The following is a 1,153,433-nucleotide window of genomic DNA, read 5'->3' as shown; positions in this document are numbered from 1 at the left end:
TGAACACAGGCCTTTTTTATTGAGAGCTGGGCAAAGTCCTAACAAGTTTTATTAACTTGGCATACTGAGTACTCTCACCAACTTACAACATGCCAGAAAACATGTCATGATTTTCACTAATTTGCTTGCATTTGCAATGATTTGGCTGAGTTTTCCTGCAAAAACAGTTTTCAATCTCCAGCTTGCTCCAGACTCATTACTGGATGAAAACTCACAAGTCTGCTCATTTCTCTACCCTTGTCAGTTCACTTTACTGGGTCATCTGCAACAGACCACATTTGTCAAAAGCAGAAGACAGAATGAGAAGCCAGCAGCTATTTGCTTTTCAAGACACCTGTACACCAGTGTTGGCTTTGCCAGTTGCCTGTTGCATCATGTTGGCCCAGTCACTGCTCCAGTTCTACCATCCTGTGAGCTCCCTGGCTGAGGAGCTGTCCCTTACAATGCACTTACACAGTCAATAGCACAATAAGGCCTTGATACTGATTGGAGCTGGCAGCTGCTATGCTCAAGTACATCTTAACAATAATCAGAAAAAGTAAGAAATGCTACATGAGGAAGGGAAGTGCAGGCAAGGCTTTGTCTGTACTGTGCAATGTGTCAGCATCAGTGCAGTAAGCAACAGTACTTAGAGGAACAGAAGGAACATGTTCGTTAACCAGATCCCATTCAATGCTGTTGCTCTTTTTACTGTATTCACAATCTAATGATACTGAGTATTTTAGAACATGTTACTGTGAAGAACAACCAATCAACATATAATGCAAATGTTCTGACTCTCAGTTGAACATTGCTGCCGTTTCACAACAAAACTGCAAGCACTAGTAAGGCAGACGGTTCAATTGCACTTTCATTGCTGCACTGGTGCTGCAGAGTGCTCCTCCTATGGGTGGTGACCGGGTAGTTTCTTGTTGAATCTTACAGCACCCTGTAGATTTCCCACTGGTGCAACCATACACAGGCATTTTGCAACAGGGAACAAAAAAATATGCTTTTGCTTGAATACATGTTAAGGAAGTCAGACTTTTAGAGAGCTTGTGATGCATTAGCTTATCAGTAAATAATGCATTTTTCTCTGCAATTTTTTTCCAAGGGAGAGAAAGCTGATGTACATATTGCTTAAGACATACAAACAACAAACCAACAACCTACATGGAGGAACACCCACTTATCTAACTGAGAACTAAGTAATGAAATAGACACCTGGACCCCAATTCAGTCCTAAAACCAGTAAATAATCAAGGCAATCGTAATGTTAGGGACAGACTATTTCCTTTTGGTTCTAACTAAATAATTCTCATTGTGCACAGTCAAGTTTTCTCAAGGTTTCTAATTCAATCTTTTGGGAAATGCATACACAAGCATGACTGAGGAAGTGTATTAACCCATATTTGCACTAAGGCCTTGATACAAAACTCTTAGCCACGATAATGCTGTTCCTGGCATCCGTTAGCCACACTGCAGACCCATGTGTCTCTGGGTTGTGCATCTCCATCCTTAAATGGCTTGTACAAGCACTTTGAACTTCATATCCATACCAGAGCTCAGTACTGGCTAGCTACCCAGTCACTAGAAAGGAGTTTTCCAGAGAAGATTAAACCCTATTTTGAATAAAGAGGATCAGGGGAATCTGTGAAGCCAAACAAGCTGTTGTGCCGTTGTAGGAACACAGAAACCTCACCAAAATGGTGTTAGTGCAGATGCCAGAGTCTCCCAATGCATAGGATTGGTAAGGATGGTGTATCCACACTGGCAGCTAAGCAGAAATTTCCATTTCTTCCCAATGGTGATATGCCATTTCTTCCCAAACAGTAAGTTTAAAACAAATTTGGATGTGTCTATATGAACTCAGAGAAAAAGGCAGAACTGGCAATACTGAGCTGCCAAGTGGCTTACTGGGCCTGTGGCAGGTGCTCCAGAAAAATACATCAAGTCCCTCAGAAGGAAACCACAAGTAATTGTGGTGTTTTGGGGATGGTTTCTCAGCATCACTAACACCAGTCCTATATGGTGTGGCAGAGGTACCTATCAGCAAAAATAAGAGAGCAGACAGATGCACTACAAAATGCTGCAAGCAGCTGATGAAGAAAGTTTTCATGAAGGCTCATTTCAGCATTAGAGTCATACATTCTTTTTTTTGTTAATGTAGTTTTATTCTTAGAAATGCCCCTTTTATCCTGCTAAGTGCTCACTGCTTTCAAACACCTACCTGACAGCTGTATCAGAGATCAGCCCTTACTCAACTTTGTCCTTTTAACCCTTGTTTAAGAAGAAATGCCTTCCTCAAGGTACTTGGTTGTGGATTCTCTATTTTCTGAGTGGGCCCTTTGAGGCTGTGCAAAACCTCTGGCTCAGAAAAGATCTGGCTTATCTCAAGATATGTGCCAGAACTTGACTTAATCACATTTATCCTTCCTATTTCTTTCCACCTCTACAATTTTAAGCCTTTCTTAACTTAACTCCTTTGGGAAAGGTTATTTCATTTATACTTTTGATCACTTTCTCCTGCCTGCCTCCCCTCTCACCAGCCCTGGAAGATGTCACACCTCGCAGCTGATAGTCTGTAGAACAAAAGTGTATTCAGCTGTGTTGTGTGATTCAAGGAGTTTCTGGAAAACAGGTATCTTTAATAATGCAGAATAGTACTCTTTTCCCAGTGGAAAAAAAAAAGTCAAGATAAACAGCTTAAAAGAAAATACTACGATTTACTTCTCTCCACTTAAAAGATAAATTTAAAAATGAGGTGATCTTCTAGAATTCACTCCTACATGATTCTAAAGCTCTTGGATGCTGCAGAGTGGAATATACACCTACAATGGATATTTGAAAGATAAGGAAATAAATTCTGCCATCAGGCAATGGAGACAGATTCCAGAAACCATTAAAAGTTTTGTTAACCCATTCTGCAAACAAGCACCCTATATTGGCAGTTCTCCTTATCAAGCACATTTCAGGAATAATAAACTGGTAAAGTGAATTGATCATAATGTCTGAGTGCCAATATAAGAAGCAAATAACCTGAAGTAGAAGATTTTTTAATACCTCAGGAAAACCATATCATCTGTAACTGGAACTGAAGAGGGAAGAACAGAAAGTAAAATAAGGTACATTTTAGGTGCATAAATGTAGCAGATGGGACAATTAATCTTCAGAATCAGCACAGAGAAACAATTTGGGTGGGGTTATAGTTCTGCATGCTCTATATGGCAGCAGCTGGAAAAGCTTCAGACAGTTATAGTAGGACAGTGATGGATGCTCCACAATGGATACTTGTGTGGGAGACCAAGTACGTGACTGACCAGAACTACCCCTGCATCTGCAAAGCAATTTTAGTTGCAGCTTGTGATAACCAACTATGGTGAGATTGAGTGCCTCACTAAGTCCTGTATCCCCCAAAACTGTAAGCTGACCTCATACACATGGTAGATTATTTGTCTTCTGCTCTTCCTAGTTATCCCTCCTTCAGCTTCATTCATTTCCCTGAGGAGACAACTCCCCAATTCTACAACAACCATGATCAATCCCAACCTGAGGGACTGCTGATGACCAGATACCTGTAGTGTTTAATCAGATATGATGGAGCACCCTGAAAAACGCACCATAAACTCTGCCCAAAAGAGCTCTGCCTAACTAGATGAGAGGATTAGGTGCTGGGGGGAAATCCCAAGCAGAGAGACCTTAATGTAGCTTGCTCAGACTTATGCAACAGAGCAAAACTGGGCAGATTCTGACCAATTTGCTTTTAGCTTCACTTCTTCCATCAGAGAAACATTTCTTGATAAAAGGTTCTTTTAAAATTATTTTAGTATGAAGACTAACCTAGGGACAATAGAAACAGCTGCAGTTCTAACAGCTTATCTCAGCTGACAATCTGACCTGTTCATCTCCTGTGGCATGGACAATCAATTTTCCCCACATCAAAATATGTTGGCAGTTTATAGCAGCAACTCCCTTTTTGTTAATTAAGAATGAAGTGTACCATAGATCATAGTTATTTTTTAAAAATGTCTATGATAATTCATCATGTGAACAGACAGAATATTTTATCATTATTTTAAGGAAAAAACAGAGCTTGTGTTCTTGGAAAAAAGCTTTCTATCTTCTAAGATTTTAAATGCAAAACCAGAGAGGATCAGACTTAACAACAGAATGGTGTTTTAGGAGAGATGAGTATAAGGACCTTTTTTGTTAATTCATTAAAATCTGCCCTGTGACCTTATCTCAGTACACCAAGCCCTGGAGTGCAGAAGTAATGTAATAATTGGGCTGTGTGTGCAGCATATTCTTTTTAATGAATCCATGATGTACATTATTTCACTGCAGCCAGAGAAGGAATGTGCTCCTTCAACACATTTTGACATTTTTGTTTCTAACTTCTAGATATTTACAAAAATACATAACAAGGTGCTACATTTGCCAGAGGACAAAATAGGTGCAACCTCTTCTCTATTTCATGGGGTTTTTTTTGTTAGGAGTTTGTTCTTTGAGGAAACCAGACAATTGCATGAAAATAGCCTCATCATGTTCAATCCGTGCCTCGGCAGAGATCCATCCTGCTTCCTGCAGAGTTGAACTCCAGCTAGCTGAAACAAATACTTTTTTGTTCATCTGCTTAATCCCCAAAGGGCAGCAGCCAGGTCAAGATTAACAGGCACTCTGTGCTTCCTACTACTATTTTTTTTCATATAACCTTTAAAGGCAGTTCAACAGTACAGAGTGCACTCACAGAACAAACTCTGAAAACACACACACAAACAGAGTCCATGCTCCCCAATCCATGCCCCAACATACAATGATCAGATCTCCCTCTGGAGCTTCACAGACCATTGGAATGACAACAAACCCCTCAGACTGCCAGGCAGATGCTTTATCTGCTCTAACTCCCCCAGGAAAAAAGAACTACTAAAGTAAGGACCAGCCTGCCAAAAAGCTAACCTGGAAAAAGGGAAGGAAAGGTCTTCTCTGGAAAGTGCTCACACATCTAACACTGGTTAGACAGAACTGTCTGGATTTCTCCATTTAGTCTACACTACTAATGACTCCAGCAATATATTTATAGCACTGTAACTCAGTGAGCATCCTTCAGCTCCGTGCATGAATCTACAGCTTATTAATTTCTAAATGTTTGTAATAGTAGATTACCTTTTTACTCCCCTAGGTCTAATTCTTGAGGTGAAAAGTTGTTTCAAAAATCACTTGCACACTAATATAGGTTGATCAACAATTTGCATTTGCTAACGATGTTTAACAGACCACAGTGATTGCTGTCCAGAATTCTTCTAAGAGGCAAAGCAAACATCTAAATTATAACTTTATAACATCTGCTTCCTCTAGGGGAGGATTTGTATGAGGTTTGACAGATGCAAGAGCTCTGAAGAATGGCTGTTACAAATGAGCCAGCTAGCAGAGTCTTGGAAAATGCAGCCAATCTCAGCTTATTGAAATGAGCTCCAACCCGAGGCAGAAATAACACACAGCTGTTCCTTCTGACTGCTGTTCAGTAGCGAGATGGTAGCTTGGGATGGTATTAATAGATCTAGTTTTCCAGGTGGTATGCAGAATAATAGAGAGCCCACCATTTCACTGTATTAAATATTATTTGTAGTGTATTAAACAAATGAACAAACAAACAAAAAACCCCACAAGCTAGCAATGATAGTGCTGAACAAAACAATCAACCACTAGCCAAGACCATAAATTAGCTTTTCACTTAAAACATGATTTTGAGCATACCACACTAGGAGCTTTTAGGATCATACTGTCTTTAGAGAAGTGAACATCCTATGACTACAACTCTTCAATTGAACACAATTCTTATTATAACTTATAGTGAATTTTATTTACTAAGACCAACACAAAGGAAATTGGATGTAACATATCAGCCATCCCTTTAAACAGTAATTTTAAATCTGCCTCTGATCCCTATTCCCAAGACATTCCTCTGATCCAAGAAATAGCTCCCTTCTGAAGAGACTGAAGGAAATTCTATGCTTACCACAAGTCCTGCAAAAAAGGAGGAAAACCAGAAATTATATACCTTTTTTAAATTTGTTGAGGTGGTACTCTTTTTCTTTTCTTTAACAGAACTAGTGAGAAGATGTAACAGGGCTCCTGTTTGTTAGCACATCCTGTCAAACAAATCCCACAATCAGAAAAAACAGCGCTATAAGTCTTACAGCTGGGAAAGAAAGCAGGAAGAGCAGATACTTTTCATGGCCAAAGAAGCCCCATGAAAGTCAGTGACAGGCAGCCTGCTGCCTTGGACTGGTTGCCTTAATTAATGCTACACAGGATCCCTTCTCAAATCTTTGCAGTTTCATTGCTGTTTTGGGCCATGGGCGGACAAGCAGCTGGGACTTGGGCTGATCTCTGCAGGACTATATCTCCAAGGCCAGCTGTTGACTCCTTTCCTGGAAGAGATGGACAAGGTCTGGGGAAATCTGTTTTACAATTCTCCTATCGAAAGGTGAGCAGAGTTAACTTTCTCAGACAGCAGGAGGGAGGGCGTATGCTGGTGTGTGTCGAGATGTGTGTTTTAACACTGCTGCTGCTTCAGGGAAGGGAGTTTGACCACATAACTGCTTTTCCCCTGTGTGGAAGAGCCTGCCCATACAATTGCTTCCATTCAATTTTGGGTCAAGCTGTGCACAAATCACATTCAGGCTGTCCAAAACACACCCAGGGGATAAAACCACAACCACATCTGTTTCTCATACAGCAGTTCCACACAACTCTGCACCCTTCTGGCCTCATGGTCCATAATCTCTATTAAATTCAGTCTGTATCTGACAGGATAAATTCTAATTAGCATGTTGTGGTTTGCCTTCTGAGATCCCATAGGGAATAACATATATTACTTGCCAACCTAAATGGTACTTTTCCTTGTGCCCAGCCTCTGGCACACAGAGAAACAAAGGCCAACTATCTTGCAAAAGGAAGCATCAGCACAGCTTGCTTGTGGAATTTGATGGCTATAAGTGGTGAATAACATTCATCAGTGCCCAAACTGATAGGATGCTTATCAGTGCCAAACTGAACCAAAGTTTGATGGGCTCACAGCACCAGTGCAGCATGCCAGGCAATGCTGTTGCTGTTCCAGTATGTGTTGGGACAAACGTGGTGTCCAGAGGAATTGCCTACCACCTAGTCTGGAGAGAGAACAAAATTTGCAGCGATGTAGAACAGTAGTTTTTAGTTTTGCTCAGTTTCCCTTAAGATACCTTTACCAAAGTGACTCAAAATGCAGGATGAATATTTAACTCCTTTGTTTCAGAGATGCACCATCACAGAGAAACAAACTTCTTTTAACATGCAGATGAACTTGCTGTGTTGTAAAGCTCACACTGTCCTACAAGAGGCACTGAACATACAATTTGTCTGCCAAGGCTGGGGTATATTATCACACACCCACAGTAAGTTCCAGGTGACTTGCAGAATGCAGAATGAGTGAAGAGCACACACACCAGACAGCTGATATGGTACTTCAGGATACAGAGGCAAGTTGACTAAACACTATCATTAAGACTCTCTTTTCAATCACCTACCATTTATAACCTTGAGCTGTTGAAGCAGAAAAGAAACAGCCCACTGTGAAAACCATGTGGAGCTCAAACTGCTTATCATTAGAATGAAGATTTTTGACTCAAAGGCTATATGCTACAAGATGAACCACTGATAAGTACTACTGAATAGCACTCCTCAAATATGGGGAGACTTGTCAAGTCAAGGAGCCATAGAGCCTTCCTAAATAGCAGTCATAAAACTCAGCCAAAAAGTAAAGGTACTTTCCCTTAGAGTATCTTATCCCTCACAAGTTATCAAGCATTCCCCGAGAAAATTAAGACCAGAACATGTTATTGTCCAAGATGCCCACAGACAGCAGACTGCAAGCAGGTGCAGATAGAACCTGCACTGACGTTTTATTTTTCAAAACTAGTCTGAGAACTTCTCTTTAATTATATACCATGGTAACCTTTCCCTAAAAGAAAGGCTTTATACACTTGTTACTAGAACTGAAATCACCCATGACCAAGGCAGCAATTCGGAAGTGAAATCCTTGCTGCAAAAGTGCATCCCTTGCAAAAGTCAGCATTTTACAGCTACTTTAAGGGGTAATGGACTTCCTAAACCCAAAATTGAACTCCTAAATTATTTCTTGAGCAGTTAAGTTTTCTAGAGGCATGAGCGTCAGCACATCTTGAGGGAGTTCATCTCCAGGTAGCAAAGCACAGAAGTCACAGACAGCGTTGAGGCAACCCCTCCACTGTCTACATTCTAGTAGAAAACTGTTGCCCCTTTATCAGACCACCCAGAGATAGGCAGTCATGTGGAGCTGATTCTGAAGTGGGGACATATAAGAGAGAAGGCTGCAAGGACCAAATGAACCTTGGAGAAATGTAGAGTTACACAGCATGGACTGGAAGGAAAGACAATTTTCTTGCATCATGAGCATTTCTGAAGTACTGAGCCACTTCTCCTCCTCCTTCCTCTAGTCCATAAAAAGAAAAATTTTGCTTTGAGGAGAAGAGCCTTATGTCTGAGCAAAAGATATCAGACCTCTCATCTAATTTTGTTTTCCCAGAGTACAGCAAAAATGAAGGGTTTAACAACAAGATGAGGAAAAGCAGCACTGTAACATCTGGTTCCCAGTCCTACAACTTGTTCTCAGATGCAGGAAGCAGAAGCCTCCTGTAGAGACACATAAGGACCTGTATGCTACCAGTGGCTTTTTATTTTTCAATTATTCTAATAAATGAAAGAAAAAGAAGAATTTAGCACTAGCCGGAAATGGGCTTTTTCCCGACCACAGTTGTAATCTGTAGGATGGACAATTCTTGCTACCTGCATTTAGAGGCAACATCATTTAATCAACAAGAATCTGATAAGAAAGAAAAGATTTCTGGATCATTCCCCCTCCCCCCCCAGTCAGTCTGAAATAAACAGCAAAATCAAAGTATGCACTAATGATGTTACCTAGAGACAATGCAGTACACTGAACATAGAGCAACTTCTATGCATGGTGAATCAGAAAAAAACAAACACTTCAAAGCAGTAACATCAGGAGACAAATCACTTCCAAAACTGCTGGAACAGGACAGAAAAGGGAGAAGCTGCTAAAAGAGATTGATTAATATTAGCACCCTTAGTGCTGAGTGACTGGGAAGATTTTGAAAACATTAAGAGAAGATGTTGAACTGTATCAATTCTCAGGTCATGTACAAAGAAAAATGAAACTAATAATTCAGAGTATATTTGCCCCAGGATGGTGATGGTTGTTTCAGATCCATGGATACAAGTCTCGGGGGGATCTGAGAGTTTTGCTCTGTAGTTCAAATCAATGGTTGAGAAACAGTGCTCAGATGTTCTCTGCTCAACGATTAAAGGATTAACAGAGCAGGGCAGCAGCTTTCAACCTCTAAAAAGTTCTGAATTTGTGTTTGTACATGCTGAGCTTTTAGGGCTGCCCAAGCAGGAGATCATTTGAATAGGATTTTCAAAGGCATACAGAACATACCTAGTTCCTTTCCATTTTATAAAGTAAATGAAAAACACACATTTCCTGAAATTAAATCTTGATCCTGCAATAAGCTCAAGGAGAGAACAGACCTCTTCACCATTGCATGGTTCATGGGGTGGGGCAGGGCTTAGTGGGTAAAGGCTGAAACACAGGGAGTTCTGAGAAAGTTTTGTTATCATCTGCAGGGCCTAGAGACAAGCAATAGGAGTGTCAGAATTTTACTAGCAATTGCTGTCATCAAGATGTCCTGAATGCTAAAACTTGATAATAGTCTTAAATTAATGATTGACTGGATTAGATACTGGATTATCAGGTATTTGAAACTCAGTTGTGAAAGGAAGATTTACACTGTGTTTGAAATACATCTTGAGTAAACCATCTCTGTTTTGTTGAAACCATAATAATAATGTCCATAATTACTTAACATAGCTTAATGTTCTATATGGCTCTCATGCTTTTCAACACAGGAACTTCCAGAATACATTAAGCCTGTTCTACACTCATCAAGTGTCCTGAACCTCTTCACAGCAGCGCAGGCAGGCTGCTTTATTATAGGTAAAGCACAAAAACAACATGATTGACAGCATAGAATAATCCATGTATGGGGGATATATCTCTGCAGCACTTTCAGCTTCTCTGCTTCCCAAAGCTTCTCAGTTAAGAACAGTCATTTTCTCATTATCCATAAAGCTTCCTCAGCTTTACTGCCCGCCCATAGTGCCTAGCATGTTAGCAGTCCCCCTCTAAAGGCACGATCCCTGTTTCCATCACACTTGCCCAGTTTCAAAGATCTCAATCTTCTGACGTGCTTTCTTTGTAGACATGGTATTTTTGCCTGACAGGCAGTTTGAAATTTATTTTAAATTTTAAATGTAAAGCCAATTAGGCAGTGGCAGATCAAACCAATCAACTGACACTTCTTCAGCTAAGTATGTGAACTATAAAGCTCTCCTATTCTTAAGCTCTGTCAACCCTTTACACCATCTTAAGAGCTTGATGCTACCTGGAAAATCCTTATAAATGTACTTTCTTATACTAAATTAAGGTAGGTTTCTGTTCAGGCTCTCAAATCACTTTAATGCTTATTACTTTATATCAGCTCTTGTTTCTGTCACTGTTATTCAGCCATTCTCTGGAAAAAATTCACTGAACTTCCTTCAGAGCCATGTTTCTGCTGGAGGCAAACACAGACAAATACCTGGAAGCAGTAAGCCTTCTTCAGTGCTAATGGTCTCCTTGCCAATTTGGAGTGATGACAGCTAGCAGGTAAAGCAGCTGAGATACAGGAGGAGAGGTGAGACACGTCCCTACAGATGATGGGACCAGCAGGTACCTCAGTCAGTGCCACCTTCCCTCCCTGGCATATCAGGCCAAGTCTTGTGGCAAGAAGGTTGAGCATACAGATTCACAAGGTGAGCCACACATCACACACCACATCCAGAGGACATAGCGAGTGATCACACCACTGTAATCACAGAGCAATGTGAGTTTTTAGCAGGAATAAAACCCTTTTACCTTATTCTGTAACTCCATAAGCGGCAGAGTAAAGACTCACAGTTGAAGTTTGACAGTTTAGACATGGAATACAGTGACAACTAATGGTGTGAGGACATAACTATGAAAACAACTTCCCGAGGTCTCTAGTGGGCTCTCTAGCACATTAGCTCTACCATAAAGAGCATAACCCCCCCCCCAAACCCTAGCTTCTGATCAAACTAGAAACAATTGTGTGCTTTTATTGTTATCACTATTGCCGTATTTTACATAATACTAGAGTAATTGTTTCATCATGATCTAAAAACACACACATCCATGAAACTGGAAGGCTGAAAAGTAATGCAAAGCAGCACCAAGATGTGCATTACTCCAAACTGAGCCTTGTTGACAGCAGTTGCCTACCTGCAAGTCTGCAAGGCTTGCTGCACCTCCATTCTGACTGCTTGTGCAAGGACCCTGTTGGATCCCAGGTGGCCACTCAGCCAGGCTCCCAGTTTGCCACAGCCCTGATTCCCTGCCTAGCCCCAGCAACGGCAGATCGGCACTTCCAACCCTTCCAGGCTGGAAGCATATGCAGGCATACACACACTTTCCCCAGAAATAGGAAAGGGATAGTTTAACATTCCTTCAAAACCCCAGACAGAGCATATGCTTCTGAAGAGATGAAAGCCACAAGGAGATACTGCATGGATACTTCCAGCAAAATTATTTTAAATGCTCAGAGCTGCAGCTCCCAGTTCTACACCATTCCTTCATGATTAAACAAATGTATCACTGAGCTTGTATGCTATTTGGTTAACACCGGATCCACAGCACAGAAGTTGAAATTAGACTTGCAGTTTGAGGAGAGAAGAAAAATACTAATTTTATAAGCTAAAATTATGCCAGCCATCAAAAACTGTTAAGCATTGTGGATCTCCAAAGTGGTGTTTTTGGCACCAATGCAAATAAATGTAAACTGAGTAAAGACTGTATGAAAACAGCATGATGAAATTTAAATACCAGTAAACAATGTTTTTGCTCAACAGGAATTTAATTTAGAAGATACTGTTTAAGTTATAACTACTGTAGCACTTGGGACTAGACAAAGAATATAATTCATGGCCATTTTTTTTCATGGGCCAGAATATGTGAGTATAAATACTATGGACATTTTGCTATTGCAGAGAATCTGCTATCACCACGTAATCATCAAAATAATACACAAAGTAGCATATATCAAGTGCAGGATAGTGTTCAGTGTTATCTTTAGATACATAAGTTGAGAATGAGCCACAAACCCCAGAAGTTATAGCCATAACCTATGTGACTATAATAAATCTGTCCTACTGTACCTTACAGTTGCCAATTCTTGATAGGCCACACATTGTGGAAGATGATTTTTTAATCAGACTCACAGATTTCGAGCTTTTCACCTACAAAGCAGTGTGCTCTTAGCCCTTGGAAGGATGGGCAAACATTGGTTAAATGAAAACACTGCTTCTAAGAGGAAACAAGTACGAAAATATTTTTATTCAAGTAGTCCATATGTGGCTTTAAAATAAAAATAGTGCTACGAAATAACATCACTAAACAACAACAGATGAGGCCTGAGACTTTTCACTGCCCAGAACAAGAAAGGTGGCAGGGTGCCACCCACTCCTGACCTCACTGCTCCTCTCCCACTACACCAGCACCATGACTTGCAATGTGCCTCCAGTGAACCTGAGTCACTCACAACACGTCCTTCACGCCCACCCCACAATGTTTTGAGTCCTCTCTCTGCCTGGTGAGATAGACTTTGGATGTAGGAGGGAATATGCCAGATCTCCATGTGTCTCCAGGTTGCCATCAGTCACAGGCTTCTCTAGGGGAATGTGAACAGAGGAAGACGGTCTATGTGGTTCCTGAATGCCTGGAGTCCTGAAAGCAGATGCCTAGAACTGTTTTCTACTGACTGCCTAGGTTTACCACAGGCTTGAAGCAGCCTTAAAGTCCCAGGTACTGGTTCTTGTGGGGGACTTCAGAAAGAATTGCCAACTTTCTGACACAGATAGTGGGGGATCCCACAAGCAATGGTGTGCTGCTTGACCTCATACTAACAGACAGGCTAGGTCATGCTGGAGATGTGAAGGCTGGGGGCAGCCTTGGCTGCAATGACCATGAGATTCTGGAATTCAGGATCAGGTGAGGAAGAACCAGGGCAGCAACAACTATGGACTTCAGGAGAGCTAACTTTAGCCTCTTCTTGGAAGGATCTCATTGGAATAGGCCCTGCAAGGAAGAAGGGTCTGAGACAGTTGGTTGATATTCAAGGATCACTTTCTCCAGTGATGCCATGAGTGACCCCTCCCCCAAAACAGGACTCTGAGCACGTTAGTGTAGGGTAAGATAAAAAGTAAAGGTCCTTTAATATCACAGGGCCTACAGCCCACAGGAATACAGGATGACATGCATGTGCTCCAGTTCTTGTTTCCATGGCTTTTATAATAAGATCCCTCCAATCATTGCTTTACACATTTCTCAGTCCAGCCCTCTGGAATTGGGTCTGGGGTCGTCAAGACCCTCTGTCTTCATCAGCTCTTCTTCTTCAGGCACACAAAGGTCTATTGGAGTTCATCCAATTCTGGCTTTTGGGTCACTCTGACCTGTGTTTATGTTTCGTTCTGTAGGCCTTCTGATATCCTTCAGCTCTACTTTGGAAAGGAGTCTAAACAAGATTAATTAACTAAAGGAATTTAAGCTCCCTGTTCTGGGACAGGGGTAGTGATAGAAAGGCATTAAACTTAAACTGTTAGAAATATTAACCTTTTAAAATCTACAACTACTGTGTTCCTAAAATCTACAAAATGTGAAAATCAGAACAAAAACCCCTTTGGCATCACCAGGCTCAAGAACAATGTATCCTGATGAGCAAAAAATTGGGCAAAGAGGTGAAGAGACTTGTGTGGATGAATAAAGAGGTCCTATCATTACTCAGGTGTAAGCAGAAAACTTATAGGAGATGGAAGCAGGATCAGGCCCCTTGGAATGAATAGAGAGAAGCTGTTAGAGTAAGTAGAAATGAGACAAGGAAGGCCAAGGCCTATCTAGAATTAAATCTGACCAATGATGTCAAAACCAAGAAGAGGTTCTTCAAATACATTGATAACAAAAGGGAAAACTAAGGATAATGTGGACCTGTTACTAAATGAAGGGAGGAGCCTGGTAACAGAGGATGTGGAGAAGGCAGAGTTACTGAATGCCTTCTTTGCATCAGTCTTCATTGACAAGAGGAGCTCTCGGGAATCTGTGACTCAGGGGATCAGAGTAAAGAAATGTTGGAAGGAAGACTCTTCCTTAATCAAGGAGGACTGGCTTAGAGAACACCTAGGCAAACTTGGCAGTCACAAGAGCATGGGCCATGACCCTTCCAACTTTCCCCATCTTGTGATTCTTTGATTGTCTAAAATATTGGGTAAACCCTCTCACAGTGCTTACCACCCTTCAGCTCAATTTACTTTGATTTCAAACCAGCCTTTCTGCTCTAGGGCCTTTCCCATTGCTAAAGCAAGTAAATTCTTTACATTTTGTTCACCAGCAAAATCTTCAGGTCTTGTGTGGCTAGATTTTGCTATGTAGTCTGAGCCTACAAGACCAGAACTAATGAAGCTCTCTGCAATAAGGCAGAAGCAGCTGTCTGGCTATAACCCTTAAGAAAGCTTTGCAGCCTTTTAGAGTCTCGTGTATCGCAGTTTTCCTTTCTTCCATCACATTAATAATGCTCTCATTGCTGTTCTTTTTGTATTTTATCTGCATAAGATAACTTCTAGCTGAAAGCTCTTCCTGTGAACGCAATATTTCATCCCCGCTGCCCCAGTAAATGTCTCATTTGCACTAATGTAGAAATGTGACATGTTGCCTAGTGACCAGGAGCATTCCCCTTCACCCTCTTCTCCCACAAAGTGAAGCTTTTGCCATGGCAAATAAGTGAGTATTTTAATGTTATGGAATTAAGTTTTATTAGACGTCAGCTTCCCAATAACATTGGAGAGATCTATAAAGTAGAACTCCACACATCTGCTTGCCAAATGGCTTTCTAAGCCTCCTAATGTTTCCATTTATGCAATACAATCCTATTTTATATGTCATTTTACAGCTCTAGGAAAAACACCCTCCAGTCAAAACACATTCCAATGCATATATTTGGCTTACAAGAATATATAGAGGAGCCAGTCCAGTGTCTATCCAAAGGGTTGGCTCTCTTTTCCTCCTCAAACCCCAAACAGTCATTGTCTGTATTTCACCTGTATGTTAACAGGCTTCCCATTACACAGTCAATAATAAATGCAGGAATTACGAAGTGAAGTTCTTTCATTTGTGATCTGCAGGTGGTGATAATGGTCCCTTTGGCTTTAAAAATCTGTGTGTCAGATTAAAACAGAGAATGCAGGATGATGCATAGAGCAAGGATGTCATCTGCAGTGCTGCCAACACTCAGCTCACAAACCTTGGGCTTGGTTCCAAGAATATACACAACAGGCTAAAAACTCAAAGATTTTAAATATGAAAAATAGGATGCTTGCTTGTTTTAGTTGTCTCCTGTTCTTTTCATGCTTCACTCATCACATGTTTCTTCTGTCAGCAGATAGGAAAAGGGCAACAGTTAGAAACATGCCATGACGTATTTTCAAATAAAAGCTGCCAGTCTCACATAAAATTCCAGTTTCTGAAGTCTTTGAAGAAAACAAAGTACTGCAAAATTCAGTCAATTCACCTGTGGATAACATGGCAGTAAATTCCTCTGCCATCTAATAAAACATTTCTGTGGCACCACATGATACTGCTCAAAGCTTCTCAGAGGGAGACATCATCCTTCAGATGACTCTCCACTCTGTCTCCCTTGAAACACTGCACTGACAGCTCTGAAGCAGCCAATCACCAGCATCCAGAAGTTTCATCTGTATTAGGAACCAAACGGAGATATCAAAACTTCCCTCCCCAGCAATGACAACTCAAGTTCACAAAGTAAATTCTAGCATTTTCCTGTGCTTTCTGGAGCAGACTCAAATATTGACTTAAATACGGCTGCATGAGATATTCTCAGCCAAAATGAACAGGAGATTAAATGTGCGGAGAATGAAGCAAAAATTCTGTAAGAGGACCCAAGAGAAATAACAGGTCCCTTCACATATCATGTTGTCTAATGTTAAGATCATTAAAATCCTTGAATGCTGCCATAGACACACACTCTCTCTTGTGGAAAAGAAATATTATCTCTCTTGTAAGAAAACAAGAGAACAGCCTTAAAAAAACAAACAAAAAAAAAGTGGAAAAAATTCAACCTGTGGGATTTGGTTATGAAGTTATATTTACTCCATCCCTTTCTGAAGAGGGATTTGGTTTAACATTTTAAAAGGCTCTAATTCCCAGTTTCATAAATGACTTTTATTTTTTAATATAAGGGGATTCTAATTCAGTTGAGCATATCCAAAAAATACACAGAAGTTAAGTAGAAACCATATAAATATTGTTCAGCTTCCAGCAAGCCTCACTGCAGTTGGCAAGGGTAAAAACTACAGTTCAGCTTTGGAACAGCCAAGAGGAAGGACAGCAAATGCAAAAGTAAATTAAGTGAAAAATTTCAAAGAGGGATGGAAGGCTTTGCTGGACATTCTTAGACAAAAAGGGAGGACTTTCAGACAACCTGAAGGAGTATTCATAGCCCATGTACCTAGGAAAAGCCACCAGCTGATGTGCCTTAGGCTGTGAACAAGAAAGCTTTCCTGCTATTAGATTTCATTCTTGCTAAGGGAATTTGGAATTTCCCCACTCATTTATAAAGGAGCAAATTCTTCCAGCTAGAGAGAGCATCAGGGACAGAACTGTTGAGCTGCATTTCTACCTTCTGAGTTGTCTATAGCAGTAATAGCGGGCACAAAATTTTGCTATGGGTTGCACATTTATGGTCTCAGATTTTATTAAAAAGTTGTGGAAAACATTCTTTATAAAGCCTTTCTTGGGTGTTATTTATGAATAGCAACAGGCCAGATTCATAAAGTAAATTAGAGATTATGGTTCCTTTTGGCTCTGAGTAGAAGGGGAGGGAGGAGAAGACATGCTGAAATAATGTATCAAATACGCACTATCAAGGTTTTGCTTCTTGAAGCCTTTTCCCATCTTTCTCCCCATTTAGCCTTCTGTCTTCTCTAGGATCCTCAGATGGCTGCTTTGAGCAATTCAGTTGCTTTCCATAAAAAGAGACAGAAACCAGGTCCTTGAGCTCTTATACTGATCAAGAACAAAACTTCATTTCCTACCTGCTCTATCCGGAGGAAAGGCTGACACTTGAAATGCAGCCAGCTCAGTCAGAAAGTCAACAAGCTTGGCAGACATTCTGTGTATGGATAATAATTATCTACCCTATACCAGGGCCTCAGGTATGCCATGGGTTACGCCTTTCTAATTCAGGGCCTGGAGACTGCGGACCAAGAGTCATTTAGTTGGGAAACAGGAGTAGGTTATTGCTCTTGAGAAACATGAGCAAGTCCACTTCCATCTGTGCTGCTGCCTCTATACCACATGCATCATCTTGCTAGATACAGACTCCCTCATCGCAAATCGGCTTTAGCTGCCTCACGAGTGCAGCTGAAGCAGCATCTGTAAAGTGTTCTGCACAAATGTGCTGTGCCTGTAGGAAAGCAGATAACACACTCTGAGAAACCCTCTGCATTGCTGCTTGTGGGGGCAGGAAACTTTCCAACCATTTCCTCCCCCTGAAGCATTTATAACAGGTTGGGCTGCTTGATCAGTGAAGAAGCAGAAATAAAGCACTAAGTTTCTGGCTTTAGAGTGATGTGCATCCCCAGCCCAAATTTCCCTTACATTCTGCTTCTCCTTTCATTTGAGCTCTGCACTGCACTGACACAGTCTGCACACCTCCCAGGACTGTCCCACATTGTCATCTTGCCTAAGCGGTTTACGTACTTTTAAAAACATCACCATATTCTGCTAGTTCAAAAGTCACTAAGTCAATCTCAAAAAGAGAAAAATAAAAGCATTACCTGAAATCAGAAACAAAATGAAACTTATTTTGCTGGTTGCCATCTATAATTATTTTTAAAGCATATAATTTGCATTACTGACAACAAAGTTCTTATGAAGTTCTGGGACTTGGAAGTCAGCCCTTAAATAACATTCATAAAACTCATGGGAAGAAGGAGGAAGCTGAAAGCTAAAGATCTTTTGAGAAAAAACCAGAATGGGCTACTGAGAGAACAGAGCAGTGAAAACAGAAAAATCTGAGAAAAAATAAAAAGCTCCTGAGGAAGTGGGGCCCCTGCTTTACTCCCCAGATATATGGAGAAGTTGCAATGCTACTAGAGCAGTTTTCTTTGCCTTCTCTTTAAAAATAACAGGTAAGGTAGGTGTTGTAGGTGTGGAAAAGAAATACAATGTTGTTCTTCAAAGCCCAAGTGCCACCAAAGCAAAAAGAATCTTTTTAAGTCAGCAGAAAAGTGTGCTTGATAAAATACTGTCAAGTTTGGGCAGCACAACCTGGACCAATATGATGGAAAAAGTAGGTAAGGGTATGTCATGGGAGTTGAGCTTGGTTGGAAGCAAGGGAGCTAACGCTTGGACTGTTTCACAGCAACGAAATTATTAAGAAGTTTCCCAAAGGCAGAACTAGATATCCATGGCATGCATTATTTAAACATGAAGGGGAAGAAAGCAACAGTTAGCTATAACATAAGGGATATTTATACACTTGCAAATGGGGAAGTGCTCTGATTTACAAGGTAGAACAGCCAAAAGCCTTGCTTCATTACACCTGTGAGACTGAAAAGGGCCGTCTCTTATCTACTTTGTATTTTCAAAGCAGAAGCTATCCAAACACTCTAGATGAGTATAGAAGCATCTTTTTCAGATACTTATTCAATATCTTTGGTTTCCCAAGATTTTATAGCAAAACAATTAATACATTCATCTATTTTAATGAATTTTTACTAGAAGTTTCACAAAACAATTCTGAAACTTTTAACTAGGGAAAATATTTTTTAAGTGTTTACTAGATGTCAACACAGTTACAAATTCTCTTTGCGCTGCCCATATTTCTAATTTATGGTATTGATATGACTTTCATCTTCAATGTCTCCTCTCTGTCCCTCCCACTCCTGAACCTTTGCCCAGCAGTCTGGTTTAAAATGGTAGATGAACATGGTAACTTCCTTAAAGAAAAAACAATGTACCAAGTTGAAAGTTTTGTATGCTTGCTTAAGGGTGTTCAAACATGCTCTAATTCATGTCACAACACGACTACTCAGCTGTATGACAAGCACAGTCAGCATGCTTTCCAGACATCTTTCTTAGCAGATGGGAAAAAACTCCCTGAAGATCTTGATCATTATATAACCACGCTAAAAGCCCCCTTATTTACACATAGATGCAAAATGTCAGTAGCAGCAAAACCGACTTTCTTGTCTGTCTTCTATTCCTTCCTTCCTACTTGTCATGTGAAAGGGAGGAGAGACAGAAATGCAAAGATTTCTATTCTTACCTGTATTAAATGAAAGTTATTAGCTACAAGCGTCCTCGGGATAATCAAAACTTTATGAACCCAGCACTGCCTGGCGAACTCTGAACAGAACTCAGGCTGCAAAGATTTTTGGCTCCCTTATGAGGACCACACTTAAGCCAAGGAAAGAACTTATTAGCAATAAGTGCCTCCAGAAAATTAGATCCTTATGTTTCCCAACACTGCCTACCGAACTAGGATAGCACACAGGTTGGAAGGTTTTCTAGTCTCTGCTATGAGGGCCACACTTAAGCTAGGGAGAACTTATTAGCTATATAAGTGCCTCCAGAACAATACAGCCTTATGTTTCCCAACACTGCCTATCGACTATGGACAGCACACAGGTTGGAAGGATTTCTAACCTCTGCTATGAGACCGCACTTAATAGCAAGAAAAGAACTCTCCCCACAACAGCTCCAGAAATAACATTTATTAATACAAGTATGTGACAGTTATTGTGGGGTTTGTGTTGCTGGTGATAACGTTTAGCTGCAAGATTGTATTTAATTGATAATAAAAGACCCCCAAAGAAACCAGCACAAAACACATTTTACAGAGACAAGCACATCAAACTTAAGTTTCAAAACAGCAATGTATCCCATTTTCACAACAGACAGAAACTAGCAACAAAAAACTACTAACTAGAAACACAGGCATCTAAAACACTTATCTAAACACTCTTTCAATAACATAGGGCAATAAAATAGCTTGCACATGACTCTCTGTAACACAAAACAAAAGGAAAGAACAGAGCTGCTTCTGATCAACACACATGTTGAAAAAGAAACTGTACACTGAAAGTAGCAAAGTGTAAAGCAAGTTACTGTTATTAGTATTAAAGTAGCAAAACGCAGTAAAGAAGGTGCTTATAGAGTAAGAATCAAAGTAGCTGTTGCGTAAGATGTAAGATAGCATGTATAAAGTAATAAGCTTTTGTAAGAAAGTAAAGTATAAGATATAGAGTATAGAAAGCACATGGTTTCCTCACCCTTATATTGTTCCAGGAGGTGGGAGGAGGTAGGACAAGCTGCTAGAAGTTACCCCAGCAGAGACAGTGGCGTTTCTCCGCTGGTTTAGTTTAAACTACACTTCTTTTTATACTTTTTTTTTCTTCAGGTGGTTTTGTGTGACTATAGTCAATGTTCTGGGGGTGATACAGATGCCTGAGGGGGGTAGCTTCTTGAGTAGTCACAGAAGATATCACAAAGGAGGGCCGTGTAATTCTTTACAACACTCCATCCTTTGTTAATCTTATCAGTTTGAAAACTCTTTGTCCTCATCTGGGAGCATCCCTCCAGGGGGGCTGAGGTGTTTTCCTCAACTCATCAAGGCTTAATCAGGGCTATCACCACGCACTACTTTATTCTCTTTTCAGTGGTAGTCTTGAAAACTCAGCAAGGTCATCTGACAAATCAAATAGGAAAAAAGAATTAAAAGATGAGCAAACAGTTGATTTCCTGGAAACCACACAAAATAATCCTGAACACACCCCGCAATACTTCAGGTAAACCATTAGTCATATTTTGCTTTTATAGTCAATTGAAAAGAAATTAAGTTAACCAATGGTTGTTGTTACATGTCACTTTTAAATAATTTTTTAGTGTTAAATATAAATAAAACACAAGGTATTTTAATATTAAACCTGAAATACTTGATTAATAAAAATTCATTATAATGTATGCTTTTCAGTTTTGCTTTATTTCCTGCAACAGGCAGTCAATCCCAAAATGTATCTTTGACAAAGGGACTTTTCACCCAAAAGCTATACTCAGCCATAATAACCCGAATGTATACACTACCTTATTCCAAAGCTATAATAACCTTATCAATGAACTCCAATATTAGTATCTCAAAAATAAGTATTATCTTAAAGCAGCCAGCGGAGCAAGACTGCTGGGCATGCAACCATTTCTAAAAGTGTATCGAGAGAGATGCTTGAAAGAAAGAACAAAACACTGCATGTCAAAAGAGTTATTCTGCCAAAAGGAAGCACGTCCATAAGCTGCACGAGCCAGCAACGTAACTATTTCACCCCCTTACTTTCAGCAGGACTATTACACTGCTGTAGAATCTAGAGGAGTTGGTGAAAATGGCCCACAGTGTGCTAAGCATTAGGCACTCTGCATAGTACAGAGAACTCAGAAGTCCCTGTAGTGCCATTAGCTAATCCCTGGAAAAAGGGAACAGGGCCAAAGTGGTAAGACCTGGCTGTAAAAGCCAATCAGTGGTCAAGATAGGAGTAAGGCTTCGAACTCTTAATTCCCCGATAAAGATTTAATTAATGTAAACTACAAAAGCTTTCAAATTGTTTTTACAATCTAACAAACAAGAGCCAAGAACACAGGTTGTATTTTTAGAAGTGACCTGAAGCCATGTTGCTCAGCATCCCAAATACTCAAGAGTCAAACTGAAACCAAGGTGTCCAGGAACAAGGATAAAAACTATAAACCAGGATACAGCTGGCATTTGTTTCTAAACAGGAAATGCTTTTCTCGAGTGAACTTCTCAGTTAAGCATCCATTTTGTCATTAAAGAGCACAAAAAAAGAAAATGGCCAATACCAGAGAAACTACATGTCATTCTTGATTAACCACCAGTTCATTGTAACCCAGGAGAGAAATGACAGAAAATATTTTAGTATTTTAATGTATACCTCACTTGCTTGAATGCTGCCAAGCTTGAAGCAAATTTAACACAGATTTTTGACTTTAGGAGAGGAGCTTTATGCCTTTTAATTGCAGTACTTTTAAAAATGCCCCTTTTTTTTTTGTAAGTTTTAGTTTTAAGTGTATGCTTTTTTCGTTTGGTTTTTGCGCTTGTAATATGATATAAATCCTAATCATGAAAACACTATAGCAAAGGAATAAATTCATACATTTGTTATTCTGCCAAACTCTCCCACATAGTTTTGATCCAAATACAAACAATTGCAGAAAATTCTGTGCACTCTCACAGATTCAGTTTGGCTCACACTTTTAGGTGGGGTCAAATGCCAGTGGTGAGGGAAAGCCATGAAGCTGCTAAGCTTCCACTTATCTACTTGAACACACTATTCAGATCTCCTAATCCATTCAGATTCAAGGGAAGGATACAATTTCTTCCATTAAACAGCTCAAATATTTGCCCATCCTCTCCTGAACATGGACAATCATGCCATGCAGAGGTACTTTGAGACCTGACAGTCATGGAGGAAGTATTTGCAGCCATACAGACAAACTCCTGGAGTCAGAAGACTTAGTGTGACTGCATGTCTCAGGATGTGCTATTTGCATCACTCCTTTGAGCAGAGAATATTTGCAATTAGAGAGTTAGCAAAGACTTGTATTCATATAAAAGTAATAAAGTCCAAAAGAGTGAAAATGTGCAGAACTGTTAAAGTGTCTGTGGACAGGGCAGAATATAGAGGAGGAAATCTTGCCAGAAGGGAGTCTAAATACTAGTGCTCTATACTGGTTTAAGAAAAAAAATACAACCCCCAAACTTTTAATTATTTAACAGCAAGTGTTTTCTTTGCCCATTTACTTTGTCCAGTGGAATTTAGTGCCTGTAACTGTAAAGAAATAAGACTCAGAAAGAATGAGGGCAGTCCTAGAGTTGTTTGTTTCTTTTAAAACAGTGCAACTGAGTGCCTTGAAATCTATTTAGGGATTTGCAAGAAAAGAGTGAGGTATTCTTATATAAAAGTTACATGATTACAACAAACCCTGTAAAAAAACCAAAACACCCTGAGCTCATTCAGTACCTTTTAAGTTTAAGTTTATGGCTGGGTTGTCACAAGTAAACACAAAAATAAGAACCACCCGAATGGTTATATTAGACCATAGACAATTAGTCATTACATTGCAGTGCTGTTTTAGACATGTACAGTGTAGAATGAAAAACTGCAGGGAACATAACTGTAGCAATATTTACCCCAAAGGCCACTTGGTAAGTCGCTTTTTTTTTCCAAGAAGCAAACAACTATTATTTGGAAATGGTGTTGTCTTTTTTTCTCTCTCCCTACAGAAGAGTCATGTGGTCTTGACAAGGAAGTATAATTGCAGTGAGACACATCCCTCTTGCAGACACGTGTTGAGGAGCAATGTAAGTTCAGTAGGAAATTCTGACATTTTACTGTCTCACCAAAAAGCAAAATCCCTTCAAAACTTCTTTCAAATAGGATTCTGGGAAATAGCATAGTGACCAAACCATTCTGTTTTGGCAAAACAACATCTGGCTTTCATTTGAGGGTGCAAAAATAAGTTTAGAAATACTGTTTAAGGAGTGAAGAAAACAGTTATAAAAATGCGTGGGTGGCTTAAAATGTTCCTTTTGAAATGGCCAGGAGGAGCTTGCTGAACTTCACAGAACAGACCCTTTCTTAATTTTCTCCTAGAAAATATGAGGTATAAACTCACATCCTCAACATTTCTTTTATCTAGTGATATTGCTGACTAGGAAGACACATTCCCTACCATCCTGAACTTAAGCCCTATGGATGGTAGGATGTTCACTGATGCAATTACTATAAAGAAGTGCAACAGATATGGCCTGTTTAAGAAACTGTCCAAGCCGGCAGAATTTTGCCCTTTCAATTTACCTAATGGCAAGGTATTAACTGTATTTCTTCACATGATCTACCCATTTCACACTCCTTTTCCATAAGTACAAATGGGTATGATTTTCTTCCTATAAAGGCACATATTGCTCTGCTCATACAAGTCTGCAGATGGACAGGACAGGTTCTCATGCAAAGATTATTTTTATATTCTTCACTCAGATAAAAGATATGAAATTCAGCATCACAATTCATTCTCTCCTTATTAAAGGCAAAAGCTCTGGAAATCCAGCACCAAGACCACAGGTTGTTTCACACCAGCACTTCTCAGTGCCTCACACTGACACTGTTTAGACAGTTGGTTACTGCACATCTTAAGTACACACACTTGTGCTCCCCTCACTATCAGAAACTTGTGAGACATCTTGTGCAGGTAAAAGCCATGTGGGGAAGAGATCCTTCCCAGAAAGTAAGAATCTGATTCTCTTTTATGACCAGCCAACACAAGAAAACAACCTGAAAGAGACCAGGTCTAATGTTTTTTCAAAATAATTATTTTACTCTAAGCTACATTCTGCTTCCTAGACACTTAGCAATACACTGGGAAACAACCCAAAACCAGCTATAGTAACTCAAGGAACAGGGGAGATCTTGAAAGACATGAACAAGCCCTTCAAGGATTGTGGTTCTTCTATATCCTTTTCCCCAAAGTTGAGAGCTACTTCAAAGATTAAGGAGGACAAAAAGGTCTTTATTACTGGATTTTTCATGTTTTAACTCTGTTTTATTTCATATAGAAGTGCAGCTGAAAATAGAGCATAATGACCACTAGAGAAGAATCTTCCCATACAGGGTGCTCCTATTGCAGAGCTGCAGTCTCCAACTCTCCCCCGGCTGCCTATCCCCACAAACCATATGAGTCTCACCAAGTCAGTGTCGCTAAACTTGTGTAATAACTCATTGTCACCTCTTATCCATGCCAGAACCCAGAAAAGTCTCTCGTAAGTAAGTGTGCCTGTAAAACCTCTTCTAGGCTACTACATCCTTAAATCCTGCTGTTCCTCTGCCTCTAAAGCCAAGCCCACAGAGATCTGAAGTCTTTTGTTCTTACATCATTACACAGATCAACTCATTCCCCTTACCTCATTTTTAAAAATACTTTTTTTTTTTAATCTTTACCTTATTTCTCTATTTTCATTTTAGAAATGCTCCCTTGTCCAGGCTACTCCATTGTGGATTCTGACTCAAATGAAATATTTATGGCTTTAAATATTCTCTGACATTCAGCACCACAGGCCATATCCATGGTTGTAGACTTTCCACCAGGCTTGTTATATTAAGGCAGTGCAAGCCTCAGATCAGAGATTCCCAACGCCTTTGTAGTCAAAGCTTGCTTGAGATCACTAGAAATGATGTGTCCCACTGGGGTAAACTCTCCCTCTTCTGTTCAAATAGTGTAGGGCTGCAGAGAGCTTCTGACTTCCCACTCCCTCCAGCAGCTCCTCCTCTCTCACCTCTCTAACTCTTTCCACCACCTACACTGACTGAATCTTCTCTAAGATACCCAGCTGATTTCCAGAGCTAGGCACAGATTCAGCTCTGCACTCCATCCAAAGAGATGTCTCCCTCTTAGGAGACATTGGTCATCACATTTTTACACAGTTGTAATGCAAAGATTCGTCAGCAAGGTTTCTGCCAGACCAGCACCTCTCTTGTGCCACTTCTTCATGTCTGTGGGAATTTCACCCACCCAATACACAAAGCATCACATCAGAACCAACTCATAGAGACACGGAAGCTGCTGGACATTGAACAACTCTGTGGGTTTGCAGTGGGCAGGGGTGCAAAGATACCTACTTTTTGAAAGGCTCTTAGTGAAAATCAGTGCCTAGTGAAGCACTGTGCAATGTTACTCTATTCACAGCAAACACTGCTGAGTCCTCAGGTGTCTCTTTATTCCCATAAGATTTTCATCCAGTTTACTAAAAAATAAACCACTGAAGAGCAATGCCACATGTTGCTATGAAAGAACGCAGAGGTGCTTGCCCTGAGTTGAATTTTGCTGTTTCACCTGCAGGTTTCCTGTTAGATCCTTACTTTACTCCCCATCATCATTCCAACATTTTTATATTAATTAGATTTTTATTACTTCAAGCTGATTTCCCTTTTAATGCAAGTTTTTTTACAGTTGTCACTGCAGATAGGTCAAATTACAGTTCTAAAATTCATGTCTTTGATTATCTCAGATTTTGTCAGTGCTTTACCTATAACCCTACCTTAAAATTAATATATTCTACTATGCATCATAGAAAGCTAGAATTTGGTAAGTCATCCTGAACAGGACTAGCCACTCAAAAGGGTGGGCAGCACTTTGAAGTGCTTCACAGCATTGTGGTTTAATTCCAGCCATTAAGTAAATACTACACATCCACTTGCTCGTCTTCCCCTGCTCTGGTAGGATCGGGAGGAGAATCAAATAAAAAGGTAAAACCCGTGGATTGAGAGAACAGCCTACAAAATGAAATGAAGTAAGATATAATAAGAATAATTGTAATTAAAAGGGAAACAACTAAAAGAGAGAGAGAAATAAAACTCAAGAAACACAAGTGATGCACAATACATGTACTTGCCATCTGCTGACCAATGCCAAGCTTGTCCCCAAACTGCAAGGTCCGAGCTCCTGGCCAATTCCCCCAGGTTATATACTGAGCATGGCATTCTATGGTATGGAATATCCCTATAGCTAGTTCAGGTCAGCTGTCCTCGTCTGCTCGCTCCTGGCTTCTTGTGGATCTCCTCTCTGCCAGAGCAGGGGAAGTTGAACAGTCCTTGGCTTAGGGTAAGCACTACTGAGCAACAATCAAAACATCAGAGTGTTATCTGCACTACTCTTATACTAAATCCAAAACTCAGCACTGTACCAGCAACTGGGAAGAAAATGAACTCTATCCCAGCTGAAACCAGGAAAAATACCCTTTTGACTTACTCTCATAAGAGGAAGTGATGGGAGAAAAAAAAATTAAAAAGCAAAAAAAAAGTGCTGAAGGAACAGAAATGACCCTGAGATTAGCTCAGTTGGTTAAAACTTCGTTGTAGTACTGCCAAAGTCATGTGTTCAATCCCCTATGTGGGTCATTGACTTAAGAGTTGGACTTGATGATCCTTGTGGGTCCCTTCCAACTCAGAATAATCTGTGATTCTGTGAAACTCCACCCATTTGGCATGAACAGCTTGCCAAGATTTGCCACTTGGAGTAAAAAGAGTGTCTTCAATCCCTCACTTTAAAAAAAAAATTCTTTGTTCTTTGCTGTCTTCAAAAGTATCTAAAAATATTTGCAGAGTCTCACTGATAATCTCACTGGAAATTCTCACCAGAATTCCCCTTGACTAGATATTAACACACAACCTGAGAATGAGAAGACAGGTAAAGTAGGGGCCACTACTTCCCATACCGTTCTAATTTCTCTCTTGCTTTGATCCATCTGTCCTTCTGCAACCCAGACTCTTTGCAACACAGTCAATCCCTTTGGTTTGACTTTCATAGCAAAGGCCACTCATTTGGACTAAGCCATCACCTTAGTGCAGCATTTCATGAAATGAACTTCCTGGCAAGAATCAGCATTTAAGGTAAAACTGCCTACATTTGTTTGTTTATTTATTTATTTATTTATTTATTTATTTATTTATTTATTTATTTTCCTTCTAAGGCTTGTTTTTGAGGAATTCAGGAGTTCTAGATTAAAGGAACTGCATGGTACCTATCATTTCAATACAATATTTTTGTAATGTAGCTCTTTTGCCCACACCCTGTCAGGATACACTTTTCCCCTCTCATCCCCACGTTCTCACAAAGAGGAAAGGGGAGAAAAAATATGGTAGCTCAGTTTCCCAGAACTCACTCCTCTAACACAGATTCAGAAACATCTGAAGAGCAGGTTGAATGACAGACTCTTGCCAAAGCACTTTGGGCTATACCTACAGCAGAGAGTTGGTTGTGATTCCCCCAGATAGACCTCTTTGTTATATGGCATCTTTTCCACCATTCACCCTAAAATAATCCTTTCTTAGAAGGAACAAGATCTTACTGGATTTATAGGAAGAAAAAAACCTGCCTGTCCTTACCTTACAGCAGTAGGGTTATTGCACATAAGATAGTGCTACTTGTTGATGGTTTGGCACCTGAAGGGGAAAGTTGTTGCTCAAGCAATACACAATAAATCTCCTATTTCAATACCGCTTTACAAGGTCTCTCTTATTTATTGGATTGCTACCACAATGTTTATTGCCTAAATCAATTTTTATTAATGCTCAATGAAACAGCACAAAAATCAAATAGAAATACCTTGTGGAATAAACCAAACTACTAATGCGAAAAATAATTTAAAATTATTAGCTAAATCATCCTATAGACAAAACCCCAAACTGGATATACATACATTGGTACAGTTTATCTATCCACTGATGCAGGGAAGCTATGCTTAGTGTACATAAATTTTAAACCTTGATTTTTATGGAAGCAAATATTTCTTTCTCCTTCTTTCTTCTAATTGAAAAAGCTAGAACCAAGACCTTCTCTTATTCCCAGCATTCAACGATTCACCCTACTTTTTTAAAGCTTCCAACATTTTATGCACATAGGAAAACTATTCCTGTTGCACTGTGACCTTGCATGCAGCAAATTCAGCATATCTAGCTGCTGATGGGATGTGGGGGAGAAAGAAATACCATCTCAAATCTCTGGCCAAAGCCCTTTCCTGCTTCAGCTTCTCCTAAATACAGTGTTCCCAAGGAGCCAGAGAGCTTGTGGAAGAACTGGTTCAGAGTGACAGGTTTATCCAGCCTTCCCATGATAACTAGAAATGCTGCTCCCTCCAAATTCCCAGTACACTCTCTTTTCAACAGCTGCTGCCCCAGGATCAGAACAGGGGGATGCTCCTTTCCTAGCTGCCACAAAACTTGTGCTCTATTTGCTTCATGCCCCAGCTGTTTATTGTGGATATCTGCATGTCTGAAGGAAGGGGGATGCTATAAAAATGGTCCATTTCTAGTGAGATTTGATATGATTCACAGACCTGGCAAAATCATTTAGAGTTGAAGACATCCTCTGAACTCCCGTGCAAATAAGAATCCAAACCCTTTTGAAAGATGGCAGCCAGAGGGTACAGGCTGTATGCAGTGTGCATTCCTTGATTTTTTTTTTAATGTATTTTTTGTAGATTTTGTTTCCTGCACAGAACAAAGCAAGCTTGTTTGCTTGTTTGCTTGAAGAAAAAAAGCACACAAGTTGCTTGTACAAGTCAGGGCATGTGTCAAACAAAGAGCAACATAATAAAAAGCAGGTACTATGACAAGCTTCCAAACTTGCCATACAAGCACCAGCAATAATTTATTTATAACTGCAGTTCATCCCACTTAGGTTGCTTTTCAGCAAGTTGTTCACCTGTTGGTCTAGCATATGCATTAAATCAAGCACTTTCTCTTTTTACTGTTTTTGTTACAGCAGCTGTTCTCACACTCGGAAGGTCCAGTTCTGTGCTTGCTTTTGGGACAGAAGAGAAGCACCAAAGACAAACAGGAATGCATTGCCTGTGACAGAGCACCTTCTGCTCATCTTGGCTGTGAGAAATGGAGGGTAAAGAGGCACAAAATATTCTGGAACTACATCCCCATATGAGCCTTGCAGCCCAAAAGAGATGAATGATAAAACCAACATTACAACTTATGAAAGCTGAAATATTCTGTTATCACAACAAAATAATGAAGAAAGAGATCTCTGTGCTTTGTGAATTTTATATTGATGCATTTCAATTCTTTCTCTGACTTGAGATCAATGGTGCTAAAATGCTGCAATTTCCTGAGACGTGCATCTCCTTTTGTCATTGCTTTGTTTTTGACATTCAGCTGAGATTACAAAACTATGCATAGCCTTGCTAAGCACATTCTAGTTTATGTAAAGAGAAGCAAAGGTGAAAAACTGACCTCATCTAAGTGCCTAACAGGAGAGCTGAGCTCCTCTGAACATCTGGTCCTCTATGCCTGGCCATAATCCTTTCCAGTATGGTCTTAGTAAAATTCACATAAGTTTAAACATCTTTACAAGCACTGTGATAAAACCAGATAGATCAGCCTCCAAAGGTGGTTCACTTATTATGAAGAGGACTTACTTCAGTAGTTTGGATTATCTAAACATCATGGACCTTATCTCACACCTTTGGGGTAGATAAAGATTATGCAGCTGCTCTAACAGCTGAAAATTGAAGCCATGACTACAACACTTTCACCTTTAAAATCAAGTTTCCCAGTGTTCAGTTGGCAGTAGCCCACAATAGGCAGACTGGGAAGACAGAGGACAAAGTCCATCCAAAGGAGAAAATAACTATACTCACAAAAGCACCTATGTGCCTGACTGTCTAACAAGGACTGGCAGCAGCAAGCTATCAGAGAAATGCTGTCACAATAATGAGACAAGCAAACAGAGACAGAGGTCTTTTCTAGAAAGTAATCACTTTTTAAAATAACAGAACACTTTCTACTTCAGTTTACTTCTACATTTACAAGCTGACGAGGCTATAAATTTGAAGAGAAGTGTCTTCCATCCTACTTTGATAAATAGATTGCAGACAGTATGACAGCCTTTTTAAATTAAGGACCTGACTTTCATCAAGAGAGATTTTGCAGAAATATCCCCCTCAGCAAACTTAACCTGAACTTTCTCAGTTATAAGCACAAAGCCAAGCACCCATCCTTCAAGAAGCATTTGTTCTGTCCAAACCACTTTTTTTTTCCTGTAGTAATTCCTGTCATAGGTTCATTTTCTTGCTGGTGATGATTACATTTCAGCTATTACTCGTTTTTCAGGCCACAGTCCTGAGATTGCCCTCAACAGAGGAGTAGCTTTTGCTGGAGATCCACTAGACAATGAGTCAACACTACTTCGGTCTACTCAAGTATTTCCTTAGATACACACTTTGAGACAATAAAGGGTTAGGGAATTACAGTTTATAGCTTTTAACCAACAAATGCTTCATAGTCTTGGAAATAACAAAACTTTTTTTCCAGCAAGTGAATGAGAAACACCACCACACCCCAAGATGTTAAGAGCAAGATAGATATGAAATTCAACCAAACAGATTAAGTGACTCTAAGGCATCAACAAAAGCCACACTACTGTATATCCAGAGACCAGACTGTCAAAGGCTTGGGAGCATAAGATGGCAGCCACAGTTCATGTGGGACATCTTCCACCTCCTCCCAGAGTGCCCATCCACAGTTCAACACCAGCAACAGAGCAGTGTCAAGAGGAGATGAAGAATGTGACACTTCAGTTGAGAGTGCTACTTTGCTTTCAGAGGTCATCCCCACTTTTAGTTTGGATACCCGAGCATTTTTGGTGACCACAAAAGATTCCTTTGCTCAATGCCAAGTGTTCTGTAAACTAACAAAGGAGCCACATCGCTGTGACGTCCTTCAGCCCATACTGGACATGATTACTTCAGTAATAGTGCCTAACCCTTCACACTTGTTGTCAACCTCCATTCCCTAATTCTCACAACTTGCTATTTTGTCTTTGATATCCCAACTTGCTATCTTTGTCTCTGGCTTTGATATCCCAACTAACAACTACAAGCTAAAAGAAATAAGGGGTAACATTTATCAAATTATTTACTGGAAAGACGGTTATTTAAGCTTGCAGTTGATTTAATGTCCTGCTCGGCCATAAACTTTCTTGTTTGTGGGGTAGAAAGCAAGTTACTATAGAGACCTGAGAATTGTCAACACAGTGACACTGGAACCAAGGGGACAAGGAGAGCAGAAATCAGCACAATGAGGAAATGGAAGTACCTTTATAACAGTGACAGTCTGAGAGAGAACACATGATGTCTGTCGAGGTCTTGACCTTTCTCTGCCAAGTCCACACCACTCTGGTCCAGTAACTCTGGCATTGTTTTCTGCTCAAATGTTTTCAGAGAGAATATAGTTATGAGAAAGAGAGTTAGTCCCATCATAAAATGTCTTAGTTGCCAGGCTCCTGCTTATTCTGCTGCCAGACTGGAAATGCTTAAAGGTTTTGATTGTTTTAAGCAAAGCTGGGCATCAAACCTTCCTCTCCCCACATCCCAGATGGACTGCCTAGGAATTGGGCCACTCTCTGTCGTTTAATTACTTCTGAACATAAGCTTCTTCAACCCCTTCAATCTTTCTTTGGACTCTCAAAACACAGGCAGAGAAATGTCTAGAAGCTGAAGACAGCTGCTCATTTCCTGAGCCCAGGTGCAATGATATACTGGGAGCTGACAAGACTTAAGATGCAAAGGCAGTTTGGGCCCTTACAGTATTTAGTAGCAGGCTTGTGGCCTGCACATTGATTTAGCCATAGAGGGACATTTAAACAATGCTGGCTGCTGAAATCCTTGGGGGAATCTCTTCTAAGTCTCTTTGTGTTCCAGTTTGCTAAGTATCATACAGAGAATAGCACTTTCCTGCCTCACAGTTTAGTTTGCAAGGACAAAGAAAGCTATGCAGCTCAATTCTGTGTGTTGCACTACCAAAGACTGATTTGAAAACTCAACTACTCCAAGCCTATTTTTCACCCAAAGCATCCACTCTCAAAAGAAAAAATGAGCTACATACATTTTACATCAGTTGGTGCATGAAGAAAGACAGGCTTAGTGGATGGAGACACTTCACACTGAAGCATACAAATTGGCTCTCCGTGGGAGTGAGGGAGATGAAAACGAGTCTCAGAGTTAAGGAATGACCCCTAGGCCAGTCCAGGACAGGAAACGTCATCCAGTCTGCAAAAGTATCACCTGCATCTTTGCAATGAAAAAGAGTAAAAAAGTGAGAGTCCTTTTACCAGAAGAAGATAAAAGTGTATTGCCTTAATAACTCAAAGGTAAATGCATTTTGGAGGGGAAAATGGGATGACTGAAGGAAATCCCTGGAGGACTACAAGTCATCAGGTGTAAGAGCTAGGATCCTCTTCTAGGACTTTTGTGCATAAAGCAAGTCTGAGATGTAGGGCACGTGGGAGGACACAATCCCTCATGAGGAAAGACTGTAAAGGAATTCTCTCGAGTACAAGGAGAGATACTTTGTAGATCAGTGAATTTATATCAAGGGTGGTTTTCTTTCATTCCTTCTTCTGTAATTTCTTTAGGGATTTGTAACTTGGATCTAGTTTGTAATTTGGGTTTACTTGGGATGTTTTATCTTTTATTTCCAGTTTCACCTTCACCTATTCTGAGATGAAGAAAATTTTCTGATACCTGGCTAGCACCAAGACAAGATGTAAAACTGCTTAAAACCAGCTATTAGTGCAATAGTTGCACACCTCTTCTGTACATTTCTCCACAGTAAGAAAATAGTAGCTGTCTGTGCCAACCCAGATGTTGCGTAAACCAATTTGGTAGTGCTGCGAGACAAGGAACTGTGTCCCAGTGTTCAGAGATTGATGGGAAAGTCCTTTGGTATGGGGTAAAGCAGTCAGAGGATATCTGAATCCCAGGGAACCATCTGCAACAGTGCACAATGTTACTGAAAGATAAACATTGGACTTGCACAGTTGTGGCATACAGAATCAATTTGCAGCTTACAAGCCTCAGCATTGTGGTTTCTGTCCTGCAGTGTGAGAATTTGTTTCTATCAAGTTTGCTACAAATTTTTAGCAGGAGTCTTCACTTCTATCACCATGGAGTCAGACTCACAAACAAGTTATTAGGCAGCAACAAGCTACGGCATGTCCAATAACGAAATGTGCTTAGCCTTCTTCCATCCAGCTACTTTCAAAGCTCCTAAACTTGCTAAGACCAGTCATGCCTTACTTGCAAGTACCCTCAAGACTTTGTTGTCAGTCCCCAACAAGCTCATCCAGCTTTAACGTTGAGCCTAAACATTAAGAATTATCCCTGAGCTCTTTCTGCATACAAATTACACTTGACACATGATGTTACAATTTCTGTGCTAAGTTGTTCCTTTTTGGTATTTACAAGCAGTCTTAAAGCTTCACAGTCAAATCTGTCATGGCGTGATCACATCCTAACAGAATCATTAGGTCAGAACCATCCTCTCCCAATGGCAACTGAGTAGTATCCCTACAGCAGTGCAGAAGATTATTTAGAAGGAAATACAAAATTAAAGTATTTCTTGCTTCTTTAAATACAGCTCACCAGAAGGAAATGAAAAATTGACTGCTTTGTCTGCACAGTCAAGTGTTCAAAAGAAGAGTGGTGATACCCCAGCTTATACAAGCTGTTTTGTCCTCTAGGTTGTTCATACATACTCCGTTTCACCTTCATATTCTTCTCTAATTATGTTACACCACCAGTATTTTGAATGAAATGCTGTTATGCACCATGATGAGGTAACAATTGTATAGACTGAGTATGAGAAGAGCACATGTACAAGTTAATACATATGAAAATTTTTATAAATTTTAAGGACGGTGGAAGTCCCAGAAGTCATATGCATACAGGCAAAAAGGGCATAATCTCTAATCCTTCATGTAGAGGGGAACCTACATTACCCCTTTCACTTCTAAGAAGTAATATTTGTATTAATTGTTGAGGTCTAATCAGCAAGTTCAAATATACCAGTAACCTACCGCACAAATTTTGTGCCAACACATTAGGATTATTATTGCATTTGCACGAACATTGTCACAGAGTTTTAATGTTTTTAATTGAGACATGTTTTCTCTGATTATATTTTAACAAGATTTATGAATAAATACCACAGCAAGAAGAATGCAACATCTGGATGAGTCTCGCTCAGAATCATTATAACAGCATTTATTTTATCAGACTCACTGGAAAATACTCTTATCTCTGGTTACATGACAAGCAGTAAGAATTCAATCTGTGTGTCTTGTGTGTAGGCTGATTGCTATCCCTTTAATAGTCTACATTGTTAACAGTTTTGGAGCTTGAACTGTTTGAAAGGATTTTTCCTTCATAATGGAACATAAAATCTTCCCAGCCCCCTCAGATTTAACCACTTGTTTCCCTTTCAAGGAAGATGCATGCTTCTAGGGAAGCTAAATCCCAACATGCTCTTTCCAAAACTGACCTTTATACAGATCCTGTCAGTTTTAGATCAAGGTGCATGTAAATGTAATAGGCAAAGGTATCACTGAAAGTAATAATTGCAGCCAGAGAAATTAAAAACAAAGGAATAGTGAGTTACCCAGTCTTTCCTTTCTCTTTAACAGCATAAGCACATAGAGAGAAAAAAAGAAAGAAGTTCAACTTGTAATTCTCCTTAGTTGCCAACAGAGAAAAATGTTTTCCAACATCATTGCATAACATGAATATACTATTCAGTTGTTCACAGAAAATATTTTTCCTACAACATTGTAAGTTCTACCATCAGCCTGTTATGTTGTCCTGTTTAGCTGCTATGTGAGACAGTAAACCTCTTTGCAATGAATGACCAGGAGAGAAGTTACAGTAGAAATCATCACAAAACTTAACAGCCTACCATGCTGGACATGAGTGCAATGCAGCTTAATATTTTTCTAATATTAAAAAAAAATCAAGTGAATATACTCATCATTCTCTCCCTTTCATACTTTGAGGAATTTCATTTTTATTTGCAGATCTCAAAATCCATTCCAAAGAGTGCTGTGTGCTGATTGATGGAAGGTCAGTGGTTCACTCTCCTGACTAGTGGATTTTGTTGGGGAGGAACAATATAAAAAAGCATATATTAGGACTTTCTTTTGTGTACTCGGGCTCTGCAGCATCTCTGTACAATGCTTTCAGATCATTAACTCCATAGCATCACACAGTTAGAAGAACTAGAAAGCTTCTTGCAGTTATTGATATTGAGAACACATTAAGTCTTTCCAGCAAAATGAACTATCAGTGTTTAGCCATTCAGATCAACAAATCAACTATCTGGTGAAGTTCTTTGTTAAGAGACCCTCTAGGGGAGGCAGGAGGGAAGTAGACAAGAGCACTTACTGTGTTCTTTCCACAAATTGTATGGGTTTATAATATTATTATAAAAAAATATGCCAGACATATTTAGTGGCAATATTTTTATTAATTATTGTGCAGGGAAATAATTTAATTCCGAAGGAACAGATGTTGATCAATTAAAGTAAATCCCAGCATCTCTTTTGAGGGACTAAAGGATGTTTACCTGAGACAGTGGTTTCATGAGAACATTTGTGCCTTTATTACTTTACTGGGAACAAAATAAGCCATGTAACAATGGAATTTAACATGAAATATTATGGTAAAATAAAAGGTAGAGTTAATTTTCTGTATATGTTTCTTCAGTGAAGCTGAAGACCAAGAACTCTATTAGGGAGTTTTCATGACAGTAATATGGATTTTTCTGCATTTAATTAGATACATATTAGGTACATGTATTCTCTTTCTTTTTTTTAAAATTTATTTTTTCCCAAGAAGTGGAAGGTCTATTGCTTAACGTTGTAACCATACATACAGGACAGGTTTTGTGTACATATTAAAGTTAATCATTCCTAGAGCCCATCTGGATTATCCTTTAGGGAAAAGCACAGTGCAAAATATTTGTGTATAAATCACATGTAAAGCATGTACATTCAAAACCAATAGTCAAATGTTCATGGGAAAAAGATGCAGAACAAAAGCACAGCCTGACACATGCATTGGCCTCCTACCTAAATTGCCTGAAGCTATAAGCCACCACAGATGTGATTCTTGTCCATGTAAGTAAGGACAGTACAAGCCACCAAGACCTCCAGTTGAACAGGGATTTGGCTTACTGAAGCTTGGCAGAGAATATGCAGAAGGAGCAGGGACAGGAACCTCAACTCTGTCCCAGGGCCATATGCAGGAACATCTGTGTTTTTGCTGCACCACCTCTTCAAAGCACCTCCTGTGCACTTGACTGAAGAGGTTTCCAATCTAACCAGTACTTTCCTATGTGCCTAAGAAACCACTTTGATGTGGCATCTTAGCAACATGCTTCTGTATTTTCCTATATTACTCTTCTCCGTACATGCCACCTGTTCAGCCTCTGAGGTGCAAAAGTGCCTATTTAGAAAAAATGATGGTTTCATGGGGACTTCTTTTTAGACTTTCAGAAGTAGGTTTAGCCAAACACCTTGCACCTTCAGCTTAGTTTTGCCAGGAATGCATACTTCGAGAAAGTGGAAAGCACCAGTAATACAGCACAGCCAGAGCCATGTGGTGTGGCAGAGGACAGTGGGCTCACTAGGACTCATGGAGCAGGAGAGAAACCTTTGAGGAAAGCACAAGGTATGAAAGCAGTCAAAACATTGAAAAAAATTAAGAAAATTAGATCTCTAATTCCAAATTAGCCTGGGCTGATCTAGTCACTTGCTTCTACATTTCTGATTTTTTTGTCCATCACAAACTGTGCTCCTGCACCCTCTCTGTGCCAGCACTGGCTTTCCTCCAACCCTGCTGAGCCATTTCAGCTTGCAAAGCTGGCAAAAAATAAGCCACTGCATTAGCCAGTGAGAATGTATTGTGATCTCAGCCCCAATCAGCGTCCTACCAGATAGCCTGCCTTCTGAGCAGCACGGGAGGCTCCACATCCATCCCTCAGACCCTCTGAAGAGCTTCCCAAGCTAAACTCCCAGGGCTCTTCTACTACAATCATTCTCATCTAACTTGGGATAAAATTGTATTTTCTCTTGATTTCTCAGAATAAGAGGATAACAAAAGTACCTTTTGAAATCTGGTTGCTCAGATCTTACATGGTTGGGTCACTGGACAAACTGCTGTTCTAGAAGCCTCTTTCCTTAAGCCCCTCTAGAAGCAATCCAGTAGCGTAGATACTTAGGATGCTGCTTAGATAAGATTTGTGTTAGGAGTCTCAAGACTTCCCTTGAGAGGGATTTTATCTCTTCTTCACATAGTTTATGGAGTAAACTGGAATGTTTCTCGATGGTAGTCTAACTAGCAAAATGTAAGCCTGAAAATAAGTATTCAAGTTACTGGCCTAGGACCACCTGTGAAAAAAGAAAATATCTCAGTCCCTCCTTCTACATCACCCTGGCACTGAGAAACAAAATGATGACAGAAAGCTGCACAAGCCACCTGCATCGAAACACAAGTACACCTGACAGCAAAATGAATGCATCAAATACAGTGTTTGTGCTGGTGGCTCCCTTTTACTGCTTTTAGAGTTTTATAATACAGTTTCGATGCCTTGGGCCTGAGCTGCAGAACAGCAGTTGTCTGCAAAGTTGGTTGTGCTTGCCTTGACCCAGCTTTCTCTAATTTATGTTGATCTGAGCCTAGGTCCCTGCTGAGTACACAAGTAAAACTTGGTCATTCTTATATTATTTAACACCTGCAAAATTTGACTGCAAAATTTCTTTAGACATTCTTAACACCTAATCCCACAGAAACAGGAGAGCTGTTAAAGCATGGATTTCTCCCATGGTTTAAGATCATTGTGCAGAGTAATTAAAAACATAACTGTGCTTCCAATTGTTGTGACACTTTATTACTTCCTCAATACTCTATGTCATGTTGTTGGTATCAAGTACTAGATATGTCAAGCTGCCAATATTTCCTGAAGAGGACATTCAGTTTCAAACAAAAATATATTTATAATAGTTATTCCCTGTAATGATGCAAACACTTAATTACAGATTACCAAGCAACCTTCATTTTCTTCCCTCCAACCGACCTTATCAAACAGATTAATTTCCATTCCTCTATTTCACTGCAGAACTTCTAGAGTGTTTTCCTCTTAGAGGCAGGCATCCCATATGGAATAAAGGAAATATCTGCAGCCATATATATTATGGCTGTCAAAGTAATTTGTATAATTGTGACGATTATTTTGAAAGCTGGATATCAATATGAATTGAATTTTATGGTTGATTTTCCAGTTCTAGATATCTGACCATGTACAAGTACTGACATCGTTATGGTACAAAGGACACAACAGTGCATCTACAGGAAATAACATTAGTCATATGCTGAACTATTTGTAGCCTAAGGTTTTTGAGGGCTTTAACTATAAGTAGTAATACCAAGGACAGACTTCTTCACAGATACACAGTCATTTGGAAGCACTGAAATACAGCATTAAGAGCCTGTCAGTGTGACATCCATACTAAACCCACTTAGCTAGCTACTTTAACAGTCCTTTTAAAAGCTGCACTAAAGGTAAAGGTATATTCACTACTTGCAGAGATCTGCAATTTTAAATTTTACAAAGGATTTCACAGTTGATGGAAAATTTCTACTTCTAATTGAAGGGTAGGGAAGGGAAGAACCAAGTCAACATGTATTTTGGAGACTCCATTCCCATGAAATCCCTATATGGAAGCTTATCCAGCACCAGACTCCAGTGCAGAATACTGCACTTGCTCCACTACCCAGCACCAGCTGGATCTGTTCTGAGCCAAGGCAAAAAAGAAGTAATGTTTTGTGACAGAAAGAAAATCCCATTACTAGGAAGTCAAAAGTGAAATGTGTCATTGAAGTTTCATGCGAAGTGAGACTGCAGAATGAATTAGTGAAATAATTTTAAGATGTCCTAGAAGCTTCTCCATGCAATAGCAATTTCTCTGATTAAAGGCAGTGTTACATTAAGAGCCATATAATAGTCTTATTCTGACCCTGTGTAATAGCTCTGAAAAGACCACATCAAAAGTTTGCAGTTGTCGAGGAAATGGTTGGTTGCATGGGTTTCATTTCTACACGTAGCCCCCAGGGTAAGAGCTGCATGTATTTTGGATCAGATCTCTTACTGAAATCCACTGTGCTACTGAAATGAAGTTTTTCTCTACAGCTATCACTGCAGTCATTCATCAAACCCCACAAATTGTCAGAATGGGTTGAAGAAGCTCCTAAGGCAAAATAGGTTTAGGGGCCTTGTCAGGTGTGTTCACTATGCACCCAGACAGGCAGTCATTAAAACCACATGGCTAGAAAACAGAGATTTCTGTTGTGAAAGAATTTCTGTTGTGGAAGTATCTATTATGAACAAAAAGATGTATTTCAAGGGAATAGAGTATGCCATGTGGGTAGCCCAGAAGTAAATTGGAAAATGTGTAGATATGGAAAGACCTGACTTGCAGGCAGACCACTCTGGGTACCACAGTGTGCTCTGTGATATTTCTAGCCCTATCCACAGAAATCCACAGAAGTCACAGCCCTGGAGCTTCTGGCTTTTGCTTTGCCGGTTCATGTCCAGCATGGACACAATATATTAAAAAATGTTTAGTATGCATCTTACTAGGGACAATTTACTATGTGCAGTGTTTCAAGGGAGACCTTTACAGGAGGGATGAATGGGCACGGGACAAGGGAGGGACACAGGACACAGTTACTCTCATAAGAATGCTTTGCTTGCAGGAAAGGTGGTACAAGCACAACTTGAAGATTGGTTATAAACTCTTTCAGAACAAACCATGAACACTTCAGATAACCAAGCTGGCATGCCTCTTTGGAGAAGAGGTCACCATGAAGATAAAGCTCTTTATATGTCAAAGATACTATTTTGCAGTATGTAGTGCTTACTAACATCAGCCAATTGACTTCTTCTGAAAGGAGATGGGAAGGCAAAGAGGTAGGATGAGATGAAATAGACACAAAGCAGGCTGGGAGAGACAGGGCAGTGCATCATTGTTTTTATCCCATATGTTCCCTTACCAAACTCAGCTGGTGAAGTTGCAAAGTGGCAATAAAGAAGGTGAATGGCTACACACTCCTCAGTAAAACTGAAATGCCTAAACTGTTCTAGGTTTATTTCCCAATAGAGTGAACACATGCTCAATGGAGTTAGGCTTAAATGCCACAAAAGTGTGAGAAAGTTATAGGCAGAGCTTTCACTGGCAATATCAGACAAACAGTGAGTACTGTATAACTTTCCAGCAATGTCTGATGTTCTTACTAAGCCTTCAGATGTTAAGACCTCTGAAAAAGCTACATCTATGCAAATTCAATCACCTGTGAACTGTGACATTAAATCAAAAGGTGAAGCAAAGCTTAGTGAGAACCTGTTAATAAATTCTAAAATAATAAAAAAAGATTCCCTATTAATGAGTAAAGTTTTGATAGTACATAATTTATTTACCTTAAAATATTTTATGAATGCGGAATACCTATATTCATTTTCATAAGAAAATATAAGCTAATATTCCACCTGGCGATCCTGACTAACAGCAACAGCTCCCTAACCAGACAGATAGCATAGATTTCACTGAACATTTTCCTATCCAGAGCTCTTTGCATAGAAAGAAGGTGCTGCCCTCTCAGCAACTATTGATTTCAAGCTTTTCTTCCTCTCCCTTAGATCTACAAGACTTTTATTTCATTATATAAATGAACAACTGAAGATTACTAGATGTGCTAAACAACTACAGTAGCCAGCTTTAGAAATTCCAGTTGATTTTGAAAGACACTAATCTTCGAAAGACTGCATTCTCCAAGTCTTGAAGACAAAGAGTAAAGACCATGGCTAAGCTTGCAAGATGAAAGAAGAGCAAGAATAAAAAAAGGTTACTGTCTTTGGAACACTATATGCCAGACCTCTTTATTTCCCGTCAAGTTTTTCAATCAATCAGCTACGCTCCCAGAAAAATGTAGTGTCTTTCCTCAGACATGAAGCTACAAATGAAAAATGCAGGCATAACATCATATATACTTCCAGCAAGCACCTTCTGCACTATGCTGATATCTGGACTACTGCCCTGCTTATTAACATCTCAATTTCTCGGTGCTGCAGAAAAAATGGGGAAGAACAAAGCATAAAGACTTGCTTCTACATCTTGATTTTCAATCTTCTGTGGAAACATGGAAGTAAGCAGACATTAATTTCTTGGTTCAATATTTTCAGACCATTGCTGTAGGATAAAAGACAGGGGAGTGGGTAGAAAGAAGGAGAATATTTAATTTAAACAAAGGAGTAGGAAAAAAGGATCTAAAGGTTCCCTGCCAGAAGGACAGAGTGGTAAAAGACATTTCAAAGAGTAACAGCACCCTCACTGATATAAGTCACTGAGTGAGAGACAGCAGGGATCTCTGACAGCTTCTTTCAGGGAATTACTGATGCCAGCCCAAACCTAGCTGACAAAGTCAGCTGCCAAAGCCTACTGGCTTATCCTCTAGTGTTACCCTCTGTTCTCAGGAAGATTAGGAATAGAGGTGAGGATCATGGCTCCTTCGGAGACCCCTTCAAGGAAGAAAAACAGCGAGCATATTTCAGGACACCATGGAGTTTCTATACCCCATATTAGCCACACAAAGACTGTAGGCAGCACAGTCAACTAACCAAACCAAGTGACTAAAATTAGAGATGCAGTCACATCCTCCAGCAAAATTGCCCAGGGTGACAGTTTTCCAGACTTGGGGTGAAAGGGATGAAAAAAAAATCAATTATTTCCCTTTATTCCATTTGCCTCAATTGACAAATTCTAGAAGTGCCAAGTATGATCTCTGAGTGAACAGTGGGTTGGTTATGAAGGGTTTCCTTATGGCATATCCAGTCCATTTTAAGTCAGAAAGATTTTTCCTCATATCTGCATGGACTAAGAAGCACTCAGAAGACCAGTCTCCCATGGAGTATCTATAACAGGTTAGACATTGTGGGAAAAGGAATAGATCATCCTTCCTTAGAAAGCAGATCACTCTAGGTGACCTTTTGATAATGTTGCCCCAGATTCTCCTTTCTGCAAGGCTTGAACTTGTAGATATGTTTTCAAACTACAAATTCAGAACACAAAAGAGTCCATTCAGAAGAAATATCTCTTGCAAAGCAGTTGCTTTCATTAGGTCTACAAGTGTCTCACATAAAGCTGGCAGAAGTATCTCCATTCTGTAAAGTGGTTATAATGTGACTTATGCACCTTCACACAAGCTGAAGTGTGAGAAGAGTCCCAAGCACTGGGTGGTAAACTACCTCTCAGAGCAAGGTCAACCTGTCATTCCAAACATATTTTAGGTCAGAAATCATGACCTGGGTCACGGATATGTTGACAAACTTCCTCAGGTTGAAAGAAAAAATCAACCTTCAACCCCAATCAGCACTGGAGCCAACATTCATAAAAAGCAGGCATTTTATGATGTGGCTGTCCCTGCAGTAGAAAAAAGGACATTGAAGCCTTGCCAGCTGACTCATCACACAGACAAGGTCTTGCTGTTCATCAGGTATGGATTGCAAACAAAGACTCGGTGGTTAAAGGCTAAACTACTTCCTAATCTAGTCAGGCACTCTGCTCCTCTCCCTACATCAGTATTGATTATGATGGTTTCTTTTAGAAGGTTCCCCCATCCCTCATTAAAATAGAGTTCTTTTCTAAATGCTTCTTCTTTATGTCTTGTTTGTAAAATCACTGATGCTGAATCATTTCTAAGAAGCTCATGAATAAAATATGAAGATTATAAGTCCATGAGTCTTTGATGTGTTTTCAAGCATTAGGAGTTCAATCAGCTCTCTGCAGCTATCCCTTTGAAGTTTCAGTTGGGCATTTTCTTCCTCAAAAAAAGAAAAGCTCTTGTCCTTTTGAAGGATGACTTTCTTAAAGATATCCTATTTATTTTGGCTTTATTCTTGGTAATTGTTTAAAAGTCAGAGAACAGCACAAGGATCAGAAAAGAAAATAGTAACCATTAAGAAGGGTTACCTTTGAGGTAAACATAGATTTATGAGCCTACAAAGATCTTTTGACTTATCCCATTTCCATAGGTATCAACACTAGTGTAATTATTTCAGCATCAACCTGGAACAAAGCAAGGCAGACCTCACCCTAGATTATTCACAGCAATGCACAGTAAGAGTCATTCCAGGGAAGAGCTCTACCTCTGAACTTATGGTGAATTAATTGACAGAGGAGTAGGGAATAATTTCAGAAAGACAGACTAAAGGAAAAAAAACCACTAAATTTTGCCCTGTCCCTGCTTACACAGAAATATTGCCCTTTGTATTCACTAGCAATCATAATGTGTTATGCTGTTTCTTAGTTTTGTCACATTCCAGGATGAGATGTGATTGTTCAGAGCCTGAGCTGCTCCCACGACTTAAACACCAACCTTCTTTAAGAAGTGCATTAGTGCTTTGCAGTGACATACATCATAAAGTACTGTGGAACTCAGAGAATACTTTACCCAGAGGGCTCCCGTGCAGTCATCCTAAGACCAGATACAAAATCAATTTGCTTTAATTATCTTTCTATAGACATTATTGCCTGCCAGTTTTCCTCAAGGAATGTTCTTTTAGAAGATAAAGTTTCCTCACAAGGAAACATGGTCTTTTATTCTTTCCACTAATTGCTTTTTTCAAACCACATCCTTAAGAAATTACTTGGGCAATTTCTATAGATAAGGCCTTCTGCAACAATGACATGAGGTCAGTGTGCCCAACAGAGCATTAAAGTAGCCTGCAGTAGCTGCATTTCATATTCAGCTCAACACAGCTACTAAATTAATCAATAATGAGACTAATCTGTGTTGGACTCTATGGGGCTTCACTATGGGCATCACTAGTAGCCAAATATGGTATTTCTATGCCTGCAACATCTGAATACCTGTTCTTTTGCCCACAGGTGTATTCATGGAAGCAGCAAGAGAAAAATCAAACTTGAGACCCCACAAATCTATGCAATATCATAACTTCGAATATGAAAATTGCCAGATACTCACATGGAAGCATTTACCCTGATTAAAGCACATAGTTCAACTTTCACTCACCCATGTGCAGGAATTTGGGGTCTTACTTTCTAACAACCTCCGCAATAAAGATGGATTTGCACACCCGCAGTGAAGTCAAAGTACTGGAGTCTCCTAACCACAGACACATAACACCAATGATCACGCATCTCATGGAAGGTCAATCTCTCTCTGCCCTCATCCAACTTTGACCGTAGAGTGCCTGGCTGAAACAGTTCAGAAGATGACCCCCAACAATACCCTCCAGGTCCAGTAGGAAAGTGATCTCACACCATCACCTCCTTTCGGTATCTGCACCTGCATCTTCTGATTCAGGGACTGGGAGGTGTTCAGACCTAAAGCCAACACTGTGTATTATTGAATTTCACTCCCTGATCAGCCAAATGGAAATCCAAAATAAAGCAACCCTTTCAATACACTGAAGAAAGCCAGCCTTATTTAATATTAGAATATTAAAAATCAGGCTTTTTACTCTCTCTAGCAAGAGACAATTTTATTGCAGCTTAAATAAGGCACTCACACCATTTGTAACAAGCTCTAGGTGTGAAAACCATGAGGGAGATCATCAGCTCTGCAGTGAACTAATACACTAAAATAAATAGTTTGATTAGAAATGAGGATGTTGTATTCTTGACCTAGTTTTGCTTCCTTAGTGGATATGGGTGCCGAATTATACTTTACAAGTGGTACACAATTTATTCTCTTAAATGTGACTGAAGTGAGGTTTGGAAATTACTTTTTGTGGAAGATGTTTAACAGTTCTCATTTTTTCTACTTTTTATCAATAGTTAAAAATGAATGAAAATTACTTTAACTACATGATATTAGGCAAAGAATAAATAAAACTGAAGACTGCTGAAAGAGTATTTTGATACATTTTAACCATTTAAGTAGTCTAGATATGTCAGTAATGTGCATTTTAAACCCACTTCCTTAACTCCTTGGATCAGTTTTAAGGAATACATATGTACAAAAATTCTCTTCAGGCATAAATGCATTTAAAGTGGTTATTACAGCTTTTAAAAATTGCAGTTATTTTACATGCACTTAGCTGAAAATAGTATTCAAAACATTGTCAGACTCCTGTTGCTGTGGCAACACATTGTTCATGGTTTGCCTGTCTGAGGTAAGAAGTCTAAAATATTGAATTAAATATACTTAAGTCCAGCACTTAGATTTGGCCACCATGTCCCAGTTGAAAACTAGATTATTTCATTTCTACCTAGAGGTATCCTCTTACTGAGAGCCAAATTATTACTTAACGTACTCACTGACAGCAAAAGTCTTTCCAGATGTTAAGGACTGTTTAACACTCAGTGGAGCAGCACTACTGACCATAACAAAGAAGAGGGGTTTGCCTTCTCTTGGCACCACAGGGGTAGAACTAAGAAAGAGGTATTGCTCCTTAGAGCTGAAGATATTTCACCTGTGGAAGATAAATTAGGAAATTTATTCCCATTTAATCTCTACTGAATGATTCCACTGACCTCTGTTTAGTGCTGAGCAAGTGAGATTTGGACACTCTGCTTTGTGGCAGAAACCCCCCATGGCAGCTGTTCCAGGTGATGCTTTCCTTTCTCCCAGGGCAGAGCTGCTGGGCGATGGGGTGCAAAAGGAGCAAGAGCTGTCTCCCTTAAAGCAGGGCAGCTTGCTGTGTCTGGTACCAGCACTGCATAAACAAGGTCAGAGGTGGGGAAGAAGCAGAATACTGCTCAAAGCTCCATCATGTGTCATCTTAAAATCAACGCTAAAACACAACATTAAGCACAGAATGTACACAGAGTGTCTGAGCAACAAATTAATGTGGCCTGACACCACCACTGCCCTCTCTTTCCATAATAAACTTCTGTATTTGGCTCTTTGTAATCCATCTGTAAACAAGGAGAAAAACAATAGGTAAATTTACAGTTAATTAATTCACACATTTTTTGGAAATTCTACACAGTCCTGTGTAGAACAAGTGTTCCATACCTACACTCTTCTAATTCCTCACTGAAATCCCTTCTGAGTGGCTGGATAACAAAATTGTATCCAGTTATTTGCATCCAGGAGACACTTAACAAAAATCTGAGTTTTGTTTTGCCCTGACAGTGTCCTTAATGAAGCATGTTTATGGCCTCTGACTATTGTGTTCTCTGCTCCCAAGAAGAACATTAAGTTTAATATGTTTGTATTTTAATTTCTACTTTAAAAATAAGCACCTGCCCTACTTTGAACCTAATAATTTCTTGGTAAAATACAAATATCAGGACTTGCCAGCTAATCAGAAATCATTTCTGTGTGTCTAAATAGAAGGGAAATATTCTACCTATGAATCACCTGTGGTGACTTTATCTTTCATTAGCTGTAAAATGACTACATAATACCCAGCTACCAACATAGAGTGCAAATGGGGCTCACAGGAAAGAATTCCTTTGATACACACATGACTTCACAAGGCAGAAAGAAACTTTGTTTGGAAGAATGCCAAAGAAACACATCATTAAAGCCAAATTTCCAATATGATTCATACACCAAAGGGAAGCAACAACGCCCCTCTCAATTTTACATCCTTTTATTCCTTCAAGAGCATCTACATATATCACTGATGGGGGGCAAAAGCAAAGTCCTGCTGACAATACTAAGGTGATAATCATCCTGCAGTCTTGCAGGTACATTTAGCAATTGCAACAAAACACGTTATGATGATCACAACCTGAACCCAAGCCATGCTAGCTTACTTGGTGCATTCATTTGGCCTGGCCTGAGGTCCCATTAGGTGTCCCCACAGGCAGCTGCCAGTCCTTTCATTGTATATTGCTGCTTTGGGCTAATCAGGCAGTGGGACACAGAAATCTCAGCGTCGAAAAAACCCAAAGAATGACCAATGTACCAAAGCTCCTTGCTCAAAGAAAACCTTCTTCAAACATGCAAAGCACACTTCTTTAAAGAAGGTAACAAGAATTCATGGGGGGAAAAAAGCACATGTCTAAAATGTTTCAAATATATTGTATGCTAAAATTCTTACATCATGTTGATAGTGATGATAATTTCCTATGACTGGCTAGAACTGAAGAACCTGAAGCTGTTCTTGAGTAAGAAATTAGTGCTAAAAAGAAAAGTACAAAACTTTGAGGGGAAATGCTGTTTCAAACTGGATCAAAATCTTCCAGAGATTGGTCAGTTTAGGTGGACATGCAGAAACATATCCAGAGAAGCACAGAACTACTCCAAATAAAAACAAGCAAGCAAGCCTCAAGGAAATCATAGAGTGATTTTTTTTTTAGGTGAATACTGTGTGTGGAGAAGAAAAGCAAAGCCTTGGACCTTTGACATTCCTGCCATTTGACTCTTTCTCCTACTGTTTGATTCTTCCTCTATTCAGGTATAGACTTTTCATTTTCTAGAAAGAAACAAGACTGAATCACATAAGTAACAACTTTCACCATCAGTTCTTTGCCCTTCTTCCTATAACAGCCTGCAAGCCATTGAAATTTACTCAAGAAAATAAGCAGCTGCAACTTCTGTAAAATTTACCTTAGACATTGAGAGCTGTTGCCTGGAGGTTTTTTTTCTCTTATTATTTTTAAACAATAGATTAGAGCCAATCCTTTTGTGTAAGACCTATTGTATCAGTCTAAATAAATCCCATGTCCATCCTCAAAATATTGGTACTTTTCCTTGGGATTAGAAACCTCTTTTTTATGCTGCCTTCAAGCTCTCTGCAAACATTACAGCAGAGCCTGCTCCTCTTCGACTTCAGCTGGCTCCTCTCCAGCTAATCATCTCAACACAAGTTATATTTCCCCCACCTATTTCTTCCCCCTCAAACAATTTTCTGGATATATTTTTCAGTGTGGGAGGAAGGGCCCACACATTGTCTCAGTTCACTGGGTGGATCAGAGGTTTGAACTGATTCCATGTATTATGTGGGCAGATGCATGAAGGAAAAAGGATTCAAAACACCAAACTCTTTGAGAAGGGAAGGTACCTCGTGAAAGAGGGAGCTGACATCATATCTAGAGCACATTTTACTTGGGATTTTCAAGACAGTCTGACTTCATGGATACTGGGGAATTTCAAAGGCAAAAACCCCTCACCATGCTGTTACAGTGGCAGTGTTTAGCATGAATGACAACAGGAGTCCCACTCTGAGCTATAGCACAGGGATTTCTCTAACCCTAGGAACTGTGACTATTTTTGCAGTTTGGAAATGAGGAAATAATCTTTCATACCACATACCTCAAGGATAAAGTTCCCTTGAGCCATAAATAGCAATGTAATTTCTTTTCCTCACTTTGCCTCAAAGCAACCAATGCCATGTTACTCCTCTCAGAATGGTGTCAGTGGTGCTCTCCATTCAGTTGCAGTTCCCACTCTACCTTCCTGCTGGGGAGCCAGTCTTGCCACTGCTGTGTTTGCTGGCATCTATTCATTCCCCTATTCTAAGAAGAGTTCCTGACTTCACTTCAGCTCTTGGAGAAATGCAAAAGAATTTTGTGCTCAACTGCTACCCAAATATTTATATTTTCCTTATATTCTTTATTTAATGTGAAATCACTACCAGCTTTTTTTTTCTTAACAAATAATGAAGTCATCCAGAATAGATTTCCTATAAAGCTTAGCTCTCATTTCTATGCCTCCTAAAAGCTGCCTTTTTTTAAAGGGCATTGTTTACAGCAACCATTGGAAGCTGCATGCTTTTTAGAATCCAGTCTTCAGTTCCAGTGTTTCTATATTACTATAGCTCATGTGCCCATGGAGTAATCACTTCCCTCAGGTGAACATACTATAAACTATTTAGCTCTAGTACTATTACCTAGCAGTTCAGCTTTTAAGCACCTGAAAATATCAAAGCAAGGACTCTGTATCACTCCTTTAATACTTCAATAACTCATAATTAAGGTAACAAATTTATAAAAATAGACTTTGGGGTGAGATTTAGGATTTTTATTCTTCTTCCACCTTAAGGAATTTATCAGGTATCACATAGGAACAATATTACTGAAAAGGCACAACAAATTTCCATTCATGCAGTGGGATTTAGAGAAGGAAGTGATTTACTGATTTATAATGATCTACTGATTATTCCCTCATATTCCAGTTTTGACATCCAAGTATCTGACAATCCTGGGTTTAGTACCTACAAAGACTATTTCTAGAAGTCTATATTACTGTCATTCTTTCCAGAGATTAAATAGTGTTTTTTAAGTTGCCTTTCCAGACAGATAAGGACATAATAAGATAAGCATGTCCAGTAAAGGGCCAATGGAGATGGTGGGACTGGAGCACTTGAAATATGCTGAAAGCACTGGGATTGCTCAGCATGGAGAAGAGAAAGTATAGAGGAGATTATATGTGTGTGTGCACCTGGTTGAAGCAGGGGGAAGGATAGTAAATAAGACAGAGCCAGACTTTTCTCAGTAGACCTCAGTGACAATACAATGGACAAAATAGGAAATCCTATTTAAACAAAACAAAAGACTATTTTATTGTCAGGATGACCAAACACTGGAACAGGCTGCCCAAAGAGTTTGTGGAGCCTCCAGTTCAGGAGATATCCAAACTCCAGCTGGGCAAACCTCAGAAGTCCTTCCCAGCCTTATATGTTTTGCAATTGTGGCTCACTAGCATTCACAAACTACCTACTTCAACATTTTTTCATTATTTTGTCCTAGGAAATAAATCAGCAACAGGACACAAATAAATCACTGTTCTTTATGAAATCAAGGACACTCTCACAGGAAGAGAAACAACATTTTATCCACATAAGGAAATCTCCAAAACTAATTTCTCACAACCAAAACCTGAAATGTGTCTATTCTTAGACTACAAAGAGAGAAAGGACAGACTACTCCATGAAAAGTTACAAAAGAAGTGAGAAAACAAAAAAGTTTTTTATATCATCCCTGGTAACAAAAACTACTTTTCAGTTTATTTGCATGTCTGCACCGCCACAGTTATTTGCCATTCAATTCATTCTAACCCACCATTTTCCCAACTTACATTTTACATTTTTATTCTCATTTAAAATGCAAGAATCCTTTCAAAAAATCCTCTTTACCCATAGAAACCCACAGCATTCAGCCCCAAGAGACCCTATTGCTTATACTGAATGCCAGCAGGCTGTCAGACCTCGCTTGCAACTTTCTCGTTCTTCACAGTACCTTCAGAGCAGTTTCCTTTGCAGGGAAAGGTAAGGCAGTGCAAGCCTCAATAACAACAGCTTTTCCCATTTCTGCCTATCTTGCTGCTGAGAGATTCAAATGTGTATTTAAAAAAGCAATATGTTCATGGTTGTGAAAAGTATGGGTCTATTTCAAGTAAATTAAAAAAATACTTGAAATATCATACTTCTTGTTCAAAGCTTTGGAATAGAAACAACAGAAAATACAGAGATTTCAGACATATTGGTGACTCCCTTCTAATCTGCAACTACCTTAACTTTCACTGCAATTTCATTCATTTTGAAGCTGCACAGTGTTCTTATTATTCTAAAAAGGACGTGATCCCAAAAAGAACCAATTTTTCCCTAGCAATTTCTCTCATTCAGCACTTGCACTGGGTCAGTATTTTGATGGCTTAGCTCTTACTGCATGCAATGCAAAATTACTGAGAATCTGATGGTCCTCCAGATTCTATTATTTTCACATCCCATCATTTTTACTTTATGCTTCTGGGTTTTTTATATCCTTAGAGGGTACTGTCACAGAAATACTCATTTCTAGCTAGGTGAGGTTCAGTTTCTTTGCTCTCCACTCACAGCTAATACTTCTCAGCATTTCTCATCCTTCCAGGACCAGACTCTTAAAAACAGCTGTGGTTAATTGCTTGATTTTTAGAAAACTGGAAATGCTCATAATGGCATCAACTCCTCTGTAAAGCTTATGACAATAATTCCTGTGTTAATTGGCAGAAAACTTGTTGGCCTTTATGAAAGGACTTCCATTTATCTTTTGATTCACATTAGAATTAGGTGATAAAATCTTCTATATGCATTCAAATCTTGTTCACTCTTGCAAACACCAAACCATGCATCTTGTCAGTTCACAGATTGACTAATACAATTCCACACTGGCAGGTCTCCCAGACAGCACTGAAAGAAAATGTCAGCTGGTCCACTGTAATTCTGCTGAGTTAAACATCAGTTCAAAATGTCACCATCCCATTTCCTTCTTCTTTGATTTACTTGATTTCCTTCTCATAAAGTTTCAAATGAACTTTAAAAACTACAGGACTGACTCTCCATTGCACCAGAGCATAAGAAATAGTTGGGACATAAGTAATCCAGAACTGGAGTGAGGTGCACTGAAGCTTGATGCCAATATAAAATAAACAGAGAAAGCCTTCAGTGGTGTTTAGGTCCTCATCCCATCCCCATGGCTTTGGTACACAAGGGTACTGGATTGCACCACGTGGTGTCAAGGAAGACACTGAATAACAAATGCTGCCACATCTGCAAAGCCCTAGACAGGATCTGTGTTTGCTTGCTCACACAGGCCTTTCAGCCACAGGACTTGGCTATGGTGTTGTTGGGGGACAGGTGTCACTAGTGGCTACCTCATTGTGGCTGTACCTGGGCCCCTTCAGCAAGTACTGCTCAAGGAGAAAGGACTGGAACTGCAGATTCAGGTAAGGGAAAGAGAAGTTTTCCAGATATGCTGCAGGGATCATCACCGCATTAAAAAAAAAAATCACTGTCACACATCAGATGAGACTCTATTACAAACCTGAGGAAGCACTGGACATAGTCTTTGACCCTGAAAGAGTTTGGAGATGCCTCATTAAGATTGCTCCCTCCCATCTGAACTATCTCCCTGAGCCCTGGGATCAAGCATGGCAGTTTCTTCTAACCATTACCTCTCCCTGCATTAAGACCATCCAGATAGTAGGTGATACTATATTTCCTTTTTTTTATTCCACTTTACATCACTCCAACAACTTGACAGCAAATTTTCTGAATGGCTTTCCAGAGTGGAAAATATTAAACATAGGCGGGCATATGCAAAATATTTAAAAAAACCCAAAGCCTCAGGATAAGAAAATAAAACCAGACTACGCCATCACAGCAGGTTTCTTGCTCTGGTGTGTAATTGTACTCTTTTTTAAAAAGCCTATTTCCTTTTTTCAGATTACAGATGTGGAGTGAAAATTCTAGTTTTCAGGTGAAATAACATATAACCAGGATATCTTTCTGCTAAGAGCTCAAGTCCTTCCTTTTTTCCCACACTCATGGACATGGTAGGCATGCTACTGATTTTTGAGTCCATCTATGCTTGATTTACACATAGGGATGCACAAAACCATAAGGCACTTGTTTGAGCACGCTTATAATTTAAGATCCCCACATAGGCATAGATTTGACAGCACTGCAAGCCTTCTGATGTATTTTGATGAGAGTGGCTACCACAAGAACAGGTGAAAGATATATCCTCTCTCTGCAACAGCCACAACGAAGAAGTTGCTGAATTGCATTCCAGTCCAGAGATGCTGCTACTTTTTTCTTTATTATTATTAATATTTATTTTTTAGTCCTTTGAGAGGCATCTTTTTCATTAAATTGCCCCTGAAAGCCATGTAAATGTTTATTATCTACAAAAATGTGAAAAGCTCCTACCCTGTTTTCAATCTGACTTTCTAGATTCATTGGTTGCCTCCAAGCTGCACTTTCTCTTCCAACATGAAAATGAACAAATGATCCTTATTTACCTCCTGTATCCCACGCAAGGTCTCACAAACCCCCAGTCACACTCTCTGCTTGTTGCCTGCTGTTCTGGTTAATGAGTACCAGCATGGAAGCCTGTCCATACTTTCCTTCTATGTTGCTTTTGAGATGAGGGGACTAGACTGCACAGTCAAAATGAAAGTAATATGGATTTAAACGGTACATGATAAACACAGAATAGTTTGGGTTGGAAGAGACTCCAAAGTCTCACTATCCTCACAAGTAAAGAACTTCTTCCTCATATCTAATCTAAACCTACTCTCCATCAAGTTAAAACCATTCCCACTTGTCCTTTCACTACATGTCCTTGTGAAAAGTACCTCTCTTCAGCCTTCTTGTAGGCCCAGGAGCCTTCCGAAAAATCCCAACTCCCTCAGCCTGTTCTTGTAGGTGAGGTGCTCCAGCCCTCTGTGACCCTCCTCTGGACCAGCTCCAGTAGGTCACCTTATACTCCATTCTTTCACCTGATAATTAATTACTAATATTCATGTCCTTTTTTGGTACTACTATAAATTAGTATTACAATCTGAAACACATTTCCTGGGGAGTAGGAACCAGCCCAGGATCTATCATTATTTATGTAAAGTTTGACTTCTTCCCCTTTCTCAAGACCCAAATACCTATTTATCAACATTATGCTAGTTACAATTTGCAGTAATTAATAGTAACAGGTATCAGCCTACGTATGAATACAACTTTTTTAAAAATGCTGCAGTGGGTTTGAAAAGAATAATTATGTCCCTTTGTTTTAAAGACCAATCCTGCTTCTAAGGTAGAATCACTCTTACTTCTCTAGTCTCTTAAGTGTTAGAATTGTCTATATCCTCAAGATATATATCCCCAGAGAAACAGTACTAATAAAATTTTGTGTCAATACAATTTTTATACTAATTTCTTGTTATTTACAGTAAACATGGTTAAAAATTTGGGCGGAGAGGATATGTGTGTGAAGAAAAAGAGTCTTGCCAAATCCTTCTTGTTTTATGCTTGCAAGCTTGAAATAAAAGACTAATTTAATTGCATTTTATTAAAACACTTGCTTTCAGGATTTTCTGTGCCCTGACCCATTTCCTGCCCTCCCTCCCTTACTGCAATGACTTGAATGTAAAATGCATGAGCAGTGCAGGAACTACAGAGCTACAATGCTCTTCCTCAGAAGAGTCTTGGTGACACCTTTCAGGTGAGCTTACAGCTCCATGGTTGGAATTGCCATCTGGCAGACACATGTTTGAAGCCCTCAAACTAAAAGCACAGGTTTCACAGCAGCAATGCTCAAGGTTCACTGTATGAATCACACTTCCCTGTGGCACAGACACGTGACACCTTCAGGATCCTAAACTCTGGCCTAGGAAGCAATTCTGAGACCCTTCAGTGGGGCAGAGCAGAGAGGATGCAAAAAAGCGATATCCATTCTCACTGAAATGGTTGTATCCCCAACTATCAGCTGGAGAAACTACCACCTTGGTGCCTATCTCTGCAGAAATACCCATTTGCAGTGCCAATTCCCTATGCCTTTGTGCCTTTCTAAGCCCCCTTTTCAGCCCCAGCCTATGCTGTACTTAGACATTATACTGGCCACAACAACAAATTCCCAGAAAGGTGAACTCTCTAAGGTAGCAGTCATTTAACAAACTGATGGGAAAGCCTGTAAGAATGGTGTCCTAGTTCAGCAGGAGGGACCAGCTAACCCTGTGTGGGGGTGATCAAAGCTGTGTATTCTACCCCCTCTATTCATTCCCCAAGGACAATGGGCCATTAGCAGCAGCTGCCCAGGGAGCCATTATCACCTTCACACCCAGCCTGAGGGGGGCGGAGCTGCTAATGGGCCATCAACAGCTCAACACCCCCTGGCTCCCAGAGTCAATCACCCATTGTGTGAGTCCCCGCCCAGGGGGAGGGACTGAGTGCTCCCTGAGGGTACATAAGTGGTGGGTAAGAAGACCTCGGGTACTTCTCGTCGGATCCAGAGCAGCAGCAGGACCTCGACAGCAGGAGATCACCGCTCTCAACCAGACTACAGCCCTCGCCTGCACCAACAGGTTTTTCTTTTCCTTTTGCTCTGGACTTGGGGGAGCCACAGGGGTCTCAGCACAAGGGCAAACAAACCCCCTTGGGTTTGTGCCCCAGGACACTGGGTTATACTGCTGGGGTATTGTGAGTTGAAAGCAATTTCCCTTGTGTGTCAGTGTTGTTATAATAATATTATTATTAAATTTTAGCTCTGACTTATAATCTCTCTTGTGGTGAGTTCATTTTCCCTTGCTGGTTCACCTTCAAACCAGCACAAATGGGGTCTCATAATCTTTTTCCAGCTAAAAGCTGGAGCTGAGGCAGAAGAGATCTCAACACAGAGCTAGAACTATGGCCTGGTCCATGGCAGCCAGGAAGACCATATACAGTCACAGATTTTACTATGTGCTTCCAGACAAATATCTGGAAAAACTCCTTGGTGTACAGCTTGGTCTACCAGTAATCCATCTCCACGTGGCCATCCCAGCTGTGAGGATTGAGTTGTTCAGTCATACTTTCCTGAAGGCTATCTAGTCCTGATGTGCAGCAGAACAAACCAGCACATGCAGCAGGAGCATCCCTCTTGCCTTGCAATACAGCTTGAGAGTCTGGTCATATACCAAAATGTGAGTGCTATTTCATGTCAGTGAGTGCTGTATTGTCCCAGAACAGGAGGAGAGGGGATAGTGCATGGCAATAGGCTGCTGCATATTTTCTAAACAGACAAAAAATAGATGTGAGCACAAAATGGCAAAAGTCAGAGCTGTTCAGGATATTAAAAAAAAACAAACAAAAGCAACAAACCAACAAACCAAAGCTAACTCCAAAGAGTTGCAGAAAGATTTCACTATATTGAGTAAATGGGCAATGAAAATGGCAGACAAAGTTAAGGTTGAAGAAATGTAAAGCTGAGGTACATAAAAGAAAGCAATCCTAACTTTATATTCACAACAATGGAGTCTGAACAAACTATTACCTTTGAGGAAAGCAAATTCAGAATTAAAAGAGAGAGTTCTATTCAAACACTCAATCAGTGGCAGTCAAAGTGTCAGACAGAATAGAGATAACAAAATAGAAAATACCTGTATAAATACAAAGTGACCCTGAGTTTTGTATACTGTTTGCAAGTTTGGCCTCTCCCCAAATCTCCAAAAAGACACTGTAAAACTAGAAAGGAAAAGGGAAACCAGAGGTATGATATGCCTTCAAAAAAAGGAACAACTGAATCATCTGCAGCTTTTCAATCTAGAACAAAAACAAGCAAGAGGGAAGATACAATACAGGCTTAAAATAAAAAATGTTGTTAAAAATTAATTTGAAAGGCATATTGAATTTTTTTGTTACAAGAGAAGGCCTAAAAAGCATCAAGGCACATCATCAGGTAGAGGATTCAAAATAAAGAAAAAGCTACAATTGCCCATGTAACATACAGTCAAAACATAAAGCACATTATTATAGGATTATGTGAATATTAAAATTTTACACAAGTTCAAAGAGTAATTAAACATTTTTGTAGAAGGCTAATGCATTAAAAACTATTAGATGAGAATTTCACCTTGGCTACAAGTAGTTTCTTAGTTCCAGGCTGACAGAAATCACATCCCAGGGATTAACACCACTCTCTCTTTACTTGTGGCTCCCCCAGGCACATGCTGTTAATTTGTTGGTTAATTTGGTTAGGTAATTTCGATGCTCTCAGAGAAACTGCACTACCCAATGAAGCTGGCAAAGTCCTGCAGCTTGCATTAACAAAAAGCATAAAGTGCAGATGGATCTTACTGAGGAAAAGCCTCAGCTATTACTCCCACTGAAGTCAATAGAATTAAAAGCAGCTTACTCGGCCTTTTTGAACCGGTTACAAAGATGTTCTTAAGTCACAAATACATATTTCAGCTCTAGTTATAAATAATTTATATCAGGTAACAACTAGTTAATAGATAACCATTAATATTAATCATTTAATAAACACCACTACTGAGCTCAGTTGACAAGTTATTTCTACTTATTTCCTTCAGTAGTCTTATAGAGTTCCACAATTACAAATTACTTAGTCCTAATTATAACAGCTATGATTTGTTATTAACTGGTAATCATTTTACAAATCAGGTATTAAAGAAGCTGTAAAATAACTTGCGCATATTTTATTTTTAAATTTAAGATAATAACCTGTGACATTCTGTGCCTTTTCAAATGCCATTTGGAAGAGCAAATAAATTCTCACTACATCTGACATAAAAAATTTTATCAATTTTTCCAACCCTTTACCTTCATTTTTAACTATCTGCAGCAAAGCAAAATATTTTATTATCTCATCACAGACTGCAATGTGGATAAGGAGTTTGAAATGCTCCACATAAGTGCACACAACAGCTATTACTCTAAGGTTGCCCTAAGCAAACCAAGTATGTCAAGCACTCTGCTGGTGAGCTTCGTCTGATTTGACATGTCTGCAATGTGCAATGGAAACAATTGCAGAGACCTCAGCTACTGTCTCATCCACTTCAGTTCATGCCACAGCTAAGTATGTGAGTGCCACTGTCAATTCATCTCCTCTTTCTTTTTCCTGTTGTCGAGGGGGCTGGGACTACATGAGAATAAAAGGTAAGACCCATTTTTTCCAACTCTCTCCTGATCTGTCTTTCAGTATTAAGAGAGAACACAGCAACATCTCAACAGCAGGTAAAAGGGAACTGTATGACACACATTAGCTGGCTGTGCCTATATGTACGCCACATATGGACCTTGGGTACCTTGTCTTCAGGGCATTACCTTTATCAAGTGCTCCATGTTCTTTCATACCTTTAGCTTCTTATGGAAGGAAAACCCTTACAGGAATAAGGAAATCATGAATGACTTTAGCAAGTCACCAGTGGAAAAAAAGCTGGTGAAATAAAACCACCTTGGGGCAAAATACATGTTTTTTATGGCACAGGCAAGCACATGCCTGATGGGCCAGAGACCAGTAAGAGTCTGCAGAAATTGTAGTGAGCACCTGGCACTTTCCAGAATGGGACTGTAGAGTAAGCATGTCCCATGCCTGAGTTTTCAGTTTGTTTCATTCCAATGATGCATATCCATAGTAGCACTGCTCAGTTTCTTTTCAGCATTCACATGTTTATGTCTATGCATATACAAAAACTACTGCAGGAAGTAACAGCTATATTTAAGGTCATCTATGCCTTTCTGCTTTTATTTATGAGAACAACACTCTTGTTTGCCTTTTTGCAAACATGGTTATCTAAAGCAAGAAGTGTGTAGGGGGGCCTGTTCTCAAGGGCTTTTTTAAGAGTTCTTTCATGCTTCATCTTTGTTTTCAGAATACCAGCTGAAATTTGTTTAAGCTTAGTCAAAGGATGCAGCAGGGAAGTGGACAGTAATTGCACCTGCAGCAAGTGCCTTGTGAAAAATCTGCTACACCCAGAGTTGGGAGCCAGTCGGGTACGAGCAGACCTCTCCTCTGGGAGATCACTGTTAACAGTGATTTGCTGTTCATATGTACTCAAATGCCAAGTGTTATTTAGGCTTTGCACAGGAAATAAAAATAAACACAAAAAGGAACAGCAAAAAGTGGTTTCAGACATGTCTCCCTCTTACCTCAGGGCTGCTGTTCCTCTGGGGCAGAACCTGGCTCCCCGCAACTCTCAGGACTCCCCTCCATACAATTCCCTGCCAGGGAAAAGGAACTTTTCCCCTCTTGGTTAGCTGCCAACTTCCTCATGTACCTCCAGGAAGGACCCCTACATGCTCTCCTCACCCCCACAGAGCCTCTCTCACTTCCCTGCAGGGCAGTGGCTTCACACAGTTTAGCACTCATAAGTCACTGGAAAAGCCAAATATTCAACAACACGTATAAAGTATTAGTGTTAAGACCAGAAGGACAGGAAAAATTGCAGAGAGAAACCTTCAAAGATTTGACTGAAGAAATATCTAAGTTAGGCTAATTTTGAGAAGACTGGGGAAACCCAAAGGAGAATATTGCAGCTGTATTTCCAGTTGCCCATATATTTCTGAATAATACTGTTATTTATAAGCACAAATCTCCTTGCCTTTCTGTGGCATTAACAATAATGTAGGCAAAAGATGTGGGGATTGGAGGTGTTTCCTGCTTTATCCTTGGCAATTTTATTATTCTCTGCTGAAGTTACAAACTCAGGAACAAAACGTGGGGTTCGTGTTTTCTTCTGAAATCCCAAAACTCTACCTACAAACCCCAGACTGTACAGTCCTGTCTCAGCTGCTGACTAATGCAGAGCTGGTGTGAAGTCTGCAGACACACATTGTCTCTCCACAATTTCAATCATACCTAAAACTTTAATTCCAGGCAGGCCCAGCATCACCTCTTTTTCTGAGCAATTCACTCTCCAGCTGTAGTTCTCAAGGGACCTGACTTCTAAAGCCTTCTCCAAGCCTACCAGACTAGGCTTACCACAAACCTGAGAGGCCAAAACCCTCTTTCAGAGGGCAACAGATTTCTTATCTTCCTAAAGGCTGTAGGAAATGGGTCTCTCTTCAAGGCAGTGAGAGAAAGAATCAAATCAGCATGACAGCTCCCAGAAGTTCAATATACAGGACTGAGCTAAGGAACCCCCATCCGCATGCCTGCGGTGTCTGAGGCATCTTTATGGATAGCTCCTTTTCCTCCAAATTACAAGTCACTTATTCTAAATTAAAGGTTACACAGTATATCCCCGAGTTACAAAATTACAGATTTTTATTATTAATGTTCACACTATTTCATTACCAAGCTTCATCATAGACATTAAGAAGTCATTTTCAAGTCAAACCCACAAATTTCAAAGAAATTCAGCTTTTACAGAAGACAGAGGTATATTCCCTCTCATGTTAGGAGTCCTGTGAAAATGGGTCCATAAAGGTTCAATAAATGCAGAGTAAACGTTATAAGCATGCTACTTGGGAAGTAGGTATTACATACATGATATAAAGCAAGATTTCCGGCAACATATGTCAAGCTAGTTTATCTAAAAGTGCATTAACCATTTAGTCACCTCTCATAAATCACATAGTAGAGAAAGTATAAAGTATCATATATCTATACCTATCTATCTATCTATCTATCTATAAACAAAGGTATGATTTAACATTTCATTTATTTTCTGCAAGTTTACTTTGAAGTGAACTCCCCCTGACAAGACAATAAAACCAGCACAGTCTGATACTGGGGACACAAAGACCTCTTTCCCAGGTCTTTCACTGTCATCACTACTCCAAAATGAAAGCAGCTATTGTCCCTGGACTCAGAAAAAAGATCCAACCACCAGTTGGAGCTGGTCGGGTATCAGCAATCACCTCCTCTGGGAGCTCATTACCAGCATCAAGTCACTATCCACACAATTTCAAAAGCCAAGTATCACTGAAGATGCACACAAGAATTGATCAAATTAGACACAGGAACAGCAAAAGGCAGCTCCAAAGCATGTCTCCCCTACCTAGATGCTGCTGTTTTTCCAGGAATGGAGACGGTGTTCACTATCCCCCTCATCCATACCGCTCCCACTGAGGAGACAAGAATTTGACCCTGATGAGCATTGCCTGGCCGCCACTGATGGCAGGAGGGCTCTAGTCCTGGGCATAGGCACAAGGTCCAGGGAAGTGGCCAGCTCCCTGCTCCACCTCCTCGATGCTATTCATGTACCCAAGTGCATTTAGGAAAACACATACATTGGGGAGTCACCTCAATACCTCAGCAAAACCTCATTTCCCTGTTTCCTTGGGCTCACCCTTGGAACACCATTCCTTGGCTTGCAAGGAGACTGTGCCCATGTTTGCCATCCAGAGTCCCAAACCCACTGGGAAAGCCACAGCCTGCCAGCAACAGACACCGCATCCACTCTTCAGCAACATCTTGAGCAGCAAGAGCAAGCACAGCTGAAGCAGCTGACCAGTGGACACAGCGAATGGCAGAGGTCCAGCTGCTGCTTTTGCCTAAGCCAGAGCAGAATGCAGAGAAGCTGTGCTGGATCCTGCTGCTGCCCTCCAGAAGAGAATAATGCCAGTCTGTCTAAGCAACAGCAGGAGTACAAAACAAAAAAATCTTCAGAGATTAAAGTCTTACAAAAGCTTGGTTGAAAAGTTTTTTAGATTTTGTTAATTTTTGAACAGTAGAGGAACTCAAAGACTGAATGGAAAATCAAAAATAATCCTCCAAGTAAGTAAACAGGACTGCAGCTCAGGAGTTGGCCCAGAGTTCTGGGTGCTGTATGGAAAGATGGTGATGGTCAAAACCTCTATCCCAAACAAATAATGTGTTTCGACCACCTACAGCACCCACTAGAAGGTTGCTATAGCAATAGTGCCTTATCTCCTTTTCTCATTCAAAGCTCCAGCAACAGAACAAATAGTGTGTTGCCTGAAGCAGAGTCAGAGCTAATTCTCCAAAACTGTATTGGAATCAAAAAAGCCATTTACCTGAGCTCTTCTTTTTTTCTATCATTGTTGAACTGCAAGTCAAACATTCACTAACTATCCTTTCTGAGTCTCAGAAAACAAAAAAGCTATTGATTTTCAGCACTTTTTTTGGTGTACTGACGTCTTGCTCCCATTAAAATGTCTCCAGAAAAGCAAAAGATTTTCTACTGTATTTGCATCCAATGTGACTTTGCATGGAAGCATTAATGAAGAGCAATAAAAGACCAATAAATGTTGTGTGACAGGACCTGCAAAATGTCAGCTCAAGTGGTTTCTGTTTCTTCTGCCTTATCCCAGAAGATGGAGCCAAATTGCTAAGTGTCTGTGGCCCCGACAAGCTGCACATAGGCACTACTCAACAAAACCTTTTCCAATAATGGTAACGTTAGTCTCACTCAAGGTCTCTCATTGCCAAGGTTGGCTGGGAAGGCAGTCAGGTTTCTTGCAGATATTTTTTACATGTCACAGCTATTTTATAGCTCTTTGAAAAGAAAGAAGGTCAACTAGATCAAGGTCAGAAGACTACATTTTAAGAAAGATAAATGAAAGGCAAAAATCCCCACACTAAACTTGTTCACAGACAAAAAGAAACCTTTATTTCTCATTGGCATTATCACAAACCTATTTTGTAGCCTGACAAAATGAGTCTGAGAGTCTAAAATATAACCATATTATTCATTTTTGGCTTGCATGTTATTCACAGTAACCAAAAATTTACGCAGAAATCTGGAAGGAAGAGCTTTCCATAAATACGTCAGAACCGATGAGCACACGCTGTCCTTGCACTTTGTGATTCTCTGCTGGAAGCAGTTAAGAAAGCCATACTATAAGAGCAGGTTGGCTGCAATGGCCTTTAGGATTATCCTAAATCACTCAAAAGTCATTCAAAGTACCATCTTTTCCTATGTACAACATGAGGCAACCATGTTTCTGAGAATAAGCAGAAAGGGGTGACCTGAGACTGGTCTGAGGAATAAAGGAATGGAATCCCATCACAAAACACTTTCTGAATCCCTCTCACAGATCACTGAGGAGGAGAAGTCCCCTGTTTGGCTAGGAAGTCATGTAAGGTTTAGCATGAGGCTCAGCATTCTTAGAGGAAGGCTTGCTATCACATTCAGTGATCCCAGCCTGGGCCTTTAGGGCCAGTTTGACCCTGACAGATTTTGTCTTTTTATGGTATGTTGTTCTCCTTATAATGACACTCATGATGGGTTCCTTCCAACTCAGCGTATTCTGTGAAATCCTCTAACCTCCAAGTTACTCAAGACAGTATAAGAGGTGATGATCGCCTAAGGAACTGCAGAAGAACATCTTAGTCTCGGTGACTGGCCAGTACCATGACAGACAAAAAAAAATGTAGACAGCAAGTGACACAGGGAGGGTAGAAAACAATCCTAATTTAACATTCAACCATTGATTTTCTAGCAGATTCTATTTTACTGCATTTGTGCAACATGAAAAAAGGCTCCAGCTACATAGCAGGACAGGGCACAGTTAGGCAAACGGTACCTAGAAATTTAATACTTAACATAAATGTTGTAATTATCACATGGAAGTTTTGGATTCATAGAGTTGAAAATTAACAAGTGATAGCAGCCATTGGAAGCCCAGCTGCATCAGTTCTGATTCTTATTTGATCTGGATCTTAAGACAGTGTCTGAAGAACTGTAAGAAAGAAGTAATTTGTGTTGGTTAGCCAGGAGAATGCCTTGGTTCAACTGCATATTTATGATCCCATTTTGGGTTTATGTTATACAGAAAGTAAAAAGCCTTTAAATAAAGAGAAACTCTGGGGTTTGTGACAAATGCCAAATATTAAAGGAGCCAAGCCTTGAATAGGCATATGGATATTGAGAAATCCAGACCAAAGGCAGAGAGGACCCTTTTTGTCCAATGAGTTATTTAAAAAAAAACCCAAACATGTAGGGAGGACACTTAAGACAAAAAAATCTGAACCAAGGCCAAGAGTGCCTGCCAGTCCTGTTCAGCTGCTGCACACTGGAAGAGATGCAGAAGTACAGCATCCTCTAGGAAGCAATTGTAGGAAGTCCTGAGCTCATGGACTACACAAAAAGACATACCAATTGCTTAGGGAGTTTGCAGATGTGCTGTGTAACAGGGTTTAGCTTTCATGTTTCATTCTGATTGGGCAGATGGGATTTTTAGACAACCAAAATCTCAGATACAACACAACTGTGGAAATTTAAGGCATGACAGAATATAAGGCAGGGAATTACAGAGGAATTTAAACATAGGGTCTGGGTTTGCTCTAGACCTTTTACTATGCTGATGGATGGATTTGCTCTTCAGCTTTATGGCCTCAGTACTTGATTCTCAAATCCCACAGCTGGAATCAGATTTTCAAAATTGCAGTCCTCCCCTCTTTTAAAAACTTAAAGATGGCGATTGCCTTTCAAGCAGGATCACTACCTGTAGAACATGTTTGCCGAAGCAAGAACTAAGCTCTTAAAACCTCTTGGCCCTTCCTAAAAGAGAACAGAGGCCAAAGACTTACATTCATATCAGAAGAAGAGTGTAGATTTTAAGGAAACAAACAAAATTAGAATTTAGAATTTAGATTTAAAATCACTGATCACACACATTCAACTTGGTTACTCCAATAGTTAGTTAACCACAGGGTTAAATTCATCTGATTTCCACTTCAAATTTCAATTTTCAACTACTAGATTTTGCTATTTCCTAGGGTCAAGCTAAAAGCTGTCAATTATCAATGTTTTTGTTCCCCTTAGAGGTAATTATAGCCTACAAGGAAGTTGCTCATTTATCTTTGCTTTGATGAGACAAATGAGAGAGAGGGCTCCTGGAGTCTCTCTGTATAATGCATATTTTTACAGCTCATTTAACCATGTGTGTTTTCTTCAAATATCCTCCATCCTCACAATAGTTCTAAAAGCATGAAATCTAGAATGGGACTCTTTAGAGGTGTTCTAGATGAGTCCAAGTGTGGGGCTGGTGGTTTCTCTCATACATAGAAGTACTGTCTCAATGTCAAGGAGACTGTTCACAGAAAACATCAAATATGCATTTACCCCAAAGAGCTCTTTAGCTCCATTGGCAGAATATGGCACAAGTATCTGCAAGAGAACTGGGCAAACGGTAGGATTTTATGCAAAGCTACTTTAAGGTAAAATTGTCATGTCAGGCAGGATTCAAGTTCATCTCTTTCAAATTATCAGGGGGAGATTTTGAAGGAGAAATGCTTGACATTCAGGATAGAAAAAAATCCAACAGCTCTGGGTAAGCAGCAAGAGCACAGTGCCCCTTCACAGCCTCTCCTTTAGGTTTTAGGTGCCATGCACCTTTCTCCCCAAGAAAAGGAGTAGGTAATAAAAGCATATTAAACCTGCTCTTGGTAAATATCACCTCCTTTGAATGGAAGAAATGTCTTATGAATTCCTAAGTGAAGACTCACATAGCACAAGTTATCTGGCCACTAAAATCTGCCCATGGCTGTTGCTGCTGATATCTAATGGTGCATGGGCAAAATAAGGCTTAAGAGAACTTTACAAAGATGATATTCACTATAAGCCCACTCTGACTTGAGATTCACATCTGGAGCAGCCAGAATACGTCAGAAGTTACTGAATGATCAGGAACTGTGTTTTGACACGTCTCACCACACTCTGCTTCAGTTTTGCAGATCAGATTGGATATAGACTCATATGGAATTTCAGCTTCAATTCTTATCTAAAGCTTTCGATACACTTTTTAATGGCAAGATAAAAATGCCTAGCACACAAAATGATTCTTTTCTGTCAGATCTTGGAATTAGTGATAAATTCTGATGCAACACCGTAAATAACTGTTTCCATTTAATGATGCTGAACATGTTAGGCTATGTCAATCATCCCTTAGAAATGAAGAGGAGATGTGATTTGAAATGGCAAGCTGTGTGTGTCTAATCAATAATCTCATTATGTGTCAAGCAAACCAAATTTGATTATCACAGAGCAGCTACAGTTCCCCTCAGTGTAGTTGCAACTTAGTTGCTATTCAAACTCTCAGTCTCAAATGCAGCAAGTGAAGCTGGTGGAAGTTTATTTATAATCCAAATGGGGAGGTATCTAGAGAGTCTGTGAGATAACAGTTCCATAACTACTGTAAAGCACCGGAGATGCCAGCCACTATGGGCAAAAAAATGCCCATGTTTCCTTCTTTTAAAAAATCTGCAGCTTCCTAGCATTCCTCAAGACATTTCTTCTCCAAGCCCCTCACTGGCTCATTGCACCTCTAAGCCATTTAAAATACAGGTCGCTCCAGACCTTGGCTAGACTCCACTTGTCCTGAAAAAACATCAGAATTGTTCGACCCTTCTACTTTTGTTTTTCTGAGCTCTACATAGCACAGTCCATCTTGTAGATTATCCCTTTTCACTGATCTACACACAGACCCATTCTGACCTTGCAACATAACTAAGGGATCTGCACAAGAGTAAGCTGTAAATCAAAGGATGTTGTGAGACCCAAAAATATATTCCCAACAAGGAATAAAGGATAAGACTTCATTACATCTGTCAGACCACTCACCTTTTTTTGTCAGTTTGCTACCCACAGGCACAAGAACCTAAGTTCAGAGCTCTGTTCTTCTCCCTCAATATCTACATATACAATAATGACACTGGATGCCTTTGTTAGGTGTACATTTAGCAGTTGTGTGCACTCCACCGTGAATCATCCATACAGAAGGAGCACTCAGACTCATCATGATTCCATCAGTCCAAAACCAGATTTTGCTGCAAGCTACTATTTGAAGAAATTATTTACTTTAAGGGTGGTGAGTCCCTGGAACAAGTTACCCAGAGAAGTCGTGGATGTCCCATTCCTGGAAGTGTTCAAGGCCAGGCTGGATGGGGCTTTGAGCAACCTTGTCTGATGTAAAGCGTCACTGCCCATGGCAGGGGGTTGGAACTAAATGGTCTCTGAGTCCCTTCCAACTCAAACCAGTCTATCATTTTAAAATTTGTGTTGAATCTATATTAAAAATAATGCTACAAATTGCACAAAACAGTGTGACCACACCTAGCTCTATGCTGGTTTCAATAAACACATGGTCTCTTTGGAAGCAATACTAGAATTCTTTATCTTGTCCTCTGTGGTGGCAACATGGTGAGAGGTTTGTGAAAATCAATAGATAAAATGGGCTCATTTACATTTCAGAGACTCCAGCTGGAAGTGCTTCCTGTCTGTTTAACAGCAACACTGTTTATAACCCTGAGATTAAGTTTTGTTATGCCCTATGAAAAACATTTTAAAAGTTCTGACCTTTATTTACTAAACAATTATTCCAATTAATACTGAATGTTTTTGCCCAAGATAAGGAATTGTCTATTGAATCAGAGATAAGATTTCAAAGATATGGTGACTAACAGAACTTTGGGATATAATAAATCAATGCCTTTTCAGTCACAGGTAGTGAAAAAAATGCTTTGTAATGCACTTTTGTAAACATCAGTTTACAGGCAATCCTGTAAAGCACCTACCTTGGATCATCATATCATGGAGCTGAGAGCCAGATTTCACATGTTAACCATACACAGAGGACCAGGTTTTTCAGGACTTGCAGTCTCAGATACCTACAGGCAAGTTCCAAAGCACCCAACAGTCAGTAGTCTCTTTGTCCCTTCCCTTTGCAAGCCCCACTGCTGCATATGGCTGAAATAGGAACCTCTGGCTTGTAGTCAAGGCATGCAGCCAGCCAGCAACGAGGACACAGCCAAGCTCCCCATCTCTAGAGCCCTCACACACAAGTGCTAGAGTGGCAAGTGTGTTTGTGATGGGTTGACAGGCACCATAACCCTTGATCTTTGTCTCCACTTGCTGAGCTCTCTTGTGGTCAAAGCACATGTCCCAACATGGCCAGAAGGCAGGGACAGTTTGTGGAAGCCATAGTTATAATTCTCCTGTGATTTGCAGCATATTTTGTTCCTGCTGCCATATGATTTTTAAAGTCCTCCTATCCCTCAGGAAATAAATAAGTTTTTTCCTTCATCCAAATGGGCATTTTCTCTTACTACTTTCTGAAGTAAGGCTTGAGCTTATTTCTGCTCCTGAAGGAAGCAGCTGCCCTCAGGAAAACAGGCAGTTCACTCATTTTCTGGCTGTGGGAGGTGATGCTGCTTTTATAATGAGAGGTGTACAGAAAGGACAGGATCTGTTTGTTACTTCATTCCACAGCTTTAGCCATAATCCCCACTGAATTCTGAGCATGTCTTCCTTATCCCTTGTCTTCCCATTCCCTAACAACCTGGTTAAAACAATCATAGTTAAAACCTAGAAGACCTGAGTAGAATTACATTGTTGCAATTCTAGTCTGGTTACATTGCCCAGAACAATACACTCTGTTTTGAGATAACGTAGGAGCTTAGGAAGCTAAACCTGTGTTGTGCACAATTCAAAGATCATTGGCCCTGCTGTGCTTTTCACAACAAAACATAGGTACTGACTTTAAGAAGACTATGTACATTGCATTTCCCAAATTGCAGCCTTCAGGACATCACCCCTACATATAGAAAAGAAGGCAAGACCATACCGTTGTGAAGCAGACAGTTTTCCTATTGACATCAGTAGGAATCCAGTCTTTAAGTATCTTATCGCTTCTCTATTCTTTCTTGCATAGTATCTGGAAGTACCAATAGTATTTTAATTTTGACTGAATACTTAAAACTCTGTCTTTTCAGCGAGTGCTAACATCAGCTACTTTTCCTAAACAATGACCCTTACTGATGGGCATGTTTTTTAATTAAAATTTTTCCTAATGATCCTGGAAATACTTTTTGATTAAACATTTTCTCAGAGTCAGACTGAGTTTTCTAAGGAATCAAAACGAACAGAAGTTGCATTTTCCTCATGCTGTGTTCATTACAAAGGTCTTAATTTAGCAAAGTGCCTTCCAGCTTGGAGTGTATGAGCAAGCCCATTGAGACTAATAGGATTATTCCAAGCTGGTAAGGCAGGCTCTTATGTATCTTGCTGAACCTTAAATGAGGCATGATGTGATTGAAAAGGCTCCAGAGGAGGTCCAGTTTGATCAGGTGGAGTATAAGGTACAGCCAGATTCAAAACATGAAGTCCAGCCTGTATAGAATGATCACATGAGGGAGGCATGTCACTCTCAGAGGAAGTCACGATAGAAATTACATGTATGTCAGCATGTGGGGTCACATGCCCTGTAAGGGCATGGCTCTTTTTTTTTTTTTGAACAATGCAAAGTGCCTTTCAGAGAAAAGTTGGCTTGGATGATTCTTCCATGTCATGCAATGTAAAAAGCCTGGGAAAGCTTTAACACATCAGCTGACCCCACTCCCATTCAGTTCTCTCACATTATTCATGCAGTTCTGTAGCATGCTTAGCTCAAACCAGAAAACTCAGAAAGAGCTGCTGTCATTAAAAAAAAACAAAACAAAAAAACCACCAAAAACCAACCAACCAAACAAACAAAAAAAACCCACTAAAAAAACAGAGGAAGCCTGGAGCAACATAAACATGAAGTTGAGGCCCTGCAGGCCACTCCCTGAGCTCTGATCCTGTCAGCACTCTCTTGCTATGTCTCAGCAAAGGCTGATCAGGACATAGCTGTGGAGTCTCTGATGAATGCCCAGAGGCTAAAGAAGTTTCGCAGATGATTCATTAGCACATTTCTCTTAAGTCAAGTGAAGTATTCAAGAAGTGCTGTTCTTCAGGCTGGGGTTCTCTGCAGTCCTGGTGGTCAGTATAAGGTCTGACATAATTTCACAGACCAGAATAAGGGATTTGGATTCCGGTTTTCCAGGAAAAATACCCCATCATTGAAAACTTCCTCATTCTTTCGCTTTTTTTCTATGACATTTTCTATATCTTGAGCTCAGCTCTGCAAAAAAAGGTGTTGGCAACCTAGATATCCAACAGGACAATTATCTAACCTTTAAATCCTTCTAAACTTAAGAATTCTATGCTCTTTAATGTCAATTCTAATACATCCAAATGGGAACTAAAGCATGATCTCAGACATTTCATAAAAAGCATTGCAGGTATAACTTAGGAAACAGATAATCCTATTCATCTGGCTTTGCCTTATCAACTTAAATAGTTTCTCATGTACCAGGTGTCTTCAGTAATTAAATAGTGAAATTGCAAAGTGCATACATTATTAATGATTCTAGGAATAGACCTAGCACTTCATAAAACAGAAGGATAAGATTTCAAGGTGGTGGCACAGCTTGCTTTTAACATTAGTGAAAAAACCTATTGAGGAATCTAAAGCAAGTTAATACTCAACTGAATAAGAGAAGTAGCGAGCTAAGCTAGTTAGAACATGGATATATCCCAAATCATGCTTCAATAAGGAAACCAAACATTTTGTAGAAAACTCCAGTTACAGCTAACCCAAATGTATGGTACTCAGAAGCATAAATGAAACATCCTCACTAAGACATCCTACCTCCTCACTGAGATGTTCAGCTCACTGTTTAAATACCACATCCACAAAACTTCAGCACAATATAATTTCTCTCCAGTGCAAGGCAAAATTTGTCAGAAGCAGGCATCAGGCTTGCTGTTGTTCCAATGGAAAGAAGCTGGTGCATCTTGAAAGTGCCTTATTAATTCTTAGTGAAACTGAAGTGATTGAGTTTTTTTGGAATCCAAGGAAAGTACCTCCTATATGATGATCCAGCCACAAGCAACCCAGTAACTCAGCCTATATTTTAACTCCAACTAACAATGTCACCAGCTGTTGCTTTGTTCTTCTGTGTAAGTATCCGTATCTCACCTAAAGGTTGGTGCCTCTACCTCCACAGTAAGTGTTTCCAACTTTATTCTAAGATATCTAATTATTTGGAAAAATAAAAGACTTGCTCCAGAATTGGGTTTAGCATATTCAGTCCACAGTACATTTTACACTATAATATTAGAATCCACACTTGAACAGGTAAGAAAGTTTAAAACCACAAGCCAACTCGCCTGTGGGTCGGTTCCATTACACCTTTCAGTAGTGTTACGTACTATTGGAATAATTTGGTGTTTGTTGAAGTTGCATGGAAAACAAAACGCAAACAAGCTGTTCAATGAGCAGTGAAAACAGTGAAGGTGGGTATCCTGTACCAGTAGGATGGGTGTCCCATGCTAGTAGTTTCTGCACATCCATATACCTCTTTTTCTCTTACACAACCCTGTCTAGCAGAAGCTACTATACACTGTGCTTAATCCAAGGCAAAACTTCAGCAAGGGCATTAATCTGCACAGCTCACCTCTCCCATACACCAGTTCTCAGGGATCACATAGGAACACAATAACCTTAAATATCCCTGTTTCCAACTGGGTCAGGAGATTCTGAAACTATTGAAGGAATTGCCTAACCATGTTACCTGACTCCCCTGGAAAACAGAACAAACAAACAAAAGTTAAGACTAAAGAATTAGATACTAGCTACCTGAGATCTACTGACAACCACCATCTTCTACCAGTTTACTCATCCTCCCTTCATCATCTATTAATAGATACATATATGCACATTTACTTCTAGTGTAATATTTATTTTTCAGTCATACCTTTTCATTGCTGATACAATATGAATCCTTCCGCTTTGTTATGGCTTAGAACACAGATGCTTCTGAAGTGAAAAACTACTTGCCTTTGCAGAACAGCAATGTATTTGAAGTGAGCAACATGAAAAATAACTCATGCATTTAGTAAATGATAAGTGTGTCAGTCTGCTCTTATGGAAGAGAAGACAGTGTCTGAATGAAGTCAGTCAGCCTAATAAAAAGGTTTATTGATTACAGGAATACTTTTTATATCTTTGTGATTGGATTTTGTGCTGGGGAAAAAGATCCTGAGAGAGTGGGGAGGTAAAAAACAAGACATTATAACAGAAATAGAAACACAGAAGGGTAGGTTTATCACTAGAGTAAGTAAGATATGAAATGATTAAGTGGGAGAAAAATTATAAGGGACAGCTGACCTCTATTAGGGCTCCAGACTTGGGCAACAGCTCTGAAGCTGATTAGGAGAGATCCAAAGGACACCAGAGGAGATGGATCTGTGCCCCCAGTTTCCTGTAGTAACCCCATACTGATATGTCCCCACACTGCCTTCTGCTTCCTTTGCAGGGTATAAACAGTCTCAAAGAGGTCTCTTCTACATGAAGGAATGGATGATCTGTATAGCAGGTTACCTTCACTATCTCAAAGCAGTCCCTCAAGTACTTTTAGAAAAACCAATTCCTTTTTTGGCTCTTCACATTCCATGTCACTTTTTCCCAAAGTCGAAATGTGTTGCCAAGCGTTGACCCTCCTGAGGAAATAGGACTGCTCTGTGTAAGTTCTCAGCAGTGTATAGGTCAAAACCATGGAGAAGGAACCGGTATTTTGTTGCCAGGCAACTCAAAATAAGTGCCAATAATAAGACCTGCCGCATACAATTTTTGGAAGCACCTCCCTGCCTAAGGAGCTTAAGATTCATTAGTGGGAATCACTTACGAGTCTAAATCCTACTGAAAACTCCTATTTTACTTAAGGATGTCTTTAAAAATTGAATTTTAATTTCAGGTAGCATTTGAAACATGGACCATGGGTTAGCATGGAAACACGACTGGGAATATAATTTCCAAAGCATCTCTCCCGCTTCTGTGTTTTCATTTATTCCTTCAGCCATTTTCTATATCCTTTATTTAGAAACATTTTCCTCCAGACTCCTTACTGGCCAAGGTGGGTCTTAAAATTATATCCCTTTATTCTTGAAGTCAAGTAGAATTTATCTGTACAGCAAACTTTGGTTTGATTTGATTATAGCTTTTGTGCTGGTTGAAACAAGGGTTTAAGGAAGTGAAGAGAGTATAGCCTGACATGCCAATATATGACAGCTGGCTCCTGGTAAAGCAATCCCTCAGGTCCTCACTTGTGCCCATTTGCAAAGATTGAAGAGAGAGCAATGAGTTTTGAAAACCATAAAATCTACTCTACTGCTGTATACTCAGAGAGTTGTGGGCATGCAGGTTTGTCAATTATTTTCCCTGACCAGCTTGTTAAACAAACAGTAATCCCTGAAATGCTCTGACACTGTACCTACACAGTTCCCACTACAGAGAGGATGGCCAGGAACATACTGTATATTACCTTCCTACACACCAGTTTATTTATAGCATAATTGGCAGAGCACAGCTACTGCAAGAATAAAAACGAAGCATATGCAAATCACCTTCTCTCCTCAAACACGAAGATTTCTCTGCAGCCACTGAGGCATGTGCAATACAACAGGTTCAGTCAGCTAGGATGATCTAGTCGAGTTTGTAGGCAGCAGTTTCCATCTGGGCATTCAGATGATATCATGAAAGATATTCTGAATGGCAGACAAGTTACAGAAGGGCAGTAACTACACCACTAAGAAATATTTTTCAGTAGACATTGGGCTCACTATCCATGGCCCTAGGTTTCTCATGCAGTTTATAAGAAGGGTTTAGCTCATTTTTATGACTACATCTTCAGTTTTGTCCTAAAGGCAAAGGGGTTGGTCACAATCATGAGAGTTTAATTAACAGTGGAGATGTGATGCCAAGATTTTGTATAGCATTCATAAAAGCACTCAGTTCTAGTGAATTTTCCTTCTCTTGCTAGAGCTGATAAACATATAACAATAGACCATAAAAATGAGTGAGTCTCCTTCCCCATCTAGTCTGGCATTTACATACAGCTGCAAAGAGAGATAGTGAGAAGGTTTAGACCCAGCTGGCAGAAATGTCAGGCCTTTCAGCTCTGTATCTCTATTACATCAAATAGAGACAGCATTAGCTCCTAGCTGTGTCAGTCCTTGGGAAATGCAAGTATTTGGATGAAGAAAGATTGGATAAATCTAAGCCTAGACATTGCTGGAGAAATTACACAGAAGCAGGAGAAAAGGAGGAGCCAGAAATAACTTTAAAAGGCTTGTATCACCAACTATCCCGAGATAAATCTCGTTTTACACGTCTGATCTCTAGATCACTAGAAGCTGCTTTCTGAGCTCTTTATTGATGAATCCTTCCATCTACAGAGGACCAAGACAACACATCCATCCTCAAATAGAGACGGGCAAGAAAATCTTCGCTATTATTATCTAAGATTAGCTTAAAAACAAACTACTGTGATGCTTCTTTCTTCACAGCTGCTGGAGTCAACACTAAATGTCCTCAAACATAGCTCAGTGTGAATCGTTTCAGAAAAACTGATTTGTTCTTTTTGCCTTTGTATTTTCAAACAGGATATGTAACCTTCAACAATGCATTTCGGCTCAAAACACCTTCAATATTTAATCATATAGGCTGAATCTTTCTTCCTTTGATTTGCTTGTAGAGGTTTCTCACTCAATACAGAAGCCAAGTGAAAGTTTCAGTTCCAGGGACAAGTTCTCCAGGGACTGTTCTTCCCTCGGGGGGCACTTTGCCCTAAATGATCAGAGCATGTGTACTGTCTAAAGAAGTTGACACTGATTCTAGTGCAACTCCTGTTGTTAGCAACTTGCTGTAAACACAAGAGTTTTCCTGACAGTTTGCTATTACCTATGAAACTACCTTCTGAAGTTGGCTAGCAAGTTCATGACCTTCAACATGCTCAAGAAAAATGAACAGTTCATTTTAGAGAGTTCTCAAAGTTAAGAGCTAAAAGCATAGGCTATCCTCAAATTGAAAACCTTAAAAATTAGCTAAGAGGAAGTAGAAGAGGAGAAGCAGAGAAGAGTATTCACATAGAACTTCTGTTTGAATGGTCAAAGAGTGTAATGGTGTCCTGAGGAGGGTACAGACAGATTGACAAGTGCCTGTTTGGCATCCAGCTTCAAACTAGAATTGCTTTGTTTTCTGATATCCTGGATAGAGCGATAAACAAAAGAAAAGTGTGATTTCACAAGGAAATTGTTTGTTTTTTTCAATACAGGCTGTCTTTCAGTTCCAAACTCTGACATCTTCCACGCAAAGACAAGCCACAGTCCATTCAACTGCAAGAACATGAATGCACACACACTTTGCTACCTTGCACTGAACATGGGAAATCTGAAAATCCTGACTGCAGGTATGATTTTTACCTCCTTCAGCACACGACAATCATTCTCACATCTTCATACTGCCAAGACTGCAAATCCAAGAAGTTTGAATACTCATCAGGTTAGTGGGACCCCTAGCAAACCTCCAGAGCCACTCCTACGTTCTATCTGGCATAGGGAACTCAAATGTTCCTGCTCCAGAAGCTCCTGTAACTGACTTCCACAGAGCTACTGAGCCTGAAGGTTTCAGTCAGATTGTCAAGAAATTAATCTGGAGAGGAGTTGTTGGAAAGTTTTGGCTTTTGTAAAACTGAATACTGTGAAGCTTTGAATGGGGATTCTGCTACTCAGCTCTAGATCTCATCTCAAAGAGTGTGCTGCTGTGGCAAAGCAGTTTACTTTCAGATGTTTTCTGGTGCCTGTGAAGAGCAGACTTCGCAGCACAAAAGGCCCAGGAAGACTGACACTGCTTGGACTCAGTTCAAAGACCACAAGAGTTCAAAGACTCAGCTTTCTCCTACATATGGTCTTTCCAGATTGCAGAAAAGCATATTCCTCAAACAGCGAATGGGAAGTTGCTCCATCTGCTGCTGAAGCTATTCTGTAGATTAGCAGCAAGCATCACTTCTCCGAGAAGCTGAGTACTAGAGCAGAGGGAAACTGGACTTAGAGAGCAACTGGGTGTTGTTCCAAATTCCTCTTCTTGATTAAGACCATTAATAATCCTTCATTTCCTTCCAATATTAAGTTAAAAAAATAAGAACTGTAAATGCGTAATCAATTGTTCTATGTTCCTTCAACTAAACTGAGAGTAAGAGACAGACAATACAGCATACTTTGCTATTCACTGCAAAACAAATAAATGAACAGAATCACTCTCTGGAAAGCCATATTTATCTATAAAATTGCTTAAAGAGCTTCAAGGCATTCTTATCAAAGTAATGTTATCAGCAAAAGTTCTTTCTGACCCCAAGCTTTGTACACAGAATTCCAAGTTTCATGTCTGACAAAAACAAGCAACAGATGTCATTCATGTAACACTCTGGAATTTATGTCTTCTTTCATTGCTTGCAAAATAGGATACCCATTTTTGCCAAGGGTAGGCATTTGACAAACTAATTGTCAACAAAAATGTCCTCATCTGCATTCTTCAATATGACCATATGCTGCCTCTCATGCATTCCTGAAATAGAGCACCCAGGAAGAACTTCCCAATGTGAAATCCCACTTAGGGTTAATTCAAACTGACTCAGTCTGAGGAGTTTTATGAATTTTCAGGCTTTCTGTAGGACACTCCACTGAGAATCCAGAACAGTGTCTCCTAGGTAAACAACCAGCTTTATTCAAACAGATGTTAGTCACTGGACCCCTGTGCACAGTGGCTGACAGCTGCATTTTAAGTTAAGGAAGTTTCACTTAACATTAACCTTCTCTTCAGGAGGTCATTGCTAGCTCAGCATGACAGCCAAGATTAAAGAAACAGCAAAACCCCCTTGGAAATGTCCAAAAAAAGTGTTTCTAGAGAAATGCAATGAAACAGGACCAAAACAGAAACCCTCAAAGCAAATCTCACACTGTTTGCTAAAAGGACTAGCTCTTCTTTGTTTACTGAATAAATATGTTCCAATCTACTGATCCGTAAATATACAGAAGCTTTTCTTAAAAAGAGAAAAAATAATCCTTTGTACTTACATGCCTCTAGCTGATCTCCACCCCAGGGGATTAAACACATTTCTCTCAGTTACAGCCACATGGCTTCACAATGAAAAGGAACTTAACAATAAATTCACAATTTAGTGTTTCAGGCCAACATACAAGCAATCACATAAGCAAGGGGTGTAAAACTGGAATTATACCAAATAATAGGATTCCAGCCAGTTACTTGAAAAGGTCATTAAAGAGGTCAACAAGTATTCTTGTCCCTCCTTCTATTTTCAGCTTCCCTGAGAAATGCAGTCCTTACTTCACACCAATACTTAAAAATGCCTTTCCTCATATTATTTGGAACTTAAATGGCCTCATGGACTTAATAGCATTCAAAACAAGGCCTTTTGACTATATATGTGCATATATTTGTATATATTTTCCCACTTAAATGGCAAAATTTAAATTAGCAACTTTCTCCTCAGTCAGTGAGGTACACAGTGAGAGCAGCAAAGGTGACTATGGTAAATTCTGGGGCAAAAGACCCAAGGGAGCAAGACTGGGGATTCCTGCAGTCAGGAACTCTGTCTTGTTAGGACACTGAGGCCTATCTTGGGAAGCAGTAGAAGACTCTCACCTAACATTTTGAAATATCCCTATTGTGACTGGTTTTGAGGCTTCATTCTGTTACTTCAAAAGCCAAAGCTAAAACTGTTGTTTGAAGAGATCAACATTTTATACATTGACCTTTCATTCCCTCCTTTTCTTAGTGAGTATTAAATGCTGCTCAATCAGATTTAAATTTCCTTCCAACGTCATCTGGACTAATGAAGTTGGCTGCCACTGCCTTCACTTGATATTCAAACACAAAGCTATTTTAATAAATGTCAATGAGCAAATTAAATATTTGAATTTTGATCTTGGTTCTCCAGAAGTGGAAGAGATTTAATGTTCATCTAACGAAAAGCATGATTAACACTCAGGTCAGACCCAATCAACAAAACTTGCTGAGTGTTCATCATTGACACACTCCTGGTTACTTTTGGAAGTGCTAGTCATAAGATATGTTTGCATATAAACATATGTGTCAAAACTGACAAGCCAATGGTGTATAATTTAAATATTTGCAGATTACTACAACATGGTTATCACCAAATTGGTGACATGGATACTTTTGCTATGGCATGTGGCTTGACATTTTTATAACACAGGAGGCATTTTCCCCACCAAGCAGGTCCAAACATGTGCAAGGTTGCTTTTTAGCACTGGAGTTTTATACTTCATTTGGCTGAGGCCAAATTCTGTTCATGCCATTGAAAAAAAAAAAAAAAAGGCTTGACCTTAGACTGTTTTCACTCCCCTTATGTGTTCTGCAATGATTTATGGTAGCTTGGATACTTCTCCACTATATGGCAGGTGGCAACATGTCCTATCCACCAGCTATCTTTGGCAGGTCTGCTCATTGTATTCCTGGCTTACCTGGACCCTTTGACATCTGGCATTACAGGCACAGATTAGCTGTCTATAGAAACAGTGGCTGTCCTGCACTGTGGGGTAGCCCACAGCCTGCTCAGGAGAGGAGCAGATTGCTGACACGGCAGAACATAGGCACCTGGATCAGCTGCACTGGCCTGGTGGTCTTATCACATTCAACAAGATGACATAAGTCTGGAAAGAAGGACTAACATTGCAGCATTTCAGCCAAAACAGTATGATGAAGGGATTCAGCAGGACCTTGGCAGAGGCAGGTCTGCAGTCTTCCTCAGTTCTGTCCAGAACACCAACTTTGCTCTGAACACAGGCATGGATGGATAAACAGGGGACAGCAGGAAATGGAAGAAAAGCATTTGGGGTGGAGTTTAACATGACATGTAGTATACAGAACTGACTAAATGAACATTCCTTCTACTGCACTATCTCTATTAACCCTCTCACATTAATGAGCAAGCACTTCAAAGTCAAGACAAAGAGATGCAGATTTGATCACATCCTTGATTATCATTGATAGAAGAGGGAAAACAAACACAAAGCCCCCAGATATGGTAAAACAAGAGTGCAATTGATATTGTAAACAAACATATCAGAGATGCAGCACTGCAAATGCTCAGTTCCATTTCTGAGGAAGATAACAAGTAAAAAGAAAACACTTTTACCTGGAAGCCTCAATGACCAAGGCACATAAAGCCAGTTATTAGTGGGTAATAAACTGCAGTCTGGATACAAAAACTTAATGAAAAAAAGCTGAGCACAAGAACAGGTAGTGTCATCCTGAGTATCTTTGTGTAAATTCACTGGCTCACACACCACTAGTTCTCACACATATTAATGACCTGGGGCCTTATAGGCAGCTACTGCTGCTTCCAAGTAATCACTGGAGTGACATTGGGAGTAGTGGCCGTGATGGTGAGAAGCCACTGGACAGTGTTGCAGCCACAGACAAGCCCTTAGGAAGACTAGTACTGAAAGAACAAAGAAAAAATTAAACCCAAACCCTGACCAGCATCTCTTTAAAGAAGAAAGAAAAATCCTCCCAGGAAAAGTGCTGTTTTGAATTCAATTACTGGTTACTAACATGATTGTCTTGCATCTCAGTCACTGTAAGTCACCATTCAAACAGAGCAGACGTGTATAGAGAGGAGAAGGGAATGCTATGTTAAAGCAAATATTTGTTTTCTATCCTCAGATAATCTTACCAATGTGTCATTGAATTCAGTGCACCAGAAAATTCTAAATTTCCCATTAGAGCTAGTATTGTGGCCTCTGGGGTCAACCTGAGCTCTCTGTTAAGAGACTGTAAATTCAAACTTCAGTGAAGTCATCTAAGATTTATGAAGGTGCATTTGGCCTTTTGGCTCCCTGAACTTAATGCCAATTGAGATAATTTTGTGCATTAAAAAAAGAAAAAAAGAGAAAAGCTATGTTATGATCATTTCAACAGCAATTTATTTGAAAAGAAGCCCTGCAAAGAAGTCTTCAGAGAAAACTATTATTAAGATAGCATTAAAGTAGCTGAAAAAAATGAAAAATAAAGAGCTGAAAGATGCTCATCTAAGAGACGTTCCGATACAAGCTTGTTATGGGCTGTCACTGACAGAAACTGTGATATCTGACTGGTAGTGAAGGTCTTACAAAAAACTGGGGAATGGCAGAGCCAAAAACAGGCAAGAAGCTTTACTCTTAACTTTAATCCACCATGGACAGTTCTAACTGAGGTACGAAGCATAAGCAACAGGGCTCACCTCCCAGCCTCCCAGACCAAGAATTGTCTGAGAGCTTCACTCTCAGAAATAGGGGAAACAAGCTAAAGGAAAGACAACATAAAACTGGAAAACAGGGTGGAGAAAACACAGGAGATCTCTAATGTCATATGTCTGAACAGCCTCAAATCTACCCCATCCAAGTAGTGCCACCAAGAGACTCTAACACACTACTTTTCTTCCAGAAACAGAACACATGAAAAACATATAGGACAATTGTGTTGGAAGCATTAGATTGGTTTCAGTGTGGTATCCATGTCTGTTACCAGCTCTTGATGCTACATTACATGAGTACCAGAGATATAATATTCACTCATTATATTCCATGTCAGAAATTTGGAGCTGCCAGGCTGAGATGCCAGGAGCCATGTGTTTAAGGGTCCAGGACAGGGGACTACAAGTTCCTAGACACAAGAACTCCCAGGATATTCTCATTTGTAGCAGTTCTCTGTCAATCACTGTGGAATTTCTAGCTACAGCAACAATCAAGGCAGTAATATTCATTTAGCTGCCCCATCTGAGACTGACAAAATTAACAACCATCCCTATATCAACTTGTATTTAGGTGGCTGTGTTGATTTTGATCCTAGCACAAAACTACAAGGGATTAGAAAGCCACATGAGCAATGCAGTTATGAGAAATCTAAATTCAGTATCCACCTGGGCACTAGTAAGTTAAAAAGAGAACACGTGAAAGTTGTCTGATTTTGACTAACCAAAACACATTGCAAAGCTCATACCCACGTATTTAATTTATTTGGTACTGCATTTAAAACTCCTTGAAACTCATATGTCTTTTCAAATTAACTCAACTATATAATAATAAGCCAAACACGTCAGCTGCTGAGAAATCTCACAGCATCCTGTCAATTTTTACTTCTTTTAGTATCCTTACTAATTTAAAAGACCATCATTCATAATAGCATGTTATTCAAATTTTAGCAAGAACAATGCCCCCAGAGGCCAGTATTTGGTAAGATTCTGTCATTCCTAATTCAGTTTAATTGAACAGCAATAATGATCCCTTCCAGTACCAAGGATATGACAAGCAGATATTTGAAAAGGAGCTCAGGGTCTTGACTGTTTGCATGTTACCAAACTATGATCTACCTACAGTTGGTTTATTTTTAAGCTCATAATAGTAACTTTGCATCTGAATAGCTTTTTTTGCCAGAGGAAAGCATCCCTGGGCAGCATGTTTAATACAATTGAGTTTGTTGATTTGTGATTTGTTATTCCCCTTCTTTGTGTTCGAAGCTTCTTTGCCTGCTGATGCATTACCTTCTCATGGGCAATGCCCATGGAGTACATAAAGCTGTGATTCAAGTTACTTGATAAATGTTGGTTTGATCCCAGGATATTTGGGTGAAACACCTGCCACATAAAAATAATTTGCATCTTTTCCTGACGCCAAAAAATTCTATTACTGTGGAAGCTGAAGTGTATCCAGCTCCACTTATATAGATCCACCTCCACTTAAAAACAGAATGAGTAAGGTTAAAATGATAGCTGTTAATTTTGACCAAGAAGAACAAAAAACCCCATTGGATCTACTTGTTCCTGACTTCTTAGCACTTTACATTTTCTAGATGAGGCCAGCACCTGACCCATTCCATTGGTCTGGTAGGGTACTCACACATGTCAAGACAAGTTGGATTGGTATCTATCCCGTCCAACTTCATCAGCCTGTTAAATAATCCTAAACAATCCCAGGGGAGTAGTGGAAATTTACTCCTTTGAGTTATCACAATGAGGACTGCTATGGGTGAGGGGCCAGATTTTGAACATATCTAAGCAGCCACAGATGTTAAAGATGCCAAATATGAAAATCAAAGGCACTGATAAGCCTAATTCACATTGCTACAAATCTTCTGACTGTAGGAGTGAAAGAATCCCAGCCCCAAAATGACCTCGTAATCTCAAATAGATTTAGAAGAGAAAGCTTGACCATTTCTGTCACTGCTGTATCAGGAATGCAGACACAAAGATTTTGGGCCCAGATTTCTGGTATACAGTCACTGAACTGCTAGTAATTTTGAATGGAAGGAATTCCCAAGTTTCCAAAGACATTATATACCAGAGTCTTCCCATACCACATCTTCTTAAACCCAAACCAGTGCTTCCTCCAAGCTTCCAGACCAATCTTTGGAGCCTGAATCACACCAATGTGCCTGTAGACAACATACACTGCATATTCTGCACATACACCATGGAAGTAAAACTTCCAGGAGACAGCTGGCATTTTCCCTGAGCACTATTTGTATCACTCACTATTCATTTGAAGAGCTCAGGAGGGTTTTTGGTCGCCTGAGTGAAATTAGCTGTGAATTAAATATAAACATGGAACACACTAATATTGTGCTGCACATAATAGAATAGCCTTCAAGGGAAAATGCAGCAGCACAGCACTTATGGGTACTACTGGCTGAGGTTTCTGTTTCAGGCTTTCCATCTTCCATCCACCTTCTTCATGGAGAAAATTCATAACATATCTCACTTTGTGTAGATCAACATTTACCAATTTACTAAGACAAAGTCAATAGATGAATTTTCTTCCATTTCTTCCACCTGAAGTACTGTTAAATGTTTATCAGTTCAGTGATTAAAACAAAAATAATATTCATATCCATGAAAAATTGCATTGTCATTACATCAAATGAAGAATTAAGGAAAGATTGGAGCTAGGCAGAGATCCTGAATAATTTGGGGATTTTTTTTTTATTTATTTAGGATTTCTGAGATTAATTCATGTGATGTACATGCACGAGTTTCCAAAAACAGCATGCTGTAAATCTGCTTTCTTAGCAGATTAATTCTCAGATGTTGACTGAAAGAGATAGACAGGCTCTAGCCCTCACAGTGGAACAGCAGCACTTGATAAAATATTACTGTTAGATGCTGTCATATTGTTGAATCTTTTGGTTGAAGACATCCAAATGCTAGGTCTTTATCTTTTAAGTCTATCAAATACTTCTGCTAAGGGCCATTCTTTCCCTTTAGGACAGCAGAAATATTATGGTACTGGACTGCATCTTCAACTCACAGGGCTTTTCTTACAGTGGTATCAGTGTGACTGTAAGGAAGTATTTGTGAATATTCTGCATAACACAACATTATCCATTCTCTTGGTATCTTAATCACTGCCTAAGATCTCCCTTTCAAAGTGCTGAATTCCTTCAAAACCTTGCAGGCACTTCTTGAGGCAGAAGTTCCCTAAAGGTGGCTTGGGTGTTATTTTCAGGGCAATTGCACCAGCCTGAGGTGCTGCTACATAGATGTGTCCACTAGTCTTGCCAATATATAATGTGCAGCCACTCAAAAAATGTCAGAAATAGTGCATACCAGAAAAGGACCCAGCTCTGCAAAGGGCACAAGTCATCCAGAACAAAAGCACAGTAGCTGTACCTCCCCACTGACATCCCACCATACGCTAGCACACCGTAAGCCTGAGATGGGTCAGACACTGAGAATGGTAAACATTTATAGCCTGCCAGAAGGTGCTCCAGACAGAAAAATGGCTTAAAATACACCACCTTCCACTGAATTTCTCAAGTATCATTGCTGATCTGCTAAACCTTCTGCTGGGTGACATAACAGCAACACTCCTTGAAGCATTAGAAGATGACAAATACTCTTTAGAGTAGGACAATGTAATAGACATAGGGGCTGTTGTCAGTCATGTCTGAATTTGTTCACTTGGAAAGGTGGGGATAACAACCCAAGCAGTACAGAAAGGAAGAAATAGATCTCTATTTGAAAATTTCAAGAGAACTGAAGTATTTTAGCAAACAAGTACTTTAATGATTTCACTGACACAAAGCTATTGCTTCTTATCTAGCTATACTAATGTTCATGTCTATGACTGAAAAACAAAGGAGAATTACAGCATCCCTCGGGATTCTTTGTGTCTTTGGGCCTTTGAGTATTTACTGCCACTGAAATGCAAAATGCTAGTGGTGAAAAATGAGATGTTTTAAATTCATTGCTTTAAAACAGTACGTAATGTGTACTCTGAGGTTGTGCTGGTCAAGCTGCTATCTACAAAGTTTTCCAAGAGCCACCAGTTGCCACTCTATTAACCTATTATAGATGGCAACACTATTTGATTTGTTCTCAGTATGCATTACCTTATGCTTTCTTACAGAAACTGTAGCTGAACAACAAGGAACAAGTTTTTTTGCCTTGTTCTGGCAACCACAGGACCCATACAACAGGCTGGGATCCATTTTTTGGCCAAAGGACCTGTGACCCCAGCTTTCAAGTGGACTGAACAGACCGTGTTGTTAAGGTCCATCCCATGTTGTGAAGTTCCACATCTGACCCTGTGCCCAGCCCATTGAGTTTCTTGAAAAAGATAAAGCAAAATACCACAAAGGCAAACAAAAAAAGCTTCTAGTTTTCCACTGTCTGGGCACATTGGAGGTGCAAGGACCATGAGGCCAGGGAATAGCATCAGAAGAAACAGGACTGCTGTCATTGCAGTCATCCGTTCTACTATGCATTTCAAGCCTTAATATACTCAGCTAGGTGAATGTGACTGGATAAAACAGGGAGAAAGTCACGAGACAGGAAACTTGGAGTCTGGGAGGGGAACAAGGAGCAGCTGATGTCCCATACTTGCATAGTTAAAGTGCAGGCATGACTGAAAGAAGACATGGAACCTAGGAGTTTTGTTAAAGAAAAGAGGATACCCCAGAAAACTCCTGGACTGGAATAAATGAATTGTGTGGAAATGGCTCAATGGACAAATCAGAGATTTTACTTTCTAGAATTTAATTTACCTCATGCAGCAGTCCTGAGAATTATAGGACCAAAGAAGAGAAAATACAAGGAGAAGATGACTGAAGACAATTAAAATAAAATATTAGGCAGGGGAAATGGAAGAAGCAGCTAAAAGTATAAGACTGGAAAAAAGGCTCAATACAAAGCTTGACCAGAAGCAAGGCAAGATTCTTGCTGAATCCTATCCAGTACAGGGTGGCTTCTCTTCCTTTTTCTGCTTAATATATCCCCAAATTTGCCTCAAGGATGAGACAGTGCATGTGTGAGGGGCTCCTGCTGAACTTTCTAGTTATCAACTCCAGGACATCACGTTTGCAACACAACCATATACCAACATGCCTGGTTTGACAACATACACCCTTGAATGGTGTTGGTCATATTCCTACCAAATGCCCAAAGAGCAAGCAGTTAAAAGTCAACTTTCCCAATCTGTTCATTGCCCAAGTGAAACACTTGCTGGTTAGGGCATTAGGGTGGAATGCAGTCAGCTCAAATTTATATCCCAGGCTAAGCCAGACCAGGAATTGGGCCCACATCACCCTGTTCCTCTAAGTTCCCCAGGCGCTGGACACATGACTATTTCAGAATAAAGTCCCCTCTTTTGGCCCTACTAGAAAGTATCCTCCCAATCCCCATCCCTTTCTCTGCAAACCAGGAAATAGTTCCTGAAAGCACTTTGGTCACAAACACTATTTGTCAATTAGAAAACTGTTGTCTGCTTTTTGCTGAGCAGAAATATTCCCAGTAATATGCTCTAGTCTGTCCAATCAATAGATTTACCTCACTGTCTTATCATCTACTTCATACCACTGATTTCTGAAAGTCTCTCATTGCCAGTATTTCCTTCCTCCAGATGGTCAGTAACTAGCACAGAAATAAAATAACTCTTGAATTTTCACATTTTCCTTCCCAGCAACTATTCATCCTGTGCATCAAACCCATCTTTGACTACATTCTTAATGGGACAATAAAATTATGGTCTCTTATTAAAATCTGATGACATACATGGGGAAAAATAGTGACAATTGCACAGCTTATCTGTTAAATAATTGTGATAAACTCATCTGTGATGATTTTCAAATAGAGAAAAAAAATTCTAAAGGTGGAAAACAGCCCTGTCCACAGGTTGCTGTTAAAAGTGCTCTGGCTTGTACCAAGCTGCCTTTTAAAAGTAGTAGGCTACTGTAGTGAACATTGATCTTCACTCATTTTTTTTTTTAAATTTGCTCCATCTGGAACAACAAATTTCTCTTGCCTCAAACATTAAACCTTCTTTAATCCTACAGACTAAACAACAGGTGGTAGATTATTTTTTCAGAATTAGCAGCCAACTGCCAAAACAACTCAGCCCAATGATTTCGGTTTGTGGTTTGAATTTCATGGCTTATCTGCAGCCTGCATTTCTTACCACTAGAAACCAATGTCAATCCTCCAAGACGCGTCCCCATTTCCTCGGTCCCTCCAAAGTGAAGACAACTTCATAGCCTTCATGCTAAAGGAAAATACACTTTTGGACATTAAAACTCAAAACATAGTAGGATTTCCATTGCAAAATATAGGAAAGGTTTTTCAAAAGCATTCTAAATTTCCCTAGTATTTTCTCCAACTAGGCATTAAATAAAAAATCAAGCCATACAAAAAAGCCCACTACACTTTTACTGAAATTGAACATATTTAAACCAGCACACAATTGAGATAAATAGAACATTATTTTACATGCCTAAAAGAAAACATAAAATGCAAAGAAAAAATTTCTCTCTGTCAAGTTGACAGTGATAATGAAACTGCAAACCCACAAAATCGTTCTCCAAACAAAATGCACAGTGTCAGCTCAAGTCAATGATATGAGTTGAATTGTTTTGTTCTAAATTTGATTAGTAATAAAAATAAAAATCACCAAAGTAATATATGCTCTTAAAATTTACTTCAGGGTAGAACACAAACTTTTCAGTCAGCACATGTTGTCCTGAAAACACCTTACATCTGGCCTTTTTTTTTTTTTTAATTTTGTAGTGAGGTCTTTAAAACAAGCCCAAACTTCATGTTTCAATAAGCCAGTGTTTTCTCATTAAAAATATTAGAGAAAATTCTCAGAAGCTCTAACGCAAAGCACATCTGAAAAATTCCAGCACTGAGCAATTTAAACCATTATCCCTCATTGGTATAGGTGTGTACTTTTCAAAGCACCTGTTTTTACATAAATGGCCATTACAAGTGCTGCCATGGGAACAGGCAGGCTATCATCAGGGAGCTGGAAGTTCAGACAGCAACTAAGCCATGGGCATCTCCCTGCCTCCTCCTTTCCTGTATCTGATTGTTATGAGCTGTTCAAGGTAGTTACCTTGTTTGTCCCGAGTGAGAGCAGGCATCCCCAGAGAGTCCAGTTCATCTCATCTATCAAACACTGATATCAGGATGGGACTATTAAGCCTCCTTTGCAACTACAGAAGGAGAGCAGCTGCCTGGTTTGAACAAAATTCCATAGCAGTCCACAGCTCACTGCAGAGAATGCTGCTTCCTCCCTGTGTGGGCAAATGGCAGAACTATCTAATGAAGGCCAATGTACACTCTTTGCAGACTAGTTGCCCACAAGGTTGATTAATGGACAAGTAATTGCTTGAGAATAGCTCATGTGAGATTAAACTGAAGAGACAAGGTTATCTAAATGCAAACTTTCTCAGACTATGAGATATTTCCGTGAGCTTCCCTTCAGTTTCAGTTAAATCTACCATGACCCTACCACTGAAAATACAATCACCCACCTGGGAGAGTTCACTGCCAGACTTACAGGTTTCTTTTTAGTATATTTAGAAGCATAAAATAATTAAGGCATCACTACATATTGGGTGTGTTAATTGAAAAATCAGGAACTATACGCTTCACTTTAATTAGCAGCTGTTAAGTATTTACTTAGTAGCTTGTCATGTTAGAACTTGTTTAGCTTGCTGCCAAAGATATTTTTGCCATGCATATTTTTCCATGTTGATTTAAAACAAGGGAAGGATGTGATGCATTACACAAAGATATATACATTAATGCAGCAGGCATAATTTCTGATGTGATTCTAGAGAAAAGCAACAATGGAGGTGCCATGATTATTTTTGCTCTGCTCAAGCACATGACAAATTCCAAGCCTTGTTACAGTTGTTTGCCAAACTCACTAAAGCTCTCCTCCCTGTCAAGCTTAATGCTTTGTAGTACCTGCAATAACAGGCTCATCTCCAGAGCTGGTTCCAGCTCAGACCTACTCAACAATCTGCTGCTGCTCTGCCTTCCTGCCTTGCTTCAGTGGCCGTTCACAAACCTCTCCTCCCCCTGTGCCCCTGCCATATGTACACTGGTCCTGCTCTGTCACACTTGTTCAGCTTCTTGTCACACTTCCGCACCTGTTTTAGGGCCTTACTGAGGTGTTTGGTCACCTGTATGCTATTTTTTCAAGTCTCTCTATGTTTTCCACTCTGGGGCGCTCTACACAGGGATCTATTTTATTCATGACAAAGGCCCTCCAGACACTGATCTGGTTATGTTGTGGTTATACATGTAGCTCCAGAGACACCTGATTCTTTCATTTAGTTCTATTTCTCATGCTACTTCAGTTTTTTCAGTGTCTCCGTTCCTGGCTTCTTGTGCTCCTGCTGCTGCCTGTCCGTACTTCTCAGGGTAACAGTCATAAGGACCTTCAATGCTTCTAACACTTATTTTAGCAACTCAGCTCAGTATTTATCAGAGCTCTGTTTGTTCCTGCAACTATACAAGGACCTTACTTCTGCTCTCTTAGTCCAGAGAACCACCTGAAATGGTTTCCACCACGATTCAGGAGATCAGACCTACTCCCTACAGAGTGATGCAAACTTTGCAAGAAGGGAGTTGGAGTGATTTATTCCCCATAACTGTTCTCGTTGAGGCCTTGACCCTGAGAATATCAATAAGCTGCCAATTAGTACTGTATTGTCAGACCTCAATATCAGTAATATCAACAGTGAGACAGAGATGTACATCTCAGTTTGAAAAGTCAAAAATAGCGTGTAGAGTTGACCTCGGCTGGATGTAAGGTGCCCTTACCACTCCCTTTCCTCAGCTAGACAGGGAAGAGAAAAGTAAAATGAAAGTTCATGGGTCAAGATAAGGACAGGGAGAGATCATTCAGCAATTAACAACATGGGTAAAACAAACTCAACTTGAGGGCAAAAAATTATCGCCAATTCAAATCAGAATAGCATAATGAGAAATAACAAATCAAAAACATCTTCCTTTCACCCTTGTCTTCTTTTTGGGCTCAACTTTAAGTTTTCTCTATTTCCTCCCTGCCTAGCAGTGCAGGGGGATGGGGGTTATGGTCAGTTCATGACACGCTGCCTCTGCTGCTCCTTCCTCCTCATGAGGAGGACTCGTCACACTCTTCTCCCTGCTCCAGTGTGGAGTCCATCCCACAGGAGACAGTCCACCATTTCTACAACATGAGTCTTTCACACAGGCTACCATTCTTCCTGAACTGCTCTAGTGTGGGTCCCTTTCCACAGGGTGTAGTCTGTCAGAACGAGGCTGCTCCAGCATGATTCCCCCAACAGGGTCACAAGTCTTGCTCCAGCATGGGCTCCTCTCCCCATAGGGCCACAGACCCTGCCAGGATCGTGCTCTAGTGTAGGCTTCCCATAGGGTCACAGCCTCCTTTGGGCATCCACCTGCTTCAGCATGAGCTCCTCCACTGGCTGCACGGTGATTTCTGCTCCATGGGCTGCAGGGGGACAGCCTGCCTCACCATGGTCTGGACCAGGGCCTGCAGGGGGATTTCTGCTCTGGTGCCTGAAGCACATCCTGCCCCTTCTCCTTCACTGCAAAGTTCTTGGTATGATGTATTCTCAATCCTCTCTGGCTGCAATTGTTTTTGTGAAGGTTTTTTTTTTGTTCTCCTTTCTTAAATATATTACCCCAGAGATACCACCATTGTGGCTTGTAGGGATTGGTTTACAATATTTGGAATGGAGAAAATCCTGCCAGAAATGGATTTGTGAAGAATATCAACAAGCCATTGATAATGCTTTAACAACTGATGTTTTTAATGTTGTTTGAATGTACACAATGTTTGTTAAAATGTCCTTGTGCAAAGTCATTACTTCTCCTTCCCAGAATACCCTATTATCTCAGGGCTCTGGAGGAGAGTTGCGACATGCTTGTTACCTGAAACCCTCTCCTACTGAATGTAAATCCCCTTACTCCCATTGGCCCAGAGCCAAACCTCCTCTTGTTTTCCATTAGTGGGTTTTGAATCTTTCCAAGGTCCATATAAACCCCTGACCACCAGCAATAAACTCTTTTTCTTCTCCCTCTCCAGTGGTCTCTGTGTGTCCTTCTCAGGGGCTCTCAGGACCACATGGTCAGGGAAAGCGAGGATCACATTTTCTCCTAAACCTTCAAGACCAGGAGAATCATCCATACTGTTGCAGTTTGCATCCCTACAACAGACAGCACCAGTGAGGCAGAAGGACCCCCCAAAGGGACAGTGGCTGATGGGTTTGTCCTTGGGCAGTGATGGGGCCATCCTAGAGCCAGCTGGCATTGGCTTTTCCAGACATGGAGAAAGCTTCTAGCAGCTTCTTACAGAAGCAACTCCTGGAGGCCACCCACTACCGTACCTTGCCAGGCAAACTCAGTACAACAGACCATAGGAACGCTTATGCAGAAAGTCAGGAGGCAGCACAGGTCTCACACCACTTACAGCTCCAGAGTTACTATGTTTTCTTTCTGTATCCAATTCTCCTGAAGCATCTTCCCTTAGATACTGTGTGTGTATTCTAAAAACAGTACTGCTAAAAAACACCAGTTATTTAACACCCACTTCTTCAGAACCTGTGCTTTGTCTGTGACACTTCTAGACAATAGCAGTAAACATTCAATTTTAACCTTAGCAATAGCAAAAAACTACAATGTACTAAAGATTGAATGCAGAAACAAAAACCCACAAGCACAATATTCAATTAAATTAAATGCCACTTCATTTGTTTTCTTTGATTTTTGACAGCTCAATACTCAATTTGGGGGAACTGTTCTTTGGCAAATATTTTGAGAAGGTAAACACATTCTACTGGCTTTTTCCTATTTGAAGCATTATTTTCTTATAGCAAACATTTGCTAGAATGCAATTATCAATTTCTAAATGTACTCCCCATCATATTACCTTTCTTTTGGAGAGAACAGGATGGTCCTTGCCCCAAACAAAATCATAAAAATTTCTGTACCTCCAGGGAACATGAAGGCGACAGAGTCCAAGAGTGCAGAAGTTGAACATGCAGCAGAAAAGGGCATGGAAATCCTAATCTACAGGAACATTCAGAACACAAAATCTCAGCAGGATCTTCTCTTTACCTCATGACAGGTAAGAAAGAAACAGGAGACTCCTGAACTACACATGCACAGCAAGTAGGTAAAGCAGCCCTGTCTGGAAGGAGAACTGGGAGTGGTTAGAAAACCTATGCAATACTCAGAATGAGCTACTCTGGCCACTCATGTGATGGCATGTTTTTTTTTTATTTTTAGACAGCACAACATCAAGCAGCTAATGGATTTAGGCATATTAATTCCCAAAGGGTTGCTGAAAATCTGTCATATAGCCCACATGCATATCCATGAAAAATTTTGAAGTTCTAATGAGACTACTCAGGCCCCAAATACCAGAAAGAGATTTGGATGCTTCCAATGTGCTCATAGTCAAGTCTATTGTGCTACTAACTGCTATTGCCATATGCACACCTTCAGGTGAGGGTTTGTATTGCCATTATGTATCTTTATTACTTGCTAGGAGAGAAGCAATTGGACCTATAATTATCCATTACTAGTACTTGGATATATTTCCTGAGGGAAGCTTTCCACTAATTCATACTCTTGTCATGCTTGCTGCATCGCATCTAATGCCATTTTTCTAAATCAGATAAATAAAATATTTATATTTTGTGACCTTGAAAAGAAATGTGGACCAATAGCTCAGGATGAATTTCCTGGAATTCAATAAATATTAATAGAATGCAACAAGCACCAGAGCAGAAAAAGAACGACTGATACACCCCTAATGAGTGTGGTGGCATTTATTATTTAAATGACCATTAGAAACACTCTTAGCCTTTTGAGGAATTCAAGCAGAAGTAGTAGACAGATGCTTCTGAATGCAGTAGATTAATCATTCTCTCTGTACAACACAGGACCAATTAATTTGGGGTTTGTGTTGGGTTTTTTTCCATCCCTCTCAATTCCCCCTCCTCCCGTCCCCCCCACCTCAGTAAAGAAAAGCAAATTAAAATCTGAATCTTGCTAGGTGTCTAACTTATGTAGTTGGAAGTACTGCTGTGGCTTCTGGGTAGGAGACAACACTTCCCACACAAACTACTGTGGAATGGGTGCAATGAGTTTTGGTAATCATGAGCAAACTATGGTTTCAGAGTCAAGAGTACAGGCATGCCGTCTCAGAATAAAAAGCATTTTTTGAGCTGTTTGTGCCAGAAATAGCAGGTGTAGTCAGGAATGGAATCTGCTGGATTTTAGGAGATCTCACAAGCTGTGTAACAGACAGATATGAAGGACTGACTTTAAGACTCAAGTTGCATTATGCTGGGATCTGGGTAATATAAGTTAAAATCAATTTAAATCAATAGATCATGGCCATATACACAAGCAAGACCATGCCAGACCACAGTAGAAGTTGCAATAAGATAGAGTGGGGATATATAGCACAATTTTTCCCTTTATGTCTACAGTAATTGGTCTCAGCATATGTCGAAGCAACACCAGAAAACCAGGGTGATCCAGTCTCATCCTCTGGTTAATTGTCCTTGCTCCACCATAGACCTGTACCAGCACCAAAGGGTTAGACAAGTTGATTGCAGGGTCTGTGCCTTACCTCCTGGACTCAGAACTTGCAGAACATCACCTACCATAAAACCATAGGCCAAAGAAAAAGGTGTCAAGTTTGTACTGGCACGAACAGAACCTGAAATCAGACAAAGGCTTTAAGTTCCACATTGTACATTTTCCATTTCATTGAACAAGCATAGGAGGTTTGTCACACTGAAGTTCTGATGCTAGTTACAATGTGCTTCTGATTATTTCCAAAAAGATTAAAAGGGAAACAAAATCATGTCAAATATCATGCTACATAGATATATAAGGCAAATATGTTAGTGAAAAAAAATACAAAATACTCCATTGGTATGATCAGTACTGCTTGGCACCTCAAAAAAAAAAAAAATCCAAAATAACAGACTGCTATTCAGCACAAATTTTTCAAATCGAGATGAGAGAAAATGGAAACAAAATTCAATATTCTTATGTATGTAAAGCAAAAGCATTAAAAGTTTAGTACCACTTGTTCTGGTAAATCTTTGTGAAAGATAAAGGAATGCTGAAGCTTTTAGGCATCTGCTTATTAAAGATAAATGCAGAAGAAGAGGCACATTTCTTATATACCGTGCTATTGCATGTCCTTAGCTTCACACCTTGATTTGCTGGCTGGTAAACAAGAGGAGCTCTTTCTTTATGGCTGGCTTTTAAGGTTTTGAAAGGTTATAAAATTTTGAGTAGCCTGAAACCATTTTAAATCAGGCTCAAAAAAAAAAAAAAAGGTAAGCTGTTTGATGGGATAGTTACTCCACCCTTCCCTTCCCCTGCAGAGTTCTGCTGATAAGTAGGTAATCTCTAAAAGGCTGAAGACAGGAGGCCTTTTGCCTCCAATCTCAACCTGAGTCCATGAATATCCACTTTCAGGATTGGTCCAAGATGGCAATTGGCATCCCTAATATGGGAGCTGGGACACAAAAATCCTAATGTCTTTTGGAGGGTTTTTTTTTCTGTGTGATAAAGGTAAGTGGGTAAGATTTTTTTTACATGCTTCGGAGTGTAAAGCCAGAGCCTTATTTAGCGTAAAACAGCATAGCAACTCTGATTTCTGATGAACTATTTTAATGAAGATTAGACAAGTGAATGACCAAGTGAAAGGTAGCCTGGTTGCAGAGAAATAGAAACTAGAAAGAGGATGACATTTGACTTTTAAGACTGCTTTTGTAAAGGTCAGGTCTGTATGCCTGCACATTACATCCCACTGGTTAAGGATCAAGTTATTTCACAATTGCCTAGATAAAGTCAGATGTTTATTGCAAGGTGGAAAATTACCATCTACTTGAATATGATGGAAAAACACATTATGTATTGGTGTGTCTCACTGAAAAAGGAGTTTGGAGCTGAGATGCTCCTTTCTTCTTCCTCCCCCTCCAACACTCATCACAATGGTTTAAGTGAATTTCTGTTACAGACTTAAAATTCCTGAGATTGAATTTTTGAGTTCATTATCAGAGCAAAGAGTATGGGTAGGAGCTGAACAGCTTGTTGAACATGACTTAACACATTCTCTGATACTGCAACACAGCCACATATACAAAGTAGTAAAATGTATATTCACCCTGCTTTTTAAATTTCATACTGCTAAACACAACACCAGAATCTAGCAGCTTTTGCCATCACTCACTCCTGTGCAAGACTATATTTAAGCATCTGCTTACCACCAAACAGGCATTTACAGTCAATTGATTTCAGTGCTTCCAACATCCCCAGATTATAATCAAGAACATTTTAGGTTTTGGGGTATTGTACACAAGTAGGTGGCTTGTGCACCGTATAACAGACAGATCCTGTACAGCAAAGCAGCACTCCAAAGGTTTTGCTATCAGTCCCCAAAGTCATTTAAATGGTGGCAGTGACAAGAGATTAGAGTGCTGGCATGGGTTCAAGTCCCACTCCAACACTCACCTCCTCTGTGATCTTGGACAAATGATTTAGGATAATGGCACTGCTTTGCTTCCCAGAGATGTTGCAAGAGGCACAGATACCGTGGTGATTGAAGATCTTTCAAACTCCTGCAAAGAGGTGATAGGTCATCTCTGCATCTGCAGTTAAGATATATCCTGGGCAATATGAGAATGTGAAAGGAAAGCATAGCTAACTGCTTTTTTCCAAACCTAATTTTTTCATAGGATTGAATTGCCTTGATATTTTCATGCATCACGAAAGAAAGTCTTGCCAAAGACCTGCATCCCCATATTAACAGGAGACAAATTAATTCATTCTGTTTCAAGTGAGATGGTAGTCTAGAAACCTCTATGCAGTTTGGAAGGAAGAAACTTAACAGTTAAACATTCACTTAACTATGAAGTTGTTATGACAACTTCTACATAAGTATGAAATATTTCCAGACAATTATTTCTTTCAGTAATATCACTAATCTATGATGCAAACTGATATTTGTGTGCCTTACACTAAAAAAAAAAACAAAGAAAAAAGGAAAAAAAAGCCCACATATCTCTGGAAGAACAGTAGACCTCTGTTCCTGTTGTCATGAGGTGCAGCTGTGTAGGAACATGAATACCTCTGCATTTAATGGAATTTACGCTCTTGGTATCATTCCATTTGTTCATCCACAAGTGGCTGCTGTGGATCTGCAGCAGGCTTTGCTGCCAGGCTAGTGTTTTAGCTAGCTAAAAGGACATTCATGTCCACTATGGCTCTTGCTCACAGTTTGGACACAGCTAGATGAATTAGAGGTGGAAGCACTTCCAAATGAGGCATGATGCCTATTCAGCGCTGGCAATCAGTGCTCCTAAATTACTCTGTGATCATGTCTGAACTTCACTGTTCCACATCCAGGAGCATATGATTTCAGTCTCTTTATCAACAAGTTCAGTCAGGTGAATGCGTTCCTGCAAATGAGAATTTTCTCTCTAGCATCTATTACAAATAAACATAGGTCAGGACCAGTTTCCAGTGAGGCTTTAAATAATCAGTTTTACTCAGAATGCATTGCTGTTGTTACTAAAAAGTGGATTTTTCACCCATGACACTAGAAGACATGAATGGTGATGATAATGTCCACAAAGTTTACATAGTTGTCTGCATTTGGGCTTTGCAAATGGGTTTTCAGGGACTATAAAACTTTTGGATAGCCATCAGCTGAAAACTGCTGACTAGTAGTAGTAGTAGTAGTAGTAGTACAGGCAGAGTGGCATCATCTGTAGTAACAGTGTCCTGGACCTCTGGCTGGTCTATGGCAAACCAAACAGAATGTTATTCACCAACTTCCTGAAGGATTCTGGCAACAATACCCATTCTTGCCTTCTCAAAGCACAAGTCTATTCACGAACACAACATAGAGATGGTTAAAGGCCCCAGAAGCAACAGCAGTGCCCTGAATCTGATTTTTTCACATGCTGCAATTGATGTGTTAATTTACCTCCCTTTCACCTAAGCAAAAGGCCTATGCCTCACCACATATATATAATGCTCCAGTAACAGAGAGCACAGGTTTGTGTCTTGGTTTGTGACACAAAGCATCAACAGAAGAAGCTGCAGAGTTGCACATTAGCCCTGCCAAACCAGACAGTGTGAAGTCAATGTAAAACAAGAAGAGGTTTAGTTACACTGACATTGCTCACTGACTTCACCCTCTGTAATCCCATCAAGTCAACTGATACCTATGTCCCACCATTACATGAATGACCCCTTTTGAAAGTGTCATGCCATGTGTATTATGTTACCTGTCACTGGAAAGACTGAAAACATCACAGTTTTATCCCTAAAGCAACCAGCTCAGATGGGAAAGAGTTAAAATCCCTCCCAGTTCCTCTTTCAAGTAATGCTTTGTGTAGTGCTCATTCAAGCCAGAGCATCAGTCTTTCTTACTAAATGCAGAAACTTAAAAAAACCCAAATAGCAAATAACCCACAGTGTAATTAATTATTCTGGGGGGGAAAAGCCAACAAAAAACCCCATTGTATGACAGACTTCAGAAAAAATGTCTAGAACATGATTATAAGAATTACAATAATTTAAACATTTTCCCAATATTTCTGGTATTCTGTAAATATCAGGGAATTGTACATGGATTTTTAATCTTCTAATCATTTCTATATTCCAGAAAAAACTAATCTCTGTGGCACTTCACTGGATAAGGCACTAAATTACAAGCAAGCACACGATACTGCAGAGCAGGCAATTTAAAGCCTTTCTTTAAAAAAAGAAATAAAATCATCCTTGATTGAAACATCTGTGATTTGGTTTATGCAGGTGATACTAAAAACAGTTTCCTGATGAACATAGCTTCTGGCACAATTACTTATTTTGAAGAAGCTGTATGTCTGAAGTGGATTTCAAAAGGCAATGGGCAAAACAGGCATTTAAGCTTTTGACTCGTTCTTAGAAGATCATTTTTATCTACACTGAATTAAAATGTCATTGAAAAACCAAAAACCCCATACTCAAGTTAGAAGCATGTTTCTTACTTTAAAGAGGTCATTAATATGGGGGGGGGGAAATCCCCCTTTTAAATGTGAACAGGATATATACACTATACCTATTCTCTCAATAACTAATTAAGCATGTGTTTAAGTGATTTGTTTAAAGACATGCTTGCTTAGTAAAGGGTCTTATTGAATTCAAAAGTGCAATGCTAAGTATACACTTCAATGCTTTGAAGAATTGCTTTTGATTTGATGGAGAAGAATTTCAGAGGGAAAAGAAAAAGATGATCTGTGAGTTCTTAAACTGAATTGTATATGTGATTTCTGATTTACTGGAAAAGACTTCTTCTGCAGCTCTTAATTTCTTTCAAAGGAGCTCAGTAATTACCTCTTGGAGCTTGCCAGTGTAAACACAACGGAACCCAAGAAGCTGCTTTGCAAATGAGGGTTAATGCAGCATATGATATACCATATAGGACTGGACAGCATTAAACAAAGGTTAATCCTCAGTAGCAAAAGATATTGAACACCCTGACAGCAAAGGGGGAGAGAAGAAAAAAGCATTGGCTCTCAGATACTTAATTATCTGCAGTGTATATGCAAATATCCACAATTTGATGAGATCTTTACTTTTCACCTTTAAGCACCACATTAGTAATTCATGAAGCCACTACTAACATTGTTGAGTGCAAGCAGCAGTGAAATTTAAGCACTAATGACTTCAAAGGTAGGGTGCCCATAAAATGAGTAGATACCTCTGAGGTCATCTGTACTATCTGAACTAAAGTGATGGAAAAATGGACATTAGCTCAGCATTTCATCAGCTGCAGGTTTCTAAAAATCACTAATGCCAAGGGTAGTTATACAGACAGCAGATGAGTTGCTGTGAACAAAAGTTCACACTACTATTACTAAAAAGATCCCCATGCATTTCCTGGCCTTGAATACCACCACCAGCATTTCAATAAGAAAGAAAAGCAAAATAACACACTAGTGAGTCACAGTGGCCAGGGAGGTGAGCAAACAAGTTAAAATCTAGTTTAGTTTTCTCTCTTTTCCTGGGTACATGAAGATTCAAGTAAATTATAGAATTGTGTTCACATAGTCACTGGGCTTTTCAGGGACACTTGTAAAGTCCTGGTTACCTGAAGAGTTTATCTGTGACAAACGACACTGCAGCAAAGTCAGTCAGCAATGATTTTGTTAAATTGATGCAAGAAATCCACTAGACTTCCATACTAGCCAACCAAGTATATATTGGATACAGATATTATAGTATGTTTAGTCCTGAGAACTAGCAATATAGTTTATGCAATATTAAATAGCAAGTGTTGAATTTACAACAAAAAATTACAATGTTATTTTGAAGTGATTGATACATTAGTAGTTTAAGATACCCACATTCAGTATAACAACAATCAAGCCTCCTATGAAGATGTCTCTGCACAATTCATTTTCCATGTTACTGTGCTTTCAGTATTTCAACACAAAAAGAACATGGAAATATTAAAAAAAAATTAAAAATAAATAAATGGACCCAGTGTTTCCATGCTCTCGAACTATTTAGGTACTGACATGATTGCAATATAAAGTCATGAAAGAAAATATGCCTCTGTGGAAGATCACAGCCCCTGTTGGTGTCCATTTGGAGCTGCAGCAATTTACACCCATTGAGGACCTGCTCTATATCATGAATAGAGAGGGGAGATTTGATTTGAGTTGCAGTACCTCCACAAAAACCTTGACTTGTAGATTAGAGGTGTATCTGCCTGGTTTGATTTTTGACAATAATCATGAAGACTACTGAAAGGTATATTTAGAATCAATAAACTTGAGTGTTAGCATGGATGGGTGGTAAAGGCCCCCACAGTGATGTGTATTAAAAATAGTGAAATCAGTTCATTAAAAATAAAGAGGGACAATAGGGCAAATAATACATTTTCCAGCATTATAGCACAGCTTTTAAAGGAGGTTCACAGTATAAAACAGATTAAATGAAAAAAAAAGTCCAAATACAGATACTGCACAATCAGTCAAATGACATATATTTTATTACAGGCAAAAGAAACAGGTAGTTGAACCCTTTGCAACACACTGAGATTAATCATTCATTATGGGTCTGTCAGAAAACCAGAAGGACAGGATAAAAGACTGCTGCCACCAGTGGCACTCCCTGAATTTAACAAGGTAAAACTTCTGTTCAGCTGGAACAATGAAATTATTGAGGTCTGGGAAGCACAGGACTGAGAAAGCATAAATGATTTATAACTGACTGAGGACTCCGCCTTAGCGTGTCCCTCTATGAATTCAGCTCTGAATTTACCTGCCTCAGACAAGAGAGGAACTCCTGACTATCAGCATGAATACGTCTCTCCCATCTCTCCACAGACCAGGCAGGACACAAAAGGTACATGTCAGTCTCAGGTAGGAACATGGAACCCTTTTATGCATAGTAGCCTTTTAAACATGGCACCGTAGCCAGTCCACTGGGCTTTTATGGAGCGATTTCCCACTTTGCTGGGTGTACTTCAGACCTGCAAAGACTTGCCTGTTCTTTGCAAGATTTAGTCCAGTTCTCTCTACTGCTGCAGTGCTTGGATCTTGCCTATTTACTGCTGGGGCCAGGTATCTATTCCTCTCAGAAGTCATGCAAAGGCTGAAGAAGTGACCTGGAAAAAGATGCTACCACCTATCAGTTGGGGACACCCATGGCAACAAACACACACATATTGGGTAAGAGATGACTGCTAACCAAATGTTTCCACATCAGGGAGTATTTTACAATAAGTAGATCTTTTTTCAAATGTCTACACCCCTTTCTGCTCTCTTCCTGGCCCTCTGACCTGCTGGTAGTGGACAAGTACACCAAGAAAACAGCTTGCCATGGTTCCACTTGAGCCTGACAGTGCCCCTAGAACAATTACCATTGGAGACACAAGAATATGTTCAAGTAATGATTTAAGATAAGCATGGCCAAACTGGCTCCTTAGGGCCAGGACTAGCTGTACTTGCAGACTAGACAGCAAAGTTACAACAGCCAGTTCCTGTTTGAGTTGTAAAGTTGTACGCTGCAGGGTCACCACTTACACCTGAACCTGTGGAACAACATTACAGATAACAAAACTGGAATCAAGAGACAATCTGACATATACACCTGGCACAGAAATGCTAAAAAACAACATAAGGATAAAAATTCTATTTAGGCTGGAAATTGTCAGACTTTAATGTATTAAGCGCAGGCCCGAGTTATAGGGATCTGCAGCCCCATGTTGTCTCTCCACTCCCATCCAATATTACTCAGCAAGAATAGGAAGATGTCTGCTCAGTGGTCTAGCTATGTGACATGTTCCTGCCTTTGGTTCCTTGCAAAAAGTCTTTTTGTGGCTATTGAAGTGGAATTACTGTTTTCCAGCACGAGAATTCCACTTGCTGTTGGAAATCTTATACAAAAGAAAAATAATATATACTAACTGAAAGAAAAATTTCGGGGAAAAGCATGTAGGCATCTGGGGAGCAACTCCTGATTGTTATATCATATTTAGTGAACTACCTTTCTGGAGAGGCAGTAGCTAAATTATCAATATCCAGCAAGTGACTGTCCTGATTGCAGTAAATCCTAAAGGCAGTACATCCTCTTTAGTGGAAGAACTACTGCATTGCTATTTGCAGAATCAAATAACTTACTTCATGTCAAGCCTTTGATTTCTGCATGCTTGTTTTGGACTTTGAAGACTGAAGTATGCATTAAAACCTGAACCCCACAAAGTTTCATCTGCCTTGGAACGTGAGAAGAGTTTTAACAGTGATGACAAAGGGAGAATGATGTGAAAATTGGTATGGAAAACTGTGGACAGCCAGCCACAGCTTACAGCTCTTGGCTGATCTTGGAGACCCAGCAAGGTCCTGATTCAGCTTCAGTTGCATTCCAGAAGAATGAAGCAGTGTTACATGGGAGGAGAAAAAACAGCCAAAAACCTCACCTTAAACCCAAGAAATGAAACACATCTTTAGTATGGCCTGACTTATTTACAAAGCTTCATTTAATCTGTTTCAACCATCACACCTAACCTTTTGCTATTGATACCATTATGTGCTTTCAGTCTACCTATTGTGGCCTATAAAAACTAATTTTAAAATCAGAGATCTCAAGGTTGTGGCTGGCTCATCTTGCTCATTTTAAGGACACAATGTCAAGCTTACCAACCTCAGCAGAAGCCTTGTAAGTCCCTCCTCTTACAGTCATTTTATTGCTGTTGGATTTCTGGGATAGACTTTGAATAAACAAACCTGCTCAACAGAAGGAGACAGCATGAATTTTTTCTATACCACCTTTCTATTCTTTCTTACTTGCCAAAGATGTTTCTAGAAGCTCTTAATTTTAACGATGGGACAGATGAACTCAATTGGTTGGTCCTCCAATTTTCTATGATACCAGGGTGCCTGACTGCAAATATCACCTCCAGATTATAGTTTATTCTCCTAACTGGACACAGCTTCCTAAGAAACACCCTATCTTTTGTGAAGTAACTCTGAGTGACTCACATTTAGACAGCATCATATTAACTCATTAGCTCAAAACAGGTGCATACAAGGAAACTACGGACAAACTGGAGCTCAGAGACCTCAGGAGGTAAAGACGAAAGGGTCTGACCCTTCATGGGGAAGGACTAAATGAGATACCACCTGTCAGAGCAAAATCAAGGTTTTATTGATTCCTCAATCCTCCACGTATAAAGTGGGGTTTATCAACATTCAGGGAACACAATACATTTTTCCTGAGGATTACCTTGTGCAGAGACCTGTCATTATTAGTAATGTTTGTCTTACATTTCACTATTCAAATACATGGACATTCAGTGTTTTCTTGGGGTGTAGCACAACCCATAACTCACCAGTATTCTCAAACTTCTACCTGCAAAGTGGGCTTTGGCATTAGGAAGGGACAGGTGTGTGGACCTATCCCACACCAATTTCTACTTTTTTTTTGAAATCTTGTAATTATTAAGAATGGAAAACTGGGGGGAAAAATCAACAGCTTGTTTCTTAATATAGATTTTAAAGAAATGAAGTGCCTCTCACACATAACCCACTCTTATCATACCACAGGGAGATTAAATCGTTACTTAGACACTTGCTCCATGGATGGGCAAATTAATTCTTCCCTGAAATTCCTCCTTTGCATAGCCTTGTCGTTGCTTTTCTGCCATAGTTGAAACCACAAGCAGCAAAAACTGCCATCTTATATTTACAATCAATGCATCACAGCTCCAAAACAGAAACCGTACCTGGCTGACTTTCAACAGAAGAAGCTTTCCTCACTCATCTATACAGAAGGAGATGCTGGTTGCTCTCAAGAGCAGAATTATGAAAAATTTTTAATGCTGATAGCATGATATAGTCATCTTGACTATTTTGAAGGATATACACATAAAGGCTGCACATGTGTAGTAACTCCATCACTACTAATCAAAAGCACCCTGAGCAGTTTATAGTGTTTGTTGCTGAAATGAGACACAGAACTATGTCAGTCATTCTGCAGGTCTGACCGTGGCAGTAAACTCAAGTTATAACAAGTGATCAGAAGAAGCATCTTTGCAGCTGGCTTTTAGTGCCTAATCATTTTTCACATCATTAGAGTGAAAGCAGTTAAAAACATACTCGGAATTGGTAACAGAAGGCTTATGAATGAATGAACGAACTCACAGACCTAAACAACAAAATTGATAGTAAAAAACAATTTCATTTGTGCTTGGTCCAACAGTCTCTCTCACACCTTGGATTTCCTTGCTGCCTGAGAAATTAGGTTACACCCACTGCTGCAGATTACTGGAGCTAGTTATTCTTTCCCCTCCAAAAACCAAAGAGTAAGCCTTCAACATGACTCCAGCAGACATAGCAATACATAGAGACAGCAACACACCTCCACAGTGGTCCAGCTTTCCTGCACAAAGGCATCAAGACTTGTACTAATAGAAAATCTGCAACACAGAACTCCCTGTTAAAAGAGCTGGCAGATGGTAATACAGAGAAGGAATTCCTGGAGAAAGAGAAACAATGAGGAGTAAATCACTAAAAGGCTGGCACAAGAGCCCAATTCATGACCTTTATAAAGCCCTCTGCACACACAAAGCCTAGCTGCGCTTTTTGGCTCACACTGAATATGATTTCTTTACAGCTTTCAACCCTGTAGGTGCAGATGAGTAGACAGCAAGCCAGAGGCAACAACAGCAATCATGGAATAACCAGAGACTGGTTAAGGACTCTGGCTGTTACTTTACTTTAAACCTCATTTGATGCTTGTGCTTCACATGGTGCCCCAGCTGCATGGGAAACCCTGTTATATAGAGCTGGAAGCAAAAATCTGGGTGCTTCTCAAAGGTGGAAGATGGACAAGCTGTGTTCTAGCTCAGTTCCTCCCTGCTAGCTACAGCAACTGACAAGCTTGGATAGCTGCTTTCCACCTTTGTGCCACAGAGCTGGCACCAGCCAGGAGATGCTTTTAAAGGCCAGGTTCTTAGGCATATTTCCTATCTCTTGGTCCTCATTCACTGCAAAAGGCTCTTCTAAGGGGCAGATGGGTTCACCCTGGCTCTCTTATGCTCACCATCAAATGAGCATGAGGGAACTAGTTCACCCCTCTATCATTCAGGCAGAAGATGTGCAGTCCAAGCCACCTCTGTTCCTGATTTGCCTGCATGCATGGAGAATTTAAGTTCCACAACACAAGTGCAAAGCACATGAGAAGGACCTCATGACTCTTTGTTACTGCAGACAACAGAAATGGCCCTCAGAACTCTGAGTAACAAACTAGCTGGGAATTACATTCACTTCCCCTTAGAATGTCAATACAGTTTTCACTGACCTGAAAAACACATCCAGTCTTCTTTCTACCCAAACATAAACAGTACAGCTCCAGTTACTGAAATGCTTCATGAGAGATCCAAAATACCAATTAAATTTGGAAATGCTCTGGGCTTTAAAGACTATCTTGGGGATCCACAGCCCAAGCACACAAACTTCAATGCCTCTTGGCTTGCTCTCCAGGTTTTGCAGGCAGCAAGGCAGTGCTCTGGGACCAGTAATCCCAAAGGGCAGGTCAGAGGACTCCCTGCAGCCAGTTGGCTTTGATAACAAGCGGGTGCTCACGCAAGCAATGCCAACAGAACAGGAAGGAGATGCCAGACATCTGGTGTAGCAGGGCAGCATAGGGAATATAGTTGTATCCTAGATTCATATTTCCAAACTATCTAGCTAGATTCACCTAACTGGTACACATTAGCAAAGTATTCGACTCCCTATAACATCTGCTCTTTGCTCTTGAAAACATAACATACCAAGCCTCACACAACCAATGCTGTGACAAGAGGTTATTTGTGAACAGAAAAATAACAGAACTCACTATAGACCTAATTACATCCAAACCAGCATGTAACACTAAATTGTTTGCTTTGAAAACATGCAACTAACCACAGAAGAGCCCACCAAGCCCTACAGCCCTCACCATATCATTAATAAGGGACTGTTCATCTGCCTCCTCCTGCTTTAAATAACAGGTCTGTTATCAACACCACTGACAGCAGGATGATTTCTTACCTATAAGCATCTTGTCTTGCAGTCACCACATGCTGCTTTTCGTTGGTCAAGTTTACATTATAGTTTTTAGAAGAGTGTAACATGAATAAGTTTCATAGGAACAGAATTCTTTTAGGGCCTTAACACTTCCTGTTCCAATTAAGGCTAGTTAGAATTATTTTCTCTATATGTATGTATAAAACCTGCCCAATGTTTCATCAAAACAAGCTCTCTGCAGAGAGCTTGCATTAAGGAGAGCTGCACTGGAAGGAATTGTACAGATTCGGAAAAGACTTCCAGGGAAATTAGTATTTTGACTATGGAAAACAATTTGAGATAGCTTTGCCCCTGTTAGAGAGCTACATGGAGCATACTGTGCATCACACTAGACTTGGCTGATGGGTACAGCACTAGATTCAGGCTCAGCTCAAGCTGGCACACAAGAAGAGGCTAGCAGCCTTCCACAGTGACTTTTGGAGGACCTGACTGCCATGACCACAGCCAGCCAGCCAGGCTGCAGCCATCATCCTGCCAAGCAATGGCTGGGCAGAGGGCTTCAAAAACATAAAAGGAGCCAAGGCACTTGAAGCACCAGGCACTAGCATTGACTGAACAGTCAGCAAAGATCAAATTAATAATTTAGCTATGTGCCCTGTGGCTGAATGGACTGCCAGTGAGCTGTACAGCTTAAGTTCCTTCCCACCTCTGCCAGTGGTTACTGTTTTTTCATTCAAGAATGTTTGTTGAACCTGACGATATTTATTGAAGGAGAAGAAAACCCATGAAATTTAATTAATTTGAACTGACATTTAAATCTGAAATTATTTTAATTTATATGTATAATTACCTAGTCTGAAGTGTAGGAGTTAAATCTAGAAGGGAACATCCAAAAAGAACATCCACAGCAGGACCATCAACTCTGAGGAGAGACTTGGTTGCTAATACAGTTTCAGTAGATAATGGTACATCATAACAAAATTTGTGAGTGCATTCTAATTCTGATGAAATTTTAATTTTTTCTTCCACAAGTTACATACCTCTACACCCCATTCCTCAGGCCTGATTATGCAGGGTTCAACAAAGGATGCAGGGCTCTTATAAAGGATTTTTCTTAAGTATAGGAATACACACTTGTTTGAGACATATCACAAAACACAACTCCATATTTATTGCTGCTTTTCAAACACCACTGACCATGCACATACATGTGCAGACAGCCTTGGTAATTCACCCCAAAAGCAGAACTCATGAATGGCAGCAAACTGACATTGTTGGCCTGATTTGTTTTTACTATTATTGTTTTGTTTGAGTTGCCTTTTTTCTTTGTGTGTGTGTGTATGCGTTTTGGGGTTTTTTTGTTGTTGTTTTTTTTTTTAATTTGGGGAAAACTCATGAAAGTACCTTGTTCCTATTCAACGAGGAGGCAACAGCAACCTAACAGAACAATATATTTCTCCATCCAGTTGAGAATTCAATGTTAAGAGGAAAATCACAGATTGAAACTTAAGAACTGAAAGACTTATTCAGAAAGACTCCAGCAAAAACTCACAGGAACCATAGCCAGCTTCAGGGACTGTATGTGCCACCTAAATCTGATGCATTCTGGCTGGACTGTATCTCCCACAAACTTTCTTTCTGTGGTGGAAAATAGGAATTTTTGGCTTGTCATCTTAATAAACTCTGCATCCCAATGCACTGCAAACACCTTCCTAGTAGCGGAGCTGCAGCCAGTAGTCACAAGAGTTGTACTTTGAAGCTGGAGCCCTAACTATTTTCATATGTTGGAAAAAACCTAACAATAAAAGGAAGTTCTTGGGCAAAATATTTTAATCCAAAACAAAGTTCAGCCAGGCTATTGTTTCTCCTTTGCCTATTGCAGCAAATACCAGATGAGATATGATGTATTTATAGGTAGCTTTGTGAAACCTTCAGGTGCTTGCTCTGTGTAATAAAGTCTGCTGCTGAGACTGTGGTCAAAAAAACCTAATAAAGGACAAACGTTAGAGTGAGAAGAGAGCTAGGAAATGTTAATAGTATGCTTTTAATTGCATGCTAGCTCTTCATCACAAGGTAAATGGTTTGCTAGCGCTTCAGTTGTACTACAGTAACAGTTTGCTGAAATGAATGTAGCAGCATCGTTAACGCTGAACTACTATTATGTTCTTAAGTGTGCATGACTTACTTTTAACAGAACAGTTCAGTTCACATTTGTTACACAGACAATAGCAGCACTTTGGAAGAGGCTTTAAAACTTTCAAATCTCCAGAGACATGTTCAATGTGACAGTAATTCACAGGTTGTTCAAAGCTCCCTTTGAACAGAAAATAGTCCCCTGCACTAATGCAAGCCACCACCCCTCCTCCCGCCTTTATTTTATTTTACTTTTATTAAACAGGTGTTCCATTCAGAAACTGGGAGTGGAAGTAATAGCAAAAGGTTTATGGCCACTCCTAAAAATATACAAATATAATCTAAAACGTTCTCAAACTTAATCCATTTGAGCTGCAAACATACCTAGAAAGCCTGAATTTTAGTGGGCAGGAAACCAGAAAAAATGGCATCTGTCGATGTGCAACAGCCCGTCATATACTCGAGGCAGACAGAGGGAGCTGTTGCTATTCAAACGGCAGATGGTCCCAGACAGACACATGATTATATATATGCAAGCAACTAGTTTGAAAGATGACTGACACCGAAGACCTCATTTACTAAGGGCAAAGAGAAAATGCATCTGTAATTCCCCCCATTTCCTTGGATAGTTTTTATCTCCACTTGTGAAAAAGTACCAATAACACAGAAGTGTTTTCTAACATTAAAATAAGTTTTTTCAAGCCCATTATTGAAGCCAAGTAGATTTGAAAGCATTTATCTCCCAGCATGGCTTATACCATTCTAAGGGGTGCACTTACCAGCATGGACCAATAAATGGGCATGCATACCAAAAGGACCAAGGGATATTTCCCGTGTTGCTTCAGGGCACCACACACTCAGGTTCAAATTGACTTCTACAGGCTTGCAACATGATCCTGGCTAAATCATTTAGCTCTGGTCACCTTCCTCCCTGTAAGAACCTCTTGTCTCCCAGCAGTGCCAATAGCAGCTCCAGATGAGATCCACCTCCAGTCCACCAGCCCCCGGCTATTTTCTCAGTGACCCATCTAAAGCCAGGCACCTAAATTGCTGAGGAACATGTCCTCAAAGTCTAGGAACAGAAAGCTATGAGGATATGCTGTGGATCAGCTGAAGTCTACCTAGCTGATGTCTTCTATCTAGCAATTATTTAGAGTATGGGTCAATACAAACTTTTACCCTGCAACATCCTTTCACTTTAACAGATAAGAAATGAGTGTTCCCATAAGAGGTTTTACCTAGAGCATTAACTGCATTCATAGATATTAAAGATGCTCGTTAACTTGACTAAAACTTTCTGAAGTTTTACTAATATCCTCCACAGCATTCTCTAGCAATGAGATCCACAGGTTAATTAAGCACTGCAAGGAAAAAATATTTTTAAACTCTCCACCCAACAGCTTCATTTGTTGCTCTATTTTCTTCTTATGAGGAGTTTCTCAGTAGGTCTTATTTTCCACTCTATATACAGAAACAAAACTATTGTAGAGTTATCAGCTACGGAACTACACGCAAGCCACCCTGCTGTTCTCCTAGGACAGGAAATGAGGAGAAAGCCAGCACCTCAGAGATGCATCCAGCAGAATCCAGTTGAAGTCACTATAGCCCACAATTTCTCAGAGTGCTTGGCCAGAATTAGGCTAGGTGCACAACTCTATTTTCTTTGTACTTCTTCACTTTTTCTTTCTAGCAACTTCATTGAATGCATTAACAGATTCCCCCATGCCGCGCAGCAATGTCCTTGGCCTCAAAAATTGTGACAAGACTAGCAACAATTAGCTTTACCTGGGTATCTGAAAACCTTTCATTAGCAGGCTCTGTAGCAAATAGTCTACAATCCTCTTAAAGCGGTGAACTCAACTCTGAACGGGAAATTTTAGGAACACAGAAAGCATGCCAAAGTATTTTCTGCTATATAGCATTTGCTCATATTGGCAAGAGTATTGTGCTGTATGAAGTGAGCTTTAATTCAATATTTACTGCAAAGGAAAAAAAAAGTCTTGCAAAAATTAATGGCATTTTAACTACTGTTGGGTGAAACACCCAATAAAACAAAAAAGCACAGGAAGCCAGTCTGACTTTTTGATCCTTTGCCAGCACCATATCCTTGCTAGGCTTTGCTCTGTTACAAACAGCAAAGCTGTAGAGGACAACAAGGGGACAGAGATGGTTTACAGTGTTTAGGAGACATCCTTTGGAAGATTACCAGAGAGATTATTTATTCCTTTTTTTGCCATGTCTCAGCCCTAACAGATAGAATCCTAATAATTAGACAGGGAATCCTATTGCATGCTCTTATGGAATTTAATGACATCTACTCAATACCAGGGCCCAGGCTTCTTGTCCTGTACTTCATGCTGAAGTCTTTCAGATGGGACTCCCCAGAGAACTCAGACTACATCACCTTGTTGCAGCTAGTAGCATGAAACCTCCTGATCTATGCAAGAACAGAGTTCACTAATATCCTAGCTGCTCCTTCTCCTACCTTTGAATTTGACTCCCTACTGCCACAGACAGTTTTATTGATGTTAGTTAAGTTATTAAACTCCCTTGTGCAAGTACATGGAAGAGACATAAATAAATACTCTTCTGAACAAAACCTGAAGGTATCCACTGCACAGAGGGGATTCAATTTCAGAATATAATCCAAAACTTTACTTTCTACCTTGCTTAATACTTTGATTTATATCCTCATTAGCATGGGGAATAGCTCCTATTAAAACTATTACAGATAATTTTTTGCAATAATATCAAAGGATATGAGTAGGCGTAATGATAGTACTAATGATAAAAATTAATAACATTCATTATTTTTAATCATATGTACAGTTGAAATGAATAATCAGGAAAATAAACAAGACATTTTATATGAACCTAAAATGAGGGGGATGTGAAAACACCATAAATTACAGTCTAAATCATCAGTTGTCCACTCAAAGTTTAATATGGCACTTTTGCAGACAGGAAAGTACTCTGCAGGCAGGCCAGACAGCCAGGAACCAGTGAGCAGTATAACATCAAGCAAATGCCTGTTCACCTCTTCTATATCTGGATCCTTGATCCTACCCCTCACTCTGACGTATCCATGGATAATGTGGGAATTTAGCATTTTACTTCCACTTATATACAAGAGATCACTGAATTTGGATTATTAATGCTGAGAAGCATCAGTAATAACATTTCTTCCTTTAGTCTCTGCAGCTGTTCCTTTACTATCCCACTGGCTGTGTCTGTTCCTATCTTCAGCATGACACTCGTTCTCACTCACTGGAGGGACAGTGCAGCCAATGCCTCTACAGACTTTGGCAACAACATATCCTGGGTTCCAGCTCAGTTATCAGCACAAGCAAACAATAGAAACACCCATGAAACTCTGCAGGATTTAGCACTCTCACTCTGACCAGTGCCTACCCAAGCTGTGTTTCACCCAAGAGGGTTTAGCAATGCACGTAGAAAACCGGCCCAGCTTAAAGCAAGAACTCTCCTGCCAGACTGACATAGACAGCAGTTGATTCTTCCAACCACGTTCCCTTCCAGTTACAAAACAGCTTCAAAAATACTAATTTGTTTCGGATTTCAAGCCTTCAAGACTAATGTCTAGAAAATAAGTCAATGTACATCCTACCCTTGTTTCAAAAAACTCTAAAAACACAGCTCATGCTATACACTATCTCCATAAATACAGACTTAAATAGTACTTGCACCTTTTGGTCTTAAAGGCAGAAAGACTTTAGAATGAAGTTTTGTTTACGGACAAAGTGGTAGGTGGGAAGTCAAGGAAGAAATAGACTTCTTAACCAATCAAGTTATTTTCAACAATAGAACTGCAATTTTGGTTTTCATTACAAGTAATTTTGAAGGTTTTGGAAGAGCCTATATTAAATTCTCCAGTGGAAGTTATGACAGCTATTTGCATGTTGAAGTGATTTTATCTTCAGTGTCAGATATAAGCTTTACTGATGTCAAAAGCTCTGTTTGTGCCATCTAAAACACATGTCCTGTATTAATTCCGAAATAAATATTATAGTTTTTGGTCTGCAGATAGGCTGCATCTTTCAAAATTTCACTACCCAAAAGCTTCAGTAGCTACACTATTCCACAGCTCTGGTAAAAGGAGGCAGAAATCCAGGTCATGTAGGACTTTATGAGAAATATGCTTTTACCTTCTCCTCCGATAAGGTTCTAAGACACTGAAAAAAGCAGGCAAAGAAGTGAGCACTGCATGCTCATAAAAGCCCTTCCCCAGCTGACAAATTGGAGTCTCATACATTAGTTGTCACCTCAGTGGCTGGTTGGCCATGCAAACCTTTCCAAACTTGGCCATGGTTACAAAAAGTCACAGCTGCTCCCAGAGCAAAATTCTCCAAGCTACAAATTGCAGAAGTAATTCCAAAAGAAGAATTTGCCTCCTGGGCCACTGGACAACTTAAGGCTAATTTCTCTTATCTTGTCAGCTTAACATACCTGAGATCAAAGGAACAGTTTCACTAAAGCAAGGGGCCCACAAATTGACAGGCAAAGCCCCTGGACAACAGTAGCCAGTCTGTCCCATGTCAGTAAAAACTTTTCATCAGCAAGAAAAAATCCAGACTCAAAGAGGAAAAAGAAAAAAAAAACACGGCCTCTTACCTCCTGCAGTATTTCACTTCTGTGTTCCGCCAGCAAGGTGATTGTCCAGACCTCATACACCTGTTAGTGTAGCACACAGCATTATGCAGGACAGTGGTCATGAAGTCTGTGACCCGCTCTTGGTGGAAGGAAATTTTCACCATCTGGAGAAAAATCAGAGAAAGGAAAGGCAACATAAGTCCTGCTCCAACTCTTCAGAAACACAGACTGTTGGTTTGGCCACTTAGAGGATCACAGAAGACACAACCACTTTACTGTGTGTACAGGGGCTTTTTATTTTGTGCAGCTGAAGGATTTAAATGCTTTTCCCCCCATAATTGCGTATTTGGAAAACTTGTACTCTGACAACACCACAGAGTGAGTTTAAGAATATCAGTGCTGCCCTGTGAGCATATGGAGATGATGAAGCACCCAATTTCAGAGTGCCATGTTGATTGTCACACAGGGCTTGCACAGACAGCATACACAAGCAAGCCTATGTTATCTGAAAAAAGCCCTCAGGCTCACAAGTTCATACAACCCAGCTCAGCTGCTGAAACTGGCTGCTTAACTCAATGGAGGAAAGAGCCTTTAAGGTCTGTAACAGACTAGAACTGAGTCTCTCAGAGCCAAGACAGCTCAGGTTGACTTCCACAGAGTCCAAGTCAGCCATCCATGCTCTCCACAGCACAGCACTCCCAAGCCCTTGTCAGATCCTGTCACTGTCTGGACCCATTTCCCTACCCTAGAGGAGAATCCCAGGGAGGTACCAGGCAAGACAGCTCAGGGCACTTAAGGCTTGCTGATGCCCTCAGCCACTGTCTGCTCACTACCACAGGGGGGAATCCAATGTTGTTCCCAGGGACTCCTCCTGAGGTGAATGGGAAGACAGAGGAATAACAAGGTAGGTATACGGAAGTAGCAAAGCATTTTGTCTCTTCCCACTTCCCTTCTGTGGACATGTCCTGGATATCAGGCTGGTCAGGGCCACCTTGTGGTCAAGGCAGCCACCTGCCCACTGTCAGGATGTGGCCAGCAAGTCCCAGGTCCGAGGCCCTGGCAGTCCTACCAGGGCAGCGGGATTGCTCACAACCAATTTCTCCCTGGGCATGCATGAGAAAGGTCACAGGCAGCTTCAGGAGCTACTTAGCTGATCCCCAAGTTGCAGCACAGCATCAGAGTAGATAGAAATATCTCTCTATAGGCCCTGAAGACCCAGAAAACAGCACCAGACACCTGAGCAGAGCAGTATCTGATAAAGAAGCGGTCATTAAGTTTTAGGATACACTGTCTCCTGCACCACTTGCAACTGAATTTAAAGATATAGGCCAGCCCCAAACAATTCCACCATGGGAAACAAACCAGAAATAAGCCTCTAGATTACATCAGCCTTCCAGGTGAAGCCCAGCTCTCCCAGCAGCCAAGAGAGCAAGCAGAGCTAAATGACAATTAATAGCAGACTCTGACAAAGGCCATGCACATTAAAAGCAAATACAACGTGTTGAAATTGAGACATGCAGGGAAAGACACCAAGTTTAGGATGGACCACAGGTGTACAAAGACCTACCCATAGCCAAGGAAAGAGGAAAGGCTCCTCAGCTGGAGCTTAAATGTCAGTGGGAGGACCCTGCTCAGGTTAATTAAGGTCTGTAAGGGCTTTTTAAGGTCCCTGCTAGGTTGCTCCCTTTTGCTGCCAGAGAACAGGTGGTCTCTCTGGGAGAAATAGAGGGAAACCAGACATCTAGTTTGGACAAAAATCCCTGTTTTTTTGAGGTATCTTCCCTCATGTTCCTTGTGTAGTTCTGGAAGAGAGAGCCAGCTCCTAAAACATCTTTGTTTCCCAAAATGGTTGGTAAGGAGATCTTCCAAAGTCCAGAGCATGTGTTCACTGCCCAGAATCAGGGAAGAGGGATGAGAATTGAAGGTTCTGACCTTGATTTGAAGGGTTTTGTTTAAATCCCAGTCCAGTCAGTCGACAAAGTAGCAAAGCAGTAACACAGCAAGGTGGCATTACAAAAGAACTATGCATCTCCCTCAGAAATATGTGCAAGCAGCTGGGAGCAGAGGCTGGTGGCTGCTGAAGCACTGCAGTCCCCCAGGCCGCTCCAGGGAAAGGAGGAGTCTGCTTAGCCTTGGATTTACCACCTGCAATGCCAGGCTGGGAGATATCCTGTCAGTTTGGAAGGGCCCCAACCTTAGCTCACTTCTGGAGTCCTCCCTTATCATTGGCTAGGGCTGGAGGCTTGGCTTCCATGCGTGGGACTTCTCTTTTCTCCTGGCACTTGTACCAGCTAAGATTTGCAGGAGGCTTTGTGTCCGTCCTTCAGGCACAATGAAAGGAGCAGTGTGTGCCATCATAGATCCAACACTCCTGTGCGCAAATCTGACTGTAGAAAAATAGATGGTAAAGTGATATCAGGGAGATCCCCGGGCTTCCATTTGTTTTTCTCTTTCTCCTTGCTTAGTATTGCTTTTACTTGTGAGAGTCCTATGCACCCAGTCATGTGCACTCCACTGAGATTGCAGTTCCCAATATGTCTGTGTGCTCTCACAGCAGCTCTGACACCTTCAATGCCTGATCCAGTGCTGCTGTCAGTATACATGACGCTGTCAGTATACATGACCCTGACAGAACTTTCTGGTCTGCCCTAGATGTGGCAATGGATCATTATGGTTGGTTTTACTGTTTCTTGCTCTCAGAAACATCAGTTCCCAGATACGAAGGTATTATGTGGCACCCACGAAGCTGAGTGGCCCTTGGAATGGGGGAGGTAACAGCAAGGCTGGAACTAGAATAACTCGTTTATCTTGGGGCAGTGAAACCTATTCTAAACCCCGTTTTCCAGACGTGGGCTCAAGGGGGCAGTTTTGGCAGTGCAAAACCCTAGGTCATCTGACTTTAGGAAAGTAGGGCAAGCCATGGGCTTTGGGCCTCAAAGGAAGACATGTGCCTTTGGGCTTTAAGACCAAGAGTCATCAGACCCAGAGTCTTAGTCCTGTGTTTGCTGTACTTGAAAATGGAGACTAAACCTAAGTTTTCCAAACTTGAAAACAGGCCCATGGGGCCATTTTGGGGACTTTAAAATAGATCAAAGTTCTGCATGTTTGCAGCTGGAAAAAGTGTTCCTGAGGCTGGGCTGTGGGGTTGGACCAGAGACCAAGCCCTGCATGTTTGAGCTCAGAAATTGAGATCCAGTCATCTGTTTCTGAGCAGGAGAGTGGGAGGGGGTCAGAAGGTGTTGGGTTTCAGGCAGGCAGGAGGTGGGCAGAGTATGTAGACTCCTACCAGAGGTGGAGGTTCTGTCAGATTGGCTCCCAAAGTTTGAGAGACCAGCATGCACCAGGCTGAACTCAACATCTAAATGAGTCTCTGGGGGAAAAGACATTTTTCACACTATTTTTTTTGTGTCCAGCTCTTTATTCAAGGTGTGTACAACAGCTGGAGTAGTCATTAACTCATTAGTTCATATTTAGACAATGCACAATTATGACAGTTCATATTCCTAGGACAGTGATTGATTTATGACATTGTCAAAATTCACACTTCTATAATGAGCAGAAGCTTTAATTAGCTCAAGGATGGGCAGGGCAGTCCCCAGCCAGGAGCAGAGCAGGCAGTAGCATTGTCCTCTGTAAAAGCAGACTGGTTTCTTCCTCAGAGATTCAGGGAACCCTGGGCAGGTCTCTCCTCGTCTCCTTTCAAGGGCAGAAATGATGTGGCGCAGCACATGCATGGCTCCTGCTGTGCAACTTGCAGGAGCAGTGCCACTGACCCAGTTGCCCACACTTAGCCACAGACAAACCCAAGACTGAACCAGGTCCTCCATCTCTGGGAAGGAAAGCCCTTTTCCAGGAGGCAGCCAAACAGTATCTTCACTTTGATATGTTACACTTATACAGTATTTTCTGTGCTTATTAACTAATCATTAAGTGTTTAATAATCAGACAATATTTATAAAGTAGTAATTCACTACTATTTATACAGTTGTAAGTTGATTATTCAACACATACTCAATATTAAACTATGCTACTCATAATCAAGTGATGGTTCTAATTTATTTACAACCTTGTCAAGAGTCCCCCGACACAGTGAGTAGGAAATGCATGAAGGTTGTAGGAGCCAGGCAGGATCAGGGAGCACACAGGCAGTTACCCAGCACAGGTCTTTCACCTTAGCATTGGGCACATATGCAAAATATGTAGGAATATGAGTCGTGCGTTTTATTTTTATGAAAGTGCTGTTGCCCTTACCAGTGTGACTTTCCAGTATCATTAAAACTAATAAGATGCTGATTAGCAAAGCAAAAAGGAATAGCAGTAACTCTGTTACTGCTCAGCTTTTCAGTCTGCAGTTTCATATTTAGCAAACTTAAAAGTTGACTTAATCTAAGACTGTTGGGTAGTGTAAGATATTGGTGCATCTATCAACACAATGCAGAAACTTTAGGGAGGTGCAAATGCCATTTGAATCATTACTCAACTACAGAATGCAGTGCTACAGTATTTTTACAGGTTTAGTTGAATATGCTTTACCTGTAAAGAGAATGAAGCGGAATATGCAAGTAGAATACATGAAAGCTCCTGTGAAAATTCTAATTCATAATGATGGCCTGCTGCAGAGATTAATCACAATAATGAGAACCAGATAACAGACTAGGAAGCCCAGTTAACAATTAAGAAAAGGCTGCAGGTTCAAAACACTAATAGTACTTTTAGTTCGAAAAAACCTCTAACAATCAAAAACAGTTGCCCAAATCATGAAACAAATGACGACACTGACAAGGCATTCAAATTTCAGGAACAGATAGTCTTACAAAGTGATCCAGTAAGTCTCCATCAACTACTAGGAAAATGCTCTAAACCCGAGCACTTTCATGGCGTTAGTGGGGCTCTCTGGTTTTTTTGTACAGGATTGCACTCTACAAGACAACATTTTAAAAGTAGCTATAGATTTTAGTCATGTTCTTTCAAGAAAGTCTAAGTACAGGAGAAATCTCTGAGGGGAGAATAATTATTAGTAAAATCTTAATTCTTCCAGAGTAGAAGAAATGTTGAAGGAGAATGATTGTTTTGGGTTAACTCTGGCTAGCAGCTCAGCCCCACACACCTGCTTGCTCAGAATCAGAAAAGTGAAAAAACTTGGGGGTTGAGATAAAGACAGCTTAATAGGGAAAACAACACCATAGAAGGAAAACAAAATAGTGAATTCATTCACTGCTTCCCATGGGTGGGCAAGTCTTCAGACACATCCAGGAGAGCAGAGGTCCACCATGACTAAGGGATACTTGGGAAAACAAATGGTGGATATCTCCGCTTTTCTTTTTCTTCCTCCACTTTTTATTGCTGAACGTGATGACATGGTGTGGGATATCACTTTGGTCCATTGGGATCTGCTGCATCTCCTCCCAGTTTCTCATGCAACGCCAGCTTACTCAGTAGCAGGGCAGTGTGTGAGGCAGAAAAGATGTTGTAAGTGCTGATCAGCAGTAGCTAAAATATCCTTGTGTTATCAACACTGGTTTTGGCACAAATGCAAAATATAACCCTTACAAGGTACTATGAAGAAAATCAACTCTATCCTGGCCAAACCCAATAAAATAGTAGAGGACAATCATACTTGTCTATAACTGAGGCCTAACTATAGCATTTCATGTTTCCTGAAGTTGACACTATGGCACATGATAAATTGTGGATGAAAACATTTCCTGTGAAAAAAAGATGGCAAAACTTTGAGCCTAAATGTAGCAATTGCAACTTTAAAGTATGAACTTTATCTTTTTGTTGTTAAAGATGTTCTGGTTTAAAGGTAAACCAGCAGGAGAAATGAGCCCAATGCAGAAGAGACGGTAAGTCAGAGCTACAATCTAACAACAGTAGCACAACAAATGCAGTGGCACAAAAAGAAATTGGTTTCAACGCACAAAACCCAGAAGTACAACCCAGCACCTTGAGGCACAAACATAATGGCGCCCATCAACCCCCACGCACGGACCCACATGGTTCCCCCCAGTCCAAAGCCAAAGGAAGTGAAAAATCCCCTAGTGCAGATGACGGTCCCAGTCCAGTCAAGAGTGGTAGTTGCAGTCTGGTCAAGAGTGGTGGTCTCCTCCTGTCGAGGTCCTGGTCCTCCTCTGGATCCAAGAAGTGGTACCACAATTCCCAACCCCCCAAAGAATATATACCCTCTGGTTCAGGTGGGAACACCCAGTACCTCCCCCAGGGTGGGAAGTTCCACAATGGGTGATCTGACTCTGTGAGTCATGGGATAATTTTTAAACTGTTGCCGGCCCGTTAGCAGGCACACTCCCTCAAGCTAGGTGTGAAGGTGGTAATGACTTCCTGGAGGGGAGTTATCACAGCTTCTATCTCACAGGCTTCTTTAACACCCAACTTACATCCTGAGGGGTTGGGTGTGCTCTGGCCAGCTGCTGCAAATGGTCCATTGTTGACAGTTCATGAGAAATGATATAGAGGATGTAGAATATACAGCTTTGGTCACACCCACACAGTAATAAACTGGTCCCAGCTTACTGAACTAGGACAATAAGCAAATGGAACAAAGAAATAACAAAAAGTTTGGTGAACAGTTGATTAAGAATAATAGCTAATAAACTGATTAAAAGAATTAAAAAACCCACTACTGACTATGCTATCAACATCTGGCTCCTATGGAGGAAGATGCTCTAGTCTGGATAACTGATAGCCATAAACATCAGTTTCATCTTATTTTGAAAAGTCTTCAATAAGTAGTACAGGAGAGCAAGTAGTTAATTCCACCACATAGATATTAACAAGTACTTGCTGCCTAACTTTGCTTTAATTATTTCCACTATTACATATTTATATGAGGAGGAAAAGGGGCAACATTTAGTTTATGGTCATGACTGAAGTTATAGAAAAGAAGAAAATAAGGTGTAAATTCAAGAGTGTCTCAGAGTCCATGAAAGAGAAACTCTGTTTCTGCCCACTATGAAATATGATCAAAATGACCTAATTGTGAATATATTTATGTAAAAATTTTAAAGTATGTATATAAGTCTCTGTAGATATAATTATATGTATTTGCAAATGATACTTGAGTTGGAAGAAACAAGTGATTCAATTAAATCCAAATGTTTCCCACATGCAATCTGGTAAAGTGTAATTTGTTATCATTAAACTATCTTTGAAACTTCAGAAGTGAGAACTATACTTTCATGTCTTTCAGAAAAACATTATAGAAATTAATGGTCTTTAAATAGGTAAAAAGAGTAGGTAAAAACAGGTTAAAAGCAATACTTGGCAGACAGAAGAGCTTCCTCAATTAGAGTTGTCAAAAACCCCCTAAATCTGCAGTATGTGGGCACGTAATTTTATAAGAAAGTGTTACAAAATTACTAACCAGGTAGTTGTAAAAATATAAAGTTATTCTATTCCTTTTCTGCATGCTAGCTGTTATTTTCACATCCTTTGAGCAACATATTAAAACCTGTAGTGTGTCATCTTTGCAGTATGACCGGTTTGAAGTTGCCACCCACACTGTACCTGTATTAGAAGAGACTCCACCAGAGAAGTGACTGAACTTGTGGGAATCTGTGAACAGAAGGGAACAATCAGCACTGTGCCCTGAGGGATAGAATTGTTTGTAGAGAGTTACTCTGGATTATCCAATGTGCCAAAATGTTGGTCTGTACAGTTTGTCACTTACAAGACATGGTAACCTCTGAATAGTGCAACTTGGTCAGGCCTCTCAGCTACACAGCTGGTACATTTGGCCTTGCACCCTGCTGTAAACTGTCAGTAACATCTGCCATAGTGTGACGTGTACGTTAATTGTTGTGTTACTGCATCCTGCTACTGTGTGTGCACAGTGTGAGCTTTTGTCCTGGCAGTGGGCCAGAACACGTTAGTGGGTGGACAGTAAGATTGGGTGTTGTCAGAGCATGCTGTCCTAAGGTCATTCCCACGGATAAGCTGTGCAGGTCTTTGGTCTGTGCCATGTATTGTGCCTCTCCCTTTGGAGTCTCACCACCTTTTGTGGTCACATACTGAAGGCTGCACCTGCTAGTACTGTCCTTAATATAAGAATTGTCCTTCTTCCAGATCTGAGCTGGTATAATGAGTTTAGACTCTTGTGCTATGGATCAAACAGAACTTAGAAGATACACTAGTAGCTAATAGTCACTGAGGTGGCCTGTAAACATTTCCCACCAATGCACCTCCACAAAGCTTAACAGCCAATTAGTGCTGCAACTTCCCTGCTGATAGCATGATCCCCTCAGTCAGAAAGATCAACCTTGTAGGTGAGAGAAAACAATAGGGAGATTGAGAAGGGCCTGATGAAACTAGGATGCTTTCCAAAAGCCTGGACTTTCAGCTTACAAAGATCCCTTTAGTTTTATGTGTACATACCCCACTTTTGTAAGAAACCTGAAGTCAGAATAGGAGGAATCTGAGCATGGCCGGCACAGGCTGTAAAACATTAATTCAAAACCTTCCACCGAAAGAGTATTTGATACAGCCAATCCCCAGCAGCCCAGAAATTAAAATAAGACCTGATAAACCTGACCAAAAGTCCCACATAATTCAAGCTTCCTTATGCCAGGGCTAGGACTACCCTGTATTGCCTGATGAACATGAAATGAAGCAGGACTTCCTCCTGTCTGGGTCTCAAGGAATATAACTTTGAAGTGCACGTGAACTATTAGGAAACTGCAACAAAACCAATGGAAAAAACCAAAAAGCCTTCAGCTGCATAATGCTTATTTTGGATATAATAAAATTACTAAAAATGAGAATTTCTATAGACTGCTTTCTCAGGGACTCCCTTCAGTTTTCTGCATACAAAAGACAATCTTCAAACTCTCAGGGTCAGGAAAACCTCCTTAAGACTTTTACACAGAAAAATGTTTCTCAAGTTAATTTGAAAGGGACGTGTCAAGAATATTTCAAAGCAGACTGCTGATTCTTAGAGAAACTGCCCACATTTTTGAATTCCCTTTTCATTTGGCAGCCCTGTGAGTGGTACTGAGCCAGGTTTTTTCCTGGCAAAACAAAACCATTCACTAGAGACCAAAGACGAACATCAGTGTCCTAAGAAGGTTAAGCAGATGGAATGGTGGACACAGACACTGCCTGTCAGACTGCAGATGAAAAGTTTATTGCGAGCTGTCCCTGTATTTGGCTTTGCAGATCTCGGACAACTAATACTTGAGGTCAGGGAAAAAATTATGGGGTGGTAAGAATAATGTTTTTTGGGTGAAATTCCCAAGTATAATTCATTACATAAATTTATCGTTTCTCCTGACACTTGGGCTGTAGTCAGTCAGACTCTGCCTACTTTCAAACATATTTAGGGTCAGTATTTCAGCTTCAAGCAGTAGTTGAAACTTTATCTGTTCACTCAAACACACAAATGTGTTTGATATTCATTCTTTGAAACATGTCCATCACCCTGTCTTCATTGTAGCTCTTTGTGGGCCAAACTAACCAGCAAGATTTCTTTTCTTATTTTTACTACCTTAATATAATACTCCAAAGGAAAAACTGAAGGAGCTAGTCAGAATCTTCCTTCTTAAATGTTTATTGTGATTAGGCTTAGCTATCTCCTTCCTCCACTCAAATATCTCAATAGCTACCTTATCATAATATAGATGTCCAAAGTAACTGATGCCATTATTCAAAACCTAGAAAATCTGAACATCTCTTCACTGCCTCTAGCAGTGCTGAAACTGTGCCCCACCAAAATACTCTAGGAAGTAGTGATGAGAAAAGAGGCTGGTGAAGAATTGCTTTATTTAAATGTTGCAGTCTGTGATGTGGTGACATGTTCTTTAACATCCTCATGAGGGGAAGTGGAGGGGCAAAAATCAATCTCTTCACTCTCGTGACCAGTAACAGGACTTGAGGAAACAGGATGAAGCTGAGTCAGGGGAGGTTTAGGCTGGATATCAGGAAAAGGTTTTTCACCCAGAGAGTGGCTAAGCACTGGAACAGGCTCCCCAGGGAACTGATCACAGCATCAAGCTGGTCTGAGTTCAAAAAGCATTTCTACAATGCTTTCAGGCACATGGTGTGACTCTTGGGGTGTCCTGTGCAGGACCAGGAGTTGGACTCAATGATCCTTGTGGGTCCCTTCCAAATCAGTATATTCTATGTTTCTATGAACTAACCCCTTAGACAAACTGCAGACCAAGGGTAGAAACATGTCCCGTGTTCTGTACACAGACAGGCAGTGGGCTACATCTCCAGAAAAACAGTTGTCTCCTGCAGGTCGTATTTCCATCTGCCAGATCTGTGACAGTAGGCATCCAGTTCCACACAAAAGGAATGCCTAAACTATCTCTAGGTATTACCCTAGAGCAGGGCACATGCAGAATCACAAGGCAGTGTGTTTGCAGCAGTCCAACTCTATAGTCCTTCTCCCTCAAAAAAATAACCAACCACACTCTCAGGTTGAAGAATACAAATAAGGAGCTATATTTAACTATTGTCCCATATATATATACGAAGGCATTACCTGTTTGCTGTGTAATTTATATCATCTTAACTTGTCTACACCAATTATTTTTGCTTCTGTGTTTGTGCACCACTTTAAAGCTCTTTCCTGATTTTTGCTGTATGATGTATGACACAGAAGGAATTTGTCTTACTTTGACCTTTCTAGAGGGATGCCTCTCTGTCCTCTGGTCTATGAAGGCCACTTTTTCCAGTGTGAGAGGCCTGAACAAGATGCTGAACAGGTTGCTACAAAGAGTGTATGATTTGTAGAGTGTCATGGCAGTTTAATTCTCAAAGTTGAGGGGATTTTCTTGTTAGCAAAACCTTCTTTCCCGTCTGACATGTGGTTTCTATGGACTTGCTGCCAAAGACATTGAGTTGTCCTCTCAAAAGGACTTACGCATCACTGGTAGAATTTTTTTCTCCTAGTGACTTAAGTGTCTAAATTCTGTTTTTGAAGTGATTTAGGCCACAGTCAGGGAAGTATATCAGAAGTTATAAAGTAGCTCAGTAGAGGGATTATCAAAACAGCTTGTAAATGCTTTCAAATCTGCACCATGAGATCATTTTGAAGAAATGAACTTGCCAACACCCTTGAATTCCCAAAAGTTTTCAAAAATTCAAGAAGGTGCGAAGTGAAGAAGGGGTTATTTGAATATAATTTCAAAGCACTGAAACAAACTTCCTCTCCAAGTAGCAGAATATGGTTGTGATTTAAAAAGGGGAGGGGAAATAAGGTTTACTTTTTACAAATGTATGTAAACTTTCATGTAAGATATAAATTAATCTTTTTAAAATAGATAATCCAGTCTCTGCTCCTTAATTCTCTTCCCATAGACTCTTGGGGAGAAATAATGACTGACAAAGCAAGACAGGGAGCAATGTTCCTGAAGGCTGGGTAGTCAAGGAGGCAGGATGTTCTCCAAACTCAGGCAGGATGTGACCATGGCATGTTTTTGCCCAGACCAGACTCAGAGAAGACAACATGCCTGCAGCTTCCAGGCCAGTGATATACAACCTGCTTACCCATGAGCATCAAACAGCCTGGCCAGGCACTGACTGGCTGTACTAGTGTGGGCCATGTAGTAGCAGGGCCCTCCTGCACCATTTAATGTTCCCTGCACTGAGTGTTTCACCAGCACCACAACATGGAAGCATGTGGGGTTGGTATTTGGGCATGACTTCTGTTCTCCACTTCAGGTTTGTAACACTTGAAAGTCCCAGCCTGCTCTGCTAGCAGCAACTCTTTGAATTGCTTATACATGCATTAATGAAAATATCTATCCATTATGACTGGGAAAAGTGTTGTAATAAGTGGTAGGAGAGCCAGCAAAAACATGTCCATGTATTTTTAGTCACCCTGGGATTAATGCCCAGGCAGGTCTTTGTTTACAGTGCTATATTTACATGGAACAGCCATATGGAATAGGGATATTCCTCCTGACAGATGCTCTGCTTCCCTCAAAGCAATCGAGGGAGGGACTGCTTCAAAATAATACTGCTGCATTTCTGTCTCCCTCCAAACACCACCACAGGTGCAAAGACAACAGCTACCCCAGTGCAAGGCCTCTGCTTCTCACAGCTCACACTGGTCAGCTGAGGGCATGTTCTGCCATGTCCTGCTAGGAATGCCCCAGACACCCAACTCCCACCCATCGGGAGCCATGATCTAGATCATGCCCCATCACTCACCTCTTGGTACTATGAGGCTTGCAAACAGTGTGTAAAAAATGCACATGTGTGTCCCTCCATTCATCTGAGAGAACCACTTGTTTTAAGGTGTGTTCATTGGCCTGCCCATGCTCCCCACTATGTTCATTTAGGACACTGTCATTTCCTAGGGCAGAAGACAAAAATAAATCGAGCGTATCAGTGATAAACACAGTATCTTTTAAAACTGCTGATCTTCCTTTTACATACCTGAATTTTTAAAAACAACTGCTATTTTCTCTTCCCCTGACTCTTGTTAAGTTCTGATCTCTGAGTCCCCTTTGATCTCATTTGCAGGCTTAGTGTGCAGGAAGAATTTCTTTCATTCTTTCCTGACTGCAAATACAAGGTCAGAGACTCTTCCAGCCATCTCATTTCCAGAGAGGCAAAACTAGTCAGTCCAGACTTTTGGAAGACCCCCATCAATATTTTAGTCCTATACTGAGGAGGCCAGCTCTTGAATAATGTCTGGCATCTGCAGCTTCTCTTAAGGTCATGTAGAAGAACCAACTACCACACCAGAAACTTTTAAAAGACTTTGCTAAAACATTGTCATTCCCAGCTGTGCCTGCCTGGGTGGCTCACTACAGATACTATAAATGCTGAGGAACAGAGGAGCATAACACGAGCCCTGTGGATATTGTCTTTTACCATTGAGTTTTTCTATGCAGGGTTGAGGTGTTATTAGTAAGCAAGGGTGAGAGCAGCTAGGTGGCTCTGGATTCTTCTCATTAAATAAAGCAAGATGAGAAGCAAAGCCTCACTCTAACCTGTCCCTTTGTCATGACATCAGGAGAAAAAGTGCACTAAACTGCCTTGTTCCTGCAGAGAGACCCATGAAGCAGTACAATGAGAGAAGCGCATGCAATTTTCTAAAAAGATGCAGGTAGTCCAGACCCGTGGCTAATTTCATACTGCTGTTGTCACCCTGCCTTTACTTCATGCTGGGGATACAGAGATGTATCACCCACAATCACAGGCTGTATTGTACATTAAGCAAGAGCTTCCCCACAAAGGAATTTTCCCCAGTACTTTGCCAAGATGAGCATTGCCAGCCAAATGTTCAATCTCATTCTAAAAAGGCTGACATCTGACCCTGTTGAAAATTTAACAGGTTTTTTTTCCAAGTTATGCTGAGCTGCACAATAGAAGGGACATTGTCAAAAGTTGCCATAGAAATGGGAAAAGAAAGCAAAAAATACTACAAAGAAAGATAACAGATGTCACTGGGGCACGAGAGGTCATAAAACCCTGTCCCCTACTCTGTTGAGCAGGATGAAGTGACCTAAGCCCTTACAGGGTTGAGACAACTTAGAGAAATACAGAATAAACATCTGAAAAACCCTGAAATGCAAGAAGTGCGTTTGCCGCTTCAGCAAACAGATCAACACTGCAAGTATGCCCAGATCCAGCTTCCTTGAGTTAGGCTTCCCAGTCCAGAATCAGGTTCCCTCAAAGAATGTCAGCTGTGACTTAACTGCCTGAAATACACCTATTTCCCTTGGTATAAGTGGGCTTCAAAGGTATTTTTCCTGTTCAGGTGAGCAGACCAGATTTCTCTGAGCTTGCTACACATGGAGGTTGGAGAATCCCTTCTCTAGTCAGTCAGGCCTAACTTTAAGTTGACCATAAAGTTTTTGAAATGGTTCCTCCCCACACAATTGCTACAGGTTAATTACTTAACAAAGAAATTATTTCTAAGCTGTTCTGCAGGCAACTTTGAAGATAATTCACATGATTCCTGCATGGATTCACAAAAGTTCTTGGCAAGTCTTTGGCCTGATGGATGATTTTGGTAATGGAGAAGGGAGTGTGGAAGCCTTATATGCACAAGGAGGAACAGTCTACAGAAGCTCCAAGTTTTGCCACAGCATTTCTTCACAACTATGGAGGGCACCTAGCACACCAGTGGGACTTCGTAAGGTCATTAATTCAGTGTCAGGTTAAAAAAGAGAAGCAGTCTGTGAAACCAATGGCAACAGACTCTAGAAATGAAACTGGAAAAAGTGACCGGGTTTAGGCTTTTTGTGTGTAGAAATGTCTGGGTCACCACTTAAGCCAGTATGGGGATGAGATAGCGGAGGACTAACCCACTGAAGAGTGGACACTGTGAGTCCTGAGACAGAGAACACCAGCAGAAGACATGAAACAGTAATGTGATTAGCTAGACTGGCCTATTTGCTATGGCAGAGACAGGCCAACTCGGCTACAAATTCAAAATAATCATCCAGTACTGCCCAAATGATGAATGAATATAAATTTCCTGTCACTTGGGACAAAAAAGTAAAAACAAAAAAGTAGCATTTCTTAGCACTTTCCAGTTCCACTGCTATTAAGGACAAATGAGCATATATCATAGCAGTTTTAGGTGTCTGGCATTCAGGTTAGCCATGGAAGGAGCAAGGGTTCAGCAGTCACTTGTATATGCTCCTTACCTCCATTTCTAGTTTTTTTGCCATTCTCCAGTTGTTAGATTTTGTGCACCACCACATTTCAGAAAAAGTATTAAGCTATTCCAAATTTAACTTGGAAATTAAAGCAAAGTAAAATGACACTGAGAAATCCTAAGTACTTTTGCTCCAAAATGTATTTCCCACAAGCAGATTTTACTGACTTAAATACTCTATGCATGAATTCTGGCTTTGTGATTTAATAAATGCCCCACAGATTGGTTTCAGTTTGTTTTTCTCCTAAAGGACTGTGCTGCCACTGCCTTCAGTTGAAGAGGATTTCAGCAACTCCATTGCAGGGCTAACTCTAAAGCTGTTTTTTGCTGATAGCAGAAGATCGGTAGTCCTCCTTGTGCTCACCTGCAATTCAGATGAATGTCCCATGCTCCTAGATAAGCACAAAGTAAAGCTTTTTTTAGTCAAAGAATGCTTTTAGGGGAAAAAAGGGTGACCTGGTAATACTACAGTACTTTTTTTTTTTTTTTGAGAAAGAACCTTTCCATTTGCCTTCACTTTTTTTCATGCCAGAGCGAATCTAGGGAGGGAACAAGGTACAGAATGGTAACTATCTAGACATCTCAGATTGGCATGTTGGGTTTGTTTTGGTTGGGTTTTTTTGTTGTTTTGTTTCCTTAAACAAAAAACTTCTGTCATTCAATTTCAGACTGTTCCTTTTCAAAAGTTTCTTTACATCTTACCTTAAAGTGTGTTAAAGCCTCAGTCAAACACTGACAATAATAAGAGTAATTAAAAAAAACCCCAAACAACAAAAAAACCCCCAAACCTGAATAATAATAATAAAAAAAACAAAACCAGGGGAAGTTAGCTTTAAAATATTTTAGTTGGCTAAAACTTTGTAATTTTTGTTTATCTTGCATCAACATGAAACAGAGTTTTTCTTTTTAATCCTGAGTAGCATGGAATGAGTATGCAGGGACTGAATGTGTCTCTACCCTTCTGTTATGTTAAACCAATTGCCAAGCAGAATTGGTTAAACAATCCACAGGATCACAACTGAATTAACAGGTTCTGTCAAAATATGAGGAGATTCATTACCCCACTGGCAAGTAGTTGTACATTTTTTCATCTCTCCTGGTTACTGTAAGAACAAGACAGGACCTGCAACAGACATCTGTCTAAGCTGAGCCCATCACAATAAATGTCCAGGGCTACATGCAAAAGAAAGCTTAGGAACAAAGCATCTTGTTTGGAGTCATTGAGTACTCCTAGTAATGGGCTACTATCACGCTAGTTCCTTTAAGCTGAATCTGATCTCTCTCTCTCTTGTCTATGACTGAGATTTTCAGGTACAGAAAAATGATGGACAATCAAGAATAAAAATACTGAATCACAATGTTCACAAAGTAGTACTTTCATAACCACACAGCAAAACTAAGCTTTAAAAGGCCAAAATCTGAGAGCAGAGGAAAACAAACAATGTTGTCTAAATTTTTAGGGAAACTTAATGAAAGCAACAAAGATCTTGCCCTCAGGAGAGGGAGCACACAGTAAGAAGAGGATTAGCCAGTCTCAGCTGAGCAGAAAACATTTCACTGCCTGCATTTGGCATTGAAACTTTAGTACATTTGACAAGTCTTTTTTACCAGATTTCCTCAAATAAGTGTCAAACTATTTTAATTTCTATTTTGTGAATACACAAGCATAAGTGCCCATGATCGTTTCCATGTGTTGCATTCAAGTACACTTACCAAAGGTTTTTAAAAGCATCTATGGAAAACAGTGCTGAAAAGCAAAAATATCTGCTTGAGAAACAAAGCGCTTAGAAATTTCAATTTACAGTGGGAACATCAGTATTAATTTGTGAGAGGCAATAGATTTAATTTTGGAGAAGGTGAAAAAAAAATGAACATCACCATCATCTGTGCAAGGTTTCTGCTGTCCAGAACAGAGGTATGCCAAATTCTTTCCTCCCAAAGTTAAAATTCACAAAACTGCGCATGCCTCCCCTTAAACTGCAGCTGCAGACAGAGACTAAGAATACCTAAATCCAGACAGCAGCAGTTACTTATGTGTGATTGATTCCCAGCTGTACATTTGCTTTATGTGCAGATCAGTATAATCCAGGTGAGCAGAAAGGAAGCACAAGGTGGAAAATTCTAAACTTTTTGTTCAGAGAGATATCTCCTACCTGTCTTTGGGTAGGCGGCCCACAATCCTCTCCCTAAAGGGATTGAGGAGTGCAGTCCCACTGCCCTGCAGGGAGCCTTGTGCTCTCAAATCTCCTGAGTGCTTTAGAAAAAAATTGCCTACAGAAACATTAAGCCTTTGCTTTTGAAACATCTTCTTAAGAGTTCTGAATGCTCGCTTCCTACTAATTTTAATTCATTTCAAAGTCCCTGGAAAGCAGCAAACCTGGTTCCCCAGAGATTCCCGGAGTAGGGACAACTTTGCACACACAAACCCCTCTGAAAGCAATTTGTCAGCTGCCACAGATGTGCAGGATGGACCCATGTTGCTATGACCAGTTTGGCTTTAGAGAGGCCTCTGGTGCTGCAAGAACGAGAGAAATTACTTAATGTTGAATATTTTAGACTATCTCATCAGTTAACTAACAACTAATGGAAGATAAGCCTTTTGGTATTTTTTCTCCAGTTGTGAGCACTTGGAAAACTCATTCTGGGATACCTCAGAAATGGTTCTTCCCAACACAGTGTTGCAGCATTCCTTTGGGGAGATGTACAGCCACCCTCACCTTCACACTGATGGTACAGCTATGCCCTGCAGTGTCACTCTTAACAACAGATCCTGATGTATCCCCTAACACGCTGATTCAAGTGCTGGGAGTAGTACAGCTGTTCTGTCATGGATCCACAGCCCCCAGTGTGGGAACTCAACCTGCACTGAGCCCTAAATCCTTGCTGCAAAACCATGTTAACACATAACTCTGCTCCCACATCAATCTGAGGGGCAAGGGTTATAAGAGAGACCAAAATCATGCTCTACTGAGAGGAAAAAGCCCATCCTGCTTATCAGAGAAACAGATCCAAGCAACACAAAAATGTCTACATACCTTCCTCGATAATGGGTCCAACATAATTTCTAGGCTTATGGAGAACCATTGTCCGTAGTGCTGAGATATATGGAAAGAGCAGCATGCTGTCCAGAGCCTTAAAGAAAACATTGTAGAAAATACAGAACTTAATAAAAATGAGGTCAAGAATTTTGGTATCCAATAGCCTAACTGCAGTCAAAGTGACAAAAATAATTTTTGATGCTTTATAGGGATGAAGAAAATAAACAAATATACAGTAATCGTAGCAGCTAAAAGCAAGGCTTAACCATCTAAACATTTGCCAAACTGTGAAGTAAGTTACCCTTTAACCTTTGTCTCTATTCTATATGCTTTAAAGCTGTAATTTGTAGCAGAGATACAGATGAATCTGCCCTAGCTGTTGCTTGAAACATAGCATTACTACTAGTTAAAATACATTTGAAAGAAGTCAATTAAGATTTTTAGAAACTGTGCCCCAAAATTAAAGCTAGCTAAACATCTTCTGTTACAGACCCCTCCAATTTGAGGAATTTTGTTGCCTAGGCAACCTGCTCACAGTGTATCTATTCAGACCATGCTTGCTGTTTTAAATAGAAATACCATCCATTTAATGCACAGCTGATTTTTAGCAAAAGGTGTATATATATTATATATATATATAAAATACGTATCAACTGCTCAGGTATTTGTTTTGCATTAAGAAGCTGATATGCTCATGCAGTACTTGCACAGGCTCCTATGAAGTGTAAATTTAAGGATGAGGGAATAAAAATGTAGTGGGGCTGAAATAGCAGTAAAGCCTCATTAGTTGGGTGGGATTGTCAGCTGCATAGAGAGCTTGGCACGTATGAGATGGTCTTGCTGATCTCATCACAGAGATGTGAGGAATAATTGAGCAGTGCTAGAGGGAGTGTACACAGCTATTTTGCATTGCTTCATTATATCCAATTAGAAATTGGCCAAGCAAGTGAATCAAATGACTTTACGCTGCCACTTGAATTGCTACTGGCTAAAGACAGAGTCCTACAGGTGTGTGAAAAGATTTCCCCATAAAACACTCCTCTAATTCCAGATCTAATGTTTTCTTCAGGCGCTGGAAGTGCTAGCAAATGGTGTGGTGTTACATATTGTTGGATTCCTTGGCAAAGGCATCACTGGAAAACATCTTGGCTGTGGCCAAGTACAGAGGAACTAGAAGGTGCTCAGTGTAAGACTCAGTACCTTCCCTATTGCTGGGTATGGCAGATGATGATTTCTGTGAATATATTAAAATTTCCTGGGTAAAGCTGCCCAAAAGATGTAGAGTGTTGCATTACCTGACAAAAATCCCCCAAAGTCACTCACTGCTTGGTTGCAGTCTCGTCATTTTAAAATATCAGCAAGTTCACTTTCTGAAGAAGTTGGAACAGAGGGACTACAAGACCTCAGAGACGAGGTTGGGCTGTAAGGAATCACAATGACTACTGGGATTTGCATTGAGGGACACTGCCTATGTAGAAAACTGGGCACTGGAACAGTCAGGCTGACAAGGGAGAATCAACTTCAGTGTGAGTTTTTACCTATCAAAGTAGACACATAATCGTTACAAATGTATCACTTAGTGAAGCAATGCCAAGCTAACTGCTTCCCAGAAGGTGTGCTACCTTTTTGGCCCATTGAATCATTACCATATCCCATGTACTGCTCTGTGCAAGGAGAGACTTTCCACGTGAACAGAGAAAGAAATTGTTGGTACGGAGACAGGAGAAAATCCTTAATCTAACTCTGCCTGCCATGGTTTTTAAATGGAAAACTCTGCTTTTGTATATCCTAAGTTAGTGGTGGGAAGCCTTGTGTATCTTAGAAGACGTCAAGAGACTCAAGGATGTTCTAGGTGGCATAAGGGACAAACATAAGAGATGCCATCCCTGTGTGAGCATCAGTTAAATGCTATTCACAGAATCACAGACTATTCTGAGCTGGAAGGGACCCACAAGGATCATCAAGTCCAACTCTTAAGTCAATGGCCCATACAGGGGATTGAACTCATGACCTTGGCATTATTACAACCAGGTTTTAACCAACTGAGCTAATCTCAGTTCTGTGTAATACCTCACAAGAATGGTGACATTCCAAAAATACTTACATTATTTTTGACTTACTTTTATATACTGTTGTATATTTGATGCCTAATACTTGGATAATGGGCAGTATTTGCACAAGTGTAAGTGGGCAGTCTTAGCTGCAAGCATCATCCCAGCAATTAAGTCATTTCCTCAAATCTATAAATTCTACTTCAGAGTTGTTTGGGTGACAGTGCACCATTGATTCTACCTTTTACAGAAAGCTTGCAAAGCAAATCAATAGGACTGTACATTTGGAGTTCTCCGATGCAAAAAAAAAAATAAAAAAAAAATATATATCACCTGCCATAAATAATACTATGCTAAGGTAACTGTTTTGGAATAAGATTATGCTAAGACATTGAATTATTGAACTGATTTATTGTTGCTTGAAAAAGGTAACAAATTATGTTGACCTCAGCTTTTGTGACCACAAATACCACTATCTAACCATCTTTAGTTTTCTTGTTGTATTTTTTATTTGTTTAAAAGCCTTATTTGCTAATATATCCCATACATTTATAATAATTCTACCATTTTGCACTTCAAGTCAGGAGCACAGACACAAGGAATACCCAGAAATTTAGTAGAGGTAAATGGCTAATTAGATTATGACATGGACATTGGTTAGATAATTTATGATCCTCAGAGTGCAGATACACAAACGCTTCATTTCCAATAAGGAAGATTTAAATTTCATTCCTCCTTTGATATGTACTGAATACTTCCACAGATTATTTATCAACTGAATCTTGTAGGGAAATGGAGGTTCTGACCTCTGTTTATTTATTCCATTTTGCTATTTAACTTCAGTTTGCTAGAAAAAACAAGGACAAGGCTGTGACAGTTCACAGAGATGCAATTTGTCTATTGAACTTAGCTTGGCATCTGTTAGACACACAAAGAAACAAAAGAAACTGCATAAATATTCATCAGCAAAGAAGTCAACCACGGTGCAGGATTTGAAGCATTATATGTTATTTTTATAATGATAATAGTGATTCATCAGCCCTAATGATACCTCAGTACATTGCCTGACTGATCTTTTACTTGTGTGAGTATAATTTATTTTTCCATTTTATGTCCTGCCTATCATTTGTTCCCAAAATATGGAAGTAGATTTACATAATAGAATTCTACTTAGCAGTACTGGACAGGTTGAAGGTTTTTCTTTCAGGTAGTGACAGTGGTATCAGCTCATTCTTCCCTTTGCATTTAATTTGAATAAAGCCTATAACGTGACAAGCGGAAGATGGCATTGCCTTACAAACAGCTAATTGGGAGAGGAATTACGGTGTAGGCATTAGATAGCAGGGACTGAGCTTTGAAATCTATCATCACCTTTTGAGAAAAAAATACTTTTTCAGCCTGGTTTCAAAAGCCAGCTTTATTTGTCAATTCTGTTTATCCTTATAAATAAATCTTTTAATTACTTGTTTTTCTGGATTGTATATCAGCCAGAACACAGAGAAAAACTATCCTGTCTTACAAAAAGGCAGAGTTCAACTTAACACCTTCTTACTACAGCTATTGCAGCTGGGATTTTTAACACATTGAAGAAAGTAATACTTTTAAAAGTGAAAATGAGTCCTCAGTCTGACTGACTTTCAGTAGGTACCTAAATCACTCAGGGTCTTTTTTACATATGCCTGAAAGTCCCTGAGAGCTGATGGAGAAGGATAGCTCGTTCTTCTAGACACAAGAAAAATTCTGACTTGAGATCATAAATGTACAAATGTTCTACAATGTGTAACAAAAATGCCTACAAATCATCTGGGGTCCATTAAAAATGTGAACTGAGGGCTTGCTTGACTTGTTGGAAGAAGGCAAAGGGAGAAATACACAGATGAATTGTTAAAGGCAAAGGATTGCAAAAAGACTGGGGCAGACTTTATTCAAAAGAAAGGTGCCCTTCCTTTTCCTTCCAAAAAAAAAAAAAAAAAGAAAGAAAGAAACCACCAAATACAAAAGAAAAGACTCTTCAAGACAAGCTACAAGGGGTGGGTGAAGATGACAATAGGAACACCAAAAAGTCTTCAAGGATCTGAGTTACAGCTGCAGTCTGACCCTGCCAGGCTCTGCTAACCTCTGGTAATTCCAGTCCTGAGAGCAGGTAATGTATTGAATTTTGCTTACTGGGAGGACAGCCACACACAGGAACAAGGGCTCAGAGAAGCTGCAGAATATCAGACCTCAGAGGCTTTTAAGTCCCAAGCAGACAAAGTCCTGAGCAAATGTACCTGGATGTAGTGCTGGTCTTGCCCTGAGTGGAAGTTCAACTTCTCACTCCAGCCTTACACTTTCTAAAGGATCACAGCACACAAGTCAGCAACAGAGAAACCTGGTATATTTCTGCTATCATGATTCAAATCCCCAGTATTTACAGTATGGCCTGAGTAATTTTGGTATCCCTGTAAACTACCACTTATTCTTGCAGAAAATAAATGAGATTTTGATGAACTGTACTGTCAAGGTATATTCATTTCAGGTCTCTTGGGAGTTGTCTTCTATAACAGTCTCATCCTGCCCAAACTCAGTCTCTCAAAACACATTCTTTACAGTCTCATGGTTCTCCTCAAGGTACATTCAGCAACACCAAGGGTTGCAGGGGTCCCTGACAGTCCTTGTGGCTGTGGTTCCTTTCACCTCTCTTTGCTGAACTCTGACTGGAACAGACTACATTGTTTTGAACTGAATGGAGCATCTTGCATAACTAATACACATCCCTTTCCCTCTGCTCATTTCAGAGAACATTTTTGCTTATTGTTTGCTTGGTTAGGAACTATGAAACCAAATAAAGTAGGTCTGGGAGGGACCTCATGGGATCATCGCATCCATTACCCCTTCCCCTAGGCCTCCAGAGTTAATAACGGAACAACAAGCTTGCAAACTCCAGCTGCCAGGCTTTGGAAGTTTGGCTTCTCCTAAAGAAGTACATTGCTCTAGTCAACATGGGAGGATCTGTATGTGCTTGCTGATCTGTGCAGAGATTAATTTTAAAGCATACATTGCACCTAGACTGCTACCATTATATGCATCAGTAAGTTTCATATTATGCAACTACTAGCACTTATGTTCAAAGAAAGCACTTTTTCCTCATGACAAAAGGTAGTTGCTATGGTCTCATTAAAAGATGAAAGGAACGAACGAAAGATAGGTCCTTGTGCAGCATCATCTTCTGCCTATTCTCTTAGAAAGCATTTATTATATTAAGGAATGCATCGGTAATTTTCTGCACCTCTCTTTCCTGTAGCACAGCCAATTTCTAAGGCATATCTTCATTGGATTTGACTGCTCACTGAGTGTTAGCCATTATCAAACGCTCCTTCCACTGCACAGTTTCTCTGTTGGTCATTCCCCAACACTGATCACTTCTTCCATCATTTTTGAAGTGTGTAAAACTTCTGTGCAGCCTCCCTCACTTGCTTTGAATTCCAGTGAAAACAGTGGCTTCCCTTTTTCACTTATTACAAATAATGATGGTTTGCTGACCAATAACATGTTGAAAACTTTTTACTATAGCTGAAAGTTTTCTTTCAAAGCATCCATCCAAATAACAATCTCAGCACATCTAACGCACTATACTATGCCACAATTTTAAATGTTCAGTCTCAGGCTGCCAATCACCAGAAAAATTCTTATAGCATCGTTCTACAAACATTGAGGGATAGTGAAAAGTATGGAGAAATACTCAGGGTACAGGAAGAAAACCACTGATAGTATATATATAAAGGCAATGTTAGCTTCTATTGTAAATGAAGAATATTCCTAATTTACCAGTGAATGCCAGTGTCCAATCTTTTCCTTTTTCTCATCAGATTAGAACGCAAAACTGTCCTGTATGGGATGATCCTCAACCCTGGCCTAATGTGTAAGCAAGATAAGAGATCTAATAGAGCTGTATTATACCAAGATGTGATCAGGATCTGCAAATGTTCTCTACAGAAATTTTTCTGAAACACGAAATCATGATTTCCAATCAGTAAAAACTTTCACACAAGTACAACTTAAGAAGAGCATATAGGAATGACATAAAGGATACACAGAAATAGCCCAAATAGCAAAATCCTTATCATTTCTATAGAGATGTTAGCAATTTATCAGAAAAATCCTTCATTATATTGCATCTTATCTGCTCATTTGTGTGAGCTGAAAAGTATGATTTTAGGAAGTTAGTCATTCTGCACGGGAAGGGCTGTAGAGAGTATTTCATTGCCAGACCTTTTGACTCCTGTGTCTACAATATTTTTAAGTCACATACCTTCTTTCATAGAGGAGAATCTCATGAGATCAAATGATATTTTGTTTTAAATTTCCATTAAAAAAATAAAGCTAAAATTTTAAATTATAGGCAAAGAAGCTACAGACAACACTGTTATATTTGCAGTAAGTTTCTTTTGTGGATACTTAAGGATAACTTTTAAGTCTGTAAGCTAGGCTTAGACTATAGCTTCAAGCACATGATGGAGAAGGATTAAGGAAAAATAACTTTTAGCAGTATTCACTGTCAGCACACTACCAGCCTTGAAAACAATAAGGAAGCAATGGGAAACCTACTAGACCACAAAACAAAGATCAACATTTTGCTGAAAAAGTTAATACACATTCCTTCCACAGATTCTGTATATAAGATGTAAATTGAGAGCTACTCTGTGAACCTGAGAAGAAAACTTATACTGCTCTATCTGGAAGCAAAGATTTATTTGGATGCTGATAGTGGAAGGTTTTGTAATAGCTTCTAGCTGACTGCAGGGTAAGAAAACAGCATTTTCTTTGGGCTTTGCTACAGCTGAAGTAACTGCATGTTGTGTACACAGACTTCATTTTATTAAGATGAACAAAGTGTGTGCAGCATTGCCTCCCCTCCTTTCTTACCCCACTCCCCAAATTAAAAGGTGATGTAAATTCAGTCATACCCTTGATTACTATGGAGGGAATACTGCAAACATGGAAGTGTGAGACAACATAAAATGAAGCTGTGAGTGATACAGTAATATATGAAAGACATAGCACTGCAGAGGCACAATTTCTCGGGAAAGAGATTAAAAGAGAAACAGAAGCTGCCTTCCCTTCCAGTCTTCCATGGCAAGAATACTTAAATAGCTGGCTGTGAACAATAATGTGAGTTGGAAGTGCAAGACCTAATGAAAAAGGAGACTGAACACAAACAATAGTGGATAGTGAAGAAGTACTGAGCAAGTTACAGAGTTCCTGTTGTCTCATGACTAGTCAGTGAAGGTGTGAACAAGAACCTGCTCAGCCCTAATGTTACTCTGTGTTGTTTTAACCTAGAGAAACTTGAAGCTGCATTAGGTGTGCCTTTTAGGACTAGAACAGTCTTGCTCCAGTTAGATCATAGAGGTATGTTTTTTCAGAAGTAGCAAAATCTAATCTGCCACAAAATTCAATAGGAATCTGAATCTTGTTCCTGTAAAACACCTTGGGAAATTTTCCTTAGTAAAACTGTAGTCCATCTTAATCCTCAGCAGCAACAACAAATCTCATGCTCTGCAAGGTTTTTGATTACTGGACAGTTTCTCTGAGCCTGAGCTAAAGGAGTGACAAGAATCTTTTCACTGATTTGACTGAAATCTTTCTCCAGCCCATGGATAATCTCACAGAGGACCATCTAGAATAAACACAGCATTTGGCCACTCTGTCAAATACAGAAACCTCCAGTCAGAGCAGAAATTCCATCAGGATCGCACCATGATCTCTGAGACTCATGTGCAGTGCTCAGGACTTAAAAAATTTTTTTTAAAATCTAACCACTGTGCAGAGAACAATAAAGGATTTACAAGCTTTGATGAAAAGGTGGAGTAGGGAATTATCTAAGCATTAGCTGGAATATGTAGAAACATTTGTAACATGCATAATGCCAGAATCATCTACAGGGATGAGCTGCTGCAAAATAGTTAACTTGTTGTGTCTGAACCACTTAGATGGCTCTGAAACAAATGTCACCTATCATGTATAAATAATAACTGGAAGCCCTGTGGAGTCTCTGTAAAAAGGTAGCCATACTGTGTTCTTGGATTAAACATAATGTGTTGATTTAAGGCACTCATTGCACAGCAATTAACCTAGGAGGTTATCAGCAGTGATTTGCTCTGATACCCTATCATGCAGAATTGCATGCTGCTCCACAGAACGGTACCAGAGCATCCCTTACACGCTGTCAAATAAGCTCAACACCAGAAAAAAAATTTCCAAAGTTATTTTCCACAGCAGAGGAAGAACTGATCCCATACATTTTATTTTCCTGAGGAATTAGGTTTAAAAGCATATTACAAGCATTGGAAAAGAAAGCTATCAGGCAGAAAGATAGTTGTAACTGGACTGAAAGAGAAATGATTAGAGGGACTGGAAGACAGAATGTAAAGACACCAACTGGAAACAAAGAGAAGAAAGAACTGTAACTTTGATAAATAGCTCAACCTTGCTGTTCACTCTTCAATAGTTATTCTGCATAACCATCTAGAAATTCCTCTGTCATAATTCCTTTTTAACAGTTCTATAATCACATCTTAATTTGTAATTTCTTATGAGGATTAAAAGAAACGTTTCACCTCTGCCAGCCCCATCTGTGCCCATGTACATGCAGACCACAAACAGGCAGGGCATGTGCAAAGCCTGGGGACAGTCACACCAGCCCGCCAAAGCCACTACTGTCCACAGGAAACTCTCCTTGAGATCCTGCTTGCTGCACCTACAATCTCTTTACCAGACTCTTTCCATATTAAAGTGCATTATTTTCAAAAAAAACAGCTCCCAACATCAGAGAATCCCAAACCTTGGAGAGACCCCAGAGACAATCCAGCCCTCAGGCAGAACAAGTCCTCCCTGTTATCCTGAGGGTGCTTTACCTCAAGAACAGGCTTGAGATAGCTTGGTGATCATCTCCAGTCAGGTAGAATTGTCCAAGATCTATAGCCTTACCAGTAGAATATTTTCCTAATGCTTAGCTTGATGTTTGGGTTTGGGTTTTTTTTTGCTCTGCAACTGGAGTCCCATTACATTTTCTTGTATCCACCCTGAACATGGAGAGCAGATTTATTGCCTTCCTCACTGCAGCAGCCTTTTATTTATTTGGAGAGAGGTTCTCCATCATGTTGTCTTCTTTAGACTAAATGATTCAATTTATTCTCTCTGCCAACCTAAATAAATTCTTTCCTTACAGTAAGAAAAAAAAAACAAATAGCAAAATGTTTTAAGTGTCTCAATTGAAAAAAAAATTGACATGAGGAGCAAGTTTAAACTGAAAGTTCAGATGTTCCAGCTAACAAAATTTTGAAATTCAGTGCCTCAGATAATTTCAGTGCCTCAAATAAAATTTCAGATATTTTTATTGCACCAAAAGAACCATAAGAGCATGTGCCCACAAAACATTGTCGTATCAACAGATCTATAGTATTTTTCACGAAGATATTTGCTTGAAAGCTTCTCTCAGCTGTCACTTATCACTTTGACCCAAACTGAATAAAGCTCTTAAGAACATGCTTAATTTCAAAAGTGTGAAGAGCCCCACCACAAACAAAATCCAGCTCAGAATTAAAGTGTTTCCTTAAAATTCTTTCTCCATGAAGCCAATGCTTGCAGTTATAAATGATCCCTTTTGTGGAACCTCCACACCTTAAAATTACGTCCATCATTTGAGGGATGACTTCCTTAAAAATATGCATTTAAGCGTTTTTAAGAATTACTGTCCAGCACATCAGCAGAAGGGAAGGGATGTTGTTCACATTACATTGAATTGTGTGTGGAGATGATGTTAATACTAACACATGCTGGAAAGGACACAGGGCTATCTTGCATGACACAGTCCAGCGGTGACAGCTGTACTAAATTACTCTGGATAGCCCCTAAATTTGATAGAAATATTGGCCTAGATTCATGGCACTTATTCTGGGAGGACCTTCATAGTCACTAAAGAGAGACAAGACATCTCGGAAGGGGAATGAGCCTGGAGGCAGGCAATTTGAAGAACCATTCACTCTCCTGGGCCAACCAGACTTCTAACTCAAGGCATCTGGGAAATAGCAGGATGAATCTAGGGCTGTCTATATCTTTTGGGATTTCTGTTTGCTCCAAGTGCAAGTCAAAGAAGGAGTACTGTAGAGGATTTGTTTCTGTACTAGAAAAAGCTAAGCATATGTGTGAAGTGTAATGACTTTCACACAAGAGGGTTATATCATACTGTATTATATCAACCCTGTACTTATTGACTTCAGGGGCTAATCAGCAAGAGAACACCAGGATTTTCAAGGAGCAGCAGGGTGGCATGGGTGTTATACCACTCTCTTCTCCAACTGCTTATCAGGACTGCAGTTATACTGTGTGAAATGGATGGATTATAATAGACTTTCCTTCTATTGTTGCAAGGTCCTGATGCACACACTCCTCCACTTCATAACAAGCAGCACTGGCAATTAAGTACATCAGATTTCTGTTAAAAATGCTACACATATATCTTCTGCCCCAATATTTCCCTAATTTAACTCATACTAACTTTGCTGCTTTCATAGTTCATTCCTAACCACTCTAATTAAACTTACTGATTGCTTCAGAGGAATGACGTGTAGTGAATGGGAATGCTTTTTACCTTACTTCTATCTCCAAACTATGTGAACAGCTGCACCTCAGAAATAAACTTACCCTTTAATTTACTTGCATAAAATTTAGGTCAGGTATGGCCTAGAGATATTAGTTAACTGTGTAACAGCAGATGCTTTGGGAATCTGCATTCATGGGATCCTACAGTCAAGTGGGACACACTGGGAGGCTGTGTGGAAGGAACTACCTGGTAGCTCAACATAGGTATCTGGGCAACTGTAGACTTGTCAGAAGCTGCAAAACCTACCCAAGGATTTGGAACTTCTCTGAGGATCAGCTTAGAACAAGCCATACCGTCATGGGTAGACAGCAGGACCAAATACATAAACTATATTTTCTGGTCTCATCTCCCTTTCCTTCTACCTTTTCAGAAGTTCTGATAAATGTTCCACATGCATCTACATAAGGACTGTCTCTTTGCCTCTTCCTTCTAGTCAAAGTCTCATCCTGCTTGGGAATACCTCTAGACCCTCTCTGCCACCTGCATCATAGCTGCACTTCAGCTTTGCTCTCCATCTGAGATGCCAGCGCCCTCCAGAAGGATGGGTCAGAACAGACAGGCTGTCCTGGCACGGCAGAGCTGGGACATGGAGCTGGACAGCACAGCCCTCAGAGCCTAATTAGACATTAGTAAAATACACAGTGACAAGACATATTAGTACTTTGACAGATAAATGACTACAAGTAGGGAAAAAAGATTAGCCAAAGATGGGAACTAGGGAGAAGAAAAACCTTTCACTTGGAAATATAAAGTCCAAAGCAGAAATGATGCATTTCAATGATCATATATCCCAGTTTAAAGCTAATGTATCCTCTTTGAAAGACTTGTGGCTTAACACTGAGTTATTTTATTTCATATTCTTTGACATAATAAAATACATATATTTATGTATGGCTGTAAAACTGTATTATTTTTAAAGTGTTTCACTGAAGTGGTTAACCTTTTTATGCTTCATGGGTACATTTCTTATACAGTAATAGAAGAACCGACTGCAAACTACTTTATGTTAAAGTATATGCTCATTTAAATATTATAATGTAGATGATTAGAGACCAGTGTGTGATATTTGAGCTTGTAGAGATAAAGAAATGGTTCATAAAAAAAAAAAAAAGAAAACTGAGTCTTCTACTTAGAATTCCTCTGCTATTTGTTTTCACTTAAATTTGATTTTCTTGTTTTTAATTTTATACACCTGGGTTTTAAAATGTTCAGCAATTATCTGATTTGTAGCTACAACTGTAGCATGTTTACTTGTAAAATGTCTCGCAAATTAAGATCATTATTTGTCCTTTTAGATTTTCCCCTAACTTTGCAACCAAACATTTGCAGCTCAACAAGAAACAGCAGTATTTTTTATATTCCAAATGGCTCTAACACCAAAGCATTTTGCTGATTTAATGGGTGGTTTTGCAGGATAGAAAAATACTAATAATTCTCAGCAAGCAGAAAATCAACAGCTATCGTTTTTCAAATGGGATTTCTATAGCTCAGTCAAGTGTCCCATATTGTAAAAAGGAAAGGCAATTCAATCTGTTGTTTGATTTTGTCTCTAGAGATAAGAGCTTGAAATACCTTTCTCTGGAACCCAAAATGCCAAATAATGCAGGGTCCTAAGGTAACTGGGAGCCTTAAACACATGACTTAAATGTCAGGAGTGCTTGAATCACTTCAGCCCAAGTTTTCAATAACATATGCAATGTCTAAGAGCTACTGCCACATTTAGATGCCTTCCATCAGTGTCCAGGGATGGACACCAGTTCCATTGCTTTAGCACCCTCACAGTAACTAATTTCTGCCCAATATACAATCTAACCCTACACTCTGTCAGTTTAAAGCCATTTCCTCCTGGTTTATCACTACATGCTCTTGTAGAAAGTCCCTCTTCAGTTTTCTTGCAGGCCCCTTTTAGACACTGAAAGGACACAATCTGGGCTGGCTCTTTCCAAGTTTCTTCTTTCCTTTCTCATGAGCAAGGAAAAAACCAAGCTTATGCCCAAAATTTCAGGACAGGCAATGCAGTGGAAAATCCCTGTAAAAGTAGAGAATGAGTGCATTCTCCTGGTTTGGTTACTTAAATAGGTTCCTGACCTGCATCCTCCTCCCTTTATTTCCTCCGTCTTTGGGAGTTTGGCATTTGCTTCAACAACTGCTTCGAGAAAAGGAACCCATTTGTGTACTCCCTGATGTTGACACTGTGATTGGGGTGCTTTGCACACACCAGTCAAGCACCAGTCAAGGCTCAGCCGCTTTGGGCGTGACAAGACCATGGCCATCAGGTATGTGTGTGCTGAGAAACCCAGGATGCCACAGCTGCAAGGCCTTTTGGCAAGTGTGGTTTCATTGCTGTTTGCAAGGTGACAGCCACTGACAGCTAGTTTGGGTGTACCTGCACATGCAGCTGTTGCACCTCTGGATGGCAGTGTACGCACTGGCGCAGGGATAGGGACAAGGCAGGATGCACATCTGAGCCACAGCTGAAAGCACTAAAGTGGGAGCTGTTTGAGCGTGAGCTAGATGTGAGCACATCTGCATGCACAGAGGACATTTTGTAATCCACAGTAAAAAGCAACGGTTGGGTGAAACAATTTAAGCACAAATTCCCAGCATCTTAATTTTTCACTCAAGCTTACTTCTGGGTGCTCAGAGTGTGATTGACATTCATTGCACACAGCAGCCACTGTGGCTACTCTGAAAGCAGCACTAAGTAAGGAACGTGGCTGTGCACATTACCAGAGTTTCAGTGTGGCTGGAGCTCTAACACCAGAGTCAAAAGGGATCACACAGACCTTTTTCAATACCTGAATAACTGCTCATTGAACACCTCCTGGGACTGTTTAATTCCCGGGGGAAGCTGCAAAGTTTCAGTGAACTCAGTACTGCAAAAGTTTTGGTTTAGAGGAAGATAGCTGGGAATCCTCTCTGGCTTTTTCTTAAGCAAACATTTGGAAAGGGGACTGCTATTGAAGAACAGTTGAAATACTCTGCCAAATCTCAGATTACAGCTGCATCTCCCAGTGATCTGCCCTGCTCCAATGTCAGCACAGACCTGCAAGCTGAGCGTAGCCAATCAGCTAAAATGAGGGACGGACTGTTCTACATCATGGCTGTGTCGCAGCTGCCCTGGTAATGCAGAAAGCAGTCAGAACTGATGAACATGACCCATGTTCCTTCCTCAGTTCCCTTGGGTGGCTAGGGGCTGTTTTTTTATTTTCCTGACACCTCTGTCAGGTATTGTACAGCCCTGATGATTTTATTTTTTTCCTAAACAAACCTAATGTGAGTTTCTTGCAAGTTTTTAAGAGTTTTTATAGGTTTTCAAAGACAAGGCAGTGAATTCCCTGAAGACTGACACCAGGGACACAACATTTAACTGCAATGGCTCTTCAGAGAAAGTAAGAGCAATGGCATGAAGAAACCATATGGGAGACCACACTGTGTATTGCACTTTCTGTGCTTCACAGGACAACTAGAGAGGGCAAGAAAGCCTTGCTACACCAAACAGAGACACAGAGGAAAGAAATGAGGGACAGGCAAAGACAAGATGGTACTGCAACTGAAGGCAAGAAACCTGAGGTGCTGGAAGAATTTCTTTGGTTTAGCATCTTGGGAAATACAGGCTGGTGTCAGGCACAAACAAAGAAGAAAATTTATTCAGGGAAGATCCTGTACATCTATATACACTCGCAGAGAACATATGAACAGACTACGGAATAACTTGCCTACAAGGTCTTCTATAACCATGGCCACTTCACTGGCCAGGTGTCTTCAGCTGGACTCCCACACATTTGCCTATTTCTACATCTTGCCTATTCTAGGAACAAAGAGAGTGAAATGCCCAGCACAATCAGACATACATTGAAAAGAAAATTCTCTGTTTTTAAATAGTTTTCCTAGTGTAGATGGATGAAATGATATGTACTCCCCCACCACATCACCTTCTGACATCCATCCATTGGCTTGACAAAGCAGGTAGTCACACACACTCCACATGAATGCACCCGTGGCCAGGTTGCCTTGGAAACCTTCACTGCTACCTAATATTGTTATAATTGGCAAGAAAATATAGGTTTTCTCCAATGATTCGCAGCATGCTTCCATTTTACATAAATGTAAGCTTTCCATCTGCAGTTTTCTGAAGGTTTGTTTTGCTTTCTCCCCAGAAATTTTAGAGACATTTTCTTCCTAGAAAAATTAAACTGTTGTTTAAATGTTAGGAATGCTGTTTTATCAGTACAGGGGGCCATACAGGAATTCCAGCCTCCCAGTGTCTGTCAAGAGGGAATTCTAACACTGAGGAAACGGAGCCCTGCAGTCCTCTCTACTGCATTTTATTCCAAGCACAGGTCTGGAGTTAGAACAGGTCAGCCCAAGTGTCCCCACAGAACCTTGCTCAGGCTGCAAACTCTCCACAACACCATCTACCATGTACCTAGTCCAGCACAATTACCAGAAACCCTAAGTAGATTTTACTACACAAACATTTCCAGCACAGACTAAGACTGTTATGGGATCTTCTCACCCAACATATAGTTTCAAGGGAGTGTCTGGAGAAGAACCTTAGATGCTCACCTAGAGGAGGGCTACATAAAAGTTACAGGTGTGTCCATTATTGAATGTACTTACCAGAAAGAGAGAAATGAACTCTTGGTATTGTGCTGCAAACAGACTGTAAATCCTGTGCTCCTTTGGAGAGCAGCAGTCTGCAGCTACTTCTTCAGCCCAAGGTCATCTTGTGGCAGATGCAAACTGCAAATTCTGGTTGTCTGATGAGTGGTTTTGCCTAGAAAAGAGACAGGCAAAAACTTGGCACTCTGCAGCACTGTAAGCCAATGGGTTAAAACCAAAAATGTCTGCAGGTGGCACTCAAAAAGGGCACAGCTTAAAGTAGCAACCCCTAAATGAGCAACCTAAAACACTTGGTCAATGAACACAGTTCCTTAAGTCAAGCTGAAATGGAATTTTCCTTGGAAAAGGAAAAAGTGAACAGTTTTCAAGAAGCCCACATCCAGTGCTGTGCCTCTGCACAAAAACTGCAATACCTGAGATTTCACCATGATACAATACTTTGAGTTTGAAGACCACAGTCCCTTAAAAAGCCCTTCCAAAAGAAGTGTAGTGATCCCCAACCAAGTCCTGGGGTCGGTGTAGGTTCTTCCTTCAGCTGCAGGAAGTGCCCTGAGTGCCCTTTCCTGTAGCTGCTGCCTTAGCTGGACATCCAGCCCAAGCAGCAGTTGCCATGGCAGAGCCAGCAGAGCCTGGGGGGCTCCTCATCCTGTCATCCTGCTTTGGAAAAATAGTGAACCCAACTTTAACTGTTACTAAGCTACATAAGGGAGAGAGTTTTGGTAAAACTAAAACAATGTTCTAACACATGACTTCAGATTGGCAAGCTAAAACTGTAATAAATCAAGTGTGGCAACACCAGAAAGTATGACTTTGACATGTATTTTAGGGGGGAAGACAGCAGTTTCTTTCCCATGCTTGTGTGGTACAACTATTCTGGTTTTGGTTACAGCCTCAAAAAAAGTTTCTTGAAACAACGTTTTTAAATGTAAAAGCATTGACTTGTATTTTAGCAAAAGAAAAAAGCTCAAACCAATTAAATTCCACATTTTTAAGATTCCATCTGCATGGTTTTTGGATGACATGCTTTTAGCAAAAGTGTGCTTTAGTCAAATGCAATTAAATGTCTCAATGAAAGCTTCCCTGACAGTTTTTCCTGTCTATCTGCACCAAGGCAATTGAGTTTAGGAAATACTTTGGCTCTACTTGAATGAGTTGCAGACATGTTTCCAAAAAGAACCCAAAGCCTAATTTTTAAATGCTCAACACATTTAGAATTGTATTCTTCAGAAGATGTCAGGGCTTTTGAGGAGAGCTGGCAATATGAATGCTAGGTTTTGAAAAGAACTTACAACTCTCAGTGAGATACTCAGTTTCCAGCATTTTCACCCAGGTATTTGACTTCAGATCAGCACTGGCAAATTTGGCAAACCTGCCTTGAAAATCTTGGTTTTGTTCAAACAGAGGTGCTGCAGAACAAGGTCAGTTAAACTAGGGGATCTGCATTTGAGATCATGAGAAATTCAGCAAGGACAGATGACAAAATGAATAGAGTAAAGGTTAGTAACTCAGTTGTGTCACTTAGTACTCATCCTCTCCACATATCCCACTATTTATCAGGGTGTTAAACTAATTCTTCAAACGCAACATCACATATCAATGTATATGCTATTCTTGCAAATGCTCTGAAGTATAATGAGCCTAAGTAGGCTGAAGTAAAGCCATCTAAATGTACCATCATGTAAAACTTGCACTATTCTTGGCAAAACACCTCTTTGGTTCACCTTGCTTTTTAACTTTTATATTTCTCCAAGATTCCAAGCTTTGCAAGCAGAAAAAACCCTCAAAAGGTAAAATGCCAGAGGTGAGAGTTCTCAGGCTTATGAAACTGGAAATTAAACTCTTCTGTGGAGAAACAGGGCATGGCCCCCAATGATTTAGTAGGGGTTTTTTTTGTTTGTTTTTTTTTTTTTTTGTTGGTTTTTTTTTCTTTTTTTTTTTTTAACAGAAGGGCTCCTAAATGAAACTCTTCTTTAACACAGACCAGTAGAATTTGAACTAAAGCCTAATTCTCTCCAACCCTAACAGGCTTTTCTAATAGCAACTGACCCATGGCACTTCAAAACATTTTATACGAGATCATATATTTTCAGTTTTTAAGACTAGAGCAACATGATTCTTTTCACATGGAAGTCTTCTAGATTTGCTATTTATGAATTTTACAAAATTTCTTGTGCTGTGAAAATCAGATGGTTTTCCTGTAATCTCAGACAGTAGTCTTAGCATTCTTATTGATTTAAAGTACTGATGAACTGGCCTTGTAAAACCTGAATGAAATTGTGACAGTTGGGATGTATTTTCTCCCACTGAAAATGCAAATGCTTAATTTATCAGTGAATTTCTCTTATACTTCTATGACTTGGCTTGGAGTTGCTGCATTGTTGTTTAGGGGCACAGAAATATTATTCCTTCAACCTTCACTCTTTACCTTTCTGATCAGAGCAAAATGCTGGGCAGATGACACACAGCAGAGGGAAAGCATTCAGATGGACCAGCTGTTTCCTTAAGCAATATTGTTTTAGGAAATATGCCAGTTTAGATAGAAGAGAAACCATCTGACATGGAATAAAATACTCAGCTTTTTATTATTGCCTTTTTCTGGGTCTCAATTTCCTATTTTGTTCCAGCTTTTATATGACAGCCTGTCATTTTGAGTCTGCATCTCATAATATAGACAACATATTTTTATTTATTGTTCTCCTTCAACCCAATAATCACATAAATGATTCCAATGTGGCTGTTTCACCAACCTCCATCTAAAGTTGAACTCAGCAAAGAAAAATAGCCATTTCAGTAAGAGGACATATGGGAAGCTGGGCTCTTACCCTGACCTGTTGTAAATAGCTAGAGAAATGTCCTATTACACTCACAAATACCATAACAGAGATTATAACTGCAAAAATACAAATATGTAGTGCAGCCCCTTTCCCCTGTTTTGTAGTAAAAGCTATCAAACCTCTAACCTGGGCTGGCTGCGTGCTGCAGTGATTTCAGCAGAAAAGCAATGCCTGGCTGAAGCAGGTTCTGCAGGATGGGAAGCAGAGGAAGGTTTGATACTCAGCAGATGGCACAAATGGGCATCATGCCAGCCCAGGGGCACTACCTGGTGTGCCTACGGGATTGCTTGCTGCATTTGTTATCAAGGTGGGAGCAAGAGACAGCTTTGTTTTATTCTCCTTTCTCTCCCCTCTCTATGTGGTTTTGCTTTTAGCCACCAGACAACAGCAGTGCTCTTCTCCGGAGTGTGAAAGATTCAGCAATAAAAGAAGCCTGGAAAAAAAAAAAGAAGAGAAAAAAAAAAGAGGAGGAATCTGCTGTTTTTCTCTAAAAACTGGTCAGCTCAAACCAACCTCTCAGCCTCCCATGATTGCTAATAACTCTGTTTACTCAGAGCCAGACCACAGTGGGACTTTTGGACCACAGGCTGGGCTGGCATCCTGTAAGTGTGTAAAGAAGCCGTATTTATCATTGTCGTGATTTTGTTGCTTTCCCTCACACTTGTAAGAGTTGATAATAAGCCATTCTGAGGCACACAGCTGGCCTGCGAGATGTCTCTGCATGAGCAAAGGAATGGCTCTGTTCAAAGAGCAAGCACAAGTTATTTCTCCCAACCTATAAATAAGTGCCATGGTAATGGAAAAATAGGATTTACCCTTGCACCTTCACCTTTTATTTGTCTCACGACTTTGCCTTCCCATATGTTCCATGGTGCAGACCTGGAGCACAGTCTCAGCATAGAATGGTCTCAATGGCAGAGAAGTGAGGATGATTTTTTTTTCTACATCTATACATTTGGGTCTTCCCAACTAGGGCTGAACAGAGGGCTGGGCATTTATTCTGCCAATGTGCCAGCCAGCATGTAGGGCTCTACTATCTGCTGTCAAGTAATTGCAGAAAAATCTCATGTGTGCACCTTGAAAATGAGGAATTCTTGGAAAACCATCAATAAAAAGTCCTTATAGATTTCTTGGGTGAGTCTGATGTGAATTTTAGAGATGACACAATGGGTATCCATCATTCCAGACTGAGCATGTGGAAAAGAAGTAAGTAAATCTTTTCTCCTCCCCACTGCTGTGGTTCAATGTAGCATTTTTCTTTACCCTTTTTGTCAGCCATAATGTAGGACATCAACAAAACCACCTTCTACTCCAATACAGCTCAGCAAGAGTAAATCTTTTCTCTTGGGAAGGTTTGCAGCAAAGCAATAGAGAATTTCAGGGCAAGTCTAAGCTAAATTGACTCAAGCTGCCTCAGAGACGTTTACCTAAATCACCCTTCTTGTAGTGCAGGCACAACTATCCTTCATTTTCAAAAGCACTAAAAAGAAAACAGAACCTTTGGATTCATTTCTTCACAAATAAAGAGATGTTGGAAAGCAAACTCAAGTTAACCACTTGAAAAATACTTAACTAGTGCTATAATTCAAAATAACAAGAAAGAAAGGACAAGGAAAGAAAAAGGAAAAGAAGGATTTTATATTACATTGCATTAACCAACAATCTAATAATCAGCCAATTGAATTAGTTTGTGAAAAAATCCTGCTATACAATGGCAGCCCACATGCAGTAGCTTGATACTTTGTAGTAACTGGGTCTTTGCCCTCTCATTATAAAATAAAATGTGGTATTTTTATGTAAAGGGTAATGTCAGGTTTGATAACCTGAGATAATTAGTAGCTGTGTTTTAATACTGCAACAGCATCATTCAGGTTTCCTCTCTTGATGAAAAGTCTTTTTGTCACACAAGGAAATACTCATTGTTTCAAGACTTTTGTAACAAAAATGGTACAGACATTAAGTCAGAGGCATGAAAGATTATTCATGTTCAACTCTAAAATCAGGCACATCCAAAATATTATCTTTCAATTTGCATTTCTTTTGATCCACTAGACTTTAGTTGAAACAAGGGAAGAAATTAAGTCAAAGAAAATTCCTTTCCAATTAAAGTCTACTAGAGACAGGAGGATTAACCCTCTCCCCTGTTCTACTCAGGCTGTGTGCCCTGCAGCTCCTGAGGCAAACACTGAGGAATGGTGAATTGCAAACATAGGCATATGGGGAGAGTGTCTCTCCCACGTCTGGATTCCAAGCATGCCTGCTGGATGCAGGTCACCAGTGATGAATTCCTCTGGAGCAGCATGGGATACTCCTTGCCCTGACATACAATCCACTTTTGCTCAAAATGCCCCCCCCCCCCATCCAGCAGTGGGACATGGAAAGTTATTCCAGAGCTCAGAGGTTGTGAGCCTGACCCTGAGCTTTTCATAAGGGGAAATCAGGGAAGGGGAAAGAAACCTTTTCAACAGTGTCCCTTTGGGTGGGAGTTTTTGGTGTGTCTGCCAAAGCCAGCAGGCTGTGGAGTAAGACACTCTGAGCCTTCCCCTCAGCAACCAGACTTGGTGCATCATTTATTACCTGATTTAACTGACTTTGGGAGGTAGGACTTGATGATGGGGACAGTTTGTTGACAGAGAGCTCTGTGTAGTATGTGACAAAGTGTATGCCATAGTCATCTTTTACAAAAGACCACATGGTTGTCTGCTAAAACAAGAAGGGGTTAAGCTGTCTGTGCAGCTGATGCATGGTAGGATTTAATACTGTAGGCAGTAAACCCCACATTATTCATATCTGTATGTGCATTAGGATTTAAATATGGGTGCCAAAAATGAAAATGCAGCATACTGGAGAAGGGAGGAACACATTTCCTAATATAGACAAATTTTCCCATTTCTGGAAGAAATCGGGAGAATTAGCAGCACCTGCAAAGGCAGAAAAAAAGAAAAGTAAAAGAAACATAGATAATTAATATTTCAAAGGCAAAAACATCTTTCATGGAAAAACATAATGGGCTAGAAACTCAGCTGCTGTACATTTACTGATTTACATCAGCTGAGGAATGTGCTCCAGTATGATTTAACATTCTTCTTATGTTACCTGGGAGATAAATGACTAAAAATACAGAGAGAACTTAACATGCATTATCTGTCATCTTTTGTTGATTAATACTTTCAGATGTTGCCATTATTATTTAATATAGACAGCCATTACACAGTAAATTAAAATACAACAAAACATTAAATGCAGTGAAGCATTACTTAAGCATAATCTCTTAAAATCCCAAGTAAATGTGGCAAATAAATTTTAAAGGTCATTTAGAGGAGTTGAAGTTCTAAGAAGGAAATTACCAAATTACCTCAGGTTCGAGGCTTCTTCTAGGATAGCAACTGGACAGGGCAGAGATAGAGGCAGAATTTCCAGTTCTGCTCTCACGGATCACCCTGAAACACTTTGCTGGAGTGAGAACATCCTATTATGTTCTTACTCTTTAGGTGGAACAGCACGTTTCTGGCCATGGTTTTCAAAGTGTGTGAGTTTGCATTGTTGCCTGCCTGAAAGGTTCCTCTTAACAGCATTTGAGTTGCTGGCCTCATTTCCACTAAGTTGGAAGGGAGGGTAGAAATCCTACAGATGAATTGGAGCAAACTGCAAAAACTGGGGATAAGTAGAAGAGCTCAGTAATCACCCATGCCATGTGTCCTGCCAAACAACTGAGCAGCCATTGGGCAGCTCAGCACAAGCCTCAAAATCTGCCATCTTCTTCCTGGGCAACCATTTGGAGAGGGATGGAATCACAGACAGGATCTGAGGACAGGGAAAAAGGAAGGCAGGGAGATGAGGAACAGTGGGAGCAAGTGGGGGAAGATGAGTGAAAGGTGATGGGGAGCATCCCCTTCATCACTGAGAAGCCTTAAGAGACTTGCAAATAAAGAAACTAATAGATGGGCGTTGGGGAAAACATATAAAATTAACTGGAAACATTCTTCTTCATTTTCCTTAGTAGGACAATAGTCTGCAAGAGACAGCCGCAAGATGGCCAAATGTGCTTTGGTTATCCAAACTTTAGTGCCATGGTAACTGCTGGAAAATTAGCATTCAGCCTTGCATCACTTTCCCATTGTGAAACAGCCACTCCCCACACCACAGAAGACGTCTATAGCAAAGAAAAATGCTTATTAACCTTATGGAAGGTAAAGTGCATCCTAGATCCATCTCAAAAATAAGTGATATAATCCCTCTGTAAAGAAATTATTTTATCTTAAGGCGTCCACTTATGTGATGTTCCCATACACGTACCTCTTACCTGGGTGGAGAATATCTTGGGCAGTGGACCTCCTTGGACTAAATCTTTGTGAACACTGCAGTGTTGGACTCAAAATAACACATCATGTGTACTTCAGTGTGGTGAGAATCAGTAAGATTAAAAAAACCCTTACGACTAGATGGCAAAGAAAATGCATAGTAGAAAACAGGATTGTTTCTTGTGTAATAGGTATGTGGCTCCCTGTACGAGTCCAGCACTCCAAGTGACAATTTCCACATCCTTCAGATCCTTTTGGGTTGTGGTAAAAAAGGATCATCTTTGATTTAAAGCAAAGATTAAAACGTGAGCTATTAGTGAACTGAGAACATTTGCTGATGCCTGGATCACATATGAAATTTCACAGTGTTCTAGTTACTTTGTTCTAGTACAGTTAAGACCAGGATACACACTTTTTATTGCTGGGCTAATACAGGTGCATCCCAATGCAGTTCAGAGAGAGTAACCTTTTCCTGCTGTGACGTAACAGCCAGCATCTTTGACAGCTGAAAATTACTTTATATGAAGGAGAGTAAAAGTTTTGAGAGCATCCAAAAAAAGGAAATCACCTCCAAATGCTAAGCCTATTGCACATTCATGAGAGGCTCATGTATACAACAGACTGCAATACAAGTGCATATACCAAAAAGTATAAAAACAATATACTAAAATCAGTGTAACCACAAAATCACATTTTACTGCTTTCTGATTTGAACTATGAAGTTCCAGTTGAATGTAGGAAAGGTGGAGCTTGGGCCACAGGAAGAAGTTGACTTCTACTTACCCTAAAGTGAAGTGTCAAAGGTTTTTTGGGGAGACTAAATAGTTGCCAGCCTTTCTCCTTCCCTGTTAAGTGTGCTAGGCAGTGCCACAAACAGTGTCTGACACCAGCACAGATATTCAGTGTGCCTTACAGCAGGTTTGAAAAACTCAGAAGCTACGTGGTATCCGATTCCTGCACAAAAAGCAATGCCTGCCTTAGCCAGCAGAAAAAGCTGAATGCAAAAATAATTAGGGATAACATAAAATGGCTTCTACCTGTGAACAGCAGGAAAACATGCACTGTTAGTAGAGCTGCGTGACTAATTGATTTTAGGTGTTTGTTAGCAGTCTAAAAGCCAAACACACCCAACAGGTAGGTTTTGGTGCTCAACAGTGCTAACGAATCCTATGACAACAGGCTCCACTATGTGGCTTTCCCAAAGTCTAATACAGCGTGAATCTGGGAGCCCTTCCCTCAGCAGGACGTTTATTTTCCATCTGGATACTTATTTTTTATAAAATTTACAGGAGCACCTATGAGACTTTTGGGTTGCATCCAGGCATGAGGTATAATTGTAATTTAGAGGGGACAGACACAGGCATACACACACACAAATCTGTGACGAGATGGGGCAACAAATGCCACTTTCTCTCTGGATCCAGACTGCATTTTTTATAGGAGGAGGGAAAACTAGACCACTGTTTTGTCAGACAGTCACAGATGCTAAGCTTGGACACCCCACATTGCCGAGAGCATTTGGGAAAGAAAACTCTTGCCCATTCACCCAAGTGAAGATGTATCTCTTGCAGTAGGGTTGAATTACCTTGAGAAAAGAATTACCCCAACTCCACACTATTATATCCTGTTTGTATCTCCTAAATGGAATAGCTTTCTCCTCAGAAGAATAATTGAATAACTTGGGTGAAGGGAAAATCAAGTATCCCTGCCTATAAACATTTAACAAACCATCAGTGAATAACAAGCAGGTCCCTTTCTTTCCTAGCACATCTTCTGTGGACACTAACAGACAGCAAGTTGATTGTGTCAACATATTCTGGGAAAATTTCCTGAATATTGTGCTGCTCTGATGGTCTAGTGGTCAGGAAAAAAAACCAAAATTAAAACAACAAACAAGAAGAAATAAAGACAATCTCTTTCAAAAATAGAGACAATGATGGGAAACAGGACTTTTTTATTCTCCCCCAAAAGCACTATGAAATAGCCTTTCTGTTCATTTATCATAGTACAAGCAGAGCATCTTTCTAAAACATCTCATCTCTGTGGTTAGTATAGCATTTGTCATAACAGCAAATTTCCACAGTGATACAATGTTACAAGAGCAGTCGAGACAGAGATATCTATAAACACAAAAATACAAAACACTCTTGACTCGCTCATCACACGAGAGAGCTGTAGCACAGGCAGTTGTCACAGCGACCAGCGTTCCACTGCCCTCCTCCAAAGTGCAAACTTGCACAACAAAGCACTCAAGAACCCCTCTTGGGACAATTCCTGCTCAGAGCTGATAAGATGTCACCAATTATGCAGCTACAGCAGGGATTTTTCCAGAGAGGATGCAGACTTACGTAAGTTTTAGGGCAACAATTCCTTTTTCCATTGCTATACTAATTTCTAGAATCTAATGTAACCACAGACTCATGTAAGGATGAATTACCTTCTGCCTTGGAACAAAAGAACTTGGTTCAAAAATCAATAGCCTGGATTGGCTCTCTACACCTCTGCTTTTAAGAATAGTGTCACTTCCATCTCAGTAAGTATTCAAGATACATGCAAATATCTTCTGCTTTGTTCTTTTAAACCTGATCCTTGTGGAAAGACAGAAAGGGGTGTGCTTCACTTCTTAGAGACACGAGACATGTCTATTACACATTTTCAGGCCTGAGAAATAATTCAAGCAGCTAATTCACAGAATTGAACCATTACAGCTCTGACACTTCCATCCAAGACTGTGGAAGCCCATAACCTCTGACTGTGCCTGAGGGCACAGCATAAAGACACACGTAAGAGGTGGGTTTTTCAACAAGAACAGCATAAAATTAACAGTTAGATACTAGCCTTTATGTACACAGAGTGTTTGTTTCTTAAGTAGGTTCAAACTCATAAAAAAAGAAAGATGCCTCTGTCCTCAGGAGGGTGGAAAAGAAAGGCTGAACAGCAGAGGAGAAAAGGCTGGTGACAAGGGATCTTGGGTTGCTGCACAGCTGCTGCAACTTTCTTCTTTTCCAGTGTGAAATGTCATGACACATGTGGGAGCCACATTCAGCCATCAATATTTATAAATCCCAGAAACTATCAACTTGCTTTTGAGAGCAGGTTTTTATATACAGTGCAACTCCAGCAGACTATAAGACAAGCTCGATACCAAACTAATGAGAAATGAGATGAAGTTAATATACTGTAAGCCTTGGTTAAATCTATTTGTCCTATTTATTCATTGCCTTGTTGATCTGGAACCTTTAAATAAGAAATCTGTCTTGTTCACCATTATTGCTTACTTAATCCTCCAAAGTCTACGAATAATGAGATAAAAATATCTGTGCTCATTGTAGAAAGAAGGAATATAAATAGAGATGAAGAACTCTGTCTAGAACAGGCACTTGTCAAGACATATCCCCACTTCTCCTCTTACTAAATGTAAAATATTTTCTTTCTTAACAAAATGAAAAGACTGCAAGTGTGAATGTCAGCCAGCACCAAGGTGATTATCATCTGACTTAAGGCAAATAAAATATTATAACTTACGTAGGAATACCTGGCTGATAGGAGCTGCTTGGCATCTCCCATAGCCAAGTCACAGCCTGGACAGTGAGATACTTTTCTGAAGCTCAGCATTTCCTTATTTGATATCTGCCATCTTCATGTGTACGACTGAAGTTTTCCTTCATACAAATCAGCCTAGTGAGCCAACATTTCAATGCCTATTTCAACAGAGGGAACCATAAACAAAGAGCAATCAAGTGTCTTACTGGTATTGCAGGAAAAAAACCTTCACACAGGAAAGATGTTGAGGAAACTGCTCTTGCTTCACTAGCTTACTAGGGGAAAAAATTAGATACATATATATGAACTCAGTAGTTCTTTAGGTGAAATACTTAGTTGAAAATTTTCAGTTGAAAATTTTCCAATAGCGCATCTGGACTGTAATGAAAAACAGCAAAAATTTGAGCTTGAATGAATGATCCCTGCAACTAACACACACTGTAAATTAAAGTCTAGCTAATGCTACGTCCTGTCTAGCCCTGGCTCCATATACTTTTATATGGTGTGAGGCTTGGCCTGGAAAACTCTCATTTACACACATACTAATGCCTGAAATTGAGCCTGAAGGACTGACAATATTTCAGCTAGCAAATATTATAAATCCCATTAATAAAGTTTTCCAAAGTAAAGCAGCCTTAGATTGACAAAAACATTTTGTTCTGCTTCAAAGTATACTCTAGTGTTCACTTTTTTTCTTTTTTTTTTTTTTTTTCTAAAATACATTGTTTACTTACAGGGAAGATCCGATACTCAGCAATGATTAAAGTTGCAAGAACTTCTTGCTCTGAACTAAGAAAAAGCTTCAGGAGTAACAGGCTACACCCATGTGAGAAAGAGAGAACTGCTGCAAGCTTCCAAGGCCTGGTGATTTATCTATCTGGAAAGTCTCCATCCATGCTCTTCGTCAATTTATCCAACCTCCTACAGGCCTGAAAAATTCTCAGAAGACTAGCATGAAGTAAACTGGAGAGGTCCCTTGTGAGAAGAGGCTTTGGGCAGGGGTGCAGGAGATTGGAGGAAAAGGGAAGACCTCCAGGGTAAAAGATAAGAGGTCAAATGATCAAGTGATTCTCAAGATGGTGTCCTTTATCTCACTGAAAGGAAACACACAGTGGACAGTGGTCAGCTTGCTGAGGTCTAAGCTTAAGCTCTTTTCATTCCCATGTTTCTCTAGCAAAGTGAGAAATCCAGCATGTTGCTGTATGTTGCACTGAATAACTGAATAACAGCCCTTCTGTGTGTGGCAATGGAATAGTTCCCACGTGGCTCAATTAATGCACATAACTACTTCAGTCAGTCACTGCTCCTCTGTAGAAATTGAACCCCAACCACATACTTGCCTTGAGTGCTCAGGAAGGCTGGCTAGATGCTGGACTCATCTGCAATGTGCTAACACACACCAGTTAATTCTTTCCTCTAGAATCAGATGTGAACTCTCTTGAACATAGGTGCTCTTCAGCTGTGTCTTTTGCTGTAGCTCCTATTGCCTCTATGTTTTTGTAGCAGGTATTCTCCTGTTTTCTTGGGCGGAAGTGGCTCAGTGTGCCATCAGAGAAAGGCTGATTTTCTCTCCAGCCTAATCAACAGAGTGCAAATGCTGAAATAGAAGGACATTTTGTTTCCTGAGGTACTAAGAAGAGACAGCAGTCTGAAGACAAAATAAGACACTTACCAAATCTGCTTTCCTAAGATGGGTCATCTTGCAGTGAGGGACAAAGTCTGCACGTTCATGTCTTCTTTCCCTAGTGCATCAGGGCATTTTCCTTTTTAAGTAGTCTCTACTCTTTTCTCCCTCATGAACACACAAATGTGTTTCCCACCTCTCTGAAAGGAAGGGCTGCAACAGAGGAAAGATTACAATCATTGAAATCTCACCTGCAAAGAACACAACACCCAGTACTATCCTGTGCAAGCCCAGCTAGTAGAAATGAGCCTGTCTGTCATGAAATAACCAAATGTTTGAGCCCTATTCCATTCAGACCTCTGAAAAAAGCAAACCCAAGTGGGATCAGACTGTCAAAGAAAAAGGCCAGTCTTTTAACTCAGATATTTAAACCAGATTTAAAATAAACACCCAGCCTGTCTGAATTCTTTCAGAAGACAGATGAAGGCAGGACAATGAATAACTGCCTTCTTCTCTCTTTACTTGGCATTAAACTACCTGATACAGGGAACAGAGGACCGAGCAGATTTGCAAGCTGGAGCAGAATGGATTCAGAAGCACCAGGATGCTTTAGGACTGAATTCCCTTTATAGCTCCAGTCTCCTTGGTCAAAGAGAACAGGAAGGGGGCAATCTATGTCCTACAGTTGAATTAGAGTGGCTTTTCTGTGCTTCAGTCTGTAGCAAGGGATGAAGGAATCAGATGGGCTCTCCTAAGAAGCTGCATATTAAGGATCAGGTGCCAGAGGCTCTGAAAACCTCCACATTGAGACTGTCGGCTTCTCTGAAGCTGGAAGTGCTGATTCTCATGTGTCATAAATCTAAGCAATACTGAAGTGATTAAAAGCACTGCACAAGGGAGAAGTCTTTCAAAGAGGCTCATCCCCTCAGTCAGCCTCACTTCCCCCAGCTCTTGCCACTCCTCAGAACGGGGACTGTCTTTGTGCTCTACCACAGACCTTTTCATTGCAGCCAAAACCTCTTGCGCAGGCAGCTGGCAAACAAAAGTATCCATTCCACTGCTATAGAGGCAGATCTGGACTGTCCTCTCTCATAAAAAGTATAGTGACCTCAAAGCAAACAAGATGTTTCTTACTATTCATCTTAAGCATCACTAGAGTGTGGAATGAAACCAGCTTCATGCTAGACAGCTTCAAGTCCAGATGTGACACTACTGAACACTACCCAAACAACCAGTAGCACTCAAACTAGTCAATAAAAAGCATTACTAACAGTCACTTTTCTCTTCCAAGCCAAGTGGAAAAAACAGTGCCTCATAGTTGCTGATGATATATTTTGCAGTGAGTATCATCTCAATAAAACACAACCATTTCCCAATTAAGAAACATGGGTCTCCAGTGAGGCTTAGCACAGATCTCATGGAGCTGCACTCTGCATTGGTATGAGCTAAGTGCTGGTCAGGTCTTGTATCAAGCCAATTGCAATACCCAGCAGTGTCTCAGTGTTCCCAAACCAAAATATGAGCATTAAACTAATTAGCAATATGCTAGTGCTTTTATCCTGCAAACAGCAGGATAAAAGATAAATAAGTTGTTAGCCTCTCCTAAAGGCTTCCAGACTATTTATTTATAGACTCATTTATAGGTGCCCTTCACAGAAGCATCTGACCTTTTCATAATGATTACTGAACCTCTCCCATAAAGTCTGGGCCTAATGAGACAGCATTACAGTGCCCATTTTAAAGAGATGAGAACATGGACTGAAAGCAAGTAAATGAAATGATCTGGTTGCGGATGCAAGCTGTTCCACAGACACATGCCAAACAAAGATGCTATTGCTCTATCACATCTCCTTTAAAAGCCACTCAGACTGGTCTAGTGTTGCTGGAAGAACTTTGAAAGACTGTAACAGATCAGCACTGGAACCAACAATGGCAGTAATAAGATGCTCATAGACAAGACATCCCATCAAACATCAGCAGCACCTTCTGATTACTGTTCCTCTTTGTGGAATGGAACTGTGAGTGAGAAAACCACACTTCTGAGGTTGGCTTTCCTTGCAGTCTCCTCTCTGGGTGGGCAAAGGTTTCTTCTGCCTGGAAATTAAGGCATGTTGGAGAATCAGAGCAAATCTTCATTTTAGCCCTCTGAATAAACCCATCACAATAGTTATGTTTCATTTGCTATCAGTGAAGCAGAGGTTGCTATACTGACATTTCTCCATAAGTACCGACGGCAAATTTGATTCCTTCCTGCACTGCCATTCTGGAGAGTTTCCAGGTTATTTTTCTCAGGTGAAAGTGCCATCTTGGCACCAAAAGAAGTGCAAAGAAGTACTGCTAGAGTTGCATGTGAGTGACAAATTGAACCTCTATTTCTAGAGTATTACTGGTTTTAAGTCTGCATCCCAGGCCACTGATAATCACCTAATGAAACAAAAAATGTGGGGAAAGTCACTGAGTTTTGTTATCAGAAAAGGAGAAACCTAGATCAGCTGCAAACTAAGCACTGTCATGTCATAGCTTCGTGCTTTCTGCCACAGAAGCAGTTGACATTTCTGCTAAAAAATTCTGCTGGAAATGTAAGAAACCCAAGGAATCACCCTAAAAATTCATTCAGCTTGATGTTTACACCAGAGTAGTTTCTCTCAAAATTTAAATTAAAAAAACCCAAACAAGCATAAAAGTTTCTCCACTGGTGAGGAACAGAATCATAGGCACAACATGTCTCTCCCATGAAGGCAATTTGATAGCAAGTCTATAGAAATATCCTCAGTCTTACTCTTGCCCAACGTGGAATGGATGCACTACTAAGGAACACATATTTCTCTTAAGCTGGGCTATCAACAACCTCTTTTTCTACACACAGCATCATAAAATAGTGGAGATAGGTATATCTGGCCCACTTCTTTTCCCACAAAAATAGGTTCTGGAAGACCATGAATCATCCCCTCACCTCTCATGTCCTAGAGCACCATGTCTGAGGCATCCAGGGATTCAGCAGCAATGATGTTACAGAAACTACCCAGTCAGCAAAGAATAATCCCAGCAAACATATCAAACAGCTTGAGGGCAAATGCTTTTATGAAGGATTTCATGACCTCATTGGAAGCTATTGCTATATCTCTATGCAGTGTGTACAAGATATTACTGGATAATTATCTTCCAAAGAAAAGAAGAGTAAGTGTACAGTTGAAGAAATGGAGGAGATAATTCCTTTTAAAGTGTATCCGGGTGATCACAAGCACTTTTGAACAGATGCCTTCTGAGATAAGCCATGGTCTTCCTAAAAGGGCCAGGCTCTCTCAAGTGACCCATACAGCCAACATGGGAAACTCATGATGATGCTGACTGAAACTAGAGGCAGAGGGAGGAAAAGAGGAGTGAGCGAGTAATGCAGGTGCCCAGTTTTTTAGGTATATTTGAAGAGTCAGGAGGTTGTTTGCCACTCAGTACTTCTTATCATTGTAAATAGAATTTCAATTTCAAGGTAAATACTATGTTTAAAACTCAAAATTTCAGTGATTTATGTCAAATAAAATTCTTTCAACACCTCAGGATTCTCTTTTCATTTAATAAGAACAACCAGAGGTTTTATTTATCTTTTTCCCCTTTTTTGTCCTGTAAACAAATAAACAAACAAAAAAAAATCCCCATGTTATTCATACAGTTTTGTTCTACATTAAGGTTTTGTACTAATGAACGATTTAGGAGCTGGGATTGTCATCCCAAATGGTTAATGATTTGACTTTATACTGTAGTATTCTAACAGCAACAACTCCTAAGGGTATCCAGTAACTCCAGACATCTGTACCACATTAACTAAACAAAATTTTCAAGTAGCAGCTCAAAAGCTACATACAGGACACAGCCTGCACCTTACATTTCAGCTTAGCATTGTTGAGAGAAACAGCATCATCATGTTGTGTTACTTTATATGGTCCTCAGTTAAAACAATGCAGTTCAGAGGTTACCATTCTATAACGTATTTGTTTTTATTGCCTTGTTCTTTTGATACTTTGAAGAAAGATAAGGGTAAGAGAGGGACACATATAAAGCAATTTTATTGTCTCAACACTGACTGGGTTACACAAAGGCTCAGTGCTTGATATCAGCTTTTTTATTATTATTTTTTAAATGAGAAAAACCTTGCAGGAGACATGAAAACTGTTATGATTATTTGTCCAATTGACATCATGCCTCTTAGGCTAGTTTCTAGTTTTAAACTATCATTTTGGCAAATAAAGATTAGACTATTTTCAGACAACAGTGGATGTACTAAGTCACCTTGTAATGCCTGCAGAAATGGAGGAACTAATGAAGGAAAAAAATACCTTTGTTATCTAGACCTGGCCACAAGTGTACCCTTGCCAGGATTCTTAATGAATATTTTGCTGCTTTGCGCTTTTTGTTAGATACTTGCCCTCCAACAACGCAGACTCTGGAAAGACTTTACAAGCCCAAGAGATTGTGCTGCAACAAGCAGTATTTTAACTAAAAGGCAGAGAGGCCCTGCAGAAAGATCTAGATTAATTAGAGGGCTGGGTAATCAATAGCAAGGGCAAGTGCCACATTCTGCACCTGAGATGGGGCAACTCCGGATGTACATATAGACTGGGGAGTGAGACATCAGAGAATAGGAAAGAGACCATGGAAAGCAGCCTTGGGGTCCTGGTTGATGGCAGGGTGAATCCGAGTCAGCAGTGCTCTGGCAGCCAGGAGGGCCAACCATGTCCTGGGGGGCATCAGCCACAGCATCGCCAGCCAGGCAAGGGAGGGGATTGTCCCACTCTGCTCTGCACTGGGTCAGCCTCACCTTGAATGTTGTGTGCAGTTTTGGGTGCCTCAATACAGGCAAGATATAAAACTATTGGAGAGCATCCCAAGGAAGGTTACAGAGATGGTAAAGAGCCTCGAGAGAAAGTTGTCTGAGGAGTGGCTGAGGGCACTTGGTCTGTTCAGCCTGGAGAAGAGGAGACTGAGGAGAAACCTCACTGCAGTTACAACTTCCTTGTGAGGGGAAGAGGAGGGACATGCACTGATCTCTCTGTGAGCAGTGATAATATCTGAGGAAGTGGCTTGAAGCTGTGTCAGGGGAGGTTTAGGTTTGATATCTGGAAAAGGTTCTTCACCTAGAGGGTGTTTGGGCACTGGAACAGGCTCCCCAGGGCAGTGGTCACAGCACAAGTCAGAGTACAAGAAACATCTGGACAATGCTCTCAGGCACATGGTGTGACTTTTGGGTATGGTCCTGTGCAGGGCCAGGAGTTAGACTTTGATTATCCTAGGGGTTCCTTCTAGCTCAAATATTCTATGACTCTGCGATTAAAAGCTAAAAAATATTTTTGGTGGGTCTTAAAGGATGTATATTCTGCAAAGAAAGACTTTTTGTACATCTGAATCTTGCTCTTTTTCATTTACTTGAAAGAGGTAGTGTTATGCTTCAATTGAGAAAAGAGCCTGCCTGTGGACAGTGTTGGGGGAAAGGGATGAAGCGAAGCAAAGCAAAGCAAAGTTAATCCAGCCACCTTCTACTTATTTCTTTTCCAGTAAAATCCATCAAACAGCAATAGCTGGTCTACTGAGCAAAGTGAGTTCAGGCTAAGTCTTTACGGAGTACAGCTGACCTGAGCTACTTCACACAGAAGCGCTGCAAGCAACACATCTGGAGGTGGACATATATATGATTTCAATTTGCTACACATTGCTAAATTCTATGACCATACCCTTACCTCCATCTCAGACAGCAACACAGAGAGGTGCCAGTCAAGGCACCTTTGCCTTTCCTTTGAGAGATGTGCTCCTGCTCTTTTTCTCCAAGGTGCTAGCTGTAAGAGGCTGGAACACTTGGGCTCACCATGGGAAACATGGACCTCTGTTGTACAAAAAGCAAAGGCTGAAGATCTGGTGATGGCACAGTGTAAGACACACACACCTTGTCTTCCATGCATGGGACTTAAAGGGGGTGAGGAAAGCTTCAACTGAGGTCCCACAGCACACCATTAGACCCAGCCCTCCAACCCAGGCTTGATAACCTGCAGTACTAGTTACCCTCAGGTGAAAAGTCCCAGACTCCACAGAAGTACTGCTAAGTCTATTCCTAAGTTTTAAGCAGCATTTAAGTGGTCAGAAAGGTTTGTTCTAGACCCTGTATTTCACTTGCATCAGAGCAGCATAGTATTTCTTGCTTATATGAGCATTTCAGTGTGATTGGGGAGCAGGGAGCTGAAGTCATCCCAGACCTGTTTCATTCTGACATTTATTCGTGCAATGAAATCCAAGGATCTTTTCTTTTTTCTTTTTTTTTTCCCCTGTGTGCTTCACTCAGTACTCTCTCTCTGACATTGAAATCCATCACACCGTCGGCCCTGGTGTACGCACTACATTGTACTTGCCAACAATGTTAGAACTCTGTGATGGAGGGAAGACAGCAGTAAGAAAAAAAATATATGTGGCCTGAGGAAGTAAATTTTAATTTCTTCCCAAGCTTTCCCTGATTTAGGGTAAGATTCTCTTGCCCTTAATCATGCTGCGATACACTAACCTCCCTCTCAAGGAGGCGGCAATGAATAAATGCCATCCAGCCAGAGGCACTTTTCCTCCCATTCATTCAAGCACTGCACAGGATGCCCAAAGCAGTCTTTCCTAGCGCTAACCTGCCCAACAGAGAGAAATGTCTACAAAAAGAGCCATTTCCTCAATTAAAGAAAATTAGAGGGACAATTAAAGAGAAGTGGCTCTTTCCCCGCTCCTGATTACTGACAGACACACAAAGCCACACAGCTCCAGAGTCTCAAACAGTAGCCCTCTTAACATTTCCCACACAAACTCCTGCATTTCATTATACTGTGTGTGTATTCTCGTGCACTCTTCCTGTTCCAGAAAGGGGTTGGAGTTCTTGTGGCTGATGTCTGTAATTTCAGAGCCCTCTTGCAATTGTTGAGGAGCAGCCAGTGGAATGAGCCTTCCTCGTTTGTGAAGGAAAGAGGTCACCTGAAGGACTATGCAGAAGAGTCTCCCTATCGCTCCCTGCATGTCATTGGAGACAGGACAAACATCAGCCCCACTGTCACAAGTCCTATTAGTTTTCAGCAGGTGCTTGGCTTGCTTACAAAATGCCATACAGAAAGGCAATCCATATATAGCCAGTGCTTGAGCATAAGGTGGGAATCCAGCATTGCCAAGGCTATGTGCTCTCAAATGTAAAGCAACATGGAGACAGGAGGAGCAGTATTGACATTTAGGGACAGATACCAAATGATGGCTCACTTGAGCTGTGGGAGGTTAGTGGCTCTACTGCTAATTTATCTGAGGCCTTTCACATGCAGTTCTAGGTGATTTGTGTTCAATTTGGCTTGAACTTCATTCACAGTCAATGGTCCAAAATAATAGCCAACTGAAACAGCTGAGAGCAAGTGCTCATTTTCATTGCCTCTCTTGGACGTGAGCACCATTAGCATTCCTGGGTTCAGTACTGCACATACACATGCACATGTCAAATGACACTGGGTAACTATAGTGCTGCTCCGCAGAGTTCAGCTCTGTTATTTCCAGTTAATGACAACTGGTCCTAATGACACCCAATCCTTCACCTGACTTAGGGCTGCAAAAAAGTCAGGCCATGATCAGGGAAAGACGCAACGTTGTTTTAGTTAGAATATAGATACTCAAGCGTGGTCTTTAGTTGCCATGAAATGAAGGGTCTCTTCAGTACCTAGGGACTCTGCTATCCACCAGAGTCATGGGGTTGGAATCCAGGCACTATCAGCAGAGACAAAGATGACAAAAACGAGGAGAGGGGTGGAGGGGGTGAGGGGAAAGGAACAGTCTCAGGCAAGAGCTAAATGGAGTGAGAAGGTTCAAAACACATAAATGAGACTTATGTGGAATAACAAACCAACAGGGAGGAAGAGAGGGAAGAGACAATACAAAGTGAGGTGCAAAGGGATTCACATAAAAAGACAGAATCAGAAGATGGTTGTGAGGTACTGAAAAAGCTGAGACATACATGAAAAGAAACAAAAGAGAAACTTTAGGAAAAAATGGATGCCATGGAGCCATATCTCTGACTTCTCCATTCCTGAAACCTATCTGAGGTTTTGCATCCAGCTCTGTTACCTTGCATTTAGGCTGTTATTCTAAATTAAATGCAAAACATCACAGAAATAACAGAGCACATTTAAAATATGGTGTATTAAAATATCCCATTAAAGGCAAAACATACCTCTTTGTTCTTGTCTGTTACTGCTAAGAACAAGTTGCAGCCTGCAGAGTTTTATGAGCACATGGCATTTTGCAGGACTGGCAGCTGGATCTCTTTGCCCCTTGCTGTGTTGAGCAGTGCTCCTTCCAGGTAGCAAAGGCTGATTATGCCACCCTTTTCAAGCAATTACTGCTCTTATCTATGAAGGCAGAACTGCAAACACCAACCCTCACCTTCTCAAGTAGCTTTTAATAACCTTGTCCCATTTGCAAAGTTTCATCCGAAAAAAAGATGGAGATGTGAAGGAGAGTAAATAAAAGGCAGTTTTTGAGCCCTACTGTATTATAGATCTCCACTGAGGGAGAAAACTCAGCATGCAGCTCTTCCTTCAGCTGTGGTGTTTATAGAATTGCTCTTTCTTGTGCAATCTCTGCTTGTCTTTTGCTGAGCTTAAAGACTGTCTTTCCTCACTGACAGAAGCTCTCCTATACTTGGATAGACAAAACTTGTAAGAATCGACATACTTGTCAGATTTGCTCAGATTAAGAATTATTGGGAAGGCAGAAGAGGATTACTAAATACACCCTACTTCCTTTGGAAACCAAGCTAAAAGCATTATAGATAGTCTTAGAAAACAGTTACACCCATTAATCTTTGATTGACCTTCCTGATGCTATCAAAACTGAGAGCAGTGAACCATGTGTTTTCATTTGATTTGTTGTGTTCTTGTTCAATAGGTTAAAATCTAGGACATGTCTTGAAAGACAACTGTTTGACTGGGGCAAACAGAAACTGTCTGCTTGATGATGCTAAACCACACCACCTGTAAGTTTTCATAAAGCACTTGCCCTCTTCCAATGGCAAAGAACCTGCCAGCTCCAAAGGGTCACAGTTTAGTGACACAAGTCTGACTTGCAGAACAGGAGTTGTCACTATTGCAAACCAGCTTCCTGGCTCCATTGGCATCTGATGTCATTAGTAAAGCTAATGAGGATTTGCCTCAGTCAAGTTCAGGAAGTCAGGGAAGAGTTTAAGGCACTTTCAGATGCTAAGTGCTTCTCACACCTCACCAAATTTCTGCATATATGATAATTCTGACCTCTGAAATAATGGGATGCAAATATAAGAATCTGTGGTAGGCTGAAGGGCTGAAGCCAGACGAGTCAAACACACAGTGCCAGAAACCACTCCTGCACACAGGAGCCTCACAGTCAGCTATGCTACATCTGCTGATTGGCTCCAACGTGCTGCTGCCTCAGCCAACGAAGCATTTCCCAAATTCCACCATTAGCACAACCCAGGAACTATGTTTAACAGGCAGTTTCCATGTGGGCATGCAGCTCAGCTGAAGGAGTTTAACAGTATGGACAAGGTCAAGTCCTGCCAGCTGGCTTGAGAATCAAAAACTGCTCTCTGCTACAGTTTAATCTACTAGCGCAGATGTTGCCCACAGCTGATGGGAGCTCTGACAGCACTCACTTCCTCACATGCCATCCACCATTTACTTTGTCCAACTTTAAACCTTGGAAAGCTGTACCATTCTTTAAGGATGACCATCCTATATTGTCTTACACTATCCTACCCTTATAACATGTACATGAAGCCACCTCAAAACACAACTTTAACTGAAAAATTAATCTCTATAGATGATAGGCAGAAATCCCTTCTGAGTTCCTGCAATTCCAAACAAAGTGGTGAATTTTTTACAGAGATGCTGCTGTTTCGTCTGCTATTGTGTTCTAGATGCCTCTATATTACTGTATTTTGCACACATAGGGAAAGGTTTGCTGGTTCGTGCTTCAAGGGAGTAACAGCACAACCTGATATAGCTAGATACCACTGGCTACTGCTTACAGAGGACTCTAAACAGACAGCAATCTTACCAAACAGTAAGTTGAATATTTTGACATATTTAACCTCCATTCCCACTGCAAGTAAAATTCAGGCTCAAGACCACCTGAAGAACATGGATGTACACAAATCTATGGGACCTGATGAGATGCATCCCTGAGTCCTGAAGGAATTGGCTGATGTAGTTGCCAAGACATTCCCCATGTCATTTGAAAAGTCACCACAGTCAGATGAAGCCCCAGGTGACTGGATAAATGGAAACATTGTACCCTCTCCAAAAAGGGTAGAAAGGAGGGCCCTGGGAACCACTGACCTGTCAGCTTCACCTCTGTGTGTGGGAAGATCATGGAACAGATTCTACTCAGAGTTATGCTAAGGCACATGAAGCAGAGGGAGGAGATTTGGGACACCATTACAGCTTCACCAAGGCAAGTCCTGCCTGACCAACCATGGGGCCTTCTGTGACAGAGTGACTCCATCAGTGGGCAAGGGAAGAGCTATTTGCTCCACTGGCAAACAGCATAACATTATCATAGAATCATGAAATAATGTGCATTGGAAGGAACCTTTAAAAGCCATCTTGTCCAACCCCACTGCAATGAGAAGAGACATCTTCAACTAGACCAGGTTGCTCAGAGCCCCATTCAACATGACCTTGAACATCTGAAGTGATGGGACACCAACCACCTCTCTGAGCAACCTGTGCCAGTGGTTCACTAACCCCATAATAAAAAATATCTTCCTTATATCTACTCCAATTCTGCACTCTCCTAGTTTATAACTATTATAAGCCCCCTTTAGGTACTGAAAGGCTGCTGTAAGGTCTCCCCAGTGCCTTCTCTTCTCCAGGATGAACAGTCTTCTCACTCTCAGCTGATCTGCATAATCTCTTCTGAAAGCAAGTCATTATTCAATGAGAAGAAATGTCATTGAAAATTTGCATTCCTGCATGGTTTCACCCTGTTGGCTGGATTCACTGATGCCTAACAAAATGTAAATTTTCTTACTGCCACCATTGCTTCACTGCATTCAGGGGTGCCATTTTGGTGGAAACAATACTGGATCTACTCTCTTGACATCTGACTGCCTTTCTCACAGGAGCTTAATTACTTCTGTGCAGTCTTGAGTTAAATTTGGTTAAAATTGGCAAAAGAATTCTAAAATTATATATCCAAGTAGGCAAACTGCAAAAAAGGATAGTTGAGGGTGCCTTATCTCATTTCTTCAGGAAATTTTCAGAAGGCAAGTAGAACTGCCACTCTTTAATCTCACAACAGTTTATACATTGCACAAGGCCCTTAGCATGACTGGAGGAGCCCTGCACAGCTCTTGGCCTTGTCAAGGTCACACTGTGTGTCCAAACAAACACATCACAGACTTACAGTCATTTTCAGAATCACTGATCTTTACGTACATCTACAGCATGAACTACAGCCTAAATTTTGAAAACACCACTCATAACAACTCCATCTTCCAGCTGAAGAATCTATATGGCCAAAAAAACAGGAGAAAAAGCAGATGTTAGGAGATTTAAGGGAGAGCTTTGCAGTGCCCTTATCTCCAGCTGAGGTCAAGTGACAAAGTGTTGACATATTGAACATTTTTAGAGCTGAGAGATCACGCCCCCAAGCTAGATTTAGTGTTTTGCAAAATTAGTCTTGTTTATCCTGATGATAACATGAGGTATGAAAATGAGGTATGTACTTGCCCAGTCTCAGTGATCAGACTTGTCAGAAAACTTGGCAGGCTCAAATTTTTCTTATGAACTTTTAATAGTAAACTTTGTCCACAGTATTATTACACCAGTTCAGCAATCAGAGGAAAAAACACATTTTCTGGGTCCTGAAAGACTGAGGCATTCTTGGATTTTGTCTTCCAAAAGAAAAAATAGACAGACAGACTTCTGTTCAGGCTTCCACATACAGTGCCCTTCCAAAAAAATTCTGCAGGAGCAAACATATAGAAACTGTAGAGAAGAAAATTGCTCCTGTTGGCTCTGCAGTCTGAGCCATGGCCCAGTTTCAAGGCAAGTTAGATGCTCCTGGACTGTTTTGGCATTGAAGATGTGGCTAAGATAAATATTGAAGCTCTGCAGAAGGCTTTTTTCACAGCTCACACAGTCTGGCAACTGGGCCTCACTAAAATGCCAAAGCACAAAAAAATGGCTCAAGCCACCTGGTCAATCCAAAATTCAGAGTGGAACTAGCCTAGGCAATTGGAAAGAAGCTTATCACCAGGCAAGGGCTGTGTGCTGTATTCTTGCAGCAAAAAGAAAACCAGCATCTCTAACACTATTAGTTTATAGAGAAAAGAAAGGTAGGTCTGAAACACTGAGTTTCACATTTTTTCAGAGATTCAGCACACAGCAGTTGCCCTTCATCTTAATGAGATGAGGAAGATAGGATTTGTCCAGCTCTGTCAAAGGACATGGATCACTGAGGATTCCTGTGGCAAGAATGATTTCTCTATTTGAACATTTTTGAAGAATTTTGTCCCCTCACTATCTCTCCTGCAAAAATACATGTACCAATGCTGCTGAATTCATTTACATTCAAGATCCTAAGGAGTTCAAAAGAGGCAATGTTAACATTTTGCAGAATTGAAAGGCAACATAAACAAATAGGCTCAAATTCCCTTTACTCTGAGTGTGGAAGAAAACAGCATTTTTAAACCTGAACAAAACTTCAAGTGTACATACAAGCTATAAAGCACTTGACTAATACAGTGTGTAGGAGGTACACAGAGAAGGGGATAGGGTGGGATTCTCATGCTGTTCCTTAAGCCTCCCTGACATCTGATCCCGTCAGATCTCGGAAGCTAAGCAGGGTCAGCCCCGGATTAGTACTTGGATGGGAGACCTCCTGGGAAATGCCGAGTGCTGTAGGTTCTAGTCCTGAGGACTTCACTGGCACTGTCCAAGCTCGCTCGGCCGTGGCAGATGAACCTCAGGAATTAAACAGTGAGGCCAGTTCTGCGCATGCTGAGCCTCACCTGAAAAATCCACTGTGCAGGCTGGAAGGGCACACCCACGTCGGGACAGCCCTTCCCAAATCTTTGTTCGCGAAGTCGAGCCACACACACACACACAGAGATCAAACAGAAAACAGATCCAGAGAAGAAAAATTCTGAAGGTCAGCTGAAGCACTAAAGTCTGTTCTGTTTACTACTTGGAACACTTTCACTGACCAGGGAAACACTTGATTTATTGGTCTCTGTTCCTCTGTGTCATCCAGGTTATGATTGCCCAGCCCAGAAACACCATGCTAACAAACACAAACTCTGAGGGCACTGAAGCTTTCTTCATCTTCTGAAGTCAAAAAGAAGGATATATGCTACGCTTGGTCAGAGCAGTAGTCTAAGTAATACTAAAACAGCCAGCATCTTTGAGGCTTCTTAATTTCACTAGTATCATTTATATCACAAGAAACGTATAAGCAACCTTAATCTCATCACTAGTGCATGTTTGCTCCCTCCCTCCTTTCCTAGTAATTTTGAAAGTCTTTTTTCTAGATATATTTCTATTTGAACAAGGCTGCAATAAGCCCTCTGAAGGAAACACAAACTGCAGTGGGCAACCTGTGCCTCACTTCAAACATCAGATGACAGGGAACAGCAGCTAGACTTAACAAAATGCCATGAGACTGCCACTCAAACCGCAGAGCATTCACCGAAGGACCATCTTCCAAGAGGATGAGCTCCATATCTTCCTCTGCACAGGGGGCAGGCTACAGCAGATGAGCCCTGTGCAGGCACAGTGATACCCGTAGCCTGCAGCAAAGTAGAAGTTCATGTGCATGCATAGATTCATGTGAAATTTCTGCCTGGTGACTTCCATTGAGAACCTGATTCAATTATATTTGGCACCGGTGCATCACCCCAAAAAGCTTTGCGTAGAAAGGAAAGTCATTGCAGCAATGAGACATTGCCTAATTAGATGCCTTTTTGTGTGTAACTTTGCTTCATTTTATAAAACAACACTCATGTTGAAGCCCAGACATTGCACCTCAGCACACCTAACTCCTCCTGTGGGAAGGCTTTTGGCAGAGACGGTGTATCACTTTCTTGCTAATGTGGAAAATTCATCATCCAATGTAATTTAAATCAGTCAGGATGGTCAAGTTCATCAAGACAACAATGACTGTGACTAAGAGCCTAGCTGAGGCAATTGATTACAAAGCCTTTTTGCATTTTTTGCCAAGGAAGAGGCAGAGCTCCCATCTCTCTCTAAGGCTCAAGATTGAGGTTATGGTGTCTGATTAAGGTACTTCAAGCAAGGTATCTGAGACTAAACTGGATAGGCAGTGCTCTCTGACTTCAGAATGTGTGTTCATCAGCATGCAGTGATGCCTAAAAAGGAGCATGGCCAGTGACAGTGCTTACACTGACCTCATTGCTGCAGCTGTGGCTCTGCTTTTGTGTACATCACGAGTCTGGCCCTACAGTCACACAGAGCAGTATGAATCATAGAGTAATAATTTCATAGTCTTCATCAACAAGTAACAGCAGTCAACATGCTGGATACTGCTAAGTATAGTTGCAATTTATCTCTGGTTGAGCAGGATATAGATGCTTCAGGCTTCCTTCTCCTCTTGCATGCCTCCTCCAAAACCAGAGAGCAACTAATGGTCAACACTGTTTAAGGTGGTAGGGATCAGCTCCCTTGGGAGCAGCTGTTCTGATTTTCTGTCTCCTTATGTGTTTTTTCTAAATGGCCAGGCAATTACTCAGGACTGAAAAATCTATGTCAAAGCAATCAGTAGTGGCATCTCGTTGACTTCAGAGAAATTGCAGCAGGAATTAATCTGACTTCACAATTCTTCCTTTCCCTGTAACAAATGGAATAACCTGTGTAGATCCTGCCTGTAGGCAGCACCAAGCAAGATCCCACTTCAACAGCACCTATGGGGCTTGATCCCTCTGAAATGCCATTTTATTCCCTGAATCTTCCCACACCTGACAGGTAATTTTAGCAGTTGGACTAAAGCAGGCACTGAGACTGTCCCCCATATCAGCCAAGGGATGCAAGGGGAGAGACAACAGGGTCTCTGTCCATTCTCCTTTTTCACTATCCACAGGCTGGCATGGACATCTAGGGTCATTGCTGGAAGTAGAGTCAGAAGTAAAAAAATACAAACATAAGAAAAGTTTTCCTTCTGAACTTGCCAAAATTCACATAGTTTACCTGGCTGTCTAGTCTATGTACAGAGAAATGGGGAGGGATTTCAGCAAAGAGTTTTGAAAAATAGGGAAATAGATCTTTATCCTTCTTCTAAATGCTACTTCATTTTTACACTTTCTTTTCTCCAAAGCTCCTTATATTCTAACCAAAACCAGTCTGTTGAAAGAAAGGAAAGGACAGAAAAGGAATTGTAGTGGTAGATGTTACTTTGGCAAATAAACCACCAAAAAAAGTGTGAAGAAAAATATTTTCTCCTGAAGCAGAGGGGCTTATTCATCATTTACTTCATGTGTTTACCCTTGGGCTATCATTATATTAGCCACATTTCCTGACTGAGCTGGAGCACCTGGTAACTATAGTAACCACATTTTCATATCTGCCCATAAATTCCCTCAGTTCTAATTAGGGCAGCCATCTACATCAGCAATAATAACACTGGAGAAACAAGAGCAGACTTAGCTCAGTCACCTCTCTCTCCCTCATGCCACAGAAATGACCCATATCTGAACAGTTCTTATACCACAAGATGTCGCTTAGGACACAAAGCCCACTTTACTTGCCATGTCAACCACTTTTTATTCATCTGCTATGTTGTACATACTTTCTTGTTTTTTAAAAAGTCTGTTCATCAGCCTTCCAGTCCAAAGAGAAGCCAGCAAGCTTCACATCAGGCTGCATGCACCTGTTTCTCTTGATAGAAGAAAGCATTCACATCTAGCCTATAACAAAATTGCCCCCACAGCACTACTGTAGATTATACAAACAAGAAGTGGGTGATATAAGCAGTTCAATTTACAAATTTACCTATGCAATCCAGATAGTTTTGAAGACAGGACAAACCATGCCATCCAAAACAAGTGATAGGTAAATGATGAAGCAGCAATGTGCAAGATATCAAGACCAAGTAATAAAACAATTGCAAAGTTCAATGGCTCAGTGTATTTCACCACAAATTATTTCCTTCTCTATGAAACAATAAAGCTTAGTGAAGAATTTGAAGCCTGCCGACATGATTTAAAAAGATGGATGGGCTGGTAGGTAGTCGAGAGTGTTTGCTTTATTGTTCCCGGAGTCACGGCTCAGAAGTGCATTTATTTTGGAGTCTATGTGAATTATTGTCAAAAAAGTGACAAATCTCTTTCACACTTTAGGCTACACTGTGCAGACCTTACACAAATTTCTTCTGCTAGAAGAAAAAAGACACTACATCTGTGTATTGGCACAGATAGGGGACCACAAAGCCTGTCTCTGCAGAGGTCAAGACAGCAGTGTGCTCTGGCTTCAGGTTTTGGCAAGTTTGTTGCCATTAGAAAATTTTCTCTGGTTATAAAAGAATGTCAATTATTATAACTTATCCATGACTATAAACAAGAAAAATTTCTTGTGAACAAAGCTTTATCCACTTTTTCTCCACATCCCCTGGAGGTTAAGGGAACTGGGTAAGACAACATAGTGGAGCTTTTGCTGGTGCTGTTGGTGATTTCCAATCTGGAAGATTAAATAGCAGTTACCCTGCTTGCCTTGCCAACCCTCATGTGGGGTAAAACAAGTCCAGCAGTAATTTCATATAAATAGGTGCTAGTCCAAGCTACAATGGCATGAGACCTGACTTCAGCCAGGGGTTTGGAGAGCAGATGATCCCCAGCAGACAGAAAGGGTCCTCCTTGCATGAGAAAGCTATCTACCTGCCCACTGCCAACCCAAAAATTCAGGGGAGTGTTCAGGCTCACTGAATGGAAGAATGAAAGGTGTTTCACTGAAATTTTATTTTTGGCATCCACTGACATTAGCAGGGATACTGTGGCAACACTCCACAAAGCTTCCCCATTCCTTTATACTCTGCTTTTATACCAAAAACCCACTGACAGGAACAGCACCTCCTTGGCCCAGTGAAGTGACACCTGTCACTTGTGAAAGTCAGTGTGTGTCCTTCTCCCCTGACTTCTCAGTGAAGGCTCAAAGCACCCTGGGCAAAGCTGGGTGAGCCACCCTTGGACTATGGTTGTAAAAAGCAGGTAGGGTTTGTTCATTGCATTCTATTTTATAGCTTTATCTGCTCTTTGCACCAAGTAATAAGAGCTTTCAAAGTGAACAGTGTTGTGATGAGAAAATGTAAACCTCAGTGAATTGCCAAAGTAAGGTTCCAGTTATTTGGCAATTTAGTCATTAAGCACCATTTAGAAGCGTGGATGGAAAACATGTTGATAGTCAAATTCTAATATAACCACAAAAATTCATTTAAAATGCTGCCAAACGTGAAGCTCAGTAACAGTCAATATCATACATATGCTTTTTCATTTAATAAGTGAAAAGTAATTTTGGTCACTTCCAGACCAGATTAATTTTTGACACTTCCCTCTGCTCATGAGATGCCGTTTGAGACTGGGGTGGAGAGTTCCCTGTTGCAAGTTGTGCCACTCATTACTGTACCCTCATTTCTCAACCAATTTCTTAGTTATTCAGGCTGTAGTCTGCTACGAGAGATGGGCATTTGCAGGATGCAGGGCGCATAATGAGGCTCCAGTCTCTATGAAAGCCTCTAAAACTGCCCATCATATTTTGCTTACTGGCTCTTCCCATTTTCATCAGGAGGGAACACTCTCAAACTGTCAAAATCTTTCCAAATGACCCCACAGTAAACACTGTAGCCTAGAGTATTTCTTGACTTGTTAAATATTAAAATAGAATGTGAAAAAATATGTTTTATTTGATTTTACTAGTTAAGGAAAGCAAGTTTTTGACAGAAAAATAATTGCCCTGAAAATAAGGAAAAGAACTAATTAAAAATAAGACTAAATAAACAGTTTCTATGTGATCTCTTGAGCTAGTTTCATTTCAAAGACATGCTTTACCTGGCATAATGTGTGGTTTGTGAGACCCCCATGTAAGGTTAAGCATTCCTTGGTAGTTGCCTGGAAACGATGCCAAAGACAGTTTGTTCTCATTAAGGACAAATAATGCAGAAAGGCTGTTACAACTGTAATTCTGAACAGTTAAATAAATTCATTTTGGACATGTTTTTTCTCTCTAAAGTTGCAAGTTCTGAAATCTTACCAGAAGTGTTGGCATAAAATAGATTCCAAATTATATGCATGAGTACACACAGAAATTAATTTGAAATTATCACTATTACTATTATTATTTAGCCAAATTAGTGCTGGCTAAATGGTTCTGGACTGTTTTTTTATTCTGTTTGGTTTTTGGGTTTTTTTGTTTGTTTTTTTTAAATTCTATTGTGTACCATATGAAACTCAACGCTTTCTAAAATGGTCCTCTGTAAAGCAGAAGAAACAATTTTCAAAGCTGCTGCTTGGGAAATCAGCAAGATCAGAAATCAACCCCAAAAGAGCTATGATTCTCATAAAGAAAAGCCCAAAGTTTAGTTTTTGCTTCACTGCTCATTAAAACCACCCTGCTGCCCTGGGGAAAAAAAAATACAAATCAGTGATTCCTCCACTCACCTGCAGACACACTTCAGGGTTTCACATTCACAGCTACCTGGGCAGTGCAAAACCAACTTACACAAATGTCACTGTTTAGGTGTCTGTGGGGACACTGACTCCTTTAACTCTGCCAGTTATCAAAGCTGTGGCCCCAAGCCAGCTCCCTCTGCTTTCCCATCAAGACTTTCCTTCATGACCAGGTGATGCTGTGGTCAATCATGGGAAGCACAGACCCAACAAAGCATGATTTTTACAGAAATCAATGATGACATGAAGCATCAGAGCTGCAATTAGAAGAGCTTTAACTAGCTCAAACTGCTGGCAAATGAAAAGAAAAAAAACCCAAACCACATTTAAGTCTGGGAGGAGAGAATCTATTCTTTCAGTATTCCAACCAAATATTTTGTCATGGGGATGAGTGGGTGAAGAGTTGGACCTATTTGTGATATTTAAGTGCCACAGATGGCAATCTTGCATGCTTATTTTACATTTTAACTGCAGCTTGTCTGTAACTTCGTATTTGCCTTTCATATATAATTTTGAATTGATCTGATGGAGGAGAGCACTGCAGTGTTACAAGTGGCAGACATCTTAATGTGGCCAGAATCAGGAAAAAAAATCAAGATATCCATAAACTTTCACTGTAAAGCATCAGTATTTTTAGTACCTGTATTAAATTTAACACTATATTTAGCAAAGTTCATTCCATCAGAGGAATTTTTTTTTTTAACAGGACAGATACAATGGATTGGGAGGAACAATTACGTATGAATAAGTAGGGGGGAACAGACAGTTTGGAGTTAACTTTTGAGGGGTTTTGCTCTGTTTTGTTGTTGCTACTTTTTTCTAAAGGACAACCATACACCACATAAAAGATAATAAACAACTGGGAACCATCTTCCTGGATGGACAGAGTTGCATGAGTTTGCCATGAATACATGCTAGTTGCCTACGCTTCTGCAAAAAAGGAGAATTTATCTATTTTATTCCCTAAAGCAAGAAACACTCCTCTTCATGGAGAAGATTAAAAAAAGCTGGATCAGCCAGCCAGCCAGCCAGCCAGACATGACCAAACAAGAAGCAGATTTTATAAACAACTGAAGAAGTTTGCCATCTGGCAATGCTGGGCATAAGAGATGAGGGCAAACTCTATCCCATCAAGGGAAATGAAGACAAAGGTCCATGCCAGACAGTGAAGGATGTGTGTAAGATAACCACTGGCAACAGCACTTTCCACAGGGTTGTTTCTCTTCTCCACCACTGCATAGTCAGTTTACAACCAAACAGAAACTGCTGAAAGAGTGACTGCAAGATATTTACTCTGTCCTCGGAGCTGTGCATTTTCAAAAGGCATAGGGCATAAGGGGAAATATTTGCAAGAAAGAAAACTTTATCTTGATCAATAATGACTGTTCAATGTCTAAAATCTGTGCTCCAACTCAGAAGTACTCCTGAAGAGGACTGCAGAACTGAAGCTGAATCAGAGACATATGTACAAAAACTTTGTGGAAATAAGCCATCACATACACCAAACTGGTCCAGGTTTCTGACCTCTCAGGCTCCTGGAACAAAATCTTGTCGGCATAGGAAGCTTGATTATTAACAGAAAATAACACTAGCTCTAAATTTGTCTCCTTTTTCTCAGGGACCATGGGAAATCAGAATGTATTTCCAAGCCCAATTCCATACATGCTTGTCAGATGGCTATAAAGAAAATTTTTCACACAATGTAGACTTAAAGACGTTTTCAAAGTAGTCATTTGCTACTCACAATGTGTTACATCTAAATTGCATCTGTCTTACAGGTCTGTATCTCTTCTCTCTGACTGGAAGACTAACAGAAAAATAGGAAGAAATGAACAAACAACATGTTCCCATGGCAGTAACTCCTCCTTATCAAGTGAGATACTTCAATTCTTCCCATTGCAATGGTAGTCTTCTAATATAAATTCTAGTCTAATGCAAAGACACAGCACAAAGTCCTGCTAAGATTTGAATCCACATCATCTCACACTTGATTGCCTGCCAAAAGGAAATTTTTTACATGGGGCAGGTAAAAAGCAGCCTCAGGTGCAGGCAAAAGGAATTGCAATTGAACTGTAGTGATGTGGTGGCACATTGTGTGCCCCCTGCCCACCTCCAGGCTGCACTGTGATCTCTGCTTGTACATAAGCAAATTCCATTTGGCAGCATTTGACCCCCTTCAATGAGAATACTTCATTGCCTTGTCCAAGACAGATATACCAACCCATTCAAAGAAGTGTTCGTTTGTCAATTTGAAAGGTGTTCTAGTTATAAATGAAAATTGAAGGATTGTTTGAGAAAAAAATGGAAAGAGGACGCAGCCATAATTCTGTTAAATCCATTTTATCATCCGGTCATAACTCTTGTTCATTCTGCCCAGAGACAACTGTGTCTACACCAAGGGGCTTAATCTGGCCACCTACGAGTGCTTTTAGCCCAGTGTATCACCATGGCCATTAAAAACAGACTTTTGCATAAAGTAACTAACACAGCCCCTCCCTCAAACACAAACTCATAAGGCAGATGGATGGACATATGTACAACCGCCGCTAACTGCTAATGTAGCCATTTGCACTCTACAACATAACACCAGTTTGGATATTTTCTGGAAGAAGTTATTTTTATAAAAAAACTTTGGCTTCCTAAGACTGACATAATCCTGCTTTCATTCAACCTGCATGAGACATTTAAAGGGACACTGACCTCCTTTTCCTTTCATCCCTCTCTGCTGAAGTTTCAGTAATACCCTTTCCTCTCATCACAAAACCCACTACATTGACATGGAAATTTATTATATGACTGTGGTAGTTTTAGTTAGGCCTCAAATTAGCAGGCTCAGAGAATCAATGTAGATTAGGAGAGACAGGTATCACCTGACTGAAGTAACCAAAGAAATATTTCATACCAGATGACGCAAACCTGAGATATGAATACAAGAGTAGGAAGTGTTCACTCAGTTCCATCATGGCCGAAGCAGAGGCAAGACACACAGCTGTCTTGCTTTCTGGGCCCTGCTGCTGCTGCCACTATCTACATTTTGTTTGAGTTCAGGGAAGTAGAAACATTTTCTTGTTATACTTTCTGTTTCTTGCTGGATGTCTTTTGTGGTGCTTATAGATCTAGAGTAATGGAGTCTGTTTTCGGTGGGAGGTAGAAAATTGTTGTTATATCTAACTTGTGTGTGTGTTATATTGTAGTTTATTTTAATTTTCTCTTCTCTGTATTAATATATATATAGTTAGTTTAAGCATAAACTGATTTGACTTTCTGGGTTTTTTCCCTTTCTCCTTTTTTCTCAGCTGGAGAGAGGGAAGCTTTGACTCTGTGTTGGGCAGTTGGCATTTTGCCAGCTCAACCCAAGACAATGACTCTGAACTTCAAAACCCACTTTCCTTTACGTTCCATTTTTTTAACACAGGGTGTCATGTAAAAGGAAGGGCGGAGACAGAAATGCAAAGATTTCTAGGTTTAACTGTATTAATTAAAAGTTATTAGATGTAAGCGCTTCCAGACAATCAAATCCTTATGTTCTCAACACTGTCTGTCAACTTAACGGACAGCACAGAGGTTGGAAGGGGTTCTGACCTCTTATATGAAGCCACACTTCAGCCAGGGAGAAATTATTAGCAATAAGTGCCTCCAGAAACCTTAGAGCCTTATGAAACCAACACCGCCTAACCACACAGCTAGCACACAGGTCGGAAGGACTTCTAACCCCTGCTATTGAGGCAATACTTCATAGCAACAAAAGAAAAGAACCTTTCTCACGATAGCTCCCAAAATAACATTTATTAATACAGGTACATGACAAGGACTAATATGGGTTACTTAGTCGGTGATAACATTTAGCTGCAAGATTGTACAAAATACCCCCAAAGACACCGGCACAACACACATTTCAAGGGCCACGTCAACAGTATACCACTCCCATAGCAAACTTAACTAACAGAAGATTACTAAACAGAGGCACAACAGTTCAACACCACCAGTAAACACACTCAATAACCCAAAAGAAAAGCAACAGGAAAAATAGAGCCGCTTCCAATTAACATGCATACACCCAGTGAGCTATAGCAAATCATAATTAATAAGGTATAAGAAAAGAAAGTAAGAATTCAGTTGCTTACCCCTGCAATGTTGATGGAATGGGGGAGACAGGGTAGCAATCAGGTTGCCCTCCCAGAGGTAGAAAGCTTTTCTCCCCAAGTTGCAGTTAAACTGCACCTCTTTTTATATCTTTTTGATTTCTTCTTCAGGTGTTTGTGTGATTAATAGTCAATCTATTGGGGGGTTGGGGGGGTAATGCAGATGCCTGAGGCAAGGTGGGCCCTTGAGCAGTCACAGCAGATATCGCAAAGGAATGCCCCGCTATTTCTTAACACTCCATCCTTTGTTAATCTCATCATTTTGCCTTGCTTTTGTCTTCTGGGGGAAGCACCCCTCCAGGGGGCTGAGGTATCTCCCTCAACCCATCAGGCCTTATCAGCTCATCACCCCGCAACTGGGAACAGATTCCTGCTGGAGGTCTTTAGGTTTTACTTAAGAAAATTCCTACATTGGTCAAAATCAAATGAATGGAACAAGAACAAATGAGAAAATACAATGAGAGTCTAGAGTTTTAGAAGTCTTCTTCCAAAATACATACCTTCATGTCAGGAATGAACACGAGTAGCTACCCATTCATGTGTTTTTCCAAGGTCCACTGTTATGGACATCAAATTTTTCCATATGTGGAAGGACTGTAAATGCAGAGCTACAGTAACAGCAACTGCCTCCATTATGGAGTGGAAGACAAATGAGGTCTTTCCAAGGGGTTACCTGTAATAATGCAGCTAGATTAAGGCTGTCAATGCATTAACAATCTTCAGAAGAGTTGTCTTTGCCTTTTGCAAAGCTTTGCCTGTAACAGGATCATTATATCATTGGATTCTGTTCATATATTCATTTAAAAGCACTAAGAGCTCTTTTACAGGCTTCCATGTAAACACCTGTAGTCAGATTGTTCTTGAAGGAAGAACGAGAGTTTATTTTTAAAGGTCACTCTTTTATAAATAGAATTTTTGAACATTTACCTAGCAGTATTAAAAAAGAAGTAAAATGACCTTTCCACACAAAATTAGTTGATTTACAAAATTTAAAGTAGAGCTTTAAAACTTAATTTTTCCATCCTTGGTTTTTTAACAGATTGTTTACTTCTCCCATGTGAAGCCAGTATATAGCTCTAGGGGGGGGAAAAAGTGCACAAGGAAAAGATTCTTTCAGTCATTAGGTCTTTTTCATTGGCAGCTCTCCCTGTGTTTTCATCTGTGAGTTTGCTAAGGTAATGGCCAATCTCAAACCATGTGCTGAAATAATAATTTCATGATAAAACTAATCTTTCCAGTAAACAGCTCTCTGAAACACTCTACTTTTCATTTTCAAAGAGCCAGAAGGATTATGGTAGTGATTTGGATACCTATTTTTGTAAAATTGCCCTCCAAGTCTTCCTTCTTCTCATATAATGCACAGAGTTCTTAGCAAATAGGAATTGCATCTAGAACAGAAAGAAAAAAAACACAGCAGAAACAAATGTAACCTTAGAAATCACTGATGTAAGTAGTTTCATTTCTTGTACTAAAAACCATTTGAAAACTAATCTACTGCATGTCCCTTCCTTTCAGAAAATGTAAATTGATCTTTCAGTTTGAATACCTGCCAAACTACAGCCACTATAACATTGATAAGTCATTTTGCTTGTCAGCCGATAATGTCTGATATACTGCAAAGTTGCACATAGCTCCACAAGAAGTGCTGGACCAGATTACCCCAAACCAGGGTACGGGCTGCTCAGACTTGGACAATTTAGCAACGGCATGAGCGAGGAGTGCCTTTCTCCCACCAGCACCTTCCAAGGTGGTATGTGAACACATTACAAATAAAGACAATTAAATCAGGTTATGATAGTTCCTGGTGTCAGTTCATTCATCTTCCACAAATTGTCACCATGCACCTTCCATACACTACTTCACGTAAAATGTCTGTTCTATGTTGTGGATTATGCCAGATTCAATAAAATGCCCACTACTGGGGAAAAAAAAGGCTTCAGGGAAGGCATAGAAATACTGGTTTTATCTGCTGCCCTTTTTGCTTGTTTCTAAGCTTAAGGTTTAGCACTTAACCTACAATATAATTTTGTACAATTACTGTAAGTTTCTGGTGGATGTTGCTTCCTAAGTGAAAAAGTTCTTGTCCAGAAAATACTGAACAAAGGCAAAATTGTCTTGGATTGTAATGGAGCTGGGAATTCATTCAGTGAGTAGCACTTTCCCCCTGACTTCACTTTTTAAAGTAGTATGTCTTGAATAACCCTGGGTTGTATGTTCTTTCCACAAATATTGGGAAAGGACAACAACTCCAAAGCAAGAGGCAACTCTTAATAAGTGCACAGATCTCGCTGACTACTTAAGAGTGCCTACAGGTCTAGTGAAACTTTTAGACCATCACAGAAAGGTGGGATAAGCCTTTAAAAATCTTTTTCCAGAATTGATACCTTATTTCTGGTTTGCCTGTTATTCAAGAGCCACCCCTTTCTTTCACAAATGCATAAGATTCTCACTAGCACTGAGAGAAATTACTTTTAGCCTATTAGCTGTCTCTAAACACTTAATATCAATTATTTGTTATTTGAGTGCAACTAATCTGCTAAATTACTTGCTTCTGTCTTTTTGTGACCTCAACAGATGGCTGAGCATACTTAAATCAAGAGAATAACCAAGTTGAAAAATAATAACCCCTTCTTCTATTTTCGCCAAAGAAAGACTGATGGCACTCAAAACTATTTAAATATTAGTGAGCAGCGAGTAAGTTACATGCTTACAAGGCAGAGTTTTGCATATGCTCATCCTGTTCATGAAAGCAGCTGCTCTGCATGCAAATCCTTTCTATTTAGCTGTGGCTTTTCCTATTTCCCAATACTAGCTGTTGAATCCTAAACAGAAAAAGATGCCCAGCAGGAAGAAAAGGGCATATTTGGGGGTGTTGGCCATGGGTGGCATTTCTCAGAGAGAACTAAGCACGTATACAAAGCAATAGGTGGTGTTTTATTGGGGTTGAGGATGATAGAAGGAACAAAGGAGCAGGTCACAGCCTTGAAGATTAAGCTTCCAGGCTCCCAAAAAGCCCTCACAGGTGTTTTTCGGGCCTGAGCAGGTGCTGCAGCTCTGATCATAGCTCAGGCATGACCAGCTGTGCAGGCACAGCCCTGTGTTACCACACAGACACTCTTCAGTGCGTCAGAGCTGCTTGAAAGGCGCAATATTACTCATTTCTCACAAAAAGTACCCATTTTTTCTATCTTTTTCTATTTTTGTTCTGGCTTTTAAAAAGAAACAAAAAATTAAAAAACTATCCAAACCTTGGAGGAAAAACCAGAGCCATAAATGCCAGTGCTATTGCAATGAAAAGCTCATGCGTGGACAGGGTACCACTGCTGTGCAGAGCAGTTTTGGAAACTAAACTTTTAGCTTTCAATTGAGTGACATCCTGTCTCAAGTCAGGGATGAATTTGATGGTTCAGTCAGACAGAAATTTCTTGAAGGTTGAGTTCAGCTGGTGGAACCTTCCTCCCACTGCTTGTGTGACTCTGCTCTGGCTCCTGGTCCTCATGTATTCACTCATGCAAAGAATGCAAAGTGGATGTCACTTGCTGCCATACCAATGGCTTTTGTTCAGCTCCACCAAGCTAGAGGGGCTCTATTTAATGATATGCAGCAACTTTTTGTTATTTGGCACAAAATTCAAGCTTTTAGCCTGTTGGTTATTTTTTTTTTGGCCCCTCTCAGATGCCCACTGCTTTTCCAAATGCAGACCCAATTTCTTTAAGGGACCTCCTTCCTTTCCCCCCAGTCCTTTCTCAATCATACTGAAACTAACATTGTCTCTAAGCTTCTCTCTGCTTTCAAACACAGTTTCACACTTTCTGTCTCAATTCTGTTACATGCTTGTCAATCCCATTTGCTCCTCAGCATGGATAAGACCAAACTGGCTCTGCTTAGAAACAACAGGCTTTCCTGGGAGTTATACTGTTTCATGAAATTTGTTCAGATTTTCTGAAGAATTAATTGACTGAAGAAGGCACACAGCTATTTTTAAATCCTCTTCTCCCCCCCCCCCCCCCCCCATCTGCCCCAGATTAAAACTCAAAGGGATTTAGAATAGATGCTCCCAACTCATCATCACAGTCCCTCATACATTAATACCTTGGGTCATCTCTATCAGGAGTTTGAAGTGTTCCATGTTACATAGCATAAGTTTAACTTCAATCTCTCAGAAAGTTCTCCATCTGAATTTCTAAATATATTAACTCTGTTTCTCCTTGTAAATATAAAATTTCTCAGATGCACAGCCTGAAACCTCCCACTGGGAATAGAGCTCCCAAAGTTTTCTGAAAAAAACCAAGTCTTTTGCGATTGAGATACATCAACAGATCACTAGTAAAGGAGTCTGTAAGGTATTTGGTTCCTCCAGCCTCATAAAAGCAAGGGTGCAATGCAGGACTGGAGGACAAGTTTAGGATTCCTTTTGGTGAAGACAAGGTGTCACATCTTCAGCACCTTAACAGGCTCCAAGTCACACCTAGAGATAACTCCCTGAATAACCCCAAAGTCCAGAAAAACACTCCCAACATGACATTCACACCAGGTGTGTACAAGACCTTATGTGTGTGCAAGTGTGTATGTATGTACAGTACCCGAGGATGGCTGTGCATGACATGCCTGTGTGTGACTGTGCACAAGAGTTTGTGCAGGAGAGGAGTGCAGTTCAAGGAGATAATGTAGCTGTCCTGGACAAGCAAGACATACTGAAGGGGATGAAGAAGTAAAAGGCAGTCAGCAGAAAGACGTAGGAACTGATTTCTTGATAACTTTCCTAAGTGTTAAGTGCTCAAAATTCGTGACAGCATCTTCCTGAGCTAATGTACTTGTTCTGTGGAATGTTGGAGAGCCAGAGGGCTCTGATTAGCAGAACTGCTAATGTACTAACCCAGGAGAAAAGTGTCTTAAACTTTAGGCCTTCTTTACCTTGCTGGATGTGTATGCAGGTATTGTAATGACTTACATATCAACAGCTCTCTATTTTCATTAGTAAAGAAAGGCTGAACAGGTGAACCCCACAGGGAGCAATGGAGAAGCCAATGCTGGGACTTCTCACTTGTACCTGTAGGAAAGATAAGAAAGGAGACCATGGTGAATGAAACACCACAGGTTAGTACATGAAATCAGACGCCCCACAGACTGACTCACTCCACTATAGGTCTGTAGCCTCAGGGATACATCTGGAGCAGCCAGATGCTGTATCTCTTAACTGAATGAGACCAAGGTAGAGGGAGGCATGAGAAGGCTGGTACCTGGCCTAGCTGAAGGGTAAGACCAAGCTGGGACAGGGCATAGACTCAGTGGGATCAGCTACTGAGGAAAATCCAGTGCTTGAAGTTTTTTATCCTCGGTATTTACTCTGCCTGCTCTTGACTCTGTCACGGTAGCAGCTGAATGAGCCCCAACTCACACACTGTACTCGTGACACACTAAGGCAGTTCCCAGGGAGAAGGAGTCCTGCCTTGGCTGCATGAGAGAGGAAGAGTCTCATGGAAACAGAACATTTGGCTTTTCTCAAGCAGCGTGATGTCAAAAATCTAGTTTTACACAACTGAAACTGCTTGGGTCAAACAGGGCAGGTAGTTAAGGCCAAAAAACAGCATGGAGAGGAGGAGAGAGAAGGTTTGAATTCCACAAGTGAAATATTGTCTTGCCCTCTTTTTAGATACAGGTGTTCAACTTCTTGTTTTGAAAGAAAATTTCTTTTTTAAAATTGAAAAAATTAAAAAACAAACCCACTAAAAATAGAAAAACTGAAATGTTTGCAGTTTGAGGTTTTTTTCTCTTCATTCTCCTAGAAGAAGTAAACAAATTTTCTGGAACAACCATGTTGACTGCTGAACAGAAATCCATTTTCCCAAAAGCTTTTCACTGGCTCTCAGTCCATTAACACTACCCAGGGCCAGGTATTACAAGAGCTAACAAAACCTGACTGGAGTTGAGTTAGAGGGATGAGAGTGATGGTATTAGACAATGTTACTTCTCCTTCGTCTTTACACTAAGCATTTTTAACTAGTGTCTGGAAATATAAACAGCTCTGAAACCAAGGGTTTCTTCAATTTCTCATAATATTTTTTCATACTGCCATCTAGTATAAATTATGAAAGTCAGGTCTCTTCCCAGAATGTGGCTTTTTTTGATTCCACACTGAGCTTTTTCAGGGAGAATTCCACAGCCAGGGAGAAATGCCTCAAGGGTATATACTTCGGGGAATATCTGGATGCTGTCCCGTATTTTAGAGATAATCAATATTTTACCCAAGCATAAAAGAGGTATTTGCTGGATTCTTGGTTGCTGCAAATGACTCACCTGCTCTATTACTGAGTGCTGTGTGTTCAGACACTACAAGAGCTCTTGGGAATGGCTCTGAGCTCAATGCCTGGACAATACTTGCAGAAGGTGAAAAAGACCTTCTGGCACTACCTCACATTTATGTCACTGAAGCATAAGTACGTTTCTTGCAGTTTAGTACCTGGACATCATTGCCTGCCTATTTTAAAACTCCAGTGTGTTGAGTATTTAGCTACAAACTGTGATCATGCAGTCTATCCAGCACATGAACTCTGTCTTCTCAGCTTTGAATGACTTTTCTATGGGACCTGGGGCAAATTACACTATATCTGCATAGTTTAGCAAGTAAAAAAGGATAAGCTTTACTACTGTCTTTTCATTAGCAGTTGCTTGTGGGCAAGGACTGTCCCTACACTATATCTTTATGCCTTACCTTATGCAGAACTGAGTCATAAAAATGAATACTGGGTTCAAACAGAAGACAAAAACAACACCCTACACAAAGAACAACTGAAAGTAAATAGAGATTAAGAACCAATGATGTGATGTAACGAGGCATGCTGGTATGGGTGCGACATGGTGCACAGATAAAATTGTTGTTATTTTCTCCTCCATTCCCAAACAGAGTTTAATTCCTCTCTGACACATTCACGCAAGACTTTTTTTAGAGGGTGCATTTCTCCTGAATGCTGTGTCACACACATCACTCTTTCTTCAAGGTCAGGATTTTGTTTGATGTCTTTGTCTTGAGCAAACAAAGGTAAATGGGAAAGAGAAAACGGCACTGAAAAAAGAGTACAAAGGTAAATGGGAAAAAGAAAACATGCACTAAACTAGAAACTGCTGAGCCTCCTGTAAAAATGTTTCCATTTGCTCCCCAAGTTGGCTATGTATTTCCTCTATTTCATCTTTTATAACTATATAAACACCCCAATGAATCCAATTGCCTCACATTTCTAAATGAAGAAAAGAAAGCCAAAATATGGTAGACACCATAATGTTCAGTTGGTGCCAGTTTTGGGAGACTAAACCATACATGAAGCTTGGAAATTCTGAAGTGAGTAAATGAAATACAAATATAGAATTTTTTTTCCTGGTGAGAACCACAGTTTTAAAATCTCTGGCTCCTTTCTACAAAATGTTGCATCATTACAAAGTGGTAAATAATTCATCCCATTAGACATTATATAGACTAGAAAGAACTGATGAAATGATGACAGGAAAGAAAAATTAATGGTTTGCACAATGGGAACTGAGCTTATGAGACTATCTAACCTCCCCAAGCCTAAATTAGTAGCTTATGACAGAACTAGGACTTGAACTCAGCCTTTCAATGGACATTCCTCCTGAACTGGGTGGTGTATTTTGTAACAATGCACTTCATGACCATTAGAAAATGGGATGAAGGTAAATCCAGCAGATGGGCTTTGAGTGAATTATTGAACATGGGCTATTCTGCCTGACACCAGAAGAAGAAAAAAAAATCTATTTAATATGGGAAAAGACAAAGAGATCTTGAACAAGGTGCAATTACAGCGCCTTGTTGTAAAAGTCAAGGAGAAAAGGCACAGCTGGTAGAAAAAAGGGGTTGTGCTGCTGCTTTAAGAAACCAGAAGTTATTGGTGGGTTAGCCCTTTTCCTGTAAAACTTTCCTCAAACTGACAGGACTCTGAGGTCGCCCTGCAATCAGTGACTACTGTCTCATGAAGGCAACAGTCTCCTCTTGACCGTTTCCAGCTGCCCAGGAGTGGCCAGCAGCTCTACAGCAGTGCCCTAGCATTACCTGCTCTCCCTGGGGAATAAGAGCTTACTTGATAGTATCTCACTAGGCAGCAAATTAAAAGTGACCTGAACGATGGCCTGTAATAACAGGGAAATGACATTTGCAGCTCTTTTTCCTGCATATATAAAGAAGATATTCATAAGAACAGCAAAAGGGCTGATGTAATGCAGCCCAGCTCCACTAAAAATCAATGAAATGAAGCCAAATGGGATGCACTGAGGATCTGGCCCTTTTCCAGTGACTTTTCTTTTTGTTCATTGGCTTGTAAAACAACTACAACAAAAGGAGAATATAACCTGAATACAGGTCAGCTGCTAAACTAATACAGACTTCCCATAAATGACTGGAAGGATTTACAGACATAATCCATGTACAGCGGAACTCAGCATTGCCATGGAAACAATTACATTCAAGGAACAAAATGCAATTGATACCATCCATTCGGAAGGCATTTAAAACTTGTTATGCACTTAAAGTACAAGGAAATTAGTTTGCTAATTAACACACTGTTCCCAGACATTGTGATTTCTTTCTTTAATGGTGAGAGTGGTATTTGCTGCTTTGCTTTCCCTCCTAATGCTCCCTCCAACAAACACACTTAGCTTAAATACAATATTTCAACATTTGTTTCAAGTCACGTAATAAAAGCTCAAACTGCAACTAGTCTTTATCCTTTCTTTTTCAGCCAATGCCTCCAATAGATCCTTTTTAATCTCCCCTAATGTCTCTAATGTAATGAATCCCATATATAATGACATTATAATGGTTAGAAAGTGCTTAGGCAAGCCTTCCCAAAAGAAATAGACTTCAGACTCTGAACAAAAAGCTAAAACAACAATAACAAACTCCCCTCCAATAAAAACACCTTTTAATTAACTGCTGTTCTCAGGGCACTGCTTAATTTCAAATTATGATTTCTAATATCCCGGTTCTGGTTCTGCATGAGGTCAGTCACTAATTTCCCCAAGTCTGCAGCAGAAGAGCAGTTTAATGACCCCAAACGACACCTAGCACTTGGAAATGCAATGCTGGTTTCATGTTAATAGAAAAAAATTCTCTTCCTTATGACAATTTCAGCATAAGCCTTCAGAAAGCAACAGGATACCAGGAGAGATTAATGATGTGGATGGCACTCTTCATGCCTCCAAGAAAGGGTCTTTTGCGTATTACACATGCAAAATTTCTGCATAGTCAGTGAAAATACTTCAGGCCATGTAAATTCAGTAACATCTGTAGCTCTCCAGATCTTGTTTCATTCCAATGTCCTGCAGGCACTTAATCAAGATGTCTAAAGGGGACGTGCAGTTGCTTAACTATCTCCTTTAGCCACTGGACAGAGACGAAACTCCATAGAGCAATTCACATCTCAGCTGGGCTCATTTGCTTTCTGGAGGTTCTTCTGTCTCTATCATGATTAACTGCTATGGTGGGGGGTAAATCCAACCCCCAAAGAACACACTGATGGAATAAATAATATTGAGTCCCCTTTATTTTTGTGAGAAACTGAGGCACTGAGAGATGCTGTAACCTGACTCTTTTTATTAAGCAAGGCCAAAGAAGCACATGTTTCCAAATAACTCATTCCAATGTGTTCTGCAGGAATATAAGACCTGCTATCAGTCATTCAGATACAAATACTGATTTTAGCACCAACTGAAATGAAAACAAGCTCCACACTACTTTTATTTTTGATTTTATTTCAAACTGCCACATCCCGTCCTGGGCAGAACAGTCTGCAGCAGCTTTTTAATCTCTTTGCAAAGCAACAGTATGTTTCATTTCTTTCTTTCTTGTCTCAGACCTCCTGTCTGAGCAACCATAAACTACTTCCAAGCTTCTCTCAGTTCATTCACTGGCGAGCTGGAGACAGCTGCATTAGCCACACTGCCAATAACAGCACACTTAGGGAGAAAAGCACCCTTCAATCCTAAATACTGTAGACAGCCTGTAAGAACTACACACCTCCTAGCTAAAATTGTGTCCCAGTCCTGATTTTCAGGGAAAGAAGCACTGCCATGCATCACTAAATACACCATTTCCGGCTGTACTACTGGCCTTAAAAAGTGCCTCGAGTTGAATAAAACCCTCAGGTGTTCCCAAAAGTACATTTTGCATGATGGAATCTAAAGTTAATGTTCAAAGGTAAACCTACACCTAAGAGTTTTGCTGGACTGAGATCTTGGTGCTTAGAGCACTAAAGGAGTCTTTTGGCAATTCCCAAACCAATTTGAGCTCGTAGCTTCTAGAAAATGAGTCAAACTAAAATCCAAAGCAACAGCCAAGATTAAAAAGAAAAGCATACCTGGTGCACTTTGCTGTATCACAAGGCCATAATAATCAAGGTAGTTTTCAGGGTTATACTAAAAGACATAAAAGCAAATCAAATTCCTGACCTGCACAAAATCCCCTTTTGAGAAGAACCCTGCAGAATCAGGACTCAAGACTAAAGAAATTCAGCTATTCAGTCTTAAAATTGTAAACCTTTGAATAGTAAATGGAGGTACAAGCAGTCCTGCTATGTCTAATCACAAGATTACAGGTTGGAAGCTCGGCACCAGACATGTGATTCTGCCTTGAAGCATCAGAAAAGGTCAATGGGAAGTAATAGTTTTCCTTTTATCCAGCCCAGACTGCAGAAAAAGATGAGGATGACCTCTCACATTACTTTCAGAGAATAGAGGAAAACATATAACCTCCCTAACAAAACCCTCATTGCCTGATTAATTTCAAATGTTGCAGAAAATGAAGCTATTCTCACAAAGTCACTTGCTGGCCGTACATGGTTAACGACCACATCCTGACTCAGTTCTTCACTACATTTTGCCTGTTCCAGGTGATCCCAAAGGTACTCCAAGATCTTGGCAGCATAATTTCCCACATGGGACATTAAGTGTAGCTTTCCATCCATCACATCCTTAAAAAATTAAAATGGAAAAATAAAAATTCCAAAACAACCCACCACCACTCCAACCCCTCCAAACTAGCACAATAATTGCATTTCCTGTCATATTGCCTCTTCTTGTGCTGAGATCCTGTTCTTTGAAAGACAAACTTAGACGTAATTGTAAGGTATTATTTATGATCCTATAACTCTGCCTCCACATAAAAAAACCTTGAAGAAGACTAGAGCATATTTACAATACATTGTTTCTGTCTTTGGGAGTCAAATGCTTCTCAGAGGCAACTTAATCACCACTTACCCATAAAGTTGGTGTCAAGTATTGCCACTCAATTTAATTTGCTTCCTGACAAAGAGTGCCTTCCTGGGGATATCAATATGCAACATAGGAAACAGTTTGTGAAACCAGAGGAAGAAAATAGACAGAATGGGAGTACATTAAGGTGTTTAAACTGCATATAAAGTATACATAACATAACTGCACAAGGAAGGCACAAGGTACAAAGCACAAATGTGGAAACAGACCAAAAAGAGAAAAAAACTAATACAGGAAAAGGAGGGAGGCACTTAATGCCTCAGCAGCTTGACCTTTACAGTAGGATAACCACAAAGCATACTACCCAGCCTAAGGGAAGAAATAACATGAGTTCTAAGCACAACCCAATACTCTGACCAGAAGCCTGATGACTCTTACATGCCGGAAGGCTAAAAAAGCCATTACAGGTTAACCAAAAAGTTACTGAAATGTTCACATTTGACCTTGCCCTTGGGCTTACTTGCGGCTACAGAGCAAAAGTATTTATTTGTGTGTATTTTGTGGCCTGACAAAAAAAAATATCCTGGTTACCATCAGTCTAATAATTGGCTGTAGCATTTCCCAGAAAGACCTCACTATGGGCTGCTCATTCCACACATCCCTGTGCGTGGCAGCTGCAGGAACGACTCAGGATGAAGCAGAGCTGTGGCCTGGATATTTGGAACAAATCACCACCTCTGTGGATTTCAATAATATATTTGTATAATAAGACAGTGGCATAGAAGGGATTCAGGACCACAAGTTTTTAATAATTTCTTCTCTCCCTAGGCAGAATTACCAGAGATTTATGCCAGGGTCAGCTGCAATGAGTGTTTTTTGCAAGTCTGTAAAGGGTGTTCTGATTTCCTCTGTAAAGACTAAATTAATGCCAACATGCCAAGCCTGTAGCACCTCAAAAAGTTTCAAGAAAGCAAGGACAGAGAGTGAACCATCAGTGGCACCAAGAGAACTACTCCTTTCCAGTTGCCATATGGTGCAAAATACACGTGTGATGCTTCTTACCAGTGTAAGGAAGAAGAATTTTCTGTTATACAACGTTTGGTATGACAACACCAGTTTGTCATCGAGTCAGTAGATGAGGAATGCTGAGTTGCACTCATGAAGCCAAGCCACAGGAACAGAGCAGACCCACTGTGAAAAAGGCATGTGGCTACAGAAAGGATGTGGAAGGGAGAAGCCAGAAAAAATTGAAGCACAATACTAAAAACGTGTAACCTGCCACTCGCGTGCTTGGGGATAGGACTCTGGTGGGTGGTGAGTATTCCGCCTCCCTTTTTAGCAATTTAGAAGAATAGAAATTTTCAATACAAAAAATGGCTGGGAGAGGTTTTGCTCAATTCCAAGAGGTGAAGAGATTGAGTTAACATGTAGGGAGAGCACATTCAGATTTTTGCAGCCTTCTTGAGCTGCAGGAAGCTGTTCACACAATGTCTAGTTTTCTGTGGTGCAACTGGACATGCAGGTGAGTTTTCAAAACGATCTAGGCTCTTTTATCTAAGGATCAGATTCTGATCCTCAGGGATCGGCCTAGGCTAAAGTCATTGAAGAAACAAGACAGGGGCATCCCACATCCTCAGATTGTTGCTGCACGTGTATTATGACAGATCAGCACAATTTTCAAGGCACCAAATTGACTTGCAAGCCTCAGTAGCAGGGGAAGGCATAACAACACACATCTTACAAGGTGCTTCAGAAAACAGCTCTCAAAGTAACAATTTTTGTCCTAGCTGGAGTCTGGCCAGCTTGATGTCCAACCTATGACTGGAAGTCCAAGGACAGAGTGTCCTCCCAGAGAGCTGATGAATTAATTGCTCTACAGAGAGAAAGTAACATTTATTTCCTGAGGTATCCTGGGCTTCCACTGCATTCCTGTAATCCTAGAATTCATATACTCATAGAGGTTTGCACAAAAATGACAATAGTGGATCAAACACAGGCCTGTCACCTGGATGTTTTGCTTGCCATCTATTACTGCTTCTTCTTTCACTGAATAAAAAAGGCATCTTTAAAATGAAATTTCTGAAAGAAGTAGAAAAGACTTACAATAATATTTTTCATAAACAGTTTCAAGATGTAACAGGAGTAAAATTTTTTTCCATATTAAAGGTGCAGAATACTTCATTCATGAGCAGGCTGAATGGCAGGAAATACATGATGAGATACAAAGTGTAAGACTATTTAAAGTTAGGAGGTTTCTAGCTATCACAATTATAAAGTTGGAGCCATCAGGATGGGAATGGACAAGTCATCTTAAGTGGACACCATCTCTTACCACCCACATCCTGTGAGTAAAAAGTCAACCTGATCTGTCAGGGTATTGCTAAATTAATGCACAGCTGGTTCTTGCATATTTGAAAATAACAATCTGTAAGTTTATCAGTTATTGATTGCTCCTTTCCAGAAAGCAGTTTGGTATCTGAAGGCACACACCTGCTGGACTAATATTTTATCTTGCTTAAATGCAATTACAGTCTCTCTACACTGAGGAAGGACACTTTCCTGGCCCTGTATACCAAGCTCATGAAAATTGTCAAAATTACAACAGTGTTCACTCAGCCAGTGTTGTCCTCATCTCTATCTATTTGATCTGAAGCAGTACCCTTTCAGCTAACAAGTATTGCTGTTTCTTTGAAAGACTCACAATATCTATGAACTCTAATATTCCTGATTAATAGATAATTTAAGTTTTCTCTTTTAATAATTTTTCTAACTAAGTCAGAGACATGCAATTAAAAACTGAAACACACTGTTAAGGGATTAGAAGGTATCAAATACACAAACCAAAGAAGAAATCTTACTCTCACTTCCGCTACTTGAGATAGTGTATTTGACAACAGAAATTGCCCGCAATAATTCTTGTTCTTCTATGAGATGCAGATAGCATAAAATATCATGACAGTCCCTCTACATTTCTAGGAACATTAATTCAAGTTCTAGCCTTGGTTTAGAACTATCCTTGGCTGTACCTCTTCACCAAGTTTCTGTTTACTTGAATGTTCTTGAAACTCCTGCACTGATTTCTGTCTTTTCTTCCATGGGATGCAATGTGACCATGAACAGAGTCCATTGATATTTAAAGATCTTTCTCTCTCCTCATCATTTGTTACCTGTTCGGTGAAAAAATATATTATTTGCTCTGCAAAGTAATGAATCCTTCACACTCCTGTGAAATAAGACAAGAACTTCAGTAATACTTCTAAATGTTCCCTAAATTTTATACTACCAGAACCCATCTTGTATTCCTCTTCACATTATTCATCCAGCTGATGACAAAAAACCTGCTGCAGAGAAACCAACAGTTATGTATCACATCTTTATAAGGTGTCTTCAGCTTGGATCAGCCCTCAACCTTAGCTCACAAGTAGCTTCTGATAAAAGAAAACCCACTGCCACGTTTAGCCCTACAAGAGACACATACCCTCTCCATGCCCTTAGCTTCACCACCGCACACTTTGGCTATCAAAGCAGTGTTGGGATACCTTCATTCAACACTCACTACTTGGAACCATTCAAATTATTACAAGACCCTGACAATGTAGATAGATGTCTCTCTCAAAACCCCTGCCTCTGGATCAACAAACCTTGTAAAGGATAGTCTGTCTTTGTGTCTTTTCTGTATCTTGGACTGGGCTCTGGTGGAATCAGCTTTGCGTGGGCACAGTAAGCCCCTCCCAAAGCAGCCCTTGCTAGTGCTGTAGCATAACGAGCCCAGTGGCTGCTACACAAGGAAACACAAACATTTTAGCAGTGCTTTTACTTAATTGGCTCAGAATAGCATAAACAGTCTGTAGGAACATATTTCAGGGTAAAGTTAGCAAAGGCTTTAGGCAGACTATAGCCAACAAGGGAGGAGCACAGCCCAGTATCTTTGAATTGAGGGGGATAAAGCACTAGGCTAGGGCACCAAATACCCATTTTGCATTTCAGTCCTGTCCTCTACAAGACAGGGTGTGGAGAACAACATTTATCCCCTGCTAACCCATGGTACTTAGGGCTGCAGGACAACTGCTTTTGTGCATCTCTGCTCTGGCCCCAAATCAAACAGAAGATTTTTGAGGACTGAGAGGAAGAGGGGACAGATTTCTACCTCAACACAGGGAAGGGCAATCACCACATCCAAGGGAGCATGAAATGCAATTGCTTTCCCTCCACTATCTGGGACAAAGGCATCAAAAACAATGAAGAAGAGAAAATACCACCTCCATTAATGCACACCCCAAAGATACCTGTAAGCTGCAGCTGTGTCTACAAAGGATAAACTAGACCTGCAATCTCTTCTAAACAGAGCAAGTCCCTGTGGAGTTATTTCTTTTGTACTCTAAGTAGTTATCTCTGGGGATGAACCACTCTTCCATGCCTAAATATTTTCGTAGTATTATTTTGCAACTGTATTGCCAGGGCTACATTATTACTCTTCTGAATTCTTCTTTTCTCTCCTGGAATATTCCTCTGGGCAAGCTGTGGCTCACTTTGGACCTTTACAGAAGATATTCAGAGGCAGAGGAGATAAAAATCCAGTTAAGTTAACAGGCAGTAAAGTGCAGCACTGGAAAACAAGTCTTAAGGAATGCAACAGTTAAGCCACCAGAAAACAGCACTGTTTTCTGTAGCAATTTAGGACCTTCATAAAAGTCAAGGGCATCTAATAATGTGCATCAATGGAGAGGGGTGTAAAAGCAGGACATCTCTAAGCCCTACAAAACAGTGTTGCTCTGTGTTTGTAGGCAGGGTCAGCCTCCCAGGGAAGCCAATACCCCACTTCACCCAAAAGGCACGCACCTACTTGGCAGGCACCTGGCCCCTGACACAAATTGTTACAACTGGATGAACAGTGCTACCATCTTCCTGGCCCCCCTCCTGCTCTGTGGGTCCAAGCAGCAAAGGGGAAAATACATGGCTGTGCAGCCAATACACGAGATGAGGAACAGTGACCAGAAATTGAAAACTGCTGTCCATCACACTGTGAGCCTGTGACATCTGCTATGTTGTGGATAATTACAGTTGTATCCAAATCTGGCTTCAACTTACCCACACGAGCAGAAAAAAAAAAAGCAAGTTAGTTCATCAGTGAAAGAATTTTGTAAAGGTTCCAGCTTTATTTGTGAAAGACTTTATGGTGCAAACAGGGATATTGTGGACATATTGAGGTACTCTAAAAGGACAGCATGAGTAGGCATAGCAGTGACGTGGGCTTCAACAAGCCCACCCAGACAGCTTTTAACAGAAGTGAAGCCCATATTGCTAGTTAGAAGCTAACCTGGAGATAAATATAAATGACGTGCAATCCAATACCTGCACTGCAATGTAAACCAAACAGAACAAGATTCCCATTTAGCTCCTGGTCTGTCACTGAGAAGCTGAGTGCCCTTGAAAAATCACAGCATCTTCTTAGCCTCTGTTTAAATGCAGAGCAAGGACAGAAGATTCAGTCTGCTGTAATGGGACCTTGATCTTGACTGGGATTTCTGAGGGCTCAATAATCCCAATAATAAACATTTCAGAGACAGAATTATCTAGAGTCATCCTCAGGCACTTTAATACATTGCATATTTATATATTCTAATTTAGGCACCTACATGTTAACTGTAGGTGAAGGCATCACCTTGTGCTTTTATTACCCAAAGTCCAAAGAAACTGCACATCCTAAAAGCCACCTCATAGGATGAAAGAAGCTGAAATACAGAAGCTGGTAGAATGCCTTTAGCTATAAATCTGCATGGTAAAAACTGGTCTCTTTTTCCACTAGTTGGCTTTTATCTACATACTGAGAAACACTCTTCCATAGACAGTCTGAGGTAAAATATCCATGGTAGGCATTTGGAGCCTCCAGGGGCATTGATAACTGAAATAATTGGCATATTACCGCCAGAGACTCAGAAAAGTCACCTTCCAACTACAATGGGTTGCCTCTCACAAAAGTCAACCGAGGCGCATAATGTCATTGTTGCTCATTAGGTTTCTATTAATGATAAAATTTCTGATTTCAATATTTAATACACCTCAGAGATCACAGTGCATAATTTAATGTGCAAGTAGATAATTTGCTGATCAAGGTACCTGTTTCACATTAAGGCAAACTGTTGCACACTTTGCTGATTAACACACACACATACATGCAAACTATACCACTCTCTTCTACCAGCAAAGCATTGTCCTCTCTGGAGCTGGTTTCTCACAGTAGAAAGCTAAACCCTCTACATCTTATCTCTTTTACCTGAAGTATAAAAGTCTTATCACCCAGACTTGAACTGTTTTCCATCCTGATGCACTGCTTCTTTGCACATACATCATTTCAGGACACCCCTGGCAGTAGTAAAGTAGCCTATGTTGAGGTTGATGTGTCACATGACTCACAGTATTATGCCTCTTTTAGCAGTTTATGGGTCTATATCTTAGTCCACTCCTTGCCTGGTGTCTTAGGCATGGGGAGCAGCAACTACGTTTGGGGGATTTCTGCGCTTTCATAGTCAAGCATAAAGGCACCTGGATAAATGGTAGGTACAAACTGCTTTTAATATGTTCAAGTCTCTGTGGAATCCCACAGAGAAATAACTGTGGAATTTGACTAGCACAGAATTTCAGGTTAAGCCCAGAGACAGCAATTCAAAAGCCCCACTTTGCTCCAGGGAGCAACAAAACCCAGTACCAAACTTCACAATGATTCAAAAAAAACAGAAGGGTAATTTTTCACCTTCCTGCTCTGTTAATTCACTTGATTTTTCTTATGGTGAGGAAAGAGCTTAGTCAATTGACAGGTGCTCCTAGTTAACTCAATGAAACACAGGGGAAGGAAGCAGGCTGGGGCAGCTACTCCTGAGTTATAGCCCAGTAGCATTTCAATAGATCTCACTACTATTATTTGGGCTATATAACTTACAACAGCTGCTGATCTGGGTGATAAACATCCAAACCAATTTTATTTACACTGTAAAAATTGGGCAGAATATCAGCAAGCTCTGGAAGACCAAATAAAAGGCTAGATTATTCCTGGAGATAGCATCACTTCCTCTAAAAACAAGGAGCAGACACCACAGGGTTTATGAAATCACTCAGCAGCATTTTTCCTGAACACTGCCCATTAACATGCAGCTAAAACCCTGTGAACCACTTGGAAACTGTAGCCCCAAGTATGAATTTGTCAAGGTTTCTCAAGACTTCTATATGTCTGAGATCCCAGAAGGTACCAGCAACTTGAAGAGCTTTCTATATTTCCTCTCTGTCTTCGAGCTCAATCAAATTAATAGGAAAATATTGGCTCAGCCAATCACACTGGCAGAAACTGAGCTGGCTATTAATGATTTTAACCAGCAAGCAGCCCCTGGGCTAGAAGAGCTCCCAGTGGAGCACCACTCCAAATTTTAGTAAAACCCAAACTTTCTCTAAAGGTTTCACAAGCTTTTTTTTTACCCTTTTGTTGCCAATTCCCCCCTAAGTGCTCTCTATGGGCAACAATATAACTTACCTTTTGCCTGTGCGAAAAGTGACTCATCAGACAGAATTACAGACAAAGTGTCCCTTTTCCTTCTTTCTGTTAAGGTATTTGGGAAACTCTTCTCTGCTGAGAAGAGCTATAATCGAATGTTCTTCACACACGATTTAATGTCACTATTAATCATGACAGACTTTGTTCTTTTATTATCATACTGGCTAAAGTTATTCTCTCTGCAAAGCCAAAGAAAGGCAGTCTCTAGTCAGGAACAGAGAGGAGTCCCTGGCCTCTCAGCAAGTATAGGAATAAACAAAGGAAGGGAAATCAATTTCAAAAGCCACAGACAGGTTTTCAAAAGCTCACTACCCTGGGTATTTCATTTGTTTGCCCTCTAATTTTGGGTCAGATTAGGGGAAGGTACCTGTTGCATTTTGTTTCATTTGCTGAATTTAAACTGCTGACAGTGCTGGGAAGCAGGGCCCAGGCTGCCCCACACCCTGCCAGCATCCAAGCATTCTACTCATCCTACCAACCGAGCATCCTACTCACCACATTACAAAGTTAGGTCCTTTTATGTGGCCCTTCACTTCCCTCTCCTCTCTCCTTTACTCCCAGTGACTCCTGAGGATTTTGCTGTGTCATAGCATGGCTTTGATGTCAGACAGGGTATGTTCCTGCTCTGCCTGTTATTCCTGGGAGGAGACAATCCTCCCTGTCTGAGGATTGTTCTGACTGGTCAAGGTCAGGAGTTCCTCTGTTACCAGTAGCACATTAACACAAAAGTTCATTTTTCTGAAGTAAGACTACAGGCAATGCTTCTATACCAGGGGACCTTCCCCTGTACCTCAACACTCATTTATATGTAGAGGTCAAACAGCCAAATGCAGCTGAAACACAAGAAACGTGCCTGGGCTACCACATGCCTTACTACCTTGGACAGAAGAGACATGGAAGTACAAAGATACATGTGAAGGCATACACACACACAGAGGTTTCCAACCTGCAAAAAGAAATTCTAGAAAATCCATAACATCCCAACTCCTAACTGACGCAGCTGAGTTTTCTGCACTCAACCATTGCAACTGCAGAGGCAACAACCCATAGCTACTTTAGGAATGGTGAAGGGGTTCTGATAAGCCCAGCTAGGCTTCAGAGCAATGCATCTCCTTTCAGAGTCCTTCCTGGCTATCTGTAATGTATCACAAGGATAATTTCCTCCAACGGGCTTCAAGTATTGCTGGAGTACCTGCATCAAGAGCTTCAGCTCCCTCTACCATCTGCAGATTGAGGGTTATTCCAGTCCAGTAAATCTCATGGCCAGACATGCTACATTCTTCCCACACCTTGCACAACTTAAAGAATATCTCTCATTCACTGCTAGTGACTCTATGTCCCTTCTACTACAGCAGAATCTCAAAAGTGATTACCTCAATATAGCCATCAAGATCTCAAATCCAAAGGCCAGATCCATCCAAATATCTACTACCACTCAGTCAGTAACAAACTAATTCCTGCAGAAGAAGGGCACAGAAGCACAGCATTGTAACCACCCATCATTCTGAACCATCCCTCCCTCCAGCTGTGCCAGCTTAAGTTCAGTGTTTTAGCAGGTGTCTGTACAGCAGCAGGCTTTCAACTAAGATACTCTCCAAACCTCTTAAAGTTGGAGATTTTAGGTTTTGAAACCTTAAACACAAAAAGTGCACTTCACAACAGCTCCTGTGGGTATTATAAGGAGCAAAAAATGCTTTTAAGCGCTCTTAAGAGAGAAGAAAATGACAATGAAATTGAGGAGAAATGGAGAAAAGGATAATCACGCTGCGAGTTGCTGCTCTCATCTCCCAGCTACTTCCAAGGCAGCAAGAACCCAGGCAGCTGGCAACAGCTGCCACCCTATTAAACTTAACAATTTACAGGTGCTCAGAGGGAGCCCTTGCGTGCAATTAGCCGAGCAAATTCACTTCAAGATGCAGGGCCCTGCTCTCAGCTGCTGCAGTTTGGCTCTGCTCTGTTGGTTCTGTGGAAAACTTCCAAGTTACTCCCAATGAGGGGCTGGCTTGTGGATGTTAAGTAAGCTGGGAAAGCCTTGCTCCACAGCATGTTCTTGCAAATGATCACAGGTGTATCAGAAAATATAGTGCACTTTCCTCGCTGTGCAGCTGCTCTCTGCCGATAGAGGGTACCGGTGAAGTCCATTAGGCCTGCAGTAAAAAGAGGAAATAGGACTTTATCCCCTGTAAGCCTTTTCATTAGTATTAATCCATCCAGCTAAAAGGGATGGGAAAGACACAAAGGGGTAGATTTGGTGCAAGTAATAACCCTCCTGTGATTGCTTGAAAGCCTAGTGTGGGCTAAACACCTGCATCCCCACTGACTCAGGCCAGTGCTAGAAACGGTATGAAGATACCTTGCAATGTCAACCTGGCTGTCTGACATCAGTAGGCATCAAGCCACAAAGAAAAGAAGAATTGTAGAGCCATAAACACCATCCCTGTAGCCAGGTAAGCAACCTGCTGCCGTGCCGTCCTGACCTTCAGCCCAAAGGTCTTCCACTTTTCCTCCATGCCTATTACAGCTTTTCCTTGCTTCTATTACTTGACAAAAATGATAACCAAAAGCAGTAAACATTGTCTAGCAAAGCCACAGTTACACTGAGGCCTTACATTATCAATTCTTTGCTTACTTGAGCTGGAATGAAACATGGATAGTTTGCACACAGTCCTTTGCAATTCAGTGGAATTACTGGCATTTATTCCTGCCCAGTGATTTAGGTATCAGACAAAAGAAACCTGGGATGATTGTTTCCAGTGTAGAATAAATAAATAAGAACACTTCATAATATGATGTCTCTTTTTGTGCTGTTCTTTCTCTTCCAGTTAATCTTATTATTGCAAATTAGGGAGTTTCTCTAGTACTTTAAAAGGTGTACTCTAACACATACAAAGGAAATAAACAAAGTATTTTCTTTCTGATCTCAGCTGCAGTCAATTTATTCTTTGAGCCTCTTGACTTAGAAACCATAAGACTTTGGTCTCTTTGCCTGTATCAAAGTCACACACAAATTGAAACAGTCCCTGCTCTCATCCACTCAAATTCAGCAACACTGCTGCTCTGATTTTGCAATGACCTGAAAATACTTCTGTATTCTCTTTGTTTCTACCTGTTTCTTTATTCCCATTTTCCAATTAAATGGCAGAAAAATTCAAAGTACATTCTAATTAAGGGTAATCCAAAATGAAAGCTGGCTTGAAGACTGAAATCAAAGAGCTGAATAGAATATCTTTACTTACACCAAACTGTCTCACGATAGAATCTAGGAGAGAATGATGGCTTTGCTCCATAAAAGCCAGGGTCATTCTTGTTGTATAGGAATACAAAGCCACAGAGCAATAAAAAATGTTGTAGGATGATCCTCAGCTACTCAAACTAACTTTCTACTGCTTGGTGTACGCTCTGTGATGATGTTCCCAGTGCTCAGAAATGTCCTTTGGCTCTGAGAATTCCTCAGGTTGGACGAGATGGTGCCTGAGAGCATGATGAGGAACTGATGTTAGAAACTCCTTGCTAAATCAATGTTTCATTTAACATAACAAGAACAAATATCACAGAGACTTTGGATGATGCTAAAACTTTTAAAAAGCCTAGAAGCACTTAAACTGAATGTTTAAAATTGTCAGCAATCAGGGAACAACCTATGATGCTGTTTTGAAACTCTTGTTAAACACCTTTAGGAGGAGCCTGGTTCTTGGTCTCTATGCTGTGCATTGGTGAGTGCCTTAAGATACTGTATAGCTCAAGAGAAAATACCTCTCTTAAGCCATCAGGTATGTGAGCTGATAAGAAAAGCAGAGCCCCCCACCTATCCACAGGGGCCCAAATTTAAGAATTTAATCTCCCTGGGCTTCTGCTCTACTCAGTAGAGGGAGAACACACCAAAGCATGAACTTGGCCCTCTAAGGATGTCTAACTCCTACAAACTACAAAGAGGGTGAAGGCCAAGACTTACATTAGTAGATGCCTCATTTAGACACCAGAAGCTACTGGATAGATCCAGAGTAGGTGCATGGGAACTGTTAAATTTAGCAATAATGCTGTCTGGCTGCATGACTGTGGAATAACAGGAGAGCAATAGAGAGTGAAGATTTTTGCTCTTTCTTCTATGATTCGTGCAAAGAATTTTGGACTGCACTAGCCATGGCAAGCAGGCAGTCACATACTGCAAGAACACTTTCACGTGTCTCATCTCTATTTATTATGAGATCCAAAAATCAGATGACTGGTCTCATATTGTAACTCTGAGCAATGACTCCCCAACTTCACCTCCTATTTTCATTCTATCTGCTGTTTATTGCCAGAATCCCTGCAAAAAATCTTGCTTTATGACACACCAATTCATTTCTAGACTAAGCCTTAGGCCTCCTGAGATATTAACAGAAAGATAAGATCCATTGAGAGATGTGTTGGCTTAGTCACCCAATAAACAACCTTTTACCAACTGGGCATCATCCCCTTATCAGATTGTGCCTTATGCTTTGTATTCTCTAGTCTGCAAGTGCTTTTCTGGGATCAATTAGAAGCAGCATTAGAGGAAAGAAAAATCCTTACTGAGGAATTTCACCACTAGAAAGATTTCTTGGCTGTAAACCAGCTAGGCTGCTAAAAATCAGGTATGCTTAGGGAGAGCAGCTCATATTATTTGAGCAGACATCCTCCTAAACTCAACTAGGCACTGCAGTTTATCCCAGAGCACTCAATTCATGAGATAACTTCTGTGCAAATAGCAGAGAGCCAGGAGAGGGTGCTCAACAATAAGTAGAAGATCCTGTATACTGCTTATGTCCTGTAAACAGGAATATTTGCACACAACTACTGACATGGAATTGCCAGAACCAAAATGAAGAACAGAGGAATTCTTAATTAATATTTTAAAATTTTTGAAGGGATTTTAATCTAGCTCTTTAAACAACCCCCCATTTTTAAATACAGAGAAGTCCACTGGATAAGATTCTGAAAAAGTGGGATTCTGTCCGCCAGACTATAAGCTTAAACAGTTAAAATTTCACCCAAATCCCAGTGACCATGTGTCCTTTCAGCAAAGACTTTGAAGGTCTTCAGTCAGTCCACAGAAAACATCAAATGTGCAGATCTTGAGGCATCTGAAATAGTTGAATTAGTGCTTAAATTGCTTGTACAAACTATAATATTCTAATACCCAAAAGGATTGAACTGATCAAGGATTTTTGTCAAGCAAAGCTTTCACTTTTTTTTTCTTTCCCAATTTTGAACAAATGTCCTTAGTGGAATAAAGTGGAATAAATCTATGGTCTTCAACTTTTGATAAATAAGTCTGTGATTCTTATGTACAGGAAATGACACCTTTTTGTAGGGAGTTTTCAAAACAGAGAAAAAACCTCAAATATTTCTTTTGAGGTTCAAATATCTGATTAGAAATAATTACCACTATTACAGTGATTGACATTAAAAATTATTCTTCATCAAAAAAGACAGAACCTCAGGTGTCCACATAGCTCCTTCATGTGTCAGACAGGATCAAGGACTCCAAGTAAAGGTTATGACTATATGTTGATATGTGAGGTCTACCAGGATGGGAATATAGGGCCATGAGTTTACTAACAATACATTCTTTATCTTGCTAACTGTAAAGATTCTTATGCAGTCTGTGTCATTTCTAGCTCAAATAACTACACAGGATTACATTTACCATAGCAGAATGAGGAGCAGGAAAAAAAAAAAGAAGGCATGAATTTATTAATTAAATTTGAGGCTGAACTTTCCCATGGAGTCTGCCGTACCAGCTGCCAATTTATTGGAAAAGGGTGAAAATTCAGGCTCTCTGGACTGAGTAAATGACTATAATTTGGATTTAAATGACATGGGAATCAAAAGTTGACTATATTTGCTGATTCTATAGCCCTGTTTTTCCTCATTGTTTCTTCCTGAGCCTCCTACTGTTTATAAAATTGAAAAATCAAGCTGAGCTGAATGACCAGTACCTTCACTATGATTGAATCTCTCTTTCTGTGCACGTGATTGACAGCAACAGAAAAGAATGTTTTCTTTAGCTAACAAACACTCATTTTGGCTTCATTTTATCTGCCCTTGCATGGGATAATTCAGCCCTTGAAAAGAATGCCTCTGGAAATGACCTTCTCATTGGTAACCTCGTAATAACTCAGACAGATATTAAAACCAGTTCTACCAGACAAGTGATGTGTTTCATACACGATACTTGCAAGGCAGCCTTTCATAGCTCTGGAAAATAGCAAAGCACCTCCTGGACCTATTTAACAAAGTCCCTATGCAAGTTTAATGATCCTTGTTCACTTTTTTCTGTGTAGGGGAAAACACTGATCCACATAGACATTATTTTCAAGACCAGTTTTAAGTCACTGTAACTTTCTAGTGCTTTGAGGAAATTACTACTGCTTTATTTGCATGTAGGGAACAGGAGAGCTAAAACATACTGTATATTTTGGCATTGTTACCTAATGCCAAAGTTTATTAATTTCTCATACAAATAACTGACCATTAGATCTGTTTTCTCCATGATTGGAAGTGCTGTTACCTTTAGAAAGGCCTGTAGAAAATCTTAGAAAATAGAGGGAAAATTTTTACCTTAGAAAATGAAGGGACCTCAAAAGAATATCTGTTCAATTCCCCTGCCCACAGCAACTTCAAGTAAATGAGTTGTGCAGGATAAACACTTATTTGGACTGTTCATTAAAAAAAAAGATAAAAAAGAAAAGCAGCTAATAACAGACAGGTTTAAAGGTCTGCAAGCCTTTGGGTGATTCTGAATGACACTGAACTGCCTTATATTGTGAGATGCACATGTTGGGAAAAAATTGTATTAAAATATTACATTATATAAGATATGCCCTTCTCATCATTCTCCAAATATGTATCACAAAGTCCCAGATATATAACATTGGTGCACTGTCTGAACAGCATCTACCTTCACAGAATCTCTTCTAATGACTTTTGAAGTCAGATTCTGCAAAAGCTGGCATTTGCAACCAGGGTATTTTCAACACTATAAATAAGACTCAGAAGTGATACATGTTTCTATTATGTATTTTAATAAACAGTATCTTTCAATTAAATCAGCTAAGGTAAAAACTAAAAAGAAAATACAACACAAAACAAAACTCAAAACACAAAAACCCAACATCCCCTCTTCCCCCGCCCTTTTCAAAACCAACCCAGGAATACAGTATTCTTTCCAGTCTCTATTATTTTTACTTGAGGGATCTCAGCTGATATTACTGCTCAGTACTTTAGGAAATCTGGCTATTTAAGCCTTTATATACAAACTTCAACATGCTGAAATATATCCCTATAAAGACATTGGTGGTGGAGTAAAAGGCTGATTTCCACAGAGAAATGTTATTATCCCTTATTCCAAGGTAACAGAGATATCTCTAGGCTAACAGTACATACAAGGCAGCACAATTATACTTGAAACTGGGAGGCAGAGCTCCCTTTGATTTGGCAGCCCAGTGCCCAGGCAGAGGATTTGCAAACTGAGGTAGAAGGAACTGAGGGGTGACCATCCATTTCCTTCACTAATGAGTACCCAGAAACAATTTGATTCAAAGTGCAGTAACTGCTTGAGGAAAGTTGGAAGAGATGAAGAGAATATTAATGGCAAGGCTGTATTTCAGCACCTGCACTTGTTTTGCTTCAGATGTGTTTTACGGGCCCAGATGTTGTTAGGGTGTAAGACAGTCTATGAGGACATAAAGCCATGCAAGTCAGAAAATTGAGAGCAGAGAATGTAACTTTTGGGTTGGGGACAGTAAGTAGTACAGAGTGTGAAGGCGAAAAATACTGAGAGGGAATGGTGGTGGTGGTGATGATGGTAAGATGGGAAGACTCAGAAGATGGAAATTGCAACATCAAGAATCTGCCCCAAATCAAGAACCAATGTCCCCATCCTAGTGACCTGGTCAGTAAAGACTTTGAATGTTTTATTGAGGTAGTGAATGTGTTAATGAATAGGTTAATGCTCAGACTTTTTAGGTGAATTGTTTTATTGGGTGCACTAGCCTATAAGTAATGCCTTACATTTTTCATTTACGCATATACTTCTTGAACATAGAGTAACCCAGAGAATGATGGCTATGACACATGTAAGAAAACTGCATAAAAGTATAGTGGAAAAGAGACAAAAAGATGCTAGACTAATAAATAGCACACTCTAGCTTTCTTACTAATAATGAAATTTAATCAGATAACAACTAGTTAGCTCTATATTTTCTCCCTGGCATAAGGCTGGATCAATAGTAGATGGATATTTGCCATCTGGATTCAAGATCTTTGAAGATTGTCTTAAATATTCAGGTCAACGGGATCCTTACCTGGTTGCTAATGTTGACAACCACAGTTCTTTGATGTAGAGCTTTAATTGAATTAGATGCTCCTGCAGTCACTGATTTGTCATTCTAGCATTCAGTGCTACTCAGATGAAAAATCTGCACGTTTCCAGTCCTTCAGGGGTGGCCTTACTAGGATGAGGATTCCTTCCATCTCCAAAGCTATTAAAGACACAAACATCTTTGCACTGAATCATTTTTATGTGACTGCTGGAACACCAGTCTGAATTAGGACCGTATTTACATAAATCACTGTGGTAATGGTCTTCTCCGCCTTTTTTTTTTTTTTAGTTAAAAAAAGGGAGAGGGAGGGAAGGAAAGAAGGGAGTTTGAAAAAGAATAAAAGCTGCAGTGACATCCAATGGAATCATTTTGCGCTGCTACAAATCAGTGTCTAACCGCTAATGAGAAGCTATGGATATATACACAAACAACCCTAATAAAAAAAGCCCTATTCCAATTACAGCAAGGCGTTCAATGCCCAATGCTACCAATTCAATCATAAAAGCTTTCAGCCTTAATTTGTAATGCTGGACTCATTACTCATAAGTGCTCTGCTTTCTTATTGTCTTGTAATTGTGTTTCTGGGGTAGCTTTCAGGTCTGGTCACACCATGGTCAGATGCTTCAAAGTTGTCTTGAAGATCAAATTGAGGATGATATTTTCTCTCCTCTTTTTATATATGCTAGAAAAAAAAAATCCCACATTGAGCTCACTCTTGCTTCTTTTTCAGGGCAGGATCTTCTCCAGCAGTCCCACCTGGGAACAATCAAATCCCAGCCACCAAAACTCCCCACTTAGGTATCTGAAAGCAGATGCGCTGGGCGCTGAGCCATTTCCAAGTCTGGCCCACCACCAACTTCAGGGCTATTCATGGCAATATGATTCATAACAATAAACGTTTTTGAAGTGCTTCTCATTAAATTATCCGCACAAGCTGATGGTAATTCCTCAGTGATGTGGAAAAAGGCTTTGCCATGCTGGGAGCCTGCTAAGTGCAGTGCAGAGGATGCAGGCTCAGGCAGATTTTCGTGGCAAACTCCATGCCTTCTTGTTTCTTGCAGCAAGACTGTGAGGCAGCTCATGAGAATCATGAGCCAAGAGGCCAAGGTGCAGGATGATTTCTCTGAACTTGTGCCTAAAAATCTGCCCCTTCTTTGCACACTTTTCTGTGAAAACGAAGAAAGCTCCAGCAAATGTTAGGCTTCTAAATCCCCCTGGTTTTGGCATTTTCACTGAGAGTAAACAAGAAAGACACTCTTTGCCACAGGCTCATGGAAATGCAGTGGGGAATATTTGTTCCCTCTTGCATGCCTCAGTCCTTTGCATTAAATAGAGCCATAGTTTAAGATCTTGCTATAGACATAAATGCTCAGTCCCATCACATCTTTAGAGGGATGTGTAATGATATATATTCACATGAAAATCTTCAAGTTCCTTCATTGCAAGGAGCTTTATAGCTTGCAAGTGTGGTACTGTTATATACTGCATGTTATGCCAGGATACCAGAGTTTGAAGTGTTGCTACCAGCTTTGTCTAGCCTAACATATTGGCCCTTAATCTGGTTCCCCTATGAGGGGCCCTACTACCATGTCCACATATAATCAGACCTGTGCAGCTGCCTACATAGTCTTTTTAATTGGATTGAAGTTAATCACAGTAGGATTAATTTGAAGAGATCAAGGAAACAGAGTGATGTTTTGTGAAAAGCAGATGATTTCTTCTGGATGGAATAAAGCTGTGAAAGCCATAAGAGGTGTTTAACTTCTCAGGTTTACTGAGATTAAACGCTCAGGGATTCTGTAACTTAACTATAATATATTTAATCACATTTATGCCATGTCAGTGAAAGAAACCTTTGACTGTGTGGTTTTCAAAAGGAAGTGGCTACTGATAGATACCAGCATCTGATGATCATCCAGCACTCAGAAGGAAGGAAGGAAAACACATCCAATACTGGCATAATTATTTCCAAGGAAATAAAAGCTAAGCACTGCTGTTTTCATGAGAACCAAGAGCATCCTGCCTCTCCAAATGGCCTAACATGTCATTGCTAAAAATTAACCACAATAAATGTACTGACAATTCAGCACTGACTTGTGATTTCAGCTGTTTCCTTTTTGCCCTCTAAACAGAGTTTTTGTAAAGGAATTCAGTATCAAAGCACAAAGTACGCATTAGGTAACTAAAATTCAACCACCTAAAACCTTGGGCACATTTGAAAATTTGGACTTAAAAAAGTTACAACAAACTTGAAGACTCGTTTCATTAACCAGCTGCAATTCTCTTTTCATCTCTTACATATGCATGTTAAATACATTTGCCCATTCCCATGCACAAACACACAGAGAGACCCTGATTTCTCTACAAATCAAGCCTGGCTGATGTGCCATAATTTGAATGTGACATACATGTTAGGCAGGAAAGGAGCATGTCACTACAATGAGGACATAATGAGCTAGGAATGGCAAAAGCAAGTCTGCAGAGCAAGGAAAATGGGAGTCTAGGGAAAACACCTTCAGGGTAATGCTGGTGTGTCATTCAAACTTCAGAAAGGAAAAAGTTGTCCAAACTTGATAGGCAGAAGCAAGAACCTTTGGCCTTCAATGACTAAAAAGGGCACTCACACTCTCATCACGGACTTCATGATTCTAGTGTAAATTGAGCCATTTCACTCACACGCAGAAAGAAAAACTCAATCAACCACTCTGTAATTGAAACACAAGAAAGGGCATTATCTAGGCTTGCACAATTCCTTTTCATAGTAAGTCTTCCAAGGTTATGAAAGTGGGATTGCCATATACAGAACTGGGACCAGCTAAAGCAGGCCTAATGTAAAGGTCTACACAGAGATGCTAGATTTTATTTTATAATTTTTCTAACCAAAAAGTCTCCCAAATCTGACCAACCACTTAAATTCTGCCCACAGATTTTCTCTTCTACTGAGTTTAGGGCAAAACACAGAAGTTTTATAGCATCACGTTTCTATCCAATTTCTAAGAGCACTGAATAGCAACGATTACTCAGCTAGATTCATCCTTTGAAAATAATATCTTGACTTACTTGAGAAGTCTGCCTGCTTTAATTATATTCAATTTTATTGTGTAGGGATATTAAATGACATACATAACAAATATTAGCGGGGTCAGAATACCATTAGGGTGAAATGCATTCTTTCGTCCAAAACTTCTAATCAGACTTTCCATATGATGCAGAAAACTTTCCTACGGACATGTCTACTCGTCATTCACTTTAAGTACTACAGCCTCCATTATCAGTAGATAAGAGCCTCACAATCAGCCACAGGTTTACTTTCACTAAAAAAAACCAAACCAAGCCAAACTAAACAACCCCCCCCAAACACATGGAACCCAAAGACATGAGGTCAGTATTCGTTATTGTGAGCTGAGGAACAAAGAGGTGAAATGCCAGAGCAGATCCTCACCTCTTTCTGTGCTAGTAAAAATAGAAGCAGGTGGAAGAACAACAGACTCTGGAAAAGGGAAAGCAATCACCAGTAGAGAAGGTGGCACAACATTAAGACCACAAGGTTACTTCTGTATGCTCACAGGGTTGCAGTGCATACCCTACTTAGAACTACATACAACTCTATGCAGAGAAGGCTATAAGAAGAATGAAATCCATTAAAATGTATTTTAATCTGCTTTAAACATAACATAACTATTCATTTGCTATAAGAATGTCTCATTTAAACCCTGGGGTCTAGTTCTCCTCCCATTATATGCATTTATTAAACATTTCATAATCTGCTAGTACTGAGAGGCAATTTAGGGCAGGACCTCATAGTGATTACCACTTAGTGCAAAGGAGCTTATTACTTTACACCCACACTCCTGAGCAGTCACTAGAGATATGCCAGAATTTATATCTGCTGAAAGGAAAGCTTAGTTATGGATATTAATAGATACACAATCATATTTTCCACTTAGATTTACGTACTACAAACTTGTTCTATTTTAAAGTTTTGATTTTCATCATGTAATTATTAAAGGTAATATACATGAAGCAGAAGGTAATAATAACATTGTATATATTACCCTTTTGACAAACTAGGAGATATGTTGCTAATAGCTAAGTATATTTACTGTACAATTGTTATAAATCATGTAGGAAAACCTTTGGTTATATTACTGTATAATTACACATATGGAAAAGAATAATTAGGTGGTTACCTCATAACAAAACATAATTACACAGTGACTATAGTGATCACTTTGTTTTTAACCCCCAAACCACAGCCTTTCTACTGACAGTGCCCAGTTTATTTTATTTAGGAGGTACTAGGATCAGCAGGTAAAAACAATGTACTTCTAGTTGGCCCTGGATACAGTTAGTTCAACTATGAGCAAAAATCATGTCACCCCCACCTCCTCTTCTCTTGCAAGACTGCAAGCTTGTTGGGACACAGTATAGTGCAGTATATACCTGTACAACTCATTTTGCATAGCTCAGAAGTTGAGGACTGTGTAAACTGGCAATGAAAATTTCCTGGAATGGTACTTTTCCATATTTATGATTTCTTATAAAACTGTGGCCTACAAAATGTACCATTCCTTGTGAGTATAAATTGAAACAAACTGGAGCTGTTACTGATGACTGTAGTAGGGAGGCTTTCTTAGCACATCTGCTTCTAGTCAAGCTGCAGAAGCTCTCAGAGGAGGATAAAACAGTTAATTAGAAAAGAAGGATCAGAGTGAAAAAAAGAAGTAGAGTATAAATGAGTGATTAAGGGAGAAAACGAGAGATCAATTTTATAAAGGGAATTGTATTCAAATGCCAACTTCATCCAGCTGTCTGCATAATTCATGTAATACCTCTAGCGCATACATGTCAGTTGATATCTGTACCTGTTTGAGGACATTAATCACACAGACCAGAAAAGTCAGTTATTGTATTAAGAAAAAGACTGGATAGATAATGAAAATAACACGTACTTAGCAGGAAGAACATTAACTCTGATGCCAAGACACCACAGCCACAGGTTGATGGGGAATTTGACCTTCATTCTGTATCAGAAAAAGCAGTGTCATTTTAGAGAATGTTATTTTACTGTGAAAATTTGAAGTATAGCCTCTAGGCAAACCTTTTTTCTGATTTCAGTTTTAGAAAATAATAAACTAAGTTGAAATGAATAACTTTTCAAAGTTGATTTTCATGAGGAAAAAATTCAAAGTACTTCTAAAAATGAAGTACCTTCATAATGTGAGAATTAGGCATTAGTTGCTGTTATAAAAATAAAAAAATTGAAAACGTACTTTTGATTTCTCAGAAGCTGTAAAAAACCCATCATATTGAACAAAATTATAAAATCCCACTGAAGTCAATGAGCATTAAGTCACACCTTTTGGGGCAGTCATTGTACACTAAGTCCTTTTACTCTTGTAGGAGAGAAAAGTAAAGATGGTCTCTAATCTCATTATCCACAGAACACCCCTTTTATTTGTCAAATACATAAGCTAGGGTGGTGGGTAGCTACAAGTAGTGCCAAGACCCCAAGTTGCCTATACTGTCTGCAGCTTGGGCGCAGAGACATGGATATCCTGAAATGTGCCAGCCAAGGCTTACACCTACTGTTCTCAGCGGGTGCAGCTTGTCCTGCAGCACCCAAGCTGCTCATCAGTGCTTGTCACTTGAACACATGAGATGAAAACTAGCTCAATTATGTCTTGCATTACATGTGGTTTCAGCATGGTTGGTCTAAACTGACAGACTTGGGGTTTCCTTTGCTGGAGACTCTATCCTTTTCCCACAAAGGCAAAAAATACTTGATGTGGTCTGCCTCCTCAGCAAGTACAAGGACAACCAAACTTTGTATGCCCTTCCAATCCATTTCCCATCCGCCTCCATGGCTCCTATACTGAGGATCTTGCAGTGTACGTCATTCCCTTCTCTCCCTGTTGCATTTACCTCCTCAGTGTGGGAATGCTCAGAAGCAGGTGTGCTTCACAGATTTCTCTACCTCTTTGTTCAGCTGCTTGTATAATTTTCCATGTCTGCCACATCCTGTATGGTGAGGACCAGGATCTCTGTACACGAGCAAACACAATAAGACAGTGTAAGAACATTTAGTAGTCAGTTCTGCACGCTGCAACCAGTTGCTTCCCCTTGATTGCTCCTTTTGTGTTAAGAGCTTGTCCTTCACACATCTTCAACCGCAGAGAAATACTGCAGCTAATCAGTGTGCTAATGAAACAGTTGTTCTGTTAATAAAAATTTTTAGAGACTGGCAAAGAAAGAGGCAGCTTTACAAATGAGTCCTTCTCCTCAGCTAGGGCTCCCATTCAACTGAAGTGCCACAAAACAGCACTTCAGCAGTGCTTAAGCTTTACTACTTCAACAGTTCATTTCTTTCTCCCCATGATCGTAAACCAATTAGAAATGTTACAGGAATTTACCAAGAACAACCAAGTCAATCCTAACAGTTATTACCGTAATAAAGTCACACCTGAAGAGGCCAAATCCCAGTTGAGAACAGAGCCTGCTGCGGCATGGTCTGCACAAACACACAGTGAGGGTCCGCACTTCTGACACTGACAGGGACTCACCTGTGCATGGCAGTGCTGACAAAGGAGCCCCCATGTTGGGAGCAGGGCAACGAGATCACACAGGAGATCTCAGAGCCCACCCAAGACAATGCTGGAGATGCAGTACCCCTGGCTGGGATACTAGTCATTTCAGCCTTCCAAAAGGAAGTGGGTGCTTCAAGCAATTTGTATTTGTGTTGCCACCAGTCACCACAGCCACAGATCTGAGACAGCAAAGACAACAAGGGAAAAATGAAATTAAAAACTATGCATTTGCATTGTTACTGCAAAGTCCCTGGTGATTCCCTGAAGAAATGAGGCTCTAGAGATGGGAACTGCTCTCTTGTCTACAGATGAGAAAATTATTTGGTGAATATCACAGAGCTGCACAAACTGCAGCATCTTAATATTTAAGGACACCAGGGAGTAAGGGAGAAGTGAAAAGAAGGATGGAAAACTGGGAAATGAAAAGGCCAAGTCACCACAGAGAAAACAAACAGCAGATGAAGGCAGTAGAAAAGCTAGCAATGAGTTTATGCCAAAGTGAATGATCAGTGACTCTCCCTTTATTTTTTTCGGGCATTTGGAATAATTTAAAATGTGTTGCCTGGTTGCTGGCTGTTGGTTTTTAGCTGGTGTTTTGTTTTGGGGTGGGGTTTTTTGTTGTTTTGTTTGGTTTTGTTTGTTTTTTTTAACATAAAAAGTTGTCAATACACTGACAAGAAGTTTTGCCAAAACCCCAGAAATTCCTCACACCTTGCTGCCCTTGACACCAGAGAGTCCCTGGGCACTGACAGAAAAGACCATTTTTGTCCCACAAAGCAAAGCTCTAAAGCTCTCTCATTGCCAACTCAGCTCCAGTGAAATTTCTCCCTGCTAGAGGACTTGGCCAGGATGCTCAGACTACTTGGACAGCAAGGTTTACTGAGACTTTGACATGTCAACCTCAGACAGCATGTCCACGGGACTGGGGAAATCTTGCTCCCAGCCTGGCTCTTGACAGCTACTCATGAAGCATTTGGTAATCAAGGGACTGCATGTCCTACCAAAGTCCTTTGGCAAGGAAAAAGAGAATTTGTACTTGGTATTATTTCAGATGTGAAATTATAAGCTGCTTTTGTACAGTATTAAGTAAATAGTTAAGAACAAAGCAGTTTTTAACAAAAAAAGGTAGCAAGATACTCATGGATTAGTTTTGCACTTCAGCAAGCCTCAAAGAATTGTCTATAATATCTCACAATTCTCAGGATGTATCTTTTTCTTTTCAACGAGCCTGTCACCTCCTGTCAGCATCCCCTCTGCCTTCCTTCATCCTCTTAATTAGTGACTCCGAGCTCTGCCTTTGTTCTCTCCATTTGGCTTTAAGCTAGAGAAATTAAATCGAAGGAATCCTCCAGAAGGCTTTGTACCTGCACATGAAGGTGTCATAAATAGCTTGTTAACGATTTGAGAAGTAACTAATAAGTAGCTACATTGGGTAACCTTTCAGCATGCTGAATAATTTGCTAAAAACTTAATCTTTTTAATGAAGGCTAGTTTAGTACCAGTATGGAACAAGGCAAATTAAAACTCATACCAGCAGTGTTTTCTGTGCCTCTGCTACTGAGAGGCTTCCCCACAGATGTCAGTACTGGGGCACAGCCAAGAATTAGAGGAGAATTAACTCAAGGGCCAAAGCCTAGGGCAGATGTTAGGACTAAACTCATTAAGTTCCCTTAGTAGAGAACCCTGTAAATAAACGAATCCAGTTCAAATACTTCAGCTAAAAATAATTGTCATCTTCAAGGGATACCCTCATATCTAATAATTTCAATAAAAATTAATTCCTCAATTTTCTACACCTATGCTGTCATTACAATCTCATTTCTAATCTTTGTTTTCTTGCAGCAAGTTCATAGTAGAGCACTGGAAAGTTATCAAATGCTTTATTTTCTAGCTGTTCCTGTCAATAAACCAACCATCTTTGAAACTCAAGCAATGGCAAGACCCTGATGCACTGTGTACATCCATTGCTACATCAGTTGGTGTTGATTTTCGGAACTGAAGATTAAGGCCAAACTGTAGTTAAATAATGAAAAATTAACAAAATAACTTGTTTGCAGAAGATACATCCCTACACCCACACTCCTCATATCTCATGCCTAAAGGGAACACATGTATTAACAGGAGTTTCATTTTATAGATTTTGTGCATTAATGGGGACTGAAAAAAGTGCTACTGTGACTGGCCGCATCCCAGCCTGGGATATAGTGAGACTGCAGTTGAACCATGGCATGGTTCTAAACAATTCTGGCAGGAAAGTACCCAACAATAATTGTTAACTAATAATAAACTACTCTGGCATTGACCTACAAATTTGGTAAGATTTTAGGATGCTCATGTCTGAATCTAACCCTGTGTAGGAGTAACAGAAATAGTCTACAAAGAATAAGTCTGCTGAGAGCTCTGTGCATATATCATTATCAGACATGACACTGTAAAAAAATTAAAATGTTCCTATGACTAGTGACAAGAAATCAGTGTGCTGCTCTTTCCAGATGGGCCAAGAAAAGGGGTTTTTTTCAACCACAACACTGCAGATTTCACAGGATCAGCAAGCATGTCACAAATCCTTACCCTGAACCAGACTGCTTGCTCTGAATCTGTCTGAAAATCTGTGACAAAACATCTAAATTTTTCCTTTTGAAATGGTTACTCATTTGGAAATATCCTTGAAATTTTCTTCTTTTCAAATATTTCAAAAGTGTTATTGAAAAAAGTAGTTCAACATAGGCTTTGGCAAAACATATATGTCTAGGAGAATTTTAATAGAAAAACATCTGAATGTTTATTTCTTTGAACATTTCCCATCCCCACCTTTTCTGGATCTGGCAGGTCTCCTGCCAAATCCCCAATTTCCCTTTTTTTTTCTCATAGACCTCAACTGGCTAATTTATCACCATAACTGCAGCCATAGATCAGGGATACTACTCTCACAGCTAATAGCACAGTAGAGCTCCTGAATGTATAATGGTTGAGCTCCCGCTGTGAAAACAATGTGAAAGTCTTCATCTGGGTGACTGATCCAAAACTATCAAAATGATTGGCAGGACATTTCTGTATTAAAATCCAGGGCACAGAATGGGGTCCAACCCAAACAGTAGCCCCAAGAGAAAACAAAGTGAAATGCTTTTTTTGGGGGGGAGACAGAATGATTTTTTTTGTTTTGTTTGGGAGTTTTTTGGTTTAGGTTGCTGGTTTTGTTGTGTTGTTTTTTCTTGCAGGACAGTGTTAGAAATCAGATTTCAGTTTCATGCTTCAAATGAAAATATAAAACAATGAGGAGGAAAATTTTTGAGTTACAGCATGAAAATATCATGAGGGTTTGCTTTCAATTCTATTTTAATTTCATGAGCTTGGAGTCCCATTTAACATTCCCTGAGACTTGCATACTCAGAGGCCAGTGACAACCTATTTATGAGGCACGATGCTGGGGTTCTTCTACTTGGGAATGTGCTTGTTCTTCTGTTTCTCCCCAAGTTACATCTCACTAGCCTTGACTAACCTTCAACTCTAACTTAAATGCATTACATTTACGGTCTGGCGTGCTTTGTAAACCTTGACACCCACCTATAAATGGGAAAACAGGAGTCCACTGTAGTTTCTTCCATTTGTAGGAAGATAAATGTATATGGCATCAATGCTTCTTGGCTCTCTGACAGCAGAGCCATCACCTCCTGATCTGAGGCAAGCTTTAATGATGAAAATCAGTAGTGTTTTCTGACTTGGTACTCACAGAGAGGTATTAGTGAGACAGAGCTCCAAGTACTTTTTGATGAGTGCATTTCTGCAGGCAAGAGTCTGATTGAGTAGTAATTTCCAGCTGAAGCCCTTTGGACCACGGGGGCATCCTTTACCTGTCAGAGTAAAGTGAGTGGCAAATAATTCCTTAACTTCGGTGCACTGAGACCTTTCAAAACTGTTTCACAGAAAGGATACCAACAATCATGTCAAACACACCTACCCAAAAACTAATGAGACCCTAATTTTGACAAGGTTTCTGATTAGCCCAAGACTTTTGCACCTTTACATCTTGCTATACCCATATTTTGTGGGAAAATAGCATTAGAGAGCCTATTTCTAGGTTAATACTTATAAATAAAAAAGAGAAACCTATATTGCTACTCCGGAACAAAGCACACAGTTCAGGTCAAGAAATTCCACTTTTAAAAACATGCAATACAGGGACAAATCTACCACTTAAGGTCAATTTTACCAATTTTAAGAGAAATATAGTGCAGACTACATTTCTTTGATTTCACTGACAACAATACACAGTTTATGCAGACTCTAGTAGAACTAATTATTGGCTTATGTGTCTTGCAAAGGTAAAATCCCTATGGATTTCACTGGGAAGATGACAACTCTTTTGAAGAATGGTATCACTGGTCCTTTATACAAAGAAAATCATTAGAAAGTTGATTCTCTGATAAACACACATGTTTTTTTTTTCTGTTAAAAGATGATGGTAACAGAGCAGCCAAGATGTAAATGTGTTATTTTTCCTAGGATTTTTATTGCACTTTTATTTATGCATTCAGTAAGGTCAGATGTATGCTATGCAAAACCCTTTACAAGCCTTTTTAGCATCTGTTCCATACAGTCTTTAAAAGCTTGTATTATTTTCTTGCTTTGGTGTATGTATCAATGCTTTTTGGTGTTTACTGTACACATTTCCAAAAATAAAATTGTATGATTCTACTAAAAACATTTGTTTCACTTTTCTGTAAATAACAGCAGCCTTATATTTTCCTGTAACTGCATAAATCACTGCCAAATCCCAGGAAAAAAGTAAAACAAAAACAAACCACAAAGCTAGATCAAACTAAGCACTTACTACTTTCTGTAGAAAATAAAGACCAGGCTAGAGTTTGTCAGTGGATGGGGTTTTTTTACATTAAAATAGATAACGTAAAAAGAAGTGCTTTTTGGCTTCAGATTTTTAAAATTCTGACTCAAAAATGTAGCCACAAAACCTTTCCTCACAAAGCAATTTTATCTCACTTAAAATTTCACCTTTGAAAGCGGTTGTCAGTATATTCTGAGACACTGTGTAAGTTAAATCCTGCTGAAAAAATATTAGGGGAATAAAGTGAAATTTCTCGCTTTTGTGTCCTCCCAGCTTGACTGTATTGCAGCATGGAGGTGCACTAGCTGTCACATGAGGCTGTCTGTGCTGTGATGTGCTGTACAGATTCCTGCACTAATGAGAAGCAATGAGCACACTCCCATGTCCTGCTGCATTTTACTCAGCCTTGTCTCTTTGCAAGGATCTCTTCTCATCACTTCTCAGCAGGAATTTCTTTCTTTCACAAAGGAAGATGGAGACAGCTTGGTGGGTGTTTATCTGTGTATGGCTTCAGAAGATTATCTTGGAAAGCTGTATGTTGCAGACAAGAATACCAAGCTGCTTAACCTCCCTGTCTAAGTTACCCTCTAAAAAAAAGGAGCTGTAACACAGGGAGGTACAAAGGTAATTGTGTAGAAAAAAAATTAAGAAAGCTCCAGTACTGAAAAAACAAGTAGGATAAATATCACAGGCACTGAACATAAAATACTTGAAGAAATAACATGCATGCCTGACAACACGGACAAGTTGTGCAAGACTTCTCTCAAGTTTGAACAGTAACTGAACCCCGGAGGGAGCTAAGGGAGCTGGGGCTGTTTAGCCTGAAGGAAACCTACTTATAAAACATTGTTACAAGGAAGTACCTGGCAAAATTCATCTGAGAGATAAGAGAGAAGAAAGCAATAATCTGCTTGGTGGAGACAGGCCCCTATTGCCAATGCGCAAACTGCAAATTCCTTAGTCCAAAAGACCCTCCATTTGGTGCCAAGCTGCATGAGATGGGCTGGATTTGTTAAGCTTGCAGAGTCCTTGGGCATTTGTTACTTCCAACTTCACAGTTCACCTAGTAAGCATATAATAAGATCATTAAACAAGGAAGTGATTCTGGGATCTCTCTAAGACAGATGGCTTTCCTGTCTCCTCGGCCTCTTCTCCACAGATCTGTATTTTATTTTCTTCTCTTGCCTTCTTCTTTCTTGTTGAATCGCACTGTGAAAAAAGAAGTGTTTTGTGATCTCTTGTATTTTTCTTGTCAACTTTTCTTTCAAAGACGAAAGAACCACAGGGAAAAAAATCCCGCTCCTTCAGAGAAGATCAATTTCACATGTTGTGAACTGTAGGACAAGGTTTCAAGAGAGAATGGTCTTCACAGAGTAAAGAAGTTGCCATTCACTCTGCAAACAGAAGGTCATGGTCATTCTTTGTAAGATAGTCCTCACACAGACCTTCATGGAGGAACAAGACCAGCTTAAACATCTCTCCACGATGCTGAAAGGGAGAAGAAAAGGCTGTCTTATGGATCTGAAAAAAGATAGAGTAAAGGGTTCACATGAAATTCAACCAGAAGCTACAGACATAAATGAAATTCCCTCCCTGCAACAAGTACCTGAAGCTCAGGATACCCCAGATGAAGAACTGTTGCCTTTGTCTGAACAGTTAGCTTTTCACATCTCTCTTGCGGATTTTTCCAATGGACAGTTTTGGGGCTTCCTTAAGGTTTTTTTAATGTTTGTAAACTTTCTGTGGTTACAATATTCAGCATCAAATTTCCATAGCTGAACTGTATGGTTTGTAAAAAAAACCCAAAACTTTTTTTGCATTGTTTTAACTCATCGTGTGATAGTTTTTCCTCACTCTACACACTAGTGCTTGAAGTCCTGGAAGAAGGACTGAACAACCATTTTCTACCATGAACTCATGTCACAGTCCACCAGCCATTTTTTTCCAGCTTGAAAAGTCCTAAGCTGTTTGATCGCTCTCTGTGCTGAAGCTCTTCCATATTTTGATTGTTCTTGGTACTTGTAGCTATTCTTCCCCTTAAGGGTGGGTCATCACAGTGTATCCTTTGGATCTTTTCCACTGATGTTACTCAAATGTAAGACTGTCAGAAATACAGAGTGTTCAGGACCTGGGAGTCATGAATTTATACAGTGCTGTAATAACTTCTACCTGTTGCCTATTCCTTCATATTAATTCCTAACCTTATGTCTGCTTTCAGAACTGTTACTGACCATTAAGCCAATGTGGAGGCAGAACTGTGTTAACCCCAACATCTTCCTCCTGAAAGGCTAGCAGGTAGCTGAGTGTACAGTCAGGATTGTGTTTTTCTTCAATACCCCACTTTGGTTTTATTTTTTCTCTACACTGAATTTGATTTTTTTACTATCCAACCACTCAGAATTGTGATGTTAATGAGGTTGCCCCCTATTCACAGATAAGAAACAGAAGAATCAAGATTATACAGGGATTTCAATGGAGCAGAGGGCAAAAGTGGGTCTGCCACAACCTCACTTTTCCTCAATGTGAAAAAACCTATTCCTCTAAAGCTGCTTTAAAGTTTCTGCATACCACAGTGTTTGAGGGCGTCCACATTGAAGCAGACATTTCCCTTTGTTTCCAGCAGTGGGGAGCACATATACAAAAGGAAAAAAAATAACACAACTAAACACAGGGAAGAAAGAACAGCCAAACAAGTCCCTAAAGTGCCACAAATTGGCTACAAGGAGGGTGGTTTATTTCCTTAATGCCAAGATGTTCAGGAGCATCTGTCAAAGCAGTGAGTCAATCTAAATCTAAAGAACTACCTAAAACCTTGATATCTTGTAACCAGTTAACTGGTAAGTATGGAGTGTGGAGTCTTAAGCCTTAGGAAGTAGATGTAGCTGGGATGGGAAGCCCAGTACAAGGCTCTGAAGGTGGAGACTTGATGTTTCATCCACCACTAGAAGGGCAGGTGTGTGCATTGCTAATATCCCTGACAAAGCTGCTGTGAGCTGGTATGAGCCATCCAGCTACAAATGGACAGTCAATCTGTTCCTGCAGCCTCATCATGGGGAGATCAGCAGCTGTGGTGGTCTGGTGCTGCTACACACCTTTGTGAAAGATCACCAGCTTTCAATATTGCAATTAATCTTGCTTCTGGCCCAGCTTCGTGTTCAAAACTCTTTCAGATACAGCACTACAAAACATGTGACAGCATTTGGGGAAATAATTGAAAACACTGAAGCCAGGACACAGGTTTGGGAAGCATATGGGCAATATCCTGCAAATCATTTCCATTTATAGCTGTTATTTCAGACTAGATCTTGTGTACGTAAGGCAGCTTCTATTATCTCCTTTTCTCTCCTACCTTCTCAAAACTTCCCATCTGTTTGGCTCTCAAATTAACTGAGTATTTTAGCACAACAGGCAAGCTCCTCCAATATATTATCTTAAGGGGAAATTCAGTAACTCAGATTTGCTGGCCTGCATGTTAACTCTAAGTTTTCTGCAGTTTGCTACAATTCGCTACAAAGCAACTTGCTATATGCCGCACCTGGACCCTACCACAAGATTTCAGGAAGTGCATGTCCCTGTCTAATACAGATGCCAAGGACTAGCACACTCTTGGGGCAGCACAGTCTCATTAGCCCCAAATTAAGCCTATTTTTTCCAACTGGCACTATCTCTATGCACTCAGAAGGCCTATTGGCCAATCTTTCCTGGATCCCATGAACTCAGCTTTCTCATAGACCTGCTGACCCTCAGTTAGCTCCACTGCATTTTCATGGGGACATGCACAAGACTCCAAAAGTTCACCCACCAAACTTTTGCAGAGCCTTTGGGTTTTTAATACCTTGAGATTGCCTAATGAGAGAACCCCTCAAATGTTGTCTCCAGAGATGCTTTTAATTTTAGGAAGAAAATAAGGATCTTGGCAAAAGTTTAAAAGGTGTAACATACAATCAAAACAAAGCATTCCACAGCACTATGACTTAGCACAGGCACCCTCAGCAAGTTTTCAGATGATATAAAGCTGGGCAGTGCAGCTGACACGACAGAAGGAAGGGATGACATCCAGATGGTCTTGGATACAATTGAGAAGTGGTCCCATGAGAACCTAATGAAGTTCAACAAGTCCAGGTGCAAAGTGCTGCACCTGGGCCAGGACAATCCCAGACATGAGTATGAACTGGAAAAAAAAGCCATTGAAAGCAGCCCTGCAAAGGAGGACTTAGCATTTTGGTGAATGAAAAATGACATGAGCCTGTAGTGCAAGCTTGCAGCCCAGAAAGCCAACTGCATTAAAAGAGGCAGTGGCAGCAGGTTGAGGGAGATGATTCTGCCCCTCTACTCCACTATTGAGAGACCCCACCTAGAGTCCTGCATCCGGGTCTGGGGGCCCCCAGCACAAGAAAGACATGAATCTGCTGGAGCAAGCCCAGAGGAGGCCCTTAGAGAAAACCAAAGGGCCGGAGCACTTCTCCTATGAAGACAGGCTGAGAGAAATGGCGTTGTTCAGCCTGGAGAAGAGAAGGCTCTGAGGAGACCTTAAAACAGTCTTTCAGTACCTAAAGGGGGCTTATAAGAAGAGAGAGCACTTTTTACATGGGAAGAGAGTGGTAAGACAAGAGGGAATGGCTTTAAATTAAAAGAGGAGAGATTTAGTTTAGATATTAGAAACAAATTCTTTACTCAGAGAGTAGTGAGGCACTGGAAGAGGTTGCCCAGAGAAACTGTGAATGCCCCACCCCTGGAAGTGTTCAAGGCCCGACTGGACAGGGCCCTGAGCAGGACTCTGTTGGGGGAGTTGGAACTAGATGAACTTTAAGGTCCCTTCCAACCCAAACCATTCTTTGATACCATGAGTCCTGGCACTGTATGGCAACTGCATTTCAGAGTAAAACTGAAACTGTCATATCACAGAGATTTTCAGACCTGAACTAAAAAGGCTCTCTCCAGCAGAGACATTTCTTCCTTGCTTGTACGTATTTTTCGAATGTTTGTTGGACAAACCCACGGATGTTGAGTGTGTTTCTGAAGAATAAAAGCAAAAACTCACAAGCAACAAAAGGTCTGTATTATCCATATTGGAAGTTCCTATCAACAACACAATCTAGCCCAGCGCAGCAAGATTAGTAGCAGATTCTCATGTCTGGAGGCAGATAAACACTTGGTTGGAGAAGAGCCCAAGGGCTTGACTAAACTCAGTGAAATAAAATGAAAGACTCTGTGAACTTGGGCTAGACTCCATTGTGAGCTTCCTGCTCTGATTTTCATCATGGTGCAAAATTTATGCTGCTCTCATACTCATTGTCCCAGGGGGGAAAAAAAAAAGACTTCCATAAACAGAACTGCCTTTTGCTACATCTACCCACACTGATAGTACACAGCTACCTCAGCCCTATACATTACGTTGCTGCCTGCCTTTTGCTCCTTGTGCTGTGGGTTTCCTGACAAGGGAATGCCTCTTCCTCATGTGCACAGAGATTGACAGAGTAAGACTTTGAGATGCTTTCAGTTCAAGCTCAAGTACCGCCCACACCCTGAGACAGAAGCTACAGTACAGTCCCTTTTAGCCTGCACACTGGCTGATTTGCTTTGCTATGCAACAGCCTAGAGAGGCCACCCTATGGCCTGTAGCTCTAGACAATAATTAAGTTGTTAGTGGGTTGCCCCAGCATTACAGTAATTGATGATTAAAGTAGGTACAGGACACCGCTGAGGCCTGGCACACAGTGAGGCTCATCATTTGCTCTCCTCCAAATTCACACCATTGAGCAATTTTGTTACATGCATCGTTCCAGCATGCTAACAGCTTTGCTGTTTCCTAATCAGCTGGGGCAATTTACCCAGTTTCTGGCTGTGTTTGACATCAAAACTCATTTGATTCTCTGGTATGTTGTAATACTGCTGAAGACAACCATCCTTCAAATATGCTTTCCACACACATCATTCCCCTGCTTTACCAGTTTTACATGAAAAGGGCAACATGCAGCTGTGTGCACTAATTAAGAAAGTCCTTATATATGGCACTCAGCATACCTCTCTGCTTTGTTTCCCAACAGTTCTCTTCTCTAACCCCACAGCTGATACAGTAAAGATTGATAATGACAATGGTATCACAGGTTTGAGACAGCAAGGACAACATTTTGCCTTGCCTCATGCAAACAGAGCTACATCCAGTGAGCAGACACAGAGGAATCTGAGCACCAGCTCAATCAAGGACTAGCTGATCTTTTTACATACTCAAAACAGAGAAGGGACTTGTGACATTGCTGTATGTAAACTTGTCTTGCTACTTTATAGCTCATCAGCTCAGAACAGATCTCTGATAACAATGACCTCAGATGAGAGGGAGAGATCTCCTTCAGTCTGAAATACTGTCTAATTGGAAGAGAAGTGCCTCATGATGTATTCCAAGCAAATTTATTTGTATCATCAAATGCTTACCCATAGGCAGATGGCTGGAATTGCACAGTGGGGTTCCTTCTTGTAATATGCTGCCACTAAGAGCTGTTTGAGTCAGATCCAAAACCTCTTCAAGTCAATGGGAGTTTTTTCAATTAACTTCAATAGAAGTTGGGTAGGATCCAGAGAATTAAGTGACCCTAGAGATGTATTCTGGGTGTCTGCTGACACCCTCCAGGAGGGAATTTCTAGCTCCTTTGGGTTTCTTTTTTTTTTAGGCAGTTCTGAAACAAGAGAGGTTTATTTTAAATTTCCAGAAATTTATACTACAAGAAAATCCTATCCCTGTTGAAGTGAGGGGAAATGTTACCATTTATAGGAATTTATACTTATGACTGCCATACACTCTACCCCAGGAGTTTTACAGGCTCAGAAAACTGCTGTTTGGCAAACAGATTCTTTCAGTATCAAACAAGCAAGGCCAAAAGCACGTACCTAATTGTGCTCTTGAAATGCCCCCTAAAACTCTAGTAGCTGGAAACTTTCCAGCACTCCGTTTTTTGGGAGTTTATAGCAACTCTAACCTATGAGATCTGTTAAGATCAGCCTTTGCCTTCCTCCCACGCTTGAACTATTTTAAAACATTCTACAGTTAAGCTGAAGTCTCCATAAGTTTTGCATTAACCTGGTCTATGCTTCTTGGATGTGAAGTGTAGCTTATGCCCTGGCTGAGCTTTGCTTTGTGCAGAACAGAGGGACCTCCTAAGTATTACTAAGAGCTATGTCATGGCCCATTGACAGTAATGCAGCTTTGACAAATTTATGTGCAAGCCCTAACAGACAGGTTTGGTGGCTTTCTGAAAGAAAAACAAAATTAAGCATAACTTTTAGTGAAAGAAAGCAGCTTGGATATTCAGGGCTCAGGCATTCAGATAGCTAGCAAAGAGGTCTGCTGGGGATACAGCAAGTAAAGTTTCCTACATTTACCTCCAGTAAAAAAAAATGAGGAGGGGAAAGCTTGGTCAGTGGTGAGCAGAATTAAAATGGATGGCTGTGCCTCATGAAGTAGTAAGGCTAAAGAGGTGCAACTGGATGACTCTTCCAAATACAGCTAAAGGAAGCACATCCATACTCATAGAGGTATATATACACCAACTCAGTGTTCTGTTTATTTATCTAGTATATCTGGTTTTGGTTTGACCTGAAAAATGCCAGACTCAGTCTTGGTATTTGAAAAATGAATCTCTATTTTTTTCTTTCCAATTTCATATTTTCCCCTTTTTTATAGGTAGAACACTCAGAATACTCAGATCAAGATATTTGGATTTTTGAAGAGAGAAAATGCTTTAAAAACTCTCTTTCAAAAAGTAAAAATTTGAGGGGTTTTGCTGCTATTGTTGAACCTTAATGACTATACTGGACATGTTGAATTTGCAAACTGCTGGAAAGCCTGCACAATCATCTGGCTCTGGCTGGAAGACCTAACTTCACACACTGCTGCACTTGCTTTCCAATAGACATGTGACAAATGGTAGGCCATCCACACTTCTCCCAGCCCAGCTTCGTTCTATGCCTTCCACAGGGAGAAACACTGAGAGAGAGCCCTGGGAGACTCTGGGGCTGCAGATCTGGCAACAAGATACCTATGGATCTCCATCAATTTGATGATCTCCATCAGTTCAAGTAATTTCTGCTTATTCAAGGCTGAAGTATTAGCAGAATGGTACTGAAGAAGTTAATATTCTGTTTACTGACATCATCAATGATATCACAGTCCTGGCATAAGCATCTCTGTAACGTAACATGCTCCACAGAATCTAAGTCTGCACGTTCCTAGATATATAATAGACAAAAAGGTTCAACCCTAAAAGCAGATTCTTCTGGAAGTTTTTCAAATCAATCTCACCCCATCTTCCAAACTGTGTCCTGAGCTACTGAGTATATTTTTGTACTGTAAACACAGGACAAAGTCAGCGTAAAATCTCGCCATCAGTTTACTAGTTCAAAGTCTTTCCTATATTTTGTGTTGACTAGAATGATAAATAATTTATTTTTGGAGTATCAGATCACAGAAATAAATTTCTAAAACAAAACTCCTGAAAAACACAATTATTATTCAACTCATTTTAGCAATTCAATAAATGCAGTGCAATGGCTTCCGTTAGCTATTCTCCTAGCCAAGGTCTACTACATCATTAAATATTATTGAGTTGGGGCTGCCATTTTACTTGAAATTATGTGCCTGGCATTTTAGTCTATGGCCATAAATGCTGCAAATGTCAGTTATATAAGCATCCATCTCTTTAAATACTGTCTCCCATCAAACATTAATGGTAGGAGCCTTAATCCATTCTACACAGTCCCAGATATCTACATTTGCTAGCAAAGGAACTGTAACAGAGTGCGCTGACAACTCACAGTAAGTAATTACTCTTAGAAATATCTCAGTAAACTCAATTTGCTCCCAGAGGTCTTTTAAATTGTATCTAGTTAGAGTGCAATGTTTTTTCAAATGACAAGGTCACACAAAAAAAGCAAAACTCTATTTTATCTTTATCAGAGCTTTACCCCCCCACCATAAAACTGTTATAACACATAATTCCAACCAGACAGAGATATTGTGTTTTACTGTTGGAGCCCAGGAAAGCCATAAAGCAAGCAGAGTTGTTGTTTACAGTCACAATAAATTTGGAATATTGTATAGCATTCTAGGTGAGGCAAACACGTCTACTGATGTCAGCTGAGTGGGAAGAAGTAATTTTTTATTATTATTTTTTGAACTTTGCCAGTAAAATAGTTTTATTTTGGATTTACACTAAAAAACTTCTCATGAATCAGGAAAGATTAATCTCACACTATATTAATATAGCAGCACTTTATCTCATCACCCTAGTTACTGCCTTGGTGAATTTACAGCAAGAGGTTATTGAAAAGCAACACCGATTATGTAGTTGACCAACACTTCTAATTTTATTATTGGCATTCTTTTTTATAATCCTCGTTTATGTAGCCATGCAATTAGGAAAGAAAAAAAAATTACACTGCAAAAGAAGCAATATGATGGCATTTTGGCAGCAGTCACTGTGGGTAATAAAACTGCATCTTGTATTAATAGAGATTTCAGTTTAACCAAAGTGGAGATAGAAACAGCCAAAAAGGCCCTTCATTAAGGATATCCTTGATTTTGTTCCCATTTGAAAAAACTATCCCCTGAAGTGAATATGTGATTTTATTCTTAGATCCAAGTTATATGGCACATTAAAAGAAAGCACAGAATTGAAACCCAGAAACACTGATATATTTTAGCAAGTAACTACCTCCAAAAATTTATCCAGGAAATTCGGAGGACAAGAGTCTGCCATTACAGAAAATGTACAGTCCAGTTTGAGGACCACTATACAGGGGATGGGATACATCATCATTCTGCCAGCAGAGGCAAGCTCAAGTCATTCCGGAAATGTACCTAAATGAACTCACCTACTCATAGCAGAGGTCAGAAAAGCAAGAATAAATTTGGAAGAACTGATGTCCTCATAGTGTTTTTTGGTTTCTTTTAATCCTTTTTGTTCACAAGGGTATTGTACAGGAATGATTTGGAAGAGACTTGCAGGAAATTTAATGGACATAGCAGAAAGACTGTCATTACAGTGAAGAAAACTGGCACTTCCAATTCTATAAACTTTTCCATCTTGCATCTGACTTATTTCCATTTTTTGGTTTTTGTTTGTTTTTTTTTTCCTTTCTATGACCATTATAGGATGAGAAATGCAAAAGGTTACAACCGACAGACATCTTACTATCTTTCCCAGAAAGATTACCTTCTCCAAGCCCTGCCAGTTAAAATGGGAGACTACTTCTTCTGACAAGGGATCTTCACATGTTGTATTTCCTTGTAGTGCTTAATGAAGACAAGATATAAAAAGCAAATACCTATATTACTGCTTAAAATCACAGACCACAAAAGCTATAATTTTAGCTGGGTACTAAAATGGAAGAGCTGAAAAACCTCATTCAAATGTGGGGGAAAATTAAACTAATAAATTTCAGCAACTTGATGGAATGTGAAGTTTGAGCTTTTTAAACACACCACAACTCAGTTGTGTGGTCAATAACATGAGCTCAGGCAAAGAAAGCACCCAACATCAGTCCTTTCAGCTCTCGGTGGGCTTTCTGAACATGGGCTTTTCTGCTCTATTTCTGACAGCTAAAAAACCATACCTCTCTGACAGGGTAGGATAAAAGGAGTCTAATAAAATCTTGTTGACATGCCATGACTGCCTCTTGCTGCTACAATGGCATCTCCTGTTATTTGTTACAGGTAGAAAGAAAACTATATACAACCTTTTCCTATTTCCTCAGAGGCAGCAGTGAGTCACTACTGCCTGAAACACAGAAGTATCTGTGTATGCAGTGGAGGGTGAAGGGACTTAGCAGAGAATTAAAACTGTCTTAAATGTATATGGCATAGTTCTATTAGAGGTGTTAAGGGAATGAAGGGTACCCAGTCAGGTGCTACAGCACTATCTTTAGAGAAATCTTTTAAGAGCGGCTCTCTGGACATGTTATGCCAGTGACAGTTAGAAAGTTCTTTATAAACAGGACAATGAGGGAATCAGGAGCTGGGGTGGGAAAATAATTTCTCCTCTCCCAATATTTCTTTGATCTTCATTATGGATTTGCAGCTATGGAAATTCTTACGGATGCAAAGCCTCAGACCAGTTGTTAAGGGATATATGTCCACACTCTAAAAAATCCCCTGTGAGGCACAGAAGGCAGCTGCTTGGGCACACAGCAGAAACCATAGTGGAAGAAAGCATCTTTCCCCTTTGAGTTCTCTCTGCAAGTCAGGGCACACAGTCAGACTTGTGACTTTCTGTTCCTCTACCCCACAAATGACTGTGTCTGTGGATCACTTGCTGAAAAGTCATCCACAAGACAAAAAAAATGAGATAGAATGTAAAATTAAAAATTACCAGCAGAGAATGCAGAGATTTCAGGTAATTTTCTGTATCCTTATACTATATAGACTATAATTTGCATAATCAACAAGCACTGTTTCAATCTCTTCCCTTCTCTGCACTTCTACACAGAACACCATTAACAGAGTAACACCTCCAAGGACTAATTTTAGAAACATACGATCAAGCCACTCTGCTCAAAGTTTCACAGTTGCTGAACTCTGTGTTGAGAGCTCAACAATAATTCAAACTATTCAATATACCCTCAAATAGGTCAAATCTGCCACTGATCTGCATCCAGTAACTTCATGAATTGAAGTTTACACTCCTGCAGATGTGGTCCACCTGACTTCGTGAAGAGAGCTGTCTTTTTATTCCAGACAAAAATTTGGCTATTAGCAATAGAGGTGCTTTGATTCAGAACAGCTAGAAATTTGATCCCATGACTTCAAAAGTCCTCAGCTAATTTGTTGCTGGAGAAAACTGGGACAAATGTCTATACCTGTAAAACCATAGTCTGAGTTCCCTCTTTCTATAGTATCAAACATTCCAAAAACAACTCATAGGCTGAGTTCCCTTTAATTATTTTTTGGCCCAGTTCTTTAGAGAATACTCAAAAAATGCTGATATATTTTAAGAAAGTTAGAACTGGCCAATAAAAAAGTTAAACAAACATAACTGAAAGTCAGATATCTCTTTCTGTAGAAATATGCCTTGTGCTTGAATTTATTCAAGTTTTTTGCTGAGCTCTAACTTTTAACTCAGACCTTCATTTTGTCTTGCCCCAAAATAAATCAGAATGTTTTAAAGCCCAAATGAAAACAACACATTCAAGTTTTGCACAACATCCATGGCTTGAGGAAAACAACAGTTTTGATGAAAAACAAGGTTTTCAGTAGAAAAGAATAGGATAGAAAATTTTCAGCCAGGTCTATCAAATAACAGAATCCTTTCTTTCTGACATTTTTACCGTATTTGTAATGCTTTAGTCCACAGTAAATCCCACTGATTTTCTTGGAGCTGAGTGATGTGTTTGCAGTCAGCACTCGCCAGACAGTGATGCCTGAGCCATACCACTCCAGGAGCAAAGTCAATTGATGCTGCTCATGAGGCAGGATTTCCTCTTGGTTTCTTCTTTGCTTTCTAAAAAAGGTGAAAGGTTAGTAGTTCACCACTGACTTAATTTATCCAAGCAGAAAAAGCATTTCTAGGATGCTTCTAAGATCCTTCAGCTTATCATACACATCATTCCTACTCTGAAGGCCATAAATTGAACTCAAAATAATGAAAAAGAGAGAGATGCATTTCTATTTACTTTTTCTTTAATCTGAGTTCCTAAGTGGCAGAAGATTATCCAGAGGTCTTGGAGGGTGTTCTCTGAGACCATTGGGAATATGGTGGTCTCTATCTCCTTAAATTTTAAAGATTTCTAGATCTTTTTAAATCCTTACATGTTCAAAATCAAGACTAAATACATACTCTAAGAATGTTGAGTTAGTTCAGCCACAGGTGGTTAGGCTTGGAGCAGGACTTGGTGGGTAAAATTACATGCATGCTGGTCAGTTTGGAAGACCATCCCAGTTCCTTCTGCATTATCAATCTACAAAACTATGCAATAAGCAACAGAATGTAATCAAGCTTTGGCTACTCTTCCTCATTATCCCAGTTGTATTTTTTTATTGCAACTCTACAGAGACATAACAATATAAAAACATAACAGCAAGCTTGAAATCAAAATGATTAGATGAAAAGCAAATGAAACAAACCAAATGATCAAAGCTGGTTTTTTTTATTTTTTAACCTTTTCATCACTTCTGTTTTTTTAATGTATAGATTCCCATACAGAACTTTTCAGAACAATCAGAAAACTGAAACTATTCTATAATACACAAAGATCTGCCACAAAAATCTAGGCTATGCTGTCAATATTTCCCACTCTCAGACATCCCTATACAAACAAGTCTTTTAACTGAGTATTTTGTCCTCATTTTACTTTCTTGCTGTGAAAATTTCCTCTAGGCTTTCACCAAACTGAAGAAGGATCAGAATTGTTTGTGGTGTGCTGATAACAACCAAACACAGCAAATATCTCAGGATTCAGTTTCGACTGTGGCGTGTATTTCTCAAGTGCATGGAGAAAGATCGCAGGGAGCTATTAGCCCTTTCCACCTCTCTGCATTAGTCTGACAAGTCACTATCTTCATGACTATGTGGTGGAGGAAATCTGCCACAGCCCACAGCAAGGTTAGCTGTTGTGAATCAGACTGGTAGGGGGAAAAGCAGTCATGGGATTATTTTCCCCCAGATCTTCCACTAGCTGGCAGTTTAGAGTCAGAGCAGTGGTTGGGTGAGCACCCACGCAGCCACTTTCAAACAAATCACATAGACTCATTCACAAAACTCAGAAAAAATCTATTCACTCCTGCAAAACTTAATCCAGATTACACCCATGCTGCTGTAACTAGATGCTGGCCCATAAACAGCTACAAATGAAGTTGAACTTGTGCCACTTTGTGTTTCTATTGCTAAGAACAGGCTATCATCACTTTAATGGCCTATAACACACATAAAACACCATAAAGTCTTAACAGAATGATAAAGCCAGTCTTTACCCTTTTAAATAATCTGCATCTGGACTAGCTGTCCTGTCTATTTTCCCTATGCCAGTTATATTGAGGGACCATAAACAAAAGGGATTGAGAATAGCCAGTAAATTAAAGTGCAGGCAACTGAAAAGGTCAAAGTAGTATGCTTTATTATTTCTTGTCATGGGTATATGGCATGTCAAAATTCATTCACTGGTCTTTCAAGAAAATAGAAACAATAAGAAATCAATCAACATGCACTGACTCCACCAAAAATGATAGCATGAAAAACAATTCTACCTCAAAAAATCGGTAAATATCAAGAAAAACTTCTGTTTCCTCTCTACTGTCTTAACAGATGGAAACTCAGAGGCACTAAACAATGGAATATTGCACATATTTCAGCAATATTGCTGAAAAAATGAGATTGCACCCTCATCTGCAGGTTGCTCAATTTTTTTCATGCATGTTTTGCAGTGTATCAGGATCAAGGTACAGATCCACAGCCCTAAGTGAATGTGCTGCTTTTAATAGATTTGTTGCATTCAGTTTCAACTAGTAGAGTAAAATATAGATTGCAAATGGGATCTCTTGGATTGGCTTTCTGGCCTGCTCATCTCAGGAGTACCTACTATGGCCAGCACTGATCTTTGAAAGCTGCACTTAAGCAGTTATCTTATGTCACCATGCATAGGACAATTCGGTGTCATTAACTTGGTTTAAAATGACTGCTCCCTTACTGAGAACAGCCTGTCTGCTTTTAGTCCCTCAAAGCACAGATGTAGGACATGTTTCTTTAGTTACACAGACAAATTATTAAAAACAGGTCTGGACATACAAATTCTATTTCCAGGGATCTGCTAATTTCAAACATGACTGTGAGTATGTAGAAAAAGAAGTAGAGGGAGTTCACGGTTTTGAAACATGTTATTTGTGATCAAGTCCACCGAACACTAATGAGACACAATGTCTTGCCTGCAGGACAGCCTGATATATTTTTTGTCACATAATTACATGTTACTGAGGCAGAACATATTTTCCTTGATGTTTTTTTTTTCTATCCATCTATCTACCGATCATGGGGGAGTGTACTAGCTATTTGCAAAAAACCTGTCTTTAAAAAATGATAAAAGATAAGTAGTGTCTGGTCTTACCATTTCTTTTACAACCTGACTAAATGCTCAAGCTCACTGATTCGGAATAAATATATTTTCTTCTATTTTTTCCTGAAGGATGATACAGCAGTTGTTTTCCCAGCTGCTGAATTTATCACCACCATAATTTTATTCTCTACAGAACCAAAAACTACTGTATTTTCATGCTGTACCTGCAGTTCTGTGGTCACAAAATGGCACCTCTACTCTGTGGGTCCAAGCATGTGAAATGGCCAGAGAAGACGCCTGCAGCTGCTGCAGTGAAGAATTAGTGCTGACATCTCATCAGTTTTCAAAGACGATAGAGGGTAAGTCCTCAAATACACCACAGTGTCTCTTCCTTCACTTGGAGGAAAAAAGCACAGGTAAATTTTATTATGTTGTTAAAAACACTGTCTTTTGTCATACTTTGGTCAGCTGCAGAGATAATTTCACCTAATTCTAGTCCCCACAATTATTTTCCCTCTCAGTTTTACTGTTACAGATAATGAAATACCATTCAACAACACAATTCTGCACTATGCCTTCCTGAAATTGAACTAACAATGTTGTCTCAAGATTAAATACTTCGGAGGGTTAACTCAGCAGAAAAGCTGTCTGTGGAACACATGATCCAAACCTGAGGGAGACGCATCAGAAAGATAAAGCAGCACATAGATTCCTTGGGTTAAGAATATAAATCCCCAAAAAATCCTTCTAGAAACAGACCAGACTTTCCTGTACTCCTATCTCAAAAAGCACTGACGCCAGTCTTTTCCAGCACAGGTCAACTCCCTCTTGGCTCTGCTACTGTCCTCAAAAGTGCATCCAACAGGGAAATACATCTATGAAGCTGCAGTATATTTTATGGAGACTCTCACAAGTCCTAAGGTCTCTGCAGTTTATGCTCCTTGGCCCCTGTCTCCACATTACATGTAGTATCTGTACGATAATTCCCAGGAAGGACAAATCCTTTTACATACAGGACTTGACATACAGCAGAGATAGACATACTCGCAGTCCAGCATGGGAGGGACTAGATGAATAGCAAACACAATTTAATTTTTTGGAAAAGGCACTAACTCATTTTTGTACTGTCTTTTATATCTAAACAAAACTTGTTCACACATTCCATAAAAATATATAAGGATCATAGATGAAAATATATACTCTGGGTATTGCATGTTATTTCTATAGCTTATTAGCACATACATTGAAATTATACTAAAAACACATGTATGTAACCTTTTTGTGATGAGTAATAATTATTCCTTCATAAAAGTCTAGCTAAATTATGTCTTGCAACCTCTTATCTGAACCGCATCTTAACATCGAACAGTGATTTCCCTCCTGTTAGCCAAAAGAGTGTCTAGACTGATCCTTACTGTAGCCTCTGTCACTGGCTGGTCCCAGGTAACAAATAAAAGCCAGACCTTTGCCTCTTTGCTCAAACAGCTCCTCTTTCCAAACATCCCTTCTCTACCTCTTTGATCTGAATTCTAAATGGTTTGAACAGCCAACAGGACTTTCTGGAACTGCTCCTTACCTATCCAAGTGAATGCAGAGGAGAATTATCATAGAATCATAGAATGGCTTGGGTCAGAAGAAACCTTAAAGATCATCTAGTTCCAATATGCTGCCATGGAAAGGGACACCTTCCACTAGACCAGGTTTGTCAGGGCCCCACCCAACCTGGCCTTGAATACTTCCAGAGATGAGGGATCGACAACTTCTCTGGGCCAGTGTCTCACCATCCTTATAGTGAAGAATTTCTTCCTAATATCCAATCTAAATCTACCCTTTTTCAGTTTAATAACACTACTTCTCTTCCACTGCACTCCCTGATCAAGTGGCCCTCCCCAGCTTTCTTGCAGACCTCTTTTAAGTACTGTAATGCTGCTATCAGGTCACCCCAGACCCTTCCCTAGGCTAAAACCGCCCAGCTCTGTCTGTCCTTACAGGTGAGGTGCCCCAGCCCCCTGATCATATTTGTGGCCCTTCTCTGCACCTGTTTGATGTCATTCTTAGGCTTAGGGCCCGAGAGCAGGAGGCAATACTGCTGATGTGGTCCCACAAGAGTGAAGTAGAAGGCCAGAATCACCTCCCTTAATCTGTTGCATATTGTTTTCCACTTCTAGTTTGAATTCTTCAGAGCAGAGAAGCAAGGTGATAGGCATAAGTGATATTCCTAAGTGATGAATCAACACCTTCCACTGGGTAAACTGTAGAACAAACTCTGCTTAGTTCTTTCCCTACCTATTTACAACCTACAAAATTGGCATTATGCCCCTGTATTAGCAAGATCAGCTCAAAACCTCTCTTACCTTTTGTTCAGAACTGGCAGGAGGTCATTGAAGGTGGTGAACTGATAGGCCACAGAAGGAGAAAATCTGATGGGAAATTCTCCCAGCCTTAACTGGGTGGAATATAAATTCAATTCCATCCCAGCAATTAAAGCTTTAATTTTATCCCTTTGAAATCCTTCAGTTGGTATTTGTCAGAGATTTGCAGAAAGTTACCTTCCTTGGTCTGAGCAGATTATCAGACTCTGCAAGAAAGAGATGGAACTGAGAGCATGGCTTCCAAAAGAAGTTTCTACTCTTTTCCAATTGAGTTTCTTGTCAGTCTGACTCATATTTATCTTCTTTTTCTGCTTATTAAAGCTGCCATACTTATGACTGAAAATACTAGGAAAGGCTTTGGTCTAATCAAAGTAAATCCCCTTTTCAATCTTCTTTACATAGGCGGATGTTCATCAGCAGAGAGCAGAGCTAGGAAAATGTGGCTGGGGAAAAAGGGCAAATGTATTTCCACTGGATCCCAAGAAGCTGATTTTTACCAGTGTGTCATATACCATTGCAAAAGACTCTCTCACTGCTCACAAATATTTTGTCTTTGCTGGATGTGATCTAAATACCGAGATATCCTTACTGAAGAGCCATTGCTGTATATATTTTCCAATTGTGGCATCCCTGGGGTTCTCTGGAATAGAACAGGTGAGAAACAAGCATGTTGCAAAATGTATCTATTGCTCACCAGGGAGGTGCCATTGTTCCCAGTACCAACTGAATACTGAGGATTGCAGGGACACACACCAGGCAGAGATTTCCCTGAGCCTGCAAGCTGATGCACTTGCAGTCATACCCAGATGTGTCCCTTTATGGATAAAAGTTGGGTAAAATGGTCATAGCATTGCAAAAGAAAATTAAAACCTCTGTGCTGAAAATCTAGTATGTACCATCGGGAGCAACTGAAGATTTTGAAGGGTGCAGAGTCACTACATTCAGCCAGCCCAAGCCTAGCAGATTAGAAAACCAAAGACTGATTTTAAATCAACTTAAATCCTGCCAGCATGTAGATTTAAAGACTTTCTTTAAAAATACTTGTTTTTCCTTTAGGAACAGATTGAACTCTCATCCTGAATGCAGCACCAGGTAGTTTTAGCAACAGGAGGGGAAGTAGGATACATTTTAAGGGCATTTCATCTCAATACCATTAGTAGGACAACCTGCATGGGCCAGGGGAAAAGAACCAGAGAAGAGGGAAAAAACCCCAAAGCCTGAAATAGCAAGCTTCTCATATTATACAAAAGAGACATAATTAAAACAGAATATGATGTAACACTAGGCTGGAACTTATGTCACATCTAGAACCATGCCAGGGAGCAGTATGTTGAATGCAGACTCAACTCTGCTGGGAGCCCAGACTTACTAATTGCAGTATGGCATACCACTGATGTGACTGTGCTTCTCAGGCAATCCAAGGGAACGTATCAGGCTAAAGCATGATGCCATTAATCTCCCTTGATCAGCACTGCCATGGCTGCCCCTGCATCAGGCTTCATGGCATGGCACAGAGTGACCATAAGGAAACCCTGGCATGGCAGCTGGCTTGCACAACACACATTGCAGGGGACCCTGGCAGAGAGATCTCTCCCATACCTTATTGGTTGTAGTTGATGGGGTTTTTTGGGTTTTTGGTTTTGTTTTGGGGTTTTTTTTGTTGTTGTTTTTTTTTTAAATATGCTAGCTTTCACATTTTCACACCACTTAAAATTTTTGCTTTTATATCTTAAGATTTTTTTTATTTTAAATGTTCTGGTGTTAGCAAGACTTTCCTACTGTGGTAAGTGGCAGAATTACACAAGCATTCTGGGGTAGCTTTCTGGGCTTCCCTAGTCCTCAGGAAGGAAGAACCAGTCTCATGAAAGATTTTGTTTAATCAGAATTGGGCCAAAACTTGTTTTTCTAATTCCAGATGTGAGATGCAAACAGTGTAATACACTGACAGCCTCAGAAAAAGAAGTCTTTCCTATCATGACTGGTCTTCATTTGAATCATTTCAGGACAGTCTAGTTTAAGTGAAGGCCAAAGCAAAGACTTGATCCTGTACCACTACACATACTGACACTACAGAAGGCACAATGAAGCACAGCACATAACTATAGCAAAAAATTAGCAGCAAAAACTTGAGCAAATCCAAAATCTGTCCACAAAGCATTTCAATTTTAATGAAAAGAGTCTGTTTAGACAAATTCTCTATCATAAAAATCTTCTCTGAGTCAAGGCGGCAAAGCTGCTGTGTTTTTCATCATCTGAGATGTCTCCCTTCTGGAAAGCACATCTGCTGAGATAAAGGGATAATTCTGATGTGTTGGTATCATACAACAAAGACCTATGTGAAAATTTTCCATCAAAACCAATGAAGCTAACTGGGCTTTTGATTCAACAGGAAAAAGCACAATTTTCCCCTGGAAAAAAAAAATCAACCCCAAACCCAAACATGCCAAACAGAAAACCTCTCTAGGGCTTTGTTACTGCAGTGCTTCAAAATAAAATGAAGTTCCTTCTCCTCCCCTGAGATGCCCCTCTACCCTCTTGGCCAAGCATCCCAGCTGATCTGTTCATCTCACACCATGGCAAGGGACTTCAGAGCCAAGTTGCCACTTCTCTCCAAGTGATAATCACTAATCATGGAAAATATACTTCAGATAAGATTTCCAGCACAGAAGAAGAGGAATTTACAACTTCAGGAAGGCAAAACCAAACATGGGGGTTCATCATCTCATGTTTACTAGCATCATTCTAGGAGTGTCCTGAGCTTGCTGCAAAACGATTCCTCTCTTACCCCTACTCTAGGTATTTGAAAGTGGTGGGAGTAGGTAGTAGTGGAAAAAAGCATTTTAAGCATTAGGAAAACAGTCTGATGAAGGTTGAAAGGGATAGTGGTAGATTTTTGTAAGTTCATGCCTTGAAGTTGAATTCATTTATATTCTCCTACCTGGCTTGCAATCAGTTTACTGCACTTTTTTTTTTTGTTTGGCCAACTATTCAGCCTGAACCATATGCCATTTCTTCTCAGTCTTCCATTCCCTCATCACCTACCTCTTGTGTGAAACAGTATCTAGGAAGCAACACTCTCTTGTTCAATGAAGCTTCATCCTGGAATGTTCTTACCTAAACCAGGGATTAATAGGGGATATTATTCCTCACCACACCCTCACAAAATATTAAACAAAGATGTGAGTGCACTAACCCTATATGTCCCTGGTGCTACTCAAAGAATAATCTCTGTCAGCACTTTCAAGAGGTAACAAACCACCTGATGATCAATCTCGCACACCAGACAGGGCACAAGGTACAAACCCAGGGGAAAAGGTAATGACCTCTGCCTCCTGTGTAGGTGATGTTTGTAGTCAGCACCTCTCTCTTGAACTCTGGCTGTCTTTAGCTCATCGCTTCCCCAAACCAAGAACTGCAGACACTGCATAAAAGAGCTCAGTGAATTATAACTTTTGCCTCTTTTTTTTTTTTTTAATCCAAATGAGATTCATGTTTAAATCAGACTTTGGAGAGAGGTTCAAGGTTAATTTTTTTTTTTTAATCCAAATGTGGCTCTCCCATTCTTTATTTCAACCTGCAAAAATATCTCTGCTCTGTATTTTCTAAAAGTTCTGGCTTTATCTTCACCAGTTGCTGAGTTTATTTGGACATACTTAGCCTGTTCTCAGCTAAGAAAGTCTGTGAAAAGAAAAGAAAAGAAAAGAAAAGAAATAAGAAAAGAAAAGAAATAAGAAAAGAGAAAAGTATGGGAAACAGACAGGTGGAACAATCCTGATCTCAGGCCTTTTTCTACCCCAGCCACTGGTGCAAGGTCAGCCAGTTCTGAGCAAACAACTGTCAAATACCACATAGGTAGATGGCAGCTCTGCCATTAACTGATTTATTTACTTAAAGTTACTCTGCCCACCAGACATGCTCTGCTGCACTATCTAAGCCCCTCTACTGCTGTCAGCCTCCCGTCCACAACAGCCAGTCTCACACTACTCTGGAGGGTTGGCACCTCTGCATCCATGTGATGGCAGCAAGGATAGGGAGCTAAAGTCACACAACCCAACTGTGCCTTCTTGCTTGTTGACAACCCTCTAGATTTGCCTTAATTTCCCTAGTAAGCCTGATGAGAGTATTTTGTTAAAAAAGGGCAGAAACCTGACCATCTGTCCCTGAAATGAAAAGGCCAGAAATGGTTAACAAACAATGCCCTGCCCCCATACCCATGGAAACCACCAACATGAGCCACATGTACAGGAATGCTCTGATCACAGATTCCCTAACTCTGTGCCCTTATATTGCTTGCTGTGGTGAAGACAGCAAGGTACAGCAAGGAAAATGTGCTGTGATGTACTGCATGCACCAAATCTCTTGCATTTGGTTCAGCACATTTTTTTACTGCATAAATTAGGCTATCCCCTTTATCCTGTTTCTCTCCTGTGTGAGAAAACCTAACACTCTGGAAAACTAAAGAACTACTTCATTGTCTTGAAAAATCCAGCTGCATGGCACTGTCACAGCTCCAGATGCTTGCTGCTATGGCACAGGGAGGTGATTTGAGACAGTCAGTATGGCTTCACCAAGGGCAAGTCCTGCCTCACCAACCTAGTGGCCTTCTATGATGAAGTGATCCCATCAGGGGCCAGGCTACTGATGTCATCTATATGGAATTCTGCAAGGCTATATCCTTCTCTCTAAATTAGAGAGAGAGGGATTTGATGGGTGCACAATTTGGTGGATAAACAATTAGTTGGATAGTGGCATCCAAAGAATAATTGTCAACTACCCAATGGACAGCCGTGACAAGTAGTGTCCCCCAGGGGTCTGTACTGGGACCAGTGCTCTTCAGTATCTTCATCAATTACACAATGGGATCAAGGGGACCTCCACCAAGTTTCTATACAACTTGAAGCTGAGTGGTGCAGCTGACACACCTGAAGGACAAGATGCCATCCAGAGGGACCTGGACAAGCTCAAGAAGTGGCCCCATGGGAAATTCAGGATGTTTAACACAGCCTGCATCTGTGTCAGGAAAATCCCCAGAATAAGGGAATAAGGCATGAGGATGAACAGATCAAGAGGAGCCCCACCAAGGGGACTTGGGGGTATTGGTGGATGAGAGGCTGGACATGACCCAGGAATGTGCACTCACAATGTGCACCAAAAGAAGCATGGCCAGCAGGTCAAGGGAGGTGATTCTGCTCCCCTACTGCAGTTTGAGGAGACTCCTCCTGGAAAATTGCATCCAGCTTGGCTCTGTTCCCCAACAGAGGAGGGACATAGACCTGCTACAGTAAGTCCAGAGGAGGTCATCAAGATGATTAGAGGGATGGAGCCTCACTTCTATGAGGACAGGCCAAGAGAGATGGGGTGGTTCAGCCTGGCTTTGGGATGACCCAATTGCAACCTTCCGATATCTGAAGGAGCCTACAAGAAAGATAGAGAGAAACTTTGTACAAGGGCATGTTTTTACAGGAGAAGGAGAAATGGCTTCAAACTGAAGAAGGGTAGGTTTAGATTAGATAGAAGGAAATTTTTCACAATGAGGGTGGTGAAACACTGGCACAGGTTGTCCAGAGAGGTGGTTGATGTTCCATCACTGCAAACATTCAAGGTCAGGTTGGAAGGAGCTCTGAACCATCAGATCTAGTTGAAGATGTCCTGGCTCATTGCAGGAGGGTTGGACTAGATCACCTTTGAAGGTCCCTTCCAAACCAAAACATTCTATGATTCTACTATAGAGACAGTCCCAGCTCAGCCACAGGGAGAGGAGGGGAGTGGATGGCCATGTGTGTTTGGTGTGTAAACAACGAGCATCTATGAATTAATCTACTGTAATAATGGATTCCCTCCTAGGTAAGACTGAGCTGAGTCCAGCAAAATGAAGCTGCATATGACTTAAGTATTTAGACAGATAAATGTGAATATCTGGGCTATAATAAAGGAGCAATTTGTGTGACGGGAAATTGCATTATGCTTATTCAAAGTCAAATTTATTTCTTCCCTTTCTTATTAAGAATCTCATTTTAAAAATCCCAGCCTCAGGTCAGGGTTATACTTATAGGGTTGACTTCGTATCTGGCAATGCAGAATTCAAAATTCCTGCAAAATTCCTTGCTGTAGTCAATCAACAGCACAAGCCTCCTACTCGGGACAAGAATTTTTTTATTTTCCTTTTAATTAAAAAATAGCCAGAGGGCATGTATCGCTTAAATTACTTGCACAGAGAAAAAATGCTTCTCTAAGAAACCCATTAGGAGATATGGCTTGAGAGCAACAGAAGCCCTTAAGACTAAACAGAAGTTTAATTTTTTTAAGGTAATGGAGAGGAGGAGAGATATTCTGAAGAGTTTTCTTTAGCTCATTTTGGACAGTCATTTTCTGCCCTGAAGCCATAGTTGAGTTACCTCTGAGGAAATCAAGAGAGAGTTGTTGGGAGGAAGAGTCAGTCACTTCACAGAATGGTGGAAGGAACTTGTCTGTGTGTGGATCTCTGCCAACATGGGGTTGTCCAAAATATGCAAACCTTGGATCCAAGTCAGCTCCAAAACCAACCCAATGATAACTACAGCATTTGCCTTGCACATCAGCTGGCATTTTTATGACATACATATTGTTAGTTGGCATAAAGCACCTGTAAGCTGTAATGCAAACAAGAATGGCAAACAACCTCCACTGCTCCCCCAAAAAAATAAAAGGGAAAAAAGCAAAATTCCAGAATCACACACACCTTCTGGCTTCCCAGAGCCACACTGCACCGAGGAACTGGAGTTCCCCTGGCCTGCAAGCAAAGGGACCACAGGTTCCAGCAAGCTGTCTGCCTGTCCTAGGGGGAAAACTCAAAAGCCCTGTGCCATCTGAACACAGAAACAGAAAGACTGGAGTCAAAGAGGACCATGACTTTTCATTTTAACTGGTGGATGGGGAGTCAACTGCACCAGGTTGTGTGGAGTCAGCCAGAGCCAACAGCATTTCAATGAGTCTACACTTTCAAGGGACTCAGAGTTAAGTAGCGCATGCCCTTCCCTGGCTAGGCTGGTATGCAATTCCAGCAAGACAGAAGCTGTTAGTCTGTTTTGCAATTTCTTTTAGGGAAGCATCAGAACATGGCATACTCTACTCCACTCCTCCCTCTCCTAATTTTCTTCTGATATCCCTCATTTTCATGTAAATGATGCAGAATCCTCCTGCACCTCACTCTGTAGTAGCAACATTGGAAAAAAAAGCCCCGAAATAGCAGATTAGGTTCAGAATTATCCCTCCTTTGAGAGGCAATGACCGCATAATAGTGTTACACTCTAGTTAGTCTTAAAAGCCAGCCTCAAATTAGAGAACAGATCATTTCAGTGACCAAACATGAGGCTTAAATGACTGAGAATTTCATGCAAAAATATGGATGGTCTCATTTAAATACTAACAAGCTGTTGTCTTGGCCTATCTGCAGAATAACTGAAAGGGGATGGATGAAGTCTGAAACAGCAGCTGTGACTTTTGAACTACTCTTCTACAAAAGGATGAGGGGGGCAGTGTAGGGGTCAGAAAAACCAGATAAGGGTAATGCTGAAGAAAAACATAATGCCACACAGAAGGAAGGATTTCTCCCTCATCACTAGGTCAGCAATTTCTTTCTTCCCTAGCTACTAGATGAGAACTTCCCTAGCTTTGTGGCAAGAGCCCTCTGTAGCTCTCTGTAGCCACAGATGAAGACCAAGGAGCACCTATCACTCCAAGTCCTGACCTCTTGTTTGCTCAGGAATATGAAGGAATTCAGTTCAGTTGAACAGAGAGCAAAACAAAAAGGAATTCAAATTTTGTGCTGAAAACCATTAAAGTCACTTATGCTTTACACCTTGTGACAGTAATAGATTAGAGCAAGATTCCTCTACCTTTGTGAATGTGTGGATCCTCTTTTGGCTTATCTACTTGCATGTGATCTTGTGTCAGCAGCAAAGAAGTACCTCCAGGCCAGAAGCACAGGCTGCAGTCCCAGAGTGCGATCACCTCCTTCCCACTCCAGCACACTAGAAGGGAGCAGTGAGCAAGAGATTCAGGACAGTGAGCAGGTAACAACCTAGTGTAAGCACTTACAGTTTGTGACTGTGCTTGGATCTCACAGTCCTGCCCTGGACCAGGAAGCAGTATTGCCAGCTCAGAGAAGATGGAGTTGATTCACACTGCTGTTGACACTTCCATTGTTCTTTTTTGACTTTCCTAGCTACAGGGAACAGCATCATGTAGATGGCAGTGATGGCTGAAATAAAGGAAACTTGACTTTACCAGGTGTAACATATCTTGGGGCAACAAACAGTCTGCAAGAGAAAGAAGCCTTGACTGTGACCCTACTAGGACTTGTGTCCTCTGGCCAGCCTTGCCAGAATGCCTGATTTACAACTGGAGATGAGTGCGAGGGAAGCGATCCATTAGGAGAAGAATAAAGCTACATCATTCCTTAACTGACTGCATGTTTTATGCCACTTGCACATGCAGTCATCTGGAAAGTCGCAGCACAAAGTTGTGTGATGGTAAACTTTAAAAACTGTCTTTCAGGTGAAACTGCCACCACAGCAGCAGTGGTTTATGCTGACATGTTAAACTTCACGTGGAGACAGAAGAGCTGCACCATAAGCTCTATTCAAAGGCAGCTGTAAGAAGCTGTCGCCTCTTTATTGTCAGTTACCAGCTCTGACCTTACTCAGGCAATCTTAACATTTACTAACCTATCAAAAATAATACAGATCTGACCTGGCAAGTTTGATCCCATGACGGCCAAAGCTGGATTTTCCCTCCACACCTCCTGCCGCTAACAACCTCTGGGATGTAAAGAGCCTTTTCAATGGCTCAAAGAAGCCTTTTCAATACAGGAAAGAAAGAAAAAGGATTTCTCAAACTAAACATACAAATCTTGCCTTGTGCTGAAATGTCTTTCATTTATATGTATTTTTAACTACAGGGCCTTAGCCCTCTAACAGACCCTTTCTAGACAGGTATCTCGCCATCTCTCAAGCTCTATGTACAATCTCCACACATCATCTCTTTTAAGGCCTTAAACCTGACGTGTAGAGGAAAGAAGACCAACTCCACTTCCAAAAGCACAGGGCAGTCCGTTGTACAAGATGAGGCAGAAAATGTGCTAGCAGCAGCCACTTTAGAGACCCATGGCACACACCTTATCAGTTAGAGAAGAAAGAGATATATTCTGCTGGGATAATTAGGAGATTAAGTGAAAGTAATGCAGTCATGTTTCCCTGCTTGTTTAAAAGAGTGGAAGCTGGAGAGAGAATTTAATGTCGGTTTTCACTACAAGAGATAAAAAGCGACAGGGACATAATAAATATAACACCTTCTGTCTGGGTTGCCTGGGATACAGCATCTAGGAAAGATAGACAGAGTGGGTGAAGTACAAACCAGTCCCAATTCTCACAGCAATCACTGCCACCAGAATGCATTCATGTTGTGCCATTTTCCATCTTGTAATAATCTTTGTCACAAGAATGAGGTTATTGGACAAGAAAGGCTTTTCCATGTTGGCTTTAGAAGTATTGCTGCCATTTCCTTGATCTTTTCAATATTCTGTAATTGATCGGTTTGCCATCCCAATTTCCCCTTGTTTACAGCCTCTGTACCTTGTAGCTGACCAGGCAATTCAAGTAGACAAAGGACCATGGAAAAATCCCTGCCTTGTAGCACTCTGTTCTGCCAGAGTCATCAAAGATCAGGGGTCACATCTTTCCGCTAGTATAAGGAGCTGTAACTTCAATTATTCCAGTTGGGTTTATTCTCTGTTGCAGGCCTTGAGTGAGCAAGGTCCATTCTGCAGCTTATTTAACAGGTCTACAGAAATGCCAAAGTAAACTGAAAGTTTCCATAAAAAGACACAGAATTACAACGCCTTGTTCTTTCTAAAATTCAAAATAGAGTCTGCCCCCCAAAATATCACAAAAAATGAAGATGAAAATCAGTAAGATTTTAATTCTTTGAAATAGTTCTTAAATTCAGCTTTGTCTGTACTGGAGATAGGACTCTGAACCTCTTGGTAATGCTGAGATCAGCCTTTTGCAAAGGCACAAAATCCTAAACAACTTGTTAAATTCTGCCATAACTTAATACTGCCTTTACATCAACTTCACTGGGTCTTTAGAGCACTGCTTTAGCCTGCAATTTCATTTTTCTCTTGTAAAAGGGAAATAATGTTGTGGGTTTTTTTCCATCTCATATGAAGAATTTTTTAGGACAGAGGTTATAGACTCTGGCATGCTTAACAATCAAAATAGGCAAGTAGTTTCAAAAGGTACTTTGCCCCAGCACAGACTGAAACCTGTACTCATTACCAGTGGTGGCAGTTATTAAAACAGACTGGCTTGCCAGAAGTATGAGTAAAAATTCACTGCAAGGAAAAAAAAAATGGAAAAAAAAGTATCTCCTTCTACAACAAGGAGCATGTAATGTATGGAAAAGCTAGTCTCTGATTTGGGAAATAATAACCCTTTCACCTGGTGAAACAGAGCTCCTTTCAAGAACCAACACTGACAGAGCCCTTCTGGCAGCATGTGAACTGCACTGCACCTTCCGCTCAGTTGGGCCACTTCCTATGGAGCACCACAGTGATGTGAGCATCCTGGGGAGGCAGCTCTGCCCAAACATATTTGCAGTGAAGGGTTCCTGGATGGTGCCTCAGCACCAAAACTGCCATCACAAGCCCCGTGCACCTCTTTGGTAGTGAGAATGTCATTTGTGCTTAAAGAGCAAAGGATGCAGAAGCTGCCCTCAACATCCAATCTTCCAGCTACCATTGCAATTATCAGGCAGATTGCAAAGACTGCATGGAAATTTATAGCAAAATAATCAACTGGGGAAAGCAAAGTGAGTAAGACACTTACTGCATGGATTGCATCCATGGGTATGGACCCAGCACAGCGAAAGTCAGCACAGAGCTGTTCTATAGAGGCTGATCATTTCTTTAATCTATAGAACAGTGTTTTCTATTTGCAGTCCTACAACAGAGATTTAATAGTGTTACACTGTGTAAACATGCAACATACTTTCCACCACATAGAATAAATCATAAATGCTCAAAAAATTACAATATCTTTGAACTTCCAAATCAATCTGATTGAACTACATACATCATTTTAAATTTACAATACGCTTCTTGACATCAAAGGAGGAGAAGAAAAAAAGGATAGTGTGCTTTTTTAATCAGATTGATCAGAAGTACTGCTGTGACATCTCTTCTATGGAGTTTCAATAATTCAGTGATTTTCTTTTAAATTGCAGTATTTTGTATATTTTAATCTCTTGTTTTATTTGGCTGCCTTTGAATTTATTTCCAGGGAGCTCTTGGTACTATTTTTTTGCTATTAGTTTGGCGTTTTAGAATTTCAGTGTTCATAAGAAACCTGAACTGGGAATAACTCAGTTTCATATAAGTAAAATCAATTCATTAAATTCAGCAAAGAATCACCCCAAAAAATCACTTCAGACTGATCTCATTTATTATGGACCTGTTTCTCTCCCTCTGGAGTTAACTTTGACATCCTTTTATTTACTCCTTAAGAGTTCATATCCATTGAATACAGCTTAGGACCAGTGCATAGACTTGCCAGAAAAAAGCTTCTTCACTTGCACTCGCTTAGTGAGTGGGGAAGCACTAGTTTAGATGCACAGGTTTAGCTCTTGTAGGTCAGTTTAGCTGCCTTGATATCACAGCTGGATTAGGCTGCTTTTCATTAAATGGTTTGGGTTGGAAAAGACCTTAAAGATCGTGCAAGTTCTAAGCCCCTGCCATGGGTAAGGACACCTTCCACTAGACCAGGTTGCTCACAGCTCCATCCAGCCTGGTCTTGAACACTTCCAGAGATGGGGCATCCACAACTTCTCTGGGAAACCTGTTCCAGTGCCTCACCACCCTCACAGTAAAATTTATTTCCCTAATATCCAATCTAAACCTACTCTCTTTTAGTTTTAATCCATTCCCTCTTGTCTTGTTATTACATGCTCCTGTAAAAAGTCCCTCTCTGTCTTACTTGTAGGCGCCCTTCATCAGTTAAGATTCAGTCCCTTGGTTTTCCTTTAATTTCCTAACACTTTTAGTAATATGCAAATTATGCTAGAATACTAAAGTAGCACAGCTTCTTTTCTAACCCTGTGCAGCAGGCAGAGGTCACTAGGTAAGCTTTTTCTTCTTTGCTCTCTGAATTTTAATTGTGGTTATTTCACAGCCTGGCTCTAATTTTCAACACTAATTTATAATGAAATCCCTATTTTGCTTAGCTCCTGGCTTTATATTTCGTGCTTGCTGGGGTGCTCTGGATATTGTTAGCTGAGTCCCTGCTGAGAAACTCCACATAATTGCAAAAAAAAAAAATTTGCAGTGCCCTTCCCCAAAGGTTTTCCAGGTAGAGTTAGCTAGAATCAGATTTCTGCCCCACAATTGAGTACTGTTTCCTCTTTTTGCCTCATCTCTGGTTAACACAGTGAAGAAACTAAATGCACAGACCTTAAAAATATGTAACTTGCAATAATCTAGATCCTAATTATGAAAAGGGAGTTGGCCAAGATTGCTACTAGAGCAGCTTGTTGGAATAGTCACTAAGGCAATGGAATATATGATGGCATCTAGAAAGACCATATGCCATGAGGTGCCCAGACATTTCCATACAATCCTCCCACCAAAAGTTCCCAATGCTTTGGTTCATTTAATAACAGGGAGGCTGGAATCAGATACCTGGCCCAGCTCAGTTCACTGTGGGTGCTATGAACAGCCAAAACGCAGGCAGTGGGGTCCTTTCTGCAAACTGGGAACTATCAAGAAAGTATCTCACAAGCTGGCTCTAAATCAAGGACATTTTAAACATCAGCCCTGCAAGCTTCACTTGATGCAGCAAGTACAAGCGCAGCCATCACAGAAAGATTTTTGTAACAGAAGCCAGATAGAAGCAGCAGTGACATTGCCTAACCAGGGATGAGATATCCCCATCACCAGCCTCTGCAGTGTGACGGGGCTGCAAGACAACTGGGAACACACTCAGCAGAGCACACAGCTGTCTCACATGTCACTTGTTCAGCTCTACCATTCCCTAGTTTTAAGTTAAATCAGTGCTAGAGCTCCAACCCATCAATCCTTGCTTCTGTTAGCCAATGGAAATATTACCATGAGTTAGGTCTAAGCAGTCTGGTCTGCAAAATCCCGCCTTTCACTCTATCCCAGCACCACCATCGTGCTGTGTTTGATTTATGGTTAATATTCCTGTCAGCATCATAGGTCTTTGACACTCAAACCACATTACTCAATTCCATCTACCGCTGCCAATAACAAGCACTGAAGTTTCAGTTCCCAGCAGTTTGATATGTGAAGCTGAAGAATAGTTAGATTATCACCAGTTATGCAGACAGCACATTTGACAGCCTTGCAATGATGTTTTCAGCTGTCAGTTATTGCAGCTACAGTGTGGAAACCACAAAAGGCGCATGCACTGAATATGCACTACGAAGACATCTATTTTGGAAGAGGCAGGCTTCTGGATAAATACATTTTGTAATGTAATTGTGGCAACTCAAAATCATCATCATTATGTCTTGGCAGAGAGGTGGTTTTCCATGCAAATTAATTATAGTAAGCTTGACTCACATCAACACTAAAAGAGATGGTGGGCATGAGCATTTTCAGCACTAATTCTGTTTTGTAGAAAACTCTCACATGACAAATGCCTATAGCGCTACAGCTTACCTCTGCAGGCAACAGTTGTAACTGAACTGCAATGTCTGGTTGATTAAAAGAAATAAATCTTTTCCCACTTAAAAGATTTGCTGGTATAAAGGGAAATCACAATTACAGAAGTCAATATTTCAACCTATATGGACACATTTGCAGTTTCTCAAACCAAGAAATCCACATCAGTAATCTCTAAAACTTATGGCTTTATATGGTCAATCGTTGTTGGGGTGGGTGAAGAGGAGTGGCTTAGGTTGGACACACTTTACTCTGATTATTGTAATGAAAGAGCAACACAAAAATATTAAAATACATGTCTGGACAGAAAAATTCTTTGAAAATAGCATCATAGTTTCTTTGAATCCTACCATTAGATAACAATTGACAGTTTGTTTGCAGATACTACAAAACAAATAACATAGAACCCTCTTGCTAGTCACTGTTTCTGCATAACATGCTGATAGGTTCCTATTTGACTGAGCTGTCAAAAGTACCCACTACCATTTTCTTGTAATTTTTTCCATTGTTCCAATAACACTTGGAGCAAACACGTAAATTTTAAGTGGCCAACAATAACAGTTCAAGGACACAGCAAGCTTACTCTGGGCATTCTGTCCCCATTAAATTCTTCTACCATTATTTAAAAAGCTGGCATGTATTTTATTTGACTACCTACCAGGCTGAATGTGGCTATTGTATTCCAGCATAGCCAAAGTTGGCATCTCTGGTCTCACTGAAGACATAAGCATAGATACTTGTCTTCAGTCCTGAAGAAACCCTGAATCATTTCAGCACAGACAGTAGAAATGCCAGATAGCTGTCAGCATCTGACAACTAATTTTGCTTCCTCTGCTACTAATCCTGCAACACAGATGCTTTATCCTGAGTTAAGCATGAACAAATATTGGCACAAGCATAGAGAGAGACTGTGGGTTTTTAATTCTTGGAAATACTCAAAACCTAACTGGACAAGATCAAGCAACTTGCTTTTATAGAACCTATTTTGAGCAGAGGGGCAGACCAGAAACGTCCAGAGACCACTTCCAAATTATATTATGTCCAGATTTTAGAAAGGTTTTGATCTCAAGAGGGCTCTCTGCTGCCACTTCTGGAACTGCTGGAGAATCAACACCATCACAAATCATCCCCATTCCACAGTGAACAGTCCAAGACAGGTAGATAAACAGCCTGTGCGTTACTCTTTCTGATACATGTTTTCCCCTCTGAGGAAGTGCTCTGATTTTATTCAAATACTCAGAAACAGGTGTTAGAGGAAAGGCCCACAGCCAGTATTATCTCACTTGTACTATTTGCTCACCACAGTGTGGATTTTAGATCAGGACACTCAAGAAAGGTGAAGGTGAGTTTCCCAATCCTAATTTTCCACAAAACTAACAGAGAAAGAACAGGTATCTTCAATTTGGGGATGACTGCATGCATTTCCTAGCAGCTGCAATGAGGGTTTTTGCAAGAACAAACAGGTAAACTGTGCTTTAGGCAGCATTTCAGCTATTCTTCAAAGATTCTTTTTAATGTGGTCATCAGAAAAAAGTCTACTAGATTTATCACATGAGAAAAAGGGAGCTTGGGGCACAGTGGCTGAGTAATATAGACCAATGCTTGGAATTCTGTGTGTTGTACCAATGGCTCTGCCACCCACAGCATTTTAACCAGCAGGCCCTGGGTTTGTAGTGCTACTCATGTGACTTCATCAGCAGCAAACACGGTTGGAGATTTGCACAGTGGGGACTCATCTCTTAAAAACAGAAATAAACCAGGCAATAGCAGTGAGAATGTTGCCATTGATATGGAAAGTAGCACAACATGAAGAGCAAACATGCTAATAGCACAGGGAGACAGGTGTGCAGCACAAAGAATAAAAATAGTGCAGCCCTCTGCTGAGCAACTTGTATTCAAGATTTATTGATTCTACCTTCCACCAAATGAGAAATAAGTGAAGCAAATCAAAGCATAAGCTAAACGGAGCAGAACAACATGAAACCTGTGCAGGATGAGCAGCTCAGTGCCCATTGCCTGAGGCAATCTGCTGCTGAAGGATAAGGTGCCAATGCTAATCAGATGATCGGTTCCCCTTCCCATTACGCATTCTGCTAACTCAACAGATAAGCCTTCACTCTCCTATGGTTCCTCTAGGAATGCCAGCCTAACTTGGGAGGCAGCCCTGTTTCCCTTCTGAGCTACATTTCAATATTCTTGTTATTCCTCGGTCTCAAGCACAGTCCTGAGATGCTGACACTACCACTAGCCCCCATCCCCTGGTACGAAGCACTGCACTGCTAGCCTTCCAAATGCTGCCAAATGTTCTTGCACTTTTAACAAAAAATATGTGGTCCTGCAGAGCATGGGCTGCCAAAAGACTGTGTGCTGATCCCTGACCAGAGGGAAGACTAAGTTACAGCAGCAATGGTATACAGTGGTGAGAAACGACATACAATGACTTGACAGGAAGAGAATCTTCCCTGAGCTCAGAGCCCCAAAAGCCTTCAAGCAGCTTTTGCTGGTCACATGCTTATATGCAGCTTTGTTATATCCAGCACTAATGCATTAAAAAAAAACCAACAAAACCCCCCAAAACCAAAACAACATAGCAGCAGACTGTGGAAGAGTACAATTGGAGACTATCAGTTTCAAGGCCTTGAAATTTCCCAGCTCATCTTAGTTAAAAGTAAATACAACACTGCTTTCTGACAAGAAAAAGAGAGGAATGCTCTCTTTGGAACACCTCACTGGACCACAGAGCAGGAAGATACACAACAGATTTTACCCATATTCAATATTGCCTGCAGAATGGCTGGGCTAGCTTAAAGGGCCAAATCCAAAGCTCTTAGAAGCCATTAGGCTTTGAAAACATCCCAGTAACTGATAGGTAAAATAATGGTCAGGTGAGGGAAATGATATACAGAGTCAAAAAACCCTTCTGCATACTAAGTAGGATTGATTCATTCTTGGATGTGCTCAAGCATCTGCTAACAATAATATATAAATATGTGCTTATGTGTATATCCTCTGCTGAAGAAGATATATTCCAGAATGAGTAATGTTATTCAACTGCTGAGACAGGCATGTCACTCACCATGTCAGATATATCACACACAAGCTCTGACACATTGCCTGCTAAATGAGACAGATTAGCTATTACGCTGAACACATCAGCCCTTAACAGGCTGTACTCACAACTGGGTCAGACTGCAGTATGCTCAAAGTTACCACCTACTGATTCAGAGATAATTTAGTAAGCTGCAACCACATAGAGAGCCTTTCCCACCACAATCCATAATAAGGTAAGCTTGATATAATGTGTCTGCCTGGAATCAAACTCATTGCTGTGTAACAGCCATTAACAGAAAATATATCACCTTTGAAAATTCAGTTTTCTGGGGACACACTAAGCATGTGACTTGGGTGAAGTCACCGTCAGAAAATGTTGCAGTCTGCAGCAGCTACACAGGAATAGTACTTTTTCTTTTTTCTGCAAAGTTGATTATTACTCTTCAAAAAAAGGGGACACCAGCCAAACTGTTCAAATAACTGGAACCATGGATTCAGCACTGTCAGAACAGAAGTGCTCTCTCTAGCATAAGAAATCCAGTCTTCTGTATCAGCCTTCTGTATCAGCTCTCAGAGAAATTTCTGAAAAAATTAGCCAGCAAGCAAATGAAAAAATTCCCCTCAGGACAAGCAGAGCTCAGATACTTGGTCACTGTTGATGCCTATACTACAAGATAAGGTAGTTATTTATCCATGTATTTAAATACTTACTTTCTTAAAGCTCAGCACAGAATTCAGATGGCACTGTAGTTCTTTAAGGACCACAGATTTAGCCACTGAATGAGATGGCCTGGGGTTTACTTATTGATGATATTAGCCTTTTGTAAGTGAGATAAGGGGGATTACTGAACATTAATCCACATTTACTTTTACACCCATGTCCCACAGTGCCAGTGCAAATACACTTTGGGAAGGAAGCAGAACATAGGGGATGAACAAGCTGTCCTGTGTTTCTCAGTTCTGCACAATTACAGACACTCATGTTTTTCTGTGCCTACCTAATATAGATCAGCTAATGAAACATGTTTTCTTCTAAAGCCACTGGTTCAAATCAATTCCTGCCATGTAAGCAGGAAACAAGGGACCTTGCACTGTCTTACACATTACTCTTACCCAATTCACACCAGTCAAGAATCTGTACTCTGCGTTGGTGAGGCCACACCTTGAGTACTGTGTTCAGTTCTGGGCCCCTCAGTTCAGAAAGGATATTGAGGTGCTGGAGCGAGTCCAGAGAAGAGCAACAAGGCTGGTGAAGGGACTGGAGCACAAGCCCTGTGGGGAGAGGCTGAGGGAGCTGGGGTTGTTTAGCCTGGAGAAGAGGAGGCTCAGAGGTGACCTCATCACTGTCTATAACTACCTGAAGGGAAGTTATAGCCAGTTGGGGGTTGGTCTCTTCTCCCAGGCACTCAGCAATAGGACAAGGGGCACGGGCTTAAGCTCTGCCAGGGGAAATTTAAGCTGGAGATCAGAAAAAAATTCTTTCCAGAGAGAGTAATCAGGCATTGGAATGGGCTGCCCAGAGAGGTGGTGGATTCACCATCCCTAGAGATTTTTAAACGCAGATTGGATGTGGCGCTGAGTGCCATGATCTAGTAAATGGACTAGAGTTGGACCAAGGGTTGGACTCGATGATCTTGGAGGTCTTTTCCAACCCAATCGATTCTATGATTCTATGATGTCCACCTGATCCATGTCAGTGAACTTACCTTCTCATGGCATTAAGAACTGAACCTCCAGGACAGGGAACAGTGCTGGATTACAGATCAGACCTGTGTGAAGGACACGACAGGAACAGATGAGGTGGGGGACTGACCACAGGACTGCATATGGGTATTAGCTGTTTCTTCAAAGCTGTAATTTTGCAAATACTGACACAAGGAATAAAGGGCTTGTTCAGTGCCACAAAAAGAATGAAAGTAGGCAAACCTGAATGCAGGAATATCTTCACCTTCAGACAGCCCTTCTCCACAGGATTGCCCTAAGAAATGCTTCCCCCTCATTTGTAGGTTTGATAGCAACTCATCCTGCCCAGGATTCAATATTCCCTAGTCCCTAGCCTACCTCTCACTTTGTTTCACCTGGAGGTTCAGGCAATCACCTAGAACTCCTTCTGAACTGTTAGCCCACCAGCCTCTCCCACATTGCAGCCAAACAGTCACACATGCTGTGGCAGTTGTTTTGTGAGAAGCAGGAGAGAGAACTGTTCCTTATAATCCCCTCAGGTAGGAAGGAACAAAGCTGGAACACCTGGGAATGAGTCACAGTCCCCAATACAATTAGGACATAGTTTTGCTTTTGCAAGTGTGGACGATATCTATATCTGCTGCACATTAAGACAATACTGGTCACACTGGAAACTATCAAGGGTCTAAGTTAAAAGAGATGCTTAAACAGGAAATATAAATCAGTTTTCAGTAAGAGACTCAAATATAGTTGCAAGTAGACTACAGCCCTTGCTAAAACTTTCAGTTGGAACCATGGCTGTTCTAGGTTAAGACTGTACCACTGCTGTTGGACATACTTATTCATCAACACTGGTTTCCAGAGGAGACCAACTCCAACAATCCCACCTCATCTCAGCAAACATACCGTATTTCACACACAACACCACCTCTGCTACATCTCACATGTCTGCATGTCATCAATTAATGATGAACTAAGATCAGTTAATCGAGTGAAAATAAAAAGGTACAAAAGGGCCAGATGTGGAAACTATCTATGCCAGTTGCTTCCACAGAAAATCATGAGAACAGAGAGAGGTTAAGCCCTTCAGTGCTTCTGTTTATACAGCTGCTTAATAGGAGCTGAGCTCCATGAAAAATCTAATTCATGGTCTATGGTTTAATTTTGTCCATTCATTTCCTTTCAGTAAGTAATATCTCTTTTGTTATTTTAATTTAGTCTTTGGGGTTTAGTCTTTAACATTAATTTTAATATTCACTACACAGAAACAAACTGATATGTCAACTGCTAAGCACATGGGGTTCCAACTAGAGAGGTTTATAGCTGAGGTTTCTCTAAAACACAGAACCCTGAATAGAGGCATAGCAAAAGCCACACAGGTGAAGGAAGTGAAAGAATGTAAGCGATGATGACAGCATGCTTTTCTGATGAGACCTAATATTACCAACACAAATTAACACTTGCAACTGCTCCAAAAACAAAGCAACTACACTTGGCTCCTCTATCATTTGGATTCTTGAAGATTTTCCCCCTCCTAATAGCAGCACATTTTAAAACCTACCAAAAAGTCACATAATCTTTTTAGCACCTCTTCCTTCCCAGGATGGTGGTGCAGTGCAGAAAAGCCCAGTGCACCTCCAGCAGCCTTAGTCTGAAATGGCAGTCTCTTTCCAGCAACATGGCTGCACAATCTGGAATCATGGAGACTGACATTTATTAATCCATTTGTAAGCCAACATCTAGAAGATCACTAAGTAAAGTTGCCCAACAAAAATTGCTGAGACATTGCTTTCAGCAGCTTATAAATTTGTCATTATTTTGTCACCTGAAATTAATTATGTTGCATCAGGTATTTTCCTCACAATAAACACTACTAAAAAAGTCAGGAGGAGGAGGGAAAACTGTTTTAGTTTGCCTGCACTGAAACTTTGAGAAGAAGATCCACTGTGATCTTGGTATGGGGTTTTTTGCCTCTTTTTTGAAATCTCTGCTGTCTAACATGCAAAAGCTTTTCTGAGATGGGGATTGTGCCTCCTTCCTGTGAGTTCTCTAGAATGCAATAACAGATTCATATAGAAAGCTTTGCTATAGATGACCAGCAGGTAAAGGAGAGAGATCCTTATTAACATTGCAGTAATTAAGTCTCTTCAAAACATCTGTCCCCTGTGTGAGATCTGGGTAAAACTGGTCAATAGACTCAGAATTTACTGAAGCACAGTCAGAGCAGGTATAAAAGGGACAGGCAGATTGTGATTTCAGTAGCTTTACATTCTTAAGCAAAACCTCTCAGGCTTAGAAAGTCTCTGTTTTCTTTACTTGGTTGTAGCTCTTCATGTGCTGAAAGTTGAGGCTTTGCACTTCACGCAAAAATAGTCTGTGTGACAAAGATGAGCTATGTTCTGAGTCAAAAAATCCACCAGAATTTCAGCAAGGTGCTAAAAGTTGAAATGAGATAGGAGAATTTATGAAGAAGTCTAGACAGAGAGTAAGTTGCTCTGATGGGATGGGACAGCAGAAGGCTGGTTGGGCAGAAGCCACTGGCATCCAGGATCTTATATGAAGTCAAACTTGTATGAGACAAATCTTTGACAAGAAAGAATACTTTAAATGTCATGCCTGGTGTTATGGTTCTTCATACCAGCTAAGAACTTGTTCCATGGCTTTTGTTTCAGGGCAGGACACACTCAGTATTAATGATATGGTTTAGCTTAGTAAACCTGATGACACTGTGGATGTAAGATGGAATCAAAAGCTCTGTTTGTGAATGTTCATGAAAGCACAATTGCAGGAAAGAGTCCACTTCTTCAGTCCAATTCCCATATGCTTCACTGCAGCAGGTTCAATTTTTTAGTAGAGGATAAAATCCGGCTATTTTATATTGTGATGTGTTGTGTCACACAGTAAAATTGCTGGCCATGCAGAAAACATGACAGCAGGTTGTATTTCAGACTGAAGTCAAGTTGTTTTTCAGAGCACAAAGTCTTCTCTTACTGTAATGGGTTACTTCTTGTTACTGTAGGTCTGTTCATGTGTCTCACTGTGTTCAACACAACAAACAACATCTGTAGCTATTCACTGGGTGATCTCTAGAGACAAATGGTTTTGATAGTTGCATTTAAAAGTGGGCAATAATAGATTTTATGATGAGATGGTAACGGGAAAAAAGCTTTGGGAACAACCTTTACTCAAAGTTCTGCATAGTGAAGCACTTTAATCAGCCTTTTGAAAAAAAAATTAGCTTTTGCTTGCCTGACCATTTAGAGGCCACTGGAATATTTCCCCACACAAGCTGGCCAAAGCTGCATTTATGAAGCAGTCAGGACTTGCAGAAGCCATGTTCTTAATCTAAACCAAGTCTGCATCAAATAAGGTTACCCAGCGCAGTCTGTGACGTGAGCCACCCTGACATAGCCTCAGCCTTCCTTGGCTGATGCATCCCACATTGCCAGAGGCAGTTTGGCTGCTTTGGCAGGATCAGGTGCACAGAGTATGACCCATCTCTGAATCACCAATAAAAGCAACATCCAGAGAACACCACTGCAGTGTTCAGCTGGCAAACAGCTGCCCTCTCTCCTCTTCCTGGTCACAACCCTCATTTCTCCTGCCTGCAGAATCATTCGGAGCCATCTACCTTTTTTCATCCCTTTTTGTCAAAAGAGTTGGAGAAGAAATCTTCAGAAATGAAGACAGTGAAAAAGGAATAGCCCAGGTGCCATCACCTCTTTCAGCACCAGTCAACTCACTAATTGTGGGTCAACTTTTATGGTCCTAAGGGTAAAAATCTCCATAATCTTCTGACTTCAGAATTTGGCTATAATTTTTTACACTTTCTCAGGTACATAAGACTTTCTTTTCTTCACCTCTAGAAGATGCAAATGATGCTGACAGTTCTGCATCTTCCTAAAGAGTTGACACATACCCTATTACCAACATGAGAAATCTGCCTCAATCCCAAATACAAAATTGCTGGCACTCCCACACAATCCAAGAAGCAGTGCCTGTGAACATTTTGCTCAGGTTTTTCAGAGCCACACCATATATATTAGGATTGAACTGTAGGTCAAATAGTCTGGCTATTCACTTGCCAGCTTAGCAGCTTGAGGCTCTGCCTCAGGGCCTTTCACACCAGCAGCTATTAACTACAAAGAAATGTCACCTGTGCTGGTCATTATTTTTAATTATGGAATTCCTCTATTCACATATCCCCATACTAAAAGCTTTTACTACCCGTCTCCTTCACAAAGTACATACTAAAAGCCAGACAGCTACACTTTATCCACACTGTGTCCAGTAGCACAGACCAGGCAAAGGGCTAAAGCCCTGCTCAGTACTGTCTTGCTCCCTCATTCGCAGGGTTACCTGGGAATCCGTCTGCTCACAGTCTTGACGTATATAGAGCCAGAACTGTTCACTCATGCCCAGGCAGATGAGATCTTAGTATCTGGTTAAGAAAACACTGGATGGATGGCATTTATGGATTCATCAAGAGTTTTCCTCAAAGGGCAAGGACAATTTGAAAAGACAAGGAAAAGTGACAGTAAATCTACAATGTTCAGAAAAAGCTACCTACATCTTGTGGATGAAGTTTTTCTATTGCATGTGAGCTGCCTGATGTGCTGTGCTTGTGCTGTCTTACAGGACAAGCAGACAAGGGTTGAAGCAAAAAAGGAGATGTAGAGCACTTTCCAGAACAAATACATGAAAGCTGGAAATGACCACAGTGTAGCAGAGTCTTGATGCCTACAACTACAACCATCACAATAATGTGATACTTGTTCATATTTTGCAGGTTTCTATTAAACCAGTAAGGCTTAAGAGACCATCTCCTGCCCTCACCTAAAGTCGGTTTTGACTCACAGCTTTAAGCTCACACAGGTGGAAGACCTTTAAAGCTCTTCTCACTCCTGTGCCATTTCTTCACAATACTCCTGCAGAAGAGGAATAAGCTAAGTGGCTGCTACTCAGCAACATCTGCATATGTCATAAAGCAAAAAATATCTTCCATCAGGAATTGTTGCAAGATGCAACTATCCTTGCAGATGGTTATCCCTATTTGCCCCTGGAGGATACACTCACTAACTCAGGTATCAGTCAGCAATTCAAATCCAGAGTCTTTATTTCATCAAAACTTGATTTGGCCTGCAATCTGTAGTTTCTTTAGCAAAAACATTCAGGAAACATCTCTCTTCATAAATCCAGTCTAAAAGGTCCCTGGGAGGTAATACGATTGCAGACTGCAGCAAATAATTTCTAATAATTTATGTCTATTATGACATATGGTTATAAAAGCCAAGGAGTTATCCTGAAAACTATCTGAAATGTGAGTTCAGTGTGCCTTTCACTTCTTGAAAGTTTTATATGCTCTATTACTGTAGCATTGGACTCAACAGGCTAAATAAAGCTTCCTCTTGCTTGCCCAAACTGAAATATAAAACAACACAAGGGAAATAAGCATTTCTCTTCTACACAGCAGCACATACAGAATTTTTTCACTGAAACAAGAACTACAGCAGTCAAGCTTCTGGGTCATTCTTCTCTCTGTGAAAAGACTAGTTAAAAGTATATGTTAATGTTCCCTGCCAATTTTTCATTTCTTAGCCACTTCTTTTCAGGGCTTTCATTACATTCCCCCTTCCATGTAGTTTTAAAAGATTTCCTTGTTTGACAATTTTGCTGAAGGCAATCATGTTACTTGCCTTCTCCTAAGCTCAATATACAACAGTAGAAGTGGTACACTGTACATATGGTTAAGATCTGTTTTAAAAACACTTGCAGATTGCTATCAAATCTTTCTGTGTGGCTCGTCATTTACATTTAGCAGATCTTGTGAAGCTCTAACACTCTGCTATGGGATAGTCCCTTATTTGAAACTCAAGAGATGAAGTTCCTGTCATTCAGCAAAAGAAACTTTTCTGTCTTAAATTGAAACAAGAGAAACATATTTAGAAACTAGCAAGGAAAATACATGTCCTGGGATGACAGCACAGCTTCTTGTGCTTTGTTAAGTGTTCAGGAGTCAAGACTATTCACCCTTCTGATGAAAACATCGTTCTTATTTTTCAATTTGTAATTACAAAAAAGGCACATTACAGATTATAAGGGGGTACATCCCCAGGGTGCTTCCCTCTATGCCTAACAGTTTGACCTTCATCTGCCACTGGCAGCCAAACTGCAGTGCAAGTCCTGCTACAGGACTCAGCTGCTTTGGCTAAACACAAACCACTTTACCTGTTTTGGAGCTACCAAAGCCAACATACAAGTAATTACACAAGCAGAAGAATTTTTGAAGTTTGGTTTCTGAGTACTTGCATTGAGTACATCTCTCTTGCACATGGATTCACTGGTGTACAATTATACAGTTGATCTCAAATTTCAGTCTTTCTCTTTAGTGGGACACTGATAAGGTTTGAGACTTTTACTTGACTGCATATTTTCAGAAAATATGCAGAAACTCAGCACGCTCAAGACTCCTTTTCTTTAAAATTGGGTTGAACTAAGCTAGTAAGTTAAATTATTACCAAGGTGGAAAGTAAAAAAAAAAATCAAGCTAAAACAAAGGCCATGCAATGAGTAGGAAATCTGAGAAGTTGACTGATATGAGAAAGTAAATAAAATGCAAATTAAAGTAAAATTAATTTAAAAAGTAAAGATAAGAACTAAGTAAAACAGTTATATTGACCATGGGAAAGGTCTCAATCCTTATGGCCAGGCAATGTGTTTTCTGTGCCCAAGCCCCAGTGCTGCCTCACTGCCTGAGTGATGCATATACTCAAGCCTGCATGTTCCTACTACATGTCCCACAGATTCTGCTTATGGTGCTCCAGGTAGGAGGAGAGTTATCATATGGGATGAATCCACAAGACAGCAATGCTGTGTCCTCAAAATGAGTCACTCCTTTTGCTGCTTTCCTGTTACCCATCCCAAGTAACACGTAAAGAGGAATCCTCTCTCAGCCATCTCAAAACATCCATTCAACTGGGGAGAAAACCCCACTCTGTCTACAATATAAGCACATCTCATTTGCATCCTTTTGGAAAAAAGTAGTGCAGTCAGGCTCTTGGCATCAGCCTGGTCCACAACAATCCCACAGCTGCGAGTGTGACATAGGCATCCCAATCTCACTTGTTCCCAACAAAAAAGCTGAGTAAATTTAAGTTAATCGAAGGAAATATAAGAACAGAAATTGCTTAAATTTCGAGAGTTTGAAATGATAACTTTAAGGTCACGTTATCTTAGTTTTTGTGTTAATTTCTGCTTCTTCTAAACATTTTCTTTGTCAAACAGACTTTCCATATCAAAGGAATTTAAAATTATATGTGAGCCATTTAGGGGCACAATATATAATGCCACAGCATGAAGGACATTTGGAAAGCTGAAACTGAATGAGCTTTGCAAGAAAAAGCCAGCTTGGGGAAAGTTATTTCTGTGTCACTGCCAAGTTTAAGTAGTACAGTAATGATATGGGACTGGATACATAAAACACCATCTGTATAATTAAAATATACACAAAGGTGATATGGAGACAAGTATCATTTGAATATTAAGAGAGTCAAGATGGTAAAAAAAAATTAACCTTTCATGTACACATTGATGTCAGACACTGATGTTATGAAAAAGTAGAGAAGTTGGCTTCTTTATGACTCACACCACACATATCTCTCTTCTGGCCAAGATTGTGCTGCAGGTCATAACATTTTAGTTGCAATTTCGTAACACATTTGATGCTTATGTAACTTAAGGCATAGGCTCTGTGCTTATAAATCCTTAAACTCACACAGAATGCACCTAAGCACTTTTCCTCACTTCAAACAAGTGTGCTGCTGTCTCTCCCATCACTTGTAAGAAACCACACTGCATTTTCCTCATCCCTTTATGCTACTGTATGTGTGGTCTCACATATTGTGAAAGTCGGCCTTGCAAAACAAATGGTGCAACACAGTTCTAACATTATAAAATCAGGAACTGAATTATTATAGTTGATAAAAAAATTCTGTCAAGTTCCTTGTAGGTCAGTTTTCCATCCCAGACTGATCAGAAGGTGGCAGTATTTCAAAACATTACTTTTGGGTTTTACCAGAGGGGCATTTATTTGTTAATTGACTACTCGTTAATAATGAATTTTATTATTCGTAACATTTAAAAGTCAAGAACTAAGTCCTAGTGGATGAGGTGCAGTGGAAGCAGTGACCTGCATTACACTGCAGTTTTGAAGAGAGTCTGGTGAACCCATTAGTGTGAAATCATACAAGGACTGCTCTTGCTTTCTAACTGCTTTTATTTGTGGTAAAATATTTGCTATATTCTTGTATAGAAATGACCACTTCTATGAAATATAAAAATTTCCAAGGTGTCCAAGGCTTGATACTGTGTCCCAAAGCAGTCCTTAAATTCAACAATGTTACTGAGAAATATTTTGCCTGATTTGTACCCTGTACCTTCTACAGATTTATGCAAACTATGCCTTTGCACATTTCAAAATGCCATCCTTTGTTTTAACAGCAGTTGCACACACTGTGAACTGCTCTTCCTGAAACCAAAAACAACCTACTCCTGTTTGAGCTGCCACTGCTTTACCTTCTACCCATGTACAATAGAAAGCAGATTTTAACACAACCCTTTAGCACCTATCACTTTACATACACAGGAACGTTCACACCCTGCCAAAAGACATTCACTGAACAGCTTCATAGCAAATCTACCTGTGGCTTGAAGCTCCATATTATAGCTCTGGATCATCTAGGAGTTAGTGTATTCAGGAAAACCACTGCAAATATGTGTGATTCTACAGTCGAGCTTTCCCACATACATTGCCCCAACAGTTAAGCTGCCTGATTGAATTAAAATGAAGGTGAAAGAGAAGAGGAAGTCTGCCTTCACCTGGCAAGTAATTCAGCAAAGGTTCCTATAGAAAGGATGACAGAAGAATCTTTGCCTCCAACATTATTCTTCCATTATATACTTCTGTTCACTTTAGCATTGTTTTGTCCAGTAACTCTAGAAATATCACTCCAGATTACAGAGGAGAGAGGGTCGAAGCTACAGACTAAAATATGGTTGCTCAGACTAATAAACCTTCTTCCTTATCTTTCTCTATGCATAACTACAGGAATCATGCAGAAAAGAGGAACATTTTGTTTGTGATTTGTTGAGCTTACTTACTGTGTCAAATCACCTGTGCTAAGATATTTAAGGAAATTATTAAATACCATAAAAATCACTCAGGACACCAAAACCCAATAAAAATATCTAAGCCAACAAAATAGTTTAGCAAGCTGAAATAATTTAGGAATACGACAGTATTCCTAAATCAGCCTTAGATTGCCATAGGCTTGGACTAGCATTCTCCAGTGTTCTTGGAGGACTTTGTTTGGATTTACGAAAGCTGTTTAAAATCATAGAATCATAGAATACCCTGAGTTGAATGGGACCCAAAAGGATCATTGAGGTTCAGCTCCTGACCCTGCACAGGACAGCCCCAAGAATCACACCATGTGCCTGAGAACATTGAACTGCTGTGAACACGAATTCTCAGCTTCCCTTGAATAAGACTGATCAACATGACTATTCAATATTCTGGGCTTGCCTGGGAAAATGATTTCAGGTACTGGATGTTGAATATAGTTTAAATTTTACTCATATTGAATCAATGCAAAAAAGAGACATTTAGTGGATCTACTTGATGTCTATAGCAAGGCAACTAAAAGGAAGTTTTATCCACCTTTGCTTTGATAAGGGAAAATTAGGCAGGGAGTCATGGAGTTAAAATGCTGAACGATTTACATCTCCAAATAACAAGAGAAGAAAATGAAATTCCATTTCTATTTCTTCAGAGCAATTAAGACTGCCAGCTGCCTGGGCAAAAAAAACCACAAAAGCCCACTATCTCCAGCTAATGTTTTGTTATAGTCACTGCCTGACAATAATTTTTGTCAAAGAGCCATATTCTGTAAACACTTGACAGTGGTCTTCACTGCCTTGGTTTGCTCCCGTGGTGAAGCATGAAGTGAAACAGCGATGCAGGAATATTACCGCAGTCGCTTGCTCTCCTCTGACAATAGCCAGCCTTCTTTGGAAGGACCTCCGTGTTGGCAGGCAGCTTTTCATTACAACAAGGCAGCCAATTTCGGATATCACATGCAGCTGAAAAATTGTGAGTAAACTGCCATTACTTGCAGTAGGAACTGAAAGGGCTTTGACTTGCAGAAGGGAAGATCATAGGCCAACAAGAAATTCTTTTTTATTTAGGTGGACTGGAGAGAAAATGAGGGTTCATGGCCTCAAATTGCAGCAATCCTTTGTTCTGTTATCTCCTTACACAATAGGGGGAGAGCCAAATACATTTCATTTGTACTCAGAGATGAGAGTTACCCCTGTGCTCAGTTATACTGGACAAAGCTCTATTGAAATGGCTGGGACAAAAGCAGGCAGTTTGTATTAAGCATGGATTCTTCTTACAATGCCATCTGGTTTCTGAGGCAAAAGTTTTACAAGAATTTAAGCATCTTTTTGCTTAGTGCTTCGGTGTTTAACTGACTGAGTAGCTCAACTCTTATTCTTACAGGGAAGTCAGGCACATGGAAGCCAAAGTCCTACTTGTTTCTGCCATTGCTTAGGCGTTATCTGTACAGCCAAGTGCACAGAGCAGTTCACCACCTCTTTCCATGTGCAAAATCAGCTGGGTCAGAACAAACAGGAATCCCCCAGGCTCCATACACTCATCTGTAGGACCCCAAATTCTTCAAAGTCTGGTTCCAAATGACTAAAGAGAACAAATTACATTAGGGATGATAGGACAATAAAAGCCAGTTTAGTTGTTTTGAAAATCCTACATACTTCTTGATTTCACAACCATTGTTCTTCATGCCCAGGAAGAAGTTAAAGTACTCTCTGTACAGTAGTTAATGCTAGAGTGAGTTTTTCTCATACTGGTTTCCAATACATTTAGTTTGCAGAGGGGGATGTTTTTGCATTGGCATGATGCAGATTAGAAGAAAACAGCTCTTCAATGGCTGTGCCAGGCGAGGCGCTGCCATGCACAGCTTGACTGCGCTGATACTAAATGCTTTGATTTTCCTCCTAAATAACAGTGCTTGAAAAAGCAAGAGCAAGGTGAAGTCTCTCATTACACAGCCTGGAGGAGGTAGAGGGAGCATGAGGCATCTTACTGGGTGGGCTCTCCTTTTTGCCCCCTTTCTGTTTTCCTGGATTTGAGTTTTAAAATGGGTTGTATTTTGCCTGCAGCAATTTCTTTTAATAACTGCAATTATTCTCTCCCATTGTTTTGACTCTCACAAGCAAATTAGGGAAATTCAAAGGCAATTTTCATGATTGTTTGTTGTCAGGGTCTTATGAATGGCTGTTCCATTTCACTGGGACATTTCATTAAATAAATAATGAGTGTGGACAAGAGTCATAAACAGTCAGATAGAGATCAGTTCATTTGGGGACAGATGTTGCTTGGTGCTTAGGTGAGCATGCAGGTGACACAGCAGGACTCCCTCCAGCTAGATATATTTACAGTTTCCATGTTTAAGAAAGGCACTATTGCTCTTCCCATATGTGAGTGTGCATCTTTAAAGATCTCATTTATCATGCTTTTCACATCCTACTCAGAAATTCATGCAAAGAGGGGGTATCATTGGAAGGTTTCACATCCCCTCCTCTCTCATTGCAGTCAGAGAAGTTGCAGGCCACACAAACTGTAACCTGAATAAATAGCACCAGAACCTCACAATGTGGGAAATAACATTCACAATGTGAGCATAAGAACAACAGCAAGACTACATTTTTGGACAAAATCCAAAGTCATAGCCTCTAAAAAAGACTCAAGCATCCATTTATCCTGCTCAAAATATCATGCAAATATGTTACTAAGTGGCATTCATCAATGACAGAGGATCAGGAACACATGCCAAATCATTTCATGTTCAATCTGGCTGGAGGAAAGTGAATGTACAAGGCAAACTTAAGCTAAAACCTTCCAGATATTCCCATATCTCTAAGGTTTTTAATATATAATAGGACTAATTCCCACTTCCATCAGCATGCACATACTCCTCTGCTAGATCACTGTAGAGACAAGCCAGGTATAAAAGACAAGCCTAATGTTTTTAGCGTGGTTTAGTTTTCTAAACCTCTGATCAACTGCAATCAAATCCAGCGAAGTGGGAGAAATCTCAGTCTAAGATACATAAAATTAAATTGGATTCAATACATCCAGCATTATGCTGATGTCCTGGTGGACTGTAGAGGCTCAACAGCATCAGGTATCTTTATAAATGTTCCCAGTTGGCGCTCATAATTAGCCACGAGGCAGGCATCTGCTTGATACAGAACTTCAATTCCCATTCTTGCTGAATTACTTTACTACATACTATAGTAACGTTGATGAGGGAAGACAGAAAAATGAGAATTTTCACCAAAATATCTGTAACCTGACAAACAATTCACATGCAGAATCATCTCTGCTCATCTATATTACTTGTGCATCACAGATTTTGTGTAACCCACCTTGGCTACAGACAGAAATCAAACCATTCTCCTCCTCCTCAGTGACTCAGCAGGGAGAAAGTCGGAGACATTGCTAAAATGTCTACCAAATTCTCGTGTTCTGAAGAGCATAGACACAGCTTGGCAACCCATGTCACTTAGAGCTTTTTCTCAGAGATCTGTGCTTATGAGCATTTCTAAAAGCCCAGAGGCAAAAAATTAACTCTGACAGGAAGAAATTAGCAAACTCTCCTCCATCTGCTTATCCCAAGGAAACCTGAGCCGGGTTCTGGAAACCTTATTCTATTCTCAGCAGCTCTTCTCACATAAGGACCATGGACCACAACCTAAATAATCACTTTTTATAGCTTTTACTGCAGTATTCAGAATCTTATTTATCTGCTTTTGCCCAACAGGCAATCATGCAGAGTTTGGTCTATAAACTTGCTTAGCCTCATGTTCTCCTGAGCTGTCCAGGACTATAGACTAATGTCTAAGAAGAATTTGATTTTCACCTTTTGGGAATAAAGATAGAACTTCTGTTCAGAAAATGGCTATATAGGTGTTCACTCAAAATAATATATAGGCTATTGATACCCTCTACAAAAACAAGAACATTTGTACAAAAGTCAAAACTGATCTTGTGACTCTTGAATTTTAGCTATGAGGTTCTGCATCACTCCTTGTAGCAGTATGTCATCATGGAAAAACGCCTTACAGGTATTTTGTTTCCTCATCCCCTTTGGCTCAAGTGTGTGCTCTAGAAAGTGGGCATGCCCTGCTGCCCTGTGCTCTCTCTGCTTACTGGTAACCTCTTCCATCCAGGCATGCTCCTGGCAAGATCTTTCTCCTCCCCCTCCCAGTGGACCCATCTCTGCCAGACAGCAGCAACCACAAGATAGACAAGTATATCTCTTTTGACAACAAAACCTGTGTAAAGCAATACTAGAAATACAGATTTTATCCAGTAACAGGGCTTTGCCAACCAGCCTTAACACCAAGCTGTTGGCTCTGCAGCCTCATGTCTATGTTTTGAGTGAGAGTAAGGGTGATGCCAGATGGTGAGACACAACAGGACACAGGCAGCCTTGGCACAGCCTTCCCCAGTGCTTTCTGTGTTTGCCTCAGACAGTGGGTCAGGCCCTGATTATTGCAGAACCCCTTCGTGTGTACCTGTCCTTTTTAAACAGTCAGCTCCCATTCTCTGCCTTTAGCTCAGTGTGTCCCTATCATCTTCTCACACTCCAAAGATCACAAAGCCCCTGCTGCCTCACAGACCACACGAGTAAAAGAGCCCTCTGCACCCTCTCTCTTCTACACAGCCATGCCAAGAGAGAAGTGACTGGACATGAGTCACAGGGATACTTAAACTTTTTGCCTGAACATTTGTAGCCCAGTCCTTTGCTAATATTTACATAACTATGGTATTATTCCCTTTTCTCTGTGTTATGAAAAAAATAGCAGAAGAAAATAAGAAACTGTACTGGTTTTGCATCTATTCAGACGTTTCCCTCTCAAAAAATCTAAGCATTCATGAAGGAGAAGAGAGAACCCTAGGCAAAACAAATCAGTAAAGTTACCCAGAGACACTTAGACCATTCTATACCTTTGGTTTGTTCTTTTTCACTCTCTGGTAAACTGAATTTATAAATTGAAATGAAGACAGAAAAGTAATCAATGCTTTCTAAAGCCCTTATTGGAAACACCTAATGATAAACCACTCTGTTAGCAAAAAACCCTGAAGTCTTAACACTGTAGCCTTCTGCAATGACATTCTTATGCTGGCTTTGCTGTCCCTCATCAATAGAGAGTTAGTTTATGACAATTTAAAAAAAGATTACAGTGTTGGTTGTTAAGAATCAAAAAAGGAGGTAGAGCTGGTAGAAAAAATAAGGCTGGGGAGCTAAAGAGAAATAATAATTTTAAGCAGCCAGAACATAACCTTTTATTTTCCAAATGAGACTTTTGCCTGTTAAGCATGACTTTAAATAGCACATCCTTGCCATCCCAATATACAACGTCTGAACTCCTAAAAAGATGTTTCCAATAGAGAGCTTTATTTAGCAAAGGGCCTGATCCAAAGCCCCTTTATGTATGGGAATTTTCCTGCTGAATGGAACAAATGAAGCCATGAAACAAGGACACCTACTAAAAGTAGACAGAAAACTATGAGGAGATATAACAGCAGTAATCAAGTACATAAAAGGTTACAGGAAAAAGGAAGGGAGCAATCTATTCTCAACTTCCAGGGCAGACAAGATAAAAATAACATGTTTAACTTACAAGAAGAATTTCACAAGAATCCCCACTTTGTTAACAGTAAAGCACTGGATTTTGCTACAGCATGAAGGAGTTGTCTCTATCTTCAGAACAGCTACCAGATAACTTCGGAGTGGCTGAGACACCTCCGGCTGTCTGCCCCTTATTTTTGGCAATCCTTCCGTGCCTAATGTTTCAAATTGCAGCAGTTGATTACAGGATGAGAAACCCCAGACCCTTCCATGGTCACCAGTACCTAAACCTCCTCTGTTTCACAAGGAAAGTTATGGGTGGTAACAATACAGTTATTAGCACTACTCTTATCCTGGAGTCTAGGAGGAGGATAATCACTATGGAAAGACGGAGCTACGGGAATCTACAGCTACTGGGAACAAGGAGTAAAATCTCCACAGACCTCCTGTTTCCAACCTCAGAAGCACTCCTCCTGGTGTAGAATACATGCATCCAGTCAAAGTTCTTCAATCAGCCAGCAACCAAACACTTAGGATAAGGTGTAAGAATTGAGTATGTTCATATACCTCAGACCTTTCAGAGACTACAGCCATACTGCAGACTTTGTGACAGGTTTACACGTTGGCCAGAGATAAGAGATAGAGTTGCCCCATCTTTTCTTGAAAGCGCATGTGCCAGAAAACTTGGGACTTCAAGTCTTTTGAGCTGTATTGCACCAGATGGGAGGGAGGTACCTCTACAGTGGAACAACAAAAATCTGCTGGATGAGGCAGAACAAAGATGTGACAATAAACCTCCCCTCAAAAATACTCTCAAGTTTTTGTCGTAGCCTATTCAACAGACCTTTCTTCAGTATAACTGAGTCTGGAGATAACTCTTACTTCTGAGTAAGAATTAAATCTGGTGACAGAAACACAACCTTTCCTCTAGCTGTTCTTTCAATGTGAGCAAAAACATTGAACAGTGCACTCCATGCCTCCTCTGGAGCTTCAGGGTATTCCCTTCCACTCTTGCCTATGCCTCTATGGTCTGCCCATGCTTTTTTCCCTGAGATAAGCAGGGTCCTTGCCACACCCACAGCTCTCCCACTACACCCCTTACTCCATCTGGTAGATACACATATTGCAGGGAAAGCTGTGGCCTTAAATGGACATTTGCCTAACAGTAAATTAAGCACACAGCAACATATTCAACACTGCCTGGGAGACTTAGAGGCTTAATTGTGACTGGAAATGAGAAAATCTCTGCATAGTGCTGCTGCTGAAAACAGGACTTGAATCCCAGGTGGCACAGGCACCCTTGCATATCCTATTCCATATTTAAGCAAAAATCAGAGCCGATACATAAAGAACATTTATGTCTGCATTTACAGTTCTATTTGCCATTTGGGTGCCAAATATATATATTTCATAAAGAGTCGATAAAGAGTTAATCTTGCTGTTAATACATAGTAAATCAGTTGTTATGGAGTCCAGCCATTGTGCAGGTTGCTTGCAAGCTTGGCATGCAGCCGTCTACAGCACCTTCAGCTGATGAGCTAATAACCTCTGTAATACACACCATCCACTACTGTAGCCACCTATGCTTTCAATCTATCATTTATTGCCTTTTCTAAACTATAGATAGACCCTTAATATAAAGAATGACCATTTTATGTTTGCTTGCCTGAATATATACGAGCACTCAGCCACATCATTAAAATAATTTTACTGCTAAGGCATACCTAATATTCCAAACAGACAGAGCAGAATTTAAATTAGGTGAAAAAAGAGATGGTGATTCCTTACAAAAAGGTTTGGAGATGTGACAGGAAAAAAAGAAAATGGATTTGTACAATATAACAAGCCCATAAAAATATGAACTTTATGAAAAGTTTTCTGAGCTTTGACTGAATCTCAGTTCACTTTTAGTTTTAATTATGATTTTGCATTATCCTTGAAATTTCTGTGTTCTCCTGGCCACAGGAGAAAAAATACTGAAATACTACCACTGACATACCAGGTGTTTTTAGGTCAATGCAAAAGCTTAAACAAAGGTTTATACTATACAAGAACGGACATGCTTTCTACAATCCTAAACTGCCTCAGATCAAGGAGAACTGGTAATTAAGGCAGCTGAGAGCAAAAGGTGAAGAAGAATGCTCTGTGTTAAAAATCCTATACACATACATGCATGTACCTTTTATTTTTGTAAAGGCTCAGGTCCTGGAGTCATGGAATGGGAGAGGGAAACCTCCTTTGTTTTCTACAAATGGATTTCTCTTTTTGTAATTACAAAGAGAAGCCCAAATCCATGACTCAATGGGAAATAAAACTAGTTCAATGCCATCAGTGCTTTAAAATGGCTTTCCACAAACATGATGCATAAATGTTTGGGTGGGCAAACTTTGCAAACAGGCAGAGAGTCATAAGAACATGGGAGGGTGCTACGGCTCAGAGAAACAGAAGGCTCTATTTCTAGTTTCCCTTCACCTACCTCAACATAAACAGTCCTTCAATGCAGCTAGAATGTTGCTCCTTGTCTATGGCACTCTGACACTAGTGTGGTTTTATCTCAAATTTGTCCCTGGCAATATCAAATGGATTTTTGTCTTACCTGAAAGCTGGCCCATGAAATTCCTTTTGTTCAGTGGCAGGGTGGGGTGATGGCCATCCAACTATCCCGTAGCAGAGAAAATGAAGCTCTTTTGTTTCACCTGTAAGAGTTTTGGTGGGAAACCAGTTCTGGCAATTTAGCCAATTTTCTTCTGTGACCCCCCCTTGCAGCTGGAGAAATACTGAGCCTGAAAAAAAGACAAAAGACACTATTTTGAGAAGCTGAGAGACACAGGAGCTGACTTGGAAGCCCTTGGTGGGGGCTTGCACACCAAGTATGAGATGTGACAGTACCTCCCCTTTGCCCTTCAGTTTACCACCTGCTCTGCTCTGATGGAAGGATTCAATTCTTTTTCAAAACACAAAGCTGTGAAACTTCAGAAATTAAATCCAGGCAATGTGATCCTCTTGCCTCCTTTTTCACAGAGCTGTCAAAATAATGATGTATTCATCGTGTTTTACTTGATGTGTGAAATTTCCAGCACACAGATATGAATCAAAGCATTCTATGCTATTTATCCTCTCAAAAGGATTTTGAGCTGATTTCTTTTAATAGATGGAAACTATAATTTTAGAAGGTGGGTAGTGAAACTTCTCTTTACACTTGAGTGGACAGCTCAAGGTGATAAGGGAAGTGCTTGGGAAGCACAGAAAGCAAAAATGGTTTATGTCCAGTTACACCATGGCCGTTCCATGTCTTGTCTAATTTAAGGGAGAAGAATCTGAAGTGGAGAATGTGTGAGGATATGTGCATACAGCCATGTATATCCAGCATTGCTTTCCTCTGGAGCACGCATATTAATTGCAATGTCACAATTCAACAGCAAATCTGTGCCAGTATTGAATGTCTTTGCCTTAGATGTTTGTGGCATCACCAGCTCAGCTGTGCTGCCCAGCCTTACTGCAGGGAAGCAGCCACCTTGTTCAAGGCATGATTTTGGGCTACCTTCAATTCACAGGCACATATTAAGGAAAAAATATTTCAGCAGAATTGGTTCAGACGGACATGGTTAATAAAAAGATCCATTTCTGTTCCTCACAGACCTTTAAAGCACAGCTAAAACTAGTTAAGACTCACTTTGTATGGGAATGTGTTTACTATTTCTTAATTTATTTATGCATCTAGTGCAGTCAGATTAGAGTGGGAAAATATCAGGCCATGCATACAAAATACATGATGAATTACAAAGTTGGGCCTAAGTTCCCAGTGGGGTAAACTGGCACAGACACTTTGACTTTTTGGACTTTGATGGATTTATAGCCAGCTCAAGACCAGGTCATATTGCCACAGAGATTATACTCTGTGGAAAAGTTTTTCCTTTAGCATTTGCTCTGCTTCTAGAGCTCATCACCGTTGTCAGCCAGGGATGGGACAGCATAACACTGGTGTAATCTAAACATCATGTATTAGCACTGAAATGACGATGGAGTGAACCAGCTTTTGCATACCACTCTACTGTGGATTTGTACAATGGAACTGAATCCCCATCGAACAAAAATATACTCAAACCCTATAAGAATCAATCAAGAAACTGTTTTGTTAGGTGGTGGGGAGTGAACTTGGATATTTTAAATTACTTCTATAGAATATGGACTTCAATAATGACTGAAAAGGGTATAACATAACTGATTTAAAATATCTGTCGTGACTTTTCTACAAACAACTACTCACAAAAGTAAATATTTTTGGAAATGTTCAATTCTTTCCAACAATTTATTTGCTATCCCACAAAAATCTTTTAACACAGCTGTAGAAGATGCAACACTTTTTCTCAAGATCTCAAGCCTCTCAAACAACCAATTACGTTGATTGAAAATTGGTTATTTCCTTCACCAATTTCCCACCAATCAGGATAACATCACTGCACAGGTTCCTAATCAGGATTCATTAGGGTGGATGCAAAAACTTTTACGAGGTCTCCTTTTGAATTACGTCACACTATCCTTTAGGATAAGAAACTTGACTTTAAAAAATAAAACCAGCTCATAATAGCAAATTATATAGGAGTGATAAACAGAAAAAAAATGCAATTGCACTTATAGGAACAGATAACTGAGGATAGAATTTTCTACAAAGCATCTATCTCTTAGGTGTAATTCTTTACAGATCAACATTCTTTACAAAATGGAAAACTAAATAACTTCATAGGACTTCTCAGTCACATCACAGACTTTGAGAGAACTACATTCCACCCACAGAATTTTACACACAACAGAAACATAATCAGTTATTTACCCTAATAAACTCTGTTGGCTTTGTATTAATTTAAAGAGAACCTTAATGAATGCCACAAAAATCTTATGTATTTCCTCCCTGCCTTCAGAGACTTGAGTTTTAACAAAAAGGGTTTGCATAACATTTAACTTTAGACACAAGGGAAACTACTGAAATGGCTGTTTAGTTTCTACCTGAATTTATGGTGCTCTTTCAAATGCCAACGGCTATTTTTCTTTCATAAAAGATGGGGCAAATATCTCGACATGCTGCTGCAACTGGTTAGCAGCTCCCAGGCATGCCTACAGCAGCAGACCAAGCTAATTCTGTGCCTCTCATCAGACCCTGCAAAATTGGATGTCACATGCTGAAGCAAGTTATGGCATCCGCAGGGCATTTTGCTACTGGAGATCATGTCTTGCAGCAATGTGACATGAGACACACTGGGAACTACCCCCAACCTGCACCTCTCATGCTTTTCAGTTCCTCCTTTCTACACCTTGCAGTGTAGATTCTTTAGTGTATTCATAAGCCTGTATGACCTTGAAATTTTTGGAGGTTTAGTTCTTCAAGTATTCCTTCTCTACCAAGACTGAGGTCCAGGCACTGAGTTTAGCAGTCTCCCCTTTTTTGGATACAAAAGACTTGATTACTTTTCATTCTTTCACCTCTCTTTAAGACTATTCAAAACTAGACAGTAAACTTTGCCGGGACAGGAATTAATGACTCCTTCTAAAAGGACACAGAGAAGATTCCTTATAACGAAGATTTCCTCAGTAGAAAATCTATTTCTTTATTAAGTAAACTGGCTATTTTAAAAATTTCTGCAGGCATGCTTTAATGATAAGCTATTTTGATTAATGCAGTGTATTTTCTGATAAGATATTCTCATAGTATTTGATACTGGTTTTGCTCTACACTTTCTATCTCTAGTCAGGCTGTTGCATTTTCTTTTTAGTTTGTTTCTTAACTTTAATTAATTTGGCAGTCTTTCTTTTTTGGTTTCTTAATGCGTTCCTTTCTTATGAATGCTGATTAACAAAATGCAACTTATGAAGTTAAAGACATAATCTAAGAAGTAGATCACAGGTATGAAAAGTATTCAGACAAGTACATACACACTGACAGCAAATTAAAAAAAGATTAAAGAAGGTATTTATTATCCCTTGGATGACAGGTATTACAGTTAAATTACTGGCCTCTGATTATCAGTGAGAAGGCAGCTAATTTTAAACATATTTATCAGAGGATTCTTTCCTCAAAACTGAAAATCAAGGTGGATGTAATTTAGTGCAGGTATGTCAACACTAAACCATTTTCAGATTGACAAATATAATATAGCCAAAAGTCATCCCCTCCTTTGGTTGGCATGGCAAATTTTGAAAGGCTGAATTTCACAGCTTTACAAGAAAAGAGAAACTGTGAGAGAGCAGAGGATGAAAAATAAAAACAACAGGGAATAAACCCTTCTCCAAAACCAACAATTTTCTCTCTCTCTGTGGAAAGAGTTTTATGATCATGCATTTCTTAACCATGTGAACACCTCCCCAGGAGCAAGGAGTGCATATGCTTTCTTTTATTTTTTTTCAGCTGGAACAGCTTGAGACTCAGATTGAGCACATGACCCCAAAACTGCCAGTTGACTCCTTCCACCCAGCACAGTCCCAAAGCCCAAAGGCTATCACTGTTGATTAATAGGGAGAATTTAGGCTAATAATCTTACTTCATTGCATTCATAAGAACTGAGTCATGGGGGTCTTTTCATCTGCTTTTCATCTCTAAGAACATGAGAAATTTTACCACATTCAGTGACTTAATAGATGATGTGGCTTAGAACTAGAATGCACAACATAGAGCACCCTGGAGATACACTCACTTGTCATAATATATAAAGCTTCTTCCAAATTCGTTGTGCATGGCTTTACACTGTTCACTGCAGACCTTGAAGGAAGAAAAGAGTCTTTTCTTGTCTCATTGCTCCCAGGATGACGTTTGAAAGCTGGCAAATGAAATATTGGAAAGGAGTCTCAGAGTTCTGTTATATGTTTGTTTTTCTCTAAGAAACAGAGTGGAAAATGGCTTCACAGAAAGTTACTTCACAGCAGAATTATGAATGCTATTTACAGAATACCCTAGGCATTAATATTTGACTTGTACAGGTATGTTTGCTAGAAAAAAAATACACATCTCTTGTACAATATTAATCAATACAGCATCCCAAGATATGAAGTTGCAGAGTCAGACACCTGTGTGAAATGAAAAGAAGCTCAGCTACTGACTTCAACTGCAAGGAGAAACAGATCCCTGACAGCCTGCCTGGCTAGCTCTGGTGCCTCAGCAGCATCAGGCACTCAAGTGGGCTTCAAACCATCTGTAAGCAGGCATGCCAATACTAAATACTCAAATATCTGTGTCTTTTTAGGGAAAGGAAATTAATGAAGATTTTTCTCCTTAGTGACTTGAGTTTTCATCGGTCTTGATTTTCTGGCCACATCATTAGAAAATTGAAAAAAAAAAACCCAACCAAACACATTTTTAAGAAGATAATTTTTTTGAAGTGACATAAAAGGAACAGCTCTTTCTAATGTTTGCCCACATGTCAAGCACACAAAATGGGAGATGTTGGCTCTGTTTTTTTTGCTTTTATTAGTATATATATACCCAAATGAAAATACCCTATCCAGCATCAGACTAAAACTTTTGACTGCTGTTACTGCCACAAGAAACCTCCTTCCATATGGCTTATGAGTGAATGATATACATGGATTTAACCTTTATATATGGTAACACAAAAGCTGAGTGGCATTTTCATTTTATATCTGTGGAAATATGACAAGACAGGCTCAAGCTAGTTTGTATGTTTTCTAAGTGTACTTAACTTGGGCATCTCCAGAATGCAAAATTCCACTTATCTTTAGGATTTCTGAGAGCATCACCAGTTAAATCCTGCACTTCTTTCCTCTGTGAATGCAACCATTAACATTATTGGACAGTACTAGTTAGGAACAGAGAAGGGAATTAATGTTATTCAGGTAATGTTTTCTCCTGAACATTGTTTCACTTTTCAGTGCTCAATTCATATTCTCTGCTTTTTCATGTTTTCCCTTTCTTTCATATATGGTGCATATTTGTGCATAAGTTGTGATATTTTAAAAAGTATAAACTGAATTTTCCTTCCAACCCAGAAACTCATTATGTGGGACCACACTGATGTTGATATTGGCAGCTGGAGGACTGGAATGCAGAGGGCCAAGTGAGCTGTGAGAATAACATGAAATAGCCAAACCTACAGGTGGTGCTCAAGAATTTCAGGTGTCACACTCCTGCTCGGTGGCTGGCAGTATGACAGCCCTCCTCATAGTCTTCTAGTTAATTACAATCCCAAGATATGGGAGGAAGGGCACAAGCAGGAAACCAACAGCACTGGTTAGTCCCAATGCACACTCAGCTCAGATCTCCACTGGTCTCCAAGAAACCTCACCAGCTCCTGACTCTAATATCTCTGAAAAATACGATATGCCAAGGGAAGATATTTTGAAGCAGCCTGAAGGGTTGGCATGACTAATTCTGAAACAATGATGAGCAGCCCTCTGCTCTCCCCAGTCAAGGCAAAGACACTTACTTTGTTCAGGCCTTATACAATCTCACATTCTGTCACACATCCCAAAATGGGATGCCAGGCTTCTGCCTTTCTGACTCACTCCAGGTTGAGTCCAGATAACACCTTGACTTTCAGGTGCCAAGTTGAGGTATTTTCATCCCCATGCATGTGTTACAGCCCATCTACCAAACTAAGTTTCACAATCACTGTGTGTTTCTGAAAACTCCCTTACTTAGTTGTAGAACTTGTAACTTGAAAAATGTTGTTATAAAATGTTACAACATACATAAAGAGTACTCATTTAAAAAGCAAAGCTATAACTGTAGTAATCCTAATAGCCTGCATATTTTACTTGGATTTATTCAGACCTTGTCAGAAACCTGAGAAGCAAAACCTTTAAAAGTTTGATAAATACCTTCCCAAAAATCACTTAATTGGGGGAAAAATAAAAAAGCCTGTACAGAAAACTTGAAGCTGGTAAACAGCCCAGTGGGCAGCACACAGGCATCACTATGCTGCAACTCCAGCCCACTGTTACAACCTGCACCACAATACCATGGGCATATTGATTTCCGCACGCAGAAACAGATGCACATACATGAGGTAAACATCAATGTCTAATACACAAAAACTGTACAAACACATGTGAACACATATCAAGAAAAACACAGATGTTCCTTCTCATATTTTCCTTCTCCTGTATGTATTTTTAGAGAGATCATTGATATAGGTATACAGTGTGTATGACATGGTGACATTTGCTTCTAACAGCATGAGCCTTTTGTTCTCATTTTGCTTACCTGTCACTTCCTCTTAATCATGCAACTGATGCAGTTATAACCTAATACAACTAGAAGGCACTGCCAAATGCTTAATAAAATGCAGACTTCTCTTCCTTCACTGCAGTCTTGGAGTGCAAGTGGCACAGAAGAAGCATGCTTGAACTCTCTTGACCTGGACAGCTGCTTGAATAATGGCTCAAAAATTAACACCAACTAAAAAAAAGTGTTGAAGGCAAACTTTTGGCATGTGTCCTTCTTTGTTCCTTTGCAGATTTCAAGTATCTTCTTAAGAAAATTAATATAAATAGACTGAAATGTAAAGACCAAAAACAAAGCAAAAACTGTGTATAAACAAACTTCTTTCATACAATTCATTTGTTCTTAAAATAATTTTGAGGGTTTGAAAAATGTTCAGATAGAAATAAACACGGATTAAAGTGGTTACTGTGTTGCCTTTACCTCTGGAGCATCAAAACATTGCCCAGTATGACTGAGGCAAGCAATAACAACACCAGCAACAGTGAAAAAAAAAATCCTACTCTCCTCTTTTATTCTGCTATTACTTCCACTTAATTCAGCCCAGAAAATTCTAAGCAGTTCAGTTCCTTCTGATAAAAATACAGTTCCCAAAAATATAGGTTTTACATTTTCCAAGTCTGAAATTCCACATAGGCCCCTAACTCTATGCCTGCAAAATGTCTGGAAGGCTGTGTACCCCCAGTGCCAGTGGCAATAGATGTCCCATAAGCATCTTGCAGATGACCTTCCCAGGTGAAATGCCAAACCTAATGCCACATTAGTGACATTCTAATCCTTTGAGCCTATCTGTGGATGACAAAGCACAGGGACTCCCCACACTTTTTTCCAAGCTGTTTTTTCCCCCCACAGATAATAAGAATAACAGGGACAAGTACAGATCCTGCTTCCCATAGGAAACCTCACAGAAATTCCTTGGAGGGGTATCCTGAGAGCATCCTTATACGCCAATCCACTACCTGTAGAAAGAGCTTGGGCACACAATAGGAGATGCCTCACAGATTATATGGTCCCACAGGAGAATGAAACTAAGGCCAGATGTCTAAACATGTCAGGACAGGTACAACAGAGCACATTTCACAAGAGTCTATACACTTACAAATGTTATTAGGCACCTCAGTGGGTTTAAATACAATTTCAGTCCCTCGTTCAAAGCTGGATGCCAATTTTTCTTTCCCCAAGCAAGCCAGACCTCTGCAGAGCAGGTAATCAGGCACATGGGACCATGCAGTCAGGGACCCTGCAGCAATGGAGGCTGCAGGGTTACTCTGGTCACCCAAGAGCTTGATAAAATTTCTTTTTCTTGTGTCTACATGTCAGTGTGAGCATCTAGTAGAAGAATATCAGTGCCCTGTTAAGGCCACATCTGAAACAACTTTTCAGGTCTGCTAAATGATGAAGAGCTGGAGGGGACACAGCTTACTCAAAAAAAAAAAAGGTTAAAGGTGCCATTACAGCTGTCAGTCATGTCTATATGCAATTGCTGGCATCAATCTCCACTGAAAATTGGCTGCAGAGCAAAACAAGCAACATTTCCGGCTGCAGAGAAACATTTCCAGCTGCAGTTGGCACTGTCAGCCCTGTTTGCTTCCCCTTCCCTCTACTGTGCTTGCTGCGATGCCTTTAGGAAGGCAGACAGTACAACTGCATAAAGATAACTGCTTATGTCACTTTATCAGCAGTAAAATGTGTGCTAGGGAACTAATTACACTAACAGGAAAAGTAAATACATAAAAGATTGATCAGACTTTAAAAAAAAAAGCCTCCTCAATCATCAGGCAATTTGACAATTTGAGAGGGATCAAACATAGCTACTTTCCTGCCAAGAACCTTGGCAAAAATGGGATCAAAACACTGTTTAAAACCATTCCTTCCTTCTAAAGAAGACTCTACCTCTTTCCTTTACTTTCCACTATTCTTTTCTCCTCCTTTGCCATGCTCTCTTTTATGGCTCTTTTCAATGCAGAAGTCTTCCTGAGCTAAGCAGGAGGACAAGACACAGGTCCCACCAGACCAGATGCAAAGCCCAGACTATACTTGCAGGACAGATCAAGGGCAGTGCTGGAGTGCTGGTGTCTGAAAGTCACGGGCTTGGGCTTGGACTTGGACCAGACATGCAGTGGGTTTCATACCAGCCAGTGCTGGACATTTATCTGGCCCCTCATGTTTTGAACAAAACCAAATAAGTAGCTATACAGGTTCTCTGTTAATAAATCTGACTTACCCCCCTCCATTCTGATGCCACCTGAATGAAGGCATGGTTATAAATCACAGCAAAACGTGCTATTAATCAAGGAGTGAGGATGTTCTACATGAAGAATGGCCATTCACAAGTAGAGTGGCCTCTTGTTTTGTTTGTAGTGCTTCTTTGTAAAGAGGACAGGTGAAAGGAGAAACACTGGGTTCCTCCTTCAAATCCCAGCCCCAGGCTTTCCTTGTTTTCTCTCTCTAGCACAGAAATTAAGAATCCAGTAGTGCTTTTCCCACCACTGATATATGTCACTGACCAGTAGCTACTGCATTTGATTAAGGGTACAGGCATACAGTGATTGACACTCACCTGGAAGATCCTTTTACATTGATCCTATTGACATAAGGGACTGTGATTAATTCAAAAGAAAAGCTGTAAACAAAGTAATCTCTGAAAGACAGAATTCTTTTCAACTTTTTGAATCCTTGCTATTTATGTGTGCATTGCATGTGACTTCAAACTTCATTGCAAGCACTTTACATTTTAAAATATGACTTAAAAAAACCCCAGTAGTTGTAGTTTATATCAGAACTCTCAAACTCCCAAGGCATTTTAATGGTAAAGACATTCTCTGCAACTTACTTTATATCACTGTCTAAATTACACATTCCTATTCTGTTGTCAATTATTTCCTCCTTTGAAGATGAGTAAATGGCTTTGGTGATTTATTCCTGAAGGAATTTATAAAACATGCCTTGGTAATAAACAAAACCAGGTAGTTTCTGATGTCAGCTACTGGTCATACTTATGAAAGGCCCATTAATATTTTTTAAATTTTTTTATTCAGAAGTATTAAAAGCTATTACATTACTATTACTTTTAATTCATGGAATTATTTCTATAATATCCAATGTTCGGATATGTGTCAAACAATTGGAAGTGGCACAGTTAATTTTCTGTTTCTTGATTGAACAAGCATTTCATACACAGTTTAAATATATACACATAGATGTAAAGTTATTTTTCATATTAATCCCTGCAACTGTCTCTGAAATACACTTTTGTCTCCTCTCCTGACAGAGAAGCCAGAATATGTTTACATTATATATTTTCCTAGCATTTGCCTTTAAATCTTCCTGAGAAAATCTCATTAAAGCCATTTATTATGATGCAGTTTAATTTGCAAGAAATTTCATATTTAGTTGTATATCTTTCTAAGACTGGCCAAAAAATCTGAAGCCTTATATGGATCATTCTAAATAAACTCAGTGATAGTCTAATTCAATAAATGTTTTGGCCTGTAGTCATTTTTTCCGCAGATTCTCTTTGCCATTCGAAGATTATATTCAGAAAACTGTTAAAATATGACTGACATTTCAAAGAATCCTTAAAAATATATTCATCTATATTAACTGCATTAAGACAAGAAACGAGCTCACGGCAAGTGGCAAATTCACCATCCTCTACAACAAACAATTACAGGAGTGTGGAGTATATACAGAAAATCACATACCCTACAGCAAAGTAGGATATTAGATTTGCCTGGTTATATGTAAGCCATCAACTGGCTTATGGCTACACTACTTATGAGTTATGCTGTCTTTCAAGATACAACTCACATTTTGCTTAATGCCAAATGGCACATTCAATCTAATCAAGATATGGCAGAGAAAAATGCTGTCCCTAGTAAGTGATTCAACTATCTAATATTTTTTGGGCTTCTTATTCCAAGTATGGGGAATTTAAATGCAGTTCAGAAGCTTTCATTTTGGTACACCTAAGGTTTCTCTACTTACAGTATAGGAAAATCACATGACTGTAAATCTCTCAAGGTGAACTATCAGCTCTGCAAGTAGCCAGGCCAAGATTTATTTTTAAAACAGGGATGATTATTGCTGATTACAGTGCTACAACTATAGAAAAATATTTAGGGATGTGCTCCTTTGTACCACTCTCATTATATCTCCATCTATGTTCCCAATTCACTAGAATCAAGGCCTCAAGCACTGTTCTCACCACTCCATCTAAAGAAGGACACAGGCTAGAAAATATGGATATCAAAAATAATCAAGACTGATTCATTTCAGAAGAGGCTTTACAGATAGCTGAGCCTGGAGGGAAGACAGCACAGAGGTGTTTTAACAGAGGCCTGTAAGATCAAGAATGGAGGAAGGTGAATATGAAGCTATTTTTGTTTGCTGCTTTTACTATCAATGAGATGGAAGCATCCATGGAAATGACAACACAAGTTCAAAAGAAACAAGAGGTACTCCTTCCATACAGCACAATGGGATATTATGCAAGCTGAAAAATAAGAGGATTAAAAAATGGATTAGCTGAATACCTGGAGTTCAAGTCTCTCAGGTACTAGTAAATACGTTGGCCTGCTTGCAACCCTTGATCTAGGCAGACCCTTAACTAGAGACTGCCAGAAGTTGGGAAACTATCCAAAGGACAGGATGGGTCATTCACAACATGCTATGCTTGATAACTCCCTCCCTGAACATCTGCAAGGGAACCTTGCTGTAGGAACAGGATGGGGTGAGAAAGACTTTTGTACTCATCTGACACAGCCACCCTCTATTCCTCAGCTGCTTGCAAAAACTCTGCTTCAAAGCTGGTTCCACCACTGTTCAGAGTAACCACTGTTTTGAGACTGTCAGAAGTTGAAAAAATGCCAGCTTTGTACTTCAGAGTAAAACAAAAGCATAAAAAGTAATCTCCTGGCAGAATTAATAAGATACTTCAGCCAAATTCACATGAAGCAGGCTATGCTTAGACTCTGGCAAGATTCTTTCAGGATTTTTTTGAAGTTTCAGCATTTTGTGTAGCACCAGGACACCCCAGTGAGTAACAGTGATAAGGAGTAACGAGTGTCCCACTTGTTCAGCTTGCATCTTCACAGAGTGATTGCTCAGCTCTTACTGTGCATAATCTCAGGGAAAGCCTTTCAGAAGGTTCCTGGGCAATGGGAGAGGCAACGCTACATAAAGAATTCCTCCATGGGCACCAGAGTCTCCAAATGAGATGGCATCTGGGGGCCGTTGCTTGCCCCTGTTCTTCAGTTGATCCAGTTTTTAGGTTTTGCTGTGCTCTCAATGTGCTCCATGTAGTCTTCTAGGGCTGGGGCATAAACTGAGATAGGCATTTCAACTCCTTACACATGCTTTCAGTAGTTTCCATAGTAAAAATATTTCTGAATCTTCTCTAGGAAAGCAACCAGTCCTACTTCTCTGCAAACCAGTCTTGCAATGGTGTTTTTAGTTATTCAACTAAACTAATTTAGTTATTGATGTCAAAAGCCCACTGAAGGACACTGCCTATATGAGCCAATAAACCTTCCAGGTGGACAACAGCTAAAGCCGCAGCTCTGCCAAACCAAATCCAAAACATACTTCAAGAAAGGAACCTCTGGATGGAATTTGGTGATATTCAAGTGATGTCACAAGTTTGCCATAACACTCCCAATCAGCTTCAACATATAGGAAGACAAAAAACCCAAAGAAATACAAGAGCAAACATTTCCAGTTCTTTGCTGTCACTGGGGCTTGTCACAGTTACAGTTTCAATCCAAATTCAAAGTAGACAATAGGCAGAAATCTTCCACGTCTCATCAAAGCTGAATCAAAAGCTATCCAGATTTTTTTTTATAACATTACAAATCTCATTCAAAGTTTTAAGCACCATGTGCCTATCAGCCATCTGCTAGTGTTGGATAGGATCAGTAGGAAAATAAAGATTTTAATATGAATTCAATTACTGGCTCTTTTTACCCACGCAAAATAAAATCTCTATAATACTATGAAATAGTCAGTTGCAATGGGTAATGAGCAAATTCTTGCACTTAAGGGACTGTGGCTCAATTCCATTATCTGTCAATCAGGGTACTAATCACAGAGCAAAGCACCTGCTACTGAGTAGGAAGGAAACACAAATAAAGGAAAAACAATTTAAAAAATCCCACAGCTCAAGAAAACAAACAAACAAAAAAGACAGAAAATAAAAAGCAATTGCACTTTAAGTGAAAACTATGCAAAGCAAGAGTGCAAAACTGGTAACAGCCCTAGAGCTGACAGCTTGCCTTAGAAGTGAAAGGAGATTCCAAACATTACCTTGAAGGAATAATACACGATTACAAATACATCAAAAGCACAATCTGCTGGGAAAGAGAGAACAAAGATAATAAAAAATACTCTGAGAAATGCATTTTCTAAAAGCAGCCATGAAATAAGTTCATTGGTAATGTATTCCAATATATCTAGCAGGCACTTAGTGGAGTACATTAGTGACAGAAACACATTCACAAAAAAATATAGGTAAGAAGAGGTCAAATCTTAAATCAGTGCCAGTACATTGACTTTGGAGGAACATCAGTGATACTTATCATAGAACATCACTGATATTTATCATGATGGGTCTGGCCCAGAATTGCTCAGTAATAGTCTTCTGGAGAATCCTAAGTCCATAATAATGAAAAAGATCAAGTATTGTCTACAGAAAATACGTATTCAAGTACACGGGGCACACACAGAAACCACTCACCCCATCAGCCGCATGCAGTGTGAACAGAAAGCACTGGCTCATGAAGATGGGCTAAACACAAACAATCTACTCATGAGCACGTAACGTGTACAGGGATGCAAGTCACATCGCTGGACTCTGTGTGGAAAATGACAGCTTCATACATGTGCAGCAGCTTCCAATATTCTCCAGTGGCATTTTCCACAGAAGCTGTAAGTCCCTGTGCATTCACACTAAGCCTACTCACATAATGCTTCCTTCTTTTGTTTGCTTTTTGCAGATCTTTAGACAGGGTACAGATCTGCAAGGAAATAACACCACAGGCTGAACATTGCCAATGTTACATATAGAGAAAATGGATGTGGATCAGCTACTTCCACCTCTGTACCCACAATGTCATCCTAGCAGTGTTACTTTCCACCAGAATTCAGCTCTCCCTTACAGGCACCAAAGCAACTTGGAAGCACAGACTTGTTAACGTACCCACTGTTCCCTCAGCTCTTTCTGCACTTCTTCAGGTCAGAAAGTCTCAGCTACTCACAATTTCACAAAAGTTGGTAGTTACCATATATTTTTTGTGACAAGAAAACTAACAAGAAGACAGGATATCCATAACTGAGAGGTGCTTTTTCTTGAAAGCCACTCCTAAGTCCTGATGAAACAGCTATCGAGCAAATCTTGTGACAAAATTCATCTGTGTCACTTCTCTAATAAAAATACAACAGCTGCACAGTTCATTTTACAGCACAATTTATAAATCAACTGGAATGTTTCCTGCAGAGCTAATAGTGCCAGACACAACTTCTCCAAACTTTTCCAAGGGAAAGTGTAACATCAGCACTATCCACTTGAGGAGAGGACCAAACAAGTTTGCCAATAAACCTGAACAAGCCAAATGGAAAATCCAGCAGCAGGCAAGACACTCAAGAAAGTGTTAGTCAAGTCAATGTACATGCTGGACTTAGTGGGAATCTGGGTCTAGTTCCTGGCTCTGCTGTGAACTTCCTTTGTGACCTTGGCTAAGCTTCCTCAGCAAGCTGTTCTCTCAGTTGGTAATGAGACACTGAAATAGGAGGCTGAATGTCTGCTGTGACAATATCTTGCTTGCAAAGCAGGGAAGAAGAATGAGAAAATGTTTTCTGCACAGAGTATCCAACTGTACCATGAACTATCCCTTGCCTAGCAATGTGCAGCACAGAAGACATGTTGAGGCTTTGAAGCCGGTCATGGTCCACTGACTGTATTTTAATACAAACAATAATGAACAAAAAACATTTTTCAAAGAGTCTTTTTTCTGGCCGAATGTAAAAATTACAAATGCTGTAGATGAAGTCACAGTGTTTTTAAACATATCTATAAAATTGCTTTGAAGTAGGAGAGAGAGGTTTATTATTTCAAAGTGGTACAGCCTTAAACACTGGGAAAATAGTCCCCATATTTCCCCCCCATTCTCTAACAATGGCAATGAATGTCATAAATCTCATTTTAAATCTAGTGGTATGTACACATAAAAGTGTTACATTTATTCTGAGACCACAAAAGATTACTCTGAATGAGTCTCAGGCTAAATATATTTATATGCAGTGATAAAGCCTTGTTCCACATTAAAATCACACAGACAGCTTATGAATTCAGGATTTCACCAATGTAAATAAAAGAAAGTTCTGTTATTATAAAAACGGAATTGAAAATAGAGCAATGATGGAATAAAACTTTGAGGTAAATTAAAGACTCGATAAAAGTCTCCCATCTTCAATGAAAGCTACAGTGACAGAAGTGAGATTGTAAATCCCTTCATGTGGCTATATTTTGTAAGAAACTTTTTAAATGAATTATCCTTTGAGAGTCACAGTCAAGCACGCATACATAAGAAAAGATTATATTAAAGAGGAAGGTAACAAGGTGTTTCTTTTCAGTATTTCTACTCATGGTTTTGCCCGTGTGATTCCCACTAAACAAAAGAACCACTCTCTTCAGATCTCTTTCAGCTCTGAAAAGTGCTGGTGTGATCCTAACAAGCTCAACTGACAATGGCAGGCTGCCAAGGATACTTGGCCAGCAACACAGCCCATGGTGAGGAGGGCTGCGGGATCTTAGCAGGCTGCCTTTCTCCTTCTCCCTTAGCCCATCCTGTAAGCCTTGAAATGCACGGGAGAGAAAATCACACCAAGTCACACTGGCACAGAGCCTGAAGCATTGCCAAGCAGCCCCTGGATGCAGCTTCAAGCTCCAGCCCTTCCCCGCCCCAGTTCTTTGCTGCCCCACATGCCACACCAATGTATTTAAACTTTCAGTGCTCTGACCCAGACTCTACACATGTCAGTAGCTCCATCTTCCCTGATAATGACTCTTACCTACTCCATTGCTGGGTCTCCTGAGCTGGCCATTGCAGCTATCCCAGCATACTTTCCTTTCCTTCCCTTTTTCCCACCACTCATCTTTCAGCTCTATTTCTTCATTTCTGCCCTATCCAACCTCATGATCTGGGCTGCTCTTCTAATTCCTTCTTCAGTTGTGACAATACAAGGTTTTCAGACTCCAGCTCTTCTTTATTTGACTCTCAGTAGAAATCCTACACCCTGCCATTTCTGATGGAAAAGTATAAGTTCTATAGACTCACACAGGACAGAAAAGATCATAGTGCTCCTCAGAGCTTGGGCTAATCCATACCTGGTCTTTCCCAAGAAACTCATGTCTACATCCAGAGAAACTTTCTGAAAGAAACTCTCTGCTCCCAAACAAGGTATTTACTTCTCCTGCACTTTGCGAAGGGAAGAAAGGGCAAAATAGAAAACAGATTTCATCTGGAAAATAAAAGAGTTAAAGATTACAGAGTGGTAGGTATCCCAGTGGCTAATTCATTAATGCTCCTGAGGTGCCCTTGTTCCAGGTGAATTCCTAAGCTACAATTTGTTTGGCCTAGAGCTTTTTTGCCTTCAACTAGCCTTTAATAATTTATAAAAAACAAAAGTCTAACAGGAAATAATGACTATAAGTCACCACTGGAAATCACAAGGCAACAGCTTGAACTGGGATCTCTTAAACCACATGTGCTGGTCCCCCAAAAAAGATACTTTTTTGAGTAAAAATCCCTTCTTACTGAAAAAGCCAATGAAACCAATGTGCTTCTGAAAAAAGACCCTGAGCTGTCTGTGACACGCAGGCCAGAACTGGCAGAAGGGAGCTGGGCTTTCTTTTCTGCAACCTGTGTAGCCACTACCTCAGTTCCAGGCTGAGGGATTCAGGCAACAGGGCTAAGCATCAGAAACATCTGCGAAAGCAGTCTGAAGAGACACATGAAGAACAGAGGAGAAAGTGGAGAAAAAGTAGACAAGAAAAGTGGGTAGCAGAAAGATAACAAAAAATGAAGACAAAGAACAGCAAGAACAATGCAAAAGGGGACAGATAAAGGGAAAGAGGAGAGGAGAAAGACAGAAAATCCATCTTGCCAGAAACAAACATTTCTTATCAGTTAGAGGAAAGTGGTACCTCTGAAAAATCCAATTTCGAATGTCAGAAGAGAAGCGATAGAGAAGGAATGAATCACCTACATAAAGGTACAAGTTCCTTAATGATTGAAAATCAACACCTGGAGGTACAGAAAGTCTGAAGGACATAGGGTTTTGAAATGAAGGTGGAGATAACTTTAGGAATGGGAAACCTCTCATCATTTGAGGTAAGGTGGTAAGTAGATTGAGCCGCCCTAAAGCTCTATCCACATCTCTTCAGGTTATCCAGCTGTAGTCTGACTGTCATTGATACTCTCAGGTATTTTCACATGCAAGAAAGAGATCAGTAGTCTCAGACTAAGTGAACTCCTATCTTGCAGGTTTAGAAAACCCAACATCCATTTCTCCTGCTGCATCAACAGGTAGACCTACTTGGTGATGTCATATTCCAAGGGATCTGGAGTCACTCAGTAGCACTTGCTTAGACTTCCTAAAGCCTCATGCTACAGGCATTGCACACTGGCAGCAGTGTTCCTGTAAGCTCTGCCAAGCACACACCCCTGCTTTTAGTTCATACCCTGCATATGGCCTCTGAAAGGAGAAAAACCTCACAATTAGGTTCTAAATCAGACCTTAAGAATGGTTCTTAAGCACTTTCCTAAGGGTCAGTTCCCTGATGATGAAGAAGGGACCATTTCAATATTTTCATGTTTTTCCTGTGCACAATGAGTTGCAGCAATATAGAAAGTATACTGCTACCCAAAAAAGGGCTGAATGTTAACAAGAGGAAAAGAGAGAGACAGGTTAAGAATAGCCACTGAAATCCTTTGTTACCTACAACCAATGTAGGAAATGTAGGCCTTCTCTGGTGAATTCTTTACACACAAAAATAACAGATATCAGAAAGTATCAGCATAGAGAATCAGTAGCATGCAGTCACTGTACACAGATTCATCAAATAATCAATAAGACCTCAACACACTATTTATCCAATAATGGAGGTTTCTTTGTTTTCTTTAGGAAAAAGTAATATAAGACTGCAATTTTATGTCCCATAATTAAATTTAGATGAAAGAGGAAGGCATATTGAATGAATTGCCCCTTACAGAAACAATCGGCATGAACATTTTAAGATACTGAATAACAGTTAGTTGGAAAACAGCTATATGGCTTCTCAACCAGCTGTAAGACCAAAATACAACCACAAAAGAAAGTTTTTATACTTTCTGCCTATACTTCAAAACTTATAACAGCAACCGTGTTGAGTTTGCTTCTTTTTTTTCCCCCTAAATTATTTTTCTTTGGAAATATAGCAAAACACCAGAAAAATCTGCATGTGGCAAAAATCCATGTCACCACAGCATAGATTGCTGAATGGCAGCAAACTGGCCGCCAGCCCTTCAGAATAAACGCATGCACCATCTGCAGGAGGCTGGAATATCTCTTCTGGCCTAATTTTTGGAAGATGCCTAAAAAAGGGACAGCACAACTTGGAGAAAACCCTTTGTCCTATCTGTGGAATGGAATGAAAGATGAATGGGATTTTGCCTGTGGGGAAATTCTGTGCTCAGCAACACAAAATACTTTTGGCTGCTAGACAGACACCAGGAAGGCGATGTTACAAAGATGACAGCCAACTGTGCCCTTTAATTGCTAGGCCATCATGTAACATAATTTCACTACGTTATTTGAAGCATACACAATACACAACACAAAGTTTTTTAAGATACTGATGAAATAGCATTTGTTCCTTTCAAAGCTTCTTTAACAAGACAGGAAGACTTCACACTGGGAAGGCTGCCACCATGAGATCATGGCTTTCTAGAAGTGTAAAATTCTCATTTCTGAAACTGCAGACCTGTCACACACCAGACTTGAAATTTCATGACAGTTTATCAATTTGGAGGGTTTTTTTGTTGTTGTTGTTGTTTTTAAGGAACAGAGTTGTATTTCCCTTACTGAATCCAACCTAAGAATTAAAATTATGCTCTGTACATAAGACCTGAGGTTCTGATTATTGTGAGTTTAGATGAAGAAAGCAGATGCTTTTCTGTCAAGTTGATAGAGCTTCATTATTTTCAGGGATTTAAACTAGAAAGAACAAAACCACTAAAGCGAAACAAACCAAGTTACTCAAAAATGAGAAATGTTAGAACAAGCTTTTAAAAGCTGTCAGTATCTCCTTGGAAGTATAAGAGAATTTAAACTGTGAGTTGTCACCAATTTGAATTAATGTCTCCCACTCAAAATGACCATTTACTTGCAATGGGACTAAAGCTCTGCAGTGGCACTGGATCAATTTACATCAGTGAGAACACTCACTCTTACTGTGTATGTAAGCAGCTACCATTCATAAAGTAGTGGAAATGCCCACATTTGAAATGAGACAGAAAGCAGGGGCTGCTCTCATGAAACACAGCCCCATCTAATACATTTGTTGTCCTATTTTTCAGTCTCCAGGCTTGCAAGCAAGTGACAGGAACCATAAAAATGTGTCACAGATTACCAAGAGGGAATGTGCGCTTTGCTGAGTGTTATGACACAACATAGAGGTTGCTTTTAAAGTTGCAGTTTTAATATTTATTAAATAAACTTATTTAAAAACACTTCCCATCACTGTCAGTAACTCATTGTCCAGTATCTATATACATTCTTGATACCTGAAGGACACAGTGGTGCTAATTGTTTACCGAGAACATCAGCCAGGTGAGGAATGCTTTATGCTTCTATTAAAACACTATTTTACAAAAAGTTTCCAGTGTGAAGATTAGCATATTGGGTGAGCCAAAGGAAGCACTGGCAAAAGAATTTCCTTCAAGAGGATACCAAAATAGAGCTTGTGTATTTACCTTCTAATAAATATCCTTCCTACAGCACCAAATACAAGCACCTGTACAGGATCATTACTAATGAGATAAGACTGCTTCACCTTGACCTAACTCCCACAGAAATTTCTGTCACCCCTACAGAATCAATGGGAACCAATTAGAGGCAAATATGGTGTTGTACCACCTTAGAATTGCACAGCTTGATGATTCCCAGGCCAATTCGTTGAAAACATAACTTCTACAAGTAGCTCTATGGCCTTAACAACAAAGTGATGCTCAGGTAAATTCCACAAAACTCTACCTTGGTTTGGATGAGTGTCACAAAGGAACAAGATCTCCAAGCTCTTATTTGATGACATATTAATACCAAGTAAGATCTCCAGACAAAATTACTCAAACACAAGTCAAGGAAGATCTCAGTGACTTTGCCTTGCCACAGGACTCTGCACACCACAGCTGGGAGAACAACTCCTCTGTTGGCACGGCCACTGTGGTAGAAGTTTCCACCAGCATAAAAGCAAGCAGCAGAAAAGCTTGTAAGATGATCAGGGAAAAGACCACTTTGTTGCAGCAAGAGAATGAAATCCTCTGAACTTTCTAGCCCTGATGCTGCCTATAGCCCAAGATGTTAGTTCTCTAACAGTGCCTTGAACTTCTTACAAAGCTGAAAAAATTTGGCCCAAGAGCTAGTACTGCTGCTACTTTGCCAATAACAAAACTGTTTTCTAGTCCTACTGTTTAGGTTTCTAAATTCCCCAATCAGAGAGTTGCTAAACAATAATCTGATCCCCAGGGAGTGCCTGAAGGAACTGATATTTGTGGACTTAGAAGCAGAAAATTTCTCTTTATCCACTTTCTAAAGCTTTCTGAATACAAAAAATAATAAAAACAATAAACAAATAAATGAAGCTCTGGAAATCAGTGACTGAGGAAAGCATTTTACCTCTAGCTAAAGCAGTTTATAGAAAAGATGGTCACTTTGTGATATCAACTTCTTCCATGGATTTGTTACATTAGCCTTTTATTTTCTTCCACTTCGGAAGAGTGCAACTTAAGGCTACTGATAAAGTTTGTTTCCCTCTCTTCTCATTGACTGATCACTGTAGCAAATGCCTCTCTAATAATTTTAAAGATGCTCCTTGTCATAGCAAATGCTGTCATAAAGAACTGTCTTAGGATTTTGTTCTACTGGGAAGTGAAAATATAACCTAGAGGGATGATTAAATCTTCTCTCTTCCTAGATAGCTTAAGGTACTACTTTACAGAGAGATACACCAAGCAAGACATTAGTTTACCTTTCAGAGTAACTAAAGCAGCACTTATTTTACTGAAGGGTTCCAGAAAAGAACATATTTCTTTTAGGATGTCTGTGTCTTTTCTACTTTTATTATGGTACCAGAAATCATTTTACAGTGCCACAAGCACAGGCCTGAGCACATGTAATTCCTGGGGATCAATTCAGAAGCTGTGACATGGGACAGAATAACTGAGGTGGGTTTTGCTCTTTTATAAATTAGTTGTCCCAGGTTCCTTCAGTAGAGACTGGAGACGCAAGCATTTCATCTAGTCCTAGCTTGTGATGAACTGCCTCCTAGGAAGGATCTTTCTATTTTCTTTTTCTCTTTTTTTTTTGGCCCACAGAGGTTACGCAGGGTTAGACAAAATACATACCTCACAGAGTTAATGTTAAATTACGTAGGTCTTGATTTTGCAATCCAGTTTAGCCAAGAAAGAGCATTCCTGAGAGATGGAAACAAAGGTGAGTGGCATGAACCAGAGCAGCAACAGCCCTTTGGACTCATAAAAAGGCTATGGCTGTTCCAAAAATCATAGGCACATGAGGTCTATTCAAAATTCAGATAATTAACACACCAAACTTGCAGGAGATGAATTTCTTAATCCCTGGTAAGGCCAGCCTGCTTTTGAAATACTGAACAGCTCTGTCAATCTCATCCAGCATCCTAGAGGTTAAGAAGCTCACTTCTCTGACAGACTAAAAGCATCTGCTTAGTTGCCAGACCCTGGGCATTCCATGGCACCCTCTGAAGCAGTGGGAGGTGCAAGCACTGCTGCCAGTGTGGCGTTACAGCAATAGAACTTCAAAAAGCTCTGCTTTCAGCAGGCTCCTTTCTGGAGGGGTATACTAGCAGTATGTTAGCTGTAACTGGCCTTCAGTACTTCAGCTTCATCTGTAACATAGGGATAATAATTTCTACCCTCTGCTGTTTTAATCTGCAATTTTTTTAGCTAGGTTTTTAAGAAGCAAAATTGCAAATGTTCCTATTGCTACAATAGGAACAACTCTAAAGTAGAATACGTATCGTGCTAATAACATTTTACAGACAGTATTCAATGTGAATGTCAGGGACACTCTGAATATCAGGGAGCAAAAATATAACAAACTCATCTTACAGTGAGAGAATGAAGTGGAGAGACATGAGATTAAAATCTGAGTCAGTTGGAATGACACAGATATTGCTCAGAAAATGTCAATTACTTTTCTGGGGACATATTAAGCATGTAGATTTTTTTCTACTCAAAAAGGTTTGGTGGCTCTAGGGAGAGGAGTCCTGTTTGCTTTCTGCAAATTAGGAGTTTTCTTCATCCTAGATTACATAAAAACTGAAAGAGTTTGCAGTTTTTGAAAACTGGAAGCCCAAAAGAGTTGCAAGAAATACACTTCCATAGCTTGATCGTTTTTCATTAACATTTTTGCTTGGAGGCAGGGAAGCCACTAAAATACCATTTTCAGAAATGCATTGAGCAACTTCATAAGGTGAACATTTGGGAAAATTAGTGAAAATAAAAACTTGAAATTAAAAACCTGAAACAGACCTTGGATGGACAACAGCCAGAGACTAGACAGAGAAATAACAGTGAGTTTGCAGGTCAAAGTGTCGGCCTGGATTTCTCATGTGCTTCTCAGTGACATATCTAGGAGAAGACAGAGTTAGAATGTGTTAATAAGGGTTTATATCTAAGCGGCTGACACCTGGGAAAAGGCATGCAACTGTCCACAAATCTGTGCAGGCTATTAGATACAGACAGGGAGAAAGTCTTATCTATAAAAAAGAGCTTCAGCCTTATTCAAGAAAAAAGTACACACCAAATACTACCCATAAAACCCCAAAAGTTTAAATAAGGAGAAAACATTTCAGTTTGGAGGAGGAAGGGTGGGAGGGCATGGAGGAGGTATGGAAAAAACAGGGAAAAAACCACTAAGTTTGGTTTTGGTGGGATTTGTTTTAAGAATTCCAAAGCTTTCTGCAATGAGCTTTAACAAAACACTAGATTCTAACAGGAAATTTCCTACCAGCTGAAGTGTGATCAAAGATAAGCATCATTTTACTGGTAAAGTCCACATTAACAAAACAGCTGGGAAAGATTACAAAACCAGAGCTTATGAACATTACTTATAGGGGGAGTTGGTTTTGAACTCTCAGAAGGAAATAATGAAGACAAGCTCTCCAATGAAATTCAGAAAACTAAGATGAAAACTATTTCCAGGGAAAACATACTGATCATCAACTAAAACACCTGCCCATCATTTTCTCTAGCTTTGATAGACCCAGATAAGCACATCTTAGCAATTTTCCAAAGTTCACATTGAGAACATGATCTGCTAGCAACCAATGCTGTTATAAAACTAATGGTCTGGGCTACACCTTGTAACCTATTAAGAAGGGATGCAAAATTTCCAGCAAAGCTGTGGATGATCCATCACATGGTGTATGCAATACCACAAAGTAATACTATGGAGAGAAAAATTCTACGCTAGAGGGGAGATGGATGGGAAGGTCAATAAATCCTCTTCCTCTGTAACGTCTGTAATTAAGCAGAACATATTGCTCATTCTTATGATTCCAACATAATCCTGCTGTTGTCTTGACTGTACAGGATTTGAAGATTCTGACTGTTTTAATGACAATGCACGAAAAAACACCTTTTTCTTTGCTTTCACAGACAAATCCAGAGTCCACATCAGGAGGGAAATAATCCAGTGGTGTGTGAGGGGTTTTGGCCTTATAGTTATCTTCCCAATTCTAGCATATTCCTTTATTTAAATTTTACTTAAGCAGCTTTAAAGCTGGAACTAAGGCAGGAGGGAGGGCAGGATAGGAAAAGAACACACCGTATTTTCTGTTGCAAAGAGAGATGCAAAAGCCCACATAATGCTGTGCAGCTTCAGTAACTCCGTATTCACTAGCAGCAATGCATGCATCTATTAGCAAGTAGGTACAGAACCAGAGAATGACAACACTCTGCCTTCTGCTAAGAAGTATTTACCAGTGCTAGCCTTTGTTAACAGATGTTCATGGTATCCAATTGTCCTGGGTTTAAGTAGGTGTAGGCCTAAATTTAGGGTTTAGTTTTTAGAGCAGACCTTGGATTATCAGCTGACACTGCCTTCTGCTGACCAAGGGTATTCCATACCATATCTGACATCATCTCAAATATAAAAAGAGAAGGAGGAGGGAACTTCTCTCTCTTGTTGATCATGGCCATGGAAGGACACTGCTGCTGTTCTGAATTAGGCCTAGCACCACCTCACTGCTATGTTATCTACAGGAAAGTAAAATGTTTATTCTTAGTTTTCTCTCTGCCTGTGTCTGCCCCTTGGGAGTTTGAGTTCTCTTGGGTGATTTTGTATCTGGAATAGTGAGATTTTGTGTTTGGAGAGGTTAATTTTTTTCTTGAGTGGGGAGGTGAAGGATTTATTTGTTTTGTGTAACTTGTGTGGATGTGTGTTATATTGTAGTCTACTTTTAACTTTCCCTTTCTTGTGTAAATATATAACTAGTTAAGTTTTGGAGGGTTTTTTTCTCCTTTTTCTCAGGGAGAGGAAGGAGCTTTATTGCTTTGGTTTATACTTCATATTTTGCCAAGTATTAGCCAGTGAAAGCAAAGACCTGAATAGATACTTACCACCAGATTAATGGTTCTCTTGAACTCATTTTACCTACCTTTTCCAGACCTGAATGAATTCTGCCTTTCCTGTTTTCCCCTCACTTACAAATGAGCCAAGTAAACCTGGATCTTTGTTGTTTTGAGTGTTTCAAATAGTCAGGCTCCCTAAGTCCCACAGTTCTGGGATTCCCACAGCAATAGCTTCCACTGAAGTCTGCCCAGCTCCATGACCTGTTGCCTCCTATAAATGATTGTAGCATCAATGACTGGGGATGGAGGGGAAGAAAAGGTCTATTTTAGTCATGCTGAAGCATGAGAAATGCCAGAAACAATGTGTGTGTCAGTGGGAGACAGTTGGCAAATGGTTGGTAAACACCAATGTGCTTTGAGACCTTCTGTTGATTCCTGCAGATCTTCTCTCTCACTACACAGACAGAAATTATGTTTGTTGAGAATTTCACATATGGGACGGCCTATCTTTAATAACACCCATAATTCCCTGTCAGAAGAGCAAATTCTCTTCATGCTTTTCTACACTATGGTGGAAGTGTAGAAATAAGGATTTTCACTTATATTTTTCCTTCTTGCTATACCACAGAGACAGCAATTTTTTTCCTTAGTGAGACCCAAGACTTGTTTCTAACACCTTTAGCCATGATAATAGTGTAGATCTGCTACAGCATAGAAAACTAAATGATTATAGGCCACATATAATTGGATGGCAGGCAGCTCCTGGGCCACAGACCAGGAATTTTCCATCCTTGCTGGTTTGTAAAGCAGCTGAGGACATGCTGTAATGGAAAAGGCTGTTTTGCTTCTAAAAAACAACAGAAAATGCAGTATTTGACATCTTTGAGAACAGAGTAGTCTTCACCTGCCACTGGCAAGGAGTTTGCTCACTGTGGTTCAGTTGTTTAGCAGCTACACAAACATTTTAAGTAAAATGTGTGGCATTATCTTCTCTTTTGAAAGTTGGCTTAATCTGATCAATAAATTATCACAGTTGTGATTCACAGAAAATATTCTCTTGAGGCAATATCACAAAGTGATAGTATCTTTTAAGGTCTTATCCCAGATTCTCCAAAACTCCATGTGCATGCAGGTTGATGGCAGATACTGACACCTCTAGAAATGCTTTAGACAGTCAATGATCCTTCAGTTTGAATGGTAAACACAAAGAATATCTGCTCAGAGAGTGCTAAGGTGCTTAAGTGTTACTAGGGAGCCTACAAAATTAGTTAACTTGCTAGAGAAAGCTATAAATGATTTTTGGATGCAATGAAGAAGTGGCAAACTATGGAAGGAGAGATGTGTTTCTGTTGTGATGGCTCTGCAGCCAGCAGCTTGCTAGGCAGAAGTTCTTACTATGCCAGAAAGAGTTTCCCTTGGGAGCATCAGCATCCTCCAGCTTGAGAGGTGCAAGGTTTTTTGCCTCACTTCCACTGCAAGCCAATACCCAGCAGTACTTGCACTGCCTGCAAAGATTGCTGAAATGACATTTGAGGGGGGATGGTGTGTATGTGTGTGGGGGTGGGGATGGGTGTGTGCGTGCTCAGGAAAATAGAAAAATTTGAGGAAACAATCTGTTTCTTGAGCCTAGATAGTGGTAAAAGAAAAAGGGATCTCATAGTTTCCCCCCCGCCCCAATGAATACACAAGAAGTCTCCAAGTCCCCTTGTCTGAGCCTCATTTATTTGTTCTTAGGTGCAGAGTAAATTGCATACTCTTCATGCAAGGCCATTGCACTAACTCATGCATCATCTCCTCTTGCTCTCAAGAGCCAGACATCAAGGCAATTTATGCACTTAGCCCCAAAACTGGAACCTAAACTTGATTTACCTTCTCTTGTGCCCACTGCTGATTCTGGATCTCTGCAGCCACACAATGTAACATCTTGCCTGAAGCTTGTCCTATAGAAGCATCACAAAAAGCCATGAAGCACAAAGGACTACCCCTAGTACTCCCATCTAGTACCGCTTTTACCTATTTCCTTCATCTCAGTTTAAGAAATTTCACCTGAAGACAAGAGATTACAAACTCTTCGTGCCTGTGATACCCTTTTTGTGTATTGGTATGGCATTTAAAACCTCAGATCTCAGCTGGTATTTTTTCATTGTAACTAATATTCAAAGTTTGGCCAGTGGACTGCGGAAAAACACAAGGTACTTTCACTTCACCTGAAGATATCATCAATCCCATTCAAATGAGGGACAGATATATTTGTTTATCTACACAAGCAAGGACTTTAAATTCAAAGGAAGTGACAGTAATTCAGATAATACACAACCACTGTGCAAAATTATGTGCTGAGGTGCTGCCATTACTCTTTCACTAATCTGCAATATGCAGAAACTGTGAATTTAATGAGCTTCATAATTATTCTGTTCTCAACATTTCCTTCTTTTTGGTAATGACATTATTTCAAATGATATTTTTTACACTATGTCCCTAGTCAATCATGTAAATTCTCTGAAAAATGTACCTCAAGTAAAACAGTATAACCCGGAGAGAGGAGGAGAGGTTGATTTATCTCAAGGACTTTGCACCTTAAATAGTCAGTAAAATATTAAACATCCCTATCAATAACAGTTGGACCGTATTATAAGCTTCCTCATAGCTGAAGTTCTTAGGAACAAATTGACCTCTTCCTGAAAAGGTGTCAAGCATTTCATTTAATCCTTTTTATAGTGGTGACCATCAATCTATCTTAATGTTTATTGGAAGGAAAATGATTGTCTTTTCTTTTTTGCAATGGTATTTCATTATATACATTAGGATAAATAACTACAATTCAAAGCAAAATGAGATGAAAATGTCCCTGTATTTTTTTCTTTTGGTTTCTTTTCTTCTTCTTTTTTAATTTCATGATAAAAAAATATAATTAAATTAAGCTTGATTCTTATTTAAATGTGCACCTTAAAGTGAAAGCAGAGAAATTACTTTCATTTTCAAAGTTGTTATATCCCAATTGATCTTCCACACATTGGCATTATTATCTGATTGTGAAGATATATGCATTTATCAAAAGCTGGAGCCATCTGTCTCAATTCTATGTAATTTCATTACATATTCATCATTTATCTAGTCTGAGTATGTGACACGAGACCCTACTGACTAGCAATTCTATACTTATTATCACTTCACACTGTGTTTGGATGGACACAAGGCTGTCAACTTCCATTAATCTACTTTTGATGTAAAAGTAATCATCTTGGGATAAGCCTCAAAGCTCCTGCATAATCAGGCCACACTGCTACGTAAATGTAGAGACACCAGCATTCTTATAAAAGAGCCTGAAGCATTTATTCGTGCTTGTCTTTCACAGCATGCAGATGTCACCCTGCAGATACATCTGGGGAATGGAAGTATAAATCCCAGCAGATTGGCACACCTGGGTATGGAGGCACTCACTGCTCAAAGGTGACTGTGACTCTGCCAAGTGTGACTCTCACGAATGTGGAGATGGGCAGGAGTTAAAGGATGCAAGTGGGGTTTTCTAACTTCAGTCACCGTTGCTGGAAGGGCCAACATAATTACAGAGTAATTTGCAACCCACTGCAAAGCTAAAAGTATTTAACTTCAGACTATCAGATTAACTTGAAACCACTTGTTCACTTCAACAGACTTTGGGGAAGCCATGGTCTGTACAACAATATTTTGAAAGCTTGATAGTGTAACCAGCCATCTCCCCAGAGAAGAGGTCACAGCACCAAGCATGACAGAGTTCAAGAAGCATTTGAAAAATACTCTTAGGCACATGGTGTGACTTTGGGATGGTCCTCTGAGGGGCTAGGAGCTGGACTTGATGATCCTTCTGGATCCCTTTCAACTCAGCATATCCTGTGATTCTGTGATCTTCTGAACCTCCTTGGTTGCATAATGCAGCCATTCCTTTTGCTCCATGTGTGCTTCAAAGGGGAGAGACCCTTGGGGGAGACAGGTTCTCCCTGGGCACAGACAACTGGCATCAGCTGACAGACTGGACTCCACATGTGTAGCCTGTTCATCTACTGCATTGAAGCAAAGATAATGCAGATAACAAAAGATGGTTCACTATTCATGTGGACCTGAACTCAGATTTTGAAAGTTAAGTGATCGTAACCACTGCACAGAAAATTGTTTACTTCACATGAATTTACTTTGAGTGTATCCAATTCAAGGTTGCCAAGTCTTTCTGTGTGAGTTGTAGTGAACACGTTAGCAGATGAGTATGTGCTTAAACCTATGGCTACCGCGGAATACTTAAAAAAGTGGAATTTCATTTTGTGAACATGAATATTCACACTGGAAATGTCATTTGAAGAAGAATCAGGCTCATCCTATCTGGAAACACAAAAATAGGCTATGATTTGTCTGTCAAAAGGATATATATCAAAACATGTCTCAAACTGCACATTAGGCACACTTGAAATTTATGAAGCATCCACAGGGATGGTAAGAGACAGGATTTTATTCCCAATGGCTAACTATCAGCTCTGCTGCTTTACAGAATTAGTTTTCATTGCTGTTTCCCCATCAGTTAAATGGGGATGAGAGCACTCACCTTCATCTGTGAATTGCTCTGATCTCTACTAGGCAAAAAAGTTCTATATCACAAATGAACATCGGTAACAGTCAGCTCAGTTACACAAGTGACAAGGACTGATTAACTCACGAGCAGAAAAAAAGGCTGTAGTTGACTAATGCACCTTGTCACTAACCAGAGGTCTGCTTGAATAGTTCAGTGCACTGAGACAGAACCCAAACTCCCAGGACAGCTGTTGAACCTGCTGGCCAGACACTCATGGTGGCTGGCGTCCTCCTTCTTCTGGGTGCAGGGATTTGCACAAGCTCGCATGTGGTAAATTCACATCCCACTTGATGGAGCCTCACCATCCATCTTCATACAGACAGACTTCATGCTGACAGCTTGTTTCCCAAAGGCATCATAGATTCATAGAATCGTTTGACTTGAAAGGGACCCACTAGGATCATCTAAGTCCAACTCCTGGCCCTGTGCAGGACAGCCCCGAGAGTCACACCATGTGCCTGAGAGTGTTGTCCAAACATTTCTTGAACTGTGTCAGGCTTGGGGCTCTGACCACTGCCTGTTCCAGTGCCCAACCACCCTCTGGGTGAAGAAACTTTTTCTATTATCCAACCTAAACCTCCCCTGACACAGCTTCATGCCATTCCCTCAGGTTCTGTCACCGGTCATCAGTGAGAAGAAGCTGGTACCTGCCCCTCCACTTCCACTCCTTCCAAGGAGGCACAACACATTTTCATATGTAGAAACCATGACTGGGAAAATCTAAGTGATGCTGAAAACAGTAATGGATCCTACTCCTAAACCACAAGGTGGGAAGTCATGACAGCCTTCTGAAAGCATTAGGTAAGCAGTGAAAGCAAATTCCTACCCTCATCTGTACTAGATGAATACAAAAATGAGAACCTGAGTCCAGAGAGAAGCATTACCTGATCATGCAAAAGTTGGTGGGATGTGGTATGACTAGATATGTACAAGTATGAGGTGTTTGATCCCAGAATTCAGTCAGAGAAGACAGTGCTACATGGTGAAAACCATCACCATGCCCAAGGCAAATGCGTTGTTCCTGTGGAAAGTAATGCAGGGCTGCATAGAGTCCTCGAGATAGCTCAGAGCCTGCTAATACATGTGCACAGAGTGAAGGGGCTCAAGGCTCACTAGCTCTGCAACAATGCTGCCAAGAGTCCTCAACTGTGAATTCAGCATTGGCAACAGAGCAGATGATGCTGGTTTGGGGCTTTTAGCACCATAACAAGCTGTGCAGTCTACAAATGCTGTAAATAATTCAGATGCCTTGGGTGGGTAAGAGTTTTCTCACCCACAATCTTTCTAAAACCAACTTCCTGACCACTGAAAGCCATTAAGCACTCCATTACATCACAAATTAACTGTAACAGTGTGTTCAAGTGCTAGTTTGGATAACTAAAGTACTTTTCCTTTCTTTACTGTATAGGGAAATTGTTCTTTTCTGTATTTTCCCAGTCTTATACAGTTCCACTGAATGGTCCTATTCTGCCAAATTATGGTTGCCTATACCTTAGCTCTTTAGCTAAATTTTCATGACTGATCAATTTATCCTCTGTGTAAGATGGGCTTCCCTGTTTTTGCAGAATACTTGCAGTTCTGACTCCGCATAAAGCATATTCTAACAATTAAATTATTTAATTCAAAGTTCTGGTTCACTTCAGTTTAGCCCACTTTTGCTTGGGAATATACACTGCATTTGAAATGTCCTTCCTTTATAAAAGTCATGGATTCTGGCAATAAGCCCTTATGTAACTGTAACATTTAGGTATGTGTTGGACAGAATTAGGAAGAGAACATGTGCCAAAGTACCTCTGGAATTCTGGAAATTTGTAATTTTAACTCCTAGTGCTCATCTTCAATTTAATTGCAAGCCAAAGATTTCACTTTCCCCTTTGCCACGCATTCCTGTTAGTTCTGATCATTATAGTGAATACTTCCAAAAAATTAAGCCACCTACACTAATCTGTCCCCAAAATAAGTGGTGGAAGCAAATTATAACATCTCCCTGTCACCTCATGGGTATCTGTATCGTCACTAGATTTATGTTCTAATGCTACATTATTACCTATTACCATAGTTGTTAAAACCTTACTTTTCATGCTAATGAAAATGATGAAAGACGGGGAGTTTGACATAAATACTGTAATAAGAACCATATTAATGTGACAGACGATTGCTCCTCTGTGACAGACTATGAAATCCTGTGCAAGAGTTACAGAAGGTTCATTTACATGTCTGCTCATCTATCTCTCCCTACAGGCAAGCAAGGGACTCAGGCTCAATACTGGAATGGGATGAGAATCAGAAGATAGATAAAAGGCACAAATGGTCATCCTAGAAAGAAATGCATCCTAAGGCATACTCTTCCTAAGTGACCATAAGAATAAAATGTCGATTACAGGACCTGAGTTCAGACTCCTTACACCTCTTTTCAGGCATCTAATTATACACTTCTGGGCAAAACTTCCAAAATTTAGGGCAGAAGCAGCACTACCAGCAAAATGTGATTTGCGCTCCTAAGCCGCATCCTTCTGTTTTGAATTTACAGCAGTTTTCATTCACTAAATTTGACATGAGGGTTGCCATCTTCAAGTCATGCTATTCCACCCCAATTCTTTCCATGGCTCTCCTAGTAGTTTTCACAGGTTGCATGTGTGCTCTGTTTCTGAGGAATATGTCCTGATCATTGTCAAAGAAAGACCTGGGTAACAGGCAAAAAGAAAGCCAAGATAGTTTTATATTTCTAAGAACAGATGATCAGGAAATGGGCATTGAAAGGCAAAGTGAAACCACTCATTGGCCATCTGCCTTTTGGAGTACTCTGTTTAGTCACAGAAGATACAGAAATATCATCTTGTCATACAACGACCTTTTTGCTGATCACACTCAAGTTTTTTATTAGTTGTGACCCCGCTGATTTCAGCCCAACCACCAACTTGGATTAGAAGATTATAATTTTACTCCAACTCACATTGCTATATGATCTGCTGCTGTCACAGTAATTTTGACAATGTGCGATTGGTGCCAGAGGCAGACTACTTCATGAGACAACAATTCTTCTGACCTACCCTTACAAAAAAAAAAAAAAAAAAAAAAAACAACAAAAAAAACCACAAACGAAAAAACCAAAAAATAAAACCCCCACCAAAACAGCCCCCCAAAAATCCAACACCCCATAAGTTGAAATAATAAGAAATCCAGACTTGTTTCTATGTCCTTTCCACCAGTAAAACACTTTACTTACAGAAATATTTCTTTTTAGAGTCCCTCTTCTTGCAAAGAGAAAGAAAATAGCAATCACATAGATAATTTATTATTAAAACACTCATTTACTGATAACATGCAGACAAAGATTGCTTTCCCCATTTTTAACAAAGTCAACATGATATCTGTTAGTGGGACACTCTGAAGGTTCCTTGTCTTTTCCAATCCTTGCTGTCTCTCTATCCCCTCTTGCTTTATTTTTATTACTTTTCTTCAAACTTGGTTATATTAGCATACTTTTCTACACTTAAAATGTGCATGTGTTTGTTCTTTGACCTTCCTTGAGCATATGGCTAGGACTGATTTCTAATTTCTCTTGAAAGGTGAATTTACTATTCTCAGCAAGGAAAGTAACTAGAAAAAGGAGAAAAAAAGAAAAAAGGAAAAAAAAAGAAAAAGAAAAAGAGAAAAAAAAGAGGTTCTCTCTCATCTGTTTCCTATCCCTGAAAAACCAAATGAAGTGGAATTTTTAAGACTGCTTGTGGCATCACCTTTCACTCTACAGTTTAGCACATTTTACTTTAGCAGCAGTTCAAAAGTTCACTATCCTACATCTGATGCCTTCTGCTTGCTACAAATGTCTGCAGTACAGCAAGAAGTTAAAAACATTAAAATATTACAGCACAAAGGAACACCCAGACTCCATAAAGTTCATACTATCATGCTTAAGCTTAAACAGCATCACACAAAATTTGAAAATACTCATTTGCTGTGTAACATATGATCAGTTGAAGTTTAAGCTTTTCTGGTTTTCATCTACTTTCACCAAACATGTTTGTATTTTTAAGTTTTTCTCTGGAGGGTGCCAGGTCTGAAATTTTAATGCTTGTGAAAAGGGGCAAAAGCAAAATATTTAGCAATAAACCAGCATCTTCTGAGCTTTTAGTAAAATCCTCAAAGACTGTCAGGGGGGATATGAGATGCAATACATACTGCATCCTTCTAGTGCTCTGAGGGTGAACATTGAGACACAGAACTTGGTCCCAAGACAGCCAGGAAAAGAGTGTTTTCCAGTAGAACATATTAACAATATTTGCATGAAATCAGGTAGGAAAGCCTAATACTAAGGGCCTGCTATTTACTCCAACTATATAGCCACTGTGCCACGAAACAAGAATGGAAACTGAGCAATGATTACAGGAATCTGCTTGTTCAGGGTCACAGAGAACCTGCTCACATATCGGTCACCCAGTTCATTCTGCAGCGCTTAGCCCATCAGGTCACATGCCTTGCAAAAGATGTCCCATTGCCTTGTTAAATACTGTATTTGTATGGCACCTTTCCTTCTAGTCTTTTTGGTTTTTTGAGTACAGATGATACTGTTTTTCATGTCATGTGCTTGCCTTCTTTATGGGATGCTGCAAAGTTGACAAGCTTTGATGAAGTTATGAAGTAAGGACCTTTGCATGACTGCAGGGCGAGTGTGGGACTCCTGACTCTTGTGCACTAGGGAACAGAGCCCTGACAATGATTTATTTGTCAGTGCACTGTACTGACAGCCAAATCAGCCAGAGAGCAAGTAAGAAATAAAAGAGCAGAGGGAAAATATTTGGGTTTGAAACTGTTCTGAAAATTTCTCATAAAAAAATCAATTACAAACCAAAAACAAGTTGCGTATGTCTAAGGCTATGTACACTGGCCTGCAGCAGGGAGCAAAGTCATTTATCTTCAAAGCAGTGATCACAGACAAAAATAGGAATGCCCTTTTTTCCTCCACTTGAAAACCCTAAGCAAGTTGAGTTGCTAATTTGATTTCTCAACTTTTGAGGAACCACTTAAATTATTCTTCATATAGGTTTGTTATACCAATTTTCAAACTGCTTCCAAGAATTTCTCAGACAAGTTCTGTGCAGCAAGTTTAAAACTGCAACTAAAAAAAATCAGCTCAAAAATAACTTTAGAAAGTAGCAAGGAGGGGGGGATGCTGCTTGTGGAAAGCTGAGGCCAAAGCAGACTAAGGCTCAACTCCTCTGAAACATTTAGCAAAGCACTTTCTCTATTTCCAGACACTCTGGGTAGGTTACTGACTACATGCTCTTTCAGACACAGATCTGACTCTGCTTATACAAGTGGGAAAATAATGACTTCTAGCTCCCTTTGGAAAAGTAGAAATAATGAAAAACCTTTTCTTAGTGGGGGAAGCAACCCAGGCAATGTGATTGGTTGCAGACTTCATCTCTAAATGTCTTTTCAATGTTTTCAGCCTGGCCACTGAACCAAGCATGGTGTCTGCTTCAGTCAGCACTTTGCACATCTCTGTCAAACACCTTAACCCCTGCTAGCTCCATGCTTCTGGTCTGGAACTCTTTGGAAGCAAACAGAACCAGGAGTAATGATTTTCTCATTTTTAAAGCAAAATATGAAACCAGCATAATGTTATTTCTCAGAAATTAATACTTATTAGGAGCTCGACATTATTTATCTTATTAAAAAATTATCTTCCTAATTTTCAATCAAAATACTTACATAATGTGTAACTCAATGCAGTAGTTGTATTTCTCATTATCAGTTCTTCTTAAGCTAAAAATTCAAACACCAACTGACATAATTCAGTGTTTATCCTTCCAAAGCGCAGAAGCTAAAGGCAGAAATGATCCATGCAAGAACCTTAAAGAAGGATTTCCCCTGAAAAATGGTCACATAAAATCAGGATCTTATTCAACAGATTGGTTCACCTCATGTATGTACACACACTAGCTCGTTTTCTTATGAAAAACTGACTTTTTATCAGTTTTCTCTGACAACTATTGGCGCAGCTCCCCAGGAATGAACAATCTATTCTTTCCTGGAATCACACAAATCCTTTCTGTTTTTCTATCCATTCCTTTGCTGCCAACCATAGTTACTCTAAAATTACAAGTTAGGCTGTAAAATTACAAAACTTGCTTTTTTTAAAAACAAACAAACAAACAAAGAATCAAGGAGATGAAAAAATAAAAAATACAGCCCTTCTTTCTTTTTTCCTTTTTTTTTTTTAATCTTTAGGTTGAAAGTAAGGTGATTTCCAAGCATCTCTTTGGGGGCTACAGATTTTGTTGACTTGATTTAGAAAGACATGACCACGGCAATAAAAACGTACTGCAAGAACCATAAAAAATTCAGAAGAGATGGGAACACTGCTCAGAGCAGTGTACACCTGGCGAGGCCTGATCTGCTGATCCTGAAGCTGTATTTACCTGTGGCACTGAACAAGTAACTTTCAAAGCACGGATGCATTTTGTAAAGGAAACCTGCTCCTGTGATATGGCCTATGTAAATCAATGAGTTAAAATAACTTCTCAAGTAAAGGGCTTGGTCTGGTTTTTCTTACCTACAAAACTTCCATCTCTAAATGATGTTGCAGAGACTGTTGGGTCTGAGCTCAGCCTTGCACTGAAACATAATGCCTAAAACAGCAGTCCAGGCACTGTACACCCAGCACATCAAGGAGAAGAAACAGCATCTCCTCAGGGCAAACTGGCTTTCACGTGGCCTCTGAATACTTCCCTACCTTCTGTGAGCAGCTGGTCTGTAGAAAGAAAGCAAGGTGTGATGGCTCCAAGTTTCACTGCTCTACAAATACAACTCATAGTAAAACCTGCTGAAATCAACACAGCCAGGAGCTTACCTTTCATAGCAGAATTTTCTGTGCATAGTAATATTGTAAAATAAACCTTTCTTAATGTGAAAACTGTTTATATAAAAGGTAAAATTACTATGTTTATATGCAGGTCATGACAGAATAATGTATTTGACTAAAATAGTTACAGTAAATTTTTACACCATAAAATGTTCTGCACATCACACAGAACCGTAAGTTCCTTCCTTTTCATATTTGTGAACTTCAGTATGGAAGCTAAAAAGCAAGCAATTTGAACAGATGTGGTGCTGATGGGACTCTGCTTGTTCTAGAATTATATGTTGTGCTATCATAAGGGAGACTAAAGAAACAGCTTTCAAGATGCAATTCCTTCAGCAGGCTGGTGTATAGCATGTGGGATGTACAGTTCTTGTATCACATTTCTTTCTTTTTTTTCTTTAAATAGCAAAGTGTTTGTAACACACACACACAGAAAAGCCCCAAGAGATGCAGAGCCTTGAAGTGCAATATGAAATAGTTTCTGTTCAAAGCATCTGTGAGCAATTTCCATCACCCTCACATAAAAATGGGAAAAGTGTAATCCTATGGAGTAGAAATATGAAAATACGTCCATTTTTGGCAAAATAACTACAAGAGTACTCTCTCCATACAACAACAGATCTTTCAAATGATACTTTAGTGTTTTAATTAAGCACAGCTGACCTGCACAACTGTTTGCATTGCATGGTACCTAAACTTTCCAACAGACAGTCAGATTGCCCAGTAATGTCAATGTACAAGGATGGGGCATGAACTGACTACCTTCTGGTTAACATGGCCTCAAAGCTGGAAGATTTGGAAAATTCCCAAAAAGTGATTACTTGTCAGGATTTCTAGGTGGGCACTGAACTGATACAAACTTACAACTACCAGACAAGCACAGAGAGTGTGGATGTGGTCCTCACTTCTAATAATGAGTACATTATGGTGACCTGTCTCATTTGCTTCCAATGAGTTGGATAGAGATAAATAGAAACAAAAAATCAGAATGTTAAAATCACTGTTAACTTATTCACTGTATCAGAGAAGACAACTCAGAAGAAGATCTGTGAAAACTGTACTTTTCTTTGTAAACCCTTATTATTGTAGGGTTAGGAGGAGTTCTCCATCTTAACATATAATTAAACTTAATGGGAAATGTTTAATTAAATTAAGAAACCTGAGAAAATTCCCTCAGGCAACAAGATCTGTGATTACAGTCTTGCAGTAAGCCTAAATAAGGTTTAACATATTGTAGGGCACACAGGGCCAAAGCTTTTGGACTATTTTTAACATGTTACAGAACACTGGTAATTAGAAATAGGAAATGTTAAGTACACTCATGCCAGGTTCACACGGGGAATAGCATCAAGTAATAATTGAACAGCTTCCGCTACTACAGGGTGATACACACTCAGTTTTAGGAAAACACCAGCCTACGTCGTTAGCATCTGGATTCAGAATTTGGGAGCCTGAAATTTCTAGTTCGTAAGAACAGGGCAGCAGGCTTGTCATTGTTATGAACAAAACAGATCCAAACAGAGAGTCCATTAGCTTCCTAACACTCAGGCCCATCTTCTAAGATAGGAAGAGTTTGTATTTCAACTTCATGAGCTCCTGAATTTTCTGATGAAACCTCTGTAGATTGTATGTATAAATGACCTAAAAATGCCTAATATCTATCTGTGAGAAGGAAAGACAAATATGAATTATTTGTAAAGCAGTACAAGATTCAAAGTCAAAATAAGTTATTAAATTACTCATAAACAATGCTAAACAAGCATATGATAAACAGATAGATATATAACAAAATCAATAGTAACCAGAAAATTTACAGATAAAAATGCCTGACCAAAAATTCCTGTAAGGCAACAGGTTTCTCCTTGGGTCAAGAGGGTGTTTCCCCTGCTGTAAGCTGACATACCTTCAGTAACACTAGAGCTTTCTGTCCTCAGGTCGCACAAATTGCACACAGACCTAATGCTATCTCATCTTCACCATGTCACATGCTGAAATCACCTATGAGCCACTAATTTCTGTGATTACTGAAACCACCACCACAGCAAATAAAAACTCCAACCAAAGCAAAAATATATCTGAAATCTAAGCAAAACATTTCCACAGATAAATATACGCTAAGCACAGAGATAACCAAAGATTTTCATTCCACTGAAAGACTGTACACACTAATGCTCCACAAACTAGAAAACATAGCTACTGCTATGAACCTCTTGGTCTTTTAAGGGCAATGATTCATCTCTCATTTCACCAGGATTCTTCTTGCTCTGTGATTTCACAAATAGTCATAAACCACCACAACATAAAATCCCCAAACCCTACTGTACTAAATGCAAAGATAAGAACAGGAAGAGCATTTTAATGAGACACAAAATTATGCTGTACTGTAAAATTCCTGAAGGGCTTCTTTTGATTTTTTTCATTTCCTCATCTTCCTCCTGTAATCTGTTTCGGGTTCCAGTTTGGTGGTTTTGGCTTCTTCCCCTAAACAGTCTACTAGAAGGGCCTCCTAACTCTAGGATCTATCTTCTGTACAGGAACCTATTCAGCATCACTTCCTCAGCATGAAGTCCTAAGTTGATAGTGCACGAAGGCACCCAACCCAAAAGGACAAATCTCCAAAATGACGAGTTCCTGTCAGTTCCTGGTGGACGGATAAATAGGGATGAAGAATGTGGAATATCTGCATCTGAAGACAGAAAAAAAATTATTTTTTATAATCTAGTTCTGTCTTCTCCTTTAACCACCTTTTTGGGTTTCCTTCCTTGTTTCTTTTCTTCAGTGCGGTAGGTAAATGAAAGAGATGTTAAAGAATCAAGGATACATTCAGGTATCAAAACTACTTCATTTAAAAAGCAGTAGAATGTGTTTGCAGGGAGAAAAGATATCTGTCACCTTAAACAAGAATTTGCAATCATCATCTCCGGTTAAAACATTACACTCAAGAGTTACTTGAAAGTGCAATAAGCAGGTACAATTATTTTGTAACAATAAGAGGGAGAATTAAATTTAAGTCCTGCCTCTAGCAAAAAATATCCTAAAGTAGCACAATTTTCTGCAGAATTACACTTGCAGCACAGGCTGTGCTAGTCAAAAGAACAGGTTGACTCCTTTAGTTTTTAAATAAAAACATAAGCATTTGTGTTCTTCACCTGGACAAATTCTGTAACTTTCACTCTTTTGTCCTCACCCTATACCACACTCAGATAGGAGGAAAAGTATAAATGTCTCTTGAATTTGGGACAATGCAGTATCAAGGTCACAGAATGTGCTGCAGAAGACTGATGGGTTTCAGCCTCCAGTAATTCTTGAGTGACAAACCCACTTGACTCTCAGAAACTCTCTTCCAATTATAAAGTCCCAAGAGCAAAAGTATTTAACAAGCCCATCAAGTGTATTAAGATTGGTATCTCCAGATCTTTTGGTCTTTTAGGATCTCAAACAAATGCATTGCACAAGCTGGTGTTAAATCATCACTTACCTAAAGTCAGACACCAATAAAACATTACAGTTTATGCCCCAAAACTCTGCAGTCCCCTGTCGGCATTAGGTGTACTGTGTGTATTTCTAGGGTGCAGTCAGACTCCCCAGACACAGGGCAAGATTTGGTGACGTGTAAAGCAGAACCCATGTTGCTGAGAGGTTTCCACAGCACAAATCTGAGTTGTTGCCATTGCTTTCATCAGTCTTCTCTTCAACTAATGTGTTCTACCATCACATTTTGTAATGTGCAACACAGACATAAAAACATAAAGCAATATACACTCCTAGCAAAACATAAGTGGTCAGGGGTGCAAGAATTGTCCGTAATAGACTGTCAGTCTCCATGTCCTTCCTCGCGTTGGTACCTACATGCACTAGCTAAATGTTAGGTTTGAGATATTGTACCAAAACTTATGGAACTGTCAAATTTTACTGACACAGCATAAGACAGCTCTAATGGTTCTGGACACGTTCAGGGCCTTGTGCTGGCCAGAAAAGCGTGACCCAGTCTCAGCTTCTAGATCATTTCATATCATCTTCCCTGCACTAGTGAGTCTAAAATGCCCCTGTTGTTCCAGCTATAACCTAGGAGAAGAACTGGTACGGCTTCTTGTCACACAAACACTGAAGTCTAAGTCATGGTAAAGCCTAGTCCAAACCCAACCCTCAATAAAAGGTTCTTCTTTCTATACCTTTAATAGGGATCAGATTGATGCATGTGTGGGGTCTTGTCTGATGGCAGCATGGGGTTTCTGAAAAGACAAGAGAAAGCAGCAGCATCTTTATAAGAAAAGAAGTCTGTGCTTTGCCTCATAAAACCTTGGGCTTCTAAAATATTAACTTTACTTGACAGTATATTTCCAGTTTGTGCAGCTTTAAGCTTAACTGTCTGTCAGAAAATTATATAAATCTGATTGTCCCAGTCAGAGTCAGATGTGCTTTAGCTCTCAGACTTCTCAGAAATGATGCTACTTATCCCTTTGGAAATGGAAGTGGTGTACTGCCAGTACAACCAGCATCTCAGTATGGAGCCTGATACAGTTAATGATGTTTTGCACAACACTGCATTGATTTGGGAATACACTACCAACAGAAGAGGCAGCAATAGCTACCCGATACACAAGGGAGTGGACCTATGAGTGCTCTGCTTGGAACAGTGGAAGACAAGGAAAGAGACTGCTGAAAGGTCTGATTTGGCCAGACAACCACCAGTGTAAATCCAGAACAGCTCCACCTGCTTAAATGGGGAAAATTACTGGGGAGGGATCAGCTGAACCAAAGCACATTCCCATGGTGGCCGTGACACAAACCATGGCCTTTCCAAAACTAGGCCTAGAAGAGACCTCCACATCCTCCACATGTTGGCTAGCACCACTTCTGCTTTATGGCAGGATCAGCTTGATGGAACATTTGTCTTTCAATTAAAGCCAAGGCATGCTTGAGCATGTACGTACACCACACTAGGAGTGTGTCTCCTCCATTTTTACTATGTTCAGCATTCTATTGGCAGTTCTTGGTACAGAAACAACTCAGTACCTGGACTTTCATTTTTTTCTCCCCATTCTCTTGTTCCCGTCCCCCCCCCAAAAAAAAAAAAAAAGATCAGGTTTCCACAGTCACATATTTGGACCAGGATGGGCCTTTTAACTCTCCTGCCTCCTGCTCTGAGCCGACTGTTTGTATATATTCTCACAGAGAACTTGAAGAGTTTCTGTTGTCTCCAGCAGGGAACAGCCCTATTAATATTATGAAGACAATCAAGAAGGGAAAAAGAGCAAGACAAGAACTAGAGTCTGATTTGTGTGGAATTTTTCATTTGGTTCAACAAAAGATACAACAAATATTTCCATTCAAGTTCAAATTACATTTTTCCCCCAATGCAATCTTATGTCCTGTTGCACATACACATTTTGATAGCCTTCAATTAAAAGAATCATATGTTACATTTCTACAGTGTCTCAAATATTAGCTTATGTAGGCCCCACAAATGCAAAAGTCTTGGTAAAAAGCTGATTGAGGAATCTACATAAGCAGAATGATTAACTGCAAGACTGTTTGACTTATGAGTCTGTTGGGGTTTTTTGAGGTGTGCCTTATCAGAGGGACCATCACACATAAGAAGAGTCCTTTAAACAAATAAGTAAGTAATGAGAATTGCAACACTAATAACCATTCTATGAAAGTTTCTTCCTAGGAATAAAAATAACATTGGTTTATATCACATGCTGGCTTTTTAAGCATAACTTTTCCATCTTTGAGTAATGACTTGGGTATAAAATAAAACTGGTAATTTGCTACATTCAAATTTTCACTCTCACAACTGCTATGCTTTAAGCTGTGTCTGCTGGAACCTGTATTTTGCATATGCCTTGTACTGCAAGATATTACTGTACTCCTTCTGAGAGCTTTAAAGGGCTCAAAAATGGTTAAGGCCCCCCAATGACAAGCAATACCACATGAATTCTCCACATGCTGGCAAAGCATCTGCTAAAACCAATTAGGTCATTACTCACTTTCCCAAGGTTTTCCTTAAGATGAAAGAAAAAATACAAACCTTAAAAGTTTCCCATATTATTTCAATAAAGTCAGTCGCTTTAGCAAATAAACCCAGTGAAATTAATGAAATGAGGCCTGTCAACAAGACCTTGACATTTAAACAAGAATAAATAACATCAAGATGGCATGTAGTTGTGAGACTGTCCAGGGCATTTCATCTTGATACTACTCCACTCATTTTGAACAGGTTCTTGGACTCATTTTAGGCTGTATTTAATCCTGTAATTCCTAGTGCATTCTAGTGTAATAACATTGAAACTTTGATTGTTATCAGCATCTCATTTCCCCACCTTCAATTTAAGTCTAAAAATAATAGTTTCACAGCCTTAACAGCTCAAATATTTCCCCATTAGCAAAAAGCTAATTCCTGAGCTCATTCCAGGGGCAATTAAGTTGGAAAAGCAATTAAGGTTTCAGAAATCCCTGACAGTAGGAAAGGTTCAACCTATTATTCACAAGTACATGAAAACAAAACATATTTTAGGGTTATTAGAAGAATATGGCCTCAGACTGTGACCAAGAACTCACAAAAGCAGAGTTATTAATAGCCTTGCTGTGTGAAGTGTGTTTCCACCTCAGGTGTCATGTAGGTCCTGGAAAGCAAACTGTCAGCTCAATGTTGAATTAGCCCATGCCACAAGGTCAGCTCAAGAAATTTTCTGCTCGAGAGCAGCCCTCTAAATGGGCTGTGCACCACCTAGACTGTCCATTTACCTGGAGCTCTGTTATCTGTCCAAGAGTTCCTATCCTTTTGCAACATCATCCAACAGAGGTTCCCTTCTTCAAAAGGCCTTGCTAATGGCAGATGATTTTGGTCCTCAGTCTCACCATCATTACCAGGTAAGCTGCACCACACGCAAATATTGGGATTATGTCAGTTCATCCCACTCTTTCTTACTTAGATGCCCCTTCTCCCCAAGTAGGATGAAAAAGAGAAGCACCTGGAAAGAAGAGTGTAACAGAAAGGAACGGCTTTTATTCCAGAAATGTAAGCCATCTTCCAACAATAATCTGCATGATCTAAGAGGTGGGGAGGAAAAATATGAGGTTTAGGGGGAAAGTGCTCAGGCACTTCACACAATATGAAAAACTTTTTTTCTTCCTGAATTTTCAGACCCCTATGCACAGAGTAATTGATCCTCAAGCTTGTGCAGACACCCTCACCAGTCAGCTTAAAGTAAATTTGGAGGCTAGATTCAGTTGAACCCCCTTTCCTTGAACCTTGCAGTCAGCCTGACCTTACAAGGAAAACTGAGATGGCCATATGAATGAGATTTCTTGCAAGAGTGTCAGTATTTCCCATTAGTGGTCAGACTAAGAAGCCAAAGAAGTATGCTCCACTCAGCACTTTTGCCCTTCTGCAGTAGGTTCCAGCCAGCCCCTGGAAGGGCAGATGCAAACAACAACAAATCAAAACCAGGAGGAGAGCAGATTTGGATTTCAGATTCAATGAAACTGTTACAAAGCACAGGCTACAGAGGCATGTAAGATCAAGAACTGCTTATAGCTTAACACATCACAAATCCAGAGAGAAGCGTATCCCAGCCCAAGTTGCTCAGCAGTTCATAAAAACCAAATGTGTATGGGAAGAGAATACTTGCAAGAGAGGTGGTTGGTTTTGGTGGTTTGTTTGGCAACAAAAAAAAAAAGCCCCAAATCCCAACACCCCTGCTGTTTGTGTCAGTACTTGCTCGCAGATCTCTCTGACCAGAACCTCACATAAGCCTACCAGTAATTTTCCCTGTATGTCACACTGTCACAATTTTCACATTGTTGATGCCATGGTTCCCTTATTGGCCCAAGACTGCTGAAAGCCCCTCCAGAATTAGGCAGTTATCATCTAAAAATAATCATCACCAGCATGCACTAGTGCATCAAGCCATGTCATAGCACATTGCAGAGAAAAGAGATGCCATCTGTGAACCTAAGCCAGTTTATGCCAGCTGAACCTCCAACACAACTGTGACTCCCTGTCCCAAAACATGACTCTTGGCACCCAGTACTGTAGGGTTTCCTTTGCAGCACTCATTATAAACAGTATTTAAAAACAGAAGAAAAAAAGCTCATAGCCTAGCTGATAGCATATAATGAATTAGTTGTGCTTTTAATCTTGTTACATCTTTTCTAATTCAGGAATCTTTGCTGCCGGCACAGCTGTGCACAGATTTAAAACATTCAAACACATAGACGTGCCATCTCTCCTCATCTTGTTTTCAGCTAAACTGCAGTTTTCCATACCTATCAGCCCTAGAAACACAATCAGCAGGAAGGCACCTCCATGCTCTCCACACAGGAATAGAGATGCTTGAACGTCTCCTGGGTATGCATGGGTGACCAAGAAGCACAGATCTTGTTGTCACTTCTTGCTCAAGTCAAGTTTCATAGAGATGACTTGAATGAAGATGCCAGCCTGCCTGGCAAGGATAATAAAATTGATGAATAATGATACATCTTCTGTGATAGCAATTTCATTCACTGAACAGATTTGACAGTACAGTGAGGTTATTATGCATTATTTTTAGTACTAGAAATCAATAGCACTATTGTTCTTTTCAGTTCAATTTGATTTAGATGAAGCTCAGTGTGCAGAGAATAATGAGGAACTGCCTCACATTAAATGGAAACAGAAATCATGTTCTTAGCAGGGTGTGTTTTATGATAAGGTGATTGTTCTGTGAACAGCTTCTTATTTCAATATTTTGGATGTTTAAATAAAGTGTGTGCTCAAGACAGATGGAAGTCTTCTAGGAAATCTACTTCCTAGCACAAAAATGACAATTTTTTTTTGTGAAGAGAGCTGCTGTCAACGTGACTCCCAAGGGCCTGCCATAGAGAAGATGGACACTGAACTGAGGGAGGAAGACTGCAGTGAAGAATAACCATGTGACATGGGCATCTTTCCAAGCTTGAGTTTGAGCTTCTTGTTTTAACAAGGGCTTGAGCCTTGGGCTTCCACCATGGGAACAGGTACCCCAGCCTATCCTAGTGCCTCATCCTTGGTGAAAAACTTTGCAAACATGTCATTTCATTTTACTGAAGAATGGATTTTTTCATATATTCTTTTAAACATCAAACATTTTTGCAAGGAAGAAAAACCACTTTCTCCTAAGCAAGGGAAGAAGCAGGACAAATTTTCCTTATAGAGCTCTGTCAGAGGACTTCAGTTTTCATCAGTTGATACAGACAACTAAAAAGGTCACAGTTCCACTCTCCACAGAAACAAAAGCCATTTACCTCCTCTCCTCTTCTGAACAAAATAGGTAACAGCCACTTTGCACTGTAACACTGGGTGACAAATTGTCCAATCACACCCTGCATTTCCCAAGTCCTAAAAGACCTACTTGCCTCCTACTCAGGCTTTGTTCCCACTATCTTCTGAAACTGCACCTGTGCTGCACAAAAATCTGCTCTGTATGAGAAATAAACAAATGAGGGACCCTTTGGTAATGCTTACACCAATCTGGCTCCTATTTCATTAAATACATTTATTAAATAAATAACAATAACAAAACTTTCCTGCTGTGCATTCCTTTAGAGCTGCAAATAATTTTCCAACTTCTCCACCTGAGGTTTTTAAAGACCCAAGGGGGCCTAGGTAACACCTGAGGACATGTGGAAGAGTGACAGCACATGCAATGCTTCTGGCAGAAGTTAGCTGAATGTACACACCCTTCTGTGAGATGCTAATGCCACTTAAAAAGGGTCTCTCAAACAGCATCCATTGACCTGTTCCATCCACACAGCCCAATCAAGTAGCAAGAGGGGGTTCTAGTCCAAGAGCTGGGTCATACAGAACCTGTGGGGATTTTCACAGACTGAAAAACTGGAAAAGTAAAAGCTGTGGCCAGAGTAACAGCTAGGCTGGCATCTTGCATTCAGGGCTCACCTGGAAGCCATTCAGTGTGAGCTGCAGCACTCATTCCATGAGTTAAAGAAGCAGACAATAAAGACCCCTTATGCCAGTAGATGGCACTCAGTTAATGACCTACACACACTTAACAGCCAAATCTGCAGTATTCTGCACCACCTCTGCAGTAAATACAGAGCCTACAGCTCTTTCTGTCTGCTCTGTGGAAGAAGCAGCATTTTTTTTTTTTTGACAGAAGACACCCAGCTCCATCCCTAGACCCTTTGTTTTACATACAAGTAAAGTTCAGCTCCTCTCTGTACTGACCTAGGCTGTGCTGGTTGATGCATATCCTGACCATCTGCAACCCACTCCTAGGCACATGCAGGAGGATGATGCCCTGCTTACCAGACACCCATCTCCTTACATCTTCATCTGCAGCACATGACTGATACGGGGCCATTTTGCTTTGGGGACAAACAGAAGGTTGGGCAGGATGGACTTGAGGGAGAAATTGCAGTTACTGTTCAAGGGAGAAGGTGGCAACTCACAGAATAACTCTCTCCTCAACACGAAATATCTGTAGAAATTCTTGTTTTTAAAAGCAATGCAATGCTTTGAATTACTCAGGGCCATCAGCCAACACCAGTACATGCCGAAGAACTCAGTCTCTCCTCTGCAGGAACCCAGCCCTACACACAAGCAGTGCAACATCTTTGGCAAGGCACTTTGTCACTGTACTGATACACAAGCATGAACTACAAGAAGATCTCAGTTCTGTCACAGATTCAGAACAAAACAGGTAACTGATGCTTTTGAAAACATGACACAAAGCCAGAGCTCTTCAGTAAAGCTAAAAAAAATTAGCTTTGCAGCACTCATTCTCTTCAATACAATTGTCAATCCTACTATGGCTTTTCTCAGACACTCAGCACACCACTGAAGGGCAACTTCATAGCAATTTTAAGTCACAAAGACACTCTACCTGAAACATTATTATAGTCTTGCTGGCATCATCCTAATTAAGACCACTTCTTCCCTTCCAAGAGGCAGCCTTGACTATGGGCACCACTGGATGCCTTCAAACAGACGGAATTTCCTCTGAAAGCACCATTCCTGTGTCATAGAATAACAGACATCTCACTTGTTTGCTTACAACACCTTTCTCCTTTTGGCACAGAAAGTAGCAAATGATCCTCCTTTGCTTTGATCCCACTTTGCTACACGATCATGCTTTAAATTACTTTTGCATCAAGTATGTAGGACAGGAGGGAAAAAAATAAAAAAAGAAGAATGAAAAAAGGCTCTTGGAAAATAGGACACCATGAGTGCCTCCACTAGAATGAATATAAACTAGGCACCCAGAGGCAAGAGGGGGTGACAGTTTCCACATATTTGTACTTTTTCATTTATCCAATAAATAGCCTCACTTTGATGTCCTGGCGAAACCAAAGCGCCCAATAGCAGACTGCAAGCAGTATCCCAGCAATTATGACAGGTAAATTCTTCTTTAAGGAATATGATCCACAAAACACAACTCAGGGCACACAGAGCTGAAATTCCAGGTCTGTCATAAAAAGAGAAGAAAATTTATTGATTTCTCAGTTTTCAAAAAGTCAGCCTCAAACCAGAAAGCTAATTTTTCTCCATCAGAGACTGAAAACACATATTTCTGGTAGCTATAAAGCTTTCAAGTAATGAGGCTTCAGGCTGCATTACCAATCAAAATCCATTAAATGATCTACTTAATATAGCATAAAAAATGCATAAGCATTCAAATGAAGTTTAACAAAAATCTAACCCACTTGGAGTTACTGAAATTCTGCTAAGGCTTTAACAGAGCTTGAACTTACTCACTCCAAGTCAGTGAAAAGCTACAAACAATGTTGTTTACAGCAGAAATGAAAAACTTTTTTCCATTAGACAGCAGGTGCCTATTTGAATTTTCCACTCCTATGAATATATGATTTATGGTTGGAGTGACAGATTCAAAATCTGGCCTGGAGAGTGACTACAGTACGCAAATTCCACTTTGTGGAAGTAACTTCAAATTCTAAGTACTGGCAAAGGCTTTCCCCCCCTTCCTCAGTCTGCCTTCTGTGCATGTGTAAAATGCCCTCTAATGAGCACAGATTAGATCACAAGCTGAGCATGTCAACAGCAAAATTGTTGTGAAAAGGCAAATGTCTAAGACAGAAAAAGGAGGCAAGTCTATGTGGAGCAAGAGCTTATCCTTCTTCCCTGCTCCACACTAGTTTTAGCATTGTTTCTACTTTTGGTGCCATAATGCAAGAAAGCTAGTCACCAATATGAAGCAATCCAAAATACATTATTACAATCAAGAAGAATTGGAAAACTTTCATAGAAAATACATACAACGTGCCACTGTCAGATATAATCTCCACAAGTATTTTAGTAAAAAGCTATTTTCTCACATGCATTTTTTCATAAGATTGAGTATATAAAGAGATAATTTAAAAATTTTATGTATAAATGTTAGCTCATTTTAAAAAGTGTATTTAAACCTCTGCAGCTGCCCATAAGCACACATATGCTTGAGCATACAGAAAAAGACAAATATTAATGGAACATCACTATAAATCTTTGCAGGGGACTATGCTGCTGTTGAAAATACAAAGAACGAGCAAATACAAAGAAAACTGCTTCTGTTTTTCAAACAAGAACTTCATATTTCAGTGCCCATTTCTGGATAAGCTACTACTTTCTCCTGTGTGACTGTGTTGCTTTGCCTTTGAGGTATATGATAGGGCAGGGACTTTGCAAACACAAGAGAACACAAAACATAGGTATTTTTAAAACTGCTTTTGCAGCTGTGCAAACTGAAATACTGTACATGCTGTCACTACAGAAGTGGTTAGTCAAACCTCAAACTCTGGAGCAGTTTCAACCTTATTTTCTCTAAAAGTTGCTTTTCACCTCTTACTTGCTATTGATTTTGAGTGACCTTAGTGTCCATTTGTGAAAGAGCAATGATGCCTTTCATCCCACATCCATTTGAAATGGCTGCTACTAGCAAGCTTATACAATTGTAAAGCAGATACACAGCTGTGCACTTTTATTTGTGGATTTGTGCATTCAACCAAGTGGCTTTTCACGGCTTCATAATGCCCCTCTCAAAAATTCTTTGGGACTGTTTGTCTGTAGAGATACCATGGTAGACAGTGGAGTAATTTGTATAGACCTCTGGGCAGTGTCAGAGTGATTAACACTACATGGGTGTAGCAGACAATTGCTGTTGAGAAAATGGACCTTGTTAGTAAAGCTGACTGCATCCAGCTTTTGGGATCCCATTAGTCACCACTAAGGCATGATGTACCTCTATCCCCTCAGTATCATCACCTTCTGCCTTCCACTGCCAAGCAGTATCCTCTTTCCCCCATTTGCCTCCATTTTCCAAGCAGCACCAAGCTGAGAGGAGCTGCTCTGCCACCCACAGCTGGCCCATCTACCCTGCTGTGGCAGCAGCAGTAGAGCTTTAGTCAAGCAGCTCCTGGAGAAGGAATCTGGGGCTTGCTGCGGTTTAACACCAGCTTGCAACTAAGTATCATGCAGCTGCTTGTTCACTCTCCCCACACACTCTGCCAGAGGGGAGGAGAATCAGAAAGAAAATGTAAATCTTGTGGGTTGAGATAAGAACAATTTAATAATTGAAACAAAATATTATACTAATCATCATGATCATACTATATTGATAATACTAAATTATTATTTAATCATTTTAATAATAAAGAGAAAGAGACTAGAAGAACACAAGCAAAAAAAGATGCACAATACAATTTCTTACCACCTGCTGACCAATGCCCAGCCCAGCGCTGGTAATGCCCCCAGTTTATATACTGAATCTGAGTAGTGTGGAATACCCCTTTGGCTTGTTTAGGTTAGCTGTCCTGGCAGTGGTTCCTCACAGCTTCTTGTGCACTTGCTTACAGGCAGAGCATGGGAAATTGGAAAGTCCTTGACTTAGGGTAAGCACTACTTAACAACAACTAAAACATCAGTATGTTATCAACATCATTCTCATACTAAATCCAAAATAGAGCACTGTACTAGCTACTAGGAAGAAAATTAACTCTCTCCCAGCTGGAACCAGGACAGGGCTCTAGCCAATGTCTCCCATAAATTCTCTTCTGCCACTTTGCCCATAATGGCAGCAACATATAGGAGGGCTACTCTCTAAGTTGCTTGTAGAAGCACAATAAACTATGTTTTGGTTTCTGAAGCCTTTTAAATTATGCACTGAAATTTTCCTACTCCTTGCCTTCACTGGCTGTAAGACAGAGCCCTAAATCCATACAAGTCATCCAATGTGGGCAGTTCTGAATGACTGAACTTTTGTTTGCTACATCTCTCTAATGAATGTCTTATTTCCCTTGTCCCACTCTACAGTTTCTGTACTACATATAATAAACATATGCTTTTTCCTCTTAGTAGGTCAGACCAAAAGACTTGGATAGTAAGTTGGTCTCAGAAACCATTGAGTTGCAATCTTCTTTTCTGAAGGTTATTTGTAGCCACTGAATGCAATGTCCACGCTGCAAAATTTGACAGATGAAACCTGTTATGTTGACTTTTTAAAATGAGTTTTCTTGAAGAGGATGAGCAAGCAAGGAAGCACTTAAATTAGCATATCACTGAGCTAATATACTACAATTTCACCAAGGCAATTAAAGATGGAACAATGTGATGATCACATTAAGCTCATGAGTAAGATCAAATCAATAAATCAAGAAGTGATTAAATCATCAATAGATCAGAGTAAAATCAAACCATAGATATTACAGTAAATGTAAACTTTTTTATTCAAACCTTCCTTTGGGAGAGGGGATTAAAAAATATTTATTTCTAGTTTGAGCCTACCTCCACTCTCAGCAGTAAGTGCACTGACCTGACTAATGAAAAGTACAGATGGATGCTTATGTCATACAACATGATCTGAATGTTAGCTCTGGTCTAATGTCCTTGCAAGCAGCTTTAAGCAAGCATCATGTTATAGAAAGTTTTCTGCCTCCTCTCACTTCCTGATCTGGTTCCAGGAGGTGTGCCGGAGTGCTGTATCCTTGTGGATGGACTCCGGCAAAGCCAGGAGAAATGTCTTTTTCCACTAAGCTCACCTAGACAATTAGTCATAAAAGAATGACCATAATCTAACTTCTTCTACTATGATTATCTCAAAGTGGTTTCTCTCTCTTAACAACTGATTTGTTGTCTTGTCCTGTCAGCTGGCCTGCCAGGCATATGTCCTCACATATGGCTTTGGATAATATCCCTAAGAGGGGCTCTCAAATACATCCCTCTTACTGGGAGTTCTGTAGCCCTCCTACTCAATCTCTCCTCTCCTCTTCACTAAGGGATCAAGATAGCTCTAAGGATACAGACTGCATTCATTTTATCCCCTTCTGATTCATGGTATAGAACTGTCCCATCTTTACAATGAAAATAAACTTTCCTCAGGTAAAAGGTACCTCTGTATTAAGTTGTCACCATCTTCCATAGTTCACTAGCAAAAAACAGTAACAATTCCACTTGCCCAAAATGTAACTCATTGGTCTATTTCTCTCAAACATCTCTGACCCTGGATGTCCTTTATACATCATGCACTTCGCATCAAGAGTTTGCTGATGCACAGACTGACACAGAATACACAGCTGTATCAGACACAGTCCCTCTAAAATGAACCATGCCAAGGAGACTGATGCCAGCTACTTTCTCCTAAGCATTCTGCAACACAGGCCAACTCCTCCAACTAGATAACCTCCCTGCAACCCGTAACTGTTTAATTTAATGGTGCTTGTATCTTGCTTTATCACTTCATTTAATTTCTCTGCCACTACAAGTCACTTAGGATACTTATTTTCTTCTTTAACAGCACAATGAAGAATTTCAGATCATACACAGAAAGAGTTTTGAGCAGCAATGTTTTTTAACACAGTAAAATCTACCACTAATTAGGCCTTGGGACACCATTTGAGACAGTGAGCTGATACAAGGTGCCAGTCTCAGAAACACACACCTCACTCAGGCATTGCTTTGTTCCACCAGCACCTCAGTAGCAGTGGGGTTCTTAGGGTCCTGCAACCAGGAACATGACAACAAATTATAGACTGTTGCATACATAAAGGGGTAGGATCAGATGACACACAAAACCAGCACACAGGATGTGAAGAGAGTCCAGTTAACCACCAGCTATTGAACCACCTAGAAGGCACATGCAGTGATAGTTTGAACTGTAGTGATGCTCCTTGCTGTGAACTTTCATTCTGGGAGAGATCTTTGATATACCATTTACTTTCAGCTTTGAAAAAAAAAAAAGGTTTTATGGCTTATGCGTTACCACAGAAGGGAAAGTAAAACCTTGCTAGCAATGAAAGCTTAGATTCATTAAATTTTACTCTTTGTTTACCTATGCATCACTGACATGATTTTTGTGCCATTGCTTCCTTTCATAAGACAGGTAACAAGAAGGCTTGTAACCATTGCTCAGCTCTGCAGTACTGATACTACTGCTGCACTGCTCGGATAAGTGTACACATTGCCCCTCAGACCAGCTTCAGCTGCCAAGTAAGTACACCCATGAATCCTCACTGGAAATGAAAGGGATGGACTTTTGCAGCTGTTTTCTTGTGATAAGAAAAAAAGAGGAACCCTAGGAGAACATGCAGATGAGTCGGGTGTGTTGGTCTGCCTTGTCCTCCTGTTCCCCTTCATATAACCCATAATTAACAAATCAGGTACAAAGTAGTTCAAAAGTAGTTCACAGAAGAAACAATAGATTGGGTAAGACCCGTGTGCCCTCAGGTTCATCATTTTGTGCCTGATAATGTCTAGTAACAAGATGCTCAGAGGAAAGTGAAGGAACACTGATGTAGACAAGTTTGGCTAAATTTATATTCTGTTAAAACCCTCCTTCTTATCCCAAGTATTTTAACGTTAAAGCACATGGTCATGTAAGTCTTTAATTATTAATTCTGCACTGCCCATAAAGCTTTCATTTTTAGGACTGTAAAATTCTGCTACTTTTCTAGCATTTTTGCTAGTCTACAACAGCTTAAGTTTTGGTGCAGATGAGAATGCTCTCCTTATTCTTAAAGTAACTCACCTATTACTTGTGGTAAGCCTCTGCATTCACAGTATCTCAGACTACTTATATTCTTAAGACACTTTTTGAATAGTATGCTCTTTCATGAATGCATTATCACATATACAACTGCTAGTTGACATATATTGTCTGTAATGCAGGCATTGCTGTCTGCTACAAATATGCTGTAAATTATCAACAGTCCTGGGTTCTGTATCAAAAAAAAAAAGAGGAATTAATCTGATGAATGGCACATGATGCTCTTGGTGATATGATCCATCACAAAAGATTTAACAGAAGTATCCTATGAATCAGTTTCATTTTAGTCAGAGATCATGATGCAAATTCTTTCACTGAATAAATTTACTCCACCTGGGCTACAGTAGCTTTCTGGGATCAGATCTACTTGTTCTGGTCACGGCTGCATGTCCTGTTCCTGATCATATCACAACCAGCTGTGTAGTTACCAGACAAAGCAAATGCTATACACCTCCCATTGACTACAGAAATAACTGTACCTTTCAGCAAATCAAACACAAGGCTACAGATATTAACCCTGCAAGTATCTAGCAGAAATATTTTTTGATCTAAGGTGGGACAAGCTCATAAATAATTTACAAGGAGTTATGACTTTATATTATCTGAGTAATATATCTTGGGGGAAGGACTAGAATCAGTGGTGTGGGCTATTCCCCTCTGAGAACTGTAACAAATTTCTTACATAATAATCTGTTGAGAAAAATATTCTGGTTGTCATGCTTCATACACTAGAGGCATTCTAAGTGGCCTGCCACTGAGTCCCCATTGGATGATAACACTGTCCAAATTTCTCATCATTTCACACTTTCACTCCATAGCTGTGTGCTTGCTACAGCCTGCTGCTATAAAAATGATTTTTAATGGAAAAGATCTGACAGAAACTTTATGCTTTCTTGACAAAAATTTTATTGGTCTGAATACTGGAATATTACTGACGTAGCTTTGGACAGGCAGCTATGAGCTGAGGAATTGCTTTAGGGGGAGAGTAGAGAGGAAGTTTTTATTACTATCCTTATATCCCTGAAATTAAATGCCCTCAGAGCAGAGGATCTTGGATGCTGCTATCAGAGAGTGGTATGATCCCTTGGGGCTTATCAACACATATGCATTATCAGGAAGAAGCAAAGTCACGTATCTTTTTCTTCAGAAGTTTAACACACCTCAAAATCTCATGTCGCTTTATCACCATAATACATCAATACCTTCTAGTCTTGTAGTCATCCTCAGCTGATGTCTGCAAAGTGGGAATTGGGAAAATACTAGAGTGCCCATTTCCTGCCCTCTTCCTGAATGTGGGATTCAGGCTTATTGCACCCTCTTTCCATCAGCAATCTAGGGTACCTATGTAAGGTTAAATCTCATGTTGTAACTATGCAAACTGAAACCAAGCAGCACAAATTGTCCTAATTACTGACTGCCACAGTCACATAGTCACTCCCTCATTTTTGTCCTCTCTCCACAGCAGCATGCCCTTGAACACTTCTTTGTGCTGACAGAACTGTCTCAGAGCACCAAATAAAAGACGCAAAAAGGGAAAACAAAGCCCTAAACCCAGAAGCCATTTTTTTCAGCAGTAGGGTCATGGCAGACATTAGTTAACTTGGTTCAGCAGCAGTGAAACCAAGACCTGCCCTTCCAAGAGTACAGAGATGATTACCAGATGCCAAGCTGCTTGGTCAGCCCAGATTTGGTGCCTCTACATGCTCTTTGTGACAGATAGATCAGGAAGGAGCTGTGTACAGCAATCCATGACCTTGACGGCACAGGACAACCAAAGACATGTTCATGTTTCCCATCACCACCATTCTTAGGGCACATGTGCAGAAGCTTTCCTGCCTGCAAAACCCACTGCTCCAAAACCTTTGCTCAGGGCAGATATCTAGGCCACCCTTCCTGCTGAGTGCTGAGTAAAGAGCCGTGATTGTCCAGCCTCTCAACAGTGCCATTTCTCCCACGAGGGGAAACCAGTACTGCTCTATGAACTGTGCCTTACTATTTCTACCATCTTAGCAAGTAGCCGCACCACAAAGCAAACAAGTTTGATTGCAGACAAACTCAGTAACTAACCTCAGGCAACAAACTTCAGGGAGTTATGCACATTAGAAATCTTAGTCTAACCTTCAGGAGTTCTGACTAACTCCTGCAGACTTCTGAGAAGTAGGACATTTGTTTAGTTTCATCGGAAAGATTTTAATGTTAAAGTCTAACATTCAGATGCAGCCTAAAGATGTTAGGTCTGGATTTATGGAAGTATTTAAGGGCTTAAGGATGCAGATATAGACAGTAGCAGAATTTTGAAAAATGCCCAAGTACCTAATATTATGAAAATCCTCTGAAAATCTGACTAGCTAGATATCTGTATCTTGAAGTGCCTAATGCTGAAATGACCAAAGCTCACAGTTCCCCAACACTCTTTTACAAATACTGCTGAAAATCTGGCCTTAAGGAGCCGATGGCTTTTTAAAAGACTTAAAGAGTTTGGCTCAGACACTTAGCAGGATTTACATGGCTATAGGACATGTAGTTACTTTCCTGTCTTAAATGTGGCCCTTGGTGTACATATTGCCATTTCCCTGCTTTTTTTATGGTTGTGCTTTTCTGTAGCTAAGATTGTGTAGTATGAAAATGCCAATGCTACTTTGCAGACATCTGTTAGCTGAAAAAAAAGATAAACACTTAAAAGAGCTTTTTGATAAAGCCAGATCAACAATAATTGAAATTATGTGCTTAATCAAAAGTCGTGCATAAAGCAGCAGACTGTATAGAGGCCTCTTCGCTAAGTATGTGTTGACCTAGTAGAAATCAGTATCTATTGAAGATAAAGATTAATTAAAATTTATAAGCAGAATTTACGACTGTGAGCTGTCCCTCAAGGGACTCCTCAGTTGTATGAAAAGTAACATTTACCAGGAAAAATATTTCAGAAACTTCAGTTACAAAATAAAGAGCATGCAGCTCCATCTCTTAATTCAGAATATGACCTTTTGCCCTAAAGACTTCTAAAGTATCTTCTAAGACTTGCAAAGACACACTGCTCATACTCAACATGATTGGCTCAGCTTTGCAGGGTAAGGATGTGTGGCTCATCTTCGCGAACGAAGATTTGGGAAGGGCTGTCCCCACGTGGGTGTGCCCTTTCAGCCTGCACAGTGGATTTTTCAGGTGAGGCTCAGCGTGCACAGAACTGGCCCCACCGTTTAAGTCCTGAGGTTCATCTGCCATGGCCGAGCGAGCTTGGACAGTGCCAGTGAAGTCCTCAGGACTAGAACCTACAGCACCCAGCATTTCCCAGGAGGTCTCCCATCCAAGTACTAATCCGGGGCTGACCCTGCTTAGCTTCTGAGATCTGATGGGATCGGATGTCAGGGAGGCATTTAACTGCCTATAGCAGGGTAAGGATAACACACAGTCATTTGATTCACTCTGTGCAGTTCAAATGTCAAGAGGACAGTCATTTACCTAAAAAATTACTTGATGAATATTAACACAGTTTCCCCCAAAAACCCACTTACTAAAATCATTATTTCCCTCTTGTCTCATGAGCTAAGGCACAAACCTGTTTACCTCGGACAGTCTGTTAGAGGACAGTCAGGAGGAGGATCTATCTACAAGATCTTCTGGTTACCCCCAGCCTACCAGACGGGTTACGACTACAGATAAGAGGAAAAAGAGAGGGGTTGTTGCAATCGGTGACTCCCTTCTGAGGGGAACTGAGGGCCCTATATGTTGGCCAGACCCGTCCCACAGGGAAGTTTGCTGCCTTCCTGGGGCCAGGGTGAGGGATATTACCAAAAGACTTCCTAAACTTATCCAACCCTCAGACTATTACCCACTGTTGGTTGTCCAGGTTGGAAGTGATGACATTAATAAAAGGAGTATCAGAGTAATTAAAAAAGATTTCAAGGCACTGACCCGATCTCTTCAGGGGACAGGAGCACAGGTAGTAATTGCCTCACTTCCTGTGCTAGCTGGGATGAATGAGGAGAGGTTTAGGAAAGCCCAGTTTACCAATAGGTGGCTTAGGGGATGGTGCTATCGTCAAAATTTTGGGTTTTTTGATCATGGCGCAAACTCTGTGTTGCCCAGTCTCGTCAAAGCAGATGGGCTTCAATTATCTAGGAAGGGCAAAAGAACTGTAGCCCATAAGTTGGCAGGGTTAGTTAGGAGGGCTTTAAACTAGGTTTGAAGGGGGAAGGGACAGCAACTGGGCTCTCCAGAGATAGGCCTAAGGGCATAGAGCCCCAGTTGAGAATGAAATCAATGGCCCAGCTGAAGTGCATGTACACCAATGCACGCAGTATAGGAAACAAACAAGAGGAGCTGGAAGCCATAGTGCAGCAGGAAAACTATGACATAGTTGCTGTCACAGAAACGTGGTGGGATGAATCACATGACTGGAGTGCTGCTATGGGGGGCTACAAGCTCTTCAGAAAAGACAGGCAGGGAAGGAGAGGTGGAGGGGTGGCTTTATATGTTAGAGAGTCTCTTGACTCTGTTGAAGTTGAGGTCAGCAGTGACAAGGTTGAGTGCCTGTGGGCCAGAACCAGGGGCAAGGCCAACAAGGCTGACCCCCCTGTGGATGTCTGTTACAGACCGCCCAACCAGGATGATGAAGGGGATGAATTATTCTACAAGCAGCTGGCAGATGTCTCAAAATCTCCAGCCCTTGTTCTTGTGGGTGACTTTAACCTCCCAGATATCTGCTGGGAGCTTCATACTGCAGAGAAGAGGCAGTCAAGGAGGTTCCTGGAGTGTATAGAGGACAATTTCCTTCATCAACTGGTAAATGAGCCTACCAGGGGGAAGGCCCTGCTAGACCTACTGTTTACAAACAGAGAGGGGCTGGTAGATAATGTAGTGGTTGGAGGCCGCCTTGGGCATAGTGACCATGAAATAATAGAATTTTCAGTCCTCAGGGATGTAAGGAGAGCCACCATTAAAACCTCTACCTAGGACTTTCGGAGAGCAGATTTTGGCCTATTCAAAGAAGTGATTCAGAGCATACCCTGGGAAACAACCCTTAAAGGCAAAGGGGTCCAGGAGGGATGGACGTGTTTTAAGAGGGAGATTTTGAATGCACAGCAACAGGCTGTCCCAGTGTGCCGAAAGGCCAGCCGGAGGGGAAGACGGCCAGCTTGGTTAAATAGGGAGAGTCTGCAAGAAATTAGGGATAAAAAGAAAGTTTACAGACTATGGAAAAAAGGGCTGGCTACTTACGAAGAATTTACAGATAGAGCTAGGTCAAGCAGGAAAAAATTAGGGAAAGAAAAGTGGAATTTGAAGTAAATTTGGCTATTTCAGTTAGGGATAACAAAAAGTCCTTTTATAAATACATTAATAACAAAAGGAGGGGCAAGGAAAACCTCCATTCTCTGTTGGACTTGGAGGGAAATATAGTTAAGGAAGATGAGGAAAAGGCTGAGGTACTTAACACCTACTTTGCCTCAGTTTTCACCAGTAAGACAGGTGGCCCTCAAGACAACTGGCCTCTGGAGCTGGTGGACAGGGAGAGGGAGCTGAATACCCCTCCTGTATTCCAGGAGGAAATAGTGACCGACTTACTGAGCCAGCTGGATCCTAACAAGTCTATGGGACCAGATGGGATCCATCCCAGGGTGATGAAGGAGCTGGCAGAAGAGCTTGCCAAACTGTTCTCCGTCATCTTCCAACAGTTCTGGCTCTCTGGGGAGGTCCCAGATGATTGGAGGTTGGCCAATGTCACCCCAATCCACAAAAAGGGCTGCAAGCAGGACCCTGGCAACTACAGGCCTGTCAGCCTGACCTCCGTGCCTGGCAGAGTTATGGAGCAGTTCATCCTGAGTGCAATCACACAGCACCTTCAGGGTGGACAAGGGATTACACCCAGCCAGCATGGGTTTAGGAGGGGCAGGTCCTGTCTGACCCACCTGATCTCTTTCTATGATCAGGTGACCCACCTGGTGGATGAGGGGAAGGCTGTGGATGTGGTCTATCTGGACTTCAGCAAGGCCTTTGATACTGTCTCCCATAATATACTCCTGAAAAAGCTGGTAGCCCATGGCCTGGACAAGTGTACCCTCTTCTGGATTAAGAGCTGGCTGGAGGGTTGGGCCCAGAGAGTGCTGGTGAACGGAGCTGCATTCAGCTGGCAGCCAGTCACCAGTGGTGTTCCCCAGGGGTCTGTGTTGGGTCCAGTCCTGTTTAACATCTTTATTGATGATTTAGATGAGGGGATTGAGTCCATCATCAGCAAATTTGCTGATGACACCAAGTTTAGAGGGTGTGTCGACCTGCTGGAAGGCAGGAGGGCTCTGCAGAGGGATCTGGATAGGCTTGAGAGATGGGCTGATTCCAATGGGATGAAGTTCAACAAGGCCAAGTGCCGGGTCCTGCACTTTGGCCACAACAACCCCCTGCAGCGCTACAGGCTGGGCACAGAGTGGCTGGAGAGCAGCCAGGCAGAAAGGGACCTTGGAGTACTAATTGACAGGAAGCTCAACATGAGCCAACAGTGTGCCCAGGTGGCCAAGAAGGCCAATGGGATCCTGTCCTCTATCAAAAATAGCGTGACCAGCAGGACCAGGGAAGTGATCCTTCCCCTGTACTCTGCGTTGGTGAGGCCACACCTTGAGTACTGTGTTCAGTTCTGGGCCCCTCAGTTCAGAAAGGATATTGAGGTGCTGGAGCGGGTCCAGAGAAGAGCAACAAGGCTGGTGAAGGGACTGGAGCACAAGCCCTGTGGGGAGAGGCTGAGGGAGCTGGGGTTGTTTAGCCTGGAGAAGAGGAGGCTCAGAGGTGACCTCATCACTGTCTATAACTACCTGAAGCGAAGTTTTAGCCAGGTGGGGGCTGGTCTCTTCTCCCAGGCACTCAGCAATAGGACAAGGGGGCACGGGCTTAAGCTCTGCCAGGGGAAATTTAAGTTGGAGATCAGAAAAAAATTCTTTCCAGAGAGAGTAATCAGGCATTGGAATGGGCTGCCCAGAGAGGGGGTGGATTCCCCATCCCTAGAGATTTTTAAACACAGATTGGACGTGGTGCTGGGTGCCATGATCTAGTAAATGGACTAGAGTTGGACCAAGGGTTGGACTCGATGATCTCAGAGGTCTTTTCCAACCCAATCGATTCTATGATTCTATACCTCACTTGCCATACCATGAATTACAGCAACACATTGTTGGCAGTTAATAGAGGCACTTCTCTATCAGTAGTAAAGCTTGCTCATTCAGTACCTACAAGTAAGCAGGAGTATGTTACTCCATTAAAGGACATGAAAAAGGAAATTTCCAACTGCACGTTGCCCACTGAAAGAGCAACACACTGAATATTTAAGGCTGGCTCTTCCTTCGCATAGTAATACTAACAGCTATAACACCACACCATTTGCATTGCCTGGAATAAAGCCCTGCTCACTGGAACAGCACTAGTAAAACAAAAAGAGATTTAACAGCATCTGATCATATCTGAAAGGCCTTTGCTCTCTGTTAGTCTTGTTACAGATACTGGATGTCAAGACTCTTTGCTGTGAGTTAGTGGTCTGAAGTTTTATGGACACAAGCAGACCACTCAGGCAGCAGTTACTTGGACACCTGTCACCAAAAGCCCAGAGTGGTAAAAGCCCAAGGCCCAGATTTACTTTCCTGACAAGCTGTGTCACAACAGTTGCTTCGTGCTGCCAGCATTTATATGTCACTGGCAGGTCTGTCTGAAAAATAAAAACTGTATTTAATCACAAATACTCAGACTCTGGCATTTGGTTCTGTTCCATGAACAGGAGGATATCAAGAACTTCCGTGGAAAAATTCTGAAGCAACATGCAACCTGAACCTTCTTTTCCAGAATAGCCAAAGCAATTTCCTGGGATATGAAAGACAAAGAAAACCGCATAGGACTACAAATGCAGCTGAAAGCAGTGCTGCTAAATGCCCACAAGCTATTGAATCAGACACTGTGCCCCTATCAATGCTTAAGGATCCATTGTGTCCATGAAAAAGAAACCCAGGAAGATAGTCTGCCAAAAAATTCAAGTTCCTGTTCCAAATTAAGGTAAGCAGATTTTTATGTCTGACAATGATCAGCAAGAATGCCAACCAACTAGCTGTGCAGAGGGGCCTCCTATCTTTTATTGGCTCTGGCCAGAAATATTATATGGAATCTGAAGCAAACTTGGGTTTCAAAAATTTCTGATTCAGAGTATTATCAACCCCTTGGATCTGAGATAAGATTTTCTCCTCTTCCACACACCAACTAGAACTGTTAAGAAACATCACTGAACAGACTCAAAGGCAGTCAGGAAGAGAAACCAAGGCTAGCAAAAATCTCAGCAGCAATATAAAAAGCAAAAGAACAGCAATTCAAAGGAATTTATGTTTTCATTTATTATCATAGTACCTTCTCTACTCAGAGGGAGATTGAAAATAAATGACATGCTCAAGTGAAATACTGAATGGATCAGGTTTTTGTGTTGTGAATATAAAAATCGCATCTGCTTTAAAGCACTGTGGGAGAACTAAGGCTTCAGATGAAATTCTGTTTTCATTTTCACATGAAGAGCCTGCTGCAATAGCAACAGGATATACACTTTGGAGATCAGAGAAGACAGTTCTAGGATGATTTACTTGAAATCACTTGACTCACCAATAAGCCTACAGCCAATCTACTGGCTGAGAATTTAGACCCATTAGAGAATTCTGTACTGTTAGGTGTAAACTACAAAGCACAAAGCTGTACAACCCATGTCTGAATTCACTGGTGGATCAGAACCTGCTTAAAAGTATGGAAGAAACTATACAGATTTAGACCAAGCATTCTATCCAGGATACCATCTCTGACAACAGACAGTACTGATGATTAGGAATGTAGATGGGACTACTCATCATGTTTACGAGATATTTCTCTTAATAATGGCCATGCACACTGTAAAAATCTGCTCACCCAGAGGTTACTTGGGGACTGCACTGTTTGCTGGTCACATAAATGACAATAAATTTCTCTAACGCAAACTCTCTAGCATCCTGAAGCATCAAGCTGCATGCAGCTTAAATATACCTGGTGTAGAGAAAGCCTTCCTTTTATTTGTCATTCCTTTCCCCAGCTAGAGAGTCATAATCAAATTAGTCTCTTCTCAAGCCATTCAGAGTAGTACGGAACCTTTTACCACCTAGTCGGCGGAGTTAATACACTAATAGAGGTCATTAGTGCATGTTTCACAGGCTAGAGCCAACCTCACCTAAATACCAGTCTCACTGCCAAATAGTGAAAGGGCTGAGGGAAGTGGAGGGGTGACCTCTGCAGACCTCGAGCTATGGGCCAGCTCCTTTGTGCCTGAGGAAGAAGTTTGAGACAGCAGAGCATGACGTGAAGGGGCAAAGTGCCTCACACTGATTTGCCTTGGTACAGCTTCTGTATGTATATTGTGGCCACGCCATGGTAAATGTGGTCTCCCTCCTTCTCCTCCACTGGTTGGCTGAGCCACTTATTACCCTGTTTATGCTTCAGCATAACAACCCTTGCCCTTTCATGGCTCGCAAATGCCCTGAAAGCCCTCCTGCTGTTGACCCAAGAGAGGCGAGCCACAAAAACTGTCCAAACCAGGTTGAATTTGATGACACTCCAAGCACTCTGCTAGAGCCATTTGCTGGGCAAGCTGACAGGTTTTCAGAGATAATGGCGATTAATGTAATGACAATCTGTGTGTGTGTAACTGAGTCACCAGCTGACCAGTTTCATTTGCTGCTGCTGAACAACCACTTTCTAGAGTTGCTGAGTGTATTATGTTGTTTGAAGGTTTAGTACATGTCATCATGCCATGAACTCCTGGGTCAGCAGAGTACTGAAATACAAAAAGGAGCGGCATAGAGACAACAGTCAAAGCAGGTTTACAAATTCAGTCTGTAAATGTTCCTAGGAGAAATTAGCCCATACTGAGCTCTGGACTACTGTGACATGACAGCTACTGAGATCCCAAAAGACACCATTTGGGGGATTTGTGCCCTTCTGTCACAAACTGCTATGTGTGAAAACCACAGGAAGGATTAACAATCCCTGAAGCACTAATTATTAGCAAACAAGGTCTATAGACTGCTTGGCTTGTGTCCAGTAACCCTTGAAACCATGCTTAAAGGGATGGAAATCCAAGAGACATTGTGCTCCTTAAATCCTTGCTTTTTTCAGGGAAAGTCTTGTCCTAGTACAATACAAAATCCCACAAAGCTTCTAACTTAAACTTTCCATGTAACTTCAAACACTTCCTCTCTCCCACCCTCCTCCATACTCCCCCTTCTTCCCCATCTCCCACTCACCCACTCCCTGTCCCCAAAAAAGCACTCCTTAAAAGTTTCTTAGCATAAATTACTATTTTTAAAACACATCATAGTTTAAAAGACACAGCACAGTGAGGGGTCTAAATAGATGCAGAGAGAGCTAGGCAAGGCAGCCAGATGGAGAAGTGAGCTCACAACAGGCTTGCAACATTCATGCACCACCCCAGATTTTACTGACTTGGGAGTAAAGGTCTGGCTGCTCTACTGTGATGCATAACCAGCTGTGACCACTGTCAGGACATAAGAATACAGGCTGTGGGCAAAAAAACCAAAACAAAAACCCCACACCCTCAAAAACTTAACTACCCTCAGGACTGAAAAATTTTGTTCAGAACCACTTCATTAATGAACCCAAAACATCCATGAAGAGTCAATGGTGTTGTTATTACTACTCAAAATTTCACAGGAGGAAGAAGCAGAAAACAGAGGGTGAGAGCATAAATTAGCTTTCACCTACCCCACACTGCAGCAGAAGGTTACTTTCCTCAATTTCCATTTAAGAAGGCACCTGTGTGACCAACTGAGCTTACTGCCTCATTGTGACCCTGAGGTGCTGTGGCTGATTTAACAAAATAAAAGAGAAAATTATGTGTCTAACTGTGTGCAGCAGATCAGTAGCAGAACTGAGAGCCCAGACCACTGCCTCCCAGTCCCCTCCTAGCAACAAACCACCAGCGCTCTCACTGGCTTTTCCTCCTTCTTCATGTTCTTGCAGGGAATGAGCCATAGAGTCCTTTCACTGATTCACAACCATCTCTATTTAGGTATTTTTTGCTGACACCTGTTAGTATACCTAACCACAATGCTTTGCCCTGAAGAAGGTATGTCTGAAGTTTTTTCTATGATGAACCAAAATCTACCCTTTTACTCCCACCAGGTAACACTGACTGGAAAGCAAACTCAGTACTTTGATATATTTGATGTGTTTGTGCTTATAAAGTCCACACAGCCAGACCCAGTAAATTCCTGAGTAAACAAGTTGTGTTATGATCAGCATGGGGCATGCATATATGAGCTTTATAACTTCGGTGATTTACTTTCAAATCTTTTGTTATTATATTGAAGTATCACTGAAAAATACAATTGTTAATACTTGTGTTTGATATGTATGTTTCATCTAAATTAAGAACACTGTCCTTATTACAATTTCAAACTCTGCAAGAGAAACTTCATACTAGTCCAAATATATCTCCAGCTATTATGAAAATATGTATCTTTCACACACTATACATATAAAAACAAAACATTCTGTAGCAAAAAATTCACTGTGAGGTGATAACTGTGAACACAGTCCAAAGTAAGATGAGATGTACTAATATAGTTAAATACATGCATCAGTTATATTAAAACTCACTGAAACCACATGCCCATGTGGAATCCTTGAAATCAGAGCAATTTTAGAAATATTCTATATGAAATTGCTTTATGGGAGTAAATTAAGTCACTGCCATGTTCAGTTGGAGGTGGAAGTTGGAACTGCCAATCCACTGGCTAGAAATCCAAAAGAAGCAGATCCTACCCTCTGCTGTCCGGAAAATAGGTCTATCACATGCCCTTGCCTTTTGACAACATCCTACACAGAAGATCTATACCCTGGCAGATGTCAAAAGAATTTTCATCCCCATCCTCTAGCTCTGACCCTACAATGAACTTTCTGTACCCGTACCAAGTCCTCCATCACCAGATGCTGGCTGGGAATGAGATTTTAATGAGGTCTGAGCCCTTCTGTATGACAAACTGTCTTTCAAGGTTACGTGATAAATGTCATTGCCAGTGCTGTGGATTACATTCCTTAAATTACATGACAAAACAAGGCAGCATGGAAGGAAGATGGTCATATCTGTCAATATGTGTATGTATAATTGAGTCAATACTATTGCTTTTTAAAATTCTGGTTCTGATGGGAAGGAAAAGAACCTGAAACTATAAACATCTGCTTGTCATGTATGACTGTAAATAGGGGAGAAAAAAACAAAGAGTTATCAAATGCACTCCATATTTGGAGAGCTAAATAATGTGCATAAAAAGGCCTTTATTTTAAATCTTTAGTTTAATGGATAACTTACATTGTTTAGACTGTAATTAGACTGGAATTGCACCTCCTTCCCCTGACTATTCACTCAAATAAAACCAGCATTTGCTGGGGTTGCATTCACATTCATTTTCTACTCCTTCTCTACAGATACTTCTGGGAAGTGAATTTCCTGGCAAGGATGTTATGGAAGCAGCAAGTTTTAATTTAACATCGGAGAACATAGACAGAAGGTGTATGTTAAACTCATAACACACCTAGCAGAAACTTGCTTTAAAGAACTGTTCTCATTATACTCTGGACTCAGTAAAGTGCTGAGGAACATACTTACCTTTAAGCATTTCATGAAGTCCCTTTGCAATCTCCATTTTAATATTTTCCTGAACTGGAACCTCCATCTGGGGAGAGAAACAATACGTTGCTATAAGTGATGTGCCTAATAAAAATGAATCAGAACAGCTTGCATTTTGATTGCCAATTACCTGCAATCAACTGCTTAGAAAAACCTCTACCATCAAGAAAATGCTTAGAAATATTCATTAAAAATATTTGTGAACAACTTCAAGTGTATACAGGAAAGAATATCTATAAACAAGTTCAATTGAATACAGGAAAGAAAACATAAAATTGTTGCCAAATAAACCATGAGGTGAGGCTTTGGGTAATTTATTAATTTCTTTTCTATCAGTGATTTAGCTCTTATTGTAAGGCTATACAAACTAAAAATTCAATTTGCTGTTTGAATCACTAATAGTGCAATTAATACCACTGGCTAGTTTTGGAATATGTTTCAATAAAATCTTTTATTTGAATGCATCTATATTCACCATCAAAAAACTTCATTAAGGCTCAGTTACAACTGCTACTCAGAATTGAAGTTAAGCAGAATGTATCATAAATACTGAAGAAAAATTAAGCCTATAAAATGCATGGCAAGTAATAGGAAGGGAAGCAAGATAAATATGCAAAGACATTTCCATTTCATGCACACTTCTGAATAACTATGAGAGTGGAAAGTACCAAAAATGCTAAAACAGGCATAAAAAAAAATAACTTTGACCCCAAAATCTGGCCCTCAATCAAGCTGAAAGAACATGCTTACTCAGCATCTTTGTTATGAGAGGATATTTAAAAGGTTCAAAGACAGAAACATTCAAGTTCCAGTGGAAGCTGAGAGGCTTTGCAAACCTAATTCTCATTTGGGTCCTAAAAGTCTTCCCCTGCTTCTTGAGAAGCTGGATAAAAGATTAAAGACAAATTAAAAGTTGAATTTCCCAGCTGCTCCAGACACCTTTTTCAAAAAGCATTTTTGAGACAAAATCAAAGTTTTTAAGACAAAATTCCTATTTTAATAGAATTGTTTTAGTATTTTCATGAAAGCTAAGAAGAAATGGAACATTTTGATGGGCCTTCTGAAGTCTGAAAAAATAGGAGGTTTTTTCATGGAAAATAAGTACCACTCTGCTCAAGGATACTGGATCATCTATTAAGAACATTATCTAAGCAAACAGCTGCTAGAAACACACCATTGTTTAGTTCAGGGGCATATCCATTTGAAAGTCACCCCATCAGCAAGACTGCTGCCTGGGTTTTCTGTCTGCTGTTGCTAATTGAGCAACACTTATGAAATTACTTCACTTGCATCCAACTACAAAAATTTTAGCTGACATTAAGGGCATATCTCCTTTCTCTCAAAGTTACTAACAGAGATCCACTTACCATGTATACATCATCAACTGACAGAGAGGAATACTTCAGTAAATGCAGTGCTATGGGAACTGTGCCAGCTGTTTCAGAAAGTATTTAGCCAATGGATGCATATGAGAGGCATATTCAGACATATCCTGTACAATCACAAAGTAGATGTGAGCACAGAGAGAAAGATCAACAAAAAGGTTTCTACTGCTGACTCCAAATCTTGCTATTGTCTGCTAAATGTAGCAGGTCATAGCACATTATAGTTTCTTGTCATGCTGAAACCAGTCAAATTCAAAGCACATTTTACCACGTAAGTCAAAAAGGCTTTCACTGCTGCTCCTAGTGACTTTCCTGTTGTTGCCTTACAGTTTAGCACCATTTATTCTTTATTATTTCTTTTCTAAGAGAAAAATATAATTCATATTAAGTGACAAAAACTTTTACGTCTTTTAAGGAGGAGAATGAATTTAGGAAGAAGGGGAATTGAATAATGGCTGTATTATTCATAGGAACGCATATCTAATTTATATAGTACTGCTGGTATGCCATCTAAATTTGCTGTAACTCAAATTAAGCCCATTTAAGTAATGAAAAGAACTACTCTACTGTGTCAGAATATTAATTTCATGGTCTGTTTTACATATCTAAGAGTAAAAACATATTCCTAACTCTTACAGTCATTTTACAACAATTACTAGCAAAACTTTCCAAGGTGCAAAGGTCCAACCAAACAGTACTGTTCCTAGATCCTATGATCAGATAAATAGTGGACAGGACCTTGGGACAAAAATATCACACAGAGATTAAATCCGCATGAAAGTATTTAGCTGTCTGTCTGGAGGAGATGGAATTTTAGCCACATTGACTAACCCTCAAGGCGCAGAATTTTCTGCCAAAATTAAGGCCTGTAAATTTCACTACACTGGAAATCCATAAAATCAGGTAACAGCTTTGAAAGACTTGGGCATTTGAAACCCTTTAGAAAATACAGAATACTTAATAAAGAAAAGCCTACTTCAAGTTTTTCTAAAAGGATGTTAAAATGAAGTTAGACAATCTCAGTTCAGGACAACGAATACCATTCATATTGGGAACCAGTTTTGGAGAGGGCATTACCTGTGTGTTTTTGAAAGACAGGATAAGGAGAGTGAAAAACAATAAATGATATATTAAACCAATGTTTATTTCTGCATTTTAACCAACTCTAGAATGCATAGCAAGTATATGTCCCATTACTCTTCATGCTCCCCAGATTGGTGTGCGTGCTCAGCTGAAAGCAAGCAACTCCCACACTTATCACCACAATGCAGGATGGAATCCAATCTCATCAAGTACACAGAAGAACTGAAAAAAGAACTGCAGAAGGAGTCATAAGTAACTGTGCAAGTAACTCTCCATGTAGTTAATGACTCCAGCCAGGTAGGAACTCAAGCAGCTGTTATTTGCATTAGCACTATTCACACACACAAACATTTGCACCTCTTTTTCCAATCCATTAGTTCTTTGCTAAGTCATATGCAATTAATTCTCTTTTAATTTGTCCTTTTTTTTTTATTGCTAAAGCTACCCTTAGCAAGTCACTTCTCCTCTTCCTAGCTAGCAATAGATAAAATAAATCTATTGAGCACAGTTACAACGACATTTTGGAAAGCTTGAAAGTTACTCTACAAAATATATCACAACAGTAAATGCGACATCCAGCAAGCAAGGGAAGAAAGAAGCTAAAGATTGATGCCATGGGAGTTATTTATGCAAAGAGGTGGGGTCTCATCACCTGCATCTCTTGTGTAACACAGAAGCTGTCCATTTGACTGCTTAGATAGTCCGTCTCCTACTAAGATGTTCACAGAAAAGTCAGGTACGTTGGGGGTCAGTGCGGACACACTGCTTGCCCTTACATTCCTCAGGGAAATCAAACCATCAAGATTGGAGAGGCAGAGGCACGTGTACCTCATTTCTTAAGACTTGATATTACTGGACTGGCACTTTTCCTTCGTGGTAATTTCCAGACACTGAAATTGTTAAACAGCAAGTAAGAGCAATTTTCTTTGAATTTTAGTGCCTCAGAAGATGCCCTTTGTGTTTCATACTCTGTTATAAAAAAGAAATTAAACAGACCAAAGAAGGGAAAAAAACTGACCCCAACATAACAGACCTTATAAAGACAGACTCTGTACAGGTCATCATCTAGAGATTAAGAAACTGGGGAGCAAAGAAAAAAAAATGGATATATGCCATATTTTTCTAGATCTTCTAGTGCATATAAAGGCTTAGGTTGTCAGGTCAGCTTTCAGTCTTTCCCACTGAACCCAGAAATGCATGCCCTTGCACAGATATGTGTTTTGGGTTTTCTCATTAAGATCCCTTTCCTGTATCTCAAATCTGCCCTGTCATAAATTGTTCAGCTCCCTTTTTCTTTTGCCCCCTTCAATTACTGCTTGAATATGGATGCAATTCTTGTACTACTTAGGTAGGCAGTTATGAAAAAGGAGCTTTTAAAAATCAGAGCCAGTGTTCTTAGGTGTGATGTCCCACTGGCCAGGTCCTACTGCCTCCAGCTTGTTTTTGTTAGAGCAAGGGCAACCTCCAAAATATTGCAGTTCAGTCATGCCTGGAGGCAGATTGCTCTAGCCCTCTTTTCAGACACCCAAATTATGAGGTTGGGCTTCTGGTAAGGGCAGTCACTCCAGTGGACGATTTACAGAAAAAAAACCTACAGCTCCTGCTACAGCATGTTTCTCACAGTGCCCATATGGTGCTGCTCAGTAGATTAGGAGATATGGTACTCAGTAACAGACCATGGGCTTTGCAGCGTGGTGCCAAGCCTCAGGACAGGGACATCTCTTGCCTGGGTTTTGTTTTGTTTTTAATGTATCTTAACTTTTTTCCCCCTAAGGACCTCAGCAAAACACCAATTTTTATGAAAATCAGAGGACAGCAGAGCCAGCATGGAAGAGTATGGGTAAGGTCACATGCCTAAATCTCCCAGTTTCTGAGGGTGAAGTTGGGACAGGGAAGCCAAAAAGGGCAATCATAGCCAATACTTGAGCATAAGACATAAAATACCTGAAAGTTTAAAGCCCAGTGCCCCAACCATGCATCAAGAACCTAAAGGCCCCTCCTTGCCCACCAACATTTAAGCCTCTGCTGCTCTGGCCTTGCCAACAGCATGACGGTGACTGTCACTGTTTCCATCAGCAGCTCTGGGCTAATTCAGGCACTGTTAGCAACAGTGCTGCAGCAGGGCAGACCAGAATACAAGCTGACGAAAGTGCTGTTGTTGTGGTCAAGTGGTCACTGCTATTGCAGCTGCCAGAGTAAGCAAGTGGAAAACAACAACATCATGACCATATGACCACCAGATGCCTTACTTTATGCACACAGGCATACAGTGAGTGCCTAAAAGAATGAATTAACAAGATTCTGCCCATATTGCAAAGGCTTCAAGCATTCCCAGTCATTCCCCAGATATTGCTACCCAAGAGAAGGGAAAGGTAATGATGACTAAAATGTAGAGGAAAAAACAAATCTTAACAACAGTTATATATTAAATACCCATTAAAATTCACACTTTAAAAGTACAGGAGTAAACAGTTAAGGTCACTCAAGCTGTTAAAAAATGTGACTGTCTCACATTTGTGCCAAGGAAACTTGAAACATCACTGCTTTGTACAGTATTAGAGAGAGGTTGAGAATCAAATACACACGTTCATCAGAAGATGAATGGATTATAAATAGACTTTTAAGATGGCAATAAAATCATTCATTACACTTTTTAAATTAAAAGATGGAGTGAAAAAAATGGCCAATGTGATAATTGCTATGAATAGCCACAGCTGGCAAGCAGCTGGATGTCAAATGGGCTTTCTTTCCCAAATGCCAAAAGCACTAATTCATTGCTGTGACTGCCTATGTGAATTATAACGTTTGCAAACGCTGTCTATTAGCATGATATACACAGTCCCTGCATGTTCTGTGCAGAGCACACTGTATTAATCTGGGGAATGGCAAAACAGAGGGAACTGGTATGACCTACATCATCAGAGCCATCTCTACAAGCACAACATTGACAAAACATTGCATCCAAGATAAGCCCATTTCTGAAATAGTTCAGCTGGAAACAGAGGGGTTTGAAACAAAAGGTGACCTCTAATAAAATTAAACCCTGCATCTGCACTTTGGGGAAAAACACCTTGTTCATGAAGACTGTGATCCTCATGCATATAGCAGTCATGCACACAAACCCAGATTCCCAGTAGACCTCAGAGAACAGGATTAACTTAAACCAGCAAAGCCACAATGATTTACAGTGATGTTTTCTCTCCTTTCATTAAGCATCTTTCTAGTTACTACTATAAGTATTTATCAGTGTTATAAAAGTGAGCAGTCACCAAAATATATCACCTTCTCACCTTAATTGCACAAAATAAGCTCTACATATCTGCTGGCAAAGGTCAGTGTTGCAGCAGCAGTTGTGATATCCCAGGAGCCAAGTTTCACTGTGTGTTCTGGATAAGCAGAACAACAGATTGCTTTGGGCATCTCGAGACCTAAGGGGTCTTCAGGATCATCTGCCACAAATAACATCACAATAATGTTGCTGCAGCTGCAGCTGTCTAAGAATACAGAACCATGACAGTTTCCAATTACAGATCTCAAGATCTATGTCTATATTTTCCAGTAAAGCTCCCCTATACTTTTTCAGCTGTGAAGGATAATAGATTTAGCTGGCCCTGCACTGCATCAATGCAAAGATTAGAGGAACTCTTGCAGTTCTTTCCAGTTCTAATTTCTGTGAATCTCTGACTTTGAAATCACAACACAGCCTTAACATTCAAGATGAGGAGGGTTTAGCAGAGTGCAGGATTCAGACGTTCTGAGGAAAAAGCAGCACGGATCAAAGAATTACACCCTCTACCATACAAAGTCCCTGGAGGCTGATGCGGGAAAGTTACTGTGGCTGCTGAGATGATAACTGAAAGGCAGGGCACGCACAGGATGTGCCTATATTATTCCATCAACCACAGCAGGGCCCAGGCAACTATGTTCCACTGCAAACACCAGTGAGAGAAGCAGCTGCCAAAGAAGCTTTATTTAAAAATAGAGCAAGTGGACACATTTGTAGTGTGGCAGCGCAGCATGTTCATGAAAAATGCCAAATATAAAGCTTTCTTTGAGGAATAAAAGTCCTCAAAATAAAAAAGAGTAAATAACAGGCATCTTGTGAAATTAGCGTCTGAGTTCATGTTTGGTCAGGACACTAAAAAAATCCTTCTTTTGACTGCTATAAGCTATCCTAAAACATTAATTTTCAGCTTGTCAGTGAAATCTGCTAACTAGTATAATATGTCACCTTGACAAAACAGTATTAATTTATCATAATTATACTCAACTTGTAATCTTTGCCCCAAGCCAGTGAAATTACTGTCAATTCAATAAAGAATACTACCCCTACAGGTATTGAACACACAGAGACACACACACACAGAGAAGCAGACAGTGTATTCTTCATTCTAGAAAGAGAAGAGTCTTGTACCGTTGCCTGTTGCTGCCTGTGGTACTTACATATTCATTAAGACAGCACTAGGGCACCCTGTGGTCTTCAGCCTTTTTGTTGCAGGACTGATGCTTGTATTGCCACACCAACACTGAAAGAACTAAAACACAGACAGGTTGACTTGCTCACAGTAACATGACAACATTGCCTGAGCATGAGGTTAAACCTGCACCTCCAAACTGCAGACCAGCCTGCTAGTGCTACCTTCCTTTCTTGTAATAAGTGCTTGTGTAAAACTGTGTCATTAGGCTGCTGAGGTAACAGGAATTACTGCAGTGTTTACACAGACCTTGGGCTTCACAGTTTTCCCTGTCTGGCCATCAATCCATTCTCCTGGATAAGAAATGGTTTAATATCTGCTGTGCAGTAGAGATCCAAACTGTCAAGTAATCAGAAGGCAGATCCTTAAGTGAGCATCAGAACTACTCTGGGCTACCTGGAGAAGCTGGAAACACTTTCCATAGAATGCAACACCCAAAGACTGGCATTAAAAGTGAAAAAGAAAACATAGGTGTATTTTACATTTGTTCAGCATCTTGAAGCTAAGGGAAAGAGGGAACAGGTTCCCACACAGCATGACTCATTGGAGGTCAGCCAGTCCTACTCAAAAAGAAGCTGGCACTAATGGCATTGTTATAGTCACTTCTGGATGCATCGCTTCCCCTAAAGGTTGACTTGCATACAGCTCAAATTCTTCCCAACCCACATTCCCCAGAACATACTCTCAGTCTCGCATGATCTCAGGTCTCACAGTCTCACAGGTGATTCAGAGTTCCTGAGTCAGAGGTGCACATATTAGGCCCATAAATTTCTCCACATATTTCTTTTAAAATCATGTACACTTTCAGCATTTATGTTGAAGCAAGAGTTCTATGGGAACCCACATTAGAAAGCCCATATGATATATGAGAACCATGGCAGGGGGAGGGAGGTCAATTTTTATGCAACTTTATTTGTAGCCTCCCACTCGTAAATAAATCCTTGAAGATGGTACCACAAAGACTATTTCACTAGCTTTAAAAAACTCATATATCTTCTACAGTAAAATATTATGCTTAGCTGATATTTTTTTTTAGTTTTACACTTGACTCACTCCAATTTTCCAATTTCTAGCATGACCCAACATGTATATACCAGGCAAACAGAGAGCTTTTGTTTCCAATACAGCTTCTTAACTCTGCTCTCTCAGGTTTATACCCTGTAGTATGTGGTAGTAAGAATGGATAAACCAATTCAAAGCTCAAAGTACATCAAAAGCCATATACAGCCACAGGATAGACAGAAATCAACAGAGTCCAATGAATCATATTTCTCCTGTCAGAATTTTCTTCAGCCTTAGCTTGTTTTGGAGATCTTACTGAGACTTAAACATGAAACACATTTTGCAATCATGTAAGAAAGAGCTGGGGGAAAGGATCTAGACTGTATTTCACAATAACATTTTTCCCATTAATTACTAAGTATTTGGTAATTACATACTACTCCTTACAGCATTATTTTTTTGCTTCCTTTAGCCTGGAAAGCTGACCTTACAAAAGAAAAAAAACCTGCTCAGCACTTCAATAACACAAATTTAGGTATTTCATGCATTTGGCGTCAAAACAGTTCACTTTTCTTCAGCAAAAAGAAAACTAGAAGAAAGACATGCATTTTTATGCTTCTTTCATATAATTTTCACAACTGCATTTCTTAGGGGCTAGGAGCCAAGCAAATCGATGGTATGACACTGACCTTTCTACAACAGACAGTCTGAACTCATCTTTCATGCTCACATACCTTTTTAACTCCCCCACTGAAGAAAACTCAAGACTGACCATTCCTGTGTTAGAAAAGACAGACTGCGACCTTCTGATCTACCTTAAGCTGACAGTGCACATGCATGTGGCAAGGTGTGAGGTAGAGGTAAGTAGCTGAGACAGCTGTCTGGTTACTTGGTTGGGTTTGTGTTTTACTTTAAAGAGAACACCAGCACTCCATCAGGACAATTTTAGGCTCAGGGCCTTATCACAGCAGCTACCCATGTTTGAGGCATGTGAGCTTTTCTCCAGTTTGTTTTTTGTTTGGGTGAATTTTTTAATGAAAATAAACTCATTAGAACAGCTAATGCAAATTGGCACCACGGCAAGTTCGTAGTGGGAAGTGTGAGTCATTAAAGAAAACTCAACCTGAGAAGGGGATCAACAAGAGATACAAGGAAAGGTATTTTCTCAGTTACCAAAAGAAATGCAGTGCTACATTTGGAGTATTGATAGCACAGATATTGTGTTGGTTAATGAGACAGATGAAGTGTGGTGAAGCTTTTGCTAGTCTGGAAGTTTTAACTCCTTGTTTTCCTGCTGATTCACTCCCATAAACACTACTCTCAGCACGGAACCTGAACCTGTCAAAATGCAATTGAGACTGCTGGTTTATTTGGACAAGCCACACGCAGAAGGAATCCAACTGGCTGGAGACTCAGTGTGGTTCTCCTACAAGCTCTCATTCATTCTGTTTTTTAAAAAGAATGAAAAGATACCAAATAAACACCCAGTACATGAACTTCTTCTCAAGGAAAAGGATAAGATGTGAGAGATATTAGACATGTTACTTAACACAGTACTGGAGGGTGTTGATGTATAAGACTTGGGAAGAAACATGTACAGAATACAAGGAGGAACACATGACTATTCAGGAAAATATTTGAGCATAAATTTAAGGGCATTTCAGCAATGCATAGATTATAAAGGCTTTCTTCATCTGGAGCCCCCAGTAACACATTCTATGCCAAGGGAAAGGAGGAAACACTGTGAACAATGCCAAGCATTCCACACCTAAAACAGTGTATGTAGAAATTTAGACCCCCTGAGCTTCCTACAGAATCAATGAAGAAAGATTTATACAAAGAACAATACAGAGAGTGTTTCCCAAAGCTCCTATCGCAGTCAATGGAGAAAAATTAACCTAATTTGTGCACAAGGCAACTAAAACTACTTGCATCAGACTTCAGGTATGAATCCCCTTTTGCAGCACAACACACAAATGTTTGAGCATATACTTCTGTGAAGACAAGAAATGAGCTCAAATATTTCCAAAAAGTAGAATGGAACACAGTCCAAGGGAGACAAATCAAAATAAAGTGGTACCAGGACTTCCAACATTTGCCTGCCTTTTCTCATTGTGTAGTATCCTCTCTCTGCCTTTTTAAGGGGGATAGAGAAGGCAGAAGTCTGCAGTTCTGTTCATCTCCAGCTGAAGTACCTAAATCTCTTCTCTGTATCAGCATCCAGCTCTAAGGACTGGTGTACAACAAGTCATTGCTACTTCACAATCATAGGAACCATCCAGGAAAGGAGACACTACCTGTGCTTAGAGGCTGGAGTTAATCAGGAAAGCAACTGTACTTCCTATATATACATTGTTTATTGCCTCTTATTTTCTCTCCCCTTTCTATTCCAATTCTCCCATTTGCTCCACTTTCATCTGCCACAGATGACTAGATTTCTTTGTCTTAAGCAAAGCTTTGCAGGCTCCCTTGCACCAGCCTTCCTCCCTTGGGTGGGAACAAAACACAGATCTCAAATATTTTCTTGCAGCTGTACTTTCTTCACCCACAGTGGTGTCTCTCAAGGATCAAATTGAACTAGGTTTGAGAAGTTGCACAGTAAAAGCATAGTCAGCCACTATACAGTATTTAACTTAGCAAAATGCAAGTCAGCCCAGGGTCTATGGAATACCTGTGTGTGCTTCACTCACGGTAATCAACCCACTCATCGGGGAGCACTGGGACCATACGTGCCCAAAAGTTTTTGCTTAGTCTTAGTCAGGGTTGTACTTCAGGAGTAAGTCCATAGTACCTCTGAGAAAGCTAAACAGGGTGCAAATATCTGCACATCTTTTAAGATTTATGGGAATTGCCTCTAACACTTGGCATGAAGATATAGATGACTACAGAGAAAGCATTTGTCTTCACTGTTGCAAGCTTGCTCATTCTGAATACAGAATCATTCAAATATGGATAGCCGAGTCCAATTTTTAATAAGCAGCCTGTAAGATAACTGACCAATGCTTTTTAGCATATTTAGCCTCCCTTAATACTGCAGATTTGGAAAAGCAAAACATGACATCACTGCACTCAACTACATTTATGTCCTATCAGAATCAAGATTCAACCATCTTCAAACACGTATTCATTAGCTCCACTTGGCTGTATGAGTTCCATTTTGTCAACTCATACTTTCAAACTGTCTTAAGGCAGAGACTTTTAATTCTCAAATATGGAGACAGTGGTACTCAAGGGGGACAGTCAGCTCCCCATTTTAAGGGGAATTAATAGACCAAATGAAAACAGAAATGGTTTCCAAACTCAAAAAGCAGCCCATAATTTGTTGGGACTTTGTTCATTCAGGCACATAAATAAACTAAAAATACATTGGTTTTGAAAGAGAAAGGTTAGATTTGAACCTCTATTTCCCATAGGACTTCCAGAAAGAGACAGGTAATAACATTTAGCAAGTCACACCAGAGTGCAGTCACTCTGAGAAGCACTGTGTAAGATGCAGAGCAAATCAGAAGATCAAGTTCCTGACCATATTAGTCAGTTGTTCTATAGGATCCAAATAGAGCATACAACAAAGTCCCCCAAGTCAGCAAGCAAAATAAGGAGAAATAAAACTTGGGAGGCAAAAATTCAAAATGCCACCTTAAACCTTTACTCAGTTCGAGTGTAAAGCCAGTTTCACAATATGGGGACTGGAATTATATAGAAACATTAGGTAGGCCCTTAATTTAACAAACATACACACAAAAACCCCCAAAAGGCCTGGAAAAGATGCATTGCACTGAGGAGACCTCAGCTATTATTAGATAGCGTGATCTCTCCCCCATCCATTTCTCTTTCTGTTTTTTGTCATCTTCAGTTGATTAGTTGATTCGTTCTCTAAGAACACTTTTTTTTCCCTTCTAAATAAACAAAGCAATTTTCATTAGGTTGCCCTGTTTCCTCGCAGACTACAGACATTACCTTAATAAACTGATTATATATTCATATTAATGAGAAACTGTTTTATCGGCCTGTAATTGGTGCACTGTGGCCATGGCCCATTCCTAATGTCACCTACACTGAATTAATAAAGCAGCTTACAAGGTAAGAACTTCAAAGGTGAGAAAGCAAAAGGATGATTTTGTTAATGTAATCAGGAAACTGCACTGGAAAAAAGGGAAACATAAATTATGTAAATCAGTAACTGTTTATTCTGCATTATTAAATGAGACACTGCAAATTGTATGGTTTCTGGAATCAGCTGGACTGTTACTCAAGTGAATGTAAATAGAACAAAGTCCCAGCAGCTTAAGCAGCAGTGGTTTAGGAATCAAAAGAAAATTTCAGAATGAAAGAAGGGGAAAATGCTTCCTGCTGTTGGTTCACTATCTTTTTTTTCCTGCTAAAAAAATTAATATAAACAAACAACAAAAATTGATGATGACTGACAGAAGAAATTTAGAAAAAAAAAAGTCAGGAACACTCTGAGCTGCCTGTGTGTTGCTGATGAGTTGAATAAGGGCATTTCAACAGATGAGATCCCTGACCAGAGTAGAGGATTACTGAAGATCAGTATTACCTGAAAAAAGCTATTACAATTCTATATCATAAATAAAAATTAGATAATTTTTTCTGATTAAGTTTATCATGGGAAATTTGTGCTTTACATGAAAGAAAATCTTGTCTCCATATCAGGAGTTAAAAGCCTGTTTTCAATAGCCAGGTACTCGTTTCAGTTTGCCAACTTAGGCAAGAAATGAACATTTACCTTATTTTTGGTAAACACTTAAACTTCAAACAGTGCACTTCACCAGAGGTTAGTGTGGCGGTCGAACTACACCTCCATTTTTAAGGAAGCCAGGGGAAGTTCAGCAGTCCTACTCAGTCTGTGATACAGTACTGTGGTTGCAGAGACTTTTTTTCTCAGATGAATCTTTCTTCAGTGCTTTCTTGATGCCTGCAGGGTGCCTCTTCCAACAATCTTGACATTCATGACTCCTCAAAAGATATTCATCCAAGCCCAAAGCATTCAGCTTTCTGCAATTCCTACAAAGGGACACACAAGATGCTCTGAACATCATATGGGTGACCAGCAGCTTGTGGTCTTTGGTTCATGTGCCAGCGTTTTGGAGTGTGGTCCGCTCTTTCCTTCACGATGGCTCACTAGCCCTGCCTTGCCTCGAAGCCATGAAAGCCATTCTCTCCTAGGGAGATCTGGAATACCTAATACCAAGTCTCAAGCACCGGTTTTACTGTCAAGACAGAAACACACCTTCTTGGCTTTTCAGAAACCTGCTGGTTTTCCTTCTTTGCACTCTTGCACACTCAAGGTTAACCAGCTTGCAAAGATTCTGGTTGCTGTCTGCTCAAACCAGCAAAAATTATTACTTGATTTGTTTTCTTTTGCAGCTCATGGCATTTTCCATTGTCTGGATCATGTATGTGTTTTTGGACAGGTTTCTGGCAGCACTCATACATTTTCTTATTGTTTTATAGTGGTATATGGTATTTGGCAAGGCCAGAAAGTACATGAACTTTTTCAAATGTCATGTGTGAAGGCATCATGTTTGAGGATACAATGCATATGCAAGTGTCCTAAGAAGAGTCCACAATGTGGACAGGTTCTGTTAATCTCTCCTTCCTCTTAACATCTGCCAACTATCAAAATGCATTCTGAAAACAGAAGAAACTACATTACATGCAAAAAGCGATTCCAGCCTTATCCTGCCTGGGAGAGTGTGGTAAGCTAAGCAGAATTCAATTTATAGAGCACTTTACCAGGAGGGCAATTTTTATGTAATAATAGAAAAACATCAGATAGAAAGGTTGTCATAATGGCATCAAACTATGCAGAGACAACACAGCTAAAGGAGGGTCTTTGCTGTGCATGCCAGATCTAAAATTCATTTCAAGCTATCCCTGAAGGCTTCTGCTTTGACCTGTTATCCAGATAAAGCCAATCTCGACAGCAGGAAGAATATTCTACCCAGACCCTGGTGTTTTAGATGCTTTGTCATAAACAAAAAGAATTCAAAGACAGAATTTCATTTTAGTTTTTCCCCAGAGATTTTCTGAATGAACAGCAGGATTCTGAGGTTAAAGATTTTAATTAAAGAAGCATAAATTAAAATCTAACAATACACTATCACTTGTGTTAAATCTCATTAAAAATACGAGGCTGCCCTTTGTCCCCACCCAGTACCTCCTCCAGGCTTCCTACAGAGCCACTACCAGAGGAGATAAGAAGTACTCCTGGAGATTTTTTCCTCTACATCAATGTGTAAAATATCTATTCACCTCTTTCTAGGGACTTTTGCAGATTCAGGGATAGCAAGATCACAGCCACATACAAATGTTATACACAATTAAACATGACCTTCCAAGAGAGGCTAAAATACCACAGTGATTTACTGATTATTTTCAAAAGCAAAAGGTCAGAGGTGGATAGGATTTTCTTTCCCCCCAAAAAAGGGACAAAACATAGTTGTTTTTTTTTTCTTATAAGCCCCCTTTAGGTACTGGAAGGTTTCTGTAAGTTTTTCCTTGAGCCTTCTCCTCTCCAAGGCAAACAACCTCAACTCTCAAGCTGTCTAAATAGAAGAGTTGATCCATCCCTCTGATCGTTTTGGTGGCCCTCCTCTGGGATCTCCTCCATCAGGTCCGTGTCTTTCTTGTACTGAGGACTCCAGAGCTGGATGCAGCAGTCCAGGTGGGATCTCACAAGAGTGAAGTAGAGGGAACAGAATCATGTCCCTTGACATCCCTCACCTGCATTTCCTTTGGCCACGTTGCTTTTGGTGCAATCTAGGATACAATTGGCTTTCTGGGTTGCAAGTGTACACTGCTGGCTCATGTCCAGCCTCTCATTCACCAACATCCCCAAGGACTTCTGGGCAGGGCTGCTCTCATTCTGTTCATCCCATAGCCTTAACTGATAACAGGGTGCAGGACCCTGTATCTGCTGAACCTCATGAGATTACCATGGGCCCACATCCTCAAGCTTGTCCAGGTCCTTCTGGAAGGCATCCCTTCCTTCAGGCATGTCAACATATCACACAGTTTAGTGTCATCTGCAAACTCTCTGAGGGTGTGCTCGATCCAACTGTCTGTGTCACTCTTGAACATTCTAAAGAATATTGGGCCCAGCATGGATGTCTGAGGGACAGCACTCATCACTGAACTCCAACTGGACATTGGGCACTACTCTTTTGGTGTTAGCATTCTGACAATTTCTTATCCACTGAGAAGTCCATTAGAGAGAAGGTTGATAATCTATTTCTTGTCCTCAGTTTCTGAGGCTGTAAGAATTTATAAATATCATGCAGACCATGATGCAGTCCATTTATTCAGAACATAAAAGCAATACATTGTGTTAGGCCAAAGGTCTACCTGAGCCAGTGCCCTCTCACTGACAACTACCAAAAGCAGATGCCTAGGTAGAATGGGTAAGAACAGATTAGCCATACTTAGTACTTCCCCCCATCAAGAAACTTCCCCAGAACTCTGGGGAACCATGTGTCTCATACATGAATTCATCCAGTCTTTCACACAAACCATGATATTATTAGGATTCATAACATTCTGTTACAAAGACTTCTAGAGTATAATTAAACCTCACAGGAAAACTATTTGTTTCTTTAGAACCTGGGCCATAGGATCCTGTAGCGGAAGAGAGTTAACTGAGCCCTTTCACCCTTCCCATACCTCTAAGTGTTTTTACCCATCATCACATTCCTTCCAACACCTTTGACAAGTCCTAACCATTCTCTCAAATGTTTCCAAGTTGCACCACATCCTTTCTGAGATGAAGGGAGCAGAATCACATAGAGTTTTCAATATGCAAGCCAAACTTCATACAGGACCATGATTTTGTTTCCCTTTCTATTCTACTTCTTCTGTTGCTAGTGCTGCTCTGCTTTTTGACTTCTGAGCTGATTTTTTCTGAGAATTTTCTGTCATGAGCCCAGATCTACCTCCCAGGGACTTAATGGCCAGTCCAGAGACCATCACATAATATGTGAAATTAAGTTTTATTTTTCCCTACCCATGCATCACTTAACATTTATCTATGTTTAATTTAATCTGCTTATCTATTGCCCAGCCACTGAGTCTCTTAGGGTCCTTCCATAATTTTTCAGTCAGCCTTCATCTTTAGTATTGTGAATAATGTTTATTGATAGCACTAATTCATATCCTTAATAGCAGTTCGCCCCTTTTCCATTTCATTTATGAATATATTGAGAATGAATAGATGAATATGAATGAGTAACAGCGCTGATCCCAGCACAAACCCTTTGGAATTCCACTGGCAATTGTTTTACTACTGTGAAAACAGATCACAGAGCCTTATTTTGTTTTTACACTTTAAAATTGTCTCTGTGTTGCTAAAATAACGGTCAAGTACACAAGCCTCAGATGTGACAACTGCCCTGTTTGCTTACAAGCTTTCATGCTGGAGATCATGTTGAAATGACTGCAAATATCATTTCACTCCACCTTCAACTAGGGTGAAATTCAACTATGAATTTTACTTCAGTTGTGCTGCTGGTTTGGGGCTTTTTGTTTTCTGAAACAAACCAATTAGACCTAAGAAAAGATGTTTAACTCAACAAATAGAAACTTTACTTAAACCTCTACAAGAAGTTTTTAATAAAAAAATAAAATTCACAAAGTCATGCACTAACATCACAAGACACACATAAAACTTATGAAAATAAACCAAAAGAAGGCTGAGGCTGCCTGCAGCTTCAGCAAAGAATGGTATTTTGTCATATATGCACAAAACTGTTCCTTGCTTACTGCACTGTGCTTCAGGATATTTCAAAGTGCAGCATAGCATTGGGATGTTGTGCAATAAAACAAAACCTAGGCTAAGCAGAAGAATTATCTCAAGGGGAGTTTGAATATTATTCCCAGTTATCAAAATACTTCAGTGAAGCAGAGATATACATTGACCAAAACACAAAAGATCAGTAATTAGTCTGATTCTCCTCCTACTCTCCCACATCAGGATTGATGCCAACAGAGCTAGTGCAGTATAGAGCTTCAGCTGTGTTAAATATCTAGGGTTATGGAGATTTTTCTCAAAATCCAGGATTTAGAGTCATGACGTTCGACCTCCTCCTGCTGCCTAATTGTTGTGTTTAGTTCACACAGAAAACACATTACCTTCTGTGCTCACATGACAACATTCATTCTCTACATGAAGCCAAACAGCTAAACAGACAGACAGACCCCTCCTTCTCTCACGTGTCTGAAGCCAGCTCAAAGTAAAGTGTCTCAGCTTCAGCAGAAATAGCACTCAAATTAGTTGGGGTTGGATGAGGCTTTAAGAAACTTGGTCTACTGGAAAGTGTCCCTGTCCATGGGAGGGGGGTTGGAACCAGATGGTCTTTAAGGGCCCTTCCATCCCTAAACATTCAATGATTCCACGAGATAAGCAGCTACTTAATATCAAACTTGAAGGAAGCCCTACTCTGAAAAAGCTCCATGCTGTAAGCAGCAGCAGCACCAGAAGGATGGATGGCTGCAATTACAAGTGTCTCAGGCGACAGGAAGAGCAGTCCAGTACAGTGTGGTTGCAGCCTACAGCAACACTGAGAGGGAAGCCACAGGATGATCAGAGTGATTATATGAAAGGTGGATGCCAGGAACTGTCATGCATCCATGAACAAGATCAAAAATTCCCCTGCAACTTCAGTCCTGAGGTGCATACCAACTTCCAACACCAGATTAAAATTTGGGGGTCTGCATTTCTACATTGCATTTCTGGTTGTGCCAACCATGACCCATCTTGAAAGACTCAAAGGTATTATCCTGAATATCAAGTTTCAGCTCATAGCAAAGTACAGAAACCTTGTATTTTACCAATTTCAACACGAAGCATCATGCCTTTTTATTGTCTTACATCAAAAACTCAAAAATAAATATAAATAAGTTAAAAAATATTTGAGATGGATAGTGCAGCTGGAATTTTCATAACGAAAAATCTGAATAAAAAAGGCTCATTCAAATTCTCCTTGCTTACTTTAAGGAAAATGGGTTTGATTGTCCTCTTGCTTACAGTCCTCTGCAGTGTCCAGTAAATCTGTTAAAGTCAACAAAGCTATACTTTAAACATACCATCTGGAAACAAATTAGATCTGAGAATTTCATGGCATGCAAATTTCCAATCTATTTCTACATGATTAATCATATTTTTAAGATCTGTAGATAATTTGTTTCTTCCAAAACTACTATCATTGCACGGGCTATTACTAACCTTTTCTAAACACTTTTTTAGACTGTTTTTTCACCTACACCTCATCAGTGTGGGAGGTGAGATATCACAGGCTCTGTGAAATCTAAATTCCTGTATCTCTAAACTCCGAAAACCTTATACTGAAAAAATCATGTATAAAACTAATGAAAAGTAGCAGCAGCTCTCTTAAGGTTCTTTTCCAGGCCATCACTGTCAGATTTTTAATATTTTAGAGGGAAAATCAGAAAATTTCATGGCAGGCCTCAAAACTGTAATTAACATGAAATGCTTTGGGTATTTATAGCTGGCTATTCCCATTTAGCAGCCTATATTAATTTGACTTTTATTCCATCAATCTCTTTTTTGTTAGGAAGGAAAAGAGAAAGTTAATCTTGGTATTAGTGCTATCAGATACCGGGGAGAGGAACAGTCATAACTGCATCTCCAAAGATGGAAATAATATTCAACACAGCCCTGCAAATCCATACAGGAAATTAATGATTGCTGGTTGCCTTCACCACAGCCAATGCCTATAACTTAGTTGTCATTACATGCTTATAATGTGCAATCTTGGTAAAATATCAAAGAAAGCTTTGTTTTGATTAGAGAAACACTTGTTAAAGGGTCTGCACAATATGGCACTATAGACTGTACCACGCCCTTGAAAAACATCCAAGAGCAAACCATGAAGATCCATCCCTTTTTTTTATTTTTTCCCTAAAAGAAATAACTACACAGTAAATTCTTCTATCTATGTTTATATTCTTTCTCCCATCAGACAGGTAAAAGCTACACCAGCCCTTTAAGGCAAAAAAAAAAAAAAGGAGAAAACTCTATCTCAGAGTATCTTCACACACCTTTCCCCTTATTTTCTCCTCTCTCTCCAAAAGCAGCAGAAGACAAAGAAATATGCCTGAGATCAATTCTTATCACGAACCCTGCCAGGCTGTCATGTTATGAGCTCCTGAAGCTACTTCTTTGGGCCTTTCCACCTGCAGACTCTGGAGGTGGCAATAAAGAAAAAGAAAAAAAGAAGAGCTTATTCACCAAACAGCAATTAAATATGAAGTGGCAGTGCGTGCCTTTACTTGGAGCACCTGGCAGCAAAAGCTGAGACTGCAGCAGGACAGGCGTTTGCTTCCAGCTCCTAATTGCTCTCTACAAACCTTTCAGAGAGTGACAGGGGACTGAACAATAACTGGTACCTTAGCCCCTCCTTTCTAGCTGCATTTGTCTGTCTCTTGACTTTCTGCTCCTTTTCCCCTCCTCTGGTTCTTTCTGTCTGCAGTTTTCTCTGCCTGTGCAGCTGAGTCTCTTCCACAGCCAGGTAAGTGCAGACACTAATGCCCTTCCACAGAGTGCCAGGCTGTACCAGCCTTTCTCCAGACCCAGGGTCCCATGTACTCAGAGAACCTCACCAGGATCCTGGACATCCTTCTGCTGAAGGCAAAAACCACCCTGACCTCTGCTATAATGATGCTTTTTATAGCTGCCCTAATCCCTTGCCACTAGACCCTGTCTGTAACCCTGCTGTTGCTGGACCAGGCTAAACAGGCAAGGGGAGATACACCTTGAACACCTTTAACCCAAGCATGAGGGTATGTGGCTCTGATCCATTTAAAAATTGCCCAGCAACTGTTAAATCCCTTATTACCATGACCTGCCACTTAAATAAGGGCAGAAAAACAGCCACACCTTATTCCCTGTCCTCAGATATTCCTCCTCCAATTCCAGAATTCTCTTTTCTGTACCTGATCTCAAATTTGCACACTAAGCGATGACTGCTGACCCAAGTCCATTACATACAGAGAACTCTCTAGGTTGACCTCTAATCCATGCCAGAGGCCCCTGACAAGAGAGAGATGCTATCATAAGGCCAAAGCTCTGAAGCATCCACTGGAACTGCCTGGATCTCTGATGCTGCCTACACCTCCCTTCTGACAGCTCTCTTTCAGTTTCTACCTTCTACCTGAGCCAGAATCTGTGTGGCAAGGCAGGTCTGAGGTCACTGAAAGCCAGCTATAAACTTGGTGAGGGAGGTAAATATGCTAAATGCTTGTTGTTCATTCATTTGCTTCAAATAAAATGCAAATGAGACAGACTGGACAGGAGCTTATGGGAGTGTCTGGCTCCAAAACCAAAAACATCCAAGGAAAATCACTTGCATAAAGTCACAACCAAAAGAAGCCAGACAGGGTTCACTCAGAGATCTTGTGAAGTGATTCAACAACACTTAGGCTGGTGAAAGGACTTGAGCACAAGTCCTGTGAGGAAAGGCTGAGGGACCTGGGGTTGTTTAGCCTGGAGAAGAGAAGGCTCAGGGGAGGACTTATCACTCTCTACGAAAGGATGTTGTAGCCAGGTGGGGATTGGTCTCTTCCCTCAGACAACCAACAGTAGGACAAGAGGGCACGGGTTTAAGCTCTGCCCGGGGAGGTTTGGGTTGGATATCAGGAAGAAGTTCTTTACAGAGAGTGGTCAGGCATTGGAATGGCCTGCCCAGGGAGGTGGTGGATTCTTCGACCCTGGAGGTTTTTAAGGTGAGACTGGATGTGGCACTGAGTAATCAAAGTGAGGTTGGATTAAGGGTTGGACTTAATGATCTCGGAGGTCTCTTCCAACCCAACTGATTCTGTGATTCTATGATTCACTCAGATCTAGCAAAACAACGCCTCTTGCACCTCCCCACACACCACAAGGCTCCCAGGACTAGTGAGCACAGAAAAATCTTCCTACTGGCCACTGCTGTAAGACCTCATGGGCTAAAACCTCTGCAGCACTGGTGATGGGAACAGGGAGAGGTTCCCACTTCATTCTTGAAGCAGATGAATGAGGTCTGAGGTTTCACTTACGCATCAGCAAACTCCTGAGAGTTACATACTGCAGAGAACAAGCAAAATAAATAGTTTATTTTAAACAAAATGAGAAAGTGAGACTAACTGTGCTGGGAACTTCTATTAAAAAGGGAAGTCAGGGGAAGGGGGGGAAGAGGGTATGACACAGATCTCAATAGCATCTGTGTCGTCTTCACCTGTTTATTAATCAGGACAGCCTGCTATTCTTTGGGAATATTCCGAAATGCACTTTGCATGCATCCAAGTGGAAGTTCATGGTAAAGGATGACAGGATTCAAATCAAGAGTTGGGCACAGGAGAAAGACTAATCCACAACTGGGAAGCTTTAATGGGCATTTTTCTGCAATTAGATCTAGATGTTGGCCCTCCTCAGGTACCAAAACATCAGGGTAAGTTCAAGTACATATATAACAACATCTCTCCAGAGACATTTCTCTTAGCACCAAGATGAATCAGGTTTTAAATTGGCTCCTAATCAGAGCCAAAAAATCTGTCACATGAGGCAATTATATTTCACTTTGTGAGCACAGATTTTGTTCAGCATTACCAGCACTGAAAAATCAAAACTGAAAGTTATCTCAAATAAAATATGGAGAAAAATTCTCAGTCTATGCCAAAGTATTTTTATGTTTCCCATAGCTTCAAAAACATATGGGTAGCTCATATGCCACTTTGGAAAGGTTAAATGAATAGGGGAGTTTGAAACACCTCAAATTTCTTCCATTTCATCTCATCTCCTTTATCATCATTTCTGCAATGACTCCAAAATCCCCCTGGCATTCAGAAAGTGCTCAAAAGGGCAAGAAATGTTTTAAGACATCACTCCTTGAAAATCGATTGAAACCAAGTGAACAAATGCCTTGCTTTAGCTTGGGCTGTTGTTCAGAAATGTTTCTGGCCACGACTCTACTTACAGACTTATAATTCATTGCATTCCCAAGAACGAGTATAAGCAGCTGGTGAAATGAGATTAGTCAGGCTCACATCTCTACTTCTCATTCCAATAGTATCATTTGGCCATGACCCCTAGGATGGAGGCGACAGCTCACATTCAGCCAAACAATCCAGGCCTACAGATGATCTGAAGGATCAGATCTTCTGAAATTCATTAGCCAGATGATGTTAGCTCAGCATCATCTTTTTTTAGATAGTTCAGAGTAGGAGAATACCCCACTGTCTCCTTCTTGAGACAACAAATACAATTCAGCTTCTAAATAAAATCTCTCATATCACTTAGTAGAAACAAATATGCTGAGAAGTAAGGAAGGAGACAAAAAAAAAAGAAGAAACACCCAAAACTTGCAAAAACAAATGATTGACAACTGAGATGTAACCACTTACAGGTAAGCACAAGCAGCAAAATATATCCAACCATTCAAGATTGTGAGAGATGTGTTCATGTTTCACATATTAGGTTTAAAATTTAAAATAAAAAAAAAGGCAGAAGGCATCTGACGGCATTTAACAATTTAAGGTAACAGCTAAACAACTGAAAATCACATGCATACATAGTCAATTCATTAAAATAAGCTATCACAGCCAAGAATGTCCTAATCAGATAATTAGTAGTTTCTAATGCAATTAACTTTACACAGCCAGCTAGCATAATTAAAAAACATAACTGAAACAGAACCATTATCACAGGATAAGTGTATTTTGTCTGATTTTTGTTTTTCTGTTGAAAGCGTTAGCCAAAATTGAATGTCCAAGGGAAACATGTAGACTCCATTTAAACGCTAGATGCATTTCCACAGGAGATGAGAGGTTATTCTCAGAGTGGAAGATGAAAAAATTCATCCAAGTGATACAGGAATATTTTAAAACTTTATTATAATTGTGCTGTTCTACAGTTTTGTTGGGCCTGTTGGCTGAATTGACCGTCTCTATGCTCTCCAAAGAGCTGGCACCTGGTCTCAGATGCCATGCCAGGGAACGGCTCATGCTACTATAGAAGGCAGATCAGGGAGACAGCTTCTTCAGCTGTGGGACCTGTAAGCACAGGATATGTGTGTCTAGCTAGAGAGCAACACCATGAGCATCACATTCAGCGCTAAAAGTTCACCAGCAAAAACCTCCCCATAGGAGCAGCATAGAGGAGAAATCAGGTAGCTTCTGCCACTTGGACTCATTAAATACTGCTTTTCTCAATACCTGAACTGGCAACCACTACTGAAATCCACAAGAAAGAGGGGATAGCTTTAGGGCTAATTAAAGTTTCATATTCCTGGCTCTATCACATACCACTTTCTTCCACTCTAGTGGATCCTTGCAAACAAAAATCAATTTCTACTGTCCCCCGCATCTTGGGCTGCAATCAGATTCAAATGTACAGTCAGTTATTGTTTTGACGATTAGTTCTGGATTATATTTCCCTTGCTGTGCAGAGAGCACATATGTATTTTCAGGCTTTTATTCCTCTCAGAGGTTGTTTCCTGGTGCATCAGGACAACCAACTTACCTCTGGCTGGGGAAATGAGGAGAAAAACCCTCAAAAAAGCAAACATGCAGGCAAACGATATTTGTATTCAAGTCTACAAGTGCAGGTCATGAAACAGTTTGAACTTCTTTCATACAGTACAATTTTGTGGGGTTTGTTTTGTTTTGTTTTTTTTTTAATAAAGAGGAGTCTATACCTGAACCTGAACTTGCTTGTCTATATCTATATAGACGTTAAACCAAAGATCTGGCGAGATGGATCCCATCCTACCTGCTGATGTTGGCAGAGAGCCATCTGACCCATCTTCTAAGCCTTCTGCCCAGGATCTCTGTAGAAACAGTCCTGTAAGATGCAATAATCTCTGCCAAACCTGGAATCCACAATACATAGCCTAGAATAGATGCCACACTTGCTGGGTGGCAGTTCAATGACTGGCACACTCTGCTTCAACACAGAAGAACCTGAAGACTGAATTAAGACAAGCAAAAGGAAGCACACTTGCTGCAGAACATCCATAAACTTGTACAGGTATCTTTGTATTGTAATAAATAAGTATGTTCTCTTCTTTTTGTGAAAAACTAACATACTTTTTACACTATTGAAATATGGAGGTTTATTTACATTCCCCTAGAAATGAATCAGGCTCTGCTGTCACCTGTGATAGCAAAATTTAAAGTTGTGGAATGCTGTGCAATGCAAAAGGAAATAAAAGAGAACTCAATAAATACACAGTGCTCAAAAGGTACCACAAAAGATATGAATCTCACTGGAGTAAGGAGAACCTGGGAAAAATCACTTTTTAGCCTTTTCACGCCACCCAGCAATGGCAATGAAGCTTATCAAAGCCAAATGAGATAGAACTGGGCTGGACCGATGGACAATATCCCATTTTGCATCTGTTCTGTCACCTGTGTAGACAAACCAATAAAAAGAAAAGATTTCCACCAAGGAAAAATTTGCATGGGATTCACAGGAAGAGATGGGACCAAAATCAAAGTGACTCCAACACCTGCAAATATTTCAACTTAGGCCAAAATAAATAAATTAAGCCACACAAGATGGTACTCAATAGGCTACTCATAACTTCCTGTAGGGTACTTAAAGTTGAAGAATCCAAAGAGCAAGATAGGTCATACAAAGTCTGACACATACAAAGACCTTATTCAAAAGGCAGTCTGGATGAAGGAGCTCCCAGAATTCACTAAACTTGGCTGTCTTTCCTTCCCATAAAAGTCTAGTTAGACCTGGAATAACTCAAGGGCACTAGAGCAATCCTGTTTTTCCATCTGTGGGGTGAAAATTTGAACACTATTTCCCTTTTTTGTATAATACAGAGGCCTTATGGGGGAATGAGCATAAAGATGTAAAACAAGCACCCAAGTCTTTGTCTATATTGTGTTTTCTCTGATTAATCCAGAAGTGATAGAAATGAAGAGCATAAGTCCTCTGATGACCTACACAGGACAGCACATGTGCTGCTGCCATCAGCTCTGCTGTCACCTACTGCTTGATCTCCTGCTGAGTGACCAGTGACTCACTTTGCAAAAGCTGACATTGCTCTCCCTAGAAAGGGCTAGTTTAGGGAGCTGGATCTGAACACAGCCTCAGAGGCCATGTGGCTTCCTGGCCCTCCTTTGGTGGGGCTGGTACACTTCAGAGAGAGAAAAAAACAAACCAACATATAATTGACATAACTACTTGGTCTCAGCAAACTGGCTGCGTTAGTTAAAAGCAGCAGGACCCTGATGAGATTTAATTTCATTCCCTTTGTTCTGGCTTCATCAGCAAATGTATGGAGGGATGGCAAAAAGCCAACAACTTCCCTAGCTCTGTACCTGCCTGTAAAATGCCTTCTCATGAGGAGCAAGTCTCTCTGCCTAAAACAGCTTTCTGTCCTTGTGCTCCATCAGGATGATTTGTCAGACAACAGGAGCTTCTGGGAGCCTGATCCAGCCCTGCTTTGCAGCCTCCTAGCTCCTTTGGAAGCTATCAACAGGAAGCTGATACAGCCAGGGAAGCAGCTATCTTGCTGATATCCCTTCTACCTGCTCTCACACTAGAGAAGCCCCACACCATCATCTCTCCAGCCCACTTGATTTTAACTCTTCAAACTGTCTATTTAGGCTCTATTTTGCCATATGGAAGGAACAACACACCACTGGTGTCTTCCTTTAGTCCTGGTAGATGTCAGCTCTATCCTTCCAACAACTGAATCGAGATTTAAGTGGGTCTTGCTCCGCTGGAAGAGATTTGGAGTTGTCAGAATTACTGAGTCTCAGGAAACTGACTGTGCTAGTTAAAAGGAGCAGGGGCCACAATCTGTACTACTTCTTTATCTGTGGAATTTCTGCTAGATTGTTTTACCTGAAACTATTATATTTGGAAGGAATGTGGACATCACATCCCACCAAGTGAGAAATACAGATCTTCTATGCCTTTACTGAGCCCTTGGCTCTACAGAGCTGGTACATTTCTTATGGAAAATAGCCAACCTCAGTTCAAATATTACATGAAGAGATTCCACGGAAAAGCAAGCAGTTAAGAAGAGGAAAAGCTGTCCTCTGCCCAGGGGTGATGTATGCTTTCCTCCTGTTTCCTCCTGCCGGAAAAGGAAATGCATGAGATCTTTTAAGCTGCTTCCCCCCTTTCATCTATCTTTCCATTGACCTCCTCAAGGGAAACGAGAGGGTGGAGCAGCCCTCCCTTCCATTATTCCTTAACGGTGACTTTCTGAACTATTATTTCCCAGACCAATTTCCTCATTTTGCAGCCTGCTGCACATGGCAGTGGCATTTTACATTTTTCCATGGTGCTGAAGCTGTGGCATTTACTTCTGCTTTCTAATTACCTCTTTCTGCTAAGCAGCATTCTTCTCTAAGTTTTAAATAGTATAACCTTCCCTGAATAAAGGAGCACTTTGAAGACCAGCTCCTGATTTCTCACAAGCATACACCAACTAATGCTGCTAGCAGAGTTCTGATATTGATCTTCTTCCTCTAGTTAAATTTGTGAATAAGAGACTGTAAACTCAAAATTTTAATGGGCGGAAATAATTCCTCTGCATTTTTGTACTTTTTTTCTTATCTTTTCTCTCATCTAGCAAAGCATCTGATGAGGAATTTTTTTAAGTATTTTTTGCTTCATCTCAGCATGTGGCCAACTTTGAAGAAACAGCTGAAGTTTCATGTGAGAATGTGTGAGCAATGTTTCAAACACATATTGTGTCAACACCTTCCTCTGTCTCAATAAACCTGGGCTAAGGTGTTCAATGCAAATCATCTCTCAAGCTGCTGAAAGAACTTTAATATGTTGACTGCAGTGCAGGCTTTCTCAGATTTGTAAATACAGATTTGTTATGCTTTGTTTTACTCCATGCTTCAGAGAGACCGTGCCCACACACCTGCCAAATAAATACTACTGTTCCCTCTCAAACAAACACTGAGAGGTTAAAATTAATTTTGTTTCATCCAAAAGGATCACAGAAACCGGTGTGATAATTACCCTCTCCACATTCAATTCCTGTTTATATTTATATTTATGTAAAATTAAAATAAGTTGCTCTAAAACCTCAAGGAAGCAGGATCTTCTACCTATGGGGAGATTTTGCTGCCCTATCACTTCTCATCAGGTTGAAGATCATGAAGTTCCCAAGTAAAAACAGGTCTTTTATTCTGACAGGATAGTGTGACAAATCCAATTATATTCACAGGGGGGTGTGTGACCCACACAACTCACAAGAAAAAATTCCGTGGTCAGAGACAAAGAAAAGCTGCAAGAGCAAGCAGGCAAGGTTAGAAGAATAGAGGCTCAGCTTTGCTGTGTGTTTTGTTCTGAGCCTGGACTGGCCTCAGCAGCAAAGAGTTAAATCTGATTTTTAAGCCCCATCCAGGCTTCTTTCACAGCAGATTGAGAGAACGTGCTGCATTATAAACAAACTTCTGCTGCAAGCCCTGAGCCCCTGCAGGCTGCCCTCCTAATAACAAGTAGTCTGTGAACTCTCCAGTCTGCTTTCCTGCAGGGCGCTCCCGTCCAGATTCTCCAGTGCCTAATTAAAGTAGCTGGGCTCCTGCTGCCCTCTTCGCCACTGTGGAGCCATCAATTTGGATGTCATTCTCCTCTACCACATCACGAGTTCTCAGTCATGTTTTTAGGAACATTTTATTCTGCAATCCCTGCCCTTCAGCTAACTTTGGTTCTAAGTGGCAAGCAAATTCGAATGCAGCTGAGGGAGCAGGGAGGGGCAAACAGCCTGTCCAGCTACATGAACCCCCAATCTCCAGGAAGCTGCTCATAAGCATGGCTCAGGAACCTGCCACCATCAACAGGGAGACTTGCCTTCCTTTAGCCTGCTTACACCCTCTGACATACCTGTCACCTTCTTCTTTAATGGCAGTCTGTGGCCCTGCTGTGTTTTCAGTAATTCTCTGTGCTTGCTGAAAAGCAGGTAGCAGGCAGGCCCACATATGCTCATGCAAAAGTTTCTGAATAAATCATTTTAGCAAGGATGTTCTTCAAGGATGTATAGGCCTTATAGGAGCAGATGGACACCTGCTGCCATGTTGGTCAGCAGTTGGTAAGGTGTCATGGGTTGTCCCAAGAAACACTTATTTCTTTTTTCAAGTACCTGGTTTGTTTCAGTACCTTCAGTCAGAGGTGGAGACACTGATCAGTGTTATCATGCCCCCCCGCCCCCACCGGATGGCAGTACAGCTGAACAGTCACTAAAGGCTGGGTCTAACAGTGACAATAAAATATTATCAATGCTTAGGGGAAAAAGCAAGGCTCATACTTTTCAGAAGGGAATAAGCCTTATTTGTCACTCACATCTTCCTGCATGAAACTGAGTGTCTATGTAGAAGCCAATTTAAGGCATTTTCAAACTGAAGAGTTCATAATTTAGCAGCCTCCTTTTCACAGAAATGCTGTTTCTCTGCCCACAAGTAAAGGTTTGCGATTCTCAAAAAAGGAGAGCTTAAAGACTGTTTTTCAAGTTTTACTCTGTTTGGCAAATCCTTTTCTCTGCACCAAGACTGAAAAGTTTACCTATAGGTATCTGAATAATCAGATGAATGAAGTCTACTGCACATACTTGGCTTGAAAGCTTACTTGAGTCCAGACAGAGAAATAGAGTTGCAAGCCTTGGAGTAGGCTCCTCTGGCAGTTTCTGGGTTTGAGTTATTAAACTATGACTTAGGGTCTCAATGAGTTGTTGTGATATAGTTAAAAGGGTATTTTGCAATGGGTAACTTCACATCCCAAAACATTCCTCTCCTGCCAATAAATAGAAATTGCTGTGCCACTGTAAAAAGTTACAGAAGATTATCAACTTGACTGCTTTGCTCTTTCCCATGGTGGGGTGATATCACATACCCCCATGTGGTATCCATTCAATAACTAAACAAACAAGAATAAAAAGGGATTTCACATAGTTACCTGTAATTAGAAGGATGTGTCTCTAACCCCATGGCTCAGTGCTGTCTGGCTGCATTAATTGCTGCCAGCAGAAAAACTCCCTTTGATTTTAATGGGAACTAGCATGACACTGATGCTGTATAAATCTCATCCTGGATGCTGCAATATGGTGATTGCAAATCATCTAATATCTGCAAATCCAGTATGAAACATACTGCACTAGGAAAGGCAGACTTTCATTACATGCATTTACAATACCAAACACAAAATATTAGTACTATATTTTCAGTCCAGGAGTCTCTGTTAACCTAAGTTATATGACACAAAATCATTATTTAGAAATCACACAGCAATTTGACATGGGTAGGAGGAGGCCCAGTGTCCGCCTAATGATCTCAAACAGCATGAACAAGAAGAGATGAATAGGAGTCGTTAGCTTATTATTTACACAGCATTTCTCAAAACACCAAGGAACTCTACCAAGTAAATGAAGACAGCAAACTGAAACACAAGGAGAGGGAAAATAATGAGTTTTAAAAAGAAATTTAAATTATTCGCAGAAATCTCAATCTTGCTGCCTGCAGAGAACACCAATTACTACTGGTTTACATGCACACAGCACACACTTTCCTGTCCCAAAGCAAAACATGGCTCACTCAAACTCTGCCATCTTCCTCAGTTAATACCTTATTTCATAATACCTCAGTATGTCTTTGAAATTATAGCCACAGTGAATTGCATTGCTGCACAGGAATTCAGCCTTCAAAAGAGAAAGATTGTACAATGACCCCAGTGCTCAGAAAGAAGAAACGTTCCAAAGAAATAAGCCATGCCCATAATCTTAAACAAAAAGGTAAAAAAAGAAAAAATAAAATCTCTTTTGGCATAGTACATCCCCCAACAATGAAAGAGAGACTTCTGAAATAAAAAAGAAGCATATCATTATCTCCCTGTTTTGAACTACAGGTTTACGACACTGGACTGAAAGAAAAATGTTTCCAGCTGAATGCAGGAACCATGGAATCTTGATGTAAAACTGAGGAAAAAAGCCAGTCTGTGCACCAGGCTGGCAGGGACTATCACAACAGAAAGAAATGCCATTTTCCCAACTCCATTACAAGCAGCATAGAGACATCCAACCCACTGTTCCTCAGCTGCCTGTTCTTAGCTTCTTACTACCCAGCCCTCCACAGGCAAAAACCACAGGATGTACTTGGGCCACTTGTCCCAAAACAGCTGCAAAGACATCTCTCAACTAGATCATGCAGGTGTCTTATCCTTGAGAGCTTCATGGCAGGGGAGATGACTTCATAACCCCTGTGCTATATGTCAGGGCTAAAATGGGAAGTAGAAAGTGTGATAAGCAATTCAGCAGATAAAGAAGGATGGGCCCCTGCCAGAAAGAGAAGGTACCCAGCAGTGCCTCCCACAGCAGGAACCTGGCCCCAAGGTGCAAGCCAGAATTTGAGCAAGAAGAGAAAGAAACAAGAAAAGCTATGAAAGCTGCCCTCATCTCAACTAGTTTGCCTCCTAGCTAGGGCTCAGCTAGTAATTGATTTTTTTGGTTGAGTAACTGGACTGGAAACCTTTGAAAATGTTGGTATGTGCAAGTAGGTGTAGAAAGATGTTTTGCACTAAAAATATTTCTCCTCAACAATTACTGGAAAAAGTATGAAAATATTTCATCCCAAACTAATTTCTTTACTTTTTAAATTTAAAACTCAATAAATTAAACCTTAAGCTGAAATGAAAATATTTTGAAATGCAATGACACAATATTTTGTTCTGAAAATATTCAAACTGTATAAGGATTTTTTCCACTTCCATTTCTGTTTCTGACAGTCCAGAAAGATCATGTTTTTCATAAATTAAACTACCTAAAATGATTAATTTGTTTGGTTTAGTTTACTTAATGAAGTACAAGTAAAACAGGCAGGTTGTGTGAGACCTCCCAAAGAGCCTGGAACTGAAGAGACATGGTCAGAAATCCCCCAGGCTCCCTCTTGCTGTGCCATACATCTACCAGCACCAAACTTCCACTCCCTTCTTCAGTCCTACTGATTGCAATAATGGAATCAGTCATGAAGCAACAGCAATGGCAAAAGAGATGTAACCCAGCCAGTACAGGGATGAATTTTCATTTTGAGTAAAGCTTGGAGCATCTAAATAAAGCTAAGCATGTGCTTTGTGTTTGCAGTCTTAACACAACTGCCATTCTGATTTCTCATAAATAGTCTAAGCGCTTTCTTTCTGAGAAGTGTATCAAAGGCTGTAAAATGAGGTGCTAGAACACTTAACTGCCAGCACCCATCAAATAGTATCATTACAGCATATAAAGAAGTCTCCTGGGGAATAGGCTGGACATAAAAATTCAGCTGGATCATTAGGAACCGATGATTTAACTGAGAAAGCAATATAAGTCTCCAAGTTGGAAACAGAAAGACATAAACTGAGTTGGAGGAATTATTTAATGCCTAGTAGACCGGTAAGGGAGGTATTTCATTGCACTGCAGGATACTCTGCATCGTAAGAAAACTGCAATTATCAAATATGAGTTGTTAGGGTGTTTCTAACCTGCAGCCAATTCCTGTCATCAGTGACACTGTTACTCTAAAAATCCTAAGACAAACAAGCATGAACAAGAGTTACAGGAGGCCAAAATCTCCAAGTATTGAGGCTCTCTGGTACCAGACACAACAAAAGATTTTGGGGCCTGTATGTATTGTGCATAATTTTGCACATATGAGAAGCAACCTCTGCTCTCTATACAGCCTAAGGATGTATAGACAACATACCAGCCTCAGGTGCCAGAAGGTTGCATTCAAGACCCCAAAGTCTATGAGATTAAGTATTTTGCCTTGACTCATACATCTCGGGGTCCAGTATCTCACTCATCTGCACCCCAAGACATTTACCCCAATTTCCTGCCAAAACTGTAGTGCATACACAGCTCAGCAAGCTGGGCCCTGTGTTGCTGTGCGCAGTCCATAGTGTCACAGCTCTTGCCCTGGACTCCAGAGACAGGAAGTCCCTGCATTCTTCTTCCTCAGCTTCCCCATCCCAACACACAGAGAAAATGGTCTCTGCTGCAGAGCACTGATGGAAAATGTAAAAGACATGCAGAATATACCTAGTGCATCACACTTGGCATGTTTAATTAAAAGCTAGCTTTTTCTTAGACAGCTGCAAAAAATGAATGCTCAGTCAGTTTCCACTGGCTTTCAAGGTGAGTGTAAGGCCTAATGTCACTACAAACCAACTTCTTTTCCCACCTATTGATGTACCTCAGGTTGGCAGCAGACATGAGTAATTTTAGATCCTGTCCTTTTTCTCTCTGGGCCAGAGGAGCAAAGCAAAGAACACAGACCTAGTGGCAGGACTCCCTTGCTGCTCACACCAGGGAATGAAAGAAGCATGCTACAAGAAATGCAAGCATGTTTGGTTGTGACAGCCATGTCGCCCAATTTGGCAACAAAATAAGCACACTGGAGTCCTTGGTTTCAGAGCTCCACAGTGATTTCTTATTGTCTGTGATGCTGTTAGACTACTCCATGGCCCTTCTGGAGCCAGGTCATTCTCTACATGTACCTTCATGATTCGCAGCAATGGGAGGCACGTTGAGACAGCTAAACATCATCTAGCAGAGAGCAGGAAGTTTTAAAAATGGCCAGCATTAGTTCACTGAGTCCTGTTGAAGTTACTTTGAATTTCAGAAGCAACTTTCCATTTAGAGTGAATGCAAAATGAAAAAATTGTACTCAGAAAGGAAACCTCAGACACAAGATTATCAGACTTCAGTCAAGTAGAGTACAGTCACTTCTGAGCTATGACTTTTTTTTTAACCTGTGCTCATCAGGGAGGATTCTTAGAAGAGAATAAAATGTTCCTAAAAATTTCAGCAGGAAAATCCAAACAATTCTTTTTGCTACACATGTTTGGTTTATATTCTTTCAGCCACACACACATGTAATGAGTTTTGTGAAATCATCATTGTTGTCTTCTCAAGGCTAGCAGATGCAGTCTTGGTAACCGAACTATGATTTAGATTACCAGAAAAGTGTTGAAATGAGAAGCATATGAGCACTAGAGAGCCCAGTAATGTGCATAAGCATACATGGTACTAAATTATCAAAATACTACCAGTATGTAACCACTGTAGATCTTGGAAGATTAGGTAAGAGCATCTCTATTATTCATGACAGCTATGGCACTGACAAGTCTGAGTAGAAAGGCCCATATTCCACATGGTCTTTACACTAAATGTATGTGTTTTGCTATTTGGTCACTACTTGTACCTCCTAGAGACAAACATTTTTATTTTGGAGCTTAAAGCCTCATTTGGTTGCTATATAGTTTTCATTTTCTGCAGAGGATGGAGATTCTACTTGCTCCCATTCAAAACACAAACGAGATAAAGTGAGGAAAAATAATGGGCATTGGATTTTTCAATAACAGTGGAGATACTGTTATGTGCCTACCTGGCAAAAAGTGTCCTTCTGGAAGGAATTTTTGGGATGCTGACAGCTTCCAGGTGGGCACACTACCTGTCCAATGTTGATTCAGAGGTGCAGTCTGCTAGGGAACATTCCTGTTCATTCCAATGGAAACCATTACTAATCAAAGTATGTCCAGTTAAAATAAAGGTAAGTATTAAGAATGTTTCTTCTTAATATCCTTGAAACAGAAGATGGGGGGGAAAGCAATATATTAAACAAAAATTCTGTGAAAAAATTAGAGATTAACCCTTGTGTTTATTCATAACATTCTAAACTGTAAACACTGTTTTAGAAGAAAAAAATTGTTTAAATGCATTGTATGATTTTGTTTACTGAAGCTTAAATGTCTTATATTTCACAAAAAGACTTAATATTTGGAATTACCATTTTCTTCCTTAAAAACCTGAAAAAGCATATATTTTAAAACAAACACTAAGTTTATCAAGTACATACAATGACAGTAGAAGTCCATATTTTGCTGAAAAAAGTATTTAAGAAATAAAATGCACCTGTTCTTTTAACCAGTGTTGTTTGATCTCTATTTGGAAAATTAAAATGTCACTGCTGCCTCAGAAACACATGCATTACTATTAACCCACATTACAACTAAGTTAGTAGCCCAAAACTCCCAGTCAGGACCAGACCACACTGCAGTAGATTGTGTTAAAATATAGAATTGTACACAATTCAAGTACAGATTTTATGATGATTTAATACTACTATTTTCCTGCACTGCAACGTCCACAGGTTTCTCAGGTTTTTATAACCAAGGGAAAAAAGTAAATTAACTCAGTACTTAACTGGAGTAACTATCTGTCTGCTCAGCAGTTGTTTTGTATGTACCTGGGCTACTACTATATTGTAATTTTTTCCTAAAACAACATTAAATGGAACTTGCAGTCTTTCTCTAAAGAATCTAAGGAAAAACGGTTCTGGTTTTGGCTAGGATAATTGCTTCACTGTAGCTGGTATGGGGCTGTGTTTTGGATTTGTGCTGGGAACAGTGTTAATAATTCAGGGATATTTTGGTCACTGCTGAGCAGTGTTTGCACAATGCCAAGGTCTCTTTTGCCTCTCACCCACCAGTGAGGACTCTGGGGGCGCACAAGGAGCTGTGAGGGGACACAGTTGGGACAGCTGTCCCACCTGACCCAAGGGATATTTCATACCATAAGGCATCTGCTCAGCACATAAACTGATGGAAGAAGAAAGAAGGGACATCTGGAGCAATGGTGTTTATCTTCTCCAGCAACTGTTACACACAAAAAGGCCCTGCTTTCCTGGAGATGGCTGAACACACCTGCTGGCCCACGGGAAGTGGAGACCAAATATCTTGTTTGTGTGTGCAGCTTCTGCTTTACCTATTAAACTGTCTTTATCTCAACCCACAGGTTTTCTCCTTCGTTACACTGGAGAAGGGGGAACAAACAAGCAGGGGTGTGGGGTTTGGTTCCCAGTTGGGTCTAAAGGATGCTTTAGTTGCTATTTATTAAAGTGATACTTCAGGATCTTGAGCAACAGTTAAAACAGCTAATGATTTTGTTCTTCCTTGCCATGATCTGGCTCTGTTCTTGTGGTCTGACATTATAATCAATTATTGAATGCATTTCAATAACAGGAAAAGTCACTTTCCCTTCTCTGCCTGCTGGATGCAGCCAACAAGTACCTGGATGTTGCCGATTTTGAAAGATTTTTTTTAACTGTATAACAAAGGCTTTGCTTAAATTTGGGCTGGATTTTCACAAATATGCCTCTACAGATAGATTGAGAAATGCCTTGTATAAAACTACTCCAGTTACTCCAGAGAGAGGACCTTGCTGCCCTGTCATGCTGTCCATCACCCCTTTGGTACAAAATGCCTGATGCAATCCCTCCCTGGCTGATGTAAAATGAGTTAATCTGAGGACGGGAAAGCATTTGGTACATTCCTCTGTATTATTTAGTATACTACATTGGGAAACTTTCAATTGGCTTTCACCATTCTCCTTTGCTGTTTTCAGTTTCCTAACAAATAATCTTCTTTCCTGTCTCTGTTTGCCCTAGACTTTTCTTCCTCCCACCCCATTTTTCTTTTTTTTTTCATTTTGTAGGACAAAGAGGGGGTGGTGCATATATGCATGGAAACTGGTATTCTCATTTTATTTTGGTTTAGAAAAACTGAGAATAAAGAACAAAAACATTGTTAGTGTAGCAAATTCCTTCAGTGTAGCTATTACAGCTATCAAATATTTCCAGTTCTGGTAACAAATTCATTGTTCTTGCTGCAAGGAAAGATCAGTCCTTGCTGGAGTGAGATTGTTGTTCCTGCTGCTACAATATTGGCACTGTGTGTTTTTCATTTAGTGATTTTTAATAAAAAGAAGGAAAAATGGGCTTGGAGCTTTCCAAGTGACCAGACTGAAAGGAGCATACCCAGAAAACACTTTTTTATTATAACAGTGTATAGAGATCCCAGTACTAATGAGGGTGTCACTATGCCAGAGCTTTGCCAATACATTGAAAGTACATTCTAAAAAGCTCTAAAAAGCAGCAGACCAAACAGAGGACACAGAAAGGGGCAGAACAGGCAGCAGAAACGCACATGCTGATACCTCAAATCCCTAGTGCAATGGGCCAGGAGCTGGTACACACTGCTGCTCTACAAATAATGACAACTGTTTTTCAGGCTTACTTCTGTGAGTTGGGAGTCTGTCTCCTGCTTGTAAGATAACACAAGCTATAAACTCACTGAAAAGCTTTACCTTTGGCAGCACAGAAATTGCAAATAATGAACTCAAGGAGGAAGAAATTCAAGTAGTTTTATCCTCCCCTCAATGCTATCCCTGGAGAAAGAAGAGGCCTCCAATGTCAGCAAAGAGTCCTCAGGGTGAGATAGTGCCCAATGCTCTGCACTTTCCTATGGCACAGGGATTTCCCAGAGTTCCTGCAGCACACAGAACACTATTCCCTTGACAGCACAAGGAACTGAAGGACAGTCCTTGGAGCTGGCTTGCACAGTGAGTTCCTTGACCTATCAGAAAACCTTGGTGATCCTTTGGCCTTTTAACAGAGACAGCATAAAGCAGCCAAACCAAGGACAAGAGATCGGCAAGACGGAGAGCTGAAGATGCAGTTCTATAGTGTTATCTTACAATGACGAGGACTAATTCCACCCACATCAGACCAAAAGCCACAGAACTATCACTCTGACTCAGCAGCAGTGTTGCTTACCTATGCTATGATATAATGCATGCAGCACATCAACTTGAAATGGCAAGATTGGCATCTTTATTCCTTGACCTGTGAAACTTCTCTTAAGGGTTCACGCTTTCCACTATAATTTTAATCCAGGATAACCACTTTGCAGCTGAGAAGAAAATAAACAAAGAAACAAAACTCCGACTCAAATACCCAATATATTAAAAAAAACAGCAACTTATCTCCCTGTGTGCTGTGTCTACTCTTGCCATGATGTCTGCCTTCCTCTACCAGTGATAGAGATCCCTGACCAAATGTAACAGGATATACACCATCTCCAGCTACCTATTATCTTTATCAAACCACTTTACTCTTGAAATCATAATCCATTTGCCTCGCTGGAATTTAAACATGCAATGTTGGCAGAATAGAAACAAATAAGCTGTGTAACAGAGAGCATCGTAATGCCAACTGATGTGTAAAGAGTCTCTCATGTCCTCCCAATCACATTTACTACAGGATTCTCATGCCTGTCAATCTTGTTTTGTTTGTAAATAAATCCTTCAAACACACAAGTATCTCACTGATGCCAGTAGTCCAGTTAAGTCCATTTCTCCTCTGCGGTATTCTCTGTAAACTCTGAAACAACCAACAACCATGGAAACTCCGACAAAAAAACACAAGACAACTCTTTTTCAAGCTGTTTAGGAACTAAACAAAGAATCAGATAGATAATAGATTTTTAGAGAGTTAATGGAAAAATAGAGTAGGAGGTGCCTTATCATGGAATATTAACTGGGTTATGTACAGATTATACAGCTGATTGCTGGGAAAAAATTAATTATGCTCACACATGTGCTGGGAACATTCTTCCTGTCCTTGCTTTGCAATCAGACATGTAACTCTTAAAACATTTCTGCAGCTTTCTACTGAGTTAGATCTACAGGTCTGAGTACAAGGTGAGTACTAGAAAGAAAATTTAATAATCTAACTTCATGAAATTCTGTTCTGGAGCAGGTCATAAAAGTAGAAACAGTGAGGGAGTGGTCCTTGAAAGAATAGAGCTGATCAAAACGTGAGAAGCAGGAGACTTGGGACCTCACTTGGAACTACATCAAAGGAAGACTTTGGCAGCATGAAAAAGGACTCAGCACAATTACATAGTTCTGTAAAATTAATTAAAATAAAATTAACTATTTGACTGGACCTAGTCCATGAGATCCCTCGGTTCAGTCACTGGCTACCTCTTCTGCCTCAAACCTTTCTCTGCAGTGGGAGCTGTACGTTTTAAGACTCCCAGCAGCACAGGAAGGTACAGGATTAGGTTTACCAACCCAAAGTACCCTGCTCTTGCAGAGAACCCAGACAGTCATAAAAATATCAAAAAACTGTCACCAAGTTATTTATCTTCAGACAACCCAGGAACCTTGCTCATGGTTCTCAAATCCATTCCAAATGTCAGGCAGACTTTTAAGGCACATAAAATTGAACCCCCACTGAACATCTCTCCCAATGCATGCTCTGGACTGAGCTTGAAATACAAGTTAAAAACTTGTCCTGGATGTGAGCCTAGATATTTGTATATTCAGAGTGGAAGTTCTGAAATCATGAGATAACCTGAACAATGTCCCATTCCAATGACTTGTACATATTCTACTATCTGTAGTATTAGGCATTTCATAAATACATTAGAAAGTAGAGCCATATGCATGCAGATTCTAAACTATATAGAAAAGAAAGCATTAGAGACAAAACATAACCTGGACTTCTGATCCAGTTCAGCATTCACTGGGCTATTTTTGTCTTTCAGTAACTTTAAAAGCCCAAGCCTCTGTCTCTACCATAAAGTTCACAACTTCCAAGTAACCTGTAAGAACACATATAGAAGAACCATAAAATATAAGCAGTGACAAGACATGAAAACCACATGTCGCATAAGTCTAAGAAAGGATGGTCTGCTCTAATATATTCTTTTATCCATAAAAACTAAAAATTAAATTGAGCATTTGTGCTAAGCAACTAAGCAACCATGAAATTGTCACTACCCTTGCAAAAAAGGCAGCTATATGGTAGAAATTTAGGCTGCCTAGAGAGGAATATGTTGCACTTCCCATATTTTAGAGGGAGCAATTAGCTTTCATGTTGGTTGTTTTCCTGGAGGTTGAGAAAACATACATACTAAGTTATCCCCCAAACTGCAGCATTTACACATTTATAGAGTATCTTGACTGGATCTGCTAGTGTAACTTCAGCTGGTTGAAAATCATGGCTGCTAGTTCTCTGGAAACTGTATTTTCCACAAAGTACTGTTTCAATTTCAGTAACTCAAAGCCTAAAGTTCAAAAAAATTTTGAATGGAGTAGAAGCTCCCTAGAAACTTGAAATTGATTAGCACAATAGATTTTCCTGTTTCCACTAATTCCAATGACAAAACAAACATCAGGACTTTCCTCTGTAACTAAAAGAATACTGGACAGGGAGGAAAGTGCCCACAAGTTCTTCTAGGTATTGATTATCATCCGCCAACGTTTCAGTAACTGCCAGACACTTCAAACTTAAGAAATCAACACTGTGCAATAAAACTTCCTTTTGCTGTGGAGATTCTAGCTTCCCAGAATTACAGATTTTTGTGAGAAAATGTTATGAAATGGCTCTTTGATGCTGACCAAAGAAAATCAATTGGTGGATATCTCTTACTGAGACCACTAACGGAAATACTATAAAAATCCATTCCAACAGCTTCAGACACAGCAGAGAGACCAAGAGCTAAACAAACAGCCCATGAGCTTCCCCATTTTTTTTCCTGCAGATTGCTGCATAGCACAGCAGTTGTGTTTTCCTCACTTGCACAATCTACCTTGCCTCTGTTGTTTGTATGAAAGCAGGGCTTGAGCCTGTAGGTCTGTTGTTCTACTTTCCTCTGGGAAGAGGAATTCTATTGATAGCATTATAAAGTTAACAGTTTTGAGCTGTGTATTAATTTTATGTCTGCCATCTACCCTCCATTCCTCAATTAAAAAAATTACTGACCTTGATAACTAAAATAAGTTGTTGAGGGTAGCATGGCTGAAGTGACTGTACAGTCAGTCTTGGCAAGATGTTCTTCATATGTACGATAGACTGAAAGGGTTAAAAAAATGACAAAAACCCCCAAGTTGATCCTTTTAAGAACCAGTCCAAAATAGCACAGTGACATGCCTCAGAGATGTAGTGATTACATTAACACCAGAGAATATGGTATTAGTTTTGGGAGTTTTGCAGATATTATTATTTCTTTTATGACAGCAGTTAAAGAGACCAAGTCATGCACTGTGAGACTTGAGATGGTGATTATACAGACAGAAGAAAGAAGAAAAATCTCCACCCAGGGAGTTTACATTCTAAATGATACTCAGATACACTAATTATTAGGTTGCCTGACATTTAATCAATCACTGAACAATTTAAATGCTTGACAGAAATGAAATATCTTTGATTTATGTATGAGCAGGTTTCTAGCAGCAAAAACTTAAAACTCCATAAACCAATTATTATTCCCATTACCTCATCCTGAGTGACTCTCTGGGATGATAAAGCCATCTTATTGGACTTATTGCTGAGAAACAGACTTCTAAGGCATAAAGTTCTCCAGATGGATGCTTTTGGGGAATTAGTTGAATAAGAGAGATTTAATCCATCCAAAAGTCAGTATACTTAAATACATGATGAACATAAAAAACTGACTGCTAATCCAAAGTGACAGGTACTAATAGGGTACTTAATGGATTAATAGCTAGCATGCTATGTTGCTAGGACCATGCTGTTTATTTCCATCATGTGCTGGAACTGATGCAGAAAATAAACTCAGTCCCTCAGGTGTATTTAATTCAAGTGGACAAAAATGCATGATTGTACATCTACGCAGCCAATTGAACCTGTAAGTTTATCTTTAAGATGCCATATTGCTTCAAACTCTTGAGAAATAAAGTCATAATACAATTCTGGAAGAACTTTCAGATGGGTGTTTGCTGGTTTTCACTGCACTGCCTTTTGTCAAGATGAATTTTTCAGTGTTATAGCACTGTCTTCTCAGGTCTTAATTAATACCATGAACAGGTGCCATGCAGGATAATCACAGTAAATCACACAAAGGGTGATGAGTCTCTGAAGAATTGTTATTAAAGACAGTCACATCGTAAAACAATAAGCTAGAAGGATGAAACTATCACACTCTACCCATTTCAGTTGGGGCTTTTCATGTCCGTAATCTTTCCTTCTACAAAAGGAACCAAATTTATTTAGCCAGAGGATCAACCCTTTAGAAAAATCAGAAGACAGACAAAAATGCATGAAAAGACACTGTTCCACTAACACTTTCTGTGACTTGATGTGCTGCAAACAGTGTACTTGATGAACAGATGATATCCCTCATACTCCTAAAGAATTTTTGCAGTTACTGTTTGGATGAAGGTAGTGTCAGCCTCCTAAAACTAGCTTCTGAAATCCCCCAACTATGTGGCACCAAAAGTTGCAAAGGGCAGGTGAGCAAAAAGTAGAAGGCAAAGTTACTTTCTGTGATTAACACATAACCTTCTCCTCTCCTCTTCTCTCACTGCACATTAGACAAGGGGTTCAAATGTAACAACTCTCATGACTTACCTTGCATGCTTTTCTACAGTCACACATTGCAGAAAATATTCAGAGTTGCAATTTGTTCAAAACTGATACACTGCTCTCTGCCAGCACTGAAACTCAACAGACTCCTTCCAAAAGACAACTGAGCCATATATTGTGAGATCTTCCATCTTTAAAGGATTAAATCAAGCTTCCTGCATTATTGAAAGAATGATCAATAGGAGGATGCTCAGTGCACCTCAGTGTGCACTTGGGAAGCTGCAAGGATCGGTCTCTCTAGGTTGCTCTGCTCCCTGGCAGGCTACTCTGAGCATCTCTACAAGTTCTTGGGGAAAAAAGGCAACAAATAACTTTAATTTTTTTCCCAGGTACCATTTCAGATTTCCTGTTCTCAATGGATATTTTTCACTCTGCTAACAAACTATGTCCTTGAAATCCAACTAACAGATTTTCCATGCAGTGGAATTTCCTGTTTCAGCACACCCTAAGCAGTACCAAAGCAGTAACACCAAAGGATGGATAGAAGACTGAAACAAAGAAATGCCAATGATGATAGTAATAACCACAATCAGTAAACTCTGCCCTCCAATCACTATAAGCAGAAGCAACATTCACAGCAACAGACCAAAAATTCAACTACCTCAGTTTTTTGTGTCCAGCAGTGGTGAGCAGAAGGGTGAACAGAAGGGAACTACCATGATTTGTTTAATCATTCAGAAAGTTTTACTTTGAAATGAAATGTAAGAAGTAAAGGCCGTATCTATGTTTGGATGGCTTCCACTTCTATGGTTCTGTACCACTTGTGCAACCATTTTATGCTGCCAAGGGTACATTTTTGAATCACAGAATTGTTTAGTTTGGAAGAGACCTATAAGATCAATGAGTCTAAATGAGCATGCTCACGAAGTCACAAAAATATCTATTCAAGATTCTTCCTAAATGCAGAAAAAGTATATTTGATTTGCCAAGTGACAAGACTCAAGGAAACAGCATGAAGCTGAGTTGGAGGAGGTTTAGGTTGGATGTCAGGAAACTGTTTTTTCACCCACAGAGCAGCTGAGCACTGGAACAGGCTCCCAAGGGAAGTGGTCACAGCACCAAGCCTGACAGAGTTCAAGAAGAGTTGGGACAATGCCCTCGGCACATGGTGTGACTCTTGGGGATGGTCCTGGGCATGGCCAGGAGTTGGACTCTGATTCTAATGGGTCTTTTCCAAATCAGCATAGGCTATGATTCTATGTTTTACTATTCATTAAGGAAGTAGGATTAAGGAAACATTTTTTTCTTCAGTACTGGTATGCTGTGCTGCATTAACTGCCAAATTGTGTCTCCTTTTCACTCATTGTGGGAAAGTGAGGTACACCACCACAAACAAACACAGCAGAACATGATCCCACTGTCACAAAAAGGAACAAGAAGATGAAAACCTCTTGACTTCTGTCAACAGATTCAAAACAACAGTAAGCAAAGAAGGATTCAAGGAATCATTAAGGAATCAGGTATGCTGTGCTTTCCTGGACTTGGGTTTTTCAGTTCTTTATAAACTGGACACTGCATACACACACACACAAAAAAAAAAAACAACCACGACCTCTGAATATCTGTTGGCTTCCTAGTATGGAAACAACAATTTTTCTTTGCTTGCATTGAGAAAACAGAGAAGGTAAGTCTAAGACAGTGTCAGCAGAGTTCAGGTATGAGCAAGAGGAAAGAAAGCTTACTTCCTTCCTGGATGAGAAAAAAAGTTTCTTACTATACAGAGGCATAGTCATGTAAAATTATTACAAAATAAAGCATTTTCCATCAGCTGATATTAGCATACACGAAAACAAAAGCAAAGCTACTCAGGAAAGCTTTTTTATCAGCTGGCCATAGAGCTGACACAAAGTAGCAAGAATTGTGACTAAAAGAAATAATAAACTGTCAAAAAATCGAAGACAAAAATGTTCTATAACTGTGAGGAAAAGATACCATATTTTAATCACCATTTCAGAAGAAAACCAAATTTCAGCAATTTGTATTCAAAATCATGGAGCAGAAAAACACACACAAACTGCCAAGCAGGTTTTGGCAGAAGTGCTACCAGATATTAGCAATCAACAGACTCAGGACTCTGGAACCAAACTCTGCCACTTAAGTACTAGGTGCAAACCCTATCTCTGCAATAGCTTTCTAAATTTGAAAGCTAAAAAAGTCTGTTTTTTTTCAAGAGGTTTTGCATTCCCATCAGTAAAACAAAAGCCCCCCAAACAGTAATTGATTTACTGTACATATTAACTGGAAGTTTCTAAGTAAAAAGATAACAAACCCAAACACACATTTGAAAATAAGTAATTTTCTGCAGTCCCAAGTTCTAGCGCACACCATAGTACCAGTCAAACACAAAAATCTACTTCGGTAATTTCTGGATAATAAAAAAGTTCAAACTCATCCTTTCCCTCTGGAAAAGCTATTTGGTGAAGTGACAGAGTATCAGTTGTACCACCACAGAAAGGAAATCGTCAGGTACAGCTCTTCCTCAAAATCCGCTTGCCAAAAATTACACACTGATTAGGAAGAGCTAAACCGAATTCTAAAGAACTCTTACGCAAACTGTCAATTAAATGCCACCTGAGTTTATTATGATTTTTCACAAAACTAGAGCGAATTTAACAGCTTTGTTCACTCACACAGTTCTTTTTCTGCTTTGAGTTCTGGCCAGAGATAAGAAACAAAAGCAGCAAAAATGCCATGATGAGTCAAAATGCTGTTCTTGTTGAATTTATAATACCCAAGTGTTCATTATCTTAATCACTCTCATTCTTTGAATGATCAGGCTCTACTAGGCCATACCAATCTCTTCTCAGATTTGAATTTCTCTTAATTTAGGGAAAGCTCTGGGATAGATCACCAAGCTATAGCTCCAAGGCTCCCTCTGAGAGGTTTTAAATGCACAGAGATTGGAAGAAAACTGTTACAGTACTTCCTGATTGCTTTTTAAAGCAATTTAAAAGCATTGAATGGTATCTATTACCGATTCCCACAGAGAACAGTAAGGCAGTGGAGCTACAGCCCTACTTTCCCCTCTTTTGGTAAGGAAGCAGCTGTTACAAGAGTGATCAGGCATCCCTCACCCTAAGGGGGTTAGGTAATGCTAACACCTCTCCTATGTAAAAAAGGGAAGCAATTGTGTGCTCAGAAAGCTGGGAGAAACACATCTTCATGTTTCAAGAAGAGATCGTGAACGTAGAAGATCTGCCAGCCTGAGTAACCTCACCGAATTTCACTCACCGAATCAAGAAACATTACTGAAAAAAAAAAACAAACCAAAAACAAAACAAACAAAACACAGTTACATTTGAGCTATTTTTCCCATGAATAATCTTCTTATCCTTCCATAAGTCCTTCAGTTGCTTAACACCATTACTCTTCAAACTTGCTCCCTTTACCTCACTTGGATTTCTCCAGCGCGAACTGCATGTCTGTTCCTGGATACTGCCAGACCTGTGCCTCGACAGTTTTCCTGTAGAGACTGTTCTCAACAGTACAGTTCCAGCTGGCAGAGTTTCAGGAGTACCAACTAGCCATGGTCACAGCTCTGCCAGCTGAACATAACACTGTTTTCTCCTCTGTCTAGAAAAGCTGATTATGGACCAGAAACTGGATTGATCCAAAATATACTGAATTCCAGCATACAGAAATAGCAAACATTAATTAGATCAGAACAGCTTAAAAGTTCCTTTTACCAGATTGTAAATTTATTCATAATTTAATTTATTACAATTTTCAGTTTCTGAGTGTTCAATGACCCTTGTTATTATCTGATATTTGATATTTCCTTTCATTTTTGTCTGTTATAGTGTTTGAATTGTCTTCAAAATTAAATACATTTAATAAAATATCTGTTTGTCTAACAAAAGAAAAAATCCAAGCAAATAAAATAACAAACCAAGAAAACACCAAGCAAAACCAAATATTACCACCACCACCACCTCAAGCCTCCACCCCCCCCCCCCCCCAAAAAAAAAAAAACAACCCAAAACAACATAAAAACCAACCAAACAACAATTTCAGGAATCTAGCTGCATGAATCCCATCATAGGACCTGAGGTTTAAGAATTATAGGACACTTGGTTCAGGAATTTAACTCTCCATCAGAACATTTACATGACAGGATATAAGAAACAGAATGGTCATAGTCTGATGCTAAGTGCAGCCATCCATTTACTGAAAAGTTGAAGGAACTGTAAGAGAATAGGTTTTCTTCTTTAATGGGATACACTACTATTTAACTGTTTGGAGTGAAATCTAGGAGCACTTGTTTCCTACTTTAGATGGCTTTGTGTTAAAGAAGCAAAAAAAAATCCTTCCCAAAAGGAAAAATGTGGTGATACCATCATCATTCTGCATATGTGGTAAATGCTGGGTGTCACAAATGCATTTTCTAACATGTTTGCCACACTTTAGTCCTGGATTTATAACAATTTTTCAAGAAATGAAACAATTTTTTAAAACTCTGATGAATTATAGGCTCATCCCCAAAAAACTGGATATATGCCACTGGTTAAAACCCAGGATTTTTTTGTTTCACAAAATATTCTACATTCCTAACACCAATCTCTCCCTGCAAGTCAAAAAGCAACACTTTGAATTTAAATAGTCCTTTAAGTGATTTTATTTTTTTTAATTGCTGTTCCACAGCTGGAAATCTTACCAAGGTCACCTTGGTAATATTATACATGTGACTGACAAGAGAAAGAGAAATAACTAACTACAATAATGCAAAAAACCCCTCTGAGTAATCCCAATTAAGTGTCTCAATCTGCTTGAGATACTTAACATAGCAACAGGCTTCAGGACCTCAGGAGACAGAAAAACAACACAGTCTGAAGGAAGACACTCAACACAATAGAAACTGGCAGGTTTCTACCAGCTCCATTAGAGAAACAGCTAATTTGGATTCAAGTGCCATACTAATGAAATTGTCCTCCAAAACCTCAGTCAGTAACTCCAGTAAGGTTTCTATAGAATTCTCTAACCTGGCTTCATATTTGCAGTCTGATTCATTTCAAAGTCCTACCTTGACTTTCTAACCATTCCCTTCTGTAAGAGTACACCACAGATAGACAACAGCAGAAAAAACGCAATGCAAAACTTATGTCAGCATTTTTACTCCACTGTAACTGTGTTACCTTGGAGTACTGGCAGCAGGATGTTTGCTAGCACAAAAGAGATTTGAATGTACTACCGAAAACTAACATTTTATGTGCACAGAAAAATATTTTTTCTATATAAAACCAGCACTGCGTGTTAAAAAGTAATTCCTTAAAAGCTGAAGGCTTGACGGGCACAAAGAACAAAAATTATGTGCCCTCTTAGCCCAGCTGTTGAGTAACAAATCTAGAACTGGCTAGCATACATACACAAATCATCATTTGTGTTTCAGAGAAGAGACCCAAAATTTGAGCTCTGAAAACCCCTGAATCTCACACTAAGAGTGTTTTACACACACTGGATGCCTGAAGCACCCTCTGAAATCAGTGCAAGTGTTTTCTCTTAATTCAAAGGGGCAGTGAATGAGGCTGTGGGGCACAACTATTTGTAAACAACATTAGAACTTTGGTAATAAGAACAGAACTTGAAAGTTCTTTGTGGATGGATAAAAGCATTTTAGGCATTTGATAGTACAAACACTAGCCCATGGTTTTATACTGTATCTCACGTTCCACTAGGATTACCATATGATGATTATTATGAAGAAAATAAAGTCCCATCTCTGAAATGGAATATTTTCCAAATAAGGCTGTTATGACAAATCTTCCACTGCCAAGAGAATCAGGAGACAAGGTGAATCACTTCTTGGAACTCACATACTATATATCACACAGGAACATATAAAAAATACATGTATCATTGCTGTGAAGAATCCTTTGCTGTGTGCCATGGTTTAAAAAAGAGCTGGTTTCATCCTAATCTAACTTTTTGCTTCTCCATTCAGTTTCATCACTGACTGGAGCAGAAGTCAAGAAAGGGCCAGGCCTATATTTGAATTCAGAGCAAAGACTGCTCTGTCTGGCAGTCCTACTGCTACAGCACAGGTGTGCCTTGCTCACAATGAGTATATTCAGTTCATGTGTCTTATTTATTCATTTGTTATTCTCTGCTGTTTTGACCCTTATTGCTCTCTAGGGGCACTCAAAGTACTGCCAAGAAAAAATAAGTTTCCAGGAGAAAGGCAGCAGCAGCTCTGGGTTTCCAAGCCTCCGACAAAAAATTTTAACCTACCTGAATGAGATGTCCAATGAATTTTGTAACAAATTGAGTGAAACTGTTCATGTTCATATCTGTTGAAATATGGGTCTCATTTAAAAATCAGCCTGATTGTTGGATCGTGGAGGGTGTTTGGAGAAAGCCTTCCTTGCAATTCTCGCTGCAAACCAAGGTTTGATTTCCCTCCCTCCCTCTCTCTCTTTCCCCACTCCACACCCCCCCCCACCCCTCGAAGTTTACCTACAGTCAAAACAATAAACAAGTAAAACTACATTACTTTGGTCTCACTCAAAAAATCAGAGGGAAGAAGAAAGCAAGTGGAAATCCCAACTCTTTGGTGAGACTGAAAATGTATCTAATGTCAATTTCTCAACAGTAACTGGCAGTTAAGAACATGTATTCAGTAACATTCAGAAAATAACATGATCCAGCTTCACAAACCAAGCAGCTTTGCAGCCTACCATTGAAAGCCTGTTGTAGGCAGTGGGATCTGGCTGGATTACAGGAAGATGCTCAAGCCTCACACGAGATTAATATTTCTTTCTTTGCAGTTCCATAAACCCTCAGGCAGCAACTTCTCTCATCCATGGAGCAGGCATGCACTGTAAGGGGCTGTTGTTCTCTTTTCCCAATTAACAATTGACAGGATGAAAGGAAATGGCCTCTGGTTGCACCAGGGGAGCTTTAGATTGGGTATTAGGAAAGATTTTTTCTGTCACCATCCCTGGAGGTATCTAAAAGGCATTTAGATATGACACCCAGGGATGTGGTTTAGTGGTGGACTTGGCACTGTTGGGTTTATAGTTGGACTCAATGATCTTAAGGGTCTTTTCCAACATGAATGATTCTATGGCAACTCATTAAGCCAATGGCCTGACAACCCTTTTGCACTGTTTTTCAGTGAGCTCTTTCACAGCTCACACACCTTCGGAAGGAGCTCTGCTAGTCAAAAGCCATTTTCCAGATGGGGAGCACCTTAAGGATGACATGGCTCATCATGCTGTCCATAGGCATGACCAGCACATCATATCGGCTTTACTTTGCTCTGTGAAGCTCAGCTCCAGCCTCCTAAGCCCTTGTGGGAGGTGCTTCCATTCAGCATTTGACACTCTGCTCTGGAAGCTAGGATGTAGTGGCAGTATCTATGCCACTAGAGGAAACAAAGCCCTTGCATAGACAACAAACCATCTGAACACTGCACCTATTGGAGTGATTTGGACATGAATTTGGCAAGGCCAATTAGGACTGTCCCAAACAGTATCTGGGGCATCATCAGGACCTGTTACCACTTGGTAGATTTGATGAGACCATCCAGCCTGTTGAGAGAGGGGGATTTAGCAAATTGGTTGTGAACTGAGCCATGCCTCTTTGCTTTACCTTTATAGCTAGGGAATAAGCCATACTCTGATTTTCTTAAAAGCAGGGGCAGAAAATTGGCGTACTCAGGTGTTGTAAGTTTTGCCCCCTAGGTTCCAGGTCTGAGCAGAACTCCATGGAATGTGCCAGAAGTCAGCACTGCTACAGCTGCTGCTCACAATTCTGCACTAACAGCAGCCCTTAATGGAGCCAGGCTGGACCTAGTCATTCACAAATGTTCATGCCACGTAAATGGGCTTAGTGGCATTTCTCCATGATCTGCTGCAGTCTGAGATCACGCAGCTTCCCTCATGCACATTTGGGCAGCAATCTGGAGGAAACCGTGCCCTCTTCTCACTGTCATGTGTTACAGAGTAACCAGCTGCAACACAGCAGCGTTCCAAGCCTGGTAAAGCCAAGGTCTCAGGCATTTCCTAAGGTAACTGGGAGATGAAGGAAGCACAGTGAGACATTTTGCTGCCTCTGCCCACAGCCCTGAGTGCTGAGATTGCAGCTCTGCAGGCAGCTCCAACTCATCTCTTCATCTTACAGATACTCCCAACCAACACACTCTGTTGTAGGAATAGCAGAGCCCATGATCATTTCTGGCCCACATTCATTTCACTTCAGTAAGATGCTGGAGCATAAACATCACTCAACATGAGCAGCAGCCTTTTCTTTCCTTTCCACAAAGAGGCATTTAGCTAGGCTTGGCAAAAGAAGGTAAGCCTCCGGGAAGACATTATCCTGACAGCAAACACTGGTGACTGGCTTTGTGTGTATGTATGTGTGTGTTTGTGTTTGGCAGACTCTGGATGCTAAATAAATGTGGGTTATTAATAAAGCACTAGCTGGAGATGGAAAATAAGATTGAATGCTTCATCTTCCCAAAGCTGTTTCAGGATCTTAGGGGGAAAATAAAGAACAAAGACAATGGAAAATGGAGAGCCATAGGGGAAGGACTGCAGGGGGGAGGGGAAGTCAATAAAGGGGAAAATAGCAGCAAGGAGGAGGCAGTAAATTTGGCTGAGTGTGAAAGAGGCTCAAGCAAAAAAGGGTAACAAAATAGCACTGGTATAAAGAAAATGTCAACCACCTCTTGCCCCACTGAATTTCAAAACAAGGTATGAAAACAGACCACATCAGCCAAGAACACTTGGAAGAGGCTAAGAAGGAACGAGAGACAAGAAAATAATCTGAAAGGGAAAAAAGAAAAGGCCAGAAAACCAGTCATAACATGCCCAGAGAAGGAGCCCCCATACACCAGAGAGGCTTTGAAGTGCTGCAGGATTCTACAGCAATTACCATGAGTCCCAGAAAGGCTCCTACCTTCACCCCCATTGACATCGTACCCAGCACAGCTGTGGGTTTCACCTGCTCTTCTGTGCCCCAAGTCAATGCCAGTGCTTGATAGACATGTCCATAGGTTTTCCTTTCACCTTGCCATTTTCATAACTCTGCCTTTTCCAACTCACATATTGCACATACCTTGGAATCACATTTTGTATCCTCCCTTTTAGGAACTAACCACATATGTTACTTCTGTGGCAGTGCTGTGCTGTCAGTGACACTACAATAAGCTAACTTTGCAAATGTCTTATAAAAGCAATAGTGCTACAACAATATTCAGACTTACACTACATTTATTTGAGCCTAATAAGTCCTAACAGTTTTATACTTCTTAATTAACATCAGGGCTACTTTTCTGGATCAAATGACAAACTGCTATATCTATCTTTGCATAGGTGTAATTCATTTATTTTTGCCAAGCAACAAAGCACCTCATTAATTAGGTCTCTTGGGCCTAGTTCTCTTCTACTTGTGCTACAATACTCCTAAAGCTGTCACACAATTAATAAAGGCTACAGCTTACAGTTACTGTCATATTTTTGACCATGGCTAGAATGCTTCAAATTTGGCTGCCTGGAATTAATGGTCCCAGAGAGCAGTCTTTCAGAGAGAGCATGCACAACTCCACTGGTTTTAGTGGCAGGCTTGCAGACATAAGTAACTCAGAATCTGGATAATTTACATTCCTTTTATGTAGGAGTGGAGCCTCTCACCTCCTAGGGCTCCTAAAGCCTAACCTGCAGCTATTTCTTTAATTCTCACCAACATACACCACCAAACAAAATCTTGTTTTGAAAAGCACATGCTCCTTAGGTTTTGAAACTCATCCAGGCTTTGATCTATAACCTTTGTTCTTCAAGGTAAGATAGAGAATGAAACAATCTTTCAAGACAATGGCATCAGAAACAGATCACATTGTAAAGCAAACTTATTACTTCCATACATTCTTTATCACACGTGACTCAATGCATACATTTCATAAGTATGCTTAGTTATTTATTTTGCAGAAATCCATACATGTTGCTCAACATGCCCACGTGCAGACAAAGCACACTCAAGCAGCTCCCTCAGCAAAGTGCACTGGTCCAACAGGCCATGAAAAATTCATATGCACATGCACACGGAGGCCAGGACGTGTAGGAGGCAATGTTCTTACTTCACAAACCAAGGTCAGCTAGAAAGATGCAAAAAGACTTTATCAGCCATCAGATGCAAATTATTTGGTGCCACCCAACTAAGACTTAAGGGATAAAAGCCTAAAAGGCAGGACAGTTGGAAATCTTCCTACCGCTAGCCTTACTCTAGAGTACTATTACCAGCAGCCCCTTATTGAAAAACTTCACACTCCAGCAAGTGCTGTTCAGCCAGAGATAATGCACGATTCCTTTGCCTTCCCCCTCACAGCAGGAATTCATGATACCCCTGTAAGGACAATGAAAAATGTTCAGTATGAGGTCTCTTAAGTGGCTCTCAGCCTTAGATCTCATTTAATCCCTTGTTTCAATCACCAATACTGATGATTTCTTTAAATCAGGTCCTGAACCTTTACACGAAAACACTATAATTTAACTTTGCAAGCACTATATGATGCAGCATATACTTCATGGGCCTCCGCATGGTTCGTAACTGAAAACTTATTTGTAGGTGCTTATGGTAGGGTTGTGGAGCTGTTTTTACAGAATTATATGATTTCATGCATATTTTGATAAGTGCATCAGCTTAAATAAAATATACTGATAAGCCAAGCATTCATTATCTCCTGCCAGCTAATTAAGTGGTCATTTGTATCTTCAACTAGATGTGTATACTATGTATCACTCAGAAATCTTATGCTTAACAGTTCTGTTTGAAGTGACATCAAAAGCCTGAAATCAAGGCATTGCTACATGCAGCATGAAGGCAACAATGACAATTCTGTTTTGTTTTATTATTCAAAGAACGAATTTCCAAGAAAAAGGCCACTGAAGGCTAAAATACTATCAGAGATATCTAGCATACAAAAAGCTCAATCCCGTGGATGCTAAACAAGGGGCTCTGCAAAAATAATTGTTAGCTGCAGAGCTGGCTTCAGTCTTTTAGGCAAAACATTTTAAACACCTTTTCCACAAAAAAACCCACCCAAAATTCTCATTGACAAATAATCTCTTCTGCAAGCTTTACACTCACTTCTGTCCTTTGTCCTACAACAGGACAGTTTCTCTCTCCAGCAGACAAAGGAAGAATAGCTCAAAGCCTGTGAAACTGGAAAAAAAAATCATCCCTGCTTATGAATCAACTATCAGTGTACTTCAGCATCATTATATTTAAACATTTTTGAGACCCTCTAGTAAATAGCAGGAAGGATTGTAGCTAGTGTTTGTATAACAGCTTTCCCTTCCTCCGAATCTCCTTTTCCCTGCGGTCATCTATGTTTCCCTAAGGAGAGAAGCAAGTGTTCATTGCAGCTTAGGGAGCCACATCAGCAACCTATTCACTTACTGTGCTCCTGTCGGTGGTTTTTCTTGGCATCCCCTTCTTGTTTTTTAAGGCAGCATGGAGAAGACTATCTCCTGTTTTTCTCTCCTTCTGCCTGTTTTCTCTCCCGGAAGAGAAAGAAAGGACCTTTATGTTCTCCACCAGCACAGGCATCAGAACTGTGCTATCCTGCAAGGTCCCTGCCACAGCAGTCTGGGGCAACTGAGAGAAATCAACTGGAGGTCTCTCACCCACCAGTCTGCTGAGTTCCAAGAGCTCCTGAAGCAAGCTAAGAGCAGATACATCAAGCAAAGGGCCTGATCCAGGTAGGCAGTAACTCCTGCTGGCAGGATAAACCCTACTGCAACAAAGGGGTTATTCACATGAGTACAGACTACTCCAGGGACAAAGAGCTTGCAAAGGGAAGAACTGTGTGAGACCACAGCACACACCACATGTAGTCATTCTCAATTACCCTCACACCTGAGGACACGCTGCTACCATCACCCAAATCTGTTTTCACTTCAGGCATTTGATGTTATACTCTCTTCCTGCCAAAAACTTTCTGCAGCCTAGGGAAGAGAGAGTCACTTTCTTCTCTTTTTAAGTTAATCTGGTTGCTGGCAGAGGCAGATATATCCCACAGAGTGACATGCAAGGAAAAAAATTAAGACTGCTGGTGAAACCCCAAGACACCCTTATTATTCCAGGTATTCCACTCCAAATTTCAGCAACCTTGGAGCAGATGCGGCCTGCAGTGGAGAGCAAGCCTTCAGATGATTCATGTCTGGGGATTTCTAGCTGCCACTGCTTGTCACCACACTGCTCAGAAGAGCTTATAAGCTTGCTGAAGGCAATAAATAGCTTCTTAAACCCTGCTCATTCATATAGTTTCTACTTTGGTTGCATGAAACAGTAAAATCTACAACCTGAACAGAACAAATTTTATATGTGCTTTAACAAGACTTTTTGCTGCTGGAATTTAAAATATAAACCAAAGGTGATAGAATTTGGTAACTGATCAAATGGGTTCCCTGTCTCTGATACTCCATACTATCTAATGTGCTGTAGCCTAACACTGTTCTTACCAAGCAATGTTGTTTCTTTGCAAGTGTCCTGACACTAAAAATCTCTACCTATGCTGGTGAAGGAAGCACAGGTAGAAGGACATGGGTGAAAGACAGAGACAAGCTGGTGACAGACTCATGGAAGGGGAATCATGCATGGCACAGAAGCCTCAGGCCAACTAAACTTTAGGTCCAGGCTTCCCAAAGCACACCTACCACTATCCACAGGGATTACTTGTGCAGGCAATGCACAAGAGACAGGGAACCAAGGGCAGTAGCAGAAATGCAATCATACTGAGAAACTCCCTTGCTTGATGGCAAACCCTGTGAGAAGTGTCCAGAGTGGCTGGAGAGCAGCCAGGCAGCAAGGGACCTTGGACTACTAATTGACAGGAAGCTCAACATGAGCCAACAGTGTGCCCAGGTGGCCAAGAAGGCCAGTGGGATCCTGTCCTGTATCAAAAATAGCGTGGCCAGCAGGACCAGGGAAGTGATCCTTCCCCTGTACTCTGCATTGGTGAGGTCACACCTTGAGTACTGTGTTCAGTTCTGGGCCCCTCAGTTCAGAAAGGATATTGAGGTGCTGGAGCGGGTCCAGAGAAGAGCAACAAGGATGGTGAAGGGACTGGAGCACAAGCCCTACAGGGAGAGGCTGAGGGAGCTGGGGTTGTTTAGCCTGGAGAAGAGGAGGCTCAGAGGTGACCTCATCACTGTCTATAACTACCTGAAGCGAACTTATAGCCAGGGGGGGTTGGTCTCTTCTCCCAGGCACTCAGCAATAGGGCAAGGGGGCACGGGCTTAAGCTCTGCCAGGGGAAATTTAAGTTGGAGATCAGAAAAAAATTCTTTCCAGAGAGAGTAATCAGGCATTGGAATGGGCTGCCCAGAGAGGTGGTGGATTCGCCATCCCTAGAGATTTTTAAACGCAGATTGGACGTGGCGCTGAGTGCCATGATCTAGTAAATGGACTAGAGTTGGACCAAGGGTTGGACTCGATGATCTCAGAGGTCTTTTCCAACCCAATCGATTCTATGATTCTATGAAAAACAAAAAGCCCCTGACTCCTGCCCCAAACAATACACTGTTATACATACCTCAAGGAGCTGATCTAAAGCAACTGGGAAAACCAAATAACCCAACTGCATTTGGAAAGAGGTTTTACTTCAAACTCCTTGGAGAAGAAGTATATTTATGACCCTAGTACTGATGTTAATTGACAACTGCAAGTACAAATATTTCTGCTTATTCCTCCCCAGTCCTGCAGATACACTGAAGTCTTTGTAAGTAAGTGGCTTCTCTCTATTGATGGGAATATTCATGTTATGAAACATATCTCACGAAATATGGTTGAACATGAGAAGCAGAGGAATAGCAGCACCTGAAAACCTTATTTCTGGAAAGAACATAAGTTGTATGTAGGCTCTGCATGAGGCTGTAACTCAGAGTACAGAACATCTTGGGAATATAAAGACCACTTGTTCAAACCCAGTCAGAAGGCAGAGCAGACACAAAGGCCAGGCTTTCCCATCAACACTAGAAAAATTAAGTCTGTGCTCAGGACTCTTAAATGCAAAATAACAGCTAAAACATCATAACAACATTGACCTCCTCTAACCTTCAACCAGCTAAAAGATCTTGATTCTTTCACCCTCAGTCTCTTCTGTATTAAAATGACAGGCTTCCTTCCCTGTGGATACTGCTACTCTTCAGCAACTTTTCAGCCCATCACAAATATCCCACAACCACAGCCTCTCTCCATGTGCTCCTCTCCTGCTGCACCAATCACCTGGCCTAGTGGGCTACAAGTTCTCAACCTCTTTTGCCCTGGGTCACAAAGCCTAAGGCTCATAAGGGCTAGCCCCATGTACTTTCAAACCCAACCACACAGTTTGCTTAAGTCTGTGTCTGCATGCCACATGCCTTCTGTTCTGACTAAGCAATCAGCTTCTCTAAACCTGTGCTCAGGCTTGTGATAGCAAACATCTCACAAAAGCAGGACATTGGATCTCTGCGATAGCAGCTTCCCATGAGAATGGTCACCAAAAAGGCTGGATGCAAAGTTACACCAAGTGACCTCTGAGACAGTGCCTGTGACTATTATCAGAAGCATGATACTATTGTTTACTGTGCCAGCAAACATATCCCTCAACAAAGACCCAGCAGAAGAGTCTGCCAGATCCATCTACTCTCAGAAAAACACCACTACTACTTTGTACACAAGATTAGATAACTTGAAGAGTGCATTTATTTTACATGCTTCCTATCTCAGTCTCTGGGCTTATATCTGCATTATCTGATTAAGAAGCTGTTAAATAATCCAAGCTGCCAATATGGTCTCAGGAAAACTCTTTACCTTGACATGGAAGTGTTGAAGTAATCTCTAAATATGAATTTCAACAATGAAGGGCATATGTCCAATACAAACCTATTATTCAAGGCATAAATGAAGCTCTGCACTAAATCAGGTCTACTTATGTCTAATAAATACCAGGGAAAAGTGCTTCAAAGAAAGATGCAGCAAACTCACTCTTGCATATTACCTCTTATTAGCAGTACTTAAAGCAATTAAAAAACCCTCAGACCAATCCATGCTACCAGTAAGGGAAACAGTTTGTCAGCAGGAAGAGGAATTAGATCTCCCAAACCATTCCCCATTAGTTGCTTTCTCTGTCTAGGGAGAGCACATCCTCAAATGTCATGTCTTCTTCAGTGCAGGCAGCAAGAGGAAAAATCCCCAAACCCTCTTCAAGAATATGAAAAATATCTTCAGAGCATAAGTTAAAATATTCTTATTACCCATAAAAATGCAATTCCCTTTGAAAGACCATGAAATGATAAAATAGTATTAAAATATTAATGGGGCACTAATCTAGTAAACAGCTTCATTAGGAAAAACCGCATTCATGGGAAAAATATTTCTTATTATTCCTCATTCTGAAAGGAACTTGAAGCACAGTTGAACAACTGGCTTTGGAAACGTTTGCCCCACACCTAGCTCTAAGCTTCTGCCTGCAAAGACATAGGAATGTATTTGTTCTGTTTATGAAATCAGATTGAAGCTTTTATCCACACATTTTGGCAATGGTCTTTGGTTGTATAATGATTTCCATATGTTTATCACATCTAAATAAGAACAAAACAGAACAGTACCAACTGGTTCTGTTTATATTATGATTTAGCCTTACATTTGTTTTCTGTGGGGAGGTTTGTCAGGGGCAAGTGAATAGTTTCCAAAGTACCTTTCGCTCTGACACCAAAATCAAAGACACTGCCAGTAGGAAAGGGAAAATCTGGATTCATTAAAAAGGAAGTAAGGTCAGAACAGCACAAACAGAATGCTGGATAATACAGAAGAAACTGGCAGTAACACCAATGTTTAAAGTGGTCTGACATATCTCACTAAGCCCTTGTTTTCATTTACTTACAGCTTTGTCAAATTAACTGGTTTGCCAGCAATTGCCTTTGCTAGGTGTCTACCTCAGGCTGGGCTTTTTTGTTTTGTTTTTCCTGGCCTTTGGCCTTCGGGGGAAAAAAAATGTTTCATTGTTTCTGAAATTTTTGAAACATTTTATTACAACCCTCCATTTGTTTCCTCATTTTAAAAACAAATTCAGTAAATCAGATTTGAACAAGTTTCTCACTGAGCAGCAATAATATGGTAGAACTAACTGCAGCTCACAATTTGGCAGCAGTAATTTTGAAAATAAGAAGTTTTAACTGATGCCACAGGAAAAAAAAAAGACAACAAACCTGTGAAATAACATACTTGGTTGAGTCTTACAGAAATTCATCAACGGTACAGCAGCATCTTGTGCAACAGAGAACTGACAGTGCGATTAACTCAGGGGCAGAAAAGGAGGTTGTCTGAAGGCAAAGCTGAAACCAGGACTGGCTGTCATAAGGGATTGGCACTGACCACCTGAAGAGAGGAAGTTTGCCAAGACTAACACTTACCTGGTGCAATCATCTAGAGAGGGAAGACTCAAAAAAGCAGAAAAAATGGGTAAACTGAATAATCTTGGTAATGAGAACTCAAGGAACAGGGAGGGAAGACTGCTATGACAAAATGCACCTGGTTGAAAGCATTATTGAGAGAAAACTAGTTATAAGAGTCCTAGGATATATCTTCCAAATCAAGAACTGGGTCTTTTCCAGAGTCTGACTGTTCCTGAGCTATGACACAAAAGGTCTGTGTGGTTCATCCAGCATGTGACACCGCACTGCGGAATTTCAATATTTTATAGTAATACAAATAATCATAGTAAACAAAGCTGAAGAAACAACACATGAACACACTTCTGAATTAAGCACTCAAAATGTAAGCAGTGCTTTTAAATGAAACCTTGACAAGGCCCTTTTGTGACACCGCCTTTGCTGTGCAAGTCACTATTTCAGCTAATTTCTGTTCTGTGGGATTTCTGAGAGCACCATAGACAATGTGTGCCACCGTGACAAGCACCAAAGATTTCAGTCAACCCATAAACCAGGCTTCAGGAAACAGGAGCTCTAAACACAAAGCTCAATGGCACAACAGTGCTCAGGTTCAGAAAGATGCTTTTACAAACTAACCCAATATTTCCTTTTCACTTTTCTCTAAATAAAATTATCAGCTAAAAGGAAGTTTTCACCAGCAAATTTATGTCTCAGCAGCAGGAGACTTTGATTCTCAGCACTAATGAGCACATAATTATGACTGTCCAGGCACTGAAGAGATGAGTCTAAAGGTAAAAGTATACCCTGGAGCAGAGAAGCGTTTCTGCGCTATGCAGCTTAGATCAGGCCAGTGACCACACGGGGAATGCTCAGGAAATGTGGCTGTGTCAAATCAGGCATAGAACAAGAAGGACTGCTTCAGTTACTGCGGACAACACTGCATTACCACTTCGCTCAGGAGAGTCCTCAAAACATATTCTGATTTTAAATCCAAATGATACCAGCTAGTGAATATATCCTATCATCACCCTGGATTAACCTGAGGTGCCCAACAAAAAGGATCACAATCCACAGAAACTATAAAACATTTTTTGTGGAAAGCTAGTGAAAATAAATATAGCACCTACTTCCTAGAGCCAGGCAACAGCAGTAGACTTCTGACATGAGAATGCCCAGTTGATCTGATCATCTCAGGCTGACAGAGGTTTCAAGGAACACTTAAAAGGGCTGAATGCGTGGACAATCTCAAAGCACTGCTGTGTTTTCTTCAGCCCACATCCAGCTGGGACAGTCACAGTAGCAAGAGGCACTTTCCCCAGACTGAGCATACCTGGATATTGAGGTAAGTAGCACCAATCACACACAGCTGCAAACAAACTCCCTGCCTGTGCTTTGCTCTGTTAACATTGCTAGCAAAATTTCTGGAAAGGATTAGAAGTGTTTGGGAAATGTTTCATGCCTAAAGGCATGTGTCTCTTACAGCAACCTTTGAGCAACAGGAGGAAATAAACATACAACCAAAATCCCGTTCATCAGTTCCCACAGTTTCTCTGAGAAAACATTTTTCCAGACTGAAAGGGGAAGATCATGTCGTCACTGGAAGCAAAACACACCTTCTGTTTTAAAGGGCAACACACACTCCTAAGGCAGTTCTCAGCACTGCATATAAAGGAATAGGCTGAATCCAGCATTGCCAGTGCTGTGAACTAAGCAAACATTCATGCATTTTAATTTCTATCAAGCAAAAATACTTAATTATGGCAGCAGAGGTAATGAAGGAAAGAAAGCCCATTATCAGAAGGCTGAAATTTACTCAACTGGGGTCCACACCTGCACTGGAAAAATTCCAAAGATCTGAAAATTGAGAAGGCTGAAAAGTCAAATCTAGAAAAAAAGCACAGGTTTAGAAAAAAATGGAAACAAATCCCCCAAAAGTTATTCATGTGAATGAGAGAACAGCCCTGCTTCAACAGGTTGAGAAGCCAAACCAACCTGATGATAAAGGGGAGAAGTGCTTTACTGAAGGTAAGAGCACCAGAGAGTGGCAGAAGTGTGGCCATATCTGTGCTGGGGCTTTTGGTTCTCAAGTCAGCAATGATTCCATTAAATCATACTCAAAGAGGACTCTGGTAAAAGAGTGCATCTTTGTATATTCTACTAGAAGGTCTCACATACATGATTGTAATGTGTACATATAAAAAAAGTATTCTTCTGAGAAGAAGGGCAGCACCCACTTACCGACCCAATGCTTACTAGGGGCTCATATCAGGGACATCACCAAGAGACTACCAGACTTGGTAAAGTCCACTGACCAATGGGCACCACTTTGAGAAACGTGCTCTGTTAGGGGCTGATGGGATCGATCTGTCAGAGAAGGGAGAAAACATCTTCATTCATAAGCTTGTCAAACTGTTGAGGAGGGCTTTGAAATAAAGTTGCCAGTGGAGGGGAACCTCAATTCCCCACTCCTACCAGTGTGATGCCAGTGACAGCAAGAGATGTCCAGAGACTGGAGAAGGACTGCAGGTCAGCAGAAAAGCACGTGAAGTACAGCACAAAGGAATTTCAGCAGCTCCATTCAGCTTCATGTTAGGCCCAACTTTAATGCCTCTATGCAAACACACGTAGTATGGGTGTTAGACATGTGCGCTTACCTGTGAGGCTGTGTGGGCATCGGGGAGACATGGTGGGGTGACTGGAGCTTCTGAATGGAACGATACAAGCTCTTTAGGAAGGAGAGGCAGTGGAGATAAGAAGGGAGTGTTGTTCTCTATGTCAATAAAATTCTGAAGTGGACGGAGTTTTACTGAGGGATCGATGAGGAGCCAACTGAGAGTTGTGGGTCAAGATTAAAGCTGACATTACAGTGGAGGTCTGCCACAGGCCACCTATCCAGGAAGACCTAGCTGATGAGACCCTCTACAGGCAGATTGAAGCAGCCTCACATGCACAAGCCCTGGTCCTCATGGGGGACTTCAACCACCCTCATATATGTTGGAGGGACAATATGGCATGGCATGGCATAAACTCCCAAGAGGTTCCTGGATGTATTGATGATAACTTCCTTCTCCAAGTCATAGAGGAACTGAAAAGGTGCTGTGCTGGACCTTGTTCTCACCAATAAAGGACTGGTGGGGAATGTGAAGCTCAAGGGCAGCTTAGGCTGCTGTGACCATAAAATGGTGGATGAGATCCTTGCGGCAACAAGGAGGGAACACAGCAACCTCTCTAACCTGGGCTTTGGGAGAGCAGACTTTGGCCTCTTCAGGGATCTGTTTGGTACAGTACTATGGGATAAAGACCTGGAGGGAAGAGAGGCCTAAGAAAGGTTGCTGATATTAAAGGTCACCTCCTCCAAGATCAGAAGTGATGCATCCCAACAAAGAAGTCAGACAAAAATACCATGAGGCCTGTGCAGATGAACAAGGAGCTCAAACATAAAAATGAAGCCTACAGAGGTTGGAAGCAAAGGTCAGGTAGTCTAAGAGGAACATAGAGAAACTGAGTAGCCACAGATCGGCTTAGAAAAGCTAAAGCCTCAACAGCATTAAATCTTGCCAAGGACATCAAGGGCAACAAGAAGAGCTTCTATAGGTACTATTGATAGAAGGAAGATTAGGGAAAATGTGGACTTTCTCTGGGAGGAAATGGGAGACCTGGTTACCCAGGGGATGGGGAAGGCTAAAGTAATTAAATGCCTTTTTTTTTGGTCTCTGTCTTCAGCAGCAAGAATTCCAGCCACACCACCTGAGCTACAGAAGGCAAAGGCAGGGACTGGGGGAATGAAGAACTGCCTGCTGTAGAAGATCATGTTCAAGAACATCTAAGGAACCTGAAGGTGCATAAGTCCATTTCCACTAAAGTATGGTCTTCTCTATAAAATTGACCAGAAATTAAGTTTTGGTGTTTGTTATACAACACTTTGACTTTAAGCTATTTAATTCTCAATGAGGTGCAATTATTCCAAGGTCTAATAATAAAAGTAAGAGGAGAAAACAAACAAGATATGAACATGCAAAGCCTCAGAATAATCGTGGTCCCAAGTATAGCATGTTTAAATAAGAACCAAAACAGCTCAACTAAAGCAGCATGAGTAAACATAGATGGAAACAATTCAGTGGGAACTGTGTCCTGTTTGACAATGCATTCCTACACACATCGACACACACAATAAATGTTTAATTTTGGAAGAAATCTGATGCAGAGAGAGGGGGGAAAAAAAGGCAAAAAAAATAGTGACAGTTAACTGTTCCCCCAGTCAGAGTTTTCCTTTTCAACCAAATGCCAGTGGGAAATACATGAAGAAACACTTTTCCAGCTAGAGAGGAAGCCCCTAGCTCTCCTACACACACCTCTCACCCCAAACCAGCAAACTATTTCTGCATTTCCCAGAGCCCTTGGGATCACATATTCCACTGCTTTGACAGCTATGTAACACTGTCACACTGTTCAAAGTTCAATATTCTACTGATTGGTTAGCTAGTCCCTCCTGTAAAAAAAAACAAAAAACCAAAGATCATGAAGATAAGCTTCTCCTGGAAGCAACTCAGAGTCTATTCCAAGGTGCTTCGGAAGGTCCCTGCAAAAATCTCACTCAAATGTAGCTTAGGAAGATTAGTTTTTCTAATCTAAAAGTGGGATCATTTTAAGTTAAATACAGTATAACTAGCTCCACTATCCCTGCTTTAAATATTTAAGGTTATAAATACTTTTGATTTAGAGAAGAAAATGCAGCATTTTATAATGACATTCAGTTAGGCACCTAGATAATTAAACTCGTATTCAATAGAAAAATCACCAAACAAAAAAGCCCAAAAAGCAAAAACAGAGAAGGCTTTTGACTTCATAAGAACTAATTTTAAGAAATAAATAAAACAGACCAGTAGAGTCAACTGGATTGACAAGCAGAAGGATTGAAATGTGAAAGAATTCATTTCCATTCAGATGCCTCCCATGCAAGTCAGAAAAGCTGTAGGACTAGGGTGCAGGTCTGAGCAGATTTAAGTGTACAAAAATTAGTAGTGAGTCTATGAAAAAAGGGGACTCATAGCAAAGTGGGGGGCTTATGTAAATACTACCAAGACTGAAGTCACACTAGATCTTGAACAGATATTGAAAAATTAATGAAAGTATATCAAGCTACAGAAAGGAAAAAACAGGGGGGAAAGTGTTTAAACATCTCTTCCCAAACTAAACTAACAGTGGCCTGATTTGGATCGGATATCAGAAAGAAATTCTTTACAGAGAGAGTGGTCAGGCATTGTAATGGCCTGCCCAGAGAGGTGGTGGATTTGCCATCCCTGGAGGTTTTTAAGATGAGACTGGGCGTGGCACTGAGTGCCATGATCTAGTAATCAAAGTGGGGTTGGATCAAGGGTTGGACTTAATGATCTCAGAGGTGTCTTTCAATCCAGCTGATTCTATCATTTTTAGGAAGAACAGTGATATTGAATAAAGGAAAGAGAATGGTGAAGACAGAAACTATAAAGATATCATTAACCATTGAATCTGGGAAGCTTTTCAACATTAGGATTAATGGGAATGAGCAGCAACACTGGTTTCTAAATAGAGATATAAGTATCAAGAGTGCAGTAGAAATTCAGACTTCAAGGCCCAGAAAGTTACCTCTAGTCTCCGTTTCCCAAATTTCTTTATCTACCTTTTTTTTTTTTAGGTGCACAAATATTAATGTAGGATGGTACCTTCAAAAACAAATTACCTTTGCCCTCTTCTCTTTTTATGCTGAAGAGTCACCTCTTTACTGAAGAGTCACCGCACATTTTTTGAGAACTGACAAAATCACTAACACAACAGAAGAGATGGAAGCTTTACTGAAGATGATAATTGTTAGCACAGGAGGGCCAACCGATGCAATATGGTTGTGTAACATTGCCTTGTTATGTTACAGCATGAAATAGGAGGAATTGTGCTCTGCCCATTTAACTACAGTGTTCACTTTTCTCTACAAAGCTGAAACATCATGAAAAAATGGCCACAGGTCTGATTCCACAAGCTAAGGCATATTAGGGAGCCAAGCACCAAGAGACCAGCACCTTCCATTATCTGATCTTAAGATAAAATGAGGAATCTTTAACATCTAAGTAAGCTTAAAAATCTGGCTCTTCAACTAAATACAGTAAAGGAATTGTGCACCTCCTGATTAAAATTAATCATGCTATACTTTAGGGGAATGAGGGTGCTAGAAGAGGTTAATACATATCCTTCAGCAGTCAGTGTTGTCACACCTTAGATGCAAATGCCTCTTGTACAGTCAGCATGTGGTAGGTTCTGTGTATCTGAAAACCCTCAAGTCCCTACAAGATAACCACAAGGGTCAAGCCCAGCTTGATTAATGAACAGAAAATCTGCAGTTTTCCCAATAATGTTGAAACATCTGGCTTCAATGCCCTGTGATTTCTACCACTTTGTTATATATATAAGGTAACCACAATTAGTCAACATAGACATGAAAAACTAAATGGTACCATTCCAGCTAAAAAGGAATACACAGATTTGATTGAAGTATTAAAGCCTGAGTCACTGGTACTCAAAAACCTCTGCCGCATCATTACAAAGGGGTAAAACCAGCACCCTGCATTAGGTAGGTGGTGGAGATGGACTTCAAATCCCAAAAGTTTGTTGGGAACTGGAAGAAACTGCATTCCTTTCCATGTATCCTGGACAAGGTCAAGGCTCTGGCAGGAACTTGTGCTGCTGCTGAGGTCCCTTCTGATGTGATGCTTTTTTGGACTGTATTTTAAGCAGCCTATTTAGACCATTGGCTGTCAGTGGCAAGAGACCAATCAGCTGGGCCTGCCTTGCTTTACGCAGAGGAATAGCACGGTCTCCCACAAAGATATTTGAGGGGCTTTCCAGTATTATTCCTTATTCCTACACTTCCAAATTATTGTGCCTCAAATGTACCAGGCTCTTAAATTAAGCCCTTTAAGGAGATTATGGAGACAGGAACTACACTCAGACCCTTGCTCTCTTTCAGAAACCTAATTAAATGAATGAAAGTTCCTTCCTTCTCGCCTGTGATGGCAATAGCAGGGAATTTCACACTATTAGTTCAACATTTCAAAATCATTTAAAACCTTTTGTTTGTTTTTAAAGCAGATTTTTTATCACAAAATCATAGATAACTGTAAAACATCACTACATTTTTTCCACCATGGTTGAACAAAGGTAATTTTTAATACAAACATGAAAGTCTCCCAGTTTTTCAAATCCAGAAAACTTGACATTAAGGGAAAAAAGCTCAAAAAGTTTCTTTTCTGCCATAGCATGAAAACAGTGTAAAAGTTCCCCTCCCTAGCCCTGGTGCATATAAATAATAGAACCAACAAGGAAACTTCGTGGCCAATTTGAACTATATTTTTTGATTGCCCTTATTTTCTTTTATGGAAGCAAGTCACTTTTCTCCCCAGTGTTTGGGTGACTTACGGAGAAGATATGTTATTAAATTGTTTGATGAACAATATTCAACATTTTTAGAGCTTCATGTAAGAAACAGTCCCAAGACTTAACATTCCACACAGACACCTCTACTTTGAAATTAATCCATGAATTTTTAGTTCCATATAATTAGCATTCCTTCATTTCAAGTCAGTTATTTATATGAAAGGTAATTTGCGAAATTTGGCAACCTGTTAACAGGACTGCTTTTTCTTATTTCTCCCAGGTTATCAATACTAAATTCACAGTCATTCTTTCCTTTGTACTTTGGTTAAAGACTGTTTAGCCTCATAGATAATTATGGAAGGACTCTGTAGTAGCAGTTCAGTTTGATGCTACTTCTTTCTATAAACGTTCAGCTTTCTTAGACTTATAGAAAGATACAGAGAGAGATGGAAAAAACAACTCAGCAGATCCAAGAACAGATCATCACATCAGTTTCACACGAACAAGGACAATTACAAAAAAAAAAATAAATTCCAGGGTTTTTCCAGCTCAGTAAAAAATAAGTATTTTCCATAAAACATTCCTTTTGTTATTTGCAGCTCTCATCTGTGCAGAGTATCTGAGTGACAAGTAAAATACGGCAGACACCCCAGAGCTCCAGAGAAACAAATCAATAGTCCCAGCCCCAGCCAACATAATTTCCATGTGCCACAGGTAGCAGAACTGAATTCTCCAAATTAGGACAGAGCTGCAATTTCCTGTAAGAGCTTCATGGACTTAAAGCACCAGGGCTCTGCATAGTGTTTCTGAAGCAGAACACTATCCTGTAGAAAGACATAGTATTTCAAATCTCAGTTACTTCCCAGCCAGGATAAGTCTTTGCATAATGATTTCCGATTTTCTGCTTTATGGGTGAAATTCTGAATACTATTTTAGCACAGCTGGAAAAAAATGTACTTTTCAAGTAAAGCATTTCACCTTCAGTCACTCATTTTCTTCATCTAAAGCCCCAGGAATTTTTATGTTTACAGACTGTAAATTCATATAAGCATATTGAGGAAGGCTATAAAGGCAGAACCCTGTTTACTGTGAGGTCTGCTGTCCCTGGAAGGAATTTTAACTCTTTGGCATCTAATGTCTCCAAAAATTGCTAGGTTTCTGTGAACTGCCTTATAAGCAGATGAAATTGGGCACAAGAAACAGTACTTGCTGACACATAATGAGAAATTTTTACACTTAGTTATCTACAAGTGCATTCTTCTCTGAAGATTTAAGCAGACTGATGGTTGAGTCCATTAATTGCAATAAACTGCATTATAGGAATTTCAACAAAATTCAGTAAATAAGTTTGCACCTAATATTCATCTCCTTTCTTGTTTTGAAATATTGCACAATGGATTAGCCGTGGCATTAATGGTAAAGCTACCTTTATAAAACCTGACAAGACACACAAATTGTTTAGGAAAGTAAATTCCATTTTCAGGGATAACTTCAAATGACCTTTCAAGGTAAATTTAAGCACAGCAATGTGCATAAACATCTAATAAAGTGCCTTTTTTTATTCTTTTTTCAAAGGTACAAGGAGTTAAAATATAGAATGTTTTGCCAGACTAAAACAAATGTTTAGACACTCCTGAAATACTAAAAAACCCCACTGTTTAGATTCCATATTTCTTACAGAAAACTGCTCTAAGTCCTTGAATGTCTCCACCCAAACAGACTACCAAGAAAAGTCCCAGAAGTTCTTTCCAACTCCAGCATTATCCTGTGCTGCCTGACAACCTAGGCAATAGGTTGCAAAGTACTCTGCTGAAATTCCACAGACTTAAAAAAAAAATCACCATCAGTAATATAAGGTGACTTCCAACTACCTCGATGTAAGTCAAAATACAGGAACTGTCACAAATAAGGCAAACTAGTACTTGCCACATCCCCAGCAGGGGATAGAAAAGAGGGAATACCCATATGGATGGGTAGGTAGGTAGAGTGCTCTTAACCTCAACTGCAGCAAGGCCACAGCGGAAACCCTCAGCAATGTTTAGAGAAGATATAGACAAGGCAGAAGGCCAAAGAAGAACAAAAACTAACTATGAAAATAGAGAAGGAAAAAACAGAAAGCTGGACATAAACTACCAGGTCACTACTAAAAAGTTGTTAAATATACAAAAGGTTGCTGCAAAGGGAATTACCTATTCACCACAACCATGGGAGAAAGGTCAAGAAACCACTGCAGAGATCCACCAGGCCATAGGGAACATCAGATAAATTAAAACTCTTCAACTGCCAGACTTTCTGACGGGGAGTTTAGAAGGATGGTCAGGCCTGTGTATGATGGCAGAAAAAGTACTTAAGGGACTGGGAAAAAAAAAAGAGAGAGCATGCATGCAATGAGGGCTGTTGAGCCAACAATGCAAAGACCCAGCAGGTCAGGCTCAGACTCCTCTTCTGTAAGTTTTACTGTATGTAAAAAGAAGCACAGTTTAAACAAGAAGGTTTCATGATGTGCAAGTGAATCCACTCAAAAACAAAACCTCAAAAATGAAACTACAAAAATGTATGAAACCTCCTTTTACATGGCACTGTCCCCACACTAGTACAAATGAAGGTGGTGAGGCACTGGCACAGGTTGCCCAGAGACGCTGTGGATGCCTCAGCCCTGGAAGTCTTCAAGGCCAGGCTGGATGAGGTCCTGAGAAACCTAGTCTAGTGGAAAGTGTCTCTGCCCATTATGGAGAGGTTGGAACTAGATGATCTTTAAGATCCTTTCCAACCCCAATCATTCTATGATTCACTGACTATGCAAAAGTGATCAGATCAAAGTAGGGTCCCCAGCTTTCAAGCCTGGGCACTCATTGTCAGTTGGCAATGAGAAAAAGGGATATAGTGAAAACTCTGGATCTTCATGTAACATCCAATGTGACATTTAAAGATAATATTTCTTATCTTTGCTTGCTCTTAAAATATGTCTTTCACTGAATTAAGAACTACAGTTGTAGCCAGATATATTCTTTTCAATGGCAGCAGATTTCACCCTGTGAGAGAACAGTCCAATCACCACATGGTATAGGGCTGTTACTTTTATTAAGAGATTTCTCAGAAGTCTGATAACACATTGTTTAAGGGTCATTCCTTTACATGCAACATGTGTTAATCACTTACTCCAGCCTCAGAAGGTTCAGAAAAATCACAGTTGGGTAAGTCCTCAGCTGCTAAAGCTTTTCTAGAACAAGATGTTAATTACTTTATTTTTCTGAGGGGTGAAAGCTTAATTATTATGGATTTGTAATCCTCTGTTTGGCACTTTAGAACAGAATTTGTAGTATTTCAGTTATGGGGGAGTCAGGCTGTGTTGTACACTAGGGAGTAGTATAGAACAAAGGCATAATCATATAGTAAGGAATGTAGAAGCAGAAAAGTCATACAGAAACATTCAGAGCTGTCTCTAGCATTCCTTTCCTGCCTCTCACAAAGCCCCCTATTTAATCTGGATACACATTTTCTATTACACTTGCCATAGACAAATTATCTTGTTTTCACTGACTTTTAAGGGAGTTGTGATGACTTAAATCCACTCCCTGTAGGAGCCAAGTAAAGGTATCAAATGCTGCCCGTATTTGTCCATTCTATGTTCTTCTCCCTTCACCTAAGTATCCTCTATGTAAATGAAACAGGAAACTACCTCCTTTCAAAAAAGTAATTCCTCAACTTCTTTTGTGCTTCTCTTGACAGATCCACTAGTGGTCAAGCAGAATTTTCCTGTTGTTAGCCAGAGGGTCTATGTGATCACTCCATATATAAATCCTGACAAATGAACTCTGTATGGAGCCGTCGCAGCTTTGTTATGGATTTACTATAATCTTTATGTTGTCTTTATCATATGTTTAGCATAAAATTTACCTTTCAACATAAGGATATTAGACTTATAAGAAAGAAAAAAACCCCAAAAATAAAGAAACAAGCACAGCAGAGAAGATAACATAACCTTTTGGATTCCATATGAAGAATCTACATGCAAGGCATGCATAACCAAAGAAAGCAAAAAAAATTACTGGCCATACTGTTTATGGTTTTGCTTCATATTTTTGAAGCACACCCTCAATCTGGTTCCCCAACCAACCACAAAACTTAAGATTGCCAAATGGGCAAAACCTACTGGTTCAGTTCCCTGTGGAATGTGCATCAAAGAATACAGCTGTGCTACATCCAGGCAGCCCAGCAACACCAAAAATACTTATTTTCACCTTTTAAACCCATTAACTGTGTTTTCAGAATCTGTAAGAAGGTTTGTAGTCTTCAATGCTAAACTGTCTATGTATAATCTTATTCTAAATTACTGTTTTACTGCCTCTAAGAGGTTCTGCCCCTCCACATGGGAAAGCCATATTATACTTTAAAATGATGACCAGAGACAGAATACAGATGACACTCCACATGGATGGGGTACTATCATTTCCTGCTATCTGCAGCTGCATAACTTCAGTTCCTAAAAAATCCTTGGTATGAAGAGAAGGCAGGAGGCTTTTTCTTTACATACTGAATTAACTCCAGCAAAAGGGGCCAAATAATACGAAAGCAACACTGACTGAATGTCTATCTCATTTTTAGCCTAAAGGGTTTAACACAGGTTCTTATCAATCCCTGGAGAGACTAAATGAACCTCATTGTTAGGAAATCTTACTTGACATTTTCTTTAATTCTCTTTCAGCCTATTTCTCTTTCTTACTTTGCCTCAGTGCAGCCCAAAAAGCAATTCTTGACCTTTCCTCCACATTAAACTCTTGAATTTCATTTTAGAAACACTTTTTCAGAAGAAAGTTGACCTCTGGCAAACATACACACGCAAACTCAAACCTAAAAGCTAAACACAAATCATTCTATTCCAGAGCACAGTGTGTGCCTGACTATAGCTTCAGATCACCAAGCCTTCATCCTCACCACCAGCACAGATTCCTTAAGGTACTGTGACCCTTTCTCACCTGGTAGCGCACTGGGGAAAGCAAGTCACCGGCACAGCAACATCCATTCCTATTAGAAGTATGAATAACTTATTCAGGACTGCAATAAGGATACACACAGAAATCCTTTGATAACAAAGTTCTTAACCATGCTAAATATATTTTGAGAAAGTAGTTAGACTGAAGAAATACAAACAGTGATAATGAACATAACAGCTGGTAGCTCAGAGCTACACATCTGGGTTATTTAGCTTAAAGGCAGCTGTATAGAATCACAAATGGACAGACCTGATCAGAATAGCTGTGTCATTCCAACTAGCACAGGAAGAACTAACATCTGCAAAATGAGAGTTGTCCCTTTCATTTTATGGGTCCCTTTCCTCAAGTCTTTTGTCCTTTCTTTGCAAGAGACAATTTATCAGGTTTGTTTCATGCCAAATAGAGCATTATGAGCTCTATCATGAGGCAGCAAGTGCAGCACGAAAACCACTTCTGAACATGACCTTTCTCATACGGGTACAATTTATAAAGCATATACAATTTAACAAAGTTTTCTGGAACTCATACTTCAGAAAGCAAAGGTGAAAAATGTTACCATGGCTAGCAACTCTGCTATTTTTAAAGAATATATTTTCTGTGATAGATGTATTCTACCTTAACTGAACCTTGCACAAGCTTCAGTTTTTACCAAGAAGTCCAGGTGTTCATTAAATCAAAAAAAAGAGAAGTTTTCTTTAAAAATTTCCTTCTTTCTCTAGTACTCTTCCCTTCAACTACCAACATTCTAGGATGCAGACTATCTTTTTGTCATACATTTATATATAGGGCCAGCTAAAAGGCATCCTTTTCACACATCTCCTTTACAGTACAAAAATACAAGCAGTGAAAAGCCTCATTTTTTACGTTTTGTGCTATTCCTTTGTGGTGGTTTAAAGGTGAACCAGCAGGGGAAATGAACTCACCACGAGAGAGATTATAAGTCAGAGCTAAAATTTAATAATAATATTACAATAAATACACTGACACAAAAGGAAAATTGCTTTAAACTCACAAAAACCCCAGCAGTGTAACCCAGTGTCCTGGGGCACAAACCCAAGGGGGTTTGTTTGCCCTTGTGCTGAGACCCCTGTGGTTCCCCCAAGTCCAAAGCAAAAAGAAATGAAAAACCTGTTGGTGCAGGCGAGGGCTGTGGTCTGGTCGAGAGTGGCAGTCGTAGTCTGATCGAGAGTGGTGATCCCCTCCTGTTGAGGTCCTGCTGCTCCTCTGGATCCGACAAGAAGTTCCCGAGGTCTTCTTATCCACCACTTATGTACCCTCAGGGAGCACCCAGTCCCTCCCCCTGGGCGGGGACTCACATGATGAGTGATTAACTCTGGGAGCCAGGGGGTATTATTGAACTGTTGATGGCCCATTAGCAGCTCCGCCCCCCTCAGGCTGGGTGTGAAGGTGATAATGACTCCCTGGGCAGCTGCTGCTAATGGTCCATTGTCCTTGGGGAATGAATAGAGGGGGTAGAATACACAGTTTTGATCACCCCCCACACAGTGTTAACTGGTCCCTCCTGCTGAACTAGGACATCTTGGTCCCGTATTTAGATATAGCACCTATTTTCAGACGTTACCTAGAAACTTTTTTAATGAGTTTCTATTTCTATTTGAAAACTAAACACTGAATTGATGATTTTTTTTCCACGTTAAGTTTGTGTGTGTGTGTTTTTTTCCTGTGGAAAAATGGCCAATGGACAACGCTTCCTCCAAATACTGGAAGTTTATAATTTGAAGTAGATTCTATGATTTACATGGGGCTGTATCAAGAGTTTTGTCTCTTCACAATCAGCAGAGTAGTTGTTTCCAATAGTTATTAACTGAGAGTACAAATGCTGTCTTGCTATAATTCCCTGTGTATCCCATGGAGGTTTCCATTATCATGGTATTTCTTCCCCCACAGACTCTTTGATCTGTGTATCTCACAGCTACTCTGAGTAGTTGGTACAATAGCTTTAAAGGGATTTCTATCCACTCTCGGAAAAATTTAGTCCATAAAGATACTTATTGATAGCTTTCTTCCTTCACCACAAGCTTTCCTTAACATGTAACTTCACTTACAAAGAATTACCTTCTTTATAATTTCTACAGACTTTATAGCTAAAGATAGCAATGTCCCATTTTTTAAATATTCCACTAAGTGTCCAAAATAACTTTTATATCAGTGTCTTCATTCTCATTTGTCCTGACTACTTCTTAGTCTTTGCAGGAAGGCTGCACGTATTTGAGGTCCCATTGTTTGTGTCTCCACATCCTTATAAATTGAGACTTCATCTTTTCAAACTCTCTTTTTGTTATTCTTTCAGCCTTACCAACTTGTGTCCTAGTTTTGTCTAGAATTATAGTTTCTTAACTCCTCCTTGAAAAGATGTTTCTCCCCTCAATCTACATTTCTTAGCTTTCCCCTGCCTTTGGTTTTAAAAATCCCTTGGAATTTTTTAATTTTCATTTCAAGCACTGCCTGGTTGGCTCTGCATTGGTTCTCTCTCCCCATATGGTCTCTATGCATTCCAGCTTTTTTCCTGCTTTTCTAATGGATATGACATCCCTTCCCTATACCATTTTCTTTTGAGCCATGACCTGAGATTCCTCTGCTCCATCTGTCCCTGCACGAGACACTGGCAGCATGTCAGAGAATGCTATCACATATAAAGTCATAATATTGCATTCAATAATTCATCGTGATTCCTGTCCATACGATGGGTACACACACCTGCAGAAAGCACAGCTAGTAGCTCTGTTACAACACAACAAAAACGCTGTGTCTGCCATATTCACTCATATATCAAGTTAGACCTCGCACAGCTCGCAGCGGCATTAAAAGCCCCAATATCTGCATCCCTTATAGCCAGATTCCCGGTCCAAGAATTTATCTCCTTCCAACAGCTGAAATATGACCCTGGCTGCATGTCTATATTACACAAGGATATTAGACCATCATCCTGAGCAAAGGAAAGGAGACAGCTGTGGCTACTCAGGCAGTCTTTCTCTCTATTCACCCTGCTGCCTTCTTTTCTGGAGAGTTTATTCATTGCCTGACAATGACACAGGACCTGAAAGTCATATGATAGAAGGGTTGGACTGCTCCATGATGCCTTCAAGACTGAAGGTTTTCTATTTCTGAGTATCTCTTGTTCATTTCAGCCAAATCACTAATACACCATAATACTCTGAAGGCTACAAGCTGCTAAGCACTGACAATGTAAATCCCATCTACAACAAGGCAGATGCCATTTAGGATTGTGAGTCACCCAGTGCCCTGGGTGAACCACATTCATAACTATTTCTTTATAAAGCAGCTTCACTGGAACTTGGTAAACAAAAAAACCCCAACAATTTTACCACTTCACCTTTCATTAGGAACCTTTGCCAAGGGCTAATTCTAATGTTTTAAACAGAAATGATGTTACTTCACACGCCATCGGCCCTATTCCCTTCTCACAGGATTTTGTTCCTGCAAGGGTTCAGCTGCCCTGTCTGAGACCATCACTTTGAAGGGAAGTCATATAGCCTTAAAAACAGAAACAAAGTGAAAATTTTTGAGCTACATGTATTTGTGGTCTCCACAGCAACAGAGTAATCAAATCTGTGCCCCCAGCAGTATTTCAAAAGGATGTAAATATTGCTTGAATAACACAAGGCTGTACAAGCATTCACCACACACCTGTTTAGTTTGAAAACAGTAGTCTCTTCACCTTCTTTCATCAAAATAAGTAGTCTTACCAATAGTGATACCAAAAACTAGACCTGCTTCAGCTTTGCCTCATCTTTGTTTTAACTACTCTATTCAGCCTCTGGGGCATGAATGCAGTTCTTCTGTAAACCATAACATGCACAAGTAATACAGGCCCCATGTAAATTCGTCAAGATTCTCCAAAGAGAGAGCTTTTGAAGTCTGGCTCATTTCTGCCAATATTTTCAAACATGAAAATACAGTAAGATTAGACATTAAATCAGAAATTATTTAAGGAATCAGGTAATATTAAAAAATTAACTTTGGAGGGGTGTGTGGGCTGGGGCTCTTACGACATACAAATGTTAGTTTTCACCAGAGAGGTGCTTGTTGAAATTTCTACCTTACCTTTCTTATCCACTAAAAGAGTAAAATTAACTGTTCTGCAGAAGACTGAGCATAAAAACAAAAATATACATAGTTATAAAACTTGAGATACTAGCTAAAGTGGTAGGTGGGATCAGAAGATAGGAGTCTATATCGGCCATATTTAAATCGCCTTCAGACAGGTAGATGCAATTGATCTCATTTTCCTAAAAGCGGCACTCAGTTTTTGGAAATTTGGGATCATTGACTTTATGGTTTCTCAGGTTGGCCCATGGAAAAAAACCACAAAACCAAAAAAACAATGGGACCCAAAATCAATAGTCCCTCTTACAATGTAGATTGTAAACACCAAAGCCTATCATGAGTAGGAGAGAAGGCGTAGTGTGCAAGCAAGCTGGCCAATTTAAAAGTTATTTGACACTAAAACTCTTCCCATGCAAGGAGGAACATTTCTAAAATTACCCCTTTCAGTCATCAATAGCACTACTGCAGGGTCTTGTTAATCTCTCCTTCCAAAAATCACAGTCACCTACTTTAGATCACTGCAATTAGCATCAGCACCAGATGTTCATTTACACTTTCAGAGATCCAGGTTTGTAAACTGAAAACGTGTGTGTTATACTAATGTAATTTTAACACCCTTAGCAGGTTTCTGGTTTCCTTCACCTCCTTATCTTAAAAATCCACTGATAATTTTAATCCATGAATATTACACCTGGAGCTCTAGCTTCAGTCTTAGTGTCAATTTGGGGGGGTGTGATCCAGGTTTCTTAAGGTAGGCATTTGCCATCACAACACATCCGAGGTACCCACAGCTGACAAATATAACAAAGAACTTCTGGGAGACCTGCACCCTTCTGGATAACAAAGCCTATTCAAATAAAACAAACTCTCTCTGTTACATATCTCAAATGCTTCTCTAAAATCTTTTGTAATCATAAGGCCAAACCATATTAATTTTTCAAGTTACAGGAAGCTGAAACCTCAATAAAATGCCAAGAGCATATTTTTCTTAGAAAAGACACAAGTGTTACAATTTGCCAATTTCCTACAGGCCAAGTCCTGGTGTGCTCTAGCACTTCTGAACACTTGAGTTAAAGTATTTCTTCCTGGAAGTTTCTAGGTTGTTTCAGACAGACTTTACTGGAAACTGAAGGTGTTGTCTCACACTACCTCAGGGTGTGTTTTCACATGATCTCTCTAAGAAACCCATTAAGACACTTCTCATGGTTTTTTGGGGGATTTTTTAAAGTTTTTACCTTTCACTTTTTAGAAGTCTTTTCCAAAAGCTCATTTTCACTACCCTTTCAGACACTGTGACACAGAAGGCCGCTAGCTACTCATCTGTCTCATAGGTTAACTCTGCAGAGGTTAATTTTGGGCAGCACAGAGGGGACACAAGACCCTTTTAGCTCATTCTCAAGTCTAAAATTATTCCTCAGTAGAGGCCTAAGGGAACAGTTCATGACACACATTTCTAAAATCAACATATAAAATGACAAACATTTCAATGAAAGCTCTAGGGCGCAAGAGGCAACCTTCCTGATCTTACAAAATCAGCTACTGCAAGATTTACAACATATGCCAAGTACCTCACATATCGAAGTTTTTAGAACTGTTTGCAAACAGGCATGATAAGACTCCCTCATGCTTTGCATTAAGAGATATGACTAGGGTGGAAATTAAGATGAGCCTGTGGACATCTCAGTGCAAGGTGTATTCACCTACCTTAACTTGATTCAAACTACTTCTGTAAGAATGGGAAGTAACTTCTCTCAAGCACGGATAGGAAACAAACCATTCCCAAAAAAAATAACAAGCTGAAGGAGCTCTCTGAAGAGCCTCAAGAATTAGCAACCTAGAAATAGAGTCACTAATCAACATGTTCATAGAACTGAGCACTTCCAGCTTAAACAGAAGAGACAAAAAATACAGAAGATGGAGAGGAATGTTAATCCACAGCACTCTGTCAATGGTATGAAACTACAGAGCAAAAAGAACAGTTTAGTGTAATATAAAGGCCTTCTCTACAAATAACAGGTGAAGCTACAGTAGTGAAAATGTAAGCTTAGTATCACAGTTGAAATCGAATGCTATGCAATAATTTCACAAAAGAAACAATTTCCTGACTGGCACACCTAAAATTAGATCACATCAAACTTTACAAAGTATCAGCTCCTCAAAAGTTCAGTACCCAAGAGCTCCCAGCTCATGTCCTGGCAGGCCACAAAAGCCAAGTCCGAAAATTCTGACACTTTATCTGCTCTCAGCTGGGACTGCAGTGGGGAATCCTGACCCAAACATAATTATCCAGTAAATTATCCACATAAAACTCACTTCTCCAGACACTGTTTACTGCTAAAAACAGGAAAAAAAGCACTCATTGAATTGTGTGATGGAACTTTTTCTTTTTTCTGTCAAGATATTGACTAAGGCTGGTTAAGAAGAATCAAAATAGTTGCCACAGTTTTAGATTGACTTCAAAAAAACTCGTTTGGTCTGAACACAATGATGATGAATTAGATATTCAAGTGGCACTGAAAGCATTTTTATTGCTACAAATACCTTCTCTACTACAGCCATTCCTGTGAGTACACATAGCTGTTATTTTATGGTTTAAACTGATGGTGATCACCAAGATGTCCCTTCTCAACATGATCAGATGCATCAGTCATTACCCTTGTGCCTGTGCATGCAGAGACAAAGGGATACAAGACAGAATATTGTTACAGCCAATATGTCTCAAAGGTTCTGTAAAAATATCAGAACATTAAACCATGAGCACTGAGTTCCACACCCAACCTCTGACAGCAGCTAATGCCAGGTACTGCAAAACAAGATGCAAGGAAGATTTTTTTGTACAGAGGTACAGGATGGCATCCTCACAATTTTTAGTAGACAGATAGCAATTCCTGTTGTAGCAATTATTTCTCTCTTCACGAAATCTCCTTTGTTCACTATTTTCTCTTACCAGTACACAAGCTAGTTATCCCTCTAATATCCCAGTCTGTCTTTAGTTCTGTTAAAATTTTCAACTATCAGCTTTTTGATCAAATGAGTTTTGTAAGTGAATTGAACACAGAAGAAAAAAGAACTTACTACCTTTACACAGGGTTTTACCATGTTTGCTGTAATTGCTCCCTTTGTCAAAAATTTTGCTGGCCTATCTAGAGTCACAGAACAAAAATCTTTCCTGGAGTAGGTAAAGCCTCTCTGGGGAGACCTTGGAAGCTTTTCCACACTCAACTCTTAGGCTACACATGTCTTCCTGGCACAATGACAAGCCTAAGACAAGAAGAGATCAGTCTGTGATAGTCATTTTGGGGGCATTTCTACCTTGGAAGAAGCTGACACTGAGCAGTTTCTGAATTCACCAGGCTGTTTTGGAGAGATTTTTTTCCAAAGATGGAGAAGCAAGGTGTTTTCACGCATAAATAACTATGTGATGCTGGACCATGAACAGGTTGTAACCACTTTCTACTTTGCAATTTTTAGGAGCACCTTTATCATACACATACTAATAAGAAGAGGCAGAAAAGCCAGGCATTCTTCAGATAAATAGCTAGACATTTCAAATGACAAACAAAAGAAACAATTAAAAGGCTTTGGCAATAAAAGCTTAACAGATGATACACCGACAAACCACTACAATTACAAAACATATTTTCAGCTAATATGGTTAGCATAATGTACTTTGCAAGCATTAATGTAATACCAAGTTGGCTGTAAATCACTTTATCAATTATTGAACCACAATAAAATATTTATAAATGGGATCTTATTATCAAATGCAACTGTGATACTTTTAAACTGTGGCAAATGTAAGGGAATGTTCTTATCTTCTCCTTAGCAGAAAATTCTAGAGTATTAAATAAATGGCTTTGCCTTAAATCATGCTTTGCTTTCTTTGCATCTTTAGCAGTTCTGCTTTAGTGGAATAATACAATAGAACACTGACTCCATTTTGCCATAGTCTGCACAATAAAACAATCCATTTATTGCTCTGAATTAGAGCCGCCACCAGTAAGGAGTTCACCTAGTTTAAGAGGCTTCTTCCATGAAGGCTACTGAGGCTAAGTATATTGGGTAAAATTGTCAGGTAGTCTTCTATGAACTCTTTTTGGTCACGTTACAGTAACAATTGGCTTTAAACCATTGCATTTTTCATTGAATTTTGAGATAATCTTCAGAACACTTCAGAAAATTTTCAACTAAGTATTTATGTCAGACATCGTTTCAGCTAAATCAAAGGTTTCCAGAAAAGCCAGAAGTTTGGCAAATACCACCCTGAGAAGCCTCACAAAGTTCAGGGTGCTTCCCTCAGCCCATCTGACTACTGCCTAACAAAAATCCAAAGCACAAGTAAGAAATACACAAAGTAAACTCTGGATTTTCATTCTAAAAAGGGAACTTTGGCTAGAAGTCTTTCTCCCAAAAAGCTTTTTCAAAGGCTCTGCCTAAATTCCATTGAAAACGAAAATCATTGTTGAAGCCTCAAGAGGCAGCACCACTGTCCAGGTGGAGTAAAAACGATTATCAAGTGAAAACGATAACAGCAGCAGTTAATCAGGTGCCTCCTGAGTCCCTGAATGGAAATCATATCCTTGCTTTTTAATGGTACAAGGTTAAATTTTTGATCATATTCCTTCATAGCATAATGGGAAGAAGGCAGATAGGCTGCTATTATATTGCCCTTGATGCTGCTGATAACAGGACAGAAGTGAACTAAATTACTGAATGCTACTCTTCCAAGCAAGAAATTACAAACTGTTTTTTAGTAGAAATCCGCTGGTGTTTTCAGCACAGGGGGTGTGACAGGGCTTTACTCATCCTGCTCTCAGGCAAGAAATCTATTTTGGTTACTAAAGAGGATATGCAAGAAAAGAAGGCTCAAGTGCCACGTGACACGGCAGAAATAACAAAAACCGTTATAGAGATGCAGGTCTGACAAACACTCACAGTCACTGATAGACTACCAAAGCATACAGTCAGATACATAAATTCTTCCTCCAGGGCCTTTAGCCAAATTCAAATACTTGTTGTAAGATCACACTGTCAAGAAAAGGTGTTGCTGAAAGCTACCTTTGCTGCTGCCACTACAACCACAAAATTGCAGCTGTCAGAGCAATTCTGAACTGTAAACCACCTAATCACAGTCTGATTGCACAGCCCAAACATCATCTAGAAACACTGAAGTGCTGCAGAGAGCATCATTATACTTCATAGAACAAATTGCTAAATATGCTCCTACTTGATGGGGCCAAATCACTACACTGGAAAAGCTTTTAAACTTCTCCTGTTCTCCCAAATGCCAGATGAAAAGCATAGTCCTGTCTCACAAGGCAGGCTTGGAAAGCTCTCTGAAACATGGGGCAGACACTGTCACTGATTTATGACCTTCAGTTGATTAAAACTAGAGATCAGTAATTTTGCTGAGTGATGGTAGGAGTTTTCAATGTTTCCTTCAAAGAAGAAAACCTTGAAAAAACCACAGTTGATGTAAAAAGACATAGCTGAGGTTGTCTGTTGTAGAGAAATGCTGCTTTTGAGCTACTGCCAGTGAGGTTTCTACAACACACTGCACCAGCAGCCATGTCTCAGTGCCTGACAATTGAACTTCAGCTAAGAAAGGAAGTGAACAGGACACAAAACAGTGTCAAGGAAAACTCCCTCTGGAAGAGAACAGGAGGCTGTCAGCAGTGTCTGAGCCAGCCAACAGGAAGGGTTACAGATCTGCAGTTGTCCTTCAGTCTCCCATTCAGCACAAGGACAACTAAGAGCCTCTCTCCAACAGAAAGTCTCTCAAATCCTTAATTTCTGAAGGCCTTCCCTAGTTTATCTTGGACAATACTCTCAGGCACATGGTGAGACTCTTGGGGATGGTCCTGTGTAGGGCTAAGGGCTGGACTCAATGATCCTTGTGGGTCCCTTTCAACTCAGTGTATTCTGTGATCTTGTCATGACCTTTCTGAGCCAAAACCTTGACAATTAAAAAACCCACACAACTAGAGCAAATTTAGGAAGAGTGAGAGACTGTTATATGTTAGTGGTGGCTCAAACTGTTGCTGTCCCTCCTCTCAGAAGTTGCTTCACACCAAAATTACTGGGCTGTCTATGGAGATACTCCACAGTTGTTTGCCATCCAGAGTATTATAGTATCATAGAATGGTTAGAGTTGGAAGGGACCTTAAAGAACTTCTAGTTCCAAGCCCCCTGCCATCAGGAAGGATGCCATTCACTAGATCAGTTTGCTCAGGCCAACCCTGGCCTTGAACACTTCCAGATATGGGGAGTACACTTCTCCAGGCAACATGTTCTAGTGCTTCACCACCCTCCGAGTAAAGAATTTCTTCCTAATATCTAATCTAAACCTACTCCCTCTGAGTTTAAAACCATTGCCCCTTATCCTGTCACTATTAGCTCATAAAAAAGTCCCTCTCTCTCCTTTTGATAAGCCTCCTTAAGGTACCACAATGAGATTGTCTTCTCTATGTAGAACTATCCCAGCTCTCTCAACCTGTCTTTGTAGGAGAGGTGGTCCAGCCCTCTGATCATCTTTGTGGCCCTCCTCTGGACCTGGTCTAACAAGTCCATGTCTTCCTTGCGTTGAGGACCCCAGACACAGCAGTACTGCAGGGAAGGTCTCATAAGGGCAGAATAGAGGAGCAGAATCACCTCCCTTGACCTGCTGTCCACTCCTTTTTTGATGCAGCCCAGGTTGCAATTGGCCTTGTGGGCTCTGAGTGTACACTGGTGGTTCATGTCCAGCTTTTCATCCATGAGAACCCTCAAGTTCTTCTCCATAGAGCTGCTTTCAATAATGATTTCTCACAGTCTGTATTAATATCTGGGATTGCCCCAGCCCAGCTGCAGCACTACGGAACTTCTTGAGGTTCTTGTAGGTCCACTTCTTGAGTTTGTCCAGGTCCCTCTAAATGGCATCCTTTCCTTCAGTTTGTCAAAAATTATGGTAAAACAAAAAACATTGCTGAGTTGCTGTAACGCACTAAAGGGTAAAATCTAACCTTTTCAGGTAACTTCACAAGCACTGCAGCTTCTCTGCACTGGCATAGCATCCTCAAGGTGAGAGGCATAATAGCCAAGGACAACAAGACAAGCATAATACTCGTACACTACAAGTCCAGATTTGCCCTGCCACTCTGCATAACAACTTTCACTCAAGCAACTTGACAGCTTAGCAGTTCTAAAACCAGTCCAATTCACCAATGTACAATGCCTGTCCAGTTACCATAAATGGACTGAAGACATTGAAACTTCAGTGTCATTCTGCATACAAGAGGTCTACTGCTAAAACAGATGCTTCCAAGACATGTTTTCAGATACTGCCATCTCCCTTGTCACTGTTTGCTCTGGCCAGCACAGGGTGTTTGTGGGCAGCACTGATACCCATCAGAACCAATGTCATGCTGACCATAAGCCTCCATAAGGGATTTACTCACCATATAATCTTCTAATAGCTGACTTGCTGCTACAGTGTCTTCAGACTTGTTGGATGGGCAGGGACTATACTGCCTACCACCACAAGGCCAACACACACAGAGACTATGTTGCATCAAGAAGAAGTATCCCTTTAGAAACTGAAGATTTGGAAAATTACTGCCCAGGCAGTTCATCTCATTTGTATTTGGTTTGGGGTTTGTTTTTTAATTAAACCTCTAACCTGAAATCCACTTCTTTTTCTAACACGATATTATTGTTTCACAAGCATCACAAAAATAACTGTTTGCAATTTCCTACGTGAGATAAAGAGTTCTTTTATTTTCCTTTAGACACTTCTGCAACCTTTGTTAAAGAACTTATAACAGAAACACTGATGAATGAATGACAGGACCTAATAACATTCTTCCTATACTGGCAATACATGACTAGGACTCTATTATTTACTTTTCTGCAATGGTAGAACACCCCTGTCACAAAGTTTTACTAACTCAGGCTGATCTTCTCTTCCCTAGTTGCTACAGTAACACTTAAAAGCAGATCTTAAATAAACACAGGCATTATCTGCAGTTTACCTAAAATGACTACATGATAGATATGTTACACAAGTGAAGATTTTGCATCCTTTACATTGCAGAAGAACCTCTACTTCACTAGTCAATAATAAGTTAAAAAAGTGGCCTTTTGTACTCAGTGAAAGTACAGGATGGAAAAAAACTGATCAAGCTTGGAATTAAAATGCGCCCAGCCTAGTTGTTTTTCATTTTCTGATTCCACTTTTACTTTGTTTTCTATCACCTAAAATCAGAAGTTTCACAGAAAACATTTTTGAAAGTTAGAGCTATTGCCTTGCCTCAAATGCCTGAAATTTAGAGAAAGACACCAACAAAATGCATGAGTTTAAAATTAAGTCCTTTGGAAACTACTAGCATTTTAAATCAGCTGTAAAGCATGACCTGAGAGGTAGTGTCTTGGTCACACTACGTTCTCTATTACACCTGCACAAAGATGTTCTGAACTAGAGAACTCCTGATGAGAAGTGCAGTGCAACCAAATACAAAGGTTCTGGCATACCCAAACCGATCCTGCCACAGTGATGTTTAAATCCAATGTTTCAATGGATTTATTACATAAATGAAATATAAAAAATTAACATGCTGTTGAGAATGAATTATTTCACATCTTAAACAATATACATTTCCTAGAGACAAAACATACATTATACTTCCCATACTTCAAATACCTCAGTAATGTTTCAAATACATAAACAAAGGTTTTAGAATTCCAGTATTGAGGCATTCTTTTCTTGCTCAGAGCAATCGCTTTTCTTGTCTGAACATATTGGGCTAAGTCGAGACTATCTGCTCTAAGTTAGGAACTTACTGTGCCATATTTATAAGCCTTGGGTTGGAAAGAGTGTATGAGCCTTTAAAAAGGAATTTCCAAAATATTTACAAGTTACTGCATAATGTGAAAGAAACTTTGATTTCTCAACCTTCTTTTCCAGCTCTTCCCGGAATACCATTATCTCCTCATTAACAAGTTTTTATCCAATTCATCTCACCTTCTGCCCTTGATACATTCCTCCTATCTCAATAGGTTTCCCATACCTTCATGTTTGACAAGATAAGGACCCAAACCAACACTTCACAGAGGGGCATAGGAAGTACTTCCATGAATAAAGAAACAGAAAGAAGTATCTATACCAATCGGTGTCCCATAAAAACAACAAAAGGCTGACCACTTTGTATGTTAACCAAACCAAATCTGCAAATTTGTCCACCTCAGGTAGTTTTTTGGGAGGAGTTGTGTTTGGTTTCTTTTGGTTTTGTTTTTTTCTTTTTTTTTTTTTTTTTTTTTTACTATATTTATAGGTATGACATGACATTCATTAAGAACACAGCAACACTGATGTTCAGCAACTGGTAGCACAGGATTAAATCAAATGTCCAGTTATTTAGACTGTGAGACAAAACATTCCTGTCAGACAATTCAGGAGCCACTCTGGGAGACATACTCTTAGCACCCCAGATTTTAACTGCTGGAACCGAGCCCCTTCACAGTAGGAGGCAGCTTAAGTGAGTCAACAGGTGCCCTGCTTGACACCCTACACACTTACACAATCAGACAAGTTTTTCTTACCAATTCAACCCCAGGTTTCCTATAGCAGAATCTCAGATATCTAGATCCTTAAAGCACTTTGATCACTTTTCCAGCCTCATTTCCATACCTGGAAAGGTGACAGAACAGGTCATCAGGAGTAGTGAGCATGAATTCACCAAGGGGAAATCATACTTGTCCAATACAATGGCCTTCTATGAGGACATGGCAGGATGAGTCAATCAGGAGATAGCAGTGGATGTTGTCTACCTTGACTCCAACAATACTTTTGACACTGCCTTCCATAACATCCTCACAGGCAGGCTCTGGAAATGTGGGTTAGATGAATGGACAGTGAGGTGGATCAGCTTTCCCAAACTGATTGATTCCTAGAACCTTCCATCCAGGTTTCACTGACTCTCTGAAATGCCAAGCAAGTTCTTCTATAAACCTGGATCTATGCCTTGAACTATCATGAGCATTTGGAAATCAGAGAAGCCATAACATAAGTAAATGTAAAATAAAACTCTTACTATGTTCAAATGCTTTATTCATGAAGCTTCACGGTGCATTCCAAAACCTTCAGATCACACAAAAAGACTGTTCAGAGCTCCTCAAGCCATCCTTCAGCAATGCTGCCACTGGACAGAGTTAGATGTATTCCATATATATAATGTGAAATTGTCAACAATCAAAATAGTTATTAAATTTGCTTATGAAGAAAAGAGCTTTGAGACCATGCAGCTTTGGCATAGCTAAAACCAGGTCTGCATGAATGCAGAGTTCTTCACAGAAAACAGCATGCTACTGGAAAGGAAGCAAACAGCTAACACACCATGAAGAATCACACTCCCTTGACCCTGCTTGGATTGTGCCTCACAGCTGGAGAGAAGTCTTGGGCAATAAAGATAATTGACCACCAGCAAAGAAATAAGATACACACAGGCAGCAACCCCTAGCCCTAAATAAGTAACTGTTGATTTTCCTTTCTCTCACCATGCAAAAAACAAAGTATAACTTGACAATTCATCCTTATGTTCAAAGATGGTGCTAGACAAAGAGAGAAGGTGGGACTGGATGGAAGGTCACAAACAGATTAATGTATTAACCACAACCTGCCTGTTAAAGAAACTCCCCTGTCTGACCATTCAGGACCACTCTGGTAATCACACTCCCAACCACCAGAGGCTTTAACTACTGAGACCGAAGCCCCTTCACAAGCAGATGGCTCCAGTGAGCCGATGGGTGCCCTGCTTACTCCCTACAAATCCCCCCGTCACACAAGGTTTCCTTACTCTTTGTCACAAGGGGCAGTGACAGGTCATGGCCCCTTGCTGGGGATTCCAGTCGCTTCTCCACACCCAGGACACAGCCTGAAGCTTGTACTCCAGCTGCACACCAAGCCACCTGCACTATGGGTATTTCCCAACAGTGCCCCAGCCTAAGGAATAATGTTACTCAGGAATGTACAGCCGTGGACACATGCAGGTCAGCTTGGGACAGTGCATCTTAGGGCTGACATGCCATTAGAAGTTACAAAAGGTGAGTCTCTAGAAGAGAAGGCAGAAAAACATGACATTTAAAAGGAAAGAAAAAAATTGTCTCTTTTGAGACCCACCTAGACTGCTTTTAAGTATTTCAGTAATTGCTCCTTGTAATATAGGCATTGTCACTCTGAGCTCCTTCTTAACATTTATCCTGTTCCAATCAGGAACATAAATATAGACAACAGAGAGAGAAGTTAAACATCTGGCCTGCATTTAGAACATTTTCACTCAGAATGCATAGTCATTTCTATTGCTGCAAGACCTTTGTGATCTGAGCTTTCAAGCACTACTTAGTTTTTCTAGCCACATTCTCCTCATCACCAGAGAACCTGACCACTCTACAACACAAAAGCAGGTGTAGTTCCGATGTTATTTTAAAGCAGAGACTTCCAAATATTCTTCTGAGGTAATCATCACATCGTATCTTTCATTGTGGTACCACTTCGCTTAAGGCTACCTTCAGAGAAAGACTGCCTTGCTGACAGTATGAAAAGTACCTGTGCTTTGCAAAATACCTCAATGCTCCTATTTCCAAACCTATGTAGATCTCTAGGCCTCATTTCCAGACATGCAGATCTCACCCCTCATATGAAGCCTCATGGCTTCAGATTTGTACTGACTCCTTCCACTTTCCTTTCCAAGAAGGGTTTGAAATGCAAATGAAATGCAATCCTGTTTTACGCAGTGGCCACCGCAGTGCAGCGGTACTTCAGAATCCCTTTTAAATCTATTTAGTGTAAAAGGCTGATAAAACAGCATAAAATCTTCTGATTTATGGGTGATGCAACAAAGAACAAAGTCTTGGGAGACACCCTGAGCTCCCATGGAAAGAAACAAACCCAGTCAGTCATTCTGTCTACACCAAGACACTCAGAAGCACATATTCCCCTAAATCACTTGTTCAAAAATCACATAGTCAGCTGCATTGGCAACAAGTATGACTCCAGTCCTTCCAGGTTGCCACTCCTGTCCAGAGATGCAAAAGGAGAGGCAAACATTTCCTCCAGCTATCATCCTTCTCTATTGTGCAGCTTTGATCGCCCTGACACAGCAGAGTATCTCTCTAACATAGATAAAACTGACAAGGTGACCCTGGCGTCGGTGTGAATCCTGGAACGAGGCACAGGGATGCCAGTATGTTTTCTTAAGGCTATTTAAGAAATGGAGACTATAATCAATTATCATCAGCTCTGGAAATGAGGCTGATACAGAAGATGAAAGAAAACTGCTAGAAAAGCACAAAGATTCCCACTGCACTGCTTTTCAAAATTCTTTGAAATAATTAGATTTTTTTTTTTAATCTCACATAACACTGAAATTCTAAAGATTTTTTTTTAAAGATGTCAACTTCAATAGCAGTTGAGTTTGGACATTCAGAAGTAAAGACACCTACAAGAAACCAAAACCAAACCAGCCACTTTCAGCAGGAAGATGAGAATAAAAGAAAAGGCTGCAGGCAACTGGGTATTGCTAAGGCATAAAGAAAATTTACTGCCATGTATTTAAGATACCCTCCCAAGGGAAAAAAAAAACCCAAACAAGCAAGAAACAACAATCCCAAGAGAAATCTGCTTTAAGTTCTTTCAAAGTGTACACAAGAAAGCAGAAAATGTTTAATCAAGGAAGAAAAAATGCCAGGGGTGATTCCATTACAACTAAACCCCAGGTACTCATCTTTGTGGTGTATCTCTTTCTTCTTATTGTGGTTAAGTAAAGTGGAGAAGGACGGAAGAAAGAAAGAAGGAAAGAAAGGGAAAGAAAGGGAAAGAAAGGGAAAGAAAGGGAAAGAAAGGGAAAGAAAGGGAAAGAAAGGGAAAGAAAGGGAAAGAAAGGGAAAGAAAGGGAAAGAAAGGGAAAGAAAGGGAAAGAAAGGGAAAGAAAGGGAAAGAAAGGGAAAGAAAGGGAAAGAAAGGGAAAGAAAGGGAAAGAAAGAAAGAAAGGGAAAGAAAGGGAAAGAAAGGGAAAGAAAGAAAGAAAGAAAGAAAGAAAGAAAGAAAGAAAGAAAGAAAGAAAGAAAGAAAGAAAGAAAGAAAGAAAGAAAAGCTCTTGAGTTTTTATTACTTTACAATGTTCTCTTTAAACTGGCCTCTGATCTGACAGTAGGTTTATTTTAACACATGTGACAACTACAGAACTTGTGATGATGCAAAGGTATTAATTTCCGACCATTTTCCACAGCTGTTTTGCAGCGAAAACAAATAACAGAAAAGAAAAAAAGTCCTATTGTTTTGCTATAATCCGTGAACTAGATTCCCATTTAAGATAAACAGACACAAACTTACCAAGGCAGTGGAGCTGAACCCACCTACATGGCCTGGAACTGAGCTCCTCATACACACTTTAACAAGCACAATTGAAAGTACATTATTCAAAAGGGCACTAAGAAGGAAGCACATTTCTGTGGTAAAGCCAGACTGTCCAAGGCAGTAATGTTCCTGATCGAATCAGTATTATTCCTGATTTTCCTCCTTTAGAAAAGTGCTGAGGGTACCAGCTAACATCAGGCTGACAATTTTCCTGAAACACGAACATCACACATCAAGGAACTCAGGGCAGTTAGAAGGTGGGTTTTAAAGAATCAAGAGTTACAGATGCTACCGAACAGAAATATTTTTCATGCATAATACCTTTTGCAAATGCAGAAACTGAGCATTCAGATCCACCAAATCGCTTTATACAAGCTGAACTGGTAAAACTGTGCAAGGACAATAGGTTGTAGCAAGCCAAGATAAAACAGCACAGCTTCATTCTCAAGGTGCTGAAAGCTTCACTTTGCTGTGGTCTGAGCACATAAGTTTCACAACCCAATGAGGAGCTTGAATTTTTAATTGTTGAGTCCATTGGCTACAATCAATTGCAGGGGGCAATTTTGTCCCTGAACATTTTTATAAGAAGCAGACTGAATGTAAGCGGCTCTGGTCACAGTTTTGTGCTGTCAAATAAAACCTCATGCAATGCCCTACTCAGTAATGAGAGTTGTGGAGACAAAACTAGGGCTTATTTTATCTGCTGTGCCAACACATCTGTCTTGCAAAGTAATCCCCTTTGGATTGAGTTGTCCAAGCTCAACACTGTGGACAATAATCCCTTAGGATGACCAACAAGGAGAAAGTCAGACAGATTTGCCATGTTTAATGAAAAGACAAAGCTCAAACAAAAAGTATTTCAAAGTTCTTGATCATAAATATCCTATTTTTACTGCTCTCCAATGGCCATTGGCACTCATTACCTTAAGTTCCTTAAAAAATTTCACCATGCATTGCTTGAGCCAGATCAACTGGCATATCTCACCATAATAGTGTAGCTCTGCTAAAATCCTTATCCATGATTGCAGCTGAGCCAAACAAAGCGTGAACCTGCAGAAACTGGCAATTCCTCCCAGCTAGCTGCAAAACTGCCTGAACTGATAGTTCCTCAACAAATTGCACAAAGCCTACTGGGAACAGAGGGTGGATTTGTGTGTGGTTATCTCAGACTGATCCTGCGCTCTCATCCCTACTTTGTTGATTAAACACAACCAGACCCTTCACAGCTACTTTAGTTTCATAGACTACAGTGGATAAAACCTAGATATTCAGTGTGGTTTAGTGCACAAGGTTTCAAGAACTATAAACACAGCACAGAATTCCTTTATTTTGGGGATCACTAATAAGTAAACAAAATTTCCTTTATGAACATCTTTGCGCAGGAAGAAGAAAGTTACAATACATCAGTAAACCCTGTAAAACTGAGAAACATTTCTTGTTTACTGTAGGAAGAAACAGGATTAATGTGTCAAAAGGAAAAATTCATAATTCATAAAGTCTCATAAAAAATTATCATCCCATGATAGCTGTTAGCTTGCAGATGACAAGCCTTATTGCTTAAAACTCTACTGAAATGAGGCATTAAGTCGATATTTAGATCCAAATCTGTCCTGTTTTGCATGCACTGTTTTATACATTAAATACCTAGTTTTGCTGCCAGTCTTCCTCTAAGGATGGTCTTTGCTCTTCACAGAATGTCATACCTTCATTTTTATATAAATACCAGGTAATTTTTATTTATTTTTGTTCTCACAGTCATTCTTTTCTTAGAGCTGCTGTGCAATAGATACCCAGGTCTTTCTTGTTAAATCAATCAATATTTTATTTACAAGGAAAATGTCTTATTTAGAATGTAGCAGAAGTACAATGTTTGCTGAAGCATTGGTGTATAAATAAACTGCTGAAGAAGTTATCTGAATAGGAAATTTTTCTCTATAGGACACTATGCCCTGTAGAAAGCAACTGGTGGTTTAACCAAATTCACAGAATAAGCATTACATGACAACATCTGCTTTAAGGGCCTCACAGACAGCAGCCTGTATCATAACCAGTGAAATGCAGCTACTCTAACTAAAACCATACAAGAACCAGCAGGAACAGCTACCTTGGCATTTTCCCTAAAATTGTGCAAGAAAAAGTCTCCCTACCTTGGTACTCTCTTCAATTCAGGGATCTTCTCTCCTGTATCTCCAGTATGGATACTTTTGAAAGGGTCTCTGCTTGGGGAAAAGTTCATTTTTGAGAACAGCAACAACTTATGTTATTGGTGTCAAAGTGGAGGGAGAAAGTCAATATATAAAGAGGTAGAAAACAAAAGGGAAAAATAAAGGGGTCAAGAGCTTTTTCCCAGAGCAGCAGTAGCATAGCTGATGCCACATTCCCTTTCATAAGGCAGTAGGAAAAACTACTATGAACTATATGCCATGAGAGCACATAACTCTGCTTTCCATACCCCGTACAATTACCTTATTCTATTGGTACTCCGGCTCAGTAGTTTGGGCTTGAAACACTATTTGGAGCTTGAGAAACTTTTCACATCAAAAATGTTTTTGAAACCGGAAGCTTCCAGGTTTCATTTCAAAATGATCTTATTAGAAAATTCCCAGTCAACTGTAATTCTGCCAAATAACAGTGCTGGGAAGACATGATGTAGACATTACTGAGATGCATTATGTAAGATTAAAGAGTCCACTTACTGCCTAGTTTCTTTTTTCTCATAACCTGATGGCAGTCGAAGGATCTTTAAATCATTTTTGCAAGCTGAATAGATGGAGTTCTTTACAATTCTTACCACAAGGAGTTTTCTTCAGCCTTTAGGCTATTTTTCTGTGGTTGTTTCCTAAATCTTCACCAATTTTTCATGAATTTTCATAGTGAAAGAACTTAAAAGGAATATCTTATCAGAAAAATTGGCCCATCCATTATTAGAAAAACAAGGCCTACCTTTAGGTGATTGTAATTAACAAAGAACCTTGCATTATATGTAGGTCAAATTAAGCCTTCCAACATGTACTGCACTGCAGTGCATTTCTCACCCTACAAATACACCTCTTCACTTTTTCTAGCATTTACTCAGTGTGTTTTATTAGCTAGCACAGGAGCTCTTGACAATCTTTTCTAAACACAGCTTTGAGGAATGTGAATACTTTACATTCTGAGGATGCACTTCCTCCAGATTTTAAGGTGTTTGGTTTTTAAGTCATGTTCCATTTTACCCAAATGTAATATATCTTCACACTTGTGTTCAGAGTAAATACTGGAAGTCCCATTTTAAATACTTTCAGAAACAGTGATAAAGAACAAACTATGCTCTGCTTCTTAAACTATTTTTTGCCTATTCAATAGCTCTAGTTTTCACATTAGGAGCAGAAGACACACTTTTGCTAGTTGTTGGATTCTGTTTGCAAGTAATTGGATGAACAGGATAATTATGAAATATTTAAGGAACTATAAAGGTGCTTATGAATAGTACCATTTTCCCCAGTAAACTTGCATAGGCAAACACGGTTTCGGATGAACAGGTTCCCCTTGCTGAGTGCGTGTAACAGGCCAGAAGAAGGAACAAGGATGCTTTTCCTATACTAAACATAACAGGAAAATTCCTTGGATCCTCTGGTTGTTACATGCAATGGCATAAAAATCCAGCATTGTTTTACAATGTCTCAGCCTTTCTTAGAAGCGAGCAATTTAACTAGGAATGATGTTATTGTCTCCATAAAACACTAAAGGATTTTCTGATATCAAGGGTAAGACAATTCAACAATGAGTTGTATTACATATAGTGTGGCACCTGTGCAATTCCTTAGCCAGGTCTCCAAGAACTGAACTCTTCTGTTTGAGAAATCAGAAACTAATGAATAACAAGGAATGAGTGGAGCAGGGGTTTGATGATGATATTCTGCAGTAAACTGAGTTAGCAGCATTTGAAAATACCCAGCAGTCAATCCCACTGGCTCTGTTCCCCAGATCCCAGTCAGAACAGTAAGAGGAGCTGTTGGAGGTAACTTCATTTCACTTGCTAAAAATATTTACAAAAATAAGGCTTGGCAAAAATACTGACTGAAATGTTTTACTGCTTTAGTTTCCTACTTCTGCTTCTTAACCACAAGCAATAAGTTTTTCTTTCCAGCACTCTGATAAAAGGCTCTGCTCCTGGTGGGAGTTTCAAATTTGCCAACAGAATGGAATATTCATATAGGCAGTTCTGTTATTCTAGTTGGCTGCCCTATCTTTGCTGTGGTCTATGAATACCGTGCAAGATTTTGGGAAGTGGTCTAACAACAGCTTGTCTGTGGCAGCAATAATACTACAGATTTTGATTCTTAGTGTGCCAAATGATTTTTCAGACAATTTTGGGTGATCCCTGTGCCAACAGGTAAAAGGAGTATTGCTCAGTAGAACATATACTCAGCAAGAAATATAAGCCTGACTAACAACAGAATGTCTAGGACTTCAGAGGGGGACAGAGATGTGCAGGATGGTGTGCAAAAGGCCATCAGAATGCAAGCACTGTGTAAGCAGCCTATGCAGAGGTCACATGAAAAGGGGGCACACTCGGACCTAAACTCATTCCATATAACTTCAGGTACTTAGTTAAAAACACGTAACTGACAGTAAATGCAGATAAAGTGAAAAACAGTGTCTCCAATTGTCCTTTGGGAGGGCCACAGATTTGAACTGCATGCCATGTACTGTTTCTTTCTCTCTGTTGATAGGAGTAATGCAGAGGTGTTCCTACTGCTGAGTAAAGCACTCCCCGCTAAGTATGCAGCAAGGGATGAGATGAGCCTCAGCTCACTGCCCAAGCCTCCAAAGACATTGTGGTGAGAGATAATGCACTGCTACAGCCTGGTTACCTCAAGGCATCTATGTCATATTTACCACAAAGGCACAGAGGACTTAAGCAACAGAGTCTATACAGCTCAAAAGCATCAGCCTCAGAGCTCAGGGGAAAAATAACAGATCAATATATTCGTGGAAAACTTACATTCTTAGACTAACTTCAGCATATGGTGGAGGCTCAATGTATTTTTCTTTTCCACAAGTCAGGAGCTGAGACTCAAAGAAGGATTCCGTTAGACAATCCCTACTCATTTCCTCCACAGCTGCAGCAAATGACTGTGAAAAAATTAAGCTCAAATGGTAAATTCCTCTTCAGCGATTAACTCTGAGGAAGTCCATATCTCCTTATAAAAAGCAAACTCCTCTTTGACATCCACAGCCAGAAGTGTTAGCGTCTCTTTCTCTCATTCACAAGATAAAGAGCCCTGCAACCTTTAAATGCACTGCAAATGGACTTCACTGTTTACACCTTATCTGTATGCCTGGAGGAGAATGCAGACCACAGAATCATGGTGAAATGACCTTTAAAATCACCTTATGCTGTAGTGGAAAGAGACGTGATGCCCCAAGGCAAATGTGACAATCCTCTGGCTCAACCTCTAGAACTTCAATGTGGAAAACGGAAAAGAACGGAAAGAGGAATGCAGAAATTTGTGGGGAAGCTGAGACAAATCAACTCATTTGTCAGAATGTTTGAGATGGGCTCCCCACAATACAAAAAGTAACGGAGGAAATATTTTGAGTGGACTTCAGTTTACAATGTAACTTCCCTCACAGAAGGCAAGGAAACTTCTGACAGAATGGTTTGTTTATCAAGGCATTATTCACAGGGACAAATTTAGGGCTTTAAATCCCCCTCAGACTGAAGAAGAACTAAGTTTCCCAGTCCTCTAGTGAGTGTTATGCACATGAAATCTTAAGGGAAGTTAGAAAGGATCTAGGAAGACTACATGTGAAGCAAGGACAGTTACTTGAACTGGGTCAGTCCTGGACATGAGAGAGTCACAGCTATATTTCCCTGATGTCCTTAGGGGAAAAAAAGCCAATACTTAGAGAGGCAACGTTTTGGTGCTTGCATTCAGCCAGCAGCTTTTTGTAATGACATTTTTGGGCTCTGATCCCTGAATTACTGTGAAGTTTTGCCTTCAGCACCTAAACATATTAGGATGCTATTTCTGTGACATGAGGCAGCTCAAGGCTCCATGAAGGACATCAGGACTTCAGAGTGCTTGATGCAGAGATCTCTTTTCAAAATAGGACAGAGACTTCTATAAATAGCCCTAGGCAATCAGAAAGCTTTAGCCATTACATATGTTCTCTATACTAAGTCCTCAGCAAAGGTTTCAATCAGCATAAACCAAGGTTCAATGAAGGGTTGAATCAAAGGCCTAGGCCTATAAACAGTCAATTTAGTGCCACGAAAGATGACATTTATTGAACTCCTATTTCCATCCAAGCAATCCTATGGTGCTTGAATCTTAATCCATTCCTCAACGGATGATTTGAGCAAGCATAAAATAAAATGTTTGAATAAAACAGAACTATCAGTCATCAAATCTGCTGTCAAGCTTTCTTGCAGTCAGTGCAACCCCAATAAAGCTGAGGGTTATGTCAAAGTACATTTGCTGCAGCCAAACCAGTTGTAACCAGTCTTCTCTAGTAAGGCTTCAGGGTTTTTTCACCTCACAGAAGACTGTTTCAGAGCACTATTGCAGCAAGGTAGTCTTTGTTTCCCTTCTCACCGCAAAGCTGCATTTGTAACAGGCAAGCTTAGAGTCTCCTAGACCATTTTCTAGTGAGAATTGTCTGATGCTTTGAGTTTCCTATAGAAATGGGATCAAAGCAACAGAAGTTGTCTATACCCTCTATTTCTCCAAGTGACTCTGGGAGGGCTCCAAAAAAAAGATATAATACACAGCCATTATGGCACGAAAAAGAGCCATCACAACAATTTGGGCAGTTCTGCTGCAGCATTCAACAACTTCTCAACTACAGTGCCTCTGCGTTATCTGTTGTATAGGGACATTGCACACTCACTGCGTATGTCCTTTACACTGTACTTGCCACCAGCTTTAGGGTCAATTCATGGGTTATTTATGCAGCCACACCATTATCCACAGCATATGCTCCCAAATCACAGTATACCGAACCAAGCATTCCCCGCATGTAAAAATTCAAATGTCATTGCCTGTGGTAATAGTCCCACACAAAGACAGAGTCTTCCAAAATAAGCCATTACTGAACAGAAAAGCTTTCCTGTATCTTTGCTACAACCCAAATGAATGGTGTGCAATTTTGGACTTGGGAATGATCTAGGAAAGCTAAGTTTTCCCATGGGCTCTTTCAGTGCCCAATATAGAGCAATTCCTGCACAAAAAACTGTACACACTAGTACCAAAAGGATGGCAAATAGACCTCCTTCCCCTTCCCCCAAAACTGGTGAGGAACCAGACCCAGCAGCATCTACCAGTCTAGACAAGCCCAGTAGAAGTAACTGCCTCATCAACGCACAAAATTGGACCTACCAACCTTTCTCAGCTGTGCAGCAAGATAAGAAGGTAATGATCCCATTTGAGGAATACCAATAGCAGTTATCCATTTGACATCAGTGACATAGCAAACTCTTGAATTTTAAAGGCAGTACCAATTAAAGAACCCTTTCGTGTATCATTAACAACCTGGCAGCTATTAATCTACTTAATTATAATAGTAGCTTTGTGTCTGAGGACAGGACTTTGATTGTTAATATTTGACAAGCACAGACTTGTCCATTACTATGTTTTGGAGCTAAATGCAAGTGTTGAAAATTGATGGGCAAGTCTTAAGCTATCTTTTCCTTTGCCTAAGGGAGCTCTTTTTCACCCTCCAATCTTAATATCCTGTCTCTGAGTTCTTATCCTAAAACAGCACCCCTGTACTAATCTAGTGCAAGATCAATATTACAGCATTCATTCACAGAAATCTTGCTTATCAATTGACCCTTCACCCCAGAAAAACCTAAACTCAAACAACCAAGAAAAAAACAAAACAAAACAAACAAAATCACAACAAACAATAGTCAGTTGGACTCTGCTATCACAAAATACACCTAGAAAGAATACAACTCAATTTTTCAAGCACCAGCTGGTATGAAAACTCAGCATAGATATGAACTGAGATTAAAATTCAGTACCACAGATTTGTATTAATGAAGAATCAGTTAATAGGAAAATAGCAAAGCAATCAATTGTGAGCAGGTGTTCATCAGATCAGCCTTACATAAAACTAATGGGAAAGGTCACAACAGACCAGCAATGAATACCCTGTAGACTGTGAGATTTATTCAGAAATCCGAAGCAGCAAAAAAGAATCACAGGCAGGGAGAACCTACAAATAAACTTTTGAACTCTCCATGAAGGCAGTTCTACCACTGAAAGAACGAGTTAAGATTTGATTTTCTGAGAAACAATCACTTTTTATATTGGATTGAAGAAGTTTTCATTTAAAATGAGAGAAACAAAATTGAGATCTGAAGTGTACTGCAGAAGCCAGCAACAGAACCAGGACCCAAATCTTAAGGCATTATTAACAGAAGTCCTCCCTTTCCCAATAACCATCAAGAGGTGGTACAAGTGTGAATTTTCATCTTCTTTCTTTTAATGCAATGACCACCTGACTTCCAAGTTGCTTGAAAGAACCATTACTTCCTGCATTTTTTATCCTTTTATTATTATACTGCACCACACAGCTGCACACATAATTAAAGATTTAAATAATGAATAGATATTAGCATTATGTAAATCATCATCATTTTCCATTAATGGAACTGGTGGTAACTGCCTATGCATCACAAGCATTAGAAGTCACACAGATTCACACATTTTTAAATCTGAAACTATATGCCTATTATAAATTACAATCAAAACAGCTCTTTTGACTACTCTTAGATTGTTCCCAGCTCAATCTGTTGCACATCTGTTAGCAAAACTTTATGTCCAAGGCTCTTAAGAGAATATGGAATATATTAGTATCTTGAATTAAGAGAGCATGGAGTGCTCAAACTGTGATTATTCCAACTCAAATTAAAACTTCCAAGTGAACGCTATGTATGTCTATTCAAATTACATTTAGCTAAGGTCAGTTATGAAAAACAATTGCCATCTTACCACTTACTGCTCTCATCTGTCTTTTTTAATAAACTCATTACCGAGCCATAATTGGAGCGGTTCACTTAGGCCAGCTCTGGAAAGCGTTGCTTGTCTTAATTCTTCTTGCTCTGTCTATTTCCACTGTGGCTTGGGGCTTAATCCACTGGCACTCCAAATAATGAGTTCAACAAACAGGCAAGACAAAAAAGTCTATTCTGAATGGTACACTGCACAATTTTCTTGTTCTACATAAACATGTTTTAATACCAGTTTCAATAAAAGATACTAAATCAGCAGCAAAGGCTAATGGAACACCCTTCTATATCACTCTGGAGCGCTCAAGAGTCAGTGATGAGGTTCATTATGCAGCTTTCCATATGCCAGCAACATTAGCCATTATCCTCCCTATTATTTAGTCTAGTTTCTGACATCAGAACCCAAGGTCTGAATATATCTCAAAAAACACATTTCCTGAATATAAGATTATGAAAATAATTTTATTTTTAAGAAAGATTATATCCATCAACAAGCAGACAAGTAGAAAAAGACTTGAATAACCCATAGTTTTTTACTAAGAAATGAGAGAGAAAAGAAGGGAGTGCTATGGTGAGGGCTTACTTGGCTGTTTGTCCATGGTACGTAACGCCTGGCAAAAGCCTAATATCAAAAGAGAATTGAGATAATACAACTAATTCTTCAACTTCATTGGGATGTCCAGTGCCACCTTTTTTTCTCCAAAATCCCAGACTACATGTATAAATACTTTAAACATAATGAAGCTGGGATGCTTCACTATAAGAATGCCCAGATTCCACCTAGTACAGTAACCTTTCTCCTATATCAGATGGAGAGGGATGCCTACAGAGGAGAAAGAACAGGGCCAAGATACATTCCCTCAAGCAATTCCTCAGCCTTCAGTCAGTTTTGGTTTAGTGTACCTCCTGACTGATTCTTTTTGGCAACTTGTTAACAATCAAAATTTCTTTTTTAACTTTTTCAAATAATGATCCAGTCTCCTCAACCCTTGCAAACTTCTTATATCCACAACATCCTCTGACAAGAAATTAAAAAGTTCTGTGTACTGCACAAATTATATCCTCTTGAATTTGGTTTGTCTTTGTCTGAACCTAGGCCCTACCACCTTCATTGGACAGACCCATTCTTCTAGTGGTGGAAGCAATGAAGTGGATCTGTAGCAACACTTAAGATTACACAGCTCTCATCCATCTTCAGCAAATATTTGTTCTCCAAACATTGCAAGCCATTCCTTATTCACAATTCTGTGCATATCTGATTTCTGCTGTCTTTCTCTGCAAGTTTACTAGCTTTCAAAAATAATTTCTGACAAAGCCACATGCATTTCTCAGGGTGTAACATGATGTTATCTCTGTTGGTATCAATTTCTTTCTTCATAGTGCCCAAATGCTCCCACCCCCAAGCTCCCAGCTTTGAGTTCATGTTTTCATGCTTCATGCATTTGTCATAACTGCTGTTTAGCTGTAACAATTCACTCAGAGGCAACTGCTGCATATACAGCACTGGATTTGCCCCATGCATCATTTTGTTCTCATCTACGCTGAATTTCATCTGCCATTTTTATATCCATTCACTCAGTTTTATAAGATCATTCTGTAGACCTTCAGTCAAGTCTTTGTCCTTGCAAACCCAAATAATGTGATACATCAGCCAGTTTTATCACTTTTATGCTCACCCCATTTTCCAAGTTGTTTATGAACATACTGAGCATCACAGGACCTAGCAGAGAGTCCATAGATTGATAATATTTCCTCAAAGTGATCAGCATTTACTGACCTACCTGGTCTACACATAGATAAGCACAGAGCACATGCTAAGGCTTAATCTCAAAATAAGGATGCAATTGATTAATGAGACAAAGACACAAGAACAATATTTTGAGTAATGTGGTAATGTGACAGTTTCAACTACAGTGGATTAGAATGATGATAGTATCCACAGATCTTAATTCAAGGAATGGTAGCCAGCTTGGCTAGTGATATTTAGGAAATCTTTTTCATTGGTCTCTACCTGTTTCTCAGGGTGATCTTTAAACCCTTGTGTTCAAAGATACACTGCCACCACTTGCCTACACAGAAAAAACAGCATGTGCTTTGGCAGCAGACAGAGCCTACCCAAACCTCATAATACCTACCCTTTATGTAGATATTCCAAGATTCATTTCTCATGAATATCAAATTGGGCTGAAAAACTGGAAGAGTTCCTCAAGGTTTTGTCTTACCGCAGATCTGGGATAGAATGCTTTGATAAAGCAGGGTAACATTTTGAAATGAAACTCATAAGAACTATTAAAAGAGCACTGAACATTGCCCGTATTACATTCTGAAACTAACTCCTTGTCCATCAGCCCAGCAACTCAGCTCTACTACCAGTAATAGTACAGGTTCGCCTTGCACCTTCACTAGATGGACTTGTCTACATGACATTGGAGAAAGAAATAATGCCCAGAAAAATTACCAGGTTCAGCTAATGAAAAGCAGGCATTAAATACTGGCTCTCAATTCAGGCTGCTGCTTCTCCTGATGGAACTACCATATATAATACACAACATAATACCAAAGGAAGTTATGCAATCACATTCCAGATGTTACACAGGGTTGAATACCAATAATATGCTACTCTAATTGGTAATATCAAGCAAACCTTTGCAAAGTCTCATTCAATGAACTAGTATTCCATAAGCCCCTACTGTTAGTTAGGAGCTGGAGAGTTCATGTCCAGCCTTTTCAACTTAGTTTAGTTTGTCCTGCTTAGGTGTAATTGCCACATTAGTGCCTTTCAGCATACAAGAAAAGCAGACAAATGGTGATCAATAAATTTAGGGTTTTTAAAAAATACCCCCACAAGAATCTATTGCCTTGTTCAAAACATAGATAAGCCACTTGAACTGTTAAAACATGGAAGGCATGATGGAAGGACAACCTGTAGTGTAGTCTGTCATGCTTCCCAGATTCCACACCAAGATGCTTACTCCTTTTCTCCCTTTTGTAAACCCTTTTGGGTTTTGTCCTTAAGGACCATGGGATTGAGTGTCGGGAAACACTGAAATGCAGCTCCGAGGACCCAATCAACTGCACATGCAGGATTTACTGTTAGAGTTTATCATTAACATGTTTTTCTCTGTACGGGTTTGAGTTCTGAGAAGTTTTGTATTCCCTCCCCACTGTGCGTGGCTTCTACACCTCTCTTATTCATTCTTCCCTCCCCCTGAGCAGCCCTGTAGCCCCTATTGGTCAGTTATGGGTGTTTCCCCATTTGGTATCTGGGTTGTCAGTTATCCAGAGCCCTCCCCCTCAGACCTTCTCCCTCTGTTCTCATTGGATGTTTAATCGTTACTGACCCAATCCCTTCTAATGTTCCACCCCATTCTAAGCCCCTCCCAAACCAATCATTCAAAGGTTAGCTCCTTTAAAGGCTTTTTGGTTTCACCCCCTTGTTGTATGTGGTGTGTTCTCTGGGAAGCCGTTCCCCCACAGTTGGGTTTCTGTTAATTCAGCAGTGCCAGTTTGGTGTTTCCTTTACCAAATACCAAGGCACATTTTATCTGCTCTGCATTAATCACTTCTATAACTAACATCCTCTGGTCCAGAAAAAGAGGCATCCTCTAGAGATGGGGTATCTCTGCCCATTTTATTTCAGAAATTGACTGTTTTTTTCACTGAACAGGAATTCTGCTAAGAGAAGATATGCAGTTCTTGCCTGTCTGCAAAACTGTGGAGTGAGAATAAAAGACATCTTTCACATCCCTGAGATGCAAGTAACTTAAATGTCACTGAATCCATGCCAGAACACAGCTCCACAGAGGTCTTTGTCTGCAAGAGGAGAAAGATTAGTAAGGGGCCAGTCCTTTCAAAACAGTTTCTTGGGATCAGCCATTCACCTTGACACTGCTGCCAAATGAAAAAGAGAATCAGCCCTCTTCAAAACAAATCCAAAGACCATTTCAGCTCCAGAGAAAACATCATTACCAGCATGGTCAGACACACAGAGGCAGTATGGAAAGTCTCCCTTTTCCTGCAAAAGACAGCTAATGGATCTGCTCTGAAGGTCTCCTGAGGGAAGAGCTGTCGTGAGCACTGGTAATACTCACAGCCACATCATCTCATTCAGAGGGTTCTTGTGCTTTTGCTTCTGGACCTGGAAGGAACACAGGACAGCAAAAATGGAAAAAGGAACATTAAGAAAGCTGTCATCAATACGAGATGCATTACTGAGTCCAGGGAGGCCCACACAAGCAGCAATGGCCACCCTCACCAGCATCATACAACTAAATTCTGACCTTTCCTCACACATACAAGCAAAGCCTCAAAAACTACAGCACACAGCAGAAAGAGAGCAGAAGAGGTCAAAATTACCTAGTGATGTTAAGAACTCTGTAGCACCAGGGGAGTTGTTAAATGAAAATGCTTGAGCAATCTTGGCAAGCAGACTCGGATACCACTATACAGAGAAAAGAAAGAAAGTTTGGACTGGCATTCAGCTGAGACATTACCAATATTGCATGGGAGTAATAATTTTCTGTATGAATTTTTATTATTCCCTCTGAGTCAGGGAAAGAATAAATATGAGGTTTCATTTCACTTTAATGATTTTCAGAATGAGGCTCTGAAGATAAAGTCAGAAAGCAAAAATAAGTGTTTAGATATCTCTTGTAGTTTGCTCTGTGATACTCCCTCTAATCCCCAGTCTTGGATGAGGAGCTCTTTGAACTAAGTCATCAGCTTGGAGAGGGAAAAGGCCTGCCCCATGTGTAATCTGTTAGGTGGGCAATGGACAGGCAGCAAAACCCAAGGGAATAAACTTGACAGCAATATTTGGTGGATTGAGCACACCAAGGGGAATACTTACATTACTTTAAAGTGTTTTGTTAAGAGCCCTGGATAACTACAGTGGGAAAGACAATGGTATTTAAGTGCCTTCAGAGAAATAAAATTAGGAGGTAACTAGATCAGAATATTCCTTACACTGCCCAGGCATTGCAAAACTACTAAAGCAAGCCTCAGTCCAGATTGTAACAGCAATATTAACATCCTGGTTTTAAATATATTTATCAGAATAGGGAGAAGGTAAAAATGAGAACATGCCTCTCTTCTCAATTCATTACCCTCCCCTCCCCTGCCATTCCCTCTGATGGGGAGAGGAAAACAGTGAGTGTGGCACATGTAGCCCTCAAAGAAAGGTCAGTGCACTAATGGCTGCCTTCTCCACAAGTCAGCCACACAGAATTTGATCTGAAGATGCAATACATCAATGGAGGGTTTATTTTTTTTGACTGAGTTGACAGAAACAATTGAATAGGTCACGTATTCAATCTCTCAGACAACAATAGGATTGCTTCATTTGCTATAAAGGTCAAAAACAGTGACCTGGTTAAGGGCTAAGTGTTTTTCTAAAGGTGAAACATTGATGAAAGCAAAACATCATTTATTTTAACTAGCTACTAGCATGGTAATTTGATTCTTCTCTAAGTACAGCACAAGCACAGTATTACTCCTATACCTGCTTATCTCTAGCAATAAGGAATCACTGTCTTTGAGTAGAAATCTAGTAATCTGGAATCTGTTCCACAGGAAACGGACTGACCAACACTACAGAGTCAGTACTGATGGAGGAGCCCATCACTGCCTTGTATGTAGGGCCAGATTTCGCGAGCGAAGATTTGGGAAGGGGTCTCCCCACATGGGTGTGCCCTTCCAGCTTGTGCAGAGGATTTTTTTAGATGAGGCACAGCGTGCACAGAACTGGCCCCACCGATTAAGTCCTAAGGGTCCATTTGCCATGGCCGAGCGAGCTTGGACAGGGACAGTGACAGTGAAGTCCTTGGGACTGTCACAGCACCCGGTACTAACTGGGGCTGTGTTATGGGTTTAGCCAGGTGGGCCTAAACTTAGGTTTTCAAGTTCAGCTAGACCTAGGATTGTCAGCTGATTTAAGCTGGGCTGAGCTAGCTAACAGCTGACTTCTTCCAGCCAATAATATTGTATTCCATACCATACTACATCATCTCAAAGGATGTAAAATCCAGTCTGTGGGAGTGGCTTGGTTAGTTCCATCATGGCTGCACTAAGAGGAGGACACCTAGAAGCTCCTCTACTATGCTAGGCCCTGCTTCTGTTGCCTCTGCTTGCATTTTGTTTGCATTCAGGGAAGTAGAAATATTTTGTTCTTATACTTTCTCTTTCTTGCTGAGTGTCTTTTGGAGTGCTTATGAATTTAGAGTAATGGGCTTTGTATTAATTGGGGAGTGGGAAGTTATTCCTTGTTATATATACGTAACTTGTGTAAGTGTGTGTTATATTGTAGTGTCCTCTTAATTTTTCTCTTTTCTGTATAAATACATGTAGTTAGTTTCAGCATAAACCTGGTTTTGAGGGTTTTTCTTTCCTCTCCCTCTTCTTTTCCCCTTAGCTGGCTGGGGGGAGGAGGAACCCTTTTCACCCTGTCCTGGACAGTTGGCGTTTTGCCAGCTCAACCCAGGACAGGCTGACCCTGCTGAGCATCCGAGATCGGATGTCAGGGAGGCATTTAACTGCCAGAGACGGTCCCCACTGAGACTTGAACTCAGGTCCTTGGGATTCAAAGTCCAGAGTGCTCTCCTTTACACCACAGGACCGCCCTACTGAAGATCTAATTTCCCCAGGGTGAGCTAGGCACAAGAGGTGCAACAAAAGGCATAATGTTTGCTTAACAGAGTGCTTTTCTGCCTCTGCTCCATGGCCGTCTCTGTAACAGCTCTATCTGAGATGGGGCCAAGTGGTTAAGAGACCTCTTCCTGTTACAGGAAAGGGGCTGCCAGGCTCCCACATCTCAGTTGGGTGGATGCTCTACTGCTAAACACAAAGACAAGTCCCATAAGCCCGTGATTTGCAGTTGTTCAAGATGGATCAACTTTGACAAGAGATGCCAAAAGACTCATATTTAAAATAGTGAGCTGCCCAAATCTTCAGGTACACACATGGGATAGGTACATCCCAGCCTCAGTCTTGTTATGCTTGATTCAGAGTTGAGGTCTCCCTAACCCCAGACCAGTCCATCCTAGTGCCTGACATTCAGCAGCTGTTTTCATTTCAACAGCCCTGAATTTCAGAAACCTCTGTCCCTCAAAAGCATCACCAAAGTAGATAAACTAATAAAAAAAATATAATTTTTGGCAAATCAATATTTTCTATTTCACTAAAAACATCCCAGACTGCTCCAACTGTGAGATTGCCTTCAAATGCTGCTTATATCTCCTTTGGAAAAAGGTCTTTTAGTATTCCTCTCATGAGGCACCAGATTGTGACTTAGACCTTGAAACTCTACAGCAGGGCTGGTAAACACAGGTATTTAATATGGATGCATAGGTATATGCACAAAGCTCTGCCTGAAACTCAGACTCAGCCAGGTGATACTCAAAATGACTTTTTATAAGTTTATGCATTAGAAAATACAAGAGGTAATTCACTGTACTATTCTCAATATGGTCTACAATGCTAATAAAAATCACAATGCCTTTTTAAAAGGGGCCATTTTCTATCTGTTCTCAGCATTCTTATAAATGCAACGTTATAGTCAGATTTTGATCTGCATCCCACTTAAAATCAGCTGTATCTTGCTACTCCTTTTTATTGAGAAAATACTTCACTTAAGCTTGGCATTCCTAAGACAGACTAATTTTTTGAGAAGTGCAGTGTCCTGAAATCTCACAGAACCTTCCCAACCATGAGCACAGAGTGAGGGACATTTCACATCCCATGACGCATGAAGGAACAGTTTTATCTGAATAGCTGCTATTTCTGTGACAATTTGCTTGCATTCCGACAAGATTATTTCTCTGATGTTGTCAGGCCACACAAAAACATGAAATAAGCAGAGACAACAGCTCACATAAATATTGCAGCCAGAACCTGTGATTAAAGGTGTCCCAGACACATCTTTGTCATTAGCTGCATTTAATTTTAAATATTTTTTTCCTCATGACAAACCTTGTCTCCTCTTCTCTCTCCCTTTTTTTAAGTTAAATCTTCTCTTTAAGATTATCTTCAGATGCACCAAGTATTCCCCTCTGATATTTTATTGTCGAGCAATGAACTACTCTTGGTGGTTTCCCAGATCTCTTGCCAATGTAACCATGGAGACCTTGCCAGCTGCTACATCTTGAGGAATTTTGTCTCTCTCACTAACTTTCCCCATGGCAAAATCATTATCAAAAAAATGGAGTCACAATGGTTGCAGGATTTTTTTTTTTCATTTTTGAAACACTCACTAATTTACATGCTTATTATGCCAACTATTGGATTTATTGTTCTTTATTAAATAACAGTACTTGCTATTTATGCAATAAAAGCATGCAGGGGAAACATACAGAGGTTATCAGGTAACTGCCTATATTCTAAACTGTCCAAGGAATAAGACTCCTTAACATCCCATCTTCATGCTCAACTACCTGAAACAAGAAGCTGTATACATCCCCCTTCAGATGATGTTAGAGAAGAGATACTGAATGAGAACAGCATGGACTCTCAAGACTTAGGATCTAGAAACACATGCCAGACCTACACTTAACTGGTGAACCTACAACAGGTTCTCTTTACCATCAGCTCTTTACAGCATTTTTCATGTTGAAAAGATCAGAAAAAAAAATCAAGCAGGATGCTAGAGGAAATAACAGGAGCAAGGGAGAAAGAGCACCATTCACTACCTTGGACCTTAATTTTCATGCTTTTCCACTCTGTTATGGATGCCTCACCAAGATTCTGATTTCATAACAATGCAGTGAGAGATTCTTTTCATCTAGGGGTTCTTTTACTCCCCCTTCATTTCTTTCTTACCACTTTCCTCGGCACAGTAAGGGCATGATCTGTCCAAACAAGGTAGAATCTTTTGCAATGCTTCTATAAAACAATAGCTAAAAGCACAGTGAAAAGCAAAACTTTAAACATCCCAGAAGAATCTCTTCCAATCTTTGTTTGGATAATGGGCAATAAGTTCTGCCTATTTCTCTGGTACTGAAGTAACCAGTTAGAGGCAACACCAGGTGCAGAAACTCAATTTGCTTATTTTGTTGTTGTTATCTTAGTCCTTTAAGAGGCATTTATTTCTAATTGCTTTCAAGAAAACAGGATCATGCTTCAAGAATGGGAACTCCTGCAGTTTTAGCCTATCTCACCTCGTTTTTGCTCTTTTTCGATTTTTAATTTGAACAAAGGCTTCAAAAGCATTCTTTCCCTCAAACAGTCCTAGGAAAAAAGTAAAGCAAACAAGAAATATTGGCTGATTATGCCCTATTTAACCCTTACACATCTCAAACACCGCAAAGTTTTTTTTACCTTTTCCTATTGCGTTTATAAATTAAAGGCAGCGACTGTTTCTAACAGACATTGTTGTCAATGTACCAACCGAGATCAGTTATCTATAAAGCACCCATATGACTGAGCCTCTTATTCCATTGAAATTAATTCACCAATACAATTTAATTCACAAACAGTAATGGGCAGGTTCCACCACAAACAGCTTGCACAGTCTACAGACACACAGACTAGGCTTGTGGAGCAAAAGCATCTGTCCCCAAAACTCACTATAAAATAGCCTTACCTACGTCTAATAGCATAAGTCACTGGCTTGGCATTTTTGCAAACATGATCTGGGCAACAAATCACATTGGTCTATGGTGTGAGATCCAAGAGAGTACAGAAATCTTCAGACTCATTTAAACCACATCAGAGAGACAGCAACAGGAAAGGGAGAGGAACATTCCAAACACTGTGAACCTGTCTGTAGTAAATGGCAAACTGGGCTGGCATTGCTGAGCCCGTGGATATTGACAGAAAACAAGGGAAGAGGAGGGCTGCACGCACTTAAGGAAAAGACCTATCAGGAAGTGTTGATACACTGAAGAGCCTGTCAGGATATCTTACTGTTTGGAAAAACTGAAGAAAATTCTAGGTGAGTGAGACCAACAACAACCAGTTTTCCACCAGCAGTTCCAGTCAGCTACATCACAGAATCTACTGAAATTGCAAAACACAACTGCTAGTTCAAGATACTCAGGTTTTACATATTGTTTCTTGCTAGAGATTCCCCCATTCCCATATGGTTTGAGGAAGAGTAGAAAGTACACAGCTTCCAGGGCCTTTACAGCAAACAGCAGCTCTTCCTATGCTATGCTATCCAGTGAATAGCACTGTCACTTTGAAGCCCAAAACCAGGGCTTGGCATCCTTTTCAGGTAGTGGAACATTTGCTGGAGCCCTGGTTCTACTTTCAGAGTGCATAAAGGTACCGAGTTACTGCCAGTTTTATGTGATAAGTTTAGAATCTATTCTAATGCAAGACATATAGTGTTCATGCTGTACTAACATGCTGCAGTGATGTAGAGCTGTCCAACTTAAAGAAACTCTTGTTCTACTTCAAAGCTCTCCAAGGAAGCTGAAGTATACCTGTTAAGCACACAGCAGCTTGTTAAGCACGGGTGATCTTTGCTGAAGTAGCTCTCTACCAGCATTTTATGAAGATGTACATGTCAGTCAAGATGGAAGAAGGGGGATATTAGGCCTTTTTTTGAAGCTCACTAGGAGAACAGGCTAAATAACAACAGCTCAGGAAGTTCCACATCTCTTCTAGTCAAGCATATGGTTAACTTAGTGAAAAATATTAACACCAATGGTGTGAAAAGGCCCCTCATGCAAATTGATCAATGGACTACAGCAGTAGCCTCAAATTTTGAGTTAGCTCCTCCCTCAAATCTACCTCATTCCAGTCCAAAGGCTATTATAGGGGCTGGTCACAATCAGAAGCAGTGAGTGAGCCTCACCTACCATAAACACCTCATAAATTGAAGTGGTTCCTTTGACAAAAATCTCAAAGTTTAGGGTAGGGAAATACTTCATACCTATGGCTTTACAAGTAGAAGAGAGCAGGCAAACACCTTTTTAATAGTTCAGTCATATGTTGGATGTGTGTGCATCAGGGCAACCAGGCCACCCTTCCAGGGAAAAGAAAAGAGTAACAGAAAAGGGAGGGAGAACTCAAATATATGTGCAGAGAAAGGATCAATAATCTGGAGCAAAGGATGAGAAATTGAGAAAACCCTTACTTGAGCCCTTTGAGCATGTTTTCCTGCTCTAGCCAAGCATCTTTGCTGAAAAGACAAGACAAAGCAAGCTTCCTGCCCTGGACAGTCTGGCAGGGACTCCAGTTTGCCAAGTGGATACAGGGAGAGCCAGAGGCTCACCACAAATAAGCACTGGCCTTGTCATAAGTGAAGTAAGCATGTTGTTTGTTCTCCTTGTCTTCACTTTTGTCACTATAAACATCATTTTCATTGACTTTTGTCTCTTTTGCATTTTATTAATATATTTATATTTTCTTTAGACTTGGCTGGAACTATAAGTTCTATGAAGGTAATTGCCTTCTTCTTTGTGTGGTGACCCTTCACATCAGATGTTCAAAGAAGAAATATCTTCTACTGAGAAACATTAGTCAGGAAAGCTTTCTAAAAGAGAGTGGGGTATCAGGTAGAAAACCTAAAAATTGAGAGTCCTAGAGGAGTGCATAACACTTTACAAACTTGAACTTGTTTTTAGCATAAACAACAAAAGCCATACTTTTGCTGCAAGAGCACTCTCAAAAAAACAAAAAAAACCCAAAAAACCAAAAACCCCCTTAAGCCAAAAGAGCAAGGTCAACAAAACAACCAACCAACAAAAATACAGCAGATCCTCTGAACTCCAAACCAATGGCTGAGCTGGTTATGACTGGAACAGATAATTTTCTACTACAATAGCTTATTTTTAACAGGACAGCAAAGCAATCCCCAATTTTCACAAGTGCTAGCACATGAAGGTAAACTTTTCATTTTTAACTCACCCTGCTAACACAGAAAAAGATTAAAAACTACTCTGGAATTATTAAGATTTTAAGTAAAGTTCATTGCTTTGAATTAAGAACATCCTTTCTTCTCCACAGCACCATCCATCTACCCCCACCACCATGGGAGCAATGGAAAGGAGATGTTCTACTTTGAGAGCCGGTGTAAATGTGCTTTTCACAGTGCTCACCAGCAGCCTGCCAGGGCTGCTAATCCCCACAACTTCAACGAGCAGAAAGGAAGCCTAAGATGAACACTTCTGAAAATCTTGCCTTGTCCAAGTACATACAAAATTGTTCATTGAAATTAGGATATACCAGCACCTTTCATATTGCCCTTGCCTCCTACCAATAACAATTGTAGTACAACCTGGGAACTTCTTCTGATCAGTTCACATAACTCACATAGTATATCTTGAACTAGAATAATGAAACCAGAATTAGATCAACATGCTAAATACTGTGGGGCTCTTTCATTGTGTAAACATAATTTGGGTAGTGTTAAAATGTTTAGAAATATGTTTGAGCAAAAGATTTAAAAAAAAGATTTCAGAAGAATTGGAAATAAAAAACTTATGTTTTCAACAGCTTTTCATTTCAAACCTTCTTTTATTGCATAAAGATAGAGAAGTAACTTAGATTGTCCTAAGAAAAAATATAGTTTGACCTGAAAACAATGCTTCCCTTCCATTCAAAGTTTCATTTTTAATGTGTGCAGGATATGACAACAAAAGAAACTGTCTAGACTTTTTGGCCAGCAGTAATAGGAGAAGAATGTGTCAAGTATGCCAAGGCCATCTGAACTTTCTTTAGTTAAACAGTAGCTATGTAAAACATATTCCCAACATGTAATATTTTTATTTGCAACAGATGATGAAGTGTTAATCAGATATCAGGAAGAAAATGAAGAGCTGAGGTCTAGATCAAAATCTATCCTGAAAGAAGTAGCACAAAATCTATCCTGAAAGAAGTAGCACCCTCTCCTTCAGCAAAGTACTAGTTTGAGTTCACTTTAAACCACATCCTCCAGGTGATTATTGCTGGATTCACAGCAAATGAACCCCTCATACGTTCTGTTCAACTTCCAATCTTATTTTCTACCTGCAAGCTTTCCCCCAGTGATCACTAGCTCTAAATACTACAGCGTTTGAGTTTAATGGCACTCCAGCTTAACAAAACTCTTCATGGTCATTAAGACAAAATGACTGAATTAATTCAGAAACTCAAGAGCATTCAGCTGAACTGATATTAAAGCTCACAAACACATGAGCCAAAGTCCATTTAGGCAGAAGGAAAGTAAAAATGAGTCATAAGAAATAGCCACAACTCAGTTTTTAATTTAACTAAAGCATCTTAAGAAGAAAACACTCTAATGAAGCACTTAATGACTGCTTAAAATTATTTTAACAACTGATGACTTCAGAGAGAATTTAAAAGACAATTTCCCATTAAAATGCCTTATGTAAAGTCACACCTCTACCTATTAAGTCCAAGAGCTTGGTCTGAGTCACTCTGCAAAGCCACATCATAGAAGAAGGACAATCAGGTAGTCTAGTGAAAGATGGTATTCTGTATTTTATGTTTATGCACACATGATAAACAAACAGAATTACTTTCACAGAGGCATAAAATCATCAGATCTAAGATATCAAGGCCAGTTCTTCACAGGCATCCACATAATACCTACCATGTTGAGTAGGGCCCTTAGCAGAAATCAGTCTCGACTCTCCCTCCTTCCCATCCAAGTTTCACAAGCCAGAATATTTCTCTCAATGTGGTGCATAAAAAGGTAGAATGCGGCATAGTGTGAAGAAGACTCAAGAATCACTAAAATCCTTGAAATATCACAGACTTTGTCAGATAGAAATGCTAAAATAATTCTAGAAATGAACCAGACTTCACAGAGGAATCTTGCTACCAAATTCGGTTTGAGCTTATAGCACCCTGTGGCCTTCTGAGTATGTATAAGATTACCAGGATGTCCATTCCCACCTCTTTTCCAGTTGATGCGAATATGCAAATCCCCACTCCTTTTCCAGGTGATGCCAACATGCAAACCTTTCCAAGAAGGAAGCAGGGGTGGGGGAACCCTGCAAAACTTCAAAGACACTTCATATAGGTGGCTACAGCATGCTCAAAATAATTAATCTATATCTGCAAATAAACACACACCCTTTCCTTCTAGCCTGAGCTCTGGACCCAATATCTTATTGACTACCTCCTCCTACACATATTTTGTTCTCTCCTTTCCTCCAGTAGCTTAAAAAGATAACATGAAGAGAGGTCAGAGGTCTATCCCCACCTACCTGGTCCACTGGGTTGACAAACTCAATATCTGTTTCCATAGCAATGGAGAAATCAGCCCAGCATTACAGCTCATCTTCAATCCCCTTCCTCAAATGCCGTGCTACTCCTTTACATCTAGATGAGCTGCAGGTGGTTTTCAGCAGGAGCAAAGATCACTTAGCTGAGGTCTCCAGCACGGGGCACTGCCCCACCAGAGCCATTGAGATTGCTAGTCTCACATAGTGCATCCAAATTTCTCCCTGTCAGCATAAAGGAAGGACAATTTGTTCATCAGGCTCAACCCTTGCTTTTTTGTTTGTTTGCTTGTTTCCATTTTAACTTACTTTCTTTTGTGTTCCTTCTAAAAGTCAGACAGTTCTTCTAATCCTTCAGTACATAGGCCTTCCTCCCTCTGACTCTGGTCATGTTACAAAGAGTGTAAGTCTTCTTAATAACCACAGGGCTTGGAGTTTTGCTGCATGTGGTAAGCACAACTCTGCTTAGGCAAGCATCCAAGAATCTGGACTCTAGGTATCATAAAGTTGGCCCTCAGCTCATGTGTTTGCATTAGAATTATGTTATATTACTTCACAGTATGAGAAATGCTTCTCAGCAATTCAGCTTTTCATCTAAGCTAGCTGTACTAAAGTGGCAATTCTTATACCTGATTCTCAGCAAGATAATTCCTTTACAGATGTTTTCATGGCGAACTGATTTCCCTCGTGTTTCACTCTAGCATTGTTAATTTATTTTTCCTTCTACAAGGCAATAAACTGTTGCACATTTTCCCTGGAAGGGAGAGATATTACTGATTTATTTTGTGTAAAAGGAGACACTGATACCATCCATTGATACATATGAGCAAAAACCACTGCAGAATCTTGGTGGAATCAACAAAACAAACTGCAAAATATCACTAGCTTAGCACGTGACAATAACATCCTCTGCCTTAACTTATACCTTCACTACCTTTAGAGCAATTTACCTGCACTATGTAACCACTTAAGCTGTACCTTTAGAGAAATCATGATGTTTAATGTTTCAGAATTGCCAGCTGTCTGTAATTCAGACTGAAAATATCCAAGTTAGAGCAGCTATTGGTACCACAGTTCCATGAGACATAGGCTTTGTCATATGCCAAAGGCACATATAGCATACATAGAAGAAATCCTCTCTCAAGCATCACCACAGAAAGCCAAGGTTTCTCAGGATTGGGAAAGACATTAGAAAAAGATGACCTTCCAGAGCACCTTTTACTTCAGGCAAGCCATACTCCATAGAAGAGAAGCACTCTCCACCGAGCAAAAAATCCTCCATTTAAAACTCTGCTATCTCACAGAGTAGTACAACTCCTCATCACCTTCAGTGACACACCATGTTTGTTTCAAAGACTGAACAGACAAGGTTATAGGAACAATTGACAAGCAAGAGGGAGTGATCTTAATTGTGCTTGCTGCTAAGACAGGGTCCCCTCTCAGCAGTAGTCAGGTCCATTATTTATAATTATGTGGAGTTGCTGTTCTAGAACAGGTGCACAGAACCAAAATGTGTGGGACAAGTCCATATACTCTGTGAGAGGGAGTCACTTGAAATGCTTGTAATGTGATGGCACAGGGTTAATTATCTGCATTCACAGCTTCATCGTAGGACTGACAGGAAGCAGACAAGAAGGAAATACAACAGCTCCTGATAAAATATCTCCTGATAAGCATGGCAGGAGGCTAGTAAACAATCCCTGCAGTCCAAGAGTTAAAGAGGTTGCTTTCCCTTTGAGTCACGCTGCTCTTATGCCAAGCTCAGGAAAGAACAAACCAGATGGATCTGGCTTACAGGGACAAGGACCTCCCCTACATAGACAGGGAGATGGAAAGAGGTCAGCTGATGACTAAGATAGCACTATTGGTTTTCCTAAGTTTCAAGGACTTCACAAACCTCAGAATAGATGAAGGTAGCTGCATAGGCTGGTTTTTGCAGTTTCCTCTGCCAGATTTCGCTGTTTCCCTTGCTACAGAGATTTCACAGCACTTGGGTTCGGCAATGCAGTCTGGTTACAGTTAACAGCAGTTGCACTCCACTGGGAAAACCCACTGAGGAATCCTTGCTGATCCACACAACATGCTGCTCTAGGGAAAGCTCCTCCACAGGGCTTTACCCTTGGGTAGGGAATAGTAAAGGGCTTCTCTCACATGTGCTGGCATCTAGAGAGCAGGCACACAACACAGACAGTGTGCTGTGCCTTGCTCTGCAGATAACAAACCCACATGGAACAGAGCAGACTTAACTAATAGACCAGTTAAACATTCTTTGAAAATAAATCAGAGGGAAAGAGGGAGGGAGGGAAGGAAGCGGGGCGAAAGGGGGAGGGAGGGAGGGAAGGAAGCGGGGCGAAAGGGGGAGGGAGGGAGGGAGGGAAGGAAGGAAGGAGGGAGGGAAGGAGGGAAGGAGGGAGGGAGGGAGGGAAGGAGGGAAGGGGGGAGGGAAGGGGGGAGGGAAGGGGGGAGGGAAGGGGGGAGGGAAGGGGGGAGGGAAGGGGGGAGGGAAGGGGGGAGGGAAGGGGGGAGGGAAGGGGGGAAGGAAGGGGGGAAGGAAGGGGGGAAGGAAGGGGGAAAGGAAGGGGGAAAGGAAGGGGGAAAGGAAGGGGGGAAGGAAGGGGGGAAGGAAGGAGGGAAGGAAGCGGGGCGAAAGAGGGAAGGAAGCGGGGCGAAAGAGGGAAGGAAGCGGGGCGAAAGAGTGGAAAAGGAGGTTTCTGATTTTGGAATACAACAAAGACTATTTCTTCCAGACTTTTGCCTTTTGATTATTTTCAGTTAGAAAGAAACAACAGCAAGAAAAGTGAGAGCAAAGACAACAGATGACTGAATCCAAACCATTAAACTGAAAACATCTACATTTTTGTCAAACTACTTTGTTTAAAGTGTCAAACAAAAAAGCCCAATTTAACTTTCCAGAGAAGTTATTTTTCCAATAGAGTCCCTTACCACTAAACACAAACATTATATTCTGCAGGAGATGGCAAAACTGAAATTACTGATCTGCTCAGACAGAGATTGTATAGTTATAGTGTGAAATTCAGTGCCTGAAAACAGTAAGATGACTGAATCAGGCAAACTCGTGACAGACTCAACTGAAAGATGCTTACACCTCCTTACAACCTTCTGTTGGAGAAGAAGTCATCTAGGCTTCATCTGTGCAATTCACCCAATAGTTCTGTCCTTCAGTCTGCTTCTCATTCCCATAATGCCAGAGTCATAGTCTTCCACACATGTCTGCTGGGGTTTCAGCATAATTTAAAAAATTATTATAAAATGTGTGCCTCTTTGGAATGAAAGTAACTAATACCAGCATGTCACAAAAGAAGCCAGCAAATAACAAAATTAGGCCTTTTTTGCCTTCTGCAGTTTTATAAAACAAATACTTCAAAAATGTTTTTGAAAAGGTACCATTACAACGACACTGTGTTCTGTTTATACACCCTGAGCAAAACAAAGTTGATTGATCTCATAATGTATTATTTCTTGCTCCATGTCCTAAGGAGTAGGAAAGTATACAATTTTACTATCTGTCCCTACTACCCGAAATAACTTCTCAGGCCATTTTAAACACGATCTGACAGAGGTTTCAGAGATAAATAAATTTTGTTGATCTGCTGGAGGGTAGGAAGGCTCTGCAGAGGGATCTGCACTGACTGGATCCATGGGCTGAGGCCAACTGTGTGAGGGGAAAAAAAAGAAAGGAGAGGGGAAAAAATAAGGCCAGTTGCTGGATTGGGTCGCAACAATCCCAGGCAGTGCTACAGGCTGGGGTCAGAGTGGCTGGAAAGAAGCCTAGCAGAAAAGGAACTGGGGGTTCTTGCTGACAGCAGCTGAACACAAGCCAGAAGTGCACCCAGGTGGCCAAGAAGGCCAATGGCATCCTGGCTAATATAAAAAGTAGTGTGGCAAGCAGGACTAGGGCAGTGATCATCTCCTATATTGGGCTCTGGTGAGCCTGCATCTCAAGTGCTGTGCCCACTTCTGAGCCCCTCACTACAAGAAAAACATTGAGGTGCTGGAGCAAGTCCAGAGAAGGGCAACAAAGCTGGTGAAGGGGCAGGAGCATGAGTCTTATGAGGAGCTGATGGAGCTGGAGTTGTTTAGCTTGAAGAGAAGAAGGCTCAGGTGATACACACCTTATCACTCTCTAGAACTACCTCAAAGGAGGCTGTAGCAAAGTGGGAATTGGACACTTCTCCCAAGTAATAAGTGATATGATGAGAGGAAAGGGCCCCAAGTTGTGCATGGGAAGGTTTAGATTGGATACTAGGAAAACTTTCTTCCCTTGACAGGGTTATCAAGCATTGGAACTGCCTGCCCATGGAAGTGGTTGAATCACCATCCCTTAAGTTAATTAAAAAACAAGTAATTGTGGCATTTAGGGACACCAGTTAGTGGTGAAGTTAGCAGCACTAGGTTAATGGGTGGACTCAATGATCTTAGAAGTCTTTTTCAACCTAAATGATTCTATGATTATTGGGTTTGTGTGTTTGAGTTATTTAAGCAATCTGGATAAACCTTTCAAATACACATCTTCCAGCTTCCACTTAAGACACCTAGAAGACAGATGACATCCCTTGAAGCTGAATTCTACTCCAGAACAAGGGCACTATGAACATAAAAATCTGTTCCACAGTGTCCCCAGATAGATTGATGATTTCATGTTATCAGCATTTCTCAAAACAATATTTAAGGAGAGAAGTAATGTTTCGGTCTATAAATTTCCCTGGTTAAAGAGAGAAATGAAACTAGAAAGAAACAAAGTAAGTCAGCAAGCTCAGAGATTTAGCAGTGGAAGAAGGAAGAAGTTCTGTGTCCCCTCCCACAGAGAGCATGATATGTATCACAGCTGTGTATCAGAGCCATAATCTCTATGAAAACCATTATGGAAACAGGTTATCCTCAGAATGTCTTAGAGAAGTAAAATTCTGTGCAAAAGATGTAGACAAGGTCTTCCAGATGGCCATGAATTGCATTTTAAGGTGACTTTTCATTGCAATTAAACATTTTCCCAGATAATTTCTTTGCATTGTGGAAATTCTGAGAGTTCACTAAATTTTTATGAGACTACAGCTGAGTCAAGAGAGGAAGATTTACAAGCAGTTAGGACACATTGAAGCAGTTATTATCTGGGAGAAAACTTGATCAATAAGAAGATAAGAGATTAGGAGGATTCCCTCTATTTCTCCTTGTTCACTTGATCCACCATCATTTTACATTGCTACTTTCCCAACAGTGCTGTTTCTACTTGTTCAATTCAGCATTTAAGCCACATGCAGTACCATAACACATCAGACTGTTGTTTGTATTTTCCAGGAGCACTCTGTAGAAGTAAACAAAAAGGAAGTCTACAGTCTCTCTGCTATCATGAAATCAGAATCAGCTTTAATAAACTGTAAAAGGAAACCAGCATGCTCAATAACTCAAAAGCAGGGGAAATATAAAGGACATTTCCCATCAAGTTTCCACACAGTTTCCCTTCTAGTAATAAATTTGCCTGGGAAAGGAGGAAGGGACAGGACAGGGAGCTTGAGAACAAAGTGTACCCTCTTCTAATTCATGAATGCTTGTCCAACTGTGCCATGTTCTACCAGATCACCCTGTACTTTGTGTATCCAAAGTTTGCAGGATGATCTGGGATGGGACATGACCTACATGAAACCTCTTCATCTTCTGCCTTGGAGACTGTTGTGTTACACAACGTATCTGGAGCATTCCACAAGAACCAATTTTATAATTTCTGAGTCTCTGAAGCCAAGAACACCAAAAAGTCTCCTCCTACTGCTCTACTGACCATAATACATTTAAAAAAATCCAAACACAAAACAACAACAGCAGCAAAACAACTCAAAAAACCACAAAACAAACTCTCTGACCACTGAACTCTCATCTTGCACACATTCACTTGCACAACACAGTCCCTGAGGAGATGCTAACTCAATAGCTAGCTCAATACTGCCTTAGAAGCATGGCATGGAGCCAAAGAACATAAAACACTGCTTCCAGGTTTAGTGCTACGCTGAAATGCTTAGAGTGCCTCCAGACTTGGTGATAGGTCTTGTCAAATCAAACCCCTTATTTCTGCTTTGCAACTTGTGCACAGAGAAGGCATGTCCAGTGTCTGCCAACACACACTCAGTTGTACCAGTTTGATTTTACTTCTGACGAAATATTTCATTGTTAAATTAAGTGGGTGCAAAACAAGAAAGTGTGTGTTGAAGCACAGTTCACAAATCAGCTCAAGTACGTGTCTTCCAAACTGAAAGACAATTTTGACCAAAATGCATGGGCAGACACACTCCTCTGAGACATGACTATATTAAAGAGATGTATAGATTCCAAGACTCCTGCATCTCAGCTCTCTCCCCCTTTTCTTCTGCTCCAGTTACATTATTTCCTGATGTCTTTTAACAGAAACAAATCTCCCCACTGAGTAACTAGAAAAATACAGTCATAAACACATGAATCTCCCTTTCCCACCCAGTGTACTTCTCTGCCCCTCATAATCTGCACAGCTCATGCAGAATCACAAAATCAACACGGCCAGAAGAGATCCTCATAAGATCATCTTGTCCAGTCATCAACCTAGAACCACCATAATCACCTTTAAACCATATCCCCTAATGCCACATTCAGACAGCTCTTGAACACTTCCAGAGATGGTGACTCCACCACCGCCCTAGGCAATTTATTCCAGTACACAACCTCTGTTTCAGTGATTTACTTTTCTTTTTTTTTAAATATCTGATCTGAATCACCTGGCAAAACACGAATATGGAAGTGCATTTCTCACTCTCTAGCCCAGTTCACAGTACAGCTCTGGATGCCTTGATGCACTTAATACCAGAGTTTATCAACACTGCTGTGAATCCCAAATAACACGCAGTATCAGAAGGCAGTATTGCCCACTGCTACTACTCAACACAAAGGACCTCCTTAATTACAGGGTAGAATAGTTTATTCTCATTTCAGCTCTACTCTCAGCTACATGCTGAAACTGTCTGAATGCTGACAGTGCAGTCATGTCACAACAGCTTCTTTAGTCAGGGCCAGTTTTCAGGCTTTCACAAAGCAGAGGAATGATGATGTGTAGCTCTGTTACTAACATGACTGTTCCTACCTACATTTGCTTTGTTGGTTGTTTCAACTATATACGCTCTGTGGGGTCAAGAGCCACTTCACCACACACAAACGCAATCTAACCAGCAGCATTCCTTGTCTCCAACAGATAATTTAGGGAAACTGCAGTTCAAGGCATGGCTTGGGAAAGGGCCTCCACAGAAAGATGGGGAACTTTGTGATTTTTAATATTTGCACTGAAGACAGAGTTCCTGGAATTTAGTTACATGGGAATCTGAGCTTTTCCCCAAAAGGAAACAGCTAGTCTGCCTAATAGCAGGGAGAATCTTGAAGACACGCTCTGAAACTTGAAGTGTCAGGGAAATGATAAATAAATAAAAGGTTTGGAGGAGAATGAGTTTGCAGTGCGTTAGTATTTTATGCCAGTAATCTTTTTTTGATGCTGTAAGAGCAGAAAATCAAGAAAAACAGGGTGTGATTAAACCTTGGGAAAGTCTGACTGAACAGGTACATTAGAAACACAGAGTGCCTCCAGAAATGTAGCATAAGGACACATGCATGCTCACCACATCCTGTACAGGTCATAGCACTTCACCAAAGCACAGGAGCTGATCTGAGAGCATTGTCTCACAGGCAGAGTGTGTAGCAGATGAGACCTATGTACCAGAACTAAGAAAAAAGGTAAAGATAGTGAGACTGGGTATTATCTGTACAGAGAATGAACAGCTCTCTTTGAAATATGTGTCTGTCATCTACTCAATAACCAAGGCATGGATGTAAAGTGTGTTTACTTGAGTGATATGTTTTTGTTTCAGGGGGCTTTGGGAGGTGTTAGGTGTTTAGTTGGGTTTGAAGAGTTTTTTTGTTTGTTTGTTTGTTTGTTTTGAGAGAGATAGAGAAACAGTTCAAGAAGTAATTACATGTGTGCAAAATGCTGCCTACGATTTTACCGCCTTCTCTGCTTCAGTACTCCTCTAGCTGTGGAAAAACGTCTTGGCTACTCAGAGACCTGGAGTTCATGATTTATTACATTTGTCACTTACTAGATCCATTCCCAGTTCAAGTGCTTCAGCTCATTTCTAGAGACAGCACATGCCAGCAACTGGAACTTCAGAGCCATTTCAGCCAAGACAGCCCAGCCCCATAGTCTGGCAGTTAACACAGATTCATTCTTCCGAGTTCATTCACCAAACTGATAAAAATCAGAAATACCTAGTTCATCAATTTCACTGAAGCATGAACTGAACTGCTGAAAAATATTATTTCATTTTGCAGTGTGAAAAAGTACTTTTTTCCCCTTCAGAAATTACTTATATACATATTTATTTATTCTATTGCCCTAAGATTACATTTTTTAAAGCACAGAAATTTAAGAAAAATAGGATTTTACTGAGAAGTTCTTTTGTCTGAATCAAGTTTCCTTTTCAGGAAGTTCAGGTTTTGATACAGAACTGACTTTTGACCTAAAACCTGCTCAAAAACACATAGTGCTATATCGTATCCATTCTTCTATGTCAAAGAAACTGAGTTATACTTGGAAAGGACAATGAAGAGTTAAAAACATGCATTGTTTACTGAGAAAAATTGTAGAATTTCCTTAGAGAATAAAGTATAATTGCCAGGCATTGATAAATTGTGTAAGAAACACTACTGATGATTCATACCAGTAGAACTTGCTGCTAAATAAACTCTGACCTTGATACTCAAGAGACCCACTTAGAACATCCTGCAAGACAATGATATATTTCTCCACACTAACCTTTGTGAATAGTCTGCCTCTTCAGCTCTGTGAAACAAGCTAGTTCCAATTAAAGAGGAGAAGTGGAACTGCTTCATACATTTGTTTTAGTGGCAGGACACACAGGGATTATGATGTCATAATGCTAAGAATATTGGGCAGGAAAAGCTAGGTATGGGTTTTCTTCAGGTTTCAGATATGTATTATTGCAACACTGCAGAAAGTATTTCCTTCTTTAAGATAGAAAAAAAAGTAGAGCTGGGATAGGGAAGGAGAGAAAATGGCATAGAAGATAAAGGTTAGAGCTGAAAGGAAGCAGTTGTGGCCACATTCCCAACCCATTCTCACTATGCAGAAACAAGGACGTCCCATAGTTCAGCTTCTCAGCTGAAATGTGGAGGTAATACAAACTTTCTCCAACTTCTATCTTGTTAGGTCTTACCTTCTGCATGGGGCATTCAAATACAACACAATGTGGATCTATCCCACCAAGGGGATAACTCCCTTAAAGAAGCAATCAACAGAGAAAACCCACCACGAGATGGCAGAATCTTCAAGGACAACTCAATGAGAAAACTGAAGTCCCTCCTGATGAAGGCAAAACAGATGCTGGGGAAAATGAGGGCAGAAAAAGACCAGGAGGTTTTGGATGCAAAACTCCTCCATCTCAGCCTCTGAAGTGGAGTGAATCAAAATTTTGAAGGGGCGTCTGCAGCACATGGGGGAAGAGACTCCACACACCTCCCCAGCTGACTGTTCTAGTGGTAGTTTTTCCCCACAGTATCGAAGCTTCATGACCAAACAGCAGGCATCAGTACAATTAGAAATCATTACTTGTGAATCTAGGGACTGAAAAATGAACCATTTCATTGACTCATCCATGTCATTCTCCTCTAAACACTGTCCACTGTGGAACACAAAACCAGAAAGTGCTTGAGAACATCATACAACACTTGACAGCACCAAAACAAACCAATGACCTTCCCAGCATTCTTTTTACAGACCTTTAGTACAAAACACTGAAAGCCACAACATTGACAACATTCCTAAAAAACAGAACAGCAAAAGTGTAGGGTGGCACTCACAGCCTGTGTCACCTTTCCTCTGCAATTGGAAAATGAGTCTATAAAAGTCTAATTAGATATATTTTTCTGCCTTGTTTGTTTCTGGGACAATCACATGAGAGACAAGCCTTGCAATGAGGGGGGAAAGGTGAAGGCTTTTAAAGGCCTTTCTTAATCACTAGATCTGTGTATCAGAAAGAAAAGTGGATGCATTGAATTTTCACTCTCATATGTAAACTTCATCTCTGATGAACGTAAACTCCATCTTTTCAGTAAGAAGCTCCCAAGGAACCAAGCTGTGAAACATGGCCTTTTTATCCTAGAACTTCAGGCATTCTAGGCTCAGGATGCAAAGAGCAGCCAGGATGCACTTGCTTAGTTTTGAGCAAGAAGCCCACACAGCAAAAGGAGGACAGAGGCAATTACTCATGGAAACAAACAGCTAGGAAAGTATGCCATGGTACAATTTGCTAAAGGAGCTGAAACACAGAGGGAGGCAGGAACAAGAGAAGAAGTGACAGTGATGGAAGCAGATGGGATATAGGGGATGTTTCATAAAGTAGCATGAGAGAGATATTGACATGTTTGAAAGAAAAGGGAAAAGACAATGACTGATGCAGAGAAGCAGTGAAAGGATGTAGCAAACAGCATGGCTGGTGAGGAGAGGGAAAAAACAGAGTCAAGGGATTCACTTTCATCCTGATATATGCTAGAAAAAAGTCTCACAACATTTAGTTTTTCCTGTGAGGGAAACTTTGTTCTCCAATCACATCCAAAAGGAAAAGCAAGCCTGGTGAGAAGTCAATTCTGAACTTCCCTAGTGTGCAAGGCGATTTGCTTCAGGGTGACTTCTCTTTGTTTTCAAAGCCTGAGCAGCATCCTGCTACGCCTATGCCTATCAAATAATGGTGACAGAATCAAACCATAAATGAAAGAACGAAAAATCCCTTGTGTCATGGCATTTCCTTTATGAGTCATTGGTGCCTGAAAATGAGGACTTCTTGCCATATTCCCACTGCACAGCAACCAATTAGCATTTCTGTTTTTTTCCTCAGTTGCAATCAAACTGAAACAGAAAAAAACTCAGCTGCGAGAGGAAATGATGAAGTTAACTGACAAATTTTCTCCAGTTACCTTGCTATTTAATTTTAAGATCAGTCCTGCCTGATATTAAAAATGAATTCCAGGTATTTGGGATGGATTCCACAGTAACACTATTTGTTGAAGTGAAGTAAGTGAAAATCTCTTTCTCCTGCATGCATTCAGTGATAAAAAAAAGACTCAAAAACATTGATTGTTTTACATATAGAAATTGCAGCATGCATAGAATGAGCAGTAAATAAAAATTTCTTTCTGGCTTCATAAAAAAACTAATTTTAGCTGGTTGTATAATAGCTCTCTCTCCTCCACCTCACAAGTTGTGTGCTTGTTAAAGACACTGCAGGAAATTTCATTATTAAATGAAGTTGGTAAATGAAACTTCAGCTACTTGTTTCTGTAGAAGAGAAATGGACCCACTGACCTCTCTGCATCCAAAGGCTCTCATTACAGACACTAATTGTCGTAGGCTGCTCTCTCCTTTCCAACTCTGCTGTGCCATTCTCAGAAAATTCAAATTAATTCACCTCATTTGTCACTAACCCTTCTCAGAACAGACTTTTATACTTTGCTGATGGTTTAAAAGCTGTTGCAGCAGGTTTCCACAGTGCCTTTTATGCCTTTAAAAAACCCCCCACACTTGAGGAGGAGTACATATAATGCACAGAAACCTGCTATTAAATACAGGCTTTAAGGGCTTGTGCATTTTCCATTTCACTTGATCAGGATCTTCAAATCTTACAATCTCATGGGGTTTGCCCTCATATGTATTAAAGGAAATGGACTTCCTTATGTTTCAAATCTAGAAACAAGTGAAAGACCAAAGACATCTCCAGCTCTTAGGAAGCCATATCCTGTTGGAATTTCAGTGTTCACTTTAAGATGCAAGATTGCAAGATACCCATTTTTCAATAGGGCATACATTATGTTTTATTTTTGTTATGGGTTTAGCCAAGTAGGCTAAGAAGTTAGGCTTTAAAGTTCAGATTAAGCCTGAAATTGTCAGATGACTTGAGCCGGGCTGAGCTAGCTAACAACTGACTTCTTCTAGCCAATAATATTGTATTCCATACCATACTACATCATCTCAAAGGGTGTAAAATCCAGTGTGTGGGAGTGGCTTGGGTAGTTCCACCATGGCTGCACTAAGAGGAAGACATCTAGCAGCTCCTCTACTATGCGAGGCCCTGCTTCTGTTGCCTCTGCTTGCATTTTGTTTGCATTCAAGGAAGTAGAAATATTTGTTGTTATACTTTCTTGCTGAGTGTCTTTTAGAGTGCTTATGAATTTAGAGTAATGGGCTTTGTATTAATTGGGGAGTGGGGAGTTATTCCTTGTTATATATATGTAACTTGTGCAAGTGTGTTTCCTCTTAATATTCTCTTCTCTGTATAAATACATGTAGTTAGTTTCAGCATAAACCTGGTTTTGATAGTTTTTCTTTTCTCTCTCTCTTCTTTTTCCCTTGGCTGGTTGGGGGGAGGAGGAACCATTTCACTCTGTCCTGGACAGTTGGTGTTTTGCCAGCTCAACCCAGGACAATTTTCATGGTCTTTTGCCACTTCTAGTATGTATTATCCTATATAATTTGGTTCATGAAAGGTAACAGTTCTTCCTGCTTTGGAAAAGACGCAGTGAAATCAAAAAACTACCTATTTTAAAATTTAAAATGCAGTGGCAAATATTTTGCATGCAACCTGAACAAATTAATAGGAAACTGAAAGAGAAAGGAAAAATTCTCTGTTATGAAAGTCATTGTGCCATAGGAAGGAAAGAAGCAAAAAACAGGAGGAATGAGAGGCCACTGTGCAGCAGGAAAGCTATGATGTAGTCACCACCACAGAGACATGGTGGGATGACTTGCATGACTGGAGTGCTGCAATGGATGGCTAAAACTCTCCAGAAGGCAAGAAAAGAGAGGTGGTACATTGGGAAGCCTTTTGACTTTACAGAGCTTGAGGATAGTGATAGTAAGTTTGAGTGTCTGTGGGTGAGAATCCGGGGGAAGACTAGTAAGCCAGATATTCCAGTGGCAGTCTGTTACAGATCGTGCAATCAGGATGAAGAGAGTTAGATGAGCTATCCTATAACCAGCTGGCTGATGTTTCACAATCAGCAGTTCTTGTTCTTATGGAAGACTTTAACCTGTCTCATGTGTACTAGAAACCCAGCACAGCGGAGAGGAGGCAGTCTAGGAGCTTCCTGGAGTGTGAGGAATGTAAATTCCCAACGCAGCTGGTGAGTGACCCTACCATGTTGGAGCCCTGCTAGACCTGCTGTTTACAGAGAAGGGCTGGTGGGAGATGTGGTGGTTAGAGGCCACTTTGGGCAGAGCAACCACAATGTGACAGAGTTTTCAATATTCAATGAAATAAGGAGAGACACCAGCAAAACCTCTGCCCTGGACTTCCAGATGGCTGACTTTGGCCTGTTCAGGACATTCATTCGGAACATGCCTTGGGAAGTAGCCCTTAAAGCTGCCTCTGTCCTTGCTGCAGTTGCTCATATAGCAGGCCTCATCTGATGAGGCAGCCCTTCTCCCAGAGGAGAGAGTATGGAAATGGGATCTATGTTTCAGTACAGGTTCCCAGAAACAATTTGTAGGTGAGAAATTTCCTATGGGAAAATTATTTCCTGGGAAAGTGTTGAGAATAGGCCCTCATGAGTGTGGGGGAAAGGTTGAAAATTCATGTCCTTTTGAATAATTTCAATGATGATGCAGAAGTTTCAAAACCATAGGCCTGACCTGTATTAAAACCAAGGTGTTGCATCACCTTGGTATTGGTGAAAACATGCACCATCACACAAACATTTCAAATTAAATAAATGCTAAAAAAAAGTACGATTTGTTCTAAGCTTCAGCCCTAACTCAACCCCCAAATGAAAGAGTTCTTTAGGCGAGGAACTTTGAGACATGGACCATATTGATGTTTTCAGAAAGGTGCCACAGACCTTTCTGTGTAGTTAGCATTAGCGACATCCAGACCAGCCAGTTCTAAAGCTTCAAAAGTGCCTGCTTTATAACCCAGCTGCAGTCTGCAGTGCATTTGGCTAAGGTACAACATCTAAACAGTAACTTTAACATATACCCACAATACTCCACTCACCTTAGCTTCTTAATGTAAGAAATCAGTCTTAAATAAAGGTTGGACACCTTCATACAATATAAAAATGTTAAAAGATAATAATTCCAGTGTCAAAAATTGGGGCCAAAACTATCTTTCCTGTCACATCAGTTAGGAAGTCTGCTAACACAAATCCAGCAGGCTGCAGAAATAAAAATTATTTCAGATAATCAATAAGATACAAAGAAACTACTGCTTCAACAAAAATATAATTACAGTGTCCTCCCCAAAAGGGTCTGAATAAAGCATCAGATGTGGGAGCCAAGAAAATAATTTAAAGGGGAGATTTTTTTCATATTAGTCTATTGCTTTGCAAATGTAACATCTTTTAGACAGTACACATCTTCTGGTTTTGGGAAATATAACAGAGTGCTGGACATCTTAGACAGTTAATTTAATACAAAATAAAAGCGATTATACCCACTACAAGAAGAATCTATAGAGATGAAATAATGAGGCACGGTGCAGTGAATTACAGACATTATATTAATAGTGTTGACGTTCCTAGTGGTAATACTGTAACATGCATTTCACAACATCATGCCCTAGTTTATTACAAGAGAGAAGTGAATCTAATAAAAGCAAATCAGTTCTCACTGGACCTGAAAATATTTTTCATTTCCCTAAGGAGTGCTTCAATACTTCAAATCTTCTCTTTAAGGTTGAATCAAAATTTCTATTAGGAAAGCTGGCCAAAACAACACTGACAGCTGAAAAAATGGGGCTGGAGCTAGGAGGTAGAGGTATTTGCTGAGTTTCTTTTTAGATTTGGTTTAAGCCTGAGTTGAACACAAACTTCTCCCTTACAGAAAAACAAGATGCCCACGTCAGCTCCACTTCCACGCACACACACAGGCATGGCTGAGAATTTGTGTCCCAGCTGTATCAATTCTACAAAGGTCTGATGTCATCTCTCAAAGCTGCCTACAGGGAACCCTGAAGTCCTAAATACAGAACTAAACAGCTCAAGAGAAGCAGGCTCTCTTTTTCTTCTATATCTACTTTCAGACTAAGCCATAAAACCCAAAGACAGCATGGTCAGCAATGACAAACAAAAACATTTGTTTGCAATCTCAGAGGGTCTTGAAGTGGCTTTATAGAAAAAGGTCGGCCCCTAGTGATAGTGGTTTTACATCTCTACTAACAAGGGCATACATATGCATTTGGTACCTTTTCTCCCAGAAGGACAGCCAGGCTCTCATGAGGACTAGTTTTCATTGCAGCTGGAGCTTTTATGACCAGAAACAAGGGAGTACTCAACTCCATATATGCCCTTCCTTTAAAAATCTCTTTCCTTTTTGGACATAGTCTCAAAAGCAGTGACATGAAAGATACAATAGATCTGTAGCTATGGAAACAATGGTTTATTGTTAGTTTCCGTAGCAAGAAACAGAACAAGGACAGAGAGGAGGGCAATAACTTGGCCTTAAGCAAATCTGCATTTGCAGAGAAGGCAGAGCACAGCACACTCAGTTGCCCTTCTCCTCTGGAGACCCAATACAAGGCCAACACCACACAATGTAATGCATCTACTCTCCTTCCTGAAATAAAGGTCAGAAACATGAAAGCTTTGTCCAGGAACCTCATGAATAACATCCATGTGCAAGCAAAAAGCCTTAGTGGGGACTCGGGTAACACAAGGGACAGCCAAAGCAGTCTTATATGTGCATGCATGGCCTTAAGTACTCTGGAATGAGCCAATGAACATGTATTCCTCTACCCAAAGCAGATTCCACCAATGATTTGGTCTGAACTAAGTGGTGAGATTCTGACTCCCTGGCTCAAGGATTCTCTTCTTCAGCTTTCAAGGCACAGCTTTCTGCACCTCACTGGCATACCTTATCCTGCACACAAACTGCTTTCCTAAACAAAACAAGTTCTAGGAGTACATCCCTGGCCATTCATGTAAGGTCTCAGATGCCTTTAAACAAGCAGCCACAGGACCCTCAGCAGGTGTTCCTTCAGTAGTCCCACTCACAAGTATGGTTCTACTCTTCTATCACACCAGAACAGTATCAGTATTAAATTAAACCATGAAGTTAACTTAGAAGGACTACTGTTCTCCTTAGGGAACACACCCTAAGTTCCAAAAGTTGTCCTTCATGGAACAATAAACATAACAATAATGCTCAGGTTTTGGTGGGGTTTTTGTTTGTTTGGGGGGTTTTTTGGGGGGTGGGCATTTTTGTTGGTTTTTCTTGTTTGATTTTTAAAATGTCACATTTTAAAAGAAGGAAATATAGGTAGTAAAAAGTTGCTGCACTGATTTAAACAATTATGAAAAAAGAAGGAAAAAAGTACATATGGAAAAAGAAGAGAAAGTTAGAAGCTGGTATAGCATAGTCTTGCAGAGTTCCTTTGTCAAGCATGTCTTTTCCAACTAAAGCAATATAATTTTATTCATTACAGAAAGAACAGAAAGGATTCCATAATTATTCATTAGATACCGACATAGAATAAATTGATCTTTGCACAGAATAAAGTGATCATATCACTTCAGACTTTAAATACGCAGAGGCATGGGATTAAATCAATATTCTCAAAGGAGACAACACTGTCTAATAGTTGACTTTAATAATCATAATTTTGCAACCCACTGTGCTTTGAACATAGGAATGAATTAGCCATGTCAAAGCCAAGTCCTCACAGAAGAAGGTAGGCATTAGTATATCATAGTCTTTTTTCATCTGTAGAAACTGAGGCCAAGGGTTTAATGGTAGCATTTACAAAAGGAGGAGGCACTTAAATACCACGGTCTCCCTGGCTTTCAGTCTACTCTTGTAGGAACAGATGTCTAACTCGCTTCTGGAATGAAATTTTAGAAAACAAAATCATCTAATGTCCCAATTTCTATGAGGATGATTGAAATTATTTAAGATGCAGGTAGTCATCTGAAACATAACAGTTTCTTTAGCTGTCTAGTACTGTCTAGTGCTTCCAGGTACACTATTGATATGCCTGTGCTTACCTTTAACAGCACACCTGACCCCTGAGACCAGGTTCACCCAAGCTTCTGAAAACATTACGTTTTCTTCATCTCATACACACTGCAAGACAGCTTGCCAGGCAGACCTGGACCCCTGGAGTTTAGATATCTGCAGGAGTTTGCTGTTGGTCAAGCTCTCTACTGACAATGGAAAGACATATGTACAGCCTGAAAGCTGAATTCCTTTCTTCCCCACAAGTTTTTGTTCCTTACTCTTGATTTCAGATACATCTTTGGTGCATAAAACAAACAGCTAAAAGAAACACATCCACTCCACACCTAGCAAGAGGAGCATATCCCAGCTGTGTGCAGAATTCAAGATTTAAAGGAGAAGAAAGCAAGGAAGATGTCATTCTGGAGGTTAAAGAGCAGGAATGACTGCATGTTCCCCTCCTCTAGCAGTGCCTTGCCCCATAGTGTTCAGGGATAAGCAATTGTTTTTATTCTAATGGTAACACCTACGTAGCATATAAGCACTTCTTTTCCCCTAAATGTTGTGTGAGGGACATACACCACTGTCTCAGCAGCAACCAAATCCTGGAGGTCTGTAGTTACCAGAAAGGAACATGTCTGTCCTCACTGTGTCTAGGTAAGATGTCATATTACTAGGCTCACAGCAGTTACTGAGAGATGTCTTGCTATGCACCTTTCTTGATTAACCAACAAATTCCCTCCTAGAGGCATCTGAAGTAGGAGTACTCTCTCTGATCTGAAACTGAATTTATCTGCTTTTCATTTTTTGTCCCTTATCTCCACTTGAATTATGCATTCCAGTCTGGAACTGCACTCACAGAGGCTAATCTCCTACTGGTTTCTTTTCCAGGCAGCTCAGACCCTGTCTCCAATTATAATAACTATCAGCATGTGACATTTGTGGATGAGGAGGTAAATAGATTTAATGTAAATGACACCAGAACAGGTAGATTCAAACAACAACTCCAGAATGGAAACAGTGTTAACAGAAAATTTATCTGAAACTTTCTTATAAAGCCAACAAAAAGAATAATAAAAGTCATGAAAGGCTGAAAATATTCTAAAACCCAGCATCTTTACTACACACCCTAGTGTAAACACCCCTCCCCCCACACTACGTTCCACAGGGTAATGTATTGGAAAGAAACAGCTACATCTAGAAAGATTTTTACTATAACACAAGAAAGCAAACACTTTTTTTTTTCTTGCTCTGTCCTTTAATCCTGAGCTCAGAGCATTTTTGCATTGCAGTTTACTCAGGAGATATTTGGGTTAGGACACAGAAGACCCCAGTTGTCTCCCTACTTTGGTCCCAGCACAAGGCTTGCCTTGGTGTTGTATACTGTCTGGGTCTCTTTGTTTCTCTAATATGGCCTTCCTGCCTATCTTTTAATAAGTATCAGGATCAAGGTTTTAAGAGCAACTTCTATTGTAAATGCTGATGTTAGTATGATCCTGCCGAGACATGCTGAAATTACAATAAGGAGGACACAAGAGCCAGTTTAGTATTCAGGCACAAATACCAGTGACATTGCTATGAGCTAATCATATAATTGTATTGTTCAATAATTAAACCCAGCTTTCTGACTTCATGAATTCTTGAATAGGGTCCCTGATACAAGCAGTGGGAGGATTAAAAATGAGGCAGGGGTCAACTGTGCCAAAAATTGGAGTAGTCATCGGAAGTATCTTCAGGGAGTATGTGACCTGGGCAATTGAAACCAAGCAATCCAGCTACATAAGAAGAGGTTAGTATTTTTAAGGAGGCAGTAGCAGACAAGAATAAGCAGTAGAATCACATTTTCAAGAAGTCTGAATTATCAATCATAAAACATAACCTCTAAATTATCTGTTTTGTAAGCCCAGTTTGATCCTGGATGTGTTTGATTTTGTCATTCTTAATAGTGCAGATAAGATTCCAATACATCCAAAAACTATACATGTATTCCCTGACTTTACAGCTGAAATAGTAAATGAAAGCAGCAAATGTTCTGTCATCTCTGCAGCAGTAAAAGATCGCACTGAAGCAACCTGCTGCTATGTCATGGACATTTGCAATAATCACATCTAGGAAGGGAATGTGACACCACTTGTTCAATGTGATTGAGCTATTGCAGAGACTTGTGCTAGCTAATTAATCACCAGGACTGCTGAAAGAGAAGACTCCTTTCCAGACAAATTTATAGGCATAGCTGGAATAAGCCTGAGAACGTTTTGTGCTTTCCCTGTGTGTGTGCAGAAAGGAGTCAGTTGTGAGCCTGGCATTTGCATTGGTGATCAGCAGTGGGTTAACACTGAACCACTATTCTGATGGAGTTGGAAATTCACCCCAACACTGAGTAAATAAAATTCTTTTGTGAATTTCCTCTGCAAAAGTAAAAGTAGAGATGGAAAAAATCATAATAAATACCAGGCTCTGAAGTACAGTGACAGGTAGAATAATCTGTTCACTATTTTAAATGTTTTAAAATTCACTGCTCTTTTTAAAGACCTTGATTTTTGTTTTGTTCTCCTAAGAAAAATGTGGATTGTCAGCTTCCTATCATTAATTTAGATGAGATCCTTTGTTATCATTAACAATTAGCTGTGCTGAATACCTTCCAAAACACTTTTCAGTTCCTAAGGCCCTGATCCTATAAAGTTGTACTCACATGCATAATGATAAGCTTACAAACAGTGCTTCTCTATGCAGCAGAAACATCAGTAATAAGGTTTCCAACACATCCTTATAGGGTAAATATACACCACTCTTTCCAAGATCACTGAAATCCTGATAGGTAGGGGGTTTGAACTGCAAAAACTGAGTATACATTTGTCAATGCAGTAATAACAAAGATGGGAAAGCACTGTATCAAAGAGGATAAACACCCAAGCAACAGGACAAGAGTCTAACACCAGCTCCTATCTTTGCTAAGGAAGCTGTGTACACACTTACAGCCTTAGACTGGTTGGAACTTGTTCCAGCATCTTACAAAGCCAGAAGGAAGCTCTCCTATTGAATTTAACGGCAGCAGATTAGACTTGGCAGTTAGTTGACTAATTATTCCATACTCACCAAGATGCCTAATACACTGAGTCACTGAATCAAAACAATCTGCCAAATCTACTAAGTATTGATAGAGATCCAAAAAAATGGACCAAATGATAAAGCATTAGCACTGACAGAAATGTCTTTATCATGATCCTAGGGAAACATTCCTGATTTGTCCAGGTCCTGCTACATACACAGGTTCTCAGCCTCTCAGTCTTCCTTCTTGGCTGTTTGCTGCCTTCATGGACTTCCTCTGAACTTCCCTTCTGGCAGTTCTACTTTCAGACCACAAAATTTTTTTTTCTTAGAAATTTCCTATGACATCCAAAAGGGGAACAAATTTCTCTTTCCAGATGCCTCCTACTACTATTAAAACAGCCTGTACAAATTTTCATTAAGGAAATAAGATGTCTGATTTTTAAGAAACATGACAGCATTCTCTCAAAGAGGTTGACTCTGTCTTGAGGCACAACAATTTTAATTTCTTGATTAAACAGCAGCACAAGTATCACTTCTGGATTTCAAATACACTACCAAATTGGAAATGGGGAGAAGGGGTGGGGGTTCCTTATTCCATTGCTCCTTCATCTTTCTTTCTTTCCCTTCCCTCACTGTGTATTTGCTCCTGAAGGCTACAGGTAGAAATTAACATGCTAAAAGATATATGTACCTGAAGACTATCTACAGGAAGCATTCTGGCTCAAGGAAGCAATCAAGCATGTCCCTGTTCCAAAATACATTATTATATGCTTCAGTAGCTTTCTTACACTGACATTTGAAGGATATAATCTTGAAAAAATTCTCATGCCCATATCTAAGTCACTTTCACAACTGGCAAAAGATATTTGCTACTTCAGTGTGTATTCCAGTCCATAGCAGGTTGAGCTGGATTAATTTTGAAGAATTCTTTCTTTTTTTCCTCCAAAGAAGCACAGACTTCCTATATCCGAGCACACTGATATAGCCACTCAAGTGGAAAGACATTATTCAGGTTATTGATCTAACTCAGATGAAGCAGGATCTCCTAATCCCCATAAATCAATCCCTTCATCAGCTACCCGAAACTGCAGAGAAGGAGACATGAGGCACTCCCTGATTTCCATCACAGACTCCTCTCTTTGTACAAGTGGATTATTTTGCCCTGGAGTTAGGTGCAATGGAAGATGCCATATGGGATTGAATCCTTGAACCATCTATATGAAAGAAGTCAGTGCATGGGAAGAATTTGTGTTCTAGTTCCTTAACTCCACTCCAGCAAAAGGTAACTATTTTAAGAATTATTCTCTTTTTAGGAGGAAAGTGAGGATTATCTGGGTTGCAATGCATAGACAAGCAGACTGAGTTAATGGGGCATTTTATTTGGTTTCACCTAAAATACTGTAACATAAGAAAGCACATCTCACCAAGATAACTCTGAAATTTATTTAAAATGCTTTTGAGAATGGTTACAATCACATTTCTGAGCCTCCTACCAGTGGCAGCTATCAGGATGAAATAGCATCAGTGACATGAACAGCATGACAGCATTATGTAAGAGATTATGAAGCTGTTTCAAACCTGCTTTGATATGGCATTAACAATCAGCAGGAAAAACTTTGTTTAATATTTCAACAACATGTTTAAAAGTTAAGCACTTTCATTCCTCTGATGGTGCAAAAGCCAGAGCAGTACAGAGACAGAAAAAGGAGGAGACATTTCTAGTTTTCTTGCCTACAATGTGGAACTAACACAGAAATTGTCAAAAAACATTATTGCATTCCAAGATGTCCAGCATCAGCAGGAGATCTCACTTGCATCGATTTCCAGTACATTTCCTTATGGGCACACTTTACTTTCCCTTTCATTCTTGAAAATGAATTTTGGGTAAAGGTAAAGTGAAGCAATTTTATAGAGTCCAAATGTGGGCAGAGAACCCATTTCTAGACTGTAATATTTTCTAGGTCTTGGGCTCAACCATGAACAAAATGTATTTCCTTCAGAACCTGTACCTCTCATATGAGAAGAACTTACTCTCTTACTGTTCTGAGGATTTTCCTGAGGTGGGAGAGTAAGGCATAATATCAAGCCCCTGAAAAGGTAGGACGAGAAAATGTGTCCCCTGAAACACACTGGAGATAAATCAGTTGGGTCCCTGCTTAGAGACTGCGAAACCAGTTGGTTAAAACTGGTCATGAGTTCAATCCCCTATGTAGGCCATTGACTTAAAAGTTGGACTCTATGATCCTTGTGGGTCCCTTCCAACTCAGAATAGTCTGTGATTCTGTCAAAGTGAGAGGACTGTCATTCCTTTTAATGATTCTCTTTGCCCACAGATACACTTGCAATACAGGGAAAATACTTAATTCCCTTGTGATGTTAGAAACTCTTGCAAATATCCTCTGCATTTCTTTTCACTCAAGGCACATTTCCTGTTCCAAACAACTCCTGTTTTCCAGCTGTTCTGTGTTTTCAAAATGAAAGCACAGAAATACTCTGAAAATGCAGACAGACTTCTAGAGGAGTAATGATGGAAGTAATGAGGCTCAGATGGAAGCTATGAGTCATGGCAGTGCTCCACATCATTTCCTGCAAATGCCAGATATGATCAGAACTGTTCATTCTGGCCTTTGTATCTGTAGCCTGATCCAATGTATGAGTGATGGTGAAGAGTATGCTCATGTTATCTTTCAATGAACAGACTCTTTTTGCCCCATCATCTCTTTGGATTGATCCCCTCATTCTAGCATATTCTCCCAGTATTTTAGCCATATGAAAGATAGTATCCATTTCAAAATGGTGTCAGACATTTTAAAGTATGCTGATAAACTGCATCACATCTTAAACCAGTAGAACTGACTTCCTATTCAGCTAGTCATAATAAAATGATAGTAACATATAGATTAATTTGTAGGATTTTTCTGCTACGGTGGCAAATAATAGTCAATCCATTAACCTACTCCATCAATAAAGTTGCACCACTGTCAGGACACACATTATCGTCTTGGGATTCAAAAGATCTTTCAAGTCAGTTCAAAAATTTAACACGCACAAAAAATTGTTTCTCTCCTTGGCATAAATCTGGCAAAGTAAATTCATGCTATTAGCATGGAGGGCACAGAACTTGTTTCATTGAAGTTACCCTTGAGATTGTGATTACTAGAACAAAAAACTACCTGTTATAGAAAAGGTCATGGGTCTGCAGTCTAGATCCTGCTGGGGATTAAGGAACATCACTGCAAACATTTCCCTGTCATTTACTCATGGAAACACAGACTCATCTTTTCAAATACATTTACCATACTTTATTCTTGAACTCTATTATCAAAATCGGTCACAAAATCATGAGCACATTGTTGTACAATTAACTAAGTTTAGATAATTTGGGTAATGACTGCTGTGTTATTTTGGTATTCTTACTACAAGGAGATATGTGAACAGTCAATTTCCTACTGAATGTTTAATACATTCCTAATAGGCAGTTTATGCAGTTTTTGATGGCACACTAAATCATCTAGTATTTAACTGTGCCATAAAGATTGATTCAACTTTGCAGTGGGAACAGAACAACTAAAATACACACAAGACCTGGTAAATATGTTAGTTAAGATATAACACTGCCATGTGAGACCTTAAAAGAATATGGAATCTTCTCCTACAAAAATGAGATCTAGTAGGGTAAAGCTGCTTGCTGGGTCAAAATACTGAGGCATAGCCAAGATTCTGAAGGGCTTCTGTTTTCTTTTTCTCCTCTCCCCAGGTCTGTCCATTTTGAACTACTTTCTATTTTCCACAAACTGTTCTTTTGACAAGATCCCAAGTAAGGCACATGTAACTTTTAGCATATTATGAAACAACCAAACAAAAAAGGTCAGGTTTGTGCTAATTGGATCTTCCTAGAAGTCCTGCCAGTGCCTTTATCTACCTCTACATCACTTGGGTAGTTGGAGCAGCAAATACTAGGTACCAACCAAGTCTATCTTCAAAAACCTGCACAATGAGTATGTGGCACTTCACAAAAAGGAACACCTCTCTGTGCTGAAAGATTATCACCTGGATGCAGTCTCACCCTGCACACTGCCCCAACCTGACCAGCATCCACGTACGGACACAGGGTATCCCAGCATGACTTTTATTTTTGGCTTAGCACACAGTAATTGCAGTCACACAGGTTCTACTCAGCTCCAGGTAAACTTGAGCAGAACTAAATTATGTCTCTCTCATGCCATATTGACAGGTAAATCCTGGTAAATTCATGACTGCTGGATGGGTATGTCCCAAGTCCAGTGAATAGGCTGAGAGCACCAGACAGATGAAGTGATTTCTCTCTCTCTCCACTGCCTTGCTGCTCAAGAACATTTTGCTCCCTTCCATGACCAGTGTGTTTCCCTACAGCTTGGTTTGTTCCCCATGTGATGTCCCAGGAAGACAGAAGCATCAGCCCAGCTACTCAGCTAGAAGCCTCCAACTTACACTTCTTCCAGCTTTCCATCCTGATTGTATTAGTACCTCAATGCCTCAAAGATTTCCAAAACCCACTTTTGTTTGCCTCTGCTTCACAAGAGCATGTAGTGACAGACTCAGAGAATGGCTTCAAACTCAGGTTGGTGAGGCACTGAAGAGATTTCCCAGAGAAGTTGTGGATGTCCTATCCCTGGAAGCATGCAAGGCAAGGTTAGATGGACTTCTAAGCAACCTGGTCTAGTGAATGGTGTCCCTTCAGAAAACAGGTGATTTTTAAGGTTCCTTCCAACTCAAACCATTCTATGATTCTATGATCCTAATGAAAAAGTACAAACCCTCTCTCAGAATTAAGGAATTCCTTATGCAGCAATGCTCTATATGTATCACAATGTTTATGTGCTGCAGATAAACATAACAATTCACTTGCATAAGGGATTGTTTAGATAACAAACTGTTGCCTATTTACTTGGTGCCTGAATATCTGAAAAAAAATACCTACCCCTGACTGTCAGGGCACAGATCTTAAGCCACACAGCTAGCACTCCTACTGATTTCACTAGGAGCTCTGTACAGGAAAACCTTCCCTCCTCCACTGGCACATTTTGTATTTCTCTCCTAGGGAGCTCAATTGAAAATGTCAGTCATCCCCTACTAGAGAAAAACTTTGACACTCTAAGGTTTAGAGAATGCACAGAGAGAGTCTATAATTATTTATTCATTTATGTATCTTTTATTTTTCATCCTTTGATTTCTGAGAATCACCAGCTAGATTTCCTGGCACAATAATTATAAATACTTCATGATAGTGTATGGATGTAAAAATTCTATTTGAAGTTTTGATGAGAGTCTGTGATGAAACGTTGGTGCATTGTTTTTACTCATCTAGGGACTTCGACGCTACAGCAATTTTCAGAAAATAAAACTTCTGCATTTACACATTACTTCCCAGTTTCCTCATTACTTATCATTCACTTTTTCAGCTCGGAGTGTCATCTCCCAGCAGATAATTCCACTGATGTTTTTAACGTGGCACATACACTTAAAAACTAGAAGAAATAGGAGTAGATTCAGCCAGATGAAGGACATATACTTGGCAAGAATGTAAACACATGAAAGCTTATTGCAGCACTAGCAACATCAAGCAAATGACAAGCTGAAAGGTACCTGTACTGCTGACAAACAGAAAGTGCTGTACAGCACAGGAGTGAAATCTAGCCTGCTCTGTACACAGCTCTTCTGAGGAAAAGAAAAGCAATTTCCAAGACTAAACTGCTGTTTAGCCCTGAACAAGTCACCACAGAGGTTTCCTACATTTTCTCTGCTAGTCTCTAGAGGTTGAGTGACAGGGTTCTTCAATAGGTGACATGAAAAAGTCCAAACCAAAGTACTCATGTTAGTTGCAGCTACTGAAATAAAACTATAAAGTTATCAGCAAGGCAAGACTTTTTTAGTTCTGAATTTCAAGTTGGAACAGCACAGATTTCACTCGAAACTGGAATGTATCACTTCCTGCTGCAACACTCTCACGAAGGGCATGCAGCAATATTGAGAAGAAAACTCATCCTGAAGGAGCACCTTGGACTAGAAATACACAGCAAAATGGTGGAAAAGCAGCAGCCAGGCAAATGCAATATGGAGCAAGCTACAGAACATGAGAGGGATAACCATATACAGAATGTATACTCCTACCCTTTTGTCACTGAAAACTGCATGCAGCAATTAACTCTGTACTGTAAAACCTGTAATTCAAAGATACAAGAGACAGGTTTTACTCATGAGCCCAATTACACAGCTGAGAAATATGCCACAACACAAAGCAAGATAATGCTTAGCCAACACAGCACAGGAAGAAAGCTGCAGAGATCAAATGGGCAAGGACAGCAGAGTCAGAAATCAAGCTAAATCTGGTTCTACTGCTCTGCATTTGCAGCTTCTGCTGAATCAGAATGAGAGGTGACTTCCCTGTAAAATGTTTTACTGGCTTGCACAGAGTCCCCCATCTTCTTTCAACATTTTGATAGGATGCTGCTGAAGCCTGAGGTGTACTGAAAAGCTCAAATACAGTCCCTACATGCCTATTCTTTCCCATTGCACATTAACACCCATTCATCAGCCCTCTATGCATCTTTGCAGATCATACAAGCAAATGGCTTGAGTAGGTATCTGCAAGTATCTGGAACACGGGCCTCTGAAGTAGTTATATCAAAGCTATTGGCAGCAATGAACTGCAGTAAAAGGAAATGTTATCTTTAACCAGGACAATGATGACAGGGATTTCAGGAAAAGAAAAAACCTCATTTTTATTTCAGCCCTTCAAACATCACATCAGCAATTCTGAGGCAGAGACTAAAATGTATCTGTAACAAGTTTTATCTTTCTTCCCACAGTTAGAGCTCTTATTACAATTGTCATCTAAACTTAGAAGTTCATATTTATGTTTTACTCAGTGCTTGTGATTTATTTACAACACTGGCACTTTCAATCCAATTTCCGCAAAACACAAAGAGAGAAAGACATAGTGTACAACCAACACCAGAAATTTCCAATCAGTCCAAGTAAGCTCTTCAAAAAGGTACCTAAATTTGCCAGAGTTCAAATCCTCACAGAAAGGAAGATGGCAAGAAACATCTTTGCTCATCTTGTGAATTAGTATATCCTCCTGCTTCTTCCCTGACCTGATCAACCTCAAACGTGCTTTTCAGGTTTAACTCCAGAAAACCTATCTGTCATTTTTAAACTTAAATAATAAAAATAATTTTTCCTTTGAAGTCTTCATTAGCATGCATTATATCAATTTCCAGCACAGTAGTGACACTGACATTTTTATATTTTCATTAAGAATGTCAAACACAGAAAGAACTAAAAACCGCAGTAAGTTGATTCCATTTGAAAACACTCTTTAAAAATAAAAGACAGAGAAATTCTGATGAGAATGGTGATAAACCAGCCAAATTCATGATGAGAGAAAGTATTATGCAGATTGGAAAAGGGAAAGCCATATTAAAAAACCTTTAAATTCAGAGAGCCACCTGCAATCCAATTGCTTTCTGTCTGAGTCATGAAAACTACACATTCAATCACACATGTATAAAGGATGGAAAGGCACTTTCCCTTATAAAATATTTGATTCATTGGACCTTTACATAATTCACTACACTGAAAGCGCAGAGGATATTCAGAGAAGTGTCATTCAAGAAATTTTCCATTGCCCCATTTTTAAAAACCTTGTAAATGGGATTATGTAAATTACAATATGAACACATATGTATGTATGGACACGTATACTTATGTATGGACACAAATCTCTGCCATTTCTGAGGCATACGTACTCCTTCACATTTTTTATTTCACAAAAAACACAAAAACATGACTGCCAAGTTTTCAAGTTGTCACCACTGCAAATGAGCTTTTTCCATTTGATCAGTAATAAAAAAACATAGAAATGGTAATGGAGTATATGCTACTTTCAGCCCCTTTAAAAATACCTTTTACTTGATGCATTATGTTTTGATATATCCCAGTCAAATTAGGCAGAGGCTGGCAACCGCATATGGCAATCTGATTAATGACATAATATGATTTATGTGCTTCATTTTAGTACATTGGGCCATTCTGATTTTTTAAATATATTCCTACAGATGTGAATGAGCACCACATTAAATCCTGTCTCAGACAAAAATCTCCCATTGAGACTGAAATGGTTGAACATTCTTATTTAATGAGGACTGCTTAGGGGACCTGGGTTAGATATTTTTTTTTTAAGGCAGCCCAAGTGCCATCTAAGGGAGTTTTCAGAAAGTCAACACTAGCCAATATGAGACATTTTAAAGACACTAAATAGCCATTGAAGTGTACATCTAGGCAAATGAGGTCTGCAGGAGTTCTACACCTTTTCAGATTTGGCAGCCTTCCAGGGCTACAGCAGTCTGCATCTAAGTCCACTGACATCAGTTTATCACAGCTGAGATTGTGAAGAGGCCTCAGTACATTTTCACATTTGCATGAGCAGAAGAACCTAAGAACATGCATTCCAGACAAAGGTGCAATTCCAAATCACTCCCCATTGAGATCAGCTATCAAAGTCACAGAGGCAGAACCATAGTCTCTTTCTATTTCTTCCTTCTTACAGCAGGTACTAATAGCACAAGAAAAAAAATACAGGATCAAGCATCCCTCAACCACTATCAGCTACCGCTTGTGCTACACACACATAAGAACCTGGCAGGATTGAATGAAATACTTCTTTATACCACTGAGTGTCTGGAATTTTGATAGAAGTAATAGTTTAGGGTAATGGAACTTTTTTTGCTGAGATCCTAAAACTGAATGAGAAGGAATAGTTTTCTAGTCCTTACCCTGGAGCTCTCTTCTGACCCTAATACTCACATTGAATGAAGAACAGAATTAAGTCTTTACTGAGAGCTTTGGAAGTCCAGCTCACTAAAGAATACTCAAATCACCCAGCTAGTCTCCCATTACCACAGTTTCAGAAATAATATGGGAAAGTGAGCTAAAAAAGAGAGTACAAACAAATAATTAAAATATTTGTTAGAATTCTAAAAATTTTCAACAAGCCTCTCTAAACAGGGGATAGAGGGAGACAACAGGCTAAGATATGCCTACAGCACTTTGCAGACACACTTTTCCAATAAACAGGTGTCTTGCTCAACTGCAGTTATTTCTATTTCAAAGAAGCAGAATGTCACATTATCCTTGTACTATCCCTGTGAAAGCTTTTTGGTTTATCTCTTTTTCTTGTGGTTTTAGGCAATGTTTAGGCCTCTCTGACACTAAAGACATTTCAATTCATTAAGCTTAATTATAAGGGACTTAAGTCAGGCATTAGTTTATTGCTTAAGTGTACACAGTAATTATTACTGATGTTAAAAAGGATACTTAATCACTGAGAGGCTCCTACTGCATTATTGCTGGTGGCATTGGCATCAGATTACCAAAACTGTGTCTCCAGGGTTCATCAGCATCATACAGACATATGGGATTTTCCCCTCTGTTTCTTTCTACATTTTTCACTTTTCCTTGTTTTGTGGACCAACTGAAAAAAGGAATGAAGTAGGGCTGTTTTACTCATTTCATTAGGAAAACTCAGCAAACAGCACTAAGACACAAGGAAGTCTCAAAACACAGCAGTTTGTTTCAGGACTTCAAAATCCATTAAGTCCAAAGAGAGAATTTATAAAGCTGATTAGTGGAAAAAGTTAGAACTGACTCATGTTTCTTCATTCTAACAAGCCGATACAGAATTTACAGCCTGAAGTGAAGACTTGCTGGGCAGTTTCCCATTCTCCACAATACTGAGATTGTTTAGCAGGAAGTCAGGCTGTGTTTTCTGTCCCTCATGGTCTTCACATCAGCTCTGGATACTTCAGTCTAATTCTAATACAGCTAATCAGTCTGTTGTAGGAAATACTAGCAAGAGAGTCTTCAGACTAGGAAACTCCAGAAAGTCATACTGCCTCATCTCAGTGGTCTCATTTCACACTCCAAACTAGGCCATCTGACACTGAAGCAATTCTATTTTTGGCTCCTTGTTGTTGAAACATCACTGCTATCCACTGGTAAAACCAACTCTCTCTCCTTTAACTTTTCAAATGGTATATGAACTCTTCCCCCAGTTAATTCCCTATCATTAATAAAATCCTTTGTTAATCCTATTTAGCCTTTTTCCAGTGCTTTCTCCTCAAAAAACCCACAACACACAAGGCAGTTAAAGCAATATAATCTTCTCTCCATTTTATTTTGTACTGGCTGGTAAAAGCTGCAAGCTCTCACTTACTGACTGGACGTACCTGATTTAATTAAAAGATCAAGAAACATGTCATATCAGGAGGGATAACAGAGAATAATTACAGCTGCTGAAGCAACAACTACAATGTCTCAGCAAGACAAAAGTTTTGGACTGTTGAGCAAGCAAGAGGTTGCTAATTTTGCAGTGGGGATCACCCATCAGAAATCTAAAGCTAACCTTTCTTCAAAAAATATTTCCTTTCCTCTGTCATAACAGAAAGTAGTATCTCAACATAAGTAATAATTTCTTCCATACCCTGGAACTTCTGAAGTGTTTATACCAAGACCATTATTATACTGCCTTTTTTAATTTTTTTAATAGAGTGATATATGTCCACTTAAAAGGACGTACAGGAACTGAACTTCACATGCCCTATTCTATCTTGTCTAATTTTAAGTCAAGTTTGTGAAGCTTTCCACCTAATAGACATACAAAGCTTTGATGTTCAAGAAAGTAGTATTGTTTTTATAAACTCTTGCTCAGAAAAAGAAAGCTCTATCAGTCCTGAAAACATGTTAATATTCTAATTCAAAACTGAAAGTGCATCATTGTTGTATAATCACAAGGAATTAGAAATATAGAATTAATGGTGAGGTTATTTAAGGAATGTGTTCTTACAGCAAATAATGTTCCAGTTCACTATTCCTGTATTAAATTACAGAAGCACTTAAAAAACAGGAATGATATTTTCATTCAACTGTTTATCATAAATTCATTTGGCTAGTAATAAACTCTCTGAAATATGTCATACAAAATGATGGCAAAAATATTATACAGCTCTTCTAGACAGTTTTCTCTATGAATGAAAAGTTGTTTAGTTACTTCATTAAAAAATGTAAATCCAAATATAGAAAAGGAAAACAATTTTCAAGAAAGTACTTTTTAATATTTATGAAAAATTTAAAAATAATATTTTTAATTCATATATACATAAAGATGTATAAGAATAAAGAATGCTACACTAAGTCTTGCTTTTGTTAATATTCTATAACTGCTTCTAAAAGCTCTGTTCTCTCTAGATTATTTTTAAATGAAAAGAAAAATCCTGATTAAAGCAAGAAACGGAGCTATTTCTAAATTCCTGCCTTCATTTTATTTCTATCAGCTTAGCTGTCTAGCCAGTTCAGAATACATTCCTTTCCTTTTGGGGAAATAGAAACACTAGACTGTTATATTTAGAAGCAGAAGATCTAAGAGAAAAGGCTTAAAGACCACCAGGATTCTTGGTCTCATTTCCCTTTCCCAGGGGACTGATCACTTGTGTATTTTATCTGTTTTTCACTGCAGATTCATCGTGCAGTTTCTCAGGAGACTATGAAATGGCCTAAGCCATGGCCTGTCAGGCACAGGAGGAGACTGGTCAATTCTTATGGGAGAAAGACTAAATGGAAGCCCAGACGAGCTATTTCTGCTGCTGATATCTGGAACATTGCTTGCAGAGGCAGCAACTGCTCTGAGAGTCCTACTGCTGTCTTCTCCCCCTCAAAACTAGTTGCAGTTTGCTATTACTCCATCCTGGCTTGGTCATGGGCCATTAGCATGATTTTCTCTAAACCTAGAATAAGCAAGAAGACAATGCAAAGGTTGTGGCAATTCTTCTACCTACTCTGTCCCTGGCAGAGTCAGCCCCTCCTCCCTGCACTTTTGCTGACCTTGAACCAATCTCAAGCCTAAGTGCCTACCTATGAACGTGGTATGTCTTTGGCAGGCATGTTATTTTTCTTTAGTCTTCTGGAAACTAAGATGATCTTCTTTTATTTAGCCTAATAAAGATATGTCAAACCAGAAAAAAAAATCATCATATTACTCTGGAGCAAAAAACCACCCTAATTGCCCATAAAATGGCTTCTTGCAAATAAATAAATAAATTTTTAAAAGAGAAAATGAAAACAAATACTTTACACAGCAGATTCCTTCTTTCTGTGTTTTATGGGAAACTAAGCAAGCCAGTAAATCTCAACAGAAAGCAGAAACTTCTTAGCAAAAAATCCTCTACTCCAGGGAGTTTCTCACAAAGCTTTCCCATCTTTAGAACCATGTGCATTGTATTCCAGTATTTGCCAACATGCCACAAAGAGATACACTGCAAAACTGTGGTTCTCTAAATCTGTGTTTTCTACCACAGCCATTATTAACAGAAGACAACTCTTAATAGACAAAAACTATACGTGGGAAGTCTGCAATTCTATAATTGGTTTTTACCAAGGTGTACCTTTCCTTCCGTGAACTATACAACTAGCCTGTCATTTTAAGTTTTTTTTGGACAAAACCCACGTGGTCAGGTAGCCCTACTAGATCACCTCCAAGAGGGCCTTTTCTTAGCCACCTATGTTCAGTCCTAGTCAAAGATTCAGTATGTGCTAACTTGAGTCATAAGACAAACAGCTGACATTGTTTTAAGGGGTTTTCATCAGATGCAGATTCTACCTCTAACACAATTTAGAAGAACACAAAGCTATCTGCCTTACAGCTTTGAAATAACCCACACAGAAAACAGAAGTTACATCCTGTAGAACATGGCTTGCTTCCCTAGCCATTAACAGCAGAGTCATATGACTTTCAAGAGCGTATTACCCATAAACACACTAAAACTCAGAAAATTCAGTGTCTGAGACAAGGAAGCCAAACAAGGTGATCACCATTGTAAAGCCCCAGGTTTAAGCCACAGTTTTGTCCAGCCAGTTTACTTTTATTTAGACTCCCAATAGTTTGCCCACACAATTATTTTGCTGAGTCTTAGTTCTCTGATACCCTGAATTCGCACACAGAGAAAAAGTCACAGACTTTGCCCCAAGAGAATCTTTCAATTTAGTGAGAAAATAAGCATTTTGGCAAATGGGTTTTACAGGAGTAACAACCAACCAAGGAGAAGCACTACACTAAATTGCTCAGCAAACACCAACCCCATACAACTCAGTCAAATACAACCCATTTGTTTTAAGGTACACACAAGAGATTAAGGAAGGAAGGAAGAGCAATAGAAGAAAGAAGCAGCAAAGAAAGATGTTAGAACAACTTGTGTAGCTACCATCGGAGATGAAGCAAATGCAGGCCCCATCAGATAAATCAGAACAAGGTGGAGATCTTATGCACATCCATTTAAAGGCCTTGGCTGCCATGGCCACACTCCCCCCCCCCACACACACACTCCCACACCACCGCCCCCCCCAGGTGGGACATCTGGGTCACTGGCCACTCAGTGTCTTCCAAGCTGGAGTGAGGGGTGAGTCAGCCAATCAGAGGCTTCAGGGGGTGTGGCATGGGCAGGGCTCCAGGTGGGGCTTATTTGGCTGACAGGCCAGCAACATCACTGCTGAGCGAGGTGTGCTTTGCTGTGGTGGCTGCAGATAGTGTGCCTCCTGCTACTGAATGCTTGGCCACCTACCCATCACCCTCATGCAGACGGAAACAAGACGGTTGATTCAACCCAACAGTCAAACAACCCAGTCAGATACAAATCCGGACTCTCATAACCATCTCTTCCATCTTGTCTTTTTCCATGCCACCAGCCATGGGCCTCACCTACTAAGTATTGGACAAGCTCATGGTGTCTGTCAGATCCTTAGCAGCTGCTTTATGAAGTTCAGGGAGTTCATCCACATGTCAGGGGAATTGTGCTATGCTTAATGACATTCCCCGTGAAAACAACTTCTGCCTTATTCCCAGCTTCTGGCTCGTTTGTGCTCTACAGAAACTTGTCTAAAGTTCAAATCAGGGAAATTTTTGCTATTGCCAAGCTTTCTTGACTTTCACAAGTCAATGGATCCATTTAACTAATAAAATGGCTCCCATTGGGATAATAAAATCACTGTTTCAGCTGACACAGTGACCTGTAATTTCACTGCTGAACTGGACACCGTAGATGAAGACAACACTCGAAGCCAAGGTGTGGGGAGGTAAAATTTTTATCAGAAAAGGAAGAAATTCAAATGATTTGATAACCACATGCAAGCAACATAATTTCTGCAAAGGTCCTAGTGACATGGAAATAAGCTTGATTAATTATCTTCCCTTGCCAATATTTATAGAGAAAGTGTAAAGTATGTCCATAAAGTGTGCAGATTTTATATAAATGCACATACTTGGCTATATAAATGCTCTATTTGTCCCCCACTTAAGAATAAAGGCGATAGCATCATCCAATCAAAGGAAGAAGCAAGAGCAGTTCAAGGGGAGAATTATTTTTATTGTAAATTTCCAGAGGGAATTAACCAATTTTCTGTATTATGATAGAATCAGCATATTGTAGATTGAACCTGTAGATAATGTCAAAGCAGAAGAGACGCTTTCAGATTTGTGTGCCTGCTGAATCTCAAACACAAAAAGCTGCCGTACTTCTGTTTGCTCTGCAGTTTTCTCATCAATGTGCACATTATTGGACCTTACTGTGGTTGCAATGAACACTTCAGCATGGCTGATGAAAGAAGTGAAAATACCCCTTGGATCTCATGCAATTCAGAACTTGGCAATGACTGTCCCTCCCGTCAGTGCATGTGTGATAGTGAAAGAACAGGAAGGAAATGAGATCATGGTCATATTCAAAGAATTTTTGAGCACAGATACATGCCATGCTGTTTAAAATATTCAAAAAGTCCTTTATTATTATTATTATTGCTATCCTACAATCTAATATTGAATATGATTACTTCATACAAAAAAGAAGTTGGCAGGGAACTGACAGGAAAATAAGGGAAATACAGAATAGCTAGGAAAAGCAAGAGAGCTCATAACCTTCAAATCCTGCTTTCCTACATTCAATAAGCATATACATTTTAATATGTCTGCTGCAATGTTCAGGAAAATTATACAGTGCCCTTCTGGATATATTTTATTGAAATTGGTGGATTTGGAGCTAGATATAATGAAATCAGCATTAAAGATGATATTTTACTCTTCAGGTTTGAATGAAGTTTTAGAAAGGCAGGTGCAAATGAATAGGAAAGAGGACTTTACCAAGGTACTCAAGAAGCAATCTATTATATAAATCTAGTATACAGGTAAATTTGGTTATACTGAAGAAATGGGATGCCTCCCAGTATCCTATAGGAGTTCCCCATATTTCTCATGTGCTCCTAGTTTCTTAGGGAGCAGATGTGGCAGACTACTGCAGCTTCCTGTCTTGAAGGTATTAAGGTACATCCAGTTTTGTAGAGCAGGAAATAGCATGTTGTATTTTACATCCAGGAAGCTTAAAGGAAAAGGGAAAGAAAATTTAAAAAAAACTGTAGTCCCAGGCATGGGGCCTACTTGTTAAGTACCACCCCAAGACTCAGATGTTACAGCCATCTAGAACCCATTTCACCTTCAAGTTTCAACTCTGGTCTGACACACACTAGGAAAGCTTTCTTATTTAATCTTCATTGTGGAGTGAATCTGTAATGATGCTTGAGTATTTCAGTCATTAATTCTCCTGATCATCTGAAATGAAGCTGAGCTTTCAACTTTTTGCTACTGTATGTTACTGTTCATTCATTTGTCAGCTGGATGCCAGTTACTATATTTCTCAAGCATTCAAATAGACATTGCTAGACATGATCAAATTGATCTATGTTTTCTTTGAGGAAATAGAACTCATAACCAGTATGCTTTTAACTAGCAGCTCGATTTTCAGGATCTCAGTTATCTTCCTTACAGTTCTCCTCTTAATTTTTCCATTACTTTTTAAGCTATCAACATGAAAATGAAAGATGCGTTTCAGTTAGTGGTCCTAACAGCAACTAAGTACAATGGAAACACTGTACTCCTATTGTATTTTGGTCTGTATGCATTTGCAATTCTTGACTCATAAGCACCACAGGGCATCCATCATTCAATATTCCATTCATAGTACCCAGCTCCTTTCTGGAGACACAGTGTCCTAGGACAGAGCTCCCACCCAAGCGCAGCGAGCATCTGCATAATTTTGGATGATCATGGTTGCAGATTTGGAATAAGCTGCATGCAGACTGCAATGATTTCAGCCTCTTCTTCATTACTTGCTATTCCTTTAGCCTTAAGGTCATCTGTAACTTTTATCAGTAATGATTTAGCTTTGTTTGATGAAAATGTCATACAGGCAGAGCCAAGGACTAACCCATCCAAGTCCCTACTAGACAATCCTAGATTTACATTTTTATTATAGTTGTTTAATACAGACCATATTGATACTACTTATTTCTGCTTCTTAAGTAAAATGTCATGCAATAGCATTTCTGTACTACATCTTTTCTGCAAACTAGATATAGAAGTACTTTTCTGCTTCACAGAGATATGAGAGTCTATACTGAAGCACTTTGATACTGTGACATTAAGAGGGAACAAAGAAATGCAGATGTCTGCTTTTAAACCAGGACCATTCAATTTTCTCACAGGAAAGTAAATGTTGAAAAGCATTTACTGCTTTAGCACAAGACTTCAGTGGAGGGAAAGCAGAGTGAAGAGATCAGTATTTCTGAAAAGTCAGTCCCAAGTGTTACTGTGAAGAAAGAGTCCTGGAATGAGAGAGGCCAAGAATGGAAAGTAGGGTTCAGTGGTAAAAAAAGCAGGCAAAGACCTTGTCTTGTCAGAGTGCAAACACTGAGGGAGAAATACTAAACAGGTGGAAGGTTGAGGCTTAAAAACAAATGTGAATGCACCAGGCCTGTACTAAGCAGCAGTGGTAAGTTTTCAGACTGCAAACAAAATTGTTCTTCAGGGTCCGAATTCTTGAAGTCATACTTTCCATTATGCCCTAGTTTGCCCAACTGAGTTAAAATAAGCATCAATTTAAATCCCTTGGTGCTATTGCCTGCCAAAACCAAGTCTTTCTACTGGAACCTTCAGAGAGAATCCGTAACAAAATGCCGAGTCTAAAGCTGTATGGATGAAGTTTCAAATGTGCTCAGCACCTCACAAACTCTCTTTGTTCTCAATAGGGGAGCTCTTCTCAATTGTTTCGAGATTGAGCAGCTATAAACACTTTAAAAGGCTAGTCCATGATCTCAAACCACCTTTAATTTGGAGGATCAAAAATAACCTTTGCAATGTATAGCTTTACAGTCAAAATGAGTGTAATTTACACCAAAGCTGGGCAATTTATTTATTTAAGTGTTACCTCTTAAGCAAAGTAACAAGGCAGTTTTAGTACCCAGAAATAAATTGCAATAAATAAAGTATTACAGTACACACTGTAATAAAAAGAACTAAGAAAAAGATTCGAAAACCTTTTTTTGTGCAATGCAGTACATAAGCTTTCAGAATTGCTTCAAGAATAGCAGTTCTTCACCAAAAAGCTGTGATTACCACAAAAAGACAGGTGCATTTCTAACATTTGAGGGATCTGTAAAGTGTCACATCCCTGTAGCAATGACATACCAGAAGGTTCTTGCAATCTCAGCAAGGTCAAGAAGTCATGCATCAGGCTAGCAGTAAAACTGGAAAGAAAATACAGGCCCTTCTGTGCTCCCATTAGTGCTCTGTTCACTAATAAATCAATAATGAAACAACATTTTAAGTCTGAGAAAGCATCCTCTCCTTGAAGGCCCAGAAAGGCAGAGCCAAAGGACTGAAAAGCACCTTGAAAGAATGCCTAGTCATCTCCACTCTCTGCAAAAGCACATCCAGACTTTTCCTACAGTATTTCTGCCACTTGAGACTCTGCATCATATCCTGGGCAGCACACACTCTTGTTAGTCTTACTGCCACAAAGTTTCACCTAAAACATCATATCTAAATCATCCTTTCTGAAGTTCAGGCTTATTATTGCTTTTCCTATCAGTGTAGCATCCGCTTATAAACCTGCAAACAGTAGCAACTCTTCTAGATTTTCCCTTTTGTGGGAAAATCCTTTGCCTTTGTGGGAAAATCCTTTGCCTTTGCCAATGGCAGAATACTACTTTACAGCAAAACAGAAGAGCCTCTGAAACAAAACAGCAGAAGCTGCATTAGGTAGGACATTCAGAGTCAGACTGCAAAGAAATAAGTTGCATGGGGAACAATTTGGCACCTAGAGGAAGGCATCTGAGCTGAGTAACTCACATGTCTTAGTGTAAGGAGAAGGGTTGAAGCAAACAAGTGACTTCTCGGAGCATTGCTTTCATTCTCACTTTTGAATCTTGTTCATGTAGGTCTTGCGTGGAATATGCTTTCTTTGTGCTCAGAACCAAGTACTTGGGGGCCTGATCTCAGATTATGTTTTAAGTTGTCATTTTAGCAAAACCCCCACAAACTGTAGATTCACGTTTGATCCCAGCTGGAGAATCGTGACTGCCCTCAACTTGCTGAAAACACAGTATAAACCATGATATGCACAGCCCCCACTCTTAAGAAGCACTTAAAAAACACCAGAGAGCCAATAATTACTTAGCAAACCAGTTGGGTTTTTTTTCTGCATGGTTCCCTCTACAATAAAACAATAAACTATAGAACAATAAAATTGTAGAGGGGAGTGCAGTGGGGAAGAAGAGACAATTATTTCAAGAATCCAGTGTATAACATGCAAGGTCTGAATAAGCATGCTAATGCTTTCCTGCATTTCTTTTGCAGGAACTCAGCACCAGTCTATGCAAATGCATTGTAATTATTCTTGTAGTCTACAAAGAGCTCAGGTGTCAGTATCTGGTGGAAAATCCACAGAGCAGGTAGCTGTGATTTTTCTAACTTGACATGTTCCTTTTTGTGAAGGATTTTTTTAATTGGAAATTTCTCTGGTGTAGGAGAGATGTTTTAATCAGGTATCAATCTTCAACTTAAAGACAAAGTAGAATAGAATTGAATTGTGAAACTAAAATACTTCTACGTGATAAATTTTCAACTAGGACCATTCAGCGAGAATTTATGAGGGAAGATTTATATTTTTAACTACCTTTTTTAAAAATTAAATAATATGTCTTCTGAACATCTTGCTTTTTCTTATCACCTAGCAAAATAATCTACAGCATATTGTCTGCACATTGTCTCTTATCTTGCTATGTGAATAAGGAGGGCTATGATTTTACAGACAGCTTTTAGGTGAATTTAAAAAAAAAAGAAAAAAAAGAGATATTCGCTACCCTCATAATCAGATCTCTAAAAGACAGATACATAGATTGCACCATATTGCATGAGACAATCTTGCTTTGGGCAAGAAATCATCCTTGACATTCACAGCTCCTCTTCTATATCCAGCTTGTTTTTCAAATCACTTTGCAAATGGGGTGTCCCAGAATAATTTATGACAAGAGGCTTACAGTCAATTCTGGATGCTTTGAAAAATTCCACCAAACACTACCCATATCTTCATCAGTCATAAAGTGAAATCCAGAATCTGTTGCTCTCCTTACTGGTTCTGCAGTATCTCCACCATCACTGACAATGTGAAGTTTTTCTGTGGCTGGCAAGACACAACTTCACCTTTCCCCACAGTAATTGAGCTCAAGGAAACCCCTTCACTGGCATGTGCAAAGACAGACAGCCATACAGAGGAAGAGGAAAAACTGTGTAATTTTGTTTTCCACCTTAGATACAGCTTGAATGTTTATTTGACACATGGAATGGCTAGATTATTAAATATGCTCCAAGAGCATTTTGGATTCTGGGATGAAAGAATCTGATTTCCATAAAAACAAAGGGACTGTAGAGCTCCTCCGGCTGTGATCCTGATAAGAGAGCTTCTGCTGTAAGGAAACCAGACTACTGTCATAAACTAGATTTCATCAATTAACTTTTTTCAAGAAACTAATTTTATTTTTCTTTCTCATGCCAGATGAGATCATGGGAGTGACCTGAAGCTGAACAACAATGACAAAAGTATAGTCATTTGTTGACAGAAGCTCAGTATAGCTGAGAAAAATGTAGAAGCGCCAAACACTAGGGCTCTTATCCCCTTTTGCTGTTGTTTTAGTGCCATTACACATTTCCCACAGCCGATGACAGAAGCTGGAATTTATCCAAGGAAGCAACCACCCAAGCCAATGGAAATGACCTTCACATCCCTGGTTAAGCTAAAACAAGGAAGAACAAAGACAATGCAACCGTACTCCTGGACAAGTCCTTCCATTTGCTCTTGCCTCTCTCCCTCTACCTTTTATCCCTTTAGATGACTCATTCAGCATCAAGCTCAATAAGCAGTCTAAGCATGGCTGAATTGTGCAAGCACCACTGTGATACAAGGAACAATAACATGAACACAGAAAGCTTGAAGGAGCAGCTGAAGTACCACAGAAGGAAATGTACATTAGCTGAAGAGCTCCACTGTTACACATCACCAGAACAGCACAAGTCAACCAGAGGCTGCATGCAGCCCAGGACTAACATATGGAATACACAGTGATCTTTAGAAGGACATTGTCAGTCTAGAACACAGCACGACATTCTATTTAGATACTATATCCATGATTTTAAACAGTAAACCTTGAGCTAAAATATCAAGCATACCTCTGTATCTTTGGAGTTCACTTCCACAGTCTGCCTTTGAAGCTCTAGAGCCTGACTTTGATGATACACGAATGCGCAAATCTTAGTCCTTGAGTAATTTTTCGAACATTACCTGGTGACAATTAAATGAAGTCTAGGTCTTGTGGCTCTGTGGAGCCCCTTTTTAGAGGCAGTATTTCCAAAGCACTTAAGTAACTTGGGTAACTTAAGGTAAATAGCTCTTGGCAGAACTAAAGGGCTTACAAAGCTTAGATTCCACTTGAAAACCCCACCATCGCCACATTGCAATCTGTTTTGATCACTATCAACAATTTTCTATTGTTAAATTGCCTTGTTAAAAGTAGAAAACTAATTAGCTTTACAGACATAGCACTGCACATATCAATCACTTCAAATTGCTGTGCTAATATTTCTGCTCAATCTGTGTAACTCATCTCAGCGTAAAAGTCTCTCTGTTGGTAAGGACTAGGTAACCGGTGCCAGGAAATCATAAATGTTTGTAAAGAAAGATACACAGATACCCGGGGGCTGAAGTTAATCCTGATGAGATTTGACACATTGACACAGCAGTGAGCTGAGAGTATTTTTCCTAACATTGGTCTATTTGTTCATAAGAAATACAGCAGCAGCTCTGTTTGCTGATGTGCTTAATTTATTTAGATTTCTTCACCTGTGATAGAGACTTACAGAAAGTTCTTATTTGGAATAATGAGCAGATGAAATTATTCAGCATGGAATAAACTGTAAATACTGCTCAATTCATTGGTAACCTATAAATGCAAAAGGAGAGAGTGATCAAGTTCTTATGAAACTAAGCAAATACATTATTCAGTTACCTGTTATTTAATTCACCCACTACTTTTTCTCACCTCTTCCCAGTAACTGCTGGGACCAAGGGCTAACTTGGATACATGTATCCTTCAGACAGAAGACTACCTGTCTACTGTCAGATAGCAGTTAACTATCCAGTCTAGGACATCAAAACAAGATTCCCACTAGGAATCAAGGCACGTGTCACCAAAAGGCAACTAAGTTCATCCACTTCAGATGTGTTTTGTAGTACAAGAAAACTATAAGCCACAGAAAGAGCCCTGACAATTAATGAAGATGATGTGACCAATACTGGAAGAGGTCAGTTTGACTCTTCATGACTGAACATGCTCTCTGGTTCCTACAGTATCAGTTGAGACCATTTGCTGTCACCATAGCAGAAAACTGAAGGGTTAATTCCTAGGCTAAGGAAGAAAGAATCATCTTGCCCTCAATATTACACCTCTTTTCCATCTGTTCTTCAGCACACCTTGATGTGAATCTGGAGAGTACACAGGGAGAAAATGACCTCTGCAGTGCTTCATACATCCTGAAAGTTGTTAAACTCCCCAATGCTTTCACTGCATCTGAAATAGGTGCACCACTTGCATTTATGTTTTTTTTCATGTTCTTTCACAGTAGAAGAATCATCTCGTTTCAAGAACATCACTTGAGTTCAGCAAGTCTTGTTACAGTCCCATTGCCAAGTTTTCAGTGCGTCAGAATATCATAAAATCTAATTACTCAGTCTTACTTGCAATCTAACGTTAAAATATGCCACATTTCCAAAAACTCAGCTGTTTCTTAGCAGCCTTTCCCTGTGCCATGAGCTCAGGAGGGATCTCTGCAAGGCAACAGAGGTGCTTGTTTCTAACCACTCCATGCACCCTTCTCCTCCCATCCCCTAATCAAATGAAAGAATCTTGGAGAAGATCTGAAAAATAAAGACTTTCTTCAGTAAGCCTGCCTGTGATGAACAAGATATTGGGGGATTCACAGACCCAACTAAAACGTCTGTGGCTTATAAGGAAAAAATTTATAAAGGGCAAACATATACATGACACAAATTTATAGAAGCCATTCAGGTAGGCTTCCAAATAAATGAGTTATTACTACACATGAATGATTTTTATTATTATTGTCTATTTCAAGTTGCAACCCACTATTTGCACTGTAATCACTTGCCTATAAAATGTGCTGTGGGAGAGATGACCACATTTGATGACCAAGATCAGCTGTGCTGTGTTTCAGAGAATAACATGTAGATTCAAAGAAGGGCATCTCAAGCTCTTGTGCCTCAACCTATCGGGTTCATTTTACAATGGCCACTGGCAGCTGTCCACATCAAAGATGCAGGTCTTACATGTAAGGCAAAACAGACAGAACTGAAACACAAAAATAATCTCAAACCCTAATAAAAAACTTTTCTACATCAAATCAGTTCTCTCTGCACTTTGAACATGACTGCAGAATCAAAGTCTGGTTTTGGTCTCCTCTTTAGTTGCTTTAATGCAGATAATCCTTACTTGTAGAGCATTAACTGCTACACACAGGAGCATACACTGTCAGTCTGGACATAGCAGGAGGACAAGAAATGCTGTTTTTACAGCAAAACACATCAACTTTGGCTGGACCAAGATTTCAATCCAATATTTAATGGGTTGAACCTCAGAATTCAAGCCTTGTCTTAAACACCTACTACTCAGGTCTGGGTACTTCTGAAACAGTCTACCCTACTCTGAATATCTAAAATTAACAGGAAAAAATACAGGATGGCTATAAAGCTACTATATAGTACTGCAATATAAAGCAGATATGGTGCTCAAACAATAGTTTAGGAAGCTTGGGTTACTGCCCACGCTTTTACAGTGAAAAAACCATAACTTGCTTTGCTCATAAAGTGAGCCAACAAAACTCCAAATTTTGTACTACTCAAACAAAAACCATCAGAGAAAATGCCGCAAGAGACATCTTCTCACTGATCCACACACAGCAATGAAAATAATTCCATTTTGATACCTAGAAAAATTTGATTTCATAAAAACACAGCATTCTAAGTAGTACAGTCTCTTGTGTCCCATGTGAATGTCCTAAATGATAAGTCTAGAGCCTCAACTATTTCAACTTTCTGGCCTTATAAGATTTACACAGAGCTTAGCAATTCTTTTCAACAGGACAGTCAGCTGACAAAGTCACACGGCATAATCTTGTACACTAATTTTCATGAGGAGGAAGAAACATCTTGAAAATAAATTACAGAGCAAATTAAATCTTTTCTATGTTATGAGAGACCTGCGCCTTGCCAGTGGATCTTCTCTGTTAGTGGAGCCAAGACAAAAGTGATGATTCTTTTACGTGCCACAAGGCAAAGAACATTATGAAGGGCTTTCAAAACACATAGCAGGGAGAACAATGGGAAGTGTTGAAGCAATTAATCATTAAGTATTTGCTGTTAAAATGAATAAGAAAACACTTACTGAGATCTGTAGTAAGGCTTTTGGGCTCAATTTTCAGTCAGGAATCCGCTACTTCATTAGGTGTAAACTTGAAAGAAAACCTAAGCTTTTCACCTTCTCTACCGATATAATGAAATTTTTTTACCTCCCTGTATGTACAGTTACAGGTGATTTTCTTTCCTAATTATCCTTGTAAAACACTTTTGCAGGATGATTTCTTTGGTATTGTCTGGCATTTGAATAGCACTTTTCAGTTCCTTTTCTTCAGTTCAATCTATAGTATTAGATTAGATGAGCATCTTTATGGAGTGTTCTCTGAAGCTATTTCTTCATCTCTAGCTTTTCTCAGCACTTTTAAGTCTAATCTATAACAAAGTAAAGGGTAAGGGAGATATTGATTCTACCACTACAACCACCAATACCATCTCCATAAAGAAAATATGTTCACTCAACAAACTGAACAAAGGTCAAATTCGACAGGATTGACCCTGCTTTGCCTAAGCATGTCCATGCTATGGAGCACATTGTTCACCTACAGATTTACAAGTTAGGCTGCTATGGAAATTAACAGAAAATCTAATCAACAGCCCAAGAAATGACAAAGGGAACTAAAGAAGAGAGAATGAATACTCAAACATCTGAAGTGTTGGTGCTAGGTACCTACTCACTTTACTTGGATCCTATTGTAGGAAGCCAAATGTGTAGAACAATTATCCACCTGAAAATACTCCTCCCTAAAGTTCAAAGCACCAGAGATATCTTGGGAGAAATCTGAAGAAGAAAGTTCTGAAGGGTCATGCTCTTTGATTGTTACTCCTCAGAGCACATAAGGTTCTGCAACCCTTTATACAACCAAAGCACTCCTCCTCTCATATCAGCTATAAAAAATGCTGACCACTCAGCACTACAATCCAGGCTATGAGACACACTGAATTGATAAAAATGTGCTGGAAAATGTTACATTACAGCTTTTTATTTACCAGGCTAAATCCAAATGCGTGCAGTGGTGCATCAGCCAACCTCTCCTTTGAATAAGATCTACAGTATTTTCAGCTAATACATGTGGAGTCCAGTCTTCCATGTATCTACTGGTACCAGATGATGTTAGTGCTTCCACAGCAGGCAGCTTATGGGACAAGAAGCTGTTTTATTTAAACGGCGTGCTTACCCCCTCATTCACGGAAATGAACTGTGCAGCTAACTCAGAGTGTGAACCTACCAAGAGGTGGCACTGGAAGGACACTCTTTGGAAGGAAGAAGGCAAACTTCTGACCAGGAAAAGATGATGAGGTGCCCATGGTTCACCTGTTTCAACAAGTAACTGAAGGCAGTGTTTTTACCTAGTTTTTCAACTTCATCACACTCAATCTGCTCTCACAAAACAATACACAAGCATACACCAAATAACAAAGGGCTCTTTTGGTCTTGAACACAGGGAAACACTAGGAAGCACGAAGAAATCTTAGGTTTGATCACATTATTTTCATCCCTAAAAAAATACTATCAGAACTATTTCCCTATTTTTTAAACACTGCTGATATGAATTGAAAAGAATAAAGCCACTAGCAAGACATTCAAATGTAGTTCTCAGCTGCTATTAACCTTATGACTCTCTACAAATCTCTGACAATTTCTGAGACCACCAGGAAAAGCAGGCTTGTTTTAGTTAGCCTAATTCTACTAGCCATAGGATCCACATGTCCCATGGAGAAATTTGAGGAATCTACAAACAGCAGAAGGAAAAAATTTGAAAATCATGATATTAAAAGAGTGCCTGTAATATTACATATAGCAGGTCACCCATGTTCATAGAGTGTATTTACATACATACCTATGCACAAATCTATAAACACATTACGTAAATTAAATTTTAGACACTTTCTCAGTGAAACATATAAATACTATCCATAATAATAAGGATAGTGGTCCTGAATTAACTTATCTGAAATTTGTGTTCTGTGGGAAGTTTCACAGTCAACTTTTTCTTACCAGCTGGTAAAGAACAGTTCTCATTTTGCTCTCTCTCTCTCTCCTTTCTCAGATTCTCCATCAAAGGAAAACAATAGTTTCTAGTTAGACTGGTTTTGTTTGTTTTTATCCATTCCAACAAAACAATTTATCACAACATATTTAAGTCCTAATGCTGAGAGAATTTATACACACACTTTTGTTCATTGTTAACAAGTGTTGCAGTTAATGGATCTTCTCACAAGCAAATCTAAGTGTGTACATTTGCATGACTGGAGTCTAAAATCAGGTTACTCAAGACCAAAATTTGGCTTTGTACAATCTAATCATATGTAATAGGTTCTGCATATATAGTGTTTGAAGTATTTTAAATAATTTATTTCTCAATTGAGGTTTTGTGTGATGACTTGCATGTAGTGTCCCAATCAGTCCGCGGATATATTGCAAGACAGAAGTAAAACGACTTATTTTAACTGACACTTCACATAATATTGGTCATTCTGTTTCCTCATAGGGAAAATGCTGTTAGAGCATTTACAGGTATTTACTGAATATTGAGCAACTCTGGAGTCTTCAGGTGGCTGCAGATGTTTGCAATTCATCATAATCAAGAATTACTAGATATCTTAATTGTGAATACTACCATATCATAATTGCAATAGCACAGTTTTGAACTGACACAAGTTAGTTATGAGCTACACCTAAATTGCCAAAGTATACTTAATTCTGCTTTACTGACATTGGGCAGCTCTGTTGCTGAGTTTATTGGCTTGGAGAAGGAAAATTTGTTGTTACTGGTTTTTTTTTCCTTCCAGTACTCATCACAGTAAAAAGAAAAATTAAGACCCACTGCAAAAAGATTAAATGTTTTGTAAGTATCTGTATGGCAAGCAGTTGAAATTTCTCATTTCTTTTGCTTTTATAAAGGCAAAAAATATATCTGAGAAACAAGTTGAACTCACCAATTTGTTCCAACAAAATGTTATCAGAGTCTGACACATTTCAATTACCTGTGTGATCAAATCATAAATGAAAAATCACACAGCATTCAAAATACCTCTAATGTTCCAAGTCAAAATATATTCTTTATAGAGAGAGGTAACTCACATCATTATGCTTCAAATTGATTACCATAAACTGTACCTATAATTAGATATAACTAATGCAATTTAAGGAAGAGAAAACTAATATTTGAAGCTAAACACTGAAAGTAATCTTGTTGCCTTCCAGTCAGTTACCAAGCAGAAAATGCACTGTCTCACTAATTTATTATTATTAGAAACATCAGACTCTTAATCTATTTTAAGGACATAACTGTGTATTTAAGGTAGTATTTCCCAGCTATATTTCAAAACAACAAGCTTGATGGATTTTTGCTGAAATAAAAAGCACAGAACTCCTCAACTATTACTATAAAGGGATGAATCAGAAAAGACAGAGTAAAAGCACAGCATAGTTAACCAACATTATCTTATTTTTAGCGGTTTAAGTGCTTGATTCATAATGGAAACATGAAAATAAGAATTATGAATTAAAAAAATAAAATCTTTCTGAAGGTTCAAATGGCAGGTGCTATAGAATCAAAGTAACATTTGCATAATTTCAGCTAATATATCTTTTTTAGGATGCCCAAATAATTGTTGTACTATGCAGACGACACAACACAAAAATGGTCAGGCAATATTCCATGACAATTCCCTCCACCGAGCCTTTGGGTTTCTTCTCTAGCATTCTCAGATGATCATCTATACAATTAGGCCTTTGCCACACACAGCTTTTCTTTTTTACAGCAGGCATTATGGGTTCCACTACCTTCTGGCTGACCTCATGCTATGGTCTCATTCACCCAACAGGCTACTATTGACAAGAGTACCACATAATAACTGTTGAGACTCATACCTGAGCCTCCTTTGCTCCAAAAAGCTCCTGAGTGAGCACATGCCTTCTGGTCTCCCAATCTGAAATATCAGGCACAGATAATTCCCTACTAAAGTAGAATGATGGTCAGAGATTCTCCACTATTAAGACAATAGTAACAGCATCATGGCCCTCTCCAATACTAAGTGTGAAGGCTTCCTCCTCTTAGCCACCTAGCAAACTCTGCAGAATTCTCTCCTTGCGCACTTGCCCTCTCTCAGCCATGCCAAGAGTAACGGCTGAATACCAAATCGCTGTTATCTGAGCAGCTGCTGCTGTTGCTACTTCCTGCTGCCTCCCAAGGGCTCCTATCTGGTGACAAAACACAACACATAACCCAAGGCAATGAGGCAAATAGAGCTACTTTAAACTGCAGTTCTCTGAAGCAGCAGTACATGAAATTTTAGCACAACCTCAAGAAGTGATACAATTCCTGTATCAAGCCTATGCCCCAATGCACCATTTAAGTTTCTATCATATAGAAGAGTCTTACTGATACTTTGCATACATTAGCAACATGTTTTTTATCTCACTAATTGGTAGATGATAACACTATTCCCCTTCTCACAGACTAGGAATCATCATCATCCGTCTAGTTGCCCAGGGACAGAAAATAGTGACATAAATGTCATGTACCACTTCTTACCACGATAAAAACAGTCTGACGGGGAGGGAGAAGTAGGTTGGCTCTGTACTTCAGACCTATCCTGGGAAACCTTAAGAAGGACCTGAACTTGGTCAGACTAGATTCAGAAGACTCATAAAAACACACTACTATGTTACCATTGCACAACAAAACAGTCCTGTTGTGCTGGCACCTTAGGAGGTCTGTTCTCTAGAGCTAAGCTTCTCTAGCTCAGGAGCACTGGAAGCCTCACTACAATCTTCCAAGCAACTTGCTGCTATGATAACTGCTAGCTGGTGGGCCTGAGGCACTGTGGTTTCCAAGGTGCTCTGTGGGCTGAAGGCCTCCTGTGTACTAGCAGGCATACCAGTCATCTAAATTTACCTTATTTATCTCTATTTCCAAGTCCTGAAATACAGGCCCACTGTGCAACAGCACTTCATATTGAGCATGAGTCATCCACCTATAAGGAAATGGCCCAAGACCACTTACTTCTACAAAAGCCACTGAACAGCATCTTCTGGCAAGTAGCTCACCAGTATGACTAATTGCAACTCTTGACATCACACCTGATGCCTGGTTTTGTCACTGCTTATAATAGCAGCAGCATTCTGAGTAGTATGTTTGCAACCTTCATTTAATGATCACTATCACACACAGAGCCCCCCTTCCCACACAGTGAGAAGTCAAAAAGCAAATCTTATGAAGATGACTGTCATATGAACAGTACTGAGCTCTTGTAAAGACAGAGCTCACTTTAAAAAAAAAAGTTCTGCATCACCAAGAGAAAAAGCTTCATTTTTCCACACAGATGTCCACATTCTGTAAAATTTAACAGGAAAGGATATTACTGAGTTGACTTTTAAGTTCTTTCTTAAGGCCAAGTGCCCAAAGAGGACTACTTTAAAGAAGCAATCTGGTTTTGGTGGCAGGACAAACCATTCCATTACAATCCTTCCTATTGCACCTATATGCTTTGATCCAGCATTCAGGCTAAGGTATTTTCGAAAGGTGCCTAGTGTTCCATTTTTACTTCGCAAGAGCAAACAACTGATTACTTAAAAATGAAAACAACTCCAGTAGCAGCAGCAGCAACTCTGCAACCTTTACTGCAATTTGAGCCTCAGCAATTTTCCTCAACTGACCCACAATTTCACACAGTGCCAGCAGCAGCTCTGAGTAAACATTACTGTTTGCTGCCAGGCCCAAATATAAAGACTGCCAATTCATAGAATCACAGAATCATTCAGGTTGAAGAAGACCTCCAAGATCATTGAATCCAACCTTTGGCCGATCACTGCCTTTGTCAGCTTGACCACAGCACTAAGTGCCACATCCAATTACCTCTTGAACACACACCTCCAGGGATGGTGACTCCACCGCTTCCCTGGCAGTCCATTCCAATGTTGGCAACCTTCCCATGAAGAAACTCTTCCTGAATTTAAGTGTGAGCCTGTGTTGTGCAGAGCTTTAAAACCAGCTAATCTGACAAACAAGAGTGCATACATTTGTGTTCACATGTGCATTCATGCACATGTTTGAGAACCACCGGTGAGACATACAGATTCACCCTCAGTGCTGTATCTTCAGTGTTAGCTGTGCAGTGTTGGAGGGAAGGGAGAAGGGTCTCTGCTTTCCCCTTGTCTGAGGGAAGGCAGAGAAGGGAGACAGAGACCAGGAGCCCAGGCAACCCAGGCAAGGGAGAGTTTATTAGGACAATCCACCAGGTAATATAAGATCTCAGGAGGAAGATGCCAGATCTGGGGCTGGATTGGGTGAAAACTTAGGAAGGGGCAGGGTCTAAGGTCCATATGGTAACCAATGGATTTAGGACAGGGGCAGGGCTGGCTGCACTCCGCCGCTCCCCCGAGTCATAGGAGTTTTATACAGGGGGCTTCCCACCTTGGAACAGCAGGGCGCAGAGGGGAGGGGGCACCTGGAGGCCCTCCCATCGCTTGGGTTTCCTGTGGGGGGAGGCTGCTGTGATGTCCGGGTCCCAGGGACCCCCCCCAAAGGAGGGGAGGCTATTGCCCAGCCTGGGAAGAAACAATAACATGCTCAACATCAGGTTCGATGACTGGTTTGGGGAACAAAAAGCCTCTGGGAGACACAAAGGAGACAGGGAGGAGTAGATACAATACAAGGTGGGGTGTGGTGTAAGAGCCCTGCAGGGGAGCTGTAACAAACGGAGAGGTGACACACACTTTGCAACTAAAAAAACCCATAAAACTTCAGTAACAAGTCTCTCCGTACATATCTTCTCAGGTTCAAGGTGCTTCTCCAGCACAGCTCTCCTTGGGATTCATTTCAGCATTTTCCCACAGTCAGCATTGAGGAAAATACATATGAAAGCCATACATGTGAAAATCAATTAGAAAGCTCAAAAGGATGTCTTTAGCCCTTGCTTGCTTCAAGGCATCTAAAAGTTGCACAGTTAGTATAAGTTTTGTTTCTACTAATATACCAAGAATCTTCAAAAGCGGAGAATACAAGAATACCTTTCTGACTAAAACTGAGCATGCACAAGGACCAAGACATACCCTTAAGCATCTCAATACAATAGGCAAGTCCACTGATTCCCTGTGTTCTGGTGGCAGAAAGTCACACTCATTCCTGTCAGGTCTAAGGAGGTACTGAGGAAGTACTTTGGACTTATCAACAGTCTTTCTGATGAACTAGATTCAATCCCATGGACAGCAGGGGAAAAAAGTACAAGAACATGCAGGTACAGCCCCAGGCTATTAAAAGAACCAAAAAAATCCCATTTGTCTTCTACCAGAGAAGAAACATGGCAACACAGAACCGCAAAGCAGCACTATGTATGCACATATTGAAGAGATGACCATGAAGATATACAAAAGCATTCATACTAAGATGTAACCTCTGCTTCTTAGCAACTGAACCCACTTTGAAAAGATACTTGCTCACAGCTGGTGAATACATAGGAACCAAGGTTGTTCAATAATTTTACCTCAGTTATAACTTCCATGTTTTAGGAGAGTGGTGTGTCCTCCCATTATCTCTCCTCTTCTACCACCAGAATAATTAGGCATCACACATTGGTATGAGGAATATAGCCAGAACACTGTGCAATAAGAAAATATAATTTTCTTATTATACAAAGGGATTGCAGAGGAACAGCCATGGAAGTGTCTTCAGGGGGAAAAAAACCAAAACAAACTAGCAACAAAGATGGAAAGACTATGGAGAATTGTTATTAGTCCAATATTTCTTTCAGTGGTGTTTACCATTGGAATTCTCAGGAACTGCAACTTGTCAAAACTTAATACACTTTGTCAATCATGTGAATGAATCGACCTTAATGTAACCACAGGTCATCACACAAAAAACCCCTACCCAAAACCAGAGATTTCAATTAGGGATTATAGGCTAAGAAGAAAAGGCAGATGTAGAGAAATTAGCATTATGTTTTTATAGTTCCCATGTTGATACTCAACAGCTGATGTTGAGTTTTAGTGGACAGATCATTGGTTTGTTAATAGCAGCAGTCATAAAAGCCCTAATGAAGCCCCCTGAGCACCCTGATCACGCCAAACTAAAATTTTGTATTCCTGTTTCAGCACCTTGGAAAAATCATATCTGTCCTCTATGCTCTGCTTTTTAATTATTATTTTGCTGTGTGAGGTGGTTTCCTATTTTGTTTGCTTCTTCCTATCACTACCTTTCACTTCCAGTATTCTGACATCTTGAACTGTCAAGAGTCAATGTGTAAAAGCTCTCAAACTTGATTGTCAAAATACTGAAACAATTTTCTTGTGTTTATCTTCTTTGCTCTCTGAGTGTTTGCAGTAAGGCTGCTTCCAGATTCAATGTTTGTGTTTAAGAGGCTGCAATATTAGCTAGAAAGGCTCAGAGTGCAATCCCAGTGATATTACAAACTATGAAGCAAGTACAAAAGAAATCCAGAGCTTTTTATAGCCAAGTTTTTATCCTGTAACTTAGGAACATTTTTTTTCTCTCACACTCTGAGACTGTTCATTAAAAGAGCATCAAAAATTGCTTGCTTTTTTTGTGATGCATTTTGTGCTCATGAGAAGAGATCCATAATGCTGGTAGCTGCTATTTAGTCTCTGGGGTGTTAGTCTGCCCAGGAAGCCATCCCAATTCCCAGTTCACCAGTCAAGTTTATAATTGGGCAATGGCAAGTCACGTTAAAGGGAAACAATCTCAACAGGGGACGGACTAGTTCACAGTCGTGGTAGCTGGGTAACATTAACACATCATATGATTTATGTTGATTGTGGCAGAGTTTCAGTGGCATCAGGCCCTAAACACCAGCATGGTGTTTCAAAATGCAGGTAAGATGTTCCTGCCTCCCGAAGAGATAATATTTATCTGTTAGTGTGGAGAAAGAATAGTGTTTGCATGGACTTTCTCTCCTGGCTCATCAAATCCAGTCTTCTACAGCTGTGAACACAGAGGCATTAAGTGATTTAGCTCAACTTAACATGGCTTAGCAAAGCCACTATCCCAATTACACACATGCTTACTCACTGCAAGGCTATTCCAGAAGCTCACTCCCCTTCCTCTGCTGTACCAAAATTTCTATCCGTTTCCAGTCCAAGCTAAATTTGTTGGGAATAGTGACTTTACCCCTGCTATCGAATGCTGTCATAGGATTCAAGTAATTAATTTCTTTCCCCAATTCGACTCCATCTATTTATTTTCTTTTCCTCTATATCGCAATATTGTTTGTTAAAAAGTCACCTTTTTTACTGTCCTAAAATGAGATAGGCTTTCCTCCCAGCCTCTTTGCCATTGTTCTGGAATACACCTTCCTTGATCAAGAGACCAGAACAGTGCAGGTGCACACACTCCCCACACCATTCCTTTCTCTCATGGTTCTTCTAGTAATTATATAATTTATTGAAGGACAAAATTGTGTAGTGTAAAACAAAGAAATAGTCTCCACCTGTGGAACACACTGTACAATTCCTAGTGATCACTGATAATCTTTCTTCCCATCAACCCTTCCCATACATACTTTTACTACGACAAAGTACCTCAGGCTTATAATTTTGGGAAAAACATGATTTTGATAGACTTTATTAAGGCTTTTGGACTGGAAGGGAGGAAAGAGCTGGGAGTGACTTCATGAAAGAGAACAAAACTTTCTACAGAAGCATTTTGAAAAGTCTCCTCTGAAACTACCTGCATGTGGAAGCTCCCACTGTGTTTTGTTAAAGAGCTGGGTTTCTGTACAAACAAGACAATGTGCACGTGGGCTTAGATCCACTCAAGAGTACAACTGTTATGCCTTTCTTTGCATAGCAAAACTGAAGTCAAGTAATGGGTAAGCACATACATGTTGGGTTAGACTAAGAAAGATAAATCAGAACACAGATAAATGTAAGTTGCTAACTTAGGTAAGGTATGATCTCTTTACTAGAAAACTATTGTTATTTGCAGTTGACTTCTCAGGAACTTAGGCTCCCAGCACAGGATATAAATGTTAGTTGCTCCAACCGATACCTGAGAAAATCACATAAGAAGGTCTGACTTCCTTTTTTTTTAATCTATCAAAATGAAGGAGGGAGTGTGAAATCCTCTTTTTTTACTCCCTAGGAACACTTTAACACTAGAATGCAGGAGCCCTTGAGGTACTCCTCATTAATCCATTGACACCACAGAAAAATTTCAGCTGGTGTCTCACAGAGACTACAAACTGCATCCTATTTACACTGTACAGGCACAGGTTCATGAGTCCTGTACTTTGTCTTTAAAGTAAGCACTCCATTTATCCAGAACTATGGAGTGTGCAGTTTCACACATCTATCAGCCAGTCTACAGGCTGCAGTGTACTGCTGTGTCTTCTGAGATGGGATCACTTTGATGCACACAGCAAAGTGACTAGTAGGATCGCCTACGTGTCCAAACAGGATGTATAACACTCCAACTCACATCTCATCCAACTCATTTCTCATCCATAAAGGGGAATAAGAGAGCTGGAAACAATTCACGGCTCCCACCTCCTACATGACAAACAGTACAAGTGCTTAATATGCTCGCTTACATTTTATTGCATAGTTGAATACAATAAAGAGTTTCTGCCTTTTTTCAGAACTGTCTCCTGTGTCTAATTTACCTTTTTAGAGAAGGGACTGTTTCTTCCCTAAGGGTGACTGAGAATGCCCTGCAGAGAGAGGATGATGAGCGATCAAAAGATCAAGTGGAGAGAACGCTTGGCTGTGGTATGCAGTACAATTTAATGTAAGTTCTGGAAATGATGAAAAGCAAAGTGATTTTATAAGAGATATAGCGAGGACTGCTTGGATTGTGTGCATCCTGGAGCAACTAAAACCTCTAAATTAAAGCAGGATGGAAAGAAATTCATCGAATGGCGCGAGTTTGAGATTCCCATTTAAAGGGCGTTTCACTCGGCAGATCTAAGCATTCCTTCTTTAGCAGTTTACCTTATCGCAGTGCACTGTTCTGTCCTTCTAGCAAAAAAAAGTCATAATGACCCAAAGTCTTCACTTAGTATGCCCTTTCTAAGAAAATCAGAGAAATGCAAGGTCTGATCAACCTAGAGATGTGATAAAATTGGGTGGGCTCTGTCCCTGTTTTTTGTAGTGTACTCAATTCTTCTACCAGAGTTCCACTTCTGTGGGGCCAACACAGTTTCAGTGTTTAAGTTTTTCCTAGTAACAAGCTAAGATCTCTATCGTTTTCAATTAGATGAATTACTTCTTGGCTTAGTCTCAAAGAGAGGTTCTCTGTTCATTGTTCATAGTTCTTCTCTAGTGAGTACTTAATACAGTGGAAGAGATCTCCTTTTTTAGGGTGAACAAGCAGTTTCTTTTCTTAAAGGTAACATTCAGTAACATTTACAGCTTATAATTCTTGGTAAAAAAGATAAGAAGTCACCATGGGAATCTAAAGATGAATATACACCTCTTCCTGCAGTGCTCTCAGGAATGTCTAAACCAGTAATCAAACCAGGCCCCACACTTTTGTCAAATAGAGTAGAATAACTAAGAGTACCTCTCCTGCCTAATATAATTCTCTCTTATTAACAAATCCCAGAGTCTTAACAATTGCATTTTCTGCAGTGGCATCACCTTGTTGCCTTTGGTACATATTCAAATACGCCAAGGAGATAGTTCTCACTCTGCATCCCAAACAGTTTTGAAACTGTCTGGGATTTCAAGGGATGACATGAGTCTGAACAGAAATCAAATGGCTCAATGCCTTTAGGTTCAGACCCTCTCTGTGTCCTCGGGTAACTGTTTTGGACCACTCACCAATTTTCAAAGCCAAAAAGCAAAACAACAGCACCCCAAAGAGAACTAGAAAAATTCATGGCAAAAATTGATGGGGAAGATGGAGGCAACTTTTAGCAAGGAGTCCTGTAATAATTGCTACAATGTCACTCATAGCTGACCTCTCCTTACTACTTGTTAGCTCTAGCCTCAGTCAGACAGGATCCAAAGGTACCAGACAAGTTCACCTAACCGTTTCTTACATTCACCATGTATCTACAGAATGCATGTAAGCAGATGTCAGGAAATGTGTTTTCACTAATAAGTAAATTTGTTCTTCAAACACAGTTCACTTACCTGTCTGAGATGAAAACAGAGCTTCACAACTCCAGTGTTTACAAATCAGTTAGCTGCCTGCACCTTCAGTCCCTTCTACCATGTTGCAATGATTTCTCTGTGGGCTCAATTTAGAGAACAGTGGATGTAGCTGTGTGAAATAGCCAGCAGTCAAGCTAAAGACAGACTGGTTCCATTTATTCTGCTGAGAACAGGTAAATTGGCTGGGAAGATGTCAAATGTTGAAAAAGTGTCCGCATCAGTTTCTCCTCATTTTGAATAACGCAGTACTCATTTGATCTAGGTTTTTTTAAACCAATGAGATATTTCAAAATATCATTACACACATTCTTTGTTTAGATAGAAGATATAATCCAAGTATTTGAACAAAACATTATCATCTTTCAATGACAAACTAGATTTAGTAATCTGGAAGTTTCTGCCCTGTCACCCTTTAGAGCTAGGTGTAATATTGGAAAACAGCTGTACCCCAGTTCTAGTCCAAACTTGCATTGCTCCGCTCAGAATTTAGCAATTTGAGCCTCCTCAGAGCAGAGATCATAGTGCTCCATGTTTCACTGCAGTTCAAAAGGCAGGATGTTCTGGAAGTAGGGGCTGTTACAGACAAAAAGATGACCTTTTCCCAGTCATAATAATTCAAAGTTTACACCTTAATGGCAGAAACACCACAGAAAGCTGAAGTCCAACTCTACAGCAAGCCTTGGCCCAGGTTTCTGAGAGGCTGAGCAATATCCTCTGTCCAAATCCACTCTCATTTGCTGTACCAGGGAAGGCATATACTCTCACTTAACACCCCCAGGCAACAGCTTTATGAGCATCTGTCTTTGTGACACTCCTGTGAAATAACTGAGAACTAATAGCCCTTGTTTATATGGGGCTAATGAGACAAAAACCCAAACCAAAAAAAAAAAAAAAAAACCACCCAGAAAATACCCAAAGGACTTGTCCACATGTTAGGATCAGGCACATATGAAAACTTACTATCATGATCAGTACCTTCAAAAGCCTATGTGGAACAGCTGGTGACACAGAAAGCAAATATTTTCATATGCTGTATATTTTCTGCAAGATAATTAACAGTTCTTCACTCGGCTACTCACACATCACTCACTGACAATTTTCCACACAAAATCCAAACAATGCACCTCTGAGCCATAAGAAATCTGTGTCAAAGCAAGGACAAATGCCAATACCCCAAGGAAAGGCCATAACTACTATGCCATCTTTCAGTGCAGCTCAAGTGTACGCCAACAGTATGCAGTAGGTTTGCAGCCTGGAAGTCTATTTGTAAATCAATTCCAAGAGCAATGCTGCCTCTTGACCAGGATATTCTCTGTGCTGCTCCAGGTGGGTGAATATAGTTCAAGTGACAATAGTTTCACATCCTGAAGTTTCTTATGTCCACTGCAAATAAAATTCACAGATAAAAGGCTTGTTGTTATAGCTTGATTTATGAGTCTTGATTTATACTGATGGCACTAGAAAAACCAGACTGCAGGTGTCGTGCAAACTCCTCAAAAGAGAAAGGTAAATAGAGGCTTAAATGTGAAGTGTAAAGCAGATTTGTACTCATTTCCCCTCTTTATCTAAAAAATGTTAGTGTCAGTGCATCATTAAAATCAAAATTTCCATCTGCCCTCCTAACCATCACTGATAAAATAAAAAGGCAAGAAACACTCTACACTGATAAAATAAAATAGGCAAGAAACACTATTATGCACTTTGACTCCTTGTTATTATAATGCAGAGCGTTTAAAGGCTACCTGATCTGTCCCAGGAAGCAAAACAGAGAACACAGCCATACTATCCAAGAGTCTATACTTTAGGAAAGTTTACTGTGGCCTTCAGCTTGCTCATACTAGACCAAGTAGATGGAAGACTATTTGTGTGTGGATTAGACACATGAGATGAGTCAATGAAGCTCAACATGTAGGCTCCACAGTCTATAGCTTACTAATCACTAGCACTGCTAGCAAGGCTTAGAGAACTGGATTTGGAAGACCAGACACAAGAGTCCTCAAGTGTCTGTTTTTGTTACTAATCCATTTATTTGCTCATGCTTTATGTCAGGCTGTGCCTAAACATGAGACAGCCTGCTGTAGGATCTTTTACTACCAGATGGACTGCAAGCAGATCCATCTCAGTATGGAGCAGATCTGATTTCTACTGTGGGATCTAAAGGGAGGCAAGTTAGTACTTTTAATGTTGACTCAGATCAGCAGACATTGCAACAAGAGTCTAGTTAATTTTTCAGCCTTTACACCACTGAATAGCATCTGGCAAAGAATGCTTTTTTTTCTTTTGTATTTCATTTCAGCCCTGGTTTGGTTTTAACTAAATTAAGACTGAATGGAAAGCATTTCAAATACAGAAATTCACTGCCCAATGCCATTGCCAAGCAGAAGAGAAAGTTAGCCAGGGAAAGGATAATTATCATCACAAGAAAGCCTACAGAAGATTTCCTGAGGCATTATCACATGGTAGTAAGGTTATAATCACCAACAGTGATAATTACAGCTAATGTAGAACTCCAAAATAGAAGCATGTCTTCAGCTACCCAGGGCCACTGTTATTGACAGAACATGATTACGTGGAAGAGTTAAGACATTTCAACACTGTTTCATCATAACATGCTCAAATTATTTAGTTCAAAACAGTTGCAGAATGTCAACCATTACTTTTACCATAAGTTTTCTTATTTTTACCATAAGTCTTCCCAAACAGAAGGGATTTGACTATTGCTTGTTAATAAATGAAGCAGTTTCCCAGGGAGGAGTGTAGGACACAGTAGACTGAATCTGTATCCAAGGTATTGCAGCCCAGATTAGCATGCTTTCTTCAAGCTCTAAGTTTCCAGAAGCGTGGTAACAGAAAGAATCAGCATTTTCCAGTTCTCAGAGGAGGGATGCTGAGGTATGTGTAGGTGAGAGACCTTGGGGGAGAAGGGGAACATCCTATTAGTGGAAATGCAATCTTGAACATCAAGAAGTCCTCAAGCAGAATCATTTATAACCCATCATTCCTGGTCACTGATTGCCCCTAAGTTACATGGCATACAGTGCACTTGATAACAAATTATCCTCTTCATTTCCTTGCCAGAAGAAAGATGTCACTAAGTCAGTGTACAGTACATTTACTCTAGAAAATACATTTAGTCCCTTAAAAGTGAAGCCTCCTTGTCCAAGTTTGGACAGGCTCTGAAAAAAATTCTGCCACTCACCTCACTCAGTTTAAAAAACAACAACAAATAGCACACGTTGCAGTAACAAAACATTAAAATTATACTTCAAAAAATGTACATGGCTATTAATGCATAAATGGAGTAGCATGAGTTCCCAAAGGGTACTTGCATATCATTCCAAAAAAAGAAGAGATGAAAGTGAAGGAAAAAAACCTAAGTTTGTCATTCTCACATCTCATATTGAAATGTCCAGCATTTTATCTCAAGACCTGGCTAAGGGAAAAAAAACAAACAAACAAACACGTGCCTTTCTTTCCAGTTCCACTGCCTTGGAAATCTTTCTGTTACTCAGAATAGATCATCTTCTGGGTGATGCAAGAGACTGCCACTGAACTGTGGGAAGTTGCAGGCCAGACTCAAGGACATCCCCAGCCAGTAACAGAGGTGCCTTTAAGACAAGCAGTGGGAGCATAGCGTCTGCTAGCTCTTTGCTTCCAATTCAGTGAATCTGAAATATTAAATGGACATGTGCAATCTGTCTGCTCACACTTAGAGCATCCAGAGAATCCAGAAGCAATGTATCAACTTGTAGAAACTACTATGCTGGCTCGTAACCCTAACGAAGGGGGGAGGTATGCAGACTACATTGAATATCTTTTTACTGCAGAATGGCATCAAAGAAAGCAAAAGGATAGGCAGAGGTTTTGGGGTCCAAAAGGCCTCCCCCCACCTCGGGCCTGAATCAATGTGCTCTTTGTAGTCAGTAAGGGTCAATTAGAGGATATTAACATTACCATGCTGGAGGATTCTGATGAGTGAAGGAGACAGAGAAAATATCAATGCAGACCCTGCAGATCCTCTACTTCTAATAAAGCTGGGAACAAAGATATAGATTTTTTAAGAGAAGGCAGAGTCAAACATTCAGTAATAACTTGCTGTAAGGGCCTGCTAAGTAAAGTCTGATTGTTGGGACAATGGGAAAAAGAACTTTGCAGCTATTCTGACAAGCTATGAAATGTACAACTGGAGATATTAAACTGACTCATGATTTTATATATATTTATATATATATGCCAGATTTTCCCCTTTCCATTGTCAGGATGCAAGTTAAATGCTCAAAAAACTTTTGAAAAACCCTGGACAAGCTATACATCCCACAAGAAACAGCACAGAAGGCTCAAATCTGTTTACTAATGGACAAGACCTTGGAGGTACTGAATGTAGTAATCCCTCTGGTATGGGCTTCAGAGAAACCAGACAGAGCAAAGAATGTGAACTCCACAAAGTACAATTTGAGCCAGGAGCACAAGCAGTGAGGGTAGATCAATAACCTATTAGACTGGAAGTATGTAAAGGATTGGAGCCCTTGATAAACACTGTCATGCAGTATGGGACTGCTTAGAGAGTACGCATTTGAATTTAATACTCCTATTTTACCTTGCTCACATTAGTAAAGACTGGTACAGAATTAAAGGGCAATAAACCAAATAACTATGAATATATACACCCCACCACACCATTCCTTATATCTTGATAGCCTAAGTTCCAGAAACAAAAGCTTATTTTACTGGTTTTGGATTTAAAAATGACACCACCCACCCCCACCCCACCCCCCATGCCAGTAGACAAAGACAAGCAATTTTTTCATTCAAATTAGAGAATCCCATAATGGGAAGAAATGTGCAGCTATGCTGGACTGTGCTCCCTGGTGAATTTAAAAACAGTTCAACTCTGATAACATTTTGGCAAAACCATATCCCCATTGGATCAAAGGCAAGGTAGCAGTAGCAATGTAACTCCATTGGAATATGCTGATGAGAGAAGATCCATTGGCATAAATACCAAAATGTAAAAAAAAAGAAATATCAGAAGAATGGTGAATAACTCCAAATCAACACATTCTCAGAACTGCTGAAATAAGGAGTCCTCCTCAAGAAGTTACACAAAGAGACTCACGTAGCAGAAGACGCTAAGGTAACTAATGGTAAGAGATATGCTATAGGACCAAAAATGCAATTGAGTGTATATGTAATAGTAACATGTCATGTAAATAACCCTTAAACACAAAGAAATCTGAAGGTAGGTGATGTTAAAACAAGCATAACTCCCAGGGAATGCTAGCAGAGATTTATCCGAGTTGCCATTTATGTAAACAACATAAATATCTCCTTGTTTTAGTGGATATCTCTCCAGGGTGGCCAGAAGCCTTCCCTTGCCATAACAATCAGGATAGAGAAGTCAAAGCACTGTTAAAGAAAATAATCCTTAGGTTTGGAATTCCTGAGGGATTGTACTCAGACAGTGGGCCCTATTTTATTTCAGAAGTAGCCCAAAAACTATCCATGTTTCTCCAGCATAACTGAGACTTACATACCCTTTGAGACCACAGTCTAGCAAACAGGTGGAAAGCATGATGAAAACCAAACCCAACAATAACAACAACAAATAACAACAACAAAACTTTTCAAAGTTGTGTCCAGAAACTCAGCTCAAATCGGTAGATATTTTACTGATTGCCTTGATGAGAGTTATAATCACTCCATGAGTCAAAGAAGGAGTAAGTCTTTTTGAGATACTGCAGGAGAAGTCATATCCATCTAACAGGGTGGGTATTGAAGCAATCAAATAGAAGCTAAAGGGGAAGCAACAACCAAAGATTATTTGCTGTCTCTTTTGCGTATTTCATCACCTTTGTGCAAGTGTCTCAATCGTTCAGCCAGTATACAACTTTCAACATGGAAGCTTTATATTCACTTTTGTAGAGATGAAGCACTGAAAGAAAAATGAGAAGGACTTTATATTGTTCTGTTGTCTAAATGTACAGCTATGAAAAGGGAATGAATCTGTTCCTGGATTCGTTATACACCAGCTCCTTCACCAGAAGCTAAGGTTGAGTGCAAATCAACAGGGCCCTTAGACACTATATTGACATACCGCTATATCACATGATCAAAAATATATGTCTATTGCATTCTTTCAAGTTATAGATTTAACTATGTTTCTTCAAAAACAGGGTGCAACTTCTAAGAAAGGTACTGTGGATATGTCCATAAGTCTCAAAGGGGAGAATCTGATGTCAGATAAGGTTAAAAATCCACAAAGATGATCACAGTAACTATGCATTGGTCTTGAAACCATGACAACAGTGTACTAGAGCAATGGAAGAGTCCCCAGGAACAGAACATTATATATCCTTATTTCACTGGCAATTAATTGTTCAAATAGATTCAAGCAGAAATTGTAACAGAGTATATGATTAAATAATAACTTAGTGTTAGCTGATAGGATGAAAATGTAACCTAGATGATAATTCTAAAAAATGCACATCCAAGAAAATTTGTATATGCAAATGATAGCATAATGAACTGGATTAATACCACCACATAGAATCATAGAATCGATTGGGTTGGAAAAGACCTCCAAGATCATCGAGTCCAACCCTTGGTCCAACTCTAGTCCATTTACTAGATCATGGCACCCAGCGCCACGTCCAATCTGCATTTAAAGATCTCTAGGGATGGTGAATCCACCACCTCTCCGGGCAGCCCATTCCAATGCCTGATTACTCTCTCTGTAAAAAATTTTTTTCTGATATCCAACTTAAATTTCCCCTGGCAGAGCTTAAGCCCGTGCCCCCTTGTTCTATTGCTGACTGCCTGGGAGAAGAGACCAGCCCCCACCTGGCTCTAACTTCCCTTCAGGTAGTTATAGACAGTGATGAGGTCACCTCTGAGCCTCCTCTTCTCCAGGCTAAACAACCCCAGCTCCCTCAGCCTCTCCCCATAGGACCTGTGCTCCAGTCCCTTCACCAGCCTTGTTGCTCTTCTCTGGACCCGCTCCAGCACCTCAATATCCTTTCTGAACTGAGGGGCCCAGAACTGAACACAGTACTCAAGGTGTGGCCTCACCAACGCAGAGTACAGGGGAAGGATCACTTCCCTGGTCCTGCTGGTCACGCTATTTTTGATACAGGCCAGGATCCCATTGGCCTTCTTGGCCACCTGGGCACACTGTTGACTCATGTTGAGCTTCCTGTCAATTAGTACTCCAAGGTCCCTTTCTGCCTGGCTGCTCTCCAGCCACTCTGTGCCCAGCCTGTAGCGCTGCAGGGGGTTGTTGTGGCCAAAGTGCAGGACCCGGCACTTGGCCTTGTTGAACTTCATCCCATTGGAATCAGCCCATCTCTCAAGCCTATCCAGATCCCTCTGCAGAGCCCTCCTGCCTTCCAGCAGGTCAACACTCCCTCCCAACTTGGGAGGGAGTGCATTATGAATTTTGTTATGTAAGCATGAATGACCAATCACCTGTTGGTGTATCATTCTTTTTTGCGTAAAAGACTGTGCTTGTTTGCAAGAAGGTGTGCCAGCTGTATTTGATGCCTGGCACCCTATTCTGCAGAATGGTAATAAAATTAAATACCTCAGTTCAGTGCGTAGATTTGCTCTTGCACAACCAGTGAAACAACCCTGCTTTAGGGAATAACACTTTAAACTACTTACCTCCTGCTCTATTCAGTAGTTCCATCAAAGCAAATGTCACACTTAGATACTAGTTTCAAACCAAATAAATACACTGAGAAAAGCACTAGTGGCCACATCAGGTTAGTCATATTAAGACAGGAGGTCAGAAACAGATACATTTATTTTTCAGAAAGCATTGTGTGATATTCTTGTTCAACAGCAGCCAAAGATGCTATTTTTTGGCTGCTACCTGTAGCCCTGAATAGTTGTTCCCATTTCCAGAAAAATTTAAAGGACACACATTTCCTGTCCTGAAGCCTTTATTTCTGGGTATCCTACTAGCAACAACTGCTACAAGAGCTCACTATATGAAGGACTGGAAAGACAAAGATGTTAAGGTTAGTCCTACTCCCCCTGTGGTCACTTCACAGCTAAAAATACAAACCAAAGTTTTTGTTAAGACTTGTTCAGTTTTGATTTGCTCTTCTGAAAAAATTTACTACATCCAGAAATTACCCCAGATTCTAGTTTTATACTGACCTGTTACACATGCTAAATAGTTACCATGAAGCTTTTGATTTTTCCTGAGAAGTACAGGCACGCTCATATAATTTCAAAATGGCTTCTAATTCCTGAACCACTTTCCTCCCACCTATTTCAGAGTTTATTATGTTATAGGCTTTATGCCAAGGTCATCAGTTTGCACATAAAGTAGATGTTAGGATATTTTATTGAAGTTTATGAATGGAAATGTCTTGTCTATTGATGTGCAAACTCTTGAAAAATCTACATTTTCTCTTGCAGCTAGAAAACTAAAGCAATATGGTTGACACAAACACTTTATAGTGTCAGGTACACATAACCATTATTATTGAGAACTGTGCAAAAGGATCTTTCAATCTGGACTTAATTCAACACAAATCATCTTGTCTCCACGTCCTTCTTTTGTTTGACATACTCTGAAACCATTTACTTATATGCCCATAGAAAAGCAAACAAAGCCATGAAATACCTCAACAATTACTGTTCCCGACCTCTGGAAAATGGTTTTGCTAAATTAAAATCCATTTGAGTGAGTACAACCCATATGAAAACATCCAGCAGGAATTATAAAGTATCCAGGATCAGATAAGTCAAAAGTCTTTGATAAGTCCTGCTGTGTCCCATTAGCCTGTAGTAGGGTTCTCATTCTATTTCTCTACTTGAATGTCCTCATGTAATCCTATAAACAGTGTCAGTACTTGACCTTTCCATTCCAGTTTGCCAAGAGTCACATACCTTAACATATGGTTGTGCTGACCATACTTCAGCAAAGCACTGAACACTTTTGATGCTTGGAGTCCCTGCTACATTGACCAGTGAAGACTAGAGGTCTGCTTGGGATTCCTAAGCAAATTGTGAAAGCCATCTTTTAGCTGGGACTCTAAAAGACTCCTATCTACAATCAACCAGGAGATCTGCCATTCACTTTTGCCATCAGGTTACATGGACATTAGAATAGCTTCAGAGGTGTTGTGCCTTGGTCTGCTGAACAAAGGAATTATGTGTTATCTGAAACATTCTGATTTACTGAACTTAGGAACAGCCTCTTGATTTTCACAAATCAAACAACAGCTTTGAGCACATTCACTTCTATTTCCCAGAGATCTCCAACAGAGGAACCATACTGCACACACAAGCACAGGAACAGGCAGCAGCTGTTTCTTGAGAGTTTGAGGGCTACTAATTATCATGAATGATGCTCTTGCAATCACACAACTCCAAGAGACCAATAAATACAATCTCTACTTAGCCATACAAATCTTGAGAACTATTTCATGTAAGTGGAGTAGTTTTCCTTACAGGGATATTTGAAATAAGCTTATGATATACGTGTTGTACTATGTATATGCGTTAAATGTACTACGTGAATCTCAGAGCAACTGAATGTTCAGCTCTTGTACCTGGCAAAGACCAAAGAATACCAGAACCCTCCCCAAAAAATTCACGCTCGCTAAGACAGAAAGACCTTTAAATGAAACATATTGTTTCCCAAACACAGTTGGCAGTTCTAGAAGATGAGGGATTGTTATGGCCTGCTGATCCAGGAGAATAGCCTTACTTACTACCTTTCTTTTCTGAAGGAACTCCTCTCTTATCTTTTTCTACACTCTACCCTCCACTCCCCTATTCTTTATTTCCTCTCACTTGAAGAAATTGACCCCCCCATTCTTTAATCTTACTTTTTTGCAAAGAATTTGTACTTCAAAACTTATTTTCCTTCATGGAATAGGCTACAAAAGAGCTAAGCCTAGGCACAAGGACAACAAATAAAGGCTCTGGGGAAAAAAATATGTCAATGAAAGCAGTATAGAGAACAACTTCCATTCTAATCCAGAAGTCTCTTCCTCTACAGAGTTTAAAAAAATAAAATCACAATTTGTATTGCATTATGATATGTGTTCAAATGGATGACAACACAGGTGAATGCAATGCCATCCTGAACACTAACATCAAGATAAATGTTTAAAAAGCAATCCTTCTGAGAAACTTAGAAAACACAAGAAGCCTTGTGAACAAGTGATCCTCTATGACATCCACAGAAATAAGCAGAACAAATCTCCAGATCTAGCTTCGGGGCACATCTTAGCTGAACAACTTCTCCAAACAGAAAGGGATTCAGTTACCACTCGAGTTCAGCTGTGATGTGCCTATCTGTATCTACAGATTGTCAGAGGCAGCAGACTTCGGTCTCAGGCGACATCCTGGTACTTTGGTTGATGCCAGCAGTTAAGTGAAATCAGAATTGTAAAAAGCAAGGAATTATGCCGTTAGAAAGGAACAATTACTGTTAAACACAGCATGTTAGCCTAAGGCCTACAAGTTAGCAAACTACACGGCACCTACACTGAAGCCTCAAGACACTGAATGTTCTTATAATGGACTACCATTTCTCTGTGGAAGAGGAACGGATTTAAGCACAGGCATTAAACACTTTGTTCAACTTCAGCCTGACCTGCTGAGATGTATAAACAGACAGCTTCTGCTCTGTTTAATCCATTTAAAGCATGTCTGACACCTTCAATGCTGTTAACTCTGATCTTCGGTTACATCATCACTTAGCTCCAGTGGCTGAGCCAACATTCAGGGTCCTACACATATATAACTATCTCTGCCAAGAAAGAGTAAGCACAGAAAAGACCTGCTGACATAGGGAGTGGAGCTAGGGGGAGGTCTGGAGGCCTAGAAACCAACCTTTGTCCTATTGCTATGTCCACACAATTCTTCCACCACCTCCTAGCCGATTACCACACAAAACCGTTCTACAATGGATTTACTTTATAACCTTCTCTTTTCCCAGTTATTCTTGTTAAGGAATCTCAATGTCCTTGTAAAACCGAAGCACAATTTGGTTTCTGTCCCAGAAGTTGCAGTCCAGAGATGGTTTTGTTTTCTGCTGTGTCTATGTTACCTCAGACTATACTTTGTATTCCTTTAAATTCTTTAATTGGGCTTATAATTAGACTCTGTTTCCCTACCTTTACGTCCCTTTTCCCAGCTTCCTTTTCAAAATGCTAAGTCCTAACAATATTAACATTCTCGTCTGAAACCTCTTGAGATCTTAACAGTAATTTCATGCACCAATAATGTTTTCCTGAAAATAAACAGACCTAAAACATTGGTAACCTGGGAATAATCAAGAAGTCACACGTGTCCTGATATACAGCCAAGCTGCCTAGTGACCTCTGTAATTACGTCACTCATTAGCATATCCCTGGCCAGCTGGCTTTCCTCTGGGTGATAGAAAGCATACCTGCCCAGCTAAGCAGACTGAAAAGGTGTGACCGACAAATCAGTGAAACCTAATGGCATAGAACCCTGGTGCCATAAAGGTTTAGGCTCACTGGAGTGGTTTTGTAGTAAGGGTCACTGATCAAATTCCAGGTCTGCATCAGGAAACTGATATTTATTCTGGCACGGCTCTGACATTATATGTTTTTAAGGTTTCAAGGCACCTTTTCCATTCCTACTAATCACAGGTCAGCCTCTGCTAAACCATTCTGGACACAGGCATGTGAGACTCCACTACAACAACCCCATGCATCACTACAAGCTGGGGACAGAGTGGCTGGAGAGCAGCCAGGCAGAAAGGGACCTGGGGGTACTAATTGAGAGGAAGCTCAACATGAGCCAACAGTGTGCCCAGGTGGCCAACAAGGCCAATGGGATCCTGGCCTGTATTAAAAATAGCATGGCCAGCAGGACCAGGGAAGTGATCCTTCCCCTGTACTCTGCATTGGTGAGGCCACACCTTGAGTACTGTGTTCAGTTCTGGGCCCCTCAGTTCAGAAAGGATATTGAGGTGCTGGAGCGAGTCCAGAGAAGAGCAACAAGGCTGGTGAAGGGACTGGAGCACAAGTCCTATGGGGAGAGGCTGAGGGAGCTGGGGTTGTTTAGCCGGGAGAAGAGGAGGCTCAGAGGTGACCTCATCACTGTCTATAACTACCTGAAGAGAAGTTCTAGCCAGTTGGGGGTTGGTCTCTTCTCCCAGGCACTCAGCAATAGGACAAGGGGGCACGGGCTTAAGCTCTGCCAGGGGAAATTTAAGTTGGAGATCAGAAAAAAATTATTTGCAGAGAAAGTAATCAGGCATTGGAATGGCCTGCCCAGAGAAGAGGTGGTGGATTCGCTATCCCTGGAGGTTTCTAAATAGACTGGATGTGGCACTGAGTGTCCTGATCTAGTAAATGGACTGGAGTTGGACCAAGGGTTGGACTTGATTTCGGAGGTATTTTCCAACCCAATTGATTCTATGATTCCATTCTGTGCCACTCAAAACCACTGATGCCTCTGTATTGAAATCTCTCCTTCTCAGGCAGCAAAGAAACCTTGGTCATGTGCCAAGGAACGGGCAAATGTCAAAATAATATGTTTAAAACAAAACAAAAACTAAATGCCACACACCACAACTTTAATCCTCCAAACACTGAGTTATATGTAGAAAAATGAGGGAGTCTTCCTTTTTGGTGCACACAGTAAATCTCTTTGCACTAGCAAAATGCTTCCAGTAATCTATTACAGCATAAATGCCAGATGGTTCTTCTACAAATTATAAAACTTGGCACATTTTGTACAAAAAAAAAAGAGAAATTATCTTTTTAGTTTCATGATCAACTTGCTAATTGCAACTGGAACTTCAAGGAGTCAGAGACCACTGAAACAGGGAAACAAATTACTCCATAGTATATGGAATCTTTGCTACTGGAGTTTTTAAGAACTTTCCAAACAAATATGCTCCAAAAAAAGACACAAATGTATAATTTCTCACATAAGAAGAAAGGAGTACCTGGTCATTTGGATTCACCCTTGAACAATTCCTGCGTGATTCTATGTCACCTCCAGAAAAAAAAAATAAAAATACCTAGGAGATGCATTTTCAAAAAAATATTTGCTTTCCTAAAACTCAAATATGAGACATTTCAGTCTTAACTTTTCATGTCCTGAGGATTAACTTTCTATTCTAAGGTAGTCTAATAGAGAAAGAAAAGCTGCACTGAAGTTTGGTTCATTTATGGCCTTCAAAAACATGGAGGATGAATCAGTTGCTGGCAGTGATGTCTGCCCAAAGACTACTGGCAGAGTCTGGTTCACAGGCTTAGACCAAAATCTAAGTATACGCACAAAGAATCTTTCTGTTGGTCTGACTGAATCAACAGGCTACTGTAAACAGTTTGCAATGCTAAAAGGCAGAGAACAATACAATGCATCTTCAAGCAAATGACCATATTTATAAAATCTTTTAGCTCAATTCTATTCCTTTGGTCTTAAACACAATGAAGTCACTCGTCTCCATTTCAGTGAACAGTTAAATTTCTGAATTTGTTGTTAAACTGAAACAGAGAAAGTGAGTTTTGGTTTTCATCGAGGTTTTCTTTCTCCTTCTGTTTTTAATGGGATGTTGAAATCCACAGAACAATCATTTGCTCTCATTATGTTTCAGTCTTCAATTACAGCACAACAGAGGAGCAATCTTATTTCAAAATTCCTTTTTTAATGGGAATAAGTCAATCTCATAATTTATTGAATTCTCAAGCTTCAACAGCAAACACTGTAGAAAAGTTAAATCAAGATAACAAATTACCATAAGCAATATAAACCCACAGAAATGTAATTATACAGTTTCAACAGTTGTTCTTGTCAGAGCAATGGAAAGCATGAAGGTGAATCTAAAATTTACACTGAATTTTTTTGAATTCAGCCTAAGAACCACCTCCTGTGACAGAGTCAGAGACCTCTAGTCCAGGCTTTGGGGTCAAGTTATGACATACAAGTGCTTCAGGAAAAGCTGTTAAAATAGCCCTCACATCCTAGCCTTCATGGATTCATTCTCATTCCAATTGGCAAAAAATGGACTATCTTTCTCCTTCTAGACTTCTCAGTATTAAGTACCACCATCTTGGGTATTAAAGACAAGCCTTCAGTCTGCATTTCAACATTAAGAACTCTCAAAAAGATGACAGCTTAGCTCTGCCAGAGACTTTGCTGTAACCCTGAGCAAAGTGTTTATCTTCTTTTGCCTGTCTTTATCACAGCAACTTAGATTGCAACTTCTTTGGGAAAGAACAGTATCCTAGCAGGCAGATAGAGTAAGAGACCCTCAGTTTTTTTGATCCTCTAGGCACCACTAATTACAAAACAACAATAATCAGAGGAAATGATCAAATAATTAACGTGGAAAAAAACAGAGATGCATCTTATAAATTATTCAAGTATCTGCAGTTATTAATAACTTCCTAGGTTATTGAAACTAAGCCAACAATAAATATCAAATTTATTTTTGCTACCACTTCCTTCTGTTACCATCAGCCTGCAAAACAGAAAACTACAATGACACATTTAACCTAAGTGAGGACTCCACCACTGCCAATTGTTGCCTTTGGACAGAAAGCCTTGCAGGGGATTTTTTCCATTGTAATGATTTGCAAAGTCATACTAATATTTCTACGTCCATACTAAATTTTATAGAGGTTATTTTTTTATTACCAAATATAAATTTAGCGCCTATATTACCTGCCACACTGTCTTAAAATAGTTCCAAGGTTATGCTGTCACTGCATAACTCTGAAAATTTGTAACCCTAATTCAAGCATTGGAAATATAACACATAAGGTACAGCAAAAGAAACAACATAGTGCCAAGCACAATTTTCTACTACAATAAGCTGGGGAGTGTCTGAGCAGAAAATTCGTCTTTCATATTGTACGCATCAGTAGTCCATAAGGGAAGATCAAACTTCTATCAAATGCTTGAATGATAATGTCTCTTGTGAAGCCACTTCTGAAGTGTCAAAAGACAACAGCAATAGTTTTCTGAAGTCCTGAAGCTAATTGTTTGGCTATCTGGAAATCAATATAACAGGGAAACCTGCTTTTGCTCCCATAATACTTTATACTCAATGTACTCGAGGTCCTCTACTCTCTCCTTTATTTCTGAGATCAAAGGCAAAGCAACATTCCTTGAAGTTACAACTTTCAATCTGACACAGAAATAATAGGAGAAAACAGCAATAAAGCTATAAAGTTCCTTAGTTGCCTGATATTAAGAAGAGCAGGGAACCTTTTGTACTTTTCATACCAAGATTGTTAAAAGGCCAGGAACTCCATGCAAAATACACCACAGACACATTGTCTGGCAAGCAAGCTTGTTAAAGCTCAGGTTTTGCCAGAGCATGACAGACCTAGCATTAAGTATTTCACAGCCCTGCAATTCAAGTTTCCGTATAACAGAGAGGAACAAGGACTGGAGACTTCTGTTGTAAAGCAGCCCACCACACACACTGATGAAAAGCACCATGAATGAAGTATTCTCATCATTGTATCACACAGAATTACAACTTCATTTAGTGGGAAGACAGAAAAACATGCTAAAGAACCTGCTGGTAAGCACCAGATTCAGGCAGTAACACATAAGCAGAATAGCAATGGACTGCAAAGGTCTAAATAGACTCCTGTAAAGCAACAGTTTTATTAAATACACTGATCTATGAATGCTACAGATTTTTCACTGTACAACAGCAAGATCTGCATCATGTTAAGAGTTGTCTCTGTGTACAGATGTAAAAGAGAGGGATCACTGATATATATCTCTCCAAAATAGAAACAATAAAAAAAAAGAAAACCAGAACAGGTGGAAATCTCTGATAACTCACTCTTTTACTGAAATTACTGAGTCAAAATTGTTAGCTGCACATTGAGAATGGCTCCACTGTTCTTAGCAGCCTAGGTTTCATAGCTGTACATAAACCATGCTCAAAATGGACCTCAGAACAGTGTCTCTGCCTCCATCCCAAGGCAGTAGAAGTGCTATTAAGTTGTTTTTCATCATCATGCAGAAACTAACTGCAAGAGTAGGAGGGCTAAGCCCTGACCATCCATGAAAATACAGGGAAGTCTCCATAAACAGATCACAGGGAATGAAGCACAGGAAAAAAGCTCTGCTCAGCGAGTTATCTGCACAGAACCAATCATGATAGTAAGAGAACCTGCAGTCTTCCATCAGAAAGGGCACTCTTTCAGGAATCACAGACAAGGCTCAGTGCACATACCACTGTTTCCTATAAAATTAAACACCTAACAGAGGGTAGGTAACAATGAAAACAAAACCACCCTGTGAACCCTGGCTAGAGGTTCTTAGCAAGTCTAATTTTAGTTGTACTGAAAAACAGTAACACAAATGTATTCCAAGTTCTTTGCTTCAGTCTGAGAATTTACTTTAATGTGTTGATTATAAACATTTACCCAAGAAATGGCACACAGTGATACTGCCCTTTCCCTCTGAGCTGCATTTCAGGACTACAAGGAAAAATGAAACACAATAGCATCCATGTCAATGGTCTTTCATTTCCTGTCTAGTCGGACCTTAGTGGCATGTAAAAAAGAGCATGAAGGCAATGACTTGGAGCACTACATTTTAATATTTATAATGTTTGGCAACCATCAAGTTTTGCATGATCGTTAACATTGTGTCCTTCATTTTCTCAAAACCCAGGCTGAACCATCTTGTCAAAGAGCAGCAAGTATTTCAAACTGTGCTATTGTCTAGACCCTGCAGTTTTACATCAAAGAAGGCAATAAGAATTTATGCAACCAAATAACTGAATTGAGACAATAAATTGACATTTTTACTGACTGTAGCTTGCCCATCTCTCTGACTGCATCTCAGGTACAGAGTAGAGCTGATAACAGTGAGGTGCAAGAATAATAATTAATAATGATAATTATCAATAATTATCCTGATAATTCTCTTGACAGAATATTCAGTATTACTGTAGAAGGCGACACTGGAAATGTCTTTTGGAAAATAAATATGCCTTGCTTTCAGAGCAAGATGCAGGGTGCAGTAGAAAATGTACAGGCACTAACTTTGAGCATGTAGCACAACCAACAGTAAGCTGCTATCGGTTTGGCAAGCACTGCTCAGGCTGAGACAGGGATTCTACAGGAAAAAACATGATCATGCAGCTCAAGTCCCAAGGAAGAATATACACAGAAAAGGTCAAAAATCAACATAAACCCATGAAAAATCAGAAAGCTTTATAATTATTTAGCATTTGGGAAGTTTATCCACTTTTCTCTTGTTTTTTTTTGTTCTTATAGGACTTGAGCTTATAAAGCACGTAGTTCATTCTCTGTATAGGCAAACAAAAAACACATATATCCTATGAGAAGCAACACCTGGCAGGAAGATAAGTCCATAGTGCATAAGTCCATATTATGCACCCACAGGGATGGAACGGACTTCAAGAAGTTACAGGGCAAACTCCATCCTCAAGGCAAGCTCAGTTTTGCCTGTGTCATTCCTGATCAGTGTTTCCTTGACTGGCAATTAAAGACCAGCCACAGAGACTTCAGATCCTGAGCAGAAAGTTTAATGCACTGTCTTTTCTATTGGAATGCTTTATCTTAGCCTTTTTCTTCCAGAAATGTAAGCTTACAAATTCCCATGTTATCCACTACAAATATAGGATATAGTGGATAAACTTCCTCCTCTCTTCAAAAGGAGGATTATTTCAAATATGTTGATATTTTGATAATCACCACTACCCTTAAAATGAAGAAATATACCTAGCAATGGTAATATATCTCCCTAGAGTCCCAGTGTAAGACTCAGCAGGCAGAGAAATAATAATTTTGAAGGAAAGTCAACTCTATTTGCAACTACAATATTTTCACTATTGTTAATAGAGAAATTTGCACATCAGGGTTTTGCCTCATGATTAGTGCCACTTATTTTCAGGTCAGCATAAGATCAGTTATGATGTCTATTTCAATAAGACAAAGATAAATTTATACTAGGAATAAAACCATTTTATGTTTCAAACATAATGCAATCAGAAGTTCTTGTTGTGCTTTGGCAATAAATGACTCAAAAAGACAAAACAGCTATAGCTATTTGAAAAGATCTTTAAATCTCAAAAACAAGCAGGACCAGTCAGTTTTCTCCATGTGAAGGATTAAAAAAACCTGAAAAAACCTGAAGAGAAGCAGATCATAAATAATCTCTCTGCTTTCTTTTCTTCCCCTGCATGTCTTCCATACAGGTTTTCAACCACAGCTCGAGCACTCTCTGCAAGTTCTACATGAGCCTTGAGGTCCCTACAGTGTGTCCACCTGTCACAGCAGAGGGCAAATTGTGCATTCCCTCCCTGCACTCTGCAGACCCTATGGTGACCTTCCCTCTTCTCAGCAGCCTAAAGGCTGCTAGCCTTCCCTCAAAGGAAGTTAAGTGTCAACTTTTTTTAGGGGACTCATTCACACATGCAAGAAAAAGTAAATTTCTATATATATTTGTATAAGCAAGCTCTGACTCAAGGTAAGGGAAACACAGAATGGGATTTTCTGGGCAGCTTACTGCAGATCTGAACAGAAACAGAGTTAAGCCAGTGATCTCTACATCACAAAATTCACCAGTGTTAATTGTAAAATGTAGTACTATGAAAGCCAAGAAAGCTCAATGAAGACTAAAGGAAATAATTTTTTTAAAAAAAGATATCCATGTTTTCAGTTCTCCAAATGGTCTAATAAACTTGAAGGCAAACAAGCAGTGCAAATCCTGTCCTTCTGAAAAACTTAAAGCAGCAGATTCTGGGAATTTTGTCACATATGTTGTGAAAAGATTAGGAGTACGCCTCAGAGTTGACTAACGTCTACAAAGAAATGGCAACGGGCCTTGTTAAGCGGAGCTTTGCTCTTGAATCATGACCAAAATTCTCCAGGTCCAATGCACTGGTCTGGAATCAGGAGCATTCCTTGCTTAGATGACGTCCTTTCTCCAAAAAGCATGTGCCTGGCCTATTTAGCGGGATCCCATTCCTCTGGGTGACAGAACAAAATATTCTTGCACGAAAGTGGGAAAGATAGTGAAAGACAAGCATTTCCATCTTGAAGTAGCTCTGCTTGGAAATGCATTTGCATATGTAGGATGAGCTACACATATAGCAGATATATAATTATCCTCAATAAGTAGAAATTCAAGAAGCTTACTTTTACAAAATAAATGTAAAATAGCACAATCAAGGACAGCTCTGCTACACATTTACCATCCCAATGGTGCAAGTCTGCACCCATCTGGTATCCACTGCATCTATGGCAAACCTCACTGGGACAAGAGCACTTATCACATCAGTTATACAGGTCCTCAATGGTTTTAGTAATGATATTTCAGCATTTCGAATGACAGAGCAACATTCCAACAATGCTGAATACAAGAACTGTGATCTCTTGTGAAAATCTGTATTCAGATTGTGAACAGTGGCCTTATCAGGTGATCCCCAAATAGCCAGGCACAGTCAGCCACTAGGGAAGGGAGCATTCACACAAGAAAGTGTGTTACCTTCTGGACAAAAGGGCTTTAACAATTTGCTGGTGCAAGAAATGCAGTACTTAAGTCAATGGTACTTATTTATAGCCTACTTTATTCCAAAGTAATAGACAATGAAACTTCTGTTTCTTTCCTAACATGACCTTTGACCCATCTCCCAACTGCATTTTAAAATCAATAGAGCTTTTCTTGAATTTGACACCAAAATGAGGCTGCGGTAATTTAAGATTATCTTACAGTAAGTGGAAATTCAAGATTAGCTTTCAGTCAAAAATACTGTGGGACTGTGGTTCACAGTTCTATACTCAGCTTGCAAACATACTCTGGAAATATAAGACCCTAAATAACAGATGATATGGCAAAGCTACTGGATGCCACATGGTGAGATACAAAGCCGTCAAGGAAAGAAGATGTCTTGTAAAAAATAAATAAAAATGCAGTACCAAAAATTGACTATATTTATTTCATACTCCATAGGATTTGGTTGCATTCCCAAATGTTGCTATACCAATAAATCCTCCTTCCCTAGGAAGTTACAGAAACACAAAGGATAAAGGAAATGACACAAACAATCTGTGTGTTGACAAGAAGGCAATTTAGTAATATGTTGTTATTTATGGCCAACACTTAAGCAGATGGAAGATGCATCAAAATGCGAGTTTCACTTAGAACATGCAGGCCAGGGTGAAGTCTCTGCAGGAGAGGTGCACGGGAAAACATGAGGCACTTCACAGCTAGAACTGCATTACAGTATTTGTTTTAACTTACAAAGCAACTTGTGGTAACATACTGGAGACCAGGTAAAGGTGCAACAGAGAGGGTCTCTCAAATGGGCAGCAAAAGCAGGAGTTGGAAGTGAAACATTTTTTCGTGGTGCACAAACCCTGAGCAGCCCTCTTGTTTCCTGAAGAAAGTGGCAGATTCCATGACAGGTACTGGGTCTGGCTGAGATGGACTTCATTTCCTCTCAGTGCTGTGCTTTGCACTTGTAGCTAGAAAGGTGTTGTTAACACACCTGTGTTTTGGCTACTGCTGAGCACAGCATCAGTGCTGTAACATTCCTTTCCCAATCAAGGGCAAGATCCTGGGAGGAACATAATTGGGCCTGTTGACCCAAAATAACCAAAGGTATATTCCACACCATATGACATCAGCTGATATATAAAAACCAAGAAAAGGAGGAGGAGGGTTGGACATTCATTATTTACAATGTTTGTCTTGCTGAAGCCCTGCTTTCCAGGATATGGCTTGACATTGTTGCTAAAGTCAAGAAGAGAATGAACCTTTATTTTTTGCCTCCTTGCCTGCATGGGCACAAACTTTCACTTTTGCTTTAGTAAACTGCCTTGTCTCAACCTATGAGTTGTTTTCCATCTTATTATCTCTTTCCTGTCCAGCTGGGAAGGATGGCTTGGTGGAAACTCAGCATCCAGCCAGGGTCAACCCACCACAACATGTTCTGCTGAAAGCCTGCCATTTTGCTGTTCCTTCCCCCAGGTCTGATGACATCCCTCCCAGTTACAGGTGCAGGCTCACAGTTGTGATGGCAAAAGCAGGTACACAACTTGACCTTCACTCTGTGCACTGACTAGATTTGCATTAGTTACTCCACCACACTCATTAGACTTCCCAGGGGCTGCCTGGCCTCCAGCACTGCTGAGAGCACATGGTGATACAGTGCAGAAAAGGAACGGACTGGCCTGACAGGCCAGTGAGCAATTTCCAGCCACAACCCTGAACAGCACAGCACGCAGCTCCCAAAAACTGCAGTCATTGTAGCAGCATAGTTTACCATTGCATTAGCTCATACACAGAGGGGAAAATAAATTAACAAGGGGGAAATATTTATGGCTCCTCCTCTCCCCCCCCCCCCCCCCCCCCCCCCATTTCATTTCATTCTAAATCAATTTGGAAGCCCTGCTGGCATCAGTGCCCTGAAGCACTGACAACCTCAGGGAGCTTGTACTATTGGAGAGTCCAACTCTGTTTTCCTCTCAGTTGGCAAGGTCCCTTAGTCATAGCATGGGACACAAGAGGGAGCAAGGCAGTTTTAGAATAGCAATCCTTTCTAATAACTGATTTAATTTCCCAATCAAAGCTGAATTTTAGGAGTTTCCCACCCACTGAGGCATCCCCATGCATGCTAGGATAATAACCTCCTCACCTCCCTCCCACACCCACTGGCAATCCAACTCCTCGAGTCACCTGACTGTGTTCTACACAGATTAGGTTTGGGGTTTGGTTTCCAAGCCAGTAAAAAGCTCTGTATGTGCGTTTTGCCTCCCTCTGACTCTGAGCTCATTAACCAATTTCCGTTGCCTTTGGCAGGGAGGAAGAGCCCTCAGAAACATTAATGTTTTTTGCAGGAATCAGCAGCAGAGCAAGCGAAGCAGCTGTTTAAGACCCTGGCTTGGAGAAGACTGTACCATGAATTCTCCCTCTGACCAAGCCCCAGCAAACCCATATGGGAGTTGCTCCTCAAAAGACAAACACATGGGAAATGAAGGTCATTAGCACTGCTTCTCTATGAGCTATTCCATTTTTTTTAGGCTTCCTACAGCTTCATCCAAGCTCCTTGGTGGTCACCACAAACAGCCCACAATGTTTACCAATATTCTCTTTGCCAAAATATTTACATGCAGTGTGGGGAGCAATGGACAGGGAGTGAAGAGCACCATGCCAGCAACAGGTAACCTCACAGGACCCCAGACATAAGGAAAGCTCCTCACATCAACTGGCCTCTGGCCTCTACCACCTTGCAGAAAATATCAGACAGCAAGCCCATGTAATGAAGCAATGCCACTGAAGGAAAGGTGCCTGAGGTGTTCTGTCTTCCCAACAACTCACTCTTCTCCCTGAAGGATGTTGATATAAGTACCATGTTTCCTGATAGGATGCATGTAACAGGGAAATGATTCAGCACAAGGACCACAAGGAGTCACATGGACAAAACAAGGGGCAACAGGTAAAGTTTACACCAGGAGAGGTTCCATCTTGATGCAAGAAATTTTTTTTACAGTGAAACAATCAATCGCTGGAACAAACTCCCCAGAGATGTTGTAGTGTGTCCATCACTGGAGGTTTTTAAGCATGGAGAGCATGCTGATGGTCTCATCTAGGCTTCCTTTCCCACAAAGGTCTGTTTCAGCCTGGGCTGTTTTGTAATTCTAAACTTCTAAAGGAAAGGGTCCGTTCATTGCATTGATTACTGAATCCCACACTTACACCCATACACAGCTCATGCTGTGATAGAAACACTCGTCAAAAAGAGACTCAATATTTTCTCCAGATTTTGACAGACAAAGGCTGAACTTTCCACTCTACAAAAATATAATTATTATTATTATTATTTCTTCATTCAGATCAATGAGTGGTTTGAGGGTTTTTAGGAGAACAGAAATGTGCAGTTATGTGAGAGTTTCTGTTTCTTTCCATACATCTCTTCATAACTTTGCATAGTTAAACTGCAAATTAGGCTTGGAAGAGTTATGACTTTTGCTTTGTAAAAATCCAAGTAGGACATTTTTAGGTCTGAAGCCTCAGCAGGCTTAACATCATTTACTGGAGTTAGCTCATTGTCAGTATTGAGACTGCAAGGATAAAGATATAGCTAAATGCACGAGTTACAACAACAGAGTTAAATGAAAAACTTACAATGTTATGTTAACAGCTAAAATGGAAAATACAGACATCACAGCTTGTTAAACTGGGTTGGTTAGAAAGCTTGCCAGGCTTGTTTTGGCAGTGAACACACTGATAAGCACCCACAAGGTGAATTACAGCCAGACAGCCACAGCAATGCTACTGATGTCAGAGGGAGGTTTTGCAGAACACTGGGAGAGCGATGCCTGATGGCGGAGCAGGGCACCTCACCTGGGCCATTTGTAAAGACAGCAGCAAGACAAATATACTTGAGATGTTAGCATGGAATAAAGAATTAAGATTAAGGTTGGGTTTGTTTTTATGGATTTTTTTCCCAGAAGTCCCTTTTTCTCCGGGGATAATTATTAAAAGCCTTATTTTGCTAATTATAAAGGTTAACCTAATTTTAAATCCATGGAAATTAATATGAATTAGATTTTGTAAACTACCCTGTTTTATTATTCTACATATCTCAATCGCACTGAGTGCTTTGGCTTTTGTCAGGGAAAAAGCCGAACCCAAGCATCCCCATCCCAATGCCCCAGGTTCAGCCAGCCCACAACCCCGAAGTCTGCCCACAAAACTCACTTCTTGAATGGTTTTCCTGCAACACCTCCAGAGATGCGTGCTTGCAGGAAGTAGGGTAAACCCACCCAGCGACTGTCCCTTGTCTGAGGAGAGGACACAGGAACAGTGGCAGCCGGTGACCCAACCAGCCAGGCTCCCATGAGCCGATGGGGGCAGAGATCAGAGTGGCCACAGAGTTTTCGGGAAGCTTCCCGAAGTAACAGGAGTCAGCAAGCCTCATTTCACATCCCCCCTATCCTTCACCCCCCCAAAACCCAACAGAACAAATAAAATAACTAAATCCTCACATACATGCACCCCTAAAATAATTCCTATCACACAGCTTCTCACCATCTCTGTACAACCGCGTTCATGATTTCTTATAGTTGCACTTCTATACACTGGGAAATCTTAAGTACTGAGATGAGGATGGGGAAAACCATCATCATCAAAAAAGGCTCTAAATCATGTCCAAACCCAAACCAATGGCCTAGTTTTCTTGCACTGAACTTTCAAGCATGGCAGTGACTTCCATGTATATAAAGCAGCACAAGTGGATACTTATCTACATATTAAAAAACCCCAAAAGCAAACAAACAAAACAATTCTGCCAACTAAAGAGTCAGAGAAGGTGACAAACCAACATATTTTGACACAAAAAGGAGTTTAGCTATTTTTACCTCAAAAATTCAAAACACACCATGACTCTCAAGTGTATTTCTTTCTCACAATGTAGCTGTTGGTGAGAATAATATAAAAATGTTTACCACTGAAGCTTTTCAGATGTAAGATCAGAGAGGAGAGAAAATTATCTTTTTGCTCTGCCCATGCACCCAGCACCTCTTGTTGCATGAGGCGGCAAAGCTGGATCGCTTCCTCCCCAGCTCTGTTGTGCATCATGCCTGCTGTCCTGATTTTTCACATTTAAAACACAAATGGCAATCTTTTGAGGCTGGAACCAAGGGCCAGAAAGTAGCAAAAGCAAGCTGGTGTAAATCCAGAGGTGTCATGGAGCCGTGCTGATTTACACAAGCTGTGCCAATGGCTCGCTTTGCCTCCTCTGAAGTGCAGCACTACTTGCGTGACCATAAAACAATAAATAACAATAATAAAAATGCTCTGCATGCATTCTAACTTGAATAATTGCTTTCTGTCTCTTTCCATTCCCTTCAAAGTGTCAGCAGGACACAGCTACTCCCATTACTTGCTTTACTAACCTAAAGAAAACCAAACTCTTAAAGTGATACATCCTTAAAGACATTAGTCATGTATTTACACAGCAAAGCAGAGGCATCTTTACAGCAAATGCCAACATCTTTGTGCTGCCTCGAGAGATACATCAGGGACACAATGGCAACAAAGTAGGTTTTGGCACCTTACCCAAGTATGACTTTACAAGGGAAATCAGGAGGGCTTTCAGCATGTACTCTAAATCTCCACGTCTTCCTCCACTTCCAGAGCAGAACAAGTTTGTTGTCTCAGACACCAGTGCTTGTTGGCTAGTCACACCAGGCCTGCCACCTTAGTCACCAAAACAGATATCCAGCTTACTGAAAGCATTTGTACCTTGGCTGATAGCATCCTTGCTCAAGCGCCTTCACTGACTACCTTACATATGTCAGTGCAGGGCCCTAACATTTGTGTGGTCTTGCTATAGTCACAAAAGTGCCAAAACAAAATTGCCTAAAGGACTCAGACAGAGAAATCATTGGGAGGCCTGTCACACACCAAGTATTTCATTACAGAGCGACAGATGGTGACAGAGGAGTCTGCTGGTTCACTGACCTCCAGCTGTTTGCGCAAGACTATCCAGGATCATGCATGAGGACAGAAGCGGTATCTACAGCTCTAGAGGTCTTGGTTTAGCCTAGAACCTTCACAGTTCTTCTAATCCTTCCCCTTTTTCTGACATAGCCTGTGCTTCTTGATCTGTCTTCTGTAAAAACATACATGAACATAGTGAAAGAAACCAATCAGTAACGAGCCCTGGGAAGCAGAAGAGAAAAGAAAGTCAAAGGGCTATAGATTCACAGAGATAAACATTGTAGAGGAAAAGAAGATTGGTAAGAAGTGGTGCAAGGAGGAAACAAATGGAAAATCTGTATACAGATTTATACTGGAATGGAGCTGGGAGATGCAGGGTACACTGCTGAAAGCTGTGCACTAGTCTGGCTCTTCTGTTTATCTCAGTGATAACACTCTTACTAAAATCAACCCTTAGGTTAGTGGTGCAGAGCTTAGGAGCTCCCCAAAGGGAATGTGCGATATGGATTAAAGTGAGAGCAAAGAACTGAAGAAAGAGGGGTTGGAAAAAAAGATAAAAAGGAGGAACAGAATCCTGATGCTTCACAGGCATGTGTCTCTCTGTGATTTTACCTGCTCAGTAACATGCTGTTAACTTTCCTCTCTGTTTTCCAGAATGCAAGAGTCCATACCTCTGCAACCATGACAACCGCACACAAATACAATTATCTGCACAGTAAAATATGCACCTTAACAGACGAACAAAGGCAAAAAATTGCCCTACAAGGGTTACAGAATGAGTCTCTTCAGTCACTCCATCACCAGTATGAAGTTGATCACCCCTGGGTGTTTGGAAGTATTTCAGAAGTTCATTCAATTTTGTTGGGAACAGCTGATAATTTCTGGTGTGTCTAAAAGAAACAAGTAAACAGAGAAAATTTGTGGTAATACTAAGCTATTATTTCTCTCTAAACTTGGAAATCTACTGACATTTTTAGAATTGTCATTGTTGCTTCAGATGAGTATCAGTGTTAACATCTGGAATGACTGCATTTATCCATTCACCATCACCTGCTGTCACAAAAAGTTACAAAATATACACTAATGGCACTCAGCTTCATTTGAACACTGATGGAAAAACAAAAGTCATGTTTCCCAGGGCAGGAAACACCACAACAACTCAGACAGTGCAGTTTTTCCTCTGGCTACAGAAGGACATCTGGCAATCCTGGTTTTAAGGGCCCCAAATGATTTACTGATTGTTCAAGTCTGCCAGAAATTGGTGAGAAAATGCAACTCTTCATTAGGCAGAGGTATGTCGAGCCAGTCAAATACATCTCACAGAGGATTCCTTTTAGGACTCTCTGTGGAAATAGCTTTGTTACTTTGTCTGTAATGAGTTATTCTTACTAACCTTTATATTGTTCTAGCAATCTAGAAGCTCCGAGCAAGATCGGAGCCCCAGTAAATTTTTGCACAGCACTCTTGGGCAGAATCCCTGCTGCAAATCCCTCTGGTTTACAGCCTGGCACATTTCAGTGGAGCCAAAATACAATCCTAATCCAAGTAGAGAACAGAAAGCCACACAACACTGTAAGCCACTAGGGGAGCTTGACATGGAGTGCAGGACTCCAGATTTGACCCTGATGCACTACTTGGCACACTCATTCCTCCACAAGACCTACCTAGTGCATCAATATGCTGAACCTTGTGATAGCAGTTTTACAGAAGGGTAATACAGGTAATTCTCATGTGCACAGAAACATGAAGTCAGGTATCAAATACTGTCTGCCCTTAACAGCCTTTCACATCATAACAGGTTCCCAGCTGGGCAGCTCCAATACCACCACACATTCTCCATTAGCTCCTTTTCTCTGAAAACTAACAGAGCTAACATCCCTTTCAAAAGCCTTGACTAAGGGCTCTGTGGACTTAGAAACTTAGCCAATTTGCAGGCCACCAGCTGCAGGTCAACAGTGAGAGACTGATCAAAACATATTGCTTCTCCTGTCCTGGGATGGCTGCTTTAGAGGCCACTGTTCCATTCAAAGCAGAGTCTCTGCTACAGTAAGTCACCACGGCTTCCAGGATCCTATATTGCTGCTTTTAAAATCACCATGTCAACTAAAACTCTACAAGGGGTTGCTGTGTTTCTCAAGGGGATGGGAAGTCCATACTTTATGGCACTAATTATGTCTTTTTTCCTGCCACTGGTACACAGTGAGATGCAAATTAGAAATGGTACCATGCACAAAATTGTGCTTTTGGGTTTTCAAGTCACTGTGATTATTTCTCATGCCTTGTCATTCTTCCAGATAAACAATGTGACATCATCCTCTTTAAAGTTTAACTAGCATATAGTAATCATTTTTGATTGCACTAAGGGCAGATTGTTGTTCCTCTGACAATGCAGTGAAAAAAGTAAAGGGTGACTTCCATGTTAGCACTTCTTGTTTATCCCCATATCACTTCACATTTGAGGCACAAGCTTACTAAAAAGGTTCACTTCTTTTAAAGCAAGAGAGGGGCTTAAAGAATGGATAGGCTTTACTTGCAAGACCAGGAGATTAAAGCTTGGAAACTCAAGAAAGGATTTTCAAAACATCTAAGCTTTGGCATAACTCTGCTTTTAACACAGCAGTGATAAGACTCCCATTGTCTACAAAGTGGGAAGTGCTACTGTTTCACTTGGAAAAAGAGGATCGGCAGCATGTCATTTAAAAATGCCCAGCAGTTTTGAAGTCTCTGGTACCAGGAAAACATGTTTTACCACTTCTTACACAGCTAGCAGGTTAGGAAATGTGGATTTTAGAGAACTGCCTTGTTTTAAACATGAAAGCTCACAGCCTCACTGAAACACCTACATTAAGATGGAACACTGAGCTGACCTGCTACTACTGAGACATCATAAAATCCTGAAAGCCAGAAACTCTTAACAGGGGACTGTGGCAGTTCACAGCAGCTTGTCCTCTTTTTTTATCAGTCTTCTCTGGGCTAATTCCTATTGCTGTGCTTCAGGAGAAAAGAACCTTTTCATGAGAACAGAGGTTTTGTCCCTTATATCCTTCTTGGGTAGAGACAAACTAAATGAAAGGATTGGAAACAAATGTCCTCATCCTCTGTGTCCTTATGGGATAAAGTTTTGCCTCTCATTTTCCAGCCCAGCGACTTCTTGGGATGAACCAGCTCTACCCAGATGCAGAAAAACTGAGAAAGAATGGCAGAGTACTGTGCACAGCAAGTGATTTTATACTGTAGCCAACTACAGGGGTGGTGAAAACCTTTCAATGGCAGTGTGGTGAAGAGAAGATCAAATAGAAATTGGTAGGAACAATCATCTTCTATTCAGATCTCTGCATCGTATTACAAAAGATGAGAGACCTTGATCAGCATAAAAAGATGTAATAATTGGAGGAGCTTCTGCTCCTGGAAAAGCTCCAAGTTAACTGGCTTGGGGAGGAAAGATAATAAAAGTAGCCTATTTGTTTTGATGTGTTAACTATTCTATCGAAGATCAAAGACAAAACTCTGGTCCAGAAAAACTGGTGGACAAGAAAGCTCACCAGAGCACAGGAACTATATAAGACAGAAACAATTCTTTCAAACCACAAGCTTAGGGAGTGTGGTGAGGGAGCAGACCAAAACGTAACGATCAGTTTGCACCTGGTGAATGCACAACTTTTGCTCACTTCCACAGGCCCCGCTGTACCTTCTGCATTTGCTGCCTGGATGACAAGCACACAGGAACAAGAAGCACAAGAAGATGTCAAGACTTTATAGAGGCCAGGTGCACATTCTTTCCTCTGAGCTTAAAAACACCTGAGAGACTGCACCCGCTGTTTTGATACTGGTGTTGGGAGATTAGCTCACAGTTACAATTACGGATGTTCTGGCAGATGAAAATTACTCTGTGGAGCTTTACTCATGCCTTGCTTTTTCAGAATGGATGAACATAGGCACCCATGAACAGCTCTAACAGGTGCAATAGAGATTCTTTATAGGCAGCCAGGTCCACCTATACCAATAAATTTGAAGGAGCAGGGCCTGAGCAGATAACATGCTCCGCACTCTCCAAAACACAGAGACCTCCACAGAGGGTGGTCCATAAGCTTGGTTCAAATAATATCCATGCCCTGTTGTTGCTGCCGAAGTAAATTCTGGGTACCTCAAATTCCTGAATGAAAGTTTGCTTTCGTGTCTGTGCTGTTTTCCCTGTCCCATGACCAACTGCCTGATGAACGCTTACATTTTTTTATTTGTTTGCTTAAGATGAAATGAGCCTAAGGCTGTGCTTGGTTTCTGTGTATTTTATTTGATCATGCTGTACTTCAAGTATTACATCCTTTCAATGACATTGGGCCTCAGCAGCTCTGCTGGAGCTCTAGCACACAGAGAGAAGAGATTCACCGCCTCCTATATTTTCAAAGGAATTTTTCCTCTCCTTTCACTGAGAAATATGCAGAAAGCTCAGCAGAACCTTCACAAATTCTGCAGAGACCTTTCATTATAAGTTTCTGGCAGGTATCCTGCTACTGTATTGTATCACCCAAAGTGAGAGAAGTTGGTACCCCTTTGCCCTCCTGCTTATACAAAATCACTTGGAGTGCTTAAATTAACATTTTATTACTGCCCTTGAAGGAATGTTTCATATTTAACCTTGAGTTGTGTACATTTCCAGTCTTGTCTGCGCAAGCCTCTTGTTCTCATGCTAAGCACAGCCCTGCTTAGCTTTCCCCATTAAATTAACCAGGTATCCTATCCATGTGAAATGAGGTCCTTTCAACTTTTCCTCCATGGGAAGAAACAGAAGTTTACTGTATCTCACGTTGCATGGAGCTAGAGACTAAATTTTTGCTTTGATCTATTAACACATGAAATCAAGACCATTCCAGAATGAGATCAGTGTGAATTCATTGTTAAGAGTAAATCTTTATCTTGCCTTGCAGGGCATATAGTCAAAAAGAAAATAGCAAATGGACTGACCTTTGCTTTGGCAGCTCTCAGCAACAGGTCTGAGTGGCAATGCCACAACTTCAACCTTGCACCTCCACTCTGACAGAAAAATGAAGATCCATATACTTACAGAAGGTGACAGTGGAGAAGGATTTGGAAGGTGTAGGTCATGACAGCAGCAGAATCTGCTGTTGGGGATCAGTGGGAAGGGTATGATCACCTGTTGCTACCAAACAGCCCTCTGAACAAAAAGCATATGATCTACCAGATGACAAACAGCATGTACTGTTACTATCCTAGACACTGCCGCTACACAGTAAAGATTGGCTTTATGAAACTGGTCACTTCAAAATATGACTTTTGCTTACATAGCCAGGCTAGCATAAGTCCTCATGTGGCTCCAATTGTGCTGATACAGACACTTTTGTACTGCTGTGTTTGTGTTTCCCTGTGGTATGCAGGTTAGAAATATAGTTAAGATAGCTAGGCCATTTTAGACAATACTTGGAATATTGTCAAAATTTTCTTGTGACAAATCAAGAGCTAAAAACACAAGATGAAAGAGAAGCAAAATGACCTGTCTGCAGTTATTGAGTAGTTCAGTGACAGAAGCAAGAATTAGTTTGAACTCTCAAGTTTCATAGCTGTCTGTCCATCACTGGCAGAGTCCAATACCTCTGTTTTATTTTTTTTCTATCAGATTAGGATCTTTTAGATAGCCCACACACAGGAGATTGACTGTTTCGTTTCAAGTGTACTTGTTTGAGTATAGTTGATGTCACATGGGATTTCTGATTTAATGGAGTAATACAAAATATACCAAAAACATAATATAAAGGTACATTGCACTTCATAAAATACAGCCATTGCAATACACAGTCTAGTCACAATACCAACACGATTCCCAATACTGGTCTCTGTTATATGCCAACTGTCATAACACCAGGCACCCCCAATCACCAAGAAGTAATACACAAGTTGAAGCCAGCTCAAAACCATTGTACTCTTCAAAATTGTTTTTCTAGTTGTCTAGTTTTTTACTATATGTTGGGCTGAGCCCCAGATTCACTCCTCCCCACTGCCCCCTGGCCCTTCCCCTAACCCTGCTGGTCCCTTGCAAGGAGACAGTCTCTTTTAAGGAGGTTAGGGAGAAACATTTACACTACCTGTTGATAGTTGTTTGACTAATACAAAGGCCACCCTCTTGTCCCCTTTATGTTGACATGAAGCCAGCTTTTTTGGCTATAGTTTAGGCCAGTCACACCCTGCATTATTCCCTGAGCTTCATAGGCACATTGGCCTCAGCCAGCTCCATGAGCCTTCTTCTATTGTGTACTAATTAGACACAATCATGTTGCCTTCTCATTTTTAAGGCTCTGTCCCAGAAGTGCCCTGGTCTTCTTTACTGGAGGATGTGGGATTCTGAAAAGGCAGAGATCAGGAATGCTTTCCTCCACTCAAGCAACATGGGCAGTTCAAGTAGCGCTTCCAGACAGAAGTCACAATAACAGACCACAAAAAACATGTTCTGGATGAAGTTAATCTCAGTCTGTAAGTACATTTATCCTTCTTTTGAACCCAGCAACCTCTACCTCTCAATAAAACAGACAAACCTAAAGGCTATGGCAGTTACCTTCACTTAACCACTAGCTCATACGGCTTGTGAAGAGCAACGAGACAACCAGTCACAGACATTGCCAAGGCCAAAAAACAGGAATAGTTTTAAATGTCAAAGCAGACTTCCAATAAGCTCTTGGTATCTGAGGTGAAGAAAGCTGAAATTCTGGAAGAACCGATGCACAATATCTGCAGCTTTCAAGCAAAGTGTTGGGGAAGTGAAAAATAAGCAAAGTCATCAAGAATAACTTTGGCAAGACAGAGGTCTAGGGACCAAGAAAACAAACAGAAAACCTGTCTCTTACCCTTTCCAAAGTGCCTCTGCCTTGATGACAGCAACAGTCTAGTTTAACAGCAAACAGCAGAGAGGTTAATATTAAAGAACTCCAAGTTAAACCAAACTTTCAGGAGCTTTTGCAAGAGCATACAGCTACAATAGCACTGTGGCTCAGATAACATACATTAATGATACAATAATCTTCAAATCATTTGTATAGGCCAAAGAGTTGAGCTTAAGAAAGATTAAAGAGCAAGAAACTATAGTGGAAATGTCCCCCCCCAAAAAAAACCAAGCAACCAACCAAATAGTCACACTGCAGCATGCAGAAATTACATTAAAATCCAAAGTGCTATTGTCAGCAAGCAAAACTAATACCTAAGTGTGCAGATACATTACATCTTTGGAGCAAACATGATTCATATCCTAGATTCAGATTTAATGAGCTAATTCAGACATATCCTCTTTTGCATTAAATAGAAATCTGTGATTGTATGTCACTTTACCTGGTGGTACCAGACAAAGAGAAGAGCAAAGCCCTTAGATTAGTCCAATCATCTGGAAGTCCACAGGAGACACAGAGCTGGTTAGGAAGCATTCGCACATTGTAGAGACTGAGGAGTCTTCCTTTATGAGACCTTTTCTCTCAGCATTAGTACAGACCTTATACTGTGTTATGCACTTGTGTAAGAGCTAATCAGTATTTTCACCTGCAAGTGGGGTCACCAGCTGATCATCAGTAAGCTCAGGAGAGGCAATCAGCAGGGGCAGTTCCCTAGCTTAAGCATGGCCTTGAGAGGTCGTTAAGGAAGCTATAATGCAGGACAGAGTGAGAGAACGTAAAAAATTAATCACAGGAAATAAGATTTCATCCATTCCACTTCTCACAAGTTACATGTCCACACATAAGAAGTTCAGTGGAAGGCCTGATGAGCCTTGTTATCTGGATAACCTCTAGGCAAAAGAGCTCTGCTAGAGGTACACAGATCCCTAAGTGTTCCTTTTGTTTGTTTTTGGGTTGGAATGACCTGAAATTAATTTCCTTTTTACATTATTGAAAAACTTCGTTCTGTATTCCAAGAGGAAATATTGCCGGTTTGGGAATGAGACTGCATCTTCGAGTCATAGTAACAGGATGAGCTGTAGCCCTTGGGAACTGAGCACCTGTAAAAGAAGCATTCCCAGGCCCCATGTCCATCCCCACCTGCTTTTGCTGGCAGCTCCATCGGGAAATTTCAGACTGTTCAAAAACTCGTAAAAGAAGTGGTTTACTCCCACCTTCCATTTTTAATGGATTCATTTCATTTGACTAACTTTGTTTCATGTTGCTTATTTATTTCATTCTACAACATTGGGTGAACTACTTCCAAATATAAAGCATTAGCAGTGTTCCTTCAGGAAGGGGAAAATTTTTTTTCTATTGCAGACCGCATTGCTCAAAACCAAGCAGCAGTGTTTTTATTAATAAAAAGACAGCTCAGTCTGAAAGTTAGCCATTCTATTAAGAGAAAATAGAACATAATTTTGGCTGAACTGGGGCAGAACTGTAGATAGAAACCTTATCGGTATAAAGAACAGTAACATTATGGAATTACATCTCTGCCATCACAGAGTTGAATTTCACACTATGTTGGTTGGTGCATCCAGAGATAAATTATTGTCTCATTTCATGTCTTTTACAGACACTCAAGCTACACCTTTTAGAGGTTTTACAAGGAAACAGAATATACTTTTATTTCCAGTTAATTAGCAAACGTGACTAAATCTAGTTATAACAAGAAATGCTACTAGAAATACTATCAGTTGTTGTGAGCTGGACATGACTAAAATTCTTGATCAAGAACTAGAACTAAAATTCTTCTTGATACTTGAGCTAGACGTATATTACAGAATGTGAAACGAGCATGCAAAAAAAAAACATGTGAAAGAAAGTAAAGGGGAAATGACCATGAGATGAAAAGGAGGACAAAACCAGCATCCTAGCAGCAGATGACATTCATGTACAGTACATTACCCACTTTTTTCCTTCATGCTGTCCCAATTATACACACAGAAATGACTACAACAGAAACTCAAGATCAGAAACACACCTTCCATTGCTTTCCTCACTTTGAACACTGCAATACACAGAGATCACAGAATAAATGTTTTTCCCTGCCCTCTTGTTATAGGGTCTGCATTGAAGTGTTTTCTTCTGTGGACTTGGTGCACAGCATTGCTGCATTGACAAGTGTGACACCCTGTAGGTTAATGCACAGGAACTCCCAGGTTAAGCCCTCCCTGTTCCAATTCCCAAAGTCAATACACAACAGAGCCATCTCATTGCATCTAAAGTTGAGTTGCTCCACGGGTGGATGAACAACAAAAAGCCCTGAGCTGGGTCTGAACTCAGCCTCACACTTTTGAAATTCTTTGGGGCTTCCAAAACTCTCTGATGGATTCAGATCTCTAACTTTCCTGAGTGGCTTCAATAATAGTCATACAGAGACTGAAGTCTAATTCTAATGCAGTCTACTTTATGTGAGGGTAAACATTTCAAGCAACTATTTTGCTTGATTGAGTGTAGTTTTCAACACAGTAGAGGCATGTCACACCTAAATGCTTTTGCCAGTTCTACTTCAGCGTATGTAGCTCAGAGATGATGTGTTAAATCATCATCAGTGGGGAAACAATTATTACTTATATATTAAGACTGAATGGTTTGAGCTTCAGAGAGAAAAATACAGCCATAATAGAAAATATGGTTTCAAATGCTGCAATGTAACTACAGTCTCTGAGGTCACAATTGTCCTTCCCACAAAAAAACTACTTTCTGCACTCATCTGGAGGAAAAAGTAATTGATTTATGGCACAAGATAAAGAGAGTTCTAGCATACATGCTATTTTATATTGTGAGTACTTAGTAAACCTGTATGGCAACTTTGTGCTCAGCAGTGTAACTATCTCTGTAAATCCATGCAAAACAAAATTGTCTTTGGAAGCAAAGGTAAACTGTCAGGTAAAGCAAGGGAAGTAGGGGAGCTATTCTTATTTTTATCACAAAAAAGCGCTCCTCTCCAGAAATATATTTGATTTTTCAATTCAGATTGAAAATTCCTCCTTGGAAACCACTGCTGCCAGTAATCCTTTTAATTAATAGTATCCAGAATCTCATAATTTCTTTGTTCTGTACCTTAAATCAACTGAAAACTTATATATTCCGTTTCTTTCACAACATATTAACTTTCCAGTTAATATGGTGCTTCAAAAGAATTCATACATAACAAGTACTACCCTAGCAAAAGTGTTGCCGTAGAAGTCTGTAAAAAAGACTCCGAGCCAAGTTTTGTAGGAGATAAGATAATGGGCAGGCACTTTAGTGAGCAACCCCGCTCATCCAGGAATACATCGATGCGCGCACGCCCGCAAGCTCTAAGTTCTATAGCTTTTATAATATAACCTATCCAATCACTACTGTCCACATGTCCAGTTCCTCCTCTGTCCCCTCCCAGTTCCCACCCCCATTGAATTGGGGCTGGGGTCGTTGGGACCCTCTGTCTTCATCCACCTCCTCTTCTTCAGTACACAAAGGTCTCTTGGACGCTCTCCAGGGCTTTGGGTCACACTGCTCCATGTTTATGTTCTCTTCTGATATGCTTTAATCAGGTACCTTGAGGAAGAGACTAAACAGCTGGCAGATCTTAGCTGCCTGTTCTGGAGCAGGGGTAGAGATAGAAGGACTTTGTGCTACAAGCTGCTAAATATTAATTCACTAAAATCTACAGCATTGCATCTACTGTGTCTCTAAAATCTACAAAATATGAAAATTGAAAAGTTAAAAAAAACCCTTTCGGCATCAAAAGCAACACATAATGCTTTAAGGTCAATTTTCAAACCACAGTGTGGAATGAATTTGGCATCCACTGGATGTCAATGGAGGTGTGCATTTTATCTGTATCTCATTACTGATTTTATTAGGATAATTTTACAGGTTTTTAGAGAGGATGGCTCTTTTCCCAGTATTATTATTCAGTGCCTGCTGGTAGCTGATAGAGGGAGCTATTATCACAAAATGTCAAATGTCAATAATGCAGACAATGTCCATTATGCCTCTCACTTCCACTACAGGACATAGATAGTTTCAACAAGTCTGATGCTCAGTCAGGACTGAGAAGTGCAGGAAATATTGAAGGTAGTTGCAGGGAAGGCAGCAGTGAGATTGGCATAATGAGAGTGGTTTTGCAGTGAAGCAGAACAGGCTGAAGTGATGCTTGGAAACCATGAGAAGTATCATGTCTTATTGGTGTGGATGTGCAAATGATGTAATGAGGGATTTGAGAATAAAATTGAATAACAGTTGGATAAAAGATTAATAATCATCACATCTATCATCTATCAAAGGCCCAAGAGAGGCCTGCACAAGACACTTATGTTGTCATATGCATCAGAAATGTCCAGATATGGAAATACCCACTGACATAGGATGCTGGAGTAGCCAATTGTAGTGAGCATCCAAGCAGCAGCGAAGTGGAAAGCTGAGAATGGGGCAGAGCCCCATAGCACACAGAAATCCAGTAGTTCCTGAGCCACCAGTAGCTACCAGTGTGACAAAGACCAACTGTGGACAGCAGCCTATGATAGTAAATTAAACCCTGAAATAACTTAGCCATTTAGGGGTACAGTTGAATCAGCAATGATTACATAAAGTTCCTATGTCTGTGTTTCACATTGGACCACACTGCTGGGGGCTTGGAAATCTAGCTGCCACTTTGGTGTCAGCTTACAGCATGGCTGGTATCCAGCTTTACATCCACTGCCTTAAGTATGTTGTCTTACCAGCCCAGACTACTATTTTTAGCTAAGGTAATAAAGATCAGAAACTGCCTCATCTTCTCCTTCTCCCCCTCCAATATATCCCTGTTATTGTTTTGAGATATTATTAAAAGTGCAGAGGGATATTTCCACTTTCAGAGTATGTTTCAGATTGTCTGTAGTCCTGCAAAGAGATAATTTACTTATTTATATGCTGATTTTTCAAGGCTTCCAGCACACGAGAGCTGTAGCTCCTCAAAGTTGAACAGCAGTGTAATCCCATGACTCCACAAGCTGGGGCCACGTACATCAAACTTGAGCCTAGCCCTTGGGATGTAGGTGTGGTTCAGGATTCAGGTTTTCACAAAGTATCTTATAACAAATGTACAATTAAAGAAAGTGAGGGATAATAGTTGAGATTTGCACAGAGGCAGCTCAGTGAGGAAACTGTAACTTGCTGCTCTGCAGAAATTTCAAGGTGGTACGGGTATCAATATTCATTCACTAGCCAAAAGCAATGGCCAAAAGCTGACAAACAGCATCATCCCATTGCTCTGCTAAGTCTGCAAGTCAAAACAGGTAGTGAGTTATTTGGTGAGGGAGGGAATATTTTTATTAATATTAAATAAATTACACTTAACACCTCTGTAAGAATTCAGCCAATGGGCAATGACCAGAACTAGTTACAGTGATTAAAAGACTTCATTCATATCTAATGATCACACACAGTAATAATCTTATTGTAAAAGGCAATCAGACACTTGTTCACTCTTCTTATCTCTTCTCCACATTTGTAGCTACTAAGAAAGGATCTGCCTTTGATCATCTTTTCCTGTGCTGCTCTTCAAGTCATTTCATTAAAGGGCCAGAGACTCCTGGATTAATGGCCATTTGTCATTTCCCCAAATCAATCTTGCCTTGAGTCTTTTGAGACCTTACAAGCATTTCCTCAAGTGTTTTTTTCAGAATTACAAAAGTTACAATGCTGCACTCAGATGAACAGGTTTTATAAAAAAAAAAAAGAAAGAAATTGTCAGAGGGGTTTTTTTTTTTCTTTAAAGCTATGGAAATATTAGTTTATTAATTGAATTTTTATTTTTTTTAAAGAAATACATATAGTGATTGACTCTTTTTTTTTCTATATGTCCAAAAAGTCTTAATTCATTCAACTTTCCAATCTGATTATTTCTCTTGAATTGCCTCTGGAGCCTGGGCTTAACCCATCTGTTACTGTTGAGCTCTTTACTATCCTATTTCATTTATGTCTACCTCTGCTTTTTGAGCTCAAGGCTGACCTGTAGACTTTTTCTGAAAGAGTCCAATATTTCAATAAAATCATCATCATCATCATCATGGCTGGCTTCACGAATGAAGATTTGGGAAGGGCTCTCCCCACGTGGGTGTGTCCTTCGAGCCTGAGCAGTGGATTTTTTAGATGAGGCACAGCATGTGCAGAACTGGCTCCACCCTTTAACTCCTGAGGTTCACCTACCATGGTTGAGAAAGCTTGGACGGTGACAGCGAAGTCCTCAGAACTAGAACCTACAGCCCCTGCTATTTCCAGGAGGTGTCCCATCAAAGTACTGACCAGGGCTGACCCCACTTAGCTTCCAAGATCTGACGGGATTGGGCATCAGGGTGGCCAATGCAGTGCTCAACTCACAGGGCAGACTGCCACCTCTGCTGTCTCAGGGAAGCACAGCCTTTCTGGTTGTTCATAAAGGAAATTCAGTCCTTCATGGCACTGGAGGGCTGAAGTTCAGTGGCAGAGATTTTCAGATTTACCTGGGGGCTGATACGACTGCCAGCCTAATGATGAGTGTGAATTTCAATATTTAGCAGGGGTATGAATTTTGAATTGTTTTGTTTTCTTCTCCAGACAGAAACAACTTTCCAATTCTTCAGTGACACAAGATGGTGAACAGGGGAGGTGCCATTGCTCCTTCCCCATCCTATGCCAAGAGTACTTCCCTTGCAACTCTTGCACATTTGCTAAGAGATATAACAAATTTCACACAAACCTTACAGAGTTCTCTTACCCTTTTTGATTAAGCCATGCATTCTTACCCAGCAGGTGTAATCTGCTCCATTTTTACAGTGGTGGTATGGAGATGAAAAGACACAAAACATTCATTAATTGTGTCTTAGCTCTTGGATACATAACATAAGACATATGTCACTAGATTTTCACAGTGCTTTTTAGGCAGGTAATTCCTTTGCACATGGATTTGCAGAGCTGCTAATGTGTTAGTCATTAGGGTAACAGCAGAGGCCTAACTGAGGCTCCCTAAATGCTAATTCCAGAGCTGCTAGACTGTGATGGTATCAGCTAAGAGCCTTAGCAGGCCTTCTGCCTAAGTAACTGAGGTCTAGGCAGAAATATAAGTGGCCCATCTACCATCCAGCTGAAGCTCCTGCAAGTGAGAGGTATTTCTCATCTTTCTTGATCAAGGGCTTGCAGTGTAGTTTGGACAGGATGGGTGAAGAGGTACCCTTGGTTTGAGGTTTCAGATCCTGATAGATTATTCCTGTCCTTAAGCGGGGTAGAAGCACAAATACTGCTGCCAGCAAGCAGTAGTGGGACATTACGATTTCACCTGCTCCCAGCAGCCCTCTTTGGTGAGCCTGGGCCAGAGAGGAACCAATACACACACCTCACATTCAGTGTAAACTGACATGGTTGAAAAGTGGGCTTGTCAGAGTTTGCTCTTGCTCAGCCTCAGCACTGTGCAAGCCACAACATTACATTCAAGTGGCATAATTACGTAACTCCATCAAATACAACTACAATTTGTAAATGCAAATGTGATTGCATTGCTTTGATTTCTACTGTTTTAATAGTAATTCACCTAAGTGACTCCTATCCAACTGATAGGGGTATATAGGTCACTCTTCATTCAATTGGGGCAGTTCAGGTCGTTCGGCATTCAATCCTCCTCAATGAAACCTTCTAGAATTAGGCTGGCCAGGACAGGCAAAATGAAATTGTGGTAACAAATGACAGTCTTTCCAAATGAGATCTGAACTGCTGAACTGGTAAGGCAGAAGGCAGCAGAGAGCTGAGGAACCAAGCCTCCTAAGAGCTTTTTTTCAAACCCACAGTGATGCAGCTACCATACATCTTATTGAAACAATAAAAGGTATTTTTTATAGATCAAAAAAACCCAAGGGATCCAAGGAAATGTTTCTCCCAGCTGAGTGGGCATTTCCCAGGACTTGTTGGTTTTATTACCTCATCTGTGCCCTTAGCTGTCAGCAGAGCAGTGCTGAAAGCTCCCCATTTAAAGCAGGCCATAGCAAACAGAGATTTACCATCTATCCAAAGCTTGTATAAATTTACTGTGGGCACAAGCTCAAGAAAAGCTTATAAAAGAGGTACCTGTGGCTTCCAAATTAAGCCCATTTTCTCTAATTAGCCCCCCTTCTTTACAATTTTCCTTTTTCCTTCACTCTTAAAACACTAAAAAAAAAAAGCAACATCAATACTGTGAAGTCCATAAAATCCATGTGCTTATTCTGAGCAGGCACTTGACACATTAAAATTTTGCTGGAAAAAAAGTATAAACTTCTATTTCAACTGCAAAACGGACAAGGGCTGACTTGGATGTGGTTCTGAGAAACCTTATACCTTTGCCTGGCATTAATTTCTGTCTGGTTATATTCCAAAAGAGTTTGTCCTCTCCTTGGAAGTTAATTCCCAGCATAATTGTTCATTGTTTACAAGCCAGTTTCTTTTACCTCCTGCTGACAAAGCAAAACCTCATTTCATATTTCAATCTGATAGAAGTCTTACTGAAAGAAAGCAGCACAGAACTAGTTTGTGGCAAATGCTGTCCTTGCTGTTGGATTATCATTGCAAAGAACAGGGACAGGTAATTTGTTTGTTAATATTAAGCAGATGCAAATAAAAGACTTCTAGGACTAGTCTGTAACAGAGTTGCTCTAAGCTAATAATTTTAATAAATATCTTAGAATGGGTGAATGACTCTAGTTTGAAAAGGGCTGCAGAGCAAAGGACATGGCTCGTGTGCCCTGTGCTGGCCTCAGCATTAAATCCTGACTCCCCATAAACTCAGTTCATCTAGACCAGCTTTAAACTCTCTACAGGATTGGGAGAGCTGTCTACTGAGAGAGAAGGGTGAAAATTCTCAGTTGGCTTTGGTGCTCCAGTTGCATTCATCAGGCCCAAGAGCATCTCAGCTCTCCAATCTCTCTCACACAGACAAAGGATACCTGCTGCAACTTCCCTTGGGAACATGATGCATAAACTGGGCAGAAAGCCACAGCCTGTACTTAGCAGCACAAGTATCCCATCCTTTATTTCCAACAATTTAAAATTTTAACCAGTTCTCCTGGAAGACTCATATTCAGGGATCAGAAAGCCAGTGGTTAGGGGGAAGCAATTCTCTTTCTTAAGACATGGATCCAGCCAAGGAGTTTATAGTTTCTAAATGGGCAGCCCCCTTTTCATATCCAGCTTAAAGGGTCTAATAACAAGTGCTTCAAATCTAAACAATGGCCCAAGCTCTGCACTGGGAATTATCCCTATGTTTTATTTAGCTGAGAAAGAAACATGTTTCTCTTGAGACAACAGGCCAGTGCCTTGGATGGATTCTGTTGCTAGGTAAGGTTTGTATAGGCAAAATTTCCCTTTGTCCTCTTGGTAAGCAGAATTGTGTATGTTTATATGAAAAATTGCCTTGTGTTGGGCATGCACTGTTGTTTGCTTCAAAAGAAAGGTGAACTTGGACTTGGCACTGGGACCTAAGTGCACGTCAGTTCTTGGCAGAAATTCTGCTATCTGGAAGGGTTACAGCCCTTCACCCACCCTCCTTTTCCCTGCTGGGGCAGCCACTGCTGTTCCCTGCTGTGGGTTCTCCACCTCCAGACCTGCCAACTAAGCCACTCTGTTGAAATGAGTACTCCCTGGCCAGTCTCAGGCAAACACAATACTGCAGCTGAGCACAGTTTGAGTAGATGCCCTTTGCTAACCATATTTCTTTTGGTCGAAGCAGGGCAGAAGGTAGAGTGAGATGTCCAGGTGGGAGAAGGAATTAAACAGAGCAGGCTGTGATCTCCGTGTGCAGCATCTGCAGCCTGAGGAGCCTACTCAAACACATTCTCAATCAGTCTACATACATTTATCTCCATAAATCTGTGAAAAACTGTCGTCTTTCAAATAGTCCTGTGTCCTGACTTAATTGCAGGAAGGGAAAAATAACTCTAACCAGGACAGGTAGCTGAATCAGTCACAACTTACAGCCTGCAGGGATGAGCCTAGATAACCAGGGAGGCTCTTTCTGCTTCTAAAACACATTGATCTATTCACTGCTTGCTGAAAATCTTCAGGTATTTATACTGTATCAACTAACAGTGCAGTCATTTAGCTTGTACCAGGTATTTACCCCCTCCCTGTCTCTCCTCAGAAAATCAATAATGTTATGGCTGCAAAGAAAATATCTGTGGAAAACAAAAGATCTCACAATCAGTGAAACCCAAACTGAACTGAATTTAATAGAGCAAGCCTCGAAAACCTTCAGTAACCAGTTCTCTACAAAAGTATCATACAGAGGTAACATGCATGTAATACAATATTTAAGTTGTCTTTGTTTTAGGTAAGAGAGTTATTATCAAATTACTTTGAAAGGTTTACACTGAAGATGAGATTTCTCTGTATTTATTTGTTGTTTTCAAAATATGGTCATTTTTTTCTCTTCATGCAGAGATCTTGATTTGTACCTGCATCCAAGGCTAACAATGTTAAACCAAAAATAATTCAGTGAAGGTGCTTAACAGAACAATAGCAATCAATTCCTTCAAAATAGCTTGAGAAATTAAGGACTATTAAGACATGGAAATGATGGATCAGATAGGGTTTAAGTGATCATCTAGGAGTTGCTAAGCCTAATTTAAATACAGGAAGAATATCACGTTTCATCAGCTTCCATCTTCAGATTTAAGAGCTTCTCAAGTCCTCATTTATACCTGAAGTGTCACTGGCACTTACATTAAAGCTGACAAAATCCATTTACTGCAGCAAGCTGTTCAAGTTCATCTCCTTATTTTCTCCAATCATGTTAATTTTCCTTCAGTGTTCTTTGTTTATAAAAAAAGAAACAAACAAGCACTTTGTGTTTATTAGTCTGATGTTCTTCTACAAACATTTATGTGCATTTAGCAACTGCACTTGTGAGCATTGCTGGCATTCAGTCCAACTGTTCCTTAAAATCCCCAGCATATCTCATCCTCTGGACACTCCTCCTCCCTATCACACAAATCAACCCAAACCTTGTAAAACAACCTGTCCTCAATAAACACATTTCTTTACAGGATGTACAAAGGCTCCTGAAAGCTGCAGGCATCTGAAGTATAAAAAATAAAATCAAATGAGAGCTTTTTCTGAGGCTCCTAGACATTACTGTTCAAGGAAATTCATGCATCCTTTCTCGCCCTCCCTCAGCACAGGAAGAAACTTTGAAGAAGATGACCCACCACTTTTCCAGCATTCTGCTTTTAATCTTGATTATTTTCCCTGAGAAAAGCAGATCTTCCTCTGCTCCTGTTTGGAAAGGAGAGACATCAGGGCTTTACCCTATGACTTGATTCTCTGGTATCTAATAAGGCACATGTCCCAAAGAAAGCTGAACACAGATCGCCTGACTCCTCTTGGCCTCCTTGTCTCATGAAACCACTATCCTAAGGCTTCTGCCACCTCACTTGAATGTGTTTGAATCTGACTAGTGCAGACAGGTGCTCTTGGGGAAGGACAGGAGGGGGTCAGATATGGAAAGCAATTTCATAGCAGCCTCATATCCTCAACATACTTTAAAAAAATTTCTTTTTCAGAGTCCTTCTCTAGAGGGAAAGATTATTTTCCCTTCCGTACAGGCAGAGCCCCCTAAGCCATTTACTTTTCAGAAAGCCTGTCAGAGAGGTCAGAGCAGCCCATCCCAGCAGACATATGAAGAAAAGCAAGGAAACTTTTGAAATAGTATCAATTCATCACCACATCTCAACTCCCTGATTAGAACAACCACAGCACCTTACAACAGCTGAAATACTGGTCTGTGTCCCTCACTGTTGTTAATTAGTTGCCCTCTGTTGATTTATGCTTGCTGTCGTTGCTCCAGTCTAGCCATATTTTCAGTGCTGCTAAGAACACATTCCTGATAAAAAGCTTCAGAAATTCCCTGTGGTAACACAACCCTTTTTCATTCAGCTATCATATCTGCAGGTATAAGTCCCCATGTTTCTGTATCAGCACCCCAAAGCCATCCCTGGCCTCCCAGCACCACCTCAGTCCCTTTGCAAGACTTTGCTTTCTTTCTTTTTCTTTCTCCCTGTACCCCATCTTTGCCTGAACGCACTGTTTCTTGCAGGGAGCCCTGCACATCTCTTCTTTCTTTGCCTTTTCTTCCTTAAGAATTTAGGAAATCAGCAATCAGATGGACTTGAAAATCTTTTGTTGTTGGAATTTTTCACGCTCAAAGATTTGTAAAATACTTTAAACCTTTTTTTCATTTTGTCTCGTGGTGGTTGTACTTCTGTGTGAATGAAAGCCTTCAGGGGACCTGAATAGTAGCTTCTATACCATCTGTGTGTGATCCTATCTGTTGCTTTGAGCATAGGCCTAACTCTGAAGCCTTACACTAGATCCTGTATCCTATTATCCATGCCAGTCCATACCTATGGCTCAAAGCAGTGGTAAATTCCCATCTTCTCTATTACCTCTAGGCTCTGTCTCCTCAGTCATAGATCACAGTTCTCCAAAATGTTAATTTCTGCCTCAATCCTGAGGTTGCCACTCTCCCTCCATCACAAGCCAGTCTGAGAGTGAGAGAGGCCCTAGCATATGTGTGTGACCGTCAGTCACACATGTAGTCTTACAGCAGCATGGAGGGGGGATACCTGCACAGTTCCATGGGGTTGCTTTGGCCTTTTGGATGATTCCCACCAAAGTGGGAGAACACCAAAGATACAGTTTGCTTGCAAAAGTGGTACTAGTATGGGCCAGTACATCTCATTGACAAAGGGGGGAAAAATGAAACAAAACCAAACCAAAAACATCCTTTTCTTTTTTTAATTTTCCCAGACAATTTCCTGCTTCCTTCTCCTTTTCCTTTCCCCCTCCCTCCCCGTTTTTATTCAGGGCTCTTCTCTTCATGCTGTCTGAGGAACTGAAGCCCACTATGTTCAGTGGATCTATCTACATGCCTGAAGATAAGCACTGACAGAACCGCTCATAAAATCAGCACCCTGATGAGATGAGATCATTTCATATGTGCTGTTTGTTTCCCATTATACCAGGGAATTTACAGTGGCTGCTGGCCACTATAAATACTGAACTGGCAAGACAGCTTTCTCATATATTTCACTGCAATAGTCATTGCTGCATTTTTGTCCTAAGAGCAATTTGATTTGCTGTGATTGATTTGGGTGGGGTTTCATTCCTGATTAGCTGTTGTTATTATGGAATGATGCAATCTTTGTCCACAAACCAGAGCCCAGAAATGAAATTCAGAACAGGGTAATAGCAGGAGGACAGAGGAGAGCCTTACCTACAAGGAAGGCTGAGCTGGGGAGCCAATTAGTTGTGGTGTTGATTGATGCTGCTCATGTTTGTAGTGTAAGTGGACATGTTCAGTCTTCCCAAGCTTGTGGTCAGCACCCTGCAAAATTCTTTTCTTTCTAAGCCTTAGTAAAAAGGACATACATCAATAAGAGCTCCCTAGTGATGTTTTGGCAGACCCTGCCATTTGCTGGTGGTTGGGCCAGTCTGTCCATCACTAGATCTAGTAGTGGAACACTGAGGCTACAGAGCTTTACAAACACACATGCACTGCCATCTCTGCAAAACCTTGCACTTGCAGTCAAAGCCTCCAACTGCTCATGGACACACACAGGGCAGAAGGAACCATAGGGCTTGTCAAGAGAAAGAACATTGCAGCTGCCCCTCAAGCAGTCTTGATTTCCTTTTGGATGCTTAGGAAAGGAGCAAACATTGAAACACAGCCTAGAAGTGAGAGCATCTCTCACCCTCAGTCTGTCAGTCAGGGTAATGCATTTACCTTTGTTACTTAGAATTTATGGTGTTATTTCTCTGCTTACCTTTTTTTTTTTTTTTTGTTACAAGACTTTTGAGAGTGCTTAAAATTTCTCAGCTGGAATCCTTTTCAACTGCAAACCTTGATTTTGAGAATGGACTGAAACCAGGAGTCACACAGATTCTTCCAGAAAACATGAATTATGAGTTTTATTTCAGAGGTGCCTTTTGAAAAGACTGTTATACAAGTCAGAAGGTTCTGTCAGCCCAGACTTGGATGAAAAGACTTTATTGGCAGAACTTTAAAACTCTCCCCTGCTTTTGTAGTGCTGTTGCAGCTGCTACTGTACTGATAGAAGGCATTTGCTGTTAGTCCTTTCACGGTATTTCTACCTCAATCAGATAACGATAAATGCAAAAACACCGATGTGCATCATTTGAGGAACTGAAGTGGTTAATATTGGTTGCAAATAACACCCAGTTTCCCCATAAATTTTTCTTCTCCCACCCCACCCCCCACTCACACCACACACACCCCCCCCCCCCCCCGCATGCAGAAACCAGTCAGTGAAAACTCGGTGTGGGTTGTCATTCTTTTCTGTTTAAAAAGCTGTAAGCTAGTTTTTACCACATACCAAGATCAGGATGTTCACGATGCCACTGACCTTCCCCCACCACCCAGGACTCATCAAGGGTGGCTGCATAGACTGAGCCAGGTAATTTGTGTATCTGAACCTTCCTGTTTAACCTAGAATTGCAATTTAGAAAAGACAAAAAGAAGTATTTATAAATTAATTTCTTTATGTATTTAAGCCAAAATATTTTTATTTTCCACTAAAACATCCTAATATACAGTTTTCCATGAGGAAAAATAATCTATGCTGAAAGAAAACACAAAACAATTTTACAGTCAGTCCAAATAACTAGCTCTGGGCACAATCTTCCTTTACCTAGAATGAGTGATATTATGGAAGGTCTTTTTCCTTTAGTGTTAAACAGATAAGCTGAGCTGTACTAAGATAATGCTAAGTTTTCCTCAAATCCCAGCCTCCAGGATGTTATACATTTTTTTCCTTCTATGGAGTTGTCTGTGTGAGGAATAGACAGTTGTCTTTATCTGAAACACTAATGGAGTTACAAGAAAGAAGTAGTAACGTTAACAAACTATACAAGCCACGTGTAGTAAGGAGCATAAATGATACTCTTTTCTTGGCAAAATCTCCTCTGATCTTGGATTTCAAAAATGTGGCATGGTGTGAAGGAAGCAGAGAATAACAAATGTAGACACATTTACTGTGCTTCGGACCTGAAAAATTGCTGCTTACTTAAATAAGAGGAAACCCTTTTATCTCCAGTGAGAAGTTTATCCTCTCTCTCTCTTGTGTTCACTCTTATTGCTTTTTGCCCTTCCAATTCCTTAATAACGAATGGCCACACAGGTGTTAACGGTATTCCCAGCATGTCTTCTGGCAATACTGAGGAGATCTATATGCTGCTATTAGCATTAATTGGCAACATTGCCCTGATGGGCAAGCTATTATCTTCCTAAGCTTTAGTTGTCTCCCTCTGAATACTTATCTTTATCCAACTGGTAAGTCAAGGTTCCACTCTATTGTTTTCTCCCACAGAGGGCGATTTATTGGATAATACGGTTTCAAAGACAATCTCTTCCTAAATTATCCTATCCATTCCATTATTTCTTTTCTATTATCTTGAAAGTCCAAAAGACTAGGTAAAAAAATTAGGTGCCAAATTCACTGTAAGTTTAGAAACTGAGACTGACATCTCTAAATCCCTTTGATGAGATTTTGTGATGTCATTCTGTCTTTCCAATTAACTTAGAGTGGTGTAGTGGTGATAAAAAGATTTGGTCAGTATTTTTCTTCCAGACATTATGTAAACACAAGTCTCTTTATTTCATCTACACTTACTCTTTGTTCAGAAGCAATGAATATATTTTTTATTTGATAAAGGTCATGCTTTCTTCCTTTCCATGTAACAAAGACACATTCTGTATATGTGGAAAGTGTCATAACCAAAGAAAAAATAAGAGTCTGGAACAGGTACTAGTCAAAGATGCTCTTGGGGAAAGCAGTTACATTTATATTATCAGGACAGGCAAGTCTTTAATGCCATGATACTGTCATAGCAATTCAAAGCTAAGCTACTTTATAAATATTAAATTCCTAAGGAAATGGAAATTCATGGTGTACTAGTTTCGGAATGTTACTTCCACCTGTCACTTAGATCCTTAACATACGGCCTGAACAGCAAAGGACTTTTCCAATATGAAGATGTAGGTGTCAGGATTTTCCTTGTAGCTACGTATAAGAAGATCAATTTTTTGTTGCTCCAGTTTTCTCCTGAAGGATATATAAACTGCTTTCCTCTTAGCATCATCCTATGCTCACAAGAAGTGATCTGTAGCCCTGTTCTGTTGTTGCATATCTTAATTAACATCTAACACCCAAGCACTAGCAAAATAAGAAAGAAACATTTCCTGATTATCCAAGAAACACTTATTTGAGGCCAACACTCTTTGTAGCTCAATGGTCCAGGCATAATACTGAGCAGGCTGGAGTGAGGCTCCTACAACACTGTACTCTTGGCTCTGTTTATTAGACGTTGCTCAAGCCATTGCAGAACAGGGATAAAGGCTGGCATAATGGCAACTTGACATCTCTGCAAAAGTACCTCTGGCACCATTCCAGAAACATCCTTTAGTCAGCATATAGGTAGAGTTACTTGTGAAAGGAACTCTGACTTGCCCGACCAGCATGTGAGCCCCTGCCTGAAGGCCAGCACTTAAAAGCCTCATAGCATGTTCATTTTTCACTAATGCAGCACCAAGGTGTAGCTACTTTTTTCCTTCCACATACTCACCCTGAAGGACTGAGTCTATTTAGTGATGTAGTACTGAATGAAACTCTTTCTTTGTTACTGCCTTAAAAGCTGTGAAAATACTGCCTTACCATTTCTTCTTCTGTGGGGTGAGAGCCCTTCTAAACTTTCAGACAACATCTTGCAGGCAGCCACGAAGAGATCTGTCTGCTCAACATCTTGTAATAACTTGAAATCTTTGCTTCGAACTCACAGCTTTCTCAAGAGCAGGGTCATTGTACTGAAACAGAAGAGAGCAAAGCTCCAAGCTATCAAGCAGAGTACAAGCAGATTAGGAAGAAATGAAATTCATCAATACAGTGCCCTCTTGGTCAAAAGTTCACCAAGAGAGAAGGGAGCTGTACGATGCACCCATCTCCTTTTAATTGGCTGAAGCTGCTTCCTACCATGCTCAAGCAGATGTAGTGTCAGGGGAAGCCAGGCAAAAGCAGAAACTTTTAATTATTTTAAAATAGCCTGCTTCATCTCTGGAAGCTGTGGTTAGGACTTGATGGGGAGAAAGATAAAAAAGAAAAAGTGAGAACAGGTTGTTTGCTGGAATAAATCTCTGAATTTGCTTCCAAAACTTTTGTTTCCAGCGTTTATTAATGCAAAGGTAAGTTGTTCAGCAACACACAAGAAGAAATAAAAATGCTGTGAACATTTTTGCAACAATGGGCATTTGTAGCTGAATCATTGCGTGATTACGTGAGATTTATTTACATCCTTTTCTTAACGCAAAAATTTGCATCTGTTCAAAGGGGAAAAAACAGGCACCATACAACTCATCACAAACCACAAAACAACTAGCTATATATTGAATATTTGAACCATTAGCTGTAAGGCAGAAGTTAGACTGAAATAGATGTCATATATGACAACTATCAGTTCTTGAGCAGATATAATGTCTCTTAGATAACTGATGAACAAACAAACAGCAGCTAAGGCAATTAAACCTATTCCTCATCCTTGAGCAGGTCTACATTGGATAAAATTAGTTAGAAAAATTTTCATTACCCTCTATCTTCCAAAAAGCTGATATGGGAAGCAGAGAGGGATATGCACTATTTCTGAGCCTTCTCTCCTCTCTGAAAAGGGCTGTGCATTGCAAGGGGTTGCTCCCACAGGACAAAGAGGTATTGGCAGGCTGAGCCCTGAGTGGCAAGACAAGTCCAGAAGACAATGAAGTGATATAAAGACAAAAAATATTTGAAGACATAGAAAGGGACTCTGTGATTCTTTTTGCAACCAGAACACAACAAAAAGCTACTGACTGGAAAGTAAACTCTCTGCAAGGACACCCTATACAGGGCAGAAATATTTTTATAAACCTTCTTTATTGAATTTTCTCCTTTCAAATGTCACAGTTGTAGCTCCATGTCCAACAAAACCCAGATGCTGAAAATAAAAGTCCTAAGATGGATCTGGAATCTGGTTCTTTAAACCTATGGTTCAGGAAGACCCATCTTAGAGATGAGACCTCTGTGGAACTGATCGCAGGCCCATGGTACGTTTGCATGGCAAATAAGAAACTTTGCTATAGCTGCCTCATGTAATGGTGAACATCGGAAGGTCTTAGCATGGATCATAATGTGTGATAAATGTATAAATAATTATTGTGAAAAGCCAAAACCAACTTGCAATCTACCATCCCTGTTAAAAGTGCTTTCCAATGCTGATTTGGCATTTTTCTCAAGTATTTTATCAACCCAACATTGCAAAATTAAGCCACAACTGATTCCCTCTAGTAAAAGAGCTCCAAGCCCTAGATTTTCCTAGTACCTATAACCAATAGACTGTAAAATCTGTTTACTCTTGTCATAACTCCCACTGGTGCTACAGGCCATTTTGTCATTGAGTCCAAAAAGAGTTTGAAACTAGTGCAATGAGCTTTGACAAATCCCATCCTACCTTCATTTTTAGTCCTATGAAGCAAGAGTGAGATCAGAGGAAATGTTTATTGCTAATCAAATATTGACATATTACAATAAAAAATCTAGCCAATTATGACTATTTACCTGTCGTGTTTTTGCAGGGCTCCTTCTGGTACCTGTGCCTGCTGGGATTTAGTTTAGCACATCAAAGTATCTGTCAGAATCAGTGTTTCTTCACAGTGCGAACAGGATCAGTTGAACAGTAACTCCTCTTCAGCACACATGTGTAGATCATCCCAGCAAAACATTTCTTATGAAAAAAAAACAAAGACAAATTTGTGCTGGAAGGTGAAAAAAAAATAACTGATGACTGGAACCTAACTAACCTGACAGAATTAATGACTACTTCCTGTGAAGTTTCTGTAGATTCTTTCTTATGACAACTATCCTCTTTTTAAAACTCAGAAGTTACTGCAATATTCCACCTTTTGGCAACTTAATGTAGCCCTGTACCTTCCCAGATAAGTCTTATCTCTGTAAACCTCCCCACACAGGACACCTTTTGGCAAGTCCTTCTGCGGTCCACAGAACATCTTGTCTGTGCAGATTGTTTAGAAGGTGCTCTCCTCCCTGTGGGCTCACCGTCCTCACACCACATGAAGTTGCCAGCTGTGCTGAGGCACCCAGATGGGTCTTAGAGGATCTTGAGGTACTTCCAGCGATGCCCAAGCCCAGACTCATAGCTCACACATCTGTTCTGAGCATACATGTCCTTTCAAAGACAACCCTGATGGCATGCTGGAGACTGGGCCAAGAGCACCCCTTGCCTAATGTGTCAAGTGCAGGACGTCCTTAAGTGCTTACAGAATTAGGACACCGCTTGCTACAAAACAACCATACTGAAAGCTTAGCTGCTTGATACTATAAATAACTGATTTCCCCCCTGACTGTTACTGCATTTCTTTAAGCTTCTCAGTTTAAAATAAGCACAGACAAAAACAATGCGTTAGAAGGTGCCAAACTGTACATAAGGGAAAGGCATGTGCAAGAGTGCAAGCTATTCCTGAAAGTCTGACAGACTCACACAATGTTTTTCTTAGTTTAATAATAAATAATCATAACATTCAAAGCACACGGATTGCATTAACAAGGACAGGATGACACACAAAAAAGACACTCAGGTTTTGTTGCTGAGACTTAGTTACACAAACTATTTGCTACAACTGACAGCTAGAAAAAAAGATGGGATGCATATTCTTGCATCATGTGGGCCTTTCATCTAATTTCTAACTACTGCAGGTGCCTCTCATTTTTCTCCTCTCTTGTTTTGATCCATTTGAGTTGATATGGCTTCTGGAGTTTTGCAGAAAGGATCATTGTCAAGTAGATATAGTGAGAAAAGTCCAGTGATCACAGCTGAGTGAGGACTTTCTAACCCTAAAGAGAACCCTATACCTTGATCAAGGATGCACTTGAGGCCAGAAATCTAAGCAATAAGGATGGCCTGTTGTAGTCCAATGGTAAGGGACAAAGATCATCAAGCAAGGAGTAAGGCAAGCCCACACTCTAAAGCAAGTCTTGGCGAAAAGAAACCATGGAGAGAGAATACAATATAACTGAATCCAAAATAACAGACAGGTAATCAAGTCATAAGGCAGAACAAGCCTTTGGCAGCAGAAGACAAGAATAAATAGGAATCTACAGAAAGGCAGCTACAACCAAGTAGTGAGTTCAGCAGCTAAGAGAAATTGCTCTTAGCTCTTGACGTGGGAAGTTATGTCAAACTTTTAAGGGACAAAAGAAGAGACCACATTTTAGACTCCCAACTTATTCCTTCTTCTGAGTCTTGAGCTTTGTAGGTCAGGGCATAACTAGAAGGCTTCTGGTCACTTCAGAGAGAACATCTGTTATTCATTATGGCAAAAGCATTGACCCATCAGGGCAGGCTGTGTCACTGGTTGAATTTTAATCCATAGAATTATGTTGCTGTTCCTCTGAGTTTCCATTGAAGGCAAACACACCACAACGCAATTCGTATTCTTGTCCCACATCTTCTCACAGCCTTTCCAGTCTCAAAGAGCTTGGCAATGTCCAGTAGTTGCTGCTCCCAACTCACTTTCCTTTCTTTTCCCTGTTCGCCTTTCTTCCAGCTCTGGAAATCAGTGTGGCCATTTTCTTTTGCACCACACATATGTCTTTGCATTTCTTTGGGCAGAAAACCATACTGGCACTAATGTTGTGTTTGTTTTATTCAGCTGTTTTCCACTCCCATATGTACAAAAGCTGTTTTTAACTCTCAGCTCTCATTCTGATGCTTATATATGCCTCTGCTTTTCTGAGCTATATTTGCTTTATGACCTGCTGCTCAGTCAGAAAGTTGGCAGATGTTTGCTGCATTCATATGAGGAATACTTCTCTTATCTTCAGCAAAACTACGCAAGAGATTTTTGTGTGGCTTGCACCTATGAATGTATTTTCCCTGTTGGGGAAAAGGGGGATTTCCACTGGTGCTGGACTACTTTTTGGGTCTGGATTTCTCAGTCAGTTTGAGAAACTAACGAGCAATGAAGGGTACTTTCGTCAAATAACAGAGACCATCAGGTGATGGGAAGAGCACTTCAGAGAGGGAGCGAGGGAGGCAGGAGGAGTTGTGCTTCAGAGATGAATTCTGAGAGCAATACCATACTCTGACACTGTGCTGGCCACAGCTGGAAAGCATTCTGTTGCTTTTTAAAGTGAAAGTCATGGTATAGCATATTTCATAATCATGCACACCTTACATTTTTAACATTGCCGGGAAGACTGTGTGAGCATCTTAGTGCAGAGGGAGGGTTTGCAATAATCCTGTCTCCTAAAGAGACATAGACCACAAAGCTTAGGATAGTCTTTGCTGCCAACTGTCCTTTTAGCAAATGAATTGCCATCTGTGGGGGGTGAGGGCTGTGCTGGAGGAATTTCAGAGATGGATAAGAAGGTATTACTCCACTGGAATTACAGCTACATAAAATTTGGTGTATACTCTGTTTAACTTAACAAATATCAGCTCCTTAGTTTTGTAACTATTTTGTCATAATTATCATAGTTAAACATACATACATGTGTATGCACACATGGTGTTTTGCGTATTTTTTAAAAACATTTTAAATTACTGAGAGCAGAAATAGCACATTAAAGTTCAGATTTTGCAGTCAAAGCTTCTAATTGTAATGCTTTCCTACTGATTTCATTTAATGCTCAGCTGTACTTTCCAAGTTTTCATGAAAGAATGCATGAGCAGTATTGTACACAAGATTTAAATCACTCTTTAAATATAAAACTGACCAGACAATAAGTCTGTACACATTTCTTGGTAGGTCTGAAAATCCTGAGCCACAGTGTGGAGTGTGACCCAACCTCACTGGATAATTTTTGCAAAAATGGCATCCCATAGTTTTGGGTTCCCCCCTTCATCCCAAACAAAATTTGAGCTTTTCCTATATGCAGCCTTATGGCTACAGCATTCATCTAAGATGCACAATGTCTTCTTTCTATTCTTTAGTCTGAAACAGGGAAATTTTTCACTCTGGATGACAGCAACTCCAAGAGCAATGGTCTTTTTTTTTTTTGTCCAAGGCTGGTGTGCTAAACTCCATGAGTTTAAGAAAACAGAAATATGTGGAAACATCAATATGTAGCTCAAAAAAGTTATGATGTGATACAAAATCATATTCTTGGAGTGACTAACTCAGTCAGAAATGTTCCTACTTGACCCTATTTGGTTTAGCTGAAGGCACCTCCTGTAAGTGTCAAAGGTAGTCATTGAATTGCAGACCATGAAATAATTTCTTGGATGTAGTGCAGGTGCCAGCTCCTCAATGATAGTAAATCAAGATATCTCTGTGCAATTTTACATTGTTTGTCTAACCCAATGTGTCTAACCCCTGTTTCTATTGCTCATTAAACTAGAGGATGAAATGCAGAGATTTTGAGGATGGATACACACCCTATATGAAATATGAGTAGCCCACAAATGCTTGTTTACATCCCTTGTGTATTCACCCAAAGATTTGTAGTGTCCATTTGAAGCTGACACAACTTTGAGAAATTTGCCCAGTCATGACTCTCAGCTGGGTTCAGCATTTCAGTCATAAGCAGCAACAGTCTAAAAGCTGTCAAAGTTTGTTGGAAAAAGACTCCATGTTCCGCCTTAAAATAAGTTAAACTGATGGAAAAATACAGCTCAGGTCTTTCATAATTTTTTCACGTTGTGCAGACATGAAATCTTAGCATGCTGGAACAGAGCTTGGAGTACCACAGTTTTACAAAGTCAGAGTAAATTAAAAAGAAAATGGATAAAATCCTCTCATAGTTCACTGTTACAGAATAATCATACAGCATCTGCCTTCATGTTTATAGCTGCATTACAATGAAGGACACCATCAGTGTCTCAAACATATATTGCAGGCACGGCTTATCATTTCCTACCTCTCAAACTGATCCTTCTGCCTCTGTTAAGTAGTTTTCCATTGACATTTTCTTTCTTTTTCAATACTTTAAGAGCTTTTGATGACATTGGCTGTTACAGGACTTTCAAAACTCAATCTTTTTTAATATGAGGACAACCTGACTTTCTGATATCTTTCCTTTTGCATTTGTCCTTAAAAGTTCAGGCTTTTTGAAAGGACTGAGGCCCATTAATGAATTTCTCTGGAGTTCTAGTCTGCTCCTGTGAAGGTCAGAAAACACAGGCTGTGAGGAAAAGAAGGCATTGCTGAATATGACCCATTACTGAAATTTACCATCTCATGTGGTGATGAAGTGACATGAGCTGATATTGCTGTCCATGAGCCAGCTGTGTGTCCTGGTGGCCAAGAAGGCCAGTGGTATCCTGGGGTGCATTAGGAAGAGCATTGCCAGCAGGTCCAGGGAAGTGATCCTACCTCTCTACTCAGTCCTTGTAAGGCCTCACCTGTAGTGCTGTGTTCAGTACTGGAGTCTCCCTCACTTGAAGATATTCAAGAACTACCTGGACACAATCTAGTGCTCCAGGAAAATGTGCTTAAGCAGGGAGGCTGGACTAGATGACCTTCAGCAGTAACTTCCAACCTTACCTGTTCTGTGGTTCTGTGATTTAAAGTGTTCACGGGCAGGACTTAAAGTACTTTGATCCAGAACGTGGGGCAATCATTAAGAACATGCTGAAATATAGGTATATATTTAAATGCCCTCTAAAGCTGCACTTAAATATTTGTAGACTGAATCTGAACTGACTAGTACCACACCACATTAGATTTCTATTGAGCCTACAATAAGCTCCTCCTTAATACTGCGACAAGGGACTAGTGTACACCCATTTCTTATTCAAACGTGAAATTATTTTGATTCCAGAACTAATTAGCTGGACCGTATCTTAATCATTCCTACTAGTATCATACAGATGTAAGCAAAGGATCATATGATTCCCTACCAGTCTGGTACATTTCAGTTTCAACATAACTTAATAATTGCAGTACCAATTAGTTAAAATGTAAGTAGGAAAAAACATTGGATGGAGACATCTTAATTTAAATATAATCCATTAAGTAAAAACTGCTATTCTAATTAGTGATAATGTAGCACAATTAGGAAATAAAATTTGATTGGTACATTGGAATTTAAACTTAATTAGTAACTGCTACCCTAATTAGTAAATGCAATACATTTCATGCAGTGTTTTGTCGGAAAGAAGTACATGTACAGTAGAGATGATGGTGAGGAAAGCAGCGGAGCTGAGGTAGGTAGTGTGGAGCAGTTCAGCCAATGTCAAGACCAACGTCCTGCTTCTGAACCAATATTGACCTCACAGCAGAGTAGTTCAATCTCACTCAAAAAACTTGACATGAAGGATGATTCCCTGTCACCTACAGGCAATCTCTTCCTGTGGCTAATTAGTTCCAGTGCCCAGATGGAGTGTTTTATTTTGATCTCTACAGTTTTCTGTTTCCAGATCTGGATTGGCAAATTTTGATAAACTAGGGAAAATAGTAGTGGAAGTCAACGAAATTGAAGAGCTCAGCATTTTGAATTAGGAAAATGCAAATGTCCAAGACACAAAGACAATGTAACGGCCCAGGTCCGCACTTTTATGAAGAGTAGGATATTGGAAGAAGGATCTTAAGACCTAGCAGGATCTATAGACTTCTTAGGAAGATATTATAGAATTTATTTTAATGGAAGAAGAGAGGTGGGAAGACCATTGGCTGTTGTTTCGGTTGATCTAACCATAATAATTTCATCATCTTTTTTCTGGAAAACAGTTCACCTAAGCCCCTTATTTTGTACACATACTTAGCACCATTCTCTGTTGTATTTCTTTGCATTTATTGACACTGAATTCTGTCTGCTATTTTTCCAGCCAGCCACTTGATGTCTTCAACACTTCAATGGCAATTTTAGATTTGTGTTTCTGGACTAGCATATGAATACTAGCAAATTTTATTGCTTCCCAATTGCTCCTTTTGCAGTCATCTGGGACTATACAGAGCATACCAGGTCCATTACTACTGGATGTCCATTGTATGGACTTCCATTTATTCTTTGCTCATTACTACTCTTTCAACAGAGGAAAACAAGCTGTATTGGGAACAAATTAATTACAAATACTTACTTTCTAGGAATAAGATATACAAATTAATTAACCTTTACACTTACCCCATGATAGCTTTAAAAGACTTTGGTCAAAGAGACTTTGTCCGAAGATTTAAGAGATCTAGTGCTTTGTATTGGTTGGGTTCTCCTTATTAATACATATGTTGCTACAGACACTTCCAATAGATTTGTATAGTAATGAGTTTTATAAAAATGACATAGTTGTTTATTTTCCCCACTGGATCATATTTATCCAAATGTCTACTCATTCCATTCTTAATTATAGTTTACACCAGATGCTTCCAGACTTTACTTCAAAAACATTTGTTATATTTACATCTTTCCATTCTCCTGGTACCAAGGACTATTTAAGGATTACATGACAACAAAACAGCTGGTATATCAGAACTTTCATACTTAGATTCCTTGACACCTCTTGTGTGAATATTAGTTAGATTTTGCAATTACTTCCTATTCTTCCTGATAATTTATTAGAAAATTTGTCTATCAGTAACTTAAGTAGAATTAGATTGTCAAAAAAGCACCCTGGAAAGAACTGTTGCAAAAGAACTGATAGTCCCTCAGTTTCATCAAAATGAATTTTTTATTGCTTTTTTGTTACTTAGTTTGATCTTTTCTGGGTGCCCCTGATTGTGCCTCAATCATTTATTATCCCTACACAAAAAAACCAGCAACATCCCTTTTTTCTCATACATATAGAGGTGGAAGGTGCATTTAGCAAGCTCAGCTCCACCTACCCCCCCACTCCTTTCTTTTTTTGCTGTGGTTCTTCTTCATAGGGTTTAGCATTTAAATTTCCAGAATTTGGGCATGTCTTTTCATGTGTGTACATGAGTGTTGAAACACCACTTATAGCTTTCCTCAGTGTCTTCTTTTATTACACAGTTTGACTGTAATCCCTTTAATTTTTTTTTCTCATGGGTAACAGACATTTACTGTGACTTCTGCTTAAATCATTTATGCTATAACCCAAGAATTTGACCACTTTGACTGCTCCTTTTATGTATTTATTCCTTTCTGGTTTGCCTAGATGGCTAGAGAGTAAGCTTTTTCATTCTTCCAGGTTCTTTTTTAATTCTCCCCTTTGAAGTTAAAAATGAAGTAGCACATTTTTTATTCCTGAATGCTAAGGTGGGGAAGCAAAACACCAGCATGCATCTACTGAGTGCAGTGTGGATGTTTCCACTGCTCAATGTCTTTGTAAATGAGTTACATGAACAGCAATCAGGAATTTTATCAGGATGACTGGGTTGGCTTTGAAGTGAGGGTAAGGACTATTTAACCATGAATGGTCCCTGCAATGCTGTTTTTCTGTAATTTTACAAAATATATGAGGACAATAAGCAACAGAAGAGAAAGAAGAGGGTTAAGGCTGGTATAAGAACAAATACATTGACTACTTTTAACTAAGTCACAACTAAATTAAGACTGGCAATTAGAAGAGGGTCCATGTCTTTCCGTGACAGATTTCCAACCACCAGAACAGCTTAGGAAAATGTTAACTAGTCTTAATAGGGGGATCCCTAAACCTGTGGGAAAAATAACAAGACTCCCTTTCTGATATAGCAAGGACTCAATTTGATCAAAAGATCTTTCCTAGGTGGTTCAGGATATTTTTTGTACCCTTTTCTGTTGGAGGATCCTTTCGTGTGAAAAACTTTTGTTCTTACTCCCCAACTTAAAAGGTAATTCCAGATCTGTTTCTGCTTTGGCAATGACTTTGGAAGCATAATTCTTCACTGTCAGAAAGAACCCAAAGGCTTCCTTTGTTTGTACTGAATCTGTTACTCAATAATTTCATTTGATGTTCCTGACTCCTGAGTTATAAGACCAATGCACTTCTCCCAACTCGTATTTCTATAGTTTTTCGATGCATCTTTCCCTTGACACCTTACCACCCCCCCCCCCCCAAAAAAAAAAAAAAGAGCCTTAGGCCATTTAACCACTCCTTAGAGAAAGCTATTCCATACTACTGATAATGCTTACTGCCTGGCTTTGGAGGTTGCCCAGCTCCATTAGATCATTTTTGAGCTAGACAAACGAATTGCACGCAGTGCTCAAGATGTAAGAACACCATGCATTCAAACAGCAGCCTGAGGGTATTTTCTGTTCACTTTTCCTAATAATTTTTAGCATAAGTACTAACAAGGACTGAGCAGATGTTGAAGCTCTAAGACCTCTTTTCTTACTGGCAGCAGTCACTTTAGAGCCTATAACTACAAGTGTAAAGATTTGAAGGTTTTTTTGCCTTATGCAGGGCTGTTGATTCCATTGTGTTTTTCACATCTTGCAAAAAACCCCCAACTTTTAGCCACCCCAATTGGCAAATTGTCATCTGTGGCATATGTCTCCCTCCCTGATACGTAACAGAAGCCATTAGACAGCTGCATCCACTCAGTGCTCCACGTATATTATCAACCTGGATTTGAGATATTCCCCTAATACAATACCCTCTCAGGTTTCCATTCAAGAAAGTCACACAAGCATCTGTTTAATACTATTCTTGTTAGCTAAATATTTGAGCACAAACTGCCATTACACACCTAACAAATCCTTTTATATTCAGCAGGATTTCTGCATTTGCTTGAATTTAAGTATAAACTTTGCTACTTTGCTAAGTGGAGATGCCTTCTTGAACAAAGCTTTTGTTGAATGAATTAACCAAATGAACACAGATTTCCTAAATCCTAGGCTTTCACCTACTGCAAATGGGTTGAGTGTGTGCATGGCTTAAGAAATAAACAGGCATTGATTTATTAAGAAATAAACAGACATCAGAATTATTTTATGCTAAAACACACAAACTCTGCCTTATATGTCCTACATTTTAACTGTATTATTTGTGCCTCACCTGAGTCACACTTCACTGAACAAGAGATGCAGACCAAGGGGAGGTCTTAAAGAGAAAGGCAGCAGTGGCAGGCCAACAGGCACACACACTGTATTTACCAAATTTACATAAAGAGAAAACATCAGCATGCCTCTTGAAAAAGCCTCTCTGACCTTGGCTTAATGCCATGCAAGCTCCTTGAGGTGTATGCACATCTGATGAATCACACTTAGGGTGTTTAAAAAATGTAATTATTGAGTTTTAACTTTCCTCTGATAAGTCAGTATTCAAGTCTGAATGCTGCCCTGCAGTTCTGCCTGCCGTTTGGTTGGGAGAAGCAAGAGCCATTTAAACTGACAGTTTGTGTTTTACTAGGGAATTATTTCCTTCTGGTCTTATTGTACTGCCCAGGATATGGAGAACTGCCTCTGCTTTGGACCTGCTGTAGTTTGGAGCAGGGACTCCTGCAGGATTTTTGAACCCTGCCACTACAGTACAACATCAGTAGGCATAGACAACACAAAAGTCTTACCAAAAAGGAAGCTGTTGCTGTGACTGGCAACTACAAGTCTGCATTGGGTGACACATATGTATATTTGAACAAGTACAGATCTGTCTTACCAGTCTTGCACAGTATTGTTATTTCCAAAATCCCCTCTAAACTCTTTTTTTTTTCTGTGTAGTTTTATAGCCTCTGTTGCAACAGGTTTTGAGACTCTGATGTCATCTTTTATGTAAAAATTGTGATTCAAAGACCTAATGGGTAATGAACAGGTCCCTGACAAACTGGTAATGCTTTTCTGCAGACTGCCTGGTAAAGGAGGAGCACCAGTAAGTGGGAGTAAGGGACTTGCTTAGAGTCACATCGTGAATTAATGTTTGCGAGAAGAATGTTACCTGCCTATTCTGGGCTATACAAATTGCATTTCTGCTCCATCTGCATGAACTGAAATTACAGTTTGCCTCATACAATGGACCTGAAATAAGCAGAGTGTTCATAGTGAAGGGCTTGTACCACTTGGCCCTACTGGATAAGTAGTATTTGTTCCTAGAAAATGACGGTCATACCCTCTAAATGCCCTTTACTGGGATAATTTTTGATTAAGCATCCTGAAGAGTTCCCTGATGAAGAGCCAGCCTGCCCTCATGCCACACTAAACACTGTAGAACAGCTCAGCTAATTTCAGCTGTCAAAAAATTAACTACCTAGACACAGCAGTCACTGGGGTATGCTGTGCTCAGGAGACACTCAAGGCTCAGGCAGACTTCATTTCCCTCAGAGCTACCTGACTCTCAGCAGGAGAGGGTGATTCATCCTATCCTAAAATAGGCATGTAAACCAGGGATTTGCATGATGCTCTGGTAATGCTCTTCTTTACTGCTCCAGCTCATGATGACTCTCAAGAGAGACTAGATATTCAGCACTGACCAGCCCTGGGGCTAGTTGACTAAAATTAAGATAAATACCAAGCAATAAGCTTTTTCCACCCTATGTAGCCAGCCATCTAAACTGGGTAGATCTACAGAAGAAAAGTTTGCAGCTGTCAGGTCTGCTCCTCTGTGCAAGACAAGTGTCATCCTTACTTACAGGCAGGGCTTGAAAGGAATTGCATTTCAGACAAGATTTTCTACCCTCATCTCTGCTGAGACACACAGGGATGTTCTCATTTCAACATACAACAGAGCGTGGCTTTGGCATGTTCTGTGAGGAGTATATTTGACATTTTAATTGATGCCATTTGTTAATTAAGAAGGCTATGTGATGACAGGGAGAGAGGAGGAGATCTTAAAAAGAATGAATAATAACCCTGTTCAAAAACAGGTAATAAGACACTGTGTTAAAAATACATACATGCTTGCAAAAGTGTCTGATGTTTTCCAGAAATCAGGTGCTGCCCATCTTTTCCTTATTGCAGAAATGTCAGGGAGTGAAATTCATCAGCTACTTACAACATGTGCTCTTTACTCAAGGTTTTCCTAGCAGAAAAGACCACATATCCCTGGGTTAAACTTAATCTGGTCTCCTGCCACAGTATGGACCAGGACTCACCATTTCCTTTCTTTCCACTTGCCATTACCACAACTACCACCAAGGCAGAGGATGCAGCCACTCCATTGCCAGGCTTAGCATGCCCACACTGGGCTGTCCCCTGACTTTGCACAGGAAGATGCCAGGCAGCAATGACTTCCTTCAGCAGTGAGGGGGAAAAAGGTGCAGTTAGTGGCATGATGCTCAACACTGATCCCCTTTTCAGATTCACCATCAGCTGTGTTTGGGGCTTGTTTTCCCTAAATGCTGCCTGTGTGTTATGCAAAGCCCCTTAATAGAGAAGAACAGAGTGGAGACTGTTACCCAGGATGTGGCTCTGCAAAAAAGCAGATCCAAAAAAGCCTTGCATCTAGCTCCTTTCTCTGTAGATGCACAATTAACCAGAGACAAAAAGAAAGACCAAGCAGATGCTGGAGAGGAAAGAAAAGCAATTTTGACAGTTGACATAGGGAATGGAAAGAAAGGCTGCCACAAATTTCCATTGCCAATCTCAATCTTGGTGTTTTGGACTAAGAAGGGCTTTTAACATCTAGCAAGGGGCAGGCTGCCCTACTTCTAGAGCTTCATTTAGACCTTCCTATCCAGTTTGAAACTACACTTCTCTGTCTCTCCCCTTCTTTCCTTCATGGGCCATACTTGACCCAGGGATAGTCCCATTGCCCAGCCTCACCTCCATCTTTCTGATCTCACTTGCACTCTCCTGCTCCTCTGCATACCCCAGGGAAAGCACCTATAGATACCTGTGTCTGCATCTGTGCAGAGTGTAGTGGAAGTCCTTCCATCAGGTACACACTAGAAAAACTGTGCAAGTGTGTTATAAACTATCACCCAAATAACCAATCATTTTGATATAAAGGGTAGTTTAATTTTGTAAATAATGAAAGCTATAGAGTAAACAGTGTGGTGCTGGGTGCACTGGGAGTCTCCGCTCCATCAGTGACACCCATTTGAGCTCACAGGCTCCTTTTTTATACAGTTAAGGCAGGTTTATTTTTAACCAGTTCCAATAAATGATTTTCTTCTTTCTCCTTCTTGAGATCCTTTCATCTGATTCTTCCTGTTACTTCTCATGGTCATGGGGGCTGGCATCTTCTTTGGTGTGATTTTTAACTTAAAACTTAACTAGAGACAATCTTGTTAGTTAAGCCTTATCTGTTGTTTTGAGGTGTTTCTTCTTTATCTTGATTGGGTTTACTTCTCCATTGTATTTAGGTATTCTCAGATTATCTTTGGTCTGCGCTGTATTTATTTTACTTCAAAAGGCTGCTTGGTTATTAACTGGCTTTCTTCTCTTACTTCCTTTTTGTATGTTAAACTAAATTCATGTCTCCCTTATAGTTGTTCTGTTGCTAAATCTTTACAGCATATTCCACAACACCCAGATTCAGTGCTTCCAGAATCCCCCTGAATGATTTGGCAAGCCATACAGCATACTCTATTATATTTTTGACACGAATTAGGCCTACATTTCTCACAGGTGGGAGTTATTTACCATGGTCTGTAATGAGTTTATGATGTATGTCTCCTAAGATGAAAGGTGAGAAGGTTTACAGAGGGTTTCCAGGTCCAGAAGCTTAGCAGTAAAGCTGCAATTTTGTAGGAACTGGCAGAGCACCCAAAAGATCCTGAATCCCTGTTCTGACTCTCCTACAGTCTGGGTTACACCTAGGGCATGCTATCTGCCTTCCACAGCCCTGTTTGCTTTGCAGGGTGGGAAGGTGGCAGTAGCATTACAGCAACCCTGTCTGGACTCTGTGAGGAGCACCAGCACTGGGGCAGTGGCAGGGATTTCCACACCTGGATGTACTGAAAATTGCCAGAAAAGTCCATTTTCAATTTCCATTTAAAAAATTCTGTGATAAGTTTGGGAAGGTGATTAATACCATCTCCAGACTGGTGCAAGCTGACTGTTTGGAACTTTTTTCCTATTTGTTTTCATTGTTTACTCAAAGTATTCATTTGTTTACCTTGTTGTTTTCCACTCCTTGCATCTGTTCATTTGTTTAAGTACAAGCCTCAGTGTTTTCCACTTCTGTTTCCTCTCATTACAGTGGAGCATCTGCTTAGCACTTAAAAAAAATCAATCAAAAATAATCTTATACCATGGAGCAGAAAGTTTTCATAAACTATGAGTGAAGAATGATTATTGTCTGCATAATCCCTTTTATTACTACTATTTGTTCAGACTTCAGTTTGACAACAATTCTGGATGACCTTGACAAACACTTTGGGGAGAAAAACATAGGAATGACAACCTAAGGAAATAACTAAGAGAATCAGCCCTCCCTGAAAATCAAGGAAACAAGACTATTGTATTTTCCTCCCTCTGCAAGTCACTTAAAAACCAGTCTTGAGATGGGAATAGCCTGAAAAAATATATGGTTTTCCCTGCTACCCAGAAATCCTAAGTTAGGATAATTCTGGCTAGACGTGACCCAGCTGCAAAATCTGCAGAAGCTCATTTGGGTATGTTTGTGCAGTGTTCATGGGAAAAGCAACATCACTGTCACCTCCATCCACTCCCCACCTCCTTGCCAAAACTCTCTCTTCCTTCACCAACAGTTGCTGATGTTATGAGTCTATGCCCTCTTCCCTCCCTGCCAGAAGGGAGTTGGGGAAAGCATCCCCACACCCCTTTGCCTCCCTGCCTGCACAGCAACCTCAGCTCTCTCTGGTTATTCGCACGGAGGAATCTCATCTGACCAAGTGACATTTAGAGGAAATTGTCTTGCTGATTAAAGGAAACATGTAGTATCTGGAAAAGATATCAAGAGCACATAAGAGGGTAACATGAGGCTGAGTGTCCTCTTGATGACTAACAGCTGCAGGCAAGAGTTATTCATTAATGTAATCAAGTCACGCAAAATTTCATGATAACACTGGGGAGTTTTGCACAAGTGATTAAACCAAACAGCAGGTAAATAAATCTCTATCAGCTTTTCCAGCAACTGCTTGAATTGCCTCCAGGTTCAAGTTTAGGTCTAAGAGGTGATCTTATTACCAGCAATCCATCACAAGTGACTCTGAGCTCCATTTTACTGTCTCTGCCAAGTGTTATTGCCATCCAATGTGATCTAAAAAAAAAACAAACAAAAAAACCCAACTTAAAATAAACATAACCCCCCAAAAATTCTCACACTGTTTGGACATCGTGGCATTAGGAAACCCTGATGTCTATGATGAAGTACTCAGAGAGAGCATCTGAGTTGAGGTTGGACAAACACCTTGCGAGTCAAAATAAACTGTAGATTCTCAGTAAGGATTTCTGCCTGTTTACTCAAATATTTCTTTCTCCTCTCACCAGACATAAGAGAAGCGTTTCTTCAAAACAAGATAATACTTGCTGCATAAAAGTCCTGTTCTTCTAATTGGCAGAGATATTCAAGGCAGTGAGTGAAGGAAAGCTTTTTTCCCCCTTCCCTATTCTGCTGTAAAGATATACTATCATTTAGAACATCACTTAATTAATTAATAGAAATAAGGACATTTTGAAATTGAAGAATTCTTCAACAATTTTTTCTACTGCTCAAATACTGGTCATTAAAAAAATCTAGCTTTGTCATGGTCATCTGGTACTTAATTGGTTTTATAGTTAGTTCAGTATTAAAGGATGAACTTGAGGAAAAAATTAATTCATTGCTCTGCAGTGTGGACAGCTCGCAATGAGTGATTGTGTGGTAAGAAAGAAAACAACACTGAGTCTTTACAAAGCCCAACATCTGATCTCGGTATCATCTCTCATCCTTTACAAAACTCTAGCTGACATGGGAGGTACATCTCTTCTATGTTAGCATTAAAAAGAAAACTGATGGTAGGATTTTTCAAAGGCACTTCTCCCTGCTCTCTTGATTCCCATTGAAACCACTGATAAAATCCTTTACTTCCTTCCCAGAGACCAGGGTACGCCGAGCACATCTGAGCACCCCACATACATATAAAATCAATAAGTGCTTGTTTGTGTCATCTAGGTTGTGTCAGGTCAATGATGTAGAGATCCAAAGGTCATTTTGACTGGCCAAATCCACTGAGGGTACTCCGCCCTTCGAGTTGCCTCTTTAGCCCACAGCACAGCTCTTCTCATGGTGCCATTTGCTTGTGAAGCAGAAGAGATCCTGATGGTGTAGTCTTCTCCTTTCAGCTTTGCTCCAATTTGGACAGCTATGGAAGAGGACAACCAGGATTGCCCAGGGCAGGAGAAGGGAGTTGTAGGAGTACTTCAGCCTGTCACAGCACATAGGGTAACATCCACCACCTCCATGCCTGGGAGCTGGCAGAAATACTGGGGCCAAACTGGGAGTCAGTTGCAGGAATTGGAAGGGCATTTGGGGGCTGGCCCATGGGGGCATCACTGCACTTCCATTAGACAGCAGGCATGGGCCAGGTCTGTTATAAAGTGATAACAAGACTTGTATTGACACCAGGAACACAAGACTTAATACAGAGGACAAAGATCTTAGGCATCCAGGAAAGCTTGATTTTAGAGAGCAGCTGCTGCCCCCACCCTTCATTTTCAACTGTCTTACACAGACCTGGCAGAGGGATGCTGGTCCCTATCCCTGCTCCTGCATCAGTGATGTTCTGCAAGCAAGGGTAATTGAAGGGAAGGCATATGTGTGAGATCATGTTAACTGGAAAAAACCTCTGACAGTAAATGCCTCTACCAATGTGCTCTTAGAAGAAAGGCACATTGATAGAGATTTTGGCCAACTACTAAAACCAGGCTAGCAAAGACAAGGAAGGTCACAATTTCTGCACACCAGCAGATCACTGCGTTGATTAATAACCATAGACTCTCTTACGTTTACTCTACTGGTTATCATACAATAGCTACAATGCTCTGGGGACAGCACTCTTCCTAGAGGGAGGGAGTAAGGGAGAGAACAAAGATCAAAAGGATGCTGCAGAATCAGTGGAGAGTTAACACACAAGATTGCAGTTTCTTCATTAGCACCAAATAAGAGCAGTTTTGAAACACATGAAACACTTTGCTGCACCATCTGTTTTGTCCAGCTAAATTCTCACATTAATCATCTTTATTCCTTGTGAGTAATTCCCTTATGGGAAATCTACTGAGCATGTTTAAATTTATTAAAACTATCACAGTTTATTAAGAGTCCATACTTCTGTCTTACACACCTGATGATGGGGAGAGAAAAACAGCTGTAATCACAAAATGGTTTCTCTCATCTCTGTACCTCCCAGTGTTATTCATGGCAGTAGTGTGTATTGGTGTTGCAGTGACATTTCATGCATATCCACAGCGGTGTGCCAAGCACTGTGCCAGCACATCATATTTCTCCAGAAAGCTTGTGTTAAAACATTTGTAAGAGATGCAGATATTGTTACATCTGGTTTAAGGAGGAAAGCTCTCCTCTGCTCTCCTATTAGCTAGCATAGTCCTGTTCCTAATTTTTAACAGACAGATTTACCAGACAGCCTAGGTAGGCATCAGCCAGTTGATCAACTCTGGACCACAACTCCCAAGACAGCAAAAAAGATTTTTTTTCCTTCATTACCTTGTGCAGAAAACCAGAGAGAAGCAAAGAACAAGACTGGCATCATGACTAGCCTGGGAGCATCTATCAAAGATGGCAGAACTTTCTATTCCAGAAGTTTTCAAGAAGTTCAGCTCTGACAGGACAATGAAATACTGAAGTGGTTTCCATTAAATTTGTGTTGTGTTTTTCAGCTGCATCAAAAGACAGAGAGGTTTTAATAACAGAAGAATGACTCATTTGTCTGGTGTGAATCATCACACTTTGCTTGTGCCTCCTAACTTATATAAGGAATACCAAAATATTTTTTTCTTATTAGTAATGGAAATTAAGTGTATAAAGGGCTGTCAAGCCATGGCCAAAGACTGAACAAGACTGCAATACACAAGACAGGGCCCCGTTGCTTCAGTCTGTCAAACCCACATATGATGTTAGAGGAGGAGCTGTGCTATCCCATCAGTCACACTGGCAACACAAATCCACCTCACAGGGACATCAGCTGCTTCACCAGGCCATTGGTCGAATCAAGGGCACTGCAGGGGTATAAACCTTTCTGACCACTTTGCTCCAAGGCCAGGAGCCTCTGTGGACTGCCATGTTCTAAGTCACCAGCTTTCGTCCACCACAGATTGCAGCCCAGAGCTGTTTTGCCTCATGCTTTATTAAAGCTATCTTGACTTGGTTTGCATGGCACAGAGAAATGGAAAGTTGAGCGCAGCCAGGTTTTTTTCCAGCCAAAAGCAAACAGAGGCAATTATCCCCACAAAACTCACTTTGCAAACTTAACATACTCCATCCAGGCAACCACTTTAATCAGTACTGGCTAGTGACTCCCTGCTGAATAAGCTTACTTCTCCTTGAGGGGGTTGCCAGTCTAACTCAACTCATGTGCCTAGACTGGCAAAACCCACTGAAGTGTAAACAGGCCATCTCGGGGGTTCAGAGATCCATTCCTGGGTAATTGGCTTCCATAATGACTCGGGCACACACAAACACAAAACATAGGAAAGCTTCCCCTCAGGTTTGCTCAGAGTACATACAGCTTTTCACCTGTGATGAATAATAAAGAACTCTTCCTTTTATTCCCCAGCCTATGAATTAATCAGGCAGGGGAAAAGGGGGATCTGGACCAGTGCCATGGGCTAAAGGATAAAAATCACATACAGAGAGAGAGAGCAGGAACATGCAGAAATGCCATATGGAGAATAAACAAGCTGTAGTGACCTTCTCAGGCTTTATCAAGTATTCACTGAAAGCAGGATCGTGGGAATACAAAGCTAATAATAATGAACTCACTAGCATCCTGGCATGTTCTGGTTCTCCCTTCCAAGAGCATTGCCTCCCCATTAGCATGCCAGATGCCTGGCAGGCTTCAGCCCTGTGATAAAACTAGGAGCTAAAGCAAAGAAGGCGGGTGCAACAGCATAGGGGATTTCTACTTTTTAAATAGAGAAGAGTGGACAATGTCAGACCTTCAGGGAGACCTGACAATCTGTGGACTGTACTAATTTAAAAGACAGACACTAGCAACTTGAACACCAGTGGCAAATTTTTTACTCTTGTACCTTGAACATAGACCTTGGTTTTTTTCCAGCCTCTGAGGAGCATGGTCATTAGGTACTTTCTGGAGATCAGGGATGGCATATGTTACCAAGTTACTGACCTCAGATGTGAAAGGAGTCATCTTATTAGAAGCCAGCCATTCAACCATAGCAAATTACATTTCGTGAAGAATTTCAGCCTTGAATTTCCATTCCACAATATATTTCAAAGGAAAAATGGGACCTCCTATACACATAGCTAGAAGAATGAACTATGCAAGATGGGATGATTTTTCCAAAGGACAATGATCTATTTAAAAGCAACACAAATAGCTGAATGGAAATGATCCAAATTTTGTTGATGTGATGACTTGAGAAAGCTAAACTCATGCAAGTCCTTGCATCATCAGAGTTTTCAGCTTTAATCTCTCAGAAAAAAAAGGAAAAAAATGGCAATGTTGTCATTGCTTGAAAAACAGTGGAAGTATCTTGATTTTGGTATTCTTTGCTTCTCTTTGAACTGTTTTTCTCTCTCCTCTATACTTGAGAGCTCTAAAAGTTATTTTAAAATAACAGATGTAATTGCCCAGAGGTGAGATGGAAAAGAAAGAGACAAAAGAAGAGTCATTTAAAGACAAGGGCAAGAATAGCTGGGCAATATCTATAAAAACAGAATTGGAAGTTTTGAGGGCTTGAATGTTGCAGAAAGCAACTTAGGTCAGTTGCAGAAACTACCTGAAGGTAAACATTACAACCATTTGAAAGATGTTTGGTGAGTTCAGCGAATATTTACAGCTGCCATCCCCTCAGCCTTGCCCCACTGGGGAGCAGGGGTTTTCCAGGGTGAATAAATCACTCTAACACAGAGCTGCTACTCTGACTTCCCCGCTATACTTTCAAATGGCTCTTGTACGCCCCACTTTCTCAGGGTACAAAGTGTCCCTGTGATAAGTTAAACAGTGGTGCTGTTTAACATCAAGATCCATACCTTGTGCTTGGGCAGCTGGGTGAAGGGTAAATATGTGTCATGGGATAAGCTGCATCTCTCCTATACTTTTAAACACCTCCCTGATGCTTAGCCCATTAATCCCATATATATGGACATACCTCTAATATTCCAGGCACCTGAACAGGTGCTAATAAAAACACCAAACAAGAAACAGGGATAAACTGAGATGGTTTTTTTCCTTTCCCACATGTGAAATTGCCTTAACAAAACCACATTCATTTGTGCTGTATTGGTGAATAAATTGGTATTACAGTGCTGTGAAATGTTGAGTGAGGAATGCCAAATAGAAGGCAAAACAAAACCCAGTGCTTCATCTACCTAGGAGGGAAAGCTTAAGGAGAGAAGGAAAGAGAAGATGGCAGAAGTGGATGGAGATCTGTGTGGTTCCAAAGATGAACAGAAAGATGAAAGAAAGGAGGCAGCCATACAAAATGGGCAGTGCAATAATACATTATTGTTGATGATGACACTATTTTAATCCTAGAAATGTTTTGCTCTCACTCTTTAATGCGGGAGAATTTTTCCTTACAAGCAGGCAAAGGCATTATGCACACATGTACATCCTGACTCAAGACCAACACCCACTGCCTTATCAGAAGCAGTCTATACCTTTGGACCAGCACATCAGCAGTTATGCTATAGCAATGCCATGCTATAATTCCTTATTGTCCAAACCAGCCCTCCATTTCCCACCTCTGCATTGAGGGCTCCTAAGCACAGCATTTTATACCATCTGGCCCCTGGAAACATGATATGCTCAGGTTTTAATTCAATCCAACATTTCCGCTTGCTTTGGTGTTCTTTGCTCAATGTCACAGCAAGAGCAACTTCCTGATTACCTTGCTACATGTTTGTAATTAATTTCTCTCAGGAGGATTACAGCCAATATTATTACCAAATGAATTTCCTAGGTATTGAAGCAGAATTGGTTCCAAAAAATACTTGTGATTTATTTTCTCCCTAGGGAGTAGACATTTGTAAGTAGCAGACACTGACATGCTGCAACCAGAAAGCAAAACATAATAGCAATTAATACAGCATTGTGAAGGAAAGCCTGCTTGCTGCTGAGACCTGTCAACAGCAGCAAGTTGACAGCACCCACGTCATGAATTTTGCCACAGGACTCAAAATACGAAGCAAGATTAAGACCAAGAGTGTGGGATTTAAACTCATTGCTGCAGAGACTGTCCTTTTATTCTGCCTTTAACAGCACTGAGCAGGTAGAGGTCCTGCCCTACAACGAGTGCTACGAGCATCTGCACTAGGGATGAGTGGTAACACACTCTGTGGCTGTTTCAGAGGAACCAAGGCCTTTTGATGGGATAACTTTCAGAATAAATTTCAGGTTTTTTCTTCTTTAAACCTTCATTATTTCAAAGGGAAAAAGACTAGATATATTTTTCTTTAAAAAAAAAATCATGAGACTCTCCCTCTTCCCCTGATTTCCATACTATTTTGCTTAAAGTTCCGTCAAGTATGTGACATAGTAGCTTCTCTTGAGATTGTCCTCAGGCAAAAGGAGTTTTTTCCTAGCAAAATTGGCTTCTGGAGAAGATATCTTTGACCAGCCGTGAAATAATAAAAAAAAATGGCCATGGCATGATTTTAAATTGCTAAACTCTTAATACAAAGCATAGAAAAGTGTTCATGGTCCTCATTCAGTTCAATAGCCATTTAGCCCTATCCTTCCTTGATGAGCTATTCTGTGAAAGGAGTAAAGTGTCTTGCTTAATCAAAAAAATGCTTACTGACTTGCCAACCCAAACCATAGGTGCTTTCCGGAGGCACCTCGGCAAACACAGAGAACCATAGAATTACAGCAAAGCTTCGGCTCACCTTGCCTCTCAGCAAGGTCTCCCCTTCAGCACAGAACTAGGTCACATTCCAGGCTCTTCTGTAAAGAATCTTCAGGGAACCAGTTTGTGCACAACACATCTCCCCCAGGTCTGCCTTTATGCATAGACATTGCAAGAGGAAAAGGTTATGGCAAGGTGCCTGTCAGCTGACTTGTTGGACTTGAGCCATGTAACCCTCAAGCCTCTCTCCCTCATTAGCTCCAAAGACAACACAAGTGGATGGTGGCAGAGTATGGGGGTGAACAAGCCACCCTGAAGCCCAATGCTGTGAAAGGCCACGTTAATGAGAGTTGACAAGTCCCTGCTTGTGGATTTGAAAATCAATTTCTAATTGCCAGTGCAGGTATTGCCTCAATTGTTTCCCAGACAAAATCGTGAGATACTGTGTGAGAAAACTATCAGTGAAGGCTTTCAGCTCTTCGCAGCAGCACACGGCCACCAGAGCTGAAAAGGGGTAAAGAGGATCTGCAAGAAGATGCGAAGAGTCCCTCCATCCCACTCTCCTTTATTCACTCATAATGTAAAGCCAGCACTTAAAGCTTTATTGTATGAACAAGTTAGTTTGCAAACGATGGTAAAACATTTTGCAAGTTACAGAGAGAGAAGCAGGTTTTCAAAAGCATAATTTTCCCTATCCCATTGTAGCTTTTATAATTGTTTCTAAGGGGGAGCACAGGGCTGGTGATAACTGGGAGCTGTGCATGCAGGAATTCTGGACATTGTCGAGATCTCTTCACAGATATCCCAGTTGTTGCAGCATCCAAACTTTCACTTAAACATAGCATTCTGCCTGTGAAGATAACTCAGGGTAAATTGCTAACTTTCTGAATCCACAGCAGAGCTTAAATAACCATGCTAATAGATATAGGAGCTTTCTACCTCTGCTTTCCAGCATAATAAGGTTTCAAAAATCTAATTAATAGCATTAAAGTGTCAACAGCCTTAACCTTTTCAGTACCTGAAACAGATTATCACAGCCCGTGCTTGCAGAAGTCGCCTTTAACAAGCCATGTATTTGAAAGGATGGCATGCTGCAATTAACTATGTGGGTCTGGACTATGAAAAAAGTGCATGGATGGCAGGAATAAATGAACTATTCACCTCCAAATTATACTAGCTGGACCGATTACAGTAATGCCAATTTAAACTTGCTCTTCTCCTTTCCTGCCTCAAAAGCCAACTTTGCTTCACACTGTCTTTGTTTTGATAGCAATGAACTTGGAGTCTGTCTCACACCCAAGTTTGTGAGCTTTTTCTACATTTTTCTTTTTAGAAAACTTCACTCAGTAATGAAAGTAGATCCTTGAAGTACACATGTACAACAACTCAGCCTCTGTTATACCGCGCTATCTACCATCAAGATATGCCTATTAAGGCTGGACATCTTGAGAAAATATCTGGCTTTCTGTCTTAACTGTTAGAGCACTAGATAGGAAGACATCCCTGTATGCAGGCCTGGTTCTTCATCTTCTCCCATTTCATCTGAAATTGGGAGAGTGGATCAGGTGTCTGACCCCTGCAGAACCATTATTCCACTCTTCAAGACATACAGGACAAAAATCACTAGGCTGTTGATTTGGCTTAAAGCCTTTTCAAAAATTCCTTGTAATGTTATTTTGCCCTTGGTTTAACTACCTGAGATTTTCCAGTTTGTGAAATCTTGGGTTAATGGCATGTGCTACATTCAGTTTTTACTGTGTGATGATGGCAGCAGCTTATCAGAAGTGTACAAATGTAAATGCTTCTCAGTGTAACCTGCAAAACGAGGGGGAACTTGAGATTCATAAGAGTAACTAAGAAAGAAATAGATTTCTTAATAAACGACTTGCTGGAAAGCCTTGGCAAGATGAATTTCTCTGTTTGCTAAGACAGATCAAGAACTGCAGCCCTGAATGTCTCCCAGCACATTTTAAACTGAAATTTGAAGTCATGAGTGGCTTATGTTTGAAACAGCAAGTTGGTTCTCCTGGAATTAGGGAAACAGGGCAAGAATGGCCTGGTTTCAAAAATAACACCAATAATGCAGAGAACTCAAAATGTGTTGATGCCGAAAGGGTTTTTTTAACTTTTCAATTTTCATATTTTGTAGATTTTAGAGACACAGTAGATGCAATGCTGTAGATTTTAGTGAATTAATATTTAGCAGCTTGTAGCACAAAGTCCTTCTATCTCTACCCCTGCTCCAGAACAGGCAGCTGAGATCTGCCAGCTATTTAGTCTCTCTCTCAAGGTACTTGATTAAAGCATATCAGAAGAGAACATAAACATGGAGCAGTGTGACCCGAAGCCCTGGAGAGCATCCAAGAGACCTTTGTGTGCTGAAGAAGAGGAGGTGGATGAAGCCAGAGGGTCCCAACGACCCCAGCCCCAATTCAGCAGGGGTGGAAACTGAGAGGGGACAGAGGTGGAACTGGACATGTGGACAGTAGTGATTGGATAGGTTATATTATAAAAGCTATAGAACTTAGAGCTTGCTTGCGCGCGCGTCGATGTATTCCTGGATGAGCGGGGTTGCTCATTAAAGTGCCTGCCCATTATCTTATCTCCTACAAAACTTGGCTCAGAGTCTTTTTTACAGACTTCTACGGCAACAGTGTTTAATATAAACAGTTTGGAGTCATATACTTGAGTTTCCTTCCTACAGCATAAAAGCAGCCTCCTGGCTAGAAGAACTCCAAAACTTTGGGTCTTCCTATCTCCTAGGTGCACGTGGTGCCATTCCTGAATACCTGCAAAAACACATGATAATCCTTATGCGTGATGTAGGTTTTTAAATGTGCGTATTGCTGCAGGTCTCTACCCTCCAAGTGGTAAAGCTATTTCTGCACTATGTGGCTGTGACTTACACTTAGGTTTATAATTCCAGTAGTTTGCTTTTGTTTGGGTTTTGTGGGGGTTTCTTTGACCCTCTAGTGAATAGTTACCTACAGAACATGAACCTCATTCTCCTGTTCTTGTATCTCAGAGATACCTGTAATCTTTTGGTGATTGACCTCATTAATATCCAGCTTGTAACAACCAGTTTATTCCCTCATTCATATGTGAAGGTCCTTATACATTCAATGGAAGACGCATATTATTTTATGAATTTCTAGTCAGTTTTATATACTGATGCCTAAAACTTGTTTTAATTAGTCTCAGCTTTAATAAGAAAATTAGTAAAAATTCACTGTGTTAAGACAAAAGGAAGCTGGATTAATGCAATCTATGTCAAGCATGTATGTTACCCCTTATAGACTCATCTCATAATCATAATTGGCTTATCTGATTGCTTGAGTCCAATTATTTTAAACACTCCTGGCAATCAATAGAGATTCATTCCTATGAACCTATTTGACCCCTTTCCTCAGAGAGGTACAATTACATACATAACAGTCCTCTATTAACCTTTGACAGAGGTAAGAATTAGTGATCAAGTTTGACATACAAGTGGTGGAAAGTTGCCAAGCAGTTTCACAAAAATCCATCTCCAGAATGAATCCAACACTGTGGCCTTCCAAGGGAATAGAAATTCACCTGACAAGGTGGATACTAAAAGGTAGGAGAGGTTTTATTGATCTTTCAGTTCTTCCTACTGCACCATTGTTAATTGCAAATGATAAGAGAAAGAGTATTCAAAGTAAGAAAAGCTTTTCAATTTTAACCTCAATAAGTGAATTAAACAGCAATACTTTGCATAAAATTGAAGATCACTAATGGGTCAAAAAATGCAATTCTTTCTTGCTCTGGGCAATCAATGCTCTTAGATGATAGATCTCTGCAACTTACTGTGAGCCTGGTAATTGCTGCCCATTACTGCAATAATCAGAGTCTGACCTCAGGGATGAGCCATGCCAAAATTCTATTGGATTTCGGTGGCACTGGGGCAATAGACTCCACCAACTGGCCTATCCTCTGAAACATTCCAGCCAACAGTTCATCCTACACATTTGAACAAGGCTAAGTCATTTAAACTGCTTCCAGAAGAGCAAGGGGTTAAATCCATCCCAAGGCTATCCTATTGAAATGATGATAAATCTGGAACAGTGTTAATTAACAACTGCAAGAGATTCTTTTCCTATTAGCAGTAAAAAACCCATGACTATTCAAAGGCAGCTGTATTTCGGCAGTAAAGGTGTAATTGATATTGAAAACTTTCAGTTTAGCTTCTGAATCTCTTAGGCATTGCAAAGCTGGAAAGAGAGAGTAATTCTCTTCCTAAAGTGGAAGGCATCAAGAGCAGCTGTGCAGAGGTCAATGAAATAAAACTGGTGCAGAAAGATATGCAAAGCCTAAAGTAGCAAATATAATCTTCTCCCTACTCCAGTGCGATTTGCTTTTACATCACGGAGAATTTGTCATACTTAATTCAAAGGTCCAGTGATGCAAATAAACTACCTTTAACAGAATCCAACACTTCATACTTTGAAAGACAACAGAAACATCCAGAACCTGTAAAAGTACTCAAAAAACCCACCGACCTGTAGTTCACAGGAAGAAGAGGAAAAAATATCTTCAAAAGTGTATTGTGATGTAGGAAAGTTCCTACATTTCATCACAGTCTCTCCTGCATTCAGTGTGCTAAGTGCTGACTCACCCAAGTTCTCTGAGGGCTATTGCAGCCCCCAGGCCTAGCTGCAGTTTGAAGAATTGGCTGTCCTTAGCAGAAGGGAAGCTCTAATCAATGGGTATTGAAAACAGTTGGAACTGCCAAAGCACAGCTGAAGGCTTCTGCTGGTACTTTTCTCTATATGGCCATGACGGGGGCAAAGGAAAACCTGGGGTTTTTAATTAGATTAGTGATAACACCTGGAGAAGGACTTCAGTGACACACATGGGGCAAATCTGGACAGATTTTGTGCTTGGTTTGGCTGTCAGAGATGAAAAACAGTTACTATCTACATTTTCATAAAAATGAAAAAATCCCCCAAAATAACATCTACCTCGAATTTGTGTGTACAATTTAAAATTTATGTTGTGATGTGAGCAGCAGATGATCAGTAACCTCGTCCAAATTATTTTCCTCGTCTTGCACACAGATTAGAGCCTTACAGCTCTGCCCTGAAGCCAACTTGACAGCTCACACACTTGTTGATGTACAGTGAGCCTGCTCTGGCCTTTCCTCTGTGCCCTAACTGAGCCTTGTAGTCTTTGGTATATTTATCCTCACATCACCCCTGTAAAGTAAAGGAAAGCTATTATTCCATCTTTGCACAGGTGAGAAATTAATGTCCCCCCCTAAAAAAAAAAAGAGAGATAAAAGGGTAGCCTGTCAAATATTTTTGAATTAAAGGGAGTTAGACATCTAAATAACTGGGTGAATTTGGACATTAGAGAGTCATCTGCTGTCAAGCAGTAATTCCTACTGCTGTGCTTCATTTCTAATATACAGATTTGAAGGTCTACCTGCCCTCTTGCTTTATCTTTTCTTCTTTTTCTGTATCTTGCAATCCTGGATTTTGGTTGTGCCTTGTGATAAGAGCCATGTTATGGGTCCTTCAGCTGACAGCCAACAATCCCCACTTCCAGCTGGTGCATACAGCAATGAGCCTACAAAGAGTGCACTGCCATGTTTTAATGATATTGAACTCCTGTGTGGGATCATGGGGGTTCTGGGACGTCCTGGAATAGCTTGTATCATTACCAAGCAGGAAAGGAACAAAATAATTCTCTGTAGATCAGGGAAATGCTAGAATTTTTCCCTGTGCAAACACAAGTGATTCAGAGGTACTCTATTTAACTTTTTTATTCTGCAGACATTTTGCTTCCTTGATGCTGTTGTTTAAAACATGCGACACTGTGCTTAAAATATGCATACTCATGTTGTGCTTGTAGCCCGTTGCCATAAAACCAATGGTGCCCTCAAACACCTCATCTAAAAGTTTATTTTCAGCAGTACTTTAAAAACAAGACAGCATGGTCACAATTCTGGAACTCTGCTGTGAAACAGTTACTCATTTTATATCTTTTTTCTTTCTCTGACACTGATCTTCTGGGCTTCAATATACTGGGGCTTCCTACAATCAAGTGGCAAGAATATAAACAGTTTCTCTCCTTCTCCAACCAGCTAAATCATACAACCTGCAAGGCAGTGGCAGCTTACATTTGAGCTGGTCATCAGTAAGCTTTGGTCACAGAGGTACTCCTGCTGATGTTCAGAAAAGGTGTTATTCACTACAGCAAGCTCTGCAGGAAATCAAAGAGCTGTTTTACATCTACCTGTCTAGTGGTGTTTTGGGTATATGACTAACTCCTTTATTAACTTCTTATCTCTAGTGTCCCAGTTTCATCTCCCACTATTAAATTTTCTTCCTGCCAGTCAGCTATGATTTCAGAGAAGTCTTTTAGAATTGTATTTTCTCTTTGGAAATCAATGCTTTTACAATAGATCAAGGAGGGAAAGCCAGAACAGGATAGTGGGAAATCTCAAGGGAAGAACAGAAAGAGCACATTAAAAAAAGTTGCTTATGTAATTCATTCATTTCATACCTGACTACTTCTCTTCCAACAGGTGATTGTTATGCCAGAGACAGAAAAAGTTCCCATTAGATCTCCTGGCTCTTCAAAACATAAAACCTGCATGGCACAGACATGATTCATAAAGGGCTGTAATAGAGTGCAAACACATTGGCACAACCATATGCTAAGCAACATGGTTAGAAGCACATGGAGAAATCATATTGAAACCTTTCCAGAATTGTGTGGGTCCCGGCACCCAAATTCCTGCTAAGTATAATAAATCCTTTCTGCAGGATCTGTGGACCTTCCTTCCCACTCACAGTCTTTATAATGGTCTTTCTTGTGCACTCTCTCCCCCACTGCCTCTCTTGGAAAGGACAGCAATTCACTGTCCAAGAAAACCAAAGATGTCTTAGAAAACTGTTCTTTTGCACACACTTGAGGTGTTTTATTTCTCCCAGTTCTGCCTGTTTGTTTGCATTTTGCATATTCCAACAATTTCAGAGGGCTGTATTCATAGTTTACCTTGTTTCTAAGGCTAATAAAGATAGACACAGTGCATCATCCTGCCAGGTAATGCAGAAATATTTTTAAGGCATTTTTCTTTAAAACTGCTTTGCTCTTTCCTTGTGTTGTGCCCTCTATTCCATGGCCAAACTGGTAAACTGGTTTCCAGCTCATACATGTAGTCAGATATAAGTACTGGGCAGCAATGCCCTAAGATGAACACTCCTTATTCCATGTTTTTTGAAGACTAGGGTGCTGTGCAACTGCAATAGGGTGACCCTAGACATCTAGGACATTTCACGTACAATTAATCTCCCCATCCATTTCTAATGACTTACCTCCTTCTAACCTTTATATGTATGTCTACATGGGCAATGGCTGATGAGGTCTTTCCTGATTTGCATGAGTGAAGACAAAAGAGGATCAGGCTCAAAATCCAGTAGGTGCTTTGGGAACTTCCAAGAGGTACTAAATGCATGATTTTATTAGTCAGTCACACATGTCTAACCAGCTTTCCATTAAGTGGTTGTTTTAGTATGTGTTGACTGTTATGGGTTCACCCAGGTGGGCCTAGATTTGGGCTCTGAAGTGTGGACTAGGCCGGAGCTGTCAGCTGACTTGAGCTGGGCTGAGCTAACAGCTGACCTCTTCTAGCCAGTAAGTTTGTATTCCATACCACATTATGACATCATCTCCAGGGAAGCAGGAACCAGTGTGGGAGTGGTTAAGGCAGTCGCTTCTCAGCCCTCCTCTGGAGAGGACGCACGATGCTGTCCCAGGGGGGATGGAGAGGACCAGGCCCACCACTGGCTCACAGGGTACCTCAGGAAAGTAAAATGTGTTGTTCTGGGTCTCTCCTTTCTGCTTGGGTTTGTCTCCCTGGAGAATAAGCTTCTTCTTAAGTAATGTGTAGTTAAGACAGTAGAATTTGTGTGTTTGTTAAGAAGTTGACGTGGGGAACTTGTTGTTGTAGACTTGTGTGAGTGTATATTTGTACTCTCTTCTAATTGTCTCTTTCTTTCTGTGAAAAATATATGTAGATTTAGTATAAATGCAGTTTGAAGTGTTTTTTTTTCTTTCCCTTCTCTTTTCCTCCCTTTCCCTGGTGTTAGGAGGGAGGCTTTTCTCTCTGTGCTTGGGGGGGTTGGCAGTTTCTTATCTCAAACCAAGACAGTTAATGGTGCCGAAACCCGGGAGCGACGGAGGACCTTGGCGGGTGTCCCAGAATCTTGGCAGGCTTCCCGGGAGGATTGTTGTAGAAACATAGATTGATAAGTGCCTTGTTTAAGTACATCCAGAACAGAACATGTAAACAACTCTCCCTTGCTGTTGAATGCTCGTTTTCACTGTTTCACTGTCTTTGTGAGTTCAAACAGCTCGACTGGTGCCTGCTGTGACTGTAGCCACTGCAGAAAAGAGAGGCCCATGAAAGCTGTTTGTGTGTGGCAAGACATGGCTGTTTGAGTTGAATCCCTGAGGACTCATCATGTGAATGCTGATGTGCCCAGGAGCTGATGAGGAGCATCTCACCTGGACTGGCATGGGGAGGAGGTGTTCCTGGCTCGATGGGCCCATCGTGCCTCAGGCCACCTGTAGGTGGATAAAGTCGAGGGGTGGATTTAACCGTGAACACTATTCTTAAGGTTATCCACAGTTGTGAAGCGTGCTTGCCATTGTGAGACCCCAGTGAACGAGGAAAAGAGGAGCTGCGGAACCCCCTGCAGAGAACCCAACAGATGCGGCGCCCGGAACCAGCGCCCGCAGTGCTGAGCGACCCGCAGGAGCCAGAGCTGTCGCTGGCGGGGCTGCCGCCAGGGCTGCGAGCGAGCCGGGGGAGGCTGCGAGCCGTGAGAGGCTGTGAGCTGTGAGAGGCCACGAGCCGTGAGAGGCCACGAGCCGTGAGAGGCTGTGAGCCCTGAGAGGCTGCGAGCCATGAGAGGCTGCGAGCCGTGAGAGGCTGCGAGCTGAGCCAGGGCTGCAAGCGAGTCAGGGCTGGCGAGCCGCCGGGGCTGCTTCTGCCTCTGCTGCTTGCTTGTGCTGCTGTCGGGGCTGCTTCCAAGGCTGCCAAAGCTGTTAGGACTGCTGCTAAGGGGGATGGGTCACATGGTGAACTGTAGTACTTCTGTGTGACCGAGGAGAAAGACATGAAGAGAAGCCTGCATAAGCTGTTGATGTGTAGTGGGACACTGCCGTTTGAGTTGAATCATTGAAAACCCATCGTGTGAGTGTTGATGTGCCCAAGAGCCGAGCCAATGAAGAACATCACACCCTGGACTGGCTGGGGGAGGGTTGTTCCTGGCTCAGTGGGCCTATGATGCCTCAGGCCACCTGTAGGTGGATGAGGCCAAGGGGTGGATCTGACTGTGAACACTAGTTTAACCCCAGTGGGAAACTAGAGACTCCTGAAGAGAGGATGGTAACCCTACTGAAAGACATGAACCATCAGATAAGATGACCTGAGTTGGCCTGCTTTTTTCCCATCTGAAATATCTACCCCATCCTAATGGACTCTTAGCCACATTATGGAGGGGTGGAAAACAGCCCTGGAAAAGCAAAGAGTGTTTAAGCATGAGAACCTAAGATATGAGTGACATAATATGGTATGGAATAAGGGGTGGAGAATGTTATGGGTTCACCCAGGTGGGCCTAGATTTGGGCTCTGAAGTGTGGACTAGGCCGGAGCTGTCAGCTGACTTGAGCTGGGCTGAGCTAACAGCTGACCTCTTCTAGCCAGTAAGTTTGTATTCCATACCACATTATGACATCATCTCCAGGGAAGCAGGAACCAGTGTGGGAGTGGTTAAGGCAGTCGCTTCTCAGCCCTCCTCTGGAGAGGACGCACGATGCTGTCCCAGGGGGGATGGAGAGGACCAGGCCCACCACTGGCTCACAGGGTACCTCAGGAAAGTAAAATGTGTTGTTCTGGGTCTCTCCTTTCTGCTTGGGTTTGTCTCCCTGGAGAATAAGCTTCTTCTTAAGTAATGTGTAGTTAAGACAGTAGAATTTGTGTGTTTGTTAAGAAGTTGACGTGGGGAACTTGTTGTTGTAGACTTGTGTGAGTGTATATTTGTACTCTCTTCTAATTGTCTCTTTCTTTCTGTGAAAAATATATGTAGATTTAGTATAAATGCAGTTTGAAGTGTTTTTTTTTCTTTCCCTTCTCTTTTCCTCCCTTTCCCTGGTGTTAGGAGGGAGGCTTTTCTCTCTGTGCTTGGGGGGGTTGGCAGTTTCTTATCTCAAACCAAGACAGTTGACCCACCAAAAAAGTAACATAATTAGGAAAATTATCAACTAAAGTGCAGGTTCAGGTGTCTCTACCTGTTATTCATCCATGCTGCATGATATTTAGATGGGAAGCACCAAATGTGTGTGTGGTGCAGCCTGCAAAAACCGCAACGTCACCACAGAGGAAAATATGCTTCTCAAAAACAACACACACTTATGGGTTGGGGTCCCACCCTGTGCAGAATCTTTTCTTCTGTCTTAGAGATCCAATGTCCCAGGGAAGACACCTCCACTTCTCTCATTGCATGTCACAATGGCAACAAACTAGACCAGACTAGTCTTTTCTGCACATTGAGAAACATTATCTTGTGTCCTTTCTAGCACCTGCCCATGACACTTCAGGGCTGGCAGTACTGCACCTGGGCAGCAGATCTGTGGCATGCTTCCACAGTCCTGCCCATGCTGAAATCCATCCTGTGGTTACGCTGCAATTGCAACCTTGGCCCACCTTGCTTGGGAATAATTGGCCACTGATCATAGGACTGGAGAAACACTACTATAGTTCATCCTGCACTCAGAAGGATGGGTTCTCAGAGCTAGTAGCAGTTCTCTATGATAACTGCTGGAACAAAAATTGAACTAATTTTAATCAAACTGTATTAACTACACTAGTGAGCTGCTTGGAGTACTTGACTCCTGGACCACACAGTCCAATCCCTTCCTCCTTTCTTCTCAAATTCATACACTTCAAAATTAATTCCTTTGAAAAGAGGACAGATTTACCCTTTATGCTGTGTTCTAAACATGATCCAGCTATTAAAAAAGCAGATCCTATTTGCATTCAGATCCCAGAAGGATAAACACGATACTGTTTCCTGTACCTTGTCCCTGTTTAAGTACCCAAGGGAATTCTATTTAATCTTGTAAAGAAGTAATGGGTCATGGCCTCTGATACAAGAATGCAAGCTGAGGTCCCTTTTCAAACATGCTAACAGGGGAAATGAAGGTACAAGCAGCAAGACCCAGTAGCAATTCCAGATTGTCCCAGACATGCCCAGTTCAAAAATTCTCCACTCACTTCAAGATGAGATAAGCACTCTTAGTAGCCCTGCTCCAAGCAGAATGCATTTATTTCATGGTTGCTTTTGTCTCCTGCCTGCACAGAATAGAGAAGCAGTGCTCTGTTAGAGGCCACTAGCTACAAAAAGGAGAGATTGGCTGCAGCTTGAATAAAAGACATGAAACAGGAGGTGGCAGATGCACCAGCTTCCCTTCCTGGGATGTGTCCTTCTAACTGTGGCATCTGTTGTCAGTGAGCAGCATCAGCAGCTGAGAGGAGAAGTAACATGGAGATTACTTCATTTCCACCCACTATCATATATTTGAAAGGAAAATTGGGACTGTTTCTCTCATCTCCATTACCAGCAGGATTTCTCTTGAGCTGGCTACAAATTACAGACAGCTTGTTTACATGTTCCATGCCAGCATCTGGGTTGTCCCTTGGTCTCTCCTTTAGCTTCGTCTTCTATTTAGCTCCTTGAAAAAAACAAAAAAAACCTCAAATAATTTAGATGTAGAAGCTCCTGTTTTGGAGCTACCTTACTTGGTTGATGTCCTGGGGCCAGAAAGGGTAACACAGTGGTTGGACAACAGAAAGCCGAGGATCAGGTCTGAGATCCATCTTCAGCCATAAAAACTACCTTCAACTTCTCACAAATGCTCTGTCCAGAGGCATCTCTGGTCACCTTGAAGATGTTTTGTCAGCTTCCTTATAGCCTGCAATGCTGTCCATCAATGACAACCCTCTTTCCTTATTCATTCCTATTAAGAACCTGGTTGAAGAGGCAGAAAGACTGAGTTTGGGAACAGAACTAGATCTGTCTTCCTAGTATCAAGTCCTACAGTGTTCGGACAATCAAATGACAAGCTCTGTCTGGGTAGCTTTGTACTTTCCCTCCTGAACAGCAGCTCCCATACACTCTTCTCTGATCTACCTCACTTGCCACCAGCCTTGATTTCTCCATGACTTCTTTCCAAATCTGTCTTCCTATCAGTGTGGTATTCACTGAGCCTTTTTAAATGAGCAATTCACTATCTTATACCTGCAAAAATCTCTAAGGAAAACTTTGATCCAAATTTGAAGGTTGCTTTATTTGTATAAATGCAGAAAACATTCAAAGTAGCACCTGGCATCTCCAGTAACTGTATGTAACACTTCTAGTGAGAACTGTATTGGTTCCACACTACACTATAGTTCAAACCACCTCTGGGAAAAAGATCACAATCTCAGAAACAAGCTGCTGAGTGGACTGCAGGGAGAACACTTGCTCAGGAAAGAATAGACCGAACCTTTGAAAACCAGGCCCTGGTGTTTTCTGTCGGAATTGCAAATGTGACTGTAATTGGAAGCTGTCAGCTCCCAGGTAACAGTGGCAAATTAAGGTGATGAACCAAGGTAAGACAGTGAGGTTATAAATGGAGACACACTTTGCTGTCTGCAGGCAAACTCAGTCATATGTGAAGGCTGCATTGCAGAGCACTATTTATAACAACATTCATTTGGACAAGTGCCTAACACTATGCCAGGTAGCTTTAAGTTTAGGAAAAAAGAAAAAGAAAATGGGATGGGGCTATATTTTTTCATTTTTCAAATTTCTTTTCCTGCCTTCCACTCCCACTGAATTTTCCCTGAGTCCTTTGCTGTGCCTTGTTCCATGGTGCTGTGCAAGTGCCTTCACACCCACTTTCAATCTTTGCCCTCCCTCCCTTCTTTGTGCAGTCCATAACAAAGTTCATTTTTATTTTTCACAGGTAACAATAACTGCAAATTGAATAAAGGTTCATTTTCCTCCAAAAATCTACTTTAAATACACATTCATACACTATAGAGGCTTGTGGTTTAGTCTAGTGTATAACTCAGCAGGATCTTGGTTTTCTGAAGGAAGATCCAAGGGCTTTGATGAAGCACAGACCTGTAGGAAAAAAAATAAAAAGGGAATATCTTCTCATTCTGCTTTGAACATTTTCTCTCTGTACTTGGCCCAAAGGGAGTCTGTCCATTGTATGAAAACTGCTATGGATAGATCACCACTGAATCCTGCGGCAAATAAAAAATATGTCAGTAAACAAGAGAAGAGGGATTGAATGGGCTAGTCACAGTAATACAGTGGGTAATACAGCTGGGTGGTGTTACCACACAAACAAAGCTATCTATTTCCAAGTCCAAATTGTGCCCCTGTTGATAGACAACATACCTTTGGCTGTCCAGCAATTGCTCTGTAGAGGTGCCTTGAACTTTACACTAACCATGTAGGGAGCCTAAGTGCCCATGGGCTAGAGCATTATTAGATGGCTGATATTGGAATGGAGGGCTCCTACTGTTTTGGCCAGGTCCAAGGCCTCCTGGAGTTACATGGAGTCTGCTCTGGCAGTTTGGACTCACATACCAGTAATGTAGTGCAGTCCCATCGCTTTAGTATCAACTTGGCATTGCAGCAGGTATTTATATGAGGAATGAAGCAATAGAGATGGTCTTTAATAGGGAACTGATTAGGGCTAAAGGAGCTCTCCTTCTAGGTTGGGACCACTGTCATGTTCAGCCTGATTTTTAATGGCTAGAAAATCTTCTCAACATGGTAAGGCTATAACATTTACAGAGGAAAGCTACTAAAAAAATATTAACACATTAAAGCACCAATTTCAAGATGCATTTTATTAGCAACAATAATTACTAATGACTTAACTCGCTATTTCATCTTACAAGACCCGCATTTACCAGCCACTGTCATCTCCTCCCTAAGGCTGATATAGGTCAGGGATGCAACTCTCATTTTACATGGTGGTGCACTCTTCTGGCCACTTACATTGATTATGACTAATTAAAACTTTATGTCATATAAAGACCAGATAAAATGCACTTAAAAGTAATTCTGGAGCTTATGCCAGCAGTAAAATATTTTAAATTAAAACTCAAGAATATTTCCTGCAATATATTACTATACCATTTATATTTTTGGGCTTCCCTATTTTACAGAGATTTATTAAGCTCAGGAAGATGTCCAGCTTTGAGTCAGTTTTATCCCAGATTAGTTACATACAGATAATGATGTAGTCAGAAGGACCTGCAGATGCACAACCCCATGGAGTGGCTAAGCCCCTTTGCAGGGTGATGCAACAGTAGCATATTTCGTGGAGGGGAGAAAAGTCTCAGAAAAGAAGGAAGATTTTGTCTTGTCCTGCAAGCATGTGCAACTTTTTCACCCCAACTGACCACAGTAGATTAGCCAACATTGGGATTTCACTTCAGGAGCCCACAGGAGACCCAGTGTGCATTTCTTACCCCCACACATTTTATTTCATTCCTCTCCTGGTCCGTGTTAATTACCTCAGCCAAAGGTTTAAACCAACCGGGGCTGAGAGCATCTTACCAATCTCTGTGAAAGAAATAACACAGCTGTGCTTTCAGGGGATTTAGCATGCAGGTGCTTTGGGAAATGTCCTTTATCTGGCATTGAGTGTTGGTCCATGGAGAGGAGCAAGTTGCACTGCTGCTTTGATTTTAACAGCATGCTTGTGCTGGTGGAGATGACAGCTCTGGGACTGTGGCTTTGTGTGGATTTTTACATGTCAGACTATGATTCTCTTCAGATGGGACCTGTACTCCTTAAATCCTTCAACAACTTCTGAAAACCATAAGATATAGTCAACACCAAAGTCTCCCCAGTCTGTCTCAGGTTGAAGATCAGACTATGCATGGGGTGTGAGGGTCTCTTCTAGTCCTACTTCCCTTATGCTTATATTCTTCTCTTCCTTAATGGTAAGGAGATCTCAAATTCAGATTGTTCTTTCTTCTAATTTGAGGAAGCAACTTGACTCCTTCCTAATTTGGTAATTTCATGGCTCTTGCTCTCTGAGCTAGATATATGACATGAAGGTTTCAACAAGAAGTTTTGCACTCATGTTGCATGTACACAAACCCTCAGACTGAAGGTAACTCATAGTAAACACCCTCAGTTATTGTTTGTTGTCACTATATGCCAATTTTCTGTTTAATTTAAATGTATCTTCCTTGCATATTGCATAAAACTGCTATAACTTCTATCATTACTGTTTTAAATATCAAAGTTATACCAATTTCTGACAGCTTTCCTTGATTTACTGACAATATTTAAATAGTGCATATTTTATAGCATTTGCTGCTACCAAGCTAAGTTTCAAAGCATTCAGCCCTGACCACATTTTCCTTCTTGAACACAGGGCGAGAGGACAGCACAACAATCTTGTTTTGTGGCCACATTTTCCACCACAGTTCTCATCAGGTTCATGGTCCATGATACAGCCAAGGGTAAGCACAGGTTAAAAAATAAGTTGAGCTATCTCTGATCAGGGTCACCTTTCTGTTGGGTTGACACAAAGTAGGAGGATGTACCTACTCCCTTTATGCCATTGCACTAGGTGTCCCAGGCAGAAAACAATGTATGGGGTCTTCCTGCTACCTATCCATGGTGCCAGTAAAACCCTTCAGACCTACCCAAGATGGGACATCCAATCTTTAGGCACTTTGGAGGCTGCTGACCTGATGTTAGTAGGATGCTTCTCATCATCTGCAATGATGCTTCCATCAAGCTACAACACAGAAGAGAAGCACTGATCAAAGAAAAGTAGCAAAAGCAACAATTCAAAAAGCATCATCTCTACAGCTTTAATGCCATGAACACACTGCACCCAGGAGATCTGTTGTGCAGATTTTGTGAATGGCTACAAACTATGCTATTTTTCCTTTAGAATTTTTGTTTATTTATACTTCTGTGGACCATCTCATATTTCTGCTGTGGAGATTTTATAGGCATCTTTTACCTAAAAGCTTGAAAAGCTTTCGGCTGTGTGTATTGGGCTGTGTGTGTGGATAGACTGAAAATGCTGCCACAGTACCACCTGGGAAACATACTTCATGATCATATTCTTCCCAGTTCCCCCATATGTCCAGTCGAAAACACCAGAAAAAGCATCACCAACAACTTCCACAGGAGAGGCATTTTTGTGCCTTGCACTGCCATTGTGATTCTGAAAACCATGGCTCTGAGGCAACACAGTCCTGAAGGATATTTATCTAACAATTTCCATATAACTGCTATAATTAGAATTGCTAAATGTTGTCATATGGAAGATATTCAGAAGCCACTGATGGCAGTATAAAACTACAAAAATAGTAAAATAAAATTCAAACCCAAAATGGGTGCAGCACAGCTCACACCCATCCACTCTCTATGTTTGAAAGCAATTCATTCCCCTTCAGAAAGGCTCCCACCTTCACTCCTGCCACCAGCACTGTAGCAGAAGTGGTCAGACTGGTGGGAGCAGCATGAAGCAGGCAGAAATAGGTGCAAGAATCCATCCCTCTATCTGCTCACAATGAAGAAGAAAGAGCTCTTCCTGAACATAATTGCAATGTGTGCAGAAGGCTGCTGATCTTGACGTGGGTGAATGTACCTTTGGAAGAGCAGCCAGAAGCTTCACCAGCTCTCTGGCCTTTCACAGAAAAAGCAATTGCTCTGGCGCTCCTGAGCCACTTCCTTTGTAGCATCCTGCTGGGAAATATCATCAATGTAGCAGTCCTGCTGAGGGAGAAACCAGTGCCCATTCACCACATAGAAACACTGTCTTGGTGCCAGGCTCTTCTATCATTGACTGCAAACATCCCATTCCAGTCTGCTTTTTCTCTGGAAGGAATCATTATGGGATGTCATTGTGCATACCCTTGCCTTTCCACCCAAAGGTCACTTTTTAACCTCTCAGGCAATTTTTAGCTAAATACAACAGATGGATCTCTCACATGCACTTAGATCCTCCACATGTGTGACAGTGTTGGGTTTTAGGTAGGAAAAACATTCCTCTCCTTAGCCCCTAGGAAAACATCAGATTGTTTTTATTAAGCATCAGTATATCTGCACAGGAAAAAGGCAGTGAAAAAAGTCTAGTTTAAAATACGTATTTGCAATGGTCTGGCTCAGCAGCCCAATCCCGGAGGGACCACAATGTTGGTGGACTAAATGTGCAGCACGCCTCCTGTGGATTATAAAGCTGCAAAGTGTCAGTGAATGGAGATCCTTGCCTCTTCATGTGGGACCTCATCTTGGTTTTCAAGATCTACAAGGCTGGGATTTGCAGTGATGACAACTAAGAGGTTTCTAAGAAATCCCTAATGTAATAAACAACTTGCGTTTATTTTGTCTGATCAAGCAAAAGGCTTTACCTGCACAAAAGGCTGATTTGGTCTGATAAACTGTCTGTACATACCTAAATAGAAGTGGGGGGTCCAAGGTTATTGTTCTGAACACAAAAAGTTTCTGTTCACATTAGAAACTCTCATGTTGCCTATAGCAGTAACATGTCTGTGGCACAGGAAAATAAAACAGCTAGTCATACACAAGATACCCAAATAGTGGAATATGAAGATGACTGGAATGTAAGATGGGGTTTATCAAAAGTCTATTGGAGGCAGATGCTGTGCAGTTTTCAGCAAATACTTTGCATTTAGGTTCTTTTCAAATGCAGCTTTGTGAAGAGTGAATAGTTCCACTGTTAATGACTGGCTTGCTGTATTTATAGAAGGCCAGATGTTATTTAGCTATGATGGGATTTAAAAAGCAGTCTAAGAACTGAGAGCTTTTTTTTCTTCTTAATTCCCAGCAACTAACTCATTAAAGCTTTGTTGTACCAACAACCCCAAATGACAGGGCATCTACTCAAGGTTCAGCAATATCAGCATGACACAGGACAAGGAGCTGGTGCTTTTTCTAGAATAAGTTACACAATTTGAAGAATGGAGACCCAAGTGTAAACAGAAACTAAAGGTTCTAATCCTGCAGTAATTCACTGTAAGTTAATTCATCTCCTCTCCCACTCTTCCCTGCTTTGAGCCCAAACTCTCTGAATAGAGCAGCATCAGGCACATTGGGGCGCTACTGCTGCCAACATCATTTTTGACATCACTGAGATGCTGATAATAATCATAGACCTCTTTCCACTAATCCAGCTGGCTGTGGTTGGTCTCCATATATTTGGTGGGAACAAGATTTGAGGACCCATCACCTTTGGGCACCTTGTTGTCCATGTCACATACTTTTTCAAGCAGCTGGTGACAAGTCTCAAAGCAGAGGTAAGGGACAGACAAGAGGACAGGAAAGGGTAAGCAAATGAACATCAAAGAGGTTCTGTATAATTCCCCCACACTGCTAGAGAAAATCTTTGCTAAGCAAGAAAAAGGTTTTCTGGCTCCAGTATAGACTGGTTCTGCATTCTTGACACTATTTTGATAAACACTGATGACAGACTGATGAATATCAGCTATTAACAATCTAAATCTTGACCCTATAGGAGAGCCTTCATCTCTGCCATCCTTAGAAGAGGTGGGAAGCCTCCATGCTGCAGGAGTTGCAGCCACCCATAGCACCCAAGCAGCATTTTCTTCATGATGCTCCTGTCTTCCTAACACAGCACTGCTGAACCAGCTCTTCTAAGACCAGGGTTAACTCAGGCAGCTTCCTAAAGTGCCACTTCAGCCTGCAACACTTATTTGGGGGGCATCATTTCCTTTGAAAGAGGGAAGAACATTAGCTCTCACCATCCTCCTTCCACACATAGGGAGAAATGGGTTGGGTCTTGGCACTTTTACTTTTGAGAGTGCACCACCAAAATACTTTCCTCTACCCCCTTCATGACTGCAGTAACTTTGTCTTCTCAGACACAAACCTCGGGCTTTTCTTCATCCCAATGAGGAATCCTGCTCTAGTTGAGAAGGGGCTTTCATTTTCATAGGACTAAATTTTTAAAGGCAAGGCACTAGCACTATTTACTGACTTTTGCAAGGCTCTTTATATCAGCTTGATCTCTCTTGTTTGGCATTTTCTTTTGCTTTCTCTAGGTCCTCCACAAACGTGTTTATAGCATTTTGTCCCTGCACCGAGCTTTATATAAAGCAGCAATATTTCCAGTTTCTCAGTCAGCATCTGGCTGGGTATGTGCAGAAATAGAGCCCTCTCTTTCACAACCTAAAAAGGATTTCTTTCCTCTACATAAGATAAGTTTCAGCAGATATTAGCACAAGGCTGCCTTTCTTTTTGGGTTTACATTGAATAAGGTAGAAATCCATACCTCAAATCTGTGGTATATATGGCTCACGCTAGCAGTGTGTTAGCCTGTATTTGAAGAAAATACTTGATCACACTCCCAGGGGATCTTGAAACACAAGCTAGGAATGATAGACCATCTGTCCCCAGATCAGAGAGAAACCTGATGACAGGAGCTGTGTTTGCCCTGATGCTTTCCATGCCTCATTTTGCATCCTGTCTTTTATCATACTCTTTTTCTCCATTCCTTTAGACTTTTTGTTCATTCCTTAGGTAAATAGAGTACATTGATGCCTCTTAGCACACTATCTCTACCCCACAGGAGACAGGTGTCAAACAGCAGCTGGCCTCTGTAGGTTCAGAAGGTGCAGTACTCTACCAAACTATATGCTCAGTCTGCAGGTAAAGGCATTGAAAAATGCTTTAGAAACTAAAAGGAAGCAAATAAAGGAAATGTTGCAATTTTGAAGTGAAGAGCCTGCTGTCCTGTTTGGCAGAACAGTGTTTTCCTTGTCAGGCAGCAAGTCACCTTCTGACAGTTTCATAACAGCAGCTATTAGCTGGTTTGTGCTCCTTATTCTTAGCCTTCTACCCATTTATGCTTAGCTGATTTTGCTGTTCTGTGCAGAAGAGTCACAGGCAGATGGACCTGTTGTTGTTAAGAGCCTGGTTTCCAATCTCGAAACCCTCTATGTTCATGCACCTACATCTGCACTTAGACCTAAAATTGGCACTTGACACCCACTGAAAGAGGTAAGTGCTGACAGGCTTTCTGAATACCTAATCAGTGTGCAGGTGTTTAATTGCTGAATTAAAAACCTGATTTTGAAAATTGAGCTCTAAGTGTCTGTATTTCTGTAACCAACTTCAATACTGACTTCAGACATTCACCATGGGAAATAGTCTGGCTATGCAGGACAATTCTCATACTTTTAAAGTACTCAGCTCTACTGTTGTGCCTCTCCCATCCCATTTTTCTGTTTCCCTCCCCTTTCTGCCTGCTCAGATTCACAGGTGAAAATGGCAAAGGAAATAACCAAAACCAATTTCAAACTCTCATCACTTTGGCTTCTGAAAGACCTCCCATGAGTTCCTACTCTTCTTAGCCTATGTGAAAAGTTAGGGGAGACATGTACTAGAGGTACTGCAGGTAGAAGTGGGGTTCATACCTCTGTTACCATTTCAGAGTTGCTTTTCACCTGCTCTGAAAAGCTGAAAAGACTGAAAATGGAATTTGGGCAACCTTTTCTTTTTCCTTATTTCAAAGGCAAAGCAGTAAGGGTACTCATGGTTACAATCAAAGCTGGAGGAGGTCGGCTAAGAGTAAAGTATAAGATTTTCAGTGGTAAGAACCAGTAAGCAGCAGACATGCCAGAAAACACTGTGACTTTTCTCCTTTTAAATTCACATAATCGGGACCATTGATCTTCATGAGAATTATGCTTTAGGTAAAGAAAGCTTGCCAGTTTCACTGTCAGGAATAACAGGACATTTTCTGCCTTATGTTTTGAAAATATTTTGAGGTCAGTGGATGATACTAGCTCTATTCTGGCTCATTTTAGCCCTCCACTGTAAAGAAAAAATTAATTCAGACCAAAAGTATTCTAAAACTAACAAAGCTCATTTCACCACTAAATAGCTCAAGATTTCCAGCACATCTCTGAAACAAAGCTTTATGACTTGCCTATGCAAGTTGGTTTGTCCAAAGATAAACTGTCTGGAGACACTTATTTGAGAGACATATTTATTCACATGACCCAAGAATTAATATGAGTAAAGCAGGCGAAAGGAAGGAAGTTTCTAGAGAGGAAGATAGTGATGTAAATAGGAGTGTGCTACAATAAAATAAAAAACATCTGTACTGTTGAACATGATGTCAAGGTACAGAGAAAAAAGTGTTTTAATTTTAATGTTTTTCAAGGAAAGGAACCAAAACAGTCTTGCTGGTACTGTATAGGCACATTTGGAGAAAACTAAGACTTCAACTGCCAGAGACACAAGTTCATAAATTCCTGTGCATCTTTTCCTCACATTTCATCAGTCTTGTGTTTTGGATGTTGATGAGTATCATAAGTGTGTTTTGGAAGTTGTGTAGTTGTGTATGTTTTCGTGGGTTTTTTTTACTGGTATAATATTGGCCATTGGGCGGTCCCGTGGTGTAATGGTGAGCACTCCGGACTCTGATCACAAGGTCGTAAGTTCGAGTCTCAGTGGAGACCGTACCGGGCAGTTCAATGCCTCCCTGCCATCCGATCCCATCAGATCTCGGATGCTCAGCAGGGTCAGTCCCGGTTAGTACCGGGTGCTGTAGACAGTCCTGAGGACTTCACTGTCACCGTCCAAGCTAGCTCGGCCGTGGCAGATGAACCTTGGGACTTAAACGGTGGGGCCAGTTCTGCACACGCTGTGCCTCACCTAAAAAATCCACTGCGCAGGCTCGAAGGGCACACCCACGTGGGGAAAGCCCTTCCCAAATCTTCGTTCGTGAAGCTTGGCCATACATATTATACATACAATATTGGCCATTGCCAGCCCATAATACCAATCAGCAGCTGAAAAACAGTACTTCTCTACCTCAGCATTTGCCCTTCTATCCACACATATAAGACTAAGTTTAACAGCAACTATGTCAGTATATGTCCAGACTTCAAAGGCTGTAGATAATAAACATACTTAGATTCATTACATGCTGAAAACAAATGGGTAAATTTACATACTTAGTTTTATACACACACTTAAATATGCCTGAGGGGAGCAAGACCTCAGGTTTCAGATTCCAAGACCTCTGCAGGTTGTTCAAGCCCAGGGCAGTACTAATCAGCTCTTAGTCATAGTCTCTCTTGTTGCAATATAAAACTGTCTCACCTTTTTCCATCCACTACAGAGGCAGGTCATCACTTCCCTCTTCATAGGAGACAACTTTTATACCTGGTCACACAGCACATCTCAGATACAAGGCATGAGAACAAAACATGGGTCCAAACTCTGATCTCAGTCACCTCATCAAGCAGTAAAGCTATCACCTAACACAAGTGATACTTCTTACAGTGGAGAGTCTTTCTTCATTAGACCATTGCTGTGAGAGTGATCACATTTGTCTCTGTATTTTATATTATTCTTTTATGACCTTCTTTTCTTTTTAAGAAATGTCTTTGGACTGTCACTGTGTCATGCTTTACTATTTTGCACAATTACTTTTGCATGGAAGTGTCAATAAAAAACTACACAGGTATTATTGATAATTCTTCCCATCCTGCTTAGCTCCTACTCTAGGTCCCAAAGGATTTTCTCACTCCCACCACTTGACTCATCCTTTCAGCAAATCACAGCAAACCTCCTTTACTCTTTTCTTCTTATGTTGAGACTGTGCTTCAGTTCTGAAACAACTCCTCACAATCTCCTGAACAGAAAAATTATGAATTGGCTCACCAGGAACTGGCAGTTGTATTTAAAGGAGAAACTGAAAAACCACCTAGCAAGACATGGCACAGGTCCAAAAACTTGGGCCAGTCTTCCTTGACTTCTGAACAGTTCTTGGGATATAATCCTAATTTCAACTGCTAGACCCAAGGTTTTCACCTTATCACACAAAATGGACTAGATGAAACTACACAAACAGCACAGCATCTGACATTACCAGTGTCTTCACAGAGGACACATGGAAAGTTGCCCCAGATAGTGACAGAAAAGTGCTCAACCTACTGGTTTATCATGACGGTTGTAATGCAAAAGGCATGGGACCAAATCCAGCTCATTTACCTCTCTTTCAGAAAGCTCACTGAGGTGTGAGGAGCACAGGTAGGCTCATAAAAATAAATAACTCACCCCTGGAGATGGGGTTATCTGAAGAGACACCATCAAGGTACAGGAGTTACCTGAAAGGACACCATCAAGGTACAGTTCTTCTACTGGGCCAATGACATTGGGCCAGTCTTGTACACAGAGTCTTTTAACTTTGAGGCCCTAAAAGCTGATTCACATACTTTTCCATACCTTCCCCCCCCTTCCTTTCTAAAAAAGTGTTACCCTCTTTCTCCCAAGCATCAGCCGCATGTTTTCCACACTGCTGGCTGCTCTTGGCAGTAGCCTAACTCCCCAAGAATGACTTAAAATGTTTGTCCCTTTACCTTAAAAAGGTAACTAATGATTGCAGTAAGCAATGCCAGTAGAATTTAAGTTTTACAGTGTCTTTTGGCTCCTCCTAACTTTCCTAAAGTTATTTTAATACAAATAGGAAATATATTTCCTTTAGTAACACAACACATCCCATTTTGATTAAATATATACTAAAACTGCTAATTATTTTCTAGCAATTTCTCTGTAAGTGATACAAGCCCTCTTTATTCTTTATGGCTCACTCTGCATAGTACTTCTTGTTTAAATTTAACTCAGTCTTACCTTATACCCATTTAACTTTTCTGAGAAGTTTTGAGCAGGGATATCATTTATTCCCTTTATTCCTTATACAGATACATATCTCTAAGAGCAGCTCAGTGAAGAATCAGACAGTGGCTAATTCAACCTTCTGGGTCCTCTGGAGCTTTGATGTGTTGTCAGAGCAATGGGAAAGCCATGGCTAATCCGAATTTGGTAAGGGATTTAATATCAAGCTCAGATGAAATAAATCAAATGGAAAAAACATGGCATCAAACACACATGGTGAGGAAACCATGGGAGTTAATTGGCAACCTTTCCTTTTGATCATGATCCAAGCATCACTGAGCCTAAAAAACCAGATATTTGGTGCTACCTTAGGAAGAAGCAAGGGGTACGTGCAGTAATAAAAAAAAAAAAGCAAAAAAGAAAAAAGTCATGATTTTTTAAATACTAACTACAATGCAAGAACTTTTAAAACTTTTTTTGTAAAAGTTTTCTCAAAGACCTTTGAAATCAAGCAGGCCACAGATAAGGCGAATTTAATTGATGGATTGGGTTGTGTGCAGCTTTTCTACATCAAAGTTCTCTTTGGATAATAAAACATTGACTACTTTCATTCCCTTTGGTTCATATTTTTTTAATTTTAAAACTTTGCTATTCTTGTCAGTAAGAAACTTTTTCAAGTACATATGTGAGATCATACACCTAATTATATTCTGAGAACAGAAATGGAGGAAGAAATTCTGCATTGTGGCCCACCAGCAGCATTTCTATGCCACACTCCACACACTGTGGTGTGATTTCCTTTCAATAACTCTCATGCTGCACAGTTCTGTTTTTCACCCCTTTCTACAGCTGACAGTTCAGTCATTAACAGGGTGACTTGCATTCCTCTGTAGGAAGAATAGATATTTATGATTGTAGGACAGGACCAAAACCACTTTTTGTATCAAAGAATCACAGAACAGTTTAAGTTGGAAGGGACCTTAAAGATCACTTAGTTTCAACATCGTCCCACGCACCCCCCCACCCCATCATGGGCAGAGACCTTTCAGTAGACCAGACTGTTCAGATCTAGCCTTTGCTCTGTACTGGTGTGGCCTCACCTTGAATATTGTGTGCAGTTTTGGGCACCACAATGTAAGAAAGATATTAAGGTCTTAGCGTCCAGAGGAGGGCAGCAAACATGGTGAAGGGCCTTAGGGGAAGCTGTATGAGGAGCAGCTGAGGACACTTGGTGTGTTCAGCCTGGAGAAGATGAGACTGAGGAGAGACCTCATTGAAGTTACAGCTTCCTCATGAGGGGAAGAGGAGGGGCAGGCACTGATCTCTTCTCTGTGGTGACCAGTGACAGGACCTGAGGGAATGGCCTGAAGTTGTGTCAGGGGAGGTTTAGGCTGGATATTAGAAAAAGGTTCTTCACCAAGAAGGTGGTTGGGCACTGGAACAGGCTCCCCAAGGAAGTGGTCACAGCACCGAGCCTGACAGAGTTCAAGAAGATACTCTTAGACACATGATGTGACTCTTGGGGGTGGTCCTTTGCAGGGCTAAGAGTTGGACTCAATCTTCGTGGTTCCCTTCCATCTCAGCATATTCTGTGATGATGCAAATCTATATGGATTAAAGCAACAAAACACACTTGTGAAGTTAAATACAAGTAAATGCATATAATTTTGTTCTCCTGTTTTAGTAATATCATTGTCCTCTTCCATGCAAGTCCTGCAAGGCATGTGAGGCCATAGCAGATGGGATTTTACAAGGGCCAGTTTTTCTCTAAGCCCAGCAGCTGGAGGTAGCAAAGTAACAATCGAAGCATCTGGTTCCAGCACTGCCTATGGTCATTCCATATCTGACTGTAAAAGGACTTAATAGTTGGTGGGATCAAGACAGACAAGACTTGTAACCAAAGATAGGGTGCACAAATTTTAATTGGGTGGGGTTTTTTGTTGTTTTATTTTTTTCTTTTAACTGATATGTGCTAGTTTTGTCTGGACACCTTAGTTGCAGGTGTGTTGCTACAATAACTGATTGGCTCTGCTTTGGCCAGCAGCAGGTCTTTTTTGGAGCCAGCTGGTATTGACTGTCAGACATAGAGGAAGCTTCTAGCAACTTCTCAGAGAAGCCACCCGTCTAGCCCCCATGATACCAAAACTTTGCCATGCAAGCCCAATCTATTGTGTTTCTCTGATCCAGCTGAAGAAATAGTTACTATCAAGGCAGGCTCAATAACCATAGTCCAGAAAATACATAGGCTAATTCTTTCTTCAAAGTATGAAATGGGAACTGAAATGCTGCCTGTGATGGCAGATCCTGCTTGTGGCATCATTGCCAACTTCCTTCCTTTATTTTTTCCTGTTGCAGAGACCACTCATAAAAAAATTCAATCATTCCTTTAAAAATTCACAGGTCATGGACCTGTTGTAAGTAAGCCCATATTGTGTATCTCTAAAATAGAACAACTGTAAGTCTTTCAATGATCTACTTGCAAACCAGGTCATTTTAGATACAGGGAAAATACACATTCTACATAAAAATATCTCCTAGAACTTTTTAGAGGTGTGACATATGGGGTGGAAGCCCCAGTCTTTTTGTGGTTTGCAACATTAAAACACTGGTTATAAGATCCACTCAGACAACTCCTAGCCAAGACTGGATAACGATCTGAGCTTCTGGTGCTCATATGAACTGAAGCGCTCAAACCCTTTGATGTTTTCTCATCATTAATTAATTCAGCATCAATGTTAATTGCCTACACAATGCATGGAATTGACAGTACATAGAGGACTCAGCCTGCCTGTTTTGTAGCTGGCTAACTGGGGATGCAATTGCTTTGCTTCTTTCATTACTATTCTTGTCAGGCCAGACATGAAATAAAAGCAGTGACACTTCCCCCCCACCCCCAAACACAGTCTGTTGTGGGTGCAAGTCAGATTTGATAGTTACCAACAAGAGAAAACGGACTCAACTGGCATCATGACAGAAACCCACAGACAGTATTTTTTCCCTTTTAATTATTAGCTTCAAAAGATAAACACACTGACATTAAGGCAGGCTTAGAAGATACATCACAAAACCTTTATACAGACTCTCACTGTGGGGACTAATTTGCAAAAATATTAATAAAAACTGGAGACAAAATAATAATATTCGACAGATGTAAAGCAAAACCATACTGAAACAAAGAAGAAATGACAAAAGGCTTCTTCTTTCACTGCAAAGGAAGTAAATCATTAACACCATGAATCACACCAAAGTGAGTCCTGGCTTAAACAGCTTCAGCAGCTCAGCAGCCAGCACAGTAACCCAGTGTGCCATGCACCTGTAATTAGTCTCCACAGCTCCCATACATTCCAGATGTGCCCATTTTCTGTGCCCTGCTCAGTGAGATGATAGCATTCTGACACACAACATGTACATCTCATGGTTCATGGTTGTCATGGGTCTTCTCCGTGCTGAATTGCTGAGCATGTGAATGTACAGTAGCTCCCCATTTGAAACTCCTTTTTGGCAGCTCAGAGCAAAGGGAAGTTTCGCTCATGTCCAGACCAGGCTGACATTGGGTTATCCCCACAGGTATCTTAACCTCAAGTTCCTTTGCTTTTTCCAGCAGTCTTGATCTGCTTGTTTTACTAAACCTGACTTAGTGCAATTACACGTGGTTGTGTTGGCTGTATGAAAAGAATTATGCCTGACAAATAAAGCAAGGAATACTGAAGCTATTTCCTTCTGCAGAGATTGCAAGGGGTTGGCAGTCTGACTGTCTTCAAATAACCAAGTCAACTTTTGCACAGGGAAGCAAGGTTTCAAACTCTGAGATCTAGGAGTCTAAAATCCCATTAATGTTTGTGTGCCTAGTGGTAAGGGAATGGAAGCTTCAGAGGGAATTTTGATGTATTTTACATTCCTTTGAGACTCCAAGGAGAATGGCAGAGGTACTCTATGGTACAATCAACTTCTTGTTGCTAGGAGAAGGGGTTTGACAGGAGGGTCCAAGATACCTAGAGATCATTAGAAAAGCTAGCTTAACAGCCAGACAAGTCAACAAACGTGGTTCTGGACTCTGCTTGAATATAGTCTAATAAGCTACAGCAGCTAGCAAAGGAACCACTCAAAGGCTCCATTTTCCTGCAGAAAGGCTATGTTTTATTTAAGTAGCTGGTCAGCCAGCAACATTTTTCCTTACTCTAGAGCCCTTGAAGACAGTTTTTCTGCCTTTACTCACAGCACAGAGCAGATCTACAGAAGTACTTCTGTGCTAGTTATATCCCTGCTTGCCTTTGCATTTCTTTTTCCGAGGCTTCATTGCAACATCTCCCTGTTTCTGCCTCCATGTCTTCCTTAATGCACAACTAAGAAGCAAACACATACTCACTGCCTTTTTCCAACACAATACTTTTGTGAGCCAGATGTGAACCTTCACAGTTTGGCAAAGACATCCCTGTCTGCTACTCATATGATCCCAAAGGCATGGGGAAGGATCTGAGGGGCCACGAGGATCTAACTAAGGGTGGCCCAAACACCTTGATGCAATCTCGTAGTGATACAGAAGAAATCCCTGTAACACTGAACTGACCGTTGTAAACTTCGGGTTTGTGGCACCGTTCTCTACACCTGTCCTCCTGTTACTAAATCAACTTTCCAGATTATAGGGTCAGCTTCTTTCTAGATGCTAAAAGGCCTGGAAGTTCCATTTATTTTAATCTATCCCCAGTTTTGGGGGGTTCACCTCATCTGCTGTGGTTCAACAGCAAACCTTGCAGCCCTGAATCTGGAACTACTTTGATATCCCACCCATGGTATCACTGGCTGTTCACAAGTAGCCAATAACTCACTGCATTCATATTCCCCAGCTTAGGAGAAATTCCAGCTACAGCTTATCACGTATTATCAGCAGAGGTTTTAGACATACCTTTTGTCTTGCTTTGGTTTCAGGCATTTAGCACCACAGTGCCACTTGCTTCTTCTGTGGACCGACTTGTGTCTTCTGTGCTGCAAACAAAAAAGGTGATAATTTGAAATGTTTGCACTTAATTCATCACCTGCAACTGTTTATGTCACCTGAAGCCTGTGTTACAGCATGGTTTAAGTTTCTCCATTCTTGACAAATATGAACCACATATACACTGGAAGAAATATCTGTGTATGTTTTAGCAGAAACAGTATTTCAGCCCCCTGTTACCCTCATACTTTCTCAACGATTCCCTCAATAAACTCACGGCTGCTAGTTAATAAATTAAAAAAAAAAAAAAAAAGAAGAGCTTCAAAGTGTTTTGAGGCTACCTCCTACTTCTGCAGTTCACCCATTTGTTACATTTTGGTGGCACAGTGTACTTTCCTAAATGCACTCTGAATAGTAGATAGGTGGTCCTAAACCTTTTCTTGTAGCAGGTGCAAAGCTAATCTGTCCCAAGGCAAATGAAAAGACTCTGGCCCAGCTAACAAAACAGCCCAGGGAAATATAGAGTGCTGAAATAGAAACTTTGAGTGCTATCCCTCCCTCTTTCCATTGTAGGAGCATCTAGTGAGGAGTCACTGCATCTCCAACTCTTGCCCCCCATTCTTGACATATCAGAGACAGCAATGGACAGACCAACAATCTAGTTTACTGTTCAAGAAATGAGCAATTAGAGCTACACTGCTAGGCTATAAGACCTAGAAGCTTCAGCTCTAGAAATGAAGCTGCATCCATAGGCAGATCAGACAATCTGCACATTGAAAAGAGTCCCTGGCTTGAGCACAAACAACAGAAAGTCACAGCTGCTTCTGGCAGGCAGACGGAAGGGACTGTGGAAAGTTGTATCCAGGCAGAGTGGGTAGAAAAAGGAAGGACTGGGAAACACCTGAGGTCTCAAGTAAGATCAGAGGAAAGTCACATATAAAACACACAACTTTAGAGCCTTAAACAAAGATCCAGCCCACCTACTTTGTTCAGGAGCAGGAAATCTGTTTTAGCATCTGCTCTGGGAAATACCTGTGTCAGAACTATAGCTCAAAAAGAAGGAAAACCTTTATTTACTACTCAGTCAAAAATGGCACTAAGCCCAGAGTCATTAACTGCCTGCTTACAGGTCCATGCTTACAAAGCCAAAACCACCTTCCCCCCCAAAAAACCTACAGAGCCACACAGGGGTAGCTCTGACCTAAGTGACTTGGCTGGATCAGCTGCTGTCTGTCCTCCTAAAGTGATCACAACACTGGCATCATGTGTCCCAGTTGATTTAAGGGATCTGTGATCTCCCAGACACTCAGCAATAGGACAAGGGGGCACGAGCTTAAGCTCTGCCAGGGGAAATTTAAGTTGGATATCAGAAAAAAATTCTTTACAGAGAGAGTAATCAGGCATTGGAATTGGCTGCCCAGAGAGGTGGTGGATTCACCATCCCTGGAGATTTTTAAACGCAGATTGGACGTGGCGCTGAGTGCCATGATCTAGTAAATGGACTAGAGTTGGACCAAGGGTTGGACTCGATGATCTCAGAGGTCTTTTCCAACCCAATCGATTCTATGATTCTATGTATGGCAAGGAGATCCTACTGCACACAGGTTTTGTACATATGAGGGAAGTCACCATCACACTTACCTGCCAAAGCTTGCCATAGTCAGAGAACTGGATGATTTGGATTTCAAGGAGGATGAACCTGCTTTCCTTCTTTGATTAAATATCTCATGTCTAAAGTTTGTGTGCCATGATTATCCCCTTTTTGGAGGTATAGTCCCTGACAAATAAGGTAACATCTGTAAAAGAAATCTCAAAAAACCAAGGGTAAGTGGCACACAAAGGTATAATGTCCTCTCCAAGGCATTCAAGAAATTGGTAACTCTGCCAAGTTATTGCCTGTCTTCTCTACTCCCTCATGCTGCCTTTCAGCATGAATTAGCCATCTGGCATTCCCTTTCCTTATGCTTTGCTATGCCAGCAGAGCTCAGCTCCACCATGTGCACCGAGTTATATTTAGAGGGATATTACTTCAGCCCTGCCTGGCCAAGCAGGCAGGAGAAGCGTTTCTGGATATGTTGCTCCTGCTCAATGGGATAGGGACAGCAGAGCTGACCCTACTACTGAACAGGCTCCATCTCTGACCCCCAGCCCTGCCAATGTCTCACCTGTGCAAGTAGTGAGATGGAAAACAGTGTGGCACCTGATCTAAAAACAAACTATAATAAAAAAAAACCAGGGAAAAAAATGGCAAGAGGTCAGTGGCTGTTGTGTGCTTTTTTCAGAGTGCTCAGGGGAAGAGGCATCTGGTCAGCCACTTATTACAGCCCTTAGTGTCCAGAAACCAGACCATCCTGCCTGCTCTTTGCAGCTCCACACAATCAAATTATTTCTTAACAGTAGCTACTTCATGGTGTCATTACACATCACCCTGTACCTTGTGAGGGTCTTTCCTTTTCCCTCAAATCCTGCTCTTGGGTCCCATCACTCCATCTCCCTCGCAACCCATGCAGTATGAGTACACACACCTGGAGCCTCTCCCAGCCTGTTTCCCTTCCCCTGTCCAAGGCTCTGTATGCCTGTGCTGTTTGCACCTCACTCTTAACAGGGGTTGCATTGTTGCTTTTGGGGCAGGAGGGATAGGGAAGGACAACAGAGCAGGCTCCTGCCAAGCCAAGCACAATGTAAACGAAAGAAAGCATGTAGATGGCAGAGTGCATTTGCAAACCTGAGAGACTTCACAGTAAAATGCCTTTTCTTCTTTCTTGTTTTCATCTTGTTAGAGGAAAATAGCAACTGGAGAGGATTCTCCAGCAAGTTTTGTACACTGTCGCTGCTGACAGATGGATGATGTCTTGATTTTGAAACCCAAAGACCACAAACAGCATCTGAAAGGCTTTTTTCTCCCACTACATGCACCAATCTCTTCAGTTTGAAAAATATATGCAATCAGAAAGTTGTTGGCAAGTACTGGTTCATGTGCTGAAATAGTCAGTGGCCCATGTCCTTGCAGGCACATGCCCTTCCTGCTACTGGAGGGGACATGGCATGACCACAGCACACCCTTGGTACCCTGCCAGGGCCTCATGTGTGTCTGCAGAGAGTGAATTACTAGTTTGTGGGTGTTAAACTCGAAACAAGGGAAATTTCATCACCAGGGAAAGACCAATGTGGTATTAAAGGCTTGGGATCCACAAAACTTCCTCATTTGGACATAGTGACTTCTATTGGCATCCTATGACCCACATTCTGCCTCCTCTCCCTGTCCCTACGGGCTCTGACATGGATTGTAAATGCTCTGGGTCAGGCTGTTCTCTGCATCCTCTTTGCTCAGAGATGTTGATAGAGAGCCATCTGAGTGCAAGCCATGCATATTAGTGCAAGCAGCATCCAGCCCCTCCCTGGCAGGAAGCAGGAAATGCAATGCTTCAACACAAGGAGAAAATTAAAAGAATTTATCACTGCTTCTCATTTTTTGTGCAGACTCTGACCATCAAAACCTATCAATATATTGTGCCTTAACTTTGAAAGTCACAGCAGCCCAGGCTGTGTAGATGACCAATGGTGTCATCTTATCTAATAGGTGGTAAAGATTTGTGAAGTCTCAATTCTCTTAATGCTTAAAAAACCCCAAAAGTTAAAAAGTAGTATGCAAAAACACAGCAAATAATGAGTACAAGAGAGTAGTTATCCTTTTTTAAAGTACATGATCCATCCTTTTCTCTCTCCTTTTTCTCTCCCAAGCTCATCTGACTGCAAAACTCAAAAGGCTACATTAATTTAAGCTGTACTATTTTTTTCCCTCCTGTCCTCAATCAGCAGATATAACTTTCCTCTGGAGCAGCAAAGCTTTAAAATCTTTAGAAAAGTAATTCCTAATAAGGACAAATGAACAGGCTGCCTTCCCTTTTTCCTTAGATGGTTCCCAGGGTATCTCCAGAGGAGCTTCTGTGGTTCTGAACTAAAGTCAACATCATAACCCTTGTAATAACCCACCTCAGGAGCCTGACACAGCTCAAGTGTGACTGGAGGGTACAGGAGATCTCAAGGCATCATCCCTAACCCAGAACAGCCCAAAATCATCAGTCCTCATAAGCCTTTCCTCAGGAGTTTGTGTGCTACAAAGCAAACTTTGCCCCTGAGGACTTCTCTTAAGAAACCCTTGTCCATGAATAGACAGTATTCAATTGATTATCTCTTTGTCCAATGTTGATGTTTTTGTTCTAACAACTGTCAGAGGTTAATTAAGGTATATTGGCCAACAGTCAGAAAGTACCATCTAAGCTTTGGGGGGTTTCCCCCTTCGAGGGTGCCAGGCCATATATCAGTACAGTTCTCTTGGAAACTCAGCCAAAAATTAGTTTAATGGGAATGCACCCCAGAACACACTAAGCCCTTTGCCTGCTGCCTGTTGGTCTGCCTTTAAAACCTCTCTTCTATCGCCCTTGGAGTTTCTGCTGGGGTTTGATGCTCACATATAGTTTTTCAGACCTGTTGCTTGCTCTCAAATGAGAATAAGGATCATCTCTTAACTCTAATATTAGCCAGATGTTCAAAGCATGATGCAGGTATCCTGGTTCATGTCCCCTCTTTGCTTTCTCAGAGACCAACACAGCTCATCTGAGAAGAGGAGTGGCAGATTCTGAGTAACCAACAGTCAATGTGACTGTCATGAAAGAGGCTTGGGACTGAAAGCTGACAGTCTAAAGCACTAATTTAATTATTTAATCAAGCTGAAAGTGGTTTCCAGGATTTTTGTTTCTACTCAACTATACAAGCAAACTGATTTTTAATTAATGTATTAGGTTCTGAATGGATTTTTATTTTAAAAAGACCCAACCATATCTACCTGTTATCACAGAACATTATTACAGAAAGCATGTCTGCAGGGTCAAATGACACTTGAAGTATAACAAAAGCCTACTTTGACAGTCATTTTCATGGAGCTCCAAACTGATTGACAAATTGTTCATTTCACACTCAGGCATGTCTATCTTTCAGAAAAGATAAGCACAAGTAAGGTTGCCTCTACTGACTTTTATCCCCAGACCGTTTTTCTCCTCAAAAGTGTTTTGCACTCCAAGAACTCTACAAAAAGAAAAGTAATAAAATACTACTTCTGCTTTTATAAAAACTCCCCACCTTTTAAAAGGTTCAAATTGCAATTATAGAACTGAAATATTGCTAGCCCACAAGCAGTAGGAAAAAATATGAATAAATTGCAGTTTAGTCAGTTCAGTGTTTTACAATTATATTTTAACTCTTAAACTGACTTGCAATCCCAACAGATTTACTATACATTCAAATTAACATACCATAGCTGGATCTTACTATTGCCATAACTTTGATTCAAACAGTCATATTTCCAATGGCTGCAACTATGCCTTTAATGTTGGATAATTTTTGCTAAGTAAAATAAATACCCTGTTAGATTCGGTCTTTTGCCCATAATTCAGCACTAAAAGTTAAATTGCTCCTACAAAGAAGTTGTAGTGTCATGTATTTTTGCTCTTTGAGGGCTGGAGGTAGCAGTAACTTAAGAGTGGAAAGAGGGCTGGGAAATAAAACCAATGCACTATTGTGAGCTGGGGGCTGTTGTCCACTGATATAAAAATGAGAGATGCTTCTGGATCACCTCTATAGGACTCTACATGTTTTAGATGAACTCAGCATAGGCAGGCAGTGCTACCCACTCACCTCCTGGCACTGCTGGTTTCCTTTGGTCAAATTTTGAGTGTAGGCACACTGTTGAATGCATTTCGGTTATGGCAATATACCACATGACCATCAGCCAAATTCCAGCTCTGTAGACAGCCATGCACAGAGCTGCACTTAACCCCACTGTTAAAGGCAAAATGCAGGGTACTGTGCCTGGGCAGGGGTGAAAGCACAAGCACAGAGAGTGACTACTATCATAGACCATGCAAGTGCCATGCGTTCACCTCATTTAAATATGTGTCTGTTTAATTGTCCAGCAAGTTTTTTAAGGACTTACATAGCTTACATAACCTTGTTAGCTTTTTGCCATGTCTTGCCTTAAGGATTTGGCTACTCTTAGTCTATAGACCAACACTTGTAGTTAAAGATAATTCTCATAATAAAGACTCACTTCAGAAGATAATGAGGTACAGTTGTATGGCAAAGCCTGTCTACTTAAAAAAAAATCCAACACAAAAACTTTGAAATTTATGCCATACTCATGAGAAGCTAAAAACCTTTCCAGGACTCAAAACAGGGTTAAAAATTACAGTTCACCTAGCCAGAGCTGTAATATAGTGATAGGCATCACACAAAGGCCATGGGTTTGACATGATGCACTGAAGTCACGGCTCACAGGGCGAAGTCTGGTCTCCTCCCAATGAACCAGCTCATCCACACCTTGTAGCACTTCCACTGTAACAAAGTGAGGTTCAAGGCCAGTATTTGAAAGAATATCTAAAAGTTTCATTTGTCTTTACATAACAAACAGACTTCATATTTAAAGTAGCAAATCTAAAACTCAGTAAATGCCAGTGACTTTCAAGTCTTACTGTTCAGGCATTCAGAAACTAAAATACTCAAAATCACCAGCTGATCAACATGATTGATACGATCTGAATGAAGAGAGAGCACTTTGGGGTTTGGGGTCAGGTTCAAATGCATCCAGCTTCTCCATAAAAATAAAATAGTGCTACCATGATTTGACAGACAGTATTTCCAAGCCTGCAATCAAAATGGGCAGCTACTGAGTCTTCCTGTGTCTTCTCTGCTAAGGAGCATCACTTCATTACCTTGGACCAATGCTGAGAAAGGGAAATCTATTATTAAATTCAAAAGATGACTTCGCTATAACCTTGTTGGTCTGTTGATAGTTTATATGTAAAATACCATACACATACATCAGCCAATCTTTACCACTTGTCAATTTGCATGTCCCATATATCAGTACAGATGGGACAAAAAAGTTATTACATTCAATGTCCCCTGCTCACACAAAAGTTCATACTGAATTTGACGTTTCAAATCACACACTTGACAATTTTATTGTTGTCAGTGATAAAGAAAAAAGCTCAAATGAAACTCGTGTCCTTTGCTGTCAAAGACAAGGGTATCTCATGTCTTGGATGCCATCACAGGCAGGAAATTGCCTGCCCTGGTTTCAAAGAGAGATTTCTGGAAGAAGGGGGGAATGACTTCTTGACAAACCACACTCTTTTTGAAAATTGTCTGTCAATCAAGGAAACCAAATCTGTGATTAGATGTTAACTCTTTCAGGTTCCCCTAATGTCAACACAGCACATTTAGGTTCTTTCCTTGTGACAATGACATTTGTCAGAGAGTAGCTTAGTCTCCAAAAACTTCATTAACCAAAGTTTTTCATTCAATGCCCTTAATTTGCCAAAAAATGCCTTGTCTGTTTTAGTCACCATTTATTTATTATCTCTCATGCCAAATGTGTTCATTTCCCTCAATGCTTAAATAACCCTTTGATCTGATTCAGAAGCCTGGGAAGAGACAACAGTATTCACAGCTTGCACTACACTTATGGAAACAAAGGGTGCAGGAGCCAACTGGCAAAGGCAAAACTCAATAGCACAAGCCTGGACAACAGGAATGCTTAGCAGGGGGCTGTGCAAGAGTATCTTCTGGGGGAGAGGGGGGGAGGGCATAGGGGAGGGGGAAAGCACAACAAAAAGAACCCCAAGCAACCCTTACAAACAAAGAGGATCCCAGCACAGGGGAATCAGATAATGTGTATTTGCTTTGCAATTTGCAAAACTCTCCCATAGGCAGCAGATGGATCAGTTTTAGCAAAGCCCCTCTCAGAAAATCTGCTCTGTCTGTTTAGGAATTCCACAGCTCCTCTTCTCACAGATATGGGGCTTACTATTTGTTTTTGTAAGATATCTAGAAGAACAACACTAAGACTTTCACAGGGGACATCTCTAGGCATGACTTCAAAATAAATTTAATCACTGAAGATGAAAGCTGTGGAGTTACAGAAAAGAGAACAGGGAACTTTACTGTAGCCCTTCCCTCTCCTCCACCGGAGATCTACTAGGACTGACCAAACTGTGCCAGGGAAGCTAGAAGGGAGATTTTTTTAAATAAAATTTCACAGGATATTATTAGGAAATTGTAAATTTGAAGGCAGTGCAAAAAAAAAAAAACACAAAAGCAGCATGTCATACAGTGAGAAGAGCTAGGTAGGATGTTGCCTACAATAAGATGTTGGAAAATTCAAAAGAAAATCAGGGATTGAACATTTATACTGTGCTTCAAAGCTGCAACAACAAATACTAACAAGGTTATATAATCTCCTGCTTCAGAATTTATATTAATTTTATCATAGAGATTACTTTAAAGGTCAGATTATCCAGTTTCTGCCCACTCCTCATTCTCCCAGGGCAGCTGGGTAAAGTGTTCAGGAGACTTTCAAATGGCTGGGAGGTAGCACACTGTATCTTTTCACTGGATGCTCTTGGTCTGATTGGAAGAGGGATTTCAGCCCATGCATCATTTAGCTGCTTTTGCAATTTTTATCTGCACAGCTCTCCACTCTGAGACCACATCTGGCAATATCTACAAATGCTTGCTACTCATGAAAATGTGATGAATACCAGGGTTTACCAAGAGGATTCATATGACATCTAACAACTTTATAATAGCCAATAACCTACACGTCAGGTCTGGGTATTTTACTAGAGACCATACTAATGGCTTTTCTCTAATATTACATTATTGAATATCATAGGGGGGGACACACTGTGAAAAAAGTGAATGTTTCCTTTTCTATCTTTGTGGCTAAATAAATACATACATGCAGGAGAAATATAAATTAATTCACTGTACACTTTTCAAACATCAACTCCCCACTAACACACACATTGGCATTTACCTTCCTCCACGCACTTTGATTTCTGTGATGTCTCTCTGCTTTTCCCTCTGTGCCGAACCTGATCTAGAACTACCTCCTACAGAAGTTGCTCTGTTTCACTCACTGTTTAATAGATTATTTTTTCCCCCACTCACTTTCCCGTAAGTAGGATTACTCTTGACTAGCACCAGCTTCTGCCTGCATCCTCCTTTGAAACATCTTGAGGTGGTGGTAGCCAGTGAGACAAGCATGGGACAGGCAGCCCTGGAGTCTGATGCAGTGGGACTATTCATCACAGTGATAAAAACTCAAACACCCTGCTCTACCTGCTAACCTAGTTTCTCATCACAGCACCTAATCTCACACTACCACCCAACAGACAATTATTTCCTTCTATCTCAGCCCCTGCATGGTAACAAACATATCGTTCTCCCCAAGATTGCATTGCAGACTTTGAGCAATGCAGGGATTGTTTATCCAAGGAAGCCTGGCAGCCAGTTACCCTAGTTGGAAGCACAGAGCATTGTTTTAGGAGGATGGAAGTCATGTACAGTAACATAAACAGTAACACATGCAAGGCAGGGACTGGGCTTGGAAACTCAGGGCACATATTTTTAACTTTGTAGAAGAATAAAATACAGATACAAGCAGGGCAATGAGCCACTCCAGCTCCTTGCTCCCTTACTTTGGGAACTGTCAGAGATGTCTCCCTCCAAGGGGTTTGAGGAGCATAGGCAAACTAGGGGCTCAGGAGTTGAGAGAAAATGTAGCTTCCCCAAGGGGCACAGAATACTCCCCAGCGAGCATACCAGAGAATGAGTAAACACTTTCAAATGATTCTTGGATCACAAACACCAGATCACATCATGCTCACAAACAGAACAACTGCTCACTACAAACCCAGAACAAAGAAGCTTCTACCTTAATCTCTGTTTACTTGGCAGGCAGTAGTCACACCTGTCCAGGCCCAGGCACTGGACTATCAGCATTGACTTGCACGCTCTGGCCCCACCATGAGCAGAAGGAAATGCAGCCACTCTTTAACTCCACTCACTGACATTAGAACTCATTTAAAGTGCATAATGCCTGGAGAAGACAAGTACTTACCTCCACAGGCTCATCTTGCTCCACAAACTATTCCTTCAGCACATACTGCCTTCTAGCACACTCAGCCATAGCTGGGGCCAGGGTCAGGGCTTAAATGAGTGCTCTGGATGGGAACTGCAGGTGGAGACCCAGCTGAGGATGGAATGGGCAATTAGGGGTTATTAACGCCATGGGACTCTGACAGTTTTCTGCACATGCTGCAGAGGCTTGGTACAGCCTAGACATACCATTTTAAAGCCTATGACAGGAGATAATGTAGAAACCAAAGTTTCAGGCTAGAGCAGAAAAAACTGATGCTGAGGTCTAGGAGACCACCTTTGCTGTGGTGAAGGGTGGGTTCTGCCATTGTCCCAAAGCACATGCCTTGCTGCAGCCTGGCACCTAGCGCAATGTGTGTGGTTTCTCCCATATTTTTTCCATTTATTAAAATAATTGCTTCTGGTTTTGCTGATGGTCATAGAGGAATAGCTCATTTGCTTCCTTCAGACACAAAGAAAATGTAAGGGTGAGCAAGAGCAATTACAGAAATTAGAGTCATACATGGAATACAAATGATAAAGAGACAAAAAAGGTAATGCCATGACACTTTCAATGGTACAAAGCAGCAAGTCCTGTCCCCGCCTTTTAGTTTGCACACTGTGGAGTTCCTCCTCATGCTTTGCAGAAATAGTGTGTTTTGAGGGGAGGAAGATGGGAGGTAGAGATGTCTTTTATTGCAAGTTGCAGCTGAATTCTGTTAAATATTGCAGGTGATGGTCCCAAGTAATTTCCCTGACAGTGACCCCAATATGATAGTTTGCCTGGCCCAAGTAACTATGGGCATGAAACAGCAAAGGGCTCATTTGCAAATGCAGGTGCTGAAACCAGATAGGAATGGAAAAGGTTATGGTTCCCAAGCCAACAACTAAAAGAGCAAGTACCACCTGGCACAGCCCCTCAGGATGCTACCCAAAAGCTGGCAAAAGAAAGCCTGCATGTTTTTCTCTAGGTACAATGCATGCATATAAGTAAGCATATGCACACATGATCCTTCTTGCTGTAAGAAGCATGAGAAACACTACGCCTCTGAGCCATCAGTCCCAAAGAGCAGAGCTGTTCACCCGGCAAGTGCTTAGGGAGGGACACAGGGAGCAGATCAGCCCTTTTGTAGCAGCACTAAGGGATCTTGCTTTGCCACAGACCTGTTGTGCATTGTGCATCGAGCACTTAGACTTCTTCTAGAGGACTGATGTTGCCCTGCTGATGTGCCATCACTGCCATATGACAATCAGAAGTCTGCCAAACTATCACCTAGGGACATCCACCTCTGGGGATAGAAGCAGTTTGGGCAGATACAGAGGTCTGTATTTCCTGCCATCACCTACACACTTCAGAGGACGGATCTCTCTGCAGAAGTATAGGACTGAATTAATGACTATGACAGTTGCCTATTGATGAGTGGTGAAAGGTTATTCCTTTGCTGAGAGTGAGCTGAGATAGTTGCACTTCAAACACTTCATGTCTAACTCGACCTCTGTAAAAGTCCACGTCTTAAGGTGCCCTCTTCAGTCAAGAGCAAAAGGGAGACTCCTGAACAGGAAGGCTTCAAGCAGTAGCAGAGAACACATGAAGTAAATACTGGCTAATGCTCTTTTTTGACTCCTCTGCCTAAATGCAACAACATCAGGCTTGACCAAAGGCAAGCCTCTTCCTTATGATGCAGTCCTGACCCCAGAAGCAGCTGTGCCTGCATGAAAGGCAGATGTTTGCTCCAGCCAGCTGGGGTCAGTGATTCAAAACAGCTGCCCACTGCCAGAGGAACCCATGGGAGCAAGCAAAGCAAAACCAGAGCAAACCTCCACAATGAGAAAATAGCAAAAAGTCTAATGGGCAAATTTCCTGAAGCTCCCAGCAAGCTTTGTTGCTGTGCTGGGTTTGCCCTGCTTTTGGTGGAGCAGCACAGTGCACTGGGCGCTGCTTCAGTCTTTAAGAGGGGGAAGTGTTAGGAGTTGATTTTCTCATTTATATTCCCACTCAGAATCAAGCAGCAGACCTGTCCTTCTGAATTCACATCATGTATTCAGCCAAACCACTGTGTGCCCTTTAGATGGACTAGCCTACCTGCTCCTATCATCACTCTCCAATTCCTTCTCTGCCTGAGCTGCTATATGATATTCCTCATCATGCCACAGGAGTCATGTTCCCATCTCCTCTCTTGTCTGAACCCATTCACTGGACTGCTGGACACACGATAACGAAACAGGGATCTGTGCTGGTGCTGGATGCCTCTTTCCAGATCTAAACAGCAATGTTTGCTGGCAGCATGCTCACAGGCCACCCAGCCCTGAGCTGATTAGCACCACGTCCTCCTTTCTACTCCACTCTCAGGCTCCCAAAATGTAATGCCAAAGGAACCATCAAAACTAAGAGGAAAATGGTGAATTCAGTTTGCCAGGATGAAATTTTTCCTTATTATAACAGTATATATATATAAAAATACTCCATGGAATATTAAATAGGAAATACTGGATTGCCTTAATTGAAATTGCTTCCTCTGTCAAGGTAAATCCTGGGCTCAGTCTCCCTGCATTTCCTCTTCATTTTGCTGGCTTTAGCAGACTGCTTCTTCCCAAATGACCAAATATGACCACTGTAAATAAATCAATCATCCATCTAGAGGTGGATGCCTGCATTTATTTATCTGGATCAGGAATGCTGTAGATAATGGGTCATTAAAAATTACACTTTTCAAGCCACAGATATCATGAGCCTGTCCGGCAAAGAATGAGCTTTTAGAAAAGAAAGAAGGCTTAGGAGGGTCAATTAGGTTATAAGTGGCTTGGATCCCTGCCCTCCCATACACAGGCTTTATTAAAGCCCTGTAGTTGGAGACAATAGCTTATCTTTGCTTCAGCACAATTATTTTTAAAATGTGGCTGTACAATTTGGCGATTGCCAACACATGATATCCACGACCAACAAATCTGAGATTATCAAACATTTGAGCCCTCAGATTATAAAGACAAAGGTCATGTTGGAGAAAAGATAGAGAGGACAAAAACACCGTTCTTCTGGAAAGCTAAGCTCAAGCCTCTGAAGAGCATGATTGGCCTGTGAAATAAAACACTGCAGGTCTGAAAGGAGCCAGTCAGTCATGAGTTACCTGAGCCCTACAGTTGAGCCCTTGCTCTCCCTATTTAGATGGGGTTTCCCTGACTGGAAATGTTTCAGTGGCTCCAGCAATATCACAAAGTAATCTCTTATGAGCATTTGCTCTGAGGAAGGAGAGAGAAACCCTCAAGTCCTTCTCAAATTGATTTTTTCATCTTTCTCTCCTGACGTCTGTTTTCCAGCTAGTGAAAAGGAAAGATGTGGCTGCGATGAAGCTGGCCAGAGAGCCCAAAGTCAAGCTGCTCACGTGCTACTGCATTCCCCAGGGCAGACCCATAGCCCTTTCTTTGACAAGTCCTACAGGAGTAGGGTTTCTACTTGTTTTCTTGCTGTCTACAAACAGGTTTTGCTGAAGGGTACCTCACTAACCCTCTGCTAAGCCATCCTTGCTCTCTGGGATCTGGCAAGAGCATTGCTGTTGATTTGCTCTACAGCTTGGTATTCAAATACCTAAGGTAAACCCTTTAGGTATTTCAGACAACAGAGAAGCCAAATTGCTTGAAGGGAGACATCCAGAATACAATCAGAATGACTGCACAGCACCTGGTGATCATCAGCAGCATTTTTCTTGTTGCACTGTTGCTCTCACACCTCATCGTTGTATGACAGGATTTGTAAGAAAGGCATGGGAACTGGGAGCTCTTGAATCCCAGCACCGTTTCTGCTTCTTGCTTGCCATTTGGCTTGGAGCAACATATTCATAACCTTATGCATCCATTTTTGAAGGTATCATGAGGGCTCATCGGATTCTTGTTTATAAATAATGGCTTCTATGTGCAGTAATATGTGATTTGCAGTCAGCATAACACTAAGCTTGGAAAGGGCATAACAGCCCTTTTCATACATACAAGGAATCCAGAGGACCACTTGCAGAGATGGATTCTGAGATGGCTGATCATCAACAGGCTTTCCAAATAAATCCACCCCTTGGAAAGAAACTTTAGGATGGATTTGGAGAGTTTCCCATGTGGTTATTTTTTTAATTCATAACATTCTTTCCTCTGCCCCATTTCTTACAAGCTGTTTTAATACTGGAAGGGGGAGGGGGAAAGGTTGCAAAAATTTACATTTTTTTTCCCTAGAAAATGCAGCAATTTGTTGAGAGATTGTCTCTCTTTAACTCTCTCCAAATACAGATGCATGCCATAAAGATCAGAGCAGTGAGGAAAAAATCCCTTTTTTTATAGGGCAAGCAGAACATTTTGATAAAACAGGCATTCACAGAATAAATTTTCTGTAACAAACATCTGCCTTTTTACCATATATTTTATAAACTGTCAGCAACATCTTACATGTATGTGCAATAGTCCCATATTTTAAAAGAGAGAAAATGCATGCATTTTTTACCCACATTTAGCCTGAAGTGGCTTCATTATTTATTACTTCGGTTTGCTGCTGTTGTGATTGAGAGCTGGAGAAAGGGAAGCCTCCAAGCAGGGATCATGGGAATATAAAAGGGAATTGGCACTCACAAGTTGCTGAGAAAGTCTTGGGCTTGTGGCCTCATTTTGACTCCTGTCAATGCCAAGTGTAAAATAATAGTCTGATTCAGAGCTAAATACCATCTAGATTTCCCACTGAGTCCATTAATTCTCTTCTTTTATTGTGGTAGAAAGTATTAAATACCACAGATTAGAATCAGGGTTTCATGCAGGATCTGTATTCCAATTACACAGCATCCTTTCCCGGTACAAGATATTTTATTGATTCATTTGGGGGGCTAGGAGGGATTCTCCCCACACACACACACACTTAAAAGAGCAATTTATTTTTTCTTTATGCTGTAGTTCAAATTGCAGATGATTTTGTCATGCTGCTTTCTATCAGAACTGGTGCATTATCAAGGAGAGTGGTTGTTTGCAAAGGAATATATGAATAGTGGACCTGTTTTCTCCAGTCAAATCATCTCTCTGCAATCTTTGAGGATTATCATCACCGATGAGTTCCAAAGTGACACCTGCTAGGCACAGTCTAGCTATAATTATTTGAAGCTCTTCTGTTTCTGCTGAAGCTTTGGCAACCAGCCTGTAAAGAGGGACTCTGAGCTTTGTTTCCACAATAAAGTGCTTCTAGGAATGAGACAAACTGCTTTTTTCTAGCCAATGCAGGAGACATTTGCCTCCCTATCACCACAAAAACAATATTAAGCAGCTGCTCGCACTGCTTTCTGCAGGCACTTCTGTCACTGATCAGCAGAATTTAATAGTGTCCAGATTTAATCCCACAGACCAGAGCTGGGCTCCCAACAGAGACACAGGGCGTATGAAGGGGGTATTTTGAAATTCAAGTTCTCTCACAGGCAAGTGAGCAGCTGGAGTTGTTCTGTGTTGAAATATTTAGCTAAGGCCAAATGAACAGGTTTGACAAGCCAGTAGCAAATTATGCTATAAAGTTTACTTTTCACTTGGTGCTAGAACCAGTCTCCTAAGAAGCCCAGAAAAGAGTTCCCTCATCAATCTTTCTTCCTATTTTATTTTTTCTTTTCCCATTTGGCAAACACAGAGTCTTGGATGTGCATTTGGGAAATGCAACGAAAAGGACTAATTTGGCTGAAAAGATAAGCAGTCCAGTTGATAACCTGAATGTCAAGCAAAAGCATCTTGGGGGTGTGCATCACCAGTTCTTGCCACTGTGGGTCAGGTGACATTCCTCTGCAACATCCATGAATTTCCCACTAGATGGGGCATTGCACTGGGTTGTGTAAAGCAGCAACCTCACTACCCAGGCTTCATGGTTCCTACTGGAAGATGATCATCCTCTGAAGATGGTCAATGCACCCAGTGTTGTCCCAGGCTCCTAAACTGAACATTTTCAGTGCTGGTGGGAACTCACCATGTCTCCTGTCCCACCTCATCCTTCTCTGCCCATCTACAAAAAAAAAAAGGACATACTGACACCAAAGTAATTAAAAATGACAAACAACCATTAACTATTTTTCATAATTTTTTTTCTGATTTGTGATGGAGGTGCTTGCTAAGGTGGGAAAAAAATATGTGCTTATGCTGAATTATTCATAGAGATTTGCAGAAAGCCCAAAAGTTGATCCTATAGGACAGGTGTTTTCCCTGCCCCTATCTAATTGCTTTTGCCCTGTCACTATGTGGGGGGAAAAAATCAAAATTTTAAAATCTGCATGCAATAGGTAGTAAACAAGCCCCAGATGTTGAATTAGAGAGTTGTGTGTAAGAAAACATTGAGTACTTAGAGTTAAGGTCAGATAATCTAAAAAGATAAATATATAAACCCTGTCATGACCAGGTTGCAGGGTTTAGGGCTATTCAAGTGTGGAATAAAAGTGGAAGAGGGGGTTAAGGCAATATACTTCAAGCATAATTCAAATACAGGCAAAGTCAGATGAGAACAAAGCTTGGTTCAGGCAGATTTTCAGGAGACAGCACAGACAGCTTTGGGGCAGTTCATAGCAGACTGTAAATACTGTAGCCCCCCACTGTGTGAAGAGGTGATCTGGTGTAAATCGTACTGCCATGTCACATAAAAAACCCAAAAAAACCCAAAAAACAAAACACCCTCCCCAAAACCCACCAACCAAAAAAAAAAAAAAGCTCCACAAACCAAAAACTGGTCAGAGATAGTGGCAATGACTGTTCTGACCTGCAGGTCACTGCAGCCCTACTGGGTCATACATCTTCTGCTAAAAAAGGCTTCCCTAAGAAAGTCAGTGGGTGATGTGCCAGCTGAGGGAGTTCTCATGGTGTTGATCCATGGGGTTGTAGCAGAAACACCGATGAATAAGTCACCAGCAAAGGGGAAGAGAGAAGGCAACTGGCTCTGTGATGGACCTTCCCAGAATTACCTGTGAGCCAGAAGGCAGGGCTCAGCCCTCAGCAGCATGGCTTGGTGGACTAAGGCAGGTAGCATGCCTTAGCAGAGTTTAGATGCATCTAATGCAAGTAATAACGCCTGTCCCCATCCCAAGGTTTCTACTAGTCTTGCAGAAACAGCAGTGCCTCTTCTCTTCACAGCCCCTACCTCAAAACAGGTGCCTGCCTCTTCTGCATGGACACCTTCTGAGCAATCCCCTTCAGCACTGCTCACTTGCTCCTTCTGCCTGCTCACAGCACCTTCTAGGAACTGATGGTTCTTCGTCATCTCCACCCCTTCTTGTGCTTTTCTTGCTGTCACAGGCAATAAGAATACAATAGAGAGGAAAGATTTTTTTTCACTGGGCCCTTCACCCTACAGCATCCTCCCTACAGACTTCAACTTGCAGTCAGGTTATACGAAGTTTTCTCACTGCTTCTAGTTTTGTTTGTTCTCTTCTCAGTCTCTGTCTGCTTGTAAATAATGCAGCCCTGACAAATACTAACCACTCCACAGCATTTGCCATCAGCTTCCATCTACCTCTCTTCAACCAAATCACTGTTACTCCAGCCTTTCAGGTGATACTGCTTTGAGTCACAGTCTTGTTCTTACAGCCATCTTATTGCTAAATACAACTTGACTCCTCCCACCTAAACAAGGAGTGTTTGACAGGTTCAATGGGACTTCACCTCACCTGTAGCATACTGTGAAGGTAACTCTAGAGAAACATCTCTCTTAGCTTCAACGAATATATAAATAAATTCTAGAGTGGTGCTATTCCAAAGTTTAGGGTTTTTTTAGTGAAATAGCTTGCAAAATTGACATTCTCAGCTAAGAAATGGTCATTGCCTTCCATTGTTACACTGTAATAAATGCCCTGCTGGAAGCAACCCTCAGCCTCATGTTATCTGCAACAGAGTAAAATACCCTTTTCCCTCACAGCTGAAGTTCCTTGGGTAGACTGAACTTCTTGGAGCAGAGCCAAATGTCCTTTTTGGCTTGAAAACAGGCATCTTGGAGGAGGTAGTCCAGTCCACAAGCTATTTTTATGGGAAGGAGATATGGAACTGGAGAATGAAACACAAACACCTACAAGGTATCAACCTGAGGAAGATGCATTCTAACCTGAAAAAAAAACAATCTCAGGTCGTTTCTAAAAAACCACCATTTTGGTAGTTTTTCCTTATTTTTAGGATCTTAATGTCTACCCTTGGTACCTCTTCCGTTGCAAGCAGTGATCTGGTGAAGCCATGGCAGAACCTCTACATCCTTTGCACTTATATCAGAGATGCTGAGATCCTACCACAGTTGTCCTTCACTAATTAAATTACTTAATAATTACCCTTAGAAGAGTGAACTGACCTCTCATCACTTAGATTTAAGCAAGGCTGTAGGTTTGGTTCCCAGAAGAAATTTAATTTTTTTTTTCAAAATAAAAGAGTAAATCTGTATACCTTTTTCTCAACAATTCTGAGCCAGATGTTCAGCTGTTAGCAGCTGCTATAACTCCATGGTATTCACTGGAGCTGGGACAATTCCCACTGGCTGAGTAATGAATTGTCATGAGTGAGGAGTGATCAGGGTAACATTTGGTTTCAGCACTGTGAGATTGCAAATGAGGGATTTTGGTTTGGTGCTTTTTTTCTTTTCTTCTTTTTTTTTTCCCCTGGTGGGTCTCAGCCATATATGGATAGGAAGATTTTAGTCAGAGTTTGCTGGGCTTTTACAACCATTTATTTTTTCCCTATGAGCTTATGTTCCACCTGCAGATAATGGTCTCCAAAAATTTTTCCCCAAAGAAATAATAAATTCAGCTTTCAAAGTTATCTCAGCAGTAGATGGCACTGCAGGGACTGAAACCTGAAAGAGAAAAACCAAAATGCAAATTTTGCTCTCAGAAAGGACTGTCAGGATTATAATTGCTATAAAATATCCCATACATGCAGGTTACCCTAATAACCATGTATTGATTAGAAATTGTTTCCATAATTGCAGTTTTAATGCATGGAGTTTCTAAAGGCTTTGCACATGCTTTCTTGTGGCAGAAAAAGAGGTTGTATGATTGCAAGCAAATAGGCAGCCTATTAGCAGGGAGATTTTGATTTGTGTATTATTTATCACAACATATACCTTATAGTTCAGGGGTTTTTGCAGCATTTATCTGGCTTAAAAAGTAATGAAGGAGCTATCTATTGTGGGAAGCATTTGATTTATAGCCTGCAAAATATCCTTGCTCTTACATAACAGGATTACACTGAGTTCTTTTCTAGGCCTAATCTCTATTAGATATTGTTATGAAATGATGTTACACTTTCTTTAAGGCATGAACATGTGTAATACTCAGATGGACTGAAGCTGTTAATTCAATGTGCTGTATTTCTTTGAGAAAAGCTGTGGGAAAGAAAGGTTCCCATGATCAAATCCAACAGAAAGTGAGGGGGATTTCTGTTATAAAGGTGGGCTCATCCCCACCATCACAGGAGACCTGCATTTGATTTCAGATTGAAGTGATTTGTCATTGCTTGCTCATTAAGGCAAGCCCTTCTTGCAGCTCACCTCCAAACCTGCAAGGTCCATTTTTATCAGGGTGGGTAATTTTAGGGTGATCCCAGTGGTATTGTTGTGCTTGGTGGTGTGCTAGAAAACCAATCTCTCCATCCCATGAGAGCATTTCATCCTTGACTACTTCAGCAGTGCATCTCAAGCATCAAACTAGAGAGTGAAATGTACATCAGGGAGGGGATGGGCTCCCTGCCAGAGAGTCTCTGAAGGGCAAGATCTAGATTTGGAGCCTGGTGGGGGAGTTATGGAAGCCATCACAGCTAAGGGAGACTCTCTATGGGTGAAGCTTCTCCATCACAAGAAAACACTAAAGGGTGTGTAGTGGGGTCACATGGACATCCCAAAGCAGCATCTTTGCCTCCTGCATCTTCTGTTTGAATATAAAAGACACAACTTTCCATGGGGAGATTTCAAACCACAATGGCCAAATGTGAAGTCCCAGAGGTGCATTGATAGCTGAGGAAGCTTGGAAACTGCAGCTGCCATTAAGGAAATTAATGACACATCTCACTTCAAGAATGCTCTTCTATTCTTTTGATTTTAGGCTTTGGGGCAATCAACTAACACATCTGTTTGCACATAAAAACCTCAAGTCCATGGAGGAGCATGTGCCTTCTTTACAAAACCATACAAAAACAAAAACAGAAGAAAGGACAATTGTAATTGTCTGAGTCACATTTGTCTGTATAAGTATCAGGCTGTGCTGGTTCTTGGTAAGCAAGCATTTGCCTAGGAGAGGTGGGGAAAAGACTGAAAAGCTGGGAGAAAGTACTTCCTTATGTATAAAAATAAAAAAAAAAGAATCGTGCAAAACATTTCTTCTGCAGCACACCCTGCCTGCACTTGCAGCTGCAACATATGTGGAAACAAACCCCACCATTTAGGGCAAACTTTGCCAAAATAAGATCATCATCTAAAATATGCACTGAAACAAAAGGAAATGAAACCAGTGTGCTTCCTAATGATGTGCGTGCCAGCCGCCAGCTCTTTTAGGTGCTGTCTACAGAAGTCATTGAGAAAAAAAAGGAAAGCACTGTTACAGGGATTAATCCTGCATGGATCAGGCTTTTACCTGGGTATCCCACATGCACTCACCAGCACAACTAGGCTGAACATCAATTTTGAGGTTGCTCATCTCATGCCTATACCGATATTATCCATCGCTTCTGCTGCTCATCCTTGTTTCTCAGGCATGAAGGGCTGCTCAAGGATGTTGGACACTTTGGACCAGCTAGGACATCCAAAATGGACATCTTAATCTTTCTTCTTCTATTTTTAATTTGCTTTTCAGCCTATGAGCCCCCAAAACTTGAAAAGAAGCATTCTGGTGTTATGAACAGTGTTGTTATTTAGCTAAAAGAAAACATAGTAAATGAAATCACTAAGTATCATTCTGGGCACACGCTGGTAAATTTTGTCACCATGCCAGCACATGATTAAAAAAAACTCAGAGAAATTACTTTTGAAAATAACTTACCATTTCCTCTTCAATCTTTTCATCTCCTTTCAGTTTGTTTTGGTTGAAAAGCAACAATAGAATGTCAGAGGTGGGAGGAAAGACATTTTCGTGACAGGATTGTGGAATATGCAACGGCTTGGGGAAAAGCACTTCTTGCCAGTCTCATTTGTATTCAATAACTCAGCAGGCTTTTCTTTTTTTTATGTACAAATATACATGTACAAACACACAGGTGGTGCCAGGATATTTTTTTTCTGCATTTACAGTGCATTTCCTACTTTGCCTTTGTCATCCTTGTTATTTTTAAATAATAATCATTATCCCAAGTTTTCATTTGAGAAGCAGATCATGCCAGGAATGTAAAGATGGTAGCACCTCATTTCCTGTGATCTTAAAATAAAAATTTTAACTGTTCTGCCCTTGAATTGTGTTGCATCATAAGAAGAAAAACGGTATAGTGTTGTTGCCTTGTTTGGGTTTTGGATTTCCTCTGCTTCCAAAGGAATAAAGGGACTGAAGCATTAAAAGCTGTTGGGTAGTGTGTGTTACTGTTGTTGTTCTCAGAGAACAAAGAGTTTCTTCTAAAAGATTTTAATCTGTCTTACCTGCTTCCATCCACCTCCCACTCTTTTGCTCCTCTGTCTGCCCTAAAATTTCAGAACAATATCTTTGGCAGAAGGAGCTTCACTAAAAGTATTTCAGAGTAGTTAAGCTAAACTGAGATCTGGAACAATACCTGGGGTTTCTGAATGTGGAGACTCAATCACTTCTTTTGCCCCCATTTATCAGACCAAACCCAAATCAGGCCTCTCAACTGGCTGCCAAAACATAAACTTGAAAGTCTTTATATTTTTAATTTATAATATTATATATTATATTAATGTAATATTTAATATTTATAATTAAAATTAATATAAAAACTCAATTTTTATATATTATATATCAGATACATAATTTTATTTTTAATATTGGACACAATTTTAAGGTTAGCAGCAATTTAAACTCTAAAATATTAATTTCATGGTGTCCTGGAAAGAAGAAAATGGGAGTGAAAGCTTTCCTTTTTTTCATTTACAAAATTTTAGCCTGGAGAATTCTTTTTGATTTTAGTGGGGTTATTCCTCATTTACAGGAAAAGAAGAAGGTGGTGGGATATGTGGTAGGCTGTCCAGGATGGGTGTCCCTGGTGGGATTTTCATTACTGTCCACAATGTGTCCTCCCTGTGGAGCAATGTGGAGGGAACTATTGACTATTTGGGGAAACAAATGTAGCTATTGACTTCAAATTTGCAGGCAGATATTGCAGTGATCTCATCTTCACTTCTGGTGATCACCTGTACACTACTCTATTCACAGCTGTTCTTACTCATCCACTCCTGCCCATTGGTAATCATGATTCGAGGTGACTTTAACACAAATCAAATCCACTTCTACCAGCATGGCCTGGGGAGTCTAGCAATGATAAGCCAGATGTTGGTGTAGGTATGACACTAACAGCTGTGAGATCTCTGAATTACCAGTGGATTTGCACAGGAACACCTGGAAAAAGCATTACAATCTCAGTACAAGCGCTGGGAAACACAGACCAAGAGATATTCACATAATCCACCATTACTCTGTCCCCACAAGTCATCTTATTACCTCTTTGATGGTAATTGTTCAAGAGGAGCCAAGACAAATGAAGAGGATCTAATTTCTTGAAGTGAAACTAGAGTACTGTGCTAAGCAGTGCTGAAACACTTAAAAATACCTTTTCAAATCCATACATGCTGAGCTAAGGAACAAGCAGAGTTCAGCCAGGCCACAGATCCAGTACTGGTTATAAAACAAGCATGAGGACTGGCACACTCCAACAGCAATGGCATACAGGACATGAACCGACTGCTTCACACATTTTGGGCATTGCTGTCTTGCTGACGACCCAGCTCTACCCTGGTGTGGATGGTCAGAGTGTAGTCCTTACACTGATAAAGAAGTAGATACCAGCTGAACCAGTCCACCACAGATTTGGAAAGTTTTCTGAGGCGCCTGGATCTCTTTGCCTGAAAGGCAACACCTTTAATATATTTTATCTACATTGATTTATGGATAATAAGTGTATCAATTTAGAAATAAGCAACAATTCAAGGTGAAGACCCAAGCAAAGCTTTTGCAGTCCACAGCTAGTGATCCTGTCCCACAGACTCACTTATAAAAGCAGAGAGGACTCTCCTGCCTTGAACCAATTCAGCTTTTGCTAACAGTGAGTGGGAATTTTATCACTGGTAGCAAACAAGAATACAGGTACATCAGTGCGCACCAGAGTTTTTACAAATATTACTCAGGTGCAAGTCCACTCCACCTTATTTCCACAAGCATTGAAAGGTACTAAATAGAGGCTGAAGGTCAGGTCTTTTTTAGCATTCACCAGCTATTACAGAACTTAAGCCACTGCACACAGCAGTCTGCAGATCCTATTTTACATAAGATGAATAGCAAAATGTTGAGCTTTTGGCTTATCAATTTGACTTGTTTCCTCATGTCCCTGCATCTGTAACAAAGCAGGGGATAATACACCGTTCCTGCATCCATCACCTGCTGGCTCTTGTGGCTCCTGCCCAACCTATGTAATGATCCTGGCACCCAGCCTCCCCTTCGCTACAGTAGCCTCTTTTGTCACTTGTCAACTAATTAGACCTCACAGGCACATTACCAGCATGGGCAGACAACAAGGCCTAAAACAATTACAGTTTTTATTTTTAAAAAAAGCTACCAGAGGTTTACTGAGTCTTATCCAAAGGGATTTTATGGCAGCCTCAGAGTTCTCCCAACAGAACAGCACCTGAGAGTCTCCAAACAGCGTGATTTCATTAAATACTCAATAGGTTTGTGTTTCTAGAGTGGGTACAGATGTTTCTTGTTTTCCTTCAGACATTGTGACAGACATAAATGGAGGAGAATTGTCACTCATACGATGTTGCAGCATTTTATGGTCACTAGGACATTTTGCAAAGTTTTGGTGCAGCACTGCTCCCCCAGTATCAGAACCTTAGTGAAGGATGCCACTGAATTTTGGGACTGGCAAAATACCAGATTTTCTGTGAGTGTTGAATTGCATCTGCAGGATGAGAGACTAATTGGAATTATACATGAGGGGAAAAAAACCAAAAACAAACAAAAAAACCCCCAAAACCCCCCAAAAAACAAACAAAAAACAAGGGAAAAGGCTAGAAACTAATATGAAAAAGTTACAATCTCTAAAGGACATGGTAGTGAAGGAGGGAAAGGGCACAAGGCATACAGCAAGGTTATGGTCTGTACAAACTCCTCAGTCTAGTTCATTATGGAGGCAGTTTATCTCCATGAATGGCGCATTGTTATCCATTAGTGTGGAGCAAGATTAATCAACAAATGACCAAAAAAAAAACTACAGACATCTGTCAGTGAAGTGTTACCTTACACACCAGACATACACCAAAGCAGTGATCCCAGGTCTCCTGACCCTTCCCAGTCTTCAGGAGTTTGGCATCCTCTCTGCTTGGACTGCAAGCTTGGACTGCTGTGTTTGGACTTGGTCAGCTTGGACTGACTGATGGTGGCTGCTGCGTCTCAGTCCAGATGATTTATGAAGTTAAATGGGTTCAGGAAGTCCTTGTTTGTCCACAAGCAATATTCTCACCTCTGTTTCAGGCCAGGGGAGACTGAGACCACACTCCTTCCAGCAATATCTGCTACAGCAGGACTTGGAAAGCCAGCACTGCTCATAAATCACTGCATCAAGGGAGAGGCCTTTATCAAGGCAACCCTTTTGTCTGCTCTGTATCCGATAGCCATGATTCTGCAATAAAGGCAGAAATACTGTTGACTTCCACAGTAATTTACTACAGGGAAAAATCAGGCAGTAGGTTCGATACAAACTTGACAGTTATAACTAGCACTCAGCTGTGTGCTGAGGAGGCTTGGCCTTCTTACCCCACAGGAAAGGAAGATAGTGTTGCTTACGGTATTTTCCTCCTATTCCTCATCTGTCACTTCATTGCCTCCCAATTTCTCTTTGATTTTACACATATAGCTTTTGGCACTTCTCTCTTCTCCAGACTTTTGCCCAAGAGGAGAAAGAAAACAAAGCCAGAGGACAAACACTTCCTGAAGGAAGGATTGCTAGACAGCTACTAGAGATAGAGATCTGATTTCTGAGACTGGCATGAGGCAGAAAAAGAAGTGGTGGCATCCTTTATGTGAAATGTGTATGCAGAATGGGAATTCAGAAGACCAAGAGGACACAGTTAAGTTCATGCATACCTTCCCAATGGAGGACTGATGAATACTAAACTGAGATTTTTAATTAACTTATTACAAGCTCATGGCGATCAAAAAACAATATTCAGTGTCTGGAAGAATTAAAGCTTACCTGCACACATCTCTCTTACCTGGTGCAGTCTGATAACTGATTGATACCTACAATAAATACTCTCCTCTCCCTTGATAGACCCCCATCATTTCCTTCTCAGCACCTTCTGTCTGCCTGCCTCTGTTGCCTCAAAGCTTTCTCCATGAGGAGCCTGTGGCAGCATGGAAAGCCTAGAAAAGTAATATCTATAGCCAGAATGCATTTCATATCTTGTTGGCTACTGCAAAGAATATTTTTTCAACACATCTGTAGACACAGTTTGCAGTATCAAAGAGAGGGAAGTCCTCTACAGTCTGTACATTGTCATGGGACATATGTGTCTTCATGCAGATTTTCTTGGAAAAGACAGGAAGGCAAAAAGCTAATACATGGGCCGCTTTCAGGCAGTCTTAAGGCAGACTTAAATGAATCATTATTGTTTTACAAGGTGCTTCAGTGGTACACATGGATGGATGAACCTCCATGGATGAAGGAGAGTCAGCAGAGTGGCTGAGTCTTGACATCGTACATTTGATGCTTTCTACATTGGACTAGGAGAGAGATGATCCTTTGGGTTCCTGGAGCGCTGTAATACCCAATGTAAGAGAGATCTATGCTGTGAAAAAAGTAAAAAACTGTGCCCACCCCATGCCAGGGACCAACCTTGTATAGAACTGCCTTGGCACTTAGAAAAAGTGATGAACCAGCTCTGTTTGGCTTCAGGACCCTAGACAACCTTTGGCTCAGCAAACAGGTATTACAAGAGGCTCAAGCAGTACCAAGCTTTCCCCTGTAAATGCTTAGCTGTTACTGGAGGGTAACTTTTAGCACCCTATTTCCTTTAGAAGTAAAGACACACTGAAAACAGTGCAGGCTCATACTCTTCTGCTGAAGAGGTTGTGATGGGGACTGCAAAAAAACATCCTCCAGTGTCTGAACCACCTAGGAAACAAAATACAAAGTCATGCTTTTTCTCAGTCTGTGGTTTGACATCTTCCCTTTTCATTTCTTTTTCTTCAATGGCTGAACACTGGGATCATTTGCCACACTTGAAAAGAATGGGTCTTCAGAAGATCATCACAACCCTTACAACTGTCTCTCCTCAGCTCCCAATGTGATTTCTTTAGCTGATGGATTCAGGGCACGTTGTGAACAGCATTGCAATGGCTAGTAACTCTGCACCTACCTCCTTGGAGATGCTGAGGTGTTTAAGGAGCTCCTCTTCATCTCTTCCACTACTAAAAAGTGCTTGTGTGACAGCTTGCAAGGAGAGGAGAGGGCAAGGAACCAGCAGGTTAGCACCAGCAGTTCACATTCATCACACAAGCTTTACAAGGAAAAGTTAACAGTGGGGGAGCAGAGAACTGAAAATATTCTTTGAGAACTAAATTCCTCTCAGCTCAACACTGGAAAATACATGTCTGTGAAACAAGACAAAGAACCATCAATCCTCCTCCTACCCACCACACCAGCAGAGGGGTGGGGGCATTTGAGCTGATCTGGGTTTTGGATGTCAAAGAGCACAGGTGCTAAAGGATCTACAATCAGTGGAGAGAAGGGGCACTTTCAAGGGCAATTGAGCACAGCTGATTTTGAACCCATCTCAGGACAGTATTGTAACCCTCAGGAAGGGTTTGTCTCTCCACTGGATATCAGAGTTAGGACATGGTTGTCCCCTCACATGCTTCCTACCACAATAGGAGCTGTAAGGTTCTGCAACCCTTGTAAGGTCTTGCCACTTTATCACCTGCCAAAGCAAGCAAGTTGAAAGCCTTGCTCTTCCGGGTAAATCAAGAAAAAATGAAAGTAAAATTGATAGCAATAGTAATTAATATTTTCCCTGAACATTTTTCTGATTCGTCTTGCTAGAATAGAGAATTGCTCTTTTGCAGGTCTATTCTTGTTGCTATTCCCTTGGCTTGAGTGAAATATATATGAGATGACTCAGAGTTTGAACTCTCAGTATATGTTTCTAATACAAAGTCTCTGTGTGTCTGGGGACTTAAGACAGATATTTAATTTTAGATAAGAAATAGTGGTGACATCATGCCTTTGATTTCTTTGCTGGAGATCTATGCAGCCTGCACATGGTGAAGCTGTTCAGCCATAACAGCCTCACTGCATTTAGGAAGCAGCTTAATATTCAGCATAGGTACAGGGCAGCAGGCAGCCACTGGTCCTCTTGGGTGGTGCTTAGCTGGAGTGCACAACAACCCTGCTGCATCCAGACAACAACACATATGTAAGGGGAAAGGATATTGCAAAGAAAACTACATTTTCTAAAACATTTTTGTGCAGCTGCTGCATCCCCAGGACAGCAAAGCTCTAAGCAGAGCATGTGAGCTTGGGGGTCAGCTACCCTTATCCCCCAAGCCACTTTGCACATGTTGGTTTATGCCCCCTCAGCACACACAATGGAGAGGTTGAGTTTAGCCTTGCCATCAGTGACTTCAGCTTCCCACAGCAGCAGTCGTCGGCAAGTGTATTAAAGCAGAAGGAAGCATGCACATAACAGCTTCATTTTAAGCCTTGCAGAAAAAAAAAAAAAGACATGTCTTCATTTTATTTTGAAACATGACTAACTAAAAGCTCTATGCATGGAGGGAAGCTTGAAAAAAAAATCAGACTCCTGCAGCAACACCTTTTAGTTCAGATAATTTTGATGACATTATGGTGACAAATTTTCAGCCTTTCCCACAATTTTATACCTTCCTGCACAGCAGGCCTTATCCAAAAAGAGCTAGAAGAGCTATTAGCATGGATAAACAGGGCATAAGACAGGAAATAAAATCTAATTGCTGAGACACAAGTCAAACTGTAGTATTTGCACATCAGGACAAACAATTAGTGTGTGGGGTGTCTTACCAAGGGGTCCAACAAGGTCCTCATTCTTCAAAACTCTGATCAGTCTTGAAACATCTTCCTAAAGTTTAGACTTCAATTCAGCCAGAAGTTATAAATTTTCTCCAACCATTATGAACTTCATCACTTTGGTCTGTGTAAAGGAAACCATCCTCAGAATCTCCCTGAGCTTGCTAAGGGGCCTCTAAGCAAGTGGCAGACATGCTGCTGTTACTTCTCCAATTAGAGCCCAGAGTTAACATTTTTGTGGGGACAGAGCTGATTAAAGCAGCTCCTATAGTTCAACATACTTATGATGTTTTTACCTTTTCTATTTTGTTTTTATGCCTTTTGTCGGGTGCTTCTCCTAATTGCCACAAATGAATAATGAACAAACCTGCAGACTGAGACAACTGGGTTTTTTCTGTCTGGAAAAGAAAAGGCTTAGGGGTAACCTAATTGCAGCCTTCCAGTGCCTGAAGGGAGCCTACAAGAACAATGGAGAAGGACATTTTAGAAGAGTATGTAGTAACAGGATAAGGGGGAATAGTTTCAAACTGAAAGAAGGTAGGTTTAGATTAGGTGTTAGGAAAAAATTCTTTACTGTAGGGGTGCTGAGGCACTGGAACAGGTTGCCCAACAAAGATGTGACTGTCCCATCCCTGAAGGTGTTCAAGGACGGGCTGCACAGAGGTCTGAGCAATCTGGTCTAGTGAAAGTTGTCCCTGTCCATGGCAAAGGGTTTGAAAATAGATGATCTTTAAGGTCTCTTCCAACCCAAACCATTCTACGATTCTATGATTCTGGAGCTCACACTTAAAAGATGGATGAGAAAAAAATGGTGGGAACCTAGTTGAGAGCATTCCAAAGGCATGCCTAATCCAACAGCTGGAGACCTCCTCAGAGGACATAAGCCTCTCAGCTCCAGGGCTGTGGTTTGGTACATCACCATGGCCTCAGGTCAAAATCAGCCCATGGCATACTTGAGGATGGCAGGTTCTAAAGACTGAAGGCCACAAAATTGGTGCATATATGAGCTGCCTCTTACATAAAATAGCTCATAAAGCATCCATGACTTTTTAGCTAGTACTTATATTTCCGATTAATTTTGTGTCAGCATGTAAAAAACCAAAAGCTACACCCACAATCCCCAGTTTAAAGCCCCTTTGTATCAGATCTCAATCACAAGCTATTCAACAAAACTGACTAATAACATCGGTCTATGGCTCAAGAAGAGATGAGTGCTAGTCCTAATTGAAATGAGGTTGCTGAGGCTCAGTTGCCCCCCTCACATTTCCACCTCACTGACCAAGACAGCATCATTTGGCCTCACACCCCTAACTCAGAAGTTTCCTATTGAAAAAACCACACAATACAAACCCTGACCCATAATCTCATTTCTCTAGCTGTGTGAATTTGCAATAAGGTGGATGTGCTTAGCTTTTAATATTAACCAGCTAGAGTGCAAAGTGGATTCAAGGCAGAATGATGGTGGTTTGCTCAAGGGAGGGATGTGAATTTTGCTCTTACAAGGCATGCATTGGTCACAGAAATAAAGCATCAGTGATGTTACCCATGAGCTGTGAGCTAACAACAATTCTGTAGTGATTAGTTCAATGGTTGTGAGACACACGTACCCCTCAGCATCCCCTCTTGTGAGCCCATGCTCCTGAAGCTACAGCCCAGAGTGCTGACGCGCAAAGTTTACTTCTCTTTTAGCACTGCCAGTTGGTGAGTCATTTTCCAGGCATACCTAACACTATTGTAATTTTTTATGTAAAAAAGTACGGTTAAGAAAATCACAACAGTGTGAAGTACGGCTGAAGACTCAGCAGGGGTGTTTCTGCAGATCCTCAGGGAGCTATCAATTACTTTGACCCTGCAACAAGAGACTGTAGAAGACAGGCTTTTCTTTTTTTCTTTCTTTAAACTGTAAAATAATATCTTACTGAAGCTCATTTTACATCACCTTACTGGAGTATTGGGTCAGGGAGTCCATGGGTTAATCCTGTGATGGGTAATGAAGCATTACTTATAACTACATTTAAGATTTCAGCTCTTCATTTCCCTGCATAGTACCACTTGCTGTATTACCTATGGTGAACTGCAGCACTCAATTCACCTTCTGTGGACACTACTTATTATTTTATAAGCCTCTAGCATGTCAATTCTTCTGCATCTCTGCACTAAAAATATTTCTAAATGGCTTCCAATGGGGAAGTCTCTACTTTCATTTAATAAATCCTTTTAGTCTCTTTATCCCCTGGTTCTTGGGACAAGCAGAGTGGTCCAAAGAAAACATGTGCCATTGATTTGGAACCTAGGACTAAGACTCCTTGGGATGTTATACCCTTAAAATCACATTGTAGCCTGACTACTTTCCCAGCTGAAATGCATAGGGAGCAGATGCTTTCCTTGACCCCTTTGACCAGGCTTTCTTCAAGCTGTTGCAGGGGGTATGGCTCGAGCAATTGAGATACAGCTTCACAACATTTTATTTGGCACTGGGATTTTCTCATAAGGGAAGGCAGCAGAACTCACCACACTGGCATGTCCATGGCAGATTGGCATTATTTGGTCCCCAGGCACTGGCCAGTGCTGCCCCCTGATCCAGCAAAAACCTGCAGCTGGCCAGCAATGACACCCATCACATATCAAGCTGTGGGGCTCCTGCCTTTGAACTGGCCAGTGGGTCTTTGCTGTTTTGTTAAACTTGCAGAAATGTTTCTAAGTATTTGGATATTTATGTAGACTTTGAGACACTACCACTCAGATCTCCTGTATTAGGGTTGTATTATTTTTTATGTGAAATGTTGCAGCAGTTAATTGCAATTACCAGAAAGCACAGACAAGAGAGCTTGTTGATTGCCAGCAGACAAAGACACTTTGGAAATCTTGGATTTTGCTATAGATGAGAGCCTATAAATTTTAAAATAGAAACCACGTTATCATTTACAATTTCCGTTTGCTAACAAATTCTGCTAAACAAAATTGGTGGCTGATTAAGTAAACATTTATACATAAATAAAACAGTGAAGATCTCTTCAGTTATTGAGATGCAGCCAGTTCAGTCTCTCGTAAATAATACAGTGATGAATTCTGGCGTTACAGTGCACGATAAAGCTACCTAGTCTCAAAGTCTTAGGCAAACTAATCCATACGCATGAATCAATCACTTCATTTTAGTCATACTGGCGTTACATAAATGTCACTAAAATCAATGACTGAAAGACATAAAAGATTAATAAGTCCTCATGCGGTACATCTAACTGGGATGCAAACCTACAGCAGATAACTTCACGCTGAACACAACTATACAGGTAGTTTGGATAAGTCATTTTAAAAGAAAACTCAAGGGCAGGCCTGTGATGAGCAGGTGTGGATGAGAAAAATCTGGTGTGTTATTAATTTCAGACAATGCCGAGTTCTTTTTCATAATGTAAATTTTATTAATGGTCTCTGTGATAGCTTTTCATACTGGTTCACCACCAGGAGTACAGTAATTACAATGAATTAAGATTCATTCCATGCCTGAGGAGTAAGGAAGTCCAGGTAAGATATGGAAAGCAAGTAAAACGTCAATCACTATCGACTCTGGGCTGGATTAAATAAAAACTCTGCCCTGGAGAACCCAGCAGCTGGGTGGGTTTGGTAACAGCACCTCCCAGACACAACGTTCAGTGAGAGGGAGCCTCTCCCTCCTTACTGGCTCACCTCCACAAGTAACCTGTGTGCCATCGATACAGATGCAGCGGATGAGATTCATCATTTTTATTAGGACTTGGGTTGGTCTCATCTTTACACTGGTCAGTTACTGGGTGTCAGCCTCTTCAGGGTTGGAAAGAGAGAAACATTGCAGGTTGTCATAAACACCTCCAAGAATAATTCTTCTAGACATAATGGCAAGGGTTTAAAGTGTGGGATGACGGGCTTGTCTGGGGAGAGAAACTAATAGTGAGGGCTCTAATGAAAAAAAAGTCCACCACTCAACCCAGCCCAAGAGATTTCTGCTTTCCTGCAACCTAGTGAAAAAATAGGGAGCATCTTTTTTCCTGCAATTCCAGCCCCCCTTTCTTCCCATGCAGCATCTCAGACCTACCAAGGGCAAGGAAGCCTCAGGCTCGGGATTTATCACTGCTCTTTGACACTCCAGAAACCTTAAGAATGGTCTCCTTGTGGCTGTGAAAGATCATGAATTTTCAAACCTTTTGAAGGTATTTTTTCTTAACACATTGTCTGACTTTCAGAACATTTCTGGCACAAAGACAGGGTGAATTGTTCATATTTTTCATTATTTTTCTCTCTGGAAAAAAAGCTAACAGCCTTCATTGGGGAAGAAACCATAGCCGCACCAAGAGGATAGTCATCGTGCCTAAGTACATTATATGAGGCTGGAAAAGTGTGCAAAGGAAGAGGTGTCCATATGTGGCAGATGAAAGCACAGTGTCTTCTGTGCACTGGTTTGATAAATAAATAGAGGGTTTGATAAATATACAAATCGCTTGGCACTGGCCGTTGTTAAGCGCTAATGGCAACAGCAGCCACACAGAGACAGATGACAGAGGAGGTAATTCAAGTACTCAAAAGGAAAAGACCATCCCTGCAGCTCACCTTGAACCACAGCAAGTAAATTACCTCTCTAGATAACCACACCCTTCAGTGATTTGAGGCAGTTTCCAATTTCTGTTGATTGTCCACTCACCATTCTTTGCAAAGGTATAGAGGCTTTGCCACCAGCATTATTCTATATATGTGCAATAGTTGGTTGATAGTATCTGGCTTTTTAACGAGGAGGGCACAACACTTGGTCCTGATTTCTTGCAAAATGCTAGGCTGAAATGCTATGTCTAGAGAAAGTTATTCTGGGTAATTTTCAAAAGTATCTTTTTTTTCCCCTCAAGTATAGGTTTTTTCTAATTTCAATTTTTTTTTTTCAATTTTGCTGTGTTGTCCTGCCTGAATCCACATGGTTGGACTCAGAGTAAATAAGGCATAAGTATGCTTTGTGTTGTGAAGGATAAAGGGGAAAACCCAAAGCTCCTCTCCAGCTTCCATCAGTTACGATGCTGCAGTAGCCCACAACCTGCAAGTGCCCATGCCTGAGCACAGCCCTGTTCTGCTGGCAGCATTTGCAGGTGGCCATTCTTGTGCCACAGCAGGAGACAATGGATAACAACTCAAGGGGGAGCCAAGATTCATAAAATTTTACTCACCTAATGCCACCCCCCACAACTGCCTGCCATACCTTGTTCCCTGGAGAGCTGCAGACACCACTCTGCACTCACGCTAATAAAGCTGGACCTGGAAGCATTACCTATGACTGCTCAAATGTGTATCTTGGGCATATAAAGGTGAGTACAACATAAACATCCATGTTCTCTCTTCTCTCATGGACACAGCTACTCAGACAAGGGGACCTGCACTGGCTGTCAGCCACCTGCACCAGGCACAATCTTGCACATTCATTTGCGAACACGCTGAGAACTGCACACAGAGGCACTGGCTGACATGACACAGATGCCTATGCATGCCTTCATTTACCCAGCTGAACAGTTGCCCAACACCATTGGTAAGCCTTCAGGGTTTCTTTTTTCTTTTCTTTTTTTTTTTTTTTTTTTTTTTAACTAATGCTAAAAGGGATAACTGATAGGTTTTGCATCCCTCTGGTGATTTCTGCCCATCCCACCCCCCCACAACTGCACCAAGCAGCCCAAGTCCTCTGTGGGCTGTAGCTGAGTATTTACACAGCGGAGACCACGGGCCCAGCGAGTCCACCCTGTTTACAGGGACAAAGGATAGATTGTCTGCCGAGTCCTCTGCCGGATGAGTCTGGCATCCTTCAGGTGCGTTCTACACCCACTCGACTGTACAGCTTGGCTGTGAGACCCCATGTCAGCCAGGCAGACTCCATGGTTTCCCATATATCCATCCCCAGCTGAGCTGATTGAGAAACGCTATCTTCAAGACACTAAGGCTCATTTTTCCAAAAAAATATCTCTATTTACACATGACAATAAAATCTGAGCAGCTTTCCCTTGAGAAGCTTTCAGCAAGTGGAGCTGCTGCTGGACACATGCGCCAGTCCCTATTTACAAACAACACCTTTGCTTGACTGTACTCTTTTTGGCAAGTTCAGCTTCTTCTGGTATAAGGACTATTTCTTTGTCCCTCTTCTCCTTCCCTTGCTAGCTCTTTACACAGACAGGTCTGTATATACAACAGTGACCTGGATCCAGTGGGTTCACCTTTATACAGCCCAGCCTGCAAGCATGGAAAGGGGCTCAGGATGGTGCATTGAGCACGCTCAGCCATCTTGAAGTGTTATCAAGTTGCAGTCAATGTTTGTAGCAGATGAAACTAATTTCTTATTACAAAAGACAATTTTCACCCGTTCTATTCATCTTAAAAAACAGGCGAGCGACCAAATGATGAGGGCACTTTCCAGGGCACTGCCATGCACAGGGCAGCAGGAATCTCAGCTGAGCTGTTTTCTCCTTGGGGATGCAAGGGTTTGCTGAGGATTTTGTTGAGGCTAGTTTCTCCTGCCTTTCCTGTTGCACTATCCCAAGTGAGGGATGGGTAAACTGAGGCACAGAGGAGCTGAGGTGATGCGCTGGCATGGGCTTGCTGGGGCAGGCTTGCTGGGTGCCCCAGGAGCTAGATGACACTATCTTCCATGGTGACTCGCCTGAAGACTGGCTCCTGCTTGGGTGTCCTTCCACTTTCTGTGAAAATAAGGGGAGAGCAGGTAAAGCCCCAAAACAGGACCCTGAAGTAACCACCAGCTATTTTCAAGTCTATTTCTACCCACAAATAAATCACAGGATGCCTGGGCTTGCCTTGAAAAGGAAGGCTTGCTCAGAACAGCAATGAATGTATTTATGGGTCAGCATCCCACCAAGAACCTCCTCCCATCCTTTTTGCTGAGTTTGGTGCTGCAGTTTTGCCTAGCTTGGGCCACACATGAGCCACTTTATTAGTTGAATGGTGCAAGGATCAGCAGCATTGGCCACAGCTGCCCATCACTCTGTAGAGGAAGGGTGACATCAAGATGTCGCTTTGCTCCTCTGTGTTTAGCCCAGCTCAAGCAAGGAGAGCACAGAGCTGAACTGCAACCACCAGCTTGTACCAATCCAGCAGAGCTTGTTTGAGCAAACTGCATTTTTTGTGGTGTGTTCACCTCCAGCTCCCCCTTAATAATAAATAGTCAGTATAAATGACTGCAGAATAAACAGATTTGTTTTGCTATCAGACATTATCTGAAGGGCACTTTACATCCTGAGTGCTTTGCTTTACAGCTGCCTCTATAATCACTGCAGCCCCAGGGAGGAAAACACCTCCTTTCACAAGTACAGATTGGGAAGACACAGCCACATGCACTTTGGGATGAACACATGCAGACTTTTCCATAAATAATATTTCAGGGAGGAGTTAAGATAGCCTAGAAGAATCAAGAAGTATCCTGGAGCCATTTTCTAAGCATAAATCATTTCACCCCATTTCCCACCCACAAAATCTATGTTGCTTTGTATGGCATCATAATAAATATCACAGGGAAAGTGGTGCGGGCAGAACCAGCAACTTTTCAGGCATCTCCCAGTTTTGTTATTTTGACTGATCTGTATGATCTTTGAGGAGGAAGGACTTTCATCCTTTCCTTGTTGCTCATCACTTTTCTTGTTGGTTTTTTTTTACCCCCCCAAGCAGTGGGATGCATTTTGTCTTTTTGTTTTCACTGCTGCTACTAGCTTACTGGGCTGCTTTGCATTGCAGCACAAACTGTCAGCAGCTGAAAATGCCTGGGTGCACTGTATATCTTGGGGGGGGGAAAAATCGAAAATCTCACCTATTTAACATGAAGTACTCTACCTGGCTGGTATTAACAGCAACTTAAGCAATGAGGCCTTTCATCTCTAAGAATGGCAGCAACACAATCAAGGAGGTGGGTGAGGGAAAGGTGACCAAACAGCAGAGCTGAGGAGCACAGAAAGCAACTCTTCCATTTATCAGGGAGGGAATTTTCAAAAAAAAAAAAAAAAAAAAAAAAGCTGCTTGGTGGCAGACGAAACCCCTATTTTTTCTCTTTTTTTTAGGTAAGGAAACCAGGGGCTGGCCAGAGCAGGCACCCAACAGCCACAGCAAAGCTGTAGCCTGCCTGAAATTGGCTTCCTGTCACACACAGGCTAATCACATATGAGCTTGCATTTCTCTCCAGCTGCCTACAGAAAGCATCTGAGAAAGTTTCTGGTGTATTTCAGCCAAACGACAAAGCCTTGCCAGAAATTCGGAGCTTTTTCTTTTAATTCCCCCCACCCAAAGTCCACTTCTCCACATTCCCTCTGCAGCTTCTGTGCAACCAAGTCCTAAGAGATGTTTGGGGCACACTGCTGCAGTTTCCCAAGAGGCATATCCAGACATCCTCCACCCAATTCATTGACTGCTTGGTTTTCCACATTCAGCCCCAAAACCATTTATTAGTGGATGTTACCAGAGCCTCATGCCTGCTGAAAGACTAAGCCTTTGCTGCTGGTGGGACACAAAGGCCGCAGGGCTCATGCCTGCATTGAACTTTACTGCCACAGGGACCCAAATTTAACTCTACCTGAGATGCCTCCAAGAGAAGTGGAAGAAGACAGGCTGAAAACAGTTTTATTATAGCCATAATTTACCCATCAAGCATCCTGCTGCTGGAAACAACCTTTCCAAAGCTGTAACATAAGATACAGTCGATTATAAGTGGCAGTCTGAGATACTGGGTCATCTGTACAAGTCTTACCATGCACATCAGCTGAGGAGGCTGTGCAGCAGCCATGTTTGTATATTTTAAGTCGCTGTTTGGGGTCTTAAGCAATGCTGTCAAAATACCAAGCATTTGCTTCCAACACATAATAATTGCTCTGCATACCAGTATTTTTTCTTTATTTATTGAGGTTTTAACTTGGGTTTTTACACGTGTACAGTGTATTTAAGGAGTAGAAATATAAGAAAAGAAAATACGTGGAGGATGAAGAAATAAAAAGACAGCAAATACTTAGGATGCGTGGTTTTGTTCTTGGCATTTTGGTGAAGAAGACTATCACCATCTGTCTGGCATACCAAATACAATACACAGTAAGCACATTTTGATGTGGAAGATTTCCAAGCTACAGTGGCTAGTCTCAGTATTTCAGCTTTAAACAGACCGCCTCTTCTGCACTGGATGACAAATGATCTAGTGTATGATCCATGTATCCCTAGGGCTTGCCAAAGCCTTCAGAAGAGCAAAATTGGTCCTCTGCCAGCTACCTGTGCTGAACAAAATGTCTCTCAGTCCAGAATGGGGAGTGCTGCTGGCCCTCGGGGTACCCCAGTGCTCTCCCCTGACTGCATTGGTAATCCCTCTGCTGAGGACAGTCACCACTCATGCAGCCATCACTGCCTTCCATGGGAGCACTAGTCACAGATCTTTTTTCTAGTTTCAGCTTTGCGCTGCAGGATGTTCACCATGCTGTTACCAGAGAGCCTGTGACAACATGACATTTATATAATGTTCATGAGCACAGACTATTTAAACCTTAAAATATTCATTAAATAAAATTTGCATAGAGTCTAGCTGAATGCAGCAGATAGCTAAAAATAAAGTACTTTTCTTTCTAAAGGTAAGGAGGAGATCAAGGTGTGACAGATGACCGAGCCAGTGCTCTTAGGCTTTCCTGAGACAGGTTATTAATAAGATGAGCTATCATTTTATCCCTGTTGACAATTCTGCAGGTTATTATATTCTTTATAAACCAGCAAGATGAAGAGCATATGGGGATGTGTGAGAGAAAAGGCCAGCTGGTCAGAGAAGAGGGAAGGGAATGCAAGCAACAGGGACACAGAAGGACCCTCAGGAGCTTACTGCCTCCCACCACTACCAATGTGAAGCATCTCCCTGCTTATTACCTGGGGGCAGGAAGGAAGGAAAAAGATTGGTTAAAAACTTCAGATTTCAAAGAACGAAAAACAATCAGGTAGAAATGCACAGCATCATGGTAAGTAATTTTGTCTACACAGTGCCTCCCAAGCTGTGAAGAATACCCCCCCTTTCCCAGCAAACCTCCAGCCTACATAGTCTTTCTTGGCATGTCTTTCATCTTGTGTTTCTCCTTCACATGTTTCAGGGAGATTTTTACAGTCTCTGGGTAGGAATTGCCTGCTAGAGTTAAAGTTTCCTTAAGCAGTAAAGTGACGTGTCACTTTGTTATGGGGTAGTTTTCAATGGGATTACACAGGAAAAATAACTCAGTCCTGTGCAAATTAGGAGGAACAAGTGAAAAAAGGGATTCACAACTTGCAAAGCGCCCCAAGATGATTTTCAGGAAAATGCAAGGCATGGAGCCTTGCACTTCTCCATCCTCCTCACCTGCAAGAAAGACCTTCTGAAGGGAGAGCTCAAGCAAGGGATTGACATTAACAATCCTCACTTCAAACATGACTGGCAATCTATGCTTCCCAATGGTGGTCCCGTGTATCAGTTGATGTTTCCATCAGATCAAGCACTACCTGTTTGCCTCTATTCTGTTTGTTTCGCTGAAAGTGGGATGCTTACCGCAGTTGCATGATGATCTGCTCTTCTCCCTATAAGGCATATCTGGTTGCTTTTGTTTTGTTTTGTTAAATGAAGTTCTAAAAAAGAAGATCCCTCCAGTACTGGGCTGATTATCCCCTTCAAGCCAGCTTGAAAAGTTATGTGCCCCAAGCATGAGCATGGATTTAATACCATGATCACTACTGCCTCTTCATCAAGCTGTTTTTTCACATCCCTGCCTTGGCTCAGCATTAAGAAATGCCTTAGAAGTTTTTTAGCTCTCCCTTCTACCCCAGGAGCATTGTAGGCACCGAGGACTTAACAGTGACTTGATTTTCACATGCTGCAGTCCACACAGAAGACACCAGTACATTGCCAGTCATGTAAGAATTATATTTAGTGACCTACTTATCAACAAGCAGACACCTTCACCATGCCCATAATCAACTATCTGACACAACAGAGTCTGTTCTCAGAGGGAAAAAAGTGCCAAAAATAATCTGCATCCTGCTCCCCTCCAAAAACTCCCCACTAATTTACAGTCTTAAACTGTTTTTTGCTTAATAAAATTAAAAATATCTATTTTCCCTCTATTTTGTGATTCAGCTGTTTCCAAAGCTACAAGAATCACCAGCAGTGAATCCTATGGTGCCAGAACAGCCCGGGGATAAAAATAATCAGCTTGAAAATAAACAGCATTTTTTGCAATCAAAGCACTAATAGGCATAGTAGGTTGGTGGAGAGAAGCTTGAGTGAGAAGGGATGGAGGAAAAAACCGGCCTGCACACTGATAAATCTGAAGTACACAGAAAGGCTGGGGCAGAATGACATTGTAGTAAAGGAAGTCAAAGGTTTTTCATCAGGATAAAATCATCCCATACCAAATCCACCACTGTTTCAATCTTGCATAGTTTCAGGAATACTGGTAAGTGCTGTGTTGATCACCTGCTTCCCAATTTATCATGATGATATTTGCTATGGTGTATCTCACCCTCTGCATGAATTCAATCTTTCCATATCCCTGGAAAACTACTTTTTGAGTCTAATAAAGTGAAAGAGTTTTTATACTGTAATTATTTAATGGCTCAGCAGCCTCATTTGGGCTGCCACATGGATTGCTGTGACTGTGTGAGTCTGAAACATCTGCTTTGCCTGCACACCTAAGTCTACCATGCAGTGCCCATCACTGCTGGCATGGAAAATAAAATGAAACAGGGAGGCAGCATCAAGTGCAAGAACACAACCCGGCTGGTCAGTGGCTGTTCTGCTATGAAGTTAGGCGATTCCTAATATTCCAACAGCAAATGCTTTGTTGACAAATCTTAGACCCGGCAAGAGGCACTGCTGTGACCAGTGCTTGGTCAGAAATGAAGACTTTCCCAGATTGTTTGGCTGGCTGCACAAAGGACTCAGGTGACTTAAACCAGACTCTTTTGTAGGCCATGAATACCACCAAATACTACCACTGCTGGGTCTGTCCCCCAGCAAGACTCTGCTGAGCAGCACCAAGCAGCAGCATCCCAACATGAGGACAACCCTGTGATGGAGAAGAGCTGCTCTGCTGCTGCATTTATCCTCCAACATTGGGAATGTCTCCTCTAACACAAGCCTCATCCACCCGCTCCAAGTCTTTTGGCTTTTACCTAGCATGAGAGGACTTGGATAGACACAGTCTGGATGGAGGCAGCACCAAGCCTCAAAGCCCAGGGCACGGAAGGGCTTTGTGTACTGAAAAATAATTACTGATCATGTCCAGAGGTGCTTATTTTCCCTGTCAAGCTTTTTAGTCTATTTTGTCACTTTCTCTATTCCTGATTGCTTTTGAGGGATTTGAAGGGGGAGGCTGCAGGGGAGTAGTGAAGAGCCAGTGGGCCACTGGTAGCGGTGGGACAGGAAGGACAGTGCAACCGAGGATGGTGATGCGCTTGGCATACGCCTGAAGCAAAAAAAATAAAGAGACAGGAAACAATGATCGAGAAGGCCTAACGGGGACTTGTTTTACTCTTTGACATGCTACCAGCAGTTTTTAATCTCAGAAGAACCCAAATTAAAAATAAAAACAAAGGAACAACACCCCTCCCCCCCCAAACATTACAATGATTAGAAGATACGACACATGAAACACTATACTCAAATCATCCGCGTGTCGTTGGCTACTTTATACAGTAGGCACAAAACAGACCTAGAATCACCTGCAACAAATGTCAACCAGTGTTCTTCTCACCCTTAGCAAGACCACTAGCCTGATACTTCCAGTCAGCCGTAGCTGCATAACCTTTGTGCTTAATTTGCTCAGTTTAGCCCTCCTTTCTTTGGCATGGCTCACCCATGCCATAAAGGAGTGGAGACCCTTACTGAGGACAGTAATGAAGAAAGGAACAACAACAACAACAAAAAAGAGAGATTAATTGTACAGTACATACATACAGTATCTTCTAAATCGTGATCAGTTGTTTATTGGTTGGCAAACAAGCTTCACTTTTACAACAAATATTAGTAATGAGGTCATTCAACTGTTGAGACCGTACAAAATGGATCATAAATTAAAAAAAAAAAGAAAAGAGAAAAAGAAGAATTCATACTCCGTGCTGCTAATTTACCTCCAGAAAGCCTATGTTACTTAAAAATCCTGTCAAATAAATAAATTTCCTGTTAGGAAAAATAATGAACAGAAGACTTTTTATTAAAATCACTGCAAAGTACTTTTTAGCTCACTACGCGTCAATCTATTTTCTTCTTAACCACTGCAGTACAAGTGCCTAAACCGGGACCAGACTGAGCTGAGAAGCCCTTTGCTCCTCCAAGGAAATGGCCGTCTCCTGTAGGACTCCCACTACGACTATAAAAAAAATCCTCTCAGTCCCTGGATGTGACCTGATGGCCTGGCTGAGGGGCTACTCACCAAAGATGCTTCACAGAATTATCATCATGATCAGTTGTGCACTGACAACCAGGAAGTTTGCCCTGCTCTAGTCTGCCAAAAGGTCTACTGGCAATATGCCAGCTGAAAAAAGTTATACAGCAAGGAAATAAAAAGATTGCCTTGGCTGAAAAGAAATGTGATGGTGTTATTAAAAATGGTCCTTAGAAAGTGATGTGTGGGGGGTTATTTTGCCCAGTGAGATTTTTTGACTGGAATGGGGAAGGGACAGAGGGGAGGGACAGTGGAAGAGGCAAACAGAATTAAAAAAAAAAAAAAAAGGAGTTATGAAAAACCTTGCTCCTACTGGTAGACAAACTTACAAGACCAGCACAACAGAAAAAAGTTCTTATTTTTTTTCCACTACATTAACAGGGACGCAAGTTCTGGAGGAACAGAAAGCAGACTATATGTGCAATGCTAGTATCTGTACATTACATAGAAATTGTTCACTTCTCTTTTTCTGCCATTAGTTTTTATCATCCGTTAATACAGCAAAATGTAAAATATGCCTTTAGCACAGGATTCTAGGATTCCCTTCCATCTCATTAAATTTATTTATGTTTTGGTTGCTCCCACAGCAAAGGGCGCTGCAGTGAAACCAAGTTGTGAGTGACCATAACCCATGATGTGATCTGGATTGGTAAGAAAGAGTTTTGCTAGCTTGTTTTATGCAGCGCTCCCACCTAGATGCGTCATTGCTACTAGTTTCAAATGCACATTTTTGGCCTTTTATTATTTTTTTCCCTCTTAAATCAGGTCCTCGGTATTGAGCAACACAGCATCAAGGACTGTTTAAACAAACACGGCATAACTTGAGAAGGCCACGAAGTGTGCCGTTATCTATCTCTTTCATTAACATAATGAAGTCTGTCTGGAGGGAGAAAGGACGGGAAGATAAGGGGGGGGTGTGGGCAGCAGTTACTGTCCTCTCCGGGCCGGCCTAAAAATTCCAGTAAAAAAAGTCTGAGAATTTCCTTTTGAACAGCATGAAGATTTAGGAGTACACACAATATTACCACTGTTTGGATTAACTCAGAACAGTAAACCAAGCATTACGGAGAGGCTTTTAGTTGTCTCTTTGCTTAATTTTTTGCTGAATCTTCTATAGACTAGTGACCAAGTGAGCGGGTCCTTTTGCATTGCCGTCCGGGGGGGTTCCCTCTTTGTTTGGCGGGACTATAAAACCATCGCTGCTGCCTCGACCTAGCTGGTAGTAAGTATGTAGCTGATGGACGTGGTTCCTGGAGCCAAGATTGGGCATGCTTTTGTAGTAAACATCGTCGGCATCACCACAACTGCTTTTGGCTGGCGGAGGATCGGTCTGGGTACTGGCGGTGACACTTTCTGTCATGGGCATGCCAGCCAGTGCGGGCATACTGGTGTAGAGAGAATCCCTGTTGGGTGACTGGAGGTCGTCCGTGTGCTCGTTGGTCAGCAAAGGGAAAAAGCTCTCGCTGTTGTCTTGCGGGATGCGCCGCCGACTGTAGAGGTGGGGCTGGTGGTTGTCTGCTGAGTACACCCGGGGAGGCAGCAGCGGGGCGTCCGACTCCTCATGGATGAGCTCCAGGCCCAGGCTCTCCTCATGGGTGAAGGAGGTGGCGTCATCCAGCACAATGGCGTCGTCCTCACTCCCACCGCCCACACTGTTGACGAGTTTGTTCATCAAGTTGCGGCTCTGCTCACTGGAGCGCTCATGGTTGTTCAGGTAGGAAGGGATGTAGTTGGAGGTGAGTTCCTTCAGGATCTTTTTCTCAAGGGCGTTCTCCGTGTGGTTGTACCCGCGGTCAAGGATTTGCACGCAGTTGCTGAGGTACTCGCCGCTGGCGATGCTGTAGCTGTTGCCATGATTACCATTCAGTGGTAGAGTATCCGTGACACTTGTATCCCTGGCATTGTTCAGAAGCCCCTCTGAAAAACATTACACAAGAGAGGGTGACTTGTACAAACAGGACACTCATGCAGGACGTGCACACTCAAACCCCCTTCCTAGGCTGCCATGGCTGCTGGGGCTAGGCAGCAAAGAGAGTGTCGCAGCCAAAACAGGAGGGTGCAGTTCCAGCTAACCAGCTGGTGGTCAAGGTCTTCTGACCAAAAAAATAGCAAAGCACTGTCAAGTATGTGATTTGATGTGGCAACAGAGAGCTGGAAAGGTTACCTCTCCTGGCCAGTACCTACTACATCTCTTGTGCTTTAATCTATGTTTTCCTGGGGAGCTGAAAAACAGATGACCCTTGGCTGGTCCAAATTGCCCTGGCTCCAGGTGCCTTGGAGAAAGGGGCAATTCCTCCCAGCTGAGGGAAAAGTATTTGCAGACCAGCCTTATCACTACCCAAACTTTGTTTGGGAGTGTTTCCTTCCTAGGGCAAAAAAGTCCATTCTCCCCTGTTGCTGTCAGGGAAAAGACATAAGGCCTGAATGATGGGATTCAGAGATTAGCAAGGCGGAGGCATAAAATGCTTCCTGGCCCAGGCTTTCTTGGAAGAAGGCTAAATGCCCTACCTATTCTGGCACAAGGGCTCAACCAAAATTATTTACTCCACATTGGTCAGGTGGGGATTTTCTAATACAATTGATCTTGGAGGCAGCTGCTCTGGGGTCTTGTGAAGCCCTTAAAAATAGCTCCTATTCCACTTGCATAGTTAAAGCAGAGGGTTCAGTGGAGGGTACAGCAAGCACCATCAGTGCCACAGTATGGTGAGCTCAGGGGAACCTGTGAGGAGTATCAGGGTCCCGGAGTGCCCCCAATCTAACTGCCTATCACGTCTGCAAAGGTGTCTCAACACTGACAACGTAAGGCTGGAGCTCAGCTCTTTCCCACTACAGGAGATGAAGGGGAAGTGCTTTGAGAGCAATGCCAGCATGAGTGGGCAAGGGAGAAGAAAATCAGGTCCAGCAGTTAAGCCACCATATTTCCTTTTTTTGGGATTATTGGCCTCCTTGGAAGGAGTGCAAGAGTGGAGAGGTATGCAATAACTTATCGACCTTTCAGCTAAGGGCTTTGGGCATTACCCAAAGCTGATAAGCAATTCCCAGCAAGCCATGGTGGATCAGAAAACCCATTAAACTGACAATTTCAGATGAACAGTTGCTCATACCATGCTCAGTACATGGCATGTGTACCTTCTGAAAATACAGGATTTGGTCTATATCTGCGATGGAGTAGTTGCTGTATGTCATGGGTTGCACAGCACTTCTGAAGTCTTCTTCCTGCTTTTGAGTCAAATGTCCCAAATATGTTGGTTACCTTTTAGGTCTCTGAAGTTTAGAGCGTGCTGCCATATCCTGGGTTCCCCAGCAAATGAGGGAGCTATCCCAAAAAACCAACTAGCCATCACAGATACAGAGCAAAGCCATTGATTTTCAAAGTGAAAGCTCTCCAACTGAGTCATGATGCTTGGGGAGAAATGAAAAGTGAGCATTTTGTGGGGAGGACTGTATGTAATGGGTGACAGGTACAACAGCATCTGTTTGATGATTACATTGAGTAACATATGCATTGTGGCACTGAACACTGCGCTTCTGCTGCCAATGCATAGATCTGGGGTTTGGTGCAGAAATAACATGGAGGCATTGCAGGTGAGAACAGAGTGGGGTCTGCAATGAAACACGCCACAAAAAGATGCCATGACCTTGCAAATAAAAATGTGAATTTAAAAAAAAAATCATACACACAACTATATGAGAAATTATGCTGGGCAAACAATATCACAAAAAGAGAAATAAAGCATCATCTAATCTCATCTATATATATATGTACGCATACATATATATATACACACATACATACATACACACGCATACACATATATACATATGTATATTCATATTCTTTTGATTTCAAAACTGTGAGATTAATTTCCTTTATTAACTACATCATCTATATGTGATGCAATAAAAGTGAACTAAAAAAAATTACATTTGATATGCAATGTTTAGCTTTACTCCCATACTTGTCTCTCTGTAGGGCTCTAAACGACAGCATGAAGAAAAGGAAAGAAAAAACAACAAGTAAGCTTACAGCGACAGTAGGAGAAACATGAGTAAAAAGCAAATTGATGATATGCAGAAAAGAGAGTTAACGGAAATAATTTCCACTGCCCAGAATACATGAATTTGTTACAAGGTTTATTTCAGGTTAAAAAATATTGACATTTTAGACAGAGAAAAATATTTACGCGCAATATTCAATAGACTACATTTTTATTTAAAAAATTATCACATTTAAACCGTTTTCCAATGCCATTATAAAATGTTCAGCGTGCAACACAAATGAAGAAATAATGCCTGGAAACTTAAGAAAAGCCTGAAGCTCGTAACAGTCATGCTTGAAAAGACAGGCACTGTCATTGTCACTTCCAAAGTCTTAAAATGAATGGTTTTACTTACTGTTAGTTATAATTACCCCTGACAGTTGAAACTGAAATCTGTTTCCTTGCTAAAAATGTTTTGCCGTCCATCCTTTGCAACAGTGCTTTGTAAGAGTATGACTTTGTTCATCATGGGGCTGTTGGCATTGTACAAACTTTGGTAAGTCTGGTTTTTATTTTAATCAAACACATGGTAAACTACATGGACTTTGCAAAAAAAAAATAGTAAGAGGAATAGTAGTTTGAATAAAGGCAATGCTAAATGAAGCTATTGAGAAGAAAGGCTTAAAACAAGGAGAGCAAGAGATTTAGATGAAGAGACAGTGATAATGCTCAGCTTTTCCCCTTTGCAGTGGTCTGTGGTACACTGGGTTTTAAGTAGAGCTTGTTAAAGTTCATTAATGCTTGTTAATGCCTTCTCTCAAAATTAGTTCTCATAAAAGCTGTTGGGCCATTTAGAGAAACTCCTGCATTGGAGAGACCCTGCCAGTGTATGTCCATCAGCTTCCAGTGGCAGTGAGCACTCGGCCCCTCACCTACCACCTCCTCTTTCCTCTGTGCTCTGTGTCTTATCAAGGAATGGCTTATGCCACTGGGAAATGGGACTTTTCACTTTTAGGGTCTGATTCTCCACCTCTTTCCAAGACTATTTTTTAGGACTTCTTGCCCCTGGTCATTCTCTACCACAGACATGACAGTTTGAGCTTCAGCAGAAATGGTATTTTAAATCATATAACTGGGGAGGGAGAAAGAAATGGGTGGACTGGTTCCAGTCCACTTCTTAAGAGTGTCCTGCCTTGTCCATGACCAGCACCAGAAGTAGTACATGAAGGTGGAAAAAAAGAACATAGCCTCAGTGATGTGGAATGAGTTAGCTGGATGATGTTAGCTAACAATTAATAAATTAATTTACTGATCATCACCTCATGCCAACCACAGCCAAGACACACCCAGAGATAACAACAGCATCTACTTTTACAATGCACTATCATCACTTTAGCATGCCTGCTGTTGCAGCATCTGTAAATCCCAAAGGACCCCAAGGCATTAGGCCTGGCTGGTTTTGCTAACCTTCATTTCTGCAATGGGAGCTCCTAATACTCAGTTTTTATTTGTCCAGGGACAGCAACCAGTTTGAAAAGCAATAGCTATACCAGTTCTATGGTCATTAATTAACTTGAAGCATCCTGAAAAGAAGGGTTTGGGTTCTGCTCCCTATGAAATCAATGGCAAACTCCAGGGGCTTAAATGGGACCAGTGTGAGTCCCACTCTCTTCACTTTCCACGGATGAAGCCTGGATGGGTTTCTCCATCACCCATATAGCTGTGTTGAACAGAATAGGACTTGCAAAAGAATAACTCTGTTTTTGTGGAATAAAATGTTGTTAGCTGACATAACTGTATCAGAATCTAGTATCAAAAATTAGAAAAACATACCATTATTAGAATACACTTAAAACCTTTTTGTCACATTTCTGCCCATATCACGTGGGTTCAGTTGAGACATCGAGATCTGAACATCAGGACTTCCCTTAAGCCAAATGCTGATCTCGCATTACCTGTTGCCACTTGACTGAAAAGTCTCCCACACCTCAATGTTAACATGCAAGAAACTAGTCAGAACATCAAAGCTCATTTTGTCATTTGCGGTACACTGAAGTTCTTAAAATTCAGAGCGTTTCATGCTTAACAGTAACTCTTTTCTAAAAAAGCATTCTTGGAAGCAAATTTATTGCACAAAGTTAGCATAGTTTAGGAAATTAATGAACAGCAAAAAGGTCAAACACATGTGCTCTCCTTGTGCTTTGACTGCAAATACCTTAGTAACACAGTTTATCTATTTCTATCATGAACAATATGGCCCCATATAGTACAAAGGGGGTTTTCCTGCTTGCCTTATAACCATCATTATATACACCCCGCCCTTGGAGTTTCTTTACTGGAATGTGATGCCTTCACTGGGAGCAAAGAGCTGACAGAGTGCTGACACACTTGCACTTGAGCTCAGTGTTACTCTGCAATGATCCAGCCACCTTACAAGACCAAAAAAAAAAAAACCAACCCATGGAAGTGGCAGAGCAAGATGGAGTCACCAACAGATGGGAACTGCCAGAGCTCCACACTCCCTAGATCTTTCTCAGGTCTTGCTTAAACACTTCTGCCTCTCCCTCACAGAAGCATCAGGACATCAGCATACACTGTCCCTTCCCACAGACAGAGCAGAGACAAACATGTAGGAGACAAGAGAGTGATTTCTGTAGCAGAAACCTAAGTTAGGTATAACTGTCTCTGCCTGTTTATTTTCTGTTGCCAAACAGAGGATAGCAAAGGGCATCTAGTTTCCCTACACCTTTTTTTCTAATTTTTTTTCCTAATAGCACATAGAAGAAGTATTAATGCAACGGCAAAACATTTCTTACAATATCTCAGCTCTGCTCTTTGAAGCTAACCTACACTCCTTGCTTCAGCTGTCATTTTTCCTAGAGATCAAAGGCAGTTTTGTTTTATTTTCTGTTTTTCTCCCTGTGCAAGCCAGTGCACCGCTGACCACATTTCTCTGTGCCATTTCAAACAAGAGCAGCTTTGGTGGCAAAGGCCATTTTAGCTTCACTTACCTTCAAAGGTGTTCCTGTTTCTGAAATGAATGGTTTAACAAGGAAACGTGCTGACAACAAAGAGAGGAATGGATGCAGCCGACAAAACACACACACACACACACACACACACACACAAGACCAAAACAATACAAAAGCAAGGAGACTGAAAAAAAAATCAAAATCAAAACATTGTGAATGCTTTGAGTAAAACTGACGAGAATCTTTCAAAGTGGATTTGATCGCTCATGGAAAAATAGCATCTGGAAGATGGAAAGATGCACTGAAATGAAAGGAAGGGAAGGGGATCTCTTTTTTGTGCCCAGTTCCAAAAAAAAAAAAAAAAAGGTGTGTGTGCGTGGGGAGAGAAAAAGAAAAAGGAAGAAAAAAAAGAAAGAAATGGGCCAAAATAAGCCACAGAAAATGGAATTCTCACTAGAAAAATTAGAGAGAAACTCCAGCACACCTTGTGCGTTGTACATGCTGACAGAAGGGTTGTTATAGACCGCCGATTCCCCGAGCAATGTATTATAAGGGTTGTTAGTGCCATGAGGACGAAGCAGAGCATTGGTTATAAGATGATTAGCCATGGCTCCTGGAGCAGCCCGATAGAAAGACAGAGAAAAAAAACAACAAAAAAGGTCAATCAGGCAAATATGGTATTAAAAAAAAGGGAAAAAGAACATTCAGAATGACAACAGTTGAAATAGTCCTGATTACAAGCAGCCAGCTAATTAGACTCAGAAAACTGTATGCCACTAAAGCAGAACAGATGTTACTGACAATGCACAAATCCAAACCAAGGCAAAAGAAAATGTACTAGAAAGCAGATAAGCTACATTTATGGTGGTTCCCCAGTTGCTCAGAGTGTAAGCAAGGCTGCGCCCACATGCTTGCTACAAAGAAAGAAAGGAAGATGGCAGCCTACACAATGTGGGGGGAAAAACTCTCCAGAAAGTGCCAAATGAATAAAAAATAATGACTAACAGACAACAGCACATTCAACTCCCACTATGTGCTAGAATCTATTTTACCAGTCCTTCATAACACATCTAAAATCAAAAAAGCAGAATTAAAGAGAAAGGATGGAGACTGCAGCCTCTCTGAAGGCTCTTGGTATTTATCAGACAGCAGATGTTTCTCATGTCTAAGAGGGCAAGTTTCACTTCAGCTACTTCTCTGACACCACCATCAAGAACATTCATAACCACTTAAATCCATCCTTGAAGGTGAGAAGACTGCAGCTCCATCAGGCATTTCTATCAGGAGTGAGAGTGACCAGAGATGAACATTTCAAGGCTCTCTGTGTGCCCCACAAACACCTTGTTTCCCCATCCTCCAATCTCTCTGCTGCTATTTCCAAGGTCTCATCCAGTAGTTGTCCTCTGCTCTTTGGTTTATCCCTAGGAGATGCAGCCTCTGAACTTCAGATTTGAGGATCATCATAGCTTGGCAGGCGGCTGCCAAGACCTACCTCAATCCCATTGTGGGCATCAACTCACACAAAGCAAAGTCTCCCACTCACCTTTTAGCTGACTTTCAGGATGGAAAAAACCCTTAAGCCCCTGCTTTGAAATTCTTCTAGTTTCCAAAGAGATAACTGAATTCAAAACCTTGCCCTCAGGACCATTCCCACTGCCATCGGTAGAGATGTACAAGAGGAATACTCAAGGACAACCCTTGTTTTCAACCTCCTGGGCTAAACTGTTTAGACAAAACAGCAGGAAAGTATGCTATTGGTGGGGCAACTAGAGCTAGCCAGGACAGGACTGTCAGAAGGTTCAGGTGACCTGATTGTCACTAACATCTGATAGCCTCAACCCAAAAAAGTTACTGAAAAGTCAATCCTCGCGCCCAGTAACCCCATCAGGAATGTCTTTGCCAATGTCGGGGGCATGGAGACCCCACTTGCCTCTTTTAGGTGTGGAGGAGGTGGCCCCATGCTTTGGCGAAGGGTGTTTTGCAAGGCATGTGGAGCACTGGGTACAATCTTTGCTCTGCAACTGATTTTATTTTCCTTGGCTTTTTTCTTTTTTTTTTTTTTTTGAGTTGCTGAGGACATACAAACCTCAAGGCTCCCTTAGGGAGTGCTCCAAAAGCTCACACCTACCAATTCTTTGAAGGCTAAAACTGGTCAAACCTAAGGCTAGTTTGAGGACTCCAAAGCTGCCTCCTGCAGTGCTTGTGTGCAGGCCTGGAATGGCATTTCTGTGTCTGTGAGGGTAGAGGAGAGAGCAGACTGCACTCTTGCCTCTCCCTCATCATCCCCAGCCCTTCTTAGCCCCCGGCATATGGCATTAGCAGATCACTTAATCAGTCTTTTGAGCACAGGACAAAGTAGAAGGCAGTGCTGTATGGGGGCTGCATGCCAGGGAGGCTCCTCAACACATGCAGCTGGAAAAAAAACTTGTTTTCTCTCACCTGATATTTTTGTCTATGCTGATGGAAAGCAAGATGAGCTGCTGTGTTTGGAAATAAGGAAACAAAGCTGTCTCCTGTAAGAAAACATTATATGAATGCTTAACTAAGGAACCTTGAATGTAACTAATAGGTAAATGAGTCAATTCCTTCTTTATGGTAATGTGTTTCCTATCAATCTCACATACATCTGGGATGAGGGGTTGTAGGAACCATTTCTTTAGCTCTTGCACTAGTTTTATACCAGTGAGTACTAAGCCCATTAAAATTGTTTCTGCTTTCATCCCACTTTTAATCAAGCTGGGTGATAAAAGATTCAAAAAGCGTCTCACTTTTAAACAGGTAATGAGAATGTCCAGAGTTAATGCCAGCCATAAACTCAGAAGTGATATAATCCTCCCATCTGAGATTTAACACGATCTCCAACTCACTCTCGATGAGATTTGATATGAAGAGTATACCCGCAGTGGGGTTTTGAGCACTTCAGCTCGAGGCGTGTTTAAAAGCCAACTGCCAGAAAGGGCATTTCACTCAATAGATCTGCAGACTGATCTGGTCTAGTGAACCCCGTCAGGCAGGAATAAGCTGATCCCACCATGGCTGGGCAGGTCAAGCTGTTTTGCATGGGGGATGCTCTTGGCCTGTGACAAGTGAGAAGGGATCAACCTGTGTCAGCACTTAATGCTTCGTTCGCCTACATTTGCCAGCGTGGTGGACTCTGAAGTGAGCTAAATTCACACAAACATGGCTCTTTCGGGCTGTCAAAAGCGAGATAGTTTCTGGCAACTTTTAATACAGATTCTGACTATAAACTTCGCAAAAAAAGGTTGAAAATACAGAATAAGTAGGTCATTTTTGCTCTGTGCTATGTGTAAAAGACGGGGCTTGGTACAACAGCCTGTACGCAGATACTGAGCAAAAGTACTGCATCTTCTGCCATCCTCTCCCTTGACTACATTAAGATGTTTTAATTTACTGATCAAAAAGTCACCTTTAATGGCAGTGCTGAGTAACTCTCCTGTAATTTACCTGGTGCAAATCCAAAACAAACCCACTGCTAAAACATACTTTCAGAACCAAATTGGGTCCTAAGCACTCTGGAGTAGGTTCCCATCATGGTGGGCTGGCAAACTTCACACTCTCTGAATGTCACAACAAATGTAACTTTGGCATCTTAAAAACAAAATTATATGTACTCTATATCCATAAATTTGGGCTCATTTCTCCCTAACTGCTTTTGAGCTGCAACATTCCTAGCCTAAAGGGGTACTGAGAAAGAAGAAATGCATCTAGGCTCCAAGAAGCCTACAGCTAAAGCTTTAGATAAAACAATAACCAAAGAAGCAAAAAATATTCATTATTTGGTTTCTCTTTCCCAGGAGGGAGAAAGAAAAAGGTAACATCAGCTATATGCTTAAGTATCATCCTCCCTTTTTCATAACACTTTATCATTGCTATAGCAACCAAAAAGACTATTAGGAAGAGCACATTAGGTCTGCAGATGAGGCACACGCAGAAGGAGTGAGCAGACTATCAAACTATGACCTCATTTGCATGAAAATGGCCTTGGTAAAGGAAAGCCAACAAAATCCCAATAAAGTAAGCATGGGATCATAGTGACATGCTCTCCCAAAACACCACGAGAGAAAGCAGAGGTTTACTCTGCAGTCCTGCATGTGGGTGTGCAGCAAAGGCTGGGTGCTGGGACTGCGATTGCAAAGGTCAGTGCATGCATGTCCAGTGACTTGAAAACCAGAAAGATCAGGGCTGTGAGTGCCTGTTGACCACCCTGAGTCTTCTCCCTAGCAGAGTGCTCTTGAGATGTCGCCCTTGGTAGCTGCCTGGCTCAGTGTTGGCAATGTGCCTAATATCCTCAGCAGGCAGCAGTTATCATGGTTTATTTTTATTTTTTCACTTACAGCTGGATCCTCAGCTCTCAGCAGTTGTGGTGCAACACGTCTCCCAGCAAATCCCAAGGCCCTGTGTCATCCTTGCTTCCCTACATTTCAGCAATAACTGTCCCTATACAAATCCCTCCTTTGCCATCTCCTGAAGCACCTGAGCCCAGCACACAGGCACCCCTCTTTATTTGCCTTAGTTAGGGAACTGCCTTCAACTCAGCTGTGCTGAAACACCTTTAGTTCTGCTAGTCAAAGGTATCCTACTGAAAGCAGATGTATTCTGTTTCCAAACCCCTATCATGCTGCCTATGTGTAGAAGTGTAACTCTGGTGTTGCAAAAAAGATAGGGATTCAAACACTCAGGTTCACCTGGGCACCCATCTCTTTTTTCAGTAAGATGAGAACAGCACAACCAGCAAACATTTAACAGCAGAGCTCACACCTCTGCAAAAATATTTCCTACATCCACATTGGTACCATGCAGGCCCAAGTCTCCTTGTTTCCACTGATGAATTCCACAAAAGCTTAGTGCAAAACACAGCTAACAAGCCTACTCTGATATCCAAAATTTCATTCAAATTCAGGTTGCTGGAAATGCCAGTGCTCAGTTCAAGAATTCCTGATGCTGGATTTATTCAAGTGAAGGATTTACAGGCTGTGATCACAAGCTAAAAGGAACAATGCTCTTTCCAAAGGCAAGTATTTGCTGGTTAACACACACATGCTCCTGTCCTTCATTAGCATCAGCGATCCTCATGATTCAAGTATTGCAGATCCCATCTGACTGGGTTTAAAAAGCTATGAGAAGGCATAGCCTGTGCTCAGAGTGCAGGGAGAGATCTGGAGGGTTGCATTTTTGATCGGCAAACTGAAAAAAACTGTTAGGAAAACCAATCAGGACAAAGCAAATGAAAATCCCACAATTTTTATCATCACTATAACCACACACAAAGGATTCAGATAGCTACAGTTAGCTGTGTTATGTGCTTATGAAAGCAGGTATTATTTTAATGACAGTATGCAACCAAAGGGTATCTTTTTCTTTCCATTCTAAGGTAGAAATTGATGTCTTCCATGCAGGACACAACACTGAATGTAGCAATAATTTTTTAGAAGGGTAAGTGTAAGGACTGGATGGGAAAACTGCACCTTGTTAAACATAAGTGTGGTTTATCCACTCACTGAAAGCAAAGGAGGAAGATTATAATGACAAGCACACACTGCCAGACTCTAGATTGCATCACTCAGGAACAAAATTCAAATAATTTCTTGTGGGTAGCTGGCTGACAAAGCCACACAAAGACATTTAGGTTACTTTGAATCATCTATGTGGTCTACCCAACTGGAAGGGGTCCTACTGTCCCTCCTGACTTTTTGAAAAATACTGTCATTCAGTGTGTGTCTGCCTGGCTGAAAGGGCTTGAGGAGTACTGCTTTAACTGGGATCATCTGTCTGCACAGGTAACATATAAAATCAGTGTTTTCCAAATTAAATGTTTTCACTTCTTTTTCCAAAGGAATGTCTAGTATGAAAGCTTACTTTGACTTTTTTGTATTATGTTGTGTTTTTATTAGACTAGAAACATAAACTTTTTAGAAAATGCTCATCTGAGTCATAACAACATTTTTTGTTGCCTCTGACCCAGCAGTTTCAAAATGTAGATTTTCTTGGGCATGCTTCTTTGTTTCAGAAGAAAACATATGTACTATTTTCGGTTAACCTTAATCCTATTTAAAGAGTCTCTCTGCACCAATTTCAATTTGTAAATTCTGGCTGGTTCTGTACATCACTTAGCATCAACTTACTTCTTCCACTTCACTCCCAGAGAAACAAAATACGGGTTTGTAGGAGTCAAAGCTCCAGTTTTCCTTATGGCTTTCCTTCCTCACATTCCATAGTGCCCTCTTCTTCCTTACAGGTACAGTTTTCAAGTATTTAAAGTATCCTAGTCTTCAAAGTGTTCACAATTTATTTTAACAATGAATGCAATTATGAAAAGTGAAATCACACATATTTGCTGCAGGACAACAGGTATTTTCAGCATTTTTTCTAGTTCCCTTTCACAAACACTCTGTTGCTTAGATTTATCGAGCTGTGTTCTTATAATAGCCAACAGGATTCAGTTAATAAACTTCAATAAACTTCCCTATTAAATTTCCTTCAAATAGGTTTGTTGTCACTTGCAGCATCTAATCTATTCATTGTGATGCTATTAATACTGACTGCAGTGAAATGGAGTTTCAGCAAATGAGGTTGTTAAGCTCTGGGCCATCTTCTGCCAAATGAAACAGTCCACGCTTTTATGCAGAGGCAGGGGAGCAAAAGTATTTCTTTGCCCCTGTTCCCCTTCCTTTCTTCTGCAATGATTTCAGATGACAAACCTCTACTGGATTATAATCTGCAGGCCATGTTCAAAACACACAGATAGTCTACATCGATTTATAAATATTTGCTTGTTTACTGATTTCTTTTCAACTGCCTGGAGCAGAAACATTGTCCCAGTATGAGACATTTCTTTACATCACCAATACCCCTTCCAAGTGTTTATACCTCATTGTATCTTGACTATACAACGATGCAGTATCCCCCGTTGTTCCTGTTTATTAGACCATTAGCCATATTAGACCACGGCTACAGGAATCTACATAAGCAGCTGTGCTTTCTTCCTTCCTCCTTCACAGTCATCATATTAAGATTGCTCTGCAGAAATACTCTGCCAGATCTAATACTCCCCAAAGCCTGCTCTGATTTCAGAAATTGCCTTGCCCTTACTTTTCCTCTTAAAACTGATCCACCTAATGACTGAACTTCCAATTATATGGCTGTCAATCCTAAAATCAAAGCCAGTTCATAATATCTCCCAAAGGAAGAATGTCATGTCACTCACTGAAATCACTGCAACAAATCTCAGTTAACTCAGTCCCAGGCAGCAGAGAGGCAAAATAAACCAGAAGAATATTGACAATGGGATTAATTTTCCACACAGGCAGAAATATGAGTTAAACTCCCTAAGTTTTGATCCTTGATGCAGAAAATCATAATTTTCCTAACATGAAATGTACAGCTGATTGAAAAAAAAAAAAAGAGGAAAAAACTAAAACAGCAGAGGCAATTTGCTAGTCCAAAAGGCTGACGAGTTTCCCTTACAAACAGAACATACTCCTCTGTTGTCACCTAGATGGAAACTCTCTCTACTTCATATGTGATTATCAGGATGGGTCATTTTGACACCATTTTGCTGACATTTAGCCAAGCGAACAGTTGCTTAACAGGGTCTCAGAGATCTATAGTTTACAAAAAGCAATCCTTCATGACTGATTTGGTGCAATGGCACATGGACTACTCCATCCAAATACGCCCTCCATCTGGGCAATGGGCCGCAGGAAGAGGTATCCATGGGGTCAGGGTGGGGAATGACATGTCTGTAAGAGTCACAAGAAGCAGAAGAACATGGGGGATGAAAACAAAGAACTTCATTAAGGAAATACTAGTGGCTAGTAAGAGGCAGAGATAAAGGGACAGCCTCCTACACTGGGTAAACTGAAAGTTTTAAAGTCCTGATATATTGATGATGCTACTTCTTTTGCAGTCTCTCCCTGGTGTTGTGGGCATTAATACAAGCATTCATGGCTCTGGGACAGCAAGAACTCTTGAACACCAATCTGCAGAAGTTGCACCATTCAAGCAGCTGTGGCAGAATGAGATGCTACAAAACAGCCTGTAGGTTCACTCTGGATTAGCAGGGAAGTGATGCCAGAGACTCTCGTCCTGCTTCTTAGCCCTTGATTTCTACAAAACAGCCAGGAGACACTTACCTCCAAAAACACCCTTCTCAAGTGGCAACCTGGACTGAAAAGGAATAGAAAGTGAACTTCTAATTGTATTCCAGAGGGAGGAAGAGAGTGGTATTGCTGTTGCTGTTAGTGGTGAAACCAGGGGCCTTCAGGTTCCAGGACTGATGAATCAGTTGAAGGAAAGAACAAATTTCCCAGGACTGTGGGCGTTGCAGTGGGCAGGGAGATGCTCAAGGGCAAGGAATGCTGCATCCCTCAGGTTCATACATTACCTTGCCTCTGCCAACTCAGCAATGGTGAGCAAGGACACTTAAGCACTGACAGCTCTCAGTGCTCTGCACAGAGGGACAGGTTCTTGACAAAAGGGACAGGTTCTTTCTTCTGTCTTAAAGAAATTAGATTTGCACATTGGCAGATGATGATCTCTGAATAGTCACTGAGGCTGCTGTCCCTGTAAAGGGCCATCCCAGGCTCAACTTTGAGAAGTCCTCAACACTTACATCCATCAAACCCTGAGCATCACTGAAAACAGAGCACAAAGCATTTAAAGCCTCTTGAGGGGGAGTTCAGATTTAAACAGACACACCTCTTGCTCTACACCACATCTCCAGCTGCACAGTGATGGTAGTCACAAGACTAAAGTGTCTGCAGAAGGCAGACACTTATCTATAGTTCAACTGGTTTTGAACAGTTTAGTAGTCATAAAACAAAAATAATGCAAAGTATTTTTATATCCATGAACATTTTGGTGAGCTCCCTCTAGGTATCTGTAGACGCCCTCATGAACAAGGCAAACAAACACAGGCACCTTGGACATCCTGAGTCCTCTGCACGGAACCTGCCTACCCCAGTACCCCTGCAGGAACAAAAATAAATGGGAAAAAAAGATATCACTAATCCTGCCTGCCAACATGCATGTTTGTATTAACACTACTCACTAATTTAAAATGAATGACTCCCCACACCATAAAATGATCTCTCTAGAAGACATGACATGAAAGCTGACTGACTTCACAAGAGCAATGGGGGCATTGTTTGCTGTCAGCTTTAAAATGAAAATAAATGGAAAGAGAACAGGGAAAGTATTCACTTTCTAATATCTTTAAGCCACAAGAAGACCCATAGTTGTTACTTGGAGCAGGCAAGAATTGTTTACACAGACGGTGATAGATCAGTTGATGGTGTACTCTGAATATCCTATCAAGCTGAATAGAGGCATTTCCACCCCTCCCAGAGCTTGGATGCTTGGTATTTGTTTTATATGCAACATAAATTCAACAGAAATCTGACTGTCATGCCAGTCATATCAATCCATCAAGGAGCGAACAAGCATCTTGAGAAAGACTGACATATGACGACAGCAGTGTTTCCATGGTCCAAATTTCCATCCTCCCTCCACTTTATCTAGACACTAGCAGCAACGGGTCAGCTTGCACATGGGTTAAAATGAGGTGCAACTCTCTTTCAACTGTACCTGGGATGGGGTTTGAGATCTGTGGAGGGATCCATTTTACTCCTTTTTTTTCCCTTCCCTTTTTTTTTCCTCCCCTGCTTCTCTGTGCTTTTAATCACACCAAGCTCTACCCTGTTTTCACTGCTGTATTGCCAAGTTATGTCCAGACCATGACACTCACCCCCCCAGCAGACAGCTAAATTAAAGCATCTTTCTCTTCTAACACTGAGACACATCCAGCAGCCCTCATCTCTCAGCAGCAAGGGTAGATTTGGGGAGAGTGCCCCAAACCCGACTCATTGCACTGCCTCAGTGCTAAACTGCAGCTTCCATCTTCTGGAGTGACAGTCTCCTACCCAAGGAAGAATTTTACCTTCTATTCATGTTTTCTAAATAAATAATTCCTAAATATGCAGGATAATATGGCCACCTGAAGATAATTTAAAACTTCACCCACACTCCCTGCAACACACACAGTCATCCCTGCTGAGTTCACAGCATAGATACAATTTCAGCCTGGAAATCACAGCTTAATTATATTTTTGGGTGGGTGGAAGGAATTTGATGGGAAATTTCATTTAGGAAACAATCAGGTCTCGGTTGGGTTAGAAATCAGGATATTAATGGTCTTCATTTTAATTTTCCTCTCTGACTCAGATTCCCACTGTTTGAATTTGAGCTCAATTTGTTCTGTTCATTATGAAGAAATCCACATGAATTTGACATTAAACTGATTACCTCTGAAAACAGTAGCAATAATTCCCCTTTTTCCTGTGTGTGTTTCAGATTAAGTCTTTGTGGTTGATATAAAAACGCAGGGGAGAAATAATAAAGCAAAGGGAAATCAAGTATTTATTCTGGAATACTACTTAGAAGAGGAAACATGCAATGACACATGCATTTGGGAAAAAGAAGCAAGGGGCAGGAACAAACTATATCCTCATTTCCATTTCAACCCATTTGCATGGGAATAAACAGGGGACAGGTATGGCTTTCCTAGACAGGAATAATAGGTGGTGTGCCAATAGTGGGGATCTTAGGGCTTTGTGATGACTCTTTGATGGGTTTTGCTGGCAAAGGCATGCTCCCTCACAAACACAGACCCTTAGGGCCACAAGGAATAAGTATTCAAGACTTGCCATCCTTCAGTAAGAGCTGTCAGAGGTCCTTGGCTCCAATCTGCAACAGATGTTGAGGTCGTTATGACACCCACAGGCATTACTGGTCTTGATGAGACCCACCGGGGACTCACACCCCTGTTTGGCCCTGGGCACCCAGTCCTTGCCTTGTGCCTGTCTCTTGGCTGAACCTTGGATCTGGGTTGTAGCTCAATTTCCAGCCCTGTCTTTGTCACGATCTCCTGCTGGTCTGGACTGGCCCCTGGACCTCATTTATCCCCTCATCTTGTCCAGGGCTGTCAGCTCTGCCTCCTGGCTTAAGCCCCTGCGGCACTATGTCCCATCAGCAAGGGTTTGGCTTGTTCTTGACACTTCTCAGCTCCCAGTTCTTCTCCATCCTGAAACAGCTCTGTTCTTACAGCTCCCTGGCATTTCTTGTCTTCAGACAAGTGGAGCAGCAATGTAAACCACCAGGAAGTCCCTCCAGGAGACTCCACAGATGAGGGTGGCAGGGATGGTGTTCAGTGCTTTGGAGGTGAGTGGATGTGGAGAACACATGCACATAGTCAAAAGACAAGAGGTGCTGATACTCCTGTTTGCATATCAAGACTTCTATTGCAATAAACTATTAAACTTGCTGTCCAGTTTGTAAGCCAATACTCAGAGCATTACAGTGTGAGTACAGCACTTGACTCAACATAACAGACCTCTGGAGTAGTTTCTATTTTCTATGGAATCTGGTGTCTCTACCCATAGCCCATTTATTTCCCTGAAGAGGGAAAACTATTAAGATATAGTAAATGTTTGCCATGAACAAACATACAGTTCCAATTATCTGCAAATTTGAATGGATATACATAACTCCATTAGTACATTTTCTCATAACAAAGCATTGCCTTGTACCAGTGACAAAGTCCTTTGTTTCTGCTGCTCTCGAGCCTCACCAAAACAAGAAATATTCTTTAAAAGATAACTTCTGTTTTTCCTCTGGGAAAAAAACCAAACACCCTCCCTCCAACTTGAAAACCTGAAGGGCAACAAATTACCATATAGTTCATGATGATTTTTTTCCTCTCTCACTTTCCTTATATCCAAAGAGAGACGGTAATTACTGTGTTGCCTCTCACCTAAGACATGGATAAAAATAGGCTGTAGTCACACTACTGTTTCGTGCTATGACTGCTTGTTTTCAAGGCTGGTGGAGCTATCCAAGTACTTTCTGACAGTAATGCTCCAAAGGTAAGGCAGTTAAATGCCACCCTGATGCCCAATCCCGTCAGATCTCGGAAGCTCAGCAGGGTCAGCCCCAGTCAGTACTTGGATGGGAGACCTCCTGGAAATACCGGGTGCTGTAGGTTCTAGTCCTGAGGACTTCACTGTCACCATCCAAGCTCACTCGGCCGTGGCAGATGAACCTCAGGAGTTAAAGGGTGGGGACAGTTCTGCGCACGCTGTTCCTCACCTAAAAAATCCACTGTGCAGGCTGGAAGGGCACACCCACGTGGGGAGAGCCCTTCCCAAATCTTTGTTCACGAAGCCTGGCCATGATGATGACTCCCAAGGTGCAAACAGACCCATCCCTCACCATCCTGAGACGGACAACTGGATGTACCCACAGCTTGGGCCCATGCTGCACTATCAGGGCTCAGCAGTGCTTATGCTTACAGCAGTCCTCTGCTCCTCTTGCCATCTGTGTCATGCTGACAGATACCCCAATTTCCCTCACTGGCTCCATCTGTGGGCCCAGCACAGGCCCTCAATTACATTAACAAAGTACAAGTACAGTCGAATTAGAATAACAGTGATGCTGTTAATTGCTTTTAATCTCTATCTCTTTTTAGAAACTGTTCTTAGCCCAAGAACCAAAAAATCTGATGTTACAACCAAGCAGTCATCTGCTCCACTTTCTGCTCATGAACTTAACACAAAGGAAAACTGTCTGTTGATTTGCTTCATACATTCCACTTTTCAGCCTTCAAAGTAATAATCTTTAGCAATCAGTCCATCCTACATGCATCTCTTTTGTTCTAGTTTTTCAGCACTGCATACAAGTGCCTGCATTAAGACCACACACCAGACACAGGGAAACTTCTTTTTTCTATTTGTGAGCTAATCAGCTTGGTTTAACTTTTACAACCCTGAAGTTTACAGCACTAGAAAAAGAAATGCAGAGAACAGGTTGGATGAGAAATAGATGGCACAAGTATCCAGCCAGACTCACGGTGTGAGAAATTGGGCAAAGTTGCAGAGTTGGAGTGCAAGGAGCAGGAATCTGCCTGGAGGCCTGAAAATGAGACCATGACCATAGGGTGGATGGGCATGATCTTCATTTAACAGTAGAAGAAGAAATCCATGACCAGTTTCTGTTTCCTTCCTCCTGATTTCAGTTGTGTAACAACCCCAAATCCACACCACTAGTAAACCATAATGTGCAGCAAGGGGAAACAAAGCCACATGTATTTTTTACTGATCTATAACTAGATGTTACCTTCAGAAAATATCTGCAATAGTTATGTATTCCTTAGGACAAAGTGAGTATAGTTTTCATTACAGAACACATTACATACGGCAAGTTTGGGATAATGCCTGAAATTCCTGGTACGGTAAACAAGAATAATAACATTATGGCTAATTACTTGAGGAGGTGTGGGTGGGTGGGTGGGAATACTAGATAAAAGAGGATAAGAAGCTGAAAAGAGCCACAGGCAATGTGGTATCTGCTAAATCAGAAAAAGACATAGCTATATGTCTAAAGGAGGGATGCACTAACACAGACACCACATTCCAGACTGATGCCCAGGAACATCAGGAAGGAAGAAGAGGGGATGTGAGGAATATGGACAGCTAGGGCAGTCTTGCCTGGGACATTATCATGTAGCACGAGGCTACGAGTATAGTGAATGATACCATGGAAGAAACAGGTTTAAATGAGAAATTACCCCAGCTGGAGGATCTCTCACTGCTCTCTGCTTCCACAACAGAAACATGAAAACTCAGTGATGGCTCAGGACAGAGAAGTGGAGTTGGGCCAGGACCTGGATGAAATTGTGATTCTGGGGAGAAAGGATCATCTTCTCCCTGTTTTAGAACAGAATTTGCTGTCTGAAGGCTCTAGGAAAAATGTCAGCACACATAGAATGTTTAACTTGGGAGAATGCAGACACTTTCATGCAAAAGGTGTCTTGGCTGGGAGGGCTGGAGCTTGATTTTTGAATAGGTACGCGAGCCTGTTGTATCAACCTCAGGCAGAGAAAGCTTCTGACCATACAATTCAAGGCTCACACTTCAATCCTCTGAGCTTTTATTGCACGCTTGTAAATAAAACATTAATGAAACAGCTCCTTTAAAGATGGATATATATTTAAATATTAAGAGAAAGACAAGAACTGTGAAAATGGCATTGACCCATTGCTCTGTTCAGGTGCAGCTCTCTGGAGAATTTGCTCTGTGCAAAGCCCTAAGACTACAAATGTTGCTTTTCAGCTGAAATAAAACAGCATGAAGAGAGAAATACTTGGAGCCCCATGCAGCTGGGATTACTGTTGATGTCAGGTGTATTTTCCATATGGAACTGACCACCTGCTGCTTTGGAAAAGCTATTTCCCACTGAAATGTTTTTAACCTCCACTTTGCAAATATTTTTCTCTACCAGAAAAGAAAAAAACCCCACCAACAGCAAATACTGTGCCTGCCTGCTTGAAAAAGAGGGAGGATGACCCTGTATAATAGTATAACTTATTCAAGTCACTTCAACGTTCCACCTAAAAGACTTCCCTTCCAAGATAGTTATCAGGCTGCTCCTGTAGTCAGTAGAGAGATTCAGGCCCTTTGGGTGATTCATCTCATCCAGCGTTACACAAGGAAAATAGCTGGATGAAATCTGCTTTGAAGATGCATTCCCTGGCAGTTCATTTCCCAACTGACCTTTAAATAACAGGTACACCTAGTAACAGGCTCTCACTGCACTGTGATGAAGATTGCTCACTTGAAACCTCTTCACAGTTTTCCCAATTTATGGTCATACTTCCTTCTTTGCACAGAAAAATATGTACAACTGAAAAAGGAGAGATACCTTTGTTTTGCTGACAAGCCTAGAAGATCCTGTTTGCTAAAGCATATTACTTGGTAGCCTCAGCTGCATTAGAGAGCAAGTCAACTTCTGTGCTAACTAAAGGAGCAAACATTTAATGCATAACACAGTTTGGTTTGCCATTGAAACGCAGTGATGGATGGCCAATGAAAACAGTGGCTCTTGCTGTAACCTTTGTATGACAACCAATTCCCCTCTTAGTCAGAGTCAGAGAAGCCTGGCTGCTGCTCTCCAGTCCTTAATGCAAACACAGAGAGGGATGTCAGGGCAACATAAATCAGGCATTTTCAGTAATGACAATTTTATTAATGAATCTTCAGTGCAAAGTGAAATTATCCTGGGACAAAAAACACCACTGAGCTGAAGTATGGTACATCTCCATGTTAACTACACTGCCTTCCCCTTTGCACTGATTTGGGCAACATGTATAATGTTCAGAGAATAGAATCATGTACCTCTAGTTACCCAGTACTACCAACAGCACAGTCAAAATCCTACAAGCTAACCTCAGGCAAAACTCACCCTAACATCAGTGGGAATTCTGCATGAATTCACACTGAATAAGAACCAAAGTCCCAACTCAATTCTCGGTTGAACTTTGCAGACCAACCATCAGGACTGGAAATAAGTTTGATTTTCATCGTCATGAGAGAACAGCTGGTCCAAGTAATCCCAATTCTAACCCCTCTTAATTTCAGCACCAACTGGGTAGATACACAAAACAAGTTTGGCCCCTGGTTCCTCAAGGTTTATTGATAAAGTAATTGTACTGGAGAAGAAAGAAAGCAATCTCTGAGACTCTTTTTATGGCATTCCCTTACCATCACTTTCCTGTAACTCCCTGAAAAAGACTTGGTTTAAAAAAGCTGTTCAGATTTCCTCCTGTGCCAGACACCACATTTTGTTTGGCATATACATTTTTGATAGCCTTTCCTCCGCAGATGTCTATAAAGTTCACATCAGTCAGTTCTTCAAACTAAGTATATTAACACCAACACAGACAATTTTGTTCCAAGCACAGTTTTTCCTTACGTCTATGTTCTGCTGTTCATTTTTGCTTCTGTAAAGATGACAGTATTGCTACATATCGAGGACAATCAGGACTCTTGTGATGCTTAACACCGGCTGTACAGGCTGTAATGGCCCATTTTTACTGTAAGCAATGAGGCCTGACACGTCAGCAGCTTCTGGCACTACTAGTTTGCTAAGGGAAAGGGTAGATTTCAACTTCATTTCGTTTCTCTTTTTTGCCTTTCCTAACTTCCTTCCAGAAATGGCAATTCTTGACAATGCACATGTAGAAATACAAAAAGGAAAAAAAAAGCAACAACCACCATAAAACCTCCACCCAGTTATCACTCTATCATTCCTTAGGTGGGAGAATAGAGTCCAGTGACGTTTGAGGTAAGGAGGAAAAGGCAGGTGGGGAAAAGGGGCAGCACATTTCAGACTCCTTTAAGCCATCAAAAGAGTTAGAGATATGAAAAATAGTTCATAATTACCTCTGTTGAGTGAAGCTGAACTGTTTATATCTCCAGTAATAAAGGAAGACTCGGACTGCTTTCGAACTGTGTCATTCCACATCCTACGAATCCGGCTCTGAAGAGGGATTGAACCACAGCAGGTAATGAATTTTTAGCAGCTGCAGAGAGGTTTCTTTCTGCCTCACTAAAGATGGCTATTGGCATGTCTAGCTCAAGATGAGACTTGTTTGTACCCAGCCGTAAGTGGTTGCTGTTTTGCTATATAATCTGCCTCATACGTGTCAGACCCTGCCTGCCTAACTTCGTAACACAAATCCGTAGCTAAAAGAAGTGCATAATTGAATTGCTTACATCTTAATTAAAAAAAAAATCATGCATGAGAGAAACCCAGACCCATGTGAGCTGCAGGTTTACCAATATAGCACCAAGTAATGGAAAAACAACACATACACAGAAGCACGCATGCTTGTTCCTTACTTTTTGTGAAGCGTAACAGATGATTTGTTCTGTGTCATGGTGTCCCTGAATGAACAGAAGTTTTATATAGCTATTTCCCATCTTGGGATACTGGAGGAAAAAAATTCCCCACAAATTAATGACTTCTGTTCCCCTACTGAAAAATTGATGATGGTTTTGCCATCTGTGGTATAGCTTCTGCTACTGGTGAAAGTATCCTGAATATGTTGGCCTTTTGTTTTGTTTCTCAAATATGCTGTGAAGTATCTGCCTATGTGACTTTTACATCACTGTCTCGCTTCTTCCCAACTTGACTTTGCAAAAGATCAAAAAATCAGCCAAAATGCATCTTGTCAGTGGTTTGACAACAATCCGTGTGCAAAGATGACTGGAGAACCCAAGTGTCCAGGGGAAACTCTCCCTCACCTCATGTTTCAGAGTATGATGTACATATCCCATGGCTGCAAGGAAGTGTTGCTTAGGTAGTCTGGGTGACTGCGACGCCTGGTTCCCACTGTGACAGACTATGTTCTTCCAAAGCACTAAAAATCCAGCACTTCCCATAGTGAGAGTTTAGCCATGAGAGATTTTTCAGGGCTTTATCATGTGGTGCCAGCTGAAAAGTCCTAGTCTACTCATTAACTATGTAGTAAAAGCATCTCCTAATCATGCATTAGCTCTCTATAAATGGAAGCACAATATGACATATGTCCATGCACTTTTAGTAATATTTTTCACCTGGACATTAAATCTATTGTATTTCTCTGACATGATCCATTGTGGATTAATTATTCTGTTTCACATGTGCTCAGAGTAAAAAGGGATCTTAAGGGTTTTCCTCCTCATGGTCTTCTCTACGTAAAGCTGGGAGTCAGATGCTTTCAGCAACTCAGACTGATCTCCATCCACTCTCCATCATTTGTGAGAGGTTTCTCCTGCCCGTAACAGGTCTCAAGTAGTTCCATCCTTCCAAGGACAAGCTTTTGCGGGAAAAATAATCTTTCTTTGTACCTCAAACCTTGTCTGCCAAGAGGAACTGCTGCCAGGAGACTCAGCTCACCCACAAAAAGGCTTGCTTTCTTGTGCTGAGACTGACAAGAGGGAGGGCCCATTAAAGTCAGCATTTCCAGAAGTGAGGGCACCAGTGCAGTAGCTAAATTATATAAAGCCAAAGGTTTTCAAATCAGCCACCTAAATGTTGCTGGATACAGTGAGTTTTGGACATTGTTGATTTCTGTGGGATTTGATGGCCCACTGAAGAGAGGTTCTATATTCCATTGCTTTTATTTGCTCTGCTTATCTTCCAGACCTACAAAAATGCCAAGTGGAGCTCTTGGATGACATCTTGAAAACTGCTGAAAATAAATATTTTGGTCCAAGATATAAATCGCAAAATAGGTTTTCCTGGGAAGTTATAAACTGTTACTCACTGCATGTCTTTCATAATTTAATAGTGGAACTGTCATGTATAATTACTTCCATTACTAATAATGAATAAATTTGTGTTTGGTTTCTATTGATTAAGAAGTAAGCTTCTTCATTTTATATGAACTATTCATCCATAAATCTGCACCTCTACATACAAGTTAGTTTCGAAATTGTGAACTGCACAAGTGACACAAAGCCTGAATTTTCAGGTGGCCAAAGCATAACAAATCCATTAACTTAGTAAAATAATCTTACTCCAGTGGATTCTACTGAGAGGTCTACAAACTAAGGCAAATTGATCAAACCACTGAACGCCAGAAAGCAAGTCCTTTCTCTGTGAAGCCTATTGCAAGACTCCTGTAGTCTTTTTTTTTGGCAAGAAAAATACTTGGCTATTACAGCATCATTAATGTACACGTTAACAGTGGTGACAACCTTCATCTCATTATTAAAGGAGGTACTGGAATTTAGCACAGCTGACAAATGCTCACAGCTCCTGATGCCCATGGAGAGTGGGCAGGATGACTCAAGTCCTGACCTGTCTGTGGAAGGCAAGTTTGGACCTTTTATTCTCAATACAATTATGTAGAAGGTTCTTGAAGAGGCACTAAGTGTCTCAAGGGAAGCCACTCTGTTGAACTCAGGTCCGGAAGGGAACAGAATCTCTGCAGGTGCACTGGGGAGAGTCCTAAGGTAGCATCTTTGGTGCTGAGAGGAATTTTACCCCCAGAACAGCTGAGGAGGATATTGATGCGTTAATGCAAATTACTGGGGTATGAACAAGAAGCATGGGTTACCTGTGAGCCTGTGGAGTATCTTCCAGGTGTCCTTGACCCCGAGGTTTTTCCTGAGCCAATAGAACTCTCTGTACTTTTCCCACTACAGCAATGTGTGCGCAGGCATTTTCCGTACTCTTTGCGTACCTAGCCAAGAAAAGCGCAATGGTGGTTAGCAGGCAGCTCTTCCTCCAACCTACTGTCTTCTGATTTTCAACACAGTCCCTGACATTTCCTCAGTGGTTCATTAAAACAATAGCTGCTGCAGTACATGGGGGAAAAGTCTATTACACCTTGCAGCTGAATGCTCTAAAGGCATGAGCTCATGGTTTATGACGGCGTAAGCAACTGCTTCTGTGCAGTAAAGCTGCTCATTGACACCAGCCGGTTGTAGCATCCTCTGAGGCACATCAAAGAAGTAAGGGAGAAAGTACAGACATGTTATTTATGACTGAAAATTAATATCCTCATAGATTTGATATAAAATAGCATATTGGCTCATCAAGGTACTAAAAGTTATTGCATCTGGCAGGGGACTAAGAAAAAAAATTCCAAGAGAAACACTGAGATATTGATTTTTATTTTTAAATGTTTCTTGACATCAAATTGAAATTCGAGGAAACTCTAAGAGCCAGCAGCCCTAGAGATTATATTCCCAGTGCTTGGGGTTGCTGGAGCCTGCTTTTCCACAGCACTGTGTAAGCCACTCATGTTTTAAATGGCCATTGGAGTCAAACCTGTGACACCTTCTTTGCTTCAGGGGAATTACACTAGTGCCAGGGCAAGATCTAAGTTTTGACTGAGTTTCAGGTGTGACTTTTTATGGCAGCATATGCAGAAACCAGATGGGAAGGCTGCAAATGAGCAGACTGTACGGAAGAGCTAAAGAGGACCATGTTGCCCATTGACACAAAAGAGCTCAAAAAACCCCATGCATGTCCAGAACACCAGTTGAGAATTCTTAGAGCACATGGTTAGATGTAAAATTTTGCCAAACTGTCTGTGAGCATTTCACAACTCTGTGAAACAACTGTTTAAATAGCAAATTACAGCTTTTTCATTAGACTCTTCCTTAAGTGCTTGAGACAAACACAATACCACAAGTGCCCAATATGCTGAGTGCCTAATCAATCCTTTACTGAGAGAAAATAATTCAATTGCTTTAATTAGCCACCCACTGCTTGCCTCTCTGCAGCGTTTTACAGATCTTCTAGTCCATGACAGATAGGAAAGGAAAGGATTTTTTTTTCTCCTCTGAAATAATACCTCCCTCATCTCTTAGGTCAGAGAGATGCACCCACCCCACAGCAAGGCATCAGCTGCATTCTCTTTCCCTCTATATTGCCATAAATCACGAGCGATTCCACAGTCATCAGGGATGGTTTAAGGGTGTAGATTTTCTTAAGACAGAAAAGCGAATGGTTCTTTCATGCTGAGTGAGAACTCCGCTAGCCAAGGAAGCTGTGGTGCCGTGCTGGGATGCTGGGTTAGAGACTGACCCTTTGCGAGGTGCACTGGAGGTGAGAGGATGGACTAGCGGGAATGGTGCAGAAATTCAAACTCCTCATCAGAGATGCACCTTTAGGTTTAATTAGCAATAGTGATGCTTCCTACCTTCTTGCTATCCTCTTGCCTTGAAAATTTCTTGCTGAGAGGTTTAGAATCATCAGCTGGCAGTTGCAATGACAAAGGCAAAACTCTCAATCCCAGCAGTCTTTGGTTTCAAGAATTACATTTTCACACAGCTCTGCAGTCATTTCCAGAGTAATCACTGGCAGAGCTCACTTATTATGATGAATTTTGATTATCACAGAATCATAAATTCATAGAATGTTAAGGGGTTGGAATTGACCTTAAAGATCATCTAGTCTCAACCCCCATGCCACATGCAGGGACACTTCCCACCAGACCAGGTTGCTCAAGACTTTATCCCACCTGACTTTGAACACTGTCAGGGTGGGTGTATCCACAGCTTCCCGAGGCAATCTGTTCCAGTGTCTAACCACCCTCACAGTAAAAAATTTCTTCCTCTTATCCAACTTAAATTTCCCCTCTTTCAATTTGTACCTATTACAGTTCCTGACAAAGAGTTCCTCTCTGGTTTCTTAGTAGGTCCAACTCAGATACTGGAAGGTATCTGCTTTGAGGTCTCCATGCAAACTTCTTTTCTCCAAACTACACAGCCCCAAGTTTCTCAATCTGTCCTTTTAAAGGAGGTGTCTGTCCTCTTATCAACTTTGTGGCCTTCCTCTGGACTTCTTCCAACATCTCCATGCCCTTCTTGTGTTGGAGACACCATAGTACTTCAGGTGGGATCTCCCAAGAGCAGAGCAGAGGGGTAGAATCAGCTCCTTTAACCTGATGGCCATGATCCTTTTGAAGCAATCCAGGATTCCATTGGCTTTTGGCTTTCTGGGCTGCAAGTGCACACTGCCAGCTTGTGTTGAGTTTTCCATCAACCATCAAACCCTAGTCTTTCTCTGCAGATCTGCTCTCACCCCCCCATCACTTCTCCACCCAACCTGTAGGTGCATCTGGAATTGACCCGATCCAGGTGCAGGGCTTTGCACTTTGTTTTGTTGAACGTCATGAGATTCAGACAGGCCCACCTCTCAAGCCTGTCCAGGTTCCTCTGGATGGCACTCCTTCCCTCCAGCACGTCAACTGCCCCACATAGCCTAGTGTCGTCAGCAAACTTGCTGGGAGTGTGCTCCACCCTGCTATTCATGTCACCAACAAAGATGTCAGAAAGTATCAGTTCTAGTACAACCCTTGAAGGACACTGCTTGTCAGTGGCTTCTGTGTGGCCAGTGAGCCACTCACCACAACTCCGTGTGCAGGCATTCACTCAAGTCTTTATTCACCAATTTGGAGACAAGGACATCATGTGGGACAGTATCAAATGCTTTGTGTAAGACAAGGCAGATGATGTCAGTTGCTCTGCCCCTATGTTTCCATAGGTCAGATCTCTCTTCCCTGTATAGGAATATGTGAGTAATAGAGGGCTCCCAGATGGAGAACAGATATCAACATGGCCCTGACTTTACTCCGTAAGCCATTTCACCAAAACACACTGGTTACACTGAGAAACTGGGACCAGTGTATCACATACAAACTCTTCCCCATGTTTATACTGGTCACAGAAACTGTCCTTTGAAACTAAGACATACATAAAAAATTATCAGCAGGCTTTCACAGAATTCAGGAGCTTTGTACTACTACATAGCAGTAGAAAACAAAAAAGTTCTTAAAAATATTTATTACTGATTGTCAAAGGCTATAAGTCTGATCTACAAATACACAGAGATATTTTTATTATGTTTTTTCCCCTCCCAGAGTTTACCTAAGTTACTTCACTGTTATCTTGCAAATGTTAATTGGGGCATACTTCAAGTTCCACCAAGAAGCACTTGCTGTGTTCTTTGAGGAAGATTTCCAAAAGCCCACATCAGGCCCAAGCAATACAAAGGCGAATGAACTGTTGCAGAGCACACATCATTCAGTTCTTAAAAAAGCAGGGGAAGCAGCCCATATTACACACCATCAACCCATATATGCTGTTAGAGAAAGGGGTAATTTCATGTAGGGACAGGAAATAAGGATGCAAAGCTCCGTTTTGCTGTGAGCACTCAGCCACAGGAGCTCCCGTCTCACACTGGCATACAAGAAAGGAGAATCTGGCTGACAGTAGACAAGTCCTGGTACAGGCTTGCTCTTGCAAAGCCCTGCAAACTGACAGCTGCCTTTTCCCTTGCTCTTGACACATTTGTCGCCAGCGCCCTGGCTGCTGAAATGCCACTGCCACATATCTTTATCATCTCATTCCCCTGCATCTTGCTGGTTTCCAGTCTAAATACCACCCTTATTAGGTGCATAGAGATAAATCTACGTGAGATAAATTCAAGGCACACAGATGATGCAGTGCTGTGGTTGTTAGGCAACAAAACACCCCGATATCACTTCTATTGCTACTGGGAACCATCTGTCTTACCTTTTTCTGGAGGACACAATGGAAAATGAATATAAACATTCCCTGCAGAGAATTGAATATGGTGAAGAGATACGCCATGATGACTGTGCTTTCATTAATATACATGAGTCCGAATGCCCAGGTCAGTCCTAATAGGCAGAGTAGGGCTATTGCACCTATAACCCAGGACCTGTTAGGAGAAACAAAACAAAAAAAGAAAACAAAAGAAAAAAGAAAGGGATTGGTTTTTCATCTACACAAAAGAAGGCACATGTCTACAGGCAGGAAGACTTTGCCCCTGTTTTTAGCAAAAAGAAAACAGCATATCAAAATAAATCATAGGAGCTTTGTCTTCAAGCTGGATGCAGTTTATAAATCTTCAAGTTTTAGGAAACATAAGGAAATGGAAGTGTTATGAACACAGAAATTTATCATAACCAAAGCACAATGTCTCAATGTCTTTTTTTTTAACATGTAAAAGCAGTGTGCATGTAAATGACATGTAGATGTTATTTCTGCAAATGGAGGAAACGAAAACAAGCTGAATGAAACAACTCTTTTTGCCACTTTTTTAGTGTCCACTGGTTTCACAGGACTGCCAGATGAATTAGCTTCTATACACTTAACAGTAAGATCCACATATTGCTGCATTTTAGCTAGTCTCTCATATGCCTGTAAGCCAGATAAACAACTAGAGCCAGGTGTGCAAGCCCTCACTGCTTGCCAGATCAGCTCCACACAAGGATGTTCTTTGCGATGGTGCTTCACACTTCTTTCCACCCTGTGGTGAGGGGAACTGTATACACTTATAGGCACTCACACACTGCATTTGCTAAAATGGTAGCTGCTACCACACTTTCTTGGAGAAAGGAGGCGTAATCCTTCACATTGGCTGCAAAACTAAGAACATAATTTGCTTCACCTCAGAAGGGGAGCAGGAATAGAGGTGCAGCCACTGCTTGGCCCCAAATGTTGTTCAAACAAATATGGGTAGCACGCACTTTCTGTTTGCTTTCTCTCACTACCTTTTTCCTTGGAGAAACAGGCTGGGGATATAGGATGACTGCTGCATGTTAGCTTTTTCTGTGTGCTTTCAGGAAAGCTGGAAGCTCTGCTGGGACGTCAGGAAAAGTATTACATGTTATCCTGCTAAATAACATTTAGTCATCTGCTAAATTACCTTTTCAGAGACTCATCTTCCAACACCAGGGCAAGAGATGAAATGTGTCAAGCAGTATAGGAACTCAGTCCTGCTCCTAGCCATCTCTCTTGTTTCCACATGCTGTATTACCTACAACTTCAAAGGAACTGCTGCTGCACAGAGGAGGGAGTCAACTTCTAGCTGGGAAGCAAGCAGCACCGTCAGCATCCATTTACCCTTCACCTCAAGGCTTTGATTTTCTTCTGTTACCCCTGGTATCATTAGGTGTAACATCATAAAAATGAATGCACTCATACCCAATCTCTGCCCCACTTCCTTACCATTCAACCCTTTTGTCCCCCAAAGCACACAAGGCTGCAGTCAGCCAGCACCTCCGCTTCCTCATCTGTCCCAAAGCAGCCTGAGGTGCTGCAAAAGGGCTGCCAGGGACAAAGACCTGTCTTATGTTTCCAAACCACTTCAGCCTTGTAGAAACACGGCCTGGGTTTCGGCATATTTGGGCTTCCATCTGCTAAGCAGAGCATGGGGCAAGGGGGAGAAATATGAAGCAGCAGCAACTTTGGGGGAAAATCAGTCCTACAGAGGTCAGGCAGACAATCTCTGCTACGGATATGCCACGGCAGCTACAGCCTTGAATCCTTTTCCTTTTTTGTGAGGCTTGTCACAAACAGGAGCACACCAATGTTGTATTCATGTTTTCTGTTGGTTTTGGTTTGTTGGGTTTTTTTTTCCTCTTTAGGTATTAGAATGAAAATGCAGCATTAAGTCTTCTACTGAAGTTTATAAAATATGTATTATTTAACCACACAACCAGAAATGCTCCCTAAGGTAATCACTTATTAAGACAGTTCTTTAAAAATCCCTATTATGTATCTAGCAGACTGGAACAGCTACTTTGAAGCATTTCCAGTCAATCCTGCTAATAAATATTTAGCATGATGCAAATTGAAAACTCACTCTCACAATCCTTCAGAAAGGTAGCCATAAGATAAAGTTTACAGCTTTAGTCATTTGAGATATTTCACTCCATGAGATTCTACCACCAGTGAGAGCATACTGAGCATACTGTCATCCTAACTTCATGCCAATTAAAAAAAATTAAAACCAATATTTTTCTTTAAAAAAGCACAAATGAAATGGAAAACACTCTTCTCCCTCTTCTCTTCTCATCCCCAATTAAAAGCTTCCCACACTTACAGAGTCTTTTAAAAATTATTCCCTGGATCAGAAAAGTATTCTGCTCTGAAGCCCACCCAGTTCTTGCACCTGATTAAAGAGCCTTTGGCTGCAGAGGTGTGCAGGAATGATACAGTTATTTAGTGAAAATATGCTACCTTCAGTGATGGAAAGTAATCTGTGGGTTACAAGACCCCCTATAGTGCAAACTGCAAGCATTACAGTGTTGTGCTTAGAAAACAAGACCTGGAGATAAAGAGGGCATGAAGATTACTATGAATAGCTCCATCCCGTATCCGCAGAAAAAAACCGAACCAAGCGATGAAAGAGAACATGGGCATGGTGCTGAAAGAATGAACACAAAGGACTCTTCACCAGAAGAACAAACTGAAAGTCTACTGCAAAGTTGATTTGCTTTTATTTCGTGCTACTGCACATTATTTTCTGGTTGCAGGAGAAAGATCATGGATGCCCTAAGGTATGTAATTTCCAGGCATTTTTGACTTTCTGCACAGGGTTGTTTATTTTTTTTTTGGTGCAGCTTGAGGTTTTTGTCCTGCTCTTTGTACAGACTTGCTGTTGCTTTTCCATAATTTTTCTTTTCTGTAGTGAAATTTTATTGCAATAAAGAAAGAAAAACATCCATGTTTTGGTGTAATTGAAAATTAGCAGTTTACAATTAGGGACAATTAGGTACTCCAAAGAGTAAGCAGCCTCCAATGCATACAGATTTGCTTGCACTACTCCCATTAACTAGAAAGGGTACCATGGGGAATAACACCCATGCACCTTTCTGAAAATTTGCTTCTGTATTTTTATATTACCATAAACCACTCCCAGTGACAGAGCACAGTGGACCAGAGGGCTGCTATTGGCATAACAAGTCTGTACTACACAGAGTTAACTTGGGAACTTTCACCTTGAATTCAAGTAATGCCCAATTAAAGAATATAAAGGAAATAAGGTGACAATTGGTTGGCAATACATATGCAGCACATTTACTCTGCACTTTAGCTGTATGCCTGACCATTTTCCTGCACAGTTTGCTCTTCTGCCTCAAAAGCGAATGACAGAAGCTTTTATGATTTTTCAATATTGATTTGACAGCTGGCTCATGAGACCACACTGATAAACAAAATTTATCAGCCATTCAGGTCATTCTTACTTGATGAAGGGTCTGTTATCCTCATAGCTAAAGAATGCGTAGACATAAAGACAAGAACACAAACATTAGAAATATAATGACATAGAGAATATAGTTTACTGCTAGTTCCCCTCCCTTCTCCCACCAGCCATAACCAGAAACAAAGGTGGACCAACATCAGCGTGCCTGGAATGCACCAGCCAGCCTGGATTGGTTCCCCAGGGAATTGAAACATTATGGAGGTCTTTGGTTTCATGCACAGAAGTGGGCATCGCTAGCTAGGAGCCACAGCTGCCCCTCCTGGCTTCCATCCTGCAGCTGTCAATTGGCTCTGAAGTGTCTTGTAAAAATCATGGCTGCCCCTGGAGAAGACAAGTTTTGAAATCTCAGCATAGCCATCACAGAAGGCTTTCACGTGTGCAAGTGGCAAAACTTCACCATGCCTCCAGCACTCTCTGCCTGTGGGGCTGTAGTGTATTACAGGGATCTCTTTATTGCTGTTTACTTTTTCAAAGTGGGAATCCCAAGTTGCTGTATTACAAGTCAGACTGCAGCACCAGGATCTTCTAAAGTCCTGGGTAACAGAAAACACAGACCTATTTATTCCCATTTCATGGGGAAAGACAAAGAAAGGCCTCCCTCTGCCAGGCACAAGTACAAAGCAGCCCGCTGCAGTGATGAAGAAGCCAAGATGGATCACTCAAAATGAGCTTCTTTCACTGTGGGGACACAAGATTAGTCACAGCCATTTTCCTAGGGGAGTCTCCCTGACCTTCTGGGACAGATTGTGTGCATAACTCTGACTGTGTAGTGGGTGATGTGCAACATGTGGGGAGAGCAGTCCAACTCCTCTCTCCACTGACGCAGACCTCTTGAACCTGTGATCCCTTGCGGAAACCACCATGGGTGCCAGAGATGGAGTGGGACTCAATATGTTCATCTCATTACTCCTGACAACATAACCAGGGCCAGTCCATCCTTCAACCTGCAGCTCTCCTACAATGCAATTCAATGAAATGAAGACATGAGACAATCTGGAGCTGTCAGGCCAGCAATGTGGGCAGGAGCAGGGCCTAGATTTCTATTACTGTGTTCACAAGCACTCAGGTTTTCTGGTAAAGTCTTTATATTGAAAAGTCACCAGTAATAGATTATAAAAATAGAGAATTAGGACTTTTTTTGCTGTTGCTGCTATCCAGACCCTCACAAAGATTTTCAGCGATCTATAAGAGCTTTTCTTCAAGGCAGCTGAAGGCTCCATTTCATCTTTGTACAGACAAAATGCTAAATTGGTATACTTGGATTCTCTTTAAGCTTGAGGCTAACACTTCAAAGCAGCTCAGGAGAAAACCATCATAGAGACCTTGGCAGTTTTTATCCCGTTTCCAGTGTGGATGTGTGGAGGACCCACTGCCCAAAGCAAACAGGTGGCTAAAGAAGTGAGCTTTTCAAAGATGCCTAACTTCCAAACAGTTTAATTCTGTACACATAGGCCCATAGAACTTAGTCTCTTATACCCTCATGAAATAAAATCCTTTTCATTTTACTAACTTAAGTGTTGTAAGAAGCTTAACTATTGTATTAGCAACAATATATGACAAAAAAATTACTCCAGAATGTTTTTTCTTTTACCCCGGTAAAGTCTGTGAAACCTATCAGTGCTGCAGTTAATACTGTGTCATTATCTGCAATACATAAAAGCCATCTCTTAGACAAGACAAAAGCCTTGGAAGAGCCTTAGTTCCCAGAAAAATGAAGCTGCTAACTGAAAAACTGAGATTATATTGACTAGTAGTAAAAGCAAGTAAAATTTGAAGCAGAAATAATTAAAAAACTTAACCTAGCACAGCTTGAGATGCTACATCTACAATGCTTCTCCAGATTTGGATAAATTTGTCCAATACCTCGCAGTAAGTGATAGAGCTCATTGAATTTAAACTATGTGACTCTGATCCCTCTGTATTTAATGGGAGACTGGTATCTACAAAAAGGAATTTATTCCCTAGAAAAACAGGTATTTAAGGTAGGTGAGGCTTCACCATTCCCTGATGCAATACTTTTTTCTACTGCCTGCAGAGGAAAGCTGGATGATGGCTTAGGTGGGGGCTTCGCTTTCAAATACCTGAAGGTAAAAAGCTGATCTTTAGTGGTTGCATTATTCATTTAACCTGCAAAATCTTACCTCACCTCCCCTGTGTTTCTTTGCAGCCCAGATGATGGATAGCGGATGGTCTACCAATCCGTATAAATACCTAATTCATTTTCTAATCTTAAAAAAGCCCTGACTTTACCTTGGGGCAAAGACTTCCTAAGGTTAATTACACATCATGTAAAACTCTTTCAAAATCTTATTTAAGTTAGATGTCTTTCAATTTCCCAGAGTAACTTTTTCTTCAATGATGAGAAAGGATTGTTCATATTACTTTCTCTACTCCTGTGATATTTCCAGACCAATACTTTTATAAAAAGTTCCTAAATTTTTACAATTCAAAGTATTTTCCCATCTCTGTGATAACAGGAAAAGGCTCAGTAAGCACATGGACTGAGAGCTTGGGCCCCAGAATAACTTTGGCTGGTCAGCAAAAACGCCAAAGTGAATACACAGGACCTTAAGTAGCTGTTAAGGGTGATGAAACCCAAATAAAAATAGATGGATAATGTGCCCTCTCACAAGCATTCAGAAAGACCCATGGAATTCATTTTAATATGGTGCAAATAAAGCAGAGAGACAGACATTTCCTGCAGGCATGCAGGAGGGAAACACAAAGTGTGCTATTGTGTCTCCTCACCACCTGCTGGTATGAGGTAGTAGGGATGTTTTGCATTCCTTTTAGGTTGTTGTTGGTTTTTGTTTTTTTAAATTTCAAGCATTAGAAAAGATTGATTTATTGAACTGCTGAAAATCTACAGGAAGGAGTTGCAAAGTCCAGCACCCCCCTCATAAAGCAAATGGGTTCATCATTAATTAGTGAAGGAGCATCTTCATGGTGAGAAAAATCAATAACAAGCAATAAAAGAGTGCTTAAAGGATTTTGCCTTCGAGTTTCATGACAAAGTTACCACCTTGATGGCATGAAGCCAAATGGCTTCATAATCTCCTTCCTTAGGCTGCTGGTGTTCATCACATAGCTTTCCAGGTCATCATTTCCAAGTCTCATGTTCTGGCTCCTGCACTGCCTTTGACAGTAGGTGGTCAGTCCCCTGAAAACATCTGTAACTATCTTGGGGGTCAGTGGGCCCATCAGCTTCATTTGCAGGAAAGATTGGTTTTACATGGCTCAGAGACCTGTAAAGTTTGGGGCCCTACCTCCTGGCATAAGGGTAATTTTATGTAAATTTAAAGCCATTCTGACTTCCACCAGTAGATCTAAAATTTTATTCAGACAAATGAGGCCAAACTCTTCTTGGTTCTGTGTGATGCCCAAGCCTAGGATTTGGGACAATCAATGGCCGCCATTTTTCTGCTAAAGGCAAAGCATCATCCTTTTCCCCTCAACTCACACAGAGAAGTCACAATCTGCTTTCTGAGATTTGTTCTTAATTGTTGCAATTGAAAAGAGCAATTCTGTTAAGCTCATCTCATTTTCTGTAAGTAATTAATTACCCTCAGAATTGCTTACCCTGTTTATTTCCTTCCTCCTAACTTGCAAAGGCATGGTATGATTATTCAAGCCACACTGATGTGTAACCACATATCTAATTGTTTCCACACTATATGGATTCAGCAAAGCCTTTAGATGCATTTGTATTATCCAAATAGCACCAGCAGGACTTGCTGACAAAGTGCTTAAAATGTATGGCCTTTTAAAACAATAATCATGATGCATGGGTTCACAGAAAGACTGTAGATATTTAATAGCTTCCAGGACATACTCTCAAATCAATAACCACTGATTGATATTTTTTTTTAAATTCAGAAAGGACAACACCTGTCAGTGGGAAGATTAGTGCTTTACAGTCACCATTCAACATTAGCACAGCCGTCACAAAACCATAGGTAAACAAGCAAAACCTCAAACCAGAACTATCAGATATTAACCAAACCCTTCTATGAAAATCTCAAACAGCAGCAGATTGCAACAAACAAAATCTGATACTGCCATCAGCATCACTGGGGAAAAAGGCACCCAGACAACAGCACAGTCTCAGATGTTTTTCCAGTAGGGATTTTGCCTCTGATATGCTCCCAAACTCTGCACTCTGGCAAAATATAAGCGTGCTGTGTCTTTGCTTGGTAGGAAGCCCGTAAATATACCATTTTGTGCCAACTCTGAGGGACTTTTTTGGGTTTGCATTAGGCTGTTGGTAAGTTTGCTCATGCAGAGACGCAGATGAAGGCTATATAGGAGTAGCAATGAGTTAGTTAACAAGGGGACTAGGAAGCATGGTGCTTTCTTACACAGAATCCAAGGAAATACAAAATGAGGCTCGTTCAACCTGAGAAAGAGGAGACTGAGGAGAGACCTCATTGCAGTTACAGCTTCCTCATGAGAGGAAGTGGAAGGGCGGCCACTGATCTTTTCTCTTTGGTGACTAGTGACAGGACCTGAGGGAATGGCCTAAAGTTGTGTCAGGGGAGGTTTAGGGTTAGATAATTAAAAAAGGGTACTTCACATAGAGGTTCACTGGGCATTGGAACAGGCTTCCCAGGGATGGTCACAGCACCAAGGCTGACAGAGTTCAAGAAGCATTTAGACAATGCTCTCAGGCACATGGGGTAATTCTTGGGGTAGTCCTGGCCTCCAGGAGCTGGACTTGGTGGATCCTCAGGGTATTCCATAAATCTGTGATTCTATGACCATCAGGCTTGAAAAGGCATGCTACTCTCTCTCAAGGCCAGATGAAACACTCAGATGATAGCCTGAGCTCTGGTACACTGGAAGTGAGAGAGGTAGTTTCTAATGCCCAGCTCAGTACTCTGTGGCTAACATCTAAACTTTGCAGCAGGAGTGATTTTTCAAGAGAGAGAAAAAGCTCTTACTCATTTTCTGAAGTGCCCAGATCCTTTGGTCATCCTTGCAAAACACTCGTGTTAAGACTTCCGGTGACAGAGAATGTCCTGTCAGCACATCCCAAGCACTCTTAAAACACATTTCATTTCTCATCCAAGTTTATCCAGCATTAAACACTGGCTTAGAGGTTCTTTTTGTTCCCTAGAATCAGATTATCCTCCCCTAGAGCAGGAATCCATGGGTGATTCCTCTCCAAGAAGCAACCCCAGAGCTGCTGTGGTCTGAGCTTGAAGTCAGTGGAGTTCGAAAATGTAGCACACAGCAGAGCTAATTGGGAAGGAGAGATTTTTCAACACTATTCCTGAACAACCCACTCAGTTTATCTTGCTATTTTTATAGTAGGGCTGTAGGAAAACCTTTAAGGAGAGCTCACTCTGTACAGGCATTGATGTTTTATTTGATATTATGAATTACAGGTAATGTCCAGGCAGAGGTTTGGGTCATGTATAAGAGAGGTCCACTGTGGCTCCCATAAGCATTTGCATTCACTAGCTTGTGTTCCAAACCCTCTGCACCTCCATTCTACCACTCACACCACCGCATACACCTCCTCAAAGCTGCATGGGTACAGGAAACTTCCTCTCCCTGCTTACTGCTCCAAAGAGGGAATCTCCATGTTGTGAGACCATCAGCCCTTTTTTTCACTGGAAATTGAGAACTCTGAAGACAAAGGATTGAATTTTTTGTACCCTGATGCTGTGCCGGGCAAGATCCCAAGAGCTGGACTCCTTCATTATACTGTGTCCTCCCTGTGCACTCCCCAACAACACAAACCCAGAGGTAATGAAAGACTAAAGTGCTGCTGTTCTGCAAGTCCAGTCCCCTGGGTGAACCCAATGAAATACTCAATTCCAGACCCTTTGGCATTACAAACTATTCCCAAAGTTTAGCGTTTTATGATTAAACAAAAGGGATCTGGAAACCAATAGATGAGATTAAATCTCACTAGAAAAAGCTGAAATAATCCTCACTGTCTCCCTAGTTTGTCTTGTTCTAAAATGGCTAGAATAAAGCACAAATTAATCTTCCTTTAGTAAAGGTATGCCTGCTACAAATTATTGTTCTGCATTGGTAATGTAAGCTTTTCATATCAAAGGAGAAAAAAATCTTGCATTTTCAAAAGTCTAACTCATTGCTCACTGCACCAAACCCAGGATGTTTACTTTTTCTGCATTGCAATCAGCTGAGTAAATAAAACTAGACTGGTAAACCTCTGTTCCTGCCAGCACAATACTGCTGTGTTAAATCAAGGATTTAATTCAAACATTTCTGCAGATGATTTTTGGAAGTTCTATTTAACCTTTGTTTTCAATTTTCTACCTAACTCAGGATTTTTTTTATGACTTCAGCAAACCCACAGGACTGAAATAACAGGCTAATCTGGGGGCTGGGATTAGTCATGTCTCTTTAAATAAAATACATATGTTGAAGCACGAAAATGAGCAGATAATCACTTACACCCATACAACATATGGGGAGAGCAGGCTATGGCAACGGTTTTAAGAGAGGCATATTTTCAAAAGGGGCTTCTGAGTTTTGTGCCTGATGCTCTTCTCCCTCACCTCCCCCAGCCTGGGCCAGACTCCCTAAAAGAGCCCAGTCTGACCTTTGCAAGGTTATATATAGTAATAATCAAGGTTGAGTCTTTGCATTTGGCTCCTACTTTTGGCTGTTAGGTTGCACATTCTTAGATTTATTTCTGCAAGCCTTTGAGCAAGAGACTACTATGGAAAAAAAAACCACAAAATAAAGGAGTACATTGTGAGTTTTGTTTCAAGTCGGAAACTTGGGAGAACACATACTTTTTTATTCACCCATTAAATCAGGGCTGTGTGCCTTTAGCTGTGGACCATTTGAAGCTTCTATGGCAGCCAGTAAGCTGAGGAGGGCTCATTTTGGTCATTTGAGGATTGATTTCTGAAGGCTGCAGTGCAGGACATTTCCACTTCAACCCCATTAATGAGATTTCAGCATGTGTTCTTGCAAATATGGTCACAATGCCTAAAAACATTATCCCCTGTATGCTTGGAATAAATGCATGTTTTTCCAGGGAATTTCATGTTTTTGATATAGTGCTTATTCTTTTGTTGCAGAAGATGGGATGGGAGCAGGTTTTCACAAGAGGAAAGAAACTGCAAGAGAACTACAGTGATTAATGCCAAGATTAAACTATTTCAAGGCCCCTAATTAATAGTGCTTCTTTAGCAACAAAAAATGCTCCCAGCTAAGACTCTGGGTCTCTCTGTCTGAAAGAAAGAGAATTAAATTTCCAGCATGACTTTCAGGTGAGTTTCTATTGCAACGAGCTTTTCAAACACAACCAGAACAACAGTCTGACACACTCCTCTTTGAAGAGGGCCCCACAAGTTGTGCTTTCTAAAGAGCATCCAGGTGGCCTATGGCACAAGCCAAGTTATACCCTGGCCAAAACAATAACACAATAAAATAGGACAGAAAGAGAAACGAGCTGACAAAGCCCTTTGCCTCTTGCCTTCTTTCTAGTGGGTCTGCAACTGCACTTGGCAGCTATGACTGACATGTTGCTCTTCCAAAGTAAACAAAATAAAATCTTGTTGCCACATACTACAGCACAGAAGAATGTCAGGAAGCCTGGTATGGCTGAGGGAAATGCTAACAAACTAAACTGGAGCCAGTCAGCACTAGGGGAGAGGGCATAGGGTGCCTGTGAGAAATTCAAAGGAAAGGTTATATTTTAAGGAAGAGAAAAGGATGGCTTCTGGTCTGTGCTAGAAGTAAGGAGGCGTCACCCTCTCCCCTCCAGCCATTTGGAGAAGCCCAGTGTAAATTCAGGTGCAGCGACTGCCTTGCATTATTGATGAAGCCTCTCAATCCACTTGTAAGACTTGCTTTTAGTTAGGTAAATGCTCTCCCCATCCAATTTTCTACCAGTTTTCCATGTCAGTAACTAGCACACCCCACACTGTGTACAATGAGAGCATATAGCAAAGACAAGAGCTCAGATTTCACAAGATATGCTGAAGAGCACATCTGGATTATCAGTGTAGCTCCTCGTTTTTTCCCTTTACTAGTACCATGATGACTCGAATGAGCAGTGTTTAAATGTCTGCAGAACAAGCACTGCGCTTCCACATGATGCAAAGGCACTGGGGGAGAGTGGTCATCTGAAACCCTGTTTTGCACAGAGAATGGAGGTTAAGCATCTGGAAACGTGGATGGTTTGTTGTGCTGCAGCATCTGGCATGGGTTGGATGAAAACCTGGAGTGCAATGATCACAAGCTGCAAAAGTACATGCCTGACCACCTGAAAAGCAGCGGATGGATGCAAAACAGAACCACCATGCTGGACTATTCACATATAATGTATTTTCCTTCATCACATAAGGTTTCCTAGAAGACTGTAAATTTAAAAAAGATGCAATGTAGTCCTGTAGTCCTGCCTGTGATGGTCTGAGACGTTTTGCACATCTAACATCTACCCAGCACAATGGAAAAGTATGAAGGAGACACTTGGAGCCGCTCAGCTCCAGAAATCACTCCACACAGCAGAAACCTCCAGTTAAACAGCCTCACAGCTGCTTTAAAGAATTCCAGCTGGTAACACATCCTCATGAGAAGCCATCTGCTAGCAAGAGTGCATCAATACCACAGTGATACGCCCACAGCCTCCACCTCATAGCTATAGGTGCAAGATGCACAGCAGGCTTCTACCATCCAAGAAGCTTACACAGCCCCTGGCTTGAAAGATCTGTCTTCCTGCAAGCTCATAAGGACCAGGGGAATCCATCTTCCAAAACAATGCCTTTGTTGACAGTGAATTAGTTTGTGCTCATGAGCCTTTTTGTGCACCCTTTATATTCCACTTACACTTTCAGATGGACTATGACTAAGGGAACATGTGATGTGGGCAGAGCTACCAAGAACTAAAGGACGGGCCCACTGCTCTGCTCACCTATGTTTGTCAATGAACCACAAAGAAATGAAAGAACAATGGCCACAGTGGACTTTGAGTGCTCAGAAACAGCCACTGTAAAAGGTCAGGAAGGATAATCCCCTCTAATTCTCTGTTTGGGGAGGCATGGGCAGAAGCTGCACACATCACTCAAGGGGCAGCTGTTTGGGTGTCCTTGTCTATGTCACTTCATACTAAAGAGATCTTTAAAAGGCAGAAGAGAACCCCACTCTGGATGAATTCTTAAAATTTCTGTGTAAATATATTGAAGGAAGACATCAAACAGAATTTTTTCAAAAGGGCCTAGGTAAAAGTGTGCTATTCTTGATGATGGTACCTCCTGTGAAATAGGAGCCAGTATTCTCCTGGAATAAGCAACAGGCACAGAAACTCTTGCAGCTCACATCTTTTCCTGGCTACATGCCTTAAAAGCAGGACTAAAGCACAAATCTTGCTGTCTTAGAGGGCAAAACCCACTGAATCAGCTCAATACCAACCTGCCACATAGGGAGGATGTTCTTGGCACAGGAGGAAGGGCCCCTACATGTGGTTACCCTCTTTGCCTCTTGAAAGTGCTGGGCTAAGCCAGAAAAGTTAACAAGGTTAAAAACTAAACCAGCTCTGTAGTCATCAAATATCTTGCTGGGTAACTCCTGGGTAACCAGTGCCCCACTGCAGGAATGTCAGAATCTCCCATGCTGGCACAATAATCCAGGGACTGTTCTTGAAGGTTAGGGAAGTTTATTTTTACAACTTTGCACAACGCCTACAAATCCATCAGCCACACAGCATCTGGTTCAGGCACTGCCCTTTGAATGGCTTTTCTGTTGGTGCAGTAATTAAAGATATCCCAGGTGACACCTGATCCCTTATCAAGTTCATTAATTTAAGTGGAGTTATTTGGCTCTCTATTTTCTACACTTCATAATGTATTTCTAACCTTTACAGTGACATAGGCAAGGACCAGATTGCAGGGGTGTTTATTAACAGCCTATTAAAATATTTTACGGCCTTTATTTTTACGTTGCCATAGGGAATCAAGTATTTTGCTGTTGTTAAACAGGCTCAGGATTTATGTTGCAAGAGCTTCACCACAGCCTAACACAGAGTAGTGCTAGGAAATGAACTGGGAGAACAAACTCTCTTTCAGCTCTCCATGTGCTGTAAAGCTGTCATATGCAGATGGGAGCAAGGGGCCCTCCAAAGCAGGCCCTCGATTTGTTTGGGTTTTTTTTAAAATATAAGCCAATACAACAAGATGGCAAAGCTCTGGGACCTGGGTGCCTTTTTACCAACCCTACAGACCCACAGAGGGAAGCTCAAAAAGGATCTTTGCAGTCTCCTGTGAAACAATGTGATCTGTGGCTTTTTATTCCAGAGCTGCTGTAACACATAGACATTTTATAACTAAGTTAGAGCCAGTGGTTTCAGAGGACCATGATCTTACCTGCAACAAGACTATGATTTTATCTAGAAGACAACTATGATCTTACTGAGAAGTTTTCTAGAGATTGCAAGCCCTTTGCTCCCTAGGAAACCTCCCCCAAAGGTGAATTCTGTTCTCTATTACAAACTTGCACCTCCTCCTGAATCATGCACATCCAACACTGAGACAACATGCCTTGAATTTAGAGACTTAATGCTGTCCTGCTTAGGTTTTCAGAAATTACAATCAAGCCCTTTCTGAAATGCTTGCTTTGATAAACTTCTAAGGTGAGTCTGGGGTCTTCCCAAGTTTATATTATGTTTCTCTTATTTTCTCAAGCATAAAAAGAAATTTGTAATGAAGCAACACTTTTGGAAAGGTATCAGCAACATATGTAAAGTATTTTAATTGCTTGTGTTTTCAAAACATTTTAATGAAGTCACATCAGGAATAGACACTCATCTGCCAAATAACCTATAAAATATTTTACAATGATATTATAATTGATGCAACTGGTTGTATAAATTCCTAGCATTCTAAACAAAGATACTAGAAATTAGCACAAGAAAATTATTCAGTAGACAATTATTAGGTCTGCTTTAATTATAAGGGCTTTGGGGTTTTTTTCTGCCCAGTTTTTAACTTAAATGTCATTCTGCAAGGCTTTCTAGACAGATTTTGTGTGGGTAACCTCAGAGACTGTTCTCAGCAAGCAATTCCATAGCACTATTGCATGACAAGTAGCCATATTAATAAATGTTATTAAATGCACCATTCCTACAATGCCTCATCCAAGACCAAATGAAAGACTATCTTGCTGGGATCAATCCTGACATCCACGAGAATCTGCTCTTTCCATTTCATGTCATAGCTGAGCGATGTCAGGAAAAACAGAGGGACACCACAGAGCAGCCTGCCCACAACCCAGGGAACCAGTGCCGTGTGGGTTTCTGAGCACACTGGCACCTCCTGCATTTGTACAGACTCCAGCCCCCTTTCCTCACAACCCTCATGGAAAAAGCTGTGCCTAAGAAAGCAAAACCACCAAAGGACCATGCCAGGTTGTGGCATGCCAATGCCATTGCAAGCCTTGCCTGGTGGTGAGAAAGTTTTCCAGAGGAGGACTGACCTGGTTTAAATTAAAGCTGCATCTGCAAGAGCTGCTCAGCAGTAAAAACAATAACCTTGATGAGAACTGCCTCGCAACTATGCAATTCAGTCATCTCCTAACGAGCTCCCCTCACGCCTCTTCTCCCATTTCTACCACAAAATAGACCAAAGAAGCAACTTCCAGCCGTGTTGCACAATGCTCTCCTTTCCTGGGTGGGCAGTAAAGTGCTGACTCCCAACAATTTCCTCCTCCTGAAGCTCATTAGATAGTTTTATTAATTAGCAGGATCCCTATCTTATCATGCGCTGCACCTGAAATCCCACTTGTATTTTTGAAGAGAGTAATTAAAGCCAGAGGTACTTGAACAAACAGCCACTGACAGAGACTGATATTCTATCAATATAATGAAGCAGCTTGCTAGACAGTAAAATGCCCAGATTTACTGGGCATTCAGATGCTAACCCAGTCCAAGGATGAAACATGCCATGGCTGGAAAGCACATCTGCTGATGTGGGCACCCTCTGATAAATACTCAACAAGTGCTGAAAGCAATCAGATTCTGGGGAGAATCTGGGTCATGAAATCTGTCAGGGGCCAAAACAAACAAAAAGGAAGTAAGGCTGCTGCCCTCAGTGCACAATGAAATAGTAATAATCAACAGTTTCAACACCTTCCCTGTAGAGACTGAAATAATTAGCTGGTAATTATTGGGCACTCTTTACATAGAGTGACTAGAGGATTACCTGCTTCAAGGACCGAAAGTGTAGCTTTGCCTCCTTCATGCAAAATTGAATGGCAAGTGCCACCAAATGGCAGCCAAATCCCAGTAGAGACAGCGCTTCATCATCAGCCACTTTTTGGTACCTATTAGAAACCACTCTGCAGTGCCATAACCCAGCATATTAACCCCGGTTATCACTGCTGCCGTCAGAACTGGTTTCCCTGTTATGCTCCTCAGAGAGGAATGGGGGAATAAACAGCAAAACACAGAAACAGGCAGAGAGAAAGAAGAAAACCCCAACCACTTACTTGATATTGTCAAGACATCCAGATTCGGGTTTCAGTATGGCAGTATGATGAAACATTTTATAGAGAGCAATCCCAAGGAAGATGACATTAAGCTGCAATGGAGGGGGGGGGGGAAGGGAAAAAAAAAGATTATGTGACACAGCACAACATGATGAGGAGAAAGTCAGCTTCTCTGTAACAGATGGATTACTGTAGGAAATTAGCTCTCACTACAGTTTTATAGTGACTGAATCACAGAAAATTTCCAAGCATTTTATGAGGTGACCTGGCCTGTAGACTGCAGGACTAGTGATGCTACAGCCTTAACAAAGCCATGGCACTGTGTATGTTACTGATATGAGACTGGTTGTAACCTCAACTGTAGTGCTTCATCAGCATTATGGAAAATTAAAAATACTTGCTGTAATGGCTTTTCTGTGTCTGAGAAGTGTACAAGCATGAAAAGTCAGTCCAAGCATCTTGCTTAGCCAGGCCCATTGTAATGAAGTATAAAGGCATCTTTTTCTGTGAATACATCTTTTAGACATGGTGTAATGGGGCAGATGGGCAGGGAAATCACAGCTGCTGATGTTTAGCACAATGTAAAGGTGAAAAACAAGAAGGAAAGGGAATTTGCTTTGTGCTGTAAAAGATGTGATAGTGTTTCAATGCCTCAGTGCTAACAAAGCTGCCAATTCCTGGAAAGGAGTTCCTCCAAAAGCTCAGTCTAGAGTTTGAGACGTAATCAAAAAGGGATGATATCTTTTTATGAATTAATCGCCTAAGGGGAAAAAAACCCAACAGTTGTGGCTGGTGGTGTGGCCCTCTTCTTGATGTGGAAGGCTGCTGAAATGGCCTCCAGTTGCAGAAGAAGCTGAAGAAGCAGAGACAAGGTCTGTATTGAAGTGAGAGAGCCTGGTTTTCTGTACTAGCCAAACTGTAGTTAGTCAAAACAAAGGATGGTTTATTTAAACCATGTAGCGATTAAAGTATAAGAAAACTCCAGCAGTCTCTAAAGTTGGGTCCTCAACTTTGTTGTTGTGTTAGCTGATATGCTGGCAATGTGCTAAACATGAAGTCATACGAGCTTCAGCTTCTGCTGCAAAGTCAAAAACCCTCATCAAACTTTTCTTCTAGTTTGGGCTTCATTTCATCCCCACATCCCATATGTCGCCTTTTCATTTTTTTTTTTCCATTATCAATGCAAAGCTTTGCTCTGGAATTGAAAAAGTAAGTGAACAGTGAGTAGCATCAAAATAGAGTTTGTCACTCCTAAATGTCCAGTGGTAGTAACCAAAATCTGCAAGTGCCTGCTCTGAGCCTCCCCAGACCGTTTTGATCAAGTATTTTGCAATGCCAAGAGCTTCTCATAATGAGGGTCTAATTGCTTGTGCCAGGCAGGGTCAAAGAAGAACATGCCTTTCCCAAATTAATCTGTGTAAATTAAAGATAAAGAGTAAAGGGACAGCAAAAGTTTTATTTCTTGACCTGAGAGATGGAGTAGTTAATTAGGAGTTCTTACCATAATTATCAAGGTCGCTGGTCCTATAAAGCTCCAAATGAAGTAGGTGTCAAGTCGGAGCCAACATCTGTAATGAAACACAGGGGAAAGAAGGCATTCAAGGACTGCACTCAGGACATACATCAAGAGTGAGCAAGTGACAGAGAAGAATGCGAGCTGCAAAACACGCCGGTGGGAGACAGGAAATATTACATTGCTTGTTCATTTAAATGCTGAATTATGTGCCCAATTTCTGACAGCGCTATTGATGGAGTAAGATAATTACCGCTAGAGGAAGCAGGGAGAAAATGGCACAAGGCCTATTTGCTAAGGCTTTCTGCATCTATCGGAAAAAATCCTTATACGGAGGGGTTTTTTTTTAGGGAAGGGGTCTGATGAACATCCATAGAGCTGCTTCTTTGCTTTATGCTCCTCTTTGCAATGCAAGCTGTCTGTCAGCTGTCAAGTAAGATGACATTTCCCCAGCAATCAGATCAGAGTAAATATGGTGCAAATAGGAAGCATGAATTGGATAACAGGAGGCTGAGGTTCAATTAGGTTCAGCAACTTCCCCTTTAAAGTGTTTTATTTCCCAGAACCTCCAGAGTGTTTTGTTTCCACTGTTTCCAGGGTTGCATATGGTCTGTGCTATCACAAGAAGTTGATTCATGGCCTAAAACTAAATTATTAATCGCTTAATTTCAACCGCATTTAATACTCCCCACATTTTTTAAGGCCCTTGGGAAATTACATTTCCATTCCTAGTTCATTCCAGGCGACAGGAAGATAAAATGGAAGTGACTGGTTACAAGACAGACGAATGTAAATTCCAAGAAAGTTTCACATGATGTTTAAAATAATAATATCTTGTCATGTTTGCAATGCTGCAAATCACAGCTCCATTTATACACAAAGGACTGAGAAAGCATAAAACCACTCATACTAAACATCCAATGGAATTCTGTAATTAGTCAAGTGACAGGGACTGTATATATGAATTCATCATGGTGGAAGAGATAGCAGTTCTCAAAAATGACAGCTCTAATGTACGTGCTTAATGTTTTTTTCCCTTCCAATGGACTTTGCAACAGGCAGAAATGTCTGTGCCAGCAGCCCTGCATGAGATGATCAGCAGGAGATGCCTGCAGAGAGAATAATATAACATGCCCTGAACCTCTATGACTGGGAGAAGCCAAGATATGAATAAATTCAAAAATGCAGAGAAAGCTTCTCACTTCCCCTCCGTGACCACATAAATTTCAGGACTCCTCAGTGTTGAAGATGTATTGAGATATATATATAGTCATACCACTATCTGTCACAAATTAAAATACTGTCACTTCTGTGACTGTCATTCCTGAGCTGCCTCTGCAGCCACTTATCCAGAATCTTCATGTGATAACATCAAAATCTTAATGTAAGAGGCAAACAGAGGCTTTCAGAGCGATTTCAGGGAAATCTTGTTTCCTCAGTGGTTGCTGAAGTTCAAGGTGATTTAGATGCAGCGGGTAATGGAACAACATGAGTGACTCCAAACTACTTGAGTCTGATTCCTCGTGGGAAAGGGTTTATGTGATCATGACATCTGTGTATCATCCATAATAACATCTGAACTGTCACCCAATTGCAACCAGATTTGACAAAGGAATAGAGGTTTCAAGGATAATGAAGTACCTGTAAAAAGTCCTCTCCTCCATTCCTGAACAAAGATGTCTGCATAGCAGCAGTTCCCACCTTACATGGCATTTCACACTCTATACCTACCCCACCCTGCTTAGGAAAACAGTGTAACTAGTGTTTATGCCTCAGCTGCTCTATATAAATCAGGGAATATGCAGCCCCACCACTTTTTTTCTACTGATGATGAGTGCTGGCATGTGGGAGAGGACTCAGAGGGCTGTGGTTTTTCGGGTTTTTTGTTTTGTTTTGTTTTGTTTTTAATGGAAATATTTTGAACTTTTTTTTTTTTTTTGCGTTTAACATGCAAAACAAACTCCAGTCTCTGCAGCCCAGGAGTTGGGAACACTGTATTTTAGTTGCCATCAACTTGGTTTTCCTTCAGCATAAAGAGTGAGCTGGCTCCTGGAAAGTCCAGGGAAAAGGAAACACATAAACCCTCTCTTTACCTCTTAAAACATGATGGTCACATCTGGTGCAGCTGGTTTTGAATTCATATAGATTGAGATACAGGGAAAATCAGTGGAAGCTGAAATACAGACTGGGTGAAAAGCTGTGCCAGGATAAGGGAAGAAGTGCAAAGCAATTAGTTTCCTTTACACAGTCAAATGGATGAAATCTTCCATACTGTTCCGCTAAGAAAAAAAAATCCGTCTCTTCAGTTGTGGACAACAACTGAGTGGCAAGAGATACGGATACAGTGGATGGAAAACAGAAGAGGAGTCAGGTCCTGCCCTCAGGACAGGCAGGGGCCAGTCATGGAGCAAAAGGAGGCCCTTCCAATAGAGAGATGGCTTCCCCTAAGCCAGAGTACAGCTTGTGAAAAACAGAGAAAGCTTTTTTTCTGCCTCTCTGCACACTTCAAAGAATGTGATGTAATTTTTTATTTGTTTGAATAGAAAAATTGCCTTTCTACGAAACCATGTATGATTCTCAGTCTTGGGTGACTAAAGGGAAAGCTGTAGGACTGATCTGCAGAGGGACTTAAAAAGCTGTGGAGCTTCATGGTCATCAGGAAGAGATGCAACTTTGAACCTGTTTAAGTCATATCTCATTAAAAATGCAAATTAAGACCAAAACATCAAAACACAGGCATCCCGCCAATTGCGTTGTGGTGCTGTAAATTGCTAATCAGACAAGTACCACACTGAGCTTTTCTTCCCTTAAAACACAAAACCCACATGCACAATGAGCTGCATAAATGAGCTCCTCAAAACAAGGAAGCAATCAGGCAACTCACTTCCCAAAGTTGCTAATCTTGGGATGCCAAGTTACTTTCTGACCCTCCACACGCAGCTGCACTGTGAGCACAGACTTGCCACATTACAAGTTTAGACTTCACTGCCATTAAGCAAATGAGCTGCTTCAGGGCTCAGAACAAGGCAGAGTGGATTATCAGAAAATGTGCGGATGTGGAGAATATTGCTCAAAACTCCATTGCTTCTTCCAAGAGTCACACCATCGTATTCAGTTCTTGTAATGAGCTCTGTGGCACTGCTTTCCTATACTTTTTAATTTCCTCCTTTTCCACAGTGACAACTCACACTATTCACCTAAAGCTTTTCTCAAGTAACAAAGACTACAAAGAGTTTACTCTATTTTCTGCGTGAAGAGAAATCAAATACTAAACTATCCCTGGTGTGCATTAAATATAACCAATAAACAATCATTAGCTGCCATTGGACCATAAAATTTGAAGAGTCCTAAACATATCATGTTGTTCATGGGAGCTCAGCGGTTTGTTTCATGTGGCTATACAGCTTTCTTGTCAGGGTGCAGTAATGGAATATGTATGCACCAGACATGCCTTTCAGGGGTGCAATACAGGTTCTGCTTAATGGAGTTCAGCATCCACATTGCTCATGCTTCTTCCTCCCAATACTGGCAACAACCCTGCAAATAAAACAAGTTCAGTGGAGCCACCCAAGACAGACCACATTGTTAGAAGCTATTCCTGAGCTACATTTACATGCATGAAATGTCGGCAGCTGGCTGATGGACTTGGCGGCTGTGTACGTACACAGGGCTTTCATTTTGCTTTCTGACAGCTGGATTGCTTACCATGTATATCCTGCTTTATAGCATTCCAAAAGAGGGGAGAGGGAGGAGGAAACAATTGAGAGATTCCTGCCATGATGAATTTGATCACCAGTGGATGAATATACCTACAAGTACATTTTCTAAAATATATTGAACCATTCAAAGCATAGCTGCTTTCCTCTGCAATTTGTAAGAGACTTTGATATGAAACCCAGGAAAGTATGGGAATATGAAATGGCTTCTTGCTGTTGATTTTGGATGGCCTGCTTCTACAATGAGTCCTCTCAAAGGGAGGCTTTTAAAGTCTTAATTGAGCTTTTACTGAATTCTAGACACAAGTAATTTTCAAACACTAATAGCTGCAAATGGTATTTTTCCTCTGCATTTTGCAGCATTGCCCACCACAATCCTTGAGACCAAATCTGGCCAGGAGACTGATGGATTTTGTTTACATACAGGACAAGGCACACGATATAACTTTTTTAAACTGCAATCTCAGTATCTTCTCTTTTTTTTTTTTTTCAGCAAAATCTGAGCTGTGGTCATTAAGACTCAGCAGCTGAAGATCTGACCTGTAAGAAATGGCATCTTGGAAGTTCACATGAGCATAGCCAGAATCACTCTGGCAATGTGCAGGAACCACGCTGTCTGCAGTGGAGCTCCCTGCTTTTTATATTTACTTTAGAAATTACAGGCAGAATAAAGTGAGATGCAACATTTCTGAAAGGACCAAACACAGTTCAGCTTGTTCCTGTGAATGGTCCCTGCTGGCCTGAATGGGATGATCTTTTAATGGAATCACTGTGTTGCCACTTGGCTATAAAAGCTAACTAATCTCCTAATATAAGTGGTTTGAACTGTTCTTAAACAAAAAAATAGATTGATCCCAATTCTTGGAATAATTGTTAAAGAGTATCTCTGCAGGGCAGCTACTCAAAAATGCCAAAATGAATAGTAGAGCATGGGATGTTTCGAAAAATCACAAGGACCAAGTGACAAGCAAAGCAGCAAGGAGAAGAACAACTGCCTGTTCCTGGCTATGTAATCTGGGCATGTGTTACAAGAGGGTTGGATTTAGAAAGGCAAATGAAATCAAGAAAACCTACACTGGGTGTCTAAGCAAATAATTCTGAGATGTATGAATGGTGGCACCAAATGCCAGGCAAAAAACAAATAACACTAACAGCTCCATAAGTCCTGCTTAAACAAATGCAGTAAATAATGGAGGGAGGCAAGTAATATATTCCAGAGGATGTTTTACAAAACCTGGCAAAACCAAGCAACTTCTTGCAATCAAATTATGTATGCCTGGCATATAGTTCACTACAAATTCTAATCAGTTCTACCCTTCTAATAACATTATACTGAAAAATACATCATCATCCATCAACCAGATGGAGCATGATAGTTATACAAAACATACTGTATTTTTTTTTATTTTCCTCTATGAGAACGTGATAAAATTGTGCATTCTGGAATTAAAAATCAAAAATAAATATTTCAGGCTTTGCAAATATCTGTAAGTACTTATTTGCAAAATATTATATATAATGTTTAATCATTAAAAATACTTTATGCTGTGGGGAGGGAAACATATTTTACTGTCATACACACAGGACTGCTGCCTCCTCAATGCCAAAATAGGAAGTTGTGTTGTTTGCCTTCAGTGAATTTCAGCCAAACTTTCTGCCACTGTCTCCCATGCCATGAAGACATTTGGGCACCCAAGGCCTGTGGGAAAAAGCAGGGTATCTCATGAAATATGTTTATTTTGCTGTGCTTCAGAAAGGTTCCTAGATGAATCTAAGAGGAGCAGCAAAGCTCCTGTGGTGCTCTGTGGGAGCTGTGGTGAAGGGCCATGTGTTCCCAGGCTCTACAGCCAGCCTGCTGCATGCTGCTAACTCCCACAACCTACACTGCTACTCTGGTCCTCCCTACAGAGCGTCATCAAGAACTTTGCAAAGATGAGGGCGGATGCAAATCAACTGCTATCTCACGTGCCAAGCCATGCCCTGGGCTTGGGAATGTTCTTTCACTATGAGGGAACAAAGACATTCTCAGCACCCAACAGTTACAGCGCACTGTAAGAGAACGCAGTTGGTGCTCGCTCCAAATGAGCTGCAATGCTGGGTTATCTTGGCAGCAGCTCAAAACATTGAGAGAGAAGTCAGAAGCATCACTTTGGTGGTCCAAACCCTGTGATGGCAATATTGCAGAGGTCATAGGGTGAGCTGTGTGCAAAGCAGCCACTAAATACCAGACTGCAAAGTGGACACAGCTCCAGCAATGGCATATGTGTGGGAATTGGCTTTTCAGAGAGCTGGACTCATGGCCCTTTGGCTCTAACATGTTTGAAGCTCAACGTGCCACATGTAGGCCTCTGTGAAGAGGTAAGTCCTCCATAGAAACACCACAGTAAGAATAAATTTGTCTAAAGAGACAAGGAAAAATGTTTCCAATACCTGATTCAATAGGTGCTTATATATAGCTCAAGAGGGGACGTGAATAGAAGAGCTAGTTGGGGCAGAAAGCAGGTGGCAGGCAGCTGATGGAAAGTCTTCTCCAAAAATGGTGATCAGCTGATGTGTTACTTATTCTCTGCCCTCTAGGCCCGTCAAAGTCAGTCAAACTACTTTGGATAAATCAGTAGAGATCCTTGAAAACTTATACACTCCTACCTTTATCTGTGTGGGCCATTTCCTTTCCACAAAGCATGACACTTATAAAAAATCAGGTTGCTATTCTCCTACTCATAGGAGGAACACAACACAAATATCCATCTGGGATCCAAACTAACCTGCTGGCATGGTAGGGAATCATGAGCAGCTCCACTGTTCTACAAATCTGCTTTTGCAAGAAATCAGGCTCATATATACTAATAAGATTACAGGTAAAAAATTTGCATTTGAACTTATATCACTAATATAAAATATCAACTGCTGCCATGGCCTGACACAACCTATTGATGCCGAAGGAGTTTTTGAATTTTCAATTTTCATATTTTGTAGATTTTAGAAACACAGTAGCAGTAGCTGTAGATTTTTAGTGGGTTAATATTTGGCAACTTAAGTAAAAGTCTTTCTATCTCTACCCCTGCTCCAGAACAGGCAGCTAAGATCTGCCAGCTGTTTAGTCTCTTTCTCAAGGTACAAGATTGGAGAATATCAGAGGGAAACATAAGCACAAAGCAGAGGGACCTGGAACACTGGAAAGTGTCCAGGAGACCTTGTGTGCTGAAGAAGAGGAGATGATGAAGACAGAGGGTCTTGATGACCCCAGCCCAAATTCCACAGGGGGTGGGGACTGGGAGGGGACAGACGTGGAACTGGACATGTATAAAGTAGTGATTGGATAGATTATATTATAAAAGCTATGGAAATCAAAGCTTGCATACACACACATCTATGTATTCCTGAATGAGCTGGAGTGCTCATTAAAAGTAACTACCCTTTATCTTATCTCCTACTAAAAGTTGGCTTGGAGTCTTTTTTACAGACTTTTAAGGTAACATATGCTAAAAAAGAGCTTTATAAACACCACCAGCTCATTGCTATGTAGCTTCCTACTGAGCCCTTAACTCAGTTAAAATGACATGGGAAAGGCAGCCTGACAAGTGAAGTAAAAAGAAAAAAAAAGTCAATAAAAATGCTTTGTTAATGCTATTGTAGCAAAGATGGCAAAGGGAATCAAAGGTTCAATTTTCCCTTTGTTTTCCATCAGACAGTGGTGCACAATAATCTAAATTGTCCATTGATATCAGCTTCAGCAACGTTGAAAACACATAAGAGTATTTATAATGATAAATGTTATAGCTGTTCCAATTTGCAAAGAGCCTAATGCACTCCACTGTCACCACCTATTTTGCTTGCAGGCTCTGTTAATTTGATAGAACACTTAAAAAAAGAGGAAGAAAGGAGTATTTCTTCATCCAAATAAGAAATACTCTTTGATTAGAGAAGGATGACCTTGCTGATACAGTACTAAACTGAGACTTGGGCCAGCTACCTCTGCTGATGTTTTGCAATGCTGTGATAAAATTTTCCTCAAGTGATTTCCCTGGAAAATACCTTTGCAAACCATTTCGTAGTGGGGAATTTGTCCTGTGTCATCACAGACTGCATCAGAGACACAGAGATGAAGCAAGGTGTGCCTCCTGGCTGAGCATTGCCTGCACAAGGCCTCTGAGCTCTTCATACACTTTCACTGTCCCAACTCCCATCTCTCCTGACCAGATCCAAGCAATGCCAAGCTCACTCACACTTTGTCCGTGCCATAGCTCCGGTAGTCCACTGCTGCTGATACAGCCACAATCAGCGCAGGCATGCCGTAGCCCACCAAATAGAAGTACTTCCTCCGGGAGTGTTCACTCTCAAAAACCTCCACCAGCATGATGTAGAGCTGCACCCCCTCCAGGAACATCCACGTGAAAGCTGCCAGGAAGAAGAAGTGCAGGAGGGCAGCAAAGACGGCACAAGCAATCTGCATGTGGATTGAAAAGAGCAAGGGAAGGTGTTTGTACCATGCTTAATTAAGGCAACAGTCAGGACTACTCTTAGTGGGAGGTTTAATAAAAATGAGGGAGTTCTTATCTTCCCTCCTCAAAGCAAGAACCTTTTTTCACTTGGAAAATCTGTGTGGATTATTTTAAATTGCATACATAAGTTATATTAAAAGATATGAAGGTAAGTATGTACACAATCTGGTAAATAAATAAACACATAAAGATATACATAGTACAAGTACATTTTTACAAACTGCTTATTAACCATATCACCATCCCTGGAGATTTTTAAAAGCAGATTGGACGTGGCGCTGAGTGCCATGATCTAGTAAATGGACTGGAGTTGGACCAAGGGTTGGACTCAATGATCTCGGAGGTCTTTTCCAACCCAATTGATTCTATGATTCTATGATTCTACATTATTTAAAAGCAACACACATACAGCCTCTGAAATCACAGCAGGCATCAGTATGTGACACCCAGTTAACCACCAAGAGGTCCAACTCTGTGAGGACAGCGCTGGAGTGCATCTCACTGCATGGTCATACATTGCACATGCACCGACACAAGAGCCTGTGACCGAAGCAGAAAGTGCTTTGCTTCTTACCGGCTGGTCAGTCCGGTTGATGCCGATGAGGAAGAGGAGTTCTGCCACAAAGAGGCTGATGCACAAGTTCTTGTGAATTGTGTTGCGGTCGCTCTGCAGCCCACGGAAGAAGCAGAAGGTGAAGATGCAGATCAGGAGGCAGACCAGTGAAAGCAGGATGCCAACCCATGTGATGAAGTCCAGGAGCAGGTCATGGACTGCATCGCTGTGCTAAAGATAAAACCAAAAAATCTCGTAATTTCATGATGCATGACTTCTAACTTATCCCAGACACCAAGTGAGGTTGTCAGAGACCCTTCCCCAAATATTGTACCTACTCACCAAGGTGTGGCACTAGGGACCACTACCAAAAAGATTACATGGACCTAAACTTGAATCCTGCAGCAAGAAAGCTCCAACCTGAAACACAGACTCCAAAGCATCTTGGAAGCTGCAGGTGCCCTGAACAGATTCAGATCCCAAAACATCCTAGAAACAATAACGCTATTGTTGATAATACTAAGATGTCACAGCTAGTCTTGCTTGCTGCTCCATCTTTTGCAAACATGGCAAAGGAGCAACTGGACACATAATACAAAGAACCATCAAACACAGTGAGTCAAGTGTAAAAAAGTGTTTCATGCTAAGTCCATTACAACCATTTACCAACAGTGAATAAAGACTCTTTAAATGTTCGCAGAGATGTATGAGCTTGCAGGCTTTGTACAGAAAGAGATTGCTTAAAGAAGGAAAGAAGTTTGATTTTTCATTTTCAAACCCTGGAGTTATATTTTAAAACTCCTGGGAAGTCAGATTGATCCCTAGAATGATACCCAGAAAAAAAAAAGATTTTTTAACACAGATCTGATTTTAAACTGTAACAGAATGATGACTTTAAGACAGCCTGAAAGTGAGTGATTCCCTGTGATGAACTACAGATTTACTCCAAAGCCATACAAACAAGGCCATTTGCAGTGGCAAAGTTAGGCAAGAAAGTTTTGTGAGGGGCAGCACAGGTGTGCCTTGGTTCTGCTGATAAAATACTGCTGCATTGCTCCTGAGCTTACACTACATGCCATTCACAGAAGGAGGAGGGGAGCAATGGGACCCTCTTGGTAAGAGTACCCTATCACCTTATTCCTTAATCAGGCTGTAAAACTCACCCATAACTCCCCAAGCTTCCATGAGATGCAGTTAAATTAGAGATATCATTACTTAGTAAAATGTAAATAAGAAGTGAGAAATACACAGTGAGTCAGGAGATGACTGCTTGGGGCTAAGTGGTTAGAGTCAATGAGCTGAGGAAAAGACTGCCTGGAAATCTCTGGGGGCTTTTCAGAAAGACCAGAGCAGCTTGAAACCAGCTTTGTGGTCCACCAGGCTGTGTTATAAATGGTAATCACATTGCCTACCACTTCTGGCATTTTGATGGCTTAGGCATCATGTAGGCTGGCAAATACAATAACATCACACTTCAAAAAGCCAGGGCAAACTGGAAACATTTTTCTCTCCGTAGGATAAAAGCTTATAATTAATGGAGAGAAAAAGGTGATTAATTTATCCATTTTCTTTGCCTGCTTGCCAATGATAAAGCCACATCAAATGTGAGGCCTTTCCCAATATACACTCTGCTATGTCAGCACCTGCAAGAAACAACTCAAACCTTTCAGGTCTTTGGCTTTATCAGCATGAGTGATAGCCATCAAAAGATAATGAAAGACAGGGAATGACTCTGCTCCATCTCTTCAAGTCTGGAAGTTTTCTCTCCAGGGAGACTTGGAGGTAGAGAGATGGGAGCCTTTGTCCAAACACTCCTGTAGCTCTTCCTGAATACTTCCAGTATCTAAGAAACTAGAGGTCACAAGTCCAACAGAGAGACAAGAAATCATTGTGGGCTTTCTGTAGATCACAACAGAAATGCCTATTTCAGCCAGCTCATCCAGCAGCGCCCAGAAAACTGACAAGATGAAGCATTTTCCTGGCGCCTGTGCATTGCTTTATCTCAGTGTCATTGCAGCTCATCCATCCCTCTTAACTCTGCGAAAAAATGTTAATGCAAACCTTGCACCTTGCAAATCATTCTTTCTGTTGTCTGAGGCTGCTGGAAAAGGGCAGGAGACCATCTCCTCATGAACAAGTCCTCATCTGATTGGATAGCCCTGCCAGGCTGAATGGACCAAAAGCTCTTAGGCTGGGTGAGCAGGACAAGGCAGCTAATGCAGGTGGATGCAAGGAGAAAAAAAACAGGCAGACACTGTCCAGATACATCCATGCCACCCAGATGCAGCCAACAGCAGAGATTCATCTATCCCAAGACAAATTTAGCTTGCTAAAGGGAAAATTCTCTAAGGGCTTCTTACCCTAAATGGGGAGATGAATCTCAAGGGTCTCAGCTCCTGCATCTCTTATCACAAAACCACAGCTCTGTGGACTTTAAGACATGATACAGGAATTACAGGTGTTTTTGCTCCTGGAGAGGGATCCTACCATCTAGGTTCATGGTCTTCCTCAGGGAAAGGCTGCTTGCCCAAGAAGTTTACCATGCTTAGCAATAAACTTGTTTCATTGTTGTATTATTATTATTATCACTCTTACTACTCTTCTTTTTAATATTAATCGTAAAGATAATACTGACTTTATGTACATAACACTCATCCCTAGAGTGCTGGGAAACAAACATAAAAACAACTTCTCCATAATTACAAACTCCCTCCCCAAACTCAACAAACTCACAAAAGAACAAACCAAAAAGGAATAATAACAATAAACTGGGAACAAGAGCAATTTAAAAACACCTCAGGGGAAAAAAATACGAATTTGCAGCTTTTCTAGTAAAGTCCAAGAGAAGAAGTGAGTTGAATTTTAAAGGCTGGGTACACTCCATCCTGTTTGGGATGCCCAATTTCAGGTGCTATTACAAAGCCAATGGGTCAGGGAAGACTTGATAAGCATTGGCATCCTTCCCAGGGAAGTGCCAACTACCCTCAGGGCAGGCACATTCAAAGTTTTCACACCAGCAAGTACAACAAAACAGAACTTGCCTTTTGCTGGAGACTGAAACTTGTAAATTATTGCACTGTCACAGGCCACAAAGCAGAATACTATGGGAAAAGGAGGAATAGTGGTAATCACTCCCAATACCATGAGCTTATCCTTGCCATCACCTAATCTGTGGGACAACCAAGGGAACAATGTACCTGGCTTACAGACCTGGCATACGGAGTGCCAGGGTTAAATATGATACATAGCATCGTAAGATTTTGTATTTGGGTTTTAGTCTCTGAGCCTGGCCCCTTAACTGCAGAAAACTGTAACAGGAGAAAATCTTCTCTTTACCCAGTCCAGCACTGTTCAAACACTTCTTGACTGAGGATAAATACCTTTGATGTGCATGCTAATCACTGAATCACAGAATGGTTAAGCTTAGAAGAGGCCACCCGTAGGGTCATCTGCTTCCATCTCCCTGCTCAGGTCCTACTAGACTCTAAACTGCTGATCATGACCCTCGGGGATTTGCCCTTCCCTGAAGATACCTAAGGACATCCTTCCTGCACAATGCAAGCCCTAGAACCTCTAAAGCATGCAAAAAATATCTGAAACCACCAGTGTATTGATAATAGTCAACTCTTGCTTCTCAGTGATCTCTCCCCAAACACCTTGAAAACTGGAAGAGCCCATGAGAGATACCAGACCAGATTGTCAGTCCAACAGAGAATTTCCTGACAGCATCAATCACCTCCTTGCCCAAATGTATCATGGCTGACAAGACTGGTGCTACATGGCACAGCACGCAAGACACTGACCTTTGTTACCACTAAGCTACACTAGCTTTACAGGTAAGCTGACATGCAGATTATTTCCACCACAGGAACAATTTACTAAGTAATTGAAAGAGATAAAATAAACCACTTCAGTTAGTTTCTATATTAAGTATGTTTTACATTTATGATTTAGGTATCAGCCTGACCCAAACCCTGTGAAAGGAGGTGTCTCTGGCTTTGGGACAAAGCTCTGCTTTAGCTCCAGTGCAGCCCCAAAACAGGCGGAGAGGAGTGCTGATGGAGACTTGTGCAGGAGATGTTACAGGAGCACTGGTAGCAACCACAGCAGAGTGAGCAGGCAGCCTAGATATTATCCAGGCTGGGAAAATCAATGAACAGCTCTGGCAGTGCCTGTACACCAGAGCTGAGCTAATAAAAACAAATCCCAGGGAATGTCAGCTTATGACAGAATGGCTCTCTCTGAGATGAACAACCATTTCCTCCCTTATTAAAAACATCAGCACAAGAAAACAGCAGCCAAACCAAGCTGCCAGCAGCAAAGGACACATTCCTTTGCCTAATCTGTCCCTCCAGGAATGGAAGAAGTAATATCTTTGGGGGGTGGAGGAATAAGCAAGCAGTAAATAAAAATACAATGTCATCAACTAGCTCAGATATGACCGCTCGACGCCTGGTGGAAGCTGACAATGTGCTGGGCCGGGCAGAGACCCAAGTGGGACAGGTTTGAACTTCTGTGCATTGCTGATGTTGCTCCTTGAATTCGTAGCTATCTGGAGCCATGTAGGATCTCTCTGCCCTTTTACCCCCATTGCTGGTAGTGAGAGAGGATTACTGCTATGACCTGGCTGTAATTGCTTTGTGGCTACGTGCAAAGGGATACTCAAGAAGCAGATGGGTTTGAAGATGTGCCAAAAGCATCAGCTGGGGTACATGGACTGGGAGAAAACCCCAAGGACTCCTGCAGTGCATCGGGGCTGGCTAAAGGCACCACCTGCCATGCTGTACAGTCATGAGATGTCTGGGGGAACTTTTTTCCCTCTGTGGCCAAGAGGAATATGTGCTGGGGCCATCCCTTCTCTTTGGCACCCATCTGCTCCATCTTCCCCAAGGATGCACAGAGGGAGGTAGGCAGCTCTGCTCCACAGCAAACACAGTACCCATGGATCTGGCATGTGTCCTCTCCATGCTCTGCAAAGGTGATGCTGTCATGGGCACCAGCAGGTCCTAACCTGGAAACAGAGAACGTAATTCCCACTTGAAATCTCTGTGCAACATACTGTCTTCTGACTATGGCCATTTGTAATCAGGCTCAGATCCCCAAGACCTCCGGCAAGGTGGTTTATTCACCTTTCCTCTCCTTGCCTTAGTCCACAAAGCTGCCTTCATATTCTGCACAGGCAACACAGACCATCTTCCTCCTTTTTTGTCTTCCTCAGCAAGATGAAGACCTCCTAGCAGAACTCTTTCCCACAAACTTCTCCCCAGAATGCAACAGCCTTCCAGTGACTGCCACAAGCAGCAGCCAGCCCAAGTCATAGAAAGCTCCATGGCCAGAATAAAGCTATATGGGGACAGGTGTGCACAGAGAAATGGGTACAGACCCCACCTCATCATGTGTTACAAACACTACTGCAGATACAGCATGTGGCAATAGCTCAACATTTCCAGTGTACTCACCAACACCACTGCAAATGAGATGTAGCTGAGGTAAGATTCAGTCATGGAGAGGAGGTGGGGCTTGCAATAATAATTGCATCCATTGCCCTGCTCTCCCATGCTGGCTGGATTTAGGCAGCTCTGCTTACTCATGTGGCATCTCTAACCCAAGAAATGAGCTGCAGTGGTTGTGCCAAACTCAGTATACACATCTACACAGCCAAGCTGCCAGCTTGTTAACTTGAGTTTCTGGGAGAAGTCTGGTCACAACATCATCAGCTTCTGCTGTTACAGCAATGGTCTTACCCAGCCCTGTGCTAAGAGACAGCTAGGACATAGTTCCACCATGCCATGATCACTACTTTGCTTCGGTTCTCACATTCACCATGCTCTCAGCCAGAAAGGAAGCGTGTAGCAAGACAGAGAGCAAGGCTTAGCACTTGCCAATAGAACCTGTGTGAATATTGCACAGGATCAGGAAAACCTGGAGGGTGATGTTCCCATGCCCCTGTGGCACAGCTCCTTACTATGAAGTTAGCCCTGTCTGGCAGCTCAGAGAGTCAAGAAGGGCAATGCTAAGCAAATACGCACCTGTTAGACTGAAGGAAAAGGAAGCCATGGCTAATACACTGCTGTGTGTTCAAATTTCTGGCACTTGTAAGCATTGAACTAAGAAACTGCAAATTCAGGGGTTCATGGGTATATATTTCTGAAGCCAGGCTCTAGCTGTTTTCAGGCTGGACCCAAAAAGTGGCAATCTGAGAAGATCTGGGTCAGTGCTTTGGGGAATGCACACACAAGGACCAATGGGATGTCCAGCCTGACTGAACTAGAAACAGTAAGACACAACTAGACCTCAACCCAAAACAATGTCTGTCAAACTAAGAGTAAGGAACTCAATGAACTTCCTGGAGTAACTTGCTGCTAACCATCTAACCTAGACAAAAAGCTGAAGTACTGCTACCAGCTAAAACCCTAAATCGACCCCATAGGCATAGATTACTTGACCTAATAGGTATATTTGAACTAATCAAGCATGCTGTTCAGAACTCCTTATTCTTGGAGTTCACCAAGGTTCCAGATTTCTGATCCTAACACAGACTCAAATACTGCTATATTTTGAATTTTAAAATTTCACTACAGACAAACATATTTAATAATTTTTCCATTTAATTAAAATATTTCTTATTTAATAACAAAATAAGTTACTTTTTACAATGTGTAATGTATATATTTAGAATTAACCCCTTTGATAGTTCAAAATTATGTGTCTTGCAAAATTCATTATATAGAGGTTTCAGTAATTTAATTCTGCAGTTAGACTGTTTTTGCAATCCTGTACCCACTTCTGCTTTCATTCACTTCTGTTCAATCCCACAAGTGCTAATATATGGATAAACCAGCTTGCAGTAACTTCAGCTTGCTCTTTATATCAGAAATGGCTGAACTGCTTTAGGCAATGGACCACTACATTCCATTTAGACGTCATATATTTTTATTCCTTTCTCTCCTCAGTCTGCCTTATGCTTCCATTTCCCAAATAATTAGCATAGTGTAATGTGTTTGTGATACAGAATAACACCTGAAAGCTTCCTATTAATTGCAACAGTTAAAACAGCTTTCTCTCCCCCCTACCTCCCGCTTTCTCTTTTTTTTTTTTTAAAGAAAGAAGAGTAAGATCTGGTATTCACTACATATTGAAAAGCAATGTTTATCTACTCTGAGGTACCTTTGCTTATTCTGTTTTAGGTGGGTTTTTAATTGCATTTTCCCATCAGCTCTGAACTTCGTTTCTGGCTGCATAATTTTCCCATGATACATTTAAGATGCATCTGCTATAATTAATATGAAGAAAAGCACAAGCTTGTATGAAAAACAGCTTGTAAATTTTGAATAATTCTGCAGCAATTACATAGGTAGAATGGCTTATTTAACTATGGGCTTTGTTCCATAGCATGGGAGCCACCACATTTTTATAGATTTTAAGGATCATAACATCCTACCGATTCAAGCAATAGATAGATATTAACATAGATCTCATCTATGTTAGAATACACTATAACTTAACCAAGTACCTATGAGACTATAATAATTTTCTCATAACATAGGTCAAATTAACTTCCTACATGGTAAAAACAGTGATTTGTTTCTGAGTCTTAAAACCTTTCTCCAGAGGGAAGTTCTCATTTTTCCTGGCAAATTGTCTGGTAGGGCAATGAACACTGCATGTCTCTGTAAGGCTACCCCTTACTAGGAGGATTCTTCAGTGAGATCCAGCTTACAACTCATTATACAGTCCTACTGACCTCTCCCCATGCTAGCTGGGGCTCTGAGAATGACTGGAGGGGTACCTGCAGGTGAAGGTCCATCATGTTTCCCAGCAGCTATGCATCCTGCTTGTGAGCACAGCCAGCTCTTACTCTTGGGCACTGTTATTTTATCCCACTGAAATATATGGGTGAATAAGAAACTCTGGGCCCAACCAATTTTAACAGGCAGAAAGCATCTTCAAATTAAACTCTCCCCTTAATCAAGTATTGTCCTATTAAGACCAGAATTGATCCCAGTAACTTCTACTCTTGAAGCACACTAATAAATCCCTGCTGCCATGGCCAGCCAGTGTCATTTTCTGCCCCTCCAGACAAAGACATATTGCTTTTTCATGCTAGAGAGCCAGAAAACCATCAATCACCTCCCTCAGCGGTGCTACCTTCCAGCTCCACCTTGCCACAATAGTCTCTGCTAATAATTAAATTGTAAGCCTGTAACTTGCAGAGCAGTCACTGAGATCTCCTTGGGAGAACAAGTTCTTTTGCCATGTTACCAGGGAAGGACATCATTCATGACCAGATGTGACACTTGTCAAACTGGTGCTGGTTTTTGATTAAGGAGCAGGACTCTGATGTCTGGTCCCCATGATGCCCAATGTTCATTCTCATTAAGCAGGGTGCTATATTCACTAATTACATGAAAGGATGCTCCCTATGGATTCAAAAATCCAAACAAGTGAAGACAGTAAACTACAAATCTCAATTACTGGAAAAAAATGGGGTTTGCTGCAAAACTCCCAGAATATTATTAATTATTGTGTGTACGACAGCACTCTTTAGGAATCCTAGTCACTGGTCAGAACACTGCTCTAAGAGGTCCTCCACAAGCATGAAACATCATTTCCCCAAGGATCATTCCACCTCCAAGAAGACTAATAAGTCTTTAAGGCAAGGAATGCCTTTTTGTACAAGACATGAGATAACAAAATGGCTCAAAAGCATGCCTATGAGCAGTGAGTGCAGGTCAATGAACGATGACAACCCGTATTTATTTTTAAACCTCCAGTTTCACAAAACAGCAAGCATTCTGCTGCCAAGACTTTAAAATCAACTCATTGCAATAGCATAAGGAATGTCATACAAGCCAACTCCCAGATTTGCCAAGAGCCACATGGTCAGCTCCACCAGCAGACCAGAGTGAGACAAAGTCACCAGGAAGAGCCAGGCGAGAAACAGCTGGAGGGACAAGTTGCAAATGTTTGCAAGGTGCACACCTGCCTTTGCTCTCAGACCAGGATGATCATTAAAGTGGACATGCCAGGAAGCTGTCCGGTTGCGTCAGATTCAACAAAGTGGAGCCAATTTGGCTCTTACAGCAGTGATACTTTGGCTGCAGCCAAATGATAAAACATGACCTAAAAGTCTTGAGGGCACTTGTTAACACCCAGGAACAGAGAGTAGCTAATAGCACACTGGCTTGGCACTCAGGAAGCTTCCAGCTGTAGCTCTTTCTGAACTGTTGGCTGAGCATGGGCAAGGAAGGGTCTTACGTCCTTTTTCTGCAAGATGAGATAACACCAGCACTACTTGTCTAATGAGGTTTGGATGAAATGTGTAGACAAGGCTGACCTACTTGCAGTTTGAGAAGGGGTTTTTCAGCACTAGCCTGTACCTGCACAGTGCAGTAGGGATTGCCCTCATTCACACCAATGGAGTAGAAAGCTATCTGCATTTCCCACGTGCAACCTCTGACTTCAGTGACTCAGGTATATCTGTTAATTCCAGAGAGGTGGTAACAAGGCAATCACACATTTCTTATGAAAATTCAAGCAGTTGTAGGAAACTGGCAAAACCAGACCTGAACAGCAGAATGCCATTAACCTGTAAATACGTGCACTGAATAGGCCACTTCTTTAGATATCTCCCAGGACAATGCCACAGTCGTTTAATGATATGATTCCTGGACTAGGACTGCTGCACTAGCAACAGACCTATCCTGCGTCTCTCAGCTGGACCAAGCTGTTGTGGCAAATGTGCTCCCAGGCTCTCATGTCTTTTTTTGCAGAGCTTTCATCATGCATGACGGTTGTTTAATATATGTTTTATTGCAGCTCTTCACACTCCTCTTCAGATCATTAAGTGGAACAAAAATGCACAAAGCAAACACACTGGAAGACTATTTGAGAAAAGATCTTTTAAAATCATAATAGCTTTTGTGGTTATATACAGTCATGGATGCAGTTCTGAAATGTTCTGCCTGCATGGAAGATGCCAGATTCACATCTAGCTCAGAGCTGTGGTTTCTGCTGCAGTGCCAGGCACATGAAATGAAGACACTGCAACACAGAAAATGACTAGGCCACAATCTTTTGAGCTTCAGGGCCTATTTGTCTTCTTTCTATAGCAGCTGAGACTGTTCTCAACCAAAGACAGCTAAGAGAGCTTAGGAAATGGAGGACCATCTGAAGCATTCTCCTGGTTTTGAATAAAATCCCAAATTAATGCTTCACTCCCCAAACCACTGCAACCACAGGAAATATCTACTTTCAGAAGTAACTATTTAGCTCCAATGGGGATAATCATGTGGAAAGCCAGAATTACACCACAGATCTAAATGCAGGTGAGGGAACTAGTTGATCATATACTGGCCTCAGGTATATATACAGTCTACTTAGGATGGCATAAGAAGCTTCGCTTTTATGTGTAGGTCACTGTCACACAGTGAGATGCAGAGAACGTAACTTTTTCCCCCTAATTGGAAGCAGGAAGACACTTCTGGCTCCATGCATGCACCTCAAACAAGTATGTGTGGCAGTGTATCTGCAGCTGCTGCAAGCAGGACACACAACTTGCACCTCATGAGGCAGACTGCATGTTTCTGTCCCATTACGTAAGGTATTGCTATTCCCTGGTGTCACAGTGAGGACCCCACGAGCAAGAACCCAGTCAGGAAATGTTCTGCCATATCTAAAGGATATGGCAACTGCTAGCATGCTCACTCATCATCCTCAGCTCAGAACTGCCCATGCCAAGAGCTTAAGACAGACTTTGCATTGCTGTGACTATCTCCTGTTTCACCATAGAGCAGAAGGAAGATTTCCACCAGATGGTTTCTACTTTTAGAGTTCCTGTCACACAGCAACTTCCCAGCTCAGCTCCGTTTGCAGTAAGAAAATGGTATTACACATTGACCAGTTTTCCTGCCCGGTGCACTGGCAGCCAGTGAATCTACAATACCTACCTTAACTTCCACATGTGCCATTAGGACTGCAAAGTTGGTTAGGTGATTACAGGAGCACGTGGTGTGCGTCTTGTTAGTTGTCAGGAGGCGACAGCCCTGGGTGGACCAATACCCTGTCATTGTACGCTTTGTATAGCTCCAAAATGAACAATTTGGGTTGAAATTTTCTTCAGACTGCTGCAGGGAAGAAATTAATAAGCGGAATAAAAATGACAGGCTCTCAGAGATTTTCTAAATGCACTATTGGGGCCCTTCATAACTCTCACCCTTTAATTTTAGATAAATATTCAGCGGTGGTTTATACATCAAGTCTTACTTGCCAATGGTAGAGAAAGTTAGATTGTTGCTGCCCTCTTTGCTAATGCAAACTTAGTTCTTTGTTCTTGATTAATTTCAGACATTGACTAAATCCAGCTCTTCAAACCAGACTGCTTCATTTGCATTGCAGAGCAGAGAAATTAATTGCTTTAAGCAATCAACTTTGCAATGACTGTGCTTGGCTAACAGGAGGAGTAGCTGTCCTCTTTCACTGTAATTCCACTTTCCTCTAACATTCCCTGCCATCATGATAAAATAATATTATGGTCTATTCTAATATATTGGTAGTTTTTAATTACAGAACGACGTGTGTCAGCAACTGAGCAATGGGCATCAGCTCAAAGGAGACACTTCCTTTACTTCTATTAATGCAATGTAAAAGAGACCTTCTCCATAAATAACACAAAGTGCAAAGGAACAAAAGTATAATTCAAAATCTAATCAAGGACTACTGGAGGCCTCACAGCAGCCAACTTTTGCATCACTTCATTTCTGAAACCAAACAAAAGAGAAGTGCTTTTCAGACTCACACACCTTGATGTGCTTGACAGTAAACACCACAGGATCAGCCAGGTAAACCTTATTGCTGAACTCTTTGTTTATTGCTGCAGTGATGACAGGGGAGTTGACAATGACGGAGTGATTAGTCGACATTGCTTCTGTTCCCAACTTCATACTGGCATTCTCCGTGGAGAGATAGGTGCCCAGGTTGTTGTACAGTACAAAAGCCACCCTGATTTCACCTAGAAGAGCAGTAAGAGGTTAGATATTCAAGTCAGCTCACTGGGGTGGTGTTTTTCTAGATGACAAATATTTTTTCTGAACCAATTTCAAAACTTCTCTGAGAAAATGTGAAATGACCAATGTGGCTTATGAAAACCAGCCTCCTGCCAAATCCAGTTTGCACCAAGAGGTGCAACAAGCAGTCCATGGATAAGAAGGGCAGAGCATCTTCTTCTGAAACAAACTTTATAAGCAAACAGATGAGCAGAAGACAGACAGAGAAGGTGGGCTTATTTTTGGCATCAGTAGGTGTAATTGGTTCCAAGAAAAAGAGGCCAGGTGGTCAATTTCCCACCCGACATCCTCCAGGCAATGCTTGGGAAACATGTTTTGTGCTGGCCTGTCACACAGATGCAGTATAAAACTATAATTTAGTGTAAATAAAGACTATCTCAGAAAAGTGTAGGGACAAATCTGGAAGGAGAAATCAAAACCTTTCCAAAGCAGCTCCAATTTCACATGACAGGTAAAACAAAATTGCAGAAATTTCTTTTTTTTTTTTTTTAATATGCCAATCAGATAAGCAGTAAAACACCACTAGGGAACCTGCAGAAAACCTAGGCTACCAGCCAACTGTTTTTAACTGAAACCATCCAGTTTGCCTTCTGTTTTGCACATTATTTCACAGGCTATAAATAAGAATGGAATGCAAATAGTTTGCCTTTATTTGTATGAGCTGTGGAGAGGTATGTTTCTGTTTCTACAGAAATCACCACAGCCTCTGAGGAAGGTGAAGAACTGATGACTCCAAACCTAAGTCCTTCTCTGATAATTTATTTCTAGGTCTTTGGTGACCTCCAGGCATATGCCCAACTGATGCAAACTGATGAGGTTCTTCTGATTTGACCAGAACTCCAGCAATACTCTGTTTAGAAACCCAAAAATCCCCTTCACTGTTGCCAGCAGAGTTTCTCTTTCCCTACAAATCTTCAAAGCTTGATAGTGGAGTGAAACTCCTGCCCCAAAAGGAGTTTGCTACACATCTTGAGTTTTATACTGTCTAAAAGAAATACTTCTCTCCAAATCCACCATCCAAAGGTACCAAATGCCATCTAGGAAGCCATGACAAAACTTTGTTTCTGAACCTGGTAGTTCAGAAAGATCAAACTTTTCTCTCAACGGTTGCCTGAAATTTTTGGAACTTTTAACACATCTGATCTGGCTGTAATAAGGCCCTATCACTTCATGTTCTTTATTCCTTAATCAGAGAAGGTTCCCCAGGGAAGGTTCCCCAGAGTAGTTGAATGTCCCATCTATGGACGTGTTCAAGGCCAGGTTGGATAGGGCTTTGAGCAGCCTGGTCTACTGGGTGACATCCCCATCCATGGATGGTGTATTGGAACTATATGATCTTAAAGGCCTCATCCAACCCAAGCCATTCCATGATGATACATTTTTCCTGCAGCAATCAAAGCCCATATCAGAGTGCAGGAAATAGGAGCATATTAGACCCATCAGTAGATGAGTTTGAAGTTGGTCTCCAGTGGGGCTGTGGAGATCAACAAAGGCGTCTGCTCACACTCCTGATCTGGAAATAAATAGCTTGTGAGGATGAAGTCTATTCACATAAAACATGGCCTATAATTTATACTGTTTCAGGAGGTTCAAAAGATACAGACTTTTAGTGCCTTTCTGGCATTAAAGATTTAGGCTCATAACAGTTAATCAACTTTTTCTGCCATATTGGCTCATTACTAGTATTTGATACTATTGTTTCTTCATTCTCCTTTTTCAGATAGTGACCTGCTGAGAAGCAGTTTACTCAAACAAGCCAGTTATCCCATCTGAAGTCTCCTACTGCAGACAACAGCAGTTAAAGCACTTCTCTGGACTCAGCACTGTGCCCCAGCAGCCACATAATTTAAGGATCTGATGCATTTTTAACATCACAAAATATTTTTGAAGGCTCTGAATCATTTAGTTCCCAGTCAGCCAACTTAGTTTGCAGGGAAGGGCACAAGCAACTGACACTGCCGTTCTTTTAAATATTAACATAGTGATTAATACTGTACTTGCAATGGGTAAACTCAAAACAATGCCTAAGGCATCACTGACTCACGAGGCTGGTGTTGCCTGAGGTGCCAGACCTACCATTTCGACCATTTTGCTTCAAGGTATTTGCTGACAGCTGAATGGCGCTCCCGTGGCCCATGTTCTGGGGAAACTTCAGATCTTCCAGATTCCCATCTGTGCTTAGTCTTGCAACTTCCAGCTCTGTTTGCAAGAGAGAACGACACTAAGAAAAATCTCTACTGAAATAATCTTTAACACAGTATTTCAAAGCTATAAAATGGTGTTCCAGACCATCTGAGAGCAGAGGAATCAACTTACAATGCTTCATGCTAGAATGTGTTTGGGCTCCTATTTCTTTCTAAATCTTTGCCCTGAAGAAGTTTTATATTTAATTAAAAAAAAAAAAGCAAATAAATTCTACTCCCTGTGGAAGACAAAAGACAACCAGTTCTTGTAAACAAGAACCTCAGGATATTAAGGACAATGGTTAAAATGAAAATCTGAAAATACTAGTTCTTTGCCACTGGCGATTGGTACTTTCTGTAAATGTTATCAGTGCTTGGGATCTGTATTCACAGAAATAGAAAGAAGAGTTGTTCTCATTTTACATATGCACAGTGGGAGTGCTAGTGCTTTCCATCATGCTTGTTTTTTAATTAAAATCAACAATCAACTGAATAAAGACACAAATTTGTATGAAATGAAACACAATTGCATTACGATGAACAATCTCCCTGTGAAGCAGTGCTCTCATTGTTGGAGCACAGATTATACCCTCAAAGCCAGGAGTAATAAACGCAGGTCAGATGCTCATTTTCAAGGGAATTTCAAGGGTAGAGAGAGCTGCCTTATTCCTTTAGGCTCTTCTGGAGAGACTTTGAAGTTCTTCAGATAAAGGGCCAAGACATAGCTAAGAAACTGCTCTCCAATTAATATAGGGACCAAGACTAAAGCCAGGTTTCACTGCCTTTACTCTTCCACTGACTGCTCTTCGTATTTATGGGAGTTGCCTCTTACGGATGTTGTCAGTGTTTTCCCGGACAATGTCTGTCTTTAGCAGGTTATCAGCCAGCACAAAGGCACTGTCCTCCACGGTGTCGAGTAACTTGGTGGCTGCGCGCTGCTGTTCGCTTGCATTCAGGTCCCTCCATGCATTCAGAGCCTGTGGCTGCAGGAGGTTGTTCACCGTCTCCACCATGGCCTGCAAGGGAGAGGGATGCAGTGAGAAAAGGCTCTAGCGAACCTAAAACATCGTCGAGACCTCTGACGTGCTTAGTCTCATCCTCCACACACATCAGTTCTTAGGGTGACGACAGCACCTCCTCTCCCCACACATTGGGGCAGCCTGCAATGGAGCTAGGCAACATTTATCCCATCAGATGGGGGAGTGAGGAAATACCGATTGTATTCGAAATGTAGGCTGGGAAGTGTGCTTTTCTGCTTCTGTAATCAGCAGCTCCGGGCTTGGAAAAAGAAGGAATTAGGGTGGGGTGGGGAGGAAGGGGCAGGACGAAGAGGAGGATTGAGGAAACATGCAGGAAAATAGATTTCAAGACCCATCATGGAGCAAGCAGGTTGCTGTTACCTGCAGCACCAGAATTCAAGAGTAGGGCCAGAGCACTCAAGGAAGGTATTTACTATCTGCAAGGGCTACACTCCTCAGAGTGTTTCCCACCACATAGCCCATGGCAGACAGTCATGAAGACACAGAGATAGCTGAGTAATGCCACTTCAAAGAAGCAGCAGGTGCCCACAGAAATTTAGATAAGACACCACATTTCAAATGACTCAATTCAGGAAGGAGTCAGCCCTGTGTAACAGCTTTAGTCCCTCCTGGAATGCACCTTCTGCCCTGGGCTGCCACACACAAAGAGCTCTCCTATGGATAACTTTGCACAGGTTAACCTGGATGCACACCCAGGATCACATGAAATAGTACTGGCCTCATAACTGCAAAATTACAGCAGCGGAGTCTACCCAACTTGAAAGTTTTTCTCAACCTAAAACCCCAGCTTTGCTACTAACCAGATCTGACTCAACCACCTTCCAGCTAACATTTTTTAATGAGACCAGCTGTACCAGTTGGTAGAACTGATTGTGCGGAGGAAAAGGGGGGAAAAAAGGGTACTTTGATCATGATTTCTTCAGCTGGTTAGCATCTACCCACCAGGCAGGCCTGCCCCACAAAGAAACAGCTCCACTGCCAGCAAATGCTGACTACAGAAACAAACCCTCCTTCTGAGATGAAGCTGCTGTTCTTCCTCAGCCGTTCTTAGCAATTTTCTGCATTCTGAACATGTAGGCATCAAACTCACACCTCTCTTCTGCAAGTCAATGACAGTCCTATGGGATTTCAACATTTTCCAAGACTAAAGTGCTCCCCATGGGTTCACTTTCATGGAAATACTTCAGTATTTACTTCTGATATTGTTTCTAAACCCACCAGTGAAAAGAAGATACAGCATAGCCCATTCTTCCCGAGAGCCCTTAGGAGGAGGATTGTTAGACCAGCACCACATGACACAGGGAGAGTGGAGGATCCTGATTCAATCACCGTTCATGGTCAGATACAAATGAACAGTGTGAGAATATGATCACATCTAAACTAGAATTTGATTTACTGCTATATCCAGGTGACCTTAAAAACCATCTCAATTGCAACAAGGTTCAAGGAGAAGCAGAGGCAGCTAGAACTGCTAGTGCTTGAGTTTGGAAGGTTTCTCATTCCATCATGTTTCCTGTTAGGAGACTGCACCATAATTGTGCTCCTCTGACGACACAAGGCTCCTACTCTTCAACCGACATTTACTCATGATCAATTCATTCATTTGTTCTTTCACCAAACCTCTCCTGTACCTTATAAAGATCTTCTTTTTCCTTTGTATCTGCTGCCCTAGTTCCTTGATTAATAGATAATATTTCTCCTCAATGACTGGTTTTCCAAAATATGCAATAACCCATGCTTGAACCACTGAAATGTCTGAAAAACATCTCCTCTAGTGCTACTGTTGTCAAGCCTTTACAATCCAGGACTGGAATCCCTTATTCATTTGCTCTTAAGTGGAACTCATAAACATAAATCAATTTTTTAAACTGAATATTAAACCCATTTTCCTAAATAGTCTACAAATCATCCTAACACATTTACTAGGTACACACAACAAGCTGGTTGCCATTAACAGTCAAGAGGAAATACTAAAAAGTCATAGTGTTTCAGTGTGTTTTTTCAGTGTTTTTAAAATCTAGAAGCCTGGTCTCTGCAGCTCTTAATAAAGTTCTGTAGCATACTTTGGTAGCTTATCTTTTCACAGGCAAAAAGGAGGTAGTGTTCTTTTCCAGTCACCAAAAAGCTTGGCTATTTTGTGTTGCAGGTTCTATACAACACGGTATTTTTGTGTAAAGACCTTTTATGTATGCAAAGCAGAAAATGAGGATTTTTCTTCTCTTTCAATGTTATCACAGACTACAATTTGCCTTACTTCCATGTAGCTCAGCTACTAATGGTGTCTTTAAATCTCTGCTACAACAACATCCTGGATACTTTTATCAATATCTGAATAGTGGAAAGAGTCTTTGCAGCTGACCCAGCTCCTGGCTCTGGATGGAAAGGTAATGCGTATTCATCAAAACATGAAACAGATGTTGAAATACTTGTGTTACTGTGAAACATGTGCTGCAAAGCTTTTTCTCCAGAAAAAAATTATTCTATCCAATGCATTTTTTATTTTGTTTTAAATGTGTATGCATGTGCGCCTGCAATGTTAGAGAAAGAAAACCAATTAAGTCTAATGTGCCACCTCCTGCACAATGTGCACTCTCCACTCAATGGAGCATCCATCCACTTGAAGTGACTAACTTGAAATCAGTCATTTCACATGACTTTGGGTCTGGAGTCTAACACAAAAGCTCCAGAAAGATTTCCAAGGACTTTGGACCCAGACCTTAGCATGTAACTGAATAAAGCTGGTAGACAGTCTTTGTTGGCATTACATCCGAGACTAATTTAGTCCTGAGCTTTTCCCAGAGGGTCACTCCTGTCACCTGTCTCAGTGCATTAATCAAGTGTTCCCCACATTATATTTCTGAGTGCAGCACTTCATCATGGCCAAGTGCTGTGAGCTGAAGCCAAGGAGATGAGGTGCTAATGAAATGTTTGCATTCTGGACAGGAGCTGAGGTAGGTGTTTAAATGAAACAAAACAGCTGTTAAAGCAACAGTGTCTTGTGAGACAGAGATGCCAATGGGGAAAAATTGGGCAGGGGAGTGGGAATGGTGGGAAGGCAGGCACACATGACAAGGATAAGCCTGTGTCTTTGCACTTAAGCTGAGCGGTCGTGGTTTAGGTGGGTTTGGCACCTGGTGCAATGGCTGTGATCTGATGAAGCTCCAACACATAAGAAACAGCTGTGCCAAAGTCCCAGGAAGGCCTCTCAGTGACCAGCTGTAGGAGGGTTAGCCCTGACAGAGGACCTTTAAAATGCAGAAGGCATGAGATAGGTGTGTTTGGGAGCTGATGATCCTGATAAAGGTGGGGACTTACAGAGGGAGAGAGGGAAGTTCTGACCTAGTTTCATCCCACCTTCTTTCAAGTATTTAACATGCAGCCAAGCAAAGAGCCCAGATACTCCCTAGTTTCTCTCTCCATCGAAAGCAGATGGCAACTGTTACCTACGTTTTGGTGCCTAAAGGCACATGATATTATACCTGTCTGTGGAGAACCCAGTATCTGTTAAAGGATACTTCACTGAAGACCCTCTCCTTGCTTCCCAAGCTAGATTTCCTCTGCTGAGGTTTTATTCTCTTCCCCTGCCTGATTGTTCTTCCAAATGCAGCTCGAATGTGAGCCTCATGCAAAATAAAAATGTGGGGCTTGGAGACCAAACATACCTCAACATCAGGCTAAACATGGCACCAAACCAATGCTGTGGTTGCTTGTGCTTAATGAATAGACAACACAAGCACACAGGCACCCCAGAAGAAAGACACAAGTAACTCAAATGACATCAAGCGAAAGCTTTCACAAGGCACAGCTTTGCTTATTTGTAGCCTAGGATCAAATGAGGCAAGAAGGGCATGGCAGAAGGGAGACAAGAAGAAAGAATCTATCATTCTCTCCCGAGATACATGGGCATAGCTGTATTCTGTCTGTGATGTCAGGGGATCTATACATGCAATGCCCAACCTTCTAATTACAAGCCTCTAAAGACCAACTCTCCTGGACCAGAGAATATTAGATACAGTGGACTTTTCATGCCTCCTGTAGTGACTACACCTGGATATTGAGAGAAGAACAAGAACATTAAGCACAGAAGACAAATCCCATGATCACAGAATCACAGACTATTCTGAGTTGGAAGGGACCCCCAAGGATCATTGAGTCCAACTCTTAAGTCAATGGCCCACACAGGGGATTGAACCCATGACCTTGGCATTATTACAACTAAGTTTTAACCAACTGAGCTAATCTCAGGGTCCCTTTCATTATGTGGTTATATAGCACTGCAGTTTGTACATTCAACACAAATAAATGTTAATAAATTGCAGAGGGAGATTTTTTCCAAGTAAGGGCATATGCTCACAGTTTCTTGATTCTGTCCTGAGGTTACAAAACAGAAACAAAATGTAAACTTTCCTTCTCAGACACTTACAAATTGGTACTAAAAGATGTATTGTAAAACAGCAACTAATTAGGAGCCTTACAGTAATTATACATTACTAAAAGGCCAATTGTACATATCCCATTGATTTCCTTTGTGACAGCTGCTTAATTTTGTAAAACTGAATTTCACTTGTTCATTTATTTTTCTTTTCTCCCACTCTAGAAATGTGTGGTGAGGGTGTCTGGGTATGTGGCATGCAGTTTAAACCTAAGAGGCAACTATATATCCAGTAATACCACATCCATTTATTTATCTATCACTCTATCAACATCCAAGGCACAGCTCTTTAACAAAAGCAATATCAAATCTGTCTTTAACTGGGAGAAAACACTGAAAATCACTAAGAGATGTTAGATGTACTAAGCTCACTACCAAATTTGGGACCAGACTGCATTGTGGCTATTGCGCTTAAGCACAGGAACCCTAAACTTAGAAAACCAGCAGCTGTCCTAGAGATAGGACCTCTTTAAACCTTTATTGTTCATTTTTGCCTCTTGCTGAATCACTGATGGAACCAAAAAAACCTCAACAAACTTATAACCAGAGAAAATATTGCTTTATGGCAAGTGAATACCAGCAGGTATTGGTTGACTCTTTTTGCTGAGTAATTTTCAAATTTGCAGTTTGTACTTCCTTAAGAGGAGACTGAATGCACTGTACATGCCATTTTGCATGGAACCTACATCAAAGCTCTTACCTCCTAAAGCAGCTTTGGGAGAGTGAAGACAGTGGCACACAGCATAAAAATACCACTTTTCTAATGATATCTCTAATTAAAATATCTGCATTTTATGACTTTTAAAGCCCTGTCTCATATTGCTAACACTTTCTTGATCTCACAGGAATATCTCACGCAGTGCACTTTCAAAAATTAGAATAGAAGGAGCTGCAGCAAGCAGCTTTGCCTAGGTAGACTAAAAATAATGGCTGGTGCATGAAACAAGCAGTGCTTGTAGAGCTACACCCTGTATCAAAGTTGTTTGCCTACACTTTCTCATAAAAAATGGTTTGTTCATCCTTTCTGAGAACAGCAGCACTTAGACTGTAGAGCACAACCGCACAGGCACAGCCTCAGCAGTTTGAGGTACTGCTCCAAAACAAGTGCATCACTGCCTTTATTTAAAGAATGAAAAAAACATTACTAGCCCACTTTCTAATAGCTTTAATTTTATAGCAGATTAGCAGAGAAAAAACCCACAAAACTCTTTCAGGTCCACACTGCACAGTGCAAATGAAAAACCTCTCAGAGAGCAGACGCACTGAAATGTTGATATGGTACAATGATCACAACGTTATGCTCTTTTTTCCCTTTTTCCTACTGGAAAGTAGTAGTACTTTAAAAAAAGTTTATCTGCCTCCTTGTTCAAGAATAGCTAGTTCTGCTCTGCATTTGTAGTAAACATCCAGAGCTAAAACAAACCCTTTCCTTAAGCTATCAATATTTGCAAGCCTCCAAATTAATTGAGTTAAAGGCACAATCAATGCCATTGATGGCAAGTTCTGCTGGCAAGTTCTGCTGGAAGTTGTTCGATTCTTGCCTCTGGCCAGAAAAAGTGCCAGTACAAGAGAAATTCCCATTAACTCTGAATGTACCTGGTCCAGTCCGAATGGGCCCTTGGAGGAGAGGGCCAGCATGAAAGTGTGGATCTAAGCAGGCAAGCAGCTGCTTCTGACAAGGTTATTGCACTGGAAGGGACCAGCTCAGGTAATTATACGTCTTTTTAGAGTGGCAAAGGAACAGCACCCCAACCCCACTACATGGAGGCCATCAAACAAAGAGAAACAGTCACCCACTGTGTTGGACTTCAGGACAAAAAGATGTATATACAATTTCTTCAGCTTACTAAACCAAGAAAATGTCATTTTGGCTAAATGATGGCATTAACTACTTCTTGGCTGAGAAATGCCTTCAAATCTGTCTGACAAGACTCCTCACTCTTGGAAGCTTTTTTTGACTTGACATTTATTCTTTTCATTCAAAATCAAAATTTGTCACTGGACAAACCATGAGTAAGCACACTGGAGACAATTTCTTAGAGGGAAGACCAGCCACTGTCTAAGGCTTTTTAAAAAGCAATAAGGTAATCACAAAAGGGTTATAGTATTCAAGGAAATGGACAAAAACATACCTAAGGTGAAACCAGCTGAATGCAGTGAGTGCTTAACAATAAACAAATAATTAGAATATCTACTGCTAATCTCCACCTTTTGCCTTCAAAACTAAGCAGGAAGCACTGGCCTACATCTAGTGGTGAACATCAGAGTGGTGATTGACAACTGATTGTATTATTTTTGGTGAACTGAGACAAAATCTACTAGTCATGGCAAAGGCAAGAAGACAACTTCCCATGACCTTTCAGAGGAACTCCTAAAATTGCTCCACATATTGAGTAAAGGCTCTCAAGAAAGGGCATGCAACCCTCTTTCTTCAACTACACAGCAAATGTTTATGGTGTGGTTACAGGAACTGCACTGACTCAGAAATGGCCTGAATTTCAGCAGTGCTGAGAACTCACTGTAGTGAGAAGAAAGGCACTGACCTTTATTAAAATTAGGCCATCTACAAAATGCTGAACTTTGAAAATAATGGTGTTTCACTGGGCATCCAAGGTTTGCAATGTTGGCCTTGTACTACCAATAATCTCCTAATGGGAGCACACAAAAAGGAGATCTGAGAAATAGAACAAGGTTACAAATTACAGGTTATGGTTTTGCTTTACTTACTATATAAGAAAGAATATTTAAAGGTCAGAAGCCATCTGTAGGACTGAAATAAAATGAATTGATTGGGAAGAAGGAAATAACATATGATCTATTTCATCTAATGAGATCTTCCCTGGAGAATAAGCCATGAACTACATTTATGAATCATCTGCATTTGCTGCCCCGCTGTTAGGGATTTGAAACTATACAAGCAATTGCTAGAGAAATTACACTGGGGAAGTGAACAAAGCTGAAGCAAGAAAGGAAAATGGGCCACAAACAAGAAATGTCTCTTCGACAGAATATCCATAGCCTTCAAGGAAACTCCTAGGGAATCTGTGAGACTCATCCTTTTCTCCAACAGTTCAAATCAAAAGGACATCAACCACCGAACTCTATGCCAATTTATACTGAGACTTTTTACCAGTGCCACCAGATACCAGGACTGATTAAGCCTAAAGCATGAAGAGAGTAAGCACAGAGCAACAGAGAAAACACCATTTTTTTTTCTCAGTTCTGCTATGTTACATGTGGGCACATAACCATAGGTATAGCTTGGTTAGTAGGTGGAGGAACATGCGGTCACTTTCCTTTTTAACATTTATGTGAAGAATTTTGGAGTCTGGTGACAAACCCAAGGCTGCTGCTTTGATCCTCCTCTGCCCTAACAATGGGCTCACTGCAGCAGAAACACGCAGGGCAAGGATTTCTAGTTTCACTCTCGCTGACACAAATCAAGTGCAGGTTTCTCAAGCTGTGAAGTATATTAAGTTCACAGAGTTTTAACAAAGGACTACCAAACCGCAGAACCACACTGGGAGTCACACTTCTTTCAGATGTTCTTTTAATTATATTAAATAAAAGTTTTAGGCACTTTGATGCTGATGGGCAAACATCTCGATCTCTTGAAAAAGCTGCTAAAAGTACTCCCTGTAGCTATAGTTAATATACAACATTGTATGCACACTGCAGGCCAATTTATTCCAGCCACTTTAACAATGATACCTCGCCTGACAGGCTGTGCAGAATAGCATCAGGAGTCAAGCAATGCACAAATCATTAGAGGACTCAGAAAGTTGTTTGACACACACTGCAGAGCATTTTGTCATACAGCCAATTAAGTGACCAAACAAGGAACTTGAAAACCTTCATTAATTTGCTCCTTTTTATATAAATGGAGGTTAGAGTCTTTCTTGTCACAGGCACAACAAGAACAAAAGCAAATACAGCATAATTCAATTTATGCTCCCTCTCAGAGCTACAAGTTTCCTTCATTTAGTCTTCATGGAAGTTGGGACCAGTCATGCAAGCAAGAGAGAAGTGGGACAAACAGAATTAATCCACTTTAAATAGTACTGGCTAAGTCCCAGACGCACCTGTAATCTGCTGAGAACTACTAGGTTAGCAAAGAAAAAAAGTCTCTCCTACTCAGCTCTAAACTTAATGCCTTGAATCCTCTGAGGAAAGCCTTTCATTTTTTGCTTAGTACAGCAATTCAAACAGCCCATGTTTCAAGCATGAAGTGTTCAGAAAACTTCCATGAGAACCAGAAGGGCAACTCTAACTGCAACCACCCACCACTGTCTGCTACCTGGAGCCTGCCAGCCCTCAGCACTGGCTTCATGAGTGGCTCTAACGACACCTGAGCCCAGAAGCTCTTGTAATTATCACAGAGCAGCTGGCTTCTCCATAATCCTTGTTATTTGCTATGCAGTCCAGTGCAGAATTACAAACAGCACAAAATGATTTACAGGACAACTTGGAGGATGCCAGGAACCAGAGCAGCAAAAACCACTAGACAAGGAAAATGCTGCAAAAGCAACTCTCTGATGCCTCCTTCCACCCTTTCCACAAAGCTGCCACTCACACTATTGTATTTACCAGTCTCTAGCTTCGTAGACACTGAGACTGACTTTGTAAAATAAAAAACTCAAACAACCAACTAAAAGAATGGGAACCCTGTGAAGTTTTGGTCTTCCAAAACACTCATGCCAAATGCAGCAGGCAATTTCACATGAGAAGAGACCTCTGGCTGGCACCGCAGGAAAGTCGTTGGCCTCACGATGCCCCAGCGCTGCAGTTCACAAATCCAAGTGAAGAAAGGAGGTAAGCTCAGACTTTACAATTGGATGAATGTATGTGGTAAAAAGACTGCAAGCACGAGTCTGGTATGAGTCTTCATTAAAGCTTGCGTTTCCAAATACTAAATATTACAGCAAAATTCTCTACTGTTTTTCCCCCATGTTTAACTTTTCTGTGTTAATATGGTCTCACTTATTGCATTATGTGAGTACACAGCCCTTTTTTTTCTCCTTCACTATCCCACTTCCATTCCTAGAGGCCAGGAGAATCGCACCCATGGCATTTTAAATTGGGCCTGCTGAGAAATAGCGAGCACATGACACTTGCTGAGGGACATGGAAGAAATCCATGAGACCAAAGCCAGTTTTACAATGTCCAAAAGACAAACAATTGCTATTTTCTACAACTCCAGTGCTTCAGTTTCAGGAGAAACACCTTTGGAAAATGAACAGCTATAAATTCTGAAAAAAAATACAGAAAATTCATACCAGCTTACATCACACACCAGTCACCAAACTAAGCTATGCTAATCAAATGTGTCACTCATTGTGACTCATTCTCCCATGTGATGACTTTTCCATCCCTTTCCCAAAATAGAGTGCAAGAACAGTGCACTGAGAAAAGGTAGGCATGAAAGATGTAGATCTCTGCTCTCCAAAAAACCATGCTCTTAGGCAACGGAGCACCTTTCTGAGGTCACTCTGCCATCTTGGATATCCACCTTGGTCAGCTCAGCCTAAGCTGACTATTAAATAGTACAATAAATTAAAACTCCTGTAGCAGTTTCTTAAATATCACTATGACTGAAAAATCTTCCAGCAATTTCATGGTCCTTATATTAATAGGTATTTATCATGTCCCCTGCTGGGTTGGTTCTTTGAAACCTAAAAGATCATTTACCACACTCAAAACTAAGGAAGTGTTTGTATCCTCTATCTCCAGTAAACAAAATCTCTGAGCTTTTAAATCAACCAGTACTGTGAAAATGAACAAATTAAATCAATATTTGTTTTAAATATAAATGTACCCAGTGAGATGAGATGATAATCTGATAATGCATTTCCAGTTTCATATTTGAATTACAAAATTTCTCAATCTGTTTGACATATTTATTTATAGTCATTTATTTTGGGCATAAGAGGACTTTACACCAAAATTGCTACAGAGGCTCTGTCATGGCTACCTAAATTTTCCACTCAAAGAAAACAGTAAGACAGATTTTAGCAATTATCTTCTCAAGTCACCCTCCTCCTCCCCAAAATCCACTTTTTTTTTATATTTGCAATTCCTGGACATCTTTCGCATAAACTTTGTATTGCACTTTCCTTTGTCTAGGGAGCACAGAACAGAAGGTACACTTCCAGCCCTGTGAGCCAAATTCAGCCATGGATGCTCTTCACAATAATGGGATCAGCATAAGAAGATCACGTTAGCAAAGTTGGACACTATTTCTCTGCCACTATTGTCATATGTCCCACTGATTTCCCATCTCCCACTGACTTTATAAAGTCCAGGGTTTTACCATTTAAGATTTGTTGAAAAATCTCCACTACATTCCCTTAGCTAGCACAGACATTTCACCACTTGGTAAAGGACAAGTAACAGGAGTATCTGCAGTCACATTTAATTGATATTACAGACAACCTCGCCTTCACAAGATATTTTAATGATTTTAGCTACACAATTTTCCAAATGGAAGCATACTGTATGAAAATATGTCCAGATACATTACTTTACCTCCACATAGTACAAAGCAGAGCTGGAAAGGTTCAATTAGGTCATCTAATTCATTCTTCAAGCCCTCTGTTACAGGACTGTCCTCCTCAATATATGTTCCAGATTTGTCCATATTTATACTAAATAGCTCAAGAAATGAGCTTACATCAGCTTTCGTCTACTAAAGTAGTAGGTACATGATTAATGTTTAAACACACAAGCTGCCTTTCCAAGTGAAATGGAAGGAATCCTTGAAATTAAGGGTAAACTGGAGTTTGCGCAGACTATTCAGGCTTTATTCTATCAAGGCCAAGCTTCCTGTGGAGTATATTAAACTTGCCAATCACTACAGTTTGAACAAACAGACCAGGAGCATGCATCAGCTCTGTGGAGTTGCCTGTGCAGCTAGTGGAAAGGATGGCTATGGGTCAGGTAGCATCAAAGTTCCCAACAGGATTGTGTGGTCCACAGTCAAATCAGCCTCACCGCGTTTCCAGTGGTAGCAGTAGACAAGTGGCTAAATTGGGAGCGAGTATTGCACTGTAAACTTTCCTAAACTCCTTCAAGTGTTTGCTAGTTGCTTACTCTGATATCCCAGACAAGGGATGTGTAACTCGTAACTTATCTTTAACCATTAATGTATATGGAATGGAAGAAGTGACTTTCTCTCGTGACATTTTCCAAAGGGAAGACAGCCTACCAGCTCAGAGGCGTACTGTTTTATTTCCAATGTTCTAGAAATCTAGGCCATGTAATCCCACATGCTAAATGAAATATATGCTCACAAAATGAAGTCAGTATTGACTGAAGGAAGTTGAATTTTGCAGGAAAACTCAGGTATAGACTGTGCCCTCCAGAAACAGAGTTCATTTTACACCTCTGTGTGTTACACATACACATGTAAATAATGATCAACCATCCATAAGTACAATACCAATGCTCACAAGCACAAAACAAAAGTTAGAAGATAAAACATTCACAGTTCTTAAAGAGGCATTAACTCACCCACAGTATACAAACAGGTTTATATAAAAGTCACTGGAGCAATGTTATAAGGCAAGGTGACAGGATTACCAAAATAACCCAAGGTCCCACTTTTAAAAGTCTACAAGCAGGTCTTTCCAGAATGTTGGGGTTTGACTTCGTGCATATAAAACATGATGTAAGCCTACAAAAGTTGGGCTAGACCTGAATGAATTTCACGGGATGTTATGTTCCTAACTCTATACTTACTTTGCAGCACTCTCCTCCCTCGTACATCCCTCTGTAAGACACTCTGCATTTCATTATGATCCTACCTCCTCCCTCGTGCCAAGTGTTGCCATTTTGAATTGTTTCTAAATTTGAAAGTGTAAGAGGAGAAGAAAGAAAACTAAGGAAATGCAGGTGGCTTTTACATGAGTGACACGCTGTAAGCAAAATCCAGCTGGTCTAGAGACACCTCCGTGAGCAGCAGCTTCGCATTCTTTACTTCCACATATCTATACTGTCTTGCTTATTCAGATGGCTAGATGAGCCTTTTCAGATCTCTCCTGTGGTTTTTTTTCCACTTTCTTGTTCAGACATTTTGTCCCAAATTTTTGTCAAGTCTGAGAGCAATGTGGTAGGTGGGGTGAGGTGAAAAATTACATTATTATCCTGTAACCTTAACCTTAGAACTTGCTGCCACAAAGGTGGTAGTAATTAGATTATTCACAGAGACAAGACTCACTTCACAGTCATTCACTCAAACAACTGGACATGTGTATTAAAAACACAAGAAATACCTGGACATAGGCCCTGCAAGAGCGCTCCCTTTTCTGAAGCTGAGTCCATAAAGAGAGCAGATTAAAGACGAAATAGAAAAAACAAGTTAGTGACAGAACAAGGGAAAATAATTGAAGAAAATGCCTATGAAATAAACCCTCATTTCTCTCTTAAACAGGTTTTGAAAACGAACCAAACCAAAGGAGTGACTGTGAGTTAGGCAGCAGTGGAAAACTGGAAGGACTGGTTCCTGAAATATGGGTTAGTCCTTTTTCAGTGAAGTAAAGCACAGACTGGCAACTTTGCAAGAGCAGCTGTTAGATGGTAGAAGACACTGAAGTCTAGTAGAGATACTCAAGAGATGATGTTTTCATTGCAGCTTGGAGATCACACATGACATTTTCACGTCAAACAAGGCTGAAGAGAATGAGGCTGATGGTTATTTACATAAGAGGAATGTGGGCTCTGCAGTTGGACAGTGCTGATGGCTCAGTAAAAGCTTCAGATGAGCAGGACCAATTCCAGGGAGCACAATGTGTGCAGGACTGCATCCTGATACAGGAAGGACCTGTATGGACCCATCCTGACAGACCTGCTCAGGTCTCCGTCTCAAGACAAAACCTGTAACATTGCTGCCTCACTGCTGTGGGCTTGGGCAAAGCCAGCTCAGGTACATATCTGGTGAAACAACATATTGCATTGAAGGAGAGAGCATTGCCCAGGCTCCTGATAGTGTAAGGGCAACTGAAGAGGACATATCAGTGAAATGGGAATTCAGTTTAATATTTCCAGTTGAGGCCATTCTTTCCCCTTTGGATTAATCTACTTCTCCAGGGATACATTAACCATTCCTTTTATGCCAAGTTGTGTTTTCTATTGTAATTCCTGGGCCTAAGTGCTTTATATGCTGAATAGCTTTTCCACAAAGAATCCCACTTTTTATATAGGACCCATTTTTAGCACTGTACTTTGATGTGCACTTGCATTCCTCCTGCCTGATAACTGCACTTCAATGTATCATGAATTCAAACAGGTACCTCTTCACCTCCATGGGACTTTGCAAGCATTCTGCAGCTGTGAGCTTGAGTTGGTGAGCTCTGCATCACTGCAATGAAACTTTGCAAAACCAGGCTGCTCAGAGCCACTAGCTTGGCTGGGTTTGTTTTTGCTGATGTGCCTGGTTGGAAATTGCACATCAATAGAGATTCAGGGCAACTTGTACTCTCAACACATAGCAGTGCAATCCCATTAGTACGGCTGAGAGCCAAATTTGTCCCCAAGAGTTTTGAGGCTCTGAAATAAACAAAATACACTCAGGTATCATGTAAGGCCTAATTTCAATTTCTAATTTATCAATTTGTAACAGTAGAAATCTTCCTCTGGGTAAATCTGGCCAGTGCAAAGACTTTACAAAAACAAATGGAGATCAAAGAAAGCCTTGCTGAAAATTACAGTGCTATCCACTCAGGGGTCTTCCCAGTCTGCAATGGAACAATTATTACCTTAATTAAGCCTGATCCAGTGGAAGGCATAAAGCTTTTAGTGACAGGAAAGTGGTTCCTGAAAGATGATGGCTTTTAAAAACTCTGATTATGACAGTTAATTTCAATTCATTGTATATCAGCTTGTAAAAAACCCCACCAGTACAAAACAGCACAGGTGATTACTTTTGGATCCCCAGCCCATTTCCTTTAATGTTTAAAAGAATATTTAATGGCTAGTGCTTACTTTATTTCTTCTTTCTGACTAAATAGCACTAAAAAAAAGTCTTTGCAAATTACTTTCTTCCTTCTTTTTTTTAAATACTCTTGATCAGTGAAGGAGAAAATGGAGCAGTAACTCTGCTGCCTTTTGTTTGCCCAATACTACTTCCAAGTTGAATTCATGCATTCTTAAATGAACACGAGCAGTTGCTCTTCTAAAGAATTAAGTGGGGAATGAGAGCAAGTAAATTACTGAGCCTGTCATTTGGATCACTGACTCGTATCGCTGTTTTGCAGGACTCCACGTGGTCCAGAATTTTAATGTGGAATGCAATTGATTTGTACGAGTTGCTTGTGCAAAGCTGATGGCAGGGGGAAGAAACCTGCAACGGGGACCCCAGGAGTGACAGCTGAGCAAAGAAGCTCTGCCTTGTCCAAGTCCTCCCCTCCCCTCTGTAACTCATACCCTTCCCCAGGATACAACTCCATTTCATGTAATTGAAACAAATATTGTGAGGTGAGATGTAAAAAAGTGGAAAATATGTGCTTGCAAAGCTGCAGTGACAAAATGTTGGGTGTGGCTGGGACACATTCAGAAGAGCAAAGAGACTACAGCCATGAAACCTGTTAGTAGGTGACATTAATTGTTGGTTTTACCTGACATTGTCAGACATTATAATCATGTCAACAAAGAACTGTGGTATGATTATAACAAATAATGTTATGCTGATGTAACAGTTAATAAAATTATTACCTAAATTGTTAAAAAATAGCTCGAAGCAGCATTAATTAAAAGCATTGGGATAACTCAATTCACAGCACATGCAAAGCACATGAGATGTAGGACTTCAGTTCCCATGCGACTGAAATCTTAAACAATCCCAAAGCCCTTTGCATTTAAAATAGCATCAGTCTGCAATAATAACTTACAAGAAAAAAAGACAATGTTACTTCTCTGAAAAGCATTTATCTTCATAAGACATAGAAGAAATTTTGTGTTTAGCTGGGATAATTTATTCCCTCTATAACTTTGTGACCAAGTTCTGTTCACACTTACATGGGTACCAGAACTATCAGAGTCTGATATGCAGCTGGGACCAAAATTCTGTGTCTTCTTTTAAGTGGGTGGCCAATATAACCGTATGCTGATAACCAGGCCCAGACAATTTCCTGTCAGGATCCTAGATAAGTCCTATCCCATATGTTTATATGAGACTCAGTGATGAAGAGGGCCTTTGATTAAGGAAACTCTCAACTTTAAATGTGTTCCTACAGACTCCACAGCTCATATTTCCTCCCACAACTGGCAACTCCTAGCACCTTTACCGCTATGTAGCAATTACACTTACTTTCGGAAATGACAAAAGTACTAATAATTCTTCGTAAACTGGGGCACAGAAACCACACTGTTGTCATGCAATAAGGTGCTTCTGGGTTAAGTCATGGTTTGTCACTAGAAAGGCCCTCTACTACTAAAGCATCATAAAAACTTGATGGCAAATGTGATGGTGTCTTATGTGACTTTTGTAAAAGTATCTCCAGCGTAAATGAATGTTTCTGTCTATCTCTGTTTATATTCATGCATAGAAGTGTTCATTTGACCTTCACATCAGCCTCCTGTCTCTTCCTGAGCCCCTTTGTTTTTACCTTATTTAAGCTGCGTGCAGCACTGTCCTTCCCGCCCGGAGTCAGGTTTCGGAGCTGCACGTCGAGCAAGTTCACCAGCTGGACCATGGCAGACACAGAGTACGCGATGTCACCAGCGTACAAGTGGTTTTTTGTGTGCTCTGCGAGCTCCCGGGCAATGTTGGCAGCCATCTCCCCCGACTTCATCTGCAATTGAGAAAGCAGAAGAAAAGGTTGTCCTTGGCTGTTAATGTGATGTTAATGCAGACCCTTCCAACCCCACAGTGTTAAGCAAGTCAACTCCCCTGAAGAAGAAGAAGAAAAGAGATGAAGAAGAAGAGAAGAAAAAGAATTTTCCAAGAAGTAAACTACAGCAAAGGTCTTCATCATTTGCTTGGGAACAGTGTTTTGAGTGTAGTTCTAAATGTGTTTTTTCCTGCTATGGTCAACCATGCTTCAATAATTTCTTCTCCCAGGGCACTGTTTTCCATGGGATGCCCGTGCTAAGGATGGCTTTAATTAGCTGTCCCATTGCCTTACCTATGCCACTTGAAAAAAAACCCAAACCATGTATACAGTCTTTCCTGTCAAGGAAGAGCAGTTTCTGATTCCAGAAGGTTATCTGATGATAAGTGAAGAGATGATTTTTGTTATAATTCCTGCACAAAAATGTTCCTTAGAAAAGGAACAGAAATAAGTGATATAATCCAGATCAACCGGAGAAAAAAGTTCACAATTCCTATTTTATGGATTTAATAATCAGGTGCTAATTTATCACTCAGTATTTGCACGCAGGAGATGTGCTTCTTTACCACACAGGCCATTACACCTCGAATGGGGCTAGTGACTCTCAGCACATATAAAAGCATACTAACTCAGGAGCAAAAGGCTTAAGGCTTCAAGCAGAGGCCCACCGTAAGGGAAAACCCAGCAGGTTGTTCAGCTGAATCTTCTATTAGAAGACTTTTATCATGTAGTTGTCACAAAATTCACAAATCACCTGCAGAGAAATTCACTGTGTAATTATTTGGGAAACTCTCACTTTTTCCCCCTGTGGCTTTCCTTGCTCTTCTTTTTTTGCTCACCCTGTCTGGTACCCATTTCCTCTTCTATGCCGTGAGAATTTGGGACAGGGAAGCTGGTCCCATCTCCTTTTTATGACCAGCCCATTACAAAAATACTATAGCAAGATGCTGGTCTTATTTTTATATACCAGATTGTGATCTGGAATGCATATTCATGTGGAATATGCCCGGGACAAGGAGAAATTACACAGGATGACACTTAAATGAAGTTCCTACTTCTCAGTCAGGCTCAATGACCAGCTCTCCTGGGTTCTTCATATGAATTTTCAATTGTCTTATCTCCTAAGAGCTACAAATCAGATATTTCTCTTGTTCCCTGAATTTCTGGTGCTTATTATAAAAGCAAGATTCTAGGGAAAGATTATAGGCTGAGCTTCTACTTCTCTGTAAATCAATTAGCTGAGTTATAAATGAGTAACTTACTTCCATCAATTTGACAGCAACAGCCCATCTGATTTAATGAAATCTAACTGAAAATGTTCATGCGCTCATCTTCAAGGAATTAAAGCACATGATGATATGGAGAAGATAAATAAAAGAGATAATATGTTGTTCTTCCCATTAGAGCAATGATAACATATACTCAAAGACTGAATTATTTCTTCCTTGTTACACAGAAGACCAATCCCATAGAAACCAGATCCTATTCTTAGAGCTGCCTGGTCTCCTAAACAGCTGAAGAAAGCCACACATCAGCACAGAGGCTGAATCTTGACCTCTTCTGTCGGCTCTCAGAACTTTAAAGAATGACTGCATCAAATCCCTTTACATAAAGAAATCAATTTTAACATTTTCCTGCAGTTCACTGATGGAGCTTAGCATGTATCATGACACATTGTGCTTCTGTAAGCTTTGCAGAAAACTGCAGGAATTCAAGACTTTTTTTAAAAATATATTAGAAAAAAACCAACCCAAAACATTACCCAATACCTGATGCTCACATTTTCTCTGGGACCACACACCTATGCAAACTGGCACACTCAGATAAAATTGCTCAGCTGCTACAAAGGCAAACACAAGAGTTTTCTTTCCCTGCAGGCTGCTGTTGTTCCTGGCTGTCTGCAAAAGTGGTGTGGGCTGGTCACTAATAAACCTTTTTCCTTTTCTCTTGGGTTGACCCTAAAAACTGCCAATCTGAGGGAGTCTAGTGTGTGACCAAATCAACAACACAAAAAAGAGATAACAAAGGCAGCCAGGGTCAAAGCTCATAATCTGTAAATTCCTGGTACACAGAAGTATTTACCCAAACTTACTCACAGACCCAGGTTTCCTGAAAACACAGGGATGTGCCATTTGCCATTGACAATGGTTTTGGTTGACAGGTAATGAAGCTACTTCCTAGTATGGACAATTCCAAACCTATACGTTGGCATATAGAAAATGTAGCTATAAGTCACTACAGCAGTGCTGAGGCTCTCTTTCCATTCTGGCTGCATGCATGAGAGGAGTGTCCAAAATGATGGCTGTGTGACATACTAATGCTAATTTCCCCAATTCTTTTGAGCATTTTCCTCCGAATTTGAAGTGTCTCTTATGCAATCCTGTTAAACCCAACTTCAGTTATCAGTCCCAAATGTTGGCTGAATCTTCCAGAGCTAAGATCTGGTCTCTTATAACCACACAACTGAGCCTCTTTTTTGGGCTAATTCTACATAATGCTCAGCAAAGCTTACTGTTACCCAAGAGAATGTTTTGCTAATGTACTTCCCTTATACAAAGCACTTCTCCACATCTTCCTTTTCATTACTGCTGCATAAAAAACAAGCTCTTCATTGAGTTATTTCTTCCAAAATGTGTAATACTCTAAGCCAAATGCTAACATAGTTATATAGGAACATGGGAACAACCCTTAGATGTTCTTCAGGGGTCAGGCTGTCATTGAGAGGTAAGCAAGAAGTATGGAAAAAATGTGCAAGTAACTGACCTTTCTACTGGGAGGCTCAAAAACAATAAAGGGAATCAAAAATAATATATCTCTCTAAGATTTGAGACTAGTTCTTAACATTTTCTGTCTTGATTGTGAAAAAATTAAAGCTAAAACCCAAAAAGGATTCTGGGATAAAAGAATACATTCTGCTCAAAGCAAATTGAGTTTCTGGGTTTTTTTGGCCAATTTTTTTCCTTTTATAAATTGAGTCAATCTAGTCTTGGAATGTTAATTTGAATGTGAGAAAAAATGTTTCTTGTCAATAATGCCAACACACAAAACACAGTTTTATCGTTCTGCCAAAAATTTCGCTCCTCTTTTCCATTTGGGCATAATGGCAGGATTCAGGTCAGATTTACAAATGATCACTGGCACATCTGAAATCCCTCTGTGTAACATTGTGCTAATATTTTCCAAGTTTGTATCACTATCTTGCAACTTCTTATGACTGAAAAGATTGTGAAATAATAGTTGTTGGAGAGGACATATATTCCTGCCTGTTTCATATACGTCAACAAACAGAAGCTGGGAGTTTTGTCTGTAAAGATGAAAAAAGACTCTCCTGCAGCAGCACTCGCTGTTTCAGTCCTACTTGTCTCAGAGGGAACCAACCGCAGAAAAGGACAGCAGAATCAAAATGAGAGAATTGCAAAAAATATCTATTTAGGAAAGAAAATTAGGAAGAAAGAAGAAAGATACTGGGAAGGGAGTGAATGTGCTAAAACAACAGCAGTTATAAGGCCTCAGTAGTCTGAGGCTGACTGATATGAAAAAGGTGGTATGAATGAACTAGGATTGTTAAGAACAGTGACATACAGATGGACTGGCCAGTTGGAAATGCGACGTATTTGATGCTGTTTTCTGAAGAGACAAACATCTGACAGGTTTCATCAGGCACCATTAGTCAGGTAGCAAGGCTGTAATGGGCTGTGGGGTAACTTCTGACATTGCAAAGATCTCATGGCTTTTTTCTTTCCCTGGCAGGAATTTCAATGTACCTATGTGCACTCACTGGTTTGGTTTTTTTTTTTTTAATCACAGAATCAACGAGAATGGAAAAGACCTCAGAGATCATCAAATCCCACCTATTAACAAACACTACCATGCCAATTAGACCATGGCACCAAGTGCCACATCCAGTCTTTCCTTAAACACCTCCAGGGATGGTGACTCCACCACTTTCCTGGGCAGCCCACTCCAAAGTCCAATCACCCTTTCTGTGAAGAAATTTCTCTTAAGTCCACCATAAACCTCCACTGGCAAAGCTAAAATCTACGTCCTCTCATCCCGTTGATGGTTGTCTGGGAGAAGCTGCTGACCTCCACCAAGCTACAACCTTCTTTCAGGTAGCTGTAGTGTGATAAGGTCTCCCCTTGAGCCTCCTTCTCCCCAGGCTAAACAAGCCCAGCTTCCTCAGCCGCTTCTCATTAGACTTGTGTTCCAGACCCTTCACCAGCTTCTTTGCCCTTCTTTGGACTTGCTTCTTCACCTCAAGGTCTTTCTGAGTATAGAGATAAAATCACTTCCCTAGCCCTGCTGCCCACACTATTCCTGATGCCATTGGCCTTCTTAGCCACCTGGCTACACTGATGACTCATGTTCAGCTGCTGTTGACCAGCACCCCAGGTCCTTTTTTTGCTGGGCCACTTTCCAACCACTCTGCCCCCAGTCTGTAGCTCAGGGTTACTGTGGCCAAAATGCAGGATCCAGAATCTGGTCTTGTTGAACCCCATACTGCTGGTCTCAGCCCAGCTATCCAGCCTGTCCAGATTCCTCTACAGAGCCTTCCTATCCTCCAGAAAACCACAGGCTTTAATAATACACCAGTCATGGCATCTGCTCCATCCAGCACATGATGGCACTCTGGAAACAGACTGTCAAAAGCAACTTGGATGAAGGATTTCATCATGGTGTTATCAAGACTACAACTTCACCCTTGGGCCTGGACATGATGATGTGATGTTCTAAACAAAACCTCACTCTCCCTGCAATACATACTCAAGCAGATGTACAAGACCCAAGGAAGATACTATTGAACCCTAAGGTTCATCTGCTGTGAGTACAGAATCTAGGCTGCTCAGGAGGACATAGGTGGCACATGCTTTACAGATCGAGTGTTTGTGTGCATTTGTGAAGGACACAAAGCTTCCTGTTTTGCTACAAAAGAGGCCTCCTGTCTTTCAGAGGCTTGCAGCTGAGCATAGCAGTGCCTGTCCTCCCAGGCAGCACACACAACTGAAACCTGCAGCAAGGATGAGATGTTTTCAGGCAAGCCACACCCTGCACTAAGGATGGTGCTGATGAAAGCAAGAAGCAAAGCAAACAGGCTGAGATTGAATGTCTGACCTCATGATCAGGACGATGCAATGTATCCAAAGCTGACCTTTTTGCTTCCTGTTACTGCTTGACTCTAGAAATAACCCAGGTAGCAGTGCATAATTCAATCACACTGGCAAGTTTATTCTCCTGCTACCTTACGAGGGCATGGTAGGCACCAACAATAAAGTTAAAGTAAATGTCAGGAGGCCAATGAATTGCTGAAGCGAACATTTGTTCTGATCTTCCATCAAGCACAATAACTCTAATGGAAGCTAAGAAATGGCTGTAAAACCTAATACCATGATGCAAGCAGGCAAACACCCAATCTACAGTCTGAGCACAGCAGGAGAAAGAAAAGAAGTAATAATCCTGGCTTCACTACAGAGATACGAAAGCAAGCACAGCATTTCCCTATCATCCTTTCTGGCTTGGCTGAAATCCTTCCAGGGGACCCATCACCCTTCTTCCTGAGCAGTTTTGACTCAGCAGGTGACAAAAGAGATTTTCGGGAGACAAAGCAGATTAGAAATGAAGACATGCTGAGCAGGTATGAACCCTGGCTATCAAAAAAATATTTCTACCCATTTTGTCAGCTGTGCTGCAGCTGCAGTGGGATGGGTGGCCAGTCAGGACCCAGGAAAGCTGAGGTTGCAGGAGAGCTATGTTGCAGGATGTGAGCACCCTTGTCCTCATGGCACAGCTGGCTTACTGCTTCCTCAAGCTGCCCCCATAGCAGCAGGAAAATAAGTTGGCTTGGCTTAGAGGAGGGAGGCTCCTTTTTCATCTTTAGAGAGGTGCTAGATCAGGGGACTGAGTGCACCCTCTATCGGTTTGCAGGGGACCCTAAATTGGGCAGGTATATTGCTCTGCTGGAGGCTAGGAAGGCTCTGCAGAGGGATCTGGACAGGCTGGATCAATGGGACAAGGCTGACTGTATGAGATTCAGTAAGACCAAGTACCTAGTCCTGCACTTGGGTCACAACAATCCCATACAGTGCTACAAGCTTGGGAAAGACTGGCTGGGAAGCAACCAAGAAAAGGATCTGAGATTGAGAGCCGGCTGAATGTGACCCAACAGTGTGCCCAGGTGGCTAAGAAGGCCAATGGTATTCTGGTCTGTATCAGAAATAGTGTGGCCAGCAGGACTAGGGCAGTCATTCTTCACCTGTACTTGGCACTGGTGAGGCTGCACCTTGAGTGCACTACAGAAAGACATTGAGGTGCTGGAGTGAGTCCAGAGAATGGCAATGAAATTGGTGACAGGGCTGCAGCACAAGTCTGATGAAGGGCAGCTCAGGAAGCTGGGGGTGTTTAGCGTGGAGGACCTTATCACTCTCTACAACTACTTGAAAGAAGGTAGTAGAAGGAGGGTGTCTCTTCTCCTTGGTAACAAATAATGGGACAAGAAGAAACCACCTGAAGTTGCACCAGGAAAGGTTTATATTGGATATTAGGAAAAATTCCTTCACTGAAAAGGTGGTCAAACATTGGAACAGGCTGCCCAGAGAAGTGGTTCAGTCACTGTCCCTGAAGGAATTTAAAAGACATGCACCTTGACACTTAGAAATATGGTTTAGTGCTGGCAAATGGTTGGACTCAATGATCTTAAGAGTTCTTTTCCAACCTAAATGATTCACTGAATGCAAACCCTAACACAAACCCCTAGGCAAGACAGGCAAGGCTTTCCCCTCAAAAGTCACTCCTGGAAAATCTTGATGCTTTGTAGTAAGTCTCCATAGAGGCTGGATCGCATAACCCAAGATCCCAGTGAATTCCCACTCAGGCAAAAAGAGGTACAAGGTAATTTGGTAGATTCCTCAAGCCTTTCTATGAACTGGTGGAAAGTTTCCAAAGCTGAACACAACTAAATTCCTTCAGGAAAGAAAAAACAAAATCCAGACCCAATTGTCATCTGCTGGGCATTTCTGAAAACCTGGCTGTTCAATTTTAGCCTGCTATGAGAGTGAGTAACAAATTAAATGGACCTCATTTGTTACGCAAATGATAGCTAGGGTTTCAAATAAAATAAGCCTAACCTTGATGGAGATTTCATCAGTGTAGGCTATTATTTCCCTCTGCTAATAGCTAACGGCCTAGTCATCTTCACCAAGCAGCAAGAGGTCTCTCAGCTGCCTGGGTGAATTATGGCTGGAGTAAGTAACATTAACCCCTCCAGGATAAGTACGTAGGTCATAAAACAAGAGCTGCACAGCTGCTAATGCCAGCAAAGGCAGTCTTTATTAACAGGCTAGCTGAGCGTATGGCAGGAGAGATTCCCACCTCCTGCACAGGACAGAAGGACCACAGGCTTTGTGATGGCTGCGCTGTATCACAGCACCCCACACTGGCTGACGTCTTCCCTGCCTTTGGGGAGGGACAGGCAAAACACAGATGAAGTGAGATAAGGATGATCAGGGGCATACATGCGATTCATAGGTTGTTGAGCCTCAGCTGAGACAAGGGCAGGGAGGAGAATGTCAGAGTCTTAACTGTGGTGACCTCATCCTGCTCACTAGTGACTCTCCAAGAGTGCAGTGTTGTCACTAGTGGGGTTCCGCAGGGCTTCATCTTAGGCCCTGTTCTCTTCAACATCTTAAATGACTCGGATGCAGGACTGGAAGGGATACTAAGCAAGTTTGCACATAACACAAAACTCAGAGGAACTGCTGATTCCCTCAGAGGGACCTCGATAAATTAGGGGACTGGGCCCTCACCAACCGTATGAAGTTCAAAAAGCGAAAGTGCCGGATTCTGCACCTGGGATGGGGCAGCCCTGGATGCATGTAGAGACTGGGGAATGAGATGCTGGAAAGCACTGCCATGGAAAGGGGCCTTCAGGTCCTGGTGGATGGCAAGTTGAATATGAATCAGCAGTGCCCTGGCAGCCAGGAGGGCCAACCGTGTCCTGGGGGGCATCAGGCACAGCATCGCCAGCTAGTCAAGGGAGGAAATTGTCCTGCTCTGCTCTTCACTGAGACAGCCTCACTTTGAATATTGTGTGCAGTTTTGAGTGCCACAATATAAGAAAGATATTAAGCTCTTAGAGAGTGCCCAAAGGAGGGCAATGAAGATGGTGAAGGGCCTTGAGGGGAAGCCGTATGAGGAGTGGCTCAGGGCACTTGGTCTGTTCAGCCTGGAGAAGAGGAGACTGAGAGGAGACCTCACTGCAGCTACAACTTCCTCATGAGAGGAAGTGGAGAACCAGGCACTGATCTCTTCTCTGTGGTGACCAGTGACAGGACCCAAGGGAATGGCCTGAAGTTGTGGCAGGGGAGGTTTAGGCTGGATATTAGAAAAAGGTTCTTCATCCAGAGGGTGTTTATACACTGGAACAGGCTCCCTAGGGAAGCGGTCACAGCACCAAGGCTGACATAGCTGAAGAAGCATTTGGACAATACTCTCAGGCACATGGTGTGACTCTTGGGGCTAATCCTGTGCAGGTACATGAGTTGGGCCCCATGATTCCTATGGGTCCCTTCCAACTCAGCATGTTCTGTGATTCTGTTGCTATCGTGCAGCAGCACAGCTAACTTGCAATGCTGGGATTTGCTTGCTCTGGCTAAAGGAGTGAATAAATCCCCACAAATTGCCATAATAAAGATTCAGCCTACAGACTCTGCGGTGTAAACACACATCTGGTCTCTGTTTGTAATGAAATCAGCTGAAAGCACCACTGTGCATTAATAACAAAAACGCTCAACATATTGCTACCAAATAAGCTCTGCTTGTCTTGAACTTCTGTTGTCACATGTTAATGCACTTTTAACACTGATAAATGATGAAGTGCTAGAAAACATTCATCAAGGGACTTAAGAGTCAAGAGATATGCATTACTGTGGCATTGCTTTTTATTCCATCAGTTCTTTTATAATTTGGGCAGCAGTTAAAAACAGAAAGTCAGAGGCACAATGCAAACATTTCACATTGAGCCTGCCTGTCTTTGGTAAAGATTTCTTAACTACAGGGCTTATCCTGTGCTTGTGTGACATGAAAAAATCCTGGAGGATGCGTGAAAGGGAGTTCCCTTTTGCAACAAGTTGGTCTTTTCTGTATGTCCACCCACCTCCTCCCCCCTCTTCCTCCTTTTCTTGTCACAAACAAGAAATACATTCTCTCTAATTCCACTCTCCAGTCCCTCTCCTTTGCCTTCCCTTACCCTCTTTGTGTTAATTTCCATAAGACACTCACAGTCTTGCTTTCTCCTTGCAATTCTTAGCTACTATGCATGGCTCATGCTCCGTGTGTGACTGTTGATCCCTTTGGGTTCCTCATATGAAAAAAAATAGGGAACAGAGGAAGGTCATTCTGTAGGCTCAGAGTGGTCAACACATGGGGGAGGGTTTTACCTTTTGAGTGATGTGGTTGATCCAGGGTGAGGAGCAGTTGCTAAGATCAGGTCCTTGGGGCTCCCAGATACCATCTGGTGCAAGACACCGGAAAGTTGCAACACCTGTAATAGGAAAGCTGCTGTGTTCAATGTTATTGGTTCCATTTTGCCCCCAGCACACCATGGCACAGGCTTCGTTTCAGAATCACAGACACCTCACAAATCCTGGGAGCTTAGTAGTGCTCAGGTCCTGTAGGACACTTCTGAGTCATCTCAGTGTCCTAGTGTCCCATCATCTTGGTGCTTAGGGGCCCTAAGACAGAAAAGACCCACGAGGTAGTGCAGGAATACTATTTCCAGTTTGCCAAGCAGAGATGACAAAGGACTTTGCCTTAGGCCAGGCAGGAAAGCTGCCAGGTACTAAAAAATCAAAACTTAGATTTCAAACACTGAGTCAGCAGCTTGAGTGCTCTGCCCCACTGCTAGTGACTTAGGATCAGACTCTGTGCCTTGACTTCCGTGTCGCTTCATGAAGATTTTATACCTCTGAATCATCATTACACCATTTGGGTGGCTACACACAAAAGTTTGAATGCTGTAAATGCCAAGATGTAATGCTGGCCTTTACTGTCAACCCCCAGTTGTCAGGAGGAACTTTACAGGAAAGAGCTGTTTGGAAAGAGCAGCCCAATCCCTGCTACTAAAGACAGCAAAGTGCCTCACACCCTTCCAGACAAAGAGAAATGAATCTGAAAAGGTGCAGTTAAAGATCTTTAAAAAGCAAGAAAAACTTTACACATAAAGACTGCATCCTATAAAGTGCTCTGCCCCTGCAGAACTGAACTCTTCAGCAGAGGTGTGAAATACAAGCTGGTCTGATGGTAGCTCCAATTAAAACCAGTGAGAGTTTGCTCATGCCTTCAAGGGGAGTTGAAAGAGACCCACTGCTAATACACCACAGATTTTAAAAAGTTGCATGAAGCACTGAAATTAGAGATGGGAAAGGCTTATGGCCATCCCCTGTCAATAAGTTGGGTTATTTTATTTTCCTTAGCTATTTTCATCCAGTCCTTAGCTCTTGTGCTTGGGAAAGGGTACCCTGCATACAGACTTCGTTTTCCTTTTTCATATTTTCTTTCTTTTTCACAGCTTTGGTTCAGAATACCCTTTCCCCTCTCTGGAAACCACATGATATTTTTTACATAAATTTTACGAAGTAGGGCTGGGAAAGACAGCAAAAATGTTCTCTACCTATTCTCACCACTGATGCCTTTCCATGCCACTCATAATTTAAGTATATATTTTATCAGTCTGCCCTCACCAAATTTAAGAGAGAGTCAATATTCATATATACAAATGTGAATGGCTGTCTAGAAGTAGAGAATTAAGAGTCTTCTCTGCCAGCCAGATCCCTTCAGCCCTTATTTTCAGGCAATTTCCTCCATTTTTAAGATTTCTTCTTTGAAAGCAAGTTTTTGGGGCTGGACACCATGACTAGCATGGAATATAAATACTTTTAGAAAACTGCATTTGTTAAAACACCGCAAACTGAACCATATGCCAAAACCCCATCCTTCATTTGATTGTGTTTTCAACTGAACAGAAAATTTCCAAAATCAACAATTTTCAAGAAAACAACTGGGAAAAGAATAGAAGAAAAGGAGCAAAATCCAACAAGCAATAAACCATTTTGAAAGATTTGGCTTTGTTTCCCTGCTACTTTCCCAGCTGATCACACTGGATGTTGGCTGCAGTTTGAAAAATCACTCACACTCATTCAGGAGCTTCAAAAAACAAGTTTTGTCAATTTCCTCCCCCATCCTCTGTCTGTCTCAAAGCAAAGCATTAGCTATCAACACATCAGTCAGTGAGTTCAGGAGCTACAAATACAGGCAAAACCAGGGTAACAGGGGCATCATACATAACTTCTGGAGGCAGAGGATCTTACAGCACATCAAGCACTACCCCACAAGGTCTTTAGTACTTGTACTCTCCTTTGGCCAGATGCTAAAAATCCTGCACAATGTGCTCAGCATCTTGAGGCTCCATCCCCGGCAAGCTGCTTGCCTAACCTTACCATGGTAATGCAGACCTGACAGAAGGCGTCAGCGTGCTCCACTGGTGCAAGCTGCACACTCATAATATGCCATGGGCAAGTGGAGATGGCTTGCTGTGTCTTCCTGCCCCCTTGACTCACCTATGGAGCCCATGGGACATGGCTGCTTTGCCACCTGGCCCTGCCGAGTCCGAGACCACATGATATCACGGGCTTCCATGGGGTCGCAGCTCTCTGCACCGGCTGACGGCAGCTGGGAAGAGGCGGGTGGGAGGTGAGTGGTCATTTCGTCAGGGACGTCGGCCATGGGCGATGGTGTGCTGGTGCTCCTGTTCCTCCTGCCCGATGCCGAGGTGGTGGTGGGGCGGCCGGTGGTGCTGGTGGCCATCCGTGCTGTGGTGCTGGCAGTGGTGCTCCCTGGGCCCAGAGCTCCAGAGGTCGATACTCCTGAAACAAAGGCAGAGCTGTTTAAAGAGAGGAAGGAAAAAGCGCTCAAGCCTAGATCCTGAGGATGTCCCCTCTGATCACTCCAGTGGCCTGTAGGATGTAGTTGGAGCCACAGCTAAGGCAAGGCTTGCTACACAGCCACGTTTCAGAGAGAAGCTGGAGCAAGCAGCAAGAGAAGCACATAGGGACGTTATGACCACTGGAGCACAACCGGTTTTCCAGAAGCACTAGCCTCTGATGAAAATAAAGCAGCACTTTATGCCCTCACCGTTTTTCTTCCTGGCATTTTAATGTAAAAATCTTATTTTCCATCTTTTAGGGAACACATAGCACAGAAGTGCTTTTAATTTTTTAGTGTTGCTGAAGACCCAGATGGTTTGGACAGAAAAACATTTTCCATGGCATAATAAAAAATAAACAAACCCCATATCACAAATCCATCCCCAAAACCAGCAGTGCACAGAGGGATGAACACAAGGCTGTTCTCTGGAGCAAGTCATTAATTTTCTCTGAGGTTCATGCCTTGCTGCTTCATCCCAAGAGCAGAGCCTGGCCCCTTGAGCTGCAGGCCATGTGACACACGGAAAGGTGCACATCAGACCAGCCAAATCCTCCAGAGTTTAATGCTCAATGGGCTAATTCACTGAAAACCTGCAATGTGCAGTCGAGCAGCAAGAGGTGGGGAACCTGCTTTACAAGAGCATTAACCCTTTCTACATCCTGCAATAGCCATGCTAAGTACTGTGTGTAATTATCTCCTATTTGGATCAAGGTCTTTGCACAGACTGGAGCTTCATATGGATTTCTTTATGGCTTGACCTGAAATATCAGGAGGGAAAACTGAAGCAGGTTGCCTCCAGGTTCTCCTCCATCACCCCTGTCATGCCATGCCACATATGGCTATAGTGAAGAAGCCTGCTGCTTCCATCTCCTTTGCCTCTCTCATTTACTCCAGTTAAATGCCAGATGTTCACAACTGCCCCCTCAATTCCTGCCTGGGGAAACACTGGGGCTGACTGTGAAACACAGTTAAGGAAGCCACATGAATAGGCTTGTCTGATACCATTCTCACTTTAATTCCCATGCCATAACATCTCACCTCTTCCAGCATGCAAAAAGCCTTCAATCACTGTTGTTTCATGTCCAGCAACAGTAATTGGAGTTTCTACACAAAAGACACCCATGTGTGAACTCCAGCTTAGCCAGAAATTAATATTAAAAGTGAGAATCACCACGTGTCCCCAAGGAACAGACTCTTAAATATTCTGCTGTGTAAGTAGGTTCAGCTTGCAAGCTCCTGAAAGGCTGTCCTCTCTTCTAGGTCCCGTGAAGGTCCCATGCTCACTATTTGTGCAATATTAGATAATATGTGTAATGACAATGGAGTGCATTCAAGTCAACCTATTTCAAGCATAGAGAGGCCCGCATTTGCTGTAAAATCTGAGGTTTCCCTTCTGAAAGGTTGTTTTTTTTCTGTTATTTAAATAGATATAGCTCACGGTGCTCTGAGCAACTCTCCTGCCACAGAATAATCAACAATGTGGCAGTTGAAGCACGTGCTTACTCTGGTTTTAGGCAATTTTACTCGAAGTCTGAGACACTCTCTCCTCAAATGCTAAAACTCAGCATCATCATAAACTTAGTTTTCTGAGGGATAAGTATTTTCCAGGAAAATATTCAACTTAAAAATCCCAGCTCCACTGTGCCTTGGAAAACAGGATTATCTTCTCCTCCAGCCTCAAAAAAGGCAAGCAGCAGCAAATCAGGCACTAAATCACCTGAGCACCAGGACACAGCTCTGAAAACAGCTCTCCCAACCTCAGTTATCAGATTTTTCAGCCTTCTCCTGCCGCCTCCCTTTCCTTATGAGCCCTGAGTTTGAGTGAACTCCAAAAAATACAAGGTACAATCCTGAAGACCTTGACAGATTTCATCTAATTTCTGCTCAAAGCTGTGCTAGATCACCAAAGGATGATTTCCACCTGACATTATAGGGAGGATTAAAATTTGTAGAGAACTTCAGCAAATATCTGCTTTTACTACAGCAGGTCTTGCCATGAGTACGTGTTATTTCTTCATAATATAGATTAACCTGGTAGACAGCAACCTGCAGAATTTTTCCCATTTACTCAGGCAATAAGAAGTTATTTTCCTTTTGCAAAATTACCTACACCACACGCTACAGGCACAGAGGCATTGAGTAGATATAGTGGTTGCAGTTTCAAAGCCAAAACTAGCGAATCCCATTTAAAATAATTCTTAAAGTCATTTGTGAGCATATAGAAACATATACTAAGCACCCAGGAGCTCTCCTTGATCCACATGTAGGAGAGCTGCATTTTTAAGCCTAGTTTTCATTGAAAATTATTGAATATCCCATGGCGTGCTGGTTTTGGAATAGCTCTGGCAAGTTTACTGTAGCAGTTAGGCACGAGGGATTTAATGGCATTTTCCTCTAGCCATAAAAAATTGCGCTATTTTATCTTCCATAAACCCCTTAGCACCAGTGTCAAAATCTCTTTGAGGGCTTGTTCTTCCAACTTTTTTCGTGTTCCACTGGGCTTTCTTACTGTTTTTAAAAACAAACACATCCACCTTTAACATAGGACAAGTTATAAAAGAGCTGCTTCAAAGTGGCCTAGTGGAGTGAGATGGATGGGATACTACTGAACTGAGTTCAAAGGTTTGATTATCCAATAAGTCAATTTGGTAATGAGCTCCAGCAATCACGATCACCATGCTAACACCACCCAGTTTCACCAGCCCCAGGCAGCAGCACTTGTCAATTTTGCTCACAGAACTATGTGCTTCAATAGGAAGTAAATTGGTAAGAAAGAAAAGGAGATCAGGAGCATTTACATATAAATGATTCTCAAATCCAAGCAAAACCACGAAGAGACTGCAACCTGTGCAAAATGACCTAAATCCGACAGCACAGTCAGAGATCAAACCTCCAGATTAACTCAGGCTGCCAATAAACTGTGAATTTTTAACATAAGGGAAAGTAACATTGCAGAATTGCTTTAACAGAAAGATTCTTCAGATAATGCTTCACAACACAATCTTCAAGACAAGAATCTTTAAAAATCATCAACACTACTACAACTAGAAATGTATAAATTTTATTATTTTGCTTGTACTGCTTGCTTTTCCCATGCATTGGCATATTAAGACTTTAAAGGCAGCTTTTGGGTAAGACTGTTTCCACTCCTTTCTAATCCAAGACTTTGCAGACTTCGATTCCATGAAGCACAGCTCTGGGACAGGACTTTTCAGTGCTCCCAAGAAAGCAAATTACTGCTGTGGAAGCATTTCTTCCCTAGAAACACCCCAAAGTGATACTTCACTTTTTTCTTCCCTATTCTATCGAGAAAGCTGGCACTAATAGCAAAAGACTAAGTTTTGTCATTATTCACATTAGAGCTACATCCATTAAAAAAAAAGCAAACCCAAAACATTTTCAGCATCCACAAGGGAGTAATTGCAACTCCTTGAGGAGCCATTCTATTCAGAACACATTGACTAGCAAGAAAATAGAAATTTTTAGGGTTTTTTTCCTTCTTTCTTTTATTTCCCAACCTTTACATAGAGCTAACATTTCTGGAGATAGAATTTTGCTTGATGAAAGGAAAATCATGTGAGGAATTTGCTTGTAGGGAGAAATGTAAAATAAATAATGGACTGTCTTTTTTTTTTTCTTCTTTTTCCTCCATTTCTATCTGTTCCCCTTTCCTAGAGAAGTGACGTGACAAGTGCACTGTGTGCCTAAGACCAGCACTTTGTATTTGCTGTTGGGAAAATCCAGCACACATCATCTTTCCTTCCACTCTGCTCACCTCTTCCTGGTGCTCCCAGATATGGGGGACTGCATTCCCAAACGATTCTGACTAGTGTCATCCTATCTCAAAATCAGTTTTGATTGCAAGAAAGGCTATTTGTTACCTTTTGCTAGAATTTGTTTTAAATTCTGGCACCTAAGTATCCAGTCTATGACCTGGTGCACTTAAAAACTGAAAATACTTTTTAAGAGATGTCATGCACTTCCTGTCCCATGAATGAAGATAACTCAGTGCCCCTCAAGCAGAAATTGCAGACAAGAATTCCTGGGTGAGGTTCACTGGCTCACCCCTGGTAACAGATGACAGAAGACATCTGTCAAGCTCTCCCCCTGGGGTTGTAATCCAAAGGTTTAGCCTGATGGCTGTGTGCTACAAGCCAGCACTTGCTCACATAACTGGGAGGAGAGGCTGCACTCCAAGTTTCATGCTCAAGGTCCAAGCAAACCACGATGACTTCACTCTCCGGCGAGTTTTGCATTCCTGAGCCTGACGCTCAAGCAGATGTGATGGGGCGCCGGCAGCCAAGCGCCCCTGCCTGCTCCCTGTGCTGCACCCACAGCAATGCTGGACCATCTGAGGTACAACTAATCTAAGCAGTTCCAACAGCAGCAAGCCAAGTGTCCTCTTGAGCACGTCCAGGCTGCATGCACAATTATGTTGCTGCCACACTAAGACAAATGGAGCATTGCAGGATTCTGAAAGGTGGCAAGAAGCACAAAACCTGAATGTTCCTCCTTCCTTCCCTGCTATTTTTACCCTTTTCATATTGGCAACCTCATCCTTTGCTTACAGCAACCCTTTTATTATTTCTTCTTCTACTGAAAGATGGTGCAAGTTGTATTTACATAGCAAATAAGAAGGTTTAGGCATGCCTTGAAAGAAGCACCATAAGAAAGCACAAACCTAATACAATTGGAGGATTATATCTCAGCTGTTTTTCTCTTTCCTGTCACATAAATGTATCTCCTGGGAATTAATTTTCTACAGGCATTTTCAAATGCATTTCAGAACATTTTCTGAAACTCCTTAGAAAAAAAATACTATTTGAAAGTAAATATATTCCCCTTTTCCTTTTTTTTTTTTTTTGGTGGTGGTGTTTTTACAAAGAACTCCATGTAAGGTGACAGAAAAGGATGACTGAACTCAAGAGGCACCCAGGCTGAGCCTTACACACCATCAACCCCGTCACTGGCACACTGGTGGATTGCAAAGTTACACTGAGTCCGTGCCACAAAAGACATTACCCTGCAAAACCTTCTCATGTTTAATGTCTGCTAGAACACCAAAAACCACATGCTGGTGCCACCCAGGAGCTGAGTATTCAGCATGGCACGTTATTCTCAAGAACCCACCTGCACACAGCCCTGCACCCTGAAAAAGTCACATGAAATATAATGCATAGATATATAGATGTTCTTTTTCCTCTCTCTTCACTAATACAAGGTAAGAAGGGAAAGCAGAGGCAGAGGGTGCTGCATCTGAGACAAGAAAGATCCATTCCCTTGTGAACTGCTGACAAATGGAGAAACCCAGGAGCTGGGGGCCAGAGAATTGACAATGTGAGATTAGCCCCTAAATTATGTACAGCTCCTTCCACGTGTTTGAGAGAAACTATGATTTATTTTTACTGCAGGCGAAGGCCAAGTCGGCCTCACATCAAACTTCTGAACAGTTCTCCCCTGTGCTCACATATGCCATTATGTGGGGAAGCCGAGCCAAAATTGTATGTGAATGTAAGTTCACACACTGCTTTTGGAGGGACTGGGATTGTGGTTTTTGTTGTTGAAGCTTTATTTATTGAAACCAACAAATGGCTTGCAAAACCCATTGATGGGAAGATTAGATATGCAATGGCACCAGAGTATCAAATATGGCACATTATCTTCAAGAACACAACTGCACACAGCCCTGCACCTTGAAGAAGTCACAGAACTGTGATACACAGATACACAGATCTTCTTTTTCCTCCCTCTTCCCTAAGACAAGGTAAGAAGGGAAAGCAGAGGTGCATCTGAGACAAGAAAGATCCATTCCCTTGTGGACTGCTGACAAATGGGGAAAGTTTCTGGATTTTTTTCCCATCTCTTCTAGTAGGGGATCAGTTTTTGTGCCCAAGGGTATTCTGCCCACATATGACTATTCTGATGGGCTTGGGCAGATGCTGCAATGGATATGGACCATATGTTGAGTGCCTGTACTGGGGGAAACTTACAGCTGTGGTCCAAGACATGGTGCAAACTCAGCTGTTTCAATGCACTTCAAGCTGGAATCACTTAACATGCTGGAACTTTGCTCTGAGTCTCAGTTTGAGCATTTAACATAAACAACAAAGAATGAGAGCTGAAGTGTGCAAAATCATCACAAAAGGGTCAAGTTCACTCAATCTGCCCCAACTCACCCTTTTTCACTGCACCACCACTCTCAGGAAGACAATTAATACGTTTAAAACATGCACCGATTTTCAGCAGGCAAAAACTATGTGTACCAAAGCCCTTTTGACTCAAAATTCTACATTTCTGACAATGATCAATGTTCATTACGTGTGCCAGATTCCCACAGAAAGGTTGTTCTGTCAAAAACATTCTAGCTATTATTGCAAACTTCTAAGTTTTGCCTGAAAAAATAAGAACCCAAACAGCAGCCTGACTGTATTTTTGTGAAATATCAACTTTTATGCTTCTCTGGGACTTTTGTGGGGGTGTGTGTCAGTGCTTAATAATTTTTCTGGCTCCAAACAGCTCTTAACGTCAGGTCCCCAATTTAGTTGTCATTTGAATAAAATAAAGTACTTCTTTATTTTCTTCTTTTTTCTCTCTGATCCCATTCTTCCCCAAGCAATTACTGGATCCTGCTTAAAATATGTAACTTCGGAGGCATCAGACAATGTTTTAACTGTTATTTTACAGCACATCAGCATATTTAGCAATACCAGAGAATGAACAGGTACAGCACAGGAGCATCACCTGTTGTCTTCACCATGGGCCTATCAGAAGAAAGCTCCTAAAGTCTTAGCTATGGCTTCCTACCCAGGAACTCTGCCAAATCCACCTTTGTGAACCTTTTTTACCCTTTGGCAACTATCCATTGAAGGCATTAATGCAATATTGCTTGTTTCAGACTTTGTAAATGATTCTGAATGTTCAGGCAGAAAGTTAACTGGACCATGGTGCACAAGACACAAAAAATCAAGCATTTTTTTAACAGCTTTTAGAAATGCAGCTGAACTATGCCCATAGGAGGTCTGGTAAACAGGAAAAGATTATAGAAGGGCTGATCTAATAGGCAGTAGATCAGGATTTAATATAAATGGACTAATCTAATAGTTTTTAGAGTTCAGTTCAAGAGCTATTTTTAGGCAATCTAGCTTCAATTCACTCTAGTTCTCAAAAACACAGTCAGATGTGGTTGAAGTTATTTTGAATTTCCGGATTTGAATGTATAAAATCTGAATTTTTTTGGTTTTGATACACATGTGGTTTAACATGGGGAGGGGATGGGGAGGGAAAGCATACAATCTCTTTTTAAGGACATACCAGCTGCATATTGTTACTGAATGTATGGAGTGAACTTCTAACCTCCTAAACAATCTCTGTCCCCTGGCTTGATTCATATCCATCAGAGCCAGTGGTGCAGATCTCATGCACTGTCTTCCAACCTGACTCCTTCAAACTCTATTAAAGAGAAGCCTGGAAGGAATTCCCCAGTATCCCATTGTTAGAGAAATCACTTTTGATTTCAGTAACAGGTGCTGTCAGTTTTTCATTCAGACCATATTAGAGCACAGACACGTGAGCACTACACTTACAGCCTCAAGAGATTTAGTGGAGACTGGGATTGCCAGGTTTTTGGGTTTGGGTTTTTTTTACCTTTTAATTAATAAAACCATGTATGTTCTAACCATGCAAGCTGAAACATACCTTTTAGCTTCTGTGCAGAACAAGCACATGTGCAGCTGATAAGAAAAACAAATTTTTCCCGTCTGTTTGGCAACAGATGCAGCTTCATCTAATATATATTTCCTGCCTTTTGCCTGCACTTCTGGATCTTTAATTGAACAACTTGCAGGCGCTCTGCAGAGGCAGTGCCAGATGGAGCCAGTCTCTCTCCAGCAGTTCTCCACCTCTGCATTTGCGAAGAATGGAATCAAGTGCAGGAGTCATAAAGTTACTATTCACGCCCTAGCATTTTCTCATCTACCCAATCAACACGACAAGTCCTTTTGAGAGCCAAAGGCAGTCAGCTTATACCACTATCCGGAACACTTCTTCAGTTGCAAGCTACAAACACAACTTTAATAAGAGAAAACTATCATCTTCAAATAGTCTCTGTTCATCTGTGTGTGTAATATCTCCAATCTAAATGTTAGTCAGCAAGATGGCCAATTGCATTCAGATAAATGCCTTGGACTCTCTTAAACATATCATAATCTGCCTGTGAAATGGCTGGATAGTTGCTTTCCAATTTGTGAAATGGTTCAAATGCTGTAAATAAAAAAGAAATTGGACAGCTTTCAAAAGGACAGATTAGACTTTTCAATTCTCAGTGATTCGATGCTTCCAAGCTACACTCCTGTGATCTCCCATTTAATATTTAAAACCTGGTTGTGTTATGCTATTATTTTGAGGAAGAGGGCACAGTACAACTGAACCCAAGGAAACAACCCACTGAACTACAAGAAATCAGCTCCCTGGCCCTGCAGCATGCCTGTGTGCAAGAGGTGTTGTGAAAGAGGTATCTGGAAAGCTGCCTGGCCCCATCTTCTCCTGTCCAGTTTGGCAGATTGAAATCACAAAAGACTTTTTTTTGCATTTACAATTCATCTCCCTTTCTACCACATGCACTGTCCCTTAATCCCAGCTGCCCTGAGGCTCAGGATTTGAGGTGCCTGCCACATTCATGTACTGGGCTTCCAAATCAGCTCTGATATCCAGTATTTTAAGTGCAAACACATTCTGTGTGTGGGCTGGCCAGCTGAAATCAAAGAGAGGAAAAAGAATAAACCATAAAATATTGAAGGCAGAGTTAGGATTGCTTAAGCCCTTCTTTCTCTAATCCATGTTAGGATTGACTTCACTAGCATGCAAGTCATACTACATTCCCAGACATGACCTGGAGACCTGACAGCAGGGCCTGCTGTCTGTGAAGCAGACATTACATCCATACTCTAGAGCAACAGGAATTATAAACTTGCCAGCAAACACTCACCTTTTGTCTTTCACTAAACCCATTTATTTTCTCGTCTTGCTACACATTAGTTATTTCAAACCTGTTTCAAAATCCCAAGTCCTTCTGCAAAGCCACCAGAAGTGCTTCCTTGCTACAGGGCACTTGCTCCACTCAGTCTCTGACTGCGTTGGCTTCCAAGTTACTTGTTTATTTACTCTTGTTTCTACAAGAAAACTAGCCTGAACTATGAAGAGAACCGACCACTGAAACCACCAGAAATACAGAAATGCTGAGGAAGGCTGTCTTTTCTCATTGTTTGAGTATGCCCTGGTGCACCTTGGTGTGGGTGTGATGTCAAGATCCCTCCTGAAAATCGGTGGGCAGGCATGGCCTCAGTCTCTTGGCCACATCTTGTTTTGGAGCTCAGATTACCTCAACCCTCTCCCCAAACTTGCCAGCAGCAGTTTGCTTTCTGCCCCTGGAGAGACAGACGGAAGGGAGGGAAGAAATAAGCCTATACTAAATAGAAAAAAATATTTCACATAAACCAATTCTAGGAAGCTGACAAAACTCCATTATAAGAATATCAATATTCAGCTACTTTCAGAAATAAAGCAGTTTCCCTGAAAAAACATAAAATGCTGCTCAGCTCCCTTTCAAAACTCTTTATTACTTGTGTAGAAACATCAATATTTCGTAAAGCTCAATTCTAATAGCTGTATTCATGTTGGCTCAGGGATCTGCCTAAACAATGCTTAACTACAGGACTGCGTCTAAATCTGTTTTATAGATATCTGACGTTCTGTGGAGGGCTTTTTACAATAAGAGTGCCATTAATACCATGAAAAACACATTTAGTTCAGCAAAGCAGATTTATAACAAATAAACAAACTGCAATACACAGGGTGTTTTAAGGTGAAATGAACTGGGTAGCACTTTCAAGAATTTTCATAATAGACTTCAGTACTTATGGACACATTTTCATAATAGACTTCAGTACTTATGGACACAGGCAACTCAGTACACTATCAAGTCCACGCTAACAGCCTAAAAGGGCTGGCATGCAAGTGGCCCTCATCCATGTCCCAGAGGGTTTTTTTCTTTTTTGAGGGAGGCCCCTGGGCTGCTGGTAGCAATGGTGAATATTCATTCATATGCCTCAGCATTTCAAAGATCTCCAGCCTGAAGGCTCCAGGGCTGGAGGCATTGCCATGGCCAGTCAGATGAAAAGTCACAGCAGACACCTGAGAGGCAGGAACAAAAAGCTTCCAAAAATCAGAAAAGGAGGTTTTACTAAGCTGTTTGGCTCTGCACCACTAAGGGCTCTCATGGAGTCAGCTTTGGCCAATACATAGTTTCAAACTCTTACCTGAGGGGTTGATGACAGGATGACAGTACATAATACCTGGCTGGAAAAACTTACAACACTGATTTATAGCTTTATATCTGCCAGCTTTCAGATTATTCTTGTTAATGAATAGTTCAGACCAGCATATTGAAAGGTAAGCGTATTTTTTCATGTGAAGTAGAGGAATTATGCTCATTGACCTTTTAGGACTAAGAATTTGGCCCACAGAAGAGAAAGAGATAAAAAACCTATAAGAAAGTGAATAGTAGTACTGAAAAGCAATTATTTTAGGTCAAAGCTGTATGCCTGCTTTTCCATTTGGCATGTGGTTTTACATGCAGTCAGGAATTACCCTGGTCCAAACCAGAGGCACCAAATGCACAGAGGAATGTTCAAGTACTGCTGTGCCAGGATAGGGATTTTCCATAATGTATGCTTGTTCTGAAAGCCTATGTACCTGATCCATTTGGGTGACCAAAAGGTACTGTGCATCCTCATGAGCATCAGCATAATTTGAGAAAGTTGGAAATGTGTAAAGAAACACAAATAGGATGACACAGAAATGAAAAAAGTAAATTGTGTCCTTTCGAGATTTTTAAACTATGTAATTTCCTTGCCTTCATATAATACATATACACCCATAAAATGAAGTACCTTATGTCACTGCAAAACATAAATTTGATACTTTGAACAAAAGAATTATGTCTCTCATAAGGAGAAGAAAAAGATATGCATATTGAACATGTGAAAAAAGAGAATAGAGAGGAGTGATGAGAGAAAATCTGACCTGGTCCAATGCACTTATCTTAAAAAATACACGTGCCAAATAGCTCCATTTGTTTTTTAGATAAACACAGACATATATACATAGCTAAACGTGCATGTATCTTCATATGGCTGCAAGATTCAAAAGCATAACAGCAAAACAGGAGGAAAAAGTAGTAAAGCAGTATGTATCCAATTCTGAAATACAGCAGAGACACTCATATACTTATAGATATGACTTTCAGTATAAAATAAAACTACTGCTACAATACATGACTAAAGAGCTGCTATATGCTTTTAGCACAACAGCCTAAATCTCATTTTACAGCTCTCACAGGTAACATAAAATAAATGCACCAGTCTACAGTGATTATTAATTTTCCCTCTCTACAGTGTCAAGTAAGTTCAAATGTTTATGTTTTGTAAATTTTTTACAGCAGACCACTTAGTACATGTGTTGAGACCTGTAATGTTATTAGCCTTGAGCCTTTCACATTCCATGCATGCATCAAGAAGTTTCATCAATTTTCAGGGAAGAAGTATATTAGTTTTTCTAGTCATTGCAGTGCTTTACAGGTACTAAAAACCTCAAAATCCCTAATATTTTACATTATCCAGCCAGAACTCTCATTTTATAATAATGCTAACCCAAATTCTAGCTCACTTATGTCATCAAAAGCAACTCTTCTCCCATTATCTTAAATATAAATGAGAAAAAGCATGCAGCTGAAGCAGACAGAATAATTTATAATGAGAGGAGATCTGTCATGCCAGGAATACTAAAAAAACAGAGCATAAGACTGAACACATTTGGAATTGAAGGAAATAACAGGCTTTCTAGTATTGTGGTCAGTCTCAAGACAGAAAGGAAAGAAGAAGGTCATCTGTGACAGACCTTTGTGGTTGGCACTCAGTTGAGAAATGTTTAAACCTTCAAATATATATGACACTTTTTTTTTTAAAAGGGGCTAGAGCCTAACTGACCACAGATCAGTGATATGAAGTTCATTGGCACACCAACCCAGACCTGCTCAGCAAAATAGAAATTACAGAGTCTAAGTGCTGCAGAGACAAGCAGCTCAACCCCTCTGTTCAGCTGCTGCAGAGATTGTTCCAAGGAAGACAGAAATGTGACTTTGCTTGAAGAGAGATTTGATTTAGGAATCTGAGTCAGCCAGTCTATAGACAATAAAAGGTATCATCAAAAGCCATTCAATTTGTCCAAGACTCCAGGTGCTCCCTGGAGGTGCATCACAACACTGATGACAGCAGGAGCCTCCAGGTTCGTGCAATGCCATTGCCTTCACTCCATCAACATGTCCATGCCTGAGCCTCAGCTGAAAATTTTGTCATCCAACAGCAAGCAACTTCCGACTTTGTCTCCTGAAAAATGGTGTCTGTCACAGAAAACCTCTGCAGTACAAAAGAAACTGCAAGTATCTCAACTGTTTGCTCGCCTGTCCTTGAGGTGATTAGTTGGTGCTGGGAAAGTCATAAGCCTTTTCATGGATAACCAGAAAATCCCAAATTACAGAACAGATGCTAAGAACAGACTTGTGGGGAGACGCAGGGGAAAACTCCACCCCAAGCAGCCAACCCAAAGTCCTTATTTTCTTCTCCTTCTGCAGAGGACATCATTCATCACAGTCCACAACACACTCCTGGGAAGTGCTGAGACATGCCAAGGATTACAGTAAAACAAGAGGTGGACAGGGAAGACTTTGATCCTCCTGTGTTATTGTAAAAGGAAATTACTTGGTAATGCAAAAGAATGAGGCCTTCTTTCGATCGAGGTTATTCCATGAGGAATCTCTTTCTGCAAAGTCTGAAGCTCAGACAAGGTATTGGACTGGAGGGACCACTCTTCACATCTTCTGTGCCAAGCTCAGCATGTCCACAGTACATTTCTGAAGTGCAACATACAACTCCCTAATCCTCTTGGCAGCAGTCACTTGTACAAGGTCAGTCCCCCTGGCCTACAAGATGCCTTTCCAAATTAAGCTGTTATTTTCCCTTATTAAAGTTCATATTTGAGCTAAAACAGCACCACTGATTCAGTTAAACCCTCACTGTCTGCAGCTCTTGTTCAGAGCAGAGCACACAGAAATCTCATAGAGACCAAGATGCCTGGTCAAACAGACTCCAGTGAGGCAACAGAGAGTTGATTTTAGCAGCATGAATCATTTCAGGTCCAGGGACAGCAACGTGAATTGTGCTTCCTGGCTGAGATTTTGTCTTCAATAATAGCAATGTGCATCCTGTACTGAAAACTCAAGAGCATCTCCAAGAGTAGCCTATAAGACAGTGGTATTTACCAGGGCATGCTGACCCAACACTTACTTCTCACAGATGGCTCTCAGCCACCGGCAGCTGCTGTTTTGTGTGGGCATGGGGATGTTTGTCCTCAACTGCAGCTACTATTCACTGCCATTTACCACCAAGAGGGAAAGAGGTGGAAAATAAGGAGAAAAATCAACTCTAGATACAGCCAAGTTTAAACATGAGTTCACTGGATATCAAATCTCACTAAGCAACTTAGGCTGAAAGTTTGAATAGAAAGGAAATTTTAGGTGTGTGTAAAGAAAACCAAACAAAACACACAAGGAAGAAACAATCTAAAAGCAGATATTAGATATCTTTTCTCTTGTGCACTCTGAACAAGTATTGTTCAAGGATGTTCAACAATCTGTTTGTCAGCTGAAGCGTGCAGGAGTCCAATAGCAAAATAACAGAAAATTATCTGTGCCTTTCTGTCAAGCTGAGGCAAGTCCACACCGTGATGTCTGCCTAAACGAAAAACAAAACCATGGCAGAACTGACACAAGCCACCCTAAAGAGTATGTTGAACAAGATGAGGAAAAAGGGAAAGCAGATGCAAGGGGTATAAAATGCAAATGAAGCCAAATTCAAGGACCAAACTGACTTAAAAATTTCTTCCTTTACAATTGATATTAATTGTTGGGCCTTTCTAGGTTTCTTTTTCCTGTTTGATAGTACCTAAATCTTAAAGCCCAGCCTGACTGAATGAAAGCAGTAGGAGTTAAGTCAGTGTTCCTGAATATTTTCCTTTTGGAGATAATTTCTCTGCAGGGATCCTCCAAGTGGTGAATGCAGTGTTATATTTCCTTCATCAGCCAACAGAAACATTGCACCAGTAAGGCCAAGTTCTCACAGGTGATAGGATCCCTGCTGGAATTTCAACCTAACATTCAGAAAACCCCCAATCTCCCTCTTACCCAGATTTCTCTTCCTGCACATCAAATAAAATCTCATTCATGTGGAACCTGCATTACAGCTCTCTGGGCACAGCACTGGCTCACCTCCACTAAAAGGGGTTTTAAATCACTATTTTTAGCCCTTTTTTTCATCTTGTGTCAGTTTCAAAACTAACTTTTGCCTGTCTCACTTGTCATTGCCTACAAACCACTTATACATCTGTCCCTTGGGTAACAAGCTGGTTCTTCCAGTGTTATTTCTCCATTGCTTTCCTTTCTCAGAAGAGCCTCTATCAGCAAACATATCCCAGCCTGGAGCTTTTCTCAGTCTCATGCCTGCTTCTCAGCTCTCTGTTGTCTTAACTCCAAAACCAAGGATGCTCCCAATGCCAACAACTTTGGATACCTCCTTGACTTGACATCTGACACTGCCCCACCCATCCCTCTCAAAGTTCAGCAGGTGTGGGATTGCATCTTCAGCTCTCACTTAAAATTTATTTTAAGGATTATCTTGGGATAGAAAGGTACCTTGGAGATGCAGGATATTACCACTTAGGGTTATCCTATTGGAGAAAGGAAAAATTAGAGCAGAGAGGAGTGGGAAATCACTCCCTGCTAACCCTGCAGCGAGCATGCCCAGGGGACATGACAGTGATGGAACAGCCCTGCAGCAGCTCCATGGCTTCACCGTCGCAGTAGCTCACTGCTACCATCACTCACCCACCAACTCATTCCCGCGCTGCCGCAGATGCTGGGCAGCCCTGGAGACTGGGGCCGCCCAACAAAGCCCCAAGTTAGCTTCAGTGCTGCTTTCTGTTTGAGCCAGGTCTCACACCTCATCTGCTCGCAGACTCCCCAGAAATGCTAAGGCTCAGCTGCTCTGCTAGAGCCACAGGGTTTAATAAATTGCTTTTCTTAGGTGCACCTATGCAGGAGGGACACATACAGCGCCCTTCTGCCCAGGGCTGTGGACCCCCAGCACGTCTCAGATTCTCCTGAAAAATCTACTCCTGTTTCAGGTAGAGCTCTAATGGACCTAAGGAAGCCCATCTGAGCACTGAGCACAAATTAAGCTCATAACGTTTCATGCATTTTCTAACATTTAACAACATCTTTCCTTCTGTAGAACCCAGTTCAGTAGGGTACAGGGAGGAGGAGAGAAAAAAGCCTTCTTTCTGGCTGATGTGCTATATCCCAGTGGTAATATTTGTTGAATTACCACTTTCTCCATCTTTGGAGAACCATAACCAGCAGGGTAGTATGAAAGTCTGCTTGAGGAGAGGAAACTACATCCTTTTCCCCGCACCCAGAACTGCTAGATGAACTAGTTATGATTGTGTGTATATATTTGTATGTGCTGTTCTTCCTCCTCCACAAACAAAATTAGAGTTAGCTGCATCTGATCAAAAAGCACATGATAAAGGACATGATAGTAGATTTGCACTCAAAACACCTGTCTCATTATAACTAGTGTTCTTTAAAAGTGATTTTTTAAAAATAAAAAAATGGAACCAAAATTTATACCCACAAAATCATTTGTGATTTGACCTTCTATAAGTTAGGTGTGCTCAATCAGAACTGCAGGCAAAGACATGGTTTTGCCAAAATAGCCAAGAACAGTGGGGGAAAAAAAAGTAAATTATGAGACAGTCCTCTAATAAACCGACCTGAAGCCAAGGACATCCTTCATAGGCCAGAATACATTTTATTGAACAAAACTTTCCAATTAATTGCTGACAATACAACAGCTGTGTCAGCAAAATTTCCCACACTGCTTGTCTCTCCCTGCCACTCTGCCGTGCAGCAAGATGGGAGAACAACAAAGCCCTGTTTAAACCTTCCTGGTTGCAGGGCATCCTCAGTTTTGTCTATGAAATATGCATTCAGTTCCCACTGTCCTTGGTGGCCAAGGTTAGGCTATCTGCAGCAGGCGTGCAGCTGGCACATGGCAATGGCATGAATGATGATAGGTAATGATTTTGTGAACCCGACTCATCATCTGGGCAGTCAGTTGGAGAGATACATAAGGATTTGTCTTAGTGCATTCATCCACAGAAGCTCTAGGATGCAGGATACTTATTCCAGGCCTATAATACTGGAGTTAGCATGAGGTACTGGGGAAGAACACACCATCACACACCTGATGTATCACAGCATCCTCTAAGAGCTCTCAGGTAAAGAAAGGACCATTTTATTCCCAGGCTGGTAGGCCAAGGATGGAAAGAGATATGGAGAACTAGAAAAGTGGGACAGTACCCAAATACTGTCCTGATAACATCACCAAGTTGTGACAGAGATGTGCCAAGGGGGAGAAAGTCAAGTACGTGCTCCCTGTGGAGCTCCTGCTCCGTGGGTGAGCAAAGAAGCTTGTGAAGCAGGCAAAAGTTTAGGTTCTTTTGCTGTTTGCAATTAATTCCTTTGAAAAGTTACAGTCCTAACCAAATAAAATTCTTTGGGCACTGAATATTTAAATAATCACTGCCCCACCAAGAGCAAAATGGCAGGGCAGGGATGCAAGAGGTGCTCAGTAAGGACTGAGTCCTGTGCAGCCTGTGCCCTTATGAGTGGGTCAAGCAGGTCTTTGCAGACTTCCCTTTCTCTTGATTTTTGCACTTCATTATTTTTCCCATAGGAAAAAACAATGCAAATACAGTGGGTAAGACATTTAGGTCAAGACCCAGTGCTAGTCTCTCAACAAGTGACCTGATTTTAAAAAAACACAAAGAAAAGCAGTATCTCTCACTGCTTTAAACAAACATCAGCCTTTGGAGCATCAGGCGATTTATGGGTCTTAGCATTACTTTCACTTCCAAGTTTCATTTTCTCATATCACAGGCTGTACTGGCTCAGGAGTCCAATCTAATGAAACTGCACATGTGAGGCCACAACTAAGACAAACCCTAAAAGAATAAGGCTCCTAATTCACTCAAGGCATTTGGGAAATCCTGAGTGCACCTTGGTGAGCACAGACTGCTATATTTCACACCTCAAATACCTATCATTTCCAATAAACCACAAACATCCTCTTCATGAATGTAGAGAAATGCTCAATTTTGTAATGTGCTTTTCCACATACCTGTCTGGAGGTGCTTCTCTTCCTTTGGTGGCAGAGGGAACCCAATGGAGGGTTTAGCCCATCAAACTTTAAATAGCTCAGGATAGCTTAAATCCCTCCCATGACTTGCTACCTCTCTATATGTCTCTTTGCATTTGCTGGACAGCATTAGAAGCAGGGATAGCCTTTATTACGGTCAGGTTAGATTAGTGCTCATGGTTAGAACAGTGTCTCAGGGCTAAGCAACATCTGCTTCAGATTTGCTCTGAAACACCCAAAGAGAGCCTGTGCTGCCCTATTTCTCCCCACTCTCTGGCAAAGAGCCTTGTACCAGCCTACATGTACCTTCTGCCTCCCACGTCATTGTTGAAGTTCCAAATTGACTGCCTTTGGTGCTCAGGAAAAAAAAAAGTCCTTTCTTATCACTTTTGAACAAATTTCACTGCTGGAAATAGAATGCCTAACCATGTATTTCTGAATATAGAGGATATACGCCATAAATCTTTAAAAAATACCATGTGAAATGGAGTACTAATGGCTTTTGCATCTGAACTGAAAGAGACTGCTACTCTGAAACATTTTAATTTGCTTTTTAAAAATAAAAATGGTAACAATTATTAGCAATAATACAATACATAACTTAAGGACATGGGCTTCCACACACTAAACTTGTTAAAATGATAGTGCAGAGCATGGCAGTTCATAGTCCCCAGTTCAGTACAGCTTTCATACTTAGACTTACGCTTAAGAGCCTAACATGGGCTGAACTCATTTCACAGCCAAAGACCCCAACTTTTAAACCCTCATACACTCATAAAATCCTGAGGAGATGAAAAAAAGTCAGATCAGCACCAAAAGAGGAGGCAGGATTAACACAGGGATCTAGCATCTCTCCCTGGCAGTGTATACCTAGAAACAGATATCTGCCAACCCCAGGTCACATTACAGAGGATGAGAGCACATGAAATGCATTTTGCTATATACCAGAGAGCAAATGAAATAATATATAAGGGATCAAATGCTGAAATAGCATGACAGGTCCTGGTCTGTCTGTGCCCATCAGCTCAGCCTCAACAAGGGCTGAATCAGACAATCTTTCACCCAAACTCCACCAAACACTGTTTCAAGTGAAAAAGGCTTAAGGTGAGATTTGGGGTTTTTCATACAAGTTCCTGCCACGACCACTGTCAAGACACTTGCATGCATTAAAACATGACAGATACTAAATCACAAAGTATGTTATACTTCTTTTTAAATGCAACTAGCCATTTCTTTAAAAAGGACTTATATCACCCTAAATTTTAATTCAGATCCTGTTGGTCTAAAACAGGCATCTTGTTCCTCTGCAGCCTCACTGTGCTACAGCTCTTGAGGCTTTCATAATACTACATGAAGACAAGTTGGTTTTTTTAAATACTTAACAAAAAATGGATCAAGCTTTCTAAGACCTTGTTAGCTCCTTGTGTTTGCTCTCTCCTTGTATCAGGAACACGTCCTGGTGACAAAAAGCTAAGCAGTGCTGAAGGTTACAATTCCACAGACAAAGAACAATAGGAAGGAAATACGTAAAATAAATAAATTAGTCTCTCAGTGAACAAGGATCCTGTTTCTGAATAAATGCCCTCAAGAGGAAGGAAAATCTGCGATTAAAACATAAGTTTTATAAAACACAGCTAATTTGCTAAATTGCCTCAGAGCAGGCTGGGTTTTTTTCCTGAAGATTTCCATGGTGATACCCATGTTCCTCACACACAGCACTCCAAAAGCCAATAATATACTATCTGCTGCTTTTACACCTCACCGAGACACCTGGCACACAGCATTTCATGACCTATGCTGGTCTTCAGGTGCTGGAGGTGATGATCCAACTTTTTGGCTGTTCAATGAGAAGAGATCCGTGTCCAGTTCTTGCTATTTCCAGGTTTGTGATTTTTCTTTCAGCTGCCAATAAATTTTCAAACATATGATATGACACAGATCTTGTGGTTTGGACTTCCTCCAGCACTTCACTAACATCTGCCAAATTCCTGTTAAATCCAACACTGGTTGATGAGCACTTTCCAATGGTGTGAAACTTAATGTAAGTAACTAGTGGAGGCTTGGGAACAATTAAATTTTAATCAGAGGTAAGTTCAGTTTTCAGCATTGTGAGTAATCTCTGGTGTCTAAATACCTAATATCTGTAATAATACCCTTCTCCTCTTGTAATCAGCAGTTTCAAGCCATAGAATGGGAGGAAAGTAACAGCTTAAGTCCCCTTCTCGAGAAAGCCACTGGCTGTGTTAATAACCTGTGCAGCCTTTCTCTTAGAAATGCCATCAGCATCGCTAATTACTCAGTTTTGTTTTCCAGGGAGGTCCAAGCATCTGCCCCTCTCCTGGTTGTGCCTCCTCCATCTCCTGCCCAAGATGGACTCTCGTGCCCAGCTCTACTAGCAGGGCTTCTTGTCTTGCTGCTTTCCAATGTGCGTTAGGCCAAAGGAGCAAGGATAATGCTTTGTTTTGAAACCCTGTACAGCTTCCTTTCACCCTTCTTCCTGAATGCACCATGTCCTTGATTGTGAGCTGGCTTTTGTCTGGTTTCTTGGCTTCTTCCTCCAGCTGTGCCTGAAGCAGTGGGACACCCCCACCAGCACTCCAAATCCCTCCTTCCCATGGGCTATGAATTTACAGATCTCCTGCCAAAGTTTGCCTAATCCACAGCCTTCCCCATCCTTGTAAACATGCAGGACAGCACGATGGTTTCTCATAAAACAAATCAAGCCTTTCTAGCTCTCAGTGACAGATGTAAGTTCCAGTCCTTTTACTATGCCACCACAGTGGGCTCAAAGCTTTCCCACTGCTCTTCCAAGCTCAAAAATTCCCTGTTCCCAACCTGGAGACTATTTCTTTATGCACTGCAGCAATACCAACATAGCAAGCAGAGCCCAGCACCTCCCAGGCTGCTCTTAATGGAAAACGTATGCCCCAAAACAGAGGTTGGTGGCTGAGGTCTGGGAACCATTCAGAGAAGCAGAAAGATCCCTGCAAAAGCTGCTCTTTGGTATGAAATCTCTGTTAGGAGGTGGCCACGCAATCAGAGCTGGGCTTCAGGGAAGCACAAAATGCAGCAGCAGGCTCCCTGGCCTCAGAAGGCTACATAGAAAATGGAAGAGAGAACAGAAGCTGGTGATATTTTTTTATTTCTTTGTAAATGAAAATATCCCAAACATACTCAACATGTGCAGCCTGGGGAAGTTAGATGAACAGCTGCCTGGAACTGAGCACTAATTCATCCATTTTGCTCTCTGTTAATGAATACAGACAATGGAAAATCAGTAGATGCAAGAACCCCACAATTTTTATGGACTTACAGATTGATTTTCTGTACCTCATCTAGTCATTTTTGTGCCTGTGCAAAGTGATGGCACAGTTAGTGTAAAGGACTACTAAATTATCATAAGGATATTTTTATCCTCCATTTTCACTGGTATGGCAAATGGCTACAGGTGTCAAAGGCAAAAGAAAACGTGTCTTTCAGCAGAGAAAAGGAATACTCAGCAGAACGAAAAATTAAATGAATTTGCTATCCCCACTGCCGTCTTCAGTTCAGATTACATGCATGGATATGTACTACTTTGCAGTAAATCAGATTTCCATCTCCACCCCTACCTCAGTTTTTTCCCATTTAAAGTGGTGAGTGACCTCTTCAGAGAAAGGCAGAAGGAGCACCACTCTCAGCTCAGAGAAAGGCAGGAGGAGCACCACTCCCAGCTGCAATTCTGTGTTGGAATAGCCTCTTTCATATTTTTAACCCAGTAAGACATGGACCTTGCTATGCATTTCTCTTGGTACATTACAGATTGCAGCTCAAATCCAGCTGGATTAGTGATGAACTGCGCTGGGCTCAAGGGGAAATTGAACACAGAGTGAACAAACCACGTTCTGACTTGAACAGCCTCTACTGGATTCTAGTTATAAATTTTTTAACCAAAAAAACACTGTGTAGGGTAAGAGAAACAGCTTCATAAAATGTCTGTGCAGCTATGAGACGATCTTTTTTTTAGTTAATGGCAAATTTCAGGGCTACAGTTGTTATGACAGGACAACTATTCCCACGTGCAAATGCAAAATCCCTTTGAAGCTGAATATATACAGAGCTCAAAAATGCCCCAAATCCCAAGTACTTTTAAGAGGAGGAAAGGGAAAATTTAATTTCCTACCAAACCAGCAAGGATATTGCAGCCCAGCACAATGCCATTACAGTATGCACACCTGAATAAACCATCCTCCTTCAAAAATAGACACAGAGACTCCTGCACCAGTTTGCACACTTTTAAAGCAAAAAGGCACTGTGAATAATCTGCTCTGACCTCTGTGGGAACCAACTGGTACTTTCAGCCTCTTTGCCAAAAACTCAGGCTCTGGGCTTTGTGTCACTGTCAGATCAGTGTTGCAATGTAACTGCTGAATCTGCCTGATGAGAACGCAGTGACTCTCAGCCAAAAATTGGCTTTCCACCCTTTATCTTAGATATGGGCACTCACTGCACTGAGTTACTACACACCTACGCCAGCTAAACCTCAGCATTATTAAGCAGAGCCCAACAGACCCACTATCGATCTTACTCAGAGTCATTTCTGCATGCACACACACAAAACCCATAAACAAACAAGCAGTACCCCACAAACTAAGTCAAGAACAAACAGACAAAATTTTCACTTTAAAAAGAAAAACCCATCACACTTCCAGGTGAAATTAGCTGTGTCTATATCTGATATCTACAATGCAGTGAATACCATAGTCTCCAAAAACCATGGCAACCTGAAAATGTGAGCAACACCTTTTTTTCTTTCTTTCTTAAATAGTTCTTCACATGGCTGAGACTCCTGCTTTGTTTTTTAAGATAACAGTGTGGTGTCTGGGAGGCTCCAACCTGAAACATAGCTACTGGATGAGCCATGAATTATTTCAATGGTTTGGGAGATTTTGCACCATCTTTCTTTCTTTTTTTTCACTCAACTATATTTAATCAAAAACTTCAGCTATCCCTCACTCATAGCCAGTATCTCCCTCTGTGTCTATTCACCCTTGGACATTTTTTCTACCTGAGAAGTAGTCACATCCAGCAATATGAGGTGTTTGGACAGAGACCTTTTCTTCCCCCTCAGTGCTATATAAATTTCTTATCCTGATAATTTTTTACCTTTCTCCTCTTAAAGAAAAGGTGAAATACCATCAAACAAAAGCTGAGCAACAACCTGTATTAGGGCAAGAGCCAAGAGAGAATAGCAATTTATAGCTCTCTGCCTGAAACAAGGGTAGAGATTACTGCCATTTAAACCCACTTCCACCTTGCAATTTCCCCCATTTCCTGCTGCTTTGCAGCCTGGTGTATTAAAACCCAGGACACTAGAGACGAGGTCTGACTGGAAGAGAAGCCCATCTCCTTCTGCTTGGGAATTACATCATATTTCAAGGCAACGTACATCTTGCTGTGGACAAAATTAAGTCCAATAAAACCAATTTCCGCTCTGACGTTATTTAAACATGGCCACAATCAAATAGAGTAGAAAGCCAAATGAAAAACCTAAACACTAAAGTGATTTCATAGATGAAGGCTGAAAAGCTCCACTGATCTGAACCTCTCACTGCTAAAGACGGATGCCCTGCAGTATATTATGGTCTGTGCACTATAAAATTCTCTGACTTTTTAGCTATAGTCTCCGTTTTAAGTGGATCAAGTTCTCTACACTCCCTTCTGCAACAGCTTAAATCCTACTACAAGATTATCTTTTCCTTTAATACCACACTTTTCAGAATAGTAGCACACCAGCATTGTGAAGAGACCCCAACGAAAGAAATTTAAGGACAAAAGAAGCATTGAGGGATACAGCCTCAGTACCTATGCTATGGTTCATCCTTGCTTGCGGCTTTTGCTGTAACTGTGTGAAGTACCTTTGCCTTTTGAAAGCTGCTGTATGAAAGTCCCAGCTATCCAGTCAGTAACAGCAGCTTCTTTAAAGATTTTGGATGATCTGCATCGGTCTTTAATTGGACACAGAGAAAAAAAATCTTGGTATCTTTGGACCTAGTAAAAGTTGCCTATATATTTTTTCTTTATTCTTCACCCATGTAGCTGCCACAAAGGTCCTGTCTTATCTCGTCAGGTTGCAATAAAGTGGCAGAAGAAATTTTTACTAAATCCTTACTGATCTAACAGTGACTTGCAGTCCCTGACTCTGAATCCTCTCATCTAGCACAATAGCACAAAAACGTTCTCTTTGCTACTCTTCCCGGCAGCCCTAACAGAGCTTCAGGAAACAAAGCACACGAGCAGATGGATTCATGTCATTTAAATACAGGGATGCAGGTACAACAAACCTCTAAAGAGCAAATTAAATGTTAAGATGTGCTTCCTCCTCCCTGCCAGCCGGGCAAGGCAAAACAGGGGGAAGCAGTAGCTGCACTACCACCCTGAGGACACAAAGGGCAGAGCCAAGGCTGCATCTCAGAGCTGTCTGCAGATTGCAGGGAATGTCTCCAATCCTATTCCTTTTTTGTTTTTCCCTTCTATTTCTCCCTCCCTCCCTTTTTTTTTGGGGGGGTGTGGGGTGTGAACAAATGATAACACTCTGAAAATCAGAGAACAAAGGGAAGATCAAAGAAGCAGGTAGCTAGATCATTATGTATCCCAGCTGGGACAAGAGTTTAAGCCTCCGGAGCTTACTTGCCAAGTTATTTTAGAGTTATGCCAAGAGAACTGTGCCCTCTGAAGCTTCCTGGCATAGGAAGTGTTGCAAGGCAAAGCAATGAGGTTTCCAGTGCTACAGGAGGGATGTCAGGCTGCAGGAGCCATCAACCACACAGTCATCTAGTTAATTCAAGTGCAATTACAGTCAATGAAAGTTGTTCATTACTTACATCTCTTTAGTGTCAGAGTCCAAGAGATGCAGGTTTATATACTGAGGCCCTCTGAGGTGGGGTGGGTGAGGATTTTAGGGCAGAAACTGGTTTTGCTCCAGACCCAAATAATAACTTTGAGTCTGAGATGCTCACAGACCACTCCCTCCCTGATGTTGCACCACTGCAGGGATAGTTAGTGCCTCTGGGATGAGCTTCTACATGGTCAATATTGCAGAGATTAGGCAGGAAGTGTGGATCAGAAAAACACCCTAGAAATACCACCACATAAACCCCCAGGACTGTAAATGAAGCTTGGGGTCTTCATTAGGCACCTCTTCTGCTCTGCCTCTTCCAGCAAGCCATGGATGGATGCTTGGGTTTAGTCACTTCAGACATCTTTGAAATAGGGAGGTGCCAGCTGGTGGATCCTCTTCAAAAGCTGCCAGGTAGACAGAAACTAACACTCAGCCCCTTCACAAGATGCATGGTGAAGTGCCCAGGTTTGAAACTCATGCATGCAACCTTATCTTATCTTGCAGACCTCTTGGTCCCAGGGCAGTTAGGACACAGGTCTATTACAAGTGTTTTTGACCTGGCACTACTGGCTTGAAGGACTGCCCTTTCCAAACATGTCAGGTGTAACTCTGTATGTCTGACCAAAGTCCACTTGGAGTCCCAAACACCAGTGTCTACAACAAGGCAAAGCAGTTTGCTCTTTGACTTGAACCTGCTCATACTCTTTGAGTGCAAGCTACCAGAGAGGGACACTGTCATGCTGACCTGCCAAGGCAGGAGGGACAGGCACTACTATCTCTTAAAGCAGCTGAGAAAGCATTTTGGATGGGAAAGGCACCTCAGAAGAGCAACTTTTGTGTTTGGAAATGCTCAAAGACACAGTTTTGGTGGACAGGACAATATACCTTGCTTGGCATGTTACCTCCGTTCCTCCATCCTCACTACTCATGTAACATTCCTGCTATTTTCCCAGCACCTCTTGCACAACTGAATGCAATATGTACTAATTAGCTGTTCAAACAGTTCTTTGTTTTCTCCTGTATTGCCTTTCCTCCCACATTTTCCTTCTTTTCCTCTCCTAGTAAATTATTGTAAGACTTGTAGCTTTGAGCCACCTACAAATGGGGGTAAAATGCTCTGTACTAACATGTTTTCCCTCCTCATGACAACGTTCTCTTAAAACCCAAACCCACACCTCTGGGACTATGTTTTCTGGATCTAATTTGTAATTGTCTGTGCAAAGAGAACAGAAGGAAGATGTTAATTTCACTAGCTACTGATTGCAAAAGTTAATACTCCTTCAGCCATTTTGTTATTTCTCATCTTGACAATTCTTCTGGAAAAAATAAATTGTCAGAAAGTGCAAAATGTTTTACCCATGTGTGCAGGTTATCAACAACAGTTTCCAGGAGCACGGCAAACAGAGATTATTATAAAATATAGTTCCATTTTTTTTCTGTGTGAAAAGGAGAGGGCATGTATTTCTGTCATTACCTGCTGATTTCAGAAATATGTGCACATCAATTATACTGCGCCAGCAATAATTGACCAGCTCAACAATTGCCTTTTCTCTTTTCCCTCAAACACAGAGCTTCTGCAGAACCAAAAAGATCATTTTCCATTTCTCAGAATGTGTCTATGTATGTATGGCCAGACTTTGTGAACGAAGATTTGGGAAGGGCTCTCCCCACGTGGGTGTGCCCTTCCAGCCTGCACAGTGGGTTTTTTAGGTGAGGCACAGTGTGTACAGAACTGGCCCCACCTTTTAAGTCCTGAGGTCCATTTGCCACGGCTGAGCAAGCTTGGACCATGACAGGGATGTCCTCAGGACTGTCACAGCACCCGGTACTAACTGGGGCTGACCCTGCTAAGCATCCAATATCTGACTGGATGGGATGGCAAGGAGGCTTGAACTGCCAGGGGACAGTCCCCACTGAGACTCGAACTCAGGTCCTTGGGATTCAGAGTCCAGAGTGCTCTCCTTTACACCACGGGACCACTCCCATTTCTCAGAATAGTACGTGAAATAAACAGTCACAAGGTTAGGAGGTGCTCCTAGGTCATGCCCAACTTTCATCATTATACTAACACCACAGGAAGGTGAAGAACTGTGTGGATAGAGCAAAGCCCAGAGATGTGGCTGGCCACATTGATCCTAACAGGACTATGCTGAGTAAGAGGGGTCCTGCTTTTAACTATTGGGACATTCTGTCATTCTCTTGGGAATCACAGGCTTTATTGCTCTAAAAGCTGTTTTAGGTCCTGCTCTTGTGTTCACTTCCATTTGCCAGGGTAATCATGACAAAAAGAGACAGACTGATCGTGTGCTGAGCTGGTCCCCACTCCATCATTGCTATCAGCTCCCCAGCACTGCAGCTCAGCAGCAAGACTTAGTGTCACTACCCAGTTTCTCGCAATATAAATACTTTTATTTGATTAATGTGTGCTCTCCATATTCTGCAAACACTACAGCTAAACCATGACTTCAGGTACTCCAAGCACTGTGAAGCCAGCAAGCAGGAGAGCCTACCTTGAGCAATGAGGGAACAGTGCAGGAGCTTGCTGCTCCATTGGGACTGAAGAAGATTACATCAGAGCTCATTAAATATTTAGGATCTTAATTTCTCAGTGATTTCAATGAGCAGGTAAGCATCAAAAGAGAAACCAGTGGTCTCTGTGTATAGTCAGGTAGGAGTTTAAGAATCTGCTGAGCATGAAGGGTTCTAAGTGCATTAAGTGAGCAGACAGGCAAGTGCAACCCTGGTTCTACAGCAGAAACTTCAGCGCTCTCCCGGAAACCCTGTCACTTAAAGCAGAAAGCAGAGGAGAGGTAACACAGAAGCCCTGCATCCGAAAGTGGGGCCTCGAGTTTTTGCTGTGAGCAAAAATCCGTTCCTACTAAACAAGGCTCAACACCTGTCACTCTCTTGTCTCCAGCCTTTGTTCACTCCAGTAATGAACACCTTTGTAAAAATAACTGTAGATTAGAAAAAGAATTAATCTCCAAACAAAGGAGAAGCTTAATTAAGCATTGCACTAAAAGAAAACAGAGGGGAAGTACAGGTTGGGAAAAAAAAGGAAGAAGAAAGACAAGACAGCTGCACAGACTTAATTCCATTTTTTCCTCTTGTAGGTCATTTTACTCAATGTAATTTCCTTTTTGCATTTGCACGAATTTGTTACTGAGGCACTGCCCATTAACGGAGGTTTTTTTGTTGCTTTCCATTCACTAGTACCTTTTTTAATGCTTTACAAGCACTCCCTCAAAAAATCAAAAAAAAAAAAGCAAAACAGATTTAAATTAGACTTTGGGAGTATGCCATTTCATATACTTCTCCCCAGAGAGCTTCAGCTAATTAAACAAATGATTGCAAAATACTCACAATGTCAACCCTGTCAGCTTATATGCAAAATATCTACGCCAAGCTGTGTTTATTTAACCAAATAAAATGTGGAGAAGCAATGTGCTTTGAAGATAAGCACAAACCTTAGGCCATATGGGGGCACACACTTTTCAAAACCATAGGTGAATTATGGAGAGGCCAAGGACTTGGAATATTCCTGCCCATGGCCTTGGGAGACAGTAGGCAGAGCTATGCCTGAAAGGGACAGGAGCTGAAGATCTGGGTGGCCAGGCTGAGAAGGAGACTTCAACAGATTCCAAAAATGGATGAGCACACTGAGCTGCTCCCAATGTTTAGGTTGAGCTCTATATTACTGCCAAGAGGACAGGATAGGAGTAGTTGATGAAGGAAATATCTGGATTTTTGCTGTTAAATTGCAGCAGCTCAGAGCAAAAGGTGGAAAGAAGCAAGCAGATGGAAATAGGTGCCTGGGGTAGGAAACCAGGAATATAAATGTTATGTGATTAGTCTGTGCATAGCTGCTGGAAGCAGTGAAAATCTCAATTGTCCAAAGCTAAAGGATTTTAAATTTTTCTATACGTTACAGAAAAACATCCTTAAAAAAAAAAAAAGCAAAACCATTTTTTCCATCCCATCCTTTCCATCTTGTCTTGCCTTTCTCTACTTTAAGCCATGCAGCTTGCCCAATAAGCCCTTTGTGCCCATCCTCTTTGCCCAAACCACGCCGCCTGCTTTAACTCTTTGGTACTTCTCTCCCACTGACCTCATCTCCTATCCCTATTCTCGCAGCTCATCACTTTTTATTCTTCCTTACGACACACACCTCCAGTATGAAGCACCCACTGCCTCCCAGAGGCAATTACTCTTTTCCCTCTCACGTCTCCATCCTGCTCTTATCTCACACAGTATTTAATTTGCCCCCGTGACACGTCCTAGGACAGGCACCTTAGCTTCCAGAAGGATTTTATGAGCAGGTGCATGCAACAAGGTATAACATGAATTATTACAGCCTTGACTAGGAAAATGTAATATTAACTTCCCTAAAGCCTTGTTAAGGGTCATAAAACCCACTGTACAAGGTTTGAGAAAAAAGAACAGTGAGGAGGGAAGGTGGAGAGAGGAAGGGGAGAAAAGTGGCTCTGCTTGTCATGGCAGTGCCAAAGGCTGAAGCTGGTGTCAGAAATCGTCAGTGGGGTTAGGAAGCTGGCAAGCCTCTGATGGGTTTCCCAGCCCTACTCGAGGACTGCTGCTTGCTGAGGCTCTGGCAAACAGGACAGACCTCAGATTGGTGGACTGCTTGCTCACCACCCCTTGATTTAGGAGATGAGATTAAGAGGGGATAGGCCTCCCCATACTTGATCCAGGTGCAGACCCAGCTTCAGTGCACTGAATGTTTGAAAATGTGAGAAATAATACTACAAGGCAAAAATGATCAATTCTCTGGTGCCATGACCACGATAATCCTGGATAGTCCTGAAGACACTGTCCTGGCTGAATCAGCTGAGTGCAAGGCACAGCAGAAGTGAGATGAGCTCTTACCCATCCAGTTCTCCTTCTCTGTGGCTGCTTCACGCCTTGGCAGCAGTATTAATGAGAAAACAGTTTTGAAAGGGGAAACTCAGTTCAGAACATTCCTTTAGGAGGAATGCCAAGATCCTTCTTTGTTTATTCTACTTGTTGGGTAAACATTTTTATAATGCTCATCAATACAGTCTGTAGAGTGTATTTTTTAAAATACGTAGCACGGACATCAGTATTTTGCTCATGATTCTGGCCTTTTCTTTGACTCCATACATAGAAGCTAATGCATCGTTTGCCATTTTATTTTGTGTATGGTGCTGGCTACCACTTGACTGTAGGATCTTAGTGAATCAATGTAAATGAATGAGAAGTTACTGAAATCACATAACAGTTACTAGCACTGGAAATGGTCAGGAAATAGGAATTAAGGATGAATGCTCTGTTTACATGATCAAGACACATAAAGGCATGAGAAAGCTGAGAAATTCTTCACTGAATTTGTCTGGTAAAAGCTTGTTTTGCTTCTGCCAGATTCCTTCTTAATAGTACTTTAGCAGTACTGGTTCCAGATTCTTACTGCTGAGCAATTTTAAAGTTCAGTGCACAAACTCTTTCAATTGTTTGGTTTTCTCCCATTTTCCATGTGAATCCTTCTCAAATTCAAGCTTACTTTTTGCTTCTAGATGTGCGCAACAATCCGCAGAGGCTCTAATCAAAATGGTGCATTAACTTAAGTTTTTCCCCCCACCCAACTTCTTAACCCAGCTTGCATACATACATAACCCAGCTTGCATAGTTATGATCACAAAATATTAACATAATGTACCTCTTCCTTAGCAACAGCTATAGCATCAGGGGAATGCAGCCCATAATAATGCAGCTTGATCTAGAAACACAATAAAATATAAATAAGCTTGTTACACTTCAGTGGCACACAGGATTCCACTGCGAAGCGCCTTCATGAATTTAGAAACCTCATCTTCTTTTTACTCTCCAACACAGATTATTTAGAAGAAGATTTATGGGCATACATTCCCTTTTATTCCACAAAATGAAATGTAATTGTTTACTCAGTAACAGTATTATTTTGCTGCAGATCTACTACTAAATTTGTGGGCATAATACAGACACACATGCACACGCATCTGTGGAAAGCAGTGCTCATAATAAGATAAAGATGAAACCAGGACTCTGAGAAAATCTAAAGGGGAGACTGAGACCATCCACAGTTGTGGTCAGTTTTTAATGAAGAAACCTGAAGCAATTTTCTCAAAAAGCCAGCTGCAGTGTAAACGTACTTCCTACAAATTAGCATGCTGAATCTAGAGCCCTCTGTAAGGACTTTCCTTGTACCTTTCTGCAAAAAATCCAGCATTCCGGGCTGGGTAAGGGCAAAGCCTTCTCCTACCCCAAAGTCCAGCCATTTCTCTCCATTCCATCCCTGAAAGCTCCTTTGCCAACAGCCCCATGGCTGCTACACATTCATAGACACTGGCTCTTTAACCCTTATAATTACATTTAATCAACCTTAATATCTCTTCTCAAAGGCAGTAAGATCTTTCAAATACTGCTTCTTGCAAGTTTTCAAGGAGAATTAACTACATCAAGTCAATTTGAAGGCAATAACAAACCATTTGGAGCCAGAGGATAGCAGCCCCTATCTTCTGAGCAAACATCGCAGTCATCAAACCAAATTTACTTGGCTGAAAGTCTTAAAGCATGAGGTCTTTTATGAGGGAGCCAAGTTACAAACTTAGCAAGGGGCTTCATAATCTTTATCAGAAATCAGTATTTACTAAGCATTTATTAAGGCTGGGATTTCCAAAGGCAGTTTTTAAAAGTGAGGTACACAATTCACAGGTATAAATTTCCCTCTGAATACATTATATCACATCACCAGGATTCTCTGTAACAAAGGACACAGAAAGGAAAGAATCAAATTCAACAATCCACTTTAAGGAAACTCAAGGGCTGAAACAGGCTCTAAATCCAGACATTTTAGAAAGCATCAGGCCACTCTCTGGTGAAAACCTCTCATTTCCAGTAATTTCTGGTTAAACCAAAAATTATTCCAATAGCCAAATGCTGTTAAAAAACCTGCTTACCTACAGAATATCTCACTGCACAACTGAAGAGCCATCAAATTAACACAAAACTCTTTGACTCATTGCTGTCAACAGCAGTATGTCTGAGCTTAAAGCAATTTGCTTGTATGGGAAATCATCTGCCTGCCTTTCTAGACACGTACCACTGATGAACTTCAGTGAGAACCTGGTAAATTTGCTCATTGACTCACAGTTCTCAAAGAGAGTCCCTCATGATCTGAGTAGCCAAACCCCTGGCTGTGGCATCAATCCCCATAAGCATTTGTTGATTCACCAGATTCAACTAGCCCTTTCATAACCCCTCCCTCTAATACAGAGCATTGATGAAAAGTCTGCCTGAAAAAACTACCATAAAACCAACAAAAAGAATAAATAAAATATTTTCCAGAAGAAGATCCTATAGATGTAACATGATATTTCACTGCTGCAAATATTTTAATATGCATGCCACTCAGAAATCCACATCACAAGTCTAAAAAGGTTAGTATTTTTTTAGGTAAATATTCATAATCTATTCTTAAAATCATTGGGTACTGGCAACAGGTAACTCTATCAGACACTAAGAAGTCATCTACTATTATAAATGGTGTTAATTCGATAATTTTTTATTCAGGTTTAAAACTGAGGAAAAATAAGACAAATATTACCCCTGTAGTTGCAGCAGAATAAAACATGTTTCTCACAAAGTAACAAAATACCAATAATATACCACTAATGCTACACCAAGAGACAACTTCCTACCTGTATTGCTAACAAACTGTCTTCCCAGATTTACAGCAGAGTTGCTCCCCACCAGGGTTTTCACCCCCAAACAAGCCCATACACTAAAAAAATTAAATCATGAAAATGTATAAAAGGCATCTCATAAAGGATCCTACACCAACCCGATCTTTTGAATTTGTACCTATTTGTGAATATTCACAAGTGCTCCACTAGACAACTGATGTCCCACTTCAACACACCCATATGTTTCCAGAGGACTCCTCTAGAAAAACATGGCTATCATATCCCTCTAGGTGATGATGACACACTTGACTTATGTCATGGAGCACTTCTATAAATAGGTCCCATACGATACAATGGGCTCAGCATCCAGCAAATGATGCAAACAGTACAACTGCAGCGGCAGACCAAGGCCTTCCAGGGAGCTAAGCTCTTTGTGGCAGAGGACTCCCAAAGGAGGTGTTACCCCATATTGTGTGCCTTTTTAACATCTCTGGATGGGTAAAATGAAGGCCAGTTATGCCTCTCAATAAAAGCATGGCAGACCAATCCTATTCTCTTTCACACAGGCATATGGTTTAGAAAATCACTGAACCTGAAATTTGATCTCTCATATGATTTATTTGCCATCTTCTCCCATTACACAAATATAAATATAACAGGCATTTTTCTGTAGCCCTGAAACGATTCAGAATTAATACCAGATGACAAAATGGACCATGTACCAGGAGGGGAAAAGTTACAGTAAAAGCTCCTTCCCATTAATGGGGCCATTCATTCATATGCCCACTATTCCACAGGGGAGCTGGACATAAATTATGTATTTGACATCTAGTTATAGATGATTATATCTGACATAATGAAGTTATAATGGAAGGAGTTTGCACATTGTTTGGTTATTAAGTGCCCATTTCTTGTCCCTGCACCAGGTGCAATGGTGATAGGCCATACAAATCATCCAGAAGAAATGCCAAAATGGGCTCCCTTACTGATAAAGCACCACACATGTTTATTAATTTAACAGCTTGTCTTATGTCTCCCCCATCTGCTCATTTAAAACAGTTATTTTGCCCTATAAATATTTCAAAAAGAGAAGTGTAGCCAAAAATTAGTCTGGCAGAAAAGGGGAAAAAAAAGTTTGAGAAGGGTCTCATACTGTATGCAGCACTGCACTCTTTTTTCCACATTGAACTGGTTCAACAGCTTTTTTTCAAGCTGGTAATAGGACATTCACTTTAGATTAGTGATGCTTGAGGGTGCACCACCATAGCTGACTCTACTTTCCAGCTGTTGCCACTGTCAGGTGGGTGAAAACTTCCACCACTGATGGCGAGTAGCAAAACTCAGTATAGCGGAAAATGAAACCCACTGTCAAAAGAATCTCCTGGGTGCATGTCTATGTCCATTTTGAGCTTATCAGGTCATACGGTAGCTTCAAACAGCCTACAAAGAATAGTATTTCAAGGCATCCTTAAATCATAGCATAGATCTATAGCAAAATTCCTTTATGAGGCAGTAGCTAGCTGGTAAAAAAAGCTAGTTAAAAATTGCCTTTTCTTTCTTTTTTCAGATGACTAAGAATAATGGAAAAGGTGTTAAATATCACTCAGACTGTTCCCCCCTCTGCCCAAATCCTTAAATATTGTCAAGTGTAAATACTTTGAACAGTTTCCACCAGCATACAGGATTTAGCACTCTTCCTTGAGAGACTTCGTTAGCTCCAGCTTTCTGCTAGAGCAAACGCTGTTATCTTATAAATAAACAGCAATGCCCCGAGGTGCTCCTCTGCAGTGAAAACACACATTCCAAAGAAATAAGAGCAACAGTTCAACACCATAGTAAAAACAAAAACTGCGAATGGCATGCAATTAACTCTTTCTGACTGGGAATAGCTACAGGACATAAAGTGGGAGCTTGCTGATGGTAACAAGCAAATAGGAGGACTACAGGTTGGCTGCAAGATTTCCAGGATCTCTGGCTACTCTGGTTACGATACTAGTTATCACCACCCATAATACCTAATAAGAAATTAATAAATGTGGAGCGTGGCCCATGCTCAAAGCAGCTACCTGCTTCAGGGAAATCAGTGAGTCCAGAAGGGTGGACATTTTTGTACAGATCTGAGTCATAATGAGAGATCTTCAGAGAGCTCTGGATAAAACTGGGAATAGCACTGAATCCTTGTATCGGAGCTCATCCACTCCTCCACTGTCTTCACAACCCAAACAAGCTCCATACCTGGCAATACATTCCTGTATCTGTATCTACCACACTGCCCCAAACCCAATCCATTGCAACTCTGAGCCATTTGAAGGCTCATATCCAGCCTGGAATGAGGCTGCTCATCACAAAAAAGTTCAAAACTCAAATGAGAAGTAAAAAAACAGCAAAGGAACCCAACAAACAAATCTGGATAGACCTCTTCAAAGCAAAGCAGCTGCAAATTCACAATATATGTGAAACTTGTAGTCACTGTAAAACCATTCAATTGACCACGCAGGTATGGTGAACCATCATCTCCATCCAACTGGTGCAGTACCAGTTACCTGCATGTCTCTTACACTCTCGTTGCCTGAAAAGCCACATGGGATGACAGAATGTTGCTGGCTTGCTGCAATGAGTACTAACACCCCATGTCAAAGTAAGTGAGGTCCCCTGATGGGCTCAGGCAGCCACAAAGGGGAAGCCCCAAGGGATGTCATCCTTGAAGAAAAAGACTGAGCAAAAGCAAAGGAGAATACCCTGTATCTGACCAAGGAAGAATAAGACACTATATAGCATCCCAGAATTGCACGGGGGAAAAGGGAATAAGGGTCCTGAGCACAGGCGACCTCAAATAGCATCCAGTGCATGATCCCTTTTGCTTAAAGATATCAAAGTAGCCTCTTTCCTGGACTCCTCCACCTGAAGGATGTCAGGAAAATAATATTGTCTTAAGGAGCTGGAAACATATGGCTGTAACTAACTCTAAAGGGAAGGAGTAGGTTAAGTAAAAGCAGGACCTCAGAGAGCAGCAGAGGGAGACTGTAAAGGACTCTTGAGCTGAGAGAATGGCTTCCCCAGCCTGGAAATTAGGAGGTGTCTGGCCACCATCAGCTCTGAGCAGAGACTCCTGAACAGCACCTCTCTCACAGGACTGTTCCTGGGGAGGGAGAGGCAGGCAAGCTGGTATCTCAGAGTCTATTGAGAATGGGATACGTAACCCCATGTGTCAGCTTGAATTAAGGTAAGGAGTGCCACTGGGCCTCACTGCCCAGTGTTCCCCTTTCTCTGGACCTGGGAAGGAGGACTGGGGCTGTGCAATAAGCCCAGCTGTCAGATCTCCTACATCATCTGCAAAGCCATCGACCCTTTCTTGGACCTTTGGGAGGGGAAAAAAAAGAAAAAAAAAAGACCCAGAATGCACTTTCTGGTAATAAGATTTCACAGTTCAGGAACGATTCTCCCTCAGACACTGCACGTATAAAGGGGGATATAAATGGCAGAATGGACCCAGTTTTGAAGAGGGAAAGCACAAAGGAATATGCCACTAAGATGGAGAAGAAAGGGGCAAACCCAGCAAAACCTCTTTCTGTCTCCCTGACATTCTGTCTAAGGAATAGGGCCAGATTCTGTGTGGATGAACCTAATAACTGAGGTTTACAAGAAAACCTCCAACAGTGCCTTAACTGGGGCCAAAACAACCCCCCCCGGCTAGAGAAACTTGTACAGAAGACTGAGAACTTCCCATACCTCCTTTATTTATCATTTATTTATAGAACAGGGGACCAAGACACAGTTTTGCTTATCAGCTAATGTTTCGGAAATGTACTAACTTTAAGCATATCGATCTCCAAGATAGCTACTCTCTAAGCTTCAACTTTGAACAAAACCCTTGCAAAATATCAGCTCAACAAAAGAGGAGAGTTTCTCAGTCTGACTAACTTTAAACACTGGGCATACATTTCATTTTTAATATGATTCCACATATATGCTAAAATCTGTTTCTTTACAGTTTGAAAAATATTTTTAGTGTGCATATTTGGTGCATTTAATTCCCTTCTTTAATGGGTTTTAGTACCTGGCAGAATCTGAGTACAAATGCTAAACTTAATTTATTGATATATATGATAATTCCACAAAATCCCTTTCTAAGCCATAGTATCAGTGTCCCTCTCATCTATGAAACTCCTTGCCATTGTCAGTAACCAGTGATCCATTTTTAAACGTGGGTTTAATCTTGAGTCTATGAGATCACAACCTAAGGTCTCAGCTATCCTGGAATTATTCTCTACACAGAAGGTGTAAACAATTGCATAAAAATCATGTAATCACTTCCAGATTGTTGGACTGCAAGGAGGTGTAAAAATAATGGTTAATAGTGCTTCATTTTTGAAAGTAATTTTAAAACAGTCTCAAATTAAAAAGGAGGTGGAGAATAAGAAGTGTCTTGATGAAAAATGCTGATTCAAGGCTTCATTTCTATTAAGGGATGCACAGTGTCATTACTGCGTGGCTGTACAGAGCAATGACTCGGAGTAATTACCTGGTAATGCAGGTTGACACTAATGTGCTAGTAAACTACTGGAGTTTATACTCTATTCACTGCCAGCGTCAGGACTCAAAGGCAGGTAAAAATTCCTTGCATGCATAAACAATGTGTGTAAATGTCACCAGTGATAAAATTTTTAAGAAGGAGAAGGAAGAGGCAGTTACAAATAAATCTGTCAGCTGAGAATTTTAACTGCACAGACCCACAGGAGCACTAAAGCTGTATCTTTTTTTGATAGTACAGATAGCAGTGATGCTTCTATACCCCTACCCTGGCTCTATTTCCATTTATTACAATTGAAACTGTATGGTAGCTTCTGTTTTTTGCCACTCTAAGTGCAACATTGACCTGCACCTAGTGTTCCACTTAGGGTGAGTGGGAATGCAGATAGGAAATGAAGAGCATCAAAGGAGCAGACAAAAGCATTAGTGCTTTATACCAACTGTCATAATGCTGCTCTGTTTGTAGAGTTCCAGCCACAAAAATTATGGAGGAAAAACAAGAGCTTCAGGACAGGTATTTTTTATTCCTTTGTTTGAAACAGCTCTTGTAGTTATGGGATGATGCTTGGAACATGACCTCAACATGTCCTAAGGTGTCAGAAAAAGCAGCAAAATAACAAAAACAACAAAATTGTAAGCCTAACATACTGAGAAAAAATTATTATTACAATACTCTGATGGATTTTGGATGCTGAGGCTAGAAATGAAGCAGCAGTTGAGTTAATAGAGCTACACGTCCAACATCCCAGGGCCAGAGGAAAGCCTCACTCTTCCCCCAGCAGATGGTACCAATTACTACGTTTTTAACAGTCCCTAGTCACCAGCTAATAGATTGATGCCTCCAGAGTTGGCTTCCTCCCTGGCCCTCTCCTATTAAATTACACAAGGGTATTCAAGTCCTTTTACCAATACACAGCATCAGTAATATCAGTTCTTCCACTCTGAGCAGCTCCTTCTTTAAGATTTTTCAACCAGGGCAGTGGAGGCACTAGTGAAAGCACTTAATGTAGCAGTTTATGTTTGACAAACTCCATTTTACTGTCTCTGCAAGCACTGCAACTGTTCTGCCTGACCCACTTTGTCCTGTTCCTGGTGGCACTGCCATTGATCTTGCTGAGGTAGCTATGCCCTTAAGAACAGCATATCACAGAAGATTTTTGTTAGTCTTTAGCATCTTGGAGAAACCAAGGCACAGTTTCTTTGGCTGCTACTGTTCCTGCATCCTTGAGCCTTCCATAAGCTGCCCCAGATGCCAAGGCAAGGATTTACATTGACCTATTCAAAGTAAGCTCTGATTCATCACATCAATAACAGACCAGAGCAAGAAGGTCTTCAAAGTCATAACTGTCTCTGTCTTACTGGAGTGCTCTGCTATAAAAGCAAGGTAGAAAATTTTACCACAGAACTGGAAGTTTTTAAGTGACTTAGAAGCTCATGATCTCAGGGTATGTCAAATCTCAGGGTAGTTCACTCAAAGCTGAATAGAGGTTGTGAATTGCCAGAAGACTGTATTCAACCAGTCTCACTCATGGCAAGACCAGATTGGAAGAGAGGACTGTGAGTCTGGCATCCTCACATCCAAGCTCCACCACTGAGCACATGGCTCCACCTTGCAGAGAAGCAAGAGGAACCACCATGGAATGATAATGCTGAGGTTGGTTCTCTACAGCAAGAGTCAACGCCTTAGTTGTTGTTATTGCATCATCTACAAACACTATTTCACACGTACAAAGGGCAAAAACTCAGCAAACATTTAAGTTCAAGTTTAAATTAATTTAAGTTACAGAACCTAGACACATGGATGCCGGTGGAAAAGCTCATTCAAAACTAATGGAGACTTTCATGTCAAGAGCACTAACACTGTTCTTTTATTTAGCCCACAAAGTCCTTGGGCCATTTGGAGGAACAGCATTTACAGTTGCAGCTGCAATTCACTGACACAAAGGTTCTTCTGTCTCCCAGATTATTAGAGATGGATAACAAAGTGAGATTGAGAAGACAGCTTCCTTCATATTCCATAATGAAAGTGTGTCTATCCAGATTAATCATGGATTAACATGCTGCATTTTTCAATTAAGAACAGCTAGAGAAATGTGTGTAGACACAAGTACACACCAACAGCCTTACAGTAGAATGGTGACAATCACTACAAAGGTCAATTTGGTAACCTTTCTGACACTGTGGCACCCTTTAGAGAGTGTGAGAAAGGAAAAAATCCCCAAACCTAAGCTATAGTGCATCTTCATGATATCACATTTTAGCTGTTCTCTTCCTCCCTTTCTCTTCTTCCACAAAATTTCCTGTGTTTGGTGTTCATACACACTTACGAAATCAACCAAGAAATCCCTTCTTATTCCTGTTTGAGTTTAGCTTTGCTATTATTTATTCCAAGAAGAACAAACTGATAATTCTGATATCCTAAGGGAAGTTTAAGAAGTCTGCACCAGCACATATGCTTGCTCTGGGGACAAGCTCATTTCTCAAGGCCACAGGGGCAAATACCGGGGGCTCAGCACAGCCCAGCCAGGGGATGATCCTCCAAAAGGGGAGAGAAATCAAGGGCTCACATTCATATTGCTTTGTTTGTGCCATTCAAGAGAGGCACGTATCTTAGCAGGGCTGTTCTGGATTTACTGCATACATATAGGCTACTAGCATCACTCCCAAGGGCAATCAGCTCACCTAAAATCTGCTAAAGTGAGAATGTCTCCTCAAGGAGTTTACAAAAAACCTCAAGCAACAGTAATGAGGATTGAATCCAGGCTTGAACCACTGCACAACCCCTTTTGTACCCTTTACTCATCTGAGGGGCAGCTGACATCGCCCTTTTTGCATTCTGCCATCAGCTCCCTGTGCTTTTGCACTGTCATTAGGAAGGAGTGGCAAAAGACACAGGTGGCACCTAAGGAATACCTGTCCCTGCTGGAGTAAACTAGTGAGGAGAGCAAAATAGCTTGTGAAGTGATGGTATGTTCAAAACTATGTAATGGGATACATGGGACATGGTCGTCTGTCATACATCTCTCTTGTAGGAATTAATTTGCTCCCGAGCATGTCCTTGGATGGAGGGCAATAACTTTACAATGGAGGCTCTATGAACAAGCGAGTGACATGTACCCCCACCTATGGCTGGTTCACAGTGCATGTGAATGGAGACTGTCCACTGACTCACCCTTGGATGGCGGTCTGTCCAGATCCGAATCGAGGTGGATCGGTGGGGCAATGTAGGAAACCTGCCCATGGTGAGCCTGCCCTGTGGACAAATAAGTGGTTTAGTTCTGCTGTTTCCCGCAGAGATCTATCAGGACTATAATCAAATATACAGCATTTTTATGGCACTGGATTAAAACGAGGTTTGCAAGGATTTTGTCTGTTGTTCATTTTTCATGAGGAACTTCTATTTTGTGCAGACATCTGATGAAAAGTTGAAAACACTCCCATCTCTTTTGGTTTTTCCTTGCAGAATGGGTACTGTGCTGAACTTTAGTTATACCTGCTTTACCAGTACACTTTGCACCATGTTCTCTTGAAAGGCCATATGCTATAGAAGACGACTGATTTCACACAAACCCATTAAATCTGTTCATCTCACTCTAAGAGGGAAGCAAACATTTCTATGACATAGCAATTTTTGAAGGACGCATGGTATGAAGTACAATTCCACCTGTTTGTCCCACCTGCAGAAGACACAGATAATCACTTTTTGGAACTCACCATTGCTTTTACCTCGGTGGAAGCTTTTTGGTTCTCTACACTACTATGCAGTTTCATAGTTGCTAAAGACCCAATTCTTCTCCAGCAATTTGGAGGCAACTGTATAGAGAAACTTCTATTTATAATAAAAACATTTTGCTCTAATTCTTCTATTTACTGTAACAATTTACAGGGTTGTTAATCTCTTTTTCTAAACATGGAAAGTTAATGACACATAGATTATGATAACAGTTAGGGTAACCTTCCTGTTTCAAGTAATATTCGCTCTGCAATAAAAGCAGTTGATTCCTCTTATGAGACACATTCCAAATAATTAATACAGCTCCCTGTTGACACTTGCTGTTGTTGCTCCAAGCAATTTCTAAGCTAGTGTCACAGGCAGTGGAGCAGTGGTACAGTCTTCAGGCTTCTTTGTAATGACATCCAGGAATACCACAAGCACAGTATGCTGGTGCACATAACATGTTGAAAACATCTCTTCGGGGAGATAAAATATTAATGGAAAGGGAAGAAATTAAAAAAAAAAAAGAAGTGTGTCTGAATGGGCAGGTTATATTTACTGCTTTACACTGAGGGTGACTCAGATAATTTGCATTATTAGCCACTACAACAACTGGACATAATTCAAGTTGAAAATCTACTGATACATCATAAATTCTGTATGTGCTTTTAAGTGCTTAGACATGGGAAATCTGCTTCAGGCAAACCCATAGCTAATAACGAGTTACTCTGCTTTCCTCTTCTTGTTTACATGTTAAAAATCCATTTGATGTCATTAGTGAGCACAAGTCATCATTTAATAGCTGCTCGGTTCTGCAGCAGGAACTGGCAGACGGTCTGCTCTCACTCCAAGCTGCTCAATGTGCAGGATCAGTGCCCTTATAACCACAGAACGGTCTCCCCACTTGCTGCATCAAAGATATCACAGAAATGTTAAACAGCTGAGGTTGGCAGGGAACTCTGGAAATCATCTAATCCATCCCAAGGGCTACAAAAGCCTATAGCAAGTGTCCAATTTGATTTTTAGTATCTCCAAGGATGGAGATTCCACAATCTCTCTGGGCAATCTGTACCAGGGCTTGGCCACCCTCACAAGTAAAAAAAAAAAGAAAAGCTTTTCCACTATCTGCCTCTAAGAGCCTGGCTCCATCTTCTTAATTCCCCCTCATCACATATTTATACACATCAGTAAGATAGCCTGGATGATCTGGTCCAGGCTGAACAGTCCCAGCTCACTCAGTCTCTCCCCACACAGGGATGCTTCAATCCCTTAATCATGACTGTGGCCCTTTGCTGGACTGGCTCCAGTAAGTCCCTGTTTCTCTTGCACTGGGGGGCCCAACTGGGTGGACCCAACATTCCGATACATCTCATAAGGACTGAGTAGAGGGGCAGGATCATCCGCCTCAACCTGCAGGCAAAGCTTTGTCCACTGCAACTCAGGAGCCTGGTGGTCTCTACTGCCCTATGGACACACAGCTAACACATGGGTTTGGGTTTGTTATTTATATGTTTTGTTTTAATAACCTGGTCTTCTTGGGACCAAATAATCCCCAAACCAAAACAGAATGATTCTACAAGCTTCAAGGGCTAGGCTACAATAAAGAAGATACATGCATAGTGTATAAAAGACTACAAAACATCTGTGAGTTTGTTGAGACAATCATTACAAATCACTAATAACGATGGAAGCTTATTAATGTTTTATAATAGGTTTTACCTTATATGGAGGTAGCAGTAGCATTAAATGCTCTCTAGTGATAAATGAAGCAAGTTACAGAAAGCTTTTATCTACTTGCTGCTGATGCAAAACACAGTACTTCCAAAAAAATCAAACTTGACTTTGTTTAGACTGCACACCTCTGACAATGCTAATAAATCAAAATTTGTGTTTTAATATTCCCTTTATAAAAAAGCAATGCAAACAACTGTTGTGATTCATTTTTTGGGCATGAATGCCAGCTCAAGTGTTTTCAGACTCATCAGAGTCTTCTCATTTAAGGAACAAAGGCTCTCCACTGCTTAGTCCCCAGTGATACATTCCAAACCAGGATACCTTATAAATCTTCTTATTAATCAACAGAATCACATTTTTGCTTTGGTTTTACTTATATTAGCAGCAATGACCTCTGAGAGAGTTGAAGGAAGGGACGCAAGGGGAGATGTCTGAATCAAGGCCTAGCAACAGGACTGGCACTCAAGCACACGGTCCTCCTTTAACAGTATTACAAGTTCTGCCACTAACTCTATTAAAAAAAAAATTACCTAATGGACCTATGAAATGTTTTAAGACTGATAACACTGGTGCAGCTCAAGTTGGTCACAAAGACTGAGAGAAAAAGCTTTGCCAAGTGAGACCAACTCCCACTCCTTTTTGAGTGAATTTTGCCGTTTCAGATGCTTACTCAAGCCCCAGCTCTAGCCATGAATGGCTCCTATCTCCTCCTTTTCATTTCCTGCTGCCGCAGAAAAGCACTTGAAAGGGGGTGTGAGAGCCTTAATGAAAAAAGGAAACAAAACAACACCAAAAAAAGATGGCATTCAACACCTGTCTCTCCAATCCTTCTGTTTTTCCTGCTTGTTGGGTCTGAGCTGACAATGGTGCAGCACCAGGAGGTGGGATCTGACCTCCCTTACCATTTCTCCAGCTGTCATACTTTCATATCAACACACACATCTATTAACCCATGAGCACATTTGTTTGACTACTCTGACCTGAAAAGCCACCCATATCCGAACCACTATTGGCCTAGTACCCATATTTGCTGCAGTGGAAATGCCTGGTGTCAGTTCCTGCCTGAATTTTGAAGGATTCTCCAAAGGAAACTGCACCTTGTTTTTCAGTTATTAAATTAAAAAAAAAAACAACAAAAAAAGGTAGACTTCTAACAAAATACCAACGGTCAAGATATCTGTGTAGCTGATGGGAAGACAGGAAGTTGAGCATGCTTCCTATCATAACAGCTTGCATAGCTACCTCTGGATCCCACCCTGCCTATAACCATCTGCGGTTTTTGCAGAGCCAGTGCCCAGGTAAAAAAGTAAACAGCAATCAAATGTAATCATTAAAGTAACATTTGATGAGGTTGCCAATTTTATATCCACTAGCTAAGGTTGTGCTCCATTTCCCTTGCTCCTCTTGCTGGTGAGGTCCAGGCACTGACATGACTGATGGTCATGGCTCCTTGAGAGCGGCAGGTACAGGGCATGAGGAGCAAGGCAACAAGGAGTAATGCTGTAAGACAACCGTGGATCAGTCCTGGTCTGCTTTTCTTGTGTTGTAACACAAGGATTTAGGTCTGTCCAACACTTTACAAGTATCAGAATCATCTCAGGTGAGACAGGACAAACAGCAAGTGTGACACAGCCACAAACTGCCTGTCTTCATACTAGCTGGGCCATATGCACATGCTGTGACAATATGAAAAAAAGAATCCTTGGTAGCAACAATTTTGGTAGCAAAATATAGATATGACCTTGAAAGTCTTTCTGGTGACAGGGCCTCCCTTGGGTAGAGGGAACGAGAAAGATGTTTCTGAATTAGAAAAAGTGCTTGACTGGCCATTATTTTCAGGCCTGACACATGAAAGATACAACACATTTTAAAAGCCCATAACTTAGAAGAACAAAGATAATGTTTTGTGAAGACTGAAAGACACATAATAGCTTGGCCTAAGGGATTTTTTATTTCTTATTTTTATTATTTTTTAAAAGGCATCTGGATGCTCACAGACAGAAAATAAACACTCACATATCTTCAAAAATCTGCCCCTAAGTGATTTAGTCATCTACAGATGCAATGATATAAAACTACAAAAAAAAATCTGCAAAGACATGGACTAACCAAGAAAAGTAGCAACAAAGCAGTCTCATCTGTTTATTAAAACCATTTCGCCCTCATCCTTTTTGGAAACATACCCACTGTTTGTGCCATCTAACAGAGCAGGCCTCCCTCCTGATCCTATATCAAGTTTCCAGTGCTGGTGACATTTGATTTTTCTAGAGTGCAACTCCTGTTGTGATGTAGGCACATGGGAAATCTTTCTGCCTAACCCTTGCTCAATTTTTACCTGAGATTTTCCTGTGCACTGTCAAAGAGAAAACCTGAATAGAAAACATAAGACTAAAAGATTCAAACCCCTAAAAGCAAAGAAGAACAGCAACATGTATTGGACTAAAAATAAGGCATTATAAAACATCTGATGAGAGACCTAAACATCTGATGGCTTGTGTCCTAAAGCTCTGGTGCTGGCAATATCATGAAGAAAACTGAAATCACCAGAATGGATGGTTCTCACTTCTTCCTACTGCTCCTTTCCTCAGTGCCTATGGTGGACAGTTGCACATCTCAGTTGCAGTTCTGTCCCATGCCTGACCCAGTTTCAGCAACTGCAGTGAGAAGCCATGAGGAGATATATTATTTTTAAACAAACATGCTTCAAACTCTTTGTTCTCAAGGGGTGAGAGTCCCCTTTCTTTGCTGTCCTTATCCAGAGGCGATCACTGCAACACATTTTTTTGTTGTCATGTCAGATTACTCAGACTTTCACCCATGTTCCAGCCTCTTTTAGCAATGCCTTTGTCTTCCACAACTTCACCAGTTCTCAAGATCCTTCTTAGACAACCTAGCTACCATTTCATGCAGAGGATTTAATCTAATTTTGTGCTGGTATCTCTGATGACCCATGTTCCCAGGTACTGCCTTCTCCTACACCTCTTCTTGTCTGCACCTCCAAATGCAGACACCTTCATCGATTTAATCCCTCATCTGTTAGTCCATTTGCTTGGAACATTAATGAATTAATACCCATAAAACTGCACATCAATTCCTGAGACTTTGATTTCAGTTCTTCACATAATTTTACTTTTTCTATAACAATGAGATGGGCACACCAAGTATGCTAAATATGTATTCTAAGGAAAACTCCTGCAAAACATACTGACAATTTTACTAATATCTTTACAGATAAAGCATTCTTTGCATGTTGTGGTCTTTTTTGCCATGTAACTGAAAAAATAGATTTTTAAAAGCAGTCCTATTTGTCTGTGATGACCTGATCTGTAAAATACAATATTACTTTTTGGCCACATTTTTGTAATTCTCTAAATGTTAACAGGATATTTGAAAAAACTAATTTATTATCTAACAGAAGACTACATTCACTGAGTTGGATTGCAATTTCTAGGGTCATCACTCTCATCCTCTTTAATTTCCAAAATCAGTACATTTTTTTTCTTGTCCTTTCTCCCCTTCTGAATCTTTTTGAATCCTGTAATATGTAGGCATATATAAAAACATATGGAAAGAGAAATTAAAAAGCTGGTGGGTTTGCTAACAAGCTCCTTTGACAAGCCATTAAACAAATTTCATTCAGACCTACTCCTCAGCATATATTCAGACTTCTCCCAGCAGCTTTTTTTTCTGCCTTTCATCAATGACTATCTTTACAAAACATCGTTTTCTCACTGCCCACCCTTTTCCATTTTGCATTAAAAGCTTTCTTTTCAAAAAAGCTTTTATAAAGCCATTCTCTGCCTCAGACATGTCAGAGTTGGCACTGATTCTGTCCACCGCTTCATTTATTCATGGCCTTTTACAGAGTATCTCTCTTTCATCTGTACATCTCTCTTTCATCTTTCAATGCCCTTTTAACTCCTTAAGGTAGCAGCAACTCACCCGCTGCCTCTTCTTCCTTCCCTCCCAGAGTCATTTCCCTGTCCTTCCATCGAAGCCGTGGATGCTTCTGAATACAAGAAAACCCTCTTTTCCAACGGGAACTCTCTGACTATATTATCTCTGCTCTCTTGCCATTTTGCCTCTTGGATTTCATACTGGGAACCATCACAAGCTTAAAGCAACTGCAGCAGGAAAAGCAGGGTACATGGAAGTGTGGCTGACACAGAGAGACAGCTCCTGGTCATGTCTGCCTGCTGAAAACTGAGGCTACCAACACCAGCAGCCTCAACGGGCACTGACAGAGAACCTTCTATGCCCATCGAGGAAGGATTCCTGTGCAAAGCCAGCATAACATGCAAATGTTTGCTCTCCCATACTGTTCTTGACAGAAATTATAACACTGTAACCTTATATATTGTTTAGCTACACATTTCTTTTGAAGATGTCTAAAAAGTACATAATAATAGCTTTTTCAAATGCCAATATTATGTCCTCATATTTAAAGTCTGAGTGTAGGAGATGCAGGACTGTGGGGGTTTTTGGAAAAAGTCCTGCTTTGGTACATTCATTTTGCTTCTCCGCCTTTCAAAGAGAGGGGCCAACAAAAAATCACAAAAGGAACCAATTTGCATAGGAGAAGCAAAGGGTGGGTTGTCACCACCCTTGTCCCAAGCTTGTGGCTGAGTTCCCCAATAATGATCAAAGCAAACTTCAGCGTCGGTCAAGGGGGTTGTCAAATGCCAAGAAAACCCTGGATCTGAGGAAGAAAGCTCAATAAAAGATGCAAGGAAAGGGGTGAGCTGGTGAGATGTTTGGCTAAGTCCCTGCCACAACCATATCTCATGTTTTAGAGTAATGCAAATCCAAAAGCAGCACCTAGCAGTGTGCTTGTGTGAGCAGAAGGTGTAATAAAATGGACTAGACCTTCCAAAGGAAGTACAATACCTGTTTTCAATTTGTCACAACAAACAACAGTACTAAGCACTAGAGGAAGGAAATCAAAATTACTCTTTTTGATGACCAAACTGTCCCTCTTGTGACAGCCATTACCTGGCAGGACTAGGCTAAGCTTGAGCTACAGGCTAAAATAAGAACAACAATAATGCCAGAAGAATGGGTTAAAAACTGTCTGAGTATTACAGCAGCTGAAGCAATTGGAGGCAGATGTGTACTTTCCAACGAGCAATTAGGACTCAGAAAATCATGCCCCAACTAAAGGCAGAGGTGAATAAGCTTCTTAAGTCACACCAAGATTCCTCATTTTGATATGCAAAGATTGTAATTTGTGACTTGTGTTTAGATGAACCTCATCTTTCTTAAAACATTAAATTTAGCAGCACCTTGGCTCCAGTGATGCTCTGCGTCCTCACTGCACATCCCAGAATCTACTGTGTGGCAGCAGAGCCTAGTATAAGGGCTGGGAAGGAAGAAGAACTAAAATACACAGGAAATATTTTACTCACACCATTATAATTAAACAGTGTTAAAGACCTGTTTACCCCCAAATGGGAGCACATGGAAGAAGGCCATATCCAGGCCTGGCTCTCCCCAGTGCCGCAGGGAGGGAGCTAACCTCCAGGGCTGCACATTTTTTGAGCTTTTCTCCATAAAGGCTTATCCAGAAGGCTAAAGAAACATGACACACTGTATTTTTCTTCCCCTCCCAGACATGCTTGCCGTGCTATGAAATAATTTACCAGTCACCTGCACTGAAAAGCATGGGGGAGGAGGAGAAGGGTTTTGGTGCAGAGGAAACAAAGGGACTTGGAGCAATGCAGTCCTCAGAGCCTTGGAACAGATGACAAATGTTGGTAACCACAAATTACCCAAAGCAAGTTTAGCAACAGTGAATACAGCAAAGCCCAGGGAGATTTTCTTGGCCACCTCTCAGAGATTTAATCTGATATGAAGAGTGTTGTGCCAGCTCCTGCAGTCCTTACTCTGTTCTAGTCCCAAAAGTCAAAGAGGATGTTTCCAACCCCCTTAGTGGGTCAAGTCCAGCCTGTTCCACCTCAGGTGCGGCTGAAAAGACTTGAGATGGAGAAGATAGGGAAGAGCTTTTTTTGGGAAACCCAGCCAAAGCCAACCAGTCCACCTCCTGCAGAGGCAAAATTGTTCCTTTATGCTGTTTTGAAAGGTGTCTCCTTGGGGCTGTCCACCTCTCATTATCAGGCACTGAACAGAAGATTGTCAGAAGATTCTGTTTTAGTTTTCCCCTCTTTGGGGGGAAGGAACCCTGCTGCCTCCCTTCCTGAGATGATTCTGCCTTATTTTTTGCCTGTTGCTTGCTCTTTTTCTTCACCTGTGCTCCCTTAGGACCTGCTCTTTGCTGCTGTGCTCTATCAGTCCATGTTTCTTGTTTGCCCTATCTCTCTTAGATGCAGCTTCATGTTACAGCAGTCTTCTCTCCCCTGCAACATGGCCAGGCATTCCCAGCCCCTCTCTCGCAGCAAATCTGGCAATTAACACAGACACAGAGCAAGGCAGAGATGATCTTATTGAAAATGACCCACAGAAAACAATAATTACTAGTTTTCTACTGGCTCAATGAGCAGAACCAATTCAGGCTACTGTGGCAGCAGTGCCAGATCTGATGCAAAGGAAAGGGCAAGAATAAAAGAGTCAGGGGTGGGATGGGTACAGCTATCAGTTTAATCGTAACATAAAGCCGCACCTGGGAACAGTAGTGGCATTGTATTTGGATATCCCTTCCATCCCCACACCAGACTCTCTCCTGGCCCCAGGGAGACTCCCACCAATTGCAACCTTCCTTCAATGCCTTTCAGACAGCTTTTAATCCACCTGCCAGCATAATTTAGAGAGCTATGTCTCACAACTCCAGGTCAAGGGTTTTAATGAAAGCCAAATGCGTTACAGCACACTCACTCCTTGCAGGCAGAGCTTGGGACACTGCCCTGTCATTCTGTTACTTATGCCACTCTTGTTCAGGCAGAAACAGGAGCAGTGGGGGAGAAGAAGAAATCAGGCAGTAGCTCTTGCCATGCTGACCGTAAATTTCAGTGGCAAAGCATCCAGGGGGGTTGTCAGAGAAATCAGCTGAGATGGTGGCTTAGGAGGTAAGAGACATGTCCAAAGCAGACAGGTAGATCTGTGAGTCACCAGTCTTGAGGTGGTAATTGAAGTATCTCGTGGTTTCAAATATTGTGTGATGTGGTCCAAGAATTTGTCATTCTTGCTTTCCTCCACTTGTGGTAGCCTACAGCAGATGTCCCCTCCAATTTTCCAGCCTTTGTATCTCTGCATGCATAGCATGGTCTCCATCCCCATATCATACCTCTCTGGTACTGCCTATACCTCTGCTGTGATCCGGTCTCTTTCTCCTCCACCATCTCCTGTGCAGGTGAGACCCTCAACTCCTCTCACCTTCTACATCCTCTCTCCAGGAACTAATGATTGCAAGACTGTAAGAAACAATTTCATCACACAGACTTGCCTCTTTGGCTCCTCATGTGCATCCTCTTGTCCAGCTTAATCAACTCCATACTCTGTCACCATGTAGCCAACACACTATTCAAACCTTAACTCCTATCTTCCACAGATTTTTGTGACTATTCCTCACTGTGACTGCAGCCCAGAAAATACTGCTGAACAATAAAGCAATAAAGCAGTTTTTTTCATTACAGATATTTCTATCAACTGCTCTCATTAGGGAAGTGCAAAGAGATGAGTAATTTGTTTTCCGAGTGGGTCAGTCCACCCTAACTGTGTTAATCACCTCTTTTGATCTGTCACAGGAGCCTTGAAACAGGCAGTACAGTCAGCCTGGCTCTGCTTCCTGCCTGCTGCCAAGCTTCAGCTGTGCTGCAGCAGGATGTAGCAAGAGGGGACAGACTACAATCTCAAAGTGAGTGATCAAGCAGCAAACAAGATTAACACTACATTATTTGATAAAGAAATGAAACAAAGGTGGGTATTTTCTCCATGGCCTAAAGGAAGTAATCTGAACCACCTCATCTTTTCTGTTGTGTTTTTTTTTCTTTTCTGTTTTTTCTTCTCTTCATTCTTTTCAAGATAATATAAGGTATGTCTCAGCATGAAGGACATGACTGCCTGTAGAGAGATTTTGACAACTCCCCTCTGAGTGCTAAAATGCTGTCAGCTGAAAAACTGAGCTGTTTGGGCAAATTGATCCAACTCTGACAGACTTCCTCTCTGTTTTCATGTTTTCTCTCTCAATCAAAAGCCTCATAAAGAATCCATGTTTTCAGTTCAATGTTAGAGAAGGGAGAGAATAGGGGAGATCACCTACTTTTGCCACATTGTTCATCATTAACCTATAGCTGGGAAGCACCAGATGAGAAATCTGTGAGAGGAAGGTCTTAAAAGTCTCTCACATCTCCCCATTGCGCACAGGTACAGGATGTGAATACAACAGTTTTCCTAATTCACATACAGCAGCTACATATGAATTTCTGACTGCCAGCAAGGGCAGTCAAAACATGTTGTGTGCACACACTAAGAACATACAAGCAGAACCTACAGGCCTGAGTTCATTCATCTCCAACCCCAATCACAGGCAAGCTGCTGGATCAGCCATCCAAAGAAAGTCTAACTGGGATTTTTAAAAATAATCATTAGGAATTATCCTCAACCCAAGGAAAATGAAATCAAAGCATTTTTAAACCTTGTCCCTATCTGTGAATATATCTGTAGCCTCCCTGCATCAGTGACAATTTTGAATACAATTTTTGATGGTCAACTCCTGGGAGCACTCTTAACACTTTATATAGCAAAGATTAAGCCTGCTCCTATCACAGTCAGTAAAAGAGCACCTCTTTCTATTGCCTGGGTTGGGAACTCCAGAAATCCCCACTTCTTTAAAGTGAAGCAATGCCAAGCAGCCCAAAAATGCTTTGCAAAGACAATTTAGGCCTGTGCTAGTTTTGCATATTTTTCTCTTTCGCATGGGACAAAGCTTTGTAAGTCAGTGACCACTGTTTGGCTTGTTGGATCTTTCTAGCTAAGTGTCAAAACATGGGAATGTTTGTTCATATTTTCTCTTTACCAACCTCCTGTAAAGTCAGCTGACGAAACTCAAACTCCATGTGGCCAATTTTGAATGATTTTTTCTTTTTAGAAAACCCATGCAGTAGAATTGCTGGTTTATAGATTCAAAGAGATTTGAAGTCTGTAGCTTATCAATTTTAGTTATGGTGAAGTCAGTCATTGACTTTATTATAAACATTGTGTCCCTTTTCCCTGCTTCACAAAGTCAGGAATGACACAGACAGTTTTACTATCTGTTCCCTTGATGCTGTCATCCTACACTTATTTTTACAGGGCCAAGGAATGAGAAGTTTCCAATGGGTCAGAAACTGCACAAGCTCACAGACTTCACAGTAACTATGTGCAGAACACAGGTTCATACATTAAACATCTACAGACCAGATGTTTCATAAAAGGACAAATATGACTTTTTAGTATCAGATATTCTGTAGTTGGAACCTACATTCCTTAAGGCTCTTCAAGCATGTCTGAGGATTATTCTTATCTTAGTTCCCATGATGTTACTGTAGGCCGTTGGATGACAGTTTTGATTATAAGTCTGCACACTGCCTAGAACAATAAGATCCTGATTGGTATTTCTTGAATAATACAAATTAATTCTTGCCTGAGACTCCTTCGCACTGCATGAATCATGCTGGATGTCTGCCCTATGCAAGGGCAGCAGACAGGTCTGCTAGGGCACGTCTCTGTCTGACAGCACTGGGGCAAGGGTCCCAAGGTACTGCCAAATTTCCTGATCCCAATGATCTAGCTGCACACATGCAGGGGAAGAGGCATGTTACACTACATCACTTCAGATGTGTGTGTCTGCCTCCCCAAAAGATTACATGAGACATACAGCATGAGTGAAAGTAACATCAAGGGGTCTGAAAAGTACACCCAAAAAGGTGGTGTGATTCAAATAAGTTGAAAACTTTCAGCTTCTTCTGCTTCAGGCTCCTGCTCTTTGCAGCAAAATATGCTGCTATAACCTTTAAAGACAGCTTTAGTTCACAGTATTTTCCTTTGCAACAGACAATATTTGAATTATCCTTAGTGATATATTCCAACACCTCTGAAATACGATCAACCAATCTCTCAATGCAGGAGAAATGTTTTTTTCCCTTTAGTTGCCTCAATGAATGCACAGATTTACATATTCATATATGCTAGCCCTGACCACCATTTCAAGCTAAACTTCCTCTAGCAGGCAAACTCTTAACTTTGCCTTTAGGTTTCTTAAATGACCTTCTGATTGAAGAACTGACAAACTCAAGCTTCAATTTTCTGGCCAACTTGGCCTCTGTCAGAGAGACAAAGCTCTTCCTTCACCCTCTTGTGACCCAAGTATGGAAGAAAAAACACCAGTATTTCTGACTAGGTATCTGATCCATGTGGGATTCACAACTTCTACAGAATCAGCTTAACACTGAGCCATGGCAATGACCACCTCACATTGAGGAGCCCAGGATGCTTATCTTACCTTGGTCAGGGAAAGGAGAGAGCAACCCTGTTTAATCCTTCTTGTGTAGGGTTTATCTAATGGCATTTAGTGGCTTTGGTGCTGCTGAAAGGGAGGTATGATTTCTGGGTTGGCATCTCAATACTATCAGCCATTCCAGCTCTGATTGGCATGATAGTTTCAAGTAATATTGGTTGAATGGCTTGGTTATCACTATAGCAAGAATTGTGTGTACACAAACATCTGATAGAAGAGTATTTTGCTTTCACTAACTTATATTAGCAACAAAACTGCTTACTGCAAAGGGATTCTTAGGCTGCACGATCTGCTTAAAAAACAGAAATAAATTGAAGAGAAAAAAAAATCCAGTGTGGAAGTACTTGTGACTCTACCATGGCAGTGATGCCTTCAGAGCAGTAAAAATTCACCTTTTTAAATCCAGCCGCCAGTCATTCAGCAAACCAGCCAACCCCTGGGCAAGCCTCAGCCAAAAGTCCACCTTCTTTCTCCAGCCCCCAAGGAAGGTGGCTGCACCGCTCTCTGTGCCAGTCTGCCATTTCAAAGTGCATTTAAGCTCCTTGGCACAGGTGACTTCTTTTCGAGGGAGTTCAAGCTTTCATTGTCCTTGCCTCCAGGGATGACTTAATTAGAGATTGGGTTTCCTTCTCAAGTGACTGACTTTGAGGAATCATGCTGTTGTTATTTCCAGGCAAATCAGAGAGGAGCAAAGAGGAACAGTAAATAGGTCTCCCCACTCCTCGCGCCTCCTCCCCCCACCAAAAAAAAAAAAAAAAAAAAAAGGGAAGGAAAGAAAGAAAGCTAACCTTGACGAACCTACAAAAGTACAAAAGCACCTTCACAGCAGGTTCGAGACCTTGGCATCCAATCCTGTATCGCTATGATCAGGGAGCAAGTCCTCTGAAAGCTTTTTCCTTTGCAAGACGCCAGACAAAAATCTCCAATTAGTTTCATACAGATGAGAGGCCAGATTGCAAACTGCCTGTTACTTGACACAAAGGCGGCTTTCTGCTCAGGATAAGCAGAGGTTTAGAAAACACTAGAAAATTTTATTAAGGTGTGAGAACAAGTGAGCGATTGCAGGAAAAACTGGAGGGCAACAAAGTACCTGTGCTGTGGATTGAGGGCAAATTCCTACATTTGCTGCTTTATAAAATGGATGAGCAGGGCTGCACGTTGTCCCCAGGTACCTCAGTCAAGCTGATTACAAAGGTTACAAATGACCAGAACAAGCCTAGAGCACACGGGACAACTAAGGAAAAAAACCTGAGAAAAAGCCTCAGTTTGTCAGATGCTTGAAATGGTATCCCTCAAAAGTCAGTGTTGGGAATATATTTCACCTTCAGCCTCAAGCATGTACAAATGGGGAGAGACACACCCAGATTCTGAGATTACTTCCTAGGACTTTTTAGCCAAAAGCAAATAAAATCCACAGGAAATAATAAATATTCTGGATTTAGGCTTTTCTTTGCTATGCCTGCCTTAGTATGCAGGACCTGTACTTTAAAGCTTCCCTCTCCACTTAGAAATGCAAAATGACTTTTATACTTTTAAACAGAGCAGAACATCCAGTGATCAACACAAGCTGAGGCTCTGGAAGAAACACCATGAGCTCAAACAACACAGTCACCAGCATTGACACCCCCAAAGTTTAAGCTCATAAGGCAAATTGTAGAGCTGTCTTTGTGAAAATTTTTGTATTTGGGAGGGCATTTAGAAAATGAAGAAAGCAAAACACAGTCCCAGAAGGCAAACCCCGCGGTGATCTGGTAACAAAGTTAGGCTGCTGGACTTTGCACTCATGTACTCTGTTCTACCAGCTCTGCCAGGGAAAACCCGTCACAAGGTCAACGACAAACTGGGCACAGGAACACCATTATACAGCCACAGTGCCTGGGCAGCTGAAATCTGCTCATATTCATGGCACCCTGAATCAGAGCCATACATTTTAGCTATTCATGATGTACCGAGGACACACACATTGAAACGCTGTGACAGCTTGAGGTGTTCACTGGGAGAAATTGTATTTGAAACAGCATGTCAGATTTTGATTAAACTGGCAATTAAGCAAGCAAGGAGCAACATGCCCTGGGGTTGCAGAGGTGACAAGACAAAAGACCATTTCTTTTGCTGGTGCAAATGGCTGCACTTTTCCATGAGCTGCGGACCCAGCCCTCTCCAGCCTTAGCAGGATCAGAAATATAAACTGCATTCACTTGGGAAGAAGCCATTGTGCAGGGAGGCAAAAACTGACACTTTACAGTAATTTCTAACACAACACAGGGATTTGCAACACAGTGATGGGCTGCTGGCAGCAGCACTCATCTTCCATGTTGGCTTACTCCCTCAAGTTGTTGGTGGACTCTTTTGTGAGAGGCAGCTGGGCAAAAAGGGAGAGATGGGAAGCCAAGCAGGTACCTGGCCTTACCCTCTGACCACGAGAAGTTCAGCCCACTCATAAGCTTTTCTGAACTAAAATAATACTTTTCAGTGAACTGATGCATCTCACATTTTCAATGGGAGCAGGACAAAGGAGAACTTTGCAATTCTATCATGATCTCCACAAGTAAATGATCACTTACCAAAATTTCATCTATAACAACCTCCTATGGAGTAGGAGGCTTCCAAGAGGAAGAAATTAGGGTCACTTGAGGTTGGCAGTCCTGCTGCTCAAATTTCAACTATGAAAACTGTCATAGACAAATTAATGCATTGGAAACATCGGAATGGATCAGTATGCATAACCAAAGGATAGGCTGTTGACAGCGATTGTGTAGACAAACTTTGATGTCAGCAACCCCTTTTTGATCTGGTCCACATTCCTAGTTTCAGACCAAAGGTCCTGAATTCAATTTAAAATACTATGAATGCAGCACTAACACGCATAGAAAAAAGCAGGCGATAACTTTACTGTGGGGTGCAATGAAATGAGAAAATATCATGACCATCTAAAGATGACATCGCTAGAAAACAGCGAGCATCCAAGCACTCAGGTGAGAGTACAGTTGGAGAAGAAGTACCCTACAAGTTGGAAAAGCAAGCCTGTTCTCCTCGGATGGCAGGAAAATCAGGAAGAAATTCATCCCAGCTCAAGATGATGCAGGTCTGGACCCAACCCCATCTCTCATGGTAATTTTTAACTAAAGTCCTCTGTGCTTAGCTCTGCAACAAATGACAGTCTCATAAAAAAGGCCATATTGACAGTCAACTCTGCTGGCCACCTCTCTGTCATTCCTTTACTCTTGGCATTTGACATTTTCATGCATGTTTCAGCTCCTCTTGCTGATTTGTTGTTACTGTGATGCACCCAACCATCAGAAAACCTGGCACACGATGCACTCCCCGCTAAATGCCAATCCCTCCATGCAAGCCTGAAGCTGAATCTCAGCCCTTACATCCAGCAATAGAGATGAAGAACAGAGAGTCATCTTAACAGATAAACTGGACAATCCTAGTTAACTTTGGATATCAAATGCAGCTAGGGTGAAACACAGAGGTCTGCTCACTATGCACAGTTAAGGTGTTGATTTTTATATAGACAAATATATCACCACTGGGCATAGTTACAATATGTATCCTAACATGAAATTTATGAAGATAAAAGATTCCATCCCAGAACTGCAAATAAGTAAATCACCCAGTAATTTGCTTGGCATGCTTGCTCCTTTTTCCCCAAAGCAAAAGGCAGGATGTGTGACTGATCTTCCTACCCAGTGATCAGCAACCTTAAGACTCTCCCTGGTCAGTTCAGCAATCACTGCCAAGACTTTGCAACATTTGCCACCTGGAGATGAAAGTTATGAGCTATGGAAAAGAGCGGAGCATGAAACAGACATAAAATAGCTGTAGGGCCAACTAGAAAGGCATGGAATATTGCTTGTTACATCCTCTCTAGGTAGATAAACCACAGTCTCTCCTCTTGGTCAAAAAATGCAATGCGTCCAGGGTACAGGGCTGAAATCAACACACAAGCTTTACATTGCACTGGCAGGGCTGAAGGGCCATACCTTCAGTTCACAGAAAAAACACAGTCAGAAAAACCTGCTCATCAAAGGAAATTATGATGTGCAAAGATCTATTTTTATTATGACCTGAAACAAAAGGCTGAAATTTATAAAGGATTGTGACATTCAAACAACATGGACTCAAGGGTTGTCAAATCTTTCATTTCCAAAGAGCTTTTTATTTTTCCTTGGGTATTACTAAAATGTCCCATATTTAAATGTACAGTTTTCTACATCTAAGCCCCAGGGTAGTATAAAAAGCCTTCAACCTTAATAGAGAAGGAGGCTGAGAGCAGTGGTGTCCCAACTATTTGACTCCTCTCCAGTCTGGGTAAAATCTATCTCTAAATTTCCATCAGGCTGATGTTCTCTCTTCAAAGCAGTGTCTGTACTTTGAAACATCAGAGGCTGGAAAACACTGCCTAACAAATCAAGAGAGTCTAATGGTGTCAGAGTTAGAACCAAGTCTTTCCTTCACTGCAAACACTGCCCATTCCCTGACAGTCTTGCTGCCCCACTTTGGTTTGGTCTAGGTCTCTTTCCACTCCTATGAAGCTTGATATTGAACAGCTGATGTTCAAAAGAGCCAAGAACCTTCACTGCTCTGCAAACGCCGAAGTACTCTTGACTAGAGAAGAAGATCTATGGGAGGTATAATAGGTAAAGATATCAGTTCCCTATATTATATTTGGAGTGATGTGCAAAATCAGATTAATTAGGTCTGCATAACAACTTGATGCCTGAGTCAGGGAAGCCTATCAATGCTTGTCTCTATCAGAACATTTGTATTGCTTGGGACAGCTTCATCCAAGAAGAAAAACCCTCTTCTGTAATGGTACTGAGTATATCCCTGTCTTCCATGAGAATAAACGTGTATTTAGCTTGCAAATTCTTATTTTTCAAATATATCTAACCAACATGCAAATTTCTATCTATATGCACACAGACACACACACATACACACATCTGATGTCTGCATCACTTACTGTCAAGTGTACTCCCTGCAGACGTAGCTTCAGACATGTCTACCCTCAGTGTTTGATTTCAGATACTAAAAGATGAAGCCCGTACACAAAACAGGCCCAAACAAACACCTCAGAGACCCAGGCATGGCTTTTATGATGCCAGCAACTACCTCAGGGGCCCTCCAAATGCCTGCACCTGAGAACCTCTTATGGAAGTGAGGCAAGGTTAAGTTTTTAATCTGATAAAATTCAGAAACAGGGATGACTTTGACCTTGAAGCTCTGCCCATACAAAAAGCACCAGTGTTTTTCAATAGATAATGAAACAGGTTATAAAAAATCCACATAGGCAAGACAAATTTGTTCTTTGGTGCTTTGAAATTGCCACAAATACTTTCTTTTTTAATAATGGGAATTAGTTTTTAGGCATTCAGTACAACAATCTTTATGTTGTTAATAAACACATTTGTCTAATGAATATCTCTTGGTAAGCTTGTCTGTAATTCAGGAAATGCAAGTGTAGCCAAAATAAAAATATGCACATACTAAAAGCTCAAATTGAAGAAAAAAAATCAATTCCAAGTTAAATTACCCATCTTAAATTTCAGTATAAAGGCTACTAGAAATACTGAGTTCTTGAACTTCAATTAATCTTTAGCAATTAAGCCAGAAGAGAAAAAGATTCTTCAGAGTATCGGAAAAAAAAAGCTGCAAAGAGCTCATATCAGCTTTTGTAGGGACATCACTATTGCTTAACTCCCATTCATGGCTCTGTTGGGCTGGTTAACTCATGCTTGCCTTTGACTCCTTTGGGTTTCTTTTTTCCAGGCATCCATGTGTGACTGCCTGCTAGCATGTGGGATACATTTTCCAGCTTCACTTTTCAGGGATTAATTGGCAGAAGTGCTTGTCATGGTTAAATAATTTTATTTAATTTGCACCGTGTGAAGATATTTGGGCAAAAGGGAAAAATAATCAAAATTTAATTACTTTTTTCCCCATTTCTAATGAGAAACAGTTGCATTCCTTGGAGACTCATCTGGGAATAGAACATTACTCATTTTTATTGTTAAGCATGCAATAATAAAAAATAATAATAATAAAAAAATCAATCATCAATCTCTTGCCGTAGAAGAGTGACAAGCCCAGTATAGGTAAAACGGATTTCTAGAATCAACAACTGAAGTTTATAAAGATCCTGAGGGGACAAGATAACATCAACAACATGTCAGAAATCATCCAAGGGACTTTCTTACAGGTTTGTAAACAAATGAACAAACAAACAAATAAAATACTTTTACTAAATGGCTTAAAGATGTCTCTTCATTTAGTCATGGCAGTTATGGGAAATGCCACCTTTAGTGACATTAGAGTCACCTTTAGAGTCTCTGCCATGCAAGTTAAGGGATTTCATAAAACTTGTCAACCTCTCCTTTTTTCTAATTTCAAGCAAAAATACTTGTTTTCTGTGGATTCCAAGTGGGAAAAAAGGCTGCCTCAGCCCTCCTTCCCCTTGATGTCATCTATCCTTACAAATGTCCATCAGCAAAGGATTTGACTTCCTAAAAAATACTTTTAAAGGGGCAGAGAGACAAATCAAGAATCTTCTGGACATATACTATTATTGGCAGCTCTGTCATCTTTTTCTAGGTCTATCTTCAAACTACTACTGGTTAAAGACCTCAACTGCAGCCTTGCACTTTCCCCAGCTCTCTGATATCACAGACTCAGACATTTTCCAACATGACCCACTCAACAACTCAAATGCACAGAGGTATATGTGGGCATTCTCGTCCAGCCCTGAGCTTCGTGGCAGTAGATAACCTCCTAAAACACCAGTGCCTCTGCTCCCGCAAACGATCCTCACCCTCAGTGGAAAAGAAGATGCAACAGGCCCCCCTAACCTTCTCCAGCACGGAAATAGCTCACATCATGAAGTGACTTTGGAAGAATCAGGTTAGCATCATGATGCTGAAGAGGCCTCTGCAGTTCACACACACAAGTATTATTTTTCACAGAATCACATAATATGCTGAGTTGGAAGGGATCATTGAGTATAGCCCTTGGCCCTGCACAGGACCAGCCCCAAGAGTCACACCACCCCCAAGAGTGTTGTTCAAATGCTTCTTGAACTCTGTCAGGCTTGGTGCTGCGATCACTGCCCTGGGGAGCCTGTTCCAACGCCCAAACACCCTCTGGGTGAAGAACCTCTTTATAATATCCAACCTAAACCTCCCCTGACACAACTTAAGGACATTCCTTTGAGTCCTGTCACTGGCCACCACGGAGAAGAGCTCAGTGACTGCTCCTCCCATTCTCCTCATGAGGAAGCTGTGGACTGCAGTGAGGTCTCCCCTCAGTCTCCTCCAGGCTGAACAGACCAAGTAAAGGTTGTACCTTTGGCATATTAAAATCAGCTTTCAAATCAGAGTAGAAACAGAACAGTCAGGTCACTGTAACAAAACCTTTATCTGGAGAGGACCTGCTTTTACAGCTCTGGATCTACTCACTAAAGATATTTGCCATTACTAAGTGTTAACCAACTGTAGAAGGAAACTTTTCACATCATTTTCCCCCACCTTAGAAGACATCATAAATAAGAAATTTAACAAAACACATAGGAGCCATGGTTCAGCAGGGCGATGCTTACCACTTGCGATATGTGAATCAGGTTACACAGAAATCTGCAGCGCAAAACTCCCATTGGTAGTACCCTATACCAGCTAGTCCCAGAGACGTATTTTGGCTAATTCCAATCTTTTTCTTTAGTTACAGCTGATTCATACACTGTCAACTACATTGTGGCAAGGAATTCCAAAGGTGTGCAGGATCATTTGGACATTAATTACACTGTAAAGGGAAGAGAGGACTTCTCTAGCCTGCCTTGATACATGTCCATTTTAAGGTTTCCTCTCTCACAATGCTCAGTCTAATAAAGCCAAGCCTTGATAAAGCCTCTTTCAAGTGATTAATAACCATAAAGCAATGCCTAAAGATGAAGTTTATCCAAAATACCACCAAAAAATGGTGTTTGAAGAAAAGGGGTATTTCAATTTGAATTAAGCCATTTTTAGTGCAGCAAATTTACATTTGCATATTAAGAAAATGACAACCTCTTTCCACCAGAATTTGCCAATACATTTGGACACCAAAAGCCTAGTGCGAAAATACTCTTAATATAATTAATGGTTATTTAGCAAAATAGTTCTTGTATCCTTACATCTTCATCTTTGTACTCAGTGTAAACACAGGCTCCTTTAAAATGAGAGCAGGAAATGAAAGGAAAAGAAAAAGACAAGCCAACAATCAGAACACCCATTTGGAATTAAATCTTTCAATATCTTATACAAAAACTGCTGGAACAAGTTTTTGCCCTTTTCAATGGACAGATGTTCTCATCAACGAGAAAATTACAACTTGATGACAAACTCAGAAGTTTAAATGTCACTCCCTACCACTCTGGTTCAAATAAAAATCGAAGTGGCATTAAGAGAGCACTATACAAACTCTGCAGACTGGTAATTTATTTTAATTAAAAAGCAGAGTTTATACACACATTTAGTGGTACTCATCATAAAGTACACATCTGAAAGTAGATGGCTTTCTTGGTTTTAGTGCCCAGAAAGCTCTTTCCTCATTGCTCGTGAATTATTTGCTCTCTTGGTCTATTCAGGAATTTCCCATGGCATATAACAAGCTTCTAATATATAAAATAGGAATAAAAATATAAAATAAAATAAAACAAAAATCTCAGACCTACCAGTAAGGCAGAACCCACAGAAGGCAATCTCCACAGAACTGTCTGATCAAGGTCCAAAGAGTAAAATTCAAGCAGCACATTTCTGCCTTTTTACATGTGATGCAAATAGGTACAGAAAGGACTCACTAACCAGGTGGCACAATCAAAACATTTATAATGCGAATATTATTTTACCTCTTTAACTCCAAAAGGGAATATCCAACGAAGAAAAGCATTCCATGAAATGATGCACTGATTGTGTGCCTTTCTGAAAGGTACACTTCAGTTAAAGTCAAGTCTTTAGGCTCAGTAGAAGAGGAAGTGGATGAAATCCAATAGAATGCATTACAGAGGTCAGACTAAATGAGCTAATGGTCCCTTCTGGTCTTAAAAAATCTATTAATCTAATTTAATTCTCTGTTCTACTCTTCATACCAGAGTCAATTTAAACTCATTTATATGAAAAGAACACATTACAGCTGCCTTACACAACACACCATGTTCTGACCATGCAGTTTTAGGCTACCCAAAAGCTTCATTTACTTCCCACCAAGCTCAGAAGGAAGCTTTGTTTGCCCATAAAGACAGCTTATATTTACAAGCAAGGCACTAGGCACAGACACCTCTCCCAACAGCATGCTGGATGAATGTTCACCTTAAACTATAGAAATCAACCAGAAACTTGCCAGAGCATTTTCCACCTTGGCTTGTGCTTTTTTTGGGTGCTGGCATTCTTCACTCAGCCTGACACTTGCCATGGTGAAGAGCATAACGCTTTTATCAATAAAATCTGTTTGTCACTCTAAGGATCCATCTTGTAACACACTCAATATTGCACCAAGAAAATACTTGGCAGTCACTGTCCAGTGAGAAAACCAAGCACTTATGAGAAGGCCAGAAATATTCACTGCTGTTAATCCCTCCAGTGAATATAATATGCTCCCATCAAGCAAATAGATTTCATTATCTGCTCTTAAAAAAAAAACAAGAAAAAAAAAAGAAGAAGAAGAAAGATAATTCCCTCTTTTTCTTCTCCATGCAGCCTTTACTTAGCATTTCCTCTTCCTGGAGCCTCAGTGTTCACATTATCACAAGTCATTTGCTTAATTCAGCCCTACAAGAGTGCAAAGCATCACATGAATCCAGGCTGACCAACCTTACTGAGCCACAGAATTCTTCACACATGCCTTGGATAGAACAAATAATTTAACACAGATGGGTAACTGAAGGCCAGTACATGGGGGCTCACAAAAGCTTTTCTTCACATGGCATGTTGGAAAGATCTGAGTGGACTAAGGACTTATCTCTGCTGGCATATCTGTACTTCATGTTGCCTTTATTTTCTCTCTTTGCCTAAAGCATAGACAGCCATTTCCTTGTTTCTGTCCTAAACATCAACAGATGAAAAAGAACTACAGAGTTGCCTAATGTCTCATCTCTCCAGTGGTTAATTTATTCCAGCTACTTGAGGGAAGCAAGAACGGCACCCCAGTAAGCCAGCTCAGACTAGTGTAAAGGCAGCTGATTTTCCCATCTTCTGTCATGATCAGTGTTTAACATCTATAGTTTTCAGCTCTGATGTTTCTTCACATTTCCCCCCCTCCCTTCTTAGTCTTGAGCAGGTGGTACTTTGTGAAAACACAGAACCAAGGAGCTATGTAACATGTGTGGTGATAGCCCTGATAACCTCTTGATGGTTTAAGAGGAAGACCTCAGCCTCTGGAGGGGTGCTCCAAGGAACCACTGTCAGGGGACAAAGAGACTCCAGTGATTCCCTTGAAGTGCTCAAATCATATTGATGGGACTACTGAAGAATGGAATGTTATGGAAATGACATGGCCCTTCTGCGCCACACCCTGTGGAGACCCCAAGGAGCCAACCCTCAGGCATCTGTCTATCACTCCCCCCAAAAAAACTATTATTGACTATAATCACTCAACCTACCTAAGGAAAAAAGGTAGAAAAAGAGATTGGACATGAACAAAAACTGGGGAGAAAACTTGCACCATCCGTGGGAGGACAACCAACAAGCTACCCTGTGTCCTCCCACCTCTTTGGACAATGCAGGCGTGAGAAACCAGTCCTCTCTATACTCTAGAATTTTTATCTTATACTATACTATCTTACAACACTTATTACTTTATACATTCTATCTTATATCTTATACTATCCCTATTATATCTTGTACAGTACCTTGTATTCTTAAAATATGCTTTCACTGTTACCTCACAACTACTTTGATGCAAATTTCACTGGGATATATCTTTACTCTAAAGGCACCTTGTTTACTAACTGTTTTGCCACTTTAATACTAATAATTATAACTTGTCTTACATCTCATAACTTGCCAGGTATATATAATACTTTACATTGGTTACTGTGTTCCTTTAAGGTGCGTAGTTCCCTTTTTTAAACATGTGCGTTAACGTGAAACTTTTGCTTAGTGTTACAGAGAAGGTGGTGTGCAGGTCTTTTTGTTGTTTTGTGTTACTGAGGGGGGCTCTACATTTGTTTTAAGGTTGTTGTGTTTCTGGTTAGTAGTTTTCTGTTGTTAGTTAAGTCTGTTTTGGGGGGTACACTCCTGTATTGAAACTTAAGTTTGGTGTGCTTGTCTCTGTAGAATGTGTTTTGTGCTTGTTTCTTTTGGGGTTTTTTGGTCATCAATTAAATACAATCATGCAGCTAAACGTTATCACCAGCAATGCAAAACCCACAGTAACTATCACACACTTGTATTAACAGAAGTTATTTTGGGAGCTGCTGTAGAGAAAGTTCTTTTCTGGCTAAAGTGTGGTACTCATAGGAAGGCCAAAAATCTTTCCAGCCTGTGTTCTGTCCATTGTTCGACAGGCAGTGCTGGGTTCATAAAGCGTCGATTGTTCCAAGGATGCTTATAGCTAATAAATTTATATTAATACAGGTGAGACAAGAAATCTTTGCATTTTTGCCCCTCCTTTTCACATGGCAACATGAAACACCCGATTTGCAGTGGCAGCCTTTTTAAACTGAATCTTATATTTCAATGAAACTTGCCTTAAGCCCTGTTTCCTCTCAGCACATTTTAATCAAGCAAAAATCCTATTTCCAGTGAAGAAATCCCGTTACAGCAAACAATCACTACATTGTTTTCTTGGATACATCTCTTTCACCTAAGCCTTTATCATCTGCTTTTCCTTCTATCATGAGGCAAACCCTTAAAAAAGAGCCTTTTCAACATAAAGACATAGGGCAGATACTGCGACTCAAATTCATATGGACATTCACTGATTGTTCCAGCTTACAATTTATATATTCTCTTTGGATGCTTCAGACACAAATCGGGAGGTAAAAAAGCCTCTCACTAGCAAAATGTAATCCTTGCAGGTCAAACAGAAATTCACTATGGACTCGGATCTGAAACCTCTATCCCAAGCTCCCACCAGCTTCAGAGCATTTATCTGAACAAAGGTTGAGCTGAAACTCTCCAAGAACTTCAAGATTTTGTTCCAGAAACTTTTTCATTTTAACAGCCTTTACTTGTGCATACCTGGTAGAATCACGCCCCCACAACTCAGCTCTCTTGATTTAGCATAGTTACCAATACCAAAATGCACTTGCAGAAGGTGTGCTTCAAAGGGCCTCTTGTCTCCATTTTTCTGGAATCTACCTATATTTGCCTTTCAGGTTTATGACAGCATCACCACCTAGCATTTCACAGCTCCTTGTGGCTGGTCCCATTTGTCCCCAAATGTGGAGATCTACAAACTAGCTACCAGGATACTTTTTGTTCCTTCAACCTAAATTCCCTTTCTATCAGCAACCCAACAAAACCAACCCTACCTTAAGAGTTCAGCTGGATTTCTGAGGATAATACTGGCCCTTCCACTCCTCAAATATACCTTGGGTGCTTTTTATCAGCACCATTATACCTCTGGAAAATTGACTTGCAGCCATTTCTCTCAAGGATGGGGAGCTGCTAAGGACATCACCACAACCACCTGAATTCAAGGGAAGGCTCTGCAAAGCCTCCCTGTAAAGGTTCAGTAATTTTGTAGCTTACTCCTAAAGAGCTTCTTATTCCTCTTTAACCTGAATATGAAGGCAGAAACAAGGGCATCCAGTGCATCCTCTGCTTGCTTTGACTCTAAAGCAGAATATGGCAGGGCATCCATACCTGCTTTCTTAGTGGAAAAAAAAAATCTGGCATAGCAGCACTGCAGAGTGCTGCTGATGGCATCGAAGAAGTTAACTAACAACACTGAACTAGACTTTAGGAGACAAGTCTTAATAAGTGCTGCTAAAAATATTACAGCAGTAATTTCCAGAACAAACACAACCAGTGGCAGACGAGGGAGGAGAGTGATACAGACCCATGAGCTATAATGATGGAGGTATTTTCATGTATTTGTTAATTTCAAAAACCCAGAGCCACAAAAAAATCACCTCGGATCTCACATCTCAGCCAGGCTAGCAGCTCTGCATCCAGAATACAGCAGAACTGCAAGGAGCAGAATGTGTTTGCATCACACAGGGCCAGCCTTGAGGTGCACAAATATAATCTAAGGTGAGACTGTAATGCTTGGAGAAAAAGCCTGGCCATTTATAATCCTGCTTTGGGGTGGGAGGAGAGGAGCTGGAAGAGGCAACAGTTCAAAAATGGAACATTCTGGAGTCTTTTGCTGGGCTAAACCCCCAACCCCATGCAGAACCCCACTGCTTCACATAAGCCAGCTACATCTGCTGGCCAAGGGATAAATGATGCACTGACCACCGAAACCCATGTTTACAAACCCAGCGCTCATAGGCTGGGCTGTCTCTGGTACACAATGCAGTTCCTTTCTCCTGCAACAGGTGGCCTTCGACATTTGCTACATGTCACCCCTCACTGCCTGCAGCTGGCAAACAGCTGCAACTCGAAGTGCTAGCACATTCATGGCTGTTTGGTGCAAAGTATTTGCATTACTGATATGCCATGGTCAATGTCAGCATGACCTGGTGGTCTTGAACTTAATGAAACAACAATTAATTGCAACTCCAGGCTGATTCCTTACACCAAAGAGCTCTATGCAGAAGGGGAAAAGCCACTACCCTCCACTGGCAGTTAATGCTTTTTTCCCTATGCAGTCACCTCACTATCTGCATCCCATGCTTGCTGCCAGAAACAGTCGTCTCAGCTTTTCAGACACGTTCTTGGCAAGGTGCTTTCCTCCTCACAGTGTTTGAAAGGATTATGAAGTGCTGAAGTCTCTGGCCTCGGTTTGTTTTAAAGCTTAAAAGTTAAGTTTGGTTTCATCATTTTGTTTTTTCCTGCCCCTTCCCTACTTCAACCATCCTGGTTGCCCACCAGCCCAGTCCCCAAGCACTCCCATTGTGAACAGGACCCCAGCCCATGGATATTGGCTGTGACTTCAAGGCATGCAGGTCTTTGTTCTAATTTGGTTTCCAACGGTAACAACTGATTTCCCAAGAGGACATATCAGTTTAGCTCCTTGATGGATCAGGTCTGCTGTACTATTTTCTCAGACTGGCTCAAGCAAGTGCCTCATAGTAGGAGCAGGGAACTAGGAAAGAGGAGGGCTGCTCCAGCTCCCTTTGATAAGGTTATCTGCTGTTCCATGATCCTACTGAGAGGGATACAGTTTTATTTAGGAAAAGGGAGCAACCACATATTTACTCGTACTGCAGAGACACTGAAGATACTCCTGCTGTGCTAACCAAACAGTATTAATATTTATGAAGTGTTCTGCAAAAGAAGAATTTTGAAGCTGAGGAATCTCGCACTTTTCAAGTATTTTTTGTGAGAAGGTAGACAAAAGAGCTCAAATTTCAGCTTTCTGGACAAAAAGCAGAAATCCCTAGTTTCAGACAAGTCTCCACTGATATGATGCTTTTTTATCATTTTTTTACTCAAACACAGCTTTACAAAGAGTGCAAGTTTAAAACAGGATAAAAATAAAGAGACAGACCAGGCCTCAAACTGGGGTGCTAATGCAATTCTAGATCCCAGCAAACCCCAGGCAGATCAAATCTCCTCCTGTCCACTTGAACGTAAGGTACTGTCTGCTCAGCAAATGTAGACTGAGATGCCTGCTTTGTTATAAAAGATGTACTGCTTTTCCACCTCCAAACTTAGACAAGTTTTTCTGTCTCAGATAGCAAAAAGGGACTGAAATATTTATTGAATAAAGGGAACATGAATATGTAGGCAAATATTAGAGGATAAAAAGCCAGGGCCCAAGTCATGTTACATGTTTAGCAGAACGTCCTGAAAGCAAACACTGATCTCTCTGAAAACCTCCAGCAACACTGTGCAACCAGCAGCTGTCACTGTAAGCAATGAAGAGGAACAGGAGTGAGAGAGTCAGGGATGCTCCCAGATGGGAGGAAAGCAACTGGAAAATAAAAACAGAGGAGAAGCTGCAATTAAGGACTCAGCAGCTCCCTGAAAATGGTCCTTGTCCGCCAGGAGAAGCTGCTCATCAAAAAGGCTCAGTTGGCCTTTTAAAATGCAGCCCGGATTCAACTTCAGAGATTGTAAGCCTGGCTTATCACAACAGGATCCTGACGTGATGGCAATTCATATCCTGTGCACAAGGGGGATTTAAGATTCCACAGCCCTTTCCATGTGTTCCCGGGCAAGGATGTGGGGCGATAGCAGGAGCGGCGCAGGAAGCAGCTCTCAGATACCTGTAATTAGCACGTGACAGCTTTGAAACATTCAAGATCCTCTGCCCACTACCCACATTACTCAGCTGTCAAAAGGAAAGGCCTCAGATTTATGATGTGAAAATTACATTTTAACGAGGTGTCATGTGTGTTTAAAGTTCTTATTCATCACCATACTGCCACATCTTTTACCCAAGACACAAATGCACTTAATTAGCATATTATAAGGACAGAGGGTTCACCTTATCTGCATTGTAAAACTGCTTTAGGAAGAAAAAAAACACAAAACAGCCCAAACAGGCTGAATCAAATGGTTGAAATCACATGTCATGAAAGCATCCCACAATACTTGACAAAATGTGGAAGATGAAAGTTTGACATGCACCTTCTGAGGCTTTTAAGCTATCACAGATATAGATGAAATCTTTGTACCACATTTGGTTATCAGACTGGCAGTCCGCAATGTTAATATGCAATCTATGGAGACCACTTAAGCACAATGAGGCTGTATTAGAAGTCCTACATATCATACCACTGTCTTCCTTATGTATTGGACATATTTATTTATCAACTTTGTACTTCTATTAAACACCCCGTATGGTAATGCTTCGGCCTCCTGGACATAATTTAAAATATCTTCTCATAAATAGGACGTCTGTATTTCCCATGTCACTGGGAACAGCTTCCAGAACATTCAAGTCGCAGATATGCACAGAGAGGTCCTTAACATGGTTCAAGTTCTTCCCTGGGCTTCTTCACTGCTGGGCCATGGGACAGGCTCCAGCCCCCACCTAAGCACCTAAACTTTTGGTCAGCACATCCCAAGCTTCAGCAAGAGCTGCCAGCTCTAGAATGGGAAACCTCAATCATTTAAAAGACAAAGCTTCTGTTTTTCTCTGCTGCCCAGAAACTCCTACCTGGTGTCCAAGCAGGAGCCAGGGCAGCTCAGGAAGGTGCAGGGACACAAAACCCGTGAGATGTGCATTTGTATGCAGCATGGCACTGGGAAGCAGGATGGGAGCACTCTGCCTTTCTGGAGAGGAGAGTTGTTGATATTTTCTTGAATTTATTTGCTCAGAATGTATCACAAGTGGGTGATGATTAAAGCACGTAACTCTGGTGAATATTAAGACTGATTAGGTTGCAGAAAATTTTCATATTGTCAATACAGCTTCCTGTTTCCCTCTCTGCATATGTCTAGTAGGATACATAAAAAAATAAACCTGAACACTGTTTTTGGTTTAACTTCTGAAAGAATCCAGTGAGATGCCGAACTACTCTTACTAGCGCTCCAAATTAGCAAACTCAACAGCAGCTACAAAGAAATAACCTAAAAACTCAGGAGGACTTACTAAGAAACATCCTCCAAAAAGCTCATTTTAAGGCCAAAGAGCTCAAAGAAAATACATTTCAAAGGCTTTTGGTATCTTCAAGTTCACTTCTTGAGGGTAGACATTAATGATCTCTTTCTTGGGACTTGCACACACTGAGCAGTGTTTACTTTCAAAATCGCTTTCGGGATAAATGAAAAAACAACCCCAGACAAAAGGAAAAATGAGTGGGGTAAATCCTTAAAATGCAGCTTTTCCCATTTCTGACCAAAATGAACAATTGGGCTTAATTCCATCAAGAGCCTTGAATTGCTTCTAGATCAGTTAAACTCAACTTTTAACACTTCAAAATACTTTTGTCTTCCCTGGTAACTTCAACTGCTACAGAAGCTGAGCATGGAAACTCCAGGACTTGACACTCATTTACTTTGAGAAGTAAAATCCCCCATTTTTTAAAACAGTGGGTGAGAGATGCTCCACAACAGTGAAGATCTCAAATAAGCTCCAAAGTTACATGCATAGATCTTTAATTAAAAATCACAGAAAATGTTTACACTGTGAACATCAAGAATATGTGATCCCTGCATTTCCAATAATCTACACAACTCCTGCCTACTCCCATTTTCTCTGGACATGATGCAGAAAGACTGAAAAGAGAACAGGAGTCCCCAGAACCTGTTTTTTTTTACCTTAGATATCTCTGAAATGTAAGATACCAGTGATTTCAAATATGTTACTGACTATTTAAGTAGTTAAATACATCACTTTTCTTGTTATGATCAATTTTTGTTTTTAAGAGCTCTTCTAAAACTTCGGTCTTAATTGTTTTTTAACGGCCCATATGTTCAACCCATCAATTTTACAATCTTCCTTTTATTTTCTAATTAAGCAGATATTGTTTACATATTTTGTTACTCAAACTGTAACCCTGTGGAAAGTGGCTGCATTGAACATTGCTCTAATATGGAGAAACACTGGTGATTTTTGAAGAGAAGGGAAACACATATCCACAGACCAGCTTGCAAAAAACCAAGTATCTAAAATACCAAATAAAAATATACTGGGTCTTCACTGCTTTCTCAGTGTTGCATTGGCTTCTGGTGGAAGAGCTGGGCTTAAGCCAACCATTTATTTAGTTTTACGTATGAAGCAATGCAGCATGAAATTTGGTGCTCACCAGAAAATGAGTTGGACTGAACTTGGAAGACAAAGCAACATGCAGACCTGACTCCTCTCTGCAAAAACAACCCTACTGTTAAGCAAGTGTTTGCTCACCTGTTCAATTAAAAAAAAAATCAGTGCTTCTGTTTGACAGATTTATAAAATAATGTTCACACTAATCAAGCTATGTGGGTAATGGTGCAGTAAACTCCCTTTGCAAAGTTATTTTTCTTCACTTTTAAGTACCTTGGCCATTCAATTTGTCTCATCAAAAAATTCACCTGCTGTCAGAGTAGCCCTCTCAAAACTCTTCTAAACCCATAAAACAGTGAGGTAATGGCATCCTTTTGGATTTCTACCAAAAAGGAAATCCCAACAATTTTCAGAGAAGAGAAATGCATGTAAAATTCAGCCTTGTGTCCACATGATAAAGGGATCAAAAATTGCACAATGGGAATGTCAGAGAAGGTCACCAGATTACCTGACACCATATTAACCCTCTCATGTCCACCATCCAAAGCTAAAAACTGCTTCAGCTTTCTATCTGAGGCACTGCAGAATTTTAAATTCTCATCCAAAGCAGAGTGACACAAGGACAAATCAAACCCTTGCACCTCATGGACTTTCATTCCCCTGCAAGGTTTTCACTTGCTGTCTCATCTCACCAGCTTGGACTGCAAAAAAAATTCCTTTTTTATAGAAAAGTACAAAATCTAGGTTTTTCACTGATTATGGCTTTTTTTTTTAATTAAAGATGCTATTACTGACAATAGCCACCATATGAAAAAGCAGCAGCAGAGTCCATTACAATACCTGGAAATAATTCACTGAAAAGGAGATAAACTCTGTGAAATAAAAGGGATACAATTGATTTTCACTCCTTGGGGATAACCAATAGCTCACAAATTGCTCTGCTTCACTCCACCACTCAGAAAGTACATGTTCATCATTAGGTTGGGAGAATCAGAAATATTACTTCATTTTTTGCTCATATGAGATTTTGCAGAGGTCAACATCATGGAAAATATCTCTACTCCTCACTTAACAGTCAGTTGGTTTTTGTTCATCTGCCTCTTCAAGATTTTCTTCTCCCCTTCCTTACATTTTTGAATAAAAATGAGAATTTCATTGCCATTTTACTGCTTTTATTCCAACCCTTTCCAGATTTTCATACCCACAATTTCTTTCAGCATCTCTTGATCCATTTTTTTTATATGGGTAACAGACTGCACATAGTAAAAGAAAATTAAAAGCTCAGCAGCACAAACCTTTTGACTTCTCTTTGGCAATCTGAAGCCCTAAATCCACTTACCCACTTCGAAGTTTCTTAATTACAAAAAGAAGTGTTTTAGAAATAGCCATGTTATTAATCAAATACTTTATTGTCCAAATTATATTAATTATGCTTTTCTTCTCACTTTTTCAGCCTTTCAAAGTACACAGTCCACCTCAGGAACTACCTGAGCACTATGACTAAATCACCTACAGAAGCAACCATTTGAAAAGGACTGAGCAAATGCTGTTTGGAAATTCTTGCACTGTCATACAAGTTAGACCACAACCTAAGGCTAAGTCATGTTCCTAATAAAGTGCCAATTTTATACTTGCAAAATGATAAAGTAGTTGATAAAGTTAAGGAAATATAACTATGTAATTACCAACACAATTTCTAAAAGGAAAAAAAGTGAAAAAGCTGGGAAACCTCTGGGAGCCAGATGGTTTTCTGAGAGAAAGTACAGGAAGTCACAGTAAGTAATGAAATGCTTTAAAAAAACCCAGAGCAACTTTACAGAAAATAAACTAAGAATTCGTAGGATTTTAATGTTGATTCCCCTCCTGATTCTAGACACACACTTGTGGGTGCATGCTCACATATGCAATTAGTCTCAGCTTCTCTAAACAGACAGAACTCCCCCAGCTTAATAAAACAAAGTAATTTAAACTGGCAGGCAGTTTTTCTCCAGCTGTTTGCAGTGACAGCATCTTTTACACCTTTTTTTGGCCAAAATTCCTGTAGAAGGGAAAACAATTTGGTGATGTACGAAAGAAAATACGATTCAGGAGAAAAGACTGCTACCCCTGTAATGTGAATAGCAGCATGGGCATTTGGAAACTGTTTCAGGCGAGTTATGTGTAGCATACTCCTTTGTCCACTTCAACTAAGACAAAATAGACTATTCTGCGCATATAAATGTCATAATCATCATAGGTTCTATGGTGGGGCTTAATTTGCAGAAACTCAGGCAGATCAGTAAAACAGGAGTGTACTTCAATTTTACACCCTATTTGCAAGAAAACCAAAACCCTGATTCAGATTTTGGTTTGGTATTAAAACTCTTACCTGCTCTGCTGTCCAGCGGGCCAAAATCCAACGAGTATTTTACAACGTGATAGTTGTTCCATACATAAAGGAGGTTGTCCCGGGGATTATAATCCACAGCAGCAATGTACTGGTAAGAGTTTGGAAAGGGCACATCCACCATGCTATCCTTGCTTTGGTCAGTGTTATATATGTAATCTATTTTATTCCCTGTGGCTTCATTGTCGTCATCTTCATATACAGACTTCACTACATATAAAATCCCACAGATCATGAAGGCATTAGAAGCTGACCTCTTGTCATAGGCAGTATCCCACGTTCCTTCAATCCTTAATGTATAAGGGTTTAACTGGCTAATGACTATTTTGCCATTATTTTGTTCTGTTGCATAGATTACCCACAGCCCATTCTCATCCACAGCCAGGTCTATGTCAGACTTGCCTCCCCAGCGGTAGGGAGAGGTGTCGTGGTAGTTTGCATTAGCTATGATAGCCTCCCCACTTTTTATCCTTGTCCGCAAGTCAAACTTGACGATGTTCCTGGTTCGTTCCTTGTTGAAGAACAGAGCCCCGTCGTATACCACAAACCCGGTGCCATCCACCCGGTGCGGGAGTTTGTAGGTCGTGGTTGGCCTCCCGGCAATGAAGTCGTCCTTGGAGGAGTACTCCGTCAGTGTGTCTGTCCGGTACGGCGTCCAGGGCATGTAGTAGATCTTGTCAGAAGCCTGCAGAGGGTCCTTGCACCAGGCACCGGACTGGTGGTCAGACTCGAATAAGTGTTCGCTCTGGTACACTCCTTTCAGCAGTCCAGGGCAAAGAAAAACTGTTGTAGGGAAGAATTTAAAAGAAAAACAAAGTTAATGATGATTCAGGGGTGGTTGGCCCAAGCATCTCAAAAGCTTCTAGTCCTGGAGTAGAGGACACCTGAGATCAGAGGAAACCCAAGAACAATGCCTTGTAGCTGGAGACTAGCCTTCCTGCTTGCCATGTCTCTAGAACAAGATTTGCTCCATCAAACTGATTTCCTCCCCCCTGTTTTTTCTATCAACTGTGGCTCATTTTCTTATTGTTTTTTAAATCTGTTTTTACAGGTGTACTTACTTGGACCACTCGCCTTTGTAAACTCTGAAATGAATATGTGCCCCCAAAGGATTTCTGGGTTTGCATTTCCAGATTATATTCTGCAGTGAATCTGTACCTACTAGGTGAAGGGCTAAACTCCGAGGGAATTGATCCACATATTTATTTGAACAGCCCACAGAAGAGTGGCCTAGAAATGGAAATAAGAGAAAGAAATTCCCCTCCCTTACAGCCCAAGTGATATTAAATATTTAAAGGGTACCAATAGCAAAGCAGAGGCGAATCCCTTAGCAACTCAGAGGAGTGTTTAAAGCACAGAAAACTGGGGGGGGAACACCCATCTGTAGTATAACTAGAAATGAGACTTTCAAAGCTGCTACAGGACACATGAAACATGCAGTCCACACAATTAAAAACGAATGACATATGGATGCTGAAAGGAAAAGACAAGGAAGGAAGGAAGAAAGGAAAGAAGGAAGGAAAAGAATATAGTTTGCTGGAGAGGAACCCAAGGTCTAGATTTTAATCAGTTAAAAAATGTCCTGTTAAATATAGTAGTAATTCAAACTTAAAAACATATACCTTCTATTGTTACATGAGAGGAGCACAGAGGAGCAGTTTGACTAACTGAGATGCTTTGCTGCTCAGACTTCGAGGGGGCTGAGAGAGGGGCCAGGGCATGCCCAATGCCTGGGAGGAGGCTCAGCCGGTGCCCGGCTGACCTTGGCAGCACTGGAATGCCACCACCAAGAGGCCGGCCGGCTGAATGGGGAGGCAAAAGGAGGGATGCTGCAGAGCAAACTGGCTCCTTTGGCCCTCGTCATCCCCTTAGCATCCTCCTGTCTTGGAGGTGCGTGTGCAGCTTTGGGGGGAGAACATGTGTTGGTTATTCGTAATGCTGATCTCCACGAGTGTGAGTGGTAGAATAACCATGACGATAGGATGGGCAGCAGGGAGGCATGAAGAGGTATCCCACCACACACTTCTGGTGGCATGGGGCTGGCAAGATGGGATCCCACATTCACACTTCCTGCTTGGAACATAATTAATTACTTTCATAAATGCAGAAATTGGTAATGTTGTCTGGAGAGCAAGACAGGAGGAAAACCAGATTTAATAACCAGTATAAAATTGTACAGATCCACTGGAGTCTAAGTAACCACACAGAGTTGCTGAAAAAGGGGTGCCATTTCCAAGAGGATTTTATGCCATAATTAGATATACTTATGCACATACACACATATGCACACTTTCCAAATTTTTGGGGGCAGGAGAAAAGTGAGTTATCTAAGCCTTTGAATAGAAATTTTATGAAAAAAAAGTGGCAATGGTAAAAACCTTTCAGCAAAAATGAGTTGTCCAGTGAAGTTGAGCAGCAGAGATACTAAATAAACTTTAACAAAAAGGTAGTGAGAATTAATGACAAATTATTTCAACTAAAACGTTAAACTGTTAAATAACTTAGCCTATACATAAGTAATAAATATATATAATTTGAAAGGTATTTAATTACCTTTTTGTTCCACTTCTATTGTAGAGAGAGAGGTAAAGAGAGAAAGGAGAAAAGAGAATAGATTAATGGTACTGTATTGGCCAGGTATTTTTCTTTACCTCTTTTATATGAAAAGGAAGCTTCATTAATTTACTTTAGTATGTGAACATTTTATATATATATAAATATATATATCTTTTTATAAACCTTTCCTCTGATATACACTAGATAATATGCAGACAAGCTGAAGAAAATACAGATAAATTTTTACTTTAGAAAAATCTTTAAGATGAAAAAATAGCCCAACACTTGGGACATAGAGAGCCCCTCGAACTATCAGATACCTTGTCAGCAGCAACCTTGGACTAGTTTCATAGAGCAAAATGAAATACCCATAAACTGAAATATGACTGATACAGATTTATGTATAGAATAAAAATTCCAGGGAGAAACTTTATAGAATATATGTCTTCATATATTTTGCCCAAGTCCTGTAAAACAGAGATCCCTACTTAAAGAAGGAGAATATTTGCTTGTGACATGAAAAGAGAACTTAGGAGAGTCAAATGAAGCACGTCGGCAGGTATTCGTAGAGTCCTGTCCTATGTCCTTGGAGAAACAAACTTTAGTAAGACTTGGAAAAAAAACCCATTTGAAATACTGTAATATTTATATGATTTATAAGATCCCAAAGATTTACAGTGTTAACGAGTCAAAAATATCTAAGCACTATTTAAAAAGCCCAACCCCCGAACTTGTTGGATGTTTTAATGTGAATTATTCACCATGCCTCATAATGCTGCTGAAGAGGCTGTGTCCCTTTGGACAAAACCCCTTGCAGGCAGAATAAATAAATGCAGTGCACTTATTAATTGCTAAATGCTCAGTACTAGTTTCTTTACGAAACAACCTCCTGTGAGAAGCTTTTGGGAGTCCTTAACCAAAAGTTTCCTGTGGTGGTGACACAGGCCCCATCTCCTTTCAGCATGGTGGGGACCCAAAACTCCAGCCCTAGGGTTTGCTGGTTCCACGGGGCCTCTTCACTGAAGGTGTAGGAGAAGACAGGCCCCATAAAATATGAGAGGCAGAAGTGAGAACTTGCCAGCAAACCAGCATGATTTTGACAGCTAAGAGATCTCTGTTCAGAGAAACAAGGCAGGAATGCAAAAGTATGCACATGTGCTTTGCTTTTGCTTGCCTGGAGTTCACTCCAGCCCCTTCCAGACTGAGGCACTTGCCAAATGACCGTCCTCTGGTGCTGGGATTGTAAACCCCTTTGCGTTCAAAAGTCTCATTCATTTGGATGGGAAACTGCAGGCTCAATGAAAGAACAATTCCAGAGTAGAGCTGCAAATGCACTGGCTAGACATGTGGATCTACACTTCCCCATGCAGGGAGGCGTAACAGCTGCAGCCAAATGCAGCTCCCACAATGAGCATTTCCAAACTTCAACAGCCTTTTTTACCTGGGCTTTGGTTCAGGTTCTTCTCTACTTCGTAACAGGTTAAGGTTAACAGCAAATGTTTTCAACATGTGGCTGTCAGGGCTCTAGGGAGCAGAAACTTGCATTTGAGTGCAAGCACCTTGTTTTGCAAGGGAAAGAGCCAGCAAGATTAAAAGGCTCCAGACTTAGCAATTCAAGAAACCTGCATAGCAATTGTACTACCCTCCCCAGGCTCTAGCTGGTCACAGTTAAATCAGGTATTTTGAAAAACATTAAACGTCCCTGGCAAAAGCAAGGCAACATGACAGAACCTCAAATGTATGGCTTCATGCTGATTCTTCTGGCTGATGGTAGACAGTACCTCTGGCAGCATAGAAGGTAGTAATTTACATTTCCAAGTGAGTAAAAGCCTCTGTAATGCACTCAAACAACTGTGTAATATTGTAAAGCAGGAAGAGAGAAGCTTCTGGAGGAGATCATATATTTGTAACCAGCTGATCTGGACAATCTGAAGTGTTAATTACCCTTATGCTGAATAGCTCATATGTGTTATTAGTGGTCAGTGCCATATCCAGCTCTCTTTTAATTCCAAACACAGATGTGTTTTGGTGACTTTCTGCATGGTGTTTCCATTGCATGTATTACAAATACATATTTCACCTCTGCTGATTTAACATTTCATGCTTTTGAATTTCAATAATTACTCAACTTATATTGCGGTGCCATATTCTCCAAAGAGGTTGTGTGAGAAGCTTGGAGGATTTACCTCCCTGAACAACACTAAAAGGAAGGGTCTAATTAGAGTTTGATTATCCCTTCAGTTACACAACATGCAACTGAAAAACTGTCTTCATAAAGTACTAGTAGAATGTTTTAAATTTTGCCCAGTTAGACAATTTTACAACTCTGTAATGCCTGTACCAGTCCACAGAATTTAAGTACTGCTTATAGCATAGGGGGTACCTTACTGTCCTACATGGATCTACAAAAAAGCAGGCATACACACCTTTCACTCTTATAGTGAGGTCTTTCATTCCTGCTATCTCTGCATTGGAGGAGAACAGGGGTATTTCACCTCAAATTACTATGCAGGTTGCAGGCCAGTGCCATTGGCTTCAACAGTGCCAGAGGCTAGAAGGAAATCAAAGAAGCACTTGCCAGGTTTGAGGGGAGTTACAAACAAGACTTTCCACATACACTGATTTTCTCCTGTTTCTTTAGATGAAAGTAGAACTGAGGACAATGTGCGACCATGGGCCACCAGAGCCCATCCCCAAGCGATCAGACAAACTCCTGCCACCCATTCAGAGAAATTGCACAAAAACATTAATTGAATATTCTTAGTGCTCCTGGGTTGAGGCTCTGAAAACACACTCTGGCACAATTAAAACTTGAACAACATTAGCTGCTTATTTTCTTACCACCACATTGAATTGCACTGAAATATTTAAGGCACAAGCACACAGTGGCATAGCCATATAGCGAGCTGTCTCCCTGGCAGTGCTTCAAACCCACACAACAGCAGAACAGAACTCCTGGAAAAAAAATTATGTGAGTAGGGGGATGTTAAAAGGCAATTACAAAATTAAGCAAAAAGTTGTGCCTTGTACTTTGCTAACTGTTTGTTTTGTTTGTTTTTTTTCAGGGCAGATGTTTAATAGCAGAATAAGTGACATTTACTCCCTGTTCCTGTCCTTCACAGATCAGACTGACTTAATATACTTAGACTAATAATTAACAGACTCAGTATTAAACACATTGTTAATGTCAAAATAGGAGGACTAGAAACCCCAGGATTTTGGGGCTGACCTTAGTAGCACAAGAGGCAGCATTGAGGGTGCTTCATGCCAGGCATGGCTGAATGCTGCACCTCACACCCACCAACCAACTTGACCAGATGTGCAGGCAGGTGAAGTTGAAAAGCAGTCAATGCACTAGGAAACCAATTACGGAGAAACAAACATAGAAGGCACAGCACTGGCTTTGTGCCTGGCCCTGACACATGACCCATGGTGCAAAATGTTGACCATTGCACAGGTGACTCACCACTTGGCCCTGAACCCTGCACCTGAGCACTGCAGCTCTAACTATCAAAACAGGTCTCGAAGATGCTTTGTACCAGGGTTCACCATGTTAGGATGGTCTGGGATTTACAGCCTTTTCTTTCTTTCTCTAATCCCTAGACCACATGCTCCTTAGCCAGACTTGTACCATCAGCAAAGCATCCACAAATTCTTTCAACCTTTGACTTGAAGGCTTCCCTACAGCACCCACAGAAGGCTCTCCCAGTTTAAATGCTTCTCCCTAACACACAGTCCTATCTGTGGGTTTTAGATTGAACAGTAACATGTCTGAAAAGCTGCAAATCCAGCAAAACACCCCAAAGCATGCCCATGTGGAGCCTGCTCACATATGAAGGTGCTCCTTTTTTGAAGGTTTAGCTGGGTCCTGGAGTCACGGTGTTTCCTTACTAAAATGTTAAAGTAAGAAAGAGATGTTCAAAATTCAGGGCATCAAAGCACACATTAGTAAGAGACTTCCTTTTACGTATCAAAATAGAAAACAGTGGTCTAGACAACTAGGTAATATACATGTGAGAGGGGCATCAGATTCACAGCATGTCCAGCATGGCAGATCACTGACCACAGAACCTTGTAGTAAGTGATAGAGAAACACTGTCCTCTAGGTTGTAGGAAAATCTGCTGTTGGTTGGAATATATTTCCAGTCACACTAACAGTAACAGGGTCCAGTAACATGTGGTCCTGAGCAGCTTTTGTTCCCAGTATCCAAAATTTAAGAAAGTGGTGGAGGTCCCTGAGGAAATGCAGCAGTTAACAAATCAAGAGGCAAATGAGAGTAGTGCACAGACATTGCAGGAGGGTCATCAGCTTCTCACCCATCCCTCCGGTTCTTCAAATCAGCACCTAAGTGAGGCTGAAGAGGACCACAACTGTATGCATTCCAAACCCATAGTGCTCTACTGTTGGGACACACAAGTGGTAGGTGGAAAGATCCCAATAAGGAAACACAGTTGGAGAAAAGCTGAACTCTGAATCAGCAGATCTAAAATAAATATATCTAAATCCAGGGAATGAAAATCATGGAATCATAAAATGGTTTCCGTTGGAAGGGACCTTAAAGATCATCTAGTTCCAACCACCCAGCCATGGACAGGCACACCTTCCACTAGAACAGGTTGCACAAAGCCTCATAAAAATACAAAAATACTTTTAAAAAAAATAATTTGTACTTCAAACACACGCAAACCTCCATAGAGAATTTACCAAAGAAAAGCTAAGAGAGCTAGCTTGGCATTTATATGACAAGTTCTGGCAACCTTGAATTGAAAATGCTGCAGAAATATCTGTCTCTGCTTCTTTTTCTCCTCCCCACACATAATTAAAATGACAAAAGAGACCACATAGCCAAATTCAGCACTCACTTTGTGCAGCACAGACATAGACCCAAACACATGCCACCATTTCTCTCATCTACTCGCTCCTTCCAGTCAAGCCTGGGGTCCCACTGCAGTGCAGGTGGGTGGTCACCAGATCCCAAATGCCTTAATAATGAGATCACAGCACATCCACTGCAACAAGCTGTAGCCAGCAGAAGGTCAGATAATATTTTGTCTCTAGGCAAAGGAAAGCAAACAGCAATACAATGGTCTTTGGTTTCAGTCCCTCCATTGTAGCTAACGTCTCTACAGAAGACATAGTGACCAGCCTTCATCCTCGTCCTCCACATCATCTGTCCCCAAGTCACAATTTAAGTCCAGTCCTGTTAGTCCATTTTTGGAGCTTTTAATGTGAAAAGCTTAAACGTGCAACAGGGGACGACCTCTTGGATCGTGGCTCAGGAGCAAACACAGAGAATGGAAGAATTTGGTTTTCTAAGACTATTTTGCAAATACGTATTGTTGCTAACTTCTCATTTTTTTTGCCACCAAATCCTCTTTTACTACAATTTCTTCTTTTTTGCCCTCAACATGACAGGTTTTCTAGAATGCATTTAAATGGGGAACAGACCCCATTAACATCATTTGGCTTTACAGTCCAAGGGCAACCTGACACTCAAATGTAAAGCACTCAGACTTTCATTCTCCAGCCAGAGGAAAGAAGATCTTTATCAATTATATCACCACAAACTGTCTTTCTCATTGCCAACAATTTCTGTTATGAAAGAATATCCAACCTCAAGCCTCTTTGTTGGAGTTCTCCACCAATCCAAAAGTATTCAAGAAGATAAGCTTTAAAGTTTGTTTAGGTTTAAACTATTGCAGTGGTGGCACTCAGTTTGTAAAATTACTAATCTTTCCAAGAAAATTCAAGGTTTCAGTAAGTAGAGTACTTCCCTCTTCTTGACTGTATGTACCTGTGTGTTCACATTATACTGCCTCCTATAAGACTAGGGAAAAAATTGTCTTGATTTATTGCACAGGAGAAATGCTTGCCTTTTACAGCAAATGAAGTGCTAATCCTTTATTTAATAAAAGGGAAGAATAATCTCACTTGCTCAGCTGCCATATTACATTTTTCATATAATACACAAGCAGCAGCAAACAAAGGTGCTCTACAAGTACTTTGTGTTACAATGGCTTCATGTAACACATTCTCAAAATTATCACCTCCTAATTAATTTTGCTGTGAAGTACAGAGATTGGAAATGTCAATAATCTATGCTTTCATGAACCACAACCTTAATTAGATCCTTAAATATGGTATCTATAGATCTGCAGAAATCAAAGCTGTCATTTTTTCTAAGTGGATTTTTTTTCTCCTTAGATTTCCATTCACTTGATAAATTTGTAAAACCTTTCAAACCATTAATTTGGGCTTCCTTAAAATGTCAGTGCTTTCAGTCTACTTTTTAATACATAATAACTAAATTTAATAGATGTTCACTAAAATAAAACTAAGGATTATTCATGTTAAAACACACATCAGTGTAGCTTAAAGTTATCAGGACCCAGGAAACCACTAATATACATTAAGTCTTGTCCACTAGAGGTAAGATGAAAAAAGTTACGGTTTACTGCAAAATTGCCTTGTGTATTATAGATCAAACTTCAAGCTATTTTGGGAGAATGCCATCTTTTTGTTGAGATATTCACATAATGGATGACAGGCATCAGAGTCCAGAGCCCTCATATGGACTCTCCCTCAAACACAAGCAATAACAAATGCTTTTCCATGGCACTGTCCCCTGGATGTAAATTATCTAGGAGCTTAAATGGTATTACCTCATTTCCTAATTTTAGGTACCAAACCACACAAAAATTATGCCTTTAAATATTTATTGAAGGAAAACCAAAAATCACTCCTGCAGAAAGCAAATGAAACTCAGGGATTCTGAGTTTTGGGGTTAGACAGATCCCTGCTGTTTGCCTGGCTCTGCAAGAGCAGCAAACAGCAAGCTGGTTCTCAACAATTTTGTAAACATTTGGATTTCCCAAAATTCAGTGAATAATTTCTATTCTTTCTTTGCCTCTCTCCTCTCATTATTATTCCAGGTGGCAGTCACAGTGACTGGCTTCTCTGAAGAAGCAGACACTTAATCAGCTTCAGCAGATACTGAATGTGATTGCACGGCACTTCTAAATGTATTATTCCAAGAGATAAATATTTTTTTCTCAAGTAAAGATAATTCACTTAAGATATAATGAGTCCTGAAATATACTGTACTGGAAAGACAAGAAGCAGCAAGAATTGTTATATTCAAAGTTCATCCTCAGAAGAAATATCTGGTTTTTTAATGTGTATAAATCTCTTCTGTAGATGAGATTTTATGTTTAGAGCACCATTCCAAAGATAAAGTGACCTGAAAAACTAATTCATCCCTAAATTTGGGAAATGAAACAGTTGTTTATGCTAGTCAAACTGTCTGTCAGAGCACTAGCCACTACTCACCATCCTTGAAAGCAAAAAAATGAGCCAGGCAGACTTTGGTTGTGACCCCATGGCAAGTAGCACATCCCTCTGTTGACATAAGTTTATACAAAAAACAGCAGTAACTTCTTAATTCTTTGTTCTTTGCAACTCTCAACATGTTATGCACCAGAATTTTCCTTTTAAATTTGTCAATTAAAAAAAACAGCAGCAAGTTGAGTGAGCATGAGAGGAGAAAAAAGGAACCATACAATTACTGTGCAAAATTCAATTATGGCTACAGGTCATTCAGCCAAACGTTCCTTGGCAGTTGGCCTCTTATTGTTTCCAGCACAACAGCAGATGAGCGAGCTGCCATTAAATTACAGCAGCATCAGCCACCTGGATATGATTCTCCCACAATAAAAATTAAAAAAAAAAAAAAAAGGTGAAAGCAGAGATCCAGACAGGGAGATAAGCACTGTGGAGCTGACCCTCTGCAGCAATTGCTCTGTAGCTCACTCCTGCTGATGAAGAGCCTGATGCTGAGCACCCACCAGCCTTATGCAACACAGCCCTGCAGCTAGGAGGACTGAGATGTGGAGATCCAGCCTCCCCAACAGAGACGAATTAAACCTCATCCAGGCTCCAGGTTCCTTTATAAAATGAGAGAGAGGCATTACCAAGCATTACTTGTGGCTCCAAGTCTAAAAAGGAAAAAAATAAAGACAGCTGAGCTTGTTCGAAGAACATGTATTTAACAGTGCCCCTCTGAAAAAGATCTGGGCACAAACTGAGTACCAAGGTGCTGATCCCCTCCATCAAGAAAGGGTCTGTACACGTAGAGGTGGACCAGGAGGTGCTTGCAGCAAGGTTTGATCTTCCAGGGCTGTTGGGTGGGGTTTTTCAGGGAAGGAACATACACCTAAATTTCCAGTGCTGCCAGCTCAGACCAGGAATGCTCAGAGACAGGTTACAGAAAGAAACACTGACAGAATGATTAAAACTCCAACAACAGAAGAGCTGTTTGGAAAACAAATAACCTTGCCTGGTAAAATCTAACCCCAGAGAGCTCTTGTAAGCAAATTTGAGTCTAGGTCTTCCTCCCCTTGCTCATTCAGCCCATGTGTAACTGGGTCAGGTAGACAGATCTGCATAACCATCCCTCTTATTCCTCCTTCTGTGAAGTCAAATGCACAGAAAGATAACATGGCAACTAGGCAATTGAAACTGATTAAGAATAATTATTATTTGCACAGCTCTTTATATCTTTCCCGTTGGATGAATTGTAAACCCTCCTTACCTGACCTTAAAAGGAACAAAATCCTGAGGTTCATTAAAGACTTTTCCTCATCGGGACAAGAGATATATCTGGTATGTCAAGAGCTTGACAGAGCCATCAAAGCAAACATTAGATGTCTTGCTTTAAGCAATAGGTAGGAAGGGAAAAATATCTTAGATGGGGGAGCACTGAATTAAAGTTCTGTGTCTTTTGGTCCGATTTCTCTCCAAAGAGGAATAAACTGTTTGTCATTCTGCCAGCTACAAGACTAGCTATAAAATAATAGATTCCACAGGCCCAAATGAGGCTAATCATGATTGCCAAGGCATGTCTGAGCTGTGAGAAGTGAGTGAAATCTGATGCTCTTCAGAGAAAACATTTATTGAAAAGCTCTTTGCTCTGCAATAAGCCTTGGCAGTTATCTCATATCTTGGAGTATCTACCATATTTCTCTTTTGATTGCAAGGCATATTGCTGACACCAGCTGCTATGGCTGAGTTTCCTTTAATAATGCTTTGGTAGGTAAAACACCACTTCTTTTAGCTATTGAGAGAATGGTCAGGAAGGATTTTGTATCAATTGCCTCTGTCAATAGTACTTATTCTTAAGTGTCTCAAACTAGATTCTATACTAAAATGCCCATCAAAATCAGAAAAGGATTTCCACGAAGCCAAACAACAAAGGGACGCATTTCTTTTTTTCCTCTCTGAATTGGGGGAACACCTACAAAGTAACTGGAGAGGTTAGATTTTACTGCAACCACTTTGGAGAGCAAGTGAAGAGCAGGGGAAGGAGATGCTGGACTTCAAACTGGTCCTTTGGAACAGATTTTACAATCTGGTTTAACTTTTAACAACATCTGCTATGTAAAAAGAGAAGACAAAAAAAAAGAATCAAGGCATGCCTTCTAGCATTTTTAGGTTTAAGTAATTAACACAAGCATGCTGTATGTGTGTGTGCACATATGCGCACTCATATGCAGAGGACTGACTTCCAAATTTTTAAGATTTAAATAATTAACCCAAGTGTGTGTCACACGCACATACGCTCACATGTGTAATGCAGAGGTACTGGCACAGCTCATAACTTTGAGGCTCATTCCTAAAACACTCTAAAGAAATTATTCTGACACTCACACCCATCTACAAACTGTTAAGTACTGCAGAAAACTGCTTAGGAGTCTTCATTTCATCTTCCCTTTTGCTTCAGCTCTCAGTACTCATAGTCAAAAAATCTCAGAAGAGAGGCAGATGTTTCAGAGGAGAGCATGCCCTGATGAACTGTGAAAGTCTCCCATGCCTTTTCCCCAGTTCAAGGTCCAGATGCGCTGGGGGGAAGGGAAAGACTCTGTGAATGGCTGTGCAGTGCAAGACAGACAGGCATAGCTGCCTCCTTGAGAGGTACAAACCAGAAGCTGACATTAAATGTGCTGGTTCATCTGAATGCTGGGGTGTCCCCTCTCAAAGCCTGGGGTGTCCCCTCTCAAAGCCCAGCTGGGTAAACCTCTCTCTGCTATGCACAAGCATCCTCCTCACCTGTTTCCCTCATCTCCCTGCCACTCCAAGCGACCATTAATCACCGCCTACCACACAGCACAAAAAACCCTCCCGTATTTGCAGAGCTGACTGAGGAGCAGGAATGAAGCCGGGAGTCCCTGCAGTGCTCTCGGCAAGACTGCAGCAAGCCAGCCTGCCACCAGCCGCGGCTGCCGCACAAGTGAGCTCTGGGAGGGCTGGCGCTGGGGTGTATTTACTTAACGAAGCACGCAGGTAAACGCATTAAGGGAGTAGCTTTCAGCAAAATGTGTGCTCTGAGCCCAAGTGTGACTAGAGAGCACTTTATGTGTTTCGGGATTTGGCTCCCCACTGCTTGGATCGGGGACTAAGAAGGATGACATTGTATTTTATACTTACTTTTAATGAATAAGTACTGATATAAAGCAGGAACCTAGCTGGAATGAACTGTCATTTTAAAGGAATACATCTGAGACCTTTAACTTGCACAGGTATATTCAGTGAAGTAAAAATATTATTCTGCTTGGGAGAACCACAAATTACAGCAGTAAAATATATGCAGTGAATATGTAGAAATTTGGTACTATTTGCAATAAACTGAGTATTAGCCACTGCTAAGACCTATCATTTAATGAAAAAGACTACTTTATTTCTAATTTAAAGCATAAGAATTTATGAAGGTTCAGGGAAGTCTTTTGTGTGCTTTTGCAACAGCTTAACTTCTAATATATTATATATTCAAAAATTAGGATCCTTGAGCTCTTGCACATTATTTACTGGTGCACATTATTGGAGTGGTCAGTGTGTGGTGCCCTCTCTCTATTTCATAACCAATGCAGCTATTTCTTCATGGCATCAATAGATTTTAAAAAAATCTTGCTAAACAAAAAAAAAGTGACAATGAAACACACTCATTTTGCTATGAGGTAATTCAACAAATCTGTCTACTTTGCTAAGGCTTAGTTTTTTATGTAAAACAACATTTATTTATCTTGCTAGATTCAAAATGGAGAAAGAATTAAGGGCGAGGTTCAGTTTTCAGGCCAGATTTCAGTAATCTGAAAATAGGAAATAGTGCTAAAAGGGACCCTGAGAGACCTAGGGGAGAGAGCCAGATGCCAAGGCTACGCCTGGTCCACATAAAAATGCACTTTCTCTCTCAACCTCTTTTTTATTATTTAGATGACGCAAAACTTCAAGAATCAATTGATCACATTGCCACAGGTTCACAGAGAGACATTGATGGGGCCATGCTGATATGGTGGCACAGAGGACTTGGCACTTTCCTTTTGTTGCATCCTGTTCTCTTCTGCATTCAGGAGGCCTCATCTAACAGATCTGATGGAAGTGCCATGGCCCGAACACATGAACAGCACAGGTACAGCTTATAGCATCTCCTAGGAGAGGAGATTCAACTTCCTACCAAATTACTAAGTCACCTTGGGCGTGGGACAGAAGAGCTGAACCAAAGTAAGTACAATAAGTAAGGCTGGTGAAAAAAAGGCTGCAGCTGGCTAAAATTTGAAGTGAAACAGTTTAAGCATCATCACCATTAAGACCAGTATGGAAACACATCCTAGAGACCACTACCAACATACATCTACACCATTAGCCACCACAGTTAATTGCTAACCTGGTCTGCTTTCCCCACATTCACCTCTCAGAGAGAGAAGACACCAGCATGATCATAACACATTCCTGGCAGTGACTGCACATTAAAAATTCATATCACACTCAAGCATGAACCAACAATGGGTTAATCAACTATTAGGTCTCAGCAGGCTTCTGAAACTCTAGGAGGTTGTGCATCTACCTCACAACTTGAAGGCAAGAGCACTGCCTTCGGTGAGGGACTCTGGGTAGCCTACCCAACTGCTCTGAGCTTGCATGGCATATTTAAAAAATGCATACTTCTATAAAAATTTAAACAACTTTCTATATTCTCATTGAGCTAATCCACAAAACAGAGGAAATAAGAAGAAAGTCTCCATGATGGCTCTGCCTGGGTTGACTGAGGTGGAAACCCTGATCTTCAGCTCTAGAGAGGTTAGTTTAAATTAGCAGAAAACCAATTAATTTTTTAAAAAGGGCTCTGATTTAAAGAGAGCAGGTACTCAGCACTTTTGCAAAAATGATGGCCTATTTCTTGGTTCAACACTGATGTTCTTTATGATGGCAAATTTTGTGTGCAACCTGAGACACAGAGAAAGCATATTACTTTGGCTGAGAGACTGCCCTTTTCTGAAAGCTAAAGGAGGAGGTGATGGGGGCTCTTGGCAGCTGGTGCTGCCTCTTCTGGTGTCCCACTCAAAAAGGGAAAAGAAAAAAGGCAGATGGATGGAACGTCTCTGGCACTGCATGCTCACAGGCAAAGGAGAGACACAGCTGACATGGGGGTGGGGGCACAGGTGGAAGCAGCAGCATGGCCATCCTGCCCTTTGGTGTGCACTGCAGCTTTGATGACCCTGGACCAGACCCCCAGCAAAGGAGTCCATCATCAGGCTGAAAAGTCCAGGCTGGTCCAGCTCACAAACTAGGACCTTTTTCACAATTCATGATTTCAACCAGCAGAATATGTACTCTTGAAACTTGCCTTTGGAAAGGAATAGAAAATAGGCACAGAAATGCTAATTCACATGGCTTTTTAGGATGCATCAGTACCAAGAAAAGCCGTTCTCATCCCTGCAAAAACACCCAAATCCCTCTTGCATGAAGGTACATCCAGAAGACCTATGTTTTCTTGTCTTCTCCTTACATGACCACACATTCCTCTCTTCCAGATAGTTTCTGCTGCCCTCACAGCTGTGCCACAAGGGCAGCATTCCTCATGACAGCTGAAAAATCTATAGGTATAGACAGGTCTGATCAATTTACAGGAAGCTCCACTGCCGAGCCGAGCAACTAAGTCCATAAACCCAGCAGATGCCTCTCTTTTCAAGCCACAGGGAACCTTCTGGGCAAGGCTATGGTGTTGGTCTTGCCGTGGCCAACAGGTGAGAAATGAAGCTGGAAGCAGGGTGTTTTGCTGGCCTCCAGATTTTTAGGTAGACCTGACAGTTTGAAAAATACACCCTCAACTGATGGCTTCGGGACTCCGTGTTCAATACAAAGTGCCTCCCACCATCTCAGTTGAGCAAGTAAAATTTCTGTTTAACAGGTAAGGAAGCCAACACCTTGAAACTCTGACAGAGTAAGGATCAGTGGCCTAGGACAGCTGGACAGAAGTTTAATTCACTGTCCATTCTTAGTTCACAAACTCTCTAGGAATATTAGTATTCCAATTTTCAGGATGACAAAAGGCTGAAGAAAAGGGATTTCTACAGTTTGCCCCAAGTCATGCAACAAAATCAGAAGAAAGCTGGACCAGGTGCTCATGGCACAATTTGTAGTGACTTAAGTGAAAAGAAAATGTGTTTGACATATGCACAGCTGTGCATGAACACAAGGACAGGAGAAATATGTTCAATGAGAAACTAGGATGACAAGTCTAGTATGTCAGAGCTCTTCAGAGATCTGGATGTCCTACAATAAACCTCCATTTCCTAACATGTCTCATTTCTTCCTGAAGCACAAGTGGAGCCATAAAAAAGCATCCACAGTTTGAAAAGCAAGAGCACATTAAAATCTCCTCTTATTCTCTCTGTATATTTTATGGAGGGAAAGTGGGGGCTATAAGAGAACTATGTGCAAGTTAAAAAAAAAACAAAAAACAAACAAACAAACACACAAAGACTACCTAAATAGGTGTTTTAAAATTGGTCATGATTTCCATTCAAATCCACATGACTCTTTGGATCAGAATTGTAATTTTAAGTTTATCTCAGAAAACTTATCTTGCTGCTTACAATTCTAGTCATCTCTGACTGCATCACAACCAAAGGTAAAGAGGAAAGAGCAGCCAAAAAGAACAGGGTTTGTTTACCTAAAAGAAAAAGGATGAAACAATGACTTCATGACTTACAGGGAAAAAATACACTCATTTAAAAGCTATACACATTCTCAATTTGTCATGCTGATTATCATAAGCAAAGGCCTTAAGAAATAAAAATAATTTTTATACTTGCCCCTGATTAATTGGAAAATTAACGCAAACATGAGATGAAATGTAAAAAATTCATAAAACATTAAGGTTTGCCATAAGAAAAGCTGGCTTTTTCATGGTGTACCTTTTTTTTTTCTCTTAATCATATTTCAAACACAAGTGACATATATGTGGCAAAACTGCTTATCTGAATGCTCCTGTTGTGCATGCTGGTACTCAAAATTTAGTCAAAATTGTGGACCAACAAGCCAATAACAGTATTTGCACTGTGGGTATGACTGCTATGATGGTAAAGATAACAGCTGAGGAAATGGTCTCTTATTTTTGATGGTCTTATCCTGCAGCAATATCCCAGGGCCAGGACAGAAACAGGCAGCAGTCCACTGCTAAAGTGAGAAAAGATTGTTTAGCTTGCAAGCTATTGGGAGAACAAAGAAAATAGTCAAGGTTAATTAAAACCTGATTAAGATTTCCATTTGGGAATAGTAGCAGGAAAATATTACCTGCTTTACCCAAGGAAGCTGTGGCAGAGCTGGGAGCTGGTGCCAAATCTGGATTCCAGTGCTTTAACCATACTCCAAAATCAAATATGAAAACCTGTAAGTATAAGGAACAGACCTTATGATCATCCTTGAGGGGATAATCACTGCATATGCAGCTGTCAGCATCCGTCCAGTGTGCTGTGTGCAACCTGGCAAGGTCACCTTGCCTGGGATGGTTTTAGGCTGGGAGAACACAGCATGGTGGCCTCATTTTAGCCAGACACCAAGCAGGTGTGAGAGATAATTTTTCTAGTCCTTTAGTCCCAGAGCTTCAATATTGTGAACTCATGTGGATCATATTTGCTCAGGAGAGAGGATGCGGGCTTTGAACACTGATGTTCCTTTCAATGGACTATGAGCTGTCTCCTCTCAGCCCTGCTACCTGCCTGGGTGCCTGTCAGCTGCCATCAGCAAGGCCTGGTGGGGAATGTCTCGTCATGGGGAGATCTGCTCCAAGGAACTGAGAAGGTTTGTTACCTTACAGCATTGTTTTCAGGTGTTGGCTTGACAATTGCCCAAGCACTTCATAGTGACAGCCTCCCCATGGATCTGACTCTACGGTTGGGTTCATTGAGCAGCAGGAGGGAAAAAAGTCTGTATGAAATGCTCCTCTGTCTTCCTCAGAGGAAGCAACATCAAAAGCCTGTTTCTCTTCCTTTGAGAGCTGTGCCTGGCCTCAGCCATTACAAGGTTAAGCTCCCAGAATAGGCTGCGCTTCAAAAAGCCATCAGAATAAAGCTGGTGCACAACACAGCTGCTCCTCTTTTACACAAGTCAGATCCCAAGAGGAATGTCTAGAGCACAGACCACAGCCTAAGTGCCAATTACTTTCTAGATGCACTTTGACCCACCATGATGCTGGCAAAGGCTCAGAAGCAGCTCACCCCAGCACCCTGTTGTCAGGGCAGCTGTCTTTGCACAAACCTGCTGGAGCGGGGATGGCTGAGGAGGTGACAGCTATTATATCCAGCAGCCAAAGCTGCTGGGGTGCCACCAGCCTTGACACCACTGGTGAACCATTGTGAATGAGGTCTGAACCAGCTGGGGATGGCAAGAGGGATGCTGCTCAATGAGCACCAAACACAGGGAAACAGCACGGGGTTGGAGCCACAGTCCCCCTAGCACATGGTCCAAGGCTGACACCACTCTTCCTGTCCCTAACAACAGAGCACCAGGGCATTTGGTGTTTTCAATGATAATCCTTCTCCTCTATTCCTGATGCCTGCACATGTCTTAGGTTGCAAGGTAAAATCAAAGTGGAAGCAGCTTTGCACGTACACACAGGTCATAGAGCTACAGTAGAATGATGGATGCCAGACTGGTCATGGAAAAGTATACATGCCTAATATCCACCCCTGCATGGGTGGATATTAGGAGCTGAAGCACTTTGCAGTGGCTCTGCATAAAGGCTTTACTGTTTCCTTTCCTAGCAATGCCAGAGGAGGCCAAGGATCTCAAAGTTGCCACCTATAAAAAAATCCCAGACCAGAACCACAAGGAAGTGGAAACAGTAAGGGCTGGAGTTCAGGATCACTGAGAGACCAAATTGTGGTGGCATTCACAGCAGAGAAGAGCAAAATGAGATATTTAGATGCTTCAGGCAAATAAGTGCCAAGAGAGACAAGTACCAGTGGGGCACAGCCAGTTAGGCCTTTTTTTAAGTTCTCAGCTCTGCCTGACCACGACTACAAGGGTAGCCTAATGCAGTGATGCGTGTGACATGCACACAATGGCTTGGGAGTCACAAGACCTTCAACTTTGAATTTCCCTAATTATAACAGCAGGAATCTGCCTATTAGATTATACAAAAAGTCATGTAGCATATGCATGCTGTGAGGACTGAGATAAAAATAAACACTAAACCCCTTCCACATCCCATCCTGTTCCCAGCCTAGAGAAACAGTGAGAGACAGTTCCTTCCAGGGAAGGGTTAAGGAGCTCTGCAAAGCACATCTTGCCTCCCCTGTTTGCACTTGGTGTGAAGAGAAGACTTCAGCTCTTAGCCGTGCAGTCCTTGGGGAGGAGCCCTAGGAATAGCTCAGCGTGCTATTTTTTGTTGCTTTCTTTGTTAATAAATCTAAAGGGGACTTTGGGCTTTGTATGCAACATGGGCTTTATAGAGCAGGTCAGAGAAAGCTCCTGCTCACAAAGTCGATAGTGGAAAATGGCACTGCTGCACACAATATCATCACGCCTGGGACCTGAGTGTGCAGAATGCTGAGCTTGTTGACTGTAATCAGAATTTCTGCTTTGTTTTCCAACCTTTAGCCTCATAACAACTATGCTTCACAGAAGAAAAACTGGGACAGAAAACAGCAGCCAACAGGTTAGGGCATAACTGGGCTTTCTTCTGGACCGTCAGGATTCAACCAAGTCACACCCAGTCAACACAGTGTTTGCAATCATGACCTTCTCTGGAAATTACAGGTTTGCTTCCCTGTTAAAATGTTTCATCCAGCAACGATTTTGTGGCTCCATGAAGCATTCCTGATTAGATTTTCAACACTGTTACACATGAGGACTCTTGTACAGAACAGTTTCCACACAGAAAATGTGAGAATCGCCATTCAGCAATTTTCAGTGCACATTTTGGAGTAAAATATAAAGAGGAAAATCTTACTTAGAAAAAAATAATAAAGTGCTTGAAAACTCTTTAAAAACAAAGCTTTTCTTTTTTTCACATGTGTATATTTAAGCAATCACATGTACAAATGAAGCTTTTTTTAAGAGTATAAAATATGTCCTAGCACCATACACATTTCAGGAACTGTAAGCCAAAGTTAAAATTATCTACAGAACCCTCATAGGCTATTGTTCTGCAGTCTAAGGGAAAACAAGAAGGAGCAGAGAGCTTTCAAGTTGTCCAAGATTAATTCCATATACTAGAATTGGAGATGGGAAAAATACGTGGGATATCCAACAGTCTGTAAAAAAAAAAAAATTAGTTCATGTCAGACAAAGTCCTGTACTGGATATGTTAAAGACAGCAGGGGGAAGAGAAGGAAAGAGACACATTATGACCGAAGTAACTGAAATAGGAAGAAAGTTGAGTAAATTTATTAGCTTTTCTAAAAGTAGTCCAGCAGACAGAGGAATGTAGTGAGATCTCATACCTGTGGAATAGAAATGCAGTTTGTAGCACTGTAAAGTCAAGACTGTTTCCTTGCAGACAGCAGAAATCCAGCACAAGGGAGTCAGGAAATTAGGAAGAGCAAAATAGGACTGATGAAAATCCCAGTATGTCTTGTCCTCCCTACACCTCATATTGCAACATTCCCAAATGAAGAATGAAACATCTAGATGTAACTGGTCCATATGACCCCCATAATCATGGAGAGCTTGCCTTTCCTTAGAATGCTATATGCCAAGCTATGACATCCCTGGAAGTATTCCACATCAGTATTGATGAGTTTAATTTTTTTCAGGGCAGATTAGGATCAAGGATTAGCTTTTCTGGTTAAAAAGACAAAGTGTGTCCAAAAATTCTAAATAAATACATCTTCCCACTAAATTGAAAATTATTCTTTTTATCTGTTACTTTGCTTGTGAGGTTCACCTGCCAAGCCTGCTATTTTTCTCACTCTTTTTTTTGCAATTACTCAGTTGCCTGAGCAGGCAGGAACAGCACTGGCAGTAGGCAAAATCCCTGCAAAAGCACCTTTAGCAGGAAAACCATCAAACATGGCTGCCTTAATCAACTCTTGCAGACTAAGCCTTACAGAGACTTAACTGCGATTTTAAAAAAAACCACCCTCAACTCCTTCTGTGTGCCTAGCCCAAAACATTTGGAACTTTTAGTTTAATTGCATACTGCAGAAGCATACAACAAAGTATCTATGCAATTCCTTGGTGTAAGTGTTTTTTAAATCCAGGTCAAGAGGTCTGGCAAACTATGATGTTGGAAAAGCTCTTCCATTAGGTACTAGACTACTAAGAAAACTTTGTCTCTGAACAATGAGGCAACTCCCTGAGAAACTAAAACAAATTTCATTTGGATTTAAGCTAAAAGTATGGCTACAAGCAGTGCTGAAATTCTGTTTTCTGCTGCATCCTGAGTTCAAAAACCTGCCCAAATGGCCCAAAGGTCCAGCAGTCCAAAGTTCAGGCCAACGTAATGGATTTTTTCCTCAACTAGAAAGACAAATGAGTGAAGCCAGAGTTTTCTTTGCACGTTGACCAGAGCATCATCCAATTTGCCATGCTTTTTAGAGCTGCTCTGTATCACTACAAAACCATCTCCACTGCAGCACTGGATGAAAAGAGACATCAGGATGCTGCTACATTTTAATTAATGTATGAAAGAATTTATGTTTTTCAAATGAAGTATGTTTTAGAGCAAAAGATATTTGCATTTTCATTTCTTTAAATAGAAATAACAAGCCACATACATTAAAAAACCTCCCATAAAATCAAAGGGAAAAGCCCTGTAACATTAATTTTCTCTTAGGTACTTTCAATTCAACATTATTGTAGCACATGGTTCTTTGGAGCTTTAATGCCTACACTTTTACAGACCAAAACCAATCACTGCTATTCCACTTGAAAGAAAATCTGCAGGCTGTGAAAAGAAGGCTCTAATTGACTTATTTTTTTAAATGAAAAACTGTGTCCGAAAATTCTTTATGTAGTAAATTGAATTTTCAAACTGATGTTTATCATATGTGCAATTGTTTCCAGAAATGAATTTTTAAAACAATGATACTGGACAGACCACTCAGGCAGAGTGCCTGCCTGATGTTTTTAAAACTAATGGTTGCAGTAAAAATGTCAGTCTGAAGAGGAAGTAACAATTTTGTCTTCTACAGCTAATTACATAGGTTTCAAAATTGTATGAGGACATTCATTTATGGCCAGCGTTAATCAGGAGTCATATAGCTGTAGGTCAGAGCAATTATGTGCATTTAAAAGCAAGTCCATCATTTCCATGCATATGATTTTTCTTTGTAGATTAAGAACAGTTTTACAGTGAGTATATACTGCTAGACTCCAATAAAAAAGTGTTTTTCCTTGTTTTTAGATCCATTACACACACACGATTCATCCTGGGATTGACTGAAATTCAGCATGGTGGCCGTATTTAGAAACAGAAGTTGTTCTCAGTTTGGTGCCTTCTTACTGATCATTAACTACCACACAGCTGGCAATGAAATCAACCCCCCAGTTGTCTTTTAAATGCAATAAACACATAACTGGGTCATATTATTGCTGTGAATCCTCTTTAGCCACTTTTGCATCATGCAATTTAATATCCATTTGTAGAAGAGCTGACACTACCACTCTATTCTCATTCAATATTGGAAAATTTAATTGGCTACCTATTTCACGTCAGGCAAACAGTGATATAAACCAGACAATCTCTCACCTCTTGACCCTATTGATTGACCAAAGCAAAACACACCACTGGTACCACAAAAACCATGTGAGCATTAGGTTAGCGTAATTCTCCATTCCTGAGAGTGAACAGATTCTGGGACTCTCTACTAGTGTGATGAAAAAAAGGTACCAAAGAAAAAAGTTCTAGTTGACTGATTAATAGTAAATCCAATGTTCTACAAACCAATATCCTCCCGTGTATTCCAAGAGAGTCTCTGCTCCTGAAAGGTGAGGTCAACTGCAAAGAACAGCATTTGGATTTAAGAGGCTGAAGCTTGTAAAGCCACAGTCACAGCTGTGCAGGTGTATTTATGACAGTAAGCGGGAATGTGAGAAATGAAGTGGAAAGAATAAAAGGGGGGATGAAAGGTGAATTTTCAATAAAACCTCCCTGACTTCGGGCAGAGGAAAAGGAAAGTGATAAATAATCTCTCAGCAGATAGTTCTTATCTTGACACTACTTAATGGTATCCATACACCTAATTTCCACAGAGTCTGGTATCATGAGAAAGACTGCAAACGTTGGGTACCTGGGGCTCCTTTCCACACATCCTGATTTGTGATGAGATTGCCATCCTGTTCAGATTTATGCAGCCTACAAACTACATGGTAAAGAGAACCAACATTACATTAAGTGCAATAGCTCAGCATTGGGCCAAAAGGATCAGAAGAAGAGTGTGAGGAAAAAGGAAGATGCATTTCTTGTGCATCTTCAAGCAGCATGACTTGGGCAGCAAGAGGTGCACCTCTTGCCAATGTGGCCATTGGTACCTAAGTCTGCCTCTTCTTATCCTTAGCTCTAGAGCAAACAAATCCTTTAGGCCTTGCATGACTGCCACCACACTCCCACACAGATCAAAAAGGACCCATGAAGCATCAAATCCCATCACAAAAAAACAGGAAACTCTCTACATTGAGATCTGACCAATGGCACAATACAACGAGTTTGTCCCACTGTCAGCAAAGAGCAGCACAGAACTCCTCTAATTTAGTCTGATAAAAGTGACATAAAATTTATTTCTTCCTTTTAAAATAAATAGCAAAAGTATTGCTTAAGACATTTCTTGGTTAATTTTAAAGCTTTGTTTTGATTTATTTATTTTCTTTGCCTGAAGAGAGGGCTGTGTAAATGCTGCACTGTTAAGGGAAAGAAGTTCAAACTTTACATAAGGGCTTTTTGCCCAGTGTCTCTTGGCATGCTTCCCTGAGTTTTAGATTGCTTTGTATGGTGAAGTATTACAGAATAAGATAACACTGTGTTATCAATGCACTAAGGAAAGGCTTTGCACTGAAGAAACTGAGCCAAAATTCCTTTTCAAGGAGAGCAGAGAATGCATTTGAATAAGCACTAAATTCAGCAGGGGAATAGCTAATATGATTGGTTTTAAAGACAGAGAAATTAGTATTTTGCTGTGTTATGAATGTAAATTTTAAAAGGCCAGAGGAAGAACATACACGCTTTCTACTCCCAATTTCGGCCAAGACACTGTAGCAATTTTATATATCAGAAAGTCAACAAATGATTGTGATTTTATTTTTGAATGGCTACTATCACAAAATACCTTTGGCTCATTTGTTCTGGCAATATGTGTCTTAATGATGTATTCTGTACCATAACCAGCAAATGTTTTTGCAGCAGATTTTGCAAAAGTAATGAAGATTTTTAAGACACTTTTCTCCACCAAATTAAGCACCAATTCTGCAGACACTTACCCAGTTTATTTGTTTCCAGATAAGGCATGTGCATAGACTTTTATATCTGTAGCAAAGATAGGCAGAAGCTTAAGAGAATGCAGCCTCCAAGACTGTTGATCCAGCTTCTGAGGACTGCTGGACTACAGTCACCTGAATTGCTCTTCAAGAGCCAAGCCTTGATTCAAAAAAACCTTTCACCTACTGTATTTACAGCAGATATTTTATTCTTAAAAGAAAGCAACAAGACAAATGAAGATTGAAAGGAAAACTAAAGAAATACACAGTATTTTCTGCCAAGTTAGGCATCTGACAAAGCACCAACCACCAACATCATGGTATACCTTGATCTTGTGTTACCAGCCAATCCCTTGCAGTAACCTTGTACAAACTTCTGGAAGCTTCAGGTAAGAAGTCCGCAGAATTTCTCTGTCCCAAGGACGCTTGGGAAAGGCTGACCAATAGTTGAGCTGCAAACACAAGTTTCACCCATGCCCAGACAGGTGCAGCTCCCAACAATCTGAGAAAGAACATGATCCTCTTACACCAGAATTGATGCTTGCTCAGTTTTCCATTATGCAATATTTCACTGTCTCCATTTTTTAGTTATTAAAATAGGATGTTATCCAACAAGGGAAGGGGACGACAAGGTCAGGGAGTTGGTTCCCATCTCAGAAGTGGTAGATAGAGCTGCTGAGCAACATGTGTTTCTCGTTTGAAGCGTATCATTCATTCCTAAAAACAATAATACATACCATCTGTTGCAGCCATTCATAATTGATAAGATTTGGGCTGCATTTGACTGTGAAAACCCATTTCAACATAACTATCGACGTTCAGATGTAGAAGTGTTGCTAAGTAATTTGTCAGAGCTTTCCTACCATACGTTACAGCCAACAATGGCCAACTGTCTCTGGGCACACACATGTAGCTCTGGAAGCCCCATTTATTGAGGTACTGAAAAGAGTCAGCACCTTCCCATGGCAAAAAGAAAGTTTATTTTCAGTTGGAATTACCATCTAGTCCAACCACTCAATCATTTCAGGGTGGACCAAAAACCAAGGCATAATATTGTCCAAATGCTTGGGGCATCAAACACCTCTCCAGGAAGCCTCCTCCGGTGTTGAAGCACCTTCTCAGTAAAGAAATGCTTCCTGATGTCCAGTATAAATCTCCCCCAATGCAGCTTTGAACTATTAACATATGTCCTATCACCGGATCCCAGCAAGAACAACTCAGCACCTCCCTCTATATATCCTCTCCTCAGCATATTGTACAGAGCAATGAGGCTGTTCCTTGGCCTTATTTTCTTCAAACTTAACAAATCCAAAGTTCTCTGCTGCTCCTCACAGGACACGTCTTCCAGCCCTTTCACTGGCTTTGCAATCCTTCTCTGGATACACTTGAGCACCTTAACATCCTTTTTTAATTGTGGGGTCCAGAACTGCACACAGTACTCAAGGCAGAGGTTGCACCAATGCTCAGTTCAATGGGATAATAACCTTTTTTGATGGGCTGGTTATACTGTGTTTGATGCATCCCAGGATGGGGATTGCACACACTGCTGGCTCACACTGAGCTGGTGCCAACCAGCATCCCTGTTAGACACCAGATCAGTTATTATTGGGTTGAAACCACCTTGTGAGGGGTGTGGGTGTGCGTGGAGAAGGAAGGGATGGGTCAAACCTCACAGAGGTGGGGTGGCATCATATCCCTCATGGCAGACCCCTGGAGCCCACAAGGGGAAACCCCAGAGCAGCTACCAGTCACAAACAGCCTGGGAAAACTGTAACACTCCACATCTCCCGGAGCCCCTGACCCAGGTTTAGATTGGCAGGAACAATGAGAACACTGCCTCTTACCCTGGCCTGGGACCTCAGAGCAGCCAGTAGGTCAGAGGACACAACCTGGGAGTTTGGCTGTAGGGACCAGAACAGATAAAACCAGAGGTTTTGTGGCACCACATGTTGCAGCTCTGACACTCGGATGCGTGAGAGCTGTTTTTCCACAAAGTCTCAGTGGTAGCTATCTCTCCCTCTTTCTCCTCCTGTTCCCTCTGTTTCTCTTTCTTTGGTCCTTTCTTCATGGTTTGGGTGGCTTAGAGCTGGAGGGATTGCATGTGACTTAAGTCTTGTAGATTAATTGAATATTAACTTGGGTATTGTGGATTACTATCTCCTGAATTGGTACTGTGGGCAAACATTTTGTCTAGCTTGTGTAGCGCCCTTTTTGAAGCTTTGCCTAGTTCCCTCATTTTCTCCCCTAAATTAATAAAGAAACCCCTGGAGAACAAGTCTGTGGCTTATTCTCTTGATGTTATCTTGAGGTATTAAAGAACCTTTTACATATATATATATATATATATATATATATATATATATATATATATATACATATATATATATCAATGTAAAACTCCTAGCTGAGCCTGTGAGCCCACAGCTCTGGGGCTGGAGTGCTATGTGCCCAAATCCCTTTCTGCAGCACTGCTCTCCAGCTGCTCCTCCATACCAGTTAAAGAATCCAGCAGTTGTTCTTTTGCCCCCTAATCATTACTCAATGCTTCAGTCTATCTGTGCTCCCTCTGCAATGCCTCTCATCCCTTAAGAGAATCAACAGCACCTCCCAATTTGGGGTCATCAGCAAACTTGCTAATAGTGCACTCAAATTCTGTATCCAGATGTTTAATAAATATATTGAATCGAACCTTGAAGAACATCACTGGTGTCAGCCAGAAGTATCCCCATTCACTACAACTCTTTGAGCTCTGCCTTCTAGCCAGGGCTTCACCCAAAACATTGTGAACCTGCTTATCCCACAGCTGGACATCTTGTCCAGAAAGATGCTGTATCAAAAACATCAAAAGCCTTACTAAGATCCAGAAAAACTTCCTTTCATCCACTAGGTGACTGACTTTATCACAAAAGGATACCAAATTATTTAAACAGGGCTTTCTCTTTGTGAACCCACACTGACTGTGCCTGACGATTGCACTATTTAAATGCCTGTCAGTAGTAACCACTATGATCTTCTCCATAATTTTTTCAGGACCTGAGGCTAGACTAACAGTCTGTAGTTCCCTGGGTCTTCCTACTTGTCGTGAATTGAAATAACATTGGCTACCTTCAAGTCAGCAGGGACCTCCCCACGCTCCCAAGACATTTGGTAGATAATCAAGAGTGGTCCTGCCCAAACATCTGCTAGTTCCTTCAGTACTCTGGGATGAAACCCATCAGGGCCCACAGACTTGTCAACATTCATCTGATAGAGCTGGTCCCTTACAACTACAGTGTTCACAATTGGAAAGTCACTACTCCCACGCACATGTGATCCTACAGTTCAGTGGACCAAACAGGTCAAGGTCTATCACCATTATTAAGGACTTAGGCAAAGACAAGCAGTGAATGCCTCTGCTTTTTCTTCATCGCCATTAGTCAGGTGACCACCTTCAACAAGTATCACTCCCAAAGTCTTTTTTTAGACATTCTCTTTCTATTAACATACTTTAAAAAAGCTCTTTGTGTTATCTGACACAACACTGGCCAGTTTCAACTCTGAGATCTGGCCATTCCTGTCTTCTCCCTGGATATACAAACCACAGCTCTGTAATCTTCCTTTTATCAAGGCAAAATGTAAATTATTGGTTTTGTGCACTCTAGAACTGGTTTGAGAATCTGACAGCCATTTAATTTTGTCTCTGAGAGGAAATGGCAGAACAGACCAGTCCTCTTTGAGAAAGAAATGCCTTTCTTTTCCACTGCTAATTTCTCGCCATATTATCATCACTGCACCACAAATTTCTCCCAAATGTGAAGGCCCAGACTCATGCTGTTTAATAATCAAGACTGCACTGATTTTAATACTGTTCAATTTCACTCTGTGTATCCAAATTCCCTTCAAGTCAACAAAAAAACTCCCAACCATTTCAGTGAGCTCTCATCAAAGGCATGTGCTGAAAGACAACTACTCTGCCTTTAATAAGATGGTTTAAAGAAAAAAAAGCTCAGAAAAAAAGCCTCCCAAACTTAAGACATTAATTTAGTTTAAACACGACAATTGAACAGGTCATATTTTTAGTGAATTCTATTTGAAACACTGACCTTTTGTTTTCAAAGTACCAGCTGTAGAATGTAGGTTTGTCACTTTATGGTAATTACTAATATCCTCCCCCACCAGAGTCATCTGGAACATATTTAATTATTGACTTCATTGAAAATGTACATGGCACATGCTCACTCTTCTGAGTCTTTAAATGGACAAAGGCCTATTTGTTTCTTCCTTGAAAATGCAGCCTCAGCACATAAAGTGACCCTCAATTTAGTTGTCTGTTATTTGCATATACCATATATAAGATGTAAAAATGCAAGCTGACATCCATCAAACATTTAAGCACATGCCTTGGTGTAAGTATCCCAGTGAAGTCAATGGGAAAAGTTCTGGTGAAACCAGGAGCACAACTGTGCCTTGTACAAATATTCATGCGGTAAATTTATTCCTGCATTACAGCTTGTGCCTCTGCACCTCATGTCCCAGCCTGCACCAAAGCTGACTCAGGCATGCCTATAGGTACTGCAGGCACTCCCAGCACATGCACCCTGCCATGTCAAACCCGTGGCAGTACTCAGATACAACCATATTTTCCCTGGTACATTTTAATTGCTGATGCCTCCATATCTTCAGCTCTATACTGAGTATTGACTTACAGTCTTCCCTGTTCCAGGCACTGCTAAACTGAGTATAAATACCCAAAGCAGCAAAAGGATACAAATGTGATTATATTGATGCAGGACTAATTTCAGACTACAATAAGGAAAAGACCACTAGTAGCAATATAGTGTAATTTCATACTGAAAAGAGCCACTAGCCAGCCACTCCTTTCTGCTCTCCCATGTGAGGCTAGACTATCAAACTAATTTATCTTACAATTTCAATGTTTTAAGCACATTTTATTAATAAAAAATATCTCCAACACCATCTCTATGCTGTTCCCTGATTTTTTTCTCCTTAAGGTTAAATATTCAAACTCAAGTCTGCATTTGCTCCATGGACTTTACACTCCTCTTAGTCTTTCAGTTTTGCTACAGAAATGTGGAACCATCTTTTAAGGCTGAATTCAGAATAGCACTTAAATGCAGAATTTTCTGCTTTAAATAGTAACATAGGTGGAATAACGCCAGAATGTTTCCTATACAGACATTAAACGCAGACTTCCAGGGAAGCTCAGCTTTCATTAGGGCACCTAAATATAATGGACTCATTTTCACAATTCTCAAGAGTGCAATAGTTCCTGTTCTGTTTAGTAGAATCATTATTTTGCAAATCTGAATATCCGAGGTTTTGGAAACTTTCAGGTGTATGAGTGTGCATCTGTGTGGTCCTGCAAGCCTTTGCAAAGAGATCACATGGAAAAATGTGAGATTATTAATTTTTAAAGCAAAAAGGACAAAGGCACAACGCTGCCCCTCCCGGGATACAAAGAAAGGACTCAGCTGGATTACACAGTGACGTGCTAGCCCCAGCCTCTGCTGCACTAGCGTGTGCTCTCCAGTGAAGGACAAGACAATAGTTTCACTCACAGACATTGTTCAACACACACAAGAGAGATAAAAAAAACCCAGAGTTAATGAGGTGCAGCAGAATAATACCTTCATAAAAGCAGAGAGGGAAACCAGGTAGACGTCATCTGCAAGGTAAATTAAAATTATACATCTCTGAGGATTATCAGTGAAAAATGAGATCTGGAAAGGAATTTGCTTTTGATATTGGACAGGATAAATACTCACTATAAATCTTTTTATGTGGGCCTGTAGAGCGGAACAAAGAAATTAAAGATAAATGAGATTAAGGCGTTTTTTTAAAAACCACATTAGACATATTTAAGTTACTCATTGAGAGGAAAAGGACTTTAGAGGAGAAGATTAGTTTAGCCCCTCAGCAATACATTCATCTGGGAAATCAATGGAAATAATATTTTCTAATCTAAATTGGTTATCAACCCCCTTAGCCAACTTCCCATCACCCCAAAAAACAGACACACCTCAAAAAACTCATAAGAACATCTTTCCATAACCTGGCAATCAAGCAAGGTAAGTGATATGCCATGACTATTTTCAGATAAGAAAAATGTAGAAATAAGTTGCAGGATTTTGTTTGGCATTTTGTTTTGTTTGTTCTTCAAATGGATACCCTAGGGATGGCTCCTTTGCCCTAGTCTTCCACAATTCCTCCTCCGATTTAACTCCTCTTGGAAACAGGGACAGAAGCTAATCAAAATCCAGTGATATTCAGTCTGTGCTTCTGTCTCCTTTGCCAGAGTTCGAGGTACATATAACTACTGTGGTTTCATGCAGGCCTATATTGTCATCAAAAGTCGACTGGAGATGTTGTTAGCAAGGAAAGTGGAGGAAATGAGGAAAAAGTAATACATTCAGATGCATTTGGCTCTCTTCCTGGGAGCCCTTTTAATATAAAGAAACTCAACAAAGTTGTATTTTTAGATCTGGAAAGATGTGTTTTTATATTTCACACACTAAAGGGATTTGCCTTAATATACTCAAATTTCCCCCCTCCCTCCTCCTCTCTCATGTGCTAGAAGAAATGAACTTCAATCCTCAACTTAGCCACTGGATACACATATTCTGTTCTCCCTACTGACCAAAATAAAACTCAATAAATGTATTTAATTTCTTTTGTGGATTTATTATAGCACCTGGCAAGGATGGTCTTAATCTCCTTATACTGCTTGCACCAATGAAAGGAACCTTTGCAGTACTTCTTTTGAGAGGAATGAAAGGAAAACAGGAATAAAATCTGGAAATATAAATGTTATTTCCATGAAGATCTTTTATAAAATGTATGAAATCTGTATCAAAGTCCCCAGAGGGTGCTAGGCATAATAGCACAATTTAGACAATAGGTTATTAAAGATGGAAAGAAATACATTCCTTTTAAAGATGACAGAATTGTTCAGAGAGAATAGGGAAGTATGGGGGCATGTTTAGACAGAAAATTGGTGACAAATATCTAGTAGTCTCATGGAGGAAAAATATGAAAAATATGTCTTGGTAAAAAGGACCTAAAGCCAGTGATTCTTCCCTTTGAAACTCCAGAAAAGCACATTTGCAGGGGTCAGGCTGTTACATTTTGTCAGCATCTTTATTAAGGTAACACAAATCTATTTCAGGCACTACAAAGACGCCTCGTTATTTGGATGTGGAACCATCAGCTGTCAAGGTGGGAGGATTGTAGCTTATTACTATAGTGAAGAATGTGCCAGATTTTCATTCTTTCTGCCCAGTATTGGTGCAATTTCTTTTTTGTGCTGAAACAATATCAGTTATTTACTATGCTAGAAATGGGTGTGACAAACATTAATTTTTTGAAAAAAGCTAATGACTTTAGATAGCCTCAGGTTACCAGGAACCTGACCCTAAGTTTGCTGACACTGAAAGAAAGTTTCCCTCCAATTTAATGACCTTCATTCAGACTGAATGGCCAAAGGCATTCAGGCAACAAGCTGAAAGATTTTAAGCAACTTCTAGTTTAAATGACTAGATCTAAACCAAAAATATATAGTTTTTCACCAATAAAAAACCCAAAGCAAAAAACAACAGCAACAAAAAATCACCTGCTGTGGGTCAAGTTGGAAAGGAATAACTGGTACATTGAAGTCACACAGGAATTAAGTTACTCCCTTATATTCATAATCTTCATAAAATAAGTTACACTACTCATCACAGTTTTCCACCTTCGAATTCCATAATAAACCAATTATAGAGGCCCTTGGGAGAACTGGCAAGCCTCTATATCAAGAAAAACAGCATATGTGAGAAACACATAACAGATCTGTGCTAAATTCTTTGACTTATTTAAAGTCTGGATCTCCACACTGCAAACTTTGTGAGAGTGAAATGATGGTAGGGATAGGGATGTGAATTTTGCCTCTTGTACTCTACTACAGACAACTTTTTATATTCTCTAAAAAAACCCAAAACTTCTCCAAGCTGTACTTGCTTGAATAATATATTAAAAATATCAACAAATGTGCAAATGTCCCATGATCAGCTGACAAATTCATAGGTGCCCAGGCTGTAATAGCACCTTTTAAGAGCTAATAAAATTAAGCAGAGTACTGTGATTACTTTTCTGTGGTGATACAAACACCATGTGCAACTCAAAGACACATGGGAGCAAAACTTGCTCTTCATGAATACAGAGTTTTCAAAACCAAGCACAGTGTAAAGACAGAATCTATCAGTGAATAAAGACATTTCAATACTTTAATCCTGGAGATGGCCTAATATTCATCTAACTTCACCTCAAAATAAAATCCATAGTGTTCCTGCTGACAGCAGACCGTAAAATCAGTATGCATTACAGAAACACACACTAGAAATCATTTTGTTCCTTTATTTTAACCCAAACTCATCTCAGATTCAAAAATTAACCACGCTGATACCTATTTCACTATGTCTCATAAAAATGTTCTTTCTCCCTTCATCTCAGGCTACTTTGGAATTTTCAAACACCTTTATTTCCCTAGCTCTTAGCACTTAAGTTTTCCTTCTCTTCCTGAATGCTATGCACATAACTGTGCAGAATGCTCAGCCTCTAAGTTTGCAAAGCCCAATAATAGCAGGTTATAATAACTAAAGGTATTTTCTAATGGGGTGTTTTGTAGGTGCACTCTCTCAACAAACAGACAGTAAAAGAAGATTCATATGGAAAGGAACACATCCTTCATTTCTTCCTCTGTGGAATAAAAAAAAAAACAAATCAAACCAAACCAGCAAGTAAAGATGGGAGTTTCAGCAAATTAAAAAAAAAAAAAAAAGAAGAGGGGTTTTTGGCCCCAGTGCCCAGCAAATTGCATGCCTTGCAAGAAAGGCAATTTGTCAGCAGGAGAAGAAGTAAAGATTCCTTGCTCAGAAATAATCATAATGGATAGTTAGGTTTGGTGTTGGGTTTTTGGTTTGGGTTTTTGGTTTGTTTTTAATTATTATTCCTAGCCCATGCACACAAATAATTAATTTAACTACAAAGGAGGACTGGTTTCAGGAGGGAATTTGCTTATTACTGACCAAAATGCCAACAGTTGGGTTTTAATCCCATGGGAACATTTGCCATTTTCACTGCTGGGCCTCAGGAGACCAAGTTGTCTTGGGAAAAACAAAAACAGAACCAAACCAAACATAAAAACCCCAGGCAAAAGAAAAGCAGAGAAGCCACAAGTCCATTTGTTTAACAAAAACACAGCACTGCTCTCAGTGGGCAAACACTGCTTCTCAACCAACAGAGAAGGCAGCAAGAAAACGCACAGAGGGAAAGCCTGGAGGCCACATAATGGTCTAACAGCACTCCAGAAATAATTAAGAACCGTATTCTTGGGAAAAGTGGTCTCATTAAATTGTTTTCAGATTGCAATTTCATCCCATCTTCTCTCTCCTCTTTTCCTTTCCACCAGCAATCTTAGAAGAATGAAAATATCAGTTTGCTTTCTAGTGCTTGTATTCTCTTAAAAATGTCATTATTCAATTATCTGTCTATTCACTGGCCCTAAGGTCCAGCAGAGCAGATATTGTGCGCCTTCATTTAATGTTTTTAAATGCACTTCAGTCCACTTGTGATACAATAAAACTTTATTGAATTCTGTTCCCACATCACACTTACCATCCCTCACTTTTATTGATATGCGAGCCCATCTACTCTTCTATCAGCAATAAAAGAAATATTTCTAGCAAGGCTATGACCTTTCCTTCCATCACTACGGCAACTGGGAAATGTGATTTCAGGTTCCATGTTTAAAAAGAAAAAAGTACTAAGAAAAGAAGTGATGAACCATGCTCAAGTGGTTTTTTTTTCCCCATCCTCTTGTTAGCATTAAAGAAGCAGAAAATTCTCTGTAGGCACCAAAGATATTTGGTGCCTTCCTAAAAACTTATTAGCCTGTTTACCCAGAATGGAAAGGAAGGACGATTCATCCTTCCTTGGAAGCCATGAACATTTTTCCCTTGCAGGAATCAGTCCTTTGAACAGATTTCCTCAATATTAAAAGTGATGGAAGACTTGTTGCCTGGGTGTGAGACAAGTTATCATCACAGTGGGATACGTGATGCCTGAGGCACCTGTCTCACTCCCTACTGCTGCTGCCATCCTTTCCATCAATGCAGCAATGAGCTTGTCCTCATTGAGTCTACACCTTTTTTCCCCTTTTCCCTACCCTATAGCTTAAATTCTCCAATTCCCTATTAAAAAGCAGACTGTTTCTGAAGGAGAACAGAGCACAAGTTATTCTGTGGACTCCAAAACCTAGAACCTAAGGGAACTGGGAGCTCAGGAAAAACTGAAGATAAATCAGACTCATCAAGAGAAATCCTCTTTTTACTCTATGCTGGATCCTTGGGGAGCCTGTATGTTTGTCTCTAGGGGAAAAAGAATAGAAAAATCATTCCAAAATACCTCTGGGGCTTTCAACTTGTGCCATTTTCAAAACCTAGATAAAAACTAAATGCAGACAATCCCTAAATTTCAGTCAAAGCCGGGGGGCAATAATTGCTCACATGTTGAAAAATCTCCCCGTTTTGATCTGGCCCATGGACGCATACTCGAGAAAGTGAAGGGAAAGAGGCTTGTCACACTTAAGTAGGTTGTTCATTCTATTCATCCTTCTCAGAAATACATGCAGAACTACTAAACCATGGATGGCTTGAGCTGTAAAGTGTCACATACACACAAAAGTGGTATTTGCATTGGGAAAACCAACACATTGGTTCCGGTTTATCACATTATCAATCAAAAATCTGGCTGCTTACAATGACTAGCTCAGCAGACCTCCCCTCACCACTGGTCCTGCAAAACTGGACTCTCTTGCTTGCCACTAGTCTCATGTACAGTTTTGCATAAATCACTCATCTGCTTTCTGTGTGGACTCGAGTAAAATTGGAAGGCCCTTAGCATGTTACAAAGGTGGAGTAAGACAAATTGCACTCCTAGATGTACTGGCACCATGACAACAGAATTGTACAAGCACCAGAAGATGATAGTGAAGTGTTTCTGCAATGAGTGTTGACCTAGCTTCACAAAACCACCTCCACCACTGCTGTTCCCATTGCATGTTTAACTCGGCTCTCAAAAGGGAAAAGGGGAGAGGGAAGGGATGCACTCAGAAACAACAAGAGGGTACTGATCAAAGGGACCCTCACCATGTCAGGTTTCTCATACTCACACACAGCATACCACAGCTTAAATGCAGCTTGAGATATCTCTCCACAAAAAGATGTGCCCAGAGCTCTGAAAATGGTAGAGTGCAGGTCTGCAATAGTACATATTCAATAAAAAAATATGGAAAAACTCTCTTGGTCAGTAATTATTAAAAGAAAATCCAATTTAAGCAAATTGGAATAGTAATTTTTGAAGAAAAAGGGTTGTATTTAAGGCAGGTTTCAGAGATATACACACCACATGTTAAAGCCTGCTTTGAGAAGAACAAAATTGATTTTATTACTTTTTCTGATATCAAAAGTGCAGGACAACTGATACCACTGAAGCCCGTCAAATTAGCTCTGGTATCTTTTACCTACTGAAATGATTTGCTTTTCACTTTTATTTGTCAGAGGGCAACCAAAAAACTCACAAATCCTTAGAATTACCTAGCTAATGCAGAACAACAAGACAAGAGATAGGATCCTACTTCACCACGTGCTCACCCCTTGTCTAATCCACAAAACTATTTGCAGAGGTACAATATTTGATTCATAAAGAAACAGGGGAAACAGCCATCAAAGCTACTAACTTAATTGCAAAGGCAGCATGGCAGTTGTCATCATTTTCCTACCCACATTCAGATCATTAAAAATACTCAATCCCTACTGTACATTTGGTACTGAGCCACCTCTAACTAGAGTCATTTTACATGTTGTACACAAGGCTGATTAGCGCCTCGGGGCATAATACTGACATATTACCTTTCTCACAAGGCACCACTATTCTTCTTTGGTTTATATGCAACAAAGGCTACAGAGGGGTACTAGGTAATGACTATTGCTTTACCAGCCCAGTCTCCAGAGGGAACAGCACACCTCGTGCAAATCACAAAGAAATACAACCTGCTATGATAAACTGAAAGCAATCTCCCCTTACCCTCTCCATGCACAATGTTGCTTCTAAAAGTGAAAGACTTTATTCTGAGTGGAATAACTCCAAACTGCAATTTGGAGAATATTCTGCTCGCTAGGGCAGACCATAAGCCCCTGATGTCACTCTTTCCATGGGTTTAATAGCTTGCCCCATAAAAAGCATTCCATCACTGCATTTAGAAGCTTCACATTTTTGTTTAGAAATACCAAATATGGAGAATCCAAGTCCCTCAGCAGAGAGGTCCCCTTTGCTCAGAGAGGTGGCCTTAGCTGCATCCCTTGCCTTGCAGGTTCTCAAAAGCCAAACACTATGCAGCCCTCCCAGGTCGTAGCAGTAGGCAGGTGGCCACCTCCTGCATGAGGGATGGGGACCACCAAAGGGGCTATAAGCTCTTGCTTTCCCTTTGGACAGTGTGCCTGTCATTGCTCAGCCACATTTGCTCTCCTCCAGCCCATGCTCAAGGCAGCAAAGAAGATGGTCTTAGTCCTCAAGACAAATCCCAGGTTTCAGCAAATTGAAATCTGCTGCTCTCTCAATACAACACTGTGGGTCGAAAGCATATATTCCCATACTTGCTTTATTATTTTGAGAAGTGTGCTATAAGCTCTAGCCTGCTCAAACAGAAAACCTAGGAATAGTGCTGTTATTCACAGCTCAGCTCTTTACAACTGCTAATAAAAAGTGCACTCTTAGTATTATCGTTGTTATTTCTTTTCTGAGGTGTGACCTTTTTGAAACTAGGTCTGTAACTGTGTCTAAAAAATTCCGTTTCTATAGAGAGCAAATTGTGATGCACACTTAACTCTTTGTATCTCTAAATTTCCCATTTGGCACATACTGTTGTAATCTCAAATTACTGTCTTTCTATCATCAAAAAATCAGTCTAAATGGCTTGCCTGTAACCTGCCTTCATAACTGTGGAAGCTTATAAATTAGTATATTCTATCATCACACATAAAATTTCCCAAAACATTTGCTTTCTACATCCTTGGTGATATCATACCATATTTAAGATACTCATCAAATGTCATCAATTACATGGCCATAGGTCAGGTGAAGCGCACTGCTGTATGATTACAAGCAGAAACCTCTGTAAAGAGCTAGCAATAGCCTTCAGTGGTCTGCTTTCTCTAATGGGGTTTCCCAAGAGTTTTTCCAGAAGATATGTCACTGTTACACCATACAACACGGAAAAAATGGGGCATTATTAGGATATTTTTTAATCTAAGCACAAACCTTGCAAAGAGAACAATTTTTCATATCTTATCAGCTCAGGCTCATATGACGCACATGGTTTGGTTTACTTCCCCTTGGACAACAAGAGACAAGGCCAAGGCTGGCCCAGACTCCATAACAAATCTCTATTAAAGAACAAATGCAAATATATCAAGATACATACTGTAAGGTACACATTCATACTGCACTTCCAGGTACTTGTATGTCCCAGGACACGGGTCTGGAAACACATCAGGGCCAGCAACAACTGCACATTGGGTCCGATTACTGCATCTGAAAAGCAATAAAAACAAGCGTCATGAAACAGACCAGACAGAAGGACAGATCAAGAAGATGAGTGGCCCCTCCACTGTTAGCAAGAGCGAAGATGCAGAAGCCAAGACTTCAGCATCAGCTGGAGAAGCTCTCCAGTGAGCATGCAAAGGCTGATGGTGAACACTGATGTGTTTATCAGCTTATTGCCAAAAGAGAAGAGTCATGGTAGCACAATCCATGTCCCCCAAGCAGTTCTTACAGCACCAGGAGTTATTACTTTAAAATCAAACTGAGAGGACAAATCAAAAATATGTATACAGGTACATGATCCTATAATTCTTGAATCCCAAACTCCATCACAGTGATCTCAACTAACCTTAAATACCAGCATCCTCACCAATCAAAATGCAAAGACTAAACCAACAATAAGAGTGGCAAAAAGTAATCATTATATACTTTACAGCAGGCATAACAATACGTTTTACAACATGTTTGTAAAATTTTCACAGAAAAACAGTTATCTTGTGTCACACTGTTTAATGCAAAGCAATGACTACAAACAACAACACACAAAATAGGCTGTCTAAATACCAGATTATTGTTTTTCATATACAATCTATTAAGAAAACTTCCCAATCTGACCACTCACAGGACAACACACTTGCATTAGCTATAGAAGTCAATAATTTTTCCCACCATGGATGGATGCATCTCTTGAGACGATGTGCTTTTTCCCAAAAGCAAACACTGTTCTCCACGAAGAGGACACACAGGAGGAAGTGACCCTGCCTGCTGCAACGAACATCTTTCAGGTTAAGAGTACAGACACAGAGGTTGGGCCCTGCAAGATGCTTTTCCTGAGACACATATACATGTCCATAGGCAACTGCTTTGTGCATGTGTAGAAACTCACATTTGTCCCTGCTTTTATGGTACAAGCACCACTATCTGAAATTTTAGTGCGATTTAGGGATGCAAAAGCATTTAGCAAACAGTGATTATACAGCTAAAAGTCCTCTGCTTCTTTGTTCGTTTAAAAGAAAAAAAAAGAAAGAGAGAAACATAATTAGTCTTTGATTTTTCTGCTTTTGCATGCCAGAGAGAGACTTCCTAAGGGCTAGACCACTGCATTTACTTTCTTTAAGATTCTGCCGCCTCTGACGTGACATGGGACCCCTGACCCTCCTGCTCTTCTGGCAGAAGCTGTGACATCCAGCACAGAATTCATTTAGGGCTGCAGCAGAAATGCTTTGTGTTTACCTGAGGCTATAGTTTGTCAGCCTTAATGCAGATTTTATTTGAGCCCATAAATTAAAATTGATTCATTAGTGACTGCCTTAAGCTCCAAAATTTCTTTAATTTTATGGAAAGATTAATAAAAGCTGATACGCTTGCTCATCATGCTGTTTTGCTGGATTGGAGATAATCCAGAGGGGTAGGATATTCTTGTGTTTTCTAGTTGAAAGATGGCAGTTATCAAACCTAGTGACTAGTGTTACTATATGCACAGAAAAACAATTTTCTTTTTAAAAAAAAGCTAAAAAACCAACAAACATTTGTTGTTCTCACCCATGCTACTCACAGACAAATTGCCTGGCTGGGATATCACAGGTAGGTTGGACTGTGTAAGTGGGCAGTTTTCTAGGAGAGGATTTGAACATCATCCAAAATTTCACTTTCAACAAAAATCCTTTACTGGGCTCAATGTGCCTTTCAAAAAGCAATTGTACTGGCCTAATCAATAGTATTCCTGGCTGAAGGGACAGCCCTGGCCACGTTACATAGAGTAACAACAATGAATCAAAGATACCTTTCAAAATCACAAATAAGAAACCACAATTATGAGGAATTGAAAGTCAGGGCAGGAACAAACACATCTAGGGTTCATCTGTGCACGTTTTCTTTCTCTCTGTAATGAAGGATTTGCTTTTAATAGTCAAGCATTTCCTTGGGGTCATTTTTTTTAATGATAGAACTTGGATGCAAGAACCAGAAGTGAAAACACTAGAAACCTAGAAAGCTCTAGGTTCATAACCAGTGTTCAGAAATAGGTTTGGAAGGTGAAGGCTGTGAACACCAGTTTTAACCAGTTTTAACCTCCCCAAATACGTGCTACCTTCTGCACTATCAACAGAGAGACTAAAGCCACCATGATACAAGAAGTAGAGTGCGGAATACAGGGTGCCACTATAGGCTTTCCCCCCAGCTCTAGGGTATCCTAAAGGCCCGTCCCTTACACATCCCTGAGATGGGGAATGGCAAAGCCTTCCAAGCACAGAAACTTGAAAAGAAGCCAAGTTAAAATTGTCAGTGCCACCTTGGTGAAGAAACACAGAAAACCAAATAAAAAACCTCTAAAAATCTCAAGTACTATGTTCTGTAAGTACCTCACAAAATTTAAAAAAAAAAAAAAAGAAAAAAAGGCTAAAAAACCCTCCCAAAATATCCAAACCAGAACAACTTAACCTCCTCTCTTTTTCACACTCATTTCATATGGGCAGCAAAACTGTGTCTGGCTTTGGACATTTCGAGTTTCCTTTTATCACCTCAGGGTGAAACCATGGAGGTTTCTCATTCCAGCAAACTTAAAGGATGAGGGTAATTTAGACTAAAAACCTTGAGAAAAAAAGCTAATACCTGTTCAACCAACTATTACTGTCAGACATCAGGCTACAGAAATTTTAAGGGGAGAAAGAGGTAAAAAACCCTCATCATTAAAGCTCTGGTTGCTCATACATTTTACCACTTTCACAGCAGCTTCTTGGTTCTTTCAGTTTTGTCATATTTCTTTCCAGACAGATTAAAGGCCCAGGTGACACTAAGTGACATGCAAGAAATGACATAGGAGATGCGTAAAAGAAGATGAACCTGCAGCCTTGAAAATGAAGGGGGGAAAAACTGTAATGTATTCATGCTCTACTCCATTCCCAGAAAACCAGTTCATGAGCTCTTCCTTGCAAATCACAGGATTACGCATGGAATATTGGGATTTCACGGCATTTGGGTCTTGGTAATACTTGTTCCAAACTCCTGAAAGCCATGAGGCACAGTGCTGGGTACCGACCCTTGCAGTCAATGCAACGAGGATCCCTATTTTTTTATTTTTGGTTTTGTTTTCTATCATGTGCCATCCAGTGTTTCCATCCTGTCACCCACTCTCCCTTTTTTTTTCTTTTTTAATTGTTAACTCCTTACTTGAAGGAAGATTTTTACTAAGTACTGGAGCTACAATTTGCAGCATGAACCAGCACTGCACCAGCTTGAGTATAAATCTGTTTCCTCTGTTAAACAATCACAGAAACACCTCCCAGGTCCCTTATCTACACCCCATAAACTGCAGCTCTGCATCATGTTGGATCCTCTTCCAACAGGTTAGGATCTGTTTGCATTGATGGCTCTAGAATAACTGTACTCCAGAAAACTATAGCCACCTTTTTTTACACCCATCTGTACCTCTGATTACTGCCTTTACACAAGCACCTCTTCTTTCTAGCACTGATTCATCAGCTCCCTTCAAAGAAAACCACTTCTCTTTACCCTGCATTGCCCTCATGCTGCAACTTTCCTAAGCAATACCTGGACTGCTGGAGCATTTTCTCATTCTCCACTTGCTGTGATACCACGTAAAAAAGAGCACTGTGGAAGGAATCTGAGAATTTAGGGGACCAGATAGACAACTTTATGCTTATTATAGAAACATCTTCCATTTTATTAGTTTATTCAAGATTTTCATGGGAAATGGTCTTGAGAAATAGAAGAATTAAAGTAGCACCTCAAATGGTTTTAGTTCTCCTTGTTATCATTTACCATGAAATCTGAAAAGAAATTCATAGCCATCCTTTTTGTGTGTGTGTTGGTTTGTTTCATTTGCAGTCCTTATTTCCACTTGCCATCATTCCTCTCTCCCTGTTGGTCCCTGAAGTGCAAGGTAGGCCTGTGAGGGAAAACCCTGCTTCTCAGAGATCCTGCATGTCTCAAGCCACCTCCATAATTGCTTCTAGGATTTGTGGACACTTTGTCTGAACCAAGAGTGTCGACACAGCTCACCAAGGCCAACCAAGAGACCACAAATCAAAGTATAACCCAAGATAGGTATTTTCACCCCAAACTGAGACACTGATGGCAATATATACTCTTGTATGTTCAGGAGAAGAGAATATGCCAAATTCTTCTAAAAGTCAGTCCAAGGTACTGAGCAGCCTTGAAGTTTCCATCATCTCATAAACAGAAGCTCATATTATTCACATATATGTTTTGAAGAGAAAAAATTGCCTGCTGGGAAAAGTGTAAATTGTCCCGGTCACAAGCAGGGGGGGAAATAAATAAAGGAGTTTTATTCCTTCTTTCATTCTTTCCAGCAATGTTTATTCCTACTTTTTAAGGTCCCTGTTTTGTCTTGCAGATATGGAAAAATAGTCTAGAAGAGAGGTGTCAATCCAGTGTAACACATACACTGTACCAGAAAACACAGATTATTTTTGCAGAACTACTTCCAGTTCCACTGGAAAACTACTTTCAAGAGTTTTAATGTGAAGCAGGAATAATATTTCATTTGTTTTGCATTTATAGCAATGGGACTGAAGGAAACATTTGAGTTCAGGACCAGCTGCAGGGCTCAACTCTGCTTGCAACTCTCTTTTCAGACTTAAAAGAAAAACAACACCAAAACTTCACCTCCCTTCAGCAAACCTCCATCTCTTCTCCCTGGCAACAGTGTTATGGTTTTTTAGGCAACAAGGTCATCTTGTGATAGTGAAGCAGAAACACTTTAAGACATAAAAGCAGCTACTTATTCCTATTCTGGTATCTTTGTTTTTTCAATGCTGACATTGTTAATATATTTAGCAATAGACAAAGAAAAAAGGGGGGGGGGGGGGGGAGGAAGATAGTTTAGCAGTTTATTTTAGGCCTTACCAGAAACCTTAATAGAACAGGCATGTCAACAACATCAGGCTAGACATGTCTGGGTCAATATGCAAAGGCAGCAGAAAATAAAAGATCAATCCTAAAGAAAAGCCCTTCAGCATTAATCATCATAGGTGCAATACCAGCACGTCCTCCAACTACTCATAAAGGTGGGGACAATTTGCCCCAGGGCATAAAAACAGGTGCCCAAACCACAGAGACAGGCACCTGTCCTGCTAGGAACATCAGGAGAAGAGTAACCAGAATCCATGCACAGGTCCACAACAAGCCCAGAAGTTCAAACATTCATTTCATCCCAACACACCCTCTTTGTCCTGGTCCTTATCTTCTAAAGATAAGACCTTCAGAGGTGAAGCAACAATTTCTGTGACACCATGGCCAGAAGCTCCTTTGAACAGAGAGTAAGTGGAAACTACTGCAAATGGGGAAGCCTCCACCAAATCTGCAAACAGACTGTCAAAGTCCAAGACCAGGCTATTAAATACCCTGAAGATCAGAAAAATTTCATATCCATGAACTTGGATTCATACAGAATAGACTGAGCTGCCACATCCAACCCATGCTGCTGCTAACACACCCTAATACACCCTGCTGGTTACACCCCTCGCCTAAGACCAACTTCTAACAAGGAATTCTTAATGCCCATGTGTGCTGACCAAACTGCTTGCCTGCATTCACGAGCATGGCTGTCAAGAACCAAGGATACTCCTTCTCCCTTCACCTGGAACACCTACTTTACATAGATCTTATTTTTTGTCCTGCAAAGACAATGCAGCCATCACGTGCCTAGACATGCTAATATAGCCAAAACATCAATATCTAAGCCTCTTTTTCAAGGTCTATTATGCTTTTCTAATGGTTTTACAGTAAGAGACAGATTTAATTCATTATTTTTCATGGCAGTGCTGCAAGACATCCTTTTCCTTCTCTGGAACACAAAAAACTCCTCTCTGGATGAATGCTTTAAGAAAGAGGCTGTCACAGCAAATAACTCAGCCAGGAGTGTGCTCTCCCCTGTCAATATATGATATTTCTAAATCAACCCTTTACGAAGGGCCAAGAGAAAAAAAATAATGCCCTGGATAAAGTAAACAGGAAGCAAAGAAAAATTGGAGCTCACGTGATGGGTTGCAAATAAACGGGAAAGTAAAAAAAAAAAAAAAAGGCTCAAGAGAAGGAAGGGAGTCAGTGGAGTATAGAGAGGAGAGAACAGAAGAACAGAACCACAATCCCTAAGAAAAGATTTTGGTTCACCACCTTTGTTTTCAATAACATCCTGCACAAAAGCAAAGCTAAATCCTCCACCTGTTTAGCTTTCAGAAACAAAGAATTCCTCAACAGAATCTTTTTCTACCTCTGAAAAACCTTAAAAGCAAAGGATCTAATGACAGGGAGATGAAAATCCAGTTTCTCTAGCATTTTTTTCATTATGAATGGGCCTTTTTATTGATCTTTCAGAGCACTGAGAGGCTGGCTTTCCAACCTCTGCTGCGATATAATTATCTGTGGTGTTTAATGCTAGCACAGACGAGTCCCACTACACACTGCATTTTGTTGTTTTATTGACGGGTTTTAATTATCCAGGTGCTAGAGCTGTCAGATAGACTGCTTCTTACGTGATCAAACTAACACAAGGAGAGGCAGAGCACTCTAACTGCAGCCTCACCAAGTGTCTTTGTGGAGATATGCCAACAAGATACCCCTAAATTGCTATGGTTATTGTAAAATCCTACAGAGTTTGACAGGAAGAAAAAGATTCTTTTTCCTATAGCCCCAACCTATTTCATTCCCCTGATTATTATTTTATATTGAACAAAGCAAAATTAAAGAAAAACAAATCACCAAAACCCCAGCCAGCCAAACAGCAGAAAAATCCTGCAGAGCCAAACGAAACCTGAACCATAAAGGTCACTGGAGGGACTACTTTGATACATTATGGAGAGCCTGGGAGAAAGAAGGGAAACAGGTCCTGGAAATAATTTAAACACCAGTTTTACGAAGGAAGAAAGAAAAATTAATTGCACTGTTTCAACTCATCGATAAGGCCCTTAAAATTTAACAAGAGGCATTTAACAGGAAATTTACAAGATTTAAGAGTTTTAATGGAAATTTGGAGCACCACTGAAGATGATGTGTCTGCTCAGCTGCGAGGGACCCCGCAGATCAGTAATCTGAGGTCTAGGGCAGGACCTGCCAGTGGAGATGATGTGACTTGTCATCAACTTCCAAATGAGGGTCCGTCCCCTCAAGCAATGAAAGCTTTTTCCTCTGTGCTTCATCATTGAATGTCTCTTACATTTTATAGTTTCCTTGGATTTCTTTTGCCCCAGCCCCTTGCAATTAGCACAGTGAGGAGAGAAACTGAAATCCCCAAAGGCAATGAATGTGTGCTGCAACAGGAGAACCTGCCAAGTGGCCTGTGCTAATATGCCGGGGTACAGCATCCCTGCAGCAACAGGAAACCTGAACACAAGCCTGGTGAAAGAAACACTCATCCTTAGAACAAGAACAACAAAACAACAGTCTGCCCAAACCATTGGGTATATTTGTACAAAAAGTTTAGGTCAGCTTGGAAAACAGACCTGCACTGAGCACATCTCAGTCACAGTGTTGCCCCAACCACTGTGAGTAGCTGAGGACATCAGCAAGGACAGGTTTGCAATGTAGGCAAACATTACTGGATGGTCCTTAGGGCTAAACACCAAACCAGGCAAGCCTTAAAGCTGTAAAGCTCATCTTTTAAAGAACTACATCTGCTCTTTTACAGGTACTCTACTTCTTCCAACTCCATAAACTTCTGTAGCAGCCTAATAAAAAACCACTTTACAAAACACTGACAGGGTATCTGGAGAGGAGAGTAAACACCTAAAACAAACCAACCAATAAAAGGCTCATCAGTTTAGCCAGACTTAACACTAGTTAAAATAACTGTGAACAGAAAACAATCTGGCTTTTAATTTGAGCTAGGAGGTCAAATTAAAGGCTAGAGGAGGTCTGGGCTGAATTTCAGCTGGCGCTCCGCATTGCTTTGTCTTCACTGCCATTTTAACACAAGTCAGTGTGAGTTAAAGCCCATTTTTTATTCTTTAGTGCAGTTACCCAGAGCTGGGATAGCCAGAACCAGTTGCAATGGATTATTTTCTCTGTAACAGCTCTGAAGAGTGTTCAGACCCTCAGTCTACCATTGCCCACCTATCCCCTGAGTCTGCAGCACAAGGAGCCAATGCTCTGCCAGACACCAAGGTGCTGCATTGCTGTAGCACAGTGAGGAACCAAATCTGCTGCTCAGCACTGGCTGAGCAGAAAGCACATCAGAATGTGAATATTTAGAAACATTTTACATACAATAACAACAACAAAATCCACCTTGTTTTTAAAAGAAAATCCAGTATTACTTCCAATGCATCTCCCCTTGCTAATTGTCACGTTTTCTCGAAGTACAAGGAATTATACAGCCTGTAATAGTAACTGCAATGCTGCCATTTACAGTCACCACCCATCCCAGCCTCTCAACAATTCCTGCAGAAGATAAAACTGAAATTAGAGAACATTGACTCTAAATGGGCAAAAATAATCTGTATGCATGGGCTGGTAGGTTTAATGTATTAGCCTTTCACCTCTGCAAATAGGGTTAAAGAAAGGTTTGGGGCCAAAATAATTTGTTCTGCACTCCATTCTCAAATTTGACATAATAACTGAATGAAACAAAAATGAGTATGTCCAAACAGCATGGGAGGTCAAGCCTGGGCAACTCTCTGATGAACTCAAGAGTGAATCAAAGGCACCCAGGCAGTACTGTTTCTATAACCCAGAGCAACCTCTCTCCTCGTGATTCTTGCCAATACTGAGGTGATTTTTAAGTAAAGGTCCATAGATTTTGGTTAGGATGGCACTTATCCTTCAGCCTCTTGGGGTGAGGGGCAGGGAGGAGAGGGGTAAGCTTCCTGATCAAGTGAAACATAGGATCAACACGTGACAGGTTGTGCCTTTAGCATCAAGGCTAAAGCAGTTAGAAAAAAGATAGTATTAGTGAGTAAGCAAACAGCCTGCCACAGTAATTTGTTATTAATACAGCATCTGTTAATGGTGCCTGATTTTGTACAACAACTCGTGTGAAGAAGACTTGGCCCCTGTCTGTGTCTCAGGCATTAAAGTAATACAAATAATAACCAGAAACAAACAAAACTTCCTAAAAACATAATCCTGAAATGAATCAAATATGTTTTTGATATTAAAAAGTTATTTTTTAATAAATTTTATTCCAACATAACCAATGCCGCTTCTTTGATCTTCAGCCCAAAGCTTGAATAAAGGCAGTCTGCACTTTGATTCTAAGCTCCAGAGAAAACACAACATCACAAAACCTTCCATGCTCAGAATTGCCCAACTAAAGCATATTCAGAAGTAAGTGGTAAGGAAAAAAATGTGTCTAATGTGTCTAATGTTAAATTTATCACTGGAAATCACCACTGTGAAGTTCTTCAAAATCTCTAAACATACTGCCAAACTTTTTGTGGCTGCATGCAGCAACATGGGAGGGGAAGGAAGGAAGTATTTTTGAGAACATCTGCCCAGCCCAGCAGCTCCAGAGAGGGTTTCTCACGCTGTGCTCAGCACTAAGCTGCAAAAAGCCAGTGATCACACATCTCTACCCCTCCACCATCCCATTCCCTCCTCACTTGTCCTTCCTGGGACAGTTTGCAGCCTATCTATCTCCCTATCTGTTACCAGTTACACATGCCCACCAACTCTTCTCCTGTCTTGCCCTGTCTGATCACCACCCTGAGAGGGACACTACTTGCTAATTACATACCTTACCTGCCTTTAAAATATATGGCTAAAACCCACAGAGAATTGGCTAAGAAGACTACTCTGAGAAAAAGTCTCATAGGAAAAGGGCCTCTGAACATCTGTGGGACAACTGGTATTAATAGAGCAACAGGGCATCTGCAAAATCTCAAGTATTCTTTGTGAAGATCTGGAAAATAATTTGTTAGTAGAGAATTGGATGTTTCATACTACAGAGCCCGCCTGATGCAATGCTCAAAGAATTAAACTCTGTACGTGAAACAGCTTCCTTTGAGAAAGCTAAACTCAAAGGCCAAGTTTTCCAGAAAGTCTCTGCCTCCCACCAGGGCTGAATTTTTCCAAAAGGCTTGATTCTTCTTAGAGGAGCCACAAAAAGGCCCAGCTGTTCGAGCATGGCCTGGGACTCCTCGGTTCTCATGGAGAGCAGTTGAAGCTGATGGCTATTAAGCATTTTTCAGGCAGCAGGCTGTGTCATGGAGTGCCTAACCACTTCGGTAATTCAATCCAGATAGTTCTGAGGGGAAAAAAAAAATAAAAAAGCCTGTACAGCATTGTATGGGAGTCTTAGGTGGGGCAAAAACTGGGAAATCCACATTCCAGAGCATGGAGCATGTCTCTGGCAAGTCAGCTTTAAAATATGTGACTGATGCTGCTCAGACATACTAGCTTAAGTCCAGGGAGATGGATGAAAGGGTAAGGATGCAGGATATATTCATCAGATGTCTCCACAAATCATTTCTATAGTTAACATTTGTTCTCTGCTTTTCATTACTTACATTTCTAAAGCCACTGGGTGCCTTGCTGCAGTGGAACTAATAAAAAGGAAGATAAATTTTAACATCCCTTTTTGAAACATCTTAAAATGATCTAGCTTTCTTTTAAATGTTAATGGCAAGCATTACAAGAAACACAGTGTCTCAAAACAATTCACTGGGGCTCGATGCGGAAGCAGAGTCCCACTGTAGCCTGGAAATTCACAATTCTGGTCACAACTTCAACTGGTACAAAAGATCTTATTTCTGGCCCTAAAGTTTCTGCAGCCTTAACTTTGTCACCAAAACCAGCCACTCCTTTGCACAGACTCTCTGACTCAGGGGCGAAATTCCATACTCGAGAAGAGAAGGAAGTATTTTTGGTGACTGGCAGTTTGGAAAAGAATCTGAGCTGCCTGACAGCTGTTCGGAAACACGGGATGCCAGAGGGCTCCCAGCAGAGCATACAGTATTACACACATGCACACGCACAGAAAATCATTAACGTTTCTGTCTCTAAAGTTTCATATTTAATGAAAAAAGCAAGGGTGATATCTGGAGAATTCTTGGGTTATATTAACAGCTAATGATATTCCATTTGCCAAGAGCATGCACTGGGAAGCTCACTGGCAGAGATGGGGGGATCCACAAAATCAGGTGGTGTGGAGAGGGGGAACAGGGAGAGCTGCCCTTCCTCTTCTCCCTGTCATGTCCCCAGAGGGGTGGTCAGGAATTGAACGAAGAACCTGCTGTCGCATGGCTAGAGTTGTTCTACAACAGAAATAAGGACCTTTAATACAGAGTTTAATCCATCGCAGGTTAAACAAAACAAATGACTGCACAAGTGAGCAATTAAAGAGCATTCCACAGCCAGCCCTGCAAGAGCCTCACCATTGATTAATTAGGTTCAAAGGGCCAAGGCTAACCTAACAGTCCCCTGAGAAAGAGACCACTTAGCCCCTTCTCAAAAAGACCAAAAAAATTAAAAAAAAAAAATCAGCATTCTTACTTAACACTTGAGCATTAAACAGCTGCTAAAGCAGTGAAACAATTACTTGGGACTGACCTACATTAAGCTGTATTGTTTTATTACATTCAGGAGAAACTTAATTAAGCTTCTGTTACTTAATAAAAGCAAATAAAACTCTCCATTTTATGACAGGGAGCTGCACTGTTACTGCCATGTGAAGCTTTCAAATTTGGCAGTAGGGTTTCCCGAAAGCATAGCTCCCACTATCCCATTCCAACTCCCTGCATTTGAGGGATAAGAAGATGCAGGATATTTTCATGCATTAATGCTCCCTGAGATGCACTAGCTCGCTCTGCTAGCTACCACCAAGGTGGAGAGGACCACAGCCTCTAATATCTGTCCTTTTATTTTATGAGACCTACTGTACCTGTGCAGTATGGTCTACTCCCAACCACATCATGGGCCAGGTTGTGAGTACTTCAGTGCTGCCAGGAGGAAGGCATCAATTATTTACTTCACCCCAAGAAACAAAAAAGCAACCTTTTTCTGGAAAAAAACCAACCAAGCCACACCTGCTGGCCTTATAGTTGCTCTTCCCCTCGGACACAATCCACACTCTAGTGCGTTTAGTGGGTGAACAGTCATGCACAGGCAACACTGACCATTAACGGGCTAAGCTGGGAAGTGAGAGTGTACCATTAAGGATACTCCTGTACTAAGAAAATACATGAAGAGTTCACCAGTTCATGTCACCAAAGAGAATCCCCAAACCATCAACCTAAAGTCTGACTTGAATATTAAGATCTTAGAAAATAGTTGAAAAGCAATAAAAAGGACCATGACATACATGCAACCCCATATTCAGGTACACTGATTCACTGTAACAGTGCCCAAGTTCTCTAGAGGATTATCAGCCACATGCTATATCCTCAACATCTTCCTCCCTTAAAATGCTCATCATGTCCTCTTCCTAAACTCACACAAAAGACATAGTTTTGGGGAGAAATTCTGTCCCCAGCCTCATACAAGGAATGAAAGCAAGCACTTGAACTGCAAATAGTGAGCCAAAACCACTTACCAGCTGCCCCAACTCTCTGGACTTTCACTGAACTGACTGCAGAAACTAAGACAAACTTTGGTGAGGTCATGGGAAAATTTCTTCCTCGTGAGGGAGAAAACACAAAAAGTGTCCCTTTCTGAGCAGAGGCCATGGCCTGCCAGCTCTTCAGCACTGGCATCATGACCAGAAAATGACTTCTGAACACACTGACTCCCACTGTTTCCCAGACAAGGTTAACTTTACAACTGGCTTTTGGTCATACTGACCTCTGTGCTGGATGCTTGTGACCCTGAAGTTGCTACTGGATGTTTTGTCGTGTCCAATTCCACAAGTGCCCTATTGATATTCCTATTTTTAAAGCTCCCTGTTCTCTCAAGGAGACAAAGATACCAGCAGAGAGGTGACAACCACACACCAAGAAACAACTTCCCCAGCCAGAGGGACCCTTGCATCAGCTCAGCAACTCACAGAAAGTAGCTGTTAATAATGCCACTTCCCAGATTTCAAAATCACAGGGAGCTCTGAAGTCTGCACACCATCAGGACCATTAGTGCCAAGCATACTAGTCTGATGATGCCTTGTTCCTCATAGCTATTTTGGTCCTTCTCTCTGCAGCAGTTCAGCACCACAGATTTTGTTCTGTGGATCTGAAAGAACTGGATTTAACTCCACCAGTATTGGTAAAGACTTAGTTCCCATTCTCTAGCAGAACTTCCATATGGTGGTGAAGTCCAATCTCTCTTCTCTGCAAGGGGCTCCACTTTTTCTGAATAACTGAGGAAGCATTTTGGTAGGGGCTGGAAATGGCATCCTAGCTTTCTAGTGTATGTGGGACTATTAGAATAAAGTATCAGGTAGGCTCTGTTGCTGTCTGACTTGGGGAGCATTTGACCAATAACTTATAGGCAAGAGCAGCAGTAGAAAGAATTATACACTTAACCCCATGTAATTCCATTAAAATTGTGGTGACTTAAAATCCTGCAATTCTTTGGTAGTCCATATTGCAACCTGGCTGTACTGAGCAGCAGTGGTGAACAGTATCGCAGGTGCTGCAGAACAAGCAAGGTGCAGACATCTCGGCTCACCTTTGGGGTTAACAAAACTCTACACACACTCGCTACTGCTAACCCTAAAGGTAGCAAAATAATAGGTGAGTGACAGCATTTTATCTTCTTTATTAGTGTAAACAAGAATGGTTTTTAAGACACAGGTGGCATCTAAATTCTTCCTTCTTTTTCTTAGTGCATCTATCAAAAGTCAACTATTTTCCAAATGTTGAGTAAATGAGGCTTTTCCTCATCTGTACTTTTCCCAATCTTTATCTTTCTCCATGCTTTTTGAAGTGTTGTGTATAAATAGCCAATGATCCTCATTGTACTGAATTAGCCACTTGAGGCATATGGACAAGGCTGAGAAAGTTTAGTGCAAACAGATTGACAGGCAAACCCTAAAATGCTGACCAAGTAGGAAATTTCTTCTACCTCAACCAGCCTCGACACATCTGTCACTCACTACAATCATGCAGCCTGGGAAAAAGATGCTTCAGTTTTCCAGCTAACAGCTACCCACCTGCTACTGCCAGGGCCTGGGGGTTGATCCTGCAGCCTCTGCCTTTACAAATACTCTGACAACTCTCTCAAAAGGCCAGCAAGTCTCATCTCACTTACTCCGACACAACTGAGGAAATAAATAATGCTGTTTATGCACTGCGCACCATTTGTCATTTCTGATCTTTCATTGCTCATGCAGTAAAACTACATGGGATTTTATTCAAACCTCCCTTGCAGGTGTGATGAATGCTTTATTTATACAGTAGCATTTCATCTCAAGAAACCATTACTATGCATATACAGGCCTTTAAGTCTCTGTGTGGTATAAGCAGAAGGTGTAAAGAGAGATGAAAACTGGAGGCAGCACTGTAATTAAAGACACAGGGGGAATCACGGATGGCTCAGCTAAAACTGGGATGTGCGTGCCAGGGAAAACACACTACTTCAGATGAAGCATTCACTCCTCATCATCAGGCAAGGGGAAAAACATGTACTGGTTCCCAAGGTCCTTCTTAAAGGTCAGCATGACACTGTCAGTCCTCACTCAGCCTATCAGAGAACCCACGACATCAGCAACTGCTCTGCCTAGGGAGCATATTATTTCCAGGCAAATCATCTCCCACTGACTGCCCCCATCAGAATTTTGGTCTGCAACTGAAAAACCTGGAAACAGACGCTACTACAAATAAACATAGTTGAGTGAGTCATGAATGAATTCCCTTGAGTGTTGTCTTCCAGTGGCCAGAAGCCCAGACAGAGAGTGGTGAAGGAGTCTCTGCTGTGATTTTTGCTGCGAGGTACAGCAACCTTACGGGACACATCTTTGCTCTTCTGCAAAACTGGAAGCATTATGTTGACCTCTGCAAGGTTTTTTGAGAACCATAGATGTAAAAAACACACCACTTTCATAACTATGTTTTGGCATGGGAAATCTGCTACCCAAACCTGCTGACATCTTCAGGGTCTCTTTTAGAAGTAAATGATTGTTACAATGAAGGGCATCAGAACCTCTCCCTGGTTTCTACTTTGCATCACAGTCACCACAGTAAGGTTTGAGTCGCATTCAGTCATGCCATGGAACACACACCAAATGCTTCCCTGGCTTACAGGCATTTCTTCGCAACCACTTGACTCAAGTAGATCTGCCATAAAAAGAGTACAGGATAAGCCTTGAACTGATCCCTTTGTTTCTCAGAATAAACTTTCTTGGCAGTTTTTACCATGAAAGAAAAATCTCATCAGCTCCAGCATGATCTTCCTGGCAGTTTCTGTTGCTTCTGATAAATCTGCAAGATCTACCACTAATTCTCATAATTTTTGAGTGTGTGGGGTAAAGAAAAGGTGAGAGAAACAGCTGTAGACCAATTTCAGATACCTTCATATCAAACCACTCCTTCCTCCACTTTCTTTTTAAATTTCAAGGGGCGGGTGGGATTCATACAAAACTATGTAAATAGACATCAGACTCATGTTTATTGCCTAAGCAATAAAAGATTAGAATTGACAAATGGAGAGGTTTTTGGAGACACAGATGCTACAATCATTTTAATATAATTTGGATTTCCAAATCAGTAATTACTCTATCACATATTTATAATTTTGTAGATGCTGCTAGAAATGCTGATGTCTTTTTCTATGCATAGTAATGAGCAACAACAAGGGCTGTTAATATAAAGCCTGTAATGTTTGTATTCATATGTAAATAGGTTATGTAAACGTTTTAGACATTTCTCACTAAAACACTGAGTTCTAATCTAAGTGGCTCCATTCCTAAACTAGAAAATCGCACTCTGCATAGAAATTGTTTACTAGTCTGTCAGCAAAGCCGCCCAAGCAGTGAGCTGAATTTTATAGGGGGATTTTCACCTCCCCATTAGACACGATATCGCAGTAATTGACAACCTATAAATGCTCAGACAGATAAGCAGGTTGTTATTTAGAAATTTGCTTGCACGTGATGCCACACATATTCAGCAGAGGTGCACCTTCTGCGTATTCATATGTGCAAGCACAGGCACCGTTTTTGGACACTAAGGAATGCAGTAGTGTTTGACTTAATTAAGCTAATTTAGTTAAGCTGATAGAAACCCTGGTTAAGAGCAATAGAATCAGTTTAGTTTCTACCTGCTCCTAATAGACTTATGATGACACTGACTAAGGTACATTAAAACACCAATATGTCTCCAAGCAAGAGTAAATTACAAAGATTTAGACCCACAACTCCAAGTAATACTAGGGATGGAATAGAAAAAGAAAAAAAGGAAATGGGATAAAACGCTCCAGGGCAAGCCTTTTCACTGTGGAATGTTAACGTTTTTCTTACCTCCCCTCCCCCTCAAGTCTGTGTTTGTTCCATCTAATGCATGGACAGGTTGGTGGAGAGCCCTTGGGGCTTACACAGGCCATTCCTAACTCAGCTGGAGCATGGATACATCACCATGGCACTGACCTTTAGCGGACCAAAGCAAACCCCTGGGTTTCTCTCCTCTTTGAACATCATACCACTCACTTGCATTAACTTCAGTGATATCTGTTCTCACTCTATAATGCAGAGGATGACATCTTTGAGATTTTCCTTAGTGTTTCTAATAAACCATATCCAGCCTCAATCCCTCTCTCTTCTTGAATGCATATATTTGCAAAGGTGATTTAGTGCCCATAAAGGCTTTGGAAAGACAGCTTAGAGACTCCCATGGCTCCAGTACAGCATATGAGTAACTCCTACTTGTAGAGGAGACAATAGATGTCTTCTCTTCATCAGCAAAAACAAAATGGAAATGACAACAAGGAAGCAAACATCCTGCTGTTAGTCCAGCAACTTTCAGCATCTTCTACTATCTGCGGATAGTATTTTCAAGTTCAGTTCAGTTCTTCGTTTTTGATGAAGCTGTCAAACACTGCCAAGGGCAGCTACTGGTGTTTTGACCTTGCTCTCTTCTGCCTTCCCTGCTCCTCATTCATCCTTGATTGAACTTTGCTCTACTTTGAAGCACTCTCACACCACTCCTGGAATGGTATCAACACCTAAATCGCCAAGGTATATTTACATCTCACACTATCATCGCTTTACTCATCCTGCCCTCTTAACCACTGCCTTCCAGCAAAGCAAAGTAACATCAGTCGTGCCACAAAACAAGAGGGAAAGAAAAACTCAAGACCATACCCAAGTAGTTGAATTACTGTAATTTCCCCAGTGAGCTGTAGTGATATGCATGATCTGTGACAAACAAGGCAGTTTCCACTAGAAATTGGGGGCAGGAAAAGACACGTATATCTACAGAAGAAGCCCAGTAATTTCTCCAGGCCACAAGCGTAGACTCCATCTCTGCCAAGAACAGTTACTCACATGAGTAAAATTAAGAAGACTAAAGACTAGTTGAGTAAATCCATGCCCAGTTTGTTTCCAAGGACAGAAATTCATCCCAGCAAGGCTCTGTTTGTACAGTGCAATACCAATATCAATTTCAGCAGTTATTACAGTCCCCCAGTGCACGAACACTAAAGTGAATAAACCCACTGTGCTTTTCCCCTTTGATCACCTTTGTGCAAAGGAGTATCAAGATGCCCAGTTCTAAGAAACTCAGTCATAGGCTGCTTTAGATTTTTATTCCCATTCCTTTTGGATGTGATAAATGGTCAGCACTTTCTTGTGATGATGTGTTAAAATGTGCTTGCATCTAAGAAAAACATAGAAATGAAAGATGTTTTGCATGTTCACCTGGAACTTGTTACATCAAGTGAAATAACAGGCATGCACTCACAGCAAAATGAAAGCTCTTTGCTCCTGTTTGGTGAACCTTCACCCATAAATTTTAGGAGGAAAAGGTAAATTATAGGCCACATGGCAGATTTGCTCAGCAGCACTGGTGGTCTGACATCACTATGTCACTTACATATAGGTGTATATTGATCAAACCTGATCAGATTTCTCATTACATAACCCTTTCCAACAAGGATGATTATTTTTACTCAGTCAGTCCAAGACACCCCTACTGGGGGTCCAAATTCCCCTTCTTGGTTTTGAAACATAATCCCTGGGGAGCTCACAGTCTAGTCTGCAGACTCTGCAATAGTCTTGATGGTCAAAATGATGCTCTAAGATTAGAGAAGCATACAAGACCCTTGTGCCACCTGAGAGAGAGAACCTTATCTGAAGAACCCAGCCACTGTCCCAAGATCTGCACAGGGAGCAAAATCAGCACACTACATTAACCATTTCTGTTTAAAGTATCATAAATGATGTTGTTTAGTATTTGTGTTTAATAAAAACAATGCTTGCTTCATCAGTACCTCTTTTTGGCATAGCCATATCCAAACTAAATCAACCCAACAACCTCATGAAGTAAATGAGGCTGATGAGAGATCTTGTTGCTGGTAGAGCTTTCCTTATCCTCTCTGTAAAGCCAGCTACACCCTGGCCAAACAAATTATTTACTAACGGGTCTATGCTGAAATTAGGAGTCCCAGTAGCATGGTAAAACTTCTTCCCATGCTGTTGACCAACTGCATTGACAGAATGTCCAGTCTGCAGCAGTGTCCACTGGTGTTTTCAAAGGCTTCCCCCTCATGTCAGGAAAATCCTACTCAGACTTTGATTCCTGTGGTGCCAATATGCCAGTACACCCTTAAACATCTGCTCTTACGACAATCCCTCCACATTACTTCACAGCATAATTACACAGGCACAAAGTTGGAGTATCCCTAACCATCCACTCCAAATCCTCTCTCACACCGCCTGCCTCTTCCCACGTTTCCCTCCATTTCAAGCAAATCCTGTTTACTGCAGCACAAAGGGAACTGGACATCTTTGTTCAGATGCAGCCTGAACATCATCAATAAAACACAGAGCATTTGTATTTGTCAAGGCTTCTGCATGACTTTTTTTTTTTCTGTTTGTTTTTTGATGTTAACCAAGGAACTAAAAGGTAACTTTTTCACCAATTAAAAAAAAATTACAGCAGTCTTCTGCACAGGACATGAAGAAACTCTGTTCTCTCCCTCTTACAGATATTGCTGCTATGCTTTCTTCCATAAGAGATTCTGCTCCAAATGTGTCTAGATCCCTACAGAATGATCCTAAATCCACTTGGCTGTGGGTAGAAGAGAAAAAATGAGTGAAAACTGAAGCAAGGAGAGGTTCTTAATTTTGTCCCACAATTCAGAGGACTGGAAGAAACATTCATCAACTCATCTTTTAATCAAAGAATTTTAATCAAACTGCAGTTCAAGAAACTACAGACTAACACAGACAAATTTTAAGAATAATTAAACCACTCAATCTGTAGCTCATCTGTCCTCAGCTCCTATGTATGCTGGAGGTTTGAGATCATTTTATCTTGCATATTAGTGAGCTGAATCCTTAGCAGGTCTCAGTCAATACAGATCCCATGGAGCTACCACTCATCCCTGATGAATGCAGAGCCAAATACCTCCAAATGCTGAGCTGCTCCAGTCTCCACATTTCTTCAGACACTCACATTCATCCACAGGAACAACCCCCATGTTGTTTCTTATCAATGCAGTTAAAAACAAATAGTTGTCACAGCCAAATATTTTGAGGTGCTGTTTTCCTTTGGAAAAGGATGAACTGTTGAATCAAAATGTTGTCTGGGAGCATGCTGATTCACGTGGCTATTTAGGAACAAAAATTTCTTGTTTAAAATGCATTTTATGTCTTCCTATTAAAATAAATTATGTAGCTTTGAAAAGCAAAACATTCTGATTCAACAGAAACATTTCTTTACACAAGTCAGCTTTCTCAACAATTTACAAATGTTTGATCTTGTATTGATTCAGAATTGTTTTACATTTCGACTGCAATGGTAGAACCCTGTAGAACACAGCAATTGGTTTTCAGGTAACTCCCCAGAGTTACGTTTGTTTCTTCACATCTTTTAATATATAGTTGCTCTCCAGCAACTAGTGTGATCTCAGCAAATGCCAAGTAATGTAGCCTTTTTTCACCAGCTTACAAGCAACCTCAAATAGATGTGACATGACTATATGGTTCCTCAGAATATGCATCTACATATTTCTGAGTGTTACTGCACAGCAACTGAGCATCACGAACTCACTGGTCAGCCAAATCCCTTCATTGGTCCCCAACTCTGGACACTTACAGAACTTCAAAAGATAGGCTGAGTAGATTTGCAGGCATTAAAATGAAAAAAACAAGTGCACACAAGATATTAATTGCACTGCAGCCTAGGATGAACTACTCAGCCAGAGACAATCCAAGCCTTTTGCAGGAAGCAGGCTCATGAGAAAAGATTCATGATTTCAGGTTGGTCCAAGGCATCATACTGCCTTTTAAGATGAGCAGTTTGTATACCACTGTGCACATAAGCAGCCCTGTTTTGAAACGAGTTGTACAGGGTGATTCTTTCCTCCCCAAGAGGACTCTGAACCCCTCAGCGGCAGAAGTACCAGGGCATCCAGAAGTCATTGCGACAACTGTCGCTGTTCAGCCCTTATTTGTGATGATATTGCAATGGCCACTTCTGAGGTTTACTCTGCTCCTGCTGCTGCCTGTCAGCATTGCAGGAGTGAGGAATTAGAACACAGCACTTGAATTCCACAGGGCTGAGCAGAATTGCATATTTGTCTGAGAAGTGAAAAAAAAAAGGGGGGGGGGGGGGGGGGCAGAGCAAATGGAGCTCCCTTCCTACACTGCAAAGAACCTGAACTCATACATGCTTAACAGGCTGAGGAAGAATGGAGAGGTTCAAGCTTATGGTATGAGAGGCCCTCTGTGAAGAAAACTGCAGGAAAACCTATGAGGAAGGGTGAAGTACAGTAGTTGAGCAGGGAATCCTAGACGATGTCATTAGAAAAAAATAAAAAGTGTAAACGTTATTCCCCATAAGTTATTTCCCAAAACTGAAAAAGAAGGTTTGGAAAACAGAGAAGTGGTCACTGGAAAGGTGAGAAAATTACCAGGCCATTTTTCCTACACCATTAAAAGCAAGAACTGTACCAGCAGAATAATAAAATCTACATATCCTGGTAAATCACGGCGGGGGATGGGGGGATGGACGAGATGCCTCCTTTGGGATGTCAGAGTGCTGCATAAGTCACAAGAAGACAAGGAAATCTTTATTCTTTTGTCTAAAACTGTACTCATTATCACTCAGATTTTTAGCTTATGCCTCCAAACATCAAGACTGAGTTAGTGGTGAAACCAAAGCATAACCATAGTAAACTGTTACCTTTTTAAGAATGAGGGCTACAACTCTTTGCTTACAAAGGTAGTCATTTTGCATTTTTTGTCTCAAATTTATCCTTCAGTCATCCTTGTGAAATGGAAATATGCTGCCAGGACCAATTTATTATCTAATACATTGCAAAAGCTAAGGCTGTTTATTATGAGATGCTACAGCAATGTTTACTCAAACATTCGAGAAGAGCAATTTCACTTCTTACCTTAGATTGTTTCTTTAGGTACGCACTGATATTGCTGCTACCCAGCATCAGCTTAAAAATCACACAATAGAAGTATAAGCTTCCACCTCTTTAGTCCCCATGTTTTATTGCTGAGGATCAGATAAATCAAAGGCATTTTTCTTTTTCTTTCTTCTGCTTTTAAACATATACTACTGTATGTTGTTTCTACTTGGGTCGAGAGATGGCTATAAAATACATTAGATATTTGCTTTTGCAGACTTGGAAAGGAATTTAATCAGTACATGAATGAGGCTTAAAGAAACAGAAAGCTTCCTAATGCAAATGCAGCTGTGACTGATAAGAAGGACAATGGATAGAAATCCTTGACTTGATTAACTTAGTGACCTAGAAAGAGGGATGTGTCTCATTCCAGCAGGGCAGAACAGAGAAACACTCATTAACTGTTCCTTTCGGCTGAAAGGATCTGCAGCACTCACTTCCGCACCCAAAGGAGCCATTCACCAGAAACTTGGACACACTAGGGAAGCCTTTCTTTCAGTTTCTGGCTGCACAAAGTCGAACAGAGGTACAGGCTTCACATAAATAAGTGTCTTTCTCTGTCCTCCTCTCCCTCTCGCGCTCCCTGCTTTGGCTTTTCAGAGGGTTCAGCTGGTCCTAAACCACATACAGTAAGAAAGATTATTTCAAAAGAACTTGATTCACTTTGATGTGTTGTTTTGTTTTAATGAGATGACTTTTCTAAGGACACAAAAAACTCTTAACTATTTCATATCTGCACATGCACTGCGTAGATCTGCAGAGCAATTGTACAGGAAGGAGAGCAGAACTCAGCAAGACTAATCTTAGTAAGACCTTTAAAAATATTCCCAATATATCTTACACTCTCAAAGCCCTGTGGACAGCAGCTAATTAAATCTCTCAACACTTTTCTGATACAGATGAGTTAAGAGTAGTTATCTCTGTTTTGCAGGTGGAAGTAGAGAAATAACATGACATGCTGCAGAATTTAGAGACTACAAGCCATTTCCTTCTCCAACTTATGGCTCTAAGTGCACAACTCAAGACCTCACACAGCAGCCCAGTTGCATGAGATGAAGGGGTCAGGGACTGCCCTGGGGGAGTTTAGGCACTGAGAGAGAGAGAAAGGACAAGAACGAAGAACCAGTCTCCTAACCCCAAGGACTCGTGGCACACAGTAACAATGCTGAACAGCACTGACATTTTTACACAGAGAAGAAATGGAGCACAGAGGTCTCATAAAGAATCAATTAGATATTGCAAGAGAATGCAAAGTAAAGGTGGGGGAGTCATACAGAATAGCAAATGAAGAGCAAAAAGGCAGCAGCATTTTTTCCTAGGGTTGGCTCACGTCTCCACTCAAGCTATCACAAGACTGACTGGCACACAGGATGGGAATCCAGAAATGTAACAGAGCTGGAAAAGAAGCCAATCTTTATTTAGCTACGGTGGTCCTATACCTCCAAGTAACAGAGGTTTGGAAGATTAATTAATATTCTGAAAGGAAAGTCTGACTGCCAGAGCAGATTTCTAATTAGCTACTGATAGTGCTGGCAGGCTGCTTAAGAGTCAAGGCTGATTCTACTGGCCACACACAGGGTGCAGGCCCTGACTGAGTAAAAAGCAAACAAACCTGAACACTACTTACTACAGTGACTCATGGATAACAGGCCAAATAGAGCACATTAACACTGGCTTATGAGATGGTGGCCTTGCAGTATATCTCCAGAGATCCTAATAGTGCTTCCTAAGAATTAAGACATTTATGTCTTAGTGCCTGTGTAAGCGTAACCATCTTTCCTTCACTCATCTCAAAACAATGGATCTCAAAAACAGCATACAAAGTCATGACAGCTTACCTGAGACTCAGCCCTGCTGCGATAATAGCACCAAGCACAAGTTATGCTTGGCTAAGGATTGCAGATAAATCTATGGTGAAGGCAGTGGGAGTGCCCAGACCCTTCAATGGATGGAGCTCTTCCACAGTCTTTGGCTGATAGTATGAGAGTTAAATATTTCTGAAGATCAGAAGGGCAATAGAGATCTTCAGGAGCATCACTGCTGTGTCTGATCTCAGAAAGCCAGCTTATATTTCCACAGTAATTTTAACTGCCCTGTTCCCAGCAGCACTACCACCCTCTCCCCTCCAAATTCTTCTTATAATGGAAGTCTACCCTTTGGGGAGGTTCAAATTTCCCCCTGAAGCTTAAATGTATTTTTCCAGCCATATCTGATTTAGATCAACATTCATAAGAAGTAAGGGCATAGGAGAAATTTAATGGAGAACTCAAGCAGGAAATAATAAGAGTCAGGCAATAAAAGGTGACAGGCACTGAGAAGCAGAGAGGCTGAAGACCACCTAAGCACAGCTCAGTGCAGTTTGCAGGGAAGGACATCTCAGCTGCCAGGCACAACAATTCACCAAGGGCAGAACAAGGTGTGCAAGGGAGGGGCCAGCTCTGTGGAGCATAAAGTACACAAAAAGAAGCCATGAGTCCTTCCGGCAGGGATAAAGGAGTGCACTGAAAGTGGGAGGAGGGGAGGAAGCGGGAGGTGCCAACTGCTCCTGCCAGACTCTGAAGCTGGCACAAGGTGATTGATGGGAGACATGCGAGATGTATAAAGGCAAGGAACTGTGAGGAGAAGGAAGAACCAGCTAATTTAGCCACAAGCAACTAACACAGCCGAAATTGTGCTAGGGTCAGGAGCCAGGCAAAAATTAGTAACTTTGACTTGACAGGAAGATGCTCGGCAAAATAGACAAAAGACAACCCAGTTTCTTCACAAAAAGACTGTGGAAATGGAGGCTGTTAGGAGGAACATAAGGAGCAGGTTTAAAAAAAAAAAAAAAGAATCCAATCCAGAAGCAAGGAAAACTCACAAGGTGTAGGAAGAAAGGAGGCAATGAAGGAAACCTGATGTAGAATGGAAACAGGGAGTGGAGTGCCTGACATGAAGCTGGAAGGATGAGCTAGTCAGTGGCGAAAGAAAGAGCAAGGAGAGATTTGTGAGTTTGGAACAAATCACGTAATTACAGATGGAATAAATAAAGCTTTCAGCTAAAATCTACTTCTTAATGCGTCTCCCAGATACTTTGGTGTGTGCCTGCTGATAAGGAGCTAGTTCAAAATAAAAGGAAGCACAAATCTCTGAGTACTTAAAAACAACAATACGCTTGCCTTATTCTTCTGGTAAGATTCCTATGACTTGGACCACCCAGGTCCAAGCCAGGCAGGAGAGGCAGATCAGACCCTGGGAGGAGTAAAACTCTTATTCCAGGGAAGCAGCTGGCAAGGGCACGAGGAGGCAAACACCCAAACACAGTACCAGAAATAGAATCTACAAGAAGTGGCCTCTACATAGTCACAATTAGAGGAACAGGCCAGGCCTGATTAGAAAAGAAGGGGGAAAAAAAAAGCTACAAATATAGCCTAAAACCAAGGAGGGGGGGAAAGCATTAGTGTCCAAAGGAAAGCTCAAATGCTGTTTAATTCAAAGCAAATGACTGAAAAATTGCAGGAACCTCTCTAATCCCATCACTGACACCTTATTTTTCAGCCACCTTATCTGTTTGGCTTTATTTTAGCAGGAAGATAGAAAAGATTTTATTAATTGAATTAATAAAATCCCTTGTTGACGCCAGTCCATCCTGAGTGATAACAAATCCTTTCCAGATGGATTGTAATTTCCATTTATCTTTTATTCCTCTGCCCATCATCAACCCACAGGGCATGAAAACACATTTCTAGCCATCACTGGCTTGGTGCTAAATCTTCAGAGGTAACTCTAACAGCCCTCTCAATATCTTTACACCATTTTGAGACCACATTCAAAATCAGTTTGCTTTTGTATCCACACACAGATGAAACAGTGAATTGGGCCCAAGCCTTCAGTCTCATTTGTGAAAACCTTTCTTCCCAAAACTTATCCAAAGATGTTGAGGATCTGCTAAGGTTAAATCTGATTCAAAAGCTGAAAGCTTAGATTTGAAGATGCACTGCATGTTTGGGTTCATCCCCATGCCCTTTACCAATACAAATCATGCTTTCAGTGCTGCTCAGTATAGTCCTGAGTGTGAATCTGCATGGCTAAATTACTGACTGTGACTTCAGGAAACTGTATTAATTACACGATCGAAATTTGCAGGAAGCGAGCAAGAAGGGCCTCCCTTCTAATAAAGAAACAAAAAAGACTGTGGACAATCAAGAGCAGAAAATCCTATTTTAGCGCTGCAGCTCCATGTGTGCAGATCATTAATTAATCTCTTTGTACATCACAGGATTCTGCCCTTCAGTTGAACCCTTAGCCAGGCTCCAAAAGGATCCTAGCAGCTCTCTTCCCTCTCTTTTTCCTTCCATACAAGGCAGCCACAATGAAACCCCCATGGTCAAAGGGGGTGAAAGCTCCTCCTAAGTCCATCATGGGTAAGGAAAGGCAGAAAGAGCAATACAGACAATATCTTTTCTCAGCTGTTTTTAAACAACATATCCTTTTATCATCACTAATGATTTCCTGCATCAACTTGAAAGAACAAGCTCCTTCCCTGTTCAGTGATAGTTAAGGGATTAAAACAGAATTCCCTCACTGTAAGCAACAATCACGTACAGTGCAAACTCCTTAACCTGAATTAAGCCCAAAGAAAACGTATTTAAAAAGAAAGGAGCAAGAGATGCTGAAAATCTCTGTCAAAAAGTAATGTTAAAGCCACTCAGTTGTTGAAAACAAATAATAGCTTATTAATTTACCAGGAAAGAACATGCTCTCAAACTTCAGCCCAAATTTCCAAGAGCTACTACAAAGAGACTTGGGAGTTCTGATGGCATGGCCTGGAGAGATGACCCCAGAGCAAGATAGGGGCTCATTCAGGTCTCCTATCTTGGATTGTCCAAAACCATCAAAAGAAAAACATTCAGCAAAATGACAGCGAGGAGGGTCTCAAAGCCTGCGGCAAATAGCTGGGAGACAGGCATGAAGACTGCCTTAACCTTTCATTTTGCACAAGTGGCACTTTAGCACTGTACCTTTTGCAGCTGGGTCGCTACATGACAGGGAGCAGCAAAATGAAAAGGAACATCCAGAACTACAAGGCCACATTAAGGTGCATTTCATTAGGTCTAGGTTTCCATGCAAAAAGAGAAGAACTGCTGTTCAGTCAAGTCCAAAAAAGAAGACATCTCTTTCCACTTGGCATAAACATTTCAAAACAACTACAGTTCCATTAATTGACCTATGTTTAACTGTTGTGTTCACATAAAAGCAATCAACAGTGGCACTGAAAGCCACAATGAACTAGTGTGTTAAATGATTTTTGACTCCTCTCTGTAGTGGTCACTCAACTCTGCAGTGAGCCAATTAAAACATGTTTATTTTAAGGATTAATAAAAAACAGCCTTGATAAAATAAATCAGGTTTATTTTCCCTAATTATTTTTCCTGTTTTCTCAAATGACTTACCTGTGCTTATTGAAATATTCCCAAGTACCTACAGGTAGACACTTAATGATTTTAATAGGGAAAAGGTTTCAACTACTATGTTCAAATGTTAATCTTATCTGTATAAAATCACACTCCCAAAAATAGAATTTAATTTTACTGAGCAATATGTACAGGGATATGCTATTACTAAGTTCCTAGTTTCAAGCATAACTTTGCTTGTCATATAGGCAGATACATGTAAATGCACACAACTTTTTCAAAATATACTTTAAAAAATACACTCACATAAATACACATATATAATACACAAACACACAGATTTAATGTACAGGTATAGCATGTATCCAAGAAGATGCCATCCAACAAATGGTGAGGATTCTGAGAATGACTAAAAACAGGGTAATAGCACATTACAACCCTTGCTCTTTGCACGGGTTTCCTAGAGGTTTTGTGTGGATGACTGAGGACTGCTACTACATCTACTATGTTGCATGCGGGGAGGTTTGGACATCTGGTAGAGCAGCTGAAGTTACTGTATGTCCAGAAATCTTGGCTGTGCATACTGTGCAGACACGGGTGAAACTGCATAGCACAGGTATAAAGGATTCAGGAATTTACAAAAATTTTGAGTTAAAGGGGCAGGCAATGAGGCAACTGATGTACATTTAAACACTCCCATTGACAGAACATCCAGCTTATTTTCTGAGCAGGAAAGAATCCAGCAGAAAGTTATGGACATAAAGCTGGAAGCTTCCTATACTCTACCATTGAAACACTGCTCACAAGATGCTGTGGTCAGAGACACCCTTAGATTCAAGACAAGGAAATTCTCAGTGCTACATATACTGACATTTGTCTTCATTTTCATTCAAACAGAAAAATACCTCTTAGCTTAAAAAGGGAAAACAAACTCAATACACTACCCATTAAAAGAAAATAAAATTTAAAATTAAAAGAAACAATATATTCCGATCCTAAGCATCTGAAGTGACTGTATCACAACCAAAACCTAACACAGATTTCTTAATTGGGGCAAAAGTCACCTGTGAAAACTTCATCTCCATATTGTACATTCTGTGCAAAGTAGCTTTCATTTCCCTTTCCTATTTGGCTGCCAAAATGAAGAACTGGGAAGCATTTACCCAAAGCCTGGCAGAGTCTGTCAAAGATTTAGTACCATAATTGATGGGAAATCTCGTATGTTTAGACAGGATTGACTGACATCAGGCTCTACAACACAGCGTGCCAAAACTCTCATGCCATTACAAAACATGTCCAACAAAAAAAGTGGTCCAAGTTCTGGCAGTGTATAATGACAGCTTGCTTGGATACAACCAAAAGCGGTTTCATCCAAAAGATACAGAACATGGATCATTTTTGTGAACTACTAAAAATGGGTGTATGGCCAATAATATGTAAAAGACACTGAAACAGAGACTGTTAAACAATGGAGCTATATGGGACAGTGGCATCACTGTTACAAAAGGAAGTGAAGACTATCATGTTCTTCAGGTAGGGGGAAAATATGAGGGGCTGTAGGGACTAGAATTAATAACAGTATAACTATCTATAAAGCTTTGCAACTACAACGGATGCCAGATCATTAGTATTCTCGACTCAGACTTTTCATGGTGAGGAGAAAACTGGAAGCTGTGAGCAGAGCAACAAAAAAAAGAAAGAGATCAGGCTCAAACTGCAAGGTGAATTTAAATATGCAGTTCTTGCCCAATGGGAGTTTAGTCAAGAAACACAAAATACATCAGAAATATTTAGCAAAGTATAACTCTCCACAAAGGCATGTGCACACTGCTGTCTTGCATAGTATTGCCAAATTGAGTTACTCGAGGTCTGATTACTAACTCTATTGACAAGTGTTCAGAAGCTCAAACTAACTAGATATAGCAGTTTTCTAACCAATATGACAATATTATCACCAAATAGGAGGAAGGCTTCAAAATAAAGATTGTACTCACTAATGCTGGTATGGACAATATATCAAATGTGCTATCAAAAAACGCTTGCGATGTAACTGTCTAAACATTTTTAGATTACATTTCCTGCAAGGCTCATTTCCTGTGATATATATGCAGGTTTAACATGAATGTGCAGCTTTTGCACACTAAGCTATGTCATATTTTTGCTGGTTATTTGCTTTATGATTTTTTTAAGATGTCTCTAGGCAGGCAAAAGGTTTACAGCTCCAAGCTCCTCAGAAGAAGCTGAGAGTATCCACTGGAAGAGAGGCTTTCAAAGATCAAAAAAAAGAAACATCCTATCCCCAAAACCCCAAAATATTAATGGTCAGCTGAATTCTATTTCTTTTTTTGGCTGGCATATCTAAAAAAAGCAGTTGTAACCAAATTCCTCTCTCCCTCTGCCAACTCATCATTCAGAACCAAAAATCTGTAATGCCAATGCAAGTTTTCTGCAACACTAATATAATAAACTCTAGTAGTGTAAAGGATATAAAATAAGGCAAAGTATTTTATTACATTTCTTGACCAACTCTTCAGATGCAACTTTTTGGCAGCCTAATAGTGTTGAAGCTGTTCATCCTGGTGAAGAGAAGGCTCCAGGGAGACGACCTAGCAGCCTTCCAGTCCTTAAAGAGGTTTGCATGAGAGCTGGAGAGGGACTTTTTAAAAAGGGCATGTACCAATAGTACAAGGAGAAACGGCTTTAAGATGACGATGATTAGATTTACATTAGATATTAAGAAGAAATTCTTTACTGTGATGGTAGCGAGGCACTGAAACAGGTTGCCCGAGAACCTGTGGATTCTCCACCCCTGGATGTGTTGAGGGCCAGGCTGGATGGGACTCTGAGCAACTTGGTCTAGTGAAAAGTGTCCCCTCCCTGGCAGGGAGGTTAGAACTAGGTGATTTTAAGGTCCTTTCCAACCCAAATCATTTAACCTCCAAAAAAAAAAAACCAACAAAAAAACCCCAAAAACCCACCAAAACAAACACCAACCCCCCCTTCCCGCCCAATAAACACACCAAAACAACCACAAAAACCCCTCACCAAAATATCAAACTAAAAAAACTCCTCTCATGAATAACAATAAAAATTATTTCTTCACCTAAAAGTTAGTAGAGTTTATTAAACACAGAGTCAAACTGCAAAGATATTTTAAGTATTGGTCGCATACATAAAACCATACACCTACTAAGATTAGCATTAGGATGATAAAGAAACTCAAATTAATTATCAGAGAAAATTACTTTTTTTTCCCCAATACTTGTCATACTTTTTATGAGGCTATTACAAAAAACAAACTCTGCATTAAAATCCAAGATTCATGGAAAAGGAAGGCAGTTCTACGTAAGTGCATTTCTTACTACTTAATGCTGCATAGCTTTTGTGGGTAGAAAACCATACAAATCAACCACAAATATGGAATTCTTAAGTGGTAAAAGATGCATGCCCTAACTCCAAATTAACAGTAAGGTGGTGATGTTTGTATTATTTTTGCTGGGCTATTTCTTCATTACAATAATTCTTTATTTCTTCACCACAAAATCACTTGTGTTGGAAAAGACGGCAAAGATCATCGAGTTCAACGTTTGACTGAACACCACAATAATCAACCTAACCACAGAGCACCAAGTTCCACATCCAGTCACTTCTTGAACACCTCCAGGAATGGTGACTCTACCACCTCCCTGGCAAGTCCCCATTCCAATGCTTCACAACTTTTTCTGTTAAGAAATTCCTCCTGATGTCCAAACTGAACCTCCCCTGACAAAACTTGAGGCTATCGCCACTCGCCCTCCTGATGGTTGCTTGGGAAAAGAGGCAGACCCCCATCCAGTTACAACCTCCTTTCAGGTAGAGAGCAAAAAGATCTCCCCTGAGACCATCCTTTTCTTCAGACTGAATCCCCCCCAGCTGCCTCAACCATTATTCATAGGACTCACTCTGCAGACACTTGATCAGCTCTGTTGCCCTTCTCTGGACTCGGTCCAGCACCTCAAGGTCTTTCTTGCAGTAACGGGCCCAGAACCGGACACAGCACTCAGGGTGCAGCTTCAGCAGTGCCGAGTACAGGCAGAGAATCACTGCCCTCATCCTGCTGGCCACACTATTTCTGATACAGGCCAGGATGCCATTGGCCACCTTAGCCACCTGGGCACATTTGCTGGGTCATGTTCAGCCGCTGTCGACCAGCACCCCCAAGTCCTTTGCTGGGCTGCTTCACAGCCACTCATCCCCCACCTGTAGCGCTGCATTGGGGTTGTTGTGACCCGAGGGCAGGACTCACACTTCACCTTGTTGAACATCATACCTCTGGCCTCAGGCAGATCTATCTGCAGAGCCTTCCTAGCCTCCAGCAGATCAACACTCCCACCCTGCTTAGCGTGAACTTAAAGATACATTCAATCCCCTCATCCAGATCATCAATAAAGATATTAAACAGGACTGAACCTTGGGAAGCGCCACTAGTGACCAGCCACCAACTGAATGTGGCCTCATTCACCACCACTCTCTGGGCCCAGCCATCCAGCCAGTTTTTAACCCAATGAAAGAGTGCAATGCACCTGTCCAAGCCATGGGCTGCCATCTTCTCCAGGAGAATTATACCTAAGAAATGCAAGGAAAGGTAGGAAGTGCTTGGGATTATAAAGAATACATGTAATGAATGATTATTTTAATATTCTGACATAAGTTTTTTAATAAAATGGCTGATAAGGAAACAAGATTCATCTGAAATCATGTTTTCCTTACACAGAAGCTTAAACATCATGCATTAATCCCCTTAATAATATAACATTGATTTAAGAAAAACAAACAAAAATACACAATAGAAAGATGTCTTCCTGACATTTTTGAGCACACATCTCTCTCAAATAAAAGGATTTCTAAATAGCCAGTATTAAAATACTGTTGTAAAAATCAAAATGGTCAAACACTACGTGCCTTCATAATCTAGAGATTAAGGAGAAAAACCTGGCCAGTCTGATAACGGTGAAAACAAAATCACCAATTCTGGAAACTTCAGAAAGCTGTTCCAGGACTTCTCTCCTCTCTGCAAAACTGGGAAATCCAATAAAGCTGGTAAAAGACCAAGTGCCCTCACAGAAGCAAATTATGGCCCTGATCCTGCAAATAGCTCAGAAGTGCTTCCAGGACTAGGGTGGATGAATTGAAATAATTTACTTTTTTCTAGCTTGTGACTGCAGCATCATCTATATTCTGTACAGAAGACAATTCATTGCAGGCAGGCAAACAAATTAGATATTCTTGGGGTTTGCAAGCTGAGCTTGTTATTTATCATTAACAACTGCAGTAATTATGCTGCAAATGGCCACCTATTTAAATTACTTGGGCATTTGTGTTCCAGACAGACTACTGGGAAATCTGGGCACATGGGGTTTTAAGGAAGAAAGTCTATAGTTCAATAATTGAGTTTGATCTTACTATAAAGAGAGGAATCCTTGGGAAGAAAACATAAACATGTGCAGTCTGAAGAGCAGCCAAGCATACAAACTGCTACCACACATGAGCTTACATGGAACAGCCATATCCTATATGCTCCTCTGTGGAGCAACAACTGACTAAGTGGTGTGACTGCTGATCTTCCTTTGGCCTCCCATCCGTTTCTGCCCACCTCTGTACCCAGAGTATCTGCCTTAATTCAGAGCTGCTCCTGTATGTGCTCTGGCTTCTTGGCCTAAATTTAAATTATACCATTTTGTTCCACATTTCCTTGTCGCAACTCATTCAGGATTTATCATCCCCCTACCGCTCCCAAAAAGACGCTGTCAGATTTCATGCAGAAGAAATCCTCGCACAAGTTGTCTGGACCACATGTCACCTCTTCTCTGAGAGCGAACTTCTGGAAAGGGATTCTAGGAAGGCTTCTAGGAACTGATTCAAAAGGATTTCAATGCACACTTGTTAAATAAGCTACTTCAGAAACTTCAACAAAAGCCACTGGATATAGAAATTAACTTACTAACTTACACCACAGGCCATACATTCTTTCAAAATGTGAAGTTAGGGGGATTCCCAGCACAGTGATAGGTGATGATGGAAACCTAGTCTTTTTTTTGTTTGGATCAGTGTAGCTTGTTGATTATCCTTTGTATATTATAATCGAAATACTTTGGAGATTTCAAATGCTTACTATGCTAGTCCATTTGGAAGTATTGGCAGTCTGCAATACTGTGATTGTTAAATGAACTACATTAAATTTACTTTGCAGCTCAGGGAAGAGAAATAGGAAAAGAAACTAACTTACAAAAGAGGGACACAGATTTTTTTTTTTGCACAAACAGCAGCCTGATAGGACACCTGCTGACAGAGCTCTAAATTAATAGTTAAGAATTCCACATAGGATGTGACAAGCTTCTTACTGTATTAACAACTTTTCTTTTCTTAAGAATGCTGTGTTGTCTTCCAAGAAATTCTTGGATATAGAAGTGCTAAGCCTTTGCTCTTGCTATTACTAGTCACTTTTCTTAGACAAAAGCTTTAGGGCAAACTACTTTCCACTGCTGGAAAATACCCATACTTTCCTCAAAGGGTTAGTGACTTTATAGCATGTATTTGTTGCCAACTCTCTGTCAATTTACTTTCCAACTAATTTAACGCATCTTGACTCTGAGGTGTTTTTACTTTCTCCCCTGCTGATATGACAATGTCAGAGATCAAAAGCTCATTCCATCTTTCCACTCATGCTACATTCAAGTAAATTATCAGATATATTACAGAAAATTTGCAGCACTCATCCAAACACAGTCACAAGCTACCCCAACAAACTGCAGAGTCAGGAGGACTGACAAGCCAGGGCTGGAAAACTAAGCTAAGAAACTATGAAAATGCACCTCCTGTACCTAGGAGGCACTTAGAGATGTGTGGGCTGGAAAGAAAAACAAACACCTAGGGTGGAAGGCGGAGGGGGATCGAAGGGTAGGGGGTGTGGATGTGTGTGTTCAGGGAATAAAAGGGAAAAAAAAAGACACAGAGGTTTTCTTTTGGCTTGGTTTAATAAAATTAGTAAAGAGATTTGTACAGCTTTGGCACGTCTACATGGGTTTTAACCTGTTCTTGCCCACACGCATTAAGAAGGACTTGCAGAACACTCAAAAGAAAATAATGAGCAAGTGTCTAGTAAAGAGTAGGTCAAGCATTTCTAACTCACCTCTCTAGCCCTTTCAGCACACGCTAATCCTCCTTTGGCACTGAAATAAAGAAATATAAACAGAAATCCCTTCTGCGTTGGCTGCCTGCCTGCACTACAGTGTCTGTAAACTTTCACTGAAAACCCTGTTGGAGTGAAAATTAATTCAGTGAAGACAATTCATTGCTACAATAAGTGACTCTCTCATAACAAAACCTGACAGCACACCTTATAACCTACACTGGAGGAAAACACATACGAATACACAACACATGGCAAATACACAAAGAAAATGGGGAATAGTTGGGTTCTGACTGGAAATTTGCAAGAATACTTCAAATTGAGAGACCTTTGATAGGGGTGATATTGAACATGGACAATGAAACAGGGAAGAATTTATTTCAATTCCACCTTAAGTGCTCTCTAATGCACACCAAAACCACCCCTCTCTCTCCAGCATTCTTAGTAATTAGCCGTGATATCTTGAAAACAGTAAGAGATAAATTAACTGTATGGAGGACTAAAACCAAGTCAGCATCATGGGCTGTATCAGAGTCTGGATCCCAGGATATTCTGCAGAGAGTACCATTGCAACTTAACAATTAGGAAAAAAATACTTAAAAACCCTGACAAAAACCAAGAACTCTTAATGAAGAATGCACATGATACCTGTTATGAGCATCAGAAAACAAAACAGGGTGAAAGCACTAACTGAAAAAGCTTTAATATCTGTTTATTTTAATTTAAAACATTACAGATACTAAAAGCCTGCTAGTTTAAGATTGCTGTCATATTAAGTCATCTGGAAGACTATTCAGGATATCTAGGCTTCCTTGCTCCCAAGTTGAATGCAATTAGTGTCTCAAAGCAATTTCAGAAATACTTTTGAATAAACCAAAATTGGCTAACAAGAAGGAAAGCAAATGTTCCAAAATCACCATGACAAACCCAAATGAACTGCAGCAAAAAATCCCAGCTGGTAAACCATCAAATGCAATTTCTCACCATTTCCCAATGATTTTCATGCCATACACCTTCAAGCTATTCAAACTGTACTACCTATCAGATGAAATGTCTAGATGGATGGGAGGCGATTAGTGTCACAGGAATTCCTCTTTAGGGCTGAAGTACTCAGGGCATTTAAGAGCAGGAAAAAAAAAGAAAAAAAAAGTAGGACAAAAATGGAATCAATCATATAGGGTAGTGGATAATTTATTACAAAGGGTTTCTCCTGCTTTTCTGGGAGGGCTGCAGTGACAAGCACCAAGGATGAGACAAACAACTTGAGAGACAAATCTTGCCTGTTATGGGGTTACGAAGACAACAGCTTCGACAGAGTGAAAGATGCCGGGTTACAGTAGCCAAGCAAGGGATAATGGAAGGTATTTAAATTAGACAGCAAACCACTTATTTTTTTCTTTCCTTCTTCCTTTTCCTCTCTTTTACTAGCATAACTGCACTGACACCAGTAACCATCTTGCCCCCTCCCACTGTGAGCTACCATGGCCCTAGAACAGGCAGACCTATCAGCTGTACTGAAACTGAAGTGGTGACCAGCAGACAGATGGTTTCAATTAAGTTTATATGACTTTTTTTCCCCAATCCTCTTCCCAATAAACAGCAATTGCATGCAAATCGTGTAAATCTAAAATATTCAGCACCAGGTTACATATAACGACTGTTGTGTTTCCTGGACCATCTCTGCAAAGTGCTCAGCACCTGTTCAAAGCTGTTAGGTGAACTGGTCCGTCTTTTAAAAAAAAAAAACAAGTCTCACAGATATTCCCCAACAAAGCTACTTTCAAAAATGACATGCCTTCCCCTTTTAAGCTGTCAAAACAGAGCTGAAACGGATGCTACCATTCTCAGTCTAGTGTGGAGGCTGTACAAACTGTAATTGCCAAATCCCTCAAAACACTAGAGAGTCACACATACCACCACTAGAAACGCACAGCAAAAAAGGGTTGGGTTTAGTTTGATTATTTACCTGCTCAGCCCTATTTGAAAAAAACAACACATCAGAAAAGCCTGTCTTACAGACACATCTAAAGCACACACTAATATTACATGTAGGTCCATTCCACAGCAAACTCCATCCTTAATTATTCCTGTGTTTTCCTAAACTTGCTCAACCCATTACTCACTCTACATAAACAGGAGACCAGCAACAGTTGCATTAGGCAACAGAAAAGAGTTAGAATTAATCTTAAGACCATGAATAGAATGCAGTTCATACTGATGGCAAGAGCAGCCTGACCACACAGAGCCAGACAGCACAGGCTACAAAATCCACCAGAAATTCTGCCCTCTGTAAAGCAGGATGTTATTTGAACTTGTGTTGATGGTGACTGACCAGTTTTAATTGCCTCTTTTCTTTCATCTATCAACTCCCTTGATATTCCCTCATTCTTTTAAATCCACACACAGTCCTTCTACATCTCCTGTGTCAGGTACTTCAAAGCCTGCTCCCCGAGCGGTTTACCATGCACCAGAGCTGAGTCTGTGCATTTTGGCAGTGAACACTGATGCAATGAGAAAGGTTATTTTACCCACGGCTCCTTGAGCATGTGAGGAAGCTTTCTTTTACTGGGAGCAGGCTGTTGTCACCTTGCCTGCAATCCTCCATTACCGTAACTTGGGAGACAGCAATAAGCTACAGCTCCCACTTCTTTAGCTTTTCTTCAGAGAATTAGGAACTCCACATCTTGATAAAATGACGCAGAGTATGTTGCTTAAGAATGAAAGTGATTATGTAGCCTTTCATTGCCGAAAGCATGCTTGATAAATTGAATGGGAAGGCATTAAAAAAAAATGGGGAGGTGGCTGAGAACAAGAGATGTTAACAATGAAGCTCTTATGTGAGGAGGATTCAGGTCATCAATTTTCCTTCAGTATGAATCAAATACTGTTAACAACATGGAAGCAGCTCCCTGATAAGACACACAGACACGCTTGAGAAATTTAATGCTTTGCCCCTCATCGCAGAATTTACAGCATTTAATCGACCAAATGGAAAGGCAGAGGCTCTTATCAACTGGAAAGCAGGAGGCGTGACAGGAGAGCAGGCTGGGATAACTAATGCACAGTGAAGTCATAGGGATGCTTGCAAAGCCACTTCAGTGTCTCGGTGATGCTGAGGTTCTCTTGACTTAATTAAATTACATCTCCCCCATGGGCACAATCTAATTTGGGATGTGATGGAAGTAAGGGACAGCCTCTATTTTCTTCCATGCCCCAAAGGGCATAAAAGTATCACTGAGTTAGATGCCTGACGATCCACATCAAGGTTTGCATCCTGATTAGTGAGCTCTTCTGCTTTCACCCAGAAGATTTCCCTCTCTTCTTCCTCAGATCCCCTCCCAGGCTCCTTTCCAAAATACTTTCAACCATGGTGCAGACTTCCATCATTGATATCCTCCAATTTAATACTGACCAAATCTGTCTGCCTCCAGGCTGTGCCTGCTGCATGCCTTGCTCTCGCATCATTCTCTAAACTCAGTGTGCTAGTACAGTGTGTAGCAGGTAGTATCAGCAACTCCCTCACCTCCAAAACAAACTCCAAAACAGCCAAACCAAACAATGCGTCACTGTACAAGATGATAGTCATTCACCAGGCTTTCATACATATTTCTTCTATCTCAAAGGTGCTTACAATATTTTGGAGGCTTCTTTCAATCATATCTCTCTAAGGCAAAATTACTTGTCAAACCAGAGCTACCTAAGACAGATGCAAACCTCTGTGTGCAGAAAGATCACAAAATTTAATCATGACTCTGCTAATAGAGACACTGCCATACTTCCCCATTACCTCTTAAATGGTGGTAGAAAGGATAGCAAGTGAACTTTACAGATTATCCAATATGTGGCTTTGCCATCTATTGATGTACCCATGGATTTTCATAAACAAGAATGTCACAAACATCCACTTTTCTAATATTTCTCAGAAACAGAATTTTACTGACTGTTCACAAGTAACCCCCCCATATAAATTAATTCTAAAATTGTTCTATAGACCTCATTTACACATAAAGTAACCTGTAAGTAGAAAATTGAACAAAATAGAAGGTATTGATAGCAATAGTTGCAAACACCTATTTGGGGGACTTCTCCCTGCTCACAACACTCATCTAAAACACTGATTCAGTACACAAAAGGTGTCTTCAGTAATCTGGATGGGACCTGCTAGTAAATTTTTTATTACATTAGCTGAATCGCATTGTCTTTTAGCTTCTGGAGAGCCAAGTGACAATTTTTTAACTCTAGTTATGGTGACACAGTCTACCCAACACATTTTTTTTCAAGAATTTCTGCACTGACAAGCATTTCATTCTTTCTGTTTATCCAAAGCATACATTAAAATGACTTGCATAGGAGGAATTTCTCTCTCCTTACTTATTGAAAACTTGCCATTCCATAAAAGCAAAAAACGGGTGCCTTTATATTATAGAGAAAAGGGAAAAATTACAGCTTCACATACAATATAGTAGATTCCTGTCGCACCCAGCTTTCCTATCCAGTTTGGTCTCAGTAACCCTCCTTTCATGAAGATGTGCCCAAAATCTCTTGCTGCCTTGATGAAGCCACAGCACCCAGCCAAGGATCTGGGAAAGGTTCCCCTTGTACTTTGCCACTTGTGAGCAGCTGCTGTCAATGCCATTGATGCCCCACTTTGTGATCTCTTAGTACAAAGGCATCATCTCTGGCATGGGAAGGATCCATGTGTCTCCCAAATGCACTCCTTTACTTATGGAGAAAGGTCGCAAAATCTCTGCCAACAGTCTCTGCATTTAATGACTAGAAACAGTCTTCTCTTGAGGCCTGTGGGAAATGCCCACAGGGCTGTGATCTCAGGGTGCCATTTACTTCCTGACAAGCTGAAAGAATGGTATTCATCAAAGAATAACATAATCAGGAAAACAATGATTAAAGAATAATACTCAGGTTGTATTCACCTGTCAATCAATCCCCTACATCAAGGTAATCAACCTTTTCATCACAGGAACAACTTTTGAATGGCGTTGCTTCTTGTTTCAGAACACAGAACCCACTGCACACCTCAACTGAGGGGAAAGCCTGTTTTCTTCAGGTTGTTTCTGAGAAAGCACACAAGAAAAAAATGTAGGAACAAGAGAAATGCCAGAGGCTTTGACCATGCTACTGGACTTCCACTGCCCTGCTGAGATTCTCATTTGTCTGTCACCAGTGCAGGCAACAGAGATACACAGGTACATAACAATGATTCACCCTTACTGCAACTTAATCCTTGACCTGAGTAGGGTATGTGGTTTCCATTATAGGACTACAGAGAATGAGAAATATCCAACAACCTACAAACTGCATGTTTCTGGGTGGAATTACTGGGAGGAATGGAGGATGTGGGAAGCTGCTCTCTCTCCTCTGCTGAATTTGTCAGTGGTGTATCTGCAAGGGAGAAGTCCCTCAGCACTTCTGCCCATGCTCCTCCTAAATTGCAAACTAACTCCACTTTACTGTGGAAGAGCAACTTCAGAGGCAAATTTGGGACTCTATACAAAAAGTAGAAAAGAAAGAGGCTCAGTTTTGAGTTCTCTGTAACTGTCACAAAACACCTGTGAGCAAATCACATGTTTTATGATTTTCAAGACCAAAGTGACAAATTCCTGACCATATTACTGCAGGTGTCCTAGAGGCAATTAAGCAATCATCCCGAGATACAGAGTCTCAGAGACTCCTGCTGTCACCAGCAATCAAAGGCATCAAATACACCTGCAACAAACAGGAGAAGAAGCAGAAGGATCAGTGACATCGATTCATTCCTAACAATTTACAGGAAAGCAAATGCCATGGACAGGCAGAAAGGGTTCTCTTTCTACATTGGACTGATACATAAACCTTCAAAACCCCAGGTGGTGTTCACACTGAGAAAAGCAAAAGCATAGAGCTGGCAATGCTGCTGGTTACGAGAAGAGAAACTTCTGCCACTTCCCCCCAAGGGTGCCCAAAAACTCTAACACAACATTAAGATTAAAAATAAATAGAATAGAGAACAACATGCATATTATATATGGCAGAGACACCAAGAATCAGAGAGGAAAGGAGGCAAGAATTTGTCCTGAAAGCAAGTTTTAGTACAATTGTCTGCTTCAGGACTACTCTCATCCTAAGCATTACTTTAGCTTAATCTCCAAAAATTCAGTATGAGCTGCTGAATACTCTGAATTCTTGAAAAAACGCAAAACTTCTTGACAAAGATTAAAATTTATAATAATAGTATATATTTGCATATAGTGTAAGTGCAAAAGTCACAAGCAAATAGCAAACGAGTTCTGATGTTACCTGATCTAACAAATCAGGAAGAAATAATTCTTCCCCTCCCTGTATAAGTCTCTGGTCAGCAGTGTTGCTGGATACATTGAAAGCACTACACCATCTTAACCAGAGGATCAGTTCTACTCCAGCCAATCATCTGAAGGCTTTTTTTTTTGGAAATGGTCTTTTTCCCCCATCCCCATATCCACTCTCTCCTCTTCCTAAGTTATAATGTAATCAAGTACTTCTTTGTAGATATCTCACCTTCATAGCTGAAGTTCTTGCAGCTTAGAGTAAAAAGCCTTCACATACCTACAGCTTTGGCCTTCTTAGCGGAATGAATAATAAAATACAATCTGAGATACCAGATATACATACCAGATACAGAGAAGCCATTCAGGGTAAATTCTCTTTTGGAAAAGATGAAAAATTCATTCTCTCCCCAGAGCCAAGCTTAAGCAGTCAGGAGTATTCATGTCTTTTAGCTATCAACTCAATTAAGCAAGAAATAAGAATTGCTGGATAAGATGCAGCCTTGCATTGGCATGCATGTAAAATGCAAACTCAAGGAGTCTTAAAATGCCCTTATAAATACAGCAAAAATAGACCAATAAAATATTTTGTAATGACTATTTATGTGTGTATAACAACTCATTATTTCAATTCTCCGCATCAGGGATTTCTTGTTTCTTTCCTCTACTCTTTAAATAAATCTAAATAAATTATACATTTAAAAAAGGCTATGCATCTATAACAACAAAAAACAAATTTCATATAACATCCAGCTGTCAAAGCCAGCCCTTCTGTCACTCTTTATTCAAGTCTGTTCTACATAATTCATGTCATCTTAATTATTTCCTTCTCTTTCTGGGTAGGATAGCATTTAAGGATGAGCTACTTAGAGCACAGTCATTTCCTTTGGAGATGATATGACTGCATGACATGATCACTTACAAAAAAATACATTGATGTTTTAAGGTCTCCAGGTGGGGACTTATGTATATGCAGAGCCTATCATGATGGGACACCACTTGATCTGCATACTACAGCAATAAAAATAGCAGCATATATGCATAATACTGTGTTTTAACACAGACATACTGTGCTATTAATAGCCTTCCTTTTTGTTCCTTTAACTCCTGCATAAACAGATGCTGACAGAGCTTATGGGAAGCAGAGAAACAGAAGAAGAGAGCATAAGCTCAAACCAGACTGAGATAACTTTTTATCTTTTTTTTTTTCTCCTAAGTCCCAAAAATTAAAAATTCTTAATTCAGCCAAGGTCCTTCCCCTCCTCCACTACTCTGTGCCAATAATCAATTAGTAGGATTTAGAAACATAGCTTTAATCACAAGTACACTAAAACACGTCTAAAGCAGCATAGACATCGCACTAGACACACCCTATCCCTTTTGTACAGGATGAATAATTAAATTGTTTTAAGCGGTCTAATCTATTAATGCCTAGAAAGGCCTTAATTTTGGCCACTAAATTTCAAGAAGCTACATATGTCAATTCAATATAGTTAATAGCCATAAATCAACTTCCTCACTCTACATGACTAATGAATTTACTACATGACAGAGAAAGCTAATTCGTCGAATTAAGGTTTCACTATAAAATGTTTCTCATTCTACCTATTGCCCAGCACATTTCTGTTCCTTCTCTGCCCTTTCTGGGCCTTCTGAAACATTTACCCACAAGGATGATTATAATGATTCAGAAAATGTTCTCAGTTGAACTGACCTACTAAGGCTCAACAGTACTTGACATTACCCCAGACCTTGCAGAATCAGATTCTTCATGCTCCAAAACACTTTAAGAAACTGTTGATCAGACCCAGGCTACAAACAAATCTGGGTTTGCTTCCTGTGCATGCAGCCCTGTACTTTTTGCCCTGCTCTGCTGCTCACATTACTTTGAACACCATCTCAAGTTACTCAGAGCCCCAGCAAAGCATGATTGCTTACTCAAAGCTGAGCTGAAACAGCAGGAAGAGCCTCCACACTCAGGGTTGTTGCCATCTAAGAGCACAGCCTAATACACCAGGAATACGAACATGGATTGATCTGCTACCACTGCCCGAGCAACATGCGCAGACCAGCAAAAGTCAGGGGACTCCCCGTATTAAGAGCTGGGAAGATCGAAGGTGTTGAACACAGTCACAGAACAAAAGCATTGTAAAATATAAACTTAATTCCAATGGGATGAGTAACCAACATCAAAGAAATCCCCCTCGTTCCAGTTCTGTGATATTGCCTACCAAAATACAGATTGCCTTTTCAGTGCCAAAACAGAAGGTGGAAATAGCCTACCCACCTGCTTCCCCATATAATGCTGGCTCTAGGAAGTCACTGAAAATAGGAACTGCCCTCCCTGGGGGTGCTATCCCATGGAAGGCATTTGCTGGTGCAGCCACATAAAGGCTTTATGGAATATGGCAGACCCTGAGTGCCTACAAACGAGGGCACTCCAACTTCAGTTAGGAAAGTGAGGTTTACCTAGAGCAGTAAAGGAACCTAGACCTTCACAGAACCTAATAAAATTCCCTCTAACCACATAAAAAAAAGACACAAAGATTATTTAGAAATAAGCAACAACAGCACAGGTTTCACAGTTACAGAAAAAACACAGATCATCTGGGAACAAATGGGCACTGAGAAGCTCCTAGGAAGAAAGAAAACATCCAACACATGAAAAGCCAGGAGAAAACAGAAAGTATTAAAGCAGGAGTTACAGCTTTCTCCAATGTCTAATAATGAGATGATAATCAGATGATATTAAAACTAAAAGCATGGGTAAGATGGAAAAAGTTAAGTCAAAGGATAAACTCTGGGCCTATTATGAAGCCAGCTCCCTTGCACCCGATTTGCCTACTATAGTTTTACATACAGTGGGCAAAGGTGGGATATACAGTCACAGTGTGAGTTCATTGATTAGCAGCCATAAAAGTTTGGAGGTGCTAAGTTGAAAGTCATGACATCTGTGTGGGATATCGAGACAGCAATTTTTCAGCATTATGTGTGGTGTAGAAGCATGAGCCTAACAGACATCCAGGGCAGCACAATTTGCTTGATTTCTTTGTCATTTTGAAGAAAACCAAAATGATCAACACCTGTATCATAATAAAATCTGGATTTGCTAGTGTACTGCAATACCTTTGGGGTCTTCTGGATGTTGCCACTGGTATTAACTCTGAAGAGACTGTGCATTGCTTCTGCTTCCTTCTTGATGTTAAATCGGTTCTTTGTGTAAGTGTAAGGCAAGAATTGTGTGGTTTTCTCCTTTAAAAAGGCTGTCATTTGCTATTTTCCTGTGCACGTGTTGCTGTACTTTCTCATACATACATCCATACATATATGCAGTCAATCTAGCTGTATATACAAACATACCAAATGTTGCATATAAAAGAAATGCATATATTTAAAACATCATACTATATACTATCTATTTTGCCAATAGCCATCTGGGAGAAGAAAAAAGCATAGAAGAAATATTTCATGTAACCAAACTGGATTTTGTACACTTCTACAGAAAGAAAATGTTACAGCTACTCTATGTTTTTCAAGCAAATTAACCATTACTGCAATACCTTTTATCCATATAAAGACAACAAGACTATACCACATAGCAACCAACTTCAGCAGAGCACCATCTTGCTTTTCAGTGTATTTTTAAATGCCACAGAAGACAGGACAAGCACATTTTTATCATAAAATAGATAACCCTGCAAATCTCAATGTCTGAAAAATCTTTTATTTTCCTGCGTGGTCATAACATTTTTGTATCATTTTGTTCTAGTTAAGCCCCGCAGTGGACCACCAACAGCTGATGATGACTCCTGTAGCAGCACAGGAATTCCAAAATTACCCAATGTTTACTTCAGGGCCTCATGCTTACATTTAAGCCCTCCAACCATTCCTGTGACCAATGCTAAGCATGTCTTTAAATTAGCACTGCAGCCACTGCCACTTTGTTTCTCTTCGCACTGAGCAACACTGGACTGTGACCAATCTGTCCTATAGATTTCCTCCTTCCTATAAGACCCTTAATAAAATTTGTGATATTAAAAAAGTGATACGCTCCTGATTTCACATTCCTCTTTCACAGCTGCATTACTCCTGCTGAAACAGGAGAATGAAATTACGCATGGAAACTCTACCGAGAATTTTCCTCTTCATGGAAGAAAAAACACCCAACGTGCTCAGAATTCAAATCAGAACCAGAGGGATGCTGACTCCATATACATTATCAATATGGTGCACATTTGAAAATCACAGGGTACTTGTCAAACTTGAGGGCATTCCCCTGGGAGGAAGGGGATTAATATGTAACCTTGGGTTAAAACATGTTCCACAATCAGGATTTTACATACCAACACTGAAGGAATTAAAATTAATGGTGGAGATACTGCAGAAATGCAAGGAAATACTGGAAGAAACTAACATGATTAAAAAACATGAATTAATTCTTTTATGCAGAAGAACCCCAAAACACAGATTTGGCAGGTATACTCCTCAAACTCACTTATTTATTCATTCATTTAAGTGGCCTTGCAATACTTTTTGAATTATTCTTCATAATTCATGCAGACATGTAAGAGAGTTCCACATATTTTACTAGTCTCAAAAATGGAAGTTTTTGAACTATGTATCCATTTCTCTGTGTATATATCTGTGTACATCTCTAAAGAAGACAGTTGAAAAAGGGAATATTGTTTTTTCACCTCTTAATTATGCTTCCCCTGCCCACCTCCTTCTTAGTGCATTAATTTGGCAGCTAAAGGTTTCTGCTCTCACTGAAGGCTGAGACAACAAAGCCCCTCAGAGCGCTGATTTTTGGCAGCACCTCACTCCTACTTTATGCTTGAGGCTACTTCCCCTCTTGACTGATTCTTAATTTGAATAAGCTTTCACTGAAGACTGTATCAGAACTGCAGCAAGTTAATCTCATTAAACTATACGAGTTTAAAAACTCATAACTTGATGTCAGGCAGGCTGTTTCCAAATTGGTATACTTAAGATCCAAATTAGATCATGAGCAAAATATTAAAAGGCACTAGAGACACTTAAGAGTGAACTTCCATTTCCAGAAGAAATTTCTGGACATTGAGGAGTCATGCCAGTTCAGCAGGAGTCAGGCTTCTGCTCCTGGCTGCAATGGCTTCTTTTAAGTGTTTTAACCCCCTAAAATTTACCTAAGGAGAAAAGAATAAAGGAATTTAGTTCTCCTATTGTCAATAGTAGCACAAATACATGGGTCTTTCTGAAGGATACTTTAGGTACAAGAGTTTTCTACTCCAACCCAAAGTTTCCTTACAAAAAACATCTTTGGGCTACGCTGTGTCAATTGGCACTGAATCTGTCAGCCAATGCAACAAAGCTCCTTTTCAGCACCATAAAACAAAACCTTCATCCTTTTCTCTGACTTTACTCTTTATAGATTACTTTCTGGTTTTAAATAATTAACAAATGTTTACAACTTCAGTTTCACTTCAGCCACTTCTGGGCAAAGAACATTACAGTCATCAGACATGGGAGAAGGGGTGACTAGGATGTAATCCACCCCTGGCTCTCCAACCCACGTGGTTTGCAGCAAAGTAGATGGCGGCTTAGCTGCCATTAGGGTCCCCCTTGACTTCTAGTGATTTGATGAGATGAATCACTGGGTGCTTTTGCCACCTGGACACCATCCAGGCCACAAAAATGAAGTTTGCAGAGATCTCCTGGAAGGTTTCTACCTCCGTGCCGACTTCAGATAGCTCTTGTCACATGCACAGCATTACACAGGCACCAAAGTGTTTTCTGGATTGCAGCCCAACACGGCAGGCATTAGTTTGCATTGTTTGGTGCCTGGCTTTTTAACTCTTTACATCTAGCTACAAGTGCAACTAATCAACTGAAATTGATTTTCCAGAGGTCAGACTAATCCACTGCATTGAAGGTGACCTATATTCTTCTATGTGTGTATGTATAGCTAAGGGGTTTGGGTTTTTTTTAAGATGTCTTGGATGTTAGATGCCTGTGTTCAGCTGTCAGCAACCTTGCCAGTAATTCAAAAGAGTGTCAAGGTGCACCTCTGGCACCAGTAGGAGTTTATTCCTTTTCAAAGATGTCTCATCTGCTCCCGAAACATCAATGGTGAAGATTACTCATCTGCACTTGTCCACAAAATTCTCCATTACCCATGGGAAAATCACTCAAGATACCAACTTGAGCACAACTCCAGTGCACCAGTATCTGTGACAAGAGTACAGTGCTCTGAAGTGCATGACTCAGACACTGGGCACCTGCAATGAGCATTATATTTTTCCTGGAACTAAGCTGGCTACCTCCAACCTAATGGATGTTTTATATTTTACTCCACATATTTGCTAGTATTGAGGACCAAACTTTACTTTCCATCAGTACTAGCTGGACACCACTGTAATCATTTAAGTGGAACAACCTGTTCCAAGTGACCAGGAGAACTAATAATTTATCAGAAGCAGAGCAGGTGTTTTGGGGAAGGATATAATTATATTTGTGCGGGTGTAATACTCCCGAGTCAATGGGATATTCTGCGTAATTCAAAGCCACTCAGGAAAAGGAAGAGTCAGGCTTTCTAAAGAGAAATGGCCTCAAACTTTCAACATTTATCAGAAACATTTTTGTCTTCATCTGTCCTATTTTTAAAATAAAAATTAAAAAGCAATAAAAAAGAACGAAACAAAAAACCCCCAATCTTCTTCAGCATTGGAGTAGACTTCTTAGGTGGGAGGAAAAATAAAAGGCAAATAATTAAAAAAAAATTATCTTTCCTTTACATAGGTAGATACAGTCTGAACTGGAACTCTATACAGCTCATCTTGCCTCAAATGTGACAATGCAGAATTGATGGGTTTTCAGGGCAAAACAAGGAGAACCTTTCACACACTCATGATAAAACTCCAAACCAACTTCTATAAAAAGAAATATTTGAAAGATCCTAACTTTCTCCCTTGGCGAGCAGATAACATAGAAGCAATGACACACGCACACAAGCTAAGGAACAGAAATGGCAAAGATAGTTTGGATGCCTTTGTCTTCAAGGTGAGGAAGGATGGCAATAAACTAAAACCTAACAATCGTTTTTCACACAATAAGCTATCCTGCTGGACCCAGAGCTTCTGGTACTCATCATGACCAGGGACTTCAAAAATTCAGAAAAAAAATTACTACATATATGGCCACCAAGAATATTCAGCAATTGCAATTATGGCAAACAACTTAAAAAGAATATTAAAAATCTTGGCCATTGGGGTAAAAGCCTGTCTTTAACTATGAGAAATCAGAACATACAAAGGCATGGAACTGGCAGAGATAGTCCCTGTCCACTATGGGATGCCACATCCTGTCCCAAAGCAGGGAGGACAGGGCACAGGAGCAGACCAGTGATCACATGGGGAAATTCTATTCCTGTTCTAGTACCTTTTCTTCTGCTCAGCTCCAAATCCTGCTTTCTTTCTTTGCATGAGTTTTTTAGGTTTTTTTATGGTTGTCTTGCCCATAACTCAATCTTCTATATCTCAGAGTGGCTCTATGATAAAGTTTTCCCCTTCTTTGTCACCAGCCCTACTCTGGGTAAAAGCATGTAATATACTGCCTACTACCAACTGCAACTCCCAGAAACAGACTGAATGCTGAGGCTGTAATTCAGTCTGGAGACTCTACTACTGCCCATAAACTACTCGCTGTCTCCCAGTTTACGATGTCAGCAGGACTCCAGCTGAATTAAGGCTTCTACTGTACATAACTGACAACAATGTATTATCTTATACCTAATGCATAGAAGATGGCTCTAATCAAATTCCATACCCTGCCCTTCCTTTACATCACAGATGTGGACGGGCATTTCTTATGCACTTGGCTTACTGACACATAAAATCCTTCTCCTGAATCATAATGGGCAGCAGAACCTTTCCTTGGGTCGCTGCTTCTCAGAACTGTCATTTCTTCCCCTTTTCCCCAAAAAGGTTGAAATAAACTTCAGTTCATCCCACTAACCAAACACAAATGTAGGGACCACATTGAACTGATCATCCAGAAACATTGTCTGTATCAGTCTATATTTTCTATGCTGGCAAGCAAATTACTTTTGTCCAAGGCACATCTTTTGCCTGTTTGCATTTGGTATGAGCAGAGTGATCACACAAAATGGAAAGCCATGCTGTGGATGCCAAAGTGCAAGCATGCAAAATTGAATGAAGTCTGCAGAGAGTGCTTCCAACCCTGCAGAGAAACACAGAAATCCCAGGCATACACACAGAGAGGATGTGGCATAACCCAGTGCTAGTTTTACACATCTTGGAACAGAATATGGAGTTCAAGCTCCAAAGATTCCACAGACAACACAGTCAAAAATGTGCTGAATGAAAGCTTTGAAATGTTTTAGAGAATAGACAACGTCCTGTGTATAAACCCAACTTCAACCTCAGGCACAGATTAACTGAGCTCTTTTGTACATGAAGAAAGAAAGAAAGAAGCAAAAGAAAGTGATATAGATGCATTATTTGAAAGCCATCTCACCTCACAGCCCTTCAGACATTATTCCTAGTCAGAAAATTAATTGAAGAAAGAGGATGAACGTGTATTTCCACTCAAAACAAAATTTTGCTTTGTTATCTTAATATAGTATAAGTCCATTTAGCCTGAAGAAACCTTACACACTCTCTTGCAATGCTCTACATAGACTTAAGCCCTGTGACAAGAGGACCAAAGATGTGAAGTCCAGTCTTCGTGATGGCCTCATAAGACTGTCACTTCAGGTGGATTGAACAAGCAGGATGACTGAGCAAAAGCATCTTCTATCACTTCAGCAATTTAGGTAATGGGCAGGAGGTGCCATGGGGAGGATGCAGATGATGCCTGGCTTTAAACATTGCTCTTTGGGCACCTCATATAATGCTTTTCATAGCACAAAACTTGTTTCAGCAAAAGCAGAGGACAGTATCCAAGGGCCTAAAGCCGCATTGTCCCTGATGGCCCTTCTTGTGGTTCCAGGACAGCTTTCTATGGGCTTTATGCACCTCCTGCAGCATGCAAATAAATGCAGCATACATTTCAACCAGCAGACATCACTGTCACAACATATCCATCTTTGCTCAACACTTCCTCCTGTGGTACGAACTAGTAGCTGCTGCTCTCAAGAAGCCTCAAAATTACAGAAGAAAAATAGAAAACAGGAGCATGTTTCATATAGGTCTTTTCCCACTAGCAAAAGTTACACACATAAGGTTGCCAAAGGCTGGCCAGTTGCTTCCCTCTAACAAGCTGGAACTGGGCACTTTCACCCTATTAAAGTAATGGATGGAATAATAAACCTGGATTTTCCCTGCACGGTTTTTGGCACATCATGTCTTCAGCGATTCTGAGGCCACTTCAAGACATGATTTATCCAAGAGATTACCCCATGTCTTCTCCTTTTCAGTAAAGGCCAGTGAGGGCAGGAAAGAAATGAAAAGAAACAGAACAAAATAGCTGGAAAAATGAAATAGTCTTAGGAAACTGGAAAGATTAATTCATCCAGCTTCCTCCAGCCTGCACACTTCAAGGAGGCCTTTCCCTTTGGCCACAGGGGCTGCTGGTTGCATGTTGCTTTCTCAGCTCAAGTCTGAATTTTCTCAAATGGCAATGCATTGGAGTGGCATGTTATCAGCAACCAAAACCCAGCAGACATAGCAGAATACAACCCTCTATTTATTTATTTATTTTAAGTGTGGTGTTTTATAGCTGGTCATGGCTACCAAGTGGTACCCAGGGAAGCCTAAAGCACTATTTTTGATCTACAGAGCCTTCCACAGTTTGGAACCTAATTACCTTCAGAAGCTACTGCCTCCTCCTCATCTGTTACCATGGTAGCTGCAATCAGCCGAGATGCCTGGGCTGACAAAACCTGATTTACTAGGGTACCAGGGCAACCAGGAGGCTGTCACTTTAAGAATTTACTCCAATAGCATTTTCAGGAAAGGAAGAGGTAGGATAAATTAAGACTGTATAGGCTGGATAGTAGCAACCTATTTCAGAGTGGCTTAACAACTTAATGCACAAAACCCCACTCACACTTACTGTTCTTGTTTGGGTTTCTTCGATTTTTTATTTCCCTCTGAGTAATTGCATATGTGCTCTTGGCCCAGGGTCAAGGTTCATGTGAGATTAACAGACTTTGCTTCATTTTAAAATATCCTTCCACATGATGAGAAAATAGGTGAGGCTTGTTTTCTAATCTTTAAAATCAGAAATCAAGGAATGTGAGCTTCAGTATTCCCTGTTAATTTCCAGTAGTTACACAAACTGTGTAACTGAAACATTAGTATTTTTCCATATTGATGCTTTTCACGTGGAGATCTCAAAGCGCCAGACTTATGCTTCCCAGAAAGCCTAGCTTCCCATTGCAGCATCTCAGTCCTTCAGAAATGCACTTCTCATGCCATCTGTGTGGTAACAAATTTAGAAAAATGAGTAGTATCTTGGCAATCTTTGCAAAATGTTCTCAGGATGCAGAGGAGGGTGGCGGGGTTCCTACCAAATAGGGTATTCAGTATCTGAGTCAGAGGTGATGACAGCGTATAAGCAGGAGGCTGTTTTCTAAGAAATACACCATTAGTTTTGGAGAGCCTAACATGCCTGTACTTCAATTCAGATGAAGTCTTCTCATTCAGTCCTACTGACGGCCTTGTCATTACAGAACCTCCAGGTCTGCAGTTCCCTGTCCTCCACACATGGACTGTGACAAGCTACTTAATATAAAAGACTTTGCAAGAACATCCCTAAAAATTAGTATGTTCAAAACCAGTGGCCACTTTATGAATAATTACCATGAATTATCCCATCTGTAAAATACAGATAATCCTGCCTCTTTATTTCCCAATGCAAGTGCAGATCACTGACATTTGAAAAGTGTCTTGAAAATCACAGGAGCTGATAGCATCAATAACAGCATACCATGAAATGCAAGATTATTACAATAATAATGGCACTCATTTCAGACTCCTGCATTTCTCAGGTCATCAACCAAAAACATTAACAAAACACAGCCCTTCAGGAGATGAAAAATCTTTGCAGTGTAATGCAAGATGGTTCATTCAGTTTCTTTATTCTCACCTTCCCAGTGCAGAGTGCCTGCTTCCATCCTTCCAACTACCAAGAGAGTTGTGAGCGCCCCTCCTCACAGAAAAGGATTAGGCCCTCTGATGAAACTAAATGGAAATCTGAGAGCAGTCTTACACTCCTAATTGTACTTTTTGTTTTGGGGCTTGTTTTTTCTTTTAACTCCAAGTCTTGACCTGGAAGCTCCATCAATGATGTCAACACTGAAACCACAGGGATAAACCACACAGATCAGACACAAACCTAAAGGAAATTATCTCAGCTAAGCAACTGCAGGACTGGCAGGGCACGTAGTACCTTCTCCAACTGTGCCTCCCATGGAGCTACCAGAAATTCCCTGCCTGCTTAGCCAGGAGAGAGAAGGCAACCAGAGCTGCAGCATCCACCTGCCTGGCCTTGCCTTGGCACCTCACCAGGGAGCTATGCTGGGGGCAGATGTCACCATGACCAGCTGCAGTGAAGCAGAGGGTACACATTCCACTGCACTGTGCAGGCTACACATCCTTTAATTGAGGAGCCACAGTTTCTCTGACTTGGGAGCAGTGGAAAGGTCTAGGCAGGAAGTGTCATGCCTGTGGAACACAAAATGGGTCTGGTGCTCCCATCAGGGGAGAAGAAAGGAGAGAGCTGAGCAGCTTTCAGCCCTCATTCCCAAAACAGAAGTGGCAACTACAGCACACAAGAGCTCTACAAGGTTCTCCTACCATGAAAGGCAAATGCTTCTTACTTTGCAAACTGAGCTCTTGGAGCTGCTCAGAGATACAAAAGCTCCCCAGCAAGAGTCTTCCATATCTTCTACCTTCCAAATTTTGAAAAGGCAGAAAGAATTTTGCTTTGATCTTGAGAACAGCTGCTGAGACCTGTGAACATTTCTCTCATCTCTTCTGTTATGCCTGCTGGTTTTGTCACTTTGTCTTACTATTCTAACCCTCCTTTCTTTTCTCCTGATTAAGAACAGCAGGCAATGGTTGAGGTAGACAAGGATCCAAAAAGCAAAAGGAAAGCTTCGCTCTTGCCTTAAGGCAAAAAATGCAAGTGTTCTGTGTACCTGTACCTACATGCCATGTACTTCCTACTGCTCCTACTTGGACCTCCTCCTCTCCCCTGCCCCTTTTTAGGTTAAAGCCTAGAAAAGAATTTTCCAAACTACAAAGTTAAATACAAAGGTGGTATCGACAGTGCAGTTCTGTGAAACCTGATCTGCCCATTTTTGTCCTTCCAATGGCTTCAACTCAGAAAAGTACACATGCAGGTCTTCATCTCTCAGAACTCTTAAGCACATGCCTTAAAAGAAGTGTGTGCTGGTGTATTTGTGTACATCAAGGAGGAGGCAACTACATGTTTTATTCCTGTGCCCACGTTGCAGGCTTAGATTTGTGTGGCACTTCAGCAAGGCAACTGCCTCTGCTGACTTGTAGTAAAACTACTAAGATGCAAAAAGTAACACACAGATTTTGTTTTTCTGAGCATTTCCTTGGTGGAAAGCATCCACAAGAAATTCAGGAGAGCACACCAAAAGCTATTTTTTTTCCTTTTTCTTTAGGGTGTTTTTAATATACTAAAGTCAAGTGTTAATGCTATAAAAACAAAGGCAACTCTTATGGGAATAGGAGGCTGCTTTTCCCCATTGTTCGCAGAGAACGTTGGGTGTTTGAAAGGATGATACGTTAATTGTGTGGCACAGTTGCTCAAGGGAGGACATAGCAAAGACTCCCATGGTAAAGTGCACACAGTTTACAATGGGCATGGCTGGAATTTAATTGTTTGCTACAGTTCTCCAAAGCAAACACGCTACGAAATACATTTTTCTCTTATCACATCAGAAAAACTTCAGTTCATAAAGCACACTTTCTGAGCTGTTATGGGCAGCAGTTGCTTGGATGCTTGAAGGAGGAGCTAGCAAGTTAAAAAAACACAAAATAGGCCACAGAGATTTCATTTCCTACAAAATAGCTCCCCACAAGCTGTTTAAATGTCCTTTACTTTGAGCAATACTCCAAAGATTTTAGACATTTTTCAGGGCAATGCTTGCAGTAAGAACTCCTTGTGTTCCCTCTGCTCAGGGGGCTCCACAAACACACCACAAGATTTATGCCTTTCCCTTTCAAAATAACCCCATGTAGTCGTCTGCAAAAATTAATTGAAATAAGCATATAGGAGTAAGGAACAAGCTAGCTCAGGGTGTTGGTTTTTTGGTGTGAGGGTTTTTTTGGGGGGGAGAAGAGGGTGGACTGGGAGTGCAATCATTAATATCTACCATAAATCTGCTCTCTCTCAGCCTCAGCTCACATACCAACACCATCTCTGCCTCATATGTACTTTTTTCCCTGTTTTTCCCTCTCTCCCTCCCCACAGCCACACCATAATGAGTCAGAGTCAGCTGTATAGTGTTGCTGATTAAAAACTGCCAGTAGTTAGACAACTTATTATAAAACCTACAAGGGGACTGTGTATTTATGAATGCAATAATTAATCAATGCATAATAAGCATGCACTGTGCATATTGGGTTTTTTTTCCATACACAGACAGCTTCAATTACCATGTAGGTTACACTGCCACAACAATCTTCAACTCCCAGTCGCTGCTTCCCCACCCCACAGCATTAGTCAAGACCAACTCACTGTATTGAAGCCTGCATTATTCTGCAAACCCACCCAAATACTGCTAAATTGATTAATTTTGCAGGTAGAGGCTTCCAGAAGAAAATGGCACAGTTAGCACCACAACTGCTAGGCTGTCACAATTTTTCTTTTAAACTATTTTATTCAGAGGCTCAACTATGAAGTGTACTCGGAGCTGTGAGCTGACAGACTGGTTTGCATCTTAAGAACATATATCATTTTAATGGTTTTATGTTTAAATTGTTTCAACTCTTTGAATTAATAAGGATTAAAAAAAGAAATGAGACTGACATAAAAATGCAAAATAGAGTATTTTTCCCCTTTTTAGCTTGTTTTTTAACTAGAACCAGGTTATATTTATTTTTAGGAAACTCAATTGTACCCAATAACAGGATTGCACATTTACTTGTAAAAATTGATCATCAAATTGCTTAAATGGAAAGACCCATCACCCTTTCCTGAGCCTCCCTACTGATAAATGGCAGCAGACAAGGCCCCACAGATATCAATATTCAGTCCAGTAGGGATTTGCTTGAGAAATTCTCCCCTCAGTGGCCAGCTTCTACGGCACCACTTTCTGCCCCCCAAAAAACCACAGAAACAGAGATACTTTGCCCCAGAGATTTGCTTCCATGCTAAACTCTCTGCTAAGCCATTTTAGTCTGCACTGGTAATAAGTTACATTGATTATTTGTCTCCAGGTATCATCTCAGTGCCATGGGCATGCAACATGATTATGTGTCCTCCCTGACCAAAGAGCTAACATTTATTGCAGACTTGCTACATGTGGGAACTGACCCGAAGATTGCAGAGCTCTGCATTTGGCTCAGAAGCTGGTGCCTAGAGGACACTAATACACATATATAAAAATATTAATACTTTGTACTCTGTAACGGCCCACAAAGGGGATGACATGGTTTTATTCTGCCAATATGCAGAGGATTAAGGGCTTCTGCTTGAAGCCACTAACAACCTGAACAGGAGAATTACAGTAATTCCACTAAAACCACACCAAATCCAAGGGACTGGCTGATGGCACATTGTCACCCTTTCCACTTCCCTTGAAAATGTAGCTGGCACAATCCATAAACAAGTTTTCAATCAGCTACACAAGGAGGTCCCACTCAAAGAATGTCTTATCGGAGCCACATGCAGCAATAGGGACATTTTTCATGAGACTTCTCAGCATTTTGAGATCTAAATACCTAACGTGGAGCAGTTTTAAAGGGAGGTGAAAAACACCAGTTAGCATGTGAAACATAGATAAAATTCATGCTTTCTTTTCTATTGCTCACACCGATTCATTTTCAGTGCAAAGAATCTCACAGCAAACTATAGCAAGATACTCCATTAAAACCTTGCACTACTATAAGCATTAGGTCGCCACGCAAACACTGCTGACATGGCATCAATTAGCAACATTTTCCCTATGTCAATACCATTATTAACAACTTGAAATACTAATTTCTATTATGAATTAACAGTCAAATGTGCTGAATAATTATTCACTTATTAGGAAAAATTTACTGAATGCAGTTACATGTCAAGAGCTGTGACTTATGAATCCTTCCCACAACACCACTTGTGCCAGAAAATATCCTTAAAAATTCAGCAACAGTTAAAGGTTTCCCATAACCAGGATACCTCTAGGTTGGAATAAACTTGTAGGCCCTGGTTCTGCAATACAGAAGCCTGTCTAAATGGCATGCATCTCAGTCACCATTTCCAGATGGAGTAGCCACACACAAAAGCTATAGGTATTGTACAGAAATTCAGCAAGTCTTCTGCAAGATCGATGTGAATACCAGTGTCCTTGACTGGAAGTTCAGATCCTCCCTAAAAGTAAGCCTGGCAACACAAGGAATGATGCAGACACTTCTCTGTGTTTTGAAAACTGTAAATGTTATTCTGCACACAAAATTGTTTGAAAGAGATTACTGGCCTTCTGTTTGAACACAGCACTAAAACCAGTGAATATGCATTTGAGAAAGATTTCACTTCTAGGTTCATTAAGAGCCTTGATATTTAGGTATTTCAGAGGCAAAACTGGAGAATCAACATGGCTGATCAGTAGTACTTACAGCAAATGTTACTTATACTGTTTGATGCTAAACCAACTTGGTTAAACCCACAGGTTCAGCAACGACAGCTGTAATTCTGCACACATACATACAGACTAAGTACCTGCATTTTCCCATGCAAACACACACACAAACTGGTGTGTACATTCCAGATTAAAAAACCAACAGTCAGCAAACAAAGAATATTAAACACTATACCTTTGAGTCATAATCTTATAGGCATCTGGCAGATAACAGCGGATATTCTCCATCTGAGCAGGATCAGAGTCACAGATTTTATCATCAGTCCTCCCGTAGTTGGCACTTTCAATCATGATAACATCTGTTCCCGGGCAGCGCAGCTCTATGGGGTAACTCTCACAGGACAGCTCCCTTCGGACCACAGCCATGGGGACTGGGGCACGGCTGAAAGCTGCAAGGATTAACACAGAAACACAGTAAATATTTACTTTCCACACTGAGGCTACGATTAAAAGTGGAAGGATGTTTAGCAGCAGGTTTTATCCATATGCGATACTGAGATAGTTTTGGTACCATTGAGATAAGGCCTGTAGAAATGGGGTCGGATCTCTGGCTTGCTGGCTGTCCAGAGAAATCACTTCTCCACTCAGTGACTTTGTTTTCTCATCTCAAAAAAACCCTAAAGATCCCTTTCATATAAAGCTTTAGAAATCCCCTGCAGAAAGAGGTAAATAGCAACTATGGCATTGTTATTATTTCTACTTACCAGTGAAAAGCTAGTTGGCTTTGATATATAAAATTACAGTCCTCTGTTGTACTTAATCAGACAAAGGAAATTTCATGACAACAAGTAATCTAAGCACCAGGATTCCACCTGCTCAGCAAGATTGTACCTGTCCTACAGCAGATGTAATAACATCTGTATTGCTCCTGGTCCTTTTCTTGGTCCTTACAAAATGAGAGCCTAATGGCTTTTGCTGTAGCCTGCAGCATGCCAGGGGATGCCCTGCAGGTTCTGGCAACCTTCCCAAAGTTTGGGCCCTACAGTGATATTTTCCACAGAAAGGACAATTTATGGGACACTGGATGATTTAAGTTCAGTCTTAGTTTTGTGCTGAATCTGCCTAGATGGTCAAATAGCTGGCAAATACTTGTGAAATTAAAGAGCTCTCAGAAATCTTACCTGTTTTAAAAGAAATCCAGGCTACAGTTTGCAAAAGAAAAAAAGAAACACACTTTGAGATGCCTTGAAAACAAAGCCCTAAAGTATTAGTAAATAAACTCACTTGACAACAAGTAATTGTATTTCCCATCTTTATAGCCTCTTTGATCCAAAGATCTTAAACAGCTTGATGAATGAGAATATATTAATCCCCAAATATCCACATGAAGTAGCTATGCATTGTCTTTCTCATCTCAGTCACAGAAGTGTTATGTGGCTTCCAGAACATCTCGTGGGAAATCCAAGCTGAAGCTGGGAACAAAACAATTGTTTCCCAGACTAGCACACCAGCCACAAACAAAAGCCAACTTCTTTACTTACTTAATCCACAAGAATGAAAACTCATGCACACCAACAGGTTTCCAGCTGCAGGGATGATGCACCCTCCCATCTATATTTTGTACTACCTCCAACCACAAAACTCAACATACAAACCAAGCCTGTATCTATTTGATGGTCACAGAGCAATAAGGGAAGCTTTAACCTGGTAATAGCTGCATGGCCCATCTGACACCAAGCATCTTTCAACAACTCACTTTCCCCCAACACCATTATAAAAACACCAAAATACCCTCCCTCCCAAAACCAAAAATCCCATCCAGCGTTCTGCTTCTCTGGTCTTGCCCCAGAAGACTTCCACATGGTACACGTATGATAAGTTTGCTTATGGAAAATAGGAGCATATTGATGTTTCAGAATATCCCTTAACCATAGCAAGGCTGCTGTAACTGTCTGCCTGGGAGGCAGTAATCCAACACATTAACTTCCATGAAGCCTTCTATTATTGTTAGTTGTCTCATTTATGTATTACTGGACAGATAAACATTCCCATTTCTGTACATTTACAGGGATTACTCTAATATCAGATCCTCACTGATGCGCCAGAGTTAAGGACTAATTGCCAAACTCCAAAGGCAGACATGCATGCATTCTTGAGTAATAGCTTCTACAATTAGCATAGCTTTAGGGTTTGGATCACATAAGTTGCCCTGTTTCCCTGACACTGGAGAAACTGTTTTACCCCGGGCTTGTATTGCACCATACACTTGTGTAATGCAGTAAGTTCTTATTGCAACCAACTTCTGCTATAGAAGGAGGGAAATGAGGAGGACAAGCATGAGCCTTTAAGATGCAACATCTCATTCTTACCCTTGGCTTTATGTCACGAATCAACAACAAAGTGAGTGGAAGAAGGATGGGACAAAGTTAGAGACAACAATTAATCAAAGAGATAAGCCAGTCAGAAAGGCAGAGTCAGCAAAGCCCAGCAATGTTAGCCAGCCCTACAAACAATATGAGGAGGTATTAAGTTCACTTACAGAGGTCTGTCCACAGAAGCCTGCAGTAGGCTCTGCTCTGTGATACACTGGACTCCATGGCAACAGGCCAGTGCTGACCTTCTGATGCCAGGCTTCTGATTTTGGAAAGAGCTGTGGTGAGCTCTCTTTTCAAGCATGTTCTGTGCTAAACCTGAGCAGATTGGTGACATGGGAGGCAGAAGGTTTCTAGCAGCTTTTGGCAGAATGCTGAGGCCAAGGGCCCTCCCTCCTCCTGCCATGTGCTTAGATGACTCCTATTAACTGCCAAAAAAATGACAAAATGAGGTTTACAGGCAATATTAGCTGTTTGGAGCTACAGTTTGGCCCAGCCCTTGGGCCATTCGGATCCTTTTCTCTGGAAGGTTAACGCAGGCTGTAGAAAGGGCAAAGACAATTGCTAATACTACTTTATTTTTTACAGCTCCCGCCACAGAATAAAAACTCAAACTTCTGACCCACACGATTCAGAAAATATCTTTTTTCTCTTAATTCCTAAGAATTTTTTTTTGCAGTAACTATTCTAGTTTATCAAAGAAAGGCATTGAACATGTGATGGCTGAGGAAAACACCACTTAAAATCACAAAAATTAATTGCCTGAAAATTCACTCATACAAACCTAGTGTTTCTGTCAAAGAGCAATACTGTACATATGCAGCTAATGCTAACTCTTGTGTTTTACTGGAAATAAGACATTGGGAACTGCTACCAGCAAGTGACAAAGCTGTTAAATCTCTTTCTGTACCAAGTATTAGAGCACATTTCTTGTCTCTTAGGCTTGTCTCCTGCACATGAGATTTTACCACACTGATCTACTAAAATTGTGTTACGTATGTCAGTTCCAAATACCTCAAACCAATACTGAACACTCCTTCCTCAAAATAACAGCTCATGTTCAACTTTACATTAAAGGATCTCTGGGCAGGTGAAAACATTTCTAGATTCGGCTTTCAGTTTCCTGGAAGCCCTTTTTGCTTCTCACATAATCACTTTCCTGCTTGTCATTAGACGGACAGCTTTCAGTTACAGACACCTTCCTGTGGTATCAGGGAGTCAACATTTACATTTATTTTCTGTTTATAAAACATAAAAGGAAATTTAAAACCTAGAAAAACTGTAGACATAGATGACTATCGTAACACAATACGATCTCCTACCATGCTTTCTCCTAAAGCAATAGTGTTTTCCATCCTGCCATTGTCCACCAAATCACTCACTCTGGATGGCTTTTTTTTGTACCCCAGTATCTGAAATTAATGCTCTGAAAGGAGATTAGAGCCTGGCTGTTTATCTCCTTGTAAACACATTTCTTGATGTTGAATCCCTATATGATAATCTTAATCATTTTTACTGGTTTTCTTGTGAGGACTAAAGATGTTTTGCTTTTTGCTATGAAACGAGATACATCAAAGCCTATCTGTAAAATACACAGCACGATTGTATTAATTCATTAGTACACTTCTCTCTTCTTTGAGTAGCTCCCTATCTTTGCAGTGTCTCACTGAGCTCCTTATTTAATCTCCTAAATAAGTGACCTAATTGTTGGCTTGAAGTCAAGAGGAGCTGATGGCTGCTCACTACGTTGGAAAACAGGTGTCTTTTTCCAGGATCCTATGTGCAGACAGCCATCTAAATACAGAACTTAAAAAGAGTGTTTTTCAAATTCTTTAACATTTAAATGTGTGCCAACTTGAGTTTTGTTAAGTGCAGCCATTTGGTGGAAAATAATCCTCCTGAGCTTCTGCAGGGCAAAGTGAGAGCAGAGGGTGAAAATGCAACACATAATGACAGGATTTTATCTGGGCGATTTAGAAGTTCTTTGTCTCTGCTAATTTCTGGAGCTGGAAAATTAAGTAAGTCATCAAAATCTTGTGCTTTTTCTCCCACTCTCTTTTGACCTCAGAACATAATTGCCTCTTGTCATGCCTGCAGGGCACGGGCTTGTAGTTATCACTGTGTGCTTAATCAAATGCCAAAATAGCCTTTAAATTATGTGTCTTCTTGGCTGCTAGAGACTTGTTGAGCTCTGTTACATTTAGAGGCATGATGATAGTAGATGTAATTTTTAAAAGAGAAGTGTGGGCTGATGCTTTTAATTAGGTTTTATATGCAATTTTCCCGGAAAAATCATGTTTTTAGAGCATTTTTAGAGTGAAATTTCATTGCATATTTAAGGGCAATGAAACAAAAGCTGGAAATGCAGAGATAATTATTTTCACAAGCTCTGCATATGATTAGGTCTGCCCAGGTAAATATCTGACTTACTGTTCCCAGGTGCAAACACAGCATGCTCGAGGAAGAGGTTTCCTACTAATTTGGAGAAACGTTTTGTGTTTGTAGTTTTGCAGTACTTAATATTCCCACAGTTCACCTTGACTCGGGGAGGTGGGGTTGGGGGGGTGGAAATCACAAAGTAATAATAAAAAACACCCCTTCCCTTATTCTCAAGACTACTCAGGTGTGGGTAGGAGTGGAAATCCCTTTCAGTCGACAAGTCCTTTGTAGGACTCTGTCACTCCAAGACAAAAGTGCTTAAGTGCTTTTCTCAATCAGGGCCTTACTTTTCTCTATTAAGATACAAAGCCTCAATAGTGCATCTTGACAGCATGCAAACATTGCTCAGTATTTCTTCTCTGTCCCCCCTCTTCCTTAATCCAAATTATACTGGATCTCTAATCTCAACAATGTAAGTAGCAGCAAAATACTTATTTGCTAAAGTTAAAGATAACAAACATTTTTCCAGTGTACAATACTCCTATTCTCCAGTATTTTTATTGCTTAGAAATGCCAGTCTAGCTTTGACAAGGTTAAAAAACTAGTTGGTCCAAAGTACTCTGAAATACTGTTGTCTCTCCCCCACTTTCTCTGCCAATACTGACAACAAATTACAGGAGCAAAGAACTCTGTCTTTCTAGAGGAATAGGGTGGAAAAGCCTTTCTTCTAACTCAGACTGCAGTGGGATTAAAGAGCCATCCTACAGACAACAGCTAGTGCCAAGACATTGCAGCAAATTCTTGCAACATCCATATCCAGCTCCCTTAGGGAAGAAATGAAGACTGGATGCAGCCAGTGTGGCTAAACAGTCGAAACCATCAGCAGTGCAAGGCTGCAGCTGGACAGTCCTGGTCTCCACTCCTGTATCTCACCTCTGTGCCTCAGCTGATTGCTGTTTCATCTATAAAAATGGGAAAATTATCTCATCTCCTCTGTTAAGCACTCTAAAATCTGCTATGAAAAGGAAGACAAGAACTAGCTATATCCTCAAAATGATGAATCTGGCTTCAGCCGGCGATTCCCCCCAGGAATCAAATACCCACATCCTCCTGGACTATCTTGGGGTTTCTTATTTTATAGAAGATATCAAAACCAATTCACATCTTTCCTTTGGGTACCATCACCAGATGTAGTGATTCCTCTAACCCAGCAGACATCTATGAACGAACTTTACAAACTGCAAGGCCATCTTCTTACATGGTGGGATTGAATATAAAAAAAAATACAGAAGACAAACACAAGACTGTGCAACACCCCAGCCATGGCAACCAAAGAAAAGCTAAAACCTCCACAAAACACAGCCTTCCCGGTGTATTTTATGAGGAAGTTGAGGTCAATCATCTTATAGTTCTGTAAATTGCTTGATCTACCTCCACTGTAACACTCAAGTGGCGCCTGTTGGGGATTTGATCCTAGATTGTATGAGTGAAAATACAATAGATAACTCATCTGCATGTTTGTATCTGATGCCCTCTTCCACAGTCAAAAGGATACACACGAGAAGGTTGTATTAAACATAGCAGGGGTTTTCAATAAGGACTGACAAAACTCACACACAGTTAGTGCATTTTCCAAGGTGACACAACCAAGGATACAAACAGGAGCACAGAAAAAAGCCTAGTCCCAAAGTCCACATCTCTGAACCAATACTTTGCCCCCACATACCAGCCTCATAGAAAGTACCGTTTATTTCCATGGCAGACCTCCCTTCTCATTTCTAGACTCACTAGAGGTCAGATCTCAAAAGAGCGATGCAAACCCCCACTTGGGATGCCCAGAAAGCCCAGTAACAGCAGCCAGAGGACTAAGCACCAGACAGCTACATCCTAGGGTACTTCTGCTGCTAACACTTCATACCACCAATACTCCTCATCTCCTTGCCATGCTCAGCAGGTAAGTATCCCTGTCAGCCCTCACTCTCACAAAACCTAGCTTGAAGTATGGAGAAGCTCTCCTGATTAGTAAGAAACATTAGATTCTCTTAGACTCTCTTAGAACAGCTCTTCCTAGAGAGATAAAGAAAAAAAGAAATTCACAGAAAATGAGTAGAGAATGATAACCATAAAGAGGAAGGAACAGTGAAGTGGATGCATTTGCACCGAAGGATAAGCGTTCATGAGGGAAATCAGTCATTGCAAGGCCTTGCGAGGAAACAAAATGAAGTGACAAAAGAACAAAATCCCAGAATCCAGATGGTACCCACGAATGGAGGAGTTTGACAGAAGGAAGTGACTGAGACAGACTGACCCAGGTGAGACCCAATCAGGTCTGTGGGAGAAAACAGTGCAACAGCAGTACTGTGCTTTCTTTCTGATTCTGCCTTCCCATTTTCCAGGACTCATGGACTGCTACCTCACTAGCGAGTGATGGGAAACTCTGAGAATCACAACAAACATGTCTTTTGACAAAGCATCATCTTCACAAATTTCCCACTTAGAGAGAGGTGAATACCTCTGAAACTGCAATTTACACTGGAACAAGGCATCACCAAGGGTCACCCTCCATGCTGTAAAGAGATCGTCGTCTAGGGTAAGTCAACCTACTAGGACAGTGTTGTGGAAGGGAGAGATCCTGCTTTGCTCCCAAGACAAGCCCTCCTGTCTCCAGCCATGGTTCAGCTGCTGGTTGTATATTCAGTTTTGGTGCTTGCTGGACCCCTTCATGAAACTGGGCAACTCATTAATCTGCCAAGAAACTAAATCAAGAGGGAGAGAAGGGGGCGAGGGAGAGGTTTCTGCTGGATTGATAAGAGTTGAATCGGCTCAGAAAAGGTTAACTAAGGTCAGAGAAAGAAAGCAAAAGATTTTTAGAAGGAAGGGAGGCTAAATTTAGAGTGCTTTACAAAAATACATGACAACCTACCTTCAAATCAGAGGTCAGAAGAACAGTCCCAGTCTGAGCTAAATGTCACTTTAATGAATATAATTAAAGCAGAAGCAACATGTTGAGAACAACAGACAAATAAAATGTGTTCTTCAAGGGAAAGGTTGAATGCAAGTACATTAATATTTAGGCCCCATCACAGGAAAAAAGCTATTCCCAAGTACCTTTTCCTTTGCAGTAGATCATCTAATTTGTAATGAAAGGCACACGAGAAGATACTTGGATACAAATGTTCTTTAAATTCACAGGCTTCCTTCATATGAAATAGCTTTCAAGTGCAGGAAAACAGTGCACAGACAGGGCAAGTGTCTGTGGTTAAAGCCCTGCACTGCTGTGCATAAGATCTATAAACAACCTTTATGCTAAACTTGCCCTCTAGCCTAACAGTGACATTATGTAAAACATCTGGGTTTTAGATTGTGGCCCATAACACTGAGACATTTGTATTCTCCATAAAGAAAACATTAGGTTCTGAGCTACAGGGACTAGTCCTTTTTACAAATCCATACACCACAAATTTCACTGGGGGCTTTAGTGAGGTAAAACATATCATTTATTTCTTAACCAGTTCAAAGTTACTGTTGGTGTAATAGACATTTCACTGTCTTGAAAAAAAAACCAAAAAACAAACCAACAAAAAAAGCCAAAAAGAAAGAAAAACAAATGAGAGAAGCTTTGACATTGCTGAACAGCCTTGATGTCTCAAATTCAGTGCAGCACAAATCAATGTGGTGAAGCAAGAAGGATTTGAATAAATAAAAATTTTGCCCCATTCACTCCAGGGTAGCTTTCTATTGTAGTTATTAATAAGGTTATTTTTTTCATCTCAGATGACTTTTATAAACATCATAGTAGGTATAATAAGGATAGAGGCAGTTAGAGAAATTATTATCAAGGGTTTAGCCTAAGAACATTAAGGAAAAAGAATCTGTTTATAATTTTCGGATCTCATATTAAATCATAAGCTCATTTACAACTACACTTTGTTATCATTTCCATTTAAAACACTAGCTTAAATTCCTACCCCTTCTAATATAATGCAATGCTGGAATAGCTTTCCTGTTACCAGCAGAATTTTTTTAAGTTGGGCTTCAAATGGGCTTCAGTAGGGTTTAGTCTTGCCCCCAGACAGATATTGCCCAAGTGCTGAGGACATGCTCTTCTGAATCATTTGTACCACTGTCAACTGGAAGGTGGCAGCCCTGGGCTACAGGAAGCAAGGTAAGGAGAAGCTGGAGGAAGCTGAAACACAAATGCATCCTCAAAATCAGAGATGGTCTGCTATGAAGGAAGAAACAGAGGCCAAATTTGACTTCTATCTCACCAGAGGAGAAAAAAAATGAAATAAAGAAAAGTGAAGGGGAAACCCCAAAGACAAAATCACACTTAACCAACCTCCAAAACAAAAAGCCAGTGAGAGACCCAGTGAACTCAGCAGGTTAAGAAATTCTTTTTAAGGCTCTTGAAAATCAGACAGGTTAGGTGTATTTAGAGCTTTGCTGAAGAGCTGCAAATAATAGATTCCTACCAAGTAACGCCTCCTAAAATTTGAACTTTAATTTTGATTTACAGTTCCCTGAAAAGCCTCTGAAGGGAAACATTAAAGCTCTTGTAGAAGTATCTGCATTAATACAGAAATGATGTACAGCAGAGTGAAGATTACTTTGTGCTGTTTACAGACTTGTTTACCAGAGCAGTAAATCTATTTTTAAGTTTGTATTGCCTGGAAAAGAGAACTGTGTGACATCTGAAGAACTGTCCAGAGAAAAAGACAGGCAAGCAAAAAGAAACAATTTCTACTCAAGTATTAGAGCCTGTCATTCAAGTATTTGTAGAAAAGCCTGAGGCCTCAAATATTTATCATTTAAATCAATTGCTTTACATCACCAAAGGCCAAGAATGACTCCTTGAAAGTTCATTTTACAAGAAGTTAGCCAGACCCTGAAGACTGCCATCTTCAGGAAGTAAGGTGGCTAAACAGCAGATCATTAAATAAATAACTGATTTTTCTTGGTGTTTTAGGTATCACTAATCTTTGAGATTCTGCCATAAATAGAATCAGAGAATTTGTTATTTCCACTAGCCATAAGTGTGAAAGTTTTATACAGAACTCTGAGACTGCTTTAAGAGCTTGACTTCTCAGAATTGCATTCCATTATATATTTATTTTATTTATATGTACAAGCTTCTATAAAGCCGTGATACATACACAACAGGCAAAATGGGAAGCATAGTTTTCTACATGGCAAGATGACATTTGGTATCTCTTACTTAGCACACCTTAAAGGTCACTGATTTTTAGAAACCAGTGGGTGCTTCTGAGAAAGACCTGTGAGTAATATACAAAGATGACCCAGTCCCCAGCTGCTGGATGTGGTTTTCCATAACATAACATATAAACTATGTCTCAGGCACAGGGTCTATGATCCTTTTTGCTGATACACTAGCAAGAATTCCAAGTAGGCTGTGGCAAGACATTCTTTGCAGTCCTCCTCCCCAGATCCTATGATGTTAACCACCACTCCCCCCTCAATGTGACCTCAAAAGATCAAGGATTTCACCTCGAAGTTACTAGCAGATTAAAAGTGCTGCTTTGCAGAAACACATTCATCTAAACAGTGACCAACTTTATTTACTTCCCCTCAATCTTAAAAATAAAGAACAACAGGAGAATTAAATTTGGGGAATGAGTTGAAACATGCATACTTGCTCCAGGTGAAAATTTATGCCAAGTAAAAGCAGATTTTCAGGGAATCACGTATTTTTTCCTGTAGATACCCCTTCCCTTCAATAAAAAATTAGCAAAACATTAAAACTAATGAATTAACTCCACAAAATGGTTCACTAACTAAGAAACTTGACTAAAATATTGAGTGATGAAGTTTCCTATGGCACCCACCTGTTCACAGCTGTGGTTAATTATTTTCCCACCTAATGCAGCCTGTGCAAATACTGCTCCAGAAACACTGTATACCTAGATATGTATGGATATATAATACTCACACACACAACACTGCCCATCTTAAAGTGAGTCCCAAAAAATAATCTGAAATAATGCTCAGATGTAGGTTTCCTGAAATGCTCTGAACAGATTAACTGCTCCCAGAAGAGTCAGGTGAACAACTCTGGAACACAGCTGAGAGCTTCAGGCTTTTGTAGTAGAAAAGGGGTGCATATCATGTGGCAACCCCCAGGACTGCCACTGCAGACCCTGGGATCCCAGGCCACAGCAGTGTGGCCAAACTGGCTTTGCGAACATCTGTACCTGCAATCAACGCTCTGAATCCTACCCTAACACGCTCCTCCAGCTGTAGAGGTGTCCCAGGAGATGTTACCACTCATTTTCCAGTCTAGGCTTCAAAGTGGTTAACAAGCAACTAAAAAGCATTTTAAAAAGCAGCAATAATAAGTATGAATAGTCACAGACTCTGCGCTCAGTAAAAAAATCCAACCTGGTACCGGTTAAAAGGAAATTCTATTTTATGAAAGTCCCTGCAGCACTGGATATCATGAGTCATTACTTTTTCTGTGGGGAACTATAGGGTTCCTTCACAGACACCCATGTGTATGACTGAATAGATGGAGGGTCTGTACCTCAAAGGACACTTTAAAGAGAAAAGAAAATATGTGAAGATTAGAGACAGGAGTTACAGTGGCAGAGAAAAGGATGATCATGTAGCATGGGTTACAAACAGGTGCAGATACTATACTTGAGGGCACAATGTTCACCAGCTCAGTGAAAATACAGTTGGAAAAAAAAATTATCTAGTTTGCTTCAGGAGAGAACCACTGACAACAACTATGATGGATGGAAGACTTTTTATCCTTTTTTTTCTTTTTCTTCTTTTAACACAATCACTAAACTTGTTTTAAATTGTCCTCCTCCAAGAGGTAGATGAAAGAAGTAAATCTTTTCCTCTCTGGCAGCAAAAACCAGGATCTAATTGCACAACAAAAGTAAAGAGAGATAGTGGGCCTTAAGGCAAAGAAATGTTTTCCACAAAATAACCTGATGAAAGAGCCCATTCCTCCTTCCCCTATAGATATGGGGTCAGAGAGAGTAGCACTTTTTACAAACCCAAGACAAGACAACGCTGCCAGGACATCTGAGGATGCTCAGACAGAAGGGTACAGAAAGGGCTCTTGGAAGATCAGGAGGCCAGAGCTAATTCAGGCATACCTGGGCACTGTAGCTCACCACACAACAGCACCTGATGCAGAGTTTCCCTCAGGAGACACAGAATCCAACACCCCCAGACTAAGGAGTCCCTATCAGCCAGGGAAATTTAGGAGACCACAATAATGCTGACCTTAGGCTTACAGAGTCTTAGCTTTGACCTCTCAGGACAGAAGATGGTCTAGGCAGCTTGTTTGAGTGTGGCACGTGGGTGAGGGTTGGGGTGTTGCCACATCCAGGGCTAGGGACACCCTCCAACAAGACTGGGAGACAGGCAGCCTGCAGGTACCCAGACCCCCAAGCCAGCACTGACTAAGACACTCACTAAATCCTCTGTGCTGTTTCTCCCCAAAGGGTTTTGAAGGACTCTTCAAAGCTGGAAAGAAAGCACCAGGGAAAGGTTTTCAGAAAGCTGTTTCTGGGAGATTATTAATTAAATTTCTAATGTAATTATGTTGCACTATGTTTAAGTGCACTTCCTAAACAGAAATAGACTTTTATCTAACAAAGGATCCATTTCAAGCAATTTTTCCTCTATCTATAATGACCATTTCCTTTTGTACCTGTTTCAAGTATTGTCCTTCTAGAGCTATTTATAGTTCACATCCAGAATTTTCTGCTTTTGTTGCATATTTCCATCACCTTGTGCTTCCTCTTCATATTTGAGGAAACCTTCTGCTGTCGCTGCCCTCCAAGGACATTTTTGAAGCGCAAGGAAAAGCCCTCATAAATCAGGTTTTTCTACTTATGGTTCTTCTATGCTTCCTATTATTGTGTAATAAAGCTTCTCAAACTATGCAGGGTAAAAAAAACCAGTTTTTTAGAGGTTGAAGGGAATTACCTGGGCAAAATACAAAGGGTCATTGAGCAAGTCTGTTGTTAAGCCAGTCCCCTCTAGAAAAAATAAAGTAGTTTTTGATGTCCTGTAATATTTGTCGTTACTGCTTTCGGGTGGAGATGTTAACACACAGGATTCTGTACTGGTGGAGGGTTGCCCTAAGGCCCCTCGTTCAGATAAGGAATGAGGAAGAGCAACTCCTGAATATCTCTCAGCAACTTTTTCCATACATTGGTATCAGGGAAGCATATGCTGGAAATCTCACATTGTGAATCGCAAAACCATTACAGTATCGATATCTAATTCTCACCATTAAAAGTTAAGGAAATTTTAGTGAGACTATCTCTGGGTAATTTCATATAATAACCCATTTTATCAAACAATTTCATCACAGAAAAACGAACAAAAAAACCCCAACAACAAACAAAACAACAACAAACCCAGACAAAAAAACAAACCAAAACAAACAAAACAAAACAAAACAAAAACAAACAAAAAACCCCCATAGATGTCTATGAGTAAATAATTACAAACCAATTTAATTTGGTAAGTAAAATAAGCTCACAGTCCTAACTGGCAACACATCTATTTGAGGGTTTTACTCAGAATAGCTCCTCATAGATTAAAGTATTTCACACAAAATTAAACAAAGAATGAAAATTAAAAATGCAGACAGTAAACTAGGAAGTCTGTTCCAGATGACAAAATCTCCAACTCTACAATCATGAGAAAAAGCATCTTTTGTTAAATAGTCTACCCTCATTTAACAAAAAAGAAGACAAAAGCAGTAATGTCGTTAACAAGTACAAATTACAGTTTGGAAACAAAAATGTGTAGTGCTAAAAGCTCAAACACAAGTGAAATAACTGTAAACCATCAAACTAATCAAAATTATGCTGGCAAATTTTTTAAAGCAGCAGCAGTATTTTTATAATAGTGAGGTTTAGTAGGTCGAGGACAACCAGCTATCAAGCACAAAATCAACTCCCTATAAATATTCAGTAACTCGCTCCAATCTGTATTTGGAAAGAAGCAAACTGATGTATTCATAATTCAGAATGATAAAGAGATGCTTTTTGTTCTAGCACATATTTGGAAAGATATAATTGCAAACAGCCCAATATTTTTCATTCTGAAGAATGGGAGACTGGAAGAAACTCAATCCTCTTAGGAACCCCTTGCTGCTTTTTAACTTGATTTTGGACACTGGCACATTGCTACTAGCAAGTTTTTTAAGGTTTTTTGTTTGTTTGGGGTTTTTTAAGGAGAAAGAACAAGGCTCTGAAAACAGAACACAAGTCCAACTGCACACAGGAAAAATGCATTAACTGTTGCTTCTCAAAAAGTAATGTAAATGTGGAACTGTCATCCCAGTTGAAGCATTTTAGAAGTTCAGCAAGAACTTCATCAGTCCAAAATCATTCTACACACTGCTTGATGATCTGAAAGAAAATAAACTCAAAGCTTGCCAAATTTGCAGTCAGCAAAAAAATTGATGAAATGTTAAGTAATGACATGGACCTTGTCGGTCCTGCAGATTGATCTATACGCTGTCTGAGCAGACCGTACCTTAACACAGACAAATACAAGTCCATGTAGGAATACAAAAAGTGCTCATTATGTGAGTCCACAGCCTTGCAAGCAGTCACTCTGAAATAAGACTGTTTTCATAACTGATAAGAATTTGAACAATACACAGTAGCTCAAAGGGCAAACATGATCTCCGCAAGTATGAGGAGGTGAATAATGAGCAGAAGTGGGAAGACAAAATTGCCCTGCATATGGTATTAATGAGTCCATTACTGGAATACACACATTGTGGTGTCTAAACTTCAAAAGGTTGTCAGAAACTTTGAAAGGGTTTGCAAAACAACATAAGAAAATAATAATAAATAAATAAATGTAGTAGAGCCTGGAAAATCAGTTTTAGAAGTGAGCCACCAAAGTCACTCAATCGGTTTAATCAGTCTAAAAGACCACTCGAGTCTGCAAGTATCTACCAGGAGAATATGTTTCTCTTTAACCTAGTAGAAAAATGCAAGAAAGGTGCAAGGTCTTGAAGTTGAAGTCAGAGAAATGAAGGCTAGAAACAAAGTACATATTTTTATCAGTGTGAGCAATTTACCATGGAACAGTTGTATACATAGATATGTATGTATACATAGATATACATATACAATGTGTTCTTTATCAGCTGAAGTCCCTAGATAATGACTTAGTTTTTTCCCAGAGGACACGTTACAGCTCAAACAGAAGATACCAGAGGCTGATTCACAAATAACTGGGTGAGATCGCTATTGTGCAAATGTCTGGTTTGTGGACCATAGTAGCAGTTCCTTTGTATTTTATAGATCTATGAATATCTGGGAGAAAGAAAACAGGAAAAGAAGGCAGCATTTGGCTGCATGGAACACACTGAATTTATTATCATAAAGACAAAAAAAAAAAAAAAACAACCCAAAACCACTGAAAAACCCACTACCAAACAACAACAAAAAAACCGCCCACAAAAACAAACAAACAAAACCAACAAAACACTCGGACAGCTTTTATGCAGATATCTGCTGCGCTTATCCATGCAAAGAAGGTTTGTATCTCGGCTTTAGTGGTCATGAATAGAAAAAAAATGTTCCAGGACAGCTTCTTTTGAATTCCCAGGAATAAAAGATGGCAAAGCGGAGGAAGGGAATTGCTTAATGCAAACCAACAGATGGGATTTCAGTCAGAGGCTTGCTTTGTTTTCATAATGAACCATAATCTGTGTAATCTAAAACAGTTTTTAGTTGCTGCAGTGAGACATGAAGACTGCAGCTATGGCATGTGAATTGTCTTCTCTGCCATTCATCATTATGGAAGGTACCCCTTCATTGCTGCAGATGCACTGGACCCTGGACCAGTCAGCCAGGGTAAGTTTAGAAGGATGGATGAAAGTGTAGGTATGACACTACGTATTTAGCAGGTTTGTCTGCCTTGGTTTTTTTGTTTGTTTGTTTTGTTTCTTTGTTTTTAATTCAGCCTTTTGATACATTAATCTAATAAATTACTGTAGTTCTGCAAAGACTATTAACTGGTTTTGAGGCATGATTAGCTACATCAAGTTTTAGCAGTGTACACCCTACAATATGAAATCTACAGCAGAGACATTTCAGGTCCTGGTATGATGTTTCTCGGATATCAGGGGCATTATTCTCAAATCCTATTTCCCAGTCATAGTACTGCAAGGATTCCCACCCATAAGTCTTCTTTGGCAGTGCAGCTACTGGCGCCAGGTGTGGGGAGTTGCAGAGAGCCAGCAGCACTGCATGGGAGCAAGGCCTCTGTTCTGCTGGCAGCTCTGTTCCACCAATCTGTCCCTGCCAGTCAGACAATGCAGGGTGCAGTATCAGCAGATTACATCATGTTACTTACACACTATATCATAACATGGACAGGTAAGCAATTAAATATTAAGGCACAAGGCCAAGAAAAAGCTACCTGGGAGTGGGGAATTGCAAACAGTGACTGCCACATATATTGCTCATTATTTTGCTGAAGTCCTAGATTTAGGTTTAAGAAACATCAGACATTGTGGCTTCTCAGCATACTTATATTCCTATAATGTTTTGCAGTATAAATACTGACTTCTATTCATACTTCTTCCCCATGTTATTAAGTTCATCTTCATATTAAAAATAAATGAATTTGAAATGTAGGCAGCTACATATATAAGCACTCTCCCTTAAAGACATACTTCATCTTTAAAGAGCAGTAATCAATACACATACTATATAAGCTAAACAGATTTCTATTATGAATTCTTAATGGATGCATACTTTAGTCATTTTTATTACTAATATATTATTGATTTACAGAATACATTACCACCTTAGGCACTGGGATTTGCTGGAGTCCTTACATTGTGTATGTAGTCTTAGTCAAAACAGGAGTCAGAAGTCAATACCCCATTCACCATCAGCATAGCCCCACTACTAAGTTAGATAATTAGTATGGTCTCTCACAGTAGAGTCACTTGTCTTACAGCGGCACATATAAGTCATAGTTTTTAATGTAAAATTTTCCATGAGGCCTGTCTGTGTGTCTTTCACTGTGTTGCCAAAACGCTTTGGGAGTCACAATTTGGAAGAACACTGGAAGTCTAACCTTGCAGATCTCTCGCAGGGCAGTTTCTCTGAAATCAAAGCACCCACTTGGGCTCTTTTGCTCTGAATCAATGAACAGTTTCTCTTTGTTGCCATTCACATCAGGGAGCAGTGATTGACTCCTGCAGTTGCCCAGGAGAAAGGGAACCAAAGAGCTTTCTTTGATATGAATAATAATACCAGCAGACAGAGAGAAGACAGCATGCCACTCAGCCCCACCACTACTATCATAAACAGGCTGCAGATAACACATCAACTGCTACTCCTTGAGGCTTCAGGAGAAGCCTACAGTAAGATGGGTACATCATAATATTGTTAAACAAATCAAATCCAAAGTGTTTGTTTCCTGCTGCAGAAAAATGAGAAGGAAAAAAGGGTTTAGGGTTACGGTTACTTTGATGAAACAATGCTACAATGTTAACTTCCAGATTTATGACATACAGGGGCAACAGGACACACATGTCTTGCTAGGGTATTATCATGCCTTGGGCAAGACTGGCTTTATGTCAAAAAACCAAGCATAGAATGGCAGAGATGCAGTATCACAAACATCACTGATTCTTCTGCTGCTCAGCGAGATTAGTGTCCTGTGATCTCTAAATCAGCTACTTCAAGGGTAAATTCAAAGTAATACATTGCTTTTCTGCTTTTAGTATCTGTTAAGGGATGAACAAGAACCCAGCCTCTTAAGAACAGTCTGCAAGGAGAGACTTTTGCTTCTCTCTGTTTCCTCTTCGCTTTTGTTTTTTTAAACTGATGCATATGAGGACATAGAAATAAAATACATACAAAGTAGGAGCGCTTTGCACCCTTTTTGCAGAAGAACAAACTGCTAGAGAGACAACACTAATCAAAAACACGCCTGAGAAAATAACAGCCACAAAAAGCAAAAGTCATATCAATTGCTTAGGCCTCTCTGCACACAGAAGTTAAGTGAGGTGAAGCGAAAAAGTTTAATTCACTGAACTGACAAGAATTAAACAAATAAGCCATCTAAAAACTGGAAGATAAACTCCTAAAAACCTGTCTGTAATGCACACTGTCACACCAACTTGAAGCTGACTTTTTTCATCCATTATCCCATTTTTTACCTAAAAGGCAAGGTGTTCACCCTTTCCTCCTTCATATCTTTCCCACACAGGGATTGCTCCTAGCACATGCCCTGCAGGGGATGCGATGCACCACATGAGCCAAATTTAGAAGCTTGCTCAGTCCTGGTCTTCGCTCCAACACCAAAAGAGACAAGAATGCTTCAGCAGTGTGGTGAGAGGTCCCTGAACATAATACGACCATGAGGGGAAAACATCCTGTCAGTCTTCCCTGCCTTGTCACCACTCAGTTGTATCTGTCTTGGCAGTGATAACTTCGAGGACCAGCCACAGCACTATGCAAGAGGCCACCCAAGCAGATACAAAACCTGACAGACTCAGAAGACACCCAGTAGAGGCTCTTCCAGGCTGTGGTAGGGCTCTTGATAGCCTAAAAGTTTTGAGAAAAAAGCCTCACCTTTAAGCAGTAAAGGAAAAAGCTTCCAAAGACTCAGCTGACATACGTGAGGTATTTTGTAAGCAGACTTTTCTGCTTCCCTTCTTATTCCTCAGTGGCAACAAGGATGGAAACAGTCCTGGAAATTATCCTTGCTCCACCCACTCTAGCATGGCTTGTGTCCAGGACCCTTAAGTTAAAGAGCAATTCCCACTTTTGTGAATGTTTACTGCATGACCGTTCCCATTCATCACATGCATGCAGAGCATAGCGAAGCTGGTAAACACTGGGAGTTTATTTCCATGTATCTTATGCCAGGCAAGGACACGACAAAATACCAAGTTTCTAAAATTGAACTTTAACTATTACCAGCAGAATTAAATAAAGAGGTGCCACAATTTTACTTAACTTCAAAGACATATCCAGAAGCTTATGGCAGTTGTTTCAATCACCTGTGTTATTTGCCCAGATTCATGCTGAACAAAGCAATCTAAGACAGAACCAGACCCAAAAAGTAATATTCAAACAGTATCTCCTTCTCTCATTTTTAAACACACAGCCAACACTGCTCCCTTGAAATATCTTCCAAACACAACAAATTCCTCACAAAGATTTTTTTTTAAATATTTCTTTAAATGCAATTCAAAACAGCTATACAAAATAAATAAACAGAACCTACAGGAAACCCTTTCTTTTAGCCCAACGAAGCAGCTTAGTTGAATCCCACACAGTGGTTTGGGGGCTTTTGGTTTTTGTTCCCCCCCTCCCCCCCCCCCCCCCCACTGTTTCATGAATGGTACCAGAGCAGAGACAGGATGGGCAGGAAATGAGGAGGCTGGAGGCTGTGAGTGGTTGGAGATAAGCTCTGTTGGATAAGCTGCCACTACTGTGTGTCATCCCAGCTTTAGGAATGCACAGACCTTGGTCTTGCACTTCTCAGTGATCACTTTCTACAGCATCTTTGTGCTTCTGTTTTATGAATGCCATCAACAACCACCTCCGTGCCTGGAAGCCTTTCCATTGTAAGCAAGTGCATTCAGAGACTCTGCAATACTTTCTCATCCAGGTCAGTTTGGCATAACACAGAGCCATGGCCATTTTGGTTGTGAGTTAAGCAGATATGTGCATTTTCTCCTTGGCAACAACAACAGCTCCTTTTCTGCATCCTCCTTAATGGTCTTGGACTGGACCAACTCCTCAGTTTGCTAGATGTCTATCTTGATGCTGTCAGCCACCCATCAAGGATGGAACAGTTTCAAGGGATGTGGTGATTTCTCCACCATCATTAACAGTACTTTATGCTTCAGAAGCCACACAAGCATTATATGGATGAAGGAGTAGGAGACAAGGCTGAGAGAAGAGGCTACTTTTTATTTTATCCTTACCTCACCCTGTAGAAATTCATATCCCTCAGCTGCATTCTCACATTACGTTCAAATACTGGACAGGGTCCAGATATATGCTCTCCCACCCTGCTCCAGGGTTGTCCTAGAATTACACCCATGCCCCACCACAAGTGGTATTGCTGTATGTCAGCTGCATGAACCTCCAGGCAAAAACCTCTCCTCTTGCATGGGCTTGTTATCACAACATGCTTCCATTTGCCTGCTAGCCACAGAATGATTGCACTGTATTTCACTGAGGCTTGGTCAGATTTCCCTAGGCTTTTATTTTCCACTTATCAGTGTGGCTGGGATTATACAGCAGCTGGCTTGGCAATCCAGAGCAAACTGAATAGGCTGTTGACTCACGGTATAGCTGTAAATACAATAGTAAAATGTTTGGCAACCTCCTCTACTACTGCATAACAGAGAAAGTAGGTCCCTACCTTCTGTGCTGTGGGTTCCTGCAGCCCAGGTCTGCTTCTGCATTAGATTTTCAGTCCTTCACTGGGTCTTTCAGTCAAATTTCTCTACACCCTCCCTCCTGCTAACCTCCAAGCATCATGTGAATTAATTGCTATAGAGTCTTTAATGTTCCCAGAAATTATTGCTGGAGTCAGAGTTGTTAGCTATCTAATGGAGTCAGTGCAGCCTTCTCCCTTGGTTCTGAGCAACAAAAGCAGCACTGCTCTGCCTTGGGCAAGGACTCTCACAAACCTGAAGCAGCCTTGGGCACTATGCCCAGCAACAGCTTCTCAGTCGTACCTTTGGGGTCACTGTTCTACAAGTTGGGAAGAAATTTTTACTGTTGTTTCCTTATCTTTAGCCTCCAGCTCGGTCTGTGTACAAACTCATGTCTCCCTTTCTTTATCACCCTACTTCTGCAAAGAAAACTTTGTTCAAAATGAAAATTCTTTTGTGCTTTTGAGATCTTGCATACAGCTCTTTAATTTAGTGTGATGATGAGAGTGGTGTTCTTTTTCTTCTCCTTTTAATAACGCTCTCACTTGATGTACGACAGTCCTGCTTTGGGCAGGAATTTGGATTAGAGATCTCCAGAGGTGCCTTCAAACCAGCATGGCTGTAATTCTAATCCCTTGTGTGTCTCATTGGCACCACCATACCTTATGCTTTTTATTCTAGATCATACCCCAGATTGAACAGTTACTTCCAGAACAGAATTAGTAGAGGTAGAGCTGCAACTACAGCACACACCCTGGCCATTTTCACAGGCTGCCTCTCTCTTGCTTCTCCTAGGCTAGATTCTTTCCTTCTGGTACCAAGGTGGTTGCTATAGAGATTTCTTCAGAAACAAAGACATACAGGGATACAAGAAATACAAAGCATCCAGAAGGGCACAAAAGAGAAAACTAATGTTGGTTTGGTTTTTTTTTAATTAATATCTTTTCCGTAAGTCTTCATCTAGAAAGCCACTGATGAAGAGACCGGACGCGCAAACACTCCTGCTCTGCAGGCACATTCTCCATCACAGAGCATGGGCACTTGGCAGTGCTGGTAGCCCCTGTGAGCTGTACCCCACCAACACATGATGCTAAATGAGGCAGAGTTAGTACATACAGGTGCGCACACAAAAAGAGCTGGTAGATGACTTGGTGGTGGCAACTGAAACACAAAGACAACAACAACTCTACATGTAGCTTCTCTCCACAGAAGCAGAGAGCTCCCTGCTCAGAACATCCCACCAGCACTGCTTTTATGAGACTTGCCTTTGCTACAAGCCAGTTGCCCAAAATCAGGGCAAAAAAGAGGTCTGAGTCCTGCATGGGTATGGTTGGGCAGCACATAAACACTAACACTGCTCAGCTCCACAGTGTGTGATGGAGACCACTACATTCCATACAGTCAGATCAGGCTGCGGAAGCCGAAAAAAGCCAAGAGACTGGGCAAGGGTTAGTGATAAGCATCAAATATAGCATCCCTGGTCTTACAGCTTCTCCTATATGTCAGCGAAGATGTGATCATGCTAGAAACATAGATTCATTAAGGTTGGAAAAGATCTCCATGACTGGGTTCAACCTTTGACAAAACACTATGACATCAACCAAACCATCACACTACATGGCACATCCAGTTGTTTCTTGAACACCTTAAGGGATGACGACTCTACCACCACTCTGAGCAGCCTCTTCCAATGCCCAACCATCCCTTCAGTGAAAAAATTCTTCCTGATGTCCAATCTGAACGTCCCCTTTGTTCTGTACTTAGTTGCCTGGGAGAAGACATTGATCCCCACCTTCCTGTAACCTTCTTTCAGGCAGTTTTAGAGAACAGTAAGGTCTCCCCGAGCTTCCTTTGCTCCAGGCTAAACACTCCCAGTACCCTGAGACACTCCTCACAGGACTTACTCTCTAAACCCTTTCCCAGCTCCATTGCCCTTCTGTGGATATACCCCGGTACCTCAATGTCTTCCTTGCAGTAAGGAGCTCAGAACTGGACACAGCCCTCAAGGTGCAGCCTCATCAGTGCCAAGTATAGGGGGACAATGTTGTGCTAGCCACACTGTTTTTGATAGAGGCCAGGATGCCTCCTGCCTTGGCCACCTGGGCACACACTGGTTCATGTTCAATCAGATGCCAACCAGCACAAGCCCTTTTCCACCAGGCAGTTTTCAAGTCACTGTTCTCCAAGCCTGTAGCACTGTGTGGGGTTGTTCTGACACAAATGCAGGGCTTGCTACTTCATCTTACTGAATTTCATACCATTGGCCTCGGCCCTTTGATCCAGACTGTCCAGATGCCTCTGCAGAGACTTCTGACTCCCCAACAGATCAACACTCCCACCCGACTTCGTGTGCCATGCAAACCAGCAGAGGGTGCACTCAAACCCCTCATCCAAACCACTGATACAGATATTAAACAGGACCGGTCCCAGTACTGAGCCTGGAGGATCCCCACTAGCGACCAGCCACCAACTGGATATGGCACATTCACCACCACTCTCTGGGCCTGGCCAGTTTTTAATTCAGTGAAGAGTGCACCTGTCCAAGCCATGGACTGCCAATTTCTCCAGGAGAATGCCACAGCAGACAGTATCAAAGGCTTTACTGAAGTCCAGGTAGACTACATCCACAGCCTTTTCCTCATCCACTTGGTGACAGTGGCCTGGTCATAAAAGGAGATCAGGTTGGTCAAGCAGGACCTGCCTTTCCTAAATCCATACTGGTTGGACCTGATCCCCACATGCTATATAATGGCACTCAAGATGATCTCTTCTACAATCTTCCCTGGAACTGAGGTTAGGCTGACAGGCCTGTAGTTCCCCAGATCCTCCTTCTCATCTTTCTAGTAGATGGACATCACACTGACCAACCTTTTTTTGTCAGGGTCCACCGGGGTTAGCCAGGACTGATGATAAAGGGAGAGTGGCTTAGCGAGCTCTTACAGCAGCTCCCTCAGTACCCTCAGGTAAATTACATCCATCCCCATAGACTCATGAGCATCTACATGGCTCAGCGCATCACTTACTACTTCCTCCTGGAGCAAGTCTTCCTATATACTTACAAGGGCTTCCTCTAAAATATTTCCTTCAATCCTGGCCAAAGAGCTTGCAATATATCTTTCACATGTATATGCTAGGTGGTTTTTGGGTGTGGGTGGGTGGAAATCTGTGCTGCCTCCAGGACTGGGAGCATTGAGAGTTCACAAAATGAAGTGTCATAACAACAAGTCCAAAAAAGTCCTAAAACATTTTTCCTCCTTCAGAGTTTTTGAGAACGTCTTAAGTGATCAGTATAGGCTTTCAATTCTTTCTCTGAGATGCCCATGTAGCTCTCAAAACACAGAATATGGTAGGCAAGAAAGAGGGAAGCAAATCAAGGAAAGATAAGAAATAATAAAGAAAAAAACCTCAGAAAATACAATGGCAAATTACAGCAGCTCCATTCACAGCAGCACTTAGGGCTATTCAGTGATCCCACAGTCATTTATCACCAACATGCTAACAGGGTGGAGAGAAGCAAGGCCTAAAAGAGATTATAAAATAGATACTTGTAACTACACAGATTGCTTCAGTTTTCCAGATTCTTCCTTATTCTACTTCATCAAAACAAATGCCAGAACCCAGTTGTTGCTTAGTGTTTTCAATTTCTCTGAATATTGACCTTTTTATCTTGACTTATTCCTATGATAGGTGCTGATAGAGCTACATAAAGACCTTAAGTGAAGCCTGAAGACAAATCCAGTCCACAGTCAAGGCTATTTTACACATTATATAGGCTCAGATCCCACAGCATTGGAGCACAGTTCAGAATTTTATGCCTGCCATGCAGTGAGGGATAGAGTGGAATTCCTGTCCTCACTCTCTATACCATGGTGTGAAGGGATTATGGGCCAGGTCCACAAGGAGTGGTCAGAAGAACTGGCATGAGCTTTGGCGCAAGGACTGGCATGGGACTTCAGTCAGAACTTCAGTGCTCACTGTGGTGCGGCCTCTTCCCTACAAGCCTCAGTTTGGCATGGCTGTCAGTAGCTCTGATTGCTTCACTATTACTACAGCAGCATGCAGGCGTTCTGTTCCCACTAATCTGCCACCTCAGTGAAATGAGCCCAACCATCTCATCAGTGGTCATAAGGCAAGTCGGCGCAAAACTGGGATCCCCATCTTAGCTGGTTTTGCCAGCTGAGAGTGCTGGAAATGTTTGGAGAAGAAAATTGACTGCTCTGCCTCTGCCCTTGCCTCCATAACAGCCTTCAGAACTAGTCAGAGTACACACAGGCAGGATTCTGCTGCAAGGCAGGCAGCTAAGGGAGCCTGCATGCATATGCCAAAGGTACAAAGCGCCATTATTAAGCATTATTCCTCGCAAGTGCTCCCATACCAAGGGATTTCCCAGTAAATCATCTAGCTTTCAGCAAGGTCGCTAAAGTTCAGGTATCGACTTGACAGGTACGAAAAGGTGAGGGAGTTCAGCCCTGCAAAGCAGATACAAGGCATGCATCCTTGCCTGAAATAAAAAAGCTACAGCTTGAGGTGAAGGTGCAACAGTGAGTCACACATCCTCTTCAGCAACAACTGACCCATCACAGAAGCATTCCTATTTAGTCTTCACTCAGAGCCTCGTTACTACAGCACAGCCCTTGGTGGGGTGGCTTCTACCCCCAAAAAAGCTAAATATCCTCCTTACAGGCATGATACAAATAAACTGACACAATTTCTTCAACTTGCAAAAGACACTACCGAGAGAGAGAAATGCCTGAGATGTCTAGTACTGGTAATGGTAAATAGGAAATAATTATTCAGTACAACTCATAATACCATAAAGGAGGGAAGCCTCTAAACTACTTGAAGCGACAAGGCTCAAAAACAAGCTTAGTGATGTCTTTTTGCGCAGAACATAATGACTTTGGGAAGTCACCACAGGAGGATGATGCAGAAGCCAAAGAGACACTGAAAAAGAACTACACAAATTCCTTTAGCACAACGTCTATCAGTCCCTTTAACCTGACAGTCCAATGTTATCTCCAGATTAGAAAGTCTGTACATTAGAAACAGAGAACACATGGCAGAAGAACAATTGCAGATGTGCCATTACCCCCATACTACTTTTCCCTTCACCACATCTCTTGCTAATTACTGCTGGAGACAGGAGATTGGTCATCAAGTCTTCAGCTTGACCCAGTAATGGTTTCCTTAGGGAAGTTCTCACTGCTTGGAACAGAAGAAAAAGCAAGATCTATCATCTCCATGACAAAAATGAGTGATTGTGAGAAAGAAAGGAAAATTAGAGCTAATGAACCTAAGCTGACTTTTACCCATCTATTGTGCAGAAAAAAATGGAGTACACATGCTGTTGTCTTCTCCCATTCACTCTTTTGCTTTATTAAGTAAGATATCATTACACCAGTGCAGAAAGTTATTTCCTCAAGAATAGATTTGCAAAGCTTACACCAGTCTAACACCACTTTCCCTGAACTCTATGCAAAAACACTTGTTTAGTTCAGTGATAGCACTGAAGGGAGGTAGTAATGACAGCAGAGAACACATCTCACATGCCAGTCCTTCACCCAAAGCCAAAAATCACTAAGGGAAACATTCAGCACGAACCGTACACATGTTACCAGCCTGTATCACTAATATCCAAGGAGTCAATCAGAACAAACAGCTCTTCAATACCAACATGCCAAAGCCACATACAATCACAGGAGCATGGCCTGGCTCATCATTCAAAGGAAGTCAGTGGAAATGAGGGTAGTCTGAAGACCTCAGCTCCACTATATCCTTATATCCTGTTCTGGCATAGTTAGCCTTGTTACATATAGGAACATGATTTGTATAATAATGTTTTAGAGAGGTCTGTATTTCTGCATACCAGCAAGCCCCGGACTTTCAAGTCAATGCAAAGGCTGATTAGTTTCCTATCTGTCTGGTAAAAACACTAACAAGGCAAAAATGAGAAACCCTACTAGCACAGAAGCAGCTGTAGTTTCAGCTTAGTGCATACTAGACACCACAGGAATCCAGTACACTCAGTACTTTGCTAAGCTACCATCTTCTAGCTCCCAAAGGTGGGCACATATGGCAATGAGCAATGCCCAGTTAATCCAAAGTGTACTCAAGTCTCAGGATAACCTACCACAACAGAAGTGGAGTCAGTCCCCATGAGAGCAGGACCTTGTTCTGCTTTCTCATAATGAAAAAAAATCTTTCCCAGTCCACCTCCTGTTTCCGACCCTGCAGGAGCGAAAAATCTCTAGATCCCTTCTTTCTGTATGTGGACCAGAATCCTAGGAGTTAATTATAAAATAAATATTAATAAAATTCAGTCTATCTCACACTCAGCCAGATGGTGCAGCTGTCAAACAGCTCTGTCAGTGCGTAAGAAGAATTAATTGTGCTACCAGTCCTACTGTAAGCTCACAGCAAAGTTGTATTTTAATAGTCAAATTCATTTCCAGACTTCATTTTCTTATTGACATTTTAAATCATCACTGAAGAAAAGATACAATATTTCTGGAATATAGTAAAACCCTTTCCCATGATCTTTAGCACAGTTCTATTAATACACATCACTTAGCTTTTACAGCTTCTCCCAGCAACCCTCATGTGAGATCAACACAATGATTCAGGAAAGGTTTGCCCTCACTCCCTCACACATACCAAAGCCACTTTTCCACCACATTTTAATCAAGATGTAGGTTGCATAAAACTACCAAGGTACTAGCTTACACAGTACACTGCCATTTAATATTTGTCTACTAAAAGAAGAAAAAAGCTTATGAAGTAGCACAGATTTATAAAGCTATTTTATAAGTGTTTCAAATATTTATGTGTACATATATATATATATATATATGTATATACATATATATATATATATATATATATATATATATATGTATACATATGTAAAATAAAGAGTTGTAGTGAAACACAGTACCAGCCTGGACAGTCACAATCATGGGGCAGTTTCAAGTAGCTACTGAGGTCATCAAATAACAAAGCCAAATAAGAACCAGCAGAGGAAGAAATAATAAATTTTCGAACTCAAAGTTTCACTGTAATAAGCAAATAAAGGCAAGGAAACCTCAAAAGAGTCACTTTGCTTAGTAGAAATTGCTAAAATCAAGTGATGTTCATCAGCATCCATGTGAAACTAATATCTAGGCCTGAATAACTGGTTACTGCATTATTCCTTCTCCTATCATAAGGAATGTGGGAATTGCAGCTTTCAGGTCACTTGAACTTTCTGTATCATTGTATTTTAGGGCATTGAAAAACATGTGCTTCCTAAAAAAACCACAAATATCTCTGAAAGTTAGTGTGGGGGTGGAAAGAAAAGTATTTTTAAAAGTTCAAAGGAGAAACCCAAAACTCAGGGAACCACTACCTTACAGCCTGATCCAGGACAGCATTTCCTAGTTCCAGGCACTGCAAATTATTAAACCATTTCTGCCTATATCTCCCTTCAGGTTAGATGAAGGGGGGGGGGGGGGGGAAGAAGTGGTTTCTTCCTTCTGTTACTGTACACTCATCATTTTACAATGAGATTTAAAAGATGAAGGAACGATGGCAAAAGCCTGCCACATTTCTACTAAAGTGAAAGCTGAACATCTGTATCTGTATTGCTGCATCCCATGCCTGTTGGCACAGAGGGGTAGCCCCAAGGCTGAGAAGCTGCAGGCAGACCTCAGGGACCACCTTGAACAGCTGGACAGCCCAGTATGAGCAGAAAGCAGTAGCAGCAGCAGGAATAGCTCTTTTTTAGACAGCAACTGCTGCCTCGCTCTCAAGTCCCCATCCAGAAGATGTCCCAGTGACCAAGGGCTGGAGGAAATCAGCCTTCACCTGCAAACAAGAAACCATGGCTGAGGCCAAGCTTTGTTCCAGCAGTCTACCAGAGATCTATGGGTTACTGCATCTGGCTTATTCCTGCTATCCTCACCTATAAGACCTGTAGACCCACTTTAAAGCTAGTGTCTTCTTTATAATGTGTTGTACCTATACCTGGATGGGAGAATTAAAAAAAAAACAAAACAAAACAAAAAAAAACCAACCAAAAAAAGGGCAGCATTTCTGAAAGAAGTGTAAGCGTGCCTACAAGGCCTGCTGTGTGTACAAATGCTTTCCCCACAAGATAATCATTTGTTGGTTATGCAATATAGCATGTGTATTGCATGTCAGACAACACAATCTACTGACAAAAAAAGTGTGCTACTATTTAACCAAATATTCTTACTCCGAAAAAAAAGAAGGCACAAAAAACTACCTATTTTAACATTTGTTTAAAACCAAAGTTCTGTAGTTCAAGTCACAGTGTTACTTGGTAATACCAAAAAGTTTAACACCCCCACAGAATCTACAATTTTATTCTAGCATAACATGTACCTGTTTTTATGCTTTACTTCACACATATGGATTAAGAAATTATGCTTGTCTGGTTACTGTTGTTCAGTATGTACAGCCCCCAGAAGCACTGGTTGAGAATGTTCTTACAAAACTTGTTCTTTCCTCAGAAAATGGTGATCTGTCAAAACTAAATCTGTTCATGAGAAGGGAAATTCTGAGAAATCGTTTTGGGAAAAGAAAAACGCACATAAAACAAAAACTTCCAAATTGTCAAAATGTCTAATTTGAACATCTTGTAAATGAAGAGATTAAACTAATCTTGAATGCTTTTTCATTTCCAAGTGTTTAATAATGTTTTTTTCTATCAACTTTAAAAGATTTGAAATTAAAATGTGGTGCTTCCAAATACTGTGAATTCAATATTTTCACTGATGAGTTCTCATTTCTTTTTCCCCTCTCCCAAATTGTACACTGATTAAATTTGAGACACTAACATTCCAGTCAGGATGGGAAAATTTTCCTTGCTTTTCTCCTCAAAATTATTTTGGCATGACCAAAAAAGCCTCTGGCTTTTCTTAGCAGATAGGGAGTCTGCACTGTCACAGTCATGCACACAGCCACACTCTACTGATTTCCTTTAGGATTAGGATTTTATGGAACAAACCACCTCTAATGAATGTTAAAGATGAGAAATAGAAGATGGTAGAAGAAAAACAGCCATACTTGTCATAAATTTTAACTTCTTAGAGAGCATCAGGAGAAAAAAATTCCCATTGCCCATGGCAAAATCTTGCCACAAATCATACATTTCAGGAAACAAGTGAGGCATGGGAAGACAGAGTTCCAATTTTTATTTCTGGTGAAAGTAACCTCTCTGACAACAACTGCAACACAACAGAAATCTGGTCTCAGGTGAAGCTGTTACAGCTGCAAAACTATCAAAATCTTTCTCCTCTGAGCTAAAATTACCGCTGCCATTTTTATCCCATGCTTCTGACTTTCAAGGCATCTGAGAAAACCTTCCTTTCCACCTCCCAAACTCTGACTCAATAGGGAAAATCTGAAATGCAAGCATCTACCTGGTTGTTCTCTTTCAGAACCATATGAAGAAAAGACACCACTTCCCAGAGGTTCTTGCAGAACTTTATTCCCTTATCTGAAAGTTGGGTTTTTTCCATGTCAAATAGTTTAATAACTTTTTTTCTTGATTTAGGAACCTCATCTACTTGGAGCTGTGAGCCAGGGCACACTGTAACACTACCATTCAGAAGTCTGCCAGTTTGGAGACCATGAATCCATAGTGATGACACCCATCAAAGCCTGGCTGAACAGCTGGATTTACAGTAGTCAGGTTAATAATTTACTGCCTTTTTTAACATAAGAAAGTGTGACATGGCATAAGCAAAAGCTGATAGTATCTAAAGGTCACTTTCTCTGGGTTTCTTTGGGGACATGGTCAGCTGTGGCATAGAAGACTAACAGCAGTGGGCAACTTCAGCAGGTCACAGCTGCTGAGCACCTAATTGTGACTTGAAAATCTGAGTCTGGCATTACTACTGCTGATGCACTCCTCACTATGCTTCCCTCCACAGCCATTATTGCTTTTATGATAGTTTTGAAGATACAGTTAGTGCTATTTATGTGATGAGCATCACATTAAAGTTGTTTTTAATAAATGCATGGCTCGATATTCCTGCTGGTTACCTTCCTTTGGCTCAATGACATCCCCTCCAGCTCTGAGACTACTGTGAACCTACAACACCAGCTGTGCAAAAGCATTTGGTTTGAGCTAACTCCTCTAGTAGTGATTCCCCTGCTTTCTTCTGTGAAAAAAGACAAAGATTACATCTCATCAGGGAAATGAGATCACCCACTACTTCAAGCTTTGCCTCATACTTTTATAATGACCTCACTCCTTCACACTTTGCCAGGGGTTAAGTCCAGACACTTTCTGTCAGCTGAGCACAGGGCAAAACAACTGAAAAATCCTGTTTTTATTAATAGCAACCTGCTAAGTAATCAACACCATAAAATAAAAAGCAAACAGATTTCAAACTTTACTCAAGACCTATTTGACATGTAAAATCATCTGAAGCAAAAATATTAGTTAAAATAAGTATATCCTGGCTGCCACTTGTGGAAAATTAGGTAAGCCATAAATGTCCCCTTATTGCTATTATCTTCAAAAACCTGCAAGTCTCCAGAGCCTGCTGCATTTGCAATTCTTTACCAATTTCACTCCACAGCTGCAGGAGAAGCCTGCAAGTGTGATTCAGCTCTGACAAGCAGCTTGTTTTCGCTTGTTTGTTAAAAAAAAAATAAAGTAGCAAAGAAAAGGAAAATGCATGTGCAGGTCAGGGCTACAATTTTATTGTCTATGCAATTTTCTTACTAAATGTGCATAGCTTATACACACAAAACCTGCAGGTTTTCAGGTCTTTTTCATAAAATGAAAAGAGAAAACAACAATGCCTCACTGCGAGTCCCCCCAAAAATGAGCCTGGAATATGAAAACCAGCCCAGGATACCTTTTTTTTTTTTTTTTGCACATCATGGTAAGTAATAGAAGTTCTTCAGGCAAATTAACCCACAGTTGCTGTGCAATTTGATGGCATTTATTTGAGCTGCACAAGTGTAACTAATTATCCACATAGAAAAAATTTAGTAAGCTATGTTTTCTCCAATACAGCAGAAGAATAACCACCTTTCTTAGGTATAATTGGCTAGCAGGAATTTTTAGAATATAAATATAGCAACATTGTTGTCACTAGAAAGGCGATGTTACAGCAAGTCAACTCTTTACTTTGAAAAAGAGCATTTCTGCTCAATAGATTCATGAGCAGCCAAATACTGCAGTCTCTTTAAAGCTGGATAGCTGATGAAAAGTATGCATTTCCTTCCTTGCTGCCTCTGGAGGCAGAGCCCACCGCCTCTGCCACTGATGGACTACTCAGCTTGAAGAAAACACCTGCACGTACCTTTGCTACAACCCTGACATTACAGGAAAACCCAAATCGATACACAGTTTAGAGCTAGCATTTTAAAAAGTTTTTACTCTGTTGAACAGTGAATGAAGATATCCACAAAACTTCTCAAGTTCTAACTTCTTGCTTCCTATCTTCCCACAGATTTCAAGTGCTTAATTACTTTTCTGGATCTAGCTGTAGCTCCCCTAAACCTCCCTAAAAATTCCTGCCTGAGGAGGAATCGTGTGCCTGATCAGTAGGCAGCTCATATTGCCAGGGCACAGCTCCCCTTGTGCTAAGGGACTGCAGCTGAAAAAACCTGATATATGCAGAGAGTCTACCTTCTTTCAGGCTATGTGCACAGCATCCCTAAACTCCCTCTCCAGCAATGCAAGCCCTATAGATAGAGCAATGCTTGCATTCACATTAACATACCTAGCAGTAAATATCAGAGCCCAGTAACTTTTGAACGCACTCCCCTCCTGTTGCCCCAAGCACACCTATAAAATACGTTAGGTTCTCAAGTTGAGCCCAAATGCCTACCCAACTAATGGAGATGTCATTTATCTCAATGCTTTTGACATTAATATGGTACTCCAGCATCCTGTCAGTGATATAATGCCAATAGGATCAGATCTTGTTAGGCAGGGATGCAAGAGACACTGTTTCATGAATTTTTTTAATGACCTTCAGTATTTCCCCCAGTCCAGGCTGTTTCATCAAAACTATAAAAAAGACAAAGTTTCAGCAAAGGCAGAGCTATTCTTTCCACATTACTATCACTACAGCTGCATTGCCATAAACGTCCACAGAACCTCCCAAGCAAATAAAGGTGACACAGATGTATGTTCCAGAGAACTTAATTTCTGACACATCGTGAAACAAAGAGCCACAGTTCAAGCATGAGAGGGCAAGGGGTCACCCTGGAGACAAGGGAAGAAACCGACTGCAAAAGTAAAGAGAAAAAAAGAAGCTATCCAGGTTTTTGGGGTTTTTCCACTAAAGGCAGCTGTAAAGAGGAGGGAAGTAGGTAAGGAAGAAGAAAGAAATGATTCAGTGACATATAAAGCAAGAGGAAATAATCTCTACCAAAATGCAGGAAGAAAGCAAGCCCGTGAAGAGACTGATGAGAAGAAGCAACTGTTGTGAACGTGGAGAGCATCCTCATGTGTCTCGTTCAAAATGTCAAGACAACCTCAGTGCATCCATAGCACATTTAACTCCTGGCACAATGGGTTTAGGGTGACCTTGAGTGGGGAGATCTGTTTAAAGGACCGTGACATTCTAACATTTAGAAAAGCCTTTTGGAAACAATACAACCAAAGTCCACTGCATTTCCTTTCTGGTTGTTAACGCTAAGCCTTGTTCCTGCAGCTCTTTCTTTACCAAATTATTTACTAAGTGCATTAACATAAATGGAACCATAAGATTTATTTTTAATTAAAAATAAAGAGAAAGAGACCTAAGCACACTGTTAATATTGCCAATGCCATTCATGACTTCATTAAAAAATAAATTTTAAGATTCACCTTTAGTAGCTATTGTAATAGAGCTATTTTTCATTGACTCGGTGAAATTCCTTTCACATTCCTTTTACTATGAGAATTAAATGTAAAAACAGATCTAATTTTTCTAAAGCAGAGACTTCCTTCAATAAGGAAGCAAAACAACTGAATTATTTATTTGCCATGTATAAGAACAGTGAAAAGAAAATTAAATCATTAGGTTTCTTCAAAACAGGAGAAGAAAGCAATCTTTCATCTGATACTTGCTGCTTCAGTTATGAATGTTGCTCTAATTATAGGCTGAAGCACACAGCAAGACTTCTAGGAGAATAGAAGGCATTTTCTGGCACTTTGAAAATTGAACTTTTCTGTCTCCCAGGTCTTCCTGCACTGCCTGAGCCCTCCCAAAAACTATCATCTCCCTGCCTCTTAAAGGGCATCAAATTGCCATGATCCCTAATCCTAAGGGATGATGTCAGAGCCGAGGTACTGGTGAATCACCTCCAGGGATCTGACCCAGATATTAAAGCCAAAAGATCCACACAGCATGTGAAGGAAACAGAACACAAATGAGATGCATTTTCTCTCCTTTCCTTACCTCCTTTCACTCCTTGTGACAACCAAGAGAGGAGCAGCCAATGTCGATGCACTTGATAGACCACCACCAACACGGGCTCTCTACCACAAAACAAACTGCATGTTTCTGATGCTGCTTCACAGTAATACACGCTACCCAACATTTACCATGCATACTATTCAGAGTGTCTCCATGTCCCAAAGTGTCAGACACTGAGGCTGAGCGCTTTGAGCTAATCCAACACTTGCTTTACAAATGAGTACTAAACCGTAAGTAACTGCAAAAACCAAAGCAGAATAAATACCTATTTCCCCCCTGAAGGAAGACTGAAGGGCAGAAATAAAAGGCTATTACACTTTAGATAAATGTACAAGGGATTATGATTTTCTTTTAGATACAAATCTGAGTGAAAACATCATTTGTTTTAAGGACAATAATGCCAATAACCAAATTCAGATATTCTGTTTCATTTGATACCAGTGTTTACATTTCATTGCAACCTATTAAGCACAGAAGGCTAAAACCTTCTATTTTTCAAGGAAGTGAAGTGTGAAAACATGCAGGTTTACAACTCCTAAAAAAAAGTTAAAAATACTCTCACATTAGTGTTTTCATTCCTTTTTTTGTATCACCTACTCCTCCCCATCCACATCACAGAACAGCATCAGAAAATTAAACAATGACCCAAAAACCTTCTAAGAGCCTGTTAGCAAAATCATTTATGCATCTCAACCCAGGTGTGCCAACATGAAAGACAGCAGGAGCTGTGCCATGGGAGAGGGTTTTGCCGGCAAACCCAAAGGGTGACAGGGCCCTCTCCTGTCAGAGAGTCCCGTGGCTGGAGGGATGCCAGCTCAAGCTGGAGGCACAATGTAGGGCCTTACCCTCCATGGCATTTCTATCTCATAGGAGATATGACCCAGGCAACCAGTTGCTCTCCAGATCATCTTTCCTAATCTCCCTTTGGGGATTTTGGTTCAGTGCCACTCGATGTAGTGTCAACTGTCACCCAAGGTCTCAGAGCAGCTGTCAATCAACAGCTGCAGGGCACAGCTCACCCAGGCAGAGCTGCCTTCAGTTACCACTGGTCATGCAGGAGGTTTGGAGTAAAACCCAAGGATTTCCAACTGCTGTGTGTGCAGTGATGAGACTTCCTCCAAACCAACACACAATTTTCTATCTGAGCAAACTGACACAGGGTGTGCAAACCAAGCCATGCTCTTCTGATGTACAACTGCACGTGGCAATGTAAAAATACAATGCAAGACAGAGGAAACACTAAGAAAACAAAACAAACCAACAAAAAAACCCCAACAAACCAACAAAAAAAACCCAAAACAAAACAATCTCAACACTGAAATTGCAGTTGTACTAGTAAATTAGATAAGGTCAGTACACTGCCACAAATACTAGCACATGATCATCCACATGCACACTGCTACCACTGCTCCTGGTATGGGTTTCAGCAAGAACTTTTTACCAACATCTAAGTAAGGCAAAGGGCTTAGGATGGACCAAGGACCACATCCTGAGAGTTACCTGGAGACAGAGAGGTTCCCTTTGTAAGGCCTGCACACACCATCCATCTCAGAGATACAGAAAGTAGTAGCATAATCAAACTGAAATCAGGCCTCCAGTCATCACAGTTTATGTGCTGATAAAAGTGTTCATCTGACTCTCTTATGGGTCCCTGAAGTATTGCCAAGTGTTTGGATACCACCATGGCAAAGGCAACATAAGACCTTGCTGTACATAGAATTTTGTCGTCCTCAAAATAGGGGTGATCTGACCACTCCTGACAAAGAATGAACAAGTTCTGGAAGTAAAGACATAAGAGATAAACCATGGAGTGCCTGGTCAAAGACAAATCCCAGTCAAGCAGGCAGGCAAGCTAAAGAAGAGGCAAGATTATAGCAGTCATGCACTTGTTGCGTTTATATTCTGTTTATACAAGGGAATTGTTTTCAACAGGACTCATTATTTAAAATCCTTCAAATATCCCCATGCAATGCAGCAAAAAAGGTTAAGGTTTCATTTCTCCAGTGAATTCTCAATGTAATCTGACAACAGTAAAGCACTGTTCTCGTTCATCAGGTTAAATACAGACCCTGTCATGTCACCAAAGTTACTGTAGACACCAAGCTCTCTAACAGTGACCCACAAGTTGTAGCATTATGTCTCTTTGTGTGCATGTGTTTCTTGTAACAGCTTTTATAAAATGGTAATGGAGTTAATATTGGTTTAAACTTCCCCTCAAGCACAAACTGTACCCTCTTCTCTCATCACATGTAGATAGTGTGATCCATGGCAAGGTCTTGAGAATCTGGAATAATTGCTGTAATCCTTGGAGTTTGAGGAGGGCTGTGAGACTCAAGCTGCCCAGACCTTCCATATAAGTAATCCAGCAAAGAAACTACTCTGCTTCTAGCAGAGGATGCTTTATAGCACCTCACAGGACTGAAATGTGCTGGGTCTTCTCTTGTATCCTAAGTCATGTGATCTGCCTTGTCTAAAAAACTAAGCAAAAATCAAATTAGAGCAAATCATGCACTGTAAGTGTAACAGCCAAACAGAGCCCTTCACATAAAATAAAACAGCAGTGCATAAAAAGCAGGAGTGCTACTGAAGCATTTTAAAATATATTTTCGCACTGTACAAAAGCCACAGGTTGGGAACAGATCGCCAAGGGCTCATTCCTGCACACTTCTGCAGCATGCTGTGGTACCAGCAAGGAGGAAAGTGTGTATGATGGCCTGCCTGCTGCTTGCCACGCTAAGCACACATTTCCATGGATGCCACACACGTGAAAAACCCCTTGTGCAGCCCCAAGAAGTGCTGGAAAAATGCTATCAAGGAGATGAAAGATCAGCACACAGTCAGATCCCTTCATCCCAAGATTTCAGTTTCTCCTGCCTGGTCTTTGCTCTTCTGAGTAGTCTGGCTACAAATCAAAGCCCTTATGAGCATGCAGTAGAGGGGCTGAGCCCCACTTATGCAGGGCAAACCTCTCTGTACTTAGAGGGGAAGCAACAAAAACACTAAGTGCAAACAGGCATAAGCAAGGCTGTATTTTCAAACAGCAATTGAAAATTTGAGATTTCTAAAAATCACAGCTGGAGTAAATTCTCATCAAGAACATGTCAAAGCCCAAATCAGCATGCTTCAATCTGACAATTAACCTGAAATAGCATAATATCCAGCCACCAAAAACACAAGATGTCACATCAGATGTCTGGTGTTACAGCTCCTTCATTCCCACCAAGGGATGACCCAACAAACATAAACCTTAATTGGGCACTTGCATGCACACAGGGACTGCACCTCTCCAAAGTGCAGGCACACTGGTCTGATGAGTTCCTGGGTAAGACAGACAGGCGAGACAAGGGTTGCCACCCTGTCACTTAGTACTGGGAGATGTAAGACCTAAGGCTGTGTTTCTGAACCATCATTCATTACTTAAGTTTAGATACAAAACATAATGAGATGTTATAATTCCATTTTCAGACAGTTTTACCCTGAACATTAAACATTATTCAGCTTACATTGAAAAAAAATTCCGTTTACCATAGTCATCTTAAGGGACTTGAATGTTTTAATTAAACTAAAAAGTAGACTATAAATCAAGGCCCTTTTTGAGGCACTCTCTAATGCACAAAAAAGGTCCCATTCTTTATTTGACTGAAGTGCACATTATGCTGAAGTGTAACTGCAAGCAAACAAGAGTAACTGAAATCAGTCTGCTGCTAATTTTCATAATTTGTAGGAGAACACTTCTCTAATTAATAGACTTCTAGAGACATCTATGTTGACAAATACACACATGATGTCACCTTTGTGACATCTCTCCTCAGTTCTCAAGTACAAGATGCTTTCATACCTCTTTTTCCTACAAACAGGTTAGCATTTAAAGCCTGCATTTTCCCATGAGTCTTCCAATTGCACCTCACTGTGAGTTTACTTTCCTCAAGACTGAGGAAGTCAGTAATAACTCTACAACTCTACATTTGGATAAATGCTGAAATAAAAGTACTTTGCAGCCAATTGCACCATAGAATTTGGAGGAAATAATACATTACATTTTTTAAAAAAAAGTATAGCATTATTCAGGTTTGAATTTTTCTGTCTTTAAAGTCTACAGCTTAAATGTGTTGCTTACATGCCAATGGCTGCCCGTTAACACAACAGTCCAAGTCAGCCAAAGGTATCTAGTGTATCATGGAAGAATGCATGTGTGTCTTTGGTACCCACAGACACCAGAGATCGTTGCTCATACACTGCAGATCATTAAAGCCTCTGGGATGCTCTCCTGCTCTCTGCCCATTCTTATGGCTGTTACTCTGGCTGACTCTCTTACAACAGGTCTAGAAGAACCTTAGAAAGTGAAGGGCAAATGACCTCATAAAATGTGAAACCCACCAAAGATGAGGTATGTGCATGCTTGCTGTCTCTGTGCCACATGAGTGACACGACACATGAGCTGTTCTTGCGCTTGTATAACCTGTCTTCTTGCACGCACCAGCCTTTGCAGTCAAGACTGAAAATAATGTGCTTAGTAAGCAATAAAAAAATTACTTTTGCTCCTCAGATGTATTTGATTCTAGATACTGCCCATTTATAATCTATTGTCTTCTAGTGTGTAGCATGCTCTGACCTGATGAAAGAGTTGCTTTCCAATCCCAATTTGTTATTTATATGTTCAGCATGTCCTTGCTCTAGCTCCCCAAAACCCGCTCTTTGCTGACATCAACAAATGGCATCAAACACTACTAGGTGGCTGTGTTCATTTACTAAACTACCCCATGATGTCAAATCAACTGAATGTGTTCCTCAAGTGTTGCCTACATCAGCAAAGGCCTAAATTTAAAAGCATTTGCCTCACACTCCTAAGACAGGCAAATTAATTTCATTTTAATTTATTTTAAAATCCTGTAATTTCTCTCAAAGCTCATAACTTTTTCTAGCTATTTCAGCCCCGTGACCCTTCTCAGGTTTCTGCCACACATACCAGCAGCCCTTCAAGGAGCAGCAAGAGCTACAAGCATCTAGCAAGGGAGTAAAGGGCGCACCAATGAAAAGCAGGAGGGTGGCAATGCAGGAAAAGGTAAGGAGCTTAAAAAAGGAACTGAAGACTGGGGATCTGCACATGCAACAGCCCAGTCTTACTAGCTCTGTAAAGAAGATTTTTCTACTACTTAACAACATTCTCTATCAACATCATTCATCCTTTACAGCCTAAACTATTACTTATATAACCCAGGTTAAAAAAAGATGGAGGCAGTGTCTCCAAAGACGCAAGCCTCTCTCCACTGACCTCAACCCTTCACACACAAACCTAGCTGTTATTCAGCTAAAGAGTAGCATGAATTGCACAAGAAGCAAACAGGAAAGCAAAACACCACCTACTGCGAAAGACAATTCACAATGACACAGTTTTCTTAACAAGCACATACTGAGTGTCTCCACCAGACCTCAGACAACAGCTGGCTTTGACGAGAAAAATCATGCTGGAGTAGGAAGAATGTCAAACCTCAAAACAGAAGGGGTTTTTATTATACTTCTTTTAAAATCATGAGTCAAGTGAGTTATTTCTTCCATGAAAGTTTTCAGCATTTTTATCGTGTCCTTAACATCAAGAATGACAAAAACTATTTGCATCTTAACAGGCATCTATGGATGTACATTGCTTTTGACAACAACCCCGCTTGTTATTAAATTAGGTGATTCAAAAACCAGGGAAATACTTGATAAAACACATTAAGGGCAGAATTTACTTAAAACAAGTATTTTTTCTCAGTGATTTTCTTGGCTATACCTAAAGATCATTCTCAAAAGACACGGAAAGAGAATAAGGGATAGCTTAGACTTTAGCAAGCACTAGGATATAGGAACAAGGTCAGATTTAGCTGTTTTTATCTCAGTTCCCTGGGAAAAGGTATCCCCTGTACCATATGCCTCTTCCATCACTAGTGATGCACAGAGAGAAAAGCTGCTGCTTCTATTTAGATACACCACTCTAGTCACCAGGCAAAAATGTATCACCTAGAGCAAGGAATGACACCAAAACAGCGTTACTCTAAGAAGCACTGCCTCCTCAATTTATCATCATCCAAAACCAGACAGAACAAGTAATCAGTCTTGTTTTGAAAATAAATGGATTAACAAAAAACAAACAAAAAAACCCAAACAAAAAGCAAAACAAACAAACAAATAAACCACAAAAACCCAACCCTCAGAATTCAGGTGAAAAAGGAGAAAGACTGACAGGGCATGAAAATTTTACAGCAGTTCTTCTTTGCCTTCTCCCCTACCTGGAGATCACCCAAGAAACCACTTGGTGACCAAGAAGAGTCCCAAATGAAGCCCGCCCTGGCCTGTTCAGAAATCGATCCCCATCCAGTGCACAGTGCCATACCCATTCATGCTGATGCTGTACAGCATTCCCAAAGGTGGATTTACAGCAGTACTGTTACACTTCCTTGCTTCCCTCTCACAGCTAAGCGACGTTTGGGAGAGATCCTAGTTGAAACCACAATTGTAAAAAATTGCTCTATTAGGAAAGTGAAGACATTCCCTTCTCAAATTCTTCACTGTTATTTCTGTTTTTCACTTACTAAAGTACCAGTCCCACCTACAAGTGCCAGCTCTGAAGTTTCCGTACATACCGTGCAAGAACAGTACATTGTTACCAAAAAAGGAGAGCTGCCTACATTTTAGATGCATTTGCTCAGAACCACCATGTGAAGCTGTCAAGTGGAAACTACAGCATCCATAAAAATCCAGTGGAGAGACGCTTCCAGGGAGGATAAAACAGTTGATCATACCAGTACCACCACAAAGCAAATGGAAGTAGCAGCAAATGACAGAGAGGAATAGATGTTTGCACTAAGAAGATTAAACTAAATGAAAAATGAAACATGCTAGAAACTACCTAGCCTGCCAAGCTGTTGTGGTAGGTACTCCACTATCAGCTAGCAAGCAGTCTTGAGATCTCAAGACTTTAGAGTACAAGTGTGATAAAGTTAGATGATCTCAGAAGTGGGGGTTATTTAGTCAGATTCACCATGCCAAAACCCCAATGATGTTTGGATTTTAACATTCCTCATTTTTTCATGATTACCTTTTCATATTTAAGCTTGTACTGGCAGCAGAATTAAAGGTGGAATAAAATTAAAATAGGACAGAATACAAATACTAATCATACCAAGCATATGCAGAAGGTACACAGCAGACTAGCTTTCTGCATTGTAAATCAGCATTGATATATTCTACATATGTGAAATTTAAGACATTCAAGTTACGATCCAAAAGGAATACAAAAACAGTCCAAAGAACATTGTTCTGTTTCAACTTTATGCCTTTTTTTGAGTGTTGCCAATTAGTCTGAAAATTTCCATATGATCAACTGAACAGAAAATGGAATTTGTCTGAAAAAAACCAAATGCTTCATATAAATACATTATGGTATTTAAAAAAAAAATCAAAGCCTGTGAGGGATTATTTTTTTAAAAAACACAAGAAAGTATCAGTTTACTGCTAATTCACTGTGCTGCAAACTCCCACCTAAATGCAAATAAACGCTGTGTCCTTTAGGTCAGGTAAATGAAAAGTGTTCAACCAATAAAAGGCATCTGTCAAATTTTCAATATAGAGATTAAAAGCATTTGAAAGGTAAATCTGAAACCTCAGACTGAAACAACACTGTGCTTTAATTTAAACACTTTACACTGCATGGTTATTATTAAGCTCTTCACTCACAGTGTAATTTAAGGACCATTTTGATATTATGTTTGGAAAAAGGTGTCAAATTAAGGAAAGTGGTGTCAAGTCCAGAAACTTAGTGAAAATGAAGCCCTATCTGTAATAGCACCCTATAGGGTATTAGATCAACAGCATTTTTACATAATTCTAATGGTGTCACAGCATTTGCCTCACAGACCCCCTAACTCTAAGAAAAGAGTTTCACAGCATCCTTGTTCCTTTCAGGCACAAATGCTGTTGACAGATTATAAGCTTATATACTATTATATTATGATATGTTTATATACTGTATAGCACAACTCAAGCTGTAATGGCCATGTGAGGCACATGGCTGTACAAAGTCTCTCGACAGAACCTGCCTGGTTCCATCAGCAGCCCACATTTCCCGTAATGCTGGCTTTTGACATTGAAGGCCAGAGAGGACTGACTCCTACAGTTCTCCTCAACCTTGCTAATACAGTGAAAAGAACGATGTTGGGCCAGCAGATACCATCCACACAAGGAAGCAGCAGGTAGTGACAAACCAACTGCATACCAGAAGGCAGAATTTTTTGCTTGTTTTGTCTTGTTCTCCAAGGGCATTGAAGCCAATATGAGCTTCCAGATCAGATCTGCTGTACAATGTGCCCCTAACCACTTTTAGTCTGTTGTCCATTTGGAACCCTGTCTAGCAATAATACACAATAATACATAAATAAAGCATAAATAATATAACTTCTCCAAGTCTAGCAGTGGAGATAGCCTATACTAACTTCTACAATGAAGAAAAGAATCGAAAGTAAAAATCAGTCTAGTATTTTCTTTGCCCATGAAACAAGCTTTCCTTCAGGAATGATAAAGTTTAACTAGTAACTCACCCAGTGACCACAGAAATCTCCATTTTTATTTTTCTAGTACAGGGACTGACAAATTTTATGACTTATCAGATCTTTCTGCATTGGACACAGATATGAGAGGCAAAGAGTTTTCCTGATGTTGATATATGATGTGCACTTAAGTTGCAGGACAAGAGTTAAGATGTTTGCTTAGGTTCCTTTCTTCCTGCTAAAGGGATAGATTGCAAGTGCCATGCCAACAATCCTAGCCATCACATAATCTCCCAGTCAAGAAATAAATTATTTACTACAGTTCCCTATTTGAAAATGAGTCAATTAGTTAACAGGCCATCAATTAATACTCAGCAAGGAACAATATGAAGCGAGAAACTGTTCTGAACAGCATAGATCTTGAAACAAAGAGTGCTTTTAAACTGGATACCTCTGTATTCAAGCCAGCATCTTGCTTCACTGAACATCTATTTTAATACATAAGTGGCCACATTTGCTAGCAAGACATCCTGTTGACACCTATTCAATCCTGCCCTGCTTTGGCATGACAGTCTATTTTGTTCCGCAAGGTTCAAGTGAGTACTCAGATACATTCAAAGGATTATATGCAACGTATTTGAGGGCAGGAGGCAAAAGCTTTGTTTCCCAGAAAAAAAATCTGAAGGGCAGAATCCCCTCCAGGATGTCGCAAACAAAGTTACCCTGGAGACAGTCTCTGAGGAACAGTGACAATCCTCCACAGACAAGATGAGCTGTTGGGTTGGTATTTTAAGTGGGGCGCATGGGTGTTGAATTCTCTGCTCCTTGTTTGGGAAGCAGGAAGGGAATGAAGGTGAGGGAGGAAAAAATAATGTTGGTATGTTATTTAAGGATCTTTACAATGAGAAAAGTCCGTCACTCCCTCTCCTACACAATAGCATCATTTTAATGTCAGGAAGTACGTAGTTTTCACAGTTTGTTCCCTTTCTTTGAATGATTTTCTCTTAAACTGTGATTTGAGCTCTATAATCTAATAAAAGCAGAACTTGATCAACCACTATGCTCGAAAACTGAGGAACGCGCACTGTCTGTATGCATGGCCTCCATTTTGCACAGCTTAACTTGCCAGGCCAAGTCTGGCACATCCTCTCACAGCCTGCTGAGGGAAGGTGGGCCATTCTAGAAAAGCATTTCAGACAAGGAGCCCAACCAGGGGGAGAACACTGCACACACAAAGCCATGGGACCTGCAACTCACCTGAGGCATTACAGCGAACTCTAAGTCAAAACAGATCATACTTCTTTATGTTGTCAAAGCCAGGTATTCAGCTTTATAAACAAACAGTGACCCAGGCTTCCCCGTGAAAAATGCCTTTCATTACTATTACTTTTCAGCTCTAATTATCTCATTCCCTATAGGTTTGACTAGTATTTCTATCACTGTCCAGGTAGTATATCTGGCTACCATCCATCTTATATGTGCACATAATGCTGTAGAGGTGCAAGCATTATTACTATATAACCACCAATGAATACATTTATAAAAACTAAGGAACACTTGACAGTTACTGCTTCCATAGGAAATTCAGATTGCCATATCCCAGTGTAAACTAATATAAAAATAAAAAAGTCAGACACTTCAGAGAAGCATACTAAAATGGTCTTGGCACCTAAACGGGTTGCGAGTCTAACTCTCACAGAGGATTGTAACGCACAGATCCCCTTGACTTCTAAGTTTATCCTTTTTAACTCAATGCATTTTCATGAATGCTGGACAGCCTGATCTCATCCCCTGGTATCAACTTTTCTGTGCCCCAAGCTTCTCACCATAATAGCGTTTCAGAGTGATACTGGATACACCCACCCTCCTCCAAAGTTATTCTTGATTGCATTTTGCCAACTGGCCAACAAGGGATAATGAAATTCAACATGTAAGCATTCCCCTAAGAGCTGGAGAATTTCACATCTGTCATATATTTACTATCCAAGAAGAAAGGCACTGTATTTGTGCAAGTGCCAGAGCTCTGAGAAACAGGGTTGTCACCAGATGTTCCACAGCTGAGAGTCTGCATAGCCTCAAGAAGTGAAGCTAATCAGCACAGGCCTAAAGTAATTAAGTTACTATGCTTTGCATGAACTGCTGGCTGGTTAGAGGAGAAAGACCACAATTCAACACTCTAGTGAGAGAAAGGCAGAAAAAGCTCAGATACTACATCGGTGAATGGAGAACTGCCAGCATTACCAGGGCAAAGAGTGCACAGGACAAAATGGGACTCCACATCAAGCCAGACATCACAATAGAGCAGTACCACCTTCTGGGGCCTGCTAGGAAGGTTTTCGGCACCAGTGCCACAAATCACGGAACATAGCAAATAGTCTAAACCATTTGGGTTTCTACTAAACAGCATTCCTGACCCCATTTTTAATTAAGTTCCCCAAGGACACTGAACAGATACTACAGACTCATCCATTTTGTGCCTCATGTCCTTCATCTTATTGTCTTCCACCTCCTTAATCTAAGGCTCCTGTAAATTCAGGTATGTGATCTGAAACAAGGATTGTAGCTGTCAGGATGGAAGGACATGCCTGCAGTGCCTCATGACAACTCCTCTGTGTTTGGAGTGGTAGAAGCGGTAAAGACCCACCAAAACAACTTCTTACAAATAAGAGCTCATCAGCTCCCAAAATATGTCCAGGGCTGTTTTGTCATACACAAGGTAAGCAATTACATTGGTTTTATTTTTTTTTTTATAATTGTCTAGTACTGACTTCTACGCACTTTTATGCTCAAGGCTCAGAAACTCTAAGGTGTCTGCTGATGATACAAATTCATTATGTAGTTGGCAGCTGGCCAAAGGGCCAATTTTTTTTTTCTCCAATCAAATTAAGGAAAACAACAAAACATTACTAGATTTTTCTAGTCCTCAGAATTCCTCCAGAGTAATATTTAATAGTAAGATTTTCAATTGCATGTGCCTATAAGATTACAAATTGCAATGACAGGTTCAATTTCAAGTCACAACAAAGACATGAAGGCACATAAAATGTTCCTTGCATTATTCCAAGTTTAGATAGACGATCTCTATGCAGGTTTATTTATATACACACAGTATGAAGATTATATTTAAAGCACATACACACACTCACATATATAAATACACACACGAAAATAAAATCAAGTGACCTGGATTTTCCTACAACTATTACAAGTAGGCATTCTTCCTAAAAAACATACTACACATTACACACACAGAGAATTGAGCAGTAATGCTGGGAAGCTACTGTTTGAGGTGATACATAGGACTTGGCCATGAATCTGTCTTTCAGACTAGAGCTGTGCATCCACTGGAGGAATAAAGGAGATACCTGTCGCAGGAATGCCTGTCAGCCCCAGTGCTGAATGCCCCACTCCAGCAGATATGTTGGAGGAAGAGAGATGATGTTTTTCAAGAAATGCACAGCAAGGAACACTTAGCAGTTCCCACCAGCCTCTGGCTTTGGGAAGGACCACCCTGGCTTTCCCTGCCTGCAGAGACACTGCCACATGGGTTTGTTCATCTGTACCTTGACCTGGAACAGCGCTCAGCTCCCAGTTCCACTCCAATCTGACACAGCTAGCACAGCCAAACTGCCTTGCTTATAAACCAACATGTACATTTCCCCCTCCACCCCACTGCAGAGAGGAGTGCTACACAAGACTGCCATACCAAAGCCAGCTTCCTTTTTGTCATGTGCTCTCTTGATACTAAATCAGCCGCTAATACAGCCTTCAGCATCTTGGTAATAGAAAAAAAACACTGAATTAAAAATTGGAGACAGATCTTCAGCAACAAGACCTGCAGGGGAGGGTGGGGGGTGGGGACGTGTGTGTGGAATTAAATCAAACTCTCATTTAAATCGTCAGCATTGATGGGCTTTAATTATTCCCAGCAGGTCTTGAAGGGTATCAGTAGTCTCCCAAGAGAATGCAGACCAAGTGCAACATTGTAGTTCTTAGGACAGGGGAGCAGTCCACAACTTAGGGAACTCACTGCAAGCACTAACATTTGAGATTAGCCCAAGATCTATCTTTCCCATGTTAAATCCCAGCTTTGCCTCCCTGGGCTGAGCAAACCAGATTTATATTGCATTTACATGGAATCACCAACTTGCCATGGATTTGGATCAGACTCCAAAACCTCAGCATTAAAATGGGCTCCCCATTCTGGAGATTTAAGAAAGGTGACAAATTAGGCTGAGCTTCTAAAATCCATCAGGCACCTCAGTTTCTACAGGTATAGGAAGGAGTGACAACAATCAAATTACCCATTTCTAATTCTTACCTCTTCACCTTCCCACTCTAACACAGACTGTCTTGAGAAGGATGTTTAGTGTCCATGAATCTTACATGAAAAAAACTCACACCCTAGGAGGTGTAGCAAGACACCCAACACTATCAGGCACTGCAGAGAGAAGCCCAACACAGCAAGGTGCTAGGCAATATATAAAAGTAGATGTTGCTTTAATTACAATTCCTGAAGTTTATGAGATGCATTCAATACTGCACTGTAACTAAAAACTAAAACCAGCCCAAGCCTACACTCTCTGCAATGGACAGATTGCAGCATCTGTGTGGTGTTGGCTAAAAACTCACTGCACATCCCACAGCTTGGAGCAGAATCATGACAGAACAAGGATGGTCCTGCCAGGCACTGGGAGGAATATTCAGGGGAGCCTGCCCAGCACAAAATCATTTCATCAAATCAGGGAAACTCAAAGGAAAATCTTTTGAACTCTCCGATGTGCTTTTAATTTCTTCCCTTAGCAGAGCATCTTCCCCAGATGAGCAGCTCACTGAGCAGCAGGAAATGCCTTCCAATTTCAAACAAAACCACATTACCAAACATATCCAATTCCAGAAATTACAATCAATAAAGGAAACAACTGAACAACAGTGAATATTTTGTGGGGTAATAATCATCATATGGCTCTAGGATTCATTTAACATGACTGTGGAGTTGATAAAACGGATGTTAGAGATTTCTTCCAGGGAATCAGCAGTTTCATTTGCAATAAAGAGTGTCTTCATGCAGTTTTTCCTGGGCAAAGGGTGCTCTTCCTAAGAGGAAAACAGCAGGCCTGCCCAGATCTTGTGGGAGCAGGTTCACAGCAACTGAGAAGGAGGTGCAAGAATGAACAGGGCCATAATTCATTCCCTCACTGTCACTCTCTTATCGTTTTAGCTTAAATGTATGAGAGAACTAGGACCAGAAAACCCTCAGAAGTAATTTTTTTTCCATTGAACTCCAACAGTTTAAGCTTAGCTAAAGTTATTATGAAAAGAAACAGAAATGACAACCCATTTGTGGGTTCACGTCAAGATAAGAGATGCTACAGCTGCATGGAAAGGACGGGTATATCAAGCTTTGCACTTACAAAACCTAGCCACTACTGGAAAGGATGGCTGTGCCCTAGCATTATGCAGCTACTTTGTCTGCGAAGCTGTCTTCGGGTCCTGCGCTTCTCCAAGTATTAGGGAATGATGCATGGCCACATCCACCCAACACCTTTATTCAATGTGCAAGAGTAGGATCTCTCCAACCTCTGGTAGCTTCCTGTTATCTTCACCACATAAAAGTGTTCTCTGGAAGTTTAGCATTAACAAAGTAAGTGGAATTAGCAATTAGCCAAATAAGTCTCCTTTTTCCCACTGAGGTAATTATGCAATAGGTGGAAACAAACACAGAATGAGTGTGCACTTATCTCCTGTATTCATCAGGATACGAAAGGGAAGCTACTCACTTCTGCTCCTCTTTATTGCATCAGCCTCATTCAACCAGTCACTTTGGAGTATCCTGCATGTCCAGGAAGACACAGGACCAAGTGTCATCTCACATGTAGATAGCTGTAGATGTGAAAATATTCCTGGTGCTTTATGGTATCTCTGGGTATTGGCTAAGGGATGATCGTATCTGCATTAGTCAGCTTTAATCCACTACATTTTTCAGTCCTGGCTGCTTGGGATTATTAACTCCAAAAGGATATGCAAAAACATTATTCTGATGTGTTTATATGGAAAAGTCAGGCAAGCTAATTAATTTAATATTTTTGTTAGGGGTTTTTTAGTTGTATTTACAGCTAATGCTAAACTATAGTAATTGCATCACAGACACTTACTGCTTATGTGGAAAATCGTCATGGTTTTTCATTAGGATGCTATAATATTTTTAAAACCACTGTATCCACCAGAGGTGAAACAGCCCTGGCCCTACCAATATCCTGGTGAGTTGCAAGTTGCTGAGAACATGAGTAAAACTTATTCAAAGTAAGCTCCTTGAAAGCACACACTTGAAATAGTTGGTCCTTATTTATTCTGGGCTTACCTATGACAAGGACTAGTCAGGAACAGCGCTATCTAACAGTACTTGCTAACCAGAGACTACTGCAGAAGAGACTAAATGAATCAGTGGGGATGAATTAACTCAACATACTCTTGAGTATCAAGAGAAAACCAGGCAATGTCCCCAGAGATTCTGTCGTCACAACGAACGGTGCCCAAGCACATGGCTGTTCTTCATTCATTTCTTTAAAAAACAATTCATTTGGAAGAGGGTTATACCTTAACTACATGACCTTTGACTTTTGTCTTCAACAAAAATACAGAAGCATATTAAAGGTCTGTTAAAAGACAGAGAGAAAGAATATTGGAAAATATTTTTAAGGCATTTGTGGCCCTCTTGTTTTTCCTCTCCAGTACCGCCCAAACTGTTTTCAGGTTGGCTTATTTTTCTACCAACATACAGAGGAGCAGGCACACCAGCTTAGTCCCTCTAATGCTCTTCCAAACTGCTGCCAACAAACTGTCTTGTCTACTTGTTCAGCTCGCACTAGGACCAAAACCAAATGCATTGACCATGACAGGAGCATTTGATGTGCATTTTTATAGCCTGAACTGGAAGAAGATTGGAAGGTTCAAGAGACTGGTTGCAAGCTAAGGTTTCCAGATCAATTCAAGACTAGCCCAGAAACAAAGAAACAGTCATCTGACTTAGCAACTGCTTGGCAGCTGATACAAAATGAGTAGTTAGAGTTAGGTCAGCTTTTTAGACAGCAGATGTCTGCACCACAACACCCCTTCATTATGAAGGGTTAATAACTACACAAGTACTATTTTTCAGAATTCAACAAAACTTCTCATTGCCCAAAGCTACTGATCCTTCTTTGTGACAAGATCAGAGTTGCACTTTTCAATTCTGTTTTATAGAGTAACTTTTCTTGAAGAAGTCCACTAATAAAAACATTTTTATAATCACAGTAAAATATAATGGGAATTAAATTATGGTACAATAATTCACACTAGACTGCACAGAGGCCATTTGGCCTTCATCTTTGTGCCTGAATGTGCTGGGCGGGAATTACTACACTATAATTCATATGCTGTCATGTCTTATGGCTTAACTAACACTTAAAATCAGAGTTGGTCACTAGAGATCAAGAATCAGTCATGTCAGGAAATGGTTACAAATGAAAGAGGTTGCAGGCCTGAAAGGTAACAACTTCCCCCTATTTCTGTGAGAAAAAGAACATTTTCTACTGCTACAGTTCAAAAAGAAACCCACATGTCCTGCCACTGGATGACATACTTGTTAAGAATTATCAAATGGTTAGGGTTGGAAGGGATCTAAAAGATCATCTAGTTCCAACCCCCCTGCCAAAGGCAGGGACACCTTCCACTAGACCAGACTGCTCAAAGCCTTGTCCAATCTGGCACTTTCAGCAATAGAGCATCCACAGCTTCTCTCAGCAACCTGTTCTGGGGCCTTATCACACTCACAGTGAAGAATTTCTTCCTAATATCCAACCTAAACCTACGCTCTTCCAGTTTAAAGCCATTATCGTTTGTCTTATCACTACATGCCTTTGTGCAAAGTCCCTCTGTAACTTCCTTATAAGCCTCTTCTAGGTACTAGAAAGCTGCTAGAAGGTCTCCCTGGAGTCTTCTCCACGGTAAGCAACTCCAGCTCTCTCAGCCTGCCCTCTGATTATGTCCATGGCTATCCTCTGGACTCATTCAAAGAGGTCCATGTCCTCTTTGTACTGGGGCCCCCACAGCTGGATGCAGCATGGGGTCTCACCAGAGCAGAGGGGTAGAATCACCACCCTCAACCTGCTGGCCATTCTGCTTTTGATGCAGACCAGAATACATTTTGCTTTCTGGGCTCCAAGTGCACATAGCTGGATCATGTCCAGCCTCTCATCCAACAACACCAACAGGGCTGCTCTCAATCCACTCTCCACACAGCCTGTCTTTGTGCTTGAAAGTGCCCTGACCCAGGTGCAGCAACTTGCATTTGGCTTTGTGAAACCTCACGATGTTCCCATGAGCCCTCTTCTCATGCTTGTTCAGGTCCCTTTGGATGGCATTCCACCCTTCAGTCATGTCAATGCATCACACAGCTTGGTGTCATTGACAAACTTGTTGAGGCTGCACTAGATTCCTTTGCCTATGCCACTAATGAAGACATTAAATAGCACTAGTTCTGATACAAACCCTTGAGGGTAAAAGATTTTGTTTCCTCCCCATAGCAGGAAGATGCTGTGAGCAGACACACTCGCCAAATACCAAAGGGAGAAAAAACAAAAAAAAAAACCATAAAATCCCTCTAAAATCCCCCACCTTATTTAGTGTGAAATTTAGACATGAAAGAAGTGGGTCTGCACGCAGAGCTCTGCACTGCCTAATGACTTAAGCAAGAATTAAATAGCATATAGAGTCTTAGCAAGGTTGAATTTCACCTTCTATCAGCTTATAGATTGGTCTGTCATCAGATGGGGAACTTAATACTCACAATTTTAGTATAGTGCTGCTAATGAAAGCACTATAGTATATACATAGAACAGCCACTCTCTTTTATCAGGAAAAGCCTTCCTTGATCACTTGTTCCACTACAGAAAAGGTGGCATGGCTGAAGGTAATACAAATTGCCAAGAATAGCAAACATTATAAATATTTCAAGGATGATTAATCTTTAAAACACTGAAGTTAGGCAGAAGCCTGGAAGTCAACTTGGCTATTTCACAACTAATAAAACATGTATCTTGTATTTCATTGTGACTATATAAAGAGTATTGTAGTAAAAGGCAATTATCCACCATTCACTAGCTAACATAACACTTGTACAAGTATAAAAGAAACATAGTATGTATTTTAAGCAGTGACAGTATTTCCACTGTATTAAAATAGTAGTGAGGCAAATGTTCAGCTCACATTAAACAGCACTCTGTCACCGAGGACCAGCTTGCTAGCATCGTATATTCCCCCAAGATAGATAATGCTGCTTGCTTTAACAGAATCATTGTCACCAGGCAACTACCAGTGCTGTTCAGCAATAAATATTTCCAATGTTCCCACAGAAACTGCTTTGGCATCTGGACCTGCTAATGCCTAGAGAGATCAGCTTGACCTTGGAGCGCCATCTTTTCACAAAGATGCAGCCCCTCACCATGGCTGTCTCCCAGAAGCATTGCAAAGATAGTGCAGAAGCTCAGAGGGTGAGAATAGGACAGCACATGAGGCTCTCTTCCTTACAGCTACAACGACTTGAAAGGACTTCAAATTTAATTTTCTTCTCTGCAAATGATAAATTAGTTCAGCCCCATCACAAACTAATTCTCATATGGAGGGACAAGATGGTATCTGTCCCGAAATGCAGGAAGGTCACTTAACAGCTATGCCACAAGTCTCCATAAATAAATTCTTGGAGGCAACCGATCTTTTTTGGAAGTTTAGAATTGGGCCAGCAGCATCTGTAGTCCTGCCAGTTTGGTGCTGTCAAGTATCAGTACTAGGCCTTAAGCTTCATAATACCACGCTCCAGGACTTCTCAGACTACAATTTATTTTAGCTTAAACTTAGCTCTGTCTCCAAAGTTATTTAAGAAACTCTTGCAGAACCTGCAACTTTCTGTGGGATCAGATCACATTTGCTTAGCCTGTTCAAGCTGCAATAGCAAAACTTGCCTAATGTCAGATTATCCTGGTTTGGGCTGGAACAGAGTTCATTTTTTTTCTTGGTAGTTGGTACAGTGCTGTGCTCTGTTTGGGATTCAGTATGAAAATAGAAAATCATATTCACGCACAAGGCTGAAAGGAAGTAAGCAAGTGCCTGCCTGGTGCTTACTCACCAGCTGGGCTTAAACCACTATACCCATTGTTTGTCCTGCAATTTCAGCCAGCTTTTGCTTACATTACTGCTTAACTTGTTCTGACTTCAGTTTTGCTTAGCCTTGGCCAAGTTTGTGCTTCTAACCCCAAAATCATATTGTATATCAAGAAGTTTAAGAAATCTAAGTAGTCACAGCAATTACTAACTCCACTAATTATCAGGGGCAAACAAATATGGGGTTAAAACATAAAAAATAACCCCAAGCAGCTGCAAGACCAGGAGAAATTAAGCCCCACAACTGACACCACACTTTGTCCAAGCAGGAACCAAGATGCTGAAAGCTCACTCTCATGACACAACTACAAGTCAAGAGCATGGCAGCAGAAGAAAAGGGTAGATTGCTATGCCTGTTGATTTTACTGAATTTGTAACAATCTCCAACAGAAACAGAACAATTTGAATTATTGCTTTAATTGGAGTAATATGTGGTTGTTCATTTTTGGATTAGACTATTAAAAGAAGTAATGACAAAAAAAAACCTTATTCTTCAGTGTTCACCATGAAATTATGCCCACAGTACAATCCTTTAAAAGTAATTTTCAAATAAATAACAATAAAACAATCTGAAAGGATGGTAAAGATTTTTGCATACAACAGGCCTTCAGCTCCTTTTGAGAAACTAAAATAAATAAGTTACTTGTTTGGTATCCTTCCTATCCCTATGCAGTGCTGAAGCTTTTTATTTCTATTATTATTTTTGTTCAGCAGTCTGAAAATCTTAAATCTCAACTCTCAGTCACACATAAGCATGACAGCAATGTGACAGAGCAGGTGTACATCTCTCCAGGCTTGCAAACTGAGCTGCTGCCTGCTATGCCCAGCCCATTTCAAGTGAACTTTGACAGTGTTCATCTGTGGGTAAAGAGAAATCTGCTTTGTTTGGGGTCAAGGAGAGGAAGGCTGAGGAAGATGAGAACAGCTGCTCATTCCAGAAAATGCCTCTGGAAAATCCACCTGCTACAGGAAAAGAGGATCAGTTTGCTCACATGGACATGGTGGTAAAAAGCCAAGGAGCACTTTCCTGGGGTCCAGACCCTACAAGAAGGCGGGGTACAAAAGTCCTGTATCTAGCAGAGCCCTTGCAACGGATGAAATGCCTTTGCTATTATTGTTGATGATTTTCTTTTATTCCCTGGTATTGTTGCTTTCTATCTTGGGTAATTCTCTAATTGTGTATAACAGGCTTGGTTTTATGCAACAAATGGATTTACAGGCTTTGCTGGAGCTTAAAAGAGTGAACAGCTTTTGGGGGGCTTCCACACTGCTCCAAGGTTCTGTCATATATGCAAGTTGCAAGCTATTTTTCATTCAAGTCAAGGGCAACAGTAAAGAAAGCATCCACTACTCCAATCTGCTATCATCTCAAGTATTTCACATGGTTCAAAATTTTTGTGAGCTATGATTCAAAGCCGTCTGAGCAAAACACTAGACAGTACTGTGCCTGGGCATTTAGGATACAGCAGATTAACATCATCACTGAGGAACTGCGAGGACTCATGACTTTTTCCCCTTTTATGATTTCTACAGCTTATCAACAAGATGACATTGTAGGAGGGCAGTATTCTGGAAAATTAATTTTCATCTTGCAGCTCACTGAAGTATACACCCTTTTACTCCACACCTGTCATCATAGCCCAAAACATACAATATACTGCAAGAAATGAGACAGCTAAAGCAAAAAAAAAAAAAAAAACAAACAAAAAAAACCACAAACAAGCCCCCTCAAAAAAAAAAGAAACCACCAAAACAACACCATCACCTCTCCAATTTATGAGATCACCGGCCTAAGAAATCTGTCTATAATGCAGCTACCACTACAGATGAAGATGTTGTGTCACAAAACTCAAAACCAGCATGAGATGCAGCAAAGTCAGTCTGAAAAAGCAGTTTGTATCAACTTCAGTAGTCATTACAGGACAGGAATCCTTCCAGATCATGAAACAGGAACTCAAACACTTGAGTCCTGTTAAATGTAAATTATGAATGCTTTCTGCATGCAGTCAAAAGGGATTACTAGAAGGGAAATAAAAAAAAAAAGAAAAAAAAGAAAAAAAGGCAGGGCTTTACAACCACTGCCTGCTGCAACATCCACAGAAAACACCCTCTACGTTTAGTCTGTAGGAGAACATAAAGGGTAGAAATATTTCCAGGCATCAAGTTTCTGCATCTCTGGCATTTGCTTGTCCTTAGCACAATACAGCTCTGAGGATACTTGTGACATTTTCATTTACTGCAACTATCAGGCAGAACTTTCTAGCTACAGTGGCATTGAGAATTTAAAACAGAACTGCTAGAGGCATATTTAAATTGTTAATTGCTTTAACTGTTAATATTGTTTAATTATAAAGATTTACAAAACATTTACCATTTAACTTTCCTGGAGAGGAATGAAGAGCACCTTTCCTAATAGCTCTTTTATTTCCCCCCAATTGGCCTACTCAGTTTAAATATTCATTCTAATTTTCAAGTCAGTAAGGACTTTTGCTTGAGGAATGACAGTAGAGATAACCTTTCTGCCCAAAGGTGTTATATAAGCTGACAGGTTGTGCTTTATAGATATGTTCTGCCAATTGCATGTATTTCATTTTTATTCACCTTCTCTGCTGTAAAGTATTGCTCTAATGTCTTACCACATACACAAAAGATCAGTTTTTAAAGCACAAAAAGCCTGATGAATATTTTAGAAGTGGGGTCCCATGGCTTACATACAGAGAGTCATGTTATTTACAAACATGCTTCCACTGACCTGTAATTAAAATGAGACCCTTGGTGGAGTTCACTTTCTATTTAGGCATCCTGAAAATCAGGCAGCCAAATTTTCTAAAGCTCTGCTCTGAGCATTTAGGAGTCATCATTGCTAATAGGAGCTCCTGAACCCTTCAGCACTTGTGAAACCTGGCAGCTTACTTCTGGGGCTTACATTTGGGTTTCTCATATCAAAAGAACCCAACCCCAGGCCTCAAAGTCTTACTTCAAAGAATTACATGTGCTAGATTTCATTTAACAGTTTTCTGGCTAATAAAATGACCAAATTTTTCTGCTAGAGCTCTGTATTAGGTTTACATAGCCAAGTTTGGGCAGGGGCAGATGTTACGGGGGTGGCTTCTGTGTGAAGTTACTTGAAGCTTCCCCTGTGACCGAGAGAACCAATGCAAGAATGCCAGCTGGCTCCAGGATGGACCTGCTGCTGGCCAAGCCCGAGTCCATTAGTGACTGTGGCAGCACCCCTGGGATAACGTATTTAAAACGGGGAAAAAGTTGCTGCCATGTGAGAGAAACAGCTCTGCAGACACTAAGGTTACTGAAAGAGGGGGAGGAGGTACTCCAGGCACCAGAGCAGAGATTCAGATTCCCCTGGGGCCCATGGTGACACAATGGTGAAGAAGGCTGTCCTGCTGCAGCTCACGCGGGTCCACAGTGGATCACAGATCCACCCACAGCCTGTGAAAGAGTCTGTGACCCCTTGGAAAGCCCATGCTGGGCCACCCTGTGGCCCTGTAGAGAGAGGAACCCACTCTGGAGAAGGTTCAATCACATGAGCCACAGGAGGAACCCCATGCTGGAACCTTCCCTCCAAGGAAGAAGGAGCAGTAGAAAAAAAAAAAAGGTGTGATCAACTGAACGCAACTCCTATTTCCCTGTCCCTCTGCACTGCTGACAGAGAGGAGGTAGAGACAACTGAGACTAAGCTCAGTTCAGGAAGACAGGAGACCTGGTTGTGTTTAAGATCTGCCATTATTTCTCATTAACCTACTCTGATTTGATTGGTATTAAATCAGATCTTCCCCAAGTTGAGTCTGTTTTACTTTTGACAGTAATTGCTGAGGGATCTCTCCCTGTCCCTATCCCAGCCACTAAGCCTTTCATTGTATTTTCGTCCCCTGTCCACTTGAGGAGCAGAGCGATAGAGAAGCTTTAGTGGGCAATTGGCATCCAGCCAGGGTCAGCCCAGCACATCCCTGCAGCAGAGCAGCTGTGCCTGAAGCACTTCCCGCAGTTCTCAGCTGCAGCCTGGCTGTTCAGTGTGGTGCTAAACCTAAGGGCTCCACACTGCTGGGTGGGTTATGCAGCACGCAAGGCTAAGGCAACTATCCTGGTTGTGGTTATACTTGATGCAGACTCCAGAGGTTATGGGAGCCTTAGTCTTTCAGCAAAGAACAAAAATATCCACTGCAATTCATGAAATCACAGTCTAGCATGATGGTGAGTAAAAGCCCCCTCTGGAGCTGCAGCTAAAGCAGGACATGCAGCCCCTTAACTGAGCAGTATTCACGGAAAGGAAATTTACTTCCATGCAGAAGCCAGGAGACACAATCCAGTGACACACAGCCAACAGAACAGGCTTAGGCATGGAGGAACAAAGTCTGCCTTAATGTAGCAACTAAACTCAGTAACAGAAACCTTTATGTGTCACCAGAGTTCTTTGTTTCAGTACTTAACTAGTCATAAGGTAGCCTGGAATTCAAAGATCTGAAGTGGAAGCAGGGACGGAAATCAATATCCTGGAAAAAACCCACACCATTAGGAAAAGACAAACAAAATCCTTGCTATTTTCTCTTCTACCTTCCCTTCCCATAGGCAAATTTACACCGTCTCTCACTCACCATGGGCTATCGGTGTTAAGAATATTGTGAAGAACAGCAGCTGTGATGACCACATGACTGTGAAGGAGGGCTTGAAAGTATCCCAGCAAACAAGGGTTCAAACAAAAAGGTGAGCGTCCTCCTGTACTTGCTTCCAACACTTGAACTGTTGGCCTTCAATTCACATCCGAAAAGGGGAAAATAACAATCAAAAATAATAATAATTAAAAAAAATCCCACAGCCAGTATCCAGAGTTTCAGACCTACAAATGAGAAAGGAAAAAAATGCAGTTAGTCAAACAATAAGATAGATGCTTTCAATCAAGTCTTGCTGCATTTCTTTGCTGCCAGCAGCTGTAAAGGCAAATGCGTCTTCCCCGTCCCTGGCCCTTCAGATACATGCACATTCCTACATAAAATAGGAATTAAAACTTATCCCTGTTGCAGAGAGACAGTTTATGCATAACCAATCCTCTGCTTCCTCTCTCAAAACAGGACACAAGACAGCAGTTTTGAACAACAATTGCCCACAGGTTCAGACAGTCCACAGGCTTGAAAGCTGACTAGAAAAAACAATTCCATACACACTGCATCTTAGTGTAAGTACATGACACCTCAAACATAGGTTGAAGGCAAGTAAAGAATAATTGCAAGCTTCTGAAAGAGCACAAAGTCACCAAAATGCCAACAAGACAGGGTGCTGGTCACTCAGTCAAGGCCATTGCTGTGAGCATATATGGGAAGCACAGTGCTTTAGGAGCAAATCCAACTCAGTTGCAACAGAGCTGTAGTCCCTGGTCTGCCTCCCCCTTTCCCTGAAACAGAAATCTTTTTACAAAATATGTAACAAAATCACACCAACTCAGCTGGTCCCAGTGAAGGGAATAAGTCACCCTAACAATAATCCTGCTTTCTCTCTAGCCTGCCTCACAGTATGTAATGCAGGTAGACATGCTAGCCAAGAATCACCTATGCAAACATCTGCTATATGTCCTAAATGATGTGGGCAAAAGCTGAGCCCAGCACTTCCCCAGGGACCTGGGCATTGCACTCTTCTGCTAAGACCTTTCACTCCTTTTTGCATTTCTCCCAGCCCTCTGCTGTAGAGGCTGATGACAAGATGTCAGGCAGTGAGATCTGGAGTATAGCCTGGGAATATTTTCACTGACAATAAGGTTCATTTTGTAGGAGGAGTCCTGTATGGCTTTTATTCACTGAATCTGGACCAGGCTTTATACCCAAGTAGAGCCTAAAGTCACCATTACTCTATAACTAACTACTTTCTAGTCACTGCTAGTGACTCACTTCTAGTCGAGCTCTGCAGTTATTTATTGTGAAATTAAAATAATGGTGTCATCCATCCCACGTGCTTACAGGAAAGCATAGGGAAATCTGAATCCATGCTTGAATAAAAACATTCACTCATTTAACTGGGGAACGTATTCCAGCTTTCCATCATTTTAATCTCTCAAGAAGGGTCTAGATGGCCACAGTGACTCAAACTTGGCAGGAAAAAAACAACTATACAGAGTTAAACTATAGCATCAGTTTAAGACTTAGCTCCCCACTGACTTTGAAATGATGAGGAAATACAACAAATTGAAAAGTACTTTACATGTCTGTTTTGAACCCCTTAGACTCTGCAGTCTTCACAGTACCAGTCTAATTAAAAATCTCTGTCTCAAAAAAATCTCTCATCAACAGAAGTTATTCTTCACTGAGCAAAGAAGCTGTTTTTGCCAACTTTTGTTCTTACCCAAAACCCAGTCTGAGCCAAAAACAGTATCAAAAAAAAACTGCGCTGCATGCCATTGTGATGGGGGTATATTTCTGGAAGTTTGGCATGACAAAGTGGCCTTTGTTTTACTTCCTATCTTTACTGATCAACTAAATCAAACCCTACATTGTTCAGAACCAAAGTCTATAAAGAAGCTGTTTTGGATTTTTTCTTAATAAATATATCTTTCAGTGCCAAGATTTTATTCTCCCACTCTACTCTCCTCCCCAGTCTGTCCTTGCAATTTGTTCATTTAAATGCAGCGTTTAGTTTCCATAGTTTTTCTCATCTCTGTAACTGGGATGACTAAAAAGCCTAAGGTCAATCTGCAGTCAAGTGGCTTCTTTACAGATATCCTTGAAATTAAAACTTTGCTCAAGCTGGACTAATCAAAATGGTCACTGATAATATTTAAAGTATGTTTTTCAAATGGGGACAAGTCTCATGAATATTTTAAACTGTACATTTTAAGCAGTGACCAAGTTTTCCATTTATATTTTAGGAGGCCACCAGTACACAAGCTACAGCACTGCCCCTTATTTATGCATACTTTTTCTACAGTATCCTCTGAAAAGTTTTAAAATTGTGCTACAAAATTTGAAAAGGCATACAGAGATGAGTGAAAGCTATCCAAGCTCAGGTACATGTCACTAAAGCAAAAGCTCAGTCAGGCAGTGAAAGAGTAAAGGTTTGTTTTCCGATTTATATTTGTTTAAGCCAAATCAGTTCTGAATAATCTAACTCTGTTAGAAAGAGATAACATTATGGTGCAGTAAAAGGGGTTTGGCTATAAACTCAGGAAGTCACAAATTAATTAGGCTCCCTATCCCAAAGAACAGATAATAGTCAAGAAAATATTTACACAGTGGCCTTTAAAATTGTTTTTATCTGTCTCTATATTCCTACATAAAAGGATTCACGTATTTTTTTTATCCTCTCACAGGCTGAGGCTGAATGAACAAAAGAATTCACCTGTCCTCTGCAAAGTCCAAACACTAATCTTTGTGAACTAATGTCTTGGAACCACCAGATCCACAAATAAACATTTTATGCTACTGGAAAGTACATTATCGAGTCACAAAGCTCCTGTGCAAAAGAGACAAAAGGACTTGCTCAGCATTATGCACCATTTACTCCAGCTGTAAATCTAGCCCAGTATTCTCTGTCTGCCCTACTGTACTTCCTGCCAGAGGAGAGCACGCCGGAGACATGGCCTGCCAGGTGGTGTGAGCACACCCTGGCTGGCACAACCTTGCCCTTAAGCCTGCTTCTACAAAGACTTCAACCCTCTGGCTTAAGCTCATGCACATATATTAACAAATACACAATGTGTCTGGAGACATGCCAACTGTGCTTAACAACACAAGGCACTGCTATATTAACCAAATGCATTGTAATGCTATGAAATTCTGGGTGGGTTTGTATTTCATGTAATCAAATAATCACAGAGTGTTTGTGAACCAGATATCTGCAGGGGAACAGCTAGATAGGAAATGAGCAGAACAACCCTTTTTCTTAATGGCCACTCCCTCAACCCCTCTCAAGCAGCGTTATAAGATGCAGAGAGAGGCCTGCAAAACAAAATTCACTTCAGTTTTGATTACCTGCAGGTAAAGTATAGACAAAGAGAGAAACTAGAGCACGTATCTGTGAACTGTTCAGTGCAGAGTGTTAAATTTATTGATGCAAGAAACGTATACACTATCACAGGGAAAAATTTAAGGGCTACACTTGACCTAAGGGGTTTGGACTTTAACCACAAAGATGATGCAGGCTGCACTGATTTAAAAGAAAGTTCTTCTGCTCACTGACCTTTATGGCCATAAGGCTGCCCCTGACACCTTCACAGTCTCATCTCTTGCATCACCCAAACCAGAATTACACGCTGGCAGTTGCCAAAAATCCAGTTCCAGGTGTTACTGACAGAACAAGAGAAAGCCAAAGGAAACTAAGGCCTCATGGTGAAGAGATGAGCAGTGAAGTTTTCATCAAGGCATTGTTCATAAAAGAGCATTATAGATACACTGAAACCCAACATCTACCAAAGTCTGTTCTTCAGCATTTGATGACAAGCAGCACATGGAGCATTTTCTGAGCTCATCTGTTGACAGTCTACCGGAAGGGTAAAAAAGAAAAGCAAACCAGTTCATGTGGTGAGTGAGCAGATAGGCTGAACTCAAAGTAGAATTCAGAGCAGCACAAGCCAAGCCTATCAGAAATTCATTTAACTACTGCCTCCTTCCCAACAGGAGCATTTGCACCTGTACAAACCTGGAGACTACCCTCTCACATGGCAAAAGCTGCCTGCCTTCCTCAGGTATCCAGCATTCTCTAGGCAGCTGGGGCACAGAAGGGGCAAGAAGTGGTTTACAAGGGGGGTCATTAGCAAAAGCCAGAGAGAAATGCCCTGTTTTGCTTATTAAGTTTTACTTGCAGCAGTTTTCTTACCATCCCCAAAAATACTGAATCAGTGATGCAAGAACTACTTTATATTTCTCAATGCAAAAGATTCCCGCACTTATCTCTCCTTTGGCAGAAGTCACTTGCTAACTAGAAAATAAGTGTGATGTTTCAAGAAAAATATCGATTAAATTCCCTATTTGCAAGGGGGAAAGTTTGGAAGTAATTAAACATCTTGAAGCTGACAGGTCAAGCTGGAACCATGGATATAAATCCCCCATTCTCAGCATCTGCTATTTGAGACAATTTATTATAGGCATTTTCAGACTTTCACTAAGAGAGGAAAAGAAAACCCCAGCAAAAACCCCTGTAACTTGCAATCTCTGCAAAATTAAAGTATCTGCAATTTAATGTTAAAAAATTTCTTTAAGCAAGACAATGAGCTGTATTTCCACTCTAATTATGAATGGCTCAATAAAAGAATTGCTGCAATATGTTCAGCCATGAGCTGTTCGCAAAACATTATATTTTTGTTATTTTTTTCACCTTTACTAAAAAAAAAAAAAAAAGAAAAGATTTGTTCCTCCAAACTCTTTCCACCTTTACCCTGTCAGGTACTCAGGGTGCGGCTCCCTGGTCACTTGGCAGTGGCAGCAACACAACTTGCTATATAAAAGGTCACACAGACATTACTGACCCTCTAACACACAGGGAGCAAGGCAGAAGCAGGCTGCACTCCTGGCATTTCAATGGATCCACAGGTACTTCCGCTCATAGCCACTCACTGAAGTTACTACTACAGGGACATGGTCATTTATGGACAGATTTTTTCATGAGGATTTTTAAGAAGTCAAGAACACGTTTCTGAGAAACAAACTAAATTGTTTCTAAACTTTCATCTGTGTCTGCATTTAGCCCAGGAGAATGTTCATCCTATACTACAAATACTTACATAGTCAGAGTTCCTACCAAGTTCAGAAAAATAAGCTTTTGGTTCTCAAAATATCAAGCAGCCACAGCTTTTGGCTCTTCATTTCAGGTTTTAAGTTTGATAGATGTGAGGAGGCACTGTGAGAGGCCCAGTGAGCGAGACGGGACTCACCGACTTGTGACACAACCTGCTCACATCTATATCCTCTTTCTGTACTGCAGACCCAGCTCCAGCTTCTCTCAGGTCTCTGTTGGGGCTATGAACTCAGAAGGAAACTCCTCAACACTCCCAGCCTATATGTGCAAAATGACGTGGTATTTCTAAGTCCCTACTTCCAAGAAAAGTTTAAAATGAGCACTTTCACCTCTATTGCACCTAATTGTCATTCCTGTATCTTAACATTCATGTCATCGATATTGTTTAAAAACCTAAGATCACTGCCCTTGACTCCTCCTTTATAGCTGACACCGCACTCTGAAAAGTAAGTTTTAACACCTTAAAAGCAAGCAACAAAGACAACAAACTCTAATGTGTTTACCCTAATTCTCCAGTATCACTGCAGTGCTACTTATGCCTCCCCGAGGGGAGTGGCCAAGGCAGAAAGGAATCACTACCAGCTCAAACCAAGCCTAATCAACCACCTGTTCGGGCTGTAATTCAAAGTGACAAAGAGCTCTTAGAAGTTCTGTAGGATTCGCTGCAAAATAACTCAAGTGTTAACTGAGTTAATTCATTTCAGATTAATCAAGCCTTTGATAAGAGTACACCCGAATACAGACCAGTCAAATATAGCAGCTTCCCCCCCCCCCCCCCCCCCCAGTGTAGGTGAAATGGAGGCTTTTGTGTTGTTCTAAAGGTCAAAAGGGGAACTTAAGCTATCGGCTGCTTGTTGGTTTTCCCCACTCAATCCAGAATCAAGGTAATTTCAGCAGAAAATGATAACCAAACTAACAGTGAAGCTATTCACATCTCTTGTGACTTCACATGGGAGGACAGGGGGAAAGAACAGGGAAAAATTAAGTCTTGGAAATACAGTCCAGAAGCTTAGAAAGATTGTAATGAAATGTACATCTGAGTATCACAGCTACTGAACATCCCAGACTTTCTGTAAGTGCCTGCTGGTTATCCTTGGCAATATACTTCATTCCAGATTTAGGAGGAAAGTACACCATTCACAAGGTCCCTGCATGTGTGCAAATATATGATAACACATGCAAAATTTTAAAAGGTGCAGAGTATCATACAAGGATGTGGTAAAATATGCTAATGTTTGGATTGCATTACCACCCCAGATAAATGAGCTTTCTGAAAACTGATTACAAAAAACTTGGTATTTTCCCTGGTTAAGCACCACCTGCTAAAGCAGCTCACAACTGGCAAGAAGCAAGTCAGTCTCTCGAACACTCCAAACCCATCACACCGGAAAAACCCTGCAAGTCTTGGGAAGATCTATGCAACTCTTCACACAAGCTGCACAGCACTATAAATTTCTGACCACCTGAAACAACCCTGTTTCATCATCGTATACAGCAATTATCACAATAATGTTGTGCAAATTTTTTGGGAGGTGTTAAGATCCTTCTCAAAAATTTATTATCCCAACATAATATATCATCTTTCTCAAATGTTTTAGTTTGCAGCACATCTTTATAGAGGGGAAAATAATGCATAGGCAAGCTCTCTTCACAATATTGACAACAGTTATGATTTCATTTCAAAACTCAGTATGTGGCAGCTCCTTGCAATAATGAAAATTTCAGCTTTCTTTTCAAGTAAATTTCTCCTTACAGAAAGAAGCTGAAAAATAGGACCCAAATACAACTCAGAGGCTCAGTAAACCAGTGGTAAATAAACATAACTCAACATATTTACTTGATTTGAAATTCCTATGACTTTTAATCAAATCTCAGATTTTTATTTTTTTTCTGTGAATGATTCAGTGTGTTGAGAGTCTGGGTTTGACAATACTCTTGTAATGCTTATTTGCATTCCACAGAGCCTTTGGCAATTCTGTGACAAATAAAACATGTGGTGTGTGCACTGAAAATGCAGACAAACATCACCAGGGTCATCACAATTATAAGTTCCCTTTGCTTCCCTTTCCCTTAAGCTGTGCTTACATTTTGAGGTGTCACTTCTCCCACACATACCAGCCCTATTTATTCAAGTGTCTTACCATGGCTGTAATTGGGACAGCACAGATCCTACACTCAGTCTTGCTTTAACCTGACAAAGTGACAGCCTCCAAGGAGAAAATTAGCCAAAGGAAGTGACAGAAAATTCCATGAGAGTTCAAATAGGGGAAGTAAAGTGTCATATTGGGACCAGAGGAAGAATACTCCTAAATACCTCTGGATGCAGCCTTTAAAATAGTTTTCAATATTCATTTACTCCTCCTATCTCTCCCTTCCTGTTCCATCTCCTTCCTATCACCTCTAATTTTCTTCCTGGAAGGAAAGGACATATTTTAACTTACATTTTGCCCCAAACTGACCAGCAGCTGCACATATAAAGGAAGAGACGAGTTTAGTGCCATTTGCCACCACCAGATTGGGTTTTGAGGATGGGATTTCTTCCCGGGGAGTGAGTGTAGGGGAATGCAAGCAGAGACCATTCCTCCTTTGCCTGCTGCTCATCAGGAGGCAGCCCAAAGCCCATATGAGTGGGCATCCTGTGCATTAGCCAGGAACAGGAAGATGGTACACCGGCTTTCAAAGCTGTTTGTACTCCAAAAGTGGCATATATCAGGGAAGTTTTTTACTTGCAAAGATGATAGTGGACCACTTTTTGTGGGCCCTGCAATTCAGAAGAGGGAGAAAGGGTTGCCTTGTGTCCAGCTTGTGGCACACTCCTTCATAGCCCAGTTGGTCCCACAGTTCCTTGGCTATGAAAGTTATTAGAAGAGTTAAAGACAAAGTTACAGAGAACTTAGCATTGTTGAGCTGAAGTAGAAAGCCTGCCCTCTTTGATGGCTTGTTTCATGGAACCTGACAGACAGCAATGCACGAACCAAATTACCAGGATTTGTTGTAGGAAGCAGTACTTTTGACAATGCTGGACTTCTTCAGCCTTTGACTTACTCCAGCTCCAGTCAATACTCACCAATATAACCATATGCAGTAAGAAAAACAGGAAAACAGTAACACTCAACTGAGGAATTACAGTGAAAACATCAGCAAAGCTGTAATCTATTTCCTACGTGTAAAATTTGATTCCAGTGCATTTTTATTCTGTTCTTGATGATTACTATTCCCTTCTCAAATGGATGGTAAAAGATTTCACTTGTTTTGCACTAAGAAACTGTAACTTCCTTCACTTTTTGTGCTGATTAGAAAATTAACAGGGAGTATAAGCAAGGATAATTGCTTTTGACATTTAAAATGTACTGCTTAAAGTAACAAGAGACCACCTACACACACAACTCTATACACACAAGCACACTATCAAACTTCAAGAAAATCACTGGCAAATGAGATTAACAGCAAAAGCCAGGTGAGTAACATCTTTTAAAAGAAAGTTACCTAGGAAAAAGATAAATTTAATAGTCTTTCAGATCTGTTATGATGTAATAAATGTCAATTAATGTTTAGGAGCAAATTGGCTTTTAATGATCATGGTTATTTTTAGCTGGTGGGTGACATGTAGTTTAAATATAAACCAGATTTATGTTTTACACTCCAGGATGACTTTCTCAGACAACTCTCCTTGACTTAACCTCTTCACACCCCACAAGACATTTAATATAATTCCATTTGTAATAGACTGTGAGCCAATAGGATTGTGTTTGCTACTACTTATGTTTTCAATGAGAAATAAAATCAATGAGGTTTATGCTGAAGATAAGTGTAAGTGATTAGCTAAGTGTAAGTGGCTTGGAAAATATTAGGAGCGTTATATTATTCAACCAAATTATGCAAATCAAGAAAGCCTCTAGATTGAAGTAAAATGTATGAAACACTCCTGACCTTGCTGTGTTGGAAATAATCTTCAATGAAATTTGTTCTTTTGGGAGTTTCTCAAAATTAATAGGTGAGAAACTTTGTCTCATTTTTCAACACAAGCAGTCAACCTTAAGCATTTATACCTACAAGTTTAAAAAAAAAATCTTCCTAGACCTAGAGACAAAGAGTAGCCCAGTGGGTTGCTAGGAGAAAAACAAACAGCACTTGAGATAGTACAAAGAGAGCAGGCAAGTGAGGCAAAGCCATGCATACACTGACTGGGAAAGTAAGACTAACACAGAAGCAGCATTCTGCGTCATAAGAAAAAAGTAGGAGATATGCATAGGGAAGAATAAAGGTTGCATCTAAATTTCTACATGTGGTATTCTCCAGTGAGCTACATACACAGAAACAACAGAAAAAGCAATAGACCAAATTATCCAACAAAAAGTATTTGCAGTTCCCTAAAGCAAATGTCTGTGTAGTAATAACAAAGAGCCTGTTTTTCCACATTTTACCATGTTAATGACTTCTGTTGCACATTAATCAAGAGAAAAGCCTCTTTGATCTTTGGATGAAAAAAAAAGATTTAATTATTACACTCATTTTCTGCACAGATACCTTTATTATTATTTATATTCTGCTAACGGTGGTCACCATCTCACCCAAAGCTCAGTTATGAAATATCATGAGCATTCTCACAGTAAAACTCAAACTTTCTTCCTCCTTCCCCCTTCCTCCTCATATTATCCAATCAACAAAGAATGAGAGGAAAACATTTTCTTCCAGAGAACAGAACTGTAGAGAGATAGGGGCTGGGAATTTCTGTATGTGCTTTTCAACTCTGAAATCAAGCTTCAGCCAGTAAGTAGACTATTTCCAGCTGACACTGATAACAAGTGGTAAATGCTCAACATTTCCTCAACCTTCACAGCAACTGCACCCAGTCCAATCTCCAAGGAAAACACTCTCCCCACTTCCACACCCCTGCCCCAAAATTTGCAGTTGCTTTAGCTTTGTTCCTCTCCAAAGGAATACTCTGGAGATCTTTTAGGTTAAAAGAATACTTTGGAGATCCTTTAGGCAAAAGGAGTACTTTGGAGACCTTTAGTGGACCCAGTCTTTTCCCAAGCTACTACTTCAGCACCAAAACTTAATTAGCAAGCCAGAGAGCAAATCTCCCATCAAACATTATGAAAAAAAGACGAAATATTCTCAGCATGTCACCACCTTGAAAAAACAGGAGGGCAGAACAGCCAATCTTGTAGAAAATGCTGCTAAGCCCCTGTCCAGTGAAAACATGAGGACTCAGTTTTGTGTGAAGGTACTCTGATGTCACCCCAGGCCACCAATCCCCCCTCAAATACAAGCTGAAAAACTGCAACTTCTTTGATCTCCTTCCTAATGAGGAGCACCATACCACTGCACACAACAGCAACTTGAAATCTGAAAAGGCCACTGCACTGCAGCTTAAAGCCAACAATTCTCTTGGTAGTACAAAGGAAGTATTTTACACTAGGAGTTCTGGACGGATAAAATATTTATATAATACAGATCACACACATTTCTCCCTTCTGAAATGAAACAAAGGCCAGTTATTTCCAGCTGAAACTATAAGAGGGATCTTAACAGAACTTTAAAACCTGGCTGGAATTTTACCAAGAGCTCCCAGCTGAAGCCTCCACTCTCACATCACAACCTGGCATCATCAAGATAGACATGGTAACAAGGTCTTCTCCAAAGAGACTGGCACTCTAACTCCTCAAAAGGTATTTTTAAATTCACAAAAAGATTACTTCAGCAGTAGGCATGCTTTTTAAAGGGTCCCCTCAGGTTTTTAAATAGTAAAATATTTGGTTAGGTAAAAGCCTAAAATTACTTGAGTGCTTTCTTCCAGAAATTAATTGTAAGGACAATCAGGACAAACATGCTTTTTAAGATAATTGTCTTGGGCAGCTGAGTAAGGAATGCAAGACACTTGCTCTCTTTTCATGCCTCATAGCTGAGGATCAGTAGCAACCAGCCTAAAGTGCAAATACACCTGTTGTGAAATTTTCCAATATAAGATATGGCTGCCTCTGTAAACCTCAAGTTAAATAATGGCTTAATACATAGTAACAATTACTGAAAGATCCATGGGAAAACTTAAAGCATTTCTTACCACAGAAGTTTATCTCAAGTCTTAGGAAATGATGTAGTGTCATGCAAAGAATGGGGAGGGGGAAACACCAAATCAAAACCTGAAGAAACTTCTTCAGTGCCTTTCCCCACTCCACACCCCACCTGCCCTCCCCCCTCCCCAAACATACTAAGATTTGACTCTTTCTGAAATATGGGACTGAAATTTATATTTTAGATAAACTACAACAAGACTAGACTGACTGAGGTTAATAACAATGTTCTCATTTTTAAGTTGCAAAATGTTACAAAAGTTCATTGGACATTTTAAAGTACACACTGACTTTAAAATAATCAAGAAAACAAACATGTAACTCAGTCACAGGCATCTGGCAAAAACAAACACCATCAAATACAGGCAGACTCGTATGGGGTGGCTGTATCACTAGAGACTGTGCAATGAACTTAATTACTCAGTTTGCATTATTTCTAAGGAAACAATAAATAATCTTATTTTAGCTGTAAAATTTGCAGTAACACCTTTATTTGTGATGGTGCATATAAAGTATGCTAGTCCACTTTTGATTTTGCTCTTAATGCAGTGCGTCCACCTAGATAAAAAGTGAGATGCCTCAGTAGTCGAGGAGTAAATTTAATTGCAGAAGTCACATTCAATTCCAAAGAAGAAATTAAGTGCTTCTGGCAACTATAAGGCAAGATAATTAATCTGATGTATGGGCCTGTCTCCTATGGTATTTTGCAAGGGACTCTGTAAATACCAAAATGTAGCTATGTTTGATATGCAACACAAATTTGGGGGGAGGGTCAAGAAGAATTCTGGTATATCCTGAAATGTTCCCTGTGAAAGAAAGACCCTATTTCTCACTTCTCTGGAGGAGAGGGTTTCAAAAACACTGCTCTAATGCTAGCTTATCAGAGGTCACTGGCAAAATCCTGATGATTTCTGTAGGAAGATGTACAACCAAGAGAGTGCTTTGGAAAACATTACCATAAGCCTTGTAAGCAGTAAGTAAAACCTTTGTTATTTAAGGTCATAGTTGGAAGAGGAACTGCAATAAAGTATTTCATCTGATTATCTGAAAAGATATTAACTGTAAACAACAACTCTTTACTACATCTTTACTTTGACTTATTTTTACCGTAAGAGAAGTAAGCACTCCAGCTTATAAAACAAGGGGATAAATGACAGATAACAAACAAATATTTTGCTAAAACAATCAGTTTTTTGTTCATTTTTTTCTCCCTATAAGGGAGATTCACAAGGGTAAAGCAGAAACACTAGGCTTCAAAAGTAACCAAAATTGGCAAATTGTGCAGAAGATAGACAGTGTCATTGTTTAGCACTTGGCACCAGCATGGATCTGAGCAAGCAAGAACACAGATTGCCTGTGATGGGAAAATCTATCAAATGTAACAGAGGCAACTGATGGCTAAAAATCCAACATTAAGATCCTTTCATTCGCTGCTTACTTTACCTTTACATAAGCTTCTCTTCCAATGCAGAGACCCCAAAGAGGCAGTGTCTGAACTGAAAGAGAACTGTATTTCAGCTACGAGGAAGATCAAGACCTTCTATTGATCCAAACTTACCAGCAGTAAAAAGTGCAATACCTAAAATTAATTTTCTCCAAAGTTACAATTTTCCATTTGAGCTTTGCCTACACTGTTAAAGAAATATGAAGAGAAGGCCTGAACATGTTTTCTGGGAGCAAGAAAGGGCAGGTTGCTTCCTAGTATCTGTGTCCCTTTCTGACCACATGATTCAAAGCTGCCTTTCCCCAAAGCTCACATTCTGTGCAAACACAGCCACTACAGTTAAGCAGCACATCATACACACACCCAGAGACTGAGGTCCCAGCCAGGGCTGCCTCGTTATGGAAGAAAACAGAAATAGCACTCCTAAATTGGATGTGATCACCAGGAACACTTTAGCATCAAATGCTTCAGAATCTATGGTAAAAAGCCAAAGCACTACATGCCAGTAGATTTCAGCCTTAGGGTGAGAGAACAGAGATAATCCAAGAGTGACAGTTTGCTAACAGAAAGTTATCAAAGAATGAATGTATGATTTTTTGCTTCCCACATTAGGAATTAAACTCATGCGGGGCTCAGATTGGTAAAGTGAAAGAGGAGATGGATGACCCAAACAAGTGCCTTCTCACAGCTTCAATTATGGCCAAAGAGAGAGAGAGCAATGCTTGGCTAAGAGCTCCACTAATGTCAGAGGTTGAGTCTTCACCCATGAGGGTCTTGTTCAGTACCACAGTCCCATATTGACAGCAGGAAACAAAAATGCCTTCTCATGGCAATCAGGTTGGAAAACTTCCAGGAATTTCCTTTCTTTTTTAAAAAACTCCCATTTTGAGACAAACACAATTCACTACAAATGCAAGAAAATCAGGTAGTTTTACAAAGCTGCAGCCTTCACAAGCCACACCACCCAAAGAAAGAGTTAATCATCTCAAGGACAAGGAAGTCATCCTGGGTCACCTAGAGGCAGAGTTGAATTTCACGTCCTTGGCTCACATGACTAGGATATGTCAGGAACTTTTCAACCAACTGGCACACATCAGGGAAATCCTGGAAAAGTTGCCTTTATCTCTTCCTCAAGAATTATGTTAGCTCTCCTTCCAAATAACAGAAGATACATTTGCTCTTACCCCAGCATTTCAGATCCAAATGATATTTTTCTTATTTTTTCTGAATTTTACATTTTCCTGAAAATAATCATCAATTTCAGTATTTTTAAAATAAGCTTTTCCTATTACCCAGTTAGAAATTACTTTTTCTGATAATGTTTCAATCTATGGCACTTCATTTTAAGAAACTAAGGTGCTTTTAACAGAAGATTTCAGTTGTGTTGAAACATTCTGGCTGATACATGATTTTTATTAAAAAAGAGTTTGCTGGAGAAAATAGTATAGCTGGATTTTTTTTTCCCTCCTCAAAATTGCCAATAACTGAGAGCAATTTTCTCTCTACTCAGTGGAGAAGATATGTGCAATGTGGTGACTCAGATCACTGTTGCATGAAATGGTCAAACCACTGGGCAGCCTACTATGAGCTAAGAGGACAACCAGGAGGAACCAAGATTTTGCTGAAAATGAAGGTTGATGCAGGAAAGCTCTCCATGACCCTGATTTCTGATTTTCCACCATTTCTTCCAGCAAAAGGGCAAGTCCTTTCTTCCCCATCCTCTTCCAGTGCAAAATCCACACACATTTTCAGGTCATCTTTTTCCTGCTACCAAATATACTTCAGCTTCTATACACTTCACTTCTTAAATACCCAGAACCTCCACTCCAATGGGCTCAGTCCCAAACCCACTGCCTTTTCCCCCCAGAAACACTGCCTTGAGTTCAAGCCTTTCATTACTCTAAGTAAAGACAAGACTGAGGGGAGCTAACAGGTTGGCAGTAGTTGAGGACACAGACCTCCACAGATTTCTCATTATAAGTAATTAGAGGTTAGCCACAATTAAAAGAGAACAGCTTGTCAAACAGTGGGTCTTGCTCCCTAGTGTCAAGCTCACCAGTACCAGCAGAGTAAGGATGAATGGAATGTGCTCTTTTGTCCAACCCTACCAACTTCAGCACTACTGGCACAGAAAGGCAGGCAGTAGAGAAGAGAAGCAAGGGAGGGAAACACATTCCAGCATTGCCATCCAAGTGCCACACAATCAGTTCAAGCACTTTCCTCTGCATGACTCTTGCATTTCAGCTCCCTCTATATACTTTAGTTTCCTACCTGCCTTGAAACACATTCACTAGTGTTTAGCTTTCAAAGAACCAAGGTGTGAGACTGAAGTGTTCTTTCACTGATCTTTCTCTGACCTAATCTGGGCCTAGCTATTTTCATCTACAAATGACTGGTACCGGAGAGGCAGCGTCAAAGTCTTTCCTACCACGCATGGCAGCATTGGCCAAGCAAACACTGTAGACCTAAAAAGCTCATGTCAGGAATAATTGGAAGTAAAGCTCAGGGTTGTCTTCAAAAAAAAAAAAAAAAAAAAAGGAAAAGAAAAAAGAGTGAATCCTGAAACAGTTGGCAAAGTACTTTTGATCCATATGACTTCCTTGTGCCTTCCTCTCCCACAGCATTGTGCTACCCTTCCTTGCAAAAACAGCCAGCTTTGACTGATTTTTGAATGCTGACCTTCCAGATAGCAGCAGGATTTTATCCAGTTTAAGTGAAAATGTCAGTCAGACTGGTTCACCCTATCTAACAAAGCCACTGTCATGTATGTGGTTTCAGGGAATACCCTTTAGTCCACACTTAAGGCTAAACTAGGACTAAGCTTTCCTCATAGCCCTTCAGCATGTCTGCATCCACTCACCATAACTTAAATTGGCAAAGTTCTTGAGAAATGCAGCAAGCCCCAACCTTTAAAACACGTTCCTCTATCTTCTTAACCAAACAGTGTCTGGAAAGGCTTTTTCCCATGCTAAGAAAACAGACAAAGAGAAATGCTCAGGAACACCACCACATGGTTATCAGAGGCAGGACAGAAACAAGTACAGGGATAACAGCAAAGCCAGAGCTCATCTTCACAAAGCCAATAATTGTGTCCATAAGGCTAGCAATTTCAAAGGCAGCCTTCATGAAAATCACTATGAACTGAAAACATGCAGTCTCGGATCTCCGTGGTATAAAGCAAAGCTATGCTGTAGCAACAGTGAGAAAGCTGAATCAATACTGTTCAGGGGCAATATTGGTAAGCCACTAACCAAATGAGCAGCAAGGTGAGCCTATTGATTCTGTAGAGCTATACTTCCATACTCCTTTCTCAACCTTCTGAAACATTTCTATCATCCTGCAAAATATACGACTGAAGACTGAAAGTCCTAATTAATACTTCCTAAAACCTTAAAGTCACAATAATTACAACACCCTTTGGTAGCAGGCTATGTATTAAACATTTGTCAAAATACTCTAGATTAAGAATAAAAATTGCTTTTTAAGTTATCCTGCTGTGGATTTATCAGGCTGAACACCTAGTTATGACAACCTCAGGCAACTCAGCAAGGCTACCTGGATGGGTTCGTGACACACACTGCCTGACTGAAAAATGCTCCTGCTGAGCACACAGGAGTGCAGACAAAGCACATTGTTAAGCAGGGACAAATGCACGCAAAATTAGTGCCTGGGCTCATTTCAATGTGCATCCAGAAACCAATAAGGCTATCAAATACTGGACACTCACATGTCTCAGTCTTTCTTTCTAACCAGGTGAAAGGCTTCTAGGGATGCAGTTACCTTCCTCTCCCCTCCCCACTGCTCCCCTGGTCTCAGGGTGAAAACCAGGGCAGGATTAGAACAGATCTGGGGGATAAACACATCGGTAAAACAATAAATACCAGCTAGACAGCTTGAGGGTCAGGAGATGTTCAGGAAGATTACAAGTTCAAAGACCATAGCAGTAGCAAGTACTGACAGATAAAGCATACTTCTGAAAAGTATATGTAATTTGCACATATATATGTTATATTAAGTTACATATTTTCGATCAAAATTTTATTAATTTTTAATTATTTAAAATTTTTAAATTAAAATTATTTTTTTAAAGGCCTGGAACATGAAAGCACCTTACTAGTGCTTTGCTCCGGCAGAGTGCATCCCCACAGAGCGCTGGAGAGGAAGACCTAGTGTCAGAGGCCTCCCAATGGATTTTTTAACAAGTTAGAGATTCAGGGGCTTTGGCAGAAGAAGTGTGGGTAGCACAGGACTGCATGGGTGCGCCCCAGTTCCCCAGTAGCATTTCAGGGGAAGCCTTGCCTGGTCACTGTGGCCACTGTCCCTGGCGCTGCTGGGTTCTCCCTTCATGGGGGGAAGGGGGGGCAGTACCACCTCTGGACATAGGGATCCTTTCTTTAGGCCCCACCACCCCCAGCTGGTGTGGGTCCTACCCCACAGCCTCCACCACCAGGGTACTTTGGCCCTATGGCCACCCCAACTCCAAGACTTCCTTTTGATAGCCCTCAAGGAGCCACTCCCTCTTCCCTCCCCTCCAAGTTCATACCCCATGGTGACTGACCCCAGTGATGATGCTCCCAGCCATCCAGTAGGGGAGATAAGGGTCCCTAACGCTGCTTTCAGACCCCAATCCATGACCTAATAACTTGACCAAGAGTCCATTAAATCACTAAAACAGCTTTAGGCCAGGCAGACAGGAATAATGGTTTGCAGAAGACTCTTTATCTGAGCTCAAAGACATCTGGGACCTCCACAGCACCCCAGCCAACCAAAATGCTTGGTGAGAACTGCTGTCCTTCACCAGGGGAAGAGGGAAAACTGCATTTAAATAGTCAAGCAGTACCTACAGAAGTACTCTAAAAACAACACAGCTTCTGCAGAAGGTAGCACAAGGTCTGCAATGCCTTCCCCCTCTCCTCCAGAATAATCAGATGTTAAACATACCCTTCAGAGAAATGGTCCAGTCATTAACAGTAACTGTTTTTCATGTGCATCAGTAAAAGATGTAGTGCTACAGAGACTAAATGGGACTTACAGAAAAGAAGCCATAAATCTTTGTCAGCCTCTCAGAAATGAACACTTAATACAACTAGCTTAGAGTACTTCACTTCTCACTCAGCCGAGGTACCAATTATGGCACCACTATGATAAATTTTAATCATTGTTGTGTTAATGGCTCCCCTGATTTATTTTATCTCCTCTCTGTACTAATGACCTGTGCTCAAAATCTCATGATCAAATACTTCCCCCTCCCAACTGAATAAAGCAATCTTTTAGATTTTGACCTATAATACTGACCTATTCTGAGACCTATGAAAGGTTACCAGACATTTGGACCTAGAGAAACTTTGGGTCAAAGTACAGTTACAGTGCAGCCAGCAGTCATTTGTTTCCCTTTTCTTGTTCCTCATTCTACTCCTGTGTTCCCTTGTTTCTCCTCCATCCCACCCCCAAGAGCTTTGATTTCTTTATCAGCATGAAAGTAATTTCTCTTCATGTTGCAAAACTCGGGGTGAAACCCACACATTGTTTAGGGACACAAAATACGGAATTGCCTACTAAGTCTCCGCTACCCCGTGAGTTAGTAGTTGGCACTAATTTAACAAGCAGTTTTACAATCTGAAAAGGAGGAACACATTCTGTGCTAGTGAGAAGCCTCCTTGCTTCTACAAACCCTGGCTTGCCAAAGCAGGACCAACTAGAAACACTCTGCATCCGTACATCCTGCATGTGACAGAAACACATCACTCTTCCAAAGCAACAGTGAAGGGGCTCAGTAACAGTGGGCAAAGTGATTAGGGCAGCCTGGGATCCTCCAGATGAGATCAAGGGTCATCCTGCAGCGTTACAAAGTAGTAAATCAAAACATCTTGAAATTTCTGCTATCCGAGGTAAGTCAGGGGACTTGCTGCCACATGATGGTGATGAAACCAGTTCACAGAAGCATCAGGTGTTTATATCCCAGTCCCGAGTCCTCGAGAACTCACAAAATCCTTCTGACCAAGTTCTCCTGGAACCATTTATCAGACAATCTGGCAATCTCTTTGCCACTCAGTATCTAAGGAAATGGAAGAAGTCACGTACCCAAGTACTCTCATATTTGTTGCAACAGCAAATCAGTAATGTGGTAGCAAACAAATTCTGACGACTTTTTGCCATCATACCCTAAGAAATTTATGACAAAAATCATCCCAGCAAGAGCACAGAGACAACTCTTCTATGCTAATAACTGAACATAAACAAATAAGCAAGCTTTAATCTATCTCTTCTCCCTCTATTTCCATCCCATCAACTACCTATATGCTTTCTTTCTAGATTTTTTTAAAACATCCTTCACACTGTGTACAAAGAATATGGGAATTTAAAACAAAAGCCACTTTCAAAACTTCTTTTCTTGATGAAGATTCAGTGGGTTCGAGGCACAGCACATCCCACATCAGCCTTTGGACTATCTGGCTAAGCTCAAAAGCTTAAAGGAAAATTCCCCAATGCCCTCTCTGCATGAGAACAGTTATCTTCATAGTGTCATGGTCAAATCCCAGATGACAGCCAAGCCCCACATGGCTGCTCATTCATTTCCCTCTGGTGGGATAAGGGAGAGAACTGGAACGGTACAAGTGAGAAAACTGGAGGGTTTGAGGTAAAGACACTTGAATAGGCAAAGCAAAAGCCGTGTTCACAAGCAAAGCAAAACAAGGAATTCATTCACTCCTTCCCATGGGCAGGGGCAGGTGTTCAGATATCCCCAGGAAAGCAGGGCTCCATCATGCACAGTGGTTACTTGGGAAGACAAACACCATGAGTCCAAATGTGTCTCCCCCTTCTTTCTTCTTCTCCCACCCCTACACGCTGAGCATGACACCACAGGGTACAGAATACCCCTTGCATCAGGTGAGGTCAGCTATCTCAGCAGTGTCCTCTCACAATGCCTCGTGCACCCCCAGTGTCCTCACTAGTGGGGTGGGATGAAAGGCAGAAAAGACTTTGCCAGTGTGCAAGTGCTGTGACCAAAATACCCCTAAATTATGACACTGTAAACAACACACATTCCAATCATGGCCCCATACCAGCTATTGGGAAGAAAATTAACTCTACCCCAATCAAAACCAGCACACACACCCAAAAGACCCTAACTGTCCTGCACAACACATCGTTCCTCCACGAGCAGCAAAATCTTCCTTACAACACAGTTGCGTTCATGACCGGTGTTATCTGTAACAGAGCACCGGGTGCTGCTGCGACAGCAGGTGCCTTCTAGACTGTGAAGCCCTGCAAAGCTTTGATTATGGAGAAGCACCACCTTATTCCACATGAACAGGACCCAATTTCAGGGTTGGATCATGGCAGTGAATGGGTAGAAAAGGGTCGCATGAAACACAGGAACACATTTCAAGGGGGATTTCCTTTTTACTCTCTGCCTACAAACTCTATGCCATATGGAGAGCTGGCAAAAGGGAGAGGACAGATGTCTGGAGACATTATAGTTACTATGTTAACTGCCTGTGAGTTTATTCATCAAAAGGTGATCACCCTCTGTTCTAGTAAGAATTTAACTTTCTTTGCTGCTTTGAGAGGTTGACAGCAAATCACTATTACCCAGTTCTCAAAAAGTACCAAGTGATTTGCAGCCTGATTGAAAGGCATGTTTCTTGACCTGAAATACCAAACATTAAGCAAAACCTACAAAGGCAGAAGAACTAAGAGATGGCAGCAGCAGAAAAGGAGATGAATGGAAGCCCTCTCAGTAGCCATGCAGGCTCTGCATGTTTGCACACTCATGCACCACACTGGACAAGGCCAGATATCACAGGGATGCACAGCAAAAAAAGTGCTGCTACACCCAAGAGAAGCTTCTTTTTCTGCATTCAGACACAGGGAAGTTTGGAGCACTTAAACAGGCACAACAATAACATTCCCCCTTTTTAAAACAGGGAGTTAGACAAGCATGCTATAATAAAAAAAAACCCCAAAAACAAAAACAAAAACCCACCACAGAAACTATTCACTTTCCACCACCCCAACAATGTCCTTGGATTCAACCTGGAACTCATTTCCTGTGGACTAGGAGAGCATTAAATGCCCATGTGGTTCTTTGAAATAAGGGAACAAAATAATAGAGACAATCTCTTTCAAAATGAAATCTGCTTTTAGACTTTGCATCCTGTAAGCAACACTTCCTGTGAAGGAGTAGGCATTGGTAATACAAATCTGCAGTCTCACAAGCTGAAGATGGAAGTTCAAATGAGAATTCAGCTCATAGATGAGCACAAAGCCCAAAACTTGTCACACTGTTTGGAGGCATGTAAGAGAGATAGAAAAAAAAAATCAAGCCAGCTTCATCCAACTTCAGCCAGTATGAATGTGAGGGGAAGTTACCTTGGCATCACCTTTACCTGAGCATTGGATGGAATACTGAAATCATAGATATTTGGTCAGGGAGAAGACTGTTACCCAGGAAGATAGGTTCCAGACAGAACTTTGCAACACTACCTAACAACAGAGAAATCTCAAAAAACAGATGATAGAGTAAGCTGGCAAAAGGGGAAGGAGCTGATACCATTTTCCTCAGATTTTCTACCAACATACCTACAGTTTGGACAAGCAACACTGATGGGAAAGGCCAGTTGTATGAGGTTCAACAAGACTACATGCCAGAAACTGCACAACTCAGAAGAACCCCAGGCAACTCTACAGGCTTGGGGAAGAGTGGTTAGAAAGCTACCTGGTGGAAACAGACCTCGGGGTGCTGATCAACAGCTGCTGAACATAAGCCAGCAGCGTGCCCAGGTGGCCAAGGCCAACGGCATCCCGGCCTGTATCAGAAATAGCGTGGTCAGCAGCAGGAACAGGAAAGAGCTCAACCCCCTCTACTTAGCACAGGTGAGGCTGCACCTTGAGTGCTGTGTCCAGTTCTGGGTCCCATACTACAAGACATTGAGGTGCTGGAGCAAGTCCAGTGAAGCAGCTGGTGAAGGATCCAGAGACTAAGTCCTATGAGGGGCAGCTGAGAGAACTGGGTTTGTGTAGCCTGAAAAAAAGGAGGCTGAAGGCAGACCACATTGCTCTCTACAACTACCTGAAAGAAGGTTGTACTGAGGTGGGGGTTGGTCTCTTCTCCCAGGTAATAAATGATAGGATGAGAGGAAATGGCCTCAAGCTGCACCAAGGGAGTTTAGATTCAATATTTGGAAAAACGTCTTCACTGAAGGGGTTGTCAAGCATTAGAACAGGCTGCCCAGGGAAGTGGAGGAGCCCTCATCCCTTGAAGGAATTCAAATATATGTGTAGACATGGCTCTTAGAAACATTGTTTAGTGGTGGACTTAGAAGTGCCAGGTATATGGCTGAACTCAATCTTCGAAGTCTTTTACAACCTAAATGATTCTATAGCTCTGTGTATAGAGGTTTCTCTTCAGCATAAGGACAACGATTCACTACCTTCACCCAACTACTGTTAAAGGGTTATAACTTTTACCCAGTCTAGGGCTGCAGAAGACCATGCAATAAGAAGGCTGTGTCTGTAGAAATCAGCCTTCATTACGTCAGACAGATAGGAAAGGGGGAAAAAAATAAAATGAAATAATCATTCTTTATGTAAGTACCAATCTGTCTCGGCACTTTCCATAACATAGAAATGATTGCCCCTCTCTTCGGAAGAGTTTGTAATTTACAAGGGAGGGTGAAAACAACTTGAAACCACATTCAGGGAAATGAGAGCTGTAACGTTTTAAAGATAAAACACCATCATTTGCCAGTCTATCATCTATTTCTTCTGGCATTCGATGAAATTGCCTGCCTGCTTTTTTTTTTCTTTTACCAAAATTTAGGTCAGTCACTGTCCCTCATTCAGAGTGTCATAGCTGCTCTGAAAATACACATCAAAGCCCTATCTGAAAAAGGGAGCTGCCAGACACCACTGCAACGCAGGTCAAGCACACAAACATTTTTCTTTTTTGCCTCTGTAAAAGCCCGTGCTTATTCTGCCCCGAACGCAAACCTCAGCCACCCGTGCGGGAGCCCGCAGAGCAGGGAACCAAAAGCTGCCATCCCACTGTCTCATGCAGCTCTGCTCTCAGCACGGAGGAGGGAAGACACGTCACCTCCCACTGCAGCTCACTCCAGCAGGCAGAGCGGATGGTCAGCGGGATGGCAGCGACACGCTGGGCGACAACACTCACACACAGATCCTGCTCTCCCCTCCCGGCTGCCATCCTGCACAGCCCATAAACACGCCGCGATCTTCCAAGGCCCTTCACACAAGAGGGTTGTTAAATAGGTGATTCTCTGAAGGAAAGAACTTGGGAACAAAACAGAGACTATGATAATGAACTGTTCACCAGGGCTTTATCTCCGCAGGGGAGCGATTTGTTGGTTTTAAACTCCCAGCCAGCAGATGATGAAACACCTCTCCCCGCAGTTTACTGACCAACAGTAAACAGCTACATGTTAGCCTGCACCACTTTTTTAAGCTTCTATTACTTTAACGCAGGTTTAAAGGAACCCAATATAGACTTTCACCTAACACGGCAACAACAAAGACAAGACCAAACTTCATTACTTTTCTTACCTGCCGCAATGCCTCCACTCACCTACTTAAAATATATGCAGAGAGAATCATGAAAATGGGACTGGAACAAAAAATTGCAGTATCAGAAGACCAGGTTCAAGTAGCTGGAACCTCTATGACTGACACTAAAAAAAAAAATAAAAAAATAAAGGTGGCAAATGCAGCCTATGTTGCCTTCATTGTCTGTGCTTTCTCCACAGCACTATCCTCTAATGCACCTGAATTGCTTCTGTTTTGCAGACCATTGCTCTCTAATACTACTATTCTTTGCCTCAAAAATTGAGACTTATTATTAAAGGAGCAAAAAATACACACACACCCCCTTAAGTAGTGGCTGAATTATTTTTTTCTTTTAGGTTTTCTAAATGTGGAGAAGGGGAGATGCCTGCCCTTACGAGAATGCTGACTGATTTTTCTTTTGTTCACTCCGTAGCTCAGAGACAAAATCTGAACTCCTGATTCTCATGCAGTAATGGAACTGAAAGAACTGAGATTTCAAGAAAGATATTAAATCAGAGTTTCGCAATGAAACTTCTGGAAAAGGCAATTCTGACAGCATTTTTCAGCAGCCTGTGCTACCAGCAGACACTGCCCCTGCATGTTAAGGGCACTAACACCTTTACCCCAGTCACCATCCTCCCACAAGAATATTATGAAGCAAGACTCTGGGCTCTGGCAACAAAGCTGGAAGAACCTTCTGCTTGCTTAAGAAACAGCTCATTAAACTGCGCTCAAGGCCAAAACAGCCCAATATACCCAAGTACCACAAAACTATCTTAGACAGGCAAGGATTTAGCCTTAGCAGACATTCTTTCATCATTCTGAAATGCTGTGTTATGGCCTCATCCAAACTCCACTCCATCACAATGGAGAGGTACTGATGGATATTAATAAACGGGGAACTGACACCTAGCTGCAAACACAAAACATTATCTTGGACATAATAGATTTTCTTTATTAGAATAATAAATTTTAACATGAAAAGTCCCATTTACAGAGACCAAATTGCTTCTACTGTGAGTAAAGAATGTGTAAGTCAGGCCACAATAACACTGGAAAACGGTCTGCAAGCAGAAAGGCAACTCTGCCCTTGACAGCAACTTGCTCATAACCTCAGCATTAGCACTGCACTGTCCCAAATACTGTGTTCTGAAACAAGTTACCTTGTATCATGTTTCCTAGTAAATCTGTACACACGCAATTCCATGGTAAGCAGGATATAGTTTTGATTGCTGCAAGAGCTATCTCAAACTATTCCTCCAGGACAACATGAAATGTGTGCCCACAGACTAAGGTGTAAAAGGACAGGTTAACTCACCTGATTCACGGACTAGCCACAGGTACAGCTCCCAAAAAAAAGTATACCTTAAATTTCTGAATCAAAAACTGCAATCAGCCAGGGTGGTACAAATTCCTTCCCTGCAATGTTTCCTCCCTTAGCTTATTTTGGTTACCTGAGAGAGAAACAGACAGGTCCTGTGTATTGGATCATCAGTCAGCTGCAGCCTATGTATATTACCAGTAATAAAATGTTTTATAAAAATATTATAGATTCACAAACACAGTAACCCTACAGATCTAAGTAGCAGCCGGGCAGCACCTTATTCTTTATTAAAAAAAAAAGTATAGTATCACATTGAAAAGTCACCTAGGAAAGAAGACGAGTACTCAAAGCACATCCTATGCTGCCCTACATCCTGTGCATCCAAAAAGTTTGCATTTTGCTGCAAGTGACTGCAGGACTAAAAGCAGGTGGACAAAACACTTTAATTGAAGTACTGAAGTTACAACACCAAAGATGAGGGGAGAAATAAAAAAACAAGCCCCAAACAACAACCCTGCACCCCCCCACCCCACCCCAAAAAACCCCCAAAACAAATCCCCCCCAAACAACAAAAAACCACACGAACAGAAAATACAGTTAGGATTGTTTGTAAGAAGCATAGGAATAACAGCCAGAGAAGCAAGGCCTCAGAACTTCCTATCCTCATTCTGCTTGCACAAGGATTTTTTGAGGGGGTGAAGAGGGAAAGGATGCCTCGACATGGTTTTGTTCAAAGAGATGAAGAGTTTTAGCATCATATACTTGAGTACAAGCAAAGGTAGGAATAATAACAATTCTTAAGATTACCTAAAACACAGGCTACAAGAATCCAGAGAGAAGCAGCTTGGAAAAATAAAAGAATTGTGACATGCTGGAGGTTAAAATGGATAAACTACAGTCTTTCCTACCTGTAAAACAATAATAACCGTATGCAAAGTGCCAGGCAAATAATTATCCCTCCATTACATACTATAAAACAAGGCAGCAAGGCACACAATGGTGTTGAAGATGGAAACACAGAAAAAATTAAGGGACTCGTGTCAGACAACAGAGGAAATCGCTGGCTCTCAACTAATCCACTAGATTACAGCCCTTCTTACTCCACAGACATCTTGCTTTGAGTTTATTCCTTGTTCAGTCTACCTTCCAGTATCTCTGCTCCATTTCTAAGCCACTCATGACACACACGCTGCTGAGACCCTATCAATTTCAACAAAATGGTATGTGGAGTAAGAGGGGAAGGTCAGTGCTGCCAGAGCCTCAGCTTTGGGAACCTTCCATGGGGAAGCACAACTACACCAATTTCTTCCTGCTTGTGCTGGGCAGGTTGTTAAAAGCACTGCCTGTGTTTGTACCATGTGTTATAAGGCCCCTCTGAGAGGGGGAAAGACAGGTCAACGGGATCATTTAATTTGGACTCAATAGCTACAAAAGAGAGCAACTCTGCTGGAATCGGTTCATTCTTGGGAGCTGAGTTACAGTCGCCATTATTTCAGTCCCCAGGGAGCTCAGCAGGCCAGAATACAAATTAAAAGCTTATAAATAGCACTGAGCAAGGGGGTTTTGTTACCATCTCTGAGGGAGCGTTGTGCTGACCTGCATTCAGGTTTCTCCATGAATCTGAAATTCAGCTCAGGCCCCCAAGAAAAGTTCAGGGAAGTGTCAGCACCACCCCAGTGATGGCTGTGACTTGGGATAACCCCCTTGCTTTTCTCTCTCGGTGCCAGCAAAGTATTCACAACTTCAATTTGAAGCCAGATGTAAATGGATGATTTTGTACAGTCTTAACCAAAGTCCTGATGTTCACAGAAAGCATTCAGAGCAACAAATCACAGTTCTCCAAGGGAAGGGAGAGGGCACACAATCCAATCCCCTAAGAATGTGTAAGTTTCAAGCTCTCTTTCTTCAAGTTAAACTTCACATCAAATCAAAGTGCTTGACATACCTCAACAGAAGTACAGCTTTTTTTTTTTACCCTGATTGGTGATGAGAAGTTGCATGGAATGTGGGGGGGGTGGGGGTGGGCAAAGGCAAGGAGCTGGGATCTGGGAGCTTCTGTTCTGTTTATGCCTCTGCAACTCACCTGTGATATGGCATTGTCTGGCCTCTTTGACGTACTCGTGCTAAAGTATGCATGTTTGGTTTAATGTCACATTTCTAATGGAGACTATGCTCTAGTTTATTCACAAGCCTCAAACTGACTTAATGATCTTTCAGAAAAGGACATGAGACCCTCAAAACAGACCTCATTTACCATGAGTGAAAGATATTTTTTCTTTTTTGGGGGGGGGCTTCCAGTTTCAAGCCAAAATATTTTCCCTGGAATAATTTCAGCTGAATGAAGATTTCAACCCTGGTTCTGAGTCCCCTGCCCCAGGTGGTATAATATCAAGTAGCCAGAATATTCTACCTAAAAGAGATCACAATTTTCATATAAAACAGTTGGTGGCAGGACACCGAATAAACTCCAGTGACTAATTCTGCCTTCACATGAGTAGAAGTCAACAGAATAATGGATCATTTTCATGACTGGGCTCTTCACTGTCCTGACTCATTTCAAGTATGATAAGCATCAGTATAGCACTTCTGAATTTATGGCCTTGAACCCATCCAGTTTCTCGCAAGAGCAAGATGGCTGAAGCCTTATCAATTTTCAGGTACAACAAATGCTAAAAGCAGACCTCTTAATGCAGTGTTTTCCAGATCAGAGTGGAAGGTTTCTGCTTTTGATATTCCCCTCCAGAGTTTTTTCAGAAGAGCTGTGAAAAGTGACTGGTCTGAACAAAGGAATCCTTCACAATTATCTAGAAGCCTTTAGAAAAGGCTGATGTTAAATGTCACATTTTATGCTCCTATCTCACAGGCCTCAAGGAAGAACAGAGCTTATGTCAGATTCTGTATTTGTTTTTCCCTCTGCGGAGAGCCATACTTTAGTGGGAAGGCTTCTCTCAGAAAGACATTTCTTAAGCAAGATAGCAGTATGAAAAGGAAAATCCCTCTCCCCTTTTTAATTATAGAGTTTTAATATACCACTCAGGGTAACACGACCAGATTAGTCCACCAATATTCAAGCTGACTTGGGTTTAGCACTCAATACCTCTCACCAAAACCCATGGGATTCAGAAAATCAAGTTGCTGAATGCAAGCAAAGACCAAAGAATCAGGCTCACAGTGAATCTGTACAAGTAACAGCCTCTTATCTCCACATAGATCATTTGATAACAGCACCACCACTCGCGCCCTGCTTGAAGATGCTCAATCCCTGCTTAATAACACCGATGCTTTGGGAGACATCTCTGCTGAGCAAGGACTCAAAACCTTCCAATTTTCTGTCGCTCACAACCTCTCCTTCCCCACCACCTCCAAGGAGTCTGCATTACTCCACACAGCTGCTCTGTACCTGCCCTGCTCCTATTGCTGTCTTTCCACCTAGGCTGCTGCTATCTAACCTTGCCGACAGGATCAATGACTAATCTACTGGTTTGCAAACACAACCAGACTTGCAGCTCTTCCCGCAGGCATTTACCAGAGTATTTTAGGAAACGGTTTGCACAGATGGCAGCAGGTTGCTGGAAAACCGTTTAATCCTCCTCCATGTGCTTTGGAGACAGCATTATTCTTAGAGCTGGCAGCACTGTCTTGATCTGTTGTACCAAACTACAGATGTATCAGCCTTGGTATTATTAGACACTGGCAGTTCGCTCCAAGGGGGGAAAAATAGCCAAACCACAAAACCAAATACCCCACAACAAACCACTGCCAAAGCACTTTTACTAATCATTGGTCAGTATGAGCACACACCTCTCAGCAGGAGTGCCAGAAAAGCCCAAGGACCAGCAAAGCTGGGGTTATGCCCAAGTGGCAAGGGCTGCTTTGCAGCAATCCCTTCCAGACACACTCCCAAAGACAGAAATGAACACAAGGGATACCCGAGCAATGGTGCTCACATGGATGCAGAGCATGGCTGGTCCTGCAGCAAACTGCCACTACTCCTCTAAGGATAAAGCCCCTTTCCACCATCACCCTAGCTGGCTTGGGGACAAGGTAAGCCTCCCCTACTCCCCAAGCCACCCAAAACCCACTTGAAGGCCACCACATGGACATCAGTAAGGGACTAGACCCCATCCTGCAGCAAGAGCATGTGCAGATTTCCCAAGCCCAATTTTTGACTCAGACAATATGCCACACAGCTTATGATATTTTTGCTACCTAGGAATGTGTCTCAACACCCCAAACTTGCAGGAGCTAATACTGATACCCATTCAAAACTATACTGCCGCTTTTTCTACTGGGAATTCACAACCACTGTCCAAATCTACAAAATGCCCCCTAACCAAACCAAAAAAACAATAAAGCAAGTCTCCTCCCAAGGAGGACATTCACCCACAAAGCCTTCTTCAACATCCTAAATTCGGAGACACAGAGTACATGTTGGAGATACGTCAGGAAAGGGACAGAAACACAATATTTTTAAAAGTGGGTTAAGTGAATTTGATATATGCACAGTCTGTTCAACACTGTAAAACACATTTCTCTTAAGAGGATCCTCAAGTCAGCTGCCTGAGATGCTACACCTGGGCTGAGCCACCTGCAGTAGCCCACCATGAAAAGATGAGAGGATCAGAAAGCAATAGCATAAGGAAGCAGTTACGACAGAACAAAATGTCATGGTACAAATCCTAGACATGTCTTAATTACCATCTGGAAACACCAAATTTAATTTATTTTTTTTATTTAACAATATAGTCTTCCTACACTAAAAGTCAGAAGGCCCAGCATAGAAAGACATGCTCTAAGCACCCAGATGACGCACATCACCTAGCTAGAGGGATACATGCGGATGAGAGCACATCTGGCTGAGCTTTTTTCTTATGCATTGCAGCCAAAAAAAATTGCATATTTCAATGCAATTACAGAACAAAAATTTCTAACAAAGAGAAAAGGAGGAAATGGAGTAAGGACTACATTGAAAACACTGCTTTAAAAGACAGGCTTTTTCTCTGCAGAATCAGGCCCATCCCATCACTGCTTATACCTGGCAGTGATGGCAGAGGATTTAGGATAGGACCCATATACTGGAGTGATTTTGTCAGCTTTTAAAGTGGTAAAAAGATGCACACAACTTGTTTCAATTTCTAGCCTTTAAATAAGATAAACTACATACTTCTAAAAATGCAGGAGCCTCAAGGCACAGACATATTTCTGTCAAAGGTGCAACTAACACGTCGGCTTACCTGCAGGATGTTTAATCAACTTATTTCAAGCATCAGAAAGAGTGACAAGGGAGCCTTGTCCTGCGACAGATTCACTGCTATTGCTGCCATTATAGACTTGATCAAAAGTAGGTCTCATGCTGCAATTAAAATTACAATACTAGCATGTTTCAATATGCTTAAAGGTGCTACAGGAACAATTTTGCAACCTAATCCCACTTTTAAAGGTCTTTAAGTGATGGAGAAGCCTAATTTTCAACGCTTTGTAGTGGAACTACCAGTCCTGACAGGCATGCAGCCACAAACTGAAGGTGTGACCAACTTTGTCTGTTCTGAAGGCAGAGACATCTGATCCCCTCCTGAACTGCCTGCAGCCACTGCCATTTTCTGCTCAGAGCTCACCTTCATGTGCTGGTCCAAGAGCAACAATGTCCCTGGGGCTGGCTTCTGTAGAGACCTGGCAACACAGCCTCACAGGCAGCAGTACTACTACCAAAGGGCTAAGAGCAGAGATCATCTTTATAACCCATAACACCCCACATTAAAAAAACAAACAAACAAAAACCCACCAGGCTGGTTCCTAGATTACCTAGGCAGCATCCAGAAAGCTGCTTCAGGTACCCTAGTGATACGTCATTGATAGCTAGTTATCTTCCACAACTTCCTGCCCTCTTAGTGTTAAAAAGCCCTCCACTTTGGACTAAGAATGTGACAGTGACATATACAGTACAATCTCCTTGCTGTGTAGTTAGTGATGATAAATTTTACAGTACCACCTATACCTCAGGCTCATCTCTCCTGCAAGCACACCTATTTTTTATTGGAAGCTCCTTGTATTTTTCTGTTGACAGTTAATAAGGCACAGCCAGGTCACAAAGAGTAATCTGATAATTTGATTTTCAAGATTAATTATCTCCTGGTAAGCAGGAGACCTTTTGCAAGAGTATTTATTGGCCAGCCCTGCCCTTAATTCATCACATCAAATTTGATCTCTTTTATCAAATTTTGACAGGTTTAAAGTTAAGTCCCAAGTGAGCCCTGTCTTGCTGCACATCAGCTAAGCTTAGGGACAGCAGTCAAGATGGAGAACCAACAATATGTCTTGAAATTAGTTCCAGAGTCAACCCATTGTCACAGGAAGACATCTCTTGTTACCAGGAGAGAAGCTCACATTAGCTGAATGTCCTGAACCTCCCATATCATAGCACTGGTGAAAGGATGATGAGAATAAACAAATGCAACCTCCTGCTATCTAAAAAGAGAAAGTCCTCTTCTTTCTCTTTCCACCTCCTTGCTTCAGAGTCTAAAGGGATGCTGCTTCCAATAACCACCTTGCTGTACTATACCTTCAAAGTGCCACTAAACCCTCGGTCTGGTGACAAAAGAAGAAATTGCCAGGAGGGATTATAGTGCAGACAGCAGTGGCCACAAACAACCTAATTTTCCCCAGAGGCAGGCTGTGTATGCTTTTTGTTGTTCAGAGCCATGTGCAAGGAACTGGATATTTGCAAATAAAAGGAGATTAGGACAAGACATTAATCCAGCATCTGCTGCTCATTCATGCCGTCCCTTGAAAGGGAGCCTAGATACAACATTTAAATCATAACACACAGTTCTGAGCTGCTGGCAAATAAAAAAAATACTAAGATGGTAATTAACAGACACACAAAGTTGTGATAAACTAAGCCCTAAGAGGGCCATAAGACATGGAGTTGTTAAGGAAACAAAAAGAGATTCCCTTTAGGGAAGGGCAGCTTCCCCTCAACTGTGCCCACCTGTGCACCAAGCCCCAGCAGATAAGACAAAATATAGTCAGGAACACAGCGGAAGCAGAAACAGTAACAGCTTGTCCAGAAACCCTTATTCTTAAAAAGGCCTAACTTGATGCCTACCCAAAATAGCACAACAGGGCTATTGTTCCCAGGGTTGGATGGCAAAGACTTTTGCTACCCTTGGGAATTGTTTCCACTGTTGGATGGAAGACTGCAGCAGCAAATGGCATCCACAGCTTTTACAAAAAACTCTGTTCTGTGCACCAGAACACAAGAAAGCAAGGGCATCAACCCAGCAAGCTCACTTCTATTTTTTATTTGTTTTCTTCATATCCACAGTAACCATGCAGCTGTCAGAGATGCTTTTTTTTGAGAGAGAGAGAATAATAATAAAAAAAAGAATAATTTAAGCTTGGGGAAAAACATCTAGTTCAGAAACATAGATGAAAAGCATCTCTGCATATTGTCTGTTTTTCTACCAGCAGCTACTTTTCACAGAGGATTTTGCCTGACAGAGCTGATAGGCGCTCACTGCTGCTCAGATTTTGGATTTGATACCTTTCAGATGTAGCTGGCGCATTTGGTGTTCAAAGGCAACATACACGTGGCACCACCTGCATCTTATGCCTTGGGAATCAAGAGCACATTTCACATTACAAACACTGGCTGTCTACCACTGCCATCTGATGCTTTCTATTCAGCACTTTTTCAGCTTAATTTAATTTACTTTAAGATGAAAAAAAGAAAGTTCATTAGAGGCCTTTCCCACAGCCTACTTAAAACACTGATGAGCTGACACATTTTCGTAGGTTCAGGTCTCATTGTTTTACCTCAAGTTGCAGGTCTTTAGCAGATAGTAACAAGCCAGCCCAGTAAAAGCTGCCTTACAGTGCTTCATGGGTCCCTATTCACAGCAACTCTGCAACTGTAGTATTCTCACCTTACTAGTGCAGGAAAATCCTGTGCTCAACAAACCAAACCTTCCGGCCACCAGGATGCATTTCAGTTACATCTTGGAAAAAAACATGATTTGCTATTCAGATGAAAATTCAGGTCAAATTTCAGATGACAGACCTGGACATTGAGGAAACATGCTCAGGTAGTACATCAGAGAAAACACTTTTCAGTAATTTCTGGAAGAACCATGAAGGGGTTTTAAGAACATAAGTTTCAAATATGTGGATGAGCTAATAGTTGGTGTCAGTCCCTTCACTCCACACAAGCCAGGGGAGGGCACCTTAGTCCAAAGGGGTGGACTCCAGCTGGTGACACGCAGTGGGGAGAGACATGATAGCCATGGGAGAAGTTTGGGAGTAGGGACAGTCATGACTCAGTGACTCCTTTTCTGCAAGTGGTGTCTCACAGTTCCATACATGACAGACCCCTCACACCCAGACCAAAGATTTAGCCAGGCTATGAGATGTCATGCCACTACCCATGCCAGTAGGGTTGGAACCAAATTATCTTTAAATTCCTTTCAAACCAAAACCATTCTATGATACCCACTCAGGAACCATCTTGGCCCATTATCACTCAGTCACAGTCCTCCTCAATGACATTTACAGTTATAGCACACAGCAGCTCCAGCCTCCACAGCTGAGCCACAATGTCCCTTTAAGGGAAGTAGCACTTCTTCCTTTTCCTTGGACCTACTCCACAGCTGAAAAACCCTTTAAGTCCCATTTGGAACAGTGAAGCAGCCTAGTAAGATGAAACAGGGTCCTGGATATCAGCAGCAGAGCACATCTCTCATAGATGCAAAGACTGCATGGAGGTAAGTCTTACTCCAGCCTGGTATGGCCACCTCCTCCAAGATGCCTATTAAGTGAGTTGGCTGCAGCTCCTGGAGAAGCTGTCCTCATGACACACAACCACCTCTCACCTCCCTCTTCCAATGTTGTGAAACCAGCCGAAGTATCACTCAACTCAAGCAACCTTCTGGCATGCAACTGGCATTAAACTCACCCTTGTGTTGTCATGCCATTAGTTTTAATCAGTGTTACAGCCAGTTCCCTGATCAATGAAATACAGAAACATGATTGCAGGAAGGAATTAGCATCTGTAATCCCATGATTACATAAATCCCTTTGGTCAATCAGTTATTAATGGCTGTTATATTTATTGGGGTTTACAGCAGGCCTACAAACCTGAGCCATTAAAAGTCGACACCAAAAATGACACTGTAAAAAAGCCATTTGATTACTGACTCCTCACAGTAAGTGCTGACAGAATACAAATTTGGCTCGCTCTCTCTCCTGTTAGTAAGCCTGCTAATGAGCTTGCCAATTAAGAGCCAATCTGAAGACCTTGGAGGGGAAGCTGTCAAGAACATGAACTCCCATGCCTCTGCAGAGCAGCTGCAGGACTCGTGTCGAGGGCCACCTTCAGTGCTTCTTGCTGACGCCACCCACTGATGCTTTTATCTCCCACAACTCATTCCTCTCACCAGAAAACACAAACACTTGTCAGACATGCATATTATGGCTTTTAAGGCATGGACATTGAAAACAAACATATGCCAAAAAGTAATAAAACCTCTTGCTCCTTATCATTGCCGAGACTTTACTGGGTCAAATGCTAGAACCACTGTGAAAGTAGCAAACTTTAAAATAATAATAAAATTAAAAAGTCACTAATTGCATATCATATTGTCTATTTAATTACTTTGGAATATATCTTGTGCTTTCTTTCCGTGTGTGTGTGTGTGTTCCTATTTAAGGAATCAAGGGCAAGAGAGTTTGGGCTCCTAACTCCCTTTGGATATTTCTGTGCATGTTCCTCCCTTCATCAGCAATTAACTCAAAGCAGTTTATGAAAGGAAAGGCAAAAACATAACTCCTACACTGGTTCAAAATCTCTGGAAACAAATTGATGACTTTCAGTGTAGTCACCTGCAGGGGCACACACAATCTACTTCAGCCACAGGACATGCCACTGCACAACTGGACAGGGTTACAAGCACACAAGGGCTGAGAGCATCAGTCAAATCTTTCAATTTCCAGTACACGCATTTGACTACCTTGGCCTGCCATTTAAGAAGACAATTTCATTTCAGAACCACTCAGCGCTGAATTTCTTTGTACTCTTCTTCCTGCACAGTCATTGAGTGGGTAACTAACAGTGACATTTCCACAAGAGAACTGTAGCAATACACTTTACCACTGGAGTACCCCTCAATGAATGTTCACTTCCAAGGGACTTTCAGGAGACAAAGAGGAGCTGGACTCCTGTTTCAGGTTTTCTTCTGGATTTACCTGTCCCCCATTTAATTCACTACACCACACGATAAGTAACCCTCTGGAAATAACCTTTAACAGAAAGCTCTGTTACCAAAATAAAGAAATGCCATAGCTTCTCTGAAACCGTATCATTCTGCTGAAACTAATTATGAGAAAGCTGTTGCTTAATGAAAGTTTGCTTTAATATGACTTATGCGATTCATAAGTTTGCTTTGGACACCATCCAGGTTTTTTAAATTAAATATTAGCAGCCTGTTAGCCTATCAAACAAACCTAAGCATGTCAAGTTAGTATTTTAATAGTGTTTTTTCTTCTCCTCCCAGCCTAGGTTTGGCTTCCTAATTGACTTGCTGCTTTAAAGTCAGTAAACTCAAAAGTCTAAGAAGAAGATGTCACACTTTAATGGTTTAGGAGTGCATGCTTTGTCTGGGTGATTGATGGATCAAATGTGTGCTGAGGAATGCCGCAATGTTTCTTTCATCATTTCTGCTTCTTATGAGGCTGAGAACTGGACTATCTCTAAACTTCTTCGCTGCTAGCATCAATAATAAAATTATCTCATTCATTATAAATGTAAAACCCACCTTACCATCCTGAAGGAACGTTATTGAACTGACATTACTGCGTGAGCACTGACAAAGGTGTATGTGTGAATTTATACCTAGGATGTGGTTGAATATATGCACCAGGTATGCTAGGCTCTCTCCGGCTCATTACACTCCTTTCTGGTTATTGCCAGACCCACCTGTTTGGTGAATGAGATATGGAAGATACGACAGTGAAAGGTCCTTCAAAAACACAGGCAATAAATGGGATAACATTCACAGATGAACAGTAAGGAACAGCTGACGTGTTAATCAAGGGTTGCACATCTGACAAAAGGCACAAATGTAGATGGACAGCTCTTATTAAAGCAACATTAAATAATTTTCAGAGTGTGTTTCAACCATAATTATTTACTTTCAGTCCTGCCTAATCAAGTAAAGGACTGCAATGTTTCTGATCTCAAGATGAGAGTTGAAAGGTAGAAAAGGCTTTAAAATAATATGTACACTCTCCAAAGTGACTAATAAAGACTACACATATATTCACATACCTGTATCAAATTTTCTAGTACAAGAACAAGTATTACTAACTGCAGGCTCTGCCAGTGGGATGTGAAAGTCAGGCAGGTTCTCTAAAGTGCTGACATTGCATTTATTAAATGTTTTACATATAAAGCTTAGTTAACAAATCCGCTGACAACGCACAAGCTGGAATAAAAGCCTGCTCCCTCTCTAAAGCAGGGTGGCTCTCCCAGATTAAAGGCGAGCAGAAAAGGTGTTGAAACTCACTGAGGCCAGGTAAGGGGGCTGGCACAAACGTAAATACCATTAGGGCAAATCTGCCCAGTTTGTCCCAGAAAAGGAAGGCTGCAAGAAATTTCTCAGGCTGCAGAGTCCAATGCACTCGAGCATAAGCAATCAGAGGAAGAATGAATGGGGCAGGAGGGATCAAGAGCCCTGCCAATACCCTCCGGCCCTGAAATAGTAGAGGATTTGTTAAATCCCAGGGAGTAGCCCCGGCTCTATTTGGCAAAGAAGGATAAAGCAAAGCCCTGGCAAGTCTGGAGCAGGTGGTACTCCCCTTCCTCTCCCCAGATCTGCATAGCACAACTCAAGGTGACAAGTAGGGCTGAGCAGCCAGGTACCACAACATTTTCGAGCTCTCACAAGCAGCCACTGAGCTGTCCACAGCTGAGGCACAGGGGTTTTCAAGCAGGACCTAACTTGCACTTCAGTCCCTGCACCAAGTGTCTGTCTCTGATGTTGGTCAGGCATTTTTCTTCACTCCTCATAAGCCCACAGCTCTCTCAAAGTCCCCTGCAAGCCTAAATGGGAATGCTGGTGCTTTATCCCATAAAATCCTTCCTGCTCTGCCTCAAATGACTATTCTTTCATTGTAGTAGCTATACCTTATTCTTTTTTACATACCATCCATGGAAATGAAAAGGTGCTGTGCTATATCCAGTCTTGTGCTGACTGTATTACACACCAGTGAGGTAGACTTGCAGGCACCAGCTGCGATTTCTCCTCTGCTCTCCACACTTCTAACTTTCATTATGACTCTTGTCTATCTTTGCATTTTAGACATATCTGTCAGACTGCTCATTTATCTAGAAATCATCCTAACCATAATGTCAGTCAGGAACACCAATTTCCCTCCTTTGCTCTATAGAGAAGCAAAGAAAATGAAGGAGTGGCAACACAAGCATTGCCTGAATAGGCAGGGATGTGCCTCAACTTTGCCTCAGTAGGAGTAAAGACCAAAGCCATCCAAAAGCACCATCTTCCCTCTCATTTGAGGGCACAGGAGATCAATCACACCTGTGTCGACACTGCAGCACTGATGACATCTCACAGGACAACCTGCAAGTATAGAAGGGATTCAGTCGTATCCAAGGAGAGCTTTGCTGGCTGGGCCCAGCCAGGGCCATTTGAAGGACACTGGTACTTCCTTTTGCTCCCCAACTCTTTTCTTCAAACCTTCCTGGCATTGCCTCCCTTCCCCCTCCCATGCTCTGGCAGGGATGCTGAATGCTGATGAGACAATACTTGATCCATCTTCAAGCACTTATTTTCGGGCAATTAACTTGGCATCATAGAAGCACTTAAGAAACCTGGCTTTCCGGAGTGGGAGACAACTGACTAAAAAGCTAAGCAAGGTAGTAAATTATTGTCAAATGACTAAAAAAGAACAGGAAGGGGGAGAAAAAAAAAAAAAAGAAACTAACACTTTAATAGAAGACATTTGCTGCTGTCAGGCCAAATCTGAGATCTGACAAAAAAAGCCAATCTAACAGTTTGAGAAACCATTAGTGTGAGTCCAATACTGGCCGCTATCAATTCTGTCTAAAACAATTGAGCTTTGCCATTCAAGGGTGGATGCTTTCTTTTCTGACATCTCCTGATTGCATGTCATCAATTCATCCTTGGAAAAATTAGCCAAGGCAAAGCATCTATCTAGTTATAGTGCATATTACTCTAATGTTCAAAGGCTTACCAATCACTATGTGGTCTTTCATCACTAACTGCGCCTGCTATAATAATTCTTTTCTACTTTCAGAGGCAATAATTTACACATTAACAACATTTTACTTATTTACCTGGTCTTGGATTCAATTCAGGGGAGCAGAACCAGAAGCAAATTAATTCAATTTTTCATAAACCAGAATCTTCCAAGTCTTCCTTGTAGCATTTTTTCCTGTCCCCAAAACAACACTTCAAAGATGCATTTGCCTTTCATCCCCCAGATGCCAACATCAGGAACAGAGCATGAAAAAAGCCAGTCTGGTACTGCCTGAGCAGTCCCTCTGCTGGGCACCTGAGCATTCTCTCACATTCCCTATCTGGCTTTGGGAACAGTGGGGATTTTTTGCAGATCAGAAGCATGTTGATTTTGCAGGCACGGCTTCAGATTAAAAGTGAATAGATAAATATCAGTCTTTGCATGCATAGCTTACAGGTACCTTCCACATTTTTCAGGATCTCACTGCAGAGCCATACAGCTAGCTACAAGAAGCCTATAGACAACTGCATAGTAAGTTCTCCTTTAAGAAAAAAAGAAAAAAAAGTTAAAGCTCTTCAACTTGCAGGTTATCTTAATGGCTGTTCCAGCTACCTCCTCACCTTGTATGTGCACTGCTGCCATCAGTGAGCAATGTCCTGGAGCTGCAACTCTCTGCAGCGCTCTGCAGGCACAGGGGCCAGGGCTGCTTTCAGAAACAAAGGAGAAGAATGTAGGGACAAAGAGGGAAAGACATTCCCGTATTCCCCATGCTTTCAACCCCCAAATTTAACTGTTTCCTTTTGTCTCACTCCCTTCACATAATGATGTAAAACACCAACATGTGAAAGTCCACAAGGTACATACAGAAAAACCAGACCTGCCACCCCTTCTATCCACCAACTCACATAAAGAAGCAGGGATCTCAAACACCCGATTTATTCCTATCAACTAGTCAGCATCATAAATCAAGCCCTTCCACCTTAATATAAACACATCACAGCTCTTGCACAATAGCATCCTGCTAGCATGCATTTACATTATTCCATCAAATGAAAGAAAAAATACTCCATGAAACACTATCTGTGCAATCCTCTTAGAAGGATTTAAAAGAAACAAAACCCAAAATAAAGGCAGGCAATATCATTAGGAGGAAGTACCTTTAAAGCAAATAAGTGGGGCATACAGCACACCCAGGGTCCAGGGCCAAACCTGAAGCCACAATCCTCTATGTAATATAACAAACCCAAAGTCAGGGCATGTAAGAGATGGAGTCCAAGCCAAACAACCCTTCTTTTCCAACCTGATTGTTTCTTTCTACAAATGCACACCCTACTGCCACCTGGTATGAGATGGTGTCACTGCAGAGATACAACAGGAAGAAATTCTGGAAAACTACCTGGCTTGCTGTTTTCACCAAGAAATTAGTTTTACAGAGCAACATGGACGCTTACATCAAGGCTGAATTATCAGTTGTTACACACTAAGCAGCTGAACAGCATTCAGAAAGCACTATTATGCCTTTCACTTCCCTCTTGCAGCTCCAGCTCCATAACTTACACCTGCATGCACTGGGCTTCCACGGCACCAAACCATGACATGTATCATTGCAAGCTGCCCCAGTCCTGCTTCCCAGGATATTTAGCACACTGGTTCTGCTGCTGTGAAACCATTCATGATAACAACAGGATGGTTGGGGTTTATCCATCAGTACTCAATGCTGAAAACAAAAACTACTTGCTGTCCTGGACTTCACTCACTCTCCTGGACATGTTCTCATCCTTTCATTTAACTGAGACCACCACATGCTTCAGCCACAATAGCATCAAATGAAACAACAAACTACTTTTAAACATCTATTATCTCTGATTCAAATGTCCATCCTAGGCTTGATGTGACAATCTTCAAATACCACCTACAGTGGATGCCTAGCCCAGAGCACTTGGATGGGACAACCATTTAGTCACAGGCCTTCACACACTTTCCCAGACTCAAGCAACCCAGGGACTTGAAATTAAGCAACACAGAGTTCTGCATGCAGGTCCTTCCAAAACAAGCTGTCTTCATTAGCACCAACTCAGCTGCAAAAATATTTCTCAAAGCTTCATTAATGCCAAATGGGTCCTGGAAGCATGCAAGTTTTGTTAAGAGAACCTGAGATACTTGAAAGGTAGGGTGGGCTTTTCCCTCTCCTGTTTTGGTTTTCTTGGCCCTTCCATCCTCCCCTTAAGTTCAAAAGCTGGCAGCAATTTATAACAAATTACTGTGTAGAAGGTATGCACATGCATATGTGCCTGTGCACGCACACAAACCAGAGAAGTCAGTAACTCCCTTTTAGGGAAAGAGTCCCACTGCAAAAGTCTGGACTCAGTCCTTGATGGTCAAAATGGGGCATTTGCTAATGAAGGTTTCAGGCAAAAGACTACAATCAGATGTTTCTCCAAAAAGAACACAGCAACCATTGTATTCCAAAAGAGAAACAAGTTTGGAACTGCTTAAATCTCCCTGTCCTTAAGTCCCAGGTAGCACCAGCCTATAGTCTAGAGCCCCTTGGTGTACCAACAGTACCTTGCTGTTGCCTCAAACAGGGGAAGCAACAGATTTTAGGCCTGGTCTTAACCACTTCAAAGTTTTAAAACAAGCACTTTAAGATAGTTTATCTTGCAATATTTATACCATTCAGGTATGCAATCCCCCTACAAACTCCCCTATCTACATATGCCAAAAAAGACAGCTCTCTTACTTTTTATCATAGCTTTGCCATGAGACTAGGCAAGTAAATGTTTCATTACTGTCTTTCTTCAAGTCCAACAGACAACACTAAAGCACACTCATCTCTGCTCATACCTATGCCATAAGGCTGAACACACCAGCACCACGGTCTGTGCTTACACATGTGATATTCAAACATGTTTCATAGAGAAGAGACATACTCCTTTATCTCTTTAATTCAGGGTTTCTACCTGCTCCAGGAGATGCATTTTTCCAAAGCCCACACTTAAGTCACTCAATGCACAGTAGGAAAGGCCACAGAGAATAAAAAACTCTGCTGGCAAAACCAAACAAAATGAAGCAGAGAAGGATGTAAATCCACAGAGCCTCAGAACAGGATTAAAAACGTCACTTGCCTTCCCCACAGGCTTTGTAGTCCTCATGAGCCTCAGAAGGATGGATTTCAGCATGTTAAGACCATAACATTACACCAAAAGAAACAGTATGCCACATGTGGTTATATGATCTTCTGATTCACCAGAGAATTTTGCAAATTCTACCAACCCTTTCATGGCAGATCAATGAAGATTATAATGGACATCCACACTTTGTTGGGGATTTTCAAGTCTCTCAACCTGCAAAGACAAACTTTTGAGCTTTACAAGTACTGCTGGCTGGCCTGTCTACCTGTTAAATTACATGACCCCTGAAACGAACAGCTAACTCACAGAGATTATAAAACACATCATTTTGTAAGAGCAGGTTGTCAGCTCAAAAAAACCCTCATAACACAAAGGGTTCATGGTGTAGTTTAACTTCCACCCAAAGTGTCACCTGTGGAGTTTACAAGGTCCAACCACCTACTCAGATGCAGACACATCTTGTAGACTCAGATTTGCACAAGTTACGAGGACCCCACCATAACCAGCACAGAGGTCACAGTCTGCAAAACTTACATCAGCACCAGAAAAAAATAAAAACTATTATGTTTGTATATTCATTCTGTAATGCCAGGGAACCTCAAACTCACTAAAGTACACACGAACATGGCACACAGCCAAAACACAAGGCCCTTGCCTTCTCCTTAGATCCCGCTGCAAAAAGAGAAAAAAATTGCAACCCAGCACTGTGCAAACTCTGGCACCCAAACCCTGAGAGAAGTCTCTGTGTACTCCTGCTCACTGAGAGAAACCATAGTAGATTGATGCACACTTAAATAGACTGGGGCTTTTGTGAATATTAAAAGACCTTTTATATAGCCAAGAACCTTTTCTGAAAATGCTTCAAAACCTCCATCAGTGCAGTGCTCTCTTTCTCCCAAGCTATTTTCTTTGTCAAGAGAGAAACAAGTCATATGTCCAAAGAGTAAAAAAAAAAAAAGCCCTCTAATTGCCACCTCCTTCTACAAGGAATTTGTCTGGGGGGGGTGGGGGAAGAAAAAAAAAGAAAGAAGAAGAAATAATTTATATTCAAATTGCTTCATGGTTTTCCTGCAAATTTTTAATAACTTCCCCTAGCTTGCTCACCCAGTATATCATATTCAGAGCTATCCAAATGAAATGGTTCCCTGTCAAGGGCCCATGCCGAAGCAGGTTACAGGCTTTCAGATCAAGGCTATTTCAATGGGTAGATAGAGATTTAGATATGAAAAGGCAAAGTGAGGAAGCACACAGAATTTTTATATACTGTGGTTAGTCAGTGTCTATTAAATAAACACTTAGGCACAATATAGGGCTTAGTTTTTAATATCCTCACCGTCTTGCTACTCAGAAGTTTTCAAAACATTGCTTATTGTACATCTTTGTGGAGCAGGAAGACTGGGTCTCTTCACATCTTTGCGAACATGCACAGTTTAACAGACCATATGTCCACACAGCACAGAGGTGTCAACTGAAGAAAGAAATAGACTGCCTCCCAAAGAAGTTCAAATAAGGAAGGCATTTAATTATGCATACTTCTCCACTGCTTTGGACACTGCTTTTAAAGGAGAGAAAGTGTCATAACTCAAAGGTATTTACTCTAATGAAAAACTACAATTGTTTAGGCTGCTTCTAATATATTCAAATAAAAGAAGATGGGTTGAGACTTTTTCCCCTTCAAGAACACTCAGGAAATTACATCCCATCCAACCCTTCCCCTTCATCTTTTTGTCAGCAAATCCTATAAACCCACAAAATGCCAGGAATTAAATGCTAAGGTTGGCAATCTGTCACTGACATATGTTCCTGCCTTTTTTTTCCCCCCATCAAGTCCTAAGATAAAGCCTCAGCATTGAATTTCTTAGAACCAGCTAGTATTTGGCAGCTTTAGTTCTCCCCCTTTCATTTCCCCCTCTTTCCCTCCTCTAATCAATGTGATTTACATTGCTATCCCACAAGCCAATTTTTCAGGAGTCACGACCCAACTTCCAGACACTTGGAGGGGCTCTGCACAAGAAACAGCATGCTCCAAAGCAATACCATCCACTTCCAAGCATGACACCGGACAGCCCCATGACACGCTGCCACGACAAAATAATTTCTTCCCTTTGGGAAACCCTCAGTACAAGCTGTCCAAACATTATTTACGGTTTCAAGTGTTGCTTTATTTATGGCTGAAACTCTCCCCGTTCAGAAGAGAGAGTAACTGAGTAACTTAGGAGGAATGTTCCTAGGGAATGGGGAAAAGGGGGAAATGAGATCATTCATAACTCCAGAAACATTTACAGCTTTTATGCAAAATTTAAAATTGGAGCATTATCAAAAAAGAAAAAACTAACCCAACCCAAACAACCCTAAACTGGTAGTTTGCCAAGCTACAGGTGGGTTTTGTTAGGAGGAAGAGGATTCCAGCCTTCTTGTTTGAAGAAGAAAGGAAAGCATGACTTCTGGGAAGATTAAATACTTGAAGTAGATATATTTACACAGTATGTGGGAAGTGTGAACAGATGCTACATAGGAGGCCTCTCCCATGACAGCATCTCCAGAATGTAAGACAGTTTTTCATTTGGATTCTCTTCGTGTGGTGGGGTGGTTTCTTTGCAAAAAACCAAAAAAATAAGTGGTTTGTAATTGGAAATATTGGTTTCTAAGGCTTTTCAAATGCATCTATTAGTAGCTTTTTTGGTAGCTACTAGAAATAATTATCGTTGTCCTCCTACCTGTAGATTTCCATGACAGACCCATTGTGTGAGTATTGAACTTGAACCCATCCGGTGTCATTTTCAGCAATGGTAAATACAACTGCTCCTACTGACATCTCTCATGGTTACAGATGCTCCACACAGCTGCAAACTCAGCCCAGACCCTCCCCTTCCCAAACTCTGGTCTGAAGTTTTGCTTACAGCAGAGGTTTTCAAATCAACAGCAGGAAGATCATGTCTTGCGAAGATACCTTATGATAGGAAAAGCATGACAAGGCTCACCTGAGACCAGGTGGGCAAAGAAATCAATGAGCAAAGTAGGAAAACAGGGCAACCACCACCAGAACTTATTGTGTTTAGTTCATTGTAAGGCAAGGCCTAAGTCGGTAATGACAAAGAAATGATATCATGATTTGTTTGGTTACAAGCTAAAGGCATCATCATTTTGTGAAACGTTGGCAGCTCCCAAATAACTGGCTTCCAGAGAGTTCAGTTAAAAATAACCCTCTCTGCCTGAGCCACAAATAAAATCTATTCCATTTAATGTGATTTCAGCTAAATCTTAAGAGTTAACAGCCAAAGAGCTACATATTGATTATGCCACTTCCATTTGACAAAAACGGCTTTGAAACAGCACCCAGAATCCAGGATTTTTCTTAATTCCACTAACAAGGGCTTTCTGTTTATTTTTATTATGAAGTAAGGTACTCACAGGTATTCCTCCAGTTTCCAGGTTATCCCAGACATTTATCAGCCCTTACAAAAAATACACACACACACAACATATCCCCATGCACACGAACAATCATTTCTCCACATGTGCTCCCCTTTCAGTAATTTTATAGTAGAAAAAAATATAAAGGAGACTGTATTTGTTTCAGTGTCTCAAACCAGAAGGAAATTGTAAATGCTATATTGTTTTCAGACTGTCAGGCAGACAAGAGTTAATCAAGGCTGTTGATCAGAGCACGGTCATTCATGACGCTTTATAAGAGACTAGAGAAATAAAAAGAGTGATATGCACATGCATGAATGCCATATACACCAGAGAAAATGCCTAGTTAGATAACCTCTTTTACTTCTAATGCTTCACCATGATTCAGCTCTCTACCCTGAGGGCTTGTAGGTAGATAAAACTGCCTGCCTAATACTCTCCCCTAGCTCATTAAAAATATTAATCAAGGGGTCTCTTCTGAAGCTGAAGGAGCATGATCCACATTTAAGAAACCAAAACTACTTCCCACTGAGGTACATGATGCATCTGCCCTTGTGCACAGCCAATGCAAATGCTCATTTGTTATAGCTAAGTCTTAAAATTGGAAAAATATTTTCTTCTATCTTATGTCACTGCAGAAAAACTAAGGAGAGGGGGGGATATCCCAAGATGGTCATAAAACAGACTGTTTTACTTGCTGCAGTCATATCTTTAACTAATTTTATTTTTTTTAAAAAGTAACATGCTGTTCTTCTGGATACCATAAATTGACTATGGGTATCTTAGTCATATGCATATAAGGTTGAGCTATGGTGAGGCTAAAAGAAAAAAAAAACTGTAAAAAAACCCACACAGCAAATTCACAACTAAAGTCCACGGTTTAATTTCTCAGCTGTAGTAGCAGATTTTGATAAGCAATTTTTTTCTTGTACTTGATATGGCTCCTTAGTGTAACAAGCAGCAAAGGCAAAAGAAAAAAAATCAAAGAAACCTTTTAATAGGCTCATGAAAATAGCTAAGGGGTAATGGCTCATAAATACAGTCCTGCCCACTTCTTTCATCACTGTCGACCATGAGATGCCCTGAATGTTTGCTCACTGTTTGCCCTGTCAGTGGTTTTCAGTTCCACCAAATTCAGACCAAGAACCATGCTCACAACAAAATAATACAACTGTGAGATAAAAAAAACAATGTAGCAACTCCCATTAGGTATGAGACAGTACCTAGAAAGCTGCAGATGAGGAAACCAATGAATCCACCTCTGCGCAATGACAAACAACACTCTCCTTGAAGAGGGCTTGAGCTCAAGAGACAGCTAAAACCTTCTTTAGTTTTGATGCTGTCATCTGCAGTGCTTGATCATCTTCCGGAGACAAAAGGAAAAAGCAAGTCTGGTAACATTTATTACCTTTTTAATCTAGTTTCACTATCAATACAAATCCAACTGCAACATAACTCTTCACTATCACCTTTGCCAGGAGAGCAATACTTCACCCCTTGCAAGGAGATGCAGAATTTCTCATGCAAGCTTTAGTAGCATATTTAAGTTTTTCAGATTTCCTGCTATGGAAAGATATTGGATCCAGTAGTAGTATGAAGCCAGTTTGCATTTTCTGTTCACTTGGCTGTATTTTCCAGTACTCCTACCACATTTGGAGAGTGGGTGTATCTGGAGGGGAGAAGCCATACAATGCCACCATTTTTGACTGGTTCATCAGCCTGACTGCAAGTTGCACAAGTAGAGTCACGTAAAATGGTGGCATCCAGTTAACAAAAGGAAGTCATGATTTAATGCCAAATTAGTATGTGAGCAGTTAAGCATGACTAACTCTGGGCTGAAGCATAATTCTTCTGCCTTCATGAGCCTGCAAACAGCCTTAACCTTTCTATACAAAAAACTGTCAGGCAAGACACCATCAACACGAACCAAGTGTGTAAACCCTGCACAGTCACACCAGAGGGAAAAACGAGCTGCAACAAAAACAGCGTATAGACATATCATATGTTAACCATACAAAGTAGGTATAAACAACCAGTAATTATGTCAGCTAGAAAGGCTGATTTCATGATGGACCTCATCACCAGCAAGAGCTTCACTAGGGCCAGATGTCCCAGAATTATGCCTACCCCACCATCCTCTTTCATTGCATAGAAAGTAAGTCAGAGTCTTAGGAGCATAAAAATAAAAGCACGGCCTTCTTCCACATCCAGCTTCTTCCTCCTCTGCTATATATGGAAAGCTTCTGCTTCCATGCTCTACCATATTATCAGGTCAAAAATCAAGAAAGTTCAAAACCATTTTCCTTCATTCCCTAATTTTTCTCTGTACCAAGCTAGAAATATGGAACAACATGTACCTGCAGTACCAACTTAAAATACTTAATCCAATATTCAAAGCTATCCCAGCCAGAGTCCCAAGCAAAACTCTCAGCCAGGGGAAACACTGTTAAGAGAAAAATTCCTCCTTGCTCTTTTTCAATCTGATCCAAAAAAGCATGGCACCACTTCTTCTTGAAATGCTCTCAATTCAGAACTTAGAGACATCAACGTTTTGGTCAAATTTTCAGGTCTTTGTTGTGCATACTGCCCTCCCTATAAGTGCAAGAACTCAGGGATACAGCGTAAGTCGAAGCTTAGAGTACAAATAGCAGGGCAAGAGAAACAAATAATCAATCATTGAATGCAGCTTACTCTTTAACAAGTGTTTTCTTAAAAAAAAAAAAAAAGAGTTCTGAAACCCACATGGCTTCAAACTTTGGTTTGGCACAAAGACAGCAGCTTAGTTTCTGGTCACTTAAGCAATATGTTTCCAAGATCTAGGCTTGCTCCCAGCATCACGTTGTCTCTGTTTCTTAGTTCACACAATTCCAACTCAGTATGCAGCTCCAACTCTCAGCAAACAGAGGCCAGGGATTGATCTCAGCTTGTGTCCAGCCCCCTGGTCCTCTTTGGGGAAATGCCACAAGGAAAGCTGAGTGGGTGTTAGGGAATGGCACACCTGAGTTACCATGACCAACATCTGGACTATAATTCTGCACCACGCCTCTCCTCCTTAATGCTTTGATTTAAAAAGGATCTATTTAAAGATCCTTAAAGAATCAAAAGCAGAGGGGGAGGGGAGGGATGGGATGAAACACTATTTGTAGCATTTTAAGAACTACCATGCTTCCTCCATAATCATTTTCAGGCCTCTCTCAACTTCAGGGGGACCAGATTTTAAAGACAAAACACAGATTACTTATAGTCCATTAGGAAAGGCCCTAAGAGAAACAATATTAAAAATACACATTAACTCAGAAATAAAACATTAACTTGCTCTGCATGGGCAGATCAGAAGTAGGAGAGGGTCCAGCAAGAAGGTGGCACAACAGCCACTTTCAGTGGCCACAATTCAGTGAAGATAAGGCAAGGACCATTTTAAGCTATACAGAACTGCTCACAGCACCACTGGAAGGACAGCAATGTCTGTCATACACTGAGCTTTGTCTCCCCTGACCTTGCAAAACAACTGATTGTTCATTTTGTGAATTAACATCACTCACTAGAGCTCCTGCCTATGGCCATCAATCAGAGTTTGTCCAACATTCAAAACTGAGCCAACCTAAGTTTGGCTATTGCTTAGTTAGATGAATAAACTGGGATCCAGAGGACCAAATGCAAAAACTGTTGTTGGCCTGCTGATGTTTGTTCAACTGTGGAATGCGTGGGCAAAGTCAAACAGGGAGCTTTTAGCAGCAGACAAAGACTGGACAAGAAATAGTACTCCAAATACCATTAGTCTCCATGTCATTATTACAGCAGTGTCATTCCTTAAGTGCCTGATGTCATTAGAGTTACGCCAGCACCAAGCCACCACAAAAAGAAAAGAGACAAGCTCATAAACTTTGAGTTTCATCAGTGAATTTCTGGGTTTCAGACTTTGCCTCACCATGAAGCTGCCGTTTGAGGGAGATAATGCCACAGTGCATGAATGCTGAGCACCAGCTCAACTCCAAGCATGATTTCAGAGTCCCTAAGCAAGTCTCTTCTTAAACAAATCACACACAGTCTCATGCTGAGTTGCCTCCCTGTTTCAGAGATACCAATTTGCTTAATGCGTAAAAACTAAGCCATTCTGAAATTAATTATAAACATTTGCCTCACTTAGCTGAAATTTGTTTGACACAACAGTCAGGAGCCAGATTAAAACTCCAGCCTGTCCAGCTAAATTTCTCTGACTTAAGAAGTTAATACCTTGTCATATTACAGGTGACACACCTGCCCCACTCAACTTTGCATAGCATTAACTGCTGATTTTCTTCAGTGCTTTGTTCAGAAACAAAATGACCTACATACATGTTTGGTAATGTACAGCACCATGGAGAAATCAAACCCAAACATCCTCATATAGAAGAGATGGGATAAGCCTCTTCTTATTTTGAGATATATATATATATATATATATATATATGAATACACACACACACATGCAGAGTAGTTTGCTGGCAGCGTCTTTTATTTCATTTTGAAAATACTTGGCCTGGCCTCTTTTGTACCAGGAACATAAGGCAGAAAACGTTCCTGGAATTTTCCCTGAGAGAAAGAAGAGGAAATTTCACTGCTGTATTCCACAAATAGGATTACACTATAGACTTGCAAGTCAACAAAACTAGGAATTTTTGGTTTTCCTTTCTACCTCAGTAGACCCGTCAAATAAGGATAACTCTTTTCTCCCATCTTTTGTCCATCTTGTACATCTATAGCCGTATATTTTTCAGGAAGGAAACAGTGTTTACAACCAAAACCAAAGAGGCTCTCAGCTTTAACCTTACAAATAAATAAACACCAGCTTGCATTTTGAACTATGGATACAACTTTCAAAACAATTTAGAAGGAATTAAAATATTCCACTAAAGGCAATATATTGCATGATAGGTCTGGGAAAGGGAAGTTACTCTGAGGGCTTGTCTACACTGGAAAATAACATTGTGTTAGAACATGATGCTTAATGAGTGTCATTAACAGCTGGTGTCATCTGGCACTGCTCTTTTAATTTTTTTCCATGATACTTGCACAGATTTGGGCCAGGCATCATAGGCCTCCTTCTTAGTCTATAAGGGAAGGGCTGCCTGAAATAAGTGCCCCCTGAGGGTAAAATATTTTAGGACAGTCCGAACAAAACTGACTCATATATACTCCCCCAGGGAAAAAAAAAAAGGAAACGCTTCCAGACCTAAAGTTTATCCAAGCTAAATCAGCAACAATGTAAGAAGAACCTATACTATGCCTGTGGGAACCCTGTGTCTTCAAAAGAAACGCACTACGGAAAACCAATCAAACCAACACACGGTTTACCATCAGTGGCTTACATACAAAGTGTGCAGGGTGACACCACCTGAAGAGTGATCTGTTCTACCAAGCACTGGCTTTAGGTATAGTATTTCTATCTGCAATGCATAACCAAGTGTATCCCACCCTACCTCCTTCCCAGCACACCTCCAGTTCGAGACTGAAGCATGGGGAGAGGGGGAAGGCATAGTCACCACCTTTGTAACTCCTGTTACATTAGACAAAACATTGTTCAAATGCTCTTCTGTAAAAAGTTGCTGAAGACAAATGAAAATAGTGCAACATTTCTTGGTTTGCATTTTCCCCCACTCCACGAATTTTTCTTCAAATAAATTAGACAAGGAGCTTCTATGGAAGTAGTTTTACTGAAAAAAAAAATAGAGTAGTTATTATCAGCATTCTTATTTTTAAAAACACGTTTATCCACTCCTAGCAAGTGGTGCAGACCGGTCATGACATAAAACTTCAGCCTGAGGGCCAAAGAAAAGGTCATGGAAGGTCTGATATGGGCTGTTTACAAGTATAAGTGCTACAGGATTTCCCTCCTCCTCTATCGAAACCCTCTCTACATTTTCCCATACCTTGTGAGTCAAAACCACTTTCTCCAGGTAACAGAAAAGAATTCACCCAAAGCAAGGAAAGCCTTGCTACGTGCAGAAGAACAACCACCATGGATGTCTCGGTTACTTAAGACAGGCACTTTTTTCTTTTCCCTGTGGCAAAATTTTTTAACTGCATATGAAACAGTAGATTGATTGTCATAGGAAAAAAAATACTGTTCCTTTTTCTTTCCTTGCACTAACTTACAAGTCATAAAAATAATAAATTCAGACTTATGTCCTGATAAACAAAACCGCAGCAGAGTGCGGCATAATTTCTCCTCTTTTGCTGCTGTCTAACTCAGCTTTCTTAATTCAAGCCATATTTAATCTATGTGTAGGAAGTCCACATTTGTTTCCAATAAGAGAAGGAAAGTAATGAGATGTCAAGGAACAGTTTCCTTAGGCCAGAGACTTCAAAGGTGAGTCTGGCAGCTTGTCCTGCATTTATTGTTTGCGTCAATCTTAAGATTTTCTAAAGAGCAACTGCCCATTTAAAATAATTATATGCTGCAACTTAAACCCGAACAGCACATGAACATATGATAAAACACTTACACCAGCATCCAAATTTTGGCATCAGCCCTATATCAGAGAACACATAGTTCCAGATGCTGGATTAAAACAATCAGTAGAAGCTGAAAATGAGCATATAATTCTTTCAGCTAATACAGAAGGATCATGCTGCTTAATGCAAAAGCAACATTAAATGGAAGTACAGACTATATTATCTCAACATATGAGCTGTGACAACAGCCACTTCTGGTATGTCTACTGGCTCTATCTATCCTGGAGCAAGAGGCAGAGTCCCCAACGCAAAAGTAATTCCACTAAGGGATTTACTCCCAGCTCCCTTCCCACACCCATTCTTTTTCTCAAACTTGGGAATTATGGTAGAGTTGGGAAAAACTGGTAACATACAATGAAGAAGAAAAAAAGACACTCTGCTTATTGCTAATCCCACAGAACTGTACTGCTCTTACAGGCTGAGCCTTGCTGCTCCTGAAGTCAGTGCAAAGGCCTGCCCAAGGGGAAGCACTTAAAATGAGGACCACAGCAGCAGATAATAACCACAGGATACAAGTTTAATAGCAAAAAATAAAATGGTGTTACCTTCGCATCAATAAGTGCAACACAAAAACACTGGCAAGGTCTATAATGTACAAATGTCAAAGCAGGCAAAATTATTAAGCAGGCACCCAATCTGTGTATCACAGGCACCACTGCTAAACACAGAGCATACCTTCTAATTGATTCCATTTTTTAATGTGTGTCTGTGTGCACATATTTATGAACACATACACACTTTATTGTTTATCATCTTTCAGCACACACTCTGAGTCAGCAGATAGAAGGAAATATGTTTGAGCGGTGTTTAAAATGACACCCTTTACAAATGAAACCATCTAAATCCGGTGTTAGAGAATTAATGAGCTTCTCATGTAAATCACACATAATTTACAGTGGAATCTGTTCTTGTGCCAACAACCACTTGCACTGCATAATAATGAAGGCAGGGCTTCAGAGACACGCAAAGCTACCTGCAGCCTGTTTGTGTCCTGCCTCTGCTTTTCCCCAAGCAGCCAAAACACCACAAACTCTTTCAAAGTGCAATAACATGAGGCTTCTAATAATGCAGTTTTCATCTCCCATTTCTTCCATTCCACCTCTGGCTGAGAAATATTACAGTGACCAGGAACACTCATTTTAAGAGCTATTAATTCACATGCAAGTAGAGCATTTTAAGTTTGAGCACAGTGTAGCTTTGGGTTGAGAAACCGAGACAAACATTAAGCCTTTGCAACACCCTTGAATGTTTTTGTGTTTTTGGCAAAAGAAGGAGCCAAAACAGCATCAAGGAGTGGAGAGATTCAAGAAGGGCCATGGACTCAGTGCCATATTACAAACATATCAGTTTGATTTGACCTAAACCCTGTTTCAGCTGAGGGAAAAAGCCCAAAAGACCTCACACAACAAGACCCAAAAAAACACATTCCTTTTACTGCTGATAAGGATTATCAATTATTAAGCTGCCATCTCACATACCATCATCTCTAGCAGCCTCTTCTTGCTGTGATTGATCAGGAGCACCCCAACAAGCCGCTGCAAAATGAAACCCCCTCTGGCATTCAGGCTAGCAGAAACCTGACAGAAGAGCTAAATACCTCCTTCCCAACCACAGCAGGGGCCACAGCTGACAACCATAATGCCTCCTTCCCCAGTAACAAGGTAGGGCTGGGGGCCCAAATTCAGCACATGGGGACAATGAAACCTCACCACTCTCTCCCTGAAGCTGCAGCACCAAAGCAAAACCATTTCTTGGTCCCTGTACCTTTTCGTTTTTGGGGTGACCATGGCCTTTGCATGCACTTGGGTTCAAAGGGTGCAGGGAGACCCAACAGGGCTTCCAGGATCCAGGAGGAACAGAAGGAGGAGTGCAGGAAATGCCTAATTCTCCTTCCCTGCCAAAGCCACAAATATAAACCTGATTCTGTATCACCTCCACAGCCTCTTCTAAATGTATTTACAAGGGCTCCCCTGTCTGTTCCTTTCTGTTACTACAAAGCGTTCATATTTGATGTCTGGGCAATACCAAAAGGATTCACCTATCCCTTCCTACCACTCTGCTCAGCAGCCACACAGAAGACCTCATTAATACCCTCACTCCCCCCTCAAGCCCAGATGAAGGAAGCCCGTATTATAAAACCTGGAGGGATCACACTGTCACATTGTGCAAGGCTGTGCAGAAGGAAGCAATAAAAACAGGAATTTCATTTTTTTCAGAACAAAGGACACATTCTGCTTGAGTATATTCATGGCTCCCACCAGCAGCAACCACTGCTGTCGACAGAGGCAGACGAGAAGCAGGTGGAGAAATATGCCTGTTAGCACCACTTACATATCTGGGGTGTCAGCAGTCTCAGCAGCTGTAAGGGCATTCTCAGGTGCCACAAATTCCCCCTGACTTGTGATTTGGCTACTGACAGCCCCATCCACAAGTGTTGTTGGGGGCATTTATTATTACTGAACAAGGCAACTGGTTTTAGGGGCACCGTATGTGGAGTTCTCCACCCGTCTCCCTTCATTGCTAATGTCATTGTCTGGCCAGTCCCATCCAGTTGTTTTCACTCTTTTTGAGTTGTTTTTTTTTGCCACCTTTTCTCCTTCCAAGTCTTGTTCTCTGCCATCCTGATCAGTCAGTAATTTTTAATAGTACCAGTCATCAAACATCCAGCTCCGAGACAACATCAGGTACCCAGTGAAACCAATAAAACTCAGCACAGGGAATACAATGTATATCTTAGAGTCATTACATGATAATTACACACATTACCCACACCTCCAAATGGAGCCAGGATTTTACCTCAAGTCCCTGCTTCTCGGGCTTAATTATTGAAATAAATGAGAATTTTTTATTTCACTAATTGTTTGAAAATTTGATGTTCAACAGACATGAGAGTACACCTCTTCTGTCACCACCTTCTCTATTTCTTTGTTTTTCTCACTGAGTTGGCCCAGAAAAACCCAAGGGGTTTTCAGTGGTGAACTCCACTCTGTGGGAGTGAAGACAGCATGTTCAGTATCCCATTTTGCACAGCAAATTTGGCACAAGTGGAAGTACACCTGAAATTGCACTTCTGTTGAGCTGAAGTGCATCAACATCAGAATTGTGCCAAGTCCTCTCAGACATCCTACCAGCCTGTCCCAGCTGAGCTGCAACTGAAAAAACTTCTTCCAGCCACCACAAAGATCGTGGATTTTCTTCTAGTTACATGATTTCATAAAGGTATTGCACAGGCTGGAATCAAAATGTTCAGGCAGCCCCCGCAGGGTGTGAGGCGAGTCCTATACTCATCTGAAATACTCATTAAATAAAACTATGGCAATAATGGGCTCTTTGTCTGCGGGTGGTCAGGAAATAATGAGTTAAAGCTCTAAGTAGCCCTGACTTCTCATTTGCTTATCTCAGTGGTCATTAATTGGTCATTACTGGTGGAGACAGAGGCCCCTAATGCTTCCCTATAATACAACACTGGCTGCACATCTCCACATTGTCCTACCCTTATGAGGGATTCATGGCAGACAATAAAAATGTAATCTCATGCCATATATTCACAGATATCCCCCCATAAAATAAAACCAAATAGGAAACAAATCCCAGTGAAATGGCATTTAATGAACAGAGCTGGTAAAGGGGGAACAAGCATCTCCCTGCTTCTCTTTGCAGCCTTTCCTCAGGACCCAACCACTCTTCATTACACATAAGTAAAATTAATTCCTGCTCTTGTATTCCTACTAATGAAGCTTCTCAGAGCAGCCCAGAATTACAAACATTTACATAATGGCTTAATTTTTAGAATCAATTAGAAATTTATAAGTCTTTCTACCGCCAAAGCTCTGCACCAAGCCAGGTGCTTCACATCCTCCCTTGCAACTGCAAGTGGGCTTCCTTGGAGGTGCAGAAGGCAGGCAGAACTCCTTTGCTTTAAAACCCATCAAATTACAAATTTAATGACTGTGTAAGAAAATTAATTACTTTAAAGGTTCAGCAGAAGTTCCACTACTTTTAGATCAGTTGAGGGTGGTCAGGGGAGAGGGACAAACCCCCCTCAAAAAACCCACAAAATGCAGCCCACCTCAGAGCAACAGTGAAGTTTGTTTAAAATAGAAAGCAATTCTTCTCTGGCTCACCAGATTTTGCAGTATAACCTTTTTCTGCAAATTTCCTAAGAAAGCAGGAGCAATGCAACTGTGCTTTTGGGGTCTCTCTTAATTGTGTTCACTCCCTGCCCTGTGGCTCTGAACCCACTGGTTGCTTTCAATCATATTTGAAAGAAGGGCAGAAAGATAAATTGATTTTTTTCATGATTTGTGAACACTGGAACCTGGACAGAGGAAGAGATGCCAATCATTCTGCTGCCCAGGGAAAGGCAGGTAAAATTCAGCTGTTAGATGTAACTTGAAAGTGGATGGGTAACTGATTAATAGGAGCAAGTTTAAAAATAAAATTAAAAGGTAATGTTTCACTTGAGAATGAAAACAACAGGTTTAAACAAAACAGGAACTGCGACATGCTGCACACACGGTCTCATGTTAAAATCAGCTTGAGTGCCAGAACGCTAACTAAGAAAACCAGGCTCCCTGCAGCTCTAAGTGTTGCTGTTCTGCACTGGGGAGCCAGGCTATGCAGCCCTCCCTCCTTCCAGGAATGTTTTATTACAGAAATATTAACCAATATACGAGAAGCAGCTGGGGGGACATTTTTGTCCCCTCCCTACTTCCTCCTGCTCCCATTTTGTCTTTCCCTTCCACTCCCCAGGGTCACTGCTGGCCTCTTCACTGTGGTCCTGCTTACACTCTGCTGTGGTTCTGCTTTAAGAATGATCCCAGCAGGTTATTTAAGCTCACCAAAAGACAGGGTGCACCTGGAATACTAAGACGGTGCTCCACAAGCACACATTTCCCTTGCTGTATTCAAGAAGGTGCTCACAGTTTGGTTTCTTTTATGGAGCTCACAATGCTGTAAAAAGTTTGAGTCCAAACCGGAGTCCAAGGACTTACATTTTAGTCACTGCAACATCCTCTCGTACAGCCTTGCAGAAAATCATCTTGACACATTTGTTTTCTTTCAAAACGCTGCCATGAAGATCCTTTCTGCACCTTGTTCCTTTGACCACATCCCACTTCCATGTTTTTCTTTCGCGGTTACCTCAATTTCACACATCCAGAATAAACTCTGCACTTTTGGCTCAAAGTTTTTTCATGGCTTACTCCCAACTTGAACATCACCTCTCCTGCTACCAAGATGTACTTCTACTCTGCTACTAATGGCACCTTTCCCCTCAATTTTCTATATGCAAAAACCAAACAAACATGTTTTCTCTTACACTGGCATGTAGAGAAGAGCCACTCATTGATCTGCTCTCTCTGGTCCTTCCCTAAGCCCATTCCCTTGCTGGAATGCCAAAGGTAGACTCCACATTTGTTTCTGAGGGTCTAAACACCCCTGGCCTAGTAACTGCCATTAAAATCAACACATGCATCTTGCAGCTACAGTGCATTTATTTTGTGGATTTCTAAACCAATCCTGTTTTCTGGCATGCTGAGGCTGACAACTGATGCAGATCACTAGCCCACAACACCTTACAATGAGGGGGCTCTGGGGCAGCTGTCCCTGTCATAAAGCACATAGCACATCTGGTTCTGATCCATGTCTGGGGTTCCCAGATGTTACAGGAACTGGATAATATTTGAATAATAACAATAACATGCTCTGCTGTTTGTTTTATAGCACTTTTGTGGTTGTCAGCATGCCTTAAGTGTTACTTCAATTTGCCCCTTGTAATCACTACATAGCAATTTTGCAAGAGCCACAGAAAGCCTGATTTCCCTTAAAATCATTGAGGATCCTGGAGAAAGACTTGAGGTGAAAGTCAGTTGGCATTCCTAGCAGCTCTCCCTCTCCTCCAACACAGAATTTTATATCCTCGTTCTCTTCCAGCTGGCTCACCTCCTGCTCTGTTTATTTTCAGAAGGCAGGAGGAGCCCAAATTAATAGAAAATGGGTAGGTTTCTGGTTTTCATAAAAATCCACAGGGTTCTGACCAGCATGGACAGGAGAAACTCCTTGACAAGGGGCTTGCAGGACAGCAAAGCAAAATCACAGGGATGCTTCCAGGAGTGACATGCTGCTTCAGCAAGCACAGCATCCCTGCATTCTCAGGCAGCAAGCATCCTGCGGAGGGGAAAACTGGTCCTATGTGCTTCCGAGTTTCTTAGGCTACTTCAAAGGCAATGTAAGGAAGTAATTTTGGGAAAAAAAAAAACCAAAAACCAAAAAAAAACCAAAAAAAGCCCCCACCCAACCAGACAGGTAGACTTTTTTTCTCTCCCCACAGTGTATATCTTGATGAGCTATTTGGCATTCCAAACCTTGTCTGCAAAGACAATAAAGGAAGACAAAATGTTCTGCAAATGCGAATATACAACTCTACATTAAGCTGAGTATCTCCTGATATCTCTATATAAAATGAAAGCAGTGCTTAAATTCTAGTTCTGGAGTACCTGAACTACACAGAGGAAAAGCAATTCTTAAAAAGATCTATTATTGAGCAGCCTGCAAGATGACACATCTGCTTTTTAATATATAGTAGGCTGGGAAGGCTTGTGGCTGTGAGTGATGGATTCTGAAGTACTGCCTATTTACGTCAAATCAGATCACATTTTGTCAAACGAAAACCAGAGGTCTCAGAAATGGAGAGCAAGAGAAAGAAGTTTCAACAACAAAAAAATAAGAGTAATAATTATTAGCTTCCATTGTTTCTGTAGACAAAAGGGCAATCACTTTAAGTCTTCTGCATCTTGGCAAGTGTCTTATTTCTTAACTCTTAAAAATTAGCATGCCAAACGAATATGAACCAGGATGCAATTACTGAGGAGTCGTGGAAGGGAGGGCAGAATGCTCAAATTATTTCACTTTACGGAACATCTCAGTGAAACCAGCTCAGGCACACTATTAATTGAAGTAAAATGAGACAAAAAACATCATGGAAGAAGAGATGTGAAACTAGACCTCCCCATTCCCTTTCCTATATGGGTTGTATGGGGAAGAGAACTATTTCTACATCCCTACTGAAGATTTTGTGTGTGCCACTGCACTGTTGATGGGAACCCGTAAAACCAAAATGTTTCTTCTTTCTTTCCCGCTGACATCTATTTAAGACACACATACATCTCATGTCACCAGCATCCTCAAATCTTAATTGGTTTCCACAGCTTTTCTTTTTTAAATCATAAATTAGGTATTTGCAAGTTCTACATTATCTTGAAGCTGTATTAGCCTTCATCCCCAAGAAAAATACCATTTTCATTGAAATAAAGTTCCGTTAGTAGGTTAATATTGCTTTAATTTTAAAAACATTTCACAGGAGGGGGAAAAAATCTCAAATTTTCAGAAATGAAGATGTTACTGCAAAGGTTCGCAATTGCCCTTACGACCATAAGGATCACCCAGGGCACAGCGATGGGGTATGTAAATTTGCAGATAGGTCAGTTTTGCTTGCAGAGGAGGGAGACAATCATTGGGAGCTGCTCAGGGTGGACAAACCTCTGGCTCAAGGTGGAAGGGTAATTTTGCACGTCCTTCCCTTTTCTAGCATAACACATACATATACATTACCCACATAGGCATGTGCATGATTATATAAAGCTTCACAACCAAAACACTCAACTCCACATCGTTCTTTCCCTGGGGAGCAGATGAAAGAGTGTGTACAGATGTGCACCGCTGGAAGCTATTTGAAACTGCAGCAATAAGAGCGATACCAAGAAATGACTGAGGAGAGAAAAACAAAACCACACGAAACCAAGGCGAAGTGGTGTGTCCACCTGACCCAGTCAGATTGATCAAATAGATTTGCTTTTAGTTAAAAATGACCTTAAGTGGGATGTTATCAGTCCATATATGTGGATACATAACATACATTTTTTATAATGCAAACACGTAAGGAAGAAAAACTACGAGAGGGTTCCTCCAGAAACCCTAACTGTGAACTTCCCAGCATAGCTGCAGCTAAGCCCCTGCCTTAATCATGCATGTGTTTTGCATTATTTTTTATTGACTTTTCAAACTCATAAAATGAGAAAATAAAAGAAAATCTCAGTGACTAGTCACACAACCAATCTTTCTGGTCTTACAATCCCACAAACCTCTACAACACAGTTTTATTTTAAACACCTGGGTAATCCTGTTGAAGTCAGGGAGATTACTCATGGACGTGAAGTTAAAGATGTGACTCACCGGGTGTCCCTACTGACGGACAAGGCACAATTCCCAGGGAGACCCTCTCGAAACACAGAGCCATAATGGTGAAATTTTTTCCACCTTTTTTCAAGGGGAAAGCTAAAATAAGAAGCGATGCAAGCAGGAGACACATCGACCACTCATCTCAAGTCTGCAGAAAGTCAGAAATATTTCAAAGGCGACTGGGGAGCAGGGAATGGGATGAAATGTTAATGCAACCCTTGCCTGACCCACAGTCACAATGTAACTACTAAAGCCATAGTGGATCCTAGCAAAAATGAATATAACCTGCAGCATCTTTATAGAGACTCAGCAAAATATAGGAAGGTCACTAACTAATTAAGTATCAAATGAAAGATTGTCTTAATTTATGGAAGCAGTACCAGTAGGAAAAAGAGCCAGGAATTTCCATCTCTAGTGGGGTAAGGATCATATCTGCCTGTTTGAGCTGAATGGTCGACTCCTTCAATAATAACTCCAACTTAAGGTCAGTAAATATTAGTCTGATGCCCTGGAAAAGACACATCTTCCACAAATACCTTTTTTATTTTTGTTTTTCCTATTGCTCACCTAGAATTCAACTATGGACTGCTTCCAGGCCTGATTCTTGTTTAAAGTCACACGAACTCAGGTCTAATACTTCAAGCATCCAGGTTTGGGTTCTTTAATTGCAACTTTCTGTGACTTCATGATTTATTCATCTCAGGATGCACTCAAGTCTAGCATATCGCTGACATCCCCGCGCAGCATACTGTTAGCTTTAAAATTTCATAAACCACCATGTACTTGACAAGTTGAAAAGTTAACAAGGGCTATAAGGCAAGGAAAAAAAAGCATGCTGAGCTCTGATCAGCTCAGCCCCCAGAACTCTGGGCTTTTCAGAAGCGTAGCACACAGTTTGGTATTAAAAAGGGAGACTCTATTACAATATTGGCTTTATGGCCCACATTTCCCCATTCCTCAGCTGAGATAAAATACATGTCTCCTCTTTAATGAAAGCCATACTTACTTCATACAAATGGCTGTAAACTATCAAACAGGATCTCTGTTGAATGAATAAATTCAGTCCTGCTCGCAGCTTTTTTTTAAAGACCTCTAAGAAGAAAATGGCTTGTGAGCCCACTCACTCCTAAACAGCCACATGAGCACTTAGGAGCCACCAATATCTGCCCTTCACCCCCACACAAATCAATGGCCACCTCTGTGCTAGATTTAGGGTGCTCTGGGGAAAGAGAGAGGAAACCTTAGAAATGAGGGGTCTCTTAGTCGAAATGACTATTCAAGTCTTATTCAAAAGATGACTCTTTGCAGAAAAAAAGTGCCAGAAAATAATTCTATAACGGTAAATTAAAGTTCTCAGCCTACAATCAGTAGGAAAACATTACAGACAGACAAAGACAATATTCTGTTAAAAAAAAACAAAAACAAAAATATGACAATAATACCTTTCCAACATTATGAGCATCAAGTTGTACCCTAGATGGATCCAGGGACTTCTTGTTTTTTACATGTCTACTGAATCATCCCACCAGTTTTTGTGTGTTTGCCCTGCTGCCTGGGACTTTTTCTATTCACAAATCAGGTCTGCTCTGATGAGCAGTCAGGAAAATGAGAAGTGCTTGGTAAATGTCTTTTCACCCCACCAGTCATGGTGCAGCTTGCTCTCTCACGCATGCTTGGGCTCGGCATCAGCTACCACAGATCTCCCTCTAAGATGAAGGGGCTTTGACCATACACATGAACGACCATGTGAAGTTTTAGAGGATGACAAAACTGCCTTTCAACTGGGTTTCTAGTCTATAAACAGCACTTGCAGAACAGCTTACCATTTCTGTTGTCCTGTGAATGGATTTCTTCAATGAGCAAGCAACAACAGTAATTCACTTTCATCCCAAACAAAACAAAAGGACCACAGCTAAACCAGAAATCGTGTGTGTACGACACCAGAATATTTGATTACCACTTCTGAAAATATACCTGTGTAGCATGAAAAATCTCCCAATGGACTGCGCTGCACTGTGTTTTTATTTTACAAATGCAAATTGAATTTAAGCAGCTTTGCAAAGCCTGTTTTGTTAAGAAAATCAGCCAGCAGTCTGATGTAGTCCTGCCTTTCTTTTGCCTACCTTAGCAAGGACTGGCTCGAATCTACTGGATGGAGCAGGGGGTAACTTACAGGCAGGCAGTGATTTGGTTTCTGCCCCAAGCTCAGAAATCAGGGAGGCCAGTGAGAAATTTCAAGATCACTTGGTGAAAACTGAGCTTAGAAGAAAACACAGATTATTACGAGATGGGCTGCAGTGGGCTTGAAAAAGCAATGCTGCAAACTCAAACTGAAGGATAATTTAATAAAATGCAGCGGGATTCAGTCTAATAATAAAACTTGCCGTGATGAGAAGACTAAATGAAATTGCTTCTTCTTGTCCATTATACCTTTACTTTTGATTAGGGAAACAAAAGCTGGGAATCAAAATGTCAGGTTTTTTCATCCCCAACAGGTTCCTATGGATACTGAAAAGGGAGAAAGTGCCTTAATTCTGGTAAAAATAATTAGCATAACTTCAGAGTGAAAAATAGCTAGAGCCATTAGCAGCAGTCACACAGCTCATACATGTACCCAAACTTCTGCAAAGACCATTTAATAAAAAGGTGAATCTTATCCCTAACTAGATTTCTAAAATGAGTACATAAACACACATTTATTTCATGCACTTGCCATGACACTTCATTACTTTCCAGAAAATTATATCCACTGGCTCTTGTTCCTTACACACTAAAATATATACCCCACCGCATGCTGGCTCTTGTTTCTTACACGCTGCATTTCAAAATGTGGAGTAAAAACCTCCTTGGGCAGAAAGGGTAAAGGAAATGTATGACTCAATAAAGCTAACTGGCATTACATGCAAAATTTTCCTCGTGCTACGCTCCCTAAACTCTTTCTGCAGAGGTCATTAAAGCTGTTAAGTTGGGTTTCTTGTAATTTCTGTCCCCACACTTCTCAACCAAGAAAGAAAAGGCTGATTAAAAATCTCTGATCCTTTCTGAAACAATACTCACTTGCATCTGCCCAAGTGTTTCAGCAGCAAGCCTGCTCTGTCATGAACACTCTCACCATAAATCTGTCATCACTGGTTGACTCCCTTCAAGTGCCATTTGTATGTAGAAATAAAGCCACATCACTGGATTACTCTTTTAATTCTCTTATTTGGATGTCAGTGACACCGAGAAGGCCAACAACCCAGCTTTGCTCATGTGAAGTTCACTAGAGTAAGACAGCCTCATTTCTCCTATTCCAAGCCAAAATGTGATTGTGTTGGTGGTGTTATTTAAGGACAAAACATGCCATGATCACTCTCTAAACTGTCAATACAACTGTCTTTCACTAGGAGTTCCACAGCCTATATAGGTAAGATGATTAATCCCTTCAATTCTAGCAGCCATTATTTCTAATTAAAAACTAACCCATAAATACCTATTTTATCACTAGGTCTGTGTGGTAAATAAATTCAAGTGGTCAGTAAAACACTCACAAAGGAAATTACATTTAAAAAATGACTTTTCATTTCCAAGCGTATCTTCCTAATTAAAATGGCTGTTTCCCATACATATCCCAGCAGCACCGTCTGCAATAATTTAAGAGTCTTTGAAAGCACAATTCTCAACAAACCTATTAAAATAACTTCTTACCATCATCTGTTCAATGGAAACTAGAGCATTTTAATATTATGCCACACTTCTCAATGTTGACACTTTACTGCTTCTCTGTCTCCCAGTCAGGCAGTGAAGAATTAAAGCAGAAGCAAAAAAAAACCCCACACAAAATGTGCAACTTTCCAAATAGGCAACTTTATATATGTAGATTAATTCACCCCCAGTGCTGATGATACACACAAATCTGTACTGGTAATTGTATCAGCCTTTCCTTCCAGGAACATCTCAGACCTAAGAGGTTCTTGGGGCACCATGAGGCTTCCCTAGTAAGAAAAAAAGCCCTTTTTCAACAGTGTAAAGAAGCTGCTTAGAAGAAACCCCCAGGGTGGGACTGCCAGGCCAAGACACTGTGTGTGGTCGGCATAAAAATGCAGATGTTAACACCCTTCTAATCATCACATCTAGCATAGTCATAACTTACTCTATATACAAGGAGCTGTTAAACAAACTCCTCTGCCTTGGGAGCCCCAAAAGGACACACTCCACAGAAAGCAGAGCAAACTCCTCCACTCCTTATGGAGCATGTGACAAAGAAATTCAGCCCTACTCCTTGGTGTGGCTTCAGTGACCAGGGCAGAAAATGGGATCCCAGACCGTGAGGTGTGTTTTTTATGGCTTTCATTTCCAGAGGAAGAAGCAGGACAGTGCTGGACATGGGCAATGTTTACATTACAGAGGAAGGGAGGAAGAACAGTTCAACTCAGACATGAAAAAACGCAAATGCTGCAAGCAAAGCACAAGCTGAACTACCACCTATAATATTTGAATTATTCTATGCACCATTTCAGAACATAACAAACAGCACTGGGATTTATATGAAAATTATCCTTCTGTGTTGGTTCCTGTATGTGTATATGAATCCTACATATTCTTCTTTAGATGCACTGTATATAAAATTATAGATCATATAAAAAGCTAAGGACCAGAGTTTCAAAAGCACTCAGCACACACTTAGATACTCACTGTCAGCAGAGACCACTGGAGAAATCAGCTGACTTTTTTGCAGGACAGCAAGAATGACAGAAAACAACACCATGCTCTTCAATTTTGATAACACACAGCCCGGATGTGAAGACCTTTCCAACTACCATACTTAGACTTTTAAGTGTGTGCTAAATGCGCTTGAGAAAACCTGACCCTAAAAGGCCAATTTTACCTATGCTGACTGCTCAAAACCACAACAAAGTCATAACTTAATATCTAGCCCAACTACAGTGCACTTGAAACAATTATAATGAGCCATATGTATTACTAGTTATTTATTCTTTAATATAAACACTTAAAAAATTAATTACACGCTCTGTCAGAGCTGTCTAATACATAGGCAATCTCAACTATAAAACACGGCTGTGCTCTTTTCTCTAACCACCCCCACCTTTTGAAATTACCTTCAGATGTTTGTTAAGGGACATTAATGCCTCTGAAATCTAGCAACAGCAAGAAATAAAGTGTTGCACTCAGCTCAGTGCCATGTATTTAATTCCTGCATCATTAACTACTGGCCACTAATTTTATCCTTAAATGACAACACCATTTTATGGGGCTTTTCCAGAGACTAGTTCTTGTAGCTCTTCTCACTTTGGGAGAACAAAAAAAAAATTAACCCCACACAAACAAGTCTGTCCTGAATTGCAATTCTTCAGCTCACACAGTTTTATAATGCTTTAAGTGTGCTGCTTTGCAAATTTACAGTGTCCATGCGTCCACATGGACACACAGCAAGAACAACTCTGGCAGACTTGTCTTCAGCATCATTTCGACTGAGCTGCAAAGATCTCCTTGGCAGTAACCAGCACTCAAATACTGGAGTGTACACATAAAGCCACAATGGACAACAGGGCATGGGAAAGCTCGCTTGGATATATGTTTCTGTGCACTTAAAAAGGAAAACACAAACATGAATGTAAGTAAAACTTAACAGATGACCTTTCTAGCTTGGATTTGTTGAAAATGATCTCTACACCTTGGAAATTATGCAGAAGGAAATGAAGACAATGCATTTAGCGAGAGGCGTTTTCCTTATTTCATTAACTGCAGGGTGATTACCAATCAGTTGTGAAAGTTATTAAAGCAATTTGTAACTTTAGGCATCTAATGGCATTTATGCAGGAGGGAACTGGCAATCAACACTACCTAATTCAGCTTGAGCTGTTTCTGTTTTTTAATATATCATAAGCGAATTATGGCTGCACCTCTAACAATACACCACATCTGAATCTGGCTCTTAAGTTTGCACTATTAATTTACACATTATAACCTGATTGGAACTAACAACTAAAAATGGTGTCAGACTGTTTCTAACTCTCCTTGTTCCTTTTTTTAACATATAGCCAAGAAAGTCCTCAACATCCTGTTTTGCTCTAGAATAAATAAAATTTCTGCCGAACATGCAAAACACCTTTTAAAGAAATAGAAACCAATTTACCAAAATATTTTACTTCTACTCAAATGGGACTCCTTAATTCTCTCCTTTGGAACAAGATGTAGTAGAAACAAACCTGCATTAAAGCCAGATGAAGGGCTGCTGTAACAAACACAGATGCTTTATTCCACAAACAAGTCAATGAATCCTCATAACCCAGATCTTCATCTACCTACTTTTTACCCTATCGAGATTGAGTCATCATTAACCTGAGTTACTGAAGATCATTGAAAATAAAGGCAAAATCTGTCAAACAGGGATGCCTTTGATTCCACCCACTTCTACCAAATCAGACCATTTTTTGGACTCAAAATACCTTATAGTATATCTTCTTCAATTTCCGGTGCAATATGTTTGTAGTGATTTTAAACTTAACTATTCAAGGAAATGAAATGCAAAATCACAGGCAAACACTGCCACAACAAGAAAGTGCACTTCAACACACACCATCTTATAAAACCGCAACTAATTATTTAGCAAACACAAAATGCTTATAGAAATCAGTTACCCATTAATGGCTTTTTGTTGTTGTTGTTTTTGAAGTGTGACATAATTTTGAATAAACAAATAAAATAAACACCACATAGCTCTGCCTGTTTTGTTCATAATTACTCATTATGGCCTATTTCCACCTATGAGACTATGGGCCAGTATGTTCTCAGTTGGAGCCCTTTTGCTAAGAAATAACTGAAATCTCAATCATCTGACATTTACATATAATCTTGACTTTTGAATTGCTGTTTCAATGGTGTGTCTAAGTAGTGGGAATACAAACGTGCTATGGAGAAATAAATTTATATATTTCTACTGCTAAAAAAAAACCAAAAAACACCCCATGGCACTATTTTTACTGCAGTAATCCCATAATTGTCTTCTCCACTTTCCAAGAATTTTTTTTTTCTTTCAGGTGTGACAGTAAATCTGTCTTCCTCTCTTCATTTTTACAGACTCTAGCCTATGGGCATTTGCTAAGGTATGTGTCTTAATTTCTGACACCAAGTACTAATGCACTTCTAAAGAAGGTTTTGGAAAAGAGCCAATCAGTTCTGTATGTCTCTGTATCCTCACAGACATGACATAGGTACTCAAATCTAAATGGAAACATCATAAAAATACCTCTTTCTGTTTTAGTGACTTGCCACCAAGCAGCTTTTGCTACAAACGGGGACATCTGCTGTCTCTTGATACCTTTGTAAAAAGGCATCCACTTCCCAGAGTGGCTTCTACGATTTAAAACTTGAGACCCTCAGCTCTCCCCTCTTTATATCCAGCAGGGTTAGGTGTTCAATCTAAAAGTGAGGTGCAATTAGTGATTGCAAGACATGGTTTAGGGGCAGGATCCATAGAAGCATTTCTTCATGCAGAAGAGGCTGAAAAATCATCCTTTTGTTCCAGCATTTTCTAGACTTTGCCATCTCTTCATGCTGAGAAAAGAGAACCCTTCAAGGGTTTTCATTCTATATCCACCAAAAACATGATGTTTTATTGCAGGAGGGGGAGAGGAAGGTATGGTGGGGCAGACAGTAAGTTGATTTGAAAATGACCGAGAATGGCTTTTTCTACCTACTTATAACTCAAGACTTATTGAAGTTTAAAATTTGAAATGTTCAGGTTGGCTAATCCCCTCCAGGACTTTGCATTAGTAGTAAAAGTTATGACAGCAAAAAGACCTGGATTAGAAGTGGTCACAAACTTCAGCTTTCTGGGAGATAAAATGGATGGGACAGCACATAGGGGGAAGGAAATTTCTGAAAAAAAATCCAGGTTTAATACCATGACACAGGTAACACTGCAAGTCTACTCTACTGTTTCAACTCCTTTTTTGGGGGATTATATGTGCTCTGAAACACTGCAGGAGCATATGCATAGGTAAAATATAGCCACAGGGCAGCTCAGTCCAATGGGTACAGAAAGGAATTGTATGGGGATTTTAACGAAAGTCAGTGGCCATCCCTATGCAGGCATGAGGAACCACTGCACTGCAGCAGAGAGAATAAAGGAAGCATCCTCCCAGCTGTAACTCCAACGAACCAGGACATGACTGAAGGAGGGAAAAAAAATGTTCAGAGTTTTTCAGCTGCTGTGACATGCATCAAGCCTGGTCTGTAACCCAGCAATCCATACAGCCTCTCTCCTCTTTGCAATTGCATCCCATCATGAAAATCACTGAACCAAGTTCACAGCCCAACATGTACAGTTCCAGTTATCTAGCAATCCTGTCCTCTGGGAGGGGAAAAAAAAAGAAAAGAAAAACCAAACAAAATCAGGAGAGACGGGTAAAAAAATACTGAAAAAAACCCCAAGAAATAATTAGTCTGTTTTCAAATAGTTACAGATACAGCATTCATTCATGTATTCCTGTGCGGGGAGAAAAAGAGGCACGAGCAGGAAAACTTTCATTCTGGACATTTTCTAAAATTTGGGCTATGAAGCCACCAAGAAATAAGGGGGGGGGGGGGGAGAAGTAGTCTTAAATTGATAAGCCTTTTCAGCAAGCTCTCTACTCTTTCTTTTTTACATTACATGAGAAATCTAATTAAATGCTTGAAGGGGGGAAGGCAAAGTAGTTCTCAGGCTGACTATATTTGACCTTTCTTCCTTCAAGGTGACAAACAAACAAACAAGATGCTAATTATTGTCTCAGCTTGAATTTGCACTTGGGAAAAAAAAAATCAAGTTTTGCTTAGCTAAGACTATGGGGAAAGCTGTAAACTCTCAGGAACTGTATTGTTATGGCTTTTGATATCCAAAAAAGCATTCAATCAGGACACCTTCACCAAGCCTTTAGTGTGAGCATGAGCACCCAACTCCTGACAGCTCCACTCTAACCTGCACAACTGGAAATCACTTGGTACAAAATTCAATAAGCTTAGGACTGGGTATATATTGAAGAACATCCCTGTCAAATATTGCTTTGATCAGAAGGGAAAACACTGGACTTGTGTCATCACCAACAGAAATGCAGGGGAATGGAATAATTCAGTTTGAGTTTTGTCAGAAGACATGCCTTTTGGTTTGGCAAGGTTCCCATTGTAAAGCTCTTGATGCAAACCACAGATTATGGTCACTTAAATGACTGCTTAGACCGCACTCTCTGGCTAGAAACCTCTGAGGCTGCACCTTTCTATACAGCCATGTGATAACTTAGGCAGCAGGAACTGCTGACCCAAGAAAGCAAGCACCCTCTCTCAGAGTGCCACGTGTGCATTTTCAGGAGAAGTGACATCAGGCCACACAGGAGCTCTTGACCAGACAAACTTTAATCCTCAGCCTGTAAAGATGATGGCAAATCTCCCATCATCAGGCTGACAGTGGGCCAAGACTGTACCCTTAAAACTTTTGGAAAATCCAAACCACCACAGGGAAGTCTGAAAATGAGCAGGAAACAGAAGCACAAGCCCCATGCTCTTCCCTTGCATAGGTGTGCTTCAACATTTCAAATAGTCAAACTAAAAGATACATTTATCAATTAAATGCTCTTAAGCCGTGTGAGTTGCTAAGATGTTCTACTTGCAAAGCTCTTGGGATGCGACTATCTTGCTTTCCACGCTGAAGCCAACTCCCCACCACACAGATACATGTCATCATCATGGCTGGGCTTCGCAATGAAGATTTTGGGAAGGGCTCTACCCACGTGGTTTTGTCCTTTGAGACTGCACAGCGGATTTTTTAGGTGAGGCACAGCATGCACAGAACTGGCCCCCATCCTTTAACTCCTGAGGTTCATCTGCCATGGCCGAGAGAGCTTGGACAGTGACAGTGAAGTCCTCAGGACTAGAACTTACAGCCCCCAGTATTCCCAGGAGGTCTCCCATCCAAATACTAACTGGGGCTGACCCTGCTGAGCTTCCAAGACCTGATGGGCATCAGGGTGGCATTTAACTGCCTTATAGATTATATATTTTAGTGCAAAGTAATACAAATATTTGCTGCAGCAGGAAATTTAAAGCAAAGAAAGAAAAATGGTCCCTTAACAGCTATTGATGTCTATATGCTACAAGTAATTGTCATGATTTTTTTCTAACATGAGCTGCAGCATCAGAAGGAAATTTATTTAATATAAACAGCATAGACATATCCACCCGTTCAGTCTTCAGCTGCAACAGATATGCAGCTCTCAGGAGCTACGTCAAGGGCTTTGAAGAATATCTCACTGGAAAGAGTGGGGATGTCCTGCTCAGAAAAACACTTTCACAACACAGTCCAAGCTTAGGCTACTTGAATACTGACTGAAAAATGAAACAAAAGCAACAGGTAAAGGCACAGTGAGAAACACATGGAAGGAAATGCAAACAAAAAGCCATTAAAAGAAATCAATGCCACAAACAGAGAGGAAATTACCAGTGCTTCTCACAGTACCACTGGCTGTTTGCTCACCTTACAAAAGCTCACGAGCCATATTTTGCCCAATAAGTCAGGGTTGAGCAGCGAGTGTAAAAATGTCAAGTCAAGGGTCAGGAAATAGCTCCTCAAAATATAAACCGTTAGATGCAGCCTACAAAGTGCTTTTAGAGCCATAAAAAAAGAGTTATGACGCAGGTTCTTTACAACATCTTGGGAAAGAGCTTTTGTTCAGTGTGGCTGGATCAAGTACTTCTTTTCCTCCTTGATCTATGCACTGGTACTTAAGCTACAATGAAAAACAATCCCATACACCTTTAAATATTTTATTGTTTGAATCAAAATGGCTCTTCTATGCCTAAAATGGACAGAGGTTTGTTTTTATCAGGAGGTACCGCAACAAATCTTTTGGAAATCTTTCATCAGTGTTCCACTTTGCAACATCCCAACCGTAAATTTTACCGTGAGGAATTCATTACATAATTGGATGTGGCTCTACCCAATTTATTTTTGCTTCCTGAGAATCCAAACATAATTCATGATTCATGTATAAATTATAGCAGAAACAAGTGATCTGAGGGCAAACTGCATATTGCATTAAGGAATACTGAGCTGCTCAACTTCGGTGTGTAACATTTTCATTTTGAAATGGAGAACAAGTATGGGAAATACTTTTGAGCTTTCCTCAATACATAAGAGAGTGAAACATGGCAAGCCCAGAGGCTTAAGCCTCTGCCAAGCCAAGCCAATGGAAAATAAAAGTATACATTAATAAACATGTAATTTATATGCAAACTTCAGTTATACCAACCCAGAATATGTTAATCAAGACAACCAGCCAGCAGGAACTGGCACTGCAGAGAGATACTTATTTGGGTGTGTTTTGGGGTTTTTTTTTCCCCTCTCTCTCAGCAGGTTAGTGTATTGCCCAAGAACAAGTTCTCAACTTCTCCGGTCAGGACCAGTTTTTCAAAATGTGCTACTTACAGCAAGAATAATGGGAATTTCTGAATGCTAAGCACTTATAGAAAGGTTTTACACTCTTCAATCTTCTTGATAGAAATGCTTCCAGCCTTCAAAAAAGGAAAGACCAACCTTCTGACTTTTTCTCTCTACTTCTTTTTTTTCCAGAAGGGCAAAACTGAGCTAGCTGGAAAAGTTCCACACATTGACATTTCATCAAAACTCCAGGAAGAAAAAGTATTATGCAAAAACAAAATTCTCACCAGGAAACCTAAATTAATTATTTCAAAGAGACTGAAAACAAGTTAACACTGTCTTGGAAACAGTCTTCCATCAGTTTGTCCATTACAGTTCTTCTGTCAGCACTGAAATGTTCCATTTCTGCCTTAGCCTACAATTCCTTGATACAACATCTCTTTGCTCATCTACCATTGGGTAGCATGGAAGTCACACAGCTATAAAGCATCCAGAGAAAGCAGTCAGGCAGGGAGCTCAGCCAGATGTGGAAAAGTCATGCAGTACTTGGGGAGGAGCAGGGAGCTCAGGATGAGTGAGCTAACCTTGCAGGGCCAACATTAAACTCTTCTGCACAGTCTATACTAGAAGTGGTCTTTATTTTTCAAATTTTCCCACTTCCCCTCAAAAAAGTTGACATTTGCTGCAGCAGTCAAATCCCCCTCCCTTTTTACATTTTCACTACTGGAAAAGAGTTTCTGCTCACAAACCTAACAGCAGCCCCAAAGGGAACACAGCTGAAATTGTGGCAGAAATGGGCATCTCCCAGCAGAGAGATCTCACCCCATCACCAACATGGATCTTCCTTACCAGGGCCACAGAACCCTCCCAATGGAATATGGGACCTACAGGCTCCTGGGGTGGCACAGTGCCCTTAGGCACAGCTGAAATGGACTCATACTAGAATGACAGAGAAAGAGAAAGCCAGAAGAAGAATATAATGGTCATGTGTTTGCTAAAGCACTGAAAAACATTTACAAGGATTTTAAAGCAATAGGGAAGTAATAATCAGCATACACTTTTGCTCAAACTGAACCTTCATTTTTTCCACAAAACTGCCTATCAGTCACACCTGGGACTCAAGGAGGAGCCAGATTTGAAGAGAAGAAAGTTAAGGATGGGAGACGGAAAAGAGAGGAGATAGTGACCAAATAGCCACGCTGACCAAAAATAACAGACTGGGAATACAGGGAGGTCTCACTACAGGAAAGCACAGGGAGGATACAAAGAATTAATGGTCTATCTGTCTGCAGTGGGTGAAAAATAAGTTTTAGTATTTTACAAATTCATTTCTAAGCATTCTTTGAGGGCCTGATATAGCACTTGCTGCACTCAATTTAGCCATGCAAGTGCAAAATCACACAGTAGAAAATAACATAGTTACTCATGTCTTTGTAATAATGAAAGAAAGCATCAGGTTTCTTTTACCTATAGGAAGTTAACCTAGCCTTCACAGAGAAACCCACCAACATAAATATCGACCAGTCTTTCCAGAAGAAAAGACTTTTTATCCACAGTCTTGACCTATTTAGCTTCCAGCATCCAACACTAAAATACACCAAGGTTTTGACAGTCTGCCAGGTACCTCCTTCCATAGCAAATTATTTCAAACATGAACATGACAAAATTTTCACCATATTGTTCTGTTCTCTAGACTCATTTGAGAGAGAGTGTCTCAAATGAACTGAGCAGAACTGAGCTTGCAGAGTCATTAAAATGACAATGACCTGCAATTAAAATGCCAAAATGCCAACACAGCTAACAGGGGCATAACTTACTGTTGCTTTTAAGTGTAACAGCAGTACAGAGGTGTTTTGAGAAAGCAGTTGGGAGCTACTGAAATACCAAAGTCCAGTGATGGGAAGAAAACATCCACAGAGTTATGGCCATGGGCTAACTGTAAGGTCCTTTGCTTGCTGCAAACCAAATCAGAAATGTGCTGCAATAAAGGAGAATAATGGAGCTCTCATCTCATCTTTCTGAGTAACTTTTGGTGAAAAGCAATAGTCTTCACTAAGAACTACTCCTTTCTACATCATGAGTGCAAAACTTTCCAGTTAAATACACACACACAAGCACAATATTCCAGTTTCTTATTTACAAACACTAGGAATAATTTCTATTCCAAATTAGACCTTTATAAACAAATGTAGAATTACAGAGGCCTGTAAGGAACATCAGCGAACAGCTTGACTTATGGTGTTTCAAATAAACCAAATCATGGCACTCATATCATATGAAAATAATTTTTCTATGAAAAATTTGCTTTCCATTTCTAAAGCTTTGCTGTAATAAAACTCCCTATAGTGTATTTGTATGTCCACTTATTCCAGGGACTGATTTGTGCTGTATGTTTGCAATTATTCGGTAAGGATATACCAATGACATAACCCTTATGACTACATAAGCTAAGTTCACCTCTTAAAGAACAATGCTTGGAAGTGGTTTTCTTTTCATATTAATCCTCCACACACTTAGAGTAATTTGTGGTTACTTAAAGTTTTACAAGTCTAAAAATTCTTTGTAGACTGAACCAGATGTTAGTCTTCATTTTTAAAAAGCGTTCTTGAACCCAACAGAGAGATAGCACCATTGATTAATAACTGAATTTTCTGTCATGTCATCTTTGAAGGATAGTTAAGGAGAACTCCCTTGTGAAATGTACTTTTGAAATATTACTGATGTCTGAATTTCTTTGATTTTCCTCACTCTCCTTTCACCGCTTCCACTCCATAAAAGCTTCTTTGCATCCTTCAGAAATTGTCTTCTAAAAAAAATTTTTAAAAAGCTGCTATGTAAGTCTGGCCCTTTGACTAAAATTACAATTAACAAGCTATGGGACTGATAGCTGTCCCCAAGACAAATGCAGAAACCCAACAAAGTAAACTGGAATAACTACTGTTGCCCTCAAAAGGGCCAGAATTTGGCCCACTGCAAACTTTACAAGAATTATTTAAGAAGTCACTAGATACCCATCCAGAAATCAAGCAGGCTAGTCAAGGTTTACTCTTGCTGTATCTTTTAGAAAATATGAGAACCAACATTAGCTGTCATTAGATTGGGAATTTTTACAGCCTCAATAGTATCACCTAATGCAAAGCAAAACATATGATGGCCAGCTATTAATGAAAGAGCATTAAATATTTAGACAGCTTTGCTGGCTTGCAAAATAAGCCAAAATTAGTGCCTCACAGTATTACATTCCCCTAGAATATTATTTTGAAGGTTGCTATAAGCAGCAGTAACCCCTACAGCTGGTATACAGGCAAGTCTTGCATTCAGTTTGGTAGAAGACGCAGGAGTTTTGGCCACTGACACATGAATTTACATTCTGGAATCTGACACCTCCTCTTGAATTACTCAACTGTTTACCCTCCTTTTTGTCATCTTCCCTAAATCCTGGCAGACACAAAGCATCTGCCAGGAGGTTACACTGAAACCAGCAGGCAGGTCCCACAGAGGAGCTAGCTGAGATCTACGATGGCACCAACTACACAATGCAACTGGCGCCTTCTCCAGCTTGCTTGGTGCTCATCAGCCAAACAAGAAAATGCAGTCTGATTAGAGATTACTTTTTCAGTGAGTGCCAAAATAAAACTTTTGCCTTCCAGAGGGACACAGATTATTTATTAGCAATTATTTCTCTCAAAAACCCTCTTTTCCAGGAAATCGTCTTTTCTCTCTTCGCTTCAGAAAGTTTACACACAGCTTTCCAGGATGTCAATAAAGTGCGAGCAAACTATTTACATTCCTGCCATATGTCTACCAATACCCTGCAGCTGTCTATCTAATTTACAATTAGATACCAAACTTCTGCTTGCGTAACTATTTGCATGCTTCCCTACTGCATATTTTAACACAGTTAATAGATGTTATTTTTCTATTTTTTTTTAGTCTAGATTTTTTTTCCTTAAATTTATTCATGTCTACGCACTTCTCTCATCAAAATAAGAGAAGGATTAGAAAATAAGCATTCAATGTCCTGGGTATTGACAGGTCATAAGAGACATAGTGGAGGTTTTTAATATAACAGCTATACATAAAATCATCACCATGCTGGTCTCATGCAGACAACTGTCATGCCCTGGGTAGGAGACTGGACCAGCAACCCAACAGATCCCACCCCATCAGCTCTCCTATAACTCCCAGATGCTGCCATCCTGGCACAGGATGCCCTACTTCTTTCTGAACAAAGAGGTGAGACCCAAGCCACCCACCAAGGAAGACAGCCCTCCTCTGTAAGAGACTAAGTACAGTTGTATTTTCAGAGGTCTACAAACACTATAGACATTAACACTTGAATTCTGTGTGCATTCATTCGTATGTCCACTTCTTAAGTTCAAGCATGTGCTATGACCGACTTTATGAGCTGACCAACTAAATGCAACAGCAACACCCTCTAATTAGAGCCACACCTGAAGTAAACTACCTTACTGGCACAGAACTTGCACTTTCACTGCCTCCATAGTATTTCTCAATAGTACATTAAATATTGAATCTCCAAATGCCCCAAACAAACACCTTTAATAGCTCAAAGTGAAGACGCAACTGAGACAACATGTAAACTCCAGGCGTGCATTCATGTATGGACTTAAACTCACCTGCAGCGTGGGACAACCTCTTGGGAAACTGTGGATGAGCACTGGTCTTGTGTTTGTGTGTGTGCCTGTGTCTGTGTCTATCTGTGCCTGTGTATTTATATGTGCAGCTGCTATAATGGATAGGGCAAGGTTTTCACTCACATAGTATCTCTCAGCATCACCTCATAATTGTCATGCAAAGGAGGAAGCAACCTCTGCAAGGCCTGGGAAAAGCCTCCGCATATTTGTCTCAGCGATGAAAGGCTGACAGGTATTTTTCCAGGGCTCCAGGGGAAAGTAGGAGAAAAATTAATTTCCTAATCCAAATAAAAGACTTAGAGATTTTAATTCTTTTTCCCCTAACCCGAACTAGTATTAAAATTACATACAGTTATCAGAGAAAAGCTAATCAAGTTTTCCTTTTCGGTGAAACAGCATTCTAGAAAGAAAATTATTTTAGGTTAATTAAAATAAGTTACATTTCATGAAAGTCTCACTTTCCTCTTTTACTAATAAAACACAGTAAGAGTTACAACTCTAAATGCAAGACATTTCACACACAAAAAAAAATTATCAATCCTGCAACTATCAAAAAGACATTCTGACATTTTCCAAATTATTTTTAGCTTACTTCCACTCAAAAGAAAATGCCATTAAAATTAATGAGCTTTAACAAGCAATTCTGTTTTGAAGAAACTGTCTTTTCTAAGAAAAAATTGTTTCAATGATTTTTTTTTCTGTTTTGATCACTAACTAATTATTCGAAGACACTGGAGTTCTCTGATCCTGGACATATGACATGGATTAGAGTGAAACCAGCTGGAGATTAAATTTCTAACTCACATATGGAGCTCATGACCCTCTTTATGAATCATCACACCGTTTGTTTAATATTTAATGCAACTCTTAGTTACTCTGAAGAAAATGTTGAACAACAGGGGCCCATAAAATTAAAATCACACAGCAAAATCACAGCTACTTGCAAATCCTTTCTGTTCTTTGGGACTTTATCACAAATCTGTCTGATCCAGGTTCATTAAGTTTATTTTTTCTCTCCTGAGATATGATGGAACACTAAAATTTCATATAAACATCTCTGATTACAGCTTTTAAGCCTCAAAAGATCCAGCCTTGTCTTTCATGCAAACCTAGGCATGGTAATATCTTGAGATTACAAAGAAGTATTTCTGAGCATGCTAATCTATTCAAGTCTTAGGAAGAGCGGGAAATTAAAACTCTGCAATTCTAGATATAATTTTACTATCTAAAATGCCTAGACCATGTACACTGGAAAAGTAATTGTCTCAGTCATGATCTCTTTCATTATCTCCTTAACTCACCAACTTGAACAACAAATTCAGGAAACTGTTAGTAGGCATCTGTGGATCTCAGTGAACGCCAACCTACCATCAGGAACATTTTATCTACCTATGTGGCCAAAGCTAAAAGAAACATACTTTTTCTAAATACATTTGCACTGCTCCTAAAAATTGCCATTACATTACATGCTATTAAATGAGTTGTACAAGATGTTTAAAGCTTCACTTCCACCTCCATCTGAGCAAGTCAGCAAAGTCAAGCCAAAACCCAGTTCCCATTCTCAATCTGTCTCTTGTTCAGACCTGTTTCCACTTCATATGAAGACATCACTTGCTTCCCATTTTCAGACCAAAACACAAATTCACATCCAATCCCTGACAGACAACCAATGAACAGAATCTGTTTACAGCCATATTATTTTCTGGAATCAAGCGTCCTAGTGCCTTCAGTTTCTGTTCCATCAATGCTCCCACTCTAACTTAGGCTCATCAGACCCAAAACCTGTAAACCTCCTTGCTCCTAGATGCCTGTTTCAACTTGGAATTGATTGATATAGCATTAGTCAAGTCATATAAGGCTGACATGGTTCCCTGCTAATAATTTGGCATCAGTAGACATGAACTTTTAAAAACTCTGTTTAATACAATGACTCGTTGAGTGGATTCAGTGTCTGGAGTTGTGTCTTTGTGCAAAAGCAGTGCTCCAGGCAAGTCTCAGAGCAAGGGCAGTGTTGATTGCCTCATGCCAGAATATGTCAGGTGTGCAGCTGGGGGATGCTGGTGATTGTGCCAGCTTTAAATGCTGCTGCTGCTCCTTAGCTGCTGCTGTCCTGCCTGTGCAGAGCCAGTGGCAGGGGATGCACGAGCATTCCTCATCCTCTCCAGCATAGGTTATTGCAGCCCACACCAAAGGCTGCTGATGCTGTCTTTAAGAGAAGATGAAAGACTTTCTCATAGCCCTTTATAGAGCTCTGCTGATTTTTTTCACTCCTGCCAAAGCCAACGTCCACATGGGCAAACTGGCTTTGCACATGTGAAGAGTCACGGACATGGAGTGCAGCACTGTGCATCTCCAAATCCACATGTGCCACAAGGAATTTACTTATTTTCCAAGTGAAAAGCTACCAACTGCAGCCACAATTCCTGCACAGCCCCTCTCTGCCTCGTCACTGAGCATCCACAGAGCATTTGCCTGGCTGTTGAGGTTACTGTCTCTGCAAGCTTGAACCCATCTACAGGGGTGGATGTGGAAACTGAAATCCCAGGTTGCCCATCTACCCAAGCGGAGTAGCAGCAGCCTTCTTCCACTGAAACAGCAAGCAACCACTCAGTGGAAAAAAAACAGGTACCTAAAAGAGATTTTTCTCCCATGAAACCACTTGTTGTGGGGTCCTTTGCTGAATTATGTATGTAAGTATAGACCTCCCAAGCCCAGCAACACTGTCCTTGCTATCTCTTCTGGCTTCACAGTTTACATAACTATTCCAGCAGCCCCTTCTTGTGTGCTCCCCAGCAGAATTAATTAATGTTTGCACAGTACTTTGAAGATGAAAGTACTAAGTGACTGCTAAATATCAGGCCAGATTCTCAGCTGGTTTAAAAAATGGCATTTGCAGTGTAGCATCTGGGCCGACAATCATCCTATCTCATTAGAGAGACTGTAGCAAATGTGGAGAGAAAAAAAAGAAGAAAAAAAATAAGAAAAAGTACATTAAAAAAAGAATATATAAAAAGAAGAATATATGTAGAAAAGCAGCACTGAAGTAATAACCCTCATGCTTTTTGCAGAGTCCCTCTTTCTGAAGGTGAAGAGTACAAATCTGCAGAGCCACGACACTGTTCTCCTTCCAACCTCCTTAAAACTCACCTCTGCTAAGATGCCTACAAATCATTCAGCACTGATTAGCCAGCTGATGTACTGTGACTTCTGCACATTACGCTTACCATAACCATCCTGCTCTTAATGTCGGCCCACCCCATCTGTTTACTCAACGTGCTGCTTCTTTCCTATCCTCTGCCTTGAGCATTTGCAGGCTCTTTTTTTTCCTTATATATAGGCATAAGGCCAGGGATACACTGACATCAACAAAATATCTTTCCAGCTCTTTGCAAGGCCCATATGACACAAAAGTCAGTCTCAAAGGGTTAGCCTCAGCAGGTTTAGATCCACTTACTTGGACAAGCCTCAGTATGTTCAGATCCACTTACTCGAATGTGTGTGTTCTGTGTAAAATGGTTCATCGCGGAAAACAACCCATGAGGTTAGAATCACACACGTTATGCATAAAGCAGATGTGTGCTTTTACAAAAGGCACTGTGCTGTTGGTGTTTAAAGGCTAAACTTACTGCTCATGCTATATATTTTTTTTTCTTTTTTAATAGCAGGAGTTGTTCTTAAAATTGTAAATGTGATCCAAGAGAACATTTCATCATCAAATCAGCCTGTCACTTCCAAATAAACTGCAATAGTTACAACAGGAGAAAAAGTGACTAAATATTATGGAGACTAGCAAGAAAGCCTTTCTCTGGGGGCGTGCCATAACACAGCTGATGCTCAGAGGAGAGAAGGCACCAGGAGACAGCACACATCTCATGTCAGGACACCATGGCTGATGAGAGAAGCACCTCCATCAGCTGGACATGTGCAGGATGAAGCACTAGCAATGAGTAATATCTGAGGATGAGGTATTATCAGAATGAGTCATCTCACTGACTGCAAAGGGACCGATATTGCATGACTTGAATCTGGTGAAATCTCTTACCACATCCACATGATCTAGGAGCCAAACCAGGCTCACTTCAGAAACCCACAACTCCACTGACTGTAGGAAACCATGCATGCAAAGGGTGCAGATACTCCTTCTATGGCCTCCATAGATCTTATGTTTTCAACTGGTTAGCTAATTAGTCACATGCACTATTCACAGAGATACAGAAGGAGAGCCTTCAGGCCTTTTCCCACATGCAACAGCAAGACTCTACTCGCTCAAATACCTAAAATAGCACTGGATTTTCAGATATTAAAATGAAAGTATTATACCAAAATGCTTGCATGCTGTGAGATTCCAGTGAGCACTACAAATCCCAAGACCATTGTCTTTGCAATAATGCTGCATTGTTTGTTTTGGTTTTTTTTTAAAAAAAAGTAAAACTGAAGAGAAAACTGGAGCCAGCAGCCTCAAGTTTTTCATCAGTACTCCCTTGGTGCAGCAGTACTGATCAAAACACAAGAGAGGATGATCCCACCCACCCAAAAAAAGGGAAGCTGCCCATACACACTGCCAGTAGCAGAGAGTCACCCATGCAACCAAGTAGGTTAACTTCCAAGCCTTATGCCTTGGGCAAAGCTGGGTATTTGTTCCATCTGGCTGCAGATCTCTCTCACCCCAGTCTGCTTCATGCTCCTGCTTTCCAACTGAAGCCTCTCTCCACTGAAACATCCCTTCTGCCTCTTCAGCATGACTTAGGCTCATGCTCTGCACTCATAGCCCTAATCTCTAGAGAGCTAGGACGAGATTTTCAGAAGCACTTAGTGTTGACCTACCTCTGCTCCAAATCAGTCTGATCATATTAGGTTAACTATATTTAAGTTTGGCCATGTATATTTTGCCATAATAAACTTACCCCAAAGGAATGCTGCTGCTTTAAAACAAGATTACTAGACCTGTGACTACATTTATGCATTTCAATAAGGAATCTGACTTTGTACTTCCAGGTCTGTAGAATTATTTTGGAGCACATTGAATATTTAGTACTGGCAGAACAGAGGTCAATGCAATTATGTCCTCCATCTTAAAAGGAAGCAGTCCTCTCTAAATTGAGTGCTAAAGAAGTACTGCACTGGAGACCTTAAGGCTCAAAACTCAAAAATCTAACGCTTAAAATTAATAGAGAGCTCAACCCAGACAGAATGTGCTTTTTTTTTTTTTTTTTAACCCCAGCATCCATGAGCATCTCTCCACAATGAAGACCTAAATACCAATTCAGGACTTCATCTTTCACTTCCTCCTCCCCACCCCAAATTGTCAGGCAGTGAGTGTTTCTATATGGTACAAAAAGTGACTGTCAGCTGTCACCAGTTCTTTTCCAAAACATAAACACTGGGGAAGCACTTATCAACTTAGTCCATACAGCAACTCCAGAAAGACCAGAGTAATAGTTGGGGAGTTTTGGCCATGAAGCTCATACAGCATAGGACTACATGTACTCTAACCGACAAGGGTGTTTTTTAAAATAAAAAAAAATTAGTATGTTGAACCTTCTGCTGCATTTTCTCTTTTGATATATATATTTTTTAGCTGAATCCATAATTGGTCTATCTAAATGATTGACAGTTAAGGTGAAGGAACAGCCTGTTAGTCTTGACTGCTGAAGTAATGAATAGAAAAGTTGACATGTTAAATTTCTTCACCTCCAATTGGAATTATAAATTATAGACTTCTTTTACATTATCATAATACCAAGTTCATCTTAAAAATAGAATGATTCCTTGGGGGTGTATTTATAGTGAAAAAATACATATCTAATGCTGTACTTAGCATATCTTCATATTTTAATAAAATTGGATTGATTGTTCCAATTTTGTTCTTATTTTTGGAAATCAAGAAGCAGAATCAGATCATCTCACATTTTTTACAAGGTACATCATTTTGCTTCTGAAGGACATTTTGAAATTTCCAAAAGCTCACAGTAATTCAACATACCCTCTTGTTCTCCCTACAGCTACTTAGCAAGTGGCATCTTCCCAGTTTGGCCAAGGGCCACTTTATCTGAGTCTGTACAAACTTTGCAAAGAGTACAACTACATTCTGTGGAAGTCTGTGGAAATAAAGTTTCTACCCCATAAAACCCCCTTAAACTGGCCTTCATTCTTAAGCAAACAACTTCTGCAAAACAAATCAAATTAATCAGTTTGTGTGAAAGCAAACAGAGCCCATCAATAAAAGCAAAGCAATAAACCACAGGGAAATGCCTCCAAGCCAGATACAGTGCATTTAGACTCTCCAATTTATTTCACATGGAGAGGGAGGGGAGAGAGCTCTTAAAACTTTTGTCTAAATTAGACTTCATTCAAATCAAGCTGGTACAACATCTCAAGGCCCAGCTTCTAATGGTGTAACTGCCTGTGAAAGTGCAGAGGAGACAAAGATGATCTGCACTGTAGGATGCCACGAGGAGGGGGTTGCAATAATCGTGTCCTCCAGCTCAGGGCAGGCCCAAGCAATAAATCCCTTGGATCTGCCCCAGAATCTTAACAGCTTCTGGGGTGGTGCTAAAGTCATGGCAGAGCAGGGTCAAAGGAAGATACCTTGGTCATGATTCTTTCCATTCACCTGAGTTTTCAACAATGTATATGGCCCTGTCAACAGTGCTGCTTCCTACTGACCATCCCATGGGAAAAAAAACTCAGCCTCAAGTCATCTGCACGATGAATTCCCCTACAGCTCTCTGAAGTGCTGCCTGCCTTCAATTACATTGGGGTGCCTTGATCTTAAGAAATATATTCAATTTCCAGAACAGTTCTGACATAGGGAGAGAGGAAGGGACAGCAAAGAACAACACGCTTCCAATAAAATTTGATATAATTCAGGATTTCTTTCAGCTCAGCAAAAAAATCCTCTAAGACATAAATAAATGTAACTTATTAAGTTAGAATTATTTTCTCCTAATAGTTCAATTAGCTTTCATAGGAGATAGGCCCATGTACTGTCGAGAATAGACTCTCAGACATGTAGTATCAAGCACACTTCTCTCAAATTAAGGAAAGCATTTGTCATTTCCAATGCTGACACTGAAAAAGCAGTGTTTTAAATGCTCTATTAGCATAGAATCCCAAGGGATCTCCTGAGCCGTGCCTCTCAAAGAGCAAGTCCCTACATCAACTCTTGCAATTCCCTTTTCACTGCCTGAAGGAGAAGCACTGCTAGGGAGCATCACTTACATGGGAGGAAGCAGCAAGACTCACAACACTGCAACAAGTTTGCTAACAAGTCACAGCTAAGACATCTGAAAGACTCTGATACTTTACTTCTTGCAACAACATAAGGAATCTCTGCAGCAGTCTCATCCCATCCCAAACTTCCACAGATGTCCATAGCTTGCTCCCTGACTTTGTTGCTCTAACTTGGTGAAACACACATGGACATACCTGCTCATTGGCTACCACTCTGCAGATTAACCAAAACCAACTTTGTTTTATTTCAATTACTGCAGGGTTGGTAAATTGTAGCCTTTATCCATCAATAGGATGGTCTTCATTAGTCTGTTTCCCATCATTTAACATGACTATAAGCCATCCCCAATCAGATTACACTGACTATTTTACTAATATCCCATATTCAGCAAATAGGGGAAGAAAATTTATGATTCTGCTAACTGATTCATGTTTGCCACCAGATACATGAGGCAAATGTTTCCAGGAAATGCTTACTTGCCCAGTGTCATCTGATGGGTAAATGCAGACACCATCAGCTACAAAAAAAGCCACAAGCAATAACTACAAGGAAAGCAAAGCTACCACACAGACTAAAAAAAAAAATGCACAAAAAAGCACTAAGAAATACTATCAGACCATATCCAAGCATGCAACACAATGTTTTATTACACGCTCAAAATTAATATGTGCTGTTTTGTTGGTATCAACCCAGGCTCGAAATGCCTGATCCTTCACACTCCACAAATCCTGTGCGGTGACAAAACCGACTCTAATGTCTGGATGGCAGCACTTATGTTTCCCATTGGCTGTTTCTGTAACCTGAAGAGAAGCAGCATTTCCAGAGCACAATTCACATAGTGGACAGGCAAGATAACCTTCTGAGGGTGTTCGTGTTTCTCAACCAACCAGGACAAGGCTGTTTATGCTGGTACCCTGAAAGACATGCATCCTCACCCAGCTGGAACCCATCTGATTCCACTAGTCTAGGCTGCAGGTGGAGGGCAGAAGGACAATAGTAACAGCATGCAGCCTTGCACCATTTCCAGCTTCTCTTCAGCCTACACTGTTCAATATCTGGAATATCTAATAATTATGACTAATTGTGCTTAACTGCAAACTGTAATATAGATGTGAGGGATGCACAAATAAGCTCTGGCACACCTGCAGCTCAGCTTCAGCTCTTCACTTGGGTTCAGTTTTACCACACAAAGCTTGACCCATCTGTTACATACGTGCTACAATCAAGCTTTGCAAAATCCATCAACCTGCAAACATTGGCAACAAAACCAGCCCAAGAGATGTAAGCGGCAATCTGAGAAGATACTCCCCAGGAATTAGATTTTGTAAACAAACATTTCAGCTAATTGCATTCTTGTTCTCAGTGAAATGAAGGCCCCATTTAGCCAAAGCATTTGTCTACGGAGTTTAGTTTCTTCCATTTAATGAACACTGATCCTGTCTTAGCCTCTGCAGTTACATCATCAGGATCAACATGAAATGCTAATGGAGAAAGATGCTTAATATAATTTCAAGTGTTTAAGTTACAACTGCAGCTATTAAAGCAAATTCATTTTACCCGTTCCTTCACTGGCTCCCCAGTGAGACAGATTTAAGTTTCCATGGGGAGAAGTGATTCATAATGGCTACACAGATGAGAAAAAAAGCCTTTCACCATTAATTACAGCCAGCATTTTCCAAACCCAAGCTGGTCATTTCACCAGCACAACACATAATTAGCAAGGCTCATTTTATTTTGTTGCCCTCACAAATTAGTTCACTTTGTAAAAAGCAAGGTAGCTGCCTCCAGGAGTAGGGATAACTATGCCGACCAGACAGAAAAATAAGGCTTTGCCATCTGCTTGTAGTCCACAGCAGAAAAATCCAACAGGCCCCAGTTTTCAGTCCCCTGATTGTTCAATGCAGTCTGATTGTTCAATGCAGAAATTAGTGTTGCTCCTTGTGGTATCCTGAACATGAGACTTGTGGTGCACCCATGTAAGGCAACCACCACAGTGTCGTAAATCTAGTTCCTGGCAGTGAGAACAGCTCCCTCAATTTAAAACTTCTCAATTGTTAAATCAAAGTGCAAGACATGCAATAGCCAGAGCAGTGAGGAAGAAGAGGATGCTTCCTCCCCCTCATCCCTGCAGAGCAACAGCAGTGGGTCCAGCCCCAGTGGTATCCATGGCATCTGTGCAGTGCATGCTTTGGGGACATCACAGACATAGCAGGAGGGGATGACACATTCATCTGAACTTATCTTGCGCACAGAAGTGAAACTTCTTTTAGAAACAACCTGCGTTTTAACGCAGGACTCTTTCTTTCTTTCCATGGCTTGGACTGCCCCTCAACTCTTTGAGGAGCAATTTCTCCACAGCAGAGACTTCTGGTAGATGCGTCAGACAAGGTTCCAGTTTTGAACTAGGCACCCAAAATACTGGTTGAAGCCCCCAGTGCTTGCTAGGCAGAGTATGCTGCTGGCAGCTATCATTTGAAACACTAAAGTTATCCTCATGCAGATTTTAAAAGACCACTATTTATGCATGTAAATTCTGAAGGGCATTAGCAGCATCACTGACACACACTGACAGCCAGCCCAGCTCCGGGAAGGGAATAAGCAGCAGCGCCTGCCTGAATAATTGATGTGCTTTTACTCTGCCCCATGGCCCAGTTATTACATTGCTCACTCTCTTCAACTGCCTGTGGTTTCTAAATTAATTAGAAATCTTAATGTCATGGCCAGCCAGTTAAAAAAAAAAAAAAGACACTGAGAACAAAAGAAGAGAGTGCTTCTCATGCCCTTCAGCCTTGAGATCTCTTCCTACAGTCTGGCCACGCAGGGAATAAAAGCACAGTCTCAATTTCTGAAGTATCAGACCCCACTCACTGATGCCAACAGCAGCACAGCATGAAACCCCCTCAATCTGCAAAAAGCCCCCATTGCATTGGGGAGAACACCCCCTTCAAGGTCACTGCTCCCGTAAGATGGGGCAAAGCCTATTCTAGTGGCTGTCATGCACAGAGCAGCTACGCTCTCCTCAGTACAAGGAAACACATCTGATACATCCCTAGCTGAGCCTTTGCAACCCAGTCCCATGCAGCACCAAATGAAAGGACGCCACTGCAGTCTCGAGCGATAAAATAGCTCATGGTTGTTGTGCCCATAGAGTTGACAGAATTAAATGACTCTGTGAGAACCCATTCATGGGATGAAAAATACTTGTGTGCAACCTGACCACAGAGAAAAAGAGATCAAATTCAACAACATGAGTGGCCTTGTTTTTGCTACATATATACCTTTATCTACTTACAATGTTGCTTGAGCTTAAACTGTAAAAACAGTATCTATAACTATTAAGAAACCCAGTGGGAATAATTCTCATGTTTGAGACACATTGAAAAAGCACAGGTAGTTGTGTTTCAAGGCCTTGTAAAGCACTTAGCCATGATGAATCTGGGGATCTTTTAACCTCTTACATGCAAAAAGAAATAATGTTTTTTAAAAATCTCTTTACAACTATAGGAAAAGCATAAATAAACATAAATGACAGAATTTGCAGAGATAATTGTAAATTGCACAGATACTTAGACTAATATTTCACCTTTTTATAAAAGAGCAGTGAAACTCAACATTGTGGCACAGTCTTCCTCTTTGTCAACACATCATGTCATACTGTAATCTCCAAGATCCTGAGAGAGAGAAAGGTAAAAACCACCCTTCCATTACTTCCCTTGGGAAATTCATTATTTCAAAGAAATCTGATTTTTCAACCTTCCCTTTGACAAGGAAAGTTATTGTACATCTCCCATACATGGTAAGTGCCCAAACATGACAGTTCCACAGCAGTGATGACAGTCACCACAGCTGGTGATGGTGACAGAAAGCTTAACAGAGTTTTAAATGGCACTGTAAACCCAAATGGAAGTATCCAAGAAAACAAATCCCATTTGTTGGCATGTGAAAGGTAGTTCACAACACTGTGAGCCCAAACTACAGGAGAATGTGGTTCTCTAAACATTTAATGCACTTTGATCAAACATTTGTTTGCTCCAAGAGCTTTTTCCTGTCTGCTATTTTTCCTCTGCCGTCATAATTTTGCATTGAACTGATGCATGCAGAGACCATCACAAAAACAAATACAGAAGATTCCATGCAGCTTGCAAGTTTAGGCCCTTTCGGTGTTTTTCAAAATGCTTCTTGAGATGACACTTCCACTTGCAGGGTAGGAAGCTGGACTTTCAGCAAATTGTACATGAAGAAGGCAGAATTGTTCCACCCTATGATTTGTTTGCATTTGTAATCTGGCTTCATCGTGCCTCTAAAATGCACGTGCTAATTATCGGCAGAATGGCACTGCAGATGTAGTGAACACAAGATGTCACTCACAAGCATTTTTCAAACCCAAGCAATGAAATTAAGTGTCTTGTAAGAACATGTCATGTGTTCATACAGAAACTTTCCTGACCCTGCCAACATCTGCTATGTCTCTCTCTCTTCATATCCGTGTTTTTAAATCTCACTATGCTTAAGCTTTGCTTTACTCAAATGTACAGACCTTCACATTACATACTACCTTTTGCTCTTCCTATTGTGGTATCTACATATATCTCACTTTGAAGTTAATATATTAATTATTACAAAAACTTACTGAAAGGCTCAGGTCATGTAAATTGCTCTAGCCTACCCACAGTAACAATGAAGCCCTACACAGGCTTTAAAGCAGAGGTTCCTGATTTCTCTTCTGGACCATCAACCGTACAGATGAAAGGATGTACCAGCTGAAGTAAGACTGACATTCCTTAACATGGCCATGCCCTCCTCATCCAGCTTTTATAGCACTCATCTCTAGCAAAGAGCAAAGGGGAAAACCACACGAGGTCCCACAGAGGTGATCACCTCTCAGCCTTGGAAAGAAGGTAGAAGAAAAAACACAAGACAGCAGCAGGGTGTAGCAGCACACTTTCCTCAGTGCTTTTTGGAGCCCAGTCTTTCAAGATGCAGCCCCTGGCAAAGTGTTTCATGAAAGTTTGATGAGCAGCATTTTGTTTAACACCAGCAACTGAGCCACACAGCCCTGTCAAGCTGCGTTGCCCAAACAAAATGTCACGACCCAAGAGGATCAAGAAACTTGACTGCAAGAGGCAGGCTTGCAAAGCAGCAGAAGAGCCCACAACCTCTGGAGCAGAGTGCACCACCCCACAAGTTACTCAGTTACTGAAACACAAGGAGGCTGCTGTAACACTGATGAACATTGAGCCTCCATCAATACTTGCCCGGCACGCTGCAAGGCTGAGCTAGGCAGTCTTGCAAATAAAGAGAAGTACATGACCCTTTTTCCACTGGCACACATAAACCATGATTCTTTCCCCCCCTCTTTTACCCTTTTCACTTCTACATTCACTGAAAAAATCCACAGTCTGCTCTTCCCCAACATTTGCTTCACCATTTTCATGCTCTGCTGCTTTTGTTCCCCTGCTCCCTTTATATAAAGGAATATTCTCAAGAAACAACTGTGTCTGCATAACTGGAAATACACAAAACTCATAAGCAGAGACAGCACTGTAGGCTCATGCAACGTGATCAGGTCTAAATATTTTAGCACAGCAAACAAATGAGGAAATGAGGCTAGACTTATGTGGCCTGGTAAATTACCTTTTCTTGTTCTTCAGGTGCTAGAAATCCACACGCTATTTTTTGCGGAGTACTGTATTCAACATTTCTGGGGGAAAAAAAGAGAAAAGGAAAAAAATTTAAAATGTTTTATATTTGCCTCTGAGGACTTCTGAGACAGTCACAAACTTTCTGCTACACATTGACTACAGGATACAGCAATGAACAACTGGTTTTGGTCAGCAGGTCTGATATTTGTATGAATTTTTCATCTCTATGAAGCACATTTCTGTAAGACAGTATTCTAACACATAACCAACAATAGTTGGATGAAAAATCACTGGATGCTATCACCGTTAATAATAGAAAAAAAAAACCCTAGAGATATAAGTAGTTACCAAACACAGATCCAGATACATGAGCATCTCTTCACCATAATGGATTCCAATGTGATCTGGATAAACTATAGTTATACTAGAGGGTTTATCAGAAATTTTAAGAGGTTGCTGTACCAGAAAAATAAATAAACATCTAGTTTGAAAAGAGGGGAAAATAAATTATGATTGCAAAGATAGTAATTCCTGTTCCTCAGCAGTTTACAACTTAAAATTCCTCTGTCCCTTTACATCTTCAGTATTTTCTTCTAATTATAGTGTTAGATGCTAAACATAACATTAATTGACAAAACCATGAAATGGATGGATCCAGGTCAGCCTCCTGGAAGTGTTGGTTTTATTAGGATTAATTACACATGAAAAATTGCTTCTCACAGTTGAGATTTCTACAGATAAAACTTTAGTGAGCATCAGTCTTGACAGAGTTCAGCTGGATAGTATAGGACCCCAGGACCTTATCCCATCCCAGTGAAACAATTAGAAAACAAAATTCAAAACCCATGCAAGGGAAACAGCAGTGGGTCCTCCTGCCTAAAATTCTGCTTCTACATTACATGCAGCTCATTTTCTGCAACTTGTAAGGGAGAACACAGGTCATTTCATTTCTAAGAAGTGTATTAAAATGAAAAAACTTTAAAGCCTGACAAAAATAGGATCTAGAGTTAAACTGGGGGCAGTTAATCCAGTTGCAGCAGTGAGTCCCCAAGCCTTTCCTAACCAGGGTTGAGGAACAGCTTTCACCCATGTGCTGCCATGGTCCCACATGCTAGACCATCCTACATCTTAAAAAAGTTGCAGACAAAGAAATGGTCCTAGGGCTTCAGTTTCACAGTTTAGCTAATCTGGAATGGTCTTACTTTAATCTTCATTGGCAAAAAAGGAAAGTTGCACTCCAACTCTAAGCACTCCTGGGCAGGTATTCCCCTGAAAGTATGAAAAGCAGGCTGAGGCATTGGTTTCTAACACACAACTTCTCTTATTATTTACTGAAAAAGCAATTACTTCCATTCAGTAAACTTGGAAATCAGATAAGTAAGTTAAAACTTTAACCAAGGCTTGCGAGTCCAGCATGCATGCTGCTTTTTGAGTGATTTCTCTGTAATAAGCAAGTATGAATGCTCTGGAAGAAAAAGAGACTATTCCAGGTTCCCTGTCAGCAAATTGCCTCTGTAAGCAATTAACAGGTTTTGGATCATCTAAGAAATTTACAGGCAAACTCGGGGTAAGGCCAGCGATTATTTCTCCTTGTACAAACGAAAAAGTCTCTACATGTAGAGACTATACCTATTTTCAGCTTTGGATTTTGATCAAATATATACAGTTTCAGTAGAAAAAAAGACTTCTACAATTGTAGAGCAGACGATGTAACACCTCATAAGGGCATCCATATACTTTATTTCTACCAAAAATGCTATTTGTTTAGACTATTCCACTTGTGTTTTATAGCAAAACCTCCACCTGGGTCCAAGAAGTTTTTCGAGAATAATTCTCATTTGATAAGAGCAGCATAGAGCAGAGAAATTGTAGTTTGTCTAGTTTGAAGAAGTTAATGTTTGTTACCCTCTTACCTTGCAAAGGCTTTTTAAATTAAATTAAAACAAGATCTTTGTTTCATTTATGATACCCCACATTTAACTTCTGCTTGGAGTGTAAGGGGGTAGAGATAGCACAACATACAGTGCTTTATGGCTCTTCTGTGTCATTTTAGGATTCAGCACACGCTCTCCTCCCAGCTCACCTTTATTTTATCATAATGTGAGTGTACTGACTGGTAAATTTTTCTTGCCTTCCCTTCCCAAATGCCAAATGTATAACCTTGAGTTGGCCTCTGCCATATGCTATTTCTATGCAGATTTCAAATGCAGATTGGGGAATTCCTGTTCATATTAAAATAAGAAGGGAACTATACAGCAATTCCTGCAGAGCAAAGATCTTGCAAAATACTTGCAAGAGAGTCAGTGCTCACTGGCAGTGGGTGCACTGCAGAAAATACAGGGATTTGACATTAGCCCTAAAAGAGAGAATGAACACACTAAAGAAAGAGATGCTGCTTTACCTCTGACTCCTACTAATACTCACAGCAGTACAACACCTGACCCATAAGCAAGGGAATCTCATTGTGATCTTCTTTTACTGCTTTCCACACCACTTGAGTAACCTGCCTCCACCTCAAACCTACAGTACTTTTCAGAAAGCATTTGTTGTTTCTTCCCAAGTTGGTCCCTGGTCATGCCCTGCCTAGGCAATTGCTTCTCTCCCTTACTTCGTCTCATATTCCACTGGAATTCTATCTGCCAAGACTACTGCTCAACGAATAATGTAAATACCTCAACACAGAGACCAGTCTTACTAACAAGGCTACTGGTTTTCATGTGGCTAAATATTTCTAAATCCTCTGCTATGGTGAGTAATACATCCACCCCAATAGGACAAAGGTATACCATTCTGCATCACTAGATGCCACAAGAAAGGCAATTAATTTGCAAACTGGCATGCTGCTGCACCTCCATCCCAAACCAGAAGCTGCTAATAAGGAGAGCAGCAATAAACACTTGGTTTGGCAACAGCAAAGGCTAGAAGGAGAATGGATCAAGATGGGATGGCTAACCACCAAGCAGCTCTCTCCACTACAGAAAGCCAAGCAGTCCAAGTTCAGTCACAAATGCTCACAACAAAGGGACCCAAAAAATGCACACGAAGTTTTAGGCAGCCTTCTGAAAAAGCCTTGTTTGCTAAAACATACCAAACTACTCACTTCTGACTCTGTTGAAGCAGAGGAGTGAGCACCCAGCCTCCTGCTTTTGGAGATGAAGACCCATATGGAGCAGCATTGAACTGCTCCCGGGCATTACCATCTCTGCATCAGCCTGATGAAACCAAATCAGCAACTTTCACCTACATTGACTTAATTAACATGCACCCTGCAGATTTCTCCAAATCCGCCACACTGCCACCCTCCATTACCAAGCTCTTTTGATGAAAGTGATTAAAGCTAACAATTATAATTTCTGTTAGAGATGCCCCTAGAGGCTTCAGCAAGGCTCAGACTTCATTGTTCACAGAATACAATGCAAAGAAATCTCTCTCCCGAAGAGTTCATCCTCCAAAATGATGAGGCAATCAAGGAATAGTACAAAGAAAGACACAGAGACAAAAAACGGTTGCTCAAGGTCAAACAGGAGGCCTTTGACAGAGCTAGAAGATAACCCTACTTCTCTGGAGCACTCCTGAGGCTGTGCTGACCCCTCCAATACTAAGCTGACCAACTAATATACTTCATTTACCACGTGTCAAAAGCAGATGAAATAGTTAACAGTGTTACTGTTAACAGTGTTACATTTTTTATCAAGTCTTTTTGTGGTGGTTCCCCAGGCAAAGCTAATCATGACAGCGCAAGAGTTACCTTCCCCTCACCTTCCAAAGAAATGCTTCCCATACTTTTCCATGCAGATTACTGACAAATCAATGCCTCTCAATTTTTTTATTCTTCCATCAATGCTTTCAGTAAAGAGTGATTGCTCAAGCACCCTTCTCAACCTTGCACTTCCAATTTTTTAAAGAATGGTCAAACTCAATATGCTTAATTATAATTGCAAATGGATCGTTTTATCTTGTACTCTTCTGTTTTAATGGGATTATGTACCATCAAATCTCTACAGTAACATTTAAAGCAAAAATCTCCTACGTCATTCATATGTGTCTCAGATATTTAAAACATTAATATGCAACCTGTGATATTACAAAAGGTTAGATTTCTAACTACCTGGCCCAGTTATGACACCATAAATCTGATATAATTTTCACTGATTACTAGAAAAATCTTTCCAAGGCAGTATAACTGTAATTTGATAAAACTTCTTGACATACAATTCATCAGGAAGAGTGGTTCTGTTGTGCTTTGTACAGGGGCAGAACAAAGTACAAGTGTGCAAAGCGAGTGAAGCTTTTAGTCTTTGCAAAAACTTCAGTGTATAAAATACTAAAAGCAATGCTAAACTAATCTCTGGCAAGAACTGCAGGCAATTCACTACAACTTGTATTACGAATGCCTTTGGTTTACCATTTAAAAAACATTAGAGTCTACCATTATGGTTGTGTATCACACTGCTGTACATTAACTTCTGTAATCTTCCAACATGGTATATTGCAGTAACACAAATTAGGCTATCTGGCAAAAAAAGCTTAAAAACATGCAATATTTAAAAAGAGCAGACAGGAAAGCTCCTCGCTCCTTCCTGCCAAAGACAGCAGGAGAAAGTCCAGTCCTCTTTTCCTCAAAGCAAATGGTAAAATCCCATTAATTTCCCCTGGAACCGACAGATCCGCAGCATCTGGGAAAGGATTCAGTCTAAATACATTGCAGACATAACAGATGAATGATTTGGGGGAGAGGGGTCGCCTGCTCTCATTTTAACACTTCTGCGTAACAGCAACAGAGCAGGTCATTTCTGTATGCTTGAAAATGCTTTGTGAGCTTTCAGTAGGATTTTCCCTTCAGCATTTTTTGCCTTCTGTCTCCATTTTATTCTTGTTCATATGCTTAATGGCTTTCAAATCTGTTAAGCGTACAAGATGCTTAAAGCTTACACTTGATATTTACTGTTGCAGGACCCACATGGATGAAGCACCGTTCTCCTACAATTAATAGGAAAAGATATACATTTCAAATATTCTGTAACAATTATGTCTTGTCCACTAAGGAAACAAACTGGAAGCTAAATTTTCACTTACACATTATATGGAAGTTTTCATAGCAAGACACGTATTTTAGATACTGAAAAACAGTCGTAAGAAAATGCTCATCATGTTTGCAAATTACTCTCATTACCATGATGAAATTTGTCTGCTCAGAAATATCTGTAATAACTAAACCAGAAAGATTCATTTCATTTTCTAACAGTTTTCAAAGATTTTTTTTTCTTGGTGGGATAAAAGAAATAAAAATATGCAAAATATTGAGAAAGAAAAAGAAGAAAGAGAACATAACCAGCGCTAAGACAGCAACACAGACCTAAGGCATGTTGAAGTCATGCTTCTGCTGTGCATGATGCAGAACACACACTTAAACCTTGCCACTTCCCCCGCAAGGCCACTGGCATGCTGCTCTCCTTCCTATATAACTACCTGGCTCCTTTCCCTCACTCTCCACTTTTAACATACTTGAAGCTCCATCCAAACCCATACGCTTCTGTTAAATATATTGAGTTTGAGGAGAAAAAGGTCAGCTTCATTTTGTCTCCACCAGCTCCGGGTCCCAGCTGTCAGGACCAATGGGTGCTGGGGTTAAGCAACACTTTTTGTGCCTGTCTTTGAAGCAGAGAGCAGCCACTATTTCAAGCTGGCATCCCAGGGATTTCTTTTTTCCAAGCAATATACTGGTTCCAAGTGGTTTTTGAAGCAAGAAACTAGGCAGTTATGTGAAGCCCAGGATCTCGTATTGGAAGATCCAGAGAGTTCCCCAAAACAGCAAGGCAGTTAATGATAGAGGAGAGGGGAGTCTGGAGTCCTGCCAAATATAATCCTGGCTGTACATGCCACAGCTGGATTTCTTCAAGTAGGGGCTATTACACTGGCATACTGCTGACCAAAGTCTTCTGTTTCGTGTAAATTCTCTGCAAAGACCTTAGGAGATAAAACTGATTAATCCTAATTAAAATGAAAATCAAGGAAATGACACAGTCTGTTGAATCTACTTGATGAATCAAAAGCCTCCCTCATTTCTATGTTAATTGTCTTTTTACAAATGTGCCGAACTCTCATACTCACAGAATAATGTTTTCATATTTTTCTTCACTTGGAACATTGCGGGACAGATGTTAGAAAGCAACGAGAGAGCCCTTCTGCATTATCAGGCCCCTGCAGAAGTGCTTGACTGGGTGCTGAGTCCTTTCTGAGACTTCCCACAGCTTTAATTAAAAAAAAAAAAAAAAAAATCACATCCTGCAGCAATGCGACAGCCCAGGCACTGAAGGTAGGGCAGGACCAGCACCGGGCAGGACACGGCACCTTCCCAGCATGCTGAAAAGTGTGTGAGATGCTCCATTAGCATTCAGCAGGGAATTACCATAAGTTAAATTCAACCAATATAAACACACCACATCCCTGCTCTCGATTTGCATGAGTCTGATAACACTTCCATGAAATATCGTTGCTCGAGTTTTTACCAAAAGCCTACTTCCACATAACACCGTATCTAAGTGAGGACATTTGGGGAAGCAATCAACCAGCAAAGACATTCTTGAAGTGCAAAAATGCAGAACAGACCCTTTCAAGGACAGTTCAACTTAGGATGTGAGTGATTTAAAGAAGAATGAACCAGTACACTGCTAACAGCAGCCAATTACGAGGTGGAATGCATAGGAGGGTGTTTTTTCTACAGATATGTACATAACACATTAAGGAGATGCACATTCAATTTGTATACAGTCAAAAGTGCATGTTGCCTAAACTTGGGGGGGGGGGCAAGGCTAACCTAAGATAAGTGCTAAAGGCACACTGGACAAAATCCAGAATCTGATGCATTACTTGCTTAGACACCATTTATTGTGGTTACATTTTATTATACAGTAGTAAAAAATTACAAGGCAACATCCTGTGTTATTTCCCACTGGGATAAAGGATACAGATGTACTATTAAACCTCAAAACCAGCACCAGTCTGCCAGGCTAAATTCCATTTGTGTCTTTATAATGTGTCAATAGGCTGACATTTATGCCTTTTGATGGTAAAGCGAATTATGTTACAGACATTCAAATGTGCCATAAAATGCATAGCACCACACAAAACCAGAACTCTTCCAATCTTTACCAAAGCAACACACACAACAGAAAAATCCCACCAGACTCCAGCATTAAAACTTAGGATGTTATGGGCCTCATTTTTTCTATTTTAAGTCAAAGGTTTGAGGGATTTTTAAAATATTTCTATAAAAAGAGGCTAATGTGACCTTTCTCCAGTGCATATATTCAACACACAGTTTTCATTTTGGTTTATAGATTTTGTCCTCTCCCAGAACCTTTTTTCTTTAAAATCTAAATAATTGACTTCATGATGGGTGACAGGTCATGCCCAGCCCTCAAGCTGAACCACAGGCCATCAGGCAGCCCTATCTTGACATTTGTAACTGAAAACAGGAGCTGCAAGGTGCCTATCCCAGCTTTGACTGTTGCCAACCTCAGCTGGGGAGGCACTCATGAAGGTCTGCTACAGCTTGCAGCCCAAGGGCATCCTGAACCATGGAAGAATAACAGCAAAAGAATAGTCCTGTGGGAATCTCATTGCAGGTCACAGACTGTATGTGAACTAAGACATGATCTCAGCATGGTCAGTGGTGCTAAGGGTTTGAGGAACATATTCTGATTTAAAATGAGCTTTCTCTGCTTAGTCACCATCAGCTCCTTTGAAAAGGCCAGCCTTGTGAGAAATCAAGACAAAACACTCATAGATAAGCTATTAAACCTCCTCCTTGTGGGAAATGTCAAAGATTAAAACATAGAGAGTAACGTACAGTGATCATCTTAGCCCCACCATCGTCTCCCATTAATACCACCTGCCAATGACTGTTAATGTGAAATGTGGCAAACAGTTCTAAGAAATGCAGGTGAGAGAATCAGACTGGGGAACAACTTTGGTGCTAGATGGTCAAATTTTAAAATCCATCTATGGCCTAATTAGAGGAGCTGCCTGGGCCAGAAGCAGATTGGGGTAACTAGAAGTGGTGGATGGGGATACATAAACATCAAAGTATAACTGGTTTGGTCTAAAACCAAAGAAGGTCCGATAATGTTGTTGAAGCTTTACTCACATGCATCAAATTCCTTAGTAATATAAAAGATAAGCAGCCAGAAGTAAGGGAGCAGCTCAGAAATATGCAGCCTTGGAGGGTATGCTGTAAGGAGGGCTACATGCTCCAGTTACCATCCCTCTAGCAACTGGCACATGAAGATAATAAAAAGTTGCAAACATACCAACTCCACAGATTTCTACAGGAATCATGTCTTGAAATAAGGGCCACTGATACTTCAGTGACTTGTTTAAAAAAAAAAAAAAGAAAAAATCCCTAAAAAAATGACCAAAACAAGTTTTGGTTATTTTTCCTCTTAGAACAACATTAGAGCTTAATGCATTAGAAATGCAGCTCCATCACATAGTGCAGTAGGATTGCCCGTGCTTAAGCAACACGCAGGAAAATGCCAGCCTGAGCCACTTTGTTACAGTGCTTATCATCAAAATAAGACAGAAAGTGGCTGCTGCTTCACTCTGACAAGTTTTTAATTGCATCTAGAAATTACTTTCTACTTTAATAAATTTATTCCGAAATTGTGTCTAATAGAGGCTGCTAAAAATGAGTTTGTCACACTTCTAAATAATTATTATTAATGTGACAGTAACATCTTTTGCTGGAGTTTACACCACCTAAAGTGTCTTTCAAAAAATGTCCTTATTGTTAAACTTAGCATCAAGTGTGACTAAAATGCAAAACTACCCTGACCATTTAATTCCAAGTGGCTCACCCATCACAATCCTCCTTCCTAAGGAGGCCCATCACCTTTTCTGTTCTGGTGACATTAGCAAATATCTTTTGAAGGACAGAAGAATACATCTGCACATCAGAGCATGATGAACACACATTCATAACCTTAGATGATACTCATATCCAAGGCTAAAGGTAACTAACAGGCAGCATTGTCTGAAGACAACACAGTCCCATCTACAAGTCCCACTATGACCAGATTTTCAAAAGCATGTTCCGTGACCTTTAAATGAGCTTCTTACAAGCTCATTCCACAAACTTTGCATCCTGTAAAGGAAAATACCACATGCAGTCCCAATGCATGAAGATCACCAACACTGCAGCACTGGCAAAGCATGTGCTTTGGAAATCCTGGGCCACCAGGGAAGCGGGGGCATCTCTATGCAGATACCCTCATGAAATCAACTTTCCAACAATCTATCCAAATTCAGTGAGAAACCTTCCAGCTAACGATGAAGATTTAAAACAGGAGAGGGGGAAAAAGGATCCTGGTCCTTCTAAAGCAGAAAATAAAACTTTCCCAAAGTCAGAGGCTGCAAGGAAACTATACAGCCTCACTCTGAAGTAGTTTTCTTTCGTTTTTTTAAAGAGTTAATTAAGCATCCTAAGTTTTGAAGATCTGTAAATGCAGCTAATCTGGACATTAAAGAAACTTAAAATAAATAAATGAAATGTAGCAAAAAGGAATCCATGAGAGGAAAAATCTTACCAGTGTCTCCTCATACAGTTAGTATGCAATACTAGGATTTTTTCCTGAGACATGAAATATACATAAAACTGGCACATAAAGACATCTCTGGCTACAGTTATTTTAGAACTGACTTCAACCATCTTTGTTTTATTATCTCAGATAGCATGATGTCATCAGAAGTCTTTTAATGTCTTTTAAGACCTTTTCCAGTTATTCTTAAATTATTAGGTGTGAAAATGTGCATGTGTGTGGTACTTCTTTATTTCTGCAACCATATGATAAACTGCAGTGCCACAAGATAAATTGCATTCAGTTTACAAATTTGACCTCCTCACTTGAACTCTGCCTGCTAATCCATTTCAGCTGGGACTATTTCTAATATGCCATAGTTCCGAACAGCTTTCAAACAGCTGTAGGGGCTTTTTGTGTGCGTGTGTGTGGCTTTTAAAATGTATTTCACATTAAAAGTATTTTCTTCTTTGCACCATAAAGTGGAATAGATTACAAGCAGAAAGACCCTGGCGCTCCACAGCTCCAGGATTAAGTGGCAGACACATCCCAAGCCAAAGCGGAACAAGAGCTGATCTAGGAAACTTTTCTGATGTAGGATACTTGCACCTTTAACAGTGTCCCTAACAATACTTGTCACACACCTGCAATACCATTAAAATCCTCAGGAGCTATGCTCCTCAATCACCCTGCAACAGTTTTAATGAAGGGTTAGACATTCAAGCCAGGCCCTCATGCATGTCATCCCACATCACCACCTTACCATACAGGGCACTCAACCAAGGGGCCACTCCAGGCAACCAGCTTGGATAATCCTTTTTCAGGAAAACTTCTGGAATTAAGAACAAATGCCTCAACTTGTGGGCTGTGATATAAAAAGAGTAACTAATAATCAAATCAACTCTATTTTTCCCACTGGAACAGATGACTGTATTTTAATTGTTCTAGATATTAGTTTTCCAGAGGCAGCACACAAACTGCTCTCACTAACACGTTTTCAATCATAGAATCGATTGGGTTGCAAAACACCTCCAAGACCATCAAGTCCAACCCTTGGCCCACTCCAGTCCATTTACTAGATCATGGCACTCAGTGCCACATCCAATCTCAGTTTAAAAACCTCCAGGGATGGTGGATCCACCACCTCTCTGGGCAGGTCATTCCAATGCCTGATTACTCTCTCTGGAAAGAATTTTTTTCTGATATCCAACTTAAATTTCCCCTGGCAGAGCTTAAGCCCGTGACCCCTTGTCCCATTGCTAACTGCCTGGGAGAAGAGACCAACCCCCACCTGGCTATAACTTCCCTTCAGGTAGTTATAGACAGTGATGAGGTCACCTCTGAGCCTCCTCTTCTCCAGGCTAAACAACCTCAGCTCCCTCAGCCTCTCCCCATAGGACTTATGCTCCAGTCCCTTCACCAGCCTTGTTGCTCTTCTCTGGACCCGCTCCAGCACCACAATATCTTTCCTGAACTGAGGGGCCCAGAACTGAACACAGTACTCAAGGTGTGGCCTCACCAACGCAGAGTACAGGGGAAGGATCACTTCCCTGGTCCTGCTGGCCATGCTATTTTTGATACAGGACAGGATCTCATTGGCCTTCTTGGCCACCTGGGCACACTGGTGGCTCATGTTGAGCTTCCTGTCAATCAGTACCCCCAGGTCCCTTTCTGCCTGGCTGCTTTCCAGCCACTCTGTGCCCAGCCTGTAGCGCTGCAGGGGGTTGTTGTGGCCAAAGTGCAGGACCCGGCACTTGGCCTTATTGAACTTCATCCCATTGGAATCAGCCCATCTCTCAAGTCTATCCAGATCCCTCTGCAGAGCCCTCCTGCCTTCCAGCAGGTCAACACTCCCTCCCAACTTGGTGTCATGTATTTCTCTGTATGTTTGAGTTCATTGCTTTTCAACAGCTTAATTTTTTTTTCTTTTTACTTTCTAGAATCCCTTGTTTGGTTTCATCCTATTTTTTTAAAGTAAACAATAAAGTTTTGTTTGCAGTTAGCCAGTATAAACATATTATCTCTCAACAACTCACCACAATTTTTCACAGAAAGGACAAGAATAAGTTTTTTAATAACTTGCTTAAATATCTGTGACAGCAGAGTCTTTCTGTTGCCAAGCTGCCACTTGCATTTGATATACCTGACCAAACAGCAAAACTGTTGCTTTCTTGGCTTCTTCTTCAACCTCAGGCAAGATGGATGCTCCTAATAACACTTCCCTTTCCTTCAGCTGATGAGTACATTTAACTAAGCAAAAGAATCAATGCACAGCCATGTGCATATGCTCCAAGATACCAGCATTCACCAGTGCATGCTGCCACACCATCCCTAATACAGGGTGTAAACTTCAGCATTACTGCTGCACAAGGAAAACAAGCCATCCCCCTTCTCAACTTCAAATATAACTTAGAAGTCTCAGCAGCATTCATAAAATTAATATGGGTCAAAATTAAGGATGTGCTTAAGAGTCCCTGCAAGACTGGGGTCTTGCTGTACTTCTTCAAAAGAAGTTTGATGACATCAGATACATAAATATGGCTGGCTTAAGCAATTAGACCTGCATTTGCTATAAACTCTGCAATCAAATATTCATTTCATTTTGCAATGTCATCAGTAGTCTGCTACAAGTAAAAGCAAATTGAAAATGCAGGAAAGTCTTCCAGGTAATCATATGGGGTTTATTAAGGAGCAAAATTACTTATTTAAATTACAGAGACATACTGAATGGGATGGCTGTGAGAAAAGCCTACTGCAGGAACTGGCAGAGAGACACTGGTTTTGGGTAAATCAGAGCTTTTGTGTGGTGGTCCTTGATAGCAAAAGCTCCAACCCAAAGGGTGACTCTTTTTTACCAACTCTAAGCCCTCATTACAGACCCTTTCTACTTCCAGAAAACTGCACTCAGTTGGAGCCAACAGTAAGAACTAGACTATCTTCTGGGCATGCGGGTATGCTGCTTTTGGCTGATATGTTCTCCACAAGTCACACAAATTATTAATCCTTTCTGAATTTAAAAAAAGGGCATTAAGAAAAAGTGCACTTTTCTCAGGTGCTCCTTTAGGAAGTTCTACACATGGACATTTCAATGGATACCACAGTTTTATTCACAGTTGGCTTGGGCTTGGCTATCTGAGAGGAATGACTGACTCTTAATATGATGAATGCTGCTCAGGCTTTCCTTAACATGGAAAAGGAGATCTTAGTAATGGTTTGACCTGAAATAAAGGCAGCAGACCTTTAGCAATTAGAACAAAAAATGCTTTAAATTTCCCTTCTTTTTGCAAAAAAAACACTACAGAGGTCATTTGACCAAAAAGCATCAGCTGCTGAACACCACAGAGAAATCTGTCTTCTGAATCTGTTCTCTGCTGAATGCCACAGAGAAACCCATTCCTGCTGGTGCTTCCTTCTTCATTGATACACTGAAGTATTAAGAGATACAGGATCCCAAACATTTCACCAGAGCAAGAATATTGGTTTAAAAAACATCAAATGAATGACAAAGGGAGATTATAATTGTTTAAACAGTCCAAAGACAAAAAGGGGCTGGCCACTTAGCAGAACATTGAGAGGCAGTATGTTTTAAACCAGTATTCGATTTATCAGTAAAAACCCTGGACAGAAAAATTGAAAAACGTTTGATAGACTTAGGATTGAATACCACTCTCTTAATTGACTGGAATTGGTGGTGAGTTACTAATCACCTAAGCAAAAGAAGGATGGGCAAACCCACCACAGCTCCCAGATGTCAATTGCTGCTTCACACAGCTGGAGTGGACCATGACAGCTGAACTGAGAAAACCTGAAAGGCAGTCTGTACACAGATCTGACCAGTATCACAAATTATGTTCAACAACTTAAAATTGTAATTTTTTAGGTATTTGCTGGCTTGGATCTCCTAGAATACTTAATACAAGACATTCACACCTATTCCCACATCTGGAACAAGTGATTTCAGTAAGCACCACATTAGGGCAATAAAAACAATAGTGCCTGATCAGAACTGGGATACCAGCAAGCCCTGAGGGCTGATGTATACTTACCATGTTTATTTTGAACTGCTCTAAGAGGAACTGCTGCCCACAGCACTAAGCAAACCCCAAGCAGTGGGTGGTCCCAGAGGAGAAACGTGAGAAGCTGCTTGCAGAAGCCCATCTCAAGCCCTTGCCAGCACAAGGACTACTTTTAACACCTATCTTTACACCCTCTAGATTGCTCTTCTATCGTTAACATGGCACCAGCAGAGAGAGCATGGCAAAAAAATGGGGCTTGCAGCGATAAACAAAAGGTAATATACAAATGAAGTTGCCAAGAAGATTCATTTTTGCAGAGCAGTATCAGATAAATAAATTATAAAGAACTGTAACTGCTACCTATTAAGAGACAGATTTATATGATAGCTAAAGCTTTCATAGTTTATGAAAGAATGTCTAATAAAATGGCACAGCTGTGATTTAGTAAGGTGTTTAAATTCATCATTATATATATTTTGTAATTCTGACTGGCCTTCGTTACCAAGTCACATATTGGCTTTGCCTGAAATACGTATCCTTTTTTGCATACGTAATGAGCTTATCAGCTTCCAGTAGAAAACGCAATTTTAGAGCTATCTTCTCCTAAGGTTTGTGCTTAAATATGCTGGATGACTCATCCACTGTACTAATAGACACAGTGAATTCAACAAGGTGAAAAATGTCTAAGACAGATTCTGCACAGCACAGTAGGAGAATGAAGAGCACAAAGAAATTAAACTGAGAGGGACTGTCTTACTCAGCAAAGCTTACTGAGAGTGAGGAAAAAAACCAACCAACCTCCTTATACATTTTACCATTTGCTAAGACCTTACAGGTCATGGCATGTCACACCCTGATCAGACAGGCATCCTCACTCCTGCAAACACAGGTCAGGGATGCTAGAAGATAAATTCCGTGAAGTATAGGCTGAGGTTTCCCAAACCAGTTCTAAACCCCTGAGTCACCAGGATAAAGTGGCTGAGGCTTCCAAACCAGCTTTTGACATCCACAGAAGCCACTGGGGTCTTAGCACATCTGAGATTTGTGAGGCTGTGTTTTAAAGCCTAGTTTTGGGCAGCATTCCCCTGAATCTTGGCCCAGATTCTCCCATTTCCAGGCTGGAAGGGACTGATGGCTCAGCTGCTCTGGATTTCTGTGTAACACTAATCCAAGGATTTCAGCTCACTGGCCCAACCACAGCGAGTGCAGTCATTGCTGGTCACAGTCTGTGCCTCACTCCAGAAAGCGGGAAATTAGCAGTAACTCCTGTTGCAAATTTTTTAAGATGCTGCAGTTACACCACAGAACTGCCTATGAAGACATATCAGTTGAATAACACGAGATTTTTCTTAATTAAATCTTCTGTCAATATTTTTCATAAATATTTAAATGAAAAAAAATCAGAAAACCACCACAAAAACTCTTTGTCCAGTTGCAACGTTTTGAAAATAAAACCCAAACATCTTTCTATTGGATTTAATTCATGCTGAAGTTCAAGTGAACATTTAGGCAGCGTTTATCATCTTCAGAGCACTGTGCAAATGCAAGCTAATGTATGATTTGTGGTCCTGCTCAGCACATTTGTGGTTCTCTAATTCCCAAGAATCTACATGCTTCAGCCTGACTTGAGCCCTGCACTCTGTTGAGCCAAGAGCCACCTACCACCTAAGCACTGGCAAGTTGCAAATATTTCAGATCAACGGCAGCTCTGGACACTATGCAGAAACCTCCCAGTGTGGCTCATCTCTCTGTTTCATAGCAGTTCCAACCTCAGTCAATTCTAAGATTTAGTTAACACAGCTCCTAAAATACTATTCCATCTATCTAAATTGCAAAGAAAAGGAGCGGAGGGTAGGGGAGGAAAGGCAAATAACTACATGTCTTACAATAAGATCTTCTAGAATAGTTTTGCAGGTCCTTTTTTTCCCAGATAACAGAAGACTTATGCTTATCCTCAAAGATGCTTGCATGTCAGCTTTCTCTTTTAATTACAGCACTTCGGCGAGTAAATAATCTTAATTGTCTGGTACGTTGCTGACTACACAGCAATACACCAAGGTATATGTCCCAGAAAGGAGCTGATAGATCTCAAATCACCAGGAATAAATAAAACAGAGGCTATGTTAAAAAAAGCTGTAGTAAATTAGTTTCTGACATTGTGCAAATATTTCTACCTCCTATATGTACGTATGGCCAGACTTTCGCGAACGAAGATTTGGGAAGGGCTCTCCCCACATGGGTGTGCCCCCTTCCAGCCTGCACAGTGGATTTTTTAGGTGAGGCACAGTGTGCACAGAACTGGCCCCACCTGTTGCTCCTGAGATTCATCTGCCACGGCCGAGTGAGCTTGGACGGTGACAGTGAAGTCCTCAGGACCACAACCTACAGCCCCCAGTATTCCCAGGAGGTCTCCCACCTGACACTGACCCTGCTCAGCTTCCAAGACCTGACGGGATCAGGAGTCAGGTACTATATACACCTGTGTCCAACTGGGTACCCAATCCAGTGAATCAAGACAGGAGGTTGGACCACAAAATGAACCACTTGTGACCCTCAAAAAAGACAACTGTATTCACATGAACTCTTGATGAGACAAAGGGCACCCCTGCTTTTCTGAAAGCTGAAATGCTGCTGGCATTTCCTATGGGTCTTTGTATTAGGGATTGGTACAGAGGGCAGGCAAGGCACAGGCTCCTGTTCTTAGAAAAAGAGTAAAAGAAAAAATAACCAAAGGGTTAGAGAAACCATTTGATAGTTTTGTATTGCAATCAGAGCCATACTGCTCTGATGGTGTCTTTGGAATTTTTGTTTAGCATAATAATTCAACAGTGGGAATGTCTGAAAGTGTTGCAAGGCTTCCAGGTCTTTGAGGGCAACCAAGAGGTCTGGCATTTACTGATAGCAGGTAGGAAACCTACTGAGTAACCTTCTGAGAAACCTTCTGTTTTCATTAAAGTCATCACAGCAGAAGTTCACATGCTTCGTGCAAATATCAACCCTCATCAAGGAGTAGTAGCAGTGACAGTTTTCCAGGAACTCCAACTAACAAATTGGCCATTGTGAGGTACAAGGGACAATTCTGCTAGGTGCACTTGGTGCTCATCCCACAGCTACACTTGCTTCTAGCTAACACAGTGGTCTCATCCTCGTATTTTCTTGGGAACAGAAGCTAAAGCCTGGCAACTTGGCTGAATCCTCAAAAGGGAAAAGAAAACTCTCAGAACTTACTTGCATATGTTATACAGCAATGCTCCTTTTTCTCTCATTTCCTAACCTGACCTGCACCATACCTGTGCATTCTCACCTTTCAAGATTGTTCAGGACCCTCTGAAATCAAGAGCAGATGTCGCCCCCATGAAAGCAAAGTCTGCAATGGGGATCTGTACCTATCAATCAGCACTTTTCCTGCTCTCAGAGTAAAGAAACCCCAGAAACCCAGGCAGTGGGGAGAACAATGCTGTCTCTCATCTCTACAAGAAATGCAGAAGGGCATGATGGTAGGACACCTGCAAGGTGAGGCACAAGCACAGGCAAGAAACAAACTGACACCGCAGATCTCCAAACCAGTGAAAATCATCTTCTTCTAAAGGTTTAAAATACAACACCTACCTGAAAACTAAACCACAGGAGAGGCTGGCAGAGATGGGACACTTGGTAGTAGGCATAATGGTCACAATAGGTCACCTTCCAGTGAGGATCATTATCCCTCCAGAGATACCAAGACCTGTTAGAGTCCTAGACTGGAGAAGAAATGGCATTTCACTTTTAAAGGCTTTGCTTTTGTTACTATTTCCCAAGCTGAGACACCCACTTGCTTGCTCTCAGTCCACCAGCTGCTCCTTACTTCTCATTAGCAGACTCTGGAGGCAGGACCATTTCCACAGCACCATAACTTCCCTAGGACATTGCATATCCTTGAAAAGAAGCAGCTGGCATACAGCACAGAATAATGGAAAGTGAGGCACCCGTAGCAGGTACGTACAGACAGCAGCAGGGATTGCTGGCCCCACTCTGGCACTTTCAATACAAGGACAACTGGCTTCAGCTTATCATCTGTTTCCCTTGCTTAAGGGCAAAAATATGCTACACTGCATGATGAGGCCAAGGAAGAGGCTTTGATAGCTACATTAGGTCTAAGCCTGGAAATGAGACAACACCAGGAACACATATATTAAGGGGAAAGACTGAGCGCTTTAGGAGCTCTTCCCCTTTTCAATTCCTCCACAATGAAAAAGTCTTCACAAATACCAGTAAGGCAGAAAAGAGAGAGAGCAATGGGACCCCGAAACAGAGGCTGGCTTCCAAAATCCACACAAACTTTTTAACATCTTTCAGCCATTTCACCTCCCAGGGAGGAAGAACTTCCTGGCACGGGTAGGCAGCAGCGTTGCGCTCCATAGTGCGGAGATCGGACCTGCTTAACTTTTGTGCTCTCCTGGGAGGCAGCAACACAGCCCTGGCAAGCTGCATGGAGCCAGTTTGCATATGGAACAAAACATGCCTTCCTCCTCCAAGAGAGGCACCATGGCAGGGTCAGCAGGCACTGCTCGTCCAGGCTTCCCTTCCTCTGCTGTGGCTGAAAGTCAGCCAGAGACAGCTTAAGGCTTTGGAGAAATCAAGACCCCCAAGTGCCAGTTAATTTTTTTACACAGGTAAATAAGAGTGAAGTGCCTAGAGGTGATGCTTGGCCACTGAAGTGTGTAGAGTCATGGCACAGGGCCGCTCCATCTACTCCAGCCAGAAAGTCCCTGCAGAGGACTGGATGCTATTTTTGAATCCTGCAGGCAGCATCTCCAGCAGGCTGACAGCCGAATTCCTGAGGCAGGGAGCCTCACAAGGGACTCCACTGCAGAAAAACGAACTCAGCTGTGCAAGGAAAAAGCATATTCAGCAGAATGCAGCAGAGCTGGGAGGCACACAGAGCCAGGCAGACAGAGCTGGCAGCACCCAGTGAACTGACAGCAGGAAGGTGCTCAGCACTCAGCAATACTTCACAGAATCATAGAATATCCTGAGTTGCAAGGGACCCACAAGGATCATTGAAGTCCAACTCCTGGACTTGCACAGGACCTCCCCAAGAGCACCACAGCACCACTTCAGTGGAGACCTAGTAATTTCTCTGCTCCAGCTTTAGGAAACAAGAATTGATTCATGTCTCTGGCTTTCCCAAACTGGATGCTCCCACAAGAACAATGCTGTCTATTTCTTATGCTGCCAGATGCCTTTTCTCCTTCCTCCCAAAAGGCTCTCTGCATTGCTCCCTTCTGCTCAGCGCATGCATTTCTAAGAGTTTCCTGTGAAGACCTGAATTGCCTTGAGGCAGAAAGTGGTTACAGCATTAATGCCTTCCCAGTCACCAATAGCATCCTCTTCTGGTTTGGGTCCCTTCATCAAACAGGATTGAATCTGAAAGCTGAGATGTGAGTTGAACTTTGAGAATGATAAAGGGAAATATTTCCACTGCAAAAGTTTAGTGCACACAAAACTACAACTGAAGTCAGGGGAGCTTGGGCTTTGAATAAACAGAGCATAACACACTCTCACTATGCAGGTAAGTCTGACCCCGAATTTGCAGCCAGCAGGTAGAGTTCTCCAACCTTGACTTCTCCACCTGCAGAGTCACCCAAATAAGAGATAGATAGGCAGACAGATATTTGCAATAACCAGAGGAAAATAAATTTATCACTGTTTCTGGAGCACAGTGATACAGCTGCAATAAACAGCTCAAAGGAGTCAAAATTATGTTAATAACTATCTTCAGCATTTCAGTGCTTTGCTGGTAACAAAATATGTGGCCAGCAAATGAGGGAATACAAAATACTGTGAAGCTGCTTCCTGGACACCCATTGTCCCTCTTCACACCAGTCAGACGGGGTTCAGGATGTGAGGTTATATTGCAATGGAGAAGTACTAAGGGAGAGGGCCGAGGTGCCTTAAGTTCACTGATTATAGGATTTCTGAAAGTTCTTGAGCACTTAGCTTTCAGGAAGCATTTCAGAAAGGCTTTACCCTCTGCTACCAAGCAGGTTAACTTCACTTGAGAGGGAATGGTTTCAGGGGAGGGGAGACCTGGTGCCTCCTTTCTGCAGGCAGGTGTTTGGGACAGATGGGAATCTCCTTCAGTCATCTCCTTCCATATTACACATCAAGACACAGTGTGGCATTTGCTATTTGAAAATACTGCAAACAAAAGTTCAAGTGCAGTGCTGCTGTACAACCCAAAACTCTAATGTCTTTAAATCAGCAAATTCCATGAAGGATGGAAGCTACAGCTGACCCATCCCATAAAAAGCAAACAGTAAACATGAAACTTTCCCCCTTTCCAGGCCAGGTCCCTCCCCCATGCCCAAATCTGAGCCCTGGGTGCCTGCTCTTGCACCACCATGAGCACTAGCAGGGAAGTACGGTGTGCCCCAAAGTGAGTTTGCAAAATGCAGCTACTGGCAAGGCGGGCACATCACTTTACAAAGCTCAAAACACTGAGACAGATGTGTCTGCTTAGTTTTTTTCTCTGGTAAGGGAGCCAGCGAGAGTGCAGTGAATGTTACCTACATGAATGATATCTTGTTCTAAGTAATTTACTTGAATTTCCTAGAAGATGTGTGTGTATATATATACATACACACATGCAAAAACAAACACATATGAACATACATATATATGTATGCATGTATATACAGAACAACTGACATGCAATGTGCTTAGGACTAGGAAACGTAACACTTGCTTTAAAAGAGGCATCACTGACTTGAGATGTACCATCCTACAAAATTAAATCATGTTTTAGATATTCTACTGCCAAGTCTGCAACTTGACTCTGAGATTTTCATAACCCTGACAAAGTGCTTTAGTTTGGGGTTTTTTTTGGCTTGGGGTGAAAAAAAGGGAGAGGCAAAACACAATGCAGATCCTTGAAGCACAGAGGGGAAACACAAAGTGAGCAATGTAAAACAAATTCGACCTTTCCAGTCCGTATTTAGTTAGCATTTACAACAACAGCTGGTTGGGGGAAAAATAATAATTAGGCAATCAGGTCATTTTTAGGATAAAGAGTGGCCCTTTGACTACACACAAATCCTGCTCCCGCTAGACATTTAACTTGTCTTTGAGGGCTGCAGAGACCTGACTAAAGAGAAACACAGCATTTCACCATTCATTTCAAATTATGCTTGTTTGCTTCTTTACTGGATTATTTTCAAGGGCTACAATAAAGGCACAGACTGCCTAAAGGTTTGCATCATAATTCTTTGCCATCTTGCTGCATTTAAGGCCAGAGTAACATGAAGGAATTTTTTTCTTTCTTTTTCGTGTTTGGTACACTCCACTCTAACAATCTGACAGCATATTGTATTGCCTCAGGCAAGGATACACTCTAGTAGGTTAGGAGAAAAACTGCACAGTAACATCTTACAACCATCTAAGTCAGTTTTCATATTCAGATCTAAATAAAAAGAAGCTAGAGTAATAATTAAGATCAGCACAACGATGCTCATCTGCTACAGCAGAAGATCCCAGACAACTTTCCATCAAAGTTTCTCTACCTTCTTTTCTACAGCATTTCCAATAGATCTGAAGGAGGTCCAGCTATCTCACATCCTTGCCCAAGAAGGGAGACACTACAAAACAAGCAGCATCATGCTAAAGAAGCCTTCTGGATGCAGCTGGTGAAATGCAATGCCACAAAGGAGCAGCAGCATTGCTGAACATGGTAGAGCATGGTACACAACACTTGACCACATGTAGGTTCTTCATGCTCCAGGAGTACAAAGTCAGCCCAGGTGATGAGTACAAGGATGCAGAAAAAATGCCACTTTTTGGTGTGCAGCTACATCCAGTGCCTCTGCCTGTCACAACACACACTGCAAATTGAACTCACATACAGCATCTTGGCTGGGTTTTGCTGTGCTTACAAAGCCCTCTCTGCTCTTGTCCTCTGAAGGCTACAGTTGCATCCTGCAGCCAAAAAAAATGAAGTGACATTAGAAACAGTAAATTTGTGCCTTCAAAATTCTGACATAAGAAACTAGAGTAAGATTCAAAACATTAGACTCATTGCTAAAGGATAATTTGGCCTGCAAAACCATACATTTTCTCACACATTTATAATCATTTCCACAGGGGAGGGTGAAAAGAAGAAAGCAAGTATGAATTGGAATTATTTTAAAAATTCATGTAATTTTTTTGTTACTAGAATTGCCTTGATCATTAGTAACAAAGATGTTGTTAATTCCAGGAGAAGGTGGAATAGGAATATCTGCTTTTAAAAAAATTTAGTTAGGGAGGTGTGTGCTAAAGCACCGTTCAGAGCATGAAACATAAAAACTCTAAGTAAGCTCACGGCATCTTATAGTTACACCTATCCTTTACAGGCTTACAATGTGGATTTTCAAATTATTTCCAAAAGGTTAAAGAAAAATCAGTTGTGATTCAAAACAGGAAGTGGGAAACCACACCATATTTGCTTGATGTTTGGAGATCATGTGTTTATTACCCCGCTCTCCACCCACAATAAGTACACATTTTAGCAACGAACAGTTGGAGAAGCAGAAGCTGCCAGTGAAAGTCAAACACTGACATGCAGAAGGCATCTTGCTTTCTTTTTTTCTTTTGTGTTAATTCGGAAAAGAAAAGCTCCTTCTTTTAGACCTGGGATTAAACAGACAGTGCTGAGTCCCTTGTTATCAGATAAGCTGCTACCCAGGGAAACCACAAAAAGATAAAGCTAACATTTTTCACTTTCTCTGAGAAAGAGACCATGACCCTTCCTCCTGCCCTGAGTTAAAAGTCCCTGATGTCCTAGGCAATACCTGGTCATGTCATGCTCTTGGCTCACCACCAAAGCTATGAAGAGCTGAAGAAGTTGCCAGAGTGCCAAAGGGGCAGCACACTGCCTCCACAATACACGGCAGCACCTTTGGCCCCTGAAAACACATACATCCTTTTTATTGCCAACTTACCATAAAGCAAATGTATATTTTAGCTATTCCAGCAGATGATGAAGCTCTGTTTAATTAATTTCCAATCACTTTTAAAATTATTCATTCCTGAGAGCCCTGTTGGCCATGGCAAATGGCAATTTTACAGAAAGTAATTCTGAGAACCAGCTGAATTTGTTTTTGAAAAAAATATATATATTTAAGAGCCACTCTGTCTAATATGTTCTAAAACCATTCCCCACCAAGTCTAACTGCAGATTTTCAAGCAAACTTTTTAACATTTTGTTCCAGTGTATCTCTTCAAGCCAGGATGTGACAAAGTTTGCGGAAGCTTGAACAATGACTCTTGACAGTGGAATAACACCCTGGACTTCTCAAGGGCAAGCCAGGCTAGTCTTCTTTCAGTTTTTTTGCTACTCTGTTGAATTTTTTATATAGCTTCAGCAAATAATGAGTTTACAGACTGGGACTGTTCCCTAATCAAGGCACTTGCAACTGAAAATAAAGTAAAAATGCTCAATGCCCATCGGTGACATAAGTTACATGTCACCCATCAATCGTTGCACAGACTAACAGTCATGGGAGACCATTTCAAAGCCAATATGGTAACTTTATAGGCAGAAAAAGGGTCAGAACGGCAATGGTGATAAAGTGGGAGGAAAGCAGCGTGCAAGCTATCATTCATTATTTTACTACTACCATAGTACCCAAAAATCCCAGTGGAGTCCTAAGCTCCAGTCCACTAAGTACTGCACACAAATATAGCAAAGCCCCTTCTGCCCTGAACAATATATATTCAATACATCTGAGGACAAAGACCATGAAAGAGGCAGTGGCACTGTCCCTGCAGTGCAGATGGCCAACCAGGGCAGGAGGAGGTTATGCACCTTGTGCAAGGTCAGATGAAAAATCAATGGCAGGCGAGCACAGGTCATCCGAATTGCTGTCTGGAGTCCTGTGCAAGGCCAGCCCTCCCCACTCTGATGTCTGAGCCAGCACTGCTATATGCTGCACTTAGCTAATTCGTGCATCCTCCTGGAATGCCACTCTTTGCTACCATGAGTTGTTAATTCAGAAAAGAAAAACAGTAAGCCTCTCAATGTCCTGCAAAAAAACCAAGTGTTTCAGAGCTGTGTTCTGAGCCTCTGTCAGGATTTTAGGACCCAACAGATATGCAAGGCAGTCAAACAGATACCAAGTGTTGAGAATACATGCCCCTTGAGGAATGCAAAACCTTCTGACAACCTCCCTAAAACAACACCTTTCCAGTTACAAAACTCCATGCAATGCTCAGGACTTCCTCATTTTTAGCAAATAAAAGCAGGAAGGGCCCTGTTTGCAGAGAAAACTGGCACGAGCCATTAAAACCAGTGATCAACAACAGAAAGAGAAAGGAACTCAACATTGCAGTACTCCCTGGAGAAGCTCATCTTGGCTCAACAGTATGGCTTACTAGTGAAGGACCAGAATTAAACCCAGCAGTGTTACCCTTGGCCCCTAAATGCAAGGCCATGCTATGTTCTCTACTTCCATTAACTTCACAATGATTACTATCTCACTCCCCTCTGAAATGGTGGAAGATGGCTAGTCCTTATATTGCAGGGATTTGAAAAACTGACACAAAATCAGTAAGCCTTACCCTGCTGCAAACACATTTTGTTGTAAATGGTGAGATTTGAGTGGCACCTCTGTAGCAGTTCCCTCCACTAACTGTAGATCAATTGGGTATTTTATAGACTTTGTTGAAAGAATTTTTCTGAGCTAGAAACCCCTCGTTTCTTAGAATCATCACAGCAAACAGAATATATCTCATCATTTTCCTTTTCTGTCAATCAAAGCTATTTATCACACAGGCTAAGAGTTGACCCATTAATGGGATAAGGATTCCTAATCTATCAAGAATATATGCCAACAACTAATCATTAGATCCTCTGTAAGCTTATGCATTATTTACTTTTGACATAACACATTGTACAGCTTTTTCTTTTATTAAAAATCATTTCTAGACTCACGTTGCTCTAACAGATGAAGATGGCTACAGAGAGAAAATTGTTTTAACACCAGAAGAACCAGAGAGCCTGTATCAGCTCCTTAGACAAGGTAAATCAACACAGCCACTGACCCGATTTCAGTGGCACTGAGCTAATTTGCCACTCAGTGGCCGAGATCCGGGGCTATTATCAATAGATTTGGAAATGAGCAAGCAGATGCAAAAAAACTCATTTGGTATTGAAAGAATGGCAATAAGAGGCTCTTAGGAGGGTTTCTTACTGAAGGTTTGATTTTTATGGTCCCAACAGTGCATACCTAGCTTCCACACACAGTCTGTGGATCAAGTCTTGTGGATACTATGGTATAGGGCTCTACCAAAGCATGGTTACCAGTATGGAAAGGGTTTGTCACACGGATGATTTTCTTTCCTATCCCAAGGGACCAAAGTGGCTGGGAGAAGGACAGGAAATGGTTAATGTGAGGATATACTCCTCCCTCTTCACTTAGGCTATCCATTCTTCACCCCAACACCCATTCTGCAGAGTTTCAGCTCAGAAAGGAGCTTGGTCATCCAGACTTGTTTGTTTTTATAGTTCTGGAAAAGAGATGATAATCCAGACTCGAGACTCAAGTAAGAAGATAACTTCCATATTTAAACAGCTACACATATTTTCAGCCTATTTCAGGAGCACAGGGAAGATAACACAGAGCTCCACTTTCCAGGCTTACCATGCTAAGAGGATAAAAAGAGAACTCTTGTTAATACTTGTGCCTAGACAGTAGAGCATTATGGCTTGGATTCACAAAAGGATTTAGAACTCTAAGTCCCACTGAAATCAGGAAATGAATGGGACTTAGGGTCCTAAGGGCCTTTGAGAGTCCTAGTCTAAGTACCTCCTCCTTTTGAAGCCAACGGGAACAATGCCATGGCATTAAACAAGGGCAGAGCCTGCCCACGAAGCTTTAACTCTATTAAAAGACTGGAGGTTATCTGGTGACAAACAGGCACAACACCCTTGGTGAAGAGACTTCGGCCTGAATGCCTCTAAAGCTTCAACTGCACTCCATCAAATGGAGCTGAAGCAAAGTCCATACTTGTCAAGGAAAGCTTTGCAGTGAGATTAAGATTTCAGTCCAGGTCCTCAAGTCAGAGGCACAAGAGTTGCCACTGGGAAGTCAAACAGTGCCATTAGCAATCCTGGACTATGCAGTGTTACTGCATAACTGCACAAAGCTCTTCAGGTAGGCAGGGAACAGTGCATGGTGGTGTAGTTTCACTGATTTGGTTTTCAATGATTTCAAGTTTTAAAGCTTTGTATTCCCTGATCCAAACTAACTTTAGCAATGTTCTGTGAAGTAGATACAGTGATGATACTTGTACTCCATTCATTATTGCTATTTTAAATACACTTTTAATAAATTGCATGTGCTCCTGTAGAATGGAACAGGCTCTCCCCATATAGGTGGTAACAGCATAACGAAATTTTATACACTGGTAAGGCATGAAAAAAGCTTGACCCACCTGCTGTACTCCTGAGCACAGATTAAGAGAAAAAAAGGCCATTTTCTAAGCAAATGTCAGGTGTTTAAAAACTGATAATAAGCCCTTCATTGTGTTGGTGTAATATGTCTCTTTTGCTTATACAGCTTCAGAAAGCTTCATAATGTAACACAAGGGTATCCCAACAGATGACCTAATGGAAACTGCACTTGCATGCTGAAAACCTCTCTAACCAGGCACTTGAAGGTTTCAGTTACTATTCCCTGTTCCAGTAGAATATTGAGGCTACTATACAATCTGCTAAGTGTTCAGCCTCATCTGTGGCACTTTTCTATTGTGCTTTGTCCACAGCACATAGCCAAGAAGACCATGAGGCTGTTTTACAAGTCATAAGATTTTTGATAAATGATTTTTCCTGAAAAAGCATCCTTGAAACCTTCCAGTGTGTGCTGTAGACAGTTTGACACGGGGTCGGAAAAGAATCATCATCACTGCAGCAATACTATCTCAACCCTCAGAATACGTAGCTAAAGCTGTCTCTGCTCTACCTAGTCAGGAGGGAGTGGAGGGAAAAAAGAAAAAAAGCAGTTTTTTTAAAGAAGGAAATCAATAAACACCAGCACTTCATCTCTGCTCAATTTAGCCCTTTCTGGGAGCATAGATAATTCCTGATGGCAGTTGTCCAACGTGTCCAAATTCAGACAGTCTGATAGCCCTTTCAGTAGGGTTAGTCCTGGCAGAGACAATAATCAGGCCTCCCACGACGAATTTCATTCAACGAGCAGTGCTGATTACGGGAGTGGTTTGAATCATCACACGGTATTGACTGGAGATCAATTTTCAGCTTGAGGTATTGTGGAGAACATATAGTACACAGCTAAGCTAAAGGCAGGGAGTAGGAATTCAATAGCCTACCCAACCATGTCAAATAAAAGCCTGAACAGATAGACGCTGCAATTTCTACCCCCTGAAGCCCATGTTTTTAAAGGTACACTCTATGATGAAAGGGAGCCTGAGGAACTGTATTTCATCATTACATTTTGCTGCATCGTTAAAATTACCAATTGGTTTCTCCACCCCAAATTTATTTCAATAGTAAATGTGTTTCACATTAAGAAAAAAAAAAAGACAACTTGCCCAAACAGCTCTTCCTTTGATCCCATCTTTCCTTAATTAAAATTCTCTGAGACAGGTAATCACTGCCCTTCCTGCAGCGGGTGCCCCACCTCCCAGCATTACAGTATTTTTCACCTCTACCCATGCCAGGCACCACAGCCTTCAGCTCTGATTCCACACCACCACCATATCTTTGCAAATGCTATGCTCCTTGAAGACCCCATGCTGACAAGCATTGCTGCATGCTTCCAGCCCCTCGCACTTTTATAAAAAAAAACCAAACCCAAACAAACTAGCTTTGCAGTGAGGAAATACAGCACATCCTAAAAATAGTCAAAGAAGAAAGAAAAGAGTTTAAGGAGGGATTCATTTCCCAGTTCTGCTCACTGTCATGTATACTACAGGATCACGAGTTCTTCAGAGCATTCAAAGAGGAAACAAGGCTTGATCCAGCTCTATGGCAAAGAAGAGAAGGTCAAGGTCCATTAGACCTGTCTGTCAAGTACCAGCTCCCAGGAAAACAGCTTTCACATAAGGAAACCTGCACCAAAAGTAGTTTTCTGCTTTGCTTCTCTGGCCCCAATACCTAGTTCATTCCTCAACATATAAGAGGATGCTACGATCAAGCATCACTGAGTCTGTGGAAGGAGTTGGGTGGGAAGAGACACATGGGGCCTTGCACAGGTGCTCCCAAATCTCCACCTTCTGGATGGGACAATTTGCTGTAGATAGAATGGCTTTGCAAATGCACAACTTGACAAGCCAGCTTAAGAGCATAGGGCTTCTACCTGGAGAAAACGTGTTTTATTTGCAGGGTGAGAAACAGAGTCAGGTACACATGTGGGATTTGATCTGTTTGCCCTGAAAAGTTATAGTGACTGCTTAGGTGTTTTGTTTAGGGGTTTTTTGGCTTTTGGTTTTGTTTTTTGTTGTTGTGGTTTTTTTTCACGTGTGCAAGTGTAGAGAGCTCAGTCTGCTACAGATCAAGAATTCATGACAGTTTTTAACAGATTTTTTCCCCTCATCTAGTGTTATTTATGGAATCAAAGCCAGTCATATGTATCTTTTAAAAAGGAAGCCTAACTTGAAAATGGTTAATATAAAAAAACACATCAAATCACAGGAAAAGTAAATTCAGCATCAATGAACATTGCAAACTCATTGACTAACACTACATTGTAACAAATTGTAGTGTAGCAAGGAGGTACAAATTTCCAAACATCAGCCTGGCCACCAAGAGATACAGTGTATACCCAAGTCAACACAGAAAGTAATAAATCAAGCGAGACTCCCAGCCAGAGCAGGTGAAATCACAATCAGTAGCTCTACTGAGTTGACTTCCCACATCCACAGCCAAAAAGCAGGAGCTTATGCACATGGTGTATTTCAGTGTTCTGCATAAGATCCTACTCTTTACTCTCTCATTTTATGCTTTCTTCTTGTTTTCTTTAAGCTATTTAAGTTCTCTTACTTGCACACATTTTTCAATTTTAACTGTTCTGAAGTCCTTTTTGTGTTCACTCCAATTATTCCTCTGCCTGAGTAAGGTAAACATAAAATCAAACCTAATTTGACCATGAATGGGCAAAGAACTGTAACTTTGTGGCCTAGGGAAAACTATTAAATGATGCCACGCAAACTTAGCTGTAAGACAAGAACTACCAACAGTATTTAAAAATGGGATGTCAGAAGGTGGGTTTAGGTTTTCTTCTTTTGCCTATTTTTCAATCTGTCAAAAAGCAAATATAAGAAAAGGACCAAAATAAAGTAAATATGGTAAAAATAGTGCTGAATGTTTGAAAGAAGACAGTAAAGTCAGTTTTAAGAGTCCCAGTTTAGGGATCCCTCATCTACATAAGCCCTCAAACAATGATGTCTGCTAACAGGGTAAAGTGTTAAAAAGCATCTGAGCAGTAAACAGGGGATAGGCATCCTGCAGTGACAGAAAATTACTGCTGGATGACAGGGCCTGCAAAGTTAAATTGTATTGCTTTAAAAGGAGAAAAAGATAGGAGTACTGCTAGGAAAGGCAGGCTGCTATACAGTAGAAAATAATGTACACTCACCAGGATCAGAGGTCTCTCTTACTATTCTGCTATTGTACTGGCCAAGGCATGCCAAATGAATTAAGGAACTTCATAGTGACTTAGAAGCAGAAATAATTTCAATTTAATAAAATCATATATATATGACATGGCCTGAAGCTTTATAAAATCATAGAATTTCTATTAAGTATTTAAAATATTAAATGAGAAATTTACCTGCTAGTTTTACAAGTTGCCTTCTGCCCTTAAGAAGAACAGATGAGGTGTTTCTCCTTTTCTAACCTCAGCCAGCTACACCAGTTTTTTCCAAAGATATTCCTGTGCCTTTATTTCCAGCTCCTCCCCTCTGCAGAGCTTTGTGTTATGGTGTAGCACTTTTCTCAGGACCTCACCCTTGTCATGTAATGTACTAAATATTTGGATTTTTTTCTACTTCCCTTTCTATAAAAAGCATCTTTAGTCATCTAGTTGCTTTCAAAAAAAACAACTACTTTCAGTGTGCAAACAAATCTGCCATCAAAATATTTTTAAAGGCTGCATACTTGCCCCTTAAAAATAAAAAAAAAAAAACCACAAGTTGGACTTCTAATAAGTGTGACCCGCAAGATTTCTAGTCTGCTGGAAAATCACAGCCGTAACTCTTAAATTTAATCCATTGTTTCTTATCTTTTCAAAAGTTCACCTCCAGTAGGTCAGTTCAGCTACCCATCAATAAATTTTAAAAATATGAATTTTAATTTCTGTAACATGAAAGTCTCTATTAATTGAACAAATTCAATCAGCAATCCTACAGACTGGCCAAAGCTTGCATTAAAATGAAAAGGGCTGAGATAAGATAGACAATTCAACACAACTTCTGTTTCTACATGAAAAACTTAATGCCAGTCAAAATGTCAGCACTAGGGGCCACATGGAGATTGTGAAAAGGCTGTGACCGCTCCAGATGCACAATTTAAGCTTATTCTTCTTTTTCCTTTTATCACTTCACCATCCCCGTAATGTGACTCACAGCTAGCCTGATGAAGCTCAGGCAGCTATGGTTAAAGATACAGGAATAATCTGGTCCATCGCTGAGAAGTGCCGAGTACCTCCAAAACCTGTTCTGCGTTAACCTCCATGCCTACTGACGGCTTTCAGTGCCCCAGGCTTCAACTGATCAAGGGTCTGTCAATACTTCCCTGGAAACAGCCTCCCATCCTGCAGCACAAGGGTTCATTTGAAAAACCTTGTGTTGATCGCTAACATGTGTCCTCACTTATGATATTTTATTTCATGGTGAAATTCAGATGCAGTTATGATTTCAAGTTTTAAAACATTGTAGTGGTGGATTTGAGTGGATAAACAGACTAAGCATAGTTAAAAGTCCCACTGGGAAGTCTTAAAAAGGCTAATTTATGAATATGCAAACACTTTCATGTCACTCAATCCTGATAAACTCCAGTTGCAAGAGCCCACAAGATGAAGGCAATCTGCTATTAAACAAAGCCACAAACTGCAAGAATAGTAACTTCGAAAGGATTTATACTGAGGAATTTTTTCCTATGCAAAAGAAGGTTTCCTTTCAAACACATTGCTGCTTTGGCTCTCCTTTTCCAAAGACCTCATATATTGTCCTTTTGTGACCAATTTTCTCTTCATAGTAGTTTTTGACAACTGCATTAAACTAGCCTATGTATTACCATCATTTCCACGCTAAGTGGCATAAGTAGAAGAAAAGGGAACATTTTTTCTCCTGACATAGACGAAGTCACACAAAGAAGAATACTTTTACAGCTGTTGCTTCCTTCATTCACATTTAGAAAGCTTATCACAACAAAAAAAAAAAAACCCCAACCTTGCCTAGAAACACTAAAGAAGTGTTAGTGGCAATGCACAAGATTTGCAAAATTATTTCATTCCAGCTTAATGGAGAAACCAGCAGTAAAAGTACCATCAGTCGCTTGGGGCTGTGGGGGGTGATTCCAGACATAGCCTTCAGTTGGAATGCAGGCCAACTGGGAGCATTTGGAGTAACCACCCCTCTTACAGAGATGTATCACTGAAGCTAGGACGCAAAACAAATTTGGTTATTGAGAGCCAGTGTGGTGTGTGTCCTACACACTGCTGTGCACAGTCAGGGTCACATCCTCACCCACCCGCCTGCTTGGTTTCAGTGGTGCTCTCAGCACTCTCATCCTTGCTGTCATATTATTCTATCACAGATGATAAACAGAGGGGCTAATGAAGCTCTGACTGAGCCTTTCACTTGCATTTGATTGCACTGGGGTCACAGGACAAAATCACACCTACATTGTCAGACAACGTGGCAGGAAGCAGGAGATAGCACAGACACGGCAAAACATGGCAGCTTCTATGGGTGACAGGTGCCAGAAAGCTCCACAACTCAAGCAGCCACTAGGAGAGGGAATGTGCTACCAGCACCTCTTCAGAGCACAGGACTGATTGCTAAGGGCTAATTGCAAAGCTTAAGATCACAAAGTCCCTGACACTACATCCGTCCCTGGCCAGAGGTGGATTAAATAACTGTGGCCATACAAGTCTGTAGGTTAAATGGAAAAAAGTTATGGGCCCCGGACTGCAAGCGAGGGGTGGGTTTGCTTCTTTGAAATCTATATGTTTAATTGTTACTTCCTGTCTTGTAAGCCTGATTTGAGACCACCACCACAGCAGTATTTTCTCATTTGGCCAAATACACTTAGACCATATTCAGAAATGTTTTTTCTCCTCCAGAACATACAGTATCTTTTCATGGTACCTGCAGCTCACAGAGATCACAGTTTTGGAAACAACTGAATCCAACAGGTTATGAGCAGTCTAAGGAGCCAGGTTTCAGCAAAGGGAGCTCCATCTGAGGACATCCTGAGATCACTGGTGACTGACACCAAAGCAGCAGGAATGGGGTCCAGCCAAGAGTACTGACAAAATTAAGATCTCCATTATTGTGTTCTCGTGAGGAAAACAGACAAACTTGAATCAAAATGCCTTCTGGGTGCTTGATGGCCAAAGCTGGTCCACTCTGGTCAGAAAAAAATACAGTCTGAGCAAGGTTTTAACTCAGTTTTGTCCTTTGCTTAAAACAAAAATGTGCTTGAACTCAAACGGCTGACAGTGAAAGAAGGAGGTTGAGCTCTTCAGGTTCTCAAACTTGCACAGAGGCCCAACAGTGCTGCAGGACACAAAAAGGCATGCTAGTTTTTTTAGTATTTAAAATATACTAACCCAGATAATGAGTCATTTTCTCCTTGATTACTGAAAGATGACTATGCATCAAAAAAGAAAATAGTTTTGAATCTGCAACAATAAAAGATACGATGGTATTTTAGAGAATGTGAAAGAATTATCTTTCCCCAAAACTTCCATTTAAAAAATAAGGACATTTTCCTCAGGAAAATTACTTCCTCTCTCTGAAAAAATATTCTGACCCATATAAACATAACTTTATGGTCAGCAGAATGAAGTGTCAAGGATACCGGAATGAGGACCAGTACCTGTAAAAACAGTGAATATAGGTGAGCTCAGGTGCTTGAATGCAAACTTAGAAAAGGTGGAGACCCCAGAAAAGTAGGAGGTTGCCACTTGAAAGTACAACTCCTGCTAGGTAGTTTCTAGGTCATGATACAGCAGGTGATATCTCAAGATAATGCTGTCAAAACAGAATTATAGCCAACACGTTTGATTAATGAAGACACTAATGGAAATACGCCTTTCCTCCCTGGATGAAAGAAGTTAGTGAAGACCACCAGTTGTGCTAAGAAAAGGGATTTCCTGCTAAGAAAAGGGATTTCCTAGGAGCTAAGGAGCAGAAATATGGGAAAAGTAAATCCACACCTGCACTATGGTGAAGTTTCATAGCCATGGCTGAGGCACAGAAGGCACGTATAAATTCAAAGTAAAAGCAGATGTAGGAAACCAAAAAGAGGATCAAAGTCCATATGATCAAAATGCATAAGTCAAAAAGTCAAATCGGTACCTTTTAACTCAGCTGGTATCTACAGCCAAGGCAGGTAACAGGAAAAAGGTATTGATTTGGGTAAGCAAAGTGCAAAATACAAGATTAAAAGGAATTTTCCTCCAATAGTGTGAAAACTCATGCCCTGAAATAATCAAAATGCATCAGACACAGGAGATCTGGAGAACTCAGAGTTTGTGCGTGTGGTAGGGCAGTTCAGGGGAACAAAGGAGGACACCTGGTTTCATGGATCACCCAGTACACTAAGGGCAAATTAAACTGGATACAAACACTGCAGAGAAGCTTCCAAAAATAAAAGCAAGGCCTTCAGTTCTTACCCCTTCAAAAAAGGGTAAGCAAGCAGAAAGGCCTCCCTGACATACAAGAAGTACACTGAGATAGCTGAAAGAGGCAGACACCATCTGAGAATGTATCAGTGAGACTAAGAGCTGCAGGAAATAACAAAGAAAAATAACAATTTAAGAGCAGCTGCTCCTCAGAGTGGCAGCTCTGCCCTACCTGGACGACTTTGCCACATCTGTGTAAAGCAACAACAGCTGATGCCTTTGTCAGGGAAAGGGGATGCTGCAGTGCAGGAAAACCAGAGGATGTGCTCCCATCAGCTCCGTGCCACCCCATTCCATGCTCAGGTACCCCTCCAGCAGCTCTCAGCTTGCTGAAATTCAAAGTATGCCTCATGCACCATGCTGGGACAGAACAGTAACGGAGTTTTATACAGCTTCCTTAATACATCTTTTAAAAGCGTATTTCTTGCATGCTTACAGCATGTCCATTCTAGTAATGAGAATGGAAGAGAAGTTATTTGCTCCTGCACTCATAATAAGTTTAATTCATGGGAAAGTTGCTGCAACCTGATACTTTGCCAGTCTTACATTTTGTAATCCCAGACTCCCACAAGAAGTGCTGTCCAGAATCCCGGGATAGGAACCCTACAGGTATGTAGATGGAGAACCCGATTTAGTTGACTTGTGGACACAGCCTTGACTGACAGGGAAGTCTGCCTAGGGGAAACCAAATTTCAGGGTACAGGTTTCAGGATGAGCTTCCCATTGGGCACGTTAAATGCTGAAGGAGGGTTCAACGTGGCTTCATGTAGACCTCTGAGAAGAGATAGGAGGGGCTGCAATGCCTGTGCCTCCCTGCCTCTGCACCTCCTGAGGTGCCACAGCTGCAGGCAGATGGAGCAGTCCTCCCATTTCTGGCATTCAGACCACCATTTCCCAGCAGTTTCTGGTCTAATGAGTGTTAGACAAAAGATTCAGCTGCCCAAGGGCTGGTGGCAAAAACAGGGACATCAGCAGCCTAAATACTCACCAGGCTCCTTTTATAGCCAGTAGAGATTGAGAAAATGTAGTCAGGGAAATTCAGGGAGTGATTCATCTTGGCCCAGACAGGAGTGTCCACCAGCAGATACAAAAAGCAAACTGTCTGCCAAAAGGGCAGGCCAGCAGAAACAATGCTTGTCCTCACAGCCTCTACATAACTTGTGTAGCTACTGCATAAAGATGTAATTATGTTTCTTCTCAGATTTCTGTTTAATTTCGCAAAGAGGGCCCCAGCAGCTAAATTGGGTAACAGTGATGAAACAGATCAGACCTTACTCTTTACATCCAGGCTGCATTCCCAGCTTTGAAAATGTAAATTGAACACACCTCAGCACAGGGACATCCCTCTGCCCCTGCAGACAGTGTACACATAGGATTCTGCCACATTGATAGAGCACTGAAACTGCACCAGGGTGTTGGGTAAGGTCTAGGAAACTATGGTACAGTCACCACTTTAATTTTTTAGGAATTTCATAACCTGGGGGAAAAAAACGAGTGGGAAATCATAGAATCCTAAATGTTGGAAAAGCCCTCTTAAGATACGCAGAGTTCAATCTTTAACCCAGAACCACCACAATCACCACTAAACCATGTCCCTAAGTGCCACATAGGCAGTTTTTGAAGTCTTAAACAATGTAGATTGCACTGCTTCACTGGGCAGTCTGTTCTAATGCCTGATCACCCTTTCAATGAACAGTCTCTAATATCCTATCTGAACCTCCCCTGGCCATTTCCTCTTGTCCTGTCACATGTTATATGGGAGAAGAGATAGACCCCTACCTTTATACAATCTCCTTTCAGGTAGTTATAGAGTGACGAGCTCCCCTCCTCAGTCTCCTCTTCTCCAGGCTGAACAACCCCAGCTCTCTGAGCCACTCCTTGCAAGACTTGTGCTCTAGGCCCTTCACTAGCTCTGTTATCCTTCTCTGGACTCATTCCAGCACCTCACTTTCTTTCTTGTAGTGGGGGGGGGGAGTCCAGAACTGGACACAGCATTCAAGGTGTGGCCTCACCAGTGATAAATACAGGTGGATGATCACTGTCCTGGTTCTGCTGGCTACACTATTGCTGACAGAAGCCAGGATATCGCTGGCCTTTTTGGTCACCTGGGCACACTGCTGGCCCACATTCAGCAGCTGCTGACCAGGACCCCCAAGTCCTTTTCTGCCAGGTAGCTTTCTATCCACCCATATTTTCCAAATGAATTATCCCTATCAGAATCTATTGCCATTATTTTTTTCACTTTCTTTCTTTATTGAGCATATCTAGACATAGTCCAATATTTGGAAATTCAGATTTGGCCATAAGCCCATCTCACTTTGCAATGTGCCTTGGATATCCTGGGAAAGATACGAGGGCATTTTCATGGCAGATTCTCAAATACTGCCTTAAAGACCTGCTGGAAGAGCCCTTTGCCTCTCTCCATTGGTGAAGCACAGCTTTGACTTCACCCAAGAAGAGCCATCACTCACACCACCTCTCCAACTCTCCTCCAGGCTAGTGCCTGGGGGCTTTTCCCACTCATCCACAAGGCCCACAGTAAAGGTACAAACACAAAGAGAGCAGAATAACACTCATAAAAGATTGGGAAGAAAAATGAGTAAGAGGTGAAGTAATCGGGGAGTGACTAAGAACTACTTTACAAATAAGCAGGCAGAAGGTGCTGGACACAGATTCTGGGGTCCAGACCACCTGAAAGCCATCAGAACTCTACCCTTTTGATATGTTTCAGCTTTGCAAAGGTGTAGGCTCAGAGCATCTTCTGCAGAGACTTAAGTAGTGAGCTGTAGAAATAGAAGGAATAAGGCTGGGAGCCAAACTGGGGCATAGAGGGTGCGGAAGGAAGGAGGATAAGGCACTTTGCTACATGACAATTTAGGAATGTCGCTCACAAGGCCTGTTTTTTGTGTTTAGAGTTGCACAAGAGGTTACAGAGCTCATATCTCCAACACCCACTATGCCCAAAAAAACCCTCAACAAAACAGGGAATATGTAAATAACTGGTAGTTGTGTTGCCACAGAATGCCCAGTTTAGAGGGGGTTCCCATGGGCCAGCAGCATTTCAAGAAGAAAGGAAAACACAGTCTCTTTCCAAAAGGCACAACAGTTGAGGGCATTTCCCATGACTCAAAAATAAAAAGCAAACAGAAACCCAAACAAGAACAAATACAAAACCAAACAAAACAACAATGAAACAAACACAACAAAACAAACAAAAATCAGAAAAGAGAAAAAGAAATATACTAAGAAAGTGCTTGACCACAAACATGAAGTAGCCATAGCCATAGTGTGACTGTAGCAAGAAACATGGAGACTGCAGATCAAACTTCAGCTTCAGGTTGGAAAGCCAATGCCATCTGCAAGGCACAGAGATGGAAGGTTACAAGCGGCTCCTGTGGCTGACCTAATATTTGAAAACAAATTATGTAATTTGAAAATATAAGCTCTTTGCGCTTCACCAAAAAGAACAGCGACAAGTACAACTTTAATGCTTTTCTTCTCCCTTTCTATTTTTTGCTACCAGTATATGTAAGAGAAGCAGTGAGGCCAGCTGGGTGGGACAAGAAACCCTTGTCCAGACACTGTATTTGTGCTCACAGAGAAAATCCTTACCAACCCTTTCCAGATCCAGTCTTACAATCTGCTAATGTCAGCTTTTGGGAACGTCTGTTCACTTCTGTATAGTCCTCATGCTCACTTAAAAAACCAAAAGTAATAAAAATGAATTTTTTTCACCCATCTCCCATAAACACCCAAATTACTTCCTCTAAGAGAGAGAGTTGCTTCCACACAATCAATAGTGGTTTTCAGTTGCACGTGGTACTACCTGCATAGGCAAGAAGAGTTCAGCAAAAGGTGGCAATGATGAGCACAGCCTGCCTGATGCATGGAAAACTATACATCCCTGAAAAGCCATGAGGCAGCTTTCCTTGGCTCAGCCGAATCAGCACGTAAATTTCACTTGGATAAATGAGGCAATGGCACAGGCAGGGTATATCACTTCAGATTTTGGGACAGAATGTCATCTGGATAAAGCCATCTTGGATTAGTCTGCTACTGGGCACACTCCAGCACTGATACCTTGCTCGATGGGACATTAGTATTTGCCTACTGCACAGGAAGCCAGCTGTTTGCATATGAGATGGAAGGAATAATCCTGCTTTACTTTATAAATTGCATTCCTTATCCTAATTAAAGAGGAGGAATGAAGCATCACACTAACATGATTATTGGACCTTTCGATGCACTCACTTGAAAAAATAAAATGGCTGCACCAAGAAATACAGAGTCACTGTACTGGTCACTCATTTGCAATCCTGCATCCACATCATGAATAACCACTTTGCTTGCTGGGCTGTGTTATCTCCACAGCTCTACACATACATGCTAATACATCTGCAAAGGTATGGCAGGTGAGCATACTAAATCCTCCTCTCAAATTAATGGAATATAAAAAAAAAGTCTGAGAAATAAAAAATGTTTTTAAAACACCCCCAAAAATTGGGCAGAATTGAAGTGTTTGGCTGTACCAAAACATCCTTCAGAAAAATATAATTTCCTGAATGCTGAGGTTCATTGCAACACAGATGCTGAGCAAAACCGATCACTGACTTTGACACAGGGATATGTCAAAAAGCAGAAGATAGCTGCATTATTCTGCACATGCAAGAACCTCTATTTATTATTTTATTATTATTGTAATGCAGAAGCAGTTGTCCCAGTGCTTATTATTTGGCTGAATGAGCTGAAGTGAGACTCCCCGGGCAGCTGCTGACATAATGAATGATTGTGTGGTGAAGCTCAGAATGTGAATGATGAAGAATTTTGAAAGGCTCTGGAATTTGTGAATAACAAAAGTAGCTACAGTCCCCAAAATCTCACCATTTGTTCTCAGCAACAAAGGAAGACTCAAAGGCCTTTGTTTAACAAAATGATTCAAACACAGGATAGGAAAGGAATTAAGGGTTATCTCTACTGGCATAATACAGCAAGCAAATTGTGTCCCCAAGTAGGAAGAGTTATGAATGTGTTCTGTCGAACATATTGTTAACTGAATTACTACGTTACTGTTTCTTTTATCCCTTTTCCAGTAGCGTTACCATGTTTCCTATGTCAGTAATTCTCAAGGTCTTAAGGCCTTTCAGCCCAGACTCTGCAAAAGGAGAGCTGCTTATTCCACGGGAGGCTGGCTCTGGTCCTCCAATGTGCAAAGGGGAAGCATCTGACCATACAACGCCATTTTATCTCAGGATTTCCATTATGATACCTTGCGATATCTCACTTCTTCAGTAGTATTAAAAGAGACCACAGTTACAATTCTCTGAAATAAATACTCAGTTTTTATTAAAAGAAAAAGGAATCACAACGCTGTTGCTCATCTCCAGAATGGGACAAGAGCTTGATGGTGCAAGGCACTGGATGATCATGGGAAAGAAACAGGCATGCACCAAAGTGGCTGCCTTTCCCCTCAAGGGGTTATTTCTCCTTCCAGTTTTGGAGCACTTACAGTGGGGGATTACATATGAACTCAGTGAAAGACGACTGAACCTGATGAAGATTCATGCCACACTGACAAGTGCTATCCAAACAAATATAAATTCAATTAAAAGAGTCTGTTGTGTGAGCAATAAACTGAGAAGTGCGCTGGATCAAGGAGTAGAAAGCCAGCTCACCCGTGAAGGTTGTCAAGCATGAGAAATTAGACAGCAGACACAAACAACGCTGATGGTGAACCCAAAGGCAGACACCATAAATCAGGATGGCACTCCTGGGCAAGGGGAGGAGGAACCAACACTCACTGAGGGACAAATCTGGCTTTGCTCACTGCTCCCCTTATTTGGGACCCTCAGCTGAGGTGAGGGTTTAACATCCCACAGGCTCCACTGCTCAATGGAGGAGCTGTAAAAAAGCCCTGGTTGTGACACACACTTGCAGGGATAAGCCTCAAGGACTCCTGTGCAGGATGATTATGCTGGTTATCTTTCTTAGCATCTAGGCATTCATTTTATTAAACCATGCATTTCCTACTGCAGCAGCCAAAGTCAATACTACCTATGGTGTCTCTTTTGCCAATTGCTATAATGCTGTGGCTGCAAGCAGTGCAATAAAACCTGCTTGTGCTACCCCGACTGCCTCCAGTCAATGCAAATTTGGCAATCTTTTCCTTTCAAAGGAACCAGACTTTCACCTTGGGATGCTACTTAGACCCGGAAAAAATAAGTCACCCTGATGTTAATTTCTACAGGTGCCTCATCAGCTTATCCTGTCTCAGTGAGGAAATACTGATTAGACTACTCTAAAAATGCAGCATAAACTTATGGCTAAAGAGCATCTTCAGTTCCTGGCCTCTTTCAGTCCCCTTAGTAGTAGTAGTATGACTTAGAGAACAAGAGGGATTCATCAGCATCCTTACAAAGACTTCAGTGCACCTATGCTGATATTGGGTGCTAGATATTATTGCTGAAATATGTTTTTTAATGAATGCTGAAATTAGCACTAAATATACCAATTCCAGGAGCTGTGCCAGAAATAAAAAAAAAAAAAAGAAAAAACCCCATGTGATTCATGATAAAAAAATAGTAAGATATGACAGCAACATTGAGAAGTTGCCTAGAGAACATAAGGTGAAGAAATCTGCTATCAAATTGTCATGCCCGAGATGAAATAAAGCCCCTACAAAACAATGCAGGCCTGAAGAGGCTGGAGAGGCAAGCTTTCCGAGTAGTGGCACCTCCTGAAATACGGTTTAACACCTGTTATTAATCCTGCTGCCTGGCACATTTACACCATTACTTCTTCCGTCTCAGCTACAAATTCCGAAGATCACACCTGAGCCTGACATTAACCCATGGAAACACAGCAGCCAGAGTTCAACCCGTCCTGCGCCCTCAAAGGGAAGCCTGCTATCCACCTTTGTGTTCTGGTAATGAAAACTCCTAATTCCAATCCCAGACCTATTGTCCCTCCCTCTCAAACCCATTTTAGCCTTTTGCCTTCACCAGTGGTAATTTATGAATAAAGATACACGGCATGGTAGTGACTGTATTCTAGCTGCTGATTTCCACAGCTCTTATGTATTGACCCTCCAAAAAGATATGTGGGTTCCCCAATGGAGGAAGACATTTTTCACTATTTGCTTTCTAATATTGCCAGAATGCTAAGTAACAACACTAAATATACTGAAAATAGAAGAATCTGACAGAAAGCAAACGAGTAAAACATGGAAGCAGATGCCTCCCAACAGAGCCGCTCCTCCCAGCTCAAAATTCTGCATTTATTAGGGCTTTCTGCACTGTCAAGAGTTTGGCACTAGCATCGCTTTGTCCACACTATCACTTTAAGCTCTTGTCACATATCACAATTTAGCAAACACTTCAATGTGCTGGAGCAAAAACATCTTTCCATTTGGTTCTGCCACGTCTAAAACAAAGACCTTAACAGCTCATCCAACAAGAGCATCACAATCTTCAAACCATGACTGCCTCAAAAGCCCTTTGACATTCTCAGAGGAAATGCTGTATAAGAAGAAAGCACTGTGGTTACACTGTATTGAAAAGTGTGTCTGCTCTTATCATTTCAGCACCTTCAGAATCCCATCTGCAGAGTGAGACCAACAGGAAGATGGAGTGCCTGTCCCAAAGAGCATCCGACCAATGAGAAAGAGAAGAAGGTAGCAGAACCAGTGGCAGCTTGGAGAAAAAGAAAAGTTGGGTACTTGGGTACTGGTGTCTGCAGTGCATCATTAGGCAAGAATGTTCATGTGCCTTTCCCAGCATCACCCTGCCCTCATCCTGCCAGCATACAAAAACTGGGTTTAGACCCTGAATTTTTCATCTCCCTCTGATCTCAGTGATCATTAATGTGTGGACAATAAGCTCAGCCCTTATGTCCCCACTGCTGTGCCCTGCAAATGACCTTTAATTGGCAAGGGAAACAATGGGAAACAAGAGCCGATTCAGAGCCGCTCCTGCCATCCATGTCACTTCTTATTTACACTTGTCAAAGCACAATCACCATTTTTCTGGGGACAAAAAAAAAAAAAACCCAACAAAATTTCTGAATTTACTTTGTTGGGGCTCCATAGCAAGATGAGACAGGTTTGGGCAAAAATAAGCTCCAGTTGATCTATGTACTGCAGCACACAGGCACAGTGCCCATGGGGCAGAGGGGGAAACAGATGCTCGGCATGAAGAATACCCTGGCATATCATTTTATTTCTTAGCGGCATCCAAGGATGGTAATTTTACTTTATGCAATAGAAGTCTATTAAATTTTCTGCTGCAAGTTCAAACTCTCCCCATAGTCTTCGGGAGCACTAAAAAAAGGAAAATCTCACTGATTTTCCCATCTTTCTTCTCAAATTTTGCGACAAAGTAAAAACTAGCAACAATATGAACTCTGCTCCCTGCTGAAAACTCTACTGCACTACCTTGTGTCAGAAGCCCTGTTTCCCAAGTCCCCTGGTCCTTTCTAGATCTACTCCTCTATCACCACTAGACACTTTTCCTTCCCTCCCTCCATACCTCATGTTGCAGACATGCCACCCAATTTAATAAATACCAAAATTCAGCTAAGTGGTGGCCTTGCATAATCTAACCTTACCACTCTGTGACTGCATCTCCCTTAGAACAGCCATAGGCTAAATGAATACAAAGGAGCCAACTTCCCTCTGAGAGAAGCAGCACCTTTTCCATGGCCCAATCACCATTTTATTAGGCTGGCTGCACATTTTGAGATTTTGTACCCACTCTGAAAAACTGCAACATTTGTTCACACATAAAACTTTCCCAGAAGTAATACAATGCTAAATTAGCTATCATTTCTTCAAGTGGGTTGTTTTTCTTTTCTGCTGATGATTTTTATGCTCTTGGTGCACATTAAAGGTAGCCTCACCAGACAGGTATAGTGCATTAAAATGGAAATGTCAATATGGTGAAACAGTATGTGTCACATTAAACAACATCATTATGTGTATTTATACTCCAGGAGGCAATGACCACAAGATGCAAAGCAACAGCAACTTTATCTGGACATTAATAAAAACTTGTACTTCTAGCAAGTCAGGTATCACGGCAATGTGCTGCATAAGACCTATTATTGGCAGCAAGAATGGTCATTTATAAAAATGTTATATTTAGAATTGCATGTTATATTTACACAGTAGGCCAAGAAGAGAAATTCTGGAAATATTTTTTGCCTTAAAACATGAATGTTTAAAGTTGCTCAGTTTGTATATATACATGCTGAATGCTTTTTAAATTTTCAAGATTCTTATCATAATGACATCTCAGCTATGAACATTTGGGACTTGAAAATTATCAAGTGAACATTCCTTTTCTGCATGTCTCCTCAAGCACCCATCAAAAATGTCACCCTGGAGATCACAGTGGTGTCAGTCCATGCACAGCTCCAAGGTACAAAGCATCTAGGTAATTTCCCAGCATAGAGCACTAAGTATTTCACTTGTAGCTGACCTAAATACCTGCATTTCTAGACTATTTTCTCTCTGGACACAAATTATTCCTGCTTAAGGCATTAAAAAGCAGACTTCTATAACTCAGTGTTAGTCATCTGAGCTTAAAATTCAAGGAATTACAATTTTGTTCAACACACAAAAACTCCGTTCAAACTGGGGGCTTGAACGGCCGAGTTTAAACGGGAAATGTCACAACCTTTCAGATCTCCAAAGGAGGGCAGGGTTTATTTAAGCCTTCACCAGTACTGACTAGCTCTGCCACCACTAGGAGGGGAAAAAAGTACAGCATTATTTCCCAGGTGGCCCTGAAAACCAAAGTCCTTGCTCAGTGCCAAGTTTTTTGCTTGGAGCTGGTACAGCAGCAATGACCTTAAAATCTTGTTTCTTTGATCTTCCTTTACCAAGACTGCTCACCCACACGGCATCATTAGCCAGCAATTAAGCTGACTGGCCAGGGGAGCAAGCCTTCCCTGCCCCTCACATCCTCCCCATCCTCCTGACTCATGGTACAGTTTGGAGCATATCCTAAGTATCAGCTCTGTTTGCCCAGCAGAGGAAAGAGGTTACCAACAAGCTTCACAGGGAGGTTCTGCTCAAGAGTTCAACATGCTTCAGATCACAGCATTTCCCTCTAATGCCTCCATAATTTCCTATTTTTCTCAGAGACTGCAGGCTGTGAAATCTCAATGACATTCATCTTGTCCACACGTAGGAACAAAAATATCTAAAGGAAAACAGAATTATTTTATTGCAAGGCTGTGTGAAGAGATTCAAAAGGGACCTCTGTTGCACAAGGAGACTCAAGTCCAGCTTAACTAGCTTTTCATTTACTTTCATGAGCAATGTAAACAAAAACATGTCATGCTACTAAGAAATCCCCGTCTTGCAATATTTTACTTTGATATTAGTAAATGAATGAAACTTTAAAAAGGAGAAATTGCATGATCTAGTAGGTAGAATATTTAACAGGGAAATAAAATTCTCAGAGAACTTCTTCACACACAGACAATGATGACCAGGTGCCTTAATGGGGGGAGACGCTCAGGGATGTGTGCATCACTTTCTAACTCGAGCACCAGCAAAATGCTTACTAGAAAGCAGAGGCGACTGAAAATCAGTGAGAAGACGGTGGCAGCATTTTTAAGTGTTTTATTAACCCCTGATGAAGAATAGATCAAGAGACACTTTCTCCTTTTTTTTTTTGCTCCTTGTACCTCAAGCCTTGAGAAGGGCGAGAGTCCCCAGTTTCCACTCATCCAGCTCAAGTAATTATTCTATAAACTGCACAGGGCTCTTGTAACACTTAACAATCACACTTTCCACCACCAGCACCACATGACTTTAATGTTACAATGATAGCCACAATTTCCATAGCTCAGGGAGTGCACAGCCAAGTGGGAAGGGAGCCAGGGCACCTGCATGACTCGGCATATCACCTTGCCCCAGGTCTACACCTTTAAGGCAACGTAACAGGAAGAATTCTATGTCAAAAATTCGGAGGTGCTCAGCTGTGACAGCAAAGAGGGTCAAAACATTCAAGCAGCCAGTAAAATGCTCCTCCTATATCCAGGGATGCTGAATTTTCTGTTTCAGAATAATAGTACTTCCTCATCAGTTTTAAGTTAAATTTTCTGTAGACACTTCATAAGTGATGTCAGGCCATTCAGAAACATGAATTAAACACTGAACTAAAATTGATAAATAATTATTATTCTAAATTGTAACTAATTAGACATTATGACAGCAATCATACAACCGCTACTAAATCACAACAAACCCATCTTCCTAAAAATTGGCCACGGCATGGACAAGCAATGAACAGCTGTCCGTGTTTCCATTTTTAGCAATAAATTTTTAACAGGATTTTTCTCACAAAAATATCACCATCTACTATCTGAAAGGGAAGCAGCTTCAAACCTGATACATGCCAAAATTCAGGTGTCCAGCTCTCCCTACAGTAAACTAGATGATAATAATAAGAACAGGGCCAACTGATACTCAAATTATTCATAAAAGAGGACCATATTTAAACTGAAGAGCTGCATTACTTCTTAGTAGGGAAAACTACAAGTTGAATTGCATCATTTATCCATCAAGATGGCTAGTGTAAATGCAAAATATATGAAAATATTGCACTTCATTTGGTCATGGAGACAAATAAGAAATGTTTACCTGCACAGCAAGCATATTTTTACAGACTGTTCCAGCACCATCCTGATGATGCATAACACAAGGGTTTAGAAAACTACAGACCTCAGCAAAGATTTATTGTATCAGCACTTGGGGAGTAGAGTGCCATGCAAGTTTAACAGCAAAAATGAAAAGCCACTTTGGTGAAAGTATCCCTATCTCCAAATGGAGCAGGAAGCACAGCTGGTGATCTGCCAAGGCCACCAACTCCTCCTTTCGCCCAAAGTAATGACAACCAGAAGAATCATTGGAAAGGTCAAAAGCAACCTCACTCAATAAAGCTCATGTCGCTACAGGCAAGGTACCACTACATCAAAATTAACAGATTGATTCCAAATTCTCCCTGCTGTAGAAAGCTGGAGAAATGGCCAGTGATACTTTTTGAGACAAGAGCCTGGTTCAGCTAAAACCATATCCATTCTCAGGAAAGATCTCAGGTCCATGCTCAGATCGAGAGCTTTACAGTAGGGAATGAAGAATTGAAGCCAGCCCCCAAGGGACATCTTATCCTTGGCTGCCAGGGCAACACAGATGTCATGAACTCATCACCCACCTTAGCAATAAATGCAATAATCGCCCTTGAGAATTTACACCAGCTTGGGATCAATTCAGACACCAGAACAGGCATCCACTTTGTTTTCTTAATCCAGCATGTAATTCAGCCTTTGCCAATATGGCTTTATTTTCATATTAAACTCAATGGCATTTTGCTACTTTAAAACACGTTTACACTATCAATTGAGATTTCAAAGAAATCGAGACTGATGCCACCAGACTCTCTGGAAGATAAACCAGAGGTGCTATAAAAATCTCTCATTGAACAATTACTTGAGACTTAAAAATAGTTAAGAGAGAAATCAGGACCCTCAAGTGCACCAGCAAACAGCCTCTCTGAAGAGATGACAGCAGCATCCCACATATCCCACAGTGAAACATCAAGCCAGCAAATCCTTCCTAAACTAATTGTGACTGTTTCCAACTTCAGAGTCTGTTCTTTGGGGCTGTCAGGACTCCTTACCCAAACTTCAAAGCTGCAAGACCTCAGAAATGTTCTGTTGGGTTTACACTGGCCAGCAAACCTAATATATTGGGTTGATACTGGCCAGCAGCCCATGGATTCTCACACCTGGCCAACAGACTCCTGCAAAAGCTGGGCTTTGCTCCAGAAGCTGCAATCTTTACAACCATTTCAAAGAAAGTATTTAACTCTCTGAATGCTCTCCCCTTTGAAGAAACCTCGTGCAGGGGCTGGAGAGGTCTGGAGGATCTCTGAGGGACCAGTGAGAGAGGGGATAAGTGTGTATGTTTGTTTAGGAGGGTTACGTTATCTCTTCTACATCACGCTGCTTTTAAAGGCAGGAAAAATTGCTCAGAAATGCTTTCAGAAAGAAGCAAAGAAAAGGTTTTGAGTGGAGAAGAGCTAAATTTAGCAGGTAAATCCCCAAAGCAGGCTAGCTGGCAGCAGTATCCAGAAAACAAGCCCTTAATTCCAAAATTTAAGGTGTAATGATTATTTAAATATTCCTAGAAGTAAAGCAGGCTCTCTAGATTGATTTTTTTTCACTTTCTTTTCAGCTTGTTCCAGAATTTATTATTACAAATTTCTTTTAACTGCCAACCATCAGGAAATTTTGGACCCCCTCTGGATGTAGCACATGAAGCCAATGGCAATATCTCGTCTATACACCTCTATACCAGGGAAGCAGTGCTTTAGAAATACTTTTACAGGCACTCAGAACCTTCTAGTAAGTTCAAAACTTTTGTCACACCGAGGCTGTGTTTCAAAGTGATGGTGCAAGCCAGGGTTGGAACATGCCTAGCTGTAACCCTGCCTTAAGCTATCCCAATGAACTCCAAAGGAAGATTAATGGAGGTGGAAAATAATAGTCATGCTCTGTACCACTACTTACTAAGAGCTAGTACTCGGCCATACTTCTCTGAATGCTCTAACATTAGAGGCAGAGTTTCCAAAGACTCATCTCCCATCCAGCCTATCTTCAATGATTTCATGGACCCTGTCAGCAGCCAGGGATGCTGGCTGTATGCAGAAAGCAGACAGGAGAGGACAAATGAGGATTGTTTTAGGAAAGAATAATTTTCACCCAACATAACTCTTAAGCAGAAAACATTCCAGATACAAGGCACCATCCTGCCTTCCAAGAGTACGTACAGCATTTCTCCAAGGAAACCCTTCTCAAACACATTGCTGTGAGATTTATTGCTGTTCCTGCCCCAAATGTATGGGTTCATGCAAATAAAAATTAAAAGGAGGAGGAAAACAACAACAACAACAAAACAACTAAAAAAGGAATGGAAAAAATCCACGTCAAGATTGCAGCTTCATCTGAAACTCAAATCAGAGATTTTCCTGCATGCAGGGCTTTGCAGACACATACCTTGACCCGGACAACCAAGAGCAGCCAAGCTGGAGGCAGGATCAGCCTTTCACAGCCAGCAGGTTGCGACCAGCCCTCCACAAGAGCCTTGGATCAATCTGAGTGTGAATTTATTTTGAAAGTCAAATAAGAATTGATCTGCCTGCTTGCCTAAGGAGTTATAATACATGCTGTATTAACAGTAAAATGCTTTTCTTCTGCTCAGTCTTTGTAATTAAGATTTCTGTATCACTTTAGGGAAAAGCAGCTTCTAATGTATTGCTTCACTTTCAGAAACATGAAGGGCCTCCATGGTTTCTTCTATGAAATAGAAAAGGCAGTGAAAAATGATCTTGAGACAAAGGAAGTGGACTTTAAGTTGTTTTAAATAGGAAACCTGCAATCATTTCAGATTATCAGCAGCGCCTAAGCAACTTAGTAAAAGAAATTCCCACAGCTTCCACTGGTTAGTCTGCCTTCAAAGCTGTTAAATATGATTTTCAGTTGTCCTCCAATGATGTAAGCACACAAATCCCACTGACTACATTGTAAAGTGCCCTAAGTGCTACCAGAAAGAGTTTTAAAAGGTGTTGTACTGAAATCAACAGGAATTAGCCACAGACCTTCAAAAATATTACCCAAAGAAAATGCAGAACTGAACTTTCATGTTATTTAAAGGAGGTGTTTTTTCAATACTCATAAATTACTGCCTCTTTCAGTTCCTATCATTTAATGGATGAGAAAAAAAAAAGAGAGAGATGGAAAAAATAAGAAAAACTGAAAACACCCACATTTCTCTTTTTATTGCAATGGTCTTCTTTGCCTTACTCATTTTCAGAATGACAATGAAAGTAACTCAGAAGCAGAAAGACGAAGCAATAAAAAGGTTGAAAAACCTCACTAAGACACTTAGCAAAGTATCTAAATTTATAATTTCAGCTAACTTTTTCACTCCCATATTCCAGAGTTTTCTTTCTCGATATCATTAATACAGAAAACCCACAAATATAAGTACCTCCTCACTGGAACAACTTTTTCCATAGCCACTAAAGAAGGAAAGGAAACATCTATTTCAGAAGAGCTTGGATTTTTTCTTTGAGATAAAAAGAATGGTATCTATGCAAGACTTTGTCATAACCTATAGTGTTTAAATGAGGGGTTTTGTCTCTGACTAAGAGGATTTAAATACCTGGCTGGGCAGCACAAGTCTGTGGCTCTACAGAGGGCTGAAAATCAGTCTGTGGCATCTACTGAGACCTTCCCAATCTTCAGGACTGTCTGCAAATCCGGCTGAACAACTAACTCCAGCAACAAACGAATACCTCAGTAACTTGTAAGATAAAGTCTTTCAACTACTGGAAAACTGGTTCGGTGATTGTGATGCAAACCACCACCAATTGCAACAGTAAATACAGCGGGGAAGGGGTAGGCTGGGAGGGCTTTGTCTCTCTCTAAAATGGGATGCATTCCTGGCTGAATGCTTGCCCCGTGGATATGTAAGGAGATGAATGCAGGGAGATGAATAAAGTCAACAGCCCAGAAAAGCTCAGCCTAGCTCAGACCAGCACCCACGAGTATCACCCCTGAGTAAACTTGGGAATGGCACAGCCGGGCTGGCACCCAACCTCCTTGGGCTTAGAGCAGTGAAATGCTAGCCTGGGGATGATGGAAACCTACCTACTCTGTGAAAAGTCTGACATTTCAAAATTAAGTGGTATCCGCAGCGAAAGCATGAAATAAATAGTTTACTGAACCAGTTATAAACCTCTCTCCACAGAAAACATGAAATAGGAAGATTTTCCATAAATATTCTGGGTTTAAAAAAACCAACAAGCAAAGCTGTTTTGGAGAAAATGAAAACTGTGTTTTACTGCCAACATTTCTGATTAAACAATTTACTCAAAAACCCTATTTTATGACAAAACAAAATTTAATAACCCTGACATTATTGCAAAACATGTCTTCTGCAAAGATTTTAAAAGCTAGGTAAACTTGTGCTCCATTTTATTCCTTTTAAGGTTAAATCTTTTTCTTTTAAGAGTAAATTGAGGTTCGAAGTCCAAAATTACTGCTTTTAGAATGCAAGAGTACAGTAGTTTCAGATCACAGTCCCTGTACCAATTTGTTCAGATTATTCTTTTTTACTCTAAACACACTGTTTTCAAAACTACCAACACAATATTTTTATGTAGTTATGTTCTGTACTCGACAAGTTCATGGCTCACACAGGAGGACCAATTTGGGAAGAGAGAAAGATAGCGTGTTTTGCTGTGTTAAAATGAAAAGGAGGAAGAGAATTTGCCTCGGTCAGGATTTGTTGCAAGAACCTGCTCCCAGTTAGCAAGGGATATTGCTTTATTTCTTCTTTCCCTTCCAGTACATAAAGCTGCTGAGGGATTTTTTACAAGTCCATATAGGGGGGAATGGCTTTAAGCTGAAAGAAGGTAGATCTAGATTATACATTAGGAAGAAATTATTTACTGTGAGGGTAGTGAAGCACTGGAACAGGCTGCCCAGAGGAGTGGTGGATGTCCCATCCCTGGAATTGATCAAGGCCAGGTTGGATGTGACTCTGAGCAACTCGGTCTAGTGGAGATGTCCTGCTCATGGCAGGGGGTGGCAAAACTAGACGATCTTCAATGTCCTTTCAAATGAAAGCATTCCATGATTCTGTGACATTCAACTTTTCTTGCTTCTTGTGTGCACACACTTTTGGTATGATTTTTTCTTTATAAAGGCAAGTGGCTTTCTCTCTATTTCTTTTCTGCTTTAAGATATTTTTCTGAAGGAAACAGTAAACTTCAAACAGCTGCACCACCACCCAAAAACAGACATATGTTAGTCAGTGCAAGACCACATGGATTAATTACAATACAGCAACTGAGCCATTCTTTTGCAAAGTTATAGGCAAAATACCTAATCGCGAGGCCAACAAAATTTCTGGGGCAAGAGCTCCACATCAGCTTCTTTGCTGGCCCATGCAAAACACTGCTGGGTGTGCAAAATGCAAGACTTTTCCCCATGCAACACATGAGCCTCTGGGCCAGTAAATATGGCTAGCCCAGTGGCTTAATGGTTATAGTCTTACTTTCACCCATGGGTATTTAAATGCAGGGAAAGCATTGTGCTATGCTTGTCAGCTGAGAACAGGAAGGATGAATAAAAGACTTTCTAGCAGAGCTAGGAGGGATCAGCCCCAAAACTACTCAAGGATGTCTCTGAGGCATTGCCCAAGCTGCCAGCCAGGGAACGCACAGAAAGCCAATGCCTTACTAAAGCCACTTGCAATGCCAGCCTGGAGGACACCAAGGCAGGTATTCCTCCCTGTGGAGCACCTCTACATTTGTGCATCCCACACCTGTGCATGCCCTCTGCAAAAGGAACCCCAGCTCGTGGCCACACTAGCAAGGAGAAAGCAGGCAACTCAGCAGCATTCACCTCTCACAAAGAAATCTTATCATCGTCAGTAATTTCCTTAGGATAGATTGCAGCAGAAGCCTAGAGCAAAATTAACTGGATGTTCTGTCAAAGCCATTAGGCCAGAACTGAACTCAAAGAAAATTATGTTCACTGATGCCTTCATATTTACTTTAAAATGCAGTCATTTTGACAGGTTCATGAGGTAGAAGATCTCATTTTATGAAGGTCTTAAGGGACAAGCAGAGAGGAAATATAGCACGCTGCTGTCGCAGTCAGCAAAATGATCACAAAATTACTTTAAAACTGACTTTCAAAACTACAAATTCAGTTATTTTGAGTAATTTTAGCCTTTTAAAAAGATACATGGTGCTTCAGGTTGACCAAAAAAGAAACAAACTTGATAAGTATGATTGGGACAATTTTCCTTCCTTGTAAAATAATGTTTCTGCACATAACCACCTTCATCTGCTTCAATTCAAGAGTGACTTGAGGAACACAGTCTACCAACCAGACAACACAGCAGACTTCATTTGCAGTCAAGCCACAAACTTTGCCTATCTCAGAGTCTTCATATGGAAGAAAATCCCAGGAAAACCTTCTCTCAATGCGGTGAGTGCTATGTCCTCCACCCCCTCAGCAGAGCACTACAGGCACATGACTTGGGGTGCTACCTACCATCAACACTATGGATGTGTAATAATACTATAAAGCATAAAACATCTAAATGACAAGAAGGAACTGGCATAACTTTTCTCTAACTTGAAAAAAAAGCAGTTTTGCAGTGTCAGTAAAAAACAGGAGTGATGCTTGGCCACAGCATCAGCTGCATCCCTGTATAATGCAGGACACCTAAAAGCCACTGTGCCTCACTCCAGAAAATGAGCTGTCTGCCCAAAAGGCTGCAAAGGCTCTCACCAAACTCAAAATTCACCCCAAAATCTTGTTAGGATTCACTGAGGACCAGCCAAGGTCTCCTTCACCTCCTTATTAATAGTTTCCATCCAAAATGAGCAAGACATCTACATTTCCAAAATATTCAATCCTCCACATGTAATTACTTGCCTGGTTGACATCAAAGTTTTGCACCAGCCCCTTTTTTGAGATGATGTGGTGCAAAAATACCAACAACCAGCACCAGGGAGCAGCATGATTGGCAGAATTCTTCTGCAAAAGAACCTTGCCACTAATGCCAGGATGGAGCTTTGGAAAGGCTCATCTTCCCTGTGGAGCCAATGCTCCTCCAAAAGTGTTTCCCATACAGCAGAGTGGGAAGTACAGTTTACGGCCAAACACACAAACACGGGCTTACAGAAAGGTATTAAGAGTAGCTGCACTGGATATGTCTACTCTGCAATTCCAGTACCATTAGAAAATATTTTGGTGCAATACCAGTTCCCTGGCTACAATTACTGCATTCCCCAGCCCTAAAATTACCATAGAACTCAAAGTCTTGTTTGTATGCAGGTGCTGTGCTAGGGTCCCACAAAAATCAGGCTGACCTGTGCTGAGCCTTTCCACACAGACACTACTCCTGCAGAAAACCTTGCTATAAGCACAACTGGGTGCACACATGATCAATGAAAAAAAGAAGAGGCTTTTATTTTTTTAAAAAATTGTGCCTATTTCCACTCTCAATGCTTAAAAGGCAATGGTCTTAAAATTAAAAAGTAACAAAAGTCCACTTTTTTCCCCGCTATATTTATATTACTTTCTTAGCTTCTACGTCCATCAGACTTTAATTTCATTTTCTACTCTTTGCATATTTCTGCAGCCATTTCTAAATAAATCCTTTGCTCCATGTAGTCTCAAATACAAACAAATAAATAAATAAACAGCAACAAAAAACCCTCAGGAATTTAAAGGAAGGGAAATTAAGGAATTTAATTTTAACCCCATTGTGATGGCTAGCATCAAGTAAGAATAACCCAACTAACACTGCCACAGCAATACTGCCCAACTGCTGATTGCAGTTAATGCATTACATCTCTTAAGAAGGTCTACTTTTTTTGGTCTGTCCAGAATATTTTCCCTTCCTCATGCCCTTTCAAGGAAAACACTCCAACATTACAAGCTGAGGATTTACCTTGGGAGCCTAGGGATGAGGCTAGAGAGTTGCATTGCCTGGGTCACCCATGGCTTGCCATGACAGCCAGAGCCACCATCTAACCAAGGCCAGGAAAGGCTGAGGGGGAACAGGAGCCAAGGGTCCCCAGCCCAGCCAGGGAACAGACAGCAGAGATGTTGCTGGTTTATGTTGGAAGAAAGAAGGAGCTATCATTTCTGCAAGCCCCAGCAAGCCCAGGAATTTAAATCCCTTCCTGGAAATCCACAGCACACCACCCTGCACTGCCCCAACGTCAAGGACAACCTCAATTAAATAGGGATGAAATAATTAGGCAAAACACATCTTGTAAAATTATCAAAGAACATCTGATATCTGAAGTGCATAACATTACAATAACTGCAACATCTGCATAACCTGTCAGAAGCAATAGAAATAAATGAATGTTGCCAATATTAATGCTGAAGTTTTCTTTAGGCCCATTAAAATCACCATTGCCTCAGATCCAGAGAGGAGAAAGGTAGTGTAAGACATCTGTGCTGATTACAAGGAAGAGGAGTCTGGTCAAGCTGGTAGATACAGTCTTTCAAGCACACAGAGTGCTCCAAAAAAGCTATTATTTCTGGACAAAAAGGAGGAGGAGGATTGGACTGGAGCAAGAAGCTCAAAACAAACTGAGAAAGAAAACAATTCTCAAATCTGCATTTCCATTTTAAACAAAACTAAACCCCTTCTCCCCCCTAAAAATGTTAGAAATCACATTTTTTAAAAAAATATAAGTACGTAGGAATGTGGTTCACCATAAAGACATGACCTGGCAAAAAATAAAAACAAAAAGGAAACTCAATGCAAAGCTTGTGGTCAGAACAGACAGTACTTAGTTTTGTTCTAATTAAGATTGACTTTAATGGATAAATGTTGGGTTTGGCATTCTGTCTCCAGTCCAGAAACAGACACTTAAAATTTCTGACTAACACTGGCATTTCAAATTGCCCAGAACGTGATACTATCTCAAGTTATCACCCTGGGACTTGCAAAGCAAACACGCAAATTCAGGATTTTTACAGGGAAGACTATGTCCCGGGAAGAGAAACCTACCTGTTCTGGTAGGTTTTGCTCATACATAGATTTTGCAAACACATAAATGCAATACACATATCCAGGAGTGTAAACAGTATGTTGATCATTACAAGCTGGTAAAGTGGAAAGCATGTAAGAGTATGCTTGTATATATGTATGTGCACATATGGGTATAGCAGTACACAGACAAATACATAATCATATATACATGCTCTGCCTAATGAGTATAGGCACTAAGGTATCAAGTAAAGGGCCAGCTTCACATCCCAAGCACCCTCCAAGTACTGAAGGCGGGGTGGGAATGCCGCTGCTCTTCCCAGTTGAAGTGAGCACCGCAAGGGGCTCCTGCTGAGCACAGAAAATCCATTCTCCAAGTGCTGCATTTTGATGAACGCTGAACAACACTGGAAAAAATATGGTCAGCCAGGAGCACAGACCAGGGGGCTCGATGAATTGGATGGCCCCTCCCTCTTGCCCTGAAGCAAAACACCGGTTGTAATGTCCCACACTGGGATCGGAGCTGACCTCCCTTCTAGCAGTGCACTGAAGCACAGAGTTGTTAGTCATAAAATTTTCGCTCCATCAAAGGAGTCAAACACAGGTAACTCCTCTCACCGATAAAAGCACCCAAAAATGGCTTTTTTGAGATGGCTGCAGCCATATATTAGGAATGGCTGCAGCCCCATGAGACTGCCACAGCTGCACCTGTCTGCAAAGCAGACACCCCCACAGCTCTATACAGGATACACCTAAAGCTAAGCTCCTGCATGGGAGCTTATAAAACTGCAAAGGGAAGAAAAGCCCAGCAGAACAGGTGTGATCCAAGAGGTGTGCCTTCATTTCTGTGATTCTTCTCCACAGACAGGATCTTGACTTATACAAAATAAAATGAACCAGAGAGAGGAAGGGGCAAAAGAAGCTTTACACTGCCAAAAGTAAGCCAGGTAACACAAATAACCCAGCTTTCACATTAAAAATTGTCATTTTTTTTCCAGGGTTCAGCTCTTTGCAGGGATTCAACTGCACTGCTCCTTTTGCAGCCAGCAGCAGGCAGCTTGCTCACTAGCTCTCAGAAGTAAATTGGTTTGCTCCTCGGGGCAAAAGCAGGTTCCCTTATGAAGAAATCCCCAGGACTCAGCTTTTAAGGATTATTTTCTGTACTGGAACTGTTTATTATCTAAATAAATTTCAAGTGGCTACACATCCATCCTCCCTCAGATGATCTAACTAATATTTCCACCTGCAACTTGGGGCACATGTGTGGCAAATGAGCTTGACAAAAGTCACCATCCAGTGTTTTATAGTTAACACTCCTGATGTAATTTGTGCCATTGCCAAGCTCTTCTTTTTAATAATGCATCTACCATTTGATGCTGTGAGGATTTTCTAGCATGTAATTAAGTCCAGGGAACTCTTTCAGGCTGCACTAGGTTGAAACTGATACATTGCTATGTAAAGTCTAGCATGTAGGTTATATAGTTGGTGGGTATATATAAATACATATATGCATGTAACATCTTCATTCCTTCGCACATCCATGCCTTCTGAACATATTATTAATAGCAGCAGATCTTGGAGTGCTGTATACGTAGGAACACTGTTGATGTAACATTTTGCATGTTTATTCTCAATGGATATTTGTGATTAACTCTGCAGGGCATATCTTTTGTATTTCTGTTGAGAAAATATTATTAAATGGAAATAGCAGCACTACTTGCAGGTGGCCTGCAGATTTCATGTCCTGTTAAAAAGTTAGTTACAAATCAATCTGGAAAACAGGATAGGAAGGACAAGTTTTAGTAATTTAATTAGAGCTCTAATACAACACACTCCTCCTTTTGAAGTTCTCTTTTCTACGCAGCTTGCTGATATTGGAGGACAGTAAAGACCAGAGACTGCAAAATCACTTATAAAAATCCCACTGAATTCTGTGAGGTCAGTAACTCTCCTGTGATCTGGGCAGCAAAATATTTGATTCCTGTCAATTGCAAACATGACCCTGGATACACAGAAATGTTTCTCCATATAATTTTTGTTAAGAATTTGTGAGAAATTACTTCACTGTGTCAAAATTTAATTACCAAAATGTCACTTACAAACACTGCAGTTAATTATGTTGCAAAGAATAAAATCACAATCCTCATTACCACTCAATGAGCCCAGAGAAGTTGACTCACCAGTGTTTATTTAAAGTGGAGTACCAGCTTCTGATTAAAAACAATACGATAAGAAGTGAGCTGATATGTCAGCCATTATCCCACAACTCATCTACAGCATCACAGATGAGAATTTTAAAACGGGATATAAAGAAATATCTGCTTGCACACAGCATGCATATGGAAGGCATTCAGATACCAAATCGGTGTTCCCAGTTCTTTCTCCAAAATTTTGTAGCTTTTTCATTAGGAAATAAATAAATACATGAATGAGTCACACAGTGCTCCAGCAATGAATAAGTGACCCATGGCAACCCATATAAATAAATCTACATGCACACCTTTTCCTCCGTCCACAAGATTGCTCCTATACTCTTTTTCATTGACTCAATGAGAATAAATTCAAATTCCTACCTCTTATGCAAGGTAATCACCACAGGGCCAGAAATGCCAGTTTTTGGATGTGTGTCACGATTCGGAGCACCCAACCCTGCCCACCAGGGCCCCTCCACCCAGCAGTACAGCCCTTCTTTTCTTCCCCAAAGCCTAGCCAAGACAAGACACAGTTCTATGCCTTGCAAAGAAACTATGTGAGCTTAGCCTCAAACGCAGGGAAAAAACACAACTTAACCACAACCCTGCAAGGAAACTATTGTCTGCACACACAGCTCTTGTTCACTTGGATTTGGGACTGCTCAACACATCCTCAGCCAAACCAGGCAGCTTCCAGGTTTCAGGGTGAAAGCTCTTTGCTTCTGGTCTTTGTTCCATGGCTCATTCTCAGAGATTGGATCCAACCCAGTTTGGATCTTGTCCTTCCTTAAATCAGTCTGTGATCTGGCACTGTTAAGCCTGTGGTGACACCCACCAACTCCATCAGCTGTGTGATCAATACAGTCAGGCAGCGCTGCAGATCATCCCATAGGTAACTGTCAGCTGGCATGCAAAGCCAAAAGCTGTCATCAAAAACACCTGCAGGGATGTAAGAGAACATTTGTGATGCAGGGACTCATTCACCAGGACAACTGAGTTGTCCTGAAAGGAGTGTTCCTGAGGACCTCCTGCTAGGAGAAACCAAGCTACACGTGGGACCAACAGCCCAGTTTTGCTGTGGACACACACAAAGAAGACAAGTTAGCTTTGTAGATGAGGCAATATAGTTCAGTTTAGGGCTTGCTTAGGTCGACATCCACCTCCTTCTGCAGGTACACACACTGATGTAGCTCCACATGCAGTCCAGGCGGCAGATGCAGCTCTGCTGCTCTCACAGCGCAACATCCAATCATGCGTGTGCGTTGGACCAGCCAATTCACTGGGAAACAGGGATGTCCAAAAGTAGCATATACTTAAAGAAAACTAATCTTAAAGGTTTTAAAAAGATAGAACCTTCATCACTTATAATGAAGGTCAGAATTCTTCAGCTGAAATCTGTTACTTCTACATTTATTTTTGGCATTCACCATTTACTGGAAGTTCAGTGGTCCTAGTACTGGGATGCATTTGCTTCCTCTCTAAAGCCAATGGCAGCACATTTAATGATTTACTACAACTTGTGCTAAGTATGGCTCACAAACCATAGCTGTAAATTTAATCCCTATATCACCTAAGAGACTAAATAGAGTTTGATAGAAACTGCTCAGAACAAGGGTGACTTTTCAGCAGCTCTGCAGTTCACTGAATTAGGTTACCAAAAGATGACTAAAGTGACAACAAAGGGGATAAATAAAGTAAGTTAATCCCCATGAGCATTCTGGGAAGCAGTCCTGCCACCCCAATGGTGTCTGAGGTTTTCAGTTCTTGAAGGTCACAAAGGCAGTCCCCAGAAGCCCAGGTGAGCAACTGACAGAATAACAGATTCTTAAAGACAAGAACTTTGGGAGTCTTTCCTCTTTTATTTGGGTGCCATCATTTTTAAGATCCATAATTAAAAGTTTTCCAGGCAGTTACAAGGTGAAGCAGCCAATGTGCCGAGAATCCCCTAGGACCACACAAATCTAAGTGATAGGTCCTGATGAAAAAGAGTGCACACTGGAAGGCACATAATAAAAATGATGATGAATTGGCAACAAGGGAGTTTTCACCTGAAGCAACGGCACAGTATAAAATGTATTTCATAAATTGCAATTTCCTTCATTCAAACTCTAACCCAGAACAGCACATATTCAAAGTATGCAGCGAGGCTGTAAAACAGGCTTCTTGGTATTTGAGAGACCTCCTTTCTTATAGCAGGTCTGTAAAGAATCAGCACTAATGGGGTCCCAGTTGGGGTTCCGATTCTGGGAATTAGCCGACTACAAATAAATAATAAAAATCAGCATGAGAGAAAGATAAATTTATGGCCTGTCAGTGCATGGAAAGAAACAAAAAAAAATTTAAAAAACCCAATTTGAATACTGCTTGCAGTACTGTCTTTAAGAATAAAAGTATTACTGCTAACAGAGCCGAGATCTCATGGCTGTCAGAGAAAGATGGGGACATTCAGTCTTCAATTGCTATCCTTGTTGCTAGAGTGCTGGGCAGGGTTTTGGTAAGCATCACAATAAATTCTAAATAAACAGAGGGCAATAAATCACCATCCACAGTACACTGGCACTATCAGCACTGGGGCTGGATGGTCATATCTCAGCTGTGCTGTATCACACATAGCCAAACGCTGGCTGCTCAGAAAGGCAATGCCCAATGCCCACTGATATCTTAAACCAACTTGGCTCTCAGTGAAGCAAATGTGACTCAGAGCCCAGTGTTGCCAAACTGGGACACCTCCGGTGAAACTGCTGCTTTCAGTACATTATTTTTAGCTTTCTAATCGTACAGTTTACCAAGCATACCAGTAAGGTTGAGTGGGCCCCTCCTTTAGTCAGTGGGGGGAGCCGGGTGGGGAAGTGGTAGCATGTGAACTAATTGAGATGATTTCAATAAAGCCAAAAAATAAACATAGCGACTACTACCATAGGAGACAATAACACACCAAAACCCACAGGTGTGACAGTAGAGATCAGCAAGAGTACCGTTCGGGTAGACTAAACAACACTGAAAAACACAAGCTGGATGCAAGACTCCTGGGGCCAACTCCCTGCTCCTCTCCGCTCACAGGGAACATGGACCACCTGAAAATTAGACCATCCTCTCTCCATATATCCTGGGGCAGGGACTGACATTTCCAAGCACCTGGTGAGCTGTCAGCAGCCAGAAGGAATTGTTATAATAGACTATCTGTCAGCAGCTAAGTTGTATCATAAGCTAATAATAATATCCTACGATGGTGCCTTTTAATTTATTTTTAGTGCTCTAACACCCAAGAGCAGAGGAAGAATAGATTTCCAAATGGGTCTGCTGGCTCGCACCCTCATCGCATTTCTTCTCTAAAAGGGTTATAGCCTGCTGGCTTCAGGGTAAGGAGGGCTGAATATTTACAGCATGGCAATTGCTGGGGATAACCCGAGTTTCTAATCACTCTGACAGTGAATCCACCCTTTGTCATCACAACATGAAATCTGATTGCTCTTTTCTTGCAAGGTTAGCAACAAATTTTAAAAATATGGATATAGTGCAGTGCAGATGCCTTGTGTTAAGTCAAATCTAAGAGAAGTTTGTTGTCTTATTTTCGGATTTCCACTAAAATGAGTTATTTCGACTTGTACATGTCAAGGCATGCCTACACGAAGCCCAGAAAATGAACTTCTGGGATTAATCGCTGCAGTTTCCAACATATTCCCTTCCCCACTGCTACATGAGTCCAGAGACCAAGACAGCCTTGAGTTCACAGTACATAAAGTCATCTTTATATCATCCAAAAATCACAGAAAATCATTCAGTGCTAAACCATCCACTTTCTCCCCCCTCAAAGTTCTAGCATATGAGTGAATTAAAAATTCACACATACCACTGCTATCCTCTCTCCCTCAGGAGGCTCCTTCCAAAAGCATTTGATTTTTATTGAAAACAAAAACCAGTGAACAAAATGCAGCCCAGGCTGCCTCTGGCCTGGGTTCCCTCCTCTCCCCACCAAAGCCCCATAGCTTCTCTTTTCACCTATGATGTCCCAGCTTTAGGAGAGTTAAGATTCACTCATACCTATTTCCTCCCCAAAGATTTTGTCAACAGGCAAGAAAAGAAGCAAAATATAACAAAGCAGTTGTAGAAGCACTCTGTCTTCTGAGCGTAGGGCTGAAAGGCACAGAGCATCACAGCATTCAGACAACACAGCAGCTCCTCCACCTGTGCTCTCATCTTGTTCACCTGAAGCTCAGATTTCTTTTAGTTCATTTTCTTTTTCTCTTCACTTGAAGGGTACTATTTCTGCAGGCCATTGATGTCCAGTCAGAGAAAAGAACTTCACAACATGGAAAGAGAAAAGCAGAGCTGGAAAAAGGTCACACTATTACATGTCGGGAAGCTTGTTTGGTCCAGTTAGACCTTCTCTGACTGCAGGTGGTGATTTTACCTTTCCAGACAGCAGTTTATCTTAAAATAAAATGAAATGCAGCAGATGTTGCCCAAAATTGCAAACTGTCAGAGATCCCATTCACACAGCCTCTGAAAGTAAAGGTTTATCTCACCACATGGGTGCCTGAATTCCTTAAAGTAACTACATTACTGGCAGCATCCCTAAAATGCTAGCTTGCATCCCACTGTGATACTGAAGTTATGGACCATGTATTTCCAATAGACAATTCAATGTAATAGGAACAATCTCTAGAGTAAACATGCATTCTGCTTCCAAATCTAAACAGATTTAGTACTAGCTGGCTTGAAATGGGATGAAAAAGACACCATCACCCCTCCTAAAAATCATACAACAGTGGGACTGGGATCTCTGGGAAGCTGGTGGGCTTTCATCCACCTTTGCTGGACCAGTTTCATAGGCACTGGGTACACACTAACAACCAAATGTTTTATGCCAGCTCTGCTCTAAAACCTTTCAAGATCATCACAGAAAATGCAAGTATTAGATCTGTGGTAAGAATCAAAGAATCATCAGACTAGATCTCCATCCATATCCCCAATAACTCCATATCTTGCCCAAGGAGTCAATGCTCAGATGAAAATACCAGCAGTTAGTTCTTGGCTACCATCACCACCATCTGGGCAATGGGGACTAAAACACCATTAACAGGTTAGCAGAGAATGGAGCAGGATAGGAACACTGCTCTGAATGGCAGGAGCTCTAAGGGAAACTACAGAAAGACTGCATGCACGTTAATGGCAGTAAAGAAGCATCTCCAGAGGACTGACACAGGAAATCTGCTAAGCTTCTCTGTAGAGAGATTTCATCTTATTTCTAGAGCGGTCTATTTTAAGACAATTTCAGTGACCTTACTTAACAGAGATTATGCTGTGTTTCAATTAATTTTTACAGCATTATAATTAATATTTTGGTGTCTCCTGGAAAGCATGCTGAGCTGTGTAAAATCCACATGCGCGGCAAGATGACAAGTGTTATTATCGAGGCGGAAGGAAGAAGATAAGAGCCCTCCAGCCTTGCCTGGCAGGGCAGAGCAGCACCCCTTCAGATGACTGCTCCTGTGAGGGCCCAGCAAACTGAAACAGCATTCCTTCCCAAATAACTGGGCTGATATCACTAGGGTGGGGATATTTTCTCAAGCTAATGAATTTGCACATGCACCCACACCACAAGCAGAGCTGCTTCTCACCACCTGCTCAAATAGCTGAGCCTCAGGAGGTGCAAACGGCCAAATCATCACAGCTTACACAAATGCAGTTTTTATCAGTGCAGCCTTTTTTCCACTCAGAGAGCTGAACCTTAGCTCATCTCCTGTGATACACTAATTCCTCTGCATGCTGATCACCTCTCAAGTAAACCATTCTCACACCACTACACAGGCTTCTTTTTTGCAAGACTTGTTTTTGCTTCTGTTTCATTCCTGGGCTTGCAGGAGGACAGAAGATACTGCATGATACCATTCCTCCAGCACCTGCCAGGCTCTCTGCTCCTGACACGTCACATCTTCAAACCAAGAGAGATCCAACAGCTTCACTATCCTCATTCACTGAAGGAAAGTTGATTTCTATACACTAATATAAATAAGAGAAAAGGGACACTGAATTTACCTCTAAGTTTCTGAATGTGATGTTATTTCTGCAGCAATGTTTCCCCTCAGTGCAACCTCAAATGCTCCATTATAATTTCTAGCATTATTGCTTCAATCAGTCCCAGGTTTTGACACTTCTACTGAGAAGGATCATGGCACAACCATGTAAAGAGGTTCACAAGGATGCTGCTAGACAGCCATTTGTGTCTTAAATTGCACAGCTGTCAGAGCTCAGTAGATGTGAGCACATCAGTTGCCCTTTTAAAATTTCAAACTCAAAACCAAAAAACTTTCCTAAAAACTCTGCACAATGTGACAGCAACCAAATTCCGCTTCATAAAATTCAGCAACTGGCCAACACTGGAGCACAGCCATGAACATATATTTAATCACCTAAACCTTTGCAAGAGATCATGGTAGGATGCTGAACAGGTGAAGTACCACCAGCAGCATTGTTAGAGGCTGTTCAAAATGTTCTTCCTGAGCTCGTAACAAATCTTAAACCAGGAGTGAGGGGATGTCATACAGTGAGAAATTCTAATTGTGACGGCTCAGCAGCAGTAATTTGTGACCAAGGAATGATCTCACACAAAGGCAAGAAGTCCAAATACAAGAAGGGTTTAAACTGTCTGAAAGCAGGAATGACAGGGTCAGAAGGACTTCATTTCCCTAGGTGATGAAGTAAGAAACAGTCTGAGCACTGGTTTGTAGCCATGCTGAAACTGAAGCCTCAGGGGCTGAGCTCAGGGACACTTTTGGGCAGCAGAGCTGGGCTGGCGGATGGACCCCTGGCCTGGATGAGGTGCTCCATGCAATTACTCTTGGTGCTGGAACCCATATATATAATGAATTTGCTTGTCGTGCATCTTTGCAGACTCCCTGTGGAACTGTGTACTGCAGCAGGGCTCTGTCCATATATTTAAGCACAAATGTGAGCTTAATTTGGATACAATAAAAATTTCCCACTAATTTTTTGCATTGTTCCACAGTGCAAATAAATACAACAACCTCTGATACCACGTATCAAGTTGGAAATGCTGGCCATACCAAAGGTACCATTAAACAACCCAGGGTTACACTCCGAAGTACAGGTTACTTATACTTGCCACTAGCTGAGTTATCAATATTGACTCTGGACTTGAACCCCTTCAAATCACCAACCAAGATCCATTTCCAGGACAAATCCATATCTCATTGTTGGAGTTCTCCTTACCCAAACCATTCACAGCACTACCTGACCTACACAGAGCAAAGGAGGTGGAGCAGTAGCTATACTGGGCACAGGGAGGGAACCATCAACCCAAGAAGCCTGTTTATGCAGTGACAGATAAAAGAAAATTAAGTGTAACCTAATGAACAACACGAGCAGGTGCAAATACTGTTCATTTCTCTGTTTACATACTCAACCCTCTTTTTAATTGGAATGGTGTAACAAATTGAAGTATTCGGAACATTTCAAGGAGGAATAATGTTCACTGTGAGCTCATTTTATTTTCTTCCTCACTCTGAAAACAATTAGACATGCTGTTGATGGAGAAAGTGGTTTGCATCTCTATGAACAAGCCAAACAGGAAAAATTAAAGTTTAGTCAAATGCAAGGACTTCAATGTCAAGTCTTTGCCACATGCTTTTGGCTATCTGTGACTTCCTTGCCACCACATTTAGAAGTAACATGGAATACATGTTACATGCCAAGTTTAGAGTGACAAAGCAAACTCACACAAAGACCTCAGGTCACGTCAGCAGGTTGTGCACAGCTGGCTTGCTCCTACCACAAGAGGTTTTGGTAAAACGTTTGCCACAAAGCATGTAAGCATGGAACAAGTAAGGTAGTTTGAGCAAGTATGCACAAAAGGAGTGTACAGAAGATGGGGAGGGAAATGTTTTTTGGCAAAAGTTATATATAAAATGGTAAGGGTTGAGCACAGCTCTTGCAAGCAGGAGCTGGGAAAAGAAAAAACCCAACAGACCAGATGTTTAAGGAATGAATTTTTCTAAGACTCTCTCGGTCCTGTAAGAAGAGCAGTGACACTATGCAATCAGTTGATAGCTATTCTGACAGCAAGGCCTAAGAGAGAACTAACTAGTACACTTACTGCAAGATCTAAAGTCTCAAAGTATTAATCATCATGCTGCCCTCCTAAAAGCAGATTTAAAACAGGAAGGAATGGAAGAAGAGGGCAGGAAAGAAAAAGAAGGACAGTGTTGGCCTAGGGCTGCAGTATTGATCCAGTCACAAGGAAGAAATAAATGTCAATTTATATATTTTCACCTTCCCTCCTATCAAACGATCTATGCTCTTGCATTGTGATGTTTCAGTGACCTCTCAGAATCATCAAATCATTCAAGTTAACCCAGCACTGCCCAGTCCACCACTGAACCACGTTCCTAAGCACAACAACTACACACTTTTTAAATACCTCCAGGGATGGTGACTCCACTACTTTGGGCACCCTGTTCCAGTGCTTGATAACCCTTTCAGTGAAGAATTTCTTCCTAATATCCAATGTAAACCTCCACTGCTGCAACTTGAGGCCAGATCCTTTCATCCTATCACTCGTTACTAGTGAGAAGAGACCAACTTTCACCTCATTACTACCTCCTTTCAGGTACTTGTAGAAAGCAATAAGGTCCCTCCTGAGCCTCCTTTTCTCCAGGTTAAACAACCCCAGCTCCCTCAGCCTCTTCTCTTAAGGCTTATGCTCCAGACCCTTCACCAATTCGGTTGTTCCTCTTTGGACAGAGCAGAATGAACCAAGAACAAATAGCCTTGGGAGCCAATGTATGCAAAATGCTTTCCTGCAATCCCACTTAAGAAAGGGCGACATTGCTTTATAATTCACTAAACAACATATTTACTCACAGGCTGACTACATATGTTGTACTTAGATGTCACAGCAGATTACTTGCTAATTACACTAGGAAAAACCCAAGTAATTACTGCAGACTCTTTCCTCTGGTTCAGAAGAGGTCGGAGCCATACATTTACATGACAAATAAGCACGCCTACAACCAAAGGTGGCTGCTTCGAGCAAAAAAAGGACTCCTTGCCTTTGAAAAAATGCCATTAAGTAATGGGGTTTTGATTTTTTTTTAACACACTACAAACTGGGGATATACCAGAAATGTGGAGACTGAAAAAAAATTAAGAGCTCCTGCTGCCAAGGAGTCAGTTTGTTTAGGCCAACGGTGTAAAAATTAAATTCTTTCGTAACATTTTATCTGATCTTTCAGGCTGATAACTTCTTTTCTACTACTGAATGAAGGAAATCATATTACCAGAGCTGATATTTATCAGAAATATTTTGAAATGAATTTGTGAACTGCTTTTAACTAAGTTCAAATCGATACCTTCACTACTGTGGTTAGTTTTATTGAATTGTACATTGGAATAATTTCAATTATATTATGATGACAGTATTACCCTCCGCTATGAGCTGTAGTTATGCAGCTTGAAGGCGAGATGTACTACTTCTTCATTTGACAAATCAGACACACCATTGCTTTTAATGCTATTTTATTGAATGATCATTGACAGTTTACACTGCTCTGCATGTACCACGTTCTTCCCTCAAAAGGTCAACACCTTGAAAAACCTTCATCTTTGATAGAATTTCTTTTTCCTTTCAGAAATAAAGCACTGGAGATAAATTCAAATGCAATCATACAAATCATACAACCAGGGGCTTGGATGCAAGACAAGGTTGTTTTGCAGGGAATGGTTATGCTTATAAGAATCATTTATATATGTGAGATGACAGCCAAATCTTTCTCGCTTCTCTCTGGTGGAAATGCAAGAGGGGAGCAGCCTGTCATCTGCTATAAGCATTTGAAATTTTTGGTACTTGAAAGCGTTCAGTTTTAAAGTGGGAGAGGAAAAAAAACTAATATGGATTTGAGGCTCAATTCTATGTTTCTTCTCAAAAGATTTTCATTTTTAAAGCATCATTTCACAGCTTCACTTAAACAGGACAAAGGAAAAGACAAATGTTGTGTATCTTAAATAGAGTTTAAAACCACAAGGAAGTGGCAAGCAGAAATAACTCATCACCCTAATACAGCAGTTGTCAGAGATGTATTTCAGAGCACTTTACAAAGGTGGTCAGAACCATTAACCTCATTTCACTGGGGTTTACATGCAATGAGGAGACCAAAACCAAAAAGAATGATGTACGCACACAAGGCAGGAATAGAAGCCTACTCTTCTACCTAGACATGGGAGTACTGCAAAGTCATTCTATATTACAACATTATGACCATTATCATAGATGTGCTCTACAGAAGGCTCCTTTTTAGCTCTAAGCATTGCCAACCTGCAAACTTTCATTCCTGTCCTATCTATAATCAGGAAGCTTTTATTTTCCTTCGGTACACCAAAAAGCAGAACCACTGAGTTTTGTCTAATTGTTTGACTAACAGTCATAGAAATCACCATTGTCTTCAATTACTTTGGCAGCAGTAAAAAAGATTTTTTTTTCCTTTACATGGATAAAATGCTACTGAACAGATTTCCACACAATAATCAACTATGACCTTTTGAGTCCCACATTAGTCAACGATATTCTCTTTCCACTGACTTAGAATCATGCTGATTTTTCATCAGCAGGAAAGGAAAGGTCTCCTTCCTTGGAGACAGCCAGATATCATTACCTTCTGTACCTGGGTCCATCTGTATATCCCTGACCTGTGATAAACACACTGCCTCTTCCTTCCTCCTATGTTCACAATATCATTTCCAGAGATATCAATGTCCACGCACGCTCCTGCTGCAGTCTAGCCAAGAAACTATTAGCACTTTGAAGCCTTCAATTTAAGAGCATCAGTGTGTGACAATTAGATATATTAAATTCTGTTAGGCCAACAAAACTTGTGATTTAACTAACAGAACAATACCAATAATTTACATTTAATTTTTCTATCAGTGATTAATCCATTAGACTTCATGCCTTGATCATGATACTTGTGGGTTTCACTTTACAAAAAAACCCATTACAGATATGCAAGCAAGTGCCAAGTTACACCACTACCTATAATTTCATTCTTGCTGCCAAGCTGAGCCTGGGTCTTTTACTATGCGTACAAATGCTAATTACAGCTCAACACTAATGCTAATCCTGACATCTGCTAATTAAAAGATCACATCTTCTGCAGAGTCAGCAGTGTTATTCAAATGAAAACATTAATCAGTTTAAAATTAAAAAAAAAATCAATCAACAAAGTAGGAATTTTAGTCCTTGGTTCAATTAATATCAAAGTGCAAACTGGGAGTACTCTAGAACAAGTGTCAATACATTCTTTGAGAATATCTAATGTTCAGTAAAAAGGGAAATTTTCAGCAGTGTGTGATTTCTCTGTTCTCAGTAACTGTTCACTTTCTCTCTTATACCTTCTTAAATCCCCCCTTCTCCATAATCACAGCACCTGTGAAACTCAAGACCAGCCCTTACCAATATCTCATACTTAAACCAACGCAAGCACAATGATCTATTTGTGTACATTCAAATACCTAAAAAGTGCCACATAAGCTCACGAAACCACTCTGATCTACAGGTAACACATGGACCTACAGGATCAGGGCTGTCATGGACAACTACAACACATTAACATGCTTTACTATCTACAGCCTCTTGGAGAGAACAGTCCAGATTTGCTTTCCATGTCAATGCACACAGTAGGCAGGAAAAAAAGGATAAAAAGCAGGATGCATCCACCCTATGACATAAATACTGAGATGATAAACCCCCCAGCAAACAGCCTACACACAGCTGGACTTAACACATAGAGCTCCTTGATTCACCTGTTTCTACCTCAACACAGTTCTTGTTTTCCCTTTGAAGGATCTCCCACTGCCCAGCACCTTTGTCCATTCACCGTGGAAGAGCTCTCCTGGACAGCAGTTTCACTGTCTCCATAAACAGAGGTGGTACTTCCCAGATCTTTCTTGCTGATTGCTTCAACTAGTTTCTTTAGTGCTTAGAAACCATAGTACAGGTGTTCCACATATAAAGTAGCTCTGAATAGACAAGAAGACTCGAACTTGGGAGCCTTCACCTTTCTGGAAAGGCAGATGCTGCATAAGTGTTTCTGTTCATTCTGAAGCTTTTCCTATCACCCTGGTTATTTCTGTCCACCACACAGTAATATCTTTGGTAAGGTTTCCAATGAGCCTTGTTACATTTTGGATATGCACTCTGTGAGCTGTTCCATTCTGGAGAAACACATTTGCATTTCCCAGTGAAGTAGATGGAGGTGTTGAAGGAGCTTTGTCTTCACCCAGCCTTCGCTCCAGAGATGTTGTGAAAGTGGGTCAGTTCCAAAAGCACCAAACTCAAACATTATTCTGAGAAACCTAACTCTTAAGAGGGCCAAGTCCAACCACAACACATGTCCCATATATTGCATTTCTTTCACGCTTTCTGGTCAGAGGCAGGATTATGGGGTTATCAGAGAATCAGGCAAACTACTCCACTTTCCAAGGAAAGAAGAATATGGTAGTAACTGGAGATTTTGAATAGATGAAGAGAAGGTGCAGCCCAATGGCATCCCAACAGCAACGGTTTCATATCAAACAATCTTTTAAAAATCATGTTTACACTGTGCCAGAGGGATGGCTATCAGTAAATAGGAAAGGGCATGGGAAATCATCTTAAAAAAACCCAAAACAAACAAAACCACAACACCTGGTCTTAGTGGCACAATACTCCTGCAACTCTACAAAAGAAAGAATTTCAGTAAAAGAAAAGGCCAATCAGCAACAGCCGGTTCCAAGGCAGCACTGGGAAAGCAGCAAAATAAGGCTTTTCACTCAATTAGCATGCTACTATTCAAAATTTGTTTAAAATAGTCTGCATTCATTTTGCTGTAGCACAACGGGAAAAAAGTTCTTCGAATTTGTTATACCAGTTAATATTTTTGTTTATAAGGAAACCACAAATACAGTTTGATGCCATTTTAACAATGTTAATATGAAAATGGTCCTTTGATGAATGATGCCAAGAGGTTTTTTTCTTCTTTCACCTTCTCAGCTACCTCCTCTGCAATTGCCATCTTATCTACACTTTAAAATTTCCACTTCGGTGAATCTTACACTGTAATATATCTCTGGTTAATAATACACTGCAGCCAGTTATAAATTAATCATGTTCATAAGAGGTCTAACAGTAACCAGTATCATTCTGTAACACGCAAGCAATATTGTCAAGTCTTATTTGAATAGAATAGGCAATTCAATCAAGAAAAAGATGTGACAGAGACTTCTGACTGCAAAAGAATCTTAAATCATTAATGAAAACAAGAATTTAATGTATGCAAATTAAATTATATATGCATATTTCAATGGGCTAAAAGTTTATGTGCATACTTTACTTGGGAATCTGCTTTGTGATACAATTAGGAAGAAATAGTGACAATTCAAATTTTTTATTACTTTGGACTGTAAAGTGTTCATCTAATTTATGTTCACCTAAATAGTTACAAAAAGCCATCAGTTGAAGCCAGGCTTCAGATGGTATAAATGGACTGTAGCCCCACCGAAGGTGCTATAAGCACTGTCTCAATATATCATTTGAGGATCAGGTCTCTAGTCTCTATTTGTGAAAAAATCAAAACCTGAGGTCATGAAAAACTGGGCACCAGCTTTTACAGAATGCAAAGAAAATAATTTGAGACTTCTTCTCCTCCGGTAATCAAATTCAGCAGGAGGTTCAAAAGTTACCAGAGCATGGCACAGGGCACACTGACCTGTACAACCATTAAATAAGCTTTCTCTCCTGACAAATCACCTTTGAAAGGTGGAAAGGGAATATGTGATAAAATATTAACCTTATTGATTGTGGTCTAAGAAAAAAAGTGCTAGAATCAGATTGCAGAGGATATGACATTTTGTGGCTACTAAACATCTCTTAAAAATTACTATGTTGACATTTTCCCCCTTTTTAGTAAAGCAGGCCAAAGAAACAATCCCCCAATCAAATGTCTTTTTTTTTATATTTTTTACTTCTAAAATCTAAAACAGTATTTCTAAAACAATGCTATAAGCCATTCACTAGGAAGACATGAAAATCCAGGCAGTTCAGGCCACTTAGGAAACTCCCACCCCCCACCCGCCCTCCCCCGGCCAGCAGGGGTTGGGGAAAGTCCCCAGGGGGATTATATGCATAAAAATACACATTAATGCTGCCACAGTGAAAGCATCCACTGAAGCTCAAGGCAGTAAATGAGAAAAAAAGTTGTCATTTTCTAGTTCGAGGTATAATTTTGCAATTCAATTTTTTTTCCCTTTCTTTTTTTCCTTTTTTTTTTTCTTTTTCCCCACCTACCAGATTAACAACACTCCCAACGAAGAAACCACAGCAAAGGTGAAGTCTCAAGACAGATGTTCCAAGTGTATGGCACCAGTTCCAGCTAACCTACAAATGATACCCATGGAGCCAAAACTCACCAACTTCACCAGCTGTGCTGCACTAGTGACTTCTGCCAAGATGCTGAGCTCTCCCCATTTGGGGTAAAAATCTGCTTTAGGCTCAAACCCAGCAAAGGCTATGCTCAACTGCAAGAGAGGATTTAATCCCTATTAGTGCATCTGTAAAAATGCTTTGTTGAATTAAGACTGTGCCCATTTACACCTCTTCCTGTTATCATTTCTCCCTGGGCTATGACTAAATCACATAGGATCTAATGACCTAATTAAAACATTTCTTAACACTCGCAGCACTTTTTACGCCAGCTTTCAACACAACTAATGGCAAAAGAAGGTTAATAACTGGTAATTATCCTCCTTTTAAGATTTTGGTTTTAAACAAAAGAGTGAAAATATGAAAAACAAATTACTCCAAGAAAAGAGCAAGCATTCCTGAACAGTGGTAAACACTACGGACAAGAATAGTAGTTTTGGCTATAAATGCCAGATATTAAAAACATTCAAGGTATTTAGCAGTATGAATCTTTGAGACTACCACTCAGAATGTCAGCTTTTAAAAAGCCACTATAGGAAAAGCTATTAAAATACTACTGTACTGATCGACAGAAATCAAACTGATGTCTTGCCAAGATACAACTACTGAAGTGCATCCTCTAACTTTTCATTACTCTCTGAAAAAGCTTCTTCTTTGCTATGACTGTCCTTTCATATACATATGCCAACCAAACCCCATGACCCATTTTTACTTAGGGAGTTCAAATTTACATGCTTTAAAACAGAAACAAACAAAACCCAATCGTTAAAGAAATAATAAAAAAACTACCCAAACACTACAGAAGTCTGAACAGCTCCATGACCAGTTTATATTAACAGCTGCTGTAAAACCAGAGGGAACACAAGCCCACATTAAAATAATAAGTTAGGCTTTCACAACAAGACACCAGCAGATTTGCAGAAATACATAATGATATTCAGAAAGGAGCCAGTGCTTGGTCTATTCAAGTAAGGCCTTCAGTAGGGAAGGCTGGTCATAATGCAATGTCTCAATGCTATTCAGGCTTAATTGATTCTTTATTACAGAGGTAGATGCTAAGTTGAACTGACCAGAATGCAAAGTATCTGAAAAGCTCTAACCAGAAACCTAGTCATTTCCACTAAAAGGAAATTTGTTCAGACTTCAATTTCGAAAATACTCTGAAAATAACTGAAAATAAGATTCAACTACAATACCATTAAATATCATGTTTAAATCCTGTGGACCCTGGCATTGCCAGCAAGTGTTGCCTGGGAGAGACACAGACACAGATTCCGAATTCATTTTTAAAAGCTTTACAGAGTTATAGCCTTCTAATGGCTCAAAGGTTTTTTTAAAAGCAAATTAATTTTATTCAAAATGAACGCACATCTCTTCATGACCTCAAGAAATTTTCAGGAAGAGATCTGTGCAAAAGCACTTTGCTTGGCCTCAGTAGTTAGGGTATAATGCTGACCCTCAAGTAAGTAAAGATGTTTGATGCACTGATAAATCCCCAGCAACTGGAGCAAATCAACAGACCTGTGCTGTAAACAGACATAAACACATCGTAAAAAAACTGCAATGAAACATGCACATAGTTTCAGAAGACTATGGAAGGCATGAATATGCTTCATAATCAATGACTTGAAACAAAAGAACCAAGATCAGTGGCTAACAAGTAACCTTATTTGAACATTCTCAATCCCCTAAACCAAAACTGTTCATCTCCAGGAAAGGTGGCTAAAACTTTCAAGTAATATTATCCCTTTTTATGAGGTAACGAGTCATTTAAAACCCTTCCCTGGGTCTAACTCGCTTCCCTTCAATTTTTTAGCTAGTTTTGACAATTATTACTGTAAACCACAAATAACTTTCAAGCCACATTCAAGTAAACATTCAACAACATCCTGCTTTGTTTTCATTGTTCATTTAAAACTTATTCAGGACAACAGAAGTTTTAAATGCTCCATCATTAGCTGTTATTCTGTATTTAAATAGTTCGATCAGCTCTCCTTTTATTTAGAGAAAGGAACATATGTCATTTTACACCAAGACTAAAGAACAAAGAAATCCTCCTTTAGTTCTCTAATGATGGCAAAATCATCCAATGCCATAACAGAAATTATACCAGCTGTTAAACAACACAAAACAAACAAACAACAAACTACCAAAAAACCTCAGCTACCAGTGTGGGACTGCTACAGTACACTTCAAAAATTCCCATTACCATCCAATTCAAAAGTCAGGGCTGTTCAAGGATTTAGTCACCTGCTTAAAAAAATTAAAATGAACAGTGTGGAGAGGAAACCAGCACCAAATAATCAGTATGGGGTGAGTGAATTTAGTGGTATGTATCTGCAATATTGATGGATTCAGATATATGTTATGCATATAGATCTTTGCTTTCACGAAGCAAGATGCAGTTTGATCTCACGCCTTTCCTTGTCCACAGTTCTGTACAAATAGTAAAATGAATTCACATGATGTTGAGGTTCAGTTCTGTTAGTTTTTATTGAAGGATATTAGAAACAGGAGGAAGAAGGAGAACAGAACACACTTTGCTTAGCAAAGTACGATACATACGTTGGAAGAGACCTTTAAGATCATCAAGCTCAACCGTCCACCCAGCACTACCACTTAACCCCTAAACCATTTAACCGTTTCACCCAGTGCCAGATTCAGACGCCTCTTAAACACTTCCAAGGCTGGTGACTCCACCACCTCCCTTGGGCAACCTATCCCAATGCCCGATCACCCTAACAGTGAAAAACTTTTTGAATATTCAATCTGAATCTCCTCTGTCACAGCTGAAGGGTGTTTCCTCTGGTCCTCTCACTGCAGACAGGGCAGAAGAGACTGGCCTTCACCTAGCTACAACCTCCTTTCTGGTAGTGATAGAAAGCAATGAGGTTGTCCCTGAGCCTTCTCTTCTCAAGACTAAACAAACCTAGTTCCCTAACCCATTCCTCATAGGACTTGTTTTCCAGTCCTCCCACAAGCTTTGTTGCCCTTCACTGGACATGCTCCAGCACCTCAATGTCCTTTTTAAAGTCAGGGGGCCAGACCTGAATGCAATACTCGAGATGTTGCCTCACCAGTGCTGAGTACAGGGGGATGATCACTTCTCTGCTCCTGCTGGACACACTACTGCTGATACAGGCCAGGATGCCATTGGCCTTCTTGCCCATCTGGGCACATTGATGGCTCACACTGAGCTGGCTGCCAACCAGCATCACAAAGTGGCTTTCTGCTGAACAGCTCTCAAGCCACTCCTCCCCACCCTGAAGTGCTGCCTGGGGTTGTGACCCAAGCGCAGGACTCTGGCGCTTCACCTTATTGGGCCTCATGCAGTTTGTCCTCTGCCCATTGATCAAGTCTGTTCAGGTCTCTCTGTGGAGCCTTCTCAGTCTCAAACAGAACAGTCCCATCCAACTGAGTGTCACCTGCAAATTTACTGAGGGTGTACTCAATCCTCACATCCAGATCATCAATAAAGATGTTAAACAAGACCAGCTCCAAAACTGAGCCCTGGGAGAACACTGCTAGGGACCAGCCACCAACTGGGTTTAACTCCATTCACCCCAACTCTCTGGGCCTGGCCATCAGCCAGTTCTTAACCCATCTAAGAGTCCACCCATCCAAGCCACAAGCAGCCAGTTGTTCTAGGAGGACACTGCAAGAGGTAGTGTCAAATACTTTACTGGAGTCCAGATAAAGGACATCCACAGCCCTTATCCCATCCACCTTGTCATAAGAAGGAGATGAAGTTGGTAAAGCAGGGCCTTCCTTTTATAAATCTGTTATTTGGGCTTGATCCCCTGATTATCATGCATGTGCTGTGCAATGACACCCAGGATGATCTCCATAACCTGCCTAGCACAAAGGTTAGGCTGACAGACTTGTAATTTTCTGCATCATCCTTCTGACCCATTTTGTGGATTGGCGTCACATTTACTAATTTCCAGGCAGCTGGAACTTCTCCATTTAACCAGGACTGCTGGTAGATAACTGAGAGTGGTTTGGAAAGTTCTTTTGTCAGTTCCCTCAACACTGTGGGGTGGATCCCACCAGGGCTCACAGACATGTCTAATTGGCATGACTGATCACTAACCATCTCCTCCTGGATTATAGGGGCTTCACTCATCTCCCCATTAACAACTTCCAGCTCTGGGAGCTGTGTATCATGAAGACAGCTGGTCTTAATATCAAAGACTGGGGCAAAGAAGGCATTAAGTACACATGCATGTGTATATACATACACATTCCTACTCACACTTACTCATGCCTGCCCAGAGAGGTGGTGGATTCACCATCCCTGGAGATTTTTAAACGCAGATTGGACGTGTCACTGAGTGCCATGATCTAGTAAATGGACTAGAGTTGGACCAAGGGTTGGTCTTTTCCAACCCAATCGATTCTATGATTCTATGTAATACATACATGCAATGTTCACTATCCCCTAGAGAAAGAGACAGCCAACAGATTGAGGACTGACCTTCAGAGCACTTATGGTCAGAAACAGGAAGGTTGGGAGAGCTTCCAACAGCCCAGAGGAAACCTCACACACAACTTAAGCAGCTCTGTGCTGTCCTGCAGCTTGTGCTACTACCACACAGCTACACAAAAATCAGCTGTAAACCAGGCAGGAAACTGATCCCAGGTGAAAATAGCCTAGCAAGAGCTACAAACCCAACACAGATTTTAAAATTAGAGCTTCCTTTCCCAGCTTGGTTCCCCAAACAGCCACAGAAACAGATGGCAAAATGAAGAGGGTTGATTTGAGGATGGAAGGGAAGCAGTCAAAACTTGCAATGAAACATCTGTCCAAGCTGCAGTTCTCAGAGACTCAAGAAAGGAGAGTAGAAAATCTTTTTAAGTCCTGAAGAGACTATTAGGATCTACATATACCATATTCATAGGACACAGTTTTGTTAGATAAACCATTAATTTGCCTAGAACCAGGATCTTAGTGCTGCAATTTGGGAAGCACCTCTTCCACTAATTGGCTCAGCATTCCAGGGCACCTACGCAAGGGGTGCCTCGCCACATGAGTCAAGGCAGATACATCTCCCAGCATCTGCCTTTTTCAGCATCTTCACAAACTTTCATGTTTCAGTCCTTGAAACAATAAGGGAGAGCAGAGCTCAGGTTTGCAGATTACTCCATGTTCTTGAGGAAAAAAAGTCCATGATGGGAGTCCCAAGAGGTACAAAAGTCCATGATGGGAGTCCCAAGAGGTACAAAAGTCCATGATGGGAGTCCCAAGAGGTACAAAAGTCCATGATGGGAGTCCCAAGAGGTACAAAAGTCCATGATGGGAGTCCCAAGAGGTACAAAAGTCCATGATGGGAGTCCCAAGAGGTACAAAAGTCCATGATGGGAGTCCCAAGAGGTACAAAAGTCCATGATGGGAGTCCCAAGAGGTACAAAAGTCCATGATGGGAGTCCCAAGAGGTACAAAAGTCCATGATGGGAGTCCCAAGAGGTACAAAAGTCCATGATGGGAGTCCCAGTCAGAATACAGGACTGCACAAAATCTTACAGAAGCAATCCCCCATATGCCACCATGCTTGCATTTATTTTTGTGGTATTTAATGTACATGTCTTACACCAACTAAGTGAGAGCTCCTCCAGGGCACAAGCTTTGTGAAGATCAGGGCCATCTCAATTCCTCTCCATGCACTTCCTGATGGATCAGCTTTGCTGTGCCACATACCAGCTTATCATGCAGATTCACATTTAAATTGGAAATGCATTGCAAGCCAAGGAGAGTAATTTCCTGGGGTGGGATTCACCTCTTCCATCTTAAGGTATCTGCAATGTAAATGTCTCTATCTGGCTTTGGCACCTTAGGCTCCCTTTACAGTCAGTGAAGAGAAATAAGCTTTTTAGGATGCAATGCATTTAGGATGCATATTTTAAAGGTCTACATGAGAAGGAAAGGAATCATGATTCCTTTCCTCAAAAGTGCCTGCCTCTTTCCATTAGACAGAAGGCCAGTTTAAATTATTAGCTTGCATATACACACCTCTGTTCAACCAGATAAACAAACCCTACCTCATTCTTCTCCTTTAAAAAGCAAACAAAAAAACAACACAAAACAAAAAACCCCAAACAAAATCAAACAGAAAAATCCAGTCAAAACACCCCCACCCACAAAATCAAAAAACCACAAATGCCACACACTAATCCCACAGTAAAAGTAGGGTGCAAAATAAAATAATAAAATTGTAAAACTACTTATTATCTAAACAAACAGGACAGAACGATGCCCATTTCCTGTGCCACACACTTCAGCCTTGCAATAAAAGCTTGCTAATGAGCCTGTTAACTGTACCAGGCTTATTCACCCCACACCTTACAGCAGTGACCAGCCAGCCAACCAGCCAACATGTCCCAGTGGATGCTCTCCAGATGGAGTAGCATCTCACTCTGTGTGGCTCATCCCAACTCAGTGACTGGGCAGATACCAGGAAAGCATGCAGGCACTCACTGGGATGCTTTAATAGATACTCAACCAGCTCGAATAATTTTGTTCAGTTATTTCAAGTGGAAGAGGAAAAGGTAAAGTCACGAGAATGCCATACTCATCAAAAAGTAGTCAGAAGAAGCTGAACCAATTTGGAGCCAAAGTTAGTTGTAAGGAAAAGCTAAGCATTTGTCAGTATTAAAATATATACAGTTAGGATCCAGGCACCAACAACTATTAATAAATTTTTTTAAAAGTCTGGTATTTTTGTTTCTTTCATATCCAAAATATAATTATTTCTGGAACAGCAACAGTTTCTATGGTATCTCCAAAATTCACAGGTTTTGGCACATCATAATTTTGGTGAAGTCACTATATACATGCAACATAGTACACACTGGAGTGTTCAAACATTGTTTTCAATCAGTGACATACTTAGAGCTGTCTAGAGAGCACACTATAAAGGTCAGCACAGGGACTGAAGGAAATTCAGCAGATGAATTATGGGGTACAAAGGGATTATACTGTGACAAACATACAACTGAACTCAATACTTGTGCTGCTTGTATCTGCAGGCAATGGTCTGGTTAATCATAACGTTATTATATATGTAATACATAAGAGGTACATAGTAACCTCTAAGTTATTAAGTATCAGTAAAATAAAGTGACAAGACATTGCGCTTTTTAAAGAAACATCAACTTCCCACATATTTTAGCAATATTATGAGTCACCACTAAACCACTTTTCAAATGCATCTCCAAATTGAATGAAGCAGACATTTGCAAGCCTCTTCAAGGGGATTCACCCTTTACTTTTCTAGGCAACCTCTTATATGACTAATGTGCAGGAAAATTCAAGTCCACAACATTCAGCTCTCAATTAGAGGCTATTTGAATTAGCTACGAACACTATATCCAAAGACTGTATCAGCAGCAACTGGCGTGAATCAACACACAGTTTTTGAGGAAAACAAACAAAGCGAGCCCACACAAGAAAACCTCTGCTGGCCTTCGTCCAAGCATACAAACTAAGGGACATTTCCTTATCACTTTGAAGATTTCAGAGGATTGGTCAAAGTCAAATTAATTAGGGAAAGACTGGATCTTCTCATTTACTCTTTATTATACATTTACGTGACAAGAGCAGTATAGAGACATGGACAACAAAATCACACTAATATGAAAAAACAGGAAATACATTTTCCTTGGTCTGATACCTCAAAAACTAAATCAGATGGGAGCCAATCAGCAAGGTTGTGAGAAAACTCAGAAGGGAAGGAGAAAATAAAAAGCCTAATCCCTTCATAATCTCTCACTGCATCCAGAAAACAGAGGCAACTACACATCCTCCTCCATTGGCACATGCCAGTATCCTTTATGCCAAGCTGCAACACCAGTACCTAGAGCTGAACCCCACAGCGCAAACATTACAAGGCAACACCAAGATGTCACATGATTTATTTGTGCATCCCTGCAGGTATTCCTAGATAGCAAAGTATCTTGCCAGCTGCTGAAATCTCAATACCAAGACCACAGACCTGCCTTAAACAAAGTGTTGCTCCTGCTATTAGTTTATCCCACCCTGTTGATGAATGATGTCCTCTTGATTAATTTAAATAATTGCTCCATGTTACAACAGTATTAGAAGATACACATTGATCACCTTTACATACCCTGGATTTCTGGTGTATGTAATGAGTCTGGAAATGCAAGTGGAGAAACTGTGAAGAAAATAGAGTAGACATCCACCTGAGAAAAGGCAGGAGTAGCCAGGAATCGGCCCCTTGCTGGAAGGGAAGCCACTTGTCAGGACATAAACGATCCTCATTTCTTCCTCAATCAACACAAAATTAGCAAGGAGCTTGTAAAGTTAACATAATTACCCACTGACCTTTGAACCTTATTACTACATACACACACAGGTGTAATTGCATGACTGTCATTAGTACTTTACTCCCTAACACAAAACAGGTGTGTTAGCCAAAATTAGGCAAATATTCAACAGTACAAAGCAAGCAATGTTGCCAAGAGGAATAGTAAGAATGCAATGCAGCAAGACATGGGCAGCATGGGCACTATCCCCTTCTTGAGGTTTTCTGTAACACCTGGCCAGGTGGATTTCCTTGAGTCCTAACATGATGCTGTAAGGAGGAACTTTCCTTCCTTGTGTTATGTGTGTTAAATTAGTTTTTGTCACAGAGTGCTAGCACGTCTAGGACCTTCAGCCATGACTGCAGCCTCCAAGTTCACACAACTGTACAAAGCCATCAAGCTGTGCACAGATGACTTCCAGACTGGGAAACGGAATCATAAAATACCTCCTGGTACAGGAGCAGCACTGTTTCTATGCACCCTTGCCAAGAGCTACCACATCTCTCAGGACAGGAAGCATCAGTGGTGCTTTCACAGTGTGCACCAACCCACTGAGCATCAGTAGCAAGCAATTCTTTTTTTAATAAAAAAATCAAGTTAGCTTTGGAAGCAACAGAATGCTAGTAAAAAATGCTACCACCCTTTTTAAAAAACCAACCTAGAAATTTATTTGTGATGGATTTTTCTTCTCATTTTTGAGTCCCATTAAAAGTTAAACATTAGGTGAAATGCTATAGCTCTGTAGCATTTATATACAAAAAAAAAAAAGGAACAAGTTGACATTCTCAGTTCAGAACCAAATTCTGAGCTTCAGCTCAGAAACAGACACCTATGGATTTACTTAAACCAAGTTACTTCTGCAGAAGAGCAGATGTCAAGTAGACTTCAGTCCAGGTAATTTTCTGTCTTCCTTTTCCTGACTGACTTCTAGTTTAAGCAGATCATAATGGGAGCATTATTTCATATGCAAATTTCATCTCCATAGAGAAGCATTTTTAAATGTTTGGGGGTTTTTTTAAGGCTGGATTATAACCTAGTTTCCACGCAGGCACGCAGGAGAGACAAGGCCTGTCTGAGCGCCTCACAGAGCTCATGTCAGAGCCAAGAACACGTGTCTTCCTTGTGCAACCAGCAAAATGGTGATAAATCCAGCTCCCCTTGCCCTTACCCTTCCTCTCTGTCCACCACCATCCTAAGGGGATGATTTCATAGCAGGCAGTTTCACCATCCTCAGCACCAAACTAGCCCTGGGGACACCATCTAGGATGCTCACGAGGATCATGTTTGCTGGTCTTTGACCTATGTCTCTGGGCTTGCTGTCTCTTCTATGAAGATGACTCGTATCCAGCTGCAGATCTATGGAAGAGACCCTTCAATGATGGTAGTGATGGAAAGCTACACGTTTACAGGCTGTATTCCTCAGTATACCACATACACAAATCATCTCGCAAGCAGAAATTATCCCTCAAGCTCAAGCAAGCATCATGGCAAAACATGCAGGGCTCACAGACACGTGAATTCCCGTACTTCACACCCAGCCCAGTGAATTCTCATTTGGCATCTGATGGGATTAGCTGTGCACTAGGATAGAAAAATAAATCCATGATTAAAAGTTATAAAAAGGTCTGAGAGCTGTCTAGCTTTTAAGAAAAACATTAATGGTAACCAAAGAGCTGGGAAGGCAAGCAGCTGGAGCATCAAAAACTGGAGGACAACTAAGTTGTCACTTCAGAATATCATCAAGGTATGGAGCTCACATCTTCTCCCTACTCCTGTAAGAAAAGGTTTTGTTTTTACCTCTAGAAGGAGAAATCACTTAATCACCATCTAACCTGATGTAAAGACAGCTGCTGTATAATGCAGAAAGCAGCAGGGGAGACTGGGATTGATCAAAACACAGTTTTACAGCAAAGGCACTCACAGACTGCTTTCCCTCAAAAGTGAACTTTCCAGATAAAAAAGGCTCTTTTGCAGGGGAGGACTAAGCCACTCAGAAAACTTACATAGCTCACTCTCAAAGATCACCACAGTCCACTCCTGGAAAAGAAAATATAAAATTTCCAAGTACTCATGTTCCTTCTCAGCTTTGTATTGGGAAAAGCAAGGCATGCAATCATGTGTCAATAGCTGAAAACCTTGTGCAGTTCAAACATTCAGTGAAATTTTACCCCTGTGAACTGTATGGAAAATTATAACAAAGTTGACTGTTTTGCTGGAAAAACAGATATATAACATGGCATGTCTGATAAGGGTTCAAAATTGGAAGCCTCATTTAGGATATTTTTCCCCAGTGGAGAGTCCCATAGTAGCTGTGCCTAATAAGAAAGCACTGTCTTCAATCGTCATAGTTTAACCCCAGCTGGCAACCAAGCCCCACATAGCCACTCACTCACACCCCTCAATAGAATGGGGCAGAGAACCAAGCAGAAGAGTAAAAGTGAGAAAACTCACTTATTGAGATACAGGCAGTTTAACAGATAAAGCATGCAAGCAAAGCAAAACAAGGAATTCATTCACCACTTCCCATGGGCAGGGCTTCGGCCATGCCCAGGAAAGCAAGGCTCCATCAGACATAAGGATGACAAAAAGCCATCACTTCAAACATCCCCCACTTCCTTCATCTTCCCTCAGCTACAGAGTATGCTGAGCATGAGGCCATATGGTATGGAACATCCCTTGAGTCTGTTGGAGTCAGCTGTCCTGGCTGCGTCCTATCCTAACTATTTGTGCACCCCCAGACTCCTCATTGGAGGGGTGGGTGAGAAGCAGAAAATGCCCTGACACTCTGTAAGCCCTGCTCAGCACTGACTCAAATACCCCTGAATTATCAAACCTGTATCCAGCACAAATCCCAAATATAGACCTGTAACAGCTACTACAAAGAAAATTAACTCTACTCCAAGCAAAACCAGCACACCAAGGACAAAAACAAGGAACATGAGAATATTTACCTACATTTCACATTTCCTCATTGTTGGACATAATACAAGAGGTTAAATAGCCTCTGATGAAGCCTGCCTTCCTTATTCACTGACTAGGCTCCTTACCTTAGTCGCACTGTTTAGATGAAACTATTATAAACCATAGGACTGCTTAAGGGCATCAGCACTGATCCCAAGAGTCAACTACCATGATTCAGTGGTTTGTTGTTTGTGGATTTTTGTTTGTGGGGTTGTTGGGTTTTTTTTTTTGCATCTGCAAAATCTAAGCATGTTAAAAGAAGCTCTAGCCAAAGCATAAGATTATTGATACAGATATACATATGCACCACTTGATATGCCAAACCATATGCCAACAGAGAGGTCCTGAAGCATGTAAAGCTTGATCCAAAAATAATTCTTGGCAGAACGGGGGCCTGATTCTGCAACATATGATAATTTCCCTACATCCGCATCCTATTCTCACACATGTGCATTTGTGTTATCTTCTCCCCCGATCACAATGCAACTCCTTACACACACAAAAAAATGCCTAAACCCCAAAACAGGTTGCACAGCTGTCTCACTGTCACATCTATTATTCAAGAAAGGTCTCATTGAATAAAAGCCTGTTCAGAGGCTCTAAACAAATTTCATTTCTGAACACCCCTGTCTGCAGCCCAGCAGGCCATTTCACCAAGATAAGATCACACATTTAATCAAACGCTTCAAAAAAGAAATACACACCGAGTTTGCTTAATAACGTCAAATAATAAAAGTGCAGCACTGGCAGCATACTAATTTTTAGTGCTCTTTCTTCTTTGAGGGTTGTCTCAATAGTCAAGGTCAACCGTACATGGGATTTCTTCTAATTAGGGCTTCTGGTAATGGTTAGACCTGCTTACTCTCACCACTTAGCCATGGTTTTCTCTAAAATAAAGACAGCTCTCTTTCATTTTAAATTAAATCATTGCAGCATCCCACCCAAGTGAGACAGACAAAACTGCATAACACTGCTAATTCAACAGACAACGTAAATGAAAGACAACAAAAACCACATCTTTGTGTTCAGCAAGGAATCACCCACACAAATGTCTAGGGTATAAAAGGAAAAGCAATTTTCAGGAAAAAAATCCAAAACATCATTATCTGTTTGGTGTTTGATTACAACTACTTCTGCAGCCCAGCAGAGACCTATTTGAGTCAGAAATTAGAAGCGGACTTGGCTCCCCTAGGTGAAAATACATTTTGCCATTTATTTTATTGTAGAAGTTAAGAGGATCCAGCTCAAAGAAAGAGCATTACATTACTATTACTGTAAAATACATCTGTATTACTACAGACCAGACTTTCACAGTATTCTTCACTAACTTGCCTATTACTCTGGCTATTAATGTTTGTTTATTTACTTATGCATTTACGTAATCAGCTTTACAACAATGGCTACCGCTGAAATAGGCTTTGCCCCCAAATTACATGAACTTGGGAGAACCCTGGATCCTCGCTGTGCTCAAGCCTGCAGCTTGAAAAGGGTCAAACAAAAGCTGGCATCCTCACCCTTACATCTTGGCTCACGGGTTATGCTGGTTTGCCCTTCGCTTGCATGGGATGAGGGAGCGATCAAGCATAAAGGCATTGGAGAAGACAACCCCCCATCTGCTGCTCCCAAACCTGAAGAAGACAAACAGCGAGGCTGCTCCCAGAGATATTCCCCACATATCCCATTCTCCCTGCCACAAACATCCCTGCAGACACAGTGGAGGTCCAGATTCTCCCCCTGAATGAGAAAATTGCAACTTAGTTTAAGGCTTGCATAAACAGCCACTTGAGTCTACTGGCGAACATCTTTCTACATCTTTCAAACATCTTGTGTTTTATCCAAGGTCTCTGGCCCACTGCAGAGAGCTGCTCAAGTGGGCATATCCACATGCGCTTAGGATGTGCCCTTGTATTTCTCATCAAAACATGGACACTTGCACAGGTATAATTCCCTTGTCACCATGAAAATTGTCTACCTTGACAAGGCTTTCAACACTCTCTCTCACAACATCCTCATAGGCAAGCTCAGGGAAGTGTGGGCTGAACAAGTGGACAGTGAGATGGATTGAGAATTTGCTGATTTCAGAGGGCCGTAATCAGTTTCACAGGGTCCAGTTGGAGGCCTGTCACTAGGTGTTCCCCAACACTCAGCGCTGGCTCCAGTATTGCTTAACTTACTCATCATGACTTGTATGAAGGGGCAGATGCCTGCTCAGAAAGTTCACTGATTGACACAAAGTTGGGAGGACTGGTTGATACCCCAGAGGGCTGTGCAGCCCTTTGGAAGGACCTTGGCATGTTGGAGATGGGCAGAGAACTGAAATTCAACAAAGGCAAATACAGGGTCCTGCACCTAAGAAAGAATAATCCCATGCACCAGGATAGGCTGGGGGGCTTACCTGCTGGAAAGCAGTTCTGTAGAGGATTTGGGGGTCCTAGTGGAGACCAAGCTGTCTGTGAACAAGCTGTGTGTCCTTGTGGCCAGAAGGCCAATGGTATCCTGGGGTGCACTAGGAAGAGCACTGCCACCAAATCAAGGGAGGTAGGTGGTCCTACTGCTCTACTCAGCCGTAGTGAGGCCTTACCTGAACTGCTGTGTCCAGTTCTGGGCTCCTCAGGATGAGAGACATGGAGGTCCTAGATCTGGTCAAGCAGATGGCAACAAAGATGATTAAGGGACTGAAGCACTTAGGGACAAAATTCTTTACTGTGAGGGTGGTGAGGCACTGAAACAGGTTGTCCAGAGAAGTTGTGGATGCCCAAGCAGTGAGTGTTCAAGGCCAGGTTGGATGGGAAACTGAGCATCCTGGTCTAGTGGGAGGTGTCTGCCACGCCCATGGTAGACAGGTTGAAACTGGATGATCTTTAAGGTCCCTTCCAATCCAAACCAAACTATGATTTCATGATTCTATTTCTCTTACTAAGATACAACTGGCTATGAAAGTTGGGCCTGTTCAGCCTTGAGCAGAGATGACTTAAGAGGGCACCTCATCAATGTATACGAGTATCTGAAGGGAGAGAATCAAGAGGATAGAGCCAGGCTCTTCTCAGTGAAGACAAGAGGCAATTGGCAGAAACTGGTGCACAGGAAGTTCCATCTGAACATGAGGAAGCACTTCTTTACTGTGTGGGTGACCACACACTGGAACAGATTGATCAGAGAGGGTGTGGAGTTTCCCCCATTGGAGATACTCAAGAACTGTCTGGATGCAATCCTGTGCCACGTGCTCTAGGATGACTCTGCTTAAGCAGGGAGATTGGCCTAGATGATCCACTTGGTCCCTTCCAATCTTACCCATTCCGTAATTTTAGCCTCCCTTCCGCAAACTGGCAATGCTGTACAGAAAAAGGCTCCCCACACCTGCAATCAAAATGCCTCACACAGACTTTAGAAAGACTCATTGCAAATTGGTGACCTACTTAAGATCTATAAAGTGTATTACAGTTGTAATTGTGGATCCCTTGTCAAAAGGTCAAAAGTTATCACTCTATGCAGTACAACTGCTGTATTTCAAATACCTATCAGGATGAGTTTGACACAAGATACATATTGTTTTGGAGTCATATCAAATAAAGAAGTGATTGTAACATTACTGTTGTTTAAAAAAAAAAAAAAGAGGGGGGAAAAAAAGACACACAGCCATTCCACACATCTGCATCCATTAAAGATAATCCAAAATGACATCTTCTTGAAGAAGTCTGTGATGTGCAAATTGAAAGTGCAGTAGTCACATCATAATTTCCCTCAGAAGGAAGTGGGATATATACACCAAACTTTCAAACTATTAAAGTCCATGATTGCAATATACAAAATCCACAGAAATGACATTTTAAATTAGACACGCAGTTCCAGCGAGGTCAAGATGAAGCACAATGACCAATATAGAAATCTGTGGTATGATAGAAATGAGAACGGCTGTTCTCTGGACACTATGGATAAATCATCTACTACAGGATTATAGATCAGTTTGGTGTACCTCCACACAGCCTTAACGTAAAAAATAATTCAGTATACAGTCTCAAAGTCTCCTGTTATTGTGGGGGAATAAAAGGAGGAGAGGAAAAAGAAGCAAATAAAAAATGCAAAAGAACACACAAATGAAAGTGGCAAATAAGAATTCACATTACATGGCAGATATTTCTGGGTAGAAAAAAAGGCAGCATACATCTTGCTGAAACAAAAACACCCAAAGAACAAAATCTTACTCCTTTTGAAGTCAGTGGTGGGAATTTGCACCATTTCAAAATCACAATGTTTCAGTCAGAAACACACACACGCAAAGGCTGTGTGAAAGAAAAGGAATTAACATGATCCCTGAAATTCTCCTCAACTGTCTCCATCAGTGAAACCTATTCAAAGAGACAGCTACAATGAGTGCTTTTTTTCTTTCCTCCGGCAGTCTTTGGGTCAGAAGAAAAAAAAAAACAAAAAACCCCAACCAAAATTAAAAAATAAAACAAAATAAAACATATAAATTTTTTAAAAGAGGGAAAAGGAGGGAAAAAAAAAAAAGAAAGACAAAAAATCCAGAGAGCTATTGAAAATCTTACAGGGTCAGCTGTCACTGGAATGCATTTGAGTATTCAGGGTACCCACCCATGCAGAACATCAAAAACTGGGCTTGGGTCCCTCCCCTATTCTCACGGGCTTAAGCCAAGGCTTCCTTTGCGACACGGCGCTAATAGCAAGGCAGCGCAGTGCCTCTGCAGGGCTTGTAAACAGCGAGATACACCAATCAAACAGAACAGTGGCGTTGCTTCTGCTGAAGGCTTCTCCTGTCTCCTGGTGTCCTCCAACACGACACATGGGGTTTGTTAAAAAAATATAGTGGACACCTCGGCAGTTCCCAGGGCTGGGCCCTTTGGAGCTAAATTCCCCATCTAACCTAGATCTGCCCAAAGTTAGGTAGCATACATAGCAACGTGCCCCCTACTCCTCGATTGAAGGAAAATGTTGATATCCCCAAGAAAGCTGCAAATAGCACTTCCGCAACACAGTGATGCTTCTCCACTCTGAGGGCAATGAAAAAAAATCTCATTAAGACAGGCTTGGGATCAGCAACTTCAGAATGGGAACAGGTTGCTACCACAAATAAGCAAGGACCAGCACTGCCTCAGCACATCTGAAACTGTGGTTGTTTTAATTTGTATGGGACTACTAACTAAGCAACTCAGTTAAAATTTTAAAACTGCAGGCCTGTGCACAAGTATTTACTTATTGTCCATCACTGCAGCTACCAAAAAACTGTCAGAATAAGGAGTTTTTCCAGCAACAAAAGTAAATAAACTACAACCTTCTATGCATCATCATTTCACAAACAAAACCTATGTTATGCACACATAAAGACATACAACTGCAGGTATATATGTTGTGGGTATGGGTGCAATTCTTAGATTTCACCTATACTCAAAATTCTTCTTCACTTTCTTGAGTTTGACAAAAAAATAAAAGAAATAAAAACCTGTGACTGTTCCCCAAATCATGTTATTTACATGTCTACGTATAAGAAAGAGATGAGCCAAAACTGCATTAGTCAGAATGTTTCTATCCCGTGAACTTTAAAAGTGTCCATTCATGCAGTGGCCTCACCTCTGGAACTAGATTATTGGTTCCTTTGGCATAGGAAAGGGACTTACTGTAAAATGTTACATACAATGTGTGCAATGACTCTTACAAGCTAAACTACTTGCCACTGGTAAAAAACCACTAAGAGTCTTATCCAAAAGTGCCAGGTTTAGACTAGACCTCTTCTTAGAAATGTGCTGTGCAATGCTGGCACCTTTGTGCATGACTTTACAGTAGCGCAATTCATGACTAAATTTTCAGCACCACTTCTACAAAAGCACAGAGTCCTATTTCACTTCATTTTAACCTTGCATTGCTGTAAGAAAACATTCGTGTTGGTCTTTGTATTTATGACATTTTGCTCTAAGTTCTCGAAATACATAGCTCCATTCCAAAGTTCAAAATCAATGGCTTTACCTGATATAAATCAATACAACTGCAATCAAATCAGTAAAGCTCTTACAATTAATAGTAGCAAAGCTATAATCCAACCTACTCAAAACACCATGCATAATACTTCAAAGCTGTTCTCTGACAGGTATGCACTGCAATGAACTGGGAGTTGTGCTACAGACCTCTGAAGCACTAGGTCTGCAGCCACTGAAATCATTCCTATGCAGTTACTTACGTGTTGATCAACATGCTTTAAAAAAATAATTTAAAAAAATCCTAGCAGTGTGAGACCATACACTAAAGGATGCTCTGTAACAGTTTATTACTCTTAGGCTTTTAAATGAAATATATACCTTCATATTGCTTAACTAGGACAGCTGCTAAACTCTTTCTTGCTTCCTTTCAGAATGGTATCTATTTCATGACCCTTGAAACTGAAAGCTGTCAAGTCTCAAACAAAAGTAACCTGATTTTAATTGTTGACTGTTTTCGGGAACACATTTTAGAAATGTACACAGATTTCAACCCTTTATCTTCAACAATTGCTTTGTTCAGCCTGAAATGCCACCTCTGGCAAAGATGTTACAAAACAGTTAGTGGAAACTTGATGCTGAAACCAGGGAATGTTTTTGAAAAGGTACCACATCTGAGATCCTGGAGCTTCTTTTGAGAAGATATCACATTTGAGACTGTTGAGCATCTTCCCCTCACAGGGAAGCCAAAAGAAGTGCTCCACTGACTACACTGAGAACTCCATCGCAGATGCAGCAATACCTTCCTTGGATGGGAGTGGGCCGGAGGAAGTAGAGATGAAAAGTTTAAAAAGAGAGAAAAAAAATGACAGAAAGACAAAGGCCATTTAAAAACTGTATTGGTCGTGTCTCAGCCAGAGGAAAAGAGAGGTTCCAGGCAGGCTGGAAAAATCCCACACTGAGCACTGTTTAGTTAGTAAAACACTGGTTCCTAACAATTAAAATGAAGTTTTCATTGCTGGAAAAGACTATCTACCTCGCTATGGTTACAGATGTTCAGTGCGATGACTGATAAAAACATCTGACTTAGAGGCAAAATCAGAAGGCTCTCAGAAAAGACTATTGAAGAAAAAGCTATAGTATCAAGGTGTCCTTAGAGAAGTCATCTCAAAAATGAACACTTAGCCAGGAGACATGCATTTCACACTGCACCGAGATTATCTAGTGAGGAATGTAAGGCAAGCATTACACTGCAGACCTGGAGGCCATGAGGCAATGAGATAACATCTTAGATAGAATCACATTACAGATTTGAGTAGGAGGTGGTTTCCTTGCCATCAAAGTAGCCAGGAATTAAAAGTAGGTGCTTAAAAGCAAAGTTCTCTTTCTTCTATTTCATCAGCCTGCTCTGAGAACTTCCACTGCCAGTAGGCATCAGAATGAAATCAGGGAGTGCTAGAGCATCTAAGTGCCTACAGAAACAAGGACATATTCACACATCTCAAGTAAGGATTACACACTCTGATATTAAGGGCTGGTGAGGATCATGACAAACATTTGGCAGGGCAGACGTGACCCCATGAGATGATGCAGTCAGAGGCCAGCATGTAAGCCCATCTTGCTGGGACAGGTATGCTCCTACAAATATAACAGGGCACAGTGAACTGTTGCAAATAGCACAATTTTTAGCTCTCCATCCTATTGACAACTGAAAGCACTGCCTGTAGACATAGCAGGGACTCAAGTGAGTATGTACACTCCAAATTTGGCAACATGGTGCATTTTTCATATTCACACCCCAGCAGGAGGGTATCTATTGAATAAGAAAAGTGTCAGCAGGGAAGAACTGGGAGTTCAAATGAACTACAATAAACATCTCTCCAAAACATTAATGCTCACCAAGTGCATCCCACTCCAATAAGCAGCCCATCACCAAAAGTGGCAGGAAAAAACTTTATTTTGCAGGACTGTCTTCATGTCTCAGTATTGTCCCAAGTAATACATCAATATTGTGATGTCTAGCTCTCAGATATCATCACTCCAAAAACAAGAATTTTTGAGTTGTTCTTTCAAACCTCTTGTGATGTCCAAGAATGCTCTAAGCAGTAAGAATTTTTATCAAAATCACTCAAATCACAATGTTGGGTTGTTTTCACTACCACCAAGTAACATAATTATATCAGAAAAAAAAAAAAAAAAGGAAAGAGAACTTATTTAAAGCATAGAAATCCTTGTGTCCATCCTCCATGTTTTAGCTTTTCCCTGATCCATTGCTCCCTGAATTCCATCTCTTCCATCAATCATTAACTCATCCTTTATATTGTGTCACGCATTAAATAGCTTCCCAGTCAATCTACACCAGTCCCAACACTATTAGTATTAAAATCTGTAGTAATAAATCACCCGCTCCTAGGACTTCTCCATTTACAAAGACTTCACTCTCTCATGTGCATCTCATTTATTCATGTTGATCATGCATACACTCATGCTCTGAATCTGAAACCCCTGAAAGCACCATCAGGCCCTTCAACTAAGTGTTGCCCAAAGCTAAAGGTCATGCATATCCCTCTTTAGCCCTGCCCGGTAATTCAGTCTACCTGCCTCTAAATCCTTATTTACTTATTTTTATAACAGCCCTGCAACGCTGAGGAGCATGCAGACACCCAGCTCACCAGTCAGCAGGCTGCATGCGTGTGCCTGCATCTTCACCTACAAACCTGCTTGCATTTCCCTCCAGCCAGCAAAGAGCACTGGCTTAATTTTCAAAACAGCAGGCAGAGCAATTTGTTTTCTGTTTCAGGAGGAAAAAGCCTTCCCTGCAATTAATGCTTGGATAGGCAAGCCGAGCACCTCTGCCACATCAACTCCAACTGGGAGGGACGCTCCCCATGGCATCATCCCAACCTGTGGGATGCGAGGCAGAACAAACAAAGGAGGGGGATGGACCCGGCAGTGCTCAGGGACGAATTTAAATTTCCTAGGCTGAGACATAAACTACTTCATCTCTGGAGGGCACCGAAAAACTGAAACACCAGCTCCCATTTTTCTCACAAAAAACATCCAAGTGAGGACTCTGTCTTAAACTTAATAAATACAATTAAAATCTCACTGCCCCACAAAGCAGAACTCAGTGTTTTCACTATCACCAATCTATACTGCCATTTGTCTTGTTCTGAAATTAAATGTGAAATTAAACACACCATCTCCTAACCACGCCAGGAAGAAAAGGGAAAATGCATATTTATTCAATAATAGAAATTATATGGAACACACAGGTCAAGACTAGCTTTATAAAAACTTCAGTCCTTTGGAAACAAACACACCAGAGATTTGTATCCACTTTATTGTTTGCTAGCAGGTAACAAGAAAACAATCACTTTATAGCAAACCAAGCCTAAATAAGGAAAAAGTACTCCTAAGGAGCAGGAACAGGAGCAGCCTCTGCCATAACAAGGGGACTGACTCCTGTTCCCTCAGTGCAGTTGTTGTACCTTTAGGTAATAATTACAGCTTTTTTAGGAAAAAAAAATACATCTTTACAGTGGAGCCTTAACCTGAACTTTTGTCTCCCAACATCGGAATGAGTGTACAGATTTTCACCCTTCCTGATCCGGTATTCTCAAGTGACCACTGCTGACTTTCTGACAGCAGCCCATTTTAACCTGCAACACCTGGTTTACCTCCATAAAAAAACTCCATGAACGAGTTTTTGCTAATGAATACACAGTAGAAGCCTGTTCATATTGAGAACCCCTGGATATGATGATAAATGAGCTGTACAAAGCACATGCTACTACTCAATACCAAGCAGGCAGCATTGGCTGTGCTCTTAAGAGACAGCATTCCACAATGAAAATGGAATTTATTTCTTTTTAACTCCAGGGAAGATTTTTTTTTATCAGCTTTGAAAATTTTGATCCTACACTCTGGAATAATCAGGGCTATAATACAGAAAGAAATTGCAACCAGCAGACTACCTATCTGCCTTATATCAAGAAACAGATGGCATTTTCACCCTTTTTCTTACATCTCAGCCTCCCTCTAAGCAGCTGGCTGCCTGGAACCAGAACTGTGAGAGTGGAAATGGCAATAACTCCTAATGAGCGATCTAAACAGGAAAGTAAATACAATAGACACGGGTTGTTTAGGCTAAGGCAATAATGAACGCTACAGTTGACAAGCAGACAACAATACATTGCTTTTGGGCATAATACGAGTTGTTTTAACTACCGCAGAGAAGAATCTCATGCCTACCAGGAAAGGGAGAAAAAGAGACTCCTTTCTTATCTCACCATCCCTCAAGCAAAACTAAACATCTGCCCGTCCACAGGGGAAAGGGTGCGGGAAAAACTCAGCTGAATGTACTGGGGGTCAACGCTGCTTCCATGGACAACTCTGCACACAAGGCTGCTGAACAAACTCAGTCCTTGAAGGCAATCCCCCAGATATCCAGGGCCCATCTCTGGGGCACTGTGCCTACATCTTCATTAGCATTAACGGGCACCAGCTCGACGTAGGCTCGGTAGACTGGGAAACACGAACGGGTTGCTCTCTGGCTGATGGCAGGGAGCAACCATCAGCTTTACAAACGTATTTCCAAGTTATGCAGTGTAAAGATGATTGCAAGGGGAACACAAATAAATAATTAAGCAAGCAAATAAACAATGCGGAAAAAAAAAGGCATAAAACCTGCAATTTTCTTCCTCCAGCCATACATATCGGCCCTTGCTCAAAAATCCCTCTGGCGAACGCCAGTCCTATACTGTCAGAATCGGCAAACGCAACCTCACAGGCAGGAGATGGGAAGCCCTGCACATCCCTGCCTACACCGTACGTTTCGCTCTGTGGCTGAACGGGAAGGCGAAGCTTGCGCGGCTACCTGTAACCTGGGGCCGCTGGGCGGGCTGCAGACCTCTACCCCATCACCTCATACTCATACCAACGCACAGGCGACCCCCAACACACACCTTCAATTCGGAAACATCCCCCCTCCCATGCTCTCTGATATCCAGGAAAGCGACTGCTTCTCGAGGCACCCTTCAGTAATTAAATACAAACCTAGATCCACGAATGGGTGGGCATGAGGACGGGGCGGGGGGGATATAATGAAACTCAGGAATTTCTCAGTGTAACAGCAGCAAGCCCACCGGTCCAACGTGGTGTCTTTCACAGAAAAAGAGAAGAGAGAGAAGGAACAAAACCTACAAGATCCCTTCGATCTCCTCACTGCCTCTGACACCCTAGCCGTCCACGATCAAACCAAGCTGAAGCCTGCAAGGCATTTCCCAACAAGATGCACACCCCTTGTCTCCACTGTCGTCCCCCCCGTAGCATGCAGACTCAGAGAGATGCTCTCCCGCTACCTGGAGGATCCAGCCCCACTGAAGGCAAACTATCCTCATTATGGAATAATTCAATCCAAGCTGCGCCCAGGGCGGCCGGCACCCTTCAGCCCAACGCAACCGGGCAAGGGTGCAACTGAGGGCCAGGCAAGGGGTGGTGAGCATCCATCAGCTGGGTGGTTAGTTACCTTTAGTCACCTCCGGCTCCTGAGATGCAAGTCCCCATGAGATCCTCAACAACCTGCAGCAGGGAGCTGCTGCCACAATCCAGCCATTAAAACCACGGGTGGGAGTAGGAAGCAAACCTGGCCACAGTACCAAAGCCCCCAGCCAGGAGGAAAAGGGGGGGGGGGGGGGGGTGAGAAGCACGGAACGTCCCTCAAGGAAGAAAAAAATTAAAAAACAGAAAAAAGAAAAAAAATAGAGAGAAGTATAAGTCCCTCCTTTTCTGCCGTGTTCTTCTGCTACACAAGCTTTCTCCCGGAGGACGAGGGTGTGTGGGGATGGGGGAGGCGATCGCTCCCTCCTCTTCCTCGCGATCGCCGACACCTCTGGACGAAAGCCCCGCTCCGATTTACCTCCTCCAGGTGGACAACTTCAGAGCAAGGTGATGTCTCCAGAGCCGGCACCACCGGCCAGGCGATTCGGATGCGGCAGAGTCATTGCCTGTGCTGCTGCTGCTGCCGCCTCTGCTGCTGCTGCTGCTGCTGGGGAAGAACAGCCGCTGCCGAGGAGACCACCAAAAAAAAAAAAAAAAAGGAGAGAAATCTTCCACCATCCCCCTTTCTCTCTTTCCCCTCCAGCACCAGCCGCTCTTCGCATCCGCTCCCCTGCCCGCGGCCCCTCGCTCCGCCGGGGCTGGGGGACACAAAGGCGCCCGCGCGGAGGGAGGCGGGTGGTCCTCAGAGCCCCGCGCTCCACCGACACCCCGGATCCTTCTTCCTCCTCCTCCTCCTGCTGCCGCTGCGGAGACCGCCAGCCCCGGCGTGGCTCGGCGCGGACGGGCGGAGGGGGCGGCTCCGCGGGCGCGGAGGGGGCGGCTCGGCGGGCGCGCCCCGCGCGGTGCTCAGCGGGCGCGGGGGGGGGCCCATGGCCCGGCACGGCTCGGCACAGCGCAACGCACCGCACACGGGGAGGGAGGGCGCTCCGGGGCGCCGGGACCCGCAGCACCCGTGTCCCCCGCAGGGCCGGGCGGGGAGCGGGGAACGGGGGCTCGGGGAGGAGGAGGCGGCGGGCGGCGATGCTGCCTTGCCCGGCGGCGGCCGCACGGAGCCGGGCGGGCGGCGAGCCGAGGGGCGGGGGAGCGGCGAGGGCCCGGATCTGGGTTGCGCGGACGCGGGCTCCACCTAGCAGCCGGCCGGCACCGCACGGCACCGCACCGCCGCCCCCCGCGGCCGCTCTGCCCCGCAGCCACCCTTCACCCCGCACTCTCCGCAACCCTCGCCCTCACCCCCGCCACGACCTGCTCCGCGGCCCCCTCCCGAAAGGATCCCGCACCGCCCGATTGGCCACTCTGCCCATGGCTGTCCTGCCAGGTGGCCAATCGTAGCCTGCCTACCAGGCACGGTCCCCGCTCCACACTGGATTCTCAACCTCCCGAGTGGCCGCTTGGACTTTTGTCCCCATCCAAGCAGCCAACTGCAGCCTGCCTTTGCGGCACAGACCCATCACGGGGTTGAGTTTCCCACCTCTGCATAAGGCTGCTCTGCCTACTGCTCTCCTCACGGCGAGCTAATTGCAGGTTGTATTTCCCGCAGGGACCCATTCCTCACTAGATTTCCCACCTACCAATTGGCCTCTCAGCCTGTTGTCTCCAGCCAAGCAGTCCATCACAGTCTGCCTTCTGATCACAGATGCTCTTCCTACTGCCCAACATAGGGATGGGACACAGGTCAGCCCAGCAGCAGCCTGGGACCATGGAACACACTCCGTCCCTACCCCGGGACCCCTCGGAGGTGGGAAATGTGAACCCTTTCATCTGCAGAGAGCCAAGGACCTCCAGGAAAGAAGACAAGAATTCTGCCTATGTTTTAACATTTGTTATCTTAAATGCTTACAAGGGACCTCTGGAAACAATGGTGTTTGGCTGGAACATGATAAACACTTTCCTCACAAAACGCATTGTTTGTTTGCTTTTAGTTTTTGAGAATAAGATCTAAACAAATCAAACTCTTAGCAACAAGAAAGAAACAAAACGAAAAGAGGAAACGAAAAGGGAAAGAAGGAGAAGAGGAAAGGAAAAAGAAAAAAAGAAAAGAAAAAAGAAAGAAAAGAAAAGAGAAAGAAAAAAGAAAAAAGAAAAGAAAAGAAAAAAAAAGAAAAGAAAAGAAAAGAAAAGAAAAGAAAAGAAAAGAAAAGAAAAGAAAAGAAAAGAAAAGAAAAGAAAAGAAAAGAAAAAGTGCAGCCCAACGGAAGATCCACTCAATTTATTATCCTGCCCAGCTTTTTCCTTAACAAACTCTTAAGGATCTTTGATGATGGAGACTTTGCAAAACCATCCTTTTCAATGGGATAAAGGAGTTAATTAATTTTGTTTGTTAACTCAGACCATGCATCAGCAAGATGCTCACACATTTTCCTAGCTGAGTTGATGGTTAGACAGGCACAGAAATGTGTATTTAAGGTTAAGAACTGCTATTCTGGATGCATTGATATGCTGTGGAAAACTAGTACTGATAAACATAAATGCTCTTTTCCTAATAATAAATTCAGGGCTTATCTCACTGACACAGCAAAAATAAATGAAGAATGTCAACTGTAGTCAGGGAAGCAAAATATAAAAGTTTTAATATATCTCTCTCAACTGTTTCCCCTTCCAGTACATCTCTGCGAAGTCATGTTAGAGAACACCTGTCCTTTCCCACATGGCTTCAGAATGCTCCAAAAGTACAAGTAAATGGTGCACATTCTTCTACAAATGTTTACATGAAGAACAATTAGATTTTTAAAGCAATTAAAAATCCATTGTGCTTTGGGCCTCAGATTTGGCTCACCAAAATTGTTACGCCCAGTGGGAACAGCCCTCAGAGAATCTATTGCTCCATT

General features: G+C 40.8%; 1 protein-coding gene across 13 annotated transcripts; it reads right to left on the bottom strand.

The window, feature by feature from the left end:
• Positions 1 to 638,108: 638,108 nt before the first annotated feature.
• On the bottom strand, positions 638,109 to 1,151,586 carry ADGRL3 (adhesion G protein-coupled receptor L3). 13 transcript variants are annotated; one of them, XM_071555815.1, is made up of 27 exons: positions 1,150,577 to 1,151,585; positions 1,074,293 to 1,074,423; positions 1,057,082 to 1,057,148; positions 969,063 to 969,304; positions 913,304 to 913,324; positions 912,358 to 912,571; positions 855,901 to 856,010; positions 818,060 to 818,860; positions 785,169 to 785,249; positions 745,157 to 745,462; positions 742,979 to 743,082; positions 733,323 to 733,508; positions 729,993 to 730,031; positions 717,083 to 717,266; positions 716,144 to 716,266; positions 713,804 to 714,012; positions 712,952 to 713,128; positions 702,024 to 702,233; positions 701,174 to 701,394; positions 693,220 to 693,286; positions 691,719 to 691,810; positions 679,231 to 679,257; positions 675,749 to 675,917; positions 671,779 to 671,904; positions 669,116 to 669,212; positions 653,305 to 653,433; positions 645,386 to 647,785 (listed from the first exon to the last, which is right to left on the bottom strand). In XM_071555815.1, the coding sequence occupies exons 4-27, from the start codon at positions 969,115 to 969,117 to the stop codon at positions 646,980 to 646,982; spliced, it is 4,554 nt and encodes a 1,517-aa protein (XP_071411916.1). In that variant the 5' UTR covers positions 969,118 to 969,304; positions 1,057,082 to 1,057,148; positions 1,074,293 to 1,074,423; positions 1,150,577 to 1,151,585; the 3' UTR covers positions 645,386 to 646,979. The 13 variants fall into 13 exon arrangements, with proteins under 13 accessions (XP_071411927.1, XP_071411916.1, XP_071411915.1 ...); XM_071555824.1 differs by lacking the exon at positions 1,074,293 to 1,074,423 and adding an exon at positions 649,794 to 649,845 and having other exon boundaries at positions 647,635 to 647,785; positions 1,150,577 to 1,151,586; XM_071555814.1 differs by lacking the exon at positions 1,074,293 to 1,074,423.
• Positions 1,151,587 to 1,153,433: the final 1,847 nt, after the last annotated feature.

This window comes from Pithys albifrons, chromosome 5 (genome assembly GCF_047495875.1).
Source record: "Pithys albifrons albifrons isolate INPA30051 chromosome 5, PitAlb_v1, whole genome shotgun sequence".
Classification (NCBI taxonomy): Eukaryota; Metazoa; Chordata; class Aves; order Passeriformes; family Thamnophilidae; genus Pithys; species Pithys albifrons.
The sequence above is the reverse complement of the archived record's forward strand: the minus strand, read 5'-3'. Positions and strand labels throughout refer to the sequence as shown.

What these genes read in the sequence shown, in the direction of transcription:
- ADGRL3 (XM_071555815.1), bottom strand. Translation starts at nt 969,117, where the DNA reads ATGTGGTCATCACAGCTGCTGTTCTTCACAATATTCTTAACACCGATA. An exon ending in ATTGTGTCCTCCAGAAAAAG is followed by an intron (nt 671,905 to 675,748) that starts GTAAGACAGATG and finishes TTTCTTGGCTAG; the next exon opens with GTACGCAAAGAGTACGGAAA. An exon ending in TTCAGCTTCACTCAACAGAG is followed by an intron (nt 653,434 to 669,115) that starts GTAATTATGAAC and finishes GGGCTGCTCCAG; the next exon opens with GAGCCATGGCTAATCATCTT.